The sequence below is a fragment of the Ceratotherium simum genome, chromosome 12 (assembly GCF_057802395.1).
Source record: "Ceratotherium simum simum isolate JZ-2026a chromosome 12, ASM5780239v1, whole genome shotgun sequence".
NCBI classification, from domain to species: domain Eukaryota; kingdom Metazoa; phylum Chordata; class Mammalia; order Perissodactyla; family Rhinocerotidae; genus Ceratotherium; species Ceratotherium simum.
The window spans coordinates 22,801,382-23,946,561 of record NC_141911.1 but is presented as its reverse complement, the minus strand read 5'-3'; the positions used below and the strand labels follow the sequence as shown (position 1 = coordinate 23,946,561).

General features: G+C 36.5%; 6 protein-coding genes across 9 annotated transcripts; 2 read left to right on the top strand and 4 right to left on the bottom strand.

Moving 5' to 3' along the window:
- Positions 1-87,173: 87,173 nt before the first annotated feature.
- NAF1 (nuclear assembly factor 1 ribonucleoprotein) lies at positions 87,174-131,394 on the bottom strand. Its single transcript, XM_004442241.3, has 8 exons — positions 130,889-131,394; positions 126,394-126,568; positions 109,273-109,366; positions 106,275-106,357; positions 99,881-100,041; positions 96,843-96,894; positions 93,260-93,362; positions 87,174-88,055 (listed from the first exon to the last, which is right to left on the bottom strand). The coding sequence occupies exons 1-8, from the start codon at positions 131,245-131,247 to the stop codon at positions 87,595-87,597; spliced, it is 1,488 nt and encodes a 495-aa protein (XP_004442298.2). The 5' UTR covers positions 131,248-131,394; the 3' UTR covers positions 87,174-87,594.
- Positions 131,395-247,383: 115,989 nt separating this feature from the next.
- Positions 247,384-250,097, bottom strand: NPY1R (neuropeptide Y receptor Y1). Its single transcript, XM_004442240.3, has 2 exons — positions 249,254-250,097; positions 247,384-249,145 (listed from the first exon to the last, which is right to left on the bottom strand). The coding sequence occupies exons 1-2, from the start codon at positions 249,950-249,952 to the stop codon at positions 248,693-248,695; spliced, it is 1,152 nt and encodes a 383-aa protein (XP_004442297.2). The 5' UTR covers positions 249,953-250,097; the 3' UTR covers positions 247,384-248,692.
- A 23,374-nt stretch (positions 250,098-273,471) lies between these two features.
- On the top strand, positions 273,472-274,931 carry NPY5R (neuropeptide Y receptor Y5). The gene has a single exon (XM_014796624.2). It carries the CDS (start codon positions 273,472-273,474, stop codon positions 274,840-274,842), a length of 1,371 nt encoding a protein of 456 aa, XP_014652110.1. The 3' UTR covers positions 274,843-274,931.
- Positions 274,932-387,970: 113,039 nt separating this feature from the next.
- TKTL2 (transketolase like 2) lies at positions 387,971-390,088 on the bottom strand. Its single transcript, XM_004442237.3, has one exon. It carries the CDS (start codon positions 389,982-389,984, stop codon positions 388,107-388,109), a length of 1,878 nt encoding a protein of 625 aa, XP_004442294.1. The 5' UTR covers positions 389,985-390,088; the 3' UTR covers positions 387,971-388,106.
- Positions 390,089-404,252: 14,164 nt separating this feature from the next.
- TMA16 (translation machinery associated 16 homolog) lies at positions 404,253-434,772 on the top strand. The gene is made up of 8 exons (XM_087437466.1): positions 404,253-404,459; positions 405,457-405,491; positions 418,147-418,259; positions 425,159-425,196; positions 426,401-426,485; positions 427,665-427,813; positions 431,698-431,740; positions 433,283-434,772. The coding sequence occupies exons 2-8, from the start codon at positions 405,489-405,491 to the stop codon at positions 433,470-433,472; spliced, it is 621 nt and encodes a 206-aa protein (XP_087293592.1). The 5' UTR covers positions 404,253-404,459; positions 405,457-405,488; the 3' UTR covers positions 433,473-434,772.
- A 4,471-nt stretch (positions 434,773-439,243) lies between these two features.
- MARCHF1 (membrane associated ring-CH-type finger 1) lies at positions 439,244-1,012,879 on the bottom strand. Of its 4 annotated transcripts, XM_087437465.1 has the most exons (10): positions 1,012,804-1,012,879; positions 972,143-972,219; positions 871,473-871,681; positions 735,132-735,282; positions 590,732-590,782; positions 522,728-522,807; positions 521,691-522,452; positions 493,434-493,614; positions 453,232-453,379; positions 439,244-443,593 (listed from the first exon to the last, which is right to left on the bottom strand). In XM_087437465.1, exons 4-10 carry the CDS (start codon positions 735,240-735,242, stop codon positions 443,295-443,297), a joined length of 1,632 nt encoding a protein of 543 aa, XP_087293591.1. In that variant the 5' UTR covers positions 735,243-735,282; positions 871,473-871,681; positions 972,143-972,219; positions 1,012,804-1,012,879; the 3' UTR covers positions 439,244-443,294. The 4 variants fall into 4 exon arrangements, with proteins under 4 accessions (XP_087293591.1, XP_087293590.1, XP_087293589.1 ...); XM_087437464.1 differs by lacking the exon at positions 521,691-522,452; XM_087437463.1 differs by lacking the exons at positions 521,691-522,452; positions 972,143-972,219; positions 1,012,804-1,012,879 and adding exons at positions 655,162-655,251; positions 928,374-928,458.
- Positions 1,012,880-1,145,180: the final 132,301 nt, after the last annotated feature.

Sequence of the window (1,145,180 nt, the reverse complement as noted above, 5' to 3'; positions counted from 1 at the left end):
CTGTCAGTCCTCCCTTCTGGTAATTTCGTTTTTCCTCTTTTCTTTCTCTTTTTTGTAAACATTGTGGTTAGTGTTAGCATTTTAGCTTCTCAGAAAAACAGAATTCTTTTTTTATTGGTTTTTAAAATATCAAGTACTAAACTTTAGATGACTGACTAACAATAAACATACACTAATAATATCAAGTCCTTTAGGTGCCCTCTGGAGACCCAGAACTAATTCGGAAATCTTTTCATCTCTGACATAAAACTTGGCTACTTCAGTTTCCCAGAGAGTTTGCTAACTAAAAATGGTTGGAGAAAGAAATAAAGCATTATGCTGCTGCTCTGCTCTGAAAATGCACTTCTGAAACTCTCACAAGTTATTTCTAACAGGCTGAGGTTTGATAAGAACAATATTTTCTGAGTTAGAAATAGGAAGTGACACATAATGTGAATTATTTAGGTCTTAAGTTAGCAATTTTAGTTGTGGGGGCTGTAAAGAGTGTCTCCTTTTTTTAAGTGAACTAGCAATTATAAAAATTGAAATGTGATCAATATGGATGGAAAGTACCAGCATATCTGGTTTATTTAATCCTGATTTCCAGAGAGATCAACTTTGTTTCCACTCCATAGGATAGTCTCATCCTGGGGGTAAATTTAACACTAGGGATAAGCAAGGAATAAGCATCAGAAGCAAGAAGGGTGAAGACATGTTAAATTTTTTAAAGTTTGAAGGAACCTCAGGAAGGAAATTGACTTAGACATCCTCTATCCTTAATTTCCACTCTGGCCAATTTTAACAAGAAAGGACTGGACTCCATCAGCCAAGCTCTGCTGGAGCAGCATGTGGTCAAACATGGGATTCTCATACTATCCCCCAAGGAGTTTGGTCTTTGCAATTGTTGTTCTACTAAAAAAGGGGGAAAAAATACTCTGTCTCTTTGCATCCATTGTTTTAAAATATCCTTAAAAGGAAGCCAAAGAATTATCCCATGCATTTCCTTTGAAGAGGAAGGGAAATTAGTAATTAACATTGATCCTATCTATACCAAATATTTTTGCATACAATTATAGTGCATGAGGTGTATACAACCAAGCTATTCACTTATAATAGAGTGAACCTTCTTTTTCTTATTCACCGGTTTTTTTTTAAAAATCATATTTGCCTTAACAAAAGTAACTTTGCAGACGTTCTATCCTAGAAGCCATTTTTATATCAATTTACAGATGGTAAAACTAAACTAAAAAGAGGTTAAATGCCTTTCCCAAAAGAATACCAGATTAGTTCCAGTGTCAGAAATAGAAACCAAGTCTCATGATTCTCTCTCCAGTATTCCAGTTCACACTGAAAGTCTGATTACTAAAATAGTTCTAGGGAAGAAGTCCTCTTATGAGGACTATACAGCTGAAATAGGACAATTGCACCTTGTGTCAACCTATAGTTGAACAAGAACTAGATTCTCACTCGAGTTAAATTATAATTAAAAAGTAAAGATGTGCATTTCTTCTATAGAAGGATGTTATAGAGTTATTTAAACATTAGCTTCAGGAGAATACAGTAAAGTTTTTAAAAAAAAAAAATAATCAAACCAGTCAAAGCAACAATGAGTAATATCTTCAATAATATGTCACTCTAGTGTGTTAAAACTTACAAAATGCATTACTTATAATATTAAGTCACTGATATTTTAGATAAGGAAAAAGAGGCTCAGAAGAAAAGATTAAATGAATTCCCTAAAGTTAGGCTGCTGGAGGATGATATACTTGTGACTTAAACGTGTTCTGATTTAAGTCTAGTGCTCTTCTTGAGTGGAATACTCATTTACTTGCTTTATGGTTAAGATCATAAGATCAATAATAAGACTTACTTATAAGTGATATATAAATCATTAAGGCAATTTGCACGTAGAAATAATGCCCGGAATTTCACAATGTTTGTTTAATCTATAACAGGATGAAAAAAAAACTCATTCATATAACAATGTAAGACTTGAAAAAAAAGTTATGGAAATCATATTTCCAAAGAAAAATAAATTATGAGTGGAATCACTGTCCCCTGGGATGTTTAGGGAAATTTATTGCAACCAACATTTATTGAGCAGTGCTGTATGCCAGGTCATAGCCTCACACAGTCTTCCAGCCCCATTGGCTTTATCTTAGGAGGCACAACCTCATCCGGGCTTGGGTCTGTTTTAGCTGCTCCTATGTGGAGATACACCTAGGCATGGTGATGATAACACAAATTATCACTAGGGAAGCTCGTCCAAATGAGACATCAAGCCACAAAGACGCAAACGATTACTAAGTCAAGAATCTAAGGTAAGAGTTTTGGCAGACTGGCGAGGCTTCAGCAGATCTAAGCAACATCATAAAATCCTTCTTACCCAATGAGATAGAAACACGAAGCAGATCGGTTAATCAAAAGTTACTTAAAATAGATATTCTCAAAATAGAGATTTTATTTTTAAACATCAATATATTTACATTTATTTGCAATCTTTAGATTGGCAGGCCAAAGACTTCTTTTAGTAAAAATCTGTGATCAGAATCTCAAGCTGCCTTTCTTGCATAAACCATAATCACAAGGTACTAGCTAAGATTTCTAGTTCATGGTTCCTAAAAGCGGAGCAAGAACATTAAGACCCTTACAAGTAAACTGAATGCAGAATCCCTCTGGAGTGTGGATTTTTCATGATTTTCCTTCCATTATTTTAGAGTTGTCTAGCACACACCTAATTTGAATGCATTTATTAAGTTTTCCAAGGTATTAAACTTAATATCACAACTTTTTTCCAATTCATACATTATCATATTATGTAATATCTAAATTGCATAATTACAACAGCAATTTAACCGGCATATGCAGGTTTAATTGCTAACACAGTTGACTTTTGGTAAGGCCGGTTGGAGCAGAAGCACACAGGTATGCTCAAAAGTTGCATACTAGTGGCAAATATTCAGTATGTATGAGTATCGGTCAGGATTGTACAAAGGGAAGGAAAAACATCAATTAGTCTAAAAAAGGATTCAACTCGATGCCCACTGAAAGATACCACAAAAGCAATTATTTCAGTAGGGAAACGCAGTAGTCTACAGTCTTTTATTAAGGTCACTTCAGAACGATTTCAGCTTTCCTGGGTTGAATGAGTTCGAGTTGGCCAAAGGAGCTCTGATTTCTCTGAAAGGGAAATGGTTCTCATCATTTAGGCTGAAACCTTCAGCCTACCCAAAGAACCCCCTGAGTGCCTCAGAAATACGCTTGGGAGCTTTTGCAGTTTATCTTTTATATTTGCCTTCAAAAAAATATGCTCATTCATAATTATCCTATTCATACTGAGTCCATAAGAGATAACACTGTTGTGCCTAAATTTAGAGATATTTAGTGTATTTTGGAATACCAGAATAGCAATATAATATAAAATATTTGCAGAGATATTGTTCACAATATCTTTCTGGAATATAAAAGCTATTCTTGTGTTTTCCAGTTCAGTAAATTAAATACCAATAATCTTTTCCGCCATGCATCCTGAAAGCTTTTCTACGTGGCACAAATTCCACACTGCAGAAGATTTCAGGTGGCAAATTATCACAAAATGTTCAGTATTTTATCATCCAGGAAATTCCCCCAGGAAACTTACAGTCATTCTAAAAGTTTCCTAATTAAAATAGGTTTTTTCTATGATATGGTTCATAAAATCTTGTGAATCTCTATTTCCAAAAAGGTAATCAATCAAGCACATTACGTATATAGTATTCCAGTTCTTCCTTAGCGCTCTGAACGAGCTTATGTTTAATTGTTTTAAAATTCAATAAATTAAGAGATTTATTTTTTAACTCTGTCAATCAGATTTATTGGCATTTTTAAATGTCTTTCTATATCTGTCTAAGTGGGTGAAATCTACCAATTTAGAGCCATTTTTTAATTGAAGTAAGAGCCAAAAGATGTATTTTCTCCTTCAAGCTTAAATTTTCCTAAAAAATCAAGTTCAATTTCTACCATAACATTTTAATAAATTATTGTTTTATACAATTAAAAGTAAAATAGTGATTTTTTTAAGTCACACAATAGTGTTTTGGATTCACATAACATAGAACCTTGATTGTACAAAATGCAGAATACATGCCAAGATTGTTTTTTGTTTGATGCCTTTTTTTTTAACATTTGTTTAAGTGCAGTTGAACAAAGGCACTCATTCAACAAGAATTAGTTGAATAAACATTAATTAAGTGTACAGACTGTATTAGTCCACTGGAAATCTTATAATAAAGGGTGACTTTTAGCAATGTCTTCTCACTGCTATATTCAAAGGATTATTTTCAGCATTTTTTTACCTGAACTTGTTGTGATGTTTGATATTGTTCATAACACCTTCCTTGAGGTACTGCCATCTCTTCTTTTTCATTGTTACCTTCTCTTGGTTCTTTTCTTAAGCTTCTGACTATTCATTCTCATTGTCCACTGTACATCCCCTTCTTGGCCCACATCTTAATTGCTGTTACTTTTAGGGTTCCTTCCATCCTTGGACTTCTTCTCTTCTATGACCTTATCTATCTTAAAGACTTCATTCATCACAACTCCAAAATCCATATCTCCAAGTTATTCTTTTCCAGAATATTATTCTCAACTCCCTACTACATACGTTAACTATCTCATCCAAATAGGTCCATTTTTTTTCAGTGATAACATTGCATAATTCACGTGGTTTACAAGTACAAACATTTATTTCTTGTTTATGGGCTCTGTGGGTCAGCAATGGTGGCTCTGCTCCAGATTGTGTTAAGGTATGAACTATTATGAGATGGCTGAAGAAATAAATCAGAGGTTATGATGTCCTTGTGGTAGAGAGTAGAAGAGCAAGAGCAATCTTGGGAAGTGGAAACATGTCTCTTAAGGCCTCTGCTTGGAACTGGCAAACTGAAGCTTCTACTCCCATTTCAGTAGTCCAAGAATATCACATGGTCAAGCCCCGAAGTGACAGGGCAGGAAAGGAGACTCTAGCCACATTGAAGCATGGCAAAGTATAGAAAAAAATTAAAAATTGTAAACAAATTAAATAATCTTTCAAACAATTATACTTGAAAGCAGTAGGTTCAAATTGGTAATAATTATCTTTTAAAAATACCTATTATCATCCTATGAATCCTATACTACCATTACCATTTTTACTGTTACCATCTTCCCAGTTGCTCAAGCTGAAAGGCTAAAAGTAATTCTCTATTCCTCCATTTACTTCACAGTAAATTAGTTAATACTCCTTGCTATTTCTATCTCCTACCCGTCTATTATAAAATCCATTTCTTTCTATCTCCATAACTGCACTATTTCAAGATCTTGCCATCCCTCACCAAACTGTAGTAATAATCTCCATTTCACTTGAAAGAATCTGCTGTAACAGATTAACCTCTAAACCTTGGTAGCTTAACACAACAGAAATTTATATCCAAAATTGATATTCTAATTTCATGGACGGTACTCCTCCAAATAATGACCCAGAGACGCAGACAATTTCTGCTTAGGGCTTCTATCATCTTCATATACTACTTTCTAAGGATAAAGAACATGCAAGATTGCATGTTGATGGGTCTCGTGTGCCAGGCCTAGAAGTGACATTCATCACTTCTATCCACTTTCCTTTGGCCAGATCTCATCATATGGCTCTACTCACCTCTAAGAGAGACTGGAATATACCATACAAAGTTGTGTGCTCAGGAGAAAGAGAAAATGGGCTTAGTGAACAGCTAACCAGTCTCTGCTACAATCTCCTGGCTGATCTCTTTGCCAGCAGGAACGGCCACCATTGTCAGAATAATCTTTCTAAAGCATAAATTGGATCATGGTGTTCTTCTATTTCAAACCTTTTAATAACTCTACAATGATTGAAAATAAAAGCCAAACTTCTTAGCGAGATATTCAAGGCACTTCACGTTAAGACAACATATTCTTCAGCCATACTGCGTTACTCCCAGTTCTATGAAAAGAACACGCTGACCTCGCTCTGCTGTGCTGTTGCCATAGCCAACCTCTGCAATGTAGTCCACTCAATGAATACTTAACCATCTTTAAAGCTTCATTCAGGCAGCAGCTTCTCTATGAAGTCCTTCATTACTGCTCTTCGTTACTGGTCATTTGGAAATGACCACTCTTCCTTTTATTCCATTTATCCTATTCTTACCCTATTCTTTTGCCATGTTAACTACAACACTTTATATACTTACTACCTCTCCTTCCCTACCACTTCCCTATCACTAGAAAAGAAAACATTTTGTGCAAATATTCTTTGGCATCAATACTTAAGAGTATTATTTATCAACCCAACAACAATGAACATAACCAAGCAGATGCAATAATAGTCTAGTGACAAAATTCAGCTAACCTTCTAGATGGAACCAAGTGACAGAAACTTTCATAAGACCACATGTAATCCACAATTTTACTAGGCTATTCAGAAAGGTGTAGGCTACTTGACTCTCTAGATTCTTATTCCTTGTTCATGAAAGGTTGGGAGTGGCTGTACAATAATTCTAGCCATTCCACAAATACTTAGTACTTTTCTTTTCATCAGTGAAAATTATTTTAAACATTTACTGTGCTAATTAACAAACTTGGTGTTAATTACAGATAGAGTTAAGGCCTTGGGTGTGAGGGCGTCTGATTAGAGTGTCTCAAAGGCTATCAAACCACACCTAGATTATTTCTGAATAGAAGACTTTAGATGATTCTAATGTTAACTAACTTCCCCTAAAGTCAGGACCAACATACTCGAGAGTTTTCTCCCAGAATGTGAACAAAAAATTGGTTAGAAAAAGCTGTCTCAGTAAAATTTGTACTGCTAAATAACCAAGTCATACTGAGGGTTACTACAGAAGATTCAAAGAAGAATCACAGGTTTTGCCTTGCTAAATCATAATGTGAACACATTCACCTAACTGCCGTTTCATTAAAAGCAGCAATAAAGCTTCACATGCCTACATCAGAAAAACATGAGGTCATTTTTAGACTATTTTTAGTTCCTAATGATTCTTTTTATGTTTTAGAAAACAGCAATGGATTTCCAAGTCACTTTTGCAACTCTGTTTAAATGAGGAAATGGAAGAATGAGCCTTAATATTCTTTCAGTGAGGTTCAATTGTGATTTACAATTTTTTTCCCATCAGCATGAAATGGACTAAAAGTAAAGATAGAAAACCACTTCTCTGATAAAGCTTCCTCTCTGTATGAAAGAAATCCTTCTGCTTCCAGTTAGGATGAAAATAGACAAAAATGAGAGAAACCTGGGCAAATTAAAACCATAATTTTCTATGGATCTATTGGACACAGGAAACAAAGAATGGAATTTTGAGAAACATAGAGTTTCTCTAAGATGAGCAGAGAGCCTCAGCATATGCCATATCTTGGGGAGCAGGAGTACAGATGGAGGAACAGGGCAGCCATAGGTGAAGATTTTAGTGGAATGAGGAGAAAGATGATGTGTGGGTTGGAGAAACAGACTAAAATCTCAAAGACCTGCAATGCAAAACCAAATTGTTTGACCTGACAATCCTAAACTCCAGCCCATCCCCCCAATTTTGCTCTGAAAATGGCAACAAAGGAAGGGCTGGCAGTGTAATCATGCACATTCTTAAAATGATTGGATTTGAGAGCCCTGTTAGTGTCGAAAAAGAATTAAGAACATAATATCTGACAGTGCAGCCTAACTTCTTCCCATGTGAAATCCTGCCAAGATCAAAAGTGCAATAGGTCAGAAATCTGAGGCTTGGGCTAAACACAACCTGGAGTAAATAAAACTGGTGAAATGAAGGACTAACGCCCCAAACTGTGGATATATCCCTTTTGTCTTCCTTTTCTTGTCATGGGGCCTATTGTTGGTAGAGAGTCATTAGATGAACTAACCCTGAGAAATTAAGGACTTATGATCATTAATGTGTTAAGTCTCTGATGTGCATTTGCCTTTAAAGGGAGACAATATCATATCATTACCATAGAGGCATCTATATTTCACAGGCATTTGGTGATTGCGACACCATGGACCTGAGTACATGTGGTTTGGACCCCCACATCATGCGGCAGAATACAATGAGAAACCACTGCTGTATTTTCCTTTTTTTTCTTTTAAACAATTTTACCTTGAAAACCCTATGATGAGACAGTCCAAAAGGAAACATGAGATAGTGCGGGAAGATGAGACCGTCAGGTCAGAAGGCACTCAAACAGTTACTGAGGAAGAGCAAAGTACAAGTACAAATAGCACTATTGCTAATGACACAACTAGACTACAGCCAGAAGGATGTCTAGCAGCTGAAGTGCACAAAGGTGAAAGAAAAGTCTGATGGCATACCACACACACAATTGGAACATGGAATCTGAGATGTATGAACCAAGGTAAACTGGAAATTGTAAAGCAAGAAATGGAACGTTTAAATACCACAGTGCTTGGTGTTAGCAAACTAAAATGGACAGGAATGGGACACTTTCAGTCAGACAACTATATGGTGTTATACTCTGGAAATGACAAACTCAAAAGAAACAGAGTGACTCTAATACTGAGGCAAGATGTAGCACAGGCAGACCTTGCTCTAACGCAAGGTCTGATGGAATAACATCAATCAGACTTCTGGGAAAACCTATTAACCACGAACATAATCATCATCCAAGTCTATGCTCCAACTACAGATGCTGAAGAAGACAAAATTGAAAGTTTTATGCAACTATCCATGAAGAAATTGACCATACACCAAAACAAGACATGCTGATAATTATAGGTGAATGGAACACAAAAGTAGGAAATAAAGCAGAATCAAACATTGTCAGAAAATTTGGACTAAGGGTCAGAAACAATTCAGGAGACTGGCTCTTGAATTTCTCCAAAGCCAGCCATCTGTCCATCACAAATACATGCTTCAAGTAACTGAACAGATGACTGCATACATGGACATCATCAGATGTCCAAGAAAGAAATGAAATAAACTATATAATTGGAAGCAGGAGATGGAGAAGCTGTATTCTCTCCTCCAAAACAAGACCAGGAGCAGATTGTGGTACTGATCACGAACTGTTAATATCAAATATCAAAGTAAAGCTGAAGAACAGCGCTAAAAGAACCATAGTGCCAAATTATAAGGTAAATAACATTTCCAACAAATATGAAGTCCACATAAAAAACGGATTTGCATTCTAAGTTTAATTGACTGAGTACCAGAAGAACTATGGATTGAAACCAGAAATATTACTAAGGAAAAATGCACAAAGACAATGCCTGAGTAAAAAAGAAAAGAAAAATCAAGACGGATGACAGAAGAAACAATAAAAATTGTTAAGGACAGGCGAGAAGCCAAAGTAAAAAGTGACAAAAGTAGGGTTGGAATCCTGAACACAGTTTTTCAGTGACTGTCACGTATAGATAAAGAAAACCACTATAATGGCCAATGCAAAGAGACAGAGGAAAACAACAAAAAGGGAACAAGAAGAAGTCTCTTCCAGAAGATTAAAGAAATCAAAGGGAAATTTAAACCTAGATTAGAAATGCTGAATGACCAACAGGGAAGCACACTATCTAATCGGGAGAAAATAAAGGAAAGGTGGAAACAGTATACTGAAGATCTATACAGAAGAGACAAAAGGATGACAGATTCCTTTGAAGAAGATTTCTCTGAGGAAGAACCTGTAATTTTAGAAAGTGAAGAGAAAGCTGCCTTGAAATAAGTCACCAGGGTAGATGGGATATCAATAGAATTATTTCAAGCTACAGAGATGGAATCTGTCAAAATTCTAACAAGAATATGCCGACAAATATGGAAAACAAAACAATAGCCTACAGACTGAAAATGCTCAATATATGTCCCACTCCCCAAGAAAGGAGGTAGGTGCTAAGGAGCGCAGTAACTACAGGACCATGGCTCTAATTTTCCTGGCAAATAAAGTGACCCTCAAGGTGCTGCAACAAAGGCTTCTACCTCACATGGAGCAAGAAATGCCTGATGTACAAACTGGATTTTGAAAAGGAAGAGGCACAGGAGATCTGATTGTGGTTATCTGTTGGTAACTGGAGTACTCCAAAGAATTTCAGAAGAAGATTAGTCTATGTTTTATGGACAACAGTAAAGCCTTTGACTGCATGGGCTATGAAAAATTATGGGCTGCTTTGAAAGAAATAGGCATGCCTCAGCACTTGATTGTTCTGATGTGTAACCTGTGTTGTGGACAAGAAGCCACTGTCAGGACAGAATATGGAGAGACTGAATGGTTTCCTCTAGGCAAAGGTGTTGGACACGGGTGCATTTTATCTCTCTATCTGTTTACTCTGTCTGCAGAAAATATCATACAAAAAACTAGGCTAGACTCAGATGAAGAAGTGAAAATTGTTGGAAGAAATATCAACAATCTAAGATAGGCAGATGACACCATCTCACAGGCAGAAAGCAGCAATGACTCGAAACGACTTCTGATGAAAGTGAAAGAAGAAAGCGCCGAAGCAGGACTGCATTTGAACATCAAGAAGACAAAAATTGTGGCTACAGAAGAGCTACGTGACTTTAATGTACACAATGAAGACACTGAAATTGTTCAGGATTTTGTTGACCTTGGTTCAGTCACTAATTTAAATGGAGACTGCAGCCAAGAAATCCAGAGAAGACTGAGGCTCAGAAAGGCAGCAATGAAAGAACTAGGAAATATCCTTACGTGTAAGGCAGTGTCATTAGAGACTAAGGCCATGATTATCTACGCCCTCGTATTCCCAACTACTATGTACGGTGTGAGAGCTGGACAGTGAAGAAGGCCAACAGGGAAAAAGTTGATTCATTTGAAATATGGTGTTGGAGGAGAGCTCTTACAGATACTCTAGACTTCTAGAAAGTCGACCAAGTGGGTTCTAGAGCAAACCAAGCCTGAGCTATTGCTAGAGGCAAAAATGATAAAATTGAGGGTGTCCTACTTTGGGCATGTCACAAGAAGGCAGGATTCTTTGGAAAAGATAATAATGGTGGGAAGAGTATAGGGCATCAGGAAAAAAGACATCACTCATTCTATGGTCTCCAGGAGTCTGAGCCAAGTTGATGGCATATAACAACAAATCATATCCTAGAAAAATAAACTTTGTTAAATTAATGATGCTACCGCAGGACCAAAGGGAGATAGATTTGAATGTGAAAGAAGACGAGAGATAATTCTTTGGAATACCCCTGAAATCCCGTTATACAGGCTCTTACAGAAGGCTGAACAAGGAACAAAGTTTAGAAAACACAGGTGGGTGGTTTTCAACTTGTTGTAAGAAAGAGCTTTCTAACAACACTAACATAAAAAATAACCAGGCCTATTATTTACTATAGGCTTCTAGATGCCAGTTACATTCTGTGTATTATCTCATTAAATCCTCAGACCAGCTCTCTGTGTGTTTGGCGCTGTAATGAGCCATTGCAGAGTAGAGGGAACTGGTCCAGGGAAGTGAAATAAATTATCTCATGTCATACCTGAAATCCACACCTTGACAGTCTGATGCTGGAATCACAGTTTTAGTAACCATGTCATACTGTTGGTACCTCGAATAATTAGATATAGTCAACAATGAGACCAGGTACTTCATAAAGCTATGTTATTAAATTTCACTCAAATTAATAAATCATTTCTCTATACCTACCATGTGCAAAGGATATGAAGCTTTTCAATTGATCAGATTTATTGTCCTTAAAAAACAAATGGATTTAAAAGCATTTATTCTGTGATAATCTTTACTTTGTGCAGTATTTAATTGAATTTTTTTCTGGTTTGGTGTAATTGTTCATATAAAAAAGATATAATTTATGATAGAGCAAAAATGAGGAAAATAAAGCTCTTTATCATCCTTAGAATAAAAAAAGATACAATGGATACGATATTATGCAATCGATTTTTAACCACAGAAATAGATAATAAATATATTTTGAGAGTCAAAACAAAACAGACTGGCAATTGCATGACCCAATGTTATTTTCTTATAAAATCAGAACTGTTAATGTTAAATCTAGAACTATTCTTTTCTCACCAATTTGTTGCTTTCTCAACAAACTGGAATGACCTAGATGTCAGAATTTATCATATAGCATTCAGTGTACTCTATTACACAATTAAGAATAGAGATCAGTATGTGCTTTTAATGAGCCATCAATGAGCATGAAATCAAGGGAAATCAATGAAAGCAAAACTAAAATAATAGAAGAGAGCTCCCAGACACCGGGAGGCCGCAGTGAAGTGTGCAACTCACTAATCCAACGTGGATCCTACCCTTGAGGGTTGTGACCAGCACCAAGGAAATCCTGGAGGAACTAAAAAGTGTGGATCAGATGGAAAAGGAGTCACAGAAAATGGGAAATTAGAGAGAACGCTGCTTCTACATCCAAAAATCTTAATGTATGAGTTTCCATATTATTTCTTGATTTTTAAAAATGTAGCTACTGCTTAGATAATCTAAAATATGTTCTTTTAAAGGGGCCTGTATTTTGCTGAGCTATCACAAGTAACTTAGGTTGTTATAAGTAAACATCCTAAGTGGACAAGACATTTTAGAATTTTTATCCTTCCTCCATAATGCAAATGCACTGTATAATACGTTATGTTATTGAGATAACTCTTATCAGCTTTTTTCTTCCCATAAAGTTATATAAGAAAAAAAGCTGAGTTTGTGTCAGTGTTATATAATTATATGGGCGGCATTTGGTGCATGAGCAGCACTTTCTAAATAAATCGTAGAATTCAGTTCTGAGAGCAATTTTCCTGCCATGCTCTTACTGGCAGTTGGCAGTGCTAGGCAATGTCAAGACTCAGGAATAACCTCATAATACACGTCTTTGGAGCAACCATAGAATTTAACCTGCCAGGATCCCCGTGTGCCAATGAGCTGCAGCTTAGCAGAATAGCTTGGGTTGAATACAGGGAGTCCCAAATTCTTAACGTTAAAACTGAAGGATGACTAGAGTCCAAAAGATTGTGTTTGTGTGTGTAAAAAGCTAAAGAAAACATCCTTTTCCAACTGTATACCTTTTATCTTTCTTATATTGAAAGATGTAATTTATAGTCGATGAGCTAAAAAAAATTGTAGCATGTAATCTTGATTTTTTTTAATGGGTAAATGGTATACATTATTTACTATCCACAATAGTTTATACATGATAAATCTCATATAAAATGTACACTTTAGAAGAAGTGTACATTAGAAGTAATTATGCTTTTTAATTTTAATTATTAATGGTATAAAGCATTTATTTTCACCGGCATTCATTATGTTATTAGGATGTTTAATGGTGGCAATGTGGTTGAATATGCTTCCTTATTTTTTTTGTATTGGTTTAATATTTTGTGATGCAGAGATATGCAAGTGAGTTTCTAAATTTAGTTTACTTAGATGCTGGGTTGTAATGGCTCTCATAGCTAAAAATGTGTCTCAAAAAGATTCAACAGTGGAATTCGCAAATGGAAGAGATGCATCACTGGCTATATTTTTCCACCTTATAATTTCTACAAATATTTGATCACATGTTTTCATTAAAAAGTATTATTAATAAGGATTTTATTGTAAACAAAGTGTTGTATATTCATGAAGACAGAAACATTTTTAAATTACCTTTTTCTCATAATTTTAACTTAAATTTTTGTATTTTAATGTATAGAGTCTATTAATAAAATGTATATAGTTTATAAATTACAATAATCCATGAATGTCAAGAGTTCATACTGAAAAATTTCAATGTTAGTGCATTAGTTATCTATTGTTGTATAACAAATTACCAAAAACTCAGTGGCTTAATATGACACTTAATCTCACTGTTTCTGAGGGTCCAGGTTTTGGACACAGCTTATGTGGGATCCTCTACTTAGGGTTCCACAAGGCTGCAGTCAGAGTGTTAGTCAAGCTCTGTTCTCATCTGGAGGCTCCACTGGAGAAGAATGCACTTCCAAGTTCACTCAGGTTGCCGGCAGAATTTTTTCCCTTGAGGAAAAGGATATAGCCATGGTAACAAAAAACAAAAAGTATAAATAAATGAGGCCCCAGCTTTTTGTCAGCTGTTGACCGGAGGCTGCCCTCAGTTCCTAGATGCCAGCCTCATCTCTTTGTCACATGGGCCACCCAATATGGCCACTTACTTCTTCAAAGCCAGCTAGAGAGAAAGAGTCTCTAACAAGAAGGGTGCTACAATCTGTTGTAGTCACAGATATGACATCCCATCACTTTTGCCATATCTTATTTGTTAGAAGGAAGTCACACATCCTACCCACACTCAGGGAGAGTGGATTATTTAAGGGTGTGAACATCAGACGCAGGGATCTTTGGGGTCACCTTAGAGTTTTTTCCTCACAGTAGTGTTGTTGAAAAAAAATTGTTTTAAAGGTTTAGTGATCACTACTTTAGACCAGTATGGGACAGTCTGGATATGCTTAGTAAAAGCACACCAGAAAATCATACTGAATAATTTGATTAACTTTTCTTTCCATATTTTAATGGATTAGTTTTTCTTTTTGAAGTTGCTAAATATTCAAGTTCATTGGTTTTAACATTCTTCTGTGCCCTAAAAAGACCACTTCATTCTTCTCTATACATATCTTTAGCTTGCAAGATTATTAACTAATTCAATGTGATTCTACTAAGAGCTCAATTCATAAGAAAAATTTTAAACATTTTTACTACCTCATCAGTTTTCTATTGTTGTATAACAAGCCACCCCAGACTTGGCAATATAAAGCAACAATAATTTATTATTTCTCACCATTGTGTAAGTTGTCTGAGTCCATTTGAGGGGATTTTCTGCTTCTTATGGTGTCAGGTGGGGATATTCATGAACACTATTCAACTTGTAGCTAGACGGGAGTTGGAAAGTCCAAGATGGCTTTTCTCATAGGTCTAACACCTCAGCTGGGGATGCTATTTAAAATTATAGTTTTATTTTGTTATTTGTATTATTTATATTATTTATACATTTTCCTACAAAGTGTTGCTTTTATTTCATTATGGATGCATCGTTTTTATAAAAAAAATATATAGCCATAGTAATAAAAAATAAAAAGAAAATAGAATTTGGGAAAATAAACATTTATTTAAAATGCCCAGAAAGTAATTGCCATTAAAATACACAATATTTATAAGCATTTATACCAAAGCCAGGGTTTCATGGGGCAAGAGCTAAGATCTTTTCTTAATTGATAGGCATAAGAGAAAAATGATAAACTAGAGTTTTTCCTGGATGATCAAAAAGCAAAAAAAATCTCAAGGCTTAAGGAAAAAGGAAAAAAGAGTTGGAGAGAAAGAAAATTCTACGCACTGGAAAAGAACACTAAGAAATGCTCTATGCCCTACCTACCACCTTAGAAGCTTAAGCTCCAAAGTAGGAGAGATAAAGAAGCTCTTTTCTGATTCTTGGATTCCATAAAATGAAGGAGATCTATACCCAATTTTTTGTTTGGAATGCTGGTAATGAGAAGCCCCATGGGAGCTCACGACCTTAACATTGCCTAACGGAAAAGCAGCTGGATCTTCCTGTGCTACTGAAGAGTGTCCAGAATGTAGTGAGAAGTTAAATACAAGTATGACCATTAAGGTGTCTCCACGTTACAATGAGGGGCTCCAGAAGTGGATATTGGCATGGATCACACAGCCAGATACAGCTGGGAACAAGAATGCCTTAGAAATTGACAATGTAGAGGGTAGCTGTGTCTGAGACACTGAGGGTATTGTCCATTTCAAAGGCGGTCAAAATGGACTGTTACTAACCAAAGACCAGTCACTTCGCCCAATGTTAAGATGCCACTTAAGCCCCCTGTTCCCAGAACTCAGGAGGTCCTCCAAAGAAAAGCCTGAAGAACACATCTTGAGTTAAATATGTTTAAACCTGAAACGATATTTTCTGGAAGCTGCCATCAGGTAGAATGGGAGCTCAAAAGAGAGTTAAATATAGAGAACATTATATTTGTCATGTATCTCAGTTTATAGCCCATGAAGTCAAACCCACTGATCTGTTTATTCACAGGATTAAAATTCAAAGTTGTGGGTCCTCTGAGACAATTTATTGCTTATTTGCTCAGTTCCGAAAAGTGTTGATTTATGTGTCATGTTTAATTTTGAAGGCTGAAATTAAAATGATAATCCTAAGAGTATAACAGTGAAATAAATGGTTTCAATTATTTATTCTATAAATTTAGGGAAAATGGGTCTCATGTGCAGAACTTGTGAGAAAAAAACACACCTGAGCCCCACTCCCAAGAAACTTTGATTTATCAGGTCTGGAATGGAGCACAGCAATCTGCATTTTCACCACTTTAATACTTCAATCAAAAACACAAGTGTTGGCAAGGATGTGGAGAAAAGGGAACCAATGTACACTGTTGATGGGAATATAAACTAGCATAGCCATTATAGAAAATAGTATGGAGATTCCTCAAAAAATCAAAATAGAACTACCATATGATCCAGCAATCCCATTTCTGAGAATATATCCAAAGGAAATGAAATCACTATCTTGAAGGGATATCTGTACTCCTACGTTCAATGCAGCATTATTCACAACAGCCAAGATATAGAAGCAATCTAAGTGTCCATTGATGGATGAATAGATGAAGAAAACGCGGCATATACATACAATGGAATATCATTCGGCCTTTATAAAGAAGGAAATCCTGTCATTTGTGGATTGATGTGACATGGATGAACCTGGAGGACATTATGCTAGGTGAAATAAGCCAGACACAGAAAGACAAATACTGAATGATATCACTTAAATGTAGAATCTAAAAAAAGTCAAACTCATAGAAGCAGAGAGTAGAACGGTGATTATCAGGGGCTAGGCGTGGGGGAAATGTGGAAATGTTGGACAAAGGGTATAAAGTTTCGGTTATACAGGATGAATAAACTCTGGAGAGCTAATAAACAGCATGGTGACTATAGTTAATAATACTGTATTGTATACTTGAAATTGTGTACTTGAGAGTGGATCTTAATTGTTCTTACCAAAAAAAAAAAAAATAATAACTATGTGAGGTGATGGATATGTTAATTAGCTTGCTTGTAGTAATCATTACACAATGTATACGTATGTCCAAACATCACGTTTTATACCTTAAATATATACATAATTTTTATTTGTCAATTATACCTCAATAAACCTGGGAGAACAACAGGCCAACTTAACCTAGCCCCCACAAAAATAAGGCCAACTTAGCCAAAAAAAAAAAGAGTATAATTCAATGTGTTTTTTGTATACTCATATGGCTGTGCAAGCACCAGCAATATCTAATTCTAGAATATAGATTTTTATCTTGTAAATACATTACAATAAACATACACGTGAAATTTAAAATAAAAATGGTGCCGAGCCCAGGAGTGCCCACATGGCAATGAGCCTTTATCTACTCCCAGGATAATTTTGGATGCCAAAGGCAGCACATTAAAAACCTCTTTGAGATCTTTTTTGGGAATTTCTCTAGATTTGCCTTCCTTCTATGTCTTTGCAAGCACTTTCTCCTTAGTTCCCAAGCTCTGTGGCTTCACATTTGGCTTCTTTTTAAAATATTGCCTCATTTGGATCAGGAATGCTTTTTGGAATGTTGGTCTTGGTCCTGACCTACCAGCCCATAAAATGCTATATATAATTGCCCCAAGCTCCACATACTGCAAAGGGTCCCCAGAATGCTAACTTTTCTCCCCTACTCTCTCTTCGTTCCAAGGATGGAGATCAGACAAGACGCTTTTCTCTAAGTCATCTGAAAATAATATGTAGATACAAGGGGGGATTTTCTGACTGCTTTGTGCTTTGGACATTCTGACTAAAGTTCTTCAGTGGCTAAATGCCTCCTAGGCAATAACCTAGTTTCCCTACACTCAGTCTCTAAGTTAAAATTTTCATAGAATTATTTTGTTAGTGGGATAGAAGTTCCGGTCTTCAATGGAGTGCACAGACTATAGAGAAAAATAAAATTTGTCAACATGTGGCATATTTGTTTATTTTCCTTAATCATTCACTTATTAAGTTAGTCATTCACAAATATTTTTTTAGTACTTACTAAGCGCTAAATATAAGGAATAAACATAAAGCAGAGGAAGAAAGGCAGAGACATAATAATTATGCAACATGCCGAGAACTGTATTAGAGAAACAGACAAACTGATGTGCGGTGTTCTTTTTCTCACGTTGCTCATGTGTCTCTGAGGTATCGTTAGGAGAAGGTGTTGGAGAGGTGGTGGTGATTAGTCATGTTGTTTACCTCGGTTTCTGAAGGATTTTGTGATTGCAGTATTGACTTTTCAACTTTATTTCTATTCTAGTCTTTTAGTACTATACTCGTATGCTTAATGGAAAATTAACTCCTATTCTGGTGTACTTGATCCAGAGAACTATCCTTAGTTTTTACCCTCAGAGTTGTTATTTGGGATTTTTAGACTCCCTATAATTCATTGCATAATTCCTCTTTTTGGTTTTGCTCTTAGAACTGACACCCATAGTGATCTATGTATTTCTTCTTTTCTCCCCTTGTACAGCAAGGAGTCATTTATTTTGCTAAGAAAAGACATTTTATTTGGAATAATGTCCCATATTCACTTACTTGGCCTTTTTAGCCATAAATAGTAGCATTACTGGTGACTTTCTGGAGCTGAGAGCTGGCACAGATATTTTGCAGTTTTTCTTCAAATTTAAAAAAAGAGAGGGCAAATTGGTTTCTTCATTTCACCTCTTTGATATATACAGATAGAATCCTAGGGGCTTGCATTGAACAAACTTTAAAAGGACATTTATTCCATTTAACTAGGAGCTTAGCAGGGAAGTCAAGTCCACAAATCACAAGACCAAACTGATTGATCACTTGCTAAAAGCTTTGCCACTTTCACTAGAAAATGTTTAAGTTCCCATTTCCTATAGTTTAGATATGAAAATGTGACTCAGGTAGAATTAACACTGAAAGATAAATCAAAGAAAAGAAAAACGTCTGACAGTTTGATTGATATGAGTTTGCACCCAAAGAACTAGGAAAGACAAATAAGTAGCCTGCATTATTTTCTGAACATCAGTTACTAGATTTCACCCTTGCCTAAAAGGAATAGAAAGAGCAAACTCACCAACAAGAATTCTGTCTTCAGTGCAAAGTAGATGATAGAAACAGTTTCTCTTAGATGTTAGTAGTGAACGTCTGATCATAGGGAGAAAGAATGAAATTGACTTGGATACAGGAGATGAATACTGGATTACACTGAGCCTCGTTGATGTAACTACGCCCATTCCTAAAGTCACTTCTTTTCACTTCCAAATGCTATGTCGATACAAAGAACAGGAGCTTAGTGAAAAATCTAAAGTGCAAAATCAAGACCAAATAATAGTATTACAAATGTGGATCTATGATTTCACAGAATTGTGGTGTATCACTGAAAGCTCTTTTTAAAATAAATCAGACTTTAGAGACCATTTAGGCCAATCACTTCATTTTATAGGGGAAAAAAAGAAACAATCTAAAGCTCAGAAGGTATTGTCTTTAATTAGACACCTAAAAACTACATAATGTAATCTTTGGAACTAGACTTCAGCTCTCTGTCTTCACCTTCAGTGATTTTTCACATGTTCTAGACTAGGGTAAATTGACAATTTACAGACTGAATAAAATATATTAGCCATACACTTATGATATTTTCTTTAGCTAGTGATGATGATGTAAACCAAAATTATTAAGGGATAGTTTTACTTAGCTTCATGCTCATCCAAAAATAAATGTTAAAGTTATTTACTGTAATGGAAAAGTATTTCCCACATATTCTTCTGCCAACTGTTGGCTGGTTACATTCTCTCAAAATATTAGAAAATTCTAATTGTATTAATTTAACATTTTTAAGATACTTCACAATGCAAAAAATTAAATTTACATGAATAAGAATATTTTTTTAAATATAAGATGTAAAAATATTTTTCAAATATGTCACTGCTAATAAAATGTTATTTATATTATAGCGAGATATTTGCTATCTATAAAATTACTCTTTGCTGATGTTGTAAAAGTTACTAAAATTTAACCCATAGGAGATAAATATGGACCCAATGTTTATTTAAATGGAATATGGGCATAGAAGAGTGTCAAGAAATGCAGTTGTTTTTAAGCACAGCAATATGGTATTATTATGTATAAAAGAATTTTAAAAAAAAGAAAATTGGTTTGATATCAAACAAATAGAATATTTGAAGATCTATAAGGACAAAATACCTAAGGAACATGAAAAGGAAGTTATAAAACTTGCAAAGCAAAGACGTAGATATAACTACACAGTTATCTCAGCTTCTTACCTCCACTCCGAGCTCCCATTCAGCCATTTTTATACCACTTCCAGGTTTCCAAAAACTTTCATTTTAATATATGACTCCTCTGCTTAAGAACTTTTGTTAAATCCCTATTTCCCACAGGGCAAAATCCATCTTCTTTATTCTAACACGTAAAATCCTACATAATCTTAACCTATACTACCAGCACTTGTAAAATCTACTTTATTTCCACTTCCCACATGATCTACTCCACCATGCTGGTCTTGCGGGAAAGCATCACAATGAATCCTGTTTCCATGCCTTTCCTATGTTTATGCTGCTCATCTCATCAGGAGAATCCTCATCCTCTTCAGCCATGTCCACATCATGTCTTTCTGCCAATGCTCTGCTTCCTGGAAGCCACTCCTGACCACGTTGCTGAATTATTTTAATGATGTTATCAATGATTTTGTTATTTTAGCCACACTATATAGCTAACCTGGTGGATATCACACCTGTTTTGGGCAAGAACTATTTTTATTCTGCCCAGTATCTCAAAAGGTGCATTGTACAGCACTGTGAATATAATAGTCATTCAATAAATAGTGAACACAAAAATAATATGTTTTAGAGAGGAACATATCTTCAAGTGATATGAAGAATAACGTAATCTTTTCCATTGTCAATTCTACAATTGAAATCTAGCATTTTTTTCTGAGTTGTAAATTTTAAGTTATCACCTCCCCAAATGGAGGACTGTAAAATAGACATTAAACCACTGAATAGGCCAAGAACAAGAGATGCTCTGATCCCCATAAACTGGACCTAAATTTAAAACTCAGATGTTAGGGAGAGAATCCCTTATGTCTTACACTAAATCTGGAGAAGATAGGTAAAGTGTAAGACAACGGAGATTATTGGCACAAGAAACAAAGTGAGAATACACAAGCATACAGATCATTTATAGGTTTTTTCAGATCTCTACAAATTGTTCTTAACAAGAGAAGCAGCCAACCTGCCTTCTGAACTACAGATATCAAATAATTTTGAAAGTTTTGCATACAAACTTGAATTCAATTTTTTAAATCAAAGCAATATGGGCAAATATTTTTAAACACTAAATAGTACCAAAAAAGAGTCACTTTTCCCACACTTCTCTACTCCCACCCTGTACCCCATGTGCAGTCACTTTTATCCATTTCTGTTTAAATTTTCCTAGTGGTCGTCTCCAGCATTCTGAGCTTCTCGCCTATTTCTTGATTCATAAACTTTCAGCTTTATACATTAGCTTTCTAATAGGATAAATGAGGTTTTTTTACCTGTAAGGATGCCCCACCTCCCTTCCCTCTTCTCCTCCAAGTTTGAGAATATTGCAATACTCAGTTTTTAACTAGTTACTACTGAAAAATTGAAAAATCTACTCAATTTTACATTTCTTGTTCTATTGGCCATAGATATTTTTGTCTTGCCTCCCTACTTTGTGAAATGAGGACATTTGCTTCAACTTGTTTCTGAGTGTGCTTAAAATAAGAAATTCAAACTGATATTGTGCCAAGGTGTCTTAAGATGAATTGAGAATAGAAAACTAAGTCAAAGATGTACATTTTTTATTCTGATTTCAAGAAAATGGGCTTTTAAAGTAATGCAATGAAGAAAATATGTTTATTTACCTAGTATGCTAATATCCATGAAAAAATATAATTTTTATAGTTATGATAGTATGAGACAAAAACAGTAAAAGAACTCATTTCTCCCTAATTTTTATTATTACTTTTAATGGAAAGAAACTATTGCTTTGGCTTTTCTCTTTGAATATTCCATCAGTTAACAGTGAGTTCATACATAACACACACTAAATATAATACTTTTTATTATCTTATCGTTTTTCAAACATAGGTACTCTGGAATTCAGCAGAAGAAATACATATAACATAATAGAAAAACTTATTGAAGCCTATGCAATTTGTATGAGATAGATTTGTTTTGTGGGGAAGAATATGATGCTGGATCAACAAAGGGAGCAATCACAGGACAAATACTATAAGAGAAAGAAAAGAATGAGGAAGTATCTACATTTTCATTTCATCAGTCATTAATAACTTGTGATAAAACTTGAGTGAAAAGTTACTATCTAAACAATTTCCTAGCTTCTCAAAGTGGAAGACCTACTGTTATGTAAATCATCGCTTGATTTCACAGTTAAATGTATACAAGTGAACTTTCCTTTACCAGTTTTCTAGGAGATCATGCTCAAGCTATCTTTGGAGGACTGTAACATGACAGCAGTATGACTTTACTGATATTTGGTCTATTAAAAGCCATAATGGGGGTAAGGGAGGGAAACAAAACGGATGTTGTGAAATTTTATGCAAATTACAATAAAGGCAAACAGAGTGGTAGAGAAATAATATGTAATTGTCAAAGGTGAGTTCCCAAGAAGCAAACTCTGAGACTTAGAGCCATGTTCTAGAGGTGTATTACCATTTACAATGTACTCTCAGGATCAACACTTCAGATGGGAAGAAAGCAGTATTTGCAGAGGGAGAAGTTTGTTGAAGCGCAGTCATAACAAGGGACACTGAAGTTGGAAGCTGGGATAGCCCCTCAGAGATATCCTCAACTGAAACAAAGGCTTTGAGCTTTTATAACCCACTCCCCAGCCCCCACCTCCACATCAACCAGAGTTGGAGGCAGGCTGCCCCAGAGGAAGTGGGTGTTATCACGGCAAGCTGACAGGAGAGGGCAGAGAACTGAGGATGTTAGCAGGCCTCATTTCTAGAAGCTGGGAGAATAAACTCTTCAGTTCTGAAATGGGAGCTGGCAGGGCACCACCGCATTCAACACTGTCTACCCTTCAGCCAAATCAGGCGTAGCAGTTAAAATTGGGGCTACCGCTTGTTTGCAATAGTTCAGTGTCATCTTCCAGGATCCATCTGCTTTTTTCAGGGCTAGAAAGGTGAATTGATTGAAGCTATGTTGGGGCTATCACCCCTGCATCTTTTGGGTCTTTCAGACACTAAACTCTGCTATTGCCCTCTAAATGTGATATTGTTCTTGACATATTAACTTGGCTCTATGTGTGGGGAAGGAAGGAGGTGGTAATTTTAAAAACTTCAGTGTAATATTTTAATACAAAAGCTATTACTTTACTAACCAAGGAATCAATAGTAAGGTTATTATGACAACTACAAAAAGTGCCCATTTCAATGATATATTTTGAGACTGAGAAAATGACCACTGGATGAATCCACGGACCCAATGACAGTAGATCCACTGTGAACTGGATCTCATATGACTTCACTATAAGAAAGAGCCCAAAATGATGATTCAGGCCTCTGGGTATCAGTGGCAATTCAGACCCTTAGACCAATAATACTAAAAATTTTAAGGCATGCTCTTTTCTCCAGTATATGGCTTCAAGAGTAAACGGATATCATCATCCCTTTTGGGAAGATGAGAGAAATCTTTACTTTGTATACTTGCTGTAGTATTGTAGGTCCTTCCTCCCAGGAATCTGAGAGAAAGTTAGTAAGTTTCTGGTATGAAAACTGAGTCAGGTACAAAAATTAAGCAATGAATCAAGATTTCCTAAGATGCCTACATTCAACCACCTGATTATCCATCATTATCTTTTCTGGTTAAATAGATTGAGAAATACCCTTGTTGGCTGACGGACAATTTATCTGGTCCCCAGAGATACCATGTACTATTAATTACCTCCAGAGTTCTCTGTTTGTCAGGCCTCCCTAGCTACCACCGAGAACTCACTGCTCATTATGATAATTGTACTTGCCTGGCTTCTACATGCCTCTATTATTTCAGAATGCTGTCGTTGCCTTTGCCATCAGCAAACCTACTTCAGTGATGGCATCTCTTATCATCAGCCCTGGCTTATAGATGACAGCTACAACCGAGCTTCTCAATGATACTGATGCCCCCTCATCATTCCATACCTTTTGCTATGGTAAGCAGAATGTCCTTCTGATTTTCCCCCCATAAAGCTCCAGAGGGGGTCTTATATGAGGCTGTCATATAATATATCTGTTTTGGCTTGTGCACTTATCTAAGCTTTTTGACCTTTCTTTATATTGTCTTCCATGGCGTTGCTCACATTTTTATTGCATGGGCTAACACTTTCTCCAAGCTGCTATGATCCATTCTAGAAGCATGTTGGCATCATCTCTTGCCCAGTTTGTTAAGTCCTGTATCCCAGAAAAATGTTCCCATATTGATAAATTTCTCCTTATGCAACTTTATGTTGCACCTAACTTTATCCAAGACTGCAGAGTCCAGTCCAAATGTCTTCTCCCAGTTCCTTCTAATACATGATGAATAGGTCTTACAGCTCCTCTAGAGTATAGTCTCTTTCCCCTCTAACCAAACCCAGTATTTTTCCAGTCAGGTGACATTGTGACTCAACTCTAGTTGAGAGGGTTGTGACTCACCCCTCGTTATTGGCCTGGTGGCTAGAAAGAGGGATGGAGAAGATTCAGAGAAGGGCACAAAACAACTCTAGGACATTGCCTTCTGCCTCATCTTTAAGGATGGTGGAGGAAGTAGTTGCCTTTAACAGAGAAGAGTGGGCTGTGTCTTCAGGCTCAAAGGTTCAGAAGAAGTAGGGATTCAAGATTTTCATGTTCACCACTCAGATATCCATATCCCATGTCTCAGGATCCCATTCTTTCTCAAACAAGACCCTACCTAATTTGGCAATTTAACCTTATGTATAGCTATGACACACTGTTATTAAGTCCTGTGCCTAGTCTCTAGCTTTTTCTGTCCTCTGGTTGCTCTTTCTATGCTGCCAAGGAGGCCTTTTGACTTCCATAGTCAATTTTTAATTGGCAGTTAACTGTCCTCAGCTTTTCATTGCCTCTCTCCAGAGCATCAATTGCCCCTAGTAAATATCATCCAATTTCATTTTCCTTAAATTTGCTCTTTTTTCCATATTTCTAATGTGTTGATACATTGCTCCCACTAACTCATTTCCTTCCACTGATATGTCACCCCACTTACCACCAGGGACAGTTTTAACAGGTCCCTTGTTACCTTGTGCCAAGAGCTATGTGTGGTCCACAAATACCCGCACTTATTAATGTGATAGGACCCTCATTGAAGTAAGACAATGAGTATTGCAGCATCCCAATCTCATCACAGTGCCTGCTTTCTCAGATCACTCCTGACACCAACTGTCACAGATTAGGTTCCCAGCAAGCAGACTCTGATACAGGGATTAGTGGGCAAGAAGTTTACTAGGAATACTCTTGGGATCAACAACTTTGGTGAAAGGAGAGGAAGCAGAATTTGGCAGAAGAAGTGGGGCAGCAGTGCACTCACAGCTAGGCTTCAGCCATCTTTGTAGGGAGTGCTGGAGCTAAGATGACCCTTCAGAAAAGTCCCAATTGTCATGCATGGGCAGAGTGTTTATACCCCACACCAACCTCCCTCTGGAAGTTTTTGGGACCTTAGTCAAGGTAGTTTTCTTTAGCAAAGGACAATTCCAAGAGAAAACTGGCAGCTGAAGGTGACTGGCATTTCGTAGTACACCCAACAGCTGGGTGGGGGAAGTCCTTCAGCCTTGAATGGAAATCTGGGCCTTACATCGCAGCCTCCAATTCAGGCAGCACCGAAGTAAAGAATGCAGGAAAAGGAAGTATAAGACCAAGTCTTGCTGTTTTTACTTCTCACTTGAGATGACTTTGGGGAAAACATTAAATAATTAAATTTAACACCTGCATATTTCTCTTGTATTTTCCATTGCTTTTCTCTTCTGCCATATTTGCCATGGCTTCCTCATATCATTGTCCTCGCTATGCATCATTACCAGCTTCGTGTCACTCAAACACTGTTATATTTAAGTTATCTTCCTTCACCAACATTATTTCCCATTCTCCTAAAGAATAGATAAAACGCAATCTTTAAAACCTCCTCCAACTTAATTCCAACTAACCTCACTACTCCATACACAAAATATCCACTCAAATCAGAAGGGTCTATATATTGTCTACCCACCCCCTAAGCAGGCAATTTGAATTGCCTCTTTCATGTTTTGCTCATACCATTCTACCCTTTTGAAAAGCCCTTTCTTCTCCTATTCATCCTTCAAGATGATCTAGATCAAAATTCACATGGCAATTTAAGGGCATGCAGTGAGCTCTCTCTCCTCTGGATTTTATCACTTGCTGCATAGAGCACCCCATTAGAAATTCTTTACATATAACCCCTCATCAGCTCTCAAATCATTGTTCTGCTTTGTAATTTACCTTTTCACAAAATTAAAACTTTTCTCCCTGTCTAGAGTGTAAATAATTTTAGGGCAAGTAGTACTTTGATGCTGTGTGCCTAGTATCAATAAACCCTGAATGAATGAATGTGGAAAAGCACCCACCACAAGGTAAACATCTGTGCCATTTTCTTATGAAGACTTCCCAAATTTAGTGTCTTCTAAATTAAGATTTGTCCTATCCTAGAAATTGTAGCACCTAACACGATGCCAAATTATATACCATCCCCAGGAGACCTATTTGTACCAACAGGAGGTGTTGGTGCATTTACTGTGTGAAAAAGGAAAATCACTCGTACATTTTGGAATTCATGCAGGTCCTTCTTTGTGTGAAAAATAAAGTAAAAACTAACATGGTGCATATATAATAGCTACGAAAGCCTTTTGTGGCACATTACCAGTTACAGGCACCAGGTAAAACATACCTAGTGGTAAATAATTATCCAACGAATAAAAGATGACTACCAAGCACTTCAGGCCGCATGCTAATGGATTTTACGATTATGGCTATTATTCTTGCTGAGCACCAAAGTGCCTCAAGATTGAGTAATTCATATGGAAGAATTTTTTCCATTCTTGATTGCCAATAAAGTTGTAAATTTTAATATATTTTTAAAACTATTGTTTTCTAAATTTTTTAAGGATTGAAGCAATTGGGTTGGTTGAAATCTATATTTCCCCCATTCAGTAGCATTCTTTTAGTGCCGCTGGATTTCCAATCACATCATCCTAGAGAAGAATATCAGAGGGCCAGAGTCTAGAGCGGTGGTTCTCAACTGAGAGCGATTTTGCCCCCAGAGGACATTTGGCAATGTCTGGTGACATTTTAGTCATCATAACTGGGTGGGGGAGATGCTACTGACATCTAGTGAGTAGAAGCTGAGAGGCTGTTAAGTATCCTACACAGGACAACCCCACAACAAAGAATTCTCCTGCCTAAATATCACAGTGCTGAGGTAGAAAAACCCTGATTTAGACCCAAGTGCTCCTTTTCAGATTATTTTAGTCATATTCCAAACAAAAGGAATGCATTCTTCCTCAGGGAGTAAGAGACTGTACTGTAACTTTAGTTTAAAATTAGTTTATTATACATGCATGAAGGCAAGAATAGATTATGAGATAATGATAACAAAGTTTCGCCTAAAATTTTGTCTAGAAATGCTGTATTGTGGGCAAGGCAAATCAGGCCATAAAGCAATGTGGAGTTAAATCCACAGTGAATTCTGCTTTAGTTTCTTTTACTGTAAGGACTTTAATAGTTCCATAGTGACTTTTTGTTCTTACAGTTGAAAATACAAAGCATATTTTGAAATCCTTTACTTTCCCAGGGCTGGATATTGTGCAAGATATTGTCTCTATTACCATTTGGATCCTTTAAATGTATTCCAACCAAATGGTTTCTAGAACCTGCTGCACTGTAATTCCTCCTGCAGTTACAGCCCTTTCATCTCTGCTTGAGTCTTCCATTCATCAACAAGTGCTCTTAGCCTGACTTTATGCTTTCAGTGTGTTTCAAGTACACAAATGTAGACTGAACATCTGCTCTATTCTGTAACCAAAGTATTCTCTGACAAAGTCACAGCTCAGGGAGTGACGACTACTGCATAGCTTCCTAACAGCCATTCACTAGCGCCCTTTCAATAAACACAATTACACATTGTTCTCACAAAAAAAAGTGATATTTCTCCTGATAGCTGAACAAAAAAGATAATGGAGTCATCTGTTTCCATTACATGTCTCATTAGTAACAAATTTCCTCAATGTTTATGCCAATAAGATTTTTAAAGAGGAAAACAAGAAAAGAAACAACCAAAAAATTTGTATGATGTGATTCACCATACACACAATGTCCAGTGTTATTAATAGTAATTAATTAATTAATGACAGTAGGTAATAAAATATTTCATAATATGGGAAAATATTTAACTTTATTTTTTTTATTTATTTATTTTTTTGTGAGGAGACCAGCCCTGAGCTAACATTTGCCAATCCTCCTCTTTTTCTGCTGAGGAAGACTGGCCCTGGGCTAACATCCATGCCCACCTTCCTCCACTTTTTATATGGGACGCCGCCACAGCATGGCTTGCCAAGCAGTGCATGGGTGTACTCCTGGGATCCGAACTGGTGAATCCCGGGCCGCCGCAGCAGAGCATGCGCACTTAACTGCTTGCACCACTGGGCCAGCCCCTTTAACTTTAGATATAAGAATTTTTTTACATAATAGAAAAATAAATGAGTTCTTGCATTTCTTCTCTGGTGAAAACACTAATAAAATAATAAAATAATAACATGTTATTATGTACTTCATGCACTTTTATTTCATGCTAAATAGAGTTTAATGGTTTTATTTATACTGGATTTATTCATGAAGAATATGTGCCTGGTATGTATATTGTATGAAACTGATAAGGAAAAGGTGACAATGAAGGAGATATGAAGCAATTTTATTTCAGCACACCAAATGACAGATAAAGAAGAGAAGAGAAAGTGCTAATTTTCCCAAAAGGCAAGATAATGCCAGCTTCTGGTTGTACAGTTTGATGAATCTCTGGATCTTGATGACAACTAAAGTGGAGAATGGGATATCTTAGTAGACCAGCACCTGAACTTGGTAAAAGGTGTGCCCTTGAATGTTAGTAAGAATTTTTTTAGTCAGTGTTTGCTTCTGTTATAATGGTTCAAATTGCTAAAGGAACTTCAGCAAAATCGGAGACCTTGAAACTCCCCATGGAAAGTCTTCCTAGAATCCTAATTATACTGTAGGTTTCAAGTGGTCACACAAAATACCTTAGACTGTCACCTTTAATGGAAAAGCATGATTTTTAAGTCAATAGACAAATTTATAATACTTAATCCATTACTAATGAGATAAATTACACTGAGGAATTCACATGATCTCTCTGGTTTCCAGTATCTTTGTATGTGAAACTCCACACTATTTAACAAATATTTATTGAGTTCCTCATAGGTAGTGTACATTAGCAACTCAAGAGGAAAGAAGATACAATGTCTTTCCTGTTCTCAAATTATGAGAAAATCTATTTGTATTTTGAATATTGCAAGATGAGGTGGTTGATTATAAAATCATCCTAAAAGTATCAAATAAAAAAGACAAGAGTTGAAACCAAGAGAGGAGCGCCCTGATATCAGATTGGGGGCCACTTATATGGTTGATTATCCAATTAAACAAAGACATTCCTTTGTTCGTCTATTATTCGTCTATTATTGACCAGGGTCTAAGTATCTCAGCACTGTTAGTGTAAGCCTCACTCAGGTATAGAATAGAGCAAAAGGACATGAAAGCAGAATGAACATTGACCTTCTGTCTGTAATATGAACTAATCTTTATGACTAAAAGAGATCAAGGATAAAGGGAAAAAAGGGAGAGGGGAACATGCTATCACTGGCTTCTCTCCCTCACATCAGCCCACTGCTCTACTCTTTGATCATCATCCAACTATGAATTGATTGCCATCTAAAACTTGTCAGAGGCTGGCTTGAGGCATTTGATATTTGAGAAAGTCAAAATAGTCTCTTAATTACACATTCTTCCAGATTCTATAAATTTATCTAGACAGATTATCAGAAAGTAAATTATATTTTTTATAATTATATTAAATTATATTTTCTTCACTCTCCACAAGAGTTCCACTGATGAGTTAAAATATGATATACTCGCAACACAATAGATATTACATATTGATGTAAGAAAGGTCATTCAGAATCTTTTTTTACTATAACCTTTGCAATCATTCCTGGACTAATCTTCTCTCACCGACCCCTAAACCTTACACTTTTCTTAACCTGGGATATTGAACTGTATTTCGGAGAATCCATGAACTCTCCAAAATTTGATGCAAAAAAAAGCCATTTTTTATGGACCATACTGGGGATGGATCTAGTGCTTTCGTCATCTTCCCAAAGGAGTCTGTAATCTTTTAAAAGCAGTGTGAACCACTCACTCACTGCTCTACTTGGAAGTCCTAGATTTAGAAGAAGGATATTATATTCTAAGCACAGTTTTTCCCTAAATAATCTTCCTCATGGTTCAGAATCATGAATATCACCCTACATCTCTTTCCACAGTGAGAGTGACAGTAGTTTTCATGTTATATGTATACATCTGTGGAATATAAGAGGAGTAAGAAAAGGTTCAAATAGGAAGAAGCCTCTTGACTGGCAGTCAAGTTACCATGTAATTAGGAGTGGTGACAGATTTCTGGGATACTTGACTTGGATATATGAGCAAAAGGTTGGGAGACACACAGCTGGAATTCTGATTTGACCTGCCTTCTTTTGGAGGAAGCTGTACATAATTATATCCCAATTGATGATCAGGAATCCAGCTTCAGACTGTATTGAGGCAGGCTGCCATTATTACATCTGCGTGCTCTTTCAGTTGCAGAAAGATGAGTCAGGGCAGCAGCTGTTCTCCTTTGTATCCTTCTGACCTTGCTCCAGAGTTACCCTCAATTTTTCGCCTCAATATTCCAACTTACTCTCAGAGTCTTTAACTAGGAAGCTGTTTTCTAACTTCATGAAGTGTCCCTTGCTGTTAATAGGTTAGCATTCCAGTAGACTCACCAGAGAAGTTTGGGATTTGCTAAGGTCAGTGGTTTCCAGAGGAATGCAGTAAGGCTAAATTTTTACTTAGTTCTAGTTGAACTATATATTTTAATATCTTTTTGGTTATGAGATGAAATAATGTCCTATTTCCATTTTTTGTAGTTATCAGAAAGCTAAATATGATTTTATTGCCATAAAATAGGATTGTCATTTGCCTAGCCCTGCTATATAATTAATTACCAGCACAAGGAATGACTCAAGATATAATTATTCCAAATCCCAAGTCATTAATTTTAGTAGCAAACTCCCAACATTTTATTAGCATAAGACAGAGTATTTCATACTCTAGGTATCCTAAAAATTCTTGTTGTATGCCACAACCTGAATGAAATACACCTGAAAAAATTTTGGCATTCATAGAAGACACTACCACTAGATCGTAGCACTAACTTATATCTACAGGGTAGGTCCCATTCATATTTATACTCGGTTTACAACTTTGAAAATTCTTTTCAAATTACTGGTATAATTTCCAATTTTCCAGGTTTCCTTCCAAATACTCACTAGGATTCCCCAGGGTTTACACATATTCATGAATCAGTCACTAACATTTACCAAGATAATGGAGGAACAAAGGCTCTCCCCTTTAAGCTAGACCCCACAACTGGTAGCCCCTCTGCTGGACTTGATTGCCTTTGCCACCGTCACCCTGTATTTGGTAGTGAGACACCACTGTCACTGCTGCTGGTGCCGCCAGTCCACCAAGTCCTGAAGACAGGGAGGCCATTTCACATAATACTCAATTGGGAGATCTCATAACAAAATTCCCTGGCTTAAAATGTCATATCTCTGAATTCAGGCACATGCTGCTGTAATCATTATATACCTTAGATTTACAGATTTTTGTCTTAGGGTTGTGCTGCATTCAATAAACTCAGATGAATGCTACAATGTGGTTTAAAACAAAGAATGTTAAGGGCATCCAAATAAAGACTCCACATTGTCACTTACAAAAATACCATTTTACTTCTACATATTTCCCTTTCTCTCTACTGTTATTCCACAATTTCCTTCTTCAAACTCTCTTTAAAAACTCTTTATCCAACCACTGAATTATACAGTTTGTTTTCCTTCTCTTCATCAAACTTGTCTCTCTGTATTTTCATATGTAGATTGATTCAGTCTCTTTACCAGCAAGAAGGACTCTTTCCTTTACTAGAGCAAGAAAGAGGTGACTATCAATAGGCAATTTTCAGATTCTCTGTGGTGGCTGCAGAAGGAAAATTTAGCTTTTGTACCATAAGTATAGGCATTTTCCTATGCCTATTTTCATAGGCATGAAGGTATGAAGCAACTTTGGAATAAGTTCATACAAGACATATGTCCCTCCAATAAGACCTGTCTTTGTGGTAAGTACAAGTCAGATGTCTAGACTCAACACTTTAACTCAATAAATTCCCCTTTAAAGGCCGACATTTTCCTTTCCTACAGCACACCGTTGATTGGGACCATCGCAGTTTAAAAGATACATTGTTAAGTATTTTAATTTTATGGCAGAGGGGAACTCAGAGTCCAAATTCCTTTTTTGCTCTTACATAAAATTGCAAAAATGGCTGTCTGTCCACAAACTCAGGTATGCTAGAAACAAGGTATTATTCATTTTATTGTGTTATTCAAATTAATTTCTCTTGATATTCCTTTCTACTGAAATGGTAAGAAACAATTTCATTCCATTTGTAGTTTGCCTCCATTTCTTCAGCGTTGTATCTAATTTCTGAGGAGCTTACAAAATACCAGGGAATCAGAGTGTGTACATTCAGATTTCAATGTCCTCTGTGCAAGCAGACATCTGCTGCGACATTCATCTTCATGTCTGATCCAGAAGGCCCCTTAAGCCAGAGGATTCTATTTTACTTCTCTGCCATACTAAGGACTTAAGAACCACAATTCTGCTCCAGTGTTGTTCTAGTGCATGGAAAATGGTGCAAGGTGTTCTAATCACCCTCCCACAGCCAAACCCCTCTCCAGTGCCTTGCTGGGTCCTAGAGATACTGACCACGATGCAATCCCCTTTGCAGTCAAGTTCTCCAAAACTTTCAAGGATCTTGCCAGTTTTGAGGACCCTGGGACCCTTTGATAGCTATGCACCCTCACTCAACAGAGCCTTTTTAAATGGAGAGAAAAAGGAAAAGGAGAGTCATCTTTTATTTGAGGATGCTCTCAGTATTCTGTATCCTTGGCATGCTGAGAACCCAATAAGAGATATGACTCTCAGAAACCCAGAAATATTTTCTTATCACAAAAAACTTATTCCAACAAGGAAATTACTATGAATGATATAGAACTCCATCAAAGAGAGTCAAGGTGGAATCGACGGAAAATCCTGGACCAGTGCCAGTTGCCTACTCTCCTTATAGACATCTTTGTATTGTTTTTCCCTCTTCATTTGGCACATATATAACTTATAAGGAAAAATTTAAATTGTTTTTCTATTGAACTCACAAAGTGAATGAGACACTTCTGTGTACACCTGTCTTTTTCTATGTCTATAGAACTGTGGGTTTTTCTTTTTTTAATATTGTGAAGATGTTTGATGAAGCATCAAAATTTTCTACAGATTTTTTAGAAAAGGTTAAGCCAAAGGATAGTGAAGTATGAAAGATGTTCACCCTCTGTCCCTTTTTAAGCTGCATCCCAAGACAATAGGGAAATAGAAACTCCATTTTTGATGGAATGACGATACATTTGTAACAAAAATCCATACAGGATGTGTTGCTGGGGCCATGGAAGATTTGACGACAGTGAGAGAACACATGAAGAGGATTCCAGCAGCTAAAATGTCAGTCAGGGCACAGGGCTCTCCAAAGTTGTGGCACACTCTGAGGGACAAAGTCAGAGACTCCTTACTTGGAACTACAAGAATGGGATACATGGATTGTCTAGAGATACCGTCCTAGATGCCTTCCTATATTCCTGCTGACACCACGATGTGGCAGAAGCAACAGCTAAATTTGGAAATGTATGGAAAACACCATCTCTGCAAATGCGCTGTGATTCAGAGACGTGCGAATGATCAGGAACTTTGAAGTTTCTAATTTCCCACAGCTAAACAGCTGGAGGGCTTCACAGTGAGCCAGGGAAGGTTTGCACGAGCCCAGACAGCAGCCCTGGCTCTCTACCAACCATCCTCCAATAAATTGCTGGTCCAGGGAGAAATCATCTTGTTTAAATATAATTTTTTTTAATTATATGAGATTTATGAAATATATATGTATGAAAAAAAACAATAGGAACAAAAATGAAACTTGAAAAGTAAACAGAAAAATGTGCCCTCAAATAAATGAAAATCTTGAGTAAAAACATTTCTAGTAACTCAAAAGCCGTAATAAAAATATTTCATCTAAAAAGCAAGAGTACAAGAAAGATACAAAACTTGATGAAGAATTGAGAAGACCAACACAGGAAATGAAAATGACATGTGGAATTTAAGAAACAAGTAGAAGAGAAAATAAAATACATCATGACAGAAATGAAGTCCATAAAATTTTAATTCTAGAAAACTTTCTTGAAATAAAAAAAAGGCACTTGAAATTATAGATTAAAAGGGCACACCATAGGTCAGAATTTTCAGCTCCAATACATGTACCAGGAAAGTTATTGACTTTCCAAGAAAAGAAAGAACTTTTGACAATCCAGAAAAAAAAAGGCACTGTTTCTCTGTCAAAAATCAGAGTGTCTTCTCCCCTTTTAGAGTAGTATTCATTTCTGGGAGAGAGCAGAACAATGCACACAGCATCCTCACAGGGAAAATCATTTTACAAGAAAAATTTACTTGGCCAAGGTATCCTAAAAGTTTAAAGACCACAGAAAAATATTTTTAATATATAGAACTCAGGAAATGTGATTCATATGATCTCTTTTCGAAAAATGTATTAGAGGAAGAATTTAAAATGAAAAAGAAATAAATAGAGACACCATGGTAAAAATTGCGGACATAGAGCATTGAATCCATTTAAATATAAGGCATCGGCTAAAGCAGGTAGAAGAGTTATGGTTACAGAGAAGAATTTTAATGTTACAAAATGTGGCACTGTAGAAATAGAATGTAACTAAAGATAGTTGGGATGACAAAGTACAGAGAACACACGAGGAAGGATAAGTATGCTGCTATCTTCATCTTTTTGTAGCTTGAGACCAAAAGATATAGTTTAAGGCTGATAAATCAAGTAATAGACATACACTCAAAAGTATAGAATTAAACACAAAAATAAATGATACTAATAATATGAAATCAGATAAAATGAAACTAAAATCGGACGATGGATGGAACAGAGGTATGAGGACGTCAAATAACACTTATTTTGTCAAGATTCATAGTAGAGAGTAAGTCAGTAATGACAAAATAAGAACTTAAATTATTGTCTAAAGTAATAGTAATAAAGGTAACTATTTGAGGAATTAAAACCAGACTGAAAAACTTACAGAATATCAGAAGAATAAACACACGAAGCCAAATAAAGAAAATGTCTTGGCTTGTCTCTGTATATATACACTAATTGTGGAATGGTAAACAAGAAACCAATAATAAGATCAGGGGAATGGGAGATGTTAGCAAGAGACTTGAACAACCACTTATCTAAGGAGGATATCTAGATGGCCAATAAATATATAAAAAGAAAGCAAACTCATTAGTAATCAGGGGAAATAAAATTTCAATGGGATGCCACTGCACATCAACCAGAATAGCTAATTTTTAAAATAAATATGCCATTGTTGGCAAGGATATGGAGAAATAAGAAATTTCATATATCAATGATCAGAGTAATATAAACTGGTATAAACCCTATGGAAACTTTGACATTATCTACCTCATTTGAATGTTTGAACGTCCCATGACCAACAGCAATGCCTTTCCACAGACATCAAAAATTATGCAGAAGAACGTTTATGGCACTATTATTTGTAGTAGTCTATCAGCAGCAGAAGGAATAAATAAATTTTTTTTGTTTATTCAGATATTTATACAATGAAAGACAGTACAGACATGAAAATAAAAGCAATACTGCTGCACGTAACAAAATGAATGATGATACTCAAAAACATAAATATTGAGTAAAAGAAGGCAAACATCAAAGAATGCATATCACAGGAATCTATTATAATAAAGTTGAAAAACTAGTAGAGAGTTTTAGAGGTAAGGATAGGGGTTACTTTGGAAATGAGGGTGGAGGTAGTAATTGGGAGGGGCCATGACAAGGCTTACAGTGTGCTGAGAATTTTCTACAGCTGTTTTAACCTATGTAGTGCATATATACAAGTGTTTACAATTTGGGATAATTTATCAAATTATACATATATAATTTGTAAACTTCTCTATACATATATTATACTTAATTATTTCAAAGGATTTATTTTGAAAAGAAGACAGATTGGAAGACCAGATTTGTTTTTCTTTAATCTATAATAGTTACAATAGAACACTGGTTCTGAGAGTGTGGTTCCTGCATCAGCAGCATAGCATCACCTGAAATTTGTTAGAAATACAAATTCCTAGGCCCCACTCCAGACCTTCTGAATCAGAAACTCTGGGAAAGAGCCCAACTAGCTGTGGTTTCAACAGCTCTCCAGGTGATTCTGTTGCACGCTCGAGTTTGCAAACTGCTTCAGTATATACACCGAAAACTTAGACATAAAAATATTGAAAGCAAAAGAATAGGAAAATAAATATCTGGTAATCTTCATCAAAATTAAGTCAGCATAGCTATAATAGCTTGAAACGAAATAGGATTTAAATAAAAAGAATTATTAGAGATACAGAACAACTTTTTATAGAGATACAAGGTTAATAATGTCCACTCCTTTTTAAACTGATAAAAGTCTAACTGAAATCGACATTTTTATATTATTTTATTTTATTGTGGTAAGAACATTTAACAGGAGATCTACCCTCTTAACAAAATTTTAAGTGTATAATATAGTATTATTAAATATAGGCATAATACTATACAGCAGATCTTTAGAGCTTATTCATCTTACTTGACTGAAACTTTATGTCTGTTGATTGTGTCCATTTATCCTTCCCCCAAATCCAATAAATCACCATTTCACTTTTAGAGTCTATAAATTTGACTATTTTAGATACTCATTTAAGTGGAATCATGGAGTACTTGTCTTTCTGTGACTGGCTTATTTTGCTTAGCACAATGTCCTCGAAGTCATCCATGTTGTTCCATATCATTTTACAGGCTGAATAGTATTCCATTGTATGTACATACCATGTTTTCTTTATCCATTCATCTGTTGATTGACATTTAGGTTGTTTCCATATCTTGGCTATTGTGAATAGTGCTTCAGTGAACATAGAAGGGCTAATATGTCTTTGAGATCATGATTTCAATTCTTTTGCATAAATACCCAGAAGTAGGATTGCTGGATCATATGGTAGTTCTATTTTTAATTTTTTGAGGAACCTCCATATTGTTTTTCATATTGGCTGTACCATTTTGCATTCCCATTAAAAGTGTGCAAGGGTTCCAATTTCTCCACATCCTCACCAATACTTGTTGTCTCTTTTTTTAGGGGGGGATAATAGCTATCCTGAAAGATGCGAGATGATATCTCATTGTGATTTTGATTTGCACTTCCCTTATGATTAGTGACATTGAGCATTTTTTTGTATACATGTTACCCATCTGTATATCTTCTTTGGAGAAATGTCTATTCAACTCCTTAGCCCATTTTTAACTAGATTATTATTAGAATTTTTTACTATTGAGTTGTAGGAGTTCTTTATGTATTTTGGAGATCAACCCTTTATCAGATATATGGTTTGCAAATATTTTCTCCCATTCCATAGATTGCCTTTAACTCTGTTGATTGTTCCCTGGCTGTGCAGAAGGTTGTTAGTTTGATGTAGTTACTCTTATTATTGTTTTTGTTGCCCGTGTTTTGGTCTCATATCCATGAAATCATTGCCAAAACCAATGCCATGAAGATTTTCCCTCATGTTTTCTTCTAGGAGCTTTATAGTTTCAAGTCTCACATTTAAGTCTTTAATCCATTTCAAGTTGTTTTTTGTGTATGGTATAATATAAGGGTCCAATTTCATTCTTTTACATGTGGTTATCTAGTTTTCCGAACACCGTTTGTTGAAGAGACTATCATTTCCCCATTGTGTAGTCTTGGTACTCTTTTTGAAAATCAGTTGACCATATATGTGTGGATTTATTTCTGATCTCTCTATTCTGTTCCATTTGTCTATTTATCTGTCTTTACACTAGTAACCATTTTGATTACTGTAGCTTCGTATTATATTTTATTTTATTTTACTTTTTCTTGTGGTAACATTGGTTTATAACATTATATAAATTTCAAGTGTACATCACTATATTTTGATTTCTGTGTAGATTACATCATGTTCACCACTCAAAGACTAATTACAATCCACCACCACACACATGTGCCTAATCACCCCTTTCACCCTCCTCCCTCCCCGCTTCTCCTCTGGTAACCACCAATCCAATCTCTGTCCCTATGTGTTTGTTTGTTGTTGTTGTTATCTTCTATGTATGAATGAGATCATATGGTATTTGACTTTCTCCCTCTTATTTATTTCACTTAGCATAATATCCTCAAAGTCCATCCATGTTGTCACAAATGGCCAGATTTCATCCTTTTTATGGCTGAGTAGTATTCCATTGTGTATATATACCACATCTTCTTTATCTGTTCATCCCTTGATGCATTCCTAGGTTGTTTGCAAGTCTTGGCTATTGTGAATAATGCTGCGATGAACATAGGGGTGTGTATATCTTTAAACATTCGTTTTTTCACGTTTTCTGGATAAACATTCAGTAGTGGAATAGATGGATCATATGGCAGTTCTAGTCTTAATTTTTTGAGGACTCTCCATACTGCTTTGCATTATGGCTGCACCAGTTTTCACTCCCACCAGCAGTGTATGAGAGTTCCCTTTTCTCCACATCATCTCCAACACTTATTATTTCCTGTCTTGTTAATTATAGCCATTCTGATGAGGTTGAGATGATATCTCATTGTAGTTTTTATTTGCATTTCCCTGATAATTAGTGATGTTGAACATCTTTCCATGTGCCTGTTGGCCATCTGTATATCTTCTTTGGAAAAATGTCTATTCAGATCTTTTGCCCATTTTTTAATTGGGTTGTTAGTTTTTTGTTGTTGAGATGCATGAGTTCTTTATATATTTTGGATGTGAACCCCTTATCATATATATGGTTTGCAAATATCTTCTCCCAATTATTAGGTTGCTGTTTCATTTTGTTGATGGTTTCCTTTGTTATGCAGAAGCTTTTTGGTTTGATGTTGTCATATCTGTTTATTTTTTCTATTGTTTCCCTTGCCAGGTCAGACATGGTACTTGAAAATATGCTCATAAGACCAATGTCAAAGAGCGTAATGCCTATGTTTTCTTCTAGAATTTTCATGGTTTCAAGTCTTGCATTCAAGTTTTTAATCCATTTTGAGTTAATTTTTGTGTATGGTGTAAGATAATGATCTACTTTCATTCTTTTCTCAGGATTCCTTTGGATATTCTGAGTCTTTTCTTTCTCCATATAGATTTTAGGATTCTTTGCTCTATTTCTGTGAAAAACGTCATTGGAACTTTGATAGGGATTGCATTGAATCTATAGATTGCTTTAGGAAGTATGGAAATTTTAACTATGTTAATTCTTCCAATCTGAGTGCATGAATATCTTTCCATTTATTTGTGTCTTCTATTTCTTTCAATAATGTTTTATAGTTTTTAACGTACAGATATTTCACCTCTTTGGTTAAGTTTATTCCTAGGCATTTTATTCTTTTTGTTGCAATTGTAAACAGGATTGTATTCTTAATTTCTCTTTCTGCTACTTGGTTGTTAGTGATTTTTGTATGTTGACTTTGTAGCCTGCAATTTTACTGTATTCATTTATTATTTCTAAAAGTTTTTTGGTGGATTCTTTAAGGTTTTCTATGTATAAAATCATGTCATCTGCAACTTCTTCCTTTCCAATTTGGATCTCTTTTATTTCTTTTTCTTGCCTGATTGCTCTGGCTAGGACTTCCAATACTATGTTAAATAAGAGTGGTGATAATGGGCATCCTTGTCTGGTTCCTGTTCTTAGAGGGATAGCTTTCAATTTTTCTCCATTGAGAATGATATTAGCTGTGGGTTTGTCATATATGGCCTTTATTATGTTGAGGTACTTTCCTTCTATACCCATTTTATTCAGGGTTTTTATCATAAATGGATGCTATATCTTGTCAAATGCCTTCTCTGCATCTATTGAGATGACCATGTGATTTTTACTCTTCATTTTGTTAATGTGGTGTATCACATTGATTCAGATGCGGATGTTGAACCATCCCTGCACCCTTGGAATTATTCCCACTTGATCATGGTGCATGACCTTTTTAATATATTGCGTGCAATATGCTAGTATTTTGTTGAGGAATTTTGCCTCTGTTCATGAGTGATATTGACCTACAGTTTTCTTTTTTTGTGTTGTCCTTGTCTGGCTTTGGTATCAGGGTAATGTTGGCTTTGTAGAATGAGTTAGGAAGCTTCCCTTCCTCTTCAATTTTTTGGAAGAGTTTGAGAAGGACAGGTATTAAGTCTTCTTTGACTATTTGATAGAATTCACCAGGGAAGCCATCTGGTCCTGGATTTTATTTTTTGGGAGGTTTGTAATATATTTTAAAATGAGGAAGTGTGATGCTTCCAGCCTTGTTCTTCTTTCTCAAGATTTATTTGGCTATTTGGGGTCTTTTGTGGTTCCATATAAATTGTAGAATTTTTTTTTTTCTATTTATGTTCAAAAATGCCATTGGGGTTTTGATAGGGACTTCTCTGACTCTGTAGATTGCTTTGGATATTATGGACATTTTAACAATATTAATTCTTCCAATCCAATAACACAAGATATCTTTCCATTTGTTTGTGTCTTGTTAATTTTTTAATCAATGTTTTATGGTTTTATGTACACAGATCTTTCACCTCTTTAGTTAAGTTTATTCTTAGGTATTTTTTTCTTTTTGATGTTATTGTAAATGGAATTTTTTCCTAATTTTCTTTTCAGACAGCTCGTTGTTAGTGTATAGAAACACAACTGATTTTTGTATGTTGATTTTATATCTTGAAACTTCACTGAATTCATTTATTAGTTCTAACAGTTATTTTAGAATAACTCCAGTGAACTTTTCAGTTCAATTTTTGTATTCGTTAGCTCCATGATTTCTGTTTGATACTTTTAAAATATTTTTTATCTATTTGTTGAAATTCTCACTTTGTTCATGCATTGTTCTGTTGATCTTGGTGAGCATCTTTGTGAGAGTTATTTTTAATTCTCTCTTAGGTAAATCATATAACTCCATTTCATTAGAGTTAGTTTCTGGAGATTTATCTTGTACCTTTGTTTGGAACGTCTTTGCCTGATTCTTCATTTTCCTTGACTTTCTGTTTTGGTGGCTGTGCAGTCGACAAAGCAGGCACCTATTTCAGTCTTCATTAACTAGCTTCATACAGGAGATGACCCTCACCAATCAGCCCAACCAGAGATTCTGGGGTCCTCTACCAACTCTTTCCCTCTCCAGGGAGAAGCAGGCAGCTGTAGTTTTTGTCTGCTTGTTCTGTGCTGAGACAGGGTGAAGAGCTATGGCATCTACCAGTCCCAGCTACTGCCTCCATTCTCCCCGCTGGTGGCTAGGCTGTGCTGGATTCATCAGAGCTTCAAAACTGGAAAGACAGATGCTAGTTCTTTGAGCAGCCTTAGAGAAGTTAAGGCACCAAACTCACAGATCAACTCTTTCCCTCCGCAGAGGGAAGCTGGGTGCTGGGATTTTTCATCCACTCACGCTGTGCTGAGCAAGGGGGAGAATCAATGGCATCTACCAACCCAAGCCACCACTTCTGTTCTTTCTCAGGGAGCTAGACTCTGCTGGACCCATTAGAGCTCCAAGATTGGCAAGACAGAAGCCAATCCTTCTGAGGAATCTCCCGAGAAAAGTTGGGGCACTGGACGTGAAAACCAACTCCTTCTCTCCCTAGGTGAAACTGGGAGCTAGCGGGTCTCTTCCTGATCATATGGCGCTGCATTGGGTGCAGGGTCTCTGGCAAAAAGATGTGCTGAATCTTCCTACTGGCTTTGAAGAGTCTGGTTTTGCATTCTCCTGGGTTGTAGAAGCCTTTCAATCAGTTTCTGATTTCTCACAAAGGAAATTTTTCCATGAATTATTGCTGAATCAGTGTTTTTGTGGGGGTAAGGAGGGTCCAGAGCCAACTGCCTTTGAGCTAATGTCTCTGAAATTGACATATTATATGTAATTAAAACATTCACACAATTCTTTTAAAACCAGGAACAAGTGAAAAATACCTGTTGTTATAGGATGAATTGTGTTTCAAAAAAATTCATATGTTGAAGTCCTAACCCCTAGAACCTTAGAAAGTGTATTTGGAGATAGAGTCTTTAAAAAGGTAAGTAAGTTAAAATGAGGTTATTGGATGTGCCTTAATCTACTATGACTGGTGTCCTTCTAAGGAGAGTAGATAAGGACACAGACACACACAAAGGGAAAACCCTGTGAAGATATCGGAAGAAGATGGCCATCTACAAGCCAAGGAGAGAAGCCTTAGAAGAAACCCATCCTGCTAACATCTTCATCTCGAACTTCTTGCCTCCAGAATTGTGAGAAAATAAATTTTTGTTGTGTAAGCCACATGGTCTGTGATATTGTGTTGTGGCAGCCCTAGCAGACTAATATATCTGTTATCACCAGATCTATTCTACAGGGTATTGAAGATCCTGAAAAGTACAATGATGATAGATAGATAGATAGATAGATAGATAGATAGATAGATAGATAGATATAGGTAGATAGATAATAAAATATAAGGATAGAAAAATAAGAAATAAAATTGTCACTATTTGAAAATTTTATTAATGTATATATAAAAATCCAAAAGAATCTACCACTAAATTATAAAAATTAATAACATAATTAGATATTTACAGAATGCAAATATCAGTATACAAAATTTGATCTTTTTTACCCAAGCCACAAATAGTTATAAAAAATACTATTAATAAGCATATAATTTACACAACAGAAAATAAATAAGACACTCAGAACAAATCTTTTAAAATAATATGTGAGACCATTATGGAGAAAATTATTTTTAAAAGTGTTGAATGACATGAAAGAAAATCAAATTACATGTAGAAATACATTGCGTTCAGAGCTAGGAAGACTCAATATTATAAATGTTCCAGTTCTCTCAGATTACTATAAAGAATCAATGCAATCACAAAAGATTTTTGTGGAACTTAACAAGCTGATTCTAAAACATATGAAAATGCACAAGGCAAAAAGTAGCTAAAACACTCAAGAAGAGGAAAAACAAGCACAATGGGAGGGGGTTAACTTTCCAGATATCAATATTTCTTATAGAACTACAATAATTAAGAAAGTGTGGTGTTGAGAAAAGAGAATGGAGAGACTACAAACATATATAGAAATTTAGTAAATGATAGATCAGGAATTGCAGGTCGGTGAGGAAAAAGTAAACCATTAGGTAAATATTTTTGAGCCACCTAGTTATCCCATGAAAGAAAAAGAAAAAAAAAAGAAATTTGACCACTGTCTCACCACATGCACAAGAAGCAGAGGCAATGGAAGAACACGGACCCTCAGTTTAAGAGTAATATCATGTCACCATGGCCCTCCTATGAGTTACATTCCTGGAACAAAAAAAATCCTGATTTTCATTCTAAGTTTGTTCTAATTCTACATTGGTTTCACAAGATTGGAGACGATTTAGGGGTAAAGCAAATACAGAGTATACTGAGATTTCTACTTGACTCCAGAAAGTTCATGAGTAAAAAAGAATTAATAATAAGCATTCACTTCAAGGAAAAAAAAAACTGAATTAAAAGAATTAGAATTTAAAGACCAAGAATTTGGGGAACTATCAGTAATTGACACTTGCAATTTTATACATCATAGTAGGCAAAATTCTAAGATGACTTCCAATGACCTTTGCCCTTATATGATTCCACCCTTTAAGTGTGAGTGGAATCTGTGAATATGATGAGATGTCAGTCCTAGAATTGTTACCAGTTACATGATAACACAGCTTATACTTGAAAAATACGCCCAGAAAAGCACTCAGGTAAAATTACTGCTTCGTCAGCTGTTAACAGATACCTACTCATCTCAGCCCTAATCTTCTACATAGATTACATCGATGTTAACGTGCAACTCATAAGCCTGGTGCACGCAAGAGTGTGTGTGTGTGCGTGCAGGCATGTTTCCAGAGCTTCAGAAGAGTCTGAAGTTAAGATTCTATTTTTCTTTGTCACTTCTTACCTAGGGATGCAGCGGGTGGAGGTGTTAGTCCTCTGACTGCCCCACTTCACAGTTCACTGTTGAAGGATTCCCCACAGGCTTCAATCTCCCTTTCTTTCAGAAGAATGAAACAGGAAAAAGAGAGAGAGCACTTTTATGTTTAGAGAATAGAATTCCCTCTTTGTAATCCAAAGAAATCAACTTTCCACTTTATCCTTAATGACTCAGTAAATTTAAAAGCCCAAAGCTGAGGTTCTACCGTTTTATTCAATAAATATGTGGTTTTTCCATGAGCTTTTTAGTGAGAGATTAACTACTTATAATCTGAAATTTTGTAAGTTATGAATATCTTTCAAAATCATTTAAAAATCTCAAACTTTAAGGCTCTCTCAGCAAGAACTCCAAAATCTGCTCTCAGAGATCATCACAGAATAGCTTGGGGAATTAATTAACTAACTAATTAATTAATTCAGCTAGCTGGGGAGAGACTGAATGATGTCAACATGACAGTTATACACAAGCACAAACACAGTCTTTCACCAGTTTGGTTATTAAATCGCCTGGTGACACAAATATTTACGTTCCTCACCTTCCAACATCAATGCCTATGGTGTTATCTATTCAAACCCAAGGTCACTCAGTGTCTTCAGTCATCACCTCATTCAGCCGACACAGTGCACATACCTGCCACTTTCAAGACAGTAGTACACTTTTCCCAGCGTCTAGAAGGGTTGACAGCTGTCAGGTCACAGGATCCCCTTTCCAGGTGACTGCCCTGAGCTGGAGGCCAAGAACTTGCCCAAGATTATCTTCCCTTCCCAGGGCAGTCCTCAGAATGGTCTATGGATCCAGAGAAGGGCTATAAAGACCCAGCCCTCCCGCCCAGATTCAGGATCACTTTGAAAGGTTCTCTTATTTCAGAGCTCCCTGTAGAATTAACTACCGCTTTTGTGGAGATTCCCTCTGCTCAATCCTGCTTTCTTCTCTCCCCTCTGTTCTGATCCCGAGAGCTCTCCCTAGCTATGTGCAAGCCCATCACTGTCTCACAGTTGGCTTCACAGGGAACCTCACTTGTGACTGTAGCAGTTTCTTAGTAAGAATATGATGTATAGTCCTAAGGTCTGCTTATCTTGGGTTTCCTGGTTTTATAAACTAGTTCAAAAAGTGAGAGATCAGGAAATGAACAAGTTTATTAAGGCAAAATAGCCAAAACACATTATATAGTCATGCATTTTGTTTTTATCCTAATCCGTTCCAAGGCATTGGAACACCATACTCTACTGGTGTTTTGGTTTGTTTGTTTGTTTTTAAGACAAGTTATGGGTTATTTTTTAGTACCCTTCCCTCATGATCTGGGAGAGTGGGGATGAGGGAGAATCTCTATGTAGCTAATTCCCCAATGATAAAAGCATAAGCCTGTAAGTAAAATTTCACACTGAAATCTTTTTTTACTGTCCATTTCTTTTTATCAAGACAAGAAAATTTTGTTCCTACTTTTTAAACTCTTTATGCCGCAAAGAAGAAATTGCTAGCATGAAAGAGAGATAATAGGATCCATTTATGGTTATTTCAAGCATCCTTTAAGCATATTCATTTGTCTTTGATGGCTCCTGCAAACTATAAGGCAAAAAAACAGACTGGTATTTTGAATTCTGAGAAGCAGGTATATTATGAAAAGAAAGAATCTTGCCCAGTCCTCATCAGTGCTAAACTCTCAAGGCAGTTCTGAGCACATAATAACTGCTTAATAGTACTTGTTAAATAAATAACCAAACGACTGGATGTCTAAGTATATGCTTAAACCTTGGAAGATAAGACTCCATTCGTCCTTATTTGGAATATATTTTCCTCATCTCTAACAAAATTAACATTATTCTCTCCCTTATTTTTTCTTCTCACTCTCAACATGATTGATAATAGGTGATAATGGCATATTATTTGAAAAGCACATATCCTGTCCTTTCTGTTAGAAGCAGAGCTAGAGGTAGAAACAACCTAGAAAGAGAGACCTTAAAATGAAATTGTCACCCTTAAAATGAAATTTAAAGGGGTTTTTTGAGACAATAAATTTACTTGGCACTAGTTTCTGTCAAATTCTCCTACCCTTCATTCTTTCATCATAATAATAGAAATAGTAACACAAATGGAGAGATGGAAAATGTTCTCCTTTTCTATTTTTCCAATGTTTTAAATAAACATTTACTATACCTCTACTGTTATTCAGACATGTACAGAAGATACAAAAATGAATAAAACAAGGCTCAAGAGTTCATAGTCTAAAGAAGAAAAGATATAAGGCTCACATAAATAAATAATAATAACAGGGATGCAAGTAAGGTACAGAGCTACAGAGCGCAGAAGTAGGAGAAGTCAAGTGTCTGGCAGAGGGGGAGGAGGAAGAGGTGGCCCAGCAACTGAGTCTTGAAGAATGAGTCAGGATTCACTGGGTTTGGGGTCAAAGAAGCTATTCTAGATAAGGGTTATGAAAATTATGGTAGTGGGAATTGGCCAGAAGGAGTAGGCAGGGGAGTTATTTAGGTTTTGGGATTAACAGGACTTGGTGATGGGTTGGAATGGAGAAGGAGTGCTAAGAGGAGTCAATGGGACAAGAAAATAATTGTAACAGAGAGAAAAGGGAAAAATGGGTATGGCAAAGGTCTAGGGCAGGAATCAGAAACTGCTATGGGCCAAATCCAGCCCAGGGCTTGTTTGTTTGAGGCTCGTTTTCAAGGGTTGTAAAGAAAGAAGAGGAGGAAAATTCAGAGATCACAAAGCCTAAAATATTAACTATCCGGCACTTTACAAAAAAATGTTTACTGAAACTTGCTCTAGAGAGTGGGTTCAAGATTACAAATAGAGAGATTATTCTTGTAAAGCTAAAAATAACATTTTTTCTATGAAATGCAAAGAGGAAAGGTTAATGAATGAAGTTAGAGAGAACTTAGAAAAGAGTGGAGAAGGAAATCATTGTCTCCCTACAGTTTCAACTTCTTATGAAAAAACATAAGGTAAACTATTGAAAACGAAGGAGAAAAGGTCGTTATTTAGGGTGGTGATGGCCTTTTTTCAAGGGCTGACTGTGGAAAAATAATTTAGAGTTGACACCACAATATCCTCAGACCTGTGTGCTTGGCCTTTTGTTTTCATTCAATAAATATCAAATCAAAATATTATCAGAATTTTTATACTATGAAGACCATAAAATATAAACAATTTTTCCTGAAGGGATTCAGAACAAGCATCCCCAAGGTGTGTCACTTTGGCATGTGGATAACTTTGAGCTAAAGGCAATTGAGACCCTACGAGCTCAAGAGAAACTTCTGCCCCTCCCTTCACTACCTAGAAGAATTTAAATTGGGGGTATTTCTCAGAATACTACCAGAGATAAATTTTAGCTGAGTAACCCCTCTGTAAGGCCGGAAAAATATCTAATTACAAAACATCTGCTCTTCTTCTTATCATCCTGTGAATTGCCCTCCTCCCTTTTAAAGCCCCAGGCCCTTATTCCATTCCTTAGTTCAGGATGGCATTTATACTTCATTTTACTTTTCTGTCTTTGAATGTCCTGTGTATATAAAGTCCCCGTACATATAAAATTAAATCTGTTTTTCTCCTGTTAATCTATCTCATGTTGATTTGATTATTAGAAGAGCCAAAAGAACTTTTGATAGAGGAAAATGTTTTTCTCCCCAACAGTTTCGTCAAGCCAGCCAGGAGACCTCACTGGCTGGGCACTGTTCATCCCGCAGCTACGGCAATAGAAAGATTCTGGGACCTCTGACAAGAGTTGGCAAAAGGTAAGAATTCTTACCATGTCAGACTCCCATATCTCTACCTGCAGTGTCCAGTGGAAGCAGAGTGGTAAGTCGTTTTTTTTTTTCTTTCCTATATTTAGATTAGCAGGAGAAAATTTCTGTGAAACTAGTTCTTTGAGTTAGCAACCCTGCTTATTTGGTATGATTATTCATGTCTTGTACTGATCCTTTTCTTCCCAGAGATGGTCATTGTTTTTCTTTGTGTCTGCCTCCTGTATTGTTCTCTGTCCTGAGAATTTGGCTATTTGACCAGTGAGAATACTGTCTCTGGTCTCCACCATTTGGAATGTGAACTTGTTGCGGTTCAGCTGGTGGCCAGTTAAATAGACTGGGGTTCTAAGAATCTCTTTGTCCAGCCATGCCAGCTTTCAGGGGAGTTTGTCAAAAGGGAGTCTCAGTCCATAGGGGGCCTTTGTTGTCTCAACCTTTGTTGCTTTCAATGAAGGATTTTACTTTCTTAGACTATCTTTGGGAGTGAACTTTTTGAATCATGGGGGCTATGACATCTGCATCTACTCCAGGGATGCCTCTTGTGTCCATGGTAAAGATTTATTCTAAACCTGGTAACTTACCTGTGGTCTTTTCAAAAAAGGCTTATAGGATTGAGTTGCTATTGGAATAAATATACTAATGAAGATCCTACTCATCAGTGGCCAGATGATGGATTCTTTGAATTGGAAAAACTCCTATATTTGAAAAAATTTTAGAGAACTTTCCCCTAAGTAGCTGTCTCCTTGGTACCTATGAGAAAATCAAATTGAAAAGAGGAAGCAAAGAGAATCACAGCTAGCCTCAGAGATTCTCTTAATAAGGTGAAAAGAACAAAAATTGGACTTAGAACAAAAGTTTAAAACCTCATCTAATGTAAATTTCCCTTCTTCTCCCTCCTTTATACCCCTTGATCCCCTACTCCCTGTCCTTGACCATCCAGAAAATCTTTTGGATCTCTGGACCTCTGGTCTAAACCCCTTTTCTAAAAACCCTACTCCCTGTCCTTGACCGTCCAGAAAATCTTTTGGATCTCTGGACCTCTGGTCTAAACCCCTCTTCTAAAAACCCAGCTTCATATCCCCAGCCAATTCCCTTAGATCATAAAACTCCTCCAACTTCCCCCAGAAAAACCCTTAAATAATTAGCTGCCTGTTTTAACTTCCCTCTCTTTATAAGATTTATAGAGAGCACTCGGGTCTGATCTACAAGCCTGGAGTCAGGTTACTCATGTAAATGCTGAAAACCAGGAAGTAAAGTCAGCGGAAGCTCTGCAGTCCCTTATAGTTTCTCTTACTTTCTAGGGCTCTGCAAACAGGCTCTGCCAGCTTCAGACATCCCTATGCAATGTCCTTTGTGGATGTATCCTGGATCCCCACTGCAAAGAATTCATGTGCCCTGGAGAGCAGCAGATCTTTTAAATTACAAAGCTCTTTTTCCTCTACTCTCAGAAGATCCTGCCAAATTCAGAGAGGAATTAGAAAAATTAGTGGCCATTCACAATCCTACTCATAGAGAACTTGATTGGCTGCTAAAGGATGTTCTTCCCACCCATGATTATACAATAGTTATCAAACAAGCCAGGTACCCTGTGGAGAAAAGCCCCCTCACAGGGGAAACAGATGGCCAGAAATTCTCCCAGGATGTCCTGCAAATACCAGGAAATGGCTCAGTTGGAGGCTGATATTCAAGATTTGATAGGAGCAATCTTAGAGGTCTTCCCCCCAAAGTGATTTGGTCTAAGGTTGAATTATGCACCCAGAAAGAGGAGAATATCCAAAGGCTTTTGTTGAGTGTTTTACACACTTTTCAAAGGCATACTGCATTAAACCCGTAAGACCTCAAAGATAAGAACCTTTTAATTTCTCTTCTAGTGTTAAATTTTCTCCCTGACCTAAAAAAACAAATTCAAAATTGCATGGTCAGGTGGTCCAGCCAATCATTAAGTGTCATAATGGAGGCCGTCACTCAATTCTTTGAAAATAGCTTGCAGGAATGCAGCAGAAAAAAAGAGTTAAAAGCAACAACTTTTGCTCTACAACTTAAATCTCTAGAAAGGCAAAAGCAAGACACTGAGAATTCCTTCAAGTCCACTCAGAGCCCTTCCTATTTGCCTCCAGACAGTTGCAGGTATTACAAGAAGCCAGGACATTGGAAGAAAAATTGTGCTGCACTTAAGAGAAAAGGAAGTTTAAGAAGCAATCTCCCTAGAACCCATCATGTGGGACAATTCCCCTTCAATTGACAAGGTCAACCAATCCTCAGTCGCACCCCAGAACCAACTATCAAACTTAAAGTAGAGGATCAGAAACTGGATTTCTTAATTGACACTGGTGTGACTTTCTCTACCATCCACTCAGATGATTTATCTCTACTTGTCACCTGTCATTCTATTCCAGATGTTGGAGTCTCTGGGAAACTCACTTCATTGCCCATATCTCAGCCCACCCCAATATCCTTAAGACCTCTTAACAGCCATCATGCCTTTCTAGTTTCCATCTCCTTGCTGGCAAACCTTTTTGGTAGAAATTTATGTAAATTTAATGCCACTATAAAATGTAGTGAGAAAGGTATTTTTATTTCCATAACCTCAAACTAAACCTAAACCTCAAATTTTCTACTTTCCTTACTGGAAGCTTATCTCAATTTAAATTCCTCTGAAGAGGATGAGTCTTTAAAAGATGTCCCAATTAGTCTCTAGGCTTCACAAACAAATGAAGTTGGATTGTTACTGAGTGCAGAGCCTGTGCGCATTGCTTGGAAGACAAATGAACCTTCCCATCAGTAGTCCAATATCCTCTTCCTCAAGATGCAGAGCGAGGAACTGAACTATAATAAACTCTCTGTTACTTGTCTTTACTTCCTCACTCTGTAGCACTCCAATCTTACCAGTAAAGAAAGAAGGGAAATTTGATTCAGATGGGAACCAAATCTATCGATTTGTACAAGATCTGAGAGCCATAAACTTTTCTGCAATTCCTCGCCACCACGTGGTCAATAATCCAGCCATTATTATTATCTCACTTCCTACTGATGCAGCCTGGTTTACAGTAGTTGACCTCTGCTCAGCTTTCTTTTCAATCCCATTGTATCCAGACTCACAATTTCTTTTTACATTTAGGGGGAGACAGTTAACATGGACTCACATACCTTAGGGATATTGTGAGTTTCCCTCAATATTTTCCCAAATCCTTAAAGCAGACTTGGAGTCTACAGCCTTTAGCCAAGGCTCCACACTTGTTCGGTGTGTTGATGACCTTTTACTCTGTAATCAAACTAACTGGGAGCTCTTACAGACTCTCTCATTCTCCTGAAGGCACTGGCTGAACGAGGCCACAAAGCCTCCAGATCTAAACTTCAATGGATGCAAACAACTGTTTACTACTCAGGACAGGAGATATCTCAAGACATTCAAAAGCTCGCCCCAAAATGTCTTGAGTCAATTTTGTCCATCCCTCTTCCCAAAATGAAAAAAGAGTTATGTAAATTTCTAGGGGTAGCTGCCTATGGCTAATACCACCGATGGATTCCTAATTTTGCTGCCCTTGCTAAACCTCTGTATGCCCTCCTCCCAGACACCACCCCAGACCCCATTTCCTGGCCTTCAGAGGCATTAACCTCCTCTGAAGCCTTAACATTAGCTTCGTCGACACCCCTAGCTCTCAGTTTATCTAATTTTCACAAACTTTTTCACCTATACTGCCATGAAAATAACAGGATTGCTGCAGGCATTCTAGAACAACATTTTTCCTCTCAGATACGTCCTATAGCATTTCTCATGCTAACTAGACCCTGTGGCATCAGGTACGCCTCCATGGTTGTGTGCAGTGGCTGCAGCTGCCACCCTGACTGATAAAGCCAGTACTCTTGCATTAGGATCGCCCATTCATCTCTGTGTTCCCCGTGCTATGTCTGCTACTTTGCAAGTTCATAGGATGCAGCACCTCTCTAAAAGGCAAAGACCACTTATAAACAGTCTCTTTTGACTAACCCTTCCATCATCTTACATCATTGTAACACTTTAAATCCAGCTACTTTATTACCCCTGCCTGATGATGGAGAGCCCCACGCATTCCACATGCTATCTTTGCAACTATAGACATGGTCTCAGAGCCACGAGAGAATCTCCTAGTCACTCCTTTGGACAACCAGACTTACTTCTATTTTGCGATGGCTCCTGTAAATGAAATTTCTGAGGAAACATAATAACTGGTTATACCATAGTTTCCCCATATGAAACACTTGAGGCATAGTCTTTGCTCACTGTAAAATCAGCTCAAGCTGCTGAATTCATAGCTCTTACTAGAGCTTGCACTTTGATGAAAGGGAAAACTGCCACTATTTATACAGACTCCAGATATGATTTTAGAGTCTGCCATGCTGTCGGCACAATTTGGAAATCCCATGGATTCTTAACTTCTTCTATTGTTAATGGGCATATAATCACTGCCCTTTTATAAGTGATTCACCTCCCTTCTAAAATTGCCATTGTTCACTGTTCGGCCCATACTAAGGAGACTGATACTATTTTAGGAAATGATAGAGCTGACAAGGCTGCTAAACATGCAGCTCAAAATGGACCCCCTTATCCTTTTTCCACCAAATTTTTAAACCTGCTTTTATCCCTGACTGATACTATTAACTGTCAGGCAAATGCCCCACAATCTGAAAAAGACAAATGGATACAAAAAGATGCCAAACAGTTATCAGATGGATTACACATTGGGCCTAATGGACTTCCTGTAGTCCCTTTTCTTTTGACCTTATGGCTTGCACTTATCTCACACCAATGGGACATATGTGCAGACGGGAGATAGTTAAGGAACTAAAAGACAATTCATTCTGCCTTGGCATCCATAAAATTTCTGATCCAATTATTTCCCAGTGTAGCGCTTCCAAATCTCATCAAATTTCTGGAAGAAATCAATATATCTCAGGAAGTCCTTCTAGACCCACATTGCCCTTTGCAGCACTCCAAACGGATTTTATAGATTCGCCCCCAGCTTGAGGTTATTCTCACTGTTTGGTTATTGTCTGCTTGTTTAGCAGATGGACCAAATGCCATCCAACTAGATGAATTGACCCTACAATAGTGGTAAAGAAATTAGTAGCTGAGATTATTCCTCATTTGGGCATTCCTTTATGGATTGAATCAGACCAAGGAACTCATTTTACAGCAGAGATAAACCACTTACTTGCAAAGACTCTGGGGTACACAGTAAAATTTCATACTCCATATCATCCTCAATCATCAGAGGAAGTGAAACGTAAAAATCTAGATATAAAAAAGACTTTAGGAAAGATCTGTCAAGAAACTGGACCTAAATGGCCAGAAGCATTACCTTTGGCCCTTGTCAAATCCCAAATACTCAAAATAGGAGGCACAGATTGACCCCTTTTGAGATAGTGCTTGGTCATCTAATGTCTATTGGCATCTCTAAACCTTCTATTCCTGGATTAAGTGAGCCTTATGGGAACTTAAGTGAAAGTTTGCTGCTACGACTGACTATATTCAAGAACTAACCAGTATGCTTGAAGTATATCACCGATAGGTAAAAGAGGTGTGGCCCCCACTGACTGACAAGGTTTGCCATACTTTTTGACCAGAAGACTGAGTGTACATTAAGGTCTTTAGAAGAAAACACATGCTGTTACATCGATGGAAAGGACCTTATGAGGTACTGCTAACCACCTACACGGCCGTCAAAATAAAAGGAAAATCTCCCTGGATTCACACAAGCCACACCAAAATAGACCCAGATCATCACTCTCAAGAAAATTGGGAGACAATCAGGAGACAATCCATACAGGTGACCTCAAACTAAAGATTTCCAGGATCAATTCCCAGGCCCCAGAAGCAGACAGCATCTCAAAGTAGACAGCTTTTCCCAATTTCATGGATCAAGAAACTTTGCTTTCACCTATTGCCCTTTCCCCCTTTTAAGACACTACCCCCCCCAAAAAAAAATCCCTTTTAATGAACATTTTCTTTCCCACAATTGTTATAAGGCTGACTGGAGAATGCTGGTCTCTGTCTATCCTACTTTCTTCTCTCTGAGTCTCCAATGTGGGCTCTCTTTCAACTTGTGTCTTGCTCTCATTAACCCTTACTTTTTCAATAGGTTGGGCAGAGACCAAACACCACTTTATGCCAGTTTACCAAACCCTGGCCACGCTAACTAATCAACCTGATTTATGGTTATGTCAACATCGAGATAGGGCAAAAGAACTTGAACTGGTCTTTGGTACTGCCAACATGAACACCTGGTGGACTAACTGTGAAAGATAGATGAACAACAGAGGTATGGTATCCACAATTAGAAAAACACCACTCTGCCTCCCCTTCTGGTGAGTCATTTGGACCAGGGAAACTCTCCATGGAAGCTCAAGGACTATCCCTTGCACAGGTAAAGGTATTGGGTGGGAATTTTTTCCTCTGTGTTGAAAACAAGCAAGAGATTAGACCTTTCCTGGGTGACACACTAGGGTTTTCAATCAAACTCTGTGGTTTAATTCCATCAGGTGGCTTATTCAAACCTCTCAAGTAAATTGTAAGTGAATTAGCACTACCTTTTATGGCCCAAACATTTGCCCAATCACCAAATGTGTTGGGTGGTTCATAGGCCACTCCTGTGTGACGTGGGGTATCATAGCTGCTCCCCTGATTATATTGCCCAATACCACAAACTTTCTATGGGTTGACCACAAATCTGCACTAACTTGGCCAGGTAACAAAACCAAGCTTTATACCTTCCAAAACCAGACTACTGCCCTCCTTTATCAGTTATTTTTCAATCCGTTCTACTCTTACAGATTGACAGGAACACATGGAAAATGGAGGTGTGTGGATGCTAACGATACCAGTGGCAAAGGATGTGGACTGCTCCAGACCCTGGGAATTACAGGTTCCAATCTAACCCTGTCTGTAAACCACACTGGTCTTCTTACTTTATGTGGCAACAAAGTATGTAAAGGGTTCCCACCTAAATGGTCAGGATGATAAGGAGTTGGATACCTGACTCCTTCTGTCACCAAATACTCCACGTTAAATGCCAGCCAAATTACAAACGTGGGCTTCATTGTTCATAAAGTCCTGCCAAATAAACATATTGGATGAAAAGTCATAGAAAATCCACTTGTGTATCATACCTCCAAGTTCTTTTCAGTGTTGAGGATCTTATTCCCAAGATTTGGAACTTAATATATAAATTGGAAAGGACAATCCTAAATCTTTCCATGGTAATAGAACAAGAGTTCAACACCACTATGCAAACTTTGGGAATACTCCAGTCAGAAGCTAACAGCTTAGGCTCTGTTGCACTCCAAAATCATCATTCCCTGGATACACTGACTACCCAAGAAAGAGGAGCTTGTGCAATCATTGGTGAAAAACATTGCTTCTATATAAATCAAATAGGACAAATAGTTTCTAATTTGCATCTGTTAAAAGAGAGGCTCAACATTTTTCCATCAGATAAATGAAGCACAGCCATTTCATTGGACTGATCTATTCCCAGGCTTGGGAGACTGGTTTAACGGGGTGTGGGAATATGTGCTTTGATTTGTTCCTTTCTGTTTGCTCATCCTCATTCTAATATTTGTTCTTTTCTCTGTTTTCAGATTTCTTACCATCAGCTACTAACCGGATTCTTCTCTCCACAGTCAGTAGCTCAGCTATTAATGTGTGAAAATTCCAGGGAAGTTCCAGCCAATGGAAATGAAGGGGTTCAGAAAAGTTCTCCTTAAGATGTGCCATTTTGGCATGTGGACTATTTTGAGCTAAAGGCAATCTAGACTCTGAGGTCTCAAGAGAAATTTCCACCCCCGCTTAACTACCAAGAAGAATTTAATTGGGGGTCTTTCCCACAGCGAGAATTATTACCAGAGATAAATTTTATCTGAGTGACCCATCAGGGTAAACATCTAATTACCAAACATCTGCTCTTCTTCTTATGGTCTTGTGAAATGCCCTCCTCCTCTTTGAAGGCCCAGGCCCCAATCCCACTCCTTAGCTCAAGATGGTATATATACCTCATTTTACCTTTCTGTCTTTGAACCTCTCATGTATATGGGGTTCCTGTACATATGAAATTAAATTTGTTTTTCTCAGGTTAATCTGTCTCATGTTGATTTGATTATTGGACAGGCTAAAGAACTTTTGAAGGGTAGAGAAAAATTTTTTTCTCCTCAACATTCCTAAGCCACTAGCCAAGGAAAAGATTATCAAGAGGATATAAATAAAATGATCTCATCTTTCTCCAGCCTCACACATAGAAATACAAGCATCAAAGAGCAGATGGTGCTTAGCCATGGTTGTTGAACCACAGTTGTCCTCACTACCCAACAAATTTTGCTTCACAGAGGACTACTGAGAGGAACGAACATGCTTTCTCTGCCAAATGCTAGCACTGAGAGCCACCATAAAGGCTAATATTGGCTGCTGAATCTTTGGAGTGCATCTTCCCTGGACAACAAGATGTAGCTTCACTAGAGCCATGGGGATATGTTTTTCTTCTCATCTTCCAAAAGAAGTCCCTTCCTGAGAGGTAAATTTCTTGGCTTGGGTTCTCAGAGCCACAACATTCAGCCACAGTCATGAGCCAATGTGACGTTCCTTTGTAGTCCAGCTACCTTTTGTTTCTCTCTAACAGGTTCTGGTCACCAATTCCAATGTGGAGGGGGGTGGTTTTCCCCATACCACCAAACAATTCTCAGACATTGGATGTCCTACAATTCAACTCAATTCTGACACTATTTATCCAGAGATAGCCTCATATTCCACAGGTTAAGGGCTCAGTCCCACAAGACTGCCCCCTGACACACACTTCAGACACCAGTTGCAATCCCAGGTTGTCACCTGTGCTTCTGACCTACTGGCTATACATGGAGGTTCCAACAATGGCCCTCCTTGGATTCGATTAATTTGCCAGAGTGTCTCACAGAACTCAGAGAAATATTTTACTTATGAGATTATCAGTTTATTATAAAAGGATATAATTCAGGAACAGCAAGATGGAAAAGCTGCATAGGGCAAGGTGAGGGGAAAGGGCATGGAGCTTCCATGCTCTCTGAGTGTGCTACTCTCCCAGCACCCACGTATTCACTGACTCAGAAGCTGTCCCACCCTTTTGGGTCTTTATGGAGGCTTCATCATGTAGGCATGATTGATTAAATCATTGGCCATTGGTGATTGAAATTCAATCTCCAGCCCCTCTCCCCTCTTGGAGGTCATGGTAGGGGGAATGGGAAAAGTTCCAACCCTCTAATTTCCTGGTGACCAGCCCCCAAGTCTTTTAGGTGCTTTCTAAAAGTCACTTCATTAACATAAACCCAGTTGTGGTGGAACGGGTCTTGTTATGAATAACAAGACTCTCATTTCATCTTTAATGGCTCTGAAGGGATTTCAAGAACTGAAGATAAGAGATGAAATATTATGACAAAAGATGGTCCCATTGCTCTCATCACTCAGGAAATTTCAAGGGTTTGGGAGCTCTGTGCCAGGGATTTAAGACCAAATGTATATTTCTTATTATTATTCACAATATCACACTCCCCATACATTGCTTGCGGGATTTCTCAGTCTTCATCTCCATCTCATTTTTTTGTCCCTCACAGATCTCTCTCTGCCATTCCACTAGCCCCCTTCCAGCTAGTCATGGTTCCCTTCAAAGTTTAGTTAGGTGATAAGGCCTGCTTACTTAGAAGATATGGCTACATAAAATGCATGTAATTAAACATTAGTACAATTCTTTCCTCTGAGGAGAGGGAGTGGTGTCATATTCTTAAAGCCTCCTAAGGTGATCCTAATTGGCAGCCAAGGTTGAGAAGTACTGTTTTAAAGGAACAATATGTTTAAAAGGAAATGACATTCTGAAAGAAATCAATAAAATCAGCAAGGAAGGAGCAAAATGGAGGCACTGAGAATTCTAACACAGTAGAAAAAGTGAGAGATGATTGTGGCAGAGTGGAAAAAAGAAGATGTTGATGGATTTTAGAGTTATTTAGAACAATCAAGAGAGCTTGCTAATTGGCCGAATATGTTGGGTAAAGATTAAGTATTCAAGGATGACACCCAGGTTTCTGGCTTGGGCCACTAGATCTATGATTGTGAGAAAAGAATTAGCAGCTCTGTTACTGTTGCCAAGTAGCTGGCCATGGTGTTCTCCTGCTGAACATAAACAATTGCACAACATCAGACAAGTTCATTCTGTGATCATGATGTTGCAAGGCAAAACAAGACCCTTTGTAATCATGACTGAGAACAAATAAAATAAAAACACCATGCTGATAAAGTTAACGGATATATCAGGACCCACAAAATGAAGGCCACCGCAATGGAACAGCCGATGTCACAAATCTAAATCTAAGTCAGCCTGCACTTATGGGAAACATCTGTCAAGAAATCCTTATGTGCACCAATCATAATCCTCCAACTCAGCTTTGGCTAGCGTACGTAAGGGGAAGAACTATTCCTCTACCCTCTAGGTCCTTCTGGCTGGTCTAAGAATTAAATTTACATGAGACAGAATAACAAGAGAAAATCAAACGAAGTTTAATAAACATGTATACATGGGACAAACCCAGGAAAACTGAGTAACTTGCCAAAAGGGTGGAAGGTACTACCTTAAATACCATTTTCAGCTAAGGACAAAGGAGGATGTTGGGAGTAGTGATCTGGGACTTCAAAGGGGAGGAAGGCAATTCACACGCAGATGGAAAAGCAAATGTTTGGTAAACAAATGTTTGCTGGCCAACTATAGACAATGAGACCCGGAGAGAGAACTTTGATAAAAATGGGCTTGCTGGTGCCTTCCTGTCTACCACACCTAGTTTATGTTATACTATAGTTATCTTATGGTGTTAGCTCCTTCCTGGGACAGGCCTTCTATCTTAAATTCTTTTAGGCAGTTAGGGGGAAGGTCAAAGGTTCTTTCGGAGTCTTTGTTCTTAAAAATAATCAAGCCAAAGAGTCACATTTTTGGCAGAATTTTGGCAAATTCTCATCCCCCGCACCTACCTTACCCTAGAAAATAGCACCTGCTAGTCTTATAAGGAAATCCCCAAACTTCTAGCCAATCATGCCGTTTCCATGTTGCTGCTTCTACTGCTCTATAAAACTTGCTCTTGCCCCAAATCCCTTGGGAAGAGCGCTCCACTGCTTGTGAGGTACTGTACTCCCCCAATCCATGGATTGTTTTCCCTTGAATAAAGGACATCAAATTCATTACTAAATTGTTTTAGTTTGTCATTTGACAATACAAACCTCAAAAATGACCAATTACCCTCTTCCAGCAAACATGATTGCTGCTTCTCTACCAACCACAGTATTCACCTTGCTCCATTCATCTGCCTAATAGATAAAAAGTATTAAGATACCCCATTACAGAATTTCCCCTAATAAATACACCCAATCCAGAGCCAATCCCAACTTCTGTGAACTGGCTCCAAAAGCACCTAACACAAGCCCATCTTCTATATCAATCCCCTCCAGCACACTCTTATTGATGTGTACACAAATAATCCATAATCAATCTATAAATCAAAATTAGGGGGAGTTTATTATGAGCCAACTTTGAGGACCATATAGCCCGGGGCCTTCCTTCTCTAAGGAAGGAAGGGCACCAAAAAAGTGGGGTGTACAGAGCGGTTATATACCATCAAAGAGCATGTATCACATATGATTGCAATGTCACAATGACAATAGTCACAAGATCTCCCTGTCAGGTTGCCCTGTCAGCATAGTTATTGATGGACACAGTGAGTAGCAGGTCTGCTGTCTCGATGCACGTGGCAGGTAGCAAGTCTGTTGTCTCGAGTTGGGTTGTCACAGGATGAGCGAAGCAATCAAATCCTAGCCTAGGGAGAAATGCTTGTCCTTAAGGAAATGCCAGTGTGGGGAAGTTGCATCCTTATCTTAGGGCATTTATTCTTCTCTTTGGGACATGTTAATTGCTTAAAGCAGATAGACAATGCATGTTCAAAGGCAACAGGCCCTTTTGGAAAAACAAACTCAGGCCAAATTAGTGTTACCCCAAATGGCTTCCTCATGTGCTCCTGTTGCTTGCCATTTATTTATCACTGAGACGCCCCACAGTCCCTGTGTGAGCAGGTTCCCTTGCTGCAGCAAAAAATAAACTCAAATTTTTTTGACTACAAGTGTCCCCTGGTGGCCTTTGACTGGTGACATTTACTGAGAGGAAAAATATTGGAGAAGGACAGGATCATTTGAGGATAAGAGGATGGTTTTGTCTTGTGCATGTTGAGTGTGAGACAGATTTTTGAAGGTAATTAGATTTATTGATCTGCAGCTAAGAAAATGTGTTTGTGCTGAGAAATAGATCTGCAAGTCATCAGCATAGAGATGATAAGTGAAACTAGAGGGAGTGGGGCAGATAAGTTTATCTGGAGAAAATCTGTATGGTGAGAGGAGAATAGGTCCAATACAAATCTTTAGGAGAGGGTGGAAGAGAAGAATCAGGAAAGACCAGGGACTTAGGAGAAATATACCTCACTTAGGAGTGATGTCATGGAAGACAAGTAAAGAAAGTGCTTCAAGGAAAAGTAGTTAAACATATCTGTATAATGTTATGTCTTATGCTTTTATTATAATTTGTATCCTACCTTACTTAGCTCTTAAAACTATTTTATCATAAAAGTAGTGCATGCACATAATTTTTAAAAAATACATACACGTGTACCCCATCCATTCCTCAAGTGCAACTACAATTAGCAGTATTGTGTGTTTGGGAGAGGTGTTTTTCTTGGAGCTTCTGTGAATGTGCAAGCATACATATACTTTTGTTGTTACATAAACAGGGATATATTATATATAGTGTTTAGTACTTTGTCTTTTATTTAATCATGAGTTTCTGGATGATAAATGTGACCACATAAATACCATTCTTTTCAACGTATGTTTGATATCCTATTGTACAATGTACCATAAATTATTGTCCCATTTTTAACCAGTTCTCTATTATGGTCAGCTGGGTTGTTTCCAATTTTGCAAACAGGGCTGCAATAAAGATCCTCAAACATAAATATTTAACTGTTTGTGCAAGTACATTTGAAGGATAAATTCCTCAGATGGGAATTTCTGAGTTAATGGGTTTGTGTATCCAATTTTTAATAGCTAATTATGCACTTAAACAATTACATGAAGTAACATACCCACAATAGTACATAAGTTTTTATTTACACAAACCTCAGCAAATACCAGATATGTTTTCCCTAGCCTCAAAATGAATTTCTTCTTTTGTTACATCAAATGCAGCCCAGTACTTGCTGACCCAGCATTGCTCTGAGCACTCTATACGCAGTTTTAGTTCCCAAACGCTACTTGCATTAGTTCACTGTCCAGCCTGCTAAGACTGTGCCAAAAAGGTAGGAATTGAGAGCATGCTTTTAATAGTATTTGGTGGTATTATATCCAATAATATAAAAATACCTAAAACCTGTCAGTCATTCCTTCCTCTCCCTTCTTCCTACTGGTTTCCCAAGGTAGCTCTATAAAAGGAAACCTAGCCCAGTGGAAAACAAAGTACCACTTTAGCAATGATGGAGTCAGTGACCAATGACCACAAAGGCAGATTTCTGGCAGAGGTTCTGTGACTTTGGCCACACTGCCCCAGGCCCCATTCAAATCTATATCTTGGGAGGATCTGACCATCACATAAGCTGTTAGGTGAAAGACTTGAAGAGAGAGCAGTTGAGTCTGTCAGTGAATTCTCTAACCAGCCACATAAAATATAAAGAACAGAGAGGAGAATATTTCTGGACTAACATGTATTTTTAACTTAAAGCCATCTCACCCCTGGTGAAAGAAGTGGAGTGTCTTGGATTTATGTATCAGAGCAGCTGCTCCTCTTCTCTAGAGGAGTGCTAGAGGATGAGTGGGCAAACTCGGGCAGAAATGTCTTCCTCCCACAGCTATCAAACCATGACTACATCGGGCTAGAATACATCTCCCTGAAACTGTCTTTTTCTAGACAGATTAAAATGAGTGCCATAATAAAGGCATACCTACATAAACCTCTCCTTCTTGATGCATTACCGTCATTTAACTGCTTTTATCTTTGAAGTAAAAGGAAAACATATTGTAGAATATTTGGATAAAACTGAACTTCATTCTGAATTTAAAGATGAATTTCATCCTTAAAGACCAAGGTATGAAAATATATAAATATGCTACTTGTTCCAATTTTTTAAAGGTTAAGTGACAAAGATTTATCAAAGATACAATTATTGTGATTTTGCCTAGAGTCAAGCAGAATATAACTAAAATAAAGCTGCAATTTCATAGGCATGCTTTGTCACTACTTTCTGTCTTAGCACATGCTGTAGCCTATTTTGAGTGTTATTCCCTCTCTTCAGCACACCAGAAAACTCCTACTCCTCCTTTAAGGTCAGCACAAGTGTCACCTCCTCTGTGGTGACTTTTCCCTACTCTCTCCTTTATTATCTCACTGTGACTCATAATTATTTCTACTCAGGCACCCATATCACTGAATGGAAATGATTTATTCCTTTCTCTGTCATCCCCCCTACACAGTGAGCTCCTTAAGAGTATAGTCTTGTGGTTTAGTCATTGTGTGTTTCCAGAACTTAAAAGCAATACCTGGAACATGGGTACTCAATAAATATTTATGGAATAAATAAAGGAAAATATGAGTCTTCTTCTTATGCTTCTGGTTCATTAATTGGAACCAGAAATGATAAGGAAACTTATCTTAAGGAGTATCTTCTCTGTTAAAGGGTCATCTGGGGGAAGATTCCAATAACTAAAGATCCCATAGCAGAGAGAGCTCATGAAACGTGAAAATTGATGCCCAAAGAAAAATTTCAGGAATATTAGTGTTTCTGGACACCTAGTGAGAACTTAGGAGGAAAGGAATGATTTCCAACTTCTGAATTCATCTGAGCACTAGATCCAGATCAGTGAGTTTCAACAATTTGCTAAGAAGGTAGATAAGTGTCCTAACAATACTCACCTTCTTTTTCTTTTAATCATCTCTAAGCTTTACTGGGAATCAAAGATGATTATATAAGAAGAAAATCAACACTTCTGCTTAAGAGTTTTTCTGTAGGTCATTCAACTTGCTGTCTTTGGTTTAACGACTCCCTGCATCAATGCAGGCTGATAAGCACTCTCACTTACCCAATATATGGAGGTCAAGAACTGAAATGAACAACATTTCTCTTCTTGTTACAGCAAAATAGAATGATTTGTATTGCAAGTTCCACTTTACTTGTACACATATAAAATGTTTTATTTCTTCTTGTGATCATTTCTCTTATTCTAGTCACACATATAAATCACATAAATATATTTTGTATTACCTAAGAAGGCTTAACTTTATTATTCCAAAATAGGATTATGCAGCAAGCAATAGCCTCACTGACAGACTTGAGAGAAAAGTTTTTAAATAAATTTTTTCTTCCCACTAGCACATCAACAACCAATTTTGAAGAACTCAGTTCACAGATATTTTTATAGTGTGGAGAAGGAACTGCTATCTATTATTAAAGTTTAGCTAGAGTCAGAAAGAGGAGGAGGAGAGACAGTCAGAAGAGATGATGTAGAGAAAGTCCTTTTACTGGAGGTTGTGAGGAGGAAAGAGAGAGAGAGAGAGGATAGTGAAGTGCTCAGATGTATGTCAAATTTTAGGTTCTCTACACTGAGAGAGAGACTTTATGAGATAAGACCAAGGAGAGAGAGGGCTCTAGGAGAAGGCAGCTCCACAAGCTGCCCATGTCTACCTGGGCTCAGCCACATCAAAGTAAACTCAGCAACACAGTGTCATCAGGTAGATGGAAGATGTTATGGACTAAACTGTGTCCCCCCAGAATTCAGATGTTGAAGCCCTAACCCCCAATGTGACTGTATTTGAAGATAGGACCTTTAAGGAAGTAATTAAGGCTAAATGAGGTCATATGGGGCGTAATCCAACAGGATTGGTGTCCTTATAAGAAGAGGAAGAGACACCACAGATCTCTCTCTCTCACGACGTGTGCACAGAGGAGAGACCACCTGAGGACACAGCAATATGGCGACTGTCTGCAAGCCAGGAGGAGAGGTCTCACCAGAAACCGAATTTGCTGGCACCCTGATCTTGGACTTCCAGCCTCCAGAACTATGAGAAAATAAATGTTTGTTATTTAAGCCACCCAGTCTGGTATTTGGTTACAGCAGCCTTAGCAGACTAATACAGAGGGCCTGAAGTTCAGCTTTCTTGAGTTATTCAGTACTAGTTTTCAAGACATTTTGCTTAAGAAGAATTTATAATTTGGGGAACTTTTGGTGCAATGAGGTGTGCTATCCATCAGCTGACAAAAGTACGTTGGTCCTAGCCCCAAGAGAAGGACAAAGCCTATTTATGTTACTGTAACGGTTGGTCTGTGTGAGAGATAAGCAGGCCTTCTCCATTTTTCAAAACTAAGCCTTTACTAAATCAAGTCAGCTTAAACATTCAATAGTCAAGTGTATCATCTTATACAAAAAGCTTTTAAGTTAACTAAAAACTTAAATAAAATTTCTCACTAAACTTTTATTTGTGGTTCTCATTATCTGCCACTACTTCCCTTTCTGGTTCAGAGAGACACACTTACCTTCTTTCAGATGCTTCAGTTCTGAGCTATCAAGACTTGAACGGTACTGATCTCTGAGATTTCTTTGGGAGTAAACTCCTCCGGGCTTTATTCCCTGCTGCAGGCTGTAACTTCAAACTCACTTTCTTCCCCTTCATCTATCAGAGGATGAACTACCAAAGGAGAAAAGAAAAAGAAAATAGCCCTTCTCCTTTGTGATTGTTTCCCCCTATGATTTCACCTTCCGCACACGAGGCAGAGAGAAGAGTGAGGGAGAGGAAGAAAACAAGCTCCTTGGCTCTGTTTCAGCACGGAGAGCTTAGAGCCTCTAAAGCAAACCTCCCGCAATTTAAAATGACTCACAGGCTCCCAGGGAGTTTACTTTTCTTCCTTCTATTCAATCTTCCAGTTCACTTGAGTCTTTGTGGAGTATTTTATTTTTAAAACAATAGCAGCAGCACTGCTTCATTTTGATTGAGCTATGCAAGTTGTAATTGGCAAAGTTTGAGTTGTTAATGCCTTGACTTGGAATTTTCCTTTGAGTGTTTCTTAGACATTTGTTTATTACTAGATTGTAAGCTTGTTGCAGATAGGGAATATGTCTTCTACTTGCTTGGTCAAACTACTCTGCATAAAACAGTGCAGGGTATACATTAGGTGATTTCAATAGCTCCTTAGACACATGTGTAAATGAATATGTGGTTAAGGCTGTAGTTTCTATTAATGCCATATCTAGTGTACTTAGCATTTCGTAAAAATGGGTTTTTAATAAAATTGAATATATCTACTTAGTGAAAAAAAAGATGCTATTGTACAGATGTCCATAAAAATATAGTTAATATTGTAGTTTTCTGTTGTATTTCATATATGTCATTTCTTTTTGTTCTTAGTTTTACTGAATATAACAAAATATGGACACACAAAGATGTTGATATTTTTATTTCTGAAACTACTCATTTGTATTGAAGTGACAAGAATAGATATTTATATTTAAGGAGACACACCCATCCCAGTCCCTAAGCTTATTAATTTATTACCCAGAGTCATAATGAATGATCACTAAGAAACAATTTACAATAAAATGGAAATGATAAGTTTCACTTTCTGAATAATATCAGAGCAGGTGGTTCCATGAAAATGCCCATAGAGTGGTCTTTCCAATCTCAGTAATGATCACTTAAGTCTTGTGAAATTCCTGGTGATTTAGTATAAATAACTAGGAAAGCTATTATTTGTGCAGAAGATAAATCCAACTTAATTATAGCCACAACGCAATAATTTGTTCAGTGTCTTTTCATGCATTAGGACACTTTAAGTCTCAAAAAGAAAGAAAATTAGCACTTGAAATTTTAATTAGGCTCAATACAAATCTTTCTTCTTCCTTGATATTATCAAGTTATACTCTCACAGTGTTACCCAAGACATCAGCAGACCCCTCCCTTATAATCACTAGTTTGCAGAGTCCCTATTGTTCCCGGCATGTGCTATTACATTTTGGAAAATTCTTAAGAGGCAGCTGGTGCAGAGGTTAAGATGCGAGCCCTGGGCTCTGGACTGAGGCAGGGCCTGATCCAAACCTCATCTCTGCAATTTGCCGTTTATGTGAGCCTTGGTGAGTTAATTATTGTGAAGAGCAGTTTACTCCATGGTGAGTTCTGATAATAATAGCTGTTATATAATAGCGTAATAGCTCTTATATAAGCATTAGTGAGACGACGTCTATAAAATTAGGACTTGACATAGAGCATGGCGTATAATTTTAAATGCTTAATAAATATTACCTATAATTAGATCACAAAATGAAAACTGGAGAAAAACAAGGGGATTAATCACAAGCTGAAACTCATACTTTTGAATCTATTATCTACAATTCTTAACAAAATATATGTTAGCAATTTAATATTTGACCAATTAACATGAATATTTTCTCTCATACTATATCTAGACTTCAAAAGATAGTCTTTTATAATTGCTGTAAAATTCTGTTGGAAGTGATCATTTCTTAAGACAATAAACATGCCAATGGCATTTTCATTTTATTATAAGCAAAATTTCATTCCTACCATATAAAACACCTATTTAACTCTTTCCAAGAGTTAAGTAAAATAAAATATACTTGTTTTAGAGATAACAAGTGTTGGCAAGGGTGTGGAGGAAAGAGAATACTTGTTCACTGTTGGTGGGAATGTGAATTAGTGCAGCCACTATGGAAAACAGTATGGAGGTTCCTCAAAAAATTAAAACTAGAACTACCATCTGATCCAGCAATCCCATTTCTGGGTATATATTCAAAGGAATTGAAATCAGTTTCTTATAGAGGATCTGCACTTTCATGTTCACTGAGACCTTATTCATAATAGCCAAGATATGAAGACCTATGTGTCCATCAGTGGATGAATGGATAAAGAACATGTGGTATATATGTACAATGGAATACTATTCAGCCATGAGAAAGAAGAAAATCCTGCCATTTAAGACAATTTCGATGAATCTTGAGGGCATTATGTTAAGTGAAATAAGTCAGACAGAGAAAGACCAATACCCTATGATACCACTTATATGTGGAATCTGAAAAGGCCAAACTCAGGGAAATACAATAGAGTGGTGGTTACCAGGGGTTTGTGGGTAGGGGAAAGGGGGAGATATTGGTCAAAGGGTACAAACTTCCATTTATAAAATTAACAAGTTCTGAGGGTCTAATGTGCAGCATGGTGATTACAGCTAATAATACTCTACACTTGAATGTTGCTAAGAGAGTAGATCTTAATTGTTCTCACCACAAAAAAACAAATGATAACTAGATGACAGGATGAGATGTTAGCTAATGATATGGTGGTAATCATTTTGCAATACAAATGTATCAAATCAACGTGTTATACACCTTAAACTCACACAATGTTATATGTCAATTATATCTCAATAAAGTTGGAAAAAAAATAAAAACTAAAAATATACTTGCCTTTGACTAAGCAAGTATGTTTCATTTTCTAAATAAAATACATGTACATGTCAGGTGTGTATTTATGTTAAATCCTCTAGTAGATGTGGAAAATATGCATATTTTTCAGTGTTCAATAATTGGCTGCTAGGTTTTGTCACTGAATGCCACCTTTGATTCAGTTCCTGTTGAGAATTAAGCTTAAGAGAAGTAATGATTGAGAATAAGGAAAATTATAATGAACATGTTGCCAAATTATATCTTGAAATGTTTATTTGCTAACATTTTGTTCTAAATTTCATGTTTCATTTAAATATAATGTCAATACTAATATTCTTTAATATAAAGCTTAATGATTTATAGGATTTAGGGTTTTTATTTAAGAAATGGCACAATGAATCAGTGCATTTTCATTAACTACATCTGTGGGAAGCCTCTCTATTTGGACTGTGAGCCAGGGTGCCACTACTGACAATTATCTTAGCAGAAGACATGGTATTACCCAGTCTAAATCTATGTGAGGAGGAAAATCCACAACAGTTTACCAGTGTTCTTCTTATAATATTTCAAACTAAGTAGTTTGTGTAAATTAGACTTAAATCTACAAACATCCTTACACTCTAGGTGTTGCATTGACCAGTATGGTAGGCACTAGCCCCAAGCAGCTATGTAAATTTAAACTGAAATTAAATAAAATGTAAATGCAATTCCTCAGTCCCACGGGCCACACTTCCAATGCTCAATATCTCCATGGAGCTAGTGGCTACCACATTAGAAAGTGCCAATATAGATCATGTTCATTGCAGCAGAAAATTCTACTGGGTAGCACTAGTCTAGAGTTTCCATTTTCAATAGTAATGAAAACTAAGGCTAAAAAGAATTACTAAAAAATATAAATAATAAATATATATTTTATCTCCTTTTCCTTCCTTTGTTTAATTTTTTTCTTTTCTTTCTTCTGAGTATTTTTTCGTCATCTCAATATAGTCAACCATTATGATTTCAGTTTCAAAATGGAATAAAAGAATTTATTTTAATTAAAAATTAGTTTAGAAAAACAACTTAAAGTAAATCTTATATTTCCTCAGAGATTTAGAGAACAATATAGAAAAGGATATTTTAAATGTTCCATGTTTAATGAATATTTACATTTAGTTATAAATGTAACTCCAAAATAAAGATCTATTCATCAATGGTAAATTAGGCAAAATTAGTAGACAATTCATTTTGATTTTTAATACTACACGTTAGAGAGAATCTCCACCTTTTTCTCATATTTTCAAAGAAAGGTACACTTCAGTGTTATTTCTCCCTACCTACCTGTCTTTGGAAAAGTAGCTAATCTTGATACTCTTGAGCCATTTTGCTAGCAGGAGGGACCACTGGGCCCCCAAAGCAGACCCCTCTGCTTCCCCTTGCTGATGACCAGTCTGGTCTCAGGTACAACAGGCCCCTTTGCTGGCTTCTACACAGTGAGTCCAGGTCCACCATGCTCTCCCTAAGCCATTTTCTCTCCAGGACAAGACTTTTTCTCTTTCTTTTTCAAGTTTAGACCATCTTGTAGGAATAAATTAACTTCAGTACAGATAGGAGTAACCTCACTTCAGTTCCAGATCTAGGAACATTCTACAGATAAACTTTTATCTGGAAGTCCTGCATTGGTTCAACTATTTAACAAATTGATTCCCCTAAGGCTATTAGTTCTCTACCATTTGTTCCATTAGCCAGAACCTGGGAGAGGATAAAAACGTTTAGTGAACTAAAAGCACAACATACAATAGTGTTTCTTAACTTTTTTTTCATTATTCCCCTCCTAAGAAGCCTTTTTAGACATTTTTTCCTAATCCCCTCATCATGAAATACCCTCCTCAGAAATACTGTATATCTAATTACTGTATGTCTATCTGCGCTTTGTAAACAAAAAGACTAAAAATTTTTCACTTTCTAAGAATCAAGTTTTATCTCCTTGGAGATGATTTTGCCCGCTTGTTAAACAGGAATTGAAATATCAGAAATAGATACTATTTTCAAGATCCTGTACCTATGTTGCAGTGCATTATCATGTATATTTCAAAGCTTATAGCTCGCTTGAGTGGGGAGATTAGGAAATTTTTTTTCCTCCTGTTTACATCATAATTTGCATATGTTAGTAGTTTAGGAAGGAAATAAGGTTTTGGGCTTCCTGAGAAATCACGGTATCTGAAGTCACTGGACCTTGGCCTTCGAGGTCTTATGTCAATTCTACTCCATGGAAAATGTAACTGCTTACAGGCAGGGGTGGATTGTAAAATGGTAAGAGACAAGGACATGGAAGGAGGAAAGGAAATGGATAAAGATACCTAGATAATAGCATATAGCACATTCTTTATTTTCCAATAGCCATTATTCAAACCCATTAGCCATTAGCTTACCCGTTTCTCTTTTTTTGAAACTTCCTAACAAGATAGCTTAGCACTTGGAGAGCATCTCTTATTCCCCATCCTCCGTTATTAACATCCCCCATCACTTCCTAAAAAAGAAAAGAAGATTCAGGTGCCGGCCCAGTGGCTTAAGTGTTAAGTTTGCTCATTCTGCCTCAGTGGCCCAGGGTTTGCAGGTTCGGATCCCGGGTGTGGACCTACACACCGCTTATCAAGCCATGCTATGGCAGTCATCCCACATATAAAGTAGAGAAAGATGGGCACAGATGTTAGCCCAGGGCCAATCTTCCTCAGCAAAAAGAGGAGTATTGGCAACCGATGTTAGCTCAGGGATGATCTTCCTCACCAAAAAAAAAAAAGAAGAATATTCAAATGTTGAGCACTTTCTCAATGTGAGAAAGTCTGTCATACCTTAAAGTAATAATTGCTAGAGATTTGCACTAATTTATATTTCATTTAGTCAAAACTTGCCTCCTTCCATATAATTTGATAAATCAATGAATCTTTACAATTAAGACAATAAATAAGGCTTTTCATTGACATTTCCTTCACTATGCTTCACACGGTAATAAAAAGAAGATATATGAGGATTTTAAACTGTAATGAGATATTGTTCTTAAGATATATTCAACTAAAGTAGTAGACAAAAATATACTCTTTGACTTATTCTACCATTCATGCCACAAATATTTACTGTGGGCACTACGTGCCAGAGGAAAACACATTTATCCCGAAGAAGTTGGTGCTGAGTGGTCATTCTTGCTCATCTGTGGAGCCCCTTCCTTTTCAGGTTAGAGCCTTCCAAGAAATAAGCTTCACGTCTTTTCCCTTTGGTTACAGTTTCTTAATGAAATTAGGCTCAGGAAGACATAGTTCCCCATTCCCTCCTTTCTCTCCCCAAATCTTTGCTATAAGTTGACAAATTACTTAGAACTCTCCATTGGTACCCATCGCATTCCAGGATATTTCTGTTTGGAGCAGAAACAAGCTTTTCATTAAAATAACTCCAGCCATACAAGGTTGTGATGCTTCCCTCTCCACCTTCTTCTTGTCCAAGGAGAAACTTAATCTTGCAAAGGCTGAGAGGATACAACTAGAGAAAATTACTTCTTTTGTATACAATTCAAGACTTCTTCCTTCTCCCTCCACTACCTCCTACCTTTATCTTTTCTATCACAATATAAAATGCACAATTTATACCATAAATTACTTCAAAATGAAGTGCTTAAAATATTTTCATGGTTAAAAAGCTAATACTACCCGGCTAGACTACACTGAAACGTTGGCCTACAGCTGTTATTTACTCATTTGGGGGAAGGAGGAAAAAAGCTATAAGTATTCACTCTGAATTCATTAAAACTTCTTTACTTTCTAGTGTCTAAAACATTTCACTTTGTCTCAGAAGAAAAAAACTCCTGTTATTGTGACACTAATATTTGTTGAAAGTATTTCTCTGTGAGTTAGCGAATAAGGAAAGTAACGTTTAGCGACATAAAGAAGAATACAGGAGGTAACAAGGGGCGATGATATAACCGCACCTCATAGAGCCAGAAAAATGCCACAACTTGCTCTGTGAGATCCCCTATTAGGAAGGAGCCAGCTCATCCTCGGGGAGCTAAAACTTGACATCAATTTACATAGAAAAGTGTTTCTCAAGATCACCCACCTCACACTCCTGCCTGTGTTTAGAGGCTATTGCCATGTGAGAGTGACCTATAAATAGGATCAGATGAGGCATGAATGGCCAGTGATCCACGTCTGGTCTTCTGATCTGAGGTGAAATGAAAATACAATTTCTTAACGTGAACTGTGCTTTTAAAAGGCAGAGATGGAATCTTTACTTTTTCTTGTCTCTCCTTTTGTCTTTCTTCACTGCAAATGATATAAGAGGTGGAAACCTGCCTATTGAAGACACAGATCTGGAGATCATTAAATAAGAAAGAAGACAACTTTTCATTATGTATTTAGCCAGAATGTACAGCCCATGAAATCTGTGGGTTGAAGACAGTGTTTCCATGGAAACTATTCTATAGGAAAGAATGCCTGATGAGGCAGACTTGCCTTTACCATCACCAGCCCTGGCAACGTTTGCAAACCCCACCATCTTAACTTTAAAAGTAACTTGCATAGTAAACAGATTTCATCGATGCCCACTGCTCTGGAAATCTAAGGTCAAGCAAAAGTGATGCATATGTTTTCAATGCATTTCTACAGGTTTTAAGCTGAATTTTAGTTTTGCTTTTGGTTTTTCTATTTTTGTTTCCATCGAGTTAAACTCTAGTATGGATTTTTTGAGCCCACAATTGATGAGCTCTAGCCACTTCCTAACGCAGATATTTATATTCGTGGTCCTAGGAATCAGGAACCACAATCTCTAGGGATTTATTTGTATTTAGAAAACGGATTAAAGGCCTACATAAAAACTGATAGAGCTGAGTTGGTTTCTCCCTTCTACAACAAGTAGAAATTGTGTTTCTTTTCACAGATTGTAAGTTAAATCCCAGAAATTGCTTTTCAAAGACACTTTAGAAAATTTCTTATCTAAATGGATCTTGCAAAAAATCTCTCCTTTTTTTGTAAATTTCTGGATGTGACTCCGGCTATTGCATACCTATCTGCCATTGTTTTTACAAAGTGATAAGTATTGAATACAGTCTTCTACATATAAAGCTAAAAGATTGATTTGGTGTTAAACAAATTGATGAATATCAGAGTCAAAGGAAGAAGGGATGAATATCAGAGGAAAAGAAGGCAGCAGAGGGTAAATTTCTTTGGTCATTGCCAACTCATTTAAAATATTTAAATTAAGAGACCTACCCCTAGAAAATTAGAAAGTAGGTTAATTCTCTACTTTAACCACCACTGTTTCCTCCTCATCTCTGAGCATAAAGTAAAAGTAATACGCAATCCTTATTATTTTTCTATTTTGTTTTGTCTTGAATCGGGTGTCTGAGGTTTGAGCAACTGGAACGATGGAGTAGTCATCAACCGAAAAAGCAGAAACTTCCCGTGGAGCAAGCTTGGAGTGAAAGTTTAGAACTCAGTTTTGGACATTTTAAGATATCTATTAGTCACCTATTGGTTTCTGAGTCTGAGAAAGTCTAGAAAAAAGATAAGTGTACCTCGAAAACAGAAATGCATCAAGCACAGAGCCCTATGGCACTCGTACATTATGAGTCAGAGGAAGAGAACAAACCAAAAAAGGAGGCTGAGAAGCAGAGCCACCTCACTGCATAACTCCAGAAGACGCCATTTGTATTTTTGTCTAGGTAAATGGCATCTCTTGGAATTGTGCAATCGGTGCAATCCATCTGAGCAGGCATGACCAGTGAGGTAGAATAAACAAGAGAATTTGATATCCTAGAAGCCAAGTGGGAAAAGTTTCAAAGAGTAGAAAATTATCAACCATAAAAAGAAGTTAAGTATGATGAAGGCTGAGATTACACCATTGTAGTTTGCATTTAGAGGTCCTTGATGACTTTGACAAGAGTAGTTTCCACTGATCAGTGGGGGCAAAAGCCTGATTAGAATAAGCTAAAGAGACAATGAGAGAAGAGGAACTGGAGACTGAGATTACAGATCTTTTTTAAAGTACCTTTTTTTATCTGCAAAAGAGAGCAGAGAAATAGGGCAGTAGCTGGGCCAAAAGAAAGAATTCTAAAAAATTATTGGATGGATGTCTTTGGGTAAGCAAATACAGGGCACAAACAAAGCGATAGGCTTTAAATAAAAACACTATCTAAAGAAGACAGTCATAGGATACTGGAACAGAAGCAGGTTGGTAGATGGACATGGTGATGGGAGAACGGATGCTTTCTGAAACATCACACATTGGGTTCTACGGAGCAAAACTGAGATGAAGTTTGGAATGCTGAATATTTATTTTGGGTCAACACCTATGGAAGAGAGAGGGAGGAAACAGGATTGAGTGGAAGCAAAATTCAAATTACAATGCATGCACGACAAAGTCTTAACCAACCCCAAAGAGAGCTCTGGATTTGTCCCTCAGTGCCTTTACGCTACAGCCACCTACTTCTCCCCTTGACTTTGGATTTGGGCTTCCTCAGGAAGTGTGTACTCTTGGGCTCCTGCTAGGTGAGGTGGATCCTGAAGGAGCTGACTGCGGGAGGATTATCTGCTGACAGCTCTTCCAGCAGCTGGAGTAATGTCTCTTTTCTTGAAACGGTATGTGGATGATACATCTCTATGTCCACCAAATAGAATCGTTTCCATTTTCTCAGTACAAAGAGGCAAGCAAAATTAATACCTGGGAGTGAGGATGGACAGTGAAATTGGGGGTGGGGGAAGAGGAGGGCTTGAAGGTAGAGGAGAGATGTGAATTTGTCAGCCAGGTGAGTGATCAGTGAATGGACTAGGGATATCTAGTGCATTTCCAGGCAGCTTTAAGGGTCCATTTTAGGTTTAGTACTTATGAATTTCAAGTGATACCAGACAGCATGGCGGTTAGGTTTGCTCCAATCATGTTCAACTGTATACGTGTAGATGCAGGAACAGAGTGAGAGCAAGTAAGAAGAATTGAGAAATCAAATAGGTAGTAGGGGGCCAGATCATTGAGGGACTTACAGGCCATTAAGGACCTTGTCTTTTTACTCTGAACGAGATGGCAAGCGATTTAAGGGTTTTCTATTATAATCCTTTTGATTTTGAAACATAATACACATATAGGAAATTGCATAGAACATAAATGTACAGCCCAATAAATTATCACAAAGCAATCATCCATATAACTCTATCTTGGTCAAGAAATAGAACATGGCCAGCACTGTGGAAGGCCCCTCTCTTGCCCTCTCTCAATTATTATTGCCTTCCTCATTGTTAATAGTATTTACTCTCTTGACATTTATTGTAATTCCTTTCTTAGTTTTTTTTTTTTTTTAATAGTTGTGCCATCAAAGCTTGTATTCCTAAAAACCATGGCTTAGCAGTTAAGTGCGCATGCTCCGCTACTGGCGGCCAGGGTTTGGATCCCCTGCGTGCACCGCCGCACCGCTTCTCAGGCCATGCTGGGGCCGCGTCCCTCATACAGCAACTCCAAGGATGTGCAACTATGACATACAACTATCTACTGGGGCTTTGGGGGAAAAAAAGGAGGAGGATTGGCAATAGATGTTAGCTCAGAGCCGGTCTTCCTCAGCAAAAAGAGGAGGATTAGTATAGATGTTAGCTCAGGGCTGATGTTCCTCACAAGAATAAAATTTAAAAAAAAAAGAAAGAAAACTAAAGGTTAGATTAGCCGTTTTTTACTTTTCTTTTTTCATCTTTTCATAAATGGAATCAAACAATATATATTTTTTGTGTCTAGCATTTTTGCTCTATATTATGTTTTTGAGATTCATTCACGTTGTTGCATTTGTAAGATCAGCCAACCACAGGATCAGACTTGGGTTTGGTTTTCAGAAATTTTAACCCTGTAATTACAGGAGAAAGTTTTGTGGAGAGAATTGTTTTTGTTTTTATTTCAGGACAATATAGAAGTTTTCTTGGTCCTTACCCAGATATTGAGTTTCGAATTTAAAGCCCTGAGCTCATCTTTTCCTTTCTCCAAACTCTCCAGTACACTTAGAAGCAATCAATCCAATGCAAAATCCTTATTCTTTATTCCCATGATCATGTTTTATGGCAGCAACTACTTGATCACTTAAAACTTTGTCTTCTCTAGATACTAGCTAACTGTTTAGTTACTGTATGCCACGGACTACCTGTGTTCTATTTACCATGACAATGAGTCAATGATACCTTTAAATTTAGTCAGATAGAAAAACAACTCCAGATTCCTATCCTTACAATTCTATTGCTTCTACTCTAATTATATCCGTTATCAAAAACTCTATCAGTCAAGGTTCAGTCAGGAAAACAGAGCCATTAAAAGTATTATGTGAATAAGAAGTTTATTATAGGAATTAGAACATACACAAATGTGGGAGGAGCTGGAGAAGGGAAGACAGGAAAAGGAGCATTGAGAAATAATAGCAAATCAGTAACATGACAGTGGGTGGGTAGGTAGGGGCATTCAGGAAAATTTAAGTTGTATAGTCTAGCCACAGAAATGGGACCCCAAAGGGAATATTTGTGGAGAGGTCTATGGATGCTACCATCTCTGAGGAAACTGCAAAAAAGCACTTAGCGGTCAGCAGGTCCCCGGGCTGGATAGAGCTAGAAGCTGGGACCTAGCTCTTGTGTCTGTCTCTATGCCTGAGACTAGGAGCTTCCAAGAGTATTTACCTCTCCTTCACTTCCACTTATCCAATCTTGCATGAGTGCCTCCCTTGATGAACTGTAATCCAGAACCATACAGAACATGGGATCCTGATAAACGTTATTTCCCAGGCTTAGGAGTGGTAGTGCCAAGTTGACAAGTTCAGCATATTCTGTTTATGTAATGAACAATATTGATTGATTTTCACATATTAAACCAAACTTGCATTCCTGGAATAAACCCTACTTGGCAGTGTTGTCATATCCTTTCTTTTATGTTTGCTGAATTCATGTTGCTAATTCACTTTGTGAGTAGCAGTATTTTTTTTGTCTATATTTATAAGTGAGATCTGCCTGTAATTTTCTTTTTTCATAATGTCCTTGTCAGATTTTGGCATCAAGTTTATGTTGGCCTTATAAAATTACATCACATTGCTCCTTCTTTTTCTATTTTCTGAGAAAGTTTGTGTAAAATTGCATATATTTTTTCCTAAAATAATTAGTAGAATTCACTAGTAAAGCTATCTGGGCCTGGAGTATTCTCTGTAGGAAGATTCTTTTTTTTTTAATATGGATTCCACTTAATAGCTAAAGGACTACTCTGATATTTTTTCTTGTGTCCATTTTTGTAAGTTTATTTTCCTAGAGATTTGTCTATTTTACCTAAGTTTTTAAATTTTTGGCATAAAGTTGTTCATAATAGCCGTTTGTTTCTCTAATATTAGCATTATGGTTATTTTAACTATATGAATATAATGCTCAAGCAGATTTCTTCATAATATCATCATCATAAACTTCAAAAAGTAAAATCACTATGACCAAGGGCTAGTGAAAGACTCTTTGTACATTTTACTAAATTACCCTCCATAAAATTTGGTAATATCAGTGATAAGAGTAATGCATAATTTTTTGTAGCCTTAGCTACACTTGGCATGATAATCATGTTTCTTTTTATCTATTTTTTGCCAATTTGATGTACCAGAAATAGTATTCTTCTACTTAATTTTACCTGCATTTAAGTTTATTTGAAGGCTGAGCATTTTTTTTCAAATTTTTATTGGTCGTATCTATTTCTTTGTGAATTGACTGTCCACATCCTATGAGTTAACATTTTGATGTAAAAGACTACACAGGTAAAAACCACAAACAGGAAAAAAAGTCAAACTCTTTCAATATGACTACTGACCAAAGAGTGTTACTAATAGAATGAAATATTCTTTTTTATTTAAAATACTAGAAGTTATACATTTTTTATGTGTATGTGTGCAAAAAAATTTCACAACCAGCTATTTTACATAACTCTTCTCTGTCAACTTTATTGGTGGAGATCTATTTGTATGCATAATTTTCAAGGTAAAACAAAAGACTACATACAAGTGTTTGCAAAATTATCAGGTAAATTAATATCATCATTATGACATCAAATTGCCTCTTGAAGTAAAATTGCTTCTTCTATAATAAACAAACTAATAAAATTAAGACGCAACAGATGTATTCAATTCAACAGACCTTAGAAGTCTGTTATTGCTAAAAATATTCAAAATAAGTTCCTAAAATTGACACAATACAGCAACAGATACATCATCATCAGTTTTTGATAATATTAAGAGTTAGATAATGTTAATAACCTAAAAAGTGTATGCTAATTTTAAAAAGAATCTACAATTTCTTACTAATTGTATCAATTTTTAAAACAACTGATTAACAAAGCAATCCACTTTTCAAACTAATTAATAGATACAGGAATGTTATGAAGTATTAATCCATGGAGTATACATGAATGAAACTCCTGGAAATATTGTAGCTTAATTATGTAACTGCTATAACAAGTATTCTTATTATGGAATCTTGACAGAAATAAATAAAAATTATAAGTGGATGAATAGAAAATTATATAGTTGAATTAAGCTTGAATTACTTTTGTTCAAGTGTGTGTGTGTATCTGTCTGTCCTTATATCAAGGGCATCTCTGGGTATTAAATATGTGCTGATAAATTTCTAGCAGAATTTCTCAGCACTAACATCTCCTTAAACATAAGTTTAATAGTTTTATTTTCTTAGTTTTTGTTGTCACACTTCTTTTTCTACTCCTCTAATTTCAACTTTTGAAAGTCTTGCAGTTTATCACTGCCTTCTGAGGCAGCCTAGAATGGTGGTTACAAGCTCAGATGCTAGAATCAGACAACTGTGTTCAATATGATTTCATCATCACTAGCTATAAGAAACTGGATTAAGTCCTTAATCTCTACAAGGATTCATTTTCCTTCTTTACAAAATTATAATAGTATTTCCCACCTCACAAAATTGTTGTGAAGATTAACAGATCTTCACAACAAACCACGCAAAATATATCTCTTTTCTCAGGGACTGCCACCTTACCTAGTGACTCAACCATAAATCTGAGTCATTCCAGATGCTTTCCCTTCTCTACTCTACTCCCTAACATTGCAAGTCCTGTTCAATTCACATTTCTGAAATTTCTATCATCCAAAATCATCTCCCCATCTCAACCACTAGTAATTCCACATCACCACTCACCTACACTGCTTTCCTCACTAACTTCCTAATCTGCGTCCTTCCATTTTATCCCTCCAACTCATTCTCCTGCATAGTGATATTACCAAAATATGAAACTGAAGATGTCACTAACCCAGAGTGAAACCATGGGGTGAGGGCTCCCTATTAAGGCCCCCAAAGCTCTCTGTTATCTGGCCTTCAGTTCCTTTCTAGCTTCTGGGATTGGTTTCCTCCATTCCACCCTTACCCTCTACATCTATCCTAGCAATCTGCCTGCTGGGTTCTAAACATGCTGAGCTGTTTTACAGTTATATAGCTTTTTCTCAGGCTTATCGTTTATTTTCTGAGAACCAGCTCCAGGATCATATGCTCTGTGAATTATTTCCTATCTATTTCCTCTCCTCATCCCTACCCAAGGTAGAATTGACTCTCTCATCTCTATGTTCCCACTGTACTCTGTACAAACACATACTTACGTGATAGCACTTGGTGCCCTTGTTTGTGTATTTCCTACTATTGCACTCTAAGTCTGTATCCCCAGCATCAAATGGATAAACAACAATCAGCACAAAATAAATGTTTATTGAATAAGTAAATAGATCAAAGTTCAATGGCTCTCTAATCCCAATTTCACTAGGGTGGTTAATCAAAAGAAATATCAATAGCAAATTATATGTACTTCCCTATCATTTGCTATAAGAGATTTACAGATTTCTGCTTTTATAATTTTTTTCATATTTACAAGTAAATCTAGTGCATAGCCTCAAGTGGCTTCCTCATCCTGAAGCTATTTTACAAAGTAGAGAAAATCTGAAGGGGAAAGCAAATATCTCCTAGAATACTAAGTCTTCTCTTATTTTTCTCTAGTTTTAAATTCCCTGTAAACATTATATATACACATATCATCCATTATTCTCTGCTGTCTATAAGGTTAGCTCTCTGAAAGGTATCTTTATGGAGAGAGCAGCATGGACACAATTTTACTGGATGATCAGTATAGAGATCAAACCCAAAAACCCTGCAGTTATCAATCTCAATAACAAATTTGATAGACATATTTTAATATCATCTAAAGTCTGAATTTTTAAGCAAATTTTATTATGTTGAGGAAAAAAGATCATTAATTTTACTGTTCTAAAATGCTGTAATTTCCACATTAGCTTTGATAGGGTACTTGCAAAACCAGTTCCAAAAAAAGTACATCCATTTTCTATTGCTCTATCTGAGCCATTTTTGAGGCACAACTGACCTGGAAGTCTGTACCAAAATAGATTTTTGATACCCTGAGAAATACTTTCAAGTTATTAGGTAAAAAGAATTATCAGTAATTTTTGCGGCATTCATCTGGAATCAGCACATATAAACCACTATATTCTAGAGACACAAAGGAGAATCCTACACGTTATGAATCAGCAAGAAGCATCTGGAAACAAGGTTTCAATTACTGTCTCTTAAATACCTTTTGTGTGCTAGTAATGCTGGCCTTCAAGGAGATTATGTTCCAATACTGACCAATACAATCAGTTACAATAAAATGTCATGAGTATTATGACGATGTAAGTACAGCACTCTGAGAACTGGTCTATTCTTATATTTCATATCGCATTCACAGAAATAAAATTCCAATATGCATTTTGTAAGGCGTAATGCTGCCTTCCCACATTGGGAACAGTCTTTAAGTGTCCCTCCAGTTCAGAGAGCTATATGTAAAAGTTATCTAGATGTATTCCTTAGCTAAAAATTTATGAACACTAAAATAGTAACTAGCATGATTGAATCTACTTTTTTATAAGAACAATCTATATATTTTGCCTTTCTATAACAAAAATAAATTATGCAGCTATAAGAGATAGTTATATACAATCTTCCACATCCTCTGCTCTGAGAAAATGGAGAGATGCCTTAGCCAGTTATACCTAAAAGAATGGTCTCCTTCTGACCTGGTCTCCATTTCTCCTTCCAGAAATTTTTCTGGATTATTCTCTGTGTTCCATCTGGGTCCTTCCCTTTTCTGTTATTCTTGTGTATGGGCATTTTTAGTATTTGTAGAATATCCTTAGACTTTGTGAACTTCCTCAGATTTCACCCTTTATCACAGTATGCCTGGAATGAGCTCTGTAAATAGAGACAGAAAACTAAATTTGTTAAGCTGAAGAGAGTGCCCCTTTCTTTTAGTGTCAGAGCGATTTTCTATTTAAAATCTAAATTATAAAGAAATGCCCCTTAAGGCAATAACATACATGCTAGACGTTTTCTAGATGTCTAAGACTCTTAAATACTTCCTCTACTCCTGGCTACAATCATTCAGAAGTTTTTCCTATATAGCCACTTGAAACCCAACATTGTTCAGGACAATGTTTCTTTAAATTGAGGTCCACAATTATATACTTGCAGATATAAAAATTCTATAAGAAATTGAAAAGACATTTTCACAGAATGAAATTTATAACTCAGTGTTTCCCAAACTGTGGACTATGGATAGGTTCGTGGGGGTCCATAATAAATTTAAAAGGATTTGTGCATTATCAAATTTGAGAAACATTTATACTGTTATACCTGCTCCAAAAGGAGAAAACCTTGAGAGAGACTCTCTCTCCAGCCCATCTCTTTCTTGCTTTTCAGATATTACTTTAGAAACAAGATAAAAGCCATGGACCCTCTCTCCTAGAAAAATATACAGTAGTCCCTCCTTATCTGTGGGGCACATGTTCCAAGACCCCCAGGGGATAAACTGCAGATAGGACCCAACTCTGTATGTACCATGTTTTTTCTCATACATACGTACATACTTATGGTAAGGCTTAATTTATAAACTAGGCACAGTAAGAGATTAACAATAACTAATAAAATAGAACAATTATAACATTATACTGTAATAAAAGTTACCGTAGATCTTACCAACCTCAGCATATGATTTTTCTTTTTTTCCTTTTTGAGAACTTGTACCTTTTCATTTAAAGGAAGCACTTTACGGCTTCTCCTTGTCATATCTGAATTGCCAGCATCGCTACTCTGGTGCTTTGGGGCCATTATTAAGCAAAATAAGGGTTACCTGAACAGAAACATTGCAATACTGGGACAGTTGACCTGATAACCTAATCGGCTACTAAGTGACCAATGGGCAGGTAGCGTTATCCAGTGTGGATAAGCTGGACAAAGGGATGATTCACGTCTCGGGCAGGACAGAATGGGATGGCACAAGATTTCATCACACTACTCAGAACAGCATGCAATTTAAAATTTATGAATTATTTCTGGAATTTTCCACTGAATATTTTTGGACCATGGTTGGCTCCGGGAAACTGAAACTGTGGTTAAGGGGGGCCTACTATACATCTCACAGGTTTTTAGTGGGTTCTAGAACACTGGGGAACAAAAAAAAAATGCAGGTTAAGAACCACAGAATCTACACTAAAGAACAGTGGTTTCCTAACCTAATACAAAGTATCTTAATAGCTCTTCCCAGGCCCATGATCTTCTAAAAGATTGTCTTCTTAGCAGAACTAGAGATATCTCTGAGAAATGTGCCATCCCATGAATTTCTGCCAGCTATCATCTATGACAGTATTTCCCAAAATGTGTTCTAGAGAGTAATGGTACAGGGAGATGTTCTATGAAGAAAAATAAATATGGGAAATAAAACAATCAATAGCCCATATATTAGATTGAACCATATGAAATTGCCATTTTGTAGACAATTTCATATGTTTCAAGCTAACTGTATTTGAATGTATCAATAAAGTTAATGCTGAGTTATTTTCTTCTGCCCTTAAATATTTTTCTGCCCATAACCTTGCTTAACAGAATTCATTTGAACTTATATTGTTGCCAATAAATATACTTGCAATTACACTTTGTCAAAAACCAAACATCTTAAAGAAAATTAATCATTTGCTTTGAATGAATCAGCTACTAAGAGAGCTTGCTTGTGTAACTGAGCCTGACAGTCCCAAATCATATCCGAGATGAAACACTGCATGATGCGTAGTCAGACAGATATCTGCAACAGCGGTGGGAAGGGGAAGAGGGCAAATGTTTTCCCAGCACTCCTGTATGTCATGGGAGCACATAAGAGGTTTAAAGAGCTGCAATAACAGGTTTGGCACAATGTAGTGTCTATTGATGCTAACAACATTTTATAAGTTCATCTCTACCATCCAAACATTACAGACCACCATCATCTATCACACTGTCATAGGGATTCTATGCTAATAGATTGTACTCCTTTGTATTTGTTGTATTTCATTACTATGTGGGTCATGGCTCTTGCTGGAAACAATATTTAGCCCATCTATCTTCAATATAAATAAAAAGCTTTTACCACATAAGGTCAGTTTGTTCTGTTTGCGGGATAGTGTAATGCAACTACCTACCAAATAAACCAATACAATATTTATTTCCATTTCATCAACCTTATGAGTAGAAATAACAAGTACTAAACAACTAAAATATGTATAACCATCAGGCTTTTTGTACCAGCCTTCGAATATATATATGTATATATACAATAAAAGTATATATATAATATACAGAAAAGTATATACACTTTTTCATTGACTGTGCAGAAAAAATTTTGGTATTTTTCTTCATTGGCCATTTTCATTATTTTACCATTTGATACATGAATTTGTACCTCGTTTCCAGGATACTAAGTGACTGTACATGTCTAATCCAACAATGATAACAATTTAGGCTCAGAGTGCACACAGAGTCAAAAATGAAATGTCCTTTCACCGCTGCTAGCAGCTCAAAACAAGCGCTTTGGTCTGATAGCTGGTATGAAGATGATATTTCTCCACTTTAATTTCAGGCACACTACAGTAATTGTTTCCTTGGTTTTCTGAAACATAATTGCTACATAAATTCAGACTAGGTCACAGAATGAGAAGTAAAGAAAGGCTTCTGGAATATTGGCAATTTACCTGCAGGAAAGGATACAAACGTGCGGGGTTTTTTTTTACCCTAACTGTATTAAATCATAAATAGTGTAGAACATATTAAATCATAAATAGTATAGCTGCAACATTGACCTGACAATGAAGTCTCATAAGTAATTTTCATTTTTTTATTTTCCAGCTTGCATTCTATTAAAAGTATTTTTTATAGTTATACCTTAGAACTTATCATCACTGGTATCGAATATGCAATGTCAGAACAAAGATTTTATGAATGCATACTGTGTGAACACAAATTAATTCACTCTACAAAATGTTAATCTAGTTTTTAATTCTTTTTTAAAAGGATCTAGTATTTAACAACATATTAATTTGCTTTCCCTAGCACTTAATCACAGAAGTACTCAACTATTTGTTTCGAAAAATTCTAAATACTCTGAGCATGCGAAGACAGTGTCTTAAGTAAAGAATTTTCTCAAGCCTACTTCAGGTATCTTAGCCAAACCAACTGGGAAAGGGTGAGAAGCAGACACTTAAGGAATTATTTCTCTTCCTCTGCTTATACTCCCTGACTTGTGTCATGCGGAGGGAGGAAGGACTGCTTTTTCCTGCAACAGAAAAGAACTCAATGATGCGACGCTGTGTAAAAGAACTAGTAGAAAGCATCGAAACCAGTTAATCATATTCTCTTAAAACTTTTGATGTAAATTTATAAAATTGAATGCAAATGCAAATATTATTGTTGAAATAGAATATACATGACACATTTGTCTGAGATTCCCTCTCTCCCCAAATCACATGATTGTTATCTTAAGAAATCGTCCTTACAAAGGACACTAAGATTTTTAGCACCTGGGAATTTAAAATACCACTTATTTATTAAATAATTTAAAATTATAATAGAATAGAACTCAGATTCTACTCATCTCTAATTCATCATATGTCCTGAATTTTTTAATGTGCTTAGTATTCACCAACTCTAAGCGACCAACAAAAAAAGTAGCACTAAAGTAGTGGGAGTGGAGGGTAGAAGGTAATAAATCTGAATGTGGTGGGAAGAGTGGGAGAGAGCATTCTATGCTCATTGTCGCCCCAAAATACTAGAGACCTCTGCACACAGGGCCCCTGCCATTGCTTATTACTTTCATCGCCCCTATGTCCAATTAGTATTGGTAATTAGGGACTACTAATAATTTAGCTACACAGAAGAGATGGATACATTTTGGTATTGAACTTTATGACTTAACTACATGGCTTTTAAAAAATGTTCTTTGGTAAATTCTAAAATTGCACTATTCCAGATCTCCACTCGACAGTCTCAACCCAGTTCTTTCAATACCTATTTCTAATAAGTGCACAAGTCATCCCATTATCATGCACCTCACTATCTTTTCTGTAAAAGAAGAGTTATTCACCTTAATAAAACAAATGTATTAGCTTAGGCAATAATTTTAATTTGACCACATTTACAACTACATATATACAAAGGTATTATCCACATCCAATCATGTCTATGCCAATCGACTTTACCACAGGAAAAGGCTAACATAAAGAATTCTCTATTTGAGGTGAGAAACTGTGTAGTAGAACATTGTATTTATCTTGATAGCAGCTGGCAGTTTAAAGATCTAGGCCACACAATTTTAAAAGCAGCACTGTAAGATTACGATGTGGATGATGAAAATTGTAATATTTCTCTTCTAAATAAATTTAAAGAGACAATGGGCTCCTCCTCTTAATAGATATAATTAGCAAAATACAGCTCTGAGAACCAAGTGAGATACTACAGATACATTCTAAGTACCTATGGTTTTATTTCTCTCTTCTTCCCTGTCAACCCGCACATCCTCATCACTACTCCGAACAGTACTTCCTGAAGTTTCAGAGTAAATGGCAAGGAGTTGTGGTAGCATATTTACCCTGAAATCTATACAGACTAACAATAAATCCTGAAATTAATCACCCAGCAGTACTTGTTAAAAATAGTTTCCTAGATTTCACCTCAGATCTACTGAATTTGAATCTGGAGCTAAAGTCCATGAATGTGCATTTTTAAGAAGCTATCTAAAGCTTAGGTGATTATTATAGGTGATTTCTAGGCACCTTGAAGTTCAAAAACCCTGAATTAAGCGTGAGGAGGAAAGCAAATTAGACCTAAGTGTTTAAGGTAGCAACTTAATTGAAAGCAGATATCAAATGGTATCAATAGCTCTACGTTTCTTCAGATAGTCAATATCTGTCAGATACCAGTACTTGAGGAAAAGAGGTTCAAAGATTTTTTAAATGCCATGGTGATTATAATGGCTTATTGATTTATCATAACTGGATGGTAATATCTTACTCTTCCCATTCTTATAGAAAAGTATTACTTTATTTTAGTGCTTCTAGATATAATCTTATTTAACTCTGACAATATTCTATCAACCAGAAAAAGACTGCCATAATCTATGAAGGTAAATCCTAAAGAGAAGCTGCAAAAACATTTCAAGAAAGAACAATAAAGAAAGTACAATACATGATAAAGTCAATGTATACCAAAGCAAGAGCTTCTCAATTTGTGCCCCAGAAACCATGCAAAAAGTCTCCTCAGCCCATGGGGAGGTAGGGGGAGCCTGGGTGCAACCAGAGTCCATGGGCTTTTGATGAATGGCCTCTAGATTACCCCAATGTGCATACAAATATTATTTTCTAAGAACGTCAAGGAATGAAAGATTAGGAAGCACCAATTTAGTAGAAAGTGCTGATCTGAGAATCATGAAAATTAGGTTTAACTCTTTGCCATCTCACTGAGGGACCTTAGTTAAGTTACTTAACCTCTTTGGAACCCTTAGTTAGGCTCCTCCTTATTTATTAAATGAGGACTAGTTTGGACTACTTCTAAGGCCTCTTCTATTTCTAAAATTCTGTAATTTTCCTTACATTTAATTTCACAATGTAAAATAATACTCACTGGTCATTTAATTAAAAATTCTAAATTAAGTCAGTCATTCAATATTTATTAAGTAACTAACCTTTGCCAGGCATGTGAGAATCTAGGAAACAGATATGGAAGACATAGTCTCCTAATGTGGGGTTAAATACATTTTATTGTGAATAAATAACACCTTTAATTGCAAATAATCCTTGTGCCCCTTTAAGTGGTTAAGTAGTAAAGTCTACTGAATAGTGCCCAAATAATGGAAATCTGCATAAATAATAAAAAGCCTGCCTAATTAATAAATGTGCATAATTAATATTAACTGTAATTATAGTCATAGCTTCTAATAATACGTAAAACTTTCTTTCTCAGTACACTTGTTTAAAAGAAAATTAGGACATTTAAATTTACCGATAAATTGCATTTACAATCAAAATCAATTTCCAAAGTATAAGTTTATAAAAATAGTTTATTTTAAAGACTCTCAGTAGGACTTCAAGATCTTATTTCAGACATACCAAGAAGACAATGTGTTCAGTATATTCTAATCCATGATGAAAGTTGCTCCAGATCTATTATTAGACCTACATGTATTGTTTAACTGGGCAGGGATGGGGAAAGCATGGTTTTGAAGCTTTAATTAAATATTACATAATAGAATCCCTCCCAAAGAATTTGAAGTGAAATTTTCATATGGATACAATTTCACAAAGGTTACAAATACATATATCAACTTACAATTGAACGAATCATTTAGTATTTTACAATGTTTTAAAAATCTAGCTCCATAATTCCTTTCTTTTTTTAAAAAAAATCCTTCTCATATAATATAAAAAGTCCACATTTCTCTGGAAATGCATACATTCGTTCACCTAATAGTAAGGTCCAAAATGAGAAGAACTACTCTCTCCAGAAGAGGGGGGCGGAGGCAGGGGTGGAGGGGGAGGAGGTGGAGGTATGGAGTATGGTAAGGGAAGTAACGGATGAGGCGCCATGCCAGGTGCAGCCCAACCCATGTTTCCAGATGCAGGTGGTGGAGGTGGTGGTGGAGGAGGAGGGAGTGAAAAATTATGCATGTCAAACACTGGAGGAGGAAAGGGATACTGCGGCATGATGGGATTATCTTGTCTCTGAGGTGGAAATCCCGAAGTCTCCTGAGGGACCATATGTTCTGAGTTATAAAACTGTGGAGGTGGGAGCCTGCCATGGCCAGGTCGAGGATATCTACCCCGGGAAAATCCTCGTGTGAATTCTCTGTTGCGATATCCTTTTGAATGCTCTGAAGAAGAGCTATGAGCATTCCAATTCTGATGTATTTCTGCAAAATCTTCACCTGTAAGTGGGGAAAAAAGCATAAAAATAAAATTAAAAGTAATTTTAACACATCAAAAAACACTGTTTAAAATTTCAATATTGTCTTTTCATTAATTTCCAGTATATCTTACAGTAGTCAAAAAAGTATAAGGCTTAATTTAAATGAATCCAAAAGGCCAGAGGAACAGGAAAGGGAAAGCCTAGCAAAATAGAAAACTTTTAGACAATAACCAGTCGACTCCAGCCAAACACCAGAGAGAAAACTGGACACCATCCCCAACAACATTCTCAAAGGCTGAGTGGGGAGCCTAGACTTCCACCCTTGAAAGGCTTAAATGAGATGCCCTGACCCTCCCACCTGGGTGGCATCAGAGCAGGTTGAGCAGGGAGCCAGTCACAAGGCCTCCCTGCAGTGATAGTGGAGATCACAGGGGTATCTGACTTCTACCACCACCAGCAGTAACACAGTGTTCCTCCATCTCCTACACTGGAGTGGCGCCAGGGAAGACCTAGAAGAAGAGTCAGGACTTTCATCACCGCCCAGTGGTAATGAGAACAGCCCCCACTGGTGTCAGGCGACCAGTAATGAGGCACTCTTAACCCCACCGGGCACAAGAGGAGGCCTACCCTTGCCCAGCAGTAACAAGGCACCCCTGGCCTAGGTGTCAAGAGAGGCTGAGAAGAAAACCTGGACTTCTATCCCCACCTGGTAGCAATAGTAATAAGGTGACACCTTCCTTCCTTTTCCTGCTAGAGCTGTTTTAAAAAGAAAAAAACAAAACTGCTAAAACAGAAGATTTAACTAAGATTTAGAGTCTCATAACACAATACCCAATATGTCCAGGTTTCAAGTAAAAATCACTCACCATACTGAGAACCAAGATTTCAAACTCAATAGAAAAGTAAAACTAATCAAGGCCAATATCAAGATGACAAAGATGTTAGAATTATCTGAGTAATATGTTAAAACAGTCACCACATAAATGCTTCAACAAGAAATTATAAACACACTGAAACAAATAAAAATAAAGTCTCAGCAAAAAAAAGAAGATCTGAAGAAACAAACAGAAATTTTAGAAATGAAAATTCAATAATGGAAATAAAAAACTCAATGGAGGGCTCAACAGCAGAATGGAGGGAACAGAGGAAAGAACAGGGAACTGAAAGATAGAACAATGGAAAATACCCAGTCTGAAGAGCAGAAAAAAAATATGCTCAAAAAATACTCAAAACACTACAGATAAACCAAAATGGAATTCTAAAAAATGTTATAGTAACCACAGGCAGGCTGAGAAAAGAAAATAGAGAAATGAAAACCAGATAGAATAAACAGAAAAGACTTAAGCCCTAACATATCTCAATAAGTACATTAAATATAAATGGTCTAAATACACCAATTAAAACAGAGATTGGCAGAGTGGATTAGAAAACATAACCCAACTATATGTCTACAAGAAACTCATTTCAAATGATATAATCAGGTTGCAAGTAAAAGGATGGAAAAAGATACAATATACAAACATTAATTAAAAGAAAGAAGGAGTAGCTACATTAATATCCAATAAAGTAGGCTTCAGAGCATAGAAAATTACCAGAGAAAAAGAGAGACATTTTATAATGATAAAAAGGTTATCTACCAAGATATAGTAATCCTAAATGTGCATGCACCAACCACACTCCCTCTCTCAACAACTGATAGAATAACTAGACAGAAAATCTCCAAGGATACAGAAGAACTTAACAACATCATCAACTAACAGAATCTAACTGACGTTTACAGAACATTCTATACCACATTACAGCAAAATACACATTGTTTTCAAGTGCCCACAGAACATACACCAAGATAAACCTTATCCTGGCCTATAAAACAAACTTCAAAAAAAAGGAAAAAAAAATGGAAATCATACAGAGTATGTTCCCCACCCAGAATGGAATCAAACTAGAAATCAATAACAGAAAAATCTCCAAGCACTTGGAAACTAAATAGTACTCTTCTAAATAATCCATTGGTCAAAGAGGAAGTCTCGAGGGAAATAAAAAAAAATATATATATATACACATATTCATATATATATATATATGAAGCTGAATAAAAATATACAACATACCAACATCTGTGGAACTAATTTAAGCAGTAAAGTCTCAAATAACTAATCTAAGCTCTCACCCTCAAGAACCTAGAAAAAAGAGATCAAAATAAACCCAAAGCAAGCAGTAGGAAGAAAATGAAAAGAACAGAAAAAACGAAACTGAAAACAGAAAATCAATGACACAAAGAACTGGTTCTTTGAAAAGACCAATAAAATTGCTAATCCTCCAGGCAAGACTGACAACGAAATAGAGAGAAGACACAAATTACCAATATCAGGAAAGATATCAAAAGGATAATAAGCAATACTGTGAACATCTCTACACACATAAATTTGACAAATCAGATGAAATGGACCAATTCTTTGAAAAGCACAAACTATTATAATCCATTCAATGTGAAATAGACATCCCTATAAAGGAAAATGAATTTGTAATGAAAAGCCTCTCAAAAAGAAATGTCCAGGCTGAGATGGTTTCACTGGAGACTTTTAGCAAACATTTAAAGAAGAATTAATATCAATTCTACACAATCTCTTCAAGAAAATACAAAAAATTCCCAACTCATTTTATGAAGCTAGTATTACCCTGACATCAAAACTAGGTGAAGATGCTTAAAATAAATAAATAAATAAAAGAAAGATAACTATAGACCAATAATATCCTTCATGAACATAGATGCAGAAATTCTTCTCAAAATATGAGCAATAGAATTCAACAATATATATAAAGAATTACACATTATGACCACCTCTGGTTTATTCCAGAGATTTAAGGCTGGTTCAATATTCTAAAACCAATGTCATCTACCTTATTAATAAGCTAATGAAAAGTTATGGGTTCTTATCAACCAAGGTAGAAAAAGTAATTGTCAAAATTTAATACTCATTCACGATTTTTTAAAAAAGCTCAGAAAAACAGGAATAGATGCAAACTTCCTCAACTTGATAATCTACAAAAACCCTATATCTAGTATTATACTTAATGATGAAAGACTGAATGTTTCCTCCCATGATCAAGAACAAAGCACATTTATACAACATAGTGACAGAAGTTATAGCTAGTAAAAGTTAAGAAAAGAAGACAAAAAAGCAAAATTGAGAAAAAATTAATAATACCGTCCCTATTTCCAATTGACATTAATTGGTTACACAGAAAATCTCAAGAAAAAAACTCCTAGAACTAGTGAGTTCAACAAGGTCACAAGAATACAAGCTAAACATACAAACATTAATTCTATTTCCATATTTTAGCAATGAACATACGGACATCAGAATTAAAAACGCGACATTATGTACAATGATTCAAAAAAATGAAATACTTGGGTGTATATCTAACAAAAAATATCTACAAGACTTGTATTCTGAAAACTACAAAATGCTGCTGAAAGAAATCAAAGATCTAAGTTAATGGAGATGTATACCATGTTTGTGGAATGGAAGACTCAATATAGTTAAGATGTCAATTCTCTCCAAACCAATATCCAGGTTTAACAAAACTCCTATCAAAATACCAGCAAGACTTTTTGTCAACATAGAGATTATTCTAAAATTCATATGGAAAAACAAAGGAACTAGAAGAGCTTAAAATAATTTTCAAAACTTTTAGAAAAAAAAAATAAGAGAAAATCTTTGGGATATAGGTCTAGGCAAGAAATTCTCAGACTCCATGCAAGGAAAACTGATAAACTGGGCTTCATCAAAATTAAAAACTTTTGTTCTGCAAATAGACCTCTTAAGAGAATGAAAACACAAGCTACAGACTAGAAGAAATTATGTACAACCTCTCGTAATGCAAGAGTAAAAAAAAAGAAATACAATTAGAAAATCGGCAAAAGACATGGACAAATATATCACTGATGAGGACATACTGATAGCAAATGAGCACATGGAAAGATGTTCAATGTCATTAGCCATTAGAAAAATGCAAGTTAAAATCACAGTTAGATACCACTACACACCTATCAGAATGGCTGAAATAAAAAATAGTGAAAACACCAAATGCTAGTGAGAACACAGAGAAACTGAGTCACTTATACATTGGTGATATGAATGTAAAGTGGTACGGCCACACTGAAAAACAGGATAGCAGTTTCTTAAGAAATTAAACATACAACTATAATATAATCCAGCAATTGCACTCTTGAACATTTATCCCATAGAAATGAAAATTTGTCTTCACACAGAAACCTGTACACAAATGTATAAAGCAACTTAATTCATATAACCAAACACTGTTAACAACCCAGATGTCCTTCAATGCATGAATAGGTAACCTGTGGTATATTCACACCACGGACTAATACTTTGGAACAAAAAGAAACACACTTGACACACACAACAATCTGGATGAATTTCTAGAAAATCATGCTCAGTGGCAAAGCCAATCCCTAATGGTAACATACTGTATGACTTCATTTATATAACCATTCTTGACATGACAAAATATATTACAGAAATGGAGAACAGATTAGTGGTTGCCAGGAGTTAAGGAGGAGGTGGGAGGGAGGAAGTGGGAGTGACTATAAAAAGGCAACATGAGGGATCATCTTCTGTGATGGAAATGTTCTGTATCTTGATTCTATCAATGTCAATATCCTGGCTGTGATATTGTACTGTATAGTTTTGCAAGATGTCACCACTGCAGGAAACTGGGTAATGAGCACACAAGATCTCTCTGTATTATTTCTTATCACTGCATGTGAATCTACAAAAAGTTTAATTTTAAAAAAGGACAAAGAAAACAGGAAAGGTATAATAAAAGGGAATGCACGTTGAAAAATAAAATACCTTGATTTGAGTATTAAGTACCGTATCACTTAATTATAAACATGGAAGCAAATACGTTTCTTAAGAAAAAAGCACAAATGATAAGCACAAATGACTCAAACAATATTTAATTTGCCTTTTATCCCTAAAAGCCATTTTCACACGCTTAAGCTTGAAAAACTACCACTGAATATTCCTTCTGACTCTCTCCCACCACATTCCATGCTATGTAATGCCTCCAACGCTAGCTGGATGCCAGGAGGAAAAAAGAGAACCTGGACGTTTCCTTCAGTTTCATTACTGATGAACTTATATAAATGTAAATAAAGACTTTAAAAAATTACTATATATTGCATTTACTCACCTGATTCACTAAATTCAGATTTGAATTTTTTCCTGCCTTGAATCTGAGATTTTTTCCTCTGTTTGGCTTCTTTTTCCTTTTCATCATCACTGAAATCTAAGGCCTTGTGGGAAAAAAAAATTACAGATTTATGTCACATGGATTTACCAATTCAATGGTACATACCTGGAAGTGAGGAAAATAAGCCTATTATTTAATACTGACCCTGAAAGAAAATTACTCTTTTCAATACTTAATATTTTCCAGTATATTCGAATTAACTACATATGATAGAAAAATATTTTTTGATAAATGCCTAATGACTCTTAATTAACACAGGCCAATAATCAAGATGGGAACTCAAGGCTTTTTTTTTTTTTTTAATTCCTAGAAAGTTTCAGATAGGTAACTTTAAAATGCCCGTCTTGAACAACCTTCAGATATGGGTAATCCCTAGCTAGAAGTCTGACTTCTAAGTCAAGATGCATCATACTGCCAGCTGCCAAATGATGCTAAAGGAGTAGTTAGGAATAAGCAAATATCATAAATTATCAGATCTAATAGAAAACTAGAAGAGAATGTTATACCTTTCATTCATTCAAAAATTTACACAGACCCATTATATGCCAGGCACTGTTCTAAACACTTAACAGATATGAATTCTTTTAATAATATAATGTCAGGTATAGTAAGGGCTATAAATAATAAGGCAAAGTAAAGGTGGAGAAAATCACTAGGGATGCTATTTATATAGGACAGCAGGAAAAGGTTTTCATAAGCAGATACATGCATGACCCAACTTGCAAGGGGAAATTATTTTCAATTACAAGAGGGAAAAGTCAGATGTACTAAGAATTGAGCTTCACTGTTATAGCCCACCAAAAAAACAAGACTTACGAGCTATTCATATATATTACGACTTCTATGATTTCTTAGAATTCAGGAATTTTTTGTTGTTAGTGCCACTGAGTCGATTCCAACTCCTAGTGACCCTGTATCCAGCAGAGCAGAACCTTGCCCGATCTTTCTCATTTTCCAGCACTGTATCAGACAACACTCTGCTCCTATTTATAAGGTTTTCATGGCCAATTTTTTTCGGCAGTGGGTGGCCAGGTCCTTCTTCCTAGGCTGTCTTAGTCTGGAAGCTCCACTAAAACCTGTCTACCATGGGTGACCCTGCTGGTATTTGAAATACTGGTGGCATAGCTTTCAGCATCACAGCAACATGCAGCTGCCACAGTATCACAACTGATTGGTGGTGTGGTTCCATGACCTGGAAACGAACCTAGGCTACGGTGGTAAAAGCGCCACATCCTAACAGCTAGAGCACGAGGGCTGGTTCTCAGGCACTTTATTATTCTATTAATGTCAGAAAATATAATATATGTTTTATGAAAAAATATGAAAGCAGGCTCATTGTGCATGCATGTGTGCACATTTAAAAGAAGGGAAAAAGGTATACAAAAAGTCTTTGTATGGGATTTTCAGTAGACTTGCTGAAATATATTCTAGATCAAATATTCCATCAACCAAGAGTCCATACACCTCACAATCTAGAACCAAATTCAAAAACATCAACTAATTTTAGTACCTTCAAGTACATGTCTTTTATTACTAATCTTAATGCACTAAGGTTTTTAAGCTCATGTTAAATCTGATATCTGCCAGACACTAGAAAGTATTAGGATCAGATAGAAAACATTCCTTTCTCTGAAAATATTCAGTCAAATATTAAAATAGATGAATAAAACCAATGAACTTAGTGCAAAGAAAGAAAAAAAGGGCAAGGAAGACTTCCTGGCATGGGTAACTCAAGGAAAATCTGTAATGATTAGCAGTGAAAACAAGGGAAAGAAAATGTTCAAGGAGTGGGAATATGTGCAGAGGCACAGCATGTTCAAGAAATGAAAATGGTTCTGTGAGGCAAAGTGAAAGCTTATATAGCGAAATCAGAGACAATAAATCGGAGAATAAAGAACCTTATTGTGCTATTTTAAATAACTGGGCATCATCCTAAGAGCAGCAGGGAGGTATTAAAGGATTTTAATTGGCAGTACTTTATTTTAGAGAGACTACTTTGGCCATATTTTGCTATCACCTCCTAAAATCATAGAAAAATACACATTTTTCTTGTATACAAATTAATTTAAATTTGCAATCATTAAACACATGTATTCAACCAGAAATGCTAGAAACACATAGGAAGATGAAGAACATGCATTCCCCATAAGTAATTTTTAGCTCCTTTAAGCAAGCCCATTTCCCATTTTCACAGTATGATTTTTTTTTAAAGTTTAAACCCTATAATTCCAAATTCTAATCTATGATTAATACCAGGCAATAATTCTATACTACAATATTTCATCATAATAAAATAAACTTTAGAATCTCAGAGTTTTCCATATTATGGAAATGAGAGACATTCAACAACTGCTTAGAAAAAAACAAACCCCATGAAGTATGCTGAGATTTAATTTTTATAATTAACCGAATCAAGCCAATTTTTATAAACAATTAACATTACCATAACTAGCAACTTCAATGCTTAGGTCTGAAACAACAGGAATGTACTGGAATATTTGCATTTCACAAGAATATGTTTCCAGACCTTTGTGAATTCTCGAATACTTTAGAAACATAATTTCAGTAATAAGATTCCCTAAACATAACTAAGAACATTAAGTGAATCTTCAGGCACAACTAGAAAACATAATCCCATGGCAATGTGGGTACTAAACGAGGATCCCTCACTGGTTAAGTGACTCTCTGAGTGGGCATTCCCTGATTCATGCCTCAGCAAAATTAGAAATCAACATAGAAAATGAATCTTCAGCATTGCTTGAGAACATCTAACACATCTATTTTTGCTTTTATATTGTATAAATTCATACTATTTTCAAGAAATGTATACACTCATAATTTGTATTTCAATAACTTAAAAAAAAAAGAAAATATGCTTAAACATCTCCAGGGGAAGTTAAATCAAAAATAAACCAAATTATTTATTTAACACTTAGGTATTAACAGGAATAATACAGATTATTCCTGACTATTCATATCTCTAGAAAGACTGTATATCAAGCTACTTTGGGACAAAAAACTAGTCTTGCTGACATGGATTCAAGAAAGAAAATCAAGAACTCTCTTTTTAGGAAGGTAATCATATTGTAAAAAATGGAGAGGTGGGTAGATTCTAGTGATTTTGAATCTCCAAAAGAAGGGCAGCTTATTAAAAGCACCATTAATAAATGTCTTCATGTTCCACATGAACTTAACTAAAGTGAAGAACAAAATTTTTAAAAATAATGACAATTCTGCCTTTACCAGGTATCAATGAAATTGATTAAAAAAAATAGGAAATTACAAAGAAAATGATAAGCTGATAATTACTGAAATGTGACAAAATATTCTTTTTCTAAAATGATCAACCAAAACCTCTTATCAAGAGGTATAAAACAGTCACCTGGGAGCGGGAGAGTGCATGGACTTGCAGAAGGCAGGGTGACTGCCGTGCAACAATAGGGACCTCCGTAAGGTCAAGAATGATGAATTTTTAAGTCCTGCCTTACTTTCTAAAACATTGTGTAAAAATATTTATACTTACATCTGGTGGTGGTTCCTGATCATTCTTCCATGATGCATCTGATCCCCTATCCCTAGAAAGAGAAAACAAAAAATCAAAGAAGTACTTATTAAGATTCTGTTAAGTGCTTATAACTTAACAGTATGGAAAATAATAAAGTGGAAGACATGAGCTCAACCCTCAATTTTGCAACAGACATGAAAATAAGAGCAAAAAATAAAGGGCCATTTATATGTCCTTTACGTTATTTCAGAAGACGTGAGAAGCTCATAAGAAAAACACAACATTTGGACATACATAAATATTAGGACTGGAATCAGAATGAGAAGCCAAGGCCGTGGTGTGCAGGGGGAAGTGGTTTTGCAGTTCATAAGCATCGTCAAATGCTATGACTTTGATTGACACTTTCCTGATACCTGAGCTCAGTCCATAAAGTTTACTTCAATAAATACTTATTCTACATCAACTATAGGTCAGACACTGTTCCAGGCACTAAGGACACAAAAACGAATATGACGCATTCCCTGTCTAAGATTTTATAGGTTTAATGGTAGAGATAAAAACACGAAATTCTATTTCCTTGATTTACCTGAGGAATAGCAACGATACTCCATGAGTAACCAAGGCTAATTCAACAGTGATTCTTAAAGCAGAGAGGGTAAAATAAAGGCTATCTAGTTTGGGGGGGAGGAGGAGCTTGGAAGATTCTAAAAGACAGTATAATCACAAACATTAATTACTTTTAGTGGAAAGTTTTATACTCTGTGACCAACAAAAATACGTATATCTACTATGAGGATGATTATAATTTCTGAAAGCTCATTTTTAATCTTTATTTTTTTAATCTTTTTGATTTCATAGTTTGACAATGTCTTGTTCAATTACATTAAAATATTGCAAAGTATTAAGAGTAGATGTCCTCACTGTTTTAAACTAGATCTCAAAAATAAATGAGATTCTTAGGAAAATTCACTGAAATCATTAATCTATTAATCCATAAAAATCCATTTACAGATGTCAGTGGGCTGGCACAATATGAAAATCATTAAGTTTGCTCTAAAATTTTGATTCAGAACTTTTGACATTGTGTATGAGGCATTATCAGTGATTTTTCCACCACTTAAAAAAAGCTTTTACTCGTTAATTACCATCTTACGCCTATGAATTGAACACAGCTCCAGTACTTCTCTTTGCATATATGCCATCTCATGGCCTGCAGTGCCCTTAGCCTGGAGTTTAAAGACAGAAATGGGAAGAGTTCCCCAACTAGCAGTGCATTTACCAGGAAAAATCAAAATCTACTAAGGAAAAGATCAAGCAACATTTCAAAAAGCACTTCTAACAAGAGAGTAAGTTCATGGGAGGCTAAGATTAAAATAGCCTTACTAGAGGCGGGTAAGCCGGAGAGAAGCTGAACTCCTCCACCTCAAAGGCAAAGTACTCCACTGAGTCCCCATGACGCACACCAAAATGCAGTCTAGAATGGAAGAGGCTTTGTCAAGTGGGGCTTCTGCAGGGTAGGCCTAATTTTCCAATTCTTTAGTTTATTGTTATTTCTTTCCAGGACAAAATTCTTGTTCTTGCAAATCAAGAACAAAGACTGCTCCCACTATATAAAATCCATTTAATAAGTATCTTCAGAAAACTTTTCAGTTTATCTGTTTTAAGCTAAAATATTTTGTTAAAAGCTAAATATATGGCACAGCCACAGCAACAACCTAATATTCACAGCAGAATGAAATGTTAATTATTTAAGTCATCACTTAAATCACTTTTAAAACATACTAAAACCTTTACGACTTTACCATCTATTTAATTCCCCTTTTTTATCAGTGGACCTTATGCAGCCTGAAGAATAACTCAGGCAAAATGTTCCATCAGATAATTATGGGAATCTTTAAAGATGAATTTAATCAATGATCAGAAACAAAATTTTCATCTATGAAACAATAAATGAAATTCAGAAACTTGATTTAATATGTAAGGGGTATAGAGACCTCCTTAACGCCATGTAACTAAGACTAGTACTTTTGATGTAGCACCAAGGCTACTCACTGACTGAAGTTCCTTAGTATTTCCTGCAAAAACCACATCCTTAGTGCTTCACCCATATTTCAAATTTCCAACTAAAAGAGAGCTAGACCTAAAAGGGACTTGTGTGTCAAACTAAGTGCTAAGTCTTTTTGGATTCAAGATCCTCTCCCTCCCCTAATCTTTCGAGGTCTTTTCTTCCACTGTTAATTTGACAATATTTTTTTAGTGGCTCATAAGCATTGCATATTTCCAAAGCACTCAACTTATTTTTATAGAAAAAACTACTCTACTTGAACTATATGTCATTGGTTTATATAAAAATTAAATTAATTATAATAATAAGTTTGATATAAACAGTTCTACAGCTAACTCTTGGTAACACAATTAACACACGAAAAATATACAATTAACCAGTGAGAGCAGAAATATTACCACCCACATGCCACAGGCATCATTTAGCATATTTACAGACAAAATGAAGAGCACTGGTTTGTAAGTTAAGTCAACCCTATTTATCACAGCTTGATATATAACTTTTCAGGGACATATTTTAGTTATCTCTTCCATAAATTCACAATTTATACACAATCTAAAATTTACTCATTTTCTTTTTCTTGAGAATTACGAAGTTTTATTAAATAGTTAAGCTTGTGACTGTAATCCACAGAAAATTTTATTTAAATTGGAAAAGAACTTTTTTTTAAATGGTAATATTAATACTGAGGGAGTATATATATAAAAGAAAGTATATAATGGAAAAAACAATGAATTAGAATTCAGAAAATTTATATGGCCCAAATGTATTCCTACTAGTTGATCACGTCATTTTGGCCAAAGGATATAAATGATCTCTACCTGTAAAATCTGATAAATTGAAACTTTCAGAGATGTTATTAGGAAGATAAATGAACTCTTTGGAAGATAGATACCATTTAACTATAAGAAACTACCATGACTGAGAACTATTCCTAAAATATAAACATTAGATAAGCAAACAACAGCTAACACGTCAATAAAGTACTTACTGTTTCAGTTTTTCTGTGAAGATATATTGAGTGAAGTCTTTCATTGATGGAGCAAAATACATAGTATCCTTTATTTTAATACCTTTACTCTCAATGTGCTCTGAAGAATTAAACCGTAACACATAAAACGGATGTGCAACAGGTCCAAATATCTCAAATATCTATAAAATAGAAGAAACATAAAGGCCTCCTTTAACATATAAAATGACTCAAAAGTTAGTAATATTTAAAAAAAAACACTGATAATTGTTATAACAAGGCAATTCTGTCAATGTCAGAACAATAAAATTTAAGTCATTTTTGCATACCCATGAAGTTTCCATAGTTTGATTATAAATGCATTAGCTTACTCCAGATTTCTTTTTTATGAATTTAAAACCAGTGTAACAAGTTTTCTCTTGCTAAATTCAAATCATTTTGGTGGTACCAAGTAGATACAAATTACGAATTTTGGGTTTTATCATTGCTCATCTAAGTTGTAAGGTATGAAGAAAAGAATTACAACTGGTAACTTCTGAGAAATAAAATGTCGTCTGTCAACTGGGATCTTATGACCCAAAACTTAAAAACAAACCTCTGCTTCAAGAGGTATTCAATCACTTCTGCTGTTTCCATATAGTGGTTATCATTTTTATAAAATTAAACCACAATGTTTTCTAATTCAAAAAGTAGTAAAAGTAGATTTGAACTTGAAGTTGCTTATTTCTCAAAAACCAAAGATGCTATACAGCCTTTAACTTTTATGTAAAGGAACTGCTTTTAGCACAGACACAATTTATTTCTGAAAATGTTTTATGAATGATGAAAGGGAAGTCTCTTGTTTTTAAATTCTTCTCAAAATACCTGAATTTTTAAAAACAATGTTTCTGATAATAAATATATGTATATTACAGAAACTAGACCATGACCAATGTCAGTATAGATTTTTCCAGTCTTTTTTCTATTAATAATTTTTTTCTTTTGAGACTATACTGTAGTTTTATATACTGCTCTCTTTTAATACCTAAAGTAGCATTAAATTTTTCCATGTTATAAATATTCTTAATAAGTATAATTTCTGTGGCTATATAACACTCTTTTATAGATCTAGCACAATTTATTTAACTTGTCTTCTACTACAGGACATTTAGGAAGCTTCCAATTTGTTCAGTATAATAAATGATGCCATGATGAACATCGTTATATGTAAATTTCTGTACTTTAGATTTCCTGAGAATTGATTTGTAAAGGATGGAATTATTGGAACCAAGAGTATGATTATTATTAAAACTTTTGACGTAAATTACTAAGTTACTTTCCAAATAGCTTGGGCCATTTTAAACCAACTGCATTGAAAGTACCTGTTTTATTACATCCTCAGTTCTTGCTTTTTGATACTAAATGTTTTCATTTTATGCTCTGTAGTATACCATTCAAGCTTTTATTAATTCTCAAAATGGCATAAAACAACTCACCTATCAGGGTACCAACATTCTGAAGATGTGATTACTCTAAAAATAGCTAGAAATGTACTTTGAATGGATTTAGATAAAAACAGTAGACCCCTTCCAACCAGAACTGCAAAGGATAGAAGGGATATACCGCAGCACAGCTCTCACTGGACTACATTACATACATTAAAGTGATATATCATCTTATTTGTCACTTTTTAAAAAGTCTTAAAAACAATTTGCATTTTGTTTTTAACTCCCTTGATGAATACAGACAAATTTGACTCTTTAAGTCTAGACAGGGATAAAAAATATCTTTAAAAAAACTTCCTAAGAAACCATTAGTACAAGGTACTAACAAATAATCATTGTTTGTGACCTGGTACATAAAGCTGTTTCCCAAGAACTTGTTTCCTGGACAGCATGATTCCATCTCCTAACTGTGAGAAATGATTTCACTAAAGAAATGCCTTAATAGCTTCAGGTTTATGCAGACTTGGTTTGAACTAAAATGTAAGTGAGATTCAAATTTCTGGATAAAATCAAAGCATACTTAGTTGCCTATTCTTAAGATCTGAAGAATTTATGAGCCACAGCTATAATAAAATCATTATCAAGTTTTAAGTAAAATAATACCCCATACAGCAGGTAACAGGTAGCTACATTATGAAATCAGTATACGGCATACACCAATACTAAGAGGTATTTACGGTCCTCCCTCAAATAGTCACAGGAATACATGACTGAGTTCACATAAGCAATTTAGCTACTTCAGAATTATAGAAAAGAAGGACTTAATGATATTTTAAACAACTATCAGCTTCAAAGTATAGATCTTAGACTGGCTAATACCTGAGAGCTAAACTGTGAACAGCAACTTTTGACAAAGTAGGGCTAAGACCAGCCCACTTCCTCTCACAGTTCCATTCAACTTTGAATCCTGCTCAGTCTTTCCACTTGACTTTGGGGATTTCGCAACTTCCATACTACCTCACTAGAGACAAAAGGAAAGGAAGAAATAGGCTGCAAGGACAGTGTAAGAAACAGAACTCAGGATAGTAATGTCTAAGATATTTACTTTAAGGTGGGCAAGTAGCTTTCTTTATACCTTAAATAATAGTGTATATTCTGTAGAAATACTCATATAAAAATTTAATCCACCTAACGTCTTATACTTGTCCTGTCATTTGAGAGGTGGTTTTCAAAGTGCCCTTCCACTTGGCTCTAGCTTATAATACTTACCGTCTCTTATTCCAAAGTAGTATCTTTCTGCTAAAAGACCTCAAAGGCTTCCTGTCACACAAAGGGAGCACAAACACACACCACTACCACCACATAGTACGGATATAGCATAGGGTCTGTTGGGAAGAAAACTGATAAGCAGGAAAGTACGAGGATGTCAGTCTCCCAAATTCTCATTCCACAGCATAGGCTGGGCTTAGATGTTCCGTTGGCAACACGGCAAAAAGTTCCAGCGGCTGGGGGCCTGCCTGAGTCAGGTGGCTGGACATGCACAGAGAGAGTTCCGAGAGAGAAGAAGCCACACTCTCCTCTCCTCTCCACACACACCATGTTACATATTTATGGGTTAGCCTAAGAGGGAATAGGTAACTACTAGTTTCTCTAGGTAACAAGAAACATATCACGGCATGTCCAGGCCCGGGAACAAGGCTGGAGGGCTGTGCATGTGGAGGGTCAAGATCTGCAGGCTGCTGCCCTGTGAACAGCCTTCAAAGGATGCCATTAGCCAAAGGCATTATTGTCTTTCCAGTTGAGCCAGCTTTTGGCTAAACTACCAAAGGAAGAAGGGGAGAAGTGAATTTTCACAGCCATCCAGAATGTCTCTTATCAATCACTTTATACTATTTTGACTTCCCATTAATAAAAATGAAAAAAATAAGAGTATTCTAATGCATTAGTTAAGTCAAATGATTATTTCCATCACTGTGTATATTACTATATCACAAGTTACTGAGGGAGGAAAAAAAAAAAACCACTGTATCAATAATTATATGGGACTTTAAGAAAATCATCACATACTACCAGCCAAGACTAATATAAAGTATTCTGTAAAAAAAGATCAATAAAAATTCCTACTCAACGATATTTGACACGGAAATAGATTTCATTGTTTTGGTTTATTAAAAGGTAAAACAAACAATAATAAAAACAAAATCTGCTCTAACAAATACTCAAAACTAAATGCAAAACAACCAACAAATTCATGTTATTAGGGATAACAGGTGGCATACGTTGGTCAATTTTTTTTAAATCTCCTGATACTAAAGCACTAAACATTAAAAATGGAATTTCATTTATCGTTTATCAAGAAGAATTAATCATTATTAGGATTAAAGGGGAAAAGGTAGAATACAAATCTGAGGTTGCCCTCCTTAAATCAGTGGGTAAGAGGGAGGGAGGTGGAAGGGAAATGAATCAGATAGACCAACTGGGCTGTAAACTCAAAAATTTTGTGATTTTTCAGTAAACAGGGATAATTCCACTTCCAGTTTCCACAGTATCAGCGACTTTAAAAAGATACACATAATATTTATCAGTATGGCTCATGATTATCGTTATTATTGAAGAGCAGAGGGAAAAGGATGTGCAATGGTCTGACAGTGAAGGTAAACTAATACAGAGTCTAGATGAGATATGTTAAGGATCTAAAATCGATTCAGGGCCTGGCCCTGTGGTGTAGTGGTTAAGTTCAGTGCGCTCTGCTTCGGCAGCCCAGGTTCATGGGTTCGGATCCTGGGCTCGGACATATACCACTCATCAGCCATGCTGTGGTGATGATCCACATACAAAATAGAGGAAGATGGCATGGATGCTAGCTCAAGGCTAACCTTCCTCAAGGAAAAAAAGAGGAAGATTGGCAACAGATATGAGCTCAGGGTGAATCTTCCTTAGCAAAAAATAAGTAAATAAATTGAATAAAATAAAATCGATTCAGTGTCATTTTCTGGCCACTGGTTTGTTTACCAGATAGTCTTAACCCTCCCTACTCCTGCCTTTATTTTAGGGAATCACTGCAAGGTGCTTAGATTTATAATCAAATATTTTTGAAAGACTTGTCACTTCCTGAATTTACAAAGCTTTCTATGTAAAATTTAGAAATAGATTTAATTTTTCCCTCTAGACATATGTCATATAGCTAAAGTTAGAGGCATAAATGTTACATTTTTATCTGACTCCTTTCAAAAACAAATGACAGAAGAGCTGAGTATTAACATTACTAGTCACAATTATAGGACTGAATATTCAAATGTATTCAGGATATAAGAAAAATGAGTTTAGAGGTTTTAAATTAGCAAAGTGTTCGGTATTTTGAAATTAAAATTGTCTAAGTTAGCTACTTAGAGAAAAAAGCAACTGTCGTGAAAATCATAAATAAAAGGAATCATGGAAATCATCAGTTTCAATTCATAGTCAAAAAATCAAGAAATATACTTCCCTTGCCTTTTCTCCCTTCTCCTCTTCTACTACTTTCTGAGGACAGCAAGAACTGTTTTGTTTTTGCACCTAGGCAGAATGTTGCTTTCTCCTAAAGAAGTATACCAATGGGCATGGAGAGCTACTCACAGCATAGTCATCCTCTCATTCCCATTCCTTTTCTCTCTCAACCTTCTTGGAGGTTAAGCCCCCTAATATATCTCTAACCCCTTATCAAGGCACTGGCAGTACCCATACTTGAAACAAAAGTATTAAGAACAGGTCTTTGAAAGGGAAAAGAGTACAGCATCATCCTTTAGACAATAAAAAGTCTTTCTTCCCCTCACAAACTTTCTCAAGAATTGTCAAAAAGTATTAGCTCTAGACTCCAATTAATCCTACCACTGCTTTGAAATCCTAAGTGACTCATTTTTCTTTGGTAAATTGGCCTGTCAACCTAAAAAAAACATACGTAGGTAGTGTAAGGTGCAGGACTCTGATAAAAACCTGATCTCTTTCTAATTTATGTTAGAATAGAATAGCAGGAAAAGGCAGAAAAAAGGGAAGGTTATGGGAACGACTCAATAATAGAGTTCAAAATACATGTTTTTTCTGTTTAAATATTAATTCTATCTCCTAGAACAAAAAAAGAAGCCAACTGTTACTTATCTGGGAAGAACTAAACCCAGAAAGTTGCTCCTTCAAAGATAGCAGTTGGCTGCTTCTTTGTTCGTTTTCAAATCAATACACATTTACTTAGCGCATATAATTTACAAAGGACTGTACTTTGTACAGTGTGGAATAATGAGGTAAATAAAACACTGTCCCTACTACCAGAAAAGGAACACTTGGTTTGTATTTTATTTTTGATCTTAGAAGGTTTTATATCCTCTGCTGACTGCTCAGAATTGTGCATCTGCTGGCTAAAATGTGTGGTCTTCCATATTAAGGATGGATATGTATGTTGTTCCACTAGTAACGTGTTAGAAGGGACCCAACCTCATGGTGAGTACTAAAGTACACGTATCCATCATTTCCCAAAATGTGCTCACAGTAATACTTGACTGCTAGCACTGAAATCTCTTTCCACTTAAAAAGATTCCAGTCTCAGCTTCCACCTGATGAAGCCGAAGTCTAAAAAGTTTTGAGAGCCACTATTCAAAGGGACTCACAAACCAAAAAAAGTTAAGAACTACTACTCTACGGAAAGTCTCCTGCACTCAACTGAGTACCTGAAGAATAGGGACCTGTGTCTTATTCAATATGTAGACCCACTGCCTAGCAAAGTACCTGACAAACATTAGGAAAAAAATCTATACACGTGTATTTAATGACAAGTAATAAGCAGTATTAAACCAATACACAGACAGACACGAAGTATTAAAGAAAATTAAGAATATATTAAAACTTGAGAGCTCTAGATTGCTCGCCTACTAAATTTAACTCTTTTTAGGACAGATAGGGAAAGCCAAAAAAACCAATCAACATAGAAACAGAATAATTTGTAAGATCTGAAATTTTTTACAAACCTTTCCTGCTGCCTGTCGATCACTTTGAAAAATTACAGTCTCCTCATTAACTGGAGGTAAGTTAGTCATAGATTCAATTATTACTGAAAAATGAAACAAAACAGATTATTTCAAGATTTAATCAGAAGATAACATGGAATTTAAATGGGAATTCAGGCTTTAATTCCAACATAATCTTAAATAAAATTTAAGGTGAAATAATAACCTCAGTAACTATTCCTCTTGGATAAACAAAGTCTACTTATTACCAAGTAGCACAGAAAAATAGATTCTACATATTTTTATTTAATACAAAAAGCTACAATTCTAAGAAAAAAAAATTAAAGTATAAAATCTCACAGAAAACTTGAATCACCCATTAAAAAGTCAACCAATTCCAGCTGTATACATTTCCTCAAGCAATTTTTACCCAAAAAAGTATAATCACAAAATTCCTTTTCTGTAAGAAATTAGTCTTCATTCTCACTCTAGAAATTCTTTTCTACAATGCACTGATTACTTACTGACATATAAAAAGTTAGACTTCACAAAAGCATCTTCCTCTGAACAGATGAAGAATGATAGAGCTCACAGTAATTTTTATCACTTTTCTTCTCAGAAAGCCAAGTGTTATCCCACTAGTCTAGCATAATCTCCAACTCTTGTAAGTGCCACAAATGTTAAACAACCAATCTACCTCAGCAAAGACAAAAAACACGTGCAACAGGTTCTTAGAAAATTAGAGCAAAAAGCAAGAACACTTTGTCACATTATACAGATAATGCCATGTCTACTTGAGAAACAAAATACAGTAGTTCAGATTATTAAAATTCATTCAAAAAATTTCAATTGTATCCCAATTAATTTCAACAGTCAGTGCTTCTAAGTTCTGAACATACATATAAGTAAACAGATCGTGGATCAACATTTTTTGAGTTAGATCTGCTTCTGGAATAATGATGATGATTATAGACTGATAATGATAATGCGCACTAACAGAATTCATTGTCACTCATCTCTCCTCCTTAACCTCTTTCCCAAAGAGTCAAATTACATGAAAATAAAAAATCACCTAATCCAATACCCTCATTTTATAGAAAGATGAAAAAACAAGACTCAAGAGATTAACGTTATCACCTGGCCAATTCGAGACCGAGTTATCACTAGAACCTAGATCCCTAGTTTTAATGCTCTTCTATAACAACACAACCACTGACTGTTTCCACAGCCTAAAAGACCCATTCTTTTATTATTATGATTCTAGGAGGCACACAGTTACAGGTAGTTGGGTACAAATAAATTTAGAGTTTGTACCATACACTGATAGAAATTTTCAAAGGCTATCAATACTAGGAAAGTATGTACTAGTACAAGATCCTTAATTTCATGAAATCTCTCCACTTCTACCTCGATGGATAATATCTAATTAGCCTCTTGTATTTTCCAAAGTAAAAACAAAAAAAAAGAAAGAAAAACAAACCAACATAAGTTCTAGAAGAATTGCAGAGTACAATGCCAAATCCTCTCTTTTCATCTTTGGATTCTAATTTGAATTCATTGATATTTTTTGCCTAATATACTAATATTTATTGTATTTTCTTTTTCGTAATTTGATCCAAACAATGTTAGATATTTTAGGCTTTCAAAACAGAGTGGCATGTGCTGATTTTGATTCATTCAATCTTAATTCCCACCAACTTGAGAATTTTGGTAGTCTATTAGGATGTGTTAGTCAAAACAGTATCTTGAAAAAACTAGTAAATGTAATGACTCGAGAATCATGTAGAGAGTTTTAATAACCGTGATTTTTGTAAAAAATATTTCACTTTAATCAGAATTTTGATTAATAAATTGCAAAAGTACAAAATTATATAAGTATTAGTTTTTTAAAATATTGATATGGGACTGCTAGAAAAAAGTCCAAAGATAAAGTCCCATTTCTACCAGTGACTCATTATACAACTCATCATAACAGCAAGTGACTTGAATTCTTCTGTCCTTTAAGTCCTGTAAACTAAGGGGGCTGTGCACAATCCAGGTCTTTTTCCCAGTTCCAAATCCTACGGATTTGTCAACGCTGAGTTCTAATCTCAGGTGCATCTTACTATGAGAGTTAATGGTAGCTACAGTAACTTCGAGGCCTTTCATATACCTACCTCACATCCTGGGGCTAAAAGAAATCTCTAATATCTAGTTCTCTTATAATCCAATAGCTTCCTATTTCATGCCATTAATATCAGTATTAAATCACAGAACTTTCTAATTTACATGTTTATAAAATAAAATCAAAGGCCGCAGGCAGAATAATCTACCCCCCTCGGAAAAAAAAAGATACCATACCCTAATCCCTGAACCTGGGAATATGTTACCTTACATTAAAAGAAAAAAAAAAAGACTTTGCAAATGTGATTAAGGTTACTTTGAGATGGGGAGATTATCCTGGATTATGCATATAGACCCAATCTAAGGAGTCTTTAAAAGCAGGGCTGTGGTCAGAGAGAGACGTGATGATGGAAGAAGGGTCAGAGAAAAGCTACATCATTTGCTTTGAGGATGAAGGAAAGAGGCCATGAGCCAAGGAATGCGGGCAGCCTCTAGAAGCTGGAAGGGGCAAAGAAATGGATTCTCCCCAGAGCCTCCAGAAAAGCACTGAGCCCTGATGCCCAGTGAGAATCATATCAGGTTTATGGTCCACAGAACTGTAAATAATAAATTTGTGTTGTTTTAAGCCACTAAACTTGTACTTATTTAACAGCAATAGAAAACAAATATACCAAACCAAAGAAAATGCTGAAGAAATATGTCAATAAAAGCAGACGTTCAATTTTGATAAAGACAATGTATTTATGGATTACTTATATAAGAAAAAACTGAATTTATCTGTTCAAACTTAATGACTATAAATGAAGTGTTGTTATATATTTCACAGAAAATTCACTAGTCATAAGGTCTTTGATTTGATTATTAGTGTATGTTTGGATATAAATGCTAATTTTCATTAATAAAATTACTTACATACCTAATTGTTCAATAATACTTGAAACCATCCCAAGGGGCTTTAATTCAATATCTTCAGGCAGAATAATAGTGAGTTCTTCAACAGAAGGTAGTTCCTATAATATAAAAAAACATTAATCTTCCTCCAGCTTCAAAAACTTAACTTTAAAAACAATGGGACATATTTTCATTTAAAGTGCTATACACATTTCTGAGAGGTAACAGTAAGTACTTAAGCCATCGCTTGATGTTATCCTTTTTAACGTTCGACAGCATTTCTCCCACCTCCAACATCTCCCCACCTAAGTGATGCAATAGGTCTAGCATCCTCACTTGAATCCAGCTAGACTAAGAACACAGACAAAAGTACCATTCTAGATTTTTTCAATCACACTTAAACAAGAACCAAAAACAAAAAGGAAAAAGCTATCATTAAGGAATCCAAGGTAAAGAAAAGAGACAATTCACCTAATAATTCCCAGAGACATTCTATTTGAAAAGAAATAATTCTACTGGTCACTATAAGAAGAGTTCTCTCTCTTAGTTGTCTCAATTTGGTTAATTAATTAATTGACTGTGATTAAATAGTTGAACAGAGAAGCAGCCATCTTTTCTGGGGCTGTGTGAAAGAGAGAAATATAAATGCCTGGCCTCTTCAGGAAAAAGTACAGAATTCCTGGAAACAGAATGTCGGCTTCAGCCCAGAAAAGCTGTGAAGGTGTTGCCTGGTATCTTCCCTCCCTAGTTTAAAAACCAAATTTCTTCACATCTAAAGCTTTCTCTTTTCTGACCCAGCTGCTAACTGTACTTCAGTCGCTATAGAAACTAGATACTGAAGTAGAGATGAAGTTGAAGAGAAATCTAAGAATAAAACTGACCTTAGGCTTTAAATTAAATCAACAGAGCTTTCTACTCTTGACGTTTGCCAAAACATCATAATTAACTCTGAGAAGGAAGCTTTTCCTTAAGGAGGCTTGAAAGCGCAAAGATCCTATAAATGGCATGTTAGGAGTTAGTTTGGGAGGAGAAAGATAACTTTTTGGAGAAATGTTGGAAAAGATGAAAAAACCTAAATAATACAGTATACCACAGATCAATGTATAATGGGTAGCCATTTTCCTCTACCAGGACTCAACCAAGGTTTTTTGTTTTTCGTTTTTGGGAGGAAGATTCACTCTGAGCTAACATCTGTTGCCAATATTCGTGTTTTTTTTGCTTGAGGAAAATTAGCCCTGAGCTAACATCTGTGTCAATCTTCCTCTGTTTTGCATGTGGGACACCACCACAGCACGGCTTGACGAGTGGTCTAGATCCACGGCCAGGATTCAAACCTGTGAACCCAGGCCGCTGATGCGGAGCACACTGGAGTTAACCACTATGCCTCGGGGCCGGCCCCTCAAAGTTTTTAACAAAATCATTTAACTAGAGTTAAAGCAGAACTTGCTTCTGGGAGATGTTATTTTCTGATCAAGGATTACTTATGAAGAGCCACACTAAGGCTTTCAACCAACTCAATGCAGAAGACTTACCTCTATATGGTTAGTGTGGCTGGTGTTGGAGGAAATGACTGTGTTTTATAAGCCAGAATTTTTCTGAGTACTTTTGGGGAGAGGACAACCACTTGTCATTTTATCGTATTAATTATGGAAAGCCTTTTCTTGGCAAGACAATGGTTTGAAAGTGGTCCAGTGTGTATCAGAATAGAGAAGGGAGTTCAGTTGTTAAAACAAACTAGTAAAGAACATGTGACACGGAATAGCCTTGTTTAAGAAGTTCTTAGCTAAAGAAACCCTACGCTCTGTTAAACATAAGACTGGAGAACTATAACGTCGGGGGACTGTAGACAGGAGGGTCTGAATAATATTTTAGACAGCAATTGTGACATGGGTCTCACACTGATTTTGGTTCTGAGAGTGGCACCTCTTATAAGTGATGAATGGCATTTTCTAAAGCAGAAGTATAGTGACAAAATCTACCAGCTTGCCTAACCAAATTACAGTAAGATCTAGAGCAAAAACTTGCATTACTTTTGGGCTCTTATAAAGCCCACTGGTTAAATAAAAACTCAGTAGCATTTAGGTAGAAGAAAGGGTAGGTAAGTCTCCAAAACAGGAAGTGCTGTTAGATCTTTTATAAAAACCTCTGAACTGGGCAGGAGGGCACACCACATATCATTAACACTTGGGACACAAAATCAATGTTATTCTCAAATAAATAAATGCTATTTGACCACAAAATGAAAGGCTCTTCGTTTTGTATTTTCTAATAGAAGGAATAAGGATCCATGCAATATAATTATGTTTTGGTATAAATCTAAACTCTGATAGTGTTTTGATTTTTTTTTAACTTTAAAGTATAAAAGTAATACATGTTCTTGTTTTTATTTTTTAATTTATTTAAATAATTTTTTATTGAGGTAACACTGGCTTATAACTATATAAGTTCCATGTGTACATCAGTATATTTGGATTTCTATATAGACTACATCCTGTTCATCACCCAAAGTTTAATTGCCATCCATCACCTACACACGTGCCCTTTTATCCCTTTTGCCCCCCCCTCCCCCTCTGGTAACCACCAATCTATTCTCTGTGTCTAAGTGTGTGTTTGTTGTTGTTATTGTTGTTTTATATTCCACATATGAGTGAAATCCTGCGGTACTTGGCTTTCTCGCTTTGACTTATTCCGCTTAGTATAAGGCCCTCAAGGTCAATCCATGTTGTTGCAAATGGCACGATTTCATATTTTTTATGGCTGAGTAGTACTCCATTGATGGGCACTTAGGTTGCTTCCAAGTCTTGGTTGTTGCGAATAATGCTGCAATGAACATAGGGGTACAAATATATTTTCGAATTAGTGTTTTCATGTTCTTTGGATAAATATCCACAAGTGGAATAGCTGGATCATATGGTAGTTCTATTTTCAATTTTTTGAGAAATCTCCATACTGTTTTCCATAGTGACTGCACCAGTTTACATTCCCACCAGCAGTATATGAGGGTTACCTTTTCTCCACATCTCCTCCAACACTTGTTATTTCTTGTCTTTGTAATAACAGCCATTCTGATGGGCGTGAGGTGATATCTCATTGTAGTTTGATTTGCATTTCCCTAATAATTAGTGATGCTGAACATCTTTTCATGTGCCTGTTGGCCATCTGTATATCTCTGTGGAAAAACATCTGTTCAGATCCTCTGCCCATCTTTTTGAGTTGTTTGTTGTTGAGTTGTATGAGTTCTTTATATATTTTGGATATTAACCCCTTATCAGATATATGATTTGCAAATATATATATGTGAAGATATATATCTTCTCCCAATTGGTAGGTTGTCTTTTCATTTTGTTGATGGTTTTTTTTTTGCTGTACAGAAGCTTTCTAGTTTGATGCAGTCTCGTTTGTTTATTTTTTCTTTTGTTTATTTTCCCTTGCCTGAGGAGACATGATATTCAAAAAGATACTGCTAAGTCTGATGTCAGAGACCATACTATCTATGTTTTCTTCTAAGAGTTTTATGGTTTCAGGTCTTACATTCAAGTTTTTAATCTATTTTGAGTTAATTTTGTGTATGGTGTAAGAGAATCATCTACTTTCATACTTTTACATGTGGCTGTCCAGTTTTCCCAACACCATTTACTGAAGACACTTTCCTTTCTCCATTGTGTGTTCTTCCCTGCAAGGTCAAAAATTAGCTGTCCATAGACGCGTGGGTTTATTTTTGGGCTCTCAATTCTGTTCCATGGATCTACAGGTCTGTTTTTGTGCCAGTTACCATGTTGTTGTGATTAGTATAGTTTTAGAGTATATTTTGAGATCAGGGAGTGTGATACTTCCAGCTTAGTTCTTTTTTTCTCAGGATTGCTTTGGCTATTTGGCATCTTTTGTTGTTCCACAGAAATATTTTGTTCTATTTCTGTGAAAAATGTTGTTGGGACTTTGATAGGGTTTGCACTGAATCTGTAGATTGCTTTAGAAAGTATGGACATTTTAACTATGTTAATTCTTCCAATCCATGAGCACAGAATATCTTTCCATTTCTTTGTGTCTTCTTTAAAAAAAGAAAAACTCACATAGTACAGAGCAATACAAAGTAAAAAGCAAAAATTCCCCTACCCTATTCCTTTTGACCTCCTAATTCCTCTCCATAGACAGCTGTTGTTAACAGTCCATCTTTCCAATACATTTACTATGCAGATATAAACTACATTTCTAGCTTTGAAATGTTTTACTTAAATAAAATATCCACATGGTACCACAAGCTATCGTTTTTACCTATCATATCTTGCACATCTTTCTATACCAAAACATAAATATCTAATTTTATTTAAACACTCTTACAGTATTCCACTGTATAGACATACTATAATTTAGTACACCAGTCACCTGATAAAATATTTATCTGGCTCTTTTTATTTTACCATTACACACAATGATACAACAAATATTCTTTTACATATATCCTTGTGTTACTCCTATGATAAATTCTTCCAAGTGGAAGTGCTAGATCCTAAGGAATAAACATTTTTAATTTTTACAGATACTGCCAAATTTCTTTTCAAAAAGTTTACGTCAATTTATACTTCCACAAACGATGTATGACAGATTTTCCTACATCCTTGCCATTACAGAGAAGCAAACTTTAAATCTTTGCCAGTCTAATAGGTCTAAAATAGTATATTGCTAATTTGAATTTCTTCATTAATCGGGAAGATTGAGCATCCTTTCACATCTGAATGTGTTTATGAATTGTTTGTATATTTTACACATTTTTCTTCTGGAGGGTTTATCTTTTTATTAATTTATATGAGAACTTTGGGTTTTTAAGAACATTTGCCTTTTATCAAATATGTAGTAAATATCCATATATTTCCTTACCTCCCAGCATGTTTTTAGCATTTAAGTTGTTTAATGAACTTTGGCATTTTAATTTTTATGTAGTCAAATATATCAATCTTTTCTTTCTTTTGGCTTTTGAGACTTGTGCCACATTTAGAAAGACCTTCCCTGTACCAAGATCACTTTTAAACTTCACTGATATTTTCACCATTTCTCTAGTTTCATCTTTAATAATTGCATATTTGGTCAATTTGTGATTTTATTCTTGTATAAAAGCAAGGCAGAGATTGGGTTTTTTTATCCAAAGTACTTGCCAGTTACCCCTATATGCTGTAGAATAGTTCATCTTTTCCCCTGCTGATCTGAAGAACAAATTTTAACATATACTAAATGTACCTATATATTTGGGGAAATTTTTTTTTTTTTTTGGTGAGGAAGATCAGCCCTGAGCTAACACCCAGGCTAATCCTCCTCTTTTTGTTGAGGAAGACCAGATCTGAGCTAACATCTATTGCCAATCCTCCTCCCTTTTTTTCCCCAAAGCCTCAGTAGATAGTTGTACGTCAGAGTTGCACATCCTTCTAGTTGCTGTATGTGGGACGTGGCCTCAGCATGGCCAGAGAAGTGGTGCGTCAGTGCGCGCCCGGGATCCGAACCCGGGCCACCAATAGTGGAGCACGCGCACTTAACCACTAAGCCACGGGGCCGGCCCTTGGGGAAATTTTTGTTCAGTTCTACTATCTATCTCAGTGTCAGTACTAAACTATTTTAACAACTGTGCCTTTCATAATATGTTTTAATATTTGGGAATAAGGGCTACTTCCCCTATCTACTCCATAAATATTTTCCCCTTTGGAATTTTTCTAGCTATTCTCACATTTATTTTACTAAACTTTAAAACCATTTTGTCATATTACTGTCGTTAGTAATGACTAAAACCACAATTAATTATAGTCATCTTCTTATAGGTCCTACATAATCCTTAGCCTATTTGAAGCTATTTTATACCTTATTTGCTATTATAAATTCATACTTATTTAATACCTTTTATTGCTATTATAAATAGTCTCTTCATAGGGTATTGTTTGAACACAAGAAAGCATGCTGAAATTTACGTCTAGTGATTTTCTTGTGTATTCACTATATTACTTTGTTTTCAAAAAATACGTCCTCCTCCTCCTTTTCAATATTAGTACATCATATTTTTTACTTTTCAAATGACATTGATGGGAATTTCCAGAATATCAAGTGTCAAACAATTGTGATGATAGTGGAGATGATGTCTGACTCTTTATTAGGAATGTTTTAAATGTTAAGCAAAATGATGCATTTTGATTGGAATTTCTTTTTAATAAGGTTAAGAAAGTATCCATCTATCCCTACTTGTGTTTTTTTTTTTTTTTTATAATTTTTATTTATTTTTTTTCCCCCCAAAGCCCCAGTAGATAGTTGTATGTCATAGTTGCACATCCTTCTAGTTGCTGTATGTGGGACGCGGCCTCAGCATGGCTGGAGAAGCAGTGTGTCAGTGCACACCCAGGATCCGAACCCGGTCCGCCAGCAGCAGAGCGTGCGCACTTAACCGCTAAGCCACGGGGCCGGCCCCCTACTTGTGTTTTTTTAATTCAGAAATGACTGTTGAACTTTATCAAATGCCTTTTCATCATCTTTTGCGATCATTATAACATAATTTTTTTATTGTAAGTTGAACAGGTGAGTCTACAGGGTCTGACGGAATCCTGATGTTCTGCTCCAAGAATGTCTATGAGACATCCAGCATGAGAAAGATAAGTGAAGATATACAAAGCCAGAATATTTGTAGTGAGGCAGGAGACTCACACTTGTCATCAAAAAGAGTCTGGCAGGCCCTCTTAATTCCTGTCTCTACCCTGTTTCTGACCCTGTTATGTATTAACAGAACGAAAAGTTTTGCCTACAGATGGGGAGGATCTCTGATCTCATGAAGAACTAAACTTAGGGAAAAAAACAGACACAGACACTGTTATCTGTGATCACCACCATACCTCTAGTTCTAGTCCAGTGATCCCATACCTTGTAACATAGGAACATATATTCAGTTTTCTGAGCATTCCTAAAAAAGGCCAACGAAGGCATTAAATTGCCTCTTGATAGTAACAAGCCTACCTATACAAGTGATGTGCATTCAAGCTCTATCCCAAATACTCTGCAGAACACAAAAGGTATATAAAGAACTAAATATTGTACATAAAACTTGTAACGAGATCAGTGAAATCAGACTAGTACGATTTGTACAGGTTGAGTTCACTAACTGAAACCAGCCTTGTACAATTTCAGGTTAAGAGCCTGTTATGGAATTTGCCTTTGAAAGTCCAGTCAAGTCAGGCAGTATATTTGCTTTGAAAATGGCAGGCATTTTGGGGATTGAATCAAGGGAGAAAGCACGTATTTGTTCCTTTTAAATGAGCATGCTAGGAGATAGGAGGAACAAAGGGGGAAACAAACCTCCCCAAGACCCTCAACAAGAAATCACCCAAGGAATGTGCTTTCCATGAAGAATTTTGGCAAGTTTGAAGAGGCAAAACTTGAGATGGTTCAAAGTGAAAAGTTTCTTGGCTTGCCATGTCAGACCAGGCAATATAAGATCTTGTCTTGATGTCTGGATATCAAATGTTACCTTCCCTTCCCTAACCACTAAATCTAAGGTACTGGACCACCACCAAGCCTAGTCACTCTTTATCAAATTATCCTGCTGCTATTCTTTCTTGTAAACACATCACTGTCTAACATCCTATTTGTTTACTTGCTTGAAGTCCATTTCCCTAGCTAGACAATAAATCCAACAACAACCAGAACCTGTCTGCCTTGCTCATTGCTATAGCACTCAGAATGATGACTCGCACATAGCAGGTGCTTAGTCTCAGCAGTCCAAGCTAAACAAAAATCTCAGAAGAGGTCATAGTCTTTTTCAGTGAGAGTAAAATTCAGATAATAAAAATATAATTTCTAGAATGCAAAAGAGAATCCTCAAGGAATAAAATAAAGGACCTCAACCCAACCTTCTCAAAAAGAAAGGAAAAAAGGCAAGCTCCCAAGGAGGCTTCATTGCCCGGGATTGATGTGTAGATACCTCAGGTGGACAGGAGCAAATATTATTACAATTACCGGATTAACACTTGGCTCCCTGATAACACAGCAGCTGCCCCTGGTTAGATAATGAATAAATCTGCTCATTCTCATAATCTCCTTTAGGGAAATAAAAATCGATTACTTTGCTTTTCCATGAGTAAGGAAAGGATGTATAGGTATGACAGACAAGAGAAAGAGAAACACACAGACACACTCAAATAAGGAAAAAAAAATGGCCAAAACACATAGGAAAGGTCACTACCATTTTGACAGTGCACATAGGATACAAAGAATCAGAAGTAAAAGGCAAACTGACAAACTAAGAAATTGAAAGTAGAGGTGATGAAGGAAACCTGGGATAGAAAGACCTTCTTCATTATATAATAAGCAAAAACCAAGTGTACTGAAAATAAAAGACAAGAAGGCTATTTACTGCATGTTAGGAAGATTCAAGTATGAGCCTGGATTACCACACAGCCCGCATGGAAAGATGGATAAGTGAGTAGGAAAGACTCCTTTTATTCTGCTTATCCAACACTAGACACTAACTATATTTAGTTATTTAAATTTGATTAGTTAAAATTAAATACAATTTAAAATGCAGCCTTTAGTTACGCTAGCCACATTTCGAGAGCTCCATAGCTACTATATTAAGACAGCATGGATATAGAACATTTCTATCATTGCATGAAGATCTACTGGACAGCACTGCTTTATATTCTCATACATCCAAAGAGCCCTCCATTACAAAACATATACCCAGGTAGTAATAGCACCAATCTATTTTCAGCCATTAATACAGGCATAATTTTAAGACCACATTATAACAGCATGTACCATATTACTGTGAAGTCTTAATGCTAACCTGAATACTCCACTTGGGAAATGAGGATTTGTGATATATCTCCATTTCCATCATTCTTATTTCCCAAAATTAAAAAGAAACTAAAAACCTGTTTTGGATGTATAGTATCTGCAACTAGAGATAAATATCTATATTATCATTTAAATAAAATTAATATTATGTTTATTGACTCAAAATCAAAGAAGAGTAAAAACAGTTTTTCTGGACATATTTATTCAAAACTTCTATATGTAATAACAAAGAGTAGGCAAGGAAAGGAAGAAAAATATTTCATTCATATCATCAGCAAAAGAAAAGGGCCACATGGAAATAAAAATCCCCAGGCACATCACAGCTTCTGGCAAATGAACTACTGAAATTCAACATACTAAATAAATTCAATCATTTATTTCCTACACACTCTACAGTTCCAAGTCAAAGGCTCCATTAAACGGCAATACGGTCCAAGCAAATACAATTTAAGAAAGCTTACATTAGATGATACAATCATCATTTACCATGACAAAATATGCTACATTATTCATAAGCCAAAGAGTCAGGAGGTTCAAATGATCAAATTCCAATGTTGCTATGCACGTCTCCAGAAGTACTAAAAACAGAGCAGCCTGGAATATACCTGTTACTAGTTCTAAATTTGCTCCTCCCCACTTATTCTACCTTAGGCAAGTCACCTTCTTTCTGGGTATCAGTTTTCTTACTTATAAATAGTGAGGAAACTAAGTAAAAGTTCTGAATAGTTCATACAAACGGCTAACAATACAATTAAAAAATAGTTTAACTGCATGTAATCAAAAAGATAGCACATTAATACAGAAATTACATACCAGAGTCAAACAAAAGAACTATGATACTGGATAATAGATACAGCCATGGCATTAAAGAAATGCAAGGTCCTAACCACACTTCCGAAATATCCCCGAAAGAGCAAAGATTGTCTGTGTTATAAGAAACTTATCATATTCTTATTCTCGAATATTGGTATGACCTATAAGGTTGCCTAGATAAGCAAAGTATTCAAATGAGTAGCACATAACATTAAAAGTCCACCCTATTAAAAATTAAACTGCAAATATACCAGTTAAAAAATGGGTCTCTAAGACTTCCAGCACAAAAAGGGAAATGGGTCAAAAATGGCCCTCTGAGAAGATGACATTCATACTTTACAATACCCTTGACTTCCCTAGCTCTTAGAAGCTTATTACTGGGCAAGAAAAAAAAAAAAAAATCAGTTATTTGATGATCTTCTGAGGCAAAATTATCTAAAGAAACCTTATTTGGGTTTTCACTCACAAATATAGGAAAAAGGTAGCAGAGGGTCGCGGGAAAGGAATCAAACATTCCAAATGGCAACTAATCCTTTTTGTTAGTTTGGGGAGAATTTAAAAAGTGAGGAAAGTGGAATGAAATTATCTGACCACTTTTCTCATACTACCCAAGAACAGAGGACATGCATGTGGTAGCCAATTACCTGATGCTATTAGGTGAGCCTTCAGTTTTCAGATATGGTGGGAAAGTAGGATCCAATCCCTGGAGTACTGAGAGCCATGATTGGAAACTTTTGTTTCCCTATAGCTGGTAAAACATATTGGAAAAAAGAATGAATTAGGTCTGTACACTGTGTGTCAACTATGACCACATATAACATCTAGTCTAATTCATCAATTTCTCCAGGGAAATTACTTTTACAACATTCCATGGAACTCAGCTATTTCTTTAGCCATCACCAATAAGCACTAATTGCCCTTATTAATTACTTTATTGTATATGACACTTAGATTCAGACTAGCCCTTAAATATTTTCACCTAAAAAATGAAAGTCAACACTTCTTTGAAGTGTCCTTATATTTTTCTTTTTTAACAAATATAATGTTCTTATCACGTTTTTCTCTAAAAATACTGTCACAGAAACAAAGCTCATAAGAATACCTTCAAAAGTTGACTCACATAAATATAAAAGTAAAATAAACTTATAATCCATCTCAATAAGAAAAAACTTTCAAAACTTTCAGCAATGAATATAACTCTAAGCACTATCTTTTATGTTAACTGAGGAGTCCATACTTCATCAAATCTAAGACACGGATTTTATATACCATGAAGATAAAAGCACTGCCAAATAATTGTAGTCCCAACTTTTTGGAAATGTTAAAAGGTGAAATAAGTGTCCATTGTAGAACTGACAAGATTAGCTGTAAGGATGATAAATGAACGAATGAAAAAAGAAACATTCCCTGAGCCCCCTATCATGTAAGCAACACTAGAAATACAACTGTCATGCAACAGACTCGGTCCTTTCATTGGGACAGTCCATATTCTCACCTGCCACCTTTCCATATATATCCTATCCATCTTCCAATCTAAGTCCAAGCCATGACACCTTCCTTGACCACTGCAGTGCCAATTATCTCCCCTTCCATCAATCCTACAGCTTCTTATGCCCGGTACCACTCACATGGCATTCAATCATTAACTCGCTGGTGCTACTTTGCTTTCAGCATAAGCATGTATGCTCACTCTGTAGCTCGATTCCTCTTTAACAGACATTCGTCTTTATCCTCTAAAGCAACCAGAACTCACCTATTAAAATCTACTGGTGAATGGAGAAATCTAATAAATGGAATGTTTCTGTGTAATCATAATCATATATATGTATATATACAGGACATATATGTATACCCTACTGAAGAAAACATTTGAAGTTTAAGGGATCATACGTGCTTGATATAAGCTTTATTGAAATACCTTTGTACAATAAAGCACAAAATTTTAATTTTTTAAAAAAGCTGAGTGCTATTTTTGAAGAGCACCAAGTATTAATGAAAAACTATCTCCTTTCAAGTATATAAGCCATTTCTTAAATACCAGGCATTTTGAGAAGAATGTTAATAAGTGCCATCAGTACTCTAAGATACAATGTAATGATTCCAAATATATCTAGAGTCATGAAAGGTTTAAGTTGAAAGAGGCCTGCATTTAGGACAAAACTTATAAACCAAGTTGGACCTTGAAAACAACATAGTCAGTCAAAGATTATTAAGTGCAAACCAAGACGCAATACAACTTCATAAATGGTGGGAAATAAAAAGGTATGAAATACGCCACAGTAACTTCTGACCACTTGAGGTGGCCCAGCTATTTCCATATCCTCACGTTAGAATGTTTTATGATTATGTCTCTGCACTGCTAGAATCAGAGGGAGAATATAGTGTACTCAACCTAACTACAAAGCGCATTTGTTTTACAATATAATGGAGGCAGTCTCCAAATTATGAAGGTAAATTTACCAAGAGATGCTTGCAAGCATTAAATTTTTTTCTTTGTCGTGCTACATTATGTGTATACATACACATTATTATCCCTATCGCAGTATTATCCATTTTCTATCCCCATAAGCACTGTAATCATAACTTCTAAATGTTATATAAAAAAACTCGGGTTTTCAGAAGAGAAAACATTGCGCACTATGTTGAATTCATTTCTGATTAAGACTTTGAAATATCACAATCCCATAAATGTTTTTATGATTCCAAATTTTTAATTACATCTGATTTATGTGAATGAAGAGTTCAGGGCATAAATTGCTGAGAAAATTTTTCAAAAAGAACCTAATTTTCCAATTCATTAAAACACTGAATAGGGCCGGCCCCGTGGCTTAGCGGTTAAGTGCGTGCTCTCCGCTGCCGGCGGCCCGGGTTCGGATCCCGGGTGCGCACCGAGGCACCACTCCTCCAGCCATGCTGAGGCCGCATCCCACATACAGCAACTAGAAGGATGTGCAGCTATGACAGACAACTATGTACTGGGGCTTTGGGGGAAAAATAAATAAATAAAATCTTTAAAAAAAAAAAAAAAGAAAACACTGAATAAACTCTATGTGGTCTAATGGAGTTCCAAAGTTGTAATATATATGCTGCTTTACATTTACTGTGTAGGTTATATATAAACCTTCTCAGCATTAAAGAAAGGTGTATGTTTAAAAGAATAATTCCACTTGGTTAAATTTAAAATCATATGCTACATAATTGTGACATTATGAAAAGAACCAATTAGGACCAATTGGTCCTTTTCAATACCTCTATGACTGACCAAATCCCTCCTTTTTTTTCTCTTCCCCTCATCCCCTTTTTTTAAATCAAGTTATAACCATATCTTGTCATCCCAAGGAATCACTGCAACTCTCTAAGGGTTTAATTCTAAAAGGACAATCTCAAGGTTACTTCACTGTAGCTCCTATACATTTAAATTGAAGATCTGCCATAGTTAATTGTTAGATCTCCAGGATCTAACTTTCTAACAATGGAAAAGATTTAAAAAGCTATACTCAGGGAGGCGACATTCCTGCTTGACAAACAGACTAAATGGAGGTAAAAATTAAGCTCAGCATGCCTGAATGACAATAGGAAACGGCCTAGAATATGAGACACTCTATACAGAGGTGGGACACAAAACCGGGTTAAACTGGGCATGTTTATGTTCTAGAGATCTCTAAACATCCAGCACAAATTAGTATTAACTCACCCATTTTAATTTATTTATACTTTTAGCAAAGACAACATGGATAGAATATTTCATTAATTTTCTTCAGAATTTCATTAGGAAATTAAATTAATAGACTTCATAGAGCAAACAGCTCCATGCACAATCCCTGCTGCCTAAGAGGATGTTCCAGTAGGCCCGACAAAACAAAACGGCACATTCACCACCACCCAGAGCTGGTTGTAACAAAAGAGGGGACACTTCCCAGGAAGAGCGGATTGTCATTTTCCAAAAAAAAACCAATCTAAGCCAGGTAATAGGAATGTCCCAAAAGTCAGCAAAGAAGTATAACACTATTAGCCAGTTCATGGGGGAGCTGAGAGTAGAAGATACTATATTTAGAGCCAGGGACACAGAAATCCATGTACAAGCTAGAATTAAAAAGATGAATCTACAGGTAAACAGAGGAAGTCAGTCAGTAAAGAAAGAATAAAATGACACAGAGAGAGAACTATGAGAATGTCATAGAAAGAAACAGCATGGCCATCCTCAACAGCCACCTTAATCCCCAATGGCCTTCCTATCCAAGTAAGTTTATGGTAAATCTCCCTTCTCTTGAGGTAATTTGAAAGTTCTGTTGCAACCACAAGAGCCCAACCTAAGTCATATGTGATAACTGCTTCCAAGTATTGCCCTTTTGCCCTCTAGAGAGGATAACTATTTTTACTGTCTGAACAGCATCCCCTTCTGAAATGGATATAAGCCTCCCTTTCCTGTGACAGAGAATTCATCCCTTGTGGTCTGTATGCAGTTGATACACCCAACCCTCACCCTCCTCAAAACACACACACATTCTTAGGGGCCAGCCTGGTGACGCAATAGTTAAGTTCACATGCTCTGCTTTGAGGGCCCAGGGTTCGCAGGTTCAGATCCCGGGTGCGGACTTATGCACCGCTTATCAAGCCATGCTGTGGCAGGTGGCCCACATATAAAGTACAGGAAGATGGGCACAGATGTTAACCCAGGGCCAATCTTCCTCAGCAAAAAGAGGAGGATTGGCATCGGATGTTAGCTCAGGGCTAATCTTCCTCACCAAAAAGAAAACACACACACACATTCAGGCTCCCTTTCTGTCAACCGGCTCTTATACACTCCTACCCTCATACTCACCCATGTGCTTTCTCTCAAGCATGCACTTTCCTACAGACTCCTCATACAAACCGGCGTGACTGTGACTCATGCCCAAGCAATCCAAATACTCACTCCACTAGCCTCAATAATTTGTTCAGGCCTGCGTCCAGGCCCCAGGGAAACCAGTAAAAGTGATTTTCATACAGTATCAGTGGCCAAACTGGCAGCCCCACGGAGAAACACCTACTGAGAAACAAAGAGGCAGAGTCCTAAAGATACTGAGTACTTGTAGCCATACCATCCTTGGTATTCAGGGCCAAGTCATTCTCTTCCCCTGAACTTCAGGGTTGAAGTCCTGAAGGAGTCTTAATACACTCTTTCAGAGCCCTAAGTCAAAGATTTAGGGCAAACCAAGGAACTCATTCCTTTACGTATCTGTAGCAGCAGAATGGTCTAAAGGACTAGGACCATCTAATAAGTTTACTTCCTAATCGTGTAAATATAAAGTGAACAGCTAGTAAAGAATGCAAAGTTGAAAAATAAAGACTACAATTACCTCTTCCATCCTTCCCAAAGATCCCTCAGAAGCAACACAAAAAGGAACAGACCAGCCCAGGGCTTTAAGTTTTAAAAGCTAAAATACCTTCCCAGCAAAAACGTAATTTTCTGATATGAGCCAAACATACACTCACACAATTCAACAGGACTTCCAGCAATTAAATTTACTTGCCTCTGCTTTTATTTACTCTCTCTCCACTAGACGCTATGAGAGCAGAAACTGGATGGGTCTTGTTTACAGTACCTAGCACGTATGAAGCGTGCTGTAATTGTTTAAGAATGACTGAATGTAAGATGCCTGTTCACTCACTCACTCTACAATCATCTATTACTGTGGACTGAGAACCCATTATCTGGATAGCACTCTACTGGGCACTATGAGAGCACGAACAGATATGAACTCAGTCCTCAAGAACATGGTTCTTGGCCTCTTTGTGGACATGGATCCTTTTTGACTTTCTGATGAAAATATGGGCAGTCTATCCAGAAAAACACCTAAACAAATAGACTAAGATTTTGCATTAAATTTCAAGGGATTCCCAAGAATTCCAGATCTAGTAAGACAAATAAGGAAACAACACACATACATATACAAAAGTACTGGGATCCTTTATTTGTTGATTTCTATACTCTGAAAGAGAACTTAAGTAGAAAGGTGATCAAGATACAGGGAAGAGACCAAACAAGCCTGTCAATACTTTCAGAAAATAATCATAAGTTAGGAGAGCCTTTGTGTAAAAAGACCACTGAGAGATATCAATGTCTGTAGCATGAAAACATGAATCACTGATGAAGCTGCATAAAAATCCAAGAGTTTTCAATACATGAAGCATAAGTGAGACAGGAAATTTCTTATTACAAGTAGGGCAGAGAAAAAGAAATAATATTGGTAGAAATTGGTGAAAAAGTGCCCAACTAGTCTAGGCTTTTAAAATTTTTTTCAAACTTTGCATTAAACTATTTCATTGACGGGCTGGCCTGGTGGCATAGTGGTTAAGCTCGCCCGCTCTGCTTTGGTGGCCCAGGGTTCACGTATTCAGATCCAGGGCATGGACCTACATACACACCGCTCATCAAGCTGTGCTGTGGCAGCGTCCCACATACAAAATAGAGGAAGACTGGCACAGACGTTAGCTCAGGGACCATCTTCCTCATCAAAAAAAAAACAAAAACAAAAACTATTTCATTGATTTAAGTGTAATTGTAATTAGTGATCATTACATTTTTAAAAAGCATTAACAACAACTAAAGTACATGTGGGAGCAGGGAGAATAAACATGTGGCAATATAAACTATATTCTGAAATTCTAAGACTTTCCTCTCAGGTCACGAGGTTTCAACCAGACTACCATCATCCTCCTAGGGATAGCTTAAGAGGAAATAACCACACAAGAGTTAACTTTACAAACCAAACCTATCAAGTCCCAATAAATAACATTCTACAATAAAGAAGTTTTCTCCAAATGTCATAATAAAAATACTCCAAACACTTCAAGTAAACAGGAATCCTAAAAAGCTCAACCCATCTAATTTCACTTTCTATTTCTCTAAATGTAATCAATTAAAACAAAAAGATTCCAGGGCCGGCCCAGTGGCGCAGCAGTTAAGTGCGCACGCTCCACTTTAGCAGCCGAGGGTTTGCAGGTTCAGATCCTGGGCGCGCACCGACACACTGCTTGTCAAGCCATGCTGTGGCAGAGTCCCACATAAAGTAGAGGAAGATGGGCACAGATGTCAGCCCAGGGCCAATCTTCCTCAGCAAAAAGAGGAGGACTGGCATCAGATGTTAGCTCAGGGCTGATCTTCCTCACAAAAAAAAAAAAAGATTTCAATTGTTATTGAGCAAAATTTTCCGACTTGTGGGCCAAAATAAAAGTTGTAAATCTTTATACAATCTTTAGGAAAACTAAAAAACAGAAGGCAGCAAGCTAAATTTGATGCCTCAGCAAGAACAACTATCAAATGTTAGAGTTAGAAGCAACCTTAGAAATTATTCAGACAATCCTCTCTTCTACTTAAGAAAGACAAGGCATGGCAAAAGTATGTCCAATAAAAAGTCGAGAATAGTCTTCAAATTTATGGAGCAGATGTAGGCCAAATGAGATCAATATTAGTACCATAACATATCTTAGAACAAGCAAATTAAGTTTAGTAACAAATCTAAGTACTTACGTTAAGAAGTAACTCATCTTTTGTTTTAAGAGGAAAATTCTTATTTTCCTTCTCAGCTTGTAAATCATCTTCTCCATCTGACAGCACTGGAGGAAGTGATATATGAGAGGAAGAGGAAGATGATGAGGAAGATGATGAGGAAGAGGAGGAGCTTGAACTATCGGAATCTGTTTCACTGTAGGTAAGAAAAAGTCGAAAACTTAGTAAAGCATTATTGCAATGGTATTAAAATAAGATTATTCAACTAGGAAATATGTACTTTACTACATGTTTACTGTTGCTGGTATAATTCAAAAGCCAGCATTTCAAAGCTGACTACGGTATTGGAAAGCAGTCTTTAATCCATTGATAACATTTTCAAAACCCCTGCTATACCCCAAACCCTCTTATTACACTAGTCTCATATGTCAATCATCTGTCTGAATATAATTAAGCATGTGACAAATCACTGACAGAAGAGAGTTCTGAGCAAGGCACCTCTCTTATTAGCCACCAAGGACCAGATCACTTATTGCCAATAAAGAGTTTCTTCTCAGTCTTCAGACAACTTGGAAACTCCTCCAAGTTACCAACCATGTTGACCACTCCACTCTCTGCTCCTTTAGCCCTTGACTTCCACAGCAATTCTTATTACCAGTAACTCTCCTCTTAGTTTAAATTTTGTTTGCTGACTACTCTCTTCAGCCCCTTTTATGTACTGTTTCTAGGAGTTCCAGCCTCACTTTCTCCTCTGTCTCTGTACTCTTTCCATGGATAATCTCATCCACTCCAATGAGTTCAATCACCATCCACGTGCAGGTGACTCCTACACCTTAATCTCTCTAAGCTCCAGCTCTGACCTCTGGCTGCATACTAGCAACCTCTGTATGAATGATCTACATATACTTTACACTTGCAGCAAGTTAAAAGAGAAAAAAAGAGCCTTCTCCTTACTGAACCTGCTTCTCTCCCTGACCTTCTATTTTATTTTATTGCTTAGGCTTCAAACCAGTCACTATAGGTAGAAGCCTTGGAATCATTTGGAGCTACTGCATTCTCACAGTCAGTGATAAAATTCTATCTTCAGATTGGTAAACATCACTCCTATGCCGCTTCTCCATCCCATTTCCACTGCTGCTATGAGCCTATTTTGAGTCCTCACTTCTCACCTGCTTTTCTGTAATAACTGTACAACTGATATCAATACTAGCCTCTCCCCACAACAAGCACCCCTTTATCCTACTGCTGTTACCTTCACCCTCTCATGACCTTCCATCCTAATCAGTTCACATACTTGATTTTAAAAAACTATCCATGACTGGACATAAGGGAAGTATTAATTTTGTTACATGTGATAACAGCACTGTGATTACGTAAGAGAATGTCCTCTTAGCAAATGCATGCTGAAATATTTAGGGATAAAGTATTATGATGTCTGTAAATGACTTTAAAATGGCTCAATAACACATACACGTGAAACTAACAGTTTTGAAATGTTAACAACTGTTAAAATCAAGGTAATGGCTACATGGGTTTACACTATTCTTTCCATTTTTTATCAAGAAAATATTAAAACACAGAGAAAACCTTAAAAACTTTTTCCAAGGGCCTGCCTGGTGGCATGGCGGTTAAGCGTGTGTGCTCCGCTTTGGCGGCCCAGGGTTCACAGGTTTGGATCCCGGGCGCACACCAACGCACCGCTTGTCAAGCCATGCTGTGGTGGCGTCCCATATAAAGTAGAGGAAGATGGGCACAGATGTTAGCCCAGGGCCAATCTTCCTCAGCAAAAAAGAGGAGGATTGGCATCAGATGTTAGCTCAGGGCCCATCTTTCTCACAAAAAAAAACAAAACTTTTTCCATAATTCTACACTATACTACTGTCCCATACTATACCATAATTCACTGAAAAACATGTCTTCCCAGCTAGATTATGAAGTATCTGAAATCAAGATATTAGCTCTGGCAAGTATTATCTTTCCTCTTGTTTCACAGGAAAATGAGCAAAGGCCAATTTCACCACTTGGGCTCAGGAACCCATCCCATTTCCAAGTGAACTGCTTCCTAATATTACTGTACTATGAATCTCTCCCCCTGCCCCAGATCATTCCCATCAGCATACCAAAATTCTGCAGTGCCTCTGTTAAATCCCTCCAGCTATGGCCTCATTTCTCCCCTTAACATTTCCTGAAAGAGTTGTTAACACATGCTGTCTCTCCCCTTTATTTCTCACTCAATCTCTAGCCCTAAATGGGCTTCCATCACCATCTGCCCTTCACAAGTTCAGCAACAATCGCCATGTTGCTAAGTCCAGCAGACACCTTTCTGTCATCTTACTTCTCAGCAACATCGGACATGATTCCCCAATCACTTGATCAAAAAAACTTTCATTTTTGGGGGGCCAGCCCGGTGGCAAAGTGGTTAAGTTCACGTGCTGCTTTGGCAGCCCGGGGTTCGCAAGTTCGGATCCCAGGCACAGACCTACGCACCGCTTATCAAGCCATGCTGTGGCAGCATCCCACATATAAAGTAGAGGAAGATGGGCACGGATGTTAGCCCAGGGCTGGTCTTCCTAGGCAAAAAGAGGAGGACTGACAACAGATGTTAGCTCAAGGCTGATCTTCCTCACCAAAAAAAAAAAAAAAAAAAAAAAAAAGCAACTTCCATTTTTGGCATCCACTATGTTACAGTGGTATTCCACCCTCATGTAACTTCTGCCTTTGAAGCTTTAAATCCAACGTTGACTTAAAAGAGACTTAAATGATGTAACTGCCAAATGCACTGTTTGAATCTTGTTTGAATTCTAATTCAAATAAACCAACTGTTAAATGACACCCTTCAAACAACCAGAAAAATCCGAATACAGACTATTAGGAAATATTAAAGAATTAGGATTAATTCTACTATGGTTGATAATGATATGGTGGTTATGTAAAAAGTATTTTATCTGTTAGAAATGCATAGTAAAAAATTTACAGGTAAAGTGGCATATTGTCTGAGATGTTTTAAAACTATCACATTAAAAAAAAAGAAAAGTTAAATAAAACAAGATCAGCAAAATATTGGAAACTGTTAAGTTTGGTGATGAGTATACACACATTCATTATATTACTCTCTCTACTTTTTACAAGTTTGAAAACATCCATAACAAAAAGTTAGAGTAAGTTTTATTTGTAATCTGACAATGCTCAAATTTACTTCTCCAGTTCAGAATTGCCCTCTGAAGTCTAAACTCATTACCCTACTGCCTACCTGACATCACCAATTGGCTGTTAGAGAAATCTCAAACTAACGGTCCATATTTAACATTCCTATTGGTCTCCAGCTCCCATCCGAGAAAAATTACTCCTTGTCTCAGGAAACAGCACCACCATCCACTCAACTGATGTCTCTGTCTAGCCCACTGCCACGTCTATTAGCAAGCCTGATCAGGGTGACTTCAAAATTTTTAATCCAGACAACCATGGTCACATCATGGGCTAATGCAATACCTTTGCAACTGTTTCCAGAGTAGCCCCTGTTCCATTCTTGCTTCTCTGCTTTCCCTCTTCAATCCAGTTCAATTCCTTCTCTACAGAGCAAAGCTTATTAGAATGTTAACCTGAATATGCCATTTCTCTGCTTCAAATTCAACAGTTTCTCTAGCACTTAGAATTGAAACATTAACAAGGCTGCAAGGGCCTACAGGATTGGGCTTTCCTATTACTTTCTCAGTGCCTTGCTTGTTCCTTCATGGTAATTGTCACCAACTCTAATTTACTGATTGATATGTTCACTCTTATTTTTCGTAGATCTCACTAGAATGTAGGGCAGAGGTCCTGTTTTGTTCACCTGTTCAGTATCCCACACAACACACTCAAATACTTGTATACAGTGTTCAGTATGGTTTAGTAACATCCTACATGCTGCAGTCCCTTCCCACCAGAGGTTTCATATTTAAGACACAGGACGGGGGTGGGGAGCTCTTATAAAACCTATGCAGAACATACACTACTACTAAGTAACAATGGTTCGCTAATTTCACGAACACGTGCTCCCCAGAAGGAGTCTACGAATTAACAAAATTTTCAGGAGCCAATTTGGAAACACAGAATATCCTTTAACTCATCGTCAATTCACCTGGTTCACTAAACTTGATGGGGAAAACAAGTCGGATCTGACACAAAACTCTAACCACAAAGGGACACGCCAAACTGAGTAGTTCTGAAAATAATCCAATATCCTCAGGTTTTCCGTATTCCAACTGAAAATGATACGATCTACACAGAGGACTTTCCAGATTACTAAATTTAGGGAAGAAGCGAGATCTGACTATTGAGCTCAGATTCACAACGCGATCTGCCGCGAACAGCGAAGAGTGGGCGGTCCGATGTGCGTGTAAACACGTGCGCCCTCAGCTTCAGCGACCTCCCCTCCCTTCGGAGCCCACGCGGACACCCTCTCCGCCCCAGGCCCCGGCTCCCCCCGCCGGTTACACAGGCCCTCTACCCACAGCTCCGGGACCGGCAAGCACCCGACCTGTCCGAGTCCGAATCCGAGTCCGAGGTCTCCGGGGAGTCTGGGGTCCGCGCCAGCTCCGCAGCGCCCGGGCCGGTGACGCAGTTCCCTCCGGGTGGAGGTTCCGGCTGCGACTGCGGCGCGAGGTTCCCGCCGGCCGCAAGGCTCGGCGCGAGCGGAGGCGGCTGCCCCCCGGCAGGCTGAGCCTCCGCGGCCTGCCCAGTGTCCGGGGACCCCTCCTCCGACTGTAGTGGCTGCCGTGGCTCCGGGATAGGAATAGGGCCAGGAGACGGCACCTCCTGACCTTGGCCCACCCCAAAGCCGGCGCCGTGGAATTTCAGAGTTTCCAGCTGAGCAGCGGCGGCCTCCACTACTTCCATGGCGTCGCGCCAGACACTCGGTCAGGCTCCCGTTCTGGACCCTCGGACGGGCTAGCAGCTCGCTCACGAAAAGATCAAACAACCTTGGCGGCAGAGGTAACCGCGCCTGGGCCCGACTTCCCGCGTTTCTCTGGTAACTACACGCGAAGATGTCTGCAGACACGCCCCCGCCGTTTACTTTGCGGCACTTCCGGGAGAGCGTATGATGTAACGTGACGCGACTGCGCTCACTGGGGCGGGGCGGAGCCGCAGGACCTGTGGAAACTAGCTCTCCCGCGGCCCTAAACCCGCCGTTTTCACTGCATCGTCGGGACTTCTGCTCACACTGCGAGGGCAGAAGGCTAGACTTTCCTATTGCTGGATCTGTGCAAATTTCGTTCGATGAGAAGATGTGAAGGAGAGATTGTAGGACTGGGGAGATGCCTGATTGTGCGAGGCGCTGTCCATCCGAAACTTGAGCCAGGAAGTCTTGAAAACAGACACTGCTAGCAAACTTCTTTAAAGTTAAATGAAATTAAATTCATCGATAGAAAGTACGTTGACCATTCGTCTCAAAAAAATTACTACTACTGTTCCATTTTTTTCCCTCCAAAGCACTCTCAAAGAGAGCAGTAGCGGTGGACAGAGTGTTGCTGCTTGTTGATGTTACGGTGATACCTATATTGCAGTTGATGCTGCTTCATAGAAAGGGTGGGATGAGACTAAAATGTACTAACTTAGCCTGAGAAACCATTGCTCTAGATCATAAGGAAGGCAAGCAAAAAGTTCTTAGGATTAAGGTAGGGGTCAATTTTCTGGTTTTCTATTAGAGCTTCAATTTATTTATTATTACTCCCATCAGCCCCTCGAGTAATAATAAATAATATTCATTGTTACCATTTTATTAAGCATATATATGTACCAAGGGCTGTACTAAAGATTTTATCAGTTATTCACTTCGAATTTATTGTGAGCCCTCCACAATAGTAGACCTTCATAGAAGTTTAAGACAAGAGTAACACATAATCTCTGGTTTTAAGGATATTACGATCTAATTGAAGTAAAAAGGTCAACGCACAGGAGAGAACTAGAAAGATGTTTGAAATGTGGAGTAGAAGATGCAGGTTCAGCAGTAGTTAGAAGTTAAGTAAGACTGATGGGCTGTATCATGGAAATTCTCCAAAGAGAAGCAGGAATTTAAACTTGAGACACTACTCGCTAATGCAATGATTAAGCAGAGCTCAGTGTTCCCAGCTAACAAGACCTGTGTCCTAATCTCAGCTCTACCATTTCTTTGTTGGTGTAACGGTGAGTTTGGGCAGACAGCCTAACATACCTAAATCTCGTTTTCCTTATCTGTAAAATGGAGATAAAAATATTATCTCATTTAGTTCATGTGAACTTTAATTAAGGTTTTATACAAGAGAATGACGTGTCATACACATTGTGTGCAAAGATACTTGATAAGTAGCACAACGCATGAAATGATGAATAAAGTGATATTTTAGTGACATTGATCTTGCAGAGATGTGCAGTATGAATTTGAGAAGAGAAGAAATTTGAGTCAGAATGACCCTCCAGCCAGCCAAAAGTCCGTTGCGTTTTTCCAGGAATCAAGTGATGAAAGTCTGAACCAGGGCTAGAATCAGTGAAATAGAGTAAAGGAAATCCCCAACATCAGAAGAAGAGTTAAAGTACTCTAAAATTTCTAACCAAGGAAACTAGAAAGAAGCTGGTATTACCAGTAAATATGGAGAAGTTGGAACAAGATAACGAGTTTATAATGTTGAGTTTGTCAATGCAAATAATCAATAATCAATCTTTAGTAAGAAATAGAAGAGAGTTCTATTTGAGCCAAGCTGAGGACTAGCCTGGGTTAAGACCTAGCCTTCACCAAGGAAGAAAATGCTCTGGAGAAGCATGGTTTTTGGCACAGTTTATGTACCATTTCAGAACAAGGAACATACATCAAGCATGACAGGGATATGATTCAAGGTATCAAGAAAATATTTTTTTTTAGATTAGCATGTACTCGGTTGACATGATGCTGGTGCTGCGGGAAGGGAGACTTATCTGGCATCACAAGAAGGGAGGCATTAATTTTTATCTTCAAAGAGCACATTCCTTATTGTAGGGTAATGATTGAATTCATCCATTACTTTAATGGTATGCCTGTGAACTGGGCATACAGGAAAGTGAACAGAACACAGTCCTTGCCCTTAGGGAGCTAACAGTTTAGAAGAAAGACAAGTTGGAAACATGTGATAAGTACTTGAGTAGAGAAATGTTTGATAGTAGAAGCATGTACTATAGAAGAGGGATGTGCAAATGGGAACACTAAAGAGAGAGAGTACTGGGAAAGTTAAGGCAAGTTTTACAACGAGTATGACATTTGAGCTGGGCCTTTAAAGAGAACCATGAATTTGTTAATCTGAGAAAATAGGAGAACTTCATAAGGAAGAATAAATAAGATCATGTAATTTACTGATTAAAACCCTAAATATTTGCAATCACGCTTAGAATAAAATCCAGACTCCCGGCTTTGGTTTTCAAAGCTCTGCCTGATCTGGCTGCCCACATATCCATCTCCTACTACTTTCCCTTCCCTCCGGCCATTCATCTCACTGGTCTTCGTGATCTCTCTTCAACACACCAAGTGCATTCTTTACATATGGCATTTTCACTTTGTTGTTCTCTCTTCTTTTCAAATTAATATGGTTCATTTCCTTATTTTACTCATGTCTGTACTCAGATATAACACCCAAGATAGAACTTTCCAGACCACCCAATCTAAGAGTATCCCCTAATACCAGTCACTCTCTATCTCATTCCTCTTTTTTTTTTTTATCGTATAGTCATGCACCACATAACGAAGTTTTGGTCAGCAATAGCCGGTGTATACGAAGGTGGTCCCATAAGATTAGTACCATATAGCCTAGGTGTGTAGTAGGCTACACCATCTAGGTTTGTGTAAGTATACTCTATGATGTTCACATGACAAAATCGCCTAATGACTCATTTCTTAGAACATATCACCATTGTTAAGCAACACATGACTGTACATATCTTCACATGAAATTATATTTATTTACTTCTTTATTGTCTCTGTTTTCCCATAAAATTAAGTCTCATGAGCCCAAGATCTTTGTCTAACTCACAGCTGTCTCTCAGTGTCCAGAACCGTAACAAATCCTAAAAATTTTTTCGAATGGAAGAATGAAAAAAAAAAGAGAAAACAATAAAGCTTTATGAAATAATCAGGGTAAAGGAGAAATGATTACAGACAAAGGTACAGATGATACCTAAGTTATTCCTTCAATTTAAATGAATCTAATGATTCCTAAGAAATGCTACTGGTTTCCAATAAAAATCTCTTTGTTTTGGGGGTGGAGATGGTCTCTGTGCTTCAGGACAAGAATAGCTATACCTCTGCCTAGCTTTAACTAGGTTGCTATTTTGCAACTGATACTTTTTCTAAGCGCTTGAATGTTTCAAAATGTCTTGAATTTACCTACTTCCAGAGCCTGCCTCTCTGCTGCATTATTTCTAACAGCTGCTAAACTTAGCCTGAAGTCTTTCCCTTAGGGCTAAAAGCTAAAATAACTTCTTGAAAGAATAAATAGTTTATAGGATCACTATTAAAATCGAGAGTTTGTCTTGAATTAAATTATTAATTAAAAGCCATATTACATTTCAAAGCAAGCAAACAAGTAAAAAACCTAAATATATTCTTTAAAATGCAAAAACATTTATAAGAAGAAATTTGTTTAAAAACAAATAGAATTTTACAAGTTCGCCAGTCTCTACTTATTATAAAGATTGTGAAATTTTACAAAAAGAAAAAACCAGCTGCTAACTAACTCTTACTGCCGTTTGCACTGATTTCCAGTGTCTTGCTACTCAAAATGTGCTGGATGAGCAGCTTAGGCACCGGGTGGAAACTTGTTAAAAATGCAGAAGTTCAGGCGCTACTTTCTGAATCAGAATCTGCATTTTAACAAGATTCCCCATGTGATTTGCGTGCACTTGAAAGTTTAAGAAACTCTGCCCTAGTGGCCATGTGAGAATTGGCAACATCCCAGGACTGGTATAGTGCTGGAAAGTAAAAAGAATGAAAGCCTTTTCCAAGAGGAGCTGAAGTGCCAGACCGTTGAGTCTAAGGTGAGTAGACTGACTAGCTCGTTGTCTGTTGATGCTTCTACTTGGATGCCCCTCAAGTACCTCAAACTGTCAAATCCAAAACGGATCTCAGCATCCTTTTCCCCATACTTCCCCTCCTTTATCTCCTATCCTGGTAATGCCACCCACTACCCAGTCACTTACTATGTACTAAATCTCAGCCTCATCAATGCTGTGTGACTTAGTCCAAGTCACTTAATTTTCTCTGTCTGATATTCTTTCACTCATTCATTCAATAAATATTCACCAGGTACCAACTTTGTGTCAGGTGCTGTGTTAGGTGTTGGGAATAAAGTGGTAAACAAAACGGAAAAGGCCCTAGAGCTCGTAGAATTCACAATATAAAATATCAATTTTAATTGATGAAGGATCACCAGAGCAGAGCTCCATAGACCCTTCAGAGTGCATTAGGAGCCAGTCAAGGTGAGGGTTAGGGAATGGGGCGATTGGCATTCCAGATCCCGTACACATGTTGGGTTTCAAGTAAGATTTCATCTGAAGAAAGGATTTAGTGGCAAAAAAAAGGAACACAAATAAGTTGAAACCTAAAGCCTTTCCTAGAAATGTCATTTCATAGTCTTTGTTTTTTGTTTCCAATTTTTTTGAATTCTGGAATTTTTATAGATGGCACACTGGTTGATCTTAGTTTATTTCACTGTTTAAAAAGACATGAATTGACACATGTACAGTTCAGTTAGAAGCCTACAATGCCCTTGTTAAATGGGAATGAGAATACTTTCTAATATTTGTCACATAATGATTAGAAGCACTATTTACCACTCCCTCCACTTTGGGCATTTGTGGTACCATTCTTATTTTTCTCCCCTTTCTGCTTTATTTTTGTTTTCTTAGTTTTATTTTTGACTCTTTCTCCATTTTCTCTTAACTGTTTGTGTACTGATCAGTTTCACTTGTCTCTAATCCATTCTCTATGCTCGTGCCTGAATAAGATTTCTTAAATGCCAATCTGATTGTATAATTGTTCTAGTTTAAAACCTTTCAATAACTCACCATTGTCTTAAGATAAAAGCAAACGCCTAAATATGACATGAAAACATAGAATTATCAGTCAGCCACCCAAGCAATGATGGGAATGAAGATGGTGTTGTCAGAGATGATTTTAATCAAAGCATGGAGACTGGGAAATGTTGGGCTGGTTCACCTTCTCTTGAAAATTGTGTGATTTCTACATTTAACATACTGTTCTCAGATATGTTAAAATATACTAGATGTGATCTTCTAATACTTGAGGGGTCTTGACATTTGGAACTATAGACCTTATCTTACACTACCCTGAGGACTCCACGCACGTTATTGTTGACCCTTAAAAACGATCATCTACCTATTGTATTAGATCATCCTCTGCTTCAACCACTAGAACCCTGTTTTTATAGCAAGTATTTTAAAGTCCCTCTAACCACATCACATCTGATTAAGAATACCAGTTCATATCAGCCTTCTAGGGACTCTTCAAAGCTCTCTTAGGACAAATATACATTCCCACTGCCCACTGCTACTAGAACAACAACCAGATGAACCATATGAAGCTGGTCCATGAAGAATGTCTCCAGAAAAACAAATTCTCTAAGCAGGATTACAAGGTTACCTCTTTCCCTGGGGACAGAATTCATATATACCTAGTGCTATAGAGTGAATGTTAGTGTTCCCCCAAAATTCATATGGTGAAACCTAATCCCCAGGTGGTGGGGCCTCTGGGAGGTGATTACATCATGAGGACAGAGCCCTCACAAATGGGACTAGTGCCCTTATAAAAAAATACTCCAAAGAGCTCTCTTGCTTTTCTGCCATGTGAGATTAAAATGAACAGTCAGCAGTCTACAAACAGGAAGGGTGCTCTGATCAGAACCTGGCTATGACGGCACCCTGGTCTTGGCCTTCAAGACTCTGGAACTGTGAGAAATAAATTTCCGTTGTTTATAAGCCACCCAGTCTATGGTACTTTGTTACAGCAGCCCAAACTGACTAAGACACGGACAATTCATGCCATAGTCCTAACAGAATATTAAATTGGAACCTTTGAATGAAGAACCAGAATACACATGGTACTGCATTCAAGGAAGTGTGAGACTTCCTTCCATGCAGAATTTCAAAGGAAATAATCAAAACGCATTTGTAAAAACCTTAAACTCTCTTGCTCACATCAGAAATGTGAAAAAGTAGGACAGTCAAAGGATTTTATGAAGAAGGTTTTGGAGGAGAAAGTCGATGGATTGTTGTGATTCCCACCCCCTCCCTCAATCCCCCTTACCTCTTCTCTCTGCCATCTCCCATCACCACAGGAAGGACTGAAAAACCTAAAATGATAACAACCTGGGAAAGGAGAAACAGTAGGACAGGATGAAAGAGAAAAAGAAGACCATGTCACCCTTCCTACTGTCAGTAACCAGCTCAAAGAAGGCTTTAGCTGGAGGGAAGTGAGAAGATTTTATGTTGAAATCAAATTTAAAGTTTTGATTATTACCTAGGACATATTGCATTTCTGAGTTGTGAGTATGTTTGTCACTTTAAAAGATCATAGGACTTTCTCTTATCACAGTGACCAGAAAACTCAGAGGGATTGTGTTTTCATGGAGACGGGAGAAAGATTACTCCTACTGGGCAGATTTAATGGGACAATAAAAGACAGAAGCAAAGCTGTTTTTTGGATTACACTGCGTGAGTCCACCTTGTTCAAAGTACCAGTCACATAGTCATAGTCCCCACATTTTCCCAGCCATCTGTCCACCCAAACCTGAAAGAGCTCCCCACTGTAGCGTAATCTTTTGTAGCCAAGGCCAACCACCCCTCAAAGCCTTGCAGAAAAGCACACTTTGCTGAGAGCCAAGGGTAATTCCAAGACATGAACTGCTGCAAAGTGGAAGACTAGGGTTTTAACTCATACCAGAGATCCAGTGTTATTGGTCTCATCACTTTCTTGCCTAAAATCGCTCACTTTGTATATTAATCTTGTTTTGCTTTACTGCTTATTATGCCTAACTTTTGGAAGCTGCCTCATTCCTCTGTGCCAAACCAGTCCTGATACGCTGCTTCAGTGCCCGGCTAGATTATGGTCTGCAGGGCACAGCTAGGGCCTCTCACCTCCTGAAGTGCACTCCAGACCAGGCACATCTGTGGTTATGGTGGAGGGGGCAAGCGGGGAGAGGTGAGTGATTGTGCACCTCCTGACAAGTCAGTTTCCACAGCAGGCTCAGAGCTCCTGGTTAAAAGCGGTTTCTGAGACACATCAAACTGCTAGACCCAAACCATAGTCTACAACTATCTTTGTTTAACTATTCTTCTGGTAACCTCTGTAATTTTTTTCCAGTCACATCTCATCAGACTTTGCATTCATCGTTATATATCTGTTTATACTTTTGACCCTATTAAACGTTGTTTCTTCATCCCACCGGCATAGCTCAGAACCACCTGGGCTAACACTGCTTCGGAATCTCTACTTAACCTCAAATAACCTCTAACCCAAGGGTACATCATGTGAGCAGTGCTGCCACTCACTTCGCTCACCTAGGCTTCATGGACAGGATCTGAACCGAGTCAGGCAAGAATAGTAGGCGCAGGAATATAAGAGAAGGCGGCATCAAGAAACTTCGTCAATTTTATACACCAATTATATCTCAATAAAGCTGAAATTTAAAAAAAAGAAGAGAAAAAAGAAACTGTATTTTTAGAACTACTGTAACCCAGAGCGGATGTAAAGATAATACACTCAACAAATTTCTTACACTTCATTTTTGTCTATTTTCAGTTCTGTCTGAAGCCAGGGTTTACGTTCTCCTTTTTCTAAATTTTAGTTCACAGGCCAATTTTGAGTATTTCTATTTGTTGCCCAAAATTCAATCTTGAAGTTACTAAAATTGATTTTACTCTTCCAAGAAAATATTTTCCTTACAATAAAACAATGTGATAATTAAACAGAAGTCAATCAATAGGTGAATGGTTTCATGGACCAGCCAATTAGAATATAGCAGCTGTCATCATTTCCAATTTGGGAAAGAAGTAAAAACAGATGTTTTTGTGGTTTGTTTGTTTGTTTACTGAGTCAGAAAAATTATTGTCACACTGCCTTGTTGAAATTTACTAATGATTAAGCTAAGTTCTTACAGGAAATACTTTATTTTCCTCTCGATTCAAAACTCAAATATGTCAAGGTCAGTCTTGTTCAGTTCTCTGAATTAAATGATGATGGCATCAGTGGATCATTTACTGCGTATATCATGGGAAAGGTGATATTTGAATGATAGAGTGAGGAAAAGGTGCTTTGTCCTAATCGGCCCTGGAGTCTTTTTGTCAAAGACCCCCTAGTGCACTGATGGAAGTAGGCAAGAGCACTTCAGTACTTTTCAGGGATCAGGTAATTAACTCACTTTTCAGCACTTCTGAATCATACCTAAAGAGAAAAGTAGTGGCCCTACTAACTCTTTCCGCTCTTCTCCTCTCACCTGGGAAGTGCCAATTTCAGGATTGCTTGCTTGTTGCAGGCAGAATAATCCAATAATGTAGTCAGCTTCTTCAGGAGGTTGTGAGTTTAAAACCGTACTGGAATATGTCAAGCAGAGGCTAAGAGAATATTGAAGAAAGTCTTAACATTGTGCTTGAAGGTGGCCTAGATGACTTCCAGGGTAGTGATCTCCAAGCCTTTTTTAGGTACGTGCACCTGTTTTGTATTCTTTTATGAGATGGTCAGACAAGTGCACTACAAGAAGACACGAAGGAGAGGCTGAGGAAACAGCAAAGTTTGTTATACTCACACATCCTAGAGACAGGAGGTGCAGCATGCCACACAGGGCCACGTGGGAAAGCCACCAGGGTGGTCAGGAGGCAGAAGACAGGAGCAAGGGAGGGGTTTAGGCCGTAGTCTTTATTGGGTTTCCATGGGGAGGTCAAGGCATAACATGGTGAAGAGTTTAGGAGTGGCTACTTGAATAATTTCAGTGGGTTTTGGGCTGTAGGGGTGGTCCCTAGTTGCCTGGCACATGGCCATCGGATGATTAAGACAGAATACTGCCTCCAGGTGTATGGGCCAGATAGAGGAGATTTCTTTTGGGATTGGTTAGTTTGCATATCAAAGACATGCTGCTAGCTGGGCCCTTTGCTATTTCTCAGAATTGGCTAGTCCCCAGGGAGGCAGTCTCCCCCCAGCCAGAAAAGTTTTTTTTTTTAAGATGTCGAAACATCAAAATATACAGAAAATTAAAAATATTTACAATACAGCACCTCATCAGAAAATATTTGGGGAGTATTGCCTGCAAAATATGCATATTCATTTACTTATAAATTATGTGCATAAACTACATTAATATTATATTAAGTGCATTAAAATAGAAATTAGAAAATTATGAATTTTAGATGAAACTTTAGATAAAATAAATCCTACTATGAAGTAATTCAAATTTAAAAGCAATGCAAACTGCCAAATTAATGGTACAAAAACTTTTGCTTTTATTGAATACATATCAGTTTTAATAATAATTTACTGAGAGCAATTCTATTGAATATGCTTTATTATTTGAAAATATTTTGTCAGTGTTATGCAACACAACAAATTATAGGTGAGGTTCTAATTTAACATCTTTTTACCTTTTAAATATGGAAATTTTTAATAGTTAGAAAAATAGAGTTAATACTAAAACAATCCCCTCTGTATTCTTCATCCATTTCAGTCATTATCAGTTCATAGAAATCTTGGTTTATTTATATACTCCCCCTGACCACTGCCCTGGATTATTTTGAAACAAATCCAGATATCATATAATTTATCTGTATATATTTTAATATGTATTTTTAAAAGACATATATTCTTAAAATAAACCACATTATTAACAACGAAAAAAATAACAAAAATTCCTTAATATAGTCAAATATCCAAGCACAATTGACATTTCTCCATTGTTTTTTACAGCCTATTATCATTATATTGATACTTGATTTTAATTACTGTGATAGCTAAAAAAGCGCCATCACAAAAGTGTGATATAAACAATATACACTATACATTTCGAGTAAGTTAAATTATGAATGATAGTGGATATGAAAGCATATTTCAGTCTCTTTGATAATTTTGAACATTTTTGCCCAATTCTATATGATCTATTTAGACTGCCGTTGTTTTCATCTTGTAATACATTTGAAAAAAGAGCTCTTTTTTTAATTATCAAGATATAATTGGGGCCGGCCCTGTGGCTTAGCAGTTAAGTGTGCGCGCTCCGCTACTGGCGGCCCGGGTTCGGATCCCGGGCGCGCACTGACACACCGCTTCTCCGGCCATGCTGAGGCTGCGTCCCACATACAGCAGCTAGAAGGATGTGCAACTATGACATACAACAATCTACTGAGGCTTTGGGGAAAAAAAAAAAGGAGGAGGATTGGCAATAGATGTTAGCTCAGAGCCAGTTTTCCTCAGCAAAAGGAGGAGGATTAGCATGGATGTTAGCTCAGGGCTGATCTTCCTCACACACACACAAAAAAAGATATAATTGACATATGACATTGTGTAAGGTTAAGGTGTACAACCTGTTAATTTGATACATTTATATATTGCAATATTATTACCACCTTAGGGTTAGCTAACATCTCCATCATCTCACATAATTGCTATTTCTTTTTTGTGATGAAAACATTTAAGATCTAGTCTCTTAGCAACTTTGAAGTATATAATACAGTATTAACTATAAAAAGAGCTCTTACTAAGAAACAGAATATTCAGCTCTGCTGTCTTCTTGTTTCCTCGCTTGCTTTACCATCACTATCAAGCCTGGTTTCTTGGAATAATCTTTTAAAGCCACTTGTGTCTATTGTGAGAGCTACTTTAGTTAAAACCATGTATCATAAAACCATATATAAGCCATAAATCGACTTGTTACATTTGAAATATGATGTGTGACCATATAGTTCAAGTAAAGGGACAAGGGAAGACTCTCCTATCAAGCCCTCTGTGCTGTGAAACCATCATTCTCCCCTGCCCAGAATACCTCGCTTATTATAGAGTACTCTGGACTAATCTAAAGGTAGAACGAGGACACAAGGGTCAATCCATGTATTTAATATTACCAAAGCTTTTCTTTTTCCAGAATTCTTCTAATTAAAAAATAAATATAAATGGAAGTTCTGCAACTTTATTCCTACTCAGTGGACTGTCACATGTACCCCCTTGGGTGAACATACCCACTTTTGGTGTTCTCTGAGCTTTCTAGTTCTATGATCAGTCAGTACTTTTGGAAAGTTCTTAGTTTTTATTACTTTAAATATTTCTTCTGCTCCATTCTCTCTTTCTTCTCCATTTGGCATTCCAATTACGCATATGTTACACCTTTTGAAACTGTCCAACAGTCCTCAGATATTTTATTCTGTTCTTTTCATTCTTTTTTCTCTTTGCATTTCATTTGGGGAAGTTTCTGTTAACATATCTTAAGCTCATTGATCCTCTCATGTTCAGTCTACTGATGAGCCCATCAAAGGCATTCTTCATTTCTGTTAAGTGCTTTTCATTTCTAGCATTTCCTTTTGATTCTTAAAGCTTCCATCTCCCTGTTTATATTACCCGTCTGTTCTTGCATGTTGTTTACTTTTTCCATTAGAGCATTTAACATATTAATCATAGTATTTTAAATTCCCTGTCTCATAATTTCAACATCTGTGTCACATCTAAGTCTAGTTCTGACTCTTGCTTTGTCTCTTCAGATTGTTTTTTCTTGCCTTTTAGCATGCCTTGTAATTTTTCTGTTAAAAGTTGTACGTGATATATCAGGCAATAAGACAGGTAAATAGCCTTCAGTGTGAGGTTTTATGTTAATCTGGCTAGGATTTCAGTTGTGTTTAATGCCTTTGTAGCTGTAAGTGCCAGAGACTTCAAATTCCTCTAATGTCCCTTTTTTTTCCCTCCACTGTTGACTTAGGCTTCCCTGAATACTCCTCCTCGGACAGAGTCTGTGTTTTGCAGCTCTTTCAGCATAATCCTCCGTTATTATACTGGAGCACTCTTGGTACTTGGTAAGGTGTGGGGGAGGGGAAGCATTCTGTAATCTTATAATTAAAACTCAGTCTTTTAGTGGACCTGTGTCCTTGGACTGTTATCTTCCCAAGTGTGTCCCCTCTTACGTGAGACAAAAAGGCTAGAGGAGACTGAAGTGAAATGCCCTTCCTTCACTTGGGATCAGGCTCTGTAAAGATTTTTCCCCTAGAGAGTAGGTCTTTGTTACGGAGAACGCTTTCAGAGTCTTTCACAATGATTGTTCTTTCCTTCTCCCTATCAGCCACAGGGGGATTTTTCTCAGCTCTTCATGATGAGAATCAATTTTGGAAAAAAATCTCAGGCATTATCTTTTCAAATACTTCTGCTGTCACATTGCCTCTCTCCTCTCTTTCTAGGACTCCAATTTCACATGTGATGGATCATTTTACCATGTCACATGTTTCTTGTGCTCTGTTATGTATTTCATATCTTTTTCTCTCTCATACTTGAGTTATTTTTTTCTGACCTATATTCCAATTCATTCATTCTCTTTTCATTTTGTTATGCCTGGTGATTTTTCTTTTAATGTCAGATATTATATATGGAAAATTATACATAACCTGAATCTCTAGATGATATTTCCCCCCAGAGAATTTAGTTTGAGTTCTTTTACTAACGGGCTAGGAATCCCAGGTCATCTTAATCTAATCGGGGATTGAAATGATTCCAGCTTGAGCCTTATTTCTGGTCCACCCTTGATTCCTAGGGTGGGGCCCTCCAGGATCCTCACATAAAACCTGTGATGTTTACTAGGCATCCTCCTTCTTTATAGTCCTTAAAACCCAGTTGTTTGTCACTGGAACTTCATGAATCTATCAAAATCTCTGCTTAGCTTTGCAGCCTTAGCAGTTACTTTTGGAATTGGCAGATCCAAGATTTACCTCTCTGAACTTCCAGCCTCTCTGGGATCTTGGTCTCACAAGTCTTTGCTGTTTGGCAGCTGTCCTGCGCCTTCAAATAGATTTTGTTTTATTTTTGTCCAGAACTTCTACTACTTCTGGTTAGAATTACTGAAAATACTTTTTATTTTTTTTGATAGGACCATAGAGAGTAAAAACATTTGTTTGGTCTCTGTATCTTAGTGATCTAAAATTTCAGTCCCATAACAATTCAAGTATCAAATAAGGTTTGGTCAGTAGGTCTGGTGCCTACTTTTTGGCAGACTACTAGGGATCTAAATCAGCTAGTTTTTATAATGTATTCTTTAAAATTTCACCAGAAATATGTAGTCGGTGTAAAATGTACAAAGCTTCTTTTTGTAATTTTCCCTGCAAACACCAGTTCTGGCTAAGGCAACAAAATTTTATGACATATAACAACTGCAAAGTAGCCTATGGAGTTCAGTACAGCTCTCTGGGAATTCTGTGGTTAAGCAAGTTCTGTAGGTGACAGCTTTCTCTTGGAGACTCTGCAGCTAGTTTGTTCAATTTTATTATTATACAAACTTCGGTAATAGCCTTAATAATTTTACATATTTTAGAAATCATCCCAGGGGAAAACGAGCAAGCTTTCCAAAGTTGCCTTAAATAGATGCCAAACTCCTAAAAAGGATGTCCTCCCGGGGCCAGCCCGGTGGCGCAAGCGGTTAAGTACACGCGCTCCGCTGCGGCGGCCCGGGGTTCGCTGGTTTGGATCCCGGGCGTGCACCGATGCACTGCTTGGCAAGCCATGCTGTGGCGGCGTCCCATATAAAGTGGAGGAAGATGGGCACAGATGTTAGCCCAGGGCCGTCTTCCTCAGCAAAAAAAAAGAGGAGGATTGGCGGATGTTAGCACAGGGCTGATCTCCTCACAAAAAAAAAAAAAGGATGTCCTCCCACCTTAACTAGTGCCTTTTATGCTTCCTGGACCACACAAATGCTCAACAAGTATTTGATAAATGCATAAGTGAATGAATGAATGAATGAAAACAGAAAGCATTCTCTACATTTTCAATGTTCTCCTGAAAATAAGAAACCTCAGACTGAGCACAATTCTGTGTTCTTACCGACATGAAGTAAGGCAAAGCAATCACCTCTGAAATTCTGGGAAATTTTTAATTGGAGGAAAATACTAAAAAGAACAATATTAAGAATGTAAGTGTGGACAGATTTTTGGGACCCCTCTTCCTGGTCTAACAGGTGAATCTATCAAGCAAACTGTATAGGCTTTAAGTCAGTACAATAAAAATTCATGCTGTACTGTGAAGCAGCCTTGCAGGCCATCTTCAGCCTGTGTCAAAATGACCTTGCAACCTCTCGTTTCGTGACTGAAGATGACTGCAGCTGGAAAATCAGCAACAGGAAAAGATAAAGGGTGCCTAGCTCCTACATCCACAGCTGCATTTCTTGGAGATTAAGGGAATAAATAACAACCCTAGCCGTTGTCTCCCTCCTCACATAGATAACATCAGCATCTCTGAACTTGTTTGATGTATAACCAAGGAATTCTTGTTTTTGTTCCTTTAATGTATAATCTAGAGAAAAAGCAGATGTACCCTAACCCTTTTTTGACATATATGAAATCTAGTTGTAAGTTTCTTTTCCTCTTCCCTGCACGTGCACTGTTTTGTGAAAGAGGTCTAGGCTGCACTTAAACTCACACACCACAGAGCACTTCCTCAGAATACTCTGTTGGACTGTTTTCTGGGATTTGAATTTCTCATCTTGATTATCAAATAAACTCCTTTCATTTACCTTTACCTGGACTCTTTATTTCAGTCAATACAAGTAATGCAGTAACTCAGATTAAAAAAAAAAACTAGATTGCCTGTGCTTCAGGCAATTATTTGCCTTCAGGGCTTAAAATAATTCCCAAAGGTTTGTACAGCTTAAATCTGTGCCAAATCAAGTCTATAATATTTTCATAATACATTATTCTTTCTCTGGAATTATGATAAACTATTGCAGTTATTATCTTCCAATAGTGTATGTATGAAAAAGTGCAAAGATGCACTAAATATCACTAAATTAGGAAAAGTAGAGATTTGGGAAGCATTTAATGACTTCTAATTATATTTTTCTTCAACACAGTAAAGCTATTCACTAATCAACATGGTATGATCTCTATGCCAATGTTTTCTTTTATTTACCGCATTCTACCTACTCTTCAAAACTTATGTGTGTGTGTGTGTGTGTGTGTGTGTGTATGTGTGTGTGTGAGAAGATCAGCCCTGAGCTAACATCCATGCCAATCCTCCTCTTTTTTTAGCTGAGGAAGACTGGCCCTGGGCTAATATCTGTGCCTATCTTCCTCCATTTTATATGGGACGCTGCCACAACATGGCCTCACAAGCCGTGCCTCAGTGCGCATCCGGGATCTGAACCCAGGCCGCCAGCAGCGGAGCGCTCACACTTAACCGCTACACCATGGGGCCCGCCCCCTCAAAACTTTCTTAAAAGTGATGAAAGTAAGAATGGATAATTAAAGAAGACTGTGTATCTTTGATAGATGATAGAGTGGCTGATGGTTTCAGTTTATTTAAATTTAGTGGTGTTTATTTTAAAGCAGGTTTTCTTGTTTTCAATAGCAATACTAGGATCTATTTGAACTAGACCAGATAAATAGACAGTATTATACATAGTCCTCTTTTTATTAGGACAGATAGTGGTTCTATCCCAAACAAGAAATCCTCCAATTAGAGATTCCCTGAACATACAGCATTTAATGCAAAAAGTTATAGTTTTGCTTGAAAAGCATCATTAAAATTACTGTATTTGGCATTGTTGATGCAAGTTATTTTGGTGTCTTCTCAGATAGTTTTATATGCAGAAAAGAAACTTCAGAAGTTTACCTTGTGTATAATCAATCTATCAAATTAACAATTTTAAAACCTTGATACTTTCTTAAGTTCACCTCATAATCTTATTATTCACTTGTAAGACTGGTAAATTTTAATAATCACTTTTAAGATCTCTTTGAATAACATTTGGAACTGTTTAAACAGTTAAACCCCTTCAACATTTCAAGTTGCATTTATAAGTTTAATGTATTTTACTTCCTTCTTAAGTACTTCAATTGTCTTCAAATAGATCCTGCCTGATTACTTAAATAACTCTTATAAATCTAATAAATTTAATAGTTAAACATGGTAAACCTGATAAACTTAAAGTTCTCTCAGATGTCCTAACACTATGCATAAACTTAGTAATATTTCAACTTAAAAACCACCAGTCTAAATAGATTATCCAATTTTACATAATAAATTGAACTAATAAGACTTTCATTCTAATAAACCAAATTCTGGTTGAAATTACTATTATATAAGGTTTTAATGTGTATTTTTCTTCCAAACACAAAAATGTTAATTCTAGCCTTCTGCTTCTAAATCTCTAAATTCTTAATCCATCATATTCCTGTGGTTAAAAGATGCATACCTATAAGAAAATAAAATCCAACCCAATTCGCTCATTCATTCACTTATTCAGCAACTATTTCCTTAACACCTCCGACATGCCAGGCACTGTTCTAGGCACTGTGAATAGCACAGTGAACAAAGCAGGGAGAGAGCAAGCTTGCATTCATGGTGTTTAACTTTTTAAGGGAGAGAAAAATAGTAAATAAGATAATTTATCATGCAGCTTACAATATGTTAAAAAGTGATACAACACCCATTAGGATGGCTACCATCAAAAAGCCCCAGAAAATGTTGGTGAGTATGTGAAGAAATTGGAACTTTTGCACTGTTGGCGGGAATGTAAAATTGTACAGCCTCTGTGGAAAACAGTATGACGGTTCCTCAAAAAATTAAAAATAGAATCACTATATGATGCAGCCATTCCACTTATGGGTATATATATTTCAAAAGAATTGAAAGCAGAGTCTTGAAGAGATAGTTGTACACCAATGTTCACGGTAGCATTATTCACAATAGTTAAAACATGGAAGCAACCTAAGTGTTCATCAATGGATGAATGGATAAGCAGAATGTGGTATATGTATATACCGTGGAATATTATTTAGCCTTAAAAATGAAGGAAATTCTGATATATGCTTATAACATGGATGAACCTTGAGGACATTATGCTAAGTGAAATAAGCCAGTCACAAAAAACCAAATACTGTATGATTCCACTTATATGAGGTACTTAGAGTAGTCAAAGTCATAGAGACAGAAAGAATAGGGTTTGCAAGGGCCTGGAAGATGGGGAAATGGTGAGTTATTGTTTAATGGGTATAGATTTTCAGTTTTGCAAGATGAAAAGAGTTCTAGAGATGGATGATGGTGGTCATTGCACAACAATATCTTAATACCACTGAACTGTACACTTAAAAGTGGTTAGGGTGATAAATTTTATGTTTTGTGTACTTTGCCACAGTAAAAAAATTGAGGGGGAAAAAAAGGTGATACATGTCATGGAAAAAAATAAACTTGGAAAGGGGCCTGAAGCAATTTTAAATTGGATCACCAGAGAACTGAGGTTACTTAAGATCGCAGATTTGAGTAGGACAGGCGATCTGGATCTGTAGACATTCAGAAACTTAGTTCTCATTGTCGTCTGAGCCTCCATTTTTGGTCACTAGGTCACCAACTGAAAAATTCATGTAGTGGTTGGTCTCACAGCTCACCTTACCTAATTTTCCTTCTACTCATAGAAGTCTTGAAGTGTCTTCTGGGTAGACACTTCAGAGAACTGTACATTTGTTTAACTTTTAAGATGTGCAAAATTTCCCTTCTAGGGCTAAAAAAATCCCATCCATAATTTTCAAGGTCGCTAAACTCTTTTAGATATTTAAAATGTTATCTGGTAGACTTTTGGATATCTTGCAGGCTTTGTATGATTCATGGTTACATTTATGAGATCATTCTACCTTCAGAAACATACAATTTTCTTTCTGAATGCACAAAATATAAAAATTGCTTGGCATTGTATTAATAGATGTTTTTCCTGAGAAAACCTATTTATTGCATTTAGACTCTTAGTAACAATATTACTCAGAAAATGGTAACTTGGAATATATTTAAAATGCTAATAGTCCCCAAAAGTAATTATATTAGATTCATATAAACAAAAGATTGAGAAATTTTGCTAATTTGTATCTAAACAAAATTACATTAACAGATTTTTAACTTGATCTGGCCAATTTCATTGTAATGAGCAATACGTGCTTCCACCAATGGAACTTGATAGGAGAAATAGCAAAAAATTTCCATGGACAAATTAACTTTATTCAACAAAAAGAGTAAATTACCAACCTGTTTGTGTGCATCTTCAAAGTCTGACAATGGATTTGCTATGTGACTTTAAAAAAAAATAGCAGACATGCTTGAATAAAATTTGCTGACCACGTTTTAAAAAGACATGATATATAAACTAAATTGACAAAAATCTCTATTTCACATTAAATTGCACTGCTTGTGTGCATACAAGACATTTCATACACTGATCTACTCTTATTTAATTTAAATTTTTAAATGGAGGCATGTATTCGTGTGCAGGCAGAATATTAAGTCTCTGAAGTAGAATCACAGTTATTCCTCCTACCCCACCTCTAAGACATAAATCACTTAAAGTAGCCAGAAGGAGGAAGTTGCTGGGGCTGGAAAAGCTTTCCCTAAGACTGGAGAGAGGACAAAGGCAGGGATGTACCGTGAGTAGCTCAAACAGGGAGGTGACAGGGCCTTCAGAGGGAATAGCTACACAGTGCTCTATCACATTGATTCCTTTCCTCTTTGACTGTGTCAGCCATGCTCCTGTCTAAAGAGCTCTGTTCTTGCTCTTTCTGTCTGGAAAGTGCTTCCCTCTGTTCTTCAAGTGTCATGTCAATTCTTTGTTCAAATAGAATGTTTTCAGTGAGACTTTCTGTGGCAGATGGCATTTTTTCCAAATGACATAGCAATATTTCCAGTCCCACATGCTCTTCCAGAACCTTGCCACTCTCCAGAATCTATTTCTCACCCCCTTCAAACTGGACATGCCTTTGTAACTACCTCAACAAATAGAAAGAAGCAAAATTGGCATTGCATGACCTTGACACTAGACTACAAAGCTTTCTGCTTGGATATCTCTCTCTTCAGTCTCAAGTCCTTGGAACCCAGCTACTATTTTGTGAGGAAGCCCAAGCCATGAGGAAAGGCCTTACCACGTGTAAGTGTTTCAGCCTCAACTGCCAGATATTTGGGGGAGCAAGTCTTCAGATGATTCTAGCCCTCAGCCTTCAAGTCTTCCGGCTGAGGCCTCAGATGTTGTGGAACAGACAAGCTATACCTGCCACGCCCTATCCAAATTCTTGACTCGTAAATCCTTGAGATAATAAATGGTTGTTTTATACCACTAAGTGTTGGGGTAATTTGCTCTGCAGTTAGAGATAACTGGCAGGGCTGCAAGTAGGGCACGTGAGGCCCCAGGGAAATATTGATTGTGGATCCCCTATCTATATGAACCATTTGATTAAAAAATATATTACAAAAGTCATGGGCCCATGTAAGGTATAGTGATTTGTCAATGAAGAGTTTGTTTATTGTCCGGTCAGTACAAATGAAGATTCTTAGTCCATTGTCTGACCTATGTTAGAGTCACATCAAATCAGTAGGTCAGCACTATTCTAGTGGTCCAATCTCTCATGACCCCAAGAAAGAAATACTGCACAGCCAGTAGAAGTGATCCACTTTTCAGGCCATCCTCTGGGGACTGGAGCTTGGTCATGCAACCCCAGGATGACCTCAGGGAACTGAGGCCTGGAGTTCCTTGAAGCACCTGGTCGACCTCATGCATAGGGTAGGAAGTCAAGAAATGCCCCAAAGAGGAGAAAGTGGAACCAGGGCTCAAGTCCCTTGATTGCACACCTGGCCCCAGGCAGTCCCAAGCACTAGTGGGACTTCGAAAATTTCAAAGAGATTCAAATTAGGAAGACCTTAAGGCATGGGAACTGGGTCAGGGGCTGTGCTTGTCACTATCTAAATATCATACTGTTAATCAAAACACCTTCCCCAACCTCCTTATCTAAAATTTCTCCCTCTACTTCTATTACTCCTTATCCTTTTCCTGCTTTGTTTTTCTACTTAGAATTTACAACCATTTGATTTACAAGATATTCATCTTTTTTTGTGTGTGTGTGAGGAAGATCAGCCCTGAGCTAACATCCATGCCAATCCTCCTCTTTTCGCTGAGGAAGACCGGCCCTGAGCTAACATCTATTGCCAGTCCTCCTCCTTTTTTTTTTCTCCTCTTTCTCCCCAAAGCCCCAGTAGATAGTTGTATGTCATAGTTGCACATCCTTCTAGTTGCTGTATGTGGGATGCCGCCTCAGCATGGCCCGACAAGCAGTGTGTCGGTGCGCTCCCGGGATCTGTACCCGGGCCGCCGCTAGCGGAGCGCGCGCACTTAACCACTAAGCCACGGGGCCAGCCCCGATATTCATCTTTTTAAAAAAAAAAATTTAATGTTTCCCCCCCCACCCCACCCCCCCACTCTAAAACGTAAGCTCCAAGAAGGTGGTCATTTTGGTAGTTTATTCACACTTGTATCCCTATCACCTGGAATAATGCCTGGAGCATGACAGGTGTTCAGTAATACCAGGTAGTGATGACTGTTAGGAAGAAAATAAGAAGGAGTAAGGGCACAGAGAAAGGCTGGGATAGAGGGCTACTTTAGATAGGGCGGTCAGCAAAGGTCTCTCTGGTGATATGACATTTGGGGAGAAGCCTGAATGAAAAGAAGCAGAGATCCAAAGATGTAGGGGGAAGAGCATTCCAGGCAGAGGGCAAATTGCAAAGACGCTGAAGTGGGAATGAGCTTAGCATGTTTGAGGAATTGAGGAAGGTGAGTGTGCTTAGAGCAATGGAGGGCAGTGGAAGGAAATGAGGTTGTGAGATCATCATGATCCAGAAAACAAAGAGCTTTTTAAGCCAACCTAAGAAATTTTACTCTAATGTGAATGAAAGGCATTGTGAGCCTCTCAAAGGGTTGTGAGCAGGAGACAACATGATCAACGGAAAGTGAGTGAGCAGGCAGTTAGAAGACCAGCCAGACTAGAAATAAGAGGATTTCTTAGGGAGGATACAAGGGAAGCACTTAAATGTGAACAGAGTAGTTAAATTTAGGAGTGGTTGGAAAAGAAAGTCATTCAACAGGTATTTATCAATTACAGAATGTGTATTTACAGTATGTTAGGTATTAGAGATATAGAAGTTAATACAATGCAGTCATAGGACTCACATTCAGAGGAAGAAAAAGCAAACCAAATAATGATAAGAACTTGTGCTGTGGTAGCAGTCTCCACACATGATTGTAACTTCATTGTCTGTTTTTTTCACTGGACTAAGAGGAGCCATATGTAAATGAACTTGCCTAATTTATCTTTCTCTCTTGTCTTTCTCTTTTGTTCTTTCCAGCTTTGGGTGTCATGACTATGACATAGTGAACACTGTATATGTACTTGATGAACAAATGAGTAATATGAAAGCAGTGATGAAGATATGTACAGGTAGTATGAGAACACAAAGGGAAAGGACATCAGGTAAGATTTGCTAGAGATGGTGCTACCTGAGCAAGTAGGAAGAAGGTTTGGTGTTCTAGGAAAATAGGGCTGCTTAGAAAATTCTGGGAACAATTGGTCTGAGGTTACAGAGTATAACTTGAGACGTGAAGACCTAAATGAAATAGAATTTAAGAAATAGGCATGCATCATATCATGGATGCATATGTAAGCTGCCTTAAGATTTATTCTGTATACCTTGGGGAAACAGCACAGAGTTTTCAGCAAAGGCTTGATGTGCTTAGGCTGATGTGGTATGCCACTGATTTGGAAGATGGGTTTGATGTAGGCCACACCAGATTTAGGAAATCAGTAATTAGCTGCTTTAACAGACAGTGGCAAAATGTTTTGTTGTCATTAATCTGGGGTTTTGGAGTGGAGACAAACTAGAAGGCCAACATAATGACCTCCCTCATTACCTACTCCCCCTATTCCATGTATGGTTGTATTGGAATCATTTGACTCCTCCCTGCAGTCTTGACCTTGCCCTGGGACTTAAGATCAAATCTGGCTACAGTCAAAGGTAATTAACAAGGGAGATCTGAGAACCCAAGGGACTAAAATCCAGCTCAACCCTGTTGCTTCTCTCATTCTGACTTCATGAGAAATTTAGTAATCTGGCTATTGCCTTGTTCTTATAATCGAGATCAAATCTCTACCCATATGTCCACCTAAACTGGGGCCATGTCTTGTTGTTGCTAATTGCCTTGATTGCAGGGCTCCCACTACTCTATATAATATTTCTGTGAGTTAGAAAAAGGTATCATCTCTGGAAAGAAACAATTAGAGCTTAAGACTCGCATGATTGGTAGTTAGCCCTTATTGACTCCCTTGCTGGACACCTTTGTGCTGTCCACAAACTGCACAACTGTACATGTTGGTCCTGCCTGAATTCTATGTCTTATTCCTGAACCTCAGCCTCGTGACCCTCATCTTGCTACCAGACCTCTAATACTGGATTGACCACCTGGCCAGATCTCCAACCATCACCTTCTCCCTGAAACCCAGCTGAGTAACTCCTGCCTGCTGAGAGAGTTTAGGATTTTAGAGGAAAAAAATGGTTTTAAGTCAAGTTTCATTTTAGAGGAATATTTTTAATTTTTTCAATTAGGTTTAGAAACCATATAGTAAGAGTTCAAACTACCTATCTTTCTTTTGTAAATTATTTACTCATGCTATTAGAAAATTAATATTTGCTTTTATCATATTGTTAAATTTCCTATCTATGATTGGTCAAAGTGTCTACTATTATATTTTTTCTCAGGAGTCCCACCTAAAAGATAAATCAGGTGTTCATATATGTATGAATCTCTTTTTGTAGTCTCTATTCTGTTCCATTGTCTTTACGTATATTGTTATAACACTATGTTGTGTTAATTTTTCTAGCTTTATAAGAATATATATATATTCCTCCTTATTTGTACTAATGTTTTGTGGGTTTTTTTGCCTGAAAGTCTACTAGTTTGATTTTACTATAGCTACAGAAGATTTCTTTTAGGTAATGTTTACATGGTACATCTTTTTTATCTTTTTTCTTCACTTTTCAGTATTGTTATATTTATGTGACTCTCTTGTAAGTAACATATAGTTGGCCATGTTGTTCTTGTCCAATATGATGATTTTCGTCTTTTAATTGGAGAAATTAGTTCATTTTTCGTTACATTAATAACCGATATATTTGGGTTGATAGCTATCACTTTGTTATTTGTTAAGTACTTATTGTGTTTACTTTATACTCCCTTTCTCTCATTTAGGTCAGTCAGTTGCTCAAAATATATATGATTTACATTAAGTTATTTCAGCAGGATCACTAAGATACAAATAGCCTCAGAAATAGAGAACTTTGAACAAATATAAAATCATACTTTAAATGAGGCACAATATGAAGTGAACAGTCAGGAGCCTGAGGAAGCCATGATTAGAGAAACAGTGGGTGGGCAGCTTTTAAGGAGACACAGTAAGTCTTAAGAGAAAGCTAGCATCCATTCAATCCCAGTATTGGAGGGGCCTAACTTACAGCTGGAAAAGTGTCTGGTGTGTAAACACTGAGCCTTCTGATTAATTCTTTTTTTTTTTTTTTTTTTTTTTTTTTAGAATAAATCTGTGTTTTATTTTTTGTTTATTGCAGTAACATTGGTTTATAACATTGTAAAAATTTCAGGTGTACATCATTGTACTTCTATTTCTGCATGGACTACATCATGTTCACCACCAAAATACTAATTACAACCCATCACCACACACATGTACCGAATTATCCCTTTCACCCTCCTCCCTCCCCTTCCCCTCTGGTAACCACCAATCCAATCTCTGTCCCTATGTGTTTGTTTATTGTTGTTATTATCTACTACTTAATGAAGGAAATCATACGGTATTTGACCTTGTCCCTCTGACTTATTTCACTTTGCATTATACCCTCAATGTCCATCCATGTTGTCACAAATGGCTGGATTTCGTCGTTTCTTATGGCTGAGTAGTATTCCATTGTGTATATATACCACAGCTTCTTTATCCATTCGTCCCTTGATGGGCACTTAGGTTGCTTCCAAGTCTTGGCTATCGTGAATAAGGCTGCAATGAACACAGGGGTGCATGTACCTTTGCAAATTGGTGTTTTCAAGTTCTTTGGATAAATACCCAACAGTGGAATAGCTGGATCATATGGTAGTTCTATCGTTGATTTTTTGAGGAATCTCCATACTGTTTTCCATAGTGGCTGCACCAGTTTGCACTCCCACCAGCAGTGTATGAGAGTTCCCTTCTCTCCACAACCTCTCCAACAAGGATGCCCACTGTCACCACTCCTATTTAACATAGTATTGGAAGTCCTAGCCAGAGCAATCAGGCAAGAGAAAGAAATAAAAGGGATCCAAATTGGAAAGGAAGAAGTGAAACTGTCACTATTTGCAGATGACATGATTTTATATATAGAAAACCCTAAAGAATCCACCAGAAAACTTTTAGAAGTAATAAACGACTATGGGAAAGTTGCAGGATACAAAATCAACATACAAAAATCAGTTGCATTTCTGTACACTAACAACGAAGTAGCAGAAAGAGAAATTAAGAATACCATCCCATTTACAATTGATTAATTCTTATAGTCATCGGATGTCTGTGTTAGTCAGTCTTGTCTTCACATAAAACAACCTCATTGTCGCTATATCATATAACAATAAGTATTATTCTCATACTCAGACTATGTGGATCAGCCTCTAGGACTCTGCTTCAGAGATGGCTCCACTCTACGGGTGTTTCTTTGGGGGCCCAGGAAGTAGGAGTAGTGGCTACTATGGGAGAGGTCAGAGTCACCCGCCGAATAAGTGTAAATAGACAATGATATTTAAGATCTGGACTTGAACTTGTACACTCTCACTTTCACCCACATTCCATTGATCAAAGAAAGTCACATGGAGAAGGCCAACATCAAAAGTACAGGGAGGTAGCCTCCTCCTAAGTAGGTATGGGGTTAAGGAATAAATATTTGCTGAACAATAGTTGAATCGATCTCAGTGCCTAGCTAGAAAATACTTTTAAAGCACCCATCATTCTTTTCTGTGCTTTTTGGTCATGCAGCATAAAGCATCATCCTTGAGCTTCTATACTTTCTTATTTTGTTCTTTATGACTCTTTAAATGAAATCTGAAAAGCAGCTGGGTCCTTTCTTTATAAAATTAGCTTGCAATCATCTACCGTATATTTTAGAACTTGAAAAAAATTCATATAAGATATTTGACTCCTTCCCCCTTCCCTCTGCCCTGCAGCAGGGACTTCTGTAGTGCTCTTCAGATGCAATAAACAGCTATTTCAGTAGGCAATTTCAATGAGGTTCCATTAAATGTAGGAATATGGTCTTGGGCTTCAGCGTGTTTGCAATTATAGTCTGAGATTATACTATTTTGAAATTGATTCATATAATAGGTATTAGAATAGCAGAAGTTCATAATGTAGACATACGAATAATGCTTTAATCATTTTATTATTTTTAAGCAATTCTTGGAATTTTTTGTGATACAACATATTTTACAAATCTATGTATGTAAATAATCTCAAAAGAAGACTTTGACCTCTCCTCTGAGCTCTTGACTCCTACCTACCTACCTACCTGGAATCTCCACTTGTATAATGTAGTAGTTGTGGTAACACTAGCTGCTTTAACAAACGAACTTTCCAAATTTCAGTAGCTTAATATAATAATAAAAATTTATTTCTCATTCAAATAAACATTGCAATTTGGGTTCCAAAGGCATCCTTATCCCTGGTGGTGAGGTAGGTCCCAGACTCCTTCCTTATGTTTCACCCTTTTCTAGGGCCTAAGGGTATTCTGCATTCAGTTGACAGGAAAGGGAGAGTAGATAAAGCATATGCATATCTTGATCCCCTCTGTCCAGGATGACACAGCATGTTCTCCTTTGTTTCATTGGTGAGAACTAATCATATGGCCCCTCATGGATGCAGTATGAGCTGGAAAATATTATCTCCGGCTGAAAAGCTATTCACCAGCAGCGATAATACTATGCTAAGAGGAATATGAATTTTGATGTACAGCTAGCCATCTCTGCCACGTTCTGCCTTTTTTTGCTACCAAATAAGAATCCAAATCCTTATTCTTCTACACAAAATATAAGCATCTCCTTTTTGAGGGATGAAACCAAAAGTTTCATCCAGCTAAGGGTTCAGGATCTCTGGGTGATGAATGATTCTCTCTAGAGGGGTGGATATGGTTCCTTGTACTCTGGCAACATATGAAATAATAGAAAAGTTGGGGTGGATATGGTTCCTTGTATTCTGGAAACATATGAAATAATAGAAAAGTTATCTGTCTACTCAATCCTCCACCCTGACAACATCCAATACACAGTGGTAGAGCAGAGACCAAAAAAAAAAAAAAAAATGCAATAAAATCTCACATTCTGAAAAAGGAAATGTCTGGGAAAACTTCTCTACACGAACTTAAAAAAAAAATGTTTCTTCCTCTTCTCATGCATCACTTCACTTCTGGCCACCAAATTTTTTCCCCACATCAACCAATTCTCCAATACCAGCTGGGTGTCCTACAGTTCAATTCAGTTCTGACACTACCTATCTGGAGATAGCATCAGATCCCACAAGTTAATGGCTTAGTACCACAAGACTGCTTCCACTTTAGAGGCCAACTGCCAATCTTATGTTGTTAGCTGTACTTCTGACAACTGGCTATAAATTGGGGTTCCCACGACCCCCTCCTCTAGTTCAATTCTTTTCTAGGACAGCTCACAGAATTCAGGGGAACACTTATTTACATTTAACAGTTTATTATATAATAAACGATACAGATGAACAGCCCAATGAAGAGATACATAGGGTGAGGTCTAGAAGGTCCCTGAGAGCAGGAGCTTCTATGCCTTTGGAGTTGGGATACATCTACCTCCTGGAAAATAAGTGTGTTCACCACATTTTTAGGGATCTTGGAGGCTTCATCACATAGGTATGATCAATTATTAACTTAATCTCTAGCTCCTTTATCCTCCCTGGAGGATAGGGGATGGGGCTGAAAGTTCCAAGCTTCTAATCATGCTTGATCTTTCTGGTGACTGGCCTCCATCCAGAGCCCACCAAGAGTGACCTCAGTAGAACAAAGGGTGATTCTATTACCCAGGATTTTCCAAAAGATTTAGGAGCTCAGTGTAAGATGTTCCTATCACCCCCATCACTCAGGAAATTAAAAGAGTTTTAGGAGCTCTGGCTAGGATCTGGGGATGAAGACCAAATGTATAATTCTTGTTATATCACAATATCACCGTAAGCTTGGGAGACATAGTAGTTACTGGTCTATGAAACCATGGTTACATGAAAACCTGAAGGCAGGTTCTGTGAATGCCTTTACCCAGGTAAGAGGTAAGGGGAGAAGTTTCTTATTAAGACCCTGATTCTGTTTTCTGGGAGGAACTCATTTGTTCACTGTTCTCCATAGCCCTTATCAACATGGCCCAGAACTATCTTCTGAGATGCTCTGTCTTGTCCGTTATCTTGATGGCCTCATCTGAAGTGGATTTGGGGATATGTGCCCTTCTTGGTGGTGTACTTCTTTTGCAACCATCTTCCTGTTCATGCAAGTTTGGTGAGCCCAATGGTTGTCTGAAGGCTCAATGAGTCAAAAGTAGGTTACTGGTTTCTTTAGCAATACAGTTTTCAACATTTTGTAGGCTTCTGATCTGTTGCTCTCCAGTTCCATGTACCATAACAATATAAAAATTTCTCTTTAAGAAAATAGTTCTCAGGTCAGCTTTACTTTTCTTCCTTATCCAGTGCTTCTCTCTTTTAACGTGATAGTGATTACTTTGGGGCAATCTGAAACAATATGCTTATATGGTAAATCTATATCTTTAATGAGCCTCTATCGCTCAAGCTTTTTCAATCATAAGACTAACATCTGCAGCAGTAGTTTTTTTCAACCTTGAAAGGTCCTGAATCTCTGAACTCTTATTCATTGTCAATTTTGCTTGCAAATTAGCCAGTTCTCATCTAACCTTATCCTTTCGTTTAATACCATGCTAAACACAGCCAATAACAACCAACCCACATTACTAACATGCCTTTTTAATTATTTTCTCCTAGAGCCAAGATTCTTAACTTTTTTTTTCCCATGGATTCCTTTGGCAGTCTATGCAATCCTATTGATTTTTTCTCAGAATGATGCTTTTATAAAGGAAAACACTGAAGATCAAAAAGAAAATAAACTATATAGAAATACTGTTATTAAAAAATTCAAAAAAGTTGTAATGTAATATATGTGTTACTTTATTAATGTATCTAGTAATAAGATAATACAGTACATTTAAAATAAAGACAAGTTAATGTTAGTTTTTTAAAAAACATCAGTGTAAGCTATTTTTATTTGACTTAGATAAGAGCATTAAACAGCACATTGGCTTCTGATTCATCTCCTTCCACATGTAGGAAACAATTGGTGTTTCACTGGAAAACTATACACCACCTATATGTAAAACAGCATTCCAGGTTATCTGATTCTAGCCTTTCATTATCTTTGAGTTACTGTATAATTCTTAAATTGTAGTAACTGATAAACATGTAGATTCTATCCTGTCTGGTAGAGATTTAATTGACTTTTCTAGCCTCTCTCCTTTCCCTAAAAAAAAGTTCAGCTTCCATTTGCAATTCATTTTATTTCCTTTACTTTATATACATCTGTGCTTTTTTTGACTTTGTCTTTGAACTGGTTATAACATCTGCATGATTCCCTCATTCAATGAATAGAACAAAATTTCTAACAAGTTTTCATTTTTATATCTGTGTGAGAGTCATGATTTTAACCTTTTTTCTGAAAATAATCTTTTAACACACATAGTGATCAACAAACAATAGTAGGTAGGAAACACTGGGAAGCAACATGGGTGTCTCTGTCACAAATGATTACACACAACTTACAAGGTGAAGAGTTGCCTGATGGGTCACTTGGGAGTCCGTAGAAAGAAAGACACTGGCTCCTTGGCCTGGAAGTGACATGTAAGCATTCTATCTCACATCCCTTTGGTCAGAACTAAAGACATGGCCTCACCTAGATGAATGGGGGCCAGGAAATGAAATCCCTAACTGGATAACTATTTACCAGCAACAACTCATGTTATAGAATGAAAGCAAGAATATTTAGTGGACAACTAATGTCTTAAACAGGGATATAGAGTGCATAATTAGTGGTCTTTGCTATATATCATTAGCAGACTTCTCAAACTTAATACGCTGCACAGGAGAACTTATAATATCTGCCTTCAGGAAACGAATGTTTCATAGCTGGCAAATAGTTTTCTCATAAGGGTCCCTCTCGTTTTTTACCTTTTTAAAAAAATGAACTTTTCCAGCTTCTATTACTATTGAAAAATTAAAAACTTTGTATTACGTGTTAGTATATAGAGAGAAAGGTATGGCAAATTCTTAATTAATTTGTAAGAGCTGTAATTATAGAGTAACCCGTGACAGTATAGCCAACTGTGAAATACATGTAATATTTGAAGCTTTATTTTTAGACAAATTGTCCAAACTATGAAAATGTGGAGCGATGAGTCCAGGTTGCATACCGTTATTCAGAACCATAATTAAGAATCATGTGAGCGAAATTTCCCTATCTACCCAGATTTTTTTTTTAACATACTGGATATGTCTGTTTTCCTAAATGCATATGTTTGTTCTGGAATATACTATTTCCCCTAAAGTCACCCTAAATGCTAGCCCTAACCCAGAATATTGAGTTTAGATACAATTAACTATAATTGTAGCAATTTTTTAAATTTGAAGTTTGGGATTTTACTTTGGAAGTATTTACCATAAATAGAAGTATAAAGGGGCACATTTGTGTACCTGTGTAGCTAGCAAAAAATACATCATAACTTTATATTCTTTCCCATAAATTATCTTTAATTGACTATGATATGGATTTTTCTTTCTAATTAAACTATATATAATTTGGGACTACCTAAAAGGCCAAATCAGGTTTCCCAACTGTGTTTAATGGACACTGGTCTCTCAAAGTGTTTATAAGTACAATGCTAAAAAACTTGTGATAGAGTAAATTTGGAAATCATTGGCTTAACTCAAGTCAAATATATTTCTTTGCTAGAGAACTTCTTAGAGACTTTAATATATGAATGTTTACTATGAACCATCAAGAGGGGATATAGTGTTTCCCAAACTTATTTGATTATAGATCCTTTATTTTTCATGGAACAACTAGCATTGTTAGTGATCTGGAGAACATTTTAGGGAAACATTTTCAGTTTGGAGGGCTTATCCTTGGGTTCCTCATGACTCCAGCATTCAAGTGTGTTTAGAGGATATCATAAGGAATCCAAACCAATCCAAGACCATCTAGGTTCCAGGTAGTATGGCTGCAGGAGGCATCTTGTGTCTAAGGTCTATCAATCAGATTATGCAAATTATAATAGAATGTTAATTTATTTCTCTTCTCCTTCTGTCATGTGGAAAAATGTTGCTACTGAAATAACTAGTTATCAATGTGTATTGCAATATTCTCATATTTGTTTCCTCCAAAAGAAAAGATCTACATTGACTAGCCACTTAAGGCTGTCACTAATTACCTCAAGGATAAAGAATATTTACTGTCTTTTAAATGATAGGGATTTCTTTTTCTCCCTTTTTTTAGTATAAATTTCTTATGAAAACAGAACACAAAAGTAACTTTAAAAAATAGCTTAGATTACTCTGGGCTAAGCACAGTTTAAATATGTTCACTACCTTAAATGTATTGATTTATCTAATCCTCACAACTACCTTTTAAGAAAGCACTTAGATGGTTCTCGTTTTATAAATGAGAAAGAAAAGACACAGAGAGATTTTTTTAACTTTTTCCTAAGTCATGCCACACTATAGTAAGGGATAGAACTTGAACCCAGGATCCAAATCATTCATAATCAGTGCTGCACAATACTCACATGGAGAAATCTCTTCCAAGATTCATTTGCATGTTATCCAGGAGAACTATGTCTAGAAATACCTTGCTATTTGGTTGAAACTTTAGAAATTATCATTATTAATACATAAAAATTGTTGAATAGTGACAATTTCATATGTTCAGCCTCATAGCAAAGTAGTAAGATGCCAATGTAGTTGAGTAATTTGTTGAGTACACACTACATGTCAGGTTTTTTACTAGAAGTTGCAAACACATGGGTGAGCAAAACAGACTTGGAGCTTAATTTAAAAGTTAATTAAATTATCAAAAAATTGAATACATAATTACAAATTGGGTAAGTGCTAAGAAGGAAGAAAGGCTGTTGCTGAGAGTGTGTAACAAAGAGACTTGATTTATTCTGGGGATAGGATTGAGAAAATTTGCCTGAGGGGGAGGAACTTGAGTTGAAATCTAAAGGTTGAATAGGAATGAATAAAGCAGAGGGGTGGGCAGGATGGGATGGAAAAAAGGGAAGGGAATGAAAGAGAAGGGAAAGAAAGGCAGGAGGATAGGAAGGAATAAAAGGGAGAGTTGTAGGTGGTAGAGAAAGGCTTTCCAGGCAGAATCAACGGCACGTGCAAAGATTCTGAATTCAGCAATACACATGTTTTGTTTGAGAGACTGAAAAATACCAGTATCTTTGTGGAAGGCTCTGTGGAGTGTGGAAAAATTCCAAAAGAGGAAGAGTGGGACCAGTTAAGGATGTGGGGTTTTATTACAAGAGTAATGTGAAATTTACTAAAAAGATTTAGGGAAGCGAGTGATATGATTAAATGTACATTGTTACCGCATTATGGATGGACCTTGTAAAACAGACTCTGCCATCTATCAGAATAGTAACATAAAGGTCAATTCCATTCCTGATGAAGAACTCAAAATACATCATTAAAATGACTAAAAAATCATCTTAAAGTTGGAATACTCATAAATCCTTGAATCTATTTAAATAGTAAATTTGTTCTGGCTTATATAAATAGGCATATATATTATACACAATATGTAATCAAAGCATTATTAAATTATGTTGTTACCACACAAAATTGGAGTTCTCTTGCCCAATGCTCATAAACAGCCAATTAATTACAGCATCAGCTTTTGGGGGAAAAATCAACTTTATTCTGTGAGATCGATCTGCAGGGAGACAGGAGGCGTGTGCCCTCAGATCTGTCTCTCAGGTTTAAGATTGGAGTGAAAATTTAAGAGGTTGGGGAGAACAGGCTGGCACGAGGAAATGCTGGCGGGACAGATTTTGATTGGTTGGTTTCAAGCATTCATGGTAAGGTTTTAAACATTTATGACAGGGTTCTAGACATTTATGATGAGGTTCTAAACTTTTATGATAGGGTTCTAAACATTTTTGATGAGGTGGGGAAGGAATTTTAACACCAGATCTTCCCAAATGAGGAACCCCTTGCTTCTGATAAGAGTCCGACTTTCAAGTTCCAGTCGTGTCTCAGTTGTTTGTTCTGTGATGGGGAGGTTTTTTGGTTCTACAGTCATTTCAGGTCAAGATTTCTTCTTCTGCCCATGCTCTGACTACATGACTTTGCACATTTTCTGAAAGGCAATTCTTAATCACTCTGTTGGTATGAGATAGGGTCAGTTGAACTGGTCCTGGAGGGCCAGCAGTTACAGAGGGGCTGAAAAATATCAGTTATCTTTGTGACATATATAGGCAAATAAGGAATGCTGAAATAAATTTACCAACAGATGCACAATGGGTCTATCCACAAACAATAATCAATTCCATTCCATCTAACACAACTAATTTGCATTTCTATGGGGAAGAATCTTTGCATTGTTATTAGTTACTCAACTTGTAGGTTTGTAAAATAGTGCAAAGACAATGAAAGAATAAGAAAATCTGGAAGGGTATGCCAGAAGAACACATTTTTGATCAATTTCAAAGTCTTTCAGAGTTTTTCCTAGACATATATAAATATTATAAATTTTATGGCTTTTAAAAAGGCTGCTCTGATATTGGCCTAAAAATTACTGCTCTACCCTGTGGTAGATTTGACCTAAAATCAATGCTGTTATTTCTGGCAAAGCTCTGTGGGCTCCCGGAGCACTTCTTTAATCTTGATGTAGGTCAGCTTCAGAACCTATGAATCTAGACAGACTTTGGTCACACGAGGCCCTGATCAGAGAATCCAACCAGACGATGCAGGGTTCCTGACCCATGGAAACTGTGGGATAATAAATGTATTGTTTTAAGCTGCTAAGTTTGTGATAAATTTCTACACAGAATACAAAACTAATGTAAATACATACAGTATGGTTCCATTTATATACAGTTCAAAATGAGGCAAAGCTGAACTGTGGCATTAGATGTTAATACAGAGGCTACCTCCGGGAAGTAAGGAGCGGGTAATAATTGGGCGGGGGGATGAGGAAGCTTCTGGAGTCTGATAATGCCGTATTTCTTGATCTGGGCAGGTGTGCTCATTTTGTGAAAATTCATTAAGATGTACACTTAGGATTTGTGTATTTTTCTGCACGTATAGTTCAATTAAATACTGAAGAAAGAATTTAGCTTTGCTATGTTTATATTACTGATTCCATTGCCAAAAAATACCTGATAATATTAACACATATTGAGCCCTTATGACGTACCAGGCATGTTTCCAAGAGCTTCATATGAATTAACATGTTTTTATATTTTAATTTTAGTTTTGGCACCATTTTTAATATAGAAATTTGTTAATTTGATATAGTCAAATGTAAAAATACTTGCCCTTTGGGGTATATTTGTGTCTTGTTTAAGAATCTTCCCTACCCTGTAATGTTTTTAGAGTTAAATCAACACAGAATTGATTATACTGCTTCTAGGAACAAGAAAAGTGTTTCCTACATGTGAAAATTAATTTAATATACTCTATTTTTTAAAGATAAGCATGAAGTCTTGTGTGTGTGTGAAAGGCAGTTTCCCCTCCCATGCAGACACCCATAATTAAAGGACATTTCATTAACTACACTGAACATATTTTTTCCATTTATTTTTGATGTGACATCACTTTTCAGTCCTAACATATAAGGACTCTGTTATAAGACCAATCTTGGTCACAAGAAGAATGGAATATTTTCTTATTGGAATTTTTCTTCTAGACCAAGTAGAAAGATTTCATTTGCAACTCTCTAATAAGCCTCAAGTATAGAGTTATGATTGCTTAAGCCAACCGTTCTTGCTGTGTGACTCCTGGTTTTTACTATTCTTAAATAAAAACAAAACCTGACTTATCCTTTAAGAATATTAAGTGATATCCTCCTGAAATTATCTTTAAAAAATCACTTGCAGGTGCACAGTACATATCAGAGAAAACATAAAATGGTGATTTCTGAGTGGACTCTGACCCTGGCCTCTATAATAAATAATTCTTTATTCACAAACACCTTAAAAACCTATGTAATTCCTAGTCATATGGTGCAGAAGGAATGTAGGTGATTAAAAAAAATTCTTATGCATGGACAGTCTTTGTCAACTTTCACTAGTTAAATGTTAACGTTCACTTAAACATAATAAATTATTTAAGGATAATGTAATACAGATGAACTATATGAGCATTTCCAAAGATATTTATTACATGAAAATATAAAGACTATTCCTACTGTAGGACAGGGAAGAGAAAATAAAACCTATAAAACATAAAAGGAAGACATTTTTGGTTTTGTTTCTTATATTTTCCACAGAAATATGTTAAAAATTTTTATTTTACTGTAAGAAACCACTGTCCACAATCATTAAGTGTTTTTTTGCATGATGACAATTTTTTTTAGTAATTGTTATTTTCTCATTACAGTCTTGGTTTAAACGCTTTTTCTGGTTTGACATTCCAAACAATTTTAATTATATTTATTTATGTTTTGAATAAATAATATATTCTTTTGACTCAAAATTCAAAAGATACAAGAGTGAGTACAAAGAAAAATCACCCTCCTACTTCTATCTGCAAGACCCCAATTCTCCTCCCCACAGGCAACAAACACTATCATTTTCTTGTGTATCTTTACAAAAATATTTTACGCATATACAAGCAAATATGTACAAATTATATATACTTATGTATATAATATATTTCCTGTTACTCAGAAATGATCAGGGTGTTTTTAACAGTTACAGACAATAAGTTCCTTGAGATGAGAGTCTGTGTCTGACTCATCTCTGTGATATCCCCAGCATGTTGAGAGATATGTATAATTTTGCCCCTTTCTTTTTTGCACGTGGTGGCATATATACCTATTCTACATTATATTTTCTTTTTTGTGTATGTTTTTGTTTTTTAGATAACAGCATTTCTTGTAGTGAATTCCATATCAGTACGTAAAAGCACTTTCTTGTCCCTTTTCATGATGGTATAATACTCCACTGTATGTAATATTCCATATATATATTATTTTTTTCAACCAGTCTCCTCTAGATGCATATTTAGGTTGTTTCCAATAGCTTGTCATTATAACGTACATGTGACCATCAAAAAATATTTCATTTTCTTTCATTTATTAATAGCTAACTTCGGTGGAGCACTCAGTCTAATTTTGGCACCATGTGAAGTGCTTTAGGTATATTATCTCATTCAATTCTCAAGCTGACTCTATGGGGGCAGTGCTTATTTTATTCCTGCTTCACAGATGAAGAAAATGAGAGATTGACTAATTTGCCTAAAGTGAGAAAATGAGTAAGTGGAAGATTCAGAATCTGATTGCTGGTGAGTCTCCAAAACTTTTTTATTTTTAAAGGGCAGGAGCACGTCAACAGGGACTGGGAAGGAGCCCCCACCTGCTGTTTTTTTTTTTTTGGTAGGGAAAGATTTGCTGTAAGCTAACATCTGTTGCCAATCTTCCTCCTTTTTATTCCTTTTCCCTCGCCAGTACATAGTTGTGTATGGTTGTAAATTCTTCTAGTTCTTCTATGTGAGCCTCCACCACAGCATGGCTACTGACAGATGAGTGGTGTGTTTCCGCACCTGGGAACCGAACCTGGGTAGCCAAAGCAGTGCACGCCAAACTTTAACTGCTAGGCCATCAGGGCTGGCTCTCCAAAACTCTTATAACAGAAAATAATCACATGGATATTTGTTGACAACCTGAATGTATGGAACGTGCTGGGGAGATCACACAGAAGAAGCAGACACAGACGCTCATCTTAAGGAGCTTATCCTCTGTAAGCTTTAAAAACAGCCTGGGGGTCGGCCGGTGGGGCCAAGCCATTAAGTGCGTGCGCTCGACTGTGGTGGCCCGGGGTTCGCCGGTTCGGATCCCAGGCGCGTGCACCGAGGCACCACTTGTGGTGGTGCCTTGGCACCGGATGTGGCGGCATCCTGTATAAAGTGGAGGAAGATGGGCATGGATGTTAGCCCAGGGCCAGTCTTCCTCAGCAAAAAGAGGAGGATTGGCAGATGTTAGCTCAGGGCCAATCTTCCTCACAAAAAAAAAGCAAAAACAAAAACAAAAAACAGCCTGATCACTTCTGAGTAACAGTAAGTCAATTAATTATAGCAGATTTCAATAAAGTGACTGATAGGTCGGTAACAAAGATGCTCTGTATACACAGAAATTACGGTTTAAAATCATATTCTCAATTTCAAGTTTTATAATTTAACTAAAGAGTATGAGATTTGTCAAGAAGTAATTACAATTTTAATAAAACTCCAAATCTGCTTCTGATGTAATCACAGTAGGGTATAAACTTAAGAATTAAATTTCAAAGATGACCACTTTTTAGGGGTGAACTAGGAAAAATCTCTAAATCATTAATTACAGCTAGAAATAAATCTTCCAACAGAGGAGAATTTGAAACAAATATTAAGACAGTGAATGGCCGGGGAAGAATTCTGCAAATGGCTCGCCTGTTTCTAGGACAGAAGTTAAACTTAATTTGATTATTGAATTTTGAAAAGTTTCATCTTATTCTTTTTCACTGCCAATTTTCTTCAGAGACGAAGATTAGAAGTGTCAAAAATAACATATAACAGACATTTCTTCCAAATGTTGAGGTTTGAATAGGGATGGAAAATGTAATGAAGAAACCTGCTTTCAAATTTCCAGCCCAGTTTGGAATGTTAAAAAAGAAAAAGAAAAAACAGTTGTAGTAAGAAGAGAAAACATAGTTTGTAGAGAGGTACTTACATCCAAAATGTAGTCTTGGCAATTAAATCACTCCTCTCATCCTCGTTCTGCAGCTGCCCTTGAATTTACTCCTAAGACTTCAACGTTTAGCCATCATAATCCTTATCTAATGATTCCTATAATTTGCCTGTATAAAATCAAAACATTAAGGTAGAATTAGGATACAGGAGAATTTTTAATTTTTGGCCTTTGAACTGGCAATTGAATTAATAGATATGCCTATCAAAATGCAGATTCCTTGGGACCAGCCTGGTGGCATCGTGGTTAAGTTTTCACTCTGTTCTTTGGCAGCTTGGGATTCGAGGGTTTGGATCCTGGGCATGGACATATACACCATTTATCAAGTCATGCTGTGCAGGTGTTCCACATACAAAATAGAGGAAGATTGGCAGCAGATATTAGCTCAGGGCTAATCTTCCTCACACACACACACACACAAAATGCAGATCCCTTGACCCTTATCCTGATTTTTTAAAATAACGTATCCAGGAATCTGCATTTTGGTAATTCTCATGCACTCAAGTTTTCAAACCACTGCCCTGAGAGCAAGGACACTTTAGGGATCACCTATGATTTCTCTCTTCTCTCATGTACTTAGAGACAAGCCAACGATAGAAAGTGCACCAATCTAAAAGACTGGGGAAGTATGTTCTATACTTGGCTCTGAGACTCCCTTGCAGACTGAATGTGTATGAGTTACTGAGCATCTATGAATCCCAGAGTCTTCCTGTTCCTCTGGGTTATTGTGGGGTTAAGATAACAGATGTGCTGGCTCTTTATCTTCAGCCATAAAAATGTATGATATTAATAGTGTTAATCCCATATTCTTAGAATGGGTTAAAGAATAATGTTTTAAAAATATCCATTTTTATTTCCAACAATAAAAGAAAAGAATAAAATAGAATAAAAAAGAATAAAAACCAAGGAAGGGGACAGATACATGTTAACTATTTATAAATTTATGGCAGTATTAAATACCATTTTTTTCATAATTATTATGATTCTTAATTTAATAGCTCTTCCTTGTGTTACTTTTTCTCATGGAAGCAAAAGGCACATTTGCTTCCATTGATTAAAAATGGGCAAGTTTCACAATATAAAACATTGCCTACTTTTGGATATAATTGAATTTCAACCAAGTCCCTGCAAATCTTTTTTTGTTGTTGAAGCATGTACGCCTTGGGGATTACAGTATCTATTGGTTTTTATTTTAGAAAAGAAGCATGACTTAGTCTGACATGTGTGACTAATACTATCACAACCCTTGGGAAATTAGATGGTTTTCTGGAGACATCACTAAAGAATACTGACTGAAACTATTCCTGTCTGACATATGAATTGCTCTATACACAAGGCTACAAACTGTCAGAACGAACAAATACCAAGATGAGTATCTTGAGCTAGTTGCTCAAACTGGTCAAATCACTGATGAGTCAGTAGACACATCTGCTCCTCACCATTTTGCGGCCTCGGGAGTATCATGCAAAAGGCAGGAACAGGATCAGATAATGAAGGCGCCATCCAGGATCAGGGTTCTGTGATGTATCTGAGATCAATGTGACCTGAAAATAGGGATGCTTCAGCCAACAACAAAAGGTTGAGAGGACAAATAGAAAGGAAAAGTCTAAAACTATAAAGAAATGAAAGAAAATTAGAAAGCCGAAGAGCTGTATGTTGCTGTAACTGGAGAGAGGCAGAGAGAAGAGAAAATTCAGCATCGTGTTTAAGGACAGAATGGCCAGAATGGCCTAAGAGCAAATCATGAGGTCTTCAGAGCCAGGCTGCATCTTTCAGAATCGTGGCTTTGTGTTTCTAGCTGTGTGGCCTGGGGCAAGTGACTTAACCTCTCTGTGTTTCAATTTCCTTATCTGTAAAATAGGAATAGTGCTGGATAGTGCCTGCCACATACAAGCATTCAAATATGAATTTTATCAATATTATTAAATGGACCATACAGTTAATATTTAAAGTTACCCTTGAATAGTATCTGACATACAGGTACTTGACAAATGATTATTGATTTCATTAGCGAGAGATTGAACTATTATTTTTAATTTGAATTCTCAGGCTCATCTAAGCTTTGCTCTAGAAGTGAGTCTATAACAAATTTGAAAATAAATATACATTTGACTTTTCAATATACCTAGAATAGGAAGAAAGACAAGATATTTTTCCCTTCTTAATCTGCTTTATTCTTACTCAGAATTAAATTATGTATATATTTCAATATAATTACTCGCAATCTTATTCTAGGATTGCATAAATAAAAAAAGATATCAAAGACATATTTTAAAATTCTGATAGAGTGGTTGATTTATTATTCTGTTTACTTTAGCATTTTAAGGCTAAACTCATAACTCAAAGGCCTCTGGGTGGCTATATGACATTTAAAAAGTAGCTAATTAAATTAATCAATGAGAGATATGTAGACTTGTGATTAACTAGGCAGATTTTTTTAAAAAATAAATGAGACTATATTGTGAGTCCTACATTGTAATTTTACAGCTGAAATATTTCATCAATCTGATGCATTCAGGGAATTCTTAATGGAACCCTAGGAGAGGATGAGTGTAATCACTTTGCTGCATGTGGCTTGATTATAGAGATATGATGTGCAATTTAGAAGAAAAACAAGGAAAACTAGAGCTTGTTGCCATCTGATCCACATTTTTATTTTTTTCTGGCCTCAGTTTTGTGAACATTGCAGTAACTTGACTCTTATATGGCACAGTATTATTTGATGACTGTGAGCTGAATTCATCAGTATTAAGGGATGAGACTGACAGGGAATCAACACACAATCTATTTGGCATTAAGAGAATGTGAAAGGAACATTGGCATTGCACCTAATACTTCTTTCCAAGGACATAATCAAAAGATAGTTGGACAACCCACACCACCCACAGTTCCCAGGTGGCTAACAAATAAATGGATCATTATTGGATAGGCTAGCAGAGTTTCCTGATATTTGAAACAAGTTGTCCATGACTATTTTTCAAGTTTAGAAACATCTAGGAGCTCATTCTTTGACATTTAAAAGAAAGACTTTAGTTAAATTATTTTCAAAGGAAGAAAGTAACGTAATGTGAGACGGATGTGAAACAATTTCTGTTGTTTTTGCCGCTGCTGATTTTCTCTTGCCCTTGGCAAAGCAAATGGTTTATTTTGAAATTTAGAGTGACTGTATTCTGTTTTACATACGTTATATAATTTGGTTAATGTACTTCTAAGTTTAACAGAATTGTGGTTCTAGTAATTAATAGGAACTTGATGCACTTTTTGCTAAAATTAATGTATTTCAATCTCTTTACACATGTATTTGGTCACGGTTTAACAAATTGGACAGATGTGACTGTCAAACAGAATTAAGAGAATAAACTAAATTATTTATTTTAAAATAACTTAGACATAGTTATATGGACAAACAGTGGTTGGAATAATCTACAATGGGTAAATGTGTGGCAGCTTAAAAATTAAAAAGCGTACCATATTAAGCAAAAAATTTTTTTACATAGATATAAAAGTTTCCCTTCATCTTTAGATCTATTCTACATTCTACAATTCAGTTGTTTTTTAAATAACAGCTGTATTGTAGCAGGTATCGTATGAGTACTTCATTCCTTTTTATCACCGAATGATTCCTTTATTGACAAATAGTATTCTCATTTATGGATATACCACATTTTGTTTATCCATTCGTCAGTTAATGGACATTTGGGTTGTTTCCACCATTTGGCTATTATGAATAATGCTTCTCTAAACATTTTATATAAGTTTTTGTCTGGGCAAATGTTTCCAATCTCTTGACATATACCTAGGACTGGGTCTTGCTGGATCTTATGGTATCTCTATGTTTAATGTTTTGAGGAACCAGTAAAGCATTTTTTAAAGTGCCCACACTATTTTACATTTCTACCAGCAATGTATGAGGGTTCCATTTTTCCATATCCTTGTCGACACTTGTTATTGTCTACCTTTTTATTTTAGCCACCCTAGAGGTGTGGAGTGCTATCTTATTGTGGGTTTGATTTGCATTTTCCTAATGATTAATAATGTTGAGCATGTTTTTGTGTGCTTATTGGACATATGTATACCTTTTGTAGTAAAAATGCATTTTCAATTCCTTTGCCAATTTTTTAATTGGTTCTTATCTTTTTTTTTTTTTTTTTAAAGATTTTATTTATTTATTTTTTTCCCCCAAAGCCCCAGTAGATAGTTGTGTGTCACAGCTGCACATCCTTCTAGTTGCTGTATGTGGGACGCGGCCTCAGCGTGGCCGGAGAAGCAGCGCGTCGGTGCGAGCCGGGGATCCGAACCCGGGTCGCCAGCAGTGGAGCGCGCTCACTTAACCACCAAGCCACGGGGCCGGCCCTCTTATCTTTTTTTAATTGGTTTTTTTAGAGCAATTTTAGATTCGCAGTAAAATTGAGAGGAATGCACAGAGATCTCTCCTATATCCCTTGCCCCTACACATGCATAGCTTCTCCCGTTATCAACATACATCCCCCACCAGGCTGGTACATTTGTTAGAGTTGATAAGCCTCCATTGACACATCATAATCACCCAAAGTCCATAGTTTATATTAGGGTTCACTCTTGGTGTTATATGTTCTATGGATTTGGAAAAATGTGTAATGACATGTGTCCATCATTATGGTTTCATACAGAGTATTTTCACTGCCCTTAAATCCTTTGTGCTCCGCCTATGCATCCCTCCCCCCAACCCTTAGCAATCACTTATCTTTCTACCGTTCCCATAGTTTTGCCTTTTTCAGAATGTTATACAGTTGGAATCATACAGTACGTAGCCTTGTCAGATTGACTTCTTCGCTTAGTAATATGCATATAGGGTTCTCTCATGTCTTTTTCATGACTTGATAGTTTATTTCTTTTTAGCACTAAATAATATTCCATTGTCTGAATGTGTCACAGTTTATTTATCCATTCCACACTGAAGGACATCTTAGTTGCTTCCAAGTTTTGTCAATTATGCATGAAGCTGCTATAAACATCCATGTGCAGGATTTTGTGTGGATATAAGCTTTCAGTTATTTGTCTTTTTATTTTTGAGTTTTTTAGCATTCTTTAAGTATTCTAGATACAAGTTCTTTATCAGGTATATGATTTGCAAATATTTTCTCTAATTCTGTGGGCGTCTTTTCACTGTCTTGGTGATATCCTTTAAAAAGTTTTTGAACTTGATGTACTCCAATTTATCTGTGTTTTCTTTTGTTGTTTGTGCTTTTGGTGTTGTATCTAAGAAACCGTTGTCTAATCCAAGATCACAAAAATTTACCCTATGTTTTCTTCTGAAAGTTTCATAGCTTTCACTCTTACATTTAGATCTATGATCCATTTTGAGTTAATTTTTATATATAGTCTGAGGTAAGGGTCCAACTTCTTTCTTTTGCATGTAGATAGCCAGTTATCCCAGCACAATTTGTTGAAAAGACTCTTCTTCTCACATTGAATTATCTTGGCAACCTTGTAAAAAAAAATTGACAATAATAAATTTAAGGTTTTAATTCAGGATGCATAATTCTTTTTAGATATACTTTTTTTTTTGGTGAGGAAGATTGGCCCTGAGCTAACACCTGTGCCAATCTTTCTCCGTTTTGCGTGTGGGATGCCACCAAAGCATGGCTTGATGGACAGTGTGTAGGTCCACACCCGGGATCCGAATCCATGAACCCTGGGCCGCCAAAGTGGAGTGTGCGAACTTAACAAGGAGGCCGTCCCCAAGGATGCTCAATTCTATTCCATTGATCTGGAGGTCTAGCCTTATACCAGCATCACACTGTCTTGTCTCTCTTGCTTTGTATTAAATTTTGAAATCTGAAAGTGTGAATCCTCTAACTTTGTTTCCTTTTCAATATTTTTTGTTTTTTCTGGACCCATACATTTATTTCCATATATATTTTAGGATCGTTTTTTCAATTTCTGCAAAAGTGCATCAGGAATTTTGATAAGGAGTGCCTTGACTCCATAGATCAGTTTGGGAAGTATTGCCATCTTAAATATTAAAAAATATTAAATATTAAATCTTCTGTTCTATGATCATGAGATGTCTTTCCATTTATGTAGGTCTTTTAATTTCTTTCAACAATGTTTTATAGTTTTCAGTGTATAATTCTTGCACTTCTTTTGTTAAATTTATTCCTAAGTACTTTATTATTTGTTGCTATTATAAAAGGAATTGTTTCCTTAATTTCATTTTTGTATTGTTCATTGCCAGTATATAGAAATACAATTGATTTTTATGTATTGATCTTTTATTCTACAACCTCGCTGAACCCATTTATTGGTTCTAATAGTTTTCGAGTAGATAACTTATGATTTTCTATATAAAGGTAATGTCATCTGCAAATAGACATATTTTTACTTCTTCCTTTCCAATCTGGATAACTTTTATTGCATTTTCTTATCTAATTGACCTCCCAAACAATGTTGAATAGAAGAAGTGAGAGCAGAGATCTTGTTCCCAAACTTAGGATGAATGGATTCAGTCTTTCACTACAAAATGTGATTTTAGCTGTGAGTTTTTCCATAGATGCCCTTTATAAGGTTGAGGACATTCCCTTCTAGTTTATTATGAAAGGTTGTGGGATTTTGTCAAGTGCTTTTTCTGCATCTCTTGAAGTGATCATGTGGTATTTGTCCTTTATTCTGTTACTATGGTATATTGCATTGATTGATTTTTGTATAGTAACAAAACTTGCACTCTTGGGATAAATCCCACTTAGTCATGGTATTAATTCTTTTTATATGTTACTGGGCTTGGTTTGCTCATAATTTGTTGAGTATTTACATCTATGACCATAATGGGTATTGGTGTATAGCTTTCTTTTTCTGTGATGTCTTTTTTTAGGTTTGATATTGGGATAATACTGGCTTCATAGAATAAGATGTGACCAGGTAGAGAAATACTCTACTTAAAATTAATAAGATAAAATGAATATTTGTCATTTTTGGATACCTGGCATCCCACCCCTTTTCTATTTAATGGAAATCCAATAGATGCCAGGCAGAATCTCACATCCCAGCACTGAAGTGTCAGGAGACCAAAGACCTGAGCTTTGTCAATTGAATTCTACTGCCTAGGACTCTGAATCTCGAAGTAATAAGGTAAAGACACAGAGGCTCAGATATGACTACTTTGGGAGTGTTTAGACATAGAACTAAAGATGAGAGAGGGTACAAAGGGTCTCTAGACACTTGGGGTACTGGAGAAAGTTGGGTAAGTACACAGAAGCGTGACTGGGAAGGGCTAACTTTGTCTATTTCACAGTTTTGAATTTTGGACCAAAGTATCCCTGTTATAAACTCTATAAGCTTTTCATGAAACATGACAGGAATGAGAGTTCAAGTCTTCCAGTTTGTAAAGGAGTTTGAGTTATTCAATATCTCATAAGAACTTTGCAAAAGTAGGAATTTAGCAAATAGATATCATGTTCTGGAATAAAGTATCAATCATGACAGGCTACTTTTTGTAAATCTTATCTTCTCTTATGACAGTTATCAGGCTAATTCCTTACATCTTATTAAACTTACTTTGGTCCCATGATTTCTTCCAAAACTTTGATTTACCCAATCAATAACAAAATTTTAGACCAAAGTCTAATTTTTGGTTAAATAAAATGAATCTTTATGGAACTTCTAGCCATTGTAGGGATACAATCGTTAACAACAGAATCCCCAACATCGAATAATTTATTACCTTGTAGATAGAGACATGCATAGTTATAAATATAACATTATACATAAAATTACCACTTCTGTAAATTAAGAATGGGTGCATAGTGGAGAAGAAACAGATTTACAGCTATAGGGACTTAGGAATAAATCTTGGAAAAGGTATTATTTGAGCAGAACTTGATGGATAATAAGATTTTTCTAAATTAGATTTGAGGAAAGAGGCAAACATGATGAAGGTAACTAGATAATCAAAGAAAGGAGGCTGTGAGTATGATCAAAGATTTGGACTGATTTAAGTTTATGGCACATGAATAAGAATAAAAATAATGAATTTTTATTGAGTTCTATAGTATGTACCAGGCACATTTCTGTTATTTAAACATATATTAGCTGATCAGCTGATTTCATCTTCACAAATCCACGAGGTAGGTACTATTATCTTCATTCATCTCTCTATTTTACATATTTAAAAAGAAAGATACACAAATAATTTAAGTGACTTATTTTGATAGACAGACTCTCAGATGGTCTCCTGTTATCCTCACCACCTGTAATGAGTGGAGTAGCACCTGTGACTTGCTTCTTACCCATAGAGTATGGCAAAGGTGGTAGGATATCACTTCTGTGATTATGTTTCATAGGATTATAACTTTTATTTTGCTAGCAGACTCTCTATTAATTCTTTCGTGTACTGGCTTTGATGAAGTAAGCTGCCATATGGGGAGGGCCACGTGGCAAGGAACTGAGAGTGGCCTTCAGCTAAAACCTATCGAGGAGTTGATGTCTTCAGTCCAATAACCTGTAAGGGATTGTACCCTATTAACAACCATATGGCCTTGGAAGTGCATCCTTCCCCCATCTAGCCTATATGAGACCCCAGCCCTGGCTGACACTTTGAGTTTCAGCCTTGTGAAACAACCTGAAGTAGAGAACCCAGTTAAGTCATGTCCAGATTTCTGACCCAGAGAAACTGTGAGATAATAAACATATGATGTTTTAGGCTACTAATTTTGTGGTTATTTTTTGCACAGCAATAGATAACTAACACACTTGCCCAAGGTCATACAGGTAGTAAGTTAATAAATAAGGATATGAAACTTGGTGGTCTGGCTTTGACTGAAGAAGTTTACGCTGACAGCTGCAATTTTAGAAGCTTTTTACATTAAGATGTTTTTCTTTTCTATATTTCAATGGTCATTCCTCTAATACCAGTTCTAATTATAAAATTTATCATGACAAAAGCCAAAGTTAATGGGTTAGATCTGGAAGTCAGGTGCTCCTATGTGGTGGAGTTATTGGATATCTATTTGCATCCATTGATAAATAGAGATTTTGAAGATTGGCCTGGGTGGGAGCAAGACTTGGACTTTGCTCATAACTGACATTCAGATAAACACAAGTTTAACAGAGGCTTTGGCAGCAGTCATTGTGCATGGGGGATGATGAGGCTTCTGATATTGGACTTACTCTAAAAGAGAATAGCATCTAGCACAATCGTCCACATTTTAAACATGGCTCCAAAGTTGAAATAAAGAGGTAGTTCAGTGTACAGCTTGGGGGCAGGTACCAGTTCTAATGGCATCTGTGGGCTCTGTGAAGAAGAGGATTGTGTGGGAGTCGAAAGATCTATTTTCCTTGACTCTGCAACACTCTGGCACTTAATCAGAATTGCTGTAGCACCCAATTGAGTGTAAGACAGAGGATAGGACTTTTCTCACTTGGCAAGTGTGATGAGAGAGAGCCAGAGCTCAGATTATTCGGTGCCCAGTGGCATCTTCACTGGGCATCAGGAGCAGAGGTCTTGCTCCTGCTCCTGGTGGAGTGTCTGTGGACCAGTCTGTGACTGAGGTAGGAGAGTCCAGCCGAGTGAGTTGTGGCAAGAATCAGCAAGCAGTACTCATGAATATTTGAGTGGAGGTGAAGACAGGGAACTTTGCAGCCAAGTAGATGAGGGTTTAGGGATTCCAGTGTTAGTGTAGGTGTAAGGACATTTTCTGTGTAGGCTGATGAAGCTGGGACATTTAGGTTACCAAAAGATTAAAAAAAATAAGTAAGCTATGAAATGCCACAGCACAATCACTCACTTGCCTGTGCACAGTCTTTCCTGTGTACAGCTGATGATCACTTTCTGAAGAAACTTGTTCTTGAATATTTTATGCTACCATGGGGTTGGTTATCTGAAAATACTAGATAAAACCATGTAAATTATTCTTGAAAGTGAATGTGTTTGTTATGTCAGTCTACAGTCACTACTGATTAAGTGCCTCTTTGGAGAAGAAAAAGAGAGAGACAAAGACACAGACAGAGAGAGATAGAGAAGGAGGATACTGAAGGCTGAGTAGATATGGAAATATCTCCATTAAGAAGTTTCAAGCCCACAGAACCAGACTGAAACTTATGACTTGCTCATGATATTTGTCAAGTTAATGTCTAAAGGCTGTAGCCTGTGAAAGATAGTGAGGCAGTTATGCAAATTTATGCATAAAAATAAAAATCCCATATGCTCCTAGAGAGAGAGGTTTCCAACCAAAATGCTAACGATATGAGATAACAATATTTAACATCTCTACAGATTTTAATTCAAAGAGCTCAAAATGTATTACAAACTTATTATCTGCTAAATGAGAGGAGGCAATGTTATTTTCCTCTGTTATAAATTTTAAAAGTGACTACATTTTAATTGAACTAAAATATATACATAATAATAAAGTTTGTGAAAGAGAAAACACCTAAAATAAACTTTTTGGGATTTAAAAACATCTTACCGAGCCAACTGAAGCAAATTCATGATCAAAACTGCAAGCAGGATTTAGGATCAAGATGGCAGAACAGGAAGATCCTTAGCTCACCTCCTCCCACAGACACACCAAAACTACAACTATATGTAGAATGACTGTCACTAAGAATGACCTGAAGACTAGCAGAACGGATTTCCACAACTAAGGATATAAAGAAAAACCACATTGAAATGGGTAGGAGGGGTGGAGGTGCAGTCTAGTCAGGACCCACACCCCCACTGCAGTGACCCACAGCTGGGGGGATATCACAACCGCGGAGGTGCTCTGGATGAGCAAGCCCCACGTCAAGCTCCCCAACCCAGGGGAAGACAAGCACTGGGAAGACAAGCTCCCAGAAGATCTGGCTTTGAAGACCAGTGGCACTTACATATGGGAGATGTAACAGAGACTCTGCTCCTAAAGGGTGCGTGCACAAACTCACTCACTCCAAGTCCCAGCACAGCGACAGCAGTTTGAAAAGTGTCTGAGTTATATGTGAAGGAAATTGGTTGACTAATTATAGGGCATATGCCAGAGGGGCAAGAAACTTTTGGAACTTTCTATAGGGACAGAAGCACTGGTAGGGCACCATATATTTTTTGCTTTCCTTCTACCTAGCTGGACCATCTCTGGCAAGCGCCATTTCTGACAATCTCTATCTACCTTGCATTCTACCCTCCCCAGCATTCCCCTGCAGACCTGCCCCAGTCAACTTCCCACCAAAGCAGGCAGCCCTGGCCAGCACCAGAGCCTCTCCAGAGTGGTCCCTGTCCCATGATGCCAGCCTCACACACCAATGTGCCCATAGAAATTGTGGCCCAGGCATGTCAGGAGGTCACATGCAACCTGCACAGGACACACACCTGGAGCATCTGGCTCTGGTGACCACAGGGGACTGTGCTACTATGCCCCACAGGACACCTTTTACATAAGGCCACCCCTTTGAGACCAGGGGATGTAGCTAATCTACCTAATGCATAAAAACAAACACAGAATGTTAGGCAAAATGAACAGACAGAGGAATATGTTCCAAACGAAAGAATAAGACAAAAACCTCAGAAAAAGAACTAAATGAAATGGAGATAAGCAATCTATCAGATAAAGAGTTCAAAGTAGTGGTCATAAAGATGCTCATCGAACTTGGGAGAAGAATGGATGAACACAATGAGAACTTCAACAAAGAGATAGAAAATATAAAAAGGAACCAATGAGAGCTGAAGAATACAATAACTGAAATGAAAAATGCACTTGAGGGAATCAATAGCAGATTAGATGATGTAGAAGAATGGATCAGCAATCTGGAAGACAGATTGGGTAGTGGAAATCACCCAATCAGAACAGCAAAAAGAAAAAAGAATTAAAAACAATGAGGATAGCTTAAGGGACCTCTGTGACAAGATCAAGCATACTAACATTTGCAGGATAGGAGTCTCAAGGAGTAGAAGAGACAGAAAAAGGGACAAAAAAACTTATTTGAAGAAATAATGGATGAAAACTTTCCCAACTTGGCAAAGGAAATAGACATCCAAGTCCAGAAACCACAGAGAGTCTCAAATAAGATGAACCCAAAGAGATCCACAGCAAGACACTTCATAATTAACATGTCAAAATTTAAAGAAGGAATCTTAATAGCAGCCAGAGAAAAACAACAAATTATGTACAAGAGAACACCAACAAGACTATCAGCTGATTATTCAGCAGAAAATTTACAGGCCAGAAGGGAGTGGCATGATATATTCAAAGTGTTGAAAGGAAAAAACTTACAACCAAGAATACTCTACCCGGCAAGGTTATCATTCAGAATTGAAGGAGAGATAAAGAGTTTTCCAGACAAGTAAAAGCTAAAGGAGTTCATCAGCACTAAACTGGCCTTACAAGAAATGTTAAAAGGTCTTCTTTAAATCAAAAAGAAAAGGCCATAACTAGAAATAAGAAAATTATGAAAGAAAAAATCTCACTGGTAATGGCAAATATATAGTAAAGGTAGCAGATTAACCATCTATATAGCTAGATTGGAGGTTAAAAGACAAAAGTAGTAAAATCATCTGTATCTGCAATAATTAGTTAAGGGATACACAAAATAAAAAGATGTAAAATGTGACATCAAAAACGTAAAACATGGGAGGTGGGGAGTACAAATGTAGTGCTATTAGAATGCACTCAAACTTAAGCAACCATCAACTTAAAATACCTGCTATATATACATAAGTTGTTATATATGAACTTCATGGTAACCAAAAACCAAAAACCTATAACAGATACACAAAAAATAAAGAGAAAGAAGTACAAACATAACACTAAAAAAAGTCATCAAATCACAAGGGACAAGAGTAAGAGAATAGGGAAGAAACAGAGAAGAATTACAAAAATAACCAGAAAACAATTAACAAAATGGCAATAAGTAATACCTATTAATAATTATTTTAAACATAAGTGGACTAAATGCTCTAATCAAAAGACATAGGGTGGCTGAATGAATAAAAAAAGAAGATCCATATACCCACTGCCTAGAAGAGACTTATTTCAGATCTAAAGACACACATAGACTGAAAATGAAGGGATGGATAAAGATATTCCATGCAAATGGAAACCAAAAGAAAGCTGGGGTAGCAATACTTACATCAGACAAAATAGACTTTAAAACAAATACAATAACAAGAGTCAAAGAAGGGTATTATATAATGGTAAAGGGATCAACCCAACAAGATTTATAAATATCTAGGCACTCAACATAGGACCACCTAAATACATAAAGCAAATATTAAGAGATATAAACGGAGAAATTGACAGTAATACAATAGTAGTAGGGGACTTGAACACCTCACTTACATCAGTGGATAGGTCATCCAGACAGAAAATCAACAAGAAAACATTGGCCTTAAATGACATATTGGACCAGATGGACTTAATAGATATACACAGAATGTTCTATCCCAAAACAGCAGAATACACATTCTTTTCAAGTGCGCATGGAACATTCTCCAGGGTAGTCACATGCTAGGCCACAAAATAAGTCTCAATAAATTAAAGAAGGTTGAAATCCATCTAGCATCTTTTTTGACCACAATGGTATGAAACTAGAAATCAATTACAGGAATAAAACTGGAAAAAACACAAATACATGGAGGCTAACCAACATGCTGCTAAATAACCAATAAGTCAACAAAGAAATCAAAGTGGAAATAAAAAATACCTTGAGAAAAAAGAAAATACAATGTTTCTAAATCAATGGGATGCAGCAAAAGCAGTTCTAAGAGGGAACTTCATAGTAATACAAGCCTACTTCTGAAAAAATAAAAATCTCAAATAAACAATAACCTTACACCTAAAGGAACTAAAAAAGGAAGAACAAAGTCCAAAGTTAGTAGAAAGAAGAAAATAATAAAGATCAGAGCAGAAATAAATAAAATGCAGACTAAAAAAAGAAAAAAATAGACAAGGTCAATGAAACTAAGAGCTCATTCTTTGAAAAGATCAACAAAATTGATAAACCTTTACCCAGACTCATCAGGAAAAAAAGACAAAGGGCCCAAACAAGTAAAATCAGAAATGAAAGAGAAGATGTTATAATCTACACCACAGAAATACATAGGATCATAAGAGATTACTACAATTATACTACAACAAATGGAACAATCTAGAAGAAATGAATAAATTCCTGGAAACATACAATCTTCCAAGACTCAATCAGGAAGAATTAGAAAATCTGAACAGATCAATTACTAGTAATGAAATTGAATAAGTAATCAAAAAGCTCCCAACAAATAAAAGTCCAGGACCAGATGGCTTCACAGATAAATTCTACCAAACATTTAAAGAAGAGTTAATACCTATTCTTCTCAAACTGTTACAAAAAAATTGAAGAGGAAGAAATGTTTCCAAACTCATTCTACGAGGCCAGCATTAATTATCATAATACCAAAACCAGACAAAGACACTACAAAAAAAGAAAATTAAAGGTCACTATCCCTGATGAGCATAAATGCAAAAATTCACAACAAATATTAGCAAACAAAATTCAACAATAGAGTAAAAGGATCATATACCATGATCAAGTGGGATTTATCCTAGGGATGCAAGGATGGTTCAACATCTGCAAATCAATCAACGTGATATACCACATTAACAAAATGAAGGATAAAAATCATATGATCATTTCAATAGATGCAGCAAAAGAATTTGACAAAATTCAACATCCATTTATGATAAAAATTTCAACAAAGTGGGTATAGAGGGAATATACCTCAAGATAATAAAGGCCATATATGACAAACCCACAGCCAACATCATACTCAATGGTGAAAAGCTGAAAGCATTTCCTTTAAGATCAGGAACAAGACAAGGATGCTTGCTCTCACCACTTTTATTCAACATAGCATTGGAAGTCCTAGCCATAACAATCAGACAAGAAAAAGAAATAAAAGGCATCCAAATTGGAAAGGAAGAAGTAAAACTGTCACCATTTGCATATGATGTGATATTATATATAGAAAACCCTAAAGATTCCACCAAAAAAAATTAGAACTAATAAATTAATTCAGGATACAAAATCAATATACAGAAATCTGGTGCATTACTATACACTAATAAACAATCAGAGAAATAAAGAAGACAATCCCATTTACAATTGCATAAAAAAGAATAAAATACTTAGGAATAAATTTAACCACAAAGGTGAACGATCTGTACTCTGAAAACTATATTGGTGACAGTAACTGAAGATGACATAAATAAATGGAAAGGTATACTGTGCTCATGGACTGGAAGAATTAATATTGTTAAAATGTCCATACTACCCAAAGCAATCTACAGATTCAATGCAATCCCTATCAAAATACCAATGTTTTTCACAGAACTAGAACAAATAATCCTAAAATTTGTATGGAGCCACTAAAGATCCTGAACAGCCAAAACAATCTTGAGAAAGAAGAACAAAGCTGGAAGTATCAAGCTCCTTGATTTCAAACTATATGACAAAGCTATAGTAATCAAAACTGTCTGGTGCTGGTACAAAAACAGACACATAGATCAATGGAACAGAATAGAGAGCTCAGAAATAAACCCACACTTATATGGTCAATCAATCTATGGCAAAGGAGGTAAGAATATACAATGGGGAAAGGATAATCTCTTTAATAAATGGTGTTGGGAAAACTGGACAGCTACATACAAGAGAATGATACTGGACCACTTAATTACACCATATGCAAAAATAAACTCAAAATGGTTTAAAGACTTGAATGTAAGACCTGAAATTGTTAAAATCCTAGAAGAAAACATAGGCAGTCGGTTCTTTTACATTGATCTTAGCAGTATTTTTTGGATCTGAATCCTCAAACAAAAACAAAATTGGCAAAAATAAAGAAGTGGGACTACAAACTAGAAAGCTTTTGCACAGTGAAGGAAACCATCAACAAATGAAAAGCAACCTGCTGAATGGGAGAAGTTATTTGCAAATGATATATCCGTAAGGGGTTAGTATCCAAAATATATAAAAGACATATACAACTCAATATCAAAAAACCAAATAATCTGATTTAAAAATGGGCAGAGGACCTGAATAGACATTTATCCAAAGAAGACATACAGATGGCCAACAGACACGTGAAAAGATGCTCAACATCACTAATCCTCAGGGAAATGCAAATCAAAACCACAATGAGATATCACCTCACTTCTGTTAGGATGGATATTATCAAAAAGACAAGAAATAACAAATGTTGGCTATAATATGGAGAAAAGTTAACACTTGTGCAGTGTTGGTGGGAATGTAAATTGGTGCAACCACTAAGGAAAAAGTATGGAGGTTCCTCAAAAAATTAAAAACTAGAGCTACAATATGATAGTGATCCTACTTTTCAGTATTTATGCAAAGAAAACAAAAACACTAACTTGAAAAGATATATGCATCCACGTTTTCATTGAAGCCTTTCTTACAATAGTCAAGATACGGAAAAAACCTAAGTGTCCATTGATGGATGAATAGATAAAGAAGATGTGGTATATATATATACAACAGAAAATTTCTCAGCCATAAAAAAGAGTAAAATCTTGCCATTTGTGACAACATAGATGGACCTAGAGGGTATTTTGCTAAGTGAAATAAGTCAGAGAAAGACAGATACCATATGATTTCACTTATATGTGGAATCTAAAAACCAAAAAAACCAATAAGCAAAACAAAATAGAAGTAAACTCATAGATACAGAGGACAAACTAGTGGTCACCAGAGGGGTGAGGGTGGGAAGATGGGCAAAATAGGTGAAGGGAATTAAAAGGTACAAACTTCCAGTTATAAAATAAGTAACTCATGGGGATGCAATGTACAGCAAGGGGAATATAGTCAATAATATCATAATAATTTGTATGGTAACAGATGTTTACTAGAGTTATCATGGTGCTCATTTCATAATATATATAAATGTTGAATCACTGTGCTGTACACCTGAAACTAATATAATATTGTATGTCAACTATACTTCAATTTAAAAAAATAAATAAGTAAAACTCCACTGAGGAAAAAAACTGCATGCAAATTTGAACATTATAAACAATTTAAAGATTAGTCTATTCCATAGCATTTACGTTTTTACTATATAAGCTATAATAAAAATTTTTTAAATAGTGTGAATTCTAGGTTATGTGAACAAAATATGGCTGATGCCTTAAGGAGTTTATAAACTAATGAGAGAGAAAAACTTGTGAATCACTCTAACATTAGCCAGTGTTACGTGCTAAAGAGCTCAGAAGGAGGCACCCTGAGGAAACTGAAGAGGAAATAATTATCTGTGATTCACACTGGAAAGGCAATTGAGCCAGATTTTGAAGTAAATGTAGAATTTCTCAAGTCTGTATTGGAGGAAGTAAATTTAGGGGGTAATAAAATAAGTTAATGAACTGCCAGAATGTGAAGTGTGATAAATGGAACGGTGGGGCTAGACTGAAAAGGCAGGTCAAGGTTAGACTAAGGTGGGATTGTTTTCTTCAGGCAATAAGAAGCAGCCAAAAAGCTTTGAGCGTGACAGTGACAAAATTATGTTTGATTTTTGAATCTGTTCTCGCAGAACTAATGTTATAAATCTGACACAGGAAAGACAGGGACAGAAGCAGTTTATAGGGGAGGGAGGGGTGATAATTTTTGTTTTGGACATGAAATAAAAATCTGTTAGTGCAAAGTCTTAGAAGTTATTTCCTTAGCCCATACCCTTACCTCCCTCACTCTGTTTTCTTTTTTATTTTAACGGCAGAAACTGAGAACTCCAGACATACCCAGTGTTAAAAAGGAGACAACAGGCCCAAAATGGGGTCATTGATGCTAAGCTCCACCAAAACTTAATACCTAACCTAATTACAGTTTCAACCTTCCCAGGAATGTGACCTTTAACCAGCCAACCTGGAATATCCCGGTCAGCACAAGAAAGAAAGCCATAGATAGACCTCTTCTGTTTTCCCTAAGAGGGCAACCGTGCCTGAAACAATGCATTCTTCCTTAATAATTTCCTTTTTTCCACTCCATCTCTGCCTTTAAAAACCTTTCCTTTTCTGCAGCTCGAGGGAGCTCCCCTCTATTTGTTAAATGGGATACTGCCCAATTCATGAATCATTTAAAAAAGCCAATTAGATCTTCAAATTTACTTGGTTAAATTTTATTTTTTAAGACTAGTTATTTATACGCCCAAACCCACATGGAGAATCAGTTGTATTCTGAGGTGCTGATGGGATGTTCCCATGGAGACTTCTAGCAGGAGGCTGGAAATGTGAACATAGACATCATAAAAGAGTTGAGTTAGACCTACCAATTTGGGACTCTTTCTCATAGAATTTAAAAAACACTCAGTTGGCAGGGCTAGGCAAGAATAAAGGATGAGGATAAAAGATAAATTCTACCACGAAAAGTAGCCACACAAGGCAAGTAAGAACCGTGATATTAATCAGTTGATAGCCACTTTGGTGTGGAAACCCTGAGACTAGATTGGGAGAGCCCGATTTTGAACTCCGATGCTTCATGCTTCCTGTCATTTACTCTCTGGGTTCTTTGAGACAAACAATTCCTTATTTGGAGTTTTCTAAGGATAGTACGTGGATTTTCTTTTTCAGTTCTCACAAAGATTCTATGAGGTAGCTACTTTTATTGTTCTCATTTTACAGATGAGTAAACTGAGGGATAGAAGTTTGAGGAACTTGTCTAAAATCACAAAGTTCATGAATCAAATAGCCGGGATTACTGCCTGTTCATTCTGATCCCAGGGACTCATCCTTTCAAGTACCAAGTTCCCCTTCCCATCAGTGCCTCTCTTCTTTCATTTGCTCCTGGGATTCACTATATTTATGGTTATACCAAAAGACAGGAATCTTATGTATGTGAAAGATATAAGAGGGAAAAAAATCAATATCACTTAACAAAACTTATTTTGTTTTCTTTTTCCTAAGGAGAAATTTTTAACAACTTATCTATTTTTTTAATATAAATAACCCAAAACTTTGATTATGTTAAAAAAATTATTATGTTTTATTTCTGTATTATGGGCAGAAAATAAACAGGAATAAAATGAAGAATGAAGGAAGTAAAGACAAAAGAAAAGCAAAAACAAAAGAATCAGTTGAGAGAAACAAACAGACATAAGGGGAATTTGAAAGCTAAAATTGATTGAACTCCTACTGTATCAGGTATACTGAATATTATGGTAGTGTCTATTGGTTTCCCATTCAGAATCAGCTCCCACTTTCCCTGATGTCACAGCTCACCCCCTACAATAGAGACTAAAATTGCCGGATACTAACTTTTCCAAGTGACCTGACAGCTGAAACATGGTTATGTGACCCAATCTTAGCTAGAAGACTAAGACATAAAGAGATAAAAGAGGAGAAACTGACCTTCCTGATTAGTTGCTATTGTGTGGGAGAGCATGCCTGGCATTTTGACAGACATCTTGCAACCATAAAGGTTCAACTCTAAGGATAAAAGCAAAGAGAAATATGAAAAACCTTCAGTTCTTCATGACATTATGGAGTCACTAAGTTAACCAACTCAATAAATATCTAAGTCCCAGGCTCCTTGTCCAGTAAGATAATGCATAGTATATTCATTGCTTTAGCCTCTTTTACTTAAGCATTCTGTTAGTTGCAGCTGAAAGGATCTTAGTCATCTTAATCTCACTGACATTCACTGAATTCATATTCACTGAATATGAAAACACATGTTCATAGCAAATCTACAAGATTCCCCCAGTGCTGAGGGTGTTCCTCCTCTGAGTTACCCATAGGCAGCTTGCTACTACTCCACAATGGGGGCCAAGGGGGATAGGGTTGGCACTGAGGTCACTCTCTTAAACGCCTCTTGCTAGTCCTTTGCTCAATTTTCATGGATAGTGCTGCAGCCACAGCCCCAGAGGGGCAGAGACCCCTCAGGGATGAGAATCTGTATCACAACAATAGGCTACTCGCCACTGAGATGAGTAGAGGTGAGAGCTTTGGATGAGAGAATCTCAAATGAATTGTGCAGGAGGGAGACAACCAATATCATATGTGGTCCTGAGATGTGCTGCAGCAGCAGGAACTGTGGCTTGCCCCACTGATCTTTCTCTTATGAATTTACTCCAGGAAAAAAGGCCCACCAGAACTTATATTAATAAGTGGATATGAATTGTCCAAGGGGTAGATTGCAGTGAATGTTTTGGTGTGCTGCCCAAATCCCTCTTCAGGACTGAAGGACTTGGTTGTTGCAATTGCTGCTGAAACACAGCCCCCAGCTCTCCGCCTTCTCAGCAAATTGCCTCCACTAAAGACAGTTGCCAAGCCCAAGGTCATGCCCCTTCCCAGCACAGCCTGCAGCCCACGACTAGTCGTCTTGGAGGTAAAAAGGCCCTGCTGCCTCACGCCAATATTGGCAACTCAGAAAGACCATCTCAGCCTCAGTAGCATCCAGTGAGACCTTTCTTGAATTAGCATCGCAGCCTAATGTCTCCTGTCCACCCCTGTTTCTTTCCTCAGATGTTTATCCTCTGAGGACTTTATAATAAACTACTTGCACATTGATTTCAATCCCGGAGTCTGCTTCCTGAGGAACTCAATCTGCAGCATCTGGCCTGAAATCAGAGAAGGCTTTTTTGAGGAAGTGACTGTGGCTGCTGAGTTTCGCAGAGTGAATGAGAATAAACCAAAAAGGGGGCCAGAACATTTAAGTCTAAGGCAATGGTTCTCAATAGGAGTGCTTCTCACACCACCCTTGCCCCTAGGCGGCATTTGGCAATGTCTGGAGACATTTTTGGTTGTTAAAACTCGGGGTTGCTACTAGCATCTATTTGAGTAGAGAGGCCAGGAATGCTGCTAAATATCTTACAATGTACAGTAAAGCCCTCCACAACATAGAAATATTCAGTCTAAAATGTCGGTAGTGCCGAGGTTGAGAAACTCTGGCCTAAAGGAATGGTATGTGAAGAGGCTCTGAAAGTGGGAAAGAGCACAGAACATTTGAGAAATTAGAAGCCTAATGTATCTGGAACACAGAGAGTGACAAGGATTGGAGAGGAGGGAAGCTGTAAAGTAAGCAATATAAATGAAGTTGATTTTTATATTAATGGAAAGCCATTGAAAGTTTCTATGCCAGGGACTAAAGTGATCAGATTTATGTTTTTAAGACATCACACAGTCTGGTAATGGGTAATGGACTGGAGGGAAAAAGAGGATGTCTGAAGATCATGTGAAACATGATGGTGGCTTCAATTAGCATGATGGCAGGGCAGAAGGAGAAAGGATTTGAGAAATATTTATGAGGAGGAAGTAACAAAACTTAATCCTGGGTTGGAGAGGCAACATGATGTCATGTTTAAGTGCACAGACTCTGGAGCCAGAAGACATGGGTTCAAATTCCAGCTTTGCCATTTACTAGCTTTGCAACCTTGAACACTTTGTATTTAATGTCTCTATGCCTTGGTTTTTGACCTGCTGTTAAATGAGTTATGACTATCAAATGAGTTAATCCTTGTAAAGTGCTTAGGAGTGCCCGGCATGGGATAAATGCTATATAAATCTTCTTAAGTAAATCAAATAAATACAAAGACACGGGGTGTCTCCAAGAGTTCAGACTGTTCTGATTTGTGTAGCTGATGGACAATTATGCCATTCACTGAGCTGAAGAACCAGAATGAGAGTCTTTTGGTTTTGTTTTTTCTTGAGAGTTGGAGGGGTGGGCAGGGCCACGGACAGGAGAGTGTTGCATCACAGAAACATTAGAGAAATGGAGTTGCTAACAGTCAAAGCTGCTGAGAAGTCAAATAAGATGACAGGAGACACACAGGACAGTTTTTAAAAGTCCATCTTGAAAAAATGAGGTTCGTACTAAACAAATCACTTTGCTGTAAACCAGGAATTTCAAGTAAATATTGCCTCCCCAACTTCGCATTGCAATAAATAATATGTTCAAGGCTTGACTTTCCTTCTTCCCAAGAGGAAGCAGAGAGCTACTATTGATTCAATTATCTTTTACCATTTTGTGACAGTAACTGTTACTAGTTTGGATTATCAAACAAACTAAAGAAATTCTACCAACAATATGTTGAGAATTCTGTGAACTCTGAAGACTGTTTGAAGTTTCCATGTTAATAATTATCTTCTCATTATTAAAAAACAATTATTTTAATTTTTTCTTTCCTTCAGATGTATAACCACCTTACACTCTGCAGGACCAGGATTGTAACAGAGTAAATAAAAAAATAGTGGGGCTACCCTGGTGGCATAGTGGTTAAGTTCACACACTCTGCTTCAGTAGCCCAGGGTTCGCTGGTTCGGATCCCGGGTACAGACATACTCACCACTCATCAGGCCATGCTGTGGCAGCGTCCCACAAACAAACTGGAGGAAGATTGGCACAGATGTTAGCTCAGGGACAATCTTTCTCAAGCAAAAAGAGGAAGATTGGCAACAGATGTTAGCTCACGGCCAATCTTCCTCACCAAAAAAAGAAAAAAAATAGTATTTGCGAATATTATTTCACCTGGGTGCTTGGAAGCACATCTAAATTTGCAAATGTGTCTGTCCTTGTAGAGACATGAAAGATACATTTGAAGCACAATTATCCAAAATAATAATGCTAATAATCATGCTAAGGACTACATAAATCAGCCTGCAATTTCTTAGTGCAATGAGCTAAGAATCTGTTTTTTCCAACTGTTTATTCAAAAAAGCATAGTTTTTTGAAACAAGGGAAAAGATTTGCAAGAACATTGTCTTTGGCAACATGTTCTATTTCTCTACTTCCACGAACACAATGGGTTAATTGCACGGACCATTGATATGATTTTTTTTTTAAAAAAGAAAGTCACATAGAGCTTGTGGAGCTTGTTTTATGTGCTGCAATCCTAGAATAGAAAAAAAGAAAGCCCAGTGGTAAATTTGAAGTGTTAATTGCATAGAGGAAAATAGAAAATGTTTTACTTGTATAAGGAGTCTAACTCTGGAATTTGTGAATTTGCACAAGGTGAAAGAAAAAAGAAAATTGCTTCCCGTATTCCCTTGAGCATAAAGCGGATCATCACTGCACAAGTCACTATATTTATATCCTTATATTTTGCATAGATTTTTGAAGTTTAACAAATGTTTTTGTAAATATTTTCTTGCTTGGTTTTCAAAAGAACCCAATGACGCAGGTATAGCAAGGCATGATGGATATTTTACAGATGCATTTACCAAGAATTAGATGTGAAAGTCACATTGCAAATAATAGATACAGCACAAATCTGAACTTACACCTTCTGACTCCAGGACCAGAGATATTTCACTCCACTCTGATTTTCATTATGTATGTTTTCTTCATTTGATTCATGAAGCTGGGACCTTCTAAGAGAAGCCCAAGGACCTGGTTAGGTCACCAACAGTATCTGTACTTACATTTTAGGAAACATCTCAGAACTAAATGTGTGGTCCAGGGCCAGTTCAAGTTCAAGTCCTTGTCATTCTATTTTCTGATAATTTTTGTTTTTAAAGTAGAAAAGATTTTGTTTACGTTTTAATTCATCTTCTAGAAAGAGGTACCTACACTGTATATGGGTACATTTAGCCTACTATGCAGTTCATGAGGCATAGTAGCAAAATATTTCCTTACTAACTGCATTGAGTTGAAACACCTGTGCCTCAGGCATGGTCAGGTTATAGGCCTACCTCTTGTAGCCTAAAGTCCCAGTGGTGAGACAGCTATTATGCAGGACTGAAGTCATTCTTGTTTTTAGGGTCCTTTGAAAACCTGTCTGTTGAGATCAGAGGCCATATCTGGTTCAACATTGCATATCCAAACTGAGTACAGTGTCTGGGACATATTATGTACTTAGTAAATATTTGTTGAACAAAGGAATAAATCGGTTTAATCATTCTCAGCAGGCCTCTAACACCCATAAAAGATGACCTACCCTTTAACATCCAATTCAGCGATCATCCATGCAGTCAGTCAAAAGATACTGAGTATCTTTTACATGCCAGACTATTATAGGTGCTAAGGACACATAAGTGAAAAAAAACTCACTGAATTTATTTTCTAGTGGCGAGAGGCAGAAGTAAACAAGATAAAAAATAAAAATAAAAAACAGATAGTGATAAGAGCTAAAGAAAAAAACAAGTCAAAAGTTGGGGCTAGGGAGTGTTGGATTGGTTGCTGTATTATAGGCAAAATAGCCAAGAACCTCTTTAATCTATGGAAATTATTGTTACCTCCATTTCGTGTTTTCAGCCACTAAACTGGGTATCTTGAAATTCACATCCTTTTCTATTTTCAGGCTTGTAAGTGAATGCTGATTTTTTACTAGGCACTGTTTACACAGATAAATGTCATAGAATTTGTCATCTAAGAACTTCCGTTTTAAATAATTTTTATTTATTATTTTTTCCCCCAAAGCCCCAGTAGATAGTTGTATGTCATAGCTGCACATCCTTCTAGTTGCTGTATGTGGGACGTGGCCTCAGCATGGCCGGAGAAGCGGTGCGTCGGTGCACGCCTAAGAACTTCCGTTTTGAAGGCTGCCCTCTAATAATAGTGAAGGCTTTGTAAGACACCTGGTACACACTAGACAGACTCCTGATGTTGGGATGGTGTCCAGATTAAAGCTTTAGCAGCTCATAGTCCCAAAAAGACAAACCAAACCCTCTGACAATAAAGACCTTAGATTTTAACATTGAACACTTTTTTTAATTCTTTTAAAGAATTAAAAAAACATAAAATAATTCAGAATTTAAATTTTTGAAGTTACTTCCTCACCATTTTATTTGTGATTACCATTCAGTTTGTTTCCCTTCTAATTCTTAAGTGTCTTAGTCAGCTCAGGCTGCGGTAACAAAATACCATAGACTGGGTGGCTTAAACAACAGAGATTAATTTTCTCACGATGCGGGAGGCTGGAAAGTCCAAGATCGAGGTGCCGTCAGGGTCAGTGTCTGGTGAGGACTCTCTCCCTGGGCTGCAGGTGGCCATCTTCTTACTGTGTCCTCACATGGCCCTTCCTCAGTGCGTGCACATGCAGAGACAGAGAGAGATCTCTCTTCCTATTCTTATAAAACCACCAATCCTATCGGATTAAGATCCCAGCCTATGAACTTCATTTAATCTTAATTATATCCTAAAAGGCCTATCTCCAAAGACAATTACAGTGGGCACTAGGGCTTCAACATATGAATTTTGAGAGGACATGATTCAGTCCATGGCAATAAGAAAACAATTTTTGAACATATTACTTCTAAAAAGAATGTATACGATGTATACAACCAATATTTATTGAACATCTCTTATATACCAAACACTATTCTTGGCATTTGTGTTATATGGGTGAACAAAGCCAAAATCCCTACCCTCACGGAAGGTACACCTTGGCAGGTAATTTTTTGCTTTTTTTGAGGAAGATTGGCCGTGAGCTAACATCTATTGCCAATCTTCCTCTTTTTGCTGAGGAAGATTGGCTCTGAGCTAACATCTGTGCCCATCTTCCTCTATTTTGTACGTGGGATGCCGCCACAGCATGGCTTGATGACTGGTGCATAGGTCCACACCTGGGATGCGAACTTGTGAACCCTGGGTCGCAGAAGCAGAGCACGTGAACTGAACCATTATGCCACCAGGCTGGCCCTGGCAGGCAATACTTTTAAATGGATTTTAATAATCTGAATTATTTAATGTCATATAATGTTTTTCATATCTCTTACTGAAGTCTTTCTTGATAATAAATAATATTTAAAATGTCGGCAAAAGGGAAAAATTGGTCACTTTGAAAAAAAAGTCAGACATTACTAAAAATACCTTACAAGATATGATGACAATATATAAAGAAAATTTGCTAAATATCAAAACTCATGTCACAGAACTTCAACAAAATAAACTGGCTTTATGGAGCCAAATTAAGAAAAGAAAACATTTTCCTTAGCGATGAATTGAACAGCATTTTAGAGCATTTTTCCAGCAGGCACAAATAGTATTAGAAAGTTCTTGGAAGAAATGAGAAATAAATAGCAATAAAATGTTACATTTGGAAATCAGTGGACCAGCCCAAAACAACAGTGAAATAATAAGGGAATCTTTAAAATATTATTTATTGGGATTAAAAACATTTGAAATGATTATTTTATTATGTCACAAGAAGGCATTTAATCTGACAGAAGTAAAATCGGAAAGAATACATTTTTTTAAGACAAGGAGATTTTCTTTAAAATTAAGCTGTATTATTAATAATTACATAACATTTAACAAATAATAATTCACAACATATATTTAAATGTCATAATATTGTACCAAATCCATTTCTAAACATGACTGGTTAAGCAAGAGGAAAACGACCAGTTTTGTCAAATGTGTTCTTAGGTAGTCACGTGATTTAAAATTTTGAGTGTTCCACTAACAGCCAGTCATATTTCTTTACTGGAAAAGCTCCTTCCTAGACACAAGATCTGTTCCTGAGTGTCTGAAGACATAACTTTGCTCTGAAGACCCATAGCACTAGGTAAGAACCATTGGGAAAGAAAGAGAAAAAGAAAAAGAGAGAAAGGAAGGAAGGAAGCAAGCAAACAAGGGAGGGAGTGAAGGAAGGAAGGAGTGAGGGAGGGAAAGAAGGAAGATAGGCAGGCAGGCAGGCAAACAGAAAAAAAGAAAGTGTATATAGTATCCCCTAAGTCATCTTTCCTGAGATTTCCCCTATGCCCAATGGCTTCGATATCATCAACACGATCCAAAGATACCTAATCCTTGACCAACAGTATTGCACACTGTGAAACAAATGTTTTCATATTCTACTGTTTCCACATTAAGGAGATCTGTATGGATGGTGATGTTTGTCTCCTCCAATTCCAGCTTGTACAGAATGGTTGTCTTATTTTATTTGGAAGGTTATTAAAGCCTCCTCTTCTTCCTTCCTAACCCACAGCATTTTGTTTTTAGAGTAAATATTCCAGGGTCTATAACTTTCCATCATTTAGGGAATTAAAAAAAAAAGTAGTAGTCACTGCCTCTTCTGTATTCTCTCTTAAATCCTTCACATCAGTCACATTGCAGTCTATCTGCTAAATAAAAAAAAAATAACTTGAGTGTTATTAAAAAAACATAGATCACGCTATGTTTACTTTGTATTCTTTCAATTAAACATTCTTAAATAAAATTTAAACTGCAGATGTGGAATGATTGAGACTTTTTGTCCAATGAAATGTAATTTACTGCTGAAACCATTTGTTTCCCCTCCAGCTTTACTGAGATATAATTGATATATATAACATTGTATAAGCTTAAGGTGTACAACGTGATGATTTGATACGTGTATATATTGTGAAATGATTACCACAGTAAGGTTAGTTAACACATCCATCACCTTAGATAATTATAATTTTTGAAACCATTTCTTTCGTACATTTTTAAATATGAAATCAAATATGAAAATTATGTTGCACAAAAGTTAACTCAGTTCTTTCTTATTAAAAATAAATCCCTTGGGAATCCAATTGACAAAAAGAAAAATCACAGCTTCTGCTGTATCTCTTAATCAGTTGCAGTGATATTTTCTAGTGAATGACTATTTCAATCTCAGATCATGAAAAACAGGCAAAGAATTATAAATGAGTTAATGAAGAGGACCTTCTAAAGAAAAGATTGTACTTATTAGAAACTGAATTTTCACTAAAACTTCAGCCAAGATGGTGCCCAGATTCCTACTCACGTTCCATGACATTTGGCTCCAAGAAGTGATGCGCCCTCTGGTGGTGTTACGGCTACATCCAATAATGCCTTCTTTGTTACAGCTCAAAAGAAATGGTAGAATGTTCTGTGTGCTGTGTTATCTTCCTTTATAAATTTATTCTGAATTTACTGTTTAGTAGCATTGCCTCAACAAATTTTATTTATATCATTACAGACCCTATGTATTTTAAATTGAATTGTTTTGCTTATAAATATTGCGCACGCCTTTTCACTTGATAGGGTGTTATTAAATTGCAAACACAGCCACTTAAAAGGAATAGGATAACTTGAGTTGCTTCTATCGAGATCCATGCTTCCTAAATTTCCTTTACATTTTTTCCTAAAATTTTGTTCTTCTGTGCTTACAAAGAATTCCTCTAGGTTCTCATTTCTAAAAGTAATAAAGCTAATTCACAAACACTGGAAATACTTGGGTGATTGATGGAGTTTAATCACATAATGGAGCAAAAAAACAACCTGAAGCAATAGTAGCTGGTGGCTGGTGTGGAACAGCTTGTCAGAGCATGCAGCAGTCTGGAACTTGCTGGTTTAACAGTGGGGAAAACAGCACGCGCACTATGCAGGGAGAAAGGGCACAGCTGCAAAGAGCAACAACACTCGAAAAAGATGGCTTCAGAGTCTCTGCTGGGAGGAAGAAAAGTTGCTGGCTGTCCAGGAGATCCTTGTTCCCACGTGGCAGCAATTTCAATCAACAGGGTTATTTCTAGATTAAAAAAAATATATAGCAAAAGGGATAAATTACATACACATATACTTTTATTTGTTTCCTAGTCGATAACAGTTTCTTTTTTTCCCTGAGAAAATCAAAGCTGAGTTTTTTTGTTTGTTTGTTTGTTATTAAAGAAAGTAGGGGAAGTGAGCAATGTGTCATTTAGGTAGATTGTTGAATTGAACCATGACCTTCTACTCTGATCACTTTTAGTTTCACATTTTCTGATATTTATCAATTTAGCCTCATCGTAACCTCTGCTACTCTGTGGAAAGTTATAAAAGGAGCAGCCAGTTGGCCTTACAAATATTGCAGGCTGCTCTACGGCAATTTATCCTACAAACTCATCTCTAGCATTTACCAAAATAGAACAGTACTGGCAAAATATGGCCCCCAGGATAAAATTCCCAAGCCTTGACTGCTTCCCCTCTTTTCTATTTTTCCGTATTTTCATTTTCCTATTCAAATACTCAAATAGTTCTTTCTCCTTCTAGTCCTCTCTAATTTCCCAAGTCAACATTTATTCCTCTCTCCTCAGTGTTCCGGCAACACTTAGTTTACATTTTTATCATGATATTTATTTAATTCTGTCTTAACCCTACCATATTATAAAAAATCTACTCTTACAAAAGTAACCAATGCTTTATCTGTGATAATACCCAAGGCCATCTTCATGCTCATCTAACTCAAGGACATTTTTTCAGGACTTGATCCTATTTATCAATTCTGCTCTATATTTTTCATTGTCATTTTCTTTTCTCTCCATCTAATTTACCTGATTACAGTACCCAATAAGTAAGTGTTTGTAATAAATGGTTCTGGGGACCATTCTGTGGTAATTCTATGCATATATGTCACATTCAAAATTCAAAATTACGAGCCTTGAGGAGTAAAATTGCCCTTGGCTGAAAGAGGTATATCCAAAATAAAGCATTGAGTGTCTACTGGAATTTCATAGACAGTCTCCTAAAAATGCAGTAACTATAAAATCAATATCAAATTCTAGAAGAACTGGATGGAAAACTCAAGTAATAGTGGTCAGCAAACAATTACCTGGTCTGTAAGAGCAAAAGAAAAAAGGAAAAATGAAGGCTTTAAGGGAAGTAAATACTTGCAAATCCTTTCATCTGTGTATCATGTTAGTGAAACCACAGAAGCTGCTTTTTCATGTTGTAAGTAACTGTCTCTAAACGTCAGAGGCAGTATTGACCCACAAAGACATAAAAAGAAAGAAAGACCTCTGATATTTTTCCAATTGGCATAGATATTGACTAAGGAAAGAGTTACATTTTGATGTATGTTTTTATTCTACCTATCACCATGAATGTCATAGACTGTGGTTTTATATTTTGACACCAATGGTATGATCTGGAAATGATGGCACTCCATAGTTGAATAGTCTGTGTGTGATTACAACTCAAGTGATTTGCAGAAGTATTACTATTACAGCTGACACCTCCCTGTGCACTTTGTTACACATGCATCGAACATTTATTGTTTCCTTTGTATGTAAGAACTCAGGACACCAGGTTACACAAGATGCAAACAAACAGGCCAATACACGTGCTCATAGGAGGAGTAGCAGAGTGATTGATTTTGTTTTGAGGAAAGGCTAGGAAAAGTAGGAGCAGCCTGATTTCGTTTCAGGAATGGTTAGTTTATCAAGTAGGTGGAGATGGGTGGGAAAGAGATTTTCCAGACTGAGGGAATGAGTACAAAGGCCCAGAGGTGTCAAAGGATAGGTATGGTCGGAGAGCTCTAAGTAGAAACATTTTGCTGGAGCACCAAGTTCAATGGAGGGAATTGTGATTAAGTTCAAAGATGTAGGCAGGAGGCAAACATGAAGGGCCTTGCATTTGAAGATAAGGAATTGGCCTTTATCCTGCTGGTTAGTGGTTCTAATTTTTAGTGTATATAAGAATCACCTGGGGAGCTTGTTAAACTATCCCACTCCTAAAAATTCTGATTCAGTAGGTCTAGAGTAATGTCCAGAAAACCATTTTTAGCAAAAATTTTCAGTGACATTTTTGAAGATAGTTTTTCTTTATACCTTGAGGAAACATCTACAGTAATTAGGGGATTCTAAGCAAACCACAGCCTCCTGCAGGATAACTTACTTACCATGAGGAAAAGAAGGAAATTGGGTGCACTTGATTTGATCTGGCAGCACAATTTTTTGTAGACTCCTCCGTCTGGGATTAGAGAGACCTGGAATCCTAGTTTGGCTTCATCACTGACTAGCTGTGTTTTTTTAGAGTAGCTATCTAATTTGTCTGAGTCTCACTTGCATCTTTTGTAAAGAGTGTGATGTTATAAACTTTCTTTCTAAGTAGATAAGTAATAAAGCTAGAAATGCTTTAAAAATGTTTATGCAACTTGAATGAAAGTTTTATGATTGTAAACTATGCAAATATTACAGGTTGACTAACTCAAGGATATGACCCAGATTAGAGAAGGGCAGTATTAAGAGATGCCAGCTAACACTTGCTTATGTTTTTGAAAAAAATTACATCATTCTTTTTTACCCTCACATATCAATGTAGACTTTGAGAAAAAGAGAACATAATTGCTTATTCTAGTTAAAAATCAAGGTAAGCATTTTTGCTCATTTGTTTTATCTTTGTTTCATTTATAACTGTAAAAGATATTCATTTTAATTATTTGTAATAATTTTTTAAATGCTCCAATAGTTTTATTGCAAGAGCTCTTAATGATTTATCAATAATACGTAGGCATACAAAGACCATCTTCACGCCATTATCAATATTGCTTACCCTTTCTGAATCTTTGGTTCATTTTATAGATTGCCTAGCAGTCTGCAGAATAATGTTTGATTTCAGGCCTTGTGAATATATGTGAAAATATCAAGAGAGTGCTTCTTTCATAACTACATAAAAAACAGAAAATTCAGACTTTTCATTTAAAATTCCTTTTAATGCACTGATGTAGCAAAATTGATGACTAGGTTATTTTACTTAGAACAAGTGGTTTAACCTCTCAGGACCTCAGTGTCTTTTTTCACTTATTTGTAATTGAATAAACTTCCAGGATTTTTTTTCTTAACTGGCTGATTCAGTTATTTGAACATCACATTAATGGGGTTGAAGTCATGAGTTCTTACATCATATGAAAGGTATTTTTGTCTTTTTTTCTGTTTCTTTCAAGCCGACAGATTGCAATCTGGTTAGCCATCTTGCAAATACATCTATTGTTTATCAGAAGAACTTAAACAAATAAAACCCACTGGGGAAATGAGTGAAAATCCTTTGCCATTATTTTTAGAACAGCCACTGAGAGTACCCTTAATAATAAAGCTAGATGCTAAGAATCTGAATATAGGTTCTCAGACCAAAAGAGGAAAGTTGTAGTTAGAACTTACCCCTAGTCTCCTCCTAATAACTTCCTTAGCATTACAAATTCAAATACCTAGTAGATATTTACATAATATTCGTCATGAACTGTTATAAGCATTTTGAATACATTAAATCATTTAATTATCTCAAAATCCCTATAAATATGAATATATCTCCAATTTTTTAGTTGGAGACACTGATGCACGGAGGTGACAGGCAACTTTCCTAAGGTAACATTAGTAGTTAGAAAGCAGAGCTGGAATTCATAACTAAGGGAGTCCGACTCTAGAGCCAGCAACTCAATGAGTCTCTCTTCATTTGGACATGCACAATCGAGCAGATTTTGTCATTGATCACAAGCAGTCACTTAGATTTTTACTAACATGTGAAGTTCTCAGTTTCAAAGATCTCTTCCAAGGTAATAATAGTGGGTTGTGAATCATGTAAAATGAAATTATTATCTCTTTATTTTTTGCACAAAAAATAAAAGCTTCTTCAAATCTGTATTCATACATGTTGAAACAATTCATTCAGAAGCCCATTTTAAAAGTGGCAATTTAAATGAATCCATGTGGAATAAAGACCAACTGCTGTTCTCATACAATAGTTACTGGAGTTACTGGACTGGACATCAGGAAACCTGATTTCTCAAACCAGCTCTGCTACTAACGACCTGCGTGCTCAAAGAAAGCAAGTTATCTTTATTTTTCTTAGTTTTTATTTTCTCCCATTATAATATCACAGGACTGGACTAGGAAGCCTCCAATATCCTTTTCAGCTCTATAATTTTATGATTCTATAATTAGGAATAAAAAATGTTGCCCATCCTTTGAATTAAACGTAAATAATGGATCATCTCAGGTCTGAAAAATATGCCTTTAATCTCATGTAACACCTCAGGCTCGCGGTATCACAGGAGAGCTATACCAATCACATTTAGCTGCCTTGCTTATATAGTTTATGGCCAGAATTGGTTTGCTTTAGATAACACACTCTTGTGCTGTGCCACTGTTGCTAAGATACAGTTTTGTAAATAAAAGTTATTTTAAATATATATCCTGGTGTGGGGAGGAAAAAAACATAGAAAGTGGTTGGTCAAAGATTTAAAGTATCTTTTGAGAGGACTGAGACACTGCTTTAGATAAACCTTTAAAAGGCCCACTTTTAAGTGCATCCTAAAATTATTTTGGTTTACACTGAAACTGAGTGAAGAGAAGATATGGACCCACAGGGAGAGTGAGCAAGTCTAAGGTTAGTAGCGAAGATGAGTTGTCTTGCAGCTCAGGGATTTGGCCAGTTTGATAAGCTACTGATATTGTTGCTACGTGGCTCTGTAAGGATATTTTGTCCTTGTCTTTTATGGCTCAGTCTTTTCACCAAAAAAAAGGAGAGAATTTGATTGTCATCATCCACAATAGATCAAAAAGACCTTATCTTAGGAATCGCTATTGAAGGCTGAAGGGATTCCAGCTGGACAGCTCTGTGCCCAAGAGCAGTTGGCATGCAGGCTACCTGACGGAGATGATAGAGTAAGTTGTTCCTCATGTGCTGGGCCTTGACAGGCAGAAAAGCCTGTGGCCTCCAGATAACTCCTCCACTACAACCTGAAACCCCACCATTAGACACCCATGTCTTAAAGCCCCAGGGACGTTCACTCTTCTGAAACCCCTTGAAATGTGAAAGAGTGAGGCATAATCCTTCTTCGGCTTATGCTTTAGAGGGGGGTTTCTGGGCAACTAACTGTCAACAGGATAAAAGGGTTGTGAGAGAAGAGGGGTTTGGAGGGTACCTTGGTTGCTAGGCAAGGGAGAAAAGGAACTGGAAGCATACTGCAGGGTTTCAAAGTCAGATTTTGCCTGGTTTGATTATTTTACCAAGGGCCAGCCCAGCTGCCATAATTTATATTTGACTTTGTGAGTGAGGCCTGTTCCATTAGCCTATTTCATGTTACTTTTATGATTCTAGGCAAAATTCTTATCAGCCACATTTAACTTATCAGGCTTTACCTAGTATACCTCCTTTCTTTTCTTTTCTTTTGAGGAGGATCAGCCCTGAGCTAACAGATGTTGCTGATCCTCCTCTTTTTTTTTTGCTGAGGAAGATTGGACCTGAGCTAACATCCGTGCCCATCTTCCTCTACTTTATATGGGATGCCGCCACAGCATGGTGTCACAAGCGGTGCATCGGTGTGCACCCGGCATCCGAACCCTGGCGCGTGAACCCCGGGCCACTGAAGTGGAGCATGAGCACTTAACTGCTTGAGCCACCGGGCCGGCCCTAATATGCCTCCTTTCTTCATTCCCATTCTGAGCAGACTTGTGCTGTCTCCCAGCCTGTGTACATTCCAGAACTGTAACTTGATTTTATGTTTATTAATCAAAAGTCTTTTAGCATCCAATAAGCTTCTGAGAGAGATTTAAAGCATCATCTCTGCTGCTAGGCCTTGTTAGGTCTCTGTAGCATTGATTAATTCAGAAGGGCCGCAATGAGAAAATGCTCTGTCACCCACTCAGTCACTCCTCACTCACAGCAGCCCCCCAATCAGGAACTCTTTCGTAATCAGGTCACACAAACAGCTCTTTCCTTCCACCCCTGGGATCCCTGCCTTCTATTACCATTATCACTATTACTATCATTATTATTACATGCCTGACTCCTTCACCAGACTCTGAACATCATATGTCTTAGTACACCCACACCAGCCCGTACCACCAATGTCAGGCTCAGTACTTGGTACAGGGGTAGCTTTTAGTAAACATTTCTTAAGTAAAGGAAAATAATAACGGCAAATCATTTCACTGTTATTTGAAATAACATCTGAAGGCAATGGGCATTCTTAGTATTTCTCTCAGTTTCTTAGGGGGGAAATAGGGCTGAGAACTTCGACCATGGTTCGGCTGATTTTATATGTGCTGCTCTGAGTAATAAGGAGCATGGATCCCGCTCACAGGAGCTGGAGCTCAGCAATGGTAGGTGATGAGCATCATTCAACCCAGAGGGTTTGACTTACCTTTGCTGCCCTGGTTTTGCCCCAGTCGGTCCTTTTCCTTCTTTCCCTTTCATCTGACTCAGAGTCACTTACCTTCTTGTCTTTCTGGGTATTTCCCTTGTCTAAGTCATGAAAATAAATGAATAAAAGAGAACAGTAAAGAAATTACCCTGCTAGTAAATAAAAGGTTAACTTGGAAAATGCTCATGTCTGGACTACTCAGCTAATAAAATGACACAAATCATATACTTCTCTTGTATGTGCCCCCGGGAAAATCCTGGAAGAGAGTGTTGGACTATGAGATTCAGACTGTTTCACAGAAATGGAACTAAAACCAAAACAAATGGCTCTCACTGCCAAAGAAAAATGAGGAATATAAAACTTGCCCAAGAGGGACGCTAAAAAAGTAGGTGAACATAATAACAAATTCAGGAGTTCAAACTTACTGTCTTCAAATAATTCTATGATTCTAAAGATTCAGGTATATTTATATATATATATTTATATATATTATATACATTTTCTAGAATTTTCCATATGCCACACTTTATGGGTATGCATATTTAAAATACACGGTATGTATTCAGCCATACCTATGGTTGAGATGTTGTTCTACAACTTACTAGTCTTGTGGTCTTGGGTTTCTGAGCTCTCTAGCATATAATGAAGATGAAATAAAGCACAGTTGTTTTATGTACAATAGAATCAAACACTAATTGAGCCCTACATGTGCCAGGCACTATGCTAGTCACTATTCACATATTGCCTCATTTAATCCTCTTATAACCGTATGAGGTCGGAACCATCACTTGCACAGTTTTCAGATAAGATACATAAAAGTTAAGTCATTCCCCCAAAGTGACACAGATGGCAAGTGGGAGAATTGGGATTCAAGCCCAGGCTAAGGACTTGAGAACCCACACTCTTAATTACTATTCTTTAAATCAATATATTTGTAAAATCTTAGAAATGGAAGACACTTTAGAAAGAGTTTAGTACAACCCATCATTTACATGTGAGGAATCTGGGCCTCAGCGATTGGGTCAGAGTTGCCAGAGAGTGACAGATCCAGGAGGAGGAGCCAGCTCTCCTGTCTCTATATCCATACCTCCAGCCTCACTCTGCACCAAAAGGGCTTTCTCCACACACGAGAGACACTCATTGGGTTGTCTGAGCATTTTCAAGAGAGCAAACAAAAGAATATTTGTTTTAAGAAAACGTTTTTATATAGTTTAGATAGTTTATATAAACTAATAAAATAAATTAAATCTGACCTGCAGGAATTTCATTTCATTGGCAGCATCAGTATAAAAGAGTCGATAAAGCAGAAGAGAATAGAGAAGAGTGGAAATGAACAGAATTAAAGCTGGTTTTGATTACTCACTCTATCTCCAAATATGAGAAAGTACGGCCGTTGAATTTTTCATCCTCAATCCATTTCTTACTAGGACTTCATCTCTATAAAAAAACAAAAAAGAGGTCACAGAAGCTTCTAAGTTTTTTAACTCTTGTTGGTTTTTCTTTCTTTTTTCTTTTTTTTTGAGGAACATCAGCCCTGAGCTAACATCCATGCCAATCCTCCTCTTTTTGCTGAGGAAGACTGGCTCTGAGCTAATATCTATTGCCAATCCTCCTCCTTTTTTTACCCTTTTTCTCCCCAAGGCCCCAGTAGATAGTTGTATGTCATAGTTGCACATCCTCCTAGTTGCTGTATGTGGGACGCAGCCTCAGCATGGCCGGACAAGCGGTGCGTCAGTACACACCCAAGATCCAAACCCGGGCCACCAGCAGTGGAGCGGGCGCACTTAATCGCCAAGCCACGGTGCTGGCCCCCTAACTCTTTTTGTTTATGTGCAGTTTGGAGAATGTATGTTCATTTCCCTTAGTTACTACTGTTCTCCTATTAGATGTGCGATAACACTACTAGGGTCTCTTACTAGAGTAGCTTGATACCATTCACACTGTATTTCTTCCTCACAACCATCCTGGGAGAGATGTAGTGGAGATTCAATTGTCTCCCTTTATCAAAGAGGAAAGTGAGGCTCAGAGAAGGTAGATGATGTACATGCCAAGTCCCTGCATTGACCTTTTGATGCCCATGGTCTCTTGGAGAATAGTTTTATTGACTACAACCTCTTTTTCTTTCTCCCAAGTGTGGTGACCTGTGGCGCAGGAATGTACCGTAATTTACATCTATATCAATCTCTGTATATCACTTCATAGTGTTGGTTTCCATTCTATTGATGATAAAGATAAAAAAAATAATAAAGATCAGAGTCACTCCCTCTAAAAAGGGACTTTTGAAGTTACGGATTGAAACACATAGTTATTGTGGACCTTGTTACAACAAGCGCTATCAATATGTACGTATACCCACAGACTCAAAGACAAACTCAGAGGCAGGTAGTTAATTATTTAATGACTGTAGAAATATGTACCAGCCCAGAGATAAAAGTTAACAGGAAAGTTTTCAATCAAAAATTTATTAGGTAGGTATACATCATAAACTAGACTTAACTCAAACCTAATTCACCCTGAGACCCCTGAGCAGCATTATAGGGGAAAGGAAAGAAGATATAGGTATGAATGACATCAGTCCAACAAATCAGACAAATTCCTGTGATACAATATGAGAGGGTCGACTTTCAGAGCAGTCTCCATTTTTCTCTAGAGATCTTAGTTTTTGACAGAATTGCCCTAATCTGCTGGTTGCTTAAGTATAGGTAAAAAGTTGCTATCTGACATAGCCAATTAACAGTCAAGATTGTGTTGGGTCCTTAAAATAGTCTTGTTTTGGTTTGACACATTAATTATTTAAATAACTTTTAATACAACATTTGCATTATTTAGGACACATGCTAAGTTGCTTTAATAAGGACACCCCAAAATACTTAGAGCGCTTTATTACACTCACAGATACTATGGGTCAGGAATTGGGATAGGACAGAGAAGAGATGGCTTGCTTTGGTCCAAGATGTCTGAGGCCCTGCCTAGGAAGACGTGAAGGTCTGAAGGTGATTCAAATGACTAGGGGCAGAATTGTCTGGAGGCTTCTTTACTGCCATGTCTGTACCTGGGCTGGGAGGACTTGAAGGCTGGGCTCAGCTGGGGCTGTCAACCAGGCACTACATATGGCCTCTCCACGAGGCTTAGGTCTAACACAGTGGGGCAGCTGGGTTCCAGCAGCCATCCTGAGACTGAGCATTCTTTTTGTTTTGTGAGGAAGATCAGCCCTGAGCTAACATCCATGCCAATCCTCCTCTTTTTTTTTTTTTTTTCTGAGGAAGACTGGCCCTGAGCTAACATCCGTGCCCATCTTTCTCCACTTTATATGGGACGCCGCCACAGCATGGCCTGACAATTGGTGTGTCGGTGCACGCCAGGGATCCAAACTCAAGCTGCCAGCAGCGGAGCACGTGCACTTAACCGCTACACCACGGGGCCGGCCCGGGATTGAGCTTTCTGAGAGAACCAGGTGGAAGTCACATAGCCCCTTGGCTTCTGGCTAAGCCTTGGAAGTCACATATTGTCAATTTTGCCATACTTCATACCACATACTTGAAGTCACAAATCCTTCAAAGGGAGAGTACATACACTCCACACTTTATGCCATGTTTTAAAAACTGTCACAACATGCTTAAATAAATAAACACTCCAAAGGTGAGCATTCCAGGGCTGGGGATGGCTATTTTGTCTTCACCTTATGATTTCCAAGGTTTCTCCAATTGTCATCATTTTCTAGGCAACAGAAAGGGGAAAGTGCAGAGTAAGCATCTGTAAAGAGGTGAGCTGGAAATGCCACACCTCAGATTCTTTCATATCTCATCAGCTTGAACTTAGTCAAATGGTCTCCCTGTAAGAGACTGTAAGAGAGCCTGAGAAGATAGTGTGTAGCCTGCAGATGTAAAGGGAAATGTGTCCCCAGGTAAAGGTTGGGGTTTCTCTTACTAAAAATGGGAAGGAAAGAAGGGATACTGGGAGACAGAGGGCCTCAGTCTGCCCCTCTGTACTTCCCTCCTCCTCAAATTCCACACACTCTCTTCTTTTTTATTAATACAACTCCCCCCCTACCCAAGCCCCGACTTGAAATCTCATCCTGTTTCTTCATGCAGCACAAAGCTAGGATTTCTGGGTGATATTCTGTTTTCTCCATCAGATCAGGCTATGGTTCCTCCTGGTCTGGCAGACATCAAACAAGAAGCAAGCAAAATGTGTAGATGCATAGCCTCCCAGCTGGCTCTGGATAACTCACCTCCAGCTATTACATGATAGAGAAATAAATGGTGATTTTTTTTAATCCACTGCATTTTTTTGTTTGTTTCTGTCACAGTAGCTTAGCTTTTACCCAACTAATACAGCATATATCACAAAATCACTTGAATTTTCTATATTTATTTCAGGTTTGTACTTAAAAATGACTTAAACAACAAGACCACGTATTTTGGCAATCTAGGATTCAGTGAAGTATTTTGCTTATTCTCAGTTATCTTGTTCAATGATCTCAGCAGCCGCTACAATGCAAAGCACAAAGAGAAGAGCAGATGGCCTAGAAAAAGAATCAAAGCAAATTTGGCACTCGTTGTTACTGTCATTTCCACTTCTCTTGCATTTAAATGAGAAAAATCATTATAGTTTTTGGAAGTTTCCCTACAGACTCAGTAAAACCCAGGGATGTTCTGAGAAAAGGATTAGAAGGAAATCCTCTCATCCTTGTGCACTCCTTGTCCAATCAACTGAATGAGGCCGCCCAAATATTCCATGTAGAGTAATTGGGTGAGCACTATGTATTCGTTAATTGACTTCTGCAGCTCCTACACAACCCCTGTCTATCTAGGGGTGATTCAGACATGGGAAACATGTGGCAAGTGTTGAAATAAATTTCTAGGCCCAAGATGGAGCCACTCTTGCTAGGGTGCCACGTCAGAAAACTGAAACTTTCACGTCCCTGTAAATGCTTTGCTTCACCAGAAATGTGGTATATCCAGTCAGCCAATCCCCAAACACCAAGCCACTCTGGGCTCTGTACTTATCTCCTTGTTCCTTATTAATTTTCTGATTTTCTCTTCCTTGTTCCTTATTCTTTATCCTATAAAAGCTTCCTGCCTTCAGCCCCATTTTGCAGTTCTCTGGACCCTTGGGAATGAAGACTGTCTGCTTCACAAAGTGTCAAATAAAGTTTGTTTGCATCACCTAAATTGTCTTCTTTAATCACTTTTAATACAGGTTATGTTTATTTTTTGGAAGTGTTTGTGTTTCCTGATTCTTTTTAAAGTCCTTGAATGTTTATTTTAGAATTCTGAGATCAAAATGATATAGGAATACCTCAGTTAATCAGATTAGTTAGGTAAGGAATAGTCTTGTTAACTAGAGTTTGATAAAATAAAACACATAATTTTCATTTCAAAAATTGTCATTCGAAAATATTTAGAAATTTATTAGTGAATTAGTGTTCCCATACAGAACTTAGTTCCAGTGACCTTCGCTCTAAACCCCTATGTGGAGTGGTGGGGGGATCTATCCAGAATCTAGTTACAGAAAGCACCAAGATTCCTCTCCATAAGCAACTTGTCCCAAGAGGAAAAGACCACCAAGAGCATAGGCCAAAGTCTGAAAAGAAGGATGCTTCAGAATAGAGTTCTCAGAGTTCCATCTCCACGAACTCACACCTGAGTCCTAGAGCAAAGGAGTTGCAATAAAAATAGAACAAAAAGAAAACAAGATCTGGGAAAGGTCAAGCACATGTTTGGGCTTCAAATAAGAGATGGGGCCAGCAGCACAGACATCAGCACCCTTCACATTGGGCACCTACAGTTGCTGCCTGGGCAGCAGTGGACATTAGTGTCAATGAGGGCTGCCTTAAGATTTCCAGAGGCCTTGAGACTGAAAAGATTATGATGATTCTCCCACATGGACATTCAAAAATAATAATAATTCTAAACTGTTAAATACATGTAAGAAAATTTCAATAAATTACTATTTTGCTATAAAAACTAAATCAATGAATTTTTTTGAATAGCAAATAAATTACTTAGAAAAGTTTTTCTGATGACTGTATTTTGTTAGAGCCCTAAGCACGTGCTTACCTTGCCTATTGGGTAATCCAGGCTGGCTTTAACAGCAGTCTCTTTGGAAGGGAGAGGGCTGGGCATTAGTACTCTTGGCACAGATACCATCTTGCTCAACAAAAAGACCCTCATTACACAGAAGGCATCAGCAGAGACAGAAGGCACAGTCAGGGCAAACGGGAGCAGGAGAGGAAAAGCATGGCAGGTACCAGAGGCAGTTTAAAGTACTAGATTATCCAGCACACTTGAGAACCTGCCTGAGGTCTCCCAGAACTATCCGGGAGGAATTTGTGAGGAGTCTAGAGTTTCTGCCGAGCAGTTTAGAGAAAAGAGGAAAATTAGTTTATAACAATAATTGTGATTCTGTTTCTACATCCAGGTTTATGCGATCTGGGTTGTATTTATAAATACATGTATATGCACATAATATGTGTGGGTGACAGAAGATAAAGTATATTGCCAATAATTGACTCTTGGTGATTCAGAGTCTTGAGGTACCATAATCAGAAATCTTTGAACATTGCTTGTATTATAAATTATCATAGACGTATAAAAAGAATATGGAGGCAATTGGATTTAATGTGCAAAGTGCCATAACATACCTTGAAAGTTATTTCCTGTTATATTCAATTTCCCATCATTTCACTTTTGTTCTTATTGTTCAGGGCAGCCAACAATATTTCTGTTTATTGTTAATCACAATTTTAAGGCATGTATTAAAATTTCAGTTCAATTGAAGGAACACGTATTGAGCACTTAGAATGTGTCAGGCACGATTAAGGTGCTGGGATACAGAGATGATGAACACATAGTCTGTATCTTCAAAAGCCTCACACTGAAAAGATACACCAAAAAAAACAATTATTAGAGACAGTATGATTAAATTCCACCATATACAAACAGAGTAAACAAAAGTACAGCAGTAAAGTAGCAGCATTTGGAAAGAATACTTAATTTAGTTGGGAGATGTGGGTTTCAATGAGAAAACGTTTCTGAGATGAGGTAGTGATTGATGTCCCCTGGGGAAAGACTAGAAGTCAGCCAGGCAATTAAGCAGGAGTTGGGGACCATGGAACAAAAACAAAGTCATAGTTCATTTGGCCTAGTGAGATACTGAGTGTGCCACGATGTGGTTGAAGTGAAAGGTGTGTATGGACACTTGGGGAGGTAACCCTGGAAGGGTAGCAGGAATTTGAACTTAATCCTGAAAGTATGAGGAGCTAATAAGAAATGAAGCAAATGAGTAGCATGATAGGATTTGCATGTTAGGAAATTCATCTGCAGCTGTTTGGAAAGTAGACTGGAAGTGATAACTAAGACACTGTTAGAGAAGGCTAATCTAGAAGTGCCAGGGTTTCAAGTAAAGGCTTTGGCCCTGAGGTAGAAAGAGAGGGAACAAAGCATTTCAGTGGTAATGTCTGGGAAAAAGGAGGAAGGAAATTCAAGTAATTCTCATTTTTTCCAGTAATTGGTGGTTCCACTAACTGAGACAAGAAAAATTAAAAGTAAAAACAGATTTGGGTTTGTGTGCAAGATAGAGGCTGGTGATAGCAGTCGTGGAAGGTACATTTGCAATGCTCGCTAGAGATCCGTGTGGAGATATCAAAGAGGCATTTAGAAAAGGGAGTTTAAAGAGAAGAAGTCTAGGATGGAGAGAGATATGTTACAATTGATCTTGTTGCATCTCACAAAGATCATCTTACACACTACATTTAACCGTCTGTTAGCAAAATGTAACACTTCCTTACTCCTTGTTCTATTGACTATGAAACGCCCTGTCATGCTTTTATAATATGAGTAAGAACCAAGTAAATGGGATCATAATAAAAGAGTCAGTTTTAGAAGGCAAAAGCACAAGGGCAATGACTGAGAATGAATCCTCTAGGAGTTATATTTAAACACAATATTTCCTTTAAAGAGATATTTTCAATTATTCTATGCATTCCTCTCATTGCTAAAAGACAGTGGGATTGAGGTTACAGGTATACTTTCTGGAATGAACTGTATGTTTAACACCCAGTTCTGCCCCTCCTGGGCTGTGTGACCTTGAATAACTCACTTAAGCTCTCTGTGCTTTAGTGATCTTACAAGCAAAATGAGGATGATAACTTGGGCATAACATACCATATGAGATATTTGTAAGAATTAAATGAGATATTGTAAGTTAAGCATTTAAAGGAGAGCTGGGCATGTAGGAAGTGTTGAATAAGCATAATCTGTTATTATCCTAAATGAACAGTAGTTTTTGTTATTCTTCTGGCACGTTTACCCTGAATGGTGAAGAATAGTTTCAAATTTCTTCACATATTTATGTCAAGTGAACCCAAAATTGGTACATGACCTAAGTAGACATTATGTTCATTTCAAAAGAAGTTTGATACAAAGTGAATACCTACATTTTTCTTCTAGGTAAATGGAGATCTTTTCCACGTTAAGGAAAATGAAAGCACATTCAATATTTTAAAAAATATATGCAGTTTGGGGGAAACTTAACTGTTTGGCACTGTTTACAATAATTAACCAGTTAATAGGTTCAGTTTTTCCTAATAATACAAATGCTATCCTAGTCTTAGTAAACCAACTGTGTGAAGGACAAAAGGGAGAGATTACAAGAGCTGGAAAGCAAAACAAATGCAATTAATAAGACTTAATTACAAAAAACTGAGGGTGAAATATTTTCTTGTGATGCATTCTGAAGCAAACCAAATTAGCATGGAGAGTCAGTTCCCTGTGCAGAGGAGAGGGTGTGGGCAGAAACCTGCAGCATCGGAGGGAAGGAAGGGAAATTTTAGAAAATGAGAAGATTAAAAAATCAGGAACGTCAAACCAAAAGTTTCAAATCAAAAACAGAGAAAGAGTACCCAAACCCCTTGCCCCCAAGAAAATCCCTATCCATGAATTTTGTGTTAAAGGAAAGAAAGAAGAGCTGTGAGAAGATAATTTAGGAGTAGCATCACCCCCTGCTACATGATGCTCAGTTCAGCTTCTGGACTATAAAAAAGACCTAATTTTTTCTCTTAACTTTCTAGATATTTATATGCCTTCCTCTGAATAGTCAACAGTTCTTTTTTAAAGCTTTACGTCTTAGATTATAGTTTTTTTTGAAATAAGCACTGTATTGAATACTATGCACATTAAACTTCAACAAGGCAGCCACTCTCACCATTTTCTTATCTACATACTTATGTAGTATGCACTTGGTAGATTCAGTCCTGATTGAAGCTTTACTAAAAAAAAAAAAAATATGAGGGGCCGGCCCCGTAACGTAGCAGTTAAGTGTGCACGCTCTGCTGCTGGCGGCTCGGGTTCGGATCCCGGGCACGCACGGACGCACCGCTTGTCAGGCCATGCTGTGGCGGCATCCCATATAAAGTGGAGGAAGATGGGCATGGATGTTAGCCCAGGGCCAGTCTTCTTCAGCAAAAAACGAGGAGGATAGGCATGAACGTTAGCTCAGGGCTGATCTTCCTCACACACAAAAATATATATATATGAAAGCTAAAAGTGACAAGGTACAATGTAGAAGATATGGAAGGGTGAAAATAGAATAAGATACTAAAAGCAAATTTCAATCTATTTAATATAGCTTCCTATATAAAGCACAACAATTAGATACATCTTTTGGAGAAAATAGCATAAAAACAAAGAAAAATCCCACCCAGGAAACCATCCATACTTCGCGATTTGGAAAAATATCCTTAGGGTACTTTGCCAGAAATAATTTATCCTTTTCCATGTTCACATGTTCAAAGAAATCTTTCTCTTTTTTCTCTCTACTTTAGAAGCAAATTTATACTCATGAGACATACCCTTCACTTAGTCTGTGTTCTAATGCATTTTTCCATTGGCAAAATACAAACTCAGTATTCATTATCTTTGGCCTCACAGAAAATTGGTCTAAGTGGATTCCAGGAGTGTTGGCTAAAGATGACTTCCACACTGTGACAAATTTGGCTGCCAGGTTGCTATGCCCCCAGGATGACTAACATGTTCTAATTCCGATTCCAAACTTCTGGGAAAGACAATAGATTCAGAAGAGCTAAGGTCACGCATCCATCTCTGGTCCATCCACCTATGGCCAGGCTTGGGGTTGAGAGTGGGAAGAAAACGGTCGCATACTAAAAACATGGCAGCTTTCAGGAAAGTGTGACTGTGGGCTGAGAGGAAGCCACCAAAATTATCTAACCAGAGCTTATTCATCAATGAGATTAAAAGTAATCAGGGACAGAAATTGTCTGGAAGAGATATATTTGGGATGTGATTTAAAAAAAAAAGTGTTGTGAAACTGCTTTCCAGGTTCGAGGACAGAGTATTGAGACAATGACGAAACAGAAAACCCAAAGTATCTTATCTCAGCTACATGCTAGATGGCTTATTCTTTAGCCAAGGTCAAGGAAAGGCAGGATAGCTTAGATGACACCATTTCTCTCAAAAGGCCACTGAAACAGAAAAACAACAGTTTCAAATAACCATGTTTTTCTACAGAGTTTTGCTGTGCTTTTCTGAGTATGATGCATATACACACAGCCAAAACAAGATTCCATGATTAACCTTTTCTGTATCCAATCTTTCACAGGCAAGTGGCACTGTACATAAGATGCTACTAAAATTTTACGTCTTCCCAAATGCTTTATTCTTAATGGCAGATCTATAGAAATAATAGCACAAATTTTGTTTTTAATACAGGTGATTGCTATATTTAGTTGCTATATTATCTTCTGTTTAATAATAACTATAGAAAAAAAAGAGAATGTTTTATGCTTAATCATTAATTTTAAACATTCTCAGCACGTAAAAATCTATAATAATATAGACAAGCTTATTCTAAAATATATATTTAGTAGTACAAATCTGGCATAGCTATGTCATTCTTGAAAAAGAAGAATAAAATGGGAGGAATCTCTCTACTTTATATTAAGGCTTGCTATGTAACTACAGTAATCAACACAGTGAGGTATTGGTGAAGGGGTAGACATCTAGATCAATGAAACAGAACAGAGAACCCATGAATGAACTCACATAGATGTGCCCAACTTATCTTTGAAACAGCAATTCAGTGGAGGAAGGACAGTCTTTTTTAAAAAGCAGTGCTGGAAGAATTATACATCCATAAGCAAAAAAAAGAAGAAAGGATATGACTGAAACCACATTTTATACAAAAATTAACTCAAAATAGATCACAGACGTAAATGTAAAATATAAAACTATAAATCTTTTTAAAAAATAGGAGAAAATCTTCAAATTCTAGGCAAAGAATTCTTAGACTTGACACCAAACGGTGTCAAGGAAAAACTGATATATTGAGCCTCATCAAAACTGAACGCTTTTTACTTTGCAAAAGACCTTCTTAGGAGGATGAAGAGACGCAATATAGACTGGGAAAAAATATTTGCATACCACATACCTGACAAAAGACTAATATCTGGAATGTAGAAAGAACTCTCAAAAATCTATAGTAAAAAAACTCAAATAATATGATTAAAAAATGGGCAAAAGACATGAACAGACATTTCACCAAAGAGGATATATAGGTGGTAAATAAGCATATGAAAAGATGTTCAACTTCATTAACCATTAGGGGAAGTGCAAATTAAAACCAGGATATCCTCATATTCATATCAGGATGGCTAAAATAAAAAATAGTGACACCACCAAATGCTAGGGAGGATACAGAGAAACTGGATCTCTTGTGTAGTGCTGGTGTGAATGTAATGTGGTACAGCCAATCTGCAAAACAGTTTGGCAGTTTCCTATAAAAGTAAACATGTAATTACCATGCAACCTACCAATTGCACTCTTAGACATTTACTCCAGAGAAGTGGAAATTTATGTTCACGTGAAAAACCTATACATAAATGTTCATAGCAGCTTTATTTATGATAACCCAAAGCAGGAAACAACTAGTATCCTAAAACATATGAATAGTTAAACAAACTGTGATATGGCATACTAGAAAATACTACTCTGTAACAAAAAGAAATGAACCAATGATACACAAAACTTCCTGGATGAATCTCCAGGAAATTATACTGAATGAAAAAACCCAATCACAAATGACTACATACTGTCTGCTTCCATTTCTGTAATAGTCTTGAAATAAAAAAATTATAGCAATGGAGAGCAGATTAGTGGCTGGCAAAGGGGAGGGATGGGGTAGGGGAGAGTAGAAGGAAGTGAGTGATGTTATAAAAGGGCCACACGGAGTATCGTGTGATGGAACTGTTCTGTATCTTGACAGTGGTGATGGTCACAGAAATCTACACATGTGATAATATTGTGTAGAACTAAACACACACACACAAACAAATGAATGCATGTAAAACTGGTGAGATCTGAGTAAGTCGATGGATTCTTGCAATGCCAATTTCCTGGTTGTGATATTGTGCTATAGTTACGATAGAAGCTACAATGGGGGGAATTGGATAAAGGTTATGTAAGCTATCTCTGTAGCATTTCTTATAGCTGCATGTGAGTCTCAATTATTTCAAAAAATGTAAAAAAAACACAAAAGATAAAACCCACTTCCTCAGGGGGAAATCTATAACAATCTTCTAGCAGAAAAACACAGAAATGCTTAATTTGCAGATATATGACTTAAGGCACACTTATATGAAACTCAATTATAGATTTATAAACTGGGTGTCTGGTACTTAAAAGAAAAGTGTATCTTCAGAGATACTTAAGTTTTATTTTAATTCAGTAGTCTTCCTGGCCAAACACTGAATTCTATCTCCATCATTCATTACCACTTGTTCTTTTCGCAGGGAACAGACAGACATTTTGGATACTGGTAGTCTTTCACAGAGTTTCAGAACTTCACACTGGATCAGAGAGTTGGCCGTAGAATTATTTGTTCATTGATGGGCCTGTTTCTTCATGTGCCCAGGTTCTAACTGAGGATAGACAGGTGGTTTGTGATTTTTGTTTGTTCTTTTAGGTCCTAAAGTATTTCATTACAAGTCTCCTATGTTGGTGCACCTCTCAAAGCTTCTTCCTAATTATTAGAAAATTATTTTAGGCTACGTTGGGGGGATAAAAACCTGTCTTAAAATCTCCAATTTTTTGGTTCAAAAGTGAACCAAGAGAAAGAAATGGGGATTTCAAAGCTCGAGGCAGAAATTCATTCATTTAATTATTCTGCATTAGAAACTGAGGGAACCATGGGAAGGAGCATCCAAGGTGTTGTGTCTGAGAAAGGGGAGTGGAGGGGCCAGTGAAAGGATTGAGGTAGGAAAGGGCCAGGTTATGTAGAGCATGAACTTACCCCAGAGTCGTGGGATTCTATTGGAAGGCTTCAGTCAGGAAGTTGACACTTTTAGCTATGTATTTTAAAAAAAGGTCACTCTACCAGGCCGGCCCAGCGCCGTAGTGGTTAACTTTGCGCACTCAGCTTCAGCAGCCAGGGGTTCACAGGTTTGGATCCCAGGCGTGGACCCATGCACCGCTCATCAAGCCATGCTGTGGCGGTGTCCCATGTACAAAACGGAGGAAGATGGGCACGGATGTTAGCTTAGGGCTAATCTTCCTCATCAAAAAGAGGAAGATTGGCAGCAGATGTTAGCTCAGGGCTGATCTTCCTCACCAAAAAGAAAAAAGTCACTCTACCTAAAAATTGGATAAGGAGTGGAAGAAGTCCAAGAGTGGATGCGGAAGCTTCTGCAGTAGTCCTAGGAGAAAAATGATGAGACAGAAGAAAGTGAGCTAGGCTTCTGTACAGTTTTAAGAACTTACAGACATTAGTGATAATAACACTTAACAATTTTTTTTTTTTTTTTGTGCGGAGGACTAGCCCTGAGCCAACATCTAATGCCAATCCTCCCCTTTTTTCTTGAGGAAGACTGGCCCTGAGCTAACATCCACGCCCATCTTCCTCCACTTTACATGGGACGCCGCCACAGCACGGCCTGACAAGCGGTGCGTCGGTGCACGCCCGGGATCCGAACCTGCGGACCCAGGGCCACCAAAGCAGAGCGCGTGCACCCAACCCCTTGCGCCACCGGGCTGCCCCGACACTCAACAACGTTTTTGCAAATCTAACCCTTTATGGTTGATACTCAAATAGAAACAAATCCTTCATTTCACTCCTTTAAGATTTTTGCAGACTTAGTTTGCGCCTGCTTTTTATAAAATTGTACTTACATGGTGCATTTGGCTTAATTTTAAGAACATTTAAAATAAGCAGTCCTTTGGAAGATCATTCTTAAAAAGGGTATTTGTGGAATATTTTTGAAGCATGTGCATTTCATTTGTTACTCTAGGGAATCTTTAGCCTCGTACACCAGACCAACAAAGAGATGCGTGCCTGCACCACAAGATTAAAAGCATTTGTGAAAGAGCCCTTATTTACTTGTGCTTTTGCATTATGCCAATGTTCTGCATTGAGGAATATTGTAAGAAACAATTTTATAAAGCTCATTGCTAAGCTTATTGTAAGGACGTTGTTGCAATTGTTGTTTCCTGTGATATACAATGTCATTTTTAAGAAGACCATACAAGAAATTTCTCATTGGCCTCAGTACAATAAATGAGTTTCTCCTAAAAACTGGTTGCTTTTATTTTATGGACCTTAAATCACAACCCAACTATTTTTACACCTGGACACTTTCATACCTCTTCTATCAAAGGTATAGAAATTTATGGAATTATTATAATACTTATACCACTCTCTACTAAGAAAGCGCATTTGAGTCCCTTGGGCAGGGATTCCAGGGTCCTGAGGACCCAGAGAGTGGTAGAGAATGAGGGGCATGGACTCCGTGTGGGCATGTCCTTTTGGCCTGTGGACTCCTTGCATTATGGATAGAGCTCGGCTGAAAGAGTTCTCTTTTAGGAGGGCAAGACCTGGGAGCAACCAGCTCCCATCAGCTGAAGGAAATGAGTGCTTGAGTTGTGCAGAAGAGATCATCTGACTGGTGTACCAGAACGCGCAGCACAAGAACAGATCAATACCAACATCAGGCTTCATGGCTAATACCCACACCTCAGAAAACCGTGGCAAGACACCATTACTAATTCAAACCCTCTTAGTGGAAAATAAATAATTTCTGAAAATCGACAAGAGTTAAACTGACTTCAGAATAGAAATCTGAAGCACTTCACTTCTTTATTTATAAACCTTCTATTTGGATCCATTGATTTAGGTATTAGAAAAATAATCTGGATGTATGGCTGGAATATTTGTATATGCCCTTTAAGAGGTAATTTGTGTTAGAGGTATGGAACAAAATTTATAAATCTCAATAAGGTCAAATGAAGGTTAGTTTAAAAGGGTGAGTGGGTATATTTAATCCACTTAATTGGGAATGCTTAGCCTTAGATTCAAAAGCTAAGATCAGTCAGAAGGAGAAAAATACTCCCTTATGAATGGAAAGAATAAATATAAATGGTATACATTAGGAGTGTGTTCGATGAGTGCTCTTTTTTAACTGTAACTAATGCAGGTTGAATGTCTTACTCTACCAAATGATTCAGACAATGCAGGAAAGACTAAAGCCATGGAGAAGCATTTCCAAATAGCCCCAGAAAAGAAAACTAGGGTCAAGTAAGACAGCCTCCTTAAAATTTTGAGATTAGAGACTCCATTGGGATTTCCGATAAAAGCTATGAACTCTCTCTTGAAAATATGCCTGCACTAAAATATTTACGTATAACGTGCCAGGGGCTTCTATATCCCTGGAGATATTTCCAGGGACTCTACCATTTCAAGAAGGCCAGATAAGAAGCTCTGTTCATCCATTATTTTCCATTCTCAGTGTCACCATCCTAATTCAAGTCAATTTTATAACGCTGCTGTTCTATGTTATCCTCTCCCAATCTCTCCTGCTGAGTTTACATTTCCTGTTGAATATGTCACTATCCAGCTTGAAATTTTAAATGGTTTTCCCTCTACTACTGAACAAAGTGCAAACCCTTCGACCCATTTTTCAGATCTCTCTATGATTCGATCACAGTTTTTTATATCCCTGTAAATTCTACTGTCCTACCTGCTTTATTTCTCGGATTTACGTGATAGAACTTTTCCATTTTCATGCTTTTACTTGTAAAGTTGTTTTTGCTTTTAATGCCTTCCTTTCCAACTCTGCCTAACAAGCTTAAGGTTCCATTCAAACATCAAATAGTCTTTAATGTTGCCCTCATATCTTTCTATACACTCTCTATATATTCCCATGACATTTAGTTTATGTCTTTCATATGGTATTTGGTAGATATTTATTTATATTGCAATCACTTATATACCTGATTTATCTCCTTTTAAGACAGTCAATGCTTTGGGTTTGGGATGTGTCTTGTCAATCTTTTTTACCCATATTTATTTATTTAATAAAATTTTATTGGTATCAATTACGTGCTTGGAACCCAGTATAAACTCATTAGCAAAACATACATGGTCCTTGCTATCACAGGACATACAAATAAATGGACAAAACACACGTAATAAATTAACAAAGAAGTAAATAATTGAAAAATATAAAATTCTATGAAAGAATTAAACAGAGAGCATAGTCAAAAGTTAACTGAAAGGGAACCCACTTAGAATGATCAGGAAAGGCCTCCCCAAGTAAAAGACACCAAACTGAGAGCTACAGGATGAGAGGGAAGCTGCTATAAGGAGAACCTAGGGGAGAACACTCCAGATCAAAGAACAGCATGAGCAAAAACCCTAAGATGAGAAAAAGAAAACCCTTGGAATGTTCTAAAACCTGAATTAGGGCCCATGTGACTGAAACATAGTGAGAAGAAATTGCACCAGATATGGTTGTAGAGATAAGCAGAGGCCAGATTATTTAGAACTTTATAGTCCATGACAAGAATTATGGGTTTTATGCTACATGTGGGGAGCAGAGGGGAGACATAATTCAACTTATATATAAAAGCTCCTGTAGGATCTTGTGTGGAGAATAAACTGAAGGTACAGGGAAAACAAAGAATCAGGAAAACTAGTTAGAAGGCTAATGTCCTAACGAAGTAGCAGAGAGAGATGGTGACAGCACTGGAGAAAGTGCATAGATTTGAGATAATTTATAAAGGTAAAATTAATGGACCTTAAGGATGGACTTGAAATGGGGGTGAGAAAAAGAGAAGAACCAAGGATGATTTCTAAGCAACTGGATGAGGAATGATTAATTCCCATCTTCTGGAGGAGAAATGGATTTGAGGAATTAATAATTTAGTTTCTGACTTTTTCAAAAATCACTAGAAGATTCTAGAAGATTATGGCTTGAAGATGACTCTGCTAACTTCCCACCCTGCGCCAGTCTAGCCACTAACTCGAAACCTGAAAGCAGCAGCTGCTGGGGCCTGAGTACAGGAGAGGCCTGGGTACATGGAAAGTAAGAGCCACATTCAGGCTCTGGTGGGTCCTGATGGAGAGTGCTGGTATGGACTTTTCCCTTCTGGGCTGGGCAAGAATTATGAGATTGGTAGTTCTTGGAGAAGACCAAAATGCTGAAGAAAAGTAATGAATGGCCACCAAAACAAGGGGAAGGTTGTATCTGAGAGAATTTGTGGTTCTACCTGATAAAAATCAAGAATATCTAGAATTACAAGTATAAAATCTAGAATTAAAAGTATCAGACCACCTCAGAAAGACTTCAACAACTACTCTATTAGTATCCCCATGTTACAGATATAGAAACTGAGGCACAGAGAGGGTAAATCACTTGGCCAAAGTCACATAGCTATGAGGTGATGGAGGTGATTTTTGAACTCAAGCAAACAAAATCTGGCTACAAATTGCTTGCAGTGGTAAAGATGTCCCAGGTTTTTCAGTTATAACTGGTGGCCTTAGCAAGCAGATCATCTGATCTTACTAAGTCTGAGGTTCATCATCAGTGAGGTGTGTGGTTGGATGACTCACAGTCTTTTCAAACTTCATTCCATGAGAAACACATATAATATCCTTAAATAAATGAACTTTATGGATTTGACATAGGAATCGTGGTCCATTTAGGCTAAATTTAATAAAATTAAAAATTCCTTAGATCAAGATTTTTGCCTTCTCAATTAAGAATAAAATTTTGGTCACAGTATATAGCATTGAAAAGGATTCTATTAACACTGACAATCTTTAAATAAACCAATACAGCGGACTTTCTTTTGTGACTTGAGATGAATGTACTTTTCTTTTTGAATGAATAATATCAGGCAAAGTAAAAGATGAACCAATGTGAAGATTTAGGTACCTAAATGGTACAAATAATGACCTAAATTAATGGAAAAATATATTTGGTAATTGCTTGTGATGCTGATATTAGAAATGAGTCTCCCTTGGATTCCTGCTGGTGCTTAACTTAGGCTCAAAAATAAGCATATAAGAGTAGAAGCAGAAGACCAACTGCACACTAGCATAAGAACAATTGATCATGATAGTAATAGGTCATGAAATGATGTGTGATGAGTGTGCATTATTTTTTATTAGTTAACTTCCTCAAGAGTTAGTGGCTTTTTTTTTCCCTTTTTATTTGGAAATAATTATAGATTCATAGGAAATTGCCTTTCACCAAGTTTTCTCCAGTGGTTACATCTGTCATGATTATTATACTACATCAAAATTAGAAATTTGACATTGGTACAATGTGTGTGTATAGTTCTATGTCATAAGAGTTTGTTTTAAAACTTAGAAAAAATGCCATCACTTCTTCAAAACCAAGATGCCTTTCCACCTATGCTGTTGGCTGAAATTTTCACTTTGGCCTGAAATTTTAACAGGATAAAGCTTGTTCTTGAATAATGGGCTTACTTCATGCTTTTGTTGCCATATTTAGCACTGCTTAAAATATTTTCAGCATTAGCTAAATTATATCCTCATTTGTCCAACAGCCAGATTTTATCCTATTTTTATAGGTAAAGTTGATGCAAAGAAAAGAAGTATTTGAGAAGTCCATTAAAAGATTTTTTTAAATGGCAGCATTAGTCCTTGCAAACGGTTCTGCCTGAAGTCAGGTATTTCCAATTCCATATACTCTAAATTTACAATTTTCTTTTACTCTTGCTGCCCTGTGATCTTATCTGCTTTAGGATTGTTTGGGGCACTTTTCACTGTACACCCTAATCTTGTAACAAGTCTATTATAAGCTCATTTTATTGTTATTGTTGGTCTTTGACTCTGGTGGAAAAGGCAGTGCCTGAGTTCTCGCCTACACACAGAGAGGGTTACAAACCCTCAGCTCCCTCCATGGCGTGGTGTGGAAGGACTATGTTGCAAAAAGGGCAGACTAGAGCCCAAGGGAAAGCTGTTGGGCAGACTAAGCCTGACAGTAGCCTCAGCTAGATTGTGCTACTTAGACTTTGCTGAGCCTCTGTTTCTCCGTCTCTAAAATGTAAGTTATAAATTCAAAGACTTCCAAGATACTGTCCACATTTAATTTCATAATTCTGTGATTTCTCCAGTTCTTTGGGGGCATGCAAATTCAACTCCATAGCCAGCATTCCCCAATATAGGATGTTATCAGCAGGAACATAGTTTCATTTATTTGAAAGGATACAGTTGATACACTGGAGGCGGCAATGATGGCTTGGATGATGGACCAGAGAATCTTTTCACCTATGGCAATCTGGCTTGGTTGGCTACGGCCCTGACCTTTGCACACTCCAGACTAGGCAGCCTTTGCCAGGCTGCGAGCTGTGCTAGACAGAGTAGCAACAAATTGAAATTCCACTCCTCAGTTGCCAAAAATCTAGGAAAATGGATGATGTGTGGTGTAATAGGAACCTGAGATTTGGTTCCAGACTTTGGTTTGAATCCCAACCTACCTCTCACTAGCTGTGTTTATAGATAGATAGGGGGATCAGCCCCTGATGGTATTGGCTAAGATTCAACGCACTTACCTCTTCGGCTCGGGTTTGTTTCCTGGTCAGGGAACCACACCACCAGTCTGTAAGTTCTTATACTGGGCCGGCTGTGTGTTGCTGGGATGCTGAAAGCTATGCCAACGGTATTTCAAGTACCAGCAAAATTGGCCATGAAAACCCTATGAATAGCAGCAGAACATTGTCTGATATAGCGCCAGAAGGTGACAGGATGGTGCAAAAGACTTACAGGGTTCCACTCTGCTGGACACAGGGTTGCTAGGAGTCGGAATCAATTCAACAGCACTAACAACAAAGGTGGATCAGGACTGAAGGAGAACTGGGGTGGGTGAACTCTGGACAGAATTCTAAAAACAAGCGCAGAGATAGTTTTACTCTCTGCCCCATTTTAAACTGCTTTCTGGACAGAGATGTCCTGGATCCAGAGGTGTGATTTCCAGCCAGACAGGAGTGCGAAGCTTGAGAGTGAATCCCGCCCTTCAAAAGTGAAGTCAAGAGGATAGGATGACCTCACAGCAGGTAAGTATAAGCCATGAGCACAAATGAACATTAGAATCACAGACCTTCAGATTTGGAAAAAGACTGTAATTATGGGCTAGTCCTCACTATCCTGCTTTATCCTGACCAGTGGTAGTGGACTCTCTGCTTCAATATCTCTAATCGTGGGCAACTCACCATCTCCCAGAATACATCATTTAATTTTCTGCCTTCCTAATTTAGTCCTTCCTAATTAAGGACTGTCCTTAATTTTCTTATATTTTTCTTGTGTAATAGATTGAGCAGGAAGCAAAAGGGAGAATGGAAGAAAAAACAATAACAGTTCTCGCTAAATCTTGGCCAAAAGGTTTGACAGTATCACAATTTCATTCATATTATTTGCAGGAACAATTTAACCTCAGAATCCACGAATTGCAATGGATAAGCAATTCATGGTGAGCATTTCCTTTGGACTTATTTTGAGTTTTATTACTTTAGAGAGAACTATTTTATGTTTCTCAAAATTTCACTTTATTGTGACCAAGTTTTGGAAAAATGCCAGAACAAGTGGTTTCTTTCTTTATATATATTTCAAATATGTGGTTTGATGTTTTCCCCAAGCTCTTGCTTGAAGTGTGAAATTGTTCCCACTGCTCTCATAATGCTTCTTAAATTTCTCATTAAAAACAAATACGGAAGCATACTGTATAGAAAAAATGAACTTTAATAAAAACAGCTGATCTTAGATGGAAGCAGACCTACAACGTCTGTATCGTATTTGCAGCCTTCCAAATGTTCAGTGGGAATCACTTTCTTCTTTCCTCAAGCTAGAGTGTTCTTTTGCATCATTCTCTGTTTCTTTAAATAGATAGGGATTATACTTGAGGACAATCAGAACTATTAAAAATACAGTGACTATATTTCAGCAGAATAATTTGTGTTTTCTGTAACCCCATTACCATTGTATTTTAATATCTAATACACAATCAGCAGGAACTTGCTTTCACTACTCAGCTCTTCAGTCTTTGCACGTCAGAAAGAACAGGCATTATTAATTTCTTCACATATGCAGTTATAGAAGAGGGTTACAATGAGGTTGAAGGGTCTGATTCTTAAGGAATCATCCATATAGGAAATTAAAGATATTTCAAGAGGAATATTTATACAGGCTAGCCTAAACTGTGAAGATTATCATAAAGTCATATAAAAAAGAGAGCCTACTAGTTAAATATGAAACATTTTTTCTAATAAAAGTTACCAATTTTAAGACATGAGAACAGAGCAGTGCAGAGTTTGAGAGGGAAGACTCCAGAATCAGACAGCCCTGAGTGTGGATTCTGGCTTCACTGCTGCTACCTATGTGATCCTGAGCAAGTTATTTGTATTTAACCCTAAGCCTATAATTATATGCTTAAGGGTAAGGCTAATATGAGTGTTCTCCTCATTAAATTCTTGTGAGGAATAAATGAGATAATACACAAAAATTATCTCCTCTAGCACCTCGCACGTGGTAGTGCTTAATAAGTATTAGACACTATTACATTATTGCTTAATTTTGAATTCTAGAAATGTTTATCGTATCGGCTATATTCCAGATCCTGTGCAAGATCCTGGGATTATAAGAGTTTGAAGTTCCTTGCTTTATTGTGTTCTCAAAATCTGGTAGAGAGGAGAGAAACATACACAAACGGCAGTAAAAGGTGAAAAGTGCAGTGATGGAGGGACATGGGAACACAGCCTAGGGGGGTTAAGGCAGACATCACAGATAACACAACATTAAGCTTTTAGATGGCTTTATAATTAAGTCTTTCCATTCATGCAGACTTCTAGAAATGCTTCTGATCCTTTATCAGCTATGCTAGATTCTCCATGGTTAAGATTTCTGGGAGTAAATTATGTGCTTCTAAAATCTGCCATAACTTCTTCAGATTGTTAAGGATGCTGTCCAGGCACTATTTTAGTGTTTTTTATTAAAGCAGAGCATTCAACATATTCCAGAAGTGTCAGGAAGGTCTATGAAGTCTCTTGGGACCCTTAGTTGATGGAAGGGAATATACCATCTCATATGATGGAGTGGTTTAAGTGTGGCCGCTGGAATCAGGCTCCTGGCGTTGAATTCTGACTCTTTCCTGAGCACTGGTTTGCTGTGTGGAAAATAGTGTTTCTTTAAGCCTCAGTTACTTCCCCTATTGAATGGAGAGCATAATATTGCTCAGTTTATGAAATTTTGTGAGGATTAAAGGAAATAATATATGTAAGGCACTTGACAGATGTTAAGCAATAAATGGATGTTAGCTGTTGCACTCGGTTGAAGAGCTAAAAACTACTTTCATTTCAGGAAAGTCGTCATGTTTTGTTTGGTTTGGTAGGACTGTGACCCGTTAATCAGAATAAAAGGGGAGTGTATCTCTTGGCGAAAAGGAAAATTCTAGAGGTGCTGGAAAGTACACCTCTATTTGTAATTCGGTTCTTTTCTATTTCCCTGGATGGTGAAGGGTGAAGGATTCTGTAAGTGTCAAATTAGATAAGGGCTGGTTTCCATTTACATTGCTGTGATAGCTCTATTTTCTGTGTGCTTGTTCATAATGTTCTCATTTAATGTGTAAATATGTTTTAGTCCTGACATAGCATGCCCCTGGTTTTATGACCAAATCTGTTGCCATGCTGCCCATAGTTTTATTTTTTATATTCTAGTAAGAATCCATTGGTGTACCCTTTTTAGCAGATTCTTCTTGTGAAAAGATTCATGTGAAAATCAACTAGAGCGCTAAATAACAACCTTTTCCTAAATACTCAAGACAACAAAAAAGAAAAAAGCAGGGTCTTGGAAAGGAAGAATGTCACCCATAGAAATATGAATAATAGACTCTGGACATAGGAAGTGGTGGGAGTGTCATTCATACTAAAATAAACATGCTGATTAATTAAAAACTCACTCGCCATGCCTTGCCTGCTGGCACTTCATTGTTAGTTTCACCAGCAGCAAAGCTGTGTTGTCATTCTCTGATTTCTACAGATTATTATCTGAAATGTTTTATTGTAATTGAAAAAGCAGCTCCAGAATCGTCAACCACTCCCCACCACATGACAATAAAAAAATAACATATTCGATGGGTTCTAACAGTTAGCCATATGTATACCGTTTCAGCAGTAAACCAAACATATGATTTATTCTTTTCAGTTCCTCACCCCAAATATTTATTACATTCAAATTTGATGGTATTTATGTGAGGTTTTCTGCTTAAGCAGGCTTTTTTAAGCCTTTTCAAAATTGTGAAATATAACGCACATACAGAAAAATCCATAAAGCATAACTGAAGAGCATAATGAATAATTACAAAGAGAACACTCAGTATGAGAAATCAAATATGCTACCTTCTGAGAAGTCCTCTGCCTCACTGTGTCTCTTCCAGATCTTGCTACTTTCCTTCCCGCTTGAGGTAACCATTGTCCCGATTTCACAGTAACATCTTCTCTATAGTTTCCCCAAATATGTGTGCATCCCTAAATATGTAGTTTAGTTTTGTTTTTCTGAAATTTATATGAGTGGAATCATACAAAATGTATTCTTTTCTGTCTAGTTTCATTTATTCAGTATTATCTGTGGAAGTTTGGAATGGAGCCAGAGTTTATTTAGTTTTGTTGCTATAAAATATTCCAACCTATAAATATGCTATGATTATTTATCCATTCTACTATCTTTGGATATTCAAATTGTTTCTAGCTTGAGATAATTAAGGGCAATGATGCTATAGACATTCTTTTACATATAATGTATTCTGGTCCACATGGGCAGGAGTTCTATCCTAGGGTTGAAATTGAAATTGTAGGATGACAAGGTAGGCATTTCTTCAAGTTTACGAGCTAATTCCAAATTGTTTCCCAAAGTGGCTGTACCCATTTACACTCCTACCAGCAGTGTATGCAACTCACACAATTCCCATTTTGGCCAATCTTATGGGTGTCTAATGGTATTTTAGTGTAGTTTTAATTTGCCTTTTTCTGATTAATAATGACATTGAGCACCTCTTATATGTTTAGCAACAATTTGAATTTTCTTTTCTGTAAAGTTCAAATATTTTGCTCGTTTTTCTACTCAGTTTTCTTTCTTTTTATTAACAGTATTTTTTATAAACTCTGGATACTAGTACTTAGAGGATTTTTTTCCAACTTTTTTGAGGTATAATTGACAAATAAAATGGTAAAATATTTAAAGTGTACAATATGATGATTTGATATACATTGTGAAAGAACTTACCCCCATTGAATTAATTAACACATCCATCCACTCACATATTTACCTTTCTTTTATTTTTTGTCAGATATTTAAGGTCTACTTTCTTAGCAAATTTCAATTATTCAATACAGTGTTATCAACTATAGTCACCATGTTATACATTAGATCCTCAGACTTAATTCATCTTATAACCGAAAGTTTGCACCTTTTTACTGACCTCTTCCTGAATTTGCCCCACCCCCAGCCCCTGGGAACCACTTTTCTGCTCTCTATTTATATATTTGCCTTTTTTATATATATACATATATATATACATATATATATATATATATACACACACACACCCAGAAGTTGGGTTGCTGGATCAGATGGCAGTTCTATTTTTAATTTTTTGAGGAACCTCCATACTGTTTTCCATAGTGGCTGTACCAGTTTACATTCTCACCAACAGTGCACAAGGGTTCTCTTTTCTCTGCATCTTTGCCAGCTCTTACCTCTTATCTTTTTGATAATAGACATGATGTTGAGCACGTTTTCATGTACCTGTTGGCTATTTGAATATCTTCTTTGGAAAAATGTCTATTTAAGTCCTTTGCCCATTTTTTAATCAAATTATTATTATTATTATTATTATTTTGCTATTGAGTTGTATGAGTTCCTTGTACATTTTGGATATTAATCTCATCAGATATACGGTTTGCAAATATTTTCTCCCATTCAGTAGGTTGCCTTTTCATTTTGTTGATGGTTTCCATTGCTGTGCAGAAGCTTTTTAGTTTGATGTAGTCCCACTCGTTTATTTATGCTTTTGTTGTCTTTACTTTTGTTATCAAATCCAAAAAATCATTGCCAAGACCAGTATCAGGGTGCTTACTCCCTATGTTTTCTTCTAGGAGTTTTACAGTTTCAGGCCTTACATTCAATTCTTTAATCTATTTTGAGTTGATTTTTGTGTATTGTGTAAGATAGGGGTCCAGTTTCATTCTTTTGCATGAGGCTATCTGGTTTTCCCATCTGGATACAAGTACTTCGGCATATATTTTACAAATATTGTTTTGAATTCTGTGACTTGTATTTTTACTCTATTAATTTTGCCTTTTGATGGACAAGGTTTCTTTTTAATGTAAAAATAAATTTACTAATTTATTTCTTAAATATGCTTTTTTGTGTCTCATTTAAGAAGGAAATCTTTTCCTAACCCCAAGGTTATGAAGATAGTCTCCTATAGTATCTTCTAAAAGCTTTGTAATTTTTTCTTTTACATCTAAGTCTATAATCTACCTCGAGCTGTTGCTCTTTGTATGGTCTGAGGTTGGGGTACAATTTCTTTTTGGGGGGGAAGGGCACCATTTTTTCATATTGAAAGATCATGCCTCACTCATTGCTCTGTAGAATAATTTTTGTCAACAATAATAGCAACAAAAAATAATAATGATAATGATGATAGCAAATATGGTACTTATTTTATATACTCAAATATACACTCATTTAATAAGAATGTCAGTCTCTGATTCTAGATTCTCTTTTTTGTTCCACTGGTGTATTTTATCTATTTCTGCACCAAGATTGTCTTAATTGTTATAACTTTGTATGTGCCTAAGACATTTTAAGTAATTATAATAAAAAAACATGTTGAGGGTATTACAGGATAGTAAAAAACTGGACATCGCTTGGTCGAGTTTCACAATTATTAATGGTCAAGTTGATGATCGGAATCCATGTAAGCTGTTTAAATGTAATTAAATCAAGAAGTCGTTTTTAAAAGATGTTAAATGATTCTTGATGATCTAAGTCTAGTTTGAGAAAATAATTGATAATAAAGAAGCAAATGGGGAAGCAGTGGGTCTTAACCAGGGAAGCACATCAGAATAAATTGTGGAAGTTTTGAAATTCACATATGGTTGCTTGGTCCCAAGGAAGTCTGGGATATAGCCTAGACAGGTGTATTTTGATGAAAAATATGTGATTCCAATCATCATTCATGTTGATAATTACTCCAAAGAGTCAAAAAGTTGACTTCAAGCGCCAGATCCACCACTTACTAGCTTTATGATCTTGAACATGTTACTTAAACTTTGTTTTCTCAACTGTAAAGTGGGGACAGCTACCTAAAAGGATTTTTAAAGGCTGGTGGACATCAATAAATCTAATTTCTCTTCCTCTTTTTGTCTTGGTTTCTTGATCTGTAAAGTGGAACTAATAATTGTTGAGACAAAGAGTCGCTGAAAGTATCTAAATAAAGCAAACTGTTAGAAGTGGTTTATGAAGTGCAAAACATGATTTAAATATGAAGTATTTTCATCTAAAAAGCTATCGGAAGGCCTCGGGCACAAGGGTAGTGAATTTACTTAGTTCAAGGTACAGATGCAAACTTGAAAGGATCTAGTGTCAGGCTTTAAGCAACACTGAAAACGGCATTTTGTGCTCCTTCTGAAGCACCATCTTGTTGTGCGTGTTGCCATTCGTCAGGTAATAGAAATGGCAAGAGCAGGATTAGGCAAGAGTATTTCTTTAGCCCCAATATCAAGTCAACCATCTCCTGGGTCTCCCTAGTGCAACTCACTTATGGGCTATGGCCACTTGATCTCCACTTACTTTACTTGATTATTGTTTGGCAGCCAAAGTGACTTGGGCAGCAAATTGGAACATAATAACCTTATCAAACAAAAGTCAAGGTAGTTAGAAATAATAACTCACTGCATACCCACAGAGATCCCCAAGAGAGCCTCTTCATCCTGACTAACAAAATGGCTTCTGTTCTCAAAGCTGATTGCTTGAATAGAAAAGGATTTCTGCTTAAAGCAAATGAAAGTGCACTTGGGTGTCACATGAATCTATCACCTTCAAATTTCTAACTTATGCCATAGATAAATCCACAATAAAACCACATCTTCCTCAATCAACTTAAATATCTTGAACAAACTTCTGAATCTCCAGCACTGTCCTAGGTGCTGCTCATGTGTCAACAGCTGTATTCAAGGAAGAAACGTCCCATAAACAATTAGACTTGGAACCAACAAGTTAAAGAGAAGTATGGTTCTTAGATATGTTAATTATTTTTCCAGCACTATGGACATTAGCTGACATTATGTTTACATTTTATCTTTGGTTAATGTTAGCTTCTTTCTCAACAGAAATATTTCTTATTATTAAATGTTTAAAAATAACTTGCTTTGAATGCATAAATTATATATAACACAGGCAAAAGGAAAAAAAAGCAAAAGAATTCTAATAATTTTGTTGTATGCTGTATGACCTGGCCAGATTAAGATTCTCTGTAATTCTTCCTGTCATGCAGCAGCCAGCCTTAATGCTGCTAAGGCTAACTCTTACTTACTTTCAAGGCTTGGTTCAAGTGTCTTCAAGAAGCTTCCTTCAGTCCTGTCTGAGTTACACACCTCACAGAAAACTGTGAATATACCTTTAGGGTTACCTTCACCGTCTGCTATATGTTAAAATAATACATTTCTGAATATGTCTCCCATTGAACTCGCTGTCTGTCAAGAGTAAGGACATCTTGTTTTCCTGCCAGCATCTTCCACAGAACTTGGCACCATTTGAGTTACTCATTAAATGTTAGTTGAATGGAATTGAACTGCTACTACCTTTTGCTGAGACCCATTCTTCCACTACTCAAAAAAACTGAGAGTGAGACGAGTGCATTCTGCTGAACAAAGAGTGGATACAAATTTTTACCTTTAGAGTCTGCTGTTTCTCTCTTATCAACTCTCCAGCCAAGAACACTGTGTTAAACTGTTCAGACAAAGCTAGCTGGAAAGAGAATATTATGTCCAAACTGTAGGAAGCATGAAAAATAAAAGAATTTCTTTAGATGTATGGCGTTAGAAGTGTTAAGATGACTTGGAAACCAGTAGCTATTGAAATATTTTCAAAGTACCAAGTTTGCGATTTCCTCAAAAGAAAAATGTTTGAATAAGACTTAACTGTACACTATTACACAGTTTCTACTATATTCGCTTACTTTATTTTTACCCTGTTTTTCTTATTTGAGTGACTTTTTTTAGGACACTCTGATGATGCTGAGGTATTTAGAGTATTATCATGGCTGTTTAATTATAATTTCTTTCAAGATGAGATGTTTTAAGTTTTAATACATTATTTAATTATATTCAGGTACATTTTTTCCCTAAAAAAATACCTAAATGGAAAAATAATATTCCCTTGGAAAAAAAGTGCACTTTTTTTCAAAATTATCTTGGGTTCTTATTTAGCATTAAATATAGGCTGACCACGGTATCTCGAGATTGAAAAAGTAATATGACTAGTTTCATTGCTGTGCTCACGATGAAAGCCATATATGCAATTTTTAAAACTTGCATTTGGCTGCTAGCATGAACTAGAATAATCCAGTGTTTAAGCAGACATGCTTTGGAGTCACCCAGATCTGGAATTAAATTCAATTTTTGCAAATTACCAGCTGTGATTTGGGGGATACTATGTAATCTCTGTGAGCTGCAGTTTTCTCACCTGTAAAACAGTTACACTATCTAACTTATGACTTGTTGTGAGGTACTCAACGCTCAATTGGTAACTTAGTATAGCCTCTGTGAGATAATTTTTATTACCAGTCACTTGATGACAAAGGACTTCTTTGAATATAGCCCCTTTCCTTCATTCAGAAGGAGGTTGTTTTATTGCTATTGTTATTGCTGTTTGCTGTCATTTTTCATTAGTACTTTCTAACTGAATGTTTTCCAATTTCAAACCTTTTATAGGAAAGACAGGTCACTCTCTTCCTTTTAATACTTACTAACTGCTAATTTTCTCTGTTTCCTTGAACCTCACCACAATCTCGGGGGCTCTATGATCCTATGCTTAGTATAGGCCACATCACATCTGAATTCCACCTTGCACATAGTCTGTTAGTTTGGTCAATTTGCTTTCCTCTCCCCAACTTCTCTCATACCCAAATATATTTTTAAGTGTCTTTTTCTGTTCCCAATTCCAAAATAACTTTTATATGACCTTTAAAAATATTGTCCATTTCAGGGCCAGCCCCGTGGTATAGTGGTTAAGTTTGGCGTATTCGGCTTCGGTGGCCTGGGTTTGTGGGTTCAGATCCTGGGCGTGGACCTACACCACTCGTCAGCCTCACTGTGGCAGCTACCCACATAAAAAGTAGAGGAAGATTGGCACCGATATGAGCTCAGGACTAATCTTCCTCAAGCAAAACAATAGGAGGATTGGCAACGGATGCTAGCTAAGGACTAGTCTTCCTCAGCAAAAAAAACAAAAAGAAAATTTGTCCATTTTGAAAATTAGGTGCATCCCCCTAGTCGGCCCCTCCATGCCCCCCACTCCCATAATCTGCCTCAGTCTTATATTCTGTTCCAGCCAAACGTGCTTGCCTTTGGTCACATGCTTTATCTTCTGCATCTTTCCCCAGTCTGTCCCTATATATGGTACAGGTGTCTCTCTGTTTTGCTGTACCATGTCTCTCCTTATTTTTTGGGACACCTCCTCTTATAGAATTTATTATAGGTGGAACATTTTATCTACAAACAGTCCCTGGCCAGGTCTCCCCTTTCTATTAATGCATTCCTAGATTTACTTAAATGGAATCACATAATTTTGGAGCTGATATCTATCTTTGATATTATTTAGTCTATTTTCCTCATTTTCCAAATGAGGATGCCGAGGCCCAGAGAGATTGGTGCATAACAAGCACTGTCTTCTTTTCTTTCCAATTAAAATCACCCCTTGAGAGCGAAGATTACATCTTATGTACATCCCCAAGTGTCTATAAAATCTAAGTGTGCTTTGGTGCTGAGAAAAGAATTTACCACTATAAAAGATTTTGATAGAATTTTAGTGCCTTGTTATCGAAACACTGTGTCTGTAACAGGTGATGCTTGTTGTCAGTGCTTGGAGGCAAAGGCAGAGGGTGACCTGGAACTTTTGCCTCTGCCTTATTTCTATGGTTGTGCCCTGCCATCCATTAGGCCTTTGGATAAACTCAACGCTCATAAAGTGCAGGGTGTTGTATATAGCAAAGAGTTTGTGGGCTTTGGGGCCAGACAGATCTGGGTCAGAATTTACTACTTACTAGCTCATGGCCTTGGCTAAGTCATAGAACTTCTCTGGGCCTTAATGTGAACAATAATACAAACCTGAAGAGGGAATTAGAAATAAATGATGATAAGAACCCAACACATATATATTCTGTATTTGGCAGCTGTTATTATTAAAGTCTATTCCATATTGCCTAGAGGGAATGCATGTGTAGGATAGACACAACAATCTCCAAAAGAGTCTTCCAAAAGGAAATAAGCAATAAAACAAAACTAATGGAACTAGAGAAAATGTTTGATATGGATGCTCACTCATTTCATTATTTGTTTTTTAAAGGCATAAAATACTAAGGGTCAAGATGAAAAAAAATGAAAGAATAGGGGCTGAAACAACTAGTAAAATTTAGTTTACAAGAAAAACAAATCACACCTTTTTTCTTTCATTTTGGAAAAAGCACAATATTTTGCTTAACTGCCTTTACTCACTTTCAACTAGTAGTATGGATTGCATGGAGCATAGGCAAAATGAGTAAACTGTAGGGTGTCATTCAATTGCTCACTGACGTAGAGCTATAGAAGAAAAATCCATGGATTTTGCAATCACGTAGAGCTAGGTTTGAATCCTGTCACCTTTTAAGGGCATCAATTTACTCATTTGTAATATCATGAAATAATGTAGAAATAAAAGCATCTGGCAAAAGATCTTGAGTCAGATAGATATTTTAATGCAATATTCTCAAGACACAATTTTAATCAACAAATCTTCCTCTTCTATCTCCCTTAGGAGTATAAGATGTAAATGAAAAGCCTGACATCAGTACAAGTCTGTAGATCTGTGTGTGACATTGTCTCTAAGGGATATTTTGTGCATATCCAGTGAAGGCATATGAGCATAAATGCAGCAGGAAGAAGTGGAAACATTGCACAGAATTTTCTCATTAAAGGCAAACAGTAATCATCTGAATAATTTTGTTCTGACCAAGTTTAGGAATGTTTACAAAATGAGAGAGGTAATCAGATAGACTAGAACTGGCACAAGTCTTAGAGTCAGACATGCAATTAAATCTCTTCTTTGCCCTTTATGGACTCAAGTGAGTTTGAATGCTGTTTAATTTGTCTGAGCCTCAGTTTCCTTATCTGTGAAATGAGGATAAAGAGGCTACTTTGCACATATTTTGTAAAGATCAGATGAGATAACATATATTGAATTTATGGCACATAGGAGAGGCTCAAATATTATCTCTCTTCTGGCCTTCTGTACCTTTTTGTCTCCTTTAGAAATCCTTGTGAAAATTAAACTAGATTTTGGTGATCATTCAAATGCCTCTTATGTCAGTTTTCCCCCTAGGAACTTACTTTTTTTTTTTTTTAATTGTTTTATTGAGGTCATATTGGCTTATAGCATTGTGTAAATGTCACACGTACATGATTACATTTCAGTTTCTGTATAGACTGCATTGCATTCACCACCAACAGTGCAGTTTTTACCTATCACCATACATATGTGCCCCTTTATCCCTTTCACCCTCTCCCCACCTCCTTCCCATCTGGTAACCATTAATCTGTTCTCCTTATCTCTGTGTTTGTTTATCTTCCACATATGAGTGAAATCATATGGTATTTGTCTTTGTCTATTTCCCTTCACATAATACCCTCAAGGTCCATCCATGTTGTCACAAATGGCACAATTTTGTCTTTTTTATGGCTGAGTAGTATTCCATTATACATATATACCACATCTTCTTTATCCATTCATCTGTTGATGGGTATTTGGGTTGCTTCCAAGTCTTAGCTATTGTGAATAATGCTGCAATGAACATGGGGTGCATGTATCTTTTTGAATTGTTGATTTCATGTTCTTAAGATGAATACCAAACAGTGGAATAGCTGAATCATATGGTATTTCTACTTTTAATTTTTTGAGAAATCTCCATACTGTTTTCCATAGTGGCTGCACCAGTTTGCACTCCCACCCAGCAGTGCATGATGGTTCCCTTTTCTCCACATCCTCTCCAACACTTGTTATTTTTTGCTAGGAACTTACATTTTAAAATTAAATTAAGAAAGACAACTCACAGAATGAGAGAAAATATTTGCAAAGCATATATCTGATGAGGAACTAAAATCCACAATATATAAAGAACTCTTACAACTCAAAAATAAAGAGAGAAATAACTCAATTAAAAGTGGGCAATGGACTTGAATAGACAGCTCTTCAAAGAAGATATATAAAGGCCCGTTAAGCACATGAATAAATACTCAACAATATTAGTCATTAGGGAGATGCAAATCAAAATCACAATGAAATACCACTTTACAAACTCTAGGATGAGCATAATCAACATGACAGACAAGAGTGGCGAGAAACTGGAAACCTCATACATTGCTGGTAGGAATGTAGAATGTGCAATTGCTTTGGAAGACAGTTTGGCAGTTCCTCAGAAAGCTAAACATAGAGTTGATAGATAATTCAGCAATTTCACTCTAGGTATATATCCAAGAGAAATGGAAACATATGTCCACACAAAAATTTATACATGAATGTCCAAGCAGCATTATTCATAATGACCAAAAAAGTGGAGACAATCCAAATATCCATCAACATGTGAATGGATAAACAAAATATGGTGTATCCATTTACTGAAATTCTATTTATAGTAAAATAATACATAGTATTGATAGATATTACAACATGGATGAACCTTGAAAACATTATGCTAAGTCAGAATCAACTCACAAAGATGACATATTGTATGATTCCATTTAATGATGTGCCCAGAATTGGCAAATTCATAGAGACAGAAAATGGACTAGCGGTTGCCAGGGGGAGGGAGGATAAAGGAATGAGAAGTGACTGCTAATGGGTATAGAGTTTCATTTTTCTTTTTTAAAAAAGATTTTAATTTTTAGACCAGTTTTTCATTCACAGCAAAATTGAGTGAAAGGTATAGAGATTACCCATATATCCCTTGCCCCACATATGCACAGCCTTCCTCACTATCAAAATCTCACGCCAGAGTGGTACATTTGTTGCAATCAAAGAGTCTGCATTGACGTATCATTATCATCCAAAGCCCACAGTTTACCTTAGGGTTCACTCTTGGTGTTGCACTATCTATGAATTTGGACGAATGTATAATGACATAAATCCATCAATATAGTAATTCACTACATAGTAATTCACAGAGTAATTTCATTGCTCTAAAAAATCGTCTGTGCTCTGCCTATCCATCCCTCCCCCCTTCCTAATCCCTGGCAACCACTCATCTTTACTGTCTCTGAAGTTTTGCCTTTTCCAGAATGTCATTTAGTTGGAATCATACAGTAGGCAACCATCTCAGATGCTTTGTTCACTTACCATTTAAGCTTCCTCCATGTTTTCTCATGGCTTGATCGCTCATTTCTTTCTAGTGATAAATAATATCCCACTGTCTGGATGTACCACAGTTTATTTATCCATTCACCTCCCAAAGGACATCTTGTTTCCTTCCAAGTTTTGGCAATTATGAATAAAGCTGCTATAAACATTCATGTGCAGATTTTTGTGTGGACATAAGTTTTCACTTCTTTTGGGTAAATACCAAGGAGTGTGATTGCTGGATCATATGATAAGAGTATATTTAGTTATGTAAGAAACTATCAAAATGTCTTCCAAAGTGGCTGTACACTTTTCCATTCCCACTACCAATGAATGCGAGTCCCTGTGGTTCCACATCCTCACCAGCATTTTTGTGGTGTTAGTCTTTTGGAATTTGGTCACTCCAAAAGGTCTGTGGTGGTATCTTTACTGTTGTAATTTGCCATTGCCTAATGATATATGATGCTGAGCATCTTTTCATATGCTTATTTGTCATCTTGTACAGTTTTTTTGGTTAGATGTCTGTTTACGTCTTTGGTCCATTTTTTAATCAGGTTGTTCACTTACTTATTGTTGAGTTTTAAGAGTTCTTTGTATATTTTGGATAACAGTCCTTTATCAGATACGTATTTTGCAAATGTTTTCTCCCCATCTGTGGCTTATGTTCTCATTTTCTTGGCATTGTCTTTCAGAGAAGCTTTTAATTTTTAATGAAGTTCAGCTGATCCATTATTTGTTTCAAGGATTGTGGTTTTGGTACTGTATCTCAAAGGTCATCACCATATCACAGGGCACCTAGATTTTTTCCTATGTTATCTTCTAGGTCTTTTCTAGTTTTGTGTTTTACACTTAGGTATATAATCCATTTTGAGTTAATTTTGTGAAAGATGTAAGATTTGTGTCTAGATACATTTTTTGAATGTGGATGTCCAGTTGTTCCAGCACCATTTGTTGAAAAGACTATCTTTTCTTCAATGTATTGGCTTTGGTGCTTTGTCAAGTATCAATTGACGATATTTACGTGAGTCTGTTTCTTGACTCTCTGTTCTGTTCCACTGATTTCTCTACTTTTTCACCAATAGCACACCATCTTAATTACTGCAGCTCTATATTAAGTCTTCAAGTAGGGTGGTGTCAGTCCTCTGACTTTGTTATTCTCCTTTAATATTATGCTAGCTATTTTGGATCTTTTCTGTCTCCTCATAAACTTTAGGTAATCAGTTTGTTGAGGTTCACAAAATAACTTGCTGGAATTCTGATTGGCACTATGTTGAATCTATACACAAAGGTGGAAAAAACTGACATCTTGACAATATTGAGTACTCCTATTGAGTACTATTCATAAACATGGAATATTTATCCATTTGTTTAGTTCTTCTTTGATTTCTTTGATCAAAGTCTTGTAGTTTTCCTCATATAGATATTCTACATATTTTCTTAGATTTATACTTAAATATTTCATTTTGGGGGGTGCTCATGTAAATGGTATTGTGTTTTTAACTTCAAATTCTACTTGTTAATTGCTGGTATATAGGAAAGCAGTTGACTTTTTTACTTTGTATCCTGCAACCTTATTGTAACAGCTTATTAGATTCAGTAGTTGTTTTGTTGATTTTTATATTTCTACATAGACAATAATATCATCTACAAACAAAAACAGTTTTATTTCTTCTTTCCCAACCAGTATACCTTATATTTCCTTTTCTTGTCTTATTGCATTTTCTAGGATATCCATTATGATGTTAAAAAGGAGTGGTGAGAGGGGTCATCCTTGCCTTGTTCCTGACCTGATGGGAAAGCTTCGAATTTCTCACCATCAAGTATGATTTTAGTTGTAGGTTTTACATAGATAGTCTTTATTAAATTGAGGAAATCCCCTCTATTCCTAGTTTGCTGAGATTTTTTATCATGAATGAGTGTTGGATTTTGTCAAATGCCTTTTTTTACATCTATTGATATGATATTTTTCTTTTTTAGACAGTTGATGTGATGGATTACATTAAATGATTTACGAATGTTGAACAAGCCTTCTATACCTGGAATAAATCCCACTTGGTCCTGGTGTATTACTTTTTTTATATATTGTTGGATTCAGTTTACTAATATTTTGTTGAGGATTTTTGCATCTGTGTTCATGAAAGATATTCACCTGTAGTTTTTTTTCTTGCAATGACTTTGTCTCATTTTTATATTAAGGTAATGCTAGCTTCATAGAATGAATTAGAAAGTATTACCTCTGCTTCCATCTTCTGAAGGACATTGTAGAGATTTAGTATAATTTTTTTTTAATGTTTGGCAGAATTGACCAGTGAACCTATCTGGGCTGTTTTTGGAAGGTTATTAATTATTTATTCAGTTTGGAAGACTATTAATTGTTGTTTCAATTTCTTTAATAGATATAGGCTTAGGCATATTGTCTATTTCTTCTTGTGTGAGTTTTGGAAGATTTTGTCTTTCAAGGAATTGGTCCATTTCATCTAGCTTATCAAATTTGTGGGATAGAGCTGTGCATAGTATACCTTTATTATCCTTTTAAAGTTCATAGGCTCTGTAGTGATTGACCCTCTTTCATTTTTAACATTAGTAATATGTGTCCTCTCTCTTTTTTTGTTAGTTAGCCTGTCTAGAGGTTTGTTGATTTTATTGATCTTTTCAAAGAATGAATTTTTGGTTTTATTCATTTTCTCTATTGATTTTCTATTTTCAATTTTATTGATTTCTGCTCTAATTTTTATTATTTCTTTTCTTCTGCTTACTTTGCATTTCATTTGCTCTTCTTTTCTAGTCCTAGGGTGGAAGCTTAGATTATTGATTTTAGATCTTTCTTCTTTTCTAATATATACATTCAATGCCATAAATTTCCCTATAAGCACTGCTTTTACTGCATCCCACAAATTTTGATAAGTTGTATTTTCATTGTCACTTAGTTCAAAATATTTTTTATTTCTTTTGAGATTTCTTCTTTGACTTGTGTGTTACTTGGAACCATGGTGTTTAATCTCCAAGTATTTTGAGATTTTCCAGCTATCTTTATCCAGTTATCCACTTCTAGTTTAATTCTATTGTGGTCTCAGAGCAGACATCATATGATTCCTGTTGTTTTAAATTTGTTAAGGTGTGTTTTATTGCCTAGAATGTGGATTATATTGGTGAATGTTTCATGTGAGCTTGAGAAGAATGTGTACTCTGTTGTTGTTGGATAAAGTAGCCAATAGATGTCAATTATATCCAGTTAATTGATGGTGCTATTGAGTTCAACCATGTCCTTACTGATTTTTTGCCTACTGTATCTGTTCATTCAGATAGAGGAGTCTTGAAGTATCCAACTAAAACAATGGATTCATTTATTTTTCCTTGTAGTTCCATAATTTTTTACCTCATATATTTTGTTAGGTGCATACACTTTAAGGATTGTTATGTTTTCTTGAAGAATTGACCTCTTTATTATTACGTAGTGCCTCTCTTTATCTGGGTAACATTCAGATAACTGCTCTGTCTGAAATTAATATAGTTACCCCTGCTTTCTTTTGATTAGTGTTAGCATGGTATATGGTACACACATTTCTCTCTCTCTTAATTTTTTTCCATTGTTTTTTATTGTGGTGAAATACACATAACATAAAATTTACTATCTTAACCATTTTTAAGTGTACAGTTCATGGCATTAAGTACATTTATATTGTTGTGCAAGCATCACCACCATCTATCTCCAGAACTCGTTTCATCTTGCAAAACTGAAACTCTATACCCATTAAACAATAACTTGCAATTTCCCCCTCCCCCAGCCTTGGACAACCACCATTCTACTTTTGTCTCTATGATTTTGACTACTCTAAGTACTTCATATAAGTGGAATCATACAGTATTTGTGTTTTTATGACTGGCTTATTTCACTTAGCATAATGTCCTCAAGATTCACCCATGTTGTAGCATATGTCATAATTTCTTCCTTTTTAAGGCTGAATAATATTCCACTATATATACATACCACATTTTTCTTATCTATTCATCCGTCAATGGACGCTTGGGTTGCTTCCATGTTTTGGCTATTGTGAATATTGCTGCTATGAACATGAGTGTACAAATATTTCTCTCAGACCCTGCTTTCAATTCCTTTCAGTATATACCCACAAGTCGAATGCTGGATCATATGGTAATTCTATTTTTAATTTTTTTAGGAACCACCATATTATTTTCCACCTCAGCTGTACCATTTTACACTCCTACCAACAGTGCATGAGAGTTCCAATTTCTTCACATTCTCACCAACACTTGTTATTTTTTTTGTAGTAGCCATCCTAACGGTATGAAGTGGTACCTTATTGTACTTTTGATTTGCATTTCCCTATTAATAATGTTAAATATCTCTTCATGTGTTTATTGGAAATTTATATATCTGCTTTGGAGAAGTGTCCATTCTAGTCCTTTGTCTATTTTTGAGTCAGGTTTTTTGTTACCATCCGTTTACTTTTAATCTATATGTATCTTTCTATTTAAAATTGGTTTCTCATAGACAACATATAGTTGGGTCTTTTTTCTTTTAGCCACTCTGATGATCTGTGTGTTTTAATTGGTGTATTTAGACTGTTGAAATTTAAAGTGATTACTGATACTGAATTAATATCCACCATAATTTTTACTGTTTTCTATTTATTGCCCTTGTTCTTTGTTTCTATTTTAGTCTTCCACTCTTTCACTGCCATTTGTGGTTTTAATAGAACATTTAATATAATTACATTTTCTCACCTTTCTTACCATATCAGTTATACTTTCTTTTTTTAACTTTTTTTAGTGGTTACCCTAGAATTTGTATAATACATTTACAATTAATCCAAGTCCACACTCAAATAACACTATATCACTTCATAGGTAGTGCAAGCACCTTATAATAACAAAATAATCCTAATTCTTCCCTCCTGTCCCTTGTACCATTGCTGTCATTCACTTTGTTTATACATAAGCATATATATGTATATGCATATGTATCCATATATTAAATTATGTAAGTAAACTAATAATAGCAACAATGTACTCAATTATGTATGTTTATATATATATTTGTTCTAATTATTGTTCCTATTATTATTTTGAACAAACTGTCATCTGTTAGATCAATTAAAGTATGAAGAATAAAAGCTTTTATTTTGTCTTCACTTATGCCTTCTTTGATGCTCTTCCTTTCTCTATATAGGTCTGAGTTCCTGACCTATATCATTTTTCTTCTCTCTAAAGAACTTCTTTTAATATTTCTTGGAAGGCAGGTAAACTAGCAACAAATTCTCTCAATGTTTGTCTGAGAAAGTCTTTATTTCTCCTTTGCTTTTGAAGGATAATGTCACAGTGTACATAATTCTATGTTTTTTTTCCTCTCAATACTTTAAATATTTCTGATGTAAAGACTGATGTAATTCTTATCTGAGCTCCTCTATAAGTATGTTGTTTTTTCCCTCTAGTGTCTTTCAGACTTTTTCTTCATTTTTGATTTTTTGAAGTTTGACCATGATATGCCTAGGTGTAGGTTTTTTTATGTGAGTTTTTTGGATTTTTTTTCTTTTTTGCATTTATCTTCCTTGGTGTTCTCTGTGCTTCCTGGATCTGTGGTTTGGAGTCTGACATTAATTTGGGAAAATTCTCCCTCATTATTGTTTCAAATATTTCGTCTGTTCCTTTCTTTCTTTATTCTCCTTCTGGTATTCCCATCACACATAAGTTACACCTTTTAGAGTTGTTCTACAGTTCTTGAACATTCCGTTCCGGGTCTTCCCCCCCGCCCAGTCTTTTTTCTCTTTGATTTTCAGTTTTGGATGTTTCTGTTGATGTATTCTCAAGCTCAGACATTCTTTCCTAAGTTGTGTTCAGGCTACTAATGAGCCCATCAAAGGCATTCTTCATTTCTGTTACAGTGTTTGTGATCTCTGGCAATGTGCTAATTCTTTCTTATAATTTCCATCTCTCTGCTTGCATTGCTCATCTATGAATGCATGCTGTCTACTTTATCCATTAGAGTCCTTAGCATATTTTCATAGTTATTTTCAATTCCTTGTCTGATAATTCCAACATCTCTGCCATATCTGAATCTGGTTCTGTTGCTTGCTCTGTCTCTTCAAACTGTGTTTTTCACCTAGTATGCTTTGGAATTTTTTTTAATAGCTGGACCTGATGTACTGGGTGAAAAAAAAAAATGTGTAAATAGGTCTTTAGTGATGTAATGGTAAAGTTTGGGAGGAAGAGGATGCATTCTGTAATCCTAAGATTAGGTCTCAGGCTTTTAGTGAGCTTCTCAACTGTAAACTTCACAAATGCTTCTCAATTTGTTCTCCTCGCACTCGCCTTAGGTAGGATAGGATGGCTAGAGTGGGCTGGATTTGAGTATTTCCCTTCTCCCATATGGAAGCCTAGAGGTGGCTAGAGTTGGGTATTTCCATTCTCCCAGGTCAATTAGGCTTTGATAAAACCCTAGCAGGTTAGGCCCTGATAAAACAGTTTCTCTTGAGGGCAGGACTTGTTACGAAGAACTGAATGCTCTGGCATATTTCAAAGTGGTTCTTTTTCCCCTCCTGCTGCTGGAAGCACGAGGGGATTTTTCTCTGATAGCCACTGTGAAAACTTGATCAAGCTCCTAGAGGTAAAATACCCAAAAGTGTGGGGGCCCCCCAATACTGGATGCCTTTGAATTTTTTAACTCTTAGACTAGTCTAGTCTAAGTCTCCGTCAATTCATCAATTCCAGTAAGGGTTTTTCTACCCCTGAACTAGTTCCCATGGAGGTTTCTGCTTAGCTGTCTCTGCTCTAGTAAGTTGTGATTCTCTGTATCTGCCTATCTGTCTCTCCAATTTGGGGGGCATCAGTCTTCCCTGTGACCTCACTTCTCTGATGGATCTAAGAAGAGTTATTGATTTTTCAGCTTTTCACTTGTTAGGATGGAGTGACATCTTCCAAGCTCCTTACTTCCCAGACTGGAAACTGGAAGTTGGGGTTTCTTTTTCAAGTGATGAAAATGCTCTGGAATTAGATAGTGATGATGATGGTACAACTCTGTGAATATACTAAAAACCACTGAAAAACACTTTTAAAAATTGAATTTTATGGTATGTCAATTATATCTCAATAAAACAGTAAAGGAAAAGATTGGCCAGAAATCCAAATGACCCTCACAATTTTCATTCCTGATGTGAAAGCAAACAGAATCTTAGGCAAGGATATTTTTGACAAAGGTAGCCCTGTAATAAAATATAGTTGTTGTTTAAAATATGTCTAAAAACACAGCCCACCTGTTTACCTTTAATCACTAATTTTAACTGATAGCCCTCTGTGTTCTCTCCTAGGCAGGATTCAACATGTAGAAGTCAACCAGTCCTTGTTCTAAGACTTTATTCAGATGGCAGTTCCCCAGCCTGTGGGCTAGATTATAAGACCATAAGGTAATGCTTCAGGCTCCAAAGAGGAAGACTGATAAAAACTAGTCATATTTCAAACCCAGATTTCAAACTTACAGGGAAAATGATCCTAGAAGATGACTCATGTATTGGCTGGGAGACTACAAAGACTAGGGATTGTATAAGCCAGGAGAGCCGAGGAGATATAGATTTGGAGAAATGGAAAATTGATTTGCATTGATAATCCTTGGGGTAAACAGATCTGTGTCTCAATTCTGCAACTGCACCTAAATCACCTTGATTAGGGATTTGTGTTAGATCTCAGAGGATGGCTGTGAAAAATATCTATGTTTCATCTTTCTGAGGTTGTATAGGGCTGGGGCAGGCCTGGTCTGCAGATAGAGATCGTGAGTAGACCCAATAACAGGAAGACAGGAGAGACAGAGGTTGGGGGAATTCAGGCAAAGTCCAGCACATGAGGAAGGTTTTCAGTGTATGTTACAGACTTATCATCACATTAAGACTCAGGAACCAAATTGCCTGGATTTGAATCCTGGTTATGTCATTTACTAGCTGCATGACATTGGACAAGTTACATAACCTCTCTATGCTTCAGTTTCCTTGTTTGTGAAATGAGGAAAGCAACAGTACTACTTTATAGGTAGTTTGTGGTAAGTGTTAGATAGGTGATAGCTTTCATAAGAAATCAATAAATAAATTGCAGCGAAAATAAACCCACTGTAGAATCATACAAGTCTTAAAGATACATATATTCATACCCATACAATGTGTGGCATGCATACACACACTTACACACACACACACATATTAACAAAGGAATCATTAAATGAAGGAAATTTGGAAAATCTTATTAATTTGCCCTAGAAATCTATGCTGTCACTCTCACCAGCTCAGACTCTTAAGTCCAACATGTTGTTTGATGGACCACAGGAATAAGTAGATAAAATGTAGAGACTGTGAAAGAATCCACGTCCCACTGAGAAACTACATTTTCTAGCAGAATCTTTGATTGTTGAGGAAAGCAATCCTGGCTGTGACAAAAGACCTAGCAGTGCCATAAACTCACTGAATTGCATTGAGGAAACAAGGAAAGAGTCATCCCTGAAAATCCAGCTTAAACTTATCTCTTTCCACCACTTTTACTGTCTGTGTGGAGAAATACTTTCATTGTCAAAATATACATTTATTTGGCTGTCAAATTTTGAAATTGTAGTATAATATGGATTTACATTTCCTTGGAAATTTGTGTAATAGAAAGGGGGATGAGAATATCCAGTTAACAACAAAGAAATAAAGCTAATGTGAATAATCAAATTCTATTTTTAAGTAGAATTCTCTGATTCAGAAGGTAACTATGGATACATTACATAATCACAATGGCCATTTTTTTCCCCCCCAAATATTCCACTTCTCTGCATTCTTAACTGCAGCTAAAATCAGGAAGAAGGTGAATGGTACTGTTATGCCCTAATAATGGAACTTGTAAAGAGAGAAACACAAATTATTTTCTAAAACTCTATCACAGGTTCAGCTCATTGATTAATTTAATAGCACTGGACAGACCTTGGTTTGATTCCTGCTTCACCTGTTACTCAGTCTGGGGCTCAAATTTTTCAACTCGAGCTTCAATTTCCTCTTATGTGAACTGGTGATATTAGTCACACATCCTCACAGATACTTAAGTACTTGAAATAGTACTTGGCACATGCTAAGTGTTTAAAAATTCTAGCTATTATCATTTTATTCTAAATTACATAAGCTACATTATAATTATGCTCTTGTACTAAACCAATTAATTGATTTTTGTTCTTGGGTTTAAGAAAACGTAGTACTTCCAAAGTTTGCATTTAACATAAATGTTTTTCTTCTTTAATCAGAATGGATCTGTTGTTGACCCTAGACTTTACTAGTTCATCAACGTCTTTGGATAAAAGAGAAGAATTTGATATTCAGTTCATTATTTATTTAAAGCTAAAGAATCAGCAGCCTACACAGCTGAATGAGAATCCTAGAAATGGCCACCTCAGCAAATGCACTGACAAAAAGCACCTACGTATTAAAGCTGTTCTCAAGTGGCAATTTGTTTCCATAGCACCTAAGTAGAGAAAGACTAAATTTCCCAGTAGTGCCCCAAAGCTTTTTAGAAAAACATCAGGTAGTTTAAAATTCCAGGTTTTGGTAAGGACAGATGATGATATTTTCCAATATATATTAAAAGTTGGTTTTAGAATGTTTTTTCTTTGTTCGGTTAACAAAAAGTCATTCTTAACCTCTAATTTGAATTCATACTATATTCAATGTAAAAAAATTGGTATTTGTTTGACTTACAAAACTAATCATGCAAGTTTCTAAAATCTACAATGTCATTTTTGCTTAGCTGAGAAGGGAAAAAAAACATAATAAAAGAGAAAACACCTCTTTGGTAAAGATGAACTTAGGAGGAGGAGCCCAAGAAAATTTCAGGATGTGAAGTCAATATGATCATAAATGAGAAGAAAGGAAATTTGGTCATTATTTATTCATTGATTTGTTTTAGAAATATTTTTTGAAAAGCTTCTAAGTACCTGGCACTGTGCAACTGCACTGGGGACACAGAATCATGTAAAACAGTCCCTGCCTTCAAGAAGCTTATAGAACAAAGGAGGGAGACTGGGCCATCCATGGTTGTACCACAGAGTAGAAAATGTTTCATTAGCAAGTAGACATAGGATTCTGTGGGAACATCATGGGAGGGAAGACATGGGACAAAATAAAAACATGAAGCTGAAGAGAGACACGAAAGAGACTCCTCAGAAAAAGCAAAAACAATTTTAATAAAGAAAATGTCTGCTCTTCTAAAATCAAACATTTAATACTTTGACTGTATAATACATCAAAGATATGTCTTGTTCTTTAAGATATCTTTTCTCCAAATGATTCTGAGGCTCAATCGTGATTACAGGATACATGAAATTAAATATATTAACGTGACACAACTACTCAGTGCTCTATAGAGTGCATTACTTACAAGACTCCACAAGGCACACAGTTTATACAAGTTAACATGGGCTATATGAAGTGTTCTCGGTTTTCAGGTATTTATCCCTGCTAGCCAGGGTGAACATTCTTTTAGCATTGTACCTTGGTGTCCTTCTTTGAAAGACCAACACTGAAAGTTAAAAAAAGTTACTATATAGGCACTGATGTATGGAAAATACACTCTGTGTTTTTATATATTGCAAGCTGGAAATGCCTTTTGAATTACATGTATTTTACACCACAAAGCTTGACAAACACTGAACAGTCCGTGAAAAATGGAAAACCTCTTGACTATCAATTCAAAGGACTATAATTCAACTATTTGCAGCAATAATAATTTATTTATTAAGCTAATTACTCTGAAATCCTTTGGTTGTCAGGTACCAAAATAATTTTGAAGTTAGGAAACTGCTTTGCCACTTAATTCTTGTGGGTGGCCCAATTCCCTGTGTTATTCACAGCTGAGAAGTATTTTTTAATGCATTTTTATTTTAAGTGATAATCAATTAGGAGCAAATTAAATCCTGTCTTAAAATTTAAAAAAAAAGTACAAATCACGTCTGAATGACTTCAGACTGTAGGCATACAAGACATAGACCCTCTTTTAGCTCCACATCCTGAATGCTGCCTTTGCCTGCTGTCACCTCTGTAACAGATTGAAATGATGCCTATCATTACACCAGGATCGCCCCATCTATTGGCAATCTAATCTAATCAGGATGGCCCAATCTAATGAGAGTAACGGATGTAGTGCTTCTAAAGTCAGTTAATAGTAATACTTTAAAGAAATTTCATTCCAATAAATACAATATAAAAGTCTTTATATTATATGCATAAGTTTACAAAGAGCACTTCGAGGCTGTCTGGCCAAAACTATTACCAGAAGATTTCAAAGCCCATACATTTTGTTCCAAATGTAATTGTGACAGCTATAACAAAAGCAATAAAAAGCAAGACAAGAAAATCTTGGTCCCTCTTCAATGATTTCAACCCCATTCCTTGGGAGAACAGGTCATGAAAGCATGTTGCAGGTTGTGCTTGTTTCTAAACAGATGTCATCAGTGACCATATGCTACTGCAGATTCAGATTTTTTCATTATCATCGTTGTTGATTTTTTCAAATGCGACTGGGCTTGCTTGCTTTAAAGAAGTCTTAGAAACATCTGTGTGCATGGTAGACATGGCTATCGTCTCATAGTCATCATCCCGAGACCGGAAATCACAAAAGTTAAAGAAGAATTGCAAGTCTCTCTGAAAATTTTTGTTCAGGAATCCATAAAATATAGGGTTGACACAGGTGGATATCATTGCTGTGAGGTGGCAGAGCAGGAATAACAGATTATGGTTGCAGGTAGCAATGATCTGATGATTCCAATCAAACACAGTGTTGAAGATGGTGAGAGGCAGCCAGCAGACTGCAAATGCTACCACAATGGAGAGCAGCATGATGTTGATTCTTTTGGTTTCACTGGACCTGTACTTACTGTCTCTCATCTTGTCCATCATGTTGTTTCTTCTTTTTAAGCGTATATATATCTACAGAGGAAAAAAAAATATGAGTTCAAATAGAACAACTCATTTAATGAGGAATTCTGTGGAAAGAAGGTAAAAATGGAAATGGTAGAATAGAAAAAGCTTTCTTACCTTGAAGTAGCAAATAAATATAAAACAGAGTGGGCCAAAATACTGCAGCACCAAGAGGAGAGTGGTGTAAGACAATCTATGAGAGTCCGATGGAAATTTATCAAAGCACACGTATTTGTCCTTGTATGCATCAAGCGTTAGATTTTGGAACGGCTCATCAGTCAGTACTTGATAGATCAGGAACGGTAGAGAAGAAGCCACAGCAAGGACCCAAATGACAACAATACCTACGTAAGCATGTCTATTATTTGGCCTCCACCCTCGTGGGTTGATTATCAGCTGATGCCGTTCCACAGCAATAAGGACCAGAGAGAAAATGGATACGGTGATTGAAACACATTGCACAAAAGGATTCAACTTGCACATTGTCTCACCAAAAACCCAGTGGTCCATTAATGTGTAGACGAATGTGAAGGGGAGACACATGATGGCAACAAGCAGGTCTGAGAAGGAAAGGTTCACAATCAGGATGTTGGTAACATTTCTCATCTCCTTTTGTTTCAAGATGATTATGATCAAAGCCAGGTTTCCAGAGACCCCAAGGATTATCACAGCTCCATAAGCAAGAGCTAATGTAAATATCATGGCCAAGGGCAGATGACAATCATCATTTTCAAAAGCCAAAAACTGGGAATTCTTCTCTGAAAAATTATAGTATATTGAATGATTTTCAACCTGGGAAAATAATGTTGCATTCATTTTGATTGGTTTGGTTGTTATAGATTACTTTAGACAAATCGACAGTATGTTTCTTCAAAGCAGGTCAAATATTCAGCTTGTTCTTATTCCCCATATTGGAATCCATGTAGCAAAGTTATTCTGAATTCTTCATTCCCTTGAATTGAAAAATCTGTAAAGAGAAAATGACCAACTGCATTACTAATTTTATTGAGGGCAGTCAAAATGAATTCTGACTCATAGAACTATTTAAAGCGAAGACCCTGAAATAAATAAGCAAAATATAATCTGTATCAACATCTTTTTAAAATAGCAGAAACAGTGCAAACATTTTGAAAAAAAATCTTGTAATATTTTTAATTGGGCTTGCTTATGGGAGTTTTGGGAAAACAGAGTGGCCTGTAAATTATTAAGGTGTGTGTAAATTTCATGCTCAACATGTTCAAGTCTATCAACACATTTCCTAAACATTGTAAGAATATGAATGTATAGCAAAAAAAACAATGGACAGCTTAAAACATAAGAAAAATATATGAAACAAGCAAAGCAAAACAAAAAAAATTACCTATTTCTTCCTCTTACTATAGAAATGAAAGAATTCCTGTAGAGGTCAAGTTGTGGTAATAGTTCCAGCATACTCTGAACTGCTCTTTAAGGTAGACATTATTTAGCACAAGTATATTCAAAAAGAGATGATCAATATAGTGAAACATTGAAAAACTTTGTCATATGAAGTACTATTGAAGGAACAGAAGATGTTTAATCCAGAAAAGACGTACTAGGAACGCTATAGACGTCTTCTCATATTTGAACGGGTAGCCTGTGGCCTAGGGAACTGGGCTTAGAATATTATGTCTAACTACACAAGTTTGAAGTAGGACCAAGGGAAGTCTATTATATTAAGTAAAACAAAACAAAACAAATTTCACATCATTATGAGGAACAAAAGTTTAATCAAATGGAATGAACTGCCTGCAAAATTATCAAGTGCTCCATACACAAAAGGTTATAACTACTAGTTGAAAGACTTTCAAGGAGTTCTTGTATTGTGTAGGAGGTTCAATTGGATAACACTGAAGCTCTTTTCTAACTTTAAGATTCTATGACGTTACTAATATGCCAGAAGCTTTCAAAGGATTTCTAAGGTTTTATTCACGTACGTATCTTTCCTCCCCACTAGACTGTATACAGATACAATGCAGGGCTCTAAGTTTTAGTCGTAATTTTAATTTTTCACAGCATTTTGTGGTATAAATAATCTTTTCTTACCAACAAGACAAATGACAATAACCTTGTAGAGATTAAAAGCTCCTTTTTAAAAGATCTCTGATTTCCCAGACATTACTAAGTAAATATATGAGATGGGATTTCTTATGTTAATTAACAGGCCATTGTGTCTGTGTTAAGAGAGAGAATTGCATTTATTTCTTCCTTATGGGAGAACAATAAGGAAAATCATGCAGATTTTCTTCCACTGAAAAAGAGATAAGAAATTTAATGAACAAAAAGTGCATTTGCCTTTTAAGTGGTGCCCCAATGAACCTTTCCTTGAGTGTTTTTGCTTTCTAGAATATGGAGTGTTTTTTATTATAAAACCACAACTTGGCTTTATAAAACTAATGAATAAAAAGAAAGGTTGGTAACATTGTGAGAATGAAAGTATTAAGATTAGGAGCAGTAGTGGAATGATTTCAAGTATGAACATTGTTTGAAATATGGTTCTCCCCTCCTCCGAGCAACGAACTGTAATGAGTCCTAAACTTAGGTGGTAATCACACTTTTCCTCTCAAGAAGACCAAAGGCAGAGAGAATGATCTGTGTCTCTTAGTGTCTGAGAATAAACCTTGAAGAAGCAAGTCATAATTTAAAATTCTTTGGAAATTTCTCACTTAATTCAAGAAAACTTTGCATCATACTTCACGTTCAGGTTGCTATCAAGATATTCAACATTACTTATCAGTTAATTGTGAGTTTTTCCTTATTATTTAAAGTAAAACTAGCATGATAGTAAAGTGCATCCTCTTTATCCTATGACTTCTCATGGATCCCTGTCACCACGTACCATCAGATGAATAAGTACCATCAGATGAATAAGTATCCCCATATGAGACACATGTGGTCTGAACTATTGAGTACATTCCTCAGCCTGCCACTTGAAGACCTCTACATTATGCCTTCCTTCTGTCTTTCACTCCTTGCTCTAATAATCTCATTGTGAATGCTCTGTTCCAGGCAGGCCAGTCTCTTCATTCAGTCAGCAAATGGGCCTGACCTGTTTTAACATTTGCATCTTCGCCCCTGCCATTCCTCTTGCTGAGTGTTCTGTCTCATCATCATTACAAATTCCACCCATTTTCAAAGCACTATTTAGTCCCTCGAATCCCTGACTGGCTCCTCTCAATTATAATATAACCTCTTTAAGGTAAGTAGTGTGTATACTTCATAGTACCTGGCAAATATTAGATTTAGAATAAAAATGTGTTGACTGACATAGTAGATGCACAGTTGGAATAGTAGGTTCTTGGGTGAGTTCATCTTAACATCAATATTTCAATTCCATCATAGTCCTTTTACATGCAAAATAGATGTTTAACTACAATAGTCATTTAATTAGGTCAGGTATATAGGGGAAAATGTTCCACTTTGTGCCAAAAAAAAAAAAAAAGGAATTGTTTCTAAAAGAAAAGTCATCATTCAATAAATATTTATTGAACCCTTATTTTCTGTCAGCCACGGTTTTAAAGGAGACAGCAGTAACCTTTTTGTTGAGTTTTGTCTTGTGGGCAGAGAAAGACAAGAAAAAATAAATTAGTAAAAGAGATAGTATGCCAGGTGATAATAAGCGCTATGGAAAATAATAAAGCAAGAAAGGAGAACTGGGATTATTGGGAGTTGCAATTTATTACTGGGTGGTAGGGAAGGCCTCTGACTGCCTGAGAAGATGGCATGGTAAGACCTGAGAGTGGTGAGTGGGGAAGCCATGCAGATATCTCAGGGATGGCATCTCGTGTGGAAAGAACAAATATAAACTCTTTAAGGCTGGAGTGTACTTGGTGTGCTAAACAGCAAGGAGAAGTGGAATAAATAAAGGAAAGACTAGTAGGAAATTAAATGGAAAGGGTAAACAGAGGAAGAACAGACTGCGTAGGGCCTTATTCCATGGGACAGTCTGACTTTTAACTCAGAGAGATGAGGAGTCACTGGAGAGTATGTGGTAAGGGCATGAAGTTATAGACTTGTTTGAAAATGATTACTCTAGCTGCTGTTTTCAACAAACTTAAGACAGGAAAGAGAAGGAGATTCCTTAAGAGGCTAGTGCAATAATCTAGGTGAGAGATAATGGAGGCACAGACCCAGGTGTTTGCAGTGGAAAGGAAGAAAAGTAGAAATTTTATACCCACGGACTTACTTTGGCAAAATTCCATACATATGGCAATTAATGCAAACATTTATTAAATTATTACAATGTATGGGCTACAAAGACAGCTTTCTCGCAGATGAGTTAGGTAATATACTGAAACTCTACTCTGATATCTTTGAAATTATATTTGATAAACACACCTTGTGAGAAATTGCAGTTTTCTACTAAGTAGAAGTGAACTTAGCTCTACAGAAAATGCAAACTTTATTTTTTTAAGTGTTTGCAAGCCTCCTGCTATGGCACGTATCATTCCAGCTGGGTGAAACAGTTCTACATTGGATACAATGTGTATTTTCAACCTACCTCAGTATAATTTCAAGAAAGAACTGTCAGAAAATAACAATATTAAGAGAGAAAGAATTTACATACATTATCTTTGCAGAAGAAAATAATCTATTTACTATTCCAATATATATTTTTAAAACAAGGTATGCAACTACAAAACACTGCAAAAATTAAACGTTGTTAAATCTCATTTATATAGCTGTCCTATGCATTTAGAAACAAAACAGAGACACTACATACATCGCCAGTTGGCAAATTAGCCCCCGGCCAAAGGCACATTTTCTTCTCCTTTCCAGTTAGAATGTTGGCCTGTCACTGCTTGCTGTTCTTAGTGCTGTTGCGACCTGAAAATACAGCTTTCTGGTCATAACCTGCTGCAGATAAATTTTTTCAGTTACTCAGAACTGGCTGTTCACCTCACTTGTTTTGGAAAAGAAATGTCAGCCTTGTTACACGCAGCCTCCCAAAGTTACTGCTAGTTTATCTACATGAGTTACATAATTCTCTGCTCCTTCCTGTCCGAGGAGGGCTTGTTCAACAGACAGCTGCCTTAAAACAATAAGGAAGGACTAATAAAGCAGGAGCCACCCACCGAAAAGCACTCAGTCTTTCGTCGTGGGTGGGGAACTGGGCCGGAGACCTTTCTGCTCTCTCTTGCTTCGCCAGGGAAGCAGCCTCGAGGCTTGGACTGACGGCTGCTCTTTCTCTGTTTCTGTCCAGGCAGAGCCAGGCATATTCTGCACTTCGGCTGCCTGTGTGTGCCACCTAGCAAGTTATGCTTTCTCGTAGACAAATTTGAGACCAATGAGGGAAAAAAATGGAATGTCAAAACTCATGCCTTCTCTCTTCCCTCTCCTAGGTTTTTCCTGTGCTCCAGGAATTACCAAAGAACGAAACGGGATGTGTTAAAGGGGCATGCTTACGCACCCACCTTTTTCATATTGTGTAACTAGGTAAACTGCCCCAGATTTTCCCCATTCCCAACCCCCTCTCCCCCCACACACACATTCCCCACCCATCTATCCGGGAACGTCTCTACCCGAGATGATGAGAGACTAGCGAAACAGAAAACATCCAAACCAACCCAAAACAAGCAGAGCCCAAACTGAGTCAATTCTCTCTCCTCGGCCCAACATCAATCCTTAAAACATTCGCCCCTTCCAGTCTACCTGGGGACCAACGGAACACTCTTCAGCTACCTCCTCCTCCAGTGTGTCACCAAACTCCCAACCCAGCCGGGCTCCATCATCTCTGTTCTAAAAGGAGCTAAAGACTTCGATGATTAAAACTCAGAAATAGGAGGACAGGGCTCAGGGTGTCTACCAGGGCGCAGCGACAGACTGGGAGGGCCCAGCACGGGGGGGCGGGGTGGGGAGCAGGGCTCGATTCCAACCCGGTCGCGGGGAACCCACAAGGGTCCCGAGGGGCCACGCCTGCTGGGGTCCGCGGCCCCGGGGGTGAGCCAGCGCCTCCGCCCGCTCCCCGCCGGACACGTGCCGCAGGAGGGGGACGAAGGCGGACGACCCTCCAAGCCCACCCTTCCCAGACCATCCCACGGCTAGTTCCTCCGCGAAAACTGCAGTGCAGCCGCCCCCGGCAGAGGCTCCAGCCAGCTCCAGAAAAATGCGAAAGATAAGCGAGATGAGGGGAAGACCAACTAAGGGTACCTTCCTACCCCTACCGGCCTTCGAGATCCCGAAGAGAGAACTCTGATCTCGTCCAGAAATCCTCCGAGAGAAGGGTGTGCTGATGCCGCGAACTCCCGGTTCCCAACATTAGCCCCACACCCTCAGACAGGAGTCCTGGAGTTGTCAGATCGTTTGGAGCATCCTGCGACCTGCGCGCTCGGGGAACCAAACTGAAAGGCTGACTCCACACCCCACCTCGGTTCCCCAGAGCCAATTCCGAGTACTCGCATGCTTTTTCTTCCTCTCTCATCCTTCACCCCATCAATAAGAGATTTCTCAAAAGTCCCTTAAAAGGTATAAACTTGAAACTTACCCTCTGTCGGATTCGTCTTTTTCGCCTCTATTTATTAAAGCTAGAGGGGTGGCAATGGAAGGAAGGAGATGAGGGAGAAAAGATCTGCTGTTATTTCTCCTGCTCAAATCCTAAAGATTGATGAAGATAGGAAGAGACGCCCCCTGAAAGCCTAACTCCACCTCATCCCGGGATCACGTGAGGGCGCCTCGCGAGTAGCGCCTGAAGCTCCCCCACAAACACCTCACCTTGGATATACACCTCGGGAGTGCGTTGCCTAGGAATTCTGGAAAGAAAAGCAACTAAACATATCCACATATTCTTAGACATATACGCACGGGGCAGAGGAAAGTACACCCTCATCCCCATACAGTCCTTGACTCCGGGAAGGCTAGGCAATTTTTCAAGGCTTTTAAAAAGTCAGTGCCACTGTCTCTTCCTTTGTTTGCAGGTCAGTGCCATCTTGTGGCCGAAGTGATACCGGGCTGAAAAGCTGGAGCGTAAACCCAACTCAAGAATTGAAAGGGGTTGTTATTTACGGGAAGAGGAAACGTGAAATTCACAGCTACAATGCCACTAATACGTTTTTTGCTTTCTCTTGTGACGTTCAAATATTTCTCACGCCAATACCGAGAAGTTTTTTTCCCTCGTTTTAAAAGTAAACAAAGAGAAGACCTTAAAAAACTCAAAGTAGCGAATGTCGGATGAGATAGCCTGGCCTTTTAGTTCTCCTTTCTTTCCACTGAGAAAATGCACTGAGTCCGATTTGTTCCCAGCGCCTAGCTGCTTTTTTTAGGGGAGCACGACGAAGCGAGCATTTCCCTGGCGGTCAAAAACAGTCAATGCCATTTCCACGGTGCTTAATCTACTACAGTACTGAACGTTATGAAGAAAAGAATAGAATGTACACAGAGGACATTGACGGTGGCAAAACCATGATGGGGACCGGTGATTCAGGCTAATTACTGATACACTTATCTCAGATGTTTTACATACGTGGTTCTGTTCTACTTTGAAAAGTCAAGGTTGTGTTGACAAATTATTTACTGATGTAGATGAATAAAACTTCTTCCAAATCAAACTGTCAGAAAATAAAAAGTCTTCCTAGTAAAGCTATAGGACACTGCCTAGGCTGCGCATAAAGGTTTTATTGCATAACAACTGTGATTGTATTCTGTCTTCAAACTAAAAACAAAACAAAATTCCAAGACATATAGAATCACCTGAACTTTGCACTGTTAAGAAATGTTTTTTTATTTTATGGTTGTTATGCTGAATAAACACTATTTAAAGCTCAATACAAGCCATAGCTCACTTATTTACATAGATAAGGATGTACATACACAATCTCTGATTTATTTTTTCCTCAAGAAAGCTTTCTAAAATATTTGTCATTAGACATATTTTTATATGGTTGGAAAGGGATTATGATCAAGAATTAAAATATCATGGTCATGTAAGAAATGTACTATAATAGATATGATCATACATTAAAAAATCCCACTAATGCTTAAACAGAGTAAAATGACATATATATTTTCTTTCTTTTTTTTTTTTTTTACCAGTGATGAAAATATAAGGCATAGTTTAAGTATTTCAGTTCTTTTAAAGAGCAATAACTCATTTAGGTTTCTACTCACCCTCTGTCTACTCTATCCCTTAAATTACATTCTGTTCTTAGAAGCAAGTTAACTCTAAGGGCTTGATCATGGAATTGGCTACTTTTAGCCTGCTGCAAAATCACAAATGAAATAATTTAATTCTTTACTAAGAACATATTTTTACATAAATATTTTTGCTGTATCAGTAAATATTTTGGACTTGAGAAAATAATTTGGACTCACTAGATACTTTCCTTTCTGTATTTTCAAAGAATGCTAATAAAGGCATGTCTGCAAGAACGCCTGAACTACTGTGGCCATTGTATTTTGTCATCTTATTAATTTTTATAAAGTGCTCCCCTAAGGCAAATTTATAAAGCTGCATTCTTGAGCTATTGGTATCAATTACCAATCTTCGAAATATCATTGGTCTCAAAGATTTTTTTCTATGCCAAATTTTATGGTACAAAGAGAAGTTTTGAAATGTTCAACAAAAACAGCCAAATTATAAAATTCTCTAGGAATATTATTTACTAAGGACTCATTCCAATGTGTAAACTAGAAAAAATAAGCATAGCATAATAACCAAATACAACATAAGATCCTCTTATAATGTAATCTTACAGAAGGTTTCTAATAAAGTAATCTGAGTTCCTCAGAAGATTTGTGTTAAAGAGTAATCTGAATTCCTCAGAAGACATATGTTAAAGAAAAGATATGTGTTAAATAAAGATAATTTCTTTTTCTACTCTTAAGCAAACAGTTGCATACTTTCCTACTTGGGATCCAAACTAGATAAAACCTCATCTTTGCTGAGGATAGAGAAATTTTTTGCATTCTGTGTATTTCCTTCTAAAATTTCATAACAGCCTGACCTATAAACCATAACTAGGAGAATTAAATTAATGACCTATTCTCATATTCTCTTGGGCAGCAGTCTCATTCTGTCATTTAAACAGAGGGATAGGATCTACTCATTAAATCTCTGTAGATCTTAGTTTTATCAAAAAATTGGAACATCTTTGTGGTCTGGCCCTTTAAATTCCATGATTCAATAATTGTCTAGATAAAAGTGTGTCACTATACCTGCTACTGGAATTTATCCACTGTAATTACTTTATTGGTCTCCTGATGAATTTCTGCTGCAAGGGTTAAAGCTCCTGAAATGCTATTAGACCTTGATACAGGTAAAGTATCCTAAGTTATCATTCAGAAAAATCTTGATAGGCATTAATATACTACATGTGAAGACTAGAATGTACATGATATTGATAAGGAGGAAATTCCATTGAGGTACAATTTACTATGAAGCATGATGGTGAATCAGTTCATATTCTATGAATTAATTATGCACCAGTTTTTCCTTCTTTCTCTCACTTACCTACTGCATTTCTCTGAATCTATAAAGCCACAGAATGTTAGTTGTGACATTATTTTATGAACCATCAAGAAAGAAAAAAAATGTCTCCAGTAAAGTAATGACATACACTCAATTGTAAATGAATCTCAAAGTTAGAGTATCAAAATGTTAAAAAAAAAAAATCTGCATCTTAGAACTAATGAAATATAGTAGGTTAAGAATTTGACTAAATTGGTTAGTACAAGTAAATAGTCAATACAGTCACTTTATTCAATTGCCTTTTTGAAAGAATTAACTAGCAGAAATGAATAACAATTAATTTACTTAAAATGTTAGTATAGAATTTTTGTGTGTGTGTGTGTGTGTGAGGAAGATCAGCCCTGAGCTAACATCCATGCCAATCCTCCTCTTTTTGCTGAGGAATACTGGCCCTAGGCTAACATCTGTGCCCATCTTCCTCCACTTTATATGGGATGCCGCCACAGCATGGCCTGACAAGCGGTGCGTCGGTGCGTGCCAGGGATCTGAACCTGGGCCGCCAGCAGCAGAGCGCTCACTTAACCACTACACCAAGGGGCCGGCCCCAGTATACAATTATATAGACAAACAATTCAATTATCTTTTTTGTGTAGAAGAAGCCAAACGCTATTTGTGGATTTGCTCTTCATTTTAAATGGGAATGCACGTCAAGAAAGTCTTCATTTGATTACAAAGGCTACAAATTTAGGGCATTAAAAGAAACTGTCAGAGGAAGACCCTAGAAGACTAGGATCTTAAAAGTATTTAGTAAATATCCGAACATTTACCCACAGATCTCATATTGTCAGACATCCTTTAGACATTTCACAAAGTGTAATGTTATAAAAGTGTAACATTATGTATTTATTGCATGGTATAATAAAAATAGCTTTGTGATTGTTACTATTATTGTTTTTGATTATAATTATTACTATTTCTTTCATATTTCCTTTCAAAGGGATGAAATAGGAATAGCTGGTCGGAAGGGCAAGTATGAATGCCACCACTGGCATTCTGATACCTCTGTTCATCTTTCCCCACCCCCACCCTCAAAATCTCAGGCTTAGCATTAGACCCTTTCACAACACAGTGCTTCAGGTAGCCAACATCAGTAGATTAGACTCGGCCCCATTATGTACAGCTATTTCACATTCCCGAGATAGGGCAATTTTTCCCAGAGATAGGAAAAAAATTCCTTATGTGCACCTGCATGATATCACAAATAGGCGCAGAGGTGGTATGAAGTGTTCCCAGGTATCACTTTGCTTAGGTTAAGTATCCTTTCTTCATTCCTTTGTTTAAAGTCTAGCTGTTGCTTTTCTTTCCCCAGATACATATAAATTTAGAAAGTGGATAAATATCCAAGGATGAGCTGTGGTATATAATCTGACTCTTCTCAACCTAGGAAATTGCTTAGCCACCACTCTTCGCTAGCATAGCATGTAGGTGAAAGTAAGTCAACCAAACAGATTTGCAACTGCAAATTCGAAACCTTAGCTGAGCCTTGAATATTATCCAGAAATTCTTGGACTTGTGTGGCTCCCAATTCTTCTCTTAGAAGCTATTTCCCCCAGCCTCCTACCTTATACCCTCAGTCTCAGTAGACTCCTTTTCCCTTCTGAGATGAGTAAAAGCCATAGGGCATTTACTCCCTAACTTTCATATCCCTCATTTTGGCAAGAGATCCCCCAGCCCAGCTGTTTCAGCCTCCAGGTTTTGAGTGACCCTAGCCCACCGAGTTTTCCCAGCTGACGCCCCAAACATCATGCGACAGAGACAAGCCATCACCATTGTGCTCTCCCGATGTGCCGATCCACTCAATCCATGAGCGTAAAATCTATGAGTTATTTTATTCCACTAAGTTTTGGGAGGTTTGTTACGTAACAATAACATAACTATAACACCTGTTTATTCAATAATTCACTTTTCTTGGCTCAACAATAAAATAAAAACAAAAACAAAATTGATCAGCTCTTTCTCATTGTGACTCCCTCTCCCATGTCATATCTTCTCTAGCTGACTTATCTTTCCTGGCTAGCTTCTCCAAGAATAAAGTATATTTATTGTCCTCTCCTTTGCTCCCCAAAAATGGCCCACCTGAAACTGTTTCTGCCCAGGACACCAATGACCAAAGCCAGTGGACACAATTCAGGCTTATTTATTCTTTCTGTTGCATTTGACTTTCTTGACCATCCTCTCCTCCGGGAATCTTCTTTTTCTTTGACTTTCTTAACTCTACACTTTTGGCTTTTCTCTTTCCTAACTGGCTGTTCCTCAGTCTTCTCCCCCAGGATCTACGGTCTCCATCTACTTCTTAGGTGTTTTTCTCCCTAGGATCCTGTTATATAAATGGGCCAGAGATGGCCCCTGTATATTAGCCTAAAATGGTCCCCATTTTGTTTACTTCTTCACAGCAGGCTAGGACTATTAGCCCAAAGCTGGACAGCACCAAACTTAAATTCTCTCACATCCAATTGCTTTAAATATAGTCCAAACAAATATATTTTTAGCCATTTAGAACCTAGCTACTTTACCTATCCTGAGACACTGCACCCATGATCTGCTAACTATAGATAAGACAAATCCTGTAGCCATAGATGACACCAAACCACTGCTTCCCTTCGGAGCCCTCTGACTCAACTCTCTCCACCTTGCTGCCGAGTTATGTCACCTAGACACGTAAGCTCACTCTATTTTCTCCTTCTTCCCTGAAAGTCCCCTTGTCCTATCCCCCTTCTGAGTGATAACTCCACACGGTTGTCTCTGGAAGCTCTCTTGCTGGGAAACACATCCCCGTCATGCAACCTGGTCCAAGACCACCAAAATAAAGCTTGTGTGTCCTGCTTTTTGTAGTCTTGTCTCTTCCTTGATCAGCCCTGAAATCCTCAAGTTTACCAGAGATCTCACTCTTAACCTTCTCCTTTTTTTCACTTTTAGTACATAATCAAACCATCTGCCATCAATTACATGATTGTATGCTCATAACCCTAAACCTCTATGTCAAGTCCAGAACTCCCTCAGGCTTCCTTGGCAGATGTGCTTCTCAGCTGGTGCCCCTGATCTCAATCAGTGACGTCATCTCTATCCCTCAAGCCAGAACTGAAGACTCATCCCCAGTATTTCCCTCTCTCACACTCTCAAATTCGATTGGTCTCAAATTCAATTGGTCAGTCGGGAATTGGTCACAGATTCCCATTGATTTTACCCCCTAAATATCTCTCAAGTGTGTTCTTTCACATCCCCCAAGCTCTACTTATTTCTCTACTAAATGGTCTCTCTGCCACCAGCTGCTTTCACAGCAGTCCAGTTATATCCTTCCCCAGCTTAAATCATCTAGTCGCTCTCCAGATCCTTCAAGTAAAGTGCAAACAATGTTTTTTTTAACCAACATTTTCAGTATCATGCTCTGCCACTTCCACCTCCCACACACTTCAGTCACACTGAACTATCTGCACTTCTCTGAATGCTTCACTCTCTCGCACCTTCGTGCCATTCCTCCACTTATTTGCCATCCTCTCCACTGCTGGTTTAACTCTTTACTATATCCTCAAGTTTCAGTTCAAGTAGCTCCTCAACTACCTGAAGCCCTCTCTTCCATCTCTCCATCTCCCCAAAACCCTGCGTAGGCTGAGTCTGCATTCTTATTTATATTCCTACAGCACTCTAAGTTTATTTCTAACACAGAATTTATCACACTGTATTGCAATTAATTATTTACTTGCACAGATTGACAGCTACACTGTGAACTCTGAAGGCAGTGACTATTTTTTTCACTTCTTAAACTTAGAGCCTAGAATAATATCTGGCATATCACAAGATACTGAAAAAAGTTTTGTCGAAGAATTGAAGAACAATAAATAGGGAAGATTACATAGATTGTGAACATCACATATCAAGCCCATTTGTTCATCTCAAACAATAAAAAAATGTCTTCAACAAAGCTGTGATGGATTATTGTTATTTTTATACATATACATAATGCAAGTATACATGTATACATTTTAGACATATATATGCTTAGTACTATACTCGTCTTGATAATTCTTCTCATATTTTTAGATATTCTTACGTGTTGATTCTGGTTTCCCTGTTAGGTGTAAGCTTGAATACTGGACCTATGCTTTGAAAATGCATATAATGTCTAGCAGAGGAAATGTCTCATATCTTTTCTACCTACTGAATAATATACTTTTAAAAGCTGAATTAGGGGCCAGCCCCGCGGCATAGGGGTTAAGTTCATGTGCTCTGCTTTGGCGGCCTGGGGTTCGAGGGTTCAGATCCCAGGCGCGAACCTACACAGCGCTCATCAAGTCATGCTGTGGCAGCATCCCACATACAAAATAGAAGAAGACTGGGGCCGGACTGGTGGCGCAAGTGGTTAAGTCCACGAGCTCTGCTGCGGCGGCCCAGGGTTCACCAGTTCGGTCCCCGGCACGCCCCAATGCACCTCTTGTTACGCCGCGCTGTGGCGGGGTCCCATATAAAGCAGAGGAAGATGGGCATGAATGTTAGCCCAGGGCCAGTCTTCCTCAGCAAAAAAGAGGAGGATTGGCATTGGATGTTAGCTCAGGGCTGGTCCTCCTCACAAAAAAAAAAAATAAATAGAAGACGACTGGCACAGATGTTAGCTCATGGACAATTTTCCTCAAGCAAAAAGAGGAAGATTGGCAACAGATGTTAGCTCAGGGACAATCTTCCCCACCAAAAAAATAAATAAATAAAAAAATAAAAGCTGAATTACCTGTGAGAATGATAAGAGTAAGAATATGGTACAAATGTACTTTTGAAGAGCATATTATTCAACCATATCAATTTTTGATTCTGGGCTTATGCTTTGAACAGTTCTCTAAACATTCTTTTTAAAGACTATTCAAAACAAACCAACATACCAAAAATAAATAAATAAACTATTCCTCTTTCGTTTCCACTTAAATATAGTAAAGCTATATTTAGACTTATAACTAGATTTAAAATATTAACCATGAAAAATTAGCTAAGAAATGGAAATTTATTTTAAAAAAGCAATATTGGGGGGATACTTATCAACAACAACACTTTTGTGAGGAGTTTTAATCTACAAAAGGGAAGCATGTATGGCCTATATATGGATTTACATGATAGAATATTGTGTCTCCAAAGGAATTCATGTTCTCTTTTTTTTATATATTTTGTGCTGAAATTTTAAAAATAATATAATTAGGTAAAGAATGATTGGTTGATATGTACGACACACAGCTTTTTAAAAGAATGAATCAAATATCACAATATAGTTATTATAGCTGCAAGGAAGAGAACGTGCCAGTAATAATGGGAAACTATCAACAGTATTTCTTTCTTCTTTTTTTTTTAATATGGAGGGGAGACCAACAATTTCTATGACGAATAAATTTTTCTGAAGATCCAAAAAGGTTCTTTTTCTACACGTGCGTCTGTAATGCATGCTTGTCAATGGCATAAAGTCATAGGTATTCAGAGCTGAAAGGAAGTTCCAGATCTGCTAGTCAAAACATTCCATTTTACAGACAAAGACAGTGAAGACTAAAAAGATCAAGTGCTTTGCCTAAAGCCACACCATTAATTTGGGATAAAATCTGGCTGCAATCCAGGTGTCCTGACAAGCGTCCATTATACAAATACATATGTGATATGTGATTGTATAACTATGTACATGTGTATGTATGTATACATACATACACACATACATACACACATGTGTGTATGTATTTTTAACATGGAAATTTTACTTTAAAAAAAGAACTGTACATTCTCTTTCTGAAAATCAGTCACTGCTTTATATTTAATGATTTAATCATTAGGGAATCAAAAGGAGAGAGAAAATTTTGCTTAAGTAGCTTAGTGCTTGTCAGAAGGCGGCAATGAAATGTTTATAGCTCCCCCTTAGGATCTCAAAATTATCATTGAATTGTCTGGGAAAATTAATCTATGCACACAATACTTTGGGTTAACTTTTTTTAAAAAATAGCTTTTGTTCCTTAAAAAAAAAAATTGCATGTATTTCACAATTATGTTAGTTCCTGTTTTAAGTCCTAAATATTGATTATATGACAAACTATTACTACTCCAAATAAATCAATGCAGCAATGAGCATCATAAAATAGTTTTGATGACATGTAGAAATGGCCCTTTCCACATCTTTTAAGAATTAAGGATTTAAATTTACCATGATAGAAACAATGGATAAAGAAATGTTTACTCTTAATGAATAGAACAAAAATTCTCAAAGAAAAAATGCATCAAATAAAATACTATTTTCTCTAGTTTATCCCCACCATTCCTATAACTAATATATCAAGATCGTATATCATTTGAGATTATATCAAAACACATCTGTAATTGTCCTTCAGAAATGGTAGCTGTTATTAAAATGCAGCAATAACTTTGACAAAAACAACAGACGTGTTCCTCAGAGAAACGTTGCCCCAGGCATTGTTTAGAGAGTGTTTTATTATTCTATAATTTGTTTTAGGAGTCCCCAGTGATTTTAACTTTCACCTTTATAGATAAGCTTTCTTTCATAACTGATAAAGAACCATGAGAACTGGGAAATAGCCAGTTTGTTTTGTAACACACATCAAATCCAACTTAATTTCCCAAATGAGTATTTTATAAATACTGAGTAGGAGAAACACATCGAGCAGAGGCGGACGTTACTATTTCTGTTCCCAGAAGTAGTACTCCCCCTGCCTGAATGTTACTCCATAAAATAGAAACAAAATTACTCTATTAGGTTCTACAAAGAGTGATGATGATTAGTCTGGAATCTCTCCTGGGAAATTTGAAGATAGACGCACACTTACCTTCATATCTTCCTCTTTATGTAGCATATTGTTGGAACTTTCAAATTGACAATATCTTAAAAAAAAGGATTCTTAATAATTTTCTCCACATATATCGAATATGTATTTAAAGAAGAAATTCTGACTCCCTTTTTGAGGCTTTCATGTTCGTGTGTGGGGTGGGAAGGGAACTGGTGGCTTAATCAAAATTTTCATCTCAATGACATGCTGGCCTTTTATATTTAATACTTTAATAATAAAAGTTACTTCAATCTAAAGGTTTATATCATCAAAAGAAAATACAAATTTGTGGAAAAGAAAAAATAAAATTCATCTTGTAGTTTTAATATACAAACCCTGTACCATAGACTAGTTTTTTGGAAGATGGTCACAATGGGGTTCATTTGGAAGTTGTTTTAAAGCCAAGGTGTATTTGAAGTAGGTATGTACTATAACTGTGCAAGGGACAGAAGGATAGAAATTTAGGTGGCAATGTGTAGCACATGAACTGTACAGATGTTGGAGTTAAGTCTAAGAACTAAGTTTTGTTTTCTCTCCGGTCACCCCTTCTCGACACTTCCATCCCTCCCCTCACCCACTGCAGACAGAATCCTCTGGGCCTGCGCAGACTGCCTATCTGTTAAGCTTTGGGGGAGAAGACACTAGTATTCCAGAAATAAAACAGAAAAGAATGAAATAGGAACTGGATTTACTTGAGGCATTTAAAACCTCTTTAGGTGACTCTCCGGCAGATACAATGACAATCTGTACAGATCCCCGGAGTCTCAGACGTTAAAAATCAGCAGAAAAAGGGCACAAGAAGTTTTGTCAGGCTTCTGGGATAACAGCTAGTGTTTGCTGCCCCCAGAAATGAGATTTACAAGTTGTGTTGCTCCCAAAGGATATAGTCCTCTCCAGTTTACAGAGTGCCGGTCCCACCGGATTGCACTCATCACCGGACACACGATGCTGTGACTGTCACTTAATAATGTCTAGTTTTCAAGTGTACAGTAAATACACCCTTTCTCGTGCCTGGCTATGGTGAAGGACATATGGACCTCTCCCCAATCTCTGTCTCTCTGTCACACACACATTCATACAAACACACACACCACAAAGAAGCCCAAAGGACCTGCCAACTAACGACTGACTAAAAAGAAGGCAAACCCGCGCAATCCATTTTTGGAAACACTGGAGAAGGAAGTCAGGTTGAGGAGAAAACAGGTGGACAAGTTTTGTTGTTGTTTATTTTCTTTTCTAACTATGACAACTCTTTTTCTACGTTCATCTTCTTTTCACCGAATATAGTCTTGAGAAACGTTGATTCCATTTCAGCCTCACTTCATCCTTTCCCTATTCCGCAGGCTCCGTCGCCGCTGATTCCCTCGCATCCCCTGCACGGTCAGGTCCATCTCCCTGCCTGGAACTCTCCCTTCCTCACTCCAGAAAGGTGCAGAATAGAGCAGAGGTCTGTTTTGGTTTTGTTTTTATTTTTATTTTTTTTCCGAACAAAGAGAAAACCTGGGCTATGAAGATTTTTCTCGGGGAGTCTAAGCTCTTCAAGATACTCCCGCGCCCCCACAGCTCCAGACTCCTCCGAGTTCACTGCACCGGGGGGTGGGGAACAGAACGGGCACAAATCTTGCTGTTCGTCTAGTTAACTTGGCCTCGGCGGGGAACCAGAGGCCAGGGTGATGGGGTGCCATCCCAGGCGACTGCAGCTTCTCTTCTAGGGCCCCCAAACAGCAAGGTAGGGGCTGCGATGCTTCGGCCCCCGGCTTTGGGAGAGGCTGGCGCGGAGCAAGCGCTCTGGAGCAGGGTCTCGGGGGTCGCGGGAGCAGTCACGTGTTCCCGAGGCGCCTCTAAAACCCCCGCGGCTCCCCGCCCCCTCCTCCCCGCCGCCACCTGCAGGTCCTCCTCCTGCAGCCGCTGCCACCCGGGCGAGAGAGCGACTGCGCTCGGGCGCGTCCCCCGGAGCCGAGGCGCGGGCAGCGGCCGGGTCGCCCCGAGGTACCGGGTTCGGACTCTCCCCGCCGATCCGTACTGCGCGGACGGGGCCCGCAGGGAGGGGCCGCGGCTGTTCCCGGCGCGGGCGGCGAGTCCGCGGGGGGCCCCGGGCACGGCACCCTGGCCCCGGTCCCCGGGCGTTGTCTGTGCGCCGGAGAGGGCGAGGTGGGGAAGCCGAAGGCAGAGCGGCTGGAAGAGTGTGGGCTCCAGTGGCGGATCAGGCAACTGTTAGGCGTGATGGGAGAGCGGGGAAGGGACCGGGGCTGCATTCTTTCGTGCGGGGCAGGTACTCACCCAGGGTGGAGCAGGCACAGGCCGAACCCGGGTGGAGAGTCCGGGATCCGCGCAGGAGCCTGGGCGGAGGGCGAGCGAGGGGGTATCGGGGAGGACGAGGCGCTCCCCCGTCGGCGGAGCGAGCCCCGGGTGCAGCCCGGCTGGCGTCCGAGGCCGGGGAGCGGCAGCCCGCGGGGTGTCCTGGCCAGTGCTCTGCGCTAGGCGGGCTCCGGCGAGGGCCTGGGCGCAGTCCACCGGGCACCACTCGGGCTGTCCAGCTGCCGCGCCGTCCCGCAGCTGGCCGGAGACCCAGGGGCAGCTGCGCCTCTGGGTTTGCGCCCCTTTTTGCAAGGGGGCCTCATATGACAAATGCGAGCAATAACATACATCCGTACACCTCGAATATCAGAAACAGAGAATTTCTGTTTCCAAGTTTACCGACCTTTAGTTTATCTTTTGAAAGAACTGAACCATCGTATTGAATCGAAGGCAAAAGACTTTGCCATAGACCACGGAAATAGCTTAAGGCCCTTTCAGAAGAATTTTGCAGCCTGAATTCAATTTTAAATTCCAGATTTCTTAAGGGAAGAGAAACTCTGCTGTTAGACTTGATAAGAGAGGGGGCGCGTGCCTGCGTGTTTGTCTGCTGAGCAGAGCTGTATTTATCTTTCCAACTCAAATTTTGCCAGATTCCAGCTTTAAAAATAAATCATGGGAATATTTGAGAACGTGGAATCTCGTCTTTCCAGGATGACAGTATAGTTAGGCAATAGTTGATAATTTTTAAATTGCTAAAAAATTACGTGTATTTTATTCTTTTGTGTGATTGGCATCCTTTGTGAAAAGAAGGATGTGCATTTTCATAAGGCAGGAAATTATCCTAACAAAGAAACCTTATTTTAAATGTATAAGCTCAGTCTTTTAGTATCGAGTTCCCTGCATTTTCTCCTATTATTCTTTTTAAGAACTATCTATTTAAAATAAAGTCTACTCAAAAGATTTAATTTGTCTTGGTGTCAGATATAGATCAATTTTTATAAGAAAGTTACAATATAAGAAAGTTACAATGTCTTTACAAAGACTTTACCTTTTTAAAGTGGCCACAGTTTGACCAAGAACTTTTATTTTTTTCACTTTTCTGGGAATTCTGATGGGTGGGAGATAAAACTAGATGCCAAGGAGAAGAGGAAGTGATTAGGCACAACAAGGGTTTCACGCAGTCAACATGGGATTTCTTGTCAAATAATATTTCATTTTTAAAACCTTCTCTCTTTGGTTATATATCTAATTTCTCTGGTAATGTGAGATGAAGTAAAGTTTACGTATGACATTACTATCATTATGTATAAAATATTTATGTTGCATGAAATAGTACAGCATCCATTATAACACTTGTTGAAAAGCAGAGAATTATAAAACAGATTTACATTTCCATTAAAAGTTTGCTTATTGTGCTTTTCAGGAAAAAGGAAATGAAGGAGTAAGTTTGGGAAAGAAATCCTTTGTGCTTTTTTTTTTCATTTTAAGGTTATTTCTCTACCTTAAAATTTCAATTTAGAAAACAGAAGACTTAAATCTTATTGGATAAAGTTTTCCTAACGTTTAAAATATCAACTGGCTACAAGGATGCACTTTCAAAAAAAATGCTTAGCATCCTCCCCCCACTCCATTTGCAATATCCATTATTTAGTTGAGAGAGGTTGTTCACTGGAGCATAGATTCACAGAATGCTCTTTTTGTGCAGAGCATGATATTGGATCTTAGGTGTCTATATGTTTGCCTGTAGATGGGGTGAAATGATGCTAGAGAGATAGCAGATGATTGGCTACATAGTCACACCAAAATAAAATGCACAAATGAATGTTGAATGAATGAATGTTAGAACAGAGAAAAAATGTGAAAAAAATGATAATTTATCAGTCTATCAATAGGTACAAATAAGTATCAGTTATATTCAGCGACAGTGCGGGTGTCCATGCTGTGATGAAAAGAGTGCATCACTGCCAGTCAGGAGAATGCCATTCATTCATTCATTCATCATCCATTTAGGGCCTTTTATATCTCAGGTACTTGCAGTCTACAATTACTCACTGTGTCATCTTGAATTAATCCCTCGTAGAATATTCCGCATGTAGTACCTTTTATTGGTTATCTTTGTGCCACCAGAGCCTAGCTGAGCACCTAACATATTAGATTTTCAATAAATACTATTTGAATGAATAAAGGAAGGAACAATTAATCTTTCTTAGCTATTCATTAATAAGAGGAGCCTCCTCTTTAAAACTATATATAAATTAGTGTTTTTTAGGGAGGGAAAGAAATGTTGCTCTCACTTTGTCCTGTGTCCAATGAATACTCAAGATGGCATTTCCTTCATCTGCTTACTAACAACACAGTGGATTTTGTAATTTAATGACTTCAATATTTTATGTGTATATATTATAATAGAAAAGTTTTAGTGACAAACTGTGAAATCTGATATACTTTTTCATTTAAATAAAAACACGTTGTAAATATTTTTTATTTTAGTTTTATGTTGCTTATGTAATAGGCTTTATCAATGAAAATCTCTAATTTAAAATTTTAAAGTGCTGAACTATCACAATTGTCTTGTCACCTTAAAAGCAAATTTGCCTGTTTTATCTCCAAATGAGTTTATTCGGGAATAGCCAAAAGAATTGCAATTCAGGATGTTCATGCTATAGCCAATCATAGGCAAATCCAGCAAAAAAAGGAGGGGAGTTGCTTTTATAGAGAAAAAAGGAGTAGAGAGAGGCTGTTCTAAACCAAAGTCCTTTGGGGAAAAGTAACAGTTCAGGACAGCAAAGGCTTCTCATTGGCTGAGCTGCAGCATTTCTCATTGGCTGGGCTGTTGCTGGATAGAGAGAGAAATCTTCCTTCAGTAGTAAAGTAGTTTTACTTCCTTTCCAAGAAGGAAGCTTCTCTCTCTTCCAGTTTGGTGTAATTGACATGTGTGATAGGGCATGAGAGCGCTCCCTATAGGCCTTCTGGACTCCAATTTAGTTAAGGTTTCTTTTATTAATTTCCACAGTTTATGTAGCTATCTCCTCATGTCATTTTGGGTCCATTTGAAAACTTGTCTAATTTCAGTGTTTCCAATATGTATGTATATGTAAACAGACATACACAAGTATTCCAATATACATGTATTTGTATATATCTGTATATGTCTGTTTATTCAGACATATACAGATATATACATACATATACATGTGGTCATACTCTATCTTGAATTTGCCCATAGTCCCAGGATGATTAATTTCTATTGTTTTAAAGCTGGGAAAATTAAACTACTTTTCTAAAATGATTAGTAACAAATATTTATTTAGCATCTATTCTGTACAACATACTCTGTTAAGCACCACACTATCGTGAAAAGAACTAAGACATTTTCGCTTATCTCTATTAGAGTCTACGAGAGAGGACTGACCACATACATTGGAGGCAATCTGAGATTTAGACTCAAAACCGCATTGTTTCTATTACCACAAGTTGTGCTGCATTTCCTCTTCAAAAAGTTTTGCACAGTAATATTTTACTCTAAATGAGTGTCATCCTACAGTTACATGTCCCAAGAAAGCACAAAGCCTTTGTAGAATCGACTATCAGTGTCTCTCTTGTCCTTGCATTGGTAGTAGAAAGGGCAATCAGTAATTACTGATCTACAGAGGAAAAGGCTTGTTTCAAGAAAGTGAGACAAAAGAGGAATAGCTAAGCAGGATCCCAGTAACAAACACAGTAACAAACAAATAGCCTGGACACATTATAAGTATAAATAGGATCATAAACAAGCTAGATGGAGCCAGGTGGTCATCAGAACTCAGGAAATTAGGCAGAAAGGCCAGTCAAGGCTGCTTTGATTAAAAGCTCACTGACCTATCCAGGGAAGTTGCAGGGAAGCCAATGGCTAGAAATATGATGAATAAGATGATTCAGTAGGCCACATGAGTCACTCGTACAAGTTATCCTTTCTACTTTGAGGCAATATCAATATAAATTGTTGATTAGAATCTCAGAATGAATGAATAAGATCCTGAGCTTTTGAGTTAATTTGTCTTTAAGGGGATGCAATTAGCATCCAGAAAGTAATTCCATTAACAAAGAATCAGTTGTAGAAGTGTGAAAAACTTAAAACTTTCAAATTTTCTTGTAGCACAACTTGAAAACTTGCTGTATATAAAACTGAAGTTAAAGTTATTTATAATGAATGTATGTACACAATAGGATTTCCTATTTGAAAATTTATTGGACCAGGACCAATAAGACCCTTTGAAATTGAAGATAATATTATTTACTATAAATTTAAATATATATGTATTTTTATACTTTTAAGTATAATTATCCAAGTATAGATCTAGAAATAGGTAGATAAGTACATATTGCTATTGGTGAAAATGCTTTCTTATGCTACCTAGATATCAAGATCTCTATAACAATGTATATTCATAAGAATTAACTATTGCTGTCCTGAGTATTCTGTAGGAAATTCGTGTTAAAAAGATGAGAGCGCTTACTTTTTTAAAGAGGAGGAGAATTCTTTTTGCCTCTTATTGATATATTATAGGCAGTTTTGTGCTTCATCAGACAGTACTGTCAAATCTCTAATATGCAGCAGTAAATAAGTAATACCATTGTGATATTAATAATATTGTTATTAATTTCCTTTGAAATGAGAGAACTTATTATGGGATATTATATTAGTATCACTTCTACATTTAACTTTATGATAGAGTATTTTCCTTAAACAATATGAATACACTTAATCTTTTTAAGCTGAAATCTATTTTCAGTTTTTAAATTAAAAAGTAAACAGGTAAATTTTGTTTTTAAAAACACCAGCAGCACTGCTGCTCAGTGGTTGTCCTAGTTCATGATAATCTGGCACTTCTCAAAGGACTGAGAATTGATCATGGTATAATTTTGCCATCCAGCATTGTAGTCACACAGTCGACAGTCCAGCTTGAAAAACATTTATTGAATGCCTACTATATACATCTAGGTCCTGGGATAGTGTTTCTACACTTGAGAAGCTTAGATTTGAACACTGCATGAACTAGACAATATTTAGGACACTAGATTTTTGTTTGAATTTTTCATTTTCCTATAAATATGTTTTTAACACCTGCAATGGTGAAGTTACGGTGCCCTGTATTGTGATGTATACCATGGTGAGTAGGGGACAGTTTCTGCTTTGTCCATTGCTTTTAAATTAATAAGGCAGACGGGTACACATTATAACTGCAGTGCAAAGCAGATTGTGACAGGTAGCATCAGATGACTATAAACAGAAGAGTATGGGGTTCCTAAGAGGAGATCACATCCCAGCTGAGTAGACCAAGGAATACTTTAAGACAGGTGACTTTTTAAGTTTGGCCTTGATTCAAGTAGGAAAGGAAAAAATGTTTAAGGTAAGATTCTGTGACTACACCGTATATCAGGTACCTTGACTGGAGAATAACATTAATGAACTATTGTAAATTAGGTATCTTGAAGTTCTTATCTAAATTTAGCTTTTCCTTCCCTTACATTATTTCCTACATAAATTTAAAAAACAAAATCTGCTATTTTAACACAAGTTAACACGCCATAGAAATGATAGACTTAAACTACTGTAATGGTTATTGCCTGATACTTGTACTGCACTTGGAACCAAGTAAAGACCTCACTAAATTTTCTTTGGAGATTACTAAAGTAATGGGAGCAAATTGTAAAATTTAGTTTCCCTCTCTATGGATTAATTTATAGTAGTCACATAAGTTTTTTCGAGTTGCTAACTAATGTCTTTTTATTCCAAGCAGGACTATAATATGGATTTAGAGCTCAAGGATTATTATAACAAGACACTTGCCACAGAGAACAATACTGCTGCCACTCGCAATGCTGATTTCCCAGTCTGGGATGACTATAAAAGCAGTGTAGATGACTTGCAGTATTTTCTGATTGGACTCTATACATTTGTAAGTCTTCTTGGTTTTATGGGAAATCTACTCATTTTAATGGCTGTGATGAGAAAACGTAATCAGAAGACTACGGTAAACTTCCTCATAGGAAATCTGGCCTTCTCTGATATCTTGGTTGTGCTGTTTTGCTCACCTTTCACGCTGACCTCTGTCTTGCTGGATCAGTGGATGTTTGGCAAAGTCATGTGTCATATTATGCCTTTCCTTCAATGTGTGTCAGTTCTCGTTTCAACTTTAATTTTAATATCAATTGCCATTGTCAGGTATCATATGATAAAACATCCTATATCTAACAATTTAACAGCAAACCATGGCTACTTCCTGATAGCTACCGTCTGGACACTGGGTTTTGCAATTTGCTCTCCCCTTCCAGTGTTTCACAGTCTTGTGGAACTTCAGGAAACATTTGGCTCAACGTTGCTGAGCAGCAGGTATTTGTGTGTTGAGTCGTGGCCATCTGATTCATACAGAATTGCCTTTACTATCTCTTTATTGCTAGTTCAGTATATTCTGCCTTTAGTTTGTCTAACTGTAAGTCATACCAGTGTCTGCAGGAGTATAAGCTGTGGATTGTCCAAGAAAGAAAACAAACTGGAAGAAAATGAGATGATCAACTTAACTCTTCATCCATCCAAAAAGAGGGGGCCTCGGGAGAAACTCTCTAACAGCAAGAAATGGAGTTATTCATTCATCAGAAAACACAGAAGAAGATACAGCAAGAAGACAGCATGCGTGTTACCTGCTCCAGCAAGACCTCTTCAAGAGAATCCTTCAAGAACGCTTCCAGAAAACTTTGGCTCTGTGAAAAGTCAGCTCTCTTCATCCAGTAAGTTCATACCAGGGGTCCCCACCTGCTTTGAAATGAAACCTGAAGAAAATTCAGATGTTCATGAAGTGAGAATAAACCGTTCTATCATGAGAATAAAAAAGAGATCTCGAAGTGTTTTCTACAGACTGACTATATTGATACTAGTGTTTGCTGTTAGCTGGATGCCATTACACCTTTTCCATGTGGTAACTGATTTTAATGATAACCTTATTTCAAATAGGCATTTCAAGTTGGTGTATTGCATTTGTCATTTGTTAGGCATGATGTCCTGTTGTCTTAATCCAATTCTATATGGATTTCTTAATAATGGGATCAAAGCTGATTTAATGTCCCTTATACACTGTCTTCATATGTCATAATTCTCACTGTTTACCAAGGAAAGAACAAATGGAATCATTTAAAATACATTCACAATAACTATGTATGTATAATAAACAAATTTTGTTAACATATGGAATTTAATTTATATAAGAGTTCTGGATTTGAATGTCAGTTCATAATATATGGAAGATAATTTTAATGTGTTATAAAGAATTCATTTGGTTGTATTAAGTCAATGTCAATCCAATCTGTAATGTTAATTTTAAAAGTAGTTATATTACCTTTCACCTTGTCTTATAAACAAATGAATTGTATTTTTTTGGTCTAAAATAAAAACTATATCTAACCAACAAAGTATTTTTTGTTCAAAACTATAATAAGCAAAAATATTTTTCCTGGGGAACATTTAATTTCAAATGTGAGGAATATCTATCTTCCTTTCTACAGGCTTCTTAATGTTCATAGGCTTCTTACTGTTTAGTTTGTGAAAATACAGAAAATGTTTAATATGCCCACAAAAATCATAACTAACTGACATATGTATGCTCAAGTCATGATCATAACTGTAAACATTGGGTATAGTTTTAGAACTCCTACAGGAAAATGCTTATCTCCTATTATTGATAATTGATCAAATTGTCAATTTATCTCCACTATCCTAGTAATATACAATTAATTTACCAAATAAAAATAGATATTAAATCTTTTCTAGGCCCATACCACAACATTAATACTATCAAAGATTGTTTTCATATACATCCTTTGTATTCTAAAATGTGAAGTATAAATGGTATCTGTGTTTCCAAGGATTAAATAATTTTAAAGAATACTTAAAGTGTCCACAGGGGGAAAAAAGGTTAATTTTTTGGGCCAAGATATAGAATAGTTAATATGATTTAAGCTATTTCAGTACTAAGATCTCATATGTTATCTTAGTAAATTGAGGTCAGTCTTTTCAACTGGAAATTTTTGTTTGTTTTAGCCAGTTTTTTAAAGAACCAAGTCCCTGAAAATAATTGAATATTTTCACACAATGCTGCAATGTGTAATACAACATTGCTGACTTCAGTTCCTGTAACTGATTTAACCATCCCCTGTATTGATTCCTGTTCGTAAGGGAAAACAAGAAAACAAAACAAGAAAGTTTTTAAATTTGCAAGTGATAGGTAATTCTGGTAGTTATTAAATCAATTTGAAAGTCCAAAGTCTGTGTGGGGACTTTCTTCCCCTTCCCTAGCTGATGTCCACCCGTAGAGGAAGCTGCAAATGGTGCTGGTCCACATGGTGCCCTCTGCTGGCTCCTACTGAACCCCAATTGAGCAGTAATCATCTTGTTTGGCCTCTATGTTACAGCAGCCTCTGCCTGTGCTGTAGAATATATGGTCTGTTCTCAGCAAGGTCAAGGCCTGAGAGTCCAGCCCCGGCAGCCCCACCCCTGCTGACGAACTCATTGACTAGTTACTCTGAGTCTCAGCCACGTCATCCGTTCTGTTCTGAGCATAGCCTGTCTGCTTTGTGGGGTCTTGCCTCTGCCAAGTCTGTGGACTATTCCAGAACTCTAAATTCATCACCGAGAACTCTGCAGGAACTAATGAAATTCTACCCCTCACCTAAGTCATGGAGAACTGAGACAGGCAGCATGGCCTTCCTCAGGCCTTCTCTGCTCAAACACTACGTTGCCATATCTATGCTGTTGTGTTCACCTCATGGTGCTACAACAACACTCTGCTTTTGGGTCTCTTTCTAGATTTCCAAATATTAAACTGGCAACAAGCCCCCTCAGCTTTGAGCTTCCCTCTCATCTCTCTGGTGCTATATGAGTGTCCTCCCCCAGTTTTTATATGATAGCAGATAGAAAAAGTAAAGAAACTCCAGTTCACTTTTGCTTTTCTCTTTCTTTCCCCCTCCTTTTTACTGTAAGGGCTTCTATTTCTTTCTGCCTACTTAGAATGTCCCCAACTAATAATATCTTCCTTTTTCTCTGCACAGTGGCTTACAGTTGATAAATAAATGACAAGCAATAGGACATCTTGGAGTATATGAGGAAACCATTTGGTGTAAAACTAATTTGGCCTGACCTTGTTTTTACAAAAGGGCCTGACATGGCTGTTCAGCATGCATCATATATCTGCTTTTAAGTATTTACTATGTCCCCAAAACAGGAGCAATGCCCTTTAAGATAAAGAAAGATGTAACTTTCCCCACATCGGCATATCCTTAAGGGTAAGCATCTTTCCCTAGGCTCGAGATTGATTGCTGACCTGCTGTGACCACTGAGCTTGAGACCACAGACCTGCTACCTGCTGTGTTCATCAATTGCTATGTGAATCACTGTGCGAGCTAGCCAATCTTGTGACTGTTGTAAAAGGGACATTCCAATCATATGTGATACATGCTCTTTGATTGTATATAACCACTTTGTACACCCCACTTCTCTGGTGTCCTTCCTTCCTTGGGGAAGGAAGGCCCTGAGCTAGTACTCAGATCTGGCTCATAATAAACTCACCCCAATTTTGAATTATAAATTGGTTGTGGATTATTTCCATTGACACAGTTAAAACTGTTCAGAATGTTACCACATAAAAGGGCACAATCTGCTCACTGCAAGACAAAAGCCAATTATCAAGAGGAAAATGGTGGAAAAGAAAGGCCAGTTTATTACAGCTTGCTAGCAAGTGGGAAGATGGCTGACAAATGTCTCAAAGAACCATCTTAAGGGGACACAAAATCTTACAGCAGTTATATAGGCCAGTGGGTTATAGGGGAGGGGGTTGGGAATGTTGACCTTTCCTTAGGTATTACAGACTGGGAGTTGCCACACCAGGTCTTTCAGTTTTCATTGATGATGGCTATCAGCATAGACTCTGGGGGTCATCACATTCCTAAGGAACTCAAAAGAACAAACTTATCATCTTATCGCAGCTGGGAGGTACATGCACAAGCAGAGATTGTAAAATCTACAGAGCAGTTAGATCTCTTGGAGAGTGCATATCCAGCTGGCTTAGTAAGTCAGAGGTCATTCGAAGTTACAATAGGGCTTCTTTTCTACAATATGGCTTCCCTCATGTCAACCTTGTCTTGAGTTGGTATCAAGAACATCAAGGTTTGCTTTTGGAAAAGGAAGCTTGTGTGCTTTAAAACCTTTTTCCCTTTTCAGTGCTTGGATTCAAGACTATTATTTTACCGTGGACCAAAAACAAAAAAGTCTAAGCTGAACAACAACCTCTTATTTAAAAGCAATAGGTATTTTGATTTTCACTAGGGCAATCAATTTGAAGGTTAAACTTTAGTGGCTAAAGGAGAAAAAACTCACTGATGAGGGCAAATGTAACCACATAAGGAAGCATTTTGTCTTGTCAGAGTAACTTACATTAGCAAATGCACAATAACTGTCAAACTCCACCATTTTATGGTCGCTGATAGATGAGTTTAGTTACACTGGATAAACTAATTTGGGGCTCTTAAACTATTGAACTCAAAGGAAGCAATTTATCTTCCCTAACCAGAAATGACTGAATGTTCTAATTGAAAGTTGAGAAGTTTGAATGGATTGGTAGATAGAAGTCATTAACATGGAGATTAATGGTTTTAGAAGATTATTATGAAGAATAATTTCTTCCATGGAGACTTGCTTAGTGAGTTAAACAATTTATGTTCGATCAACTCTCCATTGCTCAAGAGTTGATTATCTAACTTTTTTTCTATTCTCGCCTGTTGTCTGATTTGACGACTTGTTCCATAGAGTCTTCGCAAAGCACGGCAGGGGAAATAAATGGAGATGAAATTATAAACAGTCAACCTCATTACTTTTTAACAATTATTTTAAAATATTTTATTCAGGAAGAGATGTTAAATTGAGTTTTAGTGGTTATTGAAATTATTCCTGTCAGCCATGTGGCCCATTACTGTGAATAATAAATACTGTAAATAATAAAACACTAAATGGAAAAAAAAAAAAAAGCTGGGAAATGTGGAAAGAGCAACTAACATGATTAAATGATGAAGAAATGTATATGAGGATTATTTTATTCAGATATCTATTGAATACTTGCTGTGTACCAGGAACTCCTCTGGGTGCTTGGGATAGAGCAACGGAAAAGATCCCTGCTCATTTGATGTTCTGGGAATGGGGTGAAGGGGGTGTCAGTGGCAGGAGGTGGACAAACAGTAAGCAGTAAGAACAATAAAAAGTCAATTACAGGGCTGGCCCAGTGGCATAGTGGTTAAGTTTGCGCACTCTGCTTCCACAGCCTGGGATTCATCGGTTGGGATCCCGAGTGTGGACCTACACACTGCTCCTTAAGTCATGCTGTGGGGGCGTCCCATGTACAAAATAGAAGAAGATTGGCACAGACGTTAGCTCAAGGACAATCTTCCTCGCCAAAAAAAAAAAAAAAGTGAATTACATAGTAATCATTTGGCGGTCCTCGCAGGTGCATAACTCTAATCTCTGCCTTTGTCATCACGTGACTTTGTCTCTGTGTCCAAACTTCCCTCTGCTTATAGGGACACCTGCCATATTGGAGTACGTCCCTCATTCCAGTAGAATCTTAATTTAACTAATTATATCTGCAACTAATCTATTTCCAAATAAGGTCACATTCTGAGGTACTAGGGATTAGGATTTTAACATATCTTTTGTGGAGGATGGTGGGGGACACAAATTCAACCCCTAACAATACGGTAGTGATTATTAGTAATGATAAGAGCCTTAGAACAATACAGAGCAGAATCAGGGTGTATGTGTACATGTGGCAGGAGAGAGAAGAGAGTTGAATGCAGTTTCTAACGGGATGGATCCATAATCCTCATTGAGAAGATAACTTTTGTGCAAACATTTGAAAGAGGTGGGGGGAGTTAGCTGTGTGACAATCAGGGAAAAGAGCACTCCAGGGAGAAGACACAGCCAATGCAAAGGCCTTGAAGCTGGAGCACACTTTGAGTGTCAGAGAACAGGGAGGAAATCACTATAGCAGGAGTGCAGTCAAGAGAGAGAAATTAGGTAAGGAGCCAACTCAAGGACAGTTCTCACATGTCCTCATAGGCATTTGTAAGGACGTTGGCTTTCACTCTTAGGAAAATGGAGAGCTATGGTGGATTTTGACCAGAAATGTGATATAATCTGATGTATACTTTATTTATTTATTTATTTATTTATTTATTTGTTTGTTTGTTTGTTTGTTTATTGTGAGGAAGATTAGCCCTGTGCTAACATCTGCCAATCTTCCTCTTTTTTTGCTGAGGAACACTGGCCCTGGGCTAACATCCGTGCCCATCTTCTTCCATTTTATATGGGATGCCGCCACAGCATGGCTTGCCAAGGGGTGGGTCCGTGCGCACCCGGGATCCGCACTGGCGAACCCCGGGCTGCCACAGCAGAGTGCGCGCACTTAACCACTTGTGCCACCAGGCCGGCTCCTGATTTATACTTTAAGAGGATCACTCCGGCTATGAGAAGAGACTGTGTTCCTCTGTTTTCTTTTATGATGTTAGCAAACATGAATACTTAAGGTCTATGTATATATATATATACACACACACACACATATGTTATATAGTTTATGATGTCAGCAGACATGAATGCTTAATGTCTCTCTCTCTATGTATATATATACACGCCCACACACGCTTAATGCCATTTTATGTCTATAAATATGAAATTACACATATCTACACATTAAGCATATATATGTGTGTATATATATATACATATACAGGCACTAAGCGTATGTATATAAGTGTGTGTATATATTGAGAAAGACATTAAGCATTCATTTTTGCTAACATATATATGTATACATAGTATCCTGTGTGGTATAGTGTATTCTGACTGTATATATATATGTATGTGCATTAAGGGGGTTGTAAAATGTTGATGTTTTAATTCTATCTTTTTTTTTACATTTATTAAATTAAATACATTAATGAAAAGATACTCTCCTTTATCCATTATTTGGTTACCCAATGGTACAGTTCTTTCAGGAAAGACAGGGTGAATGTTTGATACTATTTCTTTATTTACTGCTTGCCAGAAAGTGATCAACTCATGGATTTAAACACATTTGATGGGTTTTGATTCATTGCCTTTATTGTCATTATTGAAGACGCTCAAATAGTTTCATCTTCGGCCAGTGGAAGTCTTTTCAAGTTAGCTCCAGGTCATTTTTTTTTTTTTCGACTTTGTATTTATAATCGTTATGTATGGGAGGGTCAGGTGCAGTAGATGCTGCTCACCCACATTAGAAGTGGAGCTCCACTATGTGCATTCTAAATCATAGATGATAAAGAGAAAATTTGAAAGAATGAGAGTTTCTAAACCATGGGCTTTCAAATCTCTCTCTCTTTCTCTTAGTAGGTTTACTAAGGGATCGCATGTCATGAGCTAGGCAGTACAATATAGGACCCAGAAAATCTTGAACACTTTTAATGACTTTATTGTACTCCATTTAATTTGTTCATAAGTGAGGCTAATGCTACTGACACCGTCCAATGTAAATTAGACACATTCTCAAAAGAGTTAAAAGCCAGAACTTTATAGTAGTGGATAGTCAGGAAGTAATTTAAGAAGTAACCTTTTCACAAAGTATGGTGACCAGAGTCCTGCATTACTCTCAGATTTACCACAGAAGTGTTTTGAGGATAGTTATTAGAGGAAAACTGTTTCTCTACCACAGAACACTTTGACACCAAATGTGTGGGGTATTCCCACAGCAACAGCCAATTCTCCAACTCTTTGGACACCATCTGGGTGTCCTACAATTCTGACACTATCTGGAGATAGCAGACCCCACAATCAAGGGCTCAGTCCCACAGACTACCCCCACTTCAGACACCAGTCTTAAGTCCCAAGTTGTCAATCAACTGGCTATAAATCTGGGGTTCTCACAATCCCTCCTCAGGTCTAATAATTTGCTATAATGGCTCACAGAACTCATGGAAACTCTTTACTTATGTTTACCAGTTTGTTATAAAGGATATAGATGAACAGCCAGATGAAGAGGTACGTAGGGAGAGGTCCAGAAGGGTCCTGAGTGCAGGAGCTTCTGTCCCTGTGGAGTTGGGATGTGCCACCCTCCCGGCATGTTGATGTGTTCCCCAACCTGGAAGCTCTTCAAACACCATAATTTAGAGATTTTTATGAAGGCTTCCTCACGTGGGCATGATCAATTATTAACTCAATTCCCAGCTCCTGTCCCCTCCCCAGAGCATGGGCAGTGAGGCTGAAAGTTCCAAGCTTCTAATCATGGCTTGGTCTTTCTGGTGACCAGCCCTCATCCTGAAGCCATCCAGGAACCCACTATGAATCATCTTATTGGAACAAAAGACGCTTCTATCATCCAGGAAATTCCAAGAGATTTAGCAGCTCTGTGTAAGGAATTACAAAGGTTTTAGGAATTCTGTGTCAGGAATCACGAGCAGAGGCCAAATATATATTTCTTATTATTTCACAGTGATATAAGGTTGCCAGACATTACAATTGTACTCCTGTACATTATACATGAAAATCTTATTCCTAGTGTTCCACCCTAAATACATGTCAACAAACCCTTATCTATAATTACTGACCTGAAATGATCTAAACTCACATGAAGCTAATTATGGGCTTTATTTATGCCGGTTAACAGATATATTCATGCATTTTGCTGCAGAAATATTAATATTTTTGATTATAGAATGCTACCCCAAACCATATAGGGGCTAGTAAACAATATATTATATAGCTATCCTAAAATTAATATTTTTTATACCCATCTGACCCCAGAGCTTTGGATAAAGGCTTGTTGATATAACCTATAATTTATATATCTACTACTTACTTATTCCCCATCAACCACATTTTAGTAAATAATTTCCTTGAATAATCTCTCTATCCCACATGTGTGTATGTATGTGTTTAAAAGGAGTCACAGTAGATCCATCACATAACTCTAAATTTCCTAGTTCTAAACTTCACATCCTTTCCTTGGATGCTAGATTTTGTAATCTACTGCCATTTAAACTCCCTAATCCTTGAGATAAGACCTTTAGAGTAGCAATAATCTTTGTCAGGCATAGCAACTCTGATTTGTCTTGGATGCTTGGACACCAGGTAGCAGGGGTTGTAAAGGTCCCTCAGGTCTCTGGAGGAAGGGGTGCTATGACTGATGATCAGCGTCTTCCCTGGAAGCAGAGAAGCCAGAAGAGAGAGTAATATTATTGTTGACCATGCTCCAGTCCATTCTCTAATCCAGGCACAATCTCTAGTCTCTCTCTTTGAAATAAAAAAATAATTGAATTGACACCTAACACCTAGAAAACACTGTACTAGTAATTAGCGTGATTAAAAAGTAGAGTATTGGGGCCAGGCCTGGTGGCCTAGTGGTTAAGTTTGGTGCACTCCACTTTGGAGGCCCCGGGGTTGGGTTCCCTGGTGTGGACTTACACCACTCAGTGGCTATGCTGTGACAAGTGACCCACATACAAAACAGAGGAAGATTGGCACAGATGTTAGCTCAGGGTGGATCTTCCTCAGCAAAAAAAAAAAAAACAGAAAAAGAAAAAAAGTAGAGTATTTATTTATCATCATCATCGTCGACAAATAGATGCTTATTATTTTCCAGACACACAGGAGGCACTCTACATGAATGATCTCGTTTGCAACCTCATCTTCAAGTACAGTGCTATCTGGCACTGCTTTGGAGCAGTGTTTCCTTACCGTGGTCTGTAGACCTTCACGGAGCTCCTGGAAGTGTTTTGGGCTATTAAAATCACTAACGGCACAAATAGATGCTGTTTAAATGTCTATTAAAATAGTGTTTATAATTTAATCTCCTTTCTTTTGAACAGAAGAGTTTTGAGAGTTCCCGTGTGCATATTGAGCCAAAGTTCATGGTAGTTAGTGTAAGCCAGAAGAGCATGCTGGTGAAGCAAGACCTCGGTTGATAAAGCACTTAGCTGAGCACCATAAACCACAGTGGTACTTTTGACCATTATAAAGTTGGTAATTGTTTTTAGTCATAGACTCAGGTGGTTGAATATGGACCATTGTTTCATAAGAGGCATAAGGAACACTGTGTTAAACTACAAGTTCATGAGGAGGATGGACATGGTGATAAGTTTGCAAATTTGTCTCAAGACGCTATTCAGCAGCTTTAGAAGTTGATTATCTAATTAAAAATTTTATATAGCATATTAAGATGTCTCTACATCTAATAAAAACTTTGTTAAAATGAGAAAGTAATTGGACTTATTTGGTGTCTGATTTATTGGGAATAAAGATTATCCAAATCCGTGATGAAACTTTGGAGTGAAGTGCTTTATAAGTAGAAGCCTAAATTTCTAATATATTTAATAAATTAGAATTAAAACACAAAAATATTTTTATTAAAAAGTTGAATTTATGAAGTGCTAATTGAAACAATTCCAGATATCAAGTTATGAAAGCAGGATTTTTTAAATATTATTGACTTCATAAACATTCAGTTGCATCTAAATCTATAGTTTAATATACACCTACCATCAAAAAATATAATTTTCATTTGTGAATTTGTGAAGTTATTCTAACTTATTTTAAAATAAGTTAAAGTATTATTTATTAGATATAAAAAAATCAAAATCTCTCTAGAGATATAGTGAATATTGTTAAAGGTCATTTAAAATAATATCTTTCCTCCCCTAACATAAAATAAAATATTATATTAAGCAGCAGCTTCAGTAGTCTCTATAAATACTTTTGTTGTGAATATGTACATAGTACTGAGCTAAGAGTTTTGGTGGCAATTCAGGAGATAGGAAAGAAAGGGGCAAAGAGGCCCACTATAATCTTGGGTTTTTTGATTCTTTGCTCCTTTTCTCTGTTCAAGTCTGCTGACTCAGGTTCCCACACTCAATAATACTGATTTGAAGTCCTCTTCCCCAATTAATCTGTCTCAGCTGTTTTCTCCTAGAGTTAACCAAGCATCTTTCACATTGGTTTTTTTCTCTCTTACTTTTTCTACATCTTTTCCTCTTATTCTATTGTGCATGCTGATTAAAACTGTGACAGATTGTTCTCTGCCTTCATTTTGATGATTTTCTATAAAGAATAATAGAATTCTTATCAGAAAGAATTTCCCTCTTCAACTTATTAGAACATGATAATGGAAAGAATTGTTTCTTGTTTGAATCTAACTCTGTTCTTAGATCTCTGTCAGAAATAGTGATGCTTTTCAGATCACCATATTGGTGATCTCAGATTTTAGACAGCAGACACCTGAATTTAGGTTCTTCCTTTAACTCCTAAATCCTTCAAGAAATATATGTGCACTCCCTCTGCCTCTATTTTACCAAAACTCAAGTTTCTTTGCTTCTTATCTTCCAATAAGACAGATCATTTCAGATGCCCCTAGATATTTTTCCCATCCTACTTACAAATATTTTAAAAGCTATAGTAATTTGCTATGTAATCAAAAAGAATAAGGACGGGGGAGAGATGATGTAGAGACACAGATAATCCAAAGATAATATCTACTTGACTTTGCCATGCCTTTTTCACTTTGGAAAATTTTTTTTTTTTAACATTTTTGCTTAGACTCTTGATAAAACAGGTCTGTTTATTAACCTGAGTATGCTACTCTAGGGAACACTAAGGAGTGGCAAAGAAAAGGCCTCCTACTGCTTAGATGGGTGATGAAGGGTTCATTATAGTGGTCAACACCAGAAACTGATACTTCCATTTTGTCATTTTCAGGTAGCTACAGAAAGCTTTGAATTACCTGATAGAAAAAAGTCAACTCATCTGCATTATACTCATTTTACTCCTATTCCAGCAGCCAGATTAAGATGTTTTTTATAACAGCTCTGTTGAGATATGATTAACACACCATAAAATTCACCCTTTTAAAGTGTACAATTCAGTGGGTTTTAGTATATTCACAGAGTTGTGCAACCATTACCACTATCTAATTTTAGAACATTATCACCCTAAAAGTCTCTGTACTCATTAGGAGTACTCTCAAATTCCCCCCTCCTCCCTTCCTCTGGCAACCACTAATCTACTTTCTGTTTCTATGGATTTGTCTTTTCTGGACATTTCATATAAATGGAATCATACAGTATGTGGTCCTTCATGATTGGCTTCATTCATTGGTATATGTTTTCAGGGTTAGCCATGTGGTAGCTTCTATCAGCATGTCATTCGTTTTTATTGTCAGTTAATATTCTCTTGTATTGATACACTAAACTTTATCCATTCATCTGCTGATGGATATCTAGATTGTTGGCATGAAGTGGTATCTCCTGTAGTTTTGATTTGCATTTCCCTAACGACTAATGATGTTGACCATCTTCTTATGTGCTCATCGGACATCTGAATATCTTCTTTGGAGAAATGTTTATTCAAATCCTTTGTTCATTTTTTAATTGAGTTATTTGTCTTTCTATTGCTGAGTTGTAGGAATTCCTTACATGTTCTAGATAAAAGTCTCTCATAAAATATAGAATTTGCAAATGCTTCTTCTCATTCTGTGGGTTATCTTCTCACTTTCTTGATGGTACCCTTTGAAAGACAGAGGTTTCTAATTTTTATGAAGTACAATTTACCTTGTTTTTCTTTGTTGCTTGTGCTTTTGGTGTCATATCTAAGAAACCATTGCCTAACTCAAGGTCACAGATTTATTTCTAAGTTTTCTTTTAAGACTTTGATAGTTTTAGGAGGCACATTTTGTTCTATGATCCATTTTGAGTTAGTTTTTGTATATGGCATGAGGCAGATGTCCAACTTCATTGTTTTGCATGTGGATATCCAGTTGTCCTAGCAACATTTTTGAAAAGACTATTCTCTCCCCATTGAATTGTCAAGAATCAATTGACTATAAATGTAAGGGTTTATTTCTGCACTCCGAATTCTATCCCAGTGATCTATATTTCTAGACTTATGTCAGTACTACACCATCTTGACAACTAGCTTTGTAGTAAGTTTTGAAATCAGAAAGTGAGTTGTCCAACTTTGTTCTTTTTCAAGATTGTTTTGGATCCTTGCATTTACCATACAAATTTTTTACTCTCTCCTCTTTCTGGAACTCCCATTATGCCTATACTGGTCTCACGGTAAATTAAGATTGTTTTAGAAAATTCTCTATGTTTTAATACATTTGTCATTTTCCTCAGGCTATTTTTTTGTTATTTTATTTTGTTATGAAGCAATATTATCATTTAATCCTTATGCTTTTAAGTATTGTTACTTTTGAAGTCTTTTGTGTATGTTCTTTGATATGCTTTAGATAAGTTAGGTGTTACAGAAACATACAATTTTCTCTTTTCTGGTAATCACAAATAATTTTCATGATCACTTGCTGCTCAGAGTAAGCCCAGCTCTCAGGTATGAGGACGAGGGCAGGAACAGCAAGCTAAATAACAGACTCCCAACCCTGGGCATCTTGCCCAGAGCACCCGGAGAATGAGCCTCTGCCTTTTCCCATGCTACAGTTCCCTCCAAACATCAGTCAACTACATCACGAAACAGGTATAGTTGCTGGAGCTGCCTTGAACTGAAGAGAGTCGATGAGAAGGAGGAATTCTTCAGGACCTGGAAATACATGTTTAGTTTAGCTTTGTTGTTGTTATTCCCGTTTTGACTCCAACCTTACTTGAGGTGTTTTCTTCTACCCTGTGGGTGCTGCCTATTACAATACGCAAATTTGGACTTAGAGATCCACTGTTTATAATGCAATGCCGTTAAGTATAGAAAGTAGCAGAATCTCTAATACCAGTTTATATTCTTCAGAGTGTGAGCAAACCATATATCTAAAGAACCAGATGTTTGTTTCCATTATTATATAGAAACCTCCTGAAGTGTTATAGTGCTCCATCTAATTTTTCACATTGTAATTTTTTTGATGCTATCCTTTCCCCCAAGATCAAGTTAATTTTTATAAAATGTTATTTGAACATATTTATATATAATAATGTCAATTTTCATTCACATCATTTTATTCCTCAACACTAGGAATTTCTTATTTCATACTCTTTCCTTTCAAAAGTGTTTATCTCGGGTAATTTTGACTTTCATTCAAGTATTTTGATTATTTAGCCACTAGCATGTAATCATATTGAAAATAAATTTTAATGTTAACAAGAGTTTTAAAGAGGAAATTTCCTCTTATAGTAGTCTGCAGATATCAAGAAAAATATATTAAGTTTAACTATGTGAAATTGCCAGTATTCAAGCATTTTGACCTATAAAAAATGGTAATACCATAAGCTTCCACCTATAAATAAAAGCCTGGAAGCTGTCCAACAATGGCAAGGTATAGAGGTCTAAGACCATTCCAAGAAGGAGATTTATTTTTTCTACTTCTTTATATTTGTCTAATGTTTTATTTAGGTTTATTACTTATAAAAAACCTAAGTTATATTAAATAATGTGGGGCTCACTGTAAGGGTACATGTAACAAGAGGGAGCTAGGGAATCTCTTGAGAACATTCCCTTAGAATATGAGTTCCATGAGGGCAGAGATTTGTCTGAAACATTCATCAGCATATCCTCAGAGTCTATTACAGTGCCTGACACAGAGCAGGTGATAAATACACGTTGTAAGACCAAATCTATGAATAGACATATACAAATCCTCACAAAGAATTAAATATATTTTGAGAATTGAGAGGGTCCTTGAAGCACTGGGGTTCTCAGTCACAAGACATTATGAATCTTCAATCTAAGGATCTGCCACTGAGGTGATTCAACTGTGTGTCTCCTTCTCTCTGTGTAACTATCAGCTCTTTATGCATTCAGTCTCCTCCGTATATCATTCCCTCTGTTCTTTCCCTGCTTTCTCCAAAATTCAGCTTGCTATGACTTTCTCCTCTTCCCAACCCCAATTTCACCTGATGATCCCAAATGTAACATCTAGCATCTCTTAATTGCACTCTCTCCACTTTGCTTACATTGCTAACTGCCTCATGTTTTCATAATTGGGACCAAGCTTAGTAGCTGCCTAGATACGTGGTATTTTTAGATACTGTGGGGACTAACAAAATAGCGACACACACACAAAAAGATGTTTTGGACATCTTTTATTACCCTTGGTCTAGAGATAAGAGCTCCAAAGTGCAAGTCCAGAGATGAGGAGAGAAAAAATTGGATAGTGAGAAAGTCCCTGTGGCAAGGGTAAGAAGAAACTTTGGGATAATGATTACCAGGTTCAGTTTTCTATTGCCAGCTCTGGTGTGCTATGATGCTGCCTCCTTCCTCATTATCACCTGCTCCATTTCCTCAGGAAAATCTACAAAACATAATAGTCTTGCTTAAAAGCTTGTTGAGGGGATGAATGAAGTGGAATGATGTTCCGTGTCAGGGGAGTCCTGGATGCAGGGAGAGGGTAGAAGCTATAGGAGCAGAGAACAATGGCGAGAAGACAGATAATAATGGGAAGTAATGTTTAGCACATATTAACTTAGGAGCAGATGTGAGGGGGATAAAGAAAAGATTTTCCCCCAAAATATGACATGAAGTTGGCTCTTGAAAGGGTTATGCTTAAGATTAAATGCTTCTTGTGTTTATCTGATGGTTGACACAATTTTCTTCACTCCTTTGTCCTATTTTGCTTCAGCTTTCTCTATTCCTCCTCACGCATGATGTTGTTCTTATAGGGGAAAATAAAAATAAAATCTCCTATCAACCTAGTGAATTCTTTCTACAAAAGCAGTAAAGAATTTAGCAGTTTTATTACTGAATAAGCATTAAACTAGACTGGATGTGCATCACAGGGAATTTGCTAAAGAGCTTGTGAAGACGGAAGGAAATCTCACCCTTTTATAAAAATAGCCGGGCAGATGCAATCCATTACCTACATGTTCTCAGATAAATGATAACTTTCCCATGGGTAAGAGAACTTAGAACCATTTGCTCTGCATAGTTCATCCTAAATTCACTTGGTATTGGTGTGTTAGCTAGTTGTCTTTATCCAACAGAACATAATATGCTACATATCTCTACGACAAGCGGATAGTGACTACTTGGAGCCAGGCACCTAGGATAAACTCCCACAGACACAGGGAGAGAAGCTGCTATCTTCCTTGATGTATTCAATTCAAAGAAAAGGTTCCAAGGTGCTTAAGAAAAACTTTCCTGGATAGTAAAATTGGCAAGAGGCTTTTCTCACTTTTTAAAAGATTTACAAATCAAAGGGACAGAGAAAGAATTTACAATGGCATATTTAAAGGAAAAAATCTAAGAAAAAAGGAGATCTCTTTCCCTTTTGGCACCAGAGAGAATAAAATTTTTCTTCTTTTTTTTTTTTTGAATTGTTTTTACCCTTATACTGTATGACAGTTGTTCTCAGAAGGGGGCAATTTTGCTCTCCAGGGGTCATTTTTCCGTACCTGGAGGCATTTTTAGTTGTCATAAGCAGGGAAGGGGGCTACAGGCATCTAGTACATAGAGGCCATGGATGCTGCTAAACATCCTACAATACACAGGACAGTCTCCCACAACAAAGAATTATCCAGCCCAGTATACTCATAGTGCTGAGGATGAGCAAGCCTGCTCTGTAAGGAGAGTAATGACATAATTTACCATCTAAAGGAGACACTTTTTAGAATGAAAAGCTGGCACTGTTAATAATTAGGCTGGGACAGCAGATATATAAATATGATACATAGTCACTTTGTCTATAAACCAATTTCTAATGATTTAACTGTTGAGAATTATGTTCAGAACACTTTTATCGTTGACAGAGAATCTCAGGATATGCTGGTAAACACTTGACAATGGACTTTCTGCAAGGGAGTGGAAGTGTCCTAATTTGTAGTGTTTGTGATTTATGTGGTGTAAATACCACCAACACAGTTGATTTCAAACTATCAACATGACCTCACTAACTATGGAGTTGAGAAGAGATGTGCAACAGCACACCATTGTACAGCATTTACACCATACAGCTACAAAAGATGTGGATAACCTTAAGAGCAAAGAAGATAGTAAAAAAAATTAGGAAGTGATGAATTTGGAATACTTATTATCTTTGTTTTTAATACGATTTGCAGTTGAGTGCCAAAGAACAACATTTCAGTCAATGACAGGCCACATATACAGCAGTGGTCATAAGATTAGTACACTATAACCTAGGTATGCAGTAGGCTATACCATCTAGGTTTGTGTAAATATACTCTATGATGGTTGCACAATGAGGAAATTGCCTAACAACACATTTCTCAGAACAGTATCCTTGTTGTAGGTGACCTATTACTGTATTTAATTGTAAGTTTGTGTATTTTTTAATAATGTTTTTAACAACTGACTTACAAATTTAACAATAAGCTTGCATGAGAGGATACAGGCTGGCTCCAAACCCAACTCTATAGCTTATTTTATGATATAACTGGAAATAAGAATTCACTTCTGAGCTCTTAGAGTCTGTAAAATAAGTACAACAGGTGAGGGTTTGCTTTTGTTCTTTTTCTCACTCCAAGCACCCTGCTGCCCAAATCCTTCCCATTCTTCCCCTTCTCCTCAAAAGAAGAGAATTCACTAATTTAATTGCTCAGAGTTCAGGGTATTTGTTGAACCATACTTTTTCAGTGAAAAGGGTACCTCAAAAGCAGGAATTTAGGCTCCACATCATCTCTGCTGCGTCTTGCCTCTACGTGGCAAGTAGACCTTGGTCTAGAAATAGATCCAAAATGGCAAATTTAGACGTAAGGAGAGAAAAAGTTGGGAAGTGCAAAAGTCCCTGTGGGAGGGTCCAAACTTCACATTAGTTGGAAAAAATCTTCACAGCTTGTATAATTAAGATTGTGGCACTTGGGTTGCTTCCAAGCCTTGGCTATTGTGAATAATGCTGCAATGAACATAGGGGTGCATATATCTTTTCGAATTAGTGTTTTCATGTTCTCTGGATAAATACCCAGAAGTGGAATAGTTGGATCATACGGTATTTCTGTTTTTAATTTCTTGAGAAATCTCTGTACTGTTTTCCATAGTGGCTGCACCAGTTTGCATTCCCACCAGCAGTGTACGAGGGTTCCGTTTTATCCACATCCTCTCCAATGCTTGTTATTTCTTGTCTTTTTAACAATAGCCATTCTGACGGGTGTGAGGTGATATCTCATTGTGGTTTTTCTTTTTTTTTTGAGGAAGATCGGCCCTAAGCTAACATCTGCCAATCCTCCTCTTTTTGCTGAGGAAGACTGGCCCTGGGCTAACATCCATGCCCATCTTCCTCCACTTTATATGGGATGCCGCCACAGCATGGCTTGACAAGCATGCATTGCTGCACACCTGGGATCTGAACCAGCGAACCTTGGGCTGCCGCAGTGGAGCGTGAGCACTTAACCACTTGCGCCACCGGGCCGGCCCCTCATTGTGGGTTTGATTTGCATTTTTCTAATAATTAGTGATGTTGAACATCTTTTGATGTGCCTGTTGGCCTTCTGTAAATCTTTGGGAAAATGTCTGTTCATATGCTCCGCCCATTTTTGATTAGGTTGGTTGTTTTTTTTTTGTTTTTTTTGTTGTATGAGTTCTTTAATGGATAAAGAAGATGTGGTATATATATACAATGGAATACTACTCAGCCATAAAAAAGACAAAATCATGTCATTTGCAACAGTATGGATGGACCTTGTGGGTATTATGCTAAATGAAATAAGTCAGACAGAGAAAGACAAATACCATATGATTTCACTCATATGTGGAAGATAAACAAACACATAGATACAGAGAACAGGTTGGTGGTTATCAGAAGGGAAAGGAGTTGGGGGGAGGGCAAAAGTGGTAAAGGAGCACATATGTGTGGCGATGGATGGAACTAGACTTTTGGTGGTGAACACAATGCAGTCTATACAGAAGCCAAAATAGAATGATTTATACCTGAAATTTAAAATGTTATAAACCAATGTGATCTCAATAAAATAAAAAATTGAAAAAAAAAAAGATCGTGGCAACTTCCTGGTTTCATCATAGGACAAGCCCGGCATTACCATGATGTGTTAATGTTGCCAAACATGACTTGTTAACATTTCATTAGTATACCTGTATTTCATTGTCACACCTGTATTATGTTAGTTCCATTTTAATTATATTTTTATTTCAATAAATATTATGTTTTGCAAAAGAATTATGAAAATATATTTAAACATTTAAAAAAGTTTTTATAACATAAACTATATTATTAATATATTGATTAATTAGTTATAGTACTTTTCATAATTTTCTATAATGCACTCCTTTAGGTTGTATAAAATCATACATCCATCCAGACCAAGCACCCTTGAAAGGGTTGATTTTTTGCACCCTTGAAGGAGTTGATTTTTTACAAACTTTCATATTTTTTTTCTGGTTTTAGACTACTTAGATTTTCTCTCAATCACATTTTTTAAAGTGTCTAGTTTTTAAAACATAATTACATGAATTTATACTTTTTTCTTACAATTAAAATTTTTCTGTGCCTGATTATACTATCTCCTTACCTAATGTTGTATTTATGTCTTATCTAGTTTATTCTACGTCAAACTGTCCAGAGGATTTTCCACCTTAAAGGACCAAATACTTGGTTTTGTTTGTTTAAATTGACTTATTTGTTGCTGAAGTCTAACATTTATATGCAAATCATGGGTATAGAGTTCAATTAATTTTCACAAAAGAAGCACATTCATGTAATCACCACTGAGATAAGCTAAAGTAACTTTCTGGCACCTGGAAGCTTACCTCGTTATAGTTAACACATCTACCTTCTCCCCTAAGGTAATCACTATTCTGGCTCCTCTAATTTTACCAATTTTTGAACTTTATATGAATGGAATCTACAGTATTACTCTTTTGTGTCTATCTCTTTTTTCACATTATATATGTGAAATTCATTCATTTCACTCTGTGTATTAGGAGTTTATTTTCATTGCTATTGTATTCCATTGGATAAATATAGAGCAATTTATTTATTCATTTTGGAATTGATGGTTATTTAGATTGTTTACAGTTTTGGTTATTCCAAATGGTGCTGCTATGAACATTTTTGCACCTGTTTTTTTGATGAATATATTGTGCACATTTCGGTTGAGTATATACCTAGGAATAGAATTGCTGGATCATAGGCTGTACACATGATCAGCTTGAGTTGATATTGCTAAAGAGTTTTCCAAAGTGATTGTACAGGTGTACATTCCCACCCACCCAGCAGAGTACGAGAGTTTTACTTGCTCCAGATCCTTGCCTGCACTGGATATTGTCAGGCTTTTTATTTTTATGTTTTTATTTTTAAATTTTAGCCATTCCTGAGGGTGTTTAGTGGTATCACATTGTGGTTTCACTTTTCTCTTCTATGATGATTTTTTCATATATTTATTAGTTATTTGGATATTCTTCTTTATGAAAAAACTGTCCAAGTGTTTTCCATTTATATATTGGGTGGTCTGTCCCTATTTATTGATTGCTTGTTTGTTGTATATCCCTTATATGAATATATACCTTTTTTGTTCTTTCACTTCGTGCTTTGTCTTTTGACTCTTTTATTTAATAGAAGCTCTTAATTTACTTAATTTGATCAATCTTCTCCTTTATGGTGAGTTACTATTTACTGTCTGATGGAGAAATCAAGGTCACAAAGATTTTATGTATGTTTTCATCCAGAAGCATTATTGATTTGCCTTTCACATGTGGAACTACAATTCACCTGGAATTATTTTTGAGTATAGTGTGAGATTTATTTTCCCCATATGGATATCCCATTGACCCAATATCACTTATTGAAAAGGCCATACTTCCCTCACAGCTTTGATAAGAGTTGATGTTTAGAAGGTAAGTTCTTCAGATTTTTTCTTTGCGTTGATTAGTCTTTCTTCTTTGCGTTTCTCTAATAACTTTTAGAATTTCCACACTAGAATACAACATATTTTATTATGTTACTGTGAATAATGAATAGGATTCCTATAAATCAGTTTAGATTGAACTGATCTTATTACAATATTAAACTTTCAAATTCATAAATATTTACTTAAGTAGTCTTTAAATTCCCTCATCTATGTGTTACAGTTTTCAGTACAGCAGTTTTGCACATCTGTCAGATATATTCCTAAGTGTTTGGTGTTTTTGAATGTAATTTTAAATGTTAATAGTAAAATTGTAAATATTTCATTTTTGAATTGTTTATTGCTAGAATACAACGATATTATTTTTGTATGGACTTTCTAAATAGTAGAAGTACTAATTTTGCTTATAAATTCTAATGATCTATATGTGGATTATTTTGGATTTTTTATAGATACCAATATGTTGTTGGCAAATATTGACAGTTTTATTTCTTCCTTTCCCATCTTTATATATTTTATTGTCTTTGACTTATTACACTGGCTAAGTTCTCCAGTATAATGTTAATATATTGGGTGATTGCAAGAATGTTTGTCTTGCTGCCAATGTCAGGGGGAAAGTATTCATATTTATTTTCCATACACACAACAAAATCTATGCTTGGCGTACAAAATCTAAAATTAGATGAATAAAGGAAGATTTGTCATGTTACTCCTGTACACTACATACCAGTGCGCAAGGTATCATTCTGATAAAATGAAATTTATATCCTATTCACTTCACCTGAATTTATGAGGTAAAATTTGAAGGGCATTTCAAGCATAATCAAGTAGGTTTTAATGACCAGTGGCAACTACACAGGGCAAGATTAAACTGTTAGCATCAGCATTTTGGTATTTTCTTTATCTTCGAATGTCAGTTCAGCTTATTTCACTATTAATATGGTTATCTCATTAGTCTTAATTACAGATTTATCTAACACTTATTTTAACTGTGGTACTAGATATCTGTATACCTAAAAATGATGCGGTCACCATTATTATTATTTTTTTCCCCTGGGTCAATTCTGCAGTCAAGTTTAGTGGAAAGACCATAGACTTTGGACCAATACAGGCCTAGATCAGTATTTTACCAGAATCATTCAGTTGATGTGTAACCTTGGTCTGAGAGACCCAATTCTCTGAACTTCCAGTATCTTCATCTATTAAATAGGGATAAGAGCATTAATATAGGTAAATATGAGCATTAATCAAGATAGCATAATAAAGTGTCTAGTATAATGCTTGATACAATGAACAGACTCTAAATAAAAATTATCTATTGTTAATGGCAAAGGCAATAGTGAAATATGTCTGAATAATGTAATATAATATAACGATAAAACCAAGCTCAGGCAGTGTAACCACACGGAAGTGCATTTAAATCTCAGCTGCACCAATTACAAACTATTAAATACACAGAATGCACTCACACTTTCGGTAAGTTACTTAAGTTAACACCTCTGAAAATCAGTTCTCACATCTATAAAGTACAAAATGATACTAATCTTATAGAATTAAAATAAAAATTAAAGGAGATTGTGTATATAAGAAACTTAGCACAGTTTCTGTACATGAGAAGCTTGCAATCAATGGTGGCTATTGTGTTATCACTGCTGTTAAACGTTGTGAAGATTAAGTGAGCTAAAGTATGCAAAGCTCCTAAGAGGGTGCCTGAGCAAGGAAATGTTAAAATCATACTCTATTGCAATGACCACCATTACTACCTCCACCACCATTATTGCTAAAGATTGACTCTGCCATCCCAAGCTTCCAAAAGTCAGAATTGAACAGATGAGTACAATGAAGGGAGAATGTGTATAGGACAAAAGAATTCCCAAAATTTTCCAGTCTCTGCACACTCACCTTTATCCTGTGGATTAACTTCTCATTAATAAACTTATCCTTTCAAAATGCACTTTTTTTGTTTTTAAGTCCATATATAGAAACAAGATCTCATGTGTTTTTGTCGTCTCAAAAATACTACTTGGACTTTTCCAGAAAAAGCTGTTCAAAACTGACTACACAGGTGTTCTTACCAAAAGCCAGCAAGACTATGACTACTACTATTCAGAAATTTGAAAGCCCCTGCATTTTCTTCTCTTCAGCATCTTTAACCTGCTGGTAATCATATTGTCTGCACTCCAGTAAGCTTCTCTGCCTCCTACTTAATGATCTAGGACCTTTATTTCCTGAAGAGGAGTAGATGCCCATGAATGAATTTTGCCCATTAGAACACATTGGATTATTTTCCTAAGAAACAGCCGGGTTCAGTATCTGAGAGAATCACAAAAGACTTCTTCCTCTTTCATGCTGTGAAAGCAAATGCAGCCTTTTTTACCAGTAAGTTAGAAGAATACTTACTCTTAAGAGTGTCTAAAGGAGAATGTATTGGCCTTAAAAGAAATAATATGTCCCAGAGGACACAGAAATAGACTGGCAAGTGGGATATATAGTTTATTTTTCTGGACCCTACCTGACCATCTGGGTAATCTGATTTAAGTTTCTCACTGGAGATAGGTCATATTATTTTCTTACCAGTATAATGGGATTAATCAGAAATCTGAAGAAAGGGAGATTAAGATGAACTAGAAAATATAACACTTGTTAAAATCATACTTGATTTTAACATTTGTTGCTCAAGTTAATTGTTGCAACAACTTAATGTGGTGTTAACCTCATTTTAGAGATGAGGAAACAGGCTTATAAAACTAAATTACTTACACATGTCAACAGCTGATTCAATTGTCTGAGTTCAAGGTCACTGTTCTCTCTTTGTTCCACTGTATATTGCCTCTTTTTCTTTTTTTTTAAGCGGCACTGCTTGACCTAAATAAAACAACTGACCTTATCCACCTCTGCCTCTATAGGAGGTAGTTAAATTCTGTAAGGATTACAGGCAGGTAGTGAATAATCTACAACCACCCTAGGCCACTCAACCTACCCCACATACCAGGGATAACATGCTGGAACAAATATACAGAAAACCATGCAGATGGGCTTAGATGAACATTTGGGTGGGGGGTTAACACTCAGGGCGAAGAGGCCCAACTCAAGCTCCATTTTGAAAGAGCTGCAGTTTAGCTGATATGCTGATTGCTGGGCATGAGAATCTTGATTGCTATTATCAGTTGGGACCTATGCTTGTTCTTAATATCTAGAAGGGTTCCTTATTTTGCAGTTTTATACGAACAACATAAAAGATTTATTGAGATGCATTGGGCAGCAGACTGTTTAGATTCCCTTGCTTTAGTTTTATTTGATGTTCACACAGAAAGAATGTCAATTCTTAAGATGAGGATCAATGATGGAAGTTTATTACCTTGGGAGCTAGGTAAGATTTACTAGGATATGTCTATATATGAGGATGTTCTTTAAAAATATGTATATATTTTAAAAGTTTAATCATGGCCCTATGTATCCCATTTTATTTTATTATTTTATTTTTTTTCCTCCACAACCCCCAGTGCATGGTTGTATATCCTAGTTGTAAGTCCTTCTAGTTTTGTGTGAGCCACCACCACAGCACGGCAACTGACAGATGGGTGGTGTCGTTCTGTGACTGGGAAACGAACCCAGGCCCCCGAAGCAGTGAGAGCATCGAACTTTAACCACTAGGCCATCAGGGCTGGCTCAAAAAACATTTTATTTGACATATAAAGTCATATGTATTGGATAGAGAGAAGTATGGGATAGTATTCAGTCAATGTTCACACAAGTTGTATGTAGGTGATAAGATTTGGGGTGGATTTTTTATTTTCTTCTTTTGCTTTTCTATACTGTTTGAATTCTATACTACTTGAATTGAATTGTTTACATAACCAATATAAGATGAATCCTGCCATAACAACATAAATGAGGTCCACAAAATTTAATTTCTTAAAATTTATGTCATGTTCCTGAAATAAGTATAATAATATTATTTTTCAGTTAGGCTGTATTGTCATAAATGTACAAAAGTAAAGATGGCAAAACTTACAGTGTACATTGAACTGAGAAAGTCACATCCCTAATAATCACAAGGCAGTCACTTCCAAACAACCCCTCACACATTAGCCTATCCCCATTTAAGCATGGATGCTGGGTAAATGATGTGAACAAAATGACAGTCTCATCATATCCAAACTTGCATTATAGCAAAGCATGCTACTGAAGTGTTGTACTGTATTTATTATGCTAAAATAATAATTTTTAGGTGACTGAGGATAAATGATGTCTATTAATTTAATTTAGAGACTCCTCACACCCTAAAGAGAGTATCTTTATTAACCCCCATGCGTGCCCTAATCTCTACCTCAAGTAATGTTATATGTTTGCCTGTTTTTTGTGTGTGTGATGCAGGACATATAAAATGAATAGAGCTAAGAGATAATTAAGAAGCAAGTCAAATAGGCTAAGTTGACCTACACAGCACAGAGGGAGAAGAATGAGGGACAAAAAACCATACAGGTAGGTTTAGATGAACATTTGGGGAGTTGAACATCTGAAAGGCTTCAAAGTACATATATATGCATATATATGTATATGTGTATGGGTGTGTATATATATATACACACATGTGTAATACAGAGCAGAAACAAATGAGATTTGAAAGGATTATTTGTTATGAATTAATTGCCTTTAACGTTCTTTAAGGAACTCGAATAAATGCAAGTATTTCTTTCTTAATACCTTTGGATGTCTGGACCATGTCTCTTTGAATCTCACTTTGTGAAAGCCTGAATCATGTGAATGCCAATGCTATTTTAAGTTCAATCGCAATAAAAATACTTTTCTGATATTAGCAATAAACCTTATTTAAAAGAGAAATAGTGACGTGGTTAGGAGTGTAAAACTAGGAAATATCTCTATTCTGGTTTCCTTTGGATCTTCTTATTTATTCATCTATTTTGCTAAAATTCTATGACGACTGCAATTCTTCATTAGGAGAGTCACTTCCTTTATTAGAATTTTTGGCTAATTCCAGAGGCTCTGAAATTTCTTTGTTCTTCTCTTTTAGTAGAGAATATTTTTCAGCTGCCCTTCTGTAACTCTAATTATTGTTAACAATTAGCTGTTTCAATGATCAAAGACCTTCAAGACCAAGAAGGCCTTTCAGCTTGAAAGAGGACAGAAACTTTTAGGAGACTAGAGATGTTAGTGATTATTAACCAGGACTACAAAAGCACTGCGCTATCAAAACATGACAGCTAGCCCTTGCACTGGAACAGAGATGCCAGAAGAAGGCTTCCCAAACAGCTATCATTAAAAACTAAAATAAACAACTAAATTATTTACTTATTGGTCTTTTTGAAAGAAGTACTCTTAATGCTGTGTTTCTCTAGAGTCATGAACTTTTCTCTCCAATTAATTTCCAAGTAAAGATGGCCATGTGGAAATTGTTGACTGAAAATCTGCATTTTCCTATTCATTTGGACATTGCCATGTTTATTTGTTTTTAATAGAATAAACATAACTATTTTAATAGGTGGTTCTTTCTGTAAGAAACACAGAAGATACAAATGTATTGAATTCTATTACTTTTATAAAAACTTAACTTGGAGAATATGCACTTTTCATTAAAAAATAAAAATAAATTTCTCAGTTCCTCTACTATTGTTATCAGGTGCTTTTCCCAGAAATGAACTTCATTTTAATGTTTAAAAATAAATAATCGCATCATCCTTATTACATTATTTTTATTATTTTTCTTTTGAGACAAATGAATTACCAGTAGGGTTTTGAAAGTACATATCCACAAATGAGTAATATGTCTAACATTTCAATTAGATACATAATGGCTGAAAATTAAGTATCTAGTTCAAAAGTTCAACAGGACATAAATCAATTGCTTATCACAAGGCCTCTTGTTTGGTGTGGATGTTTTTGTCTATTTGGAAAAAGAAAGCATCAACCATTACTCTGAGTTTTCTTGTTTATCTTGCACCTTTCATCTCAAACTGTTATATGCTTTCACTCTTCTAGAAACAGTCTTGCTTTAGTTCAGGCTGGCTTTAGTTCAATTCTTTGGCTTCACAGCTTGGGGAAGTTTTTAAAGAAAAAGGTCACATATCACCCTGTCAACCTGGTTTGAGGGAAGTGATGTATCTTAAAACATAATAAAGCAAAACCAGCCTCTGGCAGATTTATTATTGCTAGCCACTTCTTTTTAACTGATCATGTTGTCCTGGTGAAAAGTGAACAATGCCAGGTCTTAAAGAAAGGTGTTAGAAGTATTTTCTAAAAGCACTGTGTGCAATACCAAGATTAGCTAATTATTCTCAGAGTATTGCAATCTCGGCATATACACATTGTCTCTTTTTGTTCATTATTAAAGAAAACAAGAGCTCACACAAAGTGGCTACACACAGACATACTCACATATAATACAAAGACATCACGTTCTCCTCCCTCCTGTGCTTCGTATGTGGTGCTGTGTCCCAGACGTGTGAGTTTTCCCATCAGTGAAGGGTTTCCAATCATGGATTAGTACTTTTCTCCTTTATCATTCTTCTGCAATTTCCAGAGCAAAGTTGAAGCCAAAAATGTTAGTACTGCACCAAACATGTACTAAAAAATTAAGAAGATTAAAAAGAGCTATTAATTAAAAGGCAGAAATGTTTCTTAACATTATATATTATTCCTATTAGTATTTTCTTTTTCTCTTTATCGTAGGATTTCAGCCTGGTCCAAGAGAAGAAAAAAAAACAAAAACAAACGAAGAAAATTCCAGATAGATGAAAGAGGCATTTTGGGCTTGTGACAGACGTATTATTACAAAGCTAGCAGGCACCAGCTCTCTGGTAGCTTTCTATATAAGTCATCCCAAAGTGATAATTGTCCAATTTTCCCCAAACTAAGGGAAGGATTATGTTATAGCATAATCTCCACTGAATTCCAACAGCAAATTACTTTTGACCAAAAGCTAAATGGACTCTTAACGACCATCTTATCTAAATAGCTTCAGTACTGACGGAATAGCTTAGAAAAGAGGACTAAGGGAGACTCACGGAGTTTGGTTTCTTAAGAATAAAATTTAAGAGTGAGTGTGTGTGTCCTTGCTTCCAGAATAATTACATTTTGATTATTATGATGTTACAAGGTAGGAATGTTAAGAGAAAAAGATTTTCACAAGAATTCAGGAACACAATAAATTCATCAACAGTGTGCATGGCCTGTGTTCTCTGCGATTGGGAGACCAATTGCATGTCCTATTAATGTAAGGCTTAGTACTCACTGCCCACCTTCCCTCCAACTTAGTTTTCTTTCTCCCATATGTTGGTATCTTTCCTGTGTCTGACCCTATTAATCCCTAAACAGTACTAAGTGATGGTTTAAATATTGTCTGATAACTCGCATGCACTTCTCAAAGGACTATAAATCCGTGCAGCCTTTCAGGAGTATAATTCAGAAATATATTTCAAAAGCTTTAAAAATGTTTGTACTTTTTGATTCAGAAACTTTATTCCAAGAAATTTTCTAGTAAGGAAATAACCAGGAGTGTACACAAAATTAGTAATAAGATATTTATGGAAAATTGTATATAATAAAAAATGCAAATGATCAAAATATTTATTAACAGAGATTGTTAAAAATAATTTTGGGGAGGAGATGACATCAGCAAAACGACAGAATAGGGAACCCTGGACTTTGTTTCCCACACCCCCCGCCAAAGACACGCTGATTCGACAACACTACAAGCCCCAATTCCCTGTGTGAGAAATCCGGAAACCTGTTGAAAGGCTCCTGCACCCCAGGTGAGTGTGAAACCAGCCACATCAGAGCTGGTAGGAAAATCTGAGATACCATCTCACCATAATCCTTCCCCTTGGTAGAGAGCCATGTGATTGGGAGGAAACCCCCAGCTCCCAGCTTCTCCCTGGAAAGGGAAGGAAAGGACTGGGCCATACATTCAACATTTGGATTTTTCAGGGGGCTACCCAAGGGACTGGTTTCTGTCTTGCCTGAATCTGATCCCTGACACGCACTCTCAGGTTGGGAGCCACTGAGAACAAAGATGGTGATTTAGACTAGTGTGTAAGACTGCACCCACCATAGCTCCTCACGGCTCAGCATAGACTGAGCAGGTGATAAACTCCAAATCCCAGCTTCACCCTGGGGAGAAAAAGAGTTAGACTGTGCATCAAAAATTCCTTTTCCAAGGGCTGCCCAAGGGACTGGCTTCTGTCTTGCCTGTCTCAGAGCACTGCCAGGACCCAGTATGCTCTAGATGCCTGAGAGCCACTAAGAAAAAAAGATGACAGCTTAGACTAGCAAGTAAGTTCACCATAGCCCCTCTCCCAGGCTCAGCACAGAGCAAGTTGCTGAAAAACCCCAGATCTCAGCTTCTCCCTGGAGAAGGAAAGATTTAGACCATGTGTTCAACATTCCATCTTTTCCTGGGGCTGCCCAAGGGTCTGGCTTCTATCTCATCTGTCTCAGACCACTGATGGGATATGGCATACTCTGGATGCCTGAAGGCCACTGAGGACAAAAGCAGTTTGGATTCCTATGCAATCATCTACCAGAGCCCCTCCCCTAGCAAGACTCCAAGCCCCTAGCTTATCTCTGGGGAGGAAAAGAGAAGACTGAAACATAGACCCAATGTTCAGACTTTTCAGGTGACCACGCAAATCACTGGCTTCAGTCTCTGCAGAACATGGATGGGACCTAGCATACTCTAGATGCCTGGAAGCCACTGAGAACAGAAAAAGAGCTTGAGAATGCTGCTGCCCTGGAAGACCTGTGGTAGAGCAGATAGGCACAAAGGAATCAAGAGATTACAAATTCTTGAGAAAACCAAAAAGCAAAAAACAAGCAAATTACTCTAATTGAAAATTTACATACACAAGTCCAGAGAAGGTTTGAGAGGCATACTGAATCTCTTGCCAGGCTGATTAGTGACCGTCTTATCCTGAACGACACCAGCCCATGAAGACTGGGAGAGGGGTCTGTTTTTTCTAATGTGCAGACTCCAACACAGAGAGTCAAGGAAAATGAAAAAAAATGGGGAAATATGCCCAAATAAAGGAAAAAAGAAAAGTTCCAGTAACCAATCCTAATGAAACAGTGATATATAAATTACCTGATAGAGAATTCAAAATAACCGCTATAAAGACGCTCACTGCACTCAGAAAAAAATGTGTGATCAATGTGAGAATTTTGACAAAAAGATAGAAAATATAAAAAGAACCAAATAGAAATCTTGGAGCTAAAGAATACAATAACGGAACTGAAAAATTCACTAGAGGAATTCAATATCAGACTAGATAAAGCAGAAGAAAGAATCAGCAAATTTAAAGAGAGGTCACTTGAAATAATCCAGTCAGAGGAACAAAAAGAAAAAGAATGAAAAGGAGAGAAGAGAGCTTAAAGAACCCAGGAGACACCATCAACAGACCAATATAGATTCTATGGGAGTCTCAGAAATTGAAGACAGAGAGAGAAGTGGACTGAAAGCTTATTCAAAGAAATGATGAGCAAAAACTTCCCAAATCTGGGAAAGGAAATAGACTTCCAGACTCAGGAAGCCCAATAGCTCCCACAAACATGGAAAATCTTTCTATTTATTTGTGTTTTCTTCAATTTCTTTCTTCAATATTCTGTAGTTTTAAGTGTTCAGATCTTTCACCACCTTGGTTAAATTTATTCCTAAGCATTTTATTTTTTTTGATGCTATTATAAATGACATCATTTTTAATAATTTCTATTTCTGATAGTTTGCTGTTTTTTTAATCATTTAATGTCTCTTTCTGGCAGTTTGTTGTTGGTATGTAGAAACACAACTGACTTTTTATGTTGATTTTGTATCCTGCAGCTTTAATGAATTCATTTTTTAGTCCTACAGTTTTTTTGTGGAGTCTTTAGGGTTTTCTATATAAAACATTACGTCATCTGCAACCGGAGACAATTTTACTTCTTTTCTGATTTTGATGCTTTTATTTCTTCTTCAGTCTAACTGCTCTGACTAGGACTTCCAGTACTATGTTGAAAAGAAGTGGCAAGAGCCAGTATCCTTATCTTGTTCTTGATCTTGGAAGAAAAGGTTTCATCTTTTCACCATTGAGAGTGATGTTACCTAAAGGCTTGTCATATATACCCTTTATTATGTTATGTTCCATCTACACCTAATTTGTTGAGAGCTTTTATCTTGAAAGGATGTTGATTTTGCCAAATGCTTTTCCTATATCTATTAAGATGATCAGAAGATTTTTATCCTTATCATTTTGTTGCTATAGTGAATCACATTTATTGATTTGCATGTGATGAACGACCATTGAAGTTGATAAATCCTACTTGATCATGGTGGATGAGTCTTTTAATATACTGTTGAATTCAGTTTGCTAGTGTTTTGTTGAGAATTTTTGAATCTATGTTTATAAGGGATATTGGCCTATAATTCTCTTTTCTTGTAGTATCCTTGTCTGGTTTTGTTATCAGGGTAATGCTGGCTTCATGAAATTAGTTTGGAACTGTTCCCTCCTCTTCAATTTTGTGCAGAGCTTGAGAGGGGTTGGCATTAAGTTTTTTTAATGTTTGGTAGATTGCCTTACAAGAAATGTTGAAAGGAGTCCTCCTACCTGAAACAAAATGGCAAAGATCTACAAATCTTTGAGAAAGGAGATAAATAGAAAGATAGAATCAGAAAATTGCAACTCTGTGTAAGAATAGGTTAGTAAATACTTAATTATAACATAAAGGTGAAAGGAAAATAAAGCATTAAAAATAACCATAACAACTTCAATTTAGTAACAAACTCACAACACAAAAAGGGATAATTTGTGATAGCAAAAACATAGAAGGGGAAGAGGAAAAGAACAGAACCTGCATAGGCAAATGGAAATAAGATGCTATCAGCAGAAAAAGGACTAAAACTAAACTAAACTAAATCTCAAACCTCATGGTAACCACAAAACAAAAATTCAGAGCAGAGTCACAAAACATAAAAAAGAGGAAACAGAGAAAAACATCACAGAAAACCACCAAACTGAAATGGCAGACAGAAATGCAAGGAGAAAGAAACAATGGAAACATAGAGCAACCAAAAAACAAAAGCTAAAATGGCAGAATTAAGTCCTCGTATATCAATGATCACCCTAAATATAAATAGATTGAATTCACCAATCAAAAGACACAGAATGGCTGAATAGATTAAAAAACAAGACCCATGAACATGCTGTCTCCAGGCGACCCATTGCAGCTCTGGGGACAAGCATAGATTCAAAATAAAGAGATGGAAGATAATATTCCAAGCAAATGGCAACCAAAAGAAAGTGAGTATAGCTATACTTATATCAGACAAAATAGACTTCAAGCCAAAAAAGATAACAAGAGACAAAAATGGACATTATATAATGATAAAAGGGACAATCCATCAGGAATACATAACATTTATGAATATATATACACCTAACACAGGATCACCAAAGCATTTAAAGTAAATATTAAGAGACCTAAAGGGAGAAATTGACAACAACACAATAATAGTAGGGGACTTTAATACCTCACTTACATCAGTAGATAGATCACCCAGACAGAAAGTCAACAAGGAAACATTGGCCTTAAGTGAAACACTAGACCAAATGGACTTCATAGATACATATAGAACATTTCATCCAAAAGTAGCAGAATACATATTCTTCTCAAGTGCACATGGAACATTCTCAAAGATAAACTATATGTTGGAAAACAAAACAAGTATCAATAAATTTAAGAAGACTGAAATCATACCAAGCATCTTTTCCAATCACGATGGTATGAAACTAGAAATCAACTACAAGAAGGAAGCTGGAGAATTCACAAATATGTGGAGATTAAATGACATGCTACTGAACAACTATTAGATTAATAGAGAAATCAAAAAATATGAGGAGACAAATGAAAATGAAAACACAACATACCCAAATCTATGAGATGCAGGAAAAGCAGTACTCAGATGGAAGTTTATAGCAATATAGGCCTACCTCAACAAACAAGAAAAATCTCAAATAAATGATCTAACACTACACCTAAAAGAACCAGAAAAAGAAGAACAAATGAACCCAAAGTCAATAGAAGGGAGGTAATAATAAAAATCAAAATGGAAATAAATGAGATAGAGACTAATAAAGAAAAGAGCAATGAAACTAAGAGTCAGTTCTTCAAAAAGATAAACAAAATTGGCAAACCCTTAGCCAGACTCACTAAGAAAAAAAGAGAAAAGGCTCAAATAAATAAAATCAGAAATGAAAGAAGAGAAATTACAAAAACAGATACTACAGAAATACCAAGGATTATGAAAGAATATTATGGAAAGCTATATGCCAACAAATTGGATAACCTAGAAGAAATAGATAAATTCTTAGAATCATACAACCTCCCAAAATTGAATCAATAAGAAACAGGGAATCCGAATAGATCAATCACTAGTAAAGAAACAGTAATCAAAAACCTCCCAAAAAACAGAAGTCCAGGACCAGATGGCATCTGTGATGAAATCTGCCAAACATTCAAAGAAGATTTAATACCTATCCTTCTCAAACTCTTCCAAAAAATTGAAGAAGAAGAAACACATCATAACTCGTTTTATGAGACCAACATTACCCTGATACCAAAACCAGATAAGGACAACATAAACAATGAGAATTACAGGCCCACATCATTGATGAACATAGATGCAAAAACCCTCAGCAAAATACGAGCAAATCAAATACAACAATACATTAAAAGGATCATACACCACAATCAAATGGGATTTATTCCAGGAATGCAAAGATGGTTCAACATCTGCAAATCAATCAATGTAATACACCATATTAACAAAATGAAGAATAAAAATCACATGATCATCTCAATAGATGCAGAGAAAGCACTTGACAAGATTTAGCATCCATTTACGATAAAAAAAATCTCAATAAGATGGGTATAGAAGGAAAGTACCTCAGCATAATAAAGGCCATATATGACAAACCCACAGTTAACATCATACTCAACAGTGAAAAACTGATAGCTATTCCTCTGAGGAGAGTAACAAGACAAGGATGCCTACCCTCATCACTTTTATTCAACATAGTACTAGAAGTCCCAGCCAGAGCAATTAGACAAGAAGAAGAAATAAAATGTATCCAAATTGGAAAGAAAGAAGTAAAACTGTTCTATTTGAGGATGACATGAATTTATATATAAGAAACTCTAAGAATCCACCAGAAAACTATTAGAAATAATGAACAAATACAGTAAAGTTTCAGGATACAAAATCAACATACAAAAATTGGTTGCATTTATATACACTAACAATGAAATAGCAGAAAGAGAAATTAAGAATACAATCCTGGGGCCAGCCCCGTGGCTGAGTGGTTAAAGTTCTGTGTGCTCCGCTGTGGTGGCCTGGGTTTGCAGGTTCAGATCCCAGGTGCAGACCTACTCCTCTCATCAGCCATGATGTGGAGGCATCCCATATATAAAATAGAGGGAGATTAGCAAAGATGTTAGCTCAGGGCTAATCTTTCTCAAGCAAAAAAAAGAAGAAGATTGGCTACAGATGTTAGCTCAGGGCAAATCTTCCTCACATACACACACACACAAAAGAATACAAACCCATTTACAATGGAACAAAAAGGAAAAAAATATAAAATATCTATGAATGAATTTAACAAGCAAGTGAAAAACCTGCACGCTGAAAACTCTAAGACACTTTTGAAAGAAATGAAAGAAGACATATAGAAATTGAAAGACATTCCATGCTCATGGATTAGAAGAATTAACATAGTTAAAATGTCCATATTATCTAAGGCAATCTATGGATTAAATGCAATCCTTATCAAAATCCCAGTGACATTTTTCGTGGAAATAGAATAAAGAATCCTAAAATTTATATGGAACAACAAAAGACCCTCAATAGCCAAAGAAATCCTGAGAAAAAAAGAACAAAGCTGAAGGCATCATACTCTCTGATTTCAAAATATACTACAAAGCTCTAGTAATCAAAACAGCTTGGTACTGGCACAAAAACAGATATACAGGTCAATGGACCAGAAATGAGAACCCAGAAATAAACCCACACATTTATGGCCAGTTAATTTTAGACAAAGGAGTCAAGAACATACAATAGAGAAAGAGCAATCTCTTTAATAAATGATGTTGGGAAAACTGGACAGCCACATGCAAAGGAATGAAAATAGACCACTATCTTAAACCATATACACAAATTAACTCAAAATGGATTAAAGAATTGAATGTAAGACCTGAAACCATAAAAATCCTAGAAGAAAACATAGGCAGTGTGCTCTTTGACATTGGTCTTAGCAGTATCTTTTTGAATATGTCTCCTCAGGCAATGGAAACAAAAGAAAAAATAAACAAATGGGACTACATCAAACTACAAGGCTTCTGTGCAGCAAAGGAAACCACCATGAAGACAAAAAGATAACCCACCAAATGGGAGAAGATATCTGCAAATCATATATCTGATTAATATCCAAAAGATATAAAGAACTCATACAACTCAACAACAAAAAAAATGAACAACCTGATCAAAAAATGAGCAAAGGATCTGAACAGACATTTTTCCAAAGAAAATATACAGATGGCCAACAGGCACATGAAAAGATATTCAAGGGGCCGGCCTGGTGGCGTAGTGGTTAAGTTTGCACATTCTGCTTCCACAGCCCAGGGTTCACGGGTTCAGATCCCAGGCACGAACCTACACACTGCTCATCAAGCCATGCTGTGGCAGCATCCCACATACAAAATGCAGGAAGATTGACATGGATGTTAGCTCAGGGACAATCTTCCTCAAGCAAAAAGAAGAAGATTGGCAGCAGATATTAGCTCGGGGTGAATCTTCCTCAACAAAGAAAAAATAGTTTAAGAAAAAGCAGATGTTCAACCTCACTAATTATTAGGCAAATGCAAATAAAAAGCACAATGAGATATCACCTCACACCTGTCAGAATAGCTATTATTAAAAGACAAGAAATTACCAGTATTGGCGGGGACGTGAAGAAATTTACATTCTCACTGCTAGTGAGAATGTAAATTGGTGCAGCCTTTAAGAAAAATAGTATGGACATTCCCCCAAAAATTAAAAATAGAATTACTATATGATCCAGCTATTCTACTGCTGAGTATTTATCCAAAGAACACAAAAACACTAATTCAAAAAGATATATGCACCCCTATGTTCATTGCAGCAGTATTCACAATAGTAAAGACTTGAAAGCAACCTAAGTGCCCATGAGTGGATGAACTGATAAAGTTGATACATATATATATATATACAATGGAGTACTACTCAGCCATAAAAAAGATGAAAACTTGCCATTTGCAACAACATGGATAGACTTTGAGGGTATATGCTAGGTGAAATAAGTCAGAGGGAGAAAGATAATTACCATATAACTTCACACATATGTGGAAGATAAACAAATAAATACACAGATACAGGAAACGAATTGGTGGTTATCAGAAGGGAAGGGGTGGGGGGTAGGGCAAAAGGACTAAAGGGGCACATGTGTATGGTGACGGATGGCAACAACAGTTTTGGTGGTGAACACAATGTAGTCTATAGAGAAGTCGAAGAATAATAATGTACAACTGAAATTTATACAATGTTATAAACCAATGTTATCTCAATAAATAAATAAACAACAAGAATCTCAGCACTAGCAAATTGCTACTCTTTGTTTAGAAACAAAAGCAATTATTAAGAGAGATCTTAGATCCTATTCACCTTTCGCCTCAGGAAATAAAGAGAAAATGTGACATATGAAACTACTTCAGAGAAGTTGCCAGATCTAATTACCATGTGAAGATGGGATACCCTGCATCTTCAGCTAGAGATAATATTTATTATATCCTTGACAATGTACTAGTGTCAGATTATGTTTTCACTTATTTATTTATTTTTGTGGGCTGAGAAAGTTATTGTTGGAGGGGAAAAAAGACCTAAACAGAAAAAAAAGTGAGAGATCGAACCTGAGCAATTAAAATTTTTCTATTCCCAAGAGGTAAACAAAAAATACCAGTGAATTAAATTATAAAAATATAAAGAGTGAACCACACACAGTTATTAGAATGGCTAAAACCCAAAAAAGTAACAATGTCAAATGCAGGCGAGCGTGTGGAGCAAGAGGAATGCTCATTGGGGCCGGCCCCATGGCTTAGCGGTTAAGTGCGCGTGCTCCGCTGCTGGCGGCCTGGGTTCGGATCCCGGGCACGCATCGAGGCACCGCTTCTCCGGCCACGCTGAGGCTGTGTCCCACATACAGCAACTAGAAGGATGTGCAACTATGACATACAACTATCTACTGGGGCTTTGGGGGTAAAAATAAATAAATAAATAAATAAATAAATAAATAAATAAATAAATAAATAAATAAATAAATAAATAAAGAGGAATGCTCATTTTGCTGGTGGGAATGCAAAATGGTACAGTCATTTTGGAAAATAGTTTGGCAGGTTCTTACAAAACTAAACAGACTCCTACCATATGACCCAGCAATCACACTCCTTGATATTTATCCAAAGAAATTGAAAACTTATGTCCACACAAAACCTTGCACATGGATGTTTACAGCAGCTTTATTCATAATTGCCAAAATTTGGAAGAAATCAAGATGTCTTTCAGTCGGCAAATGGATAAATAAACTGTGGTACATTCTAACAATAGAATATTATTTAGCACTAAAAATAAATGAGCTATCAAGATCATTTGTGGCCCAAGTGAAAAATGAAAACTCAGGGCCCTGGCCAAGGGCAGAAAGGAAGTCAATCTCCCCAGGACCTGGCTGCTCCAACCCATGGTGGATAAGTATATTAGTCAGAGTTCTCCAAAGAAACAGAACCAATGGGCTATTTATATGTATGTGTGTGTATCTATAGGTATACAAAGAGATTTATTTTAAGGAGTAGGCTCACATGATTAGGGAGACTGGCAAGTCCAAAATCTGTAGAGTAGCCCAGCTGGGAGGTTGAAGACCCAGAAAAGGCTGATGTTGCAGTTCAAGTCTGTGATGGTTAATTTAATGTGTCAACTTAATAGGGCTAAGGGAAGCTTAGACAGCTGGTAAAACATTATTTCTGGGTGTGTCTGTGAGGTGTCTCAGGAAGAGATTAGCATTTGAATCAGTCAAATGGGTAAACGAGATCACCCTCCCCAGTGCGGGCCAGTAGCATCCGATCCATTGAGGATTCCAATAGGATAAAAAGGCAGAGGAAGGGTGAATCCTCTCTCTCTTCTTGAGCTGGGACGTGCATCTTCTTCTGCCTCTAGACATAAGACAACGGAGCTGGTTCTCACGTCTTCAGCCTCCAGGACTTACACCAGCAGCGTCCTGGTTCTCAGGCCTTCGAAATTGGACTTCAGACCACCAGCTATATGGTTCTCTAGCTTACAGACAGCATATCATGGGACTTCTCAGCCTCCATAACTATGTGAGCCCATTCCCACGTTAAATCTCCTCCTATATATCTATGTATATCCTACTCATTCTGTTCCTTTGGAGAACCCTGACTAATTCAAAGTCTGAAGACCCTCTGCTGGCGGAATTCACTCTTTCTCAGGGGAGGTCAGTCTTATGTTCTATTCAGGCCTCCAGCTGATGGAAAGAGGTCCATCCACATTTTGGAAAGCAATCTGCTTTACTCACAGTCTACCAATTTAAATATTAATCTCATCTAAGAACACCCTTACAGAAACACCCAGAATAATATTTGACTGTACTGTGGCCCAGCCAAATTGATACATAAAATAAACCATCACAATGGATGAACCCCCAAGAGATTACAGTCTCCCTGGGATGTGCTCAGGCCTGGCATGAGGAGTGGGGTAGAGGCCTCCTGCCTAGTTGCCTGTCAAATGAACTGTGGGGCTGCCAGACCAGCTACTGCCTTGCCTCACCCCAAGATGTCACAGGGCGTGTGCCCAGCCCTGATCCACATCGCACCAGTGCCCAGGTGTTCTGCCTGGGGTGGAGGCTGATGGTGGAATGCAGACTACTGGCCCAATGCTACTTGCAGCCCTAGGTGGAGGATGGCAGCTGTGGCGGGGAGAAGGATCATAGAAGAGCAGGAGTGGGAAGGAAAAGCTGGAGGCAGAAACTTTGTGATCAGGAACTCATTGGGAGGAGGTGGAACGGCAATGAGAGGCAGGGCCCTGGTTCCAAGCCCCTGAAGCTTGCTCCATTATGCTTTTGGACTTCACTTACAAAACACAAAATCAAAGATCAAATTATTAAGAACTATATCTTAAGATAGGGACCACAGAGCATTAAACTCTAAGAGCTGGATCCTTCTGAGTGTGGGTCCCTGGGTGAACTGCACAGGGCCCACGCCCATGAAGCATGTTCCCACCAGATGGAAATAGATGAGCAGATGTCTTAGTGGAGTTTGTGGGATTCTTCTGATTGCTTTTATTTTCTCAATAGAATAAGGTTATCAACTGCGAGTCAGAAGGAGGAAGTGATGGTGGTGGTTTCAAGAGAGGGAAGAAGAAATTAAGAAATCATTTAGGAAGAGTGGAAGAGAGGGAAAATGAGCCAGGGAAACATATGTGGATTCCCGGGTAGCTCAAGGGCCCTACTTGAGTTTAACAGTCATGAATCTAAAGAGAGACCAAGCAGCATTGTGGTCTGGTGTTCTCCAGCAGCATCCAGATGTGTGGGTGCAGCAGGGAGTAGGAGAAGGGTTGGATTTAACTAGTGCTGGAATTTTTCCAGGCAAACATGATGAAGCTAAAGAGGGTAAAGGAGTCGAGTTTGTAGGTAAAGGAGTAATTAGAATGTTGGGACATATACATAAATACATACATACATACATAAATAACATAAACAAAGAAATAAATAAATTGCTTAGTAAGTTCCAGACACTTTGTGCCACATAGATACTTTCATTATCTCATTTAATCTCCAAAATGCTATATGATAGTATATTCATTTATTTTATCCAACAAATATTTGTTGAGCACTATTATGTGCCAGACACTTTTCTGTAGCTATGGCTTATTCACAGAGAAAATGTGTGCTCTCATGGAGCAGGAAAAAGAAAAAAATCGTAAATAAATGAACAGAATAATTTCAGGTAGTGGACAGTGCTTGGAAGGCAATGTAATTGGGTAAGAAAGCGGAGCTTGGCTGAGGTTGGAGAGGATATTAAATCAAATAGTAAAGGAAAGTCTTTCTGAGATGATAACTGAGCTGAAACAAGAAGATGCACATGCCACACACACATAAAGCCAGTATGAGCAGAGGATAAAGACAAATAAGTCTTACATCGACAAGGGCAGCTGAAATGCAGGAAGCCAGTGTACGCACAGTTTAGTCTCTGTCTAGCATAGTCCATGCGAATAGCGCCCCCTAGAGATGTGCAGCACACAACCAGCACATATAACACGGAAGGGAGAGTACATCTTCTGCTGTTGTCTCCCTCCCAATTAAGAACACATAATATGTATAGATGTAGAAATCACTACAAAATATATATAACTACCATGAAATGCTGATTTCCAGTTCTTTAGGAATTTGAGAAAACTCTTAACCAAGCGAGGTTATGATAATTGCCTCTGATCTGTCTGGTACTTATTTTTCTCTTTTGTTGCTGAGCTCTGCTGCCTCTTGTGTGTGTTCTCTCTGTTCTTCTCCCACACCTGTCTGTGCTTGAACATCATTTACTTTTAAGAACAAGCTTATTTACCTCTCTGTAGAAAATGACTGGTTTCTACTTCGACTACCCAAAGTTCATTTAAAGTACAGAGTCATCACCTGTTGTATCGTCTGGAGTCTTCCATTTTCTACTCTATGTTCTGCAAAATACCCGTTGCCAGTTTTACATGTGACCTCACTATTTGCAAGCTGCTGTGACTGGTTGGTTTTCTCTACTCTGAGCGCTTTCTGTTCTTTGGCCAGATGCCCCAGTGCTCTCTGTTCTTTCTGTGCTGCTGCCATGAGAAGACATTTTATTCTCCCTTCCAATATGTCAAAGTTTGGCATAAAAAATAATTTTCTGATTGGGTGTGAATTGAAAAGGAATCTCCATTGGGTAAAAACATGGATGCCATAATAGTTAAAACGTAATACAGTTTATATCTTAAATTATTACATCTTCTCATGGATTTTTCTGGCTAACCATTTAATGGCCGTTGTAGTACAAAGTGTAAAGAAGAATGAACCAAGAATCATAAGGTCTGGGCTCCAGTTCTATTGCTGATACTTATTAGCAAGTTACTAAACATTGCGGATCCTTATTTCTTCTCTCTAAACAGGCGTGATGATCTGGGTCTAGCTTACAGTGTTCTTCTAAATGCCAAAGAGAATGTGGGTAAAAATGATTTGTACATCAGAAAAATACTTTATAGACCTAAGGCATTAATATATAGATAATTTTTCTGTTTACTTCTCTATAGTACATTTATTTTAAGATTATAATTAAGGTAGGTCGTAAAAAGGTACAAATGAAATGATATCTCTGCATGAAGATAATATTATGGAATATTTAAATATAACAGTGTCACACATCAGCAAAAAAGATTTGCACTGGAAAACTTACTGTCTAGGAGACAAAGTTAAAGATATTAACGTAATTGATTTTTTGAAAATGTGAGTCACGAGAAATTGAACTGTCCTAAGGTACTAATGGCTTAAAAGCCTATAAACTGACCAAAATACACACTTGCACATGGGAAAGAACATTATGACCCTGTAAAGTACTGAGGCCACATAGCTACCTTAAAAAACACTGAAGTGGAAGAAGTCCTACTGTCTTTTTTTTCTATTTATTGGAGGTTTCACTAAGAAATTACTTTTAAAATAAAAAACTACAATGAAAAAATTGATATGGAAAAGGAGATTTATAAGGATCATGGATATGACAAGAGTTCAAGAAAAATAAATAAAAAGAAGAGCTTGACTTCAGAAGTAAAATGACCCCTTTAAATAAAATGAAACTCAGAACTTGCAACAGTTGGCATTAATTGGAGAATCAGCAGATGGAAAAGAGTAGCTGAACCAAGTGGCACCAATTCTGTCCCCTTGGTTTTTGCCCTCTCTTTTGAGTTCTCTGTGATTCCCCGGCCATGAAAACGCTAGTTTCTAGGGCTTCACCTTAGAATACAGTCTTGCCTGGATTCTTTCAGCTTGAATCTTAATCTGTGGAGCTTTGGTCCAAACTCATACCTGAGTTAAACTTGGAATCTCAGCAGTAGCTACTCCCACCATTCACATTCTTGACATCATTGGTCACAATCTAAGCACCAGCTCCTAATTTATTCTTCCACCCATCTATCATTCCTACTCTGCCTGACAGATCATTCATTTACATTCTAAACCTCTTCACGAAATACTTCTTTCATTGTCTAGAAAAATTCCCTCTCCAAGAGCATTACTTACCCTGTAACCATCTCAAGTGGAGGCCATTCATCTTCTCAGAGTCAATATACCAAATATACCAAAACACCAAGGAGTGGGGAATTTGTGGTCTAAATAAGATTAGAAGCTAGAAGGTTTGGGACAGAGAAGTGATATGATCTGTTCAACATTTGGGAAGGATCACTCTGGATTATGTAAGGGAGTAAGAGTGAAAGCAAAAGGAAGCTATTATAATAATCCAGTTGATTGATAATGGTATCTTGGACTAGAATGTTAATGATAGAGGTGGTGAAAAGTGGTGAGACACTGAATATTTTTCCAAAGGAGAGCTATCTGTATTAATACTGAATTGGATGAGAATGTAAGAGAAGAAAAGTCAAATATGTCTCCAAGTTTGTGTGTGTGTGTTTCCACGATTAGCTGGGTGTCATTTATTGAGACAGAGAAGACTGGGGAAGGGACAGGATTGCTTGGTAGGTTTGTTGGATAGAAACTCAAAAGTTTCACTTTGGACATTTAAGTTAAAATACCAATTAGACATTCATGTAGAGATGTCAAAAAAGCAGCTGAAGTCTTCACAATGGCCAAGACATGGAAGCAACCCAAGTGCCCATCAACTGATGAACGGATAAAGAAGATGTGCTGTATATGTATGCATATATATACAATGGAATACTAATATGTATGTATGTATATATATACACAATGGAATACTAACCAGCTGTAAAAAAAAAAGACAAAAATCACCCCATTTGCAACAACATGGATGGACCTTGAGGGTATTATGTTAGGCAAAATAATCCAGACAAAGATAAACACTGTAAGATTTCGCTTATATGTGGAAGACAAACAAACTTATGGATAAAGAGAACAGATTAGTGGTTACCAAAGGGGCAGGGGGTAACGGGGCACATATCTATGGTGACAGATAAAAATTAGACCACTGGTGGTGAGCACGATACAGTCTATACAGAAACTGATATATAATAAGGTACACCTGAAATTACATAAGGTTATAAACCAATATGACCTCCATAAAATAACTGAAAAAAAAGAAAGCGGCTGATTCAAGTCTAGAATTAAGGGGAGAGGTTGGAGCTGGATACATAAATTTAGGACTTCCCCCCTCATAGGTGGTATAAAGCCATGAGACGAGAGATTATCCAGAGAGTGAATAAATACGTCTAGAGAAGATTAGCAATGTAAGAACTGTACAGACACATGTAGAGGGGATGTGGTAAAATGACCAAGGAGACTGAGAATGAGCAGTTAGTGAAGTAGGAAACCCAAGAGAGAATGGCATTTTTGAGGACAAGTGAAAAAAGCGTTTGAAGCAGGAGGAAATAATCAATCAACATTGATGGAGCAATATGAAGATGGAGTGATAGATATTTCCAGGAAATATTTCTTTGGATTTGAGAAGCTTTCAGTGCAGAGAGCTCATTTCTCTCATTTAATTGAGGATATTTAGAGAGCCCTGTCATTGAAGAAAGTCAATATTTTCCTAGTTATCAAAGAACCCATGTTAGATGAGAATCCAAGTATAAACAATAGTCAGCAACAACAGTGACAAAGATAACATGATTAAGAATAAACAAAATAAGAAAAGTGCAGGATCTGAATGAAAGTAACTTAAAAACTTTACTTATGGTAGGAAGAATAAGGGACCGCCAAAGATGTCTCTGTCCCATTCCTATGAACAAATTAACTTACATGGCGAGAGGGACTTTGTAGATATGATTATGTTAAGGACCTTGAGATGGGAAGATAATCTTCGATTGTCCGAATGGGCTCAATGTAACTATAGGATCTTTATGAGAGGGAGGCAGGGCGGTCAGAGTCAGAGAAGATATGACAGCAGAAGCACAGCTCAGAAGGATATGGGGCCACTAAGCAAGGAATGCCTGCAGCCTCTCGAAGCTGGGAAAGGTGAGGAAACAGTTTCTCCTCTAAAGCTTACAGAAGGAACACAGCCTTGCCTATCCATTTTAGACTTCTGACTTCAAAAGCTATAAGATAATAAATTTATATTGCTTTTAGCCACTATGTCTGTGGTAACCAATACAGATTTTAAAAGACTTGAATCAATGAGAAGAAATCCCTTATAATATATTCATAGAGATAAATCTGTATATGCCTGGAAAAGTTTCTAGGACTCCCAGTTGGGCGGTAAGGCTTGGAATAGCTATAGGGAGGAACATTTTACTTCATCTTGTGCCCTCCTGTGCTTTTGGAAGCTTTTTTTTTAATTAACCAAATGCATGTGTTATAAATTTTTCAAACATGACACAGATGGGATGAAATTGAACCAGTTCCTCTCAGTCACTGCAGAAGGCAGCTTCTCTCACCATGAGTGGGTGAGATTGCCTCTGCCACTGGGAGGACAAGGGGCTTGAGCAAGAAATGTATGGACAGTTGGTTTGTTCTTAAAGATAAGCAGTCATGCCTTACACCTTAGCATAGAAATATACAGAACATAGAATCACAGAGAAAAAATATTGCTAAGGTTTTCAAGCTTTTGCCACATACTCTGTAGTCCAAATAATAAGGAATCATCAAATAATAGTGTTCTCTTACACTTAAAAATGATAATAGCTTTCAGGCAAATTTCATATGTCTACTTGTTAGTATTCATTTCATCCTAGAAAAAGAATTGAAATGGAGAAAAGAAAAAGAATGATATAAAGGCTCACGAATAATAGCTCAACGGCTGTGATAAAATTGGCATTTTGGTAGAGACCTGCTATTTTTCAGTGTATTACATTTTGCTGGAATGATTAGTGGGTGATTGTGAAAAGGCATAAATGTGGTTGTTTAGCAGGCAACATGTTTTGCTTAATGCAAATTACTAAGATGTAAATCCTTCTTGTAAACTATCCACATGTCCATTTCCTTGTAAAATGACGCCATGGACAATGATCAAAGCAATAACCGTGTGTGCGACTAAGAAGAAGAAGGTACAATCAACAGAGCTTTCCTATTTTGCGACAATGAAATCATTTACAAAACTAATATTTGCTTATTCTGATAGACAGTTGTTTCTTGCTTTTCTCAACCATAAACTATTCTAATTACCGCTCATTCACTATTAGGCTAAGTATTGCTGCCTTTTCTCAGAAAATCACACATTTATGACAACCTTTGCTGTTCTACTCTTCTGTTTTCCTCTGGTGACCTCACTTTGGTTCCATGTAATAAATTCTATAAGATGGTGCAAGACCGGTTTTATTTGAGAATATTATAAGTATATACCAATTCATCAACTTGTATTCTCTAATCACTATTTTTTAAAATTCCCAAGCCTAACAACGTTTCTAATAAACAAACATAATTTTGGCATTTTACCCTTACACATTACAGTAAGTCTTTTTTCCTGGACAAAAACAGTTTCATTATATTTTATAAAATTGGCCTAAAAGACTAGGCATACTTATTTTTAAATATGGAGAGTTCATTTGTATAAAAAGTACTGTGTGCTTCACTGTTCTTTCACAGAATTTGAATACAAAATGTATACTTTTGGGAAACTTAGAGTCTTTATCACAACAAAAGAATATCTTCATTTTTTTCTCCTATTGACATTAATCTTTTTTTAATATTCCCAGAAGTTTTCAATTAAAGCTAGGAATTTTAAAAGCTATGAAATAGCATTTAAGTGTTATTAGATAGTAATAAAACCTGGGAATGTGAATTCAGAAGACAAATATTGCATAAACATAGTGTTTCGGCCCTTAAAAGAATACATTTTCTACTCTTTCTACAGTGTAATTCCAGAAGGTAAATAATAACGCTGTGCCATGCTTATGTGGCAGGGATTGTCCATGATATTCATTTCACTTTATGAATTTGGGTTTGCAAAACAGGCACTTAGTACTTTGCCTGTAATTAAGATGTGCTGCCGCCAGGAGGATTGAGGCTGTGCCTTTGCTATAATCCACTGACAGCATTTACCATAAGACTTTTGCATGCTTTCCACTCAACAATACTAATAAACAAAAACAGAGAACACTTAACAAGAGACAAATATATCATTTTTCATAAAACAATACTAAAATATGGAAATTTTAAACAAATATGGTTCCAAATTTAATATTTTTCTTGACATCACTAATCTTTGTTAATGTGATATTTAATTTTTCCATGCAAAAATAAGTCTTATTAATGCAGCATTCTTCAAAGTAATATTTTCTTGCTCTGCCCACTTGAAACAGCACAATATTGACTGCAATAGCCATTTGGGCTTCTCTCCGTCTCTGTATTTATAAAGGAGAACCCTGTGTTATAATTCACTAAGTGTAATTGAATATCAAACAACATAGAGTAGGGCTGACTTTGGTTTAGAGTTCTCCACACTAAGGAAATGGGGAAAACTCTAAGATAAATATAATGGCTTCCATTATGGCCTACCTTCATTTTCTATGTTTTGTCCTCAATTTTGCCTGCCTCCTAGTCTCTGGGTATAATGGACTTTTTTGACAGTTCTCAAAAGGGATTGGGAAACTCCCAACTTAAAGAGAGAGAAGGTGTTACTGTGGCCTGGGTACATTCATTCAGCTTTCTGGGACTGAGAAGTCTGTCCTTCAATGTGAAAAGGAGAGAAAAATAAGTCTTCCTATAAAGCTCCAGATACGTGATCTTGAATGAAGCGTATCATTTCCTCTCTTCAGTCAGATGAAATCTTTGAAGCTACCTGACTGTTTATTTTAAGCTTAGATCTTTGTCTTGAAGCTTTATAAAAAATGTTTCCAATCTATGATATATCATTTACCAAATGCAGAATTTTGTTATGTTTCAGTGTTTTTATCAAAATTTTAGCCATATTGATATTTATGAATGAATTCATTCACACATTCTTTCAACAAACATTTATTTAATGTCTACTACATGGAAACTATCGTGCTAGGCACTAGGGATACAAGGCTGACCTAGCTCCTGCTCTATGGAGCTTTTTATTCTAGTCAGTTACAGACATGAAACTACTTTGCGTTGCTGGCCTTAGTGATTCTCTCGGCTAGAGACTGAGCACTTGAGATGCAGAATTTTAACAACCAGGGGGAAAGGAAAACCCCGCTTTTTCTCTTTGCATTTCTCTTTGTTAGAAGGGTCCCAAATAGTGTTGCTTGGGCCCCAATGTATTATAAGTTAAGCGATATTTTAGTACTGGAAGTCTTCTCTTTGCATGGTTCTGTTACACATGAATTTCAGTTATCATGGTTTAGTTAAATAATACTCATTCCCCAACAACACAGTTCAAATTTCAATTACCATGGTATATTAACTTTGAGTAATTGCATAAAATACAAACTTCACTGTTAGCTCTTCAGTCCATAAACCATCATGTAAATAACAGGTGTGAATCATGATTAGTGATCAGTCACATCACTTCTCTCAAACTCTGTTGGTGATGGATCACTACGCATCTGTTATTCACTTGGTTCCCAGACAGCAAAGCATGTAGTTGCTTTACCTCTTTGTCTCCAAGTGATAAATGCACCTGGCGTTGTACAGACATGGATAATTGAAAAAGGAAACTGGCCAATAGAGATGCAAGTACAACAAAGAAACGAAAAATGATAACTCTGGAAGTGAACTTGAAATCAAACCTAAATGGAGTTATAGAAGAAACAGCTAATGATGGGAATGTTAACACTGCTGCTGTTTGAGAGACTCTAGGTATGCAAGCAGTGGGATTTATTAAGGTGAACTTATTGACATAAATGAGGATGGTGATTGTGAGGAAAATTCCTAGTGGAAGTGACAATAGCAACAAACTTCACATTAAAGAAACTCAGAGATATCTCTCTGACATTGAAAGCACTAAGGATAAAATGTTGGAAGCTGATCAAAATTTAGAAAGAAGTATGAAAACTTGCAAAGGCATAGAAAAGATGCAAACTTTGTATCATTACACTGTAAGAAGTTATACGACAAAAAGACAGCACTTTTCAAACTACTCCTGATAGGTTTTTTCCAAAGAAATAAAACATATTAATTCTCAATGTTTCAGATGTTTTACGTTACAGTGTATTAAACAAATAAATATTCCTCACACATTTCCTTCACATTTAAAACCAATGGTAAAAAAAAATCTTTTTAATGTTTTAACAAAAATTTTTAAAGATCACAAAACAATTGTAATTTTTACCATTAATTTTTAAGAATTCTTTGCATGATTTCACCTTAAAGTATTTCTATGGTCCTGCACTACCATGCAAAGCAGATATTGCCTGTATATGTTATATCTTGCTCTCTTCTTAAGACCCATGATGCATGTGAGGTTGGTCCATAAATGGTTTAAGTACCGACCATCAAACTCAGAACTCCTACTCCTCTTCAACGACTAAGCTGAATGCTTCTTAGCCCTTCTGCAAAGATAGTTTCATTGGGCAATCTCGCCATTTTGGTAATCATTACAAAATATGCCTGAAATGTGGAAGGAGGTATAGTTTAAATTATTCTTCCAGGCAATTCCTCAGCTTTTGTGTACATATAATCGATTCTTAGTCACTGAGATAGTAGGACTCATCTCAGCAGTTCTCTACACATTTCAAGTCATGACCAAATCCACAGTGGTGGACACTGCCCCAGCTGAGATCCTTGCTCCATAAGAAAAATTAACATAAAAGAAGAAAGTATTCAAATAGCATAAAAATGTGTTAGAATCCCAGCTGTCACTGCAGAAGAGTTCCAGTAATATTTATTTTCAGAACAGTAGAAAAATACATTTATTTCTAGGACCTAGGGCAAAATAATCTTAACTTATTAAATGTAGTATAACTAAATAGAAAACATTGTCTCTTAGAAAGAGATAGTCTATTCACATCATCTCATGACTCAAAAACACATTTGTATCACGCTGAATTTTTTTTATCTTCTTGGTCACCACTTGAATACAGTTTATTTCTCATTTCTCAATGTTAAAGCACAAAAAATAAACTCTAAAAAAAGAGAAATTGTAATTTCTTTTTCTTTACTTTTTTGTTTGGTTTACCCTTCATAAAATGGAGCAAATGCAATACATTTCTTTTCTCTAGCTAAAAGATATTCACATAATTCAACTTCTGACATTTCCAGAAAGACACCACTAGTCACTGTTTTACTGAAACAGTCACATTTATTTGCTTCATTTTGAAGGTGTTATTTGGATGTGAAGCCTTGAAAAAGATTACATACAAAACAATTTCCAATTGTGATTTGATGATGGAGGCCACATATTTTAACTACTGAGTTTTGTGGCTCATTGCTATAGTTTGAGGGACTGGAAATGAGTTGCACCAATTGATGGCTGCATAAGTGGATAATCAAGGCTGGATCAGTTCAGCAGACACCAAATCACAGTGAAAGGATAACAAAACCAGCCTCAACCATCCAGCTCCTATTTAGCAGCTAGAAAGAGCACAAGACCTCAGATTCGCTCTCATGTAATGGGGAGTAAAGTCCTTTTTTATAGGAAATATTCTTACCCTGCATCCTAGGTAGTAAAACATGAATCCAAATAAATTAGCTGTTCTTTATATAATCTTTTTAATTTTAATACTCTTCCAGAAGTGAAGAGTAAAAGGCATTTTGGATTAAAATATTAAACCTCAGCTGAAGCACATGCACACTAAAAGAACAAAAATCTGTCTAAAATCTGGAGCCCTTCTGTACATTGGATAAATTCATTAATTTTTTAAAATTAAAATTAAGCTAAATTAAAATATGTAAAAGCCTTTGTTTAGCCAAATTCATTAAATTTTGGAAGTCCCTTTATTAACAAGAGTGTATAGCTTACGTTTAAGCTAGAGGAAGGACCTTGGAGCAGGGAGCAATGGAAAGATTCAAAGTCTAGCCCTTCTTTGCCACTAATTAGAATTCTTGAAAAGAAAAAAAACAATATCCTTTACTGAGGACTTAGCCCATGTCAGGCAGTCAGACTCTTTGTTCACACATCTCATAGTTCTCACAATCATTCTGTGAGATAGGTATCTTTAGCTTCATGTTACAACTATCAGGCAGAAATCCAGGGCTTCCCAAAGTACGCGGGTAGCTAGGAACCCAGAATTAAAACTCAGATTCATTGCACTCTAAAATCTCTGCCTTTCCCAATAGGTTAAAAGTCATTCCCTCTCAAATAATCCAAAGTACAATGGCTTCATTTTTCCTATCAAATCAGTTTCAAACATAAAACGAGAGTTTCTCTTTAGGCATTGAAGAAGCTCCCGACTCTCATTCGTGATCTTTCCACTGCATCATGCTCTCGTCAATATTTTATGATCTTAGTTACATTTAAATCACTGCATTTTGTATTTTTACTTCCACCCTGAGTAAAAAAGGATATCTTAATATTTGCTTCTGAGTAATAATGAGAAGGTCAATTAAAATAATCAGTATAGTGGCCGGCCCCAAGGCATAACGGTTGAGTTCAGAGTGCTCTGCTTCAGTGGCCCAGTTCCCAGGTTCAGATCCTCAACTGAGACCTCACCACTCATAAGCTATGGTGTGGCAGCAACCCACATACAAAATAGAGGAAGATTGGCACAGATATTAGCTCAGGGCTAATATTCCTCAAGCAAAGAAAGAGGAAGATTGGCAACAGATGTTAGCGCAGGGGGACTCTTCCTCAGCATAAAATAGCTAAATAAATAAATAATAAATAGATAGATAAAATAATCAGTATAAAAGTGTTTTGAAAATTTAAAGGTAGTAGACAAACTGAGGTCATGATTATGCTTCCATTATGGAACAGCAAAAAATTTGCCTTCCAAACTTAAAAACACTTCAGAAGAATGTGTAGTCATATCCTCTATTCAATACCAAGAAAAAACATTTAAAAAACCGTATTTATATGGGAAGAAACAGGAGGTCATCTACTGAGAGTGTATGCGCAAATACAAACTAAAAATAAAAGGCTTAATTCTCCCTGTTGAAAACAAGGAAAGAGACCTCCCCTCTCTCTTAAAGCATTTACTTTAGAAAACCCGTCATTGTAAGTTCTTGCTCTGTCCCTTCGAAATGTACGTAAATCTTTTTAAAGCTAAATAAACCTCTTGCCAGATTTATGACCCAGAAAAGGCTTTCTTAAGGACCTAGGAAACATTTCTTTGAAATGTAATCATCAAGGAAGAGAGAGCCCCTATCTCTTGTTTCTGTGGGAGGGGAGGAGCCTTACATCAGCAGGCTCCTCCCTCCAAGTTGCAAAACTACCTCTGGTTGTAAAGATATGAGACTTTTTCTTTGGATAAAGCCAATTAGCTAACATAGATGGCCACCCCAATTACCAAGTGAATTTAGGATGAACTATGTGTGACAAATGGTGCTGTCAAGTCCTCTTACTTGAAGACTAGTGATTGTTTATTTTGAGCACATGTATGTAATGGGTTGTACATCTGATTGGCTATATAAAAGGGTAATATTTCTTTCTACCGTTGTAATCCCTTAGCTGATTGTCTGTGATATATGTCACATTCTGGTTTAATGGTTATTATAATAATAAAATTGTTTTCCTTCTCTTGTACCATTCTGGAGAGGTTTCCTGAATTGGGAGGAGTTTTTTCCCAATGATTATTATTATTTTTGTGTGTGTGTGAGGAAGATTAGCCCTGAGCTAACATCTGTTACCAATCGTCCTCTTTTTGCTGAGGAAGATTGGCCCTGGGCTAACATCCATGCCCACCTTCCTCTACTTTGTATGGGACGCTGCCACAGCATGGCTTGATAAGCTGTGGGTACATCCGCACCCGGGATCTGAACCTGTGAATTCTGGGCCGCCAAAGCAGAGCACACGAACTTAGCCACTATGCCACCAGGCCGGCCCTCCCAATTATTTTTAATTATTTTTTAAATTATATGTCCCAACAAGAGAAAATATGTCTTCAAAGAATCAGAAGTCCTTATAAAACTTGAATCTTGAGCATAATCAGAAAATGAGAACTATAAGGACAATAAGCAATGAACATATCATCTGTGGACATTTGAAAAGATGTATGTGACTGACTGGTAAGAGCAATTCATACTGAATTATTCTTTTTGGTATTACAGAGATGTGCTTTGTGCCCTTTCAGAAGAATATCAGTTAGTCTAATTTTTCTATAAAAGATTTGAATTGTATTAATGGATGTTTTGGGTATGGGAATATGAGGGATTACATATTTAAGTGCAAAATAGGGGAGAAAAGTGATGGTTGGCAGATACTATATTAAACTAAAGCAGTGTTTACCAATGTTCATCCTCTTGAATCCCAGTGCATAAGATGTTCTGTTAAAAAAACAGGGAGACAGGGAGGGAAAAGTTTTGGAGATTGCATACTACATTCAGTTTTAAAGGTTCATAACAGTCCATTAGCATATTAAAAGGTCTGAGATACCCTGCAGTCAAGAAATTTCTCTCATTTTGTTTGATCTAATTTGTCTAAATTTATTTGACCTTTGAGAACATTTTATAAACTACTTGTTAATATCCCCAATGATGCTAGTGTTCCACAGAACAAAGCTCTAGACTGTGAGGAGTCACTGAGGATTTTTTTTTTAAATATTGAAACTGACTATATCAGTGGAACATATTTTGGGAAGTGCTGATTTAAGGCCAGCACTGAAAATTCAGATCTTCCCATTCCCTTTTAATCATTTGAACAGAGAAAAGAGACACACATTGGATCAATCATGAAATGATACTATAAAGCAGTTTGCATCAGAGTTTAGCATATGGCAACAGCCATAATTCAAGGTTTTTGGTTAATGAGGATTAACAAACACAGCTGGAAGCCTCTGTTAATCATTCAGAAAAAGTAATCTGTGGAAGTAGCTTTTAAAATGCTTTTCTTTCCTTCAATTTTTGGATTGTGCCTACCTAATGGAAACGAATTTCATATTAATCCTTGGGGAGTAAAATTGACATAATCATTTCCTATAACTGAGTGAATTATTTTAAATCAAATCTACTACTGATGCAAGCATCTTCCCAAGGTAAACAGTAAAAAAAAATTCCCTTTGTGCTCAGATGGTTGTTTCCCTAAAAGTTTAGTTTTCAGAGTGAGGACCAAAACCATCTCCCCCTATATTCAACCTGGACCCTGAGAACTGAAACTTATATTCCACAAACACCTACAAGAACATGACTTTGCTACTTCACTCTCTTCATTAACATAACTTTTCCTGAAGTCTCTTGCCCAACCTTAGGGTTTGATTGTTCTTTACAGAAACTTTCTGAAAGACCCATTAACTCTTCAACGGAGAGCATCAACAGTTACACCTCAAGATCCTGTCCTTGGTCTTTCTTCTAATCCTGGACTGTTGTATCATGAGCCTATCAATTCCAATCAGAGATTAAGAATTTCTGCTTGTCTAATATGCAGGGAAATAGCCAAAAGATGGGCACCAAGAGGAGGGGCCCAGGTCCAAAGATAAACCATATTTAATTATATCTATAATTTCACAATAATAGAAAATTTACTCTCAATAAACAAAAGGATACTTTCAGTAAATGTAATAATAGATATGAACAACCAGAGTGAATCTTTTCATGAAGGGAAATTCACGTTACCAAAATGTCACTAAAGATCATACTGCTGATTGTTAGAATGACTATGACCCAAAACACGAGAAATAACAATTGTTGGTGAGGATGTGGAAAAAAGGGAACCCTTGTGCACTGTTGGTAGGAATATAAATTGGTGGACCCATTATGGAAAACAGTATGGAGGTTCCTCCAAAATCTAAAGATGGAACTATGATCCAGCAGTCCCACTTCCAGGTATATATCCAAAGGAAATGAGCCACTACCTCAAAGAGACATCTTCACTCCCATGTTCATTGAAGTATTATTTACAATAGCCAAGATACGGAAACAACCTAAGTGTCCACAGATGGATAAAGAAAATGTGATTATATATACATATACACACACAATGGAATATCATTCAGCCATAAAAAAGAAGGAAATCTTGTCATTTGGAACAACATGGATGAACCTTGAGGTCATTATGCTAAGTAAAATAAGTCAGACAAAGACTGTATGAACTCATTTATATGTGGAATTTAAATAAGCCAAACTCAGAAACAGAGAGTAGATTGGCGGTTGCCAGGGGCTGAGGGGTGGGGAAAATGGGGAAAGGTTGGTAAAAGGGTACAAATTTTCAGTTATAAGGTGAACAACTTCTGGGGATCTAACGAATAGTGTGCTGACTATAGTTAACAATACTGTATTGTGTACTTCAAGTTTGCTAAGAGAGTAGATCTGAAATGTTCTCAACACACACACACAAAATGGTAACTATGTGAGGTGATAGATGTGTTAACTAACCTTATTGTGGTAATCATTTCACAATATTTTTGTATATCAAAACATCACGTTGTACACCTTAAACTTACACAATGAGATTTGCCAATTATATCACAATAAAGCTGGGAAAAATAGAACTGTGTGGAGGATGGCCCACCAGGGTCTCGCATGGTGGGCCGGACCCCTGTGGCTGAAGCCACAAGTCACAAAGCAGGGCACGAGGGGTGAGCCTGGCAAAGGAGTGTTACTTGAGACTTTGGAGGATACTGGGCAGAGCTTCGGATAGTCAAGGCCCAAGCAGCTGGGCCTGTTGAAAGGGAGCAGCATCAGAAAACAAGTAGGTAATATCCCCTGCACTATGATGAATGTAGATTCAATAAAATTCGTTTTCAAGGGCCGGCCCCCGTGGCTTAGCGGTTAAGTGCGCGCGCTCTGCTGCTGGCGGCCGGGGTTCGGATCCCGGGCGCACACCGACATACCACTTCTCCGGCCTCAGCATGGCCGTGTCCCACATACAGCAACTAGAAGGATGTACAGCTATGACATACAACTATCTACCGGGGCTTTGGGGGGAAAATAAATAAATAAATAAAATTATAAAAAAACAAAATTCGTTTTCAAAATACTGCTGAAGTGCCATTTCCTAGCCCCAGAATATCGAGTGACTCTAATATTATTTACTTAATATTTGGTTTAGTTGCAAAGAGGTTTACTGAGGAACGTACAACCAGGAGAGCATCATCTTGACCACTGATAACTTTACAGCGGCTGAACCAAGGATGGTTACTCCAGACTCTTTTACGCTTAAGCTGCAAGCTTGCACATTTTAAAATGAAAGAGTTGGTGGTTTCACTTAAAAGACTAAAATTATATGCAAATAAAAAAGATTCTGAGAAAATATTATGTAAAACAGTGTCCTCACAAGCATACTTTAAAGGAACATGATGAGGCTCTTGCTTCCACTCCAGGAGGTTTAAGAAGAATGTTGTCTTACTCTACGGCCAATTTTTCTGAAATTGGAGCCCATACAGGGTCAGTCTAAAGTAATACATTTCGATGGGTAACTTTCCTAGGTAATAGGTTTTGGTTTCCCCAATTTTCTCAGTATTTCAGCACATGAAATACTATTAAGTTTTTATCACAAGAAGCTTTCAAAATTATTTCAAAAACATTTTTGACAATTTTTAATATGATTGGATATTACTACTGTTTTTTGGCATATTTCTATCTCTGAATATGATCTTGGGAAAATTCTAATGGAACCTCTAATTTCACAAAGTGACCTATCTTTAAGTGGATTGCTCTTCTAAATCTCACACAGTTATGACGTCACATAATCAACAATGAGATCTTGTCTTAGTTTTCATTCCTTGACAATAGGATAATCATCTGATGAGGAAAGAATTACTGATCTTTAATCAAAAAGAAGGAGAAATCACATTTGGCAGTTTTCAAATTAAGCTTCTTAAAAACTTTAATGGAAATATGGACTTGGTGAAAGTTAGAAATTAAAATCCACAGCCACTTTCCAAACAGCTTATTCCATCTCCTCAATTCGGTGGAAGCAATAAAACTGGCAAAGTAAATATTAAACATTGTAATTGAGTCCAAAAATGACTGTATGGTATGTGTGTGGAGACTACAGCAATGCTTCTAGAAAACAAACTGCTCTTATGTCAAATTTTATTGAAGACAGATTCAGCCTAATTCAGGAGAATATTGAATTAACATGACTACATGCTTTATTCAGGTCACTGAGGAGACTGAATTTATCTGCTTAGTGGAAAGGTCAACTAGAAATTAATTAATTAAGGACTGTTGGAAATGAGTTACATTGTAGACTTCTGTTTAAAATGTAGTGAAAAAGAAAGATCCATAAAGTAGACATAAATAGTTAAGGAAAGGATGCATCAGGCTAGAATTGATTAAACATAAATTTTGGTGAAAGAGGGTAAAAATATATTTTCTGAGATAGATATATCCAGTAGAGTAGATAATGAGCTTAAGTTGGGACCTTGCTTCAGGAGCAAAGTAGATCACTGACTGGCGTCCAAAAGAACTGTAGCTGTGAATTTGACCATTGGTTCTTGTATTTTTCCATCCATAAGAGTCAGGTGATGGCAAGCTATCCATGTCCTCACAAAAGGACATGGAAGTAAATTAAAACATTTATGGACCTTGGTTAATCACAAGCAAGGCAGACTCTCGTCTGACATTTAACTCCATGAGAGTCTTAGCAACTGCCTAAATAGATGAAACTTGCAAAAATTTTCCATTTCCTTATTTTGATAAATTGGCTATTGTAAATTTTGACAAATTCGGTTTGAGACTAGTGTTTTAAAATTATTCTTTTTATAATATTTTTGCCTCTAATATCAACTAATAGTTGATATTATACCATATTATACCAACCCAATTATCCAGTTAATATCAATTAATAGTTAATCTAACAACTATTAATAAATGACTATCATTAGCTAAAATAGTTGTTTATCATAGATAATTTCATTCCAAATTATTTAAAGAATGAAGCCTGAGCAACAAGGCTTGGGGAACTAATTTAATACTAACAGTCAGTTGTTAAAATTTTGATGTTTAATTGTTTAGTTGCCCTTATTTTTCTATTAAATACAGTATTCTTTCCCCTATTTTTAATAAAAAAAATAAATAAGTGAAAAGGAGATGATATACATCTACCAAGAACTTTGAATATTTGAAATAGTTTGGAGTTAATTTCACATTCAGAAAGGAAATTCAAAGAATTTTTCTTAAAAGTGAAATCACATTATAGCATAGGCTTTGAATCAAATAGAAATAGGTTTGAATCCTTTTTCCACTACTTAATCACTAGCAAATTTGTGTAATTTGCTTATTTTCACTGAGTCCCATTTGTAAAATGGGATGCTGATACCTCCTTGTGTTGTTGGGTAGATTAATATGGAGAAAATGTATTTAATATTACCATTATAAAGCTAGCCCCTGTCATATGTGGTAGCTATTCTGTTTCTATAGTTATTTAAAAGAAAACTATACTCCAGTAAAGTTACAAAAATGACCAAAAGAGAGAAGAATATTGTATACATACAATTATTTAGATCCCCTTTGTGCAAATTCTCTTTTTAAGTATGCGAATAGCCTTTTGGGAAATATTAATAGGTATATCTCCAAAAGAAATTCCGCATTTTAAAAACAACACTTATTAGCATCTTTTGGAATTTTAGAGTACCAAGGAAAACAGGTCAGGAAAAGCTAATTTAGAATATTTGGAATTCTACTTGCCAAGTATTACAAAAATATTTAATCATTTTAATATGTATTTAAATTATATAACTACCACATTATTGTATCAGTCAGACTCCTGGAAGGAAAAAGATGGTGGTTTAAAAGAAGATACATGAAGATATTTTCATAGGTGGAATTTTTACAAAGACATGAGCAAGATTTAGAGAAATCAGTTAGGGATAATGCAGTATCCCATGGCTAGTAATAGCAAGGAGCTGTTGTCTCACCTAGGCTTGAAGGTAGGGGAAATAGAAATGGGAGAGTACCATTACGAACAGAGCTTCCTGAGAGGAGCCTTTGGTGAAGGAACACTACCAATCTGCAGCAGCCCTACAGGGAAAGAGCCACAACACTAAGTACCCAGATTTAACCACTTCAAATCCTCCAGTCTCCCACAGTGTGTGCCATTAGCTGAATCCAACTAAAAGCCAGAAGGCAAGGGACTCCACCAATGCTGCCCATAGCAGTGAGTGACCTATGTACCAAGCAAAATGAAAAAAGGTAAAGAGTAGATCTAGAAAGGCATGAACAATATTCACTGTAATTGTAACATTTCTGTTTTATAAGATTTAAAGTTTCATTTGATGGCAGGACACAACTTAATGATGCTTGGATAGAGAAAAGGCAAAATGTTTTGTTACAGTTCTAAATGAGATAAGGCTGCCAGGCAGGACCACAGAGAGGGTTGTACTCCAGGGCAGAGTGACAGCAAGCTGGAGCTGCAGGAGGCACTTCACGTGTGGCAAGTAGGGTGGAGTTAGCTAGGCTTCCCGGGCTCCCTGTGGATTGGCTAATTGGAATAATTTCATGGGCTCTAGGGCATAAAGGGTGTCTATAATTGACTTTTGAAATATTTTTAAGTTATTTGATTATTTAAATCCCAATTTATTCTATAAAAATAGATTGAGATAACTAACATGCAATAAAAGATCATGAATAAGAAACTGAGCATATTTTTTTGAGCAAATATAAATTTACATTTGCAATTTAAAAGAACTTGAATTATGCTATAGAATTACTTTTTAAACTTTTTCATTTATAAATCTGAACATTTTTTGTACCATTAAATATACTTCCAAAAACATCTTTAATGGCTGCATATAGTATTTTGTATGACTGCCCCCTAATTTAATTAATGTATCATTGGACATTTAGATTATTTTATTCCTTCCTTCCTCTTTTTTTTAATTTTTTAAATGTGATGCTATGGTGATGATCCTTATATGTGAATCTGTTTGAACATCTCTGATTCCTTTCTTAGGATAAATTTCTATAAGTTACTATTTTTGATGCTCTTTATTTATTCAGTAAATCCATATTTCCATCTAATGTCATTTTCTTTCTGCCTGAAAGATTTCCTTCAGCATTTCTTGTAATGAAAGTCTGCTGGTGATTAATTCTTTTAACTTTTCCATGTCAGAAAAGATCTTTATTTCACTTTCATTTTTGAAAGATATTCTGACTGAGTATAGCATTCTAGATTGAGAGGGTTTTTTTATTTCAGTAGTTTTAGAAATGCTGCTCCATTTTCTTCTTCTTGGCATCATTTCTGATGAGAAATCTTCTATCATTCCTATCATTGTTTCTCTGTATACAGCATGTTGTTGTTCTCTGTCGCTGCTTTTAAGATTTTCTCTTTACACTATTTTGAGCAATTTGTAATGAGTCCTGATGAAGTTTTCTTCATGTTTGGGTCTTGCTTTTATCATTTATTAGACAGAGCCAGAGCAATATATAATCTTGGGACAATTATTCTCCCACTACTGAAGCAAGACCTTCCTGGATAATCTACTCAATACTCCATGAATTATAAGGATTCCAAGCTAACTGGTGGCACCATTTCCAGCTCTATGTGAATGCTGAGTATTGGTTCTCCAATCCTCTGAGCTTCTTTCCCCCACAATGATAGTTTCCACATGTGCATGCACTAATCAGTACTATGTTTTATACTCAAGGAGGGGGAATCTGCACTGCTCTATAATTCAGTCTCTGTGCAATTTTCTCCTCTCTGATACTTTGTCCTGCAAACTCTAGCCTCCTTGGTGTCTCTGGATTCTCAACTCTGTCTTCTCAACTCACAGAGTCTGACACATTCCACCTGGCTTCACTCTCACTAGGACTCAGCCTGGAGACTCTCTCAAGACAACAAACTGGCACAATTACTGGGCTCACCTCATTTGTTTCCTGTCTCTTAGAGTCACTATCCTTATTTGACTAATGTCCACTATCATGTAAACCATAATTTCATAAAATTTGTCTAATTTTTTAAGTCATTTCAGATGGGAGGATAAATCCAGTTACTGTGACTCCATATTGTCAGAAGCTAAAGTCTCTGATAGGTTTTTATAAACTATGATTTCGTCACTTATCTGACATTTCCCTTCTTACAGTGGGAGTGTTTGTATCTTATGCCCTCCTCATTCCAACTGACAGAGGAACTAGGCCAGCTTTGTTTTTTCTTAATTATTTCCTATTCCACTTTCTCATTAATTCTCAACTTTTTACCCCTTTCTTTTTTCTTTCTTTCCCATTTACCTGGTGATAAGATACAAAAGAAGCACAAAAATCACTATTTTAAAGTTTATACCAGTTAATGACATTACATGAGTAGTTAACCATCAGCACTAAATTAAGAAAATTAAGCCTAGATGGATACTTTAACACTGTGATCTAATTTAAAAAATCCATATAATTTAGCAAGCGAACATCACACATACACACACACATATATAATACATGATGTTATTATGCTACATAGTATTAACCCTGAAATGGAAAAGTACTCATATAACTTAAGTTACTTTTATTTGGTCAAACATAGTTTTTCCAGTTTGCTATATTTTTTCTTTAATACTTCTTAACAGTGTTATTGTGGACATTTCCTCTACTTCCACAGTCAATGTAGTTCCTGTTGCAGATGCTGTGTACACACCTTTGATCCTTGTCTCAACACCAGAGTTTTCTAGAGCCATTCTTTTGCAACTTGGCCTTAAGCACTTCTTTCCCTGTTATATATGGGTCAGCTCTGATCACCTTCAACTGTGGATAAAATAAATCAAATGAGGCAGCCTCATTTTATACCTCATTTAATACCATGTACATCTTGGAAAGAAATTCAAGTATATTTTTATTATGTCACTGATAAACATTTATGTTCTATATTTTTAAATAAATAGTAAGCTAACTATTCAATATTTCTCTTTAAAAACCTAATCAACATTAGTAGCATTTATTTCACATGCAGCTGCATCCTTGGTTAAGTAATTTTATAAGTTTTAGCCCTTGAAAGGAAAAAAACCTATTTCATATTCCATATAATAAAGTATTCCTCCTTCAGATCACATTATATAGAGAAAGAATGACTCATTTTTAACTTGACACTGTCATATGGCATCATTCTACTTCAGTTATCAATACTGCTTTGGAGGGTTTACATCTTGAGTAGGCTCTCTGATATTTCCTTCCTTTTTTGGAATTTCCACTTGCATAATTTTATTTGCTTTCTCTCTCTCTGTGTCTGGTCACCTGTATCATTTTCATCATTACATTATTTTCATTAACAAGTCAGATAGAACATTCTCCGCCACTTCCTAAATACTGAAGTACACATAAATCATTGTCTTCTAACAAATAAAGAAAAGCTTCAAGCAATGCTAATATGTTTTATCAAATCTTACATCTGCTTGTCCAACACCCCCTTTCCCCAATAAAACAGGATGGGTACTATGAAAATAACTCTGAGTTAAGTATGAAAATGGCCCTGCAGGGGTTTAGGAGTGAGGTTTTACAGCACACTTGATTGCTCTCAACTGGGCACAGTAAGTAGCAATGCTGCCAGCTGGGAACAGAGGAGAGTTTCAAAGAATCAAAGCACATTTCCTCACAGCCTTTCAAATTTGATTCTGCTGATAGAAACTCTTACTGTTATTTTTCCAGTTCTCCTCTTCTTACTAAATAAAGTCAGTAACCTGGAGTCAAGAGGATCAGTCTTACCACCATCAGCAGAAAGCTGGAGAACCAGCATTGAAGAGGGAAGAATAATATTACTCCTTAATGCTCTGAAAATAGGGTTCTCATTGTGACATTTCTTCCAACTTAAGGCATAGTCTGGAGGTAAGACTGAAGGAACAAAGAACCTGGGTAATGAGGGGTGAGGATTATCAATGTGTATATACATATCATATATATATATAATATATAATATATATATGATATGTATATCAATTATCTTTTCAAAGAAAGAATTTCCTTTTTAAAAAATGTTAATTCTATTTTGTAGCAAACAAAACACTAGATTTGGTAGTTGCTATGTTTGATATTTGAGGTAATTCTAAAGTATAATTTTAAGATTTAAGTTAAGTGTTTTACCTAAGATTCAAGATTTATTAATTTTGAGCCAGCCCTGATAGCCTGGCCATTAAAATTCAGCACGCTCTGCTTGGGTGGCCCAGGTTCAGTGCCCGGGCTCAGAACCACACCCCTTGTCTGTCAGTAGCCATGCTGTGGTGGTGACTCACATAGAAGAATTAGAAGGAATTACAACTAGAATATACAACCATGTACTAGGGCTTTGGGAAGGAAAAAAAAAGAGAGAGAGAGAAGAAGATTGGCAACAGATGTTAGCTCAGAGCGAATCTCTTCCAGCAAAAGAAAAGCAAAAAGAAAAAATCAATGTGGACTTAAAAAATTATTAATTTCAATTCTAAGAAGCTGATAGCTATTTATAGTTAAGGTTTCATTTGTAAATCTGAGCATAATATTCTCTTGACAGTATTTCTTCATTTACAATTGTCTTCCTCAGAACCTTCAGGAAATAATTATTTAAAAAATATGTATTCCTGGGTCCCAATCCACACCCTAAGGAGGGTGGGTGGGGATGGAGGAGGACTTAAAAATCTATATCTTTAAAAGATACCACAAGTTATTCTTATTGACCTTAAATTTTGAGAATTTGTCTCTGAGATTATAGCACAAATATTAATTTAATAGGAAAAATGTAACTTTTAAATTATTTTAAAAACCAGAAAATAAGGACTGTTTCTTATAGCCAATCAAATAACAGTAAATTCAACACCAACGTTTGCTCAACTCAGATAAAGACACAGTTATTTCCAGTTTTGAAATCTACTCTCAGAAAGCAGCTTATTGTGTGTCTAAAGCTCAACCATTAGCATTGCACACGTTCACTAAGAGAAATTTGTTTCCCATCTATCCTTAATTAACCGGACTAACTTAGCCATTCTTTAAATGAGTCTGTCTCGCCTATTTCTCCCTTCTAGAAACCATCACTGTCAGCCTGACAGTCTCTTTGTAATCTTCATCAAACTCACTCACTTTGACTAATAAAATAAACTTAAATAAAGATTCTCTTAAAAAGCTATAAATACTTATTTTGTCACTAAAATAAACAGCTTAATAATTTTCAGTAGCACGGATTTTCATTTAAAAAATAAAATACATCAGTTCTGTCAAGCATAAATCACTGTTCAGGAGCAAAGAGCAATTTTAAAAAGTTAACTTGATGGATTTTCATTATGCTAATTTGAAAGCCTCTCTCAACTTATAAGTTTCTTCTTGACAAACCTTTCAAAAATCAGCTCTGCCTTCATCTCTATCACAAGCAAGAGTGTCTCTAGGCAACCTACTCAAGCTGTCTGCCTCACCTTCTTCACTGTCATATTAGGGACAAAAGAATTTCACATTGTAGTAGACTGTGTGATACATCCTCCCCCAACATACACCAACTTTATATCCAAGGTACTCACTCATTCCCCAGCCGCTGAGGGCTCAGAGCTGAGTCCCTCCTCAGGAGTCTTCCTTGCCTTATCCAAGCTTACACCCTTTCCCAAGGACATCCCTCATACAATGGTGGGTAATGTGCAAAGTCTTCACCTTCTTTCCTTAATTGGGGACATATCTGAAAGTCTATCACTGTCCGTGGAATTTGTTGAAACCTTTACGCATTGCACTTTAATTTCTTTGTCCTTGGCCCCACCTTCTGTCACCAGTCACTCACAAAGACATTTTGTTTCTGAGAGCACTTCCCAACAAACCTGCTACACACAAATTGTCGTCTCTTTTCTGGGAAACTTGATCTAAGACAGATATCAAGTAACATTTGTAAAGATTTTCAATGGTTGATAATTTTAAACCTGAAAATGTTATATTTATGACAAAATGGATCATAAACCTAAAGTTAAAATCTGAAGTTCTAAAACTTTTAGAAGGAAATCTCTGTGATCATAAGTTAGGCAAAAATTTCTTAGATACAACACCAAAAGTATAATCCATAAAAGAACAAATTAATAAATTGGGCTTCATCAAATTTTAAAACTTCTGTTCTTCAAAAGACTGTGTTAAGGGGCTGACCCCATGATGCAGTGGTTAAGTTTGGCATGCTCTGCTTCAGCCACCTGGGTTCGTGGGTTCAGATCCCAGGCATAGACCTAGACCACTCGTCAGCCATGCTGTGGCGGCAACTCACGTATAAAGTAGAGGAAGATTGGCACAGATATTAGCTCTGGGCAAATCTTCTTCAGCAAAAGAAAGACACTGTTAAGAAAATGAAATGGCAAGCCCAAGATTGGAAAATAGTCTTTTGCAAAGCATATACCTGAGTATATGTATCTAGAGTATGTAAAGAACTCTGCAACTCAATAATAAGAAAACAAAGGACCCAATTTAAAAATGGGCAAATGATCTGAACAGACATTTCATCAAAGAAGATATACAGATGGTAAATAAGCACATAAAAAATGTTAAACATCATTAGCATTAGGGGAATGAAAAACTCCAATGGGATATCACTGCACACTTTTTAAAATGGCTAACATTAAAATGACTGATCTTACCAAGTGTTGATGAGAATTTGGAGGAAGTGGAGCTCTCATACACTATTGGTGGGAATGTAAAATAGTGCAAACACTTTAGAAAACAGTTTGACAGCTTCTTAAAATTTAAGCATACACCTACCACATAATCTAGCCATTTCACTCTATGTATCTAGTTAGAAGAAGAAAATATGTCTGTATGAATACTTGTACGTGTGTATTCATAGCATTTTTAGTTCTAATACCCAAAAGCTGGAAACAACCCAAATATCCATCAACAGATAAAAGGCTAAACAAATTGTGGTATGTCCATAAAATGGAATACTACCCAGCAATAAAAAGAATTAGTTATTGATACACGTAAAAACATAGGTGAATATCAAATTAATGATGCTAAATGAAAGAAAGAAAATAAAAAATATATATATATACTGTATGATTCCCTCTATGTAAAACTCTAGAAAATGCAAGCAAATTTATAGTGATAGAAAATAGGTCAGTTTTTGATTGGCTATTGGGGAGCAGCTGGGACAGAGGAATTACAAAGGGACACAGGAAATTTTTTTCAGCTAATGGATACATTTATTCTTTTTTCTTATTTCTTTTCCATCTTCATTGAGATATAATTGACAAATAGAAATTGTATGTATTTTAACATATACAACTTGATGTTTTGATATATGCTTACATTGTGAAATAATCACCAAAATCAGAATAATTAACATATCCAAGACCTCACACAGTTACCATTTTCTGTTTTTTTTTTCCTGTGGTGAGAACACTTAAGATCTACCCTCTTAGCAAATATCAAGTATACAATGCAGTATTGTTAATTATAGTCACATTGCTGTATATTAGATCTCCAGAACTTATTCATCTTACATAACTAAAACTTTGTACCCTTTAATCAACATCTCCCCATTTCCTCCTCCCACCTATATATTCATTCTTTTCATTGTGGTGATGGTTTCATGGATATATAGAAATGTCAAAACTTACCAAATTATACACTTTAGATATGTGCAAGTTATTTTATGTCAATTTTACCTCATTAAAGCTAATTTTCTTTCTTTTTTTGTTTTTTGTGAAGAGATCAGCCTTGTGCTAACATCTGCCAATCCTCCTCTTTTTTTTTTGCTGAGGAAGACTGGCCCTGGGCTAACATCCGTGCCCCTCTTCCTCCACTTTATACGGGACACCGCCACAGCATGGCTTGCCAAGCAGTGTGTCAGTGCGTGCCCAGGATCTGAACCGGCGAACCCCGGTCCCTGCAGCAGAGCATGCGCACTTAACTGCTTGTGCCACCAGGCTGGCCCCAAAGCTAATTTTCTTTTAAAAGTCTTCTGTAGCCCTACTGTCTGCTTCATGAGATGGATAGTGAGTGCTCAAAAAACATGAAAGAAAAATCCTGCAGCTCTGTGTTATATACCTTTTTGCTGGAAGAAGTTGAGTGATGCAATTTGGGGAGATAGATTCACAAAATATTGGAATAGCATGAAATGAAAAATTGTGGTAGGCAAAATTGCATCTAATAACTACTGCACGAAGAATGATGAAAATTCTTAAGCCTGGAAAAACATTGGCAGATAAGCTATGAAATCAAAATGCTTCTGCAAAAGGTGATCTGAATTCTTAGATAAAGGATTATCAAAACTAGTAACACATTAATTCAGAGTCTCTTATGCGGAAGAAAGTGGACACGCAGATTACCTGTCTGAAAAATTTTAGAAGTAATAAAGGATAGGTGGAATCTATGGTTTGTTTTCTCAGAACATGACAGCTAACTGGAGTAAGCTAAGATAGTGGACTTGGCTTCAAAACTTAATTTTGGCCCATTTTAGCTATATAAACATGAGTCAGTTAGCACCTCCCTAAATCACAGTTTTCTCATCTATAAAAAAAAAGAGATTAGTAACACCTAACTCAAGATTTGTTGTGAATATATGTCTTTATGTAAATGGAGGTTCTGTTTCACAGTAGGCACAAGATAAATGTTGAAATAATCCTAGTGCAACTTTTTACCCTGGAAAGTCAATATGTGGTATTATTTTAACATGATATTTATATTTTTCTAACTATATGTGTTAGTCAAGATAATTCATGCTTAGCTATGATGGAGCAGCCAATTGATCATAAATCTTAGTAGCTTAAAACAACTAATGTTTATTTTTCAGCCTTATGTTAAGACTTTGAGGGATCCAATCTACTTCCAGCTTGTGATGACTCTGATATCTTAACACATGCCATCCAAGGTCTCTCCCACAGAGCAAGAGAGAAGGTAAAGGTAGAAGACTACATTTAAATGCTCAGCTTGAAAGTAATCCACATTAGTTTCTCCCACTTTTTACTGGACAGAATTAGTCACATGACCTAACTAACTGAAGAGACTGGTAAATGGTTTCCTTCCACGTGCTTCAGAAGGAGGGAACTGGGTACAGCTGAGCACCAATGGTCTATATCACAGAATATCACTGGGTTTATTTTTAGATGCCTGAAATGTCATTTGAATTACTTAGGACCATGCTTCTTGGCGTGAACCAAAATGTGCATTGCTTATATCCTCTAGCACTTAAGAAGTCACTGGACACTTAAAAAGAAAATTGTTGCTTGATTAAAATATGAATTTAAAATAATCTATTCCTTGTAGAAAGAGATGCTTTACTTTACCAATTGCCTGAATATTTCTGGCCATCTTCAGGAAACACATGAATCCATCTGCTTCATACTGTCTCCACTGATAATACCCAAGTCCATGGCATCTCCATCATACCTCACTAGGAATTCTGTAAGTGTGTCCTAATTGATCATGCTGCTCACATTTTTGTCCTCTCAAGTACACTGCACACTGCAGCCATGGTGACTTTTTAAAAATCTAAATCAAATCATGTCACTTCTCTGCTTAAAAGCCTCCAGTCCCATCATACTCAGATTAAAATTCTAATTTTTTACTTTGGTAAGAAGAGTTAACATGAGGTCTCCCCTCTTAACAGATTTTTAAGTGTATAATTCAGTATTGTTATCTACAGGCACAATGTTCTACATCAGATCTCTAGAACTTATTCATTTTGCATCACTGAAGTTTTATACATGTTGATTAGAAACTCCCCATTTCCCATGCACCCCCGGCCCCCAGAAACCACTATACTATGCTTAGCTTCTATGAATTGGATTATTTTAGACACCTCACATAACTGGAATCATGCAGTATTTGTCCTTCTGTAACTGTCCTATTTTATTTAGCATAATGTCCTCAAGGTTCATCCGTGTTTCACATATTGCAGGATTTCCTTCTTTTCTCAAGGCTGAATAATGTTTTATTGTATCTGAATACCACATTTTTTTAACTCACTCATCTGTCAATGGATATTTAGGTTATTTCCACATCTTGGCCATTGTGAATAGCGCTGCAATGAATCAAACATTTTACTTTGGCCAATAGAATCCTGCATGTATTTCAACCACATCACCATGTACTTCCTGCCCAGTCTTCCCCCAACTCTAGACCTAATATGTATGTGTGCATGCACATACACACAGACACACACACAAATATAATTCTCAAAATTGGCTCTTTATCCATAGTTCAAGGTACAGAAACTAGAAAATTAAATAAATGGATTGCATATCTAAAATAGATAGTATTGTGGTCTTGGAGTCTTTACTCTCACTGAAGCTTTTTTTTTTTGTGAGGAGGACTAGCCCTGAGCTAACATCCGATGACAATCTTCCTCTTTTTTTTCCTTGAGGAAGATTGGCCCTGAGCAAACATCTGTGCCCACCTTCCTCTACTTTATATGGGACGCCGCCACAGCATGGCTTAACAAGCGGTGTGTCAGTGCACGCCTGGGATCCAAACCTGCAAACCCCGGGCCGCCAAAGCGGAGTGCGGGCACTTAACCACTTGCGCCACTGGGCCAGCCCCTCTCACTGAAGCTTTAACACAGAGAAAAGGCTTATGTATAAGTAATTAATTCATTAAGCATGAAATGTGTTAGTAAAGGACTGGCAATATGCTTTTGTTATGGCACAAAATTGGGATTCTCTTGCCTGATGCATATAAACAGCCAATTAATTATACCATCAGCCTTTGGGAAAAGAGATCAGCTTTATTCTGCAAGATTGATCTGCAGAGCGGCAGGGAGCATGTGCCCTCAGATCTATCTTCCCAATTCAGGATTTGGGGTGGAATTTAAGAGGTTAGGGATGAGAGGCTGGCATATGGAAATGCTGGCAGGACAGGTTTTAATTGGTGGGGTTCAAGCATTTATGATGAGGTTCTAAACATTTATGACAAGGTTTTAAACATTTATGACGAGGTTCTAAACTTTTATGACAGGGTACTAAACATTTTTTTTTGTGTGTGTGAGGAAGATCAGCTCTGAGCTAACATCCATGCTAATCCTCTTTTTGCTGAGGAAGACTGGCCCTGAGCTAACATCTATTGCCAATCCTCCTCCTTTTTTTCCCCTTTTTCTCCCCAAAGCCCCAGTAGATTGTTGTATGTCATAGTTGCACATCCTTCTAGTTGCTGTATGTGGGACGCGGCCTCAGCATGGCCAGAGAAGCGGTGTGTCAGTGCTCACCCGGGATCCGAACCCCGGCCACCAGTAGCGGAGTGTGTGCACTTAACTGCTAAGCCATGGGGCTGGCCCCCCTAGGGTACTAAACATTTTTAATGAGGTGGGGAAGGAATTTTAACACTAAATCTTCCTGAGTAAGGGACCCCTCTCTTCTGATAAGTGTCTGACTTTCAAGTTCTGGTCGTGTCCTGGTCCTTTGGTTCTGTGGGGGGAGGTTTTTTGGTTCCTCAGTCATTTCAGGTCAAGATTTCTTCTTTTGTGCATGCTTTGATTACATGACTGCACATTTTCTGAAAGGCAATTCTTAATGACTCTGTTGATAAGAGATGGGGTCAGTTGAACTGGTCCTGGAGGGCACGCAGTTACACTTTCACATTGTCACATAGAAAAAGAAAGAATGTGATGCCACTACAGAGCTTTCTTGGGCTGGTTACTGCTATATGCTCCCTTTACCTTCTATAGATGTTTTATCACTAAATGGCAGTGGTTTTCATTGTGCCCCTTACCTTGTCTTACAAAGTAGTATGCTATATTACTGGTAAATTCTAAAGAGTTCCTTAGCACCTGTCTCTCATGTAAAACTTCTGCTTAAAAAGTATCTGCCTTGTTTAATTTCTGTTACATCTATTATAATCTAAAGCTTATTATCCTGCTGGCAAGTTTACTGGACATTGTTAGAACAAATTCTTGAGAAGACTGCCTAATGCGTTTGGAACCCTTTCCCAAAACATTACAAACTCTCTGAAAAAAGTTTGCTTTCACATAATCAGACATCTTTTCATAAAATGGAACACAAAATGGAGTTTATCCAAATCAGCTCTACTTCAGTAATAATGGGACATAAATATATTTTAGATCTCAGTAAACTCATTCTCCATGTAGCTTTCCCTTACTCCTCCAAATTTGATAACTCTCCTTATCATATGCTGCAATTTTCAAACCAGAACACTTGTCACATTTTATTATAACTACCTATTTACTGTTTGTCTCCTCATTAGACTATAAGCTTCCTTGGGTCAAGAAGTATGTCTTGTTCATCACTGTGTAGTGTTAAGCTAAATACTTACACATGGAGGGTTATCGAGGTAAATGGTTTAATAAGTAACAGGATATACATAACAAAAAGGCCACTTTATATGCCATTGGCAAGAGTGACATCAACAAGGTAAAGTCAAAGTCTTTTCCTTTTATCACATATCTCAGTGACCTGTCCCTTTTTAAAACAATATCTTGTGAGCAAATTCTATCTTTTCACTTAGTAATTTATTTTTAATTACCTTTTTGTGGTCTATACTCCTCAATAGATTGTAAGTTCCTTCAGAACAGGAGTCCTATTTTGTCTCGTATTTGTTTGTATCCCATAAAGTATCTACTTCCAATGAACACTATACATAACAGTTTCTCAATAAATATCACGTGATTGCTAGTTTGAACAGTTACTAACCATGCAAAACTGATTTAGAACAAAGTATAGTCCCAGACAAAATTTAGAGAGGAGCAAGAAAGCAAATTGACAAGCTATCAGAGCTTTTATCTAAAACTTCACCTGAAAATAGAGAACTAAATCCATTTTCTGTGACATTCAAGGTCCAAACCCCATGGCCACTGAACTAGCTAGAATATTTTGGCCTAAATTAATTCAGATTTTTCTTTCATGTATTAATTTATTTTGCTTCTGGGTCTAAATTTATCCAGGAAAAAAAGGAGGATCTTTTGTATGAATTTTCAGCAAACACAAGTGTAAACAGTGAAATGACCCGATTCACTATCTACTGTATATAATTGCACCACCATTCACTGAAAACACAGTGCCAACACTGCAGAAAAAGGGTCAAAATTAGAAGAGGATTCATTTTGTAAAAATGAACATGGAAACTAAAGAAAATTATTCCCAATATAAATTATATATTTGAAGTACAGATTTTGTCCCATGAAAAGCTGGTTCATTTCCATTACCATGGTGACCTAGGAGAACAAGAAATTGCCGTGGATTAATGGTTTCACTTAGGGGTCAATTTTCAAACTAATGGACATGTGTTCCTTTTTGTCCCTACTCTTGTTAACATTTACCAATGGTCTTACATCAAGTTTTAGGACATATTGTCTCATTTTCTATCAGATGACATGTCCAGGAAACTGAAGCAGAGCAAATTGTATGCCTCTGACAAATCTCCCAAAAGTAACTAGTGAATACAGAAACTGTTTTAACTAAGAGTGTTTGTCTTAACATTTAAAAATGTGGCAGAGTCTGCTAGAATTTCATTAAAATCTATTTTCCTCTTCTTTCTCGGCACAGAACAAGACTCCATCTCCCTACAGTCATGCTTGGCTACGTGAGCTGGGTCGTCCCCAGTGGAATATGATTGGAGGTCACAAGTGCCACATTCTGAGATGATTCGTAAAATCTCCTACATATGTACCTCCATGTTCCTTTCCCCTAATGACTGTCTAGGATGGCAATGCCCTGGGTGACCTTGAATATAACATATCAAAGATGGCAGAGAAGCTGTCAGCCTGGTCAATGAGTAACTGCATAAAAGAAAGCCACTCTGCTTATTTAAATACCTGCTTTATACTGTTATAGAGCAAAGTAATCATCTTCTTGTTCTGTAAACCACTGAATTTTAGGGGCCTATTTGTTATTGCAGCTTAGCCTACCCTAATTTTGACTTCAGGCTTGGTGTGGGATAAATGTGTGTATGTGTGACTCATACAGTCATAATCATAAATTGAGAAGAAATATAATTATTAGGAACTTAAATCATAAGTTCCAAAAAAAGGAAATAATACATCTTTACAGATTACTTGGCCTTGCATAAAAATTAGGGATAACAAAAACTGTGTTTTATAGTTATATCTTTTGCTTAGCAAAAGATAAACTAATCCAACAAACTTCTAAATTAAAAGCTTTAGGAATATAACTATAAATTCTCTAAACTGTGTCCATACATTTTCCTGAAATTTAGGATTTTTGTCATTTTTCAGAGTTTTGTATTGTCTTAGTAATATGGATCCATCAAAATGTAACAATTGGCAAATATTTGATTACCATAATTGTACCTTAAAAGGCTCAAATAACATCATTTTGAAATACTAAAAATTCCAAATGAGCAAATTTGCCATTAGGTAATAATGGTAGTGATAAAGATAATATTAAGAGCAACTCTCTTGGGGCCAGCCCCGTGGCATAGTTGTTAAGTGTGTGCGCTCTGCTGCTGGCGGTCATGGTTTGCATCCTGGGCGTGCACCGGCGCACTGCTTGTCCGGCCATGCTGTGGCAGCATCCCATATAAAGTGGAGGAAGATGGGCACAGATGTTAGCCCAGGGCCAGTCTTCCTCAGCAAAAAAAAAAAAAGAGGAGGATTGTCATGGATCTTAGCTCAGGGCTGATCTTCCTCACAAAAAAAAAAAAAAGAGCAGCTCTCTAGTACTCATTACTTACTACAATACAGATTTAATTTAATATTCACACCAAATCTGAGGTCGATATTGTTTTCCACATCTTACAGATGAGAAGCTAAGGCTCAGAGAGTTAAATAACTTGTGCAAAGCTCTAAAAAACATAAGTCACTGGAACGAGGATTTGGACTCAGGCTTTGACTTCAATGTTTGTGCTTTTACTTCCCCACTATACCCTCTCAGAGAGCAGAATACTCAGCACAATCACTTTGCCAATTTTCCTTATGTGTTAAATTTTTACAGACAACTACACGTACCAGCAGACACTGAGACAATTCTGTTGCAAAGACAGAACTGGACGCTTAAGTCCTTAGCTTTGTAGAACATCTCTTCAGAATCAAGCATAGAATAGCATAATTTTAAAATGATGGAAAAATAGCCTTCGAGACTAAAATAATTACATCTTTCAAAATGCTGAAATTATAAAATAACATCTTTAGTTCTTCAATATCTGCAGTGGGAACCACATCTGATATATCCATTTTTGTTCGTACAACAACAATCTGAAACTTTATCTTCAACCTCTACTTCTAACCTGGGTTTCATAACATAATTCCAAGTATTTACAAGACAGTTTCACCTGGACTTTATATTGAAAACTTTAACTCAACAGTTCTTTAAATAAAACACACAATTCCCCTCAGAGCTTGATTACCCATCGTGGCATTCTCATTTATGTCCCCAATGAAGGAATTAATTTCTCACTGCTTTGTGCCTTCACATTACTTAGTTTGTACTGTACGTATACCACTTATCAAATTCATGGATTGTAACTATTTTTATACATAACCTACTTCCCATAATTGCTTGTAATACATGCTATTTTATGGATGTATCTTTTCTTTAGAAGAAATTGACTCAAAGTTCAGTGATTTATTTGTTTAGCTATAAATTTAACTTCTTTAAGAAATGGTGTCCTTTGAACTAGGTAGAACCCATAGCTTTATATTCACCTTTATACTTCCAAAACGATCTGGTGCAGGGCTACAATTTTAACAGGATCATGACAAATATCTGTTGAGTAACAAATCACACATAAATACATTAATAAAGAACTTTAGTACTAATAGATAAAGTGAATTCTGAAACAAGAAAGGGCAATTATATAAAATTAAAGTGCACATGAATCAACACCCAGGGGGCAGGGAGTAGGTAAAATCCATCTTACATTATGATTTGGAGAAATTTTTACTTATAATATTAAGGTGATGAATAAGCATCCACCAAAAATACAGCTAATGTACAAAAAGCTGCAATCTTGGAAACTGTAACATTTTACCAACACGATATTTTGTAATGATAGGAGTTTTGGGAGATTAATAAGGAATAGTAAGAATGAGGACAAGTGAATAAGTATTTGCCAATGTTTATCCAGAAGTATGCAGATGACACTCTTACTTATTTGACAGACATGAGTATTGAAGTCATTTTTAGAAAAATCTCTAAAAAGGAGGAATAGCAATCTCCAGACTCAATCAGGTAAGATAATTCATATCCTTTTCCTCAACTTTCTCATATCTTCTTTCATTTATCAGATACGCTGAGAATTAGATATTGTAGCTATTGGATTGGAGTATTAGAATTACTGGAAGCATTACAGCTATCATCTTTCATTGTAATAAACTTATTAGCATGCAAAAGGGCAGTTTGTTGTGGAATGTGCTGTGGAGTCAGAATTTATGTGAAATCCTGATTTTATCACTAAGAAACAATATAATCGAGTAAATCACTTAATCTCTCTGGTTTCCACTTACCCTACCCACAAAATGAAGAAATGGGACTGAAGTCCCTCTTTGGTTTAAAAAAAAAAAAACCTGTGATTAGAAAAGACTGTGCTATTAAGTAGGACTATTACTCTCGCCAGTCAAGAATTTTCTGGCAAACCACATCTTTACTGTGATGAGGACATTCCAAGGGAAAACTAAAAATCTCTTAAGAGGAATTGGTTCTTAAAAGATTTGAACCCGTTTATCTCTTGTTTACATGGACTTCATTTGATGCTTATAGTCAGGGAACATATTTCTTCGAATTAAGTTTTTGTTCAAAATATTAATCTATCCTGTGGTTATTAGACTGATACTGCTTCTAATAACACAGCAAATGTCCATCTGATGTTAAACACAAATGGCAGTTAAAGGAGCTCTCACAGCTGCCAAAACTGTGGTCTTGTCTTCTTTCTAAATACTTCTCTTAAAAACAAGTCAGGGGGGCCGGCGCCATGGTTTAGCTGTTAAGTGCACGGCTCCGCTACTGGAGGCCCTGGTTCGGATCCCGGGTGCACACCGAGGCACCGCTTCTCCGGCCATGCTGAGGCCACGTCCCACATACAGCAACTAGAAGGATGTGCAACTATGACATACAACTAGCTACTGGGTCTTTGGGGAAAAAAGAAAAGGAGGAGGATTGGCAATAGATGTTAGCTCAGAGCTGGTCTTCCTCAGCAAAAAGAGAGGAGGATTAGCATGGATGTTAGCTCAGGGCTGACCTTCCTCAGGAAAAAAAAAAAAATCAGGAGGATCCCATTCATTTTGAATAGAGTAAAGAAAGCTGGTTCTGGATTTGACTTAGTGTAAAACCCAGCTCTATTCTAGAATTTTCTTTGACTTTAGGTATATTCTAGAGTAAGTTTTAGGAGTTTTGAATCCATCATACTCTAGAATAAAGCTGAATTTCCCGGGATTCCTATACTGAGAACCAGATGACATTGAATTGCTCCATATGAATTCTCCCTACTTTAGACCACTTCTCAACCAAGGCTGGTTAATATATATATCACACCTGAATAGCTGATTTCACTAGGCTATAACATCAGTTATCAGGATAAAATAAGGAACAGAAGGAGGCAGCAAGCTTAAATATGAATAAAGAGGAAGCCCAGGGCACTTACAAACAACCACCCAGAAAGCCCCCTAAAGAGGAGACTTCCTAATCAAATGGTTTGTTTTTGATGGGCAAATGCAATTTGACTATTTTCATAACTATTATAACCAGCAAGCAGATTCATCTACATCTTCATCTATTTTTGGTTGTGATAAATATTATCTTTTATGTTAACTTACCCCCAAATATAGTAACATCATTATGAAACCAGCAGGTTTTAGCTCCAGTGTTATAAGCCAAATATGTCTCAATGCAACTGAGACCCAAAAGTCTGTTAGCTACATCTAGTTGGGTTTTCACGAAGCTTTGTAGACAAAAATGACATACGTGAGTAAGTTAAGAAATACATCCATCAAACAAGGCTAAGAATTGGTACTATTAAATTATCCCATTGTTAGTGAAGACTCTTTTAGGGGACATTTAATTTAGAATTTCCTGTAGTAAGTTATAGGAACGGTTTAAACAAAAATGCCTGTGCTTTAATTTTATGAATATATATAGTGTAACTACCCATATATATCTGATTTAAGCCAATCATAGCAAATGCTGTTAGAGGACATTTAATCAAAATCAACATAGAATCATTCCTTCTCTTCTTTAAGTCATAAAATTATTCACTTTTAGGACTCTGCTTTCCCTTTTTCTCATTAAGGGAAGAGATATAATGATACATATGATTTTCCCTTTAAAGTCAGACCATTTTCCAGGTCACAGACAAGATAAACATACTCGAAACCCATTCTTTGTTACTCAGTTCTTTAAGTCGGGCCTAAGAGCTGGTGTAAGGGTGAGAGTGGGACTTGCTTCAAGGACCATCAGGGGTCAGGTTCCAGTCCTCATGCTTCCATTTTCCAAAACTCAGTTTTAAATGCTCACTCCAAGATTCTGAATCACATTACTATGGTCAGATCCTCTGACCACATCATGATTTATAAACTGAATTCCAATTTATTAATTTGAACGGAGGAGAAGCTAATATTATCCTGGCCTAATAATTGGAGCCAATTATCTGAACAGGCTAGTTCATTCCTAAGGATTCTGGAAAGTAAATTTTACAGAAAAATGTTGCTTTTTGAGATTATTATTATAACCCAAAAGGTAAGATGTTCCTAAGGCACATAAATTTTATATTTATATAAATATATATATAATTATATTATACATATATATTTTATATAAATTATATATATATAATTTTATATAAATATACTTAAACTTTATACATAAGTTTTATACTCTCATAAATTGATTTTCTGTATTTTTGAGATAGTTATATCTAAACTACAGGGACCAACCATCTAGAATCAGAGCCCCTCTTCCTTGTCACACACCAATTTCCACTCTCCACACTGCCTTTCTGATATTCCTTATCAGTTACTGACATTTCTCTCATGACAACACTATCTCATGAACAAATTAGAGTCTCCAAGATTATACTTTATCTTCTTTAGTTTCCAGGATCTGTGGCTTCCTGGCTTGTTAATTTAATCAGTGTACTATCTCACAAGCATGATCCAGGATGATTTATTTCTGGGAAGTTTCCTAAAAGTAATTAAATCTATCTGTATTTTCTTGGCTCTGGTACCTTTTACTGAGAGTACAACATATTTTCTTGACTTTTATACATTAACTTCAGCCTCCATCTGTGTGTTTAACCAATACTTTGGACTTCACAAAATTCAAAATAGGCTAGATCATAAATATGTATGTGTTGTATAAAATAATCATTCTATTGTCCAATATCTTAGGAATTTTGGCATTAGCATCTAATATAAGAAAAAGGCCAACCTTTTTCTATTATGTTAGATGAAATAATTATCTTTAGGAATTAAATAATTTTGGCAGGCCAGTATTATTTGAATGAAGGATGAACACGGTTATCTTTGAAAGTGTCTATATTACGTTCTTTCCTACCTAGCCCATTTTCCCCCCAATTTAAAACATTATCAAAAAGTTTAATAAAAATAACGTAGAAAGCTAGCAAAAGAAGCAAAATATTTCACTTCAACTACTGACTTCATCTATACTGTATCAGGACAAAAGTACCTATTGACTGTGTTATATCGTCTAATATAGTTTTAAAATTGCATAATACCAAGATGAAGGAAGTATGGCATGGAGGAAATATCAGAGACTTTGAAACATGATCGTATTGGCTTGCAATAATATCTCCTCTAACAATTGGAGTAGACTTGGACAAATCCTTCATATCATTGCTATCGTTGATATTCAACTTCTATATCTGTAAGTAGTGGCTGTCTTGATAGGTTTTCAGGAATTGTAGATGAGGTGTATAAAATGATGAAGTAATTCCCATTTCTTTGGGGTTTTATGAGATTAGATTGTAATGATGTCTGGCATATTATGGGTATTTAATGGGCAGTATTGGTCATTATTATTGAGAAGCTTACTCTGAAAGGTTACAGACATGTAGACTCTTATTATTGGCCTACGGTCAACAATAAATATCATGCTTGGAAAGATAACTGAAGGCTAACAAATCATTGCATAAAATATTATTGGATAAAAAAATGTAGACCAAAATTTGGAAATAACATTAACATATGCTTGTGTCACGTTTCTAATTTTTCAAATAACTTGCAGATCAATTTTAAAAAGGAATTTAGGCAGTAGGAGTTAAGCTTTCATTTCATGTCCAGCATCAAAATAATGATGGAGTGTGGTAAAAAGACATATATGGTATAATTCTTGCCATTAAGTTACTCGCAGATACACCAAGAGATAATGGGAATTTTTTTTTTTTAATGGAGACATTTTAAACTCTAAGGGGAAAATATAATGAAGAACCAAAATGATGATAAAGGTAGTAGATGTGAAAGGAACTCAGGAAAACAAGAGACCACTGAGTAGTCAGAGAAAGAGGTGGGGAGAGATGGGCCATGAAGATAGGTGAGATATGGAGATGTCAATGTGGATAAAGAGGGTGGAGAAAGGAAAACCATGAGTAAAACCAGTGCGGCAGGAAGGAGCAATGAAGGTGTAGGGAAGGTGAGAAGACTGAAGGTAGGAGTGAGAGGATGAGTGGAGACAGTCAGGGTCAGAATTAATAGTCATGGGGAGACCAGATGGTGGAGCGTTTCAGTGCTAAAATGACATGCCTGGTTCAGATCTGATAAGGAGTTAAAAACAACTTGCTGCTTTGACCTTTCTCGGCTTGGGATGCAGACAGACCTCTCTGACCTTCTGTTTCTTCATGTTATATGTGGAATTCTTAAGTCAGAGGACTGTTGTACATAAAAGTGATGGTAAAGTTCCCAGAAGAATATGGTTCATAAAAGAAGTTCTTAAAAAGTAAGCCAAAGATTAAAAAGGTTAAATGATATGCCACATTTCACAAAGAAGATTTGGAAATCAAGAAAGCAAATGACTTTCAAGAAATTCTTAAAGCTGAGTGATTGCCACTGGCTCTCAACTCTCAGCCCTGTGCCCCTTCCATTAAATCACATTTATTTTGCCAAATCCTGAATATACACGGATCAATTTGGAAATCACTGAGCTAGTAGGAAACTATAGAAAAAATGGTTAGAACTTTATATTATATATTATTTTATATACTATGATTATATTATATATTATTAATAACATATGTAAAGAATCACAAACCAAAATAAGGTAAGTTAGATACTAGTATTATGTCAAAGTTAGATTTATTGAAGTTAGAAACTGTCCTGTGGGGGGCCGGCCCCGTGGCGTAGCAGTTAAGTGCGCTACGTGGCCTGGGTTCGGATCCCGGGCGTGCACCGACGCACTGCTTGCCAGGCCATGCTGAGGTGGCGTCCCACATACAGCACTCGAAGGATGTGCAATTATGACATACAACAATCTACTAGGGCTTTGAGGGGAAAAAGGGGAAAAAAAGGAGGAGGATTGGCAATAGATGTTAGCTCAGGGCCAGTCTTCCTCAGCAAAAAGAGGAATGTTGGCCTGGATGTTAGCTCAGGGCTGATCTTTCTTACACAAAAAAAATAAATAAATAAAATAAAAATGAAACATCTTAAAAAAAAAAAAAAGGCAGAAACTGTCCTGTGGTTATATAAGAAAATACCTTATTCTTAGGAAATCACACTGAAATATTTAGACGTAAAGGAAGGCAGAAGGCAATGATATCTGCAACTTACTCTCAAAAGATTCTGAGAAAAGAATAAATATATACATTAATTCTCTCTCTATATATGTACACATATATACATATGTGTGTATGTGTAAGTATATAAATAAATATGAGTATGTATAAGCATATGGGAATTCTCTGTACTATACTTGCAACTTTTATGTAATTTAAAATTATTTCCAAATAAAAAGTTTCAGGAAAAAAGCAGAGAATGATAAATACAACATCCAGCTAATGTGAGAGAGGCAGAGAAATCAGGTAGGGGAGGAATATTTGGATGGATGTGAGATGTTCGTGTTCTCAGTGACAGATTCATGACTGTTCATCTTATTAAGATGATTTTTAACTACATATATGTTACAGATACTCTTGTGTATGTACAATAATACATTAGAAAGGAAAATTAAAAAATATTGCTCTATAAAAAAATAAGGATTTGAGTAAGAAAAATTATAAAATAATTCTGCCTATAATTTTGTTCAAATGATATAATGATATATAAGCAATATATTTAGAAAAGGTGAGGCAATTTATGTAAGATAATTGAATATCTGAGACAGAGCTTTCAAGCCACCTGAGCTGTAATTAGACTTTCAAGGTTAAGGGTTGTATTTACCATGTTCGAGGTCTGGCAATGTCTAAGGAATCCAAGGAACTCATTTGCTCCACAATGACGAATTCCAGGACCTTGAAAGATATGCTTTATTATGTTGAGACTTATACTTTTCAGAGAAAAATATCTTTCAAGAGTTAGAGGCTTTTCATGTTCATGTTAATTCTCAAATTTTAAAAATCAAGATATAGATTCACCAGCACTCTCGTGAACTGCACTAGAAGATATGGGGAATAAATAAATATGAAAAGCATGATTTCCACCTTAAGAAATTTATGTCATGAAAAGAAATAACTGTTATGAAAGAGAACATGAGATGTCGTGAAAGAATAAAGCATGAAGGACTTCTTAGGAGGAAAAAGTGTTTGGGGTCCTAAAATAAGTCAATGGATTAAGAAAGAATTATGAAGAAAGTTGTTTATGAGTAGACCTTGAAGTTTGGGTAGGATTGCAACAGGTACATATTCCCAGAAGAACCATAGCAAGAAATTCATACCAAGCAGCCGGGTCAGTATGAGAAAGATGAAGTTAACACACACATCATGCTTTGTTCAGACTGATGATGAATTGTTCAGTTGAGTGGAGATTTCCTAGAGCCACATGAGTCATGGAGACCAAGCTGGAAAGGGGAGTTAGAACTGGATTTTGCCAGGCATTGCTGGTGGGCTGAGAGAGAAATATTTTCCAAATGTGTGTGGTCTGCACATATCTAGCAGGATGGGCAAACACCTCAGTGGTGTGGTGGCAAATGCTCTCCTTCTACTGTACCTGAATCACACCTGCTCTGCAGTGAAGAAATAGATTCCAAGCAGAAGTTGTCCACCTTGCCCATGCTTGAGTCATACCCACAACCTTAATGGTTGTGGTTGGCTGTCAGTAGGGTCTTTCTGAACTTCCTCATTTCTGGCACGTTGCTCTGGACTCAGAATTAGAGACTTGTATATCTTGAAGTTGTTTTTCAATTTGGTCCTAATCGTTTTGGATGAGGCAGACATTGTTTAAGCTGTTTGTATGAAATTGCAGTCGTTCCCTAATTTCAGTATAGAAAAAGTTTCCCCTCCAGTTTTTTGTTTTATTTTATTTTATTTTATTTATTTGCCTGTGGTCTTTTTTCTTCCACTTAAAGTTCAGATAGGGGAGTTCACGCACTACCTTGTCATCTCACCTGAAAGCTACATATCTTCTTTAATTAAACTGCGTAGGAGACTGAGAAACATTCTTTGTAAGGCTGTGACTAAAATTTAATTTTATCAGCTCCAGAGCATAAAAGAGAATTTCCTTCTCAGTGTGTTACTGGGTATGGAATGAAGCATTCCCAGTTTCTAAATTAAGTTAGATCAAACTCTTCTTTCTCCCTCTACATCAGGTTAAGGATTTTTAATAGATTGCCTAATGATTCCGGGAAGGAATTATTCCAACAGTTACAAAGATCAGTCCAATAGCCTTAAATCATCCAGTTCTTACCCATATCGCAATTTAGAATACCCTAATCACTATCAAAAGTACAGGTCTTAACAGAACGTCTCACATCAGGGTAGCACACTTTCCTCTAAAGAAAAAGAAGTGCTGTTTCATTAGACCTAATAGCATTTTCCAAGGTTTTCATGATTTCCCCAGTGTGAAAAACTCTTAGTAGCAACCTCAGCAACTGGGTAAAGAGAAAATATGACTAATGTGAATTGCTTAAAGTAAATTTCTTATTGGAGCAGACCCCAGACATCATTACTAAAAGTGTGTTGAGTTACATGAGAAATCATAAAATGGTACACCAAAGAGGGGCCATACAGATAATCATCTAGTTAAGCTTTTTTATTGTGTAGCTTAAATCAGAGAAATTGAATAACCTTACCAAGGTTGACCAGAGCTAAAGAGCCAAGACTCAAACTCAGGCTTCCCGACTGTGCTCATTTTTACTTCACCATTCACAACTCCTGAGAGTAAACGGATGTACCCGCCAATTGAACTTCCTCTTGCCTGGTGAATTCTCAAAAAGACTAAACATCAATTTTTTAAAAGCCAAACACTTTTAAAGGCTTGACGTAGCCCCCCAAACCATGTAAACAATATAAAACTGGGAACAGTGGTTACCTCTAGAGAAAGAAACTTATTTGCTGGGTAGGAAGAGATAGGAGGGAAATTTATATTTGCTACATATTCACTTTATATCTTTTACATTTTGTACTATATGAGCAAATATTTTTTCTTAAGTAGTTATTCACTAGAATAGACATATTAAAACTGATAGAGAAAATATGTGTGTATGGATTAAGGCTATGCATATGGGTGCTAAGTTGACAAGAGGTGGACTTGTAATGGTTAATTTTATGTGTCAACCTCACTGGACCATGAGGTGCCCAGATATTTGGCTAAGCATTATTTCTGGGTATGTCTGTGAGGATGTTGACTGATTAGATTAGTATTTGAACTGGTGGGCTCAGTAAAGCAGATTGACCTCTCCAATGAGGGTGGACACCATCTAATCCATTGAAGGACTGAATAAAACAAAGGATGGAGGAAGGGAGAACTCACCTCTCCTGTCTGGCTGCCTGAGCTAGGACATCAGTTTTCTCCTGTCCTTGGGCTGATACTCATACCATTGGCTCCCGTGGTTCTCAGGACTTTAGACTTGGACTGAATTGCACCACCAGCTTTCCTGGGTCTCCAGCTTGCAGACAGCATATCATGGAACTTCTCGGCCTTCATAATTGTGTGAGCTACTTCCTCATAATAAATCTCTCTTTCTGTCTCTTCTCTCTCATCTCTCTCTCTCTCTCTTTCTGGTTTTATCGGTTCTGTTTTTCTGGAAAACTCTGACTAATACAGTGCATTTATTATGTGCCAGGCACATTATATGCATTATCTCATTCAAGCCTCACAGTAACACTGGAAGATTTCTGTGTGTTATGAGGTGGAAGAAGTTAGAGCATTGTTCTGTGGTCTTTACCTTTTCTCCCCTAATTAACTGGGAACACCTCCTGGGAAATGTAAAAAGGTGGGTGACCCAGTGTAATATCCTTGTCAACATGTTAACTGAACCTCTGAGTGAATAGACTAATAATATTTGCCAGGAGGGGAATATTTATCTATAGAATGTTTTTAACAGGATGTGTCTGGTTAAGTATAATGTGTAGTAAATAAGCCCCAAATCTATGGTTTTATAGGCATGGCTCTGTGGAAAATGTCACATACACTGGAATATAAAAATGGAGATGTGCTGTGTGTGGTAAACCCATAATACCTTACTTTGAAACCTCATATATTATTAGGGGTCAGAGAGTATGTGTCTGATGCATGAAGCAAGAACTTGGGGAGCCAACTGAATGTTCTAGAACTCACCAGGCACTGACTTGGGTCTATCTTCCTCCAAGCCTCTTCTTAGTTCGGGACCTCTCAGGAGAAACTTACTAACTCCTAACAGATCTTTTATGTTGATTTGCCAGTAGAAATTTTGTTAGATAGACCTCTCTGCAAACGGGCACTCCTCTAACTGTGAGAGAGAGAGAGAGAGAGAGAGAGAAAGGCAGTAGAAAGAGGTGAGAAAAGACTGAAAGGAACTATATAAATAGGCACCTAATGAAAGCTGACCATTCACATCATCAAAAGGTATTACTGGGTCTTTTCTTTAAAAATATAAAAAGAGTAATATTTATTTGTGCATTGCTTGTGAAATCCAAACATTGAATTAAGATAAACATATCATCATCATAATCGCTGGAGGCCATAGAGTGTAACAGTTATGAGCTCAGCTTCTAGAGCCAGACTGACTTACTAGAATCCCTGCTCTGCTACACGTAGCTATGAACTTGGCCAGGCTATTTAACTTCTCTGTGCCTCATTTTTCTCATCTGTAAAAAGGGAACAATATTAATAGTGCTTAGCTCATAGGGTTTTTAGGATTAAATGAGACAATATATATAAAGCGTTTAGAAGAACACCTAGATCATAGTAAGTGCTTCATAGGTGTTAGCTATTATTCATCTCAGTGGTTCAAAAAAACAAACATCTTGCATGAGCTCAGTCAGTGACAGAGTTAAAATTCTAATCTTGCTTTTTCTAAAACAATATGTTTCAATAAAATACAATTCTATCTTGAAAGGTTTTGTGCAGAGCACTTTGTACACATATCTATTATGCCACTTTACGGGAGATATTGTGGTTTGATTTTGTTCTTTTGCAGCCTTCTCTACCAAACTATGATTTCAGAGCAGAATCGTGGAGCATTCATCTTTGTCTTACCAGTGCCCTGCATAATGAATGTTAGCAGCACCTCTTAATAAATATTTGGTAAATGAACACTAAATGTAGCAAATAATAACAAATATGCTGTTAGGTCTCTAATTTTCCAACTCTTCAAATCATATTACTTTAATTTTTATATTTTATTATATGCAGTCACACTGGAGCATATCTTTGGCAAGTCATTGCCAAAAATTTTAATGATATTTAGTGGCAAATACAAAAAGACATTTCTCAAGTTGTACTTCCTTTAATCTAACCATATGATTCCACTTAGCAAATGTCACTTATGACTCCCAGCATAGTAACTCAGATTTATCTCATCACTTGATCAAAGGAACACATTATCCACTGTCCAATAAGCATATCTTCCCAAAGTTCAGATCTTGAATGCCTCAGCTATGTTACAATAATTTAACTAAGGCTGTGACTCTCTTCAAAAATAAAGAAATAAAAATAAACATGTAGATTCCTTTCTTTATAGAAAATGTCTTCAGTTAAGAAAAAAATAGAACATTAATACAGCAGGTCTTATTAGCATGATTCAAATATTCTCAAACTTGTTCATCATGGCAGCTTTCTGTTTTATGTAAATTGTACAGGCACACAAACACAGATATCCCCCAAATTTACAGAATTTGAAACTACTAACAATGGGGAAGTGCTGACTCCCTGGTTAATAGAGGGAAACATGGAGAAATGAGGTGGCGACAATGTCAGTAAGGACAAGTTAGTGTAAAATACCTCAGGGCTGCAGCTCAGTGTTCCCATCACTATTGCAGAAACATTTCTTTTTTTTTTTTTTTTTTATTTAGTATACCCCATTACCTTTTTTGTGTGTGTGTGTGAGGAAGATCAGCCCTCAGCTAACATCCGTGCTAATCCTCCTCTTTTTGCTGAGGAAGACGGGCTCTGAGCTAACATCTATTGCCAATCCGCATCTTTTTTTTCCCCCAAAGCCCCAGTAGATAGTTGTATGTCATAGTTGCACATCCTTCTAGTTTCTGTATATGGGATACAGCCTCACCACGGCCGGAGAAGCGGTTCGTCAGTGCGCGCCCGGGATCCGAACCCGGGCCGCCAGTAGCAGAGTGCATGCACTTAACCGCTAAGCCATGGGGCCGGCCCAGAAACATTTCTTGTTTGCAACTTACCATGTCTACAAGTCCACTAAAGCTGTGATAGTGCTCAGGGGCTTCAACATGCAAAATCCATTCCTATGTGACTCTTATGCCTATGAATCTACTCTCTTGGTTAAACAATTGCACTTAGCCTACAACTTCCTACTAACCAGAGAGATGTGCTTATTGGATAATCAAAATATAAGCAGAATCCGTGATTACAGAGTGTAAGCAGATCCATGATTAAGTGGAACACACTGATATTTTTAAAGTGAGGCTGTAAAGAACTTTTAAAAGCTCTAAAAAATCCAATCCTTAAATGTCCCCATATTAAGCCCTAAATTGAGCTTGAAAGTAGAATATTTTGGCTAAATTTCCAAGATTTTTCAGGTACTGAACGTAATAAAACATATTTCAATCTTTCTCTAGTTAGACATATACGTTTAGTGTATGTAATAATTACATTATAATTAATGTAATTAATTAACTAATCACATTATACCTGCTTATTAGGGCTTCTTGAAGATGGCTTTTAAGGAATAAAGTCAGGTAAAAAAATGAAGAATTTCTACTTTATTGGGTCAGTCCTTTGGGGATAAAAAGATGTTTTGGGAGGCAGATTTTCAGCCTCTCATAAGCCTTTATAGTGTATAATTCTTTCATTTTGTTTTGGATCGCAAGGACATAAGCTTGCATATTAATTATATTAAAATGTAAAGAAATTTTATCTAACAAAAACGGTAAATGATTAAATCACAACACATCCAAAATGCATTTAGATGGTTTTCAGATAGCAGGATACGTACATTCTATTATGCTATATCGAATTCAACTCCTAAATAACAAGTGCTATATCATGAATCTGTAAGAAGCCCATTGCTTAATAAATATTAAAATTAACCAGGACAATATGTTGATATTTGAATACACACAGAAGGATTTGTCATGTATCTATGAATATCTTAGTGTCTAATATTGAGCAAAATGAGAATCTCATAATACAGTTTCCTGATAATGTCCATAATTATTTTACTTTTTAGTTAGTAGCTGAATGATAGGAAAAAGCAAATACAGTTGAATAATTACAGAATAATAGCAAGTTCCTTGGCCCACGTTAGTCAATGGGAATCATGCACACACATGTACACACATACAAACAATAAATCTTTACTTTCTGCTATGTGTGTACATCAGGGGTTCTCATCCTGCAATCAAAGAATACAAGTGAAAATAAAAATTATATTTTTTTGCTTTAACTTCGAATTGAAGTTAGTATTTCCTTCAACTATTAATTTGCAGAAAAATAAAACAAAAAATTAGAAGCACTAGAAATTAGAGATATTTTCATATCATATAACAGTTGCTGAAAATATTGTTTATGACCTTTACTACTTTGAAATTATTATAGTTGTAATTAGCCATTGCAATTATTAATTAATGCAATAATTTTAAAAGACACATATTACTATAGCACACATTTATTTTTAAATATGTTCATTATTGTAGTTCAATATGATTTTTTCCATTGTAACCTTATGTATTTTACATTATGAATTTAAAAACATTATTCTGAGAAGGAAACTATAGTCTTCACCAGACTACAAAGGAGTCTATATGTGGAAGACAGAATAATAGCCCCCCAAAGATGTCCACGTCCTAATCCCCAGAACCTGTGAATATGTTACCTTAGATGGCAAGAGGGACCTTGCAGATGTGATTAAGTTAAGGATATTGAGGTGGGGAGATTATCCTAAGTTAATTACCTAAGTGAGCCCAATGTAATCACAGTGTCCTTATAAGAGAGAGGCAAGAAAAGTCAGAAAAAGGAGACGTGATGATGGGAAGCAGAGGTTGGAGTGATATGCTTTGAAGATGGAGGAAAGGGCCATGAGCCAAGGAATTCAGGTGGCCTCTAGGAGCTGGAAAAGGCAAAGGAAATCAATTCTCCTCTGGACCCTTCAGAAGGAATACAGCCTGATGACACCCTGACTTTGGCTCAGTGAGACTCATTTTGGACTTCTGACCTCCACAATTGCAGGATAATAAATTTGTGTTGTTTCAAGCCACTGAATTGTAGGAATTTGTTACAGCAGCAATAGGAAACTAATACACTGTGGGATCAAAAAGTCAGGAGCACCTAAGGGTGGTATTGATCACTTGTTCTGCTAGTAATACCAATTTTCCTGTGACTTAGAAGAAGTGATTTTAATGTTTTCATACAGGAACATGGTCTTGGTTAAAGGGACTATCACTAAGAAAAGTGCTTTGTTTTCCTGGAAATACTTTAGTACCAAATCATTTTTAAGGTTTCAGCACATTTATATTGGCCTTACACCGAAATAAGAGTAGACATATTCTCTGTTATTTGGGGAATAATAATCACTTTTCAGATCTCAAACTGAATATATCTAAGACGTAATATTTACACAAATGACATTCTTTACTCAAAGGCAATTTATTTTTTACAAAAGTAATTTTAAAATCCTTGATAGTCATTTGAACATAATTATAGCAATTCTTTTCAGCTAGGAAAATTCCATAGTGTTTTAATGCTTTATTCGTGTTCACACAGAATTGCAACAATTTATTAAAAGCAAAGACCGTGACCTGAACTGCCCTTGTCACTCTTCAGAGTACATTGATCAATACATATAATGCTATATAATTAATTTAAGCCTGCAGACACCTCCTTGGAATGACATATTCCTTGTCCTCACTGCCCTGACATACACATTATAAATCCATAATGGTTGATAAAATTGAATATTATTTGTATTTTTAGATTATTTTGCATAAAAATATACTATTGTTTTATCTACCTACTGGTATCAAAAAAATCACCTATCTCTTTTATAAAAGCAGCTTGAGGAAATAGCATAATTTTGATAATGGGAAGGTCCTTGTTTTATGAGTTAGTGTAGCTCTTTGTAAAAACAGTTCAGAGGCCATTCAATCATTTGTAAACATCATCCTCATAATACTATAACTACTGTTGCTGTTTAATTCATTTGAAATCACACTGTTATGATAACTGGTTCTTGGCAGCCAAAGATTTTCTTTTTTAATACAAAATGTGGAAAGGGAATTATCCTTTAATGACACAGGTCAATTGAAATCATTCCAATAGATCACAGGTTCCAAACTGGCCTAGTGTTGTAAAAACCTTTTTATATTCAAGGTGATTTGATAGACCCCAAGTTCATTGTATGAATTCTACTTAGATAAAGCTGGCCAAATTATCCTCCTATTTGTTTTTAAGTCAGTGTGAAAGATCCGATAGCCTTGGGAAATGTTTGTGTTCATAGCCAGATTTCCTAGTTAACTCTTAGTGCTTGAGGAAAAGCCTTATTATCGAAGACAATTTTGATTTTCTGTGCCTAGGAATGCATCACCTCTCTTTATATAAACTATAAAAACCCAGTTCACAAGGTCAAGCATGAGGCACATCAGTCTGAATCATTAAGTACTGAAGCTGAAAGTGATGTTAGAGATCAACCAATACCTTCATTTTTACACATTAGGAAACGAAAATGTACAAAGGTTAAGAGACTTGTACAGATGAATGTAGTTAATGTAGGTGAAGCTAGAAAGCTGGGTTTTCTGCCTTCTGATCCCATACTCATTCCATTAGATCACATTAGTTTATCTTCAAATCAATTCAGTCCAATATATTTGACTCAGTATAACCACATGCCATCATGTGTCAGGTATCGTGCTGAGTGAAGGAGACAAAAGAGTAAAAGATACTATGTACTCTTAAGGAGAAAGAAATATGTAAATACATAGACAGTATTAATTTGAGATTGGTGCTGTAATAAAAATAGTGGGGGTTCAAAGAAGGGGAGGTCAGCTCAATTCAGGAGTCAGTGAAGGCTTCACCGAAGAGTTAATTCCTGAATTGAGTTTGAGAGGAGGCCAGTTATTTCTCAAACCAAATCAGAGAGTATTCCTATCAGAGAGAAAGAGAAAGAATATGGGTAAAAGCAAGAAAGAAAGTATATTTTTCTGTGACCTTCCCCTGGCCACTACACCTCCACCAGTAGAAATCACAGAGGAGAACAGGAACTTCCTGTATGCCAAGTAAGACTGCCTTTCCCCTGGCCTCTGTGACTCAACTGGCAGGAATTAAGTGGGTGCCACAGAGTGTCTCCTGTTCTGGAGTTAGGAGAGAGACTCACAGATACAGGTGTTCTCAGGAAGACTGCCCCTCCTCTGGCCTTCACCTCACTGTCAAAGGGAGTGAAAAGGGGGCCCATGCTCGGCATGCTCCTGGCAGAGGGGACCCCAGCCCCAAATCTCATAGACTCACTGCCACATTCTGCTTGAGACAATTAGGGTTGATTATGTCATAAATGTCATGTATTTTACCCCTGATTACTTCAGTCAGCACAGAAAGCCCAAGACTCAAAAATCAACTCTTATCCCCCAGCTTCTCATCGCCATAGAATTCTGTATGTCTCTCTCTAGAACTCATGGTGAGTCTATGGCAAAATCTTCTTCAACCTCATGAGTACCACGGCCAAGTCACACTATACCACCCTGAAATTTTTCAAAGGTACTCCTCTCTCCCAGTGTGAGAGCTCCAAGTCAAGGCACACAGTTGGCTAGTGGAGCCGAGTCTGGATTTTAGCCTCCCCTGCTCCCTGTGCATAACACCGTTTGTCAGAGCACAACCTATACAACTGTAAGTAATGGCTTGAATTCTCAGTCATTTTTCTGAATGTTCCCTTCACCTTCTCACTTTAAATGAAATATAACTCTTCCCTGGGTATACTGCTTTTCTTGCATCCCTAGTCTGTTTTTCTCTCCTTTACTCTTTGAGTACTGTTTGATATTTGCAATAAAGTAGGGTAGATGCTCACCAGCCAAAGACCACAAGAAACACCAGAATCAAAGTTGGGCTTGTTACTTGTTGTAAGGGAGGGGGACTATACACTATGGAAAAACAATGGGGTATCTCAGTAAGAAGATACTAGGAGGGGATTTTTACAGGATTGGGGTTTGTGTTAGGTGATCTTGGAAAGGAACCAAAGAAGTGTGTTTCACTCTGGATGGGGTGTTGTCAAAAAGTGAGGGCAATTCTATGACTGTGTATCTTAATTTTTATCTAGGAGATAGGTGGAATGGAGTGTTGGTAAAACTGTAATTGATAGAAGAAACAGCAGTAGCTCATGTAGCATGCAGAGGGGGATGCTTGGTTATTTTTGTGATTTGAACAGTGTTCTATTTTTCTGTGCTTGGGTTGATTAAGGAATAGTCTCGGTTTTGTTCATTCTACCACAGTCATTCACAGAGCAACCTTGGCTCATGTGGATGTTCTCTGAAATTGTTTATATTAAGGAAGAAACAGCATAGCCCTGCCATGAGCACCAGGTCAGCAACGAGCTGCTGGCTGTCAGGACTGCTTTTCTTTCTCAGTAGGCATGCTTGTCAGATTTTTGTTCTCCCATAACAGAAATACTTTAACCCTTCATCACTAAGTATAATATTTGCTGTAATTTTTCATGGATACTTTTGGATCCTTTCACGGATAGTTTCATTATCACAAATGGATATTAAACTAACCCACTATAGAACAATGATTGAATGATGAATAAAAGCATAATACTGGCATGAAGGCCAAGATGACTCTCTCTAATTTGTCCTATTTCCTAGGCCTCCCTGTCTTCAGGCTCTTCACCCTCTAAACTATCCTCCACTTCAACATTTTTATTAATCGTATTTCTAAAACATAAATCATCAAATTACTTTAAAGCTTATTCAGTAATTCTCCATTACTTATATAATAAATTCCAAAATCTTCTGCATAAAAATACCTTCAAGTTATGTTCCCCTGTTTATGTCTTTAACTGTATCTTCTGTAATTCCCTCATACAACTTTCAGTTTACTTATATCTAAATATTCATTAATTCAACAAATTTTTGACAAAGTGCCAAGCAGGGTTCTAAGTATTGTGAATACAGCAGTGAATAAAATAAATTAAATTATTTGCCCTCACAGGACTTACAACCCCAAGAGAGGGAGAGACAATAAAAAATAACTCTTATCATGTCTCTCTTCAAGGTTTCTTTCAGCCAGTGTGAAAAACTGATGAGTATTGAAGAATGACAGTGGATTATAATAAGCTTAATCAGACAGTCACACTCCAATTTCTGCTGCTGTCTCTACTGAGGCGTATCACCAGAGCCCATCACACCTTTTGCAAATGATTTTTTCTCTTAACTAAGAAGCAGAGAACTCTAGAAGCAATTTGCTTTTACCTGGAAGGAACAGCAGGACATTGTAGCACTTCATGTCAGAACTACATCAACTCTGTTTGCTGTCATTTAATAAACAGGAAATTGGATCATCTCACCATCCCACAGGATATCTTACTATGCTGGTGACATCATGCTAATTGAACCTGGAAGGGAGGAAATGTAAATATTCTAGATGCTTTAGTGAGATACAGAGAATGAAAGGTAAATCCCTGGAAAATGTAGGTGACTGTCACCTCATTGAAGTTTCTGAGGGAGGGGGTGATAAAGTGCTCTTCAACATATCAGTTTCACCTATGAAATGAAGTAACATGTTTCTGCACTTTGTAATCTTTATTAAAAGACCACAATGCTTAGTATATGGAAGCAACATATATCTCATTTACTTAATGATCCAAAGACTTGTCAAGTATAGTGGAGCCTAGAAAAGAAAAGATTCTCCAGATGATACAGGCTAAAGTTTGAGCAGCTCTAGCATTTCTGCCTTTATGATCCAAGAGTTTCAATGATGCTTAAATGCTCTATGGAGAAGCTTTATGGATACCGTGGCTGGCTTTGATAGGAAAATCACAACAACGTCTCAGCATTCTGGAGCAAACCCAAACCATTTTTGGAAAGTAATTCTCCTTTTTGAGATACAGTTCTTGGATTGAACATCTGATCACTGGACACTGGGAGGCATTAAGAACTGAGATACTCATTAAGAGCTAAGCATTATGAGATCAATTCAAAATGTAGATTATACATAGTAGCGTTCCATGTTCAACTGGAATATACATTTGGAGTATCTCCTGAAAGCCCAAGGAAGTTATGTAAACAGGATGTTCACACTTCTGCTGGTCCTGCTCTTCCTTCAACTTATATCTAAGCCTTCATGAAAAGTTCCTATGACCCAGTCTTACGGGAGAGGAAATAATTGAAATTTGGCTTACAAATTATTTTGCATGATATACTGGCATTAACTGGAAGTGCACTATTGTGGCAGTGAAGATATGGAAGATATGAATAACACTATCAACAAATTTGAACTACTTGACATTTACAGAACAATACACCAAACAGTGATAGAAAATACATTCTTCTCAAGTGCACATGTGACATTTGTCTGGTTAGATCATATGGTGGGTTATTCAAAATATCATAATAAATATCATAAAAATAAAAAACTAAAATCCAACATGGTATATTTTTGACTAATATGGCATTAAATTATAAATAAACAACAGGACATATCTGGAAAATCAAAAAATATTTGGAAACTTTAAAATACATGATGTCAAAATTTTTATGATGTAGCTGAAGCACTTACTATAAAATGATTATAAAACATTTAATATAAAGATGTAAAATTAATGATCTAAGTTCCATCTTAAGAAGCTATTAAAGTAAGAGCAAGTTAAAAATAAAGTATGGTATAAGAAAAAAAAAAGAATATGAGCAGGAGAGCAATGGAAAACACAACAAAAAGAAAAATCAATAAAATTAAAAGTTGGTTCTTTGAAAAGATTAGTATAATTGATAAGGTTTTAGCAAGATTGATTACAGAAAAAGAAATAATACAAATAAAAAATGAAAGAGGAGACCTAATTATAGACCGAACAGACCTTAAAAGGATAATAAGGCTGTATTACAAGAAGGGTACAATTTAACACCAATAAATTTGACAAGTCAGATGAAATGGACAAATTCTTTAAAAAAAATAAAATTGACACATGACAAAGTGGAAATCTGGAAAATAGTCCTATATCAAATATAGGAAAATAATCTTATATCAATTAAAGGAATCTAATTCATATTTAACAACATTCTTACAAAGCAAATTTCAGGCCCAAACCACTTCATTGATTATTATCAAACATTTAAAGAATAAATAATATCAATCTTACACAAATCATTTCAGTAAACAGAGGATGAAGACATATTTCCCCACTAGTTTTATGAGGTCAGTATACCATAATATGAAAATCTGACACATATATTATAAAAAAATTAGAGACCAATATCCTTAATGAAGACAGAGGTAAAACTCCTTTAAAAGTATTAGCAAATTGGATTCAGCAATATATTAAAAGTATAGCACATCATCACCAAGTTGGATTTAGCCTCAAGAATGGAAAGTTGGTTTAGCCTTAAAAAATGAGTCCGTGTAATTAGTCACACTAACAGAATAAAAAATGAAAATAATCTCTATGGATTTAGGAAAAGAATTTTGACAAAATTAAACATCCATTCATAATAAATATTCTCATCAAACTAGGAACTGAAAAGAACTTCTTTAATATAATAAAGGCCATCTACAACAACCTGCAGCTAACATCATACTTCATAGGAAAATATTACATCTTTCTTTTCCCCCAAGGTTCAGAACAAGGCTAAGATTTCCATTCTCACTACTTCTATTCAACATTTTACTGGAGTTCATAGCCTGAGTAATAAGATTAGAAAAACAAATAAAATACATAAATATTAGAAAAAGAAGAAAAACTCTCTTTATCCTAAGATAATATGATTGTGTACATAGAAAACTCTTTGGAATCTACCCCCAAAAATCTTATCAGAACTTGTTGGTATATTTATCAAGACTTCAGAATATAAGGTAAACGTAATAGCAATAAATAACTGGAAAACAAATTTTTAAAAAAATCTGTATAATTTACAACAACATCAAAAAAATATTCAAATGCCTAAAACTAAATCTAGCATATAGTTCCTAACCGGAAGTGATCTTGTCCCTCAATGGACATTTGGCAAATGTCTAGAAATATTTTTGGTTTTCACCACTGAGGTGGAGGGGTACTTCTGGCATCTAGTAGGTAGAGGCCAGCAAGCAACTAGACATGCTATAGTGCACAGACAGCACCCCACAACAAAGGTATCTGCTCTAACGTGTCAATAATGCCAAAGTTGAGAAACTCTGATCTGGCATATGATGTGAAAGATCTCTCTACAAAAAACCCCTGAAACCCAATTGAAAGAAACTTAACAAGACCTAAATAAGTTGAAAGGTACAATAGTTCATGGATTGTTATGATGAATATTCTCTCTAAATTAATTTATAGATTCAACAAATTTCCTATTAAACCTACATCAAGTATTTTTTAAAGAAATAGAAAAGTTCATTCTAAAAATGTTATAGAATCATAAAGGATCTAAAATAGCTGAAATCTTGAAAAAAAGAAAGCAAACTTAGAGCTCTTACACTACCTAAATTTCAAGATTTACTATAAAGCTATAGTGTAGTACTGGCATATGAATAGACGCTGTATCACTTGACCAGAACAGAAAGTCTAGAAACAGACCCACACATATACAGCCAATGGATTTGCAAGCAAAGTGCTAAATTCATTCAGTGAACAAAGGAAAGCATTTTTAACAAATGTTGCCATATCACAGCTAGATATCTGTATGGGGAAAACAAAACAAAGAAAAATAAAAAAAAGTCTACCATCTCACACCAAACACAAAAATTATTTTGATATGTATCATATATCTAAGCATTAAACCCAGAACTATAAATCTTCTAGAATAAAACAGGACATTATCTTTGAGAAATTGGAATCAGCAAAATTTCTTGGACAGGACACAAACAGCAGTAACCAAAAGCTTGAAGATTAATTAATTAAATTCCATACAAATTTAAAATTTATGCTCCTTAAAAGATATCATTAATAAAATGAGTAAATAAGACACAGAATGAGGAAAAATATTTATAACACATATAACACAGGGTCTGTACCCATAATACGTAAAGAAACCTACAAATCAATAGGAAAAAAACAAACATCCCAATTTTTCAAGTGAACCAAAGATTTGGACAATTTACTACCAAAGATGTACTAATGCTCAACAAACACATGAAAGGGCACTTAACATATTTAGTCATTGAGGGTCTGCAAATTAAAATCTGCATAAATTAGTTACCATTTCACACCCACTAGAATGGCTAAAATCAAAAAGATTAACTCACCGCTTATTGGTAAAGATATGGAGCGACTGGTAATGGCACCTTGGATTTTCTTGGAGAACTATTCCCCTGTACTCTCAGGCTATATATTTCAGGTGGAGCAGAATCTACCTGCAGACTTCAGGGATAGGCAGAAGACTTGAGCCTGGCCAATTAGAATCATGGCAGATAATTAAGAAATATTACCTGATCCAAGCTGGCTCAATTAAAGTCAGCAAAGTCAGCCCTGGGTCTTTTAATTCTTAGGAAAGAAATATTTCTTTTTGTGTTGGCACCTAAACTGGTAGAATACAAACCTGATACAATTGACGATCATTGTGATCATCACCCTAGCAGAGCCTTTACGAAAAGAAAGCTACCACTGAGTTATGTGGAGCCGAGAGATGGAAAGACAGATCATTTTGGCACTGAATCCAGCAATTCGAGCTTGCTCTAACCCTAGACTTGGGAGAGGTAATAAATTCACCTTTTCGTCAAGCCTGTTTGAATTCTATTTTTTTATTTGCAACTAAAAAAAATTTTATTAAAACAGAAGTAAACCAGATTCAATTTTTTCTTTGCCAGTAAACAAAATCAATCTAGAGTATATGTTAAAAATACATCTGTGTATTATATTCTTTTTGGTGCAAGATTTGGGGGGGGGGGCATTAAATTTTTTTCTGCTTTTTAAGTAAAATACTTTGAAAAGCTTCTTCTAAAAAGATGTAAGATATGCTGTACCAATTTTAAGCTGAGACTTCACTTCTGGGGGAAAAAATCAGTAGTTAAAATAAATATGCCCACTTGATTAAACTACAAACGAACCAGCAGTGCCACAAGAAAGAAAAATCCATTATGTAAAGTGGTTGGGATGGAGAATGAACAGGAATATGGTGGTGTGTACCACTTCCAGGCAGAAAAACCAAAGTATAACCAAGTTATTCTTGCCACTGGTCAAACGAAATTGCTGCATTTGAAAAAATCCAATTCTATAAAAGTCTGAGAATGTCTACAGATGGCAAACTGATATAGAAACTACTCAGAAATTTAAGATGGAATGATCATCAAGAAAATACTTACTTAAAAGCATGTAATGGTGGGCTGGCCCGGTGGTGCAAGCGGTTAAGTGCGCGTGCTCCGCTGCGGCGGCCGGGGGTTCGCCGGTTCAGATCCCGGGCAGGCACAGATGCACCACTTGGCAAGCCATGCTGTGGCGGCGTCCCATATAAAGTAGAGGAAGATGGGCATGGATGGTAGCCCAGGGCCAGTCTTCCTCAGCAAAAAGAGGAGGATTGGCAGATGTTAGCTCAGGGCCAATCTTCCTCACACACACACACAAAAAAGCATGTAATTGTTGTATCTACCATCTATCATAAAGAAATTTCAAAATGATATTTATGTATAACATTCGGCATATCAAAGTCGTCAGGCAATTGACTGTTGTCCAAAATCCACAACTTTCAGAACTAAAATATAATAAATAAATATAATTGGTGGTATTATCTTTGGAGTAAAGGTTAAAAGAAAAAAAACAAGTTAGGCTGAAATTTTAATGTTAAAACACAATGATAGTTTTCGGTTCATTGTACATCATCCTTGTAATAATCTGAAATTTCTTTTGTTTGGGTTCTAAATCAGGCATACAGTCATTATCTATCTCAGATAATATGAAAAACATTTCTAATAGATTTTAATAATAGCTACATTTGTTTAAAGCTTATTATTATTAAGCACTATACTATTTCCTTTAAATGCATTATTATATTTAATCCTTATAATAATCCCATTTTATAGGTCTCATTAAGATCGTTGTCATGATGAGGAAACTAAGAATTACTGAAATCAAATAAATACCTTGTCACAAGCTAAACAGCATATGTGGGATTTGGTCTGTCTTGCTTCAGATCCTATATACAAGTCAAAATAGCAGAAAATTTTTTTGAAATAAATTTAGGCCCAAAGCATAAAGTAAAAGATCCGCAAATTTAGGAATTACAGAAATAAAGATATATTGGATTGAAGAAAGTCCAGTTCCCAAATTTCTGCAACTGGCCTTAGTTCAGTTTTAACAGATATCTCTTTTGGGAAATGTAATCTGCATATGTGAAATCTTTAAAAAATAATTTTTCCAGCTTCATTGGAAGAAACAAAGCTCAACTTCCACTTTAAACAATATTTTAAAAAATCTAAATTAATTAAGGTCTGATATAAAAATAAAACATCAAATTACTGGAGATAATCTTGGAGAATATTTGTATAGCCTTAGATTTGGCAATAGATGTGGCGAAAGGTAGACCTTAAAAAAGACAACACATCCACAAGCCATAGAGAAAAAAATAAACATATTTGCATTATTAAATTCAACAATATTTATTGTCTTCTATGTGCCCAGTGCTGGTAATGCTTTTACCATCATATTCACTGTAATTTTTTTCTGATTCTGTTTGTTTTTTCAATTTGTTTTAATATTTAATATTTCCAATATACAAAGAGCTGAATTAGTATTAAGACAAATAATTGAAGAAAATAAGATGCAAAAGATATAAATAGACAATTCATGGAAGATAAAATTCCAACATTGACAAGCATATAAAACTATCTTCAACGTCCCTAATAGTAAGGGAAACACAACATAAAACCATAATGAGAGCTATTTTTAACTCATCAGATTGGTAAAAATTAAAAGAGCGAAAACATCCCATGCTGACAATGATTCAGAAAAACAAGATGGAGACTTGCTGCAATCATTGTTGGAAAGTAATCTGTCAATAACTGTTAACATGAAAACACAAATGCCCTTTGACTCAGCAGCCCCACTTTTTAAAATCTTACCTACAGAAATTAAAAAATAATGTTTATGTAAAAATGTGTGTACAAAGCAGCTTTGTGTAGCGAGGAAGCACCTGAATGTCTACCAATTGGGAAATGCCGAATAAATTGTTATACTCATGTCTTGAAGCTTTAAAAAGTATGTTATATCTATATCCACTGATCCAAAGAGATGTTCATAGTATACTGTAAGTGAAAAAAGAAAGTTTGAGTGTAATAGGTAGAAAATGGTTTCCTTTTAGTTAAAACAAAACAAAATAAAAAAATTTGCATGTGTTATATATCCTAATAAGAATATTCTGGGAAAAGACCATTTGTCTGAGTACGGAGAAGGGGGATGAGATAAGAGATGAGTTGGAAAGTGTGAAATCATTAATGTTTTATTAATAAATTTACTGTATTACTTTTTCCATTAAAATAAGTATGCTTATCTTTTGTAATTTTAAAATCTGAAATAGACTTTAAAAAATTGAAGCTGTAGTGTTCATATAAGGCCAATTTTAACATGAAAAAATATCAACTTGATATGAAGTCAGTGTGGTGAGTAAAATATTGTGACTACAGAATGAGTCACACAAGCGACTCCAGGGGCCTCAAAATTCTGCACTGTGTGTGGGTCTGTGGCAACTGCAAAACATTCAGATTTGAAAACTCTGGAGCACTCTCTCAGCTCACCTCCAGCTGAATTCCGTATGAGACCTCCTCAGTGAAGAAGACAGTGTTGATATCCTTAGGGAGAGACAGAGGGTGTCAGAAGGAGAGAAAATTGATGAAGCAAAGTTGCAGAGTTAAGTCAAGAGATGATGCAATTAGACACATCCTGAGAGCAGACTCTTAGCAAGGGGGAGGGAGAGACCTTCTTAAGGAATGTAAATTAGGAGGATGAGGGCTCTTCAATCTTTATCCTCCAACAATAGTACCTGACAACGATATAGTGCTTGCTTTTTGCCAGACATCATTCTGAGAGCCTCATAACTCATTTACTCCTCCAACATCCTGTTATGAAGGATGTTGGTCCTATGATTATCTTCATTTTACAGATGAAGTAACTGAGGGACAGAGAAGTTAATAGCTTCTGGTCTTACAGCAAGACAGTGGTGGAGCAAAATTTGAACCCGGACAGTTTGGCTACTTAAGATCTCTCAACAACAGGCTTCTTATACTTCCTAGAATATGTCAGGTTACTTGACACCTTCAAGTCTAAAAGGTTTTCTCTGTATGGATTATACTCTTCTCCTTATCCAATACAGATCTTCCTCGGCTTACATTGGGGTTACATATTGATAAACCATCATAAATTGAAAATATCATAAGTTGAAAATGCATTTAATATACCTAACCTACCAAACATCATAACTCAGTCTAGCTTAACTTAAATGTGCTGAGAACACTTACATCAGCCTACACTTGGGCAAAATCATCTAACACTAAGCCTATTTTATAATAAAGTGTTGAATACCTTATGTAATTTATTGAATACTGTACTGAAAGTGAAAAACAGAATTGTTGTATGGGTATCGAATGGTTGTAAGTGTATCAGTTGTTTACCCTCATGATAGCGTAGCTTACCGGAAGCTATGGCTCACTGCTGCTGCCCAGCATCATGAGAGTATTGTACAATATATCACTAGCCCAAGAAAAGATAAACTCAAAATTTGAAGTACTGTTTCTACTGAATGCTTATCATTTGCGCATCATCATACAGCTGAAAAATCCTAAGTTGAACCATTGTAAGTTAGGGAATTTCTGTAGTTATGTGGTTTATTTCTGGGCTCTCCATTCTGTTCCACTGAGGTATGTGTCCATTTTTATGCCAATACCACACTGTTTTAATTACTCTAGCTTTGTAATATAGTTTGAAATCAGGGATTGTGATGCCTCCAGCTTTGTTCTTCTTTCTCAAGATTGCTTTGGCTATTCAGGGTCTTTTCTGGTTCCATATAAATTTTAGGATTGTTTGTTCTATTTCTGTGAAAAGTACAATTGGAATTTTGATAGGAATTGCATTAGATCTGTAGATTGCTTTGGGTAGTATGGACATTTTAACAATACTAATTCTTTCAATCCATGAGCACAGAATATTTTTCCATTTATTTTTGTCTTCTTCAATTTCTTTCACTAATGTCTTACAGTTTTCAATATACAGGTCTTTCACCTCCTTGGTTAAATTTATTCCTAGGTATTTTATTCTTTTTTGATGCAATTGTAAATAATATTTTTTTCTTTATTTCTCTTTCTATTTGTTATTAAAGAGATGCAACAGATTTTTGTGTATTGATTTTGTATCCTGCAACTTTACTGAATTTGTTTATTAGTTCTAATGGTTTTTGATGGAGTCTTTAGGGTTTTATATATATAATATCATGTCTTCTGCAAATAGTGACAGTTTTACTTCTTCCTTTCTAATTTGGATGTCTTTTATTTCTTTTTCTTGCCTGATTGCTCTGGCTAGGACTTCCAATACTATGTTGAATAAAAGTGGTGAGAGTAGACATCCTTGTCTTGTTCCTGATCTTAGAGGGAAAGTTTTTAGCTTTTCACTGTTGATCATGATGTTAGCTGTGGGCTTGTCATATATGGCCTTTATTATATTCAGATACTTTCCCTCTATACCACTTTGTTGGGAGTTTTTATCATAAATGGATGTTGAATTTTGTCTAATGCTTTTTATGCATCTATTAAGATGATCATATGATTTTCATCCTTCATTTTGTTAATGGAGTGTATCTCTTGACTGATTTGCAGATGTTGAACCATCCTTGCATCCCTGGAATAAATCCCACTTGATCATGGTGTATGATCCTTTTAAAGTACTGTTGAATTTGGTTTGCTAATATGTTGTTGAGCTAATACGTTTACATCTATGTTCATCAGGGATATTGGCCTGTAATTTTCTTTTTTTGTGGCATGCTTGTCTGGTAATGCTTGCCTCATAAAATGTCTTTGAAAGAGTTTCCCCCTCTTCTATTTTTTGGAAGAGTTTGAGGATTGATATTAATTCTTTTTTGAATGTTTGGTAGAATTCACCAGTGAAGCCATCTGGTCCTGAACTTTTCTTTGTTGGGATGTTTTTGATTACTGATTCAATCTCCTTGCTAGTAATCAGTCTGCTTAGATTTTCTGTTTCATCATGATTCAGTCTTGATAGGTTGTATGTTTCTAGGAATTCACCCATTTCTTCTAGGTTGCCCAATTTGTTGGCATATAATTGTTCATAGTAATCTCTTATGACCCTTTGTATTCCTATGGTGTCAGTTGTAACATCTTCTCTTTCATTTCTGACTTTATTTATTTGAGTCCTCTCTCTTTTTTTCTTGGTGAATCTAGCTAGTCTTGTCAATTTTGTTTATCTTTTCAAAGAACCAGTTCTTAGTTTCATTGATCTTTTCTGTTGTCTTTTTAGTCTCTACTTCTTTTATTTCTGCTCTAATCTTTGTTATTTCCTTCCACTAAGCTTGGGCTTTGGTTTTTCTTCTTTTTCTAGTTCATTGAGGTATAAAGTTAGATTATTTATACATTTCTTGTTTCTTGATGTAGGCATTTATCACTATGAACATCCCTCTTAGAACTATTTTTCTGCATTCCATAGATTTTTGTATGTTATGTTTCTATTTTCATTTGTCTCTGGTATTTTTTTTGATTTCTCTTTTGATTTCTGCTTTGACCCATTGGTTATTCAGCAACATCTTGTTTAATCTCCACATATTTGTAAATTTTCCAGTTTTCTTTGTGTAAGTAATTTCCAGTTTTATACCACTGTAGTCAGAAAAGATGTTTGATATAATTTGAAATTTTATAGCATCTTTAAAATTTTATAACATTCTTTCTCCATTGATTTCTAAGCCTGATCTGTACCTCTGTCTCTACCAATCTTAAAAACCTATTTCCATAAGCCTGTTACCTTTTTAAGTACTATCCTATTAGGAATAAAAATTCTCAAAAGGCTTGTCTTATATCACTGGCTTAATTTTCTCACCACTTACTCCATCGTTACCTGTAGTAATCTGGCTTCCACCTTCCTCTTGCTACTGGATCTGCTCTCTTGAAGGTTTCACAAAAAAGAAAGGATAGCTAATGGGGTAAGGGCCCAGAGAACATAAGAAGTGATAGAAGCAAAGGAACAAGGTACAAGTAAGTCTGGAAATGGGGGAAACACTGTCAGAAGTATGGCAAATTGCCTGGAGAACAGAATGGAGAGAAAGGCTTGGTCAAAGCACATCCAGGAAAGAGTATTGCCAATCAACCTGTAATGAAACTGTATTTGGAAACAGTACTGTAGGAGGATCAGATATTTGTGGGACCAAGCAAAGGAAGGACTGAAGAGTCAATGTCTTGACTGGAAATTAACAAACTACTTTCATAAACAACAAAAAGAAGTCATTATCAAAGTAACTGAAGGTGTGGTATCTTATACAATAAAGTATGCATATGGTGGAGGACATCCCTTTACTGCATAATTTCAGATATTTTGGTTGTGGTGAGTGTAGAGGAAAGTAGAAAAGAGAAAAGGATAAGAGCTACATACAGTATGTAAACTGTGGATGAGAGACAGTAGTCTAAATGTTCCATATGTTTAAGAAGCCTCTTGATTTGCTATCCTGAGGCCAGGAATCCAAGTCTAAAAAACTCTCTTTGACAGTTTTTACCATAGTATCCAAAAACTGGGAAGAATTCTTCCTTTCTCATGGACTCTGTATTTATTAAGATTCCTTAACTTCCTTACCACCTATACCAAGCCAGTTTACCTGGAAAGACTTTGTAGACATTGGCCCCACAAGTACACTGGTATTTGTTCCTTGAAATGGCTTGTCACATCTGATTTGATGATTACCATTCTCACATAAGACACTCGAAGTAGTGCTTTGGTTGCATAATATAGCCAATTATAACTTGGTAAGAAGGGGGACAGTTTCTTACTAAAATAACCACCAAAGATAACTTGTGACAAAAAATAGGGAGATTTAGTTAGAGTTTTCCAATTCTGGGGAGAAGGGGACTATGAGAATCACACACTATTTTAAAATATTTCACTTTAGTTTACAAAAGCAGAATTTATGAAATCGCTGTTGGTTAGATAACGTAAGAAACAGCTTCCTTATATATCTATAAAAATAGAACATGAAAACAAAATCAACAGTATTCCAAACAGATGACCAAAATAAATTTTCCCTCGTCATTTCATTCAGTCATTAATTGTTGTCTTGCTGCATCTTGGGTAGTAGTCACAGTATGCCATCTATTCTCAACTAAAACTGAGTTCTGGATATCCTGATGCAGTCCACCGATACTGTCTGAAAGTTGTCAAAATGATGTCTGCTCAGAAACCTGTCCTCAGAGTCTATTCTCTGAATTGTCAATATCAGTCCAAGGTTTTAAATTACCTAAAGACCTTGAAAATTGTCTTTAACCTGACATACCACAAAACATGATTAGTTTTGAAACAAAGCTTTTCAGAACAATGATTCAATTAAGGTGAATAAAATTTCATTTTTTATAATTATAGACGTTATGTAAGAATAAAGTTGGCCTATTTGATAAGTAAACTTATTTAAGTTTAGAAAAAGCAAACTAAAATGGAATAAAATATAAGCTTGTTTTATGCTTAACATTGATAAATCAGAAGACAGCTATATTTATTAAACTAAAATTAATAAAGTGGTCCTGTTTGATGCAGAGTTATCTTAATTATGACAGCTTGGAATCTTAAAACATTTTTGAGTTAGTTTTTGTAAGAAAATAAATTTTAGATTTATTCCAACCTTGAGCTGGAATAAGATGATTTTGTGGGCTGGATTCATCCCTTAGGCCAGCAGTTTGTCATGTCTACCTGGTACAAATGGTCCCCCATTAATATAAACCACTGGTCTTGAAATTTTTTCCTCACATATTCCCAGAAAATTTGGTACATCTAAATTTTTATCATTATTTTAAGGATGTAACCTCTGTCATATTATTAATATTGCCTTGTTAAATAAAATTGTTGTATTACACTTTTAGTATATCCAATGGAATTAGAATGACATAGCAAATCTGAAAGGGGTAAATTAATTCTGACTAAATGAAGTGAGTTCTCTAAATTTCGGGGCCTCATGCCCCAGACTGTCCTAGATTGAAATAGGGGAACATTTTGCTCTGAACCTACATTTAATATGTTCTGCTATTAAGAGAGCAGTTGTTATCTGAGTTGTGGAAATTGGCATCGAAAATAAGAGAAGGTACTAGGTCAAAAGTAAATGTAATGTTTAGACCAGGTATATTAATGATCATCTCTTAAATGCAGTATTTAGACAATAGAATCCACAATATACTGATGTTAGGTTAATCTAAATCTAGTAAGTACATGGTAGGAATATGCACCATCAGAGATAACCAGGAATATCAAAGATAAAAAAGCAGAGAAACGGTCTATCAGTGACAACAAGCAGGAGTCTTACATCCAAACGAAATAATGCATAAGGCTCTGCACTGTCCAGGAATCTTGTCACAAATTAAGAAAAACACGCCCTCTGTAAGTCTAAACAAATAGTACAATCTATTGGTCTATCAGAAATAAACGTGGAACTTTTAACTTCCTCTACCTTGAAATCATGCAAAGTACAATTTACCTTCTTCTTAATGAGGAGACTGAAAATGCCTTTCATAAATCTTGAATATTCCATTTCTAAAATTCATAGACAGATAAGGCATAGAGACCTGTCAGGACTTGTGGACTGGTTGAAATAAAGTGCTGCTAATTCTTACTAATGTTCTTTGCTTTCCTCTCCTCAGACTCTCAGCAACAATGCTTTGACAACAGTTTTAACAATAATTGACAATAGGAGGAAAGAACTTGTTAAACAAAAATGTCATCACTGCCACCACTCCAATCTATAATATGTCTTGAATTTAGAACATACTCATATGGGTTGAAGTAGCTTTCTAATTCCAGGCTTTACCATTACCAAAATTAGCAGTAAGTAAGGCAACAAAGACAGAATGATTTACTGCTTGTTCATGGTGACTTCGTTAAATGAGGCTTTGCCAGAACCAATATTTTGAAATGTTCCTTTATGTGGTACTCTGAAGATTTCACAAATGGCAATGAATGGTAATAGTAAGGATGTGTGAAAAATATGGCTTTCTTTTGAAAAGTAGAAGAGGGACAATTATGAAAGACAATGCTGAAAAAGATCACAGGGGTATTCTCAAGCAGATCAATTTTAGGAACAAAAACATGGATTTAAGGATCTGGAAATACAATTCACTTAAAATTTGCCATGCCTACGTATCACTTGGAAAGTCTTCATGACCGCAGCCCCCTCCAAGGTACATCCACCTCAGTTTGAAGACTGTGAACATAACTTCCTAAAATTGCTTTAATGAAATCTCCTTAGTTTAATTTCCTAAAGGACTTTCAATAATGTGATCCCTCTAAATGGAATATTAAAAGGGTATACAATCCAGACGTAATTGCATCAAGATGCAATTGAACTTTTGTGTAAATTGACAGCCTATTTCTCAAATTTATACGAAAATTGAAAGGGCCAAGAATAGATAAGGCAGTGGCCGGCCGGTGGCATAGCAGTTAAGTTTGCGCATTCCGCTTCGGTGGCCCAGGGTTCACCGGTTTGGATCCTGGGCACATATCTACTCACCGCTCATCAAGCCATGCTGAGGTGGCGTCCCACACAGAAGAGCTACAACTCTACAACTATGATACACAACTATGTACTGGGGCTTTGGGGACAAAAAAGAGGAAGATCGGCAACAGATGTTAGTGCAGGGCCAATCTTAGTCAAAAAAAACAAGATGCCTAAAGAGCTTTTAAAAAAAAAAGTATAGATAAGGCAATCTTGAAAACAAAAAGTGGAGGAAATGGAGGACTTAAACTACTGAATATTAGGACTTGTGAAGAAGCAATGTTAATTAAGGCAGTGTAGCACAGGCACAAGAATAAACAAGTAGACCAATGGGACAGAAACAAATCCATAGACGCACAGTTACCAGATGTATGAGAAGGATAATACTCTGGAGCAGTGAGGGAAAGGAATTTTTTTAAAACGGTGCTGTGCAATTGTGTCATAAACTGTATCTTGACCCCTAAACTTATACCACCCACAATGATCAATTCCAGATGAATTGTAGTTCTGTATGTGAAAGATAAAATATAAAGTTTGCTGAAGAAAACACAAAAGATTATCTTCAATAACCTTGGGGAAGGCAAAGATTTTTTTAAACGTAACACAAATAGTGCTAACTAGAGAGGGAAAACTGATAAATAGGACTACATTAAAAAGGAACACCTCTGTTCATCTGAAGAAGCTTTTGAGGGAGTGAAATGGTATTCTTGAGAGAATATATTTGAAATACATATATCCAACAAATTTGTGTATAAAAAATATATAAAGTACCCATAAAAATCAATAATATAAAGGCAAACAACCTATAGGCAAAATACTTGAACAAGCACTTTCACACGACCAATAAACACGTGAAGATGCCCAACTTCATCAGTCATTCAGGAGATGCAAATTAAAACCTTGCTGCAATGCCACTTAACAACAAACTCCAAGACGACTAAGATAAAAAATATAGACAAAATCAAATGTTGATGAGAATGGGGTGCAATCTCAACTTTCATATTCTCATATGAGAGTATAAATTAATAGAATCATTACGGAGAGGGTTGCAAGATTAAGCAAGTAAAAATAGAATGCTCATTTATGAAGCAATATTTGGCACTACCCATTAAAGGTGAACATATGTATAGCCAAACGACAAAGCAGTTGCTCCTGACTTATATAACCAATAAAAATAAATTCATGTGTTCACCAAAATACTGTACAATAATGTTCATAGCAGCACTATTTGTAATAGCCCCAAACTGAAAACAGTCCTAAGGTTCATCAATAATTTAATGAATAAATACATTGTGGTATATTCATGATCTGAACTACTATACAACAGGGAAATTTAATGAACATCAAGTACAGGTAACAATATGGAAAATTCCATAAACACAATGTTGACTAAAGAAAGCCAGATACAAAATAGTACACACTGTATTATCCATTTATCTAAAGCTCAAAAACAGGTAAAGGTAATCTATGGGGTTAAAAGTTAAAATAATGCTTACTTTGAGGAAGAGGGAGGAAATAATCCATGGAGGGTGCAAGAAAGTGGCTTCTGGAGTGCTGTTACGTTAGAATTCTTGATTCCACGATGAGTTAGATGACTGTTTTCACTTTGTGAAAATTCACTGAGGGGGCACCTACGATTTCTGTGCTTTTTTGTTTAGATGATATATGTCAAAAGAGTTTGCCAGTTTTTTAAATAAAAATATGCATAGAAGGATTTAAAGTACACAAAAAACCACACCATTTATGTGAGGATGGGTTGCTACCAACAGAGATAAAGTATTCTAACATCTTTGCATTGTCCAGAAAGAGAGTAAAATTACCAATTAACCAAACCTACTTATTTCTAATAAATAAGTTTGACTTGTATAGCTGGTTGAGTTAGGTGACTTAATGTAATTAATTAACATCTATTATATAGTTGGCATTAATCTCTTACCTAGAGAGCAGATTCTATCAGAATAGTTTAGGGAGGGGTGTTTAGTGCAGCTGAAAACATGAAATAAAAATATACCTCTTAGGGTTTTAGGAATAGATTACTACATATCTCAGTAATTTTCAGGAGACAGCTAATTTGGGCTACAGGTGATTTTCCCATTCCTGCTGTCAAACCTTTTGCCTATAGATGGAGCTTTAACACTTCAGTGGTGCCATAGAAATAGAGCAGCAGACCCCATCCTAAAGAGCCAAATATCTATGAGGCCAAAAGACAAAAAGACAAAAGACATCAGTTTAGCAGCATCTAAGTACTGAGGAAAGTTTACATTAGCGTTTCTTAGATGTACAGATGACCCAGTCTCCTGAACTGAAGAGAAAGGTCAGGTGTACATGCATTGGCTCTACCCATGTTGAGGTGGCAGAATAAACTTGTGCTTATCTCCATCTGTTTCTTTTTCTCCCAGAAAATAGTCACATTGGTAAAGATGGGACCACATTATTGCTATTTGTTATATTTTATTTTTATAAAACTAGTGTTTAAACTGAATAAAAAATCTATTTAAATAAAAACCATAATTTAGGGGGGAAAATCAAATATAAATGAGACAAAGAGATATAAAGGAATTTAGAAATAAGTTTTAGAAACAAATAGACAAGTAATATTTTTTTATGAGTGTGTTTCCTTATCTGTGAAAATTAAGATAATAATAAAATACATATTTCAAGATTATTGTGAAAATTACATGAGATACATAACTTTAAATTCAGGCTTCATGACACACTAGTTGTGTGATCTTGGACAAGTTATGAACACATAATCTCACTGCACTTTAGCTTTCTTATCTGTAAAATGAAAATAGAGTAGCATTTATCAGTCATGTAGTACTTTTCTTTTAAACACTTAAGTGTAAATTGATGCACACACACGTGAATGTATGTGTCTGTATATACATGTGTGTCAGTTAGTTTTCATCTACATGTGTGGGATGCTTAGTTTGCTTTTGAAGCACACTAATCTGTAATCCACACTACAGAGAGTTTGTTAATCAGTATATGATTGCTAAAATAATTTGTCATTGGGGAAATACATTGTGCTCAAGATACAGATTTGACTAGAAATTTTATGCATATCACTCTCCCTTTGAAGGTATGAGATACAAGGATCTGGAAAACTCAGCAGTCTATCTTTTGGAGGAACAACACTCCAGGTCTAGAGTTCTATGTGGTCCTGTGTCTTCCACCTCACAGAGTGCTCCTAACCCAACTAAGTGGTTGTCTCTTTCTCTCTTGGAATATCACTGGTTCCAGAGTTGGTAATCAGTAGGTACTTTGCAGGACAGTCCTGCTGATAGGGTACCTTCTGATTAGGTCACCATTCTTGGTACTAGGTGTTTGTGCCATGCTGGCTGTTAAATATTTTGAACTTTACTCCTACTCATGCCCAACTGGGAACAAACATTTATCCACAGTGCTTGTCAAAGTGCCTGACAATAGAGAGTGGGTCCTTCACTAAGCTTACAACAACATGTTGCATGACTGCTTTTTTGCCTTCTTCCAGATAAATGTATGTTTCTTAGATTTGGGTCTAACAGCTTGCATTCATTCCAATGTATGACATAGTGATGAGGTTCTCTAAATTTCAGAAGTACCTGCACATGTGAAATAAAGATATATGTACAAAGGTGCATCAGCTTTAACCACCTTCCAAAGTCTGTAAACACAGCCTTCTAGCCAAATAAGAGCTACTTCTCCTCCTCCCACCTCTTTTCTGGTCTAAAACTAGCCAACAAGTTGGACAGGGGACAGGAACCCCACTGAAGGCAACAACACACACTTCCCTGAAGGTGGATGGGCAGCTGCCAAATACATCCCTTTGATTGGGTGAAGTGAAGCAAAAGTCTTACTTTCAGTGAAGACTGAAGCATTGCTTAATAAATTTAGCTGAATATATTTTAATCATTGAATTCAGATTGGATTTTTATAATATAAAATAACTACAATATAGGACTATTACCTAAGGGTGAATGGGAATCTCTTGGGATCTGTCTAGCTTTCCACTCAGAGCCACAGTAAGTTTAGCCACATTGAATACTTTTGAAAGGGATAGAGGAAAAGAAAAATAAAGTTTTGTTTTAATTTCATCATAAATCATTTTTATTCAATGTGCTTGTTACAAAAATATTTCAATATTATATTGAAAATTTATATTATACAAAAATATTAAGAATTATGTTCTTAGTATAACTGGTTTTTTGAGGTGACTCATCTCGTGTGTACTATCATAAAATGGTTTTATTTTTCCACCAACTGCTATCATCTGTATTCTGTCGAAACTCCCTCTATCCCTTTTCTTTATATGTAAGCACCTTTAATGTTGTCTCTAACTAATTTCATAACAGTTTTATTCATTAAAACAGCTTCATTATATTATAAAAACTTAGTTACACATTCTTTAAAGCTACGGTCTCAAAGTTCTCCCTCTTCCTGGTTGCTTCAGTGAGAGTTGAAGGGAAGGGAGGTCTTGTCTTTCACACCTTTCCTCCATCCCTCTTCCCAATGGTTTCTCCAAATAGATTACTGTCCTATCGCTGTTGAACACCACTGTTGAACTGACTTATCTACATAAACTCAGCAACATTGGGGCCAACTGATGAGGGATTTAATAGCAAGTAGCTACTCTAAGAGTTGGTGGTCCCTTTCTAGGTGAGATCACACCTTCCTATTGTTCCAAAATTGCAGGCTTCACACAGAATTTCTCTGATCCTTGTACCTCTTTACTTCTCAATGTGGTAGCCTGTGGCAAGCCTCAACCTCCAATCTTATTAACACATTGTAGTCAAATACAGAAGTGGCCTTGAGGCCTGAACTTCAAGAGGCCAGTCCTTATCCCCTCCACCTGGCTAAATCATCACCCTCACCTCTCTCCAGTGCTCTATCCCAGAATTTGCAAAATTCTAATGTAAAAATCCAGATAGTAAATATTTTAGGCTTTTCAGACCATATAGTGTCTGTTCTACCATTGTAACTCCAAAGCAGCCATAGACAATATATAAATGAAAGAGCTGTCTGTGTTACAATAAAATTTTATTCATGGACATTTGAATTTCATATAATTTTCAGGTGTCATGAAATACTCTTATTTTAATTTTTTCAACCATTTAAAAATGTAAAACCATTTTTAGCTTGCAGTCACACAAAAACAGATGGCAAGTGGATTTTACCTGCTGCTAGTGTTTGCCAGCCTCTGCTTTCCCCCATCCCTGTAGCTCTAAGATCAGGGAAGCAAGCCTGTGTCTAAAGCAACATCCAATCTTCCAATCTTACAATGAATCATCTATCTCCCCTTCTTGTGGTTAACCCCAAACCTTGGAAGCAATTCCCTTAGGGAACCCCTCCCCCACCAACATCAGTGAAGGGAATTAGTTCAGTGCCTTCTCCCCCTCTCCTATGGGAAAGTTGGAGGAGACAGTTTCCAAGAACAGTACACTCTTCCCTCCTTCCACAACGATATCGCAGGACCTCCCTTACATATCACAATAGTAAAGGCCACCAAAACAGCTCAATGCTTCTCAACCTCCCAAACCAGACCCTCTCTGATTGGGACCTTGAGAATGTAGTAATTTCTGCACAGTTCAGTAAACCTGGGGCTAATTAAATTGCAATCAGTACCTCTCATTATGGTTACATAATTTAAAAATCAGAAACATTACTTTTTGTGAGCCTCTTACTTTTTCTTTAAAAAGTTATTTTTTCCCCCAAATGAGGCCCTCAATTGAATTTCCAGGTGGGTTAAGAGCCATTGATGTATTTAAGTAAGGTAAAATAAGATAAAAATTTACTGTCCTGATTTCTTCTTTTACTATCTGTAAGAGTCATAGAAACCAGGGAACAACCTGAGAGCCATTCACCATCTGAATGACCAGTGTCACTCTCAGATGACCACTTGCTGGCCTTTGCAAGCACAATCATAACCAAGGCAGCTGTTGCGTCACAGCTGTCCCTGGAACGTCATCAGGATCTCTTGATAATCTAAAAGATCTTTCTCTAGGCACAACAATGAACAGACAATCAGAGTTAAACTAGTGATTATGGTGTTTGTCAAAATCAAAATTGTATCTTCACAAGCTTTAGTGGTCAAGGGTTAGCATCAGTCAGGATGATTCTCTGCTAAGATTTCCATGGACACTACAGGATCTCAGGACAGATTCAAGGCTAGAAAATATTCAATATAACAAAATTGGATTTGATTCCATCTTACTTGAAGAATTGTAGACACGAAATAAGAAGTCTCACCTCCTATTTCTTCTTTCTGGAGCTGATAGCCACTGGTTGATGCCTTGTGAATTACCCCCTTTACAGGAAAGATTCTTAAGGGCTTCCCCGCCCTCCCTCAAAAAATATTTTTGATGGTCTCTGAGATACCATTAGTCATAAAACAAACCCTGATTTACTTCATTACTAAAGACATGTTTATGCACATTTGGTTGGAAACAGACCATTTTGCACTCCACATTAATGTCACAAGCCATAAAAGTTGAAGCCCTTTCCCCGTATGCACATTCAAATTATGACAAGCAATTTTGTGTTAGTACTTTATCTACTGTGTGTCTGAATGAATGTTATCTCTAAGATTTAAAAAATTTAAGGATGGAGGCTTGTTGTTCAACAGTACCCCATTCGTGGATATGTGTAATATTTGATTGATGTTACTAGATGGGAATGATTATATTGGAAGATCTAACATTATAGATCTCATGCTAGCAAATACAATTAAATGGATTTTTTGCATGTGTGAGATAGGTGAGGTGGATTTTTTTTTTTGCTTATTTGCTTTTTCTGAATTTCTGTAATGATCCTAAAGCAACTGTTTTTATTTTGACAAAATAATTTTTAAATCTTATGAATAAACAGAGCAGTTATCATGATCGATTTTCAAAGGAGGAAACCAGAACCAGCTCAGAGAAAAAGGCAGTAGTAGCATGACTAGTCCCCAATTTCTCCAATTCCCAGGTTAGTATTTCTTGGTCTCTACCACACTTTCTAGAAAAATAATTCCTGAGACAAATTGGTTACGCCTCCAAAGAATGTAATGAGGGCACTTAATGAAGCAATAAAAATAAGGAACTAATTACCTGACATAGCAGACCCAGAGTAATTTTAGATTTAGTTTCGAACCTCGGATCCATCTTTCATTCACCTCACTGGTACTTTTTTCTTGTATTCCAGCCATAGAATTTATGTAATCACAGCTAAAAGTAAGGAGTCTGCTTAAGAGATGATTTTTCAGTCCACGCATTTTTCCCAGGCAATTTATCTCCAGCTCAGACCTTTTTCCCAGATTACTGTTGGGGAACATGCCTCTTTCTGCTTCTGGTTTAGATAGAAATTTCTTCCTTACCAGGTAGAAACCAAATCACACCCAGACGGCACAAACTAAATAAAGCTGCTGGTTTTTAAATGTTTTATTACACTGACTTTAGCATCCTTAGTAGATGAATACAATCAAGTTAAGCACTCTGGTTTGGTCATCGAGAAAAGGAAACATTTCTGAAACCTCACAAAACAGTGTAGTGTGCAGACTAGAACGAGTCATGCTTTCATCTCTGTACAGAACAGACACCACAAGCAGTGTGGTACATCATAAGAGCTTTCCCTGCCCCTCTACAGCTTCTAAATTGTAGAGGAGAGATGAACGCAAACTTCAGAGGAAATTCCAAGGCAACCGCAGTCAAACACTACCCCAGAAGCCGAAGGTAGAATGGCATTAAATGAAAGCTCAAACTTGCTTCAAAACCTGGGCTATGGAAGTCTACAATTAAATTCAAATTTTCTTTACTTACAAGAAAATTACATTTAAGAAACTGCTACCTCTACATTGACTTCCAACCCATCAGTTATTGGTAGTCTTATCAGAAAGCTTTGTTTTAGGTGGCTTTTTTTTTGTTATTCTCTTTCTTGAAATGTTATAACCTGCTTTAATGACTCAAAAATGAGAGTAACATTTGTATACATATATAGTCATAGTTTAAAAGATAGTTAACTTGAATTTCTGAATTAGCAATGAAGAAAGGTGTTAAATGGCTTAAAAAAAAACATACACAACAGTATAGACATAAATGATAATTTTGCAACAACAAGCATGAATGTAATATAAAGATAGCAGTGTTTTAAGACCAAAGCCAACAGACTGACTTTTTAAGAAATCAGCTATTTCAGTTCATTAAAATGTATTTCACAGCAGCTATGATGTGTCTGGCACTGATTCCAAACATATCCAGCAATTCACTAGGTTTCCCACTTTGAGGCACTCGTGACACTGCCAGCTGATGAACAAGGATGTCCAGCTCCCCGGAGACAGCTGCACATACAGCTTCTCCAACGCCACCTTCTCGGTAGTGATCCTCCACTGTGATAACTCGACCTCCTGTAGCTTTTGCACTGGAGATGATGGTGGCAGCATCCAGGGGTTTAATGGTAAATAAGTCAATGACACGGATAGAAATACCTTGTTGAGAAAGACCATCAGCAGCTGCTAAGGCTTCATGCAGAGTAACTCCAGCTCCAATAACTGTAACTTTGTCATTGACACTGTGGCGGATGACCTTGGCCTGTCCGATCTCAAACTTTTCTTGTGGGGTATAAATAACTGCAGTTTCTAGTTGGCTGGTCCGAATGAAGCACATTCCTTTGGTATTAGCAGCCAGATAAACAGCATGCTCTGTCGAGACGGCATCACTTGGATAGAAAACAGTGCAGCTGGGAATGCTTCGGAACATGGCGAGATCCTCCAGGGCCATCTGAGAGAATCCTTCTTCACCCATGGATACCCCACAGTGGGAACCAACAAGATTGATATTGGTTTGAGATATGGCTCCCATCCGGATCTGATCAAATGCTCGGGTCAAAAAAGCAGTGAGGGTACTAACAAAAGCAACAGTTCGACCACGTGTGGCACAGCCCAGTGCCACACTTACCATGTTTTGCTCAGCCATAAAACACTCAATGAAACGCTCAGGGTATTCTTTCTTGAATATCTCAGAAAAGGTGGAGTTCTTTGTGTCACCCTCCAGCACAATAACTCTTTTGTTTGCATGGCCCAGTTTAGCCAGAGCCAAACCATATGCTTTCTGAGTAGCTATCTTGTCACCAACTTTATAATCAGGCAGACAGGTCATTTTTATATTCTCGATGCTGATTTGAGGTGAGTCTTCAACAGGGGGTTTCAGTATGAAATTCCTGTTGGTCTGTATCTGACTCTCAATTAATTTGATGATTGCCTCTGCTCTTTCTTTCGGCATTGGCTTTCCATGCCAATTTTCTGCATCCTCAATGTTTGGAATACCCCGGCCCTTGAAGGTTTTTGCAATTATGGCAGTGGGCTTGTTCTTCACTTGAGTCGCTTGCCAAAACGCTTGGCACAACCCCTCCACATCATGGCCGTCCACTAAGTAAGTATTCCACCCAAAGGCTTCACAGCGAGTCTGATAGATGTCTGTGCAGTGCTCAAGGGGCGTGACGCCACTTTGTCCCAAGCGGTTCACATCAAAGACTGCCACAAGATTGTCCAAACGGTAGTGGGAAGCGAAGGCCAGAGCCTCCCAGACAGAGCCTTCCGAGGATTCGCCATCTCCCATAAGGCAGAACACCCGGTAGCTGGCCTTGTCAAAGTACTTGCCAGTATAAGCCATTCCACAGGCAGCACCTAATCCTTGCCCAAGCGATCCGGTTGCCACATCAACAAACGACAATCTTGGGGTGGGATGTCCCTCTAAGTCACAATGAATTTTCCTCAAGTTCAGCAAGTCGGATTCACTGATGCAGCCCACCTCCGCCCAAGCGGCATAGAGGATCGGAGCCGCATGGCCCTTGGAAAGGATGAATCTGTCGTTGTCGGGGTGTTCCGGCTCTGTCTGTTTATACCTCATCATGTGGAAGAAGAGCACAGACATGATCTCCGCTGCGCTGCAGCACGACGTGGGGTGGCCGGAGCTGGACGCACACGTGGCCCTGATGGAGTGGATCCGCAGGCGGTTGGCCATGTCCCGCAGCATCTGCAGGGTACTCCCGTCCGGCTTGGCGTCGTCGGCCATGGCGGAACCCCGGTTGGTTTCCACAGAGCAAATGCCGCCTGCGCCTGCGCACCCGGAGGCAGTTTCGTCACGTGACCACTGCGCCCCTGCCCGGCCTCCTGGAAGAAATTAGCTCAGCAACCGGCGAAGGCTTGTGCCGTGCGCCAGCAGCTGTCGCGAGAGTTGGGGCAGAAAGGATACAGTTCACCTGCTCCTTCTGCGCGTGGCTGTCTCCTTCCGCGCCCAAGGGAATGAATTTTTAATATTTACTTTGTCACTTGCGTGTTAAACATTATTAAAAATAATTAAATTTCTTTATACCCTTCCTCATGTTATAAATTCAAAAGGGTGCATTCTTATATCCATGTATTATAGGAAGCTGTTTGTAAGATTGAGCTTTTTAATGCGTTAACGGTATAAGACATCTTTACTCTGTATAGCAGAGTATTAATAGAAATGATCTACCGTTACTTTCAATCTAGCGAACATGGCAACATTATGTAGACAGAGACCTTCTCGGAGCAACTGAAAGTTCTTACTCTGACTTATAGATAGAAATACAATGACTAATTTGACCAAAAGTTACAGGAAGAGTAGATCTAAAACCACTCATGGCAAAATATCTAGAACTGCAATTTTCCCAGTATACTCTAAAATATTATTACTATAACTACAAATAATTTTTAAAACAAAATTAATTTACTTACTTTAGTTATAAAACTAAATTTGTGCCACTGACCTCTTCTAGTGGAAGGATTACAGCTTGTCATAAGAAGACGGAAACACCATGACCGTATATCATCTCCCATGCTGTGATGTTAAATATCTCCATTCTTGAGCAATAATCCTTAACATTGACTTCACATTAAAATCATGACTGTGAAAACAAAAACAATGCCTATGTTCCACCCCAGACAAACTGAATTTGAATCTCTGAAAGTAGAGTCTGGGAAGCTATACTTTTTAAAAGTATCTGTTGATTCCAATGTGTAGTCAAAGTTAAGATAGACCAGTGGCTCTCAACATTGGTAGTGCTTGAGAATCATCTGGAGAGTTTAAAAAAAAAAAATCTCATGTCCAGGCTGCACTCCACAACAGTTAAATCAGAATTTCTGGATGATGGCTCTAGGTATTAGTAATTTTAAAAGCTCCCCAGACAATTTCAATGTTCAATCAGGATATAAACAACTCAGGGGGTCTCGCTACTCTTATATGTCTTCATGTCCCTTTATGTGTCTTTTACATTATATCTCAGAAAAATATTTTAAATATTATTTTCCATTTAAACTAATTCTATCCTTTTAATTTTTTAAGACTATGTATTAGAATAAACCATGATGATGTGACACTAACAAGACTTTAAGACTTATTGAAGAAATGTTGGAGTTGGAAAAGTCCTTAAGAGGTCATCTTGTATTCATTATTCCCCAAGCCCTTTGCAAATTAATGTTTGCTTTCCTTTTAGACAAAGGAAGAGAAAATAAAAACAGACTAGACTAGGACTGGGAGTAAAGATGGGAATTAGAGAAAAAAAATATTCACAATATCATAAAAACAAACTACTGGGGACTGACAGTTAATATAAACACAGGTAGCTCACTATTATTTTGGCTGAGGAGAGCTCTAATAAATCTAAATAATTGGTGAAGATGATAATTCAAAATGATCTATGAGGCAGTGTTCACAAGAAAAAAAAATGGGAGAAATAAGAGGTACTTAACATTTCTTTTCAAGTTTCCAAATTCTTCCATTCATTTAAAGTATTGCACTATTTCCAAAAGTATTAAGTAGAAAGTTCTTAACATTAGTAAAGGTCAGTTTTGTTAAGAAAAGAATGTGGTCTTGGAGATTTAATACCCTAGATAGTGAGTATGAATTTCTCTCTGTCATGCTCTGAGACTGTGTGGATTTTTTATACTATAAAGAAAATAATATTTTGTAAATTATCTGTAAAATATTTTAAAGTGTTCTCAGTTTTTTAAAGGGAAGTCTGGAAAGTTATATATAAATGTTTAATAATATTTCCTTTAAGTATGCTGGTCTTTTAAAGTATGTTTTAAAATATACAATTGAAAATAACCAGATAAGTATAAAGTATGCATAATTTGATAATGCAAAATTACCCAATGTGCCTGTGAACACAACTTAGTCAAATAAATCAAAGACGTGATACCACATTCTATTTCCCTCATTTAAAAGAGGGTATTACTGACAAAAGGCTAGCCAAAAATTTTTAAGCCAACCTGCCAAAAATTTAGTTGTCTTGGAGCAAAGTCCATTACTCATTTTAGAGGTCATTTTGGAAGACAGTCAAAAGTTTCTTGCAAATAGGAAGAAATTATTTATTTATTAATTTTGGTTTATCCTCATGAAGTAGGGAATGGCAAACTCAAGTGCCTACTACTGGACTAGGGAGGTACCACAGGTACATGACTGTCAGATATAATCTAGGAGGGTTGGAGGGGCCTCTGACTTACTGGAGATTACAAGTCTACCTAAAGGCATTCAGCATTTTAAAATTTGAACCACCAACCCTGGCACTCAACTTGGTCCAGCCTCTATTTTTATAATAAACTGAAGGAAAAAACATTGAAAAATTTGTGAACATTTTATTAGACAAAAAACAAAAAACATACCTTCAGGCTGCTGGTTTTAACTGCTGATTTGTGGCCTGTTAAAAATAAATAAATAAATGTTCAGTTTTACCTTTGTTTGAACTTTTCACTATAATTTTTTCTCATAGTACGGAAAAGTATTTATTGTAGTGTGGACTTGAAATGAAATGAAAACCTAGCAGTATCACTAAAACAAACAACTATGGGGGGAAAAATATAAATAGCAGGAATTCTTAAGTGCAATTTCTATTGGGCTGCAGTAGAGAAAACAGAACACACATATTGGTTATTCAGGAGGTTTACACCAATTTGAGAAAATATATATTTTGCTCTGTGAGGGTGAGTTATATCGAGAGGTTGGGAACAGTGAAGTTTCACTGATATCTTATCTCAACTGTTGAATTTGGTTAAAATGGAATTATACACAAGAAAAACACAAATGCTGAATGGATCTTTTTTCTTCTATTGTTTGAATTTGGTTAGTTTCGTAGGCTGAGTATGGAGCAAGTGAAGATAAGATTCTTGTATAAGGCAGTAAGTTTCTTGGGGAAAAAAATGCTCTCTACCTTCCTGAATTATTGCTTTGCAAATTACAGCAGATGAAATGTGCTCTACCTTCCTGAATTATTGCTTTGAAAATTATGGCAGATGCTATCATTGCCTATTGTACTTTTCCCATAGTTTAGATTCCTTATTTCTGGGAGGAGAGGGGCGGGCACTAACATATTTAGGAAAATAGGCCCACCTGCTAAAGTGCTTCTCAGATGAGTAAATTCTGGGGATCTAATGTGCAGTGTGATAACTATAATTAACAGTACCACGTTGTATATTTGAAAGTTTCTAAGAGAGTAGATTTTAAAAGTTCTCACCACACATACACACACACACACAATTGTAACTATGTGAGGTGATGGATAGGTTAACTAACCTTATTGTGGTAATCATTTCACAATATTGTATACTTTAAACTTACACAATGTCATATGTCAATTATATGTCAATAAAGCTGGAAAAAAAATAAAGTTCTTCTCTGCTAAGCCTGTTATCTCTGTTTCTTTTAGTCTCTTTCTATTGACTGATTTTTCTTCTGGTGGTGTTACACTGTTATACGTTTTGACATAGCTAGTAATATTTTTTTATTAAATGCTGGACATTATTTTTGAGGTGCTAGATTTTACTGTGTTAAATTCTTTTTGTTGTTGTTGTTGAGTAAGATTCACCCTGAGCTAACATCTGTGCCAATCTTCCTCTATTTCTTATGTGGGTCGCTGCCATAGCATGGCTGCCTACAAGTGGTGTAGGTCCACACCTGGGAACCGAACCCAGGCCGTCGAAGCAGAGCATGCCAAACTTAACCACTAGGCCATGGGGCCGGCCCCTTAAATTCTTTTAAAGAGTATTGGACTTTGTTCTAGCAGGCAGCTTGGTGCTTTTACAAATTTTAAGTTTGATGAGGCAGAATAAAGTGTGCACCACTCTGGTGGTAGCTTAGCTCCAATACAAAAGCACCGCCTCTCTGGGGTCTCCCCTGAATGCCCTTCATTCCTGCTGGCCAGGACTCAAATGCATCTCAGCCCCATGTGAGCTCTGGAAACTGATTTACTGCTCCCAAGTTGTCATTTGCCTGGCCTTGTAGAGGTTTACCTTATGCAAGGGTACCCCTTAGAAGATTTCTGGAGGTCTTTGTCCAGGTAGTTTCCTCCTTGTAAGCATTCTCCCTACAAAATTCTAGGCAATTCAGTCCTTCTGAGCTCCAGTCTCTGTTCCCTGATCTCACCAAGAGACTGCCCTGCTCTGTGTAAGATACCCTTCCCTGTAGCACTGTCTGGGAAAGTGCCTCCAGGAAGAAAGCCACAAAGATCCTATGGCTCATCTCATTTGTTTTTCTTCTTCAGGGATCAGTCTTGTGCTGACTGTTTTCCGATGTATGAAAACTGTTGCCTTGTGTCGTTTGTCTAGTTTTCTAGTTGTTTATGGCTAGAGGGCAAGTGCCATTCCAGTTACTCTAGCATAGCCTCAGAACAGTATTTTAAAATGTTTTGAATATTTATACCTTATATGGGGTGTATACTCTCCAGATAACTATAGCCCAAACTGCACCATTCTATGTTGTCTTTCACACATTTACATTATCACTCTGACCCCAGAAGACTCCCGAGTTTGGGATTCTTAACTACACCAATTATTGCTAACCTTTTTGGTGTCATTTAAAAAATATGTCCCCCAAAGTACAGTCTAATGAAATCTTAATTGTTAAGAACTATTAAAAAATACCATTGTTATGGTTAGTCGAATTTTCCAGAGAGATTTAGTACTGCTCTGTTAAACACAAAAACCTTTTGCATTTGAATGATTTTATTTTATTTTTTTTAAATAATTTTATTTATTTATTTTTCCCCCAAAGCCCCAGTAGATAGTTGTATGTCATAGCTGCACATCCTTCTAGTTGCTGTATGTGGGACGTGGCCTCAGCATGGCTGGACAAGCGGTGCGTCGGTGCGCGCCCGGGATCCAAACCCGGGCTGCCAGCAGCGGAGCGCGCGCACTTAACCACTAAGCCACGGGGCCAGCCCCTGCATTTGAATGATTTTAAATTAAACTCTCTAAAACGTATTAAATATCTACCTTTCTTATTATAAAGGGTAATGAAGCATTAACCTTTTCTTTGATGACTAATGTTCATCATTATAAACACTGGCTATTATCCTCTATTGAAATTCAATCAAATAAATCAAAATGACTATTGAGAATGATGCCTGAGGAAGGTTATTCCAGTATCTTTGTTCAGAATAAATGTTCAATTTTATTACTGTACTGTAGTATATTTTTCAGGTTATATGGTTGTCATAGAAAAATGACCAAAAAAAAAAGAAGGAAGTGGCTCAAGCAAGATTTAAGTTCATTTCTCCTTCACGTAAATGTGCAGAAGACGGTGGAAGATCCAGGCTTGCCAGGCAGCTCTGCTCAGCAGGGCCTGACAGAGTCCCACTATCCTGTCCTTTACTCTCCCCACAGAAAGGAAAATAAAGATGGAAGGGAGGTAATCAATTTATTTTTCCGGAAATGACCTAGACTTTGTAAACTTCACTTCTCATATTCCATTGGTGAGAACTTACTTGCCTAGCCACACCCAACATTAAGGGAGATTGGGAAATGTAGCAGTATGGCCATTGCTGTTAAATTTTAGGGTAGGGGCATATAATACTAAGACAAAAGGAGGAATCAACACTGGTAGACAATTCATCATCTCCACCGCATATTATTTTAATATTTAATTTGGCTGTGCTGTGTAGACAAATAGTCTTGTTATGCTGTTTAGTTATAGTGTTTTCAAGTTCAAAATAGTTTATCCTCAGAGCAACGTTTTGTATGCTTAAGAACTAAAGCAGATTTTTTCATGAAATAGTAATAATGTGTTCATTTCTTTATTGCATACTTGATAACAAACTTACATAATGTTCCGCAGATGAATCAAAGATGATTGTTGCCCTCTAGATACTGGACTTAAATCTAATAAGGAAGACAGGTAGGCACACACACGATTACAGTAAATGCCCATTGGTGCCAAATGCAATACCAGGGCAGAGGAACAAAAGCTTACTCTCAGCTAGTGACCAGAGAAGGAATCACCAAAGAGGTAATATTTGACCTATGCTTTGTAGAATGGGTAGAATTTTGGTTAGTGTAAATATGAGAGGAAGTCCATGAACAAAGTTATGAGAGCAGAAAAAGAGAATTTCTAATCTGACAGGAAGGGAAGATTCATGCTGAGAAACAGTGAGGGGGAAAGCAGGAAGCCAGATTAGAAAAAAGGCCTTGAAACAGAGCCAAGTGAATTGTTTGTGAGTTTTGTTTAGTTTTCTTACTTTTGGGTTGAGGGTGAAGTACAATGGAAAGATTTTCATTATGTAGATGTCTTGATTATAGTAGTGTTTTGGAGAATTGTTTTAATAGTGTTAGGAAAGATAGCTGGAGTTAGAGAAAAAAATACACATAGGGAAGGTGAGGCTGTTATAAGAGTGCAGAAGTCAGATAATAAAGGTCCTAACCAGGGAGTTCTTTGTTTTGTTAGCTCCATTAAGAAAAAAATTATAGTACTGAACATTAAATTTAATGCAAGCAAGTAGAATTATTTGACAAGATTGAGAAAAAGAAGTGGAGAAAGCAGTGGATCTTCTCTGGTGAGTGTTTGATAGGTTTACTGTAACAGAGTACCACAAACTGCGAGCTTAAACAGCAGAAATTTCTTGTCTCACAGTTATGGAGGCTAGAAGTCCAAAATCACTGTGTGAGCAGGGCTAGTTCATTCTGAGGGCTGTGAGGGAATGATCTATTCTAGGTCTCTCTCTTTGGCTTGTAGATGGCTGTCTTCTCCCCGTGGCTCTTCATATCCTCTTCCCTCTATGTACGTCTCTGTATCCAAATTTCCCCTTTTTATAAAGACACCAGTTATATTGGATTATGGCCCGCCTCAATGACTTCCTTTTAACTTGATTACTTCTGGAAAGACTATGTCCAAATAAGGTCATACTCTGAGGTAGAGATTAAGACTCCAACATATCTTTTTGAGGGACAGAATTCAGCCCATAACATTTGGTTTGTGACAGTATAACTCCAATATTCACATGGCATTCTCTCTGTGTGCATGTCTATGTCCAAATTTCTTTTTTATCAGGACACCAGTCATCTTGGATTAGGGACCCACTCTTTTCCAGTAATGACCTCATCTTAACTAACTACATCTTCAATGACTTATTTCCAAATAAGGTCACATTCTGAGGTACTAGGGGTTAGGACTTGCACACTTGCAGCCTAAGCTTGATCACTAACCCTTATATTATGTTTGCACTAACACATTTCTAATGCCACCACAATCTTTGACCACTTTAATCATCAAATTCAGCTTTTCTCAGTCTTCTTTTTTTTAAACTGGAAAAAAAGTTATAAAGAAGAATAGAGTGAAAAGTTATTTTCTGAGCTCCCCCACCTCAACCTAATCTCGTAAACTATTAACAGTTTATTGTATATCCTTCCAGATGTTTTCTATGCATGAATAAGCATATACATGTCTTCTTTCCATAACATTTTATTCTAAGTGAGATTTATAATGCACACTGTTTTATAACTCATTTTTTCAACATAACAAGTCTACAACATTTTCCCACATAGGTACATACAGATTTAAATCATTTTTGAAAACAAAGCAAATAATTGTAACATATTAATTAGTGTAGTGAGTTCGAGGATATGACCATGATATGGTACTAGCACACGATGAACTTTATTTAGGAGGTGCTTTGACAGATTTTTATGGGGTGGAGGTTGGGAGAGTGACTCAGAGCATGATACCCTCCCAAAGGCACTGAGGGAGGCCACTACCCACAAGATGGGGAGAGAGAGGATTAGAGAGGGAGTTTGGAGAGGGGGCTGTGTGTCTAGGCGAGTCACCCCAGCATGTGGGGTGACTCTGGGCCAGAGAACTCTGAGATGCAGCAATCTTACTTATGGCTAGCAGATGTTGGGTGATGGTTCTTAGCTTATGTAAAGCAGGGAGGCTCTAAATGGCTAAAAATATGCTTTTTGGAGTTATATTTCAAACAATTGAACATGTAGAAATTTGAGTTGGGTACCAACAGGCTTTTGAGTTCCCAGGTCCCAGCCTGCTGTGAAGAAGTAAACAACATTGGGCTCCTGTACCACTTTACATGGGCCCATCTCCAACTCACGTACACAACAACTAGGTCCCTATTGAAAGACATTTTGCAATTTCTCCTCAGCAAAAATTGTCATGAAAAGGTCAAAAGAAAAATTACCAACCAATTTACACTGTACATGACAAAAGGCTAATTTTACTAATATAATCAGGACTTCTAAAAATAAGTGGGATAAAATGATAAAGTAGCACAAAGTTTAGCTCCTCCAAAATCAACCCTGAAAAATGACAGAAACAAGAAGGAATTAGAAGTTGGAAGTAAAATTACAACTGTGAGAAACCCCTAGGAAGATGGGAACCAGCAAGTGGTGGGGTGGGAGGTGGGCAGAGAAAGAAGCAGTCTCCTGGGTGGAGGGTGTCTGTGTCAGGGTGTCTAGAGGGAGGATCTGGAGAGGTTGTGATTGTAGCTTTTGTCTTTCTTGCTTCACCTTAGGAATGGGGAACATCACTGGCCTCCCAGTATTATGAGGAGCTGATGAAAACAGGTACAGGATGACCGATGCCCTTGGACATTCTCGCCTTCTGCTCTCCTGTCAACAGAAGTTCTGCAGTCCCTGGAGCTCTCTCCTCTGAGACTTGACCCTCCTTGTTCTCAAATTTTCCAAGAAGGACACAGTTGAGGGTATGACTTTCAGCACTTCCCAAATACACATTATAGGACAAGACAGCGGATTCCATAGCAAAATGTGATGCTACAGGTTCATGGAAAATACATACCTGAGAAGTACAACCACTCTAAAAGAAAGTTAAAAAAATAATAATAAAATTGAAAAACACATAACACATGAGGCAGGTTTATTAGAACAGATAAACCAATAATTTAAAATAAGCACAATATATATTCAAAAGAGTTGAGGAAGAATATGGTAATAAAGTAAAGGGATAAGAAATTACTTTAAAAAACAAGTGTAAATAATATATATGAAAAATAAGGTAGTTGAAATGAAGATGACAATGGATGGAATATATAGGAGGATGATTATATCAAAGAATAAAATAGTAAACTGGCAGATCAAATTAGGAAGGGATAGAAAATATAAAAGAAAGGCTAAAAGACTGAAACAACAGAATTATCAATATCCAGATAATTCAAATCCCAAAAAGAAATTGAAAGGGCCATAAAGTACCAAGACATATAAGGAAATATCAATACCTAGACACACTATAGTGAAATTGAAGAAGAAAGGCAAGATAAATTATTAAAAGATTCCACACAGAAAAATAAACTACCCACAAAGGAACAAAAATTAGAGCAACATGAGACTTCTCAACAATAATACTGGATTCAAAAGTGATGGAATAATATATTTGTACTTAAAATTTTTTTTTAACATTTCTTATTATGAAGTATAGCCTACAAACACAAAAGTACATAAGACACAAATGTGATACATAAAGAAAAATTAAAAGCAAACACCAAGATAACCACCACTTGAGTTGACAAATATTGCTGGCCACTTGTGAAAGTATCTGTAAAAAATGTAGTGTAGCTCATTTTGCCTGTGTTTGAACTTTGCATAAATGGAATTATACTGTATGCATCCTTTTGTCTATTACTTCTTTTACATTATGAGTAAAAATTTATCCTTAGCATAGTTGGAGTTTGTTTATTTCATTACTATATAGAATTTACCACAATTTACTTTTCTATTCTCTTGTTAATGAACAATTAGTTTTTCCTAGTTTAGGCTATTATGAACAACATTGTTATGAATATTTTTGTATACGTATTCGTATACATATGAGAGCTGGAGCTCCTAGGGTATATGCTCAGAGTTGGAGGAAGTACACATTTCAAGTTTCTAGATAATGCCAAAGTGGTTTTCCAAAGTGGTTCAACCAAAGCTTGCTCTTTGAGGTCAGGAATAAGACAATGATACCCACTTTGAGGTCAGGAATAAGACAATGATACCCACTATCACTATTGCTAATCCACGTTTTTATCATGTTAAGGAAGTGCTGTTCTATTTCTGTTTCTATATATTTATAAAATCTAAAAAAATCTTGATTGTCATTTTATCGTGAGAAGATATTTGAGTAACCATTTTTTAAAATGATTATGGGGCTATTCAAGTTTTCTATTCCTCTGTGTTGGTCTTGATAGGTTATATATTTCTAAGAATTTGTTTTTATAGTCCAGCCCAAAATATTTTCTAATTTTTGCTATGATTTCTTCTTTAACCATGACTTACTTAGAAGTATGATTCTTAATTACATTTCTAAATATTTGGGAATCTGGCTATCTTCTTGTTGATTTCTAGTTTAATTGCATGGTGGTTAGAGAGCACGTTCTGTAGAATTTCAATCTTTTCAAATTTGTTTAGACTTGCTTTCTGGCCCAATATGTGGTCATTTTTGTTAACACTTCCATATATATTTGAAAATACATATATTCTTGGAAACTATTCTAAATAGATCTGTTAGGTCAAGTTGTGTTATAGGTAAGTCTTCTAAATCATTTTTAATATTTTATCAGCTTGTTCTATTAATTACTAAAAAAGGTTCTATTAATTACTAAAAAACCACCAAGGCAGTTGGTTTTTCTACTTCTTGAAATTTTATCAGTGTTCCATTATATTTTTGGAGCTATATTACTAACTGCACATACATTTACTAACTGCACATACATTTAAAATGGAAACATTTTATTATTATGAGGTGATCTTTTCTATCTACCACATTTTTTGACTTATAATCTACTTTGCAGAGCATTAATATATCTATACTGACATTCTTTTGGTTAGTATTTGCTTAGCATTACTCTTTCCATCTTTGTTTTTTAATTTTTCTGTTTCATTATATTTTAGATGTATCTCATAAATGGACACAGTGTATGTTTTAAATCCAATCTGACATTTATTTTTTAATTGGGTGCACTTAGTCCATAATTATTATTATATGAAATTAAATCTCCCACCATATTTTTGTTTTCTATTTTCCCTACTATCCTATGCTTCTTTTTTTCCCTTTATTTCCTTGATTTGAATGATCCAAGTGTTTTTTTTTTTTTTAGGAAGATTGGCCCTGAGCTAACAACTGTTGCCAATCTTCCTCTTTTTCCTTTTTCTCCCCATAGCCCCAGTAGATAGTTGTATATCCTAATTGTAGGTCCTTCTTGTTCTTCTATGTGGGACACTGCCTCAGCCTGGCTTGATGAGCGGTGAGTAGGTCCATGCTCAGGATCCAAACCAGCGAACCCCAGGCAGCTGAAGCAGAATGCATGAACTTAACTGCTACACCACCGGACCAGCCCCCCCAAGTGGTTTTTTTATCATTCCATTCATATTCTCTATTTGTTTGTATCCTGTTCAGAATTATGTACCCTGTTTCTACTCTTTTAATGGTTACCTTAGAAATTAAGCATGTATTCTTATTGTATCAATATCTAATGTTAATAAATATTTAGCCATTATACGCGCACACACACATCTCTGTATATTTGTTAAAAGACAGGAAAATATCTTTAAAGATGTCTCCAAACTATCTACAGTGGTCATTGGGTGGCAGGGGTGTTGGATTGCAGAGGAGGAGAGAGGGGATTAATTCTGCTTATCACAGTGGTGCATGTACTCATTAAATTATGACCAAGTATTAGTCATCATTGTTATTTTTACTTTTACTTTGTATAACTCATTTGTGCATTTGCTACAGTGTATTTTGAATATTGTACCTTGCCCATAATCAATATTATTTAGGGGTTGAATCTGAATGGGGAAAATATAAAGTCTTGTATTTTCAAAACCCAAACTAAAATAAAACGAAAATTTAGGATATATGTCTTGTTGAGTTGTTGGCAATTTGAAATTTAGAAACAGGGTAGGAGCAGGTAGGGATGTTGTGATCAGTAGAGCAATTAGTAACAGCTGAAACAGCCAGAATGAGGATTTAATGCTTACTGGATTTGCAGTAACATAGAACTCAGGGAGCTGACTTGCACCGGGCCAGACTCAGAGAATGGGTTAGGATGGATGTAAGTTGGCTTCCCAGGAAATGGTTAGAGTATAGAAGTAGGGTGTAAACATTCTGATTAATTGGAGTCCTCAATAGAGTAAGGTCTCCACAGTATAGACTGCATATGTGACTTTCATTGTGTAGATCCACACAGAATGCACTTTTACGCACTTAAAAGCCATGTGAAAATGCCTTGCCCCTAGATTCACGGACCTTCTGGTCACACATTCTTGTTTACAATTTAATCTATTTTTAAAAATGGACACATTGGTTGGTTAAATACACATACCCGCACACACATATGTAGGCACACCTAACTTCACCCTTGCCTGTAGCTTCTTCCCATGCATGGTTTCAGGTGCCAAGATTCTCTCCTTGACCAAACTTTACTCAGGTTTCCCTGAACTCTTTTTCAAGTAGGCCTGTACTTTTTGACCTCCTGTTCTTTTCTGCATTGTCCAATTTTAGCAAGAAAGTCAATTTAGCCAGAATCCTCAATCCTCCATTTCTAGTCAACCTCCATATCTATATCCAATCAGGTTCCTGATCCTCCACCATCTTCCTAGTGATGTCTGATCACCCTGGCCTGCCTTCAGCAAAAATTTTGTTAGGTTGGTTTAGTCAGAATGTCCTTTTACCCCTGATGTTTCCTCTCAGTAATTTTCCATCCACTAACCCCAACCTTGCTCCTTGGCTATAAATTCCCACTTGCCCATGCTGCATTTGGAGTTGAGCCCTATCTCTCTCCTCAACTGCAAGACTCCATGGCAGCGATCCCTATACCCAGGGTAATGGCCCCTCCTGAAAAAAGTCTGCCTTACCATTCCTTAACAAGTGTCTTGAATAATTTTTTTCTTTAACATAGGTCTCTGCTCAACTATCACTCCCAAAAGAGGGTTTCAGAAACTGCTGTGTGTGAAACAGCTTTCCTGCCAACCCCACCAGCTTTATTTTCTTCAGAGTACTTATCCTATTTGAAATAATATTTATTTTTTTAACATGTCCTACTGGATTTTAGACAGCATAACAAAATGGCATAACATATGTCAAGGCTTCTAAAATGGAGCTGGGAGGCCATTAAGGAAATGGGGCTTATGTAGGCACACTACATCTCTACCCAGAAGGAACGTAACTTTTGAACCGTGCTTCACTGTTGTCATCTTGACCTTCTTTCAAGAAATATGCTTACTCCGGTAGATAAGAACTTAACTGCCTTAGAGATGGCCTTAGCAACCAATCACTTATAGCCAAGAAGTAACAGTTGTTGCCAGCACCAATCAGAAATTTTGCAAAACAGCCTGTGTAAATTTCTTTTTTGCCTTTATAAATCCCTGTCTCCTCTTCTTCCTCAGAGTACAATTTGGGTTTCTGCATAAATCTGTCTCTGGAATTGCAATTCTAATTGCCCAAATAAATATCTACTGTTTACGTTATAGCTATTTTTTTCTTGGGGAACAGGATTATGAGCTGGGTGAGGTCAGGTATATTGTCAGAATATCCCCAATGCCTGGCACACAGCAGGCAACCTATAAATATTTGTTGAATGAATATATTGTTTATGCAATTCTAACTAGCATACATGAAACAGAAACTCTTACACATTGTGAGAAGAACACAGAAAAACTGAGTTGTAAGGGACCTTGAACACGTGGGAGTGGCCTTTACGGATGAAGAAACTAAGACTCTGCAGGGAAAGCCTTGCTCAAGCAATCTGGTACAGGGAGGAGCAGATGGCAGGGCCATTCGCCTCATCAGGACGCGGGCCTCCTCCAAGCAGCCCTCCTGGGAAGCGCCAGCCTCTGCGAGGCAGGAGCCCCCAAAAGGAGAGCCTTGTTCAGCTCTGGAGCTGTGCACTGGGCAGATGCCCAAAATCCGAGTCCAGGCCTCGGACGCCACTGGCCCGGAGCCCCAGCGTCGCCGGCAGAGCACTCGGCGCGGGGCCAAACTCACCCTCCTCTCGCCGCGCCTCGGGAGCACGCAGGGAGGCTGCCCGCTGACATGGGGCTGAAAAGTCCAACACGGGCGAAAAAGAGCCGGTCTCGGTTCCCGGGGACGTTTCAGAGAACCGTACTCGCCCCTCCCTTTCCGGTTGCTCCGCCCCAGCGTCTTCGACCCCACGTGTGTTTGGGCTGGAGCCGCCCGCTGAGTTGCTGCCGCGGCTGGTGTTGAGGTTGCCGGAGTTCGGAGGTTCCCCGGGGCCGCGAGGACGTCGCCATGGTGAGCCCCCCTCCCGCTCCCTTGAACTCGTTTGCTTCGTTGGAAGGCTCTTGTCCCGCAGGGAGGGGGGAGGGGCCGGTCCTGGGAAGCTGGGAGGGGGAGGACGCGAGGTGGTTGTACTGGGCGGCACACCGGGGTGCGGGGCTGCGGGGCGAGGGGCGAGGCCGCCCGGAGGCGGGTCCCGGCCCCGCTTGCCGACCCTCAAGTTGAGCTTCTGAGTTCTGAGTGCGCACAGGGCACCCTGCCGCTTCTCGCCTTGTGCCTGACTTCTTCCCGGCCGCTGCGCCCTCGGGGGAAAGTCCACAACTTGACATTTTCTCGCTAGTCCCCGGGGGGGGGGGGCCCGGGGGGGCGGCAAAACTAGTGACAACGCTGCTTCCGCACACCTCTGCCCCCTCCTGCCGGTGTACACTGCGTGGACTCAGTCGCCTCTTCTCGGCGTCTATTCACCGCCCCTCTCTGACTCACTCCGGCCCCACATGCTGCCTCCACGCCCCCGTTCCCGCCTCGGCGCTGAAACAGTTTTGTTGTGATTTCTTAAAAATTGAGTAGATGCTCCAGAGTGTGTATATAACACACTTAAATAGAAAGATGAGCAGTATAAGGAACTCTCGTTTATCCATTATCTGGTTGAAGGAATACAACATAACATAGCTTTTTGAAAGCCACTGTGCTCCCCTCCTTGAACCTGTAATCTTCAGGAGCACCTCAGTGGTAGAGAGTATCTAAATTCTGTATTTATAATTCTCTTGCTTTTTTGTATAGTTACCATTATGTTTGATTCCAAAGCTATTTGTTGTTTCTGAATAATATTCTAGTGTGTGTGTGTGTGTGTGTGTGTGTGTGTATATATATATGTACACACCACATTTTCTTTACTATTCATCTGTCAGTGGACACTTAGAGTGTTTACATATGTCTTGGCTGTTGTAAATAATGCTGCAGTGAACATGGGGGTGTGGATAACTCTTCAAGATAGTGATTTCATTTCTTTCAGGTATTTCTGCTGAAGTGGAATTGCTGGATCATATGGTAATTCTACTTTTAATTTTTTGAGGAACTTCTATATTGTTTTCAGTAGTGGCTGTACCAATTTACATCCCCACCAGTAGTTCACAAGGGTTCCACAAGGGTTCCCTTTTCTCTACATCCTCTCCAGCGTTTATCTCTTGTCTTTTTGATAATAACCATTCTAACAGGTGTGAGGTGATATTTCCTTGTGATTTTGATTGGCATTTCCCTGTTAGTGATGTTGAGCCTCTTTTCATGTACTTGTTGGCAATTTGTATATCTTCTTTGGAAAAATGTCTGTTCAGGTCCTCTATTTTTTAATTGGATTGTTATTATTCCTGCTGAGTTGTATGAATTCCTTATATATTTTGGATATTAACTCCTTACCAGATATATGGTTTGCAGATATTTTTTCTCATACTGAGGGTTGCCTTTTCATTTTGTTTACTGTTGCTTTTGCTGTGCAGAAGGTTTTTAGTTTGATGTAGTCCCACTTATTTATTTTTGCTTTTGTTGCTTTTGCTTTTGGTGTTAGATTCAAAAAATCATTGCCAAAGTCAATGTCAAAGAGCTTTTTTCCTGTGTTTTCTCCCAAGAGTTTTATGGTTTTAGGCCTTATATTTAAATCTTTAATCCATTTTGAGTGAATTTTTGCAAGTGGTGTAAGATAGGGGTCCAGTCTGATTCTTTTGCATGTCCAGTTTTCCCAGCACCATTTATTGAAGAGACTGTCTTTTCTCCACTGAGCATTCTTGGTTCCCTTGTCAAATATTAGTTGGCCATATATGCATGGGTTTATTTCTGGACTCTAAATTCTGTTCTGTTGGTCTATGTGTCTTGTTTTTATGTCTGTAAGCTTAGTAAATATTAAAATGATTACCTGCTACTAAAAACTTGCTCCTGAAAGTTAGTAAAACTAAAGAAAACGTTAATGAAAATCTACCTAGTGTACCAACCTTTTTTGGAATAATATTACATGTATATGGTTTAAAAAAAAACAGTAAAAAATAGTTGTCCATGAAAGGTGTGTTAATTTCCTATTACTGCTGTGAAAACTTAATACAAGATGATGGCTTAAAACAATACAGATGTAATCTCTTAGATTTCTGGAGATCAGAATTCCAAATATGAGTCTTACTGAGTTTAAATCAAGGTGTTGGCAGGGCTGACTTCCTTCGAGAGGCTCTAGTGAAACATCTCTTTCCTTGCTTTTTCCAGTTTATAGAGGTTGCCTACCTTCCTTGGCTCTTGGCCCCTTCCTCCATCTTCAAAGCCAGCAGTGTAGCATCCTCAAATCTTCCTCTAGAGAAGGCCAGTGATCCTCTTGACAGTGATCCTCTTGCCTCCCTCTTATAAAGACCCTTGTGGTTATATTGGGCCCATGTGGATAATCCAAGATAATCTCCCCATCTCAAGATCTTTGATCCCATCTGCAAAGTCCCTTTTGCTGTGCATAGGGATATATTCACAGGTCTGAGGGAATTAGGGCACGGACATCTTTGGGAGGGAGGGCATTATTCTGCCTACCACAAAAAGTAAATCTTCCTCCAATTCTGTTACCTAATGCCCCGGTTCACCTCAGAAACAACCACTGCTAACAGTTTCTTAGATAGCTGTTCAGATATTTTATATGCATGTACCAGCATATGTATGTATCTTCTAACCTCCTTTTTTATATAAATAGTATACTAAACACACTCCAGCCCCTTGCTTTCTTTGTCGTACCTGATCTTAGAGATCAATCTATGTAAGTACATATAGATCTACCTCTTGCTTTTTACAGTTGATACCCCATTGTTTGCTTTTACTGTAATTTATTTAACCAGGTGTTTGGACACATAAGCTGTTTCCATTTTTCTACTACTACCAGCACTACTGCATTGATTATTCTTATATTTTTTGTACATGTGTAAATATGTCTGTAGACTAAATTAATAGAAGTAGCATTCCTTGGTCAAAAGACGTGTAATTTTTGTCTTGATAAGAACTATCAAATTGCCCTCCAGAAGATTGTACCGGTTTACACTCTACTTATGTATGAGACGGCTAACTCACTCACACCCTCACTAATGCAGTGTTAATTTTTTTAAGTCTTTTTCAGTTTTATGTTAAAAGTCCTATTTTATTGAAGTTTTAATTTACATTTCTTTTAAGGTAAACCACACATTTTTTCAAAACTTTGAAAACATTTGTATTAACTCTTTCTGTGACTTGCTTGTATTCTTTTTCCCATTTTTATTTTAGGTTGCTGATCTTTTTCTCATTGATTTTATAACAGTGCCCATTACGTTGTAGGTGCTCGTTAAATGTCTATACTTCATCTGAGCTTAGCCCTAGGCCCGTTTCTTTTCTTACTCTTTTACCGAATGGATTCTTATCATCTCTGCTGGCTTTAAAGTACAACCTGTAACACTAAGTCATTCCAAATTTGGATCTTCAGCCCAGACCTTTTTTCTAAGTGCCAGACTCATATTTATTTACGTACTTCACATCTCTACTTAACTGTCACCCGGGCATCTTAAACTAGTATCTAAAAGTGAATTTTTTCTTTTGCTGAGTAAGATTCCTCCTGAGCTAACATCTGTGCCAATCTTCCTCTATTTTATATGTGGGTCACCGCCACAGCATGTCTTGCTGAGTGGTGCAGGTCCACAGCTGGGAACCGAACCCGTGAACCCAGGCTGTTGAAGTGGAGCATGCCAAACTTACCACTAGGCCATGGGGCCAGCCCCCTAAAAGTGAATTCTTGATGCGCCTGTCTCCATGCCATTCCTGTCTTACTAAATGATGCTTCTGAACTTGTGGTTGCTTGTGTGGCAAACCTGATGGTCACACTTGATTCCTCCCTTTCCCTCACTCTGCATATTCCAGTCCTATCATTCTCTCTTCAAAATCAATTTCAAATTTTGCCATTTCTCTCCATCTTCACTGTCACCACCCTTAGTCCACTCCACTGTCATCTCTTAATGACTTCAATACTTTCCAGTAGTCTTGCTCCTTCTGACTCTAACTCCTTCCAAACTGTTCTTTATACAGCAGCTCAGGTTGTCTTCCTAAAAAACAAATAGGTCTCTGGGGCTGGCCCTGTGGCCGAGTGGTTAAAGTTCTGCACCTTCTACTGTAGCGGCCAGGGTTCACGGGTTCAGATCCCGGGTGTGGACCTATATCACGCACCAGCCATGCTGTGGCGGTGTCTCACATACACAAAGTAGAGGAAGACTGGCGCAGATGTTAGCTCAGGGCCAGTCTTCCTCTAGAAAAAAAAGAGGAGGATTGGCAACAGATGTTAGCACAGGGCGAATCTTCCTCAGAAAAAAAAAAACAAATGAGTCTCAAGTCACTTCCTCCAGGAGGCCTTTCCTGATTTCCCAAAGTTAGGTCCATTTATTATATGCGCTCAGGACCCTGTGTTTTCTGTCCATTTTCTGGCCAGCACTTATTAAATTATATAGTTATTCATGAGATAGCTAGATTGTAAGCTCCATGAGGGCAAGTCCATGTCTGTTTTTGATCCTGGAGCCTCAGTGCCTGTCTTAGTACATGGTAGTATGTGCTCAGTAAATGTTTTTTTTTTTTTTTTTTTTTTAAATTAATGAACACTAGTATAAGGTAGAGGTGTAAAGAGTGGTAGCAGAGACTGGGAGAAAAGGTTAATTTTGACTTGATATTGGTGGCGGAGTGGGAAATAATATAAAAAAGAAGTTGAACTTGATGTTAGATTTTTGCCTGAACGATAAAATTAAAGTCTGCATTAGAGAATTATTAAGATATTTTCTTAATGTTAAGGAGAGCGTTGTTTATGGGCTATTTTAAAAATTTTTATATGCAGTATTTCATACTGTTTTAAAGAACATTTTTTTTTTCTTGTGAGGAGATCAGCCCTATGCTAGCATCTGCCAGTCTTCCTCTTTTTTTGCCGAGGAAGATTGGCCCTGGGCTAACATCCGTGCCCATCTTCCTCCACTTTATATGGGACGCCGCCACAGCATGGCCTGACAGGCGGTGTGTCGGTGTGCGCCCGGGATCTGAACCAGTGAACCCTGGGCCGCCGCAGTTGAGTGTGCGCACTTAACCGCTTGTGCCACCGGGCTGGCCCCTAGAGAACATTTTTAATATTTTTAATTCATAGTAGCTCAATGTCCAATACACAGTGGGTGCTCAGTAAATGTTCACTCAAGGCAACATCCTACTTTTACTTCTTTCAAACTATTATTTTCAACCTCAGGACATGTTTGCAATCTTCAAGGAGCCGGTATTGAGGAGATAAAACACAAGTATACAGTTAAATAACTGGTCTTTGCAGTATATTATTAGGTGCTAAGTGGTAAATGCTGCTAAGAGAGAAAGGTTAGTAACATCTGCAGTAGTTATTTGTGGATAGCTTCAAGGGAGAGGTGAACTTGAACTTGAAATGGTCCTTGAAAATTGGGCTTTTTAGAAAGGCTTATGTGGAGAGTCATTAAGTTCCTACTGGAAGCCCTAACTAGTTGTCATTGACATTTGTCATGGCATCATATTTGCAAGAAACATGTACTGGGGTGAATTAAGATTCTCTTAATTAGTCCATGCCGTTTCCATCATGTTATTGATGTTAAGTGATTTAATACATTATATTCTATAATTTATTTTGGTATTTAAGGTATTATACTGTAAGCTTTCTCTGTTATAGGCATGGCTTTAGTCTTATACTTATTTTTCTTAAGTATTCATATACCTTCATGTTTTTGGTAGAATGATCATTCTTCTAGGTTTCTAGTTACACTGGGTAGTCAAAATAGCATTTCTGTCTCTAGTTGAGCCTAGATTCTATGATGACTTTGATGGTCTTTTAGGAAAAGTTTTTTTGTTATTTATTATTTTAAAAGGAATATCTGAAGCATATTGCCCCTGAAATACCTCTCTCTGTTGCTATGTTGTTTGAATAAGCAACTTATGTGTTTACTTCTATTAACTCTGAATTATGAATCCAAAGAATAGTTTAGAATGAATTTTCTGAAGTAATCACTAAAGATTGTAGAAAAGAGATACTTGTAATACTTGTTTTCTGACTGGAATATTCCTGTGGTACCAGAAACTTTTCAAAGTAGGCATAGTTATTCAAAACAATCTATTAGTTATACCTATGAAAAAAGATGCTATTTTTGCTATATCTTTGAGAGTTAAATTTGGTGCTTTTTAAAACATAAATAATAATCTTACATAGAAAATACACTTTAGACCCTTTTCCCCAGTTTTGTTATATGTTTATATTCCGTACCATCCTGTAACTATCAGATGCTCTACAAAATAAATTTGGAGAACCCCTGACTGATAGAGATTAATTGCTTTTTAGTTAAGAGATATTTAGCTTGAATAGATTGCTTAATAGATTAACATTTTATTGATAACATTTTACTTTAGTTTTCCCCTGTTGAAGCATTTTTTATTGTAATATATTGAAAAATATGAAAATGTTTTTAAATTTAATAAGTTATTGTACATATTTCTGTGCCTTATTATATATTCATATCCTGCCTTGAGGCAACTTTTTCATGAATAAATTATTATAAGGAATCACAAACTACAGTTGAGTCAGAATATGAGTTCAGTTTCTTTGTACCTTCTTTGTGCTGAGTTTTGGAGTTTCTTTAAGTGAGATCTTCTAAAGCTGTGAGGACATTTTCTTACTCCAAAGGTATCAAACTATTTCTTTGTTCTGAAGAAAGTTTTTAAATCTTTAAAAGAAATTTTTTATAGACTTGGACATATTGCTGATATGTTACAGTGTTACACAGCTCTGTAACTTTAGTTGTTAAGTTTTAGCAGCTTCAGAGAGCATCTTTTTTTGAAATTTTTGTGACCTTTCATTTTAGAAAGCATTTTATTTGTTAGGATATATGGAATAAAGATATGTTTTCAAAGAGCACACCTTTGCTTTGTTTTTTGGTCTTGCATTAGTTATCTCTTTTTGTATAACAAGCTATCCCAAAATTTAGTGGCTTAAAACAACAGCGTTTATTATCTCACAGTTTCTGGGGGTCAGGGATCAGGCATGGCTTACCAGAATCCTCTGCCTCAAGGTTTCTCTCTCACCAGGTTGTAATCAAGGTATAACCTGAGGTTGTGGTTTCATCTCAAGGCACGACTGGAGAGGATCTACTTCCCAGGTCACTCTCATGGTTCTTGGTAGGATTCAGCTCCTCGTGGACTGTTGGATTGAGGACCTCAGTTCTTGAGTAGCTGTTGGCTGGAGGCTTCCCTCAGTTTTTTGTCACATAGGCCTCTCCTTAGAGCAGTTCACTACATGTGACTACTAGTTTCCATCAGAGCAAGCCAAGTAAGACAGCAAAAGAGAGAGTAGGCAAGTTGGAAGCCAGAGTCCTTTCAAAACCTAATCTCAGGATTGATAACTCATCGCTTTTGCCAAATGCTGTTCATTAAAAGTGCGTCACTAGGGCCGGCTCCGTGGCTTAGCGGTTGAGTGCGCGCGCTCTGATGCTGGCGGCCCGGGTTCGGATCCCGGGCGCGCCCCGAGGCACCACTTCTCCGTCCAACGCGAGGCCGAGTCCCACGTACAGCAACTGGAAGGATGTGAACCTATGACATACAACTATCTACTGGGGCTTTGGGGGGAAAAAAATGAATAAATAAAATCTTTAAAAAAAAAAAAAAAAAGTGCGTCACTAGGTCCACACTCAAGGGGAGAGGATTATACATGGCCATGAACATCAGGAGGTGGGGCTCATTGGGGGCCATCTGAGAGGCAGCCTACCACGAGTTCTGAAAGTTTTTACTTGATTTATATTTGCTAAGTTTACCTAGCAAACACACCTTCCTTTCTTCCCCTTGCCTCCCCATGTGCAGAGAGAAACACAAAAGAATGTACATACTGTTTTATGATGGTTTCACTCTTTATTCCTTTATATCTGTAACCAACTTCCAGTGCCATTCTGGGTTTCAGACTTGGAGCTATCTTTTCTGGTCAGGTTTATCAAGAAGTGAGCAGTAAATGTTTGTTGAAGGAATGAATACATGTGTGAATGAGGAATTGGTGGTCATTTTAATTAATTCTGCCTATGGAGTTTTACAAAGGAAGTGACTTTGAGCTGTGTCTTGAGCTATGTCTTTGAGGTCCTTACTTGAGGACAAGTAAGGAAAAGGATTTTGCAGGCAGAGGTGACAACAAGTATAGTCCCAAGAAGTTATGAAACGGCAAAGTGTGTTCTGGAAATGGTGAGAATTTCGGTAAGAGTGGAATGAAGGATGTTTTGAAGAATGAGAAATAATGCTGGAGATGTAGGTTGGAGGTAGATTGTTTTCCATGTTAAGGATTTAGGACCTAACTGTGAGCTGGTAGAACTCTTATAGCAGGGGAGAGGGACTTTACTAGATAGTGTTGTAGAAAAATAAGCTCTTTGACTTCCATGAAAAAAGGCCATGAAAAAAGGACTAGCAGTAAGAGCATAAGGCCATACTTATGAAAGATAATGAGGCTGAATTAAGGCAATGACAATAGTTTTGAAGAGAAGATTCTAGAAACACTTTACCTTTTTCGGTATTAGATATGTTAGAAACTGCCAGCTGTTCCCTAATAGACTCTTTTTATTCTATAGTAATGTATTTTTTTTGAGAATAAAGATTGTATTTACTTACTCTCCCTTATATAACTCTCTGATTTCATTTTGGTCAATGAGATGCAATCAGAAGACTGCAAATTCCCAGATCTTGTTCTTAAAGGAAAAGGGTAAGCTTTTTGATTTTCTTTTCTGCTTTAGCTGGCTAGAGTTTAGACCTGGTATTAAGCCATCTTGGGGACTGTATGAATATATAGGAGGTTAAAGCCTAAGGATAGTGGATAACAAGATGGAAGGAGCCTGGATCTCTGGGGGCTTTGTGGATAGGTGGGATAAGATATAGAATTATGTAGGAATAAAAAAAATTACTGAAATGTCTAGTTTTGTTTGTATCTTTTGGACTGAATGTATGTGTCTCCCTAAAATCCATATGTTGAAATCCAGTCACCAACATGATGGTATTTGGGGGTAGGGCTTTTGGCAGGTAATTAGGTCATGAGGGTGGAGACCTCATGAGTAGGAATAGTGCCCTTAGAAGAAAAGGCCAGAGAGCTAGCTAGCTGTCTCTTTCCACCATGTGAGGATACAAGGAGAGGTCTGGCCTCTGGAGTCTGTAAGAGGACTCGCACCAGAACCCAACCACTCTGATCTCAGACTTCTAGTCTCCAGAACTGTGAGAAATGAATTTTTATTATTTAATTTTTATTGTTTAAGCCACTCAGTCTATGGCAATTTATTATATTAGTCCAAGCTGACTAAGACAAGGATATATGATCACCAGAATTATCCTACATATCAAGACATCTCTAGGCAGGGAAGCTCTAGAGTTAATTACGAGGATCAAAGTCTCAGTGGTTAACTTTTGTCTTTATATTTTTCCCTTCGAGCTCAAAGAGATGGCTGGGACAGCTTCAAGCATCAAAACATCAACATTATCAAAGGCATTGACTTTATAAGAGCCGGAATGCGTTTCTCAGAGCCCTCAGCAGACTTCCCATTATGTCCATTGGTTAGAATTGCATCACATGTCCATGCATCAGCCAGTCACTGACAAGGGCAATGGCATTACTATGATTGGTTTTGACCAGTGAAGACTCTCCACTCCCTTGGGGCTGAGAGGGGTACAGCCCCACTTCAAGCACTTGGCTAATGGGAGAGTGAATAAAGTTGGAGTTGTGTTGGGAAGGAGGAGAGGGTGAGTGGTTGTTGAGTAGGCAGTCAAGAGGGCCTGCCACTTACCCACTCCGGCCATATTTCCCATCTGGGATCAGTTGGGAGGCAGAGCAGAAAGGCAGACATAAATGCATAAGCCATTTGCAAATAACCAAGGCCCTGTGGTATGCATATGATGATTTAATGTTACAAAGAATCTTTGTATCTTCTATCTCCCTAGATCCCCACAACAATCCCATGAGATTGGCAGCACAGATATTAGGGTCCTCAGCAGCACCCAGTGTCCAGAGGCTGAGATGCCAATGGCTATATCCAGTGGGGAGGAAAACTGGGCCTCAGAGTAGTTAGTAACTTGCTGTTGATCCCAGAGCTACTAAATGTTCAAGAAAGGATTACAACTCAGTTCTCTCTGACTCCGTGCTATGCTCTGCTGATTTCAAAAGTCAAAACTTTTTTCTTTGGTGGAGAGTGAAGGGTATAGGAAGTAAAAGACAAACATCATTTAGGTTAGGAAGATGATATTGGTTGGGGCTGTGAGCCATACCTGGAACTTTGTATTTATTCTTTCCCATGTAAGACAGGACTTTGGAATATAAGTGCCAGAGGAAGATATTATTAGAAAGACAACTTGAATCTATGGTTTTTACTTCTTTTTGCTTTTTGACTCCTTTCACCCATTTCTCCTACCCTCCACCCCCCGCCTCTGTCAACCACCACCAACCACCAGTCTGTTTCCTGTATTTATGAGCTTTTTTGTGTGTGTGTGTGAGGAAGACCAGCCCTGTGCTAACATCTGCCAATCCTCATTTTTTTTTTTGCTGAGGAAGACTGGCCCTTGCTAACATCCATGCCCATCTTCCTCCACTTTATATGGGATGCTGCCACAGCATGGCTTGCCAAGCAGTGCGTTGGTGCGCGCCCGGGATCCGAACCGGTGAACCCTGGGCCGCCGCAGCGGAGCACGCGCAGTTAACTGCTTGCGCCACCGGGCTGGCCCCCTTTTTTTTTTTTTTAGATATTCCACATGCGAGAGACATCATACAGTATTTATCTTTCTCTGTCTGCCTTACTTCACTTAGCATAATGCTCTCAGGGTATATCCATGTTGTTGCAAATGACAAGATCACATTCTTTTTTTGTGTCTGAAGAGTATTCCATTTGCCTGTGTGTGTGTGTGTGTGTGTATGTGTATACATACCACAATTTCTTTATCCATTCATCCATCAGTGGACACTTAGGTTGTTTCCATATCTTGGCTATTGTAAATAATACTGCAGTGAACACGGGGGTGCATGTACCTTTTCGAGTTACTGTTTTTGTTTTCTTTGGATAAATAACTAAAAGTGAGATTGCTGGATCATATGGTAGTTCTATTTTTAATTTTTTGAGGAACCTCCGTACTGTTTTCCATAGCAGTTGCACCAATTTACATTCCCACCAACAGTGCACAGAGACCCCTTCACATCTTTGCCAACATTTGTTATTTCTTTTTTTTTTACTGAGGAAGATTCACCCTGAGCTAACATCCGCTGCCAATCTTCCTCTTTTTGTATGTGAGCTGCCGCCACAGCATGGCCACTGACAGACAAGTGGTGTAGGTCCACGCCCGAGAACCGAACCTGGGCCACTGAAGCGGAGTGTGGCAAACTTAACCACTAGGCCACTGGGGCTGGCCCTATTTCTTGTTTTTTTTGATAATAACCATTCTAACACATGTGAGGTGATATCTCATTGTGGTTTTGATTTGCATTTCCCTGATGATTAATAATGTTTAGCATCTTTTCATGGACTTGTTGGCCATCTGTATTCTTTGGAAAAATTTCTATTCATATCTTCTGCCCATTTTTTAATTGGATTGTTTGTTTTTTTTCCTGTGGAGTTGTATGAGTTCTTTGTATATTTTGTATATTATCCCCTTATCAGATATATAATTTGCAAATACTTTGTTCCATTCAGTTGGTTCCCTTTTCATTTTGTTGATGGTTTCCTTTGCTGTGCAGAAGCTTTTTAGTTTGATGTAGTTCCACTTGTTTATTTTTGCTTTTGTTGCTTTTGCATTTGGTATCAGATTCAAAAAATCATCGCCAAGACCTGTGTTAGGGAGGTTACCACCTATGTTTTCTTCTAGGAGTTTTATGGTTTCGGATCTTATGTTCAAGTCTTTAATCCATTTTTGAGTTAATTTTTGTGTATGGTGTAAGATAGTGGTCAAGTTTCATTCATTTGCATGTGGCTGTCCAGTTTTCCCAACACCATTTATTGAAGAGACCGTCCTTTCCCCGTTGTATATTCCTGGCTCCTGCGTTGTAAATTAATTGACTGTATACGCATGGGTTTATTTCTGGGCTCTCTATTTTGTTCCACTGATCTGTGTGTCTGTTTTTATGTCAATACCGTACTGTTTTAATTACTGTAGTTTTGTAATATGGTTTGAATTCAGGGAGCTTGATGCCTACAGCTTTGTTCTTCCTTCTCAAAATTGCTTTGGCTGTTTGGGACCTTTTGCGGTTCCATACAAATTTTAGGATGATTTGTTCTATTTCTGTGAAAAATTCCATTGGAATTTTGATAAGTATTGCATTGAATCTGTAGATTGCCTTGGGTAGTATGAACATTTTAACAGTATTGATTCTTCTAATCCATGAGCACAGAATATTTTTCCGTTTATTTGTGTCTTTGGTTTCTTTCATTAATATCTTGTAGTTTTCAATATAGTTGTAGTTTTCAGTATTTTCTTATAGTTCTTTCATCTCCTTGGTTAAATTTATTCCTACGTATTTTATTCTTTTTGATGTAATTATATGGGATTTATTTTTTATTTCTCTTTCTGATAGTTCGTTAGTAGTGCATAGAAATGCAACAGACTTTTGTATATTGATTTTCTAACCTGCGATTTTACTAAATTCGTTTTTTGATGGAATCTTTAGGATTTTCTGTATATAATATCATGTCATCTTCAAATAGTGACAGTTTTACTTCTTCCTTTCCATTTTGGATGCCTTTTATTTCTTTTTCTTGCCTAGTTGCTGGCTAGGAATTCCAGTACTACGTTGAATAAAAGTGGGGAGAGTGGGCTTCTTTGTCTTGTTCCTGTTCTAAGAGGAAAGGCTTTCAGCTTTTCACTGTTGAGTATGATGTTAGCTGTGGGCTTGTCATATATGGCCTTTTTATTATGTTGAGGTACCTCTCCTCTATACCCACTTTGTTGAGAGTTTTTATCATAAATGGATGTTGACTTTTGTCAAATGCTTTTTCTGCATAGACTGAGGTGATCATATGATTTTTATCCTTCATGTGATCTATCACATTGATTGATTTATGGGCGTTGAATCATTGTTGCATCCTTGGAATAAATCCCACTTGATCATGGTCTATGATCCTTGTAATGTATTGTTGAATTTGATTTGCTAATATTTTGTTGAGGATTTTTGCATCCATGTTCATTAGGGATATTGGCCTATAATTTTCTTTTCTTGTAGCATCCTTGTCTGGTTTTTGTCTCAGGATAATGCTGGCCTCATAAAATGAATTGGGAAGAGTTCCCTCCTCTTATATTTTTTGGAAGAGTTTGAGAAGGATTAGTATTAATTCTTCTTTGAATGTTTGGTAGAATTCACCATTGAAGCCTTCTGGTCCTGGACTTTTCTTTGTTGGGAGCTTTTTGATTACTGATAGAATCTCCTAACTAGTAATTGGTCTGCTCAGATTTTCTATTTCATCATGATTCAGTCTTGGTAGTTTGTACGTCTCTAGTAATTTATCCATTTCTTACAGTTGTCCAATTTGTTGGCATATAATTGTTCTTAGTAGTTTCTTATGATCCTTTGTATTTCTGTGGAATAGGTTGTAACAATATATTACCGTTTTTAAAATGTATTTCAAAAGAAAAACTTGGACAGAAATCACTTATGCGTCTTACTATGTGTGTCGTGTGTTTTCCTACATTTTAGCCTAAAGCACCAAAGGGAAAAAGTGTAGGACGGGAAAAAAAAGTCATCCATCCGTATAGTAGAAAAGCAGCTCAAATTACGAGAGAAGCTCACAAACAAGAGAAAAAGGAAAAGTAAGTATCTTTTCATTATTTCTATTATGCATTGGTGTAAAGCCGATTTATACATCTATCCTTCATCAATATTCCGTTCCTCTTGCTTTAATAAATATTTGTTAAGTATGTTCTATGCACTGAAGGTAAAATGATGAATAAGGATTCAGCTTTTAATAGAGCTTACCTAAAACAGATATGTAAATTTAGATAAGACGTGATGAGTGCAATGAAGAAAAACTAAAAAGGATTACGGGATGGAGAGTGAGGGAGAGGTTCTATTTTACATAGGATGGTTACAGAAGACTTCTCTGAAGAAGGTACATTTGAGCAGAGAGCTGAAAGACGTGAGTGAGCCATGCAGATGTATATTGGGCATGTAGGTTAAAATGCCTATTAGACATGTAAAAGGAGATGTAGAATGGGCAGTTGGATAAGTTGAGTCTAGTGTTGAGAGGATAGGTTAGGGATATAGACACAAATTTGGGAACCATCAGCATCTAGGTGGGGTTGCAAATCGTGAGACTGGATAAGATCACCTGACAAGTGAATGTAGATAGGAAAGAAAAGGGAGCCAAAGATTGAGTCCCTCCTATTACTATCTAGTGTGCTTTCATTCCATCCTGAAGGACTCCTTTTAGTATTTCTTTTAGGGCAGATCTGAAAGCAACAGATTCTCTCAGTTTTGTTTATTTGAGAATGTCTTAATTTCTCTTTCATTTTTGAAGGGCAGTTTTGTTGGATATAGACTTCTTGGATCAGTCTTTTTCTGTTCATCATTTTGAATATGTCATCCCTCAGCCTTCTGGCCTCCAAGGTTTCTGATGAGAAGTCAACTTTAATCTTATTGAGGATCCTTGGTGTGTGCTGAGTCACTTTTCTCTTGGTGCTTTCAAGATATCCTCTTTGTATTTCAGTAGTTTGAGTAAGATATGTCTAGGAGTGGACTTCATTTCTTGTTTGCACAGAGCATGAAGGTTAGCCAGAGGTGAGAGATTAGGACCTCCTCAGGTCTTTCCTTGGCATGAACACAGCCTCGACTGTGTATGTGGCATTGTAGATTCCCAGGAATATGTTAGAGCTACTTTTTCAAAGCCCTCTATGCACCTCCATTCCCCAGTTTTTCTTTTTAAATTTTTTGGTTTTGTTAGCCCCCAACTGGTAGTATCACTCAGGCTGCCGCTATGTTAAACAGTTGCAGGTGATTGTTTTCAAGAAACACCCTGGGGATAGGGCTATTCCCACAAAGAGAGCCCTGAGTCAGATCAAATAGAGATGAACTAACTCTGAGAATGGAGCTTTTCAGTATGCTGCCTGTCAGGTCAAATGGTGACAGTTGTTTGGGGATGGAGCTTTTGGGGAATTCCAAACCTAATCTGTTCTAGTGGTTGCTGAGAGGATGGTTTCTGTATACCATGAGTTGCTAGTCCCTTGGTTTTCAAGACTAGTGCAGAGCTGGGGAGAGGGAGATGGGATTAGGGCAAATTAAAACACAACAAAGCTTGCTGTTTTTAGTGAGATTGAGCCATTTTTCTTGAGTAAATGTTCCTCAGATTGTTGCAAGCCTTTAGTTAATTTCCATGCTTCTGAAAAAGTTAATTTTGACAAGGTTTCATAGTGTTCTCTTTGCTTTTATGGAGGAGTAGATTTCATAGGTCTTTATGCTGCCATTCTGGAAGTTGGTCTATATTCTTGATGTGAAGAATTTATAGAAGAATTTTCTTTTTAGAATTGCGAAATATGTGTATAATGCCTCTTCTTTTCCCCTCTTCCTGTCCGTTAGGCGTCCTTTTCTGATCAGCGGCCCATGATCTATAATTTGCCAATTCTCCCCCCATCTTTGGCCTGTGGGAGTCCCCAAGAACTGCTGTAGTAAAGAAATAAAAAAAATTAAGGTGAAGTTATGAAGACAAAACAAAAAATCAGCATTTTGACTATTTTAGAATAGTCTTACCATTGTAGTGATGCTAAGTAAATTTACATACTAGTTGATAGAAACCATCACTTTCATTATTTATTGATTCCTTCCCTAAGACCTAAAGCTATGTTTAGTAAAGGTTAGTTGTTTCACAGTGATTTGGCTGGAAGTTTTCAAAAAGAGAATAGTCAAGTTCTATAATAGTATAGTCAAATTTTTTTTCTTTTCTTTAAGGAAGGGTCTTTTTTTTTTTTTTTTTAAATAAATAGTAGGATGATGATAGCAGTATTGCTTTAAAACAAAAATTTTCAAACTTCAAATATTTGTGTCACTTGCATGAATTTTACTATTTTTTTTGACATGATATACTACTACTTTGATTTTTGTAGCTTCTGTTATCACCTGTACTAGTATTTTACAAACTTTAGTGTACATGAGAGATACCTGTAGGGTATGTTAAAACAGTTAGTTGCTCTACTCCTAGAGTTTTCTCCTGCGAAGGTCTGGGGTGGGGCCAAGATTTTCCATTTCTAATAAGTTTCCAGGGTGTGTTGATGCTGTTGCTGCTGGTTCAAGGACCACACTATGAGAACCGCGGACCTTTAGTATTATTTACTTAATATTCTTTTAAAATCTTTTCCCCTTAAATATAATTTTTTTAACGGAGACATTTTATCTCTATTAAAACCAAGTAGTTACTGTTGCCTTCCCTGAATGGTCTGAGCATGAGGCATGTTTGCTTTATTCTAGGTGAAAAGATCTGGCAAATTTCTGTCCTAATCAGAAAGGATCCAAAGAAAATGGGGGAAAAAAAGTGACTTTCTTACCATTTGATTAAAGATTATTTAATTCTCTATGAACTACTTAAAAATCACCTTGCATAGTACAGTAAGGTATACAGGCAATATTTTAGGAAATACTGCTTTAGAATATGGTTCAGTACTTTAGTTCACTCTAAGTACTTGTGCCAGTGATCCTGGAATGTTTGTATGTTGTCCGGTATATTCAGGATTTTATGCATTGATTTAGAGAATCAATATTATAGAATTATGGAAGAATAAAACAGAACAACATGCTGATTTCATATATAATTTGTCCTAAGGAAGTTCTATTATTGGCCCAGGCTCCTTTTTTTTTTTTTTTTTTTTTTTTTTTTGGTGAGGAAGATTAGCCCTGTGCTAATGTCTATTGCCAATCCTCCTCTTTTTGCTAAGGAAGATTGGCCCTGGGCTAACATCCTTGCCCATCTTCCTCTATTTTTTATAAGTGGGACGGCTGCTGTAGCATGGCTTGATAAGCGGTACGTGGTTCCGTGCCCGGCATCCAAACCTGCGAACCCCGGGCCACTGAAGCAGAGCACACGAACTTAACTGCTACATCACTGGGCCTGCCCCAACGCTCCATTTTAATAGTACAGAGTTGAAAGGTATCACTTAATTTTTTCTGCTTGGTTGATGTTCTAAACAGATTGAGCTTTTTCCTTTTTCTCATTTAGTTTAAAGAAATCACCGTTGTAACAGTTATGGCCCCAGAAGCAAACAAATATTCAGTTTTGGTAGTGTCTAACATATTTTATGAAACAGGCTTATGCCTGTCATAGATGTCAGTATTTTGAGTAGCAACATCAGTGACCATGAGTCATATTTAATTTAAATTGGAGCAAAGTCACAAATAGCACCTTGAACCCCTGCTGATCTGCCTGTGCTAGAGCAATACTTCCAGCAGGACAGAAATGCTAAGTTGCATATTTTCAAAAGATGGTTGGTAGCAAGATACTCAGACTGTTGGGACAATTGTAAGCAAGATGATAGACAAGGTACCAACAGGACTTAACTTGAACTTTGGGTGCCTGTGGCTTTTCTCAATGAATAATAATGTAAGTAATAAATAAATAAAGAAGTTATCAGATACTGCTTTAGTTATCTGTTGCTGCATAAGAAATTATACCACAGCTTAGCAGCTTGAAACATAGTTTCTCGGTCAGGAATCCCAATGCCCTGGTGCTTCTGGCTCAGGGTCTCTCACAAGGCTACCATCAAGATGTTGGCTGGGGCTGTATTCATCCTGGAGCTTGGTAGGGAGAGGTTTTGCTTCCAAGCTTACTTATATGGCTGTTGGCAGACCTCAAGTCTTGGCTGGCTGTTGGCTGTAGACATCAGTTCCTTGCCACATAAGCCTCTCCATAGGGTTAGTGAAAACATGGCAGCTTGGTTCCCCCAGAGCAAGGGCTCTGAGACAGAGTGAACGGAGATGACCAAGATGGAAGACAGTCTTTGTAACCTAATTTCGGAATGACATCCATCACTGTTGCACTATTTTATTTGTTAGAAGCCAGTGACTAGGTCTAACCACACTGATAGTGGCAAGAATCAGAGTGGCAAGAATCAGTGGGGACCGTCTTAGATACTACCACCTTTTGCTAGTATCTCCCTATCAAAAAATACTTAGTTTTCTAAGGAACAGAGCTAGCCAGGCAGCTTGGAGTATCCACTTAAAGATACTTCAGGAGTGAACAACAGCATAGAGTAAGAGTTCAGACACGTTCTTCTTCTTCAGCACTTGAAAGCTCTGATTTAGGACTGTGTGAAATATTGCTTCTTTCAATTTAAAAGAAACTAGTATGGTTTGAAGACTAGCACATTTCAAGTGATGCACAATTTACAGGCAGCAAATGGCTATTCTCTATCATGATTTTAGCTTTATTTTATGATTTCTCAGCATAGCAACATTTTGTTGCTGTGTACTGTCATATCTTGTCCTGCTAGGTATGTAGCACAGAACTCTGGATAGCAAATGAAAATGACTTTGTATGGAAAATTAACAAAGAGAAACTAAGCATAATGAGTAAGAATCTAGGAAACAACTACATTTGAGAATTAATCTCAAATCTCTCTACCTTTCTTCATCCCAACTGATAACCACCACCTAGTTAAGGCCTCTTTAAGTTCATTCAGAATAGTTGCAACTTGACTTCCAACTAGATTCTTCCTTCCGAGCTTATTTAAGAGGAATGAATTCCTCTCAGAGCCATTCTCTATCTTGTTATGAAGTGTTCTCTATTTTTTAAAATCAACTTTGAGGTATAAATAACATGCAATAAACTAGACATATTTTAAGTGTAGATTTTGGGTTTTGATGATACATCGGTGTAACCACTATGATTGGTATATAGTGCATTTTCATCCTCTCAAAAGATTCCCTTGTGCATCTTCCCAATCAATCCTCACTCTCCACCCCTAGCCTCAGGCAACCCCTGATTTGCTGTCTATTTTGATAGATGAAATTTGTCTTTCCTAATGTTTTATATAAATGTAATCATACTGTATATAATTTTTTGTGCCAGCTTTTTACTTGGCATAATGTTTGTGAAATTTATCCGTGTTACTTCATGTAGTAGTTGTCTTTCTCTTTTATTACTGAATAGTATTCCATTGTATGGGTATGCAATGCAATTTGTTTGTCCATTCACCTGTTGATGGTCATTTGGATTGTTTACAGTTTTTTGGCTTTTGTTGGGGTCTGTAAACTAAGGGCCCAGCCACCTGTTTTTATAAAAAAAAGTTTTATTGAAAAGCAGCTATGCCCATTTATTCTGTATTGTCTGTGGCTGCTTTCAGGCTATAATGGCAGAAGTGAGTAGTTGTGACAGAGACTGACCACATGGGCTGCAAAGCCTAACATGTTACTATCTGTCCATTTAAGAAAAAATTTGCCAGCCCCTGCTATTATGAATAAAGCTGCCATGAGCATTCATGTACAAGGTTTGTGTGAACATATGTTTTCATTTTTCTTTCAGTTGCTAGGATTAGAATTGCTGGGTTATATGGTAGATACATGTTTACGTATATAAGAAATTGAGTTTATAAGAAATTAAGTTTTTAAGAATTGCTGGTCATATGGTAGGTGTAATGTTTAAGTATGGAAGGAGTTGCCTTATTCAAAGTGATAGTACCGTTTTATGAGAGTTACATTTGCTCTATGTCCTCTCAAACATGTCATAGTGTAGGTTTTTAAAAAAAAACGTTAGCCATCCTAATAGATGTATAGTCTATCTCAGTGTGGTTTCACTTTGCGCATCTTGATGACTAACGATGTTAAGTATCTTTTAATGTGCTTATTGGTCATGTGTACGTCTTCAATTTGATGAAAAATCTGTTAAAATCTTTTGCCCTTTTTGATGTTGGGTTGTTTGTCTATTATTAAGTAGTAAGAACTCTTCGCATATTCTGAATGCTAGTTATTGTGTTGTGAATATTTTCTCCCATTCTGTGGCTAAAAAGTTTTTATAAAAATGGCTTCGTTTTATTTCTCCAGTTTTATAGTTGTTTAAAGCGGAAGGGTAATTCTGGGCTGCTTCGTTAGGGCTGGGGCAGTGTATTTTTTGTTCGTTGCTGTATCCCCAGTGGCCAACATAAAGTGTAGCAAAACTAGCTATCCAGAGATCTCTTCCGAAAAAGTTAGTATTGATGATATCAACCGTAGGAGTCATATATTACTTCAACTGTTTTCTGAGAATAAATGAGTTCTTTTTATGTGGTATAATTGTTTTCAAATTTACGAAAAGTAAACATTCTGTTTTGTTTAGTTCTTAAGAAAGTTTAAAAGATGACAGTAATACATTTTGGTCTTGGTGGCAGCACTCAGTCTTCTAGAAGGTGTTCATTACTTTTTTATACACAAGTATTCTGCATATTGCAGAACCTACCTGAACATTAATAATCCAATCAAGCTTTCATTTGTATTTTCAAAACTGATTTGTTCTATAGGTGTCCTTTAGTCATTGAAGAGCTAAAAACAAGTTTCTAAAAGAACATTTTGTTCTAGTGATTTAAGAGATAAGCATGGTGTTTAATGTTTCTATATTAACAAAACTAACTTCTTATACATAAAAGAGTGATCTTTGAATTAAGGCTCTTTGGGCAATGTTTTTTTATTGGTTTTGGCAGAATTTTAAAACTTTCTTTGGACATTTTCTAACACGTTATGCACCTTTTCTTCTAAGGCTGAAGAATGAAAAGGCCTTGCGTCTCAACCTTATCGGTAAGTAAATTTACTTATTTGAGATTCTGGCTAGGGTGTAGTGAAGTTATGCCCTATACTTGTTTTCCTATTGAAATATTTTTGTCTAAGTGAATTTTCTTTACCAGACTTCATTAAAATATAACTCCATCATTAAACTCTTAGAAGAATGTTAATATCTAGCACAGTTTTCCAGAAGCTGTTTATATTTATCTAGCTACCTATCTGTCTACCTCTGTCTATCTATCAATCTATATATCTATCTACTTACCTACCTATATCTGAAGTTTAATTCTAGCTCCCTAACAATTAGAATTGTGAAGGATTTTGGTCTAAGTATTTTGGAAACAGCAGTTCATATTTAATGATGTGGGTACATAGTCTGTATCTCAGTGTCACAGTCTTTATTTGGAGGGGTCAAATTTATTGTTACTAAATTTTTACTGATATGCCTGAGGTTTCAGAATAGTGACTGTTAGGCTTTATTACTAAAATTAAAGATATTTGAACCTTTATCTTTAATGCTTCATCAGGTAATAGAATAGTATTTCTAAATGGGTTATCAGTATCTGGAGTAGGGCCGTTTTTTAATCTGTAGTACTGAGAACTCTAACTGAAAGTGACCCTGATAGTCAGATTTACTCATAAGGATGAGGTCTGTTCATAATAAATCTCAGTCACTCTTTGCACAGTATCTGGCAGATCTTGTATGCTTAATATGTTTATTAATTTTGAGGCCCTGGACACGTTACTTAACCTTTCTCATCTGTATGTGCGGATAATAACAGTACTAATCCTGAGAGGATTGTAAAGCTTTTTACATAGTGCCTGCTGCTAATTAAATGTTCAGCAAATACCATTTTGATCATTAATCTAATTAAATTTTCATTTTATTATTTTAGACAAGTTTTATCTTTTGTTTTTTAAATACTTAGAACTTCATGTTGTGTTAAAGTCTTCTTTCTTTTTTTTTTTTAATTTTTCCCTCCTTATTGGATAAGAAATACATACAGAAAAGCATCCCTTTCACCCCTGTCTCTAAAAGGTGACAATTTAATTTCTGACAGACTGGTTTAATTGTCTTTGAGCCCACACAAGGCTTTATATTTAACATTGAAATAACTTTTGATACTGTTAAACACATTGATGTTGAAAATTATGATGAATACCTCTTGCTTAAATGATGACTTGTGGTGTTAAACTATCTTGGTACTTGTTGTTATAGGTGAAAAACTGCAGTGGTTTCAAAATCATCTTGATCCCAAAAAAGTAGGATATTCAAAGAAAGATGCTTGTGAATTAATTGAAAGGTAAACACTGGGCATTTTATGAGCAAAGGGTCAGAAAAAGGAATTCTCCAACCTGGTTCTTCAAGAGACAGAGTTCTGTTCTGGATTTGCGGAAGAGCAAATGAGCTTTGTTATCAAAAAGGCTTTGGATTTGTCTCCTAGCCTAGCCACTTTAGTTGGTTTGTAACCTTTCTGGGCCTCAGAGCCATGGTTAACCCAGTTTCTTGTGGTCAGGAAAGGCTTCCTGGAGAAATATCATCAAACTGACACCTGAAGGGTAGGGGTTAGCAGATTGAGGTAAGGTAGTTTGAAGAGCCTCTAGGCAGAGAGAACAATATCTAAAAGGCCCAGAGGAAAGAGGGAGATATTTAGTGATCTGCCAGAGATTTAATATGACCAAAATAACAGGGAGGGAATTGTGACAGGTACGATAAGTGACAACCAATTCATGAAAGACCTCACATATCATTTAAGAGTTTGGACTTTATCAAAGGACATTGGGAGCCATAGGAGGCTTTACTGCAAGCACTTGAGATGATCCTATTTAAACTTTAGAAAGGTCACACTAGTGAGAAGGAGGATAATAACCTGAGGGGGCATGGCTTTGGCCAGGAGACTGTTGAGAGGCTGAGAAGCAATCCAGGCAAGAGATGATGATGGCCTCTGCTTGGTTAGTAGCAGTGTGGTAAAGAAAAATGAAGGATTGCAGAGATATTAAGAAGGTAGATGTCTCAATCTTTAGTGAAAGCTTAGATGTGGCATAAAAGGGAGAGAGAGGAGTCAAGGAGGACACTTGCATTCCTCTCTTGGGCAGCTGGACGAATGGTTGTACTGTTTCCTGAGATAGGGAGCCAAAGAGATGGAGCGGGTTTGGTGGGGGAGGAGTGGGGCAGGGGTGAGGATGAGTTTAGTCTTGATGTGTTAAGCCTCTACAGTACATCCAGGTGGAGATGTCCAGGAGGTGATTGAATATGAGGGTCTGGAGTTTAACAGAGGCTTTAATAGCAGGCAGTGATTTGGTTGCTGAAATTTTGGGAAAGGTTGAGTTATCCAGAGAAGGTCTGAGGTCTAAGGACTTGAGGAACTTAGAGGAACATAAGAATTTAAAGGACAGGCGAAGGCTGGGGATTATGTTTAAAATGAAGTAATGGAAGCCAAACATACAGACTTTGCAACTCAAATCATTTTCTTATTTTTCAGGTATTTAAATCGATTCAGTAGTGAGCTGGAGCAGATTGAATTACATAACAGCATCAAAGACAGGCAGGGAAGGCGGCACTGTTCCCGGGAGACAGTCATCAAGCAGACAATGGAGCGTGAGCGGCAGCAGTATGAAGGATATGGCCTTGGTGTGTTCACTGTGATTTTCTTTTTCCTTTCTGAAATACATAGCAATATCAGATTTGTAATTCATTTCAAAGGTTTAATTTTATTTATTCTCTTTCTTTAGTTTGATTTTCTTCCTTTGATTTCCTTTCTTTTGTGAGTATGCGGAATAATTTTTTAATTCATTCTTTTTTTTTCCCTACATTCCCCAAGCTGTCAGTTGTGAGAGTGACATCATGTCTTTCTGCTGTGACAGTAGAGTTTTCCACTCCCTTCTGGCACTACCCTGATTTGCTTTGTTATGGAGTTATCACTTGCCCATCTCCAGCTACATCTAAGTTTTCTTCAGGGCAGGTGCTGTGTCCTTATCTTTGTAATTCTTGTAGTACCTACTTGTTGCAGTCATTCTTGAGAAACTATAGAAATCCAATATTCATTCTTAGCATTGTGGCGTTTCTTACCATTCCTAAAGAGTTTACCAACACTGTTAGTTTACCAACACTGTCTGAAGAAAAGCACTTAGTAGAAGAGGGTATTTAAGGCTTGTAAAACCCATGAACAGGTGACGACTCAAAGGCTACATGTGGCCTGCACATGGTATTTGATTGGCTTATTAATTGTCATTATTAAAAAGAATCTGGTGATTTCACATGAAAAATGTAGATTTCTGGCTTCTCTTCAAAAATCAGATGGTCTGACAACATAATCTGCTAGAATGGAGTAGTAGCTCTCCCATTTAGACTTGCCCATATATTCTCAAGTTTGCCGTGATCCTGAACGTTCCTTCATTCACATTCCCTGCCTGGTCCTTGTAGGCATTTATATTATGTGGATCTGCTTGGAAAGTGTAATAAATGAAATATTTAATAACAGAATTACATTTTTAAATTTTAATAATAACAACTGTGAAGTATGACTCTAAAGGAAATATCCTGTGGGTAACTGTTGTGTAGGTCTCAGCCTGTTGATGGTGATGCTCTCTGCTGGAAATGCCTGAGGCACTCGCCTGAGTCCATACTACTTGTGGCGAGCCCCCACAGACATTTCCCCAGCTGGAGCCAATGTTGTGGTTGGACCTCTCCTTGTAGTTCTCATTATTTTTGCAGGAAACACCTCAGCAACAACAGTCGGGAAACTGAAAAAAACAAGATTTATTACTCACAAGTCCTGGAGGGTACACGGGACCTCGGGCAAGAGGAGCACGAGCGGGAGGGGGAGGAGAGGAGGAGGAGAGAGGGAAGGAGCACATACCTGGGGCTCTGCCTTTGTTAGTGTCTGAGGGTGGGGTGCCTAGGGTTTCAGGGGTTCACTCATTATTGGAAAATTTAAAACATAAGAGTAGGAATTAGGGCTGGAGAAGGGAAAGGGGGGGTCACTCAGGTGGTCAGTTATCTAGGTTACCTAGGGCTTTCTAAAAGTGGAACTGCACGAATGGGGGTGGCCTGGTTCCTTAGCTAGTTGTTTGGCTAGTAGCTGTGTCACACAGCGGGCAATATGTTTATTTGAGATGGATGTTTTGGAAATGGATGCCTCAGCAGTCAAAAGCTCAGTGTCAGGCACTTACATTACAATCAAAAAGCTTAATGTCAGGTACTTACACTACAGTAACACTAGAAACCCTGAAGTAGATGGCAGTTCCTCTTCATCATTCCTAAGTGAGTTTCTTAACTGAGAAAACAGCAGAGGATAGCTTTAGACCTGGACAGATCTGAGCTTAAACCCATAGAGTTTACTGTATAACAGGGCAAGTTACTTAACCCCTCTGGGCCTTGTTTCCTTCAATTTAAAAATTGAGATAAATAGTATACCTCCTTCCCCCAGGTTGTTTAAAAGTTAAATGAGATTTCATTTATCGAAGCGCCTGACATAGTACCTAATGTGGGAGGTTGAGGGAGTGCTTCAACCAGTCCCTTGTCCTTTTCACCTAAGTAGTTACCTACTAAGAGTGTAAAATTTGCCTTGTGCTAGTCTCCATTTTCTCAGTTTCCACTTTTTTTTGGAACTCACTTTAATTAGGCTTTTGTCCCCACCATCAACTAAAAGTACTCATCCCTGATGACCTTAAGTTGCTAAGACAAATAGGTGTTATACTGGGCATTGATCACTTCATTTTCTTGTAGCATTTTTTAGTTGGTGTAGAAGACCCCGATGTTTCCTGCTTTTCTTTCTAGTTCACTGGCCATGACTTTGCAGTTTCCTAAGTTCAGTCTTCCTCATCTTCACAAACTAAATGTTGGCCCAGGGCCCTGTCCTTGAGCCTCTTCTCTTTTCTATTTACACCAATTCCTAAGTTGATTTCATTTAGTCCCTGTGGTTTTAATACCATCTAAATGCTGATAACTTCCAAATTTATATTGTTCACCCTGACTTGTCCCTAGAACTCCAGGCTTGCACTGTCTAACTTGGATTTCTCAAAATCTTGACTTTTGAGTGTCTTATAGGCATCTCAGACTTGACGTGGCCCAAAGCCAAGTCGAACTTGTCTCCTAAAACTTGCTCCTCCTGCAAGATCTGTACTTCAGTCAGTGGCATCACCACTTACCCAGTTGCTCAGGTCAGAAACCCTGCAGTCTCTTTCACATTCCACATCCAGCTCGTCAGCAAAATATATTTAGAATCTGATGACTTACTGCTACTACCACCACCTCCTTAGTTCAAGCCACCATCATCTCACCTGTACCGTTGCAACAGCCTTCCTGTTGGTCTCCATGGTTCTGCTCTTTCCTCCTAAAGTCTGTTCAGCTTGCAGCTGCCAGATTAATTAACAGTAATTAACAGAGCACATCCAAGTTCAAACATTTATTGGTGATAGAGCCAGTACTAAAACTCAGATCTAGTGTTCTTCCAACTCGGCCTCAGTGCTCCTTCCACAGTCAGGGAATGTGTCTGGTGAAAGGAGGTTTGTGATTTCTAACAAGTCCACAAGTGTCTAGAAACATGTAGTCAAATTGTCACCAAATTCTGTTTTGATAAGTTTCAGAAAAGACTAGATATTAACACATCTCCTTCCTTGCCCCATGGTGGTATAACTATTTCTGACTCATTTTTATTAGGATTTCTTTTAAAAAAAATTTTGTGCTTAATTTACACCCTTTAAACACCTGCCCTATCATACTCATATCTTCTGAAACTTATAAAAGTCAGCATACAGTTGTGTCAAACATTTTTATTTTATCTTTTTTATTAATTGATACTGGATTTTAATTAATATTTTATTGCATTGGCCAGAATTTTTGCAACAGTGTTCTAGTTTTTGTTATACATGCCTCTGTGTTCCTCCAGTAAGTACGACCATGCATATTGATTTATGATAAACTTTCTAATCATGGTAAGGAACTGTCGTACACCTAGTTTTTATTAAAAATGGGTCTAAATTTTTTGAATTTTTTGAAGCATCTGTTGATTATAGATTGTTTTAAATTTTTTTCCACGTTTTGAATAATGTGATTTTTTAATATTAAATAATCTTTGCATTCCTCAGATAAACTCTCCCTTGCCAAGGTGAAGTATATTCTTGAAAATATTGTACTTTTCACCAAGAAAATATATAAAACAACCTAGCATGTTGTTTTAGGGGATTGATAATTAGAATTTGCCAGGTATCTTTTATGGTTTAAAAGGACAGGGTTTATTTTGTTAATAGGTTTGTTTTATTTTACAGATTTTATGCTAGAATTTATTATTTAATAGCATTCTTCTTAAATCGCTTTCTTAAACTAAGTCCTTTATACTTGCAAAACTTACTTTTCATATAGCATTATAACGGTGCCTTGAAACTTTGTTTGGCTTTGAATATTCTTGCTCTGTCAATTATTATTTGTTGTATCTGAGGTAATAAAAGAGGAACTATAAAATGTTGTAATTTAGAAAACATTGTCTAATGGATATAAATTATTTTCTTTCCCAGAGATTCCAGACATTGTAAATGCAGGTAATCTGAAAACTTTTAGGTGAGTCTGTCACTTTTATTATTCTTTGAAGCTGTGTGTAAAATACATGAGACATAAACTTTCTTCCCTTTTAAGTCTAGATATTAGAGCTAAAAGAAAATCAGGGGTTTCTTTTAAACTTTTCTCTTTCATCAATGTAACAATTTTCCCAAGTTGTGTTTATTTGAAATACCTGATATATACCGAAATGATAGTGATATGGTGCTTTTATTTGTTTTTCAAAATATTTTAAAATACTTCAGTACTTAAAAGAACTTGATTTCACTATTTCTCCTCAGTTCTTATTTTTTCACAAAAATAAAATAACGGCAGCAGACTTGATGGCTCAGAGTCCCATCCCCAGACTGTTCGCAGCATCCTCTTTTGGAGAAGATGGTTAATGGGAAGTGATAGCAGGGGAAGAGTTAAGTCACCAAGAACCGGTTGGTCCAGTGGTCTCTCTACTCTGCACTTTTGTGACCAGAGAGACTACCGAGTAGGATTTCAATTTTTTAGTTTTCAAATGTGGGTTATCTTTATAAAATGACTTTTATTAACCACTTTGATCGTAACTAGACCATGTTGACAGGTCTGAAATTTTATGTAAATTAAAATTACATAAATTTAACTCCAGTCATATTCTTTGAAACCCTTAAGCTTATTTTATATTTCTATACTTATGAATTCATAGAAAAATATTTAATATTTACTCATAAAATATTAGCTCTAATAGAATTCATTAATCATATATAAGATTTAGTTCATTTTTAGCTCATGTACATGTATTTACAATTTAATTACATGGAGCATGAGATTCTTTTTATACCTTAATTATTTTTTGGCCTGTAGTATTAATTAATCAGATATATAAGTGTGCTCCTTATTTCTAAAACAATATATGTTCTGCCTCCCCCAAAGAAAGCCAGAAATGAGTGAAGAAATTAGCATAGACTGTTAGTGTTGCTGGTTAGAGTTCGGTACTCAAACCAATCTTCACATTGCTCCTAAAGTAAATGAACATAGGCTTGTCACAAAAAATGCTGAGGTTGAAAAAGTAAATTTTCTATTATAACCATAAAAATTGTTTGATTACTGAAACTTAACTCTGACTTCCACTGTGTGGAAAGAAAAACTTATTCTGTAGTATGCGTTTTGCGGATTTGCCAGGTATGATGTAGTTCCTACTTCTGAGAGTCTTGATACCATATGGCCTGATAGAGAAGTGTTCAGGTTAGGGAGAAGGAAAGAATGGAACAGAGCTTCCCTGTAATTCTGCCTAGTGTTTCCCTGTATTGCTTTGGAAGTTTTGAATATGTGGGATTCTCTGTGTAGTTACTGCTGTTGTAGATTAGTGAGAAAATGCAATAAGTATGGAAAAAGCAAGCCTCAGTTCTTGGGACATTTTTTTTTTCCTAAAGCATTTATATTGTTTCTTTCTTGTGCATTTGAATCTGCTGTTAATTTATAAACTTTGTTCTGCTACTTTCAGAGTTTTGAATATTGACTTTCTCCTGCTTCCCCATCTCACCGCCTGCCAACCCCCTATCTCTTTCTTTTGTCTAGGGAATGGGATTTTGATCTGAAGAAATTGCCAAACATTAAAATGAGAAAAATTTGTGCTAATGATGCACTTCCCAAGAAGTGCAAGAAGAAAACTATTATTACAACTGTAGACAAAGATTTAGGGGAATTGGAACTAAAAGATGACTCGGACTCAGATGACTCGGATCAGGAAATGACGACAGTAGCCTAATTATCCTCTACTTGACTTGAAAATAATGTGAGAAAGCTTCAGGTTACACCTGAATTGATTATAGTAAATGATTGTCTGGATACAAGAATTTGCTGTTTCACTTATTCTCTGACATGATGAGAACAGCTTTTGCAGTTTCAAAAACAGTATTATGATTTTATTTAGAAATGACTGTTGGGGGGCCGGCCCCGTGGCTGAGTGGTTAAAGTTCCACACGCTCCGCTTTGGTGGCCCGGGTTCTCGGGTTCATATCCTGGGTGCGGACCTACTCCACTCATCAGCCATGCTGTGGAGCCATCCCAAATACAAAATAGAGGAAGATTGTCACAGGTGTTAGCTCAGGGCTAATCTTCCTCAAGCAAAAAAAGAAGACTGCGAATGATGTTAGCTCAGGGCCAATTTTCCTCACCAATAAAAAAAAAAAAATTAGTGTTTGTTTTCATTTACATTAAGTTGCTAAAATAGATACAGTGAAATAAAATAAAATAGTGATCTTTAAAATTGATTTAATCCGAATTACCGGGGCAGAGGGAGCAATATGAGTGAGGACAAAAAATATTTTAATTTTTTTCCCTCGTGTTTATTTAGGATCACCTAATCTCACATTTTGGGGTATGAACAGCAACCTGCTTTCTAAAAGGGTCCTATGGATACTTCTTGAGCAGTGATGATAGCAAAATTGTCTTCCAGTAATAATATTATTTCAGTAATCTTACTCTTAAACCTATTTCCTTTCCTTATGAAATAGGGAAATGTGATATAGAATTCATATACACTGATGGATTGTACATTATTTTTGTCTTTGAGCCAGAGTTAAATGGTAACAAGAACAGTCACTGTTTATTTTTTTTTTATGTTGATCTCCCACGCTTAATCTGTTATCTTTTGATAGGGATCAATGATTTTAGGTTAGTTCTTTTTGGTTGCATATTCTTTTCTACTTTCTCATTGTGCAGAGTGATAGGTTTTACTTGTGGAAACAGAACTAAAGATTAGTTAGCCAGTTATTTCAATTGTGTTATTCTTTCTTCTAAGAGATGGGTTAAATGACATCTATCATGAAAAACATGAATGTGGTAGAATGTTGTTCTTCACAGAACTTGTTAAATGCAAGTATCTTTTAGTCTATTTTGTAAAGGATGCATTGCAAGTATATTTGAGTATTTTCCAGAAAAGAAAAACAAAACGTTAGTGCTGTATAAGGTTAACTAGATATCAACTAAGTCCTAACAGTTTATTTAAAGTGTTACAGCTTTTTTACTTCTGAAAATTGAAAATAAAATGTATTTTCATAATTTTACTTCTTAAGGTTCTAATTATTTCATTTTCAGTGATATGAGTGGTGCTGATTTGCTTTTGCTTTAGTAATCTGCGTAAAAGTATGGTTTTACAGTTACATAGTAAGTTCCCATCTCTTTAGTCATTGGAAAATTTCCTTCTTTTTTTTTTGGTTCCTATTTGTCTCAAAATGGCTATAAAAACTGAGTCATAAATTAAAGAGAATAAAAACTGTTTTATCTGGTCTGATATTTAAAAAACTGTACTGTTAGATGAATAACTTGTGCAAATGGCAGATCCTCCTCCCCCTCAAACATTTGTTCCTAGTTTTTTTCCCTATGCTATCAAAGCGTAAAATATAACAAGCCACACTGCTTGGAACTAAAACAGATAAATATTTGTTGAATGAATGAATTTACTTTACCATTTAGGACCATAATTGTCATGTCACTCCTGGCTGGACCAAAGAAGCCTAAGAGATAGTTTATCTTTAGAGTAATGCTTTTAAATGATATCCTTAATCATTGTGTGTAGAACATGTTCTTCCTGCAGTGGTAACTTGTGCTCCCTTAGCTAGACCTCTTTCGGTCAGTAGTATATCTTTGTAAGACAGCTTCTGCAGGCCAAGGCCATGGAACAGAGTAAAGGTAACTCACTGTCTTGGTACTTCTATGTAAACTAGGGGCTGGCAAACTTTTTTTGTAAAGAGCCAGAGTAAATATTTTAGGTGTTGCAGGCCAAATGCTGTTTCTGTTGCATTTTCGTGTGTGTGTGTGTGTGTGTGTGTGTGTGGTGTTACCATCCTTTCAAAATGTAAAAACCATTGTAAGTCCATGGCCATAAGCAAATAGGCCGCAGGCTGGATTGGCCTGCTTGCCATAGTTTGCCAATCCCTGGTCTAAATCAGTGAGCTGAACTTCCATGGACATAGACTAGTGATATATTTCTAAGCTCAGAGCAGCTAACTCTGACATCTGTGGTCTCTTTTCCTAATGTCCTAGTCACTTCCTTGCCTTGCTGACATAGGTGTCCCGTTAGAACACTGTTCACTACAAATAGAAGCCTTTTCTACTCATATCCCATGTGTTTCAGGGGCAGGAGATTGGGTAGGTGTCCTCTTTACTCTATTGCCGCTTCCAAATAATTTCTCCCTTAGTTCTTTAAAGCTCTATCATTGTCTCCCTTTCATACCTTACCTCTCAGAAGAACCTTCTGCCCATTCAGTGAAGACGTTAGCTTAGCCAAGAGCTCAAGCAGTTTTCTTCTCTCCTATTTCAATCATTTTAGTGATTACAGGAGCCTAGTGGATAACAAATCTAACACTATAACCTTTAAGTTTCCCAGTCTTTCTGCATCCCGTCAGAGGCATCTGAACGGCACAGCCAGATCCTTATCAACACTTGAAACTCCTTATGTAAACTTGATTTTGAGCATTCCACTCTCCATTGCTGATTTCTACACTTTGACCTCATTTTCTCATTATGCATCATCTCTCTCTTGTCTTCAGATTATTTCTTGTTCACCTTAGATTCAGAGTTCATAGTTGCTTCCTTGCAGAACTCTCGATTTTCTGCCCCTGACTGCATAGTATTCCTCTTTCAAAACCCGAACCAGGTAACACTCAGTTATCTGTCTCCTTCATACCTGTTCCCAGGCAGCTCAAACAGTCATGTTTGTAAATCTCGAGTGAATTCTCAATACTGTTTAGCAATTTTATTATGTTTCCCTATTAAGTTCATTTTCCAACTTTGAGATAATTATTTTACTACTTTTTCATACTTTCTAGCTTGACTTTAATACTAACTTCCTCAGTGTTCAACTGTTGACTTTTTATACGTCATTGAGAAAATAGAAACTGTCATTTTCTTTTCTTTCGATCTAACAAATGTAGTACTTTTTTTCCTTTCAAAGGCAAATACTAGTACTTGTGGTCTGTGTCCCACTCCCTATTGTCTTCTCAGGAGCTTTGATTCTCCCCAAGTTTTTCATCTAATTTTTCAAGCCAGACAACTGCCTGTAAGTCATCCTTGATTCTTCCCTTTTGCTTTTCCATCCCCTCCCCCAATCTAATTTAATTAGTGAGTATTTCTGGTTCTATTTCCAAAAAAGCAAAGTCAAATCAGTCCATGTGAGGCCATCTCCACTTTCATCCTTACCTAAGCTACCATGTGTTGCCTGTGCTGTGTGCAGTAGCTTCATAACTGGCCTTCACGCCCCCATTCTTGCTCCTCTTAATCCATTCTCCAGAGTTGCTCATGAATTTTTTAAAATGTACACTAAAATATGTTACTCCTTTGTTCAAGTCCTTACAATATCATTCCATCACATTTTTTTATGGTATGTTTGTTTATTTGATGGGGTATAATTTTGTTTCCAACCATGTTTTTTTTTTTTAAGATTTTATTTTTTTAGAGCAATTTTAGGTTCACATCACAATTGAGAGGAAGGTAAAGAGATTTCCCATATACCTCCTATCCCCACACATGCATAGCCTCCCTATCATCAACATCACCCACCAGATGAACCCACATTGACATCCATCATGTTTTGAATGAAACTAATATTCCGTGCCATGGCCAGAGAGGCCTGAAATGATTGGATTCCTGACTGCTTCTCCAACTTCAGCTGGAACCCACTGGCCCTTGGCTTACTGTCCTTCAGACACACTGGCTTTCTGTCCATTCCTAGAATGCCCTAGCTGTTTCCTTTAGCAGAACAGTTCTGTGCTGGCACCTCTGTGCTGGCTGGCCTTGTGTATCCACTTAGTCCAGGCTTGGTTGCATCTGACCTGAGTCTTAGAAGAATGCCCTGTGATCTTCCGGGAACACGAGGCTGTGGGATGCTTGTAAGGAATTACCATAGGCCACTTTACATTTGCCTCCCTCTCTTAACAAGGAGATGTGAGGCAGTTCGTCATTGTCTCCCAGCTTCTGATGAAGTATGAGACTTTCCACCTCGTGTCTCTAGGGTGTGGCTGCAGGCTGTGAAATTGCTTAGATGCAGCATGGCGTCAGTATCTCGGCAGAAGGGTGCTCCACCCCTTATGTTGCATTATCATCTGACCCTTTTTCTTTTTCTGTCTTCCTGTGGGACAAGACTTGTCAGGAGCTGGCACCTTTGTTCATCTTTCTTTTGCTATCAGTATAGGTAATACACTGCCTGACCCTAACAAGGCTTGTTGGTTCTTTACTGGCTGAGTCTTGCTTGACATTTCCCATTCAGGACTTTGGTACCTACTGTGCCCTCTGCCTGCATTGCCCTTTCCTTGAGTGAAAGTATCTCTATCCATACCCCTGCTGCCCTGGGTTTCTCCATCACAGCTCACAGGTTTAGGATCATTAGCTGAACACACAGTGACAACGATTTGTGATCTAGGAGTGTTTATTGTAATTTGGGAGGTGAGAGAAGACTATAAATTCAGATGTCCAATTTGGGCAGAAGAATGAGCTCATAAAATTAGCAGTCTAATAGAAAGGGCTGTGGGCAGCCTGGGCCAGGCAGTCTGTTTACTCTGAATTCAGGCTCAGAAGTTGGAGCTTTGGAGAGACACATTTTCTTCATTAATCACCAAACCTCTTAGATTAGAAGTAAATTTCAAAGTCTTTCTCTTAGTATTTATTACCTATGAAATTATCTGAATCCACTCTTATTATCTCTGAGTAGAAAAATGCTGTTATATTCTTTTGTATATCCAAGTCTTATTTGTGAGAAAACCCTTTCTTTAGGTTACATTGTGATTTTTCTTAAAGTTTTTTTTGTATTATTTTTTTAAACAGGGTTTGAAAGTCTGTGTAGATTATTTCCAATGGTTTCCCCTTGTTAATGCACCTGTTTATTCCTTTCTACAATGTCATGGGTTAGTCAGCCTTGATTGGCCTTAAAATTACAAATATGTTCAGACCCTGCTCAAAAACCCAGACCATTGTAAAAATCTTAAGAACTCAAACCTGTTTGAATGTTGCAGATACTGATACCAACTCAACACAAAGTTGACATAAGGGAAGCCATATTGTAGAAAAGAGACCATATTGTAACTTTGAATGACCTCTGATTAACCCAGCTGGTTTTGCACCCCCTAGGAGATATACATGCTCTGTAGATTTTATGGCCCCCTCCCAGCTGTGATAAGATGATAAGGTTCTTTTGAGTTCCCTAGGAATGTGATGACCCTTGGACAGAGATTCTATGCTGATATCGTGACAACTGAAAAATCTGGTGTGGCGACTCCCAGTTTGTAACACCAGAGGGTCAACATTCCTAACCCACTCCCCTATAACCCACTGGCCTATATAAACTGCTTCAGGATTCTGTTTCCCCTCAAGAGGGTTCTTTTGGGTGTTAGTCCTCCCATCTTCCATCTTGCCTGCAAGCTGTAATAAAACCCTTTCTCTCTACCACCTTGCCTCTTGACTGTTGGCTTGTCTTGCTTGTCTTGGTGGCAAGTAGAAGAACCCATTTTGGCGGTAACAATACAATTCTGCAGAAATCCCGTAAGTTAGGCAAAAAGTAAAGAAACCACAACAAAGGTTTGGATCACTTGTTTAATATACAAAGTCTGTCTTTCACAGATAATTATTTCCTTTTCCTTAATTTGTCTTAGTACACATTATTCACAAAACAGTAAATTGTTAATGCAAGAGAGTTAGGTAAAACCAAAAAAGTACAAATGCTCAATCTCAAAAATTGCACACACTTAAAATAATTTTTCTTTGTTTTAATGCAATATCCAATTTCAAAATGGGCTTTCTTCAGACGTGGAGGAAACACTGCAGCCCAAAATGACAGTACTTCCTTTCAACTGTATTGATAAGTAAAATAGCACCTTTGGGCTGACTCAGGAAAGAAAAAAGGTTTTCATCTTTCTTAATTAAAGTGTAAGTCCTACACAATTATTATATAACAATTACAATAATGATACTAAGTTTTAAGAGCTCTACTTTGTTCCAGAATATTCATTGTCAAGGCGAGGAAAGGTAAACTATGTCAGGCAGATGGAGTAATTTTCCCCACCTCACCCATGACAACTATAATATCTTAGTGATGTCATTGCTCTAATGAGCTAAATTTCCAGCCAAAAAATAGATGTTTTAGGGGTACCCAAGGACTTTTTGCAAAACAAGATAAATGTAACTATGAGGCCATCTCTCTGGTATTCCAATCACATGTAACAGCAGCTCAGGGTGAGATTTAATCCTGGGATATTTTGAAAGACTCCTCCAGTATATACTTGAATTTCTCTTCCTTTAATTTCTCCCTTGCTGTACCCCAGGTTGATAGGATCATTTTTATTTTTATTTTTATTTTCATTTTTGTTTTATTTGTGTTTGTACTTAAGCTTAGTTGCCTTTTTGGCTTCACTTTTAAAAAAATACTGGAATGTCATTGCTTTACAATTTAATCTTTGATCCTATACAATAAAAGTGACAATTTAAAAAATTAACAGCATAAATGTTTGTGGTTTATGGTATTGATAATACCACAGATCATGATTATAAAAAGCTAAGGTTTTTAGCAGAACTGTAAGTTCATCCCTCAATTTCAGTTGTTTCCATTGCATTTTGTTTCTTACATGAGCAGGTAAACATGCTTCAAAAAATTGTCATTTTGGAGAGCAGTTTTTCTTTTTGAAGGTTATATCCAGTTCGCAAAAGTGTTGTCACAAAGCCAAATCCTTTTCTTGAAAAGGCCAATGTACCATTGCCACACAGAATATAAAAGGAAAATAATCAACATTAGGTTTTAAATGCACATAGTTATTTCAAATTGTTTGAACCATAAACAGCCATTATAGGAAAACTTAAAAGATTTAAATTCAGGAGTTCAGGCTTTAAAAAGGTCAGAAGGATAGCAGAATACATTCTTGACTTTTAGGCTTCTAGGAAGCTATAGTCTCATTTCAAGAAAGTGAAAGCCTATACAAGTTAATTTGGAGAATTTAGGTATGGTTTTAAAACACCATGTCATCTTGTATTAATACAGTAATGCTTATCTTTCCTTTTCATTCTAGAAACGTTTTCTTAGTGTTCGGTGTAGCTCTTAATGAAGGAGGCCTTATTTTAGCCAATCATCTCCCACTGTGAAATGAGCTATGCACTTATCTATCTTGCTTAGGTTTGTACAGAATTTAAACAGTATTTTTGGTGGTAATTAAGGTAAATAATCTTTTTCCTTCCAGAGCAAACAAAAGAGAAATCAGTATTTCTTTGTTGGCTGGTGACTAGATTTTTTTCCCCCAGGAGTATTTGTAAACAACACATTGCCATTGCTAAACCAGAGGAAAAATGGGTTAGTAGAAAGCTTAGGGAAATTAACAGAAAAAATGAATCAAGATTAATCCCTTGGGGGAGGTGCTATGGTTAGATCCCCCACAGCTTTGTTATCCATGAACGTACTTATCTTAAACCTTTACAATGGAAATGTAAGAGGAAGTTAATGCAAAGTCTAGTTTGTTTAAGGTTCATATAATTTAAACACCACTTATGTCCTTACATGTGCAGAAATTTTGGTCCAGCTTAGTCCGCTCAACTCTGTCTTCCCTATGCCTTTATTCTATGCCCCACAGCATGTTTGAAGAAAGATGAGTTTTAAACCTTTTGTTTCCTCACTGACTGAAAACCTTAACAACATTTTTCTCGTGTATATACATGAATACGCACACACACGCACGCCACACACACACAAAGTTGACATTGTTTACCTTTTATTTATTTCTAGGAATTGGGACTATTTGGACTCTGTCAGCCACTACCAATAGTCATGTCATCTTTTTCCTCATTAAAAGATTATTTCTTTTTCCTTTCTCCTACGATAATCTGTGAAGAACAAGCACACTGATAATTACAAAGTGCATCAATGTGATACCCAGATTTGTGCAATGCGATACCCATGCTTTGGTTCTTACAGCCATCATGGTTGCCTTTCACGATAATAAATATGACAGCTAACAAAAATAAATCACCTTTTTAATGTAAGACATCATCTTTCTTTGACAGGCTACTATATCTATAATCATTAATCTAGCTCACTGCAATATCATTCACGCTTCAGTTTTACATGAATATGCAAAGAACACAATAATCAACTGAACTGTCAAACCTGAACAACTCAATTTATTACTTATCACAGAATCTGTTGAATATTTTTGCTTCCCAGCTGAGCAGGAGAAATACCATCAGCTTTTTAAAATTGAGTCTAAATGCTTGGTCATCATAACTACTCATCTGTCAAGGTGATACCTCATGTGGATTAAAAAAACTTTACACATTTTATTTAATAAAAATATTTAATTTTTATTTTCCCTGTCATCAATGCATCATTGTAGCAAACAAGTTAACTTCAGAACTTTGCCACAGATAGATTGCTTTGTCTTTCTATACTTTGTTTTTTTTCACCCTTTAGAGAAATGGTAACTTCATCTAACTCTTCAACCAGGAAATTTAATTTGATTACTTTAGCACTTTGTAAAATCATAACATTTGTGAGACTTCGAGTAAAAGAATGAATGAAGCTGCTGTTTTGAAATATTCAACTGTTAGATGAAGCAGATTTTAGGGCTGCACTATCCAGTATGGTTAATTCATACTGGATTTTGAAGACATGGTTCATTTAAAAAAGATGTAAAATATCTCAATTTTCTATATTGATGACATGTCGAAATAATAACTTAGATATATAATGTTAAATAAAATATATTATCAAAATTAATTTTACCTATTTACTTTTACTTTTTCTAATGGGGCTACTAGAAAACTTAACTTAAAATTTACATGTGTGGCCTGCATTTGTGGCTCACATTATATTTCTGTTGTTGGACCAGTACTGTTTTAGAGGAACCAGATAAAATATAGGACCTGACAGCTGATTTCAACTTCTGTGGGTATTTAACAGAGTTAATTAAACGCCAAAAATCTCTGAAAATCTTTTGTTCATGATTTAAACATAATTCCAAGTATTAATATCTTCAAGTGCGTATTGCATCTATTTTAAAAACATGCATCTGTCAAAACAACTGGACTCCACTATAGCCATAAAAATCTGTCAGAGTACGAATATCAAAATACACATCCTCCAAGTTTGCTTCTGATGTGCCTTAGGGATGATGCAGACAATTTCAGGCTTACAACCAAATATGTTTGTGATTTCCGGGTGAGATGGTTAACATTACGAGGCCCTAGATGAACTACACATTGCAATTCAAGTCTGTGTTCTTGAACTTCCCCCTGCTACTGTGAGGACGCACGTGTCCTTTAGTCTTTCATCATTGCCTAAAAACATTCCTTGCCCCAGTGGTTCTTAACTGTCTTGGAAATCATTCTCTAGCAAACGTTTCACATTTCCATATCACACTTTAGACTGCTTCATGGGATCCTGGTCATTTGGTGTTTGTTTTCGTCTTTTCCTTGTTGAGCAAAGTAAGGAAAAACGAATCAGTAGGCGAAAGAGGAGAAGATAAAGAGAGTGAATAATTCAGGATCACTTCTGTCATTTGTAGTGACTGAGGGCTAGAAAGATACTCTTCTGTGAAGAACCTCCCAACTGGTTCCATCACACTGGTATGACCTCAGGGGGGCCGCCCTCTGCAGATGGCAGTGAATTTGTACCCGTCTGTAATACAGGCACTACCACAGCATCCTTGATGTCCGTGTTTACGTTACACGAGAAGTTCTTCTCCAGTTTTTTGGCAGTGTCTGGGCAATTCTGCACAAAGATCACACGGTTGTAGGCCTTCAGCCTGCGCCACAACTGAACGTAGACTTTACACTGTACGTACATGAAGACGAGGCCTCCTGTGAAGCCAATGGCCACCACAACCAGTTTTGTCCAAAACGGCCACTCAAGGACACCTTTGAAATAAAAAGAGAATGGTATCACCAAGTTGTCCTGAATGGATTTGGTAATTTTTTTCTAAGGCTCCTTCAAAAGACCATGCTTGCCTGCTAAATTTTGAGGATAAAGAATACATTGTTAACTAGTAAGAATTATAACCTGAATTCACTTAATTGCTTTCAAATATTCTGAAAGTACTCTTAAAATTATATATGAAGACATTCTCTGACTTATCACTGTAATGATCTGTCCTATTTCTCCTTTTAGCATCAAGTTCCTACTGTGATTATCACATATGACATTAGATTTTTTTGATACTTAGTTCAACATTTATTCCTTATGACTAAATCTTTATATACTGATACGTATATATCAGTATATAGGTACCTGTATTGGATTGTACACACAGGTCCCCTCACCACCCTCATTTCCTTAAAAATTAAAAAAAAAAAATGAGAAAGAAAGAAGCTGCTACATCTCACCAGAGAGAGAGAAAGAGAATTCCTGAGTACAGATATCCTAAGATTTAGGATTTTAGCTAGCTGTTTCATTAATCATATTTTGTCATTGAGAACCATCACTTTCTTAGACATCAATATTTTTTCTTAATTTCCATCACCATAACTAGAAATTAGCTTTCTTTCACAAACAGTTTTTAAAACTATTTCACAAGAGTTTCTGTAACTGCAACAGTATTTAGGCCACGCATAATTATGAATGTTAAATATGCAATGGTCAAGAGTCCACATCTTGCCAACGCCACGATGGTGTGGGGGAACTATAGCTGCCTGCATTCATGTGCAAGGCTGTCAAGTAAAAGAGTATGGCTCAGTATGGTGGACCAGGAGGGGCTGGTGAGAAACAGTTTATGAGAGAGTCTATGATTCTACTTTGAGTTTTATTTACTTTTACTTATGACAGTGATAGAGTTCTAAGAAATATCCTACCTATGTTTTGTAATAGTGACATTTGTTTTATGCTTTTGGAAGCAAAACAGACACTAAATGCTGAAATGGGGCCAAATGGATTTTTCAAGAATATTTTCATTGGTAAGATGTGTTTACCGCCTTTTATTGAGACCTAGCAAACTGTCTTCATACTCTATTTTGTTGGACCAGTTGGTTCTGTCTTCTGTAAAAAAGAAAGCATATACACAGTGTGGGTGGGGAGGGGGTGGTAAAGGGAAGGCACAAAGTCTTGCTCGTGGAGAATCCTTTGTGTAATGCCAGGAATTCTTTGTCCTCACTAATATACATTTGAAGCTGGAGCCTGCACTTGGAAATGCCAAGAACACCAAGTTATCTCTACTTTCCAGTCTGAAAGAGGAATTTGAAAAACCCAACTTCAGGCAATTCAACCATCTGTTCATTTCTCTGAAGCCCAAGGATCTATCTATACTTCTGCCTTTGTGCTTTGAATCTTTCTTGAGCAGTTTCTGTGGGTTTAGGAATAAACTGCCCATCCCTACCTCCTAAGTATTAGTGGGAAACATTGCTTGGAAATTCTGGAGGAGCAGATATTCTATCCACCACCATTTTCTACAGAAATGGGAATATTCTCTTGTCCTTCATAATAGATAATTTTAATTGATTCATTCACTTTCCATATCATCATGCCAATCCCATAAGAATGGGCAATAAATTCTCAAGCAGTCTCAATATATGCTTCTTAAATTCTCCCAGGCCTCCTGTCTATAATTGTATATATGTGATGTGGTCCTTGAGGGCTACAAACATCTTCCATGCCGTCCCAAAACAATCAACATGCTAATAGGTTTTCCAGGAAAGGCCTAAGACCATATGTAGATTTGTCCTGGGATATGATATTGAAGACTTCACAAATTAGAGTTAGATGAATCAAAATGCTACATTACATCTGCCTAAAAGTGTGGTGCTACCAGAACCGCAGAAATCAGCCCACAATCTGTAGGGAAACTTATATTTACAGAGCCGGTGAAAGCACTTTAGACAAAGAAAAGCAGATGGACCTTTCAGCTCATCCTAGGCTCTTGGGAGTCTGAATCTGGGAAGGTTTTTCTAGCAAGCCAGCGAGGGAAACTGGGGTGACCAGGTAAAAGTAACTGTATTTATAGAATTTGAATGAAAAGGTAAAAATGAATGAAAGAGTAAAATTTTTAAATTATTTTTTCACATAAAAATATCTCTCATAACTTCGTCACCCCTTTCTCTATCGGAATTGGGTCAGGAGAAATAGTTTGGGGCTATCCAAGGGCATTTTCCCCTCAGAACCTGAGACTAGAGTTTATCGATAAACAGGACCACTGCAACCAACCGTCTCTGTCATCTCCTTTACAGTCACTATTTCCTCATCTTCACTCCCAGAGACCCCTTCCTTCCTGGCTAAGAAATGCCCAAATCCCAAATGATTCAGACTTTTATTCAGTTTCTTTGCAGTCCAAACCCTAATAGGATTTCCCTTATTATGGTTAATGGCTGCTCAAGGGCTGTATCCCTGTGCAAAACTGGAACACATTCTTAAGGGTTAGGGGTTTTATTCCTAAGAATCAGCTAATTCAGTCTTGACATCTTTATCCATCCTAATTCAGGTAGCTATTTCAGTTCTTTGAGGTGTTGGGCCTGTTATCTGGTTTTCTTTTTGCCCTCAGTTTTCTTATCCCTGGTAGCTTGTTGCAGTAATGGCCCCCAACTGGCTTATGCCTCCCTGTAACCAAGTCCTCAGGTATCCCCCCGCTTATTGACAGTGGCCTTGGCCATGTGACTTGCTCTGGCCAATAGGACAACAGGAAATATGACAACAGAAACTTCAACACTGTGCACATATTGTGGTTTGCGCTCTCTTGCTGCTCTTTTAAATACTGCAACCGCCGTGTGAAGGGGGCAGGGCCAACAGACTAGATGCTGAAAAATACATAGCTCAGTTGCTCCTGCCATCCGGCCAATAGCATGCCCACTGCCAGACACGTACAGGAGGCCATTCTTGACTACACAGCAGCCAGCTGATACGCCAGCTGTGCAGACACATGAGGGACCCCTGCAGAGACTAGCTAATTTGGCCCAGGCCAGAAGAAATGCCCAACTGACCTACAGAATTGGGAATGAAATAAATGGTTGTGGTTTTAAGTCACTGAGTTTTGGGATGGTTTGTTATACAGCACAAAGTAAGTGATACATCACTTAAAAATGGAAGTGTTGATAATATCTGCCTCATAGGGTTGTTAGTGTGGATTAAAGGAATTAATAGTTCTTGACACATAGAAAGTGCTATATAAATGTTGTTTTTGTTGTTATCTGAGTGATTTGAACGCTACACATCTTTGGCTGATTGAATTGTAGATTAAGAGCAAAGCTTTCACTGGTGCTAACAACTAAGACATTTCTAACTTCATTGGACTTCAACCTTTGGATGTCCCACATGGACCCTAGGTAATGAAAACCTCCAGAACCCAGGAGAGGAGACAGTCCGCTTAGCTGCCAGCCAGGCCACCAGCATTTAGTGCTAGCCCCAGCACTACATAGCCTCACCCTGTGCCCCTGCGCATCCCTTGCAATTGTAATTCCCTCCATGGGGAAGGGCTCAGAAATCTCACCAAATATTAAGAGGTCCTGAAATGCTGCAGTGGTAACTGTGTATATTGTACTTTTTAGGAAATATTAATGCCAAACGTTTAGACCACAACGACAATGGCTTGTCAGCTGGGATGTGTCCACTGGCCCCTTTCAGACTCATTTACTTTGCAGCAATACTGTTTCTCGGAAATGTATTTCCTTGGTAATAGAATAGGGTCCCCGTCGCTCTCCACTGGAGGCAGACATGTAGGTCACCTGTAACATCTTGCCTCTCTGTTTTCTCCTTAAGTCAAATTGGGTAAACCACAAGGTCCCCAGTGGGCGTTTGTTTATAACACAGTTGGAGATCAGGCAAATTACTTATTTCCTTATCGTTAAAACAGTGCTGTCTAAGGTCTCTTCCAGCCTTTTTTTTTTTTTTTTTTTTTTTTTGGTGAGGAAGATCAGCCCTGAGCTAACATCCATGCCAATCTTCCTCTTTTCTTGCTGAGGAAGACTGGCCCTGGGCTAACATCTGTGCCCATCTTCTTCCACTTTATATGGGATGCCGCCACAGCATGGCCTGACAAGCGGTGCATCAGTGCGCACCTGGGATCCGAAACCCGGCCACCAGCAGCGGAGCGTGTGCACTTAACTGCTACACCACGGGGCCGGCCCCTCTTCCAGCTTCTAAATTCAAATTCTGGGAGTATTCTGCATATCTTATGTAGCAGATCATGTGACCGGAGACACCTGGAGTGTGTCTAAAGAGCTTTCTAAAATCCCCAAACAGAAGAAGAGAACCTGCCTCATTTAACAGCTGCAGTGACAATGTATATTTAGAAAGAACATCTCATTGCTAAGTTGGAATATTTTTGGCTAGTGCTTAGGTTATGCAGTGCTACAAAATGTATTTGTATAAGGTGAGTGGTGGGGCTGGGGAGATGGTTTTCTCCTTTACTTTCACCCTGGTTACTGCTGGATAAACTATTTTTTTAAAAAAGCTGTTTCACATATTTATAACCTTTTCCGTAACTTTTTTTAATGCTAATATTCACTGTGAGTAAACATCTATGATACTGTGTGCAGTATTTATATAAACACGTTTCAATTTGTCTCATGTAAGGTCAAGTTCATGGTGTCTTTGAAAAATGAATCATAGAAAGAACCTTTGGAGAGTATTCAGTCCAATTTAGTTTTACAAATAGGAAATTGAGCTTCAGAGTGATTATTTTATTTACAATAACTAGCCACTGACCAAGGCAGAGCTAGAACCCTGGCCTTCTGACAAGTAGCCCAAGTCAGTGTTCATTATATTTCGGTTGTTAACAATAACAGCACATTCAAAAGGGATGTTTAAATAACACTGCTGAAAGGGAAAATATTATATAGATTGCAAGACAGTAATTTCTAACACATACTCTAAGCAGATGTTAACAACCACAGTTCTGATCTGCTGGACTCAGCCACAGCCAGCAAAATGTTTTGAGCCTCTAATACCCAGTGCTTTCTGGGTAATGAAGCATGGCCCCCGCCTCAGAGATAGTTTAGAGGCTCACAAGTGAGTCAGGCATGAAAACAAAATCAATTTGTTATGCTAGTCACTTGTGGTATATACATTTAAATAGTTCTGGGGCAACATTAAAATCTGCACCTGCAGTCTAATGGATAGTATAAATCGTCGTTGTTGTGTTTTCTTGGTTTGTATTTTTATGTTTTGTTTTCAACATGCAAACAGCATACTGGAGCACTCTTCTAGAATATGTAAAGGTAAGGCAGGAAGGGCAATTGTTCCCGAATTAGAGTTGGCGACACGGGTAATTTAGGGTGTTCAAGTTTCGAGTACCATGTATTTTATCTTTTTTTTTCTGTCATCACAGGCTCGAAAGAGTGAGCTGTGAGTTAAGAAAGCTATCTGGGGCACCATGCATATTTAATCTAAAGGAACAACCGTTTAAAAACATATGAAGTTTCCTTCCAGTATTGTTATTACAGTTCAAAAGATTTCGCTGTTTTATATTCAACCTCAATTCTTGTTGAAGAAGGACAATTTGTTCCTCTTCAAATATTTTTGAAGGTTTTGAAGATGGATGTAAAATGTTTTGACTTTTAAATCAGGCAGTTTTTTAATGACTTGAAAAGTAAATTCAGGATCAGCACTCACCGTCCCAATGCGAAAGGAAGATTAAAACAATGACAGCTCACACAGATGCCCACGCTACCCATAAATGTGTACTTTGGGAAGTCAGGTTTGAAATACAGTTTGAACATAAGTAGAGATGATACCCTTTACAACAGCCACTATGGTTTCCATTTGAAATTAACCAAGTTAGGAGCTGTCCCTTGGGCAAGTGGCTCTGCAGGGACAGCCTCGGGCACTGCTCCTTGATAAATAGCTTGCTTCCTAATTCAGAAGCTCTGAACACCAAAGATAAAAGTTATTTCATTTGTACTTGCCATTAAGAAACTGAAAATAATTTTTAAAAAGTATAAGGTAGAAAGCTGACCCTTGACTATATGCATATATAGAAGAAATATATAGATGTCACACACTATGTAGGTGTCAGGAGCTGAATACGGATCAGGTTCTGCCTAATGTGACATATATAGCGGGAAGCTGGCCTTTGATTATCTTGCTTTTCTGTTGGGAAATCTGTCTGAGGGGCCTGAGTGACAGTCCATTGGGAGACTGTGGTCTGAAATCCTGCATCCACCCAGAACTGAGAAAGGAAAAAAATATTTTGAAGAAAAATTCGAAAAGAAAGATAAAAGGTGGAAAAGCTTGGGTACGAGGCACTCACACTTCACCATTCTTTCTACAGCACTGATGGGGCCAGTTGCCAGGTCCCAGACACAGTGCTCAGCACCAGGGATGTGCTGGTGAGTGAGCCCAACGTGGCCCTGCCTGCTCCGAGCTCAGAGTCTTTCGGTGAGGGAAGACAATTAGATGAGCAATTGCGATAACGTGTGGTAAGTCTCATGGTAGAGCAGAGCTTTTCAACATGACTGCATGATAGAATCATGTAAGGGATAATGAAATCTAAATCTCTGGGGATAAAAGGCTTTGTAGTAGTCTAGAAACTCCACTGGGGGCACGGGGTATGTGCAGGATGCTATGGGAGCAATGGTTCCCAACACTTAGAGGGCATCAGAGGCCCCTGTAGGCTTCTTAAGCACAAATCGCTGGGCTCCACCCTCAGAATTTCTGATTCACAGGTCTGGGGTGGAGAGAGGCTGAGAATCTCTAGTGGCATCTCTAACAAGTGCCCAGGTGATGCTGCTGGTCCAGGGACCACATTTAAGAACCACTGTAGTAGTAATAATTCTCCTAGTTCAGGGAGCTGAACTAGGTTTCCTAGAGGGAGTGATGTTTAAGATAAACTGCAAAGGCTGAGCAGGGCTTAGGGAGGTATGTGAGAATACATGAGTGTTTAAGTGAGTGTGTGGTGGTCGTGGACAAGAGACGCTGGGAGGAAATGGTTCATGTAGAGAAAAAACTGAGAAGTAGATGTGAGGGGCTGAACAAATGTTCAGCATAATTGGCTACAGCCAGGTCATAGGGGGCTGCATAGTCCACTATTAAAGAGTTTAGGGTATATTTTAAGAGTGATGGCTAAGTGAGGATAGGACATGATCATATTTGTGTTTTTGTGAATTTGCTGTAACTATATTATTGAGTATGGGTGGAAGGTAGGCACAACTGGAGAGAGTCTAGTTAAGAAGCTGTTGCAGTTTTCAGGTAAAAGATATGATAGTCCTCACGTGGATGGTGGCAGTGGGGAAAGAAAAGGAGAGATTCCAGAGGCATATCAGACGGAACGAACGGGATTTGGTGAGTGATTTAAGTTGGAAGTGAGGGAGTGGGAGGAGATGAGGAATTAAAGCTGATGTCTGGATTTGGTTCCTGGGTGTTAGTAATGCCTTTCCCACAGGTGTCAGAGTAGGAAGTGGTAGTAAATTATAAGTTTGGACACATTAAGTTTACATTGCCTGGAAGATCTTTAAATGGAGAAGTTCAGGTGGTAGGTGGATGCATGAGTTGGAAGGTAGTATGAGCTAGAGATAATTTTGGGGAGTTATCAGCATAGAAATGACAATTGAAGACGTAAGAATATCCAGAGGGACTAGAGAATGAGAAGGGAGAATGAGAGATAAATGGAAGGAGGTATTGGGCCATGGATTTCTTGGGTTCTGGAGAGACTTTGATGGCTGAAGTTAAGACGGCCACATTCATTGTAGGATAAATGATCACTATTGTCTCAGATGTTTCAGAAGCAATTGAGAAAAACAAATGTGAGATGTCCTGATCTGTCTGCATATGGAGGACATGAGATTGCTGCTTCTTGTTCTGTCTAGGAGAGGTGCCCTTAATCTTCCCCTCACATGTGGCTAGAGAACAGGAGCCCTGCAGTCTCGTACAGCTAGGCCAAGTTAGGGTGGCCACTGGGAGAGGACGAGACTACATTGGGGTGAATTTATGATTCTCAAATAGTGAACTCTAAGTTACACGTCTAAAAATATTGTCTCTGGCTATCAGGTCTGCCCTTAATTGCTAGGAAAACACTTTAGTCCTAAGGCCTTAGGTTGGGTGTAGCAAGGTGGGGATGTGGGGGATGCCTCTTCATTTTTCCATACATATGTGATTGCAGTGTTTATGGCCCACTTTCTACTTGGCTTGGGCTAGTACCTATACCTATAGGGGACATAGATTTAAAAAAAAGTTCCTATCCTCAAGGAACTTATTTAATAGGGATGTGATAGACATTTCTTAAACTAGCATCTCAAGAACAATGCATAATGTAGTTGTAAATAATGTAGTTTGACATCAATTGTTTATAGATGAGTTAACATTGAAACAAAAAACTAACAAAACCCATTGAAACAAAAAACTAACAAAACAACACCCTACCCGTTTTTCTAACGGCAGCGTTTTCATTCTCCTTCAGAAGAAGGCAGCGGGATCTGCAACTCCGCCACCATCTCCCCTCCCGACCCTCCACTTAAACTAGATAAAGGATGTCCTCAGTGCATCTGCGGAGGCCGCACAGCCCCTTTTATTCGCCCAGTCCCATTCTACTTTTAGAATGCCCGGGAGAGCACATGCGGTGCTCACTGCTGCCACCACGAGGGCAAGTGTGAGAATGGAACATCCTTCCCTTAGGTTTTTATGAATGCCCACAAAGTACAGAAATCACAAACCTTTCCCTTCTTAAAGTCTTTTCCTTCTTCCTTCTTTCCTTCACTTCCTCTCATCTTTTTCTTTCTTTCATTTTCTTCTCTTTTTGAGGGGGGCACATAACATTTTTCTTAACACTACAAATTTACAATGTTATCATCTGAACGATTTCTCCTTTCAAATTCACCAGTGATTTAATATTTTTTTACAGGTGTGGGGGATGGTTAAGAGAATATTTCTCACTGTTTTACCAGCTATGATTTAGGCTATGTGCTAAATATATAGAGATCCCGACGAAAAACAGGCTGTGAACCTTCAGAAGTGAAGATAAACAGTATTTTATAGCCACTGTTCTTCCTAGTTTTGCTTGTTTTAAATGGCATATCCATTTTAAATGTTAGAATATGCCTTAATGATTTTTAAACATCTTTCTTTGTAGACTTGACACCATCTTTTACAATCAAATATAGCATGGCTAAAATTTCAAATCATAGTGTTAATCTAGTCTATCAAATTATACGGTACTAATTAGTAAGCTATAACACATTCTTTAATAGAGTGTCATCTTATTCATGTTTTAAAAGAAGCAATGATTAAGGTGAATTAAATAAAATGAAAAACCTTTTATTTTTACAACTGTTTGCCTTTCATGTAAGGCAGAACCTGTGACCCTTATTCAGTTCCTGAAAAGCCTGAAAAGTGCTGTATGGCATCTATATATTTCTGTCTACTAAGGGTCACATGGACTTGACAAATCTCACATCTCAGCTTGGGACCCCCTGTAGTCAATGCTTCATAGTCACAGTATTAATCAATAATTGGGAAGACTCAACTGCCAATACTGGTTTTTGCTCGTGTATCAAACATAAAGACCTAAACTGGGGAAATAAGTTCCCTACCCCACCACTGAGTAACATCACAGAATCCAAAAGGGAAAAAGACGTGCTCTTACCGTTGTCATTGCCTTGCTTGATTTCCTCCGCGGTCCGATCTATTAATACATACAAGGACCAAACCACACAAGTGATCGCGATTACGTGGAACGTGACGGAGCAGAAGATTTTCCTCCTTTCGCTCGTGGTCATCTGTAGTTTCTCCCACTGCAAGCATAAATGAATCACACAAAACTGAATTTCTAACCAGGAAATTTCACTCCCCTTTTCTATCCCAGACAGACCATTAATAAAAGGAAAACATTAAACATTTGCAATTTCAGATGACAATATAATATTCAAATAAGTCTTCATGTTTGGAAAGATATGAAATCAAAACCTGCAGAGGTATATATAACCTAAATCTATATTAAAATGAAAAAAATCATTTCCTTCAATAATTTTCTCCAAATGAATTAAATCAAATCATTTTTGTTTTGCTAGCCTGCAATTTCCTCATCTGTAACACCAATGGGATAGTTTTAATATTGTACAATTTTTAGGAAACATTTCCTTTCAGGTTTCTGCATATCATTTATTCGTGGTACTAGATTATAAGCAGTAATAAATAATCTCTTCTTGGATTAATATATAACCTGATACACTGCTGTATTCTTGAATGTATATATTTGACAAGTATTTGAATGTCTGAGCCACAGCTGCGAGAGAAAGTAAATATCTATTCACAACTCTTCTCCCAGAAAACATATTTTATCATCTGGGCAACGGGAGAAAATTGGGTTCAGCCCCTTTTAGAGCAGTCTTGATTTGCTGCTGCCACTACTGGCACAATCATTGTCCCTTAGTCACACTCCTCAAAAAGTTGAGGGCTGTTCCCTTAGTCTGGGAGAGGAAGAGGACTAGAATTTTTATAGTTGTAAGTTAAGGTTTATATGAGGGAATGTGTCCATTATTCATTTTGAAGAAATAGACTCACAATGGAAATTTTAATGCCTTGACAGCTCAAGTATCACTTCATTTCTGTGTTAGGAATTGTGTCTCTCTTTCTTTGTATTATTTCCATAGGAGAATCAAATCAATATGATCTTATTAGAGGTGAATTGATGTGCCAAGCTTTCAATAATCCATGATCCTTTATTTATACTATCATGCTTTTGCTAAAGCAAAATCTTTAGGACTTCAGAAGACCCCACTCCTTCCCCACCCCCCCTTTGCAATATAATTCCACGCACAACTCAGTTGAAAACAAGAGGGCACACATTATGTTACATGAAGTCCTGGCTCTGACACCAGCTTCAAGACATGGGTGAAGTCGTTTAACCTCGCTGTGCCCAGTTGCCTCATTTTCATAAGAGCAGATTGTGGCAGAGGCTGTGACAGAGAGGTTTGGGAAGAGGACACCATTCTTCCCTTCTTCCTTTACTAACAGACTAACTCTATAAGGGCTGGCACTGTGCCCAGCTAAAAGCTGCCTTCCAACCTTCCTTGGCAAAGGGGGACATTGTTTGTTTTCCACCTATGAGATGTGAGCGGCTATCTATTGGGATATTGAGATTTTGTCTTCTGGACACAGGAATTGCCCCTTCTCCCTTTCCTTCATTTCTCTTCTCTGTTACCCTGAATTCATAATTAACGGTAAGAGTCCCAACAGTCATCTTGCAACCTCGAAAAAAGTCTTGAGAATTGGAAAGACCTCAGCCTAATCACCATCAGCTCACCTCTTATATGTGAGGAAAATAAAGCCCTGTCTAATTAAGCCATTATTTCTTAGGTTTCTGCTACTTAGCTGTCAAATGCACTTCCTGATGAAAGAATCAAATAGATATTTCCTAACTTCCCTTCCGGTCTGCCAATTAGGATCCTACAATTACATTTGCAAAAGAACACAATACTTAAAGTCTGATCTTGATGCTCAGGAAAGCTTCTTAAACATTTTTGAGAAAAAGATGTTTTATTTACAAACACCATCCATTCCTATCTTCTTACTAGCCAGTCAGCACATAGTTTTCCTTACAGGGGTCTGTTAGAGTTAATTAACAATTCATACTTCATCTTGTACTTTCTTTTTCATCAAACTATATTTTATACATTATTCCAAGTAAATAATGGAGAAATCTTAGTAATGAGGCCAGAGAAAAAACAGTTGCTTCAATCTAGACTCTATTTTAATTACTCAATATTGAATTGAGAAGATTTTTGGTATTGAGAAGATTTTGGTATGTGTATCTTGGCTTTTATCAGAACTTCACATCGTATCTGTGAAAGGCTGATTTTTAAAATTTCATTTTGTTACTGATTTAGTGTAATGTTTGTCTGAATAACCTGTATAGTTATAGAATAGAATATTAACATTTGGCAACAGTATTTTGTGATTTAATAAATATTCCTTGAATTACCTCAATATTCATATGACCAAATAAAAAGTCCAAGATGGTTCAGAAACGCAGCTTTACGCGTTCAAATCTAAATGTTCTAAGTGGACGAGAATATCTTCAGTAACAAAGTATTCATACCAAATCAACCCTCAAATATATAACTAGCTTTAAAAAAAAAAAAACCCTTAAAAATTGGGACTCCTTAAATCTAAGGAGCAATCTGATGAAATGGCTGAAACATATTCTTCAAAATTAACGAGCCTCAAATAGAAAAATATCAGTGAGGCTGACAGGGACGCACCAAATCATTTGTAAAGACTCCTTCTGTTCCAGACAATAGAAGCTCTGAAGTTGTCATTTCCTAACCTCAGTAGCATTTTAAGGAGAAGTGAAGTGTAAAGGGACCGTTAAGCTTTCCCATTCTCCTTTATAAATCCTTACAGGGACCATTCAGAAATTCACGAGACAGCACACAAGTAAATGTGAGACCACAGCGCCCTCTTCCGAGTGATTACATTACTGCAGACAACATTCAGCACAAGGTACCAGCGGATATCAGCGTATTTTAAAACGTTCGCCCATACCCATGTATTTTCATGTTTATATACAAAGTTTGAGTAAGTTTTGCAAGCCTTCACAGTGAGAAATGGATTGAGAAGGCAAGGATAGAAAGCTTATTTTAACAAAGCTATTACAAAAAGGCCTTAATTTAATATTTGGGCTGCTGAAATTCAATACCAGTTCACAAAAGATTTTGGGATAGAAAAATGATAATCTGCACAAATACACATAGCATCTGTGCTTGCCTACCCAGTTTTATAAATAAGGTGTGGCTTATGACCACATGTACAATGTTTCCCATTGTGACGCGTCTAGAGGGGGATGTTAGAGAACAGAGCCTCAGTGGGCGCTCCGCGTGGTCCCCTGCTCAGCAGCAGTAGTGTCAGCATCACCTGGGCACCTGTTAGAGATGCAAATTCTCATGCTCCACTTTTGAGATGACTCCGTTGGCTCTGCCCACTGGGCACACAGAAAATCTGAACCCTTGCCCCATCACTGATGAAGTCCCTCAGCGTCAAGGCGATACAAGTGGCCTCAAGGATGCTAGTGGAAATAAGACAGCAGCTCCCTTTCCTTTCCCCGAGCGGCAGGGGAAAGATGCCCCACAGCAGGCCACCAGGCTTTTTACAACTCTTTACACTGCTAACTCCCCCATCTGCCCCTCGCCAGTCTTCAAGCTCTCTTTTACACCTTCACAGTGGGGGATAAGCTAAGGTTGGCAAAACCAGTTTCACAAAATCTTAGCACCTCCTTCATAGGTGGTCTTAGACCTTGCTTTATACTCTACAGTCTGGGGGTCTTTGGTACCTGTTTTATTGTTCTTCACCTTTGGTCCCTTGCTGAAACCCCTCAACAAGAGAAAGAACTCAATTCTTATTCACTTAGAAATACACATCTAGAATTTTTCTGAAAAGACTTCCAAAATGGAGTATAAATTGATGCAAATATTGTTTCTGTGAAATTTTCTATTTGCTCTAGCCAAATCAAATTGTGCAGGTTTTCTAATTTGAATCACTTGTACTGTATTCATATTCTGTCTTAAAATATAAATTCAAAAATGCTACCTAATGAGAATGCTTTTTAAATATTTGTGAAGAATCAAGGCGCTTTATTCACACACTATCAGAATACACGAGATAGGGACTGCTTTACTAAATCTGTTTCCTTTTCTTTCTTGACACAGTCTCGTTACATTTTCCAACTTTCATAACAGCCAGAGGAACCAGAATTATCAGCAAATCTATATAATGATAGAGCAAACAACCGCCACCAGGTGGCGCGAGGCCCCAACGATAGCTAGTACCAAGATCGTTTTTTAGGTGCTGCCAGACCTAAGACCTCCAAGCCAGCTGGCAGTACCGGTGCTTTCTGGTCATTTCATTAACCCAGCACAAATTCAAAGTCATATTTTAACTGTTTAAAATGTTCTGATCCTGCTTAGTATATTATGGTGATGGGGTTTTACCACATATGAGTGAAAACAATACTTGGAAACAGCAAGTTCAAAGTTTACTGTGTTATCTACACGCCTTAGTAAGATATCTTGTGCTGGCAGACGGTATGTAAACCCCGCAAACGTTCTGGGGCTTACAGTATTGGTGAAGTTTCTAGAGGACCCATTGATCTGGGACAGTGGTTCTAAAAGAGTGGTCCCCAGAAGCATCAGCATCAACTTGGGACTTGCTAGTGTTAAATCAGTTAAAGAAGGAGGCCATTAGGCTGAGGTGGCTCTAATGTCATGCATCCTATGTAAGCAAAGCAAAATCTAAGCCTGTAAATGTCTCAAGGTTATGAAATCAAAATGCTGAGGGCAACCATTCACAAACAGCCAACTAGGCTTTAAGCAATAGCCAATCAAATAATTTCCTTGCTTTGCTTCTGCACTTTCTGTACGTAAGTCTTTTCCCTGGTCCCTATGGGTGGAGTGCTCTTAACTACTTCCAGTTTGGCACTGCCTGATTCAAATCGACTTTTGCTCTAATAAACTCTTTAAAAAAAAATTTTTTTTTGAGGGGCAAGATTAGCCCTAAGCTAATATCTGTTGCCAATCCTCCTCTTTTTTGCTGAGGAAGATTGGCCCTGGGCTAACATCCGTGCCCATCTTCCTCTACTTTATATGGGACACCGCCAGAGCGTGGCTTGATAAACGGTGTGTATGTCCGCGTCAGGGATCTGAACCTACAAACCCCAGGCCGCCAAAGCTGAACACGTGAACTTAACCGCTATGCCACTGGCTGGCCCCGTAAAAATTTTAATAGGCTTCAGTTTATCTTTTAACATTAGAAATGAGATATTTTGGGCGCCACACCAGACTTACTGAATCAAAAACTCTGGAGGTGGGGCCCTGCAGTCTGTGTTTTAATAAACCCTCAGGTGATTCTGACGCATGCTAAATTTTGAGAACCACCTGCATAATGAATGACACTTGGCAGAGCTGTATGGTGACCTCAACAGAGTCTATATTAGAAATAACACTTGTTACTCCCTGTCATAAACTAATTAGTTCTGGGGAAGGAAAATCAACAAACCAGTTTGGTTACCTGGCTGTGATGTAAATATTTCAGGTTGAGTGAAAAATCACAAAATCAGTGAATTTGTTTGAAATAAAATAAAATCGTTTGGAGTTAACTCATAAATCACTAAAACAAACTCATTTTTTATTTCACTTTTCAAATTACTGTTTTGGTACATGAAAGCATATTAAAATCTAACTTTATTGATTATAATTTCAAATACTTTGGGAGAGAATCAAACAACAGACTCAATACTTATGAGGAGTAATTTTTGAGACCTTAATTAATCCCCAAGTTCAGAGATATGCCTATGATAAATAACTTGCCTCTTAAAAATGGATTAAAGAACATCAGGAGAAAAATATGACCTCTTCAGGCTTTTAGTGACATTTGCTACAAACCCGATGATGGGTAGGAAACAAGACAGCCAGGTTGAGATGCAGATGATGGGCAGTCAGTTAAGTTCACTGATTGGCTAAGGTGCTCACTTTCGGACACAAGTCAGAAAATTTACACTATGCAAACTTGTCCCTCAACAGAATTATAAATAACCATGTACATGGATCTCCTGGTTTTCTTACTAAGAGTCAAGACCTCAGATATTATATCCATAAATGCTCTGTGAGTCTCCTGTAATCTGGAAAAATCTTTTTTTCTCTTAGTTCTCTCCTCCACTTTTGGTCCACCAAAAATACTTATTTGGCTTATTTCATGGATGCCCCAATGTGGAGGGACATTATATATTTCTGGTTGAATGCAGCTCTTCTCTTTCTCTTGATAACCGGACAAGAAGAAATGGTCTTGCACCACGCAGGCGTTAGGACCTACATCTAAGGAAATCGCCAGCATGAGCAGTGAGGAAAGGGCATGTGTCCAGATGAATCTGCAAAGTCTCCAACTGAAACATACATATAGGCATAACAACTACCCTCTTGGGACAGTCTGAGCACATGTTGATTTAGAGTTGGGGGAAGGAGTCATTGATACCCAGGTTGGTGTAAAGATATCTCTGATACCCAGGTTAGGGTAAAGACAACACTGTGAGCAATTGACAGTCTAACTGAAAAATGGTTTATAAATTTTCCCACGAGGAAGAGGAATACTTGCAAACCTGAAATCAACAGCTTCATTTTGCTACCACCCAGTCTGCCTCCTTTGGCATTCAGAGCTACTGAGTCATGGGCATTACCTGAACATGGAGGGGAATAATAACAAAAATTGTTCAGTTCTGGGCGTTCTTTATAATTAGAAATAGTTTTCAGCCTTGGCTGTCTAACAGAATCCTCTGGGGAGCTGGTTTCCGATATACGCACCCAGGCCTTGCTGAATCCATCACTGAAGAATCAACCATGCATTTTCACCGTGTACTCTGTCTGTGATCCAAGGCGTACTTGTTAAAAATGAGGGTTCTGGGTTCAAATTCTGACTCTGCCACTAAGTACTGTGTGACCTTGAGTTCTCTATCCTTCCATTTCCTTATCCGTAAAATGGTGATAAGAACAGTACCTCTTTTACAGGGTCAAGTTTAAGTGTAAATGCATAAGTGCAGAACAGTATCAGGCACTTAAAAATAATTCCATAAATAATTATCATAACTTGGAGCTTGCAGTACCACATCTTATTAGACTTGGATTGTCATTACCTTCTAGATTAATGCATCAGTTGATAACATCACTGAAGGACGAAGAAGGGTTGAGTGGGGATTTGTTCATAGGGAATTAAGGCAGCCAAAGCCTTCACCTCCATCTGTTTTCCAAGTATAAATCCATTTTTCTGAAAATGGAATCTCATAGCAGGGAAATAAGCCTGTTTTGTTAACTATTTGAACAAATGGACAGGTAAGTGGATGTGTTACTGTGTGTATACCAGGTAGAATCATTAAAAGACTGCAGAACGATAGCTTCTTTTCTGTTAGGATCAAAAAAAATGTCACAGGTTGCAATACATGCCCCAGTAAGTTTTCATTCTTTTTGTCTGGAAATTCAATTCAAAATGTTTATGTTAAGGCTTCCCAAAGAAATACTGTTCTGGGTGACAGTTTTCACAAAAGGTTAAAGGGACTCAAGCGTTCCCAATAAACTGAAAGTTAATGTGGGTGTGTGGGTTATAATTATGTCTTCCCTGAGTAATGGAGAACATGAAAGGCAGCCTGATCGGAAAGGTCCAGAAACGTGCCTCAGGGCTGCTATTCTATCTTAGTGATCACAAAATCCAAGAAGCTACCTGAGAATGGATAAGTGAAAGAAATGGCTCTTTTTCCTCAAAAGGTAATTAACATGGATATCGAAAGAAGTAGAATTTTTCTTTTCAAAAATTTTTTGAGGCCAACTGATGTAATAGTACTTTACCAAGAAGAGATCCCATTACTTTACAGTATTGACAATAGTTCTTAGAACAGCCCAGTTGAGTAGAAAAGTAGAGGTGTTATAACAGGGCAAATTCCACTTATAACAAAAATCCAAGCATCACTGAAATACCATTTTAAAGCTCTAGGAAAAGCTGCACTTATTTAAAAGCAATAGTAGTAAAAATAAATTGTATCGACATGCTTGTCACACTAGTTTACAATGTGAGGAATAAGTTACTAAGAATTGTGACTCAGGGCTGATGCAGAGAGGTGTCAATTACCAGAAGAGAAATTGTCCAAATGCAAAGACACCAGTGGAATCAGAGGCCAAGAGAACATAGAAGATGTTGGAAAGAGCCAGGAGGAGAAGGGAGAGCTGGGGTAGGAGCAGGGAGTTTGGGGGCTGGGTGAGGAGAGGAGCACAATGCAACAATCAGGTCAAACAGGCAGGAAGCCACATGCTCTGAGAGGCAGTGAAGGAAGTGACCAGGAAAGCAGACTGGATGAGAGCCCCGGGCAGGAAATCTCAACTGTCTGACTTGGAGCAAGCAACCTACCTCCTTGAGCCCCAGGTTCCTCATTGGTAAAATTGGGATAATGATGCATTCTCTTCTATTGTGTAGTTGTAGAGCATGTAGTAAGTCCTCAAGTAAACCAGGGGTCCCTAACTGGTTTATGAAACAAGGTTTCATACGGTTCACAGATGTTTTATTAGGCCCATAGTGAGCTTTAAAAAATTATTATTATTTTTTTAATTCCTTGAAATATAACAAACTCAGTTGCCTTAGTCCTCACCACTCTCTTTGGTCTACGCCCTGCCCACTTTACTCATTTATATTACCTGCTTACAGTGGGCAACTGAATGTGTGACCCTTGAAGTATTAGCATTAGTAAGCAAAGTTTTTCAGAGAGATAGAAGCCACGAGGTGCAAAACAGACATCCAAAGCTTTCGGAATCTGGAAAAGAGCTGTGGATCTTAGGAGCCAATATGAAGAGGTGTCAGAAGGGCCATCAGGTACTAAGAGATGCCCAGAGGGAGCAAACAGAAGATCCAAGTAATTGTATAGATGTGCTAGAAGGAGTTCATAGGAAACTGGTGTGTGAGAATATCAGTATTGCAGGTATAGTCTAAAAATATTGTGACCAGTAAATCCAAAGTAGCTAAAATATTTGTATAAAACAGATTAGTTATATTATATTCAGTCAAACTTACCAGGATTAAAATTTTTTCTCTATAAAATATATGTATATTACATATCAAAGGTATATCTAAGTATATATGAACCTGAAGTTGTATTAAACAATCTCTCTTATAAACCTTTTCCTGATCTTTAATTGTTTCCTTTCAAGGAGTTCATGAGATTGGATTTCCTAAAATCCTTTCGAGCAAGGTATTTGTTATACACTAGAGGAAAAAAATTTGCTGAGTAAAATCATCCACTAGAGGGTGCAATGATACCACAGATGAAGATGATTTGCGCGAAAAAAATGGACAAATGCTTACTTTATGGGTCCATCTAGAGGAGAGACATACTCTGTGGTACTTAGGCACATCTGCATTGGAATTGCTATGGTAACAGTTAAAATGGCAAATTCCTAGGCTCTGTCCCAGATCCATATCTAGGGGGTGGGGGCCTAGAAATCTGCATTCTTTTTTTAAATTTTATTTGTTTATTTATTTATTTTTGCAAGGAAGACCAGCCCTGAGCTAACATCCATCGCCAATCCTCCTCTCTTTGCTGAGGAAGATTGGCCCTGGGGTAACATCCGTGCCCATCTTCCTCCACTTTGTGTGGGACGCCGCCACAGCATGGCTTGACAAGCTGTGCCTCCGTCTGTGCCCGGGTTCCGAATCTGCGAACTCTGGGCCACTGAAGCGGATTGTGCGAACTTAACTGCTATGCTACTGGGCAGGGTGAAATCTGCACTCTTAATAAGCACTCCCAGTGATTTTTATGTCACTGAAGTTTAAGAATTACTTCCCGGAGGAAAGAAAAATTTAGGAAAATATTTTAGAGAGGAGCTGTAATTTCTAATACTTTTTCACAAGAGTGAAAATATTTCTACCTTTCTCCCTCCCACCAAAAAGAAAACCCACCCAAATCTGGGTTGGTTAATATGTTGTCATGTAAGAACGCAAGTTACTTAAAGATTTAATTAACAGATGCATTTAAACAAAGTTTCTTTTAAAATATTTAACCAATACTTGGTTGTCTGTTTTCTCTTGAAGTTTATGGTGAAAAATATTATATCATACACTCTGAAAGAGATATCAGTATATTACTGCTTCAGGCATGTTGAACTAGCGGAAAATCTATGGTGCTGGGTCATGGGATGCTTAATTATGGACTGTGACTTCATGAAGAAAACAAAAAGAATAATTGGATTATATTTCATAAGATAGCATATTCCCTTGTCTCTATAGATTTAAGTTCTTGTCTAAGACTCTCGAAACTGCCACTGTGGTCCACAATGTTCTTCCCCAGAAGCCCATTTCTCACGTTTATTTCTGCTGTGTGCCTCTCTTCCTTCCTCTTCAGGGAATATCCTTAGTGCATGTGGGCTCTACACTGGCTGGTTGTCAACCTTTGTGCCTAAAGTGATCACAGCCTTGCAGGTTAGAAGAAAGTGCCTGTGCACTAAGCAGAATCACAGAGACTGGGAATACTAGAAGATGTTTAAAAAGACCTCGTTTTACCGCCTCATTTTCTAGATGAAGAAACTGAGGCCCAGAAAACTGAATCGATTCGCCCAGGGTAATACAGGAAGTTATTAGCGGATTTTTGTTTCTAGCTTTATTGAGTAGTAGATGTTTTCATTCAGGAGCTAATTATTGAAGCATCATAATGTATCAGATATTTTCTAGGCGCCGGACAACAAGATAGCTAAGATTCTTGCTTTCATGAAGTTTACATTAGTGTCATAATTGTGGAATGTTGTGTATTTGTTAGAACAGGGGACTGTATAATTGCCCATCAGTAAGAAATAGTGGGCTTTGATTCCAAGTGCTTCTATCCCTTTCCCAACTGTCTTTCATTGTGTGTGTGTGTGTGTGTGTGTAGTTAATATTCCTTTGGATGGCAGCAAAGAAAAAGAGAACTTTCTCTGTGAAAGCTCTATTGTACAATAGTGCAAGCCCAATTCTATTGACAGCCCACCGTCAATGCATATTTTCCTGGGTCAAAAGAGTTCTTGCCTCCTATTTCCAACCTGCTTTAACAGGAGTGTCACACCTGAACACTGTATGTAATGTGATTGGGTTGAGGTTTGTCGTTGTTGTTGTTTTACTCTCAGAGTCTTTTAACCACATAAAAACTTGAAATAAATCTGATAAATAAATATATATTCTACTCCAGCCAATGCAGCTTTAATCTCTCTAAATATTGATTCAGATTTTGCATATAATAATACAAATATAATAGAACAAGTAAAACAATGTTTTAGTTAATATATTTAAACATCAGTTTTATCAATACTTGGATATCACGCATAATTAATTGGCTCAAAATATGACCTTTGAACTTGTTTTTGGTAATTTAGAGACTCAGCTTTTGCTAAGAATTTTGTCCTAAAACTGAGGACATTTCTTTAAAGAGCAGAGTTCTTCAGAGTTTCCAAGGGTATATAAATTCCCTAAATTGTATGTAAAATGTGTATTTACTTTTTCTGGGGAGAGGTCCATAATTTTCATTGGATTCTCAAAGAGGTCTGAGACATTTTCCTGATTAAAAGCCCTTGCTTTAAACTACTCTCCCTTGAATTCATTTAATGGTAATATATCCACTTCCTGCAAAATAAGGAAGCACTGAACCATAGAAGGGTGGGAGGTACATACAATCTCTACAGGCTAGAAATGAAACTTGTGGTTCAGGGACTTGACATGTTTGGAAAAAAAAGACTGGCTCTGCAACAACAACTGGCCAGATTTCCTCATTGGCAGGACTTAGAATGGACTCCAAATCCCAAATGCTGATTCTCAGCCTCCTGGGTGGTGGGAGAGAAGGTGTAATGCTTGTTCATGTTTACATGGGAATGTTCGAATGTGTTCCAATATTTTGCCTTTTAAGAAAGGCAACTATGGGGCCGGTCTGGTGGCATAGTGGTTGAGTTTGGGCATTCTGCTTCGGCAGCCCAGGGTTTGTGGGTTTGGATCCGGGTGTGGACCTACGCACCGCTTATCAAGCCATGCTGTGGTGGCATCCCACATACAAAGTAGAGGAAGATGGGCATGGACATTAGCCCAGGGCCAGTCTTCCTCAGCAACAATAGGAGGATTGGCAATGGATGTTAGCTGAGGGCTAATCTTTCTCACCAAAAAAAAAAAAAAGAAAGTCAACTGTGTCCCATCCTACCATTCCCGAATCTAATTTTCCTCCATTTAAGAAGTTGCTTTGAACTGAGGGAAGCTTTTGGGTAGCTAAGCATTTCATTTCACTTCAGAAGCCACCAGAAGGATTTATTCTGGACCTTCTGGAGCCCTTGCCAAGGAGTCTGTTTTGTGTAATGATCCCTTAGGTCTGATTGCTCTCTGTGCAGAATTTCTTGAGACACAGGTGACATTCTAGAACAGATTCCATTTTTCTTCCTACAGCTTAAGAGTGAGAAGTGAATATGAGAGGAACTCAGTCAAAAGTTCTTATTTAATAGTCTGTCATATTTTTCCCCATCTCTTTGGAAATCTAATAAAAATGGGTTGGCCTTGCTTCTTTCTCTATATCCTTCATTCCCAGTTATGAAAATTCAGATAATAAACACCTTTCTCCCCTGTAGATTCAGTTGTCAATTTCTCTAGTACCACTGGATTCCTGCAAAGGGATAGAAATTAAACGATAACCCAATCTAATATTATTCTGATAATTTGTTCTTATAACAACAAAGAGGTGAAGTTCAGTTACCCACATTGAAAATGGTGCAGGAAGGTTTAATATTCTCATTTAAATATCCCCTTTCTATCACAGATCATAAAAGCTTCTGATGCATGAGCTAAGTATGATGAAAGGGGGAAAGACGAGAGGGAGAACTTTGTGTTATGTGAAAATTTATGGAGTTGTGCAGGATAGAGATTTGTCTGAGGAAATTTCCAAGTCTGAGCACGAGCATGAGGTGGAAAGGCAGGAGGTGAGGCGGGGGGAGTGGGCAGGACTGGATGATGAAGAGCCTTGACTATTAACCGAAAGCTTGGGAATATGGGGCATGGGATTGACAAGGATGGATTAATGTGTGGGCATTAATGTGTGTCTTCCCAGATTTCCTTCGTGGAATTTGCACAAAAGAAATTTCTAAGTGCCCGCGCTCCGCTGCTGGCGGCCCAGGTTCGGATCCCTGGCGCGCACTGATGCACCACTTCCCTGGCCATGCTGAGGCTGCGTCCCACATACAGCAACTAGAAGGATGTGCAACTATGACATACAACTATCTACTGGGGCTTTGGGGAAAACAAAAAGGGAGGAGGATTGGCAGTGGCTATTAGCTCAGGGCTGATCTTCCTCAAAAAAAAAAAAGTAAAAACAAAAAGAAATTTCTTTATGACTAGCTGGGGTAAAAAGCAAGAGCTCAAGGGACATGAAGGTGGGCTGATGTCTTTGAGGGAGACAATGGGAAGAGCTTCTCTGTTGTTCTGAGGAGATGAGGGGATGGAGGGCTTGAGAGAGTTGGGGAGGAGCTGGAGAGAAGGTGGATGGCTCTGGCTTCATGATGGAATTCCTCTCCTGCTGCTGAACTCACCAAATGTTGACGTGAGTGGATTTGGGAACAAAATCTACAAAGCGACCAATCTTTGAGATCGGATTTACATGAATAGAAGTGGGACAGCTTTACGGACAGAGTGTGTAGAAACAGAGAAAATAAGTTGTAGGCACTTGCAGAAAGCAGGAGCAAGATGTAGGTTGTCCCAGGCCGTGGATTTGAAGTTTGGGCCAAGTTTAAGCAAATCTCCAAGGACTAAGCTAGAAAGGCATCTGGGTTACCAGGGTTTTAGAAAGGCCATTCATGCAGCTGGATGGAGGATGGTTGGAGAAAGGGTGACTAACTAGCAGCCCCTGCTACTAGTTTTTCCCTCCCGGGGTGGGAAAGAATTGATGTCTTGACAGTGGGTCTTATTAAATATGACTTCTACTTTGGAGAACATTGATAGTCTCATGGGTGAACTCCGTTAACTTCCTGCCTTCAGACTAAAAGCATATTTATAACTGGTCACACCCTTCTTACTTCCTCCCTCTTATCTAAGAAGACAAAATGTCCCTCTACAGTCCAAATTAATCATTCCTCACGACCCTTGATCCTTTGATTGTATCTTTTCTTTTGTTTTTAACTCTGCTCTCTCTCTATAACCCCCTTCCCTTCAACATGGAAACTGCCTCTCTGTCTCCCCCAGCTTTTATTTTACAATAGCTTATTATTTTTATTAACTGCATGTTCATTACAGAAAATTTAGAAAATACGAAAAGTAAAACAGAAATAAAATCATTTTTAATCTCATCTGCAATGTATATCTTCAATTTTTTTCTTTATGGGCACGTAAAATAAATTGGAATGCAAACATTCAGGCCACTTTAAAATGGAAAATTAATTCTTGTATATCTTTTTTCTTTGGAGCACTAGCAGAATGGAGATGGGGCAATATGGGGAGTAGCTGACAATTAGGAAGATATAAAGGCAGGTTCCTTTTGTGCTAAGAAGAGGTCAGAGGACAGAGGCAGGATGGAAAACATACCCATGCTGGGAGCTTGGATGACAGGAAGGGTCATCTAGAAGTTGCTCTAGCAGGCAGAGGTCTCACTGCTCATGAAGAACTTGGAGAATGGGTCTAACAAAGGACCACTTTGAGAGACATTGTTTAAAAGATGGGAGCCACACAGGGTCTGAGTCACCTCTCATAGACCATTCATCCTTTACTTCAAAACCTCTCGTCATATGCACTTGGGTCCTAGGCCTATCATTCCTCCCATCAGGGGAGCCCAGGAGGACTGGAATTTATCTCCATCTGTTGATTCACCCACTAGCTACCAAGCAGGAGTGTCCCTTCTGTGCCACAATGCTTCTCTTAGAACCTATGTGCATAACCAGTATGGACACTCCCTTTTACAATGTCCCAGGACATTTGTGCATACAGGAAGGGGGGCCAGCTTTGGATATCTAGTGGAATAATAATGGGGAAGGCTTCTACTCTATAATTAATGGTGAGAAGCAAGAACTGAACAATTGTGAGACACCATGTCTCAAATTGTTTTCTGTCTACATAGTTTTTAAAAACAATTTTATTGACATATAATTGACATATATACTGCCTATATTTAAAGTGTAAAAGTGGATAAATTTTGACATATATGCCTGTGAAACCATCACCACAACCAAGAAGATGAACACATCTATCATCCCCCAAAGTTTCCTCTTATCATTTTGTAATCCCTCCCACCCAGCCTCTCCATGCTCCATCCCCAGGCAACCAGTGATATGCTTTCTGTCATTGTAGATTAGTATGCATTTACTGGAGTTCTATATAAATGGAATTACACAATATATGCTCTTTTTTTGTCTGGCTTCTTTCACTCAGTATAATTATTTTGTGATTCACCCATATGGTATCATGTATCAATATTCATTCCTTTTATTGCTGATAGTGTTCTATTGTATGGCTATACCACAATTTGTTTATTTGTTCACCTGTTGATGAACATTTGGGTTGTATCCAGTTTGGGGCTATTAAAAATAGAGCTGCTATGAACTTGCATGTAAAAATCTGTGTGCGAACTTATGCTTTTATTTCTGTTGGATAAAAACTTAGGGGTGGAATGGCTAGATTATATGGCAGGTGTATGTTTAACTTTTTAACAAAATCACCAAATTGTTTTCCAAAGTGGTTATACCATTTTATATTTCCATCAGCAGTGTGTGAGGGTTCCAGTTCTTCCACATCCCTCCCAACTCTTGGTTATGATCCGCCTTTTTAATTTTACCCATTCTAATAGGTGTGCGATAATAGATCATTGTGGTTTTAATTTGCATTTCTCTACAGTGTTGAACACCTTTTTATGTGATTACTTGCCATCCATATATCACCTTTGATGAAGTGTCTATTAAAATTTCTTGCCTATTTTAATTTACTGGGTTGTTTGTTTTCTTATTTTGAGCGTTCAGAGTTCTTTATATATGTGGGATACAAGTCCTCTATCAGATATATGATTTGGAATTTTTTTCCCAATATGTGGCTTGTCATTTCATTATCTTAATTGTGACTTTTGAAGAGCAGAGGTTTTAAATTTTGGCAGAGTCCAATAGCAATTTGTTCTTTTATGGATCTTGCTTTTGCTGTCATATCTAAATATCTTTGCCTAACCCAAAGTCATAAAAAGTTTTCTTCTAAAAGTGTTATTGTTTTTGGTTTTACATTTGTAGGATACATTTTGAGTTAATTTCTGTATATGGAGTGAAATATGGCACATAATTTATTTTTGCATTTATTAAAATGACCATCCTTTCCTTACCGAATTGCTTTTGCATCTTTGTCAAAAAATTATTTGACTGTATATGTATGGGTCAGTTTCTGGACTCTCTATTCTGATCCATTGGTTTATTTGTCAGTCTTGACAACTATACTACACTACCATAATTCCTGTAGCTTTATAATAAATCTTTAACTTAGGTAGTATTATTCCTTCAATTTTGTCTTTCTTTTTCAAAGTTGATTTGGCTATTCGAGTTCTTTTGCATTTCTATATGAATTTTACATTTAATTCAACAATTTATTTTAAAGAATCCCTGCTGGGGGCCAGCTCCGTGGCTTAGCGGTTAAGTGCGCACGCTCGGCTACTGGTGGCCCGGGTTCAGATCCCAGGCGCGCACTGACGCACCGCTTCTCTGGCCATGCTGAGGCCACGTCCCACATACAGCAACTAGAAGGATGTGCAACTATGACGTACAACTATCTACTGGGGCTTCGGGGGAAAAAAAGGAGGAAGATTGACAATAGATGTTAGCTCAGAGCCGGTCTTCCTCAGCAAAAAGAGGAGGATTAGCATGGATGTTAGCTCAGGGCTGATCTTCCTCACAAAAAAAAAAAAAAGAATCTCTGCTGGCATTTTTATTGGGATTGTGTTGAAACTATAGATCAATTTTGGGGGGCAGAATTGACTTCTTCATAATACTGACTCTTTCGATCTATGAATATAGTAGATCTCTCCATTTAATTAGGTCTTTAATTTCTCTCAGCAATGTTTGAGTTGGTTTCAATGTATAGGTCTTGTGCATCTTTTGTCAGATTTATCCCTAAGTGTTTAATAATTTTAATGCCATTGCAAATGATATTTTTAAAATTCTAATTTATAATAGTTCATTATTAATATATAGAAATGACTTGATTTTTGTATGTTGATCTTGTATCCTGCATTCTTGTTAAATTTGCTTATTAGTCCTAGTAACTTTTTGGAGATTCCATCAGATTTTCTACATAGATAATCATGTCATCGGTGAACAAATAGTTTTACTTAGTCTTCTCCAGTTTGGTTTTCTTTTTCTTGCTTTATTACACTGGCTATAACTTTCCATACAATATTGAATAACAGTTTTATTTTTAAATAAAAAAAGATATATTAACACACTTCAATGAAAATAATTTTTTTAATTTAACAATATATCATGAATGTCACTGTATTTCATTTTTTGTGGCAGCATATACACTATCATATAGCTCAACTTAAATCTATATTACCAGCCCACTAGTAGAAATTTTGGTTGGTTTTGGTATCATAACTAAATATTTTTGCCTATCCCAGAGTCGTGCGGATTTTCTCCTATGTTTTCTTCTAGAAGTGTTATTGTTTTAGGTTTCACATTTTCTTGTTCATTGTTGTAGCTAATACTATGACAAGAATTCATGTAGCAAAACATTGTACACATCCTTGATTACTACATTAAGGTAAATTTTTAGAAATGAAATTTAAGGGAGAAATTGCATGACACAGTTAAGACTTCTGATACATATAGCCAAATTGCTACCCGGGAAAATGATGATACCAAATTATCTTACTATAGTCATGCGCCATTTTGGTCAACAACAGACCACATATATGACAGTGGTCCCATAAGATTAGTACTGTAAAGCCTAGGTGTGTAGTAGGCTATAACATCTAGGTTTGTGTAAGTACACTCTATGATGTTCACACAATGATGAAATCACCTAATGATGCATTTCTCAGAACATATCCCCTTTGTTAAGTGATGCATGACTATACTAGCATGTTTTAAATGCCAATTTAAGAGGATAAAATTGGTACCAGACTGTTGTTTAAATTTCCATTTTTTAGATTCCTTATAAGGTGGAATTGTGTGTGTGTGTGTATGTGTATGTGCTTACCAACCATTTGCATTTCTTTTTTCCACATTTTTTTCTATTGGTTGCTCATCTTATTGATTTTTAAGAACTCGTCTATGTTTCTCTCCAGTAAAATATCCATCCCTTGGCTCTGTGATCCATCTATAGCTACTGGCTTGCTTACTGCTTCATAGGCAACATTTTGGAAAGCATTTTCCACCTTTCCCCAAATGTCAACTCTTTCTCACTGAAGGAAACCGAATTTGCCTCCCCCAAATATGCCTCTTTGGCATTTGGGGGATAATCTAACGATTATCTTGAGCTGGCTATTTTTAAGAAACAGCAGACATGGGAGAAGCTCTGAAAATTGAGTAGAAGTTACCCTTTTGTAAGGGACATTTACATTTACAAGAGAAGTCTCCATTTGTAAGGACGTCTCCCTCTCTGTACCAGGAAGAGGAGGATAATTCTCTAGAAATTCCTATCAATGGAGAAGGCAGGGACTTAAATCTGCATAACAACCCTAGCCTTGTTTACTGTGCTTTTCCTGGGAACCTCCCATAACTGCCCCCCCCGCCCCCAACATCTTTCTTCTGTCTTTAGCTGGAGATGGTATTTAAGGTGGTGGCTTGGGCCATTTCAGGGAGTTACTCGGTTTTCCTGGGTATCTCCCATGTATACAGGTATACATGTTAGTAAACTTCTGTTTGTTTTTCTCCAGTTAATCTGTCTTACATTAAAATGTGGTCTCAGCTGAGAACCTAGAAGGGCAGTGGAAAAATTATTTTTGCTCCCTTATATCATGTTCCATTGATTCTTCAACTACCTGAAATCCAGCTGTCAAAAATGTTACCCCACTGAAACTACTCTTGCCAAAATTACTGGTAACCTCCTAATTTTATCTTTACTCTCGGTTCTGTCTGTAGCACCTGACACTATGGGCTCTTTCAATTTCCTTTAAACCTTTGGTTTCAAAAATGTCAGTCTCTACTGGTCCTTTGCCACTTTCTGGCTGCTGCTCTGTATCATTCTCTGCTGGCTCCTCTTCTCCATGTGCTCTTCACCTTGGTCCCAGGGCTCCATCTTGATCCACATTCTCACATACTTTCTCACTCTTCACTGAGTCATCTGAGCCTGAGGCTTCCACTACCAGAGACTTCTGCACACACTTCTCTCTGAGTCCAGAATCAACCTCTCTCAGACTTACCTGCTACACCTGGAAGGTCCACTCATGTGTCCTGACTGGACATCTCAAACTCATGTGTCCTGACAGGACTTCTTATGTTATTTCACCAGACTTGCTCATCTGCATGTATATTCTTCCCCAGATAATAATTAAATCCTTCACCTAATCACTCAAGCCAGAAAGCTGAGATGGTTTCCTAAACCTCATCCCTCATCTTCAGCTCTTGCAATAGCTCGGTAACTGATTCCTACCAAATGCCTTCCTCTCGGTCTCCTCAGCTCCTGCTGTAATTGAATCCATCTGTTTTTTAGCTTGCATGTTATGCCTGGCTCACCCACCTGGGCAATTCATTCTCCATACATTGCTGCAGAGTGATCTTTCAAAAATACAAACATATTAATTCCTTATTTAATACCCTTAAATGTCTTTCCATTTCCTCCTGGATAAAGTTGACATTCTTTAGTAAACCATCCTGTATAATCTGTCACTTGATTTCTATTTAACCTTGGTCTATTATCTGTCTTAACAATATTAGTATTAATAGCTTTATATTGTTCATTTAATTCTCACAACCTTTCTATGATAGATGTCCTATTATCACTTCCATTGTAGATGAGGATGGGAGGTTAAGAAACTTGCCTGTGGTGATCCTTCTCTCTGGCAAAGCCAGTTGTTTTTTCAATTTATGGATTATTCATCCTCTGAGCACTTAAATCTACTGTTTTCTTGTGTAGAATGTCCTCAACTCTCTCTATCTCACTGGAGACATCTAGTCACCATTTAGAAGCAGTTTCAGTTTCCTCTTCTCCTGGGAAGTGTTTCCTAACCATCCAGATAGACACGATCGTTCCCTGCTCTGAACCACAAAGGCAGTAGAAGATAGTGCTTAAAACCATAGACTTGGGCATAACATTGACTTAAGACTGAATCTCAGCTCCACCATGTAAAAACTGAGAACTTAGACAATTTACTTAACTTCTTTAGGCATCAGTGATGTCATTTGCGAAACTACCACGAGAATACCTATTTCATGTGTCTTGGGAGGGTTAAATGAGATTATGTACATAACAAAGCACGCAGTACAGCGCTTGGAACTAGGAAGCAATCAGTAAATTCTGGCTGCTCATTTTGGCCATTGACATAATACATCTCAGTCTATCATTCCTGTAAATGATCTGCACCTCTACCAAATGTACTTAATGGTAACCCCAGAGGAAAATTTCCCTAGGACTTCAGTGACCTGATAATCTGTGTATTTGCTGAAATATTTATATTTATGTACTATAAATTATTTAATTGACCATGTTTCCCTCTTTGCTTTGGCTGCAAACCTTTTAGAAGCAAATAACTCTTCCCATCTAACTAGTACACAGGACCTGTGGTATGCATCTCCTTATGTGTGCCTTATGATTCACTCCATTCACTTTCTTTTACTACAACCTCCTTAACCATTTGCCTTTTTGGTATGTATTTCTGTAAGCAGGCTCAAATCCCTTGTGCATTGTGATGGAGCGCTAATGATATCTGAAGGATGTAACAGGGGCGGGCTGAGCTAAGCAACTCCAAGGCTTTGTAGACTGACTGATGTTTGAATGCCTGATCTGTCAAATCACAATAATGGAAGGAAAATAATGTCAATTCCTCAATAGTGGATAGGATAATTTGTATTATTTTATAGATAAAATTCTTTAGTTTATTTAAATAAGAAGGGCAGCTGAAAGAAGCTGAGGTATGTTTTATCTAATAAACGTGCAACATGAAAATGCTCTGAGCCATTAAGACCCACACTGAAACTTCATTTAAAGCCAACCTTTGGGAATCATGAAATGAATCATGGCCACCTCTTATGTAATCAAATTTTGAACAAAAATATAAGGGGCAGGAAGTCTTATAAATATTTGAAAAACTAACTGGAAATCCAGACCAATCATACTGGTTGAGAGACTAAGAATTACTTCCAATTACTATGGAAGTTAAACGCAGCCTGAGTTGTATTACCAAGATTAGGTTTGAAAACGCAGTCTTCAAATCTTCAAACATCAGTAAGAATCTTAACCTAATCCAGTCTTCTTGTAAACAGTGAGCTAGCAAAAAGAGTAAAACGATCCTAACTATCCTTTCATTGGGATTTTTCTTTAAACCAATCACTCGATCTCCAGGGAAACACTTTCCCCCACGATGTCAGTCTCTGAATTCAAGTGTGATCCTGTCATAGCTTCTCAGAGAATTGTGGAGTTAACCCACTTACATGGAAAGAACTCTCAAAACTGGGCTTGACTCTTAAAAAGGGGGAAAATATATAACATATATATATATATTTTGTTTGTTTGTTTTGGTGAGAAAGATTGGCCCTGAGCTAACATCTGTGCCAATCTTCCTCTATTCTGTATGTGGGACACTGCCACAGCATGGCTTGACGAGTGGTGTGTAGATCTGCACCCGGGATCCGAACCTGTGAACCCCAGGCAGCCGAAGTGGAGCGCGCAAACTTAAACCACTGTGCCACTGGGCTGGCCCCAGATGGGTGCTATGACCCCAGAAAATACTTTGTCTTTTAATCTAAATTAAGATTTAGTTTCACAAACCAGGAAAAAGCTGTTGATTGCAATCAATTTACATAGAAATTAGTCAAAATATGCCAACATTGTTACTACACCTTCAAAAATGTAACTGCCTGTAGTTAAACAACCTCACGTCTCCTAGAAACGCAGAGATAGGACATAAATGCTATGAGATTATTTTAACTTGAATGCTTTAATATACGCATTATTCCTCAAGTCAAATTCTTTCACTGTAATGACACGACATCTTATAAAAAAGTAATAGCTTTGTGCATACAGGGTACGCAGTCGACCCTGTGTATTTTAAGAGATGATTGTGATTTAAGGTTTGCAACATTGGAAATGTTTTCTAGAAGGGAGGTAACAGTGAAGTGGGTTGCCTTGACAACATGGATTAGTTGCATCAAGAAATCCAAGGCCATGCAGGACCTTGTGGTACGTCAAGATTGCAAACTATCTACCGAATCAGGATAAAATAAAAGTAATCCCACTGCAAGGCAGTGTTACCTGACCTATGAAACATTAGTTCTCACTTTTTATCACGAACCTTGTTAGAAAATAGATCACAAATCAAGGTGGCAAGACAGTCCAGAAGGCAGGAAGAAAACAGAAACAGCAAGGATTTTATTCCAGAGTCTGCCCCCCTCTCCTCAAAACCACTGCAACCCCAACAGGATTCCAGGAGTTCCTGAATATTCTCTGAAAGTCGATTCTGCTAAGAAAAATATCTCCTGCCTTGATTCTGTTGATTTCCCCAGCAGTCTCCCACGAAGCTTCTCTATGGGAATATCACTTGCCCCTATTGCATATTCTTCAGTAATGAGCGTAACAACGATTACCACAACAAAGCTAGTTATTAGTTGAATAGAAAACAAAACCTGTTAACATATGTGCCCTCTAGTCCAATTACCCTGGCAGGGCAGAGGAGAGATTTATCTGTGAAGTATCAAGCCTCAAAGACAAATCCTGTTATTGGAAACCTACATTCTTGAACAATCTTGTTTCCTTCCTCCAGCAAGCGCCCCTTTGTGACACTGCTCTTACTACACAGTTTTGATACTCTGCTCCTCAAAATCACCATAAAGCAATTTTGAATGAGGAGCTTGGATTTTCCTTTCAGAATGATTTTTGAAAGGTAAGGAGAGCTATGCTTTTCTTTGGCTTAAATTGCAGGACCAGTTTCGTTTTCAATGTGGTCTCACGCTGGATTCATTGGATATTATCGGAGATGGGCTCTGAGTGAAGGAGACATACTACGTAGCTGTTTGGACTTCCCTTTTGTATTTCCTGGCTTTAAGATCGTGGAAGGGAATTGAGACTGGAGAGACACACACTAGGAGCAGAGGAACTGCCTTTGTAATTAAAAATTGAGAAGCATTGGCCGCAGCTCCCATGAGTTCCCAGGCCAGAAAGTGGCAGCTCCAACATGTGCAGGGCCAAGGTAACCTAGCAGAGTGTGCCACTGAGTGTGACGGCTAAGAGCAAAGAAATTTTTTATTCCAAGTGGTGTTTATTTTTTTTCTCCTGGGTAATAGACAGGAAGCCTAGTAGATGGACCCATCACCTACATTAAAGGCCAGAGTTATTTGTGAGGCTTTATGTGTCTTGGAGGCAAAAACCACCACTCCAAGCCTATGAATCATTTAAAGCGTGCCAACGGATGAATGGAAACATTGCTTTTTAGAAGTATCTTTGGAAGTGACAACTGAACAGGCATGGCATCAACGACTCACTGACTATATACTAGGGAGAAAAATAGGCATATTATTGGGGAAGTATGCCACAGAAATAGTCAAGGACAGCTTCTGATTCAATCCTAAACATTAGGATTTGTCAGTCAAGATAAGAATATAGAGAATCCAAGCAAATATAAAGCCATAATTTGCGCTCTTAGCTAAGTCCTTTAACTTTATCAACTGACAAGCTACCTAACAGATCTTCCATGCAAATACTCTTATAGGACCATAGGAAACAGGAATTTTACTCAAGAAGGCAGAACTCATCTTTCTCCAGCGTCTTCATTTCTCATGGGAAGTGGGCCATCTGTCCTTTGGTCTCCTTAGCGTGACCACACTTAGGTCAGTCTCGCATGGGAGCTATTTGGATAAAACATGTGAGTGTATCTTGTGGTCACATTGAAGAAAACCCCTCTATTTTAGAGAAGACAGTAGGCATATCTAAATAAAACCTACAGCTGGTGAAAAGCAACGAACATGACACAGAAGGAAACCTTGCATTCTGGTCCTCGTTTTACATAAACGTGTAATTTTGAGTAAGATGTTTGATAATTTTTGGGTCATGTGGTTTTTTTCCCCTTACAAAATAAAATGTTAGATTTAGTGGTTTCCAATCTTTTTTTTCTTTAGAGACCAAGGATTTTTCAGAGTTCCAGGGGCTATCAGAGGTCAGAGGGGAATGGAGAACAGGAAGGACTCCGGCTCCCTTTTTCTTTACTTTTCTCATTAGTCTAACCAGTGTATTTCAGCTTTTACCACTTTTGTTATTTAATCTTCTATTTAACATTTTAAAATAAACTTTTAATTTTGGAATAATTTTAGATTTACAGAAAAGTTTTAAAGATAATAAAGGTTGTATATACCCCTCCTCAGCCAGTTTCCCCTAATGTTAACATCTTACATTACCATAATACATTTGTTGAAACAACGAAACCAACATTAGTACGCTAATATTAACTAAACTCCAGACTTCACTAAGATTTTACCAGTTTTCTTACTAATTTCCTCTTAAATTTTAGCTAAATATTGTTCCCTGATGAAAGTTCTGAGACTACCATTCGAGGAGTTTAGAAAGCATGGGAGAGATGTAAAAGACAATCTAGTACCTAATTGAGGTTTTCTTTTTGATATCATTAGAATTACTGAAAGACCAGAGTTAGGAATAACTTTCTGCTACGTGAGTCAATAGTACAGAAAGTATAGTTCTGCACGGGCATCATCCGGGAGCTGGTTAGGAATGAAGAATCTCATGCCCCTCCTCAGGCCTACTGAATCAAAACTTGATTCAATTTTTGAGATTATGTCCATAAACCCACAGAAAAATCTCCTTTTAAAGACTAACTAGAATTTCATTTTATTTTATTTTATGTATTTTTTTTGGGTAAGGAAGATTAGCTCTGAGCTAACATCTGTTGCCAGTCCTCCTCTTTTTGCTGAGGAAGACTGGCCCTGGGCTAACATCTGTGCCCATCTTCGTCCACTTTATGTGGGATGCCGCCACAGCATGGCTTGACAAGCAGTGCATATGTCTGAGCCCGGGATCCAAACCCCTGAACCCTGGGCCGCCAAAGGAGAGCTTGCGAACTTAACCACTACACCACCAGGCTGGCCCCAGAATTTCATTTTATGATAATCGCCTGCTCTACCCTTCTGCACCTTTCTTTACCATTATCTAGAGTCAATCACTTTTAAATATGGGAGGTGGAGCTTCTGATATTTACCACCATCATTTTATATAACATGCTTCTACTGCTATTGACAACTCACTGATATTACCCATCATCTATTGATCTCTTATTATTGTTGCTGGTGACTTAATGCTTACAGCCTTCCTCACTCACATTCTCATAACCTCCAACTATAAGTGTATGGCTATTTTGGCTACATCAATAAAAGAAATTGTATTTTCACTATATAAAATGGTATTCATTAAAGAAATTGAATGTTACTCTAGAGCAGTGTTTTTCAAAGTATCATCAGGGGACTCTTTCAAGGGATCACTGTGGTCAAAACTATTTAACAATAATTCTTGAAGACTTGTGTACTGTGAGATTTTCCAGAAGCTACATGATGTATGGTATCAAAACAGACTGAATGTGGTAGCACATATGAGATTTCAGTTGTCTTCCATTAGGCCAGACATTAAAGAGATTTGCAAAATTAAAAACAAAGCAACTCTTGTCATTAAATATTTTTTGTTTTGAAAAATATAATTTTTCATAAATATATATTACTTATCTTAACACGTAAATGTTTCTTATTGTTATTTTTAAATGATTCAACAAGTACGTATTTGAACATTTCTCAGTTTCCATTTCCAGCATGGTGAGTATTGATAGATACAACCCACATAAACCAAAGCTTGTTCGTGTCTTCAATAATTTGTAAGCATGTAAAAGAGTCTCGAGGTCAAAAAGTTTGAGAATCACCGCCCTAGGGTACTAATTCACCTTATCAATAAATTCCTCTTGCATTTTAGTGATAATTCTCTTTTAATTCTTTGCTTAGGATGTACCTACCTTAATTTTTTTCTGTATCCTTCATTGCATCTCTCCAAAGCCCCTCAATCCTATTTCTCAAGCACATCAGATATTCTATCAAACTGATTTTTTCCCAAAGACCTCTGACCCTGAGGACTCTATTTTATTCCCCAGTCTGAGCTGCTCACTCTCTTGGTCTACATATTTTTTTTCTTCTGCTATACTCCTCTGCACGCTTCCTAGGGATGATCACTTCCAAATAGTTTCAAAATGCTGGGTGCACTGCCCTCGCCCTGGGAGATCCTTTGTTCCTCTGCCATGCTGCTTTCTGTGCTTCTCCAATCCTAATTTTTATCCTGTATCATGTCCCTTATTTTGCTGAAGCTCTCCCTCGAAAAGTTTCCTAAGAAGGCATGGGATGTAAGTTTTTAGAATCCTTGCATTGTGTGAAAATCTTTATCCTACTCTTATATTTTATAGGTATATTTGCAGAGTATTAAAGTTGTGGTTGAATATTCCTTCAGAATACTCAAATTCTTACTGCACTGTCTCTTTTTTTTGTTTTTTTTGTGAGGAAGATCAGCCCTGTGCTAACATCTGCCAATCCTCCTCTTTTTATTTGCTAAGGAAGACTGGCCTCGGGCTAACACCCGTGCCCATCTTCCTCCACTTTATATGGGACACCGCCACAGCCTGGCTTGCTAAGCGGTGCGTTGGTGCGTGCCCGGGATCCGAACCGGCGAACTCCAGGCCGCCGCAGCAGAGCGTGAGCACTTAACTGCTTGTGCCACCGGGCTGCCCCCTGCATCATCTCTTAACCATGTATTGTTGTGAAGACCACCATAATTCTGATTACAATGGAATTCATCAGAAGCCCTTTGAAAGCTTCCAAAATTTACTATTTATTTTTATTTATTCTTGGTACTCTGAATTTTTACAGTAACACACCTTTAAGTCTTTATTCATTTGTGCTGGATAATCATGCCTCTCATTTTTCAGAAGCTCTCTTGCATTATTTGTTTGATACTTTTCTCTGTCTTTTTCTCTATTCTCAGTATCTAAAAATTCTCTTAACCTAATTCTAGCATACATTTACTAAAACTTCTAAAAAATTGTTTTATTCCTTTTGTCCTTTTAGTCTATTTTCTGGAATATTTGCTCAATTTTCTTTTTCAAGTCTTTTACTGTATGTTTTTTAAACTAGCTATCTGATTTCTAAGGGATTTTGAAAAATCTAAATTCTACTTTTTCTTAATTGTTGGGTGCCTAAAACATTAATTTACAACTTAACCAATTAAGCTTTCTTCGTCAATTTCTGATACCAATGTCATGGCAGCTTCCTAAAAAATATTGGAAAAGCCATTCTTTCCCTTCCCACTGGAAGTATTTATACAGGATGGGGTTGTATGTTATAATTTAAAAGCCCTGACATCCTCCAATTTCCACAAAAATCAAAATGTTTTTTGAAGGAGATAATTCATGGCCCGTGAGGAGCAGGAATTCTTAGATTGTATGACTTTGGTTGGGAGCTTACCCCATAATTTCTGCTATTTTTCCAAAGTAACCTGATAACTGTTTGTGATTCAGAAATTTGCATTAGGAGATACTCAAAGGGAAGACAGAAGATGTCAGCTATGAGGAAAGGTGGGAAGATAATTTTTCTTACAGAAACAGATTAATCTCTGAGCTTGGTCTTGTTTGATTTGAGTTTACTCATTAAAAGTGTCAGGAAATATTTTTCTGATGATCAGGCCTCAGATCACAGATCTTCCTCAGGAGCTGTGTGAAGATCAGTGCTAGCCAACCTCTCTTAGCCAGGGCACGTGAGGAAGAGATACTTATCTGGGCTGCTGGGATCATCTTCCCCAGGTGAGGCGCAGTTGCACAACTATGGATGTCACAGGGAACAGGGGCCCAAGGACGATGAAATAATCCCAGATGTTTTTTGGGCATCATGAGGCTAAGAATCCATGATGAACGTCAAACAGAGGCACCAGCTGTTCAAGGATGCCCAGTGCCACAGGGCTCAGGTGAATCAGGTGCATAGGCGTTTGAATTCCAGGACACAGTGGACAGGTATTTGCAGCAGTTGTGGGTAAGGGAGTCTCTCCTTTCACTGAAATAGTATAGTTTGGTGCTTGTGGTGACAGAGGTTCTTGCTGAGTTTTTCAGTGCTGCTTCTTCCGTTTAACACCGTGGTTCTTAAACCAAACCATTACTACTGGCTCATCAAGGTTGGGGGTTGAAGTTATGTACCCAATCCGTGTACATGGTCTTTCAGAACACATCTTCCAATACTCTAAGGTGTTCCAGGGTAGAGTGTGTGGCTCCAGCGAGCACACCAAGCACACACACACAAAACTTAAAAATTTTAGGACCACAAAAAATACAGAAAAGTTGAAATAAAAGTCATTTAAAATTTACAGATACTAATAGTTAATATTTATTCTCACCATGTTCCCGATACAATGCTAAGAGCTTTATATGTATTATTTCATTCAGACCTCCTAACAACCACATAAGGGGTACATACTTTATTATCTCCATTTTATACATGAGCAAATACAGGCTTGGAGAAATTAACTTGTTCAAGGCCGTAAAGCTACAATGACAACTTTCAAAGACCCAAACCCTGGCAGGCTGACTCTAGAACTCAAGCTCTTAACCATTACACTACTCAGATAGAGTAAATAAAAATAACTGGACTATTGGATTACTTTGTATAAGAAGTCTTTAAAAGAAATCTTTCAATGCGTCTATAAAAATGATTAATTGGGACCGCCTGGTGGCGTAGTGGTTAAGTTCGGGCGCTCAGCTTCGGTGGCCTGGGGTTTGCAGCTTCGGATCCCAGGCACAGACCCATGCACTGCTTGTCAAGTCATGCTGTGGCAGCATCTCATATAAAGTAGAGGAAGATGGGCACAGATGTTAGCCCAGGGCCAATCTTCCTCAGCAAAAAGAGGAGGATTGGCAACGGATGGTAGCTTAGGGCTAATTTTCCACACAAACACACACACACACACACAATGATTAATTACTATATCAGGTGTTCATATACAAATGATTGCCTGGTACACTTAGCATGACCCTTTAGAAAGTAAGCACAAAATAAATTTTGTTCAAATATACCAGACAAGACTCATTGTTTTCTTAAACATTTTTTATGAACTCCTGGAAAGGTTTCAGTATGTTAATGATTTTCCTATCTTAATCTTGCTTACGTTATTAATTTGCTCAGCAAATTCCTTACAGATAAACTAGGTTGCAAATTTAAACCAGCATAACTCTTATCTGGATGACTTTACATTCTGAATCACTGGACTACAAATGAATTAATGCAGATATCCCTACAATCATCCAATGCTTTCTACTCAGTTCTTTGAAAATGTGCATGCTACTCTCTTATTGGTCTTAAAGTGGATTCAGTGCTAAATACTGATTTAGTAAGAACAGAAAAGTGAACTTTCTACAGTGTTGATAATGGAGAGCTGGGAAAGACAATAATATCACCACTTTTAGGACTTTACCATTTACAAAGTACTTTTACTTACATTATTTTATTCCTCAACACCACAAAAGCTTGGCAAAGTAGATATTATTGCCACTTCTCCACCTTCCTCCCCTTTTTTGATAGATAAGGAACCCATCTCAGGTCACAGGACTCACCTATGGCCACAGGGCAACTACACTGGGTTTGACTCCACTTCTTCTGCACACTCAATCTAGGCTCTTTCCACCCCAATATGCTGTAGCCCATTGGGCAAATATTTGCAGAGATATATGGACATTTCCACCCTGAATAGATCATAAAACACTTGGTCTGTGGGCTGAATTGAGCCTTCAGATCTGTTTTACTTTGCCTGAACAGTTTTCAAATTTGAATTAGTTACTATTATTTAAAAAAAACTGGAAGAGGTTAAATTAAATCTAGAATTTGGCTTCATATGAAAAAGTAGTTGATATGGCAGCAATCAACTAGAGCTGAGTAGCTACTTCTTCTTTTGGAGTAGGCACGTCTATTTCAGAATGCCATAGTCTCCACCACTCCCTATTATACCCCCAGTACTGCATTATTTGCCGTTTATCATCATAAAACCAGAGTGCTTCACTCATTTCTATTACCTATCTGGTTCCTGATATAAAGTAAATTATCTATGGGACTGAGCAACTCTCCACAGGGACTGTTGGTAACTTTTCTCAGCCACTTTGAACAGGGTTGTCTTGTGCATCTTCCTAGCTCTGGTTCCTGAGACTCAATCTACAACATTTTCATCTTAATTTGCCTTATTAAATTGTTCCTTTAATAGAACAGAGGCAGTTGTGAAATTGAGGATTTATTCACCTAAAATTCTCATAAATTTCTCTGGAGTTATAACTTAATAGTTGGAATCATATTAACCCTGTCTGGAGTTACTAGAATTATCTCCCATACTGTTTTCAAGTCTATTTCAAAATATTATGACTCACTCATTTTCAAACTTTCAGCCTCCATCTCTTTTCCAGTAAATTCTCTGAGATCAGAGGATTTAGTCTTGTTCATCACTATAATCTTAGTGCCAGGGACGGTGACTGGCACATGGCAGGTGCTCTATAAATATCTGTTGACTGAATGAATAAAGTGGGAGTAGGAATCATAAGCGGCCTTACTGGAACTCTCTCCACATGGTCCTTCAGACACAGCCGGCTGTTGGTGTGGTCTTATATACTAATAGAGTCCAATAGGAGATTATCAGTCTTGTGGGGAAGAAGGCATTTCTTAGATACAGAAAAGAATCTAGTTCCAAGATTTGTTAGCTTTGATCATCAAAATATAAACTTTTGTATTAAACTAGCTCTTTATTTACAGAAACCCTAGCCTTCGAGAAAATAGAATATTTTTCTTAGACTCAACTAAACTGATTTGCTTACACCTTCAATCTACACTGGTTTCCTTTACTCTGCCAAGGAGAAAATGGCTTTCAGCCTAGCCTGCCTCTCTTCTTAGAGTCAAAAGTCTTTCATGTATGTCTCAGGGCTGCAGAACAGCTTTGCTGTCAAGAACCACTTGAATCTGCTTTACTTAGCCATTAACCACCTGCTTACAACTTAGAAGAAAAGAGCGTGGCCTGGACACTTACATCTAGCGTCCAGTCACCTTTGAGGGTGTCTTCTCGATACCCAACTGCCCTCAAACACGCTCCTTTCCTCTCTGCTTCTTTCCTCCTTTTTCTCTTCCTTTTCCCTCTCTTCTCTCCTTTCTTTACCTTGTCTTCTTTTACTCATGCCTTTTAATGTTTCTTCTTTTTTAAACATAGAGAGACTGCATCTTGTTTTTCTCACCATGGTTTGCTTTAAAGGGTAATAAAGATTAAGTAAGCACACACACTGTTTCTTTAGCACTCAGACCTCAGACTCCTTCGTTACTCAGCATCCTGTGCTGCACAACCTAAGCTACCGTAGACAAGAAGGATTCTCTCTACACCCATTTCTCTTTTTTTCCGAACATTTAAAATACATTTGAACATGAGGTATCTTTCTTTTTCTTAAAAAAGTGGGTTCCTCACTTTGCTTTTCATGGTATCACAGAATTTTAAGTTCAAAGAAACTTAAAAGATAATCTTGTCCAGTCTCCTCATTTTACAGATGAAAAGACTGAGACAAGGCTCAGACAGATTAAGCTTCAGAACCAGAATTAAAATCTGATCTTCTGACTCCTAGCCTAGTATTCTTTTCTTTACTATTTGAATTATTTGTTCTTTTTTATTTAGCTACTTTCCTTCTATTTCAGTTAAAAGAGGATTTAAAACTATTTATCATTCCTGGAGTGTAGGGTTGGTTCTCTGTGCTATGGGAGGGAAGTATGGAGTGCCCCGGAGGGAAGTCCATACAATGAAAGTGCTGTTATCTTCTTGGTAAACCTCTTTTTTTTAATTTGCTTCATGTTTCCATGTGGAGTAAAATAGCTTGCCTTTCTCTCTGCTCATCACTCACTCTCCGCAAGCAAGGATGGGAAAAAGAACTGGGGTATGGATTGCCCAACCTCTCTGCCTCCTGTCCCGCGCCCCCTACATTATATTTCATGCTGTGCATTTCACAGGTTCTGCTGTACCTGTGGCTGAGTGGGTAAATTGGCCTAATTTAGGGTAAAATATTCGTATGCAAGATAATAGCATTGGTATGATTAGGCTGTGGGCAGTATATCCACATGGGAAACAAGAGAAGAGGAGACATTTGATGGTACCATTTAGAGAAAAATAGAAAATTGGAAGGAAGCTGGCTTGTGAGAGATTATTTCTCTTTTGGAGTGAAAACTTTCAGACGTCTATCTTATTATAGTGTTGATGATATCACACAAACATGTTGATACATGTACAACAGGGCTCAACACCATCAGTCCAGAGGGATTATACTGAAGTCTTCCTTATTTCTTACTTGGCAATCCAAAAGAAAATGGAATTTGATTTGGTCTAAAATATTTGCTTTAAAAAAAGCCATGCTGATTTCCAGTGCCTTATGGTTCACATAATTAAATCAAAAATTTAGGGGAAAATTTTTCTGATATTTGATGCCGAGATTTGAGAAATTGGAATAGTGAATTAAGAAAAAAATCCCAGCTGAGAGAGAAAAATCTTTAGCTGGATGAAAATTTAAATATGAAACTAACTTAAAACCCAATCATTATATGATCTTAAGAAAAATTAAAATGAAAGACAAATATAACCTCAGTCCCATAAAAAAAACTAAACAACCAACTCAATCAGAAGATAATGCTTTGGGGAAATCTTTATTTGTAACTGTGAGTGTATATGTGTGTATATGTGTGTGAAGATGATGCATTGGGGAAATCTTTATTTGTAACTGTGTGTGTGTGTTCTGCACATTCTAATTTGATGCTTTTATACTTTCCATATGCATCATTGTAATACTGATTCCATCATTTTAACCATAGTTTCTGTATCAAATATCAAAATACACAGTATATAAAAGAAGTTCCATTTTGTATGTCCCTAGTCCTTGACAAAATAAAAATGGATTTTCCCAAGGGTGTAACTGTATCCTGTTAAAGACTTCAGGAGCAAATCTAATGTAAGTGAAGTGTTTCTTTTCATTTCTAGAATAGTAACACAAGGTGACATTCTTACCAAGAAGTGAGGTTACGTCCTTCAAGCGATAATTTTCAAAGAGAGAAACAGAGCTAAAGTAGTATGTAATTGGATCAACTAATAAAGAAGTACTGAAGAGAAATGTTCCAGCCAACAATGATATTCAAGGGCTGTTTATTCAAGTCTCCTTCGTGACACTCTCTATCAAATCCTGCTCTATATTCCTAATTCTCTCTCCCCAGTGTCCTTGATGTCCAACTGCTAAGTAACACCTTCTTGATTAGCCTAGGTTCTGTGAAACATGGAGAACAAAAGAGAAAAGACAGTCATTTTGCTATGTGTTTATAGTTAATGTAAAAAAAATCTTTTAATATAGATGATCTCACAATCATAAACCAAACATACCATGGTGGCTTGCTCTCTTTGAATTACATCTGCCATTCAACTCCCAACATCACCATCCACCTTGAGCCCCAAACCACCACCAACCTACTATCATGTCTTTCGTATTTATTATGAAGTATTGTAAGTAATTCATCCTTTTCCATCCTTCTGAAGTGGACTATATGTTCTCTGAGAGCAGAGCTCTTTTCTAGCTGGTTCTCAACTGAACTTGACTGGCACATAGTAGATAGTACAGTGAGTTGAGTGAATGAGTGAACTGGGCATCATTAGAGCCCTCTCAGAACAATCTTCAGAACACAGTTTGCTTCTCATGTGGGCTCAAATCTGCCTAGGGGGAGGACTGTGTTTACAGATGGAAGCTTCATAAAAGAATAAGCTTTTCTGGGCCGGCCCTGTGTCTTAGCAGTTAAGTGCACGCGCTCCACTGCTGGCGGCCCGGTTCGGATCGCGGGTGCGCACCGACGCACCACTTCTCCAGCCATGCTGAGGCCGCGTCCCACATACAGCAACTAGAAGGATGTGCAACTATGACATACAACTATCTACTGGGGCTTTGGGGGAAAAATAAATAAATAAATAAAAATTATTAAAAAAAAAAAAAAAAAAGAATATGCTCTTCTGCTGCCCAGAGAAGAGTATTTCTATTTTGAACAAATTATTCTATAATATTGATCCAGTGGACTACACAGTTTTTTTAAATTTTAAAGACAAATGGACCTACTAGTATTTCCTTAAAAGAAAAAAAGATAAAGGCCATGTGATAAACCCCAAGTACCTATTAGAAAATAACATGAGACACTTGTATTTTCCATCTCATAATTATTTGATATAAAACATATTGGCATTGTTATCTACTCAAACTGGAATATTATTTTAATTGAAATATCAATTGTAGTTTTGAGAACATAAATGTGCTAAGGCAATAAGACAAATAAAAACAAAAAAAACGAGAAAAACATTTTAGTGGAAAGGATAATGTTCCAACTGAGTTGAAATAATTTTCTTTTAATCATCTTCTTTTCGTTATTTTGTGATTTACTCATCCTTTCCTTTCCCACTGTGATCAGCTAAGTAGCCTGTCAGGTTCCTCCCTCTCACGGAAGGAAGCAGTGAGAGGTAGCAGGAAGTGTTTGGCTGTAGAGAATACCACCACTGGACGGTGAGAAATTGGTTGTGGAAAACTCACCTGGCTCATTTGGAGAGTGGGAGTTTGAAAACAAAATCATTTCCTAAGAGTATTCTAAACCACTGAGACTGCCCTCAGGGCTCATATAATAACGGAACTGAACCAGTGCAAGAAGACGAGAGAATGAGGATGCGTCTCAAATTACGAGAATGGATGTTCTTTGCAAGACGTATAAGGAAAGCTTTGTCTGCCTCTCTAGGGCAGAGATTTTCATTGACTCCAGTCTTACATATTTGTGGAGAAATGAAAGAGCAAACCTACTCCCCAGAACTGGGCTCTAATTATAGGGGAACAGCCTGGAGACATCAAAACTTCATTTGCTGAGGGTTTTCCTATTACGTAATCCAAAGTAATTTGATAAAGTTGAGAATTAAGAAGGATGGCAAAGAGAACGCCAAGAATCCTAGAATGATGCCAGAATATCCATGCCCACTAAAACTCTTGCCAATGATCAAAGAGAATCTTGCAGAAGTTCATCTAGAACTGACTTCAGCCTTTTATAGACCCAATTCTGTAACTCTTGATTGTTGTTGTTGTTTAAGGCAGAAGTGCAGTAGCTATCTAAAATGTTGAATCAGGGCTCTTGGAGGAACAGAGAAGTGACAGTGGATGCTCCGTGAGCAGGGAAGAAAGAGAAACAACAAGCAGCTAGAAGGGCTTTTAAACACAGCAGGCTGGCGGAAGCAGAATGAAGAGAAACATCCTTATATGTGTTTCAAGCTATTGAAGCTGTTAATGTTTTTCACCTTGTGAAATAATTGATGTTCATATAATGGTGTAACTAATTATTAGGAGAAGATATTGGATAAAATATCCGTGTTTATGAAGGAAGATTTTAGAAAATTTTTATTTTAGAAAGTTTTCTTTTGAAAGATTTCCATTAGAAATGGTTTAAATAAAAACTAAAGTTTTGATGCTTACAGGGAGAGGCTGTCAGCTACTTATGGCAGTATGGCACAGTGCAATGAGCACAAACTTTAGAATTGGGGTGGGGTGTGTGGTACTGAGTAAGTCTGACACTGGGTCTCATTTTCCTCATCTGTAAAATGGGCTTCATATGCCTACATAAAATAGGATTGTAATGAGGATTAAATTAATTAAGCAATGTAGTCTAAATATCTGGCACATAGTGAAAATTCAATATGTGGTGGTTGTATTAGTGAAATTGCAAATGACCCATAATGGTAAGTAAATGATGCATTTGGAATTTCTCTTATGTGTGGTTAGGCAATATTATTCAATATGGTGCTAGAAGACCCTAGCTAGGAATCTGACCTCATTCCCTGCCCTGTCCGATTTTAAGGCTATGAACTGCAAGACCTCCAGATCAACAGAGCATCCATCATAACCTTTGGGCAGTTGACTTGCTACGGCAACTTGCACTGGCCCTTGGTTCTTCTGAAAGATGGATGCTTTATCAAATTATGAAAAGGAAGAAATTAACACAGTATTTGTCAAATACAACTCCTTATTTTTTAAAACAGGTATTTCAACTAAAGTATTGTAAGTCATTTTGGTGGAAATATCAAAATGATCATTCCTTTTTATTTGGCATAATAAGTTCACGGAGAACTTATGTATTAGGAACTTTACAATATTCAACTATTTTTGATCTACAAAAATGACAAGTGCATATGATTCAACCTAATCATTACTAAAGCAGAGGTAATTGATTCACTGCCTCATTTTATTTGTAGAAATAAGACAAGGAATAGAAGGATGCATAGAGTTGAATATTCTGTGCTATATATTTGTCAAGTAGTTTGTATATGGAAAACGATATAAAGAAATATTTTAGGGGAGGACATAAAGTTGTCAGTATTATCTGCTGTCCTCATAAGCTTGGCTTTATATCCAACAGCTGGTTTCTCCCATTCAGGTGTGATTTAAATCTAAACCCCATGCAATTTTTCAGCTTCGAAACAGAAGATTAATTTATGCTTCCTAATCGACATTGTATGCATTTCCAAATTTCACTGAGTAGTCACTGTGCTTTCTATATTTGTGGCTTCTTCACTTTTCTGGGCCCGGAGAATTATTTCTGACCTGGGTAACTCATAAGATTAATGGGACTTTTATTGAGTGTTATAAAAGTAGCTGAGCTACTGACTTAAAGATGATGAACATTGCCTTTCCTCAAATAAGCTCTTGATTTTATTTGACTTTAAAGATTTTCTCTGGAAACATTGGGATACTTTGATGAACTTACTAGCTGTGGATTTTGGTGTAGTAATAGCAGCAATTAAAGAAGTAAGGTTTTACTGATATCTTTGGAAACTAACTATTAAGCCCCAAGGTTTGTCAGAAGATTTGCATCTTTCTACTTTAAGAAGCCATTTCATCTAAACAGAATCTCCTGCCTCCATTGGCTAGTGGTAGAAATTCAGAATCATTAGCTAAATTAATTGTTTCATGTGGTTGGGCTTTAGAATGTTATAAACCGTAATGAAACTACTGAGTTGAGAGCAATTAAGTGGGTGTACTTCAAATATATTCTAACCAAATGGTATACCTGTCATTCTTAATGACCACTTTAAAACCACCCAAAGAAAATTATTGATGAATCTTAGTGCCATCAAAATAAATCAACTAGAATAGTTTAAAAATGCCTCATATCTGCATAGTTCATATCACCTCAGAATCTGAAAAGTCATTTTGGATACCGCCATTTAAGTATTACCCCAGGGTCCCATAGTTTTAAAGGAGAAAGTGAGGGCCGGCCCCGTGGCTTAGTGGTTAAGTGCGCGGGCTCCGCTGCTGGCGGCCCGGGGTTCGGATCCCGGGTGTCCACCAACGCACCGCTTCTCCAGCCTTGCTGAGGCCGCGTCCCACAAACAGCAACTAGAAGGATGTGCAACTACGACATACAACTATCTACTGGGGCTTTGGGGGAAAAAAAGGAGGAGGATTGGCAATAGATGTTAGCTCAGGGCTGGTCTTCCTCAGCAAAAAAGAAGAGGATGGGCATGGATGTTAGCTCAGGGCTGACTTCCTCAGCAAAAAAGAAGAGGATTGGCATGGATGTTAGCTCAGGGCTGATCTTCCTCACAAAAAAAAAAAAATAGGTTCTCGTCACAAGGCAAAAAAAAATTAAAATAAAGGAGACAGTGAAAATTAGGAATACTTTTTCTAAGTTTTTAAAGCCCATAAATCATAGAGGCAGGAATAGAATGCACGTTTTTCATGTCTAGGACTCGTATGTTAGACAGGAGTTGAAAATTCGGATCCCTGACCCAGAGCCACAGAGGTACTCAGATGGGTGGAGATGGCACAAGATCTCAGGATCAGCAGAGGGAGGCCTGAGAAGCGTGGAGAACTTGGAAGCAAGTAGCCTTCTAAAGGGGCTAGCTGCCGCTGAGCTCCACTGGTTGTTGTCCTATGAGAATGTGGTTCCAGCAAAGCCAGATACTGTGATTTTCAAACAAATACAGGTGTGTGGAATTTTACATGAAATAATCACATTTTTAAATGTTGGTAACTAATTCAAACGCTAAGCCCTGTGGGTCAAAGAAAACCCATCTGTGGGCTGTCAGCAAGCCACCTCTGGATTAGATTCTAACATCCTTTGTAGATATATAAATGCTATTAAAGGTGAAGGATGTTGACATGCTGTCCTACATCAATATTTATGACCAATCAAAGGAAATGTTTTTAGAAAGAAACTACGATATTTCATTAATCAATAGATTGTAGGTGCCCACCAGGTTGGGGCAACATATTAATTATTAAGAAGATTAAAAAAGATAGATGTATTCGCTCACGTTCTCTGGTATAAAAACAGGTTAGTTGAGAAAAAAAGGATTTCCTCATAGGGTTTTAATTATTGAGAATAAAATATTAAGAAAGGATCAAAGTTGTATATAAAGGGTGATTCTATAAAAGCCGCAGGTGGAACAAGAAGACTTTTCAAGTTCCATATAGCATCATGTATTGTTTATTATACAAAAAATGGGGAAGGGGGTAGATAGTATGAAGAAAAGAAAATTTGAATTTTTTATTATCCTAGACTGTTGCTCTCATATTGAAATATTATGTTTGACAAAGTTGAAATGAAAATTTTATATAGACGTAGGTTGAAAAAAAAAAAACCATAGAGAAATATAAAGAAGCTATGAAACAATCTGTAGTTCCCTGAGGGGTAAGAAGAGAAATTTACAGAATCATAGAGCACAATGTGTCATTTAGCTACTCCAGACAGCACACAGCATCTGTTCAGTGGATAAAGCAAAGGGCAAAGAGTAAGGGTCCATTTCTATCTCTGGCATTGATTGCTCTGGGACCTGGGGGAACAAAGTGTCACCTTTTGGCACTCAGGTCACCCTATATGTTAAAAAAAGATAATGTGTATCCCAAAGGCATTTTGTGCATCACTTTTGACATCTATAAACCATTTGCAGATTTTTAAAATCAAGGCTACCACAAAAGCAGTGAATGCTATTCTCCCTCTCTGTAATTTACAGAATTAATGAAGAATTGCAATGGCCAGCCACCAATCAGATGTCTACGGGAATATTCTTCTTTGCTTTACATCTCTGCACATCCTAGAACCTATCATGTTTATTTCCAAGCAACGTTCTTTTTATCTGCTTTGGCTATGATTTAATTTAAATGAAAAAGCAGTTCTAGGCAGATTCATTATTTAAATTGCAGTCTTCATACTCTCCTTTGGAAATTGAGGCATCCATATATGTAAGGTTGCAGTTAGGCAAAAAGATGAATAAGTTACATGCCAAAATCCCAGAGGCCCAGCTATCAAGCATGAATCACACAAAGTTCATTGTCTTCATTTGTATCCTTTACAAGTTGTCATTTGCTAGCTTTGAGTGAGATGCTAGCTTTATTTTCAAATCATGTCTTTACCTTCATTCTTTAGAAAAATATAATATATAAATGAGGAATTTGAAGATTAAGTTTATAGATAAAAATATACTTACCTCTCTCTTACAGCTTGATGCACAATATGAAAAATAATACTTTTTATTTCTATCTAATTATACATGGACCATCAAATCAAATCCCCAAATAAAGGCAAACACAAAAAATAATCCACACCTTATAGAGGAAACCATTTTCTTCTATTACTTAATGCATGACTTTCAAGATTTTAGATGAGTCCATATTATTTAATGGAATCTCTTATCTAACCTTCTAGAGAATTGACCTCAGCAAGTATAATGTTCTCTCAGTTCCCATCAATTCAATTTCATTGAATTACAAATATATTTTGTTAATATATATATATATATATATATATATATACACACACACACATATACATGCTTTCTTTTGATTTCGAAGAGTGCTATAAAACTCAGAGGCCCTAGAATATAAAATAGAGAAGAAGGAAGGATGGTCTTGCTAACACTTGGCTGCATTTTACACATTGAGCCCAACACAAGAGATGAACTCTTCATAGATATTAGCATGTTAGCAAAATCTCATTGGAGAAAGCAATAGATTTTTAAAACAAGCCTGCTTTGCAAGTTCTCTCTCTCACACCAATTCCTGCAGATCCATACCTTCCGGAGGGGTTTGAGCTTGGTCTCCATGATGAAGTCATACTTGCAGAGCTCGCAGCAGCGTGTGTCTGAGCTCTTGATCCACTGGTGGAGGCAGGACTGGTGGACAAAGCGCAGGGTGCCCGTGCAGCGACAGGGTGTGATGAGGGGGCTTTCTTCATCCCCTTCACAGTGACAGATCCTGGGGAAGGACAAGCAGCCCGGATGAGATCTCCCAGAGAACATTCCTCACCAGTGGATTTCCTCCCTCACTCATACCAGGCTGCATCAGAAACTGCAACCTAAGATTTAGAATGTATGCACATTTCACTCCAACTTGATGCTAGAACTGAATCTATGCCCAATATTAATTTTCTTTCACTTGCGTGGTCATTGCTGGAGTCTTAAGTCATGTTATAAGGCATTAGACACTGGTACATCAAAAATGCACTATCATTTCATTCCTGCACTGAAGCCAATTTTAACAGCACAAATATTGAGCTATATCCCAGCTTAATCTATTTAATAGGTGTCTATGGGTATAAGCTTGCTTTCATATATAAAAGCTATGACTTATATGTATTCTAGGGAATGTTACAATCTGATAACTTCATTGTTTTATTTTGATGATAGTTTTATAGGGACATGGTGTATAATTTAGTACATATGGTATACTATCAATGCTGAAGAAATCTGAAAAATTTTAACATGTTATCAAAGAATAAAATGAATACAGGAAGTCTCAGCTTGGAAATATTATAAAGATTTTCCTAGGAAGATGCAAACATATTTGGTCACAACAAATGGCCTAAACTGTCAATAATCATCATTGTTTAAAAGTCATGAAAATTACTGGTTACATCAAGTTCAAATCCTATTGTTTTAAAAGGTTAATTACTACATCTTCCAAGGAATTTAGAGTTCAACTAGTTAACTGAATTACTATGAATTCTAGTGTCATAGATTCAGAGTCTATGAAATCTTCATTATCCTCATCTTCAAATTTTTAAAAATAACTTGTTTTCCTTATTGGATGAGATAAGCTTTTTATACCTCAAGGTCGTGAATTCAAATCTTAGCACTTCAATAATTCTTATGATTTAACCAACTGATAGAAGTTGTTAATAAATTTGGTTAGAAATATTGCTTGAAATCTCTTAAAAATATGAATGGAACATTAAAAAAAAATTTGTGTAGTTACTTTTTTGAACCGAGTCACAGTGGGAGGCTGGAAGAATGTATGAATTGCTGCTACTGCTCTTTCCTTTTAGGTCTATATGTATTATTCTCCAGAAGCATGAGTTTTAAAGAGTGGATTTTTAAAATATATTTATCTCAGTTGTCTCCCCAGGGGAAATGAAATGGTTGCTCAGATTGTTACTGCAGTAAGATACAGGAATTGAAACCCAACACTCCCTAACCTCAAAATAAAGAAGTATAACACAGTACACTAGTATGTGAATCTCTTTTTCTTAAGTAAAAATAAAGTAAGCAAAAAGGAACACTGACTTCTAAAGTCCTTGGGGGTAGGAGTGGTGGGATGAGAGCCTAGGGAAGTTCAAAATCAGTGTCTGCCTTTCCCTGCACTGAGGTAGGAAGCAGCAGAGTTGGATGTAGCAGCATTTATAAAAGGCTATGTGGTGGGGAAAAACTAAAAATTATCTGAGAGCCTATTTTTTAATATGAAAGCCTGAAATATCTTCTCTCTCCAAACATGTATGTCCTAGGGATCAGGGCTTAGTATATACTTTGTATCACACATGTTGCCAATAGAGCATTGGTCGCATTATAGGTGCTCAGTAGATGTTTGCTGAGTAAAGGAATTGTTCAGTCAACAAACTATGACTTATTATAAAAGCAATCAGTGACAGCAAATTTGAGTTTCTATAGCACTTCGTTTTGCTGTAAGAGTTATTTTTGGAGCCATTGAAACCTAATGAATTATACAGCATGAGAAATTGATATTTCTTAAGTCCTTGAAACTCTTATCTCCCTCCCTCCACACAAAGGTACTCCCTTAGATCAGAGGTCAGCAAACTATGCCCAATTCTTCCTGCTGCATGTTTTTATAAATAAAGTTTTATTGGAACACACCCACACGCATTTGTTTATGTACTGTTTAGAGCTGTTTGCACTATAAATGCAGAATTGAGAGCTGCTGCAGAGACCATTTGGCCACAAAGAGGAACATATTTACTATCTGGCCCTTTACAGAAAACGTTTGCCTACTTCTGCCTTAAACATGGCGATCCTGAGTTAAAGTTAATATGTATGAATATTACCAACAGTAATGAAAACAAACTTTACAAAATAGTCACCCCAACCTCTGCAAGTAACAAAAGTTGAAGTAAAGGTAAACTAGAGAGGCATGCAATGAAAATGAAAGCCCCTCCTGGCCTGGCACTGAAACCCACTGATCTATGAACAGTCCAGTCCATAGGGACAGGGGGCAAATTTCTCATTTGAAAAAGAAAAATTTGCAGTTAACACCATCTGATAATTCATCGCTAAAAAAAGATGGTGTCAAATGCTGCACAGCTGACAAGATGATTCTGAGGCTCTGATTTTTTACTGACTTGAAAAAAGTAATTTATTCCTAAGCAAATTTAAACGAAGATCTTACTGATTACTGAGTTCAAACTGACCTGAGCAGTGTACTGATTGTCATCCAACGTCCTAAACCTTATAGATTCCTTTCTAAAAATTTCTGCTGAAGCTGTTACCTGAAGCACCAGCAGCAATATTGTTTTTTCCTAAAATTAAGACTATTTGCCATAGGGAAAATCAAAAGCTTAGTTTGTTTTCATTCCCATTTCATAAGATTTATTTCTACATGATTTTAACATTTTGAACTTTTTCTAAATTATCCAACTCAAGTTGGAGCCCAAGAGTCTTTTTCAAACCATGTTGAGATTGTTCTAAATGAATTTAAGAGCTAAATATCAATTTCAATATCTACCAGAAATAAAAAATAATGTGATAGTGCCGTTACAGAAAGAATTAAACAATTCTTAAATTGCTATACTTCATACAAACCACAATTGCTAAATTATAAATGAAAACATAAACATGTTTTTTCCATCAGAATAATTGTGTAGAGAAAATTATTTGAATAATAAAATAAAATTGCATTGTAAAATATTCATAGCTTCAATGTATTTTTACCTTATAGGAAATTGAGGCTTGGGAATCGAGTGATTCTGTAAATTCATTGGTGATTTACATTGATGTCTGTCACCTAGTGACAGGAAAAAGCTAAATTCATAAATTTTATTGACATTTTAGTATTTTAACTGGCTGCTTAGAGTCAATTCAGCATATGTTGAGATTTTCACCATTTATGACTTCAATAAACTTCGACTTCCTTATAATTTCTAGCTTTCTGTGAAGAGCAGACCACAAAATACTAGTTAACAAATTAAATTTTGGAATTTTTGTGCGTGTGTATGTATGCTTAACGTCCCTTCCTTAGTGGTTGAGTTTTAAGAAAAGTAGCCTTTTTTTTTTGGTCTTATGTATCTTAAAATGATCTCCACTGTTCCCCACCCCTCCCTTGCCACAGTCTCTTGGCTCTGGAAGAATATTTTCTTTCTGCATAAGTTTTTCTTTTCTTTTCTTTTTTTGGTGAGGAAGATTAGCCCTGAGCTAACATCTGTTGCCAATCCTCCTTTTTTTTTCCAAGGAAGATTGGCCCCCGCCTAACATCCGTGCCCATCTTCCTCTACTTTATATGTGGGACACCTGCCGCAGCATGGCTTGATAAATAGTGCATAGGTCCAAGGCTGGGATCCGAACCCATCAACCCCAGGTTGGCAAGGCGGAGTGCGTGAACTTAACCACTATGCCACTGGGCAGGCCCCGTGTTTTTTTTTTTTTTTAAATAATTCTTCACTAAAAAGAAACTTCGTGAGGGCCATAGTGATTATGTAACTTTGGGAGTTTTTTTTTTTTAATTCATTCATTCATCATTTCATTCAGTCACATTTTCTTAGTTCTTGCTATATGCAAAGAAAATCAGATAATAGCATCAGCATGTTGAATGAATTGAAGAGAGAAAAGAACCTGGAGGCAGATACTCCATTTGGGCAACTATTACAACCACCTAGGTATTGAGAACCTGGAATGCTGTGGTGACTTTGGGGAGGAGACGGGAGACTCTCAGCCTGCAGAATATGCCGAAATCTCTGAGGACCTTTGCTTGGTTTCCACAACTAGCTGTGGCAGCAAAGCACATTTACTTATGCGACTCCTAAAAGCAGTCATCCCTGTAATCTTCAGACAGCATCTCAAGTGCAGGCCTGTCACTCTCTCTTCCCATACCCCATGCCATTTTTTCCTCTTCTCTTCTGGCAAATCTCTCAGATCTATCCCCTCAATTTCCTACCTACAGTTTTCTCCATAGCCCTCTCCAACTAAATAATCTTTAAGCACAGTAATTATGGATACTGCTATGCTTGTAATGGTTTAATTTGGATGTTAATCTTTACTCAAAACTAATCATCATGCTTCAGAGTTTGGCACTCATTCTTAGAATTCACTGTACTAAGCTAAAAAATGATTAGAATACATGTTGGGCAGAAGCCATATTGAAAGGTTTTAAGCATTGGATGAGAATTAGTGCTCAAGTAAATGAGTGAAGAGAGATAATCTCTTTCTCTTTTTGAGAAATATAGCAGAACAGTGAAAGGATAGCATACTAGAGAAAATTTTATTTTATTTTACTTTTATTTTATTTATTATTATTTTTGTGAGTGTGTGAGGAAGATCAGCCCTGAGCTAACATCCAATGCCAATCCTCCTCTTTTTGCTGGGGAAGATTGGCCCTGGGCTAACATCCGTGCCCATATTCCTCTACTTTATATGGGACACCTCCACAGCATGGTTTGACAAGCGGTGCATCAGTGCCTGCCGGGGATCCAAACCTGCGAACCCTTGGGCCACCGAAGCAGAGCGCACGCACTTAACCACTGCACCACCGGGCCGGCCCTGAGAAAATTTTATTTTTAATTTTCATTTCACTTTATTCTTAACAAGGAATACCTGAACTTGTTCATGAGCAGAAGTGAAGATGCCACAGAGAGGTAAACAATTAAAAACACACTCAGGCAAGAGAATGCCCCATTGTTAAATGAAGGTTCTTGAGAAGTCAGGAAAGTATGAGGAAAGAAAGTACGGTAGAGGAATATCTTTGGACAAGTGGAAGAATACACAGGATGGAAACAGACACCTCTTCCTGTGAGCAAGAAGTAGAGGAGAAATGATAGGTGAAGATGAAAAGGTAGTGAAGGCAGAGGAAATTGCAGTAGCTGGGTGTGAGAGGTCTTATTAACTTCTGTGATATAGAAGACAGCATGTATGCTAAACAGAAGGCAGGAAGGCATGGGGTTAAAGTCTTATAGAGGCTGTAAATAATTAGAAAAAGCCACTTGGAGAACGTGATGGAAAATTAACCAAGCGTGAATATTAGAATTGTGGAGCAGCCGTGAGGTTCCTGGTCAGATTAGACAGCACGAATTTATAGTAGGCGCTGTTAACATTGCTTTGTGACTCAGCAGTGTTTAGCAGTCAGAGAGCAGTCCTACAGTTGGTAGCACAATCTCAGTCTTGAGATTACTAGGTCAGAAATGGGAAGGACAAAGGAGTGAAGGATTCTGGTGCATCAGAGAATACGGTGTGAAAACAGTTGGTCAAAGGGTCTAGACTCTAACAGAGCAAGGAGGCAAGTGAAACCATCTGGTGGTTAATGTATTATGAGAAATGGATGGATTTGAGAGACTGCAAGTCACAACGATGGTGAAGAACTGATATTGAAAATGGCAGGAAATGGTAAGTTGGTTACAGCAAACGCTTGCAATCCCAAAGTCATGAATTCTGACTCCATACGGGTGAGTTAGCTCCTGACACATTTAAATCCCCAGATCAGGCAAGTCATAGACATGTCTCAAGGAAAGCTAGGTGAGGGAGTATATTTAGATCTGCATGCTGGGTGGCTTCAGACAAGTTTTGAGACAGTTGGTTTTCTTCTCTGTGAAATTTTGCATGGCTATTATGAGGCTCAAATAAGATAAGATATATGAGAAAATATTGCAAAATATAAACACTATTCCAAAGTAAGATATTATTGCCAATATATAAATGATCAATGAAATCAACAAAAACTACTGCTAGGCAATAAATGCAATGCATTGCGTGTTTTTGTAAAAGCAACTCCATTTCTCATGTTTGTATTTCAGTTTACAGGACTCTGTTATTTTTTACCTCAAAGAACTTACCTTACTATTAAGACTACTTTTCCACTAAGCTGCCAACATTCTCCTTATAGTCAAGTCTAAGGACCTTTTCCAGTTCTTCACCTTTCCTGATGTCTTTTTGCACTGTCGACTAACTCCTCCTTCTCGATACCTCTCCCTTTTTGGCCTCTGTGACACTGCTCTTATATTACTACCCTTAAAGTTGGGAAAAGTAGAATCAGAATGGCATATAAGATGATTGTAGGGATTAGAATAGTGACTACTTATGAAAGACAGACCAAAGATATTAGGATTCTGGAGGCTGGGAAGGTGAGAAATGATAGGGGAGATATGATAGATGAGATGGTAATATGATATGGTATGATAGGTGAGATATCATAGTGAGAGATGATAAGGGAATAATATAGAATTTTACATATCTGAATTCATAGCTAAGACTCTTCTACCATAATTCAGAATTGTAGGTCAAAGGGGCACCTTTTAAAGTATGAGTGTAGGATGTTAACTACACTTATTGTGGTGATCATTTCACAATATACACAAATATCAGATAATTATGTTGTATACCTGAACCTAATATAATGTTATATGTCAATTATATCTCAATAAAAAATAAATAAAATATGCGTGTAGTAATTTGGGGACAAATAAACATACTCATTTCCATATTGAATACCTTGGAGGAAAAAAAGGCAGGGAAAATTACATGACAGCTCTGTTTAGATATGTAAAAGGCTATTGTGTGAAAGGGCAACTAATCATGCTCTATCCCACAACTGGATCCAATGAGTAGAAGTTTAAGGAAACAAATTTCCATGAAACACATATACATATATATCTAGAGCTTTCTAAAGATGGAATGAGCTGCCCCAGGAGAGGGAGAATTTCCCAACATTGAAAGTACTTAAGCATAGCATAAAAGGAACTCATCATGCAAGGGTGATTAAACTATATGACCTCAAATTTCTTTTCTAATGTTGCAATTCTGTTATTCTTCCTCTCCCACAGACTGATTTCTACACCTCTTCCCCCCACTTCTTTGTCAGCATTTCCCCTCTGCCTATCCTGGGAGTTTTGTACTTGACCCTTTGATGTTTCCTCCCTACACTGACTACCCTGGGGAGGCAGTCTAGGCCTTCAACTTCAAGCATTACTCCTAGACTTGTGGCTTTAAAACATCCATCTCAAAACCAACCTCTACCTCTCCAGTAGCATGAAATGTCAGCCACTTCTCCAACTCCAGTAATGGAGTATCCGCAGTGAGACACTTAGTACTTCCCACATCTCACCATCTCTAAAATAGCTTTTCTTCCCAAAGATGCCATTCCATAAGTATCCCATGCTCTCGGCTTGCCTTTATCTTTGAACCTTCCATGTACTTCAGACCCTATATTCAAATTGTCATCAATATGCCAATATTTTTCTCTCTCAGTGTTTTTCTTATCTCTTCCTTTTCATCCTCCTTGCCATCTCTGTAGTAGCTCTGAATTGTCAACAGGTACACAAACTGTCTGTAAGACTTTGCTCCTTCCAAATCATTCCTAAAACAGTTATTCAAACTCTCTTAAAATACTGCTACTCTCTGAGAACTCTATCATCAATCAAATAAAATCCAAATTACCTATTTTTCACATGACCTTCCATAATTTGGATTAGCCTTACCTATCCTACTATCCCACTAATGCCCAACATACAGGCATAGGGGCATGGTACAGAATTTACCAGCTGATAAGCTGTGGGTTTTGCCACAAATAAGTTACTGTTGTGCCAAGATATTGATCCCTCTCAGCTTAGAGAGCAGTTTAAGGGTCCTGGGTGTGTTGTCCATCAACTCCAGTTGACTCAGAAATGTTATCATGTTCTATGTGTGTGATGATGTGAATAATGTTGGGAAACACTAGTGTGATTATTAAAACTACAATCATCACTTGAATCATAGTCCTGCCTATCTACGTCTGTTAAATTACTTAATCTCTTGTAGTTTCAACTTCTTCATCAATACAATAGGAAAATAACAGTGTCTACTTCATAGGACTGTTTATGAGGATGAAGTTAATTGTCAGTAAAGGTCAAATAGAATTTTTTCAATTAATGCTCAGATGGTTATTTCCTCAGCCTATTGCATTCTGGGAACATCTGCCTCTGGGAATCTCCTCAAATACAATCTCATACCCATGATACCCTCCCTCTCTTTATAACACCTCATCTAAATTTAAGCTATCCTAAGGCTCACACCCTTAATGAAACAGGTTCTAGATCTTCTTTCCCTCCATTTCTCAAGGTTTCATTGCTCTTAAATCCTATACCACACAGATCTAGTCTTTGTGGTCTTTGCTTATTAACTGTTTCATCTATGCAAGTTCTGCTATTATGAGCTGAATAATTTCCTGTTTATCAATATTTAGGGGCAGGATATTCTTTGCATGGAAAGAACAGCATGATACTAAGAGTAATTTAAGCAATGAGAGTGTTAAAAAAATCTGGGTAAAGATGGCTAATTGCTAGACCACAAATGGACTGGGAATGCTATACTTTAAGCTATTATTTAAATATGTACTGAGCATAGGCCAAAAGAGGTAGCTTAGTGGGATGATTTGGCAATTCTCAGAAGTTGTTACCAACTACTGGAGTTTTGTTTATGTTTCGGGAAAATTCACTTATAATGAAAGTGAGAAATGTGTGATGCTTACACATACCATGTGCTCTTTAATTTACATTTGAGGAACTAAACTGAGGTGTACCAATTTTATACCCTATCCGAGCATCAGAGGAAGTCAAGCAAACTGATCTGCTATAGAAAGGAGAAGTAACTCATTCAATAAGCAGAGAAGAAGATGGACAGTATTTAATATTATTCCTACTAACAGCGGTTTCCAGCAACTCCGATTAGCATACATTTCTGGAATTAAAAGAAAAAGGCCTTAGGGCCGGCCCCTCGGCTTAGCAGTTAAGTGCGCACGCTCCGCTACTGGCGGCCCGGGTTTGGATCCCAGGCGCACACTGACTCACCGCTTGTCCGGCCATGCTGAGGCCACGTCCCAGATACAGCAACTAGAAGGATGTGCAACTATGACATACAACTATCTACTGGGGCTTTGGGGCAAAAAAAAAAGGAGGAGGATTGGCAATAGATGTTAGCTCAGAGCCGGTCTTCCTTAGCAAAAAGAGGAGGATTAGCATGGATGTTAGCTCAGGGCTGATCTTCCTCACAAAAAAAAAAAAACAAAAAGGCCTTATCAATCAGATTTCTAAGATTTCCTTTACAGAGATGAAGATAAGTATTATAAGTTACCATTCAGCCTGAGATGAAAAATATCTTGAAAACTCTAATTAAAAACACAATTATGACATCAGAACAAAAATATTTTATAGACAGCTGATACAATTTTTGTAATCACAAGATTGGTCATTCTGAATCTACAGACAATCTTCTTAACATCTACAGATGAGTGACAGTTCTTCATGCACAAGTGATTTTTTTCAAGTGTTTTGTTTTCTCAAAGGAATATTTCAACTCAGAAAACCTGGTACATAGCATGACTTCCTGAGTTTAATTTTATGCCCTTTTTGTCACCACTGACTTGGTCAAAACCTCAGACCATCTGCACAGAGCTGTAGGGAATGATCAACAACAAAGACAGTGACATAGCAATGTCCCTGGCTCCTAACTTGATGCTGGAGCTGATCCAAAGTTGCAACTGATCAGCTGCATTTTCTTCCCAGCAGATATCACACTGATGGAAAACAGGGGAAAAGAAGATAATGACCACTTGCTGTGCCAATAATGGAAGCAGAGAGGCCAAGTCCTATGTGAATTCATAGGTATTTTGTTTGTGTGAGCTGCAATGGATTGGGAAGATTCTACTTGAGTTTCTCCTCTTGTGGCCCTCATCACCTCTGGCGATGGATCCATCCTATTGGTACCAAGAGTTTAAGTCCTGATTGGGATCAAAGATTCTCATAGGGACTCCTCTATTACTGTCTAGCCTAGCGATCCAGTCTCATAGTGCGCTAGGCCCTCTTTGAGGACTCTCTCAGAATTCTCCATGGGTTCATGGAGTATATTAGATTTTTTTCCCCATGCACTGGCATGTGTAGCTCCAAGAGCCCCAGCCCCAAGTATACCCAACAACACAACAGATCTTCCTCTTAGTCTAAGGATCAGCTCAAACTGTCCAAATCCTCCAAGTCAGGAGAGATCAAAAGACAGATTGTGCCCTTTGGGATAATCCCTCCCCTGTTATTTTGCTGCCCTATCCATATTCTGTTGGTGAGCTCAGAGCACAATCTACTTCTGGGTAAAGGAACTGATTTTTCCCAATAGCATTTACCTTTCCAGATCCTACTTTATAATTTTGATGACATATAGAGGAGTAAATAGATAATAAACATTGAATGAATATCCTGGTGTAATGATTTTCTCTACATCCTCACACGTCACAAACATTCATTTTATGTCAGCTTTGAGGTGTTTTGGGGTTTGTTTGTAAGATTGACAAAACTAAATTAGAGATATTTCTAAGCAGATATTCTTAAAGTTATTAGGCTCAATTTTTATTAGCTGCATGAGCTTCATTGAGGTGAAAAGGAAAAACAAAATGACAGATAGCACAAATTCATTTGCTTTCTGTGTAGATATAACCAAATAAGTATATTTCGTCAGACACAGAGTAAGGCTTTTGTATATACATAATAACAGAAATATCGGGAAAATTATCATTATAACATTTTAGTCATTTTCTTTCATGCAGGTGGCAGAGATTCTTAATTCAAATTGATTTTGTGATAGCTCGGTCTTTGTGATTGCTAGGTGCTTGAATCCTCATAACCTTATTCTCAACCATGACTTCCTTCCATTTTTTATCCATTCATTAATCTTATCTGGCTGAGCATTACATCAAAGGAAGTCTCAAGGTGCCATGGATAATTGACAAAGCAGGTAATTTATTTACAGATAACCAAGAATGCATTGAATGAATTAGAAATATGTTTCTGCACATGAATTCCTCTACACAGGCAAGTAAAGTGTCTTGGCAACCTACTGATGTTTTACAGCAGTTCCAGGAACTTTGAGTGAAGAATGGTCAGTCTTCATTTATTCACTTATTCATTCATTTGTTCATTTATTTACTTAATCATGCTCTCAACAAATAATTTGTTGCATACGTACTATGTGCAAGATCATATAAGATGCTGTAAGAAATACAAAGATGAGTAAGTCTCAGTCTTTGCCCTTCAAGGAGCTTATATTTGGACAGCTTATACATTGCACAATTGCACAACTAGCTAGAATCCAAGTTACAACGTGACGTGTGCCATACCAAGTGCAGCTGTATGCAGGGGAGGGAAAAATAACGTACAGATTGGGGATGAGGGAGGGTAGTTAGAGCCTAATGGAAGATGTAGTATATGAACTGGAATTGGAGGCTGGGTAGAATTTTGGCAGATGGAGATGGAAGTTGGTAGGATACTCCAGACATAGAAGATATATTCAGTGAATGCGTACAAGTAGGATTGACCGGGTAATCGAGTCAAGTGTGTGGCCTAGTTTGAAAGGACTGTGAAAGTTTGGGTAGGACTGTAGTGGGATGTCATGCTGAAAAATAAAGTAAGATTATGGAGAGCTTAAAATACACTTGTTTCATCTAGTGCCAACGTTTACACACACACAGGCACACATGTAAAAGCTTTAACTGTATTCCGTTGGAGCGGGAACTCACTAAAGAATCTGAGTAAGAAAGTAATCTGGCTGTGTAACCTCAGAGATTAAAAAGAAAAAAACAAGAATGTCATGACAGTCAAAGTCAGTGGCAATAAGAACAAGAACTAGTGTAATAGTTGTGAAAATTGAAAAAGAGAACAAGAGATACTGTAAAAGTAAAGTTGGTAGAACTCAGGCATCAATTTGGGAAAAGGAGATTGAGATGAGCTGTGGGATAATGGGAGCAAAGGACAGACTAAACTGACTTTAGACTTTAATTAAGCCTTCCCAGGACAGATGCTCAAGATTAATCTGTTTACAGGGCCTCTGAGCATTTGTCAGTCACCACAGGTACCACTTGGAAACATAATGTTCATAATTTAATTTTTAACTTAGTTATCCTGTATGGAGACAGTCATTATGAAAAGCAAAAGGAAGTAGTTTCATACTTTCTTATGATGCTACTCTACTGGCTTGGATTTGAGATATTTCTATGAATAATCATATTTGAAAGATATTTTTCCACATGGTGGTAGAATTTCCAATAATAAATAATTACGTCAAAGAATTATATTTGAAGTATACTTTTCCAACTAGTGGAAGAATTACAAATATATAATTAACAATGTGGTTCCTTACTTCCTCTTTCTAATTCACTTTTTCCTAGTGTGCAGTATATCTAGAATAATTCTTATACCATTTGATTACCCCAATCACTTGTTTCTCAATCACAGGACAGAAAGTACAATTTTGTGGAACCAAATTAAAATGCCTTATAAAAATAAAATCACAAAACTTTTATTTTATTCAGAATCATGATAGAACAGAATTTCCATTTAAATAAAAACATCAAGATATTTTTCTGACAGGTTTCATTCTTCAAAAGCTATATGTATGGACTTTATATCTTGTCATTAAGAGACATAACTGAAAACAGTACAATTCTATTAAAAATTGTTTGCATAAAAAAAAATTAGAAGGAAATATATCAAAATCTAAATAGTGATTATCTACCCAGGCAATTAAGTTTAAATTAAAATAGTAGTTTTCTCTATTTTTAATTTTCTTTACAATAACCACAACTACTATAATAATCACTAAAATAAATATTAAAATAAACTAAAAAATACAAAGATTTAAGAATACTTTTCCAATTCGACTTCACATTCTTTTCTCTCATTCTCTAGTAAATTAACAAATTCATGAATATTGGATAGATTTACGTGTTTGAACAATTTGGAAATGTGCCATGTTTTATTATCAGTAAATGTGAATTGCTTTCCTGTTCTCTTCCTGTCCAGCCTCAGGAGCAGCCCTTGTAACATTTTGGTTACACAGTAATTAAAGGATTTCCATTTACTGTCATTTATATTTTAATATAAACTTGCAGGTGTCAACTCCATCAGTTAAAGTCTCTATTCTATGCCCAATATACTCATTCATTGGAAGGACAGAAAAGTACTAACAATAGTTAGTCCCCCACCTGCATCCCACACACATACACCAATGCCAGGGCTATCTTGTATTATCTGAATTCTAAGTATATAAAACATGATATTTCGTGCCAGCTATGGAATACATGTATGATCTATGCAAGAATATGTATTCAGCCATCCCATTTAGGTGTATGATAATTCTACTTCAGTTTCTTTGATGATAAAACTAATTTACCCGGTTGTTTGCTAGCCCAAAGGGGTCTCTTCGACGGTATCATTAGCCTCTTCAACTGCCTGGATTTGTGGGTGTGTTTGAACTTTCTCAATACTCATCACTGTCCATTGAGTCTTTCTCAATGCCTGGACTTCATTTTGTAGTCTTGTAATTTCATTACCTTTTGATCTTTCTCCTTTTCAGACAGATTTTTCACTATGAATAATCTAAATGATAAATTGATATCATTTTTCCTCCACACTCAATACGAATGAATTTCATTAATTATGCATGCCGATGTAATCATTTTGTATATCTTTTCTCTGCTATCTTTGCCTTTTTATTATGTCTCTGAAGCAGCCTTCTTTATTTGAAGATAGAAACAATAAAAACTTCTAAATGTATAATTTCAACATGGAATTTAATGAAAGGTAAAGTATAACATTTTTTTTTCATGCCCAGACTACGAAAGTGCAAAATGCAAGTACAAGTGTGAAAATCTCAGGGATGGTACTGCACTAAATATGATGCAAGATCAATAAAATAAAGAGTAGATCACTGTCATGACTAATTCCGTTTACTTTAGTTTTTGATGATTTGTAGCTGATATATAATATGAAACAACAGCAATATTCCGCCACTTTCTTGATATTGACGGAGAAGGTGCATATATTTTTCTAATGCACAGAGCAAGGGAGAAGACAAAATTCTGGGCTTAATATTTAGAAAGCTATTGACTATTACTATAAGGAAAGATGCTTTTTATTTTCAAATTATATTTTAATTTTCAAACAGTATCTTAATGTGGATATTCTGTAAAGAAGTACATGGTGAATATAAACTGCTAACATTTCCAGTTTCATTTCATACAATTAGCATTTACTTCAGTCTAATTATAACAGCTTTAACTGTTACAGAAGATTACATATCTATTACATATACATACACACATATACATATACGTTATAAACGTAAATGTATATATTTCATATCATAACGAATATTCACATTATATTAATGGATCATATTGATGCAGGGTTTGCTGATTTCCATGCTTTATCCCTTAATGGCATTTGACAAAAAGCAGGGGAATGAAACAGTTGCAAATGGAGCCAAAGAAGTCTGTCTGTATTGCTGCAGCGTATTGTGATAAATATATTGAAAGTTAATCTGCACGCCAACTCACCACTGGTAAAGATATGAAGAGGCTGCAAAAGTGAAACACATTTATAAGCCTTATTTTTGCATAGAGTAGAATTTGGGCTAAGATGTTTCCCAAGGGATGCTGAAGGACACGGCTGTGAGATCACGTGGGAAATTGGTACGAATGCTCTTCTAACTGGGTAACATCAACCTATAGTTGTACTTTGTCACATTAGCTCACTGTTTGGGAAGGTGGTTGGGGGTAGTGAGGAAGAAGAAGCATATTCTCTTTTATTCCTATTCTTTTGAGGCTCTTGCTAAGCAAATTTAAGATAATTTTACCCCAATCTTTCTCTTCTTCACAAATGACCTATTGTATGCAGTAGATCAGGCAAAATGATTAAAAACATGTAAGTCATGACTTTTATGATACACCTTTGTATTTCTTATAAAATCAATAGGATTTTGCAATAACATATTTTATTTAAGACTAAAATGAAACTGAAAATGAAACAAAACAAAACAAAACCAAGCATGATATAGTTTTTAAAACCATCCTTGCAAGAATGTGCAAGTTATTATATATCATCATGGGAAATTAAGCAGTTACACATGAGAGGATTGATCTTGAGCTATTTATCAGGAAAATGTGCAGGCTGCCAATGGATACAGACATTTGCTTCTTTGACATTCCTTTCTCCACAAATACTGCGTGTCGTGGGAGTTTTGGAGTTGGAGAAGCCATCTTTGTAAGCACTTATCTTGATGTAGTATTTTTTTTTTTTGATTTGGTGAGGAAGATTGGCCCTGAGCTTACATCTGGCAACAGATGTAAGCTCAGGGCCAATCTTTCTCTTTTTGCTTGAGGAAGATTGTCTCTCAGCTAACGTCTGTGGCAGTCTTCCTCTATTTTGTATGTGGGACGCTGCCACAGTGTGGCTTGATGAGCGGTGCATGGGATACCAGGCCGCCAAAGCAGAGCATGGAAACTTAACCACTACACCACTGGAGTGGCCCCTTGATGTAGTTTTCTAGTTTCATGATAGGACTTTAACCCTGTCCTCTACTCACCCTCAATTGTCAAAGAAAGTGGACTGCTGTGGAACACATTTATTACCTGCAGGTAGCCAAGGATGTCATCCACTGTGTTGAAATGTTCTCATTATAAGGACTCATGAAACAAATTCTGCTTAATCATTTCTTATTACTGGCAAAAGCTGTGTTTCATCTGCACACTTAGTTTGCTTTTCTGTGAATCCTGTTTATTTCTTTGCTTTGGCCATTGTGCCTATGTAAATTAAATGTATTAAATCTGCATATATGCATTTTTGTGGAATTAGTAGTTTTCTACTCTTATTTTCATGTGTCCTAATGTTCTCAATTTCCTATTTTATCCTTTTGGAGTGTGTGTGTGTAAATGTGTGTATATATATACACATGTATTTATACATATATACATATATATAGTATGTTTAATCATTTAAAAAAGGAAATAGAAAATCATCAAAAAGAAACTTATGTCATCTTATTTATTTGCTTTGTGTTTTGTACCTCATGCACAGACTTGCATCAGGCTCCTTTTCTCTATACTCTAAACACCCTATATTTACCTCATTTCAGCATGAACACACTCTATTACAATTGCCTTTTTATTATCTGTAATCCTTACTTCGGTGTTTCTCAAACTTTAGCATGCATCAGACTCACCTGGAGGTCCTGTTAAACTAGATGGCTGGGTACCACTCCCAGAGTTTCTGATTTCATAGGTCTGAGTTAGGGGTGGTAGAATTTTGAGGCTTTCATATGTTAATTGGAACCAGGATTCCTCTGACGCATGGGATATTTTGACGGTGTATATATGACAGTGTATTTGATATTGTATACATGACAGTGTATATCTATCTAGTATCCTAATCCTCATTGTTGTACATACAAATAAATATGTTTTGCATTATAAAAAAATTCTATTTCATTCTAGTTATTTTTTTCTTTCTTTATTCCTCCTTTATTATTTTTTGTGTGTGTGTTTGAGGAAGATCAGCCCCAAGCTAACATCCATGCCAATCCTCCTGTTTTTGCTGAGGAAGACTGGACCTGGGCTAACATCTGTGCCGATCTTCCTCCACTTTATATGAGATGCCACCACAGCATGGCCAGACAAGTGGTGCGTCCGTGCGCGCCCGGGATCCGAACCCCAGGCTGCCAGCAGTGGAGCACGCGCACTTAACCGCTACGCCACGGGGCCGGCCCTTTATTCCTCCTTTATTTTCTCCATTGTTACTATCTTACAGTGTGATGAAATATTTTAATTTGTTTACACCTTCAGAGAGCTGTCAGCTAGCTTATGTCTAAAAATCTCCAAAATGAAGACATCAGAATGTGTTAAGGTGAGGACCAGAGAGGCCAAATGAGAACAAAGTGGTGCAAGTTAGGCAGAAAATAGGGGGATTTTCATTATCACTTGTTGGATAACCAAGAAGGAAAGAAGAAAGTTTTCAGTATAATATCTAAAGCAAAATCCATCTCCAGGAAGCTTCCCAAACACTGAAACTCCTGTATTATGGCCTTTTCAGTTCTGCATAAACGTGGAAGAGAATGAAGGGGAACTAACAGACTCCTAGAGTCCTCCTTCCATTGGACAGAGGTGGGAAGGAGAGCATCGTGCTGAGTTCAGGACTGTCAGGGTGCTATGAACAAAAGAACTCACCGAGGTTGTTCCAGGGGCATTTTAATTTCTGATCCAAATTAGACTCTGGTATTTAAATTTACCTGTGTCTGAGGACGATTGCAGAAGATTTGAAATGAATTTATAACTACTCTACAACAGTTATAAGGAAGATGAGAACCTGAATGTGGTAATTAGAAACAGAGGAAATGTTCAAGCTATAAATAAGTTCTCAGCTATAAATCATGATTTGGTAGCAACAAGCACTGTACCCAATATTCATCAGTTTTTATACACAGTGTTTACATTCTGTTTGCATAAATATATAAATATATACGTTTAAGAATAAATTTATATGAGTGAGAGAAGAGATAACGTATTTTTCTTTTTTTTTTGAGACAGAAATAATTGCATATTGCCAAACAGATATAAGTTCATTAAAGGAAGCACATAGTTTAAAATAACTGTAATCCTGAACACACATTGTTCTTAAATTAAGTAGATAAATACTATCTCATTCCTTCTTATTCAATGTTTTGCACTTTGTTTTAATTGGGTACTTAACAAACTTATAAACTACCAAAGAAAAGATAAATGTAACACAGTATAAACAGCTTTATAATACGTAAATACTGACATACGTCTGAAGGAGCATCATACTTCTATCTACTTTTGCCTGAAGTTTTCTGAGGTTGGAAAATACCTGCTTGATATTCAAACCTACTGTAAGATGGTTTTACAAGCAGAGAAATGTCTATTTTTTCCCTTTCTAAAAGCACAACTTGTTAAGTAATTGGCGTACAGAATACATGCTATTTCCAAAAATCAGAGTGACTTGTTTAGCTAAATTAGAAGGTAATTAATCAATCCACTTGGTTTTGGTCATATAAGATAATTTACCAGTCAAGACAATTAGTATTATTGATGATACTGTCATTCCATTCCTGGAAAGATTATCTCCCAAACTGAAAACAATTAGAAAAAAAACCTGCTAAGAACAAGGCATGTCTTTGAAAGGTATATAAAAAAATTAGATATAAAATGTCATTTCTACAAGCCTTTCAAGTTATTTTTCTCATAAATTTCGTGTGTGTGTATGTATATATACACATATATACATGGTATATATATATCAGTGTCTTAATTCATTGTTTTTGTTTATTTAAAATACCAATCACTGAGATAAATGCTGATACACTGTGTGAAATCACATTAAACATTAAAATGTGGCATTATAAACTTTTTTCTTTCCCTTGTTGGAGAACCTTTATTCTGTAAAATAAAGTAATATAGTGTATATCTGAATGTTTACTGAGGACTGCAATGAATAAAATTATTCATTTCAAGGAAAGAAATTTGTTCTAAAACATTGTATCATAGTCGTAATGTATACATTGGCAATACACATTATTTTTCTAATTTTTCGATCATATAAGTGAAGAGAGGGCCATTTTACCTTTTCCAAGTTTGACCACTCCAAGCAGAGAGAAAGCAAGAGTTGAAAGTGAGACCTTGTGACTCTATGTTGAGTAACCCCAAGTAACTATCTCTGGCAGGTTACCCACAGTGTTCATACCTGTATTTCCTACCAACTCAGCTGTTACTAAAATGAACAGGAGAAAGTTGTTACTAATTCCTACAAGACTCAGCACTCAGCAGAACAAAAGCAAAGGCATAAGGAAGAGAACAAATTTGTGAACTTTCTTAAGAGTCTGTTACCTCTTAGAAATGAATGCTTCTCATTAGGTCACTTAGAATGACCTTTCTCACTTGAATATTGAAGGCTCTGAACAGCTTATCTTTTACTTATGGACTGGACTTTAGAACGTCAGTCTCATTTTTGTACAGAAAAATAATAGAAAGAAGTACAGAATACGTAACAAAAGTAAAAAAAAAATCTATTACTGAGTGAATCTAAATCTAGGACTAACAGGTAGAAAATACAAGGACACAGGCTGATTATTTAAAAGAACATTTTCACAATTAGAGACTCTGAAAGGAAAGAGCCTTCCCCAGGAAATAATATGTCCAAGGAAGAGATAGATGATAACGTCTGCTGATGTTCCAAGGGTCTTCAAAGAGCAGATTGGAAAGTGACCTAGATGATCTGTGAATCTATGAACCCAGTCTTCCCAATGACTATAATAATTGCCTGAAAGGTTAAGGTAAAGAGAAGTATGCTTTTTTCTCTAAATAAATATTGAGAGCAAAACTACTCACTGAAATGTTATTTTACTTCAAAAATCTTATTTGTAAAGCATATTTGTCTTAATTTTTAAATTTCAAGTTTATTTCGGGATATATATAGAAGATTGTGCTAAATGTAAAACCTAGATGTTTCATGATATCACTCCCTTAGGTCTACGTTCAATTGCCTTCTTTGGTTGCATCTGCATTTAAATGACGCACTGCAGAGATAAATTACACTTCCTGCAGTCTGTGGTCACATAAACTGATAGTTATGAACCTCAACAGGACCTTCAATAACGTTTTTCTATCTTGCTATGCTTAGCATTGCCAGAAGTAGCAAAAATACACAGGATGCCCAGTTAAATTTGAATTTCAGATAAAGAACAAGCACTTTTTTAGTATGAGTATGTCCCAAGGAAAAATTATTTGTTGTTTATCTGAAATTCAAATCTCCCTAGATGTTTGACCCTGTAACCAACCCCTTACTCTACAAGACTATCAAAAAGAAACTTTGATAATCTGTAGATCTATATCTGTCCACATCTATCACTTCCTTGTTTACTTCTTTTGCAAAGAAAGACATATCTGTTTTCCTTGCCATAGCAATCCTTCTATTTTGGGTTTTGGGCCCCATCCTTTCCTACCTCTCTGTGGGACCTTAATAAATGAACAATCTTCTCAGTTTTCTGCATCTTCAATTTCTCTCTCTCTCTCTCTCTCTTAGCTCAAAGATTCTCTCAATTAAAAACAAAAACAGGCTCCCAAATTCATCTCTCCCTCCACTTATTACAATTCTCTCTTTCACACACTCCTGGGTTTTCGTTTGCCTCTTGGGCTATTCTGCTCCTTCTCTCTGTTGGCTTCTTTTCCTCTTCCAGGCCAGTAAATGTTACTCTTCCACAGAGTTCTTTATGTCCTCATCTTCTCAGTTTACGAATTTTCCAAGGGAGATCTTGGCAGTCACCACCTATGTGCTCAAGACTTCCTAATCTTCATCTAACGTTGAAATGCCCCTTCTGAACTCTAGACCCTTATATACACCTGACTTCTGGATATCTCTCTGGATATGTGTCTTGTACCTCAAACTATCCTGTCTAAAATTGAACTCATTTTCTCCTTTTAAATCTGTCTCTCAAGCAATGTGTTCTCTCAGTAGTAAAAGGTACTACAATCTACCCAGTTTTCTAAATCAGAGACTTGAGATACACATGCAATTTATCAAGTCCTGTTTGATTTACTTTCAAAAGACTTTCAAAATCTATCTACTTCTTTTTATTCTCACAGCCACCAAAACCACTTCCCTGGGACACAGCGATGGCTTTCTAATCAATTCCCTTTGGCTTCAGTTTTGCCCCCTCCAATCTATTTTCCAAAAGCAGCTTGAGTGATCTTCCAAAACACAAAAGTGACATTGTCATTCTTCTTCTTAAATTTCCCCTTGTCATTAGAACACAGTCCAAACTCCTAACTGTGGTTGATAATGAACTCCGTGGTTGGCTGCCATTCCTCTCCTGCTGCTGTGTGCTCGGCTCGGCCACACTGAGATCCTTCCGCCCCATATCTCACTCATCTCTGGGTGTTCACATATGCCACATCCTTTTCCTGGAACAGGTTACCTCCTCTCTTTGCTTGACTTACTCTTACTTCTCCTTTGGATTTCTCCTTAATTATTAGTTCCTCAGGGAAACTCGCTTTGTTCTATTAGATACAATGTGTTCCTTTAACTTCATTTATTGATTTTTTTTTTTTTTTTTGCATTTCACTATTTAATTTTTGTCTTACCAACTGGAATATAAGTGCATGATGAGGGATGGGACCACTACCGTATTTTCCACTGTATTTATAGCTTCTAGAACATTGCCTTGATACACAGTAAATTCCCAATAAATAGTTGTTCAATGTGTAAATGATTGAATAAATGAGTACACAGGTAGGATGACATGGATAAAAAGGGTCCATTGTAAGCACAATTTTCTTAGGATCTCAGGCCTACTATTCAAAAATTATCTAAATCAATCTTACAAATGCTAGTGCTTTGTCAAAAATCATGACCCTGTTGCTCTTGAAAAGTAGTCTTCTGCTATGAACATTTTGAGTTTTAGAAATTATCTCTGCATTTTCCCACACCCAGTTTAAAGTTATTGCAACTTTCAAGAATTAAGCAAGTCAAAATACAGACTATTTTTAGCATTTTCTCATCCAATTTTTCCTCAAAAGTTTTTCTTAATGAAAAAATGAGAATACGCATAATGAAGGCTATAGTAAAATAATAAAAATATATACCTTCAAACACACCATTTGACCCAAGCTAGAACTAGAACATTACCAGGAGTTATCATTTACTTTTGGGCCCTTCTTCTTTTAAAGAAACCATTGATGGACTTCAATATTCCTTATTTGTCTTACCCTGTAATACCCAATTCCCATTATTGTCCCCATGGTTTTTGCAAGTCTCCTCTCTTAGCATTCACTGATAATGAAGCCATTCCACAAGTTGTTTGAGCAATTGCTAAATGCCAGAATTATTCTGAGTACAGAGGGCACAAGATAGGTGTAAGACATGATTCCTATCTTCAAGGAGCTTATTCTAAAGGGAAAAGAGAACTGACACACATGAACTACTAGAGAATAACTGAATGCTTAATATGTGATATTGACTATAAAGGTTATAGGAATTCCAAGAAAGAAAAGATCACTGTGAACCAGCTTTTGGAAAAGCTTCATGGAAGAGGATAAAAATGAGGTGAATATTGAAGCATATTGAAATATGGGCATTTGGAAAGGAAGAGAAAGACATTTAGGACATTAGGAGGGGAAGAGCTGCATTTGATGATAGTCGAATGCTACTGTTTTCTTTCTTTCTTTTTTTTTTCTGCTTATAATCCTTTTCTCACTTCTTCTGGTACTGGTACTGTTATTTTTGTTGTTAAAATGTCCTTTCCCCAATTTTTAAGGTTCTGGAGGGGTTGCCAAGAGCCACATTTTAAATCCAACCTTCCCACTCAAGGGCTTGGGCCAAGCATAATGCCCCATGCCCCTGGTGACAGTGATTAGCCCAAGGATGTGACCTAAGGCAGTCCAATTATACTCCATCCCTGGGATTTCGTGTGTAACTGCTTGAAGAGAACATTTCCCTTTTCTGTTAAGTCACTGCCAGTAAAATGTAAGCCTGAAACTACCTCTGTCCACAACGTCTCTTTTCTCAACTGTATAAAGGAAGCCTGTCTGCAGTTGGGAAAATGAGAAAAACACACAGAGAAGGAGAAAGAGAGTGAGAGAACCACACTGTTTGAATCTCTAGAGTCCCTGAAGCCATCTATAAACCTGGATTTTCTGTTTCTGTGACTAATATCTCCCTTTCTTGCTTAAGCTCATTTGAATTGGTTACAGTCAATTTTAACCTGGTAGAAGAGTCCTGACCCAAAGAGGCAGCAGGCTAACGGGTGGATATGAAGAGAGAATGGAAGTGTAGAGGAGGACAAAAATGGGACACTGGCAACGAGAAAGAAGGCGGAGACCAAAAGCAGTATCTGGAGGAGGAAATGACAGGACTTGATTGGAGACTAGATAGATCCAATACAGAAGAAAAATAGTTAAAAACCGGAAAGTCTGGGCATTTGTGGACTCACTGACAGAAATGGGGGTAGTTGGGAAGAGGAAGTGGGTTTGAAGGGAAATAATAGCCAAACCATGCCATGTGAGTTCCTGGTAAAGTTGGGACTTGGTCAGTCTCTGGTTTTAGTGAGATGATCCACACTATACTGCTGTAACAGTATGAAATCCAGGAAAGGAATCTAATTATACTTTTTGTCAGCATTCAATAGAATATGATAGAAAACTATAATTATGCTTCCCAAACTCATCCTTTCAATTACTTTTTCTCTCTTCTCTTCCCACTGAAAGCCCAGGGAGAATTTGTAGCACAGAACAGTGGTCCTCAAAATGTGGTCCCTAGATCAACATCTGTACCACCTGGGAACATTTTAGAAATGCAGATTCATGGGTTCAACTCCAGAGTATGGGAATCAGAAACTATGCAGTGGGTCCAGCGATCTGTATTTTAACAAGCCCTGTAATCAATGCTGATGTCCACTAGGTTGAGAACTGCTGGTGCAGAGTATTCTTTACATGTTGACTCCATAGCAGGTGAAGTAATCCACCACTTAGTGCTACGAGTTCACATAGTAAGAATGACTCCCTCAGAAAAATTCATTTTCCCTAAATCTATTCATTCACAAACTGTGTGTTGAGTATGTGCTATCTACCAGGCACTGTTCAGGCACTGTGAACAAATCTGATACAGTCAATCACAAAAATACCTATACGTTAGCAATTAAAAATTATGCTCTGGAAGTGACTACCAGGGGACCTGAATGTTGGTTAGGGAATCACAAAGCTGTCCCTAAGGAAAAGACATTTAAATCAAGAAAGAATGACTAGAAGTTAGTCTGATGAAAGGCAGAGGGGGTAATGTGCAGGCATTCCAGGCCCTGAAAGGGGCAACCTGGGCTCTTTCAAGGAACTGAAGACAGACCAGCATGAATAGGTCATCGTTAATGGTGAGTGTTAAAGCCGGAAAGGCAGATCTGATAGACAGATCGTGCAATATGACTTGTAAATCATATTGAAGATTTTGAACTTGCCACTGAGGGCAATTAAGAGGCCATTGAGAAGTCTCAAGCATGGGTTAACATGATGTAATTCATTTTTTTAAATGTAATTTTTTCTATAAAAAAGGCAAAGCCTTTCCCACTACACAACAGTGGATGTAACAGCATGATTTAAAATTCCCCGTAAGTGGGCTGGCCCTGTGGCTTAGTGGTTAAGTGCGCGCGCTCCACTACCAGCGGCCCAGGTTCGGATCCCAGGCGCGCACCGACACACCGCTTCTCCTGCCATGCTGAGGCCGCTTCCCACATACAGCAACTAGAAGGGCTTGGGGGGGGGAAAAAAAGGAGGAGGATTGGCAATAGATGTTAGCTCAGAGCCGGTCTTCCTCAGCAAAAAGAGGAGGATTGGCACGGATGTTAGCTCAGGGCTGATCTTCCTCACCAAAAAAAAAAAAAATTTCCTGTAAGTTATGACTGGCTAATGGAGAAACTCTCTCTGAATAAGGCTTTGATGAGGGTGGGAAAGAGGGTAGAGCGTCCACATGGGGACTACATGCCAGGAACAGAAAAGGAGGAAAGGCTTAGGGGCTTCTTCTGCTTTGTGGTTGTGGCTGAGACTGGTCCGGCTTATGCATGTCTGAAGCAGCAGGACTGCAAGTTCACAGGCAATTGCTGCTTCTCTCACGGGGAATCTTCCTCCTCTGCACAGGGGACCTTGGTGCTCAGGCTGTGTCCATCTGGAGGCTTTTTTCCTACATGTGATCTCATTTAGAGATTTCATCCACTTTCCAGGCATCACGGTCACCTCCCTAAGAATGATACCCAAATCTATGTCCTCCCTGGCCTTGAGAAGATTTTTATTTTTAATCTTTGTGCTATTGCCCCGCGCTAATACATCATGGTAACAATAATTGTAAATATGCAATTGTTTAGTGTTGGTCTGTGTATAGCTCACTAATGCTTGGAAATTTATACAGACTAAGCCCTGACTGTTCTCCTGCATTTCAGTGACATGTCACATATTGGCTGCTGGACAGCTGACCCTGAAATGTCATTGTAACCACAAATAGCCTGCCTGTAATTGAACTCATCATGTCTTTCTCAAATCAACTTGCCTCTGACCTCTTCTGCCTTTGTCAGTAACATCAGCATTTACTGTCTCCCAAGTTCCAAGGTTTAGAGTCACGCTTGACTGCTTTGTCTTATGCTCTCACCAATTCCAAGACTAAGATTGTTCCTATTCATCTAGTGGAATGCCAGTATGCCATTTGTCCCTCCCTTTCAGTTAACATCCTAGTCCTACTTACCTCAAAGTAAGATACTTCCACCATATCACAACTTGTTCTCCTAAACCTAGGTTCCTTCCCCAGTACACCCTCAGGGACACTGTGACTACTCTGCATGTTATTTTTCACCGAGCCTATTTTATGTAGCAAATGTTGTTCTGTATTATTTTCTGTGGTGGAATCTTCCTTTTTTTCTTAAAGGAATATTATGTAGAACCCCATTATGTAAAAAAAGATAATCATGAAACTTCTCTGGTTGAAGATGGGCTAAAGGGAGCACAATCCCCTTGATCTGTCCTCAGGTTTTGAAGCAGCCTCTTTGGCACCAAGAGGCTCATTGAAGCGTTTTGAAAACAAGGATGTACAGAGTAGAGTTAAACCCCTTGGAAGGATATGCATGTTTTCTTCACAATGTCTTTAAAAAAAAAAACTAGTTGTTTTCAATCTATGCAAACCTTCCAACCTAGTCGCATAAATTCACACAAAATTCTTAAATGCACATTAAGCGTCATTCCCTCATCCCTGTCTGGGCTCATGGTTTTTCCCCTGCCTTGAGTGCCTGGGATGTCATCCATGCATCTCTGCCAATCTAAATTCTACTTTTCTCAGTCCCAATCCCACCTCTTAAAGTGTTCTCAGACTGTTCCAGTTTCAGCAATTTTTCTTTCTTCAAATTCCTGTAGTATTCTTCTTTCTAAACTCACCCTGCACTATCTTGAACTTTCATCTTTTCAGGTATGCACTCAATTTCTCCCACTAGATGATAGGGCACTTAGGGGAAGAATCAAGTCTTTTGTTGCTTTTTGTCATCGGCATCTAGTATAATACACTGCCCATAGTATTTGTTTAGTGGGTATATTTTGGTGATAACCCACAGCAAGAAATCATAACTATAGGCCCATTGATTTCACTTTCATTATTAGAAGTCTGAGTTAAATATCTTGTCTTTGAAATGTTCCTCCAGAGCAGTGCTTTTAAGCTAGGAGAACCAGCCACTAAGACTTTAATTGCAAGCATTACTTTTTTCTCCAATTACCATTAAGTCTACAACTACCTTCTTTGACTGTCTTTCGTTAAATTATGTTGGAAGTAGATTTGGGGAATAACAACAGATGGTTGCAAGTGGGAAGTTCTCAGTCTAGACTAGAAATAGTGCTTTATTCCATCCTCCAACATTGTAGCAAGGTCACACTTAAATTATATTAAAAAAATTACAAGAAACTTACATTAATAGACAAATCAAGCGGTGTCGCTTCTCTTTTAAATCCCTTTTAGCATGTTTTACATGGCCCTCAACACCTCTGGGTCCTCATCTCCACCACCCATCCCCCTCACTCACCACACCCTGGCCACAACAGCCAGCTTTCAGTTCCCTGGATTGCTCAACTCCTTCCCTCCTCCTGGCTTCGTGTGGTGGCACTCTGCCTGGACGGGCTTCCCTGTTTTTTCCTTGATTAATTTCTGTCATTCTTTGAGCCTCAGTCATCCTGTCACTTCCTTAAGAGAGTTCTCTGATCTCCCAGAATAGGTAAAGCTTCCTTGTTATATGCTCTCATATTCTTTATCACAATTGTAACTATATATTAACTGTGAAATAGTTTGAGTCTGTTGTCCTTGTCAGACTGTAAGCTCTAAGATGTCAAAGACTATATAAATCTTAGGCAATATAATATTTTTCAATGCCTAGGATAAAGCCTGATACATAATAGATGCTTGAATGAATAAATGAATGAGCATTTTAATAAATGAGTAAATGAGTGACTATCCTATAAAACTTTCAGAGAAACAAACCACTCTCATATTATTTACATTCACAGCTTAATTCTCCTTCTTGTCCTGCTCTGAATGGACACAGGCAGCACTGTCTGGGTCATGTGATTCACATACATGTTTTATAAAGTAACTTCAACTTTCATATAAACAAGCCCAAACAACCAAGCATTATGCAACAACCACTTCACTTGCTCCCAAACAGAATCCAACCAACTTAAATGACTGGGTATACTAGGAAAATTTAAAAATATTTGTTTAGTTTAAAATTGTCTCATTTGTGCATGTTAGCATGGATATTCCTATAATTATTTTTAACATTGTTATTTTGCAAATGTATACAGTTGGGTAAAAAGTACAAGAAAGCAGTCTTATAACTGTGAAATGTCTACATGTTGAAACATTTTAGTACATGATTATTACTGAAGTTAATGTGCTCTCTTTCCCTGAAGGCTCCAGCACCCCACTGATATGTCCATGACCTGTTTCTGTGTCCTTCCAGTCTTGAATTACCCTGCTGAGTCAGACAATTGGAGAACAAATTAGCACCAACTGCAGAGGAGATTTTTCTGATACAAAAATTTGACCTTAAAACCTCAAGTCTTGATATCTTTCTGTCAGGGTGCTAACTGTTCACCAGATTTGCACTGAACAGTCTAAGGTTTCACACACTCTCATATTTCTTCCACTAGTCTTGTCTTTTCCAGAATAAGTAAAAGATTCTACTGGTTTATCAGTTCCTTTACCAGGATAAATCACTATTCAATTAAAAGAAGGGGAAAGGGCAAATCTAATTCTATTCTGGAACAACTTTCAAATCCATGGATACTTCCACATTGTTCTTCTCAAACCCACCTTTTCTTGTTTTATCACCTCAGATGCAATCAGACAAATAACAGTATGAATAAATGCTATGTTTTGAGTGTAGGTGACAAACACACACCTAACTCACACCCAACACACACATCTGATCTATTTGGATGGCATCAAGTTTTTCTCTATAGTGACTGACCTGCATACTTTTAAATTATCAGACTCGCCATGGTAGGTGGCAGGAGGCTTCTGAACAGAGTTATTCACCTGGAACGCCGCATCATCCACATACTTGCTGCCTTCTACTCCTGCCAATATTTCGGTGCTGGAATCTGCTTCAGAAAATCTTTTCTTGATTGCTTCATTTTGCCTAAGACTATGCAAGAGCTGAGGATCCCTGTGGTGGTACCTGCCTTCGCTTTCCTGCTGGTTCCTTGAGGATCTCTTAATCGGAAAGGATTCTCTCGGCAGGGAAAGACTGTGTTCTGAGTAGCTTGTGCCTTTTCCTCTGCAGAGATTTAAAGAGCAACTCTCACAGTCAATCAGCTCTTGATGCTTTTCACCTTTGGAACCCAAATCTACCAGATCAATTCCATTAGGAGCGGACGACCCATCCAAGTTTCCATATGGTTTATTATTATTTCTCCTTCTTCTTCGAGACAGGAATTTAATGTTATCTCTCCTTTTTGCCTGAATCCAATGACGCTCATCTGTGGAAGATGAATCTGAAGAATCTGTGTAAAGTTCACTCCATCTGGGGCTTGAGATTTGGAGGTGAAAATCATTTATTCTCCCCTTTATTTGTTCTTCTGCATGCTCATATCTCTCAGAGGCCCTTCTCCTCCTCCTAGGCCTCTGTTTCACTGATTTCTTACCAGACTCCTTCCTAGCAGGGCTCAGCACCATGACAGGGGTGCAATGCTCAAATGCATCTTCTGACATGTCATGCAAGATGGCAGATCTAGACAAAGCAGCAGGCAAAGGATAGGAAATGGGAATGGAGAGGAATGCCACGGGAAAACAGAGAGAGAGAATGATGAACAGGATAGCATGGACCAGAAGTTGGTAAATAAAGATCAAATGAAGAAAATGCACTAAAGGAAAAAAAATTAAGCCACTATAAATTAATGGACAATGTAAGGCAGAAGCGAGAGCCACACAGCTTCAGAATGTCAAACAAGAATACAAAACACTGTTCTAAAGATTTTTGAATAGGATCATTTGCTGAGCACTTACCTGCAGATGTCCTGAGTGGATGGACAGACAGACAACCTTGACTGGCTCCTGGGAGCTGTCCCTGTTGTTGGGCTGCTTGCCTGGAGAAACAAGTTAGATAATTTGGCATCTTGGTTAAGGTAATACATGGTTGATATCTTGCTTTTTTTCCACATATTTAAAAAATTACAACAAACGTGGCTGCCGGTCATGTTGTTCACAAAGCAGCTCACAGAATATAGGAAGTTAGAGGGTTGGTTTTGCAAAAGTAAAACTAATTTGAGGAACTTGGAACAGCTGAGATGCTGTACCACTTTGCTATTGCTTCATTTATGAGAGAGGAAGATGATTCCACAAGTTTCCATTCTGTTTACTGTAAACATTTGAGTGGAATGGCTGAATTGGCTTTGGAAACAAGTGGGTAACTCTCAGATATCCTATGACATTACGGACATAAAGGCTATTATGTGACGAGGATAATAATAATACGGGAAGCCTAAATAATCAAATAGCCATTAGATGGCTAGATACTGCCTGGAGTTAACATTAAGTCACATCAATACATTTTATGATAATATATTTGAAAACACTTCGTAATGGTTAAAAGCCTGAAGTTTTTGTGATTATTTCGTCATTGAAACTGATAAAATCTATCCATTGCAACATTATTGATCTTTCATATCTTTTAACCCTGTGACCATGCTGATCCTGGGAATAAGAGAGCCTGAAATAATTCAGATTGTTAGTACAAAGTTGAGTACATTTCACTAAACTCCTACCTTTGAAACACAGCATTTTCTTCACTCTGACTTCTTTAACCTATTGTATTTAATACAGATGATGATGATCAATCAAAAGCTAGAATATATTGAGAATTTACTGTGTGCCAGGCATTGTGCTGTGGCTTTATCTACCATCTCTTTAATCCTTACAATAATCTCACAAGTGGGAAGTAACAGTTTTGAGGGAATATTATGTGCCAATCACTGTTTAAGTAATTTTCTTATGTTCATTTGTTAATACTCACAAGAAATGTAGTGGTAAATACTATATATTTTTTCCATATTACAGATAAGGAAACTGAGAAATTGATGTTGCTTCTTACTAGTAAGTGTTAGAACAGAGGTTTGGATGAGGAATCTTACTCCTCCATCTGTTCTTTTATCCACATGGCAAAACACATCACCTCCTTTACACAGGAGGAATCCCAAGGAGTCCTGGGTCCAGATTCAAGCCAATCTGACTGCACAGATGAAATACACAATTTTGCCACCAAGAAAATAACAGTAAAGGTAGAAAGATTAACTCCAAATTTCTAAGTAGTTTTAAAAATTCCTATACTAGAGACATATACAAATGACTGTGGGATCCAGAGAAAGAGAATCTAATTCTAATTAAAGAGGTCAGAAAAACTTTCAAGAGGAGGTGTGGTAGGCTGAATAATACATGACTCCTTCCCCAAGATGTCAACATCCTAATCCCTGAAATTTGTGAATATGTTTCCCTACATGACAAAAGGGACTTTGCAGATATGATTCAGTTAAGGATCTTGACATGGGGAGATTTATCCTGGGTTATCTTGGTGGGCTCAATGTAATCATGAGGATCCTTAGAAAAGGGAGACAGTAGAGTTAGGGTCAGAGAGAGAAGATGGAAGGGAGGCAGCAGAGGTCAGAGAGGAAGGAAAATGCTACACTTCTGAATTGAAGAAAAAGGCAGGACGCCCTGACCAAGAAATGCAGGTGACTTCTAAAAGCGGGAAAAGGCTAGAAAATGGGCTCTTGTCTAGAGCTTCCAGAAAGAATGTAGCCTGCCAACATCTTGATTTTAGCTCTGTGAGACCCACGTTTGACTTCTGACCTCCAGAACTATAAGATAATAAAGTTGTGCTGTTTTAAGCCAACAAGTTTTGTGGTAATTTGTCACAGAATTCATAGGAAACTAATATAGGAAGTGACACTTCAGCTAATCTTAAAAGGCAAGTAGGAGTTATTAAAGAAGAGATTAAAAATATTCCAGGCAGAGGAAACAGTGGGCCAAAAAGGAAGGATGACTTTCTCAACATGCTCCAATAGACTGATTTACTTCTGACTTACAATTTTCTTAGTCTTTTCTATCAATCCATGAACAATGTGTATTTTTAAAATCTTTGAACATCACCTTTGAACACCAGTCCATATTTGATTATCTTCTTCAATATTTGTATCAAAACTCGCTTATTTCAAGTTCTTTTAAAATTTAGATCAACTTCATCTCTGCATCCGTTGAACATGTATATAGCCAATTTTTGTAACATTTAAGCACTTCTGTACTCTAAGCAGTAAGCAGTAAGTTTTGACAGATTGTGCACCACTTATCCCACGTACATCCACTGAGATTAGTAGGGAGTTCTGCATACAGCAGGCGCTGAGCAAAGGCCATGTGTGAAGTTCACTACTCATTCTCTTTATAAAAAAGCAATGCAGCCCAAGAGTGACTTCAAATCAGTGATGATTTTATTATGAATGTGAACCATAATGGGATGTGCTACTCGATGATGTGTTGAAGCCAATTCTATGAAGCTGTACAGGCAAAGATGTTAAAACAGACATAATCATCACAAAACAAATTTTATAATCCACAGGCCTGAACAAATGTATGTTCTACTGATTTATCAGTGAATAATAACACAGAACATCAAAAAATCTGTGCCTTCCCTTTGAAGAATTTTTTGGTCCACCATGACACTGATCAAGTAGTGTTTATGTCTACAACCTTTAAGTACTGTGAGGAGAACAGAAATCATTCCTTGTTGCCTATCGAGAGTCTTCACATAGCTCCTATCCAATATTAGTTTATACATGTTCAGTTTGCCCGTGGGCTACTGTAGCAGATGCTGTTAATGTCCACCCTGTACCCTTGGTCCTACTCTGAGTTCATTTGCACGCTGACTGCTTCCAACTTGAGCACCTGAGCTTCTTGGGTTCTCTGCCTTGGGTCTTTTCTGGTACTACATGCTCTTGTTTAGCTGCCCATTGGCACAACAGGGAAGTATGGGACAAGTTAAAACCCCTGGGGATAACTCTTGGATTGGAATCAGTCAATAAATGTTCTAGCTTTTCCATTCTCCCAAAGAGTAGTTCTGAGGTGTTGTCCAGAGTTTCTCAAAATGTCCCGAGCTGGATCAAGGCCCAGCTGTTTCCAGCTCATCAACACACCCTTAACTGGCATTCCCCTTTCTCTGTTTTACTTTTCCCATGCCTGTAGTGCTTCCCAGGATGATCTCCCAGGAAAACTACCTGCATCCAACTAAGACAGCATCTAAATTAAGACTGGGATCTATTCGACCAGCTGCTTTAACCCCAGCTTGTGTCATTTTTGATTCATTTGCTCAGCAAACATGAATTAAAGGTCTATTATATAATAGATACTATGGTGAGTTCTGGGAATAAAGGAACAGATGGCATCCTGAAGGGGCTTCTTGTTCAGTGGAGAAGAGATGTAAATGAACAGGCAATTTTAATGCAGTCTAGTATACCCTGATAGAGTCTAGTAATGGGAGTTCTGATGAAGGAAAGGCACCTAATGCAGAATGGAGCAGAGATTTAAAGTAAGTGTCCCAGAGGAGATGACTCCTGACCTAGAAAGGGTGAGTATGAGTAAAGTGGAGGAGTGCAATCCAGACAGGGAAAAGGATGTGCAAGAGCACAGGGTAGAGAGAACGTGGCTTGTTATGGGAACCACAGAAAGTTTTGTAACGACTGGAGGGATGGTGTTGAGGGAGATAAGAAGTCATACAGAGTCAGGATAAAGGAGCAGACAGAGGGCCCGTATGCCTGATTGAAATGTTTGGGTTATATCCTCAAATGAATGGAAAGTCATTGGCAGATATTCAGCAGCAAATGGAAATGATTAAATTTGGGCACTGGAAAGCTCACTTTGGCAGCTGAGAATCGAAAGATCCAGGACTGACTGAAAGCAGGGAGAAGATTAGGATTCAGTATATCCAGGATACAGAGGGGACTGAGAAAAGAGATAGTTTAAGCAATACAATCCCAACTGGTCGTTTTATTTTCAAATGTGATAAAAATTATTTGAAAGATCAGCTAAAAAAAGTAACATGGGGAAACATCTAGGAAAATTCTTTAATAAAAGCTAAGTGGGATCAGGGGTTATAGTACTTTCACCAGATATCAAAACATAGTATGAATCTTCAGGAATTGGAAGAATATGTGGGTGGCAAAGGAAAAGACACCTCATTAGAATAGAAATCTATTATCTATCTAATCTATTATCTATCTATCTATTTATCTATCTATCTATCTATCATCCATCTATCACCTCTCTCGCTATACCTTAGTACATAATAATGTTGCATTTCAAATCAGTGGAAAAAGGATAGATTATTAAATAAACAGCATGGGGAAAAATGACTAGTCATTCAGAAAAATGTAAAGCTGGATCGCTTTCTTACTGCTTACAGTAAAGTTTAGGTGGATGAAAGGCTTAAATGTAATAAAATAAACCATAAAAGTATGAGAAGGAAACATAACTGAATATGTTTATAATGTTGCGGAAGGAAATCCCTTTCTTAGGGTGACAGGAAACAAAAAATTAACATAGAAAAAGACAGATAAGCATAATAATTTAAAAAGTAAAAACTTCTAATTTATAAAAAAGAAACATACACTCACACACTAACACTACCCCACACAAAACTCAAAGTCATAAATAATACTATATTTCATAACATATATGATAGCCAAACAGCTAATTTCTCTAGTATTCAGAGATCTTTTACAAATCAAGAAAGAAAAGTTGATTGATCTTAGCGAAAGTGAGTAAAATACACAGACAGGTAGTTCACAGAGAAGGAATTATACACAGCCAAAAACCATGTGTAAAAAGACGCTTAATCTCAATAAAATGCAAGTAAATGCTAATTCAGTTAACAATGGTATTTATTCTCACTTATCAATCAGCACATTTAAAAAAGATTGAAAATATCCAGTGTGCCTGAGGTTGGGGAAATCAAGCACTGTCATACTTTGTTGAAGTAATTGTAAATTGGCACAACTTATTTGGAGGGCAATTTGGTAAACTCTATTAAAATAGAAAATGTCTATGCTGTTCAATCAGAAATTCTACTAATAGGAATCATTTTGCTAAAACACTTGCACAATTGCCCAAAGATATGTTCATTATAACAAGCATGTTCATTATAGCGTTGTTTGTAATAGCAAGAAATTAGAAACAATCCAAATGTTTAGTTATTTACCATGAAATACATAAGCCATTAAAAAGAATGAGATACACCACACGCACACATATGCAGACTCATACACACACATTTGTGGGATATATTTCTAAGTGAAAAGTAAAGTTTCAAAATTGTGTATTGTATAATCTCTTTTGGCTTAATAATGCTTTCATGATGCATTTGTTATCATATGAATAGGACACATTTGGAGGAGTATACACCCAACCATTAGTAGTGATTATCTTTGTGAGGTAGGATTATGAGAAACTTTTAGGTTTCAGGTTATATATTTCTAATATTTAAAATCTTTAATCTTAATAAAAAGAAAAAGAACATTTTTAGTCATGTTAACGATGATGTAAATGACAACTATTAATATCAAGAATCAAGATTTATTCTTTGGGTAGTGAACACAGTGTAATCTATACAGAAATCGAAATACAATGATGTACACCTGAAATGTACATAATGTTATAAACCAATGTTACTGCAATGAAAAAATGAATAAATAAACAAAATAAAATAATCTAAAAAAAAAAGAATCAAGATTTGTGGGTTTTTTCCCTCCAATATGTAAGTGATAAAGTCATTTTTTATTTAGCCTCTCTGAGCTCCATTTCCCTCCTTCAACTACATGTAGTCAATATGACATCTACATAAAGGATTGTTAGGAGGATAACATGAAATCACTAATCAAATAACTGCTTTGTGGAGTGTCCAAGAGTTGTAACAGGACACTAATCTTGAAATACTTGAAATTTTTTTTTTTAATTTTTTGTTTATTGCAGTAACATTGGTTTATAACATTGTAAAAATTTCAGGTGTACATCATTGTACTTCTATTTCTGCATGGACTACATCATGTTCACCACCAAAATACTAATTACAACCCATCACCACAGCCATAAGAAATGATGAATTTTTTTATTCATTCCCAGCAAATCATGTTTTCTCTCTCACAAATGGACTCAACGGCATCCCCTCATTCAGAGAAAAGACACATAACAGTCTTTAGTCGATGATTCTCAATCCTGGCTAAAAATTAGAATCACCAGGGAAATTAAAAAAAAAAAACAAAAAAACCTCTGCTAGGGAACCTGATTCTAGAATCTCTGAGGAATGAGACTCAGGGCACAAGACCTGACTATCAGTAGTTTTAAAAGCTGCCCCAAGTACTGAATGTGTGTCCAAAGTTAAGAACCACTGGCTTGGGTCAAAGGGGACACCATCTTTATAAATACTTTATTAAAAATATAAATAAAATACTTCAAACTTCATATTAGATTTTTTTTACGAAACTCCAGTGATAATATTCTTGAGGCTTGATATTTTTGAGAGGGAAAAGTGTTTTCTAATTTCCCAAATCTCACTTTTATGTATCTAGAAGAGCCCTTAGACTTCCAGTCATAGTTTTACTACAACCTATAGTATAGAGAGATAAAGGGTATAGTTTAAAGGAAATTTACAGGTTACAGGAAGAAGCATCACTCTCTTCTTACTACTACTCGCTGTTAAAGAGCAGGACAGGGAGAGAAGAACAAAGAATGAAATTCCAATGTCTTCTCTCCCCATTTATCACCCTGGGTTGAACACAGTTTGGAGAGAGGGTGTAGGGGCAGGGCAGGGTATGTGGAAGACACACCAGGATATGCTTGGGGGAAAACCAAGAGCATGACACTTGTTCTTTCCTCCCCTGGAAAGACTGCATGTCTTTCAGATTAGCTTCTCAGTGGGCAAGGGTGGTGCCTAACGTAGCACCTGTGGGGTAAGGTAGAGGTGACTGAGGCAGGCGGACCTGAGCCAGTTCCCCCATCCCCCAGCCTGCTGTGGGGTGAGGAAATCCAGACGTCTTCTTGTGCTTTTGTGAGTGTGTGAAAGATAACTGAGGTTGTTGGCCTGAGGAAGTCAGCAAGGGTCACCAGAGTTAAAGTTCATGTGACTTTATAACAGAGGGCCACAGAAAAGACTCCTGGGCAAGAGGCCAGTGAAAAGAGATGGTTGGAAGGTCAGAGCCCTGCTTAACTGTAACAAAGATTTCTTGTTGATCACCAGGACCACTAGCCAGGGGTTGTTGGTTTAACAACAGGTCTGGTGAAAACCTGCGGTATAGAACTCTAAATAGAGATCTCTGCCCCAGTATGTTCCAAAAATTAAAGGGAAATGGAAAGAAATCTTGAAAGACTGAATGTGATTTAGTTCTGAGCTGGTAGAGACTGAAGTCTTTTTTTGAAAAAAGTCAAACATTTCCACATCAGCAGTAAAGGGGGCTCAAGAGGAGATAAAGGGACTGAGATTACTTTTAGAAAGTCACATTTTTTTCCATTATATTGTGCAAAATTTACTGCAGTACATGCTGAGGGCCATGTGGGATTTCTAAGAATTCCTATGTAGCAAACATCTGCACCGTCGGGTGCTTACAAAATTGAGATGTAAAAGGAAGTGATCTTGAAGCTGACTCTATAATCCTATGGATTAAAAATGGTACATAAAGAAAGACAGGCCAGGGGCTGGCCCTGTGGCTTAGTGGTTAAGCACGTGTGCTCCACTACTGGCGGCCCAGGTTCGGATCCCGGGCGCGCACTGACGCACCGCTTCTCCGGCCATGCTGAGGCCTCGTCCCACAAGTAGCAACTAGAAGGATGTGCAACTATGACATACAACTATCTACTGGGGCTTTGGGGAAAAAAAGGAGGAGGATTGGCAATATGTTAGTGCAGAGCCGGTCTTCCTCAGCAAAAAGAGGAGGATTAGCATGGATGTTAGCTCAGGGCTGATCTTCCTCACAAAAAAAAAAAAAAAAAGAAAGACAGGCCAGACAGCAAAAAGTAGAAAAGATTGACGTGGCAAGTTGTCTCAGTGCTCTTTTTGGCACATCAAGTTTTGGAAGAAACTGAACATTTTTTCAAAAAGGGAAAGCCAAATCTACCTTTGGCAATTTGCACCATTGGGGACAGGCTTAGAGCAAGGCTAGATTCTTTGGGCAGGTCTAAAAGAAAAACCACAACTAATGGTGCAGAATATAGCCTGCCTTGAGAGGCCCGAGAAGGCCAGCGAGTGGAGGGGCGCTGTCTGCAGAGCTAAGCTAGCCTACGTGTCCTATTGGAATGGACAGTAAAAAACAGAGATGGGACAGTGATTGCCAATGGCGGGGCATGGCAGGGAATCTGATTTGAAGTACCAGTTCATGTCACCTCCCACTTCTCAAAAACCATCCACTCCTATTGGTATAAATCAGATCCTAGATAAGCTTTGGCAGCAGTCAAAATTGAAGCACTGGGGCCAGGAGATGATAAGGCTAGTTCTGAGTGCAAGACCATCTCTTGGAGGAATGAATAGGGACCATTCTGTGAAGGAGTTGAGGACCCATCATAGTACCCAGGCTACCCAGTAAAATGTAGGCATTCTGGGAGCTGGACAGAGAAACAGATTTGGGCAGTTGTCTCTGATACCCTGCATCACATCCCTTCAGTCCACTTCTGATAGCTGAAGCTCTGGTGAACAGATCTTTGTGGGTGCCAACTGACATCAGGGTGACAATGTCCCACCTCAAGTGAATGTTGCTTAGTTTCTACTTTCTACTTCTAATTCCATGGAAGCCACTTGGTCTTGTACAAGCGTGAATGCAAGGGAGTTAATACCTCTAGGGGCAACCCTCAAAAAAATGAGGATCAGAAGCTTGTGGATAAATGATCCATCCTCCTGTCCCTCAGGCAGAAAATTCTCAGAGACATTTTGGATATTTCTCAGGAGTCCCATTAAAATCAAGCCCCTGTAACTGACTTCAAATACACTCTTAAATTGACTTTTTGCCTGGCCTTGTCTCGTGTTCCCTAATCTCTCATTTATGATCCCTGGCATGACTTCTGAAATACACCATCTGCACCAAAAGGCTCGTCACCAGTACTGCTTTGAGGGAACCCAAAATGAGAGATAGTTGGTACCAGAAATAGTGCTAGAAAGCAGACCCACAAGACAGAATTTAGGAGCTGAGTCACTCATGGTCAGACATAACAGGGAACCCTTTGCTGGCATTAAGTGGGTGGTGATAATGCCTAGCGAGCTGTCGCATCACAATTACTGGATTGGCTGAGGTACAGGTGGATGGGGAAGCATGCAGTAGCTCTTGTATTTGTATGTAAGGGACAATGGTAATTACAAAGATACGCAGTTGCCTAGCTTTGTTAACTGTGTTGGAAGCTTCCATGAAAGAGAATGGCAAGTTCAGCTTGGCCAAATATCAACCCACTTGTGAAAGCTTGTGTACAAGTATAGCCTCACATGTGAGATGCTACCCTAGGCGGCCTTCAACCAAAAGTGGGCAGAAGCCAGAGAATAAGTGCACCAGCCCCCAATTTTTCAGGTGGTTAGTTCTTGGAGACATTCCTTACATGTCATAGGAGATCCTGGTGGAATCAGGCCCCGTTGCCACATCAGTGACTCGTCACTATACCCTTCTATAGGCTTCTCCTCCTTTTCTGTCTCACTCTCCTTCTCCCTCACTCCTACTGCCTAGGGAACACTTCCCAAACAAACTACCCGTACAAGTCCTTGTCCCAGGCTCCGTTTTTGTGAGAACCTAAACTCAGACACTGGAGGTTCAGAGTGGGCTGTATTGGCAGATAAATTGGTGGGCTGCTCCCATTGCACCTGCCAGCCTGGACTATCTCCCGTGCTCCTGGGGTTGTTTGTATTCTCCATCACCTACGTCCTCTAGCTGCAGGTCTGGTGCCCAACCTAAGTCCCATTGCAAGATCAAGTTCCAGATCCTGGCCCTTCCCTCAACCTGATGCACTTAACTGTCCAGAAAGGAAAATATTCTTCTCACAGTTCTCATTGCTTCCCATTTTTCTCTGTTTTGACCCATATTCCACAGAGCTTTGAGATTTATCTTCCTAAGGTATAGTCGCAGTCATTTCCTTTGCCTTATCAAAAGGCTTTAATGGTTCCTGACTACCTAATAAATAAAATGCAAAGAGACTAGTTTGAGATTTTAGGGCCTTTGTGTTCTACATCTCATCTACTTTTCTGGTATTAACTTCAGTCACTCCTCTTAATTCCTGGGTTCCAGTAAAATCTAGCTTATTTGTTATTATCAAATATGTCCCATACTTTTATTTCTATGCCTTTCTTTATAGAGAAAACAGCAAGAACAAAGGATTGGAATTTTCCTCAAGGCCCAGTTAAATGTCCTAGCTTTATGCACAACCATTTTCCTTTGAACTCCTTGAGGCCTTTTTAACTTCTCTTATGGTATCTCCCTTGCTCTCGCATTGATTTTATCATCCGTGTTCCTGTCTAACCATTTCCAAACTGCCACAATGTTCTACAGTTAATCTTTTTTTTTTTTGCTTCCCTACCAGATTGAGAAAGGAGGCCATGTCTTACTCATTTTGGAAATCTTCTTAGTGTCTTGTACATAGCAGGTAGCTAATAAGAATTGTGGGGCTGAATTGAGCTCGGTAATAGTTGAATTGAGTTGAACTGAGCTTGAAAATAGTTGGACCAGGTTGAATTGACCTTAGTAAATCCTGTCCTGATGGCCATAGAGATAGAGATGACAATCACATCATAGTGAACCAAGAAGAAAGGGCTCCATTCACCTCTGTAGAAGAGGTAATTCTGCCCTGTAACAAAGTAAATGAGCTGAGGCCAAAGTTTTACGAGTCTTGAGAAACTTTCCTTGCACTTTGGAGTTAAAAAGCATATCAGATGAAACATTCACCTTCTGCTTTCTTTTAAAGATATGGATTTCTACTTAGGAAATGACATAACTACATTGTGTAGAGAAGAGTACATCTTTCAACAATTTTTAAGCTGGCAAGGTCTATTTAAAAAGAAAACATGGTAATTGAGGGTAAAAATGAATTAAAATCTTTTAAATGCATGGCCCTATTCAGCAGCAATGAATTGTTTTAATTTGCTAGTTGGTATATTATGGGAGCTTGGAAATTTGTTCATCCCTTTAATAGGTGTAAGCTTGAAACACGGTTGGGGAGGGAAAAATAACGATTGGCTGGATGAGCAGAATAATACGTTCTTTGAAATGAAGCATTCTTTGTAATGGATGTTTATTTCAGATGATTACATTGTACAGTGCATTCAAATGGGAAAAACAAACAGGAGGCCAGCTGCACTAATTTTATCAAAGTTATTTATATCAGCAGTATAATTAAAGGCAGTAATTTCAAATTAGGTTTTCTGAGAATCCATTTATAGGCAACGCAAGACAACTTGTCTCTATAGCATCTAGGCCATGATTGTGCTCTGGGGGCAATGTTAACGACTGCCAATTGGCCTGGGCATTTTGAAAATTAATTATTGTCTCCAAAGATGCTAAAGCTGTTGCCGCCTGCTGCCTTGACCAGTTTAGATCCACTCCACTAGGAGAGCTGATATATAATTTATGGTTGTGACAAAGAATAATCATGCATAATCATTTACAAATGGCTCTCTTATTTAGCAATACATTAATAATACCCTATGAAGAATGATTCTAGAACTTCAGATGGGGAATGCTGTTGCAGAAGCTTCCTTTTTTAAAAAGCTTCCATTAATTTCAGCAGTCGTTCACGAGTAATATGTTGAAGAATTAAGTATTAATGAAACATTAAACTGCTTCTAGGGAACAGAAATAGGTCAAAAACTGTCTGAAAGACTCTTTTTTGGTTGGGAAAATGATATTTAATGACTAAAAAAAAAATAAATTTAGAGAATGTATTTGTGTAATCTCAGGGCTAGAAGGAACCTGATAAAAGTGACCTGGTTTATCCCCCATCTGACACCATTATTCCATTTATAACATTCTCAGTAGGTGATCATCCAGTCCCTGCTTGGCCAGTAACAAAATTCACTATCTCCTGAGAATGTCTGCTGCATTTCCCTATGTTATCTAACCGTGTCATCCTAGTATCACATAGAAGTCAATTTCTCTCTGGTTTCCAGCACTAATTCAAGTTTTACTCTCCAGAGCATACCAAATTTGCTTAATCTCTGAGTCTTTCTTCTATATCATAGCCCTTTACTACTTATTGATCCTCATATATACTGTACTCTTGCACCCCATTCTTGATCCTCTTCCCATCTTATGATGCAAGTTCAGAGTATACACAAGCAATTTTATATGCAAGTTTGGAGTAATTAATTTTATTGGAAACATAGGATGCAGAGGATAAATCTGTAAAGGAAGATTTTAGATGATGACAGGCCTTCAATGTCAAGTTAAGTAGTGTTCTGCATTATTTGATATGTAATCAGGGAAGGTTCTGATTAGGAGATAATGATGATGACAAGCATCTTTAAAAAAGATTAGTTTGGGGCTGGCCCGGTGGCAGGAGTGGTTAAGTGCGTGTGCTCCACTGTGGCGGCCCCAGGTTCACCGGTTCGGATCCCGGGCGCACACCAACGCACTGCTTGGCAAGCCATGCTGTGGCGGTGTCCCATATAAAGTAGAGGAAGATGGGCATGGATGTTAGCCCAGGGCCAGTTTTCCTCAGCAAAAAAAAAAAAAAAAAAAAAAGAGGAGGATTGGCAGATGTTAGCTCAGGGCTGATCTTCCTCACAAAAGAAAAAAAAAGAAAAGGTTAGTCTATTGAAAAGTGAAGTTAAAAAAATTCTACTTACAATAGTACCAAAACTGTGAAATACATATGAATTCATCAATGGGACAGAATAGCGAGTCCAGAAATAGACCCACACAAGTATGATCAATTCATGGACAACAAAGATGCCAAGGCAATTCATCGAGTATCTTTCAAACAATTGGTGCCAGAACAAATGGATATCCACATAGAAGAAAATGAATCTCAATCCTTACCTTGCAACATATTAAAAAATTATTTAAAGCAGTTGACAGACTTAAACACAAAAGCTAAACCTATAAAACTCCTAGAAGAAAATATAGGAGGGACGGCCCCGTGGCTTAGTGGTTAAGTGCACGGGCTCTGCTACTGGCGGCCCGAGTTCGGATCCCGGGCGCGCACCGATGCACGGCTTCTCTGGCCATGCTGAGGCCACGTCCCACATACAGCAACTAGAGGGATGTGCAGCTATGACGTACAACTATCTACTGGGGCTTTGGGGAAAAAAAGGAGGAGGATTGGCAATAGATGTTAGCTCAGAGCCAGTCTTCCTCAGCAAAAAGAGGAGGATTAGCATGGATGTTAGCTCAGGGCTGATCTCCCTCACCAAAAAAAAAAAAAATAAAGAAAATATAGGAGAAAATGTTTGTGACCTCTGGGTAAGAAAAGATTTTCTAGATGAGATGCAAAAAGCACAAATTATAAAATAAAATGCTAGTGTATTAGACTTTATAAAAATTAAAAACTTTGCTCTCAGAAAGACATTACAAAGAAAGAGAAAATGCAAGGCTCATATGGCATAAAGAACTCACATTCACAACTCAATAATAAACAGACAAACACCTAATAAAAACAGGCTAAAGATTGGAGCAGCCACTTAATTACTTATTGTAATTTCCAATAAACATTTGGAAAGGCACCCCGAATCATTAATCATCAGTGAAATGCAAATTAATTCACAATTACATACCACTACATACCCATCAGAACAGCTACAATTAAAAACACTGACAACATCAAGTACTGGCAAGGATGCAAAGCAACTGGAAATTTCATACATTGCTGGAGAAAATGTAAAAAAGAAAATCATTTGGCAATTTCACATAAAGTTAAAAATATGCCTACCATATGACCTACTTACTACTTAACCTACATACATTCTAGTTCTGGGTATTTACCCAAGAGAAAGGAAATCATATGTCCGTCCACACCAAGACTTGTATATGAATGCTTATAGCAGCTTTATTCACAATAGGCCTAAACTGTAAACAATCCAAATCTCCATCAATAGGTGAATGAATAAGCAAAATGTGGTATACTCATACCGTAGAATACTACTCAGTAATAAAAAGAAACAAACTACTGATATATGCAACAACATCTATGAATCTCAAAATAGTTATGCTGAGTGAAAGAGGCAAGGTACCAGAGTATACACAGTATAATCTCATCTATAAAATGTAAACTAACCTATAGTAACACAAAGTAGATTGGTGGTTGCTGAGAGCAGAGGTGGAAGGAGGGATGGATGACTTCATAGGAGTCCAAAGGATCTTTTGAGGGTTGATAGAAATGTTCTGTATTTTGGCAGGGTTTTAATGTCAAAACTCAGTGAATTGAACAATTTAAAGGGATGCGGTCTATTGTTTTATTTATTTGGGTTAGAGCAATCTAAATTTATCCTAAATAAATTTGATAAGAATAAAATGTTTAATTTGGCAGTAGTGTGTTAAATGGATTATGGTGGGAAAAGACAGACTGAAGTCCACAGAAGCAAAGAATATTTCTATATTCAATGTAAGAGATTATTAATGTCTGCTATGGAGTATGATAAAGAGAATGTTGTTAAAAACAGGGAAGGGCAAAAGAAAGTGGGAAAGAAGGGACGTACAAAGAGAAAGAGAAAAATAAGGAAGTAGTGCAAAGTTAGGAATGGGGAAGAAATTGGAAAGGAAAAAGTTGAGAGAAGGTCAGAAAAGGAGCAAAGAAAAAGGACAAAAAAAGGAAATGAAATAAAATTATACAAAACAAAGAAGGAAAGAAAAAAACCAAAAAACATACTTATCTTCTTCATACCACATATTATGGAGAGGAGTCTGGGTGCCTATGGTTTTGAAAACTTTATGCACTCTAGTCATGATTTCACAGTTTTGTAGAAAATCAAACTTTTTAATTTAGCTATTTTGTTAAGTTATTGCTCTAAACTGGATCTTCTTAGACATGAAACATTTTAGGCATATTTTAAACATAGAATAAATAGATACGCATGAAGATTGAAATATATAATGTAAAATTAATTGCAGGACTTTCTTAAATATGTAGCAAATCCACTCATAGGTTTGAAGAGGGTTTAAGCAATGGTGTCAAAAAAGAGTTGGATAATTTAAAAAAAACTACCTGCATATCTCTTCTGCATCTTGCTCAAAAATGAATTTAAGATAACTTATACAACTTACATAGGACACAATCAACAGAATGAAAGGCAACATACGGAATGGGAAATGGTATTTGCAAATCATGTATCACATAAGGGGTTAATATCCAGAATGTATAAGGAACTTCACAACCCAACAACAATAAAAAGCAAACAACCCAATTGAAAAATGGGCAAAGACTTGAATAGACATTTCTCCAAAGAAAATACACAAATGAAACATAAAAAGATGCTAAACATCACTAAGCATTAGGGAAATGTAAATCAAAACCATGGTGAGGTACCACTTCACACCTATTAGGTTGGCTACTATTGAAAAATCAAAAAATAAGGTGTTGGCAGGGATGTGGAGAAATTAGAACCCTTATGCACTGCTGTTGGAAATATAAAATAGTGCAGCCACTATAGAAAATAATACGGTGGTTCTTCAAAAAATTAAAAATAAAATTACCATATGATACAGCAATTCTACTTCTGGGCATATACCCCAAGGAATTGAAAGCAGTATCTTGAAGAGATATCTGTACACCCATGTTCATAGCAGCATCATTCATAATAGCCAAAATGTGGAAGCAACCCATGTGTCCATCAAAGGATTAATGGATAAGCAAAATGTGGTATATACACACAATGGAATATTATTCAGCCTTGAAAAGGAATGAAGTTCTGACACATGCTACAACATGAATGAACCTTGAAAACATTATGCTAAACAAAATAAGCCAGTCACAAAAAGACAAACACTGATTCCACTTAGATGAGATACCTAAAGTAGCCATATTCATAGAGACAAAGTAGAATGGTAGTCATATTCATAGAAACAAAGTAGAATGGTGGTTGCTAGGGGCTGTGGAAGGGGAAATGGGAAGTTGTTTATCGGTACAGCGTTTCAGTTTTGCAAGATGAAAAGAGTTCTGGAGATTGATTGCACAACAATGAGCATGTACTTAACACTACTGAACTTGTACACTTAAAAATGGTTGAGATAGTACATTTTATTATGTGTATTTTACCCACAATTAAAAATTTTTAGGGGCCAGCCACATGGCTTAGCAGTTAAGTGCACGAGCTCAGCTACTGGCGGCCTGGGTTCGGATCCTGGGCGCGCACCAACGCACCGCTTGTCCGGCCATGCTGAGGTGGCGTCCCATATACAGCAGCTAAGAAGGATGTGCAACTATGACATACAACTATCTATTGGGGCTTTGGGGAGTAAAAGGGAAAAAAAGGAGGAGGATTGGCAATAGATGTTGGCTCAGGGCCGGTCTTTCTCAGCAAAAAGAGGAGGATTAGCATGGATGTTAGCTCAGGGCTGATCTTCCTCACAAAAAAAAAAAAAATTTTAAAAATGTAAGAAGAAAATGGAACAAAGAGGAAATGAGACCAGGGAAGATGAGATACATACCCCCGGGAACACTGGCCAGAGCAGAAACCGAAATTTGGTTCTAAGTTTTCTAGTTCTTAATCAAGGAATCATATGATTTGTACAGTCCATAGAAAAACAGAGGGAATTATTAGAAGAACAATTGCTGGTGCTGAGACCAAAAAGAACTTTCACCTCTGGGTGATCATTTAAGAGAAACAATGATGAACATCCATACTCAACATGATTTTTATAATAAATAGGGTAACGAGTTTCAAACACAGGTGCATTATTATTTTCCGATGGCATAACGTCCAAGTAAAATTCAGTGTGACAGGAAAATGTTTACTTCGACATTATGCCATCGGAAAATAATAAGGGACCTGTGTTTGATATTCATTGCTGTGTTCATTATAAAATATTCTTAGCTCCTTCCTCGAACTCTTCTCTTTTTAAATCTTCACTGCTTGTCTGCCATGTCTTTATCGTGTTATTCGGATTGGCAGATAGTGATACTTAAGGGAGAAAGAGAGGTGGGATATATTTCTCTACAAACGAAAAATTTGAAAACAAAATAAATAAGATCTAATAGGGTGGTAGAGTAAGAACAGAGAGACAGACAGGGAGCTGAGAGCAGTTTAGAGTTTTGCGGATGGGACAAAGATGAGCAGCTGTTTTAATGGGTGAGGACTTAGGGGATGAAGATAAGGAAAAGACCTTCAGGAATCATTAGTATGTGTTCTTGGACCTGATTCCAGCTTCATCTCCACCTCTGCCTCCAAGAAAATCTTTATGAAAGAGTTCACTAGTGCTTTCAGAATTGGAATTGCATTTCTTTTGAATGACATTTTGTGTTAACACAGGACTTAAATCGGGAGCAAGAAGGCCTGGATTTATTTAGGTTGTATCAATGAAAAGCAGTCCTACAGGAGAGGAAAATATGGGATCTAAAGTACTCTTTGTTGTCTGGCTTAATTCAGAGTACTTGGAGGAAAAGCTAGAGATCAGATAATACTTTATAAATACGGTGTCTCGCAACAGGATTGTTGGTAGAGTTGAAATGAGTTAAGCGTTCTATATTCCCAGTCATATATTTCCATGAAGCTATTCCATGTGGCTTTTAAGTGTGGAGTCAGATGAAGTCAGGGAAATATAGGTGTCTTCTTATGTATATCGAGGATCCTATCAAAAATGCGTGCCTCAATAAAAAGCCAGCAAACAGTCACAAGGAAATTAGTCAAAGATTTACACAACAGGCAGGGCCAAGAGCTATCAGAAGAAACTTTTGAGGTTGGACTCAAGTGCGCAGATAAAATGACAGTTAAGATTTCAAATTTCAACACCATGGGCTGTAGCTACGGATAATTTTAGCCTGGAAAACCTTTAAAGTATGTCCAATCACATTTCTACCATGTTCATATAAAAAAAACTCAGCAAATCACCTACAGTATATTTAAAAGCCTGAGCTGTCACCTTCTATTATATCCACCAAATTAAACAGCTTGCCAACTTCATGCCTAAGTAACTCCATAAGTTGGATTTTTATACAGTATTGACATTTTTAATAAGCAAAAGCACATTTAATTTTAGAATAGTTGATTTATAGATCTTTAGGGTAATAATCTAACAATTGGGCTTATTGTCTGTTAAGGCTACCCTTTTTTATTAAAATCATATTATCTATATCAAAGACAATGTTAACTTTTATATTTCAAATGACAAAGGGGTACAAATGGGCAATAAGACAAGAAAATGTAAATAAAGACTTTACAATATTAGTCTCAGTTTTCATACATCTTTCACTCATAATTTGTGTTTCTATGGTTTTAACACAAAATCTCTTTATCATGTCAACCTATAAGTGCAGTCTGTCTGTCATCCCTAAAGTCATTTTTAGCATCTGGCAAATATAATACATTTGCTTAATGTTACAATATGTCATTCTTGCACTTCCTACGTGTTGATTTCTAAATAGTGTCTGCTATAAGAAGCTAAAGAATATTTCCTAACATCTAAGCTGTTACTACATCAAATCTGACACTTTTCAAGAATAAAATGATAGTTTAACTTTGACTGAGAATGCATAGAGAAATCAAGTAATAACACTATTTGGGAGGAGAAAGACAAGAACTAAAGTTATTACTATGCCTGTAATTTAGTTATTATGACTAATAACAGTACAAGAAAATGATGGCTGTTTGCAGGAAAAAAAAGAGGTTTCTAAAGGAAATAAATTCTTGTGATATCCCTAAATCTGGGGTTTACTAAAGTTCTTGGGATGTATTCCTTCTGAAAATCAAGGGTCTACTCTGTGTAATTATCACATATTAGACCAGGAGTGGGAAACTACAAGGAAAATAATTCTTGAACTTATACAGGAGTTAATAAATATCTTTACATTTACTTCAATGGAAAATAAATATTTACACGCTGGAAGGAGTGAAGGAGTCCTGGACATGCCATCCCAAAATATGCTGCTTTGACATGATTATTTTGAGCTAAAGGCACTTGAAAAACAGCAGGTACAAGAAAGGCACTCTGACCTCCCCTTTTCTTCCTGAAAGCAGGAGATAAAGCCTCCACCTGAAAAATACCCTTCCTACACCAGGAGGAAAGAAACATTCTTACCACCAGAGTCGGAGAGTTGAGGCCAAGAGAAATCCACTTTAGCAAATCGACCTTGCTAAACTAATTCTTATCTTCCTTGAGTCTCCCCATATATTTTAGTTACTTTTCCGCAATTGCCAGTCTTTGTTCAACATTGTATATAAGCACTTAGTCCTAGCCACTTCTTTGGGTCTTCATTTTCCTGTGAGGACTCCCCATGTGCTGGTAAAATTTTGTTAAATAAAATTTGTATCCTTTTCTCTTGTTAATCATCTTATGTCAGTCCCAGCTGCAAATTCTAAGAGGGTGAGGGGAAATTTTACTTCCTCTACTCTAGAAACAAGGTTTCCTCTACTTGGGTCCCCAGGAGGAGTGGAACTTTTGTGGAGAAACATAAATCCAATGAATATATTTAGGAACCCCTAAGAATTCCAAAAGGCAACTTTATAGGCTAGTCTCTCTCTCTCTCTTTGATTTCCATTTATTTTTTTCTTTTTTCTTATTGTTAGGTTCTTCTTCTCCAGACCGGTGCTAGTGATTTGTGGGACCAAGACAAAGTTGGTTTATGTATGTTGGAATTAAATATTATCCAAACTTTCCTAATTTCTTTGGCTTCATTGGCACTGTGAACAATAGCTCAGAAGCTGTTGAATTGAAAGTTAATATAAAACTTATATCTTGGGTCCACCAATGGAGACATTGTGTTCCTATTCTTACAGAAGTCTCCCTATCCTCCACCCCCAATCTCACAATGCTAACATTGCCTCATTTGCCAGTGGTTGTATTATTCAGGCCAAATTCCTGATCTGTTAGATTAGATCACAAAGAGTTAGTAATTTGACTTTATATTTAGATCAATTACTCAACAAATTTATCCGAGCTTAGGTATACAGGTTCTCATAAATGAGTATGTGGCAGTGCTAGTGATTGCACTCATTTTTGCCTTTCTCTGGAGGGTAATTTTGAAAGTTGGTTTTAGGTTTCTCTTGCCCTCCAGGAAAGAAAACTAGATGAATTCATTTGTTCTTTTTTTATAATAAAGACAATGAAAAGTTGGTTCTCTTTTATAAACACTTGATTGTTTGAAGTCTCCTCACCCGCTTTTAATAATCAAATAGTGTTGAAATTTCCTAGAATACTGGATCATCTGGATTTATTTTCCCATTAAAGTTTATAGTTGTCAGTGTCTGCTTAACAATGTGTACTTACTTAAAAGGCACTTCAGTTCTGGATGAACAATTTTCATTGTGATACCGGCTCAACAAAAGATTGACATAAGGGAAGCCATATTGTAGAAAAGAAACCATACTGTAATTTTGAATGACATCTGATTAACCCAGAAATGCTCTGTAGATTTTATAGCCCCTCCCAGCTGCTATAAGTTGATAACTTTGTTCTTTTGAGTTCCTTAGGAATGTGATGACCCCCAGAGCAGAGTCTATGCTGACAGCCATCGTCAATGACAACTGAAAGATCAGGGTGTAGGGCTTTGCTCCAGTCTCTGATGCGTATCCAGTAAAACAAAAGACTCTCAAGAACTAAGACCAGATGTCTGCCTCTATCCAGAGATAAGAAGGATGCCCCCACCCTGAGACCAGATGCCTCCCCCACCCCCACCAGGAGACTAGACCCCTATATAACTGGCTTGTAGTCTGTTCTGTAAGATGGTTCTTTCAGACATTAGTTGGCCATCTTCCCCCTTGTTAGCAAGCTGTAATAAAGTCCTTTCTCTCCTACCACCTTGCCTCTTGACTGTTGGCATGTCTTGTGTGGGCAGATGACTCCCCCTTGGGTGGTAACAATTGGATATACAAATCTTTGCCTTGCATTCTGGTTGACCTGATTGCATGTTTGTCTTTTGACTAAGGAGACAAATTTGCTAGGTCTCTTTGTAAAGTTGTTTCCATAGCTACTGTTACAATTAGATTGTTTCCTATGCTCTAAAGCAAGCGGATGGGTGATTAATGGAAACCTAGGGGATCTACTACTTATCCCTCTGGTTTGCTCCTCCAGCACTCCAGATCTGCTAAATTCATTTTGGAGAGTGAGGGTATTATGTTTCTGTGGGTCTGTCAAAGGAATCCTCCTAAAAACACCTCTATCTATGGAGTGCCACAAGAATTATTTGACTACAATGAATGGAATTATTTAATACCATTATTAAGTAATAAACTGAAAGGTCTTAGATTAAGAATAAGAAAAAAATCTTTTTAATGTGGGCTAAGCACTAATTGAAATACCCTATTTCTATATTTTGTTTTTTTAAAAGATGGTTTATTGTTAAAAATAGGGGCATCAGTTACAAGAAAGAAGAAATATATTTATATGAATAAAAATTCCCAAATACTGATTTTGAAAAAGTTAATTCAGGGAAAAACTGCCACAGTCTTTTAGTAACTCTGTAGGTGTAACAGCTAATTTTATGTGTCAATTTGACCAGGGAAGGGGTGCCCAGATTAAACATTATTTCTGGGTGTGTCAGTGAGGGTATTTCCTGATGAGATTAGCATTTGAATCTGTGGGTTTAGTAAAGTAGATTGCTTTCTCCAATGTGGGTGGGCACCAGCCAATTTGTTGAGGACGTGAACAGAACAAAAACGAGGAGGAAGAAGGAATTCACCCCTTTTTGCTTCCTGCCTGCCTGCTGAGCCGAGATATTAGTCTTTTCCCACTCCTGGACTGGGCTTTACACCATCAGCTCCTCTGGTTCTCAGGCCTTCAAACTCGGACTGGAATTACACTACCAGCTTTCCTGGGCCTCCAGCTTGCAGATGGCAGACTGTGGGACTGTGTAGCCTCTAGAGTCTCATGAGCCAATTCTTCATAATAAATCTCTCTCTATTGGTTTCGTTTCTCTGGAGAAGTGTGATGAATACACTAGGGTGGGTCCTGAATATTCAGCAATGATTTATACTTCTTTAGACATTCTTTCTTTGGGGGGAGTAAGCAATTTTTTGGCTTTTCAAAATTAGCTTTTAGTTTTTTTTTTTAGTAACAGTTTAGTAGTTCTTTTAGTAACAGTTACTGTTACTGAAAGAAAATGGCCAGAGGAGAAATATGTGAAAGAAAATTACACATATTTTTTTAAAAATAGAGTGAGATGGAGATGGTACTAATGAAGAGAAGAATGTAAGAGTAAAGATGACAATGTTATTGCACAACGTTTATCTTATGCTCTCTTAAAATTCAAACATGTTTTTCTTACAATATGTATTCGATAGTGCTTTTATAAATGATACTACCCATGTTTCTTCAATTTTTTTTTTTTTTTTTGGTAAGGAAGATTAGTCCTGAGCTAACATCTGATGCCAATCCTCTTTTTTTTTTTTGCTGAGGAAGACTGGCCCTGAGCTAACATCTGTGCCCATCTTCCTCTACTTTATATGTGGGATGCCTGCCAAAGTATAGCTTGATAAGTGGTGTGTAGGTCCATGCCCAGGATCCTAACCCACAAACCCCAGGCTGTTAAAGCAGAGTGTGTGAACTTAACCACTACGCCACTGGGCCGGCCCCTAAAATTTTTTAAAAATTACAAAATTTATAACATTTAGGTAAATCCAATATTTCTATATGCTCTTTTGTACCATGTTTTCTTAAGTATGTTTTAAACATTTTAGGTAAAATATTGTTCTCAGAAACGTTCTTCAAACTTACGTTCTCCACAAATTTGTCATCGTTAGTGATGTCGAGTTGATTCTGACTCCTAGCGACCCTTTGTACAGCAGAGTGGAACCCTGCCTGGTCTTTTTGTGTCATCCTCTCATCTTCCGGTACTATATCAGACAATGCTCTGCTGCTATTCATAGGGTTTTCATGGCCAACTTTTTTGGAAGTGGGTAGCCAGGTCCTTCTTCCTAGTCTGTCTTAGTGTGGAAGTTCTGCTGATACCTGTCCACCATGGGTGGGCTGGTATTTGAAATACCAGTGGCATAGCATTCAGCATCACAGCAACACACAGCTGTTAGAGTATGACAACCGACAGACAGATGGGTGGTATTGTTCCCTGACCGGGAAACTAGCCAGGGCGAGGGGGGTGAGAGTGCTGAATCTTAACCACTAGACCACCAGGGCTGGCTTCTCCACAAATACTGAAGCAAATTCAGGAGGCTGTTTGATAAGTTTTGATCTACAACAAAGAGTATCACCTAATAAACTTTTTCTACTTACATGCCGTAAAACTTAGGATTTTCCCTTTGCCTTAGGGACTCATTTGTTTAAGTCAATCATTTAGTTAAGAAAAATATTTCCAAACTACTTTTAAAGGAAAATTGTCTTTCTGAGTCAAAATATGGGAAATTGAGACTAAGAAATACTTACTTTCATGTAGATCTTAATTTCTACATATTAGACTTAATTGTTAGACAATTAGTGAGACTAGTTTTAGACACCGAATATATTACCTACTGTGCAGAACACTGCCTAAGAATTAAGAATACTGTGTTCAGTTTATTTCTATTATGAACTTTGGTGAGTCAGCAATTTTAAGACATATCTCCTGTGTCCAAACTTTTGAAGTTTGGTGCATGAAACTAGGTAAGTGAGTCATTTTTGCATCTCTTCTATTTAATTGTGAAGATTTCCTTCACTTTGTCATTCTATAGTCTATAGCAGAGGCAGTTAGCAAACTATGGCCCATGGGCTAAATCCATTCTGCTGTCTGTTTTCGTAAATAACATTTTACTGGAATACAAACATGCTCATTCATATACATATTGTCTACGGCTGCTTTCACACTACAGGGTAGAGTTAAGTAGTTGTGATGTATTCTGTGGCCCACAGAGCTGAAAATATTTACTTTCTGGTCCTTTACAGAAAAAGTTTCCTGAACCCTGGTCCATAGGAAAGGTAAAAATTCGTGGGGAAAAGCCTAGATGGCCACCCTCAATGTCAGATTAAAAAACAAAAAAAGCTGGAGAGACAAGAAAATATGTAATGTTGTAGGGAAAATAAAAATAATGAAGGAGCTGGAAGTTATCATGGAGAAAAAAAGGGAGAACATATACAAAATAACAATGAGTATATATTAAAACCATAACCCTAGTACTAAATAGCAATTCAAACAAAAATGGACGTGAGAGTAAAAAAGAATATAGAAGTTTAGATGTTTCGGCAAAGTCAAGGAAAATATGCAAACATACAATTATAACAATTAAAAAATTCTCTTTCTGTCCTTCCCTGTTATGGTCTGAAGTATTGTTACAAAAACCATATTTGGGGAAAAAACATGTAATAGCGCAGGGAGCTCAAGGCGTTTTTTCCCAACATGAATATTTTTTTGGCTTTTCTCAAATCATCACGGTTGTAGAAGGCAAACAGTGCTATTTAGGTTGAATGCATAGCACATCCAAGCCACATGTGATTCATTTTTCTAGAATACGCTGAACTTAACTTCATTTCTGGTAAATTATGTACCTGGTTCAGCACATTCCCAAGAATGAGTTTTTCTTTGAGCACAATATGCTCCGTTAGACTGGATACTCCATTACAACGAATGGATTCTCTGCACGGAAATAGGCTACCAGAGCCCTCGTATTGACTTACATCATATAGAAAGAACATTTTCTGGGAGTATTTTTGGAATTTAACCACTCTAAGCTTAATTTCCTTTAAACCCACAGGAATGCCTAAAAGTACAATGGAAGAGAAATTTATAGGCAGAGAGTTATAAATCAAAACACATCGCACAAAAGAAAAGAATATTGGGCAAAATAATTGATGATAACGTTTTTTGTTCCTAAATCTACGCATCAGAGCGATTGAACTGGTGAAACGTCAAACACATTTTTTAGGATATAAACAGCATCTGCAACACAGAAGCTAAGCCTTGCTGGTCCCCAGTAGCTGGGGCTGTAGAGTCTGTCCACACAAGGGCATCAGAAGCAACTTATCGCCTCTTAGCCTGATGTCAGTTTAAAGTGCATGATGATAAAAATGACAACAGACACAGCATTTTTCCTGAAACGCAGATCATTGAAACTCCCCCTATGATACACTGTGGAGTCTCTCTTTGTTTATACCTGGTTCTGTCATTGTGTCCTTGATACAATTGTTTAACGGCTATAATCTAGTTTCTACCTCAAGAAAACAGAGAGAGGATACATCTGTGAGGATGGAAGCAAAATGAGTAGCTGAATAAGTACAATCCACTCCCTGATTATTAGAGATAAAGAATGCACTCCGATTCACCTTTACGAGGTTTGAACAAGGACTCAGCAAGCCAGGAGGCCTGTCATAAACAAGAGAAACAGGCAGTCCTTGGTAGATCTTTAAGATGAAAGACCTGCTGTGACAAGGCACAGGTAGGTATTAAAGTTAGCATGTTAAAGTAAAGTAACGAGTAAGCATAGACGATATTATAAAAGGCTACAAAATGGGGGCCCGCCGGGTGGCATAGTGTTTAAGTTCACATGCTCTGCTTTGGCGGCCCAGGGTTTGTGGGTTTGGATGCTGGGCGTGGACCTACACACCGCTTGTCGAGCTATGTGTGGCAGGCATCCCACATAAAATAGAGGAAGATGGGCATGGATGTTAGCCTAGGGCCAATCTTCCTCAACAAAAAAAAAGAGGAGAGGGGCCAGCCTGGTGGCACAAGCGGTTAAGTGCGCGCTCTCTGCTGCCGAGGCCTGGGGTTTGCCGGTTCGGATCCTGGGCGCGCACCAACGCACTGCTTGTCAAGCCATGCTGTGGCAGCGTCCCATATAAAGTAGAGGAAGATGGGCATGGATGTTAGCCCAGGGCCAGTCTTCCTCAGCAAAAAGAGGAGGATTGGCAGGTGTTAGCTCAGGGCCAATCTTCCTCATCAAAAAAAAAAAAAAGAGGAGGATTGGCAACAGATGTTAGCTCAGGGCTAATGTTCCTCACACAAAAAAAAGAAAGGCTACTGCATATGATTTTTACAAAAATATTCGGTATCATTTTTTGAGGTCACCGAGAAGCGTGAAGTTGGAATATACAAAGCTGTGCTGAAATCTCTGAGATAATTCAACATAATCGAGCATTTAAATCTTTTAAGAGTACCTGTTAAACTAATAAAACTAATAAAAAAGGATGAAAAGTAGAAAACAAAGCCATTTTCTAAGTTTAATATTAGGAAAAAATATTTATTCAATGGTCAAGATTAAGATATCCAGAAAATACGAGACTATGTGGCATGAGCTCTGACGTCAGGCAAACTTGTGTTTGAATCCCTATTCTCCAACTCACTAACCCCACGCCTCCAAGACCCCTGAAAGTTGCTGAATTTCACTGAGTCTTAGTTGTCTGTAAAATAGGGGTAATAGTGCCTGCATTATATGTGGCTATAAGGTTCACATTAAATCAGGTGTAAAGTGTCTAGTATACCTACCATCTTAGTTCCCTTCTTTCTTAAATATCTTGATGGAAATTAAATTCCAGACAGCAGTAATACAACACCAATTAAAGTCTTTTCATTCACTTATTTATTTAATCTGAAAACATATATTAAATGAACAATTTCACAATGGATAATCCATTTTCTTCGTAGCATTTACCACTCTCAGATTTCTTCATGTATTAGTCTTTGGGTGACCTGTTGTCTTCCACTCTAGAACGTCCATGAGACTGTCTTTTTCTTGACTGTAATTCCAGAGTCTGGAATAATTGGACATGTTGTAGTAACAGGAGGAGAAGCAAATACTTGTGTTGTGCTTATTACATGCCATGAGTTTAAAAATATTAATTTGATCTTCACAATAGCCACATGAGATAGATACTTCTATGGCCCTATTCTACAAAAGGGACATCGAAGCAGAGAGGTGACGTATCTTATCTATAGTCACACAGGTAACAAGTATCAGAGCTGGGATTTGAACCAGGAAGTCTAGTTCCAGGGTTAATGATCGAATCATCACCTTATACTGCGTGGATACATACTTGAATACGTGGCTACATGAACAAGTGGTTTGTTTTGGGTGCCACTTGGAATGAGCTGGGAGTGAGTCCTTAGAGTTAATTGTTATGTTTTGGAATTTTTGTTTGTTAGTCTGTGTACTTAGAAATTTCCTCTCAGTATATTCTACATATTTGTTGAATTTTTCTCTCAGTACATTCAAACACAATATATCTGAAGGTTTAACTGCTTCTAAAATAGACTTTCAACCAATCCTAGTACTTTCACCCCTACCTTTGTCTCTCCCTCCGAAGGTCATTTGAGCACCTCTCGGGAATTTCTTGTTATAAACTGAGTGGTTTCTTAGCTTTTCCCGCTGCAACCTTACGTGTCTGCTTTCCTGACTCTGTTTCTTCAACTCCCATGGCTCCAACTGCTTTTCAATTACCACAAGTTTTTTACTGTGATGTTCTTTCCTACTTTTTAAATGGTTTTATGCTTTTAAAAAATTCCTTTAGTTTTATTTTAGTGGCAGTCTAAAAAAAGTAGTGGTAAGCAGATGGGGTCTGCCATATCATCTTTAACAGAAAATCTAAGCTTCATCTTGAACTCCTTTACACTGTCTTCCACATCCAAGTAATCATCAAGTTCTACTACTTTTTCCTCATTAATATCTCTGATCTATCCGCATTTCTCCATTCCGACTTTTTTCTTCAAATTTAGTTCAAGGCATTATTTCTTGACGAAATGACATTAGCAGTCTCCTAATTAAATTTTTTTCCAATGATACTCCATTTTCCTAAAGACCAAGTCATGGCTTTTTATTGTGGCTAACTAGACTTTATGATCTGGCCTCTGGTTATCTTTACAGCCTTCCCTCCCTCCCTTACATACTATGCTTTAGTCTTTCTAAACTATTTGTAATCTTATGATTACTATTCTAGGAAGCAGTCTTTGATTCCCTTGGACTTTTTTAGATGCCTCTCAAGCCGTCCCATAGTAGTCTGCACTTACTCCTAATATAGTACTTTTCACACCAAACTGACACCGTCTCCCCTAATTAAAATATTTCTATGGCTTCCCATTGTGTTTAGAGTAACATTCAAACTCTTTACCATGGCTGAAAAAGTCACACATGAGGTTTATCTTTGTGACATCATCTCTTACCAGTCTCCCATTACCCATTATCTGTCAGCGACACTCTCTTCCTTTCTGTTTTTTCAACACACTGGGTTTTTCCCTGGAAGAGTGGCTTTGTTTCTTCTCTTCCTTCTGGCTGTGATGCCTCTCCTCTAATTCTTGGCAGAGTAAGCACTCAGTTTCATCTCAAGCCCCTCCTTAATGGCTGTATCTAAAATAGTCCCCTTCTCCAGTTATCTTCTGACATACAACTTTGTTTTTTTACTCGACAGTACTTATAAATTTCAGCTATGAGAGCAAGAATCTTGCCTATATTTTTCAATATATCTTTTATTTCTTCTAAATATTCCAGAAGGGTCTAAAAATGTTTTACTCTCCAATAAAGGGAAAGGGACTAGTAACTTCACATTTGTCATACATTTCCAAGTAGTATTTTTTTTGAACTTTAATGTTTTTTATTTTTTTATTTTTTTTCCCCCAAAGCCCCAGTAGATAGCTGTATGTCATAGCTGCACATCCTTCTAGTTGCTGTATGTGGGATGTGGCCTCAGCATGGCCGGAGAAGCGGTGCGTCGGTGCGCGCCTGGGATCCGAACCCCGGGCCGCCAGCAGCGGAGCGTGCGCACTTAACCACTAAGCCACGGGGCCGGCCCTCCAAGTAGTATTTCCTAATCCAACTTTTAATGTGTTTCAGTAGCTTATCTAAACTCCAAATGTATTAATTCAGCAAACATTAAACAAATATTTATTGAGCTCTGATTATGTTCCTGATACTGCTATAGGTATTGGAGATATGAGAGTAAGTAAAAACAAAGTCCTTTCCCTTATGGTGTTCATGTATTTTGGGGAGGAGAGAAGTTGGAGACAGAACACTAAAAAAATAAAAACAAAAAAATGCATTATATGATCATCATATCATGATAAGTACTGTTAAGGTAAGTTAATCAGGACAATGGGATGGAGAGTCATTGGTGAGGGGGTTGCTATTAAATAGAGTGGTGAGGGGAGGCCTCTCTGAAGAGGTGATTGAAGTGATAGAGTGATTCATACACTGAGAAAGAGCAGTCTAGATAGAATAGCAAGTGGTGTTGCAAATGAACATGAACCAGCTAAGAGGGCAATACGACTAACGCAGAGCAAGTGAGAAGCAGAATGATAAGAAAAATGGTAGGAGAAATAACAGGGGCCATATTATATATATCTTGTAGGCTGTGGTAAAAACAATGGATTTTTTTTCTGAGTTTGATGGGGAACTTTTGGAGGGTTTTGAGTACGATAGTGACATAATCAGATCTACGTTTGAAAGTTGAACACTACGTGGTGTGTGGAGAAGAGTTTAGGGAGGTACAAATGGAAGTGAGGAGACTAGTTATGAGATTATTGCAACAGTAGCGAGAGATACAGAAGCTGTGATTAGGATGGTAGTGATAGAGGAAGGAAAAAGAGGTTTCATTTAGGAATGAAAGTGTTGAAAGTGAAGCTTATTCACATAATTTACTCACAACTTGATGATGGGACAGTTTGAATGCTGGATAGGAGAAAAAGAGAGGAGACAAAGTAGACAACAAGGTTTTGGCCTTGAGGATTAGATGAACAGAGTAGATTTTTTTTTTTTTTAAACATGAAGAGCCCTCTGAGAGATACATCAGGGTTTTCTTTGGACAGGTGGAGTGGATTTTAGAGTTTGGTCTTGGAAATATTCAGTTTGACACGCCTATTACTTATCCAAGTAAAGATGATGAGTAAGTAGTTGGATATACAACACTGGAGTTATAAATTTTGGTATCACGCTATATAAATAGTATTTAAAACCACAGAATGGCGTGACATCAGCAAGGTAGCGGAATAGGAGATCCACTACTCATATCCCCGTTCAGCAACAATAATGGGCAGCCATCCATTAAAAAAAGTGCCTTTGTGAGAGCTTTGAGATCCAGGTAAGAGATTGTGAAATCCTAGTGCAGCCCAAGACAGAGGAGGGCCATTTTGAGAAAGCAGGCCCATGCCCAGGTGGCAGATTTGCCAACTGTGGTCCAGTTACAGACTCAGAAACAGCTGAATTTTGCTTTTCTCAGTCAACTTTACAATCTCTGTCATTAAACATCATGTTTAATGCCTATACATTGATTGTTTAGTCATATAGTGAATTGTTATTTATTTCTACTATCTTTTTATGTGCTTTATATTTGCCATGCTTGTTTTTTTCTTTGTCTCTTTTTCCTTTTCTGCTTCCTACTATATTAATTAAGCCTACTTTATTCATATATCCCTTTGTCACCTCCTCCTCTCCCATCCATGTGGATTTGGAAGTTATACATTATACTTTTATTTTTTAATGTTACTCTTTGTAATCTGCATTCTCTGATTTGAACATGCATCTCTTGCTAAATGTTTATCATCCCCTTTCATCTTACCAATTATAGTTATCCATTTTTCCATTCCATCTTGTTGTTAAAAGACAAGTTAATCATTATTATTGCTATATTTTTTACCTCTATGCACACATTTATTAATCTATTCAATCATCATATCTTCTTGTATCTCATGGCTTTTTGTACCTGATTTTCTTTTTGAATAAGTAAATTTTCTTGTTCTTTAATGAAGATCTGTGGTAAACTCCATTAGAATCTATTTTATCCTCTCTCTTGAAAAATAATTTAGCTGATTATACAATTCTAGATTGGCATGTTTTTTATTTTAAAGACTTTTCATGATAGTATTTCATTGTCTTCTAGATTTTATTCTTTTTGTTGAAAAAATATGATGTTAGTTTGTGTGGAAGTACCCATCTTTCCTCTATTTGCTCTTCCCTATTGTCTTTTGTGTTCTGCATTCATTATATTCTTTAGTCTGGATTTTTACCTGGAACCCCATTTTCAGAGTACCAGTGACCTTTGATTCCTAGAGTTCTACAGCATGAAACAATTTTCTTCTTGTTCCTTAGCAGCTAGCTTAGTTTTAGCTTTCTCTGTTACACTAAGCAACTTACTGCCCTCCTACATGCTGAGTTACTCCAAGCTTTTCCAACCTCCAATATTTTGTTGCTATTGTCTCTTCTCCACATTTCTTTGTCTGTTTGTGTTCATAATTAAAAAAAAAATCTTTTCACTATAATTTTAATGAAGTTTCAAAAAAGAACATGTGTAAATGTATGTAATCAACTTTCCTGGTTTAACTAGAATTCCAATTCTCTCTTGAGCTATGTCTAACCATTTGTTTAATCACTGACTGAGTTTTTAAAAATACATTTACTATACTCTTCATGTACAGCATTTCTAATAATTTTTCCAAACCCTCCTGCATTTTTTTATGGTGTCATGATATTTTCTTATTTTTGGATCCTTCTTTTATGTCTTTAATCATTTTAAACATACTAATTTAAAAATCTCTGATTGATTTGTTCAAGTACTTGAAGTTCTTGGGAATTTATTTCTGCCCTCTTCCTCATGTAGATTTTTCCTTGTGTCTTTTTAAAGTTTGAATTGTAAATGCACCTTCATCAGGCTGTAGTTTGTGGGAAACCTGTCCATTCTTCAGTGGGGGGCACCCCTTTCAGAGGAGATTGTGTTTATTTGCCATGGTTATCACTGGCCTAGAAAAAAAATGTTTCTTAACTTGGGGGACCCTAGATCATGCAGATAATACAAATTTAAACCCCCAAGTGGAATGTAGTACAGATCTGTTATTAAATTTCACACAAGTTTTTTTTTTCTTGTACACACAAGATTCAGGCTAAAAAAAGAATAAGCTTCTTCCTTTTTATCTCTCTGTGTGGGTGTTTGGATTTTTTTTTTCCTAGTATATGCTTTCCCTGAGACAGTATTTAAAGAGCCCTTTTTTTTTTTTAAACTCTACATTCCATGCAGGCTCATTGCCTTGTCTTCTGTTCCCGAGTGGGCATTGACGCCCACTAGATGATCACAATTGACCAGCTGCCCACAGCATCCACACTGTCAACTCTCAGGCCAATTTCTCTGGTTTATGATTTCCTTTTCTTTTCTGATTCCTGAAGATTTCTCTTCCTTTCTTGCCTGCACAGCTAAGCATTGATAAAGATATTTGCCATATTTTTACCTAGCATTTCTAAGTTTTAATATTAGGAGTCATTTCAGATCATCCTGTCTACAACACCGCTAGTCTCTAACTGTCTTATTTTCATCTTTGCCAATAACAGATTTTACAGGCAAGGAAGTGGAAGTTTGTGGAAGCTAAATGACTGACCCAAGAGAGAGCAACAGGTGCCAGAGCCAGGGTCACCACTCTGCTGGCACAGTGTTCTCTCCAACACATTGTGTCCCCAGATCTCTTCTACTTCTGAGTTTAATATACACTAAACCTTCTGAGTTTAATATACACTAAACCTTCTGAGTTTAATATACACTAAAATATGCAAGGTAAGGGTTCTAGACTCAATTCCAATGCATGTGTGGGGTTTCCCTCACATGAAATAAGCAATTCTCTGACACCAGCTGGGTGTCCTACAATGTAGTTCAATTCTGACAATATTGACCAGGAGATAGTGTCAGACTCCACAGGTTAAGGGCCCAATCCCATTTAGACTGCCCCCACTTCAGATGCCAATCAGAAGTCCAGGTTGTTACCTGTACTTCTGACTGACTGGCTATAAATCAGAGGTTCCCATGACCCCCTCATTGGGTTTGATTAATTTGCCAGAGCAGCTCACAGAACTCAGGAAACCCATTTACTCACTAGATTTCTGATTTATTGCAAAGGATATTAAAGGATATGAATCAACAGCCAGATGTAGAGATACACAAGGCAAGCTCTTGAAGAAAGCTTCCTATGGAGTTTGGGGCCTGGCATGGTGGCACAAGGAAGCTTTCTGGTTCACTAACCTGGAAATTTGTCAAACCCCATCGTTTTGGGTGTTTATGAAGGCTTCATTACATAAGCATGACTGATTAAACCACTGAGCATTGGTGATTGATTCAACCTCCAGCTCCTCTCTCCTCCCCAGAAATCAAGGGGTGGGACTTTCAGTCCCAACACTCTATTCATGGTTGGTTCTGCTGGCAACCAGCCCCCATCCTTAGGTGCTTTCCAAAAGTCACCTCATTAACATAAACTGTGGTGTGGTTGAAAGGGGTTTGTTATGAATATCAAGACACCTTTATAACTCTTATCACTTAGGAAATTCCAAGGGTTTTAGGAGCTCTGTGCCACAACTGGGGATAAAGACCAAATACATATTTATTATAAATCACAATGTCACACAAGCTCTTGCTAACGTCTATTATCTTATATTCAGAAATACGTACCAAGTACATAAAAAATAACAGAAGCTAAAAATCCTTAGGATTTCATATTTATCAACCTATCTTCCACTCTGCATCTTTCATCTCTTCTAATAATCTCTTGCTACTAGATTGTTCATCAGAACCTTGAGCTATTAACACAGCTAAGTCAAGGCTTCAATGTACTTGCCAAAATAGGGTAGTAAAAAAAAAAACCCTGACAAAAACACCAAACAGCTGACAAATGCAATCAGCTGTGATACATGAATTTGCATTGTCTAACCGGGGATTGGACACTGAAAAATAAATCAACAGAATAGTCTCACTACCTTATTTTTCATAAACAATGAAATTCAAAGGCACTTACAATGCTAAAAAAGTCTGACAAAAATCTGTTTTAATAAGAACAAAGAACAAGGAGTTTAAAGCAATGAACTTGTGTAATACCATCTCCACTTGTCTCTTCCTGGTAAGAGATTAATGTACTCTTGTACTTAATATTCACAGCATATGTGGAGATTTTACTGAACACATATTGCTCAGTAAATTCCAAGATGTATAAAGATTAAGTTAATTAAAAGATATTTTAAAATATAGTAATCAACTTCTATTTGTTAATATATAGATCCTATACTAATATTTTTCAAAATTTTTAAAAAAGCAATAAGGCCTCTTTTTTCAAATTAAGTAGTATAAAGGACCCCTAATTATAAAATAGATTAAAGTAAAAATGTTCTCTTTGAAGAAGAGGAGGGCACCTCCCCACCATCCTGCCTGGTCTGTGCAGCATCTCCAAAGAACTAAGGAGCCTTTAGAAATAGTTATGAACAAACCAAATCCTTTATGGAGGTGAATTGAATCTAAAAATCATGTTTGAAATTCCTAACATGATGGAATAAAGACATATTCTTTCTGCAGGGCCAATTTATCCAGCAGGCACAGTAGGTACAGGGCTTAAGGCCTACAAAATGTTTAAGGGCTTGCAAAAATATTTTGATTTTAGTTTCTTTAAAATTAATATAATAAAAATGAATGTATAATAATGAATCCAGACTAGATTATATTTGGGTCTTTACACTAACATGGTCATAAAACATAATTAAAAAAATTTTTTTTTTTTGGAGGAAAGTGCCTACCAAAGACAAAAGTGCTTTGGGCCCACGGAATTCATAATACAGCCTTGTCTATCTGTCCCATTAGTTACGGGACATGATATTATGACCCTGATCCCAACAACTTCAGAACGTTCTACAGAATTAAAGAGAATTGATTCTGCTATAAGTTTTAGTATAAAGGAAAATTCCCAGGTCACTCTAGACGTTATAATATTTAGTAATACAGACTAAAGTAACTATATAGATACAAATTACAATGTGTTTAAATTGCTTAAAAAGTTCTGTCAAGGATATAACTGAAGAGAGATGCTGAAAATGCTGCCAAAAACAGAATATTGCTCAGGGTGAGAACTTTGTTAGCTGCAGCCTCTCCCTAAGATGTTCAGATGCTCATGTGACAGGATGACTTAAAAGAACTATCCAGTCTATCTCAAAGAAATCCTTTTCAAAGAGCATTTTCAGGCAGTAAAGATGACTCATGATGTTCTTTCACTCACACTATAATTCACTTTCATTACAACAATTTTTATATGTGTAATAGAAATATTCAGTGTTCCCTTGAAGTTCTTGCTTGAGAGTGCATAACATTTAAAGAGAAAACTCTGCTAAATAATCCAGTTTTAGGCTTGAAGATTATTAAGGTGAAGTGTGAATTCATTTTTTGCTTTGTTATGACATTTTTTTCCTCCATGAAAAAGAATGGTGCTACTCTAAGTAGAAAACTCTAACCATTGTCACCCCTGCCTAAGAAGGAATAAATTTGTATTATAGAGTAAACTCTCAAAGATACTTTGCATTTTATTATAAATCTTTCTAAAAACATATTAAATTACTTTTTAATAACTAAAAGTTACCAGTTTTACTACCCCATTGAGCATATGAAGACAATCTCTCAGAGGTGAGGGTTGTTTGATGAATGTTGGGGGCGGGGTACTGTGCCCCATGGGTTTGATGTGGGTGACACCCCCATACCCCTTCAGGCAAATATTCATGTTTATGCTACATGCAAACATGCTCACTAAAATCACACCTAGTAAGTTAAAATGTCTTATTTTACTTAAATTTACTCTTGAGTACTTTATTCACATCATCATTCTAAACACTGAGAACAAATATCAATAAGTGGCCCAAGTCATTTGTATCTCTGCATTTATCTAGTTCTAAAGTAAAGAATGAGGTTAACCAGAGCGTCTGAACCATGTGTCCAAGTGTCTTCTGAAAATCATAAAATATGTCATCTGATAGTGTCACTTTGTTTAATAAAGCTTTGGCCATTGTAACACACAGCTTACGATATTTTTTTCTGTTTCATGAGTTTCGTCTTGTAGGTGATTCTGAAACCAATTTTGAAGAAATATTTGAGCATTTAAAAAAATGTTTTTTATTTTATTGCTCCTCACCAATTCTTCCTCTTTTTAGTCACAATGCACACACACACACATACACAGACACATGCTACACACACCCCAAAATAAAATCCTCTCAGGATTTGTGTCAGTACTGTGTAAATGTTACAGCAAGAGTGATTATTTCATGAATTTATTATCAGGAATTTATCAAAGAAGTACACATTCAGATTTAGACCATTTGTATCTCCGTAAATATAACACTCATTTAAAATAGCGACATTCCATTCTTCCTGAGTTGACTACTATGCTTACTCTGAATGAATGGATGGAGCATCTATCCATGGTCTTCACTGTCAATTTTATGTTCAGGGAGCAGTGGAATCATATGAGAGATGTCATGTCACAAGATAGAATTTTATTTTTTTTGGCCTGTTTTCATAGACTTCAAGGTTCTGCTTTACACTTCCTGTTTCTAACCACCGTTATATGTTCCCATTTTAAAACATAATTTAAAAACAGTTTGAAATTCTACTCTTAAATCGGTAAATAGAAATGACACTAAAACTCCAAAACCTTGAACTTTTGGCATCCTAGTGTTATACCTAGACTCCAAGGACTCTAAATTTTTTGAGAGAACAGATCCTTTTTATCTTGTATCCATACATTGCCTTGTCATTTTTAATACTTGGTGACTAAAATTATATAGGGAAGTTTTATAAACAAAAAATTTGTTCAACACCATTTTTTTTAAGCCAGTAATTTGTTAGCTGCAAAACACTTGTTAAAAAACCCAGCAGTGTGAATATTTGCAGACATTCTGACAAAGCACATGGTAAGCTCATGAACTCCAGGGGGCGAATTGAAGCTGTGCTGCAGAGGGACTTGATCATAAACTTCTCATGCAGCACGCTTAGCTGAAGCTGCTGGGCTGCTAGCACAGGACTCACCAACAAGAGAAAAATATTACACTTTTCAATCATTGACTACATATACTTTTCCTCCGTACACTGCAGGCTTGAACAACAACAAAAATGCCCCATAAATTAGAAGATGTTGAAAATAGTGTTCTACTGATTGGGTCATAAAACTTTTTATTGATATCAAAATACACACACTTATTTTCCTTAATCTTAAGTAAGATTGGAATTATGTGAGAAGTCTCTAGAATAATGGAGAATTCTCGAGGATATCTCTGTTAGTTTTAGGATATTTTTATACGGTATTTTGTAATGTCCATTAATATAAAAACTTTAAAATTTGATGGAAAAGTAATCTTTTTACGACCCTGCTTTTTTAAAAGCTTATTTTGGAAAGGGCTATGTTAGAATAACTGTATACACAATCCCTATCATAATCTACCAAATATTTCTAGGTAGAAACACTGGTGGCATTTTAGTGATTGAACTATGCTATTTGACATAAATATATGACAAACTGATCATGATATTGGTATATAAATCTGTGTGGTATAAACAATCATAATTTGGAGAAACTTTGCTTACTTTTGGGTAGATTCCAAACAAATCCAGATTTCACAAGTTCACTACCAAGTTGGCAACAAACTAGTGAATTATATTCAACGAAACGGCTGAACTCCTAGTCTCAGTGAGACAGTGAGCTAAGTGCTCAATAGAAAATGAATAAGACAGTACCTGCCCTTATTCCTGCCCTCAGGAATGGCCACAATCTTAGAAGTGAAGCAGATATGCAAACAATTACTGTATATACTGTTTGATAATATACCAATAAGATCATGCAAATTACAGAGGATAGCACAGGGGAATGACTAATTCTAAGAAGGAAGAGGAGAAGATGGAGGTAGAATGGACAAAGAAAGGTTAGAGCATATAACAAGTGAGGTAGTCTTAGGGAAAACCAGGACCTCGCCAGATACATTTGGGATGGAAGCCAAATTGGAGGCAGGTAAACAGCAGAGCACCTTTATTACCACTGAAACATGGTGTCAGCAAAGGGCTGAGTGGCCAGACTAGTGTAGGCTAAAGCAGAAAATAAGGGCAGTTGAAAATGTAAGTATAACTTGGGATAATGTCTCTGAAAGGCAAAACCAAATATATCAGAAGCAACATTTCTTTGTTATTTCTCCCTAGTCATTTCCCCACAGTTGACATACTGAACGAATTGTAAACGATAGCGTCAGAACACTATATGTGACTTCCTTTTAGTAGTATAATATGCAGAAAAGTCACCAAAATTAACTAAAAATCTCAATGAATTATCACAAAATGAATTAGGTCAAGAGACAGACCATTACCCCCATTTTAGAAGCAGTCTTCAGGCCCCCTTTTAGTCACTACACCCTTTTCCCCCATAAAGAGAATCATTATTTTTGTCTTTTATGGTCCTTGCCTCCTACTTTGGCTTCTCAGACTCTCAGCTGCTCAGGCACTTCTGAAATTGGTAAATACTCTAGGGAAAAGTAGCCCCAAGTGCCAAGCTCCCCTCTCCAGATTTTTATCCTCTTGGGGGAGCTTTGCCTGCTATTTCATCTCTCTTATGTTAATTCTCCAGTCTTCAAGGAGATGATTTTTAAATAATTTTTCAGCTTTTCTAATTCTCTTTGGTGGAAGTAATGATCCAAATTACTTAATTTGTTATTATGAGAAGCAGAAGTCACCATAGGTAACTTCTTTTAAAGTTTATTTCTTTAAATATCATTCATTAAACATAAATCTCTTATCATGCATAATAATAAATTTCAGTTGGGTTAAAGAGATTTACATAAAAACTATAAAATAAATGAAAAAAATTTATAATCTTAGTATGATAAAGGCTTTTCCAAGTCAGACATAAAAACTAGAAACCAGAAAGAACAAAAAGAGAGAGAGATATTCTACTATATAAAATTTAAATATTTCTGTGTATTAAAAAATAACACAAAGTTAAGTTCACATGCTCCGCTTCAGTGGCCTGGGGTTTGTGGGTCCCGGATCCCGGGCATGGACCTGCACATTGCTCATCAAGCCATGCTGTGGCAGTGTCCCACATACGAAATAGAGGAAGATTGGCACAGATGTTAGCTTAGCGACAATCTTCCTCAAGCAAAAAGAGGAAGAAGATTAGCAACAGATGTTAGCTCATGGCCAATTTTCCTCACCAAAAAAACCACAGAATGTTAAAAGACAGGTTATAGACTAAGAATAAGTATTTGATATATATAGACATATGAAAAATTATTTATATCCATCATCTATTACTCCTTCAATTGCACTTTTATTTCTTTTAAATTTTCTTACTTTGTACATTTCCCTTTCTTTGCTTTTCTTTTTTTTTTGGTCTCAGCTTATTCTCTCTATAGTGTTACACTCATGTTTTATAGACTTAAAGACTTCCTATTACCCACTGAGGATGTGGAATACCTTTCTAAAAGATTTATTCATTAATTCAATAAATATTTATTGAATGCCCACTATCAATCACACAAATGTTTTAGGACCTGGGGATACAATGGTTAACAGGAAAAACAAATATTCTTATTTAGTAGTAAGGGTTCTGTTTTTCTTCTGAATTTCAGGTATTTCTTTTCCCTTGTCCTGTACTACCTGACATTTATAAGTTTGTTTTTATTTTTGTTTATTAATCTTTGAACAAGAGCAGAGCTAGGCAGACCTAGTGTATGCCAATGGGAAGGCCATGAAATTATCTTTGACTCCATCCCTTCTGGGTTCACTTGTTTGCTGGTTAAATCCTTCCCCTTGCATTTAACTGGGTAGTTTATGGAGGATGTAGCTCCTTGCCTAGTTCCCTGTTTTAGCAGTTGGATGCATAGGGGATCTTCTCCTAGACCTACTACCAAGTCTTATAAAGGATGAGATAAGTCAGAAAACAAAGTCATCTCTACTTCTTGTTACAACGGCTCTTGTGTCTTATCTCTTTCTATGGATCTAGCTGCTTTTCTGTAAATCTGCCTTCTTGTTTTCTGGGAAATACAATTTACCAACAAGATTTACAAAAGCTCAGAGTAACTGAGGGTGTGTGAATCAGCACTCTGGGTACTTCAAAAAGCAGAACACTCACAGTAGATGGATAGCTGCCAAGATTTGCTTTAGTAGAGACTTCATATTTTGAATAACGAGTCTAGTGGAGGCAGAGTCCAATGGTTATCTTACTTTTAGCAAGAACACAATGCAAATCTTTCACCAATCACATTTTTTTTTTGCATGGTTCTATTCTGATAGTTTTTGTATGTCTTTATAGGTACTTTACTGTAAGTAGTGATGGCGCGGGCCATATTGGATGCTAATCAGATGTGATTTTCCCACTAGGGTTAATTTTTTAGTTCAATTTCTTATGCTACATTTTCTCATATGTATCTTTATTGGTATTTATAAGTAAATGTACTGGTATTTAAATATCCCTATGTTAGATTTGCAAAACTCTCAATGGTATGTAATCAAGTAGGTCATGACATAATTTCATTCTCTAGATAATTACATAGTTATATAAAATCCTCATAGCAATTTAGTTTGAAATAAGAAAGGTGCTAGTTTTTTATAAAAATAAAAATGAGAATCGGAAGTATTTTTCTTAAGATCATCTCAACAGATTTTTAAAACTTTTATTTTTGATTCACTTTTAAATTTATTTTTTCTGTATTTCAAAAGTAACTAAAATTTATTGTTTAGCTGAAGAAAAGAAGAAAATAAAACTCGCCTGTATTCTACCACATAGCATTACCATGGCTGTATAAATGTTTGCTTTCTTCACTGTCCAGGGTTATTTATGTAAGGAGGTCTCATATCAGGTGTCTCATATCCTAGTTTCAAATCTGTCACTTACTTACTGTGTGAGCTTGGGCAAGTATCTTAACTTCTCAGTGCCTTAACCACCTCATCTGCAAAATGGGGATAATACCCACCTCATAGGAGCAGTAACTGAGATAATACATGGAAAGCTCTTTAAAATTTCCTGGCATACAAAAAAGCACTTAAAAATACAGCTATTATTATTTGTAATTTCCTTGTTAAAAATGAATTATTTAACATTTTGTTTTATAAGACTTTTTTTTTTTACTTAATAACATAGTATGAGCACATAAATTGTTGTCCTACAACACAATTTCAGTGGCTGCATGGTACATATTTTTTGATGTGTCATTAATTAATTAACTTTTTGTAGTTGATTTGTTTTTAACTTTTCACTATTACATACTTTATTAGTTTCCTATTGCTGCTTTAACAAGTTACCACAAATTTAGTGGTTTAAAATAACAAAATTTGTTGTCTTACAGTTCTGGAGATCAGAAGTCTAAAGTCAAGATGTTGGCAGGGTTGTGTTCTTTCTGAAGGCTCCAAGGGAGAATCCACTTCCTTGCCTTTTCCAGCCTCTAGAAGTCACCAGTATTTCTTGGCTCATGTGTCTTCTTCCATCTTCAAAGTATATCACTTCAACCACTGGTTCTGTTGTTACGTGTCCTTTTTCTGACTTTGACCCTCTTGCCTCCCTCTTATATGAACCTTTGTGATTACATTGGGCCCACTCAGATAATCCAGGATAATCTTCTCATTTTAAGATCCTTAACTTAATCATGTCTACAAAATCCCTTTTTCCATGGAAGGCCAGGGATTAGGATGTGGACATCTTTGGAGGGCCATTGTTCAGCCTACCACATACACCAAACTGAAATAAACATCTTTAGAGAAACTAATTTGTGTGTATTCCAATATTTCTTAGAATACATTTCTAGACATAAAGTTGCTGGTCAAATAACATGTCCGTTTAAAATTTTTGCTCAATATTGCCCTATTTAACATTTAGCAAAAGCCTAATTGAATGAGTATTACCTAATTAATACAAGAACGTTGTGTTAATTTACGCTCTGACCAGGATTTTATGATGGTTGAATTTTATTTTAATCATATTAATCATCTTAAGCACCTTTTAATCATCTTAACACTAGGCTTTTAGTTGTTCTTTTTCTTATTTGTTTAGTCAGTTTCCAATAACAAAAACAGAGGAATTTCCTTAGTTTTCTATATCTAAACAAAACAAAGACAGCCCATTAAATAAGATTTGCTCTCTTACGAATCGTAAAATAGCTATTCCATGAAATGCAGGTGAGAAAAATACATGAGGTATTGCAATGTCTCAAAAAACAGAATAAATAAAGCTGTGATTTCCTAGAGAAATCCATAAGCAACACATCATACAAGGAAAGAGTTTTTTTTTTAAGTGCTTGCCAAGTGCTACAGACTTTGACATACAGCCATGCGTTGCTTAGTGACAGGGCTACATTCTGACAGATTCTTGGTTAGGTGATTTTGTCATTGTATGAACATCATAGAGTGTACTTACACAAATCTAGATGGTATAGCCTACTACATACCTAGGCTATATGGTACTAATCTTATGGAACCACCATCATACATGCAATCAATCGTTCACTAAAATGTTGTCATGTGGCACATCACTGTATTATATATTACTTTAGGAATCTGTCATGAGTATACTTCATGAATTGGAGTTGGAGAATAAGGATAGTATTGATTCAAATCAAAGAAATGTGAGGGAAAAAACCCCAAAACAAAACTCCTACTCTAGTTATGATGTAAAGCTAGCATGGGTTCCTAGCCGCCTCCTCCAAAATCAGACCTGGAAATACCAAAGATGAGAGAAGGAAACATGAATCACAGTAGTTACCTAAATAACAGAAAAACAACCTGACTTGATCCACCCCTGGGAGACTGCCCAAGGCCTTGATCTGGGATTGTGGGAAGTGGTGAAGGGAATTTGGGGATCTTTGAAGTTCCTTTTTTGCTTTTCCCCTTCTTGCCTTCAGACAATCACAGCTTTCTCTTTCACCATCAAACTCATCACCAACACCCAGCAAATAGTGATTTAAGGGACAATTAGGGCTCTAAAAACATAACAGAGCAAAAGACAAACAACAAGGAAGCAAAAGTGATGGGCTGAGGAGGTGGTGAAAACACGTGGAGCTGACCACGTGCCCTCGCCCATTAGAGCCTCCAGCTTTGCCTTTTTTTTTTTTTTTTAATTTATTTATTTTCCCCCAAAGCCCCAGTAGATAGTTGTATGTCATAGCTGCACATCCGTCTAGTTGCTGTATGTGGGACGCGGCCTCAGCATGGCCGGAGAAGCAGTGCGTCGGTGCGTGCCCAGGATCCGAACCCGGGCCGCCAGCAGTGGAGCACGAGCACTTAACTGCTAAGCCACGGGGCCGGCCCCAGCTTCGCCTTTTCTAAATCCCCAGGGCAATCAGATTACCGTTTAAGAAGAAAGACTCCTCCTCATGTACCTTATTTCATCTCAAAAGCTGAGGTGAAAATCTGACCAGTGAGTTTCCCCAGAAGAATGACAGTCACTGGGGGCTATCAACAGTAGTTTGGATGTGTGGAGCTTTCTGCCTCGTCACTCATCTCCACCCCTGGCTATCCAGTGTTCCTGATATCTCCCGGGAAAGAGGAGCTCACACACCAAATACTAGGTACCTGCATGAACACAACTATTGTAAAGAAAGGTTTAAATTGAACAACATATACCATCTGAAGCATAATAATTGGAGTCATAATTAAAAATAAGCATAATATTTATGCTTAAGCAGAAAAGGTAAGATACCAGCAATATGAAACAAGAAAAGTAAGTCATAAAATCGGAAACATTAAATATTAAAATATAATCGTTGAACTAAGGAACACAATAGAAGTGATAAATACCAGGCTGGATTTGGCTGAAGAATGAATTAGTGATTTGGAAGATAATATTAAGGAACTTTTCTAGAAGACAGCTCTAAAGAACTAAAGATATAGAAAAACATACATAAAATACAATTACAAAGATAAACTTCATAAGATTAAAGAAAGATGGAAGAAAGAGTTGAAAGAGTTTACAGAGTGCTAAACAAGGTGGAGAAGGAAAAACATTACCTAACATATTTAGTGAAATTCAAGAATATCAAAGACAATGAGATTATTCCAAAAATGTTCAGAGAGACATAGCAAATCTCCTGTCTATAAACAAGAATCAGGTTGTCAAATATTTTGATAGTAGCATGTGATACAAGGAAAATGGAGTCATAATTTTAAAGTATTGAAGAATATGCAGTTGAGTAATTCTTCAATTCTTCAAACGGGAGGACAGAAAAATATTCTCAGGCATCTAAGATTTCAGCACTTTTGATAATATCATACAACGAAATCACTCGTGAAGTGGATACTTGAATAAGTAAAAGAAAACAAAAAAGAAACCCAGAAATGCTACAAGTATCAGGCGAAGAAGGGGTAGTCAAATTCTTCAGAAGCATTTAGTGTGTGTGTGTGTGTGCATGTGAGAGAGAAAGAGAGAGAGAAGAAGAAGCACAAAATTGCTGGAATTTAGTTTAAAAAAACCTAGAAAGTTCATCCATAACAACTGAAAATTAAGTTTTGGAAAATGTTAATCAAATGGGAGCTAGGGAATAACAAAGGAATATAAGCCGATGCTAGAGTAGTGGTTTTATTACAGGGAAAATGTGGATATTGGTCCATTTAAGAACTCAGAAGATTAAATAAATGTACTATCCTTCTTCAGCTGAGATCCACCACGATAAGAACAAAAAGATAATGTAGAACTTTAAAATTAGAAAAACTGAGTTAGCTCTATCAAAGGAAAGCCAAAAAAAAAAAAAAACAAAAAACCCGAGAGACGAAAAAACAAGAAAAAGAATTAAGTTCATATATTATTGAAAATAGAAACAGATATAGATACTCAGATTGGATTAAAAAATAAGGTTTGATAATGTTTTCTGCAAGTGACACTCATAAAATAAAAAGACAAAATTTTTTTAAGAAGGAAAATACAAACAACAATGAAAAAGGTGGGGTGGCAATTTTAAAACCTAACAAAATAGAATTTAAGGCAAAAATATCACATGAGTATACAAGGATTTTACATACTGGAAAAAGAAAAAAGTGGAAAAAAAAGGCACGACGTTATAAGCACATGTGTACTTATAATACAGGCTCAAAACATATAAATCAAATCTTTTCAGGGAGAAACAGGTAAATTAACAATTGTCATTTGAGATTTTATATATCCCTCTCAGAAACTGCAATCAAAGAGACAAAAAATAGGCTATCTATTCTTCATATAGAATCTAGAACAATTTTTTAAAGATGTTAATTAGATTATGTCATTTTCTTTCTATAATTTTTCTCATTATTCTCATAATACAATCCAGAAGGTTCTACAAGTCTCTAGATGATTTGGCTCATGATTTGTTCCCATCTTATTTCATTTTTTTCTCTCCCTTATTTATTACATTTTTCTCAAACTAGCAGTCTACTGGTACTTACTCGGAAGAGTTCCCTGCCACAATAGTCTTTCAATTATATCTACTGCCTTTGTATCATTCACGTTTCTCCTTAAAATATCTCTTCCTCAAAGAAGTCTTGCCTATTCATTGAAAACAAACAAACAAAAACTACCGCCCTTCCCCTTCTTCTCTATGCCAACTCTTTATTTCTTCAGCAGCACTTACTACCATCTGATAATACCATCTTGTTTATATATTTACTTGTCTACTGTTGATCTCTCCCACTAGTGTGAAAGCTCTATTGGAGACTATGGCTTTTTATCCACTCATATTCCCACCCTTCAGCAGAGCGCCTGGCACACATTGTGTACTGATATATTACTGAATACTGCAGCAGGGTGGGGAGGAAAAAACATGGCCTCTGGAATCCCAGATTCCTAACTTGCCAGCTGGGTAACTTTGAAACTCTTCTGGCCTCAGTTTCCTCATCTGTAGAAAGTGTGTTTTTTTAATAAGCAAGCTGGGTTGTAAGGATGAACTGACTAATGTATTACTTCATGTGAAAAATGCCTAGAATGGCCTAGCATTTAGCAGATAAGGTGGGGATGGTAATGGAGAAGATTGGGTTTTTGACCCTTCTTCCTTAGCTCAATTGCCCTTAATACAGAATTATTAGTACAGTTACAAGCTAAAACTGCCACAGTGGAATTCCTTGGTTCCCTGCCTTTCCTTATTTCTTATAGTAAAACACGAGTGTTACATTCAGGTCAGAAAACCGCTTGAACTTCATTTTGATTATTATGACAATGTTATCAGGCCTGCCAGATTAAAGCAATCGCCATCTCTGTATTGTTTCTACACTCAGGCAAAGTGGATGGTATGCACTATGATTAAATAAAACAGAATCTGCTCTGCCTCTTGCATAGAATTAATTTTGGTATAGCTTCCATTTCATTAGAGAAACACTTTAAAACAGGTCAAGTGTAACCAAGACTAAATTGAAAATGCATTATTCTATTTTGGTAGGCCCTCCAAGCTGATACATATTTAATGCAATTTTATAAGGAAGTTCAAATGTCAGGCAGACTCCTTTAAGGAAACAGATGTCTTAAGTCTCACACTAGGTAATTTTAGAATACATACTCAGTATATCTCTTCTACTATCCCGGAGCATTTCCTGGACAGAAAATAAGCTATTTGTGTGAGTTATGTGGAATACAGCTGACAGCAGTACACTGAATACTGTTCTCTTTATTGTCTGTGTCTCTTTGGGACTTAGTTAATACTTTCAGGAATACTTTGGATTTTTCTACATTTTGTTTCTTGCTATTGCATTCTTGGTATTATGGGAGCATAATGAAATTTAGGTCCCTGCCTTGCTGTTTATCCTCATATTAACATTTTTATTTATCAGGTTGTTCAGTCAGCTAGACAACCACAGTGACTTTTAACTTTTCACTAAATGTAAACGAAGCTCCTTTTAGATAAAACCATTTTCTGCCGTAGTCAATACTCCTTAGAAAGCGAATATTTTATTTCTCTAACTGTCCTGATTTTTCAAAAGTGAGCTCATGGACTAATGACTCATGTATTTTGGGCATCAGCATTTCACCTTGTGGTGTGGGATCTGGGCAAGAGGAATGAAGTGTACAGTGGAGTTGTGAGATGTGGCCATAAATCATTGTGTAGTGTTTGGCTCTCAAACATCCAAATCATTTGAAAGAGGAGAGGGTTGAAATTACTTTCCTTCCTGCCAGAGTGCTTTGGGAGAAGATGAAATGAGAATTTCTGGGATTTACATTTAAACTTGTGTCATGGATTTCGAAAGATCATTGGATTTTCCAGGAATATTTTCCCAGATTTAAAGACACCCTAATCTGATCATTTTCCATAATAAAATCTCTGAGTGTATATGCTGTTATTGTCTACTTTTTCCCCACAGCCCAGATCACTCTGCTTGGAGCCTACTGCCATTTAGGAAACCCTAGGATACCTCAACCCGGTGTTCTACTTCTGTGTCCTCTTCAGTAGTAAATGGCAGCATACGCCCCATACATTCATCCTAGTAATAAAGACAGAAGCCTGAACATCATCCTAGGCTCCTCCCTCATCCAGCTATAGTCTTCAAGTCCTACATATTTGGCCTTTTAAAGAATATTTCACATTTATCTCCACTTCTTAAACTCCCATGGTTCACCTGGGTCAATTGCAGTTGCCTTTTAACTTATCTCTTGCTTTTTGCCTTTTTCTAAATGGATCAACCTCACTTCTACAGTGCTCTTACTAAAACTCAGATCTCTTCATGTTATTTTCCTGTTTTAAATCTTTCAATGTTCTCCGTAACTTTCATTGTAAAGCTCTACTCCTTAACTCAGTCCCAGGATCTTACATGATCTGCTCCCTACTTATCTCGCCAGAGAAAAGTCATTCTCCGTCATTCCTTTAAAAGCAACCGTTTGTTCCAAACCACTAGTAGTTCCGGAACATGTCATGCTCTTTTGTTTCTCTATGGCTTTGCACAAGTTGTTCTTACCTTTATTTTTTATCTAACTATTACTTCACCTTTTAAAACTCAGTTCAGACTCAGCCTACCCAGAAAGCCTTTTTGGACGCCACAGCCTGAGTGGAATTCCTCTTCCTCGTGAAGCTGTAATGTCCTCCTTGTGTCTTTATTGTAAAACTCAGGACCCTTTTCTGAAGTTGAAGGTGATGAGTGCTTGCATGTTTGTCAAACCTCATAATCTTCTCTCAGTATTAATCCTCCCTAAACTCTCTGAGGAGCTTTGCTCTCTAGAACACCAGCTCTTTTTGAAACATTCTCCTTTTTGGTATTTGAGCAGCTCAGCACTCAGGTTGGCTCCTGTCTCTCTTGCCCCTTCTTGTGTTCTTCCAAGGCTCCGTCATCGTTCCTCTGCAGAACCAGGAGTGTTTCTCACAACTCTATCATTAGACTTCTGAGCTTTTCTCATACATTTACTCTTGGTGAATATCATTTCTTACATTTAGAACCACCAACTCTATGGAATACGTCTTGAACCTCTATTCTTAATCCAGACCTCTAAGATACTCCACTATGATTTAAAACTCTTTCAAAACACGTATCAAAATTTACTGTTATATATTTGCGTAATTTTATGATTGCTTGAATAACCCATTACCCTGTAAATTTCCTGGCTTCTCATTGTATTCCTAGTGCCTGGCACTGTGTCTGATATGCATATATAAAATCAATAAATACTTACTGAAGAGATGAATAATAACCAGATTTAATTGGGACTACGTTAAATGAGAGTATTCTTGTTTCTGAACTGCACCTTAGAACAGGTAAACAGTATCTCCATATTTTAAAGGGCTGTGCTATAGCATCTATGTAGGGCTTGCTAAGAGATGGCCTGGCCCTCACAAAACAAGTTTTGTGAGATTTCTAGACCATTAGCCAACTTCAGGCTACGTAAAGAAGAAAAGATTGATAGGAGAGAAGTGCTATTCAGTATGGTTGAAAGAATGCTTCTATCTATCTCAAGCCAAGTAAAGGGAGATTTAGGAAAACCTGGAGAGGAATTTTCAGACTGGTGCGTACAGTTGTGCAGGTTGTACACTGTCCTTTAGTGGTGTTATTCACATCATAGACATTATAGTTTAGCAGACTAAAATACTTTTCAGTCAGGTGGTAGTAAAATATTTTGTTCTAATAAAATCAGTATATATTATGACAATTTTATGACAGATGGAAGTATAATATCTTGGGTAAGTGTTGCCTTTTTCTACTTTGCACAAAGGTGACACATAGACTGGAGGTAGGCCTGAGTTTGATACTTATCATCTACTTTTGGAAGCTATAGAGATTACTGTCTGTCTATCATCTAGACAAATTTGAAGATAAGAGACTAACTGAATCTGGGCACTATTGCAGAATGAGGAGAGAAAACTAGTTAGAGTAAGATGTACTTCCATTGCTAAGCAGTGAGTGTCCATGTTTCCTGTGGGCTTAAGTAGTCTTGAAAGAAATCAGGTTTTCCTGCTAGGAAAAAGTGACCTTAATGGAAAAAGTCTGTGTGTATGTGTTCTACCTATGATGGGTGAGTAATAAATTGTCCCAAAACTTAGTGGCTTAAAACTATCACATTTATTTTGCTCACAAATCGCATTCTTGACAGGGCTCAGCAAGGACAACTCTCTCTGCTCCATTGGGGACGCTTAAAGGCTTGGGGCAGGAATCACACAGAATCACATGGAGGCTCACTCAGGCATGTGTCTGCCAACTGGGCTGGGAAGACTCCAACAGCTGGAGGCTGAAAAGCTGTGGCGCCTTGGGCATCTCTCTCTACCTCTATGCAAACTTTCTATGTGATCTCTCCAGCATGGCGGCTTCAAGGCAGCCAGTATTTTTACATTATTATCTCAGGGCTCTCAAGGAGTATGTCATGAGAGAGAGAAAACCAGGCAAAAGTTTGAACTAGCTTTAAAAGACACAGTATCAATTCTGCTATGTTCAATTGGTTGAAGAAATTACAAACGCCCATCTAGTTTCAAGAGGAGGGAAGATAGGGCCCTCCTCTTGATAGAGAAGTGTGAAAGTCACATTGTAGGAAGAGCATGTGCCACGGGATATACATTGTGTAGACAATAAAAGAAGCTCTAGAAGGGCACAAGATATCAACTGCAAAGTATGTTGCCAATGTTAGTTAGGGAGAATTCCAGTTTGGGCAGTCTCCAAAAAAACCTGCTACAGACGTGCCTCAAAAGAAAGCCATTTGGGCACCTCTCACACCAAGGACTTTAATGCCAGATTATGAGAGCACCATCATTTGTTCTTTTTATCAGGCTAGAATCTCTCGATAAGATTCATCTCTCCTTACTTCATCTCTTATTTTTAATTTTTAAACAGTAACTCTTTTTCTTTATTTTAAATATTAATCATGATCAATATTTCTTCCTTCCCATTGTCACTATCTTGCCCAGGTACTCAACAGTTCATATCCAGCTTATCGTAATGTCTCTGAGCATTATTCTCTGCTCCTCCAATCTACCCTACATATTGCTACCAATATTTCTATTTTTTTCTAGCATTTTATGAAAATTTTCAAATATATGTAAAAGCTGAGAGGCAACATCAATGCACCAATAGCCAAATTTCTAAAATTTTTCTAATTTTACTTTATCACATATTTATCTGTTTATCCATCTATCCACTCACAAATCCATCTTATTTTTATGATTCATGTCAAAGTCAGTTGCATACAGAAGTATACTTCATTCCTAAATAATTCAGCATACACATCATTAACCAGCATTCAGTATTTGTGTACAATACTTTTTTTAGGTAAAATTTTACAGACAGTGAAATGCATACATCTTAAATGCACCATATGACAAGTTTACAATGCATTATTTTTTAAGCACCATCTTTATTATGCTATTCCCCTTCTCAAGAAACCTAAATAGCTTCTTACTGTCTATCAAAATAAGCCACCCCAAATCCTTTCTTAATATGACCACATTAATTATCCAATTATTTTTGAAATCATTTCTCTTTCCTTCTATAGCATGAGTTCCACATACTCTGTGATGGCCATTCCCCCTTCCATGTTTGTCACACTGAAGAGAAGGCAGACAGGACTGTGGGAGCGGTTTGGTGCAAGACACTATGGATAAGTAACTCTTGGAGTACAACACCTAGGTCAAAAATCCAGGCTCTGCCACTAACTTGTAACTTAAGGTAAACTACTTAATCCAAGTCTTAGTGTTCTAATTTTTAAAATGTAAATCTATCTAAAAAGGTTCCTGTCAGGGGTAGTGATAACATGAGTACAGTACCAGCTGGGATGCTTGACACACAGTAGATGCTAAACAAATGACACATAGGAGGTGCTCATTAATATTATTAGTATTAATAATAATATTATTAATATTAATAAGACATCATAAAGTTCCAACCTCAAGAAACTTAAAATCCAATCTCGTATTGTGCTAATAACAAAACAATATTCAATATGAGACAATGCTTTTACCTCAGATATAATATTTTTTTAAAATGTAATTGTATTGTGTAGTAAGCAGTAAGCATAGCTTCTCTTTATACTCAGGCAGAAAGAGCTATATATGTTATGTGTTGTCCTGTTTTCCCATTTGGGTTCATATATGGGTGGATGAACATGGCAGAGGATAAAGTATGTGGAAAGATGGATGGATGAGCCACATTTCTGTCAATATTTTTCTCCAAATCTCCTTCAAGTACCCTGAATATATACTCACTGAACTATCTCTATCATAAGGTCTGATTTTCTGAACACCCACATTGAAAACCTTCATCTCCTGGGTTAAGGGTTGAACTCAGTGCTTAGCACATAAATTTTCAATAAATGTTAACTATTATTGTTGTTGTTATATTTCTCCATTTAGAAACAAAAAAAAGCAAGTCAAAGACTCAGCTGATGTGAGAAAAATGCTTTTTCATATAGTGTATGCCCAAGTAGAAAATGAGTCTGCTATTAAAATTCACAGTGAAAAACCTAGGAATGCAGTAATCAAATGAAATATTTGTGGAACCATTAAATAATTACCATAATTTTTATTATTTTTAGTCACCTTGTTCTGTTGTCAGAACAAAAACGTTTTCTCTAAACCAAACTCTTCCGTTAGAAGTCTTTCCAAACCATGTACAACTGACCTTGCAGTAGATGGATTAGAGACCTGCAAATGTGTTATCAGCTTTTTGGCATATGTGTTTTGTCACCTTTTTCAGATGGGAAGGCACAAAATGTAATTTTAGTATTTTGTTTTTTCTTATAAACAAAATCATCTTGAAATAGTGGAAATGTCAAGTTGGGAATCAAAAATACAGTTAAAATGAAATGTAACCATTGGGTGACCTAACAGCCTCTTAAGTTCAATGTACGTGTTAAGAGGTAAGAGGCTGTATTTTTTTCACCTAGCACAGAACAAGTACAAAAGATAAGTTTTCAGAGTAAAAAAATAAAACACTAGTTTATTGGAGTTTGGCCAGCAAAAGTTTTCCTTCTGGCTGACTGAGGGCCTGTGATGAGCCAAAAAGTAATTAATTATTCTATTTTCATTTTTAAAGATAAAAGTAACAAATTATTAAGTCAGAGAATTTCAGTGTGCATATGGGTTTTAAGAATAGTGGATGTAGAGCTCCGCTTATTCATCCTCTCCCTGGTGGCAGCAAGAAAGATGAATTCTTATAATTTTCCCCTTTCCTCACTTCAGCAGAAAGATGAGACAGAAAACAATGCAAGTGGTTAGTGAATTTCATCTTAAATTGGTGCTATTTATATGTCACGATTCCTTCATAGAGCTTTGATTGTAAATTTCAATGAAATGAGAATCAGATGAGGGAATACATGATGTGTCTCTGCAGTAATTAGTGAGATAGAGATTTGACAATTATCCAGTTAGTCTGATCAACAAAGACAGCCAAATTGGGTAGTTTAAATCTCAAAGTGGATTTATTTGGCCTAGTCAATCCAAATTGACTATGCACATTAATTACATTAACAACACAGCCGCCAACATTCTCATCACTGTAGGATACATGGAAAGAGCTCAAAAGTAGGGGGTCATGAGGGACATGGAAAGGAAATCAATATTAGGTAACAGCAAGTAACCAAATAAATGTAGTTAGAGAAGCAAAAAAAAAAACCAGGATTCAATTGTAACCCGCAATAAAGAGAAAAAAAAGCCAAGGCCATAAAAATTTAAAAAGACAATTAATATCTGATAATATAAGAAAAGAAAAGGGGAGAGGCAGTGAGAGGAGATATTGGTGTAATCCTATGGAAAACATGTCAACATACTATCTTTTGTTTAAATGGGTTAAAGATGATCAAAAACTCTGATTTCTTTGACTTTTAAAGTCTTTGTCTTTTATTTACTTGTAGAATTTGAAACAGAATATGTCCAAGTCCTTGACTGATCAATCTTTATAGTTGCTGGAACTAAATGCAGCCTATTGTCATGAGTGAGGAAATTTGCAAAATTAAGTTATTTCCTAAAATAAAATCATAGGTGAAAAATTCAAGGGTGCAATCATCATACTCCCATGTCAGATACTATGAATTTAAAGAAATTTTGTATAGTTTGTTGACCTTAAAGATATTCAAAGAATAGAAACACCAATTTGGCTTCAGATCAACTCTTTTGCATTGAATTTTTAGTTCGGGAAATCCAGAGGGAGAAATTTACGATTTCTTAGAGTTTTAACAGACAGCATTCACTCCTCTTGCTTATACCATCTCCTGCCTCCACCTCCCAACATCCCAGAAAACTATTAATTTATGGCTAGTTAGACTTTGAATGTACGCTCCTATTTCATCAGAGGTTCATTACACCGAAATATGTGAGTATCTGCAAAAACTAGAAATAAATTGAATGAAATCAGTTTCATTTAAAATAAATCCCTTTCTTTGGAAAAGACTACAACTGCAAGGTTGCTTTTTGTTTCTGTTCTGTATAATATAACAGATGATCAGCGATGAGGCATGATTTCCACCCTGGCATCACAAAATTACATGTTATTCATTCCCTATCAGAATGATTATGGGAACCATATACTGGTCCACTTTAGCTTTACGACCTGGTCTGGAAACACAACTTCTGACATACATTACTTCAGTACCATAGTCACAACAATTAGAGCTGTATCTTTAATTCCCCGGGGCCCACTCATGATCAATAGTTCTTGATCTTCAATTTTCTTGTTATGAGAATATTATCTTAAGTCAAGCAAAGCTGAATGGCAGGTAACAGGTTTTAAGAACTTGAAAACTGACGTTTTAAGTATTATTACATATTGTCCAGATTGGGAGTATTTTTCTAGCTAAGTTAAAACATCTAGGCACTGTTCAGTTACTTCTTTCCACAGAGGAGTTTAACTTATTTTCTAGAGCAGCAGTGTCTGTCTGATAGAATTTTCTGTGATGATGGAAATATTCTGTACCTATATTGTCTAATATCGTAACCACTAAGAACTTGTACCTATTGAGCACTTGAATATGGCCAGTGAAACTGAAGAACTTATTTTTAAAATTTTACATAATTGTAATTAATTTAAATTTAGATACCTATCCATGCCTAATGGCTACCATACTGGACAGTACTGTTTAAGAGTCAATAACCAGCTACTCACTCCTGAAAATTCACCTGTATAGAATATTTTTTTCCATATACATCATAAAACAAATCTTTTTCATCTTGACCTGAAGGACCCAGACTCTTGGAGAAAGACTTCCTCCTTTACCTGTAGGATGGGTGAGAACTGTTCACATCATTAGACAGATATATAAGACATGAGATCTTAAATTCATCTCACGAGTCTATTAATTCATATTACGCTAAAAAAAGGAAATTAATAAAATATGCCAAGTACAATACTGAAGAGTTTACGTTAAACTGAACTGGTCCATTCGATACATGTCAAGTTAGCCACTGCCACTGTTGCTTGATATATTGGTTGGCACTCTATTCTCCTGCTCTGCTTGTTCTCTCCCATTGAGGGGTTGGCATGACCTATTTTTTCTAAGTTCTTTAAGAGTCTGTACTTAGCTTGGCATTGGGTCAGAATATCTGAGCTGTCAACATTTCTGGTGACAGCCAGAGATCTTCAGCTAAGGAGATCCAGGACATACAGATTAAATGCCAACCGTAATCTCACGTCCTATTGTGTCTGATTCATGAGTCAACCTGCAGCCTTGTTTCTGAATTTCACCTCCACAAACATAGTTATTAACAACTAACTCTGTTTTCAACTAAAATCACTTTGACTCTGGACTTCCCTGAAAATGAGTCATCCTCTTCTTAAGAGAGACTCACAGAGCCAGTAGAATGCAAAACTGATTAAACACTGAAAGAAGACTACATCCATCTTCTAAGTGTTGGAGGAGATAAAATGTTATTGAGCCCAACTTCTTAGCAGGTGTTCTGTTTAGAGATTTAATCATAGACAATACTTAAAAGTGGAATTGAAAGCAGACCTTAGAAACTATGAAGCCAAATTTTCTTGTTTTAGAGATGAATCCTCTTCCCCACCAAGCAGCCAAATGTTGATCACATTAACGTACATTTAAAAAGTACCTCCAACTCTTCCTGTTATCAGAAGGCTGAACAAATTGAATATGGTACTGGGGCAGACCCTGTGGCGTAGCAGTTAAGTGCGCGCGCTCCATCCCGGGTTTGGATCCCGGGAGCGCACCGGTGCACTGCTTGTCAGGCCACGCTGTGGCGGCATCCCACATAAAGTGGAGGAAGATGGGCACGGATGTTAGCTCAGGGCCAGTATTCCTCAGCAAAAAGAGGAAGATTGGCATGGATGTTAGCTCAGGGCTGATCTTCCTCACACACACACACAAAAAATGAATATGGTACTAACATTGAAAGAAACCACAACTAAATAAAGATTACATAGTTTAAGGACCATATTAACAAAGGAAAAAGGAAAGAATGTTTTTCAAACCCTCCTGTACCTATCGCTTGCCAGAATACACATGAGTCCTCAGACGTAATTAATTGGTTCACAAAAGCTAGCTAGCAGTACAGTATCCCAATCAGGATCCCTGCAGGTAGTTCTCCCTCATCATCTTTGGTTGTGGTCACAGAGGTCACCTCAACCAACGATCAGATCAATAGCTTTCCTAGTTCAGACCCCAGCACTAGACCACCAGATCCTCAAAATGCTTTAGCTGAAGGCATGGCTGACCTATTGCGATACCCAAAGCTTCCAAAACTTATGGCTTTTCCTAGTTCTTGAGATCCAGGAGAATTATTGAGACCTGTCCTAGATGAAATTCTGAAATAAACAAAATTGAAAACCAAAAAAACCTTTTGGCTAGAGATAACAATCCAGAGAAATGTGCAATAATCTTAGAATATATGTTTCACACTGGCAGTGACTTGAGTAGCTCTGATAGCTTTGAATGTCTAGCATCTACAATAATTTCTTACATACAATAAATAGGCGTTCTATAATTACTCAGTGTATGAGTGAAAAATCATAGATGCTGTCCTATTTTGTTTTACAAAAATTAATAGGGCAGGTCAAGCCAGTTTTAGCAAACAAACGAAGCTCATCATCACCAGAAAGACTGATCTTTTATGTGTATTTCTCTATAGATATATGAAGACATAATTCTCATCCTTGTAAATTTTTCATCAGATGAAACTGTATTCTCTCCCTGTAAATTTTTCATCAGATGAAAACTGTATTCTCTCCCAAAAGGTGTGAATATACACAAACCAAATTAATTTGAAATAATTTCAGTTTTTTCTTCTGGACCTTCTAAAGCACTGTAGACAATTTAGAAATCTGGACTTTCTAAAAATATATTAGATGCCCAAGAGCAGTGCTTATCAAATTATCCGTGGTGAAGGACCAGTTCTCTCTCTCTCTCTCTCTCCCCCCCCCAGTCCTTTATGGACTAATACTCAAAAAACACAGTTAAAAATTATCATGTGATTGGATGCTGGCAGAATGTAAAATTGCTATAAAAGTTTCTAAACTGCTTAGGTTAGATTCCCTAGAAGCAGAGCCTGAGACAAGAATTCCTGTCCAAGCAATATACTAGGCCAGTGATTTTAGAAGTGGAAAGAGGGAAGAAGTTACAGAGCAGAAGCTGCAGAAATAGCCAGAATGTTGTCTTACCTGAACACTAGCTTCAGCTGATCCCACAGGGAAGCTCTGGCACACAAATTGCACCAAGTGTTAATCCCACCTTGAAGCAAGGGGGTCAGTGCCCCAGTTCCCGTCAAGCAGCCGCTGGCCTGCTGGGTTAGGTGAGCATAGGGCCTCCCAGGTGACAAAGTCCCTGTTTGGCCAATGGCAGGGCTCCACAGAGGGAGCAGCTGTGAGCTATTATCAGCCAACATTCACAGCAGCTGGGTGATGGGACACTGGTCTGTAGCAGGGATCTGGGAAGAGAATAACAGTGTCCATTCTAGATGACTCCTTGGACCACTAAGATACACTTGTGATTCAAATCAAGTTCACTCCACCTTGACAAGCTTTTCCAGGATTCCAATTGGTTACATGTTCTGAAAAAACTTACAAGAGGAGGATAAGTGGGATGAAATATAGCCCCCATTGTTGCATAAGGTCCAGAGGTCATAACTCTTACTCATTATCTCCGTCACTGCACATCCCTTCTAGATTACTTTCACTTCTTGTCAACCATTCCTCTGGTCTAGGTGGCCTGCCTGATGGATCTGAGGCACTGGTTTCCATGCCCTTAGCAGGCTGTAGTTGCTATACTGGCCCATTTACAGCCATGACAGTGCAAGGGAAAGAGATGCCCTAATATATCACTTGAGGGGCAAACATATTTCTCCCTGTCACTATTATGTAGCAGAACTTTCTCATTAGGATAAGGATTAACTGCTTCTGCTAGAATAGTAACAGACTTCATTACTTGCTAGGCTACTAGCAGGAGGAGCTCAAAGTGACCAGGTAGCAGTCATAGCGTTAAGTTTAGTGGGACTCTTACTGTGTCCTCAGGTGGAAGTGTCCCCTCTGTGAATCAGAGCTTATAAACCCACAGAGCCTAAAGTGATGGCTGTGAGAAGCACAATTCCCCAAGTAGATCACTGGAAGTAGGGTAACCGATGGGCCGGGTAACTCCTACCTCTACCCCTTGGTTCCTGGGCCCAAGTATTCAACCTATAAGAGGCAAAGCACCACTAAATGGCTGTTGGTTTAAAAAATGTACTGCATCCTATAAGACGGTGCCCCATTCTCCCAGGACATCTTTTCTAAGCGGATACCTCTGATGCATCTTCAAAAGGCTACTGTATCAGGCTGGCAACATCTGGCAGATAGGGTACGTGTTAAGACCTGTGGGTCCCATAGCTGCACATCCGCTGCTGCACCTGTTTTGCTATAAAATGAGTCCCTGGGTCTGAGGTGATGTTAGGCAGAATCCCGTGTTAGTAGATTGGACACTGAGAGCTGTTGGTGGTGGCTGAAAGCTGTCACATGAGGCAAGGGTCAGGACTAGAGTGAGGGGGTGAGGGACTTACCTCAGCACATAATGTAAAGGGGCACCAAAAACTCAGTAATCAAGAGAAAAAAATATTTTAAAGCAATATTTTTAAAAAATCAAAATTAATGCAAAAAATCCACGATGAACAAATATCAAAAATTTAAATACATATAAAATCAGTATTATAGATTTTTCCTTTTGCCTCTGGTTGCATATAGCCTGATATAGCACAGATCCTGTTTTTATTTAAAAGTTTGATCTTTTATTTACCATGGAGTTTTTGCATGACACTGATTCTTAAAGTATTGCATTCAAATTTATCTTGATTACCGTGTTTTTTGGTACTCTCTCAAATTTTGTGTCTGAGCCTAGTGCTTCACTTACCTCACCTCAGTCCTGGCCATACATGTGACGCAAACCCGAATTGGAAGGTACCTGATGCAGTCAAGCTGCTATGAAGTAGCTGCTTGGTCTTCTTGATAAATGGTACTAAACTGGGGGCTCAATACTTGACAAGTCAAGTATTCGTGCAGCAGTGGAGGTGGCTAAATCACCCTTGGTAAGGGGAAGACTATGGCATTGGTGCCCATGCATAGCCTCCTTCTCTGCCACTGTGGCTACTCCATGTATGGGCCCTGGCACAGGAATGGAAGAGCTTAGGACAGAGGCTGGCTGAAATCCCCTGGATAAGTCATCCTCTCCACCTGATTATTAGGTGCCTCTTCTGCAATAGATGTTCTTTGGTGGGTATTAAAGTGTGATTTAAAAAAACGCTCACACGTTATGTATCCAGGGTGAAAGGCCACCGTTTGACTTTGGGAACATCTCTGGAGAGGGAGGCAGCTGGTGAATTATCTGAAAACATTCAGAGAAGCTGCGAGAAGGTGGCTGGTATTGAGCATCTGAGTGGGGCATCAACTACATCTATTATAAACACTTATACCTTCTGTCTCTCTTGTGTATATTGGAAGCAACGAGTTCAGGGACTGGCCTAGTCCAAGGATCACTGCTCTATACATCCACAGATTCCATGTTAAGAGCCTATGTTCTAAAGCTAACAAAACAAAACAGGCTCCATTCATTCAACACATATTTACTGAGTGTATAGCACTCATCAGTCATTTTTATAGGTGCTGAGAAAGCAGTATTGAACAAAGAAATAAAGTTCTTGCTCTCATACAGCTTAAATTAAACAAATAAGGGGCCAGCCTGGTGGCTTAGCAGTTAAGTGTGCGTGCTCCGCTACTGGCGGCCCAGGTTCGGAACCCGGGCGCGCACCGATGCACCGCTTGTCAGGCCATGCTGAGGCCGCTTCCCACATACAGCAACTAGAAGGATGTGCAACTATGACATACAACTATCTACTGGGGCTTTGGGGGGGAAAAAAAGGAGGAGGATTGGCAATAGATGTTAGCTCAGAGCCCGTCTTCCTCAGCAAAAAGAGGAGGATTAGCACGGATGTTAGCTCAGGGCTGATCTTTCTCACACAATAAATAAATAAATAAACAAATAAGAAAATATATAATATTGCAGATTATAACAAAATCCTTAAATAAAAATACAGCAGGAAGGGAGATAGGTCCTCACTGATAAGGTGGGATCTAAGTAGAAACGTAAAAAAATCAAGGAAGCCAATCCTGCAAATATCTGGGGAAAGAACCTTCAGTGCAATAGGAGCATGGAGGCAAAGACCCTGAAGCAAAAGCATATGTTGGAGGAGGAAAGAGGTCAGGGTGTCTGGAGCTGACTGTCTAGGAGGAAGAGCGATAAGAGATATAATTTGAGAGATAAGCAGGGCTGGCTTAGGGCTTCTTGGCCAATATAAGGATTTATGTTTTACTCTGAGAGATATAGGAAACCATTGGAGGATTTAAACGGGAGCAAGTTGCTATCTGACTTATATTTGAAAAGGCTCATTTTGGCTGATGTGTAAAAAATAGACTTAAAAGGATATTAAAGTGATTGTTTTCATCATGTCCCCATTTAATTTCTCAGCCTGTTTTCTGCAGAAACCTGGTGGGTCAGGCAAATGGCAGTAGACCAGGGCAAATATAACCAAGTAGTGGCTCTAATTGTAGCTGCTGTGCTGCAGTGATATCATTATTAGAGCAGATCAACACAATATCTGGCATGTGGTATGAAGCTATGGCCTTTGCAATGTGTTCTTTTCAACATTCATCATAAATGAGAATCAAAAGCAGTTTGCATGCACCTGGCATGGACATCAGTATACACTCCTGGTCCTGCCCCAGGGATATGTCACAATATAGACCGGAGGGGACCTTGATTGTCTGACAATTGTCAAACATCAGATTAGTCCATTGTATTGATGATATCATGTTAATTAGATCTAATGAGCAGGAAAGGCCAATAATCTGAGTGCCTTTTTAGGACACGTGTGTTCCACAGAGCAGGAAAAAAATCCTACCAACCTTCAGGAGCTGGCGAAATCAGTGAAAATTTAAGGGGTGCCATTGTGTTGTGCAGGTGAATACATTTCCTTCAGAGTGAAGGAGAAATTTTGCCTCTTACCTTACTGTTAAGAAGGACCCAGAGTGCTTCGTAGGATTCTAGGTTTTAGAGGCAGCACAACTACACTTTGAAATAATGTTCAGACCTTTTATCAGATGCCTCAGAAGGCTACCAGTTTTAAGGGGGGCCTCGAATAAGAGAAGGTTCTGCAGCAGTTCCAGCTGCAATACAAGCAACCTTGATGACAGAGCCATAATAAATGGCAAATCCTATATTATTAGAGATACTATGGTAAATAAGTATGCAACGCAGGTTCTCTGTTAAGCCCCAAATGGAGAATCGCAGTGAACACCCCAGTGTTCTGGATAAACACTTTACTATTGCAGTAGAGGTTTCTTCATTGTTTGGACAGCAGCTCCTGGCATGCTGCTTGGCTCTAGAAAGACCCAAGGCCTGACCATGGACATCAGTTGACCACAGGACTGGAGCTTTCCCTCATGAGCTTGATAACACAATTTATATTGCCTAGTAGGCAGAGAAGCAATTCACTGAGCTATTGGACTTGCCTATTAGGAGGAGGTAGGGTTGCTGCTACATAATGAGGAAGCAAGAAATATTTTAAAACTTGGGGGATCCACTGCAGTATTTTTTTGGTTATCCACACCCAGGTTTAACTTCAAATGTTGATTACAGCAACCACAGCCTGCTAAGGGCATGGTGATCTGGACTGGAGGTCAGAGACACCTCACCAGTAAGCCATCTGATCTAACAGAACTGATAATCAAGAATGAGGGCTATTTGGAATGAGTGGTTGAAGATGATGAATCAATTACAGCTTTGGCAGCTGCAATAGCAAGAGCTCATTCTGCTAATCCATGTCATTTAATTGTTTCCGCAGAAATTGTGACCAATCACCTTCTATAAATACCCATGACAGAATGGAATGAGTTCCCTTAGATCTGAGTGGTGCAATGGATGGGCCATAGCAGATGCTGCCAGTGTTCCAACAAGATCCAGTCTGGCCCTTTCACTGTTTCAGTACATGGCTCCTTCAGCTTCTGGGCACTTTTGTTTCTAAAGTCCTGCAACTGTGATTCTCTTTGGAAAACTGCCCTTAGTTTCTTAGACAGCTTTACCTGCATGCTAAGAGAGCCCAAGTGTCTGGAAGTTTCCCTTTCTTTAATTGACCCTGAGCCAGTGAATGGCTGGTATGGGAAGATGAAAGCTCTGCTTCTGTGTCTCAAGTGGGGACAACTTCAAGTTCCTTTTAGACTGCAGAGTCCCCTTGTGGGATCAGGAGAACTTTTCTTGACTTCCTCCTCTTCCCTGTCCTGCTGCCCCCACTCCTTTAATGGCTTCTCCTGGGAACACTCCCATTGTAAATCACTGCAAAAAATTCTCATCTCAAGATCTGCTTATGGGCAGCCTGACATACGACAGATTACACATTTATGTGGAAAATTTGAGTAGGATATTTGTGTCTGGAATTCACGGCGGAAACCTGGGCTAGAAATATCTATCTGAGAGCTGCTGGCATATTGATTCTATATAGTCATGAGGCCCGATGAGATCACTGAAGGAGTGTATATAAAGAAAAAGCCTCAGGATATAAGTAGGTCTCAGGCTTTCTTCCACCACCACCTTTACTAATTCAACTAAAGTTATACTCATTTACTCAGCCTCGGTCTCAGGACAGACTCTGACTCAGGATCTATGACAGTTTTCAAATTAGTCCACCTCATTTCTAGTTGTTTCTTAATTCTACACCCCATTTTACTTCATCAACCTTTCAAACTTACCCTCTAAAGGTATGTAGTCTGAGGGTATGGCTGATTTATAGGTCCCTTGTATAAGCAAACCAAGATGGATCTCTCAATAAATCAGAACATTAAACACCTGTTCAGAGATGCAAATGCTTGGCTCGGGTTCAGCTGAAAGAATTCCCAGTACATTGATATTTGGGGAACACTTTCACCTTGACCTTGCTAGAAAATACGTTGGAATTTAAAGGCAAATCTGGCACGATACGGAGAGATGCAGATTTACAAAAGTAAACTCAAAGTATGTATTTTATCAAAAGGAAACACGTATTTAAAATGCTGTGATTCATATAATGCCTTGTACATAGTACATTCTTAAAAAATGTTTCTTGAATAAATTGTATTGGCAATACCATGCATCTTCATTTACTGCAGAATAAACTAGAGTACACAGACAAGAGAAAGCTTTAAGAATAATATTTTATATACTATATACCATCCTTACCTTAACATTATATATGATATTTCAAGGTAGAGACCAACTGAACAATTTAGATGAACCTTTGTCAAATAAATAAAGTCTCAGGAGTATAATAGGAAATGATAGAAACTAACTGAAATATCATTTTGTTAAGGTAGTGGCTTTTGAATTTCTTTTCATAAGTAGATTAGGTTTTGTGAGCTGCTTTCTGCATAGACCAAAAAGCATAAAGTGTATTATTTAAAAGAAAATTCTAGATGTTGATTTGAATTGAGAGTACAAGGCTTTTTTTCCTTTTGACAGTTAGCTTTTGAAAGGTTTTTCTTGTGAAATACATAATATATTGCTGCTAGTTGAATGTAATGATCCCTCACCCTAGAAGAAATCAAAGAAAGGCCAAATTTAGCTAATTTTGCATCTTGAGGAACCTATGTGTGATCCGGATGTGTGTTAAAAAGCAGCGACAAGCACAAATATCAAAAGCAGCTTTTCAAAAAAAAAAAAGTAAGTGATGAATAAATGAATGCTGCCGTGTTCACAATGAGGATATTCTGACGATCTCACATACATTATTTTAAACCTCTACAGCTTCTCTGTAGCTTTTAGATCAACTTGAACATCCAAGACACACAAATCTTATTGGAACAAGAAAAAATAAAAGAGAATCACAGGTCTAACTGTTTATATATCCTAAAACAAACTAGAAACATAAACTAATTAAAAAATTTGGAATGTCCCAAAAACTCAAAGTAGAATTGTAATGGAATAAACAGAGTAAAAACATTCAGAGGTAAAAAGAGAAAATGTTTTATGTTCATTGACAATTCAACTTCTGTTATTTATCCCACGCTTGGATATTTCATATCCCCAACAGCAAGATCATGTTTATATAATCCCAAAGAGCAAAAATAATAATGATCACTTTCATACATATTTACTAAAAAACGTCTCAAGGATCTTGACGGGTTCTAAATCCATCTATGTTTCCAAGCCAGATAACACTTGTCTAACTGGACTAAAGAGAATGTATCCTATAACACTTGTCTGACTGGATTAAAGAGAATGTATCCTATTATTCAAAGTTCCATCTCAAAGCCCCCTAAAAGCTATTTTATGTATCTTTCTCCTTATAATTCATGTTTTCTAGCTTCCATGCCTTGTACTTATATCCCTTTAAATATACTTTCCTGGTGGTTGATCAAGTCACACCCATTCTTCAAGTCCCTGTTTATACACCATTCTTCCAAGAAACCTTCTCTGATGCTACTCTGTCCTCACCAAATGGAAGTCATCAATCTCTGAACTCCCGTAGCCTTCTGTCTGCACTTTTTTGGCTAGTGCACCAAAGGTTCCCATGACCATGCCCACGTTCAGTGCTTTTCTAGGACAGCTCACAGGACTGAGCTCATGGTGATAAGTCATGGCTAGGATTTATTATAGCAAAAGGATACAAGGCAAAATCAGCAACAGGAAAAGGCACATGGGGTGAAGTCCAGAGGAAACCAGGAGCAAAATTCCAAACCTGCAAAAGTTTACTCCCAGTGGAGTCATAGGATGTGCTTAATTCCTACAGCAATGAGTTGTGACAACAGATGTGAAGTGCTGTCTACCAGGGAAACTCATTAGAGACTCAGTGCCCAAAGTCTTTGCTGGAGCTGGTCATATAGGTACCCGCTGCCTAGGATGTACCAAGTTTCAGATTCCTATAAAGAAAGCAGGCATTTAATAAACCATATTGTTTGCACAGTTCAGGGACAATGAACCATTCTTATCAGTTATGGTGGGACTCCACTCCTGAAATCCAAGTTCTCAGATGCCAGCCAAGGGCCAACCTTGCCAGCAGGCCTTTCTAAGGATAAGAGTCTCAGACTTGCTCTGCTATCTTTTGCACACAGAGAGTTATACAATTCTACTTAATATATATATAATTCATATATATATGTGTTATATCTCAACTCCTTCATTTAACTTCTGCCATCTCATTCTGGACAGAGTCCTCTGTATTATCTGTGATTTTTCCAGTATCAAAAGATCAGGAATGGCACCAACTTGATAAAAGTTAAAGAAGACACCTATTATAAGTAATACTACTACTGACCTAAGATAATTTATTATTGTTAAATATATATACTCTTTTTAAGGAAACAGAAATATGTAGTATTTTTTTTTAGTAAAATTATGTCAGATCACTAACATCTTAGTCCTAACACCTTACTTAATCCTTTCCAGTCTGTTGTTTATTCTTATCACACTCAGAAAACAATGCATATATTATAACCCATGTCTCAAATTCACTTGCTGACAAAAAGATTTACTGAGTACTTATTTGGTGCTGTCACTGAGATATAAATATTAAGAGCCCCATAATAAGATGAGTTAATGCCAGGCACTGTCCTAAGCACCATCCAAGAGGTCAGTACTCTTATCTAGCCTCCTTTTACAGATAAAGTTACTAAGGAAGTTAAATAACCCTCCTAAGCAGTTAGTATGGAATCCATGCTCTTAATTACTCTGTTATACTGATTATCACAACCTTGAAAAGCCCATAGTCTTTTTTTGACATAAAAGTTATTTTGACAAAATTAGAGAGAAAACCTCCTTGTTCCACTGTAATGTTTTCTTCACCACTTTAAAAGTTACAGGACTCAGGGCTAGCCCTGTGGCTTAGTGGTTAAGTGCGTGCGCTCCACTATTGGCGGCCTGGGTTCGGATCCCAGGCGTGCATCGAAGCACCGCTTCTCCGGCCATGCTGAGGCCACATCCCACATACAGCAACTAGAAGGATGTGCAATTATGACATACAACTATCTGCTTGGGCTGTGGGGGAAAAAAAAAGGAGGAGGATTGGCAATAGATGTTAGCTCAGAGCCGGTCTTCTTCAGCAAAAAGAGGAGGATTAGAATGGATGTTAGCTCGGGGCTGATCTTCCTCACATACACAAAAAAAAGTTAAAGGACTCAACATTGCTGGATTTTGCCATTTCATACTTGGTAAGTTATGTGGTCTTAATGAAGAGTTTATCACTTAGTAATTAATGGGAAAGTAGTGAGGACTCGACCACGTATTTGGCATTTGTGACTGTCATTCTGAACATAAATAAAAGGAAAGTTATGTTGGCTTAAAGAAAATAAACTTACGCACGCTGAAATCTTTTTATCCTTACGGTTGGGCTATGGTTGAGTCTTTGCTATTTTACAATTGGAGCGACTGTCTAAGAAGAGAGCTTTTCATTTTTCTCTGAATATAATGCATTTTTCTCATTAATTATCTCCCACACAGGGATGCAATTAATACATATCAGAGCCTGAAAAAAGAACTCACAGAAGGGAAACTACACTCCTGACTTTTTTATTTCTTAAAGAATAAATTAAAAGGCTAAAAGTTATAAACAAGCTGCAGTATGTCAAACTGACACAGTAGCTTGGAAATGCAGATAAGATTTCACCCCTGGATCGTGAAACAATATTTGGTGTGACAAAGGAGTTGTCAGAACTGTTTACAAGTTTCTAGGTCAACATTAACATTCAAGTTCAGAGTGATGACAATGTTCCGTGGGTGCAGGCAAGGCTCTTCATGATGTGACTAAAATGACAGACATGTGAAAGGTATTGTTTTATTTTACAACTACTTCAGAAAACCTTCAAGTGACTGCTATCATCACCCTCATGTCACAGAGGAGGCAACTATGTCTCAGGAGTTTAAGTGAATGTCTCAGGGTCACATAAATGAGAAGTGACAGAGCAGCGACTTACACTCAGATCCTCTCTCTCCAGAGTTAGTGTCCTTAACCACTAGGCAACACTGCCTCTCAAATACTTATGAAGGTACCCAGATTTGAAGGTAATTAGAAACGTCAGTACCAAATATTGAGATACAGTTCTCTATGGGTGTCTTGCATCTCTGCACGTCTTGTAAGCTGAAACATTGACTGCTTTGTTCTGGACTATCTTTTTAAGGATGTGGGTATAGTGCATAGCATTGCAACATAGAGATATGGTATCCCTATCGCATATGGTAATGGACAGGCATGCTTACAGTCTATTAAAAATATTAGGATTTCCTGAGGGTAGGGTTCCACTCCTTTAACCAAAGCAGCGTGTTTGCAGGTGTCATCTGACGGTCTTGGCATTGTCTCATAAGAACTGGCCTCTGGAAACCAGCTTAAGAAAATGCTGATACTCTGACTACTGATATTTCTCAATGAGTAATAAAGACCTTTGTTTCTGAAAACAAAACAAAAATTTCTCTAAGTTGGAAGTGGATCTACATTCTGTAGTGCCTATAGTTTATTACTATTTGAGGGGGCCCACTTGAAGGAAAATAATATAAAATAACATATACAAAATTAAGTTCAGGGCTGTGGAAGGGTGCTGGCGAGTGAGGGGCCCTGTAATGGAAGTTCTATTCATGGTAAATCTACCTTTGTCCGAATTATATTTTTGGAAGTCATAATTTTTCAATTTGACAAATGGCTCTAAATGACTTTTCATTCCCCAAGCACCAAGTCTATATGTGGCATAGTGCTTCATTTTAGAAAACAGCTCTTAATTTCTGTTTTGTAGGCAAAATAAAAATCTAGAATATCTTTCCCATGCTATAATCTTTTCAACACTCTGGTGTCTTGCTTTGATTTATAGAAAGTCTAGGGAGTATTTTGTTTTTTTCATCTATTGACTTTATAAAGTAAATATGACCAAACTAATGTCATAAATTAAACTGATTTCTAAAAGCTGCCCTGGTTCAACTCCACCATAGTTGAGTCCAAACTCTTGAAAAAATTGAATTCATGGAAACTGTACCATGAATGTTGATATAGTTTCAACTTGGGTATGTGGCAGCTCTATAATGCGTGCAATAAGAGAAAAAACATATTTTGCATGACACACTGAAAGTAGCAAATTATCTTTTGCATATAACACTGAAGAGGAAGAAATAACTCATTTTTGCTGTGTAAAATCATGTCCTCTTATGACAGTAAAAGCTTAAAATCATTAACACCATTAACAAGTCTTATTTATGTATTGCTCAAAGGTAACAATTATAGGTTAAACATTATAAAATATTTACCTGAACTCATAAAATATAGAACACAATAAACAATTAAGGAAATGAACATAGTTCACTTACTTTTGAAATATTACTTGATCGACTTGCAGATCGTCCTGGGGATTTGTCATTCTGAAAAATAAAATTAGAGACATTGATTAAAAATATAGCAATAGTCTTTACTGCTGAGAAAAGAAAGCATAGCACAGGCCAATGTGTAAAGGTGCTTTATAGTATTGTTCTGACTGACAGACATACAAATTGCTTACACTGGATGGCTTTCTCTTACCAAATTTTATATGTCAGCATCCTTTTGACAATGTCTCAATTAACATCAGGGTATATATTAGTCTAGGAGTATTTATTTCCAGGAAATGCTTATTTCTCTAGAAAAACATGTGCAGTTCCTTTGAAATAAAATTAGAAATGGAAATATAGCCAGCCCATTATTTCCCCTTTTGCTTTTGCTACCAGGAAATTCTGAGTAAATTCTGGTTCTCAGTCTCAGTAAATATTGCATACCAGGTACATGGTACATACATCTAACTCATGTTCTTCTAAACTGCATTTTATTGGTCTTCTCTGTTATTTTACTTTTAAAGTTTAAAAATCTAAAACAGTTAATTGTTTAAATTAAAAATATTTAAAAAATTATTTTAAAATTTAAAACTTAAAAATGAGTTTTAAAAAATTATACACACAGTCCTTGCATCTTAAAGAATTTCCAATTTAGTAGAAAAGAAGCATGAACAAAAGCTTTTGAATAGATGCTTTTAAAAAAAGTCTACAATTTTCAAGTAGAAAGGGACGTTACAGAGTGCCGTCCCCTCATTCAAAGCCCAGAGGCCTTCTGTTCCCAGCAATCATAGCGCTTGTGCCCAGGCCAGGGTGAGGTCGAGGCCTGCTGTCTAGTCTAGTCTGGTTGCTCTTTCCACTCTGCCAATTATCTGCTGGTGGCTAATTGACTGACAAATCAGAACATATAGGTATTATGCATTTTATATGTACCAAGAGATCGCAGTACATCTTTTCTTCTGTAGAGAAAATGTTGGAAGAACCTGTTCTGGAGACCAAAAGTTTGTGAAGGATCTGGATTAATGTTGCCACTGAAATACTTGAGGACTCTTTCTTCTCAAATTTTCTGAGCATCTGGACCCAGCTCCAGAGTGGACCTGAGTAGACAACTATAGCGAGTTTTGACAGAGGTCATTTTTGAGAACTAAGTTGTTATAACAACCTGCGAGTCTGAAATTGCCCCACGATGACTGCTAGAGGCAGTTTCAGAAACATAGTGATGACAGGATATGACAAACGTGTTATTGTGAAGAAACACTAGCTGCATTCACTGCAAACTGTCACTGTGTCATGCACAGGCTTGCAGAATTCCAGCCGAACAGTACTTTTTCCTTTACATGCCACATCCATCTCATACAATCCCTGATGTCACCGTGGAGCATGTTATTACAGACCGAGATGAGTCACGACAATACAATTAGTTACACCTCATAACGGCCCCATGATCCCTCTGGAGATTAATGTATATGCTACCCACAAACATTTTTCCTTGGTTAGCTTTCTCTGGTGATGGAGAGAGGTACTTTTCTACTGACATCTCAACTCCTCTTCTAGAGACTAGAAAACAAACCAATCCATCTTTCCTTCTCAGTGAAGATTTTTGACACAATATTGCATAGAACTGAAGTAAATAAGCCACATAATGTAATAGGATTTGGGGGGAGTTTTGCTGTAGCGGTTGTTTTGTTATGTTTTCTCTATTAACATGGTATTTGAGAACATGATTAAGGAGCTAGAATTGAAAAGTCTTTCAGCAAGAACCAAGAAGTACTATAGAAATTTAACTTGGAGGGGCCGGCCCCGTGGCTTAGCGGTTAAATGCACGCGCTCCGCTGCTGGAGGCCCGGGGTTTGGATCCCGGGCGCGCACCGATGCACCACTTCTCCGGCCATGCTGAGGCCGCATCCCACATACAGCAACTAGAAGGATGTGCAGCTATGACATACAACTATCTACTGGGGCTTTGGGGGGGAAAAATAAATAAAAATAAAACTTTATAAAAGAAAAAAAAAAAGAAATTTAATTTGGCACCAGATTACTTAATTTTTCAAACCAAATAGGACTTTGTGGTGTTTTCAGATAAAAACAAGGAGGGTCAGGTTCCCTACACAATTGCGAATGAATTCAGCGTAGATTACAGTAGGCGGAAAACTCCCATTCTCTTCACCAGCATCCCCACTCTAATGGGGAGGAAGCATTTGCTTGATTATTCAGTACTTCAAGAGATCTTTTAACTTGAAATCCCTTGCTTCTATTTTCTCCTAATACAGGGTTAGGCATTGAAAAAAATAAACAAGCTAAGGCAAAGGTTAAATTTTTTGCCATGGCTAAGTCCTCTATTGTTTCTGTTCCAGTTACCCTATGGGAACAGAGTGGGGCACACTATTGTTGTGCTGGCAGTGATGTAGCGTGAGAGACTGACTTGCAGTTGGACCTGTGGGAGTGTGTTAGTTCTAGGGGGAGTATATTGTTTGAGATTCCAGAACTTCAGTTTCTTCACTGTAAAATAGAGATAATACCTTAGGGATTGTTGTAAGGACCAAATGAATTATAAACGAAAACATTTTATAGACTGTAAGGTTATAATATTTCCATTATTATTCACAGATAGAGGAAACACCCAAGGAGCTCACTCAAAAATCATGATGATCATCATAGGTTACTAGATTCATAATTTTAACATAAACATCTTAGTTTCTCTGCCCTGCAATGCTGTCTCTATTGTTGATTAGATTCCAGCACATAAAATTTAAGAATGAAAAATCAAATTTTTCTCTACCTACGAGGATTAAGGCAGTTTGGTCTGCCTTGCTTTTGAAGCAAAGCACCAGAGCACTTTTTCTCTTGGAAAATTTCCAAAGCAATCTGACCAATTTGCTACTAATTAATTGGGTGGCTTCTCCCATTACTATTGCAATGACATATTCTTCATTGTAGATTAGTCAAATACAGTTGTCATACCTCATTATGATCAGTTTAAATTCTTTACTTTAGATTAAATAGAAGCTGTCTTAGAATCTAACATAACTTACTGGTACCCAAATTATAGTGACCTTGTAGGTTACTAAAAGTTGGAACCAACAAAAGTTCCAGACAAGTCTCCATGAAAAGTATGAGATCATCAAGCAGTAATCTTAGCTATTTTAGCAAATCCATCTTAACAGATCACTCACAGAATGCAGAGGAAGAGACTTCTAGTTTCATACGTGCTTTTTAATACTTTCAAGAAGCTTCTAATTTTTGCCTTGATATGAATGTATCTGATATTGGTAGTTTTATTTTGTGATTATTATTAATATAATTAATAATTGTTTTTCAAATTTGATCTTACTTAACATGGTTGGATTTTTATTACTACTAAGAAAAAATAATTACCAAATGAGAAAATCATTACTAAACTGTTTTAATGTATTTTTAATGTTATAATCTAAGAAAAGTGACATAGCCCTTTTAAAAGGGAATGGTCTTTGTTAAAGAATGCACAATATGGCTGGACATGTATGTACCTACAAATGAATACTCTGTATATTATACCATTGACCAGAAGAGGGCAGTAAGGAAGCTTGAAGGAGGTTTTCTTATGTAAACTGAAGGAAAAAACTATTCCTGAGTGAAGAAACCAGAATAAGACAATCTCACACAGACCACTGATAATGATGCTATTCTGTAGTGTTTTTCCTTTGTTGCCACTGCCCCCTACATCTCCCCAGGCTAAAAGTCAAGAGTATTTGAAAGGAGGAAAAAAAAAATAAAGTAATTTTAAGGGTCATCTGAAGAATTCTAAGTAGACAATGGAACCATTTTCGCTAGCTTAATTAAAGCTTGGAATAGAAGAAAAGTCTTTGAAAGTAACATGGCTTGGGCCGGCCCCGTGGCTTAGTGGTTAAGTGCGCGCGCTCCGCTACCGGTGGCCTGGGTTCGGATCCCGGGCGCGCACTGACGCACCACTTCTCCGGCCATGCTGAGGCCACGTCCCACATACAGCAACTAGAAGGATGTGCAGCTAAGACATACAACTATCTACTGGGGCTTTGGGGGAAAAATAAATAAATAAAATTAAAAAAAAAAAAAGTAATGTGGCTCATAAATAGAAAATAAATAAGGACATAGAGAAATTGAATAATGCAATACAAACTTGATTAATAGATATATAAAAAATTCTCATGTTCTTTAAATGAAAAATACCCTTTTATTTATTTTTAACAATTTTTTTTTTTTTTTTTTGCTGGGGCAGATTTGCCCTGAGCTAACGTCTGTGCCAATCTTCCTCTATTTTGAATGTGGGTCACCATCACAGCATGGCCTCCGACAAATGGTATAAGTCCACGCACGGGAACCGAACCAGGACCACGAAAGTGGAGCGCACTAAACTCAACCACTAGGACACCAGGCCAGCTCCCCAAAAAATATCCCTTTAAATGTCTATAAAACATTTAAAATTTATTTGGCCTCAAATAATACCTTAACAAAAATCTTCAAGTAGAGATTTTACAGGGCACTTCTTTTGATATTGAGCCAATAAAATTAGAAATAAAAATTTGAAATGTGACTAATAAATCTTAATCACCTGAAAATTAATTAACACATTTTTAGATAATGCTTGGTCCAAGGAAATAAAAACTTTCTGGAAAATTATAATCAGAAACTCTAGAAAATATCATACTAAGACCTAGAGAACACAGCAAAAGCCATATCCAGATAAAACTTTATAACTGTAAATGCCTTCATTATTAAAGAACACAGTAAGAAAACAAAATAAAAGAACGTAGTAAAAAGAAAATAATAAAATATAAAAGCTAAAGCTCATTAAATGAATATAAATAAGAAGGATAAAGAAATGTTTTCCTATAGCAAGTCCTTGAAAATAATTACAAAATAGATGATTTTTCTGTAAGACATTATGGGAAAGAGACAGCAGGAATACATAAGAAGTGAGATAGGATACACAACCAGAGACACGGAAAAGATTAGAAAAATTGTAAAAGAATGCTACATGTAATGCTATTGCAACAAATTTGAAAACCTAGAGGAAATGAATTATATTCTAACAAAGTAAAAGTTGCAAGGATCTATTCAAGAGGAAAACTTAAATAGATAATTATCAAAGACGAGTTGGATAAGTAAATAAAAGTCTCTATGCCCTAAAAAGGATAAGGGCATAATGATTTCATAACTGAGATAGGATGGTGACTATCAGAGCAAGCCATATTAAAAATAGTAGAGCTGAATTCTCCTGAGTCCTTGAATGACCACATGGTGAAGGGCCCTCTGCCAATTTGAACATACACTCTAAACTGTCATGAAAGAGCAACTTGTATTTCTTTGAGCCATTGCATTTTTTGGATGTATTTATTATAACAGTTTAGTCTCTCCAAATGGAAATACTGCAAAATCAATAGCTTTCTGTCTTCTAGCAATAAATATCCAGAAATGTAATAATAAAAACAAAAACTATAAAACACTAAAGAATAAATTTAACAAGGAAATCTCATTAAAAATATAAAGTATACTGAGGAGTACAAATCATGATCTGAACAAATGAAAGCACCGTTCTTTGATGGGAAGATAATTTCACAAAATATAAATCTTCTTCAAATTGACATATAAATAGAATGTAGTTCCAATTAAGTTTCCAATAAGGTTTATTCTTGTCTTTTGAAGTAGAAAGGAGATAGATAAAATGATCTTAGAGAACATATATAGAAAAAGAAATGCCTAGAATAGCCAAAAATATAATGAGAAAAGGAGATCTCCTTATGCTAGGCATTACCCATATTAAAAGTCACTGTGATTAAGTCAATATGGTATTGGCATAAGAATTAACCAAAAAGTCAGTGAAATCTAGAATAGAAAAATCCAGAAATAGATATAAGAATTTCACATATAACCAAACTGGTATTTCAAGTCAATATTAAAAGGATAGTTGATATAATAAATGCTTCCGGACAACTGGTTATCCATGTGAAAGAAAAAGTCAAACCCATATCCAGTGGCATATACAATCATAGACTCCAAAAGCAACAGAGTCTTAAATTTGAAACATAAAAAAAATCTTTGAAGTAAGCCTAAACTATACATTCAGTCTTGGGGTAGGGAAGATTTATATAACTAATACAGGAACCAGAAGCTGTAAGTCATATTTGATTATATTATGTCTGGAAAAAATACAAAAATACAAAAAATACAAAAATGAATAAACAATAAGTATAACACAGAAGACTGATAAAGTTCAATTGCTATAATATTCAAAGTGTTTTTTTCTATTCACGAAAAAGGCAACAGAAAGAAACCCAATGGAAAGAAAATTAAGCAAAAGATAGGAATAGAAATTCACAAAAAAAGGAACTACAGATTATTAATAAACATATGAAAAGATGCTTAAAATTACAATCAGGAAAATGCAAATTAAAGTAACAAGAAGACATTCCTTTATACCCACCATGCTGGACAAACTGAAAAGAATGATACCCTCTGTTGTTGGTGGGGATAAGAGGAAAGAGTACTCAAAAATTGCTACATGAAGTGTGAATTTTTGCATTATCATTTGAAAAAAAATCTAGCAACATCTGTTAAAATTAAAAACATCATTTTATGCAGTAATCTCACTCCTGGGAATCTATCGCAGAGAAATAAAAGCACTGGTACATGAGGATTTGTGAATAAGGACATGTAAGACAGCTCTGTTCTTAATTGAAAAAAAAAATCTGGGCAATAAAGATGTGCCAGTTGTCAAGTTAATGTCTCAAAGCTTTAAGCCCACCCTGCTAAATTCTACTCCAGAGCTGGGACTCTGAAAACCACATTTCTGTTTTGTCACCTGGCTCCCTCTGAAGCTCTGCTAAGAGGGGGTCCCACAGGGAAACTGGAAGGTGGGAGAAGGAACACAGGATTTGCTCCATTCTCTTTGCTTCCTGTTGGTTTCTTATCTGCTTCTTGTGTGTGTGAGCATCATCCTAGAAATGCTTCTTCCCCCTGGTAGCTGCAGGTCCCTCCTATAGCAGCAGCTGAGTACAGTGTGCAGTTTTTCTAACATGCAGTTTTCAGAAACAGACTCATTGCACTTTTTAGACACCAACACCAGCCAGCTGGCTGCCTCTTACAAAGTCTGAGTTTCAGTTCCATGGGGCCCGTCTTCCAAGCTTTTAATAATTCCAATTTCTTTCCTTTGTTCACCCAGACCTGCAATTCCAATTTGAAATATCTTGGTGTTCTTTTTTGGGGGGGATTTTCTGTTACCTAGGTAACGATATTTTACAGCCGGGCAATAAATCTTTGCACCAAATTCTCTGTGTTAAAACAAAAAGTCTGGTTTCTTTCTCCTGAATAGACCCTGACTAATAGATTAAAAAACACCATTAATAGAGAAATGATTAAATAAGTTACAGTCGAAGCACACCTTGGAATATTATGTAATTGTGAAAAAGAATGAATTGGCTCTCTGCCATTTGACATAAAGGGATTCCTACAAGATAAGACTGAGTGTGAAAAATAAAATGAGAAGCGGTATAAGGTGGTTATTTGTAAAACATATAAGGACAGAATCTCTATGAGTGTCTATGAGTGCACATATTTGTGTGTAGATATGCATTTGTATATGGCTGTATGAACATGGAAATAGTTATGGAAGGATAGGCATGAGTATGTTAACATGGCAAGGGGATGGTGGGAGGGCAGAGAGAGAGTCCAATGGAAGAAGAAAAAGAAGGAGAGAGGAGATGAGGAAAGAAAAAGATCTTAAAAAGCAAAAGAGCACGCTGAATACCTATTTAAGTAAAATTATATATGAATGTGATGTGCATACAGAAATTATAACACAAATACAAAGTTATATCTTTATCTATTGGCAAGTGGTAATATGCATGATATATTACTAAGGTAAAAAGGAGAGTTAAAGAACAATGTCTAGAGGGTAATTTCATTTCTTTAAAAACAAACATCCAGGGTCCGGTCCAGTGGCGTAGCAGTTAAGTGCGCATGCTCCGCTGCTGGTGGCCCGGGTTCGGATCCCAGGCGCGCACCTATGCACCGCTTGTCAGGCCATGCTGTGGCGGCGTCCCACATAAAGTAGAGGAAGATGGGCACAGATGTTAGCCCAAGGCCAGTCTTCCTCAGCAAAAAGAGGAGGATTGGCATGGATCTTAGCTCAGGGCTTATCTTCCTCAAAAAAATAAAACAAAACAAAACAAAAAAACAAGTATCCAGAGGCTCTAGATATGTTTGTTTATTTACATATATATTTTTGAGAAAAATATGTGCATCCAGTATCGGCTATTGACACACCAATCTATTCACAATGGTTACCTCAGTCTCTCAGCATGGGGAGACTGAAGACAGGTGAGCAGACAGGCCCGTGGGGATATTCTAGCTTTTTCTTTAAACATCTTTGTGTGGTATAGTTTCACTTGTTTTTCGGAGTCTTTTTGGTAAAATATCAAATTATGAAAATTAAAGAAACAAAAATGGCAAAGTTACTCTTCCTCATCAAATATTATATATCATAAAGGAGTGTATGTGTGATCAAAAAGAGCTTCAAGAAGCATTTGATGTTTATATTCCCCAAGACAGTACAGTAACTGGAACATGAAGGCACCGAATTAATTATTGAGTCAAGTAGGATTGGTGGAAAAAAATCACAGGATTTGTGGTTACAACATGTGGATTAGAGTTGTAGCTTTATGACTAACCATGTGACCATAAGAAAATTATCTACCTTCATTGGCCCTGGCTTGTTGAATTTGCAAAATGAGCATAAGGACACGTGAATGATTACCTTACAGAATAGCGGTAGAAGCAAATATGATAAACTTCGAAAATGTATATTCCAAATTGTAAAGCACTGTATAAACATACACCAGGAGTATTAGGATTAGTAAGCTTGGATTTTGTAGAGTTAAAGAAAGATTAGTGAAAAGGATACTTACTTGTAAGCAGTCACATTTATTATTAAATTTTGCATTAAATAGAACATTCTGAAAAGACTTAATTTTCTTAATAACAAACATATCATTCCAAAATATCAAATTTAATGAAATAACTTGCTAATCTTGCTAATTATGATAATGAATAAAAGCTTTATTTGTATTCAGACAGCCCAAACAATTGTAACGGCTAGGAAATAAAGAATATAAAAAGCATGTGACGGAAATCTCCCCTCCATCCCTAAAAAGTTCGTGCAAAAACATGCCCTTCATGTACACACTTCTAAAAGAAAGACTGCCTGCTGCCAAATGGCATGTCATTCTCAACAAGTTAGTAATTGCAATTCTCAGCATGAAAACACAAGGAAATATATTTTTTTAAAAAAATCTACACTCCAGTACTGAAAATGTTTCAAACTGAGTCTTATTTGGATGGAAAGAAAAAGCATATAGTAAAGTGATCATAAGCTAAACTGCCAGAGCACCAGGGAAAAGATTCTGTGTTTAATTCACACATCTTTACAGTTATGAAAAGACAGAAAATAAGGAGCAGTGAATGGCGGCTAAAATGCAGAAGGTGATGATTTCAGTTCAGTGGCTTGTGTGAAAAGGTGATTACTGCCATGTGTTTTTTTTTTTTTTTACAGTATATACAGTCAGGTCAGTATAAGCTTTTACTGTACAACAGTTAAACCCTTTTAAGAGTGAAATATAAGCAGTTTTATCTGTTCCCACAATTCCCATAGTCCTATATGACTATGTTCACATTAAAAACAAGCTCACCGCACTTCAAATATCCTAAAAATAGACACGTAATTTACAAAACTTCTTGTATCTTTTATTGATCCATGTATAAAATTCCTTTTGGTCATACTCTTTCTCTCACAATAACCTTTTTACTTAATATTGCCGAAAGGAAAATCTACTATCAGTTTCCTTCAAAAAATTTTTTTGCAATAAACAAAACATAAAGACTCATTTCTTATTAATTGATGGTTTTTTCTATAAATGCTTAACATTTCACTGATTTTTAGGCTTTTTTTTTTCTGTCTTAGAATCTCAGAGTTTTAGTAATAATTAAAGACAACATATGTCTATCTGAGTTCCAAATGATATATTCACAGGTGTGCTAGACATCCTCCATTCGTCCCTTCAGACCTATGTCCCACTCTTCTCCACACTGCTCTGTGCCCAGGAGGCACACCTGGGTGGATCTCATCACAGGCTCCTTTGCTCTGGGACTACCAATTTCATTCCACCAATGCAGAGCCCCAGTAGGAGATTATGGGAATGGAGGATAATGACATCAGAGTAATTCTCCCCTCCCTGAGACATCACCAGAGGCTGGCTGTGTCCCTCAACTGAGGTTTCAGCATTTGTCAGGTAGCACTCTCCACAAAGCCCTCTCTATCTCTGGGCTCTGGAGGATGATGCTTCTCCTTGCCTTTTCAAGCCTGTGGGTGGTAGCCATCCTCTGCTGTTTCTAGCCAGGGGGGACTGAACTATCCCTTGTATTTTCTATATACTCTGCTCACTCCTGTTGTAAATAGACTATCAATTCTCCCCAAATTATCCAATTTGGAAGTGCCATCTGTTTCTTTTTAGACCTTCATGGATAAAAGTCATCTTTAGTATCCTTTGTATAGCCCTATTATTATTAATTTCTGCTATTTTTATCAAATTAAGACCTTAGAAGGTTACTCTGGAGGTATAGCCAATTTTATCAACCACAGTCTGCAGCTACTAGAAAATCTATCAAGTAGATTTCAAACCACTTTTTGTATAAGAGTTATATTGTTTTCTTCTACGGGTTTAATTTAAGCTTGGAGACATGTTTATAAGACAGTCCACACATTAGATACCAACCATTAAAAACGTGCTGCATGGTGGGATGTTTTCATTAGCATTTTTCATCTTCCATTTTACTAAACGTATTTTAATGACCACATATTTTTAAAGATATTGTCAGGAAAAATTCAGGCTAGATTTTTAAATAATTCTGGAAAAGGATTAAAAAATTCTAAAACCTTTATGGTGTGCACATGTGTGCATGGCTTTGGTATGAGAAAATAGAAAGTTGTGTTTCTGTGAGAAACAAGACAATATATCACTTATCTGAAAGTATAAAATTTAAAAATCTTAAACATTTTGCAACCCAAACAAACGTATGTTTAGGCAAATTTATGATCCATGCAAAGGTTGGTGATACGTCCTTCTGTACTTGTGGATCAGCCTCTGTTATATGTGATGTAGCTACTTCAAGCCTTTGTTCCCTTCTTGTGCCTGACTTCTCCTTTTCTTGCCCCCACTCCATTAGTCAACTCTTCCTCCCTCCTTCCTTCTGTCAGTAATATATAAAGAAATTCGAGAAAATTTTATCCTTGGGTATGTAAATTCAGGTTCTGTAAAATAGCTGAGGACACATGAGATTTTCCTAGCTGAACAAACAGGCACAGTGACCTGGATCAGAAAGAACACAGTCCCAGGAAAGTTGATATTGCCCGTTTCAGGCCTTTCCCTCAGTGTCATTTATTTATGGTACATTTTTGACAATCTCTCATTATATGATAATATTGGTCCACCAGGGAGTCTGGAGTTACAAATCTTAAGGCAACATTTCCTGGAGCTCTTTTAGGAAGACAGCCTAAAAGTCAGTCTTAGTTTGCATGAATGCAAATCTCATGCATGCACGAAAAAAGATCACAGCCAGATTGTTTCTAAATTATTATAGCACCTTCAACATATCTTTTCTCTCTTTATCTTTCTCTATCTTTCTCCATTGCTACAGAGTAATTTCTTCTTAAGCTATTTTAAAAAACAAAAAAATTTGGGGCCAGCCCTGTGGCATATAGGTTAAGTGCGCGCGCTCCGCTGCTGGCGGCCCGGGTTTGGATCCCAGGCGCGCACCAATGCACTGCTTGTCAGGCCACGCTGTGGCGGCGTCCCATATAAAGTGGAGGAAGATGGGCACAGATGTTAGCTCAGAGCCGGTCTTCCTCAGCAAAAAGGGGAGGATTGGCATGGATGTTAGCTCAGGGCTGATCTTTCCCACCAAAAAAAAAAAAAATGAACTTACACTTTAGACAAGCATTTCTGGATTCTAGCCCATTATTACTAAATTATTAGACAAATGATAGAGGATAGGAAAAATAAGTGACCTCACAAGAGTTGGTAGCAAAATAAAATTTAATTTTTCCACATATGCAGCGTCTTGGATCCAGGAAGAAATGATTAGGAATGGCACTCGAGAGTTATTATTTAATACAGTATTATAACTAATAAACAGTAAATTTGCCAGAATGTTTGGACACAAATTACAACTACACCACTTATGGCACGACCTTGGGCAAGTTACTTATCCACTTGCAACTTCTGTTGATGCATCTGTAGAATGCTGATAATAACACAGTCCTCTTAAGGTTGTTGGGAGAATTAAATTAGAAAGTGGAGATAAAGGCTAAACAAATGGTAACATAATTAATCTTTTATTTTATGTAAACTTTAAATTTTATTTATATACAGCCTGTATTTTATTACTACTTAGAGGCATAATCTGTTAGAAATAGAAGTTCTGAATCTATTTCTTGAAAATGTGGAAAAATTAGTTTCAGAAATATGTTACAAAGCATTTCTTCATAAAAATGAAACTACCCCATTCAATTCTTACCTATGTTATTCTTTCACTGGGTTTTTAATGGTTAGAAATATTAGAGGTACCGAACTGAGCAGGATTTCTGGCACATGTTTCAATAAAGAGTGATAGAAGTGGCTTGAAAATAAAAGGTTTTAGCTACTCAACTTCCATAAACTCCTTGATTCTCCACCACACACATAGAAGCCATTCCAAATAAACATACAATGTAAGTAAAAATTTGCTTGCTATGCAAACAACTTTTGTAGAGATCCTCTACCCCCAGTTCTAACTATGTTACTGTCCTCAAATTTTTTTACATAACTATTCTAGGGACTCGTACATAAACAGCAATTATTAATGATATTGATTTGGGGGTAAGCTTATATATATTATTCTACTACCATTACTTGATAAAGTGTTTCTCAAGCTAAGGGACTATATTTCAATCACATTTTAATTCTCTTTAAATCCAATCTAACATCTGGTTGGAACATCAGAGATGTTTAATAAATAGAACCATTAACAACTGACTATGTTTGCTTCAGAGAGATATTAGCATAGATATTCTTGATAATAATAGCTAAGGAGGAGATGATGGTAATTTATATGACATTTCATTTGTGAATAATAAAATACGCCTTTATCTTTATGCATTTATAAAATTAAAATCTATGCCTGTTTTTAAAATGTGGCTAAATTATAAACTCACAAACACAAAGCAACGTTGGATTGATTTTGGTCATAGTATATTATATTTTGGATTGTATTTACACTATTACCAACTCCTCCATGTGTGAATTTGTGAGTGTTTGGTAGCAGTCCGGATTTGTCAGAAGCAATCATACTTTGACTTAAGATGATGAATCAAAATTTTAAAAGAAGTAGAAAGAGCAGTGGCCTGAGCCCCACTAAAAGTGCTACACAGAATTCTAGTATTATAAGCTATATGGCATCTACTTGAGCTGACTCTCCTCCAACAAAGGTATTAGCTTTTAAATATTTGAACTTCTTTAGGTTTATAAAGTGTTTACATGATTTCAACCACCCAGATGGGAAAATCTGAAGGGGCTAACCTTTAATCTCAGTGGAAATCACTGAGATCCAAGACATGCACACATGTGCCCAAAAGGAATACGAAGTAATGACTATTTATTAAAGACATTTGAATTTCTCATAATAGAAATAATCTCTAGAGATAAAATATAATAAAATAAGGGCTGGCATATCTGCTGAAAATTCTCTACTTCAATATCAGAAGTTCAAAGGCATTAAGACCTTTGACTACAAGCAGATTCAAAAAAGTTAATGAATTTTCAACCACACTCTATGGGATGAATAAAAATCAACACTATCTAGAACTCCACTTATAATAAGATAGTCCAGGGAACAATTTAGTCTCTAAAATTTTTGACAAACATAAAAAATGTAAAGTACAGAAATTTGATCAAGAATATAAGAAGATAGATATAAATATAGGCTGTCTTCAAAATGTTAGTAAATTATTATTTATCACCAGGAAGATTCATGTGCTTATGTAACTGGATTTCTGAAAGTCTTTATGGAAGAACAAAATTGAACTTTTATAATGGCTCTTTATTTGGCGGCAGGTTCTGGGAGGCCCATCATATCTGGTAAATGTGATTCGATTTATGGAAAATAAAAGATAAGCATCCAATAGATAGAATTATTTGACTTTAGTACTAAATTTTTTAATTTGTTTCAGAGTACAAGATGCACAATTTTATAAATGTTTATTTGCACAGCGTAACTTGCAAACTGCCTTTATAGTAATAGGTAGGAGTCATTTCACAGCCTTCCAGATGATAATATTGATTGTTCTAAGATGTTGATGCGAGACAGAATTAAGTTAAAGTCAACTTAAAATCAGACAACCTGAAAAACCATACGAATCCATTATTTCTAATAAATGCAAGCAGAAGCTTAACTTATAAACATGTATGTAGAATTTACCATTTTAAGGGTTATTAATATGCTCCCTTTGCATACAAAGTCCAAAGTCCAATAAAAATGGAAATGCTGTTCCATTTGTTTTTGCAGTGGTGTTAACTAGCTTGTTCTAGGGCAGCTCCATGCCCAAGACTGGTGGGTATATCACCTGTGGGCAGCTGGCAGGGTTGGAGTACAGCGACATGCAGAAGAGCATCACTTAAAAATCAAAAAGTGCACAGAACTGCCAAAGTTTGAGTTGGTTGCTAAGCAGCAACTTTGGGTCCAGAAATTATTACAAATCTAGAAAGATTTTCTCCATTGTTATTCAAATGGGAAAATTAGCAAATCTTTTCATAGAAGTTAATGGTTACATAGGAATAAATGTTTTAAGTTAATAAGATAAACTAATTTATAATGTCTCTAGAAAAATTTAACGTTCTAAATGATATAACGTTATAGTTATTGCTGTATTTATTTTGGTGAGGAGTTTATATTTCCAGTATTAAAAAAATGAGTGATACAGGGCCGGCCTCATGGCCTAGTGGTTAAATTTAGTGTGCTCCACTTTGGTGGCCTGGGTTCAGTTCCCAAGTGCAGACCTAAACCACACATCAGTGGCCATGCTACGGCAGCAACCCACATCCAAAAAAAAGGAAAAAATAGAGGAAGATTGGCCCAACTGTTAGCTCAGGGTGAATCTTCACCAGCAAAAAAAAAAAGTAATAAAAATAGTGACACAAAAGAAAAAAAGAAAGTATGGCAAGAGAAAATAAACAATGAGGATTTAAGTGATAATTCATTTTTCCATTCAATAAGTGCTTTAGAAAATTAATTTAAAAATAAATCCTCTGGGGCCAGCGTGGTGGCATAGTGGTTAAGTTCGTGCACTCCTCTTTGGCAGCCTGGGGTTCATGGGTTCGGATCCCGGGCATGGACCTATGCACCACTCATCAAGCCATGCTGTGGCAGAGTCTCATATACAAAATAGAGGAAGACGGGCATAGCTGTTAGCTCAGGGCTAATCTTCCTCAGCAAAAAGAGGAAGATTGGCACCAGGTGTTTGCTCAGGGCCAATATTCCTCATCAAAATAATAATAATAATAATAAAATAAAATAAATGCTCTAACTTTTCATAGTCTGTAGTTGTGAAGAAGTATAGAACAGCATGTATAGGCAAAGAATTCATGTCAGAAATTCCAAAGCTCCAGTCCTGGCTCTATCATTTGTTGATTAGCTGTGCAATCTTGGGAAACTTAGCCTCTCTGTGCTTGTTTCTGCAATTTTAAAAGGTAAATAATAATAGCACTTGTCATTAAGTACATTTATTTTAAGAATTAAATGAGATACTTTATGTAAAAATTTTAGCCTCTATCCAGTTAATATTTGTTTTTCATTTTTATTAAACTATCATGTTTAGAATGACATTTTATTTTATTTTTCACGGCTTCCATGATCTTCTAATGTGAAATTTAAAAAAATGATGAGAAATACGTGATCATTTGTCATTAACTTTTAAGATATCACTGCATTTTATTGCATGGAATTGCAAATTTTATCAAATTAATGTTTTAAAAATAACAGGGTATGGAGAAATGTGTGAGCATGAGCAATCAAAGCATGATCAAACACCAGATCTCAGAGGTACGTTTTGAACTTTGTATTTTTACAGATGAAATAGATATAAATGAGTGAAGTAACTCACTCAAGGCCCTAGTTATCTTGTAGCATTTCTGTTTCTGTCACAGGTTCAGTGTTTATTCAGCTGAACTTACTCAATATTCATTATTTCATTAATTTTTTCATTCAATCAACAAATACTTATTGACACCATATGCCAGACACCCAGCTATATTTCTCTGTTGCTTGTTGACAATACAAGTAAAATGCAAATTTAAAGGACATAAAAATAATTAAAATTTATAATATATACAAATTTTATTGATGATGAAGAATGTTTAATAAGTGATCAGTAGGGTTATCAACCTGAACTTCACAGAAGTAGTAAATAATAATTTTGCTACTTGTATAAGTCCTCTGTTTTCTCTCTTTCACATCCAAAGAGTATGACTTATGCCTACGAATTGTGGTTTTATGAGTTCTTAGCATCACACACCAATAAAAGTCAATTATTTTTTATTGTTTCTTCCTCTCCCAATGCCACCCTACCTCCATTAACTATTGTAAGAGTTTTTTTTTGCTGAATTCTTCTCCTTTTTCAGCTCTCTAAAAGTTGGAGTGCCCTAGGGATTACCTTTCAGATTTCTTCCATTCTCTAGCTATACTTACTCATTGGATGAGCTCTTCCAGTTCTATAGGTTTAAGAATAACCAATAGGATGAAGGTATCTGAATTCATAGCTCCTTGTCTGATCTCTCCCCTGAATTTCAGACTCATCTGTATACCTTCCTTCTCATCATTTCCAACTACCTACTTAGCATTTCTACATAGATATCTAATAAGCAACTCAAATTTACTTGTCCAAATCTAAGTCATCCCTAGATTGGTGAGGGACAAGAGCAACTCAAATAATCTAGGCCTGCCCTAGATAACTGCATTTGAAAGGAGATATCATTGTCCACATCTTTCATAGAATCCTTGGTATTTGATTAAAGGAAGAAATTTTGAAACAGAATTTTAATTATGTTCAGAAAAAAAGAGTAAAGTAAAGCTCCCTATGGCCCAGCACATTCTTCCATATACACAACCCATTATCCTCATGGCAGCTAGAATTTCTTTAAAAAGTAAATCAGGCTACTCAGCAATAGGAATCTGTGAGCATTACCCATTGCAACACTGCATGGTAAGAATTAATTGGAATTATTTGGCCATCTATTTCTGGCCCAGTTGGCATCATGGTAACGAGATTTATCTTCCCACCTGAAACAACTTAAAAACCCAACAAAATATAAGAAACAACGGCTCTCAAGACAGTGAGCAACAAAAATCAGTGATCTTGAGAGATGACAAATAAATAAAATGAGCCCTATATTTATCCCAGAATTCTACCTGGAAAGTTTTCAGGTAACAGCATAGCAAAGGAGAACCCCCCAGGCAGAAATTGGCAGGCTCTCTTAGTTGAGGAGATGGTGTTGGGGGTCAAAGAATAACAAGGAGGCTAGATTTCATAGAGCTCAGTACCAGAGAGGAGATAATAGCACAGTGAGAGGGCTCCAGAGATCCTAAGGCAGACCCTTCAAATATTCAACTGAGTATTGATCAGCAGATGCACATGAGGAAACTATCTGAAGGAACCAGTCAAAAAAGTCAGTGAGGGGGCTGGCCCAGTGGTATAGTGGTTAAGTTGTGCGCTCCACTTCGGCAGCCCAGGGTTTGCACGTTTGGATCCCGGGTGCGGACCTATGCACTGCTCATCAAGCTATACTGTGGCGGTGTCCCACATACAAAAAATAGAGGAGGATGGGCACAGATGATAGCTCAAGGCCAATCTTCCTCAGCAAAAAGAGGAAGATTGGCAACAGATGTTAGCTCAGGGACAATCTTCCTCAAAAAGAAAAAAAAAAGAAAAGAAAAAGTTAGTGGAAACAGTGCCCAGATATCATATAAGGCCAGGAATAGTCTTTGTAATTAACAGCCAGAGTGGATAACCTTACAATTCACAGGGTATTGGTTAGAGTATTAAGAAAGTCTTGCCGGGCCTGGCCCAGTGGCATAGCGGTTAAGTACACAGGCTCCGTTGCAGTGGCCCGGGGTTCAGATCCCAGGTGTGCACTGACACATTGCTTGTCAAGCCATGCTGTGACAGCGTCCCATATAAAGTGGAGGAAGATGGGCATGGATGTTAGCCCAGGGCCAGTCTTCCTCAGCAAAAAGAGGAAGATTGGTGACAGATGTTAGCTCAGGGCTGATCTTCCTCACAAAAAAAAAAAAAAAAAAAAGAAAGTCTTGCCTACTAATGGGGAAAAAAATGACCCAAGAATGAAATCTGCTCTTATCTGGCCTATCAAAACCTCACCACAAGATCCAAAAGGATCAAACTGTTTCTAACTAATTTAACCACATCCCAGAACAGAGTTCAAAATATTTTTACAAATAAAAAAATATCCAGTACACAACAAAGTAAAATACACAATGTCTATAATCCAATCAAAAGTTACCAGGTTTACAAACAAGAGGGAAATATAACCCATATTAGGGATAGAAATCAATCAATCCAAACTGATCTATAAATAACAAGGATGAGAGAATTATACAAGGGCATTAAAACAGTTATTACGACTCTATTGCATATGTTCAAGAAGCTAAAGGCAAGAGTGAACATAAGAAGTAGATATGAAGGAGCTAAAAAAGAATCTAATCAAACTTCTAAAGATGAAAACTACAAAGTCTGAGATGAAAAATGCACTAGATGGAATTAACAGCAGTTTAGATTTGCAGAAGAAAGATCAGTAAACTTGAAGACAGCAAAAAATCTGTTAAAAATTAAACACAGAAAAAAGATGGAAAAAATATAGAGAGCATCAGTGCACTGGAAGACAAGTTCAGGCAGTCAAATACACATGTAATGGGAATCTCTAGTGGAGGAGACAGAGGGAGTAAAGAATATTATTTTCTAAATTTGATGAAAATTATAAATGAACAGATCCAAGACACTCAACTACCTCTGAGCACAAAAACATGAAGAAACTACATGAAGATACATCATAAATAAATTGCTTCAAACCACTGATAAATAGAAAATTTTAAAAGCAGAGGAAAAAAGACACATTATAAAGAGGAACAAAGACAAGATTGTCAGCAGATTTCTCATTAGAAACAATGCAAGCTAGAAGACAGTAAAGCAATATCTCTAAAGTAATGAAACAAACAAAAAAAAATCTTTCAACTTATAATTTTACCCAGTGAAAATATCTTCCAAAAATGAAGGCAAAATACAGACATATTCAGACACAGAAAAACTAAAGGAATTCACCACCAGTGGACTTACATTATAAGAAATATAAGAAAGTTTTCCAAGCAGAAAAACGATACCAGATGAAAACCTGGATCTACACAAAGGGATACAGAGCAATGAAAATGGTAACTATTCTTAAGAAAAAGAAAGGAAAGAAAGGAAGGAAGGAAGATATGTTGGATGGAAGGAAGCAGAGAAGGGAAAAAAAGACCTTTAGCTTTCATATCTTGTTCAAAAATTAACTCATAATGAATCATAGGTATAAATGGAAAACCTAAAACTATAAAATTTATAGAAGAAAACATAGGAGATTTTTTTTGCATTTTCTTAGATAAAATAGATATTTTGTATTTTCTTAGATAAAATACAAGAAGCATAATCTATAAAAGAAAAAATAACAATAAACTGGACTTCACCATAATTAAAAACTTCTGGTCTTCACAAGACACTGATGAAAGAATGAAAACACTGGGCAAAATATTTGAAAATCTCATATCACGTCAAGGACTTTTGTCCAGATTTTACAAAGAAATTTCAATACTCAACAACAAGAGAATGAACAACTCAAATATGTGCAAAGATCTGAACAGTCTCTTCATCAAAAAAGACATACAGATGGCAAATAAGCACATGGAAGATAGTCAACATCATTAGTCCATCATTATGGAAATGAAAATTAAAAGCACGGTGAAATACCACTATATACCAATTTTATTGGCTAAAATTTAACAACAAAAAAACAAAAAACAACTGATCATTATAAGTGTTAGCAGGATATGGAGAAGTGGAAACCCTCATACACCGTTGGTGGGAATGTATAAGTACGACCACTTTGGAAAATAATGTGGCCATTTCTTAAAAAGTTAAATGTACATCTACCATATGTCTCCGTCATCCTACTCTTAGATATTTTACCCAAGAGAAATTAAAGCATACTTCCATACAAACACTTGTACACAAATTTTATAACAGCCTTATTTATAATAGCAAAAAACCCTGGAAACAATCTAAATGTCCTTTACCAGTTGAAGGAATAAACAAATTTTGAATTATCTATGCAACAGAATATTGCTCAGCAATAAATAGGATTGAACTACTGATGGACACAGCAACATGGATGATTCTTAAAATAATCATGATCAGTAAAGAAGCCAGACCAAAAAAGTGGCTTTTTTTTACACTTTTTGTAATATTCCAATTCTAGAATGCAATGTCCAAATTCTAGAACATTCAAACTAATCTAGAGTGATAGAAAAGCAAATAGTTGCCTGAGGATGAAGGAGGTGGGGAGGGGCAGGATGGAGGAATTACGCAGGAATTCGAGGAAATCTTTTGGGAGAAGATTATGTTCATTATGTTGATGGCAATAATGGTTTCAACAGGTTTAAACATATGTCAGAATTTATCAAATTTTAAACATTTTCAATTAATAGTATGTCAAGTATACCTCAAGAAAGTTGTAAAAATACATTAAATCAGGCCATACTACTCTTCTGCTCAAAGCCCTCTATTGCTTTCTCATTATTTTTAGAATAAAATTTAAAGTCCCTACTATGAGTTGATAGGTTCTACACGATCTACATGATCTTGCCCTGGCTATGTTTATCCTGTTCTCATAGCCATTCTTTCCATCACTACCTCCATCTAGTCTCCCTAGTGGTCCTGAACAGTCAAGCATGCTCCTGATCAGGAGCACTTGCTATTCCCTCAACTGCATGCACCTTCCCTACAAATACTAACAAATTTTGCTTCTTCACTTTCTTTAATTTTCTAATCAAATGCCACCTCCTCAGAGAAGCCTTCCCTGACCACACTATTTAAGTAGACCCCACACACTCATCACGTTTCACTCTTTTTTTTTTTTTTTTGTGAGGAAGATCAGCCCTGAGGTAACATCCATGCCAATCCTCCTCTTTTTGCTGAGGAAGACTGGCCCTGGGCTAACATCTATTGCCAGTCCTCCTCCTTTTTTTCCCTTTTCTCCCCAAAGCCCCAGCAGATAGTTGTATGTCATAGTTGCACATCCTTCTAGTTGCTGTATGTGGGACGCAGCCTCAGCATGGCCGGATAAGCGGTGCGTCGGTGCACGCCCGGGATCCGAACCCCGGGCTGCCAGTAGCGGAGCACGAGCACTTAACGGCTGAGCCACGGGGCCAGCCCCTACGTTTCACTCTTGATCCCATTACAGCAACCCATTTATCTCCCTTATAACCAGCTTGTATTACATTAAATAACTGTTTATTTATTTATTGTCCATTTTCCCCCTTAGAATGTGACAGCTGTGGCAATGGAGAACCTGTGTGTTTTGTTCAGTGTTAACAACTCCATCACCTGGAATAGTGTCTAACATATTATGCACTCCATATAGCAATAAAAATATACTAATGCAATTAATCAGATAATGCTAAACCCTTCTCTGTATGCTATTGCCCTGGAATAGCCCTTGTCACTTCTTTAAAATTTTCCTTCCATATTTTTTATTCTTGTGATATGCTGCAGTGGTAAATGTGCTAGGATTAGAATCTTAAAAGAACTGTAGATACTGCTCCCAACCTAGCTTTTCCCAGAGTGCAAAGAATCATGCTGGAATGGGTAGTGATGCCTAAAACATAAAGGACGTTATGATGCCTAAGGGATATAGGGTACAAAACACAGGATATTTTAAAGAAACTAAGAGCTGTAAAAATATCAATAGTAAATGACACTCAGTTATATCATACCTAAGAAATATAATAAAAAATTCCAAAGTACTCAACTAGAATGCTTTTATTCTATTACAGTCAAGAAATAGTTTTTGTGCACGTGTAAGAAATTGTTTTTCATTCCAAATAAAGTCTTGCATAAAATATAATTTACTTTGCTTGTATCTTTTTAATCCTACATCCTTTTTTTAGTTTTCTCTCTTAGTACACAAAAGTGAAAGGCCTAATAAATTTATGATGAACCTAACACAGTCAGTGGCATGTGACACATAAACAAACTACATCTAATGCATGTGAAAGTAGAGAAGCCAGTCTAGATCTGCATCTAAACTGCTTTAAACCACATCTTTGTAGCTCAGGCACAAAGGCAGAGCCATTTGCGTTCATGGGGAGCAAAGCTGGGATGTGTAAAGGAACGTGCATTTGTTTGTCAGGCCCCAAAAGTAGAGTCCTGGTGCCTAAGTGTCCTTTAATCAGACGAGTCCTGTGGTTATGCCCACTCTTTCAAGTCACCTCTCAGCACTCACAGCTTTCTTCAACCGCCTCTGGAAGCAGTTTAGGCTTCCTGGTGGTCTGGATGTGCATGCATTGAAGATGACAGTGTAGGGTTTTATGCTTATCTGAAATCAGCAGGCTGGTCTGCCTTGTAGACCTCGTGTTAACAAAGTGGTTCAGTTCTGACTTGCGTTGCTTCAGAAAAGGCTGGAGGAGACTTGCGTCTGTTGGCAAATTGGTCTTAATAGAGTCAACAGAAAAATGCCGAAGACATATATAAATCTGATTTCAGGCCCTTGAAACAAACGTCAGTCTTTCTCAATCTCTCGGGTAGAAGTGTCCACCAAAGAACCAAAGCCTTCTTTGGGGCCACTTAAACGAACTTGACAGAACAAAGCCAGGTGCTTAAGGGCATGGGGTTCTGTTTCACTTATGTCTCATCAGATCCCAAAATATATTTAGCATCAGGAAGCTTTTGCATATTTTTATAAGAACATTTTCATCATCTGTTATTGCCTCTTAGGTAATATGACACATGTGAGTTTACATTTTTATGTAACAAAACCTTCTTCAAATTGAGAAGTAATGTATTATCAGCCACCTGGTACATTCATATTAGATACTAAAACATGCCCAAAATGTCTTTATGTGCCTAATAAAAGGCTATTTTTCTTATTCAAAATGGTGTTTTAAGGAGTGCTTTATGCCAGGTAATTAACACTCTCCCTGACTGCAGTTCTCACAAATGCCAAGCAGAATAAAATTTCATTCTTCTCCTCCGGATTTAGCCTAGGAAAAATATTTCACTGCCATAAACACAAAAAGCACAGCTGGATGGATGGCAAAAAAACACTCATGAAACTTTAAAACCTGAAGCATATTTTAAATTACAAATTACTGCAAACATCATAAATATTCCTAATTTTTAGGCCCATTAGCCAACATCTACCTCCTATCTAACTAGTTTCTAATTGAAATTTCAGTTGCTGCTGATAAAACCATGGATGAAAAAAGGAAAAAATCTAATTCCTTAAGGCCATGGTTGAAATTTAAGAGTACTTTTTTCTTTTGGTCAAATTCTTTTCAGATTAGTAATATTTGCTTTATGGAAGAAAATATTAGTCTGTCACAGAAATCAAATACTCAATACAATATTCTACAAAATAGGATATAATAGCATTTTGATTTTTCATTTCTTTAATCTAAAAAAAGTTTACATATGGAATAAATATTTATTCATATCTCAACTATCCCATAAGCCTTTACAACACATTGAAGAGTAAACAGATTTTACACTCTTCCTTTATGTGATACATTACAGAGACCCCTTGCAGAGTTGCTACTGAATCAGACTCTACCCAGTGAAATACAAGGACGACTAGACAAATTCTAAAAAGACACAGTAGACTAGTTCATTGGACAAGCGATTATTCACAGATTATGGAGGCTGAGTGTTATATATGAGAAAATTCAGTATGATGAAAAGGACATCCTTAGTCTTGACATATATGCCAAGCAGAATGCAAAATCATGTGTGTGGTAAGAGTGACAGCACAGTAATTTCAAAGTACTCCATATCCTTAGCAAAAGGACACTAAACTGAAATGTCATGAACTCAAAAATCCCCTTTTAAAAGCCTTAAAGAACACTATTTAGTTTTTAACAACTAAAATACTGTAAGATATAATCATGCAAAATTCGCTAACATGACATTCAGAATAAATTCTCAGGAGGAAACAGTTTTCTCTTAGAAAAAGTTTTCAGTTATATATAATCATTTAAACTTCTTTTATGTGCTAATTTTCAGAGATCACTTTTACTTCACACTTTCATGTTAAGATTAAAGCACATTTTCTTTAAAATATGGCAATGATCATCACTTTAGGACTTCACAAAATCTTGTGCTGTGGTAAAGAACACTATTTTTCTCATAATGTGTCTTACAGTGGAGTCTAATTCCCTCTGATATGGCATGCCGCCCATAGGTCAGAATACCTGAGTGATGGTAAAAGAAATAATAAACTGTGATCCACTTTTTTCTTGTTGCAATCACTTTTTGCCATTTACTTGCCAATATGTAAATTATCTGATTACAGGCAGGCTGCACGACTGAACTAACCTTGTTTCACAGCCATTTAAAATGAGAGACTTGATGATTACACACCAGCTGAGAGAGAGCTCAAACAGTTTTACAGTTTTAGCCCTTGATAAAGACCGATGGCTTTGTAAAAACTACCTGTGTCCACCCCCACCTCCCTCCTGCCCAGTTACTATGCTCTCACCTAACTTCCTTCGGTGCAGGGCACATGTGTTGTCTACTATTACATGGTTTGGTCCCAGTACAGGCCCTGTTTCACTGATGCAGGCAGAAGACATAAGACTTCTGGACCAGAGACAAGGACAGTTTATAGCAACAGCAGTAGTCAGAGTATCAGCATTTGTGCTGGTTCTCCGCGGCCCAGTTCACACTGGGCAATGGGAAAGAGCCAGGTGATGTCAATAGGCTGTGTAACAGGAGAGAAACTCTGAGCTTAGGGGACTCAAATCAGTTAAAATGGCCAGTAAGCATGTCTGTCTGATGCTGTAGAGGGAGACACTAGCTGCCTTTTCCAAGGCTTTTCACTATATAGCATCCTGGGAAAGATAGCATAGAACACAGACAGTGCCTCCGCTAGCAAGATGTGCAGAAACGCAAGAGATTCATGGAGAATTGTATTCCAACATTAATTCCACTTAATGTAATGCATTTTGGTTGTTTTCACTGAATAGATAAGTAGTGGAATGAAGAAACTCTAAAGCAGGTAGTTCACAAAAAGCTATGTATCTTGCTCTCAAGAGCTACCAGAGGACACATAGTGGCAATCACAGAAAAGGAGATCTCCATGTTACCTGCTGCAAAGAAGAGCTCTCGCCATTTCTAATGAATAACATCTGTCAGTATGGACATCTCCTGTCTTCCACCTAGACCCCACCTAGACTACACGTTGTCTTTGTGAACTATCTTCTCTATTGTTTTTTCTTGTCTGTTACTCTTTTATCTTCTACTTTTTAGAGGGCAGAAGGTGTGATGTAAAATACACTGCCCGAGGGTGAGAAGACTGCGTTCTCAATTCAATTCTTCTGGTTATGAGACCTTGGGTAAGTCATTCAAAATCGCTGAGTCTTAGTTTTCTTCTATTAAAGTGAAGAGGTCACGGGCCGCCCCATGGCTTAGCGGTTAAGTGCGCACGCTCTGCTACTGGCGGCCCGGGGTTCAGATCCCGGGTGCGCACAAACGCACTGCTTCTCCGGCCATGCTGAGGCCGTGTCCCACATACAGCAACTAGAGGGATGTGCAACTATGACATACAACTATCTACTGGGGCTTTGGGGAAAAAAAGGAGGAGGACTGGCAATAGATGTTAGCTCAGAGCCGGTCTTCCTCAGCTAAAAGAGGAGGATTAGCACGGATGTTAGCTCAGGGCTGATCTTCCTCACAAAAAAAAATAAAAATAAAGTGAGGAGGTCACATTTCCAGCACGGTTCTGTTACTCCAATTACTCTTTTACTTGTGGTTTCATTGTTTTATTTGCTCAGGATTGTTGTTGATATATGTACGTGTGTGTGTGCATGAGGGAGTAGAGAATAAAAGGGAGGGAGAAGGAGAAGGGAGAATGGCAGATGACTTTGCCTCTAATGTCACCTTTAATTTGCCTCCTAAGGAAAACCCAAATCCTCATTCATTTATTAACTACTTATTATACAGTATATTATAAAGAAACTGTCAAGTAGCAAGTTTTCAAAAAGGATCTATTCTGGCTAGTAATTGCGCATAATACATTACCTTGATCATTTTGCTTTATTGTCACAAAAACCCTTGCAGGTGGTTATACCTTCTATCACCTATAGGGGGTGGAACAAGGATTTGCACTGAAGGCAGAGACATGGATTCAGATCCTGAATCCCCTTTGCAACAGAGTGATCTTAGATAAGTTACTTAACTTTTTTTAATCTTTGTTTTCTCACTTAAGAAATCTGAATAATAATCTATATTATGAAGCTATTCTGAGGATTATGAAATGTTTAATGTAAAGTACCCTAGTACCTATTTGATAGAGATACTTACTGTAAAATTTTTTTACCTCTCATTAAAAAAATGAGGAAACCTGACGTCAGGATGTTTAAGTGACTTTCCCAAGATCACACAGCTGGCAATATGTGTTGATTTCCCTCCAAAGTCATGGATGTTTCCTGATGGGAGTCTGTCTCACAGGAGGTTTGGCCTTTAATAGTGGGGACAAGCAATGTGGTATGCTCACTCTTCCTTTAAGCTTCTCTCATCTCTCTAGCCAACCACCACAGGGCACACCAGGCCTTGTGGACTGATAGGTTAGAATATTATTTCTACTTATATTACAAATGATTTTTAAATTTTTTATTATGTTAGAATTTACCATTCTTAAGTGTACAATTCAGTGGCATTAAGCACTTTCACAATGTTGTACAACTCTACTTATTTATTTTTATTTTTATTTTTTTTGGTGAGGAAGATTAGCCCTGAGCTAACATCTGTTGCCAATCCTCCTTTTTTTGCTGAGGAAGATTGGCTCTGGGCTAACATCCATGCCCATCTTTCTCTACTTTATCTGGGAAGCCTGCCACAGCATACCTTGATAAGGGGTGCATAGGTCTGTGCCAGGATCCGAACCTGTGAACCCCGGGCCACCAAAAGCAGAGCACATGAACTTAACTACTACACCACCAGGCCGGCCCCAACTCTATTTATTTTTTATCTCATCCTTTCAAGTTTCTCTTCTTGTATATGCTTACAATCTATATTATAAATTAATATGGTAGTATATGCATTTTTGAATTATTTAAAAAAATATAGGCACACTGAGGTTGTGCTTACAAATTTTTTAATTTTTTATGTTGGGCACATGATCAAAAATCCTGGAGACCACTGGCTTAGGGAAATGCTCTTTATGATCCTCTACCAAATCCACCAGTTGAGCTGCGCTCTCCAACTGTGTTCTCTCTCTTCTCACTCCTCGTCCTCAAGCTTGCTATGCACACTGAATGAAGTCAAACAAACATGACAGTCAATTGACCAGTACTAAAAGGGATTCACTTTCTACATCTGAAAGGTTGGGAGCTGTCACCTTACATGGGAAATGCTGAGACACAGAGAACAAGTGCTGCCATTCCAGCCACAGTTCAACTGCGCTGATTCCTGCCTTCCATGTAAACTATTTCAGTTCTTTCAGATGGAATAAGAAGAGAAAGGAGAGCAATGAGCTATGGAAAGGAGAATCTGTGCCCTCATTATAACCTCTTCCAGTTACAGGAAACTGTATGGCTTACCGAACAGTTCACTTACATTATCCCATTCCATCCGCAAAAAATTCTATTTTAAAAATGAGTTAATTAAAGTCAAGGAGGATAAATAATTTGCTGATATCCATACAATTACTGAGGGCCAGGGGAGGGACTGCAATCACAGCGCTGCATCATTTTTCTGCCTGGAACCTAGTTATCTCCCCTTTCCATAACAGCTGCATCTAAGGGGAGATGCTTGAAGGAGTCATGGGGACCAAGGTGGTTGGTCAGAGCCTGAGCTGCTCCATGGCAAATAGGCAAGTATTGCAGTGATTCTTAAACTTCACTTAGAATCAGAATCATCTGGAGACACTCATTAAAAATACAAATTCCCAGCACTGTAATGCTAAAGATTTTGAATCCATTGATCTAAGGTGGTAGCTAGAAATCTGTATTTTAAAACATTTCCCAGGTGATTTTGTTAGGAGTCAGCTATGGCCTGGCTTTTAGATATAGAATACAAGGACGGGACGCAATGCCATTTGAAAGCTGACAATAGTTTGTACATATTGGCTGGAATTAGATTCTTCAAATGATTGAAACTAGAAAACTGGCATCTGAAGAATCAAAATAGTTTCTGAATTTTAACGTGGAACTCGATGAACTTTTTAAGTGAGGCTAATATAGGAAAAGCATATACTCATTGTAAATGAACAATCTCTGGGTTTGTGAAGTATGAGAAATTTACATCTTTTATATTTTTGTTAAATATTATGTTTAGTAATATAAATTAAATATGTTTGTAGATCAGAATTAGTCCTCAAATCATTAGAATTATGTTTAGTCTAAATAGAGATCCTTATTGGACTCCCATGCCTCAATAATTTAGACTTTAAGGCATGTATTGTGGATTCTAGTGACTGTCTTTATAGGCTTTAGAGAAAATCAGACCATTGCATACATGTAGGAATGAGGGTTGGGATGGGAGCAGGGGTTTCCCCTGAAGGAAATCAATGCCCTTTCCATCTATCATGTTGGGAGCAGGAAGAACTGGGACTTGTTCTGGGGTTGAGAAGAACCCTCTTCAACCCCAGTTGGTGTTAAGGAGAGAGCTTGGCTTTAGATCCTAGGTGACAACAAGGTCAAAGAGGATTCCAACTAATGTGAGAGAAATTGGCCTTTGAAACATGGCAGTAGGCTGAGAGCAATGGAAAGAGATGGGCTCACCTCTGGGAACATTTAAGGCCAATGAGCTCTAGGAAAAATACATAATCTTCCGTTTAAAGTTATATTTTTCTTTTCTTCCATGATAATTCCTACTGCTACGCTCTCAGTAACAAATGTGATATCCTGGTGTTTGCTCTGCTTTGTGGAAATAGGAGAAGGATCCATTTCTTCCTGTGTGTTGAAGCAGACTGAGAGCTTCAGTCTGATCATGAGGCAGCGAGTGATCTCCACTTTCACATCTTTCCAGTCACCATGCTCCACTACCTCACTCATTACTCTACTGACATTTCCACTAACATCTTTCGGACTGTTAATGTAGACATTAGCTCCATAGGGATCTCTTATGAGAAATTCTCATTTACTCCATTATTCCTGGAGAGCAATTGCACTGTACTAAGAGAAACAGATGGGAATAGTTTGGATTGGATAGCTCAGCTAGTAAAAATTCAGGACTAATAAAGTCAAGGTCAGGAGATTGTTCTCTATGGTAATCAGGGAGCAATTAAGTTAGAAAGAGAAATAATTTTCCAAAGGCAGTGATTAAAGCTGCACCTTAGCCAATGACTGTTTCATCATGAAGCTCAGGTGAGAGGAGGATGCTTAATCTGTCCATCAGCAGACTCATTAGTCCACAATGACACATAAATGCCTGTGGCTGCCTCTGACAGGTCTAGACAGGGAAGAAGGAATTAAGGGCAGGGAAAGGAGAAAGAGAAATAACAGAAAAGGATTAAAGGAACACACGTGTGCTTGTAGGAGTGCAAAACTACAATTTACAAGATATGCAGGATGGTAACCACCTGAATACATTTCACATTGGAAGAGAGAGTACTTTGGGAATTCTTCAATGCTATTATTGTTATGATGACCTGTTTTTACTCAGAACGGAGCAAAGAAACCACTTCAAAGTTCATAGCCAGATGATAGTGTGTTGGTAGTGACATCTTCACGCATAGGCCAGCATGGTCATAGGTTCAGCTCCAGTTAAAATGGGATTTCTGAAGGATATGGGCTCTAAGCAGTATTCAGGAGAGGAAGGTTAAATATGTGACCCAAAGATAAAATTACCTGTGTGTGTGTCTAATTATCTACAGGTTTTTAATGAAGAAGGAAAGTGAAAAGATACAATTGTTTGAATCCAGTATTTAGATCATTAGTGTGTAGAGTCAGTGGGATTGAGTCAACCACCTGAACTGCGTGGGACAAGATGAGCTATTCCTGGAAGATGAATCAGAGGTCTGAGACCCTTTCTGCACTTAAAACTTCTTATTCACATATCTCTAGTTCATCTATTTTTAGTAGTACTTCCTTTGATAAGATTTCAGTGTAAAGACGAGACCTATGATACTATGGGTGAGAAATAGTATTTTGATTTGGTTTTGTCTTGAAGCTCTTTTTCTTTTACAAAACTATTTGCACTCATGACACACACACACCTGACCAGTTAAACATATATGACTTCAGCAGACATTAACCTGCAATCTAAACCTGTGAACCCCGGGCCGCCGAAGCAGAGTGCTTGAACTCAACCACTATGCCACTAGGCCGGCCCCTTAAGTGTAGTTTTCAAAGCACGTGTCTAGGCAGAGCTTATCTGCTGTTAATTATGGGAAAATAAAGCATTTGTTTTAAACAACATCCTTGACTCCTATTCTAGGATTATTGGGAGAAAAGAACAGAAGTGGACCATCTTGAATCTGGAAGGAAGCAACATCAGAATTAGACTCTGAAATGTTGGCTAACACAGTGCATTCAGTAGAGATTCAAAACGAAGATTATAAAATTCTCTGATGTGGCATCAAAGTAGCCAGAACTGTTCCACTGCTCTTACTCATTCCCCTGGCTCTCACATGCTGGCTACAGATAGGCAGATGAGAAAAGGTGTGTTGAGCAGAATTTCCAAGCATCTAAAGATCGTTCTCAGACAAACCGAATGAACAGGGACAGGCAAATAAGATGGTGTGTGAGAGAAATGTAATATTGAGGCTCTTATTGTTGTGGCTGATTATGGTAAAGTTAATATACGAAGAAACTGGACACTAATTACCACATCTGATTTGCTTCTATATTTAAATAGACTCAATTACAATAACAAACAATAGAAAGATGTTACACCATCTTTCACAGAGTAATGCTAAACAATTTGCTGAAACTGGTAAGCTCTCTTTAAAAAAGTGTAACAAGTTGGTGCTGAAATATGCATTTTGTATCGCAACTAAAACTTTCAATTGTGGAATAACATGTATTATATTGTGACTATAGCTGCAGCTTTGGTTGAGTGTTTGCAATAAATCACCTTAGTTTTAGTAAGAAGTACTTCAAACAGAATTGTTCCCTAAAATATCAATTTAAATTTAGAAACTGACCCTTACTTTCAAATCAATTTCTATTCCATGAGCGGGTGCTGGAGCAGTTTTCAAAGTGACTGTACTTAACTCATTCGCAGGGAGCAGTGATTGATTTATTACTATGTGCATTTTTTTTATTAAGGCAAGAAGACTCCAAGGACCACTGGGTGACTTTTCACAGTATTTTATTTGTATTATCAAACCAAAATCTTTTTTTCCTAGAGGACAATAGGAAATAGACTGTCCAGGGTGATGCTTTTCGTATTCCAGGTGCAGAGTTATAATAAAAGTCCACACATCCCAAGAATGAAAAAATAGCATGTTATTCATCAGATTTCAATGGACTTTCCATATAATAAGCATTTGTTTTCAGGTGTGTCTCTAAGTAAAAGGTCAGCACTATGTATTGAAATGAGCCTTTATTGTGGAGTCAGAATTTGCAATTACTTAAGCTCTCTGATCTTCAGTTGACTTGTCTGTAAAATGGAAAGAAAAATACCTAATTTATTGGCAAATATCGTATGAGGGTCAAATGAATAAGATATAAAAGTGTCTGGAATGATAACCTGGCAAATAAGGAAGTAATATTTATAGAGCATATTTTCCCCCTTGATTGGGCATTGTTTATATTACAATTGAAAGAAGAGAGCCAAGCCATAAATTGGCCCATTATACTTTTTGCCCTAAGGTAAGAAATACTTATCCTTTTGGTTATGTATATATACTGCCTCATTTCACAAAGGATTGAGACAACTTATAAAATATAAAAAAGACAATAAAATTGAAAATAAAATTGAGCCAGGAAATATATTTATAGACTGAAGATATAAAATTGGAGAGAAAGATAGTATACAAATTATGAAAAATAGACTTTAAATTCATAAACATTTTTTCCCCACTAAATAGGCCTGAAACTTTGGCTCTGAGCTCCCAAGTGACCAAAGCAAAAAATAAAATAAAACCAGTTTCAAATTTTGATTACCTATTTTAAAAATCATAGCAACCCCAAGCCAGAAATAAAATTTTTCATAATACTTAGTTCCAAAAAGTATTGCATGGCTTATTTTTCAAGGGACATCATAATGTATTGGGTAATATACTCAGTCACATATTCAAAAGGGTCGAAGGTAACGGGATTCTAGGAAGGTGGCAGGGTAGTAAGCACCAGAAATCTGTCTCCCTAACTAGACAATAATTATACTGGCAGAATCTATCTGATGTAACTATTTTGGAACTTTGGAGTCTACCGAAGGTTTACAATTTCCAGGGGAAGCCTTGGATGGTAAATTGCAGTTAATTTTGGTCAAGTTTGGCTCTTAGTGCAGTAGAAACTGCCCAGACCCCACTGCCCAGCCCTGTGAGTGGCAGCTGTACATGTGTTCCAGGAGCAGTTTCCACGAGCCAGCGGGGGCTAAAAGGACCCTGTCCTCCAAATATTGGGGATGTGTGCTCTGATTGCTGATTGCTGCTTCTGATCTCAGATGTGTAGACAAAGGGGCAGGTGGTCATTATTGCTGCACACCCTCCATCGTTACAAGCACCTCCCCCTCCAGCTGAAGTGACTTTCAAAGGATTTAAAGGGCTGGAATCCTTTCTCCTCCTTTCAATTTTCTCTTTTTCCCTTTTGAGAGCCAGGTAGTAGAGAACAGGACATTCAAAAGCAACTGCGTATATGGGGGAAATTAGAAAGTCACTGTATACGCTTAGGGAAGGGTGCAGGGTCAGAAGAGATCTGACAAGACCTTAAGTTTACATCTCAGGCTGATCTTCAGCACAGAGAGAGCTTACAACAATAATTTAAAAATAATAAATAGGGGCCGGCCCCGTGGCTTAGCGGTTAAGTGTGCGCGCTCCACTAATGGCGGCCCGGGTTTGGATCCCGGGCACGCACCAACGCACTGCTTCTCCAGCCATGCTGAGGCAGCATCCCACATACAGCAACTAGAAGGATGTGCCACTATGACATACAACTATCTGCTGGGGCTTTGGGGAAAAAAAGGAGGAGGATTGGCAATAGATGTTGGCTCAAAGCCAGTCTTCCTCAGCAAAAAGAGGAGGATTGGCATGGATGTTAGCTCAGGGCTGATCTTCCTCACACACAAAAATAATAATAATAATAATAAATAAACAAAAATATCCTTACAAACCCTGGGGAAGAGGAAAAATCTAATTTCCAGAGTCACCACATTATTAGATTTAAAAGTCCAGTTTTCAAAAAAATATCACAAGGCATATAAAGAAACAGGAAAGTATGGCCCATTCAAAGGGAAAAAAATCAACAGAAATTGTCCATGAAAAAAACTGGATGGGAGCTATACTAGACAAAGGCTTTAAAACAATTGTCTTAAAGATTCTCAAAGAGCTAAAGGAAGATGTGGAGAAAGTCAAGAAAATTATGTATGAACAAACTGTGAATATCAATAAACAGAAAGAAAACCTAAAAAGAAACCAAAAAGAAATTCTGGAGCTGAAAAGTACAATAACTAAAATGAAAAATTCACTAGAGGGATTCAAAGTCAAATTTGAACAGGCAGAAGAAAGAATCAGCAAATTAGAAGTTAGGACAATGGAAATTATCAAGTCTGAGGAACAGAAAGAAAAATATTGAAGAAAAGTGAACAGAGACTAAGTGACTTGTAGTACCCCTTAAAGTGGACCAACATATGCATTGTGGGAGTTCCAGAAGAGGAAGAGAAAGAAAAAGGGGCAGAGGGAATATTTGAAGAAATACTGGCGGAAAACTTAAATTTGATGAAATATGTGAATATAAACATCCAAGAAGCTCAACAAACTCTGAGTAAGATGAATTCAAAGAGACCCACACTGGGACACATTATAATCAAATTTGAAAGCACCAAGAGAGAAGTGATTTACCACATACAACAGATTCTCAATAAGATTACCAGCAGATTTTTCATCAATATATTCAAAGTATAAAAAGAAAACGACTGTCAACCAAGAATTCTATATCTGGCAAAACTGTCCTTCGAAAGTGAGGGAGAAATTAAGACATTACCAGATAAACAAAAGCTGAGGGAGTTATTAACACTAGAACTGCCCTGAAAGAAATGTTCAAGGGAGTTCTATGGGTTGAAATGAAAAGATACTAGATAGTAAATTGAAGCTGTATGAAAAAATAAAGATCTCAGTAAAGGGAAATGCATAGGCAATTATAAAATCTAGCATTATTGTAACAATGGTTTGTAACTCTAATTTTTGCTTTCTGATGATTTAAGAGACTAATATATTAAAAAAACAATTATGTCTAAAAGCTAGCACTATTATAACTTTGGTTTGTAACTCTACATTTCGTTTTCTACAGAATTTAAGAGACTAATGCATTTAAAATAATCATTAGTTTAAGTTTCTGGACACACAGTGTATAAAGATATAATTTTGTGACATCAACAACTGAAAAGGGGGTGAGGATGCAGCTTGCTGTAAAGGAGCAGAGTTTTGTATGCTATTGAAACTAAGCTCGTATAAATTCAATTGGTGTGTTATAATTTTAGGATGTTATGTGTAATTCCACAAAAAGACTCTTAGAACTAATAAATGAATTCAGCAAAATATTAGGATACAAAGTCAACACACAAAAAGGTGTATTTCTAATCACTAAAAATGAACAATTTGGAAAGGAAATTAAGAAAATTTTATTTATAATAGCATCAAAATGAATAAAATACTTAAGAATTAATTTAACCAAGGAGTTGAAAGACTTGTGCAATGTAAGCTATAAAATGTTGCTGAAAGGAATTAAAGATTTAAATAAATGGAAACGCATCCCATGTTCATGAATTGCAAGACTTAATAATGTTAAGATGTCAGTAACAATACTTATTGTTAAGATGTCAATACAAAGTGATCTTCAGATTCAATGAAATCTCTATCAAAATCCCATTGATTTTTTTTTGCAGAAATAGAAAATCCCATCCTAAATTCATATGGAACCACAAGGGATCCCTAATAGCCAAAATAATCTTGAAAAATAAGAACAAAGCTGAAGGATTCACACTTCTTGATTTCAAAACTTACTACAAGTTATGGCAATTGCAACAGTGTGGTACTGGCATAAAGACAGACACACGGAATAAAAGACCAATGGAATAAAATAGAGAGCCCAGAAATAAACCCTTGCATATGTGGTCAAATGATTTTGGACAAGGGTGCCAAGACAATTCAATGGAAGAAGGATAGTCTTTTCAATGTACGGTGCTGGGGAAACCGGATATCCACATGCAAAAGTATAAAGTTTGAACCTTATCTAACATCATACATAAAAATTAACTCAAAATTGATCAAAAACTTCAATGGAAGAGCTAAAAACCATATAACTCTTAGAAGAAAACAGAGCAACAGCTTCACAACATTGGATTTGGCAATGATTTTTTGGATATGACACCACAGGCACAGGTGACAAAAGAAAAATAGACAAATTGGACTTCATTAAAATTAAAAAAATTGTGCACCAGGGCTGGCCCAGTGGCATAGTGGTTAAGTTCGTGTGCTGCCCTTTGGCAGCCTGGGGTTTGAAGGTCAGATCCCAGGCACAGACCTACACACCACTCATCAAGCCATCCTCAGGTGGCATCCCACATATAAAATAGAGGAAAATGGGCACAGATGTTAGCTCAGGGCTAATGTGTCTCATAAAAAAAAAAAAATTGTGCATCAAAAGCTACTATCAACAGAGTAACAAGGCAACCCACAGAATGGGAGAAAATATTTGTAAATCATATATCTGAAAAGGGATTAATATCCAGAATATATAAAGAAGTTCTAAAACTCAACAACAACAACAAAAATGCCCGATTCAAAAATGGGCAAAGGACTGGAACAGACATTTCTTTGAAGTTAAACACACGGCCAATATGCACATGAAAAGATGCTAAAGATTTCTAATCAATAGGGCAATGTAAATCAAAACTACAATAAGATACCAAATCACACCCATTAGGATGGTTACTATCAAAAACCCCCAGAAAATAACAAGTGTTAGTAAGGATGTGGAGAAATTGGAACCCATGTGATCTGTTGGTGGGAATGTAAAACGATATAGCCTCTGTGGAAAATAGTGTGGCAGTTCCTCAAAAAAGTAAATGTAGAATTACTAAATGATCCAGTAATTTTACTTCTGGGTATATACTGTAAAGAATTAAAGAAGGGTCTTTTTTTCCCCTTTTTTGTGGTGAGGAAGATTGGCCCTGAGCTAACATCTGTGCCAATTGTCCTCTATTTTGTATGTGCAATACCACCACAACATTGCTTGATGAGCTGTGTATAGCTCTGCACCCGGGATCCGAACCCACGAACCTTGGGATGCTGAAGTGGAATGTGTGAACTTAACCACTATGCCACCGGGCTGGCCCCTATAGCAGGGTCTTGAGGATATATTTGTACAACCATGTTCATAGCAGCAATATTCACAATAGCTAAAAAGTAGAAGCAATCCAAATACCCATTGATGGATGAATGGATAAGCAAAACATGGTATGTGCTACAATGGAATACTATTCAGCCTCAAAATGGAAGGAAATTCTGACACGTGTTACAATATGGATAAACCCTGAGCAGACATTAGGCTAAGTGAAATAAGCCAGACACAAAAGATAAATACTGTACATTCCACTTACATGAAATACTTAAGAGGAGTAGAAATCACAGAGACAGAAAGTAGAAGGGTAGTTGCTAGGCACCAGGGGACTGGAGGAATGCAGTGTTACTGTTTAATGAATATGGAGTATTTTACAAGATGAAAAGTGTTCTGGAGATAGATGGGAGTGATGATAGCACAATGTTATAAATCTATTTAATACCACTGAACTGTACATTTAAAAATGGCTAAGGTGATAAATTTTATGTTACATGCATTTTCCCACAATAAAAAAATTGAAAAAAATCACAAAGAAGATACTGTAACGAGGCCGTAATGCCAGGGCAAATACCATGAACATGCTCTGCTGGTAGGCAGACACGCTGACTCCTGATATGCAGCTCTCAAAAGGCCTGGTACTGACTCTTCTCACCCCCTCACCCCTTCTGCTCAAAGAGTACAACATCTAATCAAAATTGACATTCTCCAATTGCTCGTTCCAGTAACACATCAGGAGAAAACTCCCAGGAGCTAGTAATGAGAAAGCGAGTGAGCATCCTGCACGGAAGACACTGCCTCTTTTCCTCCAAGGAGTTTAGGAACTTCCTTTCATCTTAGAGAAGCTGAGTTGTTGCGAAGCTGGGAAGGTTCAGTAATGCACACGCTAATTTTTGTAAATAGATTTTATTTTTTAGGGCAATTCTAGGTTCACAGAAAAACAGAGCAGAAGGTAAAGATTTCCCATGTACCCCTTGATCCCTGATATGTACATCTCCTCTACTATCAATATCCTGCACCAGAGTGGTACATTTGTTACAATCAATGAACCTACATTGACACATCATTATCACCCAAAGTCCATAGTTTACCTTAGGGTTTACTCTTGGTGTTGTACATTATACAGGTTTGGGCAAGTATACAGTGACATGTATCCACCATTCCAGTATCATATAGAATATTTTCACTGCCCTAAAAATCCTCTGTCCTTTGCCTATTCATCCCTCTTTCCTCCCAAGCCCTGGCAGCCACTGATCTTTTCACTGTCTCCATAGTTTTGCCTTTTTCAGAATGCCATATAATCAGAATTACACAGTATATAGCCTTTTAGATTGGCTTCTTTCACTTAGTAATATGCATTTAAGTTTCCTCCATGTCTTTTCATGGCTTGTTAGCTTATTTCTTTTTAGCACTGAATAATATTCCATTGTCTGGATTTACCATAGCTTACTTATCCATTCACTTAGTGAAGAACATTTTAGCTGCTTCTACATTTTGGCAACTATGAATAAAGCTGTTATAACCATCCATGTGCAGGACTTTGGGTGGACATAAATTTTCAACTCATCTGGGTAGACATCAAGGAGCGTGATTGCTGCATGGGATGATAAGAGTATGTTTAGTTTTGTAAGAAACAACCAAACTGTCTTCCACAATGGCTGTGCCATTTTTTTATTTCCAACAGCAATGAAGGAGAGTTCCTGTTGCTCACACCCTCATTTTTTGCTTTCCCTTTTTCCCTGTTTCCATTTCCTCTTTTAACACATTATTATTATTTTTTGAAACATACTTTCTGATAATGTTTAGCATATGCTATTTTGACTCAGGTTGTTTCCTCAAAAACATGGGCTAAGGCAACTGGCACCTATAATGTGCTACTCATAAGCTAGCAAAGACACTTCACCCCAAGAGCCCTCATCCTCATCATTGTACAGCAGCTGTGGGGGAGTTTTGTAGACTGAGGCTTCTTACTCAGAGGCGATAACTAAATGAAGGCACAAATCCAGAGAGAGAAGTAAACCATTGAAAATGGTCTTTGATCTTGAGCACATTTGGTCAACACTTTCTAATATCATACCTCATTGAAGTGAAGGAAACAAAGTCCAGGGTCTGCCAATAGTGCATTCTAATTGGAGAGGCAAATATAATCAGCAACATTAAAGAGTTACACTGTCAGTGTCATGAAGAAATAGAAAAATTTCATCTCCTTTCAGGGGACCATAAAGAAAACTGTCTTTCATAAAGCTTAGCACTTACAAGAGGGAAAAAATACTTTCCTCTGAGAATTTGTAACTATAGCTAGCCCGAATTCACATTACCTGGCTGAGGTAGGTAACACCTCAAGCTGAGAATATATTTTAAAGTGATCTCAAGCTGGTAGTGCCCTAAGGTACTGGCAGAAGCAAATATAAATTTTCTCTGATGGAACCTACTTTTAGATCTCAAAGCAATTCACATAGGTAACATTCCAAGATATATGAGCTCACAGTCAAAACTCAAAATACACAAGAAAACAGGTATCATATGTGAGAGCCAGTAAATTAACTGACAGTTGAATTTGACATGCAAAGGCTTCAAATTCTGTGAGACAAGCAATATGTTTAAAATGTTTAATAAAATAAATGAAGGAATTGAATATATGAGTCAATAAGAAAAGTCTATTAAAATTACCAATCAGAATCTAAGATGGACCAAATTGAACTTCCAGAACTAAAATAATATAACAACATATTTTTTTTCCCTGCAGTTGTTCATAGTTTTAGGTGTACTGGTCTTGAGCATCATTTTGTTGAATTTATTCCTGAGTATTTTATATTTTTTAATACTATTGTAAATAGTATTGATTTTTTATTTTATTTAAAAATCATTTTTATGAGTAAATAGAAATATAATTGAATTTTTGTACATTGACCTTGTATTGACTTTTCCAAACTAACTTATTCATTCCGATATTCTATTTTTGGATTCTATAGATTTTCTATGCAAACACTCAGGTCATCTAAAACTAAAATCAGTTTTGCTTCTTGCTTTCTGATTTTTATGACTTTTAATCTTTTTTCTTGCCTTCTTGCCCTGGCAAAGACCTCCAGTAAAATGTTCCTTAGAAGTGAAGAGGGCATTCATCCTTGCCTTTTCCACATCTTAGGGAGTTCTGTTTTCCCCACTATGTATAATGTTAGCTGTAAGTATTTGTAGATGGTTTTTATTAAATTGGGGGAATCTCTTCTCTATTCGTAGTTTGCTGAGAGTTTTTTTTTCATGAACAGTCATTAAATTTTGTCAAGTGTATCTTCTGAATCTACTGAGTTGGTGATATGATGTGGTTATACAGCTTCGGAGGGACTATTGTGTGAAACCAGCCAAGCAGGAGCACTTAGTGGCTAACTCAATAATACATCCAAATATTGGCTTCCCATCCTTCTCTATTTCATTCCTTTTGTCCCTCATTTGTGCTTCTTGTGACTAAATGGTCTCGGACTATTCTGTTTCCTAGGGATCCCAGGCCAAAACACTTTATAACTAGTAAAGACACTGAATCAACAGTTAAAGATATTCCACAAAAAGAATACAAGACCCAGATGGCAGATGGCTTTACCATTGAGTTCTCCCAAACTTTTAAGGAGCAAAGAGTTTCAAGCCCACAGAAACTCCTCCAAAGAATAAAAAAGGATGACTCTGGCTCATTCTATGACGTTAGCCTGACCTGGATACCCAAACTAGAATATTTAAGAGAAAAAAAAGACACTCTAATGCATAAACATAGATGGAAATTCTAAACAAAATGTTAGCAAATGAAATCCATCAATATAGAACAATATAATAAAATTGACAAGTTTGTATTTCTCTCTGGTTATAAGAGTAGGTTAAATTTAGAAAGACAGTTTGTATATTTCACCACATTAACAAATTTAAGGAGAAAAGTAATATGTTCATCCTAAAAGATATAGTAAAAGACTGATAAACTGCAGCATCAATTCATGATAAAGAAATCCTTTGTAAAATAGGAATATAATGGAACTTTCTGTAATTAATATAAGAACAGTCACAAAAAACCTAGATCATATTTATATTATACTAAATATGTAATACCAAAAACATTCTAAAGGGTAGAAGAGAGGAGAGGAAGAAAATCAAATAGCCGTTTTTTGGGGGGGAATGCAATTTTATACAGAAATATTCAAAAGTATCTACAAATAAATTATAATTAACTAAAAAGGCGTTAGAAAATTTCTGGATATAAAATCAAGATAAAATAATAAAATACAAATTTAAGTACTACCAAAAAATTATAATATGTGCTATAAGAATAGATCTAACACCAGGTGATCAAGAGCTTTATGAGAAAATTATAAAATTTTACTGAAAGTCAGTAAAATAGACTTGAAGATACTTAATATTCATGACTGAGAGATACAATATTGAAGGATATCACTTCTCAAGTTGCTATATAGATTCAATGTAATTCTTTGGCCTCAGTTGTTTCATCTTCAAATATTTTGGGGGCATCATAAGTGCTATATAAGTGTTAAGAATTATTATTATAAAAGAGAGGAAAAAATCACAAATGTAGATACAATGTTTACAGAACATATAATTGACATAGGATTAATGTATGTTCATAGAATGCTTAAAAATTAATGAAAGACAAAACCATTATCTAGAAAAATTGACAAAAATAGTCTAAATAAGAAAGAAGAAAAATCTTCAAAGAAGAAAAATCACAAATGTTAAGGAACATGTGAAAAGCTGTTCGACTTCATTTGTAATCATGAAATATAAGCAAAATCCATGAGATAACATTTTATCCCCATTAAATTGGCAAAAACTAAATAGTTTTACAATATAAAATCTTGTCAAGAATGTATTGCTATTGCTAGTACCTGCTAGTGGAAATTTAAATTGCTGCAACTACTTTGCAAAATAATTCTTCATTATCAATAAAGTTGAAGGTATGCACACTTCACGGCAATGTTCTTCAACACAATGATGAGTATGTGAGGTTTCATTTCCATGCGTTAAGTACATACACATATATTTTTCATGAATATTCTTCTGCATCTAATCATTTAATAAAAAACAAAATAGGATGAAATGACTCTTTTGAACTAGATAGATCTCTCAGATTTCTTCCTGTGTAAGAATATATGGTTTTTAAAATTTTTAATTTAACCTTTCAGTTATTTAATGTTCAGGAAAGTGTCTTTTTCACTGAGCTTGCTATTGTTTTCTTCTCTGCTTTTAATCATCATAGCTCCATCTTCATGAAACACTGGTGGCCATAGGAGAGAAGATGTCATAAATACCCTTGAGAGACCTGAGGATGGGGGATAGGGGAAGCCTAGATAGGCTCTAACCCTTGAACTCTGAGACTTACTAGCCCATGTCTACATCCCATGGCTGAAAGGCCTACAGATAGGAACTGCAAAGGTATTTTCATCAGGGTATTTGTGAGATAGAAGTAACCCTGCTTCCATACTGAGAAGATGAAGTGTGACAAAGACAAAGAGCAGGCAAGATGCTTTTCTCCTTACTCTATTATGGTTATGATACAGCCAGAGAAGGCAATGCTATTAGGATTGATGTTTGCTGGTTTGAGAACATTGAGCAACACCATCCTTTGCATAGACATTGGTGTTACTGTGTTAATGCCAGCTCTAACAGCAATGGCAGTAGAACAGCAGACATCCCTTAGGGGACCTGGAGCAGAGAACAGTAAGATTATCAGTAAGATTATTTGTAAGCAAACAAGAGACAACTCCAAGGACTATCAGAAATAACAATGTTTCAGCTAAGACTCTTGGTTGCAATGGACAGAAAACTCAACCTGAACTGATTGACTCGTAACTGGAAGGTCGAAATGTTGGGCTGCTCTCAGAAGATCAAAATTGTCATCAGGAGGAGGTTGCTCCCCTTTTTGCTGAACTCTGTTCTCCTCCATGTCTGGTTTCATTCTTAGACCCCATACAGCTGTAATAGTTCCAGATAGCTCCAGCCTTACATTCTTCCTGATTCAAGTCCAGCAGGAAAGGAAGCTTTCCTCTATCTCTATAAACCCAACAAAGTCCCCACTCTCATTGGATTAGGTCTGTGTCGTGGGCATCACTCCTCCAGCCGGGGTGGAGCCCCTTTTAGATCACCTGAACCAAGAGTAGAAAAGGGGTTTATTTAAAAATACTATCTGTGGCTATTGCTCGAAGAAAACAGAACAGAAAGTTGGGAAGGAAAACAACAAATACCTACTATATAAGGTGAGATTTGTAAGTCTAGACATCCGGATTTTTCAAATGGAATCATATACCAGTGAACAAATTGGTTATCACATATAACATGACACCATTAATAATGAAAAGCCAACAACATCTAGATTACTCAGATTATTGGCTGCAATCTTGGGATGATCTTTTGGGAAAGTTAAGTCAACCTTTTCCGTACCATCCATTCCCACCACCAGGACCTTGCAAAGGTTCAACACCTAAAACTCCACAATTCAAATGTTATTGCTTTGATTTAAATCTACTGAAGACTTTGCTGCTAGATAGAATGTAAAGTGTCATTTCACACTTACACAGGAACAAGAATTTGCTCTTCAGAAGCATCGAGATTGGGGAGAGAATGGGAGGGGTAAGGAAGCAGAAAGGGAAAGCAAAGACCCCAAGAACAAATCGCAATTTTGCCTCCTGTCTCACTATTCTCTTTATTTTTAGACTAGCAGTTTTTGACTGGGGGTGATATCCCACCTAGGAAAAATTTGGAAATGTTTGGAGAAATTTTTGCTTTTCCCAAGTGAGTAAGGGTGTGGTGGTGGCGCTACTGGCATCTAGCAGGTAGAGGCCAGAGATGTTAAGTATTCTATAATGCAAAGAAAAGCCCCTCACAACAAAGAATTTTTCCCATGCAATATGTCAATAGTGTTTTTGTTGAGAAACCCTGGTTTTAGACTTATAACCAAATTTCCAATCAACAAATTGCACTGAGAGTGCTGCTTTCTCCTAGCTAGCTGATAGCAATCAGGAAGTCATATATTACAGCTAATAAAGTTTTAGTCCTTCAAATAATGCTACATCATGGGCTAGTGTCCTATGTGACTTGGATTTCTAACAGCAGGTAAAGCCTGCTATGCTAGCTTACCTAAAAAGTTAGGGCTGGCAGACACTAACTTAAGTAGATGTTGCATGTTGAGTCCACGACAATACTGGGGCTCTTGTTTTTTTCTGTCAATTGAATTTCCAAACTTAACACCAGCAGTGAACACAACTGCCTTGCTGTATCTGACACTATCATTTTGGGCAGATCGTGCAGAAAGAAATAAAAAAGTGAACCACAGAGCAAAGATCCAATTTTCCTCCTGAAAGAAAAGGATTCAAGAGGTGAAATAATTTGTTCAGCTGATCCATGCACCTTGGAGCACTGGGCATCTGAAAAGGAAAATAAAATCACCAAAATAAGTAGGGAAGCAATTCTGTATTTCTATTATAACAAGGGAGCTGGTAAAAAATATAAACCCTTGAGGAGGGTTTAGATTGAGTGAGAAGCTCAGTGTGGTTGGTGCTGAATGAGAAATTTCCTGGAAGACATAGAAAACTAGGTAAAGGTACACACAGGCTGTGTCCTCCTAGGGAAGTAAGGGTGATGCCAGCCCCGATATCAGTTCCCCTATGTTAAACCAAGCACATATGGGATTAAAACCAAAAGCACTCATCTCCTTTCCCTGCTTCTCTAAGTTACATTCACATGTATATTGTTTTTATTTTTAACCTTTGTATCCCTGAATTTCACAAGGCAGATGGAAGTTACAAATCGTTAAAGCCCAGGTGGCCTCACACTGGCCTCACACTGAAGTTTGGCTAGTTACAGGTCCTCTGAAGTTCTGTTACAGGAAAACTGATATCCAGAGAATATCAAGAAGATGAGGCTTCCCAGACCCCAACTCCTTGGCTTCCTGGTGCCAAAATCCACCATTCATCATGGAGACAGACAACCAAGGACATCCACCTGCAGTTTCCCCTATCTGACCATTCTCCTCCCTGCAAGCAGCCTCACAAGGCCAAACATAGGCTAGTAGGAAGGCGCCAATGTGCAAAGCCACAGCTCCCATCGTATAATCGCTCACAGGTCTGAGATGACACAGAAAGTTGGTTTTGCAGAACCCAAGACACCTGGTCCCAAGGTACTGATAAGGAACAGATAAAGATAACAACTAACTTGAGGCCAGAAGGTCTGCTTGGACCCTTGCACAATCACTCCCTTGGACGTCTGTGGTCATGACCATCGCAGCTTCTCTCCTTTGATCTCCCCTTTAAAAACCCTTGCTTGTAACTTTTTGAGGAGTTCAAGATTACAGTGTAAGCTGCCTGTTCTCCTTGCTTAGTGCTTTGCAATAAAATTCTACTTTCTTCCACTACACCTGGTGTCAGAGATTGGCTTGCTGTGCCACGGGTGAGTGAACTCACTTCAGGTCCAATATCAAGGGGTATTACCAATGATACATCATCAGCCGAATCCAAATTACTGGGCCTTACCTATTATCAGAGATATATTGGTGGCAACCTTACCCCTTCCAATGAGCAATGAGAGAATTTTATTCTACTATGTAATCTGACCTTGCCTATGTATGCAGCAATTACCTAGGTGGTCCAGATGCTTTTCACTTTAAGGCTACTTGTGACTTTCAAGCAACTCAAACACTATTTAACAGATATAGTAACACTGAGTTTACAAATACTTTCACGTACCATTTAGACTTAGACCATCACAATAGCCCATATAAAAGGATGAACATTGAGACACAGAGCAGAAAAATGCTTTATTCAAAGTCATAGAGCTCGTAAAGCTAGAGCCAGAATTCAACCCTATTTATCTAATTCCCATTCCAGGGCTTTTTCTACCACGCCAATATAGCTTCTGCTCTTAGAGAGAGAAGTGGTATAAAAGGAGGTTAATTTAAAAAATTGAACAAAGAAAATATTTTGGATCCTAATACTAACTTTCATGTGTTCTGAGAATGAGAAAGTGAAATTTGAATAAAACGTTTTATATTCAGGTGTCTGATATAAACTTAATGTTTATGTTCAAATTCCTAAGGTAAATTTGTTTAGGATTCTAATATTTTGTGATACGTCTGAAGAAAAATTTAGCAGAAATATGTCAAATGAAAAAAAGCCAATATGTGGAAGGAAAAAGAAAAATGGAGATGATTTTCCAATAGTCTTTGAATTCCTTTCATCAGAGACTTGCAGGCCATAGAAGCCATGGAGGATGGAGAGGAAATGGGCCGCCCATATTTATGTTGAAGCCTTACCCGGATTAAGACTCACACTTCAAATGAAAATGGAAATTGATAGTTACTGCAGTATTTTTTCCTCAAAGTCAACTCTTCCTACAATCCAAAGCTTTGTTCAATCCATAACGTTTGCAAATTTAAGTCTTGGGGGAAAGTCATTGTGTATACTGGCAAATACACAAACTCATTATCCACATACTTTCTGAACTAGAGAGATCACAGATGTGCAAACTTAGTTTCCACAGTCACTTCTCCCAGGTACTTAGATTGTCTTGGTGTCTCTGCTACATAATAGACCTTGGGCCTACATGTGAAGAGATTTGGAGCACCATCAAGCTAGGGCAGAGCGCGGTACCTCACCCAAATATTAAATTATATTAGCATATAGTTACTGCCAATGAATTTCTGAATAAACTGCAGAGAAAATGGGGACATAATAAGCATTAGCAATGTTGGACTGGGCTTAAATCCAGCTTGTCATTTGCATCCCCTACCCATTCCCATCTTGAGTCCATAATAATGACATCACTTTTTTGCACCCTAGGAATGCCAGTTTAGGCAATACTGAAGAGAACATTACCCAAGAAGACAAGTGCTTTTTTGACTGTTGTTAGGCTCAGGAGCAGCAAAACATAAAGAAAAAGTGAGAGTTCTTCGAAAAGAATAGAACTACCATGGAAACGTAACTTCGTTCAGCCATATCCTCATAGTTTGAGAAACAAGTATTTTAAATGAATTAAGAGTTCTGTTGACCAACATGATCCTGGGCTTTTAAGAATTTATTTTACATTTGTTTGACTAAACGGCCTTTGATTCAAATGGTCATTTTGGCCTCATGGAAAAGTCAGTGAGTAGTTATTACACCAACGACAAGCATTAACATGCCCCTCTTTATGCTCAACAAGAAGTCATTCTGTTCACAATAAAAGAGTCTGAGTCCAGTCTATTAAAAGGGTTAAAGTGATATTTCAGAGGAATCGCTCCTGCAATGAAATTTATTTGTTTAGTTCTTGACTTAATTTTTCCATTTAGTTACAAGGAAAAAGGCATAATGAGATTCTAGAGAAAGAGACAATAAAATATGAATTATTAAGGGTAACAGTTTTATTCATTTTATCTAGTATTTTTTTCTCTTATTTTCTTTTCTTTTCCTATTAGTTTTCTTTGTCTAGAAAATTTTTTATTCAAGAATAAATATTTTCAGGCCCAGATTTCCTGGGCCAGCCACCTGGCTGGGAGATGGGGGAGCCTGGAAAGCAGGGGCCCAGCTAGGGGTGCCATTGCTGCCGTCTTGCTAACTCCAAAAAGTTACATTTAGACAGGATGGGCTGGGCTGAGCTAGGCTGGGGGAGGATGTGAGTTTTCAGTCTGGCCTCAGGGGGCTGCACTTAGAGAAACAGGACAGTATGAGTGGGACTCTAGGCTCCTCACATCAGCTCAAATGTAACTAAAGACATTCTACCACTATTTGCTTTAAGCACTGGAATTCCGTATGAGATATTTTTAATTGAAAAAGGGGCTTAGGTACTAATTACAATTGGAAATTATTTATTTCTCTGATGAATAAACTGAGATCCAGAGAGCTTAGTGTCTTTTCCGTGGTCACTCAGAGAGCTAGAAGAATCCTGATTTTCTGTAGTAGATACATTACTACACTTGAAGGACAGAAGCCTAAGTTGCAATTTCAATTCATTCAGTGTACATTTTATACCTAGGTTAATAGACATGCTGTGACTTTCATGAGTTAAGACGGAGTGAATGATGGAATGCTTTCCACCTGGACACCTTAAAGGACACACCGAATCATTTGAGCTTGGTTCTGACCTCCTAAAATGCCTACCTTATACTGCCTCGCAGCCTGAGATTTTTAAAGACAGACGACTCTTGTTTTTCTTTTTTTTGATATTAAACATATTATAGTAACTTAATAACTGATAACAATAGAAATATTTTACACATTGACTTTCACTTATAAATTTTTGAATAAGCAAATAAAAGGTTTTTAAATATTAGGAATCTTATTACTAGTGTTTTTAATTTCTAGAATCTTAGTTACTAGAGTTACTAATTACGGCTTGAAAAGAACTGAAGTAAACATTAAATCAAATAGTAAGTTGTGTAAATATAAGCTGTTTCATCTTTTCTATCTTCATTTAATTATCTTTTATGTTTCATTTGTATTCACTTAATTTTTTTCTACTTAAGACAAATTACTCATGCTGATGATCTTTTTCAAAGTGTAAACATTTGCAGGGTAGGAATTTTATTATTCTTAAAGCATCAAATATGAATTGGAATTGTTTGATGGTGACTAAGAACAAAAAGTATTAGCAAGTTAAGTTCCTTTTTTCAATGGTGTATGCTTTCATTAATGAATGGAAGCTTAATTTCAGAAACCATATGACTCTTTTGGAACTAATAATATAATATACATACATAGATCATTATTTTATCATGCAAATATTTCCTTTAATTTAATCTCTCAAAAGGTACATGACAATGTGCCTTAGATACATTCAATACCCGTTTATAAGCTTCTTCTTCATTTGGTCAATAAAAGATTAAAACACTTTAAGGTTAATGATCTCGTGATGTGATCAATCATTCTAAGCTACGATCTGCCACCAGGGCTTCTCATTTTGCTGAAAGCAAATGATTTCTTGATAATGATCACAAGAAGCACATCTGTATGCTGGTTGAAAAGTTAATTAAAATGTGATTCCATCTGGTAGTCCAGTTGGGAATGTCACTATTCTGTTTAATCTACATTGAGCTAAAATGAACTCTGCATAATCAAAAGATATAATGCAGTGGGGGACATGGAGATGTAAGTTAGTGAGTGTTGCACATGTTAATTTGAATCTTTTGTTTCTTCTCTCTTTTAGAAATTTTTTCTTCTATAAAAATTAGAAACCTGAGAAAGCAGAATTTCCTTATGATTTTCTTAATATGATGTTCTAAATTTTATCTAATTTTGTCACATTTATTCTTATTTTCTCCCTTCATTTTCAGTAGGGTTGAGAGAACTGATGTGAGCACAAATAACATTCTTTTGAAGCTGTTGACTTCAATTGCTCATTTTGTTCTGATACCATGTGTATTAGGTTTCTATTGCTGTTGTAAAAAATTACCACTAACTTGGTGTCTCAAAACAACATAAATTTACTATTGGAAACCGGCAAACAGTTAGCCATTGATGATTAAGTAACTAGTAACTACGGGGGATCAGAACTGGCCCCCACCCCCACTAACTAACCAAAGGAGTTTGGGATGGGAGGCCTGCCCCCAGAACAGGCCATTACCATAGACATCTCCAGTGTCTGGATGGGTCCATGCTAAGCCCATTCTTAGTTCTGCTTGCCCTTTATAAAACACATTTATGTTTGTAAAGAAAATCTCCATTTGTAAAGGTATCTTATTCCCTGTATCAAGAAGAAGAGGGAGATGGCCTTACCTAGAAACTTATCAGAATGGAAGATGAGGACTTAAATCTGCATGATAAACTTACCCATTGTTAACTGTGCTGTTTAGGTAATATGCTACCTGACTCCCACTAGGTTCCTATAGGTAACATCCCCCTGGAGCCAGTCACCATAGTAATGGATGTTTGAGCTATTTCTTCTCAGGAAGTGAACCCCTTGTCCACTTGAGGCCAGATTGAGACCGCCAACCCATCAACTGGGCCCACACAGACAAGTGTCCAATAAGCGACCTTTTGACTGCAAGAGGTTGCAACTCCACCCTCAGGGCATGCTAATGCCGCCATTCTGTGAACATGCGTCCCACGAAGAGGCATGCAGCAAGTACCTCGTCTCTACTCACCTCCAGTCATTTCAGACTACCTTGCCCCTACCCCATAAATATCCCCAAGTTCTATTTTTGGGCAAGCCGATTTGAGATTCATTCTCCCATTTCCAGACTTGGCTGCCTTGTGATTAATAAACCCTCTCTCTCTCTGCAATCTCGTCGTCTCGGTGATTGGCTTTCTGGGCAGTGGGCAAAAATGGACCTGGTGCAGTAACAGTATCTTACAGTTCTGGAGGTCAGAAGTCTGAAATGGGATTGTGTTCCTTCTGGAGGCTCTAGGAGAAAGTCTGTTTCCTTGCCTGTTCCAGCTTCTAGAGGCTGTCCACATTCCTTGGCCTGTGGTCCTTTCCATCTTCAAAGCCAGAAATGGATGATCAGGTCTTTCTCATGATGCTCTCTCTAGTTCTGACTCTTCTGCTTCCCTCTTTCCATTAAAGGATCCTTGTGATTATGTTGAGGCCACCCAGATTATACATGATAATCTCCTTGTCTTAAAATCAGCTTATTAGCAAACTCAATTCCATCTCCAATTTTAATTCCCTCTTGCCATGTAACACAACATATTCACAGTTTTGGGAATTAGGATTTGGACATATTTAGGAGGCCATTATTCTATCTTGCACACATTGTAACTAGTTCTATGTTGCACACTATTCTATCTTGCACACTATGTAACTAGTTCTATTCTAGTTCTTATGCTTGACTAGAGAGTGATACTCTTACCTTCCTCTCAGAGTTATTTGGAAATTTTTCCTTTTCAGTTTTGCTGATGTTTACTGGTTTGCACATATGCTGACCAGTGTTTCTAGTTACAAATTTTCCCAAGGGATGAAGACCTAGAGATAAAAGTTACATTAAAATGTGCTTCCCTGGGGTATTATTGCAATGTAGAACTGAATACATATAAAATTCCATTTCTTTGCATGGAAAAGCAGAATTCTTTTTTTTTTAATAACTCAGAAATTCGCTGTTTAGTTATTATGGGTTTGCTAATACTCTGTCTTGTAAATTTATTTTCCATCTTATTTTCTTTGGAAAGCGGAAACTTTATTTTTCATCAGTTAAACATATTTCCACTAAACTTAGGTAGGAAGTTAGACTTTGCTTGTTGAGATTGAAGCTTTGAAATTATTAACCCAACCCTAAGTTCCAGACTCCATGGAAAATATCTAACAATGTGTCTCTGCATATCTCTGCAAATAAAAATGCACCTAATGAGACAAGCATAGAGGATTACTATTAGAATGGCGACGACGCAAGCATAAAATTATTTGCACTTAGGAGACAATCATTTTAAAACTAAAAAAATATAAGAAGTTCTAATGCTGATAACATATGTAGTCTATCAATCAGTAAGATTTTAATCATAGAAGCAGAATCACCAGCATATATATTTATATATGAAAAGGTTTGTTACATAGATTTGACATTACACTATTGTGGGAGCTGGTTAAGAAGTTTCTTTTGTCTTCTTTGTCTGACGCTGGAGTTTAAAGAGTACAGAGCAGGAGTGGAGAAGGGAAGCTAGATGTGAAGTAGGGAAGAGCAAGGATAAGCTGTAAGCTACAAGCATGACTTACAGCCCGTGAGAACAGAATGGAACCCATGTCAGCTCTTGTTGCCTCTGACCTTGAAGATATCAGTGTCCCGCAGAAGCTGAGGCCCTTTGTCACTGAGCTCAGGAGTTGATCCAAGGGAAGACGTAGAAATTGCAGGTCTAGACGTAGCCTCATTCCAATGAGACGAGCCAGCAGATAAGTGACAGCATGTCTGAATGATAGAATGGCTGCTGCTTCCCTCTGCCCTCCGTGAGTCCTACAATCTCCCTTGTTGCCCATCTTCACTGGAAACATACAGTGAAGGGAATTCTGGGAAATGTCCAGCCTAGCCAACTTGACACATAACAAAGCCACCACATAGTCTGGGAACATTTATAATCTAATAAAAATATTTATCACCAATAATTATCCAAACATCAAGAACAGCCGATAACTTTGTTCTTCCCCTTTCCCTTCTCTACATTCAGTTTGAGTATTAAGATTGTTTGTTTATTTAAATATATTACAAAATATTTTTTCTTTGCAATAAAAAACACTAACTGATAAAGACTTTAGATCTCTCATTTTTCTCTCTCAAAATATTGTCAGATGTCATTAGCCTTTTCAAGCCAAATAATAATTTATTCTGTTTCAGCAATGGGAAATAAAGGAATAGGACAGAAGATACCTCTTTTTATAGAAATGCAATATTTTTAACTAGCTAAATGAAATTGAAAATTGAGGTGATTATCTGTATTATTCCAGGTTTTTCTTTAAAAAGTCTCTCTCATTTGAATTTTATTCCTCCAAAAAAGCCTTTCTTACTTTGTATTATTCAGAAGTTTCCATTTATTCATTATTTTATTTCACATTTATGTGTCTGGCCTGTATGAGTAATACTCAGGCATTTTATGATATCAGTTTTCATAAAATTCTGTTCTAACAAGTGACAAAGAGAAGTATTACTTGTAGTTTGTTTAAAGAAATTTGCAAAAATAACTATGAATGTGTCATACATAATTAAGAGAAGAATTCCAGCAATTACCTGAATCATGTGTAAAGAAAAAATACCTTTTTTCTTAATTGGATATTTAAGGCAAAATTGCATTATTTGGGCTACTTCATCTTCAAAATTGTCCTGATTCTCTAAATCCCTTTATGTGCACAGAAAGTTGAAAAAAATATATATATATATCAAAGTCAATTTAAATGTAAGAATGAAGATTTTTATATTCCAAAATTTTTTAGAAGAAATTGCATCCCTTAATATCACTTTTTTGACCATTGTAAACATATATTATAATGACTCAAAATTATTAAAAAAATACTTACCTTAATAATTAAAAAATCTAAATAACGTTTCTAAGATATATTTGCTTAACATGTGAAATCTTGGTGTAGTCTCATATATATATATTTTATCTACAGGGTTAACGTGTTTTGGAGTTAAGTTTCTCTTTATACACTTCCCTGATGTTCATTATGAATATGGTAATAAAAGTGGGGCCTGTGGAAATTAACAACAGAAATCTTAACTAAATTGGAGTCAGGAAGGCCTGTAGGGGGAGCTCTCACACGCTATCATGCATTGTCAATTACACCAACTAGGAAGAGACACAGCTTGCATCTGACAGGAAGCAATTTCTCTCCCCACCCAGCAACAGCCCAGTCAACGAGAAGCCATTGCTGCCCTGAACTGTTACTTTCCCCCAACGGACTTCCCTTTAGAACAGCCCCTCCCTACTCCCCCTTTTTCTCTATAAAAGCAAGCTCCCCTCCTTTGTTTTCTGAATTTCCTTATGGCTCGCCATAGCATGCACATCCCAAATTGCAATTCTTTTGGCTACTTCCAAATAAACTCATTTTGAGGGTAAAATAACAGGCAAATTTGTTTTGTAAGTTGACAGGCCATAATGAAAATATAAATGGCCATTTGATAAGCTTACTCTCGTCTTCTTCATTATAAAGTAATCATGCATCTTCCTACCACACATAACAAGGCTCTAATTATATAGCAATGTTCAGGAGATAACATAAGCCCGGAGGCAAAATGCAAGTGGTATGCTTATGGCATTGGGATCATAAAATGTGCTTATAGCATTCTGAGCACAATTTTAACATTTATTTTTTTACATGTGTAGTAAAAAGAGAAAGCTTAGATGAGAATACTTTATGGTTCCTATTTCACTCTTTAATCAGTCAGGATGCAGTTCTTCTCTGTGATCTTTACAGTTTATTCTACCCTTAAGGAAGCCTGAGAAGAGAAATCAAGGGAGGCCCTAGGAAATCCTCTGGTAAAATAAATGAGTTCATGACCTGCACTCTGTCCTTACTTCCATACCTGTTCTCATGCTGTTCTTGTTCATTGAGCAGAAGCATGTTTATCTGCAGGGCTGGGAAATTCTCGTGTTGTCCAGGGATGAATTTACCCTCCCCTGACTTAACGTTAATTAATTTTATTTGCTCAGGCTTGCCCAAACTAAGTTTTTCTGGAGCATTGATTTTTAATCTGCAGACTGTAAAACTTCCTGAAATTCCATGATAAATTGTCTTTTATATGTAGATATTTGTTTTTCTGGGGAGAAAAAATCCAGACCTTTATAATATTCTCACTGGGGACCATGACCAACAAAAGTTTAAGAATCATTGCTTTAGAGGGTTTTTGAATGACTTCTCCCTTAGCATTCTACTGTTTGCTGAAAAAAAAAAGTCTGTAAAGTAGAGAAATACTTCAGCACACACTGAGTGGCATTTGACAGTAGTATCTTGTTTGGGGACATTTCGTACTGGATAGCAATGAAAGGTCTGATATTAAGGACTCTGATAGCTTTTTTCCTTAAATAATGAGTCATGCTGTCATACTGGCAGTGAATTATTTAGTCCCAAATATCACTCATTCTATTCTAGGATGTACTAAGTAAGCAAGTAAATTGGATTAAAGAGACAAAAAACATTAAAATCTATTTGCAAAGGTTTTATGATGATACAGCTGCAAGGCTAAAGGAGTCACATAACATTCATTTCCCCATTTTCCTGAAATTTCTCACTTTAAATTTTTCATGAAGAACTAACCACCATGCCAAGCCTATGCCAGTGCAGGTAATTAAGGCTAAAAATATAAGCCTTACTCCTTCACCACAAGGTCTAGACCCATTCATTTCCTTTTTTTTTTTTTTGGTGCATGCCTGAGTCAACTCATGGAACCACACATTCATTAAAAGAGTTACTGGGGGCTTCCTAGCTATTGTTCCAGCACTTTAGATTGTAATAGACTGTAATGCTATTTAGCAAGAAGAAACATCAGATCTTGGTGATTTATAAGTTGTGAAAATGAGGGAAAAAGAGAAACTAATATGACATCCATGTTTCTTGCTTTGATAATGGTGAATAGAAATACAATTTAATAAGATAAATAATAAAGGAAGAATATATTAAAGGGTAGGAAAGCACATGTAGAAGCTCCTTAAAATATTTTCAGGGGCTAAAATGCATATTTTATTGCACTAAGAGTTGAGGTTATCTAGCACAGAGGAAAAATCTCTAAGGTTGCTATAATTGCTAATTCTTTGGAGAAACAGTGGCATACATACGTCCACAGGACATAATAGAACTTCACAGTTAGCCATTTTCTGTTTTGAGAAAATCTGTCTTTGTAGTGAAAATTATTCACTCACTGGGATTAGAAAAATTCCTGAGAAGTACCCTTCTCTGAATATTATGTGGTGTCAAGGTCTCAAATTCCCTGGTGAAAACTCCAGTCACCATGTAAATGTGTCAATAGAGAACCCAAGATGTGTTATAAGGTTATAATCTCTAATGGAGATGAGACATAGAGGTGAGTCAGCAAGTGAGTATTATTAGTTTCAACCACTTCCCACATTGTTTCAGGTTGTCGTTAAGATACCATAACCTGGGACCAATAGTATAGTATGTTGGAGCTGGCTTGTATTGGCTCATGAGAGCCAACTGTTATATCTTCAGAAATACTACGACCAGTTGTTAATCATACACATTATTAAGAAGTTAAATTACATAAAGTCAGAATTAAATAAGTTATATTAAAAACAAAGATAATAAACTCTCGAACTCATTACTTCTTAATTATCTTACTACATTTTACTATTATCTAAGCTCTTGAGGTCATTTACGCCTGTCATATCCATATGGTAGAAATACTATACAGTCATGCATCTCTCAACAATGGGGATATATTCTTAGAAATGCATCATTAGCCGATTTCGTAGCTGTGGGAGTATCATAGAGTATACTTATGCCAACCTAGATGGTATAGCCATCTAGGTATTTGGTACAAATCTTTATCAAGGTATTTGGTACTAATCTTTTAAGGTCTTTTAATCTTTTAAGACCATGGTCGTATATGCAGTCTGTCATTGACCAAAACATCATTACGGGGGACGTGACTGTATATTGGTATGCTACTATGCATCTTTTCCCAATTCTGCATTGAATGAAATCACAATGATAGCTTGATATTAGTCACGGTGAGAGCATACCACTGAAATCAGCAAATGCTACAAATCAAGGGTTAGTGTTTCACTGTTAGATTTAAGATTGCAGAGAAAATGTTAATAATGGAGATTAGATTTAAAAGTGTATTTTGTCTTTAGTCATTATAGTTTAATTAGTATAAAAAAATGAGAAAATATTCTTCTAGTATTTGAAGACTATTATCCAATTTACCAAAGAAAACATTCATCACTGACCACTGATGAACAAGCGATGCTCCAATATACATTTTTGATGTTTCACTTTCATCTTATTGTCAAAATAAGACAAAAATATCAACCAGTATTCTTGTCAGAACAACACTTATCTGTAATTGCAGCCATAGTTGGCTATGGATATAGCATATCACAAAAATTAACTAAAGCATTCTGTGAAAATTGACTATATGGAATTTACAATAAAAAGTATTGAATATTTTATTATTATTTGTAAATTGTGTTCTACAGATCTTTGATATCAGTAAAGTTCATAATAAATGTATATATGAATTTATATGCAGATTTTTTTTTCAGTGAGTACTTGTTAAACACCACTGTCTCAGACATGGAACCAATGGCTTTACTACTTTCATGGTGTCCAAGTAGCAACATTGTGGGGCTAGCTGGCTATATCCTGAAATAATTCAATGAATATTCATGGAATATTCCCTAGCTCTGTAGTCATAATATTAAACTGATATGTTGGAAGCAAACAAGAGGGGTAATTAAAACTAATGATATTATTTATGTGGCATTTTATTGGTTTTATTTATTCTATTGTGTTATATAAAATTTTCTCAAGTCTAATTTACTTCTCCGAATGGGGGATAGAAGAGATACCTTATAATTATATGGAATTTTTAGTTTTCATACATTTTTATATATCATCTCTTTGATTCCCATAAAATTTGTGAATCGATAAGAAAGTATTATCTTAAGAGACACAGTTGAAGATATTGAGGTTTACAGGGAAAACTTTTGTTCAGTGTTGCTCTGCTGTTCCTTGCCAGAGCTGAGAATACAACGTATGACTTTCAGTAGACCTACCATGAAAGACAGCCACTGCCTCTCCAAATAGATTCTCCTTTTCAGTGTAACTGCTGACTGTGTGCTTAATGACTTATTTCACTCTCCCAGGTAAGAGAAATACAATGGCCTAAAATGGTAATAGTAAATGGCATTGGAGAAAAGAGGTCTGCCATGTATTTCAGGGAAGGATTTTTTTCTTTCTGTGTTCTAAATCCTGAATGACATGTTTAAGATTGCTTTTTGCCTTAATTTATGTTGTGAGTTTCTTTTTATGATTATCAATGAGTTCTCACATGAGTATGCAATCATAATAAGAGTCAAACTCTAGCAATTTCCTGACAAGTTATAAAATAATAAAGTACTCCTAAGTGGTATATCACAGAAGACAATATTTTTATACCTGAGGTGTGGTGACACCTATAAATCATCTAAGCATTTCTCTTGAGATTTTTATTCTCACTTGGAGAAACTAAAGGAAAAATGCATAGAGAAAGTGTCATCCAGAGAAAACGAATGTAACTTTGGGGAAAAAAAAGATCCAAAAGTCTTATAATGCTTATGTAAATAGGAAAAGAGAATGCTTATCTGTTTTAATTCTTCTCTTCTATATTTATACCTTACCTATACTTCTAAAGGTCTGAAAACTTAGCACATAAAAATAAAATATAAATGGCTAATTATGTCTTTTCAAGAAATATCTTTATTCAAATATACGATTTAATTGCAGGTCCAATATATTTGCTATCATGTTCTAAAATGAACCCCTGGGGGAAGGGACAGGATCTAAAGTTTAGAAACTCAACCTTATCAGGCAACTCAGAGCTTAAGGAGGAAAAGAGGTAGGATGGAACCTACACTCTTTTAATATTCCTTATACATTGGAACATTGCTGTGCTTCCATTATCAATGTATAGCTGTCAGAACAGGTTCAATACGGATATGTTTCCACCAAGAATCCCACTTGGGAAGGGGTGTAGGGTGTAGGGGGTGCTCTTCTTTGTTAAAAAAAAAATAACAACAACAGTTCGGGCATTGCATCAAGATGGTAGAGAAGGAAGATCCTTAGCTCGCCCCTCCCACAGACACACCGAAACCACAACTACATATAGAAAAACTATTGCTGGGAACAATCTGAAGACTAGCAGATCTTCCACAACTAAGGATATAAAGAAAAAACCATGTCAAGATGAGTAAGAGAGGTGGAAATGTGGTCTGGTCAGGATCCACACCCTCCATGCAGCGACCCACAAGTGGGAGGGATATCACAAAGCTGGAGGGAGGTCCTCCTGGAAGTTAGAAAACAATAAAGTACTCCTAAAGTGTATATCACAAAAGACGATAAATTTATACCAGGGGTGTGGCGTAAAAATATACCACAACTGTGGAGGTCCACCTGGAAGAGCCAGAGGCCTGAGCCTCACATCGGGGATCCTTGGCCCCTTGGGTCATGCACTGGGAAGATTAGCCTTCATAATATCTGGCTTTAAAAACCAGTAGGGCTTTTACTTTTAGGTCTGAGAGAGCCAGAGGGGCATAGGAAACCCACTCTTAAAGGGCCGCACAAACTCACTTGCTCTAAGTCCCAGCGCAAAGGCAGCAGTTTGAAAAGTGCCTGGGTTATACGTGAAGGACATTCATTGAATTAAATTCATTGAATCAAATCAGTAAATATGATACACCATATTAACAAAATGAAGCATAAAAATCATATGATCATATCAATAGATGCAGAAAAAGCATCTGACAAATTTCAACCTCCATTTATGATAAAAACTCTCAATAAAATGGGTGTAGAGGGAAGATATCTCAACATAATAAAGGCCATATATGACAAACACAGGGTAACATCATACTCAATGGTGAAAAGCTAAAAGCCTTTCCTCTAAGATCAGGAACAAGGCAAGGATGCCCACTCTCACCACTTTCATTCAACATAGTATTTGAAGTCCTAGCCACAGCAATCAGAGAAGAAAAAGAAAGAAAAAGCATCCAAATTGAAAAGGAATAAGTAAAACTGTCACTATTTGTAGATGACATGATACTGTATATAGAAAACCCTAAAGACTCCATCAAAAAATATTAGAACTAATAAATGAATTCAGTAAAGATGCAGGATACAAAATCAATATATGGAAATCCACTGTGTTTGTACACACTAATAATGAATAATCAGAAAGAGAAATTAAGAAAATAATCTCATTTACAATTGTATCAAAAAGAATAAAATACCCAGGAATAAATTTAACCAAAGAGATGAAAGACCTGTACTCTGAAAACTATAAGTCATTGACAAAAGAAATTGAAGATAGCACAAATAAATGGAAAGATATACAGTGATCATGGATTGGAAGAATTAATATTGTTAAAATGTCCATACTTCCCAAAGCAATCTACAGATTCAATGCAATCCCTATGAAAATACCAATGGCATTTTTCACAGAACTAGAACAAAGAATCCTAAAATTTGTATGGAATCACAAAAGACACCAAATAGCCAAAACAATCTTCAGAAAGAAGAACAAAGCTGGAGATATCACCTTCTCTGATTTCAAACTAAACTACAAAGCTACAGTAATCAAAACTTTATGGTACTGGCACAAAAACAGACAGATAGATCAATAGAACAAATAGAGAGCCCAGAAATAAACCTGCATTTATATTAATTAACCTACGACAAAGGAGACAAGGACACACAATGGGGAAATGACAGTCTCTTCAATAAATGGTGCTGGGAAAACTGAACAGCTACATGTAAGAATGAAACTAGACCACTTTCTTATATCATATACAGAAATAAACTCGAAGTGGAAAAGACATAAATGTAAGACTGGAAACCATAAAACTCCTACAAGAAAACATAGGTAGTCAGCTCTTTGACATCAGCCTTAGCAGTATTTTTATGGATCTGTCTCCTCAGGCAAGGGCAACAAAAGCAAAAATAAATAAATGAGACAATATCAAATCAAAAAGCTTTTGCACAGCAAAGGAAACCATCAACAAAATGAAAAGGCAACCTACTGAATGGGAGAAGAGATTTGCAAATGATATATCTGATAAGGAGTTAATATTCAAAACATATAAATAACTCATATAATTCAATACAAAAAATCTGATTTAAAAATGGGCAGAGGACCTGAATAGACATTTTTCCAAAGACATACAGATGGCCAACAGGCACATGAAAAGATGCTCAGCGTCACTAATTATCAGGGAAATGCAAATCAAAACCACAGTGAGATATCACCTCACACTTGCCAGAATGGCTATTATCAAAAAGACAACAAATAACAAGTGTTGGTGAGGATGTGGAGAAAAGGGAACCCTCATACACTGTTGGTGGGAATATAAATTAGTGCAGCCACTATGGAAAACAACAGAGGGTTCTGCAAGAATTTAAAAATAGAACTACCAAACAATCCTGCAATTCTGAGTATTTATCCAAAGAAAACATAAACACTAATTTAAAAAGATATATGCACTCCTATGTTCATTGCAGCATTATTTACCATAGCTAAGTATGGAAGCAACCTAAGTGTCCATTGATAGATGAATGGATAGAGAATATGTGGTAAATATATACAATGGAATATTACTCAGCAATATCAAACAATGAAATCATGCAATTTTCGACAACATGGATGGACCTAGAGGGTATTATGCTACCTAAAATAACTCAGACAAAGAAAGACAAATACTGTATGATTTCACTTACATGTGGAATCTAAAAAACAAAACAAACAAATAAACAAAACAAAACAGAAACAAATTCATAGATACAAAGAACAAACTGGTGGTTGCCAGAGGGTAGGGGGATAGTGAGATGGGCAAAATAGGTGGAGGAGATTAAGAAGTACAAAATTCCAGTTATAAAATAAATAATTCAGGAGGATGTAATGTACAGCATAGGGAATATAGTCAATAATGGTGTAATAACTTTGTATGGTGACAGATGGTTACTAGACTTGCTGTGGTGATCATTTCATAATGTATATAAATGTTGAATCACTATGTTGTACACCTGAAATGAATATAACATTGTATGTCAACTATACTTCAGTAAAAACAACAACAAACCAAACAAAAATAGAAAAACAAAACAAACAAAATAGTGCCCAAAGATCTTTTGCTTGGTTCATCTTAGCAGAGATGAGACAAAGGAGGATTTTCAAAACTACTTTTCTTTTTTTCCAAGTAAGATTGGTCCTGAGCTAACATCTGTTGCCAATCTTCCTCTTTTTTCTTTTCTTTTTTTCTCCCCGAAGCCCCAGTACAGAGTTGTGTATCATAGTTGTAGAGTTGTAGCTGTTCTATGTGGGGCACTGCCTCAGCGTGGCTTGATGAGCAGTGAGTAGGTCCATGCCCAGGATCCAACCCAGCAAACCCTGGGCCGCCAAATTGGAAGGCATGAATTCAACTGCTACATCACCAGCCTGGCCCAAAACTACTTTTCTTGACCACAGGAGACTAAGAAGAAATAAATCACAACTGTACTGATTTCCAAGCACACATTTTTGACCTCTAATAACTAACTTTAATTCTAAGAGGCAGGTTCAAATTCACTAGACTCTGTGGTTGCTTCTGACTCTCCTACATCCCTGTCCGTCAATGCTCCAGAAGGAGCTGGTTTATCTGTGCCCATATCATATGTCCTTAAAGAAGCTGCCTTCCTAACACTTGTCATCTTAGTTCCACTTCCTAGCTGCCCACCACATTCCATTGGTAGACAATCTACAACACACTGGTGCCCTGGCTGCAGGTGAAAATGACTCTCCCACAAATAAGGGAGGGAACCATTTCCTTGCTGGTTAATACATTACGATCCTTCAGTCCATCACAAAAAACAAAACACAACACAGATTACATACCTAATAACAGCAAATTCTCTCAAAGAGACAATTAAACATTTCCTTCATTTTTCAGAGCTGGTGGATTATTTATCTTTTGATAAAAGAAGAAACCCTTTGGTATTATAGAATCTGCTTCCAAGCCATAATTTTATGAAACATCAGAGTTTTCTGTATCTTTTTGCATCAATCTAAAAATTTTGCAACTTTTACTTATATGTAAAAACTAAATTTTCCTCAGGCATTTTTCTAACATTATATGACTCTAGTCAATACATATTATTATTGGTGATAAAAATAACAATTACTATACGTCAGGCATTATGACATACAATTTTTCATTATCTCATTTAATCTTCAAGAAAAATATTCAGGTTACATACCTTGGAAATATTGTGGGTTTGGTTTCAGACCATCACAATAAAGTGAATATTGCAATAAAGCAAGTCACATGAACTTTTTGGTTTCCCTGTGCATATAAAAGTTGTGTTTACACTATACTGTAGTCTAAATGTGCAATAGCATTAAGTCTAAAAAACAATGTACATACCTTAATTAAAAAATGCTTTAGCTTTATTGCTAAATAATGCTCACCATCATCTGAGCCTTCAGCAAGTGAAGGCTTTTTGCTGGTGGAGGGTCTTGCCTTGATGTTGATGGCTGCTGACTGATCAGGGTGGTGTTGCTGAAGGCTGGGGTGGCTGTGGCATTTTCTTAAAATAAGACAACGATTCTGAAGTTTGCCACATTGATTGACTCTTCCTTTCATGAACGATTTCTCTGTAGCATGCAAAGCTGTTTGATAGCATTTTACCCACAGTAGAACTTCTTTCAAAATTGGAGTCAATCTTCTCAACCCTGGCACTGCTTTATCATCTGAGTTTATGTAATATTCTAAATCCTTTGTTGTCATTTTAACAGTCTTCGCAGAATCTTCACCAGGAGTAGATTCCATCTCAAGAAATCACATTGTTTGCTCATCCATAAGAAGCAACTCCTCATCCATTAAATTTTTATCATGAGATCACAGCAATTCAGTCACATCTTCAGATTCCACTTCTAATTCTAGTTCTTTTGCTAGTTTCACCACATCTGCAGTTAGTTCCTCTACGTAAGTCTTGAACCCCTCTAAGTTATCCATGAGGGTTGGAATCAACTTCTCCCAAACGCCTGTTAATGTTGACATTTTTACCTCTTCCCATGAATCAAGAATGTTCTTAATGGCATCTAAAATGGTGAATCCTTTCCAGAAGGTTTTCAATTTACTCTGCCCAGATCCATCAGAGGAATCGCTATCTATGGCAGCTATAACCTTATGAAATGTATTTTTTTCTATAATAAGACTTGAAAGTTGAAATTACTCCTTGATCTATGGGCTGAAGAATGGATGTTGTGTTAGCAGGAATGAAAATAACACTAATCTCATTGTACATCTCTACCAGGGCTCTTGGATGACCAGGTGCATTGTCAATGAGCAGAAACATTTTGAAAGGAATCTTTTTTTGTGAGCAGTAGGTCTCAATGGTGGGCTTAAAATATTTAGTAAACCATATTGTAAATATATTTGCTGTATCCAGGCTTTGTTGCTCCATCTATAGAGCACAGACAGAGTAAATTTAGAATAATTCTTAAGAGACCTAGGGTTTTAGGAATGGTAAATGAGCATTGTCTTCAACTTAAAGTCACCAGCTGCATTAGTCCCTAACAAGAGAGTCAGCCTGTCCTTTGAAGCTTTGAAGCCGGCATTGACTTCTCCTCTCTAGCTATGAATGTTCTAGATGGCATCTTCTTCCAGTAGAAGGCTGTTGCATCTACATTGAAAATCTGTTGTTTAGTGTAGCCACCTTCATTAATTATCTTAGCTAAATCTTCTGGATTACTTGCTGCAGCTTCTACGTCAGCATTTGCTGCTTCACCTTGTACTTTTATATTAGCAAGACAGCTTCTTTCCTTAAACTCATGAACCAACCTCCGCTAGCTTCGAACTTTTCTTCTGCAGCTTTGTGCTCTGGATTAGGCTTTGGCTTAAGGGAATGTTGTGGCTGGCTTGATCTTCTATCCAGAAAAACTTTCTCTATATCAGCAATAAGGCTGTTTCACTTTCTTATCATTCGTGTGTTCACTTAAGTAGCATTTTTAATTTCCTTCAAGAACTTTTCCTTTGCATTCACAACTTGGCTAACTGGTGCAAGAGGTCTAGCTTTCAGCCTGTCTTGGCTTTCGGCCTGCCTTCCTCACTAAGCTTAATCATTTCTAGCTTTTGATTTAAAGTGAGAGATGTGCGACTCTTTCTTTCAGTTGAACACTTGGAGGCCACTGTAAGGTTATTAATTGGCCTAGTTTCAATATTGCATCTCAGGGCATAGGGAAGCCTGAGAAGAGGGAGAGGGATGTGGGAATGGCTGGTTGGTGGAGCAGTCAGAACACACAACATTCATCAATTAAGTTCACTGTCTTATATGGGTACAATTCGCGGCTCCCCAAAACAATTACTATAGTAACATCAAAGATCACTGATCACAGATCACTATAACAAATATAATAATAATGAAAAAGTTTGAAATATTGTGAGACTTACCAAAATGTGACACAGAAACATGAAGTGAGCCAAAGATGCTGCTGTAAAAATGGCGTCGATAGACTTGCTCGATGCAGGGGTGCCACAAACCTTTAATTTGTAAAAAAACACAATATCTGCGAAGCGCAATAAAATGAGGTATGCCTTTACATGCTGTTGTGTTCTTTTCAGATAGGGAGGCTGGGATATGGAAAAGTTAAATATCCTACCAAAGGGTATACAGCCTGTCAGCATTGGAGATACGCCTGATTTTAGTTTCTTTCCTAGAAATTCTACTCATTCCCATTGGGAAGGAAAGGCTATGTGGACAGAAGAAACTTCTTTTCTCATAACCTAGGGAAATCTGATTAATTTTCATTCTGCCTGGCTGCCAATAGAGAACACACATTGTACTGTCTTCCCAGCCCCAATACGGCCATTTTTGACCCAGCAGTGACACCAAACATTACACTGGCCTTTTTTCATGCCCTTTTGTTCTGATCTACCCTCACCTACAGATCGAATGATTTTATCTGTTCCCTCGTGTTAACATTGTAAAATTTGCTTTTACTTCTTTTATTTCATTTTGCACTACTATACCTTAAAAGTCTTTTCTTTAAAAAAAAAAACTAAAAAAACTTAATTTTATGCAATTTATAAATGTTACTATCTATGAATGTAGCTGTACATTGCCATCATCTCCATTTACCAAGTAAGAAATATGGATTTTGTTCCTATTTGGTCTAAAGTTTCAGTTTGGGACTCTCTGTAAAGGAATGGCCAGATTTACCTAGAAAGTACATTTCTGTAAAAAGAAAACTTATTCAAAAAAACTTGAAATGAGCTATCATATTTATTAAAAGATTTAGGTGAAATTTTAAAAACATAATTCTAAGGTTTGATTTTCTTGGTAGGCCAAAGTTGAACTAAATATTCTCTAAAGTGTCTGGGGGCTTGCATCATCTATGATAATTCTGCCTTGAAGTGTTTTGGTTGACATTTCTTCTTAATTTCACTATTTTTATTAATTGACATCCTTTGCTTCCCCCCTCCCCCCAAAGCCCCAGTAGATAGTTGTATGTCATAGTTGCACATCCTTCTAGTTGCTGTATGTGGGACGCGGCATCAGCATGGCCAGAGAAGCAGTGCGTTGGTGCGCGCCCGGGATCCGAACCTGGGCCACCAGTAGCAGAGTACGTGCACTTAACCACTAAGCCACGGGGCTGGCCCAGACATCCTTTGCTTTTAATTTAAGATTTCCTCTCCAGTTGGAGGTCCTCACGCTGACTCCTGAATCACCACAAACCCACAGACACTCAAACTTGCCTCTCTTCCAAACAGAACAACATTGTCTTTTAAAAATACCATCTTTGTTATTTTAAAAGGACAGATACTTTTTTCTCTTTAAAACAGTCCAAATGTTACCAATAAACAAAACATGATTTCAGTATCTGAGATTCCTTAACTGATCTCCAGAAGCCTTGATCCTTTCTCCACATAAAACAAAAGAAGAGAAATCTCATACAGGTTCTCCCACTTCTGAAGCCCCCTTGACTTGTCTAAGTTTCTCCTCTTGCTGGATTATAAGATGGGAAATGCTTAAAAAAGATTACAAGTAATATATAGAATAAGATTTAAATCAGTTAATGTTAGAAAACATCTTAAAACTGTTTCAACTGTCACATATTCTCAGATTAAAAAGAAAATCAGAGAATTTCGTAAAAGGGTGCAAACTTTCAGCTATAAGATAAATAGGTCTAAGGGTCTAATGTATAACTTGGTGATTATAGTCGATAACAATGTATTGTATACTTGAAATTTATGAAGAAAGTAGAACTTAAATGTTCTCACTAATAAAAAAAAAAGATAAATATGTGAGGTCTGAATGCGTTAACTAGATTGGGGCAATTCTTTCACAATGTATACATACATCTAATCAAATCACCATGATGTATGCTTTAAATATCTTACAATTTTATATGTTAATTATACCTTGATAAAGCTGAAATTTTAAAAAAGTAGAACTAGAAAAAAAATCAGAATTGTCATTATTAAGTGTTTATATCTCCTCTAGTTAAAAGGAATATTGTGAACTTCAGTGAGTTATTCACAGAGATACTTTGAACTGGCTTTATTATAAGGTTATGAACATTTTACAAATATAATTCAAATTAGTTAAAAGTACAGGTGTTTTTACAATTTTGCGGGGAAAAGTAAAACAAGAAAAATGCTGTCCAACAGGGAAGGTTGTTTGGTCGCCCTAAATCCAAAAAGTCAGGAAAAAAAAATTTTTAATATTTTATTAACACAATGCTATCTCAATTTCTGACTTTTTTCTTAGAGAATACATAGCTAATTATTGTTTTGTAGGAGCTTGAATACATTTCAAAGACTGAATGAGTCATCTATAATACAATGCTTATTAGAACTCTATTGAGTATAACCTTTTGCACTTTGTAGTGAGTTTCCAAAAATTCACCTCGCTGTAAAACCAAATTGAGCCTCATTTCTTTGGTTTGAGTTCTGGCAGATAGGAGCAAAGTAAGAACTTTAAGTCAATTATTTTACCTACAGGAATAGGATTAAGTTTCCTACGCGTTCTCTTTCTTTAAGTCATGAGTTCTTCAATTGACATTAAATCATTATATCTTAAATTTCTGGATGTCTTGGTGGCTACAATAATGCTGAAAATATTTACTGTGAATATGTATCTTAAACTGCATATCATGTGAGTAAGTCCAGCTAATGATAAGGCCTGTTTTCCCTCAATTAGCATAAGGCCATGGTAAAGATAGTTCTTCTGTTGTGCTTTTTAAAAAGCAGACCAAAATATTTTAACAAGTGACTTATAGCTCTATATACATTTATATGTTAAATATATATATTTGTGAATTAATATGAACAAACTTCTGATCTAGCCATGCCTATCTGTGTACCCCAATATTAAGGAAAACAGCCAGACAGGCAATAGATTCAGAGAAGTAAAACAATAATATGATAGATACTATAAATTGAATGCTTTCCATGGGCCCAGTCCTGTGCTGAGCATTTTACATATTTTATCCCATTTAATCTTCACAAGAAATCTATGAGGTTGGTCCATCCCGTTTACAAATGAGGAAATTAAGGTTCAGAGACTTTAAGTAAATTGCCAAAGTGGTGCCTTACAGCTGGAGTCAAATCCATCTTTGTCCCACTCTGAAGACCATGTTCTCATACTACTCCATGGCATTGTTTTCCCAAACAAAAGCTAAATGATTGACATGAGAACAAATGAGCAGTGTTCGGGCCAACTGTAAGAAGACTACTACAACTCTATTCAGTAAATCACTTGTTCTAGAACGGCCTCTGGATTTGAGAAATTAGCAGTAGGTGGGATAGATTTAACCTTAAATGCACCCTATTGCACCATAATCGCCTAGAATGGCACATACCAGACAGACTAGATTACCAGCTACTAGAGATTAATGGTCAGGGGGTGACTGTGTACATATATGAAAACATGTTCTAAGTGATTTTAAATTTAAAATTGTGCTTAAAATGTTCAGATGGAAAAGAAAGGATTGTGTTGGATGGCAAAATGACTAGTTGAAGTTATACACAGACACGCAGACATGCATTGGCTTAGTTGCTAGATGCCTTTAGGTATAAACTTCAGCATAAAATAAAAGTTCAAAGGTGGTATTGCTATTAGTATGTAATATAGAAGCACGGTTGTCAGAATGAATTTTCCCTCACTGAAAACTAACACACACACACTCTCTCTCATATAATAACGATAAAGATTTACACAGACCCTGAGAAAATTTCAGAATCAGATATTTATTTATCTGTCTTATTTGCAGAGGAAAGGGTGACTTGCTATTCAGCAGAGATATTTGTCAGAAACAAAGAAACAATAAACTGGATAGGAAAAAAAAATGGAGAAGGGTTGAAAAGAAAGGTTACTTCATTGTTCATATGAAATATTTAAGAGGACAAAAGATTAAGAGAAAACTGTTTTATATAGCTTCTATCAGACAGTTACAGTCTTTCAAAAAATAGAAGAACTATTTAGTGTTAAAAAGGCATGAGTACTAACTAGGATATTACAAATCGAAGAGTAAATTATTGTTAAAACTTAAGCAGTGATTGAAAAAAGTTGCATTGAAAAATAAAATAGTCTCTACCTACATATTTTTAACTAAACAAGTTAAATCATGCTATAACTTTCACAACATAATTTTATGAATATACATTTATTCTATTTTTTATAGAAAAAAAGTGTATGAGACTTTTGCTAATCTGTGAACTTTCAGTTACCCCTTTCCTAGATAAAGCCTAAATCAGTAATCCTTAAACTTTAGAGCAGAGGTTCTCAACCAAGGGAGATTTTGCCCCCAGGGGGCATTTGGCAATGACTAGAGATATTTTTTGTTGTTACAACTGAGGAGGAAAGCGCTATTGGCATCTAGTGAGTAAAGACCAGGGATGTTATTAAACATTCTATAATGCACAAGACAGCATCCCACAAAAAAGAATTATCCGGTCCAAAATGTCAACAGTGCTGATGTTGAGAAACCCTGCTTTCGAGTAACGTAAGATTCATCTGAGGAGCTTATAAAAAATACAAGACCTTGGGCACTGCCTCCAGCAGTTCTGATCTCAAGGGTAGATATGGAATTCAGGAATCACCACCAGGTTATCCCCTTCCTTCTTTCAGGTTGCATTTTGAGAAATATCAAACTAAGTACTCAAAGTCCAGGTAATACCACTTGATCATTATCTAACTCATAAGGCTGGTGCCTAAGAGGAATTACCCACTTCAATAGGGGTAGTCATGCAACTACAAATTCTAGTTGGATTTCTAGATTTATATCCACAAATGCAGGTTTTGATCAGGAGCAGAGGCATCGCCTGGGAATTTGTTAGAACCTCACAAGCCCCAACTCAGACCACAAACTCACAATCTGCATTTTCATAAGATCCCTAGCTTTCATGAAGCTTTAAAATGAAATAATCAGTCTAAAGTATTTAAATATAATGTCTAGCATAGTTAATCATGGTTAGAGGTGGTGGTGGTGGTGATGGTAACAATGACAGTATAAATAGGGCAGCGAGGAGAGGTTGAAGACTGGAAATAATTTAATAAAAGGATTCCTAAAAAGAGATAAGAATAGTTCTAGAATGCATTAGTTTTCAATTTCTGTGTAACAAATTGCCACAAACTTAGCAGCTTAAAATACCCATTATTATCACACAGTCCTGTAGATGTCACTGGGTTTTCTGCTCAAGGTATCACACGGCTGAACCCAAGGTGTCAGCCTGGCTTGTCTGGAGGCTCTGGGGAAAAAGCCACTCCCAAGCTTATTCTTGTTGGTAGCGTTCAGTTCCTCCTGGTTGTAGGACTGAAGTCCCTGTTCCTTGAAGGCTGTCAGCAGGGGGTGCTCTCAGTTTCCAGAGGCCACTCACATTCCTTGCCTATGATTCCTTCCACCTTCAGGTCAGCAATAGATCATTGAACCCTTTTCATGCTTTGAATCTTTGATTTTCCCTTCTGCCGCTAGCCAGAGAAAAGTCTCTGCTTTAAAAGGGCTTGTGAGATTAGGTTAGGTCACACAGATAACCTAACCTCCCTTCCTTAAAGTCAATCATCCCATAAAATAACCTCATCGTGCAAGTAAAATCCATATATTCACATCCCCAGAGATTATGCAGGAGGCAGGGAATCTTGGAGGACATCTGAGAATTATTCCTGCCACACAGAGCCACTGAAGTGATGAGCCTCCAGTGGAAGGGCAATCCCTGTGGCATCAGAAAAGAGAAGGGAAGGTGCTGGTAAATTCATAAATCTGGCTGTGGGGGATGTCTGCAAATCTCTTCTTTGTTTGTCAAGTAAGTGTTTAATTTGCTAAAGTGAATGGGAAGGTTTCAGTTTCAAAGCTTTAAGGTGAGTGAAAGTTTTAAGACAGCTGCCACAGGCAATGAGGGAAAAGTTTAACAGGAAAAAATAAATGTTGTTGGACAGGGCTGAGATTCCAGCAGAAGACGGGATGCGCCTCAGAAAAGCAGAAGTCTTCTATACAAAGGTGGGGCAGTCCTGGACTAGAAGTCTCCTGACATAAACGGCGAGAGGAGGAAGGAGCAGCCTCTGCTTCAGTGGGCTGCCCAGAAACCAGCCTTCTCAAAAGGGAGCCCGGTTACCGCCAAGCGCAGGCAAACACCTGGAGGAGAAATTTGCTAACTTATAGTTTCCGTTTGACTATAAAATAACTATGAAGTAAAGAGGATCCCACATCCTTTGAGCTTCAGGATTTTAAATAGGGGCATAATATCACTGAATTAACTTTTTCAGGGACTTTTATAAGCCACCGACTGACACAGTTTCATACATTCCATGCGGCTATAAGGCAAAGGCTGCAGTTGCCTGACTAATGGTGAAGACTCTCTTGAGAGAGTCATGGTAATGATGTTCAAGCAGTAGAGAATAGGGGAAAATGATGTTGTCTTTCCTCCCGCTTTATTACAGATAAGAGATTGTGAAGTATGAGACTGGTAAAATCAGTGGGTGACACCTCATTTGTCACATGTTTCACAGGTTCAATAGCCTTGGGATGTTGCTCATGTCCCTCACACCTTTCATCCTGGTGCACATGGCTTCACAACCAAGTGAGAGGGAAAGGTTTACGTCCTGCTTGCGTCACCCGCCTTAATATCAGGGACCCTACAATAATGCTGTGCTGTTTCATTTTGGATTTAGGTTAATGTTCTGCTTTTGTTTACAGTATAATAACTTTAGAAAATGTTAAACAATTTCCATTATATAAATGTATTCTTTCAATGAAATTAACCCTATGCTTGAGTTTCAGTAAAACCAAAAATTAGGTGGATTTAAAGAACGCAAGTTTATTATGGTTTTATACAGAATAATCTCCATTTTCCCTGGGTTCAAATTTCTGCCAAGATACTCTTAAAAGTTGTTTTAAGACTTTTTACATAATGTCTTGAAGAAAAGGCTATCATTTGAGAATTAATCAGTGAGGAATAGCAAGACTAAGATTCTCCATGTCTGTTTCCCTTAAGATATGTTCATGAATGTATTTAAAATAAAAAAAAAATACATAAAGCCATGAATGGTGTCTCTAAAGCCATATAAAACAGTTCAAGTCACTATTCACCAGAAGTTAGAATCATACCTGGTTTTGCTGCTTTCTCTTAAATCCAGATAATTTTTGGATTTCGCCTAAATTGGCTCAAGATTGCATATATAAAGCATAATGCATTGGATATCTTTGGCATCTATACAAAGTTTCCATGGTTGGTTAGCTGTGATTCCCAAGAAAAACATTATTGTGGAAAGAAATAAAGCTAATATTGACAAATGCAAATGAGATAATGTTTAGTAGTTTTAACAAAGTGTTCACCATATGTTAGGCATTCTGGTGAGTTATTTAATTTTCTCAATTCGACAAGACAGTTATTATCTCCATTTTCTAAAGGAGGAAACTGAGCCTCAAAAACGTTGGACTACCTTAGCATAGTCTAGTAAAAGATGTGGAATTTGTATCCAAAGTCTGGTTCAATGTTTTTCCCCCTGAGAAAAAGTCACGTTGTGTTGCTTCTCTGTTCAAAAGCACCTGGTGGATTCCTCTGTCTCTCAAGAACATCCCAAATCACTATTTCCTCCGAGTAGGTCCTGAGCCAGCTCTCACTTCATCTCTAACACTTACGTCCTGACTCATTCAGTTCCAGCCACTCTCAAGCAAACTCCTGCTTTTCAGCTTTTGCATTGCTGTTCTGTCTTCCTGCATTCTCTTGTCACAAATATCAGCATGGCTTACTCCCTTTTTTCAAAGTTTTACTCAGGTGTTAGCTTAGACAGGCCTTTTATCATTCTTCCCTTTCCTTGCTTTATATTTCTTCATAGTACTTATTTATGTATTTGTTTCCTTGTTTGTGTCTCTGTCTCTTCTTTCTCTCTGCATGAGAATAGACTTTGTTTTGTTCAATGGCTCAGTGCTATGTCCCTTATGCTTAGAACAAAGCTTGTCATGCAGTAGTCATTCCAATATTGTTGAATGAACACATTATGAACATTTTACATATCAAACGAGAACATACATTATGTAACTGGGCCCTGATAGTCTCAAATTCAGTTCAGGAAGATTTAAGAGGAATTTGCGGCCAACTCTCACTTCAGGGAGGGCTTTATAGAGCAGATATAATTTTCAGGGACAGATTAAAGGGCTTGATTCCTTGATTTTAAGATAATATAAAGGGCAGGAATAAGACTAATATTAGGAAAAGCACTAAGGTTTGGACGAAGTAGAATGTTTACAAGGAGAAAACAGTGAGCAAATTTTCTGAGTTGAGAAGAAAAGAGGAAAAAAGAGAAGGGGCCAGAAATGTGAGGTCATTTAGAGCAGCCTGTGATGGATGGTCACGAAGAGGGAGAGGAGTTTGCACACAATATAAAGTGTTACAAGCATCTACGGGTGGTAAAGTAGAAGATAAATGATGCAGTGAGAATGCAGATAAGGAATCGCCCTGGCAACATTGCTAACGATTTCCTAGAAAGGGTGAAGCTTTAGGCTACATGGCTGGCAAGAACAGTCTGATAGGCCATGGATTTGAAATGACGTGGGGAGAGGGAGAGAAGGGAAACTAGTGATTCCTTTAGGTGTTACTACAAGAGAGACACTTTTCTCAACCTTTGCAAACATTACCTTTAAATTACTACAAACGCCCATAAGAATATATTAGTTGATATTATTATGTAACTTTTGTAAATAAGGAAATTAGGGCTCAGAGAAAATTAGGGAACTTACACAGAGTCGCTCAGTTAAAAAGGTTCACATCTTGTGTTCAAATCCAGATCTGCCACTTTCCAGCATCCATTCCCTCTCTCTCTCATTCAATTTTTCTTTGTTGTTTACATAATTGGAATTTACAAATGTAACATATGGTAAAAGAAGAAAATTTGTGAAATATGCATCCAAGAAAAAGCTCAAATATTCCAACAGTGTTTGGCTTTTATTTTTATTCTAGTATTGAGTGCATTTTCCCTTTTATAATACTTGATTGTTCTCATGTCTTCTTTTTTCTTTGCTGGGAAAGATTCGCCCTGAGCTAACATCTGTTGCCAATCTTCCTCTTTTTTTTTCTCCCCAAAGCCCCAATACACAGTTGTATATACTAGTTGTAAGTCCTTCTAGTTCTTCTGTGTGAGCTGCCACCACAGCATGGCTACTGACAGACGAGTAGTGTGGTTCCGCGCCTGGGAAACAAACCCTGGCTTCTGAAGCAGAGCATGCCGAACTTTAACCACTAGGCCATCAGGGCTGGCTCTCTCATGTTGTCTTCTTTACTATACCATCCATCCATTGGAGGCTGACTGTGTTTCTCACATATCTCCACATCTCCAACGCTTGGCACATTTTTAATACACAGAAGATATTCAAATTAATTTCTGTGAAAAATAGTTAAAATTATATAAGCAAGACAATATATGGAGGTATTATAGAGGGATTGCACTAATATCATCACTGCTGTAGAGAAGTTAGCCCGGTCATAAGATTTAGAATACCTAAAGAGATTTGAATTGAAAGTATATATCCTCTATTAACATGTAGATAAAATAGGTAATTTTGAGGACAATTTGTGGCATTTTTCTACCCTCAAGATACACTGCCTTTGTACTCTCTTTACCAACTCTTTTACTCTAACCTCTTTTTCTTTTTAATCCAACCTCTTTGCAAAGGAAGTCATTTGTAATTCATATTTAAAGAGAAAATATATAGACTTTCAATCCATATGATTCAAGTCGAGCATTTTATGATTATCCACATCTGGGTCAAGAAACTGCCTTCTCAGAAGGCTTGGTCAATGAATCACGTCTAAGTTGCATGCTAATCTCCATGAAGATAAGGTTGTGCTTTCTCTGAAGATGAATGGGTCTTTCAAATGGTAACTCTGCAGTTGGAATTTACTGAGAATACAAACTCCACAAAAAGATATTTTCTTTTGCTAATGATGGAACATTTCACTCATTCCTTTTTTATGATGAATGGTTGTATCCATAAATTAAAAACATAGCATAAAGTTGCACATCTATTTTTCTCTCAGATGGCTGCATTGCATTCTTTTCAAGTTGCTGTGACTTTTGTGGATGTTTTGGGTTATGCTTCAGGGCCTGTATTGTAATGTATTATGTGCTCATTATGGAAAAATTTCATGTGGGTTATTATCAATTGATTCTTTAAAAAATTATTTTCTAGGGGCCGGCCTGGTGGCGCAAGCGGTTAAGTGCGCGCGCTCTGCTGCGGCGGCCCGGGGTTCACTGGTTCGGATCCCGGGCGCGCACCGACGTACTGCTTGGCAAGCCATGCTGTGGCGGCGTCCCATATAAAGTGGAGGAAGATGGGCACAGATGTTAGCCCAGGGCCGTCTTCCTCAGCAAAAAAAAAGAGGATTGGCGGATGTTAGCACAGGGCTGATCTCCTCACCAAAAAAAAAAAAGAAAATTATTTTCTAAATTCCATAGTGATAAACACTGAAAAACCAAGAACTTAGGATCGGCAGAGAGACCATAAGTTTTATTTGGGAGTTATCTGTTTATTTGTTTTGGCAGGTTTGTGTTTTTATTTTCTGAAATATTTTCAGGAGTGTAAAGATATCAGGTATCAGAGGCAAGCCTCTCCAAACAAGGGATGATACTTTTATTGAATGTTTACTTCCTCTATAATTTGTATTGTTTTTCTGTCAGTTTTATTGACATATAATTTACATACAATATAATTTAGCAATTTTAAATGTACAATTTGATGAGTTTTGACAAATGTGTACAGTTGGGTAATGACCACCGCAATAATAATTCAGAAATTTACATCATCTCAAAAAGTTCCCTAGCGTCTCTTTGCAGTCAGTCTCCTCCTACTCAATTTAGTGGACACTGACAACCACTGAGCTGTTTTCCACCACCACAGTTTTGCCTTTTCTAGAATGTAATGTCGGTAGAATCATATAGTGTGTACTCTTGTGTGTCTGGCTTCTTTCAGCTAGCATAATGTTTTTGAGGTTCATCTGTGTTGCTGCTTATATCAGAGTAGTTCACACCTTTTTATTGGTAAGCAAGATTCTACTATGTGGACATATCATAATTTGCTTATCTGTTTACCAGCTGATGAACATTTTAGTTATTTCATAATTTGGGTATTATAACTAAACCTGTTACAAATATTTCAATACGCGCTTTATGGGCACACATAGTTTTATTTCACTTGTGTAAATATCTAAGAGTGGAATTGCTGGGTTATATGGTAAATGTATGTTTGACTTCATAAGAAACTGACAAACTGTTGCTTCACATGTTCACTAATGTTTGACACTGTCAGTCTTTTAAATTTTAGCCAGTCTAGTGGCTAAACCCTTGCTTTACTGTAAGAGGTCAGATTAGAGAAAAAGTCAGATTAGAGGCAATTATACCAGTTCATGAGGATTACAGCATGCAAACTGACTCCAAATAGACCAACAGATCAGTCCATTTCATTTTGGTTTTTCATTTTGGCTTGGTTTGGTATTTCATTTTGGTTTTAATTTGTATTGCTCTAATGAATAACGATGCTGAGCATCTTTTCACATGCTTGTTTACCATCTATATATCTTCTTCGGTGAAGTGTCTGTTGCAAGTGCCCAGTTATAGGAACTATTTGCCTTCTTACATCATTTATTTTAAAGGTATGCTATAAAGCAGTGTAAATTTGGCTTCAAAAGGTTGACTTTTACCTGCCTGCTGCCCCTTTGGGTCTGCAACCCAAGCAACAAGATCTGGTTGCTGAACATCCAAGGCCCAGACTAACTTTTGAGTACAATTTTGAGAATTAGAGTCTCGAATAGATAAAATAATAGACTTCTTCATAGGGCCTTTTAAATACACATCTAATTCTCTCCTTAAACCTAAAACTATCTCCAAGAAACCCCAGAAAGGGTATTTTTTTCTCTCCTTTTTTTTTTTTTTGCTATGACATATCTGGCAGTAAGGAGTGGTTTCCATGCAAAATTTTGTTGATTAATTTATTAAGAATACTTCAGTGGCTCATTAGTCTATTCCTCATAGTTTCCTATACCTCAAATTGGCATGATTTTTGGATATAATATGTTAATGATTTCTTATAAGTTAAGCTGCAAATTATATACTCCCAGAAGCAAGAATAGGGCAATCAAATCAACAACCAATAGGCATTTCTTGAGTGTCCAGCTCAGTAACAAGTAAAAAGCAGGCTGCTAAAAAAAAAGGAAAAAAAAGTCGTAGAGTTTCTTTTCAATAGATTGATGTCAGAAACCTGATTCCTCATTACAATGAAACACTTGTCGTTCTGTTAGTTCAATATTCCAAACCAAAGCATATAAATGTAGGAATATTCTAAACAGCATGTAAACGTAGGAATAGAAGATGATTTAAAAAAATTTTTTTACAACAATTAAGCTACAAGCTAGGCAGAAGTTGCAGATTATTGCACTTAAACTACACTGGATCCATTCTACCAATGGCAAACCTTCCAAAGGTATTATTTTTCTGAAGTATTCTGTTGGCTTCATAAAAAGAATTGGAAAGCTACCTTCTTTCTCTATGCCCTGAAACAACTGTTTCCCCCCATTACCAATCTACCTCACCCTCACTTTACTGTAAAAAGTCAGATTAGAGAAGAGGTCCAATTAGAGAAAACGGCACCAGTTCATGAGGATTACAGCATGCAAACTGACTCCAAATAGATCAATAGATCAGTCCATTTCTCTTCTCTGATTCACTTTTGTCAAGCAGTCATTTACTCTCACTCACAAATAAGAGGCCACATTGTTAGATTCTAAGTGACATTTTGTAAACGAACTTTTCTACAACTCAACTACTAAAACGCACTCACAACCAAGATTTACTTCTACAAATGGGGTCTGAGACCTGAAGAGATATTTGAGAATTTTTCCTATGCCCATAATCTTTGTTCATATACAAGGAGTACAGGATGAGTGTTCTACAATATTTGCTTTTGCCTCCTTAGAATGGGATGCAGATGAAAAATAACTGAAATATAAGGTAATGTGAGGCATGAATATTGTCTAAGCACCCAGAATCATGCTTAGTGTGTACTAGGCACTCAAAAGGTTTTGAATGTTTAGCAGAGTCTTAGTGTCTTGTCCTTATCTCTCCCATGACCCATCATGGTTTTAGTACTTATTCTTCAAGATAAAAATATATTATTGAGCTTCTACGGATTGTCCTCCACTGAATTATGATTCTCATGAAGTAGAATTGAGTATAACCTTCTGGAGTGAGAGGAAGAGCGAAAAAGTAAACTGATCAGATTACAGAGTCAGAGATACTAGGATGGTTGCATTCCAAATCTGCCATTAATGCCCCGTAATTCCCTAGGGAAATTAGTCTTTTTCAGATTTTGTTTCTAATCATAAGAAAATTATAACAAACTTACAAGAATTGGCAAAGTATGGGGCATGGACCAATAAGGGTGGACACCCAACCCATCAGAACAGATGCTGTTCATTACACTCTATGGTTAATTATCATCTTCAATATCTACGTCAGGTTTGTTACTAGCCTCAAAAGAAATAATATGTGTAAAGCACATAACACAGTGCAAGGCACTAGTAAGCATTCAGTAAAGTTTCCATAATAATAGTTATTTTAAGTTGTTTGGGTTGACACAAATTTTATTGTATCTGGCAGCAACTTTTTAGAGTTTGTGCTACGTAGTTGACTCGTCCAAATTTCAGTATGGTGTAGTTTTTATTTTTCCTTATTTTCTCTTTGAACAGTTTGGTCAGTTTTTGAATTAAAGAAGTACAACATTTCTCTTTTATTCCTTTCTTTCCCTGCAGGCTTCTTTTTTCCAGTCATTAAACCTCTATTCAAACATATTTTCTCACCTGATTTTTAGTTATTTACGTATTTGTTTTACCGTATGCATGCCTATAAACTATATCAAATCCTCTGTAAAATGAAGCAGGAAATGAGTGAATGAAGGAATGAATATGGATATGAATGAACAGATGGTTGTTGGTTCCTGAGAAGTATGGTACAAACATACTTCAGTATAATTCACCTACTAATATGCACTCACTTTACGCTCTGAAAGACTCTTTACCCTCTGAAAGACTCTTTTCTGAAAACTCTGAAAGATCCAATTACTGAAGAGCTTATTTAGGAATTTGGCCATAATCTTTCTCATACAGTGAAAACAGTGAGTGTTTTACAGTTTACTTTCATCTTCTTAGGATGTGATTTATTGTAGAAAAAAATAATATCAATGAGTTTAGGGAAAAATAGTATTTCAATTTTGTCTGCTCAATGGGCTAGTAATCCAATCTATCCAAGCATGGTCTTATTGATATTATTTTTGCTTAAAACTTTGATATTATTTTTGCCTAAAGCCTAACAAAGAAGAGGCTGAGGTTGTTTTAAACTTAAGGCACACCTCAGAATTCCAAATCCACATCTTTAGAAAGTGGAATACACAGCCCAAGAAGGGGAATCTTCCCTAATGGGGCCATGACAATAGATAAGAAAGATGTTCCAGGGTCTAGCATGGACAGCTGGCAAATTAGCTTACCAAGAAAACGATTCTTCGCCACGGCATGAATCCTTGTTATCTCCGTCCAAGGGACATGTTATATTTCATTTCTCCCCTTTTGTTTTCTAAAGTGGAATTTTTAAATTTACATTATTCTTTTCAAAACTTCCATCACTATATTTTGGATGTCCTGTAGCCCATATTTTGGATATTAGGTAACCATAGGTTCTCTGTTCATGAGGAGACACTCTGGAGGTGTCAGATAGGAAGGCTCATGATTCAGCAGTCCTGGACCTACAGGTGAAGGCAGTAAGGAAAAAAGAATTGCCTTTAGGAAGTGAGGAATTATGGCTTTGATTTTACAAAGATAGTTGGTTTATGTGAATGGGCCATTTAAGAATATCATGTTCGAAAAAAGCATGCATGGATACTAGGCAGTCAATGAGTGGACTGCTGTTTCTAATTTCCAAGCACACCACCCTCCTTCTGATAACAGAACCATCTTTTCTGTGAGGAAGTCATTCTCTGTGATTTTGGTAGGGCAGTCTACCTACTCCCACAGCAGTGTCCACGTGACCCAGGCCTGGCCAATAAAAGTGCTGCATCTCACACCTCCCTGGCCATAGTGCTTGTTTGAGAAAATGACATGTGTTTAAAGCAGGGTAAGTCGGTCTCCTCCTCTGTAATTTTCTGTCAGAGCCCAAGGGGAAGATACTCTTTTACTACTGGAGTCAACACGCTGATAGGATCTGACTTTTGACTGTTGGAAGACATAAGGAAAGGCCAATTTAAAAAAAGAAAGAAAAAGTTTTGACCTAGATTCTATCAGGCTTGGAGCTATATAGAGCCTTAGACTTTTCTATCCATGAGCCCCATTTGGAGACGTTGGGGAGTAAGTCTTGAACATGATTCATCTGCTATCATTTGAAACCAAAAGATTCTTGACTAATATAATAGAAAGGAAGGTGGGGCAAGAACACTACGGCCAAGGAGTTCAGCTGAAAAGAAGAATTCAAAGTTGGCAAGTGATTCGTGTGTGCTAAATCAGTAGGAAAAGGAAATATTAAGCAGGAGCTGTGTTGAGTGTAGTGAATTCCCATAGGTCATCTTGCAAAGGTTTAGCATTTTCTGCAGCAGGAGTAAAGGAGAAAAAATGGAAAGGAGAACAGGTAATAGAAAAAGGAAAACATTTCCTGTAATAGGACCAAAGGCAAAATAGGTTCAAGTCTGGAGTAGTCATATGTGAGTCATGCCTACTTATGGTTGAGCCCAAGTCAGAGATCGCCTTTACAAAGGCAAGAAATTCATATAATCATTAATCTAAGAAAACTGCCTGCGGCATTCCAGAGGTTTCCTCTTTTTTTTTTTTTTCAGTTCTTACACGAATCAAGTCAGATAAGGTCAGTGCTTTGTTCAGAACTACATGTGATACATCTTTTCCTCTGAGCTACTGTATATGATGTTCATCTTAAGATCAAACCACTAAAAGTAATAGGTTCCCTCATATCACACTATAGCTTCTTGGTATGTGTGTTCAACTATCTAAAAAAATATATATATATATATTAAAAATTTAGAGAAAGCCCTCTTCCATGGTTACCTGCAGAAAATTATTGCTATTGACTCAGTTAAACAAGAAAAAACAATTTGTTTTAAATGAGGACAGAATAGCTTCAGTATTATGACAATCCTTGAAAAAATAGGAATTGGGTAGAAAGAAGTACAGGCACTCTGATTCAAAGATATGATGAACTCTCTGGGATGAGGTAGGTGTTCAGGGAATATCTACCAGTAAGCAATGGGAAAAGTCCTTAGGCAGGTTAACATTATTTGGCAATATGGCAACAGGTAGCAGATGGTGATCAAGACAGATTCAGCACTGGGAAGGTCCTGTAAGTAGTCATGGGCAGGCGGGCACACGTTCACGGGGATGGGGAGTATGAATGCAAGGGCATGCTGCAAAGACAGGGAAGTATTTAATGGCATCAGGGAGAAAGAATAGAAATGACTAGGACTGGGATATAGGTCTCCAGTCTCCAATAGGCAAGCAAGGGAAGCACAGAATTTGAGACTTATCGGAACTGGGGTGCCCAGTAGACTCTCGATGTAAGAAACTTAGACTAGGAGAAAAATGATGGAATAGAGAGCCAGCTTATTAAAATAATAGTATAAGGCAAAAACCAGGGACAAAATAACAAGGGGAATTACATTGGTCACTTCAATTTAGAGAAAAGAAGATCAGAAGCATAGATGACTTAAATTCCCAAATTAATAAATAATGTTAACAAAACATGGCTAATATTTATCAATTATCCAATGTACGCCTTGCATTATGTTGTTATATAAATAATGTTTAATTTTCAACATAAGCTCATGATGGGGTTTAGGACACACTACTCCAAAATATGGCACTTTGGCATATTGAATATTTTAAGTTGAAGGAATTTGAGAAAGAGCATATGCAGGAAGGATGCTCTGACCTTCCACTGAAGCAGATCATAAAACTCTCATGTGAGAGGTGCCCTCCCTATACCTGGAGGACAAGAGCATCCTTATCTCCAAGACTCCGAGAGAAATCTGAATGAACAGGCCTTGCTGTTTCCCCTAGTTTACTACACTTAACTTGTACACTTTTTGTCCTATCACGTTTCCACAACTCTGCACTCTTCCTCAAACCTAGTATAAGAATAGTCAGGTTTAACTACTTCATGTCTTCATTCTCTTATGAAAGGTCCCATATCATGTAAAACGTATAAAAAATAAATTGAATGCTTGTCTCTTGTTAATCTGTCTTTTGTTACGGGGCTGTAGCTGAGAACTTAGAAGGGAGGGTAGCGGAAAAAGCTATTTTTCCTCCCCTACATCCATGAGGTACAAATTATTACCCTTTCATAGATGATAACCTTGAAGCTCAGAGTAAAATAACCTTGAAGATCACAAAATTAGGAAATGGCAAAGTCAAAATTTCTGACCATCAGAGTTCTAAGTTTTGGACAGCAGAACCTATTCTACCTAGCTTAAACAGGAAGAGATTTATGTATAAATATAAGAGATTTATATATTATTATAGATATATGATATCATAAGATATTATGTAGCTCACAGGATCCTCGGGAAGGATGGGATCTTTGGCTGCAGGCCAAATTTATAAGACAGCTTCTAGAACCCACCATAGAATTGGCCTGACAAGTGAGTTGTAGACTCCGTTGAACCAGGACCACATTTCCTTTGCTAGGATGAGAAATCTGTCTCACTGCTGTACCCAGAAAACCCACTGCATCTGCTACCACCTGCACCAGCCGTATCTCCCAGTTATCTCCCAGTTCACTTCTGAAACAAAGTCTCAGGGACTAGCGCAAGACAAGAAGGAGGCTAGGGTGTAAAATTTAAAGAGGCTTTCATTCTCAGGGTCCTGCATGTACAGGGTAAGCTTAAATTTTACCTTACTTCCTTAAATTTTATGCCTTGGGTGCCACCTTTTCTTATATGAGTCCCAGCCCTGGGCCCGAGTCATCAGTCTTCACCCTAGCTATAAGGGAGGTGGGGGATGTAGACTTTTTCTTTTGTTTTGTCTTTAAAAGTTAAGAATCTTACTGTAGGAAAATGACAAATTGTGAAGAGGGCATTTAAGAGAGTTGTACAACAACTTCTTCTCGTACTGTTTGAAGTACAGGAGCTATTAGCTTTTCCAAAACTTCTTGGCTCTATATTTATGAACTGTCTTTAGTCTTTTTGTTGGCTTGCAAACCAGGCAAAGCTGGTTTCTTTCTTGTAATATCTTGCTTATAGCATGGAGCAGCAGCCAACACACACTAATATTATGGCTCCTTCCAATTATTTCTCCTAGAACTAGATGCTTGGTCGGCACTTGGTATGCGTTTCTAGGTATCATAGGTCATATGTCCATCAAATATTTTACCCTGACAAAATGTAGCTTATAGCTCTCCAGTTTGTAGTGTCTGTTTGCTTGCTGCTTGCAGCCTGCTGAACGATCACTAAAGCAATGCTAAATATTTTAAGTTTTTGTTAAAGCAGCCTCTCAACTTAAATACCAGTTTTTGTATTATGGCTGATGAAAATATAACGGTTCAAACCAGCAGAAGTTTGTTTCTTACTCTCGAAGGTGGACACTCCCAATTGAGAGGAAGTACTTCTCCATTAGGTCTTTGGGGACCCAGGGAAAGAGAAAGTATTCTGTTTTCAACACGTGGTTTCAAAAATTGCTCTAGTCATTATTGTACTGTCTCAAAAAGTGAAAAAGGACATAGAGCCAGCTTCCTGGGAGGTTCAATGGGACAGAGCATCAAGTAATCAACAGTTTTTCTCACATTCTATTCAGGAGAACTTATTTACATGGCCATCTTCAACTGCAAAGGAGGTTTGGAAATATAGTCTTGCATATATAGAAAAAGAAAAAAAGTGATTTTGTGGAAAGCTAGCTATTTCTAAGGTAGTATTAATCACATAATTTAATTAAATATTATGTAAATTGATTAACTATAATTGTAAAAAGAGTTCCTTACATGAAAACTAGGCCATATTTTTGGAAAGATACAAAAAAGTTAGTCAGTACTTACAAAAATACTGTTGAATAAGCAGTGTATGAAGAAAGTATAAACACTGGATTAAATAATGCTAATATTTAGAAGAATTTGGATCTCGAGATGTTTTGTTTTGTTTAATAAACGTCTTTAAATGCTTCTTTCAATTTGAAGAAATTAAAATTACAAAATTACAAGTCATAAGTGGTCTAAATAAGATGGCAAAGAACTCTGATTAGAGGCTCCCTATTCAAAGGAAATGTGTGTCATCTAAAACTTAGTGAATGAACATGCATTTATGTAATTTTATCTATATATAATATAGAGAGAGAATTTTTATTGTTACATTATTAACCAACTTTTTCAATGAATCCATCAAACGCTGGTCTTGATTCTGTTGGTAAAGAGATCATCTACTCTATTTAATATTCATTAATGTTCTTCTTCATTAAACATTGTAAAATGAATGTTTTTGGCCAAAATTTCAGATATCCTAAAATGTTTTTCCTGTCTTAAGTAAGAAAAGAGCAGAGTAAAAGTTTCATTTTGGAAAGTATCATAATATTAGCTATCCATATCTGTAAGAAAACTAAGTTCCTTCAAATGGGGTGATCTTTTCATTTGGGGTGTTGTTTGATACTCTTAGGAGGTAGGTGAAATGTCTGATGGATGGATGAATATTTTTATGCCTTGAAGAATCCTAAGTTTACTGAAGTTTTTTGGAGCCCCAGGACAAGTTGGTCGTGGAGCAGTGGGATAATTGGGCCAAGTTATAGAATGACAACTCAGCTGGTAGATCTGTTTCTATCCATGCTATTGAAATACATGATCTTTGATAATTTGCTTACTGTTTGGCTCTCCATTTCTGGAAAAATAAAAATTGGGAGATAATGCTATTTCATAGGGATAGCTGAAATAAGCAATCATTACATACTTTAAATGTTTAGCAAATAAAAAATGTAATAAGCAATCAATAGATATGTTCTCCTAAAGATTAATTTTCACGAGGGTTTTTCCCCCAACCAGAAACTTTTGATAGCAAACCTGTGATTCTCACAAATATACATTCCATTTTAGATATTCTTGATTTATATGTCTCCCAAGCACTCACTGAGAAATTCAAATCCCACATGCAAAGATTTTTATCTGATTCGTAGACCTGTCAACCTCATTCTCATAAAACACTACCTGTTCTCAATCAATATCCTTTGGTACCAGCCAAAATATTGACTTCAGAATGGAGAAATGTGTTCATAGCCACATTGCGACAAGAGAAATCCTAGAGAAATAATTAGGCCTAAAAAACTGTAAAACAGTTACATTTGAGTTGCATTAAGTTTGTAGGTCTAGTGCTGCTAGAACTCAGAATTACAGATTTTAGAACTTAATGTAATTAAAAATTAAGTACTCCAACTTGCAGTTCTCCATCTCATATAGGAAAAATGACATAAATGCTATTAGTCCCCCAATTCTATTCATTTACAATTTGAAATTTTCCCCCACAGCATCTCATACAGATGTCCACAATTTACTTGTCCATTTCTGTAGCTTGCTCTGATTCAAAATGTGTCAGGCATTTCATCCAAAGGAGCTGGTATTTCACACCCTGATACATAATCATAGTTAAGGAGCCTTTCCTAATAGAGGTATTGTTGAATACTGATCTAAAATTATGCTTCTATTATTCTCATTTAGCCAGAACCAAAACATAATTAAGACAATGGCTTTCATTTCATTGTCAAAAAAACCTATATTTACTTATGAAACACAATGTGAGAATATATGGGAGAACAATATTCCATTATTGTTAGTGGCTATTAATTGAAGAATAAAAGTAAGATTCTGCTGGGGCCGGCCTGGTGACATAGTGGTTAAGTTCACATGCTCTGCTTTGGTGGTCCAGGGTTTGCGGGTTCGGATCCCGGGTGCAGACCTACACACCACTCATCAAGCCATGCAGTGGGGGCATCCCATATACAAAATAGAAGAAGACTGGTACAGATGTTAGCTCAGGACCAATCTTTCTCACCAAAAAAAAAAAAGAAAAAAAGTAAGATTCTGCTTTACAACTTTGGTAGAAGAGGCAAATAATAGCTAATACATTCCCACAGTATTGGTCAAATATATTCCCACAGTATCTGATTAAAAGTAACAAGTTTTCCCCAAATTTAACGAATGTCAGAGAACACAAGTCACTGTGATAGACAGAATAATGATCCCCTAAATATGTCCACATCCAAATCCCAGCACCTGTGAATATGTTACCATACATGGCAAAAAGGACTTGGCACATATGATTAAATTAATAATTCTGTGATGGTGAGATAATGCTGGATTATCTTGGTGGGCCCATTATAATTAAAAGGGTCCTTACAGGAGGGAGAGAGGAGGGTCAGACTTAAGGGAGATGTGATGACGGAAGCAAATGGTCAGATTGAGAGAGAGAGATTTGCAAATGCTATGCTGCTGATTTTGAAGATGGAGGAAGGGGCCTGGAGCCAGGAACGTAGGTGGCCTCAAGAACTGAAAAAGGCAAGAAGATGGATTTTTCCCCCAGAACATCCAGAAAGAATTCAGTCCTGCTGACGCCTTGATTTTAGGACTCCTGACTTTCAGTAATGTAAGATAATAAACTTGTATTGTTTTAAGCCACGATGTCTGTGGGCATTTGTTATAGCAGCAATAGAAAACTTACACATTCACTGTATCACTTCTCTACTTTTTGAATTTCAATATTTATAAATCTCTAATGGAAATTAAATTGCTTAAGTGTGTTAAAATTCAGATTAGATTGGGATGGATTTGAAGATTTAGACAATGAAAATTATTCCTAAAATGGCACTTCAAACTAATTATAGCAATTACGTAGAAATTTTCTGTCTTTCTCTCTCTCTGTATATATATAAAATTATATATACATATTTTCACATAAATAATGAAGAATAATAAAATAATGGAAATTATTAAATGTTTTTTGTTTTTTTTTGGCAAGGAAGATTAGCCCTGAGTTAACATCCGTTGCCAATCTTCCTCTTTTTGCTGAGGAAGATTGGCCCTGAGCTAAAATCCGTGCCCATCTTCCTCTATTTTGTATACGAGACACCACCACAGCATGGCTCGACAAGTGGTGAGTTGGTGCGCGTCCGGGGTCCGAACCTGCGAACCCCGGGCCGCTGAAGCCGAGTGCGCGTGCACTTAACTGCTACACCACTGGGCCGGCCCTAAATTTGCTTTTTAAACATTGACAGTAATGAGACATTCTAGTAAATACATAAGATGAAAAGAGTAAATAAATATTCAATGTTCATAAAATCACAAGCTTTGCCAATATTCTTGGAAAACTGAATGTTAAACTTATTATATATTAAAAAACTTTTTGGTTTTGTAATAATTTTAGATTATAAAGATAATACAAAGAGTTAACAAAGATAATAGAGTTCCTGTATAATCTTCGCCCAGCTTAACCTAATGTTAACATTTTACCTAAGTATATTTATCAAAATGAATGAATTAACATCGGTACAATAATAGTAATTAAACTATGGACTTTATTCAGATTCCACTAGTGTTTTCACTAACATCTTTTTTGCTCCAGAATACAATCAGGGGTACCATATTGCATTTATCCATCATTTTCTCTAGCGTCCTCTGATCTGTGAAAGTTTCTCGGTGTTTCCTTGTTTTTCATGACTTGGACACTTTAGAAGAGTCCCAGCTAGGTATTTTGTAGAATGTCAGTCGATTTGGGTTTGTCTTATTTTTCTCATTATTAGACTAGGACTATGGATTTGAGGAAAGAACACCACAGAGGTGAAGTGCCTTTCTCTTTGCATCCCATCAGGAGGTACATGCTATCAATGGGACTTATTACTATTGATGTTAACCTTGATCATTGGTAAGGTGGTGTCTGCCACGTTGCTGCACAGAGTAGTTTTCCCTAAATCCAGCTTGCACTCCAGAGGTGGGGAATTAAGCATCACCTCCTGCAGGGAGTAGAATCAAAGAATTTGTGGAAATATGTTAGAACCATCACATGATTAATAAGTATTTTAGGGGAGATACTTTGAGGTTATGCAAATATCCTCTTTCTCCTTAAAGTTTTTCCCACTAATTTTAACATTTACCAGTGAGTTTTGCCTGCAGCAATTACTACTGGCATGTTCTAACAGTGATTTTCTATTTCTCTCATTCCTTCTGCATTTTTTGGGGGGAATTTTTCTGCATGAAAGATTTGTCTCTTTTCCCCCATTTATTTATTTATTCAAACATTTGTTAATATCAGTATAGATTCATGGATATTTATTTTATTCTTTGACTTATAATCTGAAACTATCATTTTTATTTTGTTGCTCATTAACCTCACATTTTAAAACATGCAAATATTGTGGGATAGAAATATAAATGACTTATAAATCTTTTGTGTAAAATATTGTAAATAAATGGAAAGTTATACACACACACAAAAATAAAAAGTTTAGGCAATGTTTCCCACATTTCATGCATATCAGAATCAGCTGAGGAACTCGATAAAACTCAGATTCTTGGTCCTCCCTCCCTATATTTGTTTATTTGTATTTGTATATTTAGCAGGTCTGTGGTTGGGCATAAAATTGGCATTTTAACAAACATACCAGGTGTTTCGATATATGCACATGAAAAAAGTTTGAGAGACATTGCTTGGAGTAAACATCAATAATATCACTCATCATCGTTTAGTATACGGGAAAAATATAGTACTTGAGCTTCCTTTTTTTTCCATTTGTGAATAAATGGATTTGTAGGAACTTCACTGGAGGACTATAAGGGAAAACATTTAAAAATAGTCACTTATTAAGTAGAAGCTTAAGAATGCCATAAAGTTCAATGTTACACCTGCTTTAACATAGTCATTAATTAGGTAAGTAAAAGAGTAAAAATGTTATATATCGCATTTGAAAATAATATAACATTGAAGAGTTCCAGGAGCAGCAATTCAGTAAGAATAACCACACTAAAGAGAATATACATGATAAATATCTAGGGTGAGAAGAATTTTCATCTTTCAAAATATTTTATTGATGGACCTCCATTTTATTGATCTCATTATAGCACTTGGTAGGTATAACCAAGGGATAGTTGCAAGGGGCAGTCATCACTCACAAGGAGCTTTAATAGGAATTATTAACGAAGTTTGAGTTCTAGCTCTGCCTTTTGCTAGCTGTATGACAACAGAAGAGTTATTCTACCCCTGTAAATCCCAGAGAGTAAAATAAGATAATGCATTTAAATCTTGTACCAAAAAACCGGGTACACACCAAATATTTGGCAAATTATTATTATTATTACTATTACTATTATTTCATTCGCCTATGAATCATATAAATAACTCAATGTCTCAGATATCAACTTTTTTTTAGGGCACAACTAAGCAAAGACAAATTTGTTAATACGTATTAGAAATATTTTAGACATTTTTTACCACTTACATGCATAAGGTACCTACCTAAAAGTTCAGATAATGTACAAAGACTTTATGCAGTTTTTTATGACTTATCATTAGCCAATGCTAAAATTTAATTCATGTTAAAATTGTAGACTAAATCCACACCTTAGTCAATTTAAAAAGTTCGTTAATACAACATGAGACTGTCTTTCTTATAGTTGGTACTGAAACTATGAAAACATAATAGCTTCTGAGATGTATTTTGACACGTGTGTTGCTGTACGTAAAACAGGGTAAATATCGTTAGCACATGAGTATTCATAATCTTTCCTTTTGTCCCTATTTATAATGAACAGAGATACTTGCTTTCTGAGTCAGCTCCTGGGCTTAATTTGTTTTGAGAATTTTGATTAGTGGGTAAATCCCAGAGAAAAATCAAAGAAGCCAGAAATGTTAATTTGATGTACCTAATAAAGATAGAAAAATATGGGTGGTAAGGATTGGCAGAACGAGAAAAAAATGCAACATGGCTTGAGTGTGGAAGATCATTTTGACATGCAGGTAAAAGTGAATCTTGAAGCGAGAGGGGTTTTGAAGTAGCTTTGGGCTATTTGAGATCAGAAGGAATGAGAAAAGAAAGATCTTGAGAAATGGCGGTGGAGTTTTATATTAAATCTCCATTACTCTGCCTCGAGATAGTCAAATAAAAACTGATTCTTTTTACTTCCCATTGTTATTCTTTGAATGAAACACAAGTGAAGATTGACCCATGTGGAGCCTGGGAATTCAGGTTACAAAGTGTATATTTCACCTCTAATGTATACATTCAGAGACCTGTCTCATTTTAGCAATTATTAACTGAGATTACAGTATTTTTTTTTGTAATCTTGGCATTCTTGGGCCCTGGTGATATTAAAAAAAATATGAGAAAGAAATGTATAGTAATTACTTGCTGACTGTGTTTAATAAGGAAATTTAAAAAGAAGCACGCAGTTTAGCGTTTTATTTTCCTACTGTTTTAATCTTTCCAAAAAATTCAGATGAATCTTTATTTTTGTCATTCATATAATCATCAAATGTCTTTAGCTCTGAAAACACAGATGGTAGCGGCTCTTAAATTACTCACTGACATGGACAGAAACTAACCACTTGATGGAAGAGAGATGCTGAAATGACAAAAATCCATGTCTTCCATCTAATATAGTTATTAATAGGGTGGATTTTCATAAGATTTTTGAAAGCAGAATATTTCGTTAGTTTATGCAAATTTCACTTAGGTACTAATAATGTCTCTTCAGTTATACAAAGACCTGAAATAAAAGCCACTTGCAAGTCAGAGTAAAATCAGATTCAACTAACCTAGAAACTAAATTGAAAGAAGAGTTCTTTGAAATTGGACCCAGAGAAATGATGAGTCCGGACCTTGTAACTATAGTGTGAGCATAAATTTTTCATCCTCTAATAGCACAGATGACCCGCAACTAAACCAAAAGTGCTGGGGTCTGGGGGTGAGGGTAAGCGAGTGTCATTTCACTTCTCAGTGGAATGAGAAGTAAAGGAATAAGAGCGAGAGCTACATTCTCAGGAATGGCATGAGGGTTGAAAACAGAATTTCTATAGCTGCTAGGTGACCGGCGGCAGGGCTTGTTAGCATGCAAGGAATGTAATTAAGGGGTGAGTATTTATGTCAGGAAGAGTCCCTCATTAACACCTCCTAGCAATGAATATACTTATCATGTTTTTAGTTTCCTTTAATATATTTTTGAAAAAGGGTTGAGAAAATTATTCATTTATTAACTCTTGGGTTTAGCACAGGAGCCCATTCCGAGTTCAAAATAAGAATGTAAAAACCAGAGCACCTTAAGAGTTCCAAAGGCACAATAGAGAAAATAATAGGGTAGGAGCATTTACTCACTACCTGAACTAAGGCATATACAAATGTGTTTTCTCTTCTAGTTGAAAATGAACCAACTCTGATTTAGAGACTTATAGCAGGTATGTGTATATATAGCCATTGTCATACATTTTATATGCTACCATTACATTTATTCCAATACAAATGGGTTTCTATCATAGTATGTCCCATGTAAAAACCAAACCCACATATAGTATTATTGAAATTCAAAAGAATATCACAGTGAAATTATTTTAAGGGCTCATTTAAAGGTAATTATATATAAGACTCATAACATCTTAGTCTTTTTGTGCTCTGGAAGTTATACATATTCATATTAATTTTTCAGAATAATTTGTCAATCAAAAATTTTTTATGCTAGAATATGACATCATACCAGGTCAAAACACCACCTCTAATTGACAAGAGTGGGTACTACAGGACTGCAGAATGGGAGCTGAGACACTGGCTCCTGAAGAGGGTTCCCACCTCTTCACAAGGCGGATTTATTCACCGAGGCATCTCTCCCTGGCTCCTTTGACCCAACATAACTTTTCCAACTTAATCTCAAATCTTCAATTAGTTTCTTTCCTTTGATTTCTTTCTGATTGCCTGTGAAGAAATTAGATTTCCAGTGTCTTAACAATTACTCTTCACTCCACTCTGCTACACTTCTATATGCATCACTTCTAAACATCACTCCTACAGCATTCTGCTTTCATAGCCCACTCGTCCATAATAGTTTCCTCTCCACTTTTATGCCCATATTACTCTAGTAGAAATGTTCTTGCTTTCAAATGCTCAAGTCCTTCAACTGCCCAAATGATAACTGTTTCTGAGACTTTTTCTTGGTGGGAATCAAGAGGGAAAAAAAAATGATGTGGTGCTTAAACTGTGATGTCACTTTTTTCTAATATCAAAATACTTCCTTTCACTTGCTACTTCATAAAGACAGGATCAATGGACAGAATTTTCACTGTTTCATTCCTGCAAATGCCACCAATACTTTTAGATTAATGACATATCATTACAAAAATATGTAAATATCTCTTAAAGTCTATTACAAAGGAATTTTTTCCTTGCATTAGTCTTTACATGCCTTTATTTGACAAAAAGAAAATCTCTACAACAAAATGCAAAAAAAAAAAATCCAATTTTTAATAAAGAGAATAATTAGACTCTACTAAGAATTGAATGATCAGCTTAATTTTAATTCAACGGCTTATAAATATAATTCATGTTTGTTCCTTTGCTCGTCTAATCAACATATCCAAAATATAATCCAACACAGTATCTCCTTATGTTCAGCAAATGCTCACCAATCTTCATAATCTAATATTTGCAATGCATATTTCACATTCTATATCTGTAAATTTGTATTAAAATATAGATATAATTCTTTCATAGCGATATGACTAAATCCTCATCATATGTATAGCTAAATCCTAACCACTTAATTGGTATCATCTTCCAATGCACATGGCATGCAATTAAAGCATTTGAATGACTATTTTAACTGAAGAGTAAAACATAATCAGTCAACTGATTTAGACGCAATTTTCTATATATGGAATTTAGAATTAAACACTAGGAACCATAACACTTAAAAAATACATATTGCAATGTACTTATTGGGATTTCACAAGGTGGTTCAGGGAAGAGTTAGACCAGGAGCCCAGGGAGGAAGTGAGGAGTAATGAAAAAAGAATCAAATTAGGGGCACCCAGTCTGATAGACACTGGTTCTATTGCTTTACAACTTTTTTACCTTAAGCAAACCAAGGTACTGGAATTCCTCTAAGTCTCCTCTCTAAAATGACACCTCCTTCCCAGAGTCCTCGGAGGACTAAATGTAATGGTGTATGTAAACAACTCAGTGCGGTGCCTGACATATAGCAGATGTTAAGTAAATTTTAGTTTTTCTCCCTTTGTATGCACACCCACTTGTTTTTTTTCAATTAAAAGGCAGTAAAAGAAAATGTTATTCCTAAATGAAAAGTAGAACTACACAGGCAAAAATGTCATCTCAATCTAGAGATGTAAGACGCAAATACCATCTTACTATTTTCTCTAGTTAAGTAGTAACAGGAATATATTTCACAACATGAAAACAGCATTTAGAAAAGTCTCAAGTGCTCCTGGCATTGGTGGATTTATAAAATGGCTTGCTGAAGACCAGATTCAGCCCAAGGCCTGTAATTCTCCCAGACTAGCTGGAGGAAAAGATATGGTCCTCAAGGCAAGAATTTCTCAACCTTTGAGAAATTTCCCTTTACTCTCCCTTGAAATACTACTCATGATATTTCCTAGCTTTGAAGATAAATTTGATTTTACTGATAGAGTGAAAGAGCAGTGTAGAAGGCATTTGGTCATACTATGAGGGTCAACATTATATCTTCTCTCTCAGTAATTGTTGAAATAAATTTATGCAAACTATTAAGAACAGCCTCTGTAAGGGAACTGCTTGAGGAAACCCTTTTGTACTTCAATTTAATAGCTAACAAATAAATGGAGTAGCAGCTGTGGTGCACAGTACTGATGGTTCAGACTGACATCAGTGTATGAGATGCATATTTCCTTTTGCCTCCCCCCCCCTTTTCTTTTATTACTGAAAATATACACTCCCTACATATTATATGTCTTTCAGGCTATATAATCTCTCTCTGCGGCATTTTCAAGTTTTAGTTTCTAAAATATTGTTATTTCTGATAAGAATTGCTTGCCTACATCAGTTTCAACTATACCTTTTCATAATAAAAGCTATAGTTTTGCAAAATTCCTAACAAATTAAATAATAAGTTTATAAGGGCAAATAAAAAAGTTGAACACAAATGGATACATAATAGAACAACAAATCTGTAAAAATTCACAGATGCACACATTAGCATATAGAAAAAGATTAAAAGTATAAGACATTCACAGTGTTTCAACTGGATGGTAAGAGTTATGATAATTTTTATTCATTTCTGTATATTTTCTGTGCTTTCCAAATTTTGTAAACTACACATGCATTACATTAATAGTAAAGTATATTTTATTTTTAAAAAGCGAATAACAATTACTAAGAGTTCTTTACATATAATAGTAAAATATCCTAGTTTTTACTTGTCAATTCTGCAGAGCTATGAGCCTCAGACTTATCTGATGTTAGTTTTTGAAAAAATGTATTGTGAAATAGAGCACATGAACATAACATGGACATAAAATAATTTGGGGGTTAAAAAACAATAAAACAAACATTTTTAAGTCCACCACCAAAATTAAGAAATAGAACATTCTTTGTCAGTAGTTTAAATGCAGCCCTTCATCTTGTTCTTTTTCCAACCTGTCTTGACTATTCTTCACCTATTTTCTTCCCATAGATATCTGGAACTTATTTTATCAATTTGCAGAAATATCTCAGTTGATTGGAATTGAATTGTATCTACAAATCTATTCGTAAAAATGTCAATTTGCGAAATTGATTTTTCCTATCCAACCGCATTTATTTAGCCTTCTTTCAATGTGTTTCAATAAAAGTGTTGCTCATTTTTGGCTGGACTAATTCCCAGGTATTTTAATAATATTTTCTAACTAATTTTTACTTGTATAGAAATGCAATCTTGTTACATGTTCACATTGTGTTGCTTAGGTCTTTTGTAACTTTACTAATTTTTTTCCTTGATCTATCATTTATTGATAGAAATGCGTTAAACGCTTTCCATTATGATGAGGACTTATCAATTATTCCATGTAATTCTGTCAAATTTTGAAGGATATTTAATGTATGTAAATTTGTAATTATCATAGTCTTGTAGGAAATTGAAACCTTTATCAATATATAGTCCTAGGCTTTATCTCTAGCAATAAATTTGACTTAAAGTCGGATTTCAATATTACTACAGCTGCATCAGTTTTTGTTTTTGTTTTTTTTGGCCAGGAGCAGGGAAAGGGTAAAGGAGTAGTGTTTGCTTTACACATTTCTTTGTATCCTTTGTCTTTTGACTTTTCTGAGTCCTTAAGTTTTAGGTGCAGCTCTTAAAAATAGCACATCAGTATATTTATTTATTTTTAATACAGTCTGATAATCTCTTTTAGTTGGTGAGTATATTTCCCTTCTATCTATTGTGATATTTTCAATTTATTCTCATTATTTTTCTGGGCTTATTTTGGATTACTTCTCCCCTGTTCTATTCTTTTCCTTTCACTATTTTGGTAGTTATATTCTTTATGATTATTTTTTTAGTAGTTATATAGCTTTTAATCTTTCTATTTAAAAAAGTATGAAGTATAGCAACATATTTGCCTTCCTCCTGAGTAATAAATGGCCTGAGAATGCTTTAAGTCTGATAGCGTATGAGTCTGATCATCTTTAGGATGATCATGTCTCACAACTTTAATGCTAGTTCTGTCAAATACATTGGATCTGTTTATTCTTAACCCCACAAACTGGGTACTGATATCATTATTTTAATTTTTATTTACCTTTCCTTCTTATATCTCAGATCTTCTATTTAGGATTATTTTCCAATTGTCAGAGGCATATATTAGAGTTTCCTCTCCGATGGTCTGTTGGTAGTAAACTGGTAAATTACATCTTTTATTTCTCTTTGTCTGTATTTCATCTCTATTCTTGAAATGTATTTCATATTTTCTGAGTTGTCTGTTGTTGTTGTTTTTTTTTCTCCTGATATACTGAGGATATTTTCCTACTACCCCCAGGCTTCCATTCTTGCTATCAGGAGGTCTGTGGTCCTTTATAAGTGATCTGTCTTTTCTTTGTGGATGCTTTCAAAGATTTTTCTGTCTTTGGTGTCATGCAGCTTCACTATGATTTGATTGTGTGTGTGTGTGTGTGTGTGTTTATTCCAATTGAGATTATTTGGGCTTCCTGATCTGAGATTGATGTTTTTCAACAATTCTTGAAGTTGTCAAATATTATCTCTTCAAATATTGCCACATTCCCTCTCTCTTTATTATTTCCTTCCAGAACTCAAGATAGATGTGTTAGACATTTTCACATTATTCCCAGTTTTGACTAACATCTCTTTTATAATTTATATTTATTTTTCTCTGTGCTGCATTTTGGATATTTGGTTTGATATTCTGGTTCACTGACTTTCTTGAGCTACATTTAATCTGTTTATTAACTCGTCCATTGGGTTTGTAATTTTAATTATTATTATTTTTTATTTCTAGAGTTTCATTTGATTGTTTTCTAAGTCTGTTGATCTTTTAAAAAATCTTTTCTTAGTTGCCCATAATTTCTTGTTTCTCTTTTACTTCTTTTAACATATTATACATAGTTATTTAATATTCTGTGCCTGATAACTTCAACATCTTAATTTTGTGGGTCTGATTCTGCTGTCTCTTGTCTCTTGTCTCTTGGTTTTGCTTGCATTCACGCGAGAGCTTGCGTGTTTGTGTTTGTGTGTAATTTTAAACTCTAAGCACATGTTTCTTGGAACTTTAACCTGGAAGTTCTTGGAGGCCTCGGTTGAAGCTGTATTCTTCAAGAGAGGATATGTATTTGCACTAAGGGTGCATTAGCAACATAATATCACTTTAAGTTTGATTCTCATTTTGAGGAGGTTTTTGGACCACTAAGCTACATGAGGTCTGGGTTATAGTTACACATTCTCAGGGCAGACTTATTCTCTCTGAACTCAGTGCCAAATTTTAATCAAGAAAATTCATTCTCAGGTCATATTTACACTCAGGAGAGAGCACTTTAGGAAAGAGAAGTCATTGTTGAATATCCTTTCCCACCATGAAGGGAAGGAGAAAACAAAAGAGTGAAAAAGTAGAAATAGAGGTAAGATAATAAAGTTCAATGGATGGAATGTTTAGTTAAACAAGGAGAGAGTGTGAGAGCAAAGATATAAAGAGAAAGGAAGAGATACATGCACAGAGACAGAGAAAGAGAGACAGAGATAGAGATAGAGAATTTTAGAAGCAGAACATTAAGGGAGAACAGGAAACAAACTTTAAAAAGTAGTAGAAAGGTCAGCTTATCTCTAAAACAAACATTAATGGCTAAGCACTGAACTACATGGGGAAAAGGAAGGAATGTTACTTATGTCCAACACCTGGTATGTATCAGGCACTATCTATGCACCTTATTGATGTTAGGTCATTTAGTCTTCTCAATGGCATTGTCAGGTAGGCATTATTGCCTTCACGAAGGCCCTCAACTTGATTTTTTATAAGTATAAAGCTGCACTGTCCAATACAATAGTGACTAGCCACATGCAGATATTTAAATTTAAATTAATGAAAATTAAATAAAATTAAATATTTACTTCCTTATTTGTACTAGCCACATTGCACATGCCCAATAGTTACATGTGGCCAATGGTTACCTTTTTGGACAGCACATATAGAACATTTCTATCATCACAGAACTTCTATAGGACAGCACTCTTCTAAGTGTCCCTTTGAAGAAATTCTTAATAAAGAAATTCTGATGCTTCTGACAAAGCATTGTCTCTGGATGTGCCTCAATTTCCAAGTTTTATGGAAGAAAGGACGCACATTTTCTAGCATGTTTGAAAAATGTTCAGTGTAAGCTTCTAAAAATGAATATCATGTCTAAGAATATTTGAAGAGGCAAGAATAATTTAAATAGATTTAATTCTTTGCTAAATCAGGCAAGTCTGAACCAACATTAGAAAGGTATATAAGCTTAAGTCAACCAAGATCTAAAAATACAAAACAAATGTACACACTTACAAATATTTGATGTTTCTTAACTAGATTCTGGAAAAAGAAATTTCTTTAAAACATAATATATTTATACATCTTAAAAATAAAGCACTAATCATTATTTAGCTCTTTAATGATGAAGAATTCAACTAAGAAATGTAATGGTCTTAATTTAAATTTTCATTATTTTAATTATAAATTTTTAATTATATTATTAATTATAAATCAGTATTTTATTTATGTGCTGTCTTTTCTCATCAACATCATTTTCCTCTGCTACTCTATTTTTTTTTTTTATAATTTTATTTATTTATTTTTTCCCCCAAAGCCCCAGTAGATAGTTGTATGCCATAGCCGCACATCCCTCCAGCCGCTGCAGGTGGGACCGGGCCTCAGCATGGCCGGAGAAGCAGTGCATCAGTACGCGCCCGGGATCCGAACCCGGGCCGCCAGCAGCGGAGCGCACGCACCCAACCACTAAGCCACTGGGCCGGCCCCTCTGCTACTCTATTTTATTAAAACACCCAACATGTAATTCCTAGGAGTCTTTTCTCTTTACTATAATATTTCAAATACAAATTAATAGGCAATGAGTCACATAACACACCTTTCTCTCACTCTCTCTCAATATTCTTATACATAGAGAATTCTGGTGGCAACAAAAAGATATATAAACATAATTCTAGGCTATATTCTATGATAAAATATATTTGACTTCCTTTTCACTACATTTAGGCAAGAAACAACAAAGTAACATCCTGTATTGTGGCTTTAGATCATTATTATGACATATTTTACTTTTTAAAATGGTTTTCAAAGATAAAGTCTTGAGACTCTTCAGAACATCAAGAATCACTGCAATAGGAAATTGTAAAGCTTTTAAATGAAAATACCACTGTAGATGTTCCATCAGGGAAAAGACATTGGACAAGATGTCATCAACCTCTTTAAACTCCAGGTAACAAGGAACTTTCACATCAGCGAATAAACAGATAATAACCGAGAAGTTCAAGGTGTCTCTGAAATCAATTTTATATATATATATATACACTTTTAGTTAATCTTCTACCTGGAACTCACAAAGGATGAAACCTGAATTTTCCATATTTAGTCATAGACAATCCATGAATTTTTGATCTTGGGAGGATTTCAAGTGGACTATTAGGAATCATTCGAAAGCCAATATAAGGACAAACTAATATTTTTTCACCAGTTCCTGAAACCAATTTGTCCCTGGAAGTCTACCTACAATATTTTGAGTTTTGCCACTGAAATAACTTAAATTACTTACAGTGATTTTTTTTACTTATTTTTTATTAAGGTATAACAACGCTGTTGAGGTACACTAATCTTAAGTACAGAGTACAGTGAAATTTTACATTTGTATACACCCATACATGCGCCCAGATCAAAATATACAACATTTTCAGCACCCTAAGGTGCTCACTATTTTCCCTTCCTGGTCAAATCTTGTTCCTAAGAGGTAACAACTTGCTAGACTTCCATCACCTTTGAGTAACTTTCCCTGTTCTTTAACTTCATACAAATAGAGTAACGAAGAATATCTTTTTTATGTCTGACTTATTTCACTCAACATAGTGTTTTGAGATTCATCCATGTTGTTGCATGGATATGTTCTTTATTCTTTTTTTTAATTGCTGTGAAGTATTCAGTATATAGTTTACCAGTTGGAGTGTTTTTACAGCAGTATTTTTAAGAGTATTTCTTTGTCTCGAGAGAAGGTATTTGAAATTGGAAAGCAAAAGTAATTCTGAACATACATTAGATACATTCAGTTCTTGAGAGGAAACCATTGACCAAATTTCACTTGATTTGCCCGGGGCCTGTACTCTGTAACTCTGCATATATTACTAGGAGGATCTTATTTTATTTATATAAGGCAGATAAATTTTAAAAATGTAGTTCTTTCCTCTGGTGAGAATGATAAGCTGAATCAGTTAAAGATATCGAGGTGCTTTGTTCCAATGACAGTGAATGCAATGCTATAGAAAGTCATTATCCCAACTATCTTAATACTGATTTAGAACTTCTTTCTCACATAGCAGAGATGACTTCTTGTGTCACATTCAAGTGACAAACGAAGCACTCATTTGGGACCTGACTCACCCCATTAACCCTCATTTCAAAGTGTCTCCTCTGTTCCCTAGACTTTTAAGTCTGTTGAATTCTTGCTAAAATACCCCTGTTGGCATTTTTCGAAGGAGTGGTCTTCGTACATCATTGGGAAGTAAAGTTATTTCTGAATAATTTAAAATACTATTTTCTTAATGTAAAACATGTACTTGAAGAGTACACACATTCCCTGCCCTGAATTCATAGGTGCCTTTAAACTTTGCATTTTAATTAGATTCACTGAGTGTAAATAGCTTTTAGCTTTGCAATCACACTCTCCTTCACATAATAGTTGGTATACAGCTCAAGCACAGCGCCCACTTGAGAGTATTATAACGTTAGTAAAAGGTGGTAGGCATTTTTACTTGAAGCTGAAGTCATTTATTTTTTTCCCCAATCTAATGGTCTTTTGCATGTTTCCATTTCAATTCCACGTGGGTTAGGAAAAAAAAAGTCAATTCAGTCTTTAATCCCAGTTGCAAAGTCAAGAGTGTATTTTAGCAAAATATTTCTATGTAGGCACATTCTTACACTTAGACAAATATGAGATCATTCTGGAAGAATTGTTTGAAATCACTTGTGAAACCAAGCATTGAATTTCTGATTTCTGTAGCTGAAACAATAGCTGATTCATAAATTATGCTTTTGAAAACATTCAACATAGTAGGCATGCTTTCATTTATTTATTTCCAGTAGATCCTTCCTTTTCTAGACATATTATTGCTTAAAGTTCACTCTTTTTTTTTTTTTTGTGAGGAAGACCAGCCCTGAGCTACCACCCGATGCCAATCCTCCTCCTTTTTTCTATTCCTTCCTCTCCCCGAGGAAGATTGGCCCTGGGCTAACATCCGTGCCCATCTTCCTCTACTTTATATGGGACGCTGCCACAGCATGGCCTGCCAAGGGGTGCGTTGGTGCGCACCTGGGATCTGAACAAGCGAACCCCAGGCCGCCGAAGCGGAGTGTGCACACTTAACTGTTGTGCCACCGGCTGGCCCCTTAAAGTGCACTCTTGATTGACAAAATAATCTTTGCGAAGAAGCTCTTGAGTCAAACTGATATCACACTTAGTGAAATGAGCTGTTTAAAGAACTGTCATTATAGAACTACAGCAGCACTACTCATAGACATCTTCACTCACTGATAAAACTGTGTTCCCACGGGTCCCACAAACTTTCAACATTAAGCAGCCAACGCCCAGAGACGTAGTTCACTTTAGAACCAAGAATTGAAATATCTGAAAGGTAAGCCCATCAAGCACCACTATTTTTGAGTCACAAGCACTTTTCTACAGCACTGGCTCCCTAAGTGTGGTTCTCAGACCAGCAGCATCAGCACTACCTTGGGAACTTGATAGGAATGCAAGTTCTCAGGCTCTACTCTAGACCTACTCAGTTAGAGACTCTAGGGTTGGGAACCAGCAGTCTATTTCAACAAGCTCTCCAGGGGATTCTGATGCACAGCAAAGTTTGAAAACCACTTCTCAATAGAAATGTTAAACTAAAAGAGTAGGAAAATATCTAGAAGAAAAATCAGTGGTCAGTAATTAAACTTCTAATTAAATTAAGCAAGAATCACCAGACTAAATCAATATAATTAAAACCTTCCTGTTTTGCCACCTCTTGTGAGAAAATAAAAGAGGTTTTATCTCGCAGACATCTACAACTATAATAAAATAACATTCCATGTAAAGTTAAAAGAGTCATTGATAGAGTAGAAATCCAAAGTTTGTAGTAATGCTTGATAGCTGGTTCATTAAAACAATTTAAAAAAATGTAAGAATGCCTTATTTGCACCTCACCATTCTTCTTCAGTATTCCCTTTTAGTCTGCTTCCTGTCCTGTCTTCACCTTCAGCTGTGCGTCCAACTCTCATTGCCTCTTAGTCTCGTGTTTCAAATTATTCATTTTAAAAACACAACTCTTCTGGAAATGTCAATGATTCTAATTTTGGAATGAGACTGTAATAAAGTTATGTACTCCTAAGTAGTCTGTCACCTTTGGGCAATGCCCAGACACACTGCCTGCATTATCCATGAAGGCGTGATGGAATGCTGTAAATATCAAACATATACATGCATACCTTTCTCTAAGATTAGCAAGTTTGTAGTTAATAAAAACTAAAAATATGGTTTCTAAAAGCTATAAATTCAAATGTTCTTAAACTCAAAAGCCAAGTTGCCGCAAATCAAAATTTGGCATGGCATTTTTGAGCCCCAAATATTAAATTCAGCTTTTCTTATTGCATAGCAGTGGGAGCATGAAAAAAAAAATCAAATGTTCAACATTAAATTTCAATTAGATTTTCCTAATTGAAAAGTAAACATGACATTAGGTTCTAGAGAGAAGTCATTAGGCTCCAAATTTTCTTTATGTTGGTGAGGACACAGTTTTGACATCATTGGAGCACCTTGCTCCATGAAGAATTCAAGCATACCTGGATTCTGCGCCACCACGTTAGTTGCTGTGGAGTGACAGAGTGATAATGATCAGTGGGTGGATTTAAATGATCACAATACCAACACAAACACAAGGCTCACCTGTAGAAGCCTCTCTTTCCTTGCCTTTCTCTTCCCTTGTCAAAATGCCCTACTCCCTTTTTTTTTTTGGAGGACTCTTGGAGGATTCTTCTTCTAGCAACCCCTTAAATATTGTGCTTCTCCACAGATTCTCCTAATTCTAGTTTCATTTTATTCACTTTCTAAGGAAAAGTCCCCTCCAGACTTGGAAGTGCCTGTCCTCCGGGAGATGCTTGGATTCTCTGCTCAACCATGTCCTAGGCTCACCTGGTGGACTCTCCCCTTCCTAGGAGCGGGCCGGTAGCATGGAAATGGGTGCCCTTTAGGAGTTACACGTTAAAAACCTGGTTGTTGAGCAATAGGCACGCTGTTTTCTCCAATCAGCTGTACAAGCAATGTATTAATGTGTTAATCACTACCTGTCTGATGCCCTTCTTTTTTTCCTCAGTTGGTTCCACATTCTGGGTGAGCGGAAAGAGTGGGAGGGAGGAGAGCATGATTAGCAACCTCCACAAACTCCAAACAGGGAAACAAATTCAAACAGAACATTGAAGGGAAGTCTCACTCCCACCTCAGAGCCCCAATCCCTTTTTGTCCATCTAGCACCTCCTCTTTTCCTGTCAACTGCAGCACCCTCCTTTTTGGGGGTAACTACTCCCTTCCCACTCCAGCCATGTGGCTCATGTGGGGACTGATGATCTTAGTATCCTGACCTCTTTGGCCACTGGGGTGGACACGTGACTCATGATGTGACAACTACACTTTTTCTTAGGAGTGCTTTAGCAGGTGGGAGAAAATGAAACTAGTGTGCAGAGAGGAGGAGAGACAGGAGAAGCATCCTGGTGTCCGAGTCTATCTACTCTCATCCCCAGGTACAATGTGTCCCTGCCCGATTTTACAGACCAATAAGCCTGCCCACCTTAGTCCAAAGCAGTGTGATCACTCACAATAAAAAATTCCTGACTAATAAAACGTTGCTCAACCAACCATTCCGGATAGATTAAGGAGATAAATGTAAAAAAAAAAATTACCATAAAATCTAGAAGAAGGCAAAAAGGTATATGTAACAAACATCAGGTTGAAAAAAAAATTTTCTAAGCTTAAAAATGTAAGGTGATACAAAGGAACTGTCAGATAGAAGAGAAAAACATAAACAATAAGAACTTCAGTTTGTCAAAAATCCTAAACAAAAAATGTAATTGCGCAAAATACATGTAGCACAATATTTGCTAAAATTTTTACTAAGAGATTACTACGTAAAATGCTTATTTAAATTGATAAAGGCTAGCAATAATGTTCCCAGTAGTAAAATGGATCAAATATATAAATAGACAATTCATAAAGAGAAAACATAAATAGCTAACAAACATTTTAAAAATGTATCACTGATAAAAAGAAACGCAAGATAAATTAAAGCTTTCGGTCAAATGTTATATGCTGTGCGTGTGTGTGTGTGTGTGTATTATTACATATACATACACACATTCATGTACTTACATGGGAAATGGGTACTCATACACATTTTATGGATATGTAAACTGCTATTTTGTAGGCAATTTAGTACTTTCTCCAAGTAACTTTTACAATCTTCATTCTATTTATTATCTTATAACTTCATTTCTAGAAATCTATTCGAAGAAAATAACCTAAAATTACCAAAAGAATTCTTATGCCCAAAGATGTTTGTAGAAGTGACAAACTAGAAGTGATCCAAATGTATTACAATAAGGGCAATGTTAAATAAAATTGGACATATCCATTTAATAAATATTCTTTAGCTATTGAAATAATGCTAATAAAGAATTTATTAGTAAAGGTATGAAAATGGTTCTGCTTCAATATAAAGAAGAAAAGTATTGTATTTTACATATGGAATTATTTCAACTACATTAAAAATCAATACAGAACAAATAGTAGGAAAAAATATGTCCAAAATTTAATGGTACTTAACTCTGGGTAGTGAAATCACAGGTAATTTTATTTGCTTCTTTATGCTTTTCTGTATTTTCTCCAATAAGTATTTATTATTTTCATTAGAAAATTATGATATGCAAAGGTTTAACACTTTTCTAACAGTATTTTTAAAACTTTTACTTCTGAATTAGAGAATCGGCTCTGAAGTGATTAGTGACAGATTCTCTGGGTAATCACAGTAAAAGTCAAGCTCGGGGCCGCGGTGGCGCAAGCAGTTAAGTGCATGTGCTCCCGTGCGGCGACCCGGGGTTCGCCGGTTCAGATCCCGGCGTTCACCGACGCACCCCTTGGCAAGCCATGCTGTGGTGGCGTCCCATGTAAAGTGGAGGAAGATGGGCATGGATGTTAGCCCAGAGCCAGTCTTCCTCAGCAAAAAAAGAGGAGGATTGGCAGATGTTAGCACAGGGCTGATCATCCTCATAAAAAAAAAAAAAAGTCAAGCTCTTCCCTTGGATTCTCTCCCCTCCATGCTACACACATTTCCTGCACTGCTGGCTTCCTGTCGTGCCATTTTGTGACACAGTATTTTGAGAGAGAGAAAAAAAATTACTCCTATGCAGATACTGAGTGACAGTTTATTTCCAACCAGGCAATGTAATTGCAACAAAAACCATAGCTAACCAAAACCCAATAATAACTCCCGCTCACATAAAAAAAAATGTCCATTTCACTAATCACACGCTGCCTGGACCATCCCTTCTCCATGGTAACTACCTGGCTTTTCCAGATAAGCATTTCTGATTCAAGCACACAATCCGCAGTCCCGCCCCATGCTGACTGACCTAGTTTAGCGGCAGTTCTGCAGCCTGAATGTGAAATGCTACAGCCAAAAGGACTTTCAAATTGAAGTATCAATTAAAATGTCTTTTCAATGTATGTTTTGGAAATTTAACATTGGTTAACAAAGGTGTTTTTCAGAGTCAGAGATCACACTGATATCACTTGTGTAAGGCCAAGGATCTAGAAATGGGAAAGTGAGGGGAAGGGCACATGGAAATACATTTTAAATTCACTTTTTTAATGAAGGAGAAAATGAGATATGTCGCTTGTGTTGACGTTAGATTAGATTTTCTCACTTATTTCACACAGAGTTGGGATTTCAAAACCCAGCACCATGTCTACCACCTCATCCCAAACACATCAAGTCCTCCTTTTCCTCCTTTCTCCTGTTTCCTTCTCTTCTTGCATTTTTGCAAGTGATTCCCAGCTTGCATTTCACCCTCCGTCTTTTCCTTTATCTAATCCTATCCTGTATGATAATTAACACATGATTTTAAGTTTAAAATTAAAAATTCTTTGCTATTATTAAGCCAATTAATATATTTCTCAGGGAAGTATTAAAAAGGGGTCATGATTTGTATAAGACTAGCATAGCTATGGGTTATGCAAAGTGGCTTACTAATAGTAAGAAGAAAAACTTTTACCAGTGTTTATAAAGTAATAGGTTCAAGAAAAACCCAGCTGAGACCTCAACATCTAATCCACTCTGCTGTGATATTTGCATTTTATAATGACATCTATAATATTTCACACTTTTCCTATTTATTTTAAAATAGCACTTTAGTCATAAATACCATTTCTGCCCATGTCTTTGGTAAGAGAAAATTTCCACAAGAACTGAAAATGTTAATTGCTATTTGGTTCACTCTCTGCTATTATGAAGTCCTCCATGATTTCAGAATAAGTCAGAGGAAAAGGTCACAGTTTATACTGAAAGCCAGAACCACATAAAGGGAATAGTATCCACTGAGGATATTATTATGCGCAAAAGATATCATTTCTTTTTCTTTTTTGCTTACTTTACTTTATATAATATATATATATGTGTGGGTATACATATAAGTGATACAAAAGTCAAATACATACACATATATATGACATATATGTGGTCAGCTTTTGGTCAAAATAAAAATACTTTAAAATAAAAATATAATTAAAAATGTTAAAAATTGATTTGTATTGTACAAATAATGAAGTGATAGAAAAAAAAGCAATGCTATAGATTTTCATCAAGTTCAGTAACTTCTACAAAACCTTTTTTTCTGTCTTTGGATTTTCTTTGGTAAATGGTGCCATTTGAAAAGTTCTAAGCAAAAACTATCAGATTGAGAGACACCTCCAGTCTGAATGCCTGACCACCAAGATGTAACTGGGAAAGATTGATGTAAGGGGTCTGGAAATCCACAACTAAATCTTTTAGAGTCAGCCTCTAGGATTACCCTCTTAAGCTTGGACTCCATTCTCGATGTAGACAACTAAGGTTGCTGAGATTGTACAAAATGAAGGAGAAGATGAGAAGGATGGGGAAAGTTCAGTGTACAGGTCCTAGAATGCCTCCCCTTTGTGTTCATTTAAGATCTCTAGCAATATTAAGCTCAGAACGATAATGGTGCTTTCCACAGTCTGCAATTCAATAGTATTTTTAAAAATTAATAATCATAAATAAATTTCAGAATCCCCAACAATATTTTGAACTTTTCTATGATGTCTTTTTTTGCCTTTGATATTCTTTTACAAAGTAGCAAACTCAAACTTCTATCCAAAAATAATCAGGTTCTGGGTATAAAGTTAGAGTTATACAAAATGAGTGTCAGAGATCTGCTGTACAACCTAGTGCCTATAGTTAACAATAAGGTATTGTGCACTTAAAAATTTGTTAAGAGGGTTCTTACTTTAAAAACAAAAACAAAAACAAAAACAAAATGAAGAGATACAAGAAAACTTTTGGAGGTGATGGATATGTTTACTACCTTGATTATGATAGTGGTAACATGAGTATATACACATGTTCAAGCTCATCAAGTTGTTTGTATTAATTATGTGCAGTTTTTTGTATACCAATTATAACTCAATAAATATTGAAGAAAAATAATCAGGCTCTACTGCTTCCCTGGGGCCTAAGCATGAAAATCTTTGGGTGAATCCATCTGTGTCTCTGTGGCCCACAATTTCTTGGGTTTACAACGTCCAGGTAGTCCTTGAAATTCTTCAGCACATTATTCATACGATAATAATTTCCATGATGGCATGAAAAATTTTTCTAGGTTAAAATTAAAATTGAAGTTCTCATCCTAAACAAAAAACCACTGACAGACCAAAGTACTGTTTGAATTTAAAATTAAAAATAACTAGGTAAAATTCCGATTGCTTTATTATTTTTATAAATCTGAAATGTTAGTGTTTTAAAGAAATGTCTTTCAATACTTCCTACTGTTTAAGTAGAACATAAAAAGGACATACTGACAATTATAAAATTTCATCCATAGTTAAGAAGTTACTCTGAAGCCATCCTCCTCCATCTCACTTCCAAAAACACCCACAAAAGCCATTGAATTTGCTTGAGTAAACCTTTAAGCAACAGTGACTCAGGTGTTACTGTCAAATGCCAAGGAGTGGCAGTAAATATCGCTGTTCTTGAGTTTTTGTGGTCACATCTGGGTTAGCTCAAAGAAGTTTCATTGCAGTAAAGTGACATCTTATTGAAAACCTGTCAGTTTTTGCCTGTTTTTCTTCTATCAGACATAATGGATGAGACATCAAGTTTTTCCTTTGGTCAAATACGGAGCTGTTCCTTTCTTGACTTTTTCAAATTCTCAGGATGTGTTTTGTCTAATTTTAGGAACTCTGTTCCTTTGCCAAAATAACATTATCATTTACACTTCAGACAGGCCCAAGTTTCAAGATTTTTGGTACCACTAAACAGGCTCTTTTGGAGATGCCCTAATTGCCAAAAAACTGTTCCTAAATATTTTCAGTCTTTAGAAAACCCAAACAGAGAAGGGGGAGGGGGAAATAGTGAAATCAAATTTCTGATGCCTTGGTTGCAAGAGTATGTTGGGAGGAAATCAGAATATAATTCAATTACACATGAAAGTAAAGCCTAGAAAATGTTATTAGAAAAGAGCAGACAATCTGAGACATTGAGAAAGCTTTAATATAATTATAATGATTCATATTTATTCAGTGCTTACAATTTAGCAGGCACTGTGCTTCACATGGATTATGCCATTTAATCTCCACAATTTAGTAACTCAGGTATGGTTTTCATTTTCATTTCATAGATGAGGAGCTGAGGCTTAGAGATATTAGGCATAGGTCCACAGTGTCTCATTAAAAATTTATGGAACTAAGTGAGCTTTGGAATTCAGATTTTTTAATTGTTTATTTTATATTGGAAGGTAATATGATACATGAACCATAAATTATATAACATCACAATAGGGTATCACAATAGGGTATCACCAGCAGCAAAACATAGACTCCACGCTAAGTGGGATAAGTAAAGATTATAAACAGTACATGACAGCACAGGAGGGGTATTGTAGTCAAATGAGCTATAACAATCATTAGGATTTCAGAGCTTTATAAAGTTAGGAATTATGGACTTATCACATGCTGGAAATTACATGACTGGTCATTGATGGATTTGAGTCTTAACACTGTCAAGTTGATTTCTAAGCCCATGCACTTGCCACTATACTCCTTTCAATGACTTCAAAGAAGAGGAATCCAAGGACCATAGTGATTAAGTAACCCTCACTGCATCCATCACGGAGGTAATCAGCTGGAATTCAAATCTATATTTGTCCGACCCCAAAATATTGACTCTACTCTCAGATTCTTATGTCAGTCTCTTTGCATTTTAGTTATTATCTTGCCTTGATTCTGCTAAACTACTTTACTGTCCTGGTTGGTCACCTGTAAACAAGCATTATTGTTCATGAGACTATTCTGCACTCAGATTTCCTCAGGACTATGCACAGCATGCATTCCTACTAACCCAACCAGAATGCTATATTAGAATATTATATAGATATGACTCTACAAAGCTTCCTGTAGACAACCATATTTTAAAAAAGAGATTAAAGAACAAAAACTGAAATTGCGTTACATCTGCTTATATTTTAATATACGAATTACTTTCATTCACTTAATTTTGTTATACACAAGATTCTGATTATTACAGTTTCAGTGAAAAATAAACCTATAAAATGACTAAATTAATTGCAAATACCACTCATCCTAGAATCCAGTCAGTAACATATTTGAAAAAAAATCATTCTAACATGGCTATAAAATTGTTTGCCCTAATTATATATTATTTAGGGGGAAGAAACTTTGCAGCATGATATAATAACAACTGAAATAGACTAAAAGTCAGAAAACTTAGGATCTGTTTCTGGTTCAACACTTTGGGCAAATCATTTATTTTCTATTTTAATTTTCTTGTCAGTAAGAAAACTATTAACAAACACTATAGGATTTTGAGATGGTGAAATTATATAAACAGGTTAAAAATAATTTTAAAATTCTATAATATCATAAAACATCAGTATCTCTTTTTAGAATTTCATTATTTATTACAAGAAATACAACAAATGTGTAAAGTTTGAAAATTTGAAGTTTTTTCCTACTGGTTTTGAAATTAAAGTATATCTATGCTAGAAAATGGTCAGCATCATTTTTAAAAGTTAAGATAGGAGGAAAAGGCCACAGTTGCTAACCAGATATATTCATGAACAAAGAAAATATGTTTGGCTTGTTTGTCCAGAAAGTACAGTTGTAATGGCAACATTGTTATGATAAAGTACAAGTTGACATTCTACCTTAAATCTTACATGAATACATTTTAATACTTTTGCTTCAAAACAAGAATAAGAAAAACTTTGGATATTTTACTTTTATCATAACATGTTCTCATGAGTTTTCCATTTAAACTAAGACTTTAAAACCTCCAAAGATCCTAGTGATAATCAACGTACAGATTTATAAATAAAATGGTCTCAGTTTTTATTCCTTTAATACCTAAGTAACCATCTTACAATTTTGAAAGAAACTTCTTTTGTGGCAGATGTAGAAAATTGGGGACTAAAACTATGTGCTACATGTTCTTATTGATAAAGGAAGAAATTTAACAGGGCATGTGTTACGGGTAATGCACAGTACTGGGTGCATAACCCACATGATTGCATTAAATCTTCATAACACACCTTGACGGGTATTATTAGCCCTATTTTATAGAGGCTCAGAAAGAGGAAATAACTCGATTACGATGATGACCTAGCCATCTGGTAGGAGGGCTGGGATTCTAACCCTCATATACCAGGCCCCAAGGCCTAGCTTCTTTGCATTCTGCCACAGTTGATCTTTTTGTGCTTTTATTGTTCCATACATTAAGACACTTTTCTTCAAATATGTCAGAAGACTTAGGTCTTTCTGAATCTTCCAAGAATTTTAATAATTTTAATGTCTGTTCTATGCAGTTTGTGTAAGATATCAGAATATTCTAAGAGACATTCCAGAAAGGTACCTAGTTCTTCCCTCATAGAAAAATTGCGAGAACTATCTGCTTAATAATTAATGCAGAAAAGTGGGAAAATGAGACAACCAAATAAAAATAAAAATAGCATCCATCTTTTTCAATCATCTTAACTCCCTTCATTTCCCCTTTTTGTGGGTGGAAAATAAATACTATCTTCAAGTAATATGTTCAAGGGAAATGTGCATGTATTTCCCAAGAACAAAGTAGTAAACGTCATCTCTATGGGTTGCCAGAAATTACTTATTTCACAGCAACCATATTGCATTTAGAGTTGCCTCATTTCTACTAAATGAGCAATAAAATGATACTTCTGAAAAGATTGTCTGAAGCTTGAGCAATAACACTGTAAAACTCAGGGGCCATCAGCGGGACCAGATGTTTGTAATTACATCTAAACTGCGGCGAAGGCACTGAAAATCTGGCTGAGCAAGGGGAATAAAACCTGAGGCTGATGGATAAGCAGCCGATCACATCTCATACAGTCCTATGTGCTTTTTGGCAGATCATTACCATGAGTTACACTGATCTTCAAAAAAGCATATAGACCACATAAGATGAGTGAAATAACACCTTACTATGATTTTTTAAAATCACATGTGGTTCCACTAAAACTCTACCTACATACACTTTCTCCTTCTTGACTGGATACCCTAGCAAAAGGTCCATAATGATAGTATTAGCAATAATTTTTATTAGTTTATACTATTTTATAATTAATTTTAATACAATTTTTACAAATAAATATTGGATACTTAATATGCATCAGGCTGTGTTCAAAGAGTCATAAGTTTTTAAATTATGACAACAGCTCTTTAAAATAAGTGGTGTTATTATGTATGGGGCCGGCCCCGTGGCGTAGCGGTTAAGTGCCCGCACTCCGCTGCTGGCGGCCCGGGTTCAGATCCCCGGGCGCCCACCGACGCACCTCTCCTCAGGCCATGCTGTGGAGGGTCCCATATAAAGTGGAGGAAGATGGGCACAGATGTTAGCCCAGGGTGAGTCTTCCTCAGCAAAAAGAGGGGGATTGGCAACAGATGTTAGCTCAGGGCTGACCCTCCTCACAAAAAAAAAAAAAAAAAAAGTATCTCCATTTACAGATGAGAACACTGGATCGCAGGAAGGGTAAGAGACTTGCCCCAAATTACACAGCTAGTAAGTAGCAGAGCTGGGATCTGAAACCCGAGGTCTAGCTTCCAAGCGTCATGCTCAGGGATTACACTGAACATCCTCTCTGAGAGGTTACTGAGCAGCTCCTGTGGGTCCGGCTCTTTGTCAGAAACTATCCACACAATTTCACTTAACCGTCCCAGCAAGCTCTCCGTGGCTATCATGGTCTATATTTTACAAATGGGGAAACTGAGGTTCAGAGGACCTAACTAACCTGCTCAAGGCCCACAGCTACTAAACGGTGAAAACAGACTATGACTCATGTCTTTCTGACCCCAAACCTACACACTGTCTACTCTACTACGCTTTGCCTTTGTCCGTTCCTTTCCCAGAAATTTTACATTAGTTGCATGATTTCAAATGCCAGAATATTTTGAAAATAGTCACAAGATGAAAAACAATGCTAGGCATGTCCTCAATCATTACAGCTCACTCAAAATTACAATAAAACGTCTCCCCAGTTGTACTACTGTTCACTTTGTTACCCTTCACCTCTGGGTGCTCTCCTGATCACACTGTTGTATATATATCACATTTTTCAGAAAGCACATCATCTTTCCTTGGTGTAAAATTGTTCCCACACTATATCTCTTTACTCTTTAATAGGAGCTAGTTTTATACAATTGTAAACCAGGTTTCATCTGTTGCACACAAGAATATGTCTAATAGGACAGCACCCAAATACTGTGTACATTCAGTTGAATTAAAAATAAAACCTACATATCAGTCAGAATTCTGTGGCACTTCTGTCAAGGGTTTACACACTTTTTAGAAACCACTTGGAAAGTTACCTACAATGAAATTATTACTCAAATGTTTTAGTTTGTTCTGGGTTGCTTCATTTACTACTATGTCAATTGTTCCTTCTTATTTCACTATTATGTTTTAATCTACTTCTTTTTTAAGGGAAAGATAATGAAAGATTCTTTATCTTGTTGATCCTGTGGGATTTTGCACAATATCCTGTAATGTAAATGAATCCTGACAGATATAAGGGATGTATGCCATAATGTTTGCTTTTTAAATCAACATGAATTAACATTCACTTTTGGTTAAAAAATTCTTTTCTGATATCTCTTGATAATACTGGAACATTTCAAATCAAGTATATCATTCCCATATTTCTCTGGCCTTTTTCATCTCCAACTCAGCTCTTACTCCCACCCTATCTTCCCAAACCCTTCCATGTCACCCTCTGGAACTGCCACTGCAAAACCTGCAGAGCGCCCCATGTCCTCTCCATGTCTTAGCTGAATTCTGGTTTGCCTCTGAAGACACCAGATTTTCATCATTGGCTATATTCTCACCATCCCATGAACTTGACGGTCAAGAAGAGAAATTGGCATTCTTCTTGCTCTCCATTAGAGCTCCCTTATGGTTACTTTTCTTTTTGAAGCACATGCCATCGTGTTTACCACCTTCTCATTGTTAACACATGCAGACATCCTGCTCACTTCTCTGTCACTGAAGACTCTGGCACCAGGCTCATAGTCTTCTTTTCTGGCCCAGAGCCTGCTATTTATCTGTCTAGTGACAATATTCATCCTAATGACCCATCATCACCATGGCCTCTTTATCCCCAATGACCTTCTCTCTCTTTCCACTTCAGCCATCAACCCCAGAGTCACGTGTGGACTTATCATTTCTAACGAATGCACTTCCAAATCCACCTTTATTATTTAACTACACCACTAAAACCATTTTTAAAACACACTTGGATATCACAGTCCTTTATCCTCTCTACTTTCTTCACTTCTCTTCTTATCAAGCTGATAATCCATAGTTTTTTTTTATTTTAATAACATACTTTCTGATGTCCCTGCCTCTTTGTTTTTACATTGTACTTGGATGGTAGAACTATCAGCCTGAATGAAACCACTGCACATCTGTGTTCCCTATGGCTTCCCCAGAGCTGTGGAGCACTGCTTGAGAGAGTTTCACAACAGGTCAGATTCGTTCCATCATAAATTAATGATTACCAAACTCAAAAGTGCCCCGAAATACTTTCTATAAACCTTACTCTATCACTCTGAAAACCATCTCTCCAATTCACCACAACCACTTCAAAACTTTTGGAGTCTCATCTCCAACCTGATAACCTCTGATAACCTCCTACTTCTCCAAATCCCTCATATTCTGCAATGATCTCACCTCCTACTTGACAAAGAAAATAGAAGCTCTCAGATAGATATTTCTTCATCTTCCCAATACCCCTCTGACATTTATGACACCAGTCATACAAACCAACTTGCATATGCACCTACCCTTTCTGCCATCTCTTCTATTACAATGGAGAAGCTGTACTTTTGCCTACTTAAAGCCATTCTCTCTACCTATGCTACAGCTTTCATTCCCTCCTGCCTCTGGAAACCATAAACTAGATGGTTCCTTTGTTGAATTCTATATTCAGCCTCTTCCTCTTATCTGAAACCATCCTATCATCTTTTAAACATACATAAGTCTATGGACTCAAAAAGAAAACACTAAACAAAATTTTAAAAAAACATAAAACTATGTTTTGTGGTTATTATCAAAAAGACAAGAAATAACAAACGCTGGCCAGGATGTGGAGAAAAGGGAACCTTTGTGCACTGTTGGTGGGAATGTAAATTGGTGCAGGTACTATGGAAAACAGTGTGAGAGTTCCCTAAAAAATTAAAGATACAGCTACCACATAATCCAGCAATTCCACTTCTGGGTAATTTATCTGAAGAAAATGAAAATACTAACTTGAAAAGATACATGCACCCCCATGTTCATTGCAGCATTGTTTACAACAGTCAAGATATGAAAGCAACCTAATTGTCCACTGATGGATGAATGGATAAAGAAAATGTGGTGTATATATATTCACAATGGAATATTATTCAGCCATAAAAAGAGGAAATCTTGCTATTAACATGGATGGACCTTGACGGCGTTATGCTAAGTGATAAGTCAGACGGAGAAAGATAAATACTGTATGATCCCACTTATGTGGAATCTAAAACAAATAAACAAAAAACTGAGCTCATAGATACAGAGAAGAGATTGGTAGTTGCCAGAGGTGAGGTGGGGAGGTGTGAAGTGGGCAAAAAAATGTGGCCAAAAGGTATATACTTCCAGTTATAAAATAAACAAGTCATGGGGATGCAAGGTACAGCATGATAGCTATAGTTAATGATACGGTATTGTATATCTGAAATTGGCTAAGAGTTCTATAAAATTTCTCATCACAAGAAAAAAAATTAGAACTTGTGAGGTGATGGATGTTAACTAGACTTACTGTGGTGATCATTTCACAATATATACAAACATTGAGTCATTATGTTGTAGACCTGGAATTAATAGAATGTTATACATCAATTATACCTCAGTAAAAAAAAAAACACATAAAACTGACCCTATTTTCCCCTCCAGCTACTGCTCTCTCTCCTTCACAAATTTCTCAAAGTAGTGATCTGTACCCAACGCCTCCATTTTCTCACCTTCCACTTATTCTCCAGGCTATGCCAACTAGCTCTCGATAAGGTCAATGTTGACATTTACATCATCAAATACAATAAATACTTTTCATTCTTCTTACCTGACTTCTTGGCAGCATTCTATAATGCTGACCTCAGTTGTCCTTTTGAAGCACTCTCTTTTATAAACTTCCATGTCACAACCCTCTCCTAGTTGTTATAACTCTCCAGCTGCTCCTTCTCGGCCTCCTTTAGAGATCCATTCTTCTCTACCTGGCCATTAACATTTAGAATTTCCCAGGCTCTATTCGAGGACTTCTTATTTTCTCAATTTACCTTTCTCACTGGGAAAAGCATTCACGCTCACAGATTCAATGGCATACAAATATATACCTCCAACTCAGACCGCTCTTTAGGGTACGAACCATTTATTTAAAGTCTTCTGGCTTTTTTTTTTTTATTGAGGTCACGTTGGTTTATAGTATTATATAAATTTCAGGTGTCCATCATTATATTTCAACTTCTGCCTAGACTGTGTGTTCATCACCACATGCCATCTGTCACCATACACATGTGCCCCATTGCCCTTTTCATCTTCCTCGCACCCCCTTCCCTTCTGGTAACCACCAATCTGTTCTCCGTATCTATGTGTTTGTTTGTTTATATTCCTTTTGTTTTGGATATTCAAAAGATCCTCAGATTCATAATGGCTAACATGAATTTTATTATCTTCCTACAGTCTACCCAAACCCTCTCTGTTCTAGTGTTCTTTAGTTCTAATAACAGTAACCCATTCATCAACATATGCTAGCTGGAAAGCTAGGGTGGTTTTCCATCTCTTTCTTACTCTCATTCCTACGTTCAATCCATTGCTAAATCCTATAAAGTTGATTTTATAAATTTCATACACATCCACTTCTCTCTATCCCCAGACACCACCTCCCATGAAGTCTAGTCCATGCTGTGATCATCCTTTCCTAGGATATTGAAACAGCCTCCTAAGTAGTTTACCCACACCTATTCCTGTCCCACTTCATTTTCTACACTGCAGGCTGAGCTTTTGAAAATGCAAATATAATGTAATCATGCCACCTATCTGCTTAAAATTCTTGATTGCTTTTAGGATAAAAAGAAAGCTCACCAACCCAGCCTACGCTGTCCAGCATGGTGCTGCCCCACCCTCTGCAGCTTCATCTTGTGATGCACTTGACCAGCTCTTTCCAATCTCACCGGCCCTCTAGGTCTTCATACGCACTCTAATCTTTGTTACCATGGGTGCGTGTGCATAGTTTCCTCATTCTGGGCCACACTTCCCTCCCCTCTTCGATCAATTAGCTCTTACCCTTCAGATTTCAACTCAAGTGTTGCTTCTTCAAGACAGCCTTATTTTCTAATTATATGCACTTTTACCACAATTACCACTCCTCTCTAGCATCTATCGCAATTTCAATTTTACATTTTCTGTGTGTTTGGTTATTTGATTAATGACTATTTCTCCAACTAGACCATGAGGTCAAGAACAATGAATGGCCAATGCCTAGTACAGGGTTGGCAATAGTAGGCATTTAATAAATATTTGCAGAATAATATTGAATATAAATATAAATAATGTCAATCATCCAGGCTGATAAATTTGTGGTAAATTAAATCACTGACACTATCAGGTAAATTAAAAAGTACTATGGGACAAAATTTAAAAAGTTCAAAGAAGGTAAACTAAAAATTAATCACAAAAAAATTTGTTAGCAGGATTAGAAAGTGACCGCATTAATTAGTTTTAGGTTCTCTCTAATTTTTCATTTCTTTCCCAATTTCACTGAGAAATGACTAATTCCACACATCAAGGAAATTGCTGTCCTTTGTAGAACAAAAGACCATGAAGGTGGAAAATTGCAACTTCAAATTCTAAATCTCTCACCTATTGCCAAGGCCCTGGGAAAAGAGTTTCCCTTTTACTAGTTCAGAAAATAGAAGTACTCAGTTACAATCCCCCCTTGGGAAAACACCATCTTTGGCTCTGGTGTCACAAAACAGAAGCTCCTTTGGCAAAAGAAAGCACGGAGCAAGTTCCCCTCTATAACTCCATCTCCTCATACTGCCACTGGCAGCAGACATGCAAGGAAATTGGTGGAGTTTTGAGGTAGTGTCATTAGACAAAATTAATAAAAGCATAACTTTGCGTGATTCTTTATGCCTTACAAAGACTTAATTACTTCTGATTTATCCTGTTTTTTTTAAACCATGTTCTCCACTTTGAATCTCTTAGATACAAATTTTTTTTGTTTGATTGCTAAGTTGGGACTCTAAAGGAATATGTAACTATAGAGACAAATTATCTGCATTCCTCTTCATGAACATCCACTCTGTGCACTGGATCACAGGATTTATTTATCATACGGAAGGCTCATTCTTTCTCCTTGTTGAGCTTCCATTCTGAAAGTCATCAGCCCTATAATTATTTCTACTCTCTGCCACATGCATACACAACTGGGAAAATGCAAGACTCATTATTAAAACCACCACTGAAATCCATTTATTTACCAATTATTCAAATGGTAAAGCAAAAAAGCTAGATTTTAAGCCAGTTGTGTGAGGTGTGGAGGTCATAGATGTCACTGAGAATCTGATGAAATATGTGACTCCTTCCTCCAGAAAAGTACACTTCACATACAATTTTACATAAAACATCAGGTGATTTGTAGTACCTTGAATTCCATTCACGGATCTGGGTGGAGAAACGCTGTTATAATCTGTGGACTCTAAGACCATAACTACTTACAGTCCTCTCCTCCTCTTCGCCTGCTGTTAAATCTATTGTGCTGCCATCGCAAATACTCTCACTTTATATTCTTTAACCTTATGCCACCTGTACCCAAATCACTTACATAACTGACAGAATTTTAGACAATCAAAATTCAGGGGAATGAGGGGATGGATGAAGAATTTCCTTCAAATTTCCATATTAACTTAGCCCTCCAGAAGTGTTCTGATGTCTGATGTTTGGGTTATAAAAAACAATTACGATGCTAAGTGCTTTGCCAGCTGCTTTGTATAGATGATCTCACAGCTACCCAGCGAGGAAGGTGTTATTGCTTTCATGTTACAGATGAAGAAACTGAGTATCAGAGAGTTTAAAACATGTTGGCCTGGGCCGGCCCGGTGGCTTAGCGGTTAAGTGCCCGTGCTCCACTGCTGGCGGCCCGGGTTCGGATTCCAGGCGCGCACCAACGCACCGCTTCTCCGGCCATGCTGAGGCCTCGACCCACATACAGCAACTAGAAGGATGTGCAACTATGACATACAACTATCTACTGGGGCTTTGGGGGAAAAAATAAAATAAAATTATAAAAAAAAAACATGTTGGCCTGAATCAGGTAAGTGATAAGTGGCAGAACCGGAATCCGCACCCAAATCTAATCAATTCTAAGCACCTTGCTGTGTCCACTACTTTAAGTTTTGTCTAATGAAAGATAAAAGGTATGCATTAGGATAGTAGAGATTTAAGAGAGGTATTACTTTTCTAATTCTACAGCAAAAAACAATTTCCTAAGCAAATCCAGGTTATCATCAAATATAAACCCATTATTGTTGTTTGAAACCGTATCAGTGATCATTAAATTAGTCTCAGATGATTAACTGAGCTGATAATTTTCCATCCTGATTCAACCATTTTATCATTGTCACTGCTGGAGCAAAAACATTTACAAAGTAGAATGATCAGAAGAAATAATTAAAGTATGCTGAAATAATGTAACCTAGAGAAAATTAATGATAAGGATGATCAAATAATGTCAAGCCTCCAGGAAAATTATATTTCAGTGTTGTAAATTTAATAAACACAATCAACATACTTTGAGCCAAAAACACATTTAAAATTAAGTTATTTTAAAGATTTAGCAATAGAAACTGAGAAAAAGAAATCATAGCCAGTTTAGATAGTATATTCCCTTTATATGGAAATTTAAAATTTATAAAATCCTTTTATTTAATTTGTCTTTATTTAAAGGACAAAGTTCCAATATCACAATATCTGGAAAAGTAGAAATAAAATCAAACTATAACTTGAGAGGATGGGTTACCAAAAAAAGCATAGAAACAAATGAACAAATTAGACTTAATTAGTACACAGAATTGGGTTTTGATAATTCCAATAAATACTTAATGTCATCACTCAAGGCTTGTATATATAAATACGTTATATATTTATTTTGAGTTCCAGTTATATATATTTAAATAAAAATTCTAGAATTATTTTATTTATTTCCATATCTATTATATCTATATTTATATATATTATATGTTTTTATATTGATAATATGCATTTCTTTTACATTTATATATATCATTTATATTTATAGACATATATTTAAAGTTCTATGCTTAATTTTTTTTTTAATTAAGGTATCACATAGGTCTTTTTTGGAGAAAAGGGTTATTTTTCCACTCAGAACAGTCTTCCCTCTGACCTATGAGAAGCTGTATTCTCTTTCTATGTGTCTTTGCTTTCCTGTCTCTCCTGCTCAGGAACTCCCACTGATAACTTCTCTGATGGATTGAGCACTTTTTTCTTTCCAGTCATTCCATCAGATCATTACATGGAGTCAGTATTGATTTATAAAAGGCTCAAGAAGGTGCCTTATTATTTATTTTTGTAATACTTCTCACTTATACAGCATTTTACGTGAAATAAATGAATTATCTTTGAACACAATCTGTCCTTTCTCAGTTTATAAACTATTCAATTCTATAATCTGGAATGAATATAAATGACTACAGAGCACTTCATATTTACACAATAATTGACCACTTTAATTAGTTATTCCTCACCAAAATATTTTTCCCTTAAGTTATGATCACTGATTTTGGCGTTTCAGTGAAATAATAACGTTGATCAACTCCTGGCAACACATCTTTCACCTCTCTGTATGAACATGGGCTTTATCAAAGCTAATCACGCATGGCTATCCAGATGTTGAATGTACTCTCCCACACACCTCCAGTGGAGATCATGGGAGCGTACTGGATATTGTGACACAACGTTTGAGTAGAACTATTTTTGTAAAACTATCCTCCGTGGGTGAGGATAGGAACAAATATGTTTTGAGCCCTTCCTACGCATCAGACACTGATAGGCCTTTGGTTTGTCATGAAACTTTTATAGATATCAAATGCTGATAAATGGACTAGTGGGCAAATAATATGGTTTTATGAGATGTTAAAAATAATTGATGAAATATTTTATTCTCTAGTTAATTTATTTATTACTTTACCTAGTTTAATTTATCTAGATTATTGTCTAGTAATTTAACAACTTATGTAATGCAATTTGTAATTTTTAGTGCAATCTGGCATTGGCAATTTATTTGCACATTATAGAGCCAACAGTTATAAAGATATCTTTGGAGGGTATTAGTGTCCGAAGAGCATCAATGAGGACATTTCTTTTCTCTTTGGTTTAGGAAAAAGGCAACATTAGAAAAATAATCACAATCATATAAAAATTTCATTTTTGAAATTTTACTTTTTGATTGCCCCAGATGGGAAATTTTTTTTTTTTTTTTTTGTGAGGAAGATCAGCCCGAGCCAACATCCATGCCAATCCTCCTCCTCTTGCTGAGGAAGACTGGCTCTGAGCTAACAACTATTGCTGATCCTCCTCCCTTTTTTTTTCCCCCCAAAGCCCCAGCAGACAGCTGCATGTCATAGTTGCACATCCCACCAGCTGCTGCACATGGGACGCGGCCTCAGCATGGCCGGAGAAGCAGTGCCTCAGTGCACACCCGGGGTTCCGAACCCAGGCCGCCAGTAGCGGAGCGCGCGCACTCAACCTCGCGCTAAGCCACGACGCCGGCCCCAGATGGAAAATTTTAAAATATTTTATAAAGTGATTCCCCAAATTCATACATTTACCCTACCATACAGTTACCCATTTGAGTACCCTAAAGTTGTACGTAAACACAGATTTCATTGAGCTACAGAATATTCAAGTGGTATTTATTGATTTAATAAATATTTACTGAGATTCTAAACAAGTGCTGTATTAGGCACTAGGGTACAATATTTAGCAAAATCAACATACATCCTATTTCATAGAGTTCATAGGGGAAACACACAAAATACAAGTAAATAAATATATTGATTAAATAATTAGAAAGCATAATAAGTGCTATGAGGAAACAACAGGTGTTATAGAGAATCACAGGGGAGGACTTTGAAAGGGTAGAAGGCTGCTATGAGGATATAATATTTATGCTTAGCTCTGTATGTCCATGGATAATTCAGTGTTTGATGGTGTTTGCAGCAGAGGTTACAACACAGTCAAAGGATGCACAACAGAGAAATAATATTAACAAACGTAACTTATAAATGACAATATTGAGGTATTTTCCACAAAGAAAAACTGGATAAAATTCACGGTTTCTTCACACTTATCTCTGCAGAATTAATGACTACAAAATATGTTCTACAGTCTAAGATTATGTAAACTTATGTTCACTTCTCATATAGAAAATATGAACATTTTCATTTTTTAGAATGAGAAAGGGAATCAGTAATAAAAATATTTTCTTTTTGCTGCCATTCCCAACGGAAACTAAAAGTATTTATATTATACTCATTCTCATACCAGCTCTGAGAGGCAGATAGTCATGAATGCCTCCTTTTAGCTCAGGCTGAACATAAGATATGTACTGGTATAGAGCAGTTTATTTATGAACCTCTTCTGGCTTTAGTTATCTTTCAATAATCAGATTTCTGACCAACATACTGACTTTTCTCCATCAGATTAGGAGAGTCTTCGGGTGAGAGAACTAGCCATTTCAGGGATCAAAAACTAGCTGAAGATTACAACACACGACATTTTTGTAGGGGATTATTCTAATCATTGACATTATAAAAATAAGAACCTAGGTCAAACAATGTCTTTGTGGTAGGTGGATTAAATTTCTACTTTAATTGACATGACTTATAAATTCATTGACTAGGTAAGTGGGTTAAAATAGTGATTAGTGAACTCTTTCTGACGTTAAATTAAATTGTGTCCTTTTAGATTGTAAGTTCCTTTAAGGCAGGAGGCTCCATAAAAGCAAAGAGTGCCCCTCAGCTTAGCCCAATGCTTGTCACATGATTAGCATTCAATAAGACACGGCTGAACCAAAACACTCCTTTCTACTAGTTGCAGCCAATGAAGTTAATTCTGAATATACTCCTATTATGCTTTGTAAGTTACAGATAATATTGTTAATTCTTTGTAGACTATGCATAAATTGAACCTTATTTTCCAATTTTGCAAAACTGAAATTTAATGGACCATACAATTAGATATATTGCTAATGAAAATAGGACCTTTCTTTTTCTTGACTGGAGACTTTTAAAGCAATACAGCTAAACAAGCACAAATCTAAACTAAAATCTGGCCCCAGTGTAAGTGTGTTCATAGAATGCATGTCACAGGTGTTGATTCAGTGGATGTGAGATGAGACACAACTATGGGTATTCTACCCCAGGCAGACAGACACACAGAGACACAGACACACACACAAACACACACACACAGAGACTCCTCAGGTGATCTGGATATCCATCCTGATTGAAAAGTTTTGCTTTTGCTTTCTTTTTTAAATATTCCTTGTTTCTTTAAAACTTGCTCTTTATAGAAGTCTCTTGAATGATATTGGAAGAGTGAAATATAGTATGAGAAATAATTGAGTCTTGATATTCATCTGGTGTTTATACCTACTTTTACCTTTTATATCATTCTTCCTTTCCTCATTTTTCAATAAAATCTAATGCTTTAGTCATTATGGAATTTTGTTCTGTGATTATTTTTCTTATATAAGCATGACTTCCAAATAATGCAGCCAAATAGAGGCACACTTCAAGGGACTAAAATGAATAATTTTAAGAAACTAAAGTAAAAACATATTCATTGACATGCTTAGAGTTCTTTTTGTAAGGCAAGTAAAATTTATGTCAAGAGAGGGAGAAATAAGGGGGTACTTACATTAAAAATAGGAAAAATATGTATTCAGTTTTCTACACACAAGGCCTTAAAAACAACTTATAAGGAAAAAAATTGGTTGGTAAAGCAACTCACTGTGGGCAATAAAACATCATTTTAATTTCTCCCTTAGCCCTGAACATTGGATATTCTGGCCATGTGGATCTGTGTTATATATTAGGAGAAAATGGGTCAAAAATACAAGTGCTTTGGGTTCTAGATTTTCTTTTTCTTTTTCTTTGTTTGCTGAGGAAGATTCACCCTGAGCTAACATCTGTGCCAATCTTGCTCTGTTTTGTATGTGGGTCACTGTGACAGCACGGCCACCAAAGAATGGTGTAGATCTGCGCCTAAGAACCGAACCTGGGCCGCCAAAGCAGAGCGCTAGGCCACAGGCTGGCCCATCCAGATTTTATTATTTGAAGAAAAATTCATCAGAAACATTTATAACTTCCACATATTGAATCTCCTGTTAAAGAAAAGCAGAAGACAGTCTTTGTAGGTGCTAGACAGGGAGTATAGAGCTACTTGCACATTTGATTGAAGAACAGAAGCACAGGCCTCTCATCCTGGTAAGGTCATTCTCTTCAAATGAACATACAGGTGCAGGAGAGATGCACAAGGAGCAAAGAGTCTGGGAAGGGGCACCTAGCCAGCTAGGCTAAGCAGCTGACTCAACCCTTAAGTCCAGGGGTGCTGGATACCACAGCCAGAACCCCTTCACACGCAAAAGGACAAGAGGAAAGAGCATTCAAAAAGAGATATAATTTTTATCAGCATGATTTCTGACCTTTAGATGCATATTTCCTCATTCAGTGCCTATTTTCTGTGGGTTTTCTAAGAACTTATTCTACTCAGAGAAGCTCAAAACAGTTTGTGAAGTACCACCACATCTTGAAAACAGATGATAAGAATTTTTCCATCCTTACTCTGCAATATAGAGGCAGAGAAAGACTAGAGAACTGTTTTAGTTAACATAAAAACCAAAATTCAAGCTGCTGGAATATCATCTCATAGAACCTACTATAGACACCCTGTCATTAGCATATTTGTGACTCTCCTTTTTGACTTACACATTTTCATATATGCCAATTTAAGCCACGCGCAGAGCAAGAAACTTCTATATCCAGAAGTTGCCACACCTCCTTACTGCTCTTTTTGCACCACAGGGCCCCCTCTCTGGATTTCTGGGAAGTGCACACAGGCCCCGAGTAAAGGGAAGAAGGAATGGAGCCTGCTCTTCTTCCTGGGCTGGATGGTAATCACATATACACCAACATCAAAAACCCAAACTTCCATTTGTAAATGCTGTTTCTGCTAGCATTACTTTTGGAAATGCAAATGTGCATTATGAATTTAAATTTTTCCTTACAGGTCTGTACTGAAGGGAATGTGAGCAGCTATGTTTGTGTGTAAATTAATTAGATAAACAATTGGACTGGAGGCCCTATGCACACAGGAGATAACTCTCTCACCTTTTTCAGCAGACAGCTTAATCACTTGGCTTTGCCTGACTTCCTAATTTCCTGAAATTAATTTTTCAAATAGCAGATAGATTGTATCTGGCCAGTCCAGTTTTTGGTTTAGTTTCTAAAACATATTGTATATAGCCTGGAACAATGTTGAAATGTCAGGATTTTGTGGGTAAGTTTGAATTGTGAACAATTTAATTAGAACCTCCAGAAGTTTAATTCAAAATGTTTGAGCATTCTGGGAATAGGATTCATTTTATAGTTAGCTTTAGTTTCTTATCTGCTTTACTGTTTGGAAGATAAATGCAAACTAGATCCAAAATGTCTGATAAACTCAAAAAGTTTTCATAGATTACCTAGGAATATTTCTTTTTCTTTTTTTTTTTTTTGCTTTTTGTCTTTAATACATTTTTATCGGTGCACTCATAGTATAGTGGTGGGTCAAGTTGGACCAAAAAGGAACTTTGTACTTGAAAAAAAGCAGGTCAGAGGGGAGAAAGGGAAGGAATGTTGCAGCTCTCAGAGGAGTAGCACAGGAGCCAGACCTGGAAGGATGCTGAAGACCCTCGACTGGCCCATTCAGCCTCCATCCCTCCCTCCTTCCTGATTTGGAAAGCAAAAACTGATTTTCCCAGATTCCCTTGCACCTAGGGTTCTTGATGCAAATTAGCAAATTACGTGCTGTCCTGAGATTTAGAAAAGTTGAGATGAGGTCTTCTTTCTGGTGTTTGTGTGGCAGTTGATGCTCTCAGTCAAGGCTGTGAAAATGTTAAGGTTCTCTGGTAGCAGCAGGAAAGCATCGGCTATTAGTTCTGTAGAGGTTGAGAGGCAGTTGTGAGAGTACAGGTTGGGGATCTTGCTCCAGCGTGGTCTAGGACAAACAGTGATCTCAGACTTAGTACTAGCCTTGATGGGCCAATCAGTGTAGTTCTGGGAGTACTTTCAAGAAGCTCAGTTGAAAAATTCTCCAGCCCTTCCAATGACTTAATTTCTGTCTTAACTGACTTCCTAGAGTAGTTTCTGTTTTCTGAACAGAATACTGACTGATAAAGGGAGTGAGGGCCAGATGCCCCTCAACTGAATTTTCCATTCTCAGATCCAAGGAAAGTTTCCAGGCACAACACAGAAAGGAGTTGCCAGGTTAGAACCGAGTCTAAAGTCCAAACTCAGCCTATTTACTAAATCCAAATCCAAACAGAGGTAAAGGAAAATAAAAAGCCAAACTGCCAAATCAAAGGTTTCAGGGAAAAGGGAAACAGGAAAGCTAATCCATGAAGACAAAGAAAGATAACAGGAAATGGTCCAGAGGAATTTGTCAGCTGGTATTCAGCATTAATGTGGTCCTTTTTTGCAGTGTATGGGGCAATTCTTTGGTGTGGCAGAGTTTGAACCACTTAAAGGATTCATGATAGTTAATACAGAGCTTGAGTGTGAAGATCTTCATCCATACACCACACTAAAAAGCTTGGAGTTTGTGTTATGGATAATGCTGAGCCATTGATGGTTTTAGAGCACTGAGTTCTATTTACGTTTTGGAAAAACAACTTTTAAGCAAAGTTCAAAACAGATTAGAAACAGTAAGACTTTACAGTAAGACAATAAGACCTGACTGCAAATAGATAAATTAGGAGATTATTGAAATATCACAGGGCAGATATGATGAAGGCATGAACTGAAGCGAGGACAAATTGAAAAGACGTATCTGAGGCAGATTTGATAAGACAATGAGTAAGTGACTGTAGGTGCATGACAGGAAGGGAGGCACTTTCTAATTTGGGCAAATGGATAAATTACAATGCCTTTCATAAAGATATAGAATAGGTACAGAATTCATGGTAATAAAGAACAAGTTGGGAATCAGTAAGGTTTCAGGGAAAAGGGAAGCAGGAAAGCTAACCCATGAAGACAAAGGAAGTTCACGGACAAACAGTTGCACTATGTTTTTGTATTTCACTCCTTTGATTTCAAAGAGAAAGAGACAAAATGTTCTTTACCAAGAACAAAACAAAACAAAAAATTGTACTTGTGAATCAGCACCTAAGTTAATTTCATGTTTGACACGTCAGGATTACATGATCCCATCAGGGACATGGTCTTGTCCCTGATGAGTTGTGTGACCTTGAATAAATCTTTTAATCTTCAAGCTTCTCTTGTTTGTATAATGAAGGTGATAATAACTGTCCTCCATAATACATGTAATTGATGTGAGAATAAAATGAGCTAATGTGACAGTGACATAAAAAATTAAGTTGTTTTTCTGATTGTTATTATAACTCATTTGGCAAAACTAGAGAGGTGTAACCCCCAACTTGAAAAATAAGATTTCATTTCCTTCATTGAGCTCAGTTTAACGTTTGATCCAAAATATTATTTACTGTTTTTACCTCAGCCCAGGTGACCTGGGCTACTTTTGCATGAAAAAAGAATAACATGGTGGGGAGCATGTTATTTTATTTAGAAAGACAACTGAATAAAGTAAGCATAATTCAGAGATTTCAATGGAAATGGGGACAATTACTATGGAATAATGTATTTCAGTTTATTGTGCACACCCTTGTGTAACATCAATCAGAGCTTTCCCGAAGCAATTAGAAAGAGAACACAATGAACCGCAATTTCATCATCAAGTCCATGTCCACAAGTGAGCAATAGGAAAAACAGGGAACCCTTTCTTCACTTTTCAGCCATTTCGACAAGCAAAAGGCAATGAACATAGCCATTTTATGTGTTGTCTTGTTATATTTAAGAAAAAAAAACCAAAACAGTTGCAACACGTTTTGTACTTCACTCCTTTGATTTCAATGAGAAAGAGACAATATGTTCTTTATCAAGAACAAAACAAAACAAAAAATTGTCCTTGTAAATCATCGCCTAAGTTAATTTCATGTTTAACATATAAATAAAACCATGTGAAAAACATCAAAGTTTATGTACATCAAAGTTTCAACTTTAGGAGAATAGTAGGAGGAATTGGTCGCCTGATAAAAACCTGAAAATAATCTTACTAATTGAGAAATTATACAGACTGCTTTCTGTCCTTCCAAATAATTTTGTGATATATATAAATAAAATAGGACACACATGATTTATTATGCTTGCTCAATTTCTATATGCTTGCTCAATTTCAATAAAGTGTTCTGAGTAAATGAAACTGTTTTTCACATATTGGATCTTAAGTCAATCTCTTTATAGTTATACCTTGTCCTCACAGGCATATGCTCACATCAATGCAGCTTTCTGGATAGGTAGACCTATGTTATTATTGTAAATGCATATAAATATTTATATTAATTATATTTATGGCAAATAAAGTCCTGTATAATAGCTAGGATAACATTCTTATTATTATTTTCAAGAAACGTAAAGGAACAGGCAAGATCACATCCAGAGTTCTTAAAATCCCAGAGTCAGAAATCTTTCTAGACGGGCAGGCAGATGAATAGTGCAACTCATCTGTGGGTTTTGGCTATATATCTCAAACTTGAGAATTTCACATGTATTTTACAAAAGCATATATAATTAGTTTATATAAGAGTTATTATAATGTAATTAGAAAAAGTTTCTTTTCTTTCTTGATGATTACCCGGCTTAATGACAAAAGAAAATTTGCTTCATATGTCATCATCTCATCTTCCCCATCTGTAAGATGGGAAAAATAATATAACAAAGTGTTTCTTAGAAGAAAAAATAAAAAGAACTGGACTTGGCACAATTTCCCTTGGAGTAGTCTGGTGATGGGCAATGTACGATGGTCTTAGGCAAGACTGGGTGAAATATTTATTTTGTTTTCTAGTGTCAGGAATTAGCATGAAGCTCTCTAGAATGTTTCCAGTGATAAGTTTCCATGTAATTGAAATGAACTGGCTTTATAGGCACCCATCTTCAGATCCATACCTACATGATAGTTATAATTTATCTTTCTGATGCACACATTATCTTTATCCTGCACTTCAGGGCTTCTGAAAAGATGTACCTCAGTCTCTCTGCTACAAGGTATAAAGTTCCACCTGTGGAATAAGGTAGATAAAGACAAGGAAAGAGAAGGGTCCCTTTGGTCAAAGCTAACAGAGTAGTAGAAACAGTAATCATCAGGAGAGGAAAGTGTCTTCCCCAGAAACAGTGATACCAAGTGGACCACTGGCAGCAAAGAGCACAGAGGCTGCTTGATCACAAGCCTATAACAGAAAAATATGAGAGAATTATTTTCTGAGCTCATGAGAATTAACCTCCTGAAAAACTCACAGAGTAACTAGAGAACAATCTGAAAAGGGCGAATTTTAGGTAGGCAAGTTGAAGCAAACCATTCTAATATGGGTTTTAATAACTGCGGTAAATATACCATAGGATTATTTTGGAGAGATAAGAATGCATTTGGGAGGGGGGCACATTAAAAACACCACATGCTTACAATCACAGAGAAGTTAAGTACCTAACTTAAAGACACACCACTAGTTAGTGGCAGATTCGGAATTAAAAATACCATGAATCACAATTAGAGGCAGTATTAAGAGCTGGAAGGACTGAACTCTTGATCCAGTGCTATTAGACTTGGTAGAGTTATTTAAACATTCTTTGAGATTTTTTTTTTTTTTTTGTGAGGAAGATCAGCCCTGAGCTAACATCCATGCTAATCCTCCTCTTTTTGCTGAGGAAGACCGGCTCTGAGCTAACATCCATTGCCAATCCTCCTCCTTTTTTTCCCCCAAAGCCCCAGTAGATAGTTGCACGTCATAGCTGCACATCCTTCCAGCTGCTGTATGTGGGACGCGGCCTCAGCATGGCCGGAGAAGTGGTGAGTCGGGGAGTGCCCAGGATCGGGACGCCAGTAGCGGAGCGCGCGCACGTAACCGCTAAGCCACGGCATCGCCCCTAAACATTCTTAACTTGCGTGGAATTACACAAATAGGAGGTGGCAGAGCTATGATTCAAGTAAAGTAATAGGAACAAAAAAATAGTTGGAGCACACACAAAAATAGTATGACAGTAGATTTAAACAGCAAAATTAAAAGCCATCTGATTAAACTCAATTAAAAAGCAAATATTTTCCATGTGGACAAAAAGGTATAACTATTAATAAGCTATATATATGAGACACAACTTAAATATAATGACAGAGAAAAAAGAAAGTATTAATAATGCAAAAAAGATGTATCACACCAAAACTAACAAAAAGAAAGTTGATGTAGCTAAATATCAAAGTAGAGTTGAAGGAAAGAAGTATTACTATGAATAAGGAAGAACATTTTATAAAGATAAAATGGTCAATGCACAAGGAAGAGATAAATAAAATTTTATGCAACCAATAGCATAGTTTCAAAACATATAAAGTAAAACTGACGAGATTAAAAAAGTGAACTTATAATCATAGTGGAAAATATTAACAGACCTCCCTGGAACTGCTAAAACAAGAAAACAAGAAGAAAATCAGTGGGAATATAGAATATTTGAAAAACATGATTGACAAACTTAGACTAATTGATTTTTTATAAAACATTTCGTTTAATAACTGCAAAATGCACATTGTTTCCAAGTACATATAGAACATTTACCAAAATTACCATTTAGTAGGACATAATCTAAACAAATTTCAAAGGATTTAAATCAATAATAAAATACCAACTAGAAAAATCCTCCCAAATCTGAAAGCTAAGAAATGTACTTCTAATATCCTATGGATTAAAAAAATCTCAATGGAAGTATGAAACTATTTTGAATCAAATGATAATTAAAAAACAACACATTTCACATAAGTGATAAAGGAATAGCCACACTTAGAGGAAAATTTATAGCTTTAAAATGCCTTATATTAAAAAAAGAAGAAAGTTGACATTCAACAATCTAAGTCTCTCTCTCAAGAAATTAGAAAATAAACAACAAATTGAACCCAAAGTAAATAGAAGAAAGAAAATAGTAAATCAAAAGGAAAAAATAATTAAATTAAAACAAATATACAAGGGACAACACAAGTGAATAGGGAAAGAACAGTCTCTCATTTAGCCTTTCTAGTTAGCGGCAGATGGTGCTAGAACTGGATTGCATGAATATCCACATTCAAAGGAATGAATGTGGATCTCTGCTTCACATCATGCACAAAGATAAACTCAAAGTGACTCACAGACCTAGATGTAAGAGTTAAAACTATAAAACTCTTAGAAGAAAACATAGGAGTAAATCTTGGTGATCTTTGGTTAGGCAGTGATTTCTTAGACACAATCCTAACAGCAAAAGTAATAAAAGAGAAAACTGATAAGTTGGATTTCATCAAAATGAAAAGCTTTTGTGCTTCAAAGAACACCATCAAAAAAGTGAAAAGAGAGGCTGGGCTGGTGGTGTAGTGGTTCAGTTTGCATGCTCCTCTCGGGTGGCTGGGAGTTCACGGGTTTGGATCCCGGGCACAGACCTACACACAGCTCATCAAGCCATGCTATGGCGGCATCCCACATACAAAGTAGAGGAAGACTGGCACGGATGTTAGCTCAGGGACAATCTTCCTCAAGCAAAAAGGGGAAGATCAGCAAGAGATGTTAGCTCAGAGCCAATCTTCCTCACCAGGAAAAAAAAAAAAGTGAAAAGACAATCTACAAACTGGGAGAAAATATTTGCATATATTTTCATATATAAAATCATGTATATAGTAGGGGATTTGTGTCCAGAACATATAACTCAGACAGCTCAGTAATAAAAAGAGAATTGAATAGAATTTCTCCAAAGAAGATACATGGGTGGCTAATACACATAAGAAAATGTTCACCATCATTGGTCATTAGGCAAATTAAAATCACAATGACCATATAACACCCACTAGAATGGCTATAATCAAAAAGACAGACAATCACAAGTGTTGGAGAGAATGTAGAGAAATTGAAACCCTCATACATTCCTGGTGGGAATATAAAATGGTACAGCCACTACGGGAAACATTTTGGCAGTTCCTCAAATCATTAAATATAGAGTTACCAAATGACCAATCAATTCCATTTCTAAGTATCTAACCAAGAAAATGAAAATATATGTTCATATAAATACTTGTACATGAATGTTCATAACAGCATTATTCGCAATAGCCAAGAAGTGAAAACAATCCAAATCAACTGATGAATGGATAACAAAATGTGGTGTATTCATACAATGGAATACTATTTGGCAATAAAAAGGAATGAAATATTGATACATGCTACAACATAGATGAACCTCAAAAGCATTATGCTGAATAAAAGAAGTCAGTCACAAAAGAACACATATTGTATAATTCTGTTTATATAAGATATCTAGAATATAAAAATCTATAGACACAAACTAGATTAGTAGTTGCCTAGGCCTGATGGGGTTGGAGGGAGGGCTGGTGAATGACTGTTAATGGACGCAAGTTTCTTTGGGGGATGCCGAAAATGTTCTAAAATCAGATTATACTGATGGTTGCACAACTCTGTAAATATACTAAAAACTCTTGAACTGTCACTTTGAATGAGCAGACTTAATAGTATTTAAAATATATCTCAATTGGGCTGTTAAGAAAAATATATAATAATAGAGAAAATTGACCAAAAGTATAAAATTTGTTCTTTGGAAAATCTTGGTCATAACTAGCAAGAAATATCATGATAAAAAAGAGACTAGTCAAAAATACCCATATCAGAAAGGAAAAGATGATATCATTATAGATCCTATAGGCATTAAAAAAATAATATGACCAATTTTATACTAATAAATTTGAGAATCTAATATTTGGAGTAAATGACCATATTTCTAGAAAAACATGACATCAAAGGTGATACAGAAATGAAATAAATTCTGCTTTCCACATTTCTGAAATTTGTTGAAATCTCTTTTCACTGTTATGGTTTTATTCCATTCTGTATTTTTATATAACTCTTTTTGGGGATCTCAGAAAGGAAAAGAGGTGAATCACTACCCTGAAAGGAAAGTAGACATTTGAGTAGAAAGGCAAGTAGTTAAAGAAAAAAGGTGGTTTGAAGAGACACTTTGAATCTAATAAGAAAACATCACTTGGTCTCTTTTAAATAAGAAGGTAGAATAAATTTTTTTTTTTATTTTTTTTTATGGAGGAGAAGACTTATTTTTAGTCTCTGCTCTGCATTTACCTGTGTGCAGCAAAATCAATATATTATAGTAATACAGAGATTAGCAAACACATTGCATAAAGACTAGGTAAAAGAACATGTTTTCTTAAATGTCTTTTATGAAGTGTCTCTGCAAAAAAATTAATACAAGCCAGTGGCACTGGAGCTAATCATAAGACATTTCAGAAAATATAGTGAATAATGTGGTTCCAGGCTTTGACAAAACACTATGCATATAACTGCACTAATTTTTAAGTTTATTCCTACAAAGTGAGAGGCAATAACAACATCAGCAATGTTATGCTCACTGAACAGTGCTGGTTTGTCTAATTTCCATAGGTGAAATTACTCAACCCATGAAAACAAGACAACCAATTTTTGTTTGCAGTCTCATCGCAATATGTGTAATAAAATTTGGTTGGTGTGACAATGTGTCTGTGAAAGCTGACAAGTTGGTAACTGCAGTGTGAAAGCTATTGCATTTTTTATCTTTAAAGAATTACTGGATCGTTAAATTAAATTTTATTCCTGTAGGCTGAAACAGACATATAAAAACCAGGTGTCTAAGTTCCCATATCTGCATTAGAGTTGCTGGTTTTCTAATGTGGAATCACAAAGCTGTACTCACGGATTATGTCACCTAATAATTACAGTTGACAATTACTATGGTGATATAAAAATAATTTAACAGGCCATCAACTAAAAGGTTGCTTTGGTTTTTAACCTAAGGGATTTGCTTCATATGTTGAACAGACATTTTACTGGATGATATTGTGCTAAACAGTTAAAACAAATTAAGCCTACACAAGTGAATCTATTAAATAACCTTATCCCTTCTTCCAGAAATGTACTTGATAATTATTAGTACCCATGAGGACAGTCAGTCTGTCAATTATTTCAAATATGGGTTGAAAAAGTTTCTCACCTCCAAATTCATTTTAAACACTATTTAAAATTACACTTCATTTGCATTTAGTAGGTGCAAATAAAAGTCTTAGAAGAGCTTACCACTCCTATATATAAATGCACTAACCTGAGCTATTTCAGATCCTGATGAATCCCTTTGGACAAGATGTTTAGCCAAAATCTAAGTTTTTCTATCCGTGAAACGGGGAATATAATATCTATAGTAGAGGGCTGTTTTGAGAATTAAAAAAAATATATTTATATACTGCTTAGAGATCACACACATAAAATAAGTGTTCAAAAAAGTACGCAACAAATTCAGATTTAAATATGAATTTGAATTAAACTTATTCGTAATATTCAGTGTTTTTATCTTTTCCTGAATATATTCTTTGAAGCACAGAAGAGTGTATTAGAGCATGGATTCTGGAATAAGATTTATCAGCAGGATAAATTTGGGCAAGTTACCTCTTTTTTCTGCAAAATGGGGATTTTGTACATTTCGCACAGCACTGTGGTAAGGATTAAATGAGTTAACGTGTCAAGTGCTCAGAACAGTGCCTGGTACGTAGCATGTATTCAACAAATGCTAACTTTTATTGTATTATTTTCCCACTCTGTGTTTTGCCAAGTGAGCAAATACAAATAAATTTTTATATACTTGTTTCCTTTCCAAAGAATGTGTTTTGACATATGGCTCCTCCTCACTGGGAAGGCTCATTGTGCTCTCAATGGAACCCATCTCCATGTGGACACTTAATTATTAGAAATGCTGCTACGGCCTACAAATATAAGACTATAGTACTTGTTGGATATTAAGGCAGAATAAATTATACAAAAATATTTAGTTAATTCTACTAGCTATAGAAAGTAAAATCTTGTATTAGTTTAAGTGTATTTCTCTAACTCAATTCCTGAAGATGGCTCTGTTGACTTACTACACCAAAGAGGTAATATGTCTTTAAAAGTAAACAGAATACAAAGTTTAATTTTTACCTGATAAATGGTTTATATGGAGTTATAGAATGCCCCTGCCTCTTCGCTTACTACCACCATCCTCTCTATATTACCAACTCTTCATGATCTTTGGGGAACACTTGAACCCCCACAGCAGGGTTAGATACCCATCTAAGGGCTCTTCTAACACCCTTGTCTACTCTCCATCCTACTCTTGACCTATTCATTTATTTGTTTTCTTCACTAGATTCTTGAGGATAAGGACGATATCTTTTTAAAAAATACTGTATATCTGTTACATAGTATAGAGCTTGGCACACAGCTGACTCCCAATAGAGAGTAGTTAAGTGAATAAATGAAGATACTTCCTAAACTGGGTGGTTACTGTGATTCAAATAGTTCTGAATGAGAATACATCCAATCACTCACTTCCTCTGTGATTTATTTACCCCTATTTTGTTCCATGATAACAGACAGCTCTGGAGTCCCAAACTGTAACTCAACAATGTACAACCCTGGATACCAAACAATTCATTCATTAGGCAGTATAATAACTGTAATGGTGAATTAGCAGACTTGTTTTTCTAGGTTAAGAATCATCATGTTTTATATCATGTAACTGTCAAATATTTATATGAACAAAATACTCTCTGTGAACTAGCACAGAGGAATGGAAACATTGAGGACTCTGAATCCTGCTCTGCTACTTTTCTAATCTTTCCGAAGCTTAGTTTCTCTGTTTGTATAATGAGAACAGCAATACCTACTTTTAGAGTCACCAGGAAGTTTTGAGATACATATCTAAACTCTTTGGCATAGAATAGGCATTAAAAATACTATTACTGAATTATTAATTATAATGCTTTGAGATATAAATTTATCTGAGAACTCTATTTATCCTATTTGCCTTTTGAATAAGAAGATTGTTACACAGAAATAGCTCGGGTTCTTCAGTCCTAGCCTGACATGTTCCACTTATTTCCGGGTACAATTTTTACTTACCTGCATATTTTTATGTATAAGGCCTCTCCTATTTGGGTATGTACAACTCTGCCCACTGGTCCTCAGACAATGAAATTGGGATATTTAAAAACTAATGTGTTCTAAATACTATAAAGGTAATAAATTAAACAACTACAGAGAATTAAACATCTTTCTGAGGAGCTTACAATTTAATTTATGTCTAAATTAAACAGACAGACATGACACGTTTTGATAAAAAGCAGCTGTGAACATGATCTCGGGATTTACTCTTAGAGGACAAGATCAATCATTACTATTGTGGATCATCATGTTTTGACATTGTTCAGTAACTATACAATTAAAGTGAATACACTACTTTAAGCTGCACGGCAAATGTAATTTTTTTTCATGGTGTAATGTTTGAAGCATCAGCCTCCCCTTTGCATTCTTCAATTCAATCTGTTTCCATGACAACCATTGAAATATATTTTTAATGATTTTACTTTCTTACAAAAACAAAGCTCTTGAAAGGCATGATTTCTTTTATGTAATTTTCCTCATTTGTTTTTTATACTTATTCTAATACAAATTAAGATTTCATTCACCATTGCCTTTGGCAGTACTTAGCAAAGGCTTGGTAATAGTGATTAAAAACAATAACTGATAAAGGATCAAATAAGAAAGAATTAAAAGGAAGAAGGAAATGAGGTAAAAAACAAAAAAACAACTTCAAGCTCTATCTGCTCTGACGTAATTTATTTCCAGAATGCATAAAGTCCATTGCACAACAAACAGCTAGTCCATTTGCTCAGAGACTAAAAGAAAGGAGTGAGCCTGTTGAAAAAAAGTCAATGGGTTTAATGAGAAATTTAATATACTAAAAGTCCTCTTTGTATTTAACTTTTATTTGGTTTCTAAGAGAGTTTATGTCTGTGAGGCAATACCCATCCATTTGCTATAGGCAGATGTATGATTTCCTTTAGCCTGGTAAGACTAAATGTAGACGGTGGGAATAACTGGGAAGAGAGGGAGGAAGATGACTCTGGTAAATACAAATTGGTACATGTAATTTCTTAATAAGGACAAATTTACATTTCATTGCCTTATATGTTGGGAAAATTATCTGCAATATTTTAAATTCTTACCAAAAGCAGAATCTAATTACAACAGAATGTAATTTTTATAATCATTATTTTAGTTTCCAAAACTTTAACTATGTATTTTGGTCATAGAAACCATCTCAGAATTGTTTGATCTTTAAGATTAGTGCTTCCATATTTTCAGGCATATGGCATTCCTGATAAGCAGAAGAAATTTAATATATGAGATATTACACTTAATAGAGTTTTATAAACAAAAATCGATCTCTCTTTCACTCAGTTCATGCTCTCTGCTCAAGCTGTTTATCCATTCCACACATTTTATTAAGTTTTTAATATGTTCCAAAGACCAGGGATATAGAGGTAAATAGGACAGATCTTTCCTTTTTCATCTTAAATCCTCGTGTGGAGAAACAGAAAATAAACCAACATGCAATCATACTTATATAAATATTTTCAGATAAGGATGAGTCTATGAAAAACAAAAGAAAACCAGAATTATCATAGAGAGTGAATAGGTGAGGCATGGTTGGGTGCAATATTAGGAGAAACTCTAGTCAAGGTTGTTATGGTAGATATGCCAAGTCCTGACTGAAGGAACTAGCCAGAGCAAGATCTAGGGAAAGAAACTTTTAGGCATATAATCTAGATCCATTAAGCATACATATATGGTCCTTATTCCCATCTCCTTAATCTACATAATAAACATCATTTCCATATTACTAATTTATGAAGCAGATTACTTTCCCCTTCGGTTTAATTTGTTAATATCTGTGCATAAAGATAGTTTACTTGGATCAAATTTTATGGTCATTGATCAAAAGTATGTAATTCTTCACTCCAATTTGGGGATTAAGTATTATACATTTGATTCAATATACCATACTCTAATCAATTCAACCAATTCCATTGGTGAATGTTATGAATAGAAGGCAAATAATTTGAAATATTTTGTTAATTTTTAATACAAAATAACTCAACCTACTAGACTTGGACATGGCTAAATCCAATAGCAATGATATCCACTCTATGTGATTTTTACAAGTTTTGGCATAGAATAAAGAAAAAAATGTTACATTCATCTATCTGTAGCAAAAGCTCCACCTGACTTACTTTCCTTTAGGTTTTCAAAATTTTAGCACAAATTTTGCTCTTTTGTGATATTATTTTTCTTTTAAACGATAAAATCACTTGTAATTAATTAAAGTTATACAAATTCTATGCATTTATTCATTTTCTGTATGATATCCAGGGGATGTCAGTGCTCATTAAATCATAAAGAGTGGGAATCTAGACGAAAAAGTCTCCAGTTTAGGGGCTGATTTCTTCTCTAGTACGCAAATGTTCAAGTGGGCTGGTTTAAATAAAACAAAAGAAATAACAGCACAGCCTATGAGCAATAAGAAGAAGAACAAGAAAGCTGATAGTGATATGGTTCCTCCATTAAAACATACAATCAGTTTACATGTGTCTAAATTAGAAGAAGTCAAACTGAAAGCACATCATTTTCATTCCTGATTTTCCATAAGCTTAATAAGTATGGAACTTTAAACTTCACACAACTGTACTATTTTGAAAATATGTGATTATGATACAATTAAACATGAATCTTTTGAGCCACTTGTTTTATTAATAAATAGTCATCAGACTGTATAACGAGGCATTTTGTCCAGTAGTGGCAGATTTGATTTTTAGAATGTGTATTATCAATAAATTATGTCTTAGATCTAGAGGGAGTTGACAGCAAATTGCAAAAAATCTCAGGATTTAAAATCAGACAGAAACCAGAACTCACCAATGCTCCCTTCTTACCAGCTACTGAGGCGAGTTACTTAACTTTTTGGAGTTATAGTATTTTCACTTGTATTATGCAAACAATAGTATCAACTTCTCACAGTGGGTGTCGTGTATAAATCACCTAGAAATTAGAAGACCTGAGTCTTTATGATTGGGAGTAAATTACCTCAACTCTTAAACAACGTCTCCATTTCATCACCTATTTGGATAGTTAAATCTGTATTGTGTACATCTCAGTATGGTTGTGAGCTGCAATGAAACAATGGACATAAAGACTGCTTTAAAATTATAAAGTTTTATGAATATATATCTTATTAAAAATCATTTTGGATTTGAGTATTATATATATATATGATATACTTCTCCTTGAAAGCTTTCTAATCTAGTCTTTCCTCTGTAGTATTTTCTAGAGCAGCAAGCACCTCATCCCAGAATGGAACATGTGCCCTGAGATGATGAATACACATTTGGAAGTGGCAAGTCACCTCATCAAACATAGAGTGACACTTTATTCTTTTCTACCTAACTACAGTCTATTTATAGCCTCAAAGAATCATCATTGATTATAGGAAAGTAATTTTCTCTGGAGTCACTGCTGACCACATAAAATGACATTTTTTGATCTCCCTATTTTGATTTCCATAGATTTTTTTCAACTGCATTCCTCATAAAATCTTCGACCTTCTTATTTCTGATTCTTATGATCTCCTTTGCTCTCATTTTAAATTTAATATTGGAACTCTGATTTGATTCAGCAAATTGCTTTAGGGTAGAGTTAGTGTAAGGTGTTTTTTGTTTCTAACATATAAACTTGTGTTACACAAATTTAAAAGAGAGGTTTCTTCCTTGTCATACAAGAAAGGATGCTCCCCACTCCTTAGGTTACAATTTGAAGATAGTTGCTTAACAAGCAAAATCTCTCAAACTCCTCAATATTCTTATTCAATTTGAAGGATTTTACACTAAATAAATATTTTCTGAATTTAAAAAGCAGGTAGTCTCAATTGCCTTACACATCAAAAAATAAAACCCTATTCTTTTTAATCAGGTCAGTTATTGAGGATGCAATGGTGAAAATGGCTATGGAATTGGCCACATTTAAATCTCAGTCAATGCAGAGCAGAGAATAATCTAACAGACACATATAATACTGGGATTATATAGAAAAGGTGCTATTTGTCTTTATGCCACACTATAATGTATTATTATCTCATTTACAATCTTTGTGTTTAGCTAAATGTATACAATTAAATAATGACTATATTTCTCCCCCAACCTGAGAGAGACATGATAGAGTGACCCTCTAGATTTAGACTTTAGATTGTTGGAAACCCAGCTTCATTAGTTATTACCTAAGTTACTTTGGGAAAGTCTTTAAATTTCTCTGTGCCTCAGTTTCTTTCTCTATAATATGGGGATGATAATGATCATACCTATCTCATCAGATTGTTGTGACTGTTAAAAATGAGAATATGTGTAAAATGCTTAGAAAAGCTGCTGGCACATAATAATCAGCCATCGTCATCTCATCAGCATCATCTTAAGATGGGAGATGATTTCTATTGGAAAACTTCAAATATTCTCGGTATACAAAATGGAAATGTAACACAAAAAATGCTACCTCTCAAAGAAGGAATGTATTTATGGCAGAAGCTGACTAAATGCTCTCAATTTCCTTATTCTGGTCATATGGGAAAACTATATTTCCCATCATTCCAACAGATATATTGGGGTATGTCACTGGTTTTCAGCCAACAGCATCATTGTAGAAGTGATGCATATCACTTCCTAGCCTAACCAGCTATCTCCATGATCACCCACTCAGACTCTTTCCCTTATCTGACAAACTCAGAGGTCCTGTGTTTAAGAGAGCAGCCCTATGAGACAAGAGGAGCAGGGATCCTTGCATTCATTGTTGGAGAGTCAAATGACCTGTATCAGACTGAGTTATGAGCAAAAGCAAATCTTTGTGAAGCCTTTGAAATTTCTGAGTTTATTTGTTAAAGCTCCTATTCTTAATTTCTATACTGATTACTAAGCTAATATGTCTCAGCTTTAAATCCTTTCTTCTATATTCTACCTCAAGATGCTGGAGCTGGGAGCCTTCAAACCAGATTTTTCCTTTGACATTTACCTCTTGGTCAGGTTCTGCCAATGCTAGTACTGAAGGGAACTAGAAGTCAGAAGGGAGGAAGGACTGGCTCCTTCTTGCTTACCCTCTGTTTCTGTTCGTGTCATCCTAGCAACATGTCTTTAAGTGAGCAGTGGACGTTGGGCCCAGTTTCTAAGATTTTTTCACACTCCCTGAACTATCTTTATTACACCATTGCCTCCCTCTGACCTGAGTATATAAGGATAGAGAAGTACATTCCCTCCAGGAGTCTGGATCTTAGATCCTCAGGGTCCCTCCTCTGAACTCCAGAGTTTCCTGCGTCAGCTGAGAAGCACCTCTCTGCAGAGTCTGGGGTGCAGTTCTGTGGGGCCTCTCCTCCAACCTTTTAGATTCAAATAACTCTAGCCTCCTCCCTTTGTTAATCCTCCGTATTGTGGTTGTTACTTCTTGCAGTTACTAAACTTGTATACATTTTTGACTTTTCAGCTTTCTAAGAGCAGATTAATAATTTTCCATATCATATTCTCTCTGTTAAAATTACAGGTGTGGTTTCCATTTTCCTGACTGTACCCAAATTTTATAACTATCCAAATACAGAAATTGGTAGTCAATGCCTGTGCTACCATACCAAAAATCTAAAATATGTGGCATTTACTTAATGGTTGGACAATGGGTAGCAAGGAAACTGATTTCAAAGGTAGAAAGCCATTGTCTGCATGATGTTTTGGCAAAACTGCTATTTGAATTAACTTGATAGGCAGACAGTGGGCCTGCTGGGCTGGCAACACTCAAAATGGACTGAAAAACAAAACTTAGCAATGTATGTTGACTATTATTGGTTAGATTTAGCAAGGTGTTACAAGAGAAACAAGAGCATAGGAAACAATTAGCTAGTGTGAAAGTAGATCTGACCGGGAATAGGGAGAACCCAGAAGTTTCAGGGCTTATTGGGCAAAATGTCTGGCTTCTTCTAAACCCCAAATGGCGGGACGTGACATTGATGCAGGCGTTGAGTAACAAAGATCCAATACAAATCTTCATTTGAATAAAGAGACTCAAGGCAAGTATGAGATTCAGAGTTGACACCCAGTGAAACTTCTCAGTTGAATAAAGTATCTCTGGACAAAGATAAAGTCAAGGCTGTGGTCTTTCTGCCTAGTTTTCAAGAATACAATCTTAAGAAAGAGACCTGGATGAAGAGACGTCAAGGCCATCCAAGAAAGAACTTTCCCAGGTACGTGGACTATCAGGAAGCAAATAGATTAGAATCCTACTAAGATTTCAGAGAATTGTAGTATGAAAACACCATGATTTCAGAAATATGAGCCTTGAAACATTTAAGATTTTAAATAACTCTTTGTCCCATAATTTTCCCCAAACAGGAAAAAATATTTTACGTCTATACAACTCTCGATAGGCACTTCAAATGTGGACAAGGAGACTAATGGAAAAGGAAGAACTTTCCAGAGGGCATATCCAGAGGCTAGAGAGAACTATGGACAAGGGAGATCTCCAGGGAGCAGGGTCAGGACCTATTCAAGGATCCTCCTGGACCTCTAGGTTAAGGAGACTTTATAATGTTTGTCCAGTAGGATTTCACCACTGATTGCCATGAGTATCTGATTCTTTCTCTTTCCAATCCATGTGTGTTTATTGTGGTTTCCCTCTTCCTACTGCTCTCTTATATCTCTGTATGTTGGGAGCTGGTTTCAAAATACAGATAGTTTATTCATAAGTGATTCAACATCATTATCATTTGATGAGGACAATGAATAACCAAGATTCATTGGTTTTTCATGGATCATGGATTTGAGCTGAATCCAGTTACTGAAAGAATTTTGAGTTATCTCTCTTGGAAAGTAATAATCCTTTCTCATGAATGAGTAGAAGCGTGACATGAATATTTGGTAACCAGAAGGGTAGACTGTGACAGAGATGGAGTAGATGCTCACCAATTCCATCTGCTTTTCCTGGCCACATTGCTTCCTAACATTTATCAGCGTCCCTTGCAGTTCAGATGGAGCCATGAGACTTGGTTTTGGCAAATGGAAGGATACTCTCACATTTAAGTCTGCTCCATAATGGTCTATGCACGGTGGCCCACTAAGTGTCTCTCCTTTTCCTCAGTGACCTAAGAGGCCCTGAGCTTAAGAAGGCAGCATCAAAAGATGACGAGAGTCTGTATCTTGGGATCCTCATTTGGCAGTGGACCTCCAAGTAGAGCTGCCCAAGACACATGGGCTATGACATAAGATAGACATATTTCGTTTTTCTAGGTTAAAGAAACTGAGATTTTGGAGTTATGTTACAGCGGCTGGAGGTTATTCCCTTAATGCAGCATTAGATTTGAAAAGATTAATTACTAGATTTAATTAAATTGGTAGCTTGATGCCTTTTTCTTTCACTAAAAGTATTTCAATGGGAAGAAAACGCCATCAAGAAAGTGAGACAATGTGGTGCAGTAGAAGAAGCCTTGCCTTGAGAAGTCTGGCTCCTAGTAATCCCTTTATCATTTACTAACTAAACGACACTGGGAAAGTCAACTAATTTCTCTGGATCACAGTGCACAGCTGTAAAATTAAGCTAATATTAGGTTACCTAATTACAGGAGAAAGCCAGGCCAAATGTTTGCTCAAGATTTTTTATGGTTTTGATCTATTGTTCTATGAAATAGAAATGAAGCACTAAAGCCACTTTAATGAAAGCAAAGAAGTAATTTTTTTCTTAAAATTTTTAGCTATTGCATGATACTTATCATAGTCCAGCTTTATGTATAAATATTAAGTAACACATGTTTAAATGGTGTTAACTCATGCCAAGTGGTTTTATTGAAAATAATAATTCACAAAAGATCATGTTAGAGTGAGATGAAGGAGTGCAGATAATAATTTCAAAGAAGCTATTCCCTAGAACATTGACTATCCAATCATCTTGCACACATTTCTCCATACCCTCAGCCTTTCCCCACAATCTAAGATGATAGAATTTAAGCACGATTCCCCCTTCTATTTCTATGTTTTGTCAGCTGAAAGCCTTTCCTTCAGATGGTTTCTCTTGATATTCACTCAACAATGTTTGCCCAGGACCAGTATTTCTATGTAAAAATAATAGAAATTATCCAAGAACTCAAAAATAAAAGATAAATCTAAAATCTTTGCTCATATTTAATTATATGTTCATTAACTAACAAATCAGGCTAATGAATACACTTATGTTCTTATAAAATGGTAAAACAATAATTAAAATATGTCTAACGTCAATTTAAAACTTAGAGACTGAATGGAATTTTTCTTCTTTAAACCAAAACAAAGAATTTTGCAGCCAAAATCTAAACAAAGAGCATATAAAACTCCTTTTGCTAATGAGCTCTCTTTTCCAAATCACTGGGAATTAATGGCTGGCAAAAGCCGGGCATTTAAACTTAAAGCAGAAAACAAACATAAAAGAGCATATTATTGATTTGGTCTTCAAATTATTTTTGCAATTATTTAATTCATAATTTTAAATGAAAATTATAGTTATTGAATCCTTTTTCAGACAGTTTTAGAATATATGTAGGAAAATACAGAAGTTATGGTTCCTATTTTTCATTATTTTTGGATAACTCTGTACTTGTTTTTCCTTCATTGATTCCAGCCAGGTATAGAATGCAAGGTATAAACTTTAAATATCTCTTTAAGGTCAGCAGCATAATGAAAGGGCAATGTCCAAATAAACAGAAAGAAAAACAAATTGTTATTAACCTGAATTAAACTTGAATATTATATTACATTAAGATATTTTTATCAATATCTATTAAACTCAATCTATATGAACAATATAATACAAATGCAAACATTATTATAAACAAGAATAATGTTTACTTAGAAAGCCATACCTCTTTCCGTTTCCTTAGCATTCCACTTATATACAAGCCATTTGGAGGTAAAATAACTTTTCACTCACCAATGTGGAGGTTTGTGAGACATCAGCCAAATCCTCTGAGATCTCAGGTGTTCGCGTGTTGTTTGGGATTCTGTGAGGGTTACGGGCTATCGCTTCACACCAGCCCAGCATTTTCTCCTTCCTCTCTTATCCCTTTTCAATTTCTGAAATTCTGAAAATAATTTACATTCCCTGAAACAGGTCACTCATTTTAGTTGTTTGTTTTTGGAAAATGTACATAATTGAAATTAAATAAGCAATTTAATGAAACACCAATGGAGACATTTTATTTTAACTAGGGGTTATAGGAGGAAAAGAATATGCTGATTATTAATATTAACCCAGAGCCACAGGACAATGGAAATAGTACACTTCTATTCAAAAGGCCTAACATCTTTGATATCCCAATTTGTGGCACTTCTAGACTGTGGGAACTCCTTGCATTAGGTTCTAAGTGTTATTTTCAGGGATCAGTCTATAACAAGAAGTTCTTGGCTTTGGAGCTAAGAACAGACCCAGTTCCTGATATATCTCCATATTTCAGCGACAATCTAAAATTTGTCATAGCTCTTCAGTTGAATGCCCTACACATGAATAAATTGAACACAGGCCAGTGACAAAGATTCCTCATTCTGGCAGTGGCATGATTATCTCCCTCATAGAGTTTTGCCAACTAAAGAAGGAGAAATTTTAGTGCAAGCATGGCAAATTTAGTATATGACATTTATCAGCAGTATAGTCTATTCAAAAATAATAATTTATAAAATCTCCTTACTATATCATGAGTGAAAATATTCCACAGCTCTTTCTAGCTTTCCAGAACTTGCCATTTGGGGGCATTTTTTTTTTTTTTTTTTTTGTGTGTCTGAAAAAGTTATGTCAACAATGACTTTTAACTTAATGGAGAAAACACTGTTTCCTTTGTAAAGTTTTACAGCCTACTTTTCCACTCCACCACCCTCCGTAATTAGAAATAGTTTATTGCAGGTCTTTAGTTAAATGCATTTACACTGTCAATTAAATATCAGAAATAATGTGGAGTAATTATTTTTCACAGCATCCAAAGCAATTAGCAATCTGGTGCTTTATAACATTTTAGGGATTCAAAACAGCACATTTCATAGCTCTAAGAAAAGTAACATAAAGAAAGGTTGCACTAATGGATTGATGAGTTATTACTCTAAATGACAAAATACTCAAGTTAAATGGATCTGAAAAATGTAAATAGAGAAGTTATAAAAAAAACTTTCATAAAAATTAAGTCTAAGATACTCAATGGAATGGATTTCTTAATGAGATTGGCAATCTAATATGGATGAATCATTCATTTGAGGTACAGAGAATGGTGAGGGGAGCTTAAAAACAATTGTTTGAATGAGCAACAAATTATTAATGCTTGCCCTTTCAAACACATTGCTTGAGATTTTATTGAAAATTCTTATCTATGTTATACAAAATCTGCATATCCAACTAATTTCCACTCCATAGAAAGTAAATATTTCTGCATTCCCAGTATACAGTATCTTGGTTATTCATCAGCTTTTAATTACATTTCTTGAAGTGTGCTAAGAGTAAATGAAAATGAGTATCTTTATTCAAAGGCAAGGAGTGAAATGATACATAATGACCAAAATAGCTTAATCAAGTATAAACAAATGTACTACTTGTAAGTCATTTGCCTTTTTTTTTTAATTTTAACTGTATAATTAAATATCACTTTAGTACTTACAATAAAATGTAGAATTCATGAATGAACAAAAAGCATAATAAAGTGGTCCACATAATTATGATATCATCAATACCCATTCTAGGATATGTTTTTAAAGGCAGCCAACTTATTTTCCACTCAGTTTCTGAGGTTGAATAGGACAGTTTAATCTCACTTGCAGCATGCTTTTGTGGTGGTGGTAGTCACAGCTATGTTCCTCTTTATTCAGTTAATACTAAACCATAAGTATTTATTGAGCCCTTACTATATTGTAAGTACTGAAGTAGGCACAGAAGAGCCATAAAACGAGGATTACTATCATTTTTTATTTGAGTTGGATTCAGTGCAATATACTAGAGAATTTTAAAATCTGAGAATAACTAGGGTCTTTCTGACTCTCTAATTTTTTGATTTGTAAACTTATTTGCTCAACCACAAAGTGACTGCCTGCTCCTCTCAATCTTAGATGTCTTCTCTGAAGTTGGCTTGTGCAAATCATATTTTGAACTGTTTTGCTGAACTGCTATCAGTAAGTCACCATGACAAGAGCTTTTAAACTTTTAGCTATACCTGCTGAAATAGTATAATAAAATGTCAACTGCATTCTAGTTTTCTTTTGCATGTAACAGTTATTATCTTAATTCTAGAATGATTAGATAGGCTAAATAATTCAACAAGTTAAAATACATACTCTCTTTACCTAAATAATGTGTTCATAATAATCATTGAATATTCACCATAGACATTGTACTCTCCATTGTGGGAAAACAGAAAAGAAACATGATACATGGTTGTGGTCCAGAAGACTGGAAAGCTTATAATTTAAGTTGGACATATTCATAGGAATATTTACAAAGAACATAAATGTGTGAAATGATGAGAGAAATTTAACCACATAGCTTCACTTCAGCTTTTTATTTTATGAATAAAGAATATATGAGAATATTAAAAAAAGCATATGATGGTTACATTACTACATCTGGACATTCACATCAAATTATAAGAGAGAAATTTTGTGTAATGACTTGTTCTGTATAATCTGCATCCACTGACTTTACCATCTACTTTAGAATCAAAGAATTATCCAGAAGAAAGCAGTGTATTTAAATGGCCTCAAAAGAAGCAGCATGGGTATAGGCAAATTGAAAGAGAGCAAAAAAATGAGAGATCCATTGCCTCATCCCATAAAATCCTGCGGGTAAGAAACTGTAATAGTTGCTCAAGACAATATCTTATTTTCTGTTATCACAAAACACTCAGACTTCGGTCACATTTTAAAGAAATTTTTTTTGTATCATTGATAATAAAGTAGAAATTCCAGAAATAGTTTAAGTGATTTAAGATAACTGAAGTGTTAATAATGTTGATTGCTGATCCTCTGTACACCAGTATTCTTCCTACACAGGTCTAAAGTACTCATCATATTCTTAGGTGTAAGAATGTACTATCAGTCAGAAGGGTAAACAAATTATGAGCATTTATAATTAACCCTAAAGCACTTTAAACTGTAAGTATCATTAGTAATATATCAGAAAAGGAAAGTGGTCCTTAAGCATTCATGTTAATTGCTATCTAACCACTGAACCAAGCTAATATGAGATGCAGCAATGAGCAACTTATATAATGATCACAGGAAACTGAGATTTAACTAAGCTTAATTTTTAATATGCTACTTCAAGCAGATATTTAATTTAATAAATAGGAGCACAGTGCATTCTCTGTGAACTAATTGACAACAAATTAAAATTAGGGAGAAAAAAGTACAAGGCAATTGGGTATATCTCATGGAGAATAATTTACTTTTAACTCAGGAAACATTTACTGAACACTTCTTTTGTGCCAGATGCTGTACTTGGAACCATTGATACAGAGATTAAAGAGATTCAGAGCTTAGAGCTGGTAGGGGAAATTGAAAAGTAGACCAACTTTTTTTTTTAAAGAGCTATCCAGCTTTAATTTTATTTATTTATTTTTTCCCCCAAAGCCCCAGTTGATAGTTGTATGTCATCGCTGCACATCCTTCTAGTTGCTGTATGTGGGATGCGGCCTCAGCATGGCCAGAGAGGTGGTGTGTCGGTGTGCGCCCGGATCCGAACCCTGGCCACCAGCAGCGGAGCGCAAGCACTTAACCTCTAAGCCATGGGGCCGGCCCTAGACCAACTTTTGATAGCAGTGCCAAGAGTCCTATGAAAACTTGGAGAAAAGACGTTTGACTTAGTATCAGCTGAAGGAGAAGGTTGATTTTGGATGACTCTCCGAAAAAATAAAATTACAAATAATTTACATGAAAATTAAAATCATTACTATTCCAAAGGCTTCTGCCACTACCAGCTGTGTTGCACAACTCCAGGGGGCATCATTCACATTGTAATCCATGAAAATGGCACTGTGCTCCAAGAGATGCTCTTCACATAAAACATCCTGTGAATGGTGTGCCTGGAGTTGTGAAACCTGGGGGAAAGGAAGCCTAGCTGATTTCTCCACGTGAAGCTTATTACACTTACCTTATTGTACCCTAAGTCTAATGTAATTTAATCTTAAAACAAGAACCTTTTTGCCCACAGAAAAATAATGCAGTTGCCTACTTCTACCTTGCCTCTCCACCTCCTCAACTATTTCCTTCCTAAAATGTGCCCACTCCATATCACATTCAGTAAAGTATAGTTAAGGGCCTAGCCAAATGCTCCCCTTCTTCACCACATACTTGTAGCTGAGAAAGTTTCCTCCCAACTCCACTCATACGGACAACCATTCTCAAATTTGACACTTGAGAACACTCCTTGTCTAAATATTTGAAAGGATTCTTCAATTGAAAATTTTCAAGATTTGGCTATATATTTATTTAGCTAAGTGGTATTAAGAAATACAAGTCTAAACTATTAAACACTTTCTTCCTCCAGAATAATAATAAAGTTCAATCTCCATTATGAAAGAAACAACTTGCAAATAAGAGAAGGAGGTGGCAGTTAGGAATATGCTTCCCTTCCTCATTGGACTGCAATATCTCTGACAATGTGATGGTGTGTGTGTGTGCGTTGCAAGAGTACTCCCTACATACTTAGAAAACTACAACATGCATGCCTGAAACTCACACCAACAGCTATTCTGGAACCCTGCATGGACGTTTTGAAGTGCTCACACACAACTACGAATTGTTCTTAAAGACCTGGACTGCTAAAGACTACCAAGGATTGCCTGTTGCACATGAATTTTGGAAGTCTTTAGAGCAGATAGTCTTTAGACAGGATAACCATATTTGTTAAATTCACTGCTATGAAATGGAAATGTGTCCTGGGGGCTTTCTGATTTCTATGAGTAGGATGTGAGGTTTCTCAAATGGAGAGAGAGGTTCATAGTTGTATTCTAAGATGTGGAACACTAACTGACATAGAGCCCAATACATTATTGTTGATAATAAAATGAATGATGAGAAATAAAGGAGCTCTCCTTCTTGAGTCAAGTTAAGAAATGGAACAACCATAAGATGACTTACAGTGAAGTTTTAAATTCTTAAGTGCTTTTCCTTGGACTATAGGAAAGATACATTTAGTTATACAGTTTTCTTCTTAAAAATTCTCCCTCTACCTTGCAGTTCCTCTTAGAAGCACTGATCTTTCTATGAAATCTTATAAGTTACTCTAGCCCATGAGGAGGCCTGGTGGTGAATAAAGAAACGACATAATAAAAGGAAGTGGGGCCTCCATTCCCTCCTCTGTTGAGGCAGTGCAGAGAGAGAAGCCTTTTGAAGAGACAATTCTGTTAGTCATATGAGCCATAACACTAAAGAATGTTAGAGACAGGAGAAAGGGGCAGCTTCCAGGTAGGCAACTTTGGGAAAACTATAATAACAGTGACTCCTTCAGTCTTAATATGTTAAGGGAAGTGACTCAGCAGATGAAGGGAAAGTCACACTTTGATGAGATGGGGGAGTTGTTCTTCAGTGATGACTAAAACGCTTCTTCATGAAGTTGATTGTGCTAAGTCAACACTCAGCACGTAGGTTGGGCCAATCTTTTAGACATAAAAAATGAAATGTGGAGCACTTCCCGTTTAAGCTCTGACATGTAAAGAGTTTGGAAATCATCACTTCCATCCTTACAAAAAGATAAAATTGAACAAACTGAAAACTGATGATTTTTCTTGGAACCATCAGAGAATGAGGTTGTAGAAAAAACCACCACCCAAAAATATGGAGAGACTGGTGAATACAGAAAATCATGGCCGATTTCAGAATATTACATGGAGAGAAGCAGGAATCACAAAGTGGTGACAATATACAGTAATTCTGATGTATTATTGGAGGCACAATGAAAACTAGCTTGAGAATGAGAACTTCCTAGAGGCTTCATTCTTGGTGGGGGCGCCACACTTTCCTGGGTTTCACCGCCAGCAAACTCACCTAGATCTCATGATGAATAGCTGAGAAAGACACCACTGAGGCACTAGGAGGGAGAAGGGAAGAGTAACCATAATGAGATGCCCCTAGAGCATTCCTATAACAAAGACTTATTCTCTGGGGAAAATATCTTTGCAGAGTCTTATTAACTTACCCGAATAAAGGGTATTTCTCCCACCCCAGGCTTTTCTAGCCTTCCTGGCTCACTTAAAGTGGGGAGGGAAGCTAAGAAACACTTGTGAAGGTCATAGCCCAGGAACACAGGCCCACTAAAAGACTTAGATTTAATCATAAAATTATAGAATAATTCCCCTCTACTGCACCTTACCACCATAGCAACAGGGCTTCAATGAACAATTGGTACTTGAAATTTAAAAAGCAATATCATTTTCAATAGCACCTAAAAAGAAATATTTACATGTAAATCTAACAAAATAGTTACAGTAACTATACAAAAACTACAATATTTTGATTTAAAAAATCAGAGAAAATCTAAATAAATGCAGACATATTCTGTGTTCATGGATAGGAAGACTCAACATTGTCAAGATGTCAATTCTTCCTAACTTAAGCTGTAGACTCAGCACAATCCCAACCAAAATCCCAGCAGGCTATTTTGCAGATATTGACCAACTTATTCTAAAGTTTACATAGAACAGTAAAATACCTAGAACAGCCAACACAGTAGTGAAAAAGAACAAAGCTGAAGGACTCACACTACCCAGTTTAAAAATTTACTATAAAATTATAATAATCAAGTAAGCATGGTATTGGCAAAATAATAAACATATAAAACAATGGAACTGAATAGAGAGTCCAAAAATAGACTCAGAATTATAATCAATTCACCTTTGAAAAAGAGCAAAGGCAATTCAATGGAGAAAAGATAGTCTTTTCAACAAATGGTGCTGGAAGAACCAGAAAACCACACATTAAAAACTAAATCTGGACACAGAACCTTATACCTTTCACGAAAATTAACTCAAAATGGATCATAGACCTAATTTAAATGCAAAACTATAAAACTTCTGCAAGAAAACGGAGAAAATGTGGGTGACTTTGGGTTCAGCAATGAAGTGTTAGATACAACATTAAAATCATGATCCATGAAAGAAAAAAATTGATAAGTTAAAATTTATGAAAATTATAAACTTCTACACTGGGAAAGACTCTTAAGAGAATGACAAGTCAAGCCACAGACTGGGAGAAAATATTTGAAAAATGCGTATCAGGTAAAGGACTTGTATCTAAAATATACAAAGAACAAAAAACTCAACAATAAGAAAACAAACAACCTAGGTCAAAAACGGGCAAATGATCTGAACAGACACCTCACCTAGAGGATATACAGATGGCAAATAAGCATATGAAAGATGCTTACCATCATATGTCATTAAGGAATTGCAAATTAAAACAATGAGATACCACTACACATCTATTAGAATGGCTCAAACCCAACAAAATGATAACATAAAATGCTTGCAAAGATGGGAGGCAACAGGAACTCTCATACGCTGCTGGTGGGAATGCAAAATAGTACAGTCACTTTGGAAGACAATTTGATAGTTTTTTACAAAGGTAAACATAGTCTTACTATACAATCGAATATTGTACTTGTAGCTATTTACCCACCTGATATGAGAACTTATGTTTCTACAAAAACCTGTACACAAATGTTTATAGTAGCTTTATTCATAATTGCTAAGAACTGGAAGCAGGCCGGCCCCGTGGCTTAGCTGTTAGGTGTGCGCACTCACTACTGGCAGCCTGGGTTCGGATCCCGGGGGCACACTGATGCACCGCTTCTCCGGCCATGCTGAGGCTGCGTCCCACATACAGCAACTAGAAGGATGTGCAGCTATGACATACAACTATCTACTGGGGCTTTGGGGGGAAAAAGAAAAGGAGGAGGATTGGCAATAGATATTAGCTCAGAGCCAGTCTTCCTCAGCAAAAAGAGGAGGATTAGCATGGATGTTAGCTCAGGGCTGATCTTCCTCACAAAAAAAAAGAAAAAAAAAGAACTGGAAGCAACTAATATATCCTTCAACAGGTAAATGGATAAACAAATTGGGGGCCATCCATATAGTGGTATATTATTCAGAAATAAAAAGAAATGAGCTATTAACCCAGAAAAAGGCATTGATGCATTGATGAATTTTAAATGCACATTTCTATTAAAGAAGCCAGTCTGAAAAGGGCTAATGTATGCATGATTTCAATTATATGACATTCTGGAAAAGGCAAAACTATAGCAACAGCAAAATGATCAGTGACAGGGCAGTGAAACTATTTTGTATGACACAGTAATGGTGGATATATTAGACCATACATTCGTGAAAATCTACGGAACTTCACAGCACAAAATGTAAACTTTAAAATGTATGCAAATGAAAACATATCATTTAAGAGACTGGGGGACCCAAGATGGAATGTGAAAAAGACAATCGAAATAAATTACAAACGTATGAAACGACCTCACTGAAGAGTGTCAGGGAAAATGTGTTGACCTAAGTAACTTGAGAAATGAGTGGAGTCTGTAAGATTAAAGCAAAAAATATTGTACATAGGCACTGTGCTTTAGTCCATAAAATTGTTCCTCTTGGAGGTACAGGTTAACAATTCTGATACAGTTATACACGTATACTGGAGTTATACATTGATTACATATAGAAATATTTATAAATATGTGTATTTACCTGAGTTAGTATACATACATATATCTCCTTGCTCTGCTGCTTGAGAGGGCCTAGAAGCAATGACACTTCAGCAGCAATGAATATACCTAGTGCCCAGATTTTGGTTTCTAATACTGTTCTCCAATAAAAGGAAACAGGGATCCTTGGAGAAATAGCTGATCCCAGGGCTGGGACAGGAAACATACGAGATGAGCCTGGAGCAACTTATAGTGCCAGAAAGTAAGCAAATGCTAAGAAACAAAACAAAACAAAACAAACGCAATTATGGGTCTATGCCAAAGGGACACAGGAGCCAAACAAAATAACTCCCAATGGCCAAAGCTGGAATAATTTGAGCAACAAAATGAAGTAGTATCAAATTATAACCCAAAGCATAAGATAAATACCCATAAGTTTATACTGATATAAATAAATTATTGAATAAAGAAATAACTGGAGAAGAGAGAAATCTTCAAGCAAAATTCTAAATATTTATGCAGATAGCCCATGCTAAAGGATGAGGAGGAGCATAACTCCTCACTCCACTGCAGACAGTATATAGTAACTTCGTTCCAAAGAGTACAATATGGAAAGATGGAAAAGAAGAGTAACTTTACGGTGGAGAAACCTGACAAACCCCACCTCAGCTGGATTATTAAGGTCAACATCAATAGCGATAAGTCATGTTGACAGTATGTACTCTTTTGAGATGTGATGAAAATGGTACTTTATCTCTGGGGTCTTCCTCCCCAAAAGCCATAACACCAGTCCAACAATCAGAAAAATTATCAGAAAAATCTCAATTGAGGAACATTCTACATAATACTTGACCAATAATTCTCTAAACTGTCAAGGTCATCAAATTAGGCAAGTCTGGAAAACTGTCACAGCCAACAGGAGCCTAAGGTGACATAGGGATTCAATATAATGGAAGAATGACATTAGGTAAAAATGGATGAAATCTGAATAAAGTACAGATTTTAGTTAATTTTAATGTACTCATATTGGTTCATTAATTGTAACAAATGTATTATACTAATGTAAGTTGTTAATAACAGGGGAAATTGGGTACAGAGTATATAGGAACTCTTTGTATTATGCTCACAATTTTTCTGTAAATCTAAAACTGCAATGAAATAAAAGGCTTATTTTAAAAAATGAAATGTAGATTCCATTTTTCAGGTCTGCGAAAGCTACACTTTATTTAAATCTACAGTTCTAATCAATAGCCAGTAGAAAGGTGCATATTTCCAAAAGCTAATGACTTAATTACTCCAACAAATTATTCTAAATTATATGGTTCAGGCATTTATTATAGAGAAAGATTGTAGATGAAGTTAGAAATTTTGACTGGAGTTATTTTTACCTTCTTAGGAGAAATAAATAAATAACCACAAGAGACTGGCAGAAGAATATGTATTACTTGTTTGGGATTCAAAAGTGACCAAATTGATTTTACTCAAAGTTCCAAACTAAATGATCACCATGGGCTGAAAATAGGCTATCACCCCCATCTCTCTTAGAAACGAGAGAACTTACTCAAAGAGTGAAATTCATAGAATTTAATGTGATGCCTTCGAAGAATACATTTTTGTATGTGCTCCAGACACGTCCACTTCCTCCAGATTCTGTTTACCAAGGGATATGAAAGTGTGAGCATGTAAGAAAGAAAAAAAAACACAAAGAAACTTTGGTTTCTTGAGAAGTTTTATGAACACACTTAAAGGCGTTTCACTAAAATATGGGTTTCCAATTTTTCCAGTGTGAAAACATCTTTTTATCATAAAAAGTTTAGCAGCCAATGACTTAGTACTGAGTATATTTTAAATACAGATTTATGGAGAAAATGCATTGCCATGTGAATTTAAGTTCTGATTTTAATAACTTTGTAATCCATCCCAGAGATTTATATCTCACTTCTTGAAAGTCGTTGGAATGTCTATATGTTCTGCTTAAAATTTTCAAATATATAGTTTTTAATATTCACGTTGAGCGTGAAAATACGGCTTCCAGGAAGATTGGTTTCCTTTCTAACTCACTTGCTCTTTGAGTTGATTTCAAGATGATTGTGTTTCTCATTACTCAAGGAAAGTTTCTGAAAGGCATATGCCTTTATAACAGACAGATGTGACTGAACATTTCACATCAAATATTTTAAACTCTCATTGTCGCACTTACAACCATAACAGCTGCATTATCTCGCTATTTAATATAAATGTGAAATTCTGCATAGCTAACATATGAAAAATGTATGAGAATGTAAATACAGACTTGCCTGAATTGCTAGGTTTATTTTGGGGACTTTTATCATTTACATGAATGTAGTTTTTTTCTGATAAGTTTTGCAAAACTCTTAAGATTAAAATATTTTATATACAACTTTCCCTCTGTTTTGTCCATGCTAAGGGACTGTGGACCTCTATTCCTTCCCTTTCCTTTATTACCAGCTGAAATTTCTATTAAATTTCTTAGCATCAAAGAGAGATTTTATCTTTTTGATGCTGTAACTCTTCTAAAACGGCTACGTGTTTCCCTCTTTACATTGGCCTCTAGGGAACTAGAAGCCAGTTAATAATATATAATTTAATATTTTCTAATGTTTCTAGTATACATTTTATATACTTAGTGTAGCTCTGAGCATTTGTTAATGTTTGAACATCATCAACCATTGGTGTTCATCTTTTTTGCCTATTTTTAACCTGATGTTCCAAATATATCTTTGTGGTTCTCTCAAACTTTTTTTTGCACATTATAAAGGTTACATTCATATCCAGATATTTCTTAGCTGCAAGTATATAACAAGAATCAGTAAACTCTTAGTACTCACTCCTAATGAATCTCTCTCTTCCCTCTCCATCTAGTCTCCAATTGTGACACATATAAAATGAAGACAAAAAGGAGATATAGTTCTAACATTTTATTGTTTAAACTTGCCATCCGATTTCTTTAAGTTTTAAATAACTACTAATAATCATCATAAGTTTTTTTAAGAAAATTTTGTAATACTAAACATACGGAAGCCTATTTGTGGATTTCCTTCCATATACGAGGCTAATTGAACACACAGTAATATCCATAATACTGTAGAATTTACTGGTCTTTAACGTTAAAATTATTGTGTATGACTTCAACAGAATTACATTTCAATGGCAAAAATATGATGAATATGCTATCTTATTTGCAATCTCCTTTTATCAAGGACACTTGACCTGACTAATAATTCAGATATCGACTACTAAGATTTTTCTTTTTATAGAACACTTATTTGCCACAAACCACTCTTTGCCACTCCCAGAAATTACATTGTCTAAATTCCCAAAATACTGACATAAACATTCAGTAATATCCATGATTTAAATATCACATTTGTGGTATATTAATTTTTAATAAACTACTTTTTAATTTTTTTTTTCTGAGAAGCTGATCCTTCTGGTAAGTCTCCTTGTAGTCTCCCCTTCTGTATTCATCTCCCTGTGATGGGTCTTTCCTGCTCTCATGCTTTTGTCATGCTGTCTATACTAAACTACTTCATCAATAGCCCTGCTATATCTTGCCTGGTTACTTACCTGGTTCCCTGTCTATATGAACTTGGTAGTTTATTTACTCCACCATCAGTGCCCTTTGCATTGCATTAGTATTATTTGTTCACTGTTTGCCTCCCCACCTACATTGAGAGTACTCCAAGAAGGGATGAAGATCTTTTCAAATGAGTCTCATCTCTCGTGCTCCAAACACAGATCATAGCACTCAGCAGGCACTCATAATGTTCAATGAATATTAAAAGAGGAAGAAGAAATGCAGAGTGTCAAAATAAAGAAAATATTTTCCATCTATTAACGAAAAGCATAAACTTATGACCCAATGCTAAACATTCTTTTAACACTGTTTACATACAAAATGTATTAAAATGCTAGAAAAACATAAGTTAAAATTAAAATCATAGAGAGAAGGACATTTTGTGAGGATATGACAAAAACTGCAAACTATTTTAATGACAAATAGGATGTTGGCACCAAACCAGTGAATATAAGATATATTGTGGAAAACTTCTCAACAGTTGATACTAAAAGAGAAAAACAAAACAATTTGAATGCATTAAAAATCATGAGCTTTTTGCAGGGTTCTAGTGTCACTGTCTAATTTCACCACAAAAAAGAAAAATATATACATATATACACATAAACAAATGAGTAATTTGGAACTGATTCCATGAGAGCTAAATTTCGATATGTGAATAGTAACATTTAAAACAGCATCTGTGAGGATCCATCTGAAGATAAGTTTGACATTTAAAATATATTCTGTTTCATTGTGGAGAAAAAAGTAGAACTGGTAATAAAAGAAGAAAGGAAAATTTGTTTTTTGACACAACAAAATAAAAAGGGACTTTGGTAAACTTTATATCCCTCCACAGACTGTCTGTGCAATGACAAGCAAGTAGTATTCAACCTCAGAGGATTTTTTTTCCAGAAAAGATGACTAGAGTCATGTGAAATAGACAGAACGCCCTAATATGACACTATGCCCTGTTCCCATATTCTTGATGACACGTTTTTCAGTAACATTTAATGGATCCTTTACAATGTGCTAAACAGCATCTTGAAATTTGATCCATAATGCACAAGTAATGTCTGAAGCTTTAAACAACAGCCTAGAAGGGGCAAAGTAGCCAAAGAAAAGAGATTTTTAGAGAAGCAGAAGAAAATCAGGAAGGAATGGTGTAGTGCAGGGATTACAGGAGTGAGTTCAGTAACACTGAGGTACCAAGCTTTATTTCCCCAACCATAATCTAGACCAGTGATAACTTGAAGATTTATGTAAGCTTAACTAGGGCCTCAGAGCAGCCAAGTATAAATAGCAGGCTATTCTTTAGGGAATTTATTATAAAGATGCTTCACGACCTTTGGCAATGGTAAATCCTAATAATAAGAGCAAGCCAATGGATTTGCTCAGACGTTGAGCAAACAGACTCAATTTTGCACATCCAGTAGGTTGCAGAAATGAAGTCCTGACCTGAGAGACTACAATTCCAGAACAGGCGTAAAATCTGCCTCAGGGCCATTAATGTCTTACTTTCTTTGACCCCAGAATTCACCATCAAATAAAAACACAAATTACATATTACTTGTTGCTACCATTGAAAATTCTCTCCATATAGTTTCTGTCAGACAATCCAGGGGGACAGAAAAATTCTGAAATAAAATAGCATTTTCAAGCAGTTTATCTATTGAAGAACATTATAAAAGTCTATTTTTAAGATAAGAAAACACTAAGGCTATCAAATAATATTAAACTGATGATTATATTACACAAAATTATGTAGCTATATTTATAAATCACTTCATGATTTAGGTAGGTTTATATAATACATTGCCCAGATTTTATACTATTAAAAATCAGACTCTTTTGTCATTAATATATATTGTTACCAGAGGGGAAGGGGGGAAGGAGGAGGGTGAAAGGGATAATTTGGTACATGTGTGTGGTGATGGGTTGTAATTAGTATTTTGGTGGTGAACATGATGTAATCTATGCAGAAATAGAAGTACAATGATGTACACCTGAAATGTTTACAATGTTATAAACCAATGTTACTGCAATAAACAAAAAATTAAGAAAAAAATATATATATTGTCCATGCCACAGTGTACACTAGAATTTCAAGCTGATATCTTAGTCAACATGTAAGCAGATCAGTGGAAATAATATTGGAAACTGGCATCTTGCAAAATAGTGAAATCTCCCAAGACTGTCTTTGACTATGAGAGAAATGTAAAACCTAAGAAATTTACATACTTAAATATTGGTCTTGTTCTAGGAATTTGGAACTCAATTTAGTTACTGAGTCAAAGGTTCAATACATAATACTTCACATGGTTTAACGGTCAATTTTCTGGCTAAATAGGATTTCCATGTTGTTCACGTACAATAATATAAGGAAAACAATAATGACTCACAATAGAAAGAATTATTTTTCAATTTTCTATATAGAGTTTTTCTAAATTTCTGTATGATACTCAGTGTCTAGTTGCTCCAAATGACTATTATCATTAAGATGTGTCACATTTTCCATTTGAAAGGCTTTATCATTCAAACCAATTCCATTTTCCATTACTCTTTCCATTGTCCAAATATATTTAGACACAAACAAAATAGAGAAGAGATGTTGCATTTCTGTCTAAGTATCCAAGTTTCTTATTTTGTTTGGTTTTGTTTGTTGACATACTATAAATAGTGTCTTACATAGTGAAGAAGAGAAATATTATGTAAAGTTAATTAACTTATATGACAAAGAATCTGAAGGGCACATTTCTTCCCTGATAGCTGTCACGATTACCCAAAATTATAGTGAGGCAAAATGGGACGAACTAAAAGAAACTGTCAGTCTAGAGATGTTGCCTTTCCATTGTAGCTCAGAGAAAGATTAAGATGGCTTGAAACCAAAGAAAACAAGCAATAAAATATAAATCATGGGTTTTCATATGTGAGAAACAAAGTATCTTTTTTTTTCTTGTATATTATGGTAAAATTCTCATTTACAATCATATTTGAAGAGGTGGTGCAAAACAGCATTGTGGTACAATTAGCGGTGTTTAGTAAAAGATCTAATTGGGTGAAAAAACACACTGTTTCGGTAGAATATAATAGTGGGATTAATATTTGACTGGTGTTATGCCTAATACTATCTATCCCAATATCAAAACTGTACTTACTACGTAACTTCTTGCTCACAGTGTGTGCAGGACTCATTCAGAGAACTTTACATACAAGTCTTTGCCCTCTAGAGGACGTCACAGTAAAAGGGATAGAAAAGTGAAAGGCAGAAGAGAAAAGTGAATTAACATGAAAGATATAAACATTTTTAAATAAACATATCACATTTGGTTTATCATGTTAAAGTATATGTATGTGACTCTATGAAACCAGACGTAGAAGAAAATGGTCACAGGATGTGCATTTGATATCTTCATTTACAATATATGAAAATTTTGTGCTTATTCCTTTATTAGGTAGTTCTGTACATCTTTATTTGTTAATATTTGAGCCCAGGGATTCCTAGTTAATGAGTAATCCAAAATCAAATTCCAGCAAAAGTTTGTTTTAGACAGTTTATTAAAATGACTAATTTAATGACCTGTAACATTCAAAATAATTGACTTTCTTAGCCGAGGAAGAATGTTTGATACTCAGGTTTGTTATTAATTAATTTAGTCAAGAAGCAGCTTAAAGATTTGAAATAAAGATGCTTAAAAGAAAAAATTTAAGAGCAGTAATACAATAGGATCAACCATTAGATAGAGTCAGATGTTTTACCAAACACAGTTAGTGGAACTAAATTCTAAATATGTTAGTGTAAGTGACTTTCAATTCTAATTCAAAATAACCTTAGGTATTCTTCGTTGTTCTGGCCAATCCTTTGGTCATATGTAAAGTAAATATTTTCTGGAGCTGTCTGAGCAACTGTATCATCTTGGAGTGAAACTATGTGGATTGCCTGTCCAAAGGGAAGACAAAGTCAACTTGATAAGATTGAAATGCCAAAGAATACTCAATCTTTTAAATCTATACAAGTGGATCCATGAAAAATGGTAAATCTGTACCCGTAATAGAAGATGAAAACAAAGTCTTTGGAGAATTGACTGGAAGCTAAAAGTTCTCAGCAAAGAATTATTTGATGTAAGAAATACTTGAAAATCATGCTTGCCTTTTCTACAATAAATAGGTAGTGTGGTAGGTAACTTCTTTGCTTTTACATCAGAAGAAATTATACCACAGTAATGCTATATCTTTTAGTAAAAGATAAATACGATCAACCACAAGTTACCTACATTCAAGGAGAAGTGTTTTTGCTAAAACAAATAATCCATATTTTACTTTCAAGAAAAAATAAAGTCACATTCATGCAAGCAGAATAGAATGGTGGTTGCCAGCAACTGGGGGGTGAGAGAAATGCGGAGATATTGGTCAAAGGGTACAAATTTTCAGTTATAAGATGAATAAGTTATAAGTTATAAGGATAAGGATAATAAGAATAAGTTATAAGGATCTAATGTACAGAATGGTAACTATAATTAGTAATACTGTATCGTATACTTGAAATTTGCTAAGAGAGTAATCTTAAGTCTTCTCAGCACACACACACAAAAGTAACCATTTGAGGTGATGGATGTGTTAACTAACTTGATCATGATAATCATTTCCACAATGCATATGTATATCAAATCATCACATGGTACACTTTAAATATATACAATTTACAGCAACTAGAAGGATGTGCAGCTATGGCATACAACTATCTACTGGGGCTTTGGGGGGAAAAAAAAAATAAATAAATATATACAATTTTATTTGTCAATTATACTTCAATAAAGCTGGAAAAAACAAAAAATTGTTTAAAAAGATACTTTCAAAATATTTTGTACCAGAATACCAGAAAATATGTATATATATGGTCATATGTTGTGATATTTCTCAGAATTTATTTAAAAATAATAAAGTCATAAAGGAACACCAAATTCACTAGAAACTAGAAAAATAATCAATTTCTCCAGCTAATAGACAATCTCTCTCCTTCTATCAGACTGACAAAATTGAAGCTAAGTCAAGTTCCCCTTTAAGTTCCTGTCTACAAAGTTCACAACTCACTGTTTTGGTAGTGAGGGTTAGGGTATGTGGGGAGAGGGGACCACGTTTAAGCACTCAAAATGAAAAGCCTCTTAGAAACTGTACTGGTCCTTACTTATCTATCAATCCAGACTCCTTTAGCCCCTGGGACTTGGTCATTTGCTCACATTAGAGCCCCTTGGCCTCTGCTGCTATTGCCTCATTTTCTAAGACCTCTGGTTATCTCAGACTCCTTTCAAGAGTCAGGCTTTTGTCAGGGCTGGGTGTTGGCATGACATCCATGGGGCTTCTCATGGTGGGAGCTGCAGCTGCTCTGACAGCCCTGTGTTACATGACGGTAAATTCACAAGAGCTCTGGCTTCCCCAGCATCTACATTTAGTGGCCTGGTAACACAATCCAGAAGTGTATGGGAGTTAAGGCCCAGTGGGGAGGACTAAGATCAGTGAGAGGCATAAAATGGAAAAACAGGACATAAATTTCCTTGCCCTTTCTCCCTGCTCATGGACTATTCTGAGGCGTAGTGGTTCTACATGTTCTCTCTGGACACATCCTCCTTGTGCGAGCCAACTGGTCAGGTTTTCTTATGGAGCTATGGGAAGAAAGATAATGCAGTATCTTTTATGTATTTTCCCTCACCTGTGCTGCTCCGTAATGGTACCTCTAATAAAGCATTAGCATGTAAGCCTTGCCTCAGCCTCTTTTTTCTAGACCACCTGGGCTAGGACAGTATTGGAACCTACATATTGGTTCAACCCTTATTTTTAAAGAATTTAAAATAATTAAGCATTCCTTTCTATTTCCCAGACATTGGAAGGCTATAAACATGAATATGCTCTAGACTGAGTTCTTATGGAGATCTTAGTCTAGTAAAAGAGATAGATATAGGCATTAGAGCAATAGTTACCAAACTAGTGACATTCAAAATATTTAACAACCAGTATGGCATGAGTACTACCAATTGAAACAGATAATTACCCTTTTGGTTGTTGGATTACTAGAGATGCTAGAGCAGCTAGGTGGCAAGAGTGTACTCAGAAGGCTAAGGTCTGCCTTATATACCAACTGGAGTAGAAGTACTGTGCTATTTTAATAGCTGGTATGGTAGTCGCAGTGTGTAGCATCAGCACTCACACCAAACACTGTAAATCCAAAGAGGCGTGAACAAGGGACGTCCACATGACTGAGGTTTTTAATTAGTGGACCACAAAGTCAGAGAATTTTGTATCGTGTTGTAAGTCCCACTCATGTGATTTTTTGATCAAGTATATTCTGCTAGCTATTATAAAGTGTCCTTTTTTTGTAGCAACAAAAAATCAAATTTAAAAAATTAAATCAACACTATTAATATAAAATTGTGTGGTTACAGGCATATACTAGATATGGGCTGATGTTGAGAAAATATTCAGGGACAAATGTAGTATTTAACAAAGCCATCATTGGAGATTATGTTCATTGAGGACCTAGCTATATTTTTTAGTGTAATTTTATATCACTGAGGTGGAACTTGAGTGTAGTTTACAAAAGTTTATAAAAGATAGATTTTTAGACAAATAGCAGCATTGTATTATTGAAATTCTCAGAAAACTCCTATACTTTATATACTTACCTTTGGGATATTTTGTGCTCTTTTAGGGAAACTTTTCTACCTGTTCCTCTTGAAATAGATCCAAACATATAGAAAAAAAAACACATTTCACACACACCCTGAGGTTTGCACTTCAAACACAGAGACATGAAGTATTTTTTACATACAATAAAATTTATGAATCTCTTTGAAAAATTTTACTTCATATCTATATAATATCTCTATATTTACCCTCTTTCTGTAATTCTAGTCAGTTCAGGACAATTCATAATGGTGAAATGAGCTCAATTTTATTTGCCTTACTTTAACACACATGTTGAAGTTGATTTTGAGATTATAAAGATTGACTTCAGAATGTATCTCAAATCCTGTACTTCTTTTTAACACATCAATAATACTCTTTCTGAAAATTTCTCTTCAATTAGTCTTCAGTTAAATGTGTTCAGGTAGCTTTGTGACATAAACAATTTTGAGTTTCTTAGAACTTTTTCATTCCAAAGTTATTGATGTGAAATAGCAACTCAGCAAGACTCAGCAAATGAAATATACTAAATCTCAATAATCTGTCACAATTTCTTCCAAAATAACCTTAAATTGGTGATGATTAAAATCACAATATGAAAGAAATTCAGTCCTGTAATTACATGCCCCATCACGACACACAATGAGAATTACTCATAAATTCCACAGCACGACCTATCCTGCTCAAGGTCAGAGTGGAAACTGGGCTCATGAGTCTTCTCTTCTGATTTGAATAAAACGTTGAAATCTTTATTTGTCCCCTTTTATTGCAGGTACCAATGCGTAGAAACCGAGCTCAGTTTTTCCATGTTCAAACCAAACTACAAAATCTTTACTGAAGTGAACTGCCTAATTAGGATTTTGTAAATTGTTAAGACTCATGCAAACAACACTACAGGGTCAAGTTAATTCCACGTGTTCAAGAGGCTGTTTGGGGAATATGCTTGGGATACAGAGGAATGATTATCTGATTCTGACCAGGGGTACTAAGGAGAGGCAATTTAGCATACCTTTGAAGGCTAAGTAACGAATTGATATTTGGAAAAGAGAAGAAAGTAGATTTCAGGCAGAGAGAACAATAGAGAATTAGAGAACACAGAACTGTAAAGACATGTTTTTAGAGTAGATACAGAAAAGTAAAATATTAGAATTGGAATTAAAAAAAAAAACTCATTAGACACAATCTCTTCATTTTAAAGATGAGGAAATTCCCAGAGAAACTGTGTCTTGACAAACTCTAAACAGTAAAAATTGACAATTGAATACCAAATTTAAAAATGTAGTCATTACCTATTTCCCCAAATCCAGACTCAACAGCCAACTGCAAGTATGTCCACCCCAATGTCCTAGAGAAATGATAGAATTACGATGTCTAAAATGGAACTTGTCTTCTCTTTAAAAATTGTTCTACTGCCTAAAACTTCCATTTTTAATAAGACTGCCCATCCTCTCAGGTTCCTAACTAGAAATGTGGGTGTCATCCATGGTTATAGTCCTCCCCATACTTCTAGTCAGCCACAAGATTATAAAGATTGACTTCAGAATGTATCTCAAATCCAGTTTCTTCTCTTCATCTACCACTACCACTGGCTTAATTCAGATCTTCAACTCTCATTTGGATGATGACAGCAGCTTCCTAACTCTCCTTCTCCCTATTCAGCATGTGGAGTGTGAGATGCCAGTGGGGCCTCCATATAAAACTGCTCGGCTGGCAGTTAAAGTATTCTGGAAACAAGATTAAGATTAGGGTGAGGGTTGTAGATTTGGTAGTTATTGGTACAGAAGTAAATTTAAAAATCATGGAAATACATGGTATTGCCCCAAAAAAAGAGGGTGAAAAAGGAGAAGAGGTGAGGATAGAAATAAAGAAGTACTAGCTTGTGCTTTTCTTTGTCTACTGCCGATTATTTTCTACAATCTTGCATGTGGATGTGGAATATTTTTTCACCAATTCATTAAAGTCAGAAAATTAACTAGCTAGACTTTCCAAATAATTACAAGAAAAAATATTGATAGTTGAAAAGCCTATGGAGAGCAAAATGCTAAGCTTAATAATGTTTGATGATTAATTAATCAGTCATAATAAAATAACTTTATGGATTTAATCATAAATTTAATTGTGTTAAATCATTTTTTAATTAGTACCAATTCTTTGAAGTTTTAGGAAGCAGAAAGCAGCCCAAACTCCTCGGGTTTCTGAATAACAGCTATTATCTATGCTTAACTATATGGAGACTGTATTAAGAACAACTGTATTGTATAAATGATAATGACAGCCTTATACTATAAGCTCTTTTCATCTGTCACCACTTGTGATCTCAAGATCAGTTACTTTCATTGCTACAGAAACATTCTTGATTAAATGTCTAAGTGACGGTGGCATCAGTGATTTAACTCAATATGTTTACCACTTATCATTTCCTTTGTACATGTGCAGGGTTTAGTCCTCTTCTCTCTCTTCAACAATGTTTCTCAACCCTCATTGTACATCAGAATCAACTGGAGAGTTTTAAAAAATTACCAGTCCCATCCGAGACATTTTTATTCGATTAGTTTGTACTTGGATGTGGGCACTGTTATTTCTTCTAATGAACAGACAAGGTTGAGAATCACTGATCTACATTCTCTCCCAAAATAATCTATACTCTCAAATCTTGTCATCACCCCAACCTTTTACTTTACTTATCCATAGATTAGTATATTCAAATCCCTATTCAACATCTCAACTTAACATGTCCAAAAATAAACACCCGACCACTCCTCTCACAAGTTTGCTTCTCCTCAACTCACTCTTCACCTCCTTACACGCAAAATATCTAGCAAATATGAAACCTTACTTACACTGCTACCATCTTGCTTATATCCTTATCTCCCCGCTTATTTTCTTGTCCTATAGCATAGTTTTCACAGAGCAGTCAGAGTCAATTTTTGAAAGTGTAAATTGGACAATGTGTGCTTAAAACCCTCCAATGATTCGGTTAGACTTAGAATGAAGCCAAATCTCTTCCTGTGGCCTTCATATATGTACATGCAGGCATGTGTGCACACGCATGTGTGCACACATGCACGGACAAGAAAGTGGAGGACAGGGAGTGGAGGAGGTGAATATGTACTTTCAGATGCGGATTCATAGGAGGTTTTTCAAGCTATCTGAAGATTTTCTTTTCTGTGTTGCTCACTTTTCTCTTCCAGCCACTTTGTCAGGGAACAAAGAGCCCTCTGCTCCCTTTGCCTGCCCTCTTTCTCCCTGACCTCTCTTGGCAAGCATTTGTAGGAATTCTGCCAAATGCTCCACAGTCACATATACCTTTGGCAGACACTTTCCCAGCACAAGTTTGCTTCTGCATAACACCAGCTTCTTTATCTGGTGAGCATTAAAGAAGGGGAAGTAAGTAGCAGTGGAGGTGAGCAGGCAGAGGTGGCAGGTATTGATATTAAAAAAAGGATATTTGCTCACCCATAGGAATCTGTAATTGTTATGGCTTTGATCTGTGCTCAGACAGTAAGTAGAATGACCCTGTGCCCTGCTAGTCAATCAAGGAGGCACTGCTTTGGAGTTGCATGGGTTTTAAGGATTTGGAAGTCACTTGGGTGTTTTAGGGCATCAACCTGCCCTGCCAAAGCCCTTCCTAACTCAGGATGTGGGAGGCCCTCAGCTCCTTTTTGGATTCAATCCTGTCCCAGCCCTTTGTTCTTCTGGAGTTTAGGCAGGACTGATGGCGTGACCTTGAATCCTGCAGCACCAGTGTGAGTCCATTTCTCTCTTGGGTGCTGAGAAGGATTGTAGGAGGTTCTCTATTAACATAACTGAAGGGCTCTTCCCTGAGCCCTAAAATTAACTCTTCTCAGTAGTTTGTGGCTCATGTAGAATTAAAAAATAATATATAGGGGGGCCAGCCTGGTGGCGTAGCGGTTAAGTTCCCTCACTCCGCTTCAGCGGCCTGGGGTTCGCAGATTCAGATCCCGGGCGTAGACCTGTGCACTGCTTATCAAGCCATGCTGTGGCGGCGTCTCATATAAAGTAGAGGAAGATGGGCACAGATGTTAGCCCAGGGCCAATCTTCCTTAGCAAAAAAAGAGGAAGATTGGCAACAAATGTTAGCTCAGGGCTAATCTTCCTCACAAAAATAAAATAAAATAAAATAATTTATAGGTACCGTTATCTGTGTACCATCTCAAGCCAGCTTTTTGTACCAGCAATTGCAGGCTAATTAGATAAGTTTATTCTAGGTACTACCTGGATGTCCCTTTCCCACCCACAAAATGTTCAGGATTGGACCTGGATAGCAGTGTGATAGCCTTCTCCTCAACTTACGCAGCACTGTGTAATAGAGACATCCAAAATATCTGTTCTCTGAGAAATTATAGCTAACAAAGGACCATCTGTTCCCACAGTAAAGTGATATTAAGCATTCAACTATTAAAAGTAAAGAATTTTAGATTTTCACCAAGAAAGAATTTTAGAAGGGAAACTCATCTTTCAGATGATCTTGAAAGAGCTATCCTGAAGAAAAAGCTTCCTTAAGATTTTGTATAACTTGAGCACATTGTAACAGAGTCCTGGAGACTGCCTGTGGGCCAGACATCACCTGTGTAGTTTCTGTATTAGAGGGAGAGGTGCAAGGTCCCGGGGTTCAGACTGGGGCGATGGAGGCAAGGCGACAGGATCCCTGGGTATGGGGGTGCTCAGGACACTGGCATGGTTGTCAGGTGGCACAATTTTACCCATATATACCAGCTATATTTATATAAGATTTATATAAAGATAACTTTCATGGCAGTGTTACTTATAATTATAAAAAAGTAGAAACAATCCAAATATCCTTCATAGGATACAATTATATCAATTTTACATTCTAAACAAAGAAAGAGGCTGATGCCCATGATGCACTGTTTAAAATGAAAAAAGCTAGTTTCGGGCTCATATATATAGTATCACCCCCTACGTGTAAAAACAGTGTAGTGTGCACATGCATGTGTGTGCGTGTGTGTGTGTTACACACACACATGCAAATGTCTAGAAAGTTTTATATCACACTGTTAACAATAGTTACCGGAAAAGTGGACTATGGGAGGGGATGGAGTAACTGAAAGGAACTTCATGTTTTACCTGATATGCTATATATTGTTTGAATTTTACTATGAGCATATATAATCTTGGTAATTCAAAAATAATCTATAAGAGAATTGAGTTGGAAGATGTGTGTGTGTGTTGTGTATTCTACATATATATTACTATATCTAAATATTATATATTACAATTACTTATATCAATAAATATAAATATACTATACATATATTATATATATATATACACACTATATATACAGACAGTCCCAGACTTACAATGGTCCGAGTTATGATTTTTTGACTTTATGATGTTTTGACTTTATAATGGTGCAAAAGCGATATGCATTCAGTAGAAATAGTGCTTTGAATTTTGAATTTTGACTTTTTCTCGGGCTGGCGATATGCAGTACGATACTCTCTCGTGATGCTGGGCAATGGCAGTGAGCGGCAGCTCCCAGTCAGCCCCGCAATCACGAGGGTAAATAACTGACACACTTACAATGATTTTGTACCCAGACAACGATTCTGTTTTCCACTTTCAATACAATATTCAATGTTTCATGAAATATTCAACACTTTATTACAAAATAGGCTTTGTGTTAGATGATTTTGCCCAACTGTAGCCTGATGTAAGTGTTCTGAGCACGTTTAAGGTAGGGTAGGCTAAGCTATGATGTTTGGTAGGTTAGGTGTATTAAATGCATTTTCAACATGATATTTTCAACTTACGATGGGTTTATCAGGACATAACCATTGTAAGTCGAGGAAGATCTGTATATGGATCGAGATATAACGTATATGAAACCTGATGTGATCAATACATTAGCAACTAGGTGGACATAGAATTGAAAATACTTATATTTTTATAAAATTATTTAATAAAATGTAAGAAAATTTTCAGAAAATAAATTTAACTTTTTCACCTGTAAAATACTTTTGCTTTCAGATTTTGATGTTTATTAAATATAATTTATAATTTATCTTTTAATTAAATAGATAACTTTGAATACTTAAAAAATAATTCTTAATAATTAATATGAAGATAATTTGTTTTTTATATTTTAAATTTACATGAATAGACATTATCATTATAATATATTTGAACTTTCTATATTTTGAATATAGTTACATTTTACTCTTTTAATCCTTTAGATTATTACTTTTGCTGGAACTCAAATTATATAAAAAATATTGATTGCAACAACATCATTAGTTATTTTTCTGAAATGAGAGCAAGAAAATAACTTTTGTTGAATAAATATATAATAATACATGAATTAGGAATGTTTTATTGCATCATTCCCCCAAACATTATTGATCCATTAATGAGACACACAGACATGAGCAACAATAATTAACATATCTCTGAATTTCTGTCAATTTGTAGTTACATAAAAATATACCTTTATACTTTCTAAAAACAATTTATTGCATAAAGTTTTATTTTTCAATGTAGGAGGAGAGAGCATATTTATTTAAATGCATTAGCTTGATTTAAAACCATTATACAGTCAACATATATCCTGAGTTTCCACCCAAGTGTCCTGTCCATACCCATGTGAACGAGCCACCATCATTCCACACTGACAGAATCACTTGAGGAAGACAGAAGTATGTTTACTGCAGAATGAATTAGAAATAAATAGAGATAAAAGAAGGTTTCAGGAGATTGGCACACTGACATCATCATGGGCAACAGCCTAGAGCAGACACAGGAGAGCTGTACATCACTACAGCCTCACACCCTCATGATCTCATCACGTTCAAGTACATTTTTAAGCTCACAGAATGTTTCTCATTCACTCTGTGAAGTATGAGGAATAAAACTATCCAACACACACATATTTGGCACCCACTCTGTGCCCTTTGCTCAGCACTGGGGGAGAATAAATACGACGTTTCCTGCCTTCACGGTGTCTTACCTACAAAAAGCTGAATGTATATAAAGGGATAGGGGAAAAGAAGCAATAAAGCAAACAGAGTCTATCTGGTTGGGATCTGGTGGGAGAACACGAATATAGGAAATGCTATACAGGAATCTATGGAAAGATTTAAGAACAGAAACACATCTATGAACTTTACTTGGCCACATAACACCAATAATAATAGGCAAAGGCGTGTGGATGGGCACTATTTATCAAATCTGACAGCAGCATGAGCTCTACCTCTTCTACATGAAGAAACATGGTAGTTTAATGTTTCTTGACTGTCACCCCCTCGAGGGAGTGTCATGAAAATGAAATATCTTGACTATGAGTCTATCCCCGTAAAAACATCTATAAATATAATAAGTTCTTTGTCACTTCATGAAGAAAGCTACATAAATGGTGAATTGTGGATACTGTCTGCAGTATCAGATCCTATTTACTGCTTTATTTTCGTTTTCTACAGGGCAAGAGACTTGCTTCTTATTTTAATTTGCAGAAATGCAGTACTTCACAGAGCAGAGATGAAAAAGAAAATTTTTAGATGTCTGGTTTTGAAAGTGCTTTTAAGAGGGTCCACAATTACGGGAAGCATTTGTCACTGAAATAAACATAGGATTGGGTTTCTGGGACTTGATGGTAATAACTGAGCCAGTGAATTCACTTAACCTCTTTTTGCCAAAGCAAAGATGACCAGGTAATGCTAACCTACACTAGGGAGGGCTCTCGTAATAGCCTGAAAGCTCCCAAGACCCAGGGAAGATGGAACCTTAGAAGCTATTTAATCCAGGCTCTTGCCTTCAGGTAAAAATGTGCCATTTTAGTCAGCTAAGTAGCTACAATATTATTAAAGGGATTATGAATGTGTAAACAAATTTCCCTATATTTAGGTTTCACCATTCCATAGACGTTATCTAAATTGTCTTTTTATCTTGACTTCTGCCTCTTGAGACTTCTCACACAGCCTGTTGAAGACCACTGTTAGCTCATTTTTTTAACAGGTTTTCTTTTTCCTCCCTCACTATTATGATATTAGATGTCAAATGTTGATACCACATTAAAATATTAAAAAATAATTTCATAAATACGTTTTTACATGCCAGAGAAGCTGAAATATATACAATTCAGCACCTGGGAGCCAGCTGTGCAGAAAACATGCCCACAGCACTTTTACCTCATGCTGTCACTTATTTCTAGTTGTGCTAGATGCATGGGAGATGCTCCTTTTGCTATCATTTTCTCCTGTCTCTACAGCTCCTCATCATTGGAAATAAATGACTATACCTAATGATTAGAAAGTAACTTTAATAAAAGGAGGCACAGTCAACCACATATCATTCATACAAACCAAGACGCCCAGAGATGCTGGCATCTGCATTGAATTTAGCTATGTTGCATCCATGAGATTCCACTCTGACATCTGGAATTTGGGCATTTTTCTATCTGATCTGTTGATCTAATGTGAGAATTTGATGCCTGGTGAAACCTGGCGGGTCAGATCTGCTGCTTTCCTCCAAATAATCCATTTTCCTACCTTTCATGATGCACCACGGAATACGTATTTTACCTAATCACCTCTGGAATGCATTTTATACTTATACTTGAACATGGATAGGTCTGGCCTTATAGGAATTCAGAGTATTTTAAATATAACAAAAGTCAAAAGTAAAACATATTTGAGATGCTTTGGAAAGGCATCTAGCTGGAAATGGGTGATTGCCATATCACAGATAAAGTGATCGAAGGTAGGAAAGTCAATTAAACATTTCACTCTATACTTTTAAATGTTAAGCCTTGTTTTTGAACTGAGATTGGAAAAGAGAAACAGATTTTTTTTTGTTTTTTGTGTTTTTTTTCCCCCAAAGCCCCAGTAGATAGTTGCATGTCATAGTTGCACATCCTTCTAGTTGCTGTATGTGGGAAACGGCCTCAGCATGGCCGGAGAAGCGGTGTGTCGGTGCGCGCCGGGGATCCGAACCTGGGCCGCCAGTAGCGGAGCGCGCACACTTAACCACTAAGCCACGGGGCCGGCCTGAGAAACAGATGTTAATATCCTTTTCCTTCCATGTTCTACGAGAGTATGAACAAAGATATGTTCCATTCCACTTACAAATATAAATCAAGTCCATTTAATTAAAACTTACTATTGATCCTTATTAAAAGATTTGAAAATTGCATACAGAGGCATTTTTTCCATTTTACAAATGAAGATACAAAGGTTCATAATCTCCAAGTCAATAAGGGCTGCTAAGTATATTTTTTATTGTCTCAACTTACTGAAAGGTTGCAGTAAGGGACTCAACTTTCAATTAAGGAGTCTTAAGATTTGCTCTGAAAAAATGATCAGATATTGTATTATGTGGTAAGAGATTATTGAGTGCCTATACTAGAGATTTTAGAAGAATGTTATGGTTGAAATATTTTTTTCCCTGAGGCTTACATATAGGTTGCTAGATAAAATACAGGTACCTGGTTAAATTTGAATTTCAGATAAACAATGAATATTTTTTAGTGTAAGCATGCCTAAATTTTGCATGGGATATGCTTGTACTAAAAAATTATTAATTTTTTACCTGATATTCATATTTAACTGGGTGTCCTGTATTTTTACTTGCTAAATATAGCAACTCTATTTACAGAGCATTGCTGGTAAATATACCACCATATTGAGCTCTTTGCCTGCCCCAGTCTGTATCAAATCTAGGGACATTCAATAAACCTATCACAAAATAGCAAATTGATATTCACAGATCTTTGTTTGGTAGATGAAGGTATCAACAAGTCTTTGAAACATACTGTGATTACTGACCATTTCCTCTGGCAATTACTATAGTGGGATAAAGAAGTAGTTCTTCATTTATTCAATGATAGAGACATCTCTGATTTTATAAAATCTCTGGTTTTATAATAGCATCTGAAAACTGGTTTCTGAATAAAGGGATTGATGGTTGATTGTCAGATGTGCCCAACTCACTTAGTGGAGTACCCCAGGGAACTGTAACAGTGTAGAATTGTCCAGCTTATGTGGTCTCCTGAGAGACTCTCATAGGGGTAATTCATCCCCTGAGACCTGGAGACCAAATCCTTGCTTCAAGTATTTCTAGAAAGAAAGGGGAACTCAGCTTTATATTAAGTAAACTTAATAATTATAAAATAAACATATCTCATCTGAATAAACACTGTTTCCTTTTCTATCTTAAAATGTACTATATTTTATGACCATATTTAGGCATTATTTCATTTTTCTTAACATTCTAAATAAATAAATTTTTAAATGAGTGTCCCTAGCTCTCTTCTCTGAGAGGTCGTGGGGACGAAGGTAATAAAATAGCACTGGCACCTCAATTCCATTCCCCCTGTCTCTCATGTTTATGGAGATCTCCAGTTCCAAGATCTCTTGGTACCTTGGGAAGGTCACAGGTGTGGCTGGAGTCACCAGCGTTTTAAAACATAATCATCACAGTGCTGATTGATTTCAAATTACCCCGAATACATTTAATGAGATCTCTTTATCTTTGATGCAAAACTGCAATCCTTAAACTTACTTCTCAACCATATATAAACATAGTTGTATACCAGGAGACAGCCCAAGCCAGAAGACAGACATAACATACATTTTAGAAAATAGTTAGTAATTGAAAAAAGTACTTTATCTAAAAACCAATATGACTGAATTAATGCTAAAGCTATTTTTCTTTTAAAGATGTTTAAAGATATAACAAGAAAACTTCAAAAAAAAATTTAGTGACTGTCACTTAAAGTTAATGCCCCAGTCTCCAGGAATGTGAATTACTTTTCTCTGCAGTTGGTGACATTTGGGGATAAATTTGGAAAAGTACTCAATTTAAATCAATGGGAGTCAGAAGCAGAATAAGCAAATGAGGCAGTGCGTAGGGCTTAGGAGGAAAATATATATTTACATACATGTAAATATAAAGAAAACTAAGATTCACTAAGCTTTAATGTTCAATGGTTGGCACCCGCATCCTCACTCAGACCCTTACACACATTTTGCAAGCTTCCTCGAGGGGAAAGTGTGCATCCCTTGTGAGGAGGAATGGACAGTGGCTACCTCATCCAATCATGTATTTTCAGCATATTTCAAGCTTCCTTAGTTTAGACGTGCCCTGTTAAATGGATTTTAAGATTTAATCTAGTTTAGTAAATTAATCTTCCTTCATCAGACAAGTGGCTTATAGCTGCCTTAAAAGAAAAGATTGACTGAAGATGAAAAATAAAGTAACAAATCAAAAATTATTATAAAAAGGGATAGAAAGCTTTTCATCAGGCACATTACAGATATGAAATACTTATGATTTAATCAGATCTTAAATGTTGAGTCACAAATAATAGATTACTATTTGAAAGATGCTTCACGCCCTCTATCATCAGTGGTGTACCCTGCTATCTTCACGCTTTGGGCTTTGCAATGTTAGCTATGGATTGTATGAAGTCATCACAATAGATAAAATTTAAAAATCTAACATAATAAATTTTTTAAATATATAATTTTTTTCAGCTCTATATCACTTTTTTGAATTTCTATTTTTATGTGTGCTTTATAGTCAATGCAATATAATGATTCAGTATATAGCTAATTGTATATAGCTTATTAATAAACACAGCAAAATAAAATAATTGGGGAATGTGTGGTAATATTTTTAAATAATAAATTGTCTCAATAAAAAAAAATTCGAGACTCTTGGCTTAAATTTTTGTGAGGCAGTTTGTAAGGAAAATAGATGCTAGGAGGCATTACCAAAAATCATCTAAATCCTGTGATTTGGTAAGTTCAATATAGCAAACAGAGAAAAAGATGGGGCTGGAGATTCTTTTGTTCATATAGGGAAAAAAACGCAGAAAATCTGAATATAATTGAGGGAGGAAAGAGCTTTTGTGAATGAAGGAAATCTATATAGGATTTCTCACTTCCGAAGTGAAAAGCATATTGCATTTTCCTTGGTGAGCGTTTAGAAAAGAAAGAGCTTTTGGTAGGAGAAAATCTGAAACATCCTTGATGCTAACAAATTCAAAGCCTAGAACAACATCAGGCTTCCGGTCAAAGAACCTTCCTCCTTATAAAGATGAAGAGGCATTTTTGAAAGATAGGATACAAAGGTCAAGGGTTTTTTGCCTTGAATCCTCTTCTCCCCCTGCCCCAAATTCTCATGCCTAAGAGACTTTTCCATTTCAAATGCCACTTTCCAATCCAGAACTCTCCCTTGAGTTCCGGATCCCCATTTCCAACTGTCACCTGTGTATTTCTACCTTGATTTATTATTCACTCAACATGTATTTATTGAAGGTCCTCCTGGAGGCATATCTTTACCAAGAAAACGTACTGATCATTTGTACTTTGAGTATTCTTGTCTGAGTGAGAGTCATTTCTCACTGTTAATTGATAAATTGCAGTTTCTGGTTTCTATCTTAAAACATATATCCACTTAATTATGTCAGAGTCCATTCCTGAGAAATAAATCACATGCAGGCCAAATCATTTTCTAAGCTCTTAAGGCTGAAGATCAGACATTTGGAAATTCACCAAAGCTCTAGCCCTCTGACGGTTTCTTGGGAGGCAGCCTGAGGCCCTTTTCTTGGAAAGCATAACATCTCTCCTATACCCTCACTGCTTTGTGTGCAGCAAGCACTGTTTTGTTGTTGCTGTTTAATTTCTGCACTATGTCACAGCCACTGTGCTAGATGCTGAGGATGCAAAATACTTCAATATGGTCCCTGTGAGCTGGAAGCATGAATCCAAGTAAATCAACATACACAGTAAATTATATCAATTATTATATATAGTATAATAAGTGTTATTTGAGTTCTGGGTTGATGCTTGAGCCTACTTTCAATAACAAGCTGAAGTTCAAAGGAATCAGGGGATAGCATGTGTAAGATAAGAGAAAATATACGTATTAGTCTCTGCCCCCAGCTCCTGGCACAGAGTTACTACAACTCTTGTAATTTCCTAAGTGGTAAGAGCACTAGAGACATCTTTTGTTCCAATGAGTTCTAAGGAGGTGACTCAGGATGAGCTCCTGGGTGGCCCCTGAATGGGGGCTGGTCACCAGAAATACCAAGCCGCGATTAGAAGCTTGGAATTTTCAGCCCCACCCTCCATCTTCCAGGGAGAGGTGAGGGGCTGGAAATGGAGTTAATAATTGCTCATGCCTACAGGATGAAGCCTCCATAAAAATCCCAATAGTGTAGAGTTCTGAGAGCTTCCAGGTTGGTGAACACATCCAGGTTCTGGGAAGGTGATGCACCCCAACTTCACGGGGACAGAAGCTTCTGTGCTTGGGACCCTCCCAGACATTGCGTTATGTATCTCTTCAGCTGGCTGTTCATCTGTATCCTTTATCAAATCCTTTAATAAACTGAAAAACATAAGTGTTTCCTTGAGTTCTGAGAGCCACTCTAGCGAATTAATCGAACCCAAGGAAGGGCTCGTGGGAACCTCCAATTTGTAGCTAAGCTGGACAGAAATTGTGGGTAACCTGGGAATCTGAAGTGGGAGGGGAGCAGTCTTGTGGGACTGAGCCCTTAACCTGCGGAATCTGACACCAACTCCAGGTAGATAGTGTTAGAACTGAGTTAAATTGTAGGACACTCAGCTGGTGTCACAGGGAACTGCTTGTTGTGAGGAAAAACTCCCACATATCTGGTGTCAGAAGTGTTATGAGTGTGACAGTAGTGTGAGAGTAAAGGAAAAATACAAGAGGAGAACTGTAGATTTTTCCAAAACATGTTAGGGAGAAAGAAAACAATGGAGAAAACAGAGAGATCTGGAATGAGATGCCATATTCTAGGGACACAAGTAGTTTATCATAACCATCTATGTTACATTAAAATAACAAGTAACATTTACAGAGTCTTTATCATGTGCCAGGTACTGTTCTAAGTGCTTTAGACTTATCAAACCATTTAATCCTTTAACAATCCTATGAGGTAGATATTCTTTTCATCTCTATTTTAAGGATGAAGAAACTGAGGTCCAGAAAGATTAAACTTCTTGATCATGGTCACACAAGTAATATTCTTGTAACCAGGACCTGAACCCAGGCAGTGGGAATCCAGAGGCTTCATCATTAACAACGAGGCTATGTAATATGGTAATTTCTGAAGCATTCCTACTAAATTATAAATGTAATTTGAGCAGGAACTGTGTCGTATTCTTGGATATACTCTCATCACCAGGTAGTATAGCCAAACATATTCTACAAATATATGTTACATGATGAAAGAAAAGAGGTAAAGATAATACATTAAAGACTGGCAAAAGGGATCTTGATTAAATTTCTCAGACCTTAGTCCCAGGATTGCCTGAATATTTCCTGAGGAGCATTCACCCATCCCTCATGCACAATGAGAATCATGTCCTGATCCTATCTCCCTTTTCTAATATATTTTACAGACCAGAAGTCATATACTCCTGAGTTGGTGACTCTGATCACTGTATCACTCTCTCATTTTATTCTGCATATACCCTTATAACAAATCTTCCTGGTAAGTGATTACTGCCAAACTACTATCTACAGGCCCAAAAAAATTCTTAATGATAAATACCATATACTATTTTTGTTACAATTTTAAAGGTACAAATATATGCTGTAATTCCTGATGCTTTTGTGCCAAAATAAATAAGTAAAAAGAATTTTCTGTGTTTATATCACAAAATATTCGGGGTGTTTTGAAATTTTAAAATGGGCTCTCCTCCTCCTCATTTCTATTCTTTTTGTTTGGTGGTTTGTTTTTTTTGAGAGACAACAAAACGCCAGAAACAAGAGTGTGGACTTTAGAGTCAGACTGACTGAGATCAAACCCTGACCTTGGCCCTCCATTAACTGTGCTTCACTGGACAAATTACTTGATCTATGCCTCAGTTTCCTCACCTGTAAAATGGAGTGATACTGACATCCACTTCATTGTGTTGTTAGAAGGATTAAATGGGTAAATATACGTAAACCCTTACAACTGTGTCTGCTAAATAGTAAGCACTATTTAAATGTTAGCATTATGTTCATTTTTAAAGTATAACCAGATTTATTCCTTCATTCATTCAACAGATCTGTATTAGGAACCTACTATATGCTTGACATGCTTCTGGCAATGAGAATACAGCAGTGAATGAATGAGAAAGCATCCCTGGCCTTAAGGAGCCTACATTCTGCTGGGGAGACACAGACACTAAAGAGAAAAGCAAGTCAATAGAGGATCTCAGATGGTAATAAGTGCTGTGGAGATAAATCAGTGCCTATACAGCAGGAAAGGGGGATAGGAAATGAGGGTGCTGTTTAATATAGGACGGGGAGTAGACATATGAAGCAAATGAAGAAGGGAGGAATATATCTTTGAGAGGAAGACTATTTCGCTACAGAGTGTATACGTCAGATTTCACTCAGGAAAGAAGAAGCCATTCTTTGAATTCCAAGAATGAAATGTTTTCATATAGGACATTAGAAATTTACATAAGCTTTGGAAGGGCTGGGGAGGCAAGGTCAGGGAATCTGCTGCCAAAGATCTCGGCCATCAATATTAAATAGCTTTGTACAAACTGAAGTTCTTAAGAGTTTAAACCATTGTGAATCTCAAGAATCTCCAGGAGCTTTATTGGGAGACTCTAATCTAGAGCTATCTATTTTAAGAAATGTGATGCTGAGGAGTCCTTAGAAGGAGATAGTAAAGATGCAGAGGTAACGACAGACATCTCTGCACACCGAGGGAATGGCAAATGCAATGGAGCTCATGTCTGATAACGTCCAGGGAAAAGCAAGAAAACCAATGTGGCTGGAGCAGAGGGAGCATCTAAGCATGGAAAGTGATGAGGCTTGAGACGTAGGGGTGGGGAATGAGCTGAGGAGTACAAGTTTAACTCGGCTTTAAAAGGATTGCGCTAACTGCCTTGATGTGATGAGACTACAGGAAGGCAAGGGCAAATTCAGACCAATGAAGTGGCTCTTGCAGTAACCTTGTGGAGAGATTATGATGTTTGGGCTTTGTGATAACAGTGAATACAGGTAGACAGAATGTGGATTGATTGATTGATTGATTGATTGATGAGGAAGATTAGCCCTGAGCTAATGTCTGTTGCCAATCCTCCTCTTTTTGCTGAGGAAGGTTGGCCCTGGGCTAATATCCATGCCCATCTTCCTCTACTTTGTATGTGGGACGCCTGCCACAGCAAAGCTTGATAAGCAGTGCGTAGGTCTGCCACCTGCGATCCTAACCTGCGAACCCTGGGCTGCCAAAGCAGAGCACACGAACTTAACCCCTACACCACTGGGCTAGCCCCACAGATTTATTTTTAATTGCTTGGAAGTGGTTTGGGGGAGGAGGTAGGAAGAGGGGTGAGAGGTGAATAAAGGATAACTCCAAGGTTTTGGACCAGATCAATTACAAAAATGGAGTGCTCATTTAACGGCAATATAAAATGTTAGTTTTTGGAGAAGGAGAGATTAGAAATTTGGTTTTAGGCATATTAAATTTGCAATGTTTATTAGACTCCAAGTAGAGTGTCAAGTAGAGAGTTAGAAAAATGAGTATGGGTTTCAGGGGAGAGATCTGGGATGCAGGTACAAATTTGGGAGTAATCAGCATGTAGATGGGTTTTAAAGCCAAGAGATGAATGAAATCACTTAGGAAGTAAGTGAAAATAGATAAGAAAAGAAGTTTAAGGATTCAGCCCCAGACGAGTCCAAAGTTGATAAATAAGGGGACTGTGCAGAACCATAAAGAAGTCTGAGGAAAAAAAAACGGGCTAATGGGGGCTGGCCCCATGGCTTACCGGATCCGAACCCGCTACTGGCTGCCTGGGTTCGGATCCAGGGCGCACACCGACGCACCGCTTGTCGGGCCACCCTGAGGCGGCGTCCCACATACAGCAACTAGAAGGATGTGCAACTATGACATACAACTATCTACTGGGGCTTTGGGGAGAAAAAGGGGGAAAAAGGAGGAGGATTGGCAATAGATGTTAGCTCAGGGCTGGTCTTCCTCAGCAAAAAGAGGATTGGCATGGATGTTAGCTCAGGGTTGATCTTCCTCACAAAAAAAAAAAAGAAAAAGTGGCTAATGAAGTAAGTAGGAGAAAAACCATAAGAGTGTGAGGTGTCCTGGAAATCGACTGAAGGGAATGTTATAAGGAGGAGGAAGTAATCACCTAAGTCAAAAGCTCTGTCAAAAGACAACTGTGACTTGGCCATAAAATTAGGAATGTGAAGATTACTGGTGCCCATGACAGTACAGTTGTGGTGAAGAAGAAAAAAAGCTTGTTTGAGTGGGCTTAAGAGAGACAGGGAAGGCATTAATTGGAAGTAGGAAGTATGGACCATTTTTTGAGGATTTTTGTTGTAAATGGGAATAGAGAAATAGAGCATAGCTTGAGTGGCATGTTGGATTATGAGATTTTTTGTTGTTTAAGATGGAAGTAATGATAGCATGCTTGTATGCTGATGGGAGTGATGGAGTACAAGGGAAAAACTGATGACATCTGAAAGAATTTCTCCAGTGACTTTGAGTAAGATTGAGGAAATTGTATCTAATGAACAAGTCGAGACATTGCCTTAACTAAGATCAGGGACGTTTAATCCTCAGCAAAAGAAGGGGAAGTGTCAAGTATACAGGCACAGATCAATGGATGGGTAGATGATAATGAAAGGGCTTCTGAAAGTTCTCTTCTGATTCCTTCTAATCTGGTGATATATGAAGCAAGGACATCAGCTGAGGGGGAGGATGGGAGAGGAGGCCTCAGGGGTCTCAGGAGAGAGGTGAAAGTATGAACTGTTTGATCAGGTTAGTGAGAGTCAATGAACTAGATAAATAGGGATTGTTAGAAGCTCTATGGATCTGCTTGTGCTAAGAGACCAGGAAGGTAAAGAGAGACATGGGAGGCTTGCACCTTTTTTTCCAGCCACATTCAGGGCACAGGTGAGTGTCCAGAGTAGGCAAAGGATTAGATTTGACTAGACTTGGAGGTTTTCCAACCAAATACCTAGTAGGAAAAAAAGGGCAAGCAAGATGAATGGTGTATACAAGGGAATGATTACAATGATGGATCATGGAATCTAAGTTGTGCAAGACAAATAATGAGAAGCTCATTGGGCTAAAGATAGTGAAAAGTGATAAGATCAATAGATTCAAGTTCTAGGGGGAGGATATCTAAAAATTGCTGGAGATGGGTTCTAGAGAAAGTGAGGTAGAAATATAGGCAGGGTGGTCAGAGAGGGGTATACGTGAAAATGAGATTATGGAGTGGGTAGAGTTATGGTTAATGGCAAAGTCTAAGTTGCACTGTATAAAATGGTAGCCGTGAGCTACATGTGGCTACTTAAATTAATTAAAATGCAATAAAATTAGAATTCACTTCCTTAGTCACACTAGCTTCATTTCAGTGCTCAATAGCCACATGTGGCTACTGGCTACCTGTCTTACTCTGTTTGGGCTGAATACTATAGACTGGGTGACTTATAAACAACAGAAATTTATTTCTCACAGTTCTAGAGTCTGGAAGTCCAAGATCAAGGCGCTGGCAGATTTGATGTCTGGTGAGGACTCGCTTCCTGGTTCATACATGGCTATCTCTTTGCTGTATCTTCACATGGCAGAAGGAGTGAGAGAGCTCTCTGAGGTCTCTTTTATAAGGGCACGAATCCCATTCATGAGGGCTTCACCCTTGTGACCTAATCACCTCCCAAAGGCCCCACCTCCAAATATCATCACATTAGGGATTAGGTTTCAACACATGAATTTTGGAGGGACACAAACATTCAGTCTATAGCACTACTATATTGGACAGCATTGGTACAGAACATTCTCCTCACTGCATAAATTTCTATTGAACAGAATTGCTCTAAGGTATGGACATAGGAAGGGATGGCTTAGTTAGGATAGAGGCAAGGAGATTGGAGAAGAGAAAGACAAAGAAATGGTATATAAGATAATTGGAAGGATCAATTATTACAGGAAGAATTTTTAAGAAAGATGTCAATTTTGAACAAGAGAAAGCAATTTTGAAGGTCACTATCCAGCGGCTAACATTTTCAAAGAATAAAAGGTATCCATCAATGGCCTGTAGATGATTATAACAAAGAGAGGTATTAGGTAGTACAGTTTGAAAGAATAAGCTTCAATGCTAGTGTTTTTTAGAGAAGAGGGAGGCACAGTAATCTGAAAGGAATTAGAAATTATATCAGATAACATACAGAGGAATGAGGAATGGTTTATCAACAATTCCATTACCTCTGGAAGCTGCTCCCTGCATTATATTCCCTCTGCTTAAATACTCAGAGAATTTTCTACTTTCCTGATTAGACAGATACATATTCATATTTATATATTAATTTCTTATTATTTACATTTTAAATTTTTACTGCACTTATGGTCAATATGTTGTGTGGTATAATAGGCTTGCTTTTTATAATAATTGTGTATTTTTGGATTTATAAGGTTTAAGTTCTGGAAATCTCATTAACTTGGGACAAGCCAGTTATCTGTCATCATTGGTAAAATATCTGCTAGATCTCAAACCTGACCTATTTTTTGCTTCCTTGTACAACATCAGGAACAGACTAGAGTCTAATAAATGCCTAAATATTCAGAGAATTATGTTATGCAAGTTTGAAATATGTTACTGTTGTTTATATTCATTTTATTTTTCTGACGTCACACTACTTAGTATAATTAACCTATATTTCAAACACCAGAGATAAAAGGTAGCTTCAATGCCCAGGGGACACCACGTGATGAGAAAAAAGGTCACCAAAATCTTGTCAGGTCACAATTTTGAGAGCTCCATTGTATATGTTTTAGTCACAATTATTTCTGTGCTTTATCTTGGCAGCATACAGACAGTAATTAAATTTTCATCCTGAGAAGGTGAGTAATTGTCTTCCTGATTTCTTACTTATGTCCCATGGAGATAAACGACATTACTAGCTCATATGGCAAGTAATTTTAACACCTGAACTTGTAAGAAGAAAATCTAGAATAAAAGGTGTTAACTCAAGAACACAAAACCAAGATTCCCAGTTAAATTATTTGCACATTGTTCCTAATTTGTGTTTTGTTTTCTCATTTTTAAAGGTTAACATAAATTTCCCGTGGATATAGACCCACAGCATTTATTCCAAAATATGTTTCACAAAGGAGTACTTTTGCCTATGGAAATTTATAAACTCTCTCAACTCACAACAATGAAAGGAAACAAAAGGCTAAAAAAGCTGTCATCATTCCACAGGACAAGCAAGGGCTTTGCAGTGCATCCTCGTGATGTACTGCACTGCTCCCTAAGGATCTGAATCTCTTTTCCCCCTGACTTGTGCACTCCTGTGAATTAGTGGAACATTGATTCCTTTTACCATCTAAGGGCTAAGCCAAGCAGAACCAAAGCAGGTTACTGCAGAAAGCACAACAAATTGCCCTGCACTTCTGTTTTTCTTCCTCTAATATATATTACTCGATAATTGTCTTCCCAGAGATGATTAATAACATACATGAGGGCTTTTTCTTTTATTAGCAAATAATTTTGGTACAAGATTGTGTCCTGCTTTGTATTTTACAATCATCTAATGATACTATCTGGTATTAACCTGTTCTTTTTAATGAAACAGTAGAGAGTTGCCACAGATAAAAACAACAGCAATAAAAAACAAACAACACCCTCAGCCCATTGGCATTTTAACAATTTATTTTAAACACAGAGAAAATAAAAAATAAAAATGTCAAATGGCCTCATCTACTCACTGAGTTTCACATTTTAAGTTAACAAAGAAAATAGGGGCAAAAAGCATGAATACCACATCCTAACCAGTTCTATTCCAGACTAGAAACCTTTTAAATGCATAATCTAGAGCAGTGATTTAGAACATGTCCTTATTATATATTACTTCATTTATTCTTTTTTTTTAATAATTTTATTTATTTATTTTTTTCCCCCAAAGCCCAAAACCTTAGACAGACATCTAATAAACAGAACATATAAGAGTGGAACTGCTGTGTTTGAAATGGGAGCAGACCCTTCAAGCTTGCTCACAATCCAACCAGATGGTCCACTGAGGGGCTGTATAGCTTACTTTAAAAAATACTTCTTAAGAAATTTGCTGCTTGAGTTGGAAAGGGTACAAGCCGCTATAGATGTCATCATGTAGTAAACATCTGTCATAAAGAATACAGGTATAAAAAAAGAATTATAAGTGAGTTTTTTTAAAAAGAATTATTCATTCATGTATTTATTTATTTTTCTCACCACAAGGAAAGAAGATGATGGTAGAAGAGAAGCAATTTCAGAGAACATTCATGTCAGGAACTGTGAAGGGTCTGAGATTTTACCCTATTTGTGAGCTAAGTAGTTAGCCATCACAGTTTCATGGATGCTGGCATGAGACATGAGATTCCAGGGTCAGAGGCAAATGACTTTATTACTCATAGCAACAGCCATAGCCAGAGGACTAACATTTGTGCCAGTTCCTTGAACCCAAATTTCCATAAGATAATGCAAAGAGGGCTTGGTGACACCTGCACACACAGTTGGTTGCATACAGGAGAGGAACTCTGAGCTTAGGGAACCCAGCTCTCTTATAAAGGGCAGTAAGCCCACCTGAGCTTTGCCCTGGTGGAAGCCATTATCTTTATTATACTGGACAGTAAACGAACCTGCCTTTGCTCTGGATGGAGACACCTTTCTATCTTCCACAGATGTTTGTTATACAGTACAAACATCTTTGAAAAGATAGATAGTTTAGAACAAAGACAGTCAGTGCCTCTGCTTACAAGATGTGCAGAAATGCAAGACACCCATGGAGAACTGTCTTCCGACACATTAAGCATATAAATGAAAAGGGGACCTGGGTAAATAATTATCAAAAATTTACATAGCATTCTTTCCAGTTTTTTGAATACCTAATTACTATTTCTAAAATTTATATGAGAAAACGTTAAGGAACTGTACTGAGCCTTTGACACAGAGTTGAAGCTTAATGAGTGTCTTTTGAATAAATGTATAAATTAATTGTAATGATTTCTCTTTTAAGTCAAGATAAAGGGACATTTAGTAGTTTCCCAAAAACATATAATGAAGCCTCATTATAGCATGTAAGAGTGAACCAAAGAGCCACCATATGTCAGGCAGGCAGGAACCAACACTATCAAAGACGTGATCACAGGCAGCATGAACGACTCAGCCAGAAAAGAAACTGATTACCTACTCGAAATTTGATCTCTGGTCAAATAGCATAGGAACATTCACGATGTTCCTCAATAACTTGGATTAATGCCAACATTTGACACCAATTAAATTGTTTCACACATTTCCTCCTTTTCTTGCATCATCCTGGAAAATAAAGCAGTGTGAGATGGTGATTCAGAATTACAAGGTCACTGAAGTCTCAGGTACAAAGTAATACTCTTTCCTATTAGGGACAGCAGGCTAACATCTGTCATCCTTCAGGACTCAGCTAACTGTGAGAAGAAACCTTCCTCCAAGGCTGTATCGGTTTGGCAGTTTTCCTCTGTGTTATTATATCATCCTGATTGTAGCATTTGGCACTTCATATTGTAGTTGTTTGTTTACTTGTCTAACTCTCCATATAGGTATATAACAAAATTTAAAGAAAGAATTGAACCATAGTCTTGGCTACATGCTCAACATGCTCAGTACAAAGCTATATAGATTTATAATAAGTATATACAGAATCAATGAATGAAGAAGGATCAATTAAAGAAGAGATAAGCTTCATTGCCAACCTCCGTAAGAAGGGAGATAGGTATACATTGAAGTCACTTTAAAATTAGCTTGCTGAGAGATAAGAGGTATACTCATTCACCATGCACACACATATGCGGTTCTACCTACAAGCAAGCCTGTATAACAATGCATTTGCAATCGCTAGAAAGTTTGCAGCACCAAAGTTTGCAGCAGTTTAAATGATTAAGATGTCTCCTTATGCAATTAGGGTAACAGTTACTTGGAATTGTTTAGCTTCATTACCCTTACTATTTTACCTCTTTTGAAATGTCAATTAAACCCTCCTCCAAACAGGAATAAATCAGTAGGACAAGCTGCTTTCCTGAGATAGCTACACTTCCCGGGTGTTTGATGAACTGGCTGAAACGGTGATGCCTGGCGGATGATAACCACCATATTTGCTGTAAAAAGGCAACTATCTCGACCTAAACATAACACCGGCCACCTGAACCAAAAGTAAGGCTGAACATATTTCTCCACAGTTAATTGCTCATGTGGTTAGCCACTGCCCTTCCAAAGTCTGAGTTGCATAGAGCAGGTGGAGGCAGAAAGGACAGATAATGCATTTGAGGGTTTCCATCTCTAAGCCTGCTGTCCCACAAACTAAGGGAAGTCTCCTGACCGATGCTGTGAAAGAAGGCTTCTGTTCTGGTCAGGTTGCATATAGAGCGTTGGGGTAGCTAATTTTTGCTTTTCATTTTCTGAGTTTACTGATTTATAAGTAGAGGCTTTAACTGCACACGTTGCCAGCGGGCATGCTCAGTGAGTACCTGAGTTATCACTTAGATGCTGGTAATGAACAGGCAATGCCCTGCACCTCCCTCAGCACTAACCTCTGACCCTCCCATTGACCATCACTGTTCAGTCATGCAGCACACACGACCCCCACCACCCAACAATAAACACATACACTACTGAAAATAGGAAATAAAAGTTCCCAGGGCAAGTGACTCAATTACTTCACTGTGAGTAGCATTGATGGACACTTTGAAATCAGTGTTTTGTAAAATAAAAATGATTTTCTAAAACCAATCATAAAATACAAACATTTTCCTCTGATTACACTTTCATATTTTTCTCTGATTGTGTTTCTTGCTTTTTCTTGAATTTATGTTAAATATATATTGTGCTGAAAAAGAATCAAGGATAATTTCCTGTTCTATTCAAGTTAGGGTTTATTAGCATGCAATTAATTATAACAACGATTATAGTGATGAAACCAAGAACAGAAACTACAGGATTCTGTTGGGATTCAGTTGTTTTGCTTGTCCTATGGCACTGTCTGGAAGTCAGGAAAGCTGAACTCTGGTGCCAGCTCTACCACGTCGTAATCAGTCATGCAATTTGAATTCATCATTTTATTTCTTTGTGCTTCAGTTTTCTGACCTGTAAATGGTCAATAGAAGCATTCCATCCTTACTATTCTTAGGGATTTCTGAGAATCTAAGGATGTCCATTCTCTTCTTGGAGTTCCTTCCCTCAAAAGTGTTTTTCTTGGTTTTCCTCCAAACTGTCCTGCTATGGCACCCCTTCTTCCCAAATTCTTGTAAATTTCCACCTGGACTTGTATAATAGTCTCACTTTTTAACTCTCTCTTCACTTTTCCTCTGCCTCTAATCTGTTTCAACTACAGTTGGCATATCAGTCTTCCTAATACCTCTCTCTGATCCTGGCACTACCCTGATAAAAATAGTTAATTTTCTCAAGTGCCTGAAAAAAAGAATTGAACAAAATAGAAAATTACTATTTTACATGATGATTCTTCTCTCCCATAGCCCTTGTACGACAGGATTAGGAGATGGGAGTCATCCATGTTCCTCAGAGCCATTTCTAGGTAATTCTCTTGCACTGCTCCCTGAAACACCTCAGTTATCAAATGCATGACACCAAACCACATTATCCCTATTAATTCAGTTGCAGCCAATTAACCCTGGTCTACTCTCCTTCATTTCCTGATTATTTGAGCTTTTACCTCCTTGCTCATTCTCTCGACAACTCCTGAATAATTCTTGGTAATTTCAAAATCCACATAGATAACCATTCCAGCACTGTGGCCTCAAAGTCCCTTAATTAATTAATTTATTTATTTATTTTTTCCCCCAAAGCCCCAGTAGATAGTTGTATGTCATAGCTGCATATCCTTCTAGTTGCTGTATGTGGGACGCGGCCTCAGCATGGCCGGAGAAGCGGGGCGTTGGTGCGCGTCCGGGATCCGAACCCAGGTCGCCAGCAGCGGAGCATGCACACTTAACCGCTAAGCCATGGGGCCGGCCCATCAAAGTCCCTTGATCTCATCTCCTTCACCCTACCATGGCCAATCTCTACTGAGTAACAGTGTGTGTGTGTGTGTGTGTGTGTGTGTGTGTGTGTGTGTGTATTCACACCTTGTCATTACCAGCAACTGCATTACATCCTAATCTCAAGGTCAAATATCTCACTCTTTTCCCCATACTTCATATCTTTCCAGCTCTTTACCTCAAGTATCTGACTCCAACAATTCTTTAACCCCACTGGGATATATAATTTATTGAACCTATCATCTTTTTCTGTCCTTTGCCTAATTTATGTTCTCACCTCCATCCCTACCAAATTTAAATTCCATAGTCCATCATTATAATCACTTCCTCTACTCACCCTCACATTCCTTCCATTCTCATGACTTTTCATGTCTGGAAAAATTCCAACATTGGTAAATTCCATCTTGATGCCTATTCAGTACCTCCCCACCTCAAGATGCTAGAAAAAAAAAATACATAACCGTGCTAACTGGTCTCTAGTGATATTAAGACTACCTACTTTAAGTGGACCCATCAATCACACTGCAGTTGCAACATATCTTCTTTCCTCACCCTTCTAGCGCTTCCTCCCCATCCTTGTGCTCAGATGTTGACTTACCTTTCTACTGCACTGAGAAAATATAAGTGATCAGAAAAGAACTTCCACATATTGTCACCACCCCATCTACCCAGCAAATTGCAATTGTGTCCATGTAACCTATCTTCCTGCTTTTACTACGGACAAATTCTCCCTGATCCTATGTAAGCCCATGCCCTCTAGTGCTCTACTTGGGCACTAGAAACCACCCATCTCCTCTTGCCTAGAACATCATTCCAACAATTTTCCGCTTCCTACTGCATGAACATTGTTTTCCTGTCTACTTCACTCTTTCCATCAGTGTACAAATAAGTTTTAATTTCTCCATATTAAATTAACAAACTGTTTTATCCTCTAACAGTCACCCCGTTCCTTTGATTCCCTCCCCTCCAAAAGTTGTCCATATTTCCTTTTCTCAAATTACTTCGTCTCCCCTCACTTCATTATCCAACTACTAGACTTTTACTTCTACCATTTGACTAAAACGTCTCTTTTCAAGGTCACTAATGACTCCACATAGTTAAATTTAATGGTTGGTTGTCAGGTTTCACTGTATCAGCAGCTCTATATACAATTGATTACTGCTTTTGTCTTTGAAACACTCTTCACTTGGCTTCTAGGACCTAGTACTCTCCTTATTTTCCTCCTACTTCCTTGTCCTCTATTTCCATCTTCTTTGCCAAGTTTGATTCATTTGCCTTTCTAAACATAGGAATACCCCCAAGGATCTGTCCTCAGACCTCTTCTTTTTATGTAGGTTGAGTTCTTGACTGATATCTATAGTCTCATTGTTTTAAATACCATTGAAATGTAGGTGTCTCCCAAATGTCCATATCCTGGACCTCTCTCTTGACCTCCAGATTTATATTTACTACTGAATTCTTGACATCTCCATCACGATGTCTAATAAATAGCTCAAGCATAACATATTCAAAAACAGACTCCCAATCTCATCCACTACACACACACACACACACACACACACACACATAGGCCTGCTTCTCCTACAGTTTTCCCTTTCTTACTAAATAGCAACAAGGAGGGTTTTGCAGTAATTCAAGCTATGCTATTTTTCACACATGTGAGGTATGCTGCAAGTCAGGGCCTTTGTAATTGCCTTTCCTCAGCCCTGAAGTCTGTTTCCCAGTATCAACATACCTTGGTCCCTTATGTCTTTTGTCTTTGTTCAAATGTCACCCTCTCAGTGAGACCTCCACTGATCCCCTTCCCCAGGAATCCTTATCTTTCTTCCCTACTTCATTTTTATCCATTGCCTTGATCAAGATTTTACTTATAAGTCTTTTATACTAATTTTTATTGCTTTTCTACCCCCACTAGAATATAAACTCCACAATGTGTTGTTCACTGAAAAACACGATGCTCAGAATAATGACTATAGATAGCAGACTCTCAATACATATTTGTTGAATGAATGAATTCTGACTGCTACTCTATCATATTTAAAGATTTATTTAGGGAGAACTAGCAAGCAGGCATCATTATATTTCTATCCATGGGATGTATTTCCTAAAAAAAAAAAAATTCTTTTGCAATGTTGCCACGTGGTGACCTTTCTGATCTAACAATGGATCCTGCTTCTGTCACCTCTATCCCAGGAAGAATGATGCCCACATATAGGCTCAGGCTTAAAAAAGAGTACTTAGATACTTGTCCTGTAGTTGGCTACTGGCAATGAGTCTAGTAAGGTAAATAAAGAGAAGGTTAAAGATCTTTCTTCAATCTTGTTTACTATTAATCTAAATCTGACTTCATTCATTCAACAAATACGTATTGAGAGTCTGCTATATACAGTCATTATTCTGAGCATGGAGTTTTTCAGTGAACAAAACCTCATGGAGTTCATATTCTAGTGGCCGTAGAAAGGCAATAAAAATTAGTATCACTTATTTAAATCTGACAGTGAATATCTTTTTGATATAATGATTGTCATCCATTACTTGTAGAGAGTTAACCAAAGATTGCTAGGTGATAGAAAAATCAACTTTGCAGCTGGCTAAAGAGTCTCATCTTGTATATTCTATCTTCAATTCAGTTTGGTTTTACATACATTAGAAAGCTTTCCTGTGTTCAGTATTGTGGTAGGCACTGAGGGAATATAGACATGCTAGTTCTTAGAGAGCTTTCAATGGAAAGGCCAATATATCATAAACACGTGTATCAAGGAAACAATGACATCATAAATATCAATATAGTGGCTTAATCATTAACATTTAATATTAAGAATAGTTCCAAGGAGAGGCCGGCCCGGTGGCGCAAGAGGTTAAGTGCGCGCGCTCCACTGCGGCAGCCTGGGGTTCGCCAGTTCAGATCCCGGGCGCGCACTGATGCACCGCTTGGCAAGCCATGCCCTGGCGGCATCCCATATAAAGTGGAGGAACATGGGCATGGATGTTAGCCCACGGCCAGTCTTCCTCAGCAAAAAGAGGAGGATTGGCAGATGTTAGCTCAGGGCCGATCTTCCCTACAAAAAAAAAAAAAGAATAGTTCCAAGGTGACATTAATAAAATGCGTTAAGTAATGCCAGATGTTTATGGCAGGTCCTGGTCCATCTACCATAAAACAAACTAGACACCACTTTGCCATCCTCTAGTTCATCACATGATTTTATGCCAAATTGGTGAGAACCTCTCTAAGAATATTTATTGATTGTAAATGATACATAATATAGAGTAATAAATAGACAATCTAGGGTTCAAATCCGGCTTTGACAATGATAAACTAGCTGAATGACCTTTGTTAAGTAAATTTTCCTCTTAAAATCTTATTTTTCATGGTCAACTGATCTTGACAAAGAAACAAAGGAAATACAATGGAGAAAAGACTGTCTTCTAAAGAAATGGTGCTTGAACAACTGGACATCCACATGCAAGAAAATTAATCTAGACACAAACCTTAAATTCTTCACAAAAATCAATGCAAAATGGGTCACAGACCTAACTGTAAAACAAAACTATAAAACTCCTAGACAATAACCTAGGAGAAAACCTAGATGACCTTGGGTATGGCGATGACTTTTTAGATACAACACCAAAGGCATGATCCACGAAACAATGAATTGGTAATCTGGATTTCATTAAAATGAAAAACTTCTGCTTTGCAAAGACAAAATGTCAAGACAATAACAAGACAAGCCACAGACTGGGAGAAAATATTTGCAAAAGACTTGTCTGATAAAGAATGGCTACCCTAAATATGCAAAGAAGTCTCAAAACTCAACATAAGAAAACAAACAACCTGATTAAAAAGTGGGCCAAAGACCTTAACAGACACCTCACCAAAGAAGATATATAGAAGGCAAAGAAACATATAAAAAAATGTTCCACATCATATGTCACCAGGGAAATTTAAATTTAAACACAGTGAGATACCACTACATACCTACTAGAATGGCCAAAACCTGGAGCAACAAGAACAGTAAACACTGGTGAGGATGTGGAGCAACAGGAACTCTCATTCATGCTCGTCAGAATGCAAAATAGTATTTCCACTTTGGAAGACACTTGGGCAGTTTCTTACAAAACTAAGCATACTCTTGCATACGATCCAGTGATCGTGCCCCTTGGTATTTACCCAAAGGAGTTGAAAATGTATGTCCACACAAAAACCTGCACACAGTTGTTTATATCAGCTTTATTCATAATTACCAAAACTTCCAAGCAACCAAGATGTCCTTTGGTAAGTAAATGGATACAAAACCTGAGGTACATCCAGACAATGGGATATTATTCAGCACTAAAATTATGAGTTCTAAGTCATGAAATGACATGGAGGAAACTTAAATCCACATTACTAAGTGAAAGAAACCAATCTAAAAAGACTAACTATTATATGATTACAATTGTTCTGGAAAAGGCAAACTATGGAGAGAATAAAAAGATCAGTGGTTGCCAGAGGTTGGGAGCTGGGGAGAGGGATAAATAGGAGAAACAGAGAGGATTTTTAGGGCAGTGAAAATACTCTATATGATACCAGAATGATGGATACGTCATTACACATTTGTCCAAATCCATACAATGTACAACACCAAGAGTGAACTTTCATGTAAACTAAGGAATTTGGGTGATGATGTGTCAATATAGGTTCATCAGTTGTAACAAATGTAACCACTCTGGTGTGGGATGTAGATAATGGGGGAGGCTATGGTTGTGAGGGGGCAGGGAGTAAGTGGAAAATCTCTGTACTTTCCCCTCAATTTTCCTGTGAACTTTACGCTGCTCTTAAAAAATAAAGTCTTAATAAAAAAACCTTACCTTTCTCCTATGTCAATTGATGAGTATACTATCTTATAGGGCTGTGGTAAAGATTTAATAGAAGGTAAATTAATTGCCTAGTATACAGAGGATTTCAGTGGTAGTTATTATTAGTAGCAGTAGGGCTAGTTTATGTCTTGTTCTTGGTATAACACAGCTCATTAACCCGATGGCAAACTTTTCATTCAGCCTATTTTATGAATGTCGGTGTCTTTATTAATATTTGGTCACCCGTCTTGTACACCTAGTCCTTTTTATGTGCCTGTGGCTCTCATTAGATTTACTGCTGGTAGGGGTTGGACCAGCCGTCTCTCTTTCTGCAGCTCTGTAGGGCACCCAAGGCAGCATACTTACTCCACACAGAGAGTTTTAATAAGTTTTCAGTCCTGAGGATATTTTTTCAGGGTTAAAATTGTTATAGAAAAGCACAGACTGACAAATGGGTTGTGAAAGCATGGGCAGTAAAGATTTACAGCAGAAATGGCATTTCTCTCCCCGGTAGAGCAATTGCTGTGTTCTATTTCAGATATTCGGAGGTTTTGCAAAATTTACAGGAGCAACCAAGCCATCTATAATCTCCCCCTTTATCCCATCTACTGAAGCACTCATTTCAGGAACTTCAGAACAAACAACAGTGCAGATATAGCTCAGCCTCGAGTGTCTGGTTTCTGTTGTCTTTATGTCTAAAGCTCTAGCTCTTTAAAATTAATATCAAATAAATTCCAAGTCTTGTGGAAAATGGAATTATACCACATCACTTAAGTGAGAAATGCTGCTGTAAAACCATTGGATGAGCAGAAAAATGTTGCCAGTGGGGAACAAACCCTGCTCATTAGTATTTTTCATATCCCCAAATACTGCCTCAAAAAAGGATAATGAAAAGTCTCTGGGAATGGATGGTAACATGCATCAAAAGCACTGTTAGATATACTCGACAATGTTCTAGAACAAGATATTAGGGAGGAAACGTCAAAACAGATCATCAAGGCTAATGTCAAGCGTACCTTTAGACCCTACAGGGGTCTCTCCATTAGCTCTAGCAGCTGTAATAGGCCTACATTACTATCAGAGAATGCTAATTTTTAAAATCTAATTAAATATTAAGAAGGCAATACACGTCCTTTCAAGTGGTTTGATACCATAATTAGAGACAGCTGATCGCACAGACCAAGAGAACACTATCGCTAGCTCCCAGAGTACCTTAAGTGGTAATGAAACAGCGAATATATCAAACTGCATACTTGAAGTGTTTTATACATACTGATTGTTGGCCCTTCTCTTAATGAGAAAATCTTTGAGACACAATTTCCATCATAATGTAATTTGCATACATTTGTTAAAACCACCTATTGCATCTTGAATGCCCTTTTCACCCCTAAACAAAGATCTTCACGTAGGAAATTCTAGCTGTACTATTGTAGAAAAGCCAAAATTGTTGGATTCCAGATTCCCAGACTGGGAAAGATTGACTATAGCTTAGTCTTTCTATCAAAAGGAAATAATCGTAATTCACTTTCTTTCTAGAAAGCATCCAATTGCCGATCACAACAAACATACTATGATTGCCTCTGCAAATAAATGCTCTTTCCAGCCTCCAAATATCCTATGTCTTAATACCCTGCTATACTTACAGCTACATTCTCCAAAACTATTGTTGACTCCACCATCACTCCTGCTAAAGGAGCGCTCCAGTAAGGGCTACGGTATAGTGTGGGCTATTGCCCACTTCTCCAACTCCTGCCCGACTCCACTCTCCTGAGTGGCACGTGGTCTTCTCCCATCTGCTACCTCCAAACTTGTACTTCCAAATGCACCTCTTCCCTTCACACTCTATAGACTGTTACCAATGACCTCCATTTCTGAAATGATTCCTAACGACTACTAGGTCTCCAAAAGAGATTGAAGAGCCAGAAGATTCAGATTATTGTCAATTCAGGCAAATCACATAATCTTGTAAGGCTTACTTGAAGTCTCTTCAAAAAAACCCCAAATGTTTAACTTTTGTGTTAGTAGGTAGAGTAAGTTTTGATTTGCAATTTATCCCTTATATATCTTCCTTCTCTTCTGCATGTACATACACACACATATAAACACACACACACACCTGGAAACCATACTGAGAAAGTAAAATACTGTATAAGCTCCTTCAGGGAAGAAACCCAGTGACAAGGATTTATTGATATAAATGTTAAATAAGTATTTGCTACTTTGTAATAGGGACTTGCTATCTGATAAGAGACTTTCCCTAATATCTACTGTGCCAAGGGCTGAATCACTAAATATGGATTTCCTTCAACTGTGCCCAGGCTCCCCAGAAAACACTTCATTTCTCTGATTAGACCTTCCTGATGTCCACACTATCTTTTTCTTCCTTTATTGTTGAATATCCTTTAACACTCAGCACCTGCCCCATTAAAGTGGAGATTTCTCATTTTAAGGTTCCTCTATCTATTTCTCTTCCTAGGATCTGAAACTTTAAATCCTAATACTGTGCTGACATAACCGTGATAGATGAGTTATTCTCACAAGCTAAGAAACAGAGAACATTACAATTTAACTGAACATTTTAGCAATTAATTAACTGAAAGTTAACTAGAAGTTGTTCAGTATGTCTTTTTGGGGGGTTCTGTGATGCAAAGCATTTTTATAAGATTCCAAGGCTGAATTTTAAATGAGTTACATCTATAAGAATTTGCCTCAAAGTGGTATTTTTTATATAATTTTAGAACAGAAAATATTATTAGCCAACTGGAAAACAGTTTAGTGATTCTAATAAGCATGACATATATTAAATAAAATATAAGTGTATCTGGGTTATGCTCTTCAGATGATCTATATTTGTACTTTTTGAATAGGATGGATTTGATTTAAGTACAATCATACCAATCACTCTTTTTTTTTTTTTTTTTTTGTGAGGAGGACCAGCCCTGAGCTAACATCCAATGCCAATCCTCCTCTTTTTTGCTGAGGAAGACCGGCCCTGGGCTAACATCCATGCCTATCTTCCTCTACTTTATATGGGATGCCGCCACAGCAAGGCTTAAGAAGCGGTGCGTCGGTGCGCACCCGGGATCCGAACCAGCGAACCCCGGGCCGCCGCAGCGGAACGCGCGCACTTAACCGATTGCGCCACCGGGCTGGCCCCTCCAATCACTCTTTTTATTTGTCATTACACAGTAAGAAGACATTTTAAAAGCTTATAAAGAATAAAAACTTATTCTACTGACTGTTGAATATTCTACATAAACTTTATGTTCATTACTAACTGAGTGTTTTACATTTAAAAGATCCAATCTACCTATTTAAAATAGTGACACAATTTTCAATTACAACAGTGAACTGAATAATTGTATGCTTATCTCTTTTTATTTAAATGAGTTCAACAGGTATTTCTGAAACCATCACCAACTAAACCATCTCTAATTCACGGAGATATCTAGAGGTAAGTTGCATCAGAGTTTCCAAGGCTGAGCTAGAACTTTTAGAAGAAGGAGCAGAAATGAGTAATCCTTAGTTTCCTAAGCTGCAATGCCCTCAGCTCTTGTCTACTCACCAAGGCTCCCCTCGGCTGTCTTCAGTGCTACTGACACTGACTCCAGAGTGACTTGTCTGCAAAGAGCAGACAGCAGTTTACCTTGTAAAGATCCCTCTACTGCTGTGAACCAAACAGTCCTATACGCTATGCCAGGTGGAGCAATAGTTAATACATATCCTGGATATTTTTAAATTGAAAAAAAAGTATGTGTGTGTGTGTGTATGTGTCCGCATGCACATTTTAACTCATATTGAATCATCCAATTCTGATTCTTTTGCCTTAGTGTTAACAGATATGTGCAGTTATACAGTGGACCAGTACATGTGATTCCTAAATTGTATTTGACATCGCTTAAGGAAAGGAAATAAATAAAACCTGCTCTGCTACAAAAGCAAAAACATTATTTCTATTAAGTCTGGCAACAATTTCTTCCTATATTTTATTTAAGAGATATCACTAATAAGAATTTTATGTTTCATGTTTTAGAGAAAATATGTCAGCTATGTTGTATAACGAGTCCTAAGTGCCTTATGGTGATACTTTAACAGAGTTACAATAATCCATTATTAGATGAGATAGGTGTCTCTGTCACTACAGATGAAGAAACTGAGACATAACGAACATTATTGTACTTTTATTTTGAAACAAGAAAGTGAAGAAAATTATAAAACAATTCTAAATGGCAAGCCTATTACAATTTTCAATGCCACTCAACAAATATTTATTAAGTGCTCAATATGGACATTCACTGACATAGTTAATGATCTATTTGAACAATCTACTGAATCTAAAACAAACATAATATGCTCTTTTAATAATTCTTTTCTAAACCTTTTATCTAAAGGTTAACAACTTAAACTTCTGAAATAGAACATGGCTATCCCAATATTTAGCTAACTTCAATCTCAAGTTTATTTTGCATGTATTTTCAAGGATACATATCTGAGTTATACCACAGAAAAAGAGGAAATAAAGAATTTAAAGGAGGAATTTCTGCTGAAAGTAGGGGTAGGGACAGTTCTGCTATGTAAATGATGTCTAATCCAAGTCCCTGAAGACAGTGCCACAGATTTAGGCAACTTGTACTGTTGCTTTACCTCCGAGCATCTTCTGACGCTAACTGTGAGGTGTATGAAGGCTAAGATGATTATCAGACTTAAGATAATCCTTTAGGTAGAAAGATACCCATTTACCAATGCCTCCTTCTCCTTCTGATCTCTGGAAGAGCAGCCTGATAACAGCATGGCTGAACGCACTGCTTATGTTGACAAAGTATTCCAGTTACACAGTTAACTAGTTATCATTAGAAAACTCTATTACTGGATCTTCCAACTTACATGGAAAGCATACTTCCAAAAGTATGCTTCCAAAAAAAAGCATACTTTTTTCCCATACTTTTCCTTGTTAATGTATGTGGCTTAATAATCCAAACTGACTCTACGTCTTCAGACAGAAAAGAAAATGATATCAAAATGCTAAATCTCTGTGGTATTGTGTGGAAAGCTTAAAATTTGTCCAATGGATACATGGAGCAATATAACTATATTTTACCTATGAAACACTAGAATTATGGATAGTTTATTTGGTACAAAAGTATTAATGGATGAGTAGCTATGTTCGTTTCATATTCCGCAGGAGGAATTTCCTGTTGACCACTGGCTTTTACTCATCTCCTCCCATCAACCTCTACTCACAGAGAATTAAGCATCTGCCCTGGGCCGTAATGTGTAACTGGGGAAATAAACTGGGTATTGAGGGAGAATCTGAGAAGTATCTAGATTCATTAGGACTTACCTTGGCAAGCTAGAATATTGCTCAGGTTGAAGGGATAAAAAAGACTAGAATGGAGATGAGGGGATCTAGAAGAGAGAATAGAAAACTTGTTATGTATCTGGCTAGAATTCAAATGATATGTTCCTTCCTTTATTAGCAATGTAGCAGGTTTGCGTCTTGTTTCTACCTTAGACTATGCACAGGAAGTTTAGCTTTGAACTGATGACTCTCTAGATCCTGTCAAAGTCTTAAACAAGAAAACTCATATTTGATAAAGACTATTTAAGGAACACACTCTCTCTTGTCTTTTAGAGATCAGGTATCTAAGCCTGGACTTTGACATCAGGTAGAACATACACACATGCACACACACAAAATTACCAATCTACTTGCATTCAGTATTAATTTAATCACTTGCTTTGGCTTTCACTGAAAATCATTAGATAGAATACTTCTATGAAAAAATTTTTGCATCTTTAACAAATCCATTGTTCAGATATTATCATTTATTGTCTTTAACTCTTATTTTTAGATCCATGTGATAAATTCCTTTATAGACTTTAATACCAGAAACATTAGCATTCCTTCAATAACTTATGTATTTTATGTTGTCTGATAATAAGAATTACACAGAAGTCCTTTTTCCATACTTGCCTTGCTTTTGGAAGCTCAGAGCTAAATTTTATGTACCATTATATAAACTATATTTTCTTATATACTTGCATTTCCTTTTTTATATGATTTTTTAATTCTATATTTCTATTGTATGATATTTGTTTTATACTTTTCTTAGCAAAATAAACTGTAAATGAATGGAATATACTTTTTATGTGTCAGTACAAGCGTGTTGGTTTTGTGTGTGCTTGTGTCATTTTGTTTAGTTTTGTTTTATGACAAAGTATGGAGCATACAGGTGACAAATGAACTGTAAAAGTAGTAATAGGTTATAATATAAAATTCAGTAATGCTTTGAAGGAAAACATACAGGTTAGGAGTCGTTGCCTACCTCATTAGTCTGTCAACGTTCCCATCTAAACAAAGTACCCAGATCATAACAAAATAAAACATTTCATTCTAAACCAATCAGCTACATATTTGTACAGAGTTTTGAGATCAGAACATTCTGCAATAACCTTAACTTCTAGATTGCATTTTCAACCAAATAAGATAATAATAATGTAGGAGGGAAAAAAGTTTAGATGAGTTAACAGGCTGGAATGAATTGGAACTGTAATTTCTTATTTGATCTGGTCAGTCTGCCCTATCCATTTTGATTCATTTCTCCTATTTAGAAACTAAATCAAACTGAACTATGTCAGTTACTAAGAAAGTCTGACTCCTACATAATTTTGCCAATGTTTATTAATTCAGGATAATACATGTGGAAGCTCATGCAAGAGTTCCTAGCATGTGGCTCACCCATTATATTCCAACACCAGTAGACGTAAGGTAGCTTGAGAATACAAGAATCCTGGGGGTTGGTGTTGCATCCCTTTAAAGATCACAACTCAACTGGCTACATATAACACACTTCATTCTCAAGACACTTATACAAATGCTACTACAATCTGATACCTGCATATGGCATGCGTATGAGAAGACATGGAGTCTTGACAGTTCATTTCACAGAATTAGCTCAGCAATATAGCTTGGTAATCAAGATGAAGAAGATCAAAACTCAGCCTAAATCCTACCTACACAGATTTTAATTAGCAGCTAATATGAAAATCTACAACTGTCACCTTGCCATAGATAATAGGTTTCAGTCAACAATATTAACCATGTACCTATGAAATTCAAATGTTTGTTACATGCATTACTTAAAGGTACTCTATTGGCACTCTCAGAGAGACAAAGAGAGACAAATTGACAGAAAATATATAATGCTAATCCATATTTTCAGAACTAGAAACTTACAAGCTAGGAATGAGGTCATCAAGATGGCAACATAAGTCATTCTTGACTTCAGTCCCCTCATAAGAAGACCAACTGGCAACTATTCATAGACAAGAAACCATTGTCAAAATCCAAGAACCTGGGAATGAGGCTGAAGCATGCCCCTGGACCACAGAGATTGAGAAGGACTGCATTAGAAGGGTGAGAAGAGCAGCTACATTCTGAAGGCATTGCCCCTCCCCCAGGATGGCACAGTCTGCACTTAAGAGGAACCACCTGGGCCTGTGGTTTCTCCAGTGAGAAAAAAGAGCCCAAGATGGACATTCAGCTTCCCCAGCATTGTTGGGCACTTCCAGGAGGTCCATTTGGGTCTCACCTCATAGCAATCACTGGGGAAATCTGTGGGGCTTGACAACTGAGGATCAGAAAGAAATGAGAAGGGGGGCAGGGCTTACAACAACCAGTACTCAGACGTTGGCAGATCACATTTCTCCTTGAAGCTGCCCCTGAGGAGAGATCCTAGCCAGTGGCTCTGCCCATCTGTAGAGTGGAGCCAGTAGCCCTGTCTGGCCAGGGAGCTCAGTGGGCAGTTTTGCCTGATACAAGTGCCCAGCCAATGGAGCTGTATTGGCCATGGAGACTGCTCTATGGTCCCACCTGGGCAGGGAAGCAAATTTGCAGCCCTGTCCAACAGCTCAGTGTAGCCTCCAGTCCCATGCAACAGAAAGCCTGATCAGAGAATTCAGGCAGCTGCAGAGCCTATCCTATAGCTATGCTTGGGCAGGGAATTGAGCCAGCAGCCCTGTCTAGCTGTTAAGTACATCCTCTAGCCCCTCATAACAAGGGAGACTGAACAGTGACCCTGGGCAGCCTCAGTACCCAGTCTATGGTACAACTCAGCCATGAGGCCCAGCCTACATCTCCACTCTGCAGCAGACTCCAGCCAATAGCCTTGCCTGATTGCTGAATGCAGCCTGCAACCTTGGCCAGGCAGGGAGCCCAGTCATTGACTCCATCTCCCCACTGGAGCTGCATAGCATGCGGCCCCACCGAATAAGGGACTCCAGACAGTGACCCCATCCAACTGCAAAGATATACAAAAGATTATGATAAAGGAGTGAAAGTATACTACTGCGGGTAGTAACCAAATCACAAAGACAGCAAGAGAGGAGGTAAAGAACAAAGAATTTACAAAACAGTCAGAAAACAATTAGCAAAATGGCAACAATAAATCCTTACCTATCAATAATTACTTGAAATGTAAATGGATTAAATTCTCCGATGAAAAGACACAGAATGGTTGAATGGATAAAAAACAAGATCCTATAATCTGCTACCTTCAATAAACTCACTTTAGCTTTAAAAACACACATAGATTGAGAGGGAAGGGATAGAAAAAGATATTTCAAGCAAATGGCAACAAAAAGGAAGCAGGACAACTATACATATATCAGACAAAATAGACTTTAAATTGAAAATGGTCAAAAGAGACCAAAAAAAGTCATTATGTATTGATAAAGGGGTAATTACATCAAGAAAATATAACAATTGTAAATACTTATACACCCAATATCAGAGACATAAAACAAACACTAACAGAACTAAAAGGAGAAATAAATAGCAATACAGTAATAGTTGGGGACTTTAATATCCCACTCCCAACAATGGATAGATATCCAGACAAGGACTCAATAAAGAAACAGTGGACTCGAACAGCACCATAGACCAAATGGACCTAACAGATATAGACAGAACATTCCATCCTATAGCAGCAAAATACATATTCGATTCAAGCCGACATGGAACATTTTTTAGAATATATGGTATGCCACAAAACAAGTCACAATAAATTCAAGAGGATAGAAATTATATCAAGTACCCCTCTGATCACAATGGAATGAAACTAGTAATCACCAACAGCAGGAAAGCTTCAAAATTCATAAATAAATGCAAATTAATCAACATACTCCTGAACAATGAATGCGTGAAAGAAGAAATCAAAAGGGAAATAAAAAAATATCTTGAAAAAAACCAAAATGGAAACACATATACCAAAACTTATGGTACACCACAGAAATACAAAGGATTATAAGAGACTATTATGAACAAGTATTTGCCAACAAATTGGACAACCTGGAAGAAACAGATAAATTCCTAGAAGCAAACAACCTATTAAGACTGAATCATAAAGAACTGGAAGACTTGAAAAGACCAAAAATGAATAAGGAGATTAAATTGATTATTTCAAAACCTCCCAACAAAGAAAAGCCCAGGACCAAATGGTTTCACTGGTGAATTCTACCAAGTATTTAAAGAAGAATTAATACCCATTTTTATCAAGCTCTTCCAAAAAACTGAAGAGAACACTCCCAAACTCATTTTATGAGGCCAACATTGCCCTGATACCAAAGTGAAATAAGGACAATACAAAAAAAGAAAACAACAGGCCAGTGTCCCTGATACATAAATGAAAAAATTCTCAACAAAATACTAGCAAACTGAATTCTACAGAACATTAAAAGGATCATACACCATGATCAAGTGGAATTTATCCCTGGGATGCAAGGATGTTTCAACATACACAAACCAATAAATGTGAAATGCCACAGTAATAGAATGAAAGATACATCATATGACCATCTCAATAGATGCAGAAAAAGCATTTGACAAAATGCAACATCCTTTCATGATAAAAACTCTCTACAAATTGGACATAGAAGAAATGTACCTCAACATAATAAAGACCTTATATAACAAGCCCATAGCTAATATTATATGCACTGGTAAAAGGGTGGAAGTCTTTCCTCTAAGATCAGGAGCAAGACAAAGATGCCCCCTTTCACCACTCCTATTCAACATAGTACTGTAAGTCCTAGCCAGAGCAGTATGGCAAGAAAAAAAAAAAGGGCATCTGAATCAGAAAAAAAGAAGGAAAATTATCTCTTTTTGTTGATGACATGATCTTATATACATAGAAAATCCTAAAAACTCCACTAAAAAATTTAGACTTAATGAACAAATTCAGTAAAGTTGCATGATACAAAATCAACACACAGAAATCAGTTGCATTTTTATACACTAACCATGAATTATCTGAAAAAAATAAAGAAAATAATCCCATTTACAATAACATCAAAACCAATACAATACTTAAGAATAAATTTAACCAATGTGGTGAAAAATCTGTATACTCACAACTATAATACATTAATGGAAGAAATTGAAGAAGACACAAATAAATGGAAAGATATCATGTGTCCATGGATTGAAAGAGTATTGTTAAATTGTCCATACTACCCAAAGAAATCTATAGATTCAATGTAATCCATATCAAGATTCCAATGGCATATTTTACAGAAATATGAAAAACAATCCTAAAATTTGTAAATAACCATGAAAGACCCTGAATAGCCAAAGCAATCTTGAGAAGGAAGAACAAAAGTGGAGGAATCACACTTCCTGAATTCAAACTATATTACAAAGCTATAGTGATTAAAACAGTATGGTACTGGCATAAAAACAGGCAAATAGACCAGTGTAACAGAATAGAAAGCCCAGAAATAAACACTTCCATATACGGTCAACTAATATTTAACAAGGGAGCCAGGAATTTTCAGTGGAGAAGGGTCAGTCTTCAATACACGCTTCTGGGAAAACTGGAAATTCACATGCAAAAGAAGAAAACTGGACCCTTATCTTACCCAGCTCACAAAAATTAATCTGAAATGTATTAAAGACTTAAATATAATGGCTGACTCCATAAATTTCCTAAAAGAAAATACAGGGAAAATCTCCTTGAAATTGGTCTTGGCAATGATTTTATGGATATGACACTCAAAGCACAAGCAACAAAATCAAAAATAAAAAAGCAGGACTACATGAAACTGAAGAACTTCTGAATAGCAAAGGAAACCATCAACAAAATGAAAAGACAACCTACGGAATGGGAGAAAATATTTGCAACCACATTCCGATAAGGAATTAATATCCAAAATATATAAGGAATTCATACAACTCGATATCAAAAAAACAAATAATCCAATTACAAAATGAGCAAAAGACCTGAACTGACATTTTTCCAAAGAAGATATACAAATGGTTAACAGGGACATTAAAATGTGCTCAATATCACTAATCATCGGGGGAATGCAAATCAAACACCCAATAAGATATCACCTCATATTTGTTTTATGGCTATTATCAAAAGACAAGAGATAAAGTGTTGGTGAGAACGTGGATAAAAGAGAACCCTTGTGCACTGTTGGTGGCGTGTGGTGGGACCAAATTATACATTAATGTGACCACATTATATATAATGACATTTGTGACAACATGGATAAAACTTGAGGGCATCATACTAAGTGAAATATGTCAGACAAAGACAAATACTGTATGATTTCACTTATATGCGGAATGTTAAAAAAACTGAACTCATAGAAATAGAGAACAGACTGGTGGTTGTCAGGCATGGAAGGGGCAGGGGTAAAGGGTATAAACTTCCAGTTATAAGATGAATAATTTCTTGATGTTGTAATGTACAGTATAGTGACTATAGTTAACAATACTATATTGTATATTTGAAAATTTCTAAGACAGTATATTTTTAAAGTTCCCACCAAAAGAAAAAAATTCTGACTATGTGATGTCATGCTTGTGGTCTAATCTTATTGTGGTAACTGTTTTGCAATATATACATATATCAAGTCATTATGTTGTATACCTTAAACTAACACAATGCTATATGTCAATTATATCTCAATAAAGTGGGGGGAAAATAAAAAAGAAAGAACCTTACAAGCTGGTGACAAAGAATATATTAGACACTAAAATATAGAAAATATACCAATAAAATTCCAACTCCATGTTGAATGGAGTAAAATGAGTTGTGATCCATGTATATATATCCTGTAGGTTGACAATTTTGTGCTAGATTTTGAAGAAGATTAAAAATGTAAATTAGGTGATAAGAATTCTTGGAAGATGGAGTACCCTGTGCTAAATCACAAGGGTCAAAACCAATAAGTTCTATAAAGGAGAAGGCAATGAATTTCTTTTACCCAGAATGGAGGACCCATACAACAATGCATCTTTATATGAGTCTGAAGGATTACAGGACTAGTGGTGAACCATGATATGTGGGCCAAAGAATACATAAAATGATCAAAGAGTAATCCTGTGCACCTCTCCCTACAACCACACCAAATATCAAAAGTCAAGATTGGATCACCGATTGGAAATGTTTGGATTCTAGCCAGGTGCATTTAACACAATGATTCTCTAGTGCAAACTGGCAAGACTGGACACCTGGATGATAAATAAGCTATCTCAGCAGTATCTTCTGGTGACCAATGGGCTTATCAGGATACCGAACTTTTAGTGATAAAATCAAGAGTCCCAAGCAGACCAAGATGGTTGGTGACCCTAGACTAAAATAAAAACAATTCAGTTGTGATCCATTAGAAAAAGATATTGTTAAAGCACAGTCTCATACATACAGTATAACATACACATTAGAGGAACTCTGGGCAACGACAGTCACGGACATTGGTTATGAGTTATTTTGGTCCTTTCAAACAAAGACACAACCACCCAAGTTCTCAGTTTCTACAGCTGTAAATAAGAAGAGAAGAACAGATAATTAAAAAGATCATTTCCAGCTACCAAATTGATTGATTATATTAACTTGTTTTCCTGAGGCCAAAAAGCCTCAATTTCAATTTCTGTAAGTGACTGACATGTCAATGAAATGCTCACTATATGCACAATGTATCTTTTCTGCTGCATCTGCACAGAGGTAACAATCACTGGTTCAAAATGAAAGGACAGCTGTACATAGATGACTAGGGAGTGTGTTTACTATATCTTGGTGACCTTGAACTGGCCAGGTATATCATAGCCAAAATTCTGTTCTACACAAAGCAAGTGTTCCTAGAATTCTTAACTGATCAATATTTTTAAATTTTCAATGTATTTCACAATTGTCTTATCCAATAACAAATATAATACATGGTCACTAAAGAAAATTAGAAAAATATAAAAGAGAAGAAAGAAGAAAAAATGTAAATCCCACAACCCAGGATAACTACTAAGCATTTGGTATATGTTTATGTATGTATATATATGTGTGTGCATGTGTGTATAGTTTTGTACTTATAATTTATGATAATTTATTGATTTAATTAAAATTCACATTAAACCTCCTTTTAAATGGCTATGCAATATTTCATCACAGGAGTGTATCACAATTGATTTAACATATTACCAAAGGTTGAAGTTTTTTTATCATCATAAATAATCTATGATGGGCATCCTTCTATATAATCTTTGCATTTAAATTCCTAGAAGTTGAATTAATGGATCTCTTTACTTAGCATGTGTTAGTAAGTCTATTTAAGAAAAAAGTATATTGCTTTTAAATCGATAGTAATCTACAGGGAAAAGAGAGAATATAAAACCAGTGGATCAATAAAGTTTATCTTTATCTGTCAGAATGTAACATTAAGAAAAGAAAATCATTAACACGCTTCGTTATTTTCTCATTTTTAACACTATCATTTTTCCCAGTAATATAGTTTGCTATGACACTCCTAGGCTTAAAAATTACTTTTAATAAGTGTTAATTGATACACTGTAGTATAATATCCTTCTTTAAAGAGCCTATTCTGGATTAACTTAATTTAATTTAAATGACTGAATAATGTAATTAAATTGTGTTCAGGTAATGATTACTACAGAAAACTACCAGCAATAATAGAAATAGTAATTGCTTGAATGTGAGATGATAATGAACTCTTGTAGCACCCCAGGATTCCGATTTCGGAGGCTTAACATTATTTTTCATATGCATAAACATAAGTATTTCTGTCACTGCAAGCCTATAAGTTGTATCCTACTGTGGTAAATACAAATGACACTTACAATCATGTTTAATCTATACTCATACTATAATTACAATGAAACACTGCAAAATATTTTCAAGGGAGAGAGTTCCATGTCTGTAATTGAAAATGTTTGCCATCTATAAGGGATTGGGTTCAATAGTCCATGGGGAGGGGCATATTTAATAGCACAATACTAAGTCTCATTTTTCTTTCATTAAGCAGCATTCCATCAGAGGTTTTAGTCATATTTCTGAGCTAAAAATAAGGACTTATCTTCCATAATCTAATATATTTTACTACTGATTGAACTCTGAATAAATTTTGAAGAATTTAAGAGCTTTAATTTCATAGAAAACAAAATTGGGTGATCCAGATTAAATTACTTTGGAGATTTTTTTTCTTATCATGCACTGGGAAACAATCAGGTTATATTCACATACATATTTAAAAGACACTTATCTGAGAGTTAGCTTGTATTTGATACTAATGAAACTGAGACAGGTTAGTGAATAAGCATCTTTACTTATTAATACACTGAGAAAAATATTTCAGAGCTACCCTGCTAAATCTATTAAAAAATTATCAACAAATTTTTCTCATTAAGATGCACTGGAAATAAAATTGTCTAATTGTATCTTAAGTAGAACATGGTTCTTAGCCTAGATGAAGAGGCATCATAATATTCTGAGCATAGCAAAACATTTTACATATCCTCAGTTTGTAAAGAAATATAGAATTCATTAGTTTATATCTGAATTAATCCATCAAAATTTTCAATGCATAACTAAATTATATATAACCAATTATATTTGATAACTTGGCATTTAGAAGAGGCAAACTCAGCATTATCTTGATAACAAAGCCAGATAAGGATGCTACTAGAAGAGAAAACTACAGGCCAATATCCCTGAGGAATATAAAAGCAGAAATTCTCAACAAAATATCAGCAAACTAAATTCATATTAAAAGGATCATTCACCATGATCAAGTGGGATTTATCCCTGGAATGCAAGGAAGGTTCAACATATGCAAATCAATCAATGTGATACATTACATTAATAGAATAAATCATATGATCATCTCAATAAACATAGAAAAAGCATTTAACAAAAGTAAATATCTGTTCATGATAAAAACACTTAATAAATTACGCAGAGAAGGAACATATCTCGACATAATAAAGGCCGTATATGACAAACCCACAGCTAACATCATAATGGTGAAAGTTTGAAAGCTCTTCCTCTAAGATCAGGAACAAGACAAAGGTGGCCACTCTCACTACTCTTATTTAGCATTGTACTGGAAGTCCTAGCTAGAGCAATCAGGCAAGAAAGAGAAATAAAAGGCATCAGAATTGAAAAGGAAGAAGTAAAATTATCTCCACTTGCAGATGACATGATTTTATATATAGAAAATTCTGAAGACTCAACCAAAAAACTGTTAGATCTAATCAATAAATTCAGTAAAGTTGTAGGATACAAAATTAACATACAAAAATCAGTAGCATTTTGGGGCTGGCTCAGTGGCGTAATGGTTAAATTCATGTGCTCCGCTTCAGTGGCCTGCAGTTTGCAGGTTCAGATCCTGGGCATGGATCTACATACTGCTCATCAAGGCATGCTGTGGCGGTGTCCCACATACACAATAGAGGAAGATTGGCACAGATGTTAGCACAGGGACAATCTTCCTCAAGCAAAAATAGAGCAAGATTGGCAATAGAGGTTAGCTCAGGGCCAATCTTCCTCACACACAAAAAAATCAGTAGCATTTCTATACACTAACAATGAATTTTCTGAAAAAGAAATAAAGAAATCCATCCCATTTACCATAGCATCAAAAATAATAAAATACTTCAAAATAAATTTAACCAAGGAGGTGAAAGATCTCTACTCTGAGAACTACAACACATTGATGAAAGATATCAAAAAAGACACAAATAAATGGAAAGGTATCCCATGTACATGGATTAGAAAAATTAATATTATTAAAATGTCAACACTACCAAAAGCCATATATAGATTCAATGCAATCCCTATCAAGTTTCAAATGGCATTTTTTACAGAAGTAGAAAAAAAATACTAAAATTTATATAGAATCACAAAAGACTGAATAGCCAAAGAAATCCCAAGAAAGAAGAACAAAGCAGGAGGCATCACACTTTTCTTGATTTCAAGCTATACTATAAAGCTATAGTAAGTAAAACAGTATAGTACTGGCAGAAAAACAGACAGATAGACCAATGCAACAGAATTGAGAGCCCAGAAATAAACCCAAGCATGTACAGTCAACTAATATTTGACAAGGGAGCCAAGAATACTCAGTGGGGAAAAGACAGTCTCTTCAATAAATAGTAAAAGGATGAAACTGGAAGGCTCTCTTACACTACTCTCAAAAATTAACTTGGAATGGATTAACGACTTAAATGTAAGACCTGAAACCATGAAACTCCGCGAAGAAAACATAGGAAAAAAACTCCTTGACATAAGTCTTGATAATAATTTTTTGGAAATCACACCTAAAACACAAGCAACAAAATCAAAAATAAACAAGTGGGATTACATCAAACTACAAAGCTTCTGAACAGCAAAAGAAACTATCAACAAAGGGAAACAGACAACCTATGGAATGGGAAAACATTTGCAGACCATATATCTGATAAAGGGTTAATATCCAAAATAAATAAAGAACTCGTACAACTCAACAGCAAAAACAAATAATCCAATTAAAAAAAGGACAAAGGACCTACATAGACATTCTTCCAAAGAAGATATATGAATTGCCAGCAGGTACATGAAAAGATGCTCCACATCATTAGTCATTAGGGAAATGCAAATTAAAACCACAATATCACCTCACACCTGTTAGAATGTCCATCATCAAAAAGCCAAGAGATAACAAATGCTGGCATGGATGTGCAGAAAAGGGAAAGCTTGTGCACTGTTGGTACAGCTACTATGGAAAATAGTATGGAGGTTCCTCAAAAAATTAAAAATAGAACTACCATATGATCCAGCAATTCCACTTCTGGGTATGTATCCAAAGTAAATGAAAATACTAACTTGAAAAGACATCTGCACCCCAATGTTCATAGCAGCATTATTTTTAATAGCCAATACATGGGAATAACCTGTGTCCACTGATAGATGAATGGATAAAGAAGTTGTTGTGTATATATAATGGAATATTATTCAGCCTTAAAAAATGAGGAAATCTTACCATTTGCGACAACATGAATGGACCTTGATGGCATTGTGCTAAGTGAAATAGACAGAGAAAGACAAATATTGTATGATGTCACTTATATGGAGAATCTAAAAAATAAACAAACAAAATAACCCCCACCAAACTCATAGAAAAAGAGATCTGATTTGTGGTTACCAGAGGTGGGGGTACAGGGGAGGGGGAATTGGAGGAAGGTGGTCACAAGGTACAAACATCCAGATATAAGATAAATAAATATTAGGGATGTGATGTACAACATGATGACTATAGTTAACACTGCTGCATGGTATACAAGAAAGCTATTAAGAGAGTAGATCCTAAGAGTTCTCAGAACAAGGAGAAATTTTTTTTTCTTTCATTGTATCTATATGAGATGACAGATGTTAATAAACCTATAGTGGTAATCATTTCACAATATATATAAATCAAACTATCACGCTGTACACCTTACATAGTGATGTATGTCAATTATTCCTCAATAAAACTGGAAAAAAAAAGTTAGTATAAAAAAAGAGGCAAACTAATGGCTACAAATGAAAGTATTTCATATGATTCTCTTCTATGCCCGGGTCAGCAAATATTTTCAGGAATGGCTAATTAGTAAATATTTCAGGCTTTGTGGACAATATGGTGTCTTTCATAATGACCCAACTTTGTTGTTTTAGCACAAAGCAGCCATATATGTTACATAAATAGTGTGTTCCAATAAAACTATTTACAAAAATAGGTAGAGGGCTTAATCTGGCACATAGACCACAGTTGGGCAAACGCAGGTGTATGGCAACAAATGAACCAAATCCTGACTGCACATAACTTCCAGTGGCTTCAACATTTTCTCAATGATATGCTCTTTTCCCTATATATTGTAACTTACTCCTATAATATACTACCTCAGGTGTTCCAAATTTTACTGTTTCCCAACGAGTAATCTTCAAAAATTTCTGGTGAAATGTTTCTCCTACAAGAGATAGTTTGAGTAATTAACAATAAATATGGTAAATTTATATGCTACATGCTTAAGACTTCTGGCTTGCAATAAGTCATCAGCCTTTAATAAAAAATTGAAGGCAAAATAACATAAAAAAACTATCAGTAGTAGCAGGTACGTGAAAGGTAGTTTATCCAGCATTATTACTGGGAGAAAAGTCATTTCCCCTTGCTTCATGTTTCCATGTGGAGAATTTTTAATTTAAAACCTCAGGTTTGTTTCTCTCTTCTCATCATTTATCTTCAGAGGATGGGAGTGATTGAATAATCTGTCTGGCGAGTTTGAGAGAAGAAACTGCACACATATGGTTTAGTACCTTCTGGGTCTGATCTCTTTCTTGGAACTCAGGAAGCACACTTTCTGTTTGCTCTCTACCATGCAATAATAAGCTTAGTAGGACAGGTTTCTCCTGTCAGGGGAAAGTGTGTACCTGAAACTAGGTGGGAAGTCAGTGTTATTGAGGAGAAAAGTCCTAGGAGCCTACTATGTCCACACATCTAAGCCAGGTCATCTAATGATCCATCTTTCCTTGGATATCATAGCATTTTAATATCCCCTATGCTGTATCAGTTAAGAATGTGTTCGGCTACAGGCAAAAAAAAAAAAAAGAATATGTTATGGGATAAATTGTGTTCTACCAAAATTCATATGTTGAAGTCCTAACCCCCAGTACCTCAGAACTGTATTTGCATATGACTGCATTTAGAGACAGCGCCTTTAAAAAGGTAATTAAGGTAAAGGGAACTCGTGTGAGTGGGCCCTAACCTAATATGATTAGCTTTCTTATAAGAAGAGGAAATTTGGGCATAGACACTGTGGAAAGACCCTGTGAAGATAGAGAGAGAAGATGGCTATTCACAAGACAAGAAGAGAGGCCTCAGAAGACATCAAGCCTGCTAACACCTTAACATCAGACTTCCAGCTTCCAGAATTGTGAGAAAATAAATTCATGTTATTTAAACCACCCAGTCTGCTATGGCAGCCCTAGAAAACTAATATAGGATGGCTTAAGCAAGATAGATATTTCTTCTTTTAGGAAAAAAAAATTCCTTAGTCTAGAGCTTATAGACCAGCATCATGAATTGAATACATCCTCAGGAATGCAGGTTCTTTCCATGTTTCAGATCCAGCCATCACATCTGCATTCCAGCCAAGATGAAGAAAAAATGGGAGAGAAACCTGGGCTTCCTTCTTGTAAGAACACTTCTGCTTACAAACCATTGGCAAAAGTTAGATACATTGCCACACCTAGTTGCTGAGAGGGAAACTGGACAATGTAGTCATTATTTTAGGAAGTCATGTATCCAGCTAAAAACTCAAACTTCTCTTACTTAAGGAAAGGGGAATCGATATTGACAAACAAGGAACTGTCTCTCATTTGGATCTGAACCAACTAAAGAAAAAAGTGTTACATAACTATCCCCTAAACAGCCAGCAACTTTTAAATGCAGATTTATCCAAAGTACTGTAGGTAGAGCCAAGGAAGGGAGAAGGAAGTGACATTTGGGATTGCCTTCAAAGACAGAGATGAGTAGAAAGACATTTGCGTACAAGAAATTATCCTTAAAATCTACCAGAACTGGCTTTTGAATTGGATTTAAGCATGGCTAATTTGATTGTTTTGACCATTTTCCTGCTTATTACCATTTGCTAGCTTCAACCTAATTATGTGGTGACCCACATTGATCATTAAGACAGCCAACATTCATTCTTCTTGTCTGCTGTAGTGGAATGAGCAATGCAGAACAAAACAAAACAATCATATAGCCTGTCAGTATAAAAGTGGGATTTTCAAGTGTCTAGTGGCCCTAACCCTAGTCTAAAATCCATGGAAATCAAAATGTAGTGCTGCAGGAATAAGAGAAAATTACTTAGGAAGACACTATGGATAATGCCACATGAAATAAAGCACGTAAAAATACTTCGACAAATATAAAGAACTACGTAAATTAAAAGATATATTATTATAAAACAAGTCACTCATTAATTTAAAACAAGCCACAGAAAAGCTTTTCCTAAATAAATGATACATTGTAAAAGTTAAAATGTTCTATTATGATTTGCAATGAAATATAAGTTTTCTTTGTGGAACACAGTCTTTTGATAAATAGTATCTGAACAGATTTTTGAGACATTTAAAAATGAAGGCCTTGGGTTTTTTAAATTACAAAGTTATAAAAAAAATGGAAGATCTTATTACTTAGTTTTTTCTCCTTAACTAGTCAAATTGCCTCACAGTGCTAAAAATTCCCTTTATATTTTCTGCATTTTGTGTGAACACACATGTATAATGATGTTCAACAACAGCTTGAGGGCTTGATGTTCAATTCCCCATTTTTGATGATCACAGGGCCCTTGACTAATTTTTTGTGCCCCAAAAAGAGATTTGCTTCTGTTTTCATTTGTGATGAAAATAAACTGCAACGGCTTTTACTTAGAAGATAGCCTTTTCTGGGATGCTATTGTATAAATGTTAACAGTCTTTTTCAGTGCCATATTCTAATGTCTAGAACCCTCTTCCTTTACGAAGAAAACTTTCTATGTTCCCTACACACAAGTCTTGAAATCCCACTACATCTGTGGAATCTTACATTACTCATGGGAAAGCGCCAGGAAATTCCCCTTAAGTCCAGAATTTGCGCTAAAAACTAGAGTATTTAACCTGTACAACTTGCTAGTCAACATTTAATAAGTTTTTGATAAAGAGGAAAATAATTGAGGAGAAACTCAGTTCTACCCTGTAACGGCCACACATGTATTAGATTCAGGAAGCTGTCATAACACTAATTCTGCTTTCTGTTGCTCTGGTGTCCCTCCCCTGGAAATTTCTTACTATCACTTATTCTAACTGTCACCACAGTCTACATGCACAAACCCAGCATATCTCAGGCATTAAAAAATGCTAATTGATCAGACTTTTGCCTTTCATTTCCTCTGATTACATGTTTCTTTAACATTTGCACAGCAGGTAACGGCAAGCTATTACAGCAGACAGGAGTTTGAGTAATATCAAGGCCTGGTAGCACAGTGATCTCTGTTCTTTGATTTGTTCTTTGTGTATTTGCAGAAATAAATGATATTTTTTGACAGTTATTATTCAAGCTTTACGTGATTTACACAGTGTGTGAAAAAATTTTTATTCTCTTTCTATTTAGGAGAGAATAGATATGAAAACTTATGTAAAAGTCAATTTAAAAGTGACTTTTTGCTGCCTCCTTAAACATTATCTAAAATGTTCCTTAACTATGGACTAATTTTCTTTTCTTCTGCAGACATTCTGATCAAATCCTAAGTAAAATACCATTTCACGGAAGTGACAATTACTTTTTTTACAATAAATATAATCACAATAAACTTTTGAAAAAGTAGACTTTTCCAATGTAATTCTTCCCTTCTATATGCTGAGTTTTAAAGCTCTCTAGGAAATAAATTGCTTGACTTTTACAAAGTTTTCAAAAAGCATTGTACATAGGAGAAGAAAAATGCCTGTAAATAGTCATAAAACTTTAATCCTCTTCCTACTTACTATTAAATACATACATGCAATAAAACTGTATATAACATGGCTGCTTTTCCAATGTTGAAAAAAAAAAAAAAAAAACCCAGAAAGCGAAGAGAATAGAGTATATGGTTGTATGATGATGAAGACTAAATTGAGAAAAAAAATTGAGCTTTGTACCTTGTTAAGAGTACATTTCAAGCCATGCCAAAAATGTATTAAAAAGTCACTCAGATATTAAGCCCTTAAGAATGCCTGAAAAATTCCCCAAATCAGAAATTATACAGGCATAAGATTTTAACAATATAATAAAAATAGAAGTTTACATTACATTTAAAAGACTTTTTCTTAAAAATATTTTTGGTTGAAGAGAAAAAAACTTAGATTTTTAAGAAAATTATGATATCCAAAGAATTCCAAATAAAACTTAAGGGGAGTAATTGGGCTATATTTAGAAGCAAATTTATTTTTTGAAAAGTTTTTTATTTTTAAATATATAAGAATGAATATAAATAAATTAAATCTTCAAGAAACTAGGAACAAGTCTAAGGAAGATATGAGAAAAGAAAGATTAAAGATTGAAAGCAAAATTAATATGTTAAAAAGAGAAACAAATATTATTTTGATTATTTTTTTAAAAACAATAAAAGTGAAATTGATAAATCAGAATGCTAGTTTTTTTGAGTAAGAGAATTAAATATACAACATTCTGGCAATTACAATAAAAATATCAAATATTTCTAATTATTTCATAAATATAATGTAATTCCAATCAAAATACCAGCAGTGTTTATTCTTTTCTCTGAAAAAACTGATAAGTTTCTAAAGTTTATGTGGAAAACTAGTAGATAAGAACACCTAAAAGTTTTAGCGGGAATAAAAGAACCATGAATGAAGCTGGTAGATAATAAAAACCTTAATAGACAGATGCTAGTATGTTTTGTTCAGAGTCCAGTCTTCACTGCTTCTGTCATTGTTTCAAGTAGGTGTCTAATTGAGTGTACACTAGGTATTATTAGTGAGTCCTTCATCTCTTACTGCATAATAACTATGTGTCAATAATTTGAGCTGGTATGTTTTCGGTACAGCATGGCTGAGGCGAAGTGAGGCAGGGAGAGTAGCCAAAACAAGGCTAGAGAGATAGGCAGGCACCAGATCACCGCAGGGCATTGCAAAACAAGGGGAGGTCTTATTATATTTTATTCTAAGAGCAAAGGGAGGCATTTGGCGGGGGAGGGGAGGTGGCGGGTAAGTGGGCACATGCTTTGTTTCACTTACAGAACAAAAAGTACATTTTGCTCTTATGCCAAGATTAAAATATGAGAGGGCAAGATTGGAAAAAAAAAAGAAGAAAAGATGCTTCCTTGATATGATGTGATGAAAATGGCCCTTTATCTCTGTGATCTTCCTTCCCAAAACCCATAACCCCAGTTTAATTATGAGAAAAATGTCAGGAAAATTCCAACAGAGGAACAGCTAAGAGAAGCCTAAGGATTCATTACAACTAAACACAATGTGGCATCCTGGATGAGATCCTGGAACAGAAAAAGGACATTAGGTAAAAAGTAAGAAAAATCTGAATAGACTATGGACTTCAGTTAATAATCATGTATCAATAAAAGTTCATTAATTATAACAAGTATACCACATTGATGGGACATGATTTTAATAATTCGGAAAACTGTTTTGGGGGGATATATGGGGGGATATACTATCTGCTCAATTTTTCTATAAATCTAAAACTGTTTTAAAAATAAAGTCTATTAATAAAAAAATGAATACATAGTTTATTGAACCATATTTCTTAAAATAGGGATGATTAGAACAGTCATGGGGCCCCTAAATAGTCAGCTGGTAGAATGAGTCAGTGTTGGCCTGGCTCTGAGAGACCTTTACTTCATTTCCTACTTCACCAGTTGTTTGATCCAAAAACCTTCTGCTTCAAGAAACTGAGCCTGGGGCCAGCCCCGTGGCTTAGTGCGCTCTGCTACTGGCGGCCCGGGTTCGGATCCCGGGTGCGCACCGACGCGCCGCTTCTCCGGCCATGCTGAGGCCACGTCCCACATACAGCAACTAGAAGGAGGTGCAACTATGACATACAACTATCTACCGGGGCTTTGGGGGGAAAAAAGGAGGAGGACTGGCAATAAATGTTAACGCAGAGCCGGTCTTCCTCAGCGAAAAAAAAAAAAAAGAAAGAAACTGAGCCTGGAGCATTTACTTCCAGTACTCCCCTGGGTGGTTTATGAAGAGTGGAAATTAATTCTCCTCCACAGGGACAGTTAGGTCTTCCCACCGAACTCTGTAAGAATCTGAGCTGAATCTACTGTAAACCACCTCACAAAGGCCATGGAGTTTGCAGCCTGACTGAATGCCAGGGTCAGGCAGGGTTACCCGCGTCTCTGGAAAATATACATGTCAGTACATGTAACTGTGAGCTAGACCAGGGCCGGTAGAAAGCAGAAAGCCTATTTTTGATTTAATGAGGGTTTCCCACAGTCTCGCAAAAGATGGATCCCCATAAATAGCTCCAGACTCTAATGTGTTTGTCCCAGATCCAGGGACCTTCTTTACTCCACCCCTAGGTACCAAGGTAAGGAAAACTGGCATCGAAATCGGGAGTTATCTCACTCTATTGTGCTAGAGTCATTTAAGAACCAGGGCAGGCCAGAATCTAAGACAGGCAAGAGGTACACAGATGTGTGAGGGCACGAGAGGAGAGAAGGGTGCAGGTAGAAGGAATTCAGAGAAAAGGTAGTTCTGAAGATATGGCTCCAAATGGCTGGAAATATGATCCCTGCTTTCCTGATCGTCCCATGAGTCAGAGAAATTATCTTACTAGGCCCAGATACTATGTAGGCTAAATTCTTTATGCACTATCAGACAAATCATGCTACAGGTAACTTCTCTGTGTTATTCTTTTTTTATAGAGAATTTTTAGGTTCACAGCAAAATTGAGCAGAAGGTACAGATTTCTCATATACCCCCTGCCCCTGCATACACACACAGCCTCCCCCACTATCAAAGTCCCGCACCAGAGTGGTACATTTGTTACAAGTGATGAACCTACATTGATACATCACTATCACCCAAAGCCCATAGTTTACATTAGGTTTATTCTTGATGTTGTACATTTTGTTTTTTGACAAATGCATAATGACATTATTCACTATTCCAGTACCATAGAGAATAGTTTCACTGCCTTAAAAATATTGTGTTCTTCACCAATTCATCTGTCTCATCCTCTCCTCTAATCCCTGGCAACCAGTGATCCTTTCACTGTCTCCATAGTTTTGCCTTTTCCAGAACGTCATACAGTTGAAATCACACAGCATGTAGCCTTCGCAGATTAATTCCTTCACTTAGTAATATGCATTTGAAGTTTCTCCACGTCTTTTCATAGCTTGATAGCTCATTTTGTTTTAACACTGAATAATATCCCTTTGTCTGAATGCCTCACAGTTTATCTATTCACCTACCGAAGGACATCTTGGCTCTTCTAAGTTTTGGCAGTTACGAGTAAAGTAGCTATAAATATATGTGTGTAGGTTTTTGTGTGGACATATGCTTTCAGCTCCTTTGAGTAAATACCAAGAAGCACCTTGCTAGAGCTTATGGTAAGAGTATGTTTACTGTATAAGAAACTGCCAAACTGTCTTCCAAAGTGGCTGTACCTTTTTGCATTCTCACCAGCAATGAATGAGAGTTTCTGTTGCTCCACATCCTTGCCAGTATTTGGTGTTGTCAGTGTTTTGGATTTGGGCCATTCTGGTAGGTGTGTAGTGGTATCTCGTTGTCTTAATTTGCAATTTATCATGGATTTTTTTTTCATACGATTATTTGCCATCTATATATCTTGTTTGGTGAAGTATCTTTTCTTTGGCCCGTTTTTTAATCAGGTTGTTCACTTTCTTATTTTTGAGTTTTAAGAGTTCTTTGTATATTTTGGGTACAAGACTTCTATCAGATAGGTCTTTTGCAAATATTTTCTCCCAATCTGTGGTTTGCCTTATCATTCTCTTTATGGCGTTATATTTTTTACAGTATGTTCTCTAAGAGAACACAAGGTTAAGTGGAGAAATATATGAAGGTATTTGCAATGAACTAAAAAGATGTTAAGAAAGGGGGCCAAAATATGATAAGGCTGTGGAAATCTAGCATGCTTGATTTTTTTTGGGGGGGGATGGCACTAAAGATTAAGAGATGAGAAAAAATTGCATCTTCAGAAACACTCAACTTTACTTCACAATTATGGATGTTTTTGTCCATTATAATGTGTCTAACATTTTCCTCTTTCTGGCAATAAAGAATGGAGTCATTTTATTTATTATTTATTTGTCATGTGTTTATTTTTGCTAATGTGTAGACTAACAGAGAATTGGTTAGAAATCAGCAATAAGGAGCAAAAGATAAATGTGTTATTTATTCAAGATAAGCTCTGTGAGAAAAATAAAATACATTCTGCATCAATTTAAATGTTTTCCCATCAGTGGGGAATTTATGTCTGGATGTTTGTAACAGTTAGGTCTTAATAGATATTCTTTTCTCCTGTAGGATGAACTCATGAAAAATTGAGTTGTTGTTGATGTGAGTTTGTTTTTTCCTACAGGGAGATAGGCTGTTGCAAGGTCATAAACATTTCTAAAGCAAAAGGCTGTTTGCTCTTTACTTACGAAACTATATTGACACACCATCCATGTGATGATATTGATTTCTTCTTAAAATTATGAGGAGGAATCCAGAGAGTCACCATTGATTCACAAATGCTATTATGAATTAGATTTCATTTGAAGAGCAAATGTTAAAACATTTTTGGTTTGCTTAAACTATGTTGTAAAAATACTGGGGAAAGATGTTAGAGGGGCCAGAGGTGCTGAGAGAAGAGGAAAAGTCCTTCAGGAAGGGTGTATATTCCTTAAGAAAATGATTAACAACACAATAGGAAATGGATACAAATAAATAATTCACAAAAAGTGAAGTAAAATAGGAAATATCTATTTTACTAAAAATTACTAATTAACCAAAAAGATCAATATTTTACCTATATAATTGGGAAGGATATAAAATAAGAATGTCTTGAATTTTAACGTTTATGTGTATGTTTCTTTCTTTCTCTATATTTTACTTTATTTTCTCCAAATCTGTACAAGGAATAGAAATTATTTATAATTAGAAATAAACAGGTTAACTTAATTTTTAAAAAATTTTAAAAAGATACATTTTAAAGACTTCTATTTTTCCTATCATTACACCCAATTATATGGCTCAGTCTAATGAATTGTACATAAAATGGACATGAATTCTATTATGTCAATATATTTATTTTCAAAAGAGCTTACTAAAATGTTTTAATAACTCAAAATATCCAGAAATATTTTAACCAGTCCCTTGGACTAGAAAAATGATTTTAGCACTATGTCTTAAGGGCCCCTCCATTTTTTATTTTTATTATTGAAGTAATGTTGTTATAACATTATACAAATTTCAGGTGTACGTCATTACATTTTGAAGATTTTATTTATTTATTTTTCCCCCAAAGCCCCAGTACATAGCTGTCTGTCACAGCTGCACATCCTTCTAGTTGCTGCATGTGGGACGCGGCCCCAGCATGGCTGGAGGAGCGGTGCCTCGGTGCGCACCCGGGATCCGAACCCCGGCCGCCGGCAGCGAAGCGCACGCACTTAACCGCTAAGCCACGGGGCCGGCCCCGTCATTACATTTTGATTTTGTGTAGATTCCATCATGTTCACCACCCAAAGACCACTCGTCACTGTACACATGTGACATGTGTCCTATCACTCCTTTCTCCCTCCACCCTTACCCTTTTTCCTCTGGTAACCACCAATCTAATCTCTGTATCTATGTGTTTGTTGTTGTTGTTTTTATCTTCTACTAATGAATGAAATCATATGGTATTTGACTTTCTCCATCTAACTTATTTCCCTTAGCATGATACCCTCAAGATCCATCCATATTGTCACAAAATGGCAAGATTTCATCTTTTTTATGGCTGAGTAGTATTCCGTTGTGTATATATGACACATCTTCTTTATCCATTCATCCATTGATGGGCAGTTAGGTTGTTTATAAGTCTTGGCTATTGTGAATAATGCTGCAATGAACATAGGGATGACTCCATTTTAATGGCATTTAGTAGTAAGTGGATGACAATAGATCTAGCAATCTATAGGAAATCATATGTGTCTCTAAGAAAAAGAGCACAAACCAATTTGAATCCAGCTCCTTCTCCTCATTAGAGTCTGATCTTGGTAAGCAATTAAATCTTCATAATTGGATATCTTCGCCTTAAGAATGAAGATAATAACTAATATTTCATGGGTTTCTTAGAAAGATTATTAGAAAGATTAAATTAAAATGAGACAACCACATATGTAGGATCTGGCACAGAGATGGTATGCAAAAGTAGAACTACTTTGTGGCTCCCAAATCAGTTAGGAAATGTTAGATGGCATAATTAGAACTGGTCTGAGATCAAGACCTGCTTTCTTTCCCCTCTATAAACACTCTATTCCAGACAGAAACATGGACTTAACACAGTTCATGTGTAAGTACCAGGATACCCATGATTTCTTCACCTTCTTGCAAGAACTAGGTGTATAAGAACTCTCCTGGTGGGTTGGGACACTAAGCCTCGTATTGGTGAGCCTTGACGCTGCTTCCTTGGTCCTTTTTCCTATCAGTTTTACCCCTTGCTTTCACCTCCAATGACTCTTATGTCTCCTTTTAGATTTAGAAGCTGGCCCTACTTTGCCTTACTCATTCTACACTTTGCAGATTCCTGAAGAATGGCATTGTGTCCTACAAGCCCCGTCAGTTCTCTGGAGGTAGACCACCAGCCCTATGTTACAGTGGCTCCTGTGCACCTCTCTCAGTGTGGTCTCATGATGCTCCCTCGCATTATGCTCTCAGTATGCTCTGTGATCTGGACCTCTGAGCTCACCAGAACTGCCTGCGATCCTGGTGACACAGGATGGGATGACGGAGATAAAATGGTCAAAGGCTTGGAAGGATTTTTGCCATAATTTCAAATTTTAATTGAAATTTAGAATATGTTGAGTGAAATCAGTTACTGAATTTTCTTGCAGAAATAAGTCTTAAGGATACCCATGCTTTAGGGTTGAATTTCCAGGACTGAACAGATTCTTAATTAGTGTAATCTGAGCAATATAAGAACCCCTTAAAAACAAGAACCCATAAAAAGAAAAAAGATTCAATCAAAAGATACCAAACTGGCTACAAATAAATAAATAAATAGAAAATAAAGCTTGTAATGTTTTAATAATGTCAAATTTGGAAAGAAATATAATTTGAAAAGAGTTAGCACATTCATATCTTGAATTATATCAACGTACTTTTCTCCAAAGACACTGATAGCAAATGTCTTTATTTCTAAGGAGAGCAAACTTAGGCCAAATCAGTTTAAAATACCAAATAGGAAATTTAAACGAAAAGAAGAAAACATAGCCTGGTGGAAATGTTCTTAAAGAGCACATGATGCTATGAATTATCATAGAATCTAATTCCTCCGTAGATGTTTGGAAATTGAGAAGACCCTCACTCATTTGGAGTAGATTAAATTTAATTTTGCCTAAGGATAGAACTAAAAATCCTCTCCAGGGATCAGACTTAAGATATTTATGAGCCTATGTTTGGACTGATTTAAGTCATCAGCTCAAAAGAAAATATGTAGATTTAGAGGTCTGTATTCACGTTATATTTTTGCCTTCAACCCAAGGGCAATATGTGGTGGATTCTAAGAAAAAGGAGAACCATCATGGACCATGGTGTTCATAAACAATTTGAACAATTACTAACCCTCTCATGATGACTCAGAATTGTAAGAGAACAAAGACAATGTAATTATCGTTAATAAGGTAAGAAACAGTAGGAACATATTTCAGGGATTCTTCAATGGTTGTATTTTTTTCCTCAGAATATTACAGCTGTGTTGGAAGAAAAAAGATATAAAGGTGATATCATTATAAAGAAAAAATCAATTTATGATTTATCAGAATTATTTAATTCTCAGGACAACTAGCATTAAATTTTTGGAGGAAAAAGTGGTTGTTGTTTCTTTTATTCTTCTAAATTAGTTAGTATGCTTTAAAGTTGGGAAAAAATTCTCAGGAATCTTGAACACTTGAAAAGGTACTTTGTACCTCCCACACCACAAAAAAAAGAACACAACAACACAAGATTTTTCATTTTAGACCAACTTTCTGTACTAAACAAAATTTGTTTCCTTTGGCGGTTGTATAGTGAGTCACACAGGGCTGCTGCACTTTACCAAAACATCTCTGGCAGTCAGGCTTCCCATAACATACAGAAAGACTGTTGAACAAATTTAATTCATCCATCTGTTACTCACATACAGCTATTGTAATTTGCAATTCTGTGAACAATTGATGAGTGTTGCATTAGTGGTGTTTGGTTTTATATCATTTGAATTTCAAATGTGTCTCTCTAATGTATTTTCATAACTACACTGGAGAGGTATTTCAGCTAATAAAGCAAGTTCACGAAGAGTAATTAACTCTCCCTTTAATGGCAAATGACACACATCAATAGATATTCCTCACTAAGCAAACAACTCTTTTGTTTCCATTTTATTACTGTGGAGTTGTTTCTTTCAATAGATACATAACAAATGCATTTTCTTTCAACAAACTTTAGAGAAAAAATCACTCACCAATAAAGTCAAATTCAGCTCAACCAAGTAAATCATAAGAAAATTTCATCCTAAGGAAAGCTATAGAGAGAGATGAAACTTTGTCAAAAAAAATCAAGGAATTCTTTAAGTAAATAAATGTCAGGTATGTGCACCTCTCAAACGGCTTGAAGAAAGCCCTACTGAGAAAAGGTGTTAAAATATGTTTTTGAAGAGCACATAATGGTGACCCAGCATTGCTAAACCTCACAAGATGATTATACTTAATATCATTCCTTGGAAATAAATTTTGGAAAATTAACTGAACTCTCTTCCAATTGCTTTCTTGAAATGATAAATATTTTCCCTTCAAATCAACAAAATATATATCCATTTTTCCTTCATGCATGCACCATGATGAAATCCATTTTCAAAATGAATCACTTAAAAAACATTCTAAAGATGTATATCACCAACTTCCTCTTCAGCTCCCTATAGGTATTTCTTAATTCCTCTCTATATGCTTTTTGCTTCCTGCATGTTTAGAGCAAGTTAAAAATATACTTAGCTTTCAATAATTAAAAGTTCTGTATGGAAAACATTCAGCAGTTCTAAAAACAGAACTTAAGATTTCTTACTGAAAATTACTTTTTATTTATCCAAGCTGAACATTCCAGTTTTTATTACAAACTAGTTACTGTATTTAGAATAAGCAAGGGAGAGTGACACTATCTTATATGCTATCTCACCCTAGTGAGTCTAAGATCAATATGCTGAAAGCCAGAAGGTAAATCCATTAAATCTGTTTAACCTATTTAAATGTATTTAATCTAAAGTTAAACTATTCAAAGATGACAGTGCATTTCTTACATTTCTTCACTAAAGTAATTTTATTTTTATATAGGCATTTTTGCTATTGCAATATTAAGTTTTTATGATTATAAATGTCATGTATTGGAATTGTAGAAATTTTATCAAAAAAGTAAAAAAAAATTTAAATCACTTGCATCCTATAATGCAGGCATAAATACTGTCAACATCTAGGAAGTTTCTTTCCAGTCTTTTTACAATAGATAGATAGGTGTAGATAGATGGATAAATAGATAGATAGATAGATAGATAGATAGATAGATAGATAGATAGATAGGTAGGGATAGAGATAGATAAAGAGGTAGATAGATGGATAATTAGATATTTTATTTGAGAAAATTGGAGTCATACTGCTTAGGGAGTTTTATATCGCTTTATATTATGAGTATTTTGTCCTACCAATAAATACTCTTAGAATACTTGATTTTTAAAAACCATATATTTTAGTGTTAAAATGTATTTAAATCAAGCATTCATTAATCCATTCAACAAATACTAGTTGAGCATCTAGTACATGCAAAGAATTGTGCTTAATGCATGGAGTATAGAAAGATTTGCATAGTATCTCCACAGACTACAGTCTAGGAGGTGAAGTGCCAGATTCAAGAAGCTATAACACAAGACAGAAAGCACTTAAGTGCTACAAAAAAACAACATGCTTTACAATTCCAGAGGAGGAGGAAATTAACATCCTCATTTGAAAAGTAATGAAAGGAGTCAATACATTTGAGCTAAACCTTCAGCGCTGGTTGGACAAGGCTTCGGACACGTGCAGAGAAGAACAAGCGTGACAAGTGAAGAGACAGCATGAGCGAAGTGAAAGAAGCAGGATATGCATATAAAACATGGACAAAATATCTGGGAAAGTGTAGTTGAATACATTCAGATTTGTGTGCACAGAAGTCTTATAGAGCAAGGAACAGCGACAGAAAAGAACATAATAACTAAGTTAAAGGTCATCTCAGTGGTGGGGCTATGAGTGATTTTCTCTTTTGTTTACTTAATTTCTTTCCAGGTTTTATTCATTTATTTTATTTAACAAACCACATATAGTGCCAAGAATTTCTTTTATAACTTTACAAACAAATTCATTTGATCATTTTGACACTCTGAAGTGAGTATAAATATTACAGATGAGGAAACTGAGGGTTAAAGAGGATGAGAAAACTGATCAAGGGTACACAACTAGCAGGGACCAGAGCTGTCTGTCAAACCTGGACAGTTTCACTCCGAAGTCCAAGTTCTTAAGCACTGTGCTCTGTTGCCTGTTTTTTCCCCCCATCATTTATAATTAATTCATAATTGTAGTAAACTTGAAGAAAAAGAAATTAAGCAGCAACATGATGCATACTTACACAAAGTTTATTTCCATAGATATCTTTATCTCCATGAGCCAATTTATTTTTGGCCCAGCCCTCTGGGTACAGGCATAAAAGAACGTGACAATGGCTTATACTCATGAGCAAAACTCTACAGAATCCTATGTCTCAAAGACTTTTCTAAGGTCCCAAAAGAACAGTTTCGTTCCCCTGGTCTTGCTCTCCACTGGATTTGAATTTAGTCTCTTCAAGCAGGACTGCAGTCACTGATAAACTTCTTGAACTTGTCATGGCGGGGAAGGGGAGACCTTTTCACGGGAAGTGATTGTGTTTGGCCGAAGACTGGCAGTTCTGAAATTTGTTTTTCTATTTACCTGAAACTATATTGGCAGACTAACTCCATTCAAGAGAGAGGAGGAAAGGAATAACAGGGAAAAACAAACAATACAAGGTTTTGTTCATATGAAGTGATTCAGACCAGAAGTACAGATATGTATCATTTTTGGAGGACTCAAAAGCACACAGTTTACCTCATTTGCAGAATGGCCTGTTCCCCAGACATCCCAGGTAACTCAGTAACTGAGTGTTCTATGGTCTCCCAAGTGGAAATGCTCTCTAGTTAACACCTCTATATTTAATTACTGCTAAGAAATCGTTACCTGGCAATGGAATAATTCTTTTAAATCAGTCAATTGCTACATTACTTTTGTATTCAACATAAATCTAAGATGCTTTGAAAAATAAAAGAGGTCAGGGCCAGCCCAGTGGCACAGAGGTTGAATTTGTTTGAACATAGCATTAAGTTTGGGCTTCAGTGGGATTCATGGGTTCAGATCCCGGGCGCGGATATGCACACCACTCATCAAGCCATGCTGCGGTGGTGTCCCATATATAAAAAGTAGAGGAAAATTGGCACAGATGTTAGCTCAGCAACAATCTTCCTCAAGCAAAAAGAGGAGGATTGGCAACAGATGTTAGCTCATGGCCAATCTTCCTCACCAAAATAAATAAATAAATAAATAAATAAATAAATAAATAAATAAATAAATAAATAAATAAATAAATAAAAGAGGTGAAGTGAGATATATCCAGAATTTTGTTAAAAACAAATAATTATTTCTGAAAAGCTGCATCTGTTAACAGTTCAGAGAAGATCAGAGATTAAAGTTTAATAAACATCTAATAATTTTCACATGAAAATAAAGGATAAATACTTGCGTAGAACACAAGAAGATGGGCAAGATTGAAGTTTAAGTGTGACAGACCTTTATTAGACTGAATGTCTCATACTAACTTTATTTTGGGGGGATATAGTTTAATTATTAGTGAATAACATATTACTTGATTGCTAACTATAAAATGTGAACAGAAAATCTGACATTAATAAGTGCATCCTAGCAATGGAGAAAAAATAAAATTTCTAATACAAAAAGAAAGTTAATGATTAAAATTTATAAATACTTTGCCAAAGCTTCCCCTACCCTAAAAAGTATTTAGCTTGAAAGTATTCTGAGTTTCTTTAGTTCCTTTCAAATTCAGTATGCAAATAATAACAAAGTCAAATAAAACAAATTTTGTAAACTTTTTAATTGAGGTATCACATATATAAAGTGGAAAATTTTAATTGTGCCCTTGTTGCACGTAATAAATTAGCATGACCATGTAAGCACCATCTAGGTCAAGACGTAGAACACCCATTAACATCTCCCACAAAGGTAACCATTATTCTGGCTTCAAATAACCATAGGTTAGTTTTGTCTGTTTTTTGAACTTCATAGAAATGGAGTCACACATTATGTATGTTTCAGTGCCCGGAATCCTTTATTCAACATTTTGTGAGATTCATCCACATTTTTGCAAGCAGTCGTAGTTTTATGTGTGTGTGTTTTTAAATTTCTGCATTGTATGACTATTATATATTTATCCATTGACTGTTAATGGATATTTTCTTTCTTTCCAATTAGGGACTGTGATGAATAAAGCTGCTAGGAGAGTTCTTGTACGTGTCTTTTATTTATTTATTTTTTTTAAATTTTTTGTTTATTGCGGTAACATTGGTTTATAACATTGCAAAAATTTCAGGTGTACATCATTATACTTCTATTTCTGCATAGATTACATCATGTTCACCACCAAAATACTAATTACAACCCATCACCACACACATGTACCGAATTATCCCTTTCACCCTCCCCCCCCTTCCCCTCTGGTAACCACCAATCCAATCTCTGTCCCTATGTGTTTGTTTATTGTTGTTATTATCTACTACTTAATGAAGGAAATCATACGGTATTTGACCTTCTCCCTCTGACTTATTTCACTTTGCATAATACCCTCAATGTCCATCCACGTTGTCACAAATGGCTGGATTTCATCATTTCTTAGGGCTGAGTAGTATTCCATTGTGTATATATACCACAGCTTCTTTATCCATTCGTCCCTTGATGGGCACTTAGGTTGCTTCCAAGTCTTGGCTATTGTGAATAACGCTGCAATGAACACAGGGGTGCATGTACCTTTACAAATTGGTGTTTTCAAGTTCTTTGGATAAATACCCAACAGTGGAATAGCTGGATCATATGGTAATTCTATCCTTGATTTTTTGAGGATTGTACATGTCTTTTAGCAGCCATATGTACTCTCCTCTGTTGGGCACATACATAGAAACGAAATTTCTGGGAAAGAGTGTACACATATGTTCAGTTTTACTATTTCTGTCTAACCATTTTCCAAAGCAGTTTCATCAATTTATAGCCCCATCATACTGCATGAGGATTCCAGTTGCTCTATATCCTCACAAATAGTTAGAATTGTCAGTATTTTTAATTTTTCTAATGTTACACATTCTGGTGTATGTAGTAGTAATAGAGTCTCACTTGGGATTTAATTTATATTTCTCTGATACTAAGACATTTATATTTTAAGGAGATTTAAAAGAGAGAAAAAGTTTGCTACTTACAAACTGAAACTTGGGCAGGTATCAGGATAAACTTCTGATAATCCCTGAAAATGTCTCTCAAGGGAGATGATTAACTTTTTTATTATTCAGAGAGTTCTAGCAAAATTAGAATGGACAAAGTTCTAGAATAGAATGTGTACTGTAGAAAACAGCTAAATATGACTAAAAATAATAGATCAAAAATCCTTTTTGAGCATAATCAATGCTAATTTTAAGCTATCAAAACAATATATTGCCAATCGAAATCCCAAATTTAGATAAATATCTTAGATTGGGAGTGAGAAGGTTTCAAATATTATTACAATTTTGTTTTATTTAAGATAGACTTAAATGTTGGTCCTTCTTTTATTTTTTATAATGAGACTTCACACTTTTGACATGGAAAATGGGACAGTGTAGCTTGATATAATTAGAGTTCCCTTCTTAGACTATGTCAGTTCCAACTGCCAGTTAGATTTCACATTGCAGATGACTCCAAATAAGACGGGCCTAACCAGATTTATAATTCAGGCCTTGTAGCTGAGAGGAATTTCAGTTTTAAATAAACTGCTAGGACTATCCTTTAAAGAACTGGCAAAAGTAGTTACACTCATTGAAACTAAAGTTTAGGGAGGGAATTTGCATATTATATTCGGCCAACACACACTTGCAAGTGAGGGGGAAGAAAAGACGAAAGAGGTTGTTTTACACTAATAAAACCATGCAAATTTTAAGTTGCAGAGATGGCTCCTTTATATTTTTGAAGTGAATATCTAGAAGATTTTTATGCATGATTTCATGGTTCTGATATTTCATTTTAAATGATCTTAAGTTCAAGAAATAACTTTTCCACTACTAAAATTAGAAACAGGTTTGTTGGTTAGTGTGCAGAGTATTTTAGAGTAGACTATATCCAAAGTTAAAACAAATAATACAGAAATTGTCCTTAAGAAAGAAAGATAGAAGATCTTCTATGGATTTTTGGTAAAATCAGAAATATATCCTGGAGTTAACATATATCCATTTTATATGAATTCTAAGGTGAAATATGAGATCAAGCTGATTTTTCAGACTAGCATTCTATTTGAATATGGAATAGGTGTACTCATGCAAGCAAAGACTCATGAACAAAAGATTTTTGTACCAATACCAAGATTTTAAAATTTTTCTCTCTGTCAAATGAACTATGAGGAAGGAAAAGTTGTACATTTTCTTTCTCTTATATGTTGTCTAAGTTCTCCTCTTTTTGTGATTGTCCACTTCTGAATTAAGCATTTGATGTTTGAATGGTGTATGTATAGCTTACTCATGTTAGAAAAGTCTCGATGAGATGCTCAAGCCCTTGAATAATCTCTTATGTGATTCTTTTGTGTAATTCTCTACAGCAGAGAAAATTGAAGCAAATTGCCTTTATCAACTTCATCCATTCATTCTTTTTTCATTAATTTACTCTTTCTCTCCATGATTATTTACTGTTATCTATATGCCAATCATTCTGCTGGGTCCAAGGAACGAAAAAACACACCAAAACAGTGTCATTGCCTCAAGCGAACATCCCAATGGCTTGGATAAAACACAAATATAAGGCAAAGCAGGATGACAAGTGCTGAAGGAGAGGCAGAGAGAAAATGAAGGGGGAAGAAGAGCTGGGTGTAGAAGCAGAGGGGTCTTCTTAGCATTTATGTGACCTTTACAATTTTTATAATTGTATCTTAGTTGGTATTATGACTCATGTTTTACAGATGAGAAAACTAGGACAGAAAGAATTTAATTGACTTTGGGTAATCTAGATTGCATTATCACAAATTTAGAAAGGTGAGCTGTTATTTTGACTGAAAACTCTGCATAGAAATGACATTTAAATTATGTTTGTAGCAGCCTTTGAACAAAAACATTCAAATCCTGATTTAAGTTGTATATTAAAATTATGAAGACTGGCCATAAAAAATTAATATGTAAAGTAACAAAATCAAGAAAAATTGCACATGTGGAGAATGGTAAAATCTACTATAAGAATTATAATTTCTAATTTCCTTTCACTGGGTTTTTAATTTACAACTGTAATACAATCTAAAAGACATTATTGCCTTAATATAACTTTTGAAAGTTCACTGTTCTAATATTTTCTATACTATAATAATTGTCCTCAAGATACCAGTGGGACAAAGCAAAAAAATAAGAGAGCTATATGTGCTTCTATTTAAGTAACTTCATAACTTTTAAATAGGGAGACCACATAATTTATGGTCTAAACCGGAACACTTTTGAGATTGAGAAGAGGCTCTAATAAGAATGATTTCAAACTTCAGGGTACAAAACAATTACCAGGAATGTAATTAAAATGCAGATTTCTGAGCCTCACTTCAGGCCTACTGAATCAGAGTGTCTGAGGTTAGGGCCCAGGAATCTCATGATTCACTTCGTGCAGTCTACGGCCATATACTGTAACGAACTTGGATCTTTAACAGGAAAGTTTTCTATAATTCTGAAAAAAAGCAATCCAAATATATTTAACAGCTTAAGCAAAAGAATTCCTCTAATCAAACTTGCACTAGCTAGATTAATCTTTTTTTCCAGCTTTATTGAGCTATAACTGACATACAACATTGTGTAAGTTTAAGGTATATAACGTGTTGACTTGATATGCTTACATAATGCAAAATGATTACCACCATACCAGCTCCATCACATCACATTAAGCTATATTGATCTTGATACTTAAATTATGGTATAGAAGTTATAAAAGTAGACCACTGAGTACAATTCTCAGTATCACCACTTCCTTGCTATAGATATTCAAAGAGGTTACTTAACCCCTCTGAATCTCTCATGTATAAAATGGGGATAAGAAGAATGCCTGCTTCGTAGAATTATTGTAAAAGTTGAATTATTATATGCAAAGCACTTAAATGAGTGCCTGTACAGAGAAAAAAAATTGTTAATTACTAATTTTTATCTATAGTATTATGTACATTAAAATTATCAAATATATTTATCCTTTTCTGCTGCAATAATTTTGGTGTTAATCATATTGATTTAACAATCCTTCTTCAGAAAAGCTCTCCCAGTTCATCTTTGCCAATCAGATTTTTTTCCCTTCCCCAGAACACTACTCAAAATTCACGTCATTTCTGGCACATTCTAATGCTACCCAGATTTATGTCGATACCTCAATGGTAACACATTTAAATATATATGGGCAAATTGTATGATAGCATTACAAATTATAAGATCAAAGAGTTTGGCAGCTGTAATAAATGGTAGAAATAGTCATCTACTCCTCAGATTAAGTGATTTGCTCAAGGTCATATGCATTTTTTAGAGTCAGGACTAGATCCCAGGCATCCTGATTTCTAGTACACTGTTCTTATTTTTAGCATGATCAAATGATTTATTGTTCAACTAGGATACTTTAGAGAGCGAAAGAGGGCACTATTAAAAACACATCAGAAAAACAGGCATAAATTAAGACAGTCCCAGGAAAACCAGGATTATTGCAATGGACTGAATGTTTGTGTTCCCCCAAAATTCATATGTTGAAATCCTAACTCCCAATGTGTTGTTGATATTAGGAGGTGAGATCTTTCAGAGGTGATTAGGTCACCAGGATAGAGCCTTCAGGAATGGGATTAGTGCCTTATAAAAAGACACCAGATGTCTTGCTTCCAATCTCTCTGCTCTCTGTCATGTGAAGACACAGCAAGAAAATGGCTAGGTGCAAACCAGGAAGAAGACTCTCACCAGAACCCCTCACCATGCTGGCACTCCAATCTCACACTTCCAGCCTCCAGAACTGTGAGAAATAAATGTCTGTTGCTTATAAGCCACCCAGTCTATGTTACTTTGTTATAGCAGCCTGAACTAAGACATTATGGTAAATCAGCCATGGTCTAATAGATAAAATAGAAATGACATCGGGTATTTTAATATGGAGAATTTAACACAGGGAATTTATTAAAGAGGATCTGAGAACTGAAAAAGCAAAAAGAGAACACTAAGTTAGATAACAACTCAGGCATCAACTATCATTTCCTGGCCTGGGGAAATAAAAGGAAAGATATGGAGGTTTTCAAACCTTGGAACTTCAGAGGAGGGGCACCACAGACCTGAGATTCAAACCCTTTTGGGAGCAACTGGTTGCTGCAGAAATCTCAGAAGCTCAAAGGAGGACCCCGGCAGAGTGGGGATTCAGACCTTTGAGGAGGGCATGAGGCCAGGTGATGATGCCACCTCAGGAGTTTGAGGGAGGGGCTTGTGGCTTGGACCACTGAGGATGGTGTGATCTCCTATGTGATAATTTCATGTGTCAACTTGGCTGGGCCATGGCGCCCAGACATTTGGTCAAACATTATTCTGGATATTTCTGGGGAAAAAAGTCTATCCTATGCCCATCCCACCATCATATTTTGGCAGCACATAACTTGTCTGGTTTCACAGGTTTACAGCTGGAGAGGAATTTTGCCTCAGTATGAATCATACTTCAAGTCTCACCACATCTTATTTAGATGATTTCTAAATGAGACTTTGAACTTTAGAGATGATGCTGGAATGAGTTAAAACTTCTGGGGCCATGGGGATAGAATGAATGTATTTTGCAAGCAACAAGGACATGAATTTGAGGGGGTCAGAGAATGCTATGGACTGAATTGTGTCCCCCCCCTAAATTCATGTTTTGAAACCCTAACCCCCAATGTAACTCTATCTGCAGATAGAATCTTTAGGAGGTAGTTAAATGAGATTGGAGCTCTAATCCAATAGGATTGGTGGCCTTAGAAGAAGAGGAACAGAAAAATATCTCTCTCTCTCTGCCGTATGAGAGCACAGAGAGATGGCAGACATCTGAAAGCAGAAAGAGATCTCTCAACAGAAATTGAATCAGCCGGAACCTTGATCTTATACTTCCAGCCTCCAAAACTCTAAGAAAACAAATTTCTGTTGTTTAGGCCACCAAGTCTATGTGGTATTTTTGTTTTTTGTTTTCTTTTTTGTTATAGCACCCAAGATGACTAAGACAGTGGATGAGAATAACATTTAAATTGGTGGACTTCAAGTAAAGTAAATTACCCTCCATAGGATGGATGGGTCTCAACAAATCAGTTGAAGGTCTTAACAGAACAAAGACTGACCTCCTCTGAGAAGAAGGAATTCTTCCAGCAGACTTCCTTTGGACTCAAACTGCAACCTTTCTCTGAGTCTTCAGACTGTCGGCCTATCCCATCAGATTTTAGACTTCCCAAGCCTCCACAATCGCATGAGCCAATTCCTTAAAATAAATCTCTCTCTGTATATACACACATCCTATTGGTTCTGTTTCTCTGGAGAACCCTGATTAATACATCTGGCTAATATGAGAACCTTAAGAACTCAGAAAGGGGCACTAGGAACTCAGTCTTAGATCTCTGAGGAGGCTAATAATGGCACTTCAGCTCGGAGGATGGGCACTGTGTGACTGGGGCTGAGACCTCGAGGGAGCAGATGCTGCCTACCTGCCCCTGTTGTCTCTGAGTGAACCCATTAAGGCTGGTTCTGAAAATGACTAAAGAAGCTTGAGATGTAAATCAACTGCTGCTGACAGAGTGAAACACCATCTGCTAACATGATACCGACAGGAGCAAGATTCTTCTTCTTGTCTTTCCATCTCCCCCCAGTGTCCCAGATCGGGTGGACTCACAGGGAATCAGCTGACAAAGGAGAAAGTAGTTTTCAGAACCTCAGGCTCAGCCTCCCCAAGCAGAGTACATAAGAGTGGGTTTGCAGAAAAGTCCATCCTCAGTCAAAACAGCACCAGTTTTATGCTTCTGCATAACAAATTGCAAATATATTTCATATAAATGAAATAACTCTCACCTTCTCCCTGAAAAGGAAGTACAAAATCCAAACCAAATATTCTATAACCTAAAGACTAAATTTTGAAGTAAACTACCACCACCAAGTCTTAAATAAAATAATAAAGGAAATGCAGGGGGGTAATAGAAATTGGTGAATATATACATACAAATATATATATGTATATATATTTTTTCCATGCCAAAAATATATAATTATTTATATTGATAGAGTTCTCATTTTTTAACTACTTTGTTCTACTATCAATTCCATGTGCCCTCTGTCATTAGCCGCATGTGGGGTAACCTAAAATTTCATTCATAAAAAATATGAATCCTCAGTGGTGCTATACATAAACACGTTTTGAGTTGCTATAATTTTCCACTAACTTTTGCCATTGGGCTTGGAGGCATCACAGATAATCTTCTGGGCTTGCTGACATATTCCTCCGGCTCTCGTTAGTAGCAGTGACCCAAATTCTCCTCTGTAATCAAGATCAATCACGTCAGCCAGTGCAATAATCTCCTTGGTTTAATGGCAGGAGAAGCACAAAATGGCCAGGTGGCAGTCTCAACTTCTAATTCAATAAAACCATTGTTGTGTTCCCTGATGAAAGCATTCTTCCTTTAGGAAGAAAGCAAGTCAAACCAGTAGCGTCTAAGTTATGAGAAAGAAATGTAAAAATTCTGCAAATGGGCTATTAAGTGAAATAATGAGGGATGCCCCTCCATTTTCCACCCCTTGATGTCCAGATGCATATATTCTAGCTATAGGAAAATGACAATATATTAATCACTTATTCAAAACATATTCTCTATTCTATGAGATAAAATCTCACTTTTTTAAGGGTATAATCTCTAAACTGCACTGTAATTAAGTTTTCAATAGACCATTCCACCATTCTATCAGGCCACCTGCTTTATAGTGATGGAGCGCATAAATAAGACCGGATAATTCAATGGGCATGAGCCCATCAGCACACTTCGTTTGGTGTGAAATGAGTATGTTGGCTCTAGGCAATGTCCTAGGAATAAAATGAAGATAAATAAGACCACAGATGTTGGTGGTAGTAGAAGCATTTTGGGAAGTGAAATATATATGCAGATATATATCTACAAATATATATGCAGAATACAATCCTGTTCCAGGGAAGGGAAACTACTGCCTCCTCTCTGTTGGAAGGTGTCCAATGTAATCACTCAGTACAAGGTGGCTGGCTGGTCCCCCTCGAGAAAGGTGCTACGTTGGAGCCTTGTATTAATCTCTGCTGTTAAAAAAGGCATCCAGCATTGGTGGTGGTGTAGCATCACAGATACAAAGACTGTGAGCTTTAAGAGTGAAAATCTTAGTTATGTTTGTCAAGAAAGGCTTTGTGAAGGACTTAGGATAGAGCTGGGCACTGAATGGTGGTAAGTAAGTTAAGGGGAAGACAAGGAGATTCCAAGAAACTATGCAAGTGAAAGAATGTGAGCAACGATTGAGGCAGGAATGAACACAACAGAGGCAGCACTGGTTAGGAAACAGCTATCTGATTAGAATTAGTTATGGACATTGAAGAGGAGTAAAGGATAAATACTTGATTTCTGGATGACTCCCCCCGCTGCTTTCAAACCGTGGCCCTGCTACTTACTAGCTGTGTTTCCTTTTTGGGTATTTCTCAGTCCATACAAAATGACAACAAATATAGTACTCCACATTCTGCCTAATGGACAGATCTCTCTACCACTGATTTTTCAGAGACATTCCTCAGTTTTCTGGTTTGTCCCTGAAGAATGGTGTATCTAAGGACCTCAGTTTCTCCTTTGTGAAAAGGAGATGATAATAGTATCTATGTCACAGAGCTGTTGCAGTGATTAAAGAATTCAATATATGTAAAGCACTTAAAACAATGCTTGGCATATAGTAAGTGCTATAAAAGTGTTTTTAAACTACTATTTAAATTTATGATTCAATTTTAAAAAGTGTTAACTTACACTCAGAAATACTTCATTTAAATAAAATAGACTAAAATCTGTCTACTTCTTTCCATATTATGTTTCTTAAGCCAAAGAAGTTTCTTCTGTGTTTACTTTTTTGGTGAAAGTCAAATACAATACGAAAAATTTAGTGTGAAGCGATAGTTAAACTAGAAATACTTTCTCAATAAAAACTATTTTATTTGGTGTCATGAACAATAAAATAGCATGTTAAAATATTTGTTTTCTATTGCTTTATATTACATCTTTCGTAAGTCACAGCCTGATTTTGTGAAATATCTGTCAAGCTGTAATATTCTACATCATCATTGCCCTGGAAAAGCGGTCAAATCCGCCACGGCCAGTTTGGAAGTCATTCTCAAAGTGCAGTAGTAAAAGTAGTGAAGCAAAGAAATTAGTCAGAGTTTTCAACTCTCCCCTTCATAGCCAGGAGTTCTTCTAGAAACACGCTTTTCTGGATAAGACCGCGGTTCTCTGTCTAATTGTACTCCTGTTAAGATTTACACCAAGATGATAAGGTGATTGCTTTATAAGCCTCTTGGGCAGCTTCCTGACTTTGGGCTACATATGTTGACAAGCCAGTGCTCCTGAGAACCTGAGCTGATGGGACAGGTGAATTATTATTTGGGCAGACAGATTCATAAAAGTTCATGTTCCTGACAAGTAACTGTCCAGTGATGGGAGAATTGAAGGGAAATCCATCCTCACCAACAGTCTTGCAAGCAAGACATTTATTTCCTCTATTTTTCCCTCCCCTGAGGGACTTAGAGGAAAGAACTCATTACCTCCCCAGATCTATTTTGGACAGTTCTGTTTGATCAAAAATTCTCCATTATAATGAATTGAAATTATTCCTTCTCAATTTAGCTTTCTGTTTGTTTTCATTAATTGATTCCTTTGGATTCTACACCACCCGCCATTACTCCTTGTCCAAAATGAAATTGTATTTATTTTGTAGAAAGGTCTCCTTCAAAAAAAGGAACAAAATGGATATACTGGTTCCTTCAGCATTGTTGTCTCAGTTCATAGTACATAATACATAATTATCATTATTATTATTTTCGATTAGCCTGGGTACCATCTGTAGAGGATTACTTTATAAGCAACCCAAACCAACTCTGGTTAACTAAGAGAAAAAAATAAGGCACTTGTTGGAATACTATTATTCACATAATCAAAGCAAAAATTTAATACTTATCTCAAGTAGGGCAAGAGCCAGGGAAGCACTGAGGCTTGAGGGCAATCTCTTTAGGCAGCTGCCAACTTGATGAGTCAGCCTCAGTGATTTCCTTCCTACCCCTGTCACTCCTCTCAAAATTCAAATTCTAGGGAAAATGTATCTCACTGGCTGAGCTAGGCTTAGGTGCCTACCTCTAGGCCAGGAGACACTAGAGCACTTGGCTACAATAGTAGGAGAGCAGTGGTTTTCCAAAGGAGAATCAAGGTTCTGTTCACAAGAAAAAAAGAAGTTGGATTCTAGACAAACACAACTCATAGAGGGACACTAAAGGATGTCTAGCACTTGTGTTCTGTAAGTGCTTATAGTGTTTTAGACTGCACCTCTGTCCTTGGGCAGGTTCTAGAGCCTTCCTAGGAATTTAATCCTGGGATATTATGGCCACAATCATAGATTTATGGAATGTTAAATCTTATATTCCTTTTATGATTCACTCATTACCATTCATACAAAAGGCCTACCCCAATCCTGCACTGCAATCTGCCATTTACTGTCTCAGGATGGTAGACACAGATATGCTGCCCTTTAAAGAAGGATTCATCTAGCTGGGGTAGATGGTGTCCAGCTGTCACCTCTGCAGTCTGCTTCAGCTGCAGAAAGCCACCTCGCCTGATGGCATGTCCTTTTGGGGGCAGTCCACGTCCAGCGACTGAGTAAGCAAGGCAGGGGGATAAAGGCCCAGCGATTTCAGCCACTTATGGGGCACTCTGATGTGCAACATTTTCTCCTGAGCTCCCAGCCTGGTTGGCCAAAGCTGTAGTGGGTCTGCACTGCAGTTCAAATTCTTCCTCAACTCAGTCCTACTTCCTCCCACTTTCTTTCCCAAGTGTTGATGTCTAAGAAACATCTTAAACCTCAAACTCATCTTAACACCTGCTCCAGAAAACCCAACTTGTAATATTTGGAAACTGAGGCCAAACTTGCCCAAAGTCACATTAATTAGAGGCAGAGATGTAAGTAGAACACATATCTCTTGACCAGAAATCCAGTGTTTTTTCTACTCTTCCATTCTGCCTCACGTCCGCAGACATCCATGACAATTTAGTTGATTCAGGTCTTGCAAGGGTTAGTATCAATCTCAAGTGATTAGATGCAGCTGCAAGATGAAAATCATGAAATCACCTGTATCAATTGACTATTTATATCCATGGGACTCGAAGCACAGATTGCTGGCTCACCTTTCATCTCATAAGCCAATTTATTTATGGTACAGTCCCAGGGGTACATGTAAAATACAAAATGATATTGAATTAAACACATCAGCAACACCCACAAAAGCTAAGTCTTGGGGATACGACATGTGCCTATAATTCCTACATTAGCCTCTACTCCCAAAGATTTCAAGAAAATAACAAGTCTCACATATTATCTTTATCTTTACAGAAATCTCTAGTTTTCTCCTAATTTTCTCTTAACTCCTGGTTGTAAGCTAGACAAAGTTTTTTTCTGGGGTTCTTTGTCATGAAAACTATGAGTTATTTTAGGTCACTAATTGGAGAGTAGGTGCTGCAAGGAGAAAGTAAGTAAGCAAAAATTCCTGTAGTCATATAAAATGAGACATTTTATGATAAGCATAATATCTACGGTTGTTAACCTGGTTGGGGTTGATTATGGTGACTAGGTGAGAGTAGGATAATTTTCAAATAGTGTCAAAAATCATCAAGAATAATATTTCTAAATTAGCTTGTCTCATAGTTAACTTACAAGAAAAAAAGCCTAGGTCTTTGAATTATTGAACTCAGTCCTGGTAACGCTACATTACAGGTCTTTACATCAATTGCAAATTTCATTGGTTCAAAAACTAGTTTATTATTAGCAACTCAACATTTTGCAAGTGAATTTAATTGAAAATTACACTTTCCCTATGTACACCTTATTCATTTAAGGAGTCATCTCGATATTTCAGAGGATAAAATATCATAAATAAAAAAAGGATAAATTCATAGATATTCATGGAAGTTTATTAGAGTACTCTGCTTCTTAGTCAGTTTAAGAAACAGGCTTTCATCAGCCTTGGAGAGTCTGAGGATGGTTGGGCCTTAGAGAGGAGCCCAAATAGAGTAATCTTTCTAATGTCAAGTGGAGAGTCCACTGTTTCACAGCTTCCCTACTTCTTAGGTCTCTGTTATGAGAGAAGATAAGAAACCCAGCTCCTCATCCTGTATTGTTAGTATAGCTACAGAAAAAGAAGAAACCTAATCTATATCCATATAGCACCAAATTGATGTTATATCATTTATACTAAAATATTAAATTTAAAGTTTATTTTGTACAAAAATATTACATGGAAAACTAATTCAAGTAATTCATTCATTCAATAAAATTCAATAAATATATATCAGGCATTGTTCTGGGCAGTTGGAATATCAGTGGAAAAAAATAGACAAAAATCCTCATCATTGTCCCTGAACACCCCAAAGCGTACTTTCTAGTGTGTGCATGTGGGGTGGGGAGACCTTACATTCTAGGGTTTTTGTTTGATTTATTAGTTTTTAAATGTCCTGTGTATTATCAAGCCTGAATTCCTCTATTTGTCTGAAAGGACCTTTTAATCTAACCCCACTATACCTATTCAAAATAGACCCATAATATCATCCCACTCCAGCCTGGGTTTCTCTTCATACCATTCTTTTTAGTCAACTCCATATCTTGGTCCATGGTGTCAGTTTTGCTTATCCAAGGCATCCATATGTCTTAATTTAAAATAACACCCTCCAGGAGTTTACTGACTCCTCTAATCTAAGACAACCATGCTCACCTTCCAGTTTCTAAAGAAATTTAGTTTACATGAATAGACTATCTACCTAATCTCCCCAAATAGATTGGTATAAAAGATCATGCTTACATTTATTTTTGTTCCCCAAAAGGCTTCAGATTACACTGAGCACAAGAGAATAATTAATGTTAATTAACTTATTTTTAGGTAATCTTGCTAACTTTATCTGATAATGGCTATGCTTCTAAAGTCACAGTAGCATCTTAATAGTCCCTCTCAGTAATTAAAAAAATGATTAAATTTCCATGATCTATTTTCCACGAGATGGATTTGCATTATTTATAAAAATGCCCCTTAAGTATCGCTGAGACATTTTGTTGAGATGTTACCTCTACACCATTAGAAAATTCTACAAAGATAAAGAAATTCCTTATCTGTACTTAAATACAGGGCACCTATTTACAGAATTTTTTAAATGTAGGCAACATTTGCCTTTTACAAAAGCTTGTGGGATATGAATGAAAATAGCATATTTAGTGAACAATTAACAATTATTTGAACATTTTTGAATAAGCACATGTACAAAGAAATGCTATAAATGAGGAGCAATACATTAGAAAATTGTGATGTGAAAATTCTTAATCTAAATTCACTTAGAGAAAGTTATTTCACTTTATCTGATAATCACTTACCAACAATATGGTCTAAAAATCCCAGATTTAAACATTTTTTGTGTTATTATTTTTGATGTACTTAAGAGTAAGAAGATGATGGGCTACAGTTCTAATACCCTTGTACCTATGACCTATGACAGAATAATGTCCCTATACAGATGTCCATATCCAATTCCCCAAAACCTATGAATATGTTACCTTACATGGCAAAAGGAGTTTTGAAGATATGATTAGGTTAAGGATCTTGAGATGGCGAGATTATGTTGGATTACCCAGGTGGACCCAATATAATCATAGGGTCTTTATAAGAGGGTCAGAGTTAGAGAAGGAGATATGACAACGAACACAGAGGTCAGAGTGATGTGTGGCCACAAGCCAAGGAATGCATGCAGCTTCTAGAAGCTAGAAAAGGCAAGGAAAGGTGTTCTCTTCTTGAGTCTCCTGAACAAACACAGCCCTGAGACCAATTTTAGGTTCCTGACATCCAGAACTATAAAATAATAAATTTGTGGTGAAGTCACTAAACTTGTAGTAATTTTTTATAGTAGAAACAGGAAACTAAAAATCAACATACAAAAATCAGTTCCATTTCTATACACTAATAAAAAATTAGAAGAAAGAGAAGTCAAGAATACAATTCCATTTACAGTCACAACAAAAAGAATAAAATATCTAGGAATAAATTTAACCAATGACATGAAAGACCTATACACTGAAAACTATAAGACATTACTGAAAGAAATCGAAGAAGACATAAAGAAATTGAAAGATATTCTATGCTCATGGATTAGAAGAATAAACATAGTTAAAATGACCATATTACCTAAAGCAATATATAGATTCAGTGCAATTCCAATCAAAATTCCAATGACATTCTTCACAGAAATAGAACAAAGAATCCTAAAATTTATGTGGAACAAGAAAGGACTCTGAATAGCCAAACCAATTTTGAGAAAAAAGAACAAAGCTGGAGGTGCCACAATCCCTGACTTCAAAATATACTATAAAGCTATAGTAGTAAAAACAACAGCATGGTACTGGCAGAAAAACACACACACACAAACACAGATCAATGGAACAGTATTGAAAGCCCAGAAATAAAACCAAACATCTATGGACAGCTAATCTTCAACAAAAGAGCCAAGAACATACAATGGAGAAAGGAAAGTCCCTTCAATAAATAGTGTTGGGAAAACTGGACAGCCACATGCAAAAGAATGAAAGTAGACCAGTATCTTAACACCATGCACAAAAATTAACTCAAAATGGATTACAGACTTGAATGTAAGACCTGAAACCATAAAATTCTTAGAAGAAAATATATACAGTACACTCTTCAACATCAGTCTTAGCAGTATCTTTTTGAATACATGTCTACTCAGGCAAGAGAAACAAAAGAAAAGATAAACAAATGGGACTACATCAGACTAAAGAGCTTCTGCAAGACAAAGGAATCCATGAACAAAATGAAAAGACAACCCACCAACTGGGAGAAAATATTTGCAAATCATATGTCCCACAAGGGGTTAATTTCCAAAATAAATATGTAGAGCTCATACAACTCAACAACAAAAAAACAAACAACCTGATCAAAAAATGGGCAGAGGATAGGAATAGACACTCTTCCAAAAAAGCTATATAGATGGTCAACAGGCACATGAAAAGATGTTCAACATCACTAATTATTAGGGAAATGCAAATCAGAACTATAATGAGATATCAACTTACACCCATCAGAATGCTATAATTAACAAGACAAGAAATAACAAATGTTGGAGAGGTTGTGGAGAAAAAGGAACCCTCATACACTGCTGGTGGGAATGCAAACGCGTGCAGCCACTGTGGAAAACAGTACAGAGATTTCTCAGAAAATTAAAATTAGGAATACCATATGTTCCAGCTATCCCACTACTGGGTATTTATCCAAGAACATGAAATCAACAATTCAAAGAGATTTATGCATCCCTGTGTTCATTGCAGCATTATTCACGATAGCCAAGATGTGGAAGCAACCCAAGTGCCCATCAATGGACGAATGGATAAAGAAGATGTGGTGTATATATACATACACAATGGAATACTATTTAGCAATAAAAAAGACAAAACCATGCCGTTTGCAACAACATGGATGGACCTTGAAAGTATTATGCTAAGCAAAATAAGCCAGATAGAGAAAGACAAACACTGTCTGATTTCACTCATGTGGAAGATAAATAAACACATGGATAAGGAGAATAGATTAGTGGTTACCAGAGGGGAAGGGTGTGAGGGGAGGGCAAAAAGGCTAAAGAGGCATATACGTATTGTGATAGATAAAAACTAGACTATTGGCGGTGAACACAACGCAGTCTCTACAGAAACTGATATATAATAATGTACACCTGAAATTGACACAATGTTATAAGCCAATATGACTTCAATAAAATAATTTAAAAATAAGTTATTCACAATAAAAAATAAAGAAATAGGAAACTAGTAGAGTAGCTTAGCTTGTATTGTCTAGCAGCCAGCTGCCTTTCAGGTAACTTAGTTTCCTTTTGTGCATGCTGAGTTACCTTTAGTTTGTAGTTATTTGTCTTATTTTTCTATTACATATCTGGGGACTAAAAACTACTTTGTAGTTATTATAGCTTCTTAGAAGAAAAAGAAACATATGATTTAACCATTTCTATTTCTGCTGACTATTATCAAAATTCTAAAGGTATATAGTCATATTCCACAATGCAGACGTCTCCACTTTCTTCCCCAGCCATCACTACTCCCTTTTGGTTACATGTTTTGCCTTCTCACCATTTTACCTTGTTTCTTTGCCCACATTGTATCTTCTGTTACAGCACATTACAAATCTACATAAGGTACAAAACCAAAATCTAGCTATAAAATTAAAGGCACAAAACATACAATAATAGCAGTTGAAACTAAATAATCAATGTCTTAAAATGGCATTACATGGTGCATTTTATGTTTTAATGGTTCATTAGCAATATTACTAGCAAATCAGACAGTATCATTAGCTACAATTTTTTTCAATTTAAGAAGCAAATGCTTAGAGGTTAAGCTAATTGTAGCTGTCCTAACGTAGTACAGAGAGCACATTTATTTTCATTAGAAAGAAGAGTCTTCTAAGAATTTGCTACATGTCTAGTACTTTAGGATTTTGTGGAGCAAAAATTTTAATTCCTTACCTATATGAAATTTACAATCACGTTAGGGAAACAACACAAGTTAGTGAAAAAAGTAGTGCATGACTAATCGCCAGGTTTTTAGTCAAGATGATGTGCATAAAGAAAATTAAAGACTGACCAACGAGAGCTCGTTTCTCAAGAAAGAGTTTATGTAGACAGACATGAGTTGGACTTAAAATTACATACACAATGCAGTTAAGTGTTGAAGAGGAGAGAAGACATTCTAAGCAGAACAAACAAGAGTAAAGACACAGGAGAAAGCCTAAGTACAGCACTGATGATTGTGGAACAAGGAGGACAAGTGGAAAATAAGAATAAACAAGAAGAGAAGTTCACATTTAATAGAGCAGTCAGCAGCAACTTGGAAATACCATGGAAACTTTAGCAAGCAAGTGAAATGATGAAAGCACTGAAAAAACAAAGGTTAGCGTAATGGCTTGAGACTGTGAAAGCCAAAAATCATCAATACCACGTCTAGGGGAACATGATTGGAGAGTAAGATTTTAATCCTGGAGCCAACTGACCAGTTCACAGGCTCTATAACAGGCAATAAATGAAGCTCCTATAGTCCACTCTATGATGCTTAACTATTATAAATGATTCCCTAGGATGAGAAAATATACTAATTTATAGGTTATTTGTGTTATGAGTGTGCAAATTTATTAAAAGTGCATTTTCAAGAAATTGACCTAAAGAAGTCTATTTCTCTTTGATATTTAGAGGGAACGTCATCTTGATGTCAGCTCCACAGAACACTGTACAAGGGAGGCAATGAGCCAAGTGACTTTTAATAATTTAGAGACAACTACAGTTATTGCAAAAGAATGAGATATCATATTCTTGGACAAAGTCAAGCCATGTGGACGGAAGAGATTAGCTATCAAAAAAAAAATGAAAGTGCATAAAAATATTACTTCACTCACTTTGATGGTATTCTGAAAAATGAGTTCAACTTCAACTGAAACATTAGATGCAATGAGGAAAAGTGATCTTAACAGAAGAAAAAAAAAGGAGATAAAAATGATCATTATTTCTGGAAATAGTCAACTGTATTTGCACTTGTCCTTAACCATATCTGTAATTTTGTCTTTAAATCTATCACCAACTTCCACTCTTCCTCTGCTGCCTTTAAGTTAACCCCTGTCCTGTACTCTCACCCACAAAGCAGATCGCTATGTAGATGTGAAAAATCATGAACATGGGTGTAAGCCCATGGTAAGGTTATGGATAATAGAGTTTGAAAAATATGCCTATTTAAGTGAACAGGATTCTTCATTGTGGAGATACACAGGCCAAAACTAAAACTAAAGCTAATACCTAGAAGAAAAGCACAGTCTTGGCAAATGAGAGAGAAAAGTCACATGACTGACTGAAGGTAGTCCTGAAATGAAGGTTCCAAGGCAGCAAGGACTGAAATCTGAGAACTAAGGAAGAGAGAGCAAGAGAAAAAGCAGAAAGATAAAGCAGAAAGGGGACCAGGATAATTGTCAAAGGCAAGTACTGTAGTTCACAGCTTGCTTTCCGGGTCCTGCCTAGGCAGGATTCGTGGATAAGTCAGTTGAGTGTAAAGATGTAGGGACAACTTAGATCAGCCAAAAGTATTATTTAGGAAAAAAGAGTTGGACTTATGGCTGTAGCTCTCCAAAGACATCTTATTTCAACATGTTATAGCTAAAGGTACCTTAGAATGATATTTTGATAAACCGACAGTCCCCAGGTTAATAATTTCAAAATATGCTACATACCATGATTTACAAAAGTCAACACTTTTATAAAATGTTTCCTGACTGTGTTTCCTCATTTTTCATTTCATCATATAATTTAACATTTATAAAGGACAGCACATTTCTTAAATCTTGGGGTCATTAGTAGCAACAGAGATTCTGCTGATCTCTTACCTCTTTAAGACTCCATGAAAATTTCTTACCTTTCCCTAAACAAACATTAGGACATGAGAAACATATATTTGAGTTTGACCTTCCAAATACAAAGTCACATTTTCCATCTCCTGAATCAAAATGGAACATCGTTTGATACTGTAGATTTTATTTGTGAGAGATTCTTTCACACATTCTTTTATTCTTTCTTTATCCTATATAATGATGTACACTGTAGAAAATGCCAACCCAAAGACATATGAAATCTCTGGTAGGGTGTAACTTTCTCATATCATTTTTCTCACATTTACTCTAGACTCTAGAGCAAATGTTCTATACTAACTTCTTCATTGTCTTACCTCAGCTCTTTTGGCTATGAGGGATTCCTGAACAAAGAATAATTAAAATGCCTAAAAATTAAGCACATATTAAATATGAGACTGAGTCATTAAGAGGAAAATGTGGATCGTGTTTCTCAACATGCTCACCATACGACAAAAAGAGAGTCTGTATAAGGTGACTAATCATATTAATAAAACATTCGCCACTCTACCTTTGTAGTAATTATTATCTAGCTCAAATACTGTGACCAGATATAATTTGCATATCATCTAAAAGGCTATGTGGCTTTAATCTGCTTTGAGGAAGTACAAGAGGCAATGGTGTGTGAAAGACACAACCTCCCTCAGTTACCTCCTTTGTCTTTATTACTACAGCACACTGCCAAGTACAATTGGTGGAAATTGGAGGCTCCTTCTGAAATTTTTCCTTGGGACACAGAATTGCCAGGTGAGCAGCAATGAGTTTACTTTTTGAAAATTTGGGCCAAGAATAGAGACAGAAAACTAAAAAGAAGAATGGGAACCAATGCATTTTCATCAGGCTACAAAGGCTAAAAATTACAAAGGGTAAGAGGAAGATAAACGAAGAGGAGTAAAATAAACGACAATGTCACAGCCACTGGAAATTTAAAGGTGGTCTTCCATCTGCCTATTTTTCAGCCTCCAACTTCTTTCTTCTTAGCTTTGCCCTACATTTGCAATGCTTTCCTCTACCTTCCTACTACTTGTCAGAATTCCACCTCAAGGTTCCAAACAAACATTACATTCTCTGTGACACTTTCCCTCATCTTCCTCAAAAAATAAATCTTTTTAGTAAATAGCATGCATTCCTGTTGGGTGAGCCATTGTGGCCAGTGTGGTATAGTGCAAACATCTCAGGATTTGGAGTCAGACTTGGATAAATTCTGCCATTGACTTGCTGCATGACCTTGAAAAGTTATTTCAGCTTCAATTTTTCTCATGTGTAAAATGGCAATGATGCTACCTATTTCATCAGGGTATGGGGGAGTTTAAATAAAATGAAATATATAAAATGCTTAAAACAGTGTTTAGTACATAATAGATTCACAATGTTTAATTCTCTTTACGTCCACCTCTTTCTCTTTCAGCATCTGGTTTTCTTCTCAAATCAACAAAAATGTAATACCAATGTTATGGTTTAGATACCAGGAACTCATCAGGTTCCTGTCAAATCTATAGTCAATGGTGAACCACCATCACCATACATTCATATACTCAATGTGTTAGATCAGATGTCAGCAAACTACAGCACAGGCCAAATCTAGCGCACTGGCTGTTTTGTGTAGCCTACGAGCTAAGAATGGCTTTTACATTTTTAAGTGGTTAAAAAAAATCAAAAAAAGAATAAAATTATATGAAATTGAAATTTCAGTGTTCATGAATAAAGTTTTATTGGAACATGCTCACTTGTTTATACATTGGCTATGGCTTCTTTTACACTACAATGGCAAAATTGAGTAGATAAGAGAGACTGTATGGGCCACAAAATCTAAAATATTTACTATCTGCCTTTTTACAGAAATAGTTTGCTGACACCTGTTTTAGATTAATAACAATAAAGAAATGAATCAGAATTATTCATGAACAAGCTACTGTCCCAGACTTTGATGCTAATTTCTTGAAGGCAAAAATCACTGTAGCTCTAATAATAGTTTTATACATAATAAACCCTAACTGGACATTTTTAAATACATAAGGAAATAATTAGATAAAAGACATGGGTCCTATGAAAGGTAAATCATTTCTAACTTTAATTTATTAAAATTTCACTTAAAATACAGTAGGGAATTATAGTTCTTGCAGAAATCACATAGAATACTAAGATATTATAATTAAATTCCCAAGAAATTCAGAATTTTTAAAAAGTCATATTTAAGCTTGACATAAACCCAAATATTTAAGTGATAGGTTAAAGAATTCAGCATTTAAAGTTACATATCTAAAACTTTCTTGGAAGATTGATACAATAAATTTCATTCAGTCATTAAAATATATAATTAGAAGGAGTGAAATATAATGAGGTGACAATTAGAGATGCTTAAAAACAATTTTCCCATTTGTCTCTGCATACTCTTAGGTAAGAATAAAATGCATATTTTAAAAGATTGATAGTCATACACAGTGTTCTTTCCTTTCTAGAAGAATTTTAGCAGGCACAACATCTTGACAAGATTTCTTCTTTTAAAAATAAACTATAGCCATGATTTTATTTATGGTTATCACATATTTCTTCATAAAAATTTAAAAATCTAATAAACCATGTCTTAAATTAGTGCTTCTAGAACTTGAATGTGCACGTGACTCACAGGGGGATCCTGCTACAAATGCAGGTACGGATTCAGTAGCTCCCAGCTGATGCCGATCACACATTGAGGAGCAAGGTCTAAATAATACTGGCTTCTAACACGTAGACAAAAACAGCATGGGCTTGCTTGAAAATTTATAATTTTGTCCCCTGTACCTTGAATAAATTCAGAATGAAATTCCTTCCTTTGGTGCTTGACTTGGAGATTTCAACAAACTATTAGACTGGGATTTAAAATTGTTAATCCTTTTATAAAAGTAACACCTTTCTTCCACATTCAGAAAACCAATTCCAGATTTGAGCAACATTCTTTGTGTTCTTCTACAGTCCTCAGTTCTGTCCACATCCATTATATTTTTTATTGAGATATAATTGACATATAACATTTTATTAGTTTCAGATGTACAACATAATGATTCGATATTTGTGTATATTGTGAAATGATCACCACAATAAGTCTAGCTAATATCCATCACCAACACATAGTTACAATTTTTTTTTCTTGTGATAAGAACTTTTAAGGTCTACTCTCTTATCAACTTTTAAATATACAGTACAGTATTACTAACTATAGTCACCATGCTGTACATTACATCCCCAAGACTTATTTATTTTATAACCAGAAGTTTGTACATTTTGACCACCATTACTCATTTTGCCCACTCCCCACACCCCACCAGAAATCTGTTCTCTGTATCTATGAGTTTAGGATTTTTGTTTAGATTTCACATATAAGTAAGATCATAGACTGTCTTTCTCTGTCTGACTATTTCACTTAGCACAATGCCCACAAGATCAATCCATGCTGTCGCAAATGGCAAGATTTCCTTATTTCTTTATGGCTCAACACTATTCCATTGTATATACATACCACATCTTCTTTATTGATGGACACTTAGGTTGCTTCCATATCTTGGCTATTGTAGATAATGCTGCAATGAACATGGGAGTGCAGATACTTTTTTCAATTAGTATTTTATTTTCCTTTGGATGAATAACCAGAAGTGGAATTGCTGGATCATATGGTAGTTCTGTTTTTAATTTTTTGAGGAACCTCCATACTGTTTTCCATAATAGCTGTACCAATTTACATTCCACAAACGGTGCAAAAGGGTTCACTTTTCTCCACATCCTTGCCAACGCTTGTTCTCTTGTCTTTTGTTTTGTTTTTTGTGAGGAAGATCAGCCCTGAGCTAACATCCGTGCTAATCCTCCTCTTTTTGCTGAGGAAGATTGGCTCTGACCTAACATCTATTGCCAATCCTCCTTTTTTTTCCCCAAAGCCCCAGTAGATAGTTGTATGTCATAGTTGCACATCTTTCTAGTTGCTGTACGTGGGACGCGGCCTCAGCATGGTTGGAGAAGCGGTGCGTCGGTGCGCACTCGGGATCCGAACCCAGGCCGCCAGTAGCAGAGCTCGCGCACTTAACCGCTAAGCCACAGGGCCGGCCCTGTCTTGTCTTTTGGATAGTAGCCATTCTAACAGAGGTGAGATGATATCTCATTGTGGCTTTGATTTGCATTTCCCTGATGATTAGTGATGTTGAGCACCTTTTCATGTACCTGTTGCCCATTTTATCTCATTTTGGAAAATGTCTACTCAGATTCTCTACTCGTTTTTTAATAGAATTGTTTGTGTTTTTTGCTATTAAGTTGTATGAGTTCTTTATGTATTTTGGATATTAACTCCTTAACAGATATATGATTTTCAAATATTTTCTCCCTTTCAGTAGGTTGCCTTTTCATTTCTTTGATGGTTTCCTTTGCTGTGCAAAAGCTTTTTAGTTTGATGTAGTCCCGCTTATTTATTTTTGCTTTGGTTGCCTTTGCTTTTTGTGCCTGCTATATTTCTTACTGGTAGGAAAATATAGAAAATTTGGACAATGAAGGTGAAATGTAGGTATGTTTTCATTGGTTATTACTAAAATTTACTTAAAGAGAGAGAGAATTTCTAAAAATGTTTATGAATGATAACCTTAGTCCTAAAGTCTTTTTTAATCCTTATTAAACATCAAGGGGAAATGAATCTTTGAGAAAAACACAATGTTCTGAATAAAAATCTAGTAGACAGGAATAACTCCCCAGAATGATCTAATGATCTAATAACAATCTCTGTCACATAACATAGGGAAAAAGTTTTACAGGCTCTTCTTTGAAAAAAGAAAAATTCAGTGGCTCTCATTGCCTGTGAACTGAAGCCCATATTTTTTAGCAGAACATACACGTCCTTTAGGATCTGACTCCTCTGGCCATTGTATTCTCATGACTCATTCACTCACTCCACATGCCAGTCTTGTCAGTCACTGTGCTGTGCTTCTCCCCTCTGCGTCTTTGCACTTGCTGTTCTCTGTCTTAAACACTCCCATTTACCTGTAGAAGTCTCACTCACTTTTCTTGAAGACCTAATCTAATGTTTCCAGTGGAAGTCAGATGCTTTTCCTTATATCCTTACTATTCCTCTACCACAGCACTTACGTCATTGCTGGCATTATTTCTCACAATAGACTATGACCCTCTCTAGGATAAGAATATTCTAGTCATGTTATATTCCAGTGCAAGGCACAGTGTATCATGATAGACACTTAATGATAAATAAATGAAATAACATTCATTTCTGCATAAAACCATATTACAAACTCTAAACACTCAACTATTTTGGACATAGATGTCAACCGTCTGCTCAAAATTGTCACAGGTAGAAAGAGACAGGGAGACATGAATAAATGCAATGTGGTATCCTGGATTGGATTCTGGGATATAAAAATAGACATGAGTGGAAAAAATGGTGAAATTCAAAAAAAGTCTTTGGTTGATAAGATAGTACCAATGTTAATTTCTTAATTTTGACAAAAGCAATATGTAAAAATTACAACCTATGTAAGATATTTAATTAGGGGAAGCTGGGTGATGGGTATATGGGAACATTCTATACTATTTTCATTATTTTTTCTGTAAATCTGAAATCATTCCAAAGCAAAAAATCAAAGGAAAATTCTGCTCAGGTCATAGTTGCAAGCCAGATTTCCTCAACTCATTCATTTATTCAATAAATATTTGTTGAAATATCTACCATATAGTAGGGGCTCAAAGATATTTGCTGAATGAACAACTGCCACATGAATAAAACAGCATGTGATAACACTGTATCTTGGAAATCCCATCATTAAAGCCATTATCGAATTGGCCAACAAAGGAAGCCAGGACTGTTTCCAGAATGCCACAGACTAGACAGTAGGTCTTTAGCCCATTAGTAAATTATTACTAAGATTTTCATGTTAGTTAACTGTTCCCTTGAGCAACAAATAAAGATGATACAGGGAGAATATTTGTTAAAGGAGAACAAAATAAGAAAGATGTCAGTAAAACAGACCATATTAGATATAAAATTTTAATATATGATACACAAATTATTTTAAGTAAATAGTATAATTTATGTGTTGAGAAAACTGGTAAGTGACTTTGGGGGAAATGAACAAATTGGAATGGCAAAATGACCCTCTATAGTAAATATCCACATAAGCATTTAAATAGTATGTTTATCATTCAATGTGAAATAACCCCTATAAATTTGTGTCTTTATCAAAGGACTTCAAAACTGCACATACTGTGATGGTTACACATTTAGCCAAAAGAAGCTAAGTACTCAGTCAACAAGAATCCCTGCTGCTCACTCATATCACTTAACCCAGAACATTTATCTATATTACATCTATATTATTAGAAAACTCAGAAAATGATTTTTTATTTTTCCTCCAGATATAGAAACTTTACGTGGCTTTTATTACTTATATAACTATTTTCAACTGTTAAAGAACTGTATTAAGGTAAATAACAGAATTTGTGCACGTTTTAGCACATTTTTAAATTTGAATTTACCAATAGAAATTTCATAGTTACAGCTAAGAACAGTTTTTCTTTGGAAAAAGTTATAGTTGTGTAATTAAACCATGACACTAAATTCTAAATCACTTACTAAATCCTACAATCATCAATGTAATGTGACAAATTTCTTTCTGAAATTCTGTGTACATGTGTAGTGACTGTAATGAAAAATTAATCTTAGCAGTGGTTTTAGGGTCTCTTTTGGTTAAGTTCATGCGGCCCAACCAAACTAGCATAAAATTGAGCCAATAACAGTGTGTTGCCCAGGAAACCATATCATTCACTGATTTCAACTTTGCTCTGAATATATGAATATTCCTAGCCAGAATGCTCTGTTTTGCTGTAAAGAGCTTGGCTCTTTTCTGCCTCCCCCTCCCCTTTTCCTTTTGGATACCTTTATTGTGTTGTAGGAAAAAGGTTATAAAGGATGAAAAGAAAACATCAAATTGACTGAGCATCCTCTTAAACATGTGCCAGATACAGTATTAGGTACCTTACATAAAAACTCTTGCTTTCCTTTATACCAAAACTTGCTCTTTTCCCATTGTTGCCAATTAAGGAAATAGCTCTTACTCATGAATGCGTTGCTCAGGCCAAAAAAATTAAGTCATTTCTGACTATTAATACTTTACATCCAACTTCCTACCTGTAACTAAATCCACTCTTACTTTCATTGTATATAGTGAATCTGACCAGCTTCCTATACATCCACAAGTATCAGCTAGGTACTGATCTGTATTATCTCTTTTCCCAGACTCCTGCAATAGCTTCCTAATGGGTTCTCTGTTCAGTTCATGCTTCTACCATTTATTCTCCACGCTGCATTCAGAGAACCTTTTAAAAACTCCAATAATTTCCAATCACACTTAGAATAAAATTCAGACCTGGTAGATGGCTACCTTCTCACTGTGTCCTCATGTGGCCTTTACTCCATGTGTGTGGAGAGAGCTCTCTGGTGGCTCTTTCTCTTCTTATGAGGACACCAATCCTATTGGATTAGGGCCCACCCTTACAATAGCTTGAAAGATTCTGCATGTCTGGCCCCTGGATACTTCTCTATTCCATCTTTTCCTTCATTATACTTCAGCCATTCTTGCTAGAACATTCCAGAACATTCCTGTCTTAGGGCCTTTGCACAGAAGGATCTTCCTCCAGATTTCTGCATGTCTAACTCTCTAATTACCTTCAGATGTTCAAATTCTACCTTTTCTGACAGCTTTAACCTGATTACTCTATTTAAAATAACATACTTTCTGGGGCCAGCTCGGTAGTGTAGCAGTTAAGTTCACGTGCTCCGCTTCAGCAGCCTGTGGTTTGTGGATTCGGATCCCAGGTGCGGACAAATGCACTGCTTATCAAGCCATGCTGTGGCGGTGTCCCATATAAAGTAGAGGAAAATGGGCATGGATGTTAGCCCAGGGCCAATATTCCTCAGCAAAAAAAAAAAAAAAAAAAAAAAAAGAGGAGGATTGGCAACAGATGTTAGCTCAGGGCTAATCTTCTTCACACACACACAAAAATAAAATAACAAACTTTCCCTTCCCCAATTGCTTCTCAATCACTTTATCTCTTTCTCTGTTTTGTTTTTTCCATTGTGCTCACCACCTGACTTAATATATAATTGTTTATTTGTTATCTGTCTCTCCCCACTAGAAACTTAAAGCTCTGATGACTTTGTTAGGACTTTCTTAGGGATAACAAAGTTAGGGACTCTGTTAGTTTACCACTGTATATCCAGTGCCCAGATGTTCCCATAGTAGGTAGTAAGCATTTAATAGACCATTAAATTTTACATATTGAGAAAAACCTGTGATCATAGAACACAAAACAGATAAAATTTAGCCTTTGTTAAGAAAAGAGTAACATTCAGTCAATTTTAAGAACATTTTCCGTAACAGTCAGTCAATTATAAGAACATTTTCCTCATTCTGCTTTCTTGTTTTGTTATTTATACTGCTTATTTACCTAGGCTGGTCTTTTAAAGTCCAGTGTAGTCTAAAACCAGCTGAAATTATTGCAAAAAAATAGAGCTCATTCTTAGACTCTTCTGTTTCATTTCGCCTGGCACAAAATCTCCCAGTCGTTTCAGACTATTTGGGATGACTTGTTTTGACCAATAGAAAATAGTGAAAGTGACATTCTGGGAGTTCTGAATTCAGACTTTAAAAGGATTTACAGCTTCTACTTTCACAAAAACGGAATCCACCTGCTGTGTAAAGAAGTCTAGGCCATTCTATCACTGGAGAATTAGAAACACGTGGAAAGAGAAAGGCCGCATGGAGAAAAGCTGTAGCTCCTCAGCCAACAGCCAGCACCAAAATCCCAGACATGTGAGCGAAGTCACCTTGGAATCTCCTCACCCAGCTGATCTGCCCTACCTAATACTGCATGGAGCAGAGAAAAGCTGTTCCAAGCTGTCCCTGCTGAACTGTACACAAATACCTGACCCTCAGAACTGTGAGCAAATGATCATCACAGTTGTTTTAAGCCAGTAAAATTTGGAGTGGTTCATTCAGCCAGCTATATTAGTTTTCTCAGGCTGCCAAATACCACAGACTGGGTGGCTTAAACAATGGAAATTTATTTTCTCACAGTTCTGGAGGCTAGAAGTCCAAGATTAAGGTGCTGTCAGGATTGGTTTCTGGCGAGACCTCTCTTTCTGGCTGGTAGATGGCTACCTTCTCACTGTGTCCTCACATCGCCTTTACTCCAGGTGTGTGGAGAGAGCTCTCTGTTGTCTCTTCTTCTTCTTGTAAGGATACTAATCCTACTGGATTAAGGTCCACCCTTATAACCTTATTTAACCCTAATTATCTCCCTAAAGGCCCTGTCTCCAAATAACAGTCACTTTGGAGGTTTGGGCTACAACTTACGAATTTTGGGGGATGCAATTCAGCTGTAATAGAAAACTTATACACTCATCTCTAGAATAGTTATTAAACAACAATTACTCAATCCCATATTGACCTTCCATATAATAAAGATGCGTATGCTTTTTACTGAGCATTAATAGTCCTAGAAAGGACTAACATATGTGACATTGCTATTTCCTATATTTAAAATGAATACTAAGGCTTTCATTTAAAATGATAAAAGTGAAACACAGTCTTGCACCACATAATGTAGATAAAATTTAACATAAATACTAAATTACAAGACTAAAACAAAATTTGAAATTTAATATAGACAGTAACAAGTTATGTTTAGTGTTAACATTTAAAATGTTCTATTTTTACAGTTTAGTATAAGTCACATTTAAAAATTTTTAACAGACAAGCATTTCTTAATTTCAAAGTAAAAAGGAATGTTAAAATTTTCCATTTTGCCCCCAGAAAACTGGGTCATAACAGTAAATGAATTGCATAAATGAAAATCACCAGATCATGGTGAAACAAGGAATATTCTCTTTAAAAAAGTGATCATAGGTTCTGCTAACTGGAGATTTTCATTATGGAGTTCCAAAGATGCCAATGAAAACTAGTACAATTACCCTCAGTACATTAGTACTTTAAGCCTCACTATGTCAGAGAAAGTATTTTTAATTTTATTTTTTAATTTTGGGGAAAAGAAGTCAAAGAGAAGTTACATAAAATATTAGATCAGAGAATAGCACAGGCATTTGCTAAGAAAGGATAATAAGCAAGTCTCTTACCCATGCCTGTTGAGTGTCCCTTTGATCATGTAATTCTGTTCCAGTTAATAGCAAACTGTGATAGAATAAGAGACCAATTGTGGGGAAGGGTAGCACATGACAAGTTTTAAGTGAAGGGCCTAGTGATGCTGTACCATATAACTTTCTTTTATTATTTTTTCGCATCCATTTAAGTGAACTAGTGATTTAAAAATCCGTAGTACTCAACCAGTTTCACATGCTAACAGTGGTAGAAAAATATAGTCATGCGTCACTTGACAATGGAGATACGTTCTGAGAAATGCGTTGTTAGGTGATTTCGTCATTGTGCAAACATCATAGAGTATACTTACACAAACGTAGATGGTATAGCCTACTACACACCTAGGCTATATGGTGCTAATCTTATGGGACCACCAACGTATATGCGGTCTGTCATTGACCAAAATGTCAGTATGTGGTGCAAGACTGTGTTTCACTTTTTATCATTTTAAATGAAAGCCTTAGTACTAATTTTAAATATAGGAAATAGCAATGTCACATATGTTAGTCCTTTCTAGGACTGTTAATGCTCAGTAAAAAGCATATGCATCTTTATTATATGGAAGGTCAATATGGGATCGAGTAATTATTGTTTAATAACTATTCTAGAGATGAGTGTATAAGTTTTCTATTACTGCTGTTATAGACTGAGAGAGAATAATCAATTGTTGTTTTAGACCACAAAGTTTGGAGTGGTTTGTTACTCAGCAATAAATAAGCAGAAGGCTTGTCTAGGAACCCAGAGCTAGAACAGGACAACCCACCTCTCCTAAATTCCTGACCCTTCCCACAATCACCCACACCTGTGGTTATCGCTGCTTTCTCTGAATATCTATGGTATTCATTATTACAAATAATCATTTGATATTAAGCAAACACTGCTTTCTATTGTTTGCGGTCTATTTATGTCATCTTTATTACTAACGAGAAAGCAGAAAATAACTGCATCTTTATCTTCGGGACTAGCAGAAACACATGACTTCCATATGCAGTAATTATTTAGAGATCACAATGATGTTTTAAAAATTAAGTTTCATTACTATTAACTTAATAGGCAGTAAGTGTGAATCATCTACCTACAGTCTGGTTAGGTGGTGACAGAGATTCCATATAGAGGGTCTCTGAAAACCAGATTACTGGATTCCATCACCCAGAGTTTCTGACTGAGAAGGCCTGAACTAGGGCCCAAGAATTTGCATTTCTAGCAAGTTCCCATGGGATGCTGATGCTGCAGGTCCAGGAGAACATTTTGAGAACCTCCAGGTTAAGATAATACCCAAACTCTCTTCTCTAGGACTGTTAATCCAAAAAATTACAGATCATGTAAAAATGTTTGTCTACTTCGCTTTTCCCTCTCTCATCCTCAGCTACTCTCCTTTGTGATTTCCCTTTTCCATAACACCCTTCGTGCGCGGTGCCTTTGGGTTCATCTCTCCCTTCCCAGCACCACTCAACGTAAAGTCCCTTACAGCTCTGACTGCCTCCAAGTATACAGAACACGCCAAAATTTTCCAATGCCTCAGTACTCTTGATTCAGAAATATCGCATTAAATGATCAACTTGGAGATCATCCTGGGTTGAGATTATGCTGGCGTTATTCTTGTATCAGCAGTGCCCAACACAGTGCCTGACTTATAGTTGGTACCCAACTGTTTTTAGGTAAAATTAAATAAAAAGTAAATCTAAAGTGTGAATTAGTGATAGTTTTGCTACAGTGTTACATGGCAAGGATTCTATACAAACTTAAGAATTATGTCCAAGAACTAAAAAAGAATGAAACGCCAACGTTAGATTTTCAAGTGGTTCAAAAAACATATGTGTCAACAGACATTTATTAAGCACCTATACTAAGGGGAACCAAGAAAAATGATGAATAGCATACAATCTCAGCACCCCAGCTACTTGCAGACTAGTAGAAGACAAGTGGGAAGGATGAGATTTGGTTTCAAACTACGGAGATTCTAAGCACTCCGTTCAAAGGTGGAAAGGGTCTCTCCTGTTAGAGTGAGATATTCAAGCACAAGCTTGCCATTGTGCTAGACACACACTATTCTGAGTACTTTACATATATGAGTTCATTGAATCCTCATGACTATCCTGTGTGGTAGGGATTATTATTTTCAGCATCCCTGTTTCACAGATTAGGAAACTGAGCCATAGGGAATGTGTCAGTGGAACTGAACTTGGGCACTCTGGTTCCAGAGTCTGGGCTTCTTGCGACCAGGCTGCATTGCTCTCTTTTAAGGCAATGAGATAGTAAAATTCTAAAACAAATATATATATATATATATATATATATATATTTTTTTGGTAAAGTCATTTATTTTAAGTCATAGCTTTACAAAGCAAGTTTTCTCTCACCTTGTAGTAAAAGAGTGATGTAGTCACATCTAGACTATTAATATAGCTCAGGGTCTTTTTAGGGAGAGATATTTAAACATAGAGTGTATGACTTTAAAATGCTATAAAGTTGCCACAAAAATAAAATAACAACAACAAAATAAAACTGCCTTAATTCTAACTTCTACCTATCTATCCCCCTACCCCCATGCACCTGGGTTGGGGAGATTTGCCTTATCACTCAAAAAGGTGTCAAGAATAATGGTCGCAACCTTAATATTTAATTAAAATAAAATTAACTTTTAATTAATATTTAATAAAATAATTAATAATAAAATAATTTAACAAAAATTAAAATTCTAATTTTTGTATTAGACTCATGGCTCTTTATTGGCATTTGAAGAAGTGGCTCCAGACTTCAAAGTTAAGGCAAGGAGGGGAGAGGCTGTTCTCCCCAGGATCAATACCAGTAGACTTTCCTGTGTTTTCAAGTCCGCTAGATCCCCATTGCCTCCATCGTCTCCTCTTCCAGTGTCTTTAGATGGGGCATAGAGGTTCTTTCCAGAGCATCTTCCACTGATGTGTTTTTGGGGCCATCAATCCATGTTCCAGGGACAATGCCATCGGTTCTGGGAAATGCAGGTTTGGGGATAATTCTTTCTGATCTTTTGGAGACTCATATCTGACCCCTGCCTCACTCCACTGCACTCCAGTGGGTTTCCTGTCCACAAGATCCACTGCACGTCAGTGGGTTTCCTGTCCACAGGATCCACAAGTTTGACCTGGCGGGGGAGCAGGGGGCCTTCGCTAGGGATCATGGTTCCCTGGCAATCCTTGGTCTTGCCAATGTAGTGGTAATAAGTGTTCAGTCTGTCCGGGCCCACCCAGTTTCACTGCCAAATGGCAGCAGCAAGAACCCAGATCCATCTCTTTCTTGGCTCCACTTCTACTGTACATAACATTTTTATCAGAATAGGTGACATGCTCACCTCTTGAATAGCACTGAATTTATAATATTTGCACTATTAGCCTGAAAAGACTATAACACGGTGCAGTTAAACCAAGTTGATCTATGTCAGTTATCCCCAAACGGACAAATTTAGGCATCCGAAAATCACATAGACAGAACATATAACAATAAGTATGCTTGATTACTAAAGTTGCATAAGTAACGCAGATTGTGGTAGTCTCAACCAATAGGTCCTACATTTGATACCTAAGAATGTGTGCGTTCTCTCCCTATGGGAAAGGACGTACTTTTGTCTGTGTTTCTCACAATTTTGAGTACAATTTATAACATAGCAGAGACTGAGAGATGTTTTGTGTTATTGTGTTAGACACAATAACACAAAAATTATAAAATTTAAGTATATTTGGCATTTGAGGTTGTGTGTTATTACTAACAGCTAATGTTATATATATAGTTCTTGCAAAGTTATACTGATTTTGTTTCAGAGTCGAGATTATTAATATTTCAAAAGTTAAATTTATATCTAATTATACTAAAATTTGCTATATTGCACGAAGACAAAAACACATAATTGTACCATTTATAAATTGGTGCTTCCAATGTAATTTCATAATGTGTTGTCTTTATAAACATAGTTATTTTGTGTACAAGGGAGAAAGTATTTCATTTTAATTAGGTTATTTAAATTCTCAACCATTAAGGAAAGCAGCGTTAGGGTATAAAGCACTTTTTCATAGCTATAAGCTGTATCTTTTTACCTAATAAATAGAATGAAACTGAGCTTCTAATTTCCCAATGTTTAAGCCTAATGACCAAAGCAATTCTTACATCGATAAACATATAATGAACACCTATGTGACATTTATTGGGCTAGATGTTCACCAAGCAAAAATGAACGTGAACTCAATAACTCTAAGGGTGATGATGATATACAATGCCTGGGCACATATAGGCACTCAATAAATATTTCTTGAAGATCAATAAATAAATGAATTGAAGCTAATATTTTATAGCTCTTTCTATATGCCAAGCACCATTCTAAATACTTCCATGTATTAAAACATTTAATTTTCCTAATAGTCCTATTATTTTCACGATTTTCCAGACAAGGAAATTGGGCCTTAGCGAGGAAATAACTTCCCAGTGTCATACAGCTCGCAAGTAACACAGTTGACTTTAGAGCTCCAGCAGGAGAGTCAGACTTGCATGCAGCAAAGTCTACTAAAAACTGGTGTGATGCTGTGATCACAGACACGTAAAAAAGTGCTCTGACAGCAAAAATGAGATTTTTCTGATTCCATGGAATGGAAAATATTTTACAGCTGAGTTCCCATTTTAGTTGGGCCTAAAAATTCAACCACCAAAGAATAGGAAGAGAACGTTGAAGGTAGAGGGGGAAAATATCAGCATAGTGGTACATTCAGGCAGTGATGAGTAGATCAATAAGAGCACAGCAATCAGAGAGTGAAAGACCCTAGTGAGACCTGGAAGGAGAAATGTCTTTTGGAATCAGATCATTAAGGGACCTTGTGTACCATGACAGGGAAATCAGATTTACCAATAAGGCAGTGGGAAGTAATCAAAGTCACTTAAGCAGAGGAATGATATTGTCAAATTATCTTTTACTCAGTTAACCTGTTGACAGAGTCAAGCATGGTCCTTAATAGAGATCAGTCAGGAGCAATAAGCAGTGAGAACAAAGGAAAGCGGAAACAAGTGATCAGTGATCAATACTTGATCTTACTGTGCTACTGCACTCCTCGTGATCCATTTATTTTTAACTTTGAGGACATGTTTTAAGAAAGGCAAATCACTTTGGCAATTTGCATAACTAGCTCCATCAAAACATTACAAGAGCAGTGTTTCAATCCACAGCTGTCAATGTTTTTCTTACTCTCTCACTTTCTGCTCTATCACTCAGCCAGTTTCCCAGGTCCCTATTCCTTCCTTTGGCGACAAAGAGGAACATTCAAAGGCTGTTGGTGCTTGTATTAGGATTCTCCAGAAAAACAGAATCAATTGTACAACCAATTGTGCAACCAATAATTGGTTGCACAAATACAACCAATATTGTATATAATATGTATATATACAATGCAATAATATATATAAAGAGATTTATTATAAGGAATTGGCTCATGCAACTATGGAGGCTGGAAAGTCCAAAACCTGCAGGGTGGGCCAGCAGGCGGAGATCCTGCAGAGCTGATAGTGCAGATGAAGTTCGAAGGCAGTCTACTGAAGAATTTCCTCTTGCTTGAGTAGTCCAATATTTTTGCTCTATGCAGGTCTTCAACTGGTAGGATGAGGCCCACCCACATTATGAAGAGCAAGCTGTTTACTAATTTCAAGGTTAATCTTATCCAAAACATCCTGCAATAAAATTAACTATCACAGCAGTCATTCCTGGACAGGTCTCAGAGTAAGTTTCTACTTGATGGGATATCCATTAAGCATTCATGAGAGTCTCCCCTGCATGGCTGGAAATGTCTTTCATCTCAGTGGCAAGTATTTGCTGCTCTAAGTATTCATTTGCTGCAAGTATTTCCCTAGTCGTAGCATCAGATTCAAAACTCCTTGTATCCATCTCCATGAGAATCCTTTATTGCAAATAGCCTCTTGTATGCTCCTTGGACCCTATTCACTGTACCTTATGTATCCTGGAGAAATGAAAGTCTTGTTTTGGTTTTTTGGAAGGTATTTTTAAGCTCACTTAAAGACACTCATGTTATGTAAACAAGGCAAAAATAAATAAAGCGAGAGGAAACTTTAGGCTTGAATTTCTAATCGGGCAATTTCCAAATTCAGCATTTGGAAACACGTTTACCACTTGTTGCAAAGACATTAATTACCACCATGTATTGTATTTTTCTCTAAAAAACAGAAAAATTTCAATCATTTTCCATGTATTACTATTATTAAATAATATTTATAGTGTTTAATGCATACAAAGAGCATTAATCAAAAACACCATCACACCTCGCCAGCATTTGCTGAGCTCTTACTCTGCACCGAGCACTGAATAAATACTCTCTGCTTTCCTATGGTTCCAGGGCTTCCTTCCCAGTTGGGCACTCTATACTATTTGCACTTAAGAGAAGCATGGGATTGTAGATGCAGACACCCAGGTCCTAATACTTGGCAATCATTTCCTCTCTCACTCAGCACCACCACTCTTCCATCTGCCCCTCATCCAACAAACAGCTCTGAAGTGAAAGCAGCCCTAGAATATAAAATGCAACAAAATAAAGAGTAGAATTCCTGGCTTGGGAATTGTTTATCCACATTCACTGCATCTAGCCACGGTGCATTAATTAGGAGGGCTAAGCTGAATTCCTCCCCATCGCCTGTGTAAAGTAGGGAGAAAAATGGTGCTGTGGCAGTGCTTGATCTACAGGGCTTAGAGGTCCTAGAAATAGCCCGGATTTCAGAGCTCACAAAAGAGAAGCAGCTAGGTATTGCAGCCTGCCACAGGCACGTGGCTGGGATTTGTTTTCAGTTGAGACCCTATGGGGCAGGCTGGGCAGGCGCTCTCCAGAGTGGTCATCTCTTCTCCGAGGGCTTCGACAAGAAAGGACTGGGAAGGCTTTCCTAAGAGGAATGGAGCTCGCACACTACCAGAGAAACAGAGATCACATTTCCCCTCTTCATATGCACAACGGGTAAACTATTTGCATGTTCGTATCTTGTGCTAAGTTCAATATCGAAACGCACCATTTCCAGCAAGAAAAATGTAAGAGAAGCATCATGAAATTCGGTGTGTTTTCTATGGCATGTTCTACAAGTAAAGCAAATTTCATGCTGGAATGAGGATGCTTTAAAATGTATTCAAAGAGATCTCTGTCAGTGTGGTGAGAGAGTTCAGGGAAGAAATAAGGCTTTTTGGGGAATTGATTCTTGACAATAAAGTTGGTACATGTCACGGCAATAGGAATATTTATTTTAACACAGTCTCCTGTTTTTACAGAAAACTAAATTAGATATAATATAAAAGTAAAAATGATTTTCCTCAGACCGTTAAGTTCATCCCTCCATTATTTATCCTTAGTGATCAAAGCGGCATATGTTGTAGTCCATCTGGATGGGCAACAGATCAAAACAAATGACATGGAACAGAAATATATGCTACATGCAACACGTTTCTGCGATCTAGTTTTTCTTAAACCTATGCAATGTAGCTTATTAATCAATGCATTTATCAGTCAACAACAACATGTAGATTAGAGTGGACCTTCAGAATGATAGAGAAAATGATACTATTCAATGTACTGAAATTATTCAGTTCATAATGCATGTTTAGGGGAACAAGTGAAGAGAATGGCAACAAATAGTCTCAAAATGATCTGAAATGTGCAACCACTATTTAAATAAACAGCACTTATATTCAAAGAAACATATTTTTCATTAAATCACTTCACCAGCGTGACACTTGGCAAGGAGGAAGGCAGGAGGATGATAACTAGGACAGAGCAGGGGCTCAGGAGATCTCACAAGGGCCCGAGAGCGACAGAGCCTCCAGTATAAGGCACAATGACTTAATCACTCTCATGGCGTGCCACCTTTCCAGGTTCTGTTCACGACATCTCTTCAAGCGTCAGGCACGTGGTAGGTATTTTAAAAATACTTGTTTGGGGATAAGCTTACTAGTTTGAAAAGTTATAGTATACTGTAACCCTGTATTTTTACTGTCTTGACAGTAATCTGATGGATAATGTGAAGGGACCCAGCAGTGCTCCAGGTCTACATCAAGCAATCTGAGTAAAGAATCTTTAATTACCTGTTTCCCATGGGTCCTAGAGGATCCTGGGGCCAATCAGGCCACCCCGGGACTGCACTGAATTGTCCATTTACTCCTTCGTAACAAGTTAATCACGCACACGGGCATGCTTCAAAATAGAGCAAACTAGACTAAAGGAATGGGAATTTGACTTTCTCCCCACTTGGAAGTTGAATCTCTTCTAGGATATTCCCTCCCAATCCTTTTTCTGGCTGTTCAAACATCTCAGAGGAGCTCTTCTCCTGCTTCACAAAGCAGTTCCTTTTGTTTTCAGAGCAAAATATCCAGTTCTCAATATTAATAAGATCTTATATACAGTAAAAAACTTCTCCCTCTCTACAAGACTAATTCTGACCTCAGAAATCATACTTAGTCGAATCCCTCTTCCACTACATGATGGAATGTAAACCCTGTGAGAACCAGGCTTTGTCTATGTGAGTAGCTCTCTGTCTATAACTGCTAGAAACACTAGCAGATAGTTAGTACTCAATAAATAGTTGTTGAATAGAAGAATGAAGGAATGAAGGAATGAATGAAGCCTCAAACACTTTCAAGTGTGTGACAAAACAATATTTATTGGAAAGGAAGAAAACTATAGTATAAAGAACAATGAGTGAGAGTCAGGAAGACTGGATTCTAGGTTTACCTCTGCATCACAAGATCTATAACATCTTAGGGAATATTTTGATAAAACACTCTAGGGTCTGTTTTCCTGAAAAAGAGGAATTTGGTTATTTTTGTGTGTGTGTGAGGAAGATCAGCCCTGAGCTAACATCCATGCCAATCCTCCTCTTTTTGCTGAGGAAGACTGGCCCTGAACTAACATCCATGCCGATGTTCCTCCAGTTTATGTGGGACACCGCCACAGCATGGCCTGACAAGTGGTGTGTCGGTGAGCAACCAGGACCCAAACACGGGCCGCTGGCAGCAGAGCAGGTGCACTTAACCACTACGCCACTGGGCCGGCCTCGGAATTTGGTTCCTTTTAATCTAAATTTTAATCCGACTCTGACATTCAATGTCCTTTTAATTCTAGGTTATGCATCCAATGCTATACAAACATATTTAATCCCTTTCCTCTAGCTCAACTCTCCAAACACTTCCAAAATTTGTGATTTTATGCACAATATTTATTCGCTAAGACATACCTACATATGGTCCTAAAACAGATTTTTATAGAAAAATTGTTGCATGCCTATTCACCTACCTGGGTTGTCCATTTCTTGGAATGCTTTAAAATGCAAAAATTGAAACTAAACACAACACTGCTGGCAAGTTCTGAACAGTACAGACTAGAGTGAGACTATCATCTCACTAGTTCTAAATACGATTTCTTCATCTCACAAATATTTACCGTGAGGTTGCAACATGCCAACACTGCTCTGGGCACTGTGACTATAACCAAGGAGAGAGACAAAGCACTTCTCACTTATACACCTTATTTGCAAGTAGGAGTAGACAGGGTAGGTGATTTCAGATTGTGATCCATATTGATGAAGCAAATAAAACCAGGTAGTGAGACAGGAAGTGGGGCAGGGAGCTGCAGTACCATTTAAGACAAATTCAGACAGATGGGTAGAGCCAGACATATAAAGAATTAGGGAGAAGCATTACAGGTAAATGGAAACAGTCAATTCTAATCCCTGAAGCAGAAATGAGCTTCGTGTGCTCAAAATTGAAGAAAAGCCCATGGTTACTGGACATAGAAAACCCGAGGAACGGTTCTACTACATACAACTTAATTGTAGTGTTTTACAAGTGAACTAGTTCAAATTTATCATGTTAGATTTGCAGGTCACGTTAGCTCTGTGTGTGAACGTTCCATAACGCCAAAGCCAGCAGAGGGATTTTCTCTCCATAAGGAACTATAAATGGCAGTGAAACTAAGAAGGTGAGAAGGGAGCAGGCATTTGAGGCTGACATACCAGGGAAGTGAGACAAAGTGTGTTAAGCATGGAGGCTGAACTAGAATAGAGCTGGAGAAACTAAGGCTAAAGAAAGAAAATTAGAAAGCCAGGGAATGATTGAATGGGCCAAGTGAAAAATTAAAACAGAGTCTTTGCCCATATATTTTTTAAAACTATGTTCTCCATGGCAAGAGATATTGGAAAGCTACTGTATTTAAAGGTCTAGGGGCTAGATGAAAAGATTCAGTCTTTTAGGATATCGTCTAATATTATTGAGCCTTCCAAATGCAATATTACATATTTAAGAAGTATGTATGCCTTTTATGTTGTCATTCAAAATATTATAAAAAGAGTGAAATATGAATTAGCCAAGGGAAAGACCCCTGCCAAAAGTATTTTGCAGTTTGCATTTGAAATTGTTCAATTTTAAAAAATTAAAGTATACTCTACTTTTAAGTATTAGATTTATTTATATTACAAGGTATACTTGTACCAAAAAAAAAAAGTCTTAAATGTATCTTTTAAGAGCTCTATGAAGTCCAGAAATCTAAGGGGCTTGATTTAGAAGAATCAGAATTAGTCACTATCAATGTAATTGTTATGGTTGTAAAGTTAATTTAGCAGCTGAAATTAACCAATCTAGCAATGGCAAAGATGATTTCTATATGTAAATGTGGTATTAAAATAGATTGCCATATCCTTTCAAGAAAAATAGTGTGGCAAGCATAAAATCTGCATTTAACCTCTTCAGGCACTATCAAAACAAGCTGTACAAATTTATCAAGTGTAAAGTCTCTAGAACAGAAAACACAAAGATACATTCTAAAGAAGACCACTGTATCAGTTTTCTATGGCTGCATAACAAACTACTGCAAAACTTAAAATACCCATTTATTTAGCTCATGATTCTGTGGAGTAGTTATTTAGGCCTGGATCAGGCTCAAATATTCTCAGCTAGGCTTGTCCATACATCTGCAGTCAGCTGGGGATTGGCTGGCCTTTGACAGCCTCATTAGCATGTCTAGTGATAGCTATCTGTTGGCTGGGGGCAACGCTAGTGACTGGGCTACATTTCTCTCATCATCCAATAGCTACTTTGGCTTTAACCACTTTGCAAGAAAAGCAAGAGGGAAAATGCTAAGGCACAAGTATTTTTCAAGGCTCAGCTTACATTGTTCTTCCTACTCCCCCATAAAGGGGTCACATAGCCAAGCCCAGAAACAGTGTTGGGCAACACCACCACAGGCCTTGAATATAGGGAGTCAAAAATAAATGGGGGCGTCACTGCAATTAATCCACCATAGCCACATAGAATAAACCCATAGTAAAAATAAATCTTCACATTAAAAAATGACGAGGATCTATTGCAAGAAATAACAAATAAGGGTTCTGAGAAAAATAATGAGAAACTAGATTTTTTGCTGAGTCAAGACAGAGACCATGTCCCTTTTGTTCACTACTGTATCCTTAGTACCCAGGCAAGTGTTTGGCTCTTGTTGGCACTACTAAATGTTTGTGGAATAAATGGACAATTTTAAGTGAAAGTGGATTTTCCTCTTTAAGATCTATGATGCTAAAAACACCTTCTGTATTGCACAGTGGGAACAAGTAAGGTAATAGAGTAGCTTTAAACATGGCCTCTGGAGTCTGACTGCCTGGGTTTACATCCTGGCTTTGCCTCTTATTAAGTGTGTGGTGTTGAAGAAAGTACCACAGCTTTCTGGGCCGAAATTTCCTGAACGATAAAATGAAGATAATGACAGTAATTTGTAATGTTTTTAATCCTGGCTCCCAAGTTATCGGACATGACTTGCTTCAAGAGGTAGGGTCTGCGACACCTCCTTTTGAATAGAGTGGGCTTGTGACTGCTTCAGCCAACAGTCTAGTGAGAATAATGCTGCATGACTCCCAAGACTGGGTCATAAAAGGTGATGCAGCTTCTTCCTTGATCATTGGAATACTCGCTTTTGAAGCCCTGAGCCTCAGTTTGAGAAATATGACTATCCCGAGATCACCATGCTGTGAAGAAGGCAAGTGACACAAAATGGCCATGTATAGGTGCTCCAATTGGCATTCTTATTGTTGGAGTCATCCCATCCACACACCAGAAATGTAAGTGAACAAACCATCAGATTATTCCAGCTTCCAACTGTTGAGTTATTCTCTCTAACCTTCGAATATTCCCAGCTGAGGCCTCAGGCATCATGCAGCACGGAATGCTGCTATACTGCCGTGTTCCATCCCTATTAAGCTCTGTCTGAATTTCCAACCCACAGAATTCCTGAGCATAATAGTGTTTGTTTTAACCAACTAAGTTTTGGAGTAATTTGTTACGTAGCAATAGTAACTATAACAGAAATACAGTCCCTGGAAGAAAGATGCTACCATAAAAACCCAAAACATTTGCCTCAGCTTTGGGGGCAAGTGTCAGGGAGAAGCTAGAAGGACGCTGTGATGATTAATTTTATGTGTCAACTTGACTAGGCCACAGGGTGCCCAGACATTTGGCCAAACATTATTCTGGGTGTGTCTGTGAAGGTGTTTCTAGATGAAATTAACATTTGAATCAATAGAGTGAGTAAGGCAGATTGCCCTCCTTAATGTGGGTGGCCTTTATAGAATTAATTAAAGACCTGAATAGAACAAAAAGGCTGAGTAAGAATGCATTCCTCCTGCTTGATTGCTTAAACTGGGACATAGGTCTTTTCCTGCCTTCAGACTTGAACTAAAAAATTAGTTCTTTTGGGGTCTCAAGCTTGTTGGCTTTCAGACTGGAACTTATATACCATTGGCTCTCTTGGGTTTCCAGCTTGCCAAGTGCAGATCTTGGTAATTCTCAGCCTCTATAATCATGTGAGCTAGTTCCTTATACTAAATCTCTTTATATCTATAAATCTCTATATATTTCTACCTATCCATCTATCTATCTCTCCTACTGGTTCTGTTTCTCTGAAGAACCCTCACTAATATAGACCTGAGGAGACTGTTAGTGAGAGTTGGAAAGACCTCAAGACTGTTTGTCAAGGGTGGAAAATTTGGGAAGAAATTATCATTGGAGTTTGAAAATAAGGGTGACCATCGTTAGTGGCACAAGGTTTGGCAACACTCTCACTTATGATAAGAAAAATAGCAAAGGGGATTTACAGGCTGCATTTGATAAAATACAAATGTAGAAAACTTCAGTTTTTAAGCAAAATTCAGAGGAAATATAAAAGAGCCAGGATTTGCTCCTTTTATTTAAAAATAAAAGCATTTCTCCATCCTTATCTTTCCCAGGAGAACAGTCTCAAATTAGGAAAATGCCTCAGGGCAAATATCACTTCTTGGTTCCTCTCAGGTAAACATCTCAGACTTAAGATGAAGTCAAGGGAATGACTATAAAAACTCTTTGGTATAAGCTTAGAAAGATTGGAAGTGGTGCCTCATAAACCCTTTCAAAGACACAAAGGCCTTCCAAGGATGTTAAAAGCATCCTGGCCCGTTCCATCTGGTAAACAACAGAGATTCTGAGAATTTTAAGAACCTTATCTCCAGCAGCCTCAAAGAAAGCCATTGTAGTTGAGTTTATCTCAAAGAGAATTGTGGGTATGACTTTTCTTTAATTAAGTGGATTATAAGTTGAAACACAGGAAACCCACAAAATGTTTAAAGAAATTGGTCAGCTTTGACTGAAAGGGATAGAGACAGTCCAAAATGAAAAGAGGCCTTTGGACCTACCATCGTTTTTTTTTTTTTGATGAGGAAGATTTGCCCTGAGCTAACATCCTCTTCCTGAGCCACCACTTCCTCTATTTTGTATGTGAGCTCCTGCCACAGCATGGCCACTGACAGACAACTGGTGTTGGTCCTGGGGAACCAAACCTGGGCTGCTGAAGTGGAATGTGCTGAACTTAACCACTAGGCCACCCGGGCTGGTCCAAGGACCTGCCACCTTTTATGGGCAGGAAGCAAGCTTGAGAGGGCTTCTCATTTGAAGTACAAATCATATTTTATGGAAAAGAAAGAATAAAGAGGGCCGGCCCCGTGGCTTAGCGGTTAAGTGTGCGCGCTCCGCTGCTGGCGGCCTGGGTTCGGATCCCAGGAGCACACCGACGCACCGCTTCTCCGGCCATGCTGAGGCCGCGTCCCACGTACAGCAACTAGAAGGATGTGCAACTATGACATACAACTATCTCCTGGGGCTTTGGGGGGAAAAAAAATAAATAAATAAAAATTATTAAAAAAAAAAAAGAAAGAATAAAGAAAAGGAATAATGAAGAGTCAGAGAGCAGAACCAAGAGCCTTAGCAAAGTGCTTTTGGGAAACAGAAATAAACCCTAGTCAAAGAACTCGCAACAAGTACCCAGCTGGATTTTAGAATTGCTCTGGACTTGTGACTGCTGTGTGTCTCTTGTTTCCCTTCTTTTTGAATAGGAGTGTCTACGGAGGTTATTCAACCATTGTGTACTACGTGGGTGGTAGACAGATAACTTTCCTCTTTATTTTAGTGTTCTTCAGATTGAAAACAACCAGACACCAGAAGAACTGCACCCAAGAAGCCTCGCCTGCAACTGTAAAGTTTAGATGATAAGATCCTGGATTTGTAGTTGATGACAAAATGGGGTGAGACTTCAGAGGGCTTGGGGAAGGGAATAACTGTATTTGTACTCTGGAATGCAAAGGAAAGAATGTAAGTAATTGTGGCCACAGGTGAACTGTGGTGGTTTTAAAACATGAGCCCAGAATTATTTGACATTACTTTCATCAAAAGTTGGGATCTATATCCACTGACCTTGCATCTGGGTAGGCATTTGAGCAACTGTTTTGACTAATAGGCTACTGCTTAAGTGACGCCGGGTGGTTTCTGAGGCTGGGTCATAAAAAGCAATGCAGCCTCCGATTTGTTTGTTGGAAAACTCACACTTAGAACCTTGTATCTCCATGTAAGAAGTCTGGCTACCCTGAAGTACCATGCTGTGAGGATGCAAAGACACTTGAGAGGCCACGTGTAGGTTATTCAGTTGGCAGTACTAGTCTTCTAATCATCCCAATTCAGGTGCCCAAGCTCTGAGTGAATGAGCTTTCAGATAACTCCAGTCTCTAGCATCTGAGTCACCTCAGAGTCACAGACTTGGAGTCACAGCCACACACAGTGAAGCATCCCACTGTGTACTGTCAAATGCCTGACCCACAGAATTCATGAGCATTATAAAATGGTTGCTTTAACCCATTAAGTTTTGGGGCAATTCATTATAGAAATAGCAACTGGAATATGATCTCATAGAGAAGTTGTAAGTTACCATAAAAAGACATAAAACAATTCCTATTGAACACACACTAAGTGTTCAATACTTATCAGCTAGAATAATAATAATGATGATTATAAATATATAAAACATTTTTATACATATTACATTAGTTTCAGGACTAGAGAAAAGCTGCCTTTTCCTTCATAGCATATTCATTTAGCAGGTCAGGCAGGGAGATTATCTGTTAATGCTGATTGCCAGAAATGTAGGTATGAAAAATTCAGGGAGAGAGGAAGACCTGATTAATAGCTGATATTTAGCCATCCACATTCAGGGCTATTAAGCCCAGGATTTCTGCAACTTGAGGCACTTGGGGAAAATGGTCACCTCCTTTGTTGACATCATACAAAAGCAGAGTGACTGACTCCTATTAAATGTCACCTATAGTGTTAACTAGTTCAGGTAAATAAACTCCCAAGTATCTCATATTCTGCTTTTCCTTAGGCATTTCTATTCTCTGAGTCATTTTATTGATGTTGTAAGCACAGATATCCCCAAAGAGCATCAGAAGAAAAAAAACGCTTTTCACAGAGCAATTCATATAGACTTGACCCGAGGCCAGTACCTCAGGTAAATGCCATAAGTTTAACAGTTATAATAAAGTCATCATTGTGCAGTTGAAGACCAATTAAAAGCTGCTCAACACAATGTTATTTTGTTAAGAAAAGTGTTACGGTGATTTAGAAAAATTTTTTAAAAATTACTATTTTCCTAAGTATTCAAATATTCATACTATGCATGTAAACTTTCAACAAATTTTCCATTCAGTATCATGGTTTATGTTAGTTTTTCATAGTTTGGCCTGTTCTTTATAAAACCTAAACAGTTGAGAAAGGAAAAGGCAATTAAGAGCATTACCACCATAAAGATAAAGTGAAAAGAATTATCAAAATAGCAGATATTTACAATACTCAAATTTAAAAACCCATGAAATGTTGAAAAATATTAGCATAAGTAAAGAAACTTGACAATATGTGCATGGAACAGAAGTGAAAGATAGCACATATTTCTCTACAAATTTTTGACTCTAGGAAATTCTTGGCTCAGCAGTTACAAGACAGCAAAGAAAAGCCATAAGGTTAGGTTGTACTTATCTAAGGTAAACAGACATGGTCTATACAAGTAGAGGTCAGAACGTTGGCAAACTTCAAACAGCAATGAGTTAGCTTTTTATTTTCATTATTTTCATCATCATTACTGTAAAAAGCTCAATCTATGATGCCATGCAACCTTAAATATCTCTTCATCACTTCATCATTAATGGAAGGTATGAATTAGTCATATTCACTATGAACAATATACTCGATAAAAAATATACTCAACATAGGGAATTGATTCCTTTAGCATTTTCTTTATCATGCACTTAATGGTGTTTATTTTGGCCCAGTGAATCTTCCTAGCACTTTAGAAATATTAACCTATTTTAATTCTCACAACTTTATGAGGTAGTCCTCACATTTGTCACTATTTTACACATGAGGAAACTGAGGCACAGAGATATCAACTAATCTCACTGAGGTCCCACAGCTAAAAAGTGGCAAAGCTCAGATTTGAACCCAACTAGTCTCCCTCCAGACACATGCCTTCAACTACCTCACTCAACATAGGCAGTTGCCCCTCAACATAGGCAGTCACATAACAAGCAAGAGACTCCTTCTAAATCTAAAGCATGAAGTTTCTATTATATTCTCATTGGACGCTAAAGAAAATGCCTGATTCAGACGGTAACATTGACTGTCAAAGGTAAATCCTTTACTGTATAATTGGCTAATTGCATGCAGAAATCAATTCTAAAATCTGAATGAACTACAGTACTAGTTTCATAGTCAATGGTCATATAGAAAGTAGGTTTAGATTAAGATAAAACATATTGCTAGAATTTGACATTTTAAAGCTTTGTAAAATTTACAATAACAAATATCTTTCATATTTTGTAAGTTTATGACAGTTAATTTCGAATAAAATTGTGTTAAGAATCTAAGGTGTATAACTTACACACACAACTTTTGCCAGTAGCATTCATAGCCATACACCACTGTATAAAGCCTGTTTAGGAGTAAATCTGTTTAGGTTTACAGGTTGGAATACTTACTACCTGTAAAAAATTTGACCATTTGTGAAAACTTACAGCTGGTGCCTCACTTAATAAATGTTTGTTCACTCTGTATCTCATATCTCACACATGAGCTTTTCTGTGCCTTGCAGCACTGCGTGTCCAATGGTTTCCTGGTGCCAGAATTTTTTTCCTAAGAAACTCTCTTTTTGATGTTGACATCAAAAGTACAAATCCTAAAGAATTCAAAGAGTTCCTTTGTATCAAAGCATGTGTATTCTTTGGCAGTGGTTGGGCAAAGAGATCCTTCTGCAATTGCCCTCTTTGCCTTCCTTATCCAGATTTGTACGATTTGATGAATGGGATAATCAATGTGAAAAGTGACAGATGCTGAAAGCCAAAAGTCAGACACCCAGCACCCTGGAGCACTCTGTCCTTTTCTTCAGTCTCCTTTACACTCTTTTAACAGCAAAGTCTTATCACCAGCTCTACCCTCGTGTCACGCCTATTTCAATTATTTAACAGGGTTGCAGAGACAGGGAAGAGAATGAGTATCGAATAGATGCCACTTCTCATCCTCACCTGGAGGTTATGAAGGCTACTGCAAGTGGCTCAGGGCGATATTTGTAGGACTGAGCTGGGGGAAAGCAACACTCAGACTGCGATCCTCCCCCTTCAGTGGTACCTCAAAGGGAGGGATTCTAAATCCATGTTGGCATTGTCAGTGCTCCCTTTGTGCTGCAAAGAATTGAGTTAAATGTTGGCTAATCAGCAAGTTCTAAAAATCCTGATTAATAACACCTGGTCCTCCCATTCTCTAAGACACTTCCACATCAAGAGTTTTGTTCAACTATCTTTCAAACACATGATCACACTGAGTCTCATTAAATCAGCCATGAATTCATAATAATTTTTTTTTAAATCCACACCAAGGAAGAGTTTTAACAATCTACCTGCCTAACTGAGCCCACAATTTTAAAAATACTGACCAGAGTGTATCAGCAATTACTAATTGTTTTCATTTAATAGTCAGTAAAATGTGTTATTCAGTCTTACTTACTAATGCAATTACCCACAACATCTGTTTTAAACAAGAAAAATTAATGTGAATTATGCTAATTTCATTGCTGAAAGCAAATAATAATATGGAAATTTTCTGGTTTTCATTATATAGAAGTATTTTAATACTATTAGCATACTCAGTAGAATTCACTCTAAGCACATGGGACTCTAATACTCCATTTAGACTTGAGAGAATAGTTGGAAAATGCTTTTCTGGGGAAATGAAAAAGGGAATTAGCCTTTCTACCCTCTAGCATTCTCCCTAAAATGTCAGACTCACACCTGCTAAAGATGCACTTCATTTGGTTAATACAGAGCATTCTGGGTAAATGTGGACAGGTTATTCATAAATTAAAGTTTGTGATTGCATTACCTGAATCCCAGCTATTTCCAATCTCAGAAGTCAGTTGTTGCACAGGTAACACTGCAGGAAATGACTGTACCTACACTTTGGCAAAGAATCATTTAGGGCCCTGTTATGTTGTAAGTGATATAACATCCAAGGACAATAACAAAATGGCTTAAACTATAAAGGACGGATATTGATCACCTCATTGGAAAGTTGTTTAGTATTGAATAAGGGTTGGTTTCAAGCAAGGATTGACTCAGTGGCTCAACCAATATCACTCAGAACTTATTTTTTCTTTCTCTCTCTGTCCTACCTATTTACAAGTCAGCATCAGCACCAGGAGCATCTCTGGTCCACCCGAAGCTTCAAACTTTTCCCTCACAATACCCAGATTCAGGCCTCATGTCCTCATACAAACCATTCAGAAGAAGAGAACAAGTCTATTCCAGAGGTTTCTAGGAACAATAAGGCTTCTCTTTCTCAAAAGTCGAAAAGTCTTACTGTGTGCTACTGATTCTGATGGAGTCTTCTATCCATTCCTGAACCAATTACTATGACGCGTATTGTGATATACTGACTAGTTTAAGCCAATCAAGGCCCATCCTGAATCGTGTGGCTGAGAATGGGCAGGTTGGTTCTCTGAGCACTTTTACCAGAAGGAAGGATGGATGATGTACAGCAGAGACAACAGGTGTCCACTAAAGTTGAATAGTCACTACTCAGTCCTATCCTGCCTGGGCTAAATATGCCTTTGAAGACAATCACAGTCTTTGAGTGACCAGATTTGAGCATGACCATATGATTATGTTAAAGGAGTAACAGAAGAAAATAAACTGCTCTTTTTTTGGAAATGAGATCTAGTAAATGTACTTTTTTCTATACTTACCAGTAAATATGCTTTTTTTCTCTAGGGGACAAGGTGGAGAGGTTAAGAGACTTACTCAAGGTTAAAAAGCTTTTTGGTGAAGCCAGGACTCCATTTCAGGGATCCTGAATCTCAGTTCAGTATCCTCTCTACTAAACCATTTCCCCCATTATTATTTAATTTTACTTTATTTTCTAAATCTTAATGAAATTAATTCTGGTTGTATTCTATAAACAGGACCCATTTTATACCCCACCCAACCTTATGAGTCATAGACAGATAACTGTAATAACAGGAAACCCAAACTCCCCCATTCAGAGTTAGTAGCTTTGGGAGCTTTATTAACTCTTTTAAGTTTTGGAATTGTAATTTTATGCCTTGGAAAAAAATCACTAAGTGAGTAATAATAGAAAGGGCACTAGACTGGCAGTCAGAAGGTCTATGTTTTTGTCTCAACTTTACCACTAACTAGTCATGTGACATTGGTGAGTTATTTATTCTCTATGGGTTTCAACTGTGGAATTAAGATAAAGAATTTTTAAGAGACTTTCTGATTCTGGGATCCTTTGATTCTATAAATTTTGCTTAAAGAAGGTGAAAAGGTTATACTATCTTAATTGTAAAGAAAGACATAGAATTTGAAATTAGATTAGATAATCTCAAATTAGGCTCTGGCCCCAAGATTAAATATTAAAGGTTATTTAACTTTTATGATTTTCTACTAAAAAACAGAATTAATAAATCTATAACTTATCTATGTTGAAAATGAAGAAGATATATCAAAAAGCTATATTTTTTTCAATTTATTGAAGTTTAGAAGGGATTGCCAAGTAACAGATCAGCAGCTACTCTGAGTAAGGAAAGGTGGCCCATTGGGCCATCATTGGAAAGGCAAGTAGGCCTTGAAAGGGATATCCTAGGAAAAGGGGAGGAGAGGTAAACATTCTTTTTGGGGAAAAAAAAAAAAGGAAAAATTGAAGTAGAGAAATATCATAAAATCTTGAAAGCAGTAAAGGAAAATATACATATAAAAAAAAGTTTTTTCTTTCTTTTTCCTCCCCAAACCTTCTAAAGCATGGTTGCCATGCATGGGCAGTTTGCGAGTGAGAAAGCTTAGAAGGAAGGGGCTCACAGCCTCTTTTCTCCTTTTATGCAACTCCCATCGTCTGAATACAGGCTCTGTGCCGATGGAGTGTACGGCAGCATGCAATGGAGGTGGCAGCAGCACCCTTGGTATGATGCCAGGTTCATCTCTACATTCTAAATACAGTGGGCCTTAGAGACATTTGCTTATAAATCCCAGATAATTATAAGGAATATGTGCTGGAGGTTGACTTAACACTGGAATTTACACAATCATAATTTCCAGTTATAGAGTATGAAATTAAGCTACCCCTAGAGTTCTAAGAATTTTATTGCCCTTGTAAGAGACAGATGTCTTACAGGCCCAAATCCCTAATGTGAGTTAATTTCTGCCTAAGTTGTGTTAACATATCTAAAAAAGAAAGAAAAAATGGATTAATAGAAGCAAAGTGGTGCACTTAGAAAAGTAGGTAAATGAGATTTAAAGAAGCTAAACTGGTCACTCTCTCAACTAGAGAAGGAGAGATCTGGAGTGATCTCGAGCTCTGAACCTCATTAGAAAGGTATCTTCCTCCATGGTTTTCCCAAAGTTGTGGCTTTCCCAAGGTGTAGATGAACTCTCCTCCACCCCAAGCCATTTAATTTCCCTCATTGATTCCATGGATTTCCAAGGAAAATCTGATTACTAATTTTCTTTCTCAAACTTTCCTGCAGCTTGTACTCAAGTATTCCATCACTAAAAAAAATTATCTCCATATACAAATTAATGAATCTAACCAGCTGCATTGTATATAAATCTTCTATAACTTTAATTAGTCTCTCTGCTCCATAAGGGATTGATGATCTCCGGTTGTGCTAATAAAATCTTGCCTCTGGAATGCTAGTCTGAGGCACCGTCCTTTAACTGTCAAAACAACCTCCAGACTTGATGTCTCTGGAAGATAAATCTGCATCTTTCCCCTAAACATCAATACCAATTATAACCAAACAGAATGTAATATGTTGTTTTGTTTTTTGCACTTTCAGGGTTATTAACCAAACAGACAAATGTTATGCCATGCAAAATACGTCAAAATATATATTCATTATGAAGCTTGGAGTTAGAATTATTATTTTCTTAAAATCTTAATCTGTTAATTATTTTTTACAGTTTAGATATTCTGGAGTGTAATAATAGTTAATAAATAGTTTCCATATTTTCTTTTTTCATATGCTTAAGAAAAAAAAAATCTAGATATAAAGTTAATAAATTAGTATATTCAAGAGACTCTAAGTTTCTAATGGAATAAATTAAATTGGCTCACATTTAAATTAGCAAATTCTTAATTCTTAAATTAGATCATTTGCCCCATGTGCACATGTATTATTTGGTAACTTTAAGACAAGCAAAACACATTAAAGAAACTTCACAGGAGGATGTGTCTCATTTGTTCGATCAGGAAATATCCATATGTGTACAAGATGTTTTTTACCTTCCTTTAGAGAGAATCAACACTTGAAATTACAGAAATCATGGTCCTGAATAGATTCTTGCTTTTCAATACCCAGGGTGTATGCTGTTTAATTTATCCACCTTAAACGGTATTTACCACTCTTTTAGACTATTTGTTTAGTTCATCAAAACAAGAGATTTAATGGCCTATAAGACTGATAACATTATTTCAAACATACTCTTAAAGAGAAACTTTTAACTCCATCCATAGAAAACTAAGAAGTATTTGAAACCTGAAAAGTGGTTCCCTTTCTGATACTCAGAACTATGTCTCTTTTTAAAAATAATGTGTAGGCTGGAAGTTTCCTTTCTTTTTCTCATAATTAACCTAATTTTCCTTTAAGAATGCCCACTGACTCATACTGTGACATATTCAGGTATGTTTACCCCTGAAAGAAACACAGCTGTTCATAAATGGATACTTCTTTAAAAGATGTGTGAGGATATCTGAAGATGTGGCTTAACATCAATATCTCGATAAAGATTGTGGCTACTTTTATCTGAGATAGGTTAATTTCATTTTTATTTCTAACACTGAAAAAAACATTTGTTTGATTTTTTTCAAAAGTAATATAAGCCATCCCAGCTTTATCTGATTCATGGCCAAGTAGACATCAATAGAAAGAGATTTCTGGAAGTGACATAATGCCAAAGAAGGGGGAGGTGGGACCTGGAGCTGGAACAGTGTTTTTATTTCCAAATATCATTCAGATGTTCATCATTCTGGACATCGAAATTGCCACCCAAGATCTTCACATGAAGTTTCCTTCAGAATTATCTTAAATTCATCCAAGGAATCTAGATGGTGAGTAAGTAATGTATAACTTTTATAAATCTTGCTTTTAGCATCTCCATGCATATTTTCAGAATTGGTCAGTGTCCCCCACTCCCCATCCCATGCCAATAAACCTAAGAGCTCTTTGCTGTTCTAATAATCACATTACCGAGTCAAAGGAAAGAGACATATTCAAGAGAATATTTCCAATCAGTATTAAGCTGATAAGTTTCCTCACTTTACAAAGATGTTTCATTCTCAGAAACTCCAGAAATACAGAACTGGAGGTGGAAAAGCTCATTTTCCACAAAACTAATGAGATCTGAGGACTAGACAACAGTTATATTAAGGAGACAAGAGGATTACAGTTTCTGGCATTCTATCTCAAGCTCCCTTTTGGGGAACACAACAACACTTATAATATTTTCATTCAGCATCCTTGGTCTGCTCAATGTTTCTTAAGGAGTTTTGAAATAAGTTTCCAGCATCTGATCTTTCAAGCAGTTTAACTTAGAACAACAGCTGCTACATTTTACAGCAAAATAAAGCCTAAATGTAATATGTTGAACATTGTATTTCTCCAGCCCATATAAGTTTCAAATAATGCTTTTTTCATGAAGAAAAAATACAAACAAAATAGACATCAAGCAAAGTAATACACGTGCATGCACTGCGAATGAATATGGGGAGCAGTAGATCCTACGGGGCAGTAAAATGTCATCCTAATTCATGTTATATATTCAGTGACACAGCTGTCATATCTCTGGTTTCTCTGTCACTTTGTCTAGAAAGTTATTTTCAAACATTCTGGTTTAATGGGCAGTGGGCAAAATTAGCAAACATCACCATCAACTGTCTGAAAATGGGTGACAGCGATGTCCACGGCCATCCAGGACAGCCAGGTTGTGCCCCATGAGCCACAAAAGTCCAAAGTGACTTTGTAAATGTTTAGAAAAAGAAGCAGAAGTTTTTCTCTGTCAAGAAGCAAGTGTCCTTATGGATTTAGTTCCGTTCTTCATTCAGAAAATAAAGGTTACGTTTAATATGTTCCTGTTAGTTACAAATGATTCTCTTCCAATCTACTATCACACACTGAGAGGGGTGCCCAGCTGCTCTGAAGGCTTAGCTACATCCTGCAGCGCAAAGAGCAGCGTTGGCTACAGTTGGCTTGGCTGTCCTATTTTATCAAATCAAACCTTGTCTTACCTCGACTTCCTTGTTCTTCTCTTTGTTTCTGCCCATTGAACTTCTCCCATTGCTGGCAGTCTCCCGTGCTGGGATTACGGAAATCTGGTGGAGGGGCATATTGGCAGGGCTGCAGGTTGCCAGTCCCTGATTGGCTGCCTTATCTCTTCACTCGCCCTGAGTAGCCCACCTGCACAATTGTTCATATCCTTGCTTTGCCAAGCTCAGGTCTAAACAAAAAAGGGAAAAATAGTGTTTGAGACACTGTGCAGCAGAAGCCAGGGTCTCTGGCCAAAACGTCAAACACATTGAAAGGGAGTCTAAAAGAAAGGCAAGAGCAAATAATCCAGGCAGTGTTGCAGTCTCAAAAGGACGATTGACTGCAAGTCATAACTGCACTGCTTTGTCACTGGAGCACCCCCCCTCCCCTAAGAGCATTGTGGGAGACAATTCAATTTCTATGGTACCTAATAAATGTCATGGAAACCAAGGAAACCTAGGTCTCACAGGCCCTTATTAGCAACAGCTTCCTTTAACCACACAGACTCCCACATTTGCAGCGGCTGCCACTTCTGCTTTTGTTTCTCCCCTGATTCCCCGGGAGTCCACTAAGCACCCAGAGACACTGCATCCTGCTGACTAGGTAAATAAGCAGAAGGCTGAAAAGCTTAGTGTCCTATTTGGAGCCAAATCTCTTCCTTGAAAGCACGGCTAGCTGGCTGTGTCCTTCATGCATCCGCGATAATCTGCTTAGGTCAAAGAATCTGCCTTGAAGTGAAGAGCATCGAATGAGGTGTTAAAAAATAAGGAGAGAGAGAGAGAAACACAGAGCGAGAGAGACTGGGAGCAAGTGCAAATGTCTTTCTTTGGCTGATTGCAAAACAGAGCTAAGGGTTCCCTGCACCTTCCTGAGTAAGACATCAGCAACAGGAGTCAGAAGGCATCATCATTCTGAGGCACAGAGCACCACGCTACACATTTCAGCTTGACTGCAACTCCTGTGCTCCCTGAAATATATTTGTTAGAATCAGTAGTAGCCTCTCCTTCCTTTTCCAGGCCGGAAACAGACTCTGCTAAGGACTTTATTGTCCTCTTAATAGTTATACAATGTGGAGAAAATAAATGGTTAACCCGAATTTCTGCCCTTCAAATAAAAAAAAAAATCCAATCTCTCAGTGGAGTGAATTCTCAAAATACATTAACTTTTAAAAAATCACTTTTCTCCTATGATCATGTCTTCTTTGTTAGGGTATTTGGTATTCTGTCTTTAAAAGAACAGAGTTTTCTTTTCTCATTTTAGATACACACCTTTATATATTCAGGACATTGGGAATAGATCAGATCTCTCACTATCTTTTGTGTTTCTTCATCCCCAAAGAAGCAAAAGTCAGAAAATCTGTTGTTTTTACACATCCTCAGGCACTGCTTATAAATTCTAATTTGTCCCTAATCACACAGGAGATCTCAAAGTAGTTTCTAGCTGCAATTCATCTCTAATTAGCTTTGTATTCTCCAACAATAATGCCGTTTCTATATGATGTTCCAATTTGTTTAAACTCAGGATAGAGGGAAAAAGTGAAAACGGTAGGTACTTTCATTGGCAATTAAGACAAAAATATCCAATGTAAAGATTGCTAAAAAATACTTAATTTAAATATTTGCTGAAATAAATACTTCAATGCACTTTCAAGTTTGGTCTATCTGTGTGTTCTTTTTAACATAAATTCACCACCCTCCCATGAGCTCTGGACGTGGCTCTTAGCCCTACCACCCATCAGGCTCCAACTGGAGAGATTTTATAACACGTAGATACCTGAGCCTCACTTTATGATAGATTCAGGTTCAGTAAGGCCACGGTGGGAAACTGAGGAGGACATGTCTTTAAAATATCACAGATGATTCTGATACAAACCAATTTTGAGAAGCACTGCAGTATATCAATAAAATAACCTTAGAACAAAAAACTAAAGTTTGCCTACTGACAAATCTCTTGCTTTAAAATAGTAAAAAATAGAGAGTAGGTAACCCTAAACCTGGCATTTGTTCATCATCATTCTTAGTTTACAATATGTACTTGTGAAATATAGAAGCTTTAATGAAGGGACTAAAAGCCAAACTTCCAAAAATGCCAGGTCCAAAGTTAAGTTGATAACGCTTAAAAATTTCTATAGTTTAAGAATCACATCTGTGACCTCTAATTGTGAGGTGGGCATTTCCTTACTTTAAAAATCATCATTAATCCCTCTATCTAGAAGGATTGTCTTAATTAAGGTTGGAAATAAAAGTCTGTAAAGTTAATAGTGTGTGACAAATACTAAAATGTAAATTATGAATCTGTTTAGAAAGTAATATCGTCAATGTTTACATCCATGAAAAAGGCAGCTTTCCAGATCATCTAGACTCTAGTACTTTTGCTTAAGATATTCATTGAAGTTACAGGAAAGCAGATTTTTAGCTTGAATTAACTAAGTGGCTGTCTTAATCCTTTACCTCATTATGTGTGTGAGGTTATCCTTCGTTTACTCTGAGATTTTTCAAAAATCAGATTTAAATTTCAAGTTAATTTGATTTATGTGGTTCAGTTATTTCAATTAGCTTTCTTTTATCTTAAAATTTAGACTATAAATTGAATTTAAGGAAAAGGATATTTACTTCCCAGGGTGTTTTACACACTAAACAAGAGAAGGTTTATTATGTCTTTTCAAGTAAATCCTTCAGAAATAACAAGAAAAATTAATAACCAGGATGTTTCATAAACATTTACCTAGTATTGTATTACGTATGGACACAAATTGAGCTTTTAAAATTTTCAAACTGTACCAGGGGCAGAAAAAAAGAACGTGCTTTAACACTGTGTGTGTTCTAATACTCTGCTGTCCCAGAACACTGGAACACACATCAGCTAATGTCAACGACTTGCATTTGTCTAATATCTTTCTTTAAGCAGCTCCCAAAGTGTTCTGCCAACTAGGAGCAGGAATTCTCTCTGGGATGACTTATTATGTAACAATCCAAAACCAGGAAAACTGTTGTGGAATGCATTTCTCCTATGGGAGCACAGTCTATCTTGTGCAGTAATTAAACCCTACAGAATAAACAAGAAGCAATGCATTCAGCAACTGAGTACCACCAGGCACTGGCCACGCTACCAGAGAAGAGCCGTGGATTCTGGAATCATTCAACTAATTTGTATCTACATATATAATCACGATACACGACCGAGATTTCCAAACTTGATTTTTGTGGAAACTATTGACTATAATTATTATTGAAACCATTCTGGAATATTCACTCTTCACCTGGATACTATTCCATATACATGCCTGAATTACATGTATTTTGCTTCCACCTGCTGGCTTTCAACCCTCTGGCTCTGGGAATGGGAACGGTACCTCAATTACTGCCTCTGGCTACTAAATTTGGCTTTTGCAGCTGGTAGTTCTAATACTAGAATTCAGCTTTCCCTAAGAGATTCTGATTTGGTACTTCCCCTTGCTCTCAATAGCCTAGACTGTCCCTAATTTAAAAGGAAAACAAAACAAAATAAGACCTACCTCATTCTTTGCCAGCTTCAAGAAAAAAATGGGCCTCTAAGGAGTTTATTTATTTTGATTGTAATTAATGAAGAAAAGAAACACAGTATCAGGCAAAGACAAGAAACTAAGCAAACATCTGCTAATGCATTAATTGAACAGACTGATAATTCAATTCAACATTTATTGAGCATCTTCTGTGTTTTCTGAATTATGCCGAGAATTAACAAGGCAGGAGGTAACAGTATATAAAATTATCTGGGACAATCTCAGGAGTCAAGGAGTTTACTGTGTCATTAGAGAGATAAGACTTATAGAGGTAAGTCAGTTTGAAAACTACATGGCACAATACAATCAATATTTAAAACATAACATAGAATATTGAATGTAAGTGTCCAAGAAGGTTTGAACACCAAGAAATCATCATAGGTCTAAATAGTTCATCTTAAGGAGGAAATGGGGCCCAGGTTGGGCTTAGCAGAGATAAGGTGATTAAGTCACTTTGAGGCATAGAGATGAGTGTGAGATTGGCATGTGAGAGTTCAGGACACTATCATAAATAACATAGAAAATCTATTTAATTAGCAACTGGTTTAGGCCACATATAGCCGTTAGAATGTGACACTGATTGAAACTTGGGAGAGGAGAGGGAAGAAACCAGGCCATGGGCCTTGAAGAAAGGGAAAGTCTATGGAAAGCAATATCAAAGTTATAAATGCATTGATAAAGGGAAGAGAAGTAATACAGATAAGAACTTTTGAAAACGGAAGCAAGGCATTCTGAGTTGGAGAAAGAATATTTCATAACACATCCCTGGTGAAAAGGGAGGAAACCTGGATCGAATGGGTTTGCAATGTGCCACTGTACAAGGCACTTGATGGCCACTGTCAGAGGTTATTGGGAAGAATAATAGTTTATGATACCTTAAAAGAGAAGGAGATAGGAACTTGAATTGAAAAGCTATTTTTACTGGGGAAATGCTGAAGCATATACTTATCAGAGTTAGGGAAAAACTCAAACAAACCAAACAAGATCTATAGGAATAATGAGAGAAAAAAACAAAAAAAAATTAAAATTTCTGGTGCTGGGTTTATAAAAATAGGCAATGTAATGAAGCATTTCTAAAATGGTGAATTTTCCTGGGTTCTGTCTGATTGTTGAAATCCAATTGTGATTATATTTGGCATGTGGAAGTAGCCTTTGTAATTAGAAAAACATCCTTTTAATGTAGAAATTCTGTCCCTGAAGACCTTTCAGAAACAATTGGACGATCAGCTTTTAATACTGAAGACAGGATGATAGATCAGATAAACTCTCAAGTTTTTTGATTTTATTCTCTGGAAAGTATTGGTCCTAATTTTAGACACATCTACTTTCTGAGGTTGAAGCTGATTACAGTGGAGCCGACAAATTCCCTTCAGTCTTTTGGAGAATCGATAGCAATCCTCACAGTCATGTAAAATGTGTGATACCTATGGCAGGCACTGAAATAATCAGTTGCACTAGTTTGTATTTCTATATTATGCTCATGACAAAAGAATATCATTAGAAACCGAATCTCCTTATTAACTTCATAGGACTGATCTTTGCTCCTTTCTAACTTGCTGAGGAAAAGAAAAAGAATCATTTCATTTTATTCTCTAAAAAAAGACATGTTAGAAGTAATCAAAAATCTAAGGAAAGTAAGCTTTAATTAGTTTCATGGACATAATTTAGAATTAAATAAATTCAAATTTTTATGGTCTATTTTACTTTCTTGGCCAGACAAACGGAATTAAAGTTTTGTTTAAAAATACAATTTATGGGGCCAGCCCAGTGGTGTAGTGGTTAAGTGCGCGAGCTCCACTATGGGGGCCTGGGATTCAGATCCCGGGCGCACCGACACACAGCTTCTCAAGCCATGTTGCGTGGCGTCTCATATAAAGTGGAGGAAGATGGGCACGGATGTTAGCCCAGGGCCAGTCTTCCTCAGCAAAACAAAGAGGATTGGCGACAGATGTTACCTCAGGGCTAATCTTCCTCACAAAAAAAATATATAGTTTAATTTGGCAAATAAAGTTAAACAGCCTTGCTCAATTTAAGTATAACTTATAGGTTTAAAGTATATAAACCTATAAGTTAATCTTTGTTAATGTACTCTATAACTTTCAAAATATTAGTATATCTGGCTGAACAAGGAGCTAATAGGAAAAAACAAAACCCTTAGAGCAAACATCTATTTCTTCACAAATCTTCAGAAAATGTAAAGCAGTCATCCCAAAAGGATGGACTGGCATCTTATGGGGGAAGTGGAGTCATGGTAGAAGGTCTTCAAGTCACTTGTTGCTTCAGAATCTTTCTGCTCTTATCTCTAAGGAATGGGGGTGAGGGGGCTATTTTCACACAGGGTATTGATGCTCCCTCCCCTTCCATATTCTGGAATGTCACTGTCAGCAGCTCCAGGGGCCTCATAAACCCCAGCCTTCTCAGAGCCTAGCAGCACTGTTCCTCTCAGCCTTTCCATGACTTAAAGAAGGAGATAGTAGTTTCTCCTCATTCATGTCAAAATTCTGACTTAATGCATCAGAAAATTAAAGAGTAAATTTAATTAAGTGCTTCTTACATGGTTTTAAGATATTAAGCTAAGCAGAGTTGGCCCTGACATTCCTAATCAAGCAAACACACACACACACGCACACACAGACACGCACACATGCACACAAGCACATACACAAAACACAAAACAACATTATTTTAGATACCTACTAAACTTTAAGTCCAGATGTAGAGATATATGTATCTGCTTGAATCTTATTTATTCGTATTTCCTAAAAATAAATTTCTCTTACTAGTCTTTATTCAGTTTAACTGGAAAATAGAATCATAGAATTTTATATTTGGAGGAAAATGAGAAAGCACCCTACCATTTTACAGATGACCAGATTAAGTCCTGGTAGACTGAATGTTTTGACACAATTGAAGACTAGTGGACGGCAGTCAACGCAGAACAATCTCCTGATTCCCAGAGACTCCTGCCCTTTCACCACGATCTGACCCAACCCGATGAGTATAAAGCTTAGATATGGTTTAAGTGAAAACAAACTATGTAATAAATGCATTTATTTATGCCTATTATGCATCTATTTTTTCACTGTTAGCTGTTCTGAGAGAAATATATTTTATGGTATAATTGTGAATTACATGTATCTCCTCTTTGAAAGCTTGACTATTAACAGTTTTACTTAAATTTCTGAAAGATTCAATTTTTTATTATTCAAGGAATAATTATTGAATTTGAGGACTACCTAGTTTTTTCCCATATTTTTTACTCTCATGGCCCACTGATCATGAAAAATATCAAGTATCATTAACCTAACATTGGTAATTATTTTCAGAAAAATAATATTTATAACAAATGATTCTTTTGACAATATAATCAGTACTTTGGAAAGTCCTATAAGAAATAATGGGTCAAAATGCAGAAAGTAAATCTATATACTCTGCTTTTCGTATCTGGCAGATTTTCATAATGACAGAATTATTACCATAAGATCACAATTAGTATTTTCTGCTGCTGAACAGACTGTATCTCTAAAGTTCCAAAATAATCAGAAGACTTAAGAAATTCAGTTAATTTTCCAGGTAACTATATACAGGCATAGTCAAAATGCCATCTTTAATTTCACTGAGGAAATAAAGGTGTGATGTACTATAAGAATATTGGTTTTCACAAGTTGTTTATAGATATACACTCATACATTTTTAGCCAAACCCCATACAACATTTTCCCTATGGAGAATACCTTCAATTCAGAGTGGTCCTATCAGGTACACATATATCTATTTTATTTCACCCAGAATTTTTCTTAGCCAAATGTAAAATTTATTACAGTGTTGTGTTTTTTTTTGTATGTGTGTGAGGAGATCAGCCCTGTGCTAACAACTGCCAATCCTCCTCCTTTATTATTTTTTTGCTGAGGAAGACTGGCCCTGGGCTAACATCCGTGCCCATCTTCCTCCACTTTATACGGGACGCCGCCACAGCATGGCTTGCCAAGTAGTGCATCGGTGCGCACCCAGGATCCGAACCGGCGAACCCCGGGCCGCTGCAGCAGAGCGAGCACATTTAACCGCTTGCGCCACCGGGCCGGCCCTATTACAGTGTTTTTTAAATTGGAAAATAGAATTTGGAAATTACTATCCTTTGACAAAACTAGTCCATAATTTATTTTTAACCTTTTAAAAATGGAGATTACATTAACCCACTTTACTAAATAGTTTTATATACTAAACAAAGATTTTACAAGTTAGAAATTATGCTACCTTCAATAACAGGAGACCAATAATTTCCCATTTTTTGTAGTTTAAGGATTTGTTTTTCTATCCAAAATAATAGAATCTGAGAAATAACTGGGTATAACCCCAATGAATAACGTATTTTATGAAACCATTGGGTATACAAAACTCTCTCTTAATCTTTTTGAGAACGAAATTGCTTATTCCTATTTTTTCAAACCAGCATGTATATTCCTTGCAGACTTTTAGAAATAAGACATGGAATCCCATCAGAATTTAATAATACTTCTTTCAATGAGCTATACTGCTCCCTATTCTGGGTTGAATTATGTCTCCCCAAAAATATACGTTGGAGTCCTAGTCGTCAGTACCTCAGAATGTGACTGTATTTGGAGAAAGGGTCATTATAGATGTAATCAATTTAAAATGAGGTCATTAGTGCAATACATAATCCAAGACAACAGCTGCCCTCAAAAATGGGCGGAAATTTGGACGCAGAGATAGACATGCACACAGGCAGAATGTCATGTAAAATTTGGAATTATGCTACCACAAGTCAAGGAACTACCAACAGCTACGGCCTGGCACAGATGCCTCCTTAGTGCTTTCAGAAGGAACAGGGCTCTGCTGACACCTTGATCTCGGACTTCTAGCCTCAAGAATGGTGATGCAATAAATTTCTGTTGTTTAAGCCATTCAGGTTTTGGTACTATATTACAACAGCCCTAGGAAAATAATTCACTCCTATAGATAGGTCCTTTGAATCATTTTTACTGTTAACCATCCCTTAAAACAGTATGAGCAATATACTTTTAGTGAGCTGCTAAAAAATAACTGGGTATAACCCCAACTGGACAATGTATTTCAAGAGAACATTGAGCATACGAAACTATCACTTGATCCTTCCGAGAACATTACTTACTCCTATTTTTTAAACCAGCATGTATATTCCTTGCAGATTTTTAGAAATAAGTAAATGAAATAAGAAATGAGCTACTCATTAATTGTGAGTAGCTGATATAATGGTCCCAAAGAAAAAAGTGTGCTAAATTCACTAAATATTCTCTTCTCATATATTGTTATTTTTCAATTAATGTTATGCTATAATTCATTTTCTGATATAGGTGAAAACATTATATTAACATTTTAATTTACCATTATAAAAAGCAATATCACTAATGGAAAATAAGGAACAACTGAAACCTTAACTGCTTATTTTGTTGCTTATATTTAAAATTTTTTTGATGAATTAAAGAAATTTTGATTAAACATTACCTAATCCATAGTCAGACAGCTAAGATAGGGATAATCTCTTTCTAGAAAAGAGGAAAGTAATATTCAAAAGGATAAATTTATGCTTCTAAATTTCAAATGCTGACTGCAAGAATTTGTAAAAGCACTATATAATAGACTCTATTCCTCACCAAATCTAGTGAAGCTTCTCTTCAGATGAAAAATACTTTCTGGTGACAGGCAAATAACAGGTGTACAAAACTTAGAAAGCAATTTACTGAACCTGAGCATTCAGAAAGCCATGCTACTCAGGTAGCCAGGAAAATGGAAATGATATTCCAATGGAGGTCTAGGCTTCCACAAAGCAGGTATGCTCAACAGGAAGATGACCCACATAAGAGGCAAAAATAGGAGAGTCTATGAGGCATGATACTTAAGATGTGAGCACTGATAAAGGACCAGGTGAAGGCAGAGGGTCCTGGGGATATAGTCTTAGCAGTAGCATCTATTGGGTATCTTAGAATAGTATCTATTGGGTCCCGAGATGGCATTTCTTTTTAGGAAATGAGAACAACCATCAACAAGAGCCAAGACATTAGTCAGATGATAACAATGGCATCAAGTCCAAGGGAAAAAGCTAAGAATAGGAAGAGAAGTCGAAGGATGATATAGTGAGAGCCAAGAGCAGAGAAAAGCAGTTTAAAAAGTAGCCTGGGAATGAAGGGTACGTACCAGTGTCTGCATTGTGTGTGTTACTCTGTGTGTTCTAGGGACTTGATGGAGCTAGAAAAAAAGATGGGAGGGGGTGGGAAATGACTAAACTTAAGTGGCAAGCCAGGAGTATTTTGAAATAATAGAATATATATTCCCTGTCTTGAACACAGTCTAACAGTTAGAGGTCCATCTGAGTCAGTACAAAAAGAAAATCATTATAATTAGAGCTCTCAGAAAAGAAAAACAGGCTACTCTTTTAGCCTAAAGTTTAGGAAGAAACTTTAATGTTCAAGTAGGGAATATACTATTTATTTATTGGGACACTTAAAGAAGAAATTAAAAAATCTTTTTAAAGGCTGAATTCAATAACTTCTGAAGTACCTTTTAATTTGAGGACTCTGTGACATTAGATTTTGTTTATCCTTTGTACATAAGATTATTCCTTGTGTAAAGATAGTAACGTTATGGGGCAAATACTTTAGTAAAGTAGGAATAGGCAAAGAGTCTGCTGCTGTTGATGACTTACAATAAAGAACAGCAGAAAAAATAAAAGAGAAAATTACAGAGGATGAGAGGTGTTAGATCTTATCAGGAAGACTTAATGGCAGCTTGTGGCAACTAATATAAAGAATTTATCTGTCTAGTTATTGACTATATTGCTTGTTAATTACACATTCTTTAACTATAATTTAAAGCCACTGGCTTAAACACACACACACAAGGATTCTACATGCAAAAGGTCTAAAAATTAGGCATAAATAATAGAACAGATTCCTAATATAGTTAACTTTGAAGTACTAAAGATTTTTTAAAGTTATTAGTGTAAGAAAATTTAATAGAGAAAAGACACTCAATAAAAAGATTCAAGGGTGTAAAATGAAGTATGAAATACCATAAAATATTTGAAAATGGGCTATTGAATATTTAAGAGTATCACTATAACTACTTTCTAAGAAGAATAAATTAAAGGTTTACCAGATACATCTGATCTTGTATTATACACCATTTTTATAGAACGCTCTCTATATTCATGATTAGGTCTCAAAAATCTAATGAATTAGAGCACTATAATAATCGTTCAAATATTTTCTTTATTTTTAACAGTACCAATAATCATCTATATTTTTCAATTTCCTAAGGCAGTACGGTTCTGTTTTCATTTTCTTCTATATAAATAGCATTAGTTATTGACACAGGAGTACTACATTAATACTTAAATTAAACAAAGGGATAATGCACGTAAACTTCTTGGCATGTGGCTAGTCACACGTCAAGCACTAAGTAAGAGTTAACCACTCATGAGAAGTTTAAAATTATAATATATCAATTATATATAATTTATAATAATATAAAACACGATAAATGTTTTAATCATAAAATTGTACTTATATTTAAAGAATAGTGAAAATTAAAGATAGTTTTTTAAAAAAAATAATTGAGTATGTTCAAACTCTACCTAAGGAAGGAGTATTCAAACACAGAGTAAAACCCAATATCTTATATGTAAAGAGATTATAATACATATTTCCACTTGTTGATTAAATATAAATATATATGCTCTACTGAATAGCACTTTTAAAAACTAAGCATTATAAGAAAATAGTATATACCTTGTACCCAAACTGTAGTTTATACAGTGTCACTTTTCATGATCAGAGGGTTGCAGTAGGTCAGTATCATTATTATAAGTTTGAGTTATTCTAGTGTAGAAAATAAGAATAATGCACCATCTACTATCTGCCAAATAATGTAGCAGGTACTCTACATATATGTTACCTAATTTGGCTCTCACCATAATCCTTCTAGGCAGAATCATTATCTCTCTTTAACAGAGAGAAGGGAACTGAGGCTCTGAGAGAGATAAGACTTGCTCAACTTCCCACACAGAGTCAATGACTGATTTAAGATTATATTTAACTCTGCCTGACACCAAATACCTTTAAAATAAGTTATAGACAGCACTTATTGATAGAATGCAGAACAAACATGCTATTGATTGTGTGAGACGCTGATCAGATCCATCATGGTACCCTGATTATGCTGTCCTTGCAGTCCAGGCCACAAAGTCAAACAGTCCGTGAATGTTCTTAAAGCTTTAGCAACAATGACACTCAGCTCAATGCACTCTATAATAATGTCTTTGCTTTCAAAATAGTGGGCAAAATGAGTATATCTATCACAAGTTCTTATACTGTTTGATCATTTGCCCAAGAATGTGGAGTCAACAGAGTACTAACAAGTCAAAAATCTAGAAAATTAACTTTAAAATGGTTGAAAAAAATAATTGAAACATAGGGGTTCTAAACTATATTTATGTCAGATTATGAATCATTGAACTGAAAAGATAAGTGTTAGGCAAGACATTATTTCCTGAAAATTTTCACAGATGGCAGTCACCATAGATGCCAAATAATCATAAGAAGTACCTAAATTTTAGAAAACGAACTTAATTTACTACCCTAAAAGGACTGCAGGCATTGACTGGAAAATTAAAACATTCAGTGAACATAAATGTGTAAGGAAAGAGAAAGAGAAAGACAGATACACACACATAGAAACTGAACAACTTTATCTAAAATACTTAAAAAGAATAAGTTGGATCATTGGGGCTGGAATATTTACTGATACGATTACTGAGTTGTACAGAATTTAGTAATTATTTTTAGTTCCTGTGAAGGTTACACCAAGGAAGAAAAAACACTTGAGTAGAATATTAAGAGGTACTTATTCCCACACTACACAACGGACAAATACATGTAGTTGGTTTGAAAATAAAATGCAACCTGAACTACGATTCTATTATGAACATTTTACATAATTTTAAATGATATCTTTTCCTTTGTGGAAGAACTACCTAATAAAATGTTTGCTTTTACATAAGAGAATAGCATCAATATAACAAAGCAATAAAAACATAAATCTCTGTTTAGAATTTTATAATTAACTGGTGGTTTCTTATCTGTTGTAAAAGAGGCTACAATAACTCAAGGATCATTTTTCTAAAAATAGCTATAATTTGCAAGTGAATAAGACATAAAAGAAAGTGATGACCATTTAGGCCATATTACAATTACTACATAAAATTTCCACTTAAGAACAGAGTTTGGTGCATCTGCAATTATATTGTCCAATATTCTACTTTTCCTTTAAAGAAGAGGCTAATATATATTTTATCCCTTAAATTACTTTTAAATAAAGGCAACCATTTGCTGTTAGATGGAGTGTATATAAGAAGATTACTAGAAAAACATTTAATAACTTCATTTGAGGTCAATACATAGTTTAAAAGCTTGTGATTAGATTACATAATATATGTAAAGCACACTGATAGATCATGACACGTTCTAGGCACTCAAAAAAGTAGGTTACAAACTCCTAGGGAAAGAATGTAAATCACAAGAGGCAAGGTAGATAGTACCAGGAAGAAATGAGCATGAGGTTAAAAATGAAGGTGGGGAAATTTCTTCCTCCATTGCTCTGAGGCTTTCTCTCCCACTGTATATAACTATAAATAACTGTGAATAAATATAAAACTGTGAAAAATATATTACACAAATGTTTCCAGGCATTGGACGACCAGGTAGCACAGATTCATGATTCCTGAAAAAGGGGAAACAATGAGATGATTCCTACAATTTTCTGTTTTTCTGCTCAGAGGCAATTTCTGGACTCTGGTACAGAGAAGAATAAAACTAGAACCTGGTTGTCTATCTTAGCTGAGGAGATAGAGATTGAGATGGAGGGAAATGGAGATGGTTGGAATCTTTGGAGCAAAGAACCAGAGAGAAAGGACCTCTTGAAGATAAACAGCTTCAGAAATCTGTATAAGGGTCCCCTTGAGTCTTCTGCTACACACCAATCTGCATGTTTGTAAGGTGAGACTCCACAAGATGAAGGAAGGAAAGAACAACTACTTGAGAGCAATAAACCCGACAAATTCCAGAGTTTACACAGGGTTCAAGATCTAGTAAGTGAGAGAGGAGAGAACTTGTGGAATTGTGGGATAATCAGCAGAGATCCCTGAACAATTATACCTTAGAACAAATTCTACTCTAGATCTTACCTAAATAAAGCTTAAAAGCTAGCCTCTAACGGAACAAACTAAACCTCAAGTAAATTAACTGTTTGCCAATACAACTTTTTCACTTTTTAAAGGAAGATAGCAAAATCCAGATTCTCAACAATGGAATACTCAGAATATCTGGCACTGAATAAAATATGACTAGACATATAAAGTAGCAGCAAAATGTAATTCATAGACAGGATTAAAGTCAGTGATGTGGCAGATCCAGAAATTATAGATGATGGAATTAGCAGACAAGTCATTATAACAGCTATTATAAATTGGCTCAAAGGAAAACATAAATATAAGGAGGAAAGAAATGCAAAATACAAAAGAGAACCAAATGGAATTTCTAAATACAAAAAAATACAATATCTGAAAGGAAAATTTACTAAATAGATTTAAAACCAAATTCAGCGTTACAGAAAAAGATAAGTAAACTTGAAGACACAACAAAAACTATTCAAACTGTAGCATGAAGAGAAAATAAAAGACTGAAAAATAATAGAGAAGGAGTAACAGTGGGACAAAATGAAGAAGTTTAACACTGATGCAGTTGGAAGGCCAGAAGGAAAAGAGAGAGAAATTTTATCAGAAAAAATAAAGCTCAAAAATTTTCCAAAATTTATGACAATTAAAGCCACAGATCCAAGAAGCTGATTATCAAATTCCAAACGGAAAATGAAAATAAAATCTGACCTAGGCATACCAAATTCAAATTTCTGAAAACTTTTAGCCAAAAGAAAATCTTAAATAATGCTGGAGAGAAAAAGATCTGTTTCATACATGAGAAGAAAAATAAGAATCACAGCAACTTCTCTTTAGAGCATCTGGAAGAAAAAAATCTGTCAAGTCTAAATTAAGTACAAGTGAAAATATCTTTCAAAAATGAAGGTAAAATAAATTATTTTCACACAAATAATAATTGAGAAAATTTGTGCTAGCAGTCCTGCATTACAAGAAATGTTAAAGGAAGTGCTTCAGGCAGAAGGAAAGCAACACCAGACAGAAATCTGTATCCACACTAAGGCATGATGAGCACCAGAAGTAGTAAATACGTGAGTAGCTATAAAAGACATTTTTGTCTCTTTTAAAAATTTTTGTTTAAAAATTGATGGTTTAAAGCAATGCACTGTGGAAATTACAACTTATATATAAATAAAATGTATGCAAACAATAAGACAGAGTGTGAGGAAAAATAAGAAAGAATATCAGTGTAAGGGTCTTACAAATGTAAAATAGTATGAAATGTAAAATGTAAAATAGTATAGGGTATATATGTAAAACAGTGAAGACAGATGGTGATCAGTTAAATACGAATATTTAAACACTGGAAATCACTACAAAAATAAAGAAGATACAGCTAATAAGCCGAAGATGGAGATAAAATTGAATTCTAAAAATACTCAATCCAAAACAAGGCAGGGAAAAGAGGAAAAAAGAACAAAATCAGATAAGACAATAAAACATACAGCAGAATGGTAGATTATAATCCAAAAGTATTACTACTTATATTAAATATAATTGTCTAAATATGCCAATTAAAAGGCAGAAATTATATACATAAAGCATGAGGTTTATTTTTTATGGAGTCTACAAAAAAAGACACACATAGGTTAAATGTAAAAATATTTGAAGAGATCTATCATATAAACACTCTTCCAAACAAACTCAAACTCAGGCAGAGTAGAATTCAGCAAAAGGAATTACTAGTAAGAAAGAGACACATTTTATCATGTTAAAATGATTAATTCATTAGAAAAATATTAAAAAAAACATAAATATGTCTGCACATCATAACAGATTATAAATACATAAAGGAAAATTTGACAGAACTGAAAAGAGAAGTAGATACATCTACAATTACAGTTTGTGATTTCAACACTCCTCTTTCTGTAATTGATAGTAGAGGTAGAAATAAGAATATTCTCACACTGTCAACCAACTCCACCTAAGAACTGCAGAATAGAAATTCTTTTCAAGTGCACATAGAACATTCACAAAGATATGTCATACTCTGGGCAATAAAAAATACTCAATAAATTTAAAAGAGGTGAAATAATCAAATATATCTTTTCTTACCACAATGGAATAAAATTAGAAATCAATAACAAGGAAATCTGGAAAATCTCCAAATAATTGGAAATGAATTAATATATCTCAATAGAACCCGTGAGCCAGAGAAGAATGTAAAATTAAATTGCCTCAAGGGCAATTTAAAAACATTGGGAAACAGAGGCAGAGTCAAGATGGCGGCATAAGCAGACTCGGCACTCACCTCCTCCCGTGGACACAGCCAATTTACAACTACTCGTGGAAAAATTACCTCTGAGACAGAACTGAAAACTGGATAAGAGGAACTCCTGCAACAACGGACAATCCTAACTGAGGTGGAAGAGGCAGAGACTCCCTTCTGGAGAGGAAAAACACCGCCTTTACAAGCCGCCAGCTTCACAGCCGCCTGGGAGCAGCTCACAGGTACACAGCCTCCCTGGAGGCGCGGGGCCCTGAGCAGGGGAGCGCCCCCGCTGGGGGCATTTTGTGGACCCAGCACAATCGAGACCAGCGGCATAATATCTGACTTTGCCTGATACTAAAACATGGGGAGGACCCCCAGAAAACCCGGTTCACAAAGAAACTAAAACTGGCTCTTAAAGGGCCCGCACGCAAACTCAACCGTTTCAGAAAGCATCCTAAAATCACCAGAAAGAAAGGTGCACAGTGCTGTGATGAAAAGAGACTCACCTAATAGGCCCTGAGTGCATCTCGGTGAGGGGTGAGACCTCTCCAGGGACTGGGACATTGGCCACGGCCATTGTTGTGGCCTGGTGTGGGCCTGCTGACACAGACGCCATTGGAGTTCTCCTGGGGCCTGCTAGCCCAGGGTCTGCCCCACCCGCTAGAGCACCGATTTAATCCAGCTCAGCCAGGGCAGGCAGCCCACCCTAGAGACTGGCCCCACCCAACAACAAGCCCTCAGGCAACTTGTGGCCTGCATAGATTGGTGACTGCATTCTCTGCAGCCTGGCAACTGAGCCAACTTGAGCGGGGCAGGGTGTGCACAAGGAGCGAGTGGGGAGTGTGGGGCGGTGGCGGAGTGTGAGGGGCTCCCGCCGTGGAGAGACTGGGTCCACTTGGGTAGGTCGGGGCACTCACACGGGGCAGGACTGTGTTGACTGTGTGTGTGGACCTGTGGGCAGCAGGGTTTCTCAGCTGCAGAAGACTTGTGCTTCTCAAAGACCCACATAGGAGGTTTGCCCCACCTTCCAAAGCCCGAAACGATCAGGTGCTCCTGTGCCTGAGGCCAGCTGCTCCCAGCTGCAATGCTCAGAGAGCTGACAAGAGACCTAATAGGCTAGAGGCTTACAGCAATTGTAAGGCCCTGAGGCTAACAACCTGCCATGCTGGGGGCCTACTCACTTAAAAGAAATACTGCAACACAAATGTGGTAATAGAACTTGCAGTCAACTGTGCTGGGGCTCCCCACACCTGATAAAGAGACTGAAGGGCCCACAACAACTACAAGCAGCTGAGCATTACAACAGCTGGCCAGGAGCATAACTCGGCCTCCCTGGGTGCCTACAGGGAGAGCAAACAGGCCACAACAGAAGGACACACGTAGCCCACATAGGGGTCACCCCTGGAACATTGAGAACTGAGGGAAGCACACTGGAAGCCTCCTAAGCCATCACTTACATAAGGTCACCTATCCAAGAGCAGGAGACGTAACTGACCTATCTAATACGTAGACACAAGCACAGGGAAAGAGGCAAAATGAGGAGGCAAAGGAATACATTCCAAGTAAGGGAACAGGACAAAACCCCAGAAAAGGAACTAAGTGAAACAGAAATGAGCGACCTACCCAACAGAGAGTTCAAACTAAGAGTGTTAAGGATGCTCACTGATCTGGGGAGAAGAATAGATGAACTCAGTGAGAATGTCAACAAAGAAATGGAAGATATAAAAAGAACCAATCAGAAATGAAGAATACAATACTGGAAATGAAAAATTCACTAGAGGGACTCAAAAGCAGAGTAGAGGATACAGAAGAACAGATCTGTGAGCTGGATGAAAGACTAGAAGAAATTACCCAAGGTGAACAGGTAAAAGAGAAAAGAATTAAAAAGAGTGAGGACAGTCTAAGGGACCTCTGGGACAACATCAAGCACACTAACATCCGTGTTATAGGTGTCCCGGAAGGAGAAGAGCGAGACAAGGGGGCAGAGAATCTATTTCAAGAAATAATAGATGAAAACTTCCCTAACCTAAGGAAGGAAACAGACATCCAGGTACAGGAGGCACAGAGAGCCCCAAACAAGATAATCCCAAAGAGGCCCACACCAAGACAAATCATAATCAAAATGTCCAGAATTAAAGATAAAGAGAGAATCCTAAAAGCCGCAAGAGAAAGTCAAGTTACATAAAAAGGAAACCCCATAAGGCTATCAGCTGACTTCTCAGCAGAAACCTTACAGGCTAAAAGAGAATGGCATGATATATTTAAAGTGCTAAAAGCAAAAAACTTACAGCCAAGAATACTCTACCCAGCAAGGTTATCATTCAAAATGGAAGGAGAGATCAAAATTTTCCCAGATAAGCAAAAATTAAAGGAGTTTGTCACCAAGAAACCAGTGCTACAAGAAATGTTAAAGGGACTGATTTAAGGGGAAAAGAGAAGACCACAAATAGGAAAAATTATGTATTTCCATGATTAGAATGTAATGGATACAAATACACAAAAAAGAGGTTAGATATGATATCAAAAACATAAGAGGGGGGAGGAGGGGAGTTAAGAGTACAGCTTTCAGACAGAGGTCAAACTAAAGTGACCATCAATTCTGTATAGAAGAAGAAAGGAACAGAGAAGGACTACTAAAACACTGAGGAAAAAAAAAAAAAGTTAAAAAATGGGAGTAAGTACATACTTATCAATAGCTACTTTAAACGTCAATGGACTAAATGCTCCAATTAAAAGGCATAGGGTGGCTGACTGGATAAAAAAACAAGACCCATATATAGGCTGCATACAAGAGACACACTTCAGAACTAAAGACACAAACTGAAAGTGAAGGGATGGAAAAAGATACTCCACGCAAATGGCAATGAAAAGAAAGCTGGGGTAGCAGTACTCATATCAGACAAAATAGACTTTAAAACAAAAACTGTAAAAAGAGACAAAGAAGGGCATTACATAATGATCAAGGGAACAATCCAACAAGAGGATATAACACTTGTAAATATCTACACACCCAATGTAGGTGCACCTAAATATATAAAGCAATTATTAACAGACATAAAAACAGAAATAGACAGTAACACAATAATAGTAGGGGACTTTAACACTCCACTTACACCAATGGATAGATCATCCAAACAGATGATCAATAAGGAAACATTGGCCTTAAACGACGCACTAGAACACATGGACCTAGTAGATATATACAGAGCATTCTATCCAAAAACCGAAGAATACACGTTCTTTTCAAATGCACAAGGAACATTCTCCAGGATTGATCACATATTAGGCCACAAAACAAGTCTCCATAAATTTAAGAAGAGTGAAATAATACCAAGCATCTTTTCTGACCACAACAGTATGAAACTAGAAATCAACTATAGGAAGAAAATCAGAAAAGCCACAAATACGTGGAGATTAAACAAAATGCTACTGAACAACGACTGGGTTAACGAAGAAATCAAAAAATACCTGGAGACAAATGAAAATGAAAATACGACATGCCAGAATTTATGGGATACAGCAAAAGCAGTTCTAAGAGGGAAGTTTACAGCGATACAGGCCTATCTCAACAAACAAGAAAAATCTCAAATAAACAATATAACAATGCACCTAAAGGAACTGGAAAAAGAAGAACAAACCAAGCCCAAAATCAGTAGAAGAGGGGAAATCATAAAAATCAGAGCAGAAATAAATGAAATAGAGACTAAAAAAAGAATAGAAAAAATTAATAAAACCAAGAGCTGGGTCAAAAGATCAACAAAATTGACAAATCTTTAGCTAGACTCACCAAGAAAAAAAGAGAGAAGGCACAAATAAGGAAAATCAGAAATGAAACAGGAGAGGTTACAACAGACACCTCGGAAATACAAAAGATTATAAGAGAATACTATGAAAAGCTACAGGCCAACCAATTCCACAATCTGGAAGAAATGGATAAATTCTTAGAATCATACAACCTTCCAAAACTGAATCAAGAAGAAGTAGAGAATTTGAATAGACCAATCACCAGTAAGGAGATCGAAACAGTAGTCAAAAACCTCCCCAAAAATAAAAGTCCAGGACCAGACGGCTTCCCTGGTGAATTCTACCAAACATTCAAAGAAGACTTAATACCTATCCTTCTCAAACTCTTCCAAAAAATTGAGGAGGAGGGGAAGCTCCCTAACTCATTCTACGAAGCTGACATTACCCTGATACCAAAACCAGACAAGGACAACACAAAAAAAGAAAATTACAGGCCAATATCACTGAAGAACATCGATGCGAAAATCCTCAACAAAATACTAGCAAATCGCATACAACAATATGTTAAAAAGATTATACACCATGATCAAGTGGGATTTATTCCAGTTATGCAGGGATGGTTTAACATTCGCAAATCATTCAACGTAATACACCACATTAATAAAATGAAGAATAAAAATCACATGATCATCTCAATAGATGCAGAGAAAGCATTTGACAAGATACAGCATCCATTTATGATAAAAACTCTGAATAAAATGGGTATAGAAGGAAAGTATCTCAACATAATAAAGACCATATATGAGAAACCCACAGCTAATATCATCCTCAATGGTGAAAAACTGAAAGCCATCCCTCTAAGAACAGGAACCAGACAAGGATGCCCACTGTCACCACTCCTGTTTAACATAGTACTGGAAGTCCTAGCCAGAGCAATCAGGCAATGGAAAGAAATAAAAGGGATCCAAATTGGAAAGGAAGAAGTGAAACAGTCACTATTTGCAGATGACATGATTTTATATATAAAACCCTAAAGAATCCACCAGAAAACTTTTAGAAGTAATCAACGAATACGGTAAAGTTGCAGGATACAAAATCAACATACAAAAATCAGTTGCATTTCTGTACACTAACAACGAAGTAGCAGAAAGAGAGATTAAGAATACCATCCCATTTACAATTGCAACAAAAAGAATAAAATACCTAGGAATAAACTTAACCAAAGAGGTGAAAGATCTGTACACCAAAAACTATAAAACATTTCTGAAAGAGATTGAAGAAGACACAAAGAAATGGAAAGATATTCTGTGCTCTTGGATTGGAAGAATTAACATAGTTAAGATGTCCATACTTCCTAAAGCCATCTATAGATTCAATGCAATCCCTATCAAAGTTCCAACAACATTTTTCACAGAAATAGAACAAAGAATCCTAAAATTTGTATGGAACAATAAAAGACCCCGAATAGCTAAAGGAATCCTGAGAAAAAAGAACAAAGCTGGAGGTATCACACTCCCTGATTTCAAAATATACTACAAAGCTATAGTAACCAAAACAGCATGGTATTGGCACAAAAACAGACACACAGATCAATGGAATAGAATCGAAAGCCCAGAAATAAACCCACACATCTATGGACAGCTCATCTTTGACAAAGGAGCCAAGAACATACAATGGAGAAAAGAAAGTCTCTTCAACAAATGGTGTTGGGAAAACTGGATAGCCACATGCAAAAAAATGAAAGTAGACCCTTACCTTACACCATACACAAAAATTAACTCCAAATGGATTAAAGACTTGAATGTAAGACCTGAAACTGTGAAACTTCTAGAAGAAAACATAGGCAGTACGCTCTTCGACATCGGTCTTAGCAACATCTTTTCAAACACCCATGTCTGACCGGGCAAGAGAAACAATAGAAAAAATAAACAAATGGGACTACATCAAACTAAAAAGCTTCTGCACAGCAAAGGAAACCATCAACAAAACGAAAAGACAACCTAACAATTGGGAGAAGATATTTGCAAACCATACATCTGATAAGGGCTTAATCTCCAAAATATATAAAGAACTCATGCATCTCAACAACAAAAAAACTAACAACCCAATTAAAAAATGGGCAAAAGACCTGAACAGACATTTCTCCAAAGAAGATATACAGATGGCCAACAGACACATGAAAAGATGTTCAAAATCACTAACTATCAGGGAAATGCAAATCAAAACTACAATGAGATATCACCTCACGCCCGTCAGAATGGCTATAATTAACAAGACAGGAAACAACATGTGTTGGAGAGGATGTGGAGAGAAGGGAACTCTCATACACTGCTGGTGGGAGTGCAAACTGGTGCAGCCACTATGGAAAACAGTATGGAGATTCCTCAAAAAAGCAAGGATAGAACTACCATATGATCCAGCTATTCCACTGTTGGGTATTTATCCAAAGAACTTGAAAACACCAATTTGTAAAGGTACACGCACCCCTGTGTTCATTGTAGAGTTATTCACAATAGCCAAGACTTGGAAGCAACCTAAGTGCCCATGAAGGGACGAATGGATAAAGAAGCTGTGGTATATATACACAATGGAATACTACTCAGCCATAAGAAACGATGAAATCCAGCCATTTGTGACAACGTGGATGGACATTGAGGGTATAATGCAAAGTGAAATAAGTCAGAGGGAGAAGGTCAAATACCGTATGATTTCCTTCATTAAGTAGTAGATAATAACAACAATAAACAAACACATAGGGACAGAGACTGGATTGGTGGTTACCAGAGGGGAAGTGGGGAGGGAGGAGGGTGAAAGGGATAATTCGGCACATGTGTGTGGTGATGGGTTGTAATTAGTATTTGGGTGGTGAACATGATGTAATCTATGCAGATATAGAAGTATAATGATGTACACCTGAAATTTTTACAATGTTATAAACCAATGTTACTGCAATAAACAAAAAATTAAGGAAAAAAAAAACATTGGGAAACAAATGAAACTGAAAATAGCATATCAAAATTTGTAGGATGCACCTTTATCAGTGCTTAAGGGGAAATTATTTTGAGCTTTAAAGATTTATATTAGAGAAGAAAAATAATTTAAAAATAATGATCTAATGTTCCTCTTTAAGAAGTGATAAAAGGAAATACTAAAATAGAGGATGTTGGTAAATTAGAAAAAAATAGAGAAAATCAATGAAACTATAAAAGCTGATTCTTAGAAAAGATAAATAAAATTGATACATCTCTAACTAGACTGATCAAGAAAAAAATAAAAAGGGTCTATTTGCCAGTGCAAGGATGAAAGAGGAGACATCACTACATAGTCAATAGACATTAAAAGAATAATAAAATAATATTATGAACAATTTTATGTCATTAAAAATGACAAATTAGGTAAAATAATTAAATTTCTTGAAGGACATAAAATAATAAAACTGACCCAAGAAGAAATCTTAATAACCCTATTTCTTTTTTTTTTTTTTTGCAAGGAAGATCAGCCCTGAGCTAACATCCATGCTAATCCTCCTCTTTTTGCTGAGGAATACCGGCTCTGAGCTAACATCTATTGCCAATCCTCCTCCTTTTTTTTTTCCCCAAAGCCCCAGTAGATAGTTGTATGTCATAGTTGCACAGCCTTCTAGTTGCTGTATGTGGGACGCGGCCTCAGCATTGCTGGAGAAGCCGTGCGTCGGTGCGCGCCTGGGATCTGAACCCGGGCCGCCAGCAGTGGAGCGCGAGAACCTAACCGCTAAGCCACAGGGCCGGCCCTTAATAACCCTATTTCTATCAAAATTTGAATTCATAAATTCTGGGTCCAGATGAAACCACTGACGAATTCCACAAATATTTGAGTTAGACATAAATACCAGTCTGACATACATTCTTTCAGAAAATATGAAAAAAGGCACATTTCTCCAACTAATTTTTTTATATCAAAACTACCCGTATATCAAAGGCATTCCAAAGGAAAAAAAATTACAGAACAATATCCCTCATAACGTAAGTGCCAAAATCTTTAACATAATTTTAACAAGATGAATCCAGTAATGTTTAAAAAGGATAATACCTCATGACCAAATGAGGCTTATCCCAGGTAAACCTTTAGTTCAATAATAAAAAATTAATATCTTGCTCCATAGTGAAGACTGAAAGAAAAAAAAATACATGGCTGACTCAATAAATAGAGAAAAAGTATTTGATAAAACTCAACACCTGTTAACAAAATTTTAGCAAACTATGAAGGAAAGGGAAGATATTCTCTCAACTTGATAAAAGATATTTATGAAAAATTTCTAGCTAACATCACACTTAATGATAGACAAGCAGGCATACAATCTGAAGGCTTTCTTCTCTATGATCAAGAACAAGACAAGGATGATCATTCTTATAATTTCTACTCAATATTGTCTTTATTTTCAGAAAATATGATCACGTAATTAGACAACCCTTAGGAATCTCACAAAAAGCAGTTAGAACTTAGTGAATTAAGACAAATTACAGAATTGAAAGTCTATATACAAAAAAATCAATTGCATTTGCATATACTGACCACAAATCAAGATAAAATGCAATTTTCAAAATCACCATTTACAATAGCATCCAAAACCAAGAATACTTAGGGATAAATTAAAGTGTATGTAAAATCTATACGTCAGAAACTACAAAATATTGCTGAGAGAAAATAAAGACAAATAAATGAGAAATATATTATGTTTTTTTGAGTATCAATATTATGTCAATTTTCCCTAAATTTATTTATAGATTCAATACAATTACAATCTAAATCCCAGTAGGCTTTGTATAAAAATTGATAAGCTAATTATAAAGTTTATATGGAAATGCAAAGAACACAGACTAGCAAGGCAAATTTGAATAAGAACACAATTGAGGAACTTGGATTACCAGATTTCAAGACAATACAAAGCTAAGTAATCAAAACTATGTGGTATTAGTACACGGACAGACCAATGGGTCAATGGAAACAAATAGGGAGTTTCCAAGTATACCCACACATCTGTGGTTGATTTTTCTACAACATGCCAGGTTCATTCACCAAAAAGAATTAGATATTTTTTAATAAATGGTGCTGTAATATCTGTATGTACATTTGGAAATAAATGAATATTGATCATAAGATCACACCATAGACAAAATTTCACTCAAATTAGAACAAAGACCAAAGCATAAGGGCTAAAACAATAAAGTCTCTAAAAGAAAAACAGGAGAAAATCTTTGCAACCTTGGGTTAAGCAAATATTTTAAGCTAGAAGAAAGTCATGAATATAAAACAAAGACATTTGATAAATTTCATTCAAATAAAAATCACTGTGTTTGAAAGACACTATTAAAGAAATGAAAAGGTAAGCCATGGAATGGGAGAAAAATATTACATATTATATATGCAAGATATATATGCATATATATGTCATATAACAACATATATTATATAAATAGTATATAATAAAATATTATATGTATATATTTTTTCTCCCACTCCATGGCTTACCTTTTTACTTCATATATATATATAATTTCATATATATTTTTTCATATATATGATTATAAATATTTATACCTATGTCTACATATATATATTTATACCTAAACCTCTACCTGTCTGTCTATTTACACACAGTTACATATTGCAAATGTGAAAAAGAGCTCTTATCACTCAATAATAAGAAGACAAACAGCCCAATATAAAATTGGCAAATCGTTTTAATGGTTTTATTAAAGAAGATATATAGGGCCGGCCCCATGGCTTAGCAGTTAAGTGCACACGCTCTGCTATTGGCGGCCGGTTTGGATCCCGGGTGCACACGACGCACCGCTTCTCCGACCATGCTGAGGCCGCATTCACATACAGCAACTAGAAGAATGTGCAACTATGACATAAAACTATCTACTGGGGCTTTGGGGAAAAAAAGGAGGAGGATTGGCAATAGATGTTAGCTCAGAGCCAGTCTTCCTAAGCAAAAAGAGGAGGATTAGCATGGATGTTAGCTCAGGGCTGATCTTCCTCACAAAAAAAAAAAACAGAAGATATACAATTGATAAGTATACGTAAAAAGATTCAACATAATTAGTAATCTGAAAATGCAAATTAAATCACAATTAGAGACCATTACACATCCACTAAATAAAAACATATTCACAGAAAATAATTATTACTATATTTATGTTTATTATTATTTACATACAATTGTATAACCAATATAGCTTCCTGGTAAACTGAGCCTTCTGCATTTTACAGTTATTTTTGCTTACCATAATAATGCATACCAAATGCAAATATTTTGCTTACCAAAATAATAATGGACTTATCACAGAATGACATGGTGGTTTTCAAGTCATAATACTTTTCACATAATAGGACAGAGTGCTCTTAGATGGCATCTAGGTTATACCGCAAAATCCATTTACTAAGTTAGTTCCTCAAAGTTTTACTTTAAAATCCATAGTCACAGCAGAATTTAACATACTGATCTTTCAGAAATTATCTGAGATTCGTTTAAAGTGTTTGTGCTCATTATTTCCTGTTGGCCTCTCTCTCTTCTATTCTCTGCCCTTGTCTGCTCTGCTCTGCTCTGCTCTGTTTCCCAGATACAGTATAGACTGCTTCAACGGGACTGCTTTATTCTCTGGCTTTGGCTGGGTTTGGTAAATGCAAGGCACCAGCAAGGGAAGAGAGGGTGGGAGGAGAGTGAGATCAGGGTATTTATTCTCTCAATCCTCTCTCTGTTTCATTACATTTCTAACAGCAGCTGCTTTCCTCTTTAGTTATAGCACCTGCTGAGGGGTTCTTCAACTGCTCTAGGTCTCTCCAGATGCCCTATGTTTTCTCTGCTGTTCCCTCCAGGATTCCCACTATAATTACCCACTGGGTGCCTCACTATCCTCTTTGGTTCACTTAGCTCTGTCTTCTTTAAATTCCTTTTAGTAAAATCATTTTGAATATGCCATCTGTTTTCTGCCACAACTCTAACTGATACCATAATTGGTATCATGAGCAAGATTCTGCGATTGGTTTGCTCTCATAGATACGACTAGAGTGATAACCTGACGGCACCACAATTTTCAATTTTTCACTAGAATGACATGAAATGAATTACTGATGGAGCACAAATCATTAATTGGTCAATTGTCTTTGGCACTTAGTGGCTATGGCAAAAAAAAAAGAAATGGTGATTGCAAAGATTTTGAAATGGAATGATTGCTTCTGACTATTGTGGAGAATTTACATAAAGATAAATATACGTTTAAAACACTGAACTCCCAATTCATGTCACAGGTGGAGATTCAGAAAATCTTAATAGCAGCCTTAAAATAATCCCTTATTTGTAGTAGCATAGGATAGACAAGGCTTAGGATCAAACTCAAGATCTAACTGTAGGGGATACAGAGTTGCAATATCAGTGAAACGTACAACTTGCCAAATCATTTATCCTAAGGAAAGAAAATTTGTTGGGAAGGAGTAAAGCCATGACATTAGGAATTTAGACACTAGGCAAAACTAGAAAAAGTGGAAATTTTGAATCCAGAAATCTTCCTGAAATGTTCTTGCTAATGGAGGCAGCTCCTTTCCTTCAGCTCAGAGAACCAATCTTCCTTGTAAAGAAATGTTTCAATGACTTCACTTTGGGCATTTGCCACAAAATAGGATGTTGGTTATTCTCAGGACCCACTCTCACCATCCCTCATTGCCTCCAGTCCCATAATGAGACTTCCATCTGAGTATTAACCAGAGAAAAAAATGCACAGTCCTTTCCAAAAGGAGAAACTGTATACACTGAAGGAGTTGCAGGATCTTTGATAATTTCACTTGGCAAGAGTCAAGGAGGAGTGCTGGGAGATATTCTAAGGATGTTATTCAAAGGAAGAGGAATTGTGACATTGGACTAAGTCAAAACTATGAATATGGAAGTATCCACCAAGGATTCTAGATAAAAAATGAGATAAAGCATCTATGTGTGGTGGAGATAAATCTGAATCAAGTCACCATTGAGGTTTGACAGCCCTTTAACCTAGTCCTAGACCTAAGTCACTTTATAGACTTGCAACATACTAATTTAGGGGGAGGGCCAGTTATTTTGAAAAACTGTAACTTGACAACAAGTATACATTGTAAATCTTCCCCCAAGCTTTCCCTGGGGGAGTTTTGGCCATTTATCAAGGTGAAAAAGCTTTAGGATAAAGCAAAATACCTAGACCTGTATAATCTAAGATTCAGGTAAGATTATGACTGACTTGACCTTACTCTGCAAAGATATGGCGGCTATGGGACTTTGCATTGCTTCTGCATTGGGAATGCATTTTTCAGAAATCAATCAAAAGACAAAGATAGAAGGTGACTAGTAAAGAGAAGGGAATTTGAGGGGTATTTTCCCCAATCCACTTGCTATTCTTCTCCACTCTCTTGTGTGCCCTGAAAGGAGGACCTATATAGACTCTATCACCCAGGCTCCCCCACCCTCTGGATTCCGCCTGGGAAGCAAAAGCAGGATAATGGAGAGAAGGGTTAGAGGTAGATTATTTATTTCTTGGGCTATCTCTTGCCTCACTGTGGCTTTGCCAGTAGCTACTTTCCTCATCAAATGAAGCTTCTCTGGGGCAGCCCCTCTTCCAGGGTTTTACTCCTCCTGGGTTGTGGTAACATCATTTGGTTCTCTGGCCTCATCAACTCTGGGTAAAACGACATCCTGCTATTACTAGTCGCTGGGATTTACCTTCCCTTTTTTATTTCCTTAAGTCCTGTACATACTTTGGTATATGGGTCTTTCCTTGAGTGTTTACAGTTAAAGTTTTTTGAATAGGAAAATATTTTAATTGTGATAACGTCTAATTTATCTTTATTTTTCTTTTCTGGAGTATGCTTTTTGTATCATACCCAAGAACTCTTTGTCTAACAAAAGGATAAGAAGATTTTCTCCCATGGTTTCTTATAGAATTTTTATAGTTTTACATTGTATGTTTAGGAATATGATTTTGTGTTCATCTTATATAAGGTGTGAGGTATACATCAAGGTTAATTTTATTGCCTATGGACATCCAATTGTCCAGCACCATTTGTTGAAATCTGTCCTTTAGGCTAGCTTTTTTTGTAGTATAAAAGCCTTAAAACAATTCCCAATTATTCCCTCCCATCCTTTGTGCTAATTTGTCATATCTTTTACTTTTACATATGCTAAAAAACAATATATTGTCACTATTTTTTTCTTTAGTTAAACGCTGCTGACTATACAACGTGTTAGCTGCCAGGAACCTGACTGATATTGTGTCCAGTCTTCCTTTTCTCTAAGACTGCACTGTCCAATGCATTAGCCACTAGCCACATGTGGCTAATTCAATGAAATTAAAATTCAATTTCTCAGTTATACTAGCCACATTTCAAGTGCTCAATAGACACATGTGGCTAGTGATCAGCTGGTTGTACACTAAGGAATAGGAAATTTCCATTGTCTCAGGAAGTGCTGTTGGGCAGCGCTGCTGTAAAAAATGTCTATGGTCATATGTTGCTGGGCATATTAAGCCTTATTAAATTTTACCTGCTTTGTATTGATCTGTACTAACTTTATTAAGTGATAACTAAGTGATAAATTTAGGGTTGCTTGAATATGATACTTAGGATAATTTTTTAGTTTACTCTAGGATTGGTAGATAGAAGCCATTAAAGTCCTATGAGAAATGTATCACAGATTTTATAGTTTCAAGTGCTATTTTTAAACCCATAGATATTTCTTACATCTCATGGACGTGTTTTTTTTAAACACATTTCTTTTAACACTGTATTCTTTTGAGAAAACAATTTTTGAAAAAGTGTCTTTTTTTCCTTTCTGGCTTCTACCTTTCATAGGAGTTTTACAGGTGACAAATTGACACCAATTGGTAGCAAAAATACCTGAAAAAGGGAAAACCAATTAGAGGACAGCTGTATTTTCTGAAAAGCAATAAACAATAAGACGTCTCTGTTACTGTTTCCTCTATTTATAAATAATAATAATTCTTCATACTTTTAATCATCTTTTACAAAAGGTCCACTTTAAATTTAGAATTTGAAAAGAATATTATTTTAACATAATAACAAATGGAAATATGTCACAGAACAAAGAGAACAAACCCCCTTCCCCCAAAGATGGAGAAAAATGAGAATCTAGCTTGTTTGAAAATTTAGAACAGGAGCTAACACACCTTTTCTATTGTTTCATAACCTGCAAAAGCATTTTTAATATTCTTCCTAAAAAAACTTTATTCTTAGCATAAACTCTGTCAGTGAAGATGAAAAGCTGCTCTACAGTAACCTTGTATAATAATGTGCCATCTGTTTTTTCATCCTTCTTCAAGATCAAACTACCTGTTTACAGAAACATTTTCTGTGAAAGATTCGCCTTACCACAAAAGAGTCACCATAATCAGAAATGACATATGAGTATCATCATCTTTTAATTGCAATTAAACAACTTGGTGGGATGATTACTGTGTCCAGAATGCTATTAGGCACTGTGGGGCATGCAAGAAAGCATGAGGAAATAGCGTGGTGGAAGAGGGAAAACTTATAAAACAGGCTCCATTTAGTGATTAAGACAATACAGTATCACACATGAATCTGTGTGGCGTTGATAATAACTGCAACACAATTTTCAGCATGAATGAGTCAGTATATCTTTGAAAGGGAATTTTTTGCTGAGAAAGTGAGATTAGAGTGTCGGATTAACAAATGTTTAGAAAACAATGTAGGGCCGGCCCGTGGCTTAGCGGTTAAGTGCGCGTGCTCCGCTGCTGGCGGCCCGGGTTCAGATCCGGGCGCGCACCAACGCATCGCTTCTCCGGCCATGCTGAGGCCGAGTCCCACATACAGCAACTAGAAGGATGTGCAACTATGACGTACAACTATCTACTGGGGCTTTAGAGGGGGGCAAAGAAGACAATGTAAGTGGATGGAAGGGAAGGAGATGGTAAGAGAAGATAATTTGGAACCTATGAGAATGCTATGCTATTCTTTGGTCTACAAGAAAAAATGGGGGAAAGGCAAACAACTCCCACCACAAAAATCTGTATGAGAATTTTATGGAAAGGTGAAGGAGAATAAATGGTAGAGTTCAGAGTGGAGGATACAAAATTCTCATACTTTGTAGTAAGAGCCAAAAGTTAATGTCTGATGTTTGTGGAACAAGAAATAGAAGATTCCATATATATATTTAAAATTACAAAGTTATCAATAGAATAACTAAGCACAATAATATCACTTAAAATATTAGAGTGAAGGGGAGTAAAAATGATGAGAGGGGCTAAATAAATGAGCTAAATTTCATCTACCCTTCTGGGAGTCAAAGGATATTGACAAGAATTAAAAGTGTAAGTAATGAAGATTAATGAAGGCAGTCACTAAGAAAAGTAAAGCAAGAATGGTTTCCAGTGATTGCCTCTGGAGCAAGAGACTGAGTGGAATATTATTCCTTTAGATTACGTGCATGTTCTACGTTAATTAAAATTCCATGGTCTGTATACTCCCTGAAAATGAGTGTATGACATCTAAAAAAAGTTCATTTAGAGATATTTTATTGCAAACATCTCTCTCAACATCTTACTTCCTTTAAAAAACAACTGAAATATGCACAGGAGGTACAGTGATTCCATACAGCAAATATACTGAGGAGTCAAAAATATGCCTTCTAATCTCACCTTACTTTGGCACTTTTCCTTATGTTCCATTGTTCTTTTTTGCATCTAATATTAACATATTAAAATGTGACTCACTATCAGTTTCATAAAAAAAATGACTTCAGAAATATTCAAAATACCAAGTACAATAGAAAATACTTTTGAAGCTAAAATACCCAGGATGATTATACAATAATGTCATAAGCCTGCATTGCCCAAATTATTAATTTTTTTGGTTTGCAGGGTACTACTAATGTCATAAAAATGGTTACCAATTAAAAAAAGGAATAATAGTAAACTTTTATTGAGTCCCTTGTCACAAAATTTTTTTTCTTGTGATGAGAATTTTTAAGATCCACTGTCTTAGCAACTTTCAAGTATGCAATACAGAATTACTAACTATAGTCACCATGCTATACATTACATCCCCATCACTTATTTTATATCTGAAAGTTTGTACCTTTTGATATTCTTCACCCATTTTGTCCACTCCTACTCCCCACCTCTGGTAACCACCAATCTGTTCTCTGTATCTATGAGCTTGTTTTTCCTTTTTGTTTGTTTGTTTAAGATTCCATATATAATTGATATCAGTCTTTCTCTGTCTGACTTATTTCACTTAGCATAACGCCTTCAAGATCCATCTGTGTTGTTGCAAATGGCAAGATTTCATTCTTTTTTTATAGCTGAATAATATTCCACTGTATACACACATACATACATATATATACACACACATTTTCTTTATCCATTCATCCATCAATGGACACTTAGGTGGCATCCACATCTTGGTGATTGTGAATAATGCTGCAATGAACAATGAATATGCAGATATCTTTTCGAATTAGTTTTTTCATTTTCTTTAGATAAATACCCAGTAGTGGAATTGCTGGATCATATGGTAGTTTTGTTTTTAATTTTCTGAGGAACTTTCATACTGTTTTCCATAGTGGCTGCATGAATTTACATTCCCATCAACAGTGCACAAGGGTTCTCTTTTTTCCACATCCTTGCCAACACTTGTTATCTCTTGTCTTTTTGATAGTAGCCATTCTAACAAGGGTGAGGTGACATCTCATTGTGGCTTTGATTTGTACTTCCCTGATGATTAATGATATTGAACATCTTTGTTGAGTCCTCAGTATGTACTAAGCACCATGCTAAGATCCTGACTTGCAATATTTCATTTAACCTTCACAAAAATTCTATAAAATAGGCAATAATATTACCTCCATTTTACAAAGGAGTAAACAAAATTTTAGAGCAATTACCTAACTTGCCTATGATTTTATAGCTAGTATTTCTTAAAACTGAGGTCCCAACTCTAGCTCTCTAACACCTGTGTGTTTAATTAAATGTATTGATCCCTGCTCTTCCAAGCTCCAAGAATCACTAGCAGAAGAGTTACCTTCTTTTTTTATGTGTGTGTATGAGGAAGATCAGCCCTGAGCTAACATCCATGCCAATCCTCCTCTTTTTGCTGAGAAGACTGGCCCTGGGCTAACAACATCCATGCCCATCTTCCTCCACTTTACATGGGATGCCGCCACAGCATGGCCTGACAAGCGGTGCATCAGTGCACGCCCAGGGTCCGAACCCAGGCCACCAGCAGCAGAGCGCGTGCATTGAACCGCTATGCCATGGGGCCGGGCTTGAAGAGTTACCTTCTTACTTTTCTTTCCCTAGGCTTAAATTGTCCTGCCACATTTGTGGTGACTATAGACACTAGTTGTTATAGCTGCTTTTATTTTGTATTTTTATATAAATCATAGACAACTTAGCTTGATTTTTTAAAGTCTCTTTAATAATCATGAAATTACAATAAAATTATGTTTCATATTCAAAATTTGCAAATACTTTTATTTAAGTGGTAATATCCAATAGGGACAAGGATTCAGCAAAGTGACACCTTGGCTATCAACTCCTGAAAGTAACTAAAGTTGATAAACCAGTCCCAGAGGGAAATGTAATCTGAAAGGAAAAAAAAGTTCATACACTTTCTTTCTGCAATTCTACTTATGGAAACTTTATTATTAGCTACAAGTAAGTTCACTGTAGTTTGATTATAACATTGAAAAAATAAGCATGCTCAATGTTTAACAGTGAGAAGACTGGTTTAAAAACTATGATGTTCCCATTCAATGATGTAATATCCAGTTATGGAAGGTGAAGCTGTATAAGAATATTTGACGACATGATCAATGCCAAGGGAAAGTGAATACCTCTAGATGGGACTATAAGATTGTTTCTTTTTCATTTGTGTGTGTTATAAATTGTATAAAAATGTTTAAGTATTTATTCTTTGAAACAAAAATTAACTACTCAAGCAAGATACCCTAGGATAGGCTCCATGAACCTATAAACTTCAGTAGGGATCCAGGAATCTTCCGAAACCTTACACAAAATTTCCAATCTCTGGGAATTTGTGTATTTTTCTATGGAGAAGGACAGTACCTTACATCACATTCTCAAAGGTGGCCAATAACTCAACTAAGTTTCAGAAATTAATCTAGATGCTCCACATGAATAAATTTAATTTAACTTGCATTTCTTTGATTATTATGGACAACTCTAAAATCTGAGATAAATTATTTATACACTATAAATCATCATCAACTACTAAGACAAGTCTTTTAGTGTCTAAAGTCACAACGAAGATGTCAAAACATTTTTGTGGCATTGGATTTCTTAAATATCATGATAGTGTATGTTTAATTCATTTATATTTATCTATTATTGAGTCAAATTTGTAATAAAAGTACTATTTAATAAATAAATAAAGGCCAGATTGACAAATCTATTTAACAGAGTTAAAATTTCAACAAGTTCAAATAACCAAATGTGCGAGTGAGTATATGCATAAAACCAAGACTCACATACGTGGCAAGTTGTTATAAATTAGAGTAAGATAAAGAAGTATTGCATTTAGTGAAATCTAGAATACTAGCTGCAAGATTTTTACTCTTTTTCCTTCAAAATACGAATATAATATATGTTATGATTACCTGATAATAGCTTTATTTGAACTTTTAAAATAACAGATTTTATGGAATATCATATACAACAAAGATCTCATTTAAAAAAATTAAAGTGACATAGCCCAATGGCATACAAACAAAAATAATATTTCAATTTACAAAGCTTATTTTGCGTGTGTAGCACTTCTTTACTTCTCAAAGTGACTCTGTTTGCCATTATTAATCCAATTTTACACAAAAGGATACTGAAGTTCAGGGAAGTTAAATAATTTTTGTTAAGTCACTCAGACAACAGATAATAGAGCTGGGCTTCCACATACAGGTTTCCTCTTCCCAAATCCAGAGAACTTAACAAAAATAGATGTTACGAATTGACTTCCACACATATACGTCTAAATAGATGTAACATGTCGCAGTAAGAAGATATCAAAGAGAAAATGCCACTGATAATCATTAATTTTATGCATGTGAATATATTTTTCTATTTTAATCAACATTTCTGACCAATAGTAGAGTACTTGTAAAATTTTTTAATGTAAAGTATTACTTGGACATATAATACTACTACGTTTGATCAAAGAGTCTTAACTAGCTTAGTGATACCAGATGTTTGAAAGCTTCACCAAAGATCTTCTAAATGTGCAGAAACACACAATGGATATAAATAGAGAGCAGCAATGGCATTACTCTGTGCTCATAGTAAATAAATGATTCATCAACAACCTGACAACCATAACTTAAATCCACAGTTTCTCTACAGGTTTATATAAGATATTAGTTCTCTTTTAAATGAATAAAATTTAGGAAGTTCTCCATTGGTTTAGAAAAATAACAGTCACTACCCAAACCCTAACTATGAAATATAAAAGCAAATTGTTTGCACTATTTCAGGAAGTTGACAACCTCTTATAACTTTTAGGAAGAAAATAACTATACATACTTTTCAATGTAAAGTATATAAAATTTCCTCTTTTGTTGCCTATTGATTAGAGACATTTTAGGGAAGCAAAATATCTATGGAACCCAGTATTTCCATGTAAAAAAAAAAAAAAAGAGAGAAAGAAACATTAACAAAAATACTATGAAACATTTTTAATGAGGGGACTGATATCACACACAGTGGATTCTCTGGTTCTAAGTAAACTTTAAATAGATGAAAAACTTAATGAAATTAGATCTAATTAATTGGTTTATATTAGCAAAAAACAAAAATCGTTAAAAGTGGATTAGTGGGGGCTGGCCAGTTGGTATAGGGGTTAAATTCACATGTTCTGCTTTGGCAGCCCAGTGTTTATGGGTTCGTATCCCAGGTGTGCACCTACACACTGCTCATCAAGCCATGCTTTATGTGGCAGGAGTCCCACATACAAAATAGAGGAAGATTAGCACAAATGTTAGCTCAGGAACAATCTTCCTCATAAAAACAAAAAAAGAAAAAAAATGGGTTAGTGAAATGCTATATGTTTTAGTTTGAATTAACGGTAACGAAGTTCTGAGAGCTTAGTTATGTACTTTACCTATAGATAATCTCCCTTAATTATGGGTTCTAAACAATTTGACAGATACTACTGGCTTGTTGTTATTGTTTCCATACCACAGTTTGAGATGGGGATTGAAAGACTGAAAAAAGCTGCAATGAAGATCTGTGTTTTCTGATACAGACAGCTAAAGAAAAGTGATAATGTGATTGAACTGGGAAGCTATAAAATTAACCTGTAGAATTGCTCTCTAGTGATTTAAACCACTATCTGAAAATATATGGAATATAAATAAGTGGAATGCATAAATTAATATTTAATTTATAATATAAATCTAAGGTCTGGCATGATGCAAATGTACACAATCAGTTTTTTGCTATATTTTCAAATTTTGTTGTAGAAATAAACCTACAATATTTATTTTTATTTCATTAGTCTCAACAAGTCATGCAATCACAGGAAATTCATGAAAAAGGCTACACAAGTGGTGAATAAATAGATGAAAAAAGTGCTCAACCTCAGTGATCATGGAACACAAATTAAAACCACAATGTGATACCACTATATACTCACCAGAAAGGCTAAAATTTAAAAGGTTGTTGGTGATAATATGCAGCAAGGATAACATTCAAACATTTCTGGGGGAGGGGAAAGAGGATGTAATTTTGGAAAACAGTTTGATGTTACCTAATGGTGAATATATGCACATCTGATGACTCAGTAATTTCATCTCTAGGTAAAAGATGATATCTCAGACCAGAGTGTTAGCAATGGAGTTAGTGATAAGTAATTAGATTTTGGATATATTGAAAGGAAGAGACACTAAGATTTCATGATTAATTTAATATGGGGGGAAGAGAAAAAAGTAAAACAAAACCCTAAGGTTTTGGCCTTGAGCAACTGAATGGACAGTAGTGTGTTCAGCTGAGATAGTGAAGACTATACGGGCTGAGCAGGTCTGAGAGTGGGGAAGACATGTTGAATTTGAGATGTCTTTTAGACATTCAAGCAGAGATGTTCAGTAGGCAGTTGGATATGTGAGTCAAATTCAGGAGAAAGGGCTGGGCTGGAGATAGAAATTTTGAGGTTGTTGGCATATAGATGATATTTAAAGCCTTGCTATTAGTTAAAGTCATCAAGGAAATAAATGTAATTAGAGACAAGGAGTGATGGAATACAAAGCTTGATTACAATTACAGTTACCATTAAGAAGTGTGAATATATTACAGAAATGAAAATGTAAACTGATAAGCAACACATCTTAGTCACATTCCAACTACAATTTTGGAGCCCTTTCCCAGCCCAAGTAGGTCTCTTCTCAGTCTTCCACTGGCGGGGCACTGCCATAATGCTCTTTGGCTATCTAAGTTCCTCTCTCCCTCATCCTTATTCTTCACTTCTTCCTTCATGCCCACCGTACTAGAAATGCTCCCTTTTTCTGTCCAAATTACTCTCAAACCCTCATAAAATCTATAATTTTTGACAGATATTAGTTCAGGGCAATAGAGTTGAGCCTCATTGATGTATGTGTGAATTTCCACCAGAAAAAAAAAATCTATGCAAGTTGTGTGTTCTCATAAACTTCATACGAACACACAAGTCCATAATTTATATAATGCAAAACAAATGAACTGATATAAAAATGGACAATAATATATTGTAACAGAAGACCATAAACTTAAAATCCATAGCTTTCATGAGATTGTGATGCATAAGAACCACAATATTATTCTATCTGAATGAAAATAGTCACATAAAATTGTGAATAACAAGTACAGCCACAGTCTTAATGTATAATTATATTAGAAAAAGAACCTTAAATATTAACACTTGATGTGAGAGGCAGGGACTCAGCCTTTTCTCTCTCCTTTCTTTTCTGTGGACTCAGCCTTTTCTCTCTCCTTTCTTTTCTGTTCTTTCATGGCAAGTGCTGGATGATTGTTGCATTCTCTTGTCTGTGAACGCATCCTCTAGTTTGTGAAGCACAGGGCAAGAAGGCCCATGGGAGCTAAACTGTAGTCTGTGTTTACTTACCACACTCTGCATCCAAGCATGGCATTAGACAAAAGAAAGAGATGTCTTTTTAATAGTACAAAGAACAACTTTTTTCACCAAGCTTAGACTGGCAGGGCTGTGCCTAACTAGGAAAAGTGTGTAGTAGTTAGGGTCCCAGCAGGAAAAAAAAAAGGTATATTCATAGTTTAATTGAAGATAGTTTATTAAAGGGACTATTTACAGAAGTATGTACAACATGCAAAAAATCTACAAGAGATGGGGAAGCACCCAGTGGGTAGAAACAATGGGAATTCATAGCAACTCCTAAGTATAAAGAGACAAGGTGAATGTTACCAGAGATTGGTAAAAGCAGAAGTGGTGGCAGAAGGGCTGCCTGATAGGGGTTATAATTAGAGGTAGGACAATGTCAGGAGGGAGCAGGAATAATATAAATACCCAGACCTATTCGTCTTCCCACGTTCCAACCTCTGGCAGTTGTGTCTCATTGCTGAGCCCAACCTCAAGCCAGAAAGGAAGAGAGCTGGAGTGATGCGATACATTAAGGTCAGCCTCTCAGGGCTTGGAGCAGGGGAAAAGAAAGGCAGAGAATGGGGAGCTAGCCAGAATAACTAGCATGAGAAATATCTTTCTGATTCGCCTAAAGTATTGACCGTGTTTCTAACTTCTATGAACTTGATGCTTTAACATCTGCCCTACCTGCATATACTGGACTCACCTTGCTGTAGACAACCCAATAACATGCCTGAGATAACTTGCCTTGACCTGCTGCCTCCCTCAGCTCTCCTCTTGCACCCACGCACCTCCCTTCCAAGAGAAGCCCTCTTCCTGTGGACACACTTTTAAAAATCAAAACCAACCAATCCAGTGTCCACACCCCCAACCACTTCCTTGATTGGGCTCTTGCTCTCTGGGTGTAATCACCCCAGCGCCAGGGACCAGACAACCAGGGACAGCCCCTAGGCCCCAGAGCCTGCTGAAATCATTTAAAGTAGCCAATGCCAACCCTTTCCACACTGCCTCTCTAGCTCCTTCTCATGGAAACCATAATAAAGGTTCTTCCCCAACACTGGTGCTTCCTTGTGTGGCCCCCATGGCACAGCGTGCTCCCCTAACCTTGGGAACTGTGAGTAATAAATTATCTTTTTAATGATAATTATCTCCTGATCTGTTGGCCTTACTACACCTCAAGTTTTCTATTACTGTAGTATGTTTTAAAAATCTAACTTGATGGACCATCTTATTAAAATTCGTACAGGAGCTATATGGGCTAGAGGTGGTCTGTGGGTGGTGCTTTTTTTCTGCTTAGACTTTCTTGCTGATTTAATAGTTTACTATTTCTCCACCCTGAAATCAGGTGGGAGGAGGGACCGACAACGCATAGCCTGCCCCTTGGAAAATTGCAGGGTAGAATGATTGTCTTTGGCAAACTCCCATCTCTCTTTCTCCATCTTTCTTATATCCATTGGTCTTAATTCCATCCTATGTCTAGATGACTGTTTGCTAATTTATAAGTAGTACATTTATTAATCCCCTAGCATTATTTTATGTTAAAAATGATTTGTTATGAGTTGACATTAGTAAACTTTAGTTATATAACCAAATTTATTATCTCCAGTTGTATGGTTTCAAGTGATACAATCAATAATTTGTATAATTAACTATGAATAAACTAATCTAAAATAAAAGGACAATAAAATGTAATTACAGGAGACCATTAAGTTGAAGTCAGATGAAGAAAAATTCATTAATTCAATGCAAATCTTCAAGTTTATAGGCAATATGAACTTCTGATATATGGAATTTGAAAAGATACATATACACATATGTGTGTATTAGATTAGGGAGTAAAATAATATATTGACTTATAGTCATTAATTTGGAGAAATGGAAAGAGCTCTATATATTTGTTTTACTTTTTTAAATTCAACATACAGTGATGTTTGCTACTCCAGCTTTTTAAGATGCTTTGAAAAACAACAGGAGCCACAGGCTTGGTATAAAACTTGACTCTCCTTGTGGAACCCTTGCCTCAGAGCAGCAACATGTATTGATTTTGACATGCCAATAAAGTTACGTAGAAAGAAATTGGGTTGAAATTGCATTTGCCATGTAACAATAAAAACCTAAGCAACAAAACTAAGTGAAGAGATGTTCTTAATATAAGAAGTCCTTTCTATGTGCTGTTACCATCAAAGACACAAGGCTCACGTAATCACAGTTAAAAAAAAAAATCTGTCTCCCTTTCCAGTTCACCCGGTCAAAGATACCTACTCACTAGAAGTTGCATTAACAGAAAGAACTGTGAAGAGAAGGCCCCTGAAGTGTGAACTTTCATCTATTATTCACTACAGCTCAAGTTAATCTTCTGCTTAAGACATTGTTTCTCTCCATATCCTCACACCACCTACAGATAAATAAATAAAAGCATAGACATGTTAGTTTCCTATCGTAGTACAATGCCACTTGATAGTAGAGTTTCAGGGAATATTAAATGAGTACTTCAAGAATTCTTGACATCTGGTTTAAGAAAATGGAAGTGGTCTTTACTGTGAAGCATTTGAATAGGTGGATTTTTCCCATACTGAGTACTGTAAACCTGAGTTCTACTTTATGACATTTAATCCTTCTAGAAACAACCACGTAAAACAGGCTTGGAATATGCATATTCATCTTGGATAAATAAAGCCCACCTCATTAACTTTTATACACACACATGCATATATATATAATTATAGATACGAAATTATTTGAAAAATATATTTATAGAATTGAAAAATTTAAAGCTATTTTTGAATTTTTCTTTAAATTAGGCCTCTGAATTGGGATGAATGTGTGTTGATGGTTAATAAGTAGATTTTTAAAGATATGAATGTTAAATAGATTTTAAACATCAATATGATTTTGGATTTTTCCCTAAATATACACATGACAATGTTTCCTTGTTTCCTCTTTAATACTCAAAATAAGAGTTTGTTCAACACCAGCAAATGTGTTTGTTGTTACTTACTCCTCTCCTGTATTTAAAGGAGTGGCTTTATTTTGTGCTTGGACAGCTTCCAGTGTAGAAATTGAATTTAAAAAGTGACCATTTTCTAAGCTAAGAACTACAGAATATAACCAGAAATTCTGAATTGTTTAATCTAATATCAACCTGACGAGGTATGCTGATAGACTCCACTCTGCTAAAATTGTGTGCATGTTTTATCAAATATATGTTAACTACTACCGTTCTTGAAAGTGTGCAATTTTATTAGCTCTCAGACACTAAATTCAACTTGAAATCTCCTAGGTAATTATAATGACAATGTTAATAGGATCATAATATAATAAAATTATTACCACATATTATATAATGAAGCCAACCAAACCAACCAGCTATAGCTCTCAGTATGTGGCAAATATATTTAGATATAAGTAGACAGAAAATTGCATGGCAGCATCTGAATGCGCAAACCAAACATATTATTTGTGACAAGAAGAGAATTTAGCCATGGGTAGAGCTGTGAAGCGTATCCTAGTCACCAGAACCTCTCTACCCTTTAGACCTCTGTCAGAAGCCCTTCTTCACTCATCACCACAGCACTAAATCCACACCTTCTGTCATGGCACTTAGCTTTTCCATTGGAAATCATTGTCCTCTACATGCCTATTCTCTTCTTTTAGCCAAGAAGACTTTTGTGGATGGGATTTATGCTTACCTCATCAATTTATCTGCCACAACTGCCAGCATGGTGATTCCTTGGTTGATGTGCCCTTAGCAATTATTTATTGAGTGGATGAAGACATTAATTAGAGAGCCAAATTAGTACTGTCTTATAACAAAGAGCACTGTATTTTAGATTAGAATATTTAAATGTGCTTTCCCTTCCATTCTACCAATAGCCTAGAGCTGTGGTTTTCAAAGTGTGGTCCCAGCACCAGCAGCATCAGCATCATCTGAGAGTTTATTATAAATGCCAGTTCTGATTCTGATATACTGAGTCAGCAACTCTGGAGGTGGTGTCCAGCAATCTGTGTTTTTATAAGCCTTCCTAGTGATTCTGATGTCGGCTGAGATTTGAGAAACATTGGTCTAAAGATTCATGGCAGGCTGATAATCTTTCATTTGCTATTCTTTGTACCTCTCATAGAACACTAAGGAATCTTATTTCTTAGAATTAAGATGGGTATGGTGTAGGAAAAAAATGGTCCCATAATCAGATTTAAGTGATTAATCTGGGCTTAGAAAAGGAGACACTCTTCCCTAGTTCCATGATTTATCAGGTCATTTATTGACCCTGATCTCCAGAGATACCAATACTGCTGCAAAATAACAGAACCAATAGTTCTCTATTGATTTCTCTTAATTAATATTATTTTCTAAAAGAGTGAAGTATGTTTATCATTGTCTTCTATCTTTTGTCCTCAGAAGCTCTTCATCCTGGGCCAGGATCCAACAATGAGACCCCACAGTCCCTCCAGCTTGAGTCTCTCCAGGCTAAATGAGCAAGCATTCACATCCTAATTAAAATAAATCATTCTGTGAGAGGAGAGGTTAGACTCTGAGGGAACAGATGGCAGATGAGTGGAATTAGGCCTAGGAACCTCTCTAATAGCCTCCTCCTCTCTCCTCCTCAAATCACCTATAATATCCCTTTTTTTTTTTTTTGCATGATATTTCCCTCCCCAGTCCTAAAATAACTCCCACAAGGTTGTCTAGAAGTACACAGGGGATGGAGCTGAGGTTCTAATGCTCACCAAATATAAGAAAAGATAACCTTGAAGAGAAGTCAAGATGGGGGCATAGGTGGACTCTACACCCACCTCCTCCCACAGACACAGCTGATTTACAACTACTCTTGGAAAAATTATCCCTGAGACAGAACTGAAAACTGGATAAGACAAACCCCGGCAACAAACAACAGTCCTAATTAAGGTGGAAAAGGCAGAAATCCCCTTCTGCAGAGAAAAAACACCACCTTCACAAGCTGCCAGCTTCACGGCCGCCCGGGAGCAGCCCAAAGGTCCGCAGCCGTCCCTGGAGGCGCGGGGCTGTGAGCCGGGGAGCACCCCCGCTGTAGGCAGTTTTTGGACCCAGCACAACCGAGCCAAGTGGCATAATATCTGACTATGCCTGCTACTAAAACACTGGGGAGTACCCCCAGTAAAGCTGGTTCATCAAGAAATTAAAGCCGGCTCTTAAAGGGCCCATGCACAAATTCACCCATTTCAGAAAGCAACCTAAAATCAGCAGAAAGAAAGGTGCACAGGGGCCGGCCCTGTGGCTTAGCAGTTAAGTGCGCGCGCTCTGCTGCTGGTGGCCCGGGTTCGGATCCCGGGCGCGCACCGACGCACCGCTTCTCCGGCCATGCTGAGGCTGCATCCCACATACAGCAACTAGAAGGATGTACAACTATGACATACAACTATCTACTGGGGCTTTGGGGGAAAAATAAATAAATAAAATTATATAAAAAAAAAAAGAAAGGTGCACAGTGCTTTGGTGAAAAGAGACTCACCTGATAGGCTCTGAGTGCATTTCGGTGAGAGGTGACAACTCTCCAGGGACTGGGACATTGGCGGCGGCCATTGTTGTGGCCTGGTGTGGGCCTGCTGACACAGACGCCATTGGACTTCTCTCTGGGGCCTGCTAGCCCAGGTGTACTCCACCCACTACAGCACTGATTTAATCCAGCTCAGCCAGGGCAGGCAGCCCACCCTAGAGACTGGCCCCACCCAACAACAAGCCCTCAGGCAACTTGTGGGCCTTCATAGATTGGTGACTGGATTCTCTGCAGCCTGGCCAGTGGGTCCACTTCTGTGGAGCAGGGCGTGCACAAGGAGCAGGTGGAGAGTGTGGGGTGTTGGTAGAATGAGTGGGGATCCTGCCTTGGAGCAACTGGGTCCACTTCAGGAGGTCGGGGCGCACACACGGGGCAGGACTGTGTTGACTGCGTGTGTGGCCCTGGGGGTGGCAGGGCTTGTCAGCTGAAGAAGACTTGTGCTTCTCAAATAGCCACATAGGGGATTTGCCCCACCTTCCAAAGCCTGAAACAACTGGGTGCTCCTGTACCTGAGGCCAGCCCCACCCAGCTGCAATCCTCAGAAAGCTGACAAGAGCCTTACAGGTCAGAGGCTTATAGAAATTGTAAGCCCCTGAGCCTAACAACCAGCCACACTGGGGGTTTACTCACTTAATAGAAAAACTGCATCAGGAATGTGCTATTAGACCTTGCCGCCAACTGTGCTGGGGCTCCCCACACTACCCAACCATGCTGAAAGGCCAACAACAACTACATGCAGCTGAGCATTACAACCAGCCTGCCAGGGTGACGGCTCAGCCTCCCTGTGCACTTAGGGCAAGAGCAACCCCGCCACAACAGAAGGGCACATGTAGCCCACACAGGTGTCTGTCCTGGAATATCTGGAACTGGTGGGAGAGGGAAGCACACTGCTGGGCCTCATAAGGCATCACTTATATAAGGTCACCTCTCCAAGATCAGGAGACGTAGCTGACTTACCTAATACATAGACACAAGCACAGGGAAAGAGGCAAAACGAGGAGGCAAAGGAGTACGTTCCAAGTAAGAGAACAGGACAAAATCCCAGAAAAGGAACTAAATGAAACACAAATGAGCAATCTATCTGTAGAGAGTTCAAACAAAGAGTCATAGGATGCTCACTGATCTTGGGAAAAGAATGGATGAACTCAGTGAGAATGTCAACAAAGAAATTGAAGATATAAAAAAGAACCAATCAGAAATGAAGAATACAATACTGAAAATAAAAATTCACTAGAGGGACTTAAAAGCAGAGTAGAGGATACAGAAGAACAGATCAGCGAGCTGGATGAAAGACTAGAGGAAATCACCCAAGCCGAACAGATAAAGAGAAAAGAATTAAAAAGAAAGAGGACAGTGTAAGGGACCTCTGAGACAACATCAAGCGCACTAACATCCATGTTATAGTTGTCCCAGAAGGAGGAGAGAGAGAAAAAAGGGCAGAGAATCTATTTGAAGAAATAATAGCTGAAAATTTCCCTAACCAAAGAAAGGAAACAGACATCCAGGTACAGGAAGCACAGGGAGCAACAAATAAGATAAACCCAAAGAGGCCCACACCAAGACACATCATAATCAAAACGTCTAGAATTAAAGATAAAGAGAGAATCCTAAAAGCTGCAAGAGAAAGACAACAAGTTACATACAAAGGAAACCCCATAAGGCTATCAGCTGACTTCTCAGCAGAACCCTTACAGGCTAGAAGAGAGTGGCATGATATATTTAAAGTGCTAAAAGGAAAAACCTACAGCCCAAAATACTCTACCTGGCAAGGTTACCATTCAGAATGAAAGGAGAGATAAAGAGTTTCCCAGAAAAGGAAATATTAAAGGAGTTTATCACCAAGAAACCAGTCCTACAAGAAATGCTAAAGGGACTTATTTAAGGGGGAAAAGGAGATCACAAATAGAAAACATTGTCTATTTCCCTGATAAGAGGGTAATGGATACAAATGCACAAAAAAAAGAGGTTAGATATGATATCAAAAGCATAAAATGTGGGAGGAGGGGAGTAAAAGAGTAGAGCTTTCAGAAAGAAGTCAAACTAAAGAGACCATCAACTTAATCTAGATTGCTATGTACATAGGTTATTACATATGAACCCCAGGGTAATCACAAACCAGAAACCTACAATAAATACACAAAAAACTAAGAGAAAGGAACCTAAACATAATACTAAAGAAAGCCATCAAACCACAAGGGAAGAGAGCAAGAGAAGATGAAAAGAACAGAGAAGAACTACTGAAACACCCAGAAAAAAAGTAAAAAAATGGCAGTAAGTACATAATAATAGCTACTTTAAACGTCAATGGACTAAATGCTCCAATTAAAAGGCATAGAGTGGCTGATTGGATTAAAAAACAAGACCCATATATATGCTCCATGCAAGAGACACACTTCATACCTAAAGACACTCACAAACTGAAAGTGAAGGGATGGAAAAAGATACTGCATGTGAATGGCAATGAAAAGAAAGCTGGGGTAGCAATACTCATATCAGACAAAATAGACTTTAAAACAAAAACTGTAGCAAGAGACAAAGAAGGGCACTACATAATGATAAAGGGGACAATCCAACAAGAGGATATATCACTCATAAATATCTATGCACCCAAGATAGGAGCACCTAAATATATAAAGCAATTATTAAGAGACATAAAAGGTGAAATAGACAGTGACACAATAATAGTAGGGAACATTAACACTAGACTCACACCAATGGATAGATCATCCAAATAGAAGATCAATAAGGAAAACTTAGCCTTAAACAACACGCTGGAACAGATGGACTTAGCAGATATATACAGAATATTCCATCCAAAAACTGAAGAATACACGTTCTTTTCAAATGCACATGGAACATTCTCCATGGTTGATCACATATTAGGCCACAAAGCAAGTCTCCATAAATTTAAGAAGATTGAAATAATACCAAGCATCTTTTCTGACCACAATGGTATGAAACTAAAATCAACTACGAAAAAAGTCAGAAAAAGCACAAATATGTGGAGATTAAACAAAATGCTACTGAACAATGATTGGGTCAATGAAGAAATCAAAGGAGAAATCAAAAAATTTCTAGAGACAAATGAAAATGAAAATACGACCCGCCAGAATTTATGGGATACAGTAAAAGCAGTTCTAAGAAGGAAGTTTATAGTAATACAGGCCTATCTCAACAAACAAGAAAAATCTCAAATAAACAATATAACAGTGCACCTAAAGGAACTGGAAAAAGAAGAACAAACAAAGCTCAAAATCAGTAGAAGGAGGGAAATACTAAAAATCAGAGCAGAAATAAATGAGATACAGACCAAAAAAACAATAGAAAAAATTAATGAAACCAAGAGCTAGTTCCTTGAAATGATAAACAAAATTGACAAACCTTTAGCTAGACTCACCAAGAAAAAAAGAGAGAAGGCCCAAATAAATAAAATCAGAAATGAAAGAGGAGAAATTAAAACCGATACCTCAGAAATACAAAAGATTATAAGAGAATACTACAAAAAGCTATACGCCAACACACTGGATAATCTAGAAGAAACGGATAAATTCTTAGAATCATACAACCTTCCAAAGCCGAATTAAGAAGAAATAGAGAATTTGAATAGACTAATTACCAGTAAGAAGATCGAAACAGCAATCAAAAACCTCCCCCAAAATAAAAGTCCAAGACCAGACGGCTTCCCTTGTGAATTCAACAAAATACTCAAAGAAGACTTAATACCTATCCTTCTCAAACCCTCCAAAAATTGAAGGGTGGGGGGAAGCTCCCTAACTCATTCTACAAAGCCAACATTACCCTGATACCAAAAGCAGACAAGGACAACACAAAAAATAAAATTACAGGCCAATATCGCTGATGAACATTGATGCAAAAATCCTCAACAAAATACTAGCAAATCACATACAGCAATACATTAAAAAGATCATACATCATGATCAAGTGGGATTTATTCCAGGGATGCAGGGATGGTTAACATCTGCAAACCAATCAACATGATACACCACATTAGCAAAATGAAGAATAAAAATCTCATGATCATCTCAATAGATGCAGAGAAAGCATTTGACAAGATACAGCATCCATTTATGATAAAAACTCTCAATGAAATGGGTATAGAAGGAAAGTACCTCAACACAATAAAGGCCATATATGACAAACCCACAGGTAATATCACTCTCAATGATGAAAAACTGCAAGCTGTCCCTCTAAGAACAGGAACCAGACAAGGATGGCCACTTTCACCACTCCTATTTAATAGTATTGGAAGTCCTAGCCAGAGCAATCAGGCAAGAAAAAGAAATAAAAGGGATCCAAATTGGAAAGGAAGAAGTGAAACTGTCACTATTTGCAGATGACATAATTTTATATATAGAGAACCCTAAAGAATCCACCAAAAAAACTTTTAGAAATAATAAATGAATACAGTAAAGTCACAGGATATGAAATCAACATACAAAAATCAGTTGCGTTTCTATACATTAACGACAAAGCAGCAGAAAGAGAAATTAAGACTAAAATCCCACTTACAGTCGCAATAAAAAGAATAAAATACCTAGGAATAAACTTAACCAACACGGTGAAAGATCTGTACACTGAAAACTTGAAACATTATTGAAAGAAATTGAAGAAGACACAAAGAAATGGAGATATCCCGTGCTCTTAGATTGGAAGAATTAACATAGTTAAGATGTAGGCTTCCTAAAGCAATCTATAGATTCAATGCAATCCCTATCAAAGTTCCAATAACATTTTTCACAGAAATAGAACGAAGAATCCTAAAATTTATGTGGCACAACAAAAGACCTCGAATAGCCAAAGGAATCCTGAGAAGAAAGAACAAAGCTGGAGGTATCACACTCCTGATTTCAAAATATACTAAAAAAGTAGAGTAACCAAAACAATGTGGTACTGGCACAAAAACAGACACACAGATCAATGGGCTAAGATCGAGAATCCAGAAATAAAACCAAACATCTATGGACAGCTAATCTTTGACAAAGGAGCCAAGAACATACAATGGAAAAAGAAAGTCTCTTCAACAAATGCTGTTGGGAAAACTGGACAGCCACGTGCAAAAAAATGAAAGTAGACCCTTACCTTACACCATACACAAAAATTAACTCCAAATGGATTAAAGACTTGAATGTAAGACCTGAAACTATGAAACTTCTAGAAGAAAACATAGGCAGTATGCTCTTCAACATCGGTCTTAGCAACATATTTTCAAGCACCATGTCTGACCAGGCAAGAGAAACAATAGAAAAAATAAACAAATGGGACTACATCAAACTAAAAAGCTTCTGCACAGCAAAGGAAACCATCAACAAAATGAAAAGACAACATAATAATTGGGAGAAGAGATTTGCAAACCATACATCTGATAAGGGCATAGTCTCCAAAATATATAAAGAACTCATACATCTCTAAGAACCCAATTAAAAAATGGGCAAAAGACCTGAGCCAAGATTTCTCCAAAGAAGATATACAGATGGCCAACAGGTACGTGAAAAGATGTTCAACATCATTAACTATCAGGGAAATGTAAATCAAAACTACAATGAGATATCACCTCACGCCCGTCAGAAAGGCTGTAATTAACAACACAGGAAACATCAAGTATTGGAGAGGATGTGGAGAGAAGGGAACCCTCCAACACTGCTGGTGGGAGTGCAAACTGGTACAGCCACTATAGAAAACAGTATGGAGATTTCTCAAAGCATTAAGGATAGAACTACCATACGATCTAGCTATTCCACTGCTGAGTATTTATCCAAAGAAAATGAAAACACCAATGCGTAAAGATACACGCACCCCTGTGTTCACTGCAGCGTTATTCACAATAGTCAAGACTTGGAAGCAACCTAAGTGCCCATCAAGGGACGAATGGATAAAGAAGATGTGGTATATAAACACAATGGAATACTACTCAGCCATGAGAAACAATGAAATCCAGCCATTTGTGACAACATGGGTGGACATTGAGGGTATTATGCAAAGTGAAATAAGTCAGAGGGATAAGGTCAAATACTGTATGATCTCACTCATAAGTAGAAGATAAGAACAGCAGCAAACAAACACACAGAGACAGAGATTGGATTGGCGGTTACCAGAGGGGAAGTAGGGAGGGAGCAGGACGAAAGGGATGATTAGGCGCATGTGTGTGGTGATGGGTTGTAATTAGTATTTGGGTGGTGAACATGATGTAATCTATGCAGAAATAGAAGTATAATGACGTACACCTGAAATTTATACAACGTTATAAACCAATGTTACTGTAATTAAAAAAAACAAATATAACAAAAGAGATTAAAAAAGAAAAGATAACCTTTCTAGTAATTCAGAGAAATGAAATTTTAAAATAAGGACCCTCTAGGAGGTTTTGGGTTATGGAACTGATGTGGTTCTGGTTGAACATATCTAAAGTCATAGAAGAGTGCACCAAAAGAAAAAGGAGTCATATAACCATATAATAACTAAAAACAAAAATGAAAGTATTCCTAAAAGTCTCAAAAAAGAAAAAAAAACAAACAAATAAACAAAGAGAAACACAAGGACCCTTTAAAGGATTTTAAACTTTCTAAATCAGTGTGACTTTGATTAACTTAAAATTAATATTCTGTTAGCAAATTTTAAAGGTTATATGATTCAAGTTTAGGGGTTTTTTTTAATGCATAAATAATGGAATTACACTGATGAGAGTATTGTGGCTTAGTTTTAAAAAATAGCAAAATATACTGGACTAACAGAAAAAAAACAAAACCGGTCCTGTAATATACTTCCTCCTCTTGATTTTCTTCTCTGTCCTTCTTGTCGCAAAAGCAGCCCAACATTATTATTAGATTATTAGCCACATGAGGGCAAGGACATAGTCTATTTTATTTTATACATGAACAGAACGTCAAGAACTAGGAAGGGTCTGGGATTTTACCCTATTCACAAGCTAACATGCTAGCCTGACTCAGTTTCACAGATGCTGGCAGAAAACACAGGATTCCTGAGTCACAGACCAAGGACAATTAATTACTCATAACAAAAGCACTAGCCAAGGTATGATGATTTTCTTGCACTGTTCCCTATGCTCCAATTATCTCAGGTTGACACAACAGAAGAGGCGACATCTGCATATGAAATGGGTTGCATTACAGGAGAGGAACCTCAACCTTGATCCTAATGTTTTATAATGGGCTTTTGCCGCAGAGGGACACATTTTCTTTATTACACTATACAGCCAACAAATCTTCCTTCTTTCCTAGAAGAGATACTATTTCTATTTTCTAAGGCTGTTTGCTCTACAAATGTTCTTAAAAAGATCATCCGGAACAAAAGATATCAGTGCCTCTGTTCACAAGATGTGCAGAAACACAGAAGACCTATGGAGAATTGTCTCCCAACACACAATAGGAGTTCATTTCCAGTTTTTGACTAATTGATGGAAACAATGAAAATTATTCCAATTATAAGCACTATTTCATAGTATTATCTGACACTAATTATTGGTGTATTCTTAAATGACCAATGTGAATATAATAATTTTCATCTTTCCTATTAAAATAGCTCATTAAATGCTGTATATGTCTTTGCTCTATACTAGAAATTATGGCTTATTAGCAGAAATCACTGTAAACTCACTGTAATGCATTTATAATTCAAGATAAGAAATATTAATAAAAACACAAATATATTGAACCTACAATACATGAGTGAACACGAAGAATATTATTTCAAGACACCACTCATTCTGAGAAGAAAATTGAATTACATAATTAGTGCAAGGGTTAATGAAGGAATTGTAGAAATATGATCAGCTAGGACAGGGTGAAGGAAAGTGGTCAGTTATTTTGAGAATTCAGAGAAAAAGTTGTATGGGAAAGGAAATACTTCCAGATCTGTTTAAGAGAAAGGGATGTCTTGGTGGAGAATAAGGAAATGCATATTGAATATGGATCAATATTTTTATAAAAAGGTTAAAAAAAGTATGTTGTATTAGAGTTTAAACCTCAGGACAAAATCACTGCCACAAACTTAATTACACTAAATAAATGAATATTCCTCAAAGAAATGTAATCTTTCATAAGTGTTATTAAATATATTTACATATGTTTGAAATAAAGGAAATTTGCTTAAAGGCATAACCAAATATATTTTTCTAAAACACTGGTTTGATCATTCTGCTCCTAATCTCAATGACATCCATATATATAAAACCCTGGCCAGAGAACGCCTACAAAAGCTGAGAATGACCTTCAGCTGACAGGTAGCAAGAGACCTCAGTCCTACAACCACATGGAAATGAGAATTTTGCCATGAATGAGCCTGGAAGCAAACTTGCCTCCAGAACCTCCAGATACGAGCCCAGGTTGACCATACCTTGATTTGAGTCTTGTGGGATCTGGAGCAGAAAACCCAGCCGAGTCCACATGGACTTCTGACCTACTGAACTATGAGATAATAAACAAGTGTTGTTTGAAGCCACTAAATTTGTAGTAATTTGTTACGCAGCAATAGAAAACAAAACGGTGACCTTCTGTAAAAATATCCCAACTTAATTTTGCAGGTTTTATCCCCCCCCATATTTGACCACATAGATATTCTAATTCTAATCTGTTCTCCACTTTTTTGTTTACTGAACATACATATGTTCTTATATCACTACTATTTTGTTACTAACTCTTCCAGAAAGGCTATTGTGGGCCATTTCTGCTGAAGAAGATCATATCGATCCTTCAACGTTTAACCTAAATCCCAAGTAAAATAATCTCATCCTTGAGCATCTAGCCCTAAACAAATTTCTAATCTGATAAACTCCAGTGTTTACATTATACAAACACGTATGTGGGCAAATAATTAGTGCCTTGTATTTGTAATTATATTTTCTCATTTATTTACCTCATTTCCTAATTTAAGAGTCATAGCTCCTACAGGGGAGTGATATCATTTTACCCTTCTAGCAACCATCCTCTTTCCCATGGCAGTGCCTATCACATCCAAAATTCTCTCAAAAGGTTATGGTACTTAATACATTTTGGTTCTTTCTACTGAAAAAGCAAAAGCAAAAGCCAAAACAAAATCTCAATAGATATGGACTAAAACATCACGTTAATAAAAATTAAATTGTAAGAAAAATGGTCCCTGATCTTCTGTCAGATGCCATATTTCCCAGTCACCTGAAAAATATATTACTCAATTCTGATTTTATAAATAGATATTTAAAAAATCAGCTTAAATGCATCTATACTTTTATTCTTGATTTACACTTTAAATCTACTAGACACTTCCTTCAAATTCAGCAATCTCACAAATTTTGGTGTTAAATATTGTTAACCATTCTAAACTAACCCATGTAGCACATCATTGCACAGTGAAAAATTAAAATTCCAGAATGTAATATACAAAATAGTTTACTCTACATAGAGAAAAGATTAAAACTAATAAGATGAGTCCAAATAAGTGTTGGCTGATAACTTTAGAAAGAATTTAAATTCATCAACAACAACAAAAACTCAATCAAACCATCTAAAACATAATTTTTATATTAACTTCCAGCTATTTTTTTGAGCACTTCTGATACTGGCTTAACACATGGTTGACGTCAGGGAAGCCATATTGTAGAAAAAAACCATGTTGTAACTTTGAATGACTTCTGATTAACTAACCTAGCTGGATATGCACCCTCCAGGAGTTATACATGCTCTGTAGATTTTACAGCCCCTCCCAGCTGCAATAAGTCAATAACTTTGTTCTTTTGAGTTCCTTGGGAATGTGATGGCCCCTGGGCAGAGAGTCTACGCTGAGAGCCATTATCTGTAACAACTGAAAGATCTGAGTACAAGGTGTTGCTCTGGTCTCTGATGCATATCCAGTAAAACAAAAGATTATCAGGAACTAAGACCAGATGCCTCCCCCACCCAGAGACCAGTCCCCTATATAACTGGCCTGTAGTTGTTCTGTAAGGTACTTCTTTCGGACATTAGTCGGCCATCTTCCCCCTTGCTAGCAAGCTGTAATAAAGTCCTTTCTCTCCTACCACCTTGCCTCTTGACTACTGGCATATCTTGCAGTGGGCAGATGACCCCCGCCTTGGGCAGTAACACTTCTACAAAAATGCAAGAGCTAAAAGGAAGCCAAAGGTCAAATGACCATCCTTTTGTTGCATATCTTCACTTTGCCCTGGACAGATTGTCCTTAGCACGTGTTCACTTTTTAATGTTCTTTCAGAAAACAACATAGTACACAACTAATTTGTACTTCTAAAAAATTCACTATGACTGGAGTTTTCTCTTGACATGTATATTATCATTGTATTTATGGACCATCGAAGTTCCATTTCCTTTTCTTATCTCATTCCTATCCAATCATGACATTGAAAGAATTTCCTTAGGGGTTTTGCCTTTGACTTCTTAACATTTGCAGATCTCAATTTATCTAACTTAGATCTTGCCCTTATTATGTTGCAACACCCTTTTAAAAACTTCTAACTTCCTTAGTTATTTTTCCCCCCCGCTGCGATATTCCAATCAATACCAAAAGGCTATTGAAAATTGCTTTCTAGAATTAATTGTCAGGGTAAGTTTTTTCATCTTCTTTTCCTTAAATATGCTAAATCTTATCATCTTTTAGCTGTCTTCATAAAAGATTTTACACATCTTTACTTCTTATCTAATGTATCCCTACCTATAGGGGAAGAAAAAGCACATGAAAAAAACAACTCTGTGTCATTCTCTTACACAAAAATTTCTAATCTAGTCAATAAATATACTAATTATTAAAAGTCAATATTTATTGAACATTAATAGATGGCAAGAACCTAATGTATTAAATATTAATTAGTAGTTTAAAAACACTTTCTGGTTTATTCTTCCCAATAGTCTTGGGGAACATGTATTTGAACCCATTTTTCACAAATTTTAATACTGGGGATCAGAGAGGTTAATTAACTTGGCTAGCTTTACTCAGCTATTAAGGATTAGAGCAGTTACTAAACCCATGATGTCTGACACAAAACACAATGTCTTAACATCGATGGTATACCACACTCTGCTTATGATACACTGAAAACATATCCTCGGGCACGTGTATTCACCCCTTTCTCTAAATAAAATTAACAGAAAATATCACTAAAAATTATCTCACTTATTTTTTCCCTTATAAACTGATGAATTAAAACACAGCAGTTTAGCTCCCAGAAAGGAAATTTTACCACGTAATTCTTATCATATATACTCACGCATGCATGCACACACACACAAATTTGAGAAGCCTATTAAAATTATAATATTTTTATTGCCACTGTTTCTTTGTGTCTTTTAAGATAGGCACATATTTATAGTATGATAAAGTTCCAAATGTATACATCTGTCTTAAACCTCTTCCCTGAAATCTGTGATTACATTTTCAAGTGCCACTTAACATTTCCACTTGAATGCCTATGAGGCAACTCAAATTTGATATGTCAAAAAATAAAACTCTTAACTTTTACCCCCAACTCATCCTCCCACCGTGTTCTCTATCTGCATTAACAGTGCTTCCATTCCTCCAGTAGCTCAGATCAAAGACCTAAGAGATATCATTCAATCTTCTCGCAGTCTTGTGAGCTTTATCTTCAAAACACTTCAAACATCCACACTTCCATTGCTATGATCTGATCTAAAACACCATGGTCTTTCATCTTAATTATTGAAATTGTCCTCTAACTTCTTACTACTCAAAACATGGTCCACAGACCAGCAGGCAGCGTCAGCATCACCTGGGAGATGGCCAGACCGGTGGGCCCACTGCAGACTACTGATTAGAATCTGCATTTTAATGCTGTCCCCTGTGACCACAGGCACATTAAACTTTGATAAATATTATTCTAACTCACATCCCTGCTTTCTCCCTTGCCCTCCTATTTCTACACAGCAATGAGAGATCTATTTAGCCCCATGTTTCAAAATATTTTACTATGCTCACTCCCTTTAACCTTCCAATTCCACTCCTCGTATTTTATCTTATATATAATGATGTTCATCTCAGAGTTACAGATAAAAATGTATATATATTTAAGTGCAGAAACAGACTAAATGTCTGTTAGCTGAATTATAATACATCTACATGATGTAATAATGTGTAGCTACTGATAAGCATGTCTTTTATATAATATTTAGCCAACTTGTTAAATGTATCTGACATACTTTTAAGAAGGAAAGGCAGTTTAGAATACAGTATATATGATATGCTCCATATGTGTGTTTGTGTGTTTTTATATGTTCACGTAGCAGATAAACCAGAATGTTAAAAGTGCTTCTTCCTGATAGAAAAAAAAATATTCTTCTTAATGCTTTTCTATATGTCCTAAATTTGTATTCTTATACTAATCAGTAACACTTTGCATGTTAAAAGCATACAAGACACTCTACTAAAGTCTCAAAATTTGATGAGATAGGTTATAATATTTTCTCTCTTACTAGAGGAGATAGCCATGACTTACAAAGGGTAGGTAACTTTCCTAAGAATGTATAACTAGTAAGTAGCAGAGCCAGCATTTATCTTAAGTCTATCTCATTCCATAGTCCAAGACACTTAATCATCATGTTATTCTCCAATGTTCAGGGAAAAACAAAAAAGACAATGCATTAGAACTACAGAAGTCTTTAGAGGTAAGACCGAATTTATAGAAAATTAGCCTGATTCCTTCAAAATAATGGAGAACTTTTAGAACACTTTAGAGCATACTTCTGCTTTTACCCATATAGCCCTCTCAAAATGCAAAAGAATTTTTGTTTGCATCCATAGAAAGTGAATATTGCAACAATGAGATTTTAGATATTGAGTACATCAAGATATATATATATGCACACACATACATACATAGGACTCTGACCTCCGGATAATAAATAGCTGAGATCAAATGACAATGCTTGCTATCTTATTTCTACCAAAAAACAAGATCTAGTACCAATGTTATAAGACAATTCTCTTGGAAGTTAGAGACTGTGTCTCTCTCAAATTAGGATGATAAAGACAATGCCTTCCTCCTGGGCAAAGATTGGATAGGTTTGCTAGAAATGCCTTATAAGGATAAAGGTTTCCCAAGCCCAGAGTTACTTGGCTGTGACATAGACCTACTAGGTGCTCAGCACCCATCTGCGCTGTTCCTCATCACTCCCATGAAATTTAGAGAGAAAGGAAAACTGATACACTGAAGCTCATTCTGCCTGTTGTACCATGAATGATAAAATCTTTTGTCTCCAACCCAGAGGGCTTGTATCTTCTGCTAGCATCTATGAAACTGGCAGGATAACTTGTTGTCTTGTAAGCAAGGTAAAATTTCAGACCCATCCCAGTTCCTAAAACCCGGACGGGAAACCACAGTGGTCACTGATAGGGAGTAAAAACTAATTAGGAGAGTTGGAATAGAGATATTTAAAATTATCCTAGAGTAGAATCATGAAAGGAGTTAACTCACTGTAGAACTTTCCTTCCAAATCGTAGTTTTTACATCCAGATGGTTCTTTTCTTTTGGTGACTGTCTCATACAGTTTTTTCATCTTTTCTACTTTTAGAATTCTTCTAAAAGAGAATATAATTAAATCTGATTTGATAGTCAAAAAACAGTAAGATTATTAAATTGTTTAAAATATTTAGTAAATTATTGGGAGAAAAAGCATATTGATTTAGAGAAAATTTTGTGGTTTATAACACACAGAGTACAGTGAAAAACCTTTTTAAATTCTGTCTAAAGAAAGTCTATTTGAATGCATAAGAAAGACAAGATGTCCTTTGATGTTTTTTTCAAAGTTATCAATGATTATGTCTCATGGTTTTAAATTAAACCATATGAAATTCCTGACATTTGAGCATTTTTAACCTATGATATTATTTCATGAGTCAAACCCATACATCTGATTGGAGAAATGAAAATTAGGAGTCTAATGATATTTCTCATTCAATGATGCTATGTTTGAATTTAGCATAAGCCTTTGCACAGTATGTGATGCTGGTACACATGATGGTGACAGTGATGCTTGGCAGGGCAACATTTGCGTGTGATTGAGAAGATTTCAGCATGATCCATCTCCTGCTTTTCTAGCAATACTTGGATCTCAGCTTTTTAGACCCAGGCACTTTTTCTCTGAAAAAGATGTTTTTCCTGACTGTGCCTAGCCATCGGGAAGCGTTTAAAGCAGTGCTGTACTTTGTTTTCCACAGGCTTCTTCCATTAACCTTCTGAAATAGCCCTGTTTCAGCCCATAAAGAACCAGTTCAAGTACCTCACCATTCTTCTTTGTTTTATTTTATATTTCTCTTTCTTCTTTTACTATTTTTCTTTTTTGGTTTCTACTCTCAAAGGTGAAAATAATCTTTAAAAATATCTCATTCAACCTCCTTTTCTAATTCAGGAATCATCTCTTTAATATCTTAAGTCAGTATTCATATTCTGTTTGAAAAAGTGAAGTAATAAACAACTCACTATGTCATGAAGAGGGCCATCTTGATTTGGAAGGGCTCTAATTGTTAGAAAATTATTCTTTATTGCATCATGTAACATGAAAGTTGCAAGTGACTTTGGGTATTATCTAATTCAATCTTCTATTCAATATGTTGGGGGTTTTGTAAGTGGAAGGGTTGAAAAAAATAAATAAGTGAGCAAATGAAGAAGGTACAGTAAGCTAGTGAAAACTACAATGAAGGCAATAACCCTGGACAATTTGATAAGACATTAGGGACAGGGAAGCCCCTTGGATTGGGTGGTCAAAGATACACTTCTCTTCCCGAACACTGGCACTAGGTGCTAAATAAATATTTATTAGATGGATAAGTAAAGTGAAAAGGACAATAGTAATAAATAAATGTAGATTTACATTGAACTTTTAGTCAACTTAAACATTCTTTTTAGTTTAACATATGTTAAGTAACATGGATTAGGGAAAAGAATACAGTCTCAGAATAATGGTCCTCTGGGGACCATTGCTTTGAAACTTGACTGAATTTATAGTTACTCCATATAAAAATGCACACAGCCATATGCATGCAATACTCTCCAACCTCTTTATTTTATATCCCCATTATCAACTTTGCCAGATGTGGCTTGTAACAAAAAGAACCTAATTTCTTGAAGACCTTTGAATGTTAGATTTGAATGTTAGTTTTTTGTTCAACTCAATTTGTTCTTCTTTAGTCAAGTCTGCATTATTGATGTTGCTCATCTTTGTCACCAAGGAAAGGTGCAAACATTCACCTTGCAGAAGTAACTTTCAAACAACCTTGCAATGTTTCCAATTGTCTATAAATATCTGCAGCAGGAAAAAAAAAGTCCAACTGTAGCCTGCAGAAGCAGTCCTTCAGTTTTGGATAGTTACTGCAGGACATACTATTGGTGCATGGGCCGTATTTCCTGTCCCTTTCCCCTTTCTCTAGTACAACAATGCTCTGGCTCTGCGTGCTTTCTCTCCCAAGACCAGCACCTCCATCTCTTTGTTGAAGGGCTCCCTTCAGGCTGCCCAGTCAACTTTGGCTGTGTGCTGCTGGAAGAACAGAAAGTACTTGGGAATTTATGTTTCTGGTGGGGAGGGGGGTATCCCTTAACTGAAGACTGGCACGTGTGGAGGTATAAACTTTCTAGCTCTCCTGCTGTCTGTTCAGGACAACTCAGAGGTGTGACCTCCGCTGGCTCAAGAGACCTCCTGAGCATTTGAGACAAAGTTTCCATGAGAACTTTTAGAATCTCACTTGGGTTCCTTCATTTCCCATCCCACTTCTCCATTCTCCTACCATGCATTTCTGGGAAGACTTCCTAATGAATCACTTTCACAGGAACATTCACGTCAGGGTCTGTCTCTGGAAAATCCAACCTAAAAATGTTAGTAGTGTTATCTATTTCTGACCCGTTCATTTAGAGTAATAGATTGGGTAGAAGAACTCACAACTAGGACCGGCATTAAGGAACTGTTAGCAGTGCAGTTGCACAGGGCTCCATGCTCAGAAGGGGACCCCACATATGGCACTTGGAGGTTGCCATCTTGAAATTCCTAATAATTTTATCGTTGAATTTGTGTTTTGTTAGTGAAGTACAATGGAACAATGGAGCAAGCGGCAGTGGCTTAGGGCCTCAGCTTACACATGTTTTTGCACCCTGCTGCCTCCTCATCTCCGCAGGGCAGACAGGTTCTCTACCTCTCACTCTCCCATGCTGACTCAGCAACTGCAGCCACTCTGCCCCCAGCAAGGGCCTGGGTTTGGGCTCTGGGAGGGTTGCATGGAGTTGCAGAGTGGGGACCAAGGCACCTGTGAACTTTGGTACTCATCTCAGGAGCATCTTTGTGCCTGAGGGAGTATAACATTAAATAGCAAACAAAAACACGATTTCAAGAGACAAACTGCAGAAGAAAATAAAAAGTTTTTCCTGCTTTTAAACAAGGGGCCCCACATTTTCATATTGCAGTGGGCCCCACAAATTACAAAGCTGGCCCTGTTCATACCTTTTTTTTTTGTAATAATTATAACAAAGACTGCATTGCATTGAATGAAAAGTATTACTTCATTCACACCACAAGAATATCCACCAACGAAGTCAAGCTAAGAAGAAACATATCCAACTAAATTGTTCTGAATCAGTATGGTACAAACTGCTAGTTGCTTAACTCAACTTCGATTTCCTCCTCTCATTCTTAGTAACAGATACCTAACCATTTTTCTAGACATATTATTTCATATAATTCAGATTAGATTTTCCAGTATCCTTTATATCTGGCTATGGTTACGTGCTTAAGTTCTGGCTGGTGACATATAAATATATATGTTGTGAGGGACTTCCATGAAAGTTGCCTAAAAGTGCTGAAGGAAATTTTTTTGCCCATTTGTCTTTCATCCATTTTAGAGACGACACTCAAACATGAAGCAACCCCCTTGGCTTGAGGTAGCTGTGAGGATAGAAACAACGGGCTAAGGTAGTGAAACAGAAAGACAAAAGCCTAGATCCTTAATGGAAATGCCATACCTCTCGTGATCGTCCACATCTGGACTCCTCTTAGGTAAGAGGGAAGCATAAACTTCTATCTTTAACTCAAGGTGTTTTTGTTTTTTCCCCTATGTGTGGGCAAACTTAACCTTAGCTGACAAAAAAAGGCAATTATTTTCCCCTAAAGAAATGTCTAAAATCTAATCAACCTATTTGAGACATATCCAGTGAAAGCCAATGTTCATCGATGTTGTAAAAAGAAACTTCACATTTTATTCCATTTCTTGATTTAAAAATATACCTCTTGAAAAAGTTGGTTGTTCAAACCCCTATCTCTGATAAAATTGACAACTTTCAAGGTAATGGAAAAGATTTGTTTGGGATGGTTGGCAAAGTCTTTCATGCAAATATTCACAGATATAGAAACCAATGAGTCACAATGATGCCTGTTGAACTTCTTTGTTCCCTAAAATTGCAAATTCAGATATGTTGCCAAAAACTGCAGGTGCTGCATCTATGCAGAGTAACAAGGTTTTCTTTCCAGTTGAAGTCTGGCTTGGCATAGAAATTTTTCACCATCTGAAGATACTGATGTCCTTAACAGTTTGCAAAAGGGACTCACAGAATAGGAATTCTTCATTGATATTTGATGCTTGCACATAAGAGCTGGTTCTACTGAAAAAACAACAGCAGCGGTTTCGTCTAGTTGTATGTTGAAGGGAAATACCTGCCAATTCGTTCATAATCTGCTTCAAAATATTAAAAGAATATCCGTGACTCTGGAGTAAATGATGTCCTGTTATAGAGGCATCGATTCAGTTTGCTTCCTCATAAACCAACCTGACATTTCCAGGGCATATGGCTTCACTAAGAGCTTTCCAGTGTGCACACATTCTTTCTCTTAGCAATGTGATAAGCAATTCTGTAGAATGCTTCAAGGCAAGGCTTTCGTGTTGAGACAAATTCAAGTTTTGATAAAGTTCTAGCCTTTCCGAACTGATACCTCTCATAAAATATTCCACATGATTGATACATTTTCAGGATAGATAAGTAAAACATGCTTCTTCAGCTTTCTTGGAATGATATGAATTTACTGGCAAAAAATCCTGGCCTTGGAAGAAGCATTACAGTGTTTGTGCACCATAAAGCTTTACAATGAAAATAAAATTAAACGACATGTAAGCTTTATTGTACTATTCTTATGTTTTCCAATCAAGATTAATTTGACGCAAACAAATACAGATGTCCATGATCATAATGGTGGGTACATTTTTGTAAATTCTCATCAAAGGAATCTATTCTGAATGTCAGACTATGCAAAACTCACAAATTTGCATTCACTGATGATTTACAATTATATACTTGTTTTAAAGTAATAAAAATTTGATAATAAAAATTGACCTTAATATTTTTCATAAAGATAGACAAAACTGAGTAAACAAAATATTTTTGTAACAAAGTCATAGGTTGGAGGCAGGAAAATAACCCAGTTATTTGAACCTCAGGTCTGCCACTTAGTATTGATGTAAACATTGTCAAGTTGTTTATCCTCTTTGTGTCTCAGTTTTCTCTTGTGTAGGATGAAAATTCTGTCTAAAGTAAATTAGATAATTTAGTATATAAGTAAACTTGCAAAACAAAATGATTTTAGCTTTGTTTCTGGGTCACATTCTACCTATATTGTTTTTATACAAACAAAATGAGGGATTTTTAAATCAAATATAGTCCCTTTTTCCCAAAATATCCATATTTTGATACTAAATTGGTAAGCATAATGTAAAATTATACGAATTTAGCTAAGGATTTGCACTTTAATATTATTACAAATTAGATAAACAGTGATATAGCATAAGCATATATTAGAAAATGTATTGGAGAATTGAATAGATAGTGATCTCACTGGAGAACAACTCTCTTGTATGTTTTCAGGTTATATTAACAGAAAATAAAACCTCAAATAGAGGAGATGATAATCATACACTATTTTAATTTTATCAGATAATATTTCTTATTTTATTTGTAGTCCTGGAATGAGATGTGATAAAATGCATGAAAACATTTTGTGACCAATGGGTAATAAGAAATATTGCATAAAAATGCAAAACCGTATCACTTGACAAATAATTGAAAAATCTGAGGATTTTTACCAGGACTAAGTCCGAAGGAAAAGAATCAAGAAAAATAAGTAAAAGTTATAAGAAGATAAGTTTCCATTCAACATAAGTAAGAACTTTCTAATAGTTATAATTTTGCAAAGACGAAATGGACTTTTATAAGCACCACTGGAGATGTTCATCTCTACATTTTTCCTAAACCATGTATTTTATTCTTTTCATGCATGCACCACATTTTAATTTAATGAATGTGTAAATAATCTCCTTTCCATACTATCACTAACAAAAATGATGGAGAGACAAGTTACATGCTGCTTGAGGGTGATCCTCAAAGTTACATCAATTTATTAATTAATACTCTGACAATCGTTGTTCGATCACTTACAACTTCAACAGACTAAACTATCATTGTGCTCTCTTCATCCATTTGTTTTGCAACGTCAACATAAGAGATGATTGTAGTCTTTCTACAACAGTCCAATAAGTGATGAGTTGAATAACAACAACAAAACCCAAAAAGAGTTTAATTAATCAGAAGTCATTCACATCAGAATCTTCTTGGTTCCCACTTATAATGCTGTTATTTCTATTTGCTCCTAAGCTATTTTTTAAAATAATTTCTTTCATAAATTGTCATGCTATTTGGATACTTTGCTTCTGAATTCCAACTTCCTCCACTTTAACCACCTTGGTTTTTTATCAAATCTTTGATTCATCATGTTTTCCCAAATATGAATAACTGATTCATCTTTAAAACTTCTTTCAGTGCCTTAGGATGGGAATTTATTTTTTTCTAAAACTTGAATTCATTTTGGAATATTTCTATAGAAGTATTCTCAATGGGAAAAAAATGTAAGTAAATTTATACTCAAGGAGCTCAATTTCGTCATCTGTGACCATTACATCATCTAGCCCCACGTAATAAGCCTAGCCCCTTCTTATTTCTCTCAACTTCAATAAAAGTTACAGCTTTTTAAATTGTGCTTAAATTTTTCTAGCCTTTATTTTGAACTCTTATAATCTAGATATTATCCTTAAAATTTCAAACTGCACTTTAGCATTCTCTATAGCAATATAGCCAGAGGAACTGAGTTGTAGCAAACATTGCTTCAAAACACGTAGAATAGCTGTTTTAAAAGAATTTTGCACCATGACATTTAATGTTACATATGATACATAAGTGATATGTAGAGGCCTTCAATAATACCCAATATTAACATACCCTATGAAAGGTGTTTTCCCCCCAGAGGTTTGAGACTGTACTCATGAATTTAAAAAGGTCTAGAATTTTAATAGAATATATCTAGAATATTCTAGATATATATATATTCTAAATATATTCTATATTTCATAGAATATATCTTTTTATCTAGAATTTTAATAGAATATATATAAAACCAAGAGGGTGTTCATTTAAAAAAATGATTAGTTGGGGACATGGAGAAGAGTTCAACGTGTATTCTTTGTAGGGTGACCATATATTCTGATTTGCCTAGGATGGCCCACATCTACCCTAGTTGGCCCACCATCATATCTAATTAGTGCTCCTTTCCCTCTACAAAGTATTCTGCTTTAGATGACAAATTACATGTTTATCCTAATTCTACAGCACAGAATTATTCATTTGGGAGGATTTTTAAGGAATGTGAAGTGAATTCTATTCCTGTGTACTAATAAGCAATTAAATACCTGCAATGCACGCCGTCACAACACTCTATTTACGCCTAAACACCCCAATCCATTCTGTTAAAATGTTCAATTATGTAATACGAGAATCTTCTTTGACCTTGATACTTGAGCTATAAATGTAGCATCATTTTTCAAATTTAAAAATGTAATAATAAATAAGCAGCATTTTATCTCCCTTTCAGAGTGAAACATCTTAGTTCTTTTGTATACGGTAATATTAGTTTGTAAAAATAATAACTGTCAATAAGTATCCTAGAAAGTATTTAGCAGTATTTTTCAAGTTTAAAAGAAATAGAAAAAAAAATTCTTAATTCATAACTCTTAATTCATAATTCTTCTCTAGTGGCAGAGTTCTGGTATGGACTATACAGTTTTCACAAATAAAAACTATAAGTGAAGGGTCTACTTTCATTTTTTTGCATGTGGCTATCCAGTTCTCCCAACACCATTTGTTGAAGAGACTTTCTTTTCCCCATTGTATGTTCTTGGCTCTTTTGTCAAAGATTAGCTGTCCATAGATGTGTGGGTTTATTTCTGGGCTTTCGATTCTATTCCATTGATCTGTGTGTCTGTTTTTGTGCCAGTACCATGCTGTTTTGGTTACTATAGCTTTGTAATATATTTTGAAATCAGGGAGTGTGATACCTCCAGCTTTGTTCTTTTTTCTCAGGATTCCTTTAGCTATTCGGGGTCTTTTGTTGTTCCATATAAATTTTAGGATTCTTTGTTCTATTTCTGTGAAAAATGTTGTTGGAACTTTGATAGGGATTGCATTGAATCTATAGATGGCTTTAGGAAGTATGGACATCTTAGCTATGTTAATTCTTCCAATCCAAGAGAACGGAATATCTTTCCATTTCTTTGTGTCTTCTTCAGGATTGGTGGTTACCAGAGGGGAAGGGGGGAGGGAGGAGGGTGAAAGGGATAATTCGGCACATGTGTGTGGTGATGGGTTGTAATTAGTATTTTGGTGGTGAACATGATGTAATCTATGCAGAAATAGAAGTACAATGATGTACACCTGAAATTTTTACAATGTTATAAACCAATGTTACTGCAATAAACAAAAAATTAAAAAAAAAAAAACTATAAGTGAAAATTCATTTATTTGCTCTATCATTCATTTCAAAACAAAAATTAATAGCAGTTAAAAATATAATAGTTTTAAATATTAAGAAAATATTAAGGGGCCGGCCCAGTGGCACAGCAGTTAAGTACACGCACTCCGCTTCGGTGGCCTGGGGTTCTCTGGTTTGGATCCCGGGCACACACTGACGCACCACTTGTCAAGCCATGCTGTGGTGGCATCCCATATAAAGTAGAAGAAGATGAGCACAGATGTTAGCCCAGGGCCAATCTTCCTCAGCAAACAAGAGGAGGATTGGCATTGGATGTTAGCTCAGGGCTGATCTTCCTCACAAAAAAAAAAAAAAAGAAGAAGAAAGAAAATATTAAATATTAAGAAAATAGAAAGCATTTTTGCCCATCAAGAAATAAAACTACACTTATTAATCTCACTTGCATTTAACAAAAAGTTATATTTTATTTAATATTTTTAAAAATTAATATTAATAAAGCAAACACAGACAAGGACATTTCCCCAAATTAATCCAACTTGTTATAATGAATATTTATAGAGTGTTGTTTTGATCCTCTGAGATGCTCTGCTGGTCTTATTTCTCTCTATAAGACAACTCCTCAGCTTGTTACTGACATCACATAGCTTCCTAGCGCTAAACTTTGCTTTTAACATTTCTCACCCTGCTGTGTGTTCCTGGCTCCTACTGTAAGTACACACTATATAAAATAAAACTTTACACCTTCTTCTTCCCAACTACCCTACTCTAATCTGAAAGATAAATGTTTCTTTGTATCTTTTATGAATTTTTTAGTGCAGCAAGAAAGTAGAATTCATATCAAATAGATAATTCCAATACCAACAATACGACCATGCATCTGTAGATTTTTCTCAAAAGATACTGAAATGAAAAAGAGGAGTAATAAAAGCATTTTTGCGCTGCACTTTGAGCTGGTCAAAATTTAGAAGAGAAAGTCATTTCTGACAGGCAAAAGCCATGACTTCTTTCCTATTTGACACATCGTGGGAGATCCACAGTGAGAGTAACACAGACACTGGTGATATTAGGTCATAATTTTTTTTCCTACAATAAATACAGAAGCTTTATTATTTCCCAGTGTTTATTCGTGTTTCCCAACAATATTATTATTTACTTCGTAATGCCTTCTCTAGCAAGAGATAAACTGTAAATGTTCTCATTATTCTCATCTCTCTGAAAGAAATCTTGAAGCATTATCTCCTTTACAAAAATGAGAGCACAAAAACCCTAAAGTTAAGTCATTTTCTCTAGTAAAAAAAACTTTATTAGTGTTCTAGATCCTTGGTTTTATAAGAAAACATTAATTGATCAAGAAATATACATGCAGTACCTATTAATAGAAATTATTATATTAGGCAATAAAGAAGATATAAAAATGTGTGAGACTGTTTGCCCTGCCATATAATTGAACTGGTCAGATAAGACAGAGAAGAAAAAATTAGCATATGATATCAAATTAGTAGTAGTGATATCAAGTACAATAAAAATTCATAGAAGAGAGTCTGATGGTAACTAATTTTAAGATAGAAGATGGAAGTGAGTTTTGAAGAAATGTAGAATTCACATAGACCGAAAGGGAGAAGGAATTCCAGAAAAGAAAAAAAATAGCATAAACAGAGTCAAGGACAAAGTTTCTCTTGTTATAGGTAGGTAGTAAGTCAGACATGAGCAGGGGAAGAGATAAAAGCTGACAAGTCAACATGAAAGAAGCCTCCTCGGAGGGCCACCTAACACCTAACACCCACAATGTCCTGTTTTGGAGCCAGACAGGTAGCTAATTATAAGCAAGGGGAGCCCACAATATCCTGAGACCTTTCCTAGTCGTAGGGAACTAAAAATCCCCAGCGGCATAGCAGGTGCACAAAGAGCTTCCCCATGCCATGCCCCAACCTCACCTTCATTATACTAAAATCATAATAAATTTACACTGTGGTTTTGACCCCCCCCCTTGTGGGGGATGGATGCCATGACAGTTTTGATAGGGACCATTTAAGAGAAAAAACTCCCCTTCCCAACATGAGAGAGGAGGCAACAAGCCAATTGGATGAACCCCTGTAATCCTCTTCAAAATCTATAATTTACAAATCACTCACACCTTGGGGCAGTCCCTCACCTTGGGCCTGCCCGCTCCCTCTCTCAGAGTGTACTTTCTCTTTGCCAATAAACTCCTGCTTAAAATTTTCTTGCTCGTGTTCTCTCACAAATTCTTTTGTGAGGACGAACAAGAACCTGGAAAATCCAGCCAGCCCATCCAGTAACACTCTGAAGTACGGTGACTTGTGCAGACATTATAAGTTACAATTTGAGTTGAGTTTATGAATAGGCAGATGAGTCTTGGATGTACACATTAGGGACAGAATATGAAAGCTTCTGAATATCAACTAAAGACTTTCACATCATTATTGCTATACTGAAGGTTGTGCCCCCCCAAAATTCATGTATTGAAACCCAATCCCCAATTCAATGGTATTAGGAGGTAGGGGCTTTGGGAGGTGATTAGGTCATGAGGCTGGAGCCCTCATGAATGAGATTAGTGTCCTTATAAAAAAGGCCCCTGAGAGCTCCCTTACCCTTTCTATTATGTGAGGACATAGCAAGAAAATGGCTGTTTCTGAACCAGGAGGCTGGCTCTCACCAGACTGAATTGGCTGACTGCTTGATCTTGGACTTCCCAGTCTGCAGTACTCTGAGATATAAATTTCTGTTGTTTATAAGCCACCCAATCTATAGTATCCTGTTGTAGCAGCCTGAACTAAGACAATCATGTAGGAAATAAAATGCCATTGGATTTTGATAAAGGGTAGTATACTGAAAACACTATTTTAGAAAGTTAAATTTATGTAAGTAAATAATAATAGCTGGCATTTGCTGAGACTTTCCTATAGATCAATTATTTTACTAAGAACTTCCATAAATATTTAATTTTAAAAGTGATTTTTTGACATAAATAAAACCACAATGCCAATGAAGCATTGAATTCTTAGATGGTTCTTTTAGTATTAAAAGACTGAATATACAAATGAGCACTAGCAGGACCATCTATGGCAATAGAACTCTGATCAACATAAGAAGTCCAGGAAGCCAAACCACAACTTCAACCACGGGGCCGAAAAGCCAAACCTCTGCAGCAATTGGCCCAGAATAGTCAGGACTTGATCAACAACTTGCAAGTTATCTTTTTTTTGCCCCTACTTCCAACTCAAGACCAACCAGAGAAAGCTAAATATGCTCCCCAAACCAATCACATAAGAGACACTGCTTCTCGTTAGCCTGCCTCCAACTTTTCCATGCCAACAAACTCCACTCAGACCATATCTGAAACCTTTCCATTTTTTACTCTAAAGCTTTTCCACTCAGCTGACTGCTTCTGAGTCTTTGCAAATGCAAGTGATGGTGACCGACTCCCTTGATATAGCAAGCTCCGAATAAATATCATCTGTTTGTTCTCATTGGAGTGGTCTTCATTCATTTCTAGAGTATGCAACAGGTAAACAACCTTTCTGGAGGCAAATATAGAAATGCGTATCACATTCTTGAAAATGGGTATAAACTTTAATCGATTCATACTAATTCAGGTAATTTATCCTAAAGAAACTAACACAAAGAACATAAAAATCTACATGAATATTCCTTGCTACATTGTTTATAATATTGAAAAAAGTAGAGCCAACCTGTCTAAAAATAGGTGTTTGGCTGAATAAATTGTGGCAAACAATAGAATAAAATAACACGTAGTCATTAAAAAGTATGTAGTAGAGGAGTATTTATAGACATGAAAAATTTTCCTCAGTATGTTTTGAAGTGAAATGAGATCAGGTTATATATAGTACAAACAGCACTGTCTGATTATTTTTTAAAAATCTATCTGCAGTGGTTTCTTCTAGATGCTTTAGGTTAAGTACAGTTCATATTTTCTTTATTTTTATAAATCTATATATTCAATTGTTTTTATAAGAAAAAAAATTAATCTTTTATCTAATTATAAGAACAAAACAAATGTCACCCTGGATTACATTCATGTTTGGTCCAACCAACTCAACCATTTGTAATGGTGACATTACACATGCTTTATATTTGATGACACCTGCCTCAAAATGTTAAAATAGATCAGTAATTATAGAAATTAAAAAAAAAAAAAATCAATGAAAACAGCCTCTGATCTCTTAGGCTATTCTATTTGAACCATCTATACCAAAGAAAACAGCAAAAATATTAGTAAATATAAAAACAATAAACTTCTTAATAGCATAACAGAACTGACAAGATAGTAAGAAATTACTAAGCTGTGTTAAACTGAAAACAATACCCCCATTCTTCAACCCAAAGTGTATCCACACACTTTGTCATGTAGCGACCTCCCACCCTGCCTCTGGTTGCACCGTGTGGCTTGCTTCGGGCCAATGCGACGTTGGCAAGCATGTTGCACTCAGGAACTTGAAAGGTGCTTACATGTTTGGATTTTCTCACTCATCATCATATCTTCTGTGATAGCCCATGAAAGGGACATACTCAGGCTAGCCCTACATGGTCTCAGGGAGGGGATGAGAACCATGAGGAGTAGCATCAAATCACCCCAGTCATGCCAGCTGAGACCATCTTCTGCCAAGCCAGCTGATTCCCACACAGCTAAACAAGTCCCAACCAAGATCCTCAGAGCTGCCTAGCTGACCACCTCACATACATTAGCAATATATGCTTATTTTTGTATATCGTTCAAGTACTGTGATTGTTTATAACATAGCATTATTACGGTAATAGATAACAGATATCTAGGTGATAATTGGAATTCAGATGATTAATTGGAAGCCAGAACTCTGTTTTGTCCTGAGGCCACTTGAAAAGTTGAATGTATTTATGCTTTTTTTATATGTATATATCTCAAAATAATTACCACAATGAGGTTAGTTAGCACATCCATCACCTCACATAGTTATAATTTTGAGTGTGTGTGGTGAGATCTTTTAAAATCGACTCTCTTAGAGACTTTCAAATACATAATACAGTATTGTAAACTACAATCACCATGCTGTATATGTTTTTGTTTTGATATATGTACAGGGACTGGGAGAGAGAGCATTAAATGCCAGGGTGTGCCCCCAGGGTGGAGGTGAAGTTTAAGAGGCTATCCCCCCATAGGAGTGACCCGGGTGTTTGACAGAGGAAGATCAAATACGTCTTTGAAGAAAGATAGCTTTCATCTTAGGACTCAAAGAACTCCAATAAATAATTTTCTAAAAATAATAATAATAACAATAGTAAGCAACTCATAAGAAAAAAAAGAGTTGAGTACATTAGGAAATAAGGAACCATGAACAAAAACTAGAAGAAACAAAGGGCAGAAAAAGACTTGAAAATATATTAGATATTAGAATTCAAAAAAACCAGATTAAAAAATAACTATGCTTACTGTGTTCAAAGAAATAAAAGACAAGATTTAAAATAACATCAGTTAACAGAAAATTATGAGAAATAACCTGGCATTTTTGAAAAAGAACTACATAGAACTTCTAGAAATAAATACTATAGCTGAAGTTACAAATTCAAGGACTGGTTTAAGAGCAGATTAGACATGACTATTTTACTTTCTTTATTAAGAGATGTTTTTGGTATATTTCTGGGTATAAAATTCTGTGTCGATGTTTAGAAATCACATTTACAATCCTACCACCAATATATGGGTCTTTTTTCTCAAAACCTTGCCAATTTGATGAATGAGAAATTGTATCCCTTTATTACTTTACTTTGCATTTCTTTTATTTTTAAGGATGTTGAGCATCGTTTTATCCATTTATGGCCTTTTTCATTTCTTCCTCTCTAAGTTCCTTGCTGATATTTTTGTCTAAGTTCCTATTGAATTATGTATTTGCTTTTTATTCCATTGTAAAATATATTTTATACTATGATATTAACACTCTGTGTGTTACATATGGCAAATATTTTCTCCTTGTGTATTCTTTGTTAAAAAAAATATGGTTCGGGCTGGCCCGGTGGCGCAAGCAATTAAGTGCATACGCTCCCCTGCAGCAGCCCCATGTTCGCCGATTGGGATCCTGGGCGTGCACTGACGCACTGCTTGTCAAGCCATGCTGTGGCGGCGTCCCATATAAAGTGGAGGAAGATGGGCACAGATGTTAGCCCAGGGCCAGTCTTCCTCAGCAAAAGAAGAGGAAGATTGGCAGATGTTAGCACAGGGCTGATGTCCTCACAAAAAAAATATATATATATGGTTCTAGGAGCTGGCCTGGTAGCCTAATGGTTAAGTCATGCGCACCACTTTGGTGGCCCGGGGTTCGCAGCTTTGGATCCTGGGTGCGGACCTGCACGCCCCTCATCCAGCCACGCTGTGGCAGGTGTCCCACATATAAAACAGAGGAAGATGGGCACAGATGTTAGCTCAGGGCCAATCTTCCTCCCCCCCAAAAAATATGGTTCTACTATTTCTGAAAGACCACTATTTTAAGAAACAGAGGGGAAGTCACTGAACAAAAGAGAAGTTTGTATTTTCAGCCAAACTGAAAATTAGAAATGGAAATCAGATGATGACAATGATTATACTTCTTTACTATGAAGTAATCAACAACTGTAGCAATTGCCAAAGCCCGTGCTTTTACAGAAACTCTATTCTTCACAATGTTAATGAATATATTCAAGGTTTTTTTATTGTGATGTCTTTGTCTAGACAACATATCTTTTAATTTTTAGTAGAGTTCATTACGAAATGGACACCTAAGAAAATATTACCAGAAAAGAGAATAAACTTGAAGCCTCATATAACTTCCAATTTAACAAAACAATAAGGGTTTCCAACATAGCAATTCAATGAATCTTCTAGCCAAGGAGCTTTCCTAATCATTTACACTTGTTTGTAAAAGGATTAGTGTGTCTTTTCTTTTTGGTCAATTTATCTACTTTCCTACTTCTATCTATCTACTTTTCAGTAGTCATAATTTGACCATTATTAAAATAAAATAGAATTTCACAATACACATATTCTAAAAGAAGTATTTACTTGCACTTTAAGGAGCATATCTTTCCATAATATTAATATTAGAAATTTATTATGGAAAGAGTGAATAGTGTTATAAACAAAATATACATTAACATCAGTGTGGTAGCCTATTACATTGGTAGCTCACGATAAGCCATAGCTTAGTATTCATGCCCTAGTGTAACGTAATTCTCTTGATTCGGGGCTGTCCCTGTGGCTCACTTTAATTAATAGAATGCAGTTACATTGATACTGTGCCAAGTCTCAACCTAAGCCTTAAGAAGGTCTGAACGCTTCTCCTTTTGTGCCTTGGGGAGCCCTGAGACATCAGGTGAGTACTTGGACTATCTGGCTGAAGAGGCCATGCGGATATGTCAATTGGAGAAGAAGAGGTCCTGAGCCTACATAGAATAAAACAGATTCCCAGCCTTTCCAGCATCAGAGCTGAGCCCAAGCCATAGCTAACCTGCCAACTGACTGCAGTCACATGACTGACCATTGGCAAGACCAGCAGAAGAAGCACCCAGCTGAGCCCCACCCAGGTTGCAAAATCATGAACAAACACAATAGTCAACTTTTTTAAGCCATTAAATTTGGGGGTTCTTGGTTAGGCATCAATAGATAAAAATCTTTATTGTATTTCCAAATATCCAGCTATATATCTTTATTATATTTCCATTATTACAAAGATAAGGGTGGGAAAGATTGAGGGAGGGAATGGAGCATAGATTTTTCACTAGAAGAAATTCTTTTTTTTTTTAAAGATTTTATTTTTTCCCCCAAAGCCCCAGTAGATAGTTGTATGTCGTAGCTGCACACCCTTCTAGTTGCTGTATGTGGGACGCGGCCTTAGCACGGCCGGAGAAGCGGTGCGTCGGCCAGGCCGCCAGCAGCGGAGCGTGAGCACTTAACCGCTAAGCCACGGGGCCGGCCCGTAGAAGAAATTCTTGAGTCGTAGATTAGACAAACATTTTCACAGAATCTCTTCTTTCATTTTTCTTTACTGAACCACAAACTTCTACTAAGGTTTATTCTCCATTATCTTTTACAGATTTCAAAGAATCTTGCTCAGTTGCATTCTATTATCTATCTATCTATTCTATGTTATTCTGATAACGGTCAAATATATATTCTTGCAACAAATTAGCTGAAAAACCAAAGTAAAAGATATAAATATGTTAAAAGCATAGAAGTCTCTAAGTTCTCAGAAAATTATATATGAAATTCTCAAGTTACTTTCAGAACAAAAAAAAAAACTCTAAAAATTGCTAGACAAAGGTCAAAGCAGTTATCATTGGTAAATTTTGCACATCATGATTTAAGAATGCCACACTAGATAAATATCTTGAAATTGAGAAATATTTACATATTAAACTACCAAAATCAGTAATGTTTCTGATTCAAAACAGCACACAAATATAATTATGTAGTAGATTTTGTTCACTGATTTTATTTAAATTTGTTGTGGGAAATAATACTGGGTTTTTTGTTTTCTTTTTTTTCTTTTTTTGGTGAGGAAGATCAGCCCTGAACTAACATCCATGCCAATCCTCCCCGTTTTTTTTTTTTCGCCTTTTCTCCCCATAAGCCCCAGTAGATAGTTGTACGTCGTAGTTGCACATCCTTCTAGTTGCTGTATGTAGAACGCCCCCTCAGCATGGCCGGACAAGTGGTGCACCAGTGCGCGCCCGGATCCAAACCCAGGCCGCCAGTAGCAGAGCGTGCACACTTAACCACTAAGCCACAGGGCCGGCCCCAAAACTGTTTTAATATGTGAGCACTTTTTGGAATTACTTAGCTAGGAAAGATTTTTGTAAAGTAAGAACTTTTCTGACAAGTCCCTAAATAAAAACTAACACTGCTCTTCCTTGCTCAAAGATACAAACTGAGCCCTCCAAGCAAGAGAACCTTTTCAGAATCCTGGGATCTCTAGGGAAATACAGGAATTTAAAGCAATTCTGTGAGTGTTCCTCTACTCATCACTTAACAGTATAGCACAATATCTCTTCTTAGCTTTGTGGCAAAAGGGAAAAATGCCTTTCTTATTTTCCTAGCTTGGTTTGGAAGTCATGAAAACACAGATACACACAAACACACACACACACAAATAATGCAAATCTTGCATCCTTCTCTCTCTGGAGCTATTAGGAAATTTGGTCACTAGACCTTTACCTACATACCTGCTAAGCCTTTGGTTTTTCCCAAAATGGGTGCATTTTACCCATGGCTCCACTAAAGCTATACTAGACTAATAGCCATCTTGACTAAGAAAACTAATGAAGACATCATCTAAGAACATTGTGCTAATAAACTGTCTCATACCATCTGGCTGGCAAATGTACATAGGCCTGCTCACTATGTCCTGTGCATGTCATCTTGTCTACCTTGGCAACAGAGCAAGGCAAGTTATTCATGTGTTAGTGTTTTCCAAATTATGCAAATAGCCCCAAGAGGCTCCTTTCCCCAAAGCCTCTTCCTCTTCATACATGCATATGCATATTCCCTGTAAATGTCAAATTCTCTAAAGAACACAAGTTTGTTTTTCTCCAATGAAGCCTGTCTTCTCATTTCACCTTCAGCAGTCAAGGGTTTCTCTCTTTTTCACATGGCATGAAATTATGCATTAGTGAAGTAAATTATCCTCAAGAACACTAGGGACAGATGCTCCATTTCTTATTGCCATCAGCTTAAATATATTAATTTACAGACCCCATTATATCTTTTGCCAAAAAATTGGCATCATAAGAAATGAAGCGGGCCGGCCGGTGGCGAAGTGGTTAAGTTTGCAAAGTGGTTAAGTTAGCGTGTTCCGCTTCCGCGGCCCAGGTTCGCTTGTTTGGATCCTGGGTGCAGACCTACTCACCACTCATCAAGCCATGCTGAGGCGGCATCCCACATAGAAGAGCTACAACTCTACAACTATGATATACAACTATGTACTGAGGCTTTCGGGAGAAAAAAGAAAAAGAGGAAGATTGGCAACAGATGTTAGCACAGGGTCAATCTTCCTCAAAAAAAAAAAGAAGGAACAGATGAAAGACTTTCACAGTAATTCTTATCTGCCCCCACCCCCCAATTTGGTCTTCAACATGTCTTTGGGTTAGTTTGTTATCTAGAAGATGTCAATTTTACAAGAAATGAAAAAAGAAAAAGAAGCAGATGGAGATAGCAAAATTTTCACTTCTTTAAAAAGAGCCACACATTTCCTAGAAGGCATACATACCAACATTATCTGTACTTTAACTTAGAAAATTATTTTGAGGCCACTCTACAAAAACATCAAGTAACTGGGCATCATATACCACTTTCATTTGTTCAGAGTAATGGCATAGAAATGAATTGGTTAAAAATAGACTAATTCATAAATTGCATCTCATTTTCAACCCCAGGAAGCAAGCAATGTGATCATTCCTGAAATTAGCCAAACGCGATGCCTTCACCCTGACTTGCAATCCATTTTACGCAGAGGAGAAACAGGACTGTAATGAAGCACATCCTCACCAATCACTGCTACAAATCAGCACCAGCCATGTGGAATACTTAAATTAGAATCGACATTAAAAACTCCCGTTGCCATTATTCTGCCCTGAATCGCAAATCTCCAAAGCTCTTCTCACATATTGAGATTTTTATCCCCCTATAATTTGCTAGAAAACATATGTAAATGGTGGTTTGACAGGAAAGGTCTCCTATTTACCATATTTCCTCCCTTCCTTGCTCTCGCTGGAGCACATGGCATTTTAGCTACACGATAAGGGGACAAAGGAAGGCACCGACGTGTTGCTTCCACTGCCTCTTCTCAGAAAATGAAAGGAAGAGCTCAGGTGGGGAAGACATGAGAAAGGCTTGGCTATGTCTCTACGGGGTGGTGAAATAAAGTCAGATGAGGGTGGATGTAGAAGAAATTTAAAAGTTGCTAAAAGTTTTTGTTTGTATGGTTTTGTTTTTTAAAAAATCAGCTGGCTATCTCTTGGGCCAAGTGCCATACAAAATTAAATTGATATACTGATGATTCATCTTGTCACACGGTCTCTAAAGGGACATTTTAGGGGTGAGTGCTGGTGTGATGGCTCCATTCCTGGCTCACAAAGGGGGACCTCGGAATTGGTACCCAGGGCATGAGGGAAGGGATAACAGCGAGACAAAGGACATACCTTGCTTTTATGCAGAAAATAATATAGATGCAATAGGCAAAAAGATGACTCCCCAAAGAACATACAGGGTTTTTTTTTTTTTTTTTTTTACTGAAGCAAAACAGAGTATTTCAGAGCATCCCCCACCCTCCCTAACTCCAAGCTGCATCCAAAGGTCTGGTATAGACAGGATCTTGGTTAGATCTTTGAGGAAACAACCAAAGCGAGCAAATGTTTTTGGTGGCCTTAATGTTGAATCTAGCATCATCCAGTTCTGCTTCAGTCATATTTTTTAAAATCTGATTCTATACTTTCACAGAACAGACCTAAAAGGACCCCTAAGAGTAATTTCCAACATTATAATATAAAACCTAAAGGTACAAAAATAGAAGCAAATATGGAAATCATTTGTAGTACATTTATTTCTATTTCTATTAGTCATACTTCTTTTAGATCATTGTAACCTAGGGATGTGATTTTCAGGTGTTTGGTGTTTTTTTTTTAATCTATTCTAGGTTCTGTGATATATTCTCCATTAGCCTCACATAGCAAAAGATCTCTAACTTAGTGTAGAGGCCTCTAAAAATCACTGAGCATTTACCGATTAGTAAGGGCTATGTTGGACACTTTGGTATGCTTATCTCATTGCATCATCAGGGAGGTGTGGTTCATCTCATTTCACAGGTAAAGAAACTGAGGATCATAAAAATGAGGAAATTTTCCTAGGTCATACAGCTAGTAAGTGAAGTTGGGATTGCGTTCTCTCTCCTACCAAATTTTCTAGAATAAAGTATTTCTGTCTTAGAAATGTTGAACTTGGATTAGTAACTGTAATTTATTATAATTTACTTAGGGTATGAGATCATGGATTATTGCATATTATTTTCCCCAGCTGTACTAATTCATTTCTTGGATATAAAGTTATACAATAAATATTTGGTAGATTAAACTGAATTGAATTTCCATACTTTAGATAAGATTTTTTTAGATACCTTATCTTTTCTTTTAGATAAGGTATTTAAATAAGGAAGAGATAAAATTTCCACACTTCAGATAAAAATTACTTTTTTATTTGGAGAATAATTTAATTATGTAAATATAATTGCTGTTGCGCAAGCTTAGTAAAATAAGCAATTATTATTTGCTATTCTAAGCTAGTATTTTGTATGAATTCTAAATTTGCCGACTTCCAGAACTAAGTGCTTATAATTTGCTATTCTAGTGTTTTATATTAATTATAGATTTGCAGACTTCCAAAATTCAAGTACAAAATATTACAAAGTAAGCAACATTTCATCAGTGTTTTAATTGGAAGACATATGTTTGTATTTCATGGCTCTTTACTTTAAGATTCAGCTTCCTCAGCCATATTCCTTGAACCATTATTAATGTCAAAGAAACAAACCTCACCGAAGATTTTATCAGAACTTATAAAAGGAAACAATGCTTCTGTGTAGTAAAAAGGTTTATGAAGACTTTTTTAACTAATGAAATCAAATAAGAGGATGGTCATCTATTTATATTTTATTGAAGGACTTCACTTATTAAGCCCACAAAGCCCAAAGCAGATCTTTCTTTATGCTATCACTTGCTAGCTTCTACTGCTTAACTGCATAATCTTAACCTATGAATGATTTAATAAGCTTTCTCTCCATTTGTCTCTTTAATATATTTCTTGACTCGACGTAATCTAATTTGACACATCCAAAATATAGGATTGTTTTTCCAGCAATTGAAATGCTTTCCATGTAGTGGATCTATTATTTGAGTTATAGCAAAATTTGTATTTCACAATTCTATTTATATAGGTCTTCATATCAATCTAAGATATAGTTTGATTTCTAATTTATTTAAAATCCCTAGATAAACCAAAAATATTAGTTTTATGAGGTTGCTAGAGGCAATAAATTGCAAAGATTTAGCCCACGTTAAATTTGCTCTTACATAAAAAGAGATTTTCAGCCCTTTAAAACCAGGTACTTTAGGAGAATCTCTTATTTATCTCACTATGTACAATGCCATAATGGAGCTAAAGATAAAAAAATAAAATTCTGCATACTCAGATACAAAAGGGTTATATTCTACAACCCAATAGTACAAAATAGTAATAATAACAAGTCACATTATGCTCTCAACAATAGCACTTTCCCTTTTAAACACATCTTACTGTCATTTCATTTGCCAAATTCCCACTGATATTAAGGCATAGACTGAAGAAGGAATATTGTAATTTAAGAGTTTTTGTGCATTAAAAATAATACACGGTTATCAAGATAATACTCTTGGGCACCTAAAGGGAAGTATAGTTATTACAGATTTCTCAAAGGCAAATGCCAATTGAGTTTTTTTCAATACACCTGCAACAATTCTGTAGTGCAATTCTAAACTCTGTCTTGTCTTGGAAATCATTTCTATTATGAAGGATAATTATGATTATGTATTCCTCACCACTTTTCTGGATTGGAGAGAGATAAGAGAATACAATTGGAGCAAGGTCAAGATTGAATTATGAAAAAACAAATCTTGCCAAACATCCTGGTTCTACAAGTTATAGGAAATTTTTATGTAGGAATGAGTTATTAAATTACTACAAGGAATTGATGACTTTGGTGAACAAAAATAACTAAAAAGAAGGAAAAGACAATTAAAAACAAATAATACGCCTTCTGGAAATACAGTCTTCTAAAATGTTGTTTTGCTGGCTCATTTTAAATCTTGAGAGTTATAATATTATTAAAGGCTAAACACCATTAGTCCTAAAGAATAAAAAATAACTTTTCTTTTTCTAAATATGCTTCTGCTTTTCAAGTATTGGTTCAGTTTGACACACCAGGGAACACTTTTATTTCCTGTGTCTAAGACCACTATGTAAATTTTATGAATACTGGATAAAAATATACATTTGCAGGGCCAGCCCAGTGCATAGTGGTTAAGTTTGCAGGCTCTGCCCAGGGGTTCACAGGTTCGGATCCTGGGCGCAGACCTATACACCGCTCATCAAGCCATGCTGTGGCGGCATCCCACATACAAAATAGAGGAAGATTGACACAGATGTTAGCTCAGGGTCAATCTTCCTCAAGCAAAAAGAGCAAGATTGGCAACAGATGTTAGATCAAGGCCAATCTTCCTCACCAAAAAAAATATATATATACATTTGCCATGGAGGTGTATCATGATTTTATCAAATGATTATCAGTAGAAAAACACATTGTACTACGATTTTTCTGAACTAAACTTTTGTTTCAAAAAAATGATTATCCTTGGGGCCGGCCCAGTGGCGCAGGTGGTTAAGTGCTTGTGCTCCGCTGAGGCGGCCCAGGGTTTGCAGGTTCGGATCTCGGGCGCGCACCAACGCACCGCTTGTTAAGCCATGCTGTGGCGGTGTCCCATATAACGTAGAGGAAGATGGGCACGGATGTTAGCCCAGGGCCAATCTTCCTCAAGAAAAAAGGGGAGGATTGGCATCGGATGTTAGCTCAGGGCTAGTCTTCCTCACAAAAAAAAAAAAAAAAATGATTATCCTTAGAAAAACACATTAAACAATGATTTTTCTGAACTAAACTTTAATTTCAAAATATGAAGCCATTATGAATATATAAATGGTCAACAGTAACCTTAGATGCTTCATTAACATAATGCATTTCACATTCAGTCATGAAAAATTAAACATTTCACTACAGTAAACACCAATTATTAAGAGTGATTATTCATTCAACGTTAATTATGTTTTGTACATTATCTCACTAACTCTCATCTACATCACAGATTAAGACCCAAATGTCCAGATTAGCAAACACATAGCTAAAAAGAGAGACAATTGATATTCGAGCCCAGAAGAATTCATACTCTGTGTTTTTAATCAGTAAACCACACTGCACTTAAGTTTAAGGAATTAATAGATATTAAATGAAAAGACTAGTAATGTCAATTATCACCAAGAACTCACAAATAATCTCTGTTAATGATTTGCCATCACGGATGTGGACTGAAATAATTTGATATCACTTTGGGAAGATGGATGGTAGCTTGAAAGGAGGAAAGAATATCTGTGAAGTGAATGAAAGGAAATATTACAACAATAGTTACAAAATGGAAGATATTAAAATAATAATGATATAAAAACTAACTTTAAAAACTTTTTTAGTAGGTTTTGTTTTAATAAAGTACCTATCACAATGTCTGGCGCATGGTATGTATATAATAAATATTTATTTAATGAACAAAGGAGTAAATGAATGTCTCAGCAATTGTAGGTGTACAGTTAGACCAGTGTTTTAGGTGCTGCCACATGACTGAGACTCAGAAATAAAGCACAGTTAATTTAGCAACTGGATTTGGATGTTTTGGACAATTTACTGAGCTTTTATCTGTCTTACTAGAGACTTAAGGATGCTGAAAAAAAGTCAATAACCACAAAAATAGAACATTTCTATGATTAGAGAAAATATTTTTCCTTTCTCTATATTAGCGTTGGCTAGAACTATTCTCTATTATGTGTAAAATATATTTCATAAATATTTCAAAGTGATATTCTGTAAGTAAATTACCATAATAAGATTCTCAATTTAAAAAAGTTTCTAGTCTTCTTCTAAAGCAGTTATAATCATTCTGAGTAAGAACATGAAGAAATAGAAACACAGAGAGGCAAAGTGTAATATGCACTTTGAGTGAGAAAAGTAAAATAGGTAGTGCGGCAAAGGGATTCATGTAGACTCTCTTAGTGCCCGCCATTTAGGTTGTGTCCATGGATTAAAGTCAGAGAAACACATTAAATCAATTAAAATTATATAAGATGAACATTCCCTGCTCACAAACAATTTGCTCCTTTGCCAATCTATCTTCATCCCAGGTTCCCAGCTAGATGCACATCAGCCAAGAATGATTTATTTGTTTAATCTAGCACAAATCCAAGGGATTTTAGACAAAATAACTCTGTGGTGTTACCAAGGAACTGAGCAAATTCTCATTGCATCCCATAACTAATAGAGTTTTCTCAGACTTTCCAAGTTAAAAGACACAAAACCCACCTGGGATCTGGGAAAAATATATGAGTCATGTTTTCCCTCATCACTCCAATAATTCCAGAGTTGCTATTACATTCAAAGGAGAGGATGAGTGACACTGGAATGCAGCAGAAGGTTAAATAGAGATGTTAAATTGAGACTTGACCTAAAAGTGGCCTTCCAACTCCTGAACAGGTATTAGAAACAAGGGAAAAGTGTTTCCCCTCCCTGGAACCATTAATTGGAAATCAGAAGCAGGGTTAATTTATGTCAGAAAAATAATAATATAATTAATTAACTTTGTTAAAAACAATTTGTGTGTTTCTTGTAATGTATTTAGTCTTTAAGCTAGATACCAGAATTCTTTCATAATTCATTATTTATACATTGATCACAAATATGTAAGTATTACTCTATTTTGAGAAAAGGGGATAGATGAATTGGCTTTCAAAGGTTCCTATGAATAAAGCTTGATAATTCTATAGGTTGAAAAGCTAACAAAATTGATTTCAATGACGTAATATTTTCCTTATCAAGATTATTTTATTTTATTATTTATTTATTTATTTATTTACTTATTTTTGTGAGGAAGACTAGCCCTGAGCTAACATCTGATGCCAATCCTCCCCTTTTTTCTTGAGGAAGATTGGCCCTGAGCTAACATCCGTGCCCATCTTCCTCTACTTTATATGGGATGTCACCACAGCACGGCTTAACAAGCGGTGCGTCGGTGCACGCCTGGGATCCAAACTTGCGAACCCAGGCCAACACAGTGGAGCACACGCACTTAACTTCTTGCACCACCAGGCCGGCCCCACAAGATTATTTTATAAGTGTTTAAAATAAAAGATTACTTATAATCTGGAGTTGTAAAGGCTCACAGAGAATCTGTTTAAAGTCTGTGAATCCAAAAGACAACTTGATAATCATAAAAGTAGAGAGACAGGGTTTTCAGACAAAGAAGTATGTTTTATATAATAGGAATTATTTTATTTTTAATTACGTGTAATATGAGAGATATGCTAAAATGGAAACATATTTGACTTATAAATGTATGGAAATCTTTTTTTTTTTTTTCGTGAGGAAGATTGGCCCCGAGCTAACATCTGTTGCCAATCTTGCTCTTTTTGCTTGAGGAAGATTGTCCCTGAGCTAACATCTGTGCCAATCTTCCTCTATTTTGTACGTGGGATGCCACCACAGAATGGCTTGATGCGCCATATGTAGGTCCGTGCCTGGGATCTGAATCCGCAAACCTGGGGCCGCCAAAGAAAAGCATGTGAACTTAACCACTATGCCACCGGGCTGGCCCCTGAAAACTTTTTTTTGAGTATACATGAAAAACAGAATTTTAAGCTGGGGGCCTGCCCCGTGGCTTAGTGGTTAGGTGCGCACGCTCTGCTGCTGGCGGGCCGGGTTCAGATCCCGGGCGCGCACCACCGCACTGCTTCTCTGGCCATGCTGAGGCCGCGTCCCATATACAGCAACTAGAAGGATGTGCAGCTATGACATACAACTATCTGCTGGGGTTTTGGGGGGAAAACAAATAATAAATAAAATTATTAAAAAAAAAAAAAGAATTTTAAGCTGGATGAAAATTTGCATCTGGTCTAGAATGATCCTGCTAGTGCTCCTGTGATTTAGCTGGAAGCATCACATTCCCTATAGTCATTTAAATTGTACTTAACTATAAAACCTGTTCTCCAAGGCAACAGTGTCCACTTCTTGTAAAAAGCAGATAATATTCATTTCAAAGTGTTTTGTTTTCTTTCTGTTCTTGAGAAAGAATCAACTAAGTAACAAAATATGACACTAATATTGTCCACGCAACTAAATGTTAGATAGTTTTCGGGGTATACATCTCCAACAATATGACAGGGTTTGGGAAATAAAATATAAATTAGATTTTTATCTTTATACATGTCTTCTTGAAAGATGAATACATGCTGATTAGATATAATCTCTGCTAAAATTTTTTGAACAAAAGAAATATTTCTGTACAAATATAAGAAAAGAGTATTGGAATTCATACTGAACTGGAGTACTTACTGATAAGCAATATTTTAAAATCCAACAGACAAATGAGCAAAGCATGTTATCACACAAGGAGCTAACAAAATATGAAGAAAGTACAAAAATCAATAACCAATTAAATTAATGAAATATCATTTTTTGCCATGCAATTTGGGATAAAAATCAATTCTATTAAAATTCCAAAATAGCTGAAAATTGTTGAAACAAAGGCTCTCATGTGGTATTGATGTAAGGATAAAGGAATTCAAACTATTTAGAAGGAAATTTTTCACTATATATCAAAGGATCAGAAATATTCATATTCAATGACTCAGTCATTCTTCTTATATGAATTTAGTCTAAAGAAATCTAAAATAGAAATTTCTACAAATGATTTTTGTTATTCTATTTATAATTGTTAAATTTTGAAATATCATGATTCAAACAATTGGTAAAGAGTATATCTGTAAGACATTATAGGTATGTATCCATTAAAATTGGTATTTGTAGAATTTTGGTTGAAAATATCACCTGTTATCTTTTGAATCACTTTCTCCAGATTCATAATGAAATACTTATGAAAATATTAAAAAGATAAAAACTCATAACAGAAATTGATTCTAAAAGTTCAATACAGGGGCCAAAATCTGGGTGAAACTTAATTAATCTAAGATTGATAGAGTGGAACGGGGCAACACCATCAGTGGTCCATCATTATTAGGCACCAAAAAAGCAGGGTAGACACTAAGGTGCCAAAACTACGAGAAAAACTAATCAGAAAGTTTGTGGGGTTTAGAAAAAACTGGTGGGGTAGGAAGTGCCTGTCATTTGAACACCATGAATAAAACATCAAAGCTCAGGGCAGAGAAAGATCCTAAAGAAAAGGTGAAGACTATTAGCTCCAGGAACTCCACACAATTGGACTAGGCTGTGGGCCAAGGAAATCATCCCTTGGCAGAACAACAGAGGAACCTTAAAAATGACTGCAGAACACAGGAGCTGGAGGAGGCTCTGCCATTGCTCTACACTCGTGCTCAAATTTTAGAAGGTAATTTAACCAATACTCAAATGGACTGTGAAAGAAATCAGGTCACACCAACTATCAGTCTGGTGACTAATATCAGCGTTTGGTTGAACGGGAAATTTTAACACATCTCTTTCTCAAGTCATTGACAGATCCTGCAGATTAAAAACAAATGAGAAGTAAAATATATAATGTGTTGAATGATATCTACTTGATTTAATAATTATGCACCAGGCTATGTATTCTATAACATAAGTACCCATTTTTTAAAACATCAAAATATTTTCTAAAGCGAATGCTTTAAGAAGTCATGAAGGAAATTTCAATAAATTCCAAAAAGAAGAAATTAAATGTCAGATTCTAAGAATATAGTTTAACAAAAATAGATATTAAACACAAAGTTTGAATAGGCACTCAGAGAAGCACAATTACTTGAAAATTTTAAAAATATACCTTTTAAATAACTCATGGATTAAGTAATAAATGCAAATGTTAAGTAAGAACTACTTGCAATCATTGTCAACAAATACCAGCATAAAGTACTATGTGACACACAAGAACTAGCAACCAGAGACTCAAAAATAAATAAGAGATGGTCTGTCTACAAGTATTTTACAGTCAAATTGGGAATGCTATTTAAGAGGCAAACACATTACAGTGTTACAAATGTTGTAATGTTACTAAATACTGGATATATTGTGACACAAAAACAGCATCTAACTAATTCTTGGAATTTTAGGGCAACTGCTAGAGGAAATACTATCTAAGCAGAGCTATGAAGTGCTAACAAAGTACTGTGTGTGTGTCTCTGTGAGGATGTGTGTGTTTATGTGGAGGATCTCAAAATCAGGTAGAACAAATAAAAAAGACCCAAAATGTGCATGTTTGTCATCTTTCTCCACTCACCCCAGGGTAAAATCGGTATAAAATAGCCATATTGGCGAGGATAGAAGTTATACAATGCTCAACAAGCCTCTTCAAGGCTTATCTGGCTACTACATTGCTGGGTGCCTAACCTGCCTGCAGCAAAGTGAGCCTTCAGTTATTGTACCAGCAAGCCACTTGGCAGTAGGTTAGTTACATTGAATCTCTTCCATCATGATGTGAACAAGCAAGTTGCACTCACTGGAATTAGACACTCTGGATACACATTTGTCTTCCCTGACCAAAATGCTTCTGCAAGACTTAACGTCTGTGAACTCATGTAGACTTTATTCATCGTTATGTATCCCATACAACATTAGTTTTATTGAAAGAACAACATAGGGCTTATGTCAGGGAATTCACTGTTCTTACAATGTACTCCACCACTCAGTGGCCCTTAACCTGACAGAATGGTAGAATAGCCTATTGAAAGCTCAATTCAAGCATTCTGTGAAGTTAGAGTGCAGTCTAAAAGGATGTAGTATATATAGGATGTAGATTAAACACATTTATAATTCTCTCTCCTATAACTAGAATACCTGCGTCTAGAAATCAAGGATTTAGTGGAAGTGATTCCTCTATTAGACCCAATAACTCACTTGAAAAATTTTTACTTCCATTACCTAAAACTTTTGTCTTTGATGCTTCAGTTCTTGGTTCCTGAGGGTGTAATGCTACCCTCAAGGGATAAAATATTGTTTTAATTTAATTGGACATTGAAACTACCACCAGCCCACTATTGAATTCTCTTCTCATTGAATCAATTGGTAAAGAAGAAAGTAACTTTACTGGTTATGTTGATTGATCCCAATTATCAGAATAAAATTGGGTTACTGATATAGGACAGGGAAGATTACATCTGGAACCAGGGGATTCTCTGGAGCTTCTCTTGTTATTCCACAATCAATGGTAAGTGTAATGGAAAACTAGAGCAATTGTGTGAATACAGGACCATAGAACTTAAGACCTTCTGGAAATGAAGGTTTGGGTCATTCCTCAGGTAAAGAACCTTTACAAGCCAAGGTTACGGCTAATAATGGAAAGATGGAGTCCATGGTGGAAAAGGAAGTTATAGTTATAGAAGTGAGGCCATTAGCAGTAGATTTGTACGGTTTTGTCTTAATTTATCTGAATATATTAACTTACTTTTCCCTCCTCCTTTTCCCTATTGTTTTATACTGTAAAATATGGTTTTTCAGTTACAGTAGATCCAGTGGGAGTATTACTAAACCACAAGAGGAGTTACCATCTCCAGAAATGTATATGAGGACTGATGAGACATTGTTTCTTCCTTTTGGGGAAGAGGGTAAGAGCCCTTTCATTTGTAAGAAAATGGTTTATGATATTAGGTAAAAGCATAAACTGTTGTTATTGTTGTATAGAAATTATATATGCATAGAAGGTTGAGAATAGACGCTGAGAAACCAAAGGTCAAGACCAGCTTGATCTTTGGTGCTTTCGCTCTCAGCCTCCATTCCTACTCGTCTGTGCTCTGTAAGGAGTCAGTGACACCACAAACTACATTTCCAAGATCCCCTTGGTTAAACCTTCAATTAAGGTCTTCCAATAGGAGGCACAAGTTGAAGATAAGAAGGCAGGAGAATGGGAAATGTGATTCCCTTCACTTAAAGTTTTTGGCGGCATCTCCAGCAGGACAGTGCAGCAAAAGTTTCAGCACTGAAGGAGAGGATAGCGGCAGTGAGGGATTCTGGCAGCTGCTTTAGACTAGACTGAGCTCCCGGGTATCTGGGATCCAGCAAAAGAAGCCTTCTCAGCACAGTACCCTTAGTGTAGGGGAAAGTTTTTGCATCTCCAGGCCAGAAGAGAAAAAATACAGTTACTAATTCTTGAGTTGTTTTCTCTTTTCGCCCCATAACTTTATCTTCCCCTCTTTTGCCCCTCCAGCTCTTTCAACACTGTTATTGTTGTATTATACTGTATTATGTTGTATTAATGTATTAATAATTAAATTATGTTGTGTTAATTCTGCATTATAACTAATAAATTATTAATTTAATATTTTGCTGTTTGAAATAACTAGAGTGCTTTTTATTATCTGATTGATACATGTCCCAATTCACTCTTCTAGGTTTCAGTCGAAACGAGGGAGGGGCAGGCCTGACAGGTTGAGAGGAAAACTTAAGATCCAGAGGTTCCTTTCAGATCACCATTTTGGACTTTATTATGTCTGCTGTGCAGGGCATATCTGTAAGAAGAGGAAGGGTGGTCCAGCATGTTAAAAAGGGCTGAATTGTAGTCAGACAAAGGAAAGGAAATAATTTGTACTTCTAAGCCTCTCTCAGTTACTAAATCAGTACCCTGATTTTAAAGCCAGCAGTCTGCCATGAACGCAGCTTAGTGAGCAGTTCATAACGTTGTAGTATGATACAGGTATGGGCCAACTGAACTAAGACTTAAATGGAGGGAAGAACAGAGAATTACACAGTGCAATCCCATCCAAGGTGCAGCCAAGTTGGCCCAAGGAGTAGTTACCAGGCTCTAATAAAGTCCAGGGAACACAGAGTAAGATTGCATCTGCTGATGCCAGTAATCACATTGTAGTGGTCATTAATGTGATGCCATGGGCCCCAGTGCCACAGGTTATATAAGCCCTTCTTTCTTACAATCAATCGTCAGCTAAGAGAGCAACGGCATGGAAATAAGAGCCGATGTGCAAGTATCACCAAAGACTGAGAATTATCTAATATAATTTTGATATAAAAACTTGACAAATATTACACAAAATATAAAGATACTTTAAGAATATAAATGTAAATATTAAAAGCAAACTTCAGGCACATTGAATTTAGAACCATGGCTAAGTGCTATTTACCACTAGATTGCAAAAAAGAAAAAGAAAAAGAAAAAAACTATTAAACTATTTGGAAACTTATCAACAAAATATATATCTTTGATTCAAAGGAAAGAACATCTATAATCATCTTGCTGCTGAAAGTCGCTTAATAATATTCAAAACACATGTAAACACTCAGAGAAACACTCTGAGTTCAATAGAAATATAAGAATATATCTTTACATTATGAAAGATATCTTTGTCATAACAATAACACCTCCCCCACAAAAAAATTTAATAGTAAATAAACCAAAAGCAATCCCACTAAAGCCTGAATATGGCCAAAAGATACCCATATCATCACAAATACTTAACAATGGCCTAAAAGCTCTAGTTGATACAACAAAACACTAGCCAGAAATAATACCTACAGTAGCTGGAAGGGAGGAAAGAAAGTTATGAGAGGCCTCATAGCATAGAAATTCAAAGCTTAGATACCAAAGCCAGATGGCCTGGGTTATACTCCAGGGTCTATCCCTCACTGGCTGACAATCGCTAGCTTTGTGACCTTGAGATAGATACTTAACCTCTGTTCTTCAGTTTACTCATCTGTAAAATAAGCACAGTGAAAGAACAGATCACATAGCATTATTGTGAAGATATATGAGTTAATATAGGTAAAGCACTTTCAAAAATGCCTGGGAAGTGGTAATTGTGTTTGCTATCATTATATACACACACACACACAAACACACACAAACACATGTACTCATACACACACACATACACATACACAATAGGAATGCAAGCCTGGAAACAAAGATTCAACTGATAACCTAATAAAACCAATATATGTGATTACAGAATGTTGCCTAAAGATTTCATTAAAGATATGGAAATTTTTAAAGATTTTATTTATTCATTTTTTTTCCCCCCAAAGCCCCAGTAGATAGTTGTATGCCATAGGTTCACATCCTTCTAGTTGCTGTACGTGGGACTCGGCCTCACGTTGGACGGAGAAGTGGTGCCTCGGGGCGCGCCCGGGATCCGAACCCGTGCCGCCAGCATCAGAGCGCGCGCACTTAACCGCTAAGCCACGGAGCCGGCCCAGATATGGAAATTTTTAGTATATTTTTTATGAGCAGTAGCCAGCTAAAAATATAATTTAATAAGTTCTCATTTATGATTGCAGCAAAACTTACAATATATAGGAATAAACAAGACATCTTTAGATACTACATTTTAAAAATTACAGATCTTTATCAAGAAAAATAAGGAATTTGAAAAGTAAAGAATTTTATGATGTTTTTAAATGGGAGAAATAGATATTATAAATATGTCAAATTTTCCTAAATATATTTAAAGATTTAATAAAACTCCAAAATATTTTTCCCTATTTTCAAACTTGATGTAGGTCAAATTTATCATTTTCAACTTTGATATATATCACTTCTATAATTTGAAAGGAAAAAACATGATCATTAGTTTTATTATCAGTTTGTAATTTGCTTCATAACTTATAGAAGGCAACAATATGGTGAAAAAAATTGGCTCAGTCTACTTCTGCCACCCGTGATCAAACCTTAGACACACCACAAATCACTTTGTTCAGGTTTATCATCTTTTGAAAAGAGATGATTTAGATCAATTTAGGCTACATACAAATATACTTTGAAAGTTAGAAGGGCTAGTACAATAAATAAATAAATTTTTGCTTTTGTAACGGACGATATTTTATAAAGATTATTCCTCTGAATTTATAAACTAGGGAACTGCACCCCAGAGAAAACAAATGGATTTTCCAAGATGATAAAGTTAGTGGCAAACCGTGACAGGGACCTACATCAAGTCCCTTTTTGACCACATGCAGTGCATGACAAGATGTTCCAAGACGAAGGTATTTGGGGAAAATTTAACACTTCTGACAACTGCTCAGAGACAAAGTAGACTCAAAGTAATTATTTTAACATCAGGCAGTACAGAATAATTGCTAGTGACACACAAAGTAGCCAATACAAAAGAAGGGAGAGAATCAACGATATATTGGGAGAATTTATGTCTATCTTATTTGGAAAATGACAATAGTGTTATAGAAAACAGAAAAAAATGGGTTAAAGTTCAAAAGATCTATGAGTAATTGCCTCACTATTTAAAAAGAACCTTTTATTCAAGTATTTAATAATGTTTAATATAGTAAATGCTCATGGCATTATATAAAGAAAATCTAATTGATATTTACTGAGGCCTACTATGTGCCATGTAAGGCACATAACAACCATGAAAGGGTAAAGACTCATCATTACCATTTTACAAAAAGGTTCGCATGGGAGGAGACTGAATAAGCACTTGATCTAAGGCCCAAGACCACTCAATGAGAAAGTATCAGAGTCAGACCTAAACTTAAGTTTCACTCCAAAGCCTGAGCTCTTGTCACTGACCACATGGCTCTAGAAGGCTGGGCACAATGGACTATATTCTAAAGACCAAAGTGGTAGAAGAGTGTTGGAGCTCCTGACCCAGGCTACCTGGTTCTAGTCCAAACACTTTTGGGTGGTAGTAGCATTAGCTTAACCAAGTTATCAAACTTCTCTCTTTCTCAGTGTCTTCACTAGGAATATGAAAATACTAACAATAATAACTCCCACCTTAGAGGATCACTTTAAAGATTCAATGAATTGATACATAAACCATTTAGAACCCTGGCTGACACACACCTTTTATTTGTAATGGCTAAAACATATACAACACTCTGTCCCTAAATAAAGGTAAAGAGCATCATTGAAACTATAAAGCCAAGCTTGCTGAACACCTGGAGGTGGCAGAGAGCAAGTACTAGGCACAGCCCAGCGGTCCTCAATGAAGGCCAGACAGGAAGATTGAGGAAAATTGCAATGGTGGAGTCTAAGTTCAGCCAGGAGGAAGGAAAAGTTGGAAAGTTGGGTGAGAAAGAAGGGACAACGCTCTGGATGAGTGTAACATTATGGAGGAAAAGAGTGCTCTCATATTCAGAAACCACCTACTTAGGTCACATGGTATAAATTCTACTACCACAGCCACCGATGACAAAAAATAAAATAAAAACAACAGCAAACAATGGCAGTGAATCCAATAGGAAACCTCCATACTATGACGAACACTCAATCAAGAATCAGTCCCTAAACATTTTTAAAAATCAAACCTAGAAAGAGACATAGAAAATCAAATCATGAGATAATTTACACCTGAGAACACAGAGTTGACAGAGCAATCAGAATTGCTTTAAAATTACTTAATTAATATTGCGTACCAATTTTCCTATAACTCCCAAAAGCAGATATAGGAATTATGAAGGTTCACAATTTCTTATTCATCTATCAAATATTTTTATGAAGTGTGGAATTAAACATAAAATAATATATTATCACTATCAGGGAGAGGTATTATAAAGTATGAAACCTTGAGTTCTAAAACAAGCACTTGCTGTTTCTTCCATGTGATCTTAGGCAAATCATTTTCCCTCATTTAATTAGATGTTCTTTACCTATCAAATGAAGAAAATTAAAATTTCTCTCTCAGCACTATAGTGTCAAGATTATCAAATGAAATAATAGTGATTTTTAGACATTATGGTAAAATACAATAATAATAGATATAACTATTAATTGTTAACCATGAACTGTATCTGTTACTGTAAACAAGTCACCTAACTTTCATCTCTATCTCTGAAATTATTCTAAAAATAAGGAAATAATAGAAATTCAGTAAAAAAAATTAAATATATTCTTTATTAAAAATTTTCACCTCTTGGGCCCTTCTGTTCTTAAGGAATACACAAGAACAAACTAGATTGAACACAAAGTGAAAAGGGGCCAAAGTTAGAGAAAACACAATTAAAAAAGAGAATATGATAGAAATTTGATATTCTATGCTAATATATTTAATATTATTTCACTTTGTATCCATGTAGCAATACCCATTTAATAAGCTATGCATTATTCTGCAATCTCATTACATGCAAAAATAAATTTTTTCCCTATAACACAGACAGAAAGAAATGTGAAAACATTTGGTGATTGCCATACTCGGAAGCCTAAATGCTACTATTTTACTACATCTAAGCTATGAAGAAATCCACTGAAGCCTTCATAGCAAAAAGGAAAACCCTGGGGACCCTACTAACAATTTAGCGTTGCCAATTCTTGTGGTAATGCTTATTTCACTTTTCACAAAGACATACTGAAATGCTGTTCATTATAATTAAGACTTTGTAACTATAGACATGTTTAAAAAAATGTGAGGCTTATTATACCACGGACATCATTTAGCATGTAATATCTCACAGCCGGGCATGTAGACCTCAGAAATGTTTCTTTGAACTTATTACCTTAAAAAATAAGTATAGTAAAGTTCTTTCACCAAGGGAATTTGTGACTCCCAAGGAGAGCTCTATCCTAACATTTACCTATCCTATCTATGGGGTCCTTGAATAGAATTCAGATGATTTGTGCATGTAGATGCGAAAAAAGTCATATCTTTATTTTCACTAACCTCTAACTGAAAATTTATCATTTTCTTGAATTATGACTTTAGTCGACAGACCACAATAGAATTAGCAATATTTATGAACTGTTCATCATAGAAACTATTTTCATACCACATTTTGTTATAAATATTGTAAAATATGATTTACATTTATCACAGCTTCAAAATTACTATCGTTATTAAACATTTGCATAGATCTTGTTATTTAATGTATTAAAAACCCTATTACTATATCACAAATTTGATTTCTCATGTTTTGATAACTGTATTTTAACATAATTTATTCTCTGTGTAATCCTCTGCATGTGATTATATGCATTTAAAATGTTAAAAACATTACTCTGATAGGGGATGCATAAACGTCATCAGATTTCCAAACAGACTCACGGTACGGTGGTGGCTCTGTAACGTGTCAACTGGGCTAGGATAAACAGCATGTCTCAGAATCCCCTACCCTGTATGATTCCAGTTATTTGGGCCATGGAGACATTTTGTGAGATCTGTGGGCACAAGTGAAGCAGCAGCCATGTGACTTTTTATTGGGAAGGGCAGGGCAGAGTCATTGGGTGGCTTTGTAGACCATGCACATTACAGCTTATCTTCTAGCTCACTTCATTGGTGTGACACAGAATCTGAGCCTGCAACTATTCCACCTTTCCCTGCATCCTCCTTCAACTTCTCACGGGCCAGATACATGTTTAGCTCTGCGACAATGACGAGCACCAGCTTCTCCTATATGACATCTATATCATCAAGGTTGAAAGCAATGAGAAGTGAGAAGTGACACGCGTTCCAATCCATTTTTATGGATTTCAGCTCATGCTTGTGAGTTACAGCTTGCTCCTTTGCACTTTACACCCGTCTTCTCTTCCCAACTGCCTGTCCTGTAGATTTCAAACTCTAGCATCACATGCAAAGACAGCTGCCTTACAGACATCTTTGAACCAGCTCCCACAATTATGTAAACCCTTATAAAAAGCTCTTATAACAAATAATATACTTACACATACATCCTAATTTTTCAACTTCTCTGGCTGAATACTGATACAGCACAAAAATTATATTAAGAAAACCTGTTTTAAAATAATTTTTCAGATTATTATTAAGACAATGATAATTAGAAGGCCATTAAATTAGCTAACATTTATTCTAATTTCACAAGTAAGTATTGGCCGATATTTTCTGGTTATGAGAATGTATGTAAGTCAACTTTACAATAAAATAACTTAATTATATACTTTTGTTTAGCTTATCAGATATCTAACGAACGGTTCCAGACCAGGTATTTTTGGACGACAGCCCTGAAATGAAGAGCAGAAGAGGGAAAAAAAAAAAAAAAATACAGAAAAGATTACCAGGAAGTGTTTGTTTCAAAGGCAGAGAAGGAATTATTGAAGAGCAGTACTAAAACATCATGACTTAATTTAAAGACGTAATTTAATTCACCATCTAGTTGGGTTCATAATACACTTCAGTCTCATTCCATGGTGTAATGTTCAGTTTTATCCTTCAGTCTTATTCTAGGATTGGCATTTAAAGAATTTATGTGATTTGTTGTGACACAACACAAACGACAGAACATCATCACCAATATATAGAAATGTATTCCTAGCCATTTTAAGAAATAATGGAGATCTTTACATCATCTCTTCAATTATAGAGGAGAGACATACTCAGATCAAGACTTGAATGTGATGCAAAAATTATTTTGACTGCTTTTGTGCCATGGTTGAAGCTGAGTATCGATGTTCCTAACTCTCGTCTGACCATAAACATAAGGAGTAATGCATTTAGACACATGACCATTTGCCTTTGGACTAAAACAATGAGGAACTACTCAAACTAACCATAGAAAAAAGTCCATGTAAATAGCCCAATTTTTCCCTTTTTGGCTCCAAATGATGTCGATTTTTCTGTACTATTGCAAAGTACACTATTGCAGATTTAGTGTTTGAAAGATGTCCCATGTTTGATTCATGTGGAGAATCCTCAAACTACAGTCAAATGCCTGCATTTGTCATCATCAACAATGCCTTGATTCACAGTTTCCTCAAAATATAACAGAAAGTTTGAGACCAGTATTCTCAGCAGCATAAGTAAAAAGTCTGACTTGTACATAGTGCGCAGTACACAGAAGACTCAGAGAGGCAAAGGTGAGTTAACAGTCTGGAAAAGTCAGATATTTCAGCAGACTGATATTTATATACTATTCTGCTGCCATGTAAATTTGCAAGGAGCTCATTTTCATTTATTTAATAATAGAAAGTTGGAATGTTAGAATATTTAATATTAAGGATATCTGAGGCTACATGGAACAATACTACCTATCCGTCAATCTATCAACAAAATACTTTCTCAATTTCTGTAATTATATATATTTCTTTTTCAAAACATCCATGTTGGTAATGACCTCTCTGAAACAAAATCAGTTTGAGATAAACTCTATTTCTTGGGAAAGTCTCTCTCATTTCCTCAGATAAGTGTTATATAAGCTACTGTAACAGGATCAATTACCTGAGGTATATCAAGAAGCAATGATGCATAAAACCTTTTTCAATATCAAGTCTGGAGCAGGACAAAAGGTGAATTCATTAACGCCAATGTTAAGACAAATGCAACAGAAAGTCACAGTTGTTAATTACGTTGGGAAAACAAATTAGAGTTTGTCAGACTTAAAAAAAACTTATTTTAATGAAGAAATTATTCAAAAGAAAATTTGGTCAATATTGTTTCTGAGGTTACAATGTCAGGAATCTGTGTGTGTGTATGTGTCTGTGTATGTATATATACATATATATGTATTTTTTTTTTTTAAAGCAACAAAAAATGGAGAACCCAATGTTTTCTAATTTTGTTATATTTTCTATCATGGATGCCCCAAGGATGGAATTGATAGTAATTATGAACAAAGAAGAAGAAATAAGCATCTGTCTGCTGCCCAGCAAGGACCATTGGTGCAGCTCGTGAAAAGGAATAATGGATACATTTTTGTTATTTTGGGAACTGATGCTCACTATATCGATCGCTATTCTATAAACAAATCTCTAACTGAAAAGAAACTGTGAATTTTCCTTTTACAGGCCTCTTAATTTTTACACTTACTCATTTGTACTTATGTTACATATCAATTTTTTTTCCATTTAGAGGTGTTAAGAGATTTACTCCAAATAACAAAACTGCCATAACTCCTTAGTATAGACTATAGATTAAAAAAAGAAAGTAGGGGAAACACATTTTCCATTACTCTACCTGGAAACGATGTTTACCTACAGATTTACCACAATGGAGTTTCAATCAAATTAAACTCATTACGAGAGTCAGTTAAGGTTTTACAGTGTTGATGGTATATAGTATCTCTTCAAGATCTTGGGTCAAAATCTTTAAGACAAAGACATACAGAACTTTTAGATACCCTTTTAGCACTCTTTTAAACATTTAGACTTCCTTCCTGACAAAAACTTTCATCCTGCACATAGGTATCTCAACTTCTAGTGATAAACAGAATGGCCAGCAACATATGCTAAGTAAGTTTACATGTTGCCTAAATGAATGAATTCATAACCTTTAACTTTCACAATGAAATATCTTTATTTTCATCATGGCTGATATCTATAGCATAGAGGCGCTTTTTCAGTCAGGAGTGAAAAATGTCTGCCCTTCAGATACTCACTAAAATCTCACTTATGAGGTGTCTGCCACACAACTCCTATCTTAAGCCTGCTGGAGCCAGCTGATAGTCAAGATTATTGTCTGAGGAATAAACTGCCTACTATTTGCTCCTCCAAGAGTCTTCAGGCTTTTTCCGTATTTCTAGATAATCAGATTACTGCCATAATCACTTTGTTTCCACGTTTAATTGCATTTAAGTTTTGTTCAAGGTGTCTACCAAAGGCTGATACAAGAAACAAGCATATGTGGAAGATCTTTACCATATTTTACAAAGTTTCTGCTGAGAATACATGCCATTATGTTGTTCAAATGTATAAGCATCCTCATAAGACATGAGGGAGAAAGACGTTTCTCTTGATGAACTGCTATCCTTTCTCTTAGACAAGGTGAGTCTAACAAACTCAAAGCTATATACTGAAATGCTATAGCTTTTCCCAACACATTTGTGATTGTTCTGTTTTGTTTTGTTTTGATATAACCATCTCCTGTTCAATTTTGTACCTGGCTCATGACATTCACCATGTATCAGTCGTTTTTGGCTCATAGTTTGTATTTTTCCTGTCAATCATCACAAATGCCTTTTAGATTAGATAATATTTAACATTAAAAAATATATTGTGATGAATGTTAAAAACAAAATGGTAAAATATATCTAAAAACAGATTAGGAGATATTAGTATAATGGCTGAAACAATTGTTATTAGTTCTAGTCTATCACAACTGGTTGCTGAGGCCCCAAAAGAGCCCACATGGACAAATCTCAGTGAGCTTCATAATACTCTTGAAAAGTTTTACCAATAAACATTTTTATTCTAAATTATTCTTCACTGACATTTAAGAAAATATCATTATTTTTCATTCTCTTATGTCAACTTCTGTAGGTATCTAAGCCATCTGTACTACTCTCTTTCATATATCCTACGTATATTTTTACAAATAATGTTTAAATAGCTAAACAAATTTTTAAAATTTCCGGGCAGGCATCATTTTATCTTCCTCAGAGAATAAGTTATTTCTGGCCACATCATAAATAGATGTCTATTAGAGAATGAGCAAATCAACAAATTAACATCTAGGCTTCCACTTCATGGTTATTTCTTTCTTACCAAGTGTCTCTCTGTCTTTTAGGAAAGTAAAAAGAGTATTTGTAGATGAAATGAAGAATCAATCCATCTGGTTGCTACAAAATGTCCATGGTTATTAAAAAAACTGTTTGATGTCTTTAAACAATACTCCTAAATGTCAACTCTGGACTTTATGTGGGTAAAATTATTCCAAAATGAATTAACATTTATTTCAACATTTCAAAGCCTCCTAAGTTTATTCACATAAACATTCACTTTCAGATAAACTAGACATGCAGTGACAGTATAAAATGAAAATAAATGCAAATGACCCATTTGTCTTACTATAAAAAATGCCAATGACATCATAAAAAAACAAAAAGCATGGGTTTGAGATAAAAATACATGGAGAGATAAGAGACTCTTGGAAAATAAGTTGAGGACGTTTCAAAAATCGGAAGATCTCACTGTATGGATCATTCATACAAACTGCCCCCTCCACACCAAACTCTTAATTTTTATATTTCCATTGATTGCGCATTTTCCTTTACTTATTCAGAATTAGAAATATGGCATCATCTTTGATTTTTTTTCACCCTTTTCCCCCATATCAATTATTCAGGAATTGATATGAGAGGACTTCAATGAAATGTCTCTTGTGACTGGCCCTCCCACTATAGGCTACCCAGCATGGAATTAAGACCTTTCATGGTTTAGACCAACCTTATCTACTACTTAGCTTTGCTTCCCACTATCCATTTTGTACAGTTCTCGGAAATTTCCAATATCTTTAAAGCTGGATTGTATCATCACATCCTACAAAAATTCTTAAGTCAAGTCTGTTGTTCTTACTTTATCCCATCTGTGATATCAGTCCTTTAGTATCCATCAAAGTGTTACCTTTCATTTCTCAATTTTAATTACACTAATCCTCTGAATAATTGCCACACTTCATTCGTTCATTGGGTTTTTTCCTACATCTCTTTGAATGTGTATGTGGCAGGCAAATGACAGACTTAAGATGTTGTGTGAGGTCAGAGAGTTATAATATAGTCTGCATTTTTTACTGACTTTAATCCTACATTTAATTTTTACATAATTAATTTTTCTCCACAAGACTGTAGCAATTTGGATGCAGTGGGCATATCTTGCCCTTTTCTTTTAGTCCCCACAGTTCTTAGCACAAATATTCATTTGATTAAATTACTTAAATTTAAAAAAACTTGAAAAAATAATAATGCTTATTTCATCTCTACTGAGTCTCTGGGAAAATAAAGTCTATAAAATAACTAGTGTTATAAGTCAGAAGATAGAGTAATTTCTAAGCTGAAACCATTCATTGTCTTAAATACCAAAAAAAATAGCCTCTACCGAGAGGTATTACCTTATGAAGTATAATTCTTTCTTAAAGGAATAGAAATAATGGACAACAAAAAGATAGCTGTGATTTTTTTTAAATGTGCTCATTAAAACATTTGCTTAGTTGAAATTCAGCCAGATAAAATTAGTGTAGCTCCCAGGGAAGTTCTCTTTCCAAAGGCAGAGGGTCTACGTTGATCATCCTTTACATCCCTAGAGAAAACTGTAGTAATTCTTGACTAGAGACTTGACAGTTATTCAGCTGGGACCATAGCTGAGCAGAAGTTTTGCTAAACCAGTTAACTGCCTCCTCTGTATGGTCTCAGAAAAGCAAAGTCAATGTTGATTGAAGCTAAAGGCCTATTACAGAATGTAAAACAGTAACTAATTTATGACCATATAATCCTGGGTTTGGAAGATTTCATGTTGGATTAATTAGCATTTTTTTCTTTCAGACAGTCCCTGCAAGATAGGATCACTTTTGTTTTAAAAAATCTTTCAAAATAACGGATTTTCAAAGTTCTATCTGTGTCACTCTAGTGCTTAAAAATTATCATAGCTTGGAAATCTACACTGATAATAGTCCAGGTTTATTATACTTTGGGTTTTTGTTAATCACTACAAAATAAAGAATTGTCTTTTCTGTAAGACCTCATCAAATATACGAAGAATAATATTTTATTTCACTGCTTTCTTCTTCAAATGGAATTATTCTACTTCTTTTAAATTTTCATCAGAGAGACTATTACTGAGGATTTTTAATCACAATTTTTACTTCTCCCCAGCACCTCCTCCATATATTCCAGATTCTTCACTAGCTGAATACACCGCAAGTGCTCAGAGTAATTAAGAGGTGTGTGACCAAAGCCAAGAATACATTTGTTCCTGACACTTAAAAATCTTTCTTGCATTTACTAATCTAAGTTCTAATAGTACCTCCACGGTTCTCAACTTTGATTTCATAGACCTGTGGAGATTGATGTAGTAATGGGGGAACAGGAGACTTCTGCGAATTCTAATAGAAAATGTACATTCACCACTGATAAAACGGCGCAGGTCTTATTAACACCAAGCTTCTTTGCCATTTTTCATGCATAGGGCTTAATACATTGTAAATATTCAACAAATATTTCCTATTAATATAAAATTGTATAAAGTCATTTAATGCTGTTGCTATTCAATGATCAAAACATTAGAATTCAAAAGATACATACATACATAGATAAATCCTTATCTAATAAAAAATAGAGAATTGATCATTTTTTACTAAATGCAGTGGTTCAGTGGTTTAGGGGAAAAACTCCATGGTTTCCATGGAGAAAAATAATATAAATGGGCAGGGTTTGAAAAAAATTGAAACTGCTGTGCCATAGTTCAAATTTAAGTTAATCTAAATTTAAGTAAATCCTTGAATGTAAAATCTAAGTATTAGTAAGAAGATAAAATCAATGTGTTTGCTAAAGATGGTCAGTATTCAGTTACCTTCATAGGCCACATAAGGCAGTTGCTACACATAAAATTGAATATATTTGTTTGCTGAAATGGAGGACATTATTATTACCAATATATTCGCCCAGGCCTAGTCAGTAGTACTGACAGCACTGCCCCTTTAAACTAGCTCATTAAAGTTCTTATTACAATTCATTAAAATATTAGCTAATAGATACAAGAAAACAGAGTTCATCTTAAAAAAAATGCTTTTCACTATCCACTAAATTGAATAAAATTTAGGTAAAAGAAAGCTTGAAAAAACAAAATCAGTTAAGTCTTCCATTAAAGCAAAATTCAACTAATTCCAAATGAAAAAAGTGGTTCTCTGCAACAGAAAGTCTTCTTTATCTAGGATAAAAATAGATGAACTTACAAAATACAGCAGTGTCTTGTTTAATCACAGCAGGACAACTGAGTACATTCTCTCAAAACTCTTCTTGAGTACATTTCCTGAAAAAGAAAATTAAAATAAATAAATTTAAAGGATGAACTTAAGAAAATTAACTATGAGGAAACTAAGTTTGTGTAATGGAAAGACCACACAAATATTGTACAACTTGTGGCCTATCTAAATAGTCTTTAAACTATAATATAATAGGAAGTGTTCCTAATGTCACTGTGCCAATATTCAGATCATATGAAAGAATTTATACCAATTTCTACACAGTTCCAAAATATTTAAATTTCAACATATTATGAACGAGTCAACTGAAATTTTATTTTCTAATAAAAAAGTTCAAAATAATCTCTTCTGGTATAAGACAAAAAAGGTTGTTTATGCCATTTACGTGCTGCTGAACAGCTAGGACACTCAGCAATAACCCTAAAGACAGAGGACAAACTAAAAACCAAACTGGAATGTCTGGCCCTGTCTGATACAGTTGTTTCATGAAGATACAGTCTGAAATTGACAGAATGTTTTAAACGTAATGAGGATGAATAAAAAGATGAAGCACTTGAAGGATAAACAAAAGAACATTGTGTGAAGCTAAGCAACTGCTTCACTCTTGGATTCTTAAATATTCTGAGCAGCACATCAAGAGGAAATATTCACAAGCCGTGCGCTTCACTGCCTCTTAGATCCTCATGTATAAAACAGCACCAACTCTTCCAACCCTTGTTTGCTTTAGATCCACTCCAATGGAAGGCAAACACGACGACAACATTGAGTTGCTTATGTCTGGATGACAGGGCTAAGAATGCCAATTGTCCATACAGTAAACTGGCATCAATCTCTTAGAATCTCTCCGTATTCTTTTTTATGTGAAGAAAGATCACAACACTGTATTTAAAGAACTGGACTCATAGAGGATATTACTGATCATTTTTCAAAAAATGTATAGAGTAACATGGTAGTTGTAGATAAAATATGACATTTTCATATCAGAGTTGTATCTATTTATAGAATTAACGTGCATGGAGCTAAAGCAGAGCTTGTATAATAGTTATTTAAAATAAGCCTGCCTATAGAATTAATAAGTTGATTTACAAAAGTCAACCACTGCAACGGGAACACATTGTAACCACATTTGGTAGAAAAACTAAATTCAAACTATATACGACAACTTGAAAATCAGACAAATTGCTTAGAGAAATAACAACAATAACGGCAAAAATGTTTCCACAAGAGAAGAATACATTATATAGACCTACGAGAATTTCCACTAATTTTTCAATTATTATCAATGTAATTTAAAAAATAGGTCATTGTTATTATTTCTACTTTCACTAAATAATTTTTTGATAAATTGTGCATTTTCAAATACCAAAAATAAATAGAATACTAGCAATCAAATATCCACCAACAATTGCAAATTACTTCTTTTACAAATTAAAAAACAGTATACTTCTTTGGCTGAGAATAGTCCAACTACCTTCAGTTTTGCTTAAATTAAACTGAATTAACTTAAAAATTTTCCATGTTTCAAAGGATCTCATTTTTACAGATTATGTAATTTAAATGGAATTTAGATATCAAAATCTGAGTTCCAAATACAAAGTGTTGTGAAATATCAATGGATCTATTAGCATAATGAAAACAAACAAATGGAAACCCTAGCAAGTTGTGCAGAAGTTATATTGTCATTAATTGCATGAGAGAGATTAGTATCATGCATTCTATTGCTTCATTATTTTAGGTACTTTAGCTGGCCTTTTTTTTTTTTTTTTTTTTGGTGAGGAAGATCGACCCTGAGCTAACATCTGCCAATCCTTCTCTTTTTGCTGAGGAAGACTGGTCCTGGGCTAACAGCCATGCCCATCTTCCTCTACTTTATATGGGACGCCGCCACGGCATGGCTTGCCAAGCGGTGCCTCAGTGCGTGCCCGGGATCTGAACCGGCGAACCCCGGCCCACCGCAGCAGAGCGCGCACACTTAAACGCTTGCGCCACTGGGCCGGCCCCTAGCTGGCCTTTTGAAAGTTTAATAAACCAGATATTTTCCCACTTTACATGCACCTGCCAACACTTACTTCCTTTTGTGTAATATGGCATGAGAGAGAATAAAGGAAAGAAGAGAGCGAGGAAGAAAGGAGAGAAGGAGGGAGGGAAGGATGGAGAAAAGGAGAAAGGAAAGAACAAAGCTTACGTAAAGAGATATATCTCTGGGGAAAGAAGGGAGTTTGAGACTAAACTGTGGTCACCACTGATGTTCTTATATATTTGGGCATTTGGTGAGGTGGGTGTCAAATTTATCTGTGTATGAGTGACTCAAGAGAATCCAGAGAGAGAACTAAGTGAACAGAAAATTGTATAGATAAGTTTATCCCAGAAATAAACTATTCAGGCAGAAGTGAGGAGATGTTAGGACTTAATCAACAGATGGTCCATAATGATTAGACATAAGATTTATCTTTCAAACCACTCCGTCATGACCACTGCAGATTCTTTGGGAAAGAGGGACAATGTAAATTAAAGGGGAAATGATTGTTTTACTAAAGATGCTGGACAGATTTGGTTATTTAGATTGAGGATAGCACATCTAAGGGTGCCCCACTCATTGCAAACATATTTTTATTTTTACATTTTTATTATAACTTTAATCTAAAAATAGATGATTTGCATATTTATTATGAAAAACTTCCAGTAAATGGGATAGAAACTAAAGATTTGATAACTGAAAAATAGTGTTCATTTAATAACATCTATGATAACCTGTAATCTGTATTTCTAAACAAGTAGCTGGGCTTCAAACTGATATATCCATCAGTCTTTCTATCTACCTCTTTCTGTTCGATCTACCTACCTCTTTAACTAACCTATCCACTGTTATATGGATGTACATATATTATATATATAGTCATAAAATAAAAAAGTCTCTCGTTGGTGTTACTGCACTGGCCATATTTAATACATTTTTATTGTAGTTCATATCATCCATTTTTTGTTTACTGCAACATAAAGGTATTGCTGAGTCCCCTATTAAAGTCTAGAAGGCAATTTCATTATGATACAAATCATTAGGTAAGTGTTATTATTTAAACATTAATAATCCAAAAATAAATATTAACAGGCTTAAATTAGAAATCACTGCATAATTATCTACCCATTATATCATAATAATTGTATTTTTTAGTGTGGAAATTTGGTCAGTACAAAAATTAAAAGTTGTGTTAAAATTTTCTGTTTCTTTCCAATACAGGCTCTATACTATATCATGTCATATTATGTTATGTGTTATTATTGTCCCTAAGTATTAGAAAGACAATAAAATTTGCAATAAAATTATCATAATGCAATTATTGTAATAAGCTTATTTTATTAGGATAAAAATTATCATACAGAAAAAAAATTTTTTTAATTATTTGGAATATTAAAAAAATTTTTGGAGAATAAAGATTGAATGACCAAAAAAAGAAAAAAAGGCTAGGAGGGAGGCCCTCAGAGCTATTAGTTTTAGCAGAATGTAGCACAAATCATCACTGATGGCGCAAGATAGGGAATTACCTTCCACCTCCATGTCTACAATGACTACTAACTTTCAAAAAAACTAGCAGAGAAAAAAAAAATCCTGAAAAATCCATCAAACCAAATGCGTTCTCTTAAAATCCCAGAATGTAGACATATTTTTTAATATGCATCAACAAGCTACTCTTGCTGAAAATCATCCATGACATCAAAGAAAGTTTAACTTTACAAAAGACAGCACAAGTAGGACGTTTGGAGACGTTTGTTACATTCTGATTTTTTCAAATTAAAAAAATTACTACATTCTAGTTACATTACGCAAAAGATCTTGTAATTAATGTGAATTTCTGCAGGCATGAAAAATATCAATCGATACTTGAGAATGAGCAATAATCAATTATGGGCAATGAGTAAACGAATAAAGCAGACTGCACAGCAATCACAGTGTTAAGTATTTAAAATTAAAATCTAATTTTGAAAAATCCATAACTATTTTTATTGAAGGACAGACACTAATTAAAATAAGAGATGACATGTTTTTGAGCATATAATATGCATAATTTAGGTTTTGGCAAGGCAAATGTGTTCAGAAAATCATCCAAGAAAGTTTATAAGAGTGATAAAGGAAATATTCTGCATTTGGCAAAGATCATAGTACAACTTGATAATATTATGAAAGAATATTCATTCAGACTACCAACATTGGCATCAAGTAACATGACACATCATTTAAGAAATGATATACAAAATTAAATAATTAGATTTATTGTAGAAGTAATGAATTATTCATTTTGAAGGAAATGCTAAATGTTACTCAAATTATTTTAGATACCAATCATGATGTAAACTTTGTATCACAAATTATAATTTTTGAGAATCTGATGATTCAAAATTTTGAATATTTTTATGTAAACATATTTGATAAATTTTTTCCAGGAGCTACAACAAGACAATTTTTGTAGATTCTTAAAATTCAGAATCTGGGGAAAAAGTTTTGTTGGCAAGGCAGATGTCATAGCTGCCACAAAATACATAGAAAACATAATAGATTTCAGTAAAACTTTGATTTCAGGAGAAGGTACTCAAAAGAAAATTCTAAGGACTAAATTTTTAATTCTGCTATCCAGTCTGTAAGCATGAATACTTAATGATACAGCAAAACTTTCTTTGGATATCACCGATTTTGTCTTGTGAGGTTGAAGATCTCTACAGCTTTCCTTGGCTTCAATTAAATTTTGGATGATATTGAAAATTTGTCAACCATAAACATGAAAACATAAATATTCAATGGGAAAGTTAAATTGATGCCTTCATTCATAACACTAAAACCTCAAAGCTATCATGTAATTCTTTTTATAAATCACTTAATGACAAAGCTAGACAATGGTGTATGTTCCAAAATATCTGCTTTTAAATTTATTTCCTAATTCTGCATGCTGTACTAAGTAAAATTACAATTTTAGAGCAGGAGTCTGCAAATGTTTTTGTGAAGGGCCAGAGAGTAAATATTTTAGGCTTTGCAGCCTACACACAGTCTCTTCTGTGTTGCATACTGTTATGTGCATGTGCGGGTGCGTGTGTGTGTGTTTACAATCATTTAAAAACATAAAAAACATTCTTAGCTCATGGGCCATACAAAAGCAGGCCATAGTTTGCCAGTGTCTGTTTTAGAGTTTTGCTGTCTAATACAGTACCCACTAGCCACAAGTAAATTTAAATTTAAGTAATTAAAATTAAAAATTCAGTTTCTCAGATGTGCTAGCCACATTCCAAGTTCTCAACAGCCACATGTAAATAGAAATTTAAGCAATTACAATTAAATCAAATTAAAAATTCTCAAGTTTGCAATAATTCCAAGTAGTCACTTGTGGCTACTGGGTACTGTACTGAACACTGCAGATAGAAAGTATTTCAAAAAAGTTCTATTGGACAGCACTGCTTTAGAGAAAAAATATCTAAGAACCCAGAGTGTGTGTGTGTGTGTGTGTGTGTGTGTGTGTGAGTGTGTGTGTGTGTATCCCTTAAAAGCAAAGCAATAGTGGCTGATCCTCTTGACATTGATACTGACCTCTGCCATGAAGAAAATACCAGAATTAAAAAGAAAATAATTTGACTATGAATTCCAATGTTGGTCCATCTTTTATCCAAAATTAAAAGCCATATCAATATGTCAAATCAATATCTCTTTTAAATAATTGAATAATTTCTACTTTAAGAGAATATTTCACAATACTACAAAAACAAAACTTCCCCATTATTTTAGGTCAATGCTTATTCCACTTTAATGGGTATGTATATGTGTCATCTAGGGACCTTTTTAAAATGCAGATTCTGATTCAGTAGGTCTGAATTGGGCTGTCAATTCTGCATTTCTAATAAGTTCCTAAGTGATGCTGAAACTGCAGGTCCATGGACACACTACACATAGTTAAGTTTCAGGATGACACATGCAATTTGGTGACTTATGATAAATATAAGTGGAAGCTATGTAATACTTCAATTAATATTGAATAGACCTAGTAATAATATATATATATGAGAAATCATGATATCAGGAACTAAATATCTCAAGCCATTCTTTAAAATGTAGCAGGACATTCATTGAAGTACTATAAAATATTTATAGTAGTAACTTAGCAATTTCTTTAAAAATATGTTTTCTCAGAATTTATACATTTTCAGTACCTTTTGACAAATGTAGATGTCACTTCTCAAAATTAAAATTACTAGAAACTATTTGTCTACAAAAAGACTGCCAAATATACCAACCAAAATTCAATATTGGAGCATATAAGTGTTGAAACTGTCTAAACAATTGAATTGAATTTGTGATTTCCATAATAAAATTTCAGTGGCCTGAATCTGAATCTCTTTGTACTCCTCCAAAAAATAGAGATCAATATAAGGATATAAAATAAAGTCACCCATATCCTACACCATAATTAACAGTTACGAAACTTTCAATAACACGTAAAGGAATAACTGAAATCAACACTGATAGCTCAAAGTACATTCCTAAGCAGAGATAGATTAGGAGTACAGAAGTAGCTAAGTGGAGTCCTAGTGATGACAAAAGACAGATAACATAGATTAGTTTACAGTAGTAAACATAGAAAAAGAGGTTTAAGCAAAGAGATAAATAGGTACAAACAAGCTAAAACACACGCAACTGGAGTGACTAAAGAAGAAAAATCAAATAATGGCATAGAAGTAATATTTCAAAATATAATCCAAGAAAACATTCCAGAAAAAAAATTCTTTATATATTGAAAGTCACCTGTACTTAGGAAAATAGTCAACTCCAAGACATATATTAATAAATATCAGAATAAAATTGTTAGATTTTGAGATAAAGAAAAAAAATCCTCTGAGCATGTAGCAAAAAAAAAGAAATAGTCCACTGAAAAACAAAAGAAAATCTGGTTGACCAAAGACTTCTTGGCAGAAATATACAATGTAAGAAAACGTTGGAGAAACATTTTCTCCAACGAAGAGAAGGAGGAGAGAAGGAAAAGACTAGACTAATTGCTGCATAGGAAGAGGTAAATAATGGATATTATTTAATGCTGAAGCTGACAAATCAAGTAGTAGAAAAATAAGTCAGGGAAAGTAGTAAGAGCATTGTAACAAGTATTAGCACAAATATAGTCACTAGAATAAAGAAACAAATCATGCTAAATATAAGAAAAATACAAAACAGAGTAAATAGAAAATCTATTGAACAAAACACTAATACAAAACATAATACACACAGTAATTTGAGTACGTAAGACAGGACAGGACTGAGACCAAATATATCAGTGACTTCAATAAATATAAATATGCTTAATTCAACTTTAAATTTATTTCTAAAAAACAATATTAAATTCTATTCTGAATACAAGAGCAACAGCTAAACAAAATTCATTCAGAAAAGCAAAATATAAAAAGATGTGCAAAGGTATTTCAGCCAACGCAAACCAAATGAAATGCCAGTCAAATGCAGTAGTTTTTAATTCTGATATGAAAAAGTAAAATTCAGAATCAAAAACAATAAAAAAGGCAACAAAGCACATTTTGTAATGCTAAAGGCCAAAATAGCAATAAAGATATGAGTTATAAATATCTGAATAAAATTATACCACAGTCATCTTTAAAATAAACAAACTCAAGTAGGTTCAAGAAGAAATTGAGGGGCCAGCCCTGTGACGTAGTGGTTAAGTTCAGTGTGTTCTGCTTCAGTGGCCTGGTGTTATGGGTTCAGATCCCAGGTGTGGACCTACACCACGTCAGCCATGCTGTGGCTGTGACCCACAAAGAAAATAGAAGATTGGTACAGATGTTAGCTCAGGGCTAATCTTCCTCAAACAAAAGAAGAGGAAGATTTTGGCAACTGATGTTAGCTCAGGGCGAATCTTACTCAGCAGGAAAAAAAAAAAGAAGAAGAAATTGATAGAAAAACACTAATAATATAAGACTCTCAGACCAAGACATAAGTGGGAAAAATATTAAAAATATACAATAACATGTAAAGATATAGATAACCTAAACATGATAATTAATAAGGGTTTCCCTCACACCAAAAGGCACACCTTCTTCACATCAGTAAGAATTGACCATATACTAGGTCCTTAAAAAATCTCAACATGAGCCAGCCCTGATGGTCTAGTGGTTCAAGTTTGGTGCTCTCACCGCTTTGGAGGCCTGGGTTCAGTTCCCAGGCCCGGAACCAGACCACTCATCTGTCAGTAGTCATGCTGTGGTGGTGGCTCACATAGAACTAGAAGGACTTACAAAATAGAATATACAAATATGTACTGGGGCTTTGGGGAGGAAAAAAAGAAAAGAAAAAAAAGAGAAGAGGATTGGCAACAAATGTTAGCTCAGGGCGAATCTTTCCCAGCAAAAAAATAAAAATAAAAAAAAAATACTAACAAAAAAAAAATCTCAGCAAGTCTCATAGTAGAAATAATACAAACAATATTCTTTAGTCACAATGCAATAAAACTAAAAATTAATAACAAAAATTGTTAAAATCTCTGTCATGTAAAAATTTTTAAAATGTTATTTACATAATTCTAGATTTGAAGGGATAATTTACACCAAAATTGAAATATTTCAAAAAATAATGATAATGAAAACTTAGGATATCAGAATCTATGGGATATAATAAAAGTATTAATCAAAGGAAATTCATTTTTAATGTAATGTAATTTCATTTTTAAATACATAGGTGAAAACAAATAAAAAAATTAAAACAAATGAGTCAAATAGTAAATGCAAATGCTTGGGGGAAAAGTAAACCAGAAGAAAGCAAAAGGAAGGAAAAAATAAAGATAATGCAAAAATTGAGGTTAAATATTTTAAAAAGGAGCAATATATTGTCCCTTGAGAAAACAATTTAAAAACATATCAAAACCATTAGCAAAACTATGAATAGAAGATAGAAACCATGACACCAATTTAAAAGTAACAAAAAGAGAATAAACTTTGAAACTGATGATGTTCAAATATCCTAAGACTTTTTGCCCAAGTTAATGCAAATAAATTTGAAACTCTAGCTGAAATACATAATTTCATAGGAAAACACATTTTACAAAAATTGACCACAGCAGAGAATAAAGCTTAAATGGATCCATTTCTACAGAAGAAATAAAGTTATACAACAAATACCATACATAGAGGAAGCAGGCTCAAATATTTTAAAGATTTGTAATCAAACAAATCTTCAAAGACTTGATAATGCCAATAACATTTAAGTTGTTCCTGAGAATGCACGAACATTTCTAAATTATTTTTATGGAGTGAATATAATAGATACCAAAGCTTGATAAAATTACACTACATAAGAAAACTACAGGTCAATCTATATATATCTATTCATGAAAAAATCATAAATAAAATATTAGCAAATAGAATCCAATTGCACATTAAAAAGCTTAATGCATCATTACAAAGTTGGGTTTATTCCAGGAATCCAAGGATATTTCAATAATAGGAAATTCATTAACAAAATTCATCATATAAATAGATTTATGGAGAAAAATCTTACAATCATCTTAAGTGCTGAGAATGTTTTTGTCACTCAACATCCATTCTTAATAAGACCATTATGAATAGGAACTGATAAATACATACTTATCATGTAATATATATATACATCTCACCCAAAAGTCATTGTAACTCCCACTCTGCATTGTGGGCTCAGAATGACAAGCACATGAGACAAAACAGGCTTTAATCAAGACCAACTTTAAGTTAAGAAAGGATATAGATTACAAAGGGTACAAAATTTCAATTATCAGATGAATAAGATTTGAACATATAATGTATAACATGGTGATTGTTCATAACACTGTATTGTATAATTGAAAATTATTAAGAGAGTAGAACTTAAATGTTCTCACCGAAAAAAAAAAAAGGTAAAATGTGAGATGGTGAATGTGTTAATAAACTCAATAGGGAGAATCCTTTAACAATGTATATCAAATCATCATGTTGTATATTTTAAATATCTTACAATTTTATTTATCGATTATATCTCAATAAAGCTGCAAAAAAACAAAAGAAAGAAAGTATATGCCCATCAAGGGACGAATGGATAAAGAAGATGTGGTATATATACACAATGGACTACTACTCAGCCATAAGAAATGATGAAATCCAGCCATTTGTGACAACATGGATGGACATTGAGGGTATAATGCAAAGTGAAATAAGTCAGAGGGAGAAGGTCAAATACCATATATTTCCTTCATCAAGTAGTAGATAATAACAACAATAAACAAACACATAGGGACAGAGATTGGATTGGTGGTTACCAGAGGGGAAGTGGGGAGGGAGAAGAGTGAAAAGGTTAATTCGGTACATGTGTGTGGTGATGGGTTGTAATTAGTATTTTGGTGGTGAACATGATGTAATCTATGCAGAAATAGAAGTATAATGATGTACACCTGAAATTTTTACAATGTCATAAACCAATGTTACTGCAATGAACAAAAAATTAAAAAAAAAAAAAAAAGAAAGTATATAGAATTTGAAAGACAGCACATACATCAAGAGTCTTGTAAATCCCAGGCACAGCTTCTGGTATCCACAATCACTCCTAGGAAGCACATGTTTCTGAGAAATGAGGCTGGGTAGGTATGGATGAGAATAAAGAGGTATGGAACATCTCAGCGCATGGAAGCCAGTGGCTTTGGTAGCCCTTCAGCTTTTACACTTCGCTCTCATCCTCTTGTGCTGTTGCATATCATGAATTACTATTTATAAAAACACAATCTCAACTACCTGGTACAGAGTGCTCAACTCAGTAAATAATAACATTATTAGAAATTCACATTTACGTTGGATCTGGTGTACTTCTATATGTTCCCTGAGTTAATGTTTTAAGGAGTTTGGATAATGTCAGTTCTCAGTCAGTTGGGTCAAAGGATTAATTTTGGTTCTGTTCTTAACCCTTTCATTCTAGGCAACACCTTAATGCGGAATTATTAAGCTTTCTCAGTAAAGCTAAGAACAAGGCAATGGCGCTCACTACTATTGGATTTAGTAGCCAAAGCAATCAAGTAATCCGCATTGAAAAGAAAGAGAGAGGTTACAGCTATTTGCAGGTGATTGAATGGTTTGCATGGAAAACCCAAGAGCTAAAACAATGCTAAACTCAATGCTAAAGCAACAAATTTAGTAAGATAGAAAAATATAAAATTGACATTGAAAGTCAATAGCCGTCATCTGTCTTTCCAGATATAATGCAAGGGAATATCCCACTTATAATTAAAGTACTTATAAATTACTAACTTAAAAAGCTAGTCATTACTAAAAGTACTTTTATTTTATTTAGTACTAAAAGTATTAAATAATTACTAAAACTACTTATAAATTACTAACTTAAAAATAGAAGTAACAACAACAACAAAAATATCCAATGATTAGGAACACATTTATCAAGAAAAGAACACTAGCTACTTGAAGAAAACTTTACTTATGAAGACGCAAAGTAATCACAAAACAATAATTTTTATCCAAGTTACTACATACATTTTTTTTTTTTTTTTTTTGTGAGGAGATCAGCCCTGTGCTAACATCCGCCAATCCTCCTCTTTTTTTGCTGAGGAAGACGGCCCTGGGCTAACATCTTTGCCCATCTTCCTCCACTTTATATGGGACGCCGCCACAGCATGGCTTGCCAAGCAGTGCGTCGGTGCGCACCCGGGATCCGAACCAGCGAACCCTGGGCCGCCGCAGCGGAGCACGCGCACTTAACCGCTTGCGCCACCAGGCCGGCCCCACTACATACATTTTTAATTATCCCCCAAAATGCTGAGAGGTTTTTTTTTTGTTTGTTTTTTCTTCTAAAGCTGGACAGGTTGATTTTAAAATACAAGTGGAAAAATCAGTAAGGGAGAAGAGCAAACCTTGCAAAAAAAATGACGGAGGCCTAAGCCCTGGCAAACAGTAAGACATTTCATAAAGCTTCTATAAGGAAAATGGCCCATAAATACACATGGAGTAGACATTCAAGAACTAGAGTCATCAATATAATTCCGAGAGAAAATGGATTTATAAATAAAAATGTGTGGACAAATGTGTAGTCATTTGAATAAAATTGGATCTAAATCTGACACCACAGAGTAGAATTACTTTAGGTAGATAAGACATCCAAATGTAAAAAAAAAAAAAAATACATGCAGCAGAAAAAAAATATAGGTTAATTCTTTACTATCTGGAGGTCAAATTTTCTAACAATGATGTAAAATCCAGAAGCAATAAAAGAAAATACAGATATATATTCACCTGTATTTTTTAAATATAGATATATTCACCTATATTTTGAAAATGACAAAATGTACCATAAGCAAATTCAAAAGACAAATTACAAGCTCTTAGACAAACATCTGTGAATATTGACCACACTCTTTCAAATTATGGGGAAAAAATCTTAAAACCTCATTTTTTGTTGTTAGTGCTGTCTAGTGGATTCGTGCTCCCAGCGATCCTGTGTACAGCAGAGCAGAACTCTGCCCAGTGCACCATCCTCCAACCTTTCGGTGCTGTATCAGACCACGCTCCACTGCTATTCATAGGGTTTTTGTGGCCAATTTTTTTCGGAAGTGGGTGGCCAGATCTTTCTTCCTAGTGTGTCTCAGTCTGGAAGCTCTGCTGAAACCTGTCCACCATGGGTGACCCTGCCGGTATTCGAAATACTGGTGGCATAGCTTTCAGCATCACAGCAACATGAAGCTTGCCACAGTATGACAAGTGACAGATGGGTGGTGTGGTTCCCCGACCAGAAATGAACCCAGGCCGTGGCAGTAAGGGTGCTGAATCTTAACCACTAGACCACCAACAAACTCCACAGGAATGGCCAAAAAAGCATGAACAGAGAACTCACAAGAAAAGATATACAAATGACCATTTGACACATGAAATGAGGCTCATGTACTCAAAATAAAAAAAAAATACAACTTAAAAATACCCCAAGACACTATTTCTCATCTATCAGGAAGGCAAAAATAAAAAACATTGAGAGCACACTTTGGCAAAGCTGTAAGAAAACAATGTACACACATCCATACATTGCTGGTGAGGACTCAAAATGGTAGAATCTCTGCAATATCCTACAAAATTGTTAATGGATTTACCCACTGACCCAACAATCCCATTCTACACTGATGATACTCCTCTGTAAACATGAAATGACATGCACAGCCTCCTCTGATCCGCTTCCCCTTGTGGACTCCTCCCTCTACTGGGTTCCAAAATCCAGTGTGGGATGACTCCCTTCATGTAGCCATGCTGATCACCTCCCTCAGACACCAATACCTTGTACCAGGCCAACACCCCAACACGTAGGTTCCCTCTTTACCCTTCCTGACTTCTTACACCTGCCCTGCTGCCTCTCAACCCAACCCCCACTTCTACAAATGCCTGCTTAGTTGGGTCCCACCTAATGGCTTCTGAACTGGATAGTTTAGAAAAAGGAGAAAAGTGAAGTGAACGAAGGGGAAGATCAAGAGTGCACATTGTGATTTTTAAACACTTCTCTCAACTAACAGGTACAGTGGCTCTTGGGAGAGACAGTGGGCACAGAGAAGCTGAAAGCGTTCTTTTAGCAAAATATTAGCCCACCCGGAATTGCGGATTTTTTGTGGTTTCTCTGTTTCTGTTCTACAACAGAATAGGTGTGATTAAGAGAGGGAAGAAGGAGCTCTTGTCACAACAAATGTGATTTATCATTTGGAAATACAATCTCATAATTGTTAATCTATTTTATTTTAAAACTTGATAAAGCAGCTTTACAATGGCTTGATAATACTCTTTAAGAAAACAGAGTTCAAAGAACTGATTAAGAAAAACAAATTAATATAATACTTTACTAGTATGAATTTGTACTTTCCTATTTTGTGGTTGTAGTTAAGCAACAATGGAAAAGCTTTTGAGATTCTCCTAATTTTGAGGCTGGAATGAATTATCTGAGAATCAATTAACAAAAGGGATAGCATAGTCTCAGGTGGTCATTGAAAAGTGCACTGATAAGTATTTACAACTACTTATATCAATTTTTCTCTGAATTAGTTAATTATATGATTTTATTATATATGTAACAATATGATTTTTTCATTATATGATTTTTATTGTATACCGAAATATTGGCTCAGTGTAGATTTTTCCCCCACAGTTTCTTCCATATCAGTAGTACAATCAAGTGTTGAATGTCTTTTAATGAGTTATTGTTTTAAATAAATTTCTGGTTTTAAAATTTTTCTAAAATCATCACATTTATTCGAGAGGTAAAGCCTATGTTATTGAATTTTGATCAAGTGTATTTGTAATTTACAATCCAGAGTTTTGTAAAGCATATGCAATAAATTAGAATGATGTTTTGAATAAGATTCATTAGAATGAAAAAGTCACACATTACTTTTATAAACATTATCGTTTTAAATTTAAGCACCAATGATAACATCTGGAAGGAAAAATAGAATAAAATACTGTAAAAATAAACATCTGTTGAAGCACATATGAATTTTAGTTTCTTGATAGTGATTTATCACATTAGAATAATAAGGCATTTTTCAAAATAATTATGCTTTGAAAACAGCTATTAAACTATGGATGTATATTCAAAGGTACAAAAGCAATTTTAAATTCAAATACTGAATGTATGGAGTGCTTCGGTTTCATAAGAAAGATTATGCAGAAAAACAGTTTACTGTTCCTTTATCCCTCAAGATTTCAAATACTAACAATGATTTCATTTAGAATTTCACTTTATTTCATTGTTTTGAGTAAATGTGCTTAAAGCTAAAATATCATTATGTTTTAATTGTGTAGACAATTAAGTTGTGTATACACTCACGATAATAAAATGTTGAGGTAGAGCATGTAATAATAAACCCTGCAGAGTGCTTTGTCATTAATAAAGAGTTTTATAAGAATCTCATATTTATCTTCACATCATTCTGTGCAGCGTCACCCATTTTCTAAACTGGAAAATTGAAGCTTAGAAAGATTCAATGACCTATAAATATTATGGCTGTAAGTGGCCCCCCTGGGAACAGATCCCAGCTTGGCTGGTTTTGGCTCACTTTTCTTTTCAGTATGCCACAATTCTTTCAGCATAAATTAACAAGTTAACTGATGTAGTTATGTATTATATATATGAAGTAAATGGACTTGAATTTTTCTCTTCCCACTAAAATTCTAAATTTATAAGCTTTTATTTCAAATAACTTTCTAGGATAGAAAGCTTCCTTTACATTGATAAAAATGATTATCTGTCATTTCTTTGTCTACAGATGGGAGAGTAATGATTTTGTGAAATAACGTGACTCATTCTCTTCTTTGGGATTTAAACGTGATTCACAAGCCATGTGAACATCAAGTATCTTCTTGTGAGTATAAAGGAATGTATATGCAATATCTATACTCGAAAATGGAAATTGTGGCAGGGATTCTCACAAACCAAACCCCTTCCAAATTACTGAAAAATGCTGTCCTTGAAGTGCTGAGGTGGTTTCCCTGGGAGAGATGAGCTCAGTTGGGAGACAGAGAGCTAAAATGCCATTGGGGGTTGCCATGGGATACAGTTTTATAACAGCATTTGCAGAGCAGATGAAAGGAAGCTAAATAAAGTATATGCCGGTAGGGAAAGGGAAGTTTTCTATTTAATTTGCCATTAAACAATGGAAGAATTTGAACATTTGTCTATGGGAAAAAACTCCTTCTGTCAGAGCAAATTACATTCGGCACTTGGAAATACAATCCCATAATTGTAAGCCTAATTTGTTTTAAAACTTGAGAGAGCAGTTTTTATAATGGCATCATAATGTTCATCAAGGAAAATGATAGTTTCTAAGACCTGATTGAGAAAAAAAAGTAATCTTGCATTTTACAAATACGAATTTATACTTTCCTCATTTATAGGATTATAGGTAAACAGAACTAGGAAACTATTTGTGACTGTCCTTCTAAGATTGGAAACTGGAAATTCTAGGAATTATCAAAGGAAAGAGCAAACCTTTTAAAATTCTACTGATGACAGCCTTGTTTGCAAACTGGTTTCCTATGCCTGCTACTCTGAATAGCTTATGGATATACCATTTTGCTCTATAAAACAGCACCATTTTAATTAGCATAGCTCTTGGGTGGCCTTCAGTGAATTAACTAGCTTTAAATGAAAATGTAATTTCTTACATAATGTTTGTGTATTGAATACATATGCCATGTAAATTTCTATTTAAAAAAGTAAATGCTTTTTTCTAGAATGCATTGACTGACTAGTCCTCACCAGAAAAATTACAAGAGAATATTTACTTACAAATCCTATGTATCAATACTAATTTTTTAATTACTGCTTAAAGTGTACTGGCTTTTAACAGCAAGAAATCCTATACGGAACAGCCAATAGAACAAAATAAAATGAAATAAACAAAAACCTGTAGCTGCCTGTACATTAGTAGTATAAGTGATTCATACTTTAAGAGAGACAAATTGTAGTGGGGCAGAAATAGAATGATAAAATAACCCTTCTTTCTTTCCTCCTTCCCTCCTTCCCTGCATTCTCTCCTCCCTCCATTCCTTCTTCTCTCCCCCCACCCCTTCCTTCCTTCCTTCCTTCCTTCCTTCCTCCCTTTCTCTTTCTTCCTTTTGTTAGGATCTAGAATGGAGTGTAGAGACTTTATTAGCTTCTTTATTAGTGATTTTCTTTATATTGCATCACATCAGAAAGTAAAAAATTATCACATTGCCCTACTATTAGTGATAATCAACTATAAATATAGTCATTTGGCTAAGACGATGACTGCCAGTTCTGGCTATTATAAATGTACATTTTTCCCTTTGCTATCTGTGCTGGATTCTTTTGCCAATATTTGAACACCCTGTTCCCCAACGATCATTGACATAATGGTTTTAGCATTGATTGATGACCCTTACCTGAATCAGTTATAAATGTTGCATTTCCAAGTCTATCATTTCATATACCTTTATATGCAGCACACCTTTCTCACAAAAAAATTGTTGTTCTTCTTTCCCCCTTTCTTATTTATGTATGTACATAAGTGCATATGCATGTATATATATATGCATGTATTTATTATCATTAGGGGTCATGAATTTTTTATACCACGTTACAATCAATTGTAGACATTATCTTATTTGGATGTTCAAATGTGCCATAAATTTATCCAGTAGGAACATCTTCAAACTGGGTTATATTTCCTCTTAACATGATCCCATTAGTCCTTAAATTTCTTTGCTTTCTGGTGGAATACAATGTCCCAGGCACTACTTGTACTATAGTTGCCCCAGATCTGAAATCAACTTCCTAGGGAGGAAGAAGAATAAATTGTCTGATTGGTGCATTTGAGAGAAGGAACAGGAAAAATGTAGCTCAGTCCCTTCAGAGTTCCCTTTCTAAGTAGGTCTCAGCAGGATGTATGCATTCCGGAGGGCTCTCATCCATTGCAGTAAAGGATCTGCCCCTGTGGGGGAGGCTTGTGGTTGCCCAACTGAGCCAATGACTGAGGGGAAAATTCTACCTACTTTAGTGTTAGAGGACAGGCCTATTATAGCTGTGGATCAAAGCCATGTACTCCAATCTAGCTTTTTTCAAGAATGAAACTGGTATTTTGATCTCCAGTCATTATGGCTCCTCTTTATATCTCAATTGGTTATGAACTTGGACAAGGAGGATGAGTATCATTTTACTGGATTGAAAACCATTATAGTGTTATTTAAATAAACGTCTCATCACATTAAAATATAAACACAAACACAGGTGCACATGCATGCAACAAGACAGTGACATTTTACCTAAAGAAAGATGATATATGTCTGACCTATATGAATTCTAATGTCCAAAGTCTAATCGATTATTGGTAACTTTACCAAAAATAAACTACCTAGGCTGTTGGTAAGGGCCAGTAGAAGTACAGCCCAAAAGAGAGCTAAAATTCTTGAAATTTGATATGTACTAAAGGAGCTTCTGGCTTATTCCAGCAGTGGACATACACATCTACCAGCTGCTGCTATTGATCCTCTCAGTAACCTTGATAAGCTACTGCACTCTGCAAAAAAGACAAAGAGTAGCTCAGGTCTGAAGAGAATCTAATTCACAGAATCCACATTCACTTAGTATGGGCTTACTATCTAAACAGACACTGTATTAGGCAAAGATTATTTTTTTCACATATATGTCATTTCCTAACTATATTAAAAATTCCTCAAAGGTGTTTTATAACCTTAGCATAGTATCTTATAAATAGTAGGTATTGTGCTCAAGTTTTGTTTTCAAAGTCATTCTTAATCAATAATCAGTTACGAACTTTGCCTTTTTTGGCCATTATATTTTTTCATCTTTCTAAAACCTTTTTAGTTAGATATTACAAAGAAATTTCATGAATGGGTCAAGGGAAGCAATTTCTCCTTTTACTTCCAAACTGCTTTCCAAACACGTTACTACAATAGGGTACATGCTGATTTTACTCTGCTAGAACAACTGATTAGGTACCAGTGTTTCTATAATCTCAAGGGGTGTCTTAAAACTCAGATAATTTTCATTATGCTAAATGCATTCTCCTTTAAATTTCTGTTGCCTGCTGAAAGCAGCACCTGCGTAAAAAATTCCATTTTTTTGGTTCCCTGAGAGAATACATGCTTACTTGAAGAATATATTATATTTCCTCTGGTATCTAAGACACTCTCGGGTGGTAAATATGCTGCTTAATGACTTTAACTCAGCCACGAAGTCACTCTTTAATGCGTGTCTCCTGCTAATTTAAAATCAAGAGAATTTCCTAACATGCATTTATTGATATTCCTCCTCACTCCGTCTGACACACACACCACAATATTCAATAGACTCTGAAAATATACATAAGAAATGCCTAATCACAGTTGCCACTAAAGAGGAGAATTAGAGGACTGTGTACAGGGGCAGAAGACAGAATCACTTTCATCACTATTTTTTTGAACTCTTGGAATTTCTTTTAGCTTATGCATGTATTACCAACTGAAAAAAAAATTAGAAGAGTCAAAGTACAAATCCAAGCATTATAGAGTCTGTCAGAATATCAGTCTTAGAGAAAACCTAATTTGCCAAGTTTAATTGAGCAGTTATTTCCCCAAGCAACTAAGGTATGGAGTAAGTCGACGTGAGTCTGGATAACATCTCTGAGGTTTAGGCAGGGTAATAGGTACCCTTGGTATGTCTTCTCATTTTCCTTATGTGTTTTTTGAAAGAGTTCCATGCAGACTTTGCTTCGATCATTGTCTTTGAGATCCTCTTATTCAAATAAAAATACAGGGTTCTCCTGGTTGGTTATTAGTGCCTCTCACATCTCCTTTCTTCCATGCACAGTCCCCTTGAGTCCATGTAAATCAGAAATACTGGAGAGGAACTATGCGTGGAGTTAAAACTAGAGTTCCATTTGGAAACACAACTGTCAGCAATGGAGTTCATTATATATGGAAAGATGGAACGCTGTAGTTTTTTAAATTTTGACATTCTCTTAGAATGAGTCAGTCAACAATTCACTAAAGAATCTGCTTAAATTTATTAAAGCCATCAACCAAGGTAAGTTTTAATGCATAATTGTATTTGATACTAAGGTGAGTGATTCTCATCAAGAATAGAATACTAAAAGTTGTGATCCAAGACATATCTGCATCAGAATCACTAGAACTGCTTGTTAAAAGTGCAGATGCTCGAGCCTTCTCTCAATCCTAACAAATCAGAATGTTTAGGGGTCTACTCTAGGCATCCAGATCCTTTAAAGACCCATAGCTAGAATCTTTTTTATACTTAAGCCTCAGAATAGTGACTCCAGAATCTTTAAGAGAAGAAAGACTGCATCTGTTTGCAAGTACATAGAGAGAAGATACGGTTGATAGACTTTTATAAGACTATAATACATTTTTATATGGTGCCAAAATTACTTTAAAGGGAATTCAGGGAAAATATTCTGTATCATTGAAATGACTGTATTGATTAATAGTATATTTACACATATATACATAAATACATATATATGAATACATATTATATACATACTTAAATATATAAAGTGTTAATATAAATGTAAATATATAAAATGTTAATAAAGATTATTGTACTACATCCATATATGAGACAGATACCATATAATTTTACATAAAGTAATATGGTTGCAAGTGAGTGAAGGTTAATTGGAGACTTGAGAAATAAATTGTAATTTCTTAAAGAAAACCAGATAAAAGCATTATTATTTGGGAAATATTAGCTCTTTGGAAGAAGATTCATGTTAGTACTTATTTGCTTGAATGGAGTCAATTTCCGAGAAAGTTTAAAGTGATTGGTAAGCCACTCAGCTAAGACTATTTTTCAGAAGGTGTGGTGGCAGATAGTGGTTACAATGAGATCAGAGAGGAAGAGGGTGGCACGAAGATATTTTGAACCAGATGAACCTGAGACATAGAAACATATTTGTAAGACAGCACCACAATGGCTGAAGATAAGTATGTAACTTTAACCTACTTCTGTGGTTTCATTATAAGGTCTTAAAGACTTAATCATAAACAGGTATATCCCTGTAGCACTTCTTTAAATACAATTGAATCAAAGATCAGAAAAATATAAAACTATTTTGTTATATTTGCAGTAAAATAAGGTAATTATCACTTAGCAAGCTCTAGGAAATGAAGCAATTTCAAAGTTGAATATAGTTTTTCTTAAAATTTTCTAAAAATGTTGAAGATTTAAAAATAAAATTATTAAAATTAAAAAAATATATCAATGTATGAATTGTATCTATAATAATAAAGTAGAGTGGGCCAGCCCCATGGCTTGGCAGTTAAGTGTACACACTCCGCTACTGGCAGCCCAGGTTCGGATTCCGGGCGCACACCGATGCACCGCTTGTCCAGCCATGCTGAGGCAGCGTCCCACACACAGCAACTAGAAGGATGTGCAACTATGACCTAGAACTCTCTACTGGGGCTTTGGGGAGAAAAAGGGGGGAAAAAAAAGAGGAAGATTGGCAATAGATGTTAGCTCAGGGCCAGTCTTCCTCAGCAAAATGAGGAGGATTAGCATGGATGTTAGCTCAGGGCTGATCTTCCTCATAAAAAATAATAATAATAATAATAAAGTAGATTAGTAGCGATATATCTACCCAGAAAAAAGTAATGACTATGAGAATCAAAGTGTAATATACACTTATGTTCCTATACATCTTTGGGCCATAAAACTATTTTATCTTATTATAAATTAAAATGATATTTTCCACTTTTTCAATGCTTCACTTGAGCCTTTTTTGTTTTTCCCTTGGTCTTTTGGTTTTTAAGTTTTTGTACTAATAAAACCAATTAAAATGGTTTCTAAAGATGAAATTGGGAAAAAAATATCATCCATTTTTTTCCAAAAACATTTATTTTCAATTTTTAAATTAAACTAATAAAATACACTTAGATAACTAGTGTTTCTAAGGCTAGTTCTCTCTAGCTTTCATAGTCCCCTGTTTTGTGTGTAGAATCCTTACATAGTGTATTATAGGTCTCTGCAAGTGATTATCTAGTTTTTCTTGCTACCATCAATAGAACACTATTCCCAAACATATGAGCTTCTATCATATCTTTGGAAATTTCTAGAGGAGTTTCTGGCCTTCCTTAGCACCTAAGTGAATGTTTTAAGAGTCCTCCTTCCATTTTAGAGAACTCTCCCCTCGTTGAACTGAATTCCTGAAAGAGTAGTCTAAGAGCATTTCCTCTTGTCTTCAGAGAAGAAATTGTCACCCCTCCAACCCCCATCTAGAATCTTTAATTTCAATGATCAAACTTCCATTTATTTTTCTTGTGCAGAATAGGGTCGGTTTAAGTATATCACGACTGGGGATGATGTTTTGTAATGAAGAGATATGATGCTGAAATATGTAAGATAACTTGAGCTACTACTGAATAATAACAGCAACAATAAAAACAGGAAGAAGAGAAGAACAAGAATCATAAGAAGCAGCAGTATGATATAAAAAAAACTTTAATTTTTATTTCATTAGAAAAAGATTAACTTGAGGCAGGAGCTCTCTTTATGTCTAATTTATCCACAAACTTAATAAGTTCCTTTATATTTGTTTTTTCAAATGGACTGAGTAGGGTTTTAAGAAAACATATTTTCTGGACACTGAAACACCTCTTTAAAAAATCAGAAACCTATAATCAACACCACATTTGGAAGGAATCAAAGCAAAAGAGATGTCACCCAAAATAACTTTTTAAAAGTTTGGTTCCCAAGTTTATTCCCCTATACATTCAATGAACACATTACCCATTTCAAATTTATTCATCTTGAAAATCTACATTAAATTAACATCTCGATAATGGAAAATGACTATTCTAGTAGTTCTCTGACTAAAATGCAGGGTGTTTGTTCTTTCAATTATCAAAATAATTATCAAGTTATCTTTCAAGTTATCAAAATAGTTAAAAGCCAAAACTTCCTTTTCTTTAATTTCACTCAAAATAAGGCCAAAAATTAAGGCCCAATATTATGTGCTGCCTTGATGTCTGGTAAAATCAGAGGGTTTTGAATGGCTTACCTGCAAGTTCCCCTTCCCACTCTGTTCCCACCAGTAAGGTCCCCTAGACAAACAATCCTCCTTATCAAAGGGACCAGGCACAGTTCCTGCTTATCCCTGAGTAGTGGGTTTTAGTTCACTGCCAGCCCACAGAATTATTCAAACAAGCCAATGAGATCCTCCCATAGGAACCAAAGGACACCTCTCCTCTAGATATTACAAAGCCTGCCTCCCACAGACCGTTTTTTCACTCAAGGGGTTCCTGGGTGCAACTTCCATGTGGCCTTGCATAGAATGCAGTGTCGTCTTCCTTGGGCTGTGTGTATATGCAACTAATAAATTGCTGTCAATCTCATCTTTCCATTGTGGGGTGTTGTGTTCAGCTATCTTGATAACCTTAAGGCAGGGTTAAATTATTAAAATAATTAATATTTTATATTAATATAAAATAAAAAAATGTATATTAGTAGAAGAAAGTCATTCTGGATTTCCTTGGGAACTAGATGAAAGTTTTCTGGAAATAGATAGTGGTGATGGCTACACAACTTTGTGAATATACTAAAAACCACTGAATCACACACTTAAAAAAGGTGAATTTGGGGCCGGCCCAGTGGCATAGTGGTTAAGTTTGCACACTCTGCTTCAGCGGCCTGGGCTTCTCGGGTTTGTATCCCAGGCATGGACCTACATATCACTTGTCAAGCCGTGCTGTGGTAGACGTCCCACATATAAAGAGGAGGAAGATGGGCACGGATGTTAGCTCAGGGCCAATCTTCCTCAGCAAAAAGAGGAGGATTGTCAATGGATGTTAGCTCAAAGCTAGTCTTCCTCAGCAAAAAAAAAAAAAAAAGGTGAATTTAATGGTATGTGAATTATATCTCAATAAAAAGTAGCTAAAAATGAAAATTAAAATAGTAGCATCCACTGCCCAAGGAAAACGTTGAATTGTCTCATACTAAATGTTAATATCCATTTGGAAGCATATCATATTACATTGGAATGTACAGAAATGATGATAAAGAGTGAAAAAATGAGCATTTATTTGGAGAGTAACTCATGGCACATGCTGAAATAAATATACTAAACCAACCTCTGTTCTAAGGAATATTACTGGATACCTAACAAGAATACTAATTAGCAAAAATTCTGAAGGAAGTAAAACAATTTACACAGAGAATATAATGCTTAATTTTGATTTATCATGATAGATTCATTAGTAATTAGAATTAAAATGAGTCATATATCAAATTCAGTTTTATAGACTCAAGTTATTAAATACTCAAGATGAAAAAACCCAAACTATTTTTATATTTAATATAATATTTAAAAACCTACCACCATAGAATGTTAAGATAGAGGAAATCTAGCTAGAGCTCTAGCTTCTTCGTTTCCCAATGAAAAGAACGAGACCCAAAAAGATCATGTGACTAGCCCAAGGTCATCCATCTACTTAGGTAGGGTCGCAGTCAGGACCAGAGGTGATGTTTTCCCTCTCCTAGCCTGTACTTGCTTTTTCAATGCCCCCTTCTCAATCACTGACATGAGACCCTGAGTATCATTTAGATTGATGCTAGGCTTGGTAAATATTCTTGTAGTCATTTTGACCCTGAATGTTCAGAGTCTTTAGGCATATGTATCCTATATTTTAAAAAAGTTTTAAAAGGAGCATTTTGTCAATCAAGAGAGAGACACTCGGTATCTTGGTAAAGAAAATGTCGATAGTCATAATCAGGTCACTCTGAGATGCTATTTATGAGAATCGCTCATGAGAATAATTTATGAGAATCATGTAGAAAAATGTCTATTTGAGCACCATTGTGTAAGGACTGTTTTTTACCATATCTACTCACTTCGTCCACCAAAATTTTGGCTCTGTGTGTTTTAATCCACCTAATGAGATTTTTAAGCTTTACTCTTCTTAAAAGAGTTTAACTTAGCACTTTAAGACAAAGAAAAGGTTTAATTGGTCCTAGCTGATCATACATGCTATATAAAATTGAGTAAATGGTTAGTATAAACAAATGTATAGTACAGCAGAAACGATATACTTAAGGTAGAAAGTGGCTAGAGAATGCCACTTACCTACTTTTCCCAAATCTGGTTATCAGATTATTGACTCTAACAGTTATGTAGAGTCTATCCTATTCAATGGGTTAGGTGGCTCACAGTAGATTTTTAATTGCCTGTATTCTCTCTGTGGAATTCTTCATAGTGAGTGTTTTTACAAGAGCAGTCTCGTCTACCTTGAAGTTCACTATGACAGTTCCTATAAAATATCATTAACAATTTCCTCAATCTTTAAAGGTAGTGGAAGTGGAAAGCTTGCTTAAAATATTGATCTGGAGCAATATCAAAAAAAGAAAACAACTGTAATTTCAAATTGGTCTTTGTGTAGCTAATGATGGTGATTTAGAAGAGATGGCTCTTGGGGAAGCAATTGTAACTGGCTTTGTTTCTTTCACTCAGATTGATCCTGGAGCATAATTTTTAAGGCAAGAATAACAATAAAGAGAAGTGAAGTGTTCTGCCTGGAAAGTTACAAGAATTTGATAAGTCTTCTATCAAACTAGGACTATGAGTATTTCTGTGAGAGGACTCCTGTAAAATTTAAAGCATTTTTTTTCTTTTCTCCTGGATACTCAGAATTTAACATCAAATTTTTGTTTTCATTATTTCTTTTCCTGGGGTTGTAATTCACTTCATCACCCCTGCGCATTAAGCCATCAGCGTCCTAGAGTTGTAGTAAGAGTTATTTAGGAGTAACTAACTCCTAAGGAGTTAGAAGGAGAGGAGTAGTGTTCAACCTGGGTGACATGGTGATTCAAAAAATCATAGTAGCCAATGGAAGGCCAGAATACAGGGCAGTAATCCAAGTAATAAAGAATATGTAAGCTGCAATAGGCTGCCTTCAAGCAAAAGTTGGCCAAATCTGTTCTCACTTTCAGAAGAAAGTCACTTGCATGCTGTGTACAGCATCTGGTGCTTAACCCACTCCATATGAATACTCCACAGCGAAAAGTTACTTGGGAATATTAAAGCTACATATTTCCCTGGGTACAATCATTACCAAAGAAGTAATCTATGTCTCATGGAAGAGAAGAAGGGTATGGTAAATGCAATATTGTGACATGGGCTAGCTAAAGTTAAAAAATACAATAATCTCCCCTAATTCATGGGGAATACACTCCAAGACCCTCAGTGGATGACTAAAACCCAGAATAGTACCAAATCCTATATATACTATGTTTTTTCCTATACATACATACCTAAGATAAAGTTTAATTTACAAATTAGGCACAGTAAGAGATTAACAACAATAACTAATAATAAAATAGAACAATTATAACAATATACCGTAATAAAAGTTACTAGAGATCTTAGCAATCTGAGCGTACCATTTTTTTTCTTTCCTTATTAACTCAAGAACTTTCACCTTTTCACTTAAAGGAAGCACTTCACAGCTTCTCTTTGGCACATCCGAATTGCCAGCATCCCCACTCTTGCACTTTGGGGCCATTTTTAAGTAGAATAAGGGTTACCTGAACACAAGCACTGTGATACTGGACTACAGTCGATGTGATAACCTAGATGGCTACTAAGTGACCAATGGGTGGGTAGTGCATACAGTGTGGATACGCTGGACAAAGGGATGATTCACATCCTGGGCAGGACATAGTGGGATGCCAAGACATTTCATCACGCTACTCAGAACAGCATGCAATTTAAAACGTATGGATTGTTTATTTCTAGAATTTTCCATTTAATATTTTCAGATCGTGGTTGGCCTCAGGTAACTGCAACCACAGAAAGTGAAACTGTGGATAAGTGGGGATTACTGTATGTCATTCTACAACTTGGGAACACAAATGCTGACTTTTGACACATTGCTCTCCTAATCACTCAGATATCTCTGGGAAAAAGAATTAACAGTAGGACTTACAATAAAGGCTAGTTGGGCCCCAAAGGAATGAAAGGAACTATTTGTCTAAACTACTTGTTGATATCTAAAGGAAACGAGAAACCTTATTTTGAGATTTAACCATATGACAAATTTTATTTTAGTCAAAGTTATTGCTATTTTGGTGCTGTCTTTCCTTTCAATTCAAATTTCACAGCTCTCATTATTTGCCTAAGTATTATTGTAATTTTTACCATTGGCATCCACTTTCCATTAATTCTGATACATTTTCTAACTTTCAAGTTGTCAGGACTTCCCTTAAGACTTTTCTTCTTCTTAGTAGACAATCTTGTCACTTACTAGACTGAAACTCCAGAATATGTCAAAAGGAGAACTATTCCGAATAAAATAATTATGTTAATATTATTCTATGATATTATGATAATAGAATATGACAGAAAAAACTTGATAAAATCACGGTAATATCTTTCATGCAATTCAACAGAGTGATTTTTTAACAGCAGCAAGGAAAATTCAGCTATCAACGTGCTTTCACAATATTAAGTTGTAAGTTTCAGATTTCTCAGCCAAATGCTATGGATTAGGTTCATTGGGCCAATATCTAAAAATAATAGCTCTTTTTTCTTTTTCAGAATATATCAAAATAACGCATTCCTAGTAAAACATGTCACAACAAAAAAGAAACATTCAATATCTTAATTTTGAGAACTATGTTTAACAAAGTACATCATTAATGATGAAAGGGTAAATTCCATTCTTGTATCTAATCATTTTACTATTTCCAGATCTCTGGGGAATAGTTTTCCTTGCTATGACCGAACTAAAAATCCTTAGGCTACAAATTAAAAAAAAAAACCAGACACATACAAATTACAATAAATTAGTAAGAAGTACCGAGAGTAGTGGATTTATTACGGAGTGGTTTTTTTTTTTTTTAAAGATTTTATTTATTTATTTTTCCCCCAAAGCCCCAGTACATAGTTGTCTGTCATAGCTGCACATCCTTCTAGTTGCTGTATGTGGGACGCGGCCTCAGCATGGCTGGAGGAGTGGTGCCTCGGTGCGCACCCGGGATCCGAACCCGGGCCGCCGGCAGCGGAGAGCACGCACTTAACCGCTAAGCCACGGGGCTGGCCCTACGGAGTGGTTTTGAGGAAGTTGTAAAGTGAGCAAATGGAAAAGGACTTGAAAGCACACTTGCCTCTGGCGGTAATTTCTGAAATTTACAGCCATTGCTTTACTCCTTGCTTACTAGGTTCCTCCAGGTGTTTCTCACTGGAGTAATGACAAAGCCAACGAAGACTGCTTAGGGTCAAATTGCTACAGTGACAGCAAGTAGCTAGTGAACTGTGGGGAGGAGTGGAGATGTTTTTATGTTTATTAGAGAACTTATTGGACCAAATAAGAAATTTTCTTATATTAAGTTCTTTTTCATCTAGATTATTTTTTTAATGATCTCTGATATGACCTAGTTTTTCTTTTCTTTCTGTAATTGTAAACTTTATTATTATTTTTTTAATCCTGGAAAATAGAACCCTCAAATATAAGCTGAGCCTGTGTCAAAGGGCTACTTAAGTTTGGCAGCATACACACCTCAAAAGTGTAAAATATATGACTTTCATTTACTAAACAAAATGAAAAGCTGTTGACAGAGAAGCCTAGGCTGGATACTGTGTATTTTTTGTATATTTAACTCTTCCCCTTTGGCCTGACTTAAAGAGATAGTATTCTTTCAGATTGCCAAGGCAATGTTAATAGCAATAGCTAACCTTTCCTGAGTACGAGCCATGTGTGTTAGACACTGTTCTAAAACCTTTTCATAAAATAATTTCAAATAACCCTTACAATATACTATTAGGAAGGTGCCATTAGCATCTTCATTTCATGGATGAGAAAACCGTAGTGCAGGGAATGAAGTAACCTGCTCCACATCTGACTCCAATCTCTTGCCTCAGTACCTCTATAGCAATGATCATGACCATTAAATGTAATATCTCAATAGCTTAGAGTCTATTACTATTTGTTCTCAAGCGGTCATACAAATTGAGTCCATAACGTAAGACTCTTACTCTTAAGGAACAGTTACACAAAAAGACATCTATTTACCAAAAATGGTGGTACACTTACCAAATGCAGTGGTGTGGAGACAGTCAGAGATAAAAATGACTGCCTCTGTCCTCAAGAGTTTACAATAAAGTATGAAGACAGTGGTACCCAAATGATTAAAAAGCCAGTGATACAAGAGAGGGTCACAGTGCCATATGAAATGTATAAGGCAGAAGAGATTATTTCTGGCTGAAGAGATCAGGAAAGCCAATGTACCTATTAACAACTAAGTTAATAAACAATAGCAAAAAAGTATAAGAGGATATTCTAAACTTTTTGTTTGTTTGGTTGGTTGGTTGCTAACCTTGAGGGACAGAACCTACCGAGGAGCAATCATTTTAAAATTGTAACTAGTTTGGGCTGCACTTTTGGTCGGATCTGTGGAATGAGTCTCTTCCTTAGGTCTGGAAAAATAACCTGAGAAAGCTCTTTATTATCTAAATATAAAGGAGTCATCGTTCACCGTTCCTGGAGAAAGTCATTAACCTGAATGCTTCTTTGGGAGAAGTCCTTCTTAGTTCCCTATTAATTTAATATTTGACTACCGCTTATTCAATATGTGTGCATGTGTCCGTGTGTCTGTTGAGAAGTTACTCTCTGAATAACCTAAGCTGAAGCCCCTCAAACTTCAGCCTAGATCTTTAGAAAGACATCTGTTGAAAGACTTGAAAAAGAAAATGGTCTGGGCTCAGGGAAACCCAATCTGCGCTATAAAATTAATGACCTGTATGTGGTGCTCTTTAAGACCGGCCAAACTACATTTTGGGAAATGCACTGATGTGATTGTCCTATGAGAGACACAATACAAGAGGACATTCTTATAGCAGAGATAAAGGGTTTCAAGTGTCAGCGAACCAAAGAAGAGTTGGGTCCTGAGACCAGAAGTAGGAGCGAGGGCATAAGACCTGATATTGAAGATTAGGGTCACTCCTAAGAAGTAAGGCCTGGACTTTGAGGTATTGGTATTCTTGGAGGACTAGCATTAGTAACGGGTTTGGGGTACTTGCCATATGGGGGTAGGCCAGGAGGTAGACATATAGAAGCACAGTTAAAACGACCCTGCAGACGGAAGACCTGTGTTTTCCATGGGAACCAACTCTATACAGTTACACATTTTCATTGCACATTACTTCTTTTTCTAGTTATCCCTAAACTTTTAGAATAGACTTACCAAATATTTGCAGTTGTATATTCCTTGTATTTGGGTTTAAGAAATAGACACGTCTACACTTCGATGAATTGGCCTGAGCAGAGCAGCGCCAAGTATTGGTGACAGTGAAGAGTAGCAGCAAGAGACAGTCGTTCACCACTACCTTGCCTTACCTTGATCTCATCAGGGCTAGGGACTGAAAAGGCATTAGCATCACCACTTCATTTGGAAGCTCTTCCTGAGCACATGAGTGACAGCTGTCTCCTTGAGAAGCTCTCAGGAGTAAGTAAAACCATTTCAGAGGGACTAAAATCTTGTGTAGGCAAGTAGAGATCTATCATTGCTGGGTAATCTCATTTTAAAAAGTGAATGTATTTTGAACTCCTAGGTTGGTAAAGTATAGATTTAGCCATCATGCAAATTATAACACAAAGAAGTAAGAATTTTATTCTTATTCTTTTATGCTTAGTTATCTTACTGGAACTCCTCACTGGGCTTCTCTGAAACTAAACTCTTCATCTGTGAAAAGAGTATTAAAGCAATGCTTTCTTTCTCCAGTATAATAAATAAAAATATATCTAAGAATTCTGTGGAAGTATGAAGTTCTGTGATAAGATGAACACGATATTCTACAAAATTGGTAAACTTAGCTAATTGATAACACACAGAAAGTCTCAGAGAACCTGATAATATACAACAATAAACACACACGAATGCCATGTGCAAGAGGAAATGCTGTCATCTTAACATTTAACATATCTTGAAGAGAACCAGAAAATGACCTCAGAAAAGAACATTATCAATCTTTCTGTGCCCAAGCTTAAGTAGAAAGCCTTGATCTTTTAAAAATTTTCCAAAATCTCATGTTCATCAACCCAGTCCTTTTCCTGTAAGAAATGTTGACATTCTGACAGGTAGTGACTTTTCTTACATAAAACCTCAAACACTGCTTAGCTGCAGCTGAGCTACCTCGAGCCAAAAAGATGAGACGGGATGTGTAACATGATGTCTACTTTCTCCTGTCAGCAAGGGGCTGGGAGCGTAAAGTGGAAGTGCTGGAGTGACAGAATCGACCTGTAGTATCTACACAAGAGAAAAACAGACCTGAAAAGGGGAGCTGCTCATCCTTGCTGTGACGGTGGCTTACTAAGAGCAGGAGTAGAGAATGTCTTTGAAAATTCAAAGTTGCTTTAAGCAGAATGGAAAACCAATGTTAGAGAATTAAAATTTCAAAAACACTATACACAAGCACGTGTATTTGATGATTACTGTAAGTGCTAAAAAAATAATGTTATAGGGGGCCGGCCCTGTGGCTTGGCGGTTAAGTGCGTGCTCTCTGATGCTGGCGGCCCGGGTTCGGATCCCAGGCGCACACCGGGGCACCGCTTCTCCGGCCACGCTGAGGCTGCATCCCACATACGGCAACTAGAAGGCTGTGCAACTATGACATACAGCTGTCTATTGGGGCTTTGGGGGGAAAATAAATAAATAAATAAATCTTTAAAAAAAAATAATGTTATAATATATGTCATGAACTATATTAACCTTTAGGAAAATAAGGAGATACTAAATTAGATTTAGATCCACTCAAATTTCTGGATAAAAGATGACATATCTCACTTCATCTTTCTCCCCCTGTTCCCAACACCAAAGGCTTGTTAATTATCCTATTTACTCAGGTATAACCTATGTGATGAATGGTTAGTTAACAAATAAAGATCTCCATTTCTGAATTAAGCCATTTATCTTTTAGACTTCTAATAGCACCAACATTTCTCCATCCATATCAACATAAGATATACCCCTAGGGATTAAGGATATAGATATATTTATTTGCTGAACTCTAGTTAAGAGTGACTCACCTACACCTATATCCTTACACCCTCATCCATAAAGGATATCTCTAATCATAGAATCCTTACTCAACAAACCTGAACATCACCTCCTAAACATTGTCAAAACAGTGCTCCAGGCAGTATCTAACAAGTCACCAGATTTAGCACAAGAATCAATACCTATTTGCTACCTGAAGTATCTAGGGATCCTTTGAGTAACAGGCCCCTATAACCTGCCACTATTATTCTCAACAGAAGCTTCTGTAATTGGCTTCAGGTAGTGGTTCGCTGGGTGAGTTTACCTTTAAGTGTAAAGAGAAAATGGGGGAAACTTATCACCAACCGCTCCCTTGGTGGTAGCAACAGGCAACAATGGCTTCCTGATCCTTTGGCAAATATACCCCACCACCAGCATTCTCTAAGGATGAGGGCTTCTAGAATCTTTTCCTGTCTAGTACTATTTTGAGATCTGCAATTTGTCTCTGAAACAGCTATTGGCTCCTTCTCTATGTGATCAATCAGTGTTAACTTTTATCTGCTTCATCTAGAAAACAGCTATAGCAAGTTTCTTTTTAGCTCTCTTGTGGCAATTACTTACAAAGAAAAGTCTTACACAGAAACTTATCTAAAGAACTCCCCACCCCCACCATCTCCATTAAGGTTAAAATGTCTGTACCATACCACACCAAATCCTGGTTGTTTCTTTATCTATCTTTTGTCCTGTCTTCAAGCAATGCACTTCATAGCAAGGCTGGTTTTTTTTTTTTTTTTTTTTTTTTTTTTTGTGAGGAGATCAGCCCTGTGCTAACATCTGCCAATCCTCCTCTTTTTTTGCTGAGGAAGACGGCCCTGGGCTAACATCCGTGCCCATCTTCCTCTACTTTATATGGGACGCCGCCACAGCATGGCTTGCCAAGCAGTGCGTCGGTGCGCGCCCGGGATCCGAACCAGCGAACCCCGGGCCGCTGCAGCAGAGCGTGCGCACCCAACCACTTGCGCCACCGGGCCGGCCCCAAGGCTGGCTCTTTTTAATTAAAAAAAAAAAAAAGCACCCTACTAGTCGCAATACAGAGTTCATCATTTGAACTGGCAATGTGCAAGCTTTAGGTAAGATGATAAAATGGTAAAAGTACAAATTCTTCACAGATCCTCTCAAAAGGTAGAGGAATAACAGTTTAAAGTGACCTTAGGAAAAACTCTGGTCATCCCGTGTAATTACTCAACTTTGTGCAAACTAAATTTAAAAAGTCATTCCGGATTTTAGGTAAATATAGAAAAGAATAACCTATAGAATATTCAAATGTGATAAAAAAAATCATATTTAGTTTTTTTAATAATCAAATTCAATTGAGATATTAGACAATAGTCATGTTCTGAGAATTAGTACTGGTTCTTTTCATTTCTTATGACCAAAATTATACCTTATGGTAATAGCTACCCAGTTGTGATTATCCTGAAACCAGGTAAAGAAAATACATATGCATCTAATGAGGGCAATCTATTTAACAGAGAACCAAAAGATCCTGGAATTATAACTACCAGTAGGGGATGTTGACATGATGTCAGTTCACTGGATTTTGCTCAATTCTCAAACATAATTCCAAAATGAGTCAGTGTGAAAATAAAGACTACTTGACTAATGACGCAGATAATCCTGACTCTTCAAGGGAACTTCATACTCCATAGATTCTGGTTAAGTAATCTATTACAGCTAATGATAGACAGCCATTGTCTCCTCAATTAATCACTACCCCATTCTACCATTTCTTTGTCCCTCTCCTAGTTTCATTGTTCATACTTAGCTTTTCCAATAAATTTTCAGTCTGTTAAAATCTTTGGGTGAGCAGGGCCACTCCTACATTGCTTCTCTGTAAACCATTGCCTGAAGCTGGGATTTCTATAGCATTTCATGAAGGTCCTCAAATGGAAAGAAAAACTGTCATTTTAACAAAAATGAGATTAACCAAACTGACTATTGTTAAGTATGTTTCAAGTCCTTTAGAAAATTCTGGCTAGCTGACCACTGTGCATTGTGAATAATTCTTTTTTAAAAGAAAAGATTAACTCCTACAAGTAGTTTTGAAGATCCAAGCAAATGTTGCCTTTTCTTCCTTCTGACCATCCATAATAATCAACTTTGACAAAGACACTAATGTAATTGTCTCACATATATATAAGCCTTATATCCTAACATGATGTTTAATTTCCTGTAGGCAAGGATCACCCACAGGTCATGTTTAGTGTGCCCTATGGACCCTAGAACCTCTCTGAGCTCTTTGCATTCGAAAAGTGAATTTTTATTAAATCCAGCAGATGATATCTCACAGAATACATGGAATACATGGTTCAGAGAGTAGACTAAGAAGATATTTTTATGGCATGACAACTAGAGGATAGGCCAGGCCTGGAAAAGTTTATCACTACGTATCAGCTTTCCTGAGAAATGGCTGCTTTTCAGAGTTTTTTTCCTTTTTAACCAAGAGATTTTGATGATATTTTGTCTTCGTTTTCCAAAGCTGGTTCCTTGGCAACGGCTTCAAGGACTTCTTCAGTAAAAACAACTATTTTCAGATTTGAGTCAGTAGTAAAAATTCATGTTTTTGGTCAGGAATACCATGAATTCACATAGTTTGGGACATAAAGTCAGATAAATCAGAAGCTTCCCTAGTGTAGTACGTGTTGGATGAATAATTTAAAGACATTCAGACGGCTTGTTTGAAGTGTGGATTATCTTAAGTATTTCTGGATATTTAATAAATTTATGTCAAATTTTCAAACTTCTGACATTCAAACATCATTAATCGTGGCTTTTATTGTAGTTATAAGTGTCTCACTTGGGCCTGGCCCACATTAAAAATAATCTGATTGCCTGATTTATTGATGGAAATCTCTTCGTTATTCAATAGGATAAATTATTTGTGCCCAGAGTTTTTCTGTTTAGACACTGTATTATTGCCTCATAAAACAATGTGATGGAATGGTTACTGCCAAAAATAGTAAAAAATAAGCAACTGTTGGTTTTACCTGCACATAATTAGAAAGTGAAATTCCATTGCAAGTTAATTACAGAGATTAATTCCTATTTAGAATCTATCACAGAGGTCAAGTATATGAGTCTTATTATTAAGTTTCACCTGGACAGATAATAATGATTTTAAATGACTTGTTAACTTTACTTCCTAAAATCTTTGAAAGTGACTTGAGTGTTGTGTTCTTTGCAAATATAAAGCACCAGTTTCAAGTCTTTCCCAGGGTTCACACGTTCCCTTTAAGTGGAAGGAGTGGACCAAAAAACACTGCATATAAAGTCCTATTTGAGACCTGTGTCTGCAGATAGGTAGTTACATATAACAAGGACTATGATTGCCTTCTTAACACAGAGAACAGGCATTTCTTCTAAAGAGCTGGGAAGTCTAATTGGAAAAACTAAGTTGCGGCCGTGACATTTCTGACCTCGCCCTGCTCCGGCAACCTTGAAATTGGTCCTCTTTGAAGAATGAACTGACCAGGAATAAACAAGGGTTTAGATTCTTTTCTACCCTAGATTTAGGCCATTCCAACCAGACATGAAAGTAGAATTGTCACCATTCTAGAAATGTGTTCACTTTAGGGGATGCCCAAATCTTTGTAAAGAAAATATACAATCTGGTAGGCAGAATAATTCTCTCTCAAAGATGTTCACTTCGTAATCCCCAGAATCTACAAATATGTTATGTTACATGGCGAAGGAGACTTAAGGTGGCAGATGAAATTGTGGTTGTTAATCAGTTAACCTTAACTTGGATCATCTGGGTGGGCCCAATGTAATCACAAGGGTGCTTAAATGGGAAGAGGGAGGCAAAAGTGCCAGTGTCAGAATGATGTGACGTGGGAAAGATTTGATCAGCTGTTGCTGGTATTGAAGATGGAAAGGGGCCACAAGCCAAGGAATGTGGGTGGTCTTTAGAAGCTGAAAGAAGGAAGGAAACAGCTTCTCCCCAAGAGCCCTCAGAAGGAATGCACTACTGACATTTGATTTTAGCCCAGTGAGACCCATTTGGGACCTCTGACCTCCAGAACTGTATGAAAATAAATGTGAGTTGTTTGAAGCCAGTAAGTTTGTCAGAATTTGTTACAGCAGCAGTAGAAAACTACGACAATGATGAATAAGAGAGCTAAGACAGCTCCAGGGATAAAAATATTACAGAAACTTCTCCATTTGGATTTCGAAAAATTGGTTGCAAGTTCATTTGCTCATAAGCTCAAAATAACAATATGAAAACTACCACCCCTGCCATCTGTTGGTGGTGACAAAGTCACATCCTTTGTTCTTGGGCAAAGCTTTATTCTTATCAATGAAATTTTGCAGATGGAAAGACAGAATAGAATCACTTTTCTATGTTGTGAACAAAGTCTCTTGCCTTTGCCTGAAGTCAGATTCCCCAGAGGGCACTTGCCTCAGACAGAAGAAATCGTGCTCAGAAGAACTGAGCAAAATTGAGAGTCAGAGGTTCCTTGTTTCAATCTCTGAACTTTGCTATGCGCATGCAATTTGACCTGAAAACAGCTCCATCATCTTCCATAAGGGTGCATCCAGGGGGCTGGCCCCATGGTGTAGCGGTTAAGTGCGCGCGCTCCGCTGCTGGCGGCCCCGGGTTTGGATCCCGGGCGGGCACCAATGCACCACTTGTCAGGCCATGCTGTGGTGGCGTCCCACATAAAGTGGAGGAAGATTGGCACGGATGTTAGCTCAAGGCCGGTCTTCCTCAGCAAAAAAGAGAAGGATTGGCATGGATGTTAGCTCAGGACTGATCTTCCTCACAAAAAAAAAAAAAAGGGGGTTCATCCAGGTAGCAAGAATAGGCCTCCCCTCTTCCACTGAAAGCTGCTCCAAGCAAAGAAGGCACTGAGTGCTGGACAAAATTTTTTTACATTATTTCTTTTTGTGCTTTCATCTAAAATAGAAAAATAAGACTAAAAGTATTTCTTTCTAAGTCACTCCAAATTTTATTTGCCAACATCCTTAATTTCCTAACCACTAATGACATTAAATTTTTACTTCACTTGCTTATAAAACTGCACCTTTCCTGACCTTCCCAAATCTTCAGGTTTTATTGGCACTTGCTCTTCACAACCATACTGAGAATGCTTTGGTTGGGCAGAAGTTAGTGTGTATAGCGCTCACCATATCCATCCATTCATTCATTTGCCATGCATTGTTCTGAGTCCTGCAGTTGCAATGATGAATAAGAATGATGAAAATCCAGGGCCGGCCTGGTGGCATAGTGGTTAAGTGTGCACACTCCATCCAGGGTTTGCAGGTTCAGATCCCAGGGGCAGACTTACACAACACCCATCAAGCCATGCTGTGGCAGCGCCCCACATACAAAATAGAGGAAATATTGACACAGATGTTAGCTCAGGGACAATCTTCCTCAAGTGAAAAAGGAACACTGGCAACAGATGTTAGCTCAAGGCCAATCTTCCTCACCAAAAAACTAAATAAAAAAAAAAATGAGAAAATAAAATAAAAATCCTTGCCTTTATGGAGCTTTTATATTCTAGTGGGAATGTGTGGGAAGACAGAAACAAAGAAATAAACAGGCACTGACATAGAAACATACATACCGAATTATAATTTCAGGTGGTGATAAATTGTATAAGTAAAACAAAACAATGGGAACCAGGGTGACTTAGAGGAGACTACTTTAGCCAAGATGGTATCAAAATTATCTTTGCATTTTTAAAAAATATTTTATTTTGTCATTTATGTTTTAGGAAAAAAATATTCTGCCCCATCTTTCCAGAGAATTTGAGAAAGTATATATGAACTGGTATTTTATACAAAAATAATAATTAGATTAAATATACAAATACACACACAGAAACACACAAATATGCACTAACCACCAACAGCCAAAGCAGTAGTTCAAACCATCTTAGACTTACAAAATGCATCTATTAATTTCTAGCATACCTGTTCTCTGCTTATCTACTCAGTAACCACTCCTATCCTTTTAACCTAAAAGAAAACTTTCCAAAGCAGTTTGTAGAAGGAACAACTTTACCTCAAGTACTCCAGGGAGTGAGGGGAAGGGATAAAGAAACATTGAGATAAAATCAAAATATATAAACACAAAATGTTAAATTAAAAATTGGGAAATGTTGAAAAATAGCCAAACACTATTATTTATACAATATCAACTGTATGTAGATACAATATAGATATAATGTGTCTTTTTAGTAAAAAAAAAAGCATGTCCACAGGTGAAGAAAAAATTCTGTCAACTTTGAAGAAGAATGGCTTGACATTTTACAGATCAGCGCTTAATGAATAAATGGGAATTTTATGCAATAGGGGTCTCTATAGATGAAGTACGCTGACTTTCAGAATACACATCACACAAATCACCAAAACTAAAAGGAAAAATCCATCATAGATTTTTTTAAAATTTTTTTTTCATTGTTTTATTTTTATTTTTCTTGGTGAGGAAGATTAGCCCTGAGCTAACATCTGTTGCCAATCCTCCCCTTTTTGCTGAGGAAGATTGGCCCTGGGCTAACATCCATGCCCAGCTTCCCCTACTTTATATGTGGGACGCCTGCCACAGCATGGCTTGATAAGTGGTGCATAGGTCTGCACCTGGGATCCAAACCCGTGAACTCTGGGCCATTGAAGTTTAACCACTATGCCACCAGGCCAGCCCCCATCACAGATTATTTTAAATAGCTTCCTCTTCTTGTGCATTTAAAATATAATATGACTTAAAATCTTGGTTTAGACTTTTTAAATACATACACTAATACAAAAATCAGATAAAATGACATGTATGATATATACATATATACAACAATATATAAAATATATTAACATATTCATGCCTTTTCTTTGAAGTCCTAAGTTCACCTTAAGTGAGATGATACTTTCAGAAATTGCTTTGTAAACTATAAAACGCGAGAGAAGTGTGATTACTCTATTTATCTGCTCTATATTGTGTTTTGTGCCAGTTGAGAGCTAACGTAAATGTGAGCTGGATACATTTCATAGCTTGTGGGTTATAACAGAGAAAGTTTTTGTAAGTGAATACTCTTTAAAATAAAAACAGTAAAACACCTTACATGTACTTTTGCACGTTTTATGGAGTAAATATCAGCAATAAACTTCAAAAATAGCTGTTTAAATATGAAAAATGTCTTGTCATTAGGTCATTTTAAAGAAGAAGAACAATTTCCAGTCATGCAGTAAAATTTGCTAATGGATACCTTGAAAATCACAGATGTAGAATTACATCTTTTAGAAATAGAACAAAATCTGAGAATTACTTAGCCTCTATTCCTCATTTTACAGATGTAGAAATGGCATTCCAGATATGGTAAAGGTCTTGCTGATCTCATTCAGTAGTTAGTGACACAGTGTGATTAACTTCACAGCCCCCAACTCTGAGCTTGGGTCTTTTCCAAATTCACCATATTCTGCTGTGTCTACCTGAAATCTCATACCTGCTCATTATAAATAGCCAACACAAACGTTTTCTAAAACTAAAAGAAACGCATTTTGGGGATTTTTATAGAATTAACACACCATTTCAAGAACTCTGGTATTCACTAAAATTCCACTAATCCTACTAAATATGTAGTAATATTTAATTTTTTCTATTTGAAAGAAAGATTTGCATTCAGCAAAATATATATTCTCCAGCCTCTATTCTCTACACACTTAGTTCTTGTTTAGGCTGTGGAGTTAAGGATTTCTATTGAAAGGGTTTCTTCATGTAAAACAAATCTCAGTGTCTATAATACCTTTATCTTCCTCTTACTTTCTCCCTCAAAAAGATGTTCATCCTTCAGCTGTGATTCAAAATAACATATATTAGTGGTAATAAATCATAAATTTTTTGGAAGTTTCCAACTAGGTAACAAAGAACTATCAAAAGACTTAATGGACTGTTTCAATCAGTTTATGATCATTAAGACCAGCAGTTTTTTTTCAAAAATGGCTTATACACAACTCACTCCAGAATTACCTATGAACCTTGTAAATATGCAGTCTGAGTCGTACTGCAATCCTACTGAACTTAAATTTCTACATGTGAGGCCTCCAATTCTATATTTTTAACAAGAACTCCAAAGGAATCTTACTGACAACAAACTTTCACTTAAGTTCTTGAAGACAATGACAACTTATTTGTCTTTAAATCTTCAGTGTCCAGTAAAAAACTATCTGGTACATAGTCCAAAACTACTGTTGAATTGATTAAATACAATTAGGTCTGGCTTCAATAGAAAAATAGAAGAGTAGTAGTGTTAATAAAGAAATGGGGAAGAGGACACTCAAATTCTCATCATTTCATGAGAAACTGAGTATGCCACATACATCTCTTCCTAATTCAGGAGTCCTCCAGCCTAAGGTCCACACATCTGTTAATAGGCCCATTCTGAGTCCTTATGATTTACCAAGAACTGTATCAGCTGAAGACATGTGCTCCCTTATTTGATTGTCAAAGCATCTCAGCATTATACCAGTTTTACAGAGGAAATGACTGAGGTTTTTTCAGTGATTAAATGACTCAAGGACATACTGCATCTAAAGAGAGATGCTGAGGCGGAGTCAAGATGGCGGCGTAGGCAGACTCTAAACTCACCTCCTCCCGCGGACACAGCCAATTTACAACTACTCGTGGAAAAATTACCCCTGAGAGAGAACTGAAAACTGGATAAGAGGAACTCTTGCAACAAAGGACAATCCTAATTGAGGTGGAAGAGGCAGAAACTCCCTTCGGGAGAGAAAAAATGCCGCCTTCACAAGCCGCCAGCTTCATGGCCGCCGGGAGCAGCTCACAGGTCAGCAGCCTCCCTGGAGGACCGGGGCCCTGAGCTGGGGAGCGCCCCCGCTGTGGGCATTTTGTGGACCCAGCACAATGGAGACGAGTGGCAGAATAACTGACATTGCCTGCTACTAAAACACTGGGGAGTACTCCCAGAAAAGCTGGTTCACAAAGAAATTAAAACCGGCTCTTAAAGGGCCCACGCAAAACTCACCCGTTTCAGAAAGCAACCGAAAATCACCAGAAAGGTGCACAGTGCTTTGGTGAAAAGAGACTCACCTGATAGGCCCTGAGTGCATCTCGGCGGGAGGTAAGACCTCTCCAGGGACTGGGACATTGGTGGCGGCCATTGTTGTGGCATGGTGTGGGCAGGCAGACACAGATGCCATTGGAGTTGTCCCTGAGGCCTGCTAGCCCAGGGTCTGCCCCACCCACTAGAGCACCGATTTAATCCAGCTCAGCCAGGGCAGGCAGCCCACCCTAGAGACTGGCCCCACCCAACAACAAGCCCTCAGGCAACTGGTGGGCCTGCATAGATTGGTGACTGCATTCTCTGCAGCCTGGCAACTGAGCCGAATTCAGTGGGGCAGGGCATGCACAAGGAGCTGTGGAGAGTGTGGGGCGGTGGTGGAGTGTATGGGGCTCCCGCCATGGAGAGACTGGATCTGCCTCAGGAGGTCGGGGCACACACACGGGGCAGGACTGTGTTGACTGTGTGTGTGGGCCTGTGGGCGGCAGGGCTTGTCAGCTGCAGAAGACTTGTGCTTCTCAAAGACCCATATGGGGGTTTGCCCCACCTTCCAAAGCCTGAAACAATTGGGTGCTCCTGTGCCTGAGGCCAGCCCCACCCAGCTGCAATCCTCAGAGAGCTGACAAGAGACCAAACAGGCTAGAGGCTTACAGCAATTGTAAGGCCCTTAGCCTAACATCCTGCCACGCTGGGGGTCTACTCACTTAAAAGAAATACTGCAACACAAATGTGGTATTAGAACTTGCAGCCAACTGTGCTGGGGCTCCCCACACCTGATAAAGAGACTGAAGGGCCCACAACAACTACAAGCAGCTGAGCATTACAACAGATGACCAAGAGCATAACTCGGCCTACCCGGGAGCATACAGGGAGAGCAAACAGGCCACAACAGAAGAACACATGTAGCCCACATAGGAGTCACCCCTGGAACACTGAGAACTGAGGGAGGCACACTGCAGGACTCTAAGGCATCACTTGTATAAGGTCACCTATCCAAGAGCAGGAGACGTAGCTGACCTACCTAATATGTAGACACAAGCACAGGGAAAGAGGCAAAATGAGGAGGCAAAGGAATACATTCCAAGTAAGGGAACAGGACAAAACTCCAGAAAAGGAACTAAGTGAAACATAAATGAGCAACCTACCTGACAGAGAGTTCAAACTAAGAGTGTTAAGGATGCTCATTGATGTGGGGAGAAGAATAGATGAACTCAGTGAGAATGTCAACAAACAAATGAAAGACATAAAAGAGAACCAATCAGAAATGAAGAATACAATACTGGAAATGAAAAATTCACTAGAGGGACTCAAAAGCATAGTAGAGGATACAGAAGAATGGATCTGCGAGCTGGATGAAAGACTAGAAGAAATTACCCAAGCTGAACAGGTAAAAGAGAAAAGAATTAAAAAGAGTGAGGACAGTCGAAGGGACCTCTGGGACAACATCAAGCACACTAACATCCGTGTTATAGGTGTCCCGGAAGGAGAAGAGCGAGACAAAGGGGCAGAGAATCTATTTCAAGAAATAATAGATGAAAACTTCCCTAACCTAAGGAAGGAAACAGACATCCAGGTACAGGAAGCACAGAGAGCCCAAACAAGATAAACCCAAAGAGGCCCACACCAAGACACATCATAATCAAAATGTCCAGAATTAAAGATAAAGAGAGAATCCTAAAAGCCGCAAGAGAATGTCAAGTTACATACAAAGGAAACCCCATAAGGCTATCAGCTGACTTCTCAGCAGAAACCCCATAAGGCTATCAGCTGACTTGTCAGCAGAAACCTTACAGGCTAAAAGAGAGTGGCACAATATATTTAAAGTGCTAAAAGGAAAAAACTTACAGCAAGGCATACTCTACCCAGCAAGGTTATCATTCAAAATGGAAGGAGAGATCAAAAATTTCCCAGACAAACAAAAATTAAAGGAGCTTGTCACCAAGAAACCAGTGCTACAAGAAATGTTAAAGGGACTGATTTAAGGGGAAAAGAGAAGAACATAAATAGGAAAAATTATCTATTTCCATGATAAAAGGGCAATGGATACAAATGCACAAAAAAGAGGTTAGATATGTATCAAAAACATAAAAGGAGGGAGGAGGGGAGTTAAAGAGTAGAGCTTTCAGACAGTGGTCAAACTAAAGAGACCATCAATTCTGTATAGAAGGAGAAACGAACAGAGAAGGACTACTAAAACACTGAGAAAAAAAAAAGTTAAAAAATGGCAGTAAGTACATACTTATCAATAGCTACTTTAAACATCAATGGACTAAATGCTCCAATTAAAAGGCATATGGTGGCTGATGGATAAAAAAACAAGACCCATATATATGCTGCATACAAGAGACACACTTCAGACCTAAAGACACTCACAAACTGAAAGTGAAGGGATGTAAAAAGATACTCCACGCAAATGGCAATGAAAAGAAAGCTGGGGTAGCAATACTCATATCAGACAAAAGAGACTTTAAAACAAAAACTGTAAAAAGAGACAAAGAAGGCCATTACATAATGATCAAGGGAACAATCCAACAAGAGGATATAACACTTGTAAATATCTACACACCCAATGTAGGTGCACATCAATATATAAAGCCATTATTAACAGACATAAAAACAGAAATAGACAGTAACACAATAATAGTAGGGGACTTTAACACTCCACTCACACCAACGGATAGATCATCCAAACAGAAGATCAATAAGGAAACACTGGCCTTAAATGACACACTAGAACAGATGGACCTAGTGGATATATAGAGAGCGTTCCATCCAAAAACCGAAGAATACACGTTCTTTTCAAATGCACATGGAACATTGTCCAGGATTGATCACATATTAGGCCACAAAACAAGTCTCCATAAATTTAAGAAGATTGAAATAATACTAAGCTTCTTTTCTGACCACAACGGTATGAAACTAGAAATCAACTATAGGAAGATAATCAGAAAAGCCACAAATACGTGGAGATTAAACAAAATGCTACCGAACAAAGACTGGGTGAATGAAGAAATCAAAGAAGAAATCAAAAAATACCTGGAGACAAATGAAAATGAAAATACGACATTCCAGAATTTATGGGATACAGCAAAAGCAGTTCTAAGAGGGAAGTTTATAGCAATACAGGCCTATCTCAACAAACAAGAACAATCTCAAATAAACAATCTAACAATGCACCTAAAGGAACTGGAAAAAGAAGAACAAACCAAGCCCAAAATCAGTAGAAGAAGGGAAATCATAAAAATCAGAGCAGAAATAAATGAAATAGAGACTAAAAAAATAGAAAAAATTAATAAAACCAAGAGCTGGTTCTTTGAAAAGGTCAACAAAATTGACAAACCTTTAGCTAGACTCACCAAAAAAAAAAAGAGAGAAGGCACAAATAAGTAAAATCAGAAATGAAAGAAGAGAAATTACAACAGACACCTCAGAAATACAAAAGATTATAAGAGAATACTATGAAAAGCTATATGCCAACCAATTCGACAATCTGGGAGAAATGGATAAATTCTTAGAATCATACAACCTTCCAAAACTGGATCAAGAAGTAGAGAATTTGAATAGACCAATCACCAGTAAGGAGATCGAAACAGTAATCAAAAACCTCCCCTAAAATAAAAGTCCTGGACCAGACGGCTTCCCTGGTGAATTCTACCAAACATTCAAAGAAGACTTAATACCTATCCTTCTCAAATTCTTCCAAAAAATAGAGGAGGGGGGAAGCTCCCTAACTTGTTCTACGAAGCCGACATTACCCCGATACCAAAACCAGAGAAGGACAACACAAAAAAAGAAAATTACAGGCCAATATCACTGATGAACATCGATGCAAAAATCCTCAACCAAATACTAGCAGATTGCATAAAACAATATGTTAAAAAGATTATACTCCACGATCAAGTGGGATTTATTCCAGTTAGGCAGGGATGGTTCAACATTCGCAAATCAATCAACATAATACACCACATTAATAAAATGAAGAACAAAAATCACATGATCATCTCAATAGATGCAGAGAAAGCATTTGACAAGATACAGCATCCATTTTTGATAAAAACTCTGAATAAAATGGGTATAGAAGGAAAGTACCTCAACATAATAAAGGCCATATATGAGAAACCCACAGCTAATATCATCCTCAATGGTGAAAAACTGAAACCCATCCCTCTAAGAACAGGAACCAGACAAGGATGCCCACTCTCACCACCCCTATTTAACACAGTACTGGAAGTCCTAGCCAGAGCAATCAGGCAAGAGAAAGAAATAAAAGGGATCCATATTGGAAAGGAAGAAGTGAAACTGTCACTATTTGTAGATGATATGATTTTATATATAGAAAACCCTAAAGAATCATCTAAAAAACTTTTAGAAGTAATAAACGAATACGGTAAACTTGCAGGATACAAAATCAACATGCAAAAATCAGTTGCATTTCTATACACTAACAACGAAGTAGCAGAAAGAGAAATTAAGAATACCCTCCCATTTACAATTGCAAGAAAAAGAATAAAATACCTAGGAATAAACTTAACCAAAGAGGTGAAAGATCTGTACACCGAAAACTATAAAACGTTGTTGAAAGAAATGGAAGAAGACACAAAGAAATGGAAAGATATTCCATTCTCTTGGATTGGAAGAATTAACATAGGTAAGATGTCCATACTTCCTAAAGCAATCTATAGATTCAATGCACTCCCTATCAAAGTTCCTACAACATTTTTCACAGAAATAGAACAAAGAATCCTAAAATTTATATGGAACAACAAAAGACCCCAAATAGCTAAAGGAATCCTGAGAAAAAAGAACAAGGCTGGAGGTATCACACTCCCTGATATCAAAATATACTACAAAGCTATAGTAACCAAAACAGCATGGTACTGGCACAAAAACAGACACACAGATCAATGGAATAGAATCGAAAGCCCAGAAATAAATCCACACATCTATGGACAGCTCATCTTTGACAAAGGAGCCAAGAACATACAATGGAGAAAAGAAAGTCTCTTCAACAAATGGTGTTGGGAAAACTGGATAGCCACATGCAAAAAAATGAAAGTAGACCCTTACCTTACACCATACACAAAAATTAACTCCAAATGGATTAAAGACTTGAATGTAAGACCTGAAACTGTGAAACTTCTAGAAGAAAACATGGGCAGTACGCTCTTCGACATCGGTCTTAGCAACATCTTTTCAAACACCATGTCTGACCGGGCAAGAGAAACAATAGAAAAAATAAACAAATGGGACTACATCAAACTAAAAAGCTTCTGCACAGCAAAGGAAACCACCAACAAAACGAAAAGACAACCTAACAAGTGGGAGAAGATATTTGCAAACCATACATCTGATAAGGGCTTACCCTCCAAAATATATAAAGAAAGAACTCATGCATCTCAACAACAAAAAAACTAACAACCCAATTAAAAAATGGACAAAAGACCTGAACAGATATTTCTCCAAAGAAGATATACAGATGGCCAACCGACACATGAAAAGATGTTCAAAATCATTAACTATCAGGGAAATGCAAATCAAAACTACAGTGAGATATCACCTCACGCCCGTCAGAATGGCTATAATTAACAAGACAGGAAACAACATGTGTTGGAGAGGATGTGGAGAGAAGGGAACCCTCACACACTGCTGGTGGGAGTGCAAACTGGTGCAGCCACTATAGAAAACAGTATGGAGATTCCTCAAAAAATCAAGGATAGAACTACCATATGATCCAGCTATTCCACTGCTGGGTATTTATCCAAAGAACATGAAAACACCAATGCGTAAAGATACATGCACCCCCGTGTTCATTGCAGCGTTATTCACAATAGCCAAGACTTGGAAGCAACCTAAGTGCCCATCAAGGGATGAATGGATGAAGAAGCTGTGGTATATATACACAATGGAATACTACTCAGCCATAAGAAACGATGAAATCCAGCCATTTGTGACAACGTAGATGGACATTGAGAGTATTATGCAAAGTGAAATAAGTCAGAGGGAGAAGGTCAAATACCATAAGATTTCCTTCATTAAGTAGTAGATAATAACAACAATAAACAAACACATAGAGACAGAGATTGGATTGGTGGTTACCAGAGGGGAAGGGGGGAGGGGGGAGGGCGAAAGGGATAATTCGGCACATGTGTGTGGTGATGGGTTGTGATTGGTATTTGGGTGGTGAACATGATGTAATCTGTGCAGAAATAGAAGTATAATGATGTACACCTGAAATTTATACAATGTTATAAACCAATGTTACTGACATAAACAAAAAATTTAAAAAAAAAAAAGAAAAGAAAACCATTTGTTTCTAGATCCCCAAAGTATGAGATACAATTTTAAAAGGCTGTGAGCAAGAAATGCCCAGCAATCTTCTTTTGAACAAGAAGATGCAAACTATGTCAAATGTCAAGCGTGGCGTTCCCATCCACTGTGACCTCAAAACAGCCTCCTTTAAGTTGAGGGAGATACAAAAGGTCAAAGAAATGAAGAAATAAATCAGACATGCAGAAGCGTGTCTAGGAAAATACTGGTACATGTAATTGTCTATATCTTACTACTAAGTGTTGAGGGAATCATATGCCAAAGAAAGAGCAAACTCAGAATATAAGAGCCTTTCACAGTGTGAGCTATAAGACAACTTTCAGGACCAGAAGCTTGCTCTGGCAAAAAGACTGTGAAGACTGAGCATTGTCCCGAATATCCAGTTCAGATATGGCCAAAAAGGGTAATTGACAGGGAATATCTTCCCAGGGAAAGAGACCGAGTCCACAGAGAAAAGCTGGATAAAGGAATTTCTCTTAGAAAGTGGAATCAGGATCCTGTTTTCCCCCATCTCCAGGGTACAGAGTCTACCTAATGCCTGCCCAGCAGGATTTCAGCATTGCTGTGACTGCTGTGTGTCTGAAGGGGACATGTTATGGATGTTATTCTGTCTGGCCCCACCATTTCATATTGGCGGGGGGAAGGTGAGGGAAGGGTTGGAGGGGAGAAAATGGGAAGCAGATAACTTATATTTTTATTATCCACCAGAACACCAATAATCACATCTGTAGCAAATAAGAAAGACTGCATATTACTCAGAGAGACTAGATTTTGAACTGTTGCTGTAACTGGGTGGGATTTTGGGTTGCACTCCTTCGAGTGTGGGTAAATGAGTTCTAGAAGTGGGAGGAAAAAAGAAAGTAGATATTTGGCAACCAGGAAGACCAACTGCAGCAGAGACTGGTCGGTTATTCACTAATTCAGTTGCTTTTTTGTCCTGGCCACACAGCTAGGACACATTTCCCAGACTCTCTTTCAGTTAAGTTGTCATATGGCTGAGTTCCAGGCAAAAGGATATGGAAGGAAGGGATGTATACACCATCCTGGTTTAGGCTCACACACTCTTCCGTGTAATCACCATGTATGGATTTCCTTCCTTGGTGTACTGGCTGGCTTCAAAGGCTCCAGCAATTAACTCGCAAGCCTTGGCCTGAGTACATGTATGCTGGTTTGTGTGTGTGTTTCTCTATATGTGTTTGTATGTATGTGCTTGTGTGTGTGAAACCAACACCTGAAAGACATTGGGTCCCTAAGTCACTGCATGGAACAGAAACCCCTCCTGCTCCTCATTGGACTGTGATGTTAGAGACAAAAAAAATCAAACAAGAATAAAACAAAACACTTCTGCTGGTTTAAGCCACTGCAATTTGGCATTTGTTAACAAGGTTGGCCAGGCTTACCTAAGAGTCTTTTAGCTACAGCCAACCCCCTCCATTCCATCTATCCTTCACAGTTTGACTAGACTTACTGTGTCTAAAGCAATAGTCTGAACTTGTCACTCCTTTGCTTTAAAAACTCTGGTCCTCTAATGCTAATTGGGCTAAAGTCTAAAACTCTAGTATAATTTAGTATATTCAGTGAATACTTAGTGAATGAATGCTATGTGTTAGGCACTACGTTAGGTCTGGGAGAGAATGATGAAAAGAAAAGAGCACAGCCTTCACGGAGCTCACAGTTTATGGTAGAAGAAAGGCATTAACAGCATTAATTAAATAATCGTATCTATACATGCATAAATTCATGCTGATGTAAAATGCTATGACGGAAAAGTAATACGATGCTACATGAAAAAGTTATAGAGTTAGTCTAAATGGTTGCATCTTGTGAGGTTGCAATTCTCTATCTGCGATTATCTCATTCTACTTATTCCCACCTACCATTCCACTGTGAGGCAGACATACTCTAAGGTGACTCCCAATGAATCAAATCCTTTTATAATCCCCTTCCCTTGCATGAAAGCAGAATCTTGACCTCCTTCTAACCAACAGAATATGGCATAGGGATGGGATGTAGTTGCCTTCATTAGATTACATTATATAGCAAAGGTGAAGGGATTTTGCAAATGTAATTAAGGTCCCTAATCAATTAATTGAAAGGAAGATGACCCTGAGTGAGCCTGACCTAATCCGTTTAAAGCAAGTCTAGAAATCATAGACTAGAAGTAGCAGAGACTCTATCTCTGCTTCTGGCTTTTGAGAAGCAAACTACCATGAATGGAACAGCTTCCAGGAGATGAATTTTGCCCACAACCTGAGGGAGCTTCCAAGTAGATCTTTCCCTAGTCAAGCCTCCAGATGAGAAGGTAGGCTGGCTGACACCTTGATTTAAGCCTTGTGAGACCCTGATGAGAAAACCCAACTAAGCCATGCCTGGACTTCTGTCCTACAGAAACTGTGAGATGAAAAAGGAATGCTGTTTTCAACTGCCAAATATTTGACAATTTGTTCCACAGAATAGAAAACTAACACACTCCTTCCGATAATAAACATTCCTTGTTCCTGTCACACTACTCCGTGAAACATGGAATATTACTTCCCTGCCTTTGGCTTACAGTCAATTTCAAATGCCCTTCCCTATCTCTACCTGGCAAAATCATGTTATCCTTAAAGGATCAGCTTAGATCCCAACTCTTTCCTCCAGCCTGTCCAGACACTTCCTCTTTGCCCTGCCCCACCCCCTCCCTTACCCTCCACACAAGGAATTAATCAATTCTTCCTTATTACCTTGGAATTGTTTTAGTACTTTGATTGTACTCTATTTCTCTTAGCTATTTATGAGTTTTGCACTAATTTGCAAGTTTCTTCAAGGAGAAAGACATATATCCTATTGATCTGCATATTCTCACCACCTAGTGCAGGGTCTGGCACATACAAAGAATTAAATAAATATTTGTCTTATAAAACTTCCAGATTTTTCTAATTTTTTGCTGGTTTTACTCAAACTCTAATAAGCTCTTTTGTATATCTTTTCTCAATTTGGTCAACATCTTTTCCTTTGTTTGCTTCCACTCTTTGTCAGATACTAGCCCAGTAATATTTCCCTTACATTGAGGCTCTTATTTCTAAAGACAATTATTTTGATACCATGTAGTTAATTGATTCACATGTTTGTGAGTTTGAAATCTGAAAAGATTAATCAATTAAACATCCAACTTATGTAATGATTACAGACATTCCTCATAAACTTGAGTCTCAATAATAATCATAGTACTGAGAAAAGTTATCTATAGATTTCTAGAAATATTTATGCTTCTTTATGCCAAGTTTTAGCATGCTTCAGATTTCAACATAGCGTTGGTTAAGAACTCAGACTGTGCAATCAGACAGACTTCGAATCCATGTCACTGCTGCTTGTGTGACCATGGCCAAATTACTCAACCTCTCCAAATCTCAGTTTGCTCTTATACAAGATGGAGATAATAAAGTAATTAACCTCATAGGGCTAATGTAAGGATTAAATACTGCACACATAGTTGATGCTAAAAAAAAAATGTTAACTTGAAACTATTTGGCATTAGGAGTTATTTGCAGTGGTAGAAATATTTATTGTATCTCTGTTGAATAAATTGCATAAACAGGTACAGATGTTTTTCCCCATCATAAAACTCCTATTTAAGAAAATATATATATGTAATCTAACTTATTTTAATTTTTTCTTTGAATATAATAAATGTTTCTCTCTTTTTTAATAGACGATATGGATAAAAGACAAATTAGGAAGAGTTGAAAAATAAATTCATTAGGACTTTGTTACTGTACTTTAAATGATGACATTTAAAAATGTGTTGAAAATAATGAGTAAAGTAGTTGCTACAGACTTTCCTTACCTCAGGCAATCAAGAAGGCTTCCTTATGTTGCAGATCATCACAAAATGTGCTCAATATTAGCTTGTGCATTAGCCCAGGTGATACTCGTAAACGTGTGCAGAAAAGCTTGTAAAACTGGTGTAAAGGAGCTATAAATGAAATATTTATGAAACATTTCTGGGGGTAATTATTAGAGATGGAAAAAATTTCTGGGGGTAATTATTAGAGATGGAAAAAATGTAAGCTAATAGGAAATATAGTACAGCAATGCATTGCTTAACAACAGCGATACGTCCTGAGAAATGTGTCATTAGGTGATTTCGTCCTTGTGTGACGAAATAGTGTACACTTACACAAACCTAGATGGTATAGCCTACTACACACCTAGACTATACGGTACCAATCTTATGGGACCAAAGTCTTACATGCCGGTAAACGGCACATGAGTGTACAGTGGAAAGAGAACTGAACTTAGAGCCAAGAGTTGGATCTAAACCCTATCTCTGCCACTTCAAGGCTGCCTGACTGCAACAGATTGTGTCTCTTCTCTGAACCTTGTTCTTCAACTGTAACACAAGCATATTGAGCTTAATTGCTCCGGTTAAATATGTAACATTCACTGTTTAGGCCTGTAAAATGCCTTTGAAACATACTACTTATCCTTCAAGATACCCTTTCTACTGAGCCAGGATCTAACCCTAGAATCCTTCTTAACATTATACTCAAGACAGCTACTACCATTATTTTTATTATTATCATTAAGTGGTATAAAATATGAATTTTATCAGCCTTCCAAATTACATATGAACTCTAAAGACTTTTTTACTTTTTAAATTCCATATTTCATCAGAAATTTATACTAAAATTTCACTATTATAATCTGACTTTAGATTTCTGATGTGAATATTGAAATTAGAAAATATTTCACACTTAAAGAACTATAAAATATTATCAGAAAAATACACTGCTTAGGAAATTAACTAACATAAAAAAAATTGGATATAATTTTTTATATGCTACTTTTAAAATAAGGGAAACAGCAAGATCCTAAATGAACATATGAATTCAACCACTGACAGCTAGTGCTCTTTCCTTCTTCTCTCATTACAAAACCCCAACTGACAGATACACTTTCATCACAATTTAGCTTAAGGCTTATCTTCCCCATAAAACTTTTAAAGAATAACCCAAGTGAAGAATTTTAAAGATCAGAGAACACATAACAAGATAACAGGAGATAGACCATGCAATTAAAAGACATGAAACCTCAGATTTAATAAAAGTACAATCGACCCTATGCTTTTAACAAAAGACATACCTGATACAAAATGACTAAAGGATAAGAATAAAACGATGACTACTGTTTCCAGCATTTTGTCTAACAAGGTACACTAAGTGGCCATTCAACTGAAAACAATTATGAATGTTGGATAAAGTGTAGGGAAGCATGTTCTTGAATCTCTCCACAAGATGTGAAAATAACAGTAATGATAGTAATATTACTCATATCAAAACCTAAGTGAAGATGGGAACTAAGAGTGAAGCATTAATGATAGCTTTCATCTTGAGGGTAAATGTTAGACCTCATAAACTTGAACTGAGGTTTTCAGAGCCTCATATAACTCAAAAGTTAAGAGACAAAGCCTGGAGCCTCTCCCAGGTAGAGTATCTAAAAGAAGAAATCCACTCTTCAGATCTAGGACACCAAATGGCTATAAATATAGTGTAAAGATGAATTAAATACACCTGCCTTGCTGAAAATAATTCGTAGTAATCAGAAGCCATCCCTCATATGGCCCAAATTCCAGTAAGTTTTAATTTATAGTGATCCTTGATACATAGTTCACTGAGGGACCTGGCGGAGGAAAAATTAGCCCTTTGGTGGAAACGATCTTAAACTCAAAAGTCAGAAAATTTCCATAAATTAAATTCCAAGAAATATAAACTCACATTCAAAAAAGTACAAAACACTAAAAGAAACAAAGCATAAACAAGAGGCAATGAAAACATCTGTCAGCAGAATCAGACTAATGAAGACTTCAGATATAGGAGTCATCAGACAGCATATAAAAGAAATATGTGTTGTATGTTTAAAGGCAAGAAACAAGAAAATAAAATATGGGGGGTCAGCCCCTTGGCTTAGGGGTTAAGTGCGCTTATTCCGCTACTGGCGGCCCGGGTTCAGATCCCGGGCATGCACCAACGCACCACTTCTCCAGCCATGCTGAGGCGGCATCCCACATACAGCAACTAGAAGGATGCGCAACTATGACATGCAACTATCTACTGGGGCTTTGGGGAAAAAAAGGAGGAGGATTGGCAATAGATGTTAGCTCAGAACCAGTATTCCTCAGCAAAAAGAGGAGGATTGGCATGGATGTTAGCTCAGGGCTGATCTTCCTAACAAAAAAAAAAAAAAAGAAAAGAAAAGAAAATATGGATGAATATCACAGACTACAATAACTAAACAGATTTGATAAAGAACCAAATATAACCTTTAGAAGTTAATCATTTAATCCAAAAATCATCATTAGAACAACTAAAGAAATAAGGTTTGAACTGGAAGAAATTGCATGTAATACAGATAGACATAGAGATAATAATTATGAAAGGCAGGTTAAGTGTCATGGAGGACACAATGAGAAGGTGTCATAGATATCCATATGATTCAGAGTCTGATTGGGAAACAGTACAATCAAATTGAGTAGTTTGAGGAGAGGTTAACAGTGACTATTTACACATTTTTGGCCACACTTTAAGGATGATGTATTTTAGTATCCCAGAGTGAGTAAGTGTGGGGAGCACTACAATCTAGGCCTGGAGAGGACAGGTAAGGGATTCCTGATGGAACCCCGAGAGGACAGGTAAGGAGAGGGCTGCCTGACAGGAGCCGTGACCTTTAGTAAACCCTCAATCAGCTGGCAATGAGGGAGCAATGGCAATAAGTGGCCAAATTCACTCTCCTCCCTCCCTCTGATCTGCTGCCTGTGCCTCACATAATTTGAACGTATCTGGAAACCAGAGGGCAAGGGAGGTCATTAATGCCACCCATATAAGTCAGACTCTTAGGGGAACAGTAGATGAGGGGAAGTCAAAGAAAAAAGAATATCGAGAACAATATATAACTAACGTCTCAGGTGAGAAAAGGAGAGAACAATGAGGCAGAGGCAAAATTTAAAGAGACAAAATCTGAGAATTTTCACAAATGGATGAAAGAGCTAATTATCAGACACAAGAGCCCAGAAAATCCAAAGAAAGATAAATAAAAAGAAAACAATATTTAGCAAAATTATGAGGAAAGAGCAGAACACATACACAGAAAAGAATATAATTCAAATGCAGCTAGACAGAAAAAAAAACATGTCATCTTTAAAGGAGCAACAATTTTACTGATGGCTAACTTCTCAAGAGAAACAATAGTAGACATAAAACAGTGGAATACTATTTTATATGTGCTGCAATAAAATAAATGTTAACCTAGAATCCTACACTTAATGAAAATAACAATCATGAATGAGGATAAATTAAGAAATTTAGAAAAATACAGAGAGATTTGCCATCAATGAAATTAATCAAAATTGTATAGAATGTTCTTTAAGCAAAATAAAGTTATCCCACACAGAAGGTCCTAGATACAGGAAGAAATGGAAAGCAAGCAAACTGATTAATATGTGGCAATATTTAAAAATAAAAAAAGACTTTATAAAATTATCATAATAATATTGAGAGAATTAAAATCCAAGGTAAAACTAAAATACAAAACCAAAATAGCATACAAATCAGGCAAACATGATTGAAGATAAAGTGACTGAAATTTCCCTGCAGTGTTTGCAAAGAAAGTTGAGATCCTGACTGATATTTGACTTTAAGTGTACATATTAAAAGCTTAGAGTAAATGCTAAAAAAATAGTACCTATGTACAACTTTCAAACTAGTAAAGGAAAAACACTGGGATAGAAAACAACATTCAGTCAACCCACGAGAAGTCAAGAAAGGAGAGAAAATAAAAATATAAAAGACAGGATAAATTGAAGCTTCAAAATACATAAAGCAAAAACTTACATAACTGGAAGGAGAAACATAAATCAAGAGTAACAGCTGAAGATTTCAATGCTTTCTTTGAACAAATGGTAGAACAAGTAATCAGAAAATTAGTGAGTAGACAGAACACTTAAACAATAATATCAACCAAGTTGACCTATTTGACATTTATAGGACACTTCACTAAATAAGGGCAAAATATACACTTTTTTCAAAATAATAGGGACATTTACCATGATAGACCGTATCTGGATCACAAAATAAGTCTCCATGTAAAAGATTCACCACAATACAAAGTATGTTCTCAGACTACAAAGAAATTAAATTAGAACTGAGTAGCACAAAGATATCTGGAAAATTCACAAGCATTTGGAAACTAAATAACACACTTCTAATTAACACATGGGTCAAAAAAGAAACCAAAAGGAAAATTAGAACAACTGAAAGAAAATGAAATCAAAACATATCAAAATTTGGGAGAATCCCGCCAAAGCAGTGCTTAGAGGAAATTTACAGCACTAAATGCCTATAACAGAAAAGAGAAAAAAAGATCTCAAATCAAAGACCTCACTTCTTCCTTAAGAAATGAGAAAGATAAGAGCAAATTAAATCCAAAGTAAGCAGAATAAAGGAAATAATATATATTAAGGAAGAAATCAATGAAATAGAAAATAGATGAAAAACTAAAGAAAATCCATGAATCTAAAGCTGGAACTTTGAAAATATAAATAATATAGCTAAACCTCTACCTGGATTGATCAGGAAAAATATAGAGAAGACACAAATTACCAATATCAGGAATGACAAAAGTGACATAACTCAGATCCTGCATAAATTAAAAAGATAATAAGAGAATTTTATGCACAAGTTTATGAAATACACGAAGACATTATGAATAAATAAACATTCAGATCCAGCCAATAAAGGAAGTCCCTGATAAATTTTATTCATATTTAGAGATGATATAAAAAGGTTATATACACAAAGAAGAAGTGCTCAATTTAGTGACTGAAATAGGTGAGTTGTATATTAAATTACATACACAAATAATTTGTGATTCAAATGTGTACCACTATGGTGTTGTAAGAAAATAACGCTTCATTGACTCTTCAATTTGGTGGTAGACAAACCTCTATGGATTGTGAGAATAAGGCGGCTACAAAAGAATATGGACATGGGCTTGAATCATGGCTCCACTAGTTTCTAACTGTACGATCCAGAAGAAGTCACTAATCTTATTTATAACTTTATCACATAGTGTTTTTGTAAAGATTAAAATGAAATAATATATTTAATAATGTTAAAATGAAATAATATATGTAATAATGAATAGCATTATTCTTTAAATAAAAATTATTTCTCTTAGTTTAATAAGAAAATAGTAATGAGGTAAGTAAGTCCCTCCCTAATTTCCTCCCTTCCTGGCCCACTCAACCATTAGAAGGAAGCATCTAGAATACTAATGTCAATATAAGAGAAAGAAGCTTGGCTATGGCCACAATTGGATTCACGAGTCATTGCAACGTTGAAAAGACAGGAAATAACCAAGAGAAGGGGGTCAGATGCCTGGAAATGCAAAGAGAACATGTTAGATGACTCAAGGATTCTGTGAATAAGGGAGCTAGAATCTTCGAGTTGTGGTTCTGACAATTTTTCTGGTAATGGGTGAGCCAGAGAAACTTACTACTATATGTCTATTGTTATGGACTGAATGCTTGTATCCCCCTAAAATTCTTATTTTGAAGCCCCAACACCACTGTGACTCTCTTTCAAGATAGGGTCTTTACGAGGTGATTAAGATTAAATGAGATCACAAAGATGGAGCCTAGATCTGATAGGATTAGTGTCCTTTTAAGAAGAGCATGAGAGAGCACTCTAGTCTCTGTCCCTGTCCCTGTCTCTGGCCCCTCAAGTCACTACCACCCCCACCCCCAGCCTTGTGAGGACATAGGAAAAAATGGGCAGTCTGAAAGCCAAGAAGAGGACCCTCACCGGAACTCTATCATGCTGGGACCCTGATCTCAGACATCTATCCCCTGAAACTACGAGAAAATAAATTTCTGTTGTTTAAGCCACACAGTCCAAGGTATTTTGTTATGGCAACCCAAGCTGATGAAGACACCTACAGTTTTTATTTTCCCTCCCATTAAACAGATTTTGTCTGGTGAATATAGGTTACATATTAAAGGGCCTTTTGTAGAATGAAAACGTAAAATGTGCATGAGCTGAAAGATCCTGCATTTTGGATCAACTCTTGGGTGGGCATGGAGGGGATGTGAGGTGACTTGAGTTCTATTTTCCCCAATGACCTCAAACTCCACTTCTTCCTTCACCCTTTGAGACTGTCAGCTAAGCTGGAGTGCTCCTCCCTCTCAATCCCTTCTTTCCTGTGTCTTTACTACTCCAACACACCAAGTGGCTGCCGTGTCACCAGGGTGATCATGGGCCGTGGAGAACAACACAGTAGAAGAGTGAAACACCATTCCAATTGCCTTTTTCCTTTCATGTCCGCTTGACTCACATACGAAAGTACAAAGGCTGAATATGCTCAGCAAATAACACAGCAACTCATTTGCAAAACTTTTTTTAAAATTAATTCATGCAAGGAACAGAGACTGATAGGCTCAGCTCCTAACAAGACATACTCTCACTGGAATTTTGGATAAGAATTTCAAAGAATTTTATGCCTATCAAAAATCAACCTGGGGATAGAATTCCATCAGCCTAATCAGGATTCTTGCCTTTGAAGTGCTCCTTTTGTCTCTTCATGCCTTTTCCTCTGGCACCCTTATTTCATGCACAAGATGATAAACATATAGGCATGGTGAGTGAGCTTGTGCAGTCTAAAAAAATTCCATCAAAGTCCAAATGAAGTGTGAATCCAGTTAAAGGCTTTTCATTATTTCCTCACTTATATAATCAAGTTATCCAAAAAATCTTATATCAAAATGCTGAGTGTTTTAAAAAGACAGACTATAAATTACAAGGAAAATAACTAGTCTCTAAACCTGTCCTTAATTTTAAACTGTTTTCTGTTGGGATAATGACAATTTATAAACCCCCAAAAGGGAGATGTAAGTTACGTTTTTTAACGTATGTAACATTAAAGAGATATAAAAACCAAGTGTTTTCAACATATTTAAAAGAAGATATTACTGAAAAGACAAAAATTATACAAAAGCATGACCACCCAGGATGGTTGGACAGTGGTTGTTGTATTGCTGTACCAAGGGTTGAGTGGCCCAACCTTCCTCTCTTATTATCTTTACTTATAAGGATGACTCACTCACTTAGTAATCTATACATCATTTTCAGCCAGAAAGCCTAGCGAAGCAATTGAAAACTACTTGGAGAATTAAAGATCAGTTACCTCCACAAATGTGCATTTACCCGTCATTTAGCAACAGCACCCCGTACGCCATTTCCTGGCCAGTTTTTCTGACGCTTACTGCTCCCTGTGTTTCTAGGCTGCTTAATTGGACTCAGGTGTACTTTGAAAGCCAAAATCCTCAGCTATCTTCCCATAAAGGCAGGTGTCCAGGAAAACCAAGCAAAAGGAAAAAAATGAAAGGATAACGCTTTAGATCCTATGAATATGAGCCAGGGCTTATCATGAAAATTTAAATTTTCATATTTTGAAGGAAACGGTAAACACATTTTGAAGAAAATTTCAGTGTGCCATTCTAAGAGCATAATAAATTAAACTACTTTGTATTGGCCACAAAAAGTCAGCATATGTCGAAGAGTTATATTTCTTCACGAAGCTTAACAGGAATTAACTTCCTTGAACTGCCTTTACTAAAAATATCTTAGAGTTTGTTGTAAATACGAGTGCACCTATTAAATGGATGACTGGGTTTATAACTGTATTTTTTTTTTAGTCTGTATGCTCCCATACAGGCCAAAATTATTGTCAGACAGGCTATTATTATTGTCATGAATAATGTCAACAAATGTTCACTGAGCTTGGGGCAGGGATAGCATTGTCTTTCACAATCACCACCATTGTGAATATTAAATGAGGTAATGTATGTCACCACGCCTAGCACTTACTTACTAAGTGTTTAATAAATATTGATTTACGGTTCCTGCCCTCAAAAAGCATACAGTCTGTTAGAGCTGCCCAGTCAACTGTCGACCACAGTGCAATTTTTTTATGATTGTGACGGCAGAATCGTGCCCAGGGGTGCTACAGGAGTGGAGCAGGGCTGAGTCATTTAAATCTGATTAAGAATACTAGAAGATTTTACACTTACAATTAATTTTGAAGGACATGTACAAGTTAGCTAAACGACAGAAAGAAGTTTATTCAAAACTGATGGAACAAATCCCTGTGGAGGTGAGAGGAAATGTGAACCAGAACACAGAGGGGAAGCCATTATGATGTGCCGACTGGCATGAAAAATTTATTCATGTTCCCAGGCTACAAATGTTCATGAGCAATTATGATGGCTCCTATGTGGTTTAATAAAGACGTCAAAGCAAGTCTGATGAAATTAACTTTGAATTACATAACTAATTATTGCTGGTTACTAATATAGACCTCAAATTAGAAAAAATGTTTATCCTTTAATGTAACTAATGTTTTAAAATGTTTATTCTTTCATTCAATAAATATTGGAATTAGTTGAGTGGTAAGTATAATTAGCCTACCAGGAAAAAATGTCTTATGCATGTGTTTGCACTTCACAGTACTTCTGCCCTTTCAGTAAACATTAATTGCTTTACCATTTATTTCAACAGTTTCTTTCCAATGTGAATATTGAATATTATAAATTCCATCATCATAAATAGTACAAAAGAGAGCGATTATTTATGAGCTTGAGTGTTTCCATTACTGTAATTTACTCTTGACTTAGAAAAATGACTACGTAATGAAGCAACATTAATAACAATACTCACAATAGAATAATAATATAATAAATATGTATGTGTCTGTTTATATCCGCCCACTTGCTTTTAAAGCATATTGTCCAGTGGCCACAAATTATCACAATGCTTATTATACTGTGTCATATTAAGTGAATCAAATGATTAGAAGATTCTAGGAATAGGAATGATTATTTCTCAAATAATGGTTAAAAAATAAGAAATTTTATCAAAGTTGTGCTATTATGCCATTAAAAGGAAAAAGTAAGAGTACATTATTTTTCCCAAAGCTTATTAAGAAAGGCAAATTACTAGAATCCAAAGCCTAATAGGAATTTAAGTACACTTTTAAAGATTTTATTTATTTTTATTTTTTATTTTTTTCCCCCAAAGCCCCAGTAGATAGTTGTGTGTCATAGCTGCACATCCTTCTAGTTGCTGTATGTGGGACGCGGCCTCAGCATGGCCGGAGAAGCAGCGCGTCGGTGCGAGCCCGGGATCCGAACCCGGGTCGCCAGCAGTGGAGCGCGCTCACTCAACCACCAAGCCACGGGGCCGGCCCCAAAGTACACTTTTAAAGAATAATAAGTTAAAAAATAAAACCCATTATCAAGTTCCTCGGTATACCGACTCTTCCTGTCATTCAAATGTCTCGTGATATTGGGAATGAGTGCTGAGAAAATAAAAGTGAATTAGGCCCTTTAAACTTTGCTGTTCTGGAGATTTCCCAACCAATATGCAAAAATGAGTTTAAGAAAACAATGGTGTTATAGCAACTCCAATGTTTCTCTAGTTTTTCAATTACTCAGTTAAGAATGACATTCTGGTTTGGGAATATTCCATTCTGTTCAGTAGAATTTACTATTGGCTTCATCTACCTGTCCTGCTCCACGGTCTCTGCAACACAGCAAGTCTCTCCAACAGCCATCAGGCTCCTATGAGGTAGAGTGAAGATGCCAAACATGCACCCTGCGTTCCAACATGGAACATTTATGCTCATCACTTCTATTTCCCCACACTCAGATGCACCTTTCTTGTCTACTTCATGATCCTCCACCACTTCTCATTCTCTCTAGTCTCCTAGAACAGGAATTACAACTTATCATCTATGTGGCTGCATTTTTTTCCCTAGTGCCTAGAACAGACAGGACCAGTAAATTAGTTAAATCAAATCAAATCAAAACCAATAATAAAGTGGAATTATTGTTTATGAACCTATAATCACTTTATGGGAAGCAAACACAATATATCTTTTCTAGTAATCACTTATATGTTGGTTAAGTTAGGATAAATATTAGAAAGTAGCATTTTCTGAGCACCATAAGCCTAACAATTTTTCTCTCATAAGGAATGTGTAAAACTTTAAGCCTTTCCCAGTGCATCTCAAAATATTGTAAGCTCACCGAGTTTACTAAAAGTTTATTCTTTATCGATGTCTTCCCATACACAGAATAGGCACTGACACATTATTTTGAGAATAATAATAATAAATTCCCAATAGAACACACAAAACAATTTTTGAGTTAAAAGTCAATTTACCTCCTCCAACTCTTTAACTTACATTCAGAAAGAACATTAAATTGTAGAAGAAAGAACTTTGCAAGTTACAAATTATAGAGTTATATCTTCCCTCCCTCTTTATCACATACACAGAGTGCACAATTTCTCTATCCCCATTCTCACAGAAGAATATCTTTTCAAAGAAAATTAAAAGACAAAAATTAAGGTAAAAGTTTCTGAATATGAATATCTTAAAGTTCTATTATTTTTGTGTGTCTGATGGATTACTATATAAAAGACAATTTTTTTAAATTTCACTATAATAGTTATTTCATAGAATTCTTAAAATTGAAATCTAATGGAGTGAAAACTGACAAAGTACAATGTGTAAGTTAATGAGCAAAAAAGAAACCAAATATTTATTTCCAAATATTAGGTTTTGCATTTAAATTTCCATTTAGACTTTTTGGAGCAACTGTTAAAATCCAGAATAGATTAATTTTTTAACCTTTTTGACAAGTAATTTTTTCTTCAAGTCTATACTAAAAAACTAATGGAAAATATGATTGAAATAAGAACAAATAAAATTAACAATTGGCTATAATATTGGGAGGTTTTAAAAAATAACAATTACTCTGCAGAAATTATCTAACATTATAGTATCAACCAACCTTCTAAAATTGTCCATTAGAAAAAGCTGGTCAATATTACTTGCTGCATTAAAATAAGAATGCAGGGTCAGCCCCGTGGCTTGGCGGTTAAGTGCGCACGTTCCGCCACTGGCGTCCCAGGTTTGGATCTCAGGCGCACACTGATGCACCACTTCTCCGGCCATGCTGAGGCCGCGTCCCACATACAGCAACTAGAAAGATGTGCAACTATGACATACAACTATCTACAGGGGTTTTGGGGGAAAAAAAAAAAAGGAGGAGGATTGGCAATAGATGTTAGCTCAGAGCCGGTCTTCTGCAGCAAAAAGAGGAGCATTAGCACGGATGTTAGCTCAGGGCTGATCTTCCTCACAAAAAAAAAAAAAATAAGAATGCAGAATGGAAAAACAGTACGTATTTTTCACTACAGCTCAGCACATGCTAAGATCCAAATGTGCAATATTGGGCCTTAAAATTTGTGACTAACCCACAGCAAGAGGTGCAGAAAAACAGTAAAGGAAGAGAGCTGAAACGACTGCATAGTCACCTGATCAACACTGTAAATTTTCCATAGCCTTTCAGCTTCTTGGCTGCCAATTATACAAGTAAAAGAGTGCTAAATAAATAAAGGAATAGATTGAAGTGAAGTAAGAGCTAAAAAGTGAAAATTTCTAGGGAGTATTCCTTCCTTCCTAATTTCCTTCCTTCCTTTCTTTCTAGAATTATTTATTAAGCACTGCTCACTAAACACTATGTTGCATTAGAAATACAACTTTGATGTTCAGAAAACAAAAAGAACTTGTGAACGATTGTAGCCAGGAATATAAGGTAAGGAATGGTGAGAGATTAGAAAGGCTGGCAGAGCAAACTCAACCTTATTATTGGATCTATTGAGACTGTTTCTCCAGGCATTCACTCCCAAGGTGGTATGAAACATCAGTAGTTATGTGTTTTTATTAAGCTCATAAGGCTTAACTTTTTTCCATGGGTTAAAGGTCAAACTGAAAGTTATTTTATGTTATTCTAAAATAGCTCTTGAAAAATAGATATGCCAGGGGCTGGCCTGGTGGCATAGCGGTTAAGTTCGCATGCTCTGCTTCGGAGGCCCAGGGTTCACAGGTTCGGATCCCAGGCAAGGACCAACGCACCGCTTGTCAAGCCATGCTGTGGCAGTGGCCCATATAAAGTAGAGGAAGATGGGCACGGATGTTAGCCCAGGGCCAATCTTCCTCAGCAAAAAAAAAGAGGAGGATTGGCAATGGATGTTAGCTCAGGGCTAAAAAAAAACATAGATATGCTATTTAACAGCAGTAAATAGTTGTATAGCTGTGTTTAATACCCACACAATGTCTATAGAAAATATTGACCAAAAAAAATTAATTCTGCCAAATTATTAAGGAGGAAGAGAGTCATACTTTTTAAATGGCATTACTAGCTAGCTATTTGTTTATCATTTGGAGGAAAGAGAGTTTCTTTTTATAAAAACTGGCTATAAAATACTCTGGGTCCATTTGGACAGTGTACGTAAGGACCAGAAACTGTAGAGCCTTCCATTTAGGATTTGTTTTGAACTAAGATGAGTGGAGAAAATCCTTAACATGTGCAACAATTATCCTAGTTCCACTTCTTACTATCTCTGTGACCTGGCACAAGTCTCAACCTAACTGAGCATCAGTTTTCTCATCTTATACTAGAGATAATATTAGCGTCTATTTTAGATTTGTGAAAATGAAATCAGATAATAAATGTGGAATACTTGACTAGCAACTAATATCACTGCAATTACTATATTGTTATTACAAAATTCTCCATGATTTATTTATGTTTATAAAAGCTACGAAAATGTAAGACTTCAAGGTATAAATCTAGATACAGGTTTCTACAACCTTGCCCCTATTTTTCCATAGGTGCCCACACTAGTAGTTCAAATGGTAAAATTTAGGTCTTTTTAATAGTATTTACTACACTTCTTTTTTTTCAAGGCAAGATAAAGTCTATGGTAAAATTCATTTTGATAAGACCTCACTGTGATGGTTAATTTTATGTGTCAACTTGGCTAGGCTACGGGACACAGTTGTTTAGTCAAACATCAGTCTAGCTGTTGTTGTGAAGGTATTTTTTTAGATGTGATTAACATTTAAATGAGTAGACTTTGAAAGGAGATTACCCTCCATAATGTGGGTGGGCTTCATTCAATAAATTGAAGGCCTTAAGAAAAAACACTGAGGTCCCCAGAAGAGGAAGGAATTCTGCTTCCAGACTTCCTTCAGTCTCAAGACTGCAGCATCAACTCGTGTAGGAACTTCCCGCCTAATGGCCTGCCCTGAAAATTTTGGACTTGCTAGACCCTACAATCATATGAGCCAATTCCTTAAAATAAAAAGTGAATCCCTCTCTCTCTACATACACACACATACACACATACACACGCACACACCACATCCTATGAGTTCTGTTTCTCTGAAGAACCCTGACTAATAATGCCCATACAGCCTTTTCTAAATTGTTTTCACTTGGGCCTCAATAACCTAGCAATATTCCTAAAATTATCCATCAGTCCTCATCAAGCCAATCACCAAAAAAAGGAATCAACATTTTCTGGGACATAACATTAAAAATGATTTAAAATACCAGTCTGGGGCCGGCTCCGTGGCTTAGCGGTTAAGTGCGCGCGCTCTGATGCTGGCGGCCCGGGTTCGGATCCCGGGCGCGCCCCGAGGCACCACTTCTCCGTCCAACGTGAGGCCGAGTCCCACGTGCAGCAACTAGAAGGATGTGAACCTATGACATGCAACTATCTACTGGGGCTTTGGAGGGAAAAAAATGAATAAATAAAATCTTTAAAATACCAGTCTGTTGATAAGAAATAAAAGGGGAGAACTCTTCCTTAACTCACTCAAGACCAAGTTTCAAGACTTTTTAATACAAGCGGTATTCATATGACCTAAAAATCTCTCACTACCTCTGACCCTGACTGAATATGGTTGACCAATGAGTAAGCAATGCCAAGGGTTGAGTGAGAGACACATAGTCATTTTCCCCCTGGTCTTGACAGAAGTTTTGTTAACCATAATGCAGTCATTGGTCTAGCCACACACACAGACATAGAAGCAAAATATCCTCATGTTTTTTAGTATCATTCAGCACTACCTGAAGGTATCAATATACCTGGTACAGATTTTTTTTTCTGTTCAGATTGATGCATATCCCAAGGGAAAAAAATAATTATCCAATTTTTAAATGATTTCAAGTAATGTCACTACTAGCAATCCTAGTATTTAACTGGCCTAAAATAATTAACTCACTTTGGACAAAAAGGATATGGGATCATGATCACAGAGAATCAAATCATGACCAGAATTAATATATTCCTGCTATAAGATTTTGGGAATCCGAGGTATAGCCTTTCTGAGATGGATAAAAATCACAGAGAGAGTCCATTTTTGTGTTGCTAATTATATACTTTTTTTCACATAGCAGTCTCATAGAAATATGTTCATTAGATCCACTGATAAGGGCTTTAATTTTGTAGCCTCCAATGACACTAAAAAACCAAGAGCTAGGTCTTTTAGAAAATATACTGAGTTTCAGAAATATAAGCTATTCTGTGACTGGCTGTAAGGCCTTCTAAATGCTTAACTTCATCCTTGGATTTTCCATTATTTTTTTCCTAAATTCAGTTTGATTTATATGTGAGTACTTTGCTATACATATTTTGCAGAGGATATAACAGAACGAAGGCATGTTTCTTATCCCCACGGAACGAAAAATTTAATTAAGTGAACTGCATAAATAGTCACATAAATAATGTATAATAAAGGTAGACAGATTTTCTAATATTTACCCTTGTATAGTACTTAAGTTTCAAGCATACTGCAATGAAGCTAGACAGGACTAGGAGCTTAGTCTTATTCCATGCTGTATCTCTAGCACATAGAAGCTGCTGCTAAGTCCTGATCAAATGAGTAAATGCATGAATTATTTCACATGCATTATTTCACTCAAGTAACTTCCTTGTGGCCAAAAGAGAGATCATTTTGTAGGTAATAAAGCCAAGACTAAGAAATGTAAAGTTAATTGCCAAGATCACACAATTAGTAAGAGGCAGAACTGAATATAGGATCCAAGGTCTTTGACTTCCAATATCGTGCAATTGCCAAGCACCAAGAATTGCCTGGCTTGTAAATGCCAAAGGACATGATTATGGGACAGTAGTCCATTAAGTAAAAGTAGTCCAACATTTCAGACTCAATACAGAAATATTTTCTAATTTTAAGGTAAAACTAAGAACAAGTTCTCCTCCTTCTAACAAGGTGGGTCTTTTAATAAAGAATACAGACTCACCAAATGTGAGTCAAATGAAAGCAAGTTTTAATGTTGACACCTAGTAAGCACCATATTTCTTAGAGAGGAAAAATGGATGGTCCCAAACCCAGGAGAAACTAAGGATTACAATTTTCACAATTTCAAGTAAAATACCATGCTAACATGCATGCAGATTTGTGTGTGTGTGAGAGAGAGAGAGAGAGACAGAGAGAATGTGGCTATAAGAGTGGTCCTGACACCCCTGAGATCATAAATAAGCACTGCACGCACATTGGCTGGACAGAGAAGGACAGTAATTTCATTATCAGAGTCCCTAAGATGTAACAACCTGCCCTAGAGGGAAGGCCACAGGACACTCTTTCTTATGGACCTAAAATAGGGCATTGATGTGCAGTGATACTTTCAAAAATAACCTCTCAGTTTTCTGAAAGTACATCCTTGAACCCAATCACATTCACTATTCAAATATAGCACATTCATAGTTCAAATATAGATTATATCTAAACTTAAATACTCTTCTATAACAAAGTTGTGCCATCTTGTTTGTAACTATCATGGAGAGGAATTTGTTAAGAAAGGGATAAAGTCTTTATACAAGGTAACTTCAGTGTGGAGGGGTGCCTAGACCCTCGCTGATACAGCCAGAGCAGAGAGGCAAGCTTCTGGAAAATAGGCTACATTTAACACAGAGGGAGGACTGAGGGATGGATAGAGGGAAGGTGGAAAAGCAGGAGCAAAGTTATGGGTCCAGGAGAGATTAGGGGTCTCTGGAGGAAGAGACATAAGCCAAACTGGCTGCAGGAAAGGGTTAGAGATGGATATAATGGGAGTGAGTTTTCCTCACTCCCTTTGATTTAACAATTTGAACTAATGAGGTAACAGAGAAACAATTATAATTGTTACATACTTCCCATCAGACCTCCAGAGCTCAAGCAGTAAGTGATATACGCTCTATGCCTCCTGGAATAAATCACTGATTACTGATGCTGCTTTTTTGTATATGAAAATTTAAACATCACCACAATGTTTAATGCTATACCATATTTGGAGAGGTTAGCGTTTTCTCTTTTAAAATGAAGATCTATGTCAGATAATAATAAAATTTTGACTTGTTTCAAAAACAGTGGTCCATTTAACTATAGGAGTTAAAGAAAGAAATACGGCTTAAGGTGAAAAAATAAAAATGTGGTAAGAAGAAGATAATCATACTATAGGCCTAAGGAAAATGAAAATTACAAAGACATGGAGAATTGTTTCTCCTGTGAATTGGAAATATTTGCATCATAGTTGTTTGTTGGCTTTTTTTTTTTTTTGGTGAGGAAGATCGGCCCTGAGCTAACATCTGTGGCAATCTTCCTCTTTTTGCTGAGCAAGATGGTCCCTGAGCTAATATCTGTGGCAACCTTTCTCTATTTTATATGTGGATGCCACCACAGCATGGTTTGATGAGCAGTATGTGGGTCCACGCCCAGGATTCGAACCTGCAAACCTCGGGCTGCGGAAGCAGAGTGTGCAAACTTAACCACTATGCCACTCGGTTAGCCCTTGTTGGCTTTTTTTTTTAAGGTGAGATGATGACATCTACAGAATGAGGTCAAGGCCTCACTTTAAAGAGAAGAAAGCACAAGACACCAACTTTCCCTCGGCTGGCTGGGGGTGTGGTCTAAGCAGACATCATGTTCTCTTCCCGGCACTACCCCAGGACTCTTTTGGCTCCATAAGCAGTTTCTCAACCACTGAGCCACAGGTGCATACCCAGGGAGCGGAAGCAGCAGGTAAAGGCTAAGGAGGAAGTCACAGCCTCTTCCTTCTAGGATCCAATAAAAACAGCTTTTAAGAAAATTACTTAGCACAGGATCCTGCACATAGTAAATTCTCATTATATTTACGCTAAAATTATTAAGAATTAATAAGCGCCACTTGTCACTAGCCCTGCATTGTAATTTCTTTTGGCATCAATTTCTCATAGCCATGTTCTCATGGCAAAATATGTAATACTTGAACAAATAAAGGAAAAAAGTAGCAAGTTTTATGAATTAGTACACTAGTATAATAATATTGAATAGTTTCAAAATCACAATATTTCCCCAAAGTGGTACAGAAACCATTGAAAAATACAATTTACCTGACTCATGTCAGAGGATAACATAAAAGTCAACTATAAAAATTAATTACCTGGAATTAAAACACACAGATAATAAAGGGCACTTTAATGAGAAAACTTGGCAAATTTCTTCTTATAGGCTATTATGACAAACGTCCTTTTTATAAGATACTATTATTATGTCTTCTTATTTGCAATTAATTACTCTCCATCTGGTAAAATATCTATGAGATTTTTTTTCTCAAAAGAAAATTTTTATTTGCATAAAAACAATTAGATGGTCTCTAACCTATAAAAAGACGGAAAAAGATGAGAAACGTACGAGAAGAAAGTTTTGCCCAACCTAAGAATATACTAGTAAATTTCCAGAGGGAGGAGAATTTGAATACTGGCTGACTGTTTACAGCAAGAGAGATAGCAAAATATAAGTCCATATGAAATGGTGAAACTCTTAATGTTGGGTTTCTGCTTCACTCACCACTGAATCTCTAACAATGACTAGTATTTAGACATTGTTAAGTGCTTCCTGTTTCGTGATTGAAGTCACAGTACGCTTATAAAGATCACATCAGTTAATAGTGAGAGCACTAAATTAAAAAGATAAATGAAATTTTTCCAAAGTTTAGTTGTCAAAAATTTCATGATTAAGCACATAGTTATACATTTTTTTAAGTTAAGAATTTATATTGAATTATGACTTCGGCTCTTATAAGAATTTTTTTAGACATAATAAATATAGATTTATTAGATGAATCCAGAACGTGCTAAACTTGATGAAGAACTTTTTTGTCATTTAAATTTTTACATAAGAGTTTGTAAAATATGCTTGCCTAAAATTGAAGATTAGTGTAGCTAACCTTTCAAGAAGTCAATTATATGAAACTGCAATCTAATAGTATTCTAGCTGTCCATTTAATGTTCATCTAATAATTTTTTAATTATAATTCAGAGTTGCATTGAATAAAAATTATACGGCACTTAGTAACAATAAAACAATTTGAGGTTTAAGTTTTATTAAAATATGATAACTGTCATGATGCTCATTTATTTTATAAGGGGGCTTATGCAGCAGAAGAACAGTGATATATCATCTTTAAGCACATCCCAAACATTTTATTTATAGTAAGACAGCAAATGTGTGTGTAGGCATCTAAATTCACCCTAATCCTCAGGGACAAGTTAGGCTACTAAATCTCTTACCAGTCACTCTAAATCTGACTATTTTGTGAGTAAGATTTAGTAAGTAGTGAATTAGTAAGTAATAAAATTTAGACTAACATACAACTTAGCATTTAAAGGACAAAAGCCATTAGAATTGCAATGTCCACTTACCTTCTCTGTCCCCACTGCTCTAGTCTGACCTGCCATCTCTCACCTGAGCCATATAATAGTCTTCTCCCCAGGCTACTTGCATCCATTCTAGGCACCACTTGCCTCCCTAAAACTTGTTTTCAATTCTGCAGCCAGAGAAATCTTCTCAAAGTGAAATTCTTATCATCTCATTTCCTTACTTAAAATCCTTTACTAGAGTCCCATTGCTCTTAGGATAAAAGCAAAATCTTAGCATGGCCTGCAAGCTCCCACAAGGCTGGTCCCCTTTGCTGCTCCCACATCAGCCACCAAAGCCTTCCTTAGCTCCTCACACCCACCAACTTTTCTTCTCCACACAGCATTTGCTTGGGTACGTCCTCTGCCTAGAATACATTAGCCTCCTTCTTTGACTGGTTAACTCCTACTCAACTTTTAATTTTAGTCCCCAACATAGTCCTGTGTGCCTCTTTTTTATCATTTTTGTATACACATTTATGTGCATATCACACACACACATATATATACACACACACACTATATATATATAGCCAAGTAGATAAGGTAAGGCATATATATTTATCATATATACACACATATATATATTGTGAGATTACTTCATGACTGTACATCTACTCCAGTAGACTGTGAGCTCCATGAAAGCAGAGACTGTACCTATTTTTTGTTCATAATTTTACCTCTACCTCCAAGCCTAATTTTTGGCACATACTCAGGCACAATAAGTATAAGTTATATCAACTATGTGCCAGAACTACAACTAATTCTACAGGAGGGACTAGATGGCCAAATGAAAGGATTCCAATTTGAGCACACAGAAGAGGCATCATAAGATAATTCTGAAATCTTACAAAATAAAACCCCAAAATAAAATCACCTCCAAATTATGTATTTCCATGACAGTTTTTTGATGAATTTTCTATTATGATGCTTCTTTGGAAAGGTGATTATATTTTTAGTACTCTCAAATAGATGTGCTAAGTGCTGTTTAGAACATGACAATACAGTCCTAACTCAAAGATTTTCTGTAAATAAAATAGATCATTGTTCCTTAGATTTGTCAACTTCTTTATACACTGCTGCAACACAATTCTTGAACTATTATTATTTTTAAATTCTGTGTCAATTTAATTATTTTAACTAAGGACTTTGACACAGCTTCTTGAAACTGTATTTTTAGTATCACATTACAAATTCTCAGAATGTAAACAGAATTCAATCATTTGCCAGTATAGGCTTTCTCTCTTGGGGCTTAATCATGCATACAATCTACAATAGATAGCATGTGTTGTATAATTAGGACTTCAGGTAAAATGTATGTTTTCTCCTCTTTTTCTCTGACATTCATTAAAATGAACTAAAGAACAAAATCCACAGATAAACACTCCATTGGCAATGAAATGATTTTTTACTTTTTTTGTGAGGAAGATCAGGCCTGAGCTAATATCCATGCCAATCCTCCTCTTTTTGCTGAGGAAAACAGGCCCTGAGCTAACATGTATTGAGAATCCTCCTCCTTTTTTTCCCTTTTTCTCCCCAAAGCCCTAGTAGATACTTGTATGTCATAGTTACACATCCTTCCAGTTGCTATAGGTGGGACGCCGCCTCAGCATGACCGGACAAGCGGTGCGTCGGTGGGCGCCCGGATCCGAACCCCGGCCGCCAGTAGCGGAGCGCGCACACTTTTAACCACTAAGCCGTGGGGCCGCCCCGGCAATGAAATGATTAATACCTACAAAACACTAAGAAGGTAATCATACAGATATTAAAATTTACATCAAATCAGGATCCCTCTAGATCTCTGTGCACTTCCCTAGAGGCCATTGTGCAGTGGGAGATGGGCACAGATTAATAACATGAATAAAGGAAGGATGATGCAGAGACGATAACAAAATATAATCAATATATTTGACTGAATAGATATACGGCAAATTTTTTAACCTATTAATGTACCCATAGAATATTTGCAAAAATAAAATCAACCACCTGAAGGTACACATAATACATAAATAAATTTCAAAAAGCAAAAATCATACAAAACATATCTTCTGAGGTAGATGTATAGGTATTAGGAAGATTAAACAAACCATATTTGTAAATTAAAAAAGCAACTTACAAAAAAGTATGTAAGTTCATTTCTTTTGCAAAGAAAACCTCTTTCTTTCCCTCTCTCTCTCTCCTTCCCTTTCTATCTATTTGTAATATATAATATACACACATTTTTTAGTATATACATGTATATTTATAAAAATTTCTGATGTGTGTGAAAGAAAAAACAATTACAATACTATAATTACCTTTGCAGAGTAGGACTGAAGAAGTTGGAGTCATTTTTTTCTAACTTTATATACTCGTATACTACCAGAGGTTTATGACAATTATAAATGTCATTTAAAATTAAGTTAATTGGAAGTAAAATGAAGAAGAAGCTCCCAAAGTTAACTACATGGTAATAGCCAATACATACAAGTCAAGACTGTCGTTATCAGAAGTGGATAATTTGAAATTCTCCCAAATCCAACATCAGTTTTTTTCCTCTAGAAATTTAAGCCCACATTGCTTTGTGCTATTCTTAATGGAGAAAGAAAATATATGGACATAACACTTCTAATAAAAATCCTTCATGTCAAATGATAAGGTCTCAGAATTTAAAGTGACCAAGAGATCAAGGTCTAAATCCCTCATTTCTGAGCTGAAGTATTTAAGCCTCAAGACTACTGCCAATTTAGCGTTAACGTCCCTCTTCCTGGTATAAAGAATCCCTACTACTTACATTTTCCTCATATTTTACATTTTTAAAACTTTTAACATTTTCCTTCCTCAAATTATTTTATTATTGGATTTTAATATGTACTATGACTTCAGGGTTCAAAAACTAAAAACTTAAAAAGCAGTATACATTGCAAAACTCATCTGAAGTTCCATTTCCATCTATCCAGTGTCCCTCCATTCACTCTAGGTAATCACACGTTATTTTTTGTATATTCTTCTAGAGACGCCATATGCAAAATAATCAAATATGAATGTGTAGAGTTACCCCCTTTTTATACCTAAGATAACATGCTATACTGTACATACAATTTTGAAACTTTATTTTAAACAGTAAAACTTGGAAACCTGTCCATTTAAAACAGCTTCTTCATTCTCTCCTACACAGTATTTCATTGTAGGGATACACCACAATTTATTTAACCTGTGCTCTAATGATGGACAGCTGATTTATTTCTAATCTTTTTGTCTTAAAAACAATGTTAAGATGAATAAGTTAGTGCCACGTCATTCTTCAATTGTATAATTCATCTCTAAGTTAAATCCCTCAAAGTGAGGTTACTGAGTCAATTTACAATTTTAAAAGTCATTGACAAGTTATCCTCTATAGGGAATGTTCAAATACACACCCCAACAGAGGCCAGCCCTGTGGCGCATGTAGCTAAGTGTGCACGCTCCGCTGCGGCGGCGGGAGTTTGCCAGTTCGGATCCCCAGCGCACACCGACGCACCGCTTGGCAAGCCATGCTGTGGCGGCGTCCCATATAAAGTGGAGGAAGATGGGCACGGATGTTAGCCCAGGGCCAGTCTTCCTCAGCAAAAAGAGGAGGATTGGCAGATGTTAGCTCAGGGCCGATCCTCTTCACAAAAAAGTAAAATAAAATAAATTTAAAAAAATATACACCCCAACATGAAGATACGAGAAAGCCTGTTTCCCCACAGCTTCACCAAAAGAGTGTATTATCAACTTAGAACTTTCCCAATGCTGTGTTTAAAAAAAAAATGATATCTAAGAACTATTTAGTCAAGTACTCTGCTCTCTGATCCACTGAGATGTGATTCTATTTCTTTATAATCCTTTGTCTGTGATAAGAGTAGAATATCTTTTCCCCAGTTTGTCATTTGCCTTTCTGCTGTGTTTATGAGATTCCTTACTATGTGCAGGTTTTTAATTTTTATATGGTCAAAACCATCAATCTTTTTTTAAGTCTTTTCAATTCTGAATCGGAGAAAACCCTTCTCACGCCAATTTATAAAGGAAATATCCTATGTTTTCTTCCAGCATTTTTATTGTCACAATTTTTACATGTATACCTTTAACTTTTGGAGCTAAAAGTATTGCATGTTGATACCATAAGCCAGGCATTGGGCTGGGTGACGGAGAACTGACAAGATTAGCAGGTAACTGCCATCAAGGAATACAAAGTATAGCAGAGAAGGAGGCCAATCATAACCCTGATTTAAATAAAGTGCAATGAACTTCATGAGACATAAAGTTCAGGATTTTACAGGAACATATACCAGCCGGATTTGATCAAGTTTAGGGGAGGATTTAAAAAAAAAAAACCCCTTCATGAGAAAGTGACATTTACGTAGAGGCAGGGAAGGAAATTACTAGTTATTAGCTAACTGAAGGAGAGAGAAAGGAGGGAGGAGAAAGGAGGAAGAGAGCAATCCAGGAAGAGGCTCCCTTGTTGAAGGTTCCAACCAGTTGGAGAAGAATCTTGAAAGTCAGGTGTGGAGTTTGAACATTTTTCTGAGAGTAATGGGAAGCCATCAGGAATGGAAAAACTGAGGTTCAGATATAATGTTTGCTCAGTACAATAGGGGCAGAAACTCACTAAAATGTAAAGCTGGTTTGTTCAATAAGATATTCTCTCTGGCAACAAATTTCTGTATGGCTAGTGGCAAATCACTTGGATTTTACAATTTTCTGCTAAACCACTCTTTAGTTTTCCATTTACGGAAATATTTATTTTCCTTTTCTCTCCCTATCCCCCACTGATTGTAGTAGAAACTTGCATGATTTGATTTGAAATAAACTGAGAAAATAATCTCTCCAGCAAATATTATCTATATGCCTTTACTACACACCTTATTTCAGCCTTTCCATAGCACCTGTTTGGTAACTGAGAATCCACTTTTAGCTTCCATATCAAAGAGAAAGTCACACTTTCTACTAAGAGTTAGACATCCATTGTTACATGCACAGAAGGATACAAACTGCACTGAAGAACGCTGACTCTGCCAGAAATGAAAAGGGTTATACCAATGCTAACCAGCAGCCAGAAGTTTGCCTAGTCAATTGACAGAAAGCAAAACCTTCCATAGAAAATAGTTGAGAAAAATTCAGTATAGAATGATATACTTAAGCAATGTCATAATCAAACATTAACTCCTTGGCCGTATGGCCCCTGAAGCAACAACGGACTTCCGACGTTGAGCTGACCATATGGCATACACAAGAGAGAACTGAGCCCGATCAGAACTATCCTAGTCTTAGCTAGTCACAATGCTGAGAGTTAGGCCAAGGTTCCTAGTGATTAATACCAAAATCTGCATAGAGAGTGTTGTATAAAAATATTGGCATAGCAAGATGAAAAGAGTTCTGTGCATGGATGGCAGTGGTGGTAACACAAGTAAGAGTACTTAATGCCACTGGACTATATACATAAAAATAGTTAAGACATGATGTTAGGTGTATTTTACCACGATTTAAAAAAATTTTTTAATAAAATTAAAAAGCAAAACAAAATTTTAAAATATTAGTATTAAATAGTATAAAATAGGTTATTCTAAACAAATCATTTTTTGCCTTCATAAAATTCTTACATTTAGATACGCAAGATGGGTATTAAGAATGGGCAAAAATACCAGATAAACCCCTCTCTGTTTGGATTTGTTTTATGTTGCATTAGCATACTAAATTAGTTTTGACTGAGGCTCTAATGCTGATAATTGGGGGATAAACATATGGAACACATAAGGCATTTGGCTGAATGTTTATTTTTATTGACTTTAGCTTTTATTTAAATGACAAAAATATTGCAATTACTATGTTCAATAACTTCATTAGGAAAATTTATTTCCAAGGTTAATCAATCTTTAAGTTCTGCACACAGCAAAGAGGTCTTATTACCATGTATTAGCACAACAGGTTTTATTATAGAAGCATCTACGCTTTGAAACAACTTTAAGTCCTTAGAGACATAAGGATTGTTGAAAGTGATATATTTCAACAATTTAATTTCATGCTTGTTTTCACGTCATCTGAGACTCAGTTCTTCTAAAGGAAGAGCTATTTACACAAATCTTTGCTAAAAATTCTGGGGAGATTCAAAAATAAAACTTTTTTTCCTCATTGAGGTAAGAATATACCCAGATGATTTATAAAAATAAGTCACTTATTCAGGAAAAATAAACACTAAAATTCCTTTCATATTGCAGGAGATAATAGAACTAGTTGCAAAAAATAGTTCAGGCCAATATCTAAATTTCCTTGCAACAGTCTGTTATTTTAGCTGAGGGCTTAATAGGACAAATGCTGATTTCTGGTTTCAATAAGCTTTAATAACATGGGGTAATCCTGAAGCCCACAACCATCAAAGCGAATAATATGTTTAACTGGTGTTTCAGGATCATCTCAAGGATAGAAAAATTGCCTTTATCAATTGTTTTATTAGCATATGGCTCTCCCTTTAAAAACCTGTCATTCTAAAAAGAATTTACATCATTGTTGGCCATGCTCTGTGTGAGCTAGTTGTGTGAAATTCTGAGAACAGATACTTTGCTCACTTCTAACTTCCTGCTACCAACTGTCATTCAAGAAGTGACCCACTCTGTGGGCCAGTTCCATTCCTGGGGCATTTGTTGGGAAGGGAGCTTTTTGCCCTATCTGCCCCTACTGTCACTTCCTTCTTAAAAAGAGGAAACAATATGATCTGAGAAGAGAAAGAGCTCTCCTGGTTCTAATTAAAAATGAAGATTTACTCAGATCTATGTCTTTATACACTTTCTTAGCAGGGGGCTCACATGAGTAAAAGCCTCAGGGCAATGTCCAGGTATTTAGGGACTCTAAGGTTTTAGCTAAATGAAAGATCTCAGAAAAGTTCATTCTTATCTCCTACCACTTAATTAGTTAGGTGTTATCGATTTCTTTATAATATAAGGGGTATTTTCCAATATGTTTCCTGTGGATGGGGTATGTGGCTAAATCTCAATACTCAGTGGGCAGCATATCCAAAGGCTTTAGCTTAGATCAAGGATTTCTGGGTGTGTCAAAAATAGGTTTCATAGTTTGTAAATCAACATATATGAGGTTTTTATTAAAAGTAATATGACTTGAGATGGTTTCAAATTGCATTCAACCATAACTGAAGCAATCATCATTTGAGTGCAAATGCAGGTTATCTTCTAATCTTGCTCAGGCTCTCAGCATCTGCCCACCATTTATGGGCACTGGATGCATATGTGCGTTGGGAGATATTCACCATGGGGGTGGGGGGATTGGCATTTCCACACACCTGAGCAAAGGGCTTTGATAATTTTGTTCAAGGACATTTGCAAGGCTGTTGTGGGTCAGGCAACAGATTTGCTTCTATACTAGGGTAGTAAAGTTAAGTTCCTCCTCTCCTAGGGACATTCCAGGGTGATTAAGAAAGTCTCTCCTCTGGGTCAGAGGGTAGACTGGTTTCCTGACCAGGATATGGATAATGTCTCTCTCCGAAGTGGAGGATGAGCAAGTTTTTGGTAGCAAGCCCCTAATGAGTCAGGGATTTCCTGAGCTCCTCAGCTGTGACACAGACCCACTGTGTGCACAAAATCTACCTGGGCCCCCTCCACATCAAGAATTGATATAAACATGAAGCTCACGCTGCCTGCTGTGCTGTTAGAAATAAACTGTCTAAATCCTTGGGGTTTGTTGTCTTGTCACTGGTTAAATCAATGGGAGCCTGGAAGCCCTGCCTAGCAGCTATAATAGTTGCTCATGTTGGGACCTGCTTGAGTGCTTGACAACGCGGATCTCAACTGTAGGTACAGTAGTCCCCCCTTATCCACGGGGGATACATTCTAATACTCTCAGTGGATACTTGAAACCACAGATAGTACCAAATCCTATATATACTATTTTTTCCTATACTTACATATTTATGATAAAGTTTAATTTATACATTAGGCCCAGAAAGAGATTAACAATAATAATAAAATAGAACAATTATAAAAAATACTGTAATAAAAGTTATATGAATGTGGTCTCTCTCTCTCAAAATATCTCATTGTACTGTACTCACCCTTCTTCTTTTGATGATATGAGACCATTCAATGCCTACGTGATGAGATGAGGTGAGGTAAATGATGTAGGCATTGTGATGTAGCATTAGGCTACTATTGACCTTGTGACGATACTTCAGAAGGAGGATCATCGAGCCACGACAATGTTGATAGTTGGGTGTCAGGAGCAGATGACGTCGATGGTCGGGGATCCAACAAAGGAATTATTCACATCCTGGGCGGGATGCAGCAGAACTGTGCAAGATTTCATCACGCTACTCAGAATGGTGCACAATTTAAAACTAATGAATTGTTTATTTCTGGAATTTTCCATTTAATATTTTTGAATTGTGATTAACTGAAACTGCAGAAAGCCAAACCATGGATAAGGGGGACTACTGTAAATTTAAAGAAATTAACACAATGTTTAGCAATAAAAATAAAGTTTTTAAAATTACTAGTCACAATTGTTTCATATAATGATAAGAAATATATTGTTTATAATTATCTTCACCAAGGTAGATCTATTCAACCTTCTTGATGGCCGAGAGCTTGTACTGCATTTCAGTTTCCATCTTTTCTGACTCTTTAATTCTACAAATTAGGAAATCTAATCTCCTAACATAAATTACTGTAAATTACAATCATTTTTGGCACCATAAAGCCTTTCAGAATACTCAGATTGAGTATAGATTCAGAAATTATGAGTGTTTTCTCAGTAAGGGCCATTTCCAGCACTCCTTCAGATGCAAAGTCGGTGAGCAAGGCACATTCAAAACTAGAAGGCTGAATGTTTTATTTTTGAAGAAAGGGTAGTGTATGGAATTCAAATCTGATTTTTGACTGCATACAGCCGTGAAAATTATTTCTCTCTGCTTTTGCCAGATTTTGTTGTGGTTCTTACATATCTCCAAATACGTAAAAAAAATACTTTCTCAAAGGAAAAATCTTTAGGAAGAGTACTGAGAGAGTGTCAAATTCATGATTATTGAGTTTCATCTTCATTTGAAATACTGATATACCCACATGATAAGAAATCTTTCTCCTTCAGTCTTGAAGCAATAGGTTCAGGCTTTTAAGTGCTTGGGATACATTACTAAGATTGTTGCTTGGGCATGTTCCTTGAAATCATAAAACTTCTCTTCACTTGTGTTTTTGGTATCAAGAAATAACTGGTTTTTTATTGTTTTGATTTTGTTTGTTTCCTTTCAAATATTTGGGAAATTTTCTTCACCTTCAATGGTCAGCTGATCTCAGGGTAGATAAGCAAAGTTATGCAGCTCTCTTAGCACACTGAAAAGAATAATATTTGGTGGTAGTGATTGGATCATAACAAGTTTCACTATTGCCTTCAATACACAATACAATCAAGACTCAGAGTATGGATTAAAATTCAGTGCAAAATCCTTTCACTTCAAAATAAATATGCTAGGTGTTCTTAATCTCATCTAGGTAGAGCTGAATCACCATTGGACACTTCTCCCTCATACTCTGTTTGTACATATGCCAAGAGCTGATTCATAGTCTGCACATCAGTTGATTAATCCAGCTATAAAATCAAATGTCTGTTGGAATACACACAAAAAAGTAATTACTTTCTACAATGTATATCATTAACGTAGCGTGGCATTGAACAGTGTCATTTAACAAAGAAATTTTGCCAATAACTTGTTCTACTTTCTCTCTGAGTATAATATTTTTAATTATTGCTGCAATTGTTTTATAAATTTCTTGGAAATAGTGTTATTTATTCTTATTTTTGCTTTGAGAAGTGCAATTTTGAACAATGACTATAGGGTTTGTCCCTTCTCTACATATAACTATAGAATTAATCAAATTTGTACTGGAAATGTGATTTTGCACTTGTTCTGAAAAACCACTATTTGCTAAAGTTTTTAAATAGGTCATATATTAGAGACTTCAGGCAAATGGATTATTGTAAACAAATATAGTCCAATTTTTTGATAGTGATGATTGTACCTCCTATTTGCCCATATTTAAATGGCTTCCTTTGAAACAACTATGATCACACTCACTGATAGATACATGCTCACATTCTATATGTCTACTTAAATCCTGGTCACAATGAACATCATTGTGTGGTAACATTGTGTTGCTATTCTTGTCATTATAATTATGGCTTGGGTAAGACTTTATTTGGAGGAACTGGTATTAGAAAACAACCCAATGGTAAAATATGAAAAGTAAAACTTTAATAAACCTAAATAAAAACAAACCAATGGCCAAAAAAATATTCAGGAACAACTGTACTCTGTTAAGTAAATACTAGGGAGAAAACTGAAATTGCACTAAGTTCACAATGATTAGGAACATAGTGATCACCAAAAACATAACAGGATTTACTCAAAAATTGCTTTAATTTGCAAATTAATAGGTATAGGATTATATTTCTTCATATTTTTCTCTATAACCACCTAATGCTTTAAAAAATAAATTTTAAAATCTTAAATATAAATCATTTAATAAAGTTGTCAGAGGTAGATTCAATTCTAGCCATATTAAGAGCTTCTCTTCCCCTCAAGAAATTACACAGAACACTACCCCACACTAGGGACATATAGCTGTTATGCCAATGACTTTCATCTTTCACTAGACACTTTTGGGAAGAAGCATTCCTTAAGAAAGTTCTAGGCAAAATTTGAGTTTCTGAGAATGATAAAAGGAGGATACCTCTTTAACCTGCTTTTCTTCAATAGAGTAAATGAATTTCCCTTCATGTATCAAGACGGCTTCTGTCCACCTAAGCATTGACAATCTAATGGATGTTCTATGAGGGCAGTTCCCATATCTGCTCTCATTATTTCATCTTCAGTGCTAGAATAACAATCATCGCATAATGAACATTCGATAAATAGTTGGTGAATGAATAACTGCTGTCATGAAACTTCCAGCACCTGTCAAATAGAGTCCTATAAGGAGAACTATAACATTCAGGCCAGTAGTCCAATGTTTGTCAGATAATCCCCAAACTGAGAAGCTTATTATAAACAAGCTGTCTTTAAGAAGCAACTGGCTTTTGTTTACATAACCCCCAAAATTTGATTTATGTGGTTAGAAGTTCTAAATAAGTGGCTTTAGTGGTCTAAAGATTTCAGTAGGCACTAGGCCAAAACCCATTTTCAAGATCGTGATGTCCATTGCCCAGGATTCACAAGGATGAGCTGTCTCTTTCAAAAATAAGCGAAGCCAATGAGAATCATCAACAGAATAAAAATATCAGGAAACTGAGGTTGAGATATACTAAGGTATAGCTAATGATCCTAGAGCATTATATTGAGTCATAAATTAAATGTTTTGTCCTCATGACTATACTAGACACAAGTTCCATGTCTTTCTGTAAACAGAAAAGGGTAAGAAATATAATTTTAGTTTCAATTTTGTAGGGTTTTTTTTCTTTTAGCAGTTTCTGCCTATAGTGCCAATAAAGTATTAAACTTTAATGCCACAGCAGTATTCTAATTTCTAAAATTACTTTCAGAAACAGATTAATGGCTCTGCAGGTGGGAAGTGCATTAGGACTTCATTGGGAGCATAATGTGAGAACTATCATGATGGATGAACAAATCTAGCTAATGGAAAACATCCCCTTTCACTTTTCTTAGCATCTTAATATGAAATAAAACATAATTAAATTTTTTTAAAAAAAACTATTTTCATTTTAAATTTTAATTACCTAGTATCTGTCAAAATCTTGCAGTTAATTAACTTTTCACACTCACAGTCTACATCTCTTAATTATATGCTGTCATTCTACAATAAAATTTAGCAGGATACTATTGACTAATATCAAAGTGTTAAGGCCATATTCTATGAGCATTTAATGGGCTTCCATAAGAAGGGAGAAAAGCATGATTTTAAACATTTGATATCAAATAAAATTCAAAAATTTAATACTTCAGAAATTCTAAAATGAATTACATTATACTAAACTCTAACTCACCAAAGTACACACCTGAAAACTTTGCTGACTATGAAAAGAAAATGTATTTTCCTTATAGTCACTCCATTAACTCTAAGTTCTTTGAGGACAAGATTCATTTTTTACTATCTTTGTAACCTTTCACCAATATCTAGCTAATTGTGTTTTCATGTAACAAGCACTCATATGTTTATTGAATAATTAAAAGGGAAATTTTTTTCCAAATATAATTTAAAATGTAAAATTGCAGGATTTTTATGCTACTATAAAGAAAATAATCAAGAATTTAAAAAGACAAATGGACTTTTTATATTAATATTTCATGGAAAATGTGTTCTATTTAGGATAATACAGATATTTTAACCAGATTTATAAGGTAAACTATAGTGAAACTAAGTAAAGTGCATAGCTCAAGATCTCCGAAATCTTTTTATTCCAACAATTTCCGTGACAAGTGGAGACAGAAAGTCACTCTCCTCTTGTGCAGCACAAGGGACCCTGGATAGTGATCTGTGCCTTCACCCTGGCTCTTCAACCCTCTGGCCTGTGCCCTGGATCTGGAACTCAAACTTTTATAGTTTCATTTTCATCATTTGAAAAATGAAAGAATTGGGGCCAGCCTGGTGGCGTAGTGGTTGGGTTCACGTGCTCCACTTTGGTGGCCCAGCGTTCGCGGGTTTGGATCCTGGGCACGGACCTATACACCACTCATCAGGCCATGCTGTGGTGGCAACCCACGTACAAAAAAAATAGAGGAAAGACTGGCACAGATGTTAGCTCAGGGACAATCTTCCTCAAGCAAAAAAGAGGAAGACTGGCAACGGATGTTAGCTCAGGGCCAATCTTCCTCATCAAAAAAAAAAAGAAAGAAAGAAAGAAAGAAGATTTTTCAGAACTAAAACTGGACAGACTATCCAGACCAGCAATAAAATTCTACAAATATAGACCAATGACACTTCAAATATAGTTCCTAGCTTGTTGATCCTTCGAGTTTCCTCTTACTGGGTTTTAAATTAGTCAAAATTATAAATCTTCTTTTGAGTTTTTACTGAAATTCTACAGACTTTTAATTTTACATATGGTGTAACTTAAATGAGGTATTAGGGACTACTGAAATCTGATATTAATAACTAAAATTGGATTATGACTAGAATTTATTGAGGTCTTCCATTCTGTATTATACTAACAATAAAATCATCAGTCAATGCCGAAAATTTAACTTGAATATAGTTGCAATGCTGCAATTTTCCAGTAATCAGTACATTGATAAATGCCTTGATTGATAAAAATATCATCGATGATGACTTGAATTACATGATAGTGTTTAATTATTGCTACTTATTACCATTGATGACTGCTATTTATTATTACTCTCTGAGGTTCAGATATCTCGTTTCCATACTGTTTTTGTTAAAATAGATATATGCATAATGTCTCCAAGGATACTTCATTTGTTCCATACAATGATTTTGCATGATTTAAATAATTTGTAACATACTATTAAAATGATAAGTGTACTGAGTTTCTTTAGATTTATAAATCATTGTCTTAAAATATAAATCAAGTATAAAGCACAATATTCTTTTCCCCCAAAATTATATAAAATTTGCTTTAGCAATAAATTCATTGTAATTTGTTTTATCTTTTTAGCAACATTTTCATTGTAATTTTTTCCTTTCCACTTTTTCTTTTAATCACAGAGCTTATTTCACTTGAAAACAGGAGCAAGAGTTATTAACTGAGTTGTAGTGTCTTTTCCTCTGCCTAAGAAAGCTGTAATTTAAAAAAAAAAGAAAGAAAGAAGAAGAAAATGAGTAAAAGAAAAATGGTAATTGATAGAGAATTGTTCTAGAAAGCTGCTATCCTTGTTAATATTCACCAGTCTTATGTGTAAAGGAATTGACAGGTAACACAAGTCAAGCAGAAAAATTATTCTAGCATGGAGACCTTCCTTGTAAGAAGCTGTGTGTGACTGAAGATGAAAAGAACTCCTCTCTGATGGCCACACTGATAATGAATTGTGAACGCACAAGGACCTCCTCTCTATCCTACTGTCAGTGAGTCACTCTTCACAAGTACCCATTTGATGTTTCAGTCTTAGAGACCCAAAACAGGATGATTCTATCTTTGAATCTATACGCTAGATTAAAAATAACCTGAGAATATGTGTAGCAGACAATAAATAACACAGTGAACAGAAAAAGACATTTTTGGTGAGATTTCCTCTCAAATGAAAAAATAAATAAAATGTCAAAATCATCCTCTGAAAAGCTAAATTTATCCTTTACTAGTGTTTTCCAAAATATCTTATAATGTAGGCTGTCGTTAGGCTGGAAAGCTTTCAGAAAGCTCACAATTAAAGAACTTGATTCGTAATTGGTAATTAAAGCATTATAAAATATCGTGAATTTTTCATTTCTCACTCATAATGTGATCTCAGCTGTATTTGTTCTGTCAAATTATAACAAAAACCAAAGCATTTAACCAATTTTACACATGGCAAATGATATAAGAATAAAATTTAAAAGCCATACAAATCCATTTAGAGAGAAATAATTTTCTCCTTTCTGAGACTTCTTTGTTTTTAGTAGGAAAGACAATAGTATTACTGGTTTTCTTTAGTTCTTACACAAGGATCATGAGCTCTTTTTCAGCAGGTACTAGGTATATGTCTTATATTTACTAAACATGCTATATTAAAAAAGAATATTTCCCTAAAATAATTTTTTCATAGGTGTATGGGATGTAGGGGAAAATATTCAGGAAGAAGATAAGTTAATATAGTGGTCTATTGAGAAGAGTTAGAAAAACAGGCACTAGGAAATTTGTGTCTGAGCCATAATTCCACGAGCAAATAGCCACAAAGCCTTGAGTAAATAATGTGGTTTTTTTCGTTTTTAGTCTGTTATTTTCCAATCAGTGAATTGAGAATAGAAGTATCATTTTGTCCCATCTCATAATGCATACCATAACCAAAAGAGAGAGGCACAGAACTAAATGGTTACAATTTTAGACAAATAGAAATACATTTCCTGAAACCCTTACTATAAGAATATGAGCAATAGATTCAAATAAAATGAGAAACAGCAACCAGAAATTATCCCAGATCCCAGCAGTAAAATTTTTATGGATTTTAACAATCCTATTCAGGACTGTTGACTTATGTGTGTTTAGACTGATCACATGTTCCAAATCCTCTAATCCACACATAGGAAGAGAACACTGAGATAATTTAACAAGCTTAAGCAAACTGTCTCAAAAATAAACACCTGCAAAATTTGCCTAGTATGCCTCCCAAATATTTCCACTGTGTACATCCCACTGTCACTTTGGGGTTTCAGACCTTGAACACTTTCTTGTATACAGTTATCTAATAAACTTCTAAGTGATACTGAACTTTATCCTCCTGCTTTGCTTCCCACAAATCCATCTACCATATTGACACAAAGATGACACTTCTAAAGTATAGATATAACCATGTTATTCCCCTGCTTAAAGTTTATTGGCTCGCAACGTCCTCCCAGTCATCTTACAATGACATATATGGTTATCTGTGCCCTGGGACCTGTGTATGTGTTCAGTCTCCCCTCCCAACACACTGTACCCCAAGCTGTAGGCTCTAGCAGAAGCAAACTGCTGAAAGAATCCCCAAAAGCACCATACTTTTGCACCTATGTGCCTTTGCTCTTGCACTTTTTCCTGGGATCTCCTTGCAATCCCCAGTTGTTTTGGGTTACCTTTTCCTTTAAGAACCGGTTAAGATATCACTTCTATTGGAGGCCTTCTTGGATGATTCTGGATTCCAAGAAGCACCCCTTCTCTGTGCATACAAACATGGAATGCATGTTTGTACCACTGCAGCTACCACATTGTATTGTTTGCTATGTATCTGGCTTCTCCTCTATTCTACAACGAGTTATTCATCTTGCTGTTTTGGTTCCCAGCACCTGTCATATTATTTACTGGCTAGATATTTGTAAAATGCATTGTGAACATTAAATAGTCATTTTGAGATGTTTTTCAAAGGAAGTATCGAGGATGGCATAAGTCCCAATATGATTAAAATAACTAAGAAAATAAGATGCACTTTACCTCTCCACCCTCTAACGTGTCATGCTCTGAGTTACACTTAGAGGGTGACTTACTATTTTCTAAATATATAGTGGACCTGCTTTCTGTGCATGGACCTCTTCCTTAACTAGTTCAATTCTATTTCTCTTTCAAGGTACAGTTCTATAAAACATTTCTTTGTTCATGTCTCCTTTTTCTACTAAGTCCTCAAGATCTTTTGTCAGATACATAGATATTTAACAAATGTTTGCAAATTAAATTGCTCCCACAATTACCATTCTACAAACATGATGTATATTTCTTCAATAACTCATTCTATAAAAATTTGAATGTCTTCTACAACTCAAGCACTGAATTTATAGCAGTAAAGAATCCAGAAAGATCCCTGCTTTAATGGATTTTATATATCCCAGTAAGAAAAAACTAAAGAAAAAAAAATAATAAGCAACGAAAATAGATAATTTCAGATAGTAGTAAGTGCTAGCAAGAGAAGAAAACAAAGCGATGTTATAGGGAACGACTGGAGGTTTATGTAGGCGGATGGTTGGAAGATCTTCCCATGAAGGTGACAACTGAGCTAAGACCCCGTGAGCATGTGGGACAGAGAGCATTCCAGGCAGAGTGAACACCCAGTGCAAAGGCAAAAGGCAAAAAGAGATTGGATTGTTTGGGAACAGCAGGAAAGCCAGCCCAGCTTGGCTAACAAGAGTGAGCCAGAGGAAAGATGGTGGGAGGAGATAAGGTTGCTCAAACTCATACTGGCCTTACAAATCAAGAAAAAGCATTTGGATTTTATCTTTGAATAATAGGAAGATATTGAAGTCTTCTCAGCACAAAATCTGATTTATGTTTTAAATGACTGCTTTGAGAAAACGGATTTTTAGTAGGACAAGAGTTGGGAGGCTATTGTAGTAGTGCTGTCACGACATGTTAGCGGCTTGGAAAAGGAAAATAGTGGTGAATTAGGAGGTAGAGTCAAGAGGAATTGTTAATGGATCTCATATAAGAGACAAAGGAAAGAGATAATTAAGAATAACATCTTGATTACTGGTTTGAGAAACTGGAGGGATAGTAGTGTCATCTCAAAAGGGAAGAACAAGGAAGGAACAAATTTGGGGACAGAAATTCAGAATTTTATTGGTGGAAAGGCTAGTTTGAATTTAATGTCCAAATTCCTTAGTATAATATAGAAGACTTTAATTATTTTTGCTATAAATGCAATATATGATGTATTTCTCAAAATATTAGGGAGACAGGGGAAAATGTAACTAAGGATTATTTTGTCCACTGAACTAGGTGCTTTATGTTTCTACTCAATTAAACAAATATTTATTGAGCATTCACAGTCAGAGACCACATTAGGTCCTAGGGATGTAGTGTTGAACAAAACAAAAATATTTCAGCTGTACTAGAGTTTGCAACTTGTACACAAGCGAAACATGCAACAAATAATTTCAGGTATTATGAAGGTTACGTAAAGATAAGTTTCAATACGGAAGCCTGTAGCTTGAGGAGTTGACTTTATTAGGGGGTCAGGAAAGACTGCCCAAGGAAATGGCATTACCTTTAGATGATCTGAGAGATGGACAGGAGTTATCTAAGGTAAGGAGATGGGTGAAGGATAGTTCTATGCAGAGGACACTATGTACACCAAAACCCAAAGGTGAGAGAATGTGATGGATTTCATGAACTAAAAAGGTTCCATATGGCTGAATCATAGAGGGCAATGGGTGAAAGTGAGGGGAAATACAGTTGCTGAGGCAGGAAGAGGTTATGGGTTATGGTTGTAGGAAATAAGGTTTCCTAACGCTTGTTAAGGAAACAAAGTACTTAAAGCAGAAGAGAAGTACAACTTGATTTTCATTTTTAAAAGACTAGTATGTGTAAAAACTAATTTTCTAAAAACTTTTATCAGGCAGATATTTATTAGTATCCCTATTAAATATGTGAAAAACCACAAAGCTTAGCTCGTGTAAGAAACCTGTCCAAGGCACGTAGCTAGTATTAGAACCAGCATTTAAATCCAATTTTGTCTGATTAAAGTGCACACTTTTCCACCATATCTTGCTGCTTTATATCCTGCTACTTCCTTCTGCTGGGCCCACATAACAATAATCATAGATCCAAAATACTTCCAATTGTTTGCTTATGTCATTTGCAGAACATTAAAACAGTTTTCAAAATGCTTGAAACTAAGTCACATCTTTCTTCCTTTGAATTTCCTTTGCCAATGAATAGTAACTGTAGTGGGACAATATTTTGAAGTAGTCAATGTAATTTTCATTCTCTTAGTTCCTTTTGACCTATTCCTATCCACCATTAAATCAAAACAGCAAAACACACAAAAATGCGCACACTTACACACACATACATGCACACACACATAAACTCAGAGAACAAAGGAGGGGTTTGAGTTTCTGATTTTTGTTTTTGTTTGCTTTTTCTTTCTTTTTTACCCTCTTGACATGGACAATAGTCATGAAAGCCCTGGATTTCAATGCCTAGAATCAGGCATTAACTAGGGTTTTATGGGATTTTTAGAATTACAAGAGCTCTGCTTTATAATTTACATGTTAAAGACTTGCAGACTCAAGCAAAAAAGCTTATAATTGACAACAGAAAAGGGAGAATATAAGATAATGGAGCCATTTTTCTGGACACTCAGGAAAGAGGAAAGGAAGAAAGAGAGAGAGAGATGGAATGAGAGATAGAAAGAGAGAAAGATGGAGAGAGAGGGAAGAAAGGAAGGAGGGAGGAAAGGAGAAGAGAAGGAAGGAAGAAAAGAAGGATGGAAGGAAGGAAGAAAGGCAGGCAGGCAGAGCTTTCTGGACTGTAGAAGGGTCTGGAGAAGAGAGAGGAAGATGATAGCTGTAGAATGGTCATGCGGGACCCTGCTCTGTGTATCCCCTCCTTAGGGTCAAGAGGTGAGCGTGAGTTGATAGAAAACTTCATGAAAACTTAAACTGGTTAGAAGAGTTGTGTTTCTTTCTCAGGGTTCTCCAGAGAAAGAGAATCAACAGGATATGTTTATATACAGAGAGATTTATTTTGAGGAATTGGCTCATGTGACTGTGGAGGCTTGGTGAGTCCAAAATCTGATGGGATAGGCCAGCAGGCTGGAAACTCAGGGCATAGTTGCAATTTGAATCCAAAGACAGTCTGCCAGCAAAACTGCTTTGTGCTCAGTGTAGGTCAGTCTTTGTTCTATGAAGGCCTTCAACTGATTGGATGAGGCCCACCCACATTATGGAGAGCAATCTGCTTTACTCAAAGTCCACCAATTTAAATGTTAATCTCAGCCAAAACACTCCTTCACAGAAAAATGTTTGACCAAATATCAGAGCACCATGACCCAGCCAAATTGACACATAAAATTAACCATCACTGGAGGATTTTGAGAGTCATAGAGATTTGCATCACTTTCAATCTGGTGCCCTGGAAAAAAGTACCCTCACTTGAGAACAGACACGTTGGTGGAGGGATATTGGGGAGAAAGTGGAAGAGACGAGAAAGCTGAGACTGAACGGAAAGTTCTGGGTTATATCAACTTATAAAATTTGTTAAACTATCATGTTTAAATACAGATCCATAGACAAGTTAATTTCAATTATAATCAAAAATGTTCATATGTTTACAGATCTGACTATTATAATTCTAAAATCATTACTTAACTATAGTGTTTTGAACATAACTCTATTAGCACCTATTCCCTCTATTGTAATTGTTTTTTTTTTTTGTAAGGAAGACTGGCTCTCAGCTAACATCCATTGCCAATCTTTCTCTTTTTGCTGAGGAAGATTAGCTCTAAGCTAACATCTGTGCCCATCTTCCTCTATTTTGTATATGGGATGCTGCCACAGCATGGCTTGATGAGTGGTGCATCGGTCCGCGTCCGGGATCCCAACCCGCGAACCCCGGGCCTCTGATGCAGAGCGCACAAACTTAACTGCTACACCACTGAGCCAGCCCCTGTAATTGTTTTGATGTGATGTTTTTTCCCACTAGATATGAGGAACAGGCTCCATTATTTTTTATGTGCCCAGACATGGTTGATAGGTGCTAAATAAAAGCTTGTTGCATGAAGTCTCATTTAAAGTCAAAAAATTCCAAAATTTTATGTCATTCCCTCAAAACAAAAGATGATACACCTTGACCGTTCACTATTTTGAAGACAGTTAAAAGAACAAACATTAGAAATCAACATATAACAGCATTCAAATCAAAAATCCTGTTTTTCACTTGCAGAAATTATTTGGTATGAGTAATGTTTTCCTCCTGATTTTAGACATGTACCTCCATAAAGGAATCTGTTTTTAAAAATCATGATTTTCCTTTCTGCTCTTTGAGACAGCCAGGTGAAGGGAAAATCATATGAGTCTTTCACTTTGTGTGAGTCACATTTCACTGTAAGCACAGAGCAGAGTTCGCCAGTGAAAAATGACATTAAATGTGTCATTCACCATTCAGCAGCAATGACCCAGTTATATCTAACCATTCTGTGTTAAAAACTTTGTGCTTAATAAAATATGCAAGAAGCTTCTCTGATTCAGAAACCCTGGAATCCTGAAAATGCATCCTATGACAGGCATCAGAAAGCCGGTAATGGTTGAGGCTGTGAAAAGAATGTCAAAGGTGATGTTGAAGGTGTCAAAAGACATTCAGAGCAGAGTACTAAGGATTTTCTCTGCAGCAACACTTCCAGCCTCGTTCAGTTTCATCAGAAGGTAATTTCCTCAAGGACTTGTAAACCTAAATGGGAGCATTAAATATTTAATTTTACATTTACAACATGAAATTCTCTCCTACCATTCCAGTATTTAGACGTCGCTGTACAATCAAGAAACCTCATTTCTTTTAGTATAAGCAAAGTTAAATAAAATAGTATTAATTATTTTAAAACTAAAATTATGTAAATGCAGTGAACATTTTCTTTAAGAACATGTTTTAATTTTACCTAGTGTTTTACTGTATGCCTTCTTTCAATTTAATGACTTAAAATCCTGTGTTCTTATTTAATTCTGAATGAAAACCTTATTCTTAATCTTGTGTAAAAAAATTGATACCTAAGAATTAATTTCATTGTTAGTTATTGACAGAAAGAAAAACAATCTGTGTATAAAAGCTGGCTACACCTTCGGCCAGCCCCAGTGTCCTGGTGGTGAAGTTCAGCATGCTCCACTTGGGCGGCCCAGGTTGGCTTCCTGGGCGTGGACCTACACCATGCTGTTAGTGGCCATGCTGTTCTGGCAGCCCACATACTAAAAAATAGAGGAAGATTGGCACGGATGTTAGCTCAGAGCAAATCTTCCTCAGCAAAAAAAAAAAAAAAAAAAAAAGCTGGCTACATCTTACCACTTAGTAACGATGAGAGTTTGTCTTTCTTGAGCAGTCAGTATGTTCCCAAACTGTGCAAAGAACTTTTACTTTATTTACTATTTATAACAACCCAGTGATATGGGCACTACTGTCATCTGCATTTGAAAAACAAAAATAAGATTTGTGCAGGTAAGTTGTACAGAGTCACGAGGAAGCCAGGCTTGAACTTTGTCCCTGCAATGGCAAAGTCCCTGCTCTAAATCATTCTGCTGTCTCTTTCTGTCAGGGAATGAACTGACATGTAACAAGCAGGTAGCATCCATCTTCTTGGGTTAAGATTATGTAATAAGAATCAAGATTTTAAGTCTCTCACTTAATTTAAAATAACCAAAAGTGTTCTAAATGAGTAATCACATAGATTCCACCCTGTCTGCCCACTGGGGATTTGGTGATGGCATGAAGGGATGATTTTTGTTTGTTTGTTTTCTTCGAAAAACTTGCTAGAAATTTGAAATGTTTCTGTACTCTCTCTGCTCTGACTATCCAACTAATAGGAGCCAGAATTCTCTACTTGAAAATAAATCTTTCTAATTGTTCTCGAAACTAATTCAACCTAAAGTACTGTGAGATATTTCTACAACCAAAAAAATAAATTGTAAGGTAGCCAAAGAAAACTAAAAACCCAACCACCCTATACAATTTGACAAAACTTTTCAGGATGATATACTTCATAGTAATATCTTCTAAGGGGTTACAACTAAATTCATACTTCCTCAAAAATGACCATTAATAATAGGCTCAGATTTAACAACGTAAATGTAAAAATTAAGTTCAAGACTGAAAACTAAATGACTTACTCAATTCTATTCTGTATTCTTAGATTTCTGCTTCTGAGCACTAAAAGTATCATGACAGCCCGCCCCGACTTACCTTTGGCAAGAGGTGAAAATGAGAAATAATACATTTTCATTTCATAATACATAGACGAAGGTAAACTCTTATGCCATTTTGCTCTCTTTCTATTGAATGGGGCCAAAGTTGTTCCAGAAAACTTATTCATTAAAACCAAAACAAAAAGAAGCTTCAATTTCTAAAAATGTTAAAATACAATGCTTTGCTTTGTCAGACAGCAAACTAAGAATTAGAAAGGGAAAAGAAGGAAAAACTTTGGCCCATTAACTTATTATAATACAGACTCTACAGCCATCTCTGTTTCAAATAAAGGAAGAATAGTATCAAAGATCCATAAAACTATCTTTGAATTAGTGCCTCATTCCTTTTAAAATTAGTTACTACTAACAATTAGGCTATACTTTTTTTATATAAATAATCATAAGATATTCGTATATTTAATTGGAATATAGTCAATACACATAATAATTATATCTAATAATTGCTTAAACTAAGAGTTTAAATGAATAACAAAGTAAACATTTATATATTCTAAGTATTTATTGCATAAATTCATTTAATAATAGAAAGTTCTTCTCCTCAACTTTTTTTGTGGGGAAGAAGGGAGCATGGAAGCCATTCTTAACAACACTGAAGAACAGTAACATATATGTCAAAACAAGTGATTATTATTTTGTGTTTTAGAATGCATAAAAACATTATTTCCAAATACATCTGTATAACATGATTACGCTGGTATAGCACTGCCAATTTGGAAACGTTTAGTCAATTGTGGACCAATAAATTTAATAGACTTTTCAATTTTTTGTTTTAATTTATTCATTTAGACAAATATTTCCTGCTACTATGTTACAGGCAATGGGAACAAACGCAGATGGGAATAAAACAGGCAGCATTAAACAAACCACCACAAAAATCAATTTACAAATACAAATTGTGATAGCTTTAGTAAAGGAAAAACATACTTTGTTAAGAAAACCTATAAAAAAAAGAAAAGAGTTTTGACCGGGATGGAAATAGATAAGACCTCACTAAATAAGTGATATTTAACCAGCCCATGGAAGATAGGAGCTTCCGGACAAAGTTTTCAGGGAGGAGCATTCTAGGCAGGGGGACTGTATGTTGGAATCCCTGATGTCAGAGAGCTCTGCGTCTTCAAGGAATGGAATAATCAGTGTGGGTGGAGCAAAATAAAGAAATCCCGAAAAGAGGCTGGAGAGGCAGGCAGGGGCCAGGAATTTGACTCAAATGCAATGGGAAGGTAGTTAAAGGGTTTTATGGAGGAAAATGATACGATTTAATTTACATCTATAATAGATGGCTTCTTCTGACACCCTGGGCTAGATTCTTTCTGTCTCCTTCTGCCCCCATTGCAAATTGAGAAATATGAGCTTAATGTCCAGCCCAAAGGATCCGGAACGGAGTTTAACTTGAAGCTGAACCTTCATGGACCAACTGCAGAGGTTTAACTTAAGTTAAATCAAAGTCTTCCCAGATGCCATCTAAAGATATTTCCCAAGATGACACAGTAATCTTTGCTTCCTCACTCATATTTGCCTGCATAACATCAGTCTGGGATAACTGCCATTCCTCACAAGCTGAACAAATGATCAAGCAAGAGAGAAAAGCTAAGACTCTTTACAGGTGGTATCATATAAAAACAGTGCTATTTCACAAGAAAGAAATGAGTGAAAGCTCCAGATAATGAAAATTAGGCATTTAAAAGCTTCCTTGTATTCTAAATTTTAATTGAAAAAACAAGAGAATCAAGTTACCATTTCATGGCATTAACATTAGTTAAGGCAATGCTCTTTTTTTTTAAAAAAAAAAAAAGACTGTGTCTTTTTTAAGATTTTATTTATTTATTTTTTCCCGCCAAAGCCCCAGTAGATAGTTGTATGTCATAGCTGCACATCCTTCTAGTTGCTGTACGTGGGACACGGCCTCAGCATGGCCGGAGAAGTGGTACGTCGCTGCACGCCCGGGATCTGAACCCGGGCAGCCAGCAGCAGAGCACGCGCACCTAACTGCTAAGCCACGGGGATGGCCCATGGCAACGCTCTTTTGACGCATACAGCACCAAAAATCTCAGTGGCTTAACATATTAGTTTCTCTGATCAAGTCATAGACAAAATGCTCTTCCTGATCAGATGACTGTCTTCCAATGGTGACTCAGGAATATTTCTTTCCAATTTATAGATCTGCCATGTTGAAAATGTAGTTTTCAAGATCTCCATGCTCTATATATCAAACCTCAGAAGGACCGTGGAGCATCACACAAAGGAGGTTTACATGGTCCAGGGCTGGAATCTTCTCATAGTTCACAGGTCATAGTTCACTGGCTAACACTCAGTCATACCTAACTGCATAGCAGTTGGGACAGACAGTCCAACTGTGTACCCAGGAAGAAGAGGAGATGGGTTGGATTAGTAGCCAGACAGTCTCTGATACTGCAAGGCTGCCTTAGGACATCTATTTCCGGAAATTCTGCAATGCAAAGCAGCCAACAATAAGGCAAATGGATCCAGATTTATGGAGAACAAGGAATGGCCAAAAACAAATGAAACAAAACAAGACCTTCTGTTCCATTTTGTTTTGTTCCATTTTGTAGCACTGTTTTTATCTGATACCACCTGTAAAGAGTCTTACCTTTTCTCTCTTGCTTGATTATTTGTCCAGCTTGTGAGGAATGGCAGTTATCCCCAGACTGATGTTATGTAGGCAAATCCAAATAAGCAAAAATTACTGGGTCTTCTTGGGAAATATTTCAATCATATCAATGCTTTTAATAATCCCTATTGTATAAATATAGTATTACAAATTGACTTTTTCCTTCTTGAATCACTGCCTCTTCTCCTAAAACCAATCCTCTTCATTTAACATATATCTGTAATTGGAATATTTTACTGATATGAAAAATCTCTTAACTTCACTGAGTGGCCTCTAGAAGAAAATTTAGGTTTCATGAAAAGTATGTGTAATTTAGAACTAATGATGAGAAGAATCTCAACCACTAGAAGGAGAAAAAAGTATTAAAAAACACAGTGAGGGGCCGGTCCCGTGGCTTAGTGGTTAAGTGCGCACGCTCTGCTACTGGCAGCCGGGGTTCGGATCCCGGGCGCGCACCGACACACCACTTGTCCGGCCATGCTGAGGCTGCGTCCCACATACCGCAACTAGAATGATGTGCGACCGTGACATACAACTATCTACTGGGGCTTTGGGGAAAAAAAGGAGGAGGATTGGCAATAGATGTTAGCTCAGAGCCGGTCTTCCTCAGCAAAAAGAGGAGGATTGTCATGGATGTTAGCTCAGGGCTGATCTTCCTCACAAAAAAAAAGAAAAACAGTGAAAAAGGATAAATAATTAGGCCTTATTGGTTCTGAAATTAGTTACTTGAATAAACATCTTGGTTAGGCAAGTTATATATAATTAAATGTTTTCTACTTTTTTTCTTGAAAATTATTCTTCTGTGAGTAGTGCAAAAGAAAGTTTTGCTATACTATTTCAGTTTTCAGTTATGAATTAAAGAATATGTAAAGAAAAATTGATATATCACTCTGATTGCAGTATGAGGTACTGAATAGAAATAGACAAGAGTGGAAACAGAGTGACTGATAAGAGAAAGATCACATTTGCCTAAGTGTGAGAGGGGTTGGATCATTTATTAACCTCTCTGAAGATGAAGAAAAGTTGATGGCTTAAATAGCTACAGAACATTTTAGAAGTAGAATTGACAGAGCTTCATGGCAGGTTACATAAGGAAGATGAAGGAGAGAGATATCAAGGCTAACTTCTCAGTTTCTAGCATAAGCAATTGGATGAATGTAGATTCCATAAACTAAAATGGAGAAAACTAGATGATAGATATGGAAGAGAGATCAAGAGTTCGGTTTGGGGCATATTATGTTTGATATACCTATATGTCACCCAGTTGGGAAAGTCAGGTAGACTGTTGTGGATATGGGTTGGAGCTCCGAAGAGTCAAGTCATTTGAAGATATAAATATTAGTATATCTTGGCATACAGATAATGTTTAAAACTATGAAATAGATGAACAAAACTAATAAATAAGTGGATGAGTCCAGTACTGAGCCTTACAAACCTCAGTATGTAGGAATATGTTAAGAAGTAGGAGCCAGCAAAGTTGATGAGATATGGTCAGAAAGGGAGGAGGAAAATCAAACATATATATTGGTCTCTGCCCCTAGTTCCTGACACAGAGCTCCTTAAAACCCTTGTAAATAGGGGTGCCAGAAGAATCTTTTGTTTTCACATTTAGTCTTTGACCCTGGTTCTGACACAGAGCTCCTAAAACCTTTGTGATTTCCTGAGTGATAGGAGCATCTGATATGAAGCCTCCTAAATTCCTTCGAGTTTCCTGAGTGATAGAAATGTCTTTTGTTCTAATGAGATGACTCTTGGTGGCTCCTGGATGGAGGCTGGTCACCAGAAAAACCAAGCCATGATCAGAAGCTTGCAACTTTCAGTACCACCCCCAACATCCCGAGAGGGGAGGGGGGTTGGAAATGGAGTTAATAATCAATCATGCCTACTTGATGAAGCCTCCATAAAAATCTCAATAGTATGGGGTTCAGAGAGCTTCCCAGTCGGTGAATTCATCCATGTGTCGGGGGGTGGCACTTCCCAACTCCACAGGGAAGAAGTTCCTGTGCTTAGGACCTTTCAAGACCTCACCCCATGCATCTCTTCATCTGGCTGTTCACCTTTTTCTTTTATCATATCCTGTATGATATAGTAAACAAGTAGATGTAAGTGTTTCCCTGAGTTCTGTGAGTTGTTCTAGAAAAAGATCAAATCTAAGGAGAGGATCATGGGAACCTTCAATTTATAGCAAGTTGGACAGAAGTTGTGGGTAACCTGGGGGCCTACTACTTGCAATTAGCATCTGAAGTGGGGGGCAGTCTTATGGGACTGAGCCCTTCACCTGTGGTGTCTGCAATAACTCCTGTCAGTGTCAGAATTTAATTGAATTGTAGGATACTCGCTAGTGTTGCAGAGAATTGCTTGGTGTGGGGAAAAAAACCCATACATCTGGTGTCAGAAGTATTGTGTGAGCAAAGAAGAAACACAGCAGGAGAATCTGGCCAGATGCCATAGGGGAATGATTAAAGTCAAACGTGAAAGGAGGAAAGTGAAGATGACATGTTTAGACAATTATTTTGATGAATTTTGCTTTGAAGGAACATAGAGTGATAGGGCAAAGGTAGATTTAAATGAATTATTTTTAAGATGAAGGACACTACAACACGTTTAAATACTTATGGGAAAGAAAAGTTGGAAAGGAGAGATCAAGGAAATAATGTAGAAAAATCAATGGAACAAAATCTCTGAGAAGGAAGAACATTATTGTGGTGTCATATGACATTTGACTTCCTTCGAAAGCAACTAATAATTTGCCTAATAGTGATGATGATGATAATGATAAGAAGAAACAGAAAAAGAAGAACAGCAACAACAACATTTATTGAACATTTACTATGTCCGAAGCACTATGCAAAGCTCTTGGCACACATTTCACGCATTTAATCCTCATGAAAGCCATGTAAGGAATGATTATTGCCCCCTATTTTACTAGGGAGAATAAGGAGAAAAAATAAGATATCTTGTATAAGATCATCCAGCAAATATGGGGTGAGTCAAACATTGAAAATGCCACTGTATCCATCTCCAGAGCCTGTGCTCTGAACTATTTAATTAAAGATATTTTTCCATTTTTCTATCTTTCCAGAGATGTTAGATTTATTATTTTTAAAAACATTTTTTTCTGTTATTTCATGTATTTGGGGGAAGACACGCAAGTGTTTGTTTAACTATTTTATTTCTGTCTCCCATGTGTATATATATATATAGCAACATTGTATACACACACACATACACACACACACACACGTGTATATATATTTATGCATTGAGAGATAGCACAAAACAGCAAGAGGCAAAAATGTAACTGAAGGCAAATGGGCAAATGACAAGTCTGTACATATGTACGTGTGCTAATATGTGTGTATTTTTATGTCACATAAAAATCCCCATAATAAGTAATTCATTTTCTAACTCATAAATTTTCAATATACCTTTAATCACTTTTTCGCTGGAATTTTATTTTTAAAACTTATACATAACATATTGACCATAGGCAACAAAAAAAGGGATATAAATAATATAAACATATGCTAATAAAATAATGTCATTAATATTTTAAAATATTAAAACTAGAAGCTAATTTCAAAAAAAACTTAAAGAGTACATATCAAATATGATATGTTTTTTTGGCCCAATAAATTATATTATCTTAAAATGTCAATTCTCTGCTCTACAAAAGCATATTTAGAAATTTAAATATCTGCATGATAAATAACAAAAATCTTATGAATTAAAATGTTTGGTTCTGCATAGCAAAGGGAACCATCAACAAAACGAAAAGGCAACCTACCAAGTGGGAGAAAAGATTTGCAAATCATATGTCTGAGGTTAATATCTAAAATATATAAAGAACTTATACAACTCAATACCAAAAAAAGAAATCAATTAAAAATGGGCAGAGGATCTAAATAGACTTTCTTCTAAAGAGGACATACAGATGACCAACAAGTACATGAAAAGGTACTCAGCATCATTAATCATCAGGGAAATGCAAATCAAAACCACAATGAGATGGGCCGGCCCCGTGGCTTAGCGGTTAAGTGCGTGCGCTCCGATGCAGGCAGCCTGGGTTCGGATCCCGGGCGCGCACAGACGCGCTGCTTCTCCGGCCATGCTGAGGCCGCGTCCCACATACAGCAACTAGAAAAATGTGCAACTATGACATACAACTATCTACTGGGGCTTTGGGGGAAAAATAAATAAATAAATAAATAAAAATTAAAAAAAAAAAATAAAACCCACAATGAGATATCACCTCACGCTTGTTAGAATGGCTATTAGGAAAAAGGCAAGAAATAAGTGTTGGTTAGAATATAGAGAAAAGGGAAGGCTTGTGCACTGTTGGTGGGAATGTAAATTGGTGCAGCCACTATGGAAAACAGTATGGAGGTTCCTCAAAAAATTAAATCTAGAACTACCACACGACCCAGCAATTCTACTTCTGGTATTTATCCAAAGAATATGAAAACACTAACTTGAAAAGGTATATACACCCCATGTTCACTGCAGCATTATTTACGATAGCCAAGACACAGAAGAAACCGAAGTGTCCATCAATAGGTAAATGCACATACACACACACTACACACATACCCACACACATATACACAAAACAGAATATTATTCAGCCATAAAAAAGAAGGAAATCTTGGCATTTACAACCGCATAGATGGATCTTGAGGACATTATGCTCAGTGAAATAAGTCACACAGAGAAAGACAAATTCTGCATGATCTCACTTATACATGGAATCTAAAAAAAAGAACTCATAGAAACACAGAACAGATTGGTGGTTACCAGATTCAGGGGTAGTGGGTGGAGGAAATGTGTGAAGGGGTCAAAAGGTACAAACTTACAGTTATAAAATAAATAAGTCCTGGAGACGTAAAGTACAGCATGGTGACTGTAGTTAATACTGTATTGTGTATTTGAAAGTTGCTAAGAGAGTAGATCTTAAAAGTTCTCATCACAAGAAAAAAAATTTGTAATTATGATGTGAGGTGATGGATGTTAGCTAGACTTACTGGGGTGATCATCTTGCAATATACACAAATATCGCATCATTATATTGTACACCTGAAACTAATATAATGTTATATGTCAATTATATCTCAATTAAAAACATTTTTAAAAATATAGACTATTCAGACTAGTTTGTAAGAATAACTTTTGGACAACAGGAAATGGAAATTTTAATAAAAACCTTAAGTCAAAACAAATGTAATTAGGGGTTTTTGAGTTTGAACCTTCAGGTAAAACGTACATAGTCTTCATCCTAATAAGAAATTTTATACTCTAGGGCCGGCCTGGTGGCACAAGCGGTTAAGTGCGTGCGCTCTGCTGCGGTGGCCCGGGGTTCGCCAGTTCGGATCCCCGGTGCACACTGATGCACTGCTTGGCAAGCCATGTGTGGCGGCGTCCGATATAAAGTGGAGGAAGACGGGCACGGATGTTAGCCCAGGGCCAGTATTCCTCAGCAAAGAGAGGAGGATTGGCAGATGTTATCACAGGGCTGATCTCCCCACAAAAAAGAAAAAGAAAAGAAATTTTATACTCTATATTGTCAGCACTAATAAATATATTTTGACCAGAATATTCTCATAAAAATAAATACGTGACTAAGCCTGACAATGACATTCATTGCTATCATTTCACGACATTCTGTTACTTTAAAAAATGTGTGAATTAAAAATGGAATACAAAAACTAAAACAGCAGTGACATATATAATGAGAAAAAACGTGTTGTATATATTAAAAATCAATCCATTAACAGAAGTATTGAGACACAACAGGGCTTTAAGCAATCCAGAGTGACTCTGCATGTCAGATTTAACTCTGCTGTTCATTCCTCAGTATATCTCGCGAGAGAGTTAGGTGTAGATAATAGCCAGCTTTCTGGAGAGTTAGAAAAGCTTAGGAGAGAACTTAACATTTCGGTCCTAACAAAGGATACATTAAAATGTCTAACATAACTTTCTGGATTTTTTCTGTGATTATTGAAATTTGATAAAATAAAATGTAGATTTGTGTCACTTATTGGTGACATCTTTTTTTTCCCTATCCAATTGAGTTTATTGTGGGATTATAAAGGATCGACCAGACCTTACCCAGAGCTCTTTTGAAATAAATTTACAAGGGTAAGGCCATTCTTATTCAGAAGCAAAGATACTGTTCTTACTGCCAAGATGTGCTTTGAACACTATTTGATTTTCCATGGTTGGCAAACACAAAACAAAAACAGAATTCTTCTAAATGCCTGTTAAAAACTACAAGCATAAAAATAAAGCTAAACATATCTAAAAGACTATCAAAAGTAAAAAATGTAAAATTCCAAATATTATACTGAATAAATGAGGAAAAGAATGTCTTTTCAATAAATGATGCTATGACAACAGAAATATATTGATAGAAAAAAATGAATCTTGACCCTCTATCTCATTCCATACACAAAAACTAATTTGAAGTGACTCATAGAACAATATGTGAAAGCTAAAGCTATAAAGGTTCTGGAGGAAATGTAGATGAATATCTTTACAACCGAACTTTCCCATTTAAAATTTCAACAAGGGGCCAGCCCCGTGGCTTAGCGGTTGGGTGCGCGCAGTCCGATACTCGTGGCCCGGGTTCGGATCCCGGGCGCGCACGGACTCACTGCTTCTCCGGCCATGCTGAGGCCGCATCCCACATACAGCAACTAGAAGGATGTGCAACTATGACATACAACTATCTACTGGGGCTTTGGGGGGAAAAAAAAAAAGGAGGAGGATTGGAAATAGGTGTTAGCTTAGAGCCCGTCTTCCTCAGCAAAAAGAGGAGGATTAGCATGGTTATTAGCTCAGGGCTGATCTTCCTCACAAAAAATAAATAAATAAATAAATAAATAAAATTTCAATAAGAAGTCCTGGTTTTAATTAAACAAACTAATCTCAAGAACTTACTGCTCTTCTCCCCAAATTAAATACAATAATATCTATAGCAGTATGTGACTCAGATGGATACCTTACAGAGGATCAGAAATTGTGACTTGACTGTATTATGAAGCAGGAAGACTCCAGCAATTGCAGATAGGGTTAAAATTCAACACAGATAAAGGAAAGGACTCTTGGAAAATAAATGGATACCTCCTTCCATTAAAACCTCCAAAACAGAGGAAGAGGGCCTGGGGTTGGTTGAAAAGAGTGGTAGATGGGTATGAAGAAGAAACCAAGAACTTCAAGAATTACACCAATTTCCCATAGCATTTGTTCCCAGGATGCTAGTCATTTGACTATTTGTTGCTACATGCCAGCCCCTTTCTATTCTGATTTGTATCTCAAGGCACTGGAAAACCCACAAATTACACGTCCTAGACTTTCCTTCATGCTGGATTAGTTTGGGTTCTACCAATGGAAAGCACTAGAAGAAAGCGGAAGTGGGAGGAGAAACTTCTCTTCTTTTTTCTGCTTCCAGTGATATGTCTGTCAGTCGCATTGTTGGCCTGAGATTTGAGTGGTCTTTGAAGTTTCTGCAGAGTATCAATGGTTTAGCGCAGCAGTGAACTCCCATAGCAGAACTGCTTCTGGACTCCTGCTTCCCCACTCTGTCCTTTTTCATCCCAACAGGACAAAAAGAGCTCCCAACAGTCATTAACAGCAGGGAGACAGCAACTTCCTTCTTTCTCCAACCCTCCCAAAACTTTTGTAACAAATTCTTTGTATTTGTTTGCAATATTATAATGGTTTTTGTTTTCTTGCATGGATGATGAATGATACACTGAGAGATTTTTCATGAAAGGTTACTCTTGTGTAGAAGGAGAAAGGGCAGCACTATTTCAGCTAAAGTGACATCATTAATTCACTTGAGTGGGGGAGAGGGAGAGAAACACACTGGGAGAAATACTCAATTCCTGATGCAACCAATTCCAATGTCCACCACTGTTCAGTTCCTTCATCTTTAAAATGGGCAAAATACTAAAAACTTACTTCGTAGAGTTGTTACAAGATTTGAATGAGCTAATGCAAATAAAGTACTTAATACAGGCCCTAAAATATAGAAAGAAGTGGTAGGATTAGGGGCAGAAGTTGCAGCAGTAGTTTTGGGTGGTGACCACTCAGATTTGTGACCTCAGAACTGTGAGATAATAAACGAATGTTGTTTTCAGCTACTACATTTATGATAATTTGTTACACAAATTCTTAACAACTTTCTATCTGGTTAACGTGAAACCATATGGTACTTGCAACCTATAATCCATTTTATAATATAAACAAAGGTTCCTTCTAAGACACACCTTTGTTTTTATCATTTCACTTCACTGAATCTCCCATTATCCTCAAGAAAATATCTCTACTTTTTAAATGCCTAATATGATATGATAATGTAATATGAAGCTAAGATCAAAGATTTTGTAAATGACCAATCTAGATCCAATTCATAGCTCCACCATAGTACTGGGTGATTAGACAAGGTGCTTAAAATCCTGATCTTCAGGGGCCGGCCCGTGTGCTAGCGGTTAAGTGCGCGCTCTCTGCTGCTGGTGGCCGGGTTGGGATCCTGAGTGCACACCAACGCACCATTTGTCAAGCCATGCCGTGGCAGCATCCCATATAAAGTAGAGGAAGATGGGCACGGATGTTAGCCCAGGGCCAATATTCCTCAGCAAAAAGAGGATGTTCGCTCAGGGCTGATCTTCCTCACAAAAAAAAAAAGAAAAATCCTGATCTTCAGATTCTTTGTCAGTTTAGGAGACAGGTCACAAATTGATAAACTGTTGGGCAACTTCTCACCAAGGGTCTGTTTTCTCTGGTGGACAGAAAGTTATAGTTTATTTTTAAAACCTCAGTGCCTTTTAGGTAGGGCACACGTTCTGTGATTCACTATAATCCCCACCAATTCCTCTTGGCTTAATCCCTTATCATATTTTCCCATTACTATTCGACTCTTGAAAAAAATTTGATTGTGGTACATCTGGTCAAGAACTTCAAATAACAAAATAAGTGAAGTTGAGAAAGAACCTAAAATTTAAGGGATTTGAGGAGGAAGAGATGAGGCTGAGCAGGAATAGCCAGAACCCTAGGATGAAAATCAAGAGTACTGAAAATGGTCCTGAAGAACTGTAGAGCATTATCAGTGATGAGCTGTAAAGTTGAAATATACTTTTCTAAAGTAACAACAGTAAAAATAACTTTAATCAACTATGCTAGAGAAAATTCTGAACTTTCTATTCTCTCTATAAAAAAATACAATAAAATTTCCAAAATATAATTAGAAGTGATCAAAGAATATACAGTACAAAAATATGAAAAATATTATTTCTATGCTTACGGTGGTTCTCATATAAGGCCTGTATAATTAATGAGGATACTGGGACACCATTTTGCATGGCAACACAGAAAATGTTTCCCAAGGATAGAACAACCTAAACTGCCTTGAAAGTTTTTGTGAAAAAAATGTGTTTACAATGATGCCAACATTTAAACACATGAAAGTATTTCCCTTTATGGCTTAGCTATTTTCTTCCTTGACCTTTACTGAAGAAAACACCGGAACTATTAACACTTGCCGTTGATTCATTTGTTTAGAAATAAAATTATGTCTTGTAGGAGAAACTGTCAGGTAGCCAAAGGAAAAATGATGTGCAATTACAGCTCTTTATTCTAAATGTCTTGGAAAGTACCATTGTTAAACATTCTTTTGAATCTGAAAGTCTCATTAGTATTTCATTAAATCTCACAATTTAAGGTGAAAGGGTATGTGATGCTAATAAGGAAAAAGTAGGAAAAAATATGCTTTACAAGGAATGGCAGCAGATTGAAAAAATAATTATGTGAAAATTTAATTAGTTGGAACCCAATTGCTAACAAAGGAATGATCAAGTTTAGTTAAGTTTTCTATTAATAAAGCGAAGTCATTTCTTGGATTAGATTAATTACTGATGAAGAAAAATATTTAAATTCTAATTATCCTTAGCTTTACGAGAGAATACAGAGCTCAAGCTCTAAGTTTTTCCCAGTTTGAAAAATAAAGGGATTATCTACGGCCTACAGGTGTCTCACTCCGTGAGAAAACCATGTGAAAGCAGGGCTCTTCAAGGGTCTCTGCTGCTGCAGGGAAAATTCCGGACTTTAAAAAGATGATAACATGGGCCGGCCTGGTGGGTTAGCGGTTAAGTGCGTGCGCTCCGCTGCTGGCGGCCGGAGTTCGGATCCCGGGTGCGCACCAACGCACCACTTCTCTGGCCATGCTGAGGCCGTGTCCCACATACAGCAACTAGAAGGATGTGCAGCTATGACATACAACTATCTACTGGGGCTTTGGGGGGAAAATAAATAAATAAATAAAATCTTTAAAAAAAAAAAAAAAGATGATAACATGTCTAGCATGCTCTGTGATCTACAAATGTTAGTAACTATTGGAATCCAAGAATATTATTAATTTTTAATTATTAATTAATAATTATTAAAATTACTTATTAATTTTTAAAGACCTATAATTACAAATTACCAAATTTATTTATGTAAACATTCTAGAAATATCCAGGATGTTTTTAACTTAACCAATAGCATGAAAATAAATATAGCTTGGAGTACAAATGCAGAATTAGAACTACTAGAAATAAATGAAAACCTTTATAAAGAGCAAGTACCTTTTCACTCTCATTTATTAGAGATTACAATTCGTCAACGTTTCAACTGCTTGCCAATGATTCTGTTCTGCTGTTGAAAAGAATCCCATTACCCCAGATTAAATATTATCACTAAATTACAACTCACAATTAATCAGTTTTTTCTTGCTATCCACATTCAATCAGACCAGGTAACTTTCCAAAACAATTTTGGAACAAGTATCACTTGCCTATATCCCACTGGCTGGCATTCTCATGCGGGCTTTAATTGATTTAGCCTGGAATAAAATAAGACTTCACCTAACCAGCTAGTACTACTAAGGACTGAGGATAGCCTATTTGGAGGGAAAAATGGTTTTTTTCCAAAAAACAAGTCATTTTTAAATAATCACAATCAAATAAGGGCATTTCTTCCCAGGAGTGACTTACGACATCTTCGGTAATAAAAAGTGCCAGATGCCAGCACTGACGGCCTACTTCTGTCTCAGGAACACATTCTGCCCAGACCATTTATAAGACTTATTAAAACGGTTAGAACACAAAGGGGAAGAAGGGCAGACTCATCAACCCCAGAACGTGTCCATCCCCAAGAAGCCAAATTGAAGCCTCAAAGGTGCTCCCCACACTTCAGTATTTCTGTTTTTTCCACATATACGATGAGAAAACTTCCACAGAGCAGACTGGGGAAATGCCCTCATCCCAGTGACTCACCCAGTGTTAAGAAAGGTTTTTAGTGAAGATATAATTTCATAACTGAAAGAGCCAAAAAAAGAAAACAACAACTATTTTCAAAGAGATGGACTGGCTTCTGTGATCTAGGGAAGGGGAAGTATTTTCATCACAGAAGTCTTGGGCTTTTTCTTTAAGAATATATTTTAAGAAGATTTTTTTGATGGAAAAAGGCAAAGTTCACTGGACAATCAAAGCCTTTATGAGAAACATTTAGGTAATGGGCTAAATTTCCCTTTATAATAAAGCAAAGAAAACTATAAAGAAGAAATAAGTACTTGGCATTCCAATAAGAGTACAACAATAGTGAAATATCTATCTAGATAATGGAGAGACTTGACTGCGAACAGCTAGTAAGAAATTACTTTTCTGTAACGAGGAAGGATCATGCAAGTCTAAGAATTGCAGTGTTAAATATCCAAATTTAAGTGGTATTTATGCTCTTTTCTATGCTGTCATCTCTCTGTCTCACTCCCAAACCTTCAGGAAAAGTCTTAAATTCACCGTGTTGCATTAATGACATTGGAGAATAAAGGAAGAGGGGTGCAAGTACAGTAGCCATAGGAGATGAAACAGTAAACCAGAAACAGGATTAGGAAAAGGAGGTGACCAGAGACCACAAGCCTCTAGGTAATCCTTGCTAGAAAATTGGGCATGTGCCATGTTATTTATCTACTAATGTAAAAGGTATCCCCAGAAGGCTGAAGTACTTAGGATATCCAGACAGTAGTGATTCGGGTTACTTTAGATATTACTTTATTCTCTAATTTCCTACTATTTAGTTCCTTCTTGGGAAGTACAAACTTAGCTTTATTTCACATGAGATTTGCATTTTTGTGAAGAAATCCTTACGAGCGTTCCTAGCATCTGTCTCAGCTTGTGCATTCATTGAGAAAGATTGTAATAGTGATGAAGTACACCATTATCATTAATCACATAGAAGAATAATATTAAAATTGAATATTTAGTGCTATAGTTGTCACTATTAGTGGCTAAAGAACAATAATAAGATGTCTCATAGACAAAAGATCCATTGATAAACAAAATACCTGTCTTCGCCTTCATAACACTAAAATGATTTAGGAAGCAAGAGCTATCAAGTCTCAAAGGGAGCTATTGAAAAATTCAGTACTTCTGTACATTTTTAAAGGTTATAAACTGTACAGTGTCTCTGATTAACCTCTTAAAATTTAATTAAAACTTGGAAAAAGGATCAAAAAATGTTTTGGGCCATATGTTCTTTTAATGTTACATCAGGAAAAATTTTAACAAACCCATTTAGATTACTTAAATCTCCGAGAGAATAGACCTGTGTTTGATTTTGCCATTTCTATTTAATTACAATTAATTACAGGTACAGTGTAGTATTCAGATGTTCTATTTCTCAAACTCTGGTCTGAGATTTAAAACCTTTCCCTCACATTCCACTTCAGCCCCATTTTTTTTCATGCTATGAAAATTGTTTAATTCTCCTCTACACAGCACTCTTTGCTGCCTCGCCTTTATCTGCCATGGAAACATGTCAAGATAAATCTTAACACAATCTCTTTTCTCCTCTTTTCTACATTAACTTTTAGATTTCTGTCCAACAGAGAACATACCCCTAAATGTTATGGTTTTATTTCCTCAAAAGACACAATGAGCAGCTTTGTGTGTATCTAGCCCAGCAATCTTATTCCAACATTTTTTAATGCTTTTCCAAACGGACTATTTAATCTCTTTTTCTCAAATATACTTTAAACCGGGTTTACCATCTTATTTGTCCCTACCTAATTAATGATTTGAATAAAATAGTTATCATCACGTATGTGTATGACGGTTATATTTTTAACTTTTTGGAAATTATACTACCTGAGAAGTATTAAAAACTTTTTGAAAAGTATACTTTGTCTTCCTTAGAGATCATAGTCGAAGTTATTAGAAATGAAGTCCATTGTTGTAACAAAAATAAAGTAGCTGGGATATTGAATAATATATTGTTAGGGGCATTTTAGGCAACTTCCTTTTCCTGCCTCAAAATATTTTTGTTTGTTCTACTCTTCCTCCTAATGGAGTCTGAAAAATGTAGAGGGGAAAATAAAGAAGAAGAAAGATAGAGCCTCCATTCCCTTCAAAACTGGTTTCATCCTTCAAAAGATGTATTTCATAATTTTAAACATACAGTAATGGGCATTATATTTTGTGCATTCGAGTTAGAGTGTATATTACTAGAGTAGTCTATGAATTTGCTGATGAAGTATTGACAGTAAGAACATCATCTCCACACTGAAACCAGTCGTGAAGACACATGGGAACAGATCTGTATAATATTGTGTTTAATTTATAAATTAAACATTATGGGATATCTTGTGCTCCAATGTTCAAAACATCAGATATGGTAGATATCTAATGGATAAAGCACATATTAAATAGAGAATTGTACAAATAAAATTAAATTATAGCTGAGAAGGAGAAATACATAACACTATGATAGTGGTTATGAGAGAATGAAAATAATCAGAGAGAACAATTGATACCTGAGGGAAGAGTAGAAAATAAAATTCATAAAAACATAGGATTAACTTAGTTTTCAAAGAGTCCCTTACATTCATATAAATGTAATTAAGTAAAAAACAAATATATAGCATCAAATTTGCATCCAACAGAAATGATTTTAATTGAAAACAAAACCAACCTGCCTATGGTGAATTAAACAAACAAGGGTTTATTTTTCTCATACGAACAGACATCTAGACATAGAAATCCAGGGATGGTTACAGATGCTCAGTGATACTTTCAGAAATAGAGGGTAGAGTTTATGAAAGTTTCTCTCTATCCACCATCAATGTTTTGTTGAATTTTTACCCTTGTATGTGGCCTCATGGTCACAAAACAGCTGCTGCTGATCATTCTCTGAACCATATTCCCTGAGCTCGAGAGATATATGCCAGTACCTAAAGAAATCAGGGTTGAAGTAGCCAAGAAAAAGACCTAGTGGGGCAAGGTGATGGGAAGACAATAGTTTGTGTCTGCTATTAAATATCCTCCAAAAATTGCCTCTATAATTTAACAAGCTAGAAGAGTTGAAATTTTATGTAGATGACCTTTAAATTAATTCAATCTGTTAGGCAGGTACACTTTATTATTACACTCTCTATAAAAGGATATATGTGAGCTGTTTTGTTGTCATTTTAGTAAAAAAAAAATGTATCTGAATACCACCTGTCAACACTTTTATTTTCTTTAGAATAGCAGTTGATATTTTTAGCATTTTAGATTTTAAATCAATATGTGTCTTTTTATTTCTGCTGCCTTCCTGTTCATTTAGATTATGTTTTTTATGCTTTATGTGTATGAGGAAATTAATTTGTGGAAAATATTTCAGAAAGGCATCCCAAAAAAAGGTGGCTCTTCAGGTATGTGAAAGAAATATATGATTGACGCCCACGAAGAAGAAAGGCAGACTAGATTGTAAGTAAAATAATTTTGTAAAAGGAAAAAAGGCTTACTAGGGTAGACTTGTAGAGATAACAGAAATGATAAACCCTGTCAGCATATGCGGGCAAGACATCTTTCACCCGGATTTTCATAGGCAGCGTTTTCCACAGGCAGGTCTACAGAGTTTGCCAAATAGTAAAAATGGAGAGAGAAAGGGAGGGAGAAAAGAGAGAAAGGAAAGGAGAGAGGGAGGGAAAGAGAGAGGGAAGAGAGAGGGGGGAGGGAGAGGGGGAGGGAGAGACCAGCAGAGGGGGAGAGAGGGAGAACATTTATAACAAATGTCTGACTAACCAAAAATTTTAAGGACAGAATGGCAGTTTTACAAATGATGACTCTTCAGTGATTATGATATGTGTTACTCTACCTTAAGGGCAGTATTTGATAGAGGGCATGAACTATGTATCAGTTAACACAGTAGGAAGAATAAAGTACATGGGGAAATTTGAGGGAAGACCTCAAATGGAATGTTGTAGTGTTGAACCAATAATGAAGTTTTAGAAATGCAAAATGACAACAGTAAATCTATAGGGAGGAAACATGATTGTATTGTTTCATCCTGAATTAACCAGGATAGTGAAGAGAGAAGCTGGAAGCTGTCATGCAAATACACATGTATGGTAACAACTGTGGCTGTTAATAGTAACATTTGAGGACTTGAGCATTTCTTCAAAAGGCACCAGGAAAGTCGAAAGATTGAATAATGAGTGCAGCAACACAAACAATGGAAAAGCAGACGAAAAATACTGACTGCGTTCATTCTTCAACCAATAGATATTGATGTGAGCTAGGTCTGATGTTTTGGGAAGAAGACTCAAAGATAAAAATTTCACCATTTATTGTAAATGTGAGCAGATAGGCTCTCCCTGATGATTTTCATGCCCATCAAACTGAGTTCAAATTCCTTAGCAATCAAATTCCTTCTGCCATAGCCTACCATTTTCCAAAGTGCGTTTCGTGAAATACTAATCCTGCCTTTAAAAAAATGTGTTCCCTGGTAAAATATATGTAGGAAACATATTTATTAACATATAACATACAAATCATATTCTCCTTTTAGAGAATAGTGACACATTAACATATTAAAATTTCTGAAAATTTCTGCAAAGATCTTTTTAAATTTGATTTGTTCAGTTGTTAAATTTATGAATTTATTTACACCCAGAGCACTCTCTAGTGTTACCCACTAGCATCCAAAGAAACTAATATTCCAGTTTAGGAAATTTTAGTCTTGTCTCAGGACATTTCTAGCATTCTCTTCTACAGCATCTTTCCATGTCCACTATCCATTAGTCAAAGTGGAGAACCAGACAGTCATCATATATATCTTAGATTTCTTACCTCTCTTGCTATTTTAATTTTACGCTCTACTCTCTTTTTTGCATCTCTCTATCCCCACCCCTGCCTTCTCTCCCCAATCTACCTACATATCACTAGCATTAAAAACTTTCATAAACTCTACCTAGTAACCTCTCCCCTAAAAATCTATCCTATAAAAATCTGAAATGTAGAAAATAGCTTTGCATGAAAGAATGTTCAATATGTAACGTACATTAGTAAAACCTAAGACATTACCTAAATGTCTTATAGAAGGGGGCTGGCTTAGTGTTTAGAATATTTAGAATGGTGGAATAAGCAACCATTAACAATATAATAATTATAAAGAATTTTTAAAATATGGTGTAAGTCTAAGTAAGTTATTTAATATAATATTAACTTTGAAAAGCAGCATATGAAATTATATACATATTATTTTCTCAAATATATGAGATAATACAGAAAAAGGTTAAAGTGAAATATACTCAAGTGTTAATTAGGGTTTTATTTGGGTGGTGAAATCATAGGGATACTTTTTTTCTAAGCATCTAGATTTTTGATACTTTCTCCAATAACATTACTTTTATAACTAAAAATCAAAACAAAATGAATAAACAGACAAACACTTATGCATTCTCCAGGGCCAAATTGATTTTCTTTGTTGTCAAGAAGACTGCCCTAATTCCCCCAAACCGATGTCATTGCTTCTGCTTCCCAACTCCGGGGCTCTGTGGTGTATGTCTCCCACTGTACATTTCACAATCTACATTGAGCCAGAGATAATTGTATAATTGTCTTACCCTGCCTGTACCAAATTACATTGTATTTTGTGTCTGCTGCGGTGCTTAACAGAATGCCTTTTATAAAGTAGACATTCAAGAAGCATTTGTTCAATGCATAGATGATTTTCTGTCTCAGATGTATTCTCTTTTGTCAATATGCTTTTAAAAGAAATTTTATAAAATCAAGTGGCATATAATTATAGGCATTGAAAAAACTTCATCACTGTCTATTTTTCTTTGCCTATGATATCCAAATTATCTGATACCCTGTGACAAGACTAATATCTTCTTAAGGAGCTTTTCTGATAACTGAAACTGAAGGTTGTAAACATGGAAAAAACACAGAAAAATTCACTGTGACTAGTAAGCATATTGATTGTAATTATATGTTCTCTTCATATTACCTAGTTATTGGACTGGTCTCTGACTACATTATTCCTTCTAGATCACCCTACTGTCCATTAGAGATCAAATGAAAGAGTGTGCCTTTTCTAACTAGGAAGAAGTGCTATTCATGCTTCCTGTGAGTTATTCATATTTTTGTATTTTCCACAGCATGAATAGTAGAATTTAAGAAATTTTTTTAATTTAAATTTAAAAACAATTTTTTTAAAATACTGACAAAACTAAGTGCTGGTGATAATGTGAAACAAATGGAACTCTCATATATTACTAGTGGAAACACAAAATGGTACAGCCACGTGGAAAAACAGTCTGGCAGTTTCTTATAAATGAAATGTACTTCTAATTCTTCACCAAGTTTGTCGGGCTTAAGCACTCATTTGAAATATTTCCCACTGGCTTTAATGCATGCCATAAATTTAAGCATAACTATTATTTTCCGTTTTCAATCTTTCCTTATCCTGAGTAAATTTCAAAGACATTCCACCTTGCAGGGAGGTTATTGATGGCAATACTGTTAGGAAATCAGGGGCAGGAGGAGTTTTACACCATCAACTGTTACATAATGCATTTTACACAACCAACTCACCCTCATATCGTTCATATTTTGTCTTATTTCTTTTCTTATATTGTCTTTATTTTTCTCTCCCTTTTGTCTTTCTCTTCCGCTTAGGCCAGTGATTCTCAATTCCAATCCATTAGAATCACATGTAGACATTTATAAAAAGAAAGACCTGGGCTCCAACTTCTGAACCAGAAATTGTGACGTGTGGACCTTGCATCTGTATGTTTCAGAAACTCCACATATGGTGGAGTGATGCACACCACTCCTTGGGGATACTGACTTGGAGTTTGCTCAGAGAAGCAAAGTTTAACCATACTTTACTGGTACTGGTGGTACTACTCCATACTGTAGATGTTGACACTTCTCTGCAGAAACTACAAATCTGCTATAAGCATAACAGGTATATCTGCTTTACAATTCCTTTAAGTAAACACTGACTCCACTTAGGAAAGTGAAAATACTGCCCGAGTACATGAAAAGTGAGATAATAGTATGATACTCTTCCAATTACTACAACTTACCAGCTTCTCACCCACACATTCATCTGCTCCACGGCACCCATTCCTGTTTTTGCTTTTAATCAGCTTTTTATCTCTGGGATATTATTTGGAATATAGCAGACGCTCAATAATTCTTTTATTTGTATTTGTACTGATTCATTTACACTTATTTTACACTTATTTTGTACAGTTTTAACTACTTGGATATAGTCCTATGTAATTTTTTTTTAAGCCTCCCCCAAACTATATGCGTACAACTGACGCTGCAACTGTAATTCTGACTTCGGCACTCTAAAGTGGGTCCTGGAATAAAACAGTGTTCTCAGCTAACTGTGGCCAACAGAAGAAGTTGAGAGGCCCAGCATTCAGAAAACAGGCCACCTGTCTATCCTACTACCCCCAGTACCTCCTACCTCTCCCACCAATGAGCAACAAAGTGAGTTTTCTATAATCCACATTTAGACTTTAAAAATGCACTCCAGTTGTCAGTTCTATTTAATCTAAAATTTTAACCACAATAGGAATAGATATGCTCACATCACCAAAAAATCAAAGAAAATTAACATTAAGAATAAGAAAAGTCTGACCAAGCTATTTACAAATTTCACAGACAGGCTAACTCCTGAAAAACATAGTTAATAAAGGAAGCATAAAAAAATAAGTAAATGTAATTAATACCCTCAGAGATATTCAAAAGGCTATCACCTCCATAAATCAACAACATAGATAGTTGTGGGGGAAAAAAACTAAATAAAAATAAATGGAAACAAGTAAATGAACAAAAAAAAAATAGATTGAGGAGTAGATTAAACCAACTGAAAATCACATTACTGAGAATAAAGATTGATCCAAAAGATTCTTCCAAAATTCAGTGCAAAAATACAATCAAATAAAAAGTGGGATAAAATAGAGAAGATACAAAGAGCATAGGACATAGTAATATACGTCTAATAAGACATATATATGTGCATTAGATATACATATATATGTGTACATGTATACATACAGAATTGCTGCCTTCATCCCCATCTGTATATGTATATATGTGTGTACATATGTATATATGTGTGTATAAATGGATATATGTTTATACACATACATATGTATATCTATGTAATGCATTCATATGTCTTACTAAATATATTTTGCAATACATATAATAGAACCTTGTATAATATAACAGAATATATAGAACTTTGTACTTAATGTATAAAGAATACAAACAAATACATTTCAAACAGCCATGACCCATATCAAATAACTATGCACTGTATGTCCTTTGCCTTCCCAGGCCTCGTCCCCATCTCTCTGACATTAATCTGCTTTCTGGTGAAAGGTTTTGATCCATAATAGCTGACAGAAAGTGTAGCCAAAAAGCCAAGGAGGTCTATTAATGAAAATATTAAAATGCAGGTTTTATTACAACACCATTTTCCCCAAGGAATTAGTGGAGAAACTGAAAGTAAGAATCAGTAAATAGAGATGGGGAGAAGTCCTTCCCATTCCATTTTTGTAGGCATCTTAAATATCATAAAAATTAATGAGCACTGAATAACAAATTTGTTAACAGTGACCCAAAAACTATGGTCAAGGATGTCACAAGGATTTGAAGAGAATGGCATTTGCTGATATTTGATGATAGGAATACTTCTTCATACAGATTACACTACGGGTGGGGGTGGGGCTGAAGGCAGGCAGTGATGTTGATGAATGTGTTAAAACTAGCCAAAGCCACTATATTACCTCACTGTTAATTTATTAAAATTAAAAAAAAAAAACAGTGTAGAAGAGGAGGACAAGAGGAGTGCTCTTGTAGTCTTTGCTATTTCCCACCATATCCTGGTATGCCCACCCAAGGTTGCTAATAAAAAACCATCTATATCTTTACACTCACCCAATTACAAGACTCCTTTGTCAAGAGTTTGAGAAGAAGATAAATACCTTATTACATTGTGATGAAAGGTAAATTCACCAGCAGTACAGCTGGTGAAGGCAGTGTCATAGATGGTGGAAGCACTATAATGTAGTCAAAGGATGATATAGCATGGTGATTGAACAACATAGGAATCCTGGATTTGAGTCCTTCTTTATTGTTTCCAAGAAATATAACCATGGGAAAGTCACTTAATCTTTCTACGCCTCATGCGTCCTCATCTATAAAACGGATATACTCATTCATATATATTCATGTCTATTGATAGACATGTTTTTATAGTTAAATTACAGAATGTTTGCAAAATGTTACTCACATAATAAGTTCCCATAAAGGTTAACTGATGATGATGATGATGATGATGATGATGATGTTGATAATGTTGATATGGTGATGATGATGGTAAAGTAACATAACCACTCAAGGGGTAGCACCCCACTCAGTTTATCAAAGCATGCAGTTTAGATACCACAGTGAATCTAGGCACAGACTCCCCTCTTGATGACAGAGGATTGAATTTTCCTTGCTGTCATTATATTTTATTTATTTGGCCCAATAAGCTTAAAAATCCCTAAATCTATTAGAGAATAATTATAGATTGAATCAAACACATGAGTTTCCCTAATTGGGTTAAATGGAATGTTATAATAAGTAGCTTCATTCTTGGCTAATTATCATTGTTAACAGTCTTTCTTTGAAAAGTTCTCTTTAGCAGTTAATCTGCATGTGGAACCATTTGGTTTACTGTGGAGGCTACACCAAAAACATTCCTAGGTTGAATGATGGTCAGATCTATAGGTTTAGGGAAAAAAATGCTTCCCTTAATCCTAAACGCATCCACCAGGAATGAACTCAGAGTGTATATCTAACTTTTTCTTATTTTTTTAATTATTAAAACAAGAACATCTGAGGAAATTCATGGTCCTCCACAATTCCTTTGCCTTCAGATATTAAATAGGAGAGGATACAGTTTTATTTTCTAGTCCCTTTGTTAAGGATTGCTTGAGAAATTTCAGCTCACATGAACAAATGGGTGTAAATCTATTGGCCTTCTTGATCAAGGAAAATAACAGATATTTCTTGGGTTAGTAGACCAAATCGCAGTCTTCATAGAGAGAGGAAAAGAGGACAGAATAATACATGAAAGAAGGCCCATAATGAAATTAATAGACAAAGAAAAGTTGGTATCTAAATCAGGACAGTAAGAGGAAGAAGGGGAAAGAGCGATGCTAAGGCAGGGGCAGCTGTGTGCATCAGGCAAATCTGAAGTAGAAAGGGAAGTTACACAGAACTAGCTTTGTGCTTATAGAGAACAGTTGTAATAAATAATACTGTCTCACTAATTGGTAGCTATTATCAATAGTAGTGCTATGTAGTAGCTTTTAAACGTTCACAAATTCTTTGATACTTCTCCCTTCAAAAGGTAGAGCCTACTTACCCTCCCCTTGAGTGTGAGCTAGACTTAGTGCATTGCTCCTAATGATGTATAGGATAAGGTGGATGTGCTAGTGTGCAATTTCAGAGACTAGGTCATAAAAGGCATCTCTGTGACTCTATGGTTTCCTTGGTTTCTCTCTGTCTCTCTCTCTCTCTCTGTCTCTGTCTCTCTCTCTCTCTCTCTCTGGATCACTCAGTCTAGGGAAAGTTAACTGCCATTTTGTGAGCTGCACTACAGAATGGCCCACATGCTAAGAAACTGAAGCCAGCTGCCAAAAGCCAACGGGAATTGAGCCTTTGATCAACAGTCATGTAAGTGGTCCTTCTTGTAAGTGAAACCTCCAGCCCCAGTTCAGTCTCCAGATGGTTGTAGCCCAGACTGACATCTCAACTACAAGTGCATTCGAGATTCTTAGCCAGAACCACTCAGTTAAGCCACTCCTTAGTTGTTTTGAGTTGCTAAATTTGAGAGTAATTTGTTACGCAGCAATACATAACTAATACATGCTACTATTATTATTACTTTTGGCAAAGAGTTTAAACGTGCATTTGCTTTTATTGCTCAGTGTACTGATTTCTGAGACAATAATAAAGTATTAATTGAAACAAGCATAGTACTGAAATTTCAGAATCCCTGGAATGTCAGAACAATCCTATCCCTGAAAGCACTGCTACCTAGAAATCTGGGAATGATACAAATATAAAAACAGAACACAAATGCTTAAGGAATCCTACTTTCTCCTTACAACTGTGGAACCTTCTCTTAGTGAACAAGACGTGGATGGATGTAAAAGTCTGGAGTGCCAGTGAGCAGCAAAAAGAAATGATGTGTTTTCTTCAGCTTGTCAAATTCTGTCTTCACCATTAATTCTGTGTTGCTTTGATGCAAAAAGAAAAAGCATAACAGAGATTTCAAAAAGAAGAAGAAAATAATAAAATGTTTTTAGGTGGAGTAACAGTACAGTTTACCCGATTCAACCTCCACAGAAATTTCTTCCATAGTATTCCTAACATATCATAATATGGTTTTTTCTTTCATAATTCCATTGATGGACAACTGGCCAATTTTTTTAAAGCATGATAAAATTTAAAAACCCTAATTGTTGGATTTTTGGTAGGTTAGAATCTCCCTTTCCTCTTGGACATACTTCTGCAATCTGGTTCAAAATAGAACAAATCTAGCATGCAAATTCTCCAAATTTGGAACAGTTAACAGGTCATCTTTTAAGCTTAGCAGAGACGTGTGAAAAGGACACTCTGTAGTGCTTGAGACACACATCCCAAAGTGGAAGAACAGAATTAAAGCATTACAAATGTGTGTAGCTATTTTGATGTGCAGTGGGGGACTAAGAGCTGAGGATCAAAATTCATGGCTTTAGACCAAATATCCTGTCTTGTGCTCCTAGCTCTCAGCCCAAATTACACATAAATACCCTATAATAAACTATCGAAAGAATATGTTCTCTTCTTCTATACTCTCTACTCTGAACCTCTAATATTATAAGTCAGACTCATAAAGGTAAGAGTAATACATTTTGACAGGAGAATAAGTTCCTAAATCTATAACCCACTCTATTTTCAGGCCCTTATGACTGATTATAGACAACTTATGTGCTTTAATACTATAATTACAATGAAAATGATTGAATGACCCCTAGTCATATCATCAATAAATGTCTTAAGTTAACTTGTATAATGATATAAAATGTATAACAGAATGACTGACCAGTGAGAAATTTTGAATTTAAATCATCATATTATTTCATTTACGCAGAATCTAGTCTAAAGAAAAGAAGGCAACCACTTACATGACAAGCTTGATTAGCTCACAAAGAACAAAGTCAGTACTAATTTTAGTAAAACCTAATTTTAATCAAGCAACATCATTTTCATTCATCATCTTTTGGCTCTAATCACTGTCTTCACTTGAATACTGAAAAAAAATGATTGCCAATTTTTGAAAGTTAATATAAAGAGCTATCATACTTACCTTTATGCCCATTGCTATAAAACACCACAAATTCCTCATCGTGCTTAAGTATTATTCCTGGGACTACAGTTGAATCTAGTTAGGTGTCTTTGTGTTTATAAAGTCTTATCATACACGCACACATGCACACACACACACACACACACACACAATGACAAGGAGTATGAAGTGAGGGGAGTACATGATGCCTTGTGATGACAAGAGATATATAATAAAGAAATATACATGACAGGATCAGGCACAGAAATGTTTATATCAGTGAATGATAACCAATAATGAAAAAAATACAAATTCTTGTCTCTCATATCCTGAAGATTAGAAATGTTCAACCTTGGGGCTGTCCCAGGGGTGCAGCAGTTAAGTGCGTGTGCTCCACTTTGGCGGCCCAGGGTTCACAGGTTCCGATCCCAGGTGCACTCCGACTCACTGTTTGTCAAGCTATGCTGTGGCGGCATCCCATATAAAGTAGAGAAAGATTGGCATGGATGTTAGCCCAGGGCCAATCTTCTTCAGCAAAAAGGGGAGGATTGGCATTGGATGTTAGCTCGGGGCCAATCTTTCTCAGCAAAAAAAAAAAAGAAAAAAGAAAAGAAAGAAAAAAGAAATACTCAACTTTGGCATATATGCAGCCATCAACTGATTGATAGATTCTTTGATAATAAAGTACATAATATGTCATTATTCCTTTGACCCATGAATATTATGCTTAATATATTGAATAAAAAATCCAGGCCTTGAATGGTATCATATCGAACACATTTTCTAATGTGTTATATAGGACTGTTAATTAATTTATCCTTTGCTTATCTGATCAAAGAATATTTAAGTTTGAGAAAGCTTATATAAATACAACTCTAGCTGCATCTTCAGTTTCAGTGCAAGATGCAATAGTAGTTACACAACCATAAGGCACACACACAGAACACATATAGACTTCTGCTATATTATGGCCCATTTTATAAAACTTCTTGCATAGTTAACATGATATTCATTCAACAACCGGGAGTAACTACCTTTGTCAAGACCTTCTCATCCCCTACCTTGGCAAAAATTCTCCCTGAACCCCATTTACAGACTCAGCTCTGCTCTAAAAGTAACCTTGGTTTTATACAGGAAGTTTTTAAGCACCTAAAAAGTAGTATTCTTGGAATCAGAATCATAACACAGCATTTGGTACTTAATAGCATCCAGCAACTAGATCTCTGCTTATTTCTAAAATGTTATTCCTACTGTTCAGAGGGTTTGGATAACCAGATCTCAGTCTTGCTCACTGTTCTAGAGTTGCTATCTTATTAACCTGCCCAATGACATAATCCCCAGGGTGCAAGGTCTTGACACTTTTCTTCAATACCCCAAATCCCTAGAGCTTTCCTCTAGTTTCAGCTTAGGATCTAGGATCTTGCAGCAGACTAAAATCTGTCTGCATGGCTGCCTGTCTGACTTTTCTATTCATCTCCCTTCTTACATCCATCAGGGCCTGACTCTGTTTACTGCTCATGACACACCATTATCCTGGACTGAACTACTCAGGGCCAACAATGAACAGGACGGGTGCCTACAGATGATGTCTGTGCCTTTAAAAACCATGCCTTCAGCAGGTTGTCTCCACACTTGGCTTCAAATTGTGGGTCCTACCCCTCCCAGCTAGCCCTTTTTCTCTGTAACTAGCCCAGCCAAGAAGAGTAGATTCTGAGATATTACTTTCCTGGTCAGTTCAATCTGTAGAAGAATAAAGGTCTCCATTTCATATATTTGGAAATTGAATCATGTAAATAATTTGGTGAAATTTAAGGAAGGATACATCACTACCATACGTCACCACCAAAAAAGTAAACACGAAATCAAAATGTTACCTCTATAAAGTTCTTTTATAATATCTTAATTTACAAAGAAGTCAAGTTTTTCTTATAATTTGATGCCACATGAACATTATAAATTGAAGTTCAAATCAAATGGCAAATTATTTCTGAAATATTTTTTTAAATGAGAATTTATTCTTACCCACCTTAAAGGTCTATTTCTGGAATGTCTCTATCAATTGAGTTCTATTAGTGACACTTTGAATTAAGATGAAGCAGAGAGCCTCTGGGAAACTTACGCTGGAGTTGTCCCCTATCTAAAATTAATTATGAAGGACAAAAATTACCTTCTGGATACTACAGAATGGTTTAACAAGCTAGAGTTATTAAGAACTAGATAAACGATAGAAAAAATATTCAATTTGATGGCCTTCTAATACCTCTTTCTAAAGTCTGATGATGTATGCACATGTTGAATAAACTATACAATAGCCATTTATAGTACGTGCCTATAAAGATATAATACAATGCATATGTATTTTTTCAGGATTTATTTTGCCAGAAACTTCAAATAAAATGAAAAGAGATGCCCATAAAAACAACAATAAAACCATTAACCTATTACTTTGCTTTAGCCAGTGAAATTATTTTATTGACAGGACTATGATAGTCATAATAGATGACCAATACAGGGTTTCAGCCTACTTATCCTTTTTTCCTTGACAAAATGCATTACTTGAATGCACTTCTAAGGGGAACAGTCAAAGATAAAGAAGATGAAATTTTATAATGGATTTACTTGGAGTAAGCTTTTTCAAGATATGCCCTGGTATTAGAACTAATTCTCTTTAATCTCTTAAATCCATAGAAATATACAATGAAAATGATGTGATTTTGAGGCACCATAAGATCTTAAATCAAAGACAGATACAGAATTTTAAAAAGATTTTTAGCATCAGATAAAATGGGAAAGGTTTCCACTTCAACTATCCTTATCAGAATCCTTATTTACCTCAGCAACCAAATCTCTACTCAGCGGTGTTACTGGTTAAACAGATTCTGATAGTCTTCGCTGGGATCTTATTAAGAGAAAAAACTGTGGGCTCAAACTGAGATAAGTTTTATTACAGCTTAAATCAAGCTGACGTGGGCCGGCTCCGTGGCTTGGCGGTTAAGTGCGCGCGCTCTGATGCTGGCGGCCCGGGTTCGGATCCCGGGAGCGCCCCGAGGCACCACTTCTCTGTCCAACGCGAGGCCGAGTCCCACGTACAGCAACTAGAAGGATGTGAACCTATGACATACAACTATCTACTGGGGCTTTGGGGGGAAAAACTGAATAAATAAAATCTTTAAATCAAGCTGACGTATCTGTACTTCTGAAACATTCTATTCTCTGTTTTTCCTGCTACCATTTAGCTCTAATTTCCCTTCCTTCACACCTCTTTATCCTCACATGCCTTAAACAAAGACATTCCCTAAAACTTTTCCCCTGGGCGTCTCCTTTCTCTCTCCCAAATCACTCTCTCCTATGTGTACGTTGTAAGCTTTCCAAGAAAATATTTTTGATTCTATGCAGCTTAGCTTCTGTCTTCTCCATACACAAGGACCATGGGAACAGTCCCTATTTCTCTCTATCTCAAATGCCAAATCTTAGATGGTGCTACAGAACGAAAATATGCAAAAGCAACAACTCACTCTTTAGAATATTGTATTTTACTTCATATTAGTTCTAACGTCTTAGATCTATTACAAAAGTCCATATATTTCAGGAAAATTCTTGAACCTAACCTAAAATTTAGTCCTAGTGTTTGTCCCCTTCTACGGTAAGTGCTGAGATCCAGAACCTCTTCAGATCAAGTTTAAGTTGCAGTTTGCTTCTTAAGTTCTAGTTTAATATCTTTGCTGCTCTTCTCTCTCCAACAAAGCTATAGGAAACTATTAGCGAAGAAACCCAGCTACATGCAGAATTTGGTGTAAAGAAAATACATTCCTTCCTTTTGCCTCCTTCCTCCATTTCAAGTCCTGGCCTTTTACGTAAGAGGAAGCAGCCCTGCTTACGTGTTTGTTCTATCTTTATGTATTTATTGTTCCCTGATATCTAGACAACAATGCACTCAGAACTAAGATCCTCCTGATGTTCTAAGAATTCTGGAATTTCAATACCAAACTTGCTTCAATTACTCCTTCTCACAAATAGCATTGAGCAATACAAGCAAAGATACATTTAAATTCTTGAATCAAAGTAATAATAATAGTAACACATATTAGTTATTTATTGTTGCATAACAAATTGCTCCCAATTTTATTGGCCTAAAACAACATGCATTTATTATCTCACACACTTTCTTTTTTTGTTTTTTTTTTAGATTTTTATTTATTTATTTTATTTCCCCCTAAAGCCCCAGTAGATAGTTGTACATCATAGTTGCACATCCTTCTAGTTGCTGTATGTGGGACGCGGCCTCAGCATGGCCAGAGAAGCAGTGCGTCGGTGCACGCCCAGGATCTGAACCTGGGCCGCCAGCAGCAGAGTGCTCACACTTAACCGCTAAGCCACAGAGCCAGCCCTCACACACTTTCTAAGGGTCAGGAATTTGCAAGCAGTTTAGCTGAGTGGTTCTGGCTCAGAGTATCTAAGGAGTTTGCAGTCTTCATCTAATTTCTCCTCCTCTCTTCAATCATTTCTACTTTTTATCACAGAAATATTCCATTTAACCTTATTTGGTTTATTAAATGCCTGTTAAACTGATGAATAGTCTGTGACTGCCTGCTAAATACTCAGAAGGATCTAGATTAAATATTCAGAATGCTGTCATGTGTGGAAATGACTCTATGACTTACCCCTATGTCACTAATTCATTATTTGACCCCTCTTTGGAGGGCAGCAAAGGCATAGATACAAGAAGGCTGTTCTCAAGCATTTTTATCCCATAGTTCCTACAAAAACTACTATAAAGTTCACTGCCCCAAAGTATTTTCCCTTCTATACTGGGTTTCCCAGTTGATGATATAAACAGGAACATTATCTCAGAAATGCTTACGGGAAAACTAGACAGTTGGACAAATAAAACAGATGGCTTAGGAAACATTAAGGAACTGTCCATAATACTGATCAAATTTTAGAAATGAATTTGTACTAAAGATACACACAGATGAAAAAAACACACATATAAATATTCCATTATCTATGGCATATATGATGATAAAAACATTTAAAACACTTTTAAAAATATTGTTTAAAAAATCATTTTAACACACAAGCCACTTTTAATGGTTCATTATCTGAAAGATCCATAACAATTGAATAAATTATTATAAAGTTTCCCCCAAATAATCAGTTTGAGTTTTTGTGGAAAGATAGTGAAATACATTTTCTTTGCTTCAATATAGAAACTTACAAAAAACATTTTATCAATTACCATGCTCCCTGGTCAAAAAAATATATTATGGCAGAATGAAACACAGAACTGAGAAATATTTTAAAAAGATTATCAATATTTCATCTTAATAATCCATTTAAATATGGACTATTTAAAAATACAGTCAATTCTCGTCATTTGCAGTAGTTGTGTTCTAAACAGTTACTGTGAAAGCTGAATTAGCAAATAGTGAACCACTGTTTTAGGGGAAATATAGGATTAGTTCCCGGGGAGTATCTGGTCACATTTCCATCAACTGATCAAAAAATAACTTTATTTTATGTCTGTTTCTGTTGAAAGACTCCTTATTTAACATATATTATTGCTTTATTAACATTGAATTCACAGTCAACAGCACTATAATTCATGCCCGAAAGACACTTATCTAACACACATATTTTCTCAATAAGGCACATCACAGCCTTCTTGCACTTAGGAATGCTAGACAACACCTCAGCACTATGCTTGGGGACATTTTAAACAGTGAAATCACCAACAAAAAGCAAAAAAAAAAGTGAAAAACGTGGCACTAAATAGACTGCAAAAAGTAGACTTGTTCACAGCGCAAGACTGAAACAAGAAAACAGTGTCCCCTTGTTTGACCCCAACTGGTAACATGTGCATTGGGCAACTCAAATTTTTTGCTCCTTTGTGCATGTAGGAACCAGTGAAAGTACTAAGAGTATTGCTCTTGAGGTTACAAACAGATTTTAGTGAGTAGGTGAATTCACACATACAGAATCTGTGAATAACTAGAACTGAACTAGAACACATTCTGATGCCTGCAAACTGGGTTAATTTGATATATTCCTGACAATGCTTCCTCCTTTTTGAGCCTTCCTCCACTTCACTGGTCATTGGTCACTGTCTAGCTCCATTAACTGCAGGCCGGTAAATCCACCTTGGCTTGCAGCGTTATATAGCTGCTCCATTTTCATATCTCTCACTTGGTTCTTCAAATTTTCAAATCCAATCACTCTTTCAAATAGACTCAACTTTCTATCATCTTGAACAACTTTTTCCTCGACCACACCATGTTCTTTAATTATCATTTATTTGCTGTCTGTTTTATTTTCAAGTCTTTGAATATATGACATATCTAACGACATGACTTCATCTCCCTATTAGCCTTTAATTCTTTAATCTGGCCATTGCATCCAACACCCAATTAAAATTGCATTCTTCACTGACACCAAAAACCTCTTTCCAGCCAAATCTGATGGCTTTGACTTAGATCTCACTTAAACAGGAACCACTTACTGCCACTCTGATACTTTTGATCACTCCACGCATCATGCCTCTCTTGCTTGTCTGACGTTGCTCTGCGTGGCTGCTGCTTCTCCCTCTGTCACCGTCTCCTCTTTTTCTTCTTTCCCATTATCTGTAAGCATTCCTAAGACCAGGGACATCTAAACATTTTGACAATGTTGAAATAAATTTCTAGGCCCAAAATGGAGCTGCTCCTGCCCAGTGGGCCACTCAACAACTGAACTTCCGTGTTCCTGTAAACGCTCCACTTGACCAGCAATGCAGTATGTATGTCCAGTCAGCCAATACCCAAATGCCATGCCAACTCTGGGCTTCTGCTTACCTCCTTGTCCCTCAGTCTTTCTAAAGTCAGATATGCAGCCCCAGCCAATCAAGCCCTGTTTCCGCATTGCCACTTCTAAGGCCTATAAAACTTGTTCTTGCCCAAAATCCCTTGGGAAGAGTGCTCGTGGGAGGCACTGTACTCCCCCAATCCAGGGATTGTTTTCCCTTCAATAAAGAACTTAAAATTCATTACTAAATTGTTTTAGATTTGTCATTTGACTACAACCCACAATATCAAATACATTTTATATGATGACTTAGTACAAGCACACACACACACAGAAACATGAAAATTACCTGAAATAAAAGTTTACACAATAATTCTTCCCTTATTAATTGCAAAGCACTCTGATGTTGCTTTTCTATTCTATTATGTTCTTTTTCTCTTTTTTAAAATAATGGGGCTCAAAAACTGCTTCTTTCTGCCCTCAAACTGTCCCTCCAAAATGCAGCTCAGTGCTTTGTGCCTGACCTAGAGTTAGGCCTAATAGTTGCCAAACTACAGCGGAATAAAAAACTATAATGAATTTCAGTCATGGAATTTTTAATAACATTGAAAAGGAGGAATTAATTTAAGAAAATGTATTCTTAAAAAGACTAAAATACAAACCTATTATCTCTTTTAACAAAATGCTAAAAACTATTTTGGAAAAAAATCAATGGACAATTGATTCGTGTGACATATTTTAAGGGATATTCAAGAAAGTTTAAAATTATCTATAAATAGGAAGCCATCATTTCTTCTTTAAAATTAAAAACAATTGAACAAAAATAGTTCAATGATTCTAGAATACTATTACAACGTCCCTTTTATAAGCTCTAAGTAGAAATTCATATGGCGTCAACTTTTTAAAACAATGTAAGCATTGGTAATTTCCAAATTTTTACACTAGAGATTCCATACCTTTTCTTGAAAGTTATTTCCATTGAGTGAATAATTCTGAGTTTAATTCAAAAGCAAATTCAGAAAACCCAGGTACTTGGGAACCCATTCCTCTCTCCCCCAGTGGTGAGTAAATATTGGAATAGAAAAAGAAAGCCAAGAGAGAAAAACCATAGTAAATCCATTAGAAAGTTGAACCAAAAATTGGTTAGCTTTATTCATATTGACATTTTATAGATTTTGCATACCAAAAGGCTTAAGTTTCCAAATGAGAAACTCACCTTAACCCTACCACTTAAGCACAATTTGCATTACTTCACAAGGAAAGAAATGAATCCTCCATAAAACATCCCTTGATGACATCACATTTTGATCCCTAATGTAGTAAATTTATATTTATTTATGCTTTTAATTCTTCCTCAGAAGGTAGATATGAAGTTAAATATCATCTAAAAAAAAAGAGGTTAAAAAAGTTCCATTTACCATATTTTATGCTTTTAACAAAATATAGTTAAGAAAGATATTTTTAAAGTAGCAATATTACAGTTCAATCTAGAAAAGTTACTAAATGAGTTTTATAAAAAGAAACCATGCCTTTAATGAAATAATGTATATTTATAAACATATAAAATAAAACCTTAATTAACCAAATTCTGGTCAAATTTGCTACTTATTTTTCTGGTTAAATGAGGGATCTTTTATTAGAGTCAAAACTTTCATTTTTTACAGCTTTCCTGTTATCCTTCTTAGTTTGTGGCCTGAGGTTCTATTTAAATTATATATCAGTAAAAGTGAACAGGCTCTGAGTGAGGGGGGAAGTGGCTATGTCATGATCTAAGTACATTATCTTTACTGCAAGAACTCTGGAATGTCTATTTTGTTTGGATAAAGGCATAATTTTACTTATTTACTAATTCCTGCTAGTATGCCAGATACTTAGGCCTTAATGTATTTTTAAAAAACATTACTTCAAAATTTGCCAATAGTTCAGTCTTTTTATTATGAGACTTCCAGTATTTGAGAACTCTAAAAAACTTCAGTAGTACATTGAAGAAGATGCATCCCTAGAGATCTTCCTAATCATGTGGTTTGATATGACTACAGGTAGGCAGTCTTTGACATCTCTGATTTTCCTCCTGGATTATGCAGTGTTCAGATTGCTTTGTCAGGTTGCAGAACATTACCAGTAATTCAAACACGCTTTGAGAACAAGAAAGTGTTTTGACAAAATTTGAAAATACCTTGCACTTAGAGACTTTGGTAACCCATCTAAACCATGAGCCCGTCAACATTTCCAGTAATAAACCTATGACATCTTCGGTAACCACTGACGTTAAAATAGACTATTAAAATAGACTCTCTCTTGAAAACTTGAAAGCTCACAGAATTTTTTTTTAAAAAAGGTACATGTGTATGCCATGTTCTTTCTTCCATTTATTTGACCTCCTTAGCAATTTTGCAGAACTTAATATTGACTTCATATTGATGAAAATCTTTCTGACAGCAAGAAAGCATTCTTAACTGAATACTATTACTATCTTACAGAAAACATCTTTCCTCTATATCTCGCATTGATAAGTCCATGTTTAAATATAGCAAGAGAGCATATTTGCTTTAAATATTTACCGTGTGGTCACAGCTATTCATTAATTCAATAAATGTTCATCGAACACTTTCTAGGTGCTAAGTATTGAGACAGAGAGTGGACTTATAGGACAAGACAGACAGACTTGGTCATTTCAAGAACTATATGACCTCAAGGGACACACAGAATAAGAACCAGGACACTTGGATTCCTGCCCCAACTCTGCCACCAATTAGCCATGTTGCTTTATCCCCATTCCTTCAATGAGGTTCTTCAAGCTCATTTTTAGCTTACAAATTCCAGAATTTTTCTATTGGAATATAAGTAGTAAACAATTCATTAGAAGTGACCACTAATACCAGTATATGGGGTAGCTTGAATATGTTTATTAGGTTTTACTTTGAAAGAAGTTTAGCCATCTTTTAGAAATAGCTTTCCAGGGCTGGCCCCGTGGTTTAGCAGTTAGGTGCGCACGCTCTGCTGCTGGCGGCCCGGGTTCGGATCCCGGGCGCGCACCGATGCACCGCTTCTCCAGCCACACTGAGGCCTCGTCCCACATACAGCAACTAGAAGGATGTGCAGCTACAACATACAACTATCTATTGGGGCTTTGGGGGGAAAAAATAAATAAATAAAATCTTTAAAAAAAAAGAAATAGTTTTCCACGATGTATATTGGTGTTTGGACAAGTTTCCAAGACCAATTCCAATGGAGACTTCATTCTTCATCTTGGTTTACATAAATGCATCATTTGAACTCCACTTCCAGATCATCTCTCCCTCCTGGGTCTCTCCCATCACTCCCATTGCTGATGTTCAGTAAGAACTATCTCTTCTTTCTCCGCCTGTCCCTTAATTTCTCAGGAAATAAGTGGTCCTTAGCCATTCTTAGCTTAGGTCCCACCAATCACTCTACCAAGAAATGGCTTCCACTATAATAGAAATTTAAGTCCTACTTTTTGTATTTTTATGTGTGTCAAAATTACTATAGTGGAGCCATTTTAAAATGGAGTAGGCATTGCCCTTCCAGAGAACTGCTTTGCTGTCTTGAACCTTGGACTAGGCCAAACCTTTGGACTGGGCCAAAATGGCAATTGTTTCACAAGCAATTGTTTGAGAAGTCAGCAGAAGAACGGAAACCCTGATCACAAAGACTGAGCACTGTGGACTTTCTGAAGGTAGAATAGTCAATCAATGCTCAGCCAAGACTAGCTCTCTCGGCCTCCAACTCCAAATAAAATTCTTTGTAATACAACCTCTCTTCTTTGCCTTTAAAAGCCCCTGACTTTTACTCCTTAGTGGGACATTACTTGGTTTCTACCTGAATCTGTGCTCCTCGAATTGCAACTCTTGGATCATAAATGCTTTGCCTCTTAAACTGGTTTCTGTTTTTGTAGATGGACGTGTGTTTGCACAAAAGTTTTCATTTGATATTTTGGCCCAGTGGTCACTCAGCACACACTGATGCCCTGAGTTCAAATCTTAGATTGATTAATATTTGGCCACAATCTTAATTTTTCTTGACAATAGTCTGTCAAGATGATAGGTGTTTGAGGTTTGCTCAAGAGGCTTAAAATTGAGAAATTCCTCTTTTCTATATTTCTTATACTCAGTTTAGCAGAAAGCAGAGCCTGAAGCATAGACTCATATGCTACTACTTTACAAAGAAATGCAAAATATCAAACGAAAACTTTCGTACAAACACATGTCAACCCACATAAAACAAAAATTTCACCTTAAGACATTCCATCTGGGGGGAAAAGGGGGAAATTTTTATCTACTGTCTCCCTTTTCCACCGGTCAAAAGTTTCTGTGATGGACTGTTAAATCCCTCACACTTTTGAGTTTTGCATGCATGAGTGCTAAGCGTCCCACACTTTGGAGTCAACAAAGAAGACTTTTGGCAGGGAAAAAGAATGCTGTAGCCAGGCATAAGGTGAGGGGTTGTCAGGTCTCATCCGAGTGAAGTCTATTGGAGCCTATCGGAGTTGGTTGACTCAGTAGTGGTTGAAACAAGAGAAACTGAGAGCATCTGAGGTGATATGTAAGGAGTGTCTGATCAAATGTGGAACATACATGGCTTTTAGGAGACCAAGTTTTTAACAACATAGATCTCTGAGATCTATGTTGTAATGATTCAGTTCTGCTATATTCAGAACAAGAGGGAGAAAGGGGGAAGAGTGAAAGAGAGAATGAGAAAAAGAGACAGAGACAGAGACAAAGAGACAGAGATATAATTCTCATTTCCTAACCAGCCCTCTCAGCTCTTTTAATTCTGTCCATAGAGGTAATTACCCACTCTCAACAACATGGCATATTCCCTTAAAGACTGGTTTTTACCCTTTCACAGACACATTGCATGCCTGCATGCATGCACACACACACGGGTATTTTTTGCAAAAATGGAATTATGGCATATGTATTGATCAGTATCTTGCTGTCTTCTCTTTAGAAGTTTATTTTAACCCTTTTAATATTATTTTAATTAATCCTAGGAGGAGTGGTAGTGAAAGAAACATCTAGATATAGATAGCTCCCTGAGGAAATCTCTAGGTAAGGGTCAGAGACTTCCCCACCCTCACCCAGGTCACTGTTTACCAAGATGCTTTGCCTCTGCATCACAATGAACTCCACCTTCTGAAGTTTCTACAAGAATCTTTAATCGCTGTGAACATGTCCCAAATTCAAAGATCACTGCTCATTCGCTGCTGTAGGCATTTTACAGACCAGTGCTTACAGTCTCAGTCTTGTTGATTCAAGCAGGCAGAATTTGCAAGAAGATAGCTAATTTCGGTGGAAAGGATGTGTGACCTTGTAAGGCTGCTGACAATCTGGGATAGGAGGCCCTGTGCATAAGAATCTCAACACCCATTACGGTAGCGATACAGTTAGCCATCTATACGCTTGTACTATCAAAGCTCTAGTCCAGCAGAGATGTCAAGAGATGGACATTATAATAATTTTTGTTATAATCATGCTCTTAGAGATCAAGAAATTAAAGTGATTTGCTCACAAAGGTCAAGACTTAGAGAAAATTAACAATTGACCTATACCATGGCTGCAGTACTGTCCCATACATCCAATCGCAGCATAGGATTTTTTCATTAAACACTAGTAGAAGAGTAAGATTATTTAGTGACCAATATACTGGACCTCGTAATGTAATTTCATGAGTTCTTTCTTTAACTCTGTTATTAACTTTTTTGTGAACTTGAGCAAGTCTCTTACCATCTTGGAGCTTCAGAAGGTGCATTTAATAAAAGAAGCAAAATATATGCACCAATCCCAAGGTGCATTGTGAGAGTAAATGTTCCACCGTGAAAGCTTTTTAAATGTCTGCCCAGTGATGGCTACATGATGATTACAATGGTGATGGTGACAGCGATTCTCAGTATAAAAGTGACTATAGGGGCTGGCCCGTGGCTTAGCGGTTAAGTGCGCGTGCTCCACTACTGGAGGCCCGGGGTTCAGATCTCGGGTGTGCATGAGGCACCACTTGTCCGGCCATGCTGAGGCCGCATCCCACGTACAGCAACTAGAAGGATGTGCAGCTGTGACATACAACTATCTACTGGGGCTTTGGGGAGAAAAAGGGAAAAAAAGGAGGAGGATTGGCAATGCATGTTAGCTCAGGGCCAGTCTTTCTCAGCAAAAAGAGTAAGATTGGCATGGATGTTAGCTCAGGGCTGATCTTCCTCAAAAAAAAAAAAGAAAAAAACTCTCTTCAAAAAAGAAAAAAGTGATTATAATGCCTCTCAGAAATTGATTTTTGTGCCTCACAGTTTTCCCTCCATGTTATCAAAGGTTGCAACAAATTCTCAAGCAGCTTCTGAAACTCTACCTAAATTTCCATATGCAAAATAATTATTTTATATGTCAAGAAGAAAACAAACAGCACAAGAATAAAGGAATAATTATTTTTAAGAAAATCAGTAATATATTCTGCATTGTTTCCTGGGGATGATGAATTGTCCAATGTTTACCACTGGCTATATAAGTTTAGAAAAGCATTTGTCAAAAAAGTAAAAAATATTAGGGAGGATGTCTCATTTTTAAAGCAATAATTAGTTCTTCCTTTATGTTTATTTCTTCCTGCAATCAGGAGGATTAGAAAAAGTAAAGATCACAATATACTATACTGTTCTATATACAAGGACTAGGAAATTTTAAATTTCATAATAAATTCACTGGAATATTTTTCAAAGGCAAAACTATTTACCAAGTGTTGCTGATATTTTGTTCAGAAATTATCTTATGAGATTAATGAAAGAACAAACGGACCATAACCTTAACAGCTCCAAACACAGAATTTATCCTCTCAATTGAAGTTAAACACATTCTCCTCCCTCGTTATTCCCAATTTGCAGATAACAATATTAGCGACAACAAAGCCAAAAACTATAAATTTAATCACAAAGTTTTTTGTTTGTTTCAAGGACACGTGTGTTACATATCAGTAATCATCATCTGTATTCCATAACTTCCATGTTATTCTTTCATATTTTATATAAGACACTGGAACAATTTATAATATAAGGGTTGTTGGAGCACAAGCTAATACCATCAGAATTTCAAGTGTCTTACTAAGAAGGAAAGACCATGGATTAATAAAATTTACCACTATTACATGATGATACGTCAGAAGTTTATGGCATCATTCTTCACAGAAACTCAAAAAGCTTTCAATTACACAATCTCATTTTACCCTACCTTATTCCTTGGGTTGGGAAGATACAGAATACCTCCTTCACTTAACATAAGAGAGGTGCAAGGCACAGAGAGAATTAATGACCTCATGGCAATGGATTATGGCATAAATGGAAAGGCTAGATCCTGGTTTCAGTGTGAATTCTGCTTCTTTCTGTTTGGACAACTAATCTAAGCTCTGGAAGCCTTGAGTCCTCCTTCCTCTTGATTCTAACTTGGGGGTGGGGCTTAGCTCCAGTATCTAAGGTATCTCTGTAGCATCACTCCCTCCTTAGAGCCTAAAACGTCACCCAACAAATACTTCTTGAATATACAAAAGTGTGAATTAATAAATGAATGAGTACATGAAAATACTGAGACTAAAATTCAAGGCAACTAGCTTTCAGGCCTTTCCTCTGTCCTTAGCCTTTATAAATATAAAAAGCTTATTATGTAAACTTTCATCATGATAGAAAAAGCAATACTATTATTAATAATTTAACAAAACCAAGTAGTAATTAAAATTCGGACATTCAATAATTATTTCAAACTAAATTAAACAGAAACTACCAGTTACTTTCAAGAATTCCACACACACAAAAAAAAAGCTAATTGTATGTCTTGGAAACTGAAAAAAATCAAGAATGTGCAATATTTATGTTATGCCAAAATCCTAATGCAAAATTTGTGTGGTAAAGCTTCTAATTAGAAGCTTAAATTATAGAATATACTTGGAGGATTGACAGAGATGTTCCTTTTTAAAGGGCAGAATATGTTTTGACTAAATGAATCACTGAAAAGCATATTTTAAAAACCATTTTCAAAAATTCATAAGTTCATCTGTTAGACAACAAATGCTAAGTACATTGGCTAGTACAACCTTTTCTGTATCTCATTAAAACATCTTGAGAACAGTTCATTCTGAAGAGTTTGTTGTCTCTTAAAAAATCACATAACTGGGGCAGGCCAGGTAGTGTAGTGGTTGAGTTTGTGCCCTCCACTTCGGTGGCCCAGGGTTCTTGGGTTTGGATCCCAGGAGTGAACCTACACACCACTCATCAAGCCATGCTGCGGCAGCATCCCACATACAAAATAGAGGAAGATTGGCATAGAGATTACCTCAGGACCAATCTTCCTCAAGCAAAAAAAAAGGAAGACTGGCAACAGATCTTAGCTCAGGGCCAATCTACCACACCAAAAAGAAAAAAAGAAAAAAAAAAATCACATAGCCTACTTTAGTTGAAAATGTAAAGAATCTTTCTGTAAAGTTGTTAAGAATGTAAACCACTATTAAAATATTAAATATATATGGCACTACAATCAGGAAAATCCCAGTTCCACAAGATATTTATTCAGAAATAAATATTATCCATGAATTAAAAATTATCATCAATTAAAATATTTTCTCCCCTATGATGTGTTTTACTGAATGGGAAACACCACTGCCCTTAGGTTGCTTAATAAATGTCTCATTTAAAAAAGTATTTTGCAAAAGAAACAAAGGAATGCTCCTAATATCTTTGAATTGAATCTCAAATTTTTAAGGCACAACTGGCTCAGGACTTTTATACGTGACTTCAAAACCACAGTAAAAATGAATTCATTCAGAGTCTCTAAGTATTTTATAAGCAATGAGTGGCAAATGTTGAGACTATTCTCATCTTATAGAAAATTTACTATTGAAAATCACCGCACATATTTTTATAGCTAATTCATTAATTCGATCCTCATAAATTTTCTTACATCCTTTTGGGAATCACATGAGCAATAACTAAGTCACATGAACTAAATCAATACATATCCATTTATTTATTCAACAAACAATTATGAAGTACTGTGTGAAAAGTTTTATTTACAACCCTTGATTAGATAGCAAGATGAAGAAGATATGGATTCTGCCATCAAGAAACTTATGGGAAAGAGGACATGTAACTAATATAAAGCAGAAAGTAGTAAAACATAAAGATGAAGTGGGAATTTAGATTACAAAATGATTGGATTACTTGAAATCACCGGGAATAGGGAAGGCTCTGAGCTGTACCTTTAAAATATGGGTTTGATTTTGGTCATATGGGCACGAGGAGAAAGACATTCTGAGGCACTGAGGCAGGGAGGAACATAAACAAAGACTCCGAGAAAGGAAAACAAGTGGTGTATATGTGCAATCAAAGCAGCTTAGCGTGACGGGAGGGAAGGTTTACAAAGAGAATAGTAAAGATAGAGAGAGAAATGCCTAGACACTCTGTTATGGAGGGTCCTGAATCTAAAACAATGTACATTAGACTTTATTTTGTAAGTATTGGGAAATCTCTTAAAAATATATTAGTAGGAGAAGGACACACAGAACTATATCTCAGAAGTTTTTCCCAACAATGTGTGAGAACTAAGGAAAGAAGGAAGAGGGAGGCACGAGGAGGCCAGCTATGAAATGACCCAGGCAATTAGATCCTGACCTAGAGGACGGTCACTTGAGATAAAAAAAAAAAAGAAAAAAATTGATAGAAGTTCAGGGATTTGATGTAGGAGATAAGGAAAAGAGCAACCTGAAAGGTGATGATTTGGTGATCTGCTCGAGGTTCCACTGACAGAAATGGAAAACTCAGAGAGAGGAGGTCAGGGAGGGAAGAGGTGGCCGTAAGAGCAAACAATTATTGAGCACCTCCAGACACAATTCTAAGCATATTACTTGTGTTATCTCATTTAACCTAGTAATATCGAAACTGAAGCAGTTAAACCGATCTGCCCAAGATCACACAGTTAGTGAGGGACAGATCCAGGAAAGACAATCAGTTCAGTTTGTGTCATGCGAGTTAGAGGAAGGGGTGTAAAATTCAAATGATAGTACTGAGTAATAAGTTTGGAGCTCCACAGAGAGGGCAGATCCAAGACAGATTTTGTGTGAGTCATATGCATAGTGAAAGCCATTAAGTTGCAGAATATTAATGGAAAGAACATAGCATTCAAACAAGGAGGGGAGAGATATAGTCAAAAAAAATAGACGGCAAATATTTTTAAGAGTAAATATTCAAATGAACCATTACATCTTACAGATCTTCATTTGTTATCAGATTTTAGAATTTTTCCCTCACAAAGCCAAGATAGAAGACGCTCTCAGTGTGGAAAAGATGAAAGATAAACCCTGAAATTGTGTAGGCCAAATAGTTTCAGTATTATTTTGATCTCACTGTGTAAACTGGGAAATAAATCTAGAGGAAAAAGGGTAACTTAATTTTCCACTTCAAGATTTCTTAATTAATAAAGCTAACATCACATACATCATACTAATAAATGATACTTATTTTAATTATATTTTGAGAAGTTATTTCTCATCCCAGGGTCATCCCAGGTTGATTAAATAATTCAATAATTAATTATAAATCTCATAAAACATCATGAATTGGAGTTTGGTTTTTTAATTACTTAACCAGTAGCATTATCCATTACAAAAGCAGTTTAAATTTTTAAAAATTACTAGAATCTAGAGAAATAAAGTATTTTAACAACATTCACTACAACGAGGAAAAGGGGAAAATATAATGTTAAAGGGAAATGAAGAATCAATCCAGGCCTTCAAATCCATCGACCAGGAGTATCTGTATGTGTGCTAACTGAACTAACTCATTATTCCCTTCCTGTTTTTATTTTTTTTTTAATTTTAAATTTTAAATTTTTAAATTTTTTTAAATTTTAAATTGAAAAGATTTGAAAGATGTCATTTCTTACTAACATTTAACAGACCCACAACAAAGATCAAGAAATATATTACCATGAACAATTATTACTAGCATAATGATTTAATATAAATAAATGGTCAACTATGAGCTAATCATTATGTAAAATTAAATATTTAATATAAGCCTTGTGTTATTCTTTTCTCTGAGTTATTCATTTGTGAAATGTATTTCCCTAGCAAAATCTATTTGAATTTGCTCTTTGCTTAACATTGCATAGAATGCCACTCTTTCCATAGTTCTAAGATATAATACCATTTCAAACACAGAACATATAATTATATTTACCCAATTCAAACTCATAGGATTTTACTTCCATTTTATGAAATGATCAATAGAAAAAAGATACAGTGTAAGCCACGAGACTGAGAACATTTGAGGATGCTTATATGTAATGAAATATAATGTTTGCCCTGGTAGATTTTCTTTCTTGGCTGTTCTCCTAGTCAAGTCCTGCACAACCCTACAGATGGCAAATTTTAGCCTCAGGCCAAGGGGAAATTCACATGGAAACAATGATCACTTTCGATCTTTAAATTGTTTTACACAGTGTGTAAACAGATATGGTTTTGCACTCTGTGTGTCAGGATGATGATAGAGGCAAATTACTTCATGTAGTATTGATAAAACAACTTTTTATTGCTGCCTCCTTTATAATTCATAGATATTTTGAAAAATTCAGGACTTGGCTTAAATGAAAATGTTTCTGTATTGCCTTACTAACCCTTCCAGCAGAATTCTCCACACAGACAACACTGCAACACACCATAGCTGTGTGCTAATAAATACAATCTTAACAGAATGGAAATCAATCTAGAAATAAAAAGGATACATTTCAAAACTGACAAAATAACAAATTGGTAACTCAATTTCAGGAAGGCAAAGCAAAAATGCAGAAAATATTTAAATAATTTTATCCAAAAAAAAAAGGAACAAAGCACCAAAGGATTTTTTTTAATGATTTATTGTTTAAAAATCAGTAATTTTCATCTTAGATAAACCAGCACAAAATGAGTGGTTGGGGGAGAGAAATACTCAAATTATTCTAGAGATAATGTGATTACTAAACCTCAAATGGATTTGAATTTTTTTTAAACCTGCTTATATATGAATGAAAAAAAAAAAAGAAAAAAATCCTAAAAGAGACGTTTAGCCCCTATAACTTAAGCAATACAAGAAAAAAGAGTTTACTGTATAACTAGGTATAACTTAAGTCAATGTTACTAGGAACATATCTATATCTTCAGCTTACCAGAACACTAAGCACATGCCGGATTCTCTCCTTCCTGCACCAAACCTTTAGAAAAGATAGGATAGCTACTTTTTTTAAATGAATAACTGCATATGTCCTCAAAAAAAGAAAACCCTTCTAGGTAATCCCAGTGAAAGGGAAGAGACACGGCCCCAGCAATAAACTTTAACCCAGGAAGCACTGGGAAGCTCTCTCCCAGTAAAGCCTCATCCTGAAGGCACCTCACTCCCCACAGCGGTGATGTGCTCAGCATCGCGTCAGCACTGAAGAGCAGCCTCAGCTCACGTGGTCACGCCTCAAACCAACGCCATTTGGGGGGCCAAACACCAGAGGAAGACCAACACTATCAAAACGAACCAACAAATTTACACATTAAAAAAACTTAGACACAACAAGATGAATTAATAAATCAATTGATATTAACTTATTAAAATAAGTTATACTAAAATTATGTTATATTAAAATAAGTTAATATCTTCAGAGAAAGGAGGGAAACGTTGTTTACATGAAATAAGCACAGAAAGTAATGCAACAAAAATCTAATAGTAATAAAAATGATTAAAAATGAAAAATATAATTGTTATACTACAAACTCAATAAATGACTAAAGAGGGAAATGGAGAATGTAGATTCAGAAGTTTCCAAAATCTATCTCTTAGTAGTTTCAGAGGGGGAAAAAGGAGATAACGTAAGTGAGAATGTAAATTAATCCATATTTGAAGGAATAATACCTGAGAATTTTCCAAAGCCAAGGGAGGGGGGGGGAAGGGAGGGCCCAGTTATCCAAAGGAAAGAACCCCCTGTATAATGAAAAGGATTAAAACAATAGGATGTAATAATAGGGTCCAAATGAAACTTGACAACAATGAGGATAAGAAAAAAATCTAAAAGCATTCAAATAGAAATGATAGATTATCACCCAAAATGAAGAAAATACACTACTTCAATCTTATGATTTGCAAAATTAAATACAGGAATGATTGAAACGGGCCGGCCCGTGGCTTAGCAGTTAAGTGCATGCGCTCCGCTGCTGGCGGCCCGGGTTCAGATCCCGGGTGCAGACGGTCGCACCGCTTCTCCGGCCATGCCGAGGCCGCGTCCCACATGCAGCAACTAGAAGGATGTGCAGCTGTGACATACAACTATCTACTGGGGCTTTGGGGGAAAAATAAATAAATAAAATTATAAAAAAAAAAAAAAAGAATGATTGAAACAATATCTTTAAAATGCTGTGGAAAAAGAATTTAAATCTAGAAATCTCTAATAGTCCAACTTGCATTCAGGAGAAATGGGCTCAATAAGGGCATTTTCAGACATTTGAAGACTTAGAAAGAGGTCTACACACAAAACTTTTTCTAAATAAAACTATATTCCACCAAGAAAAAAAAATTCTGAAAGGAAATAATAAGATGCAAAAAAAAAAAGTAAAGCAGCTGAACTACTAAAATCTATTGTAATGCTTAAATAAGTACCAATTACAAGAAATGTTTTTAATCAGAAGTTGGAACTAGAATTCCAGACAAGAGGAGGGAAGCAGTGGATTTCAACAAAACTGCAGCCTACTTAGTATATTCACTGTATCGATTGGCAGGGGGATATGAATATTGATTAAACTTAGACTTTGAAAAGGTAGAAGATTAATTTTGTATTACAAATCTAAGCATATTCCTAGGCATTTAGTCTAGAGAAATGAAAACATATAGTCACACAAAAATCTGTCCACAAAAACTTATAGCAGTTTTTTTTTTTTTTTTTTGGTGATAGCCCAAAAATGGAAATAACCCAATGTCCTTCAAGGGGTGAATGGATAAGCAAAATCTGGGATATCCATATAGTTGAATACTACTCAGTATTAAAAAGGAACAAACTACAGAATAATGCAAAATTTGGATGCAGAGTGAAAAAAACACAATCTCAAAGTTCACAGACTCTGAATCCACTTACATAACATTTCTGTAATAACACAATTGTAGAGGTAGAAAGCAGATTAGTGGTAGCCCGGCATGAGATGGAAGATGGTACTACTGTAAAAGGGTAGTATGAATGAGTTCCTTTGTGGACAGAGCAGTTTTTATCTTGACTGCAGTGTTGATTATACAAATCTATATATGTGATAAATATCAAGAACTATACACACACATATACAAAACGAATCACGCAAAAACTGGTAAAATCTACAATCTATTTAATTACATATATCAATGTCACTTTGGGGTTTTGATAATGTGCTGTAGTGATGTAAAATGTTACCATTAGAGAAAACTGGGTGATTAGTACATGGATATCTCTATGCTATTTTTATTACTTCCACGAGTCTATAATTATTTCAAAATATAAAGTTTAAGAAAAACAAAAAATAGAAAAAAAAATTTAGGTATAGCCCCTAAAAGAATATAAATTATACTTACCAAACCAGCAAAGGGAAAAATGCAATGATCTAACAAATAGCAGGAAAGATGAAAAGACAAAATAATATCCAAACTCTTCAATAATACCACGCATGAAAATGAGTTATAGTCACCTATTAAAAAAAATGGAGAATATCACAGACAAGATCCAACTTGTGTTGCTTATAACAGACCCACCTGAAATCAAATGGCTCAGGAATGTTGAAAAGAATAAGATGCCAAAAGTAATATCAGACAAAATAAAATAGTTGTTGTTGAATTATTAAAATCAAAGAGGAAAGGTTTTCAAATGGACAAAGAAAGATATCAAATGATATGAGTTCCAAATATTTATGCACCTTATAAAAGAGAAGAAAAAATGATATAATTTCAGAAAAAAGTCAACAAATTATAAATCATATTTGATAACTTGATATAATTCTCTAAGAAACTAATAGGCCAAATTCCTATAAAATAGGAAATGCAATGGAGTTATGAATGACATAATTAGCAAATGACTTAATGCTACCTCCAATAAGCAGAGAATAAACCTTCTAATCATATACTAAAAAAAACTTATAAAACTTAACCACCTACGTAGACCACAAAGGCAATCCTAAGAGAAAATATTTTAATTATATCATGTCATTATCTAATCATCGATCACAATACAATACTTAGAAAACAAACAATAAGAGTCAAATAAAAATCCAAGTGTCTGGAAATTTTATAATTGAAGTAGTAAATAAAAGAGAATTCAAACTACTTAGAATTGAATGAAAATGATATCACTATTTTCCAAAAGCTTAGGGTATATCCAAAGTGGTATTCCAAATAAAATGTACATCCCTAAATGTGTTTAAAAGGCAACAAAAAGACTGAAAACCTATACTTACTTGTAGCACAAGAAAGCTAGTAAAAAACGAAAAAGAGAAAAAGTCTATAATGAAGATAAAAAACGAGTTGACTAACAAAATAAAAAGCACTGATTTTTTTCAAAGAACTCATTGAATGACAAGACTAATTAGGAAAAAAAAAGAAAGCAAAAATAGGCACTAGTAGGAATTAAAAAAGGGAAATTGACTACAGACTGAGAAAACCTTCATTATAACAGAATATTCATGAAAAATATTATTAAAATAATCTTGAATAACTTTTTAAGAAAATTAATCACCAAAATAAGTCCCAGAATAAGTTGAAAACATGAGTAAACCAAGTACTATAAAATAAATGAAAAGAAGAATTCAATAGCTATACCCAAAAGGCATACTGAAAGCCAGGAATATAAACTGACTGAATCAATTTGATGTATATTTTGGTCATATTTCCTTTTTTAAAAATGTTCAGACCCTATCACCCATTAATTCTATTTCCAAGTGTACTTTATTTAAAAAGGAAATAATATAGGGCCAGTCCCATGGCCTAGTGGTTAAGTCTGGCACGCTCCTCTCCAGCGGCCTGGGTTTGGCTCCCAGGCATGGACTTACACCACTTGTCAGTGGCCATGCTGTGGCAGTGATCCACACACAAAGTGGAGAAAGACTGACTGATGTTAGCTCAGGAAGACTCTTCCTCAAGCAAAACAAAGAATATTGGCAACAGATGTTAGCTCAGGATGAATCTTCCTCAGCAAAAGTAAATTAATAAATAAAATAAAAAGGAAATAATGCTCTAAGATGATGAGGCTATGGGAAAGCCAACATATTCATAAATTGATTATACTAGCATATTTGTCACAACTCATGTGGAAAACAACTTAATAGTACACTTTAAGAATCAAAGAATTCCATAATCGTGGGAATTTTTCCTTTTGAAGTAGTCAAAAGAAGGAAAAGCTATACATAAACTGTTAATCACATAATATTTACCAATATTGAAAACATCACAAATAGCAATCAGTAGGTCAATTCTTACTTAAAATTACCAGGCAGCTACTCAGTGAAACTCTAAATGTGATGCAGAGACGAAATGTTGCCTATTCAGCATGTAAAAACAAGCATATCTACCCCTTAGGCTGATCTACTTATCTGTTTATACCTTCAATTGTATCGTAGTATTAAGAAAAAGTAGTTGGATAATTTCTCTTGTTTTTCTTATGGACGTAACAAATTTTGTAGGTTAGATTTTCCTTTTGGTGTGACTATTAAAAACCTTAGAGCTATATCGGAGGCCTAACCATATGAAAAATTGTGTCATGATAAATTGCCAATTCCATTTTATATTTTTCTTTTTTTCTTTCTAACATATTTGTTTTATATCTTATTAGGCTAAATTTTATTGTGACCTAATAACTAGTTGTAAGATAACAAATATTTTTGGAAAAACATGGGATAGCCATAAATAAAATCTGTATATGAAAAACATAAAATATACAATATATAAATATATAATGTATAAAGTATTTTTAAATATTTAATAAAATGCAGCAATGAAAACTGTAATAAAATTAATTGTGCATATGAATAGGTTCTGAAGGCAAATATAGAAAAATAAAAATTAACTTTTTAAAATAGAAACGATATTTCTTAAATTTCTATATTTTTATGTTTTAAATAATATAAGCAAAAGCTAGCATAAAAGCAAGAATACAGCCCGAGAGCAAGGCAGAGAGAAAGCATTTTAAGGAAAATAGCCTGGACTCTGTAGAAGGCAACATCGTTTCACTAGGAGTTAGGAGATCCGAGTTCTGGTTTCTGTTCCACGGTTAATTAGGTTATGACATCCTCTTCCTAATTCAGAGCTTTAATCATCTTCTCTCCCAGGGATGAGAATTAATCTTACCTTTGAGTCTTAGAGTTCTTTGCCACTGAATTCAATTGCTAAAATGAGCTGCTGAAATGTGCAAAGAATTACTACATACATCAAGAAAATGTACTTGGGGGCTCATGTTTTGATCATTTTATGCAGACATTTTATAATCCATTCTATTTTTGGCTTCGAAATATAGTGCAGCCCTTTGATTATAAATATGTATTCAAAGAATGTCTGAATTTATTTTTCATCATTCCTCTTGCTCACTTTAATAGCTCTGGTTTGATTATTCTGGGGAATTTTTATCTTTAAAGTCTAAGGCTGCTATTAACGCTGAAAAATAATGACATTTCAAAATTATAGAGGCAAATACTAACCTCTGGGACCCAAAATAGTGCAGTGTTTATGGGCCAACATAAATGAGATTATAAAATCAAGAATATAGTCATTGAAAAGTCTGTCCGTTGTTTATGTCAAATGGTTAATCCATTAAAAAAAAGACAAAAATCTACTAAGCATTTCCTATACAATAGGCATCATGTTTATAATATTTAAAGGTGAAATCTAAATATTCTCCCAGCAAAAAAATTAGCAAAACAATAAATCTATATTAAATTGAATTCACTGAGTCTTAATCTTCCATGGTGAAGAGGCTGATCACATTCCTCCCAACTTCATGCCATCCCTGTGCACCACCTACCCATCAATGTTGGTTGTTCTGTAATGCTTAAAGATGCAGAGCTACAATAAATATTAGGCAGGTAACAGTTTAGCAGTTCGCACTAAGTTTTCTGGTTTCTTCAGGAATGGTGTATCTATGTGACCCTGAGGTAGGGGTATATGTGTAAATTCTATGTGACTTTTGAAAATAAGTTTATGGACATAACTTCTGGCTTTTGCATACATTTAGTCACTCTAAAGTAACCATCAGTTTAAGATGTTCAGCTCTTTGGAATTGAGCTAAACCGTTTTCAGTTGCCATTCTGTAATTTGCTTATCCTACAGCTATCACTATCCTAATTGACTGCCACAGAGAAATACTCTGCTCTAACAGTGGTTCTCAACCCTGGCTGCCAGTGAGCCACCCCCAGTGATGATTCAATTGATTTAGAGTAGGGCTGAGCATAGTTGTTAAATATCTCCAGGTGATTTTAATATATAAGCAGTGGTGAGAACAACTGACCAAGTGGCTAAAAGGTAATATCCAAGAAATGTGGAGGTAAGTTCTTTTCTTCTTAACATGAAGAAAAATCTAATATAAAGTTTTATCTTCTCTTTTCTTCTAACTCAGGATCAGCAGCCCTCCAGCTTCAGTCTCTATGTGTTCATAGGTGCTGTAAACATGCACATCACTATTAATATCCCACTTCATGCTATTGCTGCTCACAAAACTCAGATATTTTTAACCTTATAAACATCCAGAATAATGAGACTACTGGGTTCAATAAATTGCTTTGTTTTGAAGCAGTATTAGACAACATAAGAGACTACAAGATAAATCTGTCAATGACTTGTCCTTTAAGAATACTTAAATTTTGTGGAACTTGTGGATCATTCTTCACTTGAGAAAAAGGTAAATTAACTCTCTATACCTTTCCTATTTCTCTCTAGTTGGCACACTTTTTTCCAGTAATGGGTCCACTTGGTGTGCTTACTTACCTAATGTGCTCCCGGGGCCTCACTTTAGATATTTGTCTTGACTAACCAAACATGACCCCAGCTGAAGTCAGCAAAACCTGGTTGATAATTTCACTCACACTATTTTCCCTTATTCCAGAGATTTACTGGAGTAGACACTTATGACTTTGTGTTTAGCCATAGAAACATCAACATTATTAGACATACAGAAGCTAATTGTCTATGTCTTTTATCAAATATCCAGTAACTGGAGTATGCAAAAGCCCCATGCTATCAGCTATAAAGGAGTGGAGACACAAAGATGAGTAACTACATATACACCAAGAATACAAAGGTGTGAATAAATAATGATGAGATAAGATAGATTGAGAATTTTCTATCGGGAAGCTATTTTGTTAAATTCTTCACATATATAATTTAATTCAGTCTTCATCTTATGGGTTGAATTGCATCCCCCCAAAATTCACATGTTGAACTCCTAACCCTGAGAACCTTAAAATGTGACCTTAACTGGAAATTGCAGGTGAAATTATTTAAGATGAGGCACTAGTTGGGGGGCCTAGTTGGGGTGCCTAACCCAATATGACTATGTGTTACTAAAAAAAAAAAAGAGAAATTTGGGCACAGACAGATACACAGGGAGAATGCCATGTGAAGACTGGAGTTCTGCTACCACAAGTCAAGGACCTACCAGAAGCTAGGAGAGAGGCCTGAAACAGTTCCTTCCCTGCACTGTCACAAGGAGCATGGCCCTGACAATACCTTGATTTTGGACTTCTTGCCTCCAGAACTGAGAAACAATAAATAAAGCTACTTCAGTTTGAGATACTTTGTTACAGCAACCCTAGAAAACAAATACATTTCATAATCCGATAAGGTAAATATTATCATCTCCATTTTGCCTATGAGAAAACTATGCCTCAGAGATTGTGAGACTCGTCCAAAGTCAAACATTCTTGACCTGCTACAGTGCCCTCTCCTCTCAGCAACCTTTTAAGAAATGTATCGCAAATCACCTTAGGTCCTTCCTTAAAACCTTCAAATGGCTTTCCTTTTCTCCTTTCCTTGACTCTCTTTCTGACATCCTCCTGTATGTCTCTCCTCCTTAATCATTATCCTCTCCCCAGACTGGCTGAGCTTACCATCTAGGTCCTTTGCTCTTACTGTTCCCTCTCCTTGAAATACTTTTCCACCAATTCTACAAAGATCTACCTCCTTCAAGTATTTGGTCTCCACAGTAAATGCTTTCTTACCACCAAGACTCTTTAATACATTCTGTAAATAAAAAAGAATGTATTAACAAATAATCATGGTTCTCATAACAACCTAATATTATATTTTCAATTGATAAAGGCTTTTTGTTGACTGTCCTTTTCCATTAGAATGAGAAGAATACTGCATGAGAGAAGGAATCTTATTTTGTGCACCTCTGCAGAGGTGAACACATTCCCAGAGCCTGGCACAGAACCTGGTATATAAAAGATGCTTGTTAATAGGTAATGCATGACTATGAGACAGATGTGGGAAGAAAATATGCTTCAGCCCATCAGAACTGGATCCTGAACAAGCAAAGATCTTGCTCCGTCATTTCCCCACACACATCCCTAGTCAAGCTTGAGTCGCTTTGTATCTTTAACCAGATTAACTTTTTTCCAATTGGACACCCAGTAGAGATGAGATCACTATTATAAATGGGGAGCCAATCTCCTCTCATGTCACGGATCAAGCATGGATGGAAAACTCAGAAACCACCAGTGGACTTTGTTGAACTTTGGCCAGGTGGGATGCCAACACTTGTTTAGGATATCAAACAGGGACATACAGTGTTCAGATATGTTGATGCTAAAGTGTCTGGCACAAAGACAGTTATAAACTCTCAATCATAGAAGAAAGAATAAGTAGGTATTCATTGTGAATGGGATGAATTTTAGAGTGAATCAAATAAATATTGTGTCCTGCCCCCCATCCGTGGGAACCACAAAGATCTACTAACGGTAAGGATAACAGGAAAAATATGAGTATTTACTTCCTCTTCCTAGTATAATAGAGTAAAGATGGTGGCAAAAAGAGGAGGGCAGAAGAAGAGTGGATGAGAAGGATAAGAGTACATGAGGGCTGATTTTATTAAAGATTTTTGGGAACCTATGAGTTTGCGAGAGCTTGAAAAACAGCATTTTTCAAGTTGTGTGTTTGTGTGTATGTGTGTGTGCTAGTAAGGGAGAGACAGGTGGTGGAGGGAGACCTGGGGGAGAATGGGAGTCTGAGAAAAGGTGAGGCAGAAGAGACACATATACTTAGACAGAATCAACGGGTGTGAGGGGGGAAGTAAAGAAGTTTTACTGTGTGAGGTGAATGTAAACCACAAAGCCACATTTGATATTTGCAAATATATATATATATTTAAAGATTTAAATTGCATTTAGTTACCTTTTTATACTTTTTAAAATGAAAAACTGCAAGATTAGAATGAGGCAGCTCAACTTCATAATACAAACATTTATGGAAAATTAAAATCTTATCATCTAAAAGGTAATATGAAAAGCTCTTTACTTTTATTCATTCCTTCCTACTGATGAGGAAACTGAGGCATGGAGAGTTAGTAAGTGTCAAAATTGAGATATAAGATCTCCCACTATCATTTTGCAAATTTCACCGTTGTTGTGGAGTTCAGAGCTGCTCTTTTTTTTTTTTCTTTTTCTTTTTTTTTTTTTTTTTGTGAGGAAGATCAGCCCTGAGCTAACATCCATGCTAATCCTCCTCTTTTTGCTGAGGAAGACCGGCTCTGAGCTAACATCTATTGCCAAACCTCATCCTTTTTTTTTTCCCCCAAAGCCCAAGTAGATAGTTGTATGTCATAGTTGCACGTCCTTCTAGTTGCTGTATGTGGGACACGGCCTCAGCATGGCCGGAGAAGCAGTGCGTTGGTGCGCGCCCAGGATCCGAACCTGGGCTGCCAGCAGCGGAGCGCGCGCACTTAACCGCTAAGCCACGGGGCCGGCCCCCAGAGCTGCTCTTAAATCCAGTTTTAATATTGTAGAACTGTTCCTAATTTTGATTTACTTCATAGCTTTGTACTTGACAAGTTATTGATTAACACTCTATTCATTATTATTATTCTATACACAACCACAACAGAATATATTATCATGCTCCTTTTGGAAATCTCATTCATCAGATAGAGGATAAGTTTGTGATTTTGTTTTAATTTAAATATTAATTTGAAATATGTTATTCAGAATTTTATAAAACTATTGATAAATCTATATATTAAGTAATTAGAAATTCTGAAATTAGTGAGTAATTAGAAATTTTGAAAATAGAACATAAGACTATTATCATTACCTATTTTCACAGTCAATTATAATTCTGCAAAGTAGTGTAGATAAAAATCATTCCAAGGAATTTATAAAATATCCAGATGACACTGTCATGGACATCCTCTTTGGATTCTTCATTGAAGAAATTCTGCCCAGGGGCAGGCCCTGTGGCTTAGCCATTAAGTGCCCGCGCTCCGCTGCTGGCGGCCCGGGTTTGGATCCCGGGCGCACACCAACGCACCGCTTCTCCAGCCATGCTGAGGCTGCGTCCCACATACAGCAACTAGAAGGATGTGCAACTATGACATACAACTATCTACTGGGGCTTTGGGGGAAAAATAAATAAATAAATAAAATTATAAAAAAAAAAAAAAAAGAAATTCTGCCCATTTAGAATATATGTTTCATTCAAAGTAGCTGAGGACTGACAGTACCTGGCTAGTACCAGGCACTTAATTTGTTGAAAATGAACATTGTACATGTTTAAGTTGTATTTTTTAAAAGAACTGTTTAGAGATATATATTTGATGGAATTATGCTTTTACTGTCCGCTTATGTTCTTCTATTGTTTGTACTTACATTAACATCCCAAATTCTTAGCGTGGCCTACAGGGCCCTGGGCGATGTGGCACCTGCTGAAGTCTCCTGCCTCATTTAATAGCGCTTCCCCTCCCTCACTCTGATCCAGCCAGCCGGACAATTTTTAGTTCCTAGACCAAGGCAAGCTCTTCCCATATTCAGGTCTTTGTTCCTGCTCTTCCTTGTCTGGACTATTTTTCCCTGACAAATTACTAATCGTCGATCATAATTCAGCTTAAGTGGCACTGACTGAGGGATGCCTTCCTTCACTGCCTCCTCTCTCCAACTAAATTAGGAACCACTCTGTGGTCATATGGTATCTCACCACATTTATAATTTCAAAATAATTGGGAGATTTCATTGTTTAACATCTGTTTCTGCCAAGAGACTGTAATTCCATGGAGGCAGGGACCATGCCTGTTTTTTTCCCTCCTACAGTCAAAATCGTGCCTGGAATATGCAGTAAATGCTGAACAAATACTAAATGAATGAATAAGTAAATGAACAGATGTCTCATTTTTAGAACAGAGTGCTAAAGGGATCATGAAAGCTACAGTCACACAGGTCATCTGTGAGAGATACAAACATAGTCCAGTCTATCTTTTCCCGGATACATGACCTTGTTAAGACTATTAACCTCATTTAACTTCAGATTCCTCAAAGGAATATTATTCAGTCTTAAAAAAGAAGGAAATTTTGTAATATGCAACATCATGAATGAAACTTGAGGACATTAAGTGAAATAAGCCAGTCACAGAAGGACAAATACTGCACAATTACATTTACATAAGTGGAATCTAAAGTAGTCAAACACAGACATAGAGAGTGGACTGGTGGTTCCAGGGGTTGGATGGAGGAAGAAAGGGGAAGTTACTAACCAACGGGTATAAAATTTCAGTTAAGCAACATAAATAAGTTCTAGAGATCCACTGTACATCGTTATATGTATAGATAACAATACTGTATTGTATACTTAAAAATCTGTTAAGAGGGTAGATCTCATATTAAGTGTTCTTACCACAGTAAAATTATAAATAAATAAATAAAGACAAGAAAACTTGCCGAATACAATTGTTACTAAGGATCAAGTAAGATGTCTGATATGAATGAAATGGCATTGGAAAACCATAAAACATTATTAAAATAATACTAGCAGATGTAGTTGTTAATATTATTACCATCAGAAACCAATTACAGTTCCAACTTAAGAATATTAATTGCTACGACAGCCTTAAATGCACTCATTATTTAGGCCCATTCTCAAAACAAATAAATGTGTACACATTGCCTCTAAGATTCTAATCCACAGAGTTCTTAGGGCCCACATTTATCAATACTGAGCGTAGCAGTACCAACGGGTCTCTTAACCCACCTAGATTTTTAGGTTTATTTCTATGAATTTGCAAATTAAATACTTATTTTCATAGTTCAGAAAAGAAAACAGGATTGATGATTCTGTCCAATGGTTGCCCGTTTCAAAAAGAACTTTGTACATGAAAACAGGGGTTAGATATACAAACCAAGGACTATTATTGAAAGAAAATCTTGAGAATTTATTTTAGCCTTAAGTATTTGTATTCTAGTCTAACAAAATAGAATGGACAAAAGCAACGTTTAGTAGAACCAGTCACTAAAATAAAGACAAGATAGGAGGGAAGTCAAGATGGCGGCGTAGGCAGACTCTGAACTCACCTCCTCCCGTGGACACAGCCAATTTACAACTACTCGTGGAAAAATTACCCCCGTGACAGAACTGAAAACTGGATAAGAGGAACTCCTGCAACAACGGACAATCCTAATTGAGGTGGAAGAGGCAGAAACTCCCTTCAGGAGAGGAAAAATGCCGCCTTCACAAGCCGCCAGCCTCACGGCCGTCGGGGACCACACCAAACGTCCGCAGCCCTCCCTGGAGGAGAAAGGCCCTGAGCCGGGGAGCACCCCCGCTGTGGGCATTTTGTGGACCCAGCACAATCGAGACGAGTGGCAGAATATCTGACTTTGCCTGCTACTAAAACATTGGGGAGGACCCCAGAAAAGCTGGTTCACAAAGAAATTAAAACCGGCTCTTAAAGGGCCCACGCGCAAACTCACCCGTTTCAGAAAGCAACCTAAAATCACCAGAAAGAAAGGTGCACAGTGCTGTGGTGAAAAGAGACTCACCTGATAGGCCCTGAGTGCATCTCGGTGAGGGGTGAGACCTCTCCAGGGACTGGGACAGTGGCGGCAGCCATTGTTGTGGCCTGGTGTAGGCGTGCAGACGCGGACGCCATTGGAGTTCTCCCTGGGGCCTGCTAGCCCAGGGTCTGCCTCACCCGCTAGAGCAGCTAGAGCACCGATTTAATCCAGCTCAACCAGGGCAGGCAGCCCACCCTAGAGACTGGCCCCACCCAACAACAAGCCCTCAGGCAACTTCTGGGCCTGCATAGATTGGTGACTGCATTCTCTGCAGCCTGGCAACTGAGCCAACTTCAGCGGGGCAGGACATACACAAGGAGTGGGTGGAGAGTGTGGGGCAGTGGTGGAGTGTGTGGGGCTCCCGCCGTGGAGAGACTGGGTCCGCTTGGGGAGGTCGGGGCATGCACACGGGGCAGGACTGTGTTGACTGTGTGTGTGGACCTGTGGGCGGCAGGGCTTTTCAGCTGCAGAAGACTTGTGCTTCTCAAAGACCCACATAGGGAGTTTGCCCCACCTTCCAAAGCCTGAAACAATTGGGTGCTCCTGTGCCTGAGGCGAGCCCCACCCAGCTGCAATCCTCAGAAAGCTGACAAGAGATGTAAAGGCTGGAGGCTTATAGCAATTGTAAGCCCCTGGGCCTAACAACCTGCCACGCTGGGGGCCTACTCACTTAAAAGAAATACTGCAACACAAATGTGGTATTAGAACTTGCAGCCAACTGTGCTGGGGCTCCCCACACCTGATAAAGAGACTGAAGGGCCCACAACAACTACAAGCAGCTGAGCATTACAACAGCTGGCCAGGAGCATAACTCAGCCTCCCTGGGTGCCTACAGGGAGAGCAAACAGACCACAACAGAAGGACACACGTAGCCCACACAGGGGTCACCCCTGGAACATTGAGAACTGAGGGAAGCACACTGCAGGCCTCCTAAGCCATCACTTACATAAGATCACCCATCCAAGAGCAGAAGACGTAGCTGACCTACCGAATATGTAGACACAACCACAGGGAAAGAGGCAAAATGAGGAGGCAAAGGAATACATTCCAAGTAAGGAAACAGGACAAAACCCCAGAAAAGGAACTAAGTGAAACAGAAATGAGCAACCTACCTGCCAGTTAAAACTAAGAGTGTTAAGGATGCTCACTGATCTGGGGAGAAGAATAGATGAACTCAGTGAGAATGTCAACAAAGAAATGGAAGATATAAAAAAGAACCAATCAGAAATGAAGAATACAACACTGGAAATGAAAAATTCACTAGAGGGACTCAAAAGCAGAGTAGAGGATACAGAAGCATGGATCTGTGAGCTGCACGAAAGACTAGAAGAAATTACCCAAGCTGAACAGGTACAAGAGAAAAGAATTAAAAAGAGTGAGGACAGTCTAAGGGACCACTGGAACAACATTAAGCGCACTAACATCCGTATTATAGGTGTCCCAGAAGGAGAAGAGCGAGACAAAGGGGCAGAGAATCTATTTCAAGAAATAATAGATGAAAACTTCCCTAACCTAAGGAAGGAAACAGACATCCAGGTACAGGAAGCACAGAGAGCCCCAAACAAGATAAACCCAAAGAGGCCCACATCAAGACACATCATAATCAAAATGTCCAGAATTAAAGATAAAGAGAGAATCCTAAAAGCCGCAAGAGAAAGTCAAGTTACATACAGAGGAAACCCCATAAGGCTATCAGCTGACTTCTCAGCAGAAACCTTACAGGCTAGAAGAGAGTGGCATGATATATTTAAAGTGCTAAAAGGAAAAAACTTACAGCCAAGAATACTCTACCCAGCAAGGTTATCATTCAAAATGGAAGGAGAGATCAAAAATGTCCCAGACAAGCAAAAGTGAAAGGAGTTCGTCACCAAGAAACCAGTGCTACAAGAAATGTTAAAGGGACTGATTTAAGGGAAAAAGAGAAGACCACAAATAGGAAAAATTATCTATTTCCATGATAAGAGGGTAATGGATACAAATGCACAAAAAAGAGGTTAGATATGACATCAAAAACATAAAAGGAGGGAGGAAGGGACTTAAAGACTAGAGCTTTCAGACAGAGGTCAAACTAAAGAGAGCATCAATTCTATAAAGAAGGAGAAAGGATCAGAGAAGGACTACTAAAACACTGAGAAACAAAAAGTTAAAAAATGGCAGTAAGTACATACTTATCAATAGCTACTTAAAACATCAATGGACTAAATGCTCCAATTAAAAGGCATAGGGTGGCTGATTAGACAAAAAAAAACAAGACCCATATAGGTGCTGCATACAAGAGACACACTTCAGACCTAAAGACACTCACAAACTGAAAGTGAAGGGATGGAAAAAGATACTCCACGCAAATGGCAATGAAAAGAAAGCTGGGGTAGGAGTACTCATATCAGACAAAATAGACTTTAAAACAAAAACTGTAAAAAGAGACAAATAAAGCAATTACATAATGATCAAGGGAACAATCCAACAAGAGGATATAACACTTGTAAATATCTACGCACCCAATGTAGGTGCACCTAAATATATAAAGCAATTATTAACAGACATAAAAACAGAAATAGACAGTAACACAATAATAGTAGGGGATTTTAACACTCCACTTACACCAATGGATAGATCATCCAAATGGAAGATTAATAAGGAAACATTGGCCTTAAATGACACACTAAAACAGATGGACCTAGTAGATATATCCAGAGCGTTCCATCCAAAAACCGAAGAATACACGTTCTTTTCTAGAGCACATGGAACATTCTCCAGGATTGATCACATATTAGGCCACAAGACAAGTCTCCATAAATTTAAGAAGATTGAAATAATACCAAGTATCTTTTCTGACCACAACGGTATGAAACTAGAAATCAACTATAGGAAGAAAATCAGAAAAGCCACAATTACGTGGAGATTAAACAAAATGCTACTGAAGAATGACTGGGTCAATGAACAAATCAAAAAAATACCTGGAGACAAATGAAAATGAAAATACGACATGCCAGAATTTATGGGATACAGCAAAAGCAGTTCTAAGAGGGAAGTTTATAGCGATACAGGCCTATCTCAACAAACAAGAAAAATCTCAAATAAACAATCTAACAATGCACCTAAAGGAACTGGAAAAAGAAGAACAAACAAAGCCCAAAATCAGTAGAAGAACGGACATCATAAAAATCAGAGCAGGGCCGGCCCCGTGGCTTAGCGGTTGAGTGCGCGCGCTCCGCTGCTGGCGGCCTGGGTTCGATCCCTGGCGCGCACCGACGGACCGCTTCTCCGGCCATGCTGAGGCCGTGTCCCACATACGGAAACTGGAAGGATGTGCAGCTATGACATTCAACTATCTACTGGGGCTTTGGGGGAAAAATAAATAAATAAAATTATTAAAAAAAAAAAAATCAGAGCAGAAATAAATGAAATAGAGACCAAAAAAACAATAGAAAAAATTAATAAAACCAAGAGCTGGTTCTTTGAAAAGATCAACAAAATTGACAAACCTTTAGCTAGACTCACCAAGAAAAAAAGAGAGAAGGCACAAATAAGTAAAATCAGAAATGAAAGAGGAGAGGTTACAACAGACACCTCAGAAATACAAAAGATTATAAGAGAATACTACGAAAAGCTATGTGCCAACCAATTCGACATCTGGAAGAAATGGATCAATTCTTAGACTCATACAACCTTCCATAACTGGATCAAGAAGAAGTAGAGAATTTGAATAGACCAATCACCAGTAAGGAGATCGAAACAGTAATCAAAAACCTCCCCAAAAATAAAAGTCCAGGACCAGACGGCTTCCCTGGTGAATTCTACCAAACATTCAAAGAAGACTTAATACATATCCTTCTCAAACTCTTCCAAAAAATTGAGGAGGGGAGGAAGCTCCCTAACTCGTTCTATGAAGCCAACATTACCCTGATACCAAAACCAGACAAGGACAACACAAAAAAAAGAAAATTACAGGCCAATATCACTGATGAACATCAATGCAAAAATCCTCAACAAAATACTAGCAAATTGCATACAACAATACGTTAAAAAGATTATACACCATGATCAAGTGGCATTTACTCCAGGTATGCAAGGATGGTTTAACACTCGCAAATCAATCAATGTGATACACCACATTAATAAAATGAAGAATACACATCACATGATCATCTCAATAGATGCAGAGAAAGCATTTGACAAGACATAGCATCCATTTATGATAAAAACTCTGAATAAAATGGGGATAGAAGGAAAGTACCTCAACATAATAAAGACCATATATGAGAAACCCACAGCTAATATCATCCTCAATAGTGAAAAACTGAAAGCTATCCCTCTAAGAACAGGAACCAGACAAGGATGCCCACTCTCACCACTCCTATTTAACATAGTACTGGAAGTCCTAGCCAGAGCAATCAGGCAAGAAAAAGAAATAAAAGGGATCCAAATTGGAAAGGAAGAAGTGAAACTGTCACTATTTGCAGATGACATGATTTTATATATAGAAAACCCTAAAGAATCCACCAGAAAACTTTTAGAAGTAATAAACGAATATGGTAAAGTTGCAGAATACAAAATCAACATACAAAAATCAGTTGCATTTCTGTACACTAACAATTAAGTAGCAGAAAGAGAAATTAAGAATACCCTCCCATTTACAATTGCAACAAAAAGAATAAAATACCTAGGAACAAACTTAACCAAAGAGGTGAAAGATCTGTACACCGAAAACTATAAAACATTTCTGAAAGAAATTGAAGAAGACACACAGAAATGGAAAGATATTCCATGCTCTTGTATTGGAAGAATTAACATAGTTAAGACGTCCATACTTCCTAAAGCCATCTATAGATTCAATGCAATCCCTATCAAAGTTCCAACAACATTTTTCACAGAAATAGAGCAAAGAATCCTAAAATTTATATGGAACAACAAAAGAGCCCGAATAGCTAATGGAATCCTGAGAAAAAAGAACAAAGCTGGAGGTATCACACTCCCTGATTTCAAAATATACTACAAAGCTATAGTAACCAAAACAGCATGGTACTGGCACAAAAACAGACACACAGATCAATGGAATAGAATCGAAAGCCCAGAAATAAACCCACACATCTATGGACAGCTAATCTTTGACAAAGGAGCCAAGAACATACAATGGAGAAAAGAAAGTCTCTTCAACAAATGCTGTTGGGAAAACTGGATAGCCATGTGCAAAAAAATGAAAGTAGACCCTTACCTAACACCATACACAAAAATTAACTCCAAATGGATTAAAGACTTGAATGTAAGACCTGAAACTGTGAAACTTCTAGAAGAAAACATAGGTAGTACGCTCTTCGACACTGGTCTTAGCAACATATTTTCAAGCACCATGTCTGACCGGGCAAGAGAAACAATAGAAAAAATAAACACATGGGACTACATCAAACAAAAAAGCTTCTGCACAGCAAAGGAAACGATCAACAAAACAAAAAGACAACCTAACAAGTGGGAGAAGATATTTGCAAACCATACATCTGATAAGGGCTTAATCTCCAAAATATATAAAGAACTCATGCATCTCAACAACAAAAAAAACTACCAAGCCAATTAAAAAATGGGCAAAAGACCTGAACAGACATTTCTCCAAAGAAGATATACAGATGACCAACAGACACATGAAAAGATGTTCAAAATCATTAACTATCAGGGAAATGCAAATCAAAACTACAATGAGATATCACCTCACGCCCATCAGAATGGTTATAATTAACAAGACAGGAAACAACATATGTTGGAGAGGATATGGAAAGAAGGGAACTCTCATACACTGCTGGTGGGAGTGCAAACTGGTGCAGCCGCTACGGAAAACAGTATGGAGATTCCTCAAAAATTCAAGGATAGAACTACCATATGATCCAGCTATTCCACTGCTGGGTATTTATCCAAAGAACTTGAAAACACCAATGTGTAAAGATACATGCATCCCTGTATTCATTGCAGTGTTATTCACAATAGCCAAGACTTGGAAGCAACCTAAGTGCCCATCAAGGGATGAATGGATAAAGAAGATGTGGTATATATACACAATGGAATACTACTCAGCCATAAGAAACGATGAAATCCAGCCATTTGTGACAACATGGATGGACATTGAGGGTATTATGCAAAGTGAAATAAGTCAGAGGGAGAAGGTCAAATACCGTATGATTTCCTTCATTAAGCAGTAGATAATAACAACAATAAGCAAACACATAGAGACAGAGATTGGATTGGTGGTTACCAGAGGGGAAGTGGGGAGGGGGGAGGGCGAAAGGAATAATACGGCACGTGTGTGGTGATGGGTTGTAACTAGTATTTTGGTGGTGAACATGATGTAATCTATGCAGAAATAGAAGTATAATGATGTACACCTGAAATTTATACAATGTTATAAACCAATGTTACTGCAATAAATAAAAAATTAAAAAAGAAAAAAAAGACAAAATAAATTCTTCTTCCTCTCAGCTGAGAAACAAGTAATTCAATTCAGCAATTTAAGAAACATTCATTAAGAGCCAAGTGTGTGCTCAATATTGAATAAGCTGCTAAGGTTTTGTGGGATGAAATGATGTGCACATCACAGTCCAATATTCATGGAGTTTAGAAGCCTCTGAAGAATTAAGATAGACACAAACATCTAACACAGTCTGTACGTGATAAGAAAATCAGAGAAAAATTGAGAGATGGAAGTATATAAAAGGAAGATTCATTTCTACTAGAATGACCAAAGAGATCATATTTGAAGCTCTGAGTAAGATATATTCTGGATAAGATAATGTGGCTGCTTCTAAAATGGCTCCCAGTGATCTCTGCCTCCTAGTATTCATGCCTTCATGTAATCCCTTCCCCTTGAGTGGGCTGGACCTAGTGACTTACTTCCATTGAGTAGAATATAACAAAAGCAATGAGATGTCACTTCAGAAATAAAGTTATAAAACATTGTCACTTCCCTGCCTCCCTCCTCTCTCTTTCTCCCTCTTGGTGGCTCATTAGATGAAGTCAGTTGCCATGTTGTGTGCTGCCCAATGGAGAGGTCCAGGTGGCAAGAAACTGAGGACTACCTCTGGCCAACATCTAGAAAGGAACAGAGATCTTCAGTTCAACTACCTGGGAGGAACTCAATCTAGCCAAGGACCACGTGTGTGAACTTTGAAGAGGATCTGCTCTCAGTCAAACTTGGAGATGACTGCAGCAACAGTTGACACCTTAATTCCTACTGGAGTAAGGGAGGAAGGGGAGGAGACAAAGCCAGGGTTCATGCAAAGTACAAAATTTGTTTTGAGATCCTCACATAAGTGCTATACACTCAGTGAAAGTGTGAACTAGAAATAAAAAATAGGCTTCCGGGTTGGTGAACACGTGGAGATTCGTGGAGAGTGACATGCCTGGAGAGGGCATGGCAGCTTCATCCCCTTTCCCCATACCTTCCCCAATGCACTTCTTCCATCTGGCTGTTCCTGAGTTACATCCTTTTATAATAAATTGGTGATTTAGTAAGTAAAAATAAATAAATAAACTAACTCTGCAAGAGAGCCTGTGGTCTCAGCTGTGAGTGGGGGGAGAAAATGCTCCCTGTGCAGTTTGTAATCAGAATTCAGCTCTCAAATAGGTTTCAGCCTGAACTCACACTACCTGTACCTTTCTCAAACTTGCAACCTGAGAACTTAATTCCAAGTGGTCTCAGGTTGGTAACAGTCCAAAATGCCTGGTATAAATAAAATAAATCCTCTCTGGAAGAATGCCCCATCCAACAGGCCTCCCACAAATCCCGTATATCACATTTCAAAGACCATGAGTCTCTAAGGCAAAATCACAAAATACATGATAAAACAAGGCAATGAGAATTAGCAGAAACATGGGCAGCAGACTCAAACCTGAAAAGACTACAGATGTTTGTATTATTAGATATAGATTATAAAATAGTATGTTGACGTGGTTAAAAAATAAAAGAAAGAATCAAATTATGAGTAAAGAAAATTGTGCTGGATGGTCAACTTGCCACCACCACTACCACTCCTATTGAAGTCTGGGATCTGGGTTGACCAAAGTCTCCCTCTATGTACATTATTGCAGGTTTGAGTTTGCTAATGAAAGAAACTCATGAAGGTTGAAAGGGGAAAGTGAAGAGGAGGTCTTTACATTCAGGAGGTTTGGGATTAGACATGGCAGGTTTGGCAGATGTGGCGGCTCGCAGACCCCTTCATGAGGCCCCACTGTCAGTCTAGGTGTGATTAACAGACTCTTCAGAAATCTCATAAGCTCTGGCTTTTGTACCCACACTCTGGTCTTTCAGGCTGAGATCTCTGATATAAAATAGAGACCCTCTAATCTTATCTAGCTGCTTGCCTGACGTCTGTTCCCCTAGCTCTTCCAATAGTAGTATAGCCCCTAATTAATATTAAACCATTATTACTGGAATATATAGCATGGTTTCTGTTCTTCTGACCAAATTCTGAGTGATATTAGAATATAAAAAATTGTCCAGGAAGATATGAAAAAGAATCATACATTGAACTTCTTAAAATGAAAATACAATAATTTTTGAACTAGGATGATTACAGTGGAGGTGTTGAAAAGTGGTTCAATTCTGAACATTATTTGAAGAAATAGTCAGTAAGAAACCTCAGCAACGTGAAAGAAAGAGTTGCCATTTGTTAGAAGAAAAGATTAGTGGCAACATAGTGTAGTGAAGGTCAGAACTTCTGCTAAGTTTGAGATGTCTGTTATAATGTACTATCTTTTTATTCATTACCACTTTCTAACGATTTGGGGTTTAGATTTTTGAAACGGATATGCCTTTCATTTTCTTTTCTAGTACTATTTTTATATAACTTTAATGTGCAGATTATACTACCATCATAAAATTAGAGAATGTGTCCCATTTTCTTGTCTCCGGAAGAATTTCTGTTAGAGTAAAATTAACTGTTCTTTATATGTTTGCTAGAACTCTCCTGTAAATGTCTGAGTGGGTTTTTGTTTTGAGCTTTCCATTTTTGGTTGGAGAGGGGGAGGTTTAACCTACTGATTCCAAATGAGAAGGTAAGATGCAGATTTTTTTATTTCTCCTTGAGTCAGTTTGGGCATGTTGCTTTTTTTATTGATTTGTTCTTTTCATGAAACTTTTTGCAACAGCCACCTAAATGGCCCCTCTACTTCTGCTCTGGACCCTTACAATCTAGTCTCAGTAGAGAGCTCGAGTGTGCATTTAAAACATATAACAGATTATACCACTTCTCTTGCTCCAAAATCTCTCATGATTTCTCACAGTATTTATAGAAAAAGTAAAATCCTTACAGTGGCCTGAGAGACATCCTCCATCTGGTACCCATATACTCTCTGGACTAATCTCTCCCTTGGCTTGTTCTGCTGCAGTCATACTGCCCTCCTTGCTGTCCCCATAAAAACTCTAGCATCCTCCTACTTCGGGGTGTTTGCACTTATGGTTGCTTCTGCCTGAAAGATTTTTCTCCCAGATAAACATAGGAATTGCTCTCTTATGTCCTTCACGTCTATTCTCAAATGTCCCATTCTCTGGGAAGCCTTCTTGGTCATCCTATTTAAAATTACAATCTTACACTCCCAATCTCTCTCCTACTTTAATATTATCCATTTTATTTATCATCCTTGAAAAACTATAAATATACATGTTTATCTGTTTATTGTCTGTCTACAAATGCTGAAATGTAACTTCCATAATGACAGATATTTCTGTCTGTTTGGTTCACTAGTATATTTCTAAAGTATCTGTTAGATAATAGACATGGTCCATGAATATTTGTTGAATAAATATCACATTGGGTTTATCCCAGGCAGAAAAACATTTGATAAAATTGAATATACTTCCATGTTAAAAAAAAAATTATGAAACTAGGAAAAAAGGACAGGATATACCATATTTGTGTATAAAACTCTAAAATTGATAGCAATATCAGTTTTTCCCAAATTTAAACAAAATTTAAATTTCTATGAAAATCTTAACAGAATTCTTCATGGAACTTGACAAAATGATTCTAAAATGTATATGGAAGACAAAAGAGCCCAAATAGTCAAGTAAGTTCTAAAGAAAAGGACAAAGAAAGTGCTGAAAACTCTACAACAAGTTTTGAGACTTACTTTAAAGCTGCAGTAATAAATTCATGTACTATGACGTAGGAATAGAAAAATAGACCAATGGAATAAAACAGAGAAAGAGACAATGTTTATATGAATTTTGATAATTGATAGGGATGTCATTGCAAATCACTTAGTAAATGACGAACAATTTAATCAATGATGTTAGGGCAAGCGAAGTAGTAGGCAGAGTAATGGCCTTCAAAGATGTCCATACTCTAAACTTGGAACCTATAAATATGTTACCTTATATAGCAAAAAGGACTTTTCAGATGTGGTTAAGAATACACATCTTGAGGTGGGGACATTTTCCTGGATTATCCACATAGGTTCAATTTAATGACACAAGTTCTTAAAATGGAGAACACTTCTGGACTGGGGTCAGAAAGGGAGAGTTGTGACAAGGGGAAAGGGTGAGAGAAATGTGACATTGCTGGCTTTGAAGACAGAAGAAGGAGACCATGAGTCAAGGAATGTTGATGGTCTCTAAAAGCTGGAAATGGCAAGGTAATGAATGCTAGCCTAGAGCCACCAGAAAGAAACACAGCCCTGTTGACAACTTGATTTTAGTCCAGTGAAATTCGTGTCTGACTTCTCACTTACAGAATTGTAAAATGATAAATTTGTGTTACTTTAATCCACTTAGTTTGTGATATTTGTTAAAGCAGCAATAGAATAGCGGTTATCTATACGGGAAACAACTAAATTGGATATCTATCTCACATCATAAATAGAAATCAATTCAAGATGGACTCTAGCAAAATATTGAAACCTTTTGCATAAAAATAAATGAGAATTTTTGTGACCTTTGGCAGGTCACAAAATTAAGAAACACAAACATTAAAGTGGAAAAATGCATGTATGATTACATTAAAATATAAAGCTTCTATATTTTGAAGATGCCACAAAGTGGCAAGACAAATTATAGACTTTAAATACTTGCAACATATATAAGGAATGAATATATATTCAGAATGTATAATATAAAGAATTCTCAAAAATTAGCAAGAAAGAGAAAACATAAAGTGAAAAAAATGAGCAAAATATATAAACAAAAAAGGCAAAATAATGCCTAGTAAACATGAAAAGAAGCTCACTTTCCTAAATCAACAGGGAAATGCAAATTAAAACCACCCTGAGATATTTTTTTTACATCCACCAGACTGGTAAAAGTTAAAGAGTCTATAAATAATAACTAAGATACAAAGATGTATATAAGGATGAGAAGTAACAGGAATTCTTATCCATTGCTGGTAAAGTGTAAATTGATACAGTCACTTTATGAAATATTGCACTATAAAATAAAGTTGTAAATATGTATATGTGATGACCCAGCAGTTTTGCTGCTAGTATTTACCCAAGAGGAACTTGCACATATGCACCAGAAGACATATACAAATGCTTACAACATTGTATGTGATAGCAAAAAATTGAAAATCACCCAAATTTACAGCAAAAGGTGTAAAACTCACTTTGAAACTATTCAAACAATGAATTATATAAAGCCATTAAAATAAATCAACTATAAATACACATGTGAATATGTGCATCTCCCAAACACAGTTTAGTGAAAAAAACAAGCATCAGCAGAATATATAAAATATGATTATATGATTAGATTCACATAAAGTTAAAAAACATGCAAAATAAAGAAATGCATTTTTTAGGAAGAGATTCATGTGTGATAAAAATAAGAAAATCAAAGAAAGGTCTAAAGGTGGCAATAATTCTGAGTGGTTGAGGAGATTTCAGTTGGAAAGAAATTAGTATTGTTCTATTTTTTAAGTCAGGTGGTAGGAACACTAGTATTTGTTTTAGCATCATTCTTTACACTTACATCTATAATGTATATTTTGTATATATTTAAACATCACACTATAAAACTGAGAAAATAAAAATGATGGAAAATCTTAAATAGCCAAAAATAAAAAAATGCAGAAATAAGCTATAATCCAATTGAGTAACGGTATATCACATAGCTTTGTTCTTAAGTGTAGATTTATGATGCAAAGTTGTATACACATATTTTTAATTATCTACAAATGTATATGTCCAAACATTTTTAATATAAAATACACCAAAATATTAGCTCCTATATTAGTGAGATGATTTTTTTTTTTTTGGTGAGGAAGATCAGCCCTGAGCTAACATCTGCCAATCCCCCTCTTTTTGCTGAGGAAGACTGGCCCTGGGCTAACATCCATGCCCATCTTCCTCCACTTTATATGGGACCCGCCACAGCATGGCCTGACAAGCATGCATTGGTGCACACCCGGGATCCGAATAGGCGAACCCCAGGCTGCCGCAGCGGAGCTCGTGCACTTAGCCACTTGCGCCACCGGGCTGGCCCTGAGATGATGTATTTTGATTATTTGTGTTTCAAGTTTTATATAGTAGACGTATGTTGAATTTTAAACTCAGAGCAAAATACAGATTAACGTCTTTATAGGATTCTTACCAAAGAACAACAGGAAAGTGGTAAACCATCTATGCTAAGCTCTAAAACTCATTTGTTTACCTATAAGATAGAATATGGCCTCCTAAGAAAGAAAATTAATTTTCAACATGTACAAAGCCTTAGAAAAGATTCAAGTGATTGATCTTAAACAAGGCTATTATTATAACTCTAACTACAGTAGAATATCCTCAGTAAGACAGATGTATATATTTCACCTGTCATAGGAATTAAAACTTAACGAAACTCCATTGGTGGTGTTTTTAATCAGACAATATGTGCTAGGTTATTCATAGTGTTACCAAACCAAGTGGGCTCACCTCCTGGTGAGTTACGTAAGATTCTACACCAGTGGAAGTCATCTCACAAAGTAAAGTGTATTTGCAGCAGTTAGGAGGCCATGAGGAATCATTTCCAAAGTCATGGCATCCCAGAAAAAAGAGAAGCAGGAACTTTTAATTCAGTTGGGGAATGAATATTCAAAAGGGAGAGGCAGGTATTCGCTTGCACAGGCAGCTGGAGAACAGGGTTCCACATAATGAGTCCTATGCTTCGCCTGGAGAGATCTTTGCATTAAAAATAAAGCAAAGGTCAGGGTCATAGCTCTTATGGTGAGGCTTGGTCAGTTTCAGGGTGGCTGGTGCTTACCTCTCCCTTGAGTTTCTCGCTTGGTTAGTTTCAGGATGGTTGGTGGTTACATCTCAACATACAAAAGGAAAAGAAACAACTTGGAAAAACAGTTAATTGCATCCAAACCCACCTTTGAGTTCCTCCAGGCACCTCATCAGTGACAACAGAAGTAAGCCAAATCTCTAAAACCATGATAAGAAAGAAGAAAACAGGCAAACGAGAGCTATTACAAAGTTTTTTTGAAAAATGAATAAAAATGTTCTTGAGGAATAGAGAAATCAATATTCAGCTCAAACTGCTAGAATTGCAGGTAATTTATCAAAGGTCACCAACCAGCCAAAATCACTTCTTTTGACATGAGGCTTTACAGCAGAGAAGAAAATGTCTTAGGTAATAAATCACAAAGCTAAATTTACTTAGTCTAAAACTAACTAGACAGTGATGGTAAATTATTTTCGACTGAAAGAAACAAGTGTCTTGTTTATTCAGGTTCTACTCTTTCTGGAGCTTCACCTTGTTGGTGAGCAAGTGGGTAGCAAATCATAATTTTTACGCACATGCAGCTTAACCATGCTTTCAGCTCTTGAAGAAGATGACTCACAGGGCCTTATCTGTGTTCTAAATTTTGCTTATAGCAAGTAGTATGTCCAATATCTACATCTAAAATTGTTTAAGCCTGCAATATTTCCCTAAATGATTAACAAGGAGTTATTTGGTTCTTCAGTAAATTCTAGATAGTTTATTTTTCTTAATAAGAGGGATTCATATGGATCAGCCAGGAAAAAAAAATTATTACAAGGAAAAGCAATTTGAAAGTTATGTTAGATGTGAGAAAATTATTCTCAAATCCCCTGACATTCATGGTTGTTTGTGCAAGTAAAGAATGCTGGTGTTGATTAGGTTTGAAATATCACTATTGGCCAGGATTTAACTCTCTACATGACACACAGTGTGTGCCTCACAGTTCACTTTCTAAGAGTAAACACTACTCTGAAAGCTGTAAAAATATGAAAAGAGATAAAGGCTAATTTGCCCTAAATCTAAATCTAGTAACTGCAGATCCAGGAAGAGTTCCAAAAAAAGAAATGGAGAGTAAATAAGTATAGGTCATTAATCATGTCAAAAATTAAAAACTATAGAAGAGGAATTGGGAAGGATTTTCCTAGAAGTTGTGTTCCCTTTCTGCTGCTATGGAGACTCCCACAACCAGCCCTTCACTCCTCTGCTTCTAGTAGCGAGCTAATTGACTTATGATAAATGTTAAGCCTGGAAGAGTTAAGGGTTGTTATAGACATTTTTTATTCTACTCTGACATTAGGATAATCCTTGGGGGAGAAAAAGGTTAAAAACCCCTCTGGATAAGTGTTAACTAATTAATGATGATTGTGCTAAACAATGTTTGGATAATTTTTCCTTGTCCCTTGACATAAAGTTGATAAATAACCCAGAAGTGAGAAACAGATTAATGGTTGATTAAATTCCACTCAGGTACTTAATATTAGCTCCTAAAATTTGGCTATTTATAAACTGTCATGCATGGTAAAGGTATGTAATATGCAGATTTCATTTATCTTTGGTGAAGCAAGATTGAGGCAGTAAATCATTCAAGTCAAATACTCAACCAAGAGACAAATAAAGCCATTTTCCCTTTTCCTTAAAAAGCAACATTGTTAGTTAAATAGAGATTAGTTGATAGTGGAAAAATACATTTAAAGTTATAACAATAAACAAATTGACTACTCTGATGATTTTTGGAGAGACATTGCCTCCATAGTTGTCCTGCATAAAAATTCATAGTATTTGCCAAGTTCAAGTTACCCATTAAACTTAATTACTAATTTTCTCTTCTTTCATTTGTATATTCGGCATCTCCATCTCAATCGGATCTCATCAACTTTTAAAAATGCCACAGTCTCTGCCTTTAAAAAAAAAATTCCCCCAATTCAACAGTCTCTTTCAGATACTATTTTATTCTCTTCTTCTCTTCACATTTTTTAAAACTTTTCAAAAAGTTACCTATTTTCACACTCTCCATTTCTTGTTTATTCTATTCTAACGGATTTGGCTGCCATTACTCTATCAAAACAGGATTTGGTAAACTTAAAATCAATAAACTCCAAATATGTTGAAGTTCTTATCCTTACCCCTCAGTAGCATTTAACGATGAAACCACTACTCTCTTCTTTTTTCCTTGAATTCCACCACACAACATACTTGTGGGTTTTTTCCCTCCCATCTTCAGAGACACTTCGTCTTTCTCCATCCAGCCATAAAATCTTGCCTTAGTCTGTTACTCTCCTCGCTCTATGTTATCTCTATAGCCTATTTTATCCTTATTCATTGCTTAATTTAGTGTACATTATATGCACGCACACATAACACGTGCGTGTGTGCGAGTGCACATGTGCACGCATTTGTGTACACATATATAAAGAGAGAGAGTGCACGATAGGGAAGAGAGAGAGAACCCATCAATCTCCTGTGAGCTGCACAGTATCCAGAGTCAGCACAACTACAATCGTTTCATCTGGTCTGCTCGCATTCACGCATCATTCGTTCCCTCCCTGGATCTCCTCACTTTCTTTAGATTCTCGCTTACATGTCAATTCCTCGGTGAGGATTTCTCTGACCTATTAAACATTGCATTGCATTATAGGCCGCACAAGGACAGTTGTTTGGCTGTTTCAATACCTGCTGTATCTCCAGTGCCTAGAGCTATGTCTGACAGATAATAAGCACTTGATGAACATTTGTTAAATGAAGTAATAAATTTAAATCAAATCACATCACCTGTTAAAGCACTTCTTTGGCCTCACATTGCACTTAGAATAGAGAACAAACCTTCTCACATAATGTAAGGCCCTGCAGAATGCAGACACCTTCTACCTCTCCAGCCTCTTTTCAACTCCTCTCTTACTGGCTCTCAATATCCAGGCCACATTAGACTCTTCTTCAGTTCTTTCCTCCCATCTCAGGGCCTCTGCATATGCTCCTCTCACTGCCTAGAAGGATTTTCTCTCCACTTTTCCTAGGGAATCTCTGCTCAACTTCTAACCTCAGCAGAAGATCTATTCCCTTTGCAATCCATCCCTGGCCTCCCAGCCCATTTATTATACGCTCACATATCAACAGGTATTTCATATCATATGTATCACAGTTGCACTTTTACATTTTTTGTGTGTGTGAGGAAGATCAGCCCTGAGCTAACATCCATGCTTATCCTCCTCCTTTTTGCTGAGGAAGACCAGCTCTGAGCTAACATCTATTGCCAATCCTCCTCCTTTTATTTTTCCCCAAAGTCCCAGCAGATAGCTGTATCTCATAGTTGCACATCCTTCTAGTTGCTGTATGTGGGACACGGCCTCAGCATGGCCGGAGAAGCGGTGCATCGGTGCACGCCAGGGATCCGAACCTGGGCCACCAGTAGCAGAGCGAGAGCACTTAACCGCTAAGCCACGGGGCCGGCCCTGCACTTTTACATTTTAACAATTTATATTTCCTGTATTTTACTGTAAGTCTGCTGAAAGCAGGGACTCGATTTTTGCTCACTATTGATTTGTCCACTCTCTAGTACAGTACCTAACACTTAGGTATAGTCAATAAGGGTTCATGGAATGAATGAGGAAAAGAAGAAATTGATATACATTGAAAGCAGGAGAGCAGGGATCATATATAGAAAACTGGCCAAGTTGTTGTAGTCCATTCACATTAGTTCCCAATTAAGGGGAACCATCATTAAATAGAAGGCTCCAAATTAATGAGTAAAAGAATTTTAAAAAGAAAACTAAGCTACAAATTAGAGGAAAATTTTTTTAAAAGCTTTCTCTCAAGCCACTAAATCAACTTAATTACATTACAATTTGATTTAGCATTCACAAAATTATATTACACATCAAACATATGCTCATTAATCAAAGACTAAAATAATTCCTGAGTTAAATGGTATAATGTTAGCTGATGCCAGAGTTGACCTTGAAAAATCTTTCAAATATGGCTCAGTAAGATTGGAAGGTACCTGTGAATATGTTTTACTAAGGATCTATAAGCAATGCCTCAGTGTATGTTTTTGAAATAAAATGCCTTTGAGTAACAACAGATAAAGGTACTCTTGGATCCCCTTTTGTTAACAAGAGATTTGAAACCCTCACATTTACACAAAACCCAATATGGATTAATTCCTTTGGGGAGTCAATGTGTTATACAAAAGAAGTGGCCCGGAGAGGGCGGCAGTTAAAACCAAATAGTTGCTTCATGCTACACACTCAGAGCAATTTCTTATTCACACTATCTGATTGCTGTATTTTTTTTATTTTAAAATTTTTCCACAAGATTTAGACTAAGAAATGAATTAAGAAGGGTAAAAATAAACCCAGAAATAAACTGTACTCAGTTTACCAAAATCTGCACATGTGTATGCATGTATACACAGCTAATAGAATATTAGTTAGGCCCATTTATAGTTTTTGTCACTATAGATCAGTTTTCTATTTTACTTGAAAATTAACATACTTCTTAAATGGTTAACCAAAATCTGTATACAATTTAAAATGTGATCAATACACCTCTTAGGTCAGGGGAAAAAAGCCAAAATTTAGATGACATAAAAATTAAAGAATGCAGCCAACTTTCTAACCTGATGAAAATTTATACAAGATTTAAAATATCTTGATAGAAAAAAATAACTGAACTAATCACTGAGGAAATTATAGAAAGAAAACAAAATAGATAAGTGCATATATTAATCTACTAGAAAAAATAAGAAAATAGAATTTATAAATTAAAACAAGCAAGAGTTCTTCTGAAAGAACAATGAAATATAACACCTCTGCCAAAACTAATAGGAAACATAAGTAAAAGAAAGGTGTCACATATGTAAATTAACATTTTTCAAAATGAGAGAAATCCAATTTAAAATTCTGTAATAAAATTTAAATGTTCATAAATTGAATATCTTTAGATAAATATCCCAAACATAATTAGGAGGAAATAAAAACTGAAGTAGATAAAATATGCTAGAAGTAATTAAGAATTGCGTCAAAAAGTTACCACCAAAAATATTCTTTGACACAGAGAGTTGTTTTGTCTTATCAAACTTCCAATGAAGATGTAAATCCTATATTGTTTATTCGAAAGTACAGAAGAATATGGAACACTTCCCTAATCACTGTGTGTAACTAAAATTACCTTGCTACTAAATATGACAAAAGAAATAAAATCAAAACTCCACAGACCAATCTTAGTTTTGAATACAAAATAAAAATCCTAACTAGAATATTATCAAATTAAAACCAGGTTTATATAGCATGAACCAAATACCCAATTAAGTATGTATTATTCTGGACATTTGAAAATAGTTCATCTTTTGAGAAATGATTAAAATAATTTATTACATCAGTACTTTAAATGAGTCAATTATATATTCTTTTCAACAGGTACCAAAAGCACATTTGGGTAAATTTTTACATTCCTGCCCTGTGCTAGAAGTTAGAAACATAGTTGCAAAGGTAACATAATTCCTGCACTAGTAAAATTTACAATCTATTGAATGTTCTTATGGTTCTAATCAAATCAATAAGGAAAAAAAAAAATTTTATGTTATACAATGGAAGAGAGAAAATTATCTGTGTGCAAGATAGTCTACACAAGATAATCCAATCAATACAACAAATAAACTTCTCGGAACTAAGAAAATTCAGGAAGGTGGCAGATTACAAAATGCATATTTAAAAAGCAACAGCTTTTTAGAATACCTGGAGTAATCAGTTAAAAATAAGATTTCAAAACTTGATCCCATTTTCAAGGACAAACAATATTATTCTATACAGTATATATAAATATTTATATATTGAGAAATGTAAAGGCTCTTCTAATTTTACTGAGGAATATAAAAATAAGAAATGCACCATGTTTCTGGGGAACCCAAATGTTCACCCAATTTACCTACAGGTTTAATAAACCTTAATCAAAATGCCAACAAAGCTTTTTGAAAACTTTACACAATGATTCTTAAGTTCGTGTGTTACTATAGAAGTGAAACAATAGGAAAAATTAAACTTTAAGACAGAAGTTAATTGAAGGAGCATTATCCCATCTCATACTGAAATACATTATGAGATCTAACTGTTCATTGAATATTTAATGTGTGCCACACATTATACTAAGTACTTTACATAGATTATCTCAGTTAATCCTTTCAATAATCCTATAAGAAAGATATTATTGTTACACTCATTTTATCATTTCCATTTTAGCACTGAGTAAACTGAGATTTAGAAAGTTTATTTCCTCAAAGTCACACATCTAGCACGCAACAGAATTGAAGTTTGAACCTAGGCCCATACAACTTCGAAGACTGATAACAAATCACTGTCCACAGCGATTGATGCAGAGATGGGCATATAATGCAAGTAGGGTCGGAGTCACTTACAAGTCATTGATAGAGAGCTTTCTTCTAAGGCCACTGATTTTAAACATCGTGTAAGTCTAATGCTATTGAGGAGTCATTCTCACTGCCTAGGAATAATACTTCTACAGAAGAAAATAGAGCAAAGAGATGGAGAGATAAGAGTCTTTTGATCATTCTTGAACCTCCAGATCCAGCTGTTCTGGATTCTTAGACTTCCAAATTGTGAGACACAAAAAATCTCTGTGTTCAAACAAGTTAAATTGTGTGCCTGACGCCTGCAACAAAAAGTGTTCTGACCAAAAGACCAGTTGACTGTTTTTGAAGGAAAGAGGGACAAGAGAGTTGAGGATATTTGCAAAGGAGAGTTTAGAATGTGGAACTATGTGGGAAGTGAAGCAAGACAGTGGTGATGTGTGGTCAGAAAGTAGGATTGGGTAGGTGTATTGGCAGGGTTGATGAAATGGAAATACTCCTCCTAGACAAGGGGAGATGGTAGCAGAAGTCTGAGAGCAAACGTTGAAATAGAGAGCTTGGAGAATGTGCAATTATTGGAAGTGGTAAGGTTGCAGGAGTAATCATGACAGTGGATGGCTGAGGTGGATAAAGGTGAGGCATTCAAGGAAGTAGGAGGCCAGGATGTAAGAGGATAAAGCTGAAAAAGATTCAAACAAAGAATCACACAGTTATGGGTGAATTAGAGAGCTGGAGAGGATGTTAGTGAGCAGAGTGGTACAACCAGATGGTCAGAGTGTTTAAGATGACAGGGATTGTAGGACGAAAAAGTCAGAATGATTTGAATGTGTAGTTGGGAGCAAGGAGGATCCTTCCATGAGATGTGTGATGTGAGAGAGAAGAACTAAACTCCATGTAAATGGAATCCAGTTAACGCAAGAAAGTGAAAGTGACATTCAGAGAAAAGATTGATTTATGGAAGAGTTTATAAATTAGAAACTAGGAGGGCCATCCAGTGGAGTGAAATGATGAAGGAAGGAAGCAAATACAAGACATCGGGCCAGATGAGGGATGTGTGACTGGTGTGGGGATGAGAATCTTGATAATAATTGAAAGCCAGAGTGTCCTGTACTTAGAGGTGTGACTAAGGTTTGCACAACTGGGGGACATGTTGTGATTAGTTCAAATCATCTCTTAGAAGAAGCTGAACAAACCGACTGCCTCTGCAGCCTGCTGTGAGGTGTGTGTGATGTGCAGCCTGGATGGCAGACACTGGTGCTGTGGGTAGATTCTTGCTTCCTCTACACAGTGGGTCTCCGAGTGTGGTGTGGGACCAGGCAGCAGCAACCCTGGGGAACTCGCTGGATATGCACATTCTCAGGCCCCACTCCAGACCTGCTGAATTCATGGAATTTAGGTTACTGTAAACCATTCCCGCAAAATAAAACATCTTCCATGGCTTTGATTGTAATCCTGACAGAAACAAAATTTGATGACACTGTAAACTTGAAAACTTTAAAAAAATACTGGTGAAAAAAGTCTCAACTAGCTATCCTTAAAAGTGATATATTTATACCCTGAAGTCTATCAGTAATGTTTCTTACTTCTGCTCTTGAAATCATGTTACAACTGTATAAAAATACCGCTCAGCATTAAAGAGAAATGCAGAGAAAAAAAAAAATAGCAAACTGCTGCACAATGGTCTCAGGCCAACTGCTTCATATTGCCCTAACTGAAGTTGCGAGTTTGACATGACATGTGGGTTCTTTATGATCCAAATCCTTTAGCCTCCTCTCTTGCCACTTCTCAGCATTGCATATGATAGTCCAGCCCTACTGAACCAGTTTTAGTTCCCCTAAATACTCCATATTGTCTTTTGCCTCAGACCTGTATACAAATTTTTCTTCTGCCTGAAAATGCCTTTTCCTTCCATTCTACCCACCTCTGGTTTGGGCTGACACTTGTAGTCACATCATTCATGGCTCAACTTTGGCATCACCTCCTCCTGGAAGCCTTTTACTAACCATTACTGGATGAGTGCTTCCACACCATCTTTTATTCCCATTAGAGTACTTATTACACTCCCTTATTTTTGACTTTTAATATAAACTCTTTGATGGAAAATATTATGATTTGTATACAAGCCCTTACGAAGAAAGGCATGTGGTAGTTATTCAATATCTATTTATGGCATGAAGGAGCTGAACAAATTAAAAACAGTCATGACACAATCAGGCCTCTGCTTGAATATTTCAAGTGATTAATCTCACCACTCTATGTTATTCATGTATTTTTGCTACACAATGAATGATGCTGATGTTCCTGAAGATTATGCACCACAATAGATGCAAGAATATAATTGAAACGTTGAGAAACATCTGAATCAAGATTTCTCCCGAGTATTCCGAATGATTATGAGCAATGTATTCTTTCCATATTGTCCTAAGACATAAATGCTCTGTTAGAGGACATTCCATTCAGTCCTCTTCATTCCCCAAAGTCTTATATAATTACTCAATGATTCTCTTAGTAATCATCAGTTTTTGTTCTAACAGAACGAGGGAAATTTTCAGGACTACAAAATTATAGCCAATATCTTCATATCTAGGTAGAGGGAGCTCAGGAATAAGAAAACAGAAATATCTACCCAGTAGCTTCCCCACTATAGACTCACTTAGTATAATGGGTCTAATTATATTAGAAAAAAATAAATTTTAAGAATTTTCAAAAGGAAAACAGAAGTATGAATTTGTACCTTAAAGGGTCTTATACCTGTTCCTGAAATGTACCTAAATTTGTGAAAACCATCCAGCCTTCTATTTTCTGGGCTAAGTTGACATGTGCAATAAATTGGGTTTCAATATTTGAACATAAATCTGTAATCCATCTGGAGTTTATTTTGGTTTATGTCACAAGGAATGAACCAATGTTATTCTTTTTCCAAATAGCCAGTTGTTTCAACACCTTTTCTTGAATAATTCATTTATTTCCACTAATTTGAAATGCCACCTTTATGATTTACTAGTTTATTTAATCAGGTGTTTTGCTATTCTTTCTATACTATTCTATTGATCTTTCCATTCTTGTGTTGGAAAAACAATTCAACTAGATATTCAATATTGCCCCAAAAGCCTACTTATTTTATGTAGTAATCTCATTTATCCACTCTTTGGGTTCAGAATGTCCTGCTTTTCCTCTCTCTTCAATATCAAACACACCTTCCCTAGCACATTCACAACACATAACAGCCACTTTAGAGGAACTGCCTCACATTTTTTGACAAAATCTATCTGTTTCCACACTTGCCCTCAAGGAAGATGCCTGGGAAATGAGAAAAAATGGTGTTATTCACTAAGAGAACACAGAAAGAGGAAGAAAAGAGCAGAAGGTTTGAGGAGCAAGGGCATCATGATGAATCCTCCTTGAGACATT

Excerpts from the sequence above, each read along its gene's own strand:
- NAF1 (XM_004442241.3), bottom strand. The coding sequence starts at position 131,247 with ATGGAAGTAGTGGAGGCCGCCGCTGCTCAGCTGGAAACTCTGAAATTC. Across the intron at positions 93,363-96,842 it reads ATCAGGAACCACCACCAGAT|GCCTTAGATTTCAGTGATGA; the intron begins GTAAGTATAAAT and ends TTTTCCCACAAG. Across the intron at positions 88,056-93,259 it reads ATCTGAATTTAGTGAATCAG|GTGAAGATTTTGCAGAAATA; the intron begins GTGAGTAAATGC and ends CCCCACTTACAG.
- NPY5R (XM_014796624.2), top strand. The coding sequence starts at position 273,472 with ATGTCTTTTTATTCCAAGCAGGACTATAATATGGATTTAGAGCTCAAG.
- TKTL2 (XM_004442237.3), bottom strand. The coding sequence starts at position 389,984 with ATGGCCGACGACGCCAAGCCGGACGGGAGTACCCTGCAGATGCTGCGG.
- TMA16 (XM_087437466.1), top strand. Across the intron at positions 425,197-426,400 it reads CTTGCGTCTCAACCTTATCG|GTGAAAAACTGCAGTGGTTT; the intron begins GTAAGTAAATTT and ends TTGTTGTTATAG. Across the intron at positions 431,741-433,282 it reads GGTAATCTGAAAACTTTTAG|GGAATGGGATTTTGATCTGA; the intron begins GTGAGTCTGTCA and ends TCTTTTGTCTAG.
- NPY1R (XM_004442240.3), bottom strand. The coding sequence starts at position 249,952 with ATGAATGCAACATTATTTTCCCAGGTTGAAAATCATTCAATATACTAT. Across the intron at positions 249,146-249,253 it reads TATTTATTTGCTACTTCAAG|ATATATATACGCTTAAAAAG; the intron begins GTAAGAAAGCTT and ends TTTCCTCTGTAG.
- MARCHF1 (XM_087437465.1), bottom strand. The coding sequence starts at position 735,242 with ATGCTGGGCTGGTGTGAAGCGATAGCCCGTAACCCTCACAGAATCCCA. Across the intron at positions 522,453-522,727 it reads TCCACTCAGGACATCTGCAG|ATCTGCCATCTTGCATGACA; the intron begins GTAAGTGCTCAG and ends TGCTTTGTCTAG. Across the intron at positions 443,594-453,231 it reads CAAGCAAGGCAATGACAACG|GTGTCCTTGAGTGGCCGTTT; the intron begins GTAAGAGCACGT and ends TTTATTTCAAAG.